The sequence below is a fragment of the Rhinatrema bivittatum genome, chromosome 1, assembly GCF_901001135.1.
Source record: "Rhinatrema bivittatum chromosome 1, aRhiBiv1.1, whole genome shotgun sequence".
Classification (NCBI taxonomy): Eukaryota; Metazoa; Chordata; class Amphibia; order Gymnophiona; family Rhinatrematidae; genus Rhinatrema; species Rhinatrema bivittatum.
In genome coordinates, this window is record NC_042615.1 from 159,154,796 (window position 1) to 160,087,604 (window position 932,809).

General features: G+C 44.6%; 2 protein-coding genes and 1 non-coding gene across 4 annotated transcripts; 2 read left to right on the forward strand and 1 right to left on the reverse strand.

Annotated features, from left to right (window-relative positions):
- Positions 1 to 10,296: 10,296 nt before the first annotated feature.
- NIPA2 (NIPA magnesium transporter 2) lies at positions 10,297 to 82,427 on the reverse strand. Its single transcript, XM_029589162.1, has 7 exons — positions 82,185 to 82,427; positions 81,732 to 81,882; positions 37,393 to 37,623; positions 20,389 to 20,445; positions 19,115 to 19,205; positions 16,761 to 16,921; positions 10,297 to 11,189 (listed from the first exon to the last, which is right to left on the reverse strand). Exons 3-7 carry the CDS (start codon positions 37,529 to 37,531, stop codon positions 10,579 to 10,581), a joined length of 1,059 nt encoding a protein of 352 aa, XP_029445022.1. The 5' UTR covers positions 37,532 to 37,623; positions 81,732 to 81,882; positions 82,185 to 82,427; the 3' UTR covers positions 10,297 to 10,578.
- A 16,171-nt stretch (positions 82,428 to 98,598) lies between these two features.
- PDS5A (PDS5 cohesin associated factor A) lies at positions 98,599 to 833,354 on the forward strand. 2 transcript variants are annotated; one of them, XM_029589173.1, is made up of 34 exons: positions 98,599 to 99,014; positions 99,619 to 99,768; positions 211,707 to 211,910; positions 240,766 to 240,852; positions 277,016 to 277,113; positions 281,603 to 281,729; positions 291,584 to 291,664; positions 293,256 to 293,396; positions 301,600 to 301,715; positions 303,843 to 303,937; positions 321,579 to 321,724; positions 367,953 to 368,104; positions 390,595 to 390,708; positions 403,593 to 403,674; positions 410,476 to 410,524; positions 411,995 to 412,134; positions 443,345 to 443,460; positions 482,101 to 482,206; positions 483,132 to 483,292; positions 484,076 to 484,199; positions 506,147 to 506,305; positions 506,894 to 506,962; positions 551,274 to 551,410; positions 552,214 to 552,337; positions 585,847 to 586,051; positions 602,755 to 602,869; positions 647,393 to 647,525; positions 649,273 to 649,392; positions 676,032 to 676,094; positions 731,534 to 731,679; positions 758,388 to 758,493; positions 821,406 to 821,761; positions 829,198 to 829,339; positions 832,085 to 833,354. In XM_029589173.1, the coding sequence occupies exons 2-34, from the start codon at positions 99,658 to 99,660 to the stop codon at positions 832,118 to 832,120; spliced, it is 4,161 nt and encodes a 1,386-aa protein (XP_029445033.1). In that variant the 5' UTR covers positions 98,599 to 99,014; positions 99,619 to 99,657; the 3' UTR covers positions 832,121 to 833,354. The 2 variants fall into 2 exon arrangements, with proteins under 2 accessions (XP_029445033.1, XP_029445040.1); XM_029589180.1 differs by lacking the exon at positions 829,198 to 829,339 and having other exon boundaries at positions 98,600 to 99,014.
- Positions 649,940 to 650,042, forward strand: LOC115082782. The gene has a single exon (XR_003854271.1). It is a non-coding gene; the product is annotated as a U6 spliceosomal RNA (small nuclear RNA).
- Positions 833,355 to 932,809: the final 99,455 nt, after the last annotated feature.

Below are 932,809 nucleotides of genomic sequence, written 5' to 3' on the forward strand. Positions count from 1 at the left end.
GAGAAGTCAGCCCCGTGTGCGATCCCGCTCATGGAAAAAAATAGACTGAGGAGAATCTGTTACTTTATTTATTTAATAACTTTTCTATACCGGCATTAGTAGGAGACATCATGCCGGTTCACATGACAACAAAAGAATGGAAAATACATTATAACAGGGCGGTGGGTGGGGAATATAACAACAACAGAGAAGGCAAGAAGATATAGGTCTGAGCAACTGGTTAACAGAAGCTAGGTAATACAATTCAACAGGTTATAAATTAGAGATGTGCTGAATGGGAAGCAGCACCAGTGGAGTATTTACAAAGGATCCGGGACGATCTGGGGGCGAGCATTTGGGGCAGAGGTAGGGAGGGGAGAGGGGCTTAGTCTGGGAAGGCTTGCTGGAACAGCCATGTTTTTAGTTTCTTCTTAAATTTAATTGGGCAGGATTCTAGACGAAGCATCGTGGGCATGGAGTTCCAGTGTGTGGGGCCTGCAATAGAGATAGCTCGTTCCCTGGTTGATGTAAGATGTGCTGTTTTTAAGGACGGGACATGCAGGGTTCCTTTGTGAACTGTTCTCGTAGGACGATTCAGTGAGACAGCGCTGAATGGTATGTCCAACCAGTGGGAATTGTGAGAGAACAAAGATTTATGTATGGTGGTTAGTGTTTTATAGAGGATTCGAGAGGGGATGGGGAGCCAATGTAGGTCTTTCAGGATAGGAGTGATGTGGTCAGTTTTCCCGGGTGTTGGTAATGATTCTGGCTGTTGCATTTTGCAACATTTGGAGGGGTTTGATTGTCACGCAGGAACATATGCGCAGCCGCAGAGCGCTAAAATCTTGATCTCTGCTTTGTAAAGCTCTGCCTCCCGGACCTGATTGACAGATCCCATGACAGCATGGCTAATTCAGCCCTGCTATCGACGGGAAAACCCACCTTATTATCCCAATTACAATAAAAACACACACTTATCAAGTACAGAAAAGAATGCACCCAAATTTTATTAGCAGAGTTTTCCTGAAACAGAATACAAGATGCATTTTTTTACAATTTTCCTGTTTAATTATTCCAGTAAAAACAAGTAAAGCTAGTAATGTCACTGAACATAGCAGGAGCTGCACACTTCCCCTCTTTCAGTGAAAAAAAGCCACAGTATACTATTCCAGGAGTTTAATACATTTTATATTCTTCCTCTTGCTTTATAGGTGTAAAAATCTCCTTCAATTGTTTGTTGGAAGTGGCTTTTTAATCTTTAGTCTCTCCATTTGTTATCCATTAATATTTCCATCTTTCCTATATAAAATTTGAGAACATGCCATTCTAAACTTAAAGTGAATAAACCCAGAAAACACAATTAAAAAGCCTAATCTCAAAATCTTGGATTCCTATTGCCCAGATTAATCTGCAGGTTAATTAGCTATAATTGTAATATCTGAATGGGCCGATCCTTAGTTGAACCCTCCACCTCCCAGGTTCCCAACTGGTGTACAGCTTAACCCTTAGTGGACCCATGCTCTGTAACAAAGTACAAACCAAACCAATTAAAGGCTATGTGATTCCCATCCTTTCCAATAACTCCACCGGCTCCAGGCTATCACTTAATAAATTTTGGGTGAATTCCTGTCTTAACAAAGCTTACCACCTAAAGTTAACCTGAGGCTGATTAGTTATCTGAAGATTTTTATCAGCTGAAGTTTAACTGCTTCAGAATTCTAGTCCAATCAAAATCTTTAGCAGGGAATGTCTGTGCTGCCAGGACCCTCTGTGATGTCTTGTGCTCTTAGCACTTCCTCTTGTCTGTTGTAATCTTCCTGGTTTAAACTTCTGTGCTGATTGTTTTGCTTGCAATCATCATAGGTAGAACTTAGCTTACTGTCGGTATCTGGTTCATAAATGGATGATGTGTGGTGCTAGACCTCTTTCATTGGTTAGCCAGTTAGACATCTGATTAATTGGGCATGACAGACTTATGACAATCAGGACACTGCAAATCATTATCAATCAACCAGAGTTTGTTTCAGATCTGATTGGATGGCAAGGATGTACAATTTTAGAGCTTATTTGGTAATCTTGGCCTTTTAAGCAAAAATTTCCAGTACTTTCCTGAGTTTTATATCTGCAATTACTTGTTCAGACATCTTCCTGTGCCATACTGAATTCTGGTACAGGTCCCATGCCCTTGTTTATCACATGCTGGCAATTCACACTCTGCTATAACACTTCTGCATATGATATATAAAGCATTTAAACTCAGATCTGTCTACTGACCCATTTCACCCCTCCCATTTCCTGCTTTTGCTTCTAACTTCTAAGCTAGGAAATGCCTCTATGTTCATATCATACAGGATACATTTATAAAAGGGCAGAAGTTAGCTGCCTATTTCTATGAGATAAAAATCAGTCCTTAAATTTACAGAGACAAAATATACATATAATAGAAACAAAGCATATATATCTTGCAAAGGATCCCTTACAGGTATACTTTTACAAGAGTAAAGACTAGGGAGTCAGCACCACTTGCTATCAAACCCTCCGAGGATAGGGGTCTATGTCATACAAGGGTCACCAACCCACCTGGTCAACCCTACTCTACCAGGGGAATGGTCCAACAACAGAACCTAACAACTCTGGGAGAAATTTAGTCTCTCAAGTACAACTGTAGGTGAGACACCTCTACCAGCTGCTGAAGACAAGTTACTGTGCCATCTGCAGTTAAAAAAAAAATACTGAGTAAGTACCAGCAGTACAGTAAAACTTTTCTTCTGTCTCCATCCACTGGTAGGGGAGAAAAACTTAATTGTCTCAAGTGGTATGGGAGACAATAAGGAAAGTGACGACTTTAAACAGAAAGACAGCGAAAAGCCTACTTACATCAGCAGTGCTACAACAAAAAAGTCAAGCATTCAAACACTCAGGGCTCTGGCCTAGTTACTGGATCTTCCTCCTCTCTTTCTGAGCCTGGGCTTTTATTCCCCTCCTTGCAGAATATTCTGTGGCCTGGATTCCCACTCTGGTTAATTAAGGTAGACTGGACTAAATAGCTAGTCCCTGTACTTTAAGGTGTTCAAGAGTTTTAATCTATACATCTTTTATAAGGACTCTCTTTATTAAGAGTCATACATTCTAACTCCACTTATTTTTTTTGGACTTGACATTAGCATATAATTTAGAGAGTTTTTATTTATTTATTTTTTTATTCACAAAATGCTTTTAGCAGTTGATACAGGTATTCAGAATCCTTCATGTTCGTCTGCTCTTTAATTCCACCTAGGCTATTTCGGTCTTTAGCACAAACTATCAGGCTATTTGAATTGACTTGTAATTCTAGTATCCCCTCTGACTCATGTGCTCCTTTCCTAAGCAACTGTCAGTTTTCACCCATGATTAAGTTTAGAAGCTGCTCTATGCTTTATTCTTCGTAAGCATGTGTTGTACATTCATTGCCATATTACAACTAAGTTTGAAACAGTAGGGGTGCATTGAATTAGTATTACATACAAAATGTCTTTGAGCCAATCTGTTTACCATCTGATTGATTTTTTTTGATTGAGTGACTAAAGAATTGGATTGAGGAAGAGCACTGTGTGATCTTCTTGGATTTCAACAGCTTTTGGTACAGTCCCACATAGGAGGATTGTAAATAAAATGATTAACTTGGGAGTGTGTGCCAAGGTGGTAATGTGGATTACAAACTGTTTGACAGACAGAAGACAGTGTAATATGGTAAATGGAACCTACTCTGAAGAGAGAGCAGTGTTAAACGGAGTGCCACAGGATCTGTTTTGGGACTGGTTCTATTCAATATCGTTGTAGCAACATTGAGGAAGGGATAGAAGGTAAAGTTTGTCTATTTGCAGATGATACTAAGATCTGCAACAGAGTGAACACACCGAAATGACTAGAGAATGAGACATGAATTAAGGAAGCTTGAACAGTGGTCGAAGATATGGTAGCTGGGATTCAATGCCAAGAAATGCAGTCATGCATTTGGGGTGTGGTAATCCAAAAGAGCTGTATGTGATGGGGGAATGATGGGCTGTTGCGCACCAACAAAAAGAGGGACCTTGGGGTGATAAGGTCTAGCAATCTGAAGTCGGCGAAGCAATGTGAGAAGGCGATGTTCTGGTCGTGGACCCTTGGACAGAGGGGGTAGTTGTCGCTACCTGTGGGGAGGAGCCCCACAAGTTCCCACTGTCAGCAAGCAAGGCTGGAGAAAAGAAGAAACCCCACTGGAGCTTCACCACTACCAGCTCATGTTCCCCTTAGGTTGAGCCCTCAGGTACCAGGGCCGGCTGGATTACGTAGGGTCTCTGCCGATATCCAGGCAAAAGTCAAGGCAAGTAGCAATACTCATGGTCGGTGTTCAGGCAAAGGCTCAAGCAGGAGTCAGTCCGAGGAACAGGAACTCAGAAAAACTCAGGAAACTTGCTGGAGCAAGGGACTTACAGAAGCTAGAGTCTTGTTGCCAAGGTACTGGCAGAGTGCAGGGACTATCCTTATATAGTCCCTGCAATATGATGTCATCCGAGAGGGCCACGAGGTTTACCCGCCACTGGCCCTTTAAATCAAAAGAAAACAGGGTGCACCTAGAGAACCAGTTGACGCTGGCATCGTGCCGCCAGCTGGAAGAGAGGCAGGCCAGCTGCAGGCTCTGGCCACGACCAGGGAGCCCGAAACCCAGTCAGCTGCGCTGTGGCAAAAGGTAAGCGGGATTGGACGCTGGGCAGGGCAGCCAACCCCCGAAACAGTACCCCTTCCCCTCGAGACTTGGTTTCCCTGGATGATCTGCATGGAATTGCCTAATTAGGCTCTAAGATGTTGGAAGCCAGTCCCCATGAATTCTCCTCTGGCCCGTATCCCTCCCAGGAAAGAAGGTACTCTCTCACTTTCGACTTAGTCTCTGAACATCTAGGATATCGCACACTTGATAGCGTTGCCCTCAGTGGCAAGCTGTGGTGGATCAGGAACTCTACGGGTGGGCCAGGAGAATGAGGGGCTTAAGAAGCGAGACATGGAAGGAATTACGAATCCTTAATGAAGGGGGTAGCCAAAGTTGGTATGTTACTGGTCCCAATTGTCTGAGCACAATTGGGACCAGACGCATTGGGCCAGACGCATAGATTAGGCGAATGTAGTGGTTGCTGAGCCAAACTTTCTCTCCTCATTGGAATTGGGGTGCTGGTCTGCGGTGGCAGTCTGAACCTCTTTGCCAACAAGCCTGCTTGCCTAATCATATGTTGGGTATGGATACACAGTTTTAACTTCTCGGCCATCAACTGAGCTACCAGAGATGAAACTGACAAAGGCAGTGGCTGTTTGCTGTAGACTATCTGAAACAGCAAGGCTCCTGTGGCCGTGCAGAAATGCGAGTTATGCAAGAACTCAGCTCAAGGTATGAGATCAGCCCAGTCATCTTGTCGAGCATGGACGTAGGTTCTTTCAAACTGCTTTAAGGAATAGTTAGTCCGCTCAGCCTGACCGTTAGCTTGGGGGTGGTAATCTGTCGTGAAGTCTAGAGCTATATTAAACTTCTTACAGAGGTTCTGCCAAAACCTTGCAGAAGACAGGGTACCCGATCTGAAGTAATGTGCCTAGGCAGCCCATGCAAGTGAAAGATGGCCCAACTCTTTGTGCAGCACAATTGGGGAGTCGAAAAGCAGTATATTACCACTCAGATGAAAGTCTTGCCCTGCGAGATTGGGAGATCCATGATGAAGTCAGTGGGTGTGTGTCTCGACAATTCCTCTGGGACCGGCAGCAGCTGTAACTGCCCCCCCAAGGACGTCCCACCAGAGTTTTCAGTTGTGTGTAGACTGGACAAGAGTCCATGTATGCCCAGAAGTCCTTGCACATATTAGGCCACCAACAGAACTGGTGAAGGCCAGGATCCTGGCATGTCCTGGGTGGCCAGCGATGCAGGAGTTATAGGACCAAGACAAAATCTTTTTCCGGAGTCTTTTGGGAACCACTGTTTTCCCCAGAGGGATGGTCTAAGTGGCAGAGAGATGAATTCGAGCTGATCAATGATGTGAGGTGAGGCTCAACAGCTTCCTCAGAGCTGAATGAGCGGGAAAGAGCATCCGCACAGAGGTTCTTGGCTGCGAGTCTGTAGTGAAGCTCAAAGTCAAAGAACGTAAAGGAGAGAGCCCAATGAGTTGGGTTGAGGTGTTGAGCTTGCTGGAGATGCTCCAGGTTTTGTGGTCCATATGGATGGTAATTCAGTGTTTAGCTCCTTCGAGCCACTGGCGCCACTCTTCAAATGCAAGTTTGATCGCTAGGAGTTCCTTGTCTCCAATAGCATAGTTCCGCTCGGCTGAGGAAAACATCTTGGAGAAGAAAGAGCAGGGGTGCAAGATTCCTGAGGAATTGTGCTGACTGGAGCACCACTCCTACTCCTTCGGACGAGGCATCAACTTCCACCTCGAAAGGAAATCTCTGATCCGGATGTTGGAGACAGTTTCTAAAGAAAAGCCTCTGAGAACTTTGAAAGCTACTACAGTCTGTGGGCCATTGCTTGGTTTTGGCTCCCTTGCATGTTAGGGCTGTGAGTGGCGCGGCCAATTTGGAATAGTTCCAGATGAAGCTGTGGTAATTCACGAAGCCCAGGAACCTCTGTTGGGCCCTCAAGCTGCTGGGTTGCGGCCAGTCCTGAATGCTCTTAAGTTTCGCTGGGTCCATACAGAAAACTTGGTTAGAAACTATGTGGCCTAGAAAAGGAAGGGCCTTTTCGAATACGCATTTTTCTATTTTAGCATACAGCCTTTGCAGCACTTTGGCAACATTCTCATGAGGAGACTGCAGATCCTTGGAAAATACCAGGATATTATCTAAGTACACTACTACGCAGTCGTAGAGGAGGTTGCGGAAAATCTCATTCATCAGGTTTTGTAAGACGGCAGGGGCGTTGTAGAGTTCGAATGGCATGACCAACACCAGGGTCGGCCACTACAAGTATCTGAACGCAGTCTTCCATTAGTTGCCTTCACATATCCGGACCAAAAATTGTAGGCCCCATGGGGATCCAATTTGGAGAATATTTTCACCCCTTGTAAGCGGTCAATCAGCTCGGCTATGAGCATTAGCTGGTACTGGTCCGTCATGGTGATTGCATTCAGGCCACGGTAATCAAAACACGGCCAGAGGGTACAGTCCTTCTTGCCGACAAAGAAGAAGATGGCCCATGCCAGGGAGGAAGACCGAATGAACCCTTTTGTAGATTCCGACATGGCACTGGTCTCTGGTAGGGATAAGGGGTAGACCCGTCCTCGAGGAGGTATGGAACCCAGCACAAGATTGTCCCTACATTGAGAGTACGACTGTGCCATCAGCGTGTCTGCAAATCTTCTTGGTGAAGATGTCTGCAAACTGGGAATATAGTGGAGGTAGGTCGTCAGGGACCAGAGTGGTGGAAAGCATGGTAGAGCAGTGGGCTTCTTCAAGCAGATCTTTTGGCAACCAGGGCCCCATTGGGTCAGCTGTAGCAAGGACCAGTCAAACTGGGGATTATGTAGCTGTAGCCAGGGAATGCCAAGCACCACCGGATGGATGGCCTTCCGAATGACAGAAAAGGTGAAATGTTCCAGGTAGTGTGGATTCGTGCAGAATTTCAGCGGAGTGGTGATGTGTGATCTTCCCTGGGAGAGGGTCCCCATGAATGAAGAGAGTCAATGGCACTGGGCAAGAACGAGTAGGAATTAACTGCTCCACAAGATCTTGCATCAGGAAATTCCCACCAGCTCCGGAGTGTACCAAGGCTAATGTGGAGAAGTCACGACCTCCCACGGAGAGCGTTACTGGCAGCATTAAAAGGGGAAAAGGTGTGGTCAAACCTAGGATCAATCCCCCTGTGAGTCCTAGGCCCAAGAGTTTACCGGTCAGGACAGGGTAGCAAACGATTAGATGACCGGGTTCTCCACAGTACAAGTAGAGTCCAGCCCGTTGGCACCTCTAACATTCCTCTGGAGACTAGCGAACACGGCCCAACTGCATGGGCTCTTCCATCTGCTTTTCAAGTGATTGAGGTGGACATGAGGTGGGAGAAGAATGTCTGGGGATGGTTGACTGCAGCCCCACACCTCCTCGGACCCTGTAGCTCGTGGGCTCTCTCCTGCAGGCATCTGTCGATCCTGCCTGTAACTCTATAAGAGTGTCCAGAGAGGCCGGAAGTTCACAGGCCGCCAACTCATCCTTCATTCTGGGCCCTAGCCCGTCCAAAAAAATAGACCGGAGGCAGTCTTCTCCTCCCCAATGGAGTTCAGTAGCCAGTGTAAGAAATTAGACTGTATAATCTACCAGGGAATGCCCGCCCTGGTGGATATGCAGGAGTTCAGATCTGGAAGCCAAACGACCTGGTTCTTCGAAGACCGTCCGAAAAAGGTCCAGAATTGGGGGAGATCCTGGAGAATGGGGTCTGAGCATTCCCACAAGGGGGAAGCCCAGGCTAGAGCCTTACCCTCAATTAAAGGACAGAATGAAGGTAGTTTTCGTAGTGCTGTCAGGGAACAGCGCAGCATGTAGGCAAAAGTGCATGTTGTACTGGTTAAGAAATCCGACATCACTGCAGATCCCAGCATAACAAGAAGCAGGAAATGAAATGACAGAGCATGTGGGAGGCGCCAGCATCGGAAGACTCAGTGTGGATGGGGTTGCACCTGCTGGTACTAATACAGTCAAGGTGGGCGCTGAGACACTCCATGGATGCCGCTAGTGCCTCCAGGACCCTTCTGAGCTAGAACTGGGTTAGCCTCTGCCGGATCCATGGCCTTGGCAATCTGTTCTGATGTTGACCCCTGGACCAAGGGGGAGTTCTCACTACCTGTGGGAGGAGCCCAAGTTCCCACTGTTGGCAGGCAAGGCTGGAGAAGAGCAGACACCCTGCTGGAGCTTCACCAATACCAGCCCACGTTCCCCTTAAGTTGAGCCCTTTGGTACCAGGGCGGCTGGACTTATGTGGGGTCTCTGTGGTCGATATCCAGGCAAGGATTGAGGCAGGTGGCGATACTCGTGGTTGGTGTCCAGGCAAAGGTTGAGAGGAGTCAGTCTGAGGAACAAGATGGGGGACAAGAACTATCAGGAAATTCACTGGAGGAAGGGACTTGCAGAAGCTAGGAGTCTTGTTGCCAAGGCACTGGCAGAGTGCAGGGACTATCCTTATATATAGTCCCTGCAATATATGTCATCATCTGAGAGAGCCGCGAGGTTTACCTGCCACTGGCCCTTTAAATCAAAAGAAATGGTACACCTGCTCGCCTAGGGAGCCGGTTGATGCTGGCGGCAGATGGCTTGCAGGCCGCGCAGAGTCAGCACAGGGCATCCCATCATGCCATTGGCTGGAAGAGAGGCAGGCTGGCTGCAGGGCAATGGCGGTGGGCTCCGGCTGCGACCAGGGAGCCTGGAACCCTGTCTGCTGCACTGCGGCAAAAGGAAAGCAGGATCAGACGGACAGGGCGGTTGACCTGCATAACAGCAATAGCTAAAACCAGAAGAATGATAGGCTGCATAGAGGAATAACCAGTAAGAAAAAGGTGACAAACCCCTTGTACAGGTCCTTGGTGAGGTCTCACCTGGAGTACTGTGTTCAGTTCTGGAGAACGTATCTCAAAAGGGACAGAGAATGGAGGCAGTCCAGAGAAGGGCGACCAAAATGCTGGGTGGTCTCCAAATGACTTATGAGGAGAGGTTGAAGGACCTAAATATGTATACCCTGGAGGAAACGAGGTGCAGGGGAGATATGATACAGATCTTCAGATATCTGAAAGGTTTTAATGATGCACAATCAACAAACCTTTTCTGTTTGAAAGAAAATCAGTAGAACTAGGGGTCACAAAATGAAACTCCAGGGAGGAAGACTCAGAACCAACATCAGGAAATATTTCTTCATGGAGAGGATAGTGGATGCCTGGAATGCCCTTCAGGAGGAGGTGAAGACAAAAATGGTGAAAGATTTCAAAGAGGCATGGGATAAACACTGTGGATCCCTAAATGCTAGAGGATGGAAATGAAGAAATGAGTGCATGGGGTAACTTGCTGTTGTGGCAATTACCTCCCTTAACCAATAAGCTTTCATACTGCTGATGCAACTCCAACATCACTCTCTGCGTCAACGACAAGAGGTAACTGAGAATTGGACTCAAACAGCAACCAACAAGGGCCCAGACTTTGAAGCTCTGGGAAACTGGTAAGTATGGGGGTGACTTATATGGCATGGCAGAAGCTACCATAAGCTTTCTGAGACTGGATGGACCGTTAGTCCTTTTCTGCCATCATTTCTTTGTTTCTGAACAAATCAGAAATTTGATATACAATTAAAAATTAGCAATGCAATACATTTAATTGAAAAGTCTAATCAAAGTAGTTTTTACATTGTTAAACTTAAACAGAAATGTACCATGTACACTCACAATGGGTTAATTTAAGGCATATTATGACTCCAGCATTGACTAGACCCAAGCAAAACAAACTAAAAAGAACAAATGTCACTTGTTCCAGACACACTGACATGCAGATGTTTTAACACACAAAACCCTGTTATAGAAAATGTTTTTAATTAGCATTTTTTGATACATTTTCTTAAATAAATGACAGGCTTCCATTTTACCTGGAAGAGACATTCTCAGAGTGCGGCTCACTGTCACCCAGATGACTTTTTTCATCATGATTAAAAGTTTCATAAATATTCGTCAAACTGCCATTCATTGAATGATCATCTTTTCGTAAGGATACAGGCAGGTTTGATATTGTAAAATTTACATCTTTGAAGGCATGCAATAAAAAGATCCCCACGATGATTGTAAGGAAGCCACTGAAGGTGCCAATGATATCAGCAGCAGACATGTGTTGCCATTCTTTGAAAAGAATAGCAGAACAAGTTAAAACAGATGTTGTAAAGAATACATAATATATTGGAGTCACTAGAGAAGTGTTGAAAATATCCAGAGCTCTGTTCAAATAGTTTATCTGTGTACTGACACACATTATAAGGCTCAGCAGCAGGATCCAGGCCAACGGATGGTTCAGTATAGACTTTCCTGCAAAAAGTTCCTTTATAGCAATACCCAAGCCTTTCACACAGGATACGGATAAGGCTCCAATAACAGAGCAGATTACGATGTAAACTAGAATGTTAGTCTGTCCATGGCGAGGTCCCACGACAAAAATAAGTATTAGGGACACAATAACAACAGCAGTTGCGAAGACCATAAAGCCTGAAATGGGAAACAAATATAAAGTTTAGTTTTTCTCAGATAAACACTTCACTGTTCTACATTTCTATACATTTTTTTAAATTCCAAATTAAATAAAAAGGAAACATTTCTTACCTGTTAATTTCCTTTCCATTAGTCCTGCTACACCAGTCCAGTCACACACAGGTAGACTGTTTCCTCTACCAGCAGATGAAGGCAAACACCACCATTTTCCTAGCATGACATCATCATTATTACTTATGGATGGTGAAGCTCAGAAGAAAACCAGTATGCAAATGACAAAGCTCCAAATCAGAGCAAACATTCATTAAAAATAGCTACTGTCCATCGAGGGACACAACTATGTACAGCTAGTTTGAAAAACACTGAACTAAGACTCCCACATAAAGAAGTCCAGCTTCCTGGGTGGTTCCTGGACTGATGTAGCAGGACTAATGGAAAAGAAATTAACCAGTACGAAATTTCTACTTCCACTTTGTCCTGCTGCTCCAGTCCAGTCATACTCAGGTGGGAAGTATGAAAGCCCTACTGACCAGGGTGGGAACCCTGAGAACCCCAGCCCCATAGGCAGAATCCTCCGACTAAAACAGAGGAATCTGTAATGCTTCACAGAAGTATGCAAGGAAGACCAAGTGGCCACTCTGCAAACGTCTGCAGGTATAAGCACCTTACCGCCACCCAACAAAGTGATTGTGCTCTCAGTGCGCTCAAACTCACTTGGGAGGCTTCTTACCACAAAGCACATAGGCAGAGACAACAGCCTTTTTGATCTAGTACACCAGAGTGGCCTTGGAAGGAGCTTCACCTTTCTGCAGCCCCCCAAATAAGACACAAAGTCTGTTGGACTTACAAAAAGCATTAGTTAGCTCCAGATAGTGAATCAGTAAACTACAGACATCCAGACACCTGAATACATTTCTGCACTCTTCACAACCAAGGCCAGAAGAGAGACAGTTTGATGTGGAATGTAGAGTTGGCTTTCGGAAGAAAGGAAGGTACCAAAGAAACAAGGAAAGTCATGGCAAGACAAAGCCCGAATCTTCAATATGAGGAGCGAAGCAGATAGCTATCAAAAAGGCAGCCTTTAGAGAGCGATCTTTAAGGGAAATGTGTTTCAGTGGCTCGAAGAGAGAAACTGCCCAAGACCCACAAAATTAGGTTAAGGATAGCACTGAGGAAAGAGGCTGGAAAGGAGGCCATAATCTTTTAACACTTCAAAGGAAACAAGACAACTGGATGGATTGCCACTAAACACCACTCAGCCACCTTCTGTAACAAGAGATGGCTACCATCTGCACCTTTAAAGAACTCAAGGCCAGGCCTTTATCCCTGACATCTCTTGAGAAAGGCTAGGTTACAAGTAATCTCAGACTGCTAGGGGGGGATTCCAAATGGCTCATATAGAAGGACAAACAGCAGACTTGGATATAGGCTAGCAAGGTGGAAGTCTTCTGAGCCTTCAAACGCATGGAAGTCACTGAGGAGGAGTATTCCCTTTTGAGCAACTACTGCCACTCAAGAGCCAAGAGACTGATTCTCCATGACTACTGGACCCTGAATAAAAAGTCCCGGCTTCTGCAAGGCACAGAGTACAGTATACCTGTAGCTACATCAAATCTATGTACCAAGGCCTCCAGAACCAATCTAGTACTACAAGGATGACCTGATTGCTTTCAACCTCCACTCTGCAAAGAACTCTGTCAATGAAGAGCCATGGGGAAAATATGTAAAGAAGCTCCTCCATGGGCCAAGGCATCAAAGCCTATGACACCTGGTTCCCTTTGCCAGCTGAAAAATTGATGGACCTAGGTGTTTCTTTGAGTCACCATCAGATCCATGTGAGGGAGGTCCCACCGCTGACTGATGAGGAAGAAGGCCTACTGACTCAACTCCTACTCCCCTAAATCCAGAATAGTCCTGCTGAGGAAATTTGCCTACACTTTCTCCTGTCCCGCAATGTGGATCACAAACAGTAGAAGACTCTCCCACCCATGAGAAGAGTAGCATCATCTCCTCTGATACTCCCTGACTCTTGGTACCCCCTTGTCCATTCACATAAACCACTGCTGTTGCATTGTCAGAGAGAACCCCAGACTGCCTTGCTTTTGAGAATGGGGAAAAGCATTGCAGTGCCAATTGGACTGCTTTGGTTTCCAATCTGTTGGACCACAAAGCTTCTTCCTGAGATCAAAATCCCTGAGCCTCTTGGTACTGACAATGAATGCCCCAACCAGTTAGGCTCGCATTTATCATTAACCAGGATCTAGGAAGAGAAGGAGAGACTGAGTCCTGTAGTAGCTGAGAAAGTACCAGCCTCCAGTGAAGAGAGTACAGCACTGCAGGCTGCAGAGGAAGCTGGATTCCATAGACCTACAAATTGAGGAGACCAGCGAGAGAAGGGAAAAGTTCAGCAATGTCATTTGCTCTGGCCCATGGGACCAGATCCAGTGGTGCTACCATTAATCTGAGAAGCTGTAAATAATTCCAATTCATAGGGCATGCAAAGCTATCAACTTCCATACTTGCAGAATCAAATTGCACACACTCTTCTGTGAGAAACACCTGGCCGATCTGTGGATCAAAGCGTGCCTCAAAACATTCCAGGGACTATATGGGCTGAAGCTTATTCTTCAGAAACTGATAACCCAGCTCAAGCCTTCTAAGATGTGGACCACCCTGATGGATATTTGATTCACTTTCTGATGGGACTTTGCCCAGAGCAGAGAGACCCAATATTAATGGATCATAATGACTTCACGTCTCAGAAATGCCACAACTACCACCATAACCTTGGTAAAGATTCATGGTATAGTCATTAATCTGAAGGGTAGTGCTTGGAACTGGAAATGTTCCTGCAGAATGCAAAAACCACTGTACCTCAGCCTCCTGTTGGACAGGAATGTGTTAATAGGCCTCTGTCACATTGAGAGAGCAAAAAGTACTCTGTCGGACTGCTTCAAATACACAGAGAAGTGCTTCTATGCAAAAGTGGATAACCCGCAGACTGTGGTTTATCCCCTTGAGATCTAGGATAGGTTGGGAAGGAATTGCCCTTTTTGGGTACTACAAAATAAGACTGAATACTAGCCCCGTCCTTGCTTGGAGGAGAGCACAGGGATCACTGCCTGCAAAAGTTGCAGCTTCAACAGTCTTGTTAAATGCGTGTTGCTCTCCAAGCGGCCTCTCACACTCACTCGAAGCTTCTTGTGTGTAAAAAGGCTAGATAAATGGCCCTCTCTCTGCCACCACATGCCTAATCCCACAGGTGCTGCAGACAACCTTCTCCATTGCCACTATCCCCACTGCTGGCACTCAGATCTCTATTGTTTCTCTACTGCCCTGACAGAGGGGGGGTTTTTTTTTGGGGGGGGGGGGGGGCCAGAAGATCTATCCCTCAGGAAAATCTCCAAGACAGACTTACAAAAACCACCAAAGCCCTTTTATTTATTTATTTATTTTTTTAGTGGAAAATGCCCCCCACCACCACCACCACCTTTCCTCTGGGTCTGGGAGCAATCCAAGGCGGCTCACACTACTGGCTGGAGCCAGTGACCTGGTGAAGATTCTGAAAGGAACTGGGATCCACTGAAAACCTGCTGCACCACCAAAACCTACCATCTGCAGAAGGCAGAAATACTGGTTTCCAAGCTGTAGCATCTAAGTAATGGCAATGATGTCACACTGGGAAACAGTGTTCTCTGCCTCCATCTGCTGGTAGAGAGAAACAACCCACCTATGTGTGACAGGACTGGTGTAGCAAGACTAAGTGGAAGTTAACTTTTTTACTCCATTTTTTTCAGCTTTTAAGGTGATTAAGTAACTTGACCATTTGTGTGTTTTTATTTATGTATTCAGTGATTGCTTGTGTGTGATATTACATATATTTTAATTCTATAAACTACTGCAATTTTTCAAAGCATGCAGTAAATTTAAACAAAAACACATTTTTGGACTAAATAGTTTACTATGAAATATATACCCAGAGAACCCTTATTTATGGCATAAACTGAATGTAATCTGCTTTGAAGTGCTGAAAAAGAAAAAAAAAAGTGCAAAAAGCAGAATATAAAAAATCTAAATAAAAATAAAGTAGGAGGAGATATTTTCAGTCTCTAGGAATATGGGCCAGCAAGCTCACTTTCAAAGCGAAACAGTGGGATGGTGGAGTTTTTTTGCCTACTCTTGACAAAAGAGTTCATGCTCTTTCAAACTGGCTGGGGATCGCCTGTGCAGAATTTCTATTGCATTCAGGTCTGGGCTCTGATTGAGCCACTTAAGCACATTCACTTCCTTCTTGCTGAGCCACTCTATTGTTGCTTAGGCTTTGTGCAAGATCTTTGTTCTACTGAAAGGTGAATCTTCTTTCCAGGCCTAGGTCTAAGGCAGACCAGAACAGGTTATCTTCCTCCAGGATCTGCCTGTACTTTCAACCATCCACCTCTCTCAGCCTTCATAAGCCACCCTAACCCTGCTGCTGCAAAGCATCCCTAACATAATGCTGCTGCCATCACCTGATTTAGCATAGAGAAGGTGTTAGCATGGTAATGTGCTGTGTTTGATTTCTGCTACACATTTACTTTATTTACTTAACGTGTTTTGTATACAGTCATTCGGTTTTGCCATCAGAACAGTTTACAGAATCATGCAACAGGTTGTATTACATTTAAGAATTCTATGGTAGGTCCGGGGCTGTATCATTTTTCTTTTTGTTGGGTTGCATGTAGAGATCAAAAAGTTTCACTTTGGTTTTGTTAGACCACAAAACCTTCTTCCACATGCATGGTGTCCCCTAAATGTTTCTTTGCGAATGCTATGTGGAACATCATGTCTTTTCTTCCACACTGGCTTCCTTCTTGCCACCCTCCCATATGTTTGTGGAGTAAGCTTGAAATTGTTGATGGTTAACATTTTCCTCCGTCTTGGCTAGAGACTTCCACATTTTTATTTTTTTTTTTTTAGTAATCTTAGACTTCAGTGAGCTTCTATAGCAGTTTCCTTAACCCACGGCTACTAACTTTGGAAGCATGGCCTAGTCGCAGCAGGGTCTTGTGGTGGCAAACTCTTTCCACTTTATGATGAACCTGACAGTTCCCAAGGATTATTCATCCACAATATTTTTATACCCTTCCCCCATGTTATCCCAGAGTTCTTTGGGAGCTCCTTGTTTGGCATATTTTGATCTTTGCTTCAGATTTACCTGATTACAACAAACAGCTTGATTCTTCATCCATGAGTATTTGAATCAACTCAATTACTTAAACACAGGTAGGCTCTACTTAATTCTGAGAACTGTTAAGGCAATTTTTATGAACCCGAGCTAATTTGGGTTTGCTATGACTAAGGATATAAAGGCTTTCGCAAGGCATTGTATGTACAAGCTGACCATTGGGAATCAGATACCTAAAGCTTTTTGGCAGCTTTGGTTAGGATAACTTATCAATTTACTAAGTTAAGCATTAAAATATCCAAAACAAATAATTGTACTTGCTTCATTCTACAGTCAATCAACTCATAAATGATTATTCTCTAATAGATCAGTCATCTCGTGACTAGTACAGACATTTACCTTACCTGGATCAACCAGTTTATGGGCCATTTCATTTAATGTTTCTATTTCTTCTTCTTTGGGAGCATGAATAACCATCACAGTCGATCCTAGTACACTTAGCAAACAACCAATTTTGCCATGGAGATTAAGCTTCTCATTTAGAAAGTAGGATGACAAAATGGCACTGCAAGAAAATATTGAGACTGCTGTAAATAAAACAGCATTCAGGTTGACTATTGCTATACTGAAAGGTAACACACACACACAAAACTTGCTACAAATACACTGTGCATGGCCCCATCTAGACATTTGGAAAATGGAATATTTTGGGTATCCATTCTCCAACAAGAGATCCAAATTTTGTAAGTTCTTGTCCAAGAGGCCACTGGGAACTTCTGTATAATTCAATATCACCCATGTTGGGTCTGCAATCTTTATAAAAAATATAACTAAAGGAGGATTTAACTACAATGCACAAACAACTGACTATACAAAAATCATGAAGGGCACTCTGCATCTTTACACTCCTTGTGACCTTGGGCAAGTCACTTCACCCATTCCTCAGGGAAATACTCAGATTGTAAGCTCTTTGGGGACAGGGAAATACCTACAGTAACCAAATGTAATCCTCTGAAGTATCACAAAGAGCAGAATATAATTTTTTTTTAAAACTATAGAACCTTAGAGGTCAGAGTGGGTCATGTGACTGTGCACTGGCTAAGTCTGTGAAACCCTGGTCTATGTACTATATTATAAAAACAGAAGATGGCAGAAAAAGACCAAATGACCCATCTAGTCTGCCCATCCACCCAATTAATTTAGCTTTATAATTCCCATCACTCCCTTAGATATCCCCTGTATTTATCCCATGCTTTCTTAAATTCAGATACTGTTTTTGTCTTAACCACTTCCACTGGGAGGCCGTTCCATGCATCCACCACCCTCTCTGTAAAGAAATATTTCCTAACATTACTCCTGAGTATACCCCCTTTCACCCTCATTTCATGACACTCGTTCTAGAGCCTCCTTTCCATTTGAAAGAGGCTCAGCTCCTGTGCATGGACATCTGAGATATTTAAATGTCTATCATATCTTCCCTATCTTGCCTTCCTCTAGGTGTACATGTTTATATCTTTAAGTCTATCCTCATATTTTAGAACAAAGGCCACTGAACATTTTAGTAATCACCCTCCGGACCAACTATCCTGTTTTTATATTTTTGAAGGTTTTGGCTCCAGAACTATACATAGTATTCTAAATGTCTCACCAGGCACCTATACAGATGTAATATCACTTCCCTTTTTCTGCTGACCATTCCTCTCTCCCTATACAGTCATGCATCTTTCTGGCTTTTGCCATTGCTTTATTCACCTACCTTAAGATCCTCAGATACTATCACTACCAGATCCCGCTCTTCCTTCGTGCTTAGAAGAATTTCACCTCCAATACTATACTTCCTCCCTTAGGGTTTTACATTCTAAATGCAAACACTTGTTTTTTAGCATTAAATCTTAGCTGCCAGATCATAGACCATCCCTCGAGCTTCGCAGGATCCTTCCTCATGTTGTCCACACATTCCTAGCTGTCCACCCTGTTGTAGATTTTGGTATAAATCGACAAAAAGACAAACCTTTCCTGACAATCCTTTCACTATGTCGCTCGTGAAAGTTTTAAACAGAAACATCTAAAAAAATCAATCCCTGAGGCACACTTTCCAGTAACACCCCCCTCAAAGAAACCTCCATTTACCATTACCCTTTGTCACCTCCTACTCAGCCAATTTCTAATCCAGTCAGTCACTCTAGGTCTCATACCAAGGGCGCACAATTTTATTTATAAGTCTCCTGTGCAGAACAGTGTCCAAGGCCTTTATGAAATCCAAGTACACTACATCTAGCGCTCTCCCTTGATCTAACTTTCTGGTCACTCAATTAAAGAAATTGATCAGATTCGTCTGACAAAAATTTACCTCTGGTAATACCACGCTGCCTAATACCTTGCAATCCACTGGATTCTAAAAACTGCACTAGCCTCTGTTTTAGCAGCAATTCCATTAATTTGCTCACCACAGAGATCAGACTAACCGGTCTGTAGTTCCCAGCCTCCTTACTTCCGCTTTTATGAATAGAAACCACTTCTGTCCATCTCCAGTCCTCCAGAACTACTCCCTATTCTAAAGCAGCATTGAAAAAGGTCAGTCAGTAAGGCTGCCAGGACAACACTAAATTTCCCTTAGTACCATCAGATGTATTCCATTTGGCCCCCCATCACCTTACCTATTTTAAGTTATATAAATGTTACAGGAATCAGAAAGGTATACTTTTGGTTCTACTGGTTTTGCAAAGAATTCTGCAAAATGTTTGTTAGAACATCTTACCTTACAAGTACACTGAGTGCTCCTAATGGAGTAACTAATGTAGCAGGTGCAAATGCATAAGCAGCAAAGTTAGCAACTTCACCAGCTCCCACTGCAAATGGAAACAAAATGGAGGTTTTAGACAAGTTAAAAAACAAAAACCCTACAATAAAATATCATGTGTAACACTGAAGTAGAATAGCACTACAGGGTTTTATCAATATTAAGAAACTTGAACATTAGAAGAATAATTACTTTCCTGAAGTCACATCCAACATTTCATATATGGGAGAAGGACCAGCTCTAACCTAAACCAGCATCCTGTGCAAAAACAAACTTTCTTTCCCCATGGCTCTAACAGCTTCTCCCTCCCCACCCACTATTCTCAGCAGACTCATTCTCAATACCTACTAATGCTCAGCAGCTTCTCATTCCCCCGCCTGCCCACCTCTCCATTAGTGCTTAGCTGCAGCTTCAGCCCTGCCCACTATCCTCATCCAGCTGCAAAGTTAACTCTATCTTCCCTCTCCCTCCTGGCAGGCTGATCAAGTCACAGTCTCTTCTGGAGTCTTTCCCCCTCCTTACAGCTCAAGTCTCTGTCAGCTGTTCCCCTAGTTAACTCCCCTTCTCCTGGCCAGCAACTTTACAGCCTGAAGACACATCCTTAACACAAGTGCTCTATCAGTAGTTGCTTCCCTTTAGCTTCAGTAATGGCAGCTTCCGTGCAGACCATGAGCATATGATGCTTCAGGTACTCCTCCTCATGGCTACAGTGTTGCAGAATATCTGGTTCTGCCCCTGCACATATCTCCCATGTTCTTCAGGAAGCACTCATGTCCTGTGCCTACACAACAGCTCTGGACCAATTAGACTGGCTGCAGCTGGAAGGCAGAAGACAACTGAACGCTTTTGCAAGGGCACCAGTGGAAGAGAGTATGCTAGCAGAGGAAGGGGTGCTGGTGCTCCCTCAGGCACAGCGCTCCGGGTGAGAGAATGCATTGTTTGTTCTATTTTTACTACAATCAACTCATTTGTTACTTATTACATTAACTTTCTCCCCTTCTCACCACATCCTGTGTCACACAGTCCCCAGCAAATAGCATAACAGCTTTTTGCAATTCTCTTTTATGTAGGTGTCTAGTTTCTACTTCCAAACTGGTAAAAAAAAATAAAAAAATGGCATATAAAAGAAAATAGTAAATAAGATACAGAAGCTTCGTAAGTCACTACATTAAGAATATGCCATAAAAGTTAAGAAAATATTTAATAAAAAAAGAGTTATTTAAAAAACATACTTGACAGAAGTCCAGCCCACCACAGCCATTCCTTAAGATACGCATGGCCTCCTTGTCCTGGTTTTAAAAAAGCAAACTGTTAAGTTGGATAATGCATACAGAGTCTGGATTTATGTATAAAAGGGCAGTAGCAATCTAGATTCACCAAAATTAATATCTAAAACTCCAGCTAAAATAGATCCCATGAGCAAGCTGGCCACACTGAGTGGACATGTTAGCTCTATGGGCTTTTCTTTGGCTTGGTTTTACCCAGCCCTTTTCTGTTTCTTTTTGGTTGCTTTCAAGTGAGCACATTGCCTAGAATTAAGATGCCTCACAGAGATGAATGAAAGCAAAGCTACTTATTTATTTTATTTGGTTTTTTATATACCGATCTTCTTGCATTGGATGCAAATCAAACCGGTTTACAGTGAAACAATAAACTTGCCTAAGAGCATTACATGGAACGAAGAACATAGTACAAATAAGAGAGCTTGTGAGCATTACATAGAACGAAGAATATTTAAAAAACTTTTGGCAACAAGGTATTAAAAGTAAACTTCTTATACAAGATGTAAGCAAAAAAGCCATCAACGTTAAAACGAAATCAAGCATATAATAGTCTCGATTGAGATGGAGAACGGGGGGGGGGGGGGGGGGGTGGACGCAGGGAAGGAAATAGTACACCTTTAAAAAGGTGTACTCTGAAGACAGCAGTTAATCAGTCACACGAGTGAGTCAATATGACCATATACTGTGCCAGACAGGCACAGGGCCACTGGAAGGGGCGGGCTAAATAATAAAGACCCTTTCCTTCCCCCTTCTCTTCAGAGCAACAGTGTTGGACATACATGAAGTTTCAAGAGCCTCTCTTTGCTCACGTACAGTTCCCATGTTGGGGGTGGGGGAGGTGTCACATTTTCTGCAGTTCTATGAATACAGCTTTCATTTACAGCCTCACCCACGAAGGGTCTGCCGCCGATCGTGCAGCATCCGGTCCCGTTTCGCCGTCCTTCCAGCCGCTGTTCACGCCCACAGCCGACACGCCAGCGACGCCCAACCAACCCGGAGAGGCCCTGAGGCCCTTTCAATTCGTTGATTGCCGGCGCACCCCTCCTTCTATTCGGCGATCGCAGCGAGGACGTCCACGAGGCAGGCCTGCGCAATCGGCGCCACAGACCCGCCGGGGTAAGGCCCTTTAAATTTACAGCCTCACCCACGAAGGGTCTGCCGCCGATCGTGCAGCAATCCGGTCCCGTTTCGCCGTCCTTCCAGCCGCTGTTCACGCCCACAGCCGACACGCCAGCGACGCCCAACCAACCCGGAGAGGCCCTGAGGCCCTTTCAATTCGTTGATTGCCGGCGCACCCCTCCTTCTATTCGGCGATCGCAGCGAGGACGTCCACGAGGCAGGCCTGCGCAATCGGCGCCACAGACCCGCCGGGGTAAGGCCCTTTAAATTTACAGCCTCACCCACGAAGGGTCTGCCGCCGATCGTGCAGCATCCGGTCCCGTTTCGCCGTCCTTCCAGCCGCTGTTCACGCCCACAGCCGACACGCCAGCGACGCCCAACCAACCCGGAGAGGCCCTGAGGCACTTTAAATTCCCCGATTGTCGGCGCCGCGCGCCGAGTGTCGCGCGCCGAAGGAGCGCGTCAAAGGGGCCTGCCCCTTTGAGCGCCCCTTCGAGCGTCTCTGCAGAGTGGCACTGCCCTACCCCATAACTGCACTTCTCAGATCAGCTCCCTCAGCACCTTACTAAAATGCAAGACCTATACCTTGGATAGCCCCTACGACAACGTAGCCAAGCCAAACCGTAGGCAAGGAATATAGTGGCACATTACAGGTAGCATCCCTCCAGTGTCTACCCCTCCGTTTCCTGGTGCCAGAGTGTTCCTATGTCATATGCTAGCAGCCACTCGCACAGAAAATAATCGTCTGCTGTCCCCCTACCCTGTGCTCTTCCGTTTGTGCATGCCCTATCCCTGCCATCTAGACTACTGTATTTGATAACAGCCATGTACTTGTCAACTGCAATGTTCTTGATAACCACTGTATTTGATAACTGCTGGATTTAGGATAACCACCTCTACTGTATTTGAAAATTTTTGTACACCTCTCTATTACCACACTCTATCAATTGCTGTGACTCATAGTTGAAAATTTTTGTACACCTCTCTATTACCACACTCTATCAATTGCTGTGACTCATAGTTCTCCTCTTCCTCTCCCTTATACACTGGAATTCGTTCCATCAAATATTTCCAATCCTCCCTCTCTCCCCCTTCCACACATTCACCATTTTCTCACCTCTGATTCAGTGCATTCTATAATCTGAAAGATAAGAACCTCCTCCTATCTCTCTCATCAGCACCCAATTCCATTCATACACTACATCCTAACACCCATTCAGCATGCATCAATACCAAATCACCATTCTCAAATACAACAAATGTAGGCCCAACTCTCCCCAATACCCACGGCATTACTCACATCTAAAAACCATCCTCCCTTCCATGATCTCCCCCCCTCTCACCCAAATCATTGGTCTTACCGCTCTCTCTCTTGTTCTCCTCAATGCCCAGTCACTAAACAAAAAACCCCTCTACTCAATGACCTACTCATAGACCAAAATCCGGATATCTGTGCCATAACAGAGTCCTGGCTTAAGGAATCTGATACGGTTCTCCTTAATCAGCTCCCTTCTGATACATACGACATTTTTTCTATCCCCAGGGCAAAAAAGAAAGGAGGTGGTTTACTTTTAGCCATCAAAAAAAAATTCAATATGATTCTCCTCCCCATCCCTCCCCCACCTAAAATTGAAATAGGACTGTTCAAGTCCCCCTCTCTACAAATCTGTCTCGTCTATGCCCCCCCAGGAACTCTACATAGCAACCCGTCAATCCTTATAGAATACATCGCTAAGAACATCTCTATCGACACCCCAGCAATCATATTAGGCGATTTCAACTTACATGTTGATAGCTCCCCCCGGACCCCATCATGTGACGCTATACTCGACTCACTAAATGCTCTTGGATTCAAACAATCCATTGATTTCCCTACTCACAAGGCAGGCCATACCCTCGATCTCCTCTTTACTAATGCCCTCATTCAAACTGACCCTCCCTCCCAAACACCCATCCCTTGGTCAGATCATCACCTTATCAATGCTTCTCTCTCCATCAAGATACCCACACGCCTCGATAACACAAATAAAACTATCCACTACAGAAAAAATTGTACTAGAGATGACCTTATTTCAGCAGTCTCAAACAATCTTGATCACTTAGACCTCTCCAACGCTGACACAGCACTGGCTTCATGGCATGACATTACAAATAATATAGCCAATTCCACATGCCCCCTACAAGCCAAACTCATCTCCTCACAAAACAACAACAAAAAGAAACCTTGGTACTCCCACGAACTAAAAAACCTCAAACAACAACTTCGAAAATCCGAAAAGATTTGGCGCCATGACCCATCTCATAAACATTTGGCACAATTCAAATCCTCCCTACACCTGTATAAAGAAAAACTTAACAATACAAAACGAGATTTCTTCGCTAACAAAATACACCAATTCCAATACAATCCTAAAGTGCTATATGAGTACGTTAACTCTCTTACCAAGTCAGCAGCTTCTGACGTCCCAGATGACGTAGCCAAATCTAAATGTAAAGAACTTGCCACATTTTTCCAAACCAAAATAGACAAGTTGATATCCAGGTTCACCAATGCATCATCCACTCCCACCCAACAATCTGAACCCATCTGCAACCAAATTAAGACTAGAAATAACACTAATATTCTATCTTCTCTATCATGCACTTCTACACTAGAAATAGAAATTCTCATTAAAAAAGCCAAACCCTCCACCCATCCAACTGACACAATACCCACCAAACATCTCCTCGCAATACCTAACCTCATTGCTAAACCCTTAACTAACATCATCAACCTGTCCATTAACTCAGGAAAGGTACCTGTCCCCCTTAAACAAGCAATCGTCAAACCTATTCTAAAAAAGCCTAAACTAGACCCCTCTGATCTAGCCAATTACCGCCCCATTTCCAATCTCCCTTTCATATCCAAACTCCTTGAAAAAACCGTTAACAAACAACTTACCGACTATCTCGATGACAACCACATCCTTGCACCTTCTCAGTACGGTTTTCGAAAATCTCATAGCACCGAGACTCTTTTACTCTCTCTGTCAGATCATATACTCAAAGGCTTTGAGAAAGGACAATCTTATATCCTTGCCTTTCTTGATATCTCCTCTGCATTTGATACCATCAGCCATTCCATTCTCCTACAGCGATTAACTGAAATTGGCATCACAGGTGTTGCTCTCAATTGGTTCAACTCCTACCTTAGTAACAGAGATTTCAAAATTCAGTTAGGAAATCATATCTCCAAGGCCATACCCCTCAAGCAAGGTGTCCCACAAGGTTCATCCCTCTCCTCAACCCTTTTCAATATCTACATCTTACCCCTCTGTTACCTCCTTTCTAGCCTCAACCTCCCTCACTATATATACGCTGACGACGTACAGTTGCTCATCCCCATTACCGACTCTCTTTCAAAAACCATGGATATCTGGAAAGATACCCTTCAATCCATAAACAATCTCCTATCTTCCATCCACTTAGCCCTCAATACCACTAAAACTGAAATTATGCTTATCTCACCCCAAAACCAACTGAACCCCTCTCTTCTTTCACACATCCCATTTGCTCAACAAGTCCGAGATCTGGGTATCATTCTCGATGGCCACCTCACACTGAAGAAATTCATCAGTAGTATAATAAAAGATGGATTTTTTAAACTTCACACCCTTAAAAAACTTAAACCTCTACTTCATCCCCCTGACTTCCGTACGGTTCTACAAACCATTATCTTTGCCAAAATCGACTATTGTAATTCCCTTCTCCTCGGACTCCCCAACAATGCCATCCACCCCCTTCAAATACTACAAAATACAACAGCCCGGATTTTGACCAACACTCACAGACACGACCACATCACACCGGTCCTAAAAGATCTACATTGGCTTCCCATAGCCTCCCGTATACAATATAAGGCTCTCTCACTCGTTCATAAGGCCTTGTTCAATCCTGAAATGAATTGGTTCAATGACACCCTCCGATTTCACCAAGCCAATAAACCCACTAGACACATTCATCTCGCCACCATGCCCACCACCTCACCCAAACTTTACAAATTAACCTCCACGAGAGCCCGTGCATTATCTATCGCCGGGCCTATTCTCTGGAACACAATGCCAGTTGAACTTCGCCAAGAAGAATGCTCAAAAACCTTCAAGCGCAAGCTCAAGACCTGGCTCTTCACCAAAGCATATACTTAAAGTCCCCGTGCTCTCATCTACACCCTCCCTTCTCTGTCCCCCTTGACTTGGTTTTTCACTATAAGCGGGTGAGCCCCCGCTTGAACCGGCTTCTACCTAAGCTTACACCATTCCTCTTCTCCCTCCCTCCTGTGTTACCCTTCCCCCCTCCATTCCCTACCTCTCCCCCTCCCCTTCTCACCTCACCTCTCCCCTTCCCTGAACTATTGTTATTTTATATTATTCCCTATAATTGTACATTTTGTATATACCTGCAATCTTCGCTTACAATAATTTACTAATCTAATTTTATTCTTCTGTCACTTCTTCCCCCCTTTTTTCTCTGCTTTTACTATCTTGTAATCATGTTATTCTAATTTTAGTTTAATGTTTTATTTCCCCTTCCTTTCCTCTTGCTCTAGTTATTATGTTCCAATATTTTTTAATTGTATTATGTTAAACCTGTTCGATGTAAAGCGCCGTCACTGGCACTAGTTTCTTGTTACGCTGTGAACCGATGTGATATCTTTGATGAATGTCGGTATATAAAACCGTTAAATAAATAAATAAAATAAAATATTTATTTAAAGTTTTTCTATACCGGCATTCGCGATAAATATCGCATCATGTCGATTTACAATTAACAAGTGGAGAGGGAACAAAAAAGGTAATAAATAACATTAATCATAATAATAATAATAGTAAACATTAAACAAGTGAAGGCTAAGAGTTGCAGTTACAATAAAACAAGGGAGTTATACAACTTGGAACAGAGAAAAGAAGCTAGGGTTTTAATAGAGAGAACATAAATGTCAATCAATGCATTTGTAGCATTAATGAATTGCCCTGTTGAGGAGGAGTTATTAATAACCATGTTAAGGCAAAGTCTAAGCGCCTAGTTAATGACGAATTTGGGTTCAGTTTAGGTCTGGAAAGGCTTTCATGAATAGCCACGTTTTGAGTCTTTTCCTAAATGTGGGCAGGCAGGGTTCCTGTCGCAAATCTGGTGGGATGGAGTTCCACAATGTTGGTCCTGCAGTGGAGAAAGCCCTGTCTCTGGCGGTTATGTGCCGCGTGGTTTTGGAGTGTAGTACTTGTAGGGATTCTCTGTAGGACTCTGATTGGTCTGTTGGAAGTAAGTTTTTTGAGAGGAATTTGAAGGTTGAGCTGAGAGAGAGTGTTGATGTATAGCTTTGTAAATAGTGGTTATGGACTTATATAAGATTCTGTAGTGAATTGGCAGCCAGTGCAGGTCATTGAGGATTGATGATATGTGGTCTCTTCTCCGTGTGTTTGCTAATATTCTTGCAGCCATGTTTTGCACCATCTGAAGGGGGTTTAGTGTGAGATGAAGGAAGACCTAATAGGGAGAACAACCCCAAAAGTGAGGACGACGTATTCATGGGTGTCCACAAGGGGGGGGGGGGGGTGTCATTTTCCTCCAACCAGATTTTAATGACTAATTGTATAGATATTTCTATGATTTTGTTTTCATACATCCTGATCTCTTTATTATGGATGCTTCTCCTTCTCCCCCCCCCCAAAAAAAAAAAAGTATGTCACAGGCACTCATGGGAATCTGAAAGGTGAGCTGTTATCCTCAAATATTTGTTATAGGTAAGCAACTTTACTTTCTGAAGATAAGCAGGTTCACCAGTAATGTTCCCTCCAAGCAGTGACTAGGTGAGTGCAAATTTTTTTTTGTGTGTGTGTGAGCAACAATTTTTTTAAAACAATTTTTAAGTGCCAGTATTAGTGTTGCATTTTTGTATACAACACAAAACAAAACCTGTGGTGATACTCTAAAATTTACCCAAAAGGAATACCAGTAATAATTGATTACACAATACAAGTAAAACAGGATGCAGAAATGTAAGAAAAAGCAGTGGGGAAAGAGGTTAACCTTGTCTAATATTCCTTTTCATGGAGATTTCATCAGATAGCATTCTATTTACCAGGATCAAGGCAATAGAGGAAGAATATTTAAAAATGTGAGCTGCTTGTCAAAGACTTGGTAAACCCACTAACAAGATAAGCTTTACCTTCCTTACCTTTCTTGTAATATTAAGGATACTACTGCGATTTCTTTCCTGTTTTAATTGACAAGTTTCACGGAACTATCAACCATGGCAGAAAAAAAAAATTTAGAGCCACCCCACCCTTATTACTATATTGGAAGAACAGAAATTTATAATACAGCAAAATCTTCTTAGTTCACTAATTCAGTGTGCCAAGTGATATCTGTGAGGCTATAAACACACTTATTAGCAGGAGGACAGGTGACATACCTAGATTTATCTAGCTGAAGCTGTTTCTCCAAATGCAAAAATGCCTTTGTAATTTTCTTCTGCTTATGCATAACAGGTGATAACATCACACCATAGGACCAATTTAGCTGTTTGAGAAACAAGGAATGATTCTGCTTATGATTTTTGTTATTCTGGACAAAGCCTTTCCATCTTTCCAATTAAAAAAACAAAACAAAACACAACACACTAAAAGCTCGATCCCTATAAAGAAAAGGAGAAACGCCAACAACCTCTAAAGACAAATCATGGAAACCCTCTAAATGCAACCAAATCAAGGATTGATTCAAGATGCCATTTGGACTTCAGACACTAGCAAGAAGATTTTTGAGAAATAGATCTAATCTAGACTGACTACCATGCACTCAAAATGTGAGTATAATCTCTTTCCAGTGGACATAAATTATACTAGGAGTCAATCATATCTAAAGAGTCACAAATAGGAAATGTGCTTGAGCTTCCCTCGTTGGAGTGTAACAGTGGGAAAGCTTTCATCCATAGAAACATAGAAATGACGGCAGAAGAAGACCGAATGGCCCATCCAGTCTGCCCAGCAAGCTTCACACATTTTTTCTCTCATACTTATCTGTTTCTCTTAGCTCTTTGTTCTATTCCCCTTCCACCCCCACCATTAATGTAGAGAGCTGTGATGGAGCTGCATCCAAGTGAAATATCTAGCTTGATTAGTTAGGGGCAGTAGGGGTAGTAACCGCCGCAATAAGCAAGCTACACCCATGCTTATTTGTTTTACCTAGACTATGTTGTACAGCCCTTGTTGGATGTTTTTTTCTTCTCCCCTGCCATTGAAGCAGAGAGCCATGCTGGATATGCATTGAAAGTGAAGTATCAGGCACATTTGGTTTGGGGTAGTAACCGCCGTAACAAGCAAGCTACTCCCCGCTTTGTGAGTGCGAACCCTTTTTTTCTTCACCCCTGTCGTTGAAGCTATGCAGGATATGCGTGAAGCATCAGGTTTTTTTTTTTTGTTTTTTTTTCCCCTGCTGTTGAAGCAGAGAGCCATGCTGGATATGCATTGAAAGTGAAGTATCAGGCACATTTGGTTTGGGGTAGTAACCGCCTTAACAAGCCAGCTACTCCCCTCTTTGTGAGTGCAAATCCTTTTTTCCATTTCCTCTTGCTGTTGAAGCTTAGAGCGATGTTGGAGTCATAGTAAGCATGTGCATGTTTATTGAATAAGGGTATTGTGTCCAGGCAGTAGCCATCATTCTGGCGAGTCACCCACTCTTCATTGGCGGCCTCTTGACTTTATGGATCCACAGTGTTTATCCCACGCCCCTTTGAAGTCTTTCACAGTTCTGGTCTTCACCATGCTCCGGAAGGGCATTCCAGGCATCCAAAGTAGTATCAAACACAATTAAAGAACTCTCAACTAACCGAGAATGTGAATAGGAGGCTAACAATTGAGAGAGCTTTTGAAAATAAAACAAAACATAAGAATAGATGTTTGGTGAGTAGATATTACAATCGGACAATAGATAATCCAAACAAAGTGCCTTCCATAATTAAACAGTAGTCTTCAGGGTCTACAATAGTTTTAACTTCCAGGAAAGGTATTTTTCCCTATTAAATTGGCTACTTCCACCTTACTGAAAAACAGCAAAACACAAAAAAAAAACAAAAAAACCCCCACACACACCACCATTACCTACCCACTGACATTTCAATTTACCATGTTCCACAGCAGGTAACTTAGTTGCATGAAGCAGTGCAATATTAATCTTGTGCCTACTTAAATATTGAAGAATATGAAACAGTTTCACTAGCAAGCCAATGCCAAAGACATTTCAAATGGCACATCTGAGAGAATTACACATTTCTCAAAATTAGTGAACATAAAGAAAGAAATCTAATCATCTTTGGAAGCTCCCTAGCCTAAGCCTCTAGACTTAATGTGAAGAGAAAGGAGGCTATAATGTCAAGAAATATGCTGAAATACCATGAACCCTCTCGCTGCCCCCCCCCCCCCTTAAATGAAAATGGGTTCTTACCTGCTAATTTTTTATTCTTGTAATACCACAGATCAGTCCAGAAAAGTGGGTTGTGTATCCCTACCAGCAGGTGGAGTCAGAGAACAATTAGAACTTTGGGCACTGCTGCATAATGAGTGTGCCACCTGCAGTCACTCAGTATTGACCTGTACCCAAGCCCATGCTAACAGAACTAAATAACGAAGGGTAGCACCCAACCACATTTCTGGACTACTACTTCGTCGCCGGCAAAATAACCAGACCAAACAACTGCTAAAAACTGCTCCATGAATCATGTCTGCAAAAAAGGGGCTTCAACAATTAAAAAAAAAAAAAAAAAAACAAAAAAAAACTTAAGCTGGTTCTGACCAAGACAGTCTTTCTATATCTGAAGAAAGGGGTGGGCCTCTGGACTGATTTGTGGTATTACAGGAATGAAAATTAGCAGGTAAGAACCAAATTTTCATTTCCTGAACATACCCAGATCAGTCCAGAAAAGTGGAATGTACCCAAGCCACCCTACACTGGGTGGGAACCCGAAAGACCTGCACGAAGCACACTCTCCCTGAAGGACTGTTCATCGGAAGCCTTAACGTCCAAATCGGTAATGTTTCATAAAAGTGTGAATAGGAGACCACACTGCCGCCCTACAGATCTCCTGAGGCGACAGTAACTGACACTCTGCCCAGGAGGTAGCCTGAGCCCTAGTGGAATGAGCTCTGAGACCCAAAGGCACCTGACACTCTCGGGCTATGTAGGCTGCACAAATGGCTTCCTTAATCCACCGAGCTATGGTCGCCTTTGATGCTTTGTCCCCCTTCTTTGGGCCACCAAAGAGAATGAACAAATTAGCGGAACGTCTGAACTCATTGGTAACCTCCAGATAACGCAATAAGGCGCGCCGCACATCCAAAAGATGAAGGTCTCTGTTCTGAGAAGACTCCCTGGACCAGTTAGGAACCCCCGGAAGCTCCACAGTTTGACGTGAAAGGCTGAAACCACCTTAGGGACAAAGGACTGAACCGAACGCAATGATACCCGATCGTCGTAAATCCGAAGAAAAGGATCCTGACAAGACAGCGCCTGCAACTCAGATCCGACGGGCCGAGCAAATGGCCACCAAAAACACTGTTTCAAAAGTCAGATCTTTCAGGGAAACTCCATGAAGAGGCTTGAAAGGAGCGCCACAGAACTCGCAGGACTAAGTTCAAACTCCAATCCGGACACACCGAACGGAAGGGAGGGTGCAAATGTTTGACCCCCTTAAGAAACAGAGCAATATCCGGATGTGCTGCCAGCAAACAGCCGTCAAAGGTTTCCCCGCAAGGCACCTAGAGCTGCAACTTGTACACGAAGGGAATTGAACGCCAAGCCCTTAGGCAAGGCCCTGTTGCAGAAAGTCAAGTACCCGAGGAACATGAACCGCTAAAGGGTTGCAGGAACGCTGATGACCCCACGTCTCAAAAGCTTCAAACTCTCACATAGGCCTTAGAGGTGGCTGGACGTCTCGCCAATAGGAGGGTGGAAATGACTTGTTCTGAATAACCCCTCAAGTGTAAACGTCGCCTCTCATGAAGCCAAGCCGCGAGAGAGAAGTGATCCTCCCAATCCGAAAATATGGGCCCTTAACAGAGCAAATGTGTTAGATGAGCCAGCTGAAGTGGACCCTCTAGAACAAAGCGTACCAGATCCGTGAACCATGGATGACAAGGCCACTCCGGCGCCACCAGAATAGACTTAGTTTTTGGGTACTTGCCAGGTTCTTATGGCCTGGATTGGCCACTGTTGGAAACAGGATGCTGGGCTTGATGGACCCTTGGTCTGACCCAGTATGGCATTTTCTTATGTTCTTATGTTCTTACTCTTCCCGGATGCCACTCTATGCTTCAGAGAAGCCGACCTATGAGGGGCCAGGGCGGGAAGGCATACAGCAGAATCCCTGTGGGCCCAAGGACACACAAGAGCGTCTATGTCCACAGAGCCCTGTTCTCAGTGACTACTGAAAAAAATGAACTGTTTTTGCGCTCACCTACGTTGCCATCAGATCCAGCTGAGGAGTTCCCCATCTGGCGCAAATGAGATTCCACGCCTCGAGAGAGTTCCTATTTCCCTGGGTCTAGTTGCTGACGGCTGAGATAATCGGCTTGCACATTCTCTACTCCTGCTACATGGGATGTGGCAATGCCCTTGAGATGGTGCTCCGCCCAGGTGAACAGAAGACGTGCCTCCAGCGCTATGGTGGGACTTCAAGTCCTGCCTTGCCTGTTGATGTATGCCACCGTTGTCACATTGTCTGAGAAGACTTACACCATTCTGCCCTGGATCCAGGGAAGAAACGCCCGCAGGGCCAGATGTACAGCCCTGGTCTCGAGCCGGTTTATGGACCAGGATCTTTCCATCGCTGACCAGAGTCCTTGGGCGGACCTGTCTGCACACCACGCCCCCCAACCTGAAAGGCTGGCAACGGTGGAGATTATCAGCCAATAGGCAAGGTATGGATGAACCAAAACTCCTTGCTTCCTTAATGCTGCTGCTACTATCACCATTTTCTTCCAGAAGGTCCATGGCGCTATGGCTAGTTCAAACAGGAGAGCCTGAAACTGAAAATGACAACTTAGTATTGCAAAAAGAAGATAATTCTGATGTTCCTCTCTTATGAGAATATGAAGATATGCTTCCACTAGATCTAAGGTGGTCGAAAACTTTCCTCTTTCCACTGCCATTATAACAGACCTCAATTTCCATTCTGAAATGAGAAATCTTGAGAAATATGTTGACTCCTTTCAAATTCAGGATTGGTTGAAAGGAACCCTCTGTGATAGCTTGAGCTGTCAGTGGCTGTGGTACAGCCAGAGGAAGCCATGGGTAGACTCTGGCTGTGTTTCAGTGCTTTTTACAGTGTATTCAAATAAGTAAATTGGCCCTTTCACTTAAGACACTTCCGGACAAGAAATGCAAACAAAAGCAACAGTGGAGCAGTTCACCTTAATTTCAGGCAGCAGCAACAAGCAGCAGCCCAGCTTAACTGATTTTAAAACAGTAGTACACCTCACCTTAGCTTCAAGGAACAATTAGTCTTCAGACATAGCAAGTCTTAGCATATGAAAACTCTCTTCATGCTCCCCAGGGCTCACTAAGCCTTCTAGCCCTGAGGTCTTATGCTCTGGTGAAGGGCTCCTCCCTTCACCCAGGATTCTCTGCAGGTTTCATCCTTAACGAAGACTGGGTGGGATAGCTGGGCCCCATCCTTTAAGGTAGACTGATGGAGTTTCTTATACTCTCCCTCAAATACCCTCCCCCCCTCAGCTCAGCCTTAGAGTCACTTAGATGTGACTAAGTGACACCTCTTGACAGGAAATCTGCATTTGCATTTTCCTTTTCTGCCCTATGACAGATGTTGTGATTGAAAGGATTCAGGGCTAGGAACCACCTCACTCTTGCATTTGATTCTTTGACCTATTGATCCATAAGAGCAGTTGATTGTCCATTATGAGCATAAACTGCCACCCCAGCAGATAGCAGCGCAAGGCCTCTAAGGCCCACTTGATCGTTGAGTACAATCTCTCACATGGCATCAGCTTCTGGCTGATGTATGCCACAGGATGTTCTTGGCCATCCTTCCTCTGGGCCGAAACAGCCCCCCAAGCCAACCTCTGAGGCATCTGTTTGCACCATGAAGGATTCAGTGAAGTCTGGGCTGATCAGGGCCGGTTCAGAACATATCACTTCCTTCAGGGCTCTGAAGGCCTTCTCCGCTTCCTCCGACCACTGAACATTCTCTGGTGCTTTCTTTACCAGTAGCACTGTGAGAGGTTCCGCCTTCTCTGAATAGTTAGGGATAACCCTCCTGTAATATCCCATAAGACCTAAAAACGCTCTCACTTTCGGCTTCGTTTGTGGGACTGGCACCCATAAGAACATAAGCATACTGGGTCAGACCAAGAGTCCACCAAGCCCCGCATTCTCTGTCCAACAGTGGTCAATCCAAGTCACAAGTACCTGGCAAGTACCCAATCATAGATCCTAAGCTACTATTCCTTATTGATTAATAACAGTTTATGGACTTCTCTAGGAATATATTCAAATCTTTTTTAAACCAGTTACACTAACTGCCATAACCACATCGTCTGGCAAATTCCAGAGCTTAACTATGTGTGGAGTGAAAAGAATTTACCAATTTGTTTTAAATGAACTACTTGCTAACTTTAAGTGCCCTCTAGTCCTATTATCAGAGAGTAAATAACTGATTTACATTAACCTGTCCAAGTCCTTTCATGATTTTGTAGATCTATCATATCCCCCGTCGGCAATTTCTTCTCCAAGCTAAACAGCCCTAATCTCTTTAGCCTTTCCTCATAGCCTTTCCATGCCCCTTAATTTGGTTGCCCTTCTCTGCACTCTCTCCAGTGCAACTACATCTATTTTGAGATGCGACGAACAGCGCTGCACACAGTATTCAAGGTGCAGTCTCACCATGGAGTGATTCAGAGGCATTATGTCATCCACCATTTTATTTGCCATTCCCTTCCTAATAATTCCTAACATTGTTTGCTTTTTTAACCGCCACAGCAAACTGAACAGATAATTTCAATGTATTATCCATTATGATGCCTAGATCTCTTTCCTGGGTAATAACTCCTAAGATGGAACCCAACATTGTGTAACTACAGTAAGGGTTATTTTTCTCTATATTCACCACCTTACACTTGTCCACATTAAATTTAATCTGCCCTTTGGAAGCCTAATCTTCAAGTCTCACAAGGTCCTCCTGCAAGTTATTACAATCCACTTGAGATTTAACTACTTTGCATAAATTGTGTCATCTGCAAGTCTGATCACCTTACTTGTCGTACCCTTTTCCAGATCATTTATAAATATATTAAGCCACCGGTTCAAGTAGAGATACCCGAGGTACTCCACTGTGAAAACAAGATCATTTAATCCATTTAGTTCCTTTCTTAACCAGTTTGTAATCCACAAAAGAACATTGCCTCTTATCCCATGACTTTAGTTCTCTTAGAAGCATGTCATGAGGGACTTTGTCAAACTCCTTCTGAAAATCCAAATACATCATATCTATCAGTTCACATTTGTCCATGTTTATTCGCTCCTTCAAAAAAAATGTAGGAGATTTGTGAGGCAAGACTTCCCTTGGGTAAATCCATGCTGGCTGTGTCCCATTAAACCATGTCTATATAAATGTTTTGTGATTTTATTCTTTATAACAGTTATTTGATTTTTCCCAGCACCAAAGTCAAGCCTACTTGGCTATAGTTTCCTGGATCACCCCTGGAGCCCTTCTTAAATTTCAGGGTTACATTGGCCCACCTTCAGGTCTTCGGGTACAATGGATGATTTTCATGATAGGTTATAAATTAACTGTAATAAGTGTGAAATTTAATTTTTTTAGTTCTTTCAAAAGCCTGGGGTGTCTACCATCCAGTCCAGGTGATTTACTACTCTTCAGTTTGTCAATCTGGCCTACTATATCTTCCAGGTTCACCATGATTTGGTTCAGTTCATCTGAATAGTCACCCTTGAAAACTGCCTCCAGAATGGATCTCTCCAATATCCTCTTCAGTAAACACCGAAGCAAAGAATTTGTTTAGTCTCTCCACGATGGCCTTATCTTCCCTAAGTGCCCCTTTAACCCCTTGATCATCTAATGATCCAACTGACTTACAGGTGATCACCTTGATCTTTCTGGTCTGTGGATGGACTTTCCCCCTTCCCCAGATACCCGACCTCTTGCCCACCTAGCACGCACTTCTTGGGAATAACTATCAGGTCTGCATTCTTCAGATTGGTTAATATAGCCTGGACTTAGCCAAGATGGGTCTTCCAGTAATGACGTAGATCATGTCATCTAGGTAGGCGACTGCATAACCTCGATGTGGGCAGAGCAGGTGGTCAAATAATCTTTGAAATGTGGCAGGGGCGCTATGAAGGCCAAATGGGAGTACCATGAACTGGAACAGCCCCATAGGTGTAGAGAACGCAGTCGTCTTCTTCGCCAAAGGCGTGAAAGTCACCTGCCAATACCCTTAGGTAAGATCGAGGCTAGAGATGAACTGGGTCGATCCCAGACGCTCAATCACTTCATTCACTCATGGCATCGAGTTTTGAGACTTTGCTAACCTTTTTGAAATCTATACAGAACCTGATACTGCCATCTGGCTTCAGCACCAACGTGATGAGCAAGAACCTATTGGCCTCCTATTATGCCGAGCCGGAAAATGTCCTTCCATTTCGGCCTCAATGATGCACCGCCTGGCCTCAGGAATCCGATAAGGTCATTGGCATAGCCCCACTCTAGGAGACGTAATATGTTATAACTGTTGGATATGACCCGGCAGGTTCGAGAAGATTTCTTCATTTTTCTCTACTAATTGCTTCAAGTCAGCTGTCTGTTCAGTAGACTGCTCTTCTCCGAAGGTTATTTGGGCTTGGTCCAGTTTCGGCCCAACCTCTGGGCTAAATCATGCCACACACTTGTGGCACCCATTTCTTCAGGAGGTTTATGTGGTAGATATGGGTCTTCTTTGGCTTATTGGGCCAAGCTATCTTGTAGTCCACAGGCCTTGCTTTCTCCAGGACTTCATAAGGTCCAGCAATTTCCAAATACAGGCGAGCCACCTTGCCAGTCTTCTTTAAGCCATCTTGTATTCTGAGCATGAAACCTACTTTGTTCTGCCCAGGATTCGCTTCCTCTCAAGCTATATCCAGAATTCCTCTCTGTCTCCTTCGGTATAGTAACTCAAACCGGGAGAATCCCATTGAACTTTGTGGTACTTTGCAGATTTTCCTGATGCTTATAAACAGGACCAAAAAAGAAGAAAAGACAATTTGCAAAATTTTCAATTTGATCCATTTATATTTCCCTGCATTTTTCTTTTTGCAATATTGATATGGCATCTCCCCCATACACCTTGCTCTGAGGAGACAGAATGAGTCAAAGCAAGGAAATTCTAGAAAGCAATATCTAAGAAAATCTCCATAACTTTTCTGAAGTTCTACAATTTCCTAGCAGACCTGCTTATAATACATGTCTAGCCTACAGATCTCTCCTTTGGGCAAAACATATATTCTTTAATACTTATTTTGTAGTCTGTAGAAAGTAAACATTTGTATTTTGGGTTCTTTTCTGAAAAAAGTTTGGATGTACTTGCCTATCTGTATTCCTTTTAAATGCTAAATTTTTATTTATTTATTTTTTTGATAGAACACAAGATTTGATTTGTTCCATTCTTTAATAAATGAGTTTCTGACACCACCATTATTAACATATAAGATAAATCATCAGTGTAAAATAACATGGTTTAATGTAAGATATTTCTATGTGGATACAAAGTCCAAGGTTCAAAACATGTGCCATACCTGCTCTCGTGGAGCCCTTTCTGGCCAGTCGGAGAAGACCTTTCTTTTTCAGGATAAAACTACCGCCAATGAAAAGGCTGGAGCTGATTGACAATGCTAGACCAATATAGAAATCATATCTTCCTTGATCCTGACTCATCTCGTCAACTACTGAAGTGTTCAAAACTGTCACATTGATTACGAAGTAAAGCAGCTGCTGTCACTGGAGGCAACTTGATGCAATGTTTAAGCCTAAAATAACAAAATATAAAATATTTTAAAAGCATTCACAGAAATAGAAATGCATTACATTAACTCAACATCCACAATGCATTAGCAGTCTTAAGAACCACTCAAGATCAATTTAGTTAAAAATAGTTTACTATAACTACACTACTGCTAAAGCATTGTTAGTCAAATACTTCTCTATGGATCTATGTTAAAGGTTCTGGAAAACAACTGTTAAGAACAATTCTAACGGCCTGTAATGTAAGCATAAACTATTTTGGCAGCTGTCAAAGTAGTTTCACTGTAGTGAAGCCATTTAATACCTGGCATTTGTATAGGAACAAATCAAAAAAGATGGTTAAACTGGTATATATTCACAAACGAATCAATATAGCCATCAAGTTTTGTAGGCCCCTTACTCAGTCAGTGATCCACAGCAGACTCTGATGTGGTGTAGGGTCACATTACTTTATTTAATTAACTTTTATGCATTTTTTTGTATATATATTTTTGTCAAATTAATAAAATCTATATCCAGAAGTGCTGACGAACTCCAGGTTATAAACGTCAACTTTCACAACTAACACACCATGTTCTGAAGCTGTAATCACAAATCATAGTCATAAACAGATTCCAGCAAAAATACTCATTTCATTTTATGTCCCATTGAGCGAGTCTAAATGCAGACCGCAGGAAAATAAAGGAAAAGTCATTTTGAAATATGCTGATGGAACGATGGACTTTGTCAGTTACAGAGAAGCAGTTTGGAAGGAGTTATTCCCCGAGGCAGGACCTTTTTTGATCCGAAACACGATTGTGTCGGGACTGGGACATAAAATTAGATGAGTATTTTTGCTGGAATCTGTTTATGACTATGATTTGTGATTACAGCTTCAGAACATGGTGTGTTAGTTGTGAAAGTTGACGTTATAGCCTGGAGTTCGTCAGCACTTCTGGATATTGATTTTATTAATTTGACAAAAATATATACAAAAAATGCATAAAAGTTAATTAAATAAAGTAATGTGACACTACACCACATCAGAGTCTGCTGTGGATCACTGACTATGAGTAAGGGGCCTACAAAACTTGATGGCTATATTGATTTGCTTGTGAATATATACCAGTTTAACCATCTTTTTTGATTTGTCGGATACAAGCAAGGTTACTGGAGTACACTTGTGTGTTTGTGGGTGTGGTATGTGATTGATTTGTATAGGAACAGCCTTGGCACATTAAAAAAAGCTGATCTTGGAATTCTAGCTTAGGAGGCTACTGGAAGTAAAAGCAGTTTTGTTTTTGTTTTTTGTTTGGTTTTTTTTTTAAACCCCCTCCTGCACAATCTTTACCATATCTACTCTAGAAAATCAACAGCAACATATTCAGTATCTATTATAGTAGGTACAGACTTCAAGCACAATTTGAGGAACTCAAATCATGGCAATAGAAATATCCACAGCTAGAAACAATGCACATGCCTTATGAACAAAGTGTCAAATCGGAGACTGCGATAAAGAGGAATTGCCCAGCTCCTACTTCATTGCCCTCAGAGGTTTGATAGGGATACGGGAGACTACCAGGGGTTTTTGCATCAGTGAGACTTACATTTCCAATTTTACCCAAAGTACTTTTAATGATGAATTAAAAAAAAAAACAACCCACAAAACACTGTTGGGTGAGTCTTGCTCATGAGAGATGCATTGAAATGGAACACCATCTTGATGGAATGGGAACCAGGTACTAAATGAATACCTTTCTTCAAGAATTTTTTTTTAAACTTTCGCCGATACACATCAGAAACATATGGACAAAAGAGTTAACAAGACTACGGCACCAGAAAAGCTTTGTTCTATGTTGCTTGCTTCTACCAATTACAAGTAGATGGGGGATGGAGTGACACTGGTATCCATTCTACCTGGGGTAATGAGAAGAAATCAAGGATGAGAAGGCTCAGATTAAACTGCCTGCCTCTCTTCCTGGAAGAGTTAATAAACACCTGCATCAGGACAGACATGCCTGGGGGGAGTGTTGAGGCGAGAAGAGAGGGTATTTGGGTTGGTTACAACCCTCTCTATAAAATCCTCCATTGGTGAAGAACAGGACACCCCAAAACTGCTGCCACAAGTGACACTTGACAGCTACATCCATGACCTCTTTCCTGGTCTATGGTTTGGAGTTTTGGGACACTATAGCCCAGTGCCCTCACTGGGAAATTACCCAAAGAAACAATGCAATGCCCCAAGAGGAGAGAGCCTGAAGAGATACATGATTGGGTGTACACCCAAAATACTGGAACAGGGGACAAAGTGGAGCAGATTGCATGTGCAGAGCAACCCCAAGTGGCAAAAACCAAAAGAGATCACCGTAAGAGCTTCGAAATAATGGAGCAAACTTGAAAGGCTGCATAAGAGATGAGGGGAAGTCACGGCACCTTATCTCACAGCTATATAAATTAGATGCCATAGTCTTTCCCACCATAACCAACTTAGATAAGACTGTTTGATACATTCAGAAGGACTTGTGAGCAGTGACTCAAGGCCTCCAGGAAGGGCTGTTGACAGAACCTGAAAAGAGTCTTGCAGAAGCATTTACTAGCAATCAGGGGCATATATGATGACTAAAAAGAACAACCGCCAGCAAAGGGCTAGCCATGTGGTAGAGAAAACGGCATTTCAGAAGAGGGCTCAAAGTATGGAGCCACTCAGATTCATCAGATCAATATCTTAGTGATAAAGAATTAAGATACAATAGGATCAGAAGTAGCCTTATCAGAATCTACTGTACCCTATATAAAAACTGTCCCATAAGAACAGCAGGATTGCTATTACATCCCTCTAAGGAAGGGTCTGCCAACAAGTAACCCAATGCAAGAACAGCCATTAACTTTAATTTTTTCTCTTTTCTGTTTACAATCAAAGTTTGCAGATAATGCATGCCCCTTATAGTGGGAGAGCGCAGTTCCTTACCTGTAACAGGTGTTCTCCTAGGACAGCAGGATGTTAGTCCTCACATGTGGGTGATTACAGAGCTCCAGACTGCCCCATTTGATCAGAGAGACCCACAGTAGCCGAACAAGGTGCCAATAGGCACAACATAACTGCGGTGCTGTGAGAAAGACTGGGCAGTTTGATCCCACAGAGAGCACAATGAAAACAGTTGGGTTAAGGACTGGAATAGATTGCGGAGGACAGACTGGCCAAAGGCACTGTCCTGGCAACTATCCCTGTCAAGACGGTAGTGCGCCGTGAACGTGTGGCGAGAACTCCAGGTCGCGGCTCTGCAGAGTTCGGCGACAGGGACCGCACGCAGATGGGCCATTGACGCCACCATAGCCTGCACAGAGTGAGCCTTCACCCTGCCAGCCAGCTGGACACCTGCCTGCTCGTAGCAGAAGGCAATGCAATCTGCTAGCCAGTTGGATACGGTCTGCTTCCCCACTGCTGCTCCCAACCTATTGGTGTAAAAGACACAAAGAGTTGGGTAGACTGTCTACAGCTTTCTGTATGATCCAAGTAGAAAGCAAGCGCCCACTTGCAGTCCAGGGTGTGGCAAGCACATTCCCCCAGGTGAGAATGAGGCTGTGGGAAGGATGACTGACTGGTTGATATGGAAAGCAGTCACCACCTTCGGCAGAAGTTTTGGATGCACGCATAGCACCACATGATCGTGAAAGAATTTTGGGTAGGGGGTATACGAAACCAGGGCCTGGATCTCACTGACCCTGCAAGCAGAAGTAATTGCCACCAGGAATGTAGCTTTCCAGGAGGGGAACTTCAGGTCACAGGATTTGAGAGGCTCGAATAGATGCCACATGAGCCTCACCAGGACAACAGTGAGATCCTATGGGGGCGGTCGCTGGCAGGCGATGCAGGAGCTTCAGTTGAACCAGACCCCGCATGAAATGCCTGACAAGTGGCTGGACTGAAATGGATGCCCCAGCGACACCCTGGTGGTAGGCACTGAGGTGTACTCGGACCGAACTGGTTTGGAGGCCAGACTCAGACAGGTATGCGGACAGGAGAAAGGGTCCAGTCCATGGCTGCCACACCAGGTGGAGAATCGCTTCCACTTCAAGCTGTAAGATTTCCGAGTGGAAGGTTTCGGGGATTCAGTCAAGACCCTGGAGACACCATCCAAGAGCAGTAAGGGCTGAGGGATCAAGCGCTCAACATCCACGCCGTGAGGGCCAGGACCTGGAGGTTCGGGTGGTGCAGGGTACCCTGGTTCTGAGCTAGGAGGTCGGGAGCCATTCCCAGCGGAACCGGTGCGCTCACGGACAGGCCCTAGAGCAGAGGAAACCACACCTGTCTTAGCCAGGAGTGTGCCACCAGGATCATGGTCCCCCATCCTCTTGCAGTTTCGTCACAGTCCTAGAGAGGGACAGGGTGGGGGGTATGCGTACATGAGACCTTGTCCCCAGTGAAGGGAGAACGCGTCGCAGGCTGGATGGCCCTTCCCTGGAATCAGGGAACAGAACATGCTCATCTTGTGATTGTGGGGAGAGGCAAACAGGTCCATGTCCAGCGTGTCCTGGTGACAGAATAAGTTGGCTGCCACTGCTAGGTTCAGGGACCACTCGTGTGGCTGAAAGGACTGGCTGAGGCGGTCCACCAGCGTATTCAGGTGACCTGGCAAGTAGGTGGCCCATAGATACATCCCTCTGGAAAGGGCCCAATCCCAGACCTATAAATCGCTTCCTGGCAGAGGGGGGGGAAGGAGCCCATGCCGCCCTGCTTCTTTATTTATTTAGATTTTTTCTATACCGGCATTCGTGAAAATGTCACATCAAGCCGCCCACATCGCCATCAGTACATATGTACCACATCGCCATCTGCTTGTCTGTTCTTATGGAGGTCGACCTTGGAGGACAGCCTGCCCTGGAAGGCCCACAAAGCATACCAGATCACCCGCAGCTCCAGAAGTTTATCTGGCAGCAGGCCTTGGCCGCAGTCCAAAGACCCTGGGTAAGTAGGCCATCCATGTGGGCCCCCACCCCTGATGAGATGTAATAAGCAAAGCCGCAGGTTCATGGGCAAGGGCAAAGCCAAGAGGCCGCCAAGATATCGTAGAATCTTGGCCCAAAAATGCTGAATGGAAGCACAATCCCATTTATTGTGAAACAGGGTTGCTGTAGCCGCAGCGCATTTGAGACAGGCAGGTGAGGAGGCCAATTTCCATTTATAGGCCAGAGTAGGTGGGACATATAACCTATGAAGCAGTTTGTAGTCTGTTTCTCTCATTTGCACATTTTCCACATATTTGGCTATATTCTTGAAACAGTTTGTAAGATGAGATGAAGAGACTTGGCTGTGTAAACCCTGAGTCCATAGTCCTGCCAGTTTTTCAGTCCGGTCTGAGGCATCTAAGAGGATACATTTTTTGACCATACTGGAACATTTTCTACCTTGCTAGTGTGGTGTAAGGAAGGTTTTCAAATTACCATGAATTGTAACAAGAGCAGACTGCCTATCCCAGTTCCACAGGAAGTGTCGGATTTGCAAATAGGCAAAAAAAGATGCAGAGGAGAAGCCATATTTTGTTTGTAATTCCACAAAGGAGTTAAGGTGGTTGCCATTAGGGTCAAGTAACTGGGTCCCACAGAGGCCCATTGATAGAAAACAGAGGTCTCCCAACCGGGAGAAACCGTCGGTAATACAACAATAGTAGCAAACGTTAGAGTCTGCCAGGATACTTGAAATTTAGAACACAATCACTTCCACGCAGCTCAGCATGCCCCAAAGTAAGGAAATTATTTGATATGAAGAGGCAGAGATGATTGTGGAACCACCAGAATGTTGCAGAAGTCAAAAGGTTTACACCAATCTCTAAATAGATCCCTGGGCATCAGAACTTCTGTTGCACCGATCCAGTCCTGGAGGTGACAGAGTAGGTTGGCAACATTGTACAAGTGTATATTAGGACACACATCAAACCGCCTTCAAGCTAACTGACGCATTGGCAATGCCAAACTGATTCTTGCTTTCTTATTTCTCCAAAGAAAGCTGCGGAGCACCTGGTGTAGCTCCATGATATGTTGACGCTTTATCCATAACGGCAGCATATGCATAACATACAACCACTTAGGAAGCTCGATCATTTTGAAGAGTTGTATTCTGCCAGATAGAGAGGTAGGTCCATCCAGTCTTTTAGCTTCTGTTTGGTCTTAGCAAGCAAGGGAAGAATGTTAAATAGTGTAGAGAAAACTAACCTCGATCGGGATATGTATCCCCAAATACCTCATCGTGATAGTGATCCACCTCAAGGGGAATTTTCCTAGCCAGATCCCACATACCTGGCCTGTAACGTCTATGACCTCAGATTTGTCCACATTAATCTTTAAGCCAGAAAATTGGCCAAAGAACGTTTTATAAAACTCAGACTATGTAATGAGGTAATTGGGTTTACAACAAATATAAGCACATTATCAGCAAATGCAGCAACCTTGAAACACGTTCCCCCCCACTTGTAAGCCCTCAATTCCCGTATCTGCATTAATAGCCTGAAGAAGGGGATCAAGTGTGAGACTATATAAGGGGGAAAGGGGGCATCCCTGTCGGACTCCTCTATGTATTGCAAAAGGGGAAGACCTCAAGCCATTAGCCATGATAACGGACTGTGGTTGTTGGTACAGTTGGGAAATATTTTGAAGGATCATCCCTTGAAACCCGAATTTCTGTAGCACAGAAAACATGCAAGCCAAATCCACCCGATAAAACGCCTTTTTGGCATAAAATCAGACCGCTAGCGCCGATATGGTTTTGGATTTACAATACGTCATAGCTGCCCATAAGCTAAGGAGATGCTTACAAGCTTTTCTGCCCTTTACAAAACCAACTTGGCTGTTCGATATTAGATGGTGTAGAATCTCACTCATTCTGGTGGCTAGAATCCGCACGAACAATTTGACATCATAATTTAACAGTGATATTGGTCTGTACGACGCCAGGCTTAAAAAGATCCTTGCCGCTTTTTGGGAGAAAAGTGATGTATGCCATAGTAGCTTTAGTGAACCCTCCATGAGCGATCGTAGCAAAATAAAGCTGTAGGGTGTCCGCAATAGCAGGATTAACAGTTTATAGTAATCTGCATTTAGACCATCTGGGCCTGGGGCTTTATGAGACTGGCTAGACCCAATCCCCTCCCAAATTTCCTGTTTGGTGATCGGAGCGTTTAGGGATTGCAGTTGTTCAGCCATAAGGGTAGGCAGCGAAAGGGAACTGAAAAAATCTCTCAACTACTCTTGCCTGGGGCTGAGACTCCTCCACATAAAGCGTCTCATAGAACTGTCTGAATAATTCACAAATTTGAGGGCCTGAAGTGTGCCGTACGCTCTGCCAATTTCGAAGGGCCGCAACAAAGGCTGACCCCCTTTGAGCTCACACCTGGTTCGCCAAAAGTTTACCCATCTTATTTCCGAATCTATATAATTTGTGTGAGTGGTAGAGTATATCTTGCTGTGTCCTTTGGTGGATATAGCAATTCAGTGTGTTCAATGAGTCCTGATAATTCTGTTTAGCTTGAGGAGTGGGGTTCGCTATCATTTTTTGTTTTGCCGTTTGAACGTCATTTCCCAGATCTATTAACTGTTTGCTTGCTAGTTTCCTTTGCCTTATGACATAGGCAATGATTTCCCCCCCTCATGGTCGCCTTGCCGGCCTCCCAAAATAATGTTGCGTGCCCTGATGATGTGAATTGTGATACATGTAATTTTCCCATTTTTCCTGGAGAAAGACTGATGTCTTTATCCTCAGAAAGGTGTGCAGGGAATCGCCACCTGGGCTGAGTCTGTTTCGGGCCCCCTATGTGCACATCTATCCATATCATAGCATGGTCAGAACATTCTGCAGGGCCAATTTTGTTAAAACATTGTGTGGAAGTGAGGATATAATCTATTCTGGACTCTAGCAATATGGGTGTAATCCCTCAGTTCAGGGAGCAAAATCCTCCAGGGGTCTACCAGGTGCAATTGATTACAGAGGAATGGAATGTTTGGGGGTGAGGCTCTGGATTGGAATGGTCCAGTGCTCTATCCACCACTCGATTAAAATCACCGGCTAATACCAACCCTTTGCTGTTGTGTTAGAAGTTGCGCTAATTGTGTGAAAAAACTGTGCTGGTATGTGTTCGGGGCATATACACTGCAAAGCATGACCTCCTCATCAAATAATTTTCTAGTGGCCAAAACAAAGCGCATGCCCCCCCCCCCCACACACACACACATCAGCGATGACCTGAGCTGCTTCAAAAACTGCATGCTTCCCCGGATTAGAATCTCTATTCCCCCTTTCCTGTTCTGTGCAAGGGAATAAAATACCTTCCCCACCCAATCTCAGGATAGTTTCTGGCTTTCCATAGCAATCAAGTGTGTCTTTTGCAAAAATGCAATTTTGACTTTGTGCAGTCTCAATGATTGTAGTATTTTTGCCCTCTTAATAGGCGAACCCAGACCTGCCACAGTCCATGAAACACAACGAAGCCGGTCAGCCATATTCCTTATGGGAAGTGACAATGTAAGTTCCAATGAATCCATGTGTCTGAACCCTTAAGGCACACCCCTCCCAGCCTAGAGGTGCCACCTCCAGAGTCAGCAAATGACTGAGCTGGGCCAGAATCTGTTTAAGCAACACAGGACTGTCGTTTCTTACTGAGAATGAGCACAGCGCTACCCCGTTTCCCATCCCCCAGACCCAATTGTGTATCACCACCTGAGACCTCCATAAAACAGAGGTAGAAGACCACCAAGTAACCTTACCAGCTGCCCCGCCGACATACAAGTAACATTGCGAGTGCACCAGGCCTTTTGGCATAACATTAAACCCTTGTGTCAATTTTAACATGCTTAATACAGAAGGCAAAAAACAGAGTAATTGAAATCCCAACCTTCCCAAAGGAGAAGAGAGAATGATTAGAACAATGCTGCTGCGGATATCATCTAGAAACCAAGGTGCTGGCAATGAATTGTTGAGCCGCTTCCAGAGTCAAAACTGCGCCAGGCAGGGTACTGTAGCATGAATCTGATTTTTCTGTTGAATAAATCAGCACATATAGGGGAAAATTCCTGACGTTTAGCAGATAGCGCTGCAGGGTAATCTTGAAAAATTATTATTTTGCTGCCTTCATAGGCTAAATTGGTACTGCGCTGGAAAGCTTGAAGGATTGCAGTTTTATGGCAAAAATTCAGAAACCGCGCTATCACTATCCTGGGCTTTGTGGGCTCTGATTTCTCGATCCCCAGTCTGTGTGCTCTTTCAACTATAACGCTGCCTGAAAGGTCCGTCAGGCCAAGCTCCTGTAACAACCACGTTTCCAAGGCTTTGGCTAGGTATTTTTCAGGGACAGATTCTGGGATTCCCCCAAATCTCAGATTGTTTCTCCTGGATCTATTTTCCCAAGTCTTCTACCTTGTATTCCAGGGTGTGCACCTGTTTAACAAGCAGTTCCTGCTTTTGCAGGAGATTTTGGGTCTCCGTCTCTACATCTGCAATGCGTTGCTGCAACCTGATTTCTAGTTTCTTGCAGAGTTTCATTACCTGTGCTGATTTTCTGGGCCAGGTCAGTGAATTGGGGTTCCAGCGCTTGTACTACTGCCTTTGTAACTTCCCCCACAAGATCTGTGTTTTCAGCTGGCGCGCTGGGGCTTGGAGGTCTGGCAGCCATTTTCTGTTCAGTGTGCCAACCCGATATTTCTCTGCGTTGCGGCTTAGCCGCCATCCCGGGCTCACCACTGCTGAAAAACGAGTTGAGCGTTGTTTGCTGTGGGCTTGTGTCCGCAGGAGCCGCCACGATGTGCGATGGAAATGCCGGTATTAAAGGCTTTTTCGGTGGGGGAGCCAGGAGCGTGGTCAGCCTGCTGCTAACCTGCTCATCAGGTGATGTGGTCCCTTTATTCTGTATTTGGTGAGGGTCTGTCTGTGTTGTGTGTGTGTGTGACCCAGCTAAGGGTGTTCTGCAAGCTTGAAGTTTTTTGGTAGGGATCTTATAGTAGCTTGGCTTGTTCTGTTTCCTAATAGGAGGTGTATTGGGGTATAGGGCCTGGTGTAATTTTTGCAGTGCTGCCTTTTCATTGTTACTGTTTTAAGTTCCATAATGCAGGTGTAGCTTTGTACGCATTAGTTTATGTACATTATTGCAGATCCTGGAAGTCTGATAGGTGCTATATTTTTGTTTTGCACAGAATGCAGAGTAGCTTTTTTAGGGTTCCATTCCAGTTTCTGTTTCCAAATTTGTAATTTGTGGTCTTTCTGTACTTGGTGAAGGTTGATTCTATGTGTGACCGAGGTGAAGTATTTTACTAGCATATAGGCATTTGTATCAATATTTGTTGTGTTTTCTCAATAGAACATGCATTGGTGGTAAATTACCTTTTTTTTCATAAGGAGGGCTATAGAACCTGGTAGGACACAGTGTTTATGTTGCTGTTATTGAAATGTCACCAGAAATACCTTTTTTTAATGTGGTAAATTGAACAGGGAACGTCCTAGTTCTGCTCTGCACCCACTATTGGGGGTCGAGGGGGTTCCTGTGGAATGCAGAGTGTTTGTTTACATTTAGCCTGGTGATGGGTCCCATGTTCAGTGCGTCACACATGTGAGAACCACTGCACTAGTCCACACTTTTCTTCATTAGTTGAGGTAATGGAACATGGAACTCAGTCCTATGAGACGGGAGAATCAGCAAAGAGGAGAGAGAATGCTTGAATTTAGTCCTAAGGGACTAAATTTAAGGTTGATATCTTTAAGTCCCAGGAGTTGAAAATAAGCCCACGCTGGTCCTTTCTTGTACCCAGGCGGCCTGGGTGCAGGTAATCAATCTGATAATCCTTTTTGAGAGTCAGGGAAACTCATCCTTTGCTGGTATTAAAAAGAGTGCTTCTAAAAACTGTAGTGACTGAGGAACTGATCTTTATGTAATTCATGACCCAGCCTAAACTCTCCTGGAGCTGGACCTCTGCAGCTGATGCTCGCTCGCTCTCCTGAAAATAACTTGGCCCTGGCTTGAGTAGGACCATTGCTACCACTACTACAGTATCACCTTGGTGAATGATCTTGGGGAAGTTGCTAGTTCAAAGGGCAGTGCATGGAACTGAAAATGCCTGCCCAGAATACAGAATCAGAGAAACCTCCGATGGGCTATGAATATAAGCCTCTGCTAGATATAGAGGTAAGAAATCCCCTTTTCCTTACTACTTTAATAACTGACCGGCTCTCCATTTGAAAACAGGTTATAGGACAGCATTTATCAACCTCTTTTAGGTCCAGGACAGGTTGAAAGGACCCACCTTTCTTGGATACCATGATACATACTGAATATACCTTTACCTTCTAGGAGGTGGCACTGGAATTATGGCTTGTAGATTCTGAGGTATTGTTAGGGAGGCATTTATAGCCTTCCTCTTGATGGGGGAAGTACAGGGGAAATCATGAAAGCATCTGGAACTGACATAGCCAGTTCCAGACAATATTCTCACCACAATATCTAGCACCCACTGGTCTGTGTTAATTTGAGTCAACTCCTGGTGAAATAGTAAAAGGCAGGCACCAACCAGAATTAATGCTGGTGGGGCCTCATGAGCATCACAGAGTCTGGTGTGCACTGGCCACCGCCGCAGCGGATTTGCCTTTAGCTTTCCCGATGACCCTCACCCCCGAAAGGGGTGAGCTTTGGACCTAGTTGCCTGAGGCGGTGATCATTTAGTTGGTCTAAATCTACAAATGTCCTGGGATCACTACCATCTCCAGCCTCATACCCAGGGATGTACTAACTTCTGGGAATCTCCAGGCCATGGCCTCCCTCAAGCCCTTAACTAGTTTCTACAGATTTTCCACTAACAGCAGACCTTCCCTTACAAAGTTGAGTCTTGGATGCAGTCTTCTGCCCAGTTATGCAGCCAGAGGAGCCTCCAAGCTGCTACTCCTGTGGCTACTACTCAAGACGACATCCTGATCAAATGATACAAGGTATCTGACAAAAATGCTGCCCCTGATTCCAAATGAAGCTGTTGTATCCAGTGCACTAATGCTGAGGCCATGTACCCTCTTCATATGGAGGCCTGTATTGCCATAGCATTTATAGCAGACTTGTTTCAGGATCATTTCGATTTTCCTATCCTGTGGATCCTTGAGAGCTACCCCACCCTCTACTGGAATGCTAGTCTTACATGGGGCATCTACTCTGGTAATTCTTAATAAATTTTTATCCTCCAATAGGAGATATAATTTGCTCATGACTTGGTTGCCCTTAAGCCCACTTTGAGGGGAATCTATCAGTACCTTTTTTTTTTTTTTTTTTTTAAACAGCCCTTTGTAGAGGGAAAGCCTTCTGTGGCTCATGAATGCCAAGCAGGATAGGGTCTCCCTCTGAAGGGAGATTCTTCCTTGCATTTGTAATCCTGAAAAAGGTTATGATTATGTCAACAAGAGCTGCCAGATCTTCCTTCTAGAACAATCTGTGGTCTCTTTCCTCAGAGACGTATACACCCTCTTCAGAATTTTTATGCAACTTATGGAAAGTTGTCCCCTGCCTCAAAGCATCCTCTGGAATTTGGGGTAGCAGGGATGGCCGGAGACTAATGCCTTTGGGATAGTCCATGATCACTTAAGCACAGATTCCCAGTATACCTCTGGGTACCTAAGACCAGGATCTCAAGTGGGATTCTGTTCCCTGCTCCTTCATAACACAAACAGCTTGATGCATGATTAAAACAAAACCCAGCAAAAATCCTTGAGTATTTGGCAGAAGTTGTACACCCTGCTTCAAGTAGGAGGGGCTTTACAGATTGTTTTCCTGTGGGTAGGGAACTTAAAGAAAATAGGATTAAATCCATGTGAAATATCCAATTATAGGCCTATCTCTGCCCTCCCCCACACTGCCAAGGTGTTGGAGCAGCTAGTTTTAAAACAATTGATTGACTACTTTGATAAGCTTGATATTCTAGATCCATTTCAATTTGGTTTAAGAAAGGCTCTCAGTAGTGAGATTTTGCTAACATTAACTATTGATACTCTATATAGATGCATGGCAGCAGAAAAAAAATGTATTTGTTTTACTTGATCTTTCTTCTGCTTTCGATACTTTGGACCATTCAATTCTTTTACCTCATCTGCATGAATATGTCTTTTCTGGAAGAGTTAACTGGTTTCAATCATACCTTAATGACAGTTTTCACCAAGTCAGGAAAGGTGATCAGTTCTCAATGGCAAGTGTTAACCATTGGAGTCTCAAGGTTCTGCTTATCTCCTCTTCTGTTTAATATGTATTTCCTATCGGTAAAATCTTGACAAGCATCTGTGAGGGCTATCAATATTCTGTTTTTCATCCAGCTTCAGCCCACTAGGACAAAGACTGCTGCTTTATTGACATTATGTATTTCCACTATATGATCACAACTCGCTCATAATAAGCTTTCCCTTATTATTCAAAAAACAACTTCAGCATTTTATGAGAAATGATGTACTTTGTTGTAATGGATAATGTTGCCCTACAAATTGCTCTTCACATTAAGAATCTAGGAGTCTGGCTTAACTCCAAATTGATTTTTGCTCAGCAGATTAAATCTGTAATTAAAATCAGAGTTTTATATGGTTTGAAACCACTTCTACAATTACCAGATTTTTGATCAATATTCCAAGTGATTATGCCTTTACAGGACTATAGTAATGTTGTATTTTTAGGTGTCCCAACTTCGTTACAAGCCCTGCAGCATGCTTAATTACTGGTAAGAGTATGAGTGCACATCACTCCAGATTTATACAGTCTTCATTAGTTACCTATTCACTGACTAATACAGTACAAAAGTTGCTATGATATTTAATTTACTTAAATTTGATATTCTTACATCGGCTTCTACCCTTTTACGTATGCACATTCCAACCCGTGCGTTGCAGTCTGCTGGCAGAGATCTGTCTGTCGTGCCATCACCCAAAATGGCGCACTTGGATGAGACAAGAAAAAGGGTTTTTTCAGTAGCTGCACCTGAGCTTTGGAATAGCCTTCTGTTAGAATTACAGACCATGTCTTGACCTAAATCATTTAAATCTCTTCTCAAAAACTCACTTGTTTAGATTGGACCATGAGTAATACCAGGATGGCTGCATTATAATATACTGTTACCACTGCTTTTTTATTCTGATGAAATCCTGTTATTCTGTTTTAATTTTATGCTTTTATTGATAATGCATGTTGTCTTTTAATGTGTTTTAATTTTGCTGATTATTCTGTCTTATTTTATTGACATTTTTTGTTTGAGTATGTTTTAATTATGTATATTATTTATAAATCATTTAGAGCCTTGTGCAAGTACAGGAGGGGCAGGGCTCAGGCTTTGTAGGAGCTGCTTTGCTCCTGCTTCAGCCCCCTCCAGGGCCTGCACTGTAGGGCCTCCTGTTTGCTCCACGTTTTCTTGGAGAGAAGAGGCTCTTTTACTGCTTTGTAAGATCAGCTCCAGAATCTTTTCGCAGGCCAGGCAAAGGAGATGGCAACACTGGGGAGCTGTTCGGTGCCAAAGGCAGCACACTTGCAGCCCTGCATAATTTTGCTTCTCCCCTCCCCCTTTGTTTTAGCTTGAATACTTCCATCCCTTGCCCTGGGGATTCCACTATGGCATCTTATTTCCACTACCTTCTGGTGCACCCAATTGGATTCACCACTACCAGGGCCAGACAGTCTTGCCTTTCTTCAGTGCTCAGCTCTGCTACCTGACATTAGCTCCAGAGTGGGTAGTTCCTTATTCCACTTTTTTTTTCTTACTAATTTTAAACAGTGGTGGAGAGGGAAGCAAGAGAGAAAGAGCAGAGGACAGGGGAAGGGTAGGCTTTGAACCAAGGAGACCAGGGTTGAAATCCCACTGCTGCTCTTTACCCTCCATTGCCCCAGGTACAAACAGATTGTAAGCCCTCTGGGAACAGAGAAATAACTACAGTACCTGAATGCAATCTGAAGTACCAAAAAGCAGAATATAAGTTAAATTCCCCAGGTGCACACAAACCTGGGAACCCCTCCTCTGAGGGTTATCAACCAGGCCTCTAGGGGCACTGGGATCCATCCTGAGTTGCATGCAACCAGCAAAAATCTGAGAGGAAAGCTCAATTGGGGAAATCAACCCCTCAGATCTGTTAACCCAGGAGCAAGAGTTGTTCAATCAGACCAAGGCCTAACCTTGGCTCTGGGTGTTTTTTGGGTAAGAGACTTTTGGTGACTGCAACTACTGGAGATAGACTACTGGCAACTGCCTAAGACCATACCTCTAATATCCAGTGATGAGGTCACAAGGGAAAAATGTGTCATACATATCCAGATGTGGAATGGGAAATCCCTCTAGTCCAGACTGGTCTACCAGGAAGAAAAGGAAACCTTCATTCTCCTTCCTCATTGGAATTTGAGCTAGAAAATTTGAGGTATGAGAGAGCTATCTCCACACTCCCCCTTAATCAGTACCTATAACAACTGACTGTTTAGTATTTTTAAAAAAAAATAATTAATTCTTGCCAAAATAAGGTCCACTAAGTGAGGAACCTTTAGCAGAGCTCCTTAAATTGCATCCATGGAGACTATCACAGAGCACTACAAGCTGGCATTATCAGGTGACAATATTTTTAGTTTTTCAGTTTCCTCATGGGATTTAGAATTTAAGGGGCAGATGCAATATCATGTGCTCAAGCTAGCACACAGCTTAACCAGCGATTGGATGCGCGTTTTGTAAGTGATAGGCCAACACCCAATTCAATAAGAGGATTGGCGAGTCCAAAACATGTGTCCAAACTGATGTGTAGCTAACAGCACTCATCACATGTAAATGCCACGTAGATAAGGTTATTAGCTATTACCCTGATGCAAACAAAACTGTTGTGTGCCCAACATGCACTTTTTAACACGGCAAATTTAACGCCAGCCCCTGAGCCGTCTGTCAAGGGCTCACTGAAAAACAAAAAAAATCCTGCTTTCTGTGGATCCTCCTACTTTTAGTATCATTGAGATACTAAATAGGAGGAACCACGGAAAGCAGCAACACAAAAAAAAAAAAAAAAAAGAAGTCTTGATGACGGCCAGCTTAGGAAAACAGATATTTAATTTACAAGTGTCCGTTTTCCTAATCCGTGGCTGTTTGCACAGCCATGTCTCCTGGGCACCTGATGCATAGGACATGGTAGGGATGCTCTTACTTTTTAGCATGGCACCTCATTACTGTACTTAATCGAGAGCCTAGGAGACGTGTATGTGCCCATTTAAAAAAAAAATGGGTGTCCAGTTTGGACACACGTTTTTGCACACAGCTTATTACATCAGATAGCAGTATGCACTGAATTCGCCCTGCAACAGTCTCCAGTAAAGTGCGACACCAGACTAGCAAGCACCAGAGAATTGGATTAACCATAAAAGGGAGGAGCTACAAAAGGAGGAGACCGCTCAGTGGGTAATGTAATTGGCTATCAAAACCAAAACAGTATCAAAAAAGCATAGAAGATCCCTACTGGCAAAACAAGGATAGTAAAACAGCATTATAGGAAGCTGCACAGAGTGGCAGTAACAATCCTTAACAGCAGTAGCATGACCGCATCGGGATTAAAAGGTGGCTTTGAGGTAATCTACACAAGAGCAACAGTTGCAAACCTAAATAACTGTCAAGACAGGAGACTGGAGATGTTTGAACCAGGGTCCACTCGGGAGGCAGGCCAGTGCTCTGCTCACTGGACTATAGCACTGCACAGGGAAAGTTGAGATGCCAGAAGGAATGAGCCTAATGCTAGGGCCAATAACCACACCTGCCAAGCCCTTCCATCTTTGAAAAGGGGAAGCTGATCCTAAATTTATAGGCTACCTGGACCCATGCTTGGATCCCAGACTCTGCACAGTGATGATTTACTTTGAAACTACAACAATACATCCATTTACCTATACTTTGATTTGGATTGAACCTATTACTACTAAAATTGTCTCCTACTCTTCTCTCTAGGCTCTGCCTCTGGGCCATGAATCTGACAATAGCCGTGGCATGGCTTCATTAGACTTTCAAAATGGTTAGGGTAACTTGCATAAAGAACCATGGTTAATGCCCCAACATAAATAAGAATGGGGAGGCAAGATTTTTTTGTTAACAGCCTCCCTAAATTTAGTTGATTATGGCAGTTCAGTCCAAATCAAAGTATAGGTAATGGATGTATCGTTACTGTTTCAAAATAAGCTCTCTCTGAGCAAGAAGCAGGGTTTGGGTTTGAAGTATGTGTCTAGGCAGCTTTCAAATTATTAGGAACAATGCTCCAAGCAATGCTTGCAGTCTGCCCACTCTACACTCCCCAACACTATTCTGAGACTGACTGCATGCCTCCCATGGCCTGCCTCCATGTTGGGAGAGGCTAGGCAGATATTGGAAGCAAGTGGGTATGTCCAGTGGCAGGGGGAGGATATGAAGAGGACTGGGTTATGCACAGCTCACCCCTCTCACCTCCATTATTTCCTAGGTTTGGCACACCAGATGGCAGTATAACTTGCCCATCTGCATCAACAGACCTGATTCCAAATTACCAACTACTAACAATTGGGCTGTGAAAAAGAAAAAAAAAAATTATGTAGGAGTCTGTCATGTAACACCTCAGCCATCACCCCTAACATGTACTCAGGGTTAACCCCATGGCTATTCGGAGGGTCCTGCTGAGAACTGCCTAACCCTGCCTGCACCTGCGTACATGCTCCTACACCAGCAACCTCCCACTCACCAACTGGGTTCCTGCTTGCTCTAAGTAAGTCCACACCCACAAATTATCCACTGGTGGTTTCTAAGGATTCTGAGACCCCACACAACCCAGAAGTCACACAGTTCCTAGAAATACATCTGCAGACCAAATACAAAAAATACTGGGATCAATCAGTCCAGGACAGGCAAAACAAAAGCACTATTGAGTTTTATTAACAAAAAGCAGGAACAGTGAACAGAAAAATATTACATTTGCAACCAACAGATAAAAAAAACCAAAAACAAGTTAACTAAATAATTTTCACTACTTATCAGTGGGTGGAGAGCTTTAGGAAGTGTGCTGTCCACTGAAGATTGAGCAGGATCTCAGAGATTTGCTCTCTCTGTACTCCCAGCTGAGACTGCAGAATTCTAGCCCCTTTCAGGGTTAGTTCTCTATCTGAAAGGCCAATCAGGGGAAAAGAACTAGCATTAACTCTGACCAATGGCCATCTGACTAGCAATAGTTTTCTGACCAATAGCAGTGGAGAATGGCACAGTCTTAAAGCTTCTTTCAAGGATACTAGAATATGTATGCTGTCCAAGCCTCATTCTGAGTCAAATCAGTATCCCAAGTTTGTTTGAACTAGAGTGCAGAGGTCAAACAGCACCTGTAAGCCAACTCAGAGGAAGTGAGTTCTCTGGGGAAAACAGTCACAGGACAAACAAATTAGAAAGCATGCAAAACCTGTTTCCCCAGTGTCTGTATGCAAATGTCAGAAGTCTAAAAAATATTCCAGAGTTAGAATGTATGGCATACTAAAATGAAAATAGACATAACAGGCATCTCAAAAATTTGACAATGACTAATGGGCATTGATGCCAGGATACAAAATATATTGAAATGACAATGTAGCACGAAGTGGTGGTGGGATGGCACTGTGTGTTAAAGATGGCTTAGAGTAAGATAGAATAAACGTTCTGCAGGAAGTGGACTGTGCACTATCAATGGATAGAAAGTGGTATAGCAGTAGGGGTAGATTACCATTCACAAGACCAGAATGGACAAAGACTGAAATGCTAACAGATTAGATTTGCATTACTAGCCTATTTGTCTACTATAAAAGATGTTCTCCATAGACAGTAGGATAAATTAGCTATGGCACATGGGTGATGTCATCAGATGATGCCGAATGAACCCTTCTCTTAGCTCACAGAGCCTTTGAACTACTGATTATGTGTGGGAATTCCTGCTCAAGTATTGCCTTGTGAGCCCCTCAGTCAATTTTCAAGTTAAGTCTAGCCAGGTAGTCAACCCTCCAGGGAGGTCAGCTAATTCATCCTGCTGACTATAGAGAACATCATTTATGGTAAGCAAACTTGTTTTCTCTGTTGACAAGCAGAGCAGAATAAGCACATGGAGATATCTAAATTGTGGATTGCAGTGGAGCATTTACTGAATAATTAGTCAGCTATGAACACCATAGTGGAGAGAGGACTACTAGATGATCAGGCTATACAAAATTGCTTGTCCAATTTTAATGTCACTTCTTGATAAACTTCAGGCAGCAATGGGTCATGAAAGTGTGCACAGACAACCAAATTGCAGCTTTGCAAATGTCTTCAATAGCTACTACTCACAGATGAGCCATTGATGCAGCCATGGCTCTCAGGCGGATGAGCTTTGATAGAATCTATAACCTGAGAGCCTACTAGTATGTAACAAAAAGAGATGGTCTGCTAGCCAATTTTACAATGTCCATTTGACAATTGCTACGGTATACCCAGAAAGTCAGGATCATAAAAGATGAATAGCTGAGAGGTCCGACTATGGGAATGAGTTTTTTCCTGTAGTAAGCCAGCGTTCTTTTAAAAGTCTAAGGAATGAAGGGCTTTTTACTTTCATGTGTGTGCAGCCTCAGAAAGAATGTAGGTAACATGATGGCTTAACATGAAAAAGTGACACTACCTTTGATAGGAACTTTAAAATGGTACGCCACATCCACCCATTGTGAAATTACATGACAGTAATGAATCAAAGCTTGAAGCTCACATAACTGCAACAAGTAATACTTTATATATGAGAAATTTGCCATAGTGCATGCACCAATTTTTTTTTTTCCGCAATCGGTTGTCTGTTTAATATGCTCCCTGTTTACTATTTTACCAATTGTTAAAAACATTGTAATCTGAACTTTGTAAACCGTTATGATGGCTTTCCGAATGACGGTATATAAAACTCAGCAATAAATAAACAAACTAATAGTGCAAAAAGTTGCTTCACAGTTCTGGTACAACTTATGTTAAAGTCTCATGAAACAAGTGGTTTGATCACTAGCAATTTAGTATGCATAAGATTTTCATGAACTCCAATGCTAAAGGATGGTTGGCATCCTACCTCAATTTAAATGTGGCCGCGATGGCACACAGATGTATTTTTGCTAATGAGGTACCGAGACTTTAGGAAGAAAAAGAAAGAAAGAACAAATACTAGAGTGACTCATGGCTTGCTTATGAATGGTCTGAAAGAGCTTTGACGACACCAGGACAAAAACAATTTCCATTTAAAAGGTATATACTCTTCTAGTGGAGGGCTTCCGGGTAGATATGTTCTCAACTTCCTTCAATCAGTGAGCACTCAACATCCAGCTTGTCAAGTTGAGAAAGCAGAGGTTCAGATGATGTAGACGTCCTTCTTGAGTTAAAATGGCTGGATCAGCCCCTAGAGAGATTGGGGGTACTGATTATCAGTTGTATTAGGTACATGAACTACACTTGTCTGGGCCATGCTGGTGTAGTATCAGACAACCTTATCTTTGAGCACTTTTTATACCATCTTGGCTATCAATGGAATCTGTGGAAAAGAATACATGAAACCTGCTTTCCAGTTGAGCAATAAACCATCCTGAGTGGATCAGAGTTCACTGAGAAGAATCAAACAAAACCTTTTCACTTTATTTTCCTTTAACAGGAAGAGGTCAATTGAGGGATGTCCTCATGACCGAACAGTCTATTGGCTGTTGACTGCTGAATAGACCATTCATGTGGGCAAAATACCCTGCTAAGGAGATCTACTAACATATTGGTGATCCCTGTGAAGCAGGTTGCTTGAAGAACCACTTGATTGCAAGCCCATTGCCATATCTTTATCTCTTCTTAGCCTGCTTGTTGACATAGATAATGACTTCTTGATTGACGGTTTGCTCTTTCCCCCAAGCAGATGGAAGAAAGTCGTTAAGATATATCTGATCACTTGCAGTTCCAGAACATTAATCTGAAATTAACTTTCTATTAATGAAAAAGTCCCTTGGATTCAGAAAGAACCTATTTGGGCTCCTCAACTCTTGGTGGAAGCATCTGTGGCTAATGTCACCTGATGAGGAGGTAGACAAAGTGGTGCCTCCTTTTGAAGAATTTGGGGTCTAGCCACCATAGATGCACTTGCTTCATTTCTTGCAACATTCATTCAAGTCGTCAAGGGCTGAGTTAAACTGTCCGATTGGAAGTGGAGGCGGGTTAGTGATACTACATGAACCACTGCTGCCATGTGGCCCAGTACAACTAACATTTCCCTGGCTGTTGTCTGATCTGTGTTCAATGGATGAGCTAGTGTTTAATTGCTCTGTCGGAAGAACACACTCTCCTGAAAAGTCTAACCATACTACAATGAATCTGATTTTCTGAGATGGGAATCAGGGTTAATTTTCAAAATTTACCAAGAATCGTAGAATTTAAATTGTCTTTTGTAGGGAGGGCAGTTCTTCTTAGGAAGTCACAGACACCATCCAATCGTCTAGGTAAGGGAAGACACAGATGCCCTGATGATTGAGATGTGTTGCTACTATAGCTAGACATTTGGTAAAGACTCTTGGTGCCACTGAGAGACCAAAAGGGAGCACCCAATACTGGTTGTGAGAGAATTCCACTATAAAACATATATAGTACCAGCGAGAGGAAGGGATGGGTATGTGAACATAGATGTCCTTCAGATCAGAGCACCACATGCACTCCCCCTAGCTGAATGAAGGGAAGAGTTGTGTGGAGGGAGTTAATCTTGATTTTTCTCCCATAGCAGATTCTTGGTTCAGACTTCTTAAATCCAGGATGTGTCTCAATCCCCTGGTTTTCTTGGGGATAAGGAAACAGCAGAAATAATAGAACCTCTGGCCATGATTGGGTGGGACAGATTTTTAAATCGCCAGCTGTCTGATGAGAGAGAGTCTGCCTCCAGGCAGAGTTGTGCCAAGTGAGACTGACCCGGATTGAAGGCTGAAAAATAAGGAAATATGGTAAACCAGGAGAAAAGTAAGTGGTAACCCAATTCTACAATCTTTAGCAACCTTGTGCTATTCCTCCAGGTATTTAATTTATTTTTCGCTATTTCCATATATTCAATGCTGATTACATTGAATATATGCCGATTACAATTTTACATACATAAAATATACAAATCATAAATCACAATATAATCAAACAGAATAAAATGACTCAGAATTAGTACTGGTCTGGAGATTGGCCCGGGTTTTGGCTGGACCTGTGCTGCTTTTGGTTGGCACCTTTCATGCTGTCGGTCTCGTGCTGGAAGCAGGGGCGGAAGCCTGATGCCACAGAAATAGTTGAGAATGATATGAACACTTATAAGCAAAAGAGGGCTTCCTAGAAGCTGGTTGAGAGTGACTCAACTGCCACATATTGCTCTTTGATTTGGACAACTGTTTTTCTGAGATTGTCTCTGAAGACGAGATCCACTAACTTTATTGTGAATGTCGTTGTGCAAACTACTAATCCTTAACCAAGCCATTCGGTGTGCTCAGATGGAGGTTGATAAGGAGCAGGCAGCCATGGGAGAACGCCTCATATTAAAAGAATAAGATGATGTAATCACTTCTCCACATTGAGGAGCTGCAGTCTGCTGAAATAAGAAACAGTTCCAGTTTTTGAAAGCAATCATCTAAGGGGCGGATTTTCAGAGCCCTGCTCGCCTAAATCCGCCCAAATCCGGGCGGATTTAGGCGAGCAGGGCCCTACGCGCCCGTGAGCCTATTTTACGTAGGCCTACTGGCGCGCGCAGAGCCCCGGGACTCGCGTAAGTCCCGGGGTTCTCCGAGGGGGGCGTGTCGGGGGCGGGCCCGGGGCTGTCCGGGGGCGTGGCCGCGCCCTCCGTACCCAGGTCGCGTCCCTGCGCGCAAGAGGCCCGCGGGGATTTACGCCTCCTTCTGGGAGGCGTAAATCCCCCAACAAAGGTAAGGGGGGGCTTAGACAGGGCCGGGTGGGTGGGTTAGGTAGGGGAAGGGAGGGGAGGGGAAGGCAAAAGGAAGTTCCCTCCGAGGCCGCTCCGATTTCGGAGCGGCCTCGGAGGGAACGGGGGTAGGCTGCGCGGCTCGCGCCGGCTATACAAAATCAATAGCCTTGCGCGCGCCGATCCAGGTTTTTAGCAGATACGCGCAGCTCCGCGCGTATCTACTAAAATCCAGCTTACTTTTGCTTGCGCCTGATGCGCCAGCAAAAGTAGGCCAATTCGCGCTATTTGAAAATCTACCCCATAGTATGTAAAACTGGTAACCAGAATATTAAAATTAAGCATGGAATGTTAGAACTTTTTTTTCCCAAAATAGTCCAGGAGCCTGGGATCTTTCTTTGGTGGAGTGTTGGAGAATATTAATGTTTCCCTTGCTATATTTTAGCTCCAATTCCACCTCAACTGATTGATAAAGTAGCTGTACTACCTGAAATCCTGGAGTTTTCTGGACTCTACTTCAAGTCTAACTTCCTGGCCCTGGGAACACAACAGATTAGGTTTTCCCACATCCTTGTTTGTAAATATTGCAGAACAGCATGAATTAAAATGTCTGGCTCAGCCGATGTATCTACAATTTGAAGAAGCTGAGGACTTCCATGCAAGGTCTTTGTCTTTACTGACTTATCCATGAACCTTGAATAAGAGGTCCTTGGTGGAAACGGGTGTGTTTTGGAGATTTGGGTGGGGGCTGGAGAGGGAACACAGATCCAAGATTCCAGTGATGAAGTAAGTGATGAGGAGGGTTCTGCTTGCCTTGGAAGATGTATTCCTGCTGAACCTCCTCAGATTGGCTGAACTCCACTGCTAGAGTGGCGAGGGCTAGAACCACCCTGCGGGGGTTCTGATGTACGCTTGGGTCAGGAATAAATGGGACCCCTTCTTGTGGGAGAAAATACTACATCCTGGAAAGGAAAGGTTGAAGAGTTACCTCTCTAGTGGCTAGGGACAAGGAGGGTAAGAAAGACTTGACCAACTCTGCCACTTGGTCCAAGGGCTATCGTGCCCCTTGGCCAGACATTGGGGAGGGCGCACCCTCTTCAGAGACTAGAATGGAATCTTCTTGCACACCTTCTGGACATTGTAAAATTTATCCTGGGAGCCAATTAGAAATTAAAGGCACCACCAATGCTAGCTAACCCAAATATTTGCAGCTATACCTTTTAAGCCCATGGTGAAAGTGTGGCATGATAAGGACCTGCTCTGCATAGCACAGCTGTGGGATGAGAATGGCTTTCTGGAGTTCAATGAACTTCAAAATGATGAGCTGGATCATGGTTCCCAAGCCTGTTACTTTCAACTGAGACAGGCTTTAGAAGGTCACTTGGATCTGGCACAACCTGCTTGTTCCTTAAATGGTTTGTAAAGTTTTATCATCAATGTGGGCTTTCTTAAGAAAGGTATAGCAGTTATATATTGGGGCATCTTGGCCAATAAATTTGGAAGGGTCACTTCCCAGAAGCTGATTAATATCTGGAATGTTGATTTGGGCCTAGATCTCAGAAGACTATTTGGGCCAGATGTACAGTGCTTATGGTACATTGCTTCATAGGACTTACCATACCCCGTTGTTAGATCCAAAGTTTTCTGCTGATGAGAGTCCAGATTGCTGGAGGGGATGTGGTCAAAGAGGTTCTTTTATCCACGTGTGGTATTGTCCTGTAATTCAAACATTTTGGTCCCAAGTTACACAAGAAATTGCTGATGTTATTGATGCTGCTGTACATGTTCAGCCTTTACTAGGTCTTCTTGGGAAAAGGCTGAACATGTGCAACAGCATCAACAACAAATGGGACAGGTCCTTAGTACTGGTGAAGTGCAGGAAATTAGTGGACCAGCTGTTATTGGCAGCACACTTCATTATTACTCCTACTTTAGTTTATTGGTAGACCCAGGTCTGAGATATAGATCTAGAAAAGTTGTGCTTTGATCTAAAAAGGGGAATTTTTTAAATATGAAAAAGTATGGGGTCTATCATTTACATCATGGGTCTCCTGTACCTGCCGTATCCCAATTTTCTTTGTAATGTGTTGTGTAATGGATGCATAGCGGACATGTATACAAAATGTATGCCAAAAAAGTTTGAGAAATAAATTTAACACATCTACTTTGAAGCAATGATGTATACAAATGCATAGCCTTTTATTCATGGAAAAGTTATCCATTTCCATAAAAACTGTGAATGACAGAAAGCATTTTTGAGAGTTTGGAACCCAAACCTGATTTCTTTGTATCTAGAATCCACAGCTTAATAGTGAACTCATTATCTATTTCATAACAGCCATCCACAATTGGAGATCGTTACTGGGGGGGAAGAAAGCAGTGTTAAACAGAATGTTGGAAGGCCTAAACATTAAAATAATTGTGTAAGCAATTTTTTTGCTGTTCTTTATTGGATATTGTCTTATGCCAGTGTTGTCATCTGTACTCAGACTTTTCTTAAAACACAGGACTGCCGCAGCCCTTATAAAGAGATTAATCAATCAGATTAATAGGGAATACACCAATAAATTTAAAGGACTAATTTATGATTTCCAACTGGCTTAGTATCCTTAAGAACTCAACAAAAATAAGATAAAGGCAACAATCCAGCAACAAGAAAGGGGCCTTCTTATCTTTTGCATCGAGTGATTTCTTTTACCGTTTGGTAAGAAGTTGTATGCATGCTCCCAGTGTAAAGAGGTCCTGGCTTTCAGAGAACAAGTACAATCTCTGGAAGCTAGAGTGGCAGACCTGGAGGAGGTGAAACAGAGAAAAAGGTATAGAGAGGAGACCTTATGGGACATAGTAGCCAAGTCCAAACTCCAGTCTAGTAGCCCTGGTGCTGCCTTGGAGGAGGAAAGTCACCTGGTCAGAAAACATCACCCTGGTGTCACAGGAAGTGATCCTGTGGCAAGGTCCTCCTCTCCAGTTGATACATTGTCCTCTCACATCAAGGACAAGACTCCAGGGCTCCTGCTCAAGAAGAAAGGGTTAGGGCAGCTGACAGTTGATTCAATTATTAGAAATTTAGATAGCTGGGTGGCTGGTGGATGCGAGGATAGCCTGGTAACCTGCCTGCATGATGCGAAGGTGGCAGGCCTCATGTTATCACCTAGATAGGATTTTAGACAGTGCTGGGGAGAAGCTGGCTTGTCGTGGTACATGTGGGCACCAACGACATAGGAAGGCATGGGAGGGAGGTTCTGGAAGCCAAATTTAGGTTTTTAGGTAGAAAGCTGAAAAGCAGAACCTCCAAGGTAGCATTCTCCGAAAGGCTCCCTATTCCATGCATAGTCCCCAGAAACAGGCAAGAGCTCTGGAGTCTTTAAATCGGTGAAGCAATATATAAATATTAATAAAATAAATTTATCCTTGGGTGTTAGCAGCATCTCTCACTCCACTACTTCCTCCCACCCCACCTTCCCCCCACCCTTCCCTCATCCCCCCCACCTCTATTCCTAAATTACCTTACCAACAAGTCCCTAATCCTAAATTTATTTTATCAACAACACATTCATGTACATATGTTATTTCCTATAACCTTTTGTTATATCCTATAACCTTTTGTTCCATGTACCACTGTTATAATATGTTATAATTGGTTTTTTTTTTTTTTTTTGGTTACCATGTTATAATGTAAAATAGGGCGGACTACGCCCTATTCTCTTGGTTATCTGGAAACCGATGTGATATCTCGATTGAATGTCGGTATATAAAAGAAATAAATAATAATAATTGGACCTACTAATTGGGATCTTTCCAGGTACTTGGGATCTAGATTGGCCATTGTTGGAAACAGGATACTGGGCTTGATAGACCCTCATTCTGACCCAGGATGGCAATTCTTTTGTTCTTTGAATGTTATCAGTATCTAAAATTTTTACCTCCAACTATATCTGTCTGATTGTTTAAATGCTTTAACTTTGTAATTTGTGGAACACAAATCAGGATCAGCAGAATAGAAAAATAATATATAATAGCAATAGCCTGCACTAATACTATACAGTTCAAGAACCTTGCTCTAAAAATGATTTGATATCCCCCCCCCCCCCCAAAGCATTCAATAATTTAGACTTCTCTAATCCTGACACAGCCCTCTCCTAGAACAAGATAACCAAAATTATCGCTGACAAATTTTGCCCACTTGTGACTAAAGAACTAATCCCCGCAGCTAGTACAAAAAACCTTGTTATTCCCCTGACCTTAAGATACTCTAAACAAGAATCAAGAGCCAGAGAAAAGAAATAGCGCAAGGATCCTTCCCCTCCCTTACTAACCGCATATAAAAACACTCCCTCCACTCCTACAGAATTACAATCCTCAAGTTACCTGAAAGTTGGAGGTGAGAGCCCCGGACTGTGGGCTGGACCCAGAAGTGACGTCAGCGGGAGGCACCCCGCGGGACAGACATAAGATTTAGTGCCCTGCGGCGCACAGCCACTGGCATGTAGCCGAAGCCGTGCACCAAAGGGGCGCGCCCTTGGGTAAGAAATTAATATAGGTAGAAAACAAATCAAAAAATTATACTTCGCCTACATCTCCACAGTCAAAAAGAATTGGACCAATGGACTCCCACATAGTTAGAATGCAGGAGACTATTGTAGGAGGAATAGCAGACGGAAACTTTTTTAGGAGTCCCCCTGAGCCCCAAGTCCTCACAACCTTCCTTGTATCCTATAATGGAAGGTCCTTTGGGGAAGATAATAGTATCCCAAGTGAATGAAATCCACACCATGATAGGTGATGGTGACAACACAGGGGGAAACATACAAGAAATATGGGTGAGGCCACTGTGAGAAACATCACTGTTCCATGTCCAGCAGTCCTTGAACTAGGTAGCATAGTAGAAGAAACATTTTCAGGTTCAACAAAACTATCAATGTTGGACCTATGGCGACTGATAATGAATCTAGACAAGAAATTGTCTGGTACTGTTTCTAGAGTTTATACTTTTTCTGTAGAAACAAGGGAAAAATTTGTGGACCTAGATAAAAGGACTGAAAGCGGAGCAGGCAGTAGCAAATTTGAACCCAAATGGTAAAAAATATGCAAGCCACCAATGTATCTTTTATTAAACATAACTTAGTGCTATACACTAGAAATCGAACAAATAGAGAATGAAATGAGTTCTCACAATTTACGATTACTGAATTTTCCAATATCTAGATTGTCAGATTTTGAACTATTCAAAAAGTTATGTAGTTGAAATTATTTCATATGATTGTCAGAGTATTCCAATGATTTCTAAAATGTATTTACCCCAAACAAAAATGCTGCATACTAGAAAGCCCTGGAGTGTCAACTTTCCTAGAGGACTCATTAGATAATATAGCATCCCGAGCTACTTTGCTTGTTACCTTTTCATTAAAAAGAGATAAAAGATCTGTTCTTTAGTAAATGTTTTAAAAAAATAAAAAAATAAGAAAAACTTTTGACTTGTGGTCAAAAGATTCAGATCTTTCCGAATGTATCCTGTGCTACTCAAGCAAGGCAGAAACAATTTTTATCTTTAAAACAAGCAGCTTTGGATATACTTTTTTTTTTTTTTTTTTTAAAGTTTCCGTGTAAGTGCCAAATAAATTTATTTTCTTAGACCTTTCACAACTACAGTGTTTTATTCGGGACAAGACTCAAAATTGTTAGATAGGTTAAGGAAATGGGTTGTGTTAAGAAAAGACATGCACTTAAACCTTCCCTAGATGTGGGCTAGATCAGATGTTTTGAGAAATTACCTACTGAAATATGATTGTTTGGTTTTTTTTTTTATATCTGAATACATAATTGTATCATTTGTTTGTAAATGTTATAATTGAACAAATTTAAAAAAGAATTACCATCCTCAAAAAAAAAAAAAAACCCCTGACTACTAAGTCCTAAAAATCCATAATTTCCAATATAATCCCAAAGCCCTCTTCTCATATGTCTCAGAACTCACAAAAACAGCTCCACCCCCATCTCAGATAATGAAGCCAAAAGCAAATGTAACGAACTAGCAGACTCTTTCCACAACAAAATTGCCAAGCTTATGTCATGATTCCAACCATCCACCCCCTTCCCAGAGGTCATTTCTAAAAATCCTAATATCACTCTGGATTCCTTTGAAACCACCTCTGCCTCTGAAATATCATCACTGCTAAAGAAAATGAAACCATCCCTACAAAATCCCTTCTGACCACTCCAGATATTATAGCTAAACCACTAGCAGAAATTATCAACTGCTCCCTCTCATATGTCCCCACCGCTTTGAAACAAGTCATTCTGAAACCCGTTTTAAAGAAACCTAACCTCGACCCATCAAACTTCCGGCCAATCTCTAACCTTGCGTTCCTAGCTAAACTTATAGAAAAGATAGTTAACCTGCAACTTACCGATTACCTAGAAAAACATAATATCCTATTCCCATCCCAATTCGGCTTCCGTAAATTCTTTAACACTGAAACACTTAATATCCCTCACAGACACCCTCCTCAAAGGACTTGACAAAGGCCAATCCTACATTCTAGCTATGTTGGACATATCAGCCACAACATTTTAAATAGATAGTCTCTCTGAAATAGGCATTACTGGAATAGCCCTTACTTGGTTTGAATCCTTAGACTCCACAAGGTTAGAATAGGCAATAATGAGTCCAATCCCATTAACTTAACTCATGGACTTCCAAGGCTCATCCCTCTCCCCGACCCTCTTCAATGTTTATTTTCTGCCCCTTTGCCAACTCCTTGCTGACCTTGGTCTTACACATATCTATGCGGATCATGTCCAAATCCTTATCCCCATCACAGAATCTATACCTAAAACCCTCAAGACATGGGACAACTACCTTGCTTTGATCGACCACCTCCTCTCAAAACTTCAAACTTGCCCTCAACACATTCAAAACAGAGCTACTTATCTCCCCAGATCACTACAAACCCTCCCCCCTTGGACCACTCCTTTACATTCCCCCAGCATGTAAGAGACCTAGGTGTCATTCTTGACAGCCAACTCAATTAAAAAAAACAAAAAACAAAAAAAACACCACACCAAAGAGTGCTTCTACAAACTACAGGTAGAAAGAAACTAAGACCCCTCCTTCATTATAATGACTTTTCGGACAGTCCTCCAAGCCACACTATTTACAAAAATTGATTATTGTAACTCACTACTCTTAGTAGTACCCACAACCACCTCAAACCTCTCCAAATGCTGCAAAACGCAGCAGCTAGAATCCTCACCAAAACCTGCAGAAAAGAACATATCACCCCAATTCTTAAAGATTTCCACTGGCTCCTGATCCACTCCAGAAATCCTCCACAAGAGCCTCACAATTATTCATAAAACTCTTCACAACCAGAATGTTCACTGGCTTAACGACTCTTTACACTATCATATCTCTAACAGACCCACCAGATCAGTCTACAAAGGATCCCTTGTAACACCATAGTCCAAACTTATCCAACATATATTTCCAAACAAGCACTATCCATAGCTGGGCCATCAATATGGAATTCTATGCCTCTGGACTTACCCCAAGAACACAGCACAAGGACTTTCAAGAAAAAAAAAAAAATTGGCTATTCAAACTGTCATTTACATAATCTCGCCTCTCTCACCCGCCCTCTCCTCGCTAGCCTCCCTGTTCCCACCCTTCCCCCAACATAATGGTCTATTTATTTATGCCTTCAAGTTCAGTTATAAATGCCTGTTCTTGGTCTTGACCCACCTTTTTGTTTCCTCCCCTTTATACCCCGCCTTGTTACATGTAACTTTTTCCACTTCTTTCCAAAGTTAAATTTACCGTTCTTTGTAAACTGATGCGATATGCAAATGAATGTCTGTATATAAAATTTTTAAATAAATTAGTATTTATTAATTACTACAAGTAGAATGATGGTGTGCCACTAAATATAAAAAAAAAAAAAAAAAAAAAAAAAAAACACAACCACACACTATTTAGACATTTTTATATACTGTCATTCCATATATAAATCACAATGGTTTACAAGGTGATATTCATAATTATAACAACCAAAGAAACAGATTGGTTATAGAGGAGGTATTCACAGTTGGGCATTGATATCAACAGAAATATACTAGAAGATACTAAAATTGGTCTAGTACATGAGGCAAAGTGTAAGGATAATTAGAAATGAAATGGTAGTTTTCATGGTCTTCGTGTGTTTTGAGAACCTTCCATTCTCTGTTTGATTGATTTATTCTTCATGATTCTATCACTTTTGTCCTTCATATTCTGGTGTTTTTTTATTTTATGAAGTGCTGGAGTAGATTCTTGGGTATTGCGGTGATGGCTACTCCCATGGGGAGGAGCCCTGTGAGGAATTGCAGTACTAGGCTAGACTCTATACACGCAGACACAGAAGTAGTATTTATTGTATAGCTTGATGGTACTGCCCGGGATGGGCAGCAGTGAAGGTAGTCCAGGGATCCTCAGCAAAGGAGACCAGTCTCACATTTGAGTAGGTGATAGGCAGTGTGGCATAGCAGGGACAGGTCCAGGATGTAAACTCTGAGTGCTGAAGCTGAAGGTGAGACAGTCTGAAAGGTAGTACTCACTGAGCAGAAGCTGTATTGTAGGTGGTCCTGGCAGGCACCAGATTAGGGAGAGCAGGCCCTCTAGGAGCGAGTACCCAGGATAGGTACCTGAAAGAGCAGAAGGGCCCCCCATGCAGCAGGTACCCAAGTTAGCGAAGAATACCCCGAAGGGCAGAGAGCTTCCTGCAGCACAGCAGCTTAGACCGGAGGCATTCCAATCCTTGCTAACTCAGTTTGTTAGCAAACTGTTGCGACTGTTGCTGCTCGACGGCTTCACTCCGCCTACCTTTCCTCTTCTGCGACTCCTCCTGCTCTTCATGGACGCCTGGCTACCGCGGCATCCGTCTGCAGTCTTCTCCAGTGTCTCTGGACCGGCTTGGGTGCTGCCTCCTGCCATGCTCTCCAGGTACCTTAGGGTGGGCTACATTACTTACTCACTACTGCCACCTCTGGTGGTTTCACAAACTGTCTAAATAAAGAACTCTCTGTGTTTTGTGTGTCCAGAGCTGAGCCTGACCTGTGGTCCCTCATAGGACTTCCCCCCATGGGTGTGGTCAGCTGCCACAGTGTCCAAGGGTCCACCCAAACCTAACTAACTATAACACAAAATGAAGGGCAGGCTAAAATACCAGGATGTGATGATGTCACAGAGGGGACACCCCTGAGGTTCCCATGATGACGTGGATGGCAGGCGCACACACACCCTAGGAGGCCCTCAGGAAAATCATGGCAAACACTGTCGCCACTGCCAATCCAGGGGCGCCGGAGAGAGTGGCATAAAGATGTGGCAGCAGCTATCTTCCCAAGGCTTGAGGAGAGAGAAGGAAGAAAGGTGAGGCACAGAGGTCAAAGCCGTCTGAGACCGGACACAACATTTTTAAAGTTCAATTATATGCATTTTTGAATAGCCATATTTAATTCACATTTAAAATCTTTCTTTCTGGTAGAATGCCTAACGCCTCGGGCAGGGAATTCCAGATCTTGGAACTGCTATTGAAAACAGTTGATCTCTTATTTGCATCAGATGTGTGCACCGTATTGTGGTAACAGACAACAGTCCTTTATTTTGAGATCTTAGTGTTCGATGAGGGTTGTAAGGTTGTAGTGTCACTCCTAATAATCCGATGTTATTTTAGTGAGTGATGTTGAATATTATTGTTAATACTTTGTAGTAGATTCTGGATTATACTGGTAACCAATGCAGTGTGATCATATTTCCCAGATCCTAAATAGTCTTGCTGCTGCATTTTGTAGCAGCTTTATTGGTTTTAAGTGACTTGCTGGAAGACTTAGTAGTAAGGAGTTACAATAATCAAGCTTTGAGAAGATTAGAGTTTGCAGTACAGTAGTCTACAAAAGTTAATAATGGTTTCAGCAGATGTATTATACGTAACTTTGCATAGCGTGTCTTAATTTACTGATGTGAATTTTCATTTTGAGGTTCTCCTCAAGCTGTACTCCTACATCTCATACTTGATTTGAGGGATTAATTTGAAAGTTACCTAGGTCAAGGGCAAGTGGTTTAACTGTTTAGTTCTGCTTAGCCAAATGATTTCATTCTTTAGAGTTTAAGGTCAGTTGAAGTTGTGATAGTTTGTGTTGTATTGCTTTCACATAGAGATTATCGAGGCTATGTTTTACATCCCACTATCCAGATCATTTGAAAACTAAGGTGTCAGCGTCAAGAAAAACGTTATTCCTAGATTTGTCAGTAATTTATAGAGGAAGCATGTAAAGATAGAATAGTGTTGCTGAGAGTGCTGAGGCCTTGAGGGTCCCCTGTATCACATTGGAAAGTGTCAGATATATTGTTGTTAGTTTGACTTGGAATGTTCTGTTAGATAAAAATGAAGTGAACCATCTGATAATTATGCCATCAATCCCTATGTTTCTCATCTGACGGCATAATATAATGTTATGGTCCATAGTGTCAAAGGCGGCTGTTAGGTCAATTAGCACAAGGCAATAAGATTCATCCATGTCAAGCCCTCGTAAAACGGAGTTCGTTAATGAGAGGAGTAATGTGTCTCAGTTGAGTGATGTTTCCTAAATCCAAATTGATTTGAATAGAGAATATTTTGATCTTCTATGTGATTTACAATTTGGGATAACACTGCTTTCTCAAGAACGTTTGCTAGAAACGGCAAGTTGGATATTGGTCGATAGTTGTCCCAATCATCAGTTCTACCAGTCTTAAGATTGGCTTTATTACCACTTGTTTTAAATTCATGTGGTATAATTCCTTCTGATAATGAATGATTAGATAAGGTTGTGTCAAAATTTTAACACGGTGTACTTGTTTCAAAGAATTAGCTGATATAGGGTCACATGGGTGAATAGCAGGTTTAATTTTAGTAAAGATTGGACCGATTTCCAGTTTCGATACTTAGTTAAGTGGTCCACATTCCACAATGTCATTTGAGTCTACAGGTGTTTTTGTTTGAGAACAAATCGTGAATTGTTTTTCAGCTTATTGATTTTGTCAATGAGTATGGTGGCATATTCACTGCATGAGTCCTTTGTGAAGTTCAAGATGGATGATGTCAGGTCTTTAATTAAATGTTTAACAGTCTCAAAAAGCAGTTTGGAATTAGAAGTCAATTTGTTTGGCATAGTAATCTTTTTTTGCTTTATTGGTTAGCATACAGTATTTGGTGAGGAAACATTTATATTTTTCTAGTGATTCCGCCGATAGAGAAACAATGGAAGAAATGTCCAGTTTTCTAAGTTTCTGTTTAGTGCTTCTTAATTCATCATTATACCAGGGCTTCTTTTGCTTGGAGTTATTCCTTTCTTTGTTAATAGTTTTAGTCTGGACAGGATTGAGGTTTTCCCGCTATGTCAGACTAACTTATCCCAGGACTCAAATGCCAATGTTTGATTTAGTTCATGTATCTTTTTTCCCCATTGCTTCAGCAAGTTCTTCCATCTCTATCTTTTTTCTGAAGGTAAAAGTAAGCTTGTCAATTCTATTATGGGTTTGGCTGGTGAAGGCTATATTCACTTTTATTAACTAGTGACCAGACCAGGGCAATATAGAGTGTGAGGTATTGACAAGGCAATTACTTGTATAGGCAAATATTAGGTCTAGAGTGCGATCTGCTTTATGAGTGACATTTGACACAAACTGGGGCCATCCAGGGCTTTCATTGCTTCTAAAAACATTTCACAGATTAATGATCTTGGTGTTTTGTCTATGTGAAGGTTGAAGTCTCCTACAATTAAAGTGGATTCTGGTGATGGGAAAACCTTAGCGAATTATTCAATCAGATGTGAACAATCTTTTTGAAGTATGCCAGGGGGACAGTAGACAATCACCTCAAGCTTGCACTTCAGACACGCACAAAGGGGTGCAAAAAGAGGCAGGCTCCTTTGCTGTAAGCACCTTTAGCTTCGCCGCCGCGGTCTTCTGGTGTCTGTGCGGGCATTAGGTGGTCCTCACCATCGGCTTGTTTCTTCCCTCTCAGGGGGGGGGGGGGGGGGGCAGCACTCCCTTGCTGCTGAAGGAGTGGTGGGTGGGAACCAGATAGGCCTCACTTCATCGCCACCATGGTCTTCTTATATAATACCATAAAGATTTGTCTCTTGCATACAAAAGCATGCAAAATATCTGAGCTGAGTCAATAACCAAATATATAGATATTTCTCCCATGGCATTTTCCCCCTTACTGATATTCAAGATGCTGGCTCAGGGATATGCAGTTTTCCACATTGATTAACACAGCCCTGAATTTCACAGAATCACATTAAAGAGAAAGTGCTACTGAGCAGGAGAAAGGGGGAGAGAACAGGAAGAGGCTGGGAGTAAGGGAAAGATGGGAAAAAGTTAGAATAGGAAGGGGGAAAGAGGCTGAAGTAAAAAAAGTAAGGAAACAAAGTAATCAACTAAAATTTTGGGTGGTATGGTATGGTTTAGTTGAATTTTTTAGTTTAAAAAAAAATCACATTTTCTTATAATTATAAATCATTTAAACTAGTACATGGGTGCTATAGAAAAGCACAAAAAGGGCAAGCAGGGGTTATGAGTGGAGTAGCCTAGTGGATAGAGCAGTGGGCCATGAACCAGGGATCAAATTCCCACTGCTGCTCTTTGGGACAGTGGGCAAGTCACTTTACCCTTTGATGCTTCAGGTACAAAATTAGCTTGTAAGCCCCCTGGGTACAAGGAAATACCTACAGTTTCAATGTATCAGACTAAGGAATGTTGTTTCCTGCTTATACTGTTTCATTGTAAACCGGTTTGATATGCATTTAATGCATGAAAATCGGTATATAAAAATAAAAATTAAAAATAAATGTAATCCACTTTGAGGTACCAAAAAGTGGAATATAAAAAAGCCTAAGAAATGTGCTAGCCTACATCAGCACTGGCACCTCATGCTACTGAAGATTTCTGGTAGAATTCTGGAGGGTTGCAAGTAGCTTGAATTAATGGCATGACATAGCAATCCAAGACAAGGAGGACTGGGAGCCAAGAAGAGACCTAGTCAAGAGTGACCTCTAACAGGCTTCATACCGGTCCCCGACACAAGCAGGCAGCTATGTATGAACTCTCAGATCAGATGTATTTTACCTTTATTGCTGACTACAAAGGAAAAATCCATTTTAGTATGGCTCTGTAATCAAGCCAATTGAACACAAGACATACTATTCAGAGTAAAAATGCTGGACTAGTTCATATGCTCTGCCTCCAATCCCTCATGTGGCCCTTATGCTGTAGAACAGCAGCTCACTTTTCTAAGACTAAAACAAATATTATTAAAAAAAAAAGCACCTAATAACTGTAGGCACTTTACAATATGTAAAGGTGGCTGTCTATGCTTTCAAATATATGTAATTTTTCCATAAAGGGACCTTGAGTTTCAGTTTGCCTTTTTTTCCCCCAGGGAATTTATCAGGGTTTATTATGACATGAACAGAAACAAGAGAAAATGAGTGAAAACAAATTACTCAAATTCCGGATAAATATCGGAATATATTTTGATGGACAGAAGCCAAGACAGTAAAATAAGCAGATTCTCTTACCCATCCACTTACCAGCATCCCCCCCCCGCAGCATTCAGTCTTTACTACTTACTAATGGTAGCTCCAGGCTTCTCCTCTCTCTTTCGGCAGCATGCTTGTTCAGGGTCCCGCACACTGCACTTCTGCTTTTGTGCGAGGACAGGGAGTCTGCCAGTAAGGACCTGCTTCAAATGCTGCATTCGCAGCACCAGACAGCAGGCACTTTGTTTGGTGGATGAGGAGGCAGGATTTGAAATGCCATCTAAGCAGTACTGGAGGGTGACTACTTTCACTGGTTGAGAGCAAGACTTTGTCCTTAATAGCTGGAGGCCTACAAATAGTGAATCTGCAGCTCTGGAGCTGCTCCTTTAAATTGTCCTAAATTAAGGTTGAAAATCTGTTTAAACTGAAAACGAAGACCCCTTAAGTCTGTCAGCATAAAAAAATTAAAAAAAAAAAAACAAAAAAAAAAATTCTATTCCTCCCCCTTCTAACCAGCCATACAATCTAGCAATCACTTCTCACTCACAAACACTGCCCCCTTCCCTTCTCTCACAGACACATATCCTCAGGTAATCCCCCATCTTCTCAAAATGATCCTCCATTGTTCTATCTGCTCCAGGTTCACCACCCACACCATTCTTGTCCCCAAAGGATAGGAGAGGAGGGGTTGATTAGGAAGCAGAATAGCTCTTTTGTGCAATGCTATGTCTGCTCCAGGCAGATCCTCATCGTGTCCCCACCCCATATCCTGCAAACTACCTGGAAGAGGTGAGTAGGGGAGAGGTTATATCAGGAAGCTGAAGGCTAATCTCTTCAGAGATTTGTCACAGCTAGAAGGCCTGCTGCTCCCTGATTTTTTACACCCTAGACCAGAGCTTTCCAAACTTTTCATGTTGGTGACACACTTTTTAAACTAAATTTCGTGACATAGTAATTCAGTCCTACTAGCAAACCAGAGGTTAAACGAAATGTATTTTGACAATTTATGTATGTTTCCTTAAATATACACATAATAAAATGTTTCACGACACAACCTATCTTGTGAAAACCTCTCATTTATATTAAAAATATATAATATTCCAAGATTAATGTTTGTTTTTATTATTGTTACTCATAAATTATAACTAAGTTATTGTATTATTCAATTTACCTATTTATGGGATGAACACAACTTTTGAATATTTGGTGTTAATAAAAAAAAGTCCAAAGGGTCTTCTGCATAATTTTAAAAAGCTGGCCAGTTTCACACTACATAATTGATAGCCATATAGAATTAGTTGAATGAGGCTATGAGAGTGAAGTCTGGAATATATAGGAAGGAACAGAATGTCCATATAAATCCTGCACCTCCAGTTCTGTAACTCTGGGGGAGTTTCAGTGGATGCACAAACAATGGAGCTTGGATGTTTCCCTTACAGCTCATTGTACTAAAAGATATTTTCAAATTCTAGTGTCACCTCACAGTAACAGCAGCACAAACACCTTCCACTGCCCAGGCACATTGTGAACACAAAACCTCACAAAAAGACACCCAAAATCTATACTGCAATCCCATTGTAACATAACAGTAATAACACCAAGGACTCAAACAATAACCTTACCCTTGAAAGAGCAAGGGTAAATATTACACTGGGTCCTAGAATACCAATACACCACCTACTGAGGAAACAAAACAAACCAGATTGCTATAGATCCCTATGATAGCAGAGTCTCTCATCATGGTCACACACACAGAGCAGAGACAGACGTTCACCAAATACAGAATACAAAATAAAGGAGCACAAATTAGACAAAAACTGAAACGGAAACCCCAAGAAGCCAGACTGTATATTAACAATGGAAAAACAGAACCACCATTCCTCATAAAACAAAAAATCAAGAAACAAAGCATCAGCTTTAATAGTAAAACCATACTAATAAAAGAATACTTTAAAACTACTGATAAATAGAATTTCTATTCATTAAAATCATATACATTTTTTACAAATTTCAAAACAGCACATATATCAAATAACACCCAATAATTAAAACTAATAAGGATTGTGATTTCCAGTCACCCTGATATTATCAAGGATTAGGAGGTTATCCTCTCACCCTCACACATACTGACATGTCCATTCTCTCTCACACATACATACACATTCATGCTCTTATACCCACCATAACCTCTCGCTCTCAGACACTGACACACTCTCAGGCTCTAAGACACTCTCTCCCCCTCCACAAACATACTCCCCTATATTCTCTCATACACACTCATGCTCTCACTCTCTCTGGCTCCCTCACATACACACCCAGGCAAGCTCCCAATCATTCTCACACACTGAAACTGACCCCCAGGCAGGCTCCCATTCTTTCACACCACTCCCTCACCATCCCCCAGGCATGCACACACATTCGTTCTCACACACACAGACCCCCAAGGCAGGCACCAATTCATTCACTCACACACTTCCCCCAGGAAGATACCCATTCATACACATGCAAACACTAAAGGCAGACCCCTCTCTTTTGCCAGCAACCTCGGAGCCTCTCTCTCATTCCTCTGCTGCCACTGATGCCGCGTGGTTATTGGGGAGGCGGAGATTGCTGCTACTGGCACTGAAGCCCATTCTGCTGCCTCCTCTGTGCAGGCCCCATGGGGGTTTCTGCTTCCTCCATGTTGATCTCATACATTGTGAGATCTGCATAGAGAAAGTGCTACTCTTGCACATTCCCAAAGATTACACGTGCCAATCAGTAAAAAGTTTTTGGGTTTTTTTTACCTTTGCTGTCTGATCTTAGTTTTCTAATCTGTTGGTCACAGGCTTTTTTGTTCCACCTCCCCTTATTTTTTTTTTGCCATTTCCTTTCATATTGTCTTTTTTTCTATCTTCTTCCCTCAAACACACAGTAAGGTTCTCATTCTCACATGCTCTCTCTCATACAATCATTCATACACAGTCTCTCTCTTGCACATGCTGTCTGACACACACAGTCTCTCAACTCATCTCTCTTACCTCTGGGCCTCCTCTTCACAGGTCGCTGCAGGATGGGCTCTGCGGCGGCCCTGATCTTCTCGGGCTGATCCGCAGCAGGAACCCTGCTACCGGGCCTCCCCCTCTTCTCAGCCTGCTGCAACAATGCTGCTCCTCCTTCCTGCCCAAGTGGCTCCAGCAAAATGTTTCTTCCGGGGCCGCGTGGGCAGGAAGGAGGAGGAGGAGCACCTGAACGTTTAAATGTGACCTTTTTCTTCGTGCCGTGGTGACGTGAGCTCCACCACGGCCCTGCCGATCTTCCTGCTGTGTGTCTCCGGCACAGCACACTGATACTTTACTACTCAGCCGCCAGTGGGATGAGGTCCACCGGCAGCCGCATTGGCTCCCACTTGCTCTGCTCCGTCACATGCACCAGGCTTGCGCGACACACTGAAGTGTTGCGACACACTTTGGAAAGCTCTGCCCTAGACACATGTCTAGTGTGCTTAACAATTCTAACCAACCCCCCCCCCCAAGACTACACATACCAAATCAACACATCACATCCCTCACCCCCAAAGAGTCAGGGGAAATATTTGATGCAGCTTCTCAGTTACTAGATGATACATTTAAGACAAATAGGGGAATTTTTTTTTTTTTTTTAAAGGCTTGATCTTTGAAAATATTGATCTAATGTTTCTGGTTTTCAAAATCATTTGAGAATGGTATTTTCTTCCTGCCAAATGTGGTGACTTGAACATAAGATTGGTCATACTGGGTCAAACCAAAGATCCAGCAAGCCCAGTATGCAATAGTGGCCAATCCAGGTGACAAGTACCTGGCAGGATCCCAAAAGATTGATAGATTCCATGCTGCTTATCCCAGGGTTAAGTAGTAGATTTACCCTTGTCCATCTTAGTAATGGTTTATGGACTTTCTTCCAGGAACTCGTCTAAATCTTTTTTTTAAACCCAGCTACTCTAAACAGTTTTCACCACTTCCTCTGGCAACAAATTCTACAGTTTAATTATACATTGAGTAAAAAAAAAAAATATTTTTTTTTCTATGTGAAATTGTTAGAAGCTGTTTGAATGCTGACCACTGCTTCATTACAAAAGCCCCCTCATCATTAAAGTACTTTTGGTCCATACCAATGCAGGGAGAGAAAACAGCGAAAAATAACTGAAGCAGTTGATGAGTGGCACCAAAAGGCACCTTCAAAGCCATCTCCACCACTCTTTCAAAGTACATACACACACACACACCGAAAAAAAAATTAAACACAGCTTCTCAATTCACACATATACTCACACACTTGCTCCAACCACTATCCCTGACAGCTATACTTGAAACCCCCCCACATTAAACCCCCCACCAATCCCTCACATCCCCATCCACACCTGCTTACAAAAAATACAGCCATACACCCCAACACCTTACTCACCTCAAAACACCACACACACATCAATTTCCCCTCATACACCCTCACACTCCTACTCTACTCCCATCTTATGCAAATACCCTACCCCTGTTACAAGTCTGTCTGCATGCTTTTTTTTTTTTACTTGTTTTATACCATGAGAATCCGTGCTCTCATGTTTGTCTTATGAATGGCTTATCTGCAAGTAGACATGGGTTAACATTCACAGTACACCAAATGTTCTTAAAAAGTGTTATCTGAAGTACTGTTCACCATCAAAAGTTCCTTATAACTTTTCAATGCACAATTACTGGTGTTTAAAAAACAAAAACACAAACCAACTTATACCGCAAATAAAAAAAATGTCTAAGCAGTCTAACAAAAAACATTCATAAAAACAGACAATACTCAAATACGACAAACATGCCAATGTCTGCCTACATATTTATAGTTTACACTCCAATACTAAAGTCCTTCAGATGCACTACTACATGCTATTTCTAAAACAACAACAACATTTGACCTTGCCAAATTCTGGAGTTCTGTAGGAAACTCTGCACCTGTTTCCAAGCAGAGTAGAAGTTCTCCACAGCTCGTCAGGTCTCATTTTCCTCACTTCATCTCAAACCTTTTTTAACCTCTTAGTCTTCTTTCAAACTTTTGTGAGTAACATTTTAACCAGACTGGAAAAATATGCCAAAACAGCTTCTGATTTAGGGGGTATTATGTTTTTTTCTGGGACACCAATCTTGAGGAAGAAAAAAAAAAAAAAAAAAGTCAAGGGCCTTGAAAAATGAAGACATTTTCAAAGGTCTAGAAGAGAAGACCTTTACCTTCCGTAAGATGACAACTTATGTATTCCCCTAATGCAGGAACTTTGATGGTTTCTGAAACCGGAGTAGTGTTAGGATGGTTCCAGGGATAACTTTACTTAAGTTTGAACTCTGATTATTTTGATTTTTAACTGCAAGAAAAATGTATAAAGTTTATAGGAAACCTATGATTATATAAAAAGGCATAGCAAAAGTTTGCTGAAACCATTGCAGGCATAAAGAAATGCCTGTCTTTAAGATGGTATCTTAAATCAGCAGCATAAGTTGAATAAGTGATATATGTAATAAAGGAGTTGTGTGTTGTATTGGAGCAGACTGGGAGGGAAATGGGGAAAGGACCTATCGAGTCGACATGCATGTTATAAAATAGGTGCGAGTCCATGTGCACGCACTGGGAACCACATGCGGGTTTTAAAATTTACTTTTAACTCTAGGTTCCTATGGCGATAAACCAGTCAATCCTAATTTCCTCGAAAACCAATAATTTTTGTCAATGTGCTATTTTTAATATTAGTATTGGTTATTCAGTATGTGATTATACCGGTTTACCAGGATATCAGGTGTTGATATTGATATTAGGCCATCCATGAATTCAGGGACAATTGGTTAAGCTTATTTCTTTTTAACCTGTTTTACTTTTTCTATGATAGTTCAGTACTCTTGCCATGTCATATTTAGTGGAGGGGAAAAGGGGGGGGGGGGTAATAACCTGAACTAAAATATTCTGCACTGATTACAAAAATAAATGTACACTTTGAAAATCATTAAACTCGTCTTGAGAGAAAAACATTGTATGCTATACATGAAAAGTATCAGGATGTAACCTGATTTGAGCTCTGGTCTGGAATGGTAAGCTGCTATATATAAATCCAAACCACAACTAAGAGAAAAGCATAGATTGCCTGGGATACAGTACATATGTGGCCCTTCTGCCTACCAACTTACAATCAGGCCAATAAAGTACAGCCGCGATTGGACACACATTTGACTCGCTGGCTTTACCCCTTATTCAATATGGGGTAATAGCGCGTCGAAAACGTGCGTCCAACTCCCCCGAACCTAATAGTGCCCGCAACATGCAAATGCACGTTGATGGCCCTATTAGGTATTCCCACACGATACAGTAAGTAAATTGTGCAACCAAGCCGCACATTTTACTTTAAGAAATTAGCGCCTACCCAAAGGTAGGCATTAATTTCTGCCGGCGCCGGGGAAGTGCACAGAAAAGCAGTAACAACTGCTTTTCTGTGCACCCTCCGACTTAATATCATGGCGATATTAAGTCAGAGGCCCCAAAAGTTAAAAAAAAAAAAAAAAAAAAAAAAGTAAAAAATAAAAAAAAATTTTAAATGGACCCGCGGCTTGAAAACCGGATGCTCAATTTTGCTAGCATACAGTTTCCGAACTGGTGGCTGTCAGCGGGCTCGAGAACAGACACCGGCAAAATTGAGCGTCAGCTGTCAAACTCGCTGACAGCCGCCGCTCTTGTCCAAAAATAGGCGCTAGGGACGTGCGAGTGTCCCTAGCACCTCTTTTTGCCGTGGACCCTAATTTAAATAAGTTTACTGTATCACGCGCACAGGAGTGTATGTCCTGTGTGTGTGCCAGGAGAGTGGGCGCTTGCCCACTCTCCCTCGATTTTTACTGTATTGGCCCGAATGGTAGAAAGCTGCCCTTTTTCTACATAAAACCACCAAGCTTACTGCACCCAGAGCAGCTAAACAAAATTCTTAGCAAGAAACTTTAGAAAGGCAAAATTTTGTAGTTGGAAAATGTAATAGACAAATTATATTTCCTGCATAAGCATCATGCAGGCTTCTTTATTCTATCATAAGTCAGTAAGCTCCACTCAGTCACTGCTAAAAAAGGAACCCACTGCATAACATTTCAAGAGTATAAACAGCTAGCAGTAATAACATTATTTAAATTTGTCAAAATAGATATTTTAAAAAGTTATCTGAAATTCTTGAAACCATCATTCTCCTTTCAAAATGGCAGTAAAAACCTGGAAAGGTCATTTGTGGGTAAGCAGTTTCTAAACACACTACCAGCTAAACAGGAACTTCCAGTTAAGCCAAAAAGAGTTTATATACAGATATATATATATATTTTTTTAATTCCCCATGACAGCGTGCTCAAAAACAGCTGTGACAGGCCATCAGTCGGGCCTCGTGGCATTCTCTCTAGAGATCCCCCTCCTCTTCTAAAAAGATGTCCTGTTTACTAAAGGAGCAAAAAATTAAATCCAATTATCTTTATTTTATCCACCCAGCAACCAAAAGATTAAAAACAAAACAAAACACGCTTAGGCCATCAACAGAACGACATGCAATTGCTGGTGAGAGTCCTCACAGAGGAAAAATATAAAAATGCAGCGAGACCCGACGGGGGCTTGCGGCCACAGCCCCTCCCTGAACGCCTTGTCCCACCAGGCACCTACCTTAAGGCGTTTCACCACCTCATCGTTAGTGATTTTGTCTGTAATCTCTTTGACACCAGGAGGATAAATAATTTTTGCATCCGCAGGTTTTTGCTTTCCGGGGAACTCCATGCTGATTTAACTTTTTCTTTCTACAGTCCTCTGCTGGCCTCTATCGGTCAAAAAACAAAAGGTCAGCGAGATGAAGGATGACTTTTCTAATCACTTTTATAAAAATATTACCTATATAATATACATATATGGCTCACAAACAGGCGAAAGGAAAGGCATCAGTGTATAAAGTAAGCCTCAGCCATTCCTGGAGCTCACAAATTCTCCTGGTTGTTTGGACGCAACTCCTTCCCCTAAACACCCATCGTCCACAGGCCAGAATTACACAAATTAGGAACTTGCAGCCATAATTTTATAATAAAATTTCAAGAACAAAATAAAAAAAACCCCACTCTGCCTTACCCTCTAGAAACCTGGGGGAGGGAGAGAAACCACAGCTCCCAACACATCCCTTCTCGAAACAGAGTGCAGGCCTGAAACGTTAGGCCTCAAAACTACCAGGTGAGGCGGCAGCGAAAGAAGAGGAACTGGGAGCAAAAACTCCAACAAGCAATACTTTCTACAGCCATAAAGAAACCAGCAAAGACCATTCGGCTTGGGTACTAAAATAAGGAAAAATAATAATTAATAATCCGTATACATCTGTCCCACCTGCGAAAGTGGAAACGGCGCCGCAGGCGCAAGGAAAGCGTCACTGTGCACTTCCCATTTGAGCGTTGCCAATCTCACTTATTTACCGCGAGATTAGGCTTCTTTTAATAATCATTCGCGTTTTTCTTCCCGATTCGCGGGTTGCTTTTAATTGGGCTATTTTCCCTGCCAGTCGCGTTTTTTTGCGCTTGTTGGGCGGGATTTGTGCTCTGATGTTGCAGTGATTGGCTGCTGCGATGAAGCCTGTCCATAGCAGGTACACCCTAAATTATTGCAGCAGTAAGCCAATCAGAGCGGTAAACCTTCCGGAGGTGGACGTGTGGCTTTTGTTTACTTCCTGGGCGAGCTCTGCCGGTTATTGCTTAAGTCTTTGACCGGCCAGGGCTCTAAGCTTCCTTTACTATTCCTCCTCGGTGGAGCGCTTTTGTACTCCTTAGTCTACCCAGAGACACCTCTTTTTCCCTTCTTGACTCCGCCCCCCTGTGCAGAGTAGAAACGTCTTCTTTCCTGATCTTCTCTCCTGTAGGGCAGCCCAGCCAACCCTCCCTGCTTCTGCAGTAGCTCTCTCCGGGTACCTTTTTTTCCTGCCTTTCCAGACCCAGAGAAAACTAAGAGTCTCAATTTATATCTTTTTCCTTGCCTTCTGAGGGATGGTGCAGGCTGCAGGCGGGGCTCAGCCCGGAGAGAGGAGCTGCACAGGTCGGGAGTTCGTTGGTTTGCCTCGTTTGTCTACCCTTTTTCTTTTTTGCTTTGGTTTGAATTTCCTCCCCCTCCCCCAGTGGCTTTCCAGCTGTGCTGCCTGCCCAGGTTTCTGTCCTGCATCCCCTAATTGTTCACAGACCCTTGTGTGTATGTGTGGGAGTGGCCCTCCCCCTCCCCCTCCCCTGATTAGGCTGCAGTAAGCCGTCTTCAGGTTTTTCTTTTTGTTTCTTTCAACTTCCCCTCTCTCCCTCCCAAGGACAGCTTGCGCAGGTTAAGCAAGCACAGCTAAGGGAAGTAGGTTTAGCTTGTGTGCTCTTTAACACAGGTGCCATAGTCCTCGCTTCTCTAACCCAGGGGTCCCCAACCACTGGTCCGTGGACCGGGCCGTTGGGGTTTTTTTGTCGGTCCGTGGCACTGCCGCAGACAGCACTAAACACTGACAGTGTGCTCTGCGGCGGCTCAGAGCACACTTTGTGAGGTGGATGCTGCCCAGGGCTGGTGGAAGCACAGCATTAGGGGACGCCGAGCCGCTGGTGGACCTCATCCCACTGGTGGCTGAGCGGTGAACTACTGATGTTCTGTGTGCCGGATACACACAGCAAGAAGATCAGCAGGGCCGTGGTGGAGCTCACCTCACCATGGCCCGAAGAAAAAGGTCATGTCTAAATGTGCAGGTGCTCCTCCTTCCTGCCTGCCTGGCCCAGAAGAAAAACATTGCCAGAGCCGTACCGGCAGGAAGGAAGAGGAGGAGTAGCAGCAGCATCAGCTGCGTGCAGAAGAGGAGCAGTGTGGCCTGAGAAGACCAGGACCGCTGTAGAGCCCATCCTGTGGTGACCAGTAAAGAAGAGGCTGAGGGCCTGTAGAGTGTGTATGTGTGCATGTGTGGGAGTGAGTTGAGAGACTGTGTGGGAGTGAAGACCTGAATGTTTGCAGAGACAGCATGTGTGAGCCTGTGCTTGAGAGAGACAGCAAGTGCCAGTGAGAGAGAGCCTGTGTGTGTGAGACTCGGACAGCAAGTGCCAGTGAGAGACTGTGTGAATGATTGTATAAGAGAGCATGTGAGAGTGAGAATGAGAACCTGACTGTGTGTGGGGGCAGAAGACAGAAGGAGAGAAAAGCAATAGAAGAAAAGACAATATAAAAGGAATTGGTAAAAAAATAAGAAAGGGAAGGTGGAAAAAAAAAGCCTGTGACCAATCGATTAGAAAACTAAGATCAGACAGCAAATGTAAAAAAAAAAAAAAATTTCTTTACTGATTGGCACATGTAATCTTTGGGAATGTGCAAGAGTAGCACTTTCTCTATGTCGATCTCACAATGTACGAGATCAGCATGGAGTAACTGAAAGTCCACGAAGCCTGCACAGAGGAGGCAGCAGAATGGGCTTCAGTGCCAGTAGCAGCAATCAGCACCTCCCCAATAGCCACGCGGCAGCAGTGACAGTGGCAGCAGAGGAATGAGAGAGGCTCTGAGGTTGCTGGCAAAAGAAAGAGAGTGGAGTCTCTGCCTTTAGTGTGTGCATGTGTATGAATGGGAGTCTGTGTGTGTGTATATGCATGCATGCATGGGTGCTGCCTGAGGGTGTGTCTGTGTATGAGAATGAATGGGTGTCTTCCTGGGGTTTGTATGTGTGAGAATAGGTGGCTGCCTGTGTGTGGTGTATGTGTGTGTGTGTGTGTGTGAGAATAAATTGGTGCCTGCCTGGGGGTCTGTGTATGTGTGTGAGAATGAATGTGTGCATGCCTGGGGGATGGGGAGGGAGTGGTGTGAAAATGAATGGGAGCCTGCCTGGGGTTCAGTGTGAAAATGACTGGGAGCTTGCCTGGGTGTGTGCATCCCCAGGATGCAGTAAGAGCTCATTGCCCCTTGCAGCTCAGGTATAAAAGATCGGATCTCTGCCATGTTAGGACTGCTGTAAGTAAGAGGCAGAGAAATGGGAGCAGGCAATAGGTAAGCAAGGAAGGCAGGGTCCTGAACTTAAATGTAATCCTGTGCGCTGAGCTTAGCCCAGGTCTTAGCTCTCATTTTCGGGTGCATCTTTCAGCACTGGCATGACCGTAGTAATTAAATAAGTATGCACTAAAATCCAACCCCCTCCATAACCCTGCCTCATATGACCAAAGCCCCGCCCCTGTCCCACCCCCACCCTGCCCTGCCGGGCCATGGAAAAATGGTCTTGCTTGAAGCTGGTCCCTGGTGCAAAAAAGGTTGGGGACCACTGCTCTAACCCCCTCCCCTCCCTCCCAACAGGCTGACTTCTAAGCCATAGTTTGTTTTCTCCTCCCCCGTTGGCTTTCCCTAGCACACGCCCTCTCCAGTGCTCCTTCTTTTTTTCTTCCCTTGACACTTTTTTTTTTTCCTTTCCCCTTCCTTGGTATCTCCCCACTAGCAGGCAACATGCCAAGGAGAGGTCAGAGGAGGAAAGCGGAGGGAAGGGATCCTTCGAACTTCCCTCCTGTACTTGAGGTACTTCGAACCACAGGGCACATCCCACCAGCAGTGCCCACCATAACCATAGCAGGGGCAGGGACTCCCACTCCGTACTTGGTCCCCTTGCTTCCCATACCCCCTGCACCGGGACCCCTTTTTTGCAAGGGCACGGGGAAGGGACAACCACCCCTGCCTCTCTCACATTACCAGCTTTGTCCAAAGGCCCAAACACGCCTGACCTTTTTTCAGCAGTACCGTCCACCATGGCAGACCTGGTGACCAAGGTACCGGCCTCTAGGCTCATTTCCACCTACAAAGAGGTAGGCGATCTATGATAGCCGTAAGGATAAACACAAACAATAGATGCCTGATCTTTTTCCAAATGTTTATTAAGCAGAGACGTGTTCAAAAATCGCCCGACTCAGGCCGAGTTACGCGGTTCAAAAACCGCTGCCTCAGGGGCTTCAACACTCCACAGTTATGAAAAAATCTCAGTAGCAGCAGAGACCGGGAGTGAAGTGCTGTTTGCAGAAGCATTGCTGACAGTAATTGACTGTACATCGGATGAGAAATACACTACTGAGATTTTTTCATAACTGTGGAGTGTTGAAGCCCCTGAGGCAGCGGTTTTTGAACTGCGAAACTCGGCCTGAGTCGGGCGATTTTTGAACACGTCTCTGCTTAATAAACATTTGGAAAAAGATCAGGCATCTATTGTTTGTGTTTATCATTTCCACCTACTCCATGCATGGTCCCATCATTCACACCATGCCAGGCGCTGCGCCGCTTACTCTAGTAAGCGGCGCAGGCCTCCCTTTGCGGAAGCCCCCAGTGCCGCACAGAGACATGAGTAGTATTATTATGCCATTCTATTTTCTACCCTCTCTCCCTTGCTCCTTTTCCCACCCTAACCTCATTCCCTCCTCAATCTCCTTCTTCACCTTACCTGCCCACCCTTACCCATCATGATATTAAGTAGCTTTAAATAACAGAAATGCCTTCGGTGCAATATAGAAATTGTATCCACACTCAGAACCGGTATTGGTTTAGATACTATTTAGTTTTTGTGTTGGTTTGTTAAGGTTTAATAGTTACATCAATATTTTAATTGTATGTTATACTTTATTGGATGGTCCACAGTCTGTTCAGCCTGTTTTCCGTCAAAACTGTTATATGGAATTTAGTTTATTTAATACCTATTAATAATGTCAATGTAAAGCCTGTTGCTAAGTTATTGTTAAATGTAAACCGCGGTGATGTATTTCTTTACGTACTGCGGTATATAAAAACCCTTAAATAAATAAATAAATATCCCTCAGTGCTTTTTTTCCCGCTAGTGAGCGAAGCACGAGGAGGGATTGCAGGGGGGTATCAGGTGCCTCAGCATCAGTGATTACTCCCTCTGCCAAGACTGATACGGAGGGCACAGTGGAGGGCAACCGGGTGGGGGGAAGGAACTCTTGCCCATTGGTAACTGCTGTCCCTGCCCCCGTTGATTCCACGCCAGTGACTGATGCCGCCGTCGCTACCCTACCTGTTCCGACGGAAAGTGAAGCCATCTCAGCGGCCGGAGTCCCCATCATAGAGGGCCGACCCCAAAAACCAGGGGGTAAGAGGAAACAGAAAACTAGAACGTACAAGGTGTGTAGTTCCGGGGAGGTCGACGGCCCAGTGCCGGGGCCCGCTCCGCCCACCAAGCCCTACGTGACAGCGAGGAGGACACAGGTATTGAGTCCCTGCCGCCCAGGGCCGGCATCGGGCACAGGCACAGGGTCAAGTGTCCGATTCTGCCAGGGGAGGACCCACAGGACTACGTGTTGGTGATGGCAAAGTTGGTGGGCCCCAGGAGCATCATTTCCTGTGGCAAGATGTATGGTAAGGTGGTGATTTTTTGGCAAGCCTCGCCACCACCCATAAGGTGCTCGTCGAGGGGCTAGTGGTGAAGGGGACTTTCCACCTTTTGGAGCCCCTAGACTGTGTTGGGACGAAGGTGATCCTGTCCAATGTCCTGCCGTTTCTTCCCGACGAAATGCTGGCGGGGTATCTCAGCGCGCTCAGGGAGATCAAGTCCCAAGTGTCCACCATCCCGATGGGACACACTGACCGTGCCCTCAAGCACGTAGAGTCCTACAGGAGAGAGGCCGTGCTGAAGCTGAGGGAAGGGCAAGAGGAGGCTAAAGAGGTGTTTATTTATTTAACAGTTGTATATACCGCAGTTCAGGTAACAATGTTACTAATCACTTCGGTGTTCATCATCCCCTTCAACGGATTCGTGTACAGAGTCTACTACGTGGCAGGGGAGGCGAGGTGCTTCTCGTGCAAGGGAGTGGGGCACACCCGCAAGGCGTGCCCCTTGGCCAAACCCCCCAGCAAGGCCACTCCATCTGCGGCTACAGCGCGTGCACCTCAGCCACAGTGACCCGCCTGGCCCCTTTGCGGAAGCCCCCAGATCCCTCTGGGCACGGTCAGACTGCCAGCGTTTCGTCTGACTGGAAGGATTCCAGCTCTCCCTTCACGACTGCTTCACTAGCCCCAACGGTTCCACCTGCGAGTGCCAAACCCCACAGGAAACGAACCGGGGGGGCTCCCTGACAGTGCTGTCGCTGATGCTGAAGTCCATAAGACCCGGAACCCCAGACCAGCGAATTGGGGGTGCGGGACTCGGGGGCTGGCACAGGGTCTGAGTGCCCCCCCCCCCCCCCCCGGGCGACGGCCCGACAACTGTCCTTCCGAAGACTGGTACTCAGCCCGAGGAAGGACACCAGCCCCGACTGTGCAATACAGCCCAGCGGGCACACTCTAGACAGAGTACTTGACCCCACGACCCCTCCCCCACCCAAACTTGGGAACCCGGCCGTGGAGAAGGCTTCGTCCCATGGGGAGCACCCACTCATCTTGGATGGGCTAGAGCAGTGGTTCTAAACCTTTTTTCTGGTGGGACACACCTGACAGATGGTTCTCACATGCATGACACACTGACCCATGATCGTCACGGGGCTAGATGTAAAAGTACAGATTGCATCCACGGGAACCCCCCTGACCCACAATAATGGATGTAAATCAGAATTATTACATTTCCCATACAACTCACCTTACAAAAAAGATGTTCTGGTGTCATCTCAATAACAGCAACTCAAACTCCTACTTCCAGGCTAGTAAAATATCTCATCTCGGTAACAGACACAGAACCGACCTAACATACTTCCAGGATCTGTAGTAATGCACATAAACTAATCCGCACACAGTTAACCTATATTATGGAATACGCTCAAACAGGAGCAACCCTATCTATGAAAAGGCAACACTACAAATATTAAATCAGGCCCTAAAAACCAATACACCTCTTATTAGGAAAACAGAACTAGCAAGCAGCTATAGATCCCCCACGCAGAAATAATTGTAAAACTATACTAATAAGCAGAATAAATGTTTCAAAATAGCTATGAACAGAATAACATCCAACAATTAAAAACTCATAAAAACTATTAAACATTCTCCAAACACCAATAAAATATTTCAAAAAAGCAGACATTACATAATATTAAATAATTTTTCTTGACTGACTGCCATTTTAATTATCTTAAAAAGCCACCTTTACTTACCCCCTCCGGCAGCTCTCCTACTCCCCTTCCATGCAGGCCATGGCACACACTAGAAGCTAAGCTCTATACTCATGGTCCTCTTCCTTAGTGCCCATATCTCTCACACACCCGATCCCAGATGAATCCAGGACCAAACCGAGGGTTGGCGGTATGTCCCAGCATGGCGGAGACAAGGTCTTACCCTTTGGTGGACCTGCAAGGATTTTCTCATAAGAATTTGCCATACTGGGTCAGACCAAGGGTCCATCATGCCCAGCATTCTGTTTCCAACAGTGGCCAATCCAGGCTACAAGTACCTGGCAAGTACCCAAACACTAAGTAGATCCCATGCTACTGATGCCAGTAATAGCAGTGGTTATTCCCTAAGTCAACTTGATTAATAAGAGTTAATGGACTTCTTCTCCAAGAACTTATCCAAACCTTTTTTAAACCCAGCTACAATAACTGCACTAACTGCGAGGAGGAAGCACAGGTGGGACCTGGCACCAGTCGAACAGTCCCTCCCTCCCTCCGCCTGCCCACCACCCAGCGCCCGCCTACCATTACCACCAGCGTCCATATCCAAGCAGCTGCAATGATGAATGCGCTTGCACTGACAGGCGTGTGCCTGAAGTGACGACTGAAGTAAGTAAAATTTTAACTTCAGCCCTAACCAAATATATCATAAATGGACCAGGACACCTCATTGAAACCATCACAGGATGATGAAACTATGGAAATTGTCAGAGAACATCAAAACACAAGCAAAGTGTTGTGTTCCGTGCCCGTGGCCGTCCGCTGGCGTGCCCCCCTACCTGACCGTGATGGTGACCCGCCGTGGTCCGGTGCTGGCGGGCCCCCGGGGTGACCGCTGGGCTGGGAGCCATCCCTGCTCCTCCCGCGCGGCATCTAACAGCTTCTCCCCCGCGGCCGGAATCCAAGATGGCCGCCGCCATCTTAGAGGCGAGGCTGCGCCTCCTCACTAGACTTAAAGGGACCTGATCCCTTTAACTACTTCCAGCTGTCTTCAATGAGCCACAGCAGAGGAAATATAAAAGGAGGCTTCCTCTGCTCATTCCTTGATTTGGCAATGCCCTTCGTTGTCAGGTCTGCTTGCATCAGTGAGTTCTTGTAGTTCAAATCCTTGTTCCTGGTTCCTGTCTTGTCCTGGTGTTCCTGGTTCCTGACTTTGGATTGGCAAGCGGTGATTCCTGGTGTGTGACCTCGGACTGGTAAGTGACGACCCTCTGGCACTTGACCTTGGACTTCTTCTGGACCACCGCCTCCAAGGGCCCACCTAAGTCCCAGCGGCCCGGGTCCCTACAGGCTCCTCCCGGGGGGACCGCAGGCTTCCAGGGGTGAAGCTCCAGTTAGCCCTTGCTCCGAACTCTTGTCTCCTTGACCTCTCAAAGGTCCACCTAAGTCCCAGCGGTCCGGGTCCCTACGGGCTCGTCCTGGGGGGACCGCGGGCGTCCAGTGGCGAAGACACTGCTCCTCTCCTTGACGTCACGACTCTTCGTTTGTCTCCACGGTCGCCTCAGTCTCCAGTGCCGAGGGTCAGCTGGTCACCTCTTCTGTCCTGCCTCGCCACCCGTGGAGAGAATCTACGGATCCACTTCCTAAGGTATATCATCCTCCCGTCGGCCCTAGGGTTCACAAGCCTAAGCATAACACAAAGAAAGAGTGAAAACCTGACCCATCCCAAGATAAGTAACAACTCTCCTGTAATTTCTTCCTGCCTAATGTTTACTCTATTATTACTAAATTCCACTCACTATAAAAAAAAAATCCCATTGATAAACGATCTATTAGAGGAACTAAATTCCACTATCTTCTGCATTACTGAAACATGGCTGAAAGACAGTGATAATGTCCCACTAAACAAAATTGGTCACTCTAACTATGATATCTTCCACTTCCCCAGACAAAAACGAAAAGATGGTGGTCTATTAATAATCTGTAAAAAAGAACAAACTTAAACCCTACAAAACTGACATTAACCCTCCCTATGAGATTGCAATACTAAAATCAACACTGCTAATATTGGTTTGACCTATTGCCCACCTGGAACACTCCAAAAAGACTGCTCACCTCTAATCAAAATCTTCCCCAAAGCGTTTCAAGCTCCTAAATCCACTATAATAGTAGGGACTTTAACCTACATGTAGACAGCATACCTAAATATTGTTACGACTGTCGCTGCCTGACGTCTCCACTCCGCCCACCTTACCTTTTTTGCAACTCCTCCCGTGGTTGATGGACATCTGGCTGCTGTGGAGTCTGCCTGCCGTCCTCTCCAGCGTCCCCGGTCCAGCTTGGGCTCTGCATCCCGCCATGTTGTCCAGGTACCATAGGGTGCGCGTGCCGCGCGACCCTGCTTCTTATTCTCTCTTTGGCGCTAACCTCAGGGGCGTCCCCCTGTGATGACGTCACGCATCCCGGATACAAAAGCCTACACTTTTTGCTAGCTAATCGGGTTAGCAAGGGACTCCTTATGGATGTGATTCGCTCTCCGTACTTAGCTACTCTGCCTCTCCGACTTTTGGACTTTATCCTAACGGGGTACCTGCTCCTCAGGGGCCTCTCTCATTTCTTGCAGGTCGCTATCAGGAACCGGTACTCGCTCCTTGAGGGCCCATGTTCCCTGACTCGCTGCCTGAACTTATCTCTTCTGCTTGGAAGAAACCGCTGCCTACACCATCAGTGAGTTACCAACTTTATTTCCTCAGAGCTGTTCCCTGGAACCAGGTACTCGCTCCTCGAGGGCCTGCCTCTATTCCAGCTTCTATGTCACCTTCCAGGAGAAACCGCTGTGTGAGTAACTTTACCAACAAGGCTCTATACCAGAATTCTGTGTATGCTCCACTGTACTCACTATCTCAGTTTTCTCCACTACAGCACAAACATAGAGGGAATAGCTGTTCCAGTATCCTGAGGAACCCCAGCCCAGCCGGGCTTCATCTCTACTCACTACTGCCACCTCGGTTGGCTTCTCAACTCTGTCTAATAAAAGATATAAATCTGTGTTGTGTGTCCCAAACCTGAGCCTGACCTGTGGCCCTTCATGGGACTTCCCCCCATGGGCATGGTCAGCTGCCACAGTGTCCAAGGGTCCACCCAAAACCTTACAAACAATAACAAATATACAGCATGTGAAATCTTGCTAGAGAGTATGGAAGCGATGGGTTGGTCACAATTTGTAACCAACCCCACTCATAAAGCAGGACACATCCTTGACCTAATTTTCACCAATCACAATAACTGCATAATCAATTCTTCTCACAACATATTGCCCTAATCTGATCACCAGCTATTAAAAGCTGAAGTAACTCTCCTTACCACACAAAAAACTCGCACAATTATCAAACTTTTGCGTAGGAGGTGGATCCTTGGGTTGAGGTGGAGTTGATGCAACCCATAGGCGAGGGCCTATGGGTCCCCACCATCAGAAGGCAGAGTGGGCTGAAGCCAGAGGCTACTGGAGCTTCACCTATACCAGCCCACGTTCCTCTCGGGTTGAGCCTTCGGGTGCCGGGGCTGGCAGGACTTAGGCGAGCCTCAAGATTGAGTACAGGCAGGCGATGGTTCAGCCCAGAGACAGCAGATGGCATGGTCCTATCCTGGACAGGATGTGGAACAGGAACTCAAGCACCAAGGGACTAGAAGGAACTGAAGGTGCCTGAGCAAAGGAAGGCCAAAGCCTTAATAGTCCGTGTCCAAAGGATAGGGACAGAGGTGTCACTGTCAAGCTTGAATGGAGGCTGGCGGCACTTGGAAGGTGTAGCAAGCAACGTGGAACTCTGGACTCAAAAGTTCTGAGGCAAAGTCATACATAGCAATGGTCAAGGCATGGAGAAGGCAGGCGTGGTCAGATGTAGCAATGTGAAGGCACAGAGAAGGCAGGCGTGGTCAGACATAGCAATGGTGAAGGCACGGAGAAGGCAGGCGTGGTCAGACGTAGCAATGGTCAAGGCACGGAGAAGGCAGGCATGGTCAGACGTAGCAATGGTCAGGCTTGGAGAAGGCAGGTGAGGTCAGGCGAGCAGATTGATTTTAGAATAGTTTCCACTATTTTTCCCAGCACTGAAGACAGGCTCACTGGTCTATAGTTTCCCAGATCGGTCATGGAGTCCTTTTTAAATATTGGGGTTACATTCGCTACCCTCCAGTCTTCAGGTACAATGGATGATTTTAATAATAGGTTACAAATTTTAACTAATAGATCTGAAATTTAATTTTGTAGTTCCTTCAGAGCCCTGGGGTGCATACCATCCGGTCCAGGTGATTTGCAACTCTTTAGTGTTGTGTTCTTGCTCGCGGGCCTAGCCACGAACAGGCGTGTATCTCGAGGCCCGGAGGTCATCATCTTTGCCGATCCCGCGGCTGGCCAGAAGCCGCCTTCACTGCCTCCTTTTGCAGCATGGAGCCACCGCCAATGCTGTCTCCCGGCAAGCCTGGAGGTCTGCTCCGCAGCGGCATGGATGCCGCCTCCACTCCACCTTCCATCATGCGGCAGGGAGTCGCCTCTAGCATCGTCTCCACGTCCAGGATTCCGCCGCTCCAGCGTCGGGCATGGTCACGGCCTGCTCCGGCTCCTCCTCCTTCTCAGTGGCGAGGACACCGCAGTCCAAGGTCCTGCCCCTTCCTCCTAAGGGGCGAGGCCACGTCTCTCTCCTTCATTTAAAGGGCCCGTGGCCGGATATGCCCCGGGCCCCACCTTGGACTCCTCCCTGGGCGTCTCCTCCTCTTCAGCCCTATAAAAGGGCTATGTCTTCATTCTAGCCTTGCCTTTGAAAGGAGCTAATCCTCCTTATGGACTCCTCATTCCTGCTCCTGCCTGGCATCTCTTGTCTTCGTCTTGGATCCCTCATCATTGTTGTTTCTTGTCTCTTCACTGGATGACCTTCGTCTTGTCCCATCATATCCCAGATGTTCCTGATGTTTCTCTTGTTCCAGTTCTTCCAGATGTTCCTGTCGTGTCCATGTTCCTGATGTTCCTGTCGTCCAATTGTCAGCCAAAGTTCTGCGCTGTCCTGTCCCTGAGTGTTCTGCGACCACCCCGGCTGGATTGTGTAGGGTGCACAGTGGTCCAATGGTCCTCAACCACCCTGGCTGGGGTGTGTAGGGCGCTTGGTGGGATAACTCAATCTGCTGGGGTCAAGGATATCTGGACTGCTTCCATCCTGTCTCTGTCCCTTTGGAGATACGGTCTCCAGAACTGAACACAGTACTCCAGGTGAGGCCTCACCAAGGTCCTGTACAAGGAGATCATCACTTCCTTTCTCTTACTAGATATTTCTCTCTCTATGCAGCCCAGCATTCTTCTGGCTTTAGCTATCGCCTTGTCACATTGTTTCAGCAATTTCAGATCATAAGAACATGCCATACTGGGTCAGACCAAGGGTCCATCAAGCCCAGCATCCTGTTTCCGACAGTGGCCAATCCAAGCCATAAGAACCTGGCAAGTACCCAAAAACCAAGTCTATTCCATGTTACCGTTGCTAGTAATAGCGGTGGTTATTATCTGAGTCAACTTAATTAATAGCAGGTAATGGACTTCTCCTCCAAGAACTTATCCAATCCTTTTTTAAACACAGCTATACTAACTGCACTAACCACATCTTCTGGCAACAAATTCCAGAATTTAATTGTGCATTGAGTGAAAAAGAACTTTCTCCGATTAGCTTTAAATGTGCCACATGCTAACTTCATGGAGTGCCCCCTAGTCTTTCTATTATCCGAAAGAGTAAATAACCGATTCACATCTACCCATTCTAGACCTCTCGTGATTTTAAACACCTCTATCATATCCCCCTCAGCCTTCTCTTCTCCAAGCTGAAAAGTCCTAACCTCTTTAGTCTTTCCTCATAGGGGAGCTGTTCCATTCCCTTTATCATTTTGGTCGCCCTTCTCTGTACCTTCTCCATTGCAATTATATCTTTTTTGAGATGTGGCGACCAAAATTGTATACAGTATTCAAGGTGCGGTCTCACCATGGAGCGATACAGAGGCATTATGACATTTTCCGTTTTATTCACCATTCCCTTTCTAATAATTCCCAACATTCTGTTTGCTTTTTTGACTGCCACAGCACACTGAACCGACGATTTCAATGTGTTATCCACTATGACGCCTAGATCTCTTTCTTGGGTAGTAGCACCTAATATGGAACCTAACATTGTGTAACTATAGCATGGGTTATTTTTCCCCAATATGCATCACCTTGCACTTGTCCACATTAAATTTCATCTGCCATTTTGATGCCCAATTTTCCAGCCTCACAAGGTCTTCCTGCAGTTTATCACAATCTGCTTGTGATTTAACTACTCTGAACAATTTTGTATCATCTGCAAATTTGATTACCTCACTTGTCGTATTTCTTTCCAGATCATTTATAAATATATTGAAAAGTAAGAGTCTCATACAGATCCCTGAGCACTCCATTGCCCACTCCCTTCCACTGAGAAAATTGTCCATTTAATCCTACTCTCTGTTTCCTGCCTTTTAGCCAGTTTGTAATCCATGAAAGGACATCGCCACCTATCCCATGACTTTTTATTTTTCCAAGAAGCCTCTCATGAGGAACTTTGTCAAATGCCTTCTGAAAATCCAAGTACACTACATCTACAGGTTCACCTTTATCCACATGTTTATTAACTCCTTCAAAATAGTGAAGCAGATTTGAGAGGCAAGACTTGCCTTGGGTAAAGCCATGCTGACTTTGTTCCATTAAACAATGTCTTTCTATATATTCTGTGATTTTGATGTTTAGAATACTTTTCACTATTTTTCTCCTGGCACTGAATTCAGGCTAACCAGTCTGTAGTTTCCTGGATCGCCCCTGGAGCCCTTTTTAAATATGGGGGTTACATTAGCTATCCTTCAGTCTTCAGGTACAATGGATGACTTTAATGACAGGTTACAATTGTTTACTAATAGGTCTGAAATTTCATTTTTTAGTTCCTTCAGAACTCTGGGGTGTATACCATCTGGTCCAGGTGATTTACTACTCTTAAGTTTTTCAATCAGGTCTACCACATCTTCTAGGTTCACGGTGATTTGGTTCAGTCCATCTGAATCATTACCCATGAAAACCTTCTCCAGTACATTAGACACTATCACCTCAAAGTCTCTTTCCTGCTCCGTGCACATCAGCCCTTCATCCCCCATCAAATACAGTTCTTTTTGATTTCCACACCCCATATGCATGACTCTGCACTTCTTGGCATTGAATCTCAGCTACCACATCTTCGACCACTCTTCCAGCTTCCTTAAATCCTGTCTCATTCTCTCCACTCCTTCTGGTGTGTCCACTCTGTTGCAGATCTTACTATCATCCACAAAAAGACAAACCTTACCTTCTATCCCGTCTGCAATGTCGCTCACAAAGATATTAAACAGGACTGGTCCCAACACTGATCCTTGTGGCACTCCGCTTAACACCGCTCTCTCTTCAGAGTAAATTCCATTTACCATTACACATTGTCTTCTGTCCATTAACCAGTTTGCAATCCAGGCCACCACCTTGGCATTCACTCCTAAGCTTCTCATTTTATTCACAAGCCTCCTGTGCGGGACTGAATAAAAAGCTTTGCTGAAATCCAAGCAGATGACAGCGAGCGCTCTTCCTCTATCCAATTCCCTAGTCACCCAATCAAAAAAGTAAATCAGATTTGTCTGACAGGACCTTCCCCTGGTGAATCCATGTTGCCTTTGTCCAGCAATGCTTCTGACTGTAGATAGTTCACTATTCTTTCTTTCAGCAGCAACTCCATTACTTTTCCCACCACCGAAGTAAGGCTAACCAGCCTGTAGTTTCCAGCCTCCTCTCTGTTCCCACTCTTGTGAAGCGGGACCACTGCCGCTCTTCTCCAATCACTCGACACCACTCCCATTTCTAGGAATCTATTGAAGAGGTCACACAGCGGACCTGCCAGCACATCTCTGAGCTCCCTCAGTATTCTGGGTTGAACCTCATCAGGCCCCATGAATTTATCCACTTTCAGTTTTCCTAGCTCTTCCCATACATTCTCTTCTGTAAACGGAGTTTCATCTACTTCACCACTCCAGTTTCTTGTTAACTAGCGACAGTCCTTCTCCAGGGTCCTCCTTAGTGAACACCGAACTGAAGTATTCGTTTAATATTTCTGCCACTTCTTCGTCTCTCTGCACACATTGATCCTTTTCACCTTTCATTTTCACGAAACCACTTTGGATTTTTCTCCTTTCTTATCAGTGAGAGAAGCAAGATTTGAACTCTGGCTTCCCTGATCCTCAGCTACTACTCATCCACTACTTCACACCATAGAACATTTAACTACATTTCTTGCATAAAATATAGAAATTTTAATTTTCCTGAAAACACTTTCTCAGTCTAAATCAAATGCATCACCTTCCACGTGTGCAAACTCCAATGCCAGAACATTACTTTTCAAATTCTTTATGCATAAGGGTCAACAAACAAAAGGCTGTAGAGGATACAGAGACATAAATTCTTCATAAGAAACCTCTGCCGTGTGTATAACACCTATCAATAGTCACACCAAACTACTTCATCAAAACCAGTGTGTGCTGCAATATTGCAGGTATAGGCATCAAACTGAAAATCACTACAGGAGTGACCAAAAAATCTGCCTCTTGGAAATGGGTAACTTAGCAGCTCTGCACACAGCAGTGCTGCTGCAAAGGCAGTTGCTTTGCTGGCAGAAGACTGCATGTTAAGAGGAAGTGAAGAAACTGTGAGGTGGGGGAAGAGGTGAGTGGAAAAGAGGGGAAAGGGAGAAGTGGTGGGGAAAGAGGAGGTAAGATGATAAAAAATGTAAAGGGGTGAGAGTAGGAGAATTTGCTACCCTGCTATATACCCACACCCCCATGGGTCAAATGGGGGTAGGAACCTAAGGTTTAGGGTTCCCAGAGGTGTAACAGGATAGCCAACTTACTAGAAATATTACTGATGCACTATGTGCTATATCTCTGGGAATCCTGTCCACTGTCTCCCCCCACCTTCCTTACCATTTGAAATTACCAAAACATCTAAACTTCAAGTTATTTTCTGCTCCCCTACACTGCTCAGCACCCTGCCTTCAGTGATTTGAAAACTAAATGTCAAAATGCTTTAAAAGTTTGGGGGACCCCCCTTTTATAGAGGTTGCCATCCCACCCTTTAGTCTGAAAGTATGTGAATCCAACAGAGAAACGGGGTGCCTAGGGTGGTTTTGTCCCCACCTGCTCTGGATGATCTCCTGTACTCTCCAACAAGAAGCTGTGGGATGCCTCCGAAATTTTACTGGTGGGGGACCTGGAATTTCACCTCAATATACTGAGCTAATTCATTTTGTATTCCTATAATTTAATTCGTTGATGAGTAGCTTTGGAGAGCGAGAATTCGTTCATCGGGTTCCTCAGTTTCCTTTCACTTTTGGCGCCAGTCAGCTGGCGGCGCTGTGCGCGCGTTCGACCGGACTGTGAGGGGAGCCGCGTGCCTGCGTCTCTCTCTCTTTCTCTCTGTCCGAACGTTCCATTCCGGAGCTCCGGGAGTTCGGAAGGGAGCCCGCCGCCTCTTTCCCCGCTAGTGTTTGTGGGCGCTGTTGAGTCTCGCGCGCTGTGTTTGGGCGGCGGGAGCGGTGACAGAGACGCTGCCACCCGCCATCCAATTCCCGCTCCTGCCTTAGCTCTGCTTTGTGAAAGGCACCGGGAGCCCGCGAGCACCTGCCGCCGTCGCCGGATACTTGCACTGACCGCTCCTCCTGAACTGCTGTTTCTCCTTTGGTTCTGAGTCCTGCTGCTTCGCCTTCCAAGTTGAAGGAACAAATGGGAAGTGCACAGTGACGCTTTCCCAGAGCCCGCGCCGCCCTTTCCACTTTCGCAGGTGGGACAGATGCATACGGATTATTTATTATTATTATTTCTTGTTTTAGTCCCCACTCTGAAACTACCTCGCGGTTTTCTTCATGGCTGTAGAAAGTATTGCTTGTTGGCTTTTCTGCTCCCAGTCCCTCTTTTCTCGCTGCCGCCTCACCTGGTAGTTTTGAGGCCTAACAATTCAGGCCTGCTCTCGGCTCCGAGAAGGGACGTGTTGGGAGATGTTATTTTACTCCCGATTTCTAGAGGTTTGTGCAGATATCAGCCTCAGATCTTCCTGAGTCACGGATCCGTAAGGCAGAGTGGGCTTTCGTTATTTTTTCTTTAACTTTCATTGTAAAATTGTGGTTGCAAATTCCTAATTTCCCTAAGTCTGGGCTGTGGACGATGGGTGTTTAGGGGAAGGAGTTGCATCAAAATAACCAAGAGAAATTGTGAGCTGCAGGAATGGCTGAGGCTTACTTTATACACTGATGCTTTTCCTTTCGCCTGTTTGTGAGCTATAGAGCTTTATGAAATTTTATATCTGTAGATATATATATATTTTTTTTAATAAAAGAGGTTAAAGTCATGTTTTGTATTTCGCTGAACTTTTGTTTTTTGACCGATAGAGGCCAGCAGAGGACTGTAGAAAGAAAAAGTTAATCAGCATGGACTTCCCCGGCCAGCAAAAACCTGCGGATGGAAAAATTATTTATCCTCCTGGTGTCAAAGAGATTACAGACAAAATCACTAACGATGAGGTGGTGAAACGCCTTAAGGTAGGTGCCTGGTGGGACAAGGCTTTCAGGGAAGGGCTGTGGCCGCAAGATCCCCTCGGGTCTCGGTGCACTTTTCTGTTCGTCCTCTGTGCGGACTCTCTCACCAGCTATTGCATGTTGGATTTGTTTCATGTTGTCGTTCTCTTGAAGGCCGAAGCGTGGTTTTTTCTAAATCTTTTGGTTGATGGGTGGATAAAATATAGATAATTGGATTGTGTTTTTTGCCACCTTTAGTAAATAGGACTTTTTTTTTTTTGAAGGTGAAAGGGGAGGGGGATCTCTAGAGAGAATGCCACGAGGCCCAACCGATCGGCCTGTCACAGCTTTTTCTGAGCACGCTGCCATGGGGAATTAAAAAAAAATGTATATCTATATATCATTTTTTTTTGGCCAAAATGGAAGTCCTTGTTTAGCTGGTAGCGTGTTTAGAAAATGTTTACATACAAATGTCCTTTCCAGATTTTTACTGCCATTTGAAAGAAGAATGTTGTTTTCAAGAATTTCAGATAACTTACTTATTGTAAAAATAGATATTTCTGCTAGCTGTTTATATTCTTTAAATTTTATGCACTGGGTTCCTTTTTTTTTTTTTTTTAGCAGTGACAGCAGCTGTGGAGCTTGCTGATTTAAGGTAGAATATAGAAGCCTGCATGATGCATATGCAGGAAATATAGTTTGTCTATTAATTTACAGTTAAAATTTTCAACTACAAAATTTAGCCTTTCTAAAGTTTCTTGTTAAGAATTTTCTTTAGCAGGTCTAAGTGCAGTAAGCTTGGTGGTTTTATGTACTAAATGGGCAGCAAGTTAATAGCATTAAGTTGGTAGACAGAAAAGAAGGGCCACATATGTACTGGATCTCAGGCAATCTATGCTTTTCTCTTAGTTGAGATTTGGATTTATATATAGCAGCTTACCTTTCCAGACCAGAGCTCAAATTTAGGTTATATCCTGATACATTCCATGTATATTATGCAATGTTTTTCTCTCAAGATTAGTTTGTTTTTCTAAGTGTACATTAGTTTTTTAGATCAGTGCAGACTATTTTAGTTAAGATTATCATTATTCCCCCCCCCTTCCCCCTCCACTAAATATGACATGGCAGGAGTACTGAACTATCAGAAAAAATAAAACGGGTTAAAAAGAAATACTTATTGAATAGTTAGTTGATGCTTTTATTAGCTGAAGATACAAACTTACTTGACATTAACCAAAGAATGATAGACTTTTGATAATTCTAACACATAACTCTTCTCTTACTTATATCACTTATTCAACGTATGATGCTGATTAAGATACCATTTTAAAGACAGGCATTTCTTTATGCCTGCAATATTTTCAGCAAACCTTTGCTATGCCTTTTTATATAATCATAGGTCTCTCTGATTATTATACCTTTTTATTACAGTTAAAAATCAAAATAACCAGAGTCCAAACTTAACTTTCCTTATCACTGGAACCATCCTAACATGGCTCTGGTTTCAGAAATCATCGAAGTTCCTGCATTAGGGGAATACATAAGTTGTCATCTTACGGAAGATAAAGGTCTTGTCTTCTAGACCTTTGATAATGAAGTCTTTTAATTTTTCAAATCTCTTGACTTTTTTTTTCTTCCTCAAAAGATTGGTGTCCCAGAAAAAAACAATGCTTCCTAAATCAGAAGCTTATTTGGCATATGTTTTCCAATCTGGTTAAAATGTTACTTACAAAAGTTTGAAAGAAGAGTGAGAGGTTAAAAAAAGGTTTGAGTTGAAATGAAGAAAATGAGACCTGTCGAGCTGTGGAGAACTTCTCCTCTACTTGGAAACAGGTGCAGAGTTTCCCACAGAACTCCAGAATTTGGCAAGGTCAAATGTTGTTTTAGAAATAGCATGTAGTAGTGCATCTGAAGGACTTTAGTATTGCACAACACAACACCAGTAATTGTGCATTGAAATGTTATAAGGAACTTTTGATGTTGAACAGTACTTCAGATAACACTTTAACATTTGGTGAGGCCACTTACTGTGAATGTTACCCCATGTCTACTTGCAGAGAAGTCTCATGATGATCAGTTCATAAGACATATATGATCACTGATTCGCATGGTTTAAACAAGTAAGGAAAAGCATGCAGTCATAGACTTGTAACAGGGATAGGGTGTTTGGGTAGAATGGGAGTAGAGGAGGTTTGTGTGTTGAGGGTGTATATGAGGGGAAATTGATGTGTTGGTGTTGGGTGTGTTTGAGTGTATGGCTGTGTTGTAAGTAGCAGATGTGGTTGTGAGAGTGTGTGGGTGGGGGGTTTAATGTGGTGGCATTTCAAGTATAGCTGTCAGGGATAGTGCTTGGAGCAGGTGTGTGAATATGGGATGTGTGAATTGAGAAGTTATGTTAACCTTTTTCCCTGTGTCTTTGGTGAGGGAGAGATTGTGTGTGGAGGTAGCTTTGAAGGCGCCTTTTGGTGCCACTCATCAACTGCTTCAGTTAATTTTCCCTGTTTTGTGTCTCCCTGCATTGATATGGACCAAAAGTGCTTTAATGATGAGGGGGCTTTTGTAATGAAGCAGTGGTCAGCATTCAAACAGCTTCTAACAATTTCATGTAGAAAACATTTTTTTTACTCAATGAATAATTAAACTGTCTAATTTGTTGCCAGAGGAAGTGGTGAAAACTGTTAATGTAGCTGGGTTTAAAAAAGGCTTAGATGAGTTCCTGGAAGAAAAGTCCATTACTAAGGTGGACTTGGGGTAAATCCACTACTTAACCCTGGGATAAGCAGCATGAAATCTATCAACCTTTTGGGATCCTGCCAGGTACTTGTGACCTGGATTGGCCACTGTTGGATATTGGGCTTGCTGGACCTTTGGTCAGACCCAGTATGACACATCTTATGTTCAAGTCACCACATTTGGCAGGCAGGAAGAAAATACCATTCTCAAATGATTGTGAAAACCAGAAACATTAGATCAATATTTTCAAAGATCAAGCCTTTAAAAAAAATCCCCATTTTCTCCTATTTGTCTTAAATGTAGCATCTAGTAACTGAGAAGCTGTATCAAATATTTCCCTTGACACTTTGGGGGTGAGGTGTGGATGTGCTGTGGGATTCCACAGGACATCCATGGATGCATGTGAGGAATGTGCTGTGTTGATTTGGGTTGTGCAGGCTTATGTGTAGTCTGCGGGGTGGGGGTAGACAGAATTTTCAATAAGCACACTAGGCCTGTGTCTAGGGTGTCAAAAATCAGAGGGCAGCAGGCCTTCCAGCTGTGATAAATCTCACTCTGAAGAGAATAGCCTTCAGCTTTTTGATGTTACCTCTCCCCTACCTTCCTCTTCCAGGCAGCTTTTAGGATATGGATGGGGGAGAGAGGGGATGAGGATCTGCCTGGAGCAGACATAGCATTGCAGAGAATAGCTATTCTGCTTCCTAATCAAACCCTTCTTTTCTATCCTTTGGGGACAAGAATGGTGTGGGTGGTGAACCTGGAGCAGACAGAACAAAGGAGGATCATTTCAAGAAGATAGGGATTATCTGAGGATATGTGTCTGTGTCAGAGAAGGGAAGGGGGCAATGTTTGTGCGAGAAGTGATTGTTGCAGGGGAAGGGATATGTGGTTGGTTTAGAAGGGGGAGCAGTGGGATTTTTTTTTATTTTTTTGAAAGGCTTGTTTTGCTGAAAATACTGTTTTGATATTTCTACTTTTCAAACTTGTTTGAGATTTTCACTTTTTCTTGCTGCATGCCAAATTTGTTGAATTTTCATCTTTTTTTTTTTTTTTTTTTGGAGAGTTGTTATGCTGACAGTCAGGCAGCAATCCCTTCTATTTAATGAGGATTCTTCGTTTTCATTTTAAACTGATTTTCACCCATATATTCCCAGATTTTTCTAAAGGTGACAGTTTAAACTGATTTTCATCCTAATTTTAGGATAATTAAAGCAGCAGCTCCAGAGCTGCAGGTGCACTGTTTGTAGGCCTCCAGCTGCTGCAGGCAAAATTAGTGTTGTTTCAAGTCTTGCCCCGATCTAGTGAAAGCATTCACCCTCCAGTACTGCTGAGATGGCATTTCAAATCCTGCCTCCTCGTCCACCAAACAAAGTGACTGCTGTCCGGTATGGTGAATGCAGCATTTGAAGCAGGTCCTTCCTGGCAGACTCCCTGTCCTCGCACAAAAGCAGAAGTGCAGTGTGCGGGACCCTGAACAAGCATGCTGCCGAAAGAGAGAGGAGAAGCCTGGAGCTTCCATTAGTAAAGATTGAATGCTGTTGGGGGGTGGGGGATTGGGTGGGGTGCTAGGTAAGGGATTGGGATGCTGGTAAATGGATGGGTAAGAGAATCTGCTTATCATTTTACTGTCTTGGCTTCTGCCCATCCAAATAAACCTTGATATTTATCTGGAAAGTTGAGTCATTTGTTTTCCCTCATCTTCTCCTGTTTCTGTTCTTGTCATAATAAACCCTAAATTCCCTGGGAAAAAAAAACCAAACTGAAAATGAAGTTGGAAAATGAATAATGTTGGAAAAAATTACATATATTGGAAAGCATAAAAAGCATAGACAGCCACCTTAGCGTACTATAAAGTGCCTATAGTTTATAGGTGCTTTTTATAATTTTGTTTTTTTTGTTTTTTTTTAGTCTTAGAAAAGTGAGTTGCTGTTCTATGACATAAAGGGGACACGACAAGGGATTAGAGGCAGGGCATGTGAACTAGTACAGCATTTTTACTCTCTGAATGCTCTGTGGTACTTTGTCATTACATAGTATGTTTTGTGTGCAATTGGCTTGATGACAGAGCCATACTAAAATGGATTTTTACCTTGTAGCCAGCAATAAAGGTAAAATACATCTGATCTGAGACTTGATACACAACTGCCTGCTTGTGTTGAGGACTAGTGTAAAGCCTGTTAGAGGTCACTCTTGACTAGGTCTCGCTTGACTCCTGATCCTCCTTGTCTTGGATTGCTATGTCATGCCATTATTTCAAGCTACTTGCAACCCTCCAGAATTCTACCAAAAATCTATTGATAGTAGCTCAAGCTTCGGTAGCATGAGTTGCCAGTGCTACTTTAAGCTGGCGCATTTATATTCCATTTTTTTGACACTTCAAAGTGGATTGCATTCAGATACTATAGGTTTATCCCAGGACAAGCAGGATGCTAGTCCTCACATATATGGGTGACGTCACCAACGGAGCCCGAACGCGGGAAAACTTCTGTCAAAGTTTCTATAAACTTTTGACTGGCTGCCTGAGGCTACTGAGTATGCCCGGCATGCCATGATATTCCCTGCCACAGGGGTCTCACTCCAGTCTTCGTTTTTCCGCGTGCCCATTAGCACTGCGGTCATCGGAGCCCCGTGAGTCTCCTCACAAAATTTACTAAAAAAGTTAATTAAAACTTCAAAGTTTTTCCCACATCGGGTCTCATTCCTGTTTGGAACCAGACAGTGACAAACACATTTCTCAGACTTTTCATTATATTGGTAATTTTTTCTTAGACTTCTCATCGACGGCTGTCGTTTTTTCAACATGGCCTCCGGGTTCAAGAAATGTTCTTGTAACCGGACCATGTCCGTTACAGATCCGCATTCCGAATGTGTGATCTGCCTAGGAGAGAAACATGAAATTTCTTCATGTTCTCAGTGCCAACAAATGACCCCAAAGGGTCGAAAACTCAGACGGGAGAAGATGGCCCAAGTTTTCCAACTACAACTATTACCATCACCATCGACCTCGACCAAGTCTTCACCTACAGGGGTAACTAAAAAAACTCCTACTTAAGAAAAAACATGTCGAGGGTTCGGGGGATGCGCCGTCACAGACACCGTCCTCCGCATCGATCAGGTCAGTGTTAGAATCTAAACAAAAACATAAGCACAAGCACCGTCGACCATCGTCGATTCCGCCATCGACAGAACCGTTAGCGAAACGGCCTAAAGTCGTCGAAACTCCAACCTCGGTACCTGCGTTACCCTCGACGTCAACATCGCCTTCACCGATGACGACTACACCGGATTTCACATCCCTTGTCCAAAAATTAGTATTAGATGCATTACAAAAGCAACTTCCGGCACCATCGCCGATGCCGGCGGGACCGCCGATACCATCTCTCGGTACTATATCATCTATACTACCAATAATGCAACCATTATCGATGCCTGTCACTTCCTCGATGCCTCCATTGACGTCAGTCACTTCTAGAATACCAATCTCAGAATTCTCATTCCTCCTTACCTCAACGACAACTATGTCATCGATGTCAAGATCATTACCTCTTTACACTACTGCTCCCACCATACCACACCTTGCCAAAAAGGTAATTCACTCTGTCATTCACTAAGAGAGCATCATTACTAACAAAAAGACCAATCTCGGAAGATAGGTCCTTTCAGGATATTATTACCAAAAGGTATACGGACTTATCTTCTTTACCAACGGGACCAGAAGATGTACCACCTGAACATTCTTCATCAGATGATCCTTTACCAGGACCTTCTGGGGTACATCCTACTCAAAAGGCAACACCACCTCCTCAACCAACTCAATATGATTTCTGGTCTGACATGAATTCCGAACCATCATCAGAGGATTTTATGTCAGATCCATCTCCGCCACCTGCTACAAAGCAGTCACCACCGGAAGATTTTACATTCCAGTCATTTGTTCAAGAAATGGCAGATAATATTCCTTTTCAGTTACATACCGAACAAGATAGTAGGCAACAAACTCTAGAAGTGCTTCAATTTGTTGATCCCCCTAAGCACACTCTCGCCATACCTGCCCACGACGTTCTGTTACAACTGCAACAACGTCTTTGGGAACACCCTTGTTCAGTCCCTGCAGTAAACAAACGCATAGAGTCTACTTATTTAGTACAACCTTCCTCTGCGTACCAAAAAACACAGCTTCCCCACTACTCGGTGGTTAGGGAATCGGCCCAAAAGAAATCTCGACGGACAAGGGCCCATTCCTCAATTCCTCCAGGGAAAGATAATAGGTTCCTTGACCAGCTGGGCCGCAAAGTGTACCAAGGAGCAATGAATTCCAAAATATCAGCATACCATTTATATATGACACAATACCACAGAAACTTGTGGAAGCAAATGGAAGAGTTTGTGCCATCTTTGCCTGCACAGTATCAAGAAGCTGCACAGGCTGTTATAAATAAAGGTTTTAATGTGGCAAACACGAAATATGAGCCGCATATGACAGCTATGACACAGCCTCACGAGTGGCTGCATCCGGTATTGCTGCAAGACGCTGGGCCTGGCTTAAAGCATCCGATTTAAGACCAGAGGTACAAGACAAGCTGGTTGATCTTGCCTGCCTGGGGGATAACCTGTTTGGTTCAAAAGTACAGGATGCTGTTTCCCAACTACGGGAGCATACAGAAACACTGCGGCAGTTATCCTCACTGCCACATGACCCTTCTACACATTCTGCCAGACGGCCATCACGAAGGGATACCAGAAGGCCCTTTTACAGACAGCGTAAATACTGCCTCCCATCGTCTAGGCCGAGACCTCCTAGATCTCAGCAAAGACCTCAAAAGCGACAGCAAAGAGCTCCAAGACCAGCACCAGCCCCTCAAACTGGACCTGCCACTGGTTTTTGAGACAACATCCGGAGAACAGAGCCCATATGCCAACCCTTACCCAACACTACCAGTAGGGGGCAGACTACAAAAGTTTTACATCAATTGGACATCAATAACATCGGACCAATGGGTCCTATCTATCATCCACAAAGGATACCATCTCAATTTCAATTCAACCCCTCCGGATTTTCCACCAAAACCTTCTCATCTCAGTGAAGATCACATTCTTCACCTTCAAATAGATTATCCATTCTTCTGAGCGCCAGGGCAGTCGAGAAAGTACCCCGGGCCCAGCAGCGCAGAGGATTCTACTCCAGTTATTTCCTCATTCCAAAGAAAACCGGAGGCTTTCGTCCCAAAGTAATATCATTCAGTATCAGATTTCTCGCCTGTGGAGATATATATTGCAAGTATAAATCCCATACTTTCAAGAAAGTCTAGTGTTTCTTCTGTATCTCCATTTGCTCGACACAGTTTTCCAATTAGCAGGTTTGGAAGTCATTATCTTCAATTGTCCTATCGTAGGGAACTCTCCTGTTGTCCACTTTTGTAAAATTCATTTTTTGGCCAGCAGTAATACCTTTCCATACCATAATATTATAGAATCTGCTTGGAAAGTATAAGTGCGTAAATCATCAAATAATAACACTTTAACATTGAAGGCAAACGCTTTCTTGCCTTTGCAAAAGCCATCACCCTGACAACCATTGTGGTGGAGATTCAAATGGGCCAGCAGGCACATGTTGAGACCATTTCTAAAGAGCATAAGATATTCCATACTGGGTCAATCAAGGGTCTATCAAGCCGAGTATGCAGTTTCCAACAGTGGCCAATCAAGTCACAAGCACCTGACAAGTACCCAAATGTTAAATATATCCCATGCTACTAATGTTGGCAACATGCAGTGGCTATAACCTGTTGATTAACAGCCGTTTTTAGACTTCTCCAGGAACTTATCCAAACCTTTTTAAAACCCAGCTACACTAATTGCCTCAAACAAATCCTCTGGCAATGAATTCATGAGCTTATTTGTGTGTTGAGTGAAAAATAATTTTCTCTGATTTGTTTTAAATGTGCATCTTGGTGGCAGGGTGGCGCTTTATGTCCCGGGTAGCATAGAGTCCAACAGGATAAAGATCCTGCATGAGACTAAATGTACAATCAAATCTTTATGGGTAGAAATCCCTTGTGTGTTGGGGAAGAGAATAGTGATAGGAGTATACTACCTTCCACCTGGCCAAAATGGTGAGATGGACAGTGAAATGCTTAGAGAAATTAGGGAATCTAACCAAACTGGTAATGCAGTAATGGGAGATTTGTTACCCCAGTATTGACTGGGAAAGTGAAGCATTAGGGCATGCTAGAGAGATAAAGTTCCTGGATGGAATAAAAGACAGTTTTATGGAGCAATTGGTTCAGGAACCGATGAGAGGGAGCAATTTTAGATCTAATTCTCAGTGGAGTACAGGATTTGGTGACAGAGGGTAATGGTGGTGTGGCTGCTTGGCAGTAGTGATCAAAATATGAAAAATGTGTATTAATGATTGGAAGGGGAGACAGTATGTAAATCCATGGCTCTAGTGCTAAACTTTCAAAAGGGAAACTTTGATAAAATGAGAAAAATAGTCTGAAAGGTGCAGCTACAAAGGTAAAAAGTGCAAGAGGCATGGACATTGTTACAACCCCCATCCTAGAAGCACAGACCAGATGTATTTCATGCATGAAGAAAGGTGGAAGGAAGGCATGGTTAAAAGGTGAGGTGAAAGAGGCTGTTTTATCCAACAGATCTTCATTCAAAAATTGGAAGAAGGATCCTTCAGAAGAAACTAGGATAAAGCATAAGCATTGACATGTTAAATGTAAGACATTGATAAGACAGGCTAAGAAAAAATTTGAAAAGAAGTTGGCCATAGAGGCAAAAACTCACAATAAAAACTTTAAAAAATATATTGGAAGCAGAAAGCCTGCAAGGGACCGTTGGATGATCAAGGGGTTAAAGGGATACTTAGAGAAGATAAGGCCATCATCATGGAAAGATTAAACAATTTCTTTGTAGAAGATGTTAGAGAGATACCCGTTCCGGAGAAGGTTTTCATAGGTGATGATTCTGATCAACTGAACCAAATCACGGTGAACCTGGAAGATGTGGTAGGCCTAATTGACAAAATAAGAGTAGTAAATCACCTGGACTGGATGGTATACACCCCATAGTTCTGAAGGAACTAAAAAATGAAATTTCAGAACTATTAATACAAATTTGTAACCTAGCATTAAAATTATATGATGTACCTGAAGATTGGAAGATGGCCAATGTATCCCTATTTTTAAAAAGGAATCTGGGGTGATCTGGGAAACTATAGACTGTTGAGCCTGATTTCAGTGCTGGGAAAAATTGTGGAAACTGTTATAAAGAATAAAATCACAAAACATTTAGATAGACATGGTTTGATGGGACACAGCCAACATGGATTTACTCAAGGGAAGTCTTGCCTCACAAATCTGCTTCATTTTTTGGAGGGGCTAATAAACATGGGGATAAAGGTAAACCGGTAGATGTAGTGTATTTGGACTTTCAGAAGGCATTTGACAAAGTCCGTCATGAGAGGCTTCTAAGAAAACTAAAAAGTCATGGGATAGGAGGCGATGTCCTTTCGTGGATTACAAACTGGTTAAAAGACAAGAAACAGAGTAGGATTAAATGGTCAGTGTTCTCAGTGGAAAAGGGTAAACTGTGGAGTGCCTCAGGGATCTATACTTGGACTGGTGCTTTTCAATATATTTATAAATGATCTGGAAAGGAATATGACGAGTGAGGTTATCAAATTTGCAGATGATACAAAATGATTCAGAGTAGTTAAATCACAAGCGGATTGTGATACATTGCAGCAGGCCCTTGCAAGACTGGAAAATTGGGCATCCAAATGGCAGTTGAAATTTAATCTTTACAAGTGCAAGGTGTTACATATAGGGAAAAATAACCCTTGCTGTAGTTACACGATGTTAGGTTCCATATTAGGAGCTACCACCCAGGAAAAAGATCTAGGCATCACAGTGGATAATATATTGAAATCGTTGGCTCAGTGTGCTGCAGCAGTAAAAAAAAAACAAAAAACAACCCAAACAATGTTAGGTGGTATTAGGAAGGGAATGGTGAATAAAATGGAAAATGTCATAATGCCTCAGTATTGCTCCATGGTGAGACCACACCTTGAGTACTGTGTACAGTTCTGATCACAGCATCTTAAAAAAGATATGGTTGTCCTGGAGAAGGTAGAGAGATGAGTGATCAAAATGATAAAGGGGATGGAACAGCTCCCCTATGAGGAAATGCTAAAGAGGTTAGGACTGTTAAGCATGGAGAAGAGACAGCTGGGGGGGGGGGGAGTATATGATAGAGGTCTTTAAGATCATGAAAGGTCTTGAACGAGTAGATGTGAATCGGTTATTTACACTTTTGGATAATATAAGGACTAGGGGGCACTCCATGAAGTTAGCAAGTAGCACATGTAAGACTAATCAGAGAAAATTCTTTCACTCAGTGCACAGTTAAGCTCTGGAATTTGTTGCTGGAGGATGTGATTAGTGCAGTTAGTGTAGCTGGGTTTAAAAGAGGTTTGGATAAGTTCTTGGAGAAGAAGTCCATTAACTGCTTGGAGTTCTTGGAGAAGAAGTCCACTCACCATTACAGGTGACAAGGGACGACTCAGTTGTCTGTGTAATCTTCTGCCAGCCCCTGGCATTCTCTTCCTCTTTGGCCATTCCTCTCTCCTCTTCTGGATAGACGAGTTGCCATTTTGCACTTCTCCTAAAAACAGTCATTCCTGCTTCATGGGGAAAAAGTGCAGCTGCTGAATACCGTCTTCACACTAGCTGTTTTACCTTGAATCATAAAAGACAAGCCAAAAAGAAAGAACCAACGATATTTCGTTCTTTTTAGTGTTTGAGTACTTGCCAGGTTCTTGTAGCCTCATTTGGCCTCTGTTGGAAACAGGATGCTGGGATTGATGGACCCTTGGTCTGACCCAGCATGGGAATTTTTTTTGTTCTTAAGCTAACCTCAGATTCCAGGGCGTCCAGAATTTAATAACAGTTTTCAATAGTAAACAGCATTTTCAAATACTAAACAGCATTAGAACAACTATTTTGGAAGCAGATATAACGACAGAAGGAGTACCTATCATAAAATTAGAGAGTGTGCATAGGGCACTGAGAGCACAGCGTGGGAACATACTGTTGTACTGCGATGGGACGGAGCGCTACTTGGAGCTCTTTAGCACGAGACGAGGAGAGTGTGTGCCCTTGCAGTGAAACCAGTCCAAATCTGGGAGGCTAGGACAGGCAAGGAAAGTCCTTGAAGGCTTGGAACAGACGTGGAAAGTCCGTGACTGCTTGGAGATAGACACAGAGGGGGCGAGCAAGGCCCTCGGGCGCCCTACACAGCCCGGAGGCTGGTCGGTGACTACGCTGCCCCTATGCCGCCCTACACAGCCCAGATGCTGGTCGCGGACCACGTGGGGAGCGGGACAGGCTCGGAAAGTCTCAGAGCACAGGAGTGAAGCAACCCCTCGGATCCTCCGGAGTCGGGACTGGATTCAAGAGCTGATAAAACGAGGAACTTGGAACTCAGATTAAAATCAAGTAATCTCCGGAGTCACAGGTTGTTCATGACCTGGAGCATCAGGTCCGGGACGAGACATCAGACAACAAGACTGGAACGGAACATACAAGAAGATCCATGGATGAAGATCAGAGATGCCAGGCAGGAGCTGGAGATGAGGAGTCCTTGGGAGGATAAGCCCCTTGCCGAAGCAAAGACCGAATGAGCGAGGAGCCCTTTTGTAGGGCTTGAAGAACAGTGCCCAGGGTGGAGTCTCCAGGAGGCCACACCTGGCTGGCCCTATCAGTAGGGAAGAGAGCCGCGGGCCTGCCTCTTAGGAGGAGCAGGAAGAGGAAGTCTGCAGGACCCTGGACAGCAGCCCTGCAGATGCTGAAACAGGGAGGAGCTGGAGCTGGGCCATGCAGGCCCCATCATAGGAGGCAGAGCAAGGTGGTGTCCCTGCAGCTGCGGAACAGGCCTCCAGGCCTGTCGAGGGATGGCGTGGGTGGCGACCCGAGCCACAAAGAGGATGCCAAAGTCCGCGGCTCCTGCCACGGTGGAGAGGGCAAGACAGGCGGTCCGGGGGCATCTCCTGCTGCATGTGAGAAGCCAGACGTGGCTTCTGCCGCGCCGGCACGATGGCAGCCCGGGCTGCAGAGATAAGAGCCTGACGCAAGCAGGATCGCAACACATACCAGGGACATAGTGTCCTATTTTACAATTTCATGGTTAAAGAAAAAATAGCATATTAGGCCAGAAAAATGGGCCGCATCACTTGGAGAGACCAAAAGGTGGAGATCTTTCAGGATATTTTACCCATTAAAATAAGGAAATGCCAAGAATTCAAAAGTATACTTCTGGTGTTGAAAAGAGAGGGCATAAAATATTGTTGGTTCTTTCTTTTTGGCTTGTATTTTATAATTCAAGGTAAAACACCTAGCATGAAGACAGTAGCAGCAGCTGCACTTTCCCCCCATGAAGTGGGAATGACTGTGTTTTTGGGGGAAGTGCAAAATGGCAACTCGTCTATCCAGAAGAGGAGAGAGGAATGGCCAAAGTGGAAGAGAATGCCAGGGGCTGGCAGAAGATTACACAGACAACTGAGGAGTCCTTTGACACCTGGAATGGGGAATGGTTGCTTTGGATGAAGGAACCTTTGACTATCTTACTATAAGGCTTGAACTAAGAGCTTAACTGGTTGTCTGCAAAGAGTAATGGGGCCCGGATGTTGAGATTTTCATATAAGATGGGTGGGATACGAGCAGGGGCACTAATTGTTTCAATAGGTTGACATGAGAAAACATTGTATGTGTTCTTGATGAGGTTATTTGGGGATCAGGGGCTATGGATCCAGGTCACTGTTCAGGGATCATTCCATATGAAGTGGGGAGTACACCATAAGAGATGGTGGGGTATGGAAGTGGAGGTGGGGGGGGGGGGGGGGGGGAGGATCTGGCGAGAAATGGGATATAGGGAGACAGGTAGGATGTCAGAGGAGAGAATGTGGGTGTGCCAGTGATGGTGAGTCTGTTGTTCTGGATGTAAAAGGTGGTTGGGGAGCTGGAGGGAACGAAGGTATAACTTAAGATAATGTCTTTGAATGTCAAAGGCTTGAATTTGCCTTTAAAGAGAAAACTATTGGTGAAGGAAGCTGAAACCTTGAATGCGAATGTAATCTTTTGCCAGGAAACCCACCTTAGAGCCAGACATAAGAGTAATGTTAATGGGTACTTACCCTACTCACTCTTTTGCGCCCACCACAAAAAGCAAGATGTATGTAGGGGTGGAGTTGCGTTCGTGCCTCTTCTTTCCCCTCGCTCCACCCTCTCTAACTTGGGAGCGACTCCCTTCGGCTCTGACGGACAGATGCAGCCGCGGCTTCTCCCTGCCTCTTGGTCCCGGTGTCCCGGGGCTGGCTTGACGCTACGGATCTGCCATGTTCTTGATGTAAGCGCGCGCCAGACTTTGTATCAGCAAGGATGCAAACCTCAGGGGCATTCCCCTGTAGTGACGTCATCTATTTTCACTTTAAAAGGTCTTTGTTTGCTAATCTCTAACGAGTTAGCAAGGAACTCCAACAGGACTTGCTTCGGCAGTCCACGATACTTGCAACAACGATCCGAGTCAGCGAGGGGAATCCTTCTCCACTGCACGGCCTTTTCAAACTTACCAGGAGTACCTGCTCCATGCGGGCTCCACTCTCTCTTCTTGATTTCAGATTGCCAAGACGGGATCCGGTACTCGTTCCTCGAGGACCTACGTCCCTGAATACTCAGAAGACTCCTCATTGCCTGGAGGCGATCGCAGACGTGAACACAGTGAGTTCTATTGTAGATAAGAATTGGTACTCGCTCCACGAGGGCCTACATTCCTATAGCTCTGAAGACTCCCTTCCGTCCAAGATGTTATTGTAGGTACGGAGATCGAGAGTTATATTGGCAAGATTGCAGATAGGAACCGGTACTTGCTCCACGAGGGCCCATGTTCCTAGAATCCTTTACAGACTCTCTTCTAATCTTGAAGTCATTTCATATACAGCTATTGTGAGTTCTTATTACAGACTGTTTATAGGAACCAGTGCTCGCCTACGGCTCCTGTTCCTGAATGTACTGAAGACTCTCTGTGGCATAGAGACCATTGCAGACATCTACTATTGTGAGTGTACCATCTTGTATCCAGTATACCCTATCTACTCAATACTTCTAGTGTCTCTCTACAGCTCCGTGATCCAGAGATTATGTTCCAGTATCAGAAGGGCTTCAGCCCTGCCGGACACATCGACTCACTACTGCCACCACTGGTGGTCCAGCTTCCAGCCTAATAAAGAACTATTTGTGTTTATTTCATATTCTAGCCTAGCCTTTGGTTCCTCTCAGGATCTCCTCCTGAGGGTGCTGTCATCTGCCATCGGCCCAGGGATTCACCATTTCCTCCAAGTGGTCATTCCTTACACTACTGTCACTCTGTGGGAGCCAACCACTACCGACCACTAACACCGCTTACGGAAGTATTATATAGATAGCTACCTTCTCTTTCTATGGGACTTGCTAGCACCCTATATATAACAGATTGCTACTCCGTAGCAGAGGCATGATAGATTGCTATCTCAGTAGCGAAGTACAATATACCTATTGTTAGCTCCTCTCCTCAGAAGAGTATCATTGAACAGACTGCCAACTCCTCTTCCCTGGGGAGTTGATCCATAACAGATTGCTACCTCCTTCCTTACAGGAGCATCTAACAGCAGTTCGCTAACAGATTACTAACTCTGCCTTTCTGGCGAGGTAAGCACTACAGATAGCTAACTCCTTTCCTCTGGAGGAGCAGATCATGACAGATTGCTAACTTCTCCCCCTTTCAGGAGAAAAGCAGAGCAGATTTCTACCTCCGCCCTCCTGGCGGGGTGAGCGATAACAGATTGCTAACTCCTCCCCTCTGGAGGAGGAGAGCGTAATAGGTGGGAATTTTGTTTCCAAAACAGTTGGTTGTGAATATGAAGGTGGTAATAAGAGAGACGTGGAGGGGAAGTTTTTGATATTGAAAGTGCTCCTTCAGGGTGAAATTTTTACTTTGGTGAATGTCGATGCTTCCAGTGTAGATCAAGTGAGTTTGATCTCCTCTCTTTCTGACACACTTATAGGATGGGCGGAAGGTCACTTATTAAGTGGAGATTTTAATATGACCAGTTACCCATATTTAGATAATGCGGGAGGTGGAAGTGGAGTCTTCAAGAAACAGAGAGCCAGACTGAAGGATCTGCTTAATAGCTGGCAGCTGATAGATGTCTGGAGACTTAGGAACCCGATAATGAGAGATTATTCCTTTTACTCCAAACCACATTCATCCTACTCTAGAATAGATTTTGGTAGGAGACACAATAGGAGCAGGAATAGGAAATATAATTTTGTCCAGCCATGCCCTAGTATGGGTGGCGTTACTGGTAGGGCATGAACAGTTGAAGGAGGGTCTGATATCAGATAAATCTTTTAATGAGCGATTGATGAAAGAAATTCATGAATATCTAGATACGAAGATACGGCTTTAGTGTGGGAATGTCTAAAGGCAGTGGTAAGGGGTAAATTAATTTTTACAGCTTCATATTTGAAAAAGGCGAAAAATAAGATGAGTGGAGCTGCTGCAAAAGATAGCAAAATTGGATTTGAGGCATAAGAGGAAAAGAGAGGGATCACTTATGGCACAATTGGAGTCAGCCAAGCAGGGATTAAAAACTTTAGATGTGTCTGAAATAGCTATGCAAATGGAAAGGGTTCACAAAAAATATTTTGAATATAACAAGGCGGGACATTTGCTAGCTAGAAGTTTAAAGAAAAAAATTATGCAAAATCAGATTCTGAAGATCAAGAATGGGGGGGGGGGGGGATTATATTCTTGATACCAAACTTATATCCACTAATTTATGCAGAGCTTTATTTCAATGATGCCAATATTGGAGCAGCCAATATTGAACAATTTCTCAAGGATATTCCCTTTTCTTGCCTAGCAGAGGATATCTGGGATTTGTTAAATGAGAAGATAAGAGCGGAGGAGGTGTTTATGGTGAAATCAGATTTAAAAGCTGGAAAGGCACCAGGGTTAGATGGATTGTCACCCAAATTTAATAAAACCTTTAAAATGGCTATTAGACCTTTAGTTGAGATGTTTAAATATTTAAGGGAAAATGGTGAACTAGTTCCTGGAGCGAATATCTGTGGCATAACAGCTTTGGCAAAGGAAGGCAGTGATCCCACCCTTTGCGGTTCTTATCGTCCTATTTTCTTAATAAATTTGAATCTGAAAATTCTGGCTAAGGTCCTAGCCCTCCGATTAGGTAAAGTGGCTCATATGTTAATACATGGGGACCAGTCGGACTTTGTTCCAGGCAGATTAGCTGCAGATAATATGAGGAGGGTTATCAACCTAATATGGTGGGTGAAGCAGCAGGAGGTCCATCTGTATTATTAGCAATTGATGCAGAAAAGGCATTCGTTAGGGTGCACTGGCCTTTCTGGTTCCAAATCTAGAGGAATATGGGGTTGAGGGAATATCTTATAAAGTGGATTCAAGCATTATATAATCAACTGAAGGCAAGTATTAGGGTAAATGGGGAGTACCCAGAGCTATTTCCAGTAAAGAGGGGAAGTAGGCAGGGCTCCCTACTGTTGCCTCTGTTATTTGTACTCTTTGGAACCACTGGCAGCAAAAATTAGGTTAAATTTGATTATAAAAGGGATTTCAGTGTGGGGGGGGGGGGGATTGAATTGATTATAAAATTACTTAGCTATTTGTTATTTACATTGATAGACTTGGATGATTTTTTTTTGTTCTTAAAAAAAAACAAACCCCTACTTGAAGAGCTTAGGACATACCGGGCCGAGTCAGGTTTTAAAGTTAAATGAGGAAAAATCTGAGATTTGAATATCAGTATTCAAAGAGAAGCATAGATTGCAGATTCAGCTGCCTTTTCAGTGGGCCAAAGAGAGTATGAAATATCTTGATGTATGGATCTGTTCGAATATGGGAAATCTATTCACTATAAAGTATAAATCTTTAGTATTGGGGTATTTAGGGATCTGAAGCAGTGGGAGAAGATACAACTATCATAGTTGAGAAGAACACATATTAAAATGAATGTCTTAACCAGATTCTGCTATGTTGTTCAGACCCTTCCCATACAGGTTCCAGATGCAGTGTTAAGAGGGTGGGAGAAGAAAATATTTGGATTTATTTGGCAGAAAAGGCTCCCTAGGGTGTCAAGACAAGTTCTTTATCAACCAGAAGGGCAGGGGGGACTGGGAGTTCCAAGGTTGGGCTGTTAATAAACAGCTGCACAGCTGGGAGCAGTGCTGGAGTGGCATTGCGTGAGAAAACAGAAACCATGGATATTGACAGAGTGAAATATTGCTGGGATTCCTTCTCTTGATAGACTAGTTTGGATATCGGGGAGTTTGAGGGAACACATGGGAGGGTTGTCTCCTTGCACCAAATTGATGCTTGCAATGTGGTTTACATATAGGAAGGTATTGGTGGATGATAAACAATATTGGCAAGGAACTTCATTTTTGTTTCATAGTGATTTTCATCCAGGTAACTATAAGGGGTTGGCAACTAGATGGATTAACATGGGCCTGGAGAGGATGGGACAAATTTGGGATGAGAAAAGGGGCTGTGTCATTTCAAAAATTGGGTCAGAGCTTTGCCCTGCGAGAAAGAGAGAGGTTTATGTATATGCGGGATGCTTCATTTATCTGTTCAAGGGCAATTGAACTAGGGACTTGCAACAGAATAAAACATTATTTGAGGCATATTGTGATAAAACAGATGGGATTTCTAAAGCAATCTCAAAAATCTACAATCTGTTGCTGGGTGTATTGGAATTCAAATTTAGGCATTTGTTAGCATAGGAAAAAGATTTGGGTGAAGAGCTAGAGGAAGATGCCTGGGATTTGCGTTTTCAGCTAACAGGGAGAAGCTCGGTCTCTAAATATTGTTGAGAATGGCTATAAGATTCTCTAAAGGTGGTATGTAACACCAACTAAATTAAGGAAAATATATCCTTCAGTTTTGAATTCTTATTGGAGGGAATGCAGAGAAAAGGGTGTTTTTCTTTTAATCATATTTGTTGGAAGTGTAGTTAAGTGGGGCAATACCGGGATATGATTAGTGTTAATACTTGAGAACAGTGGTTGCGAGGTGGTGAAAGACCCAAAATTGTTTTGGTAACTATGGAGATGGGGGAATTGGGGGAATCGATAAGGCACATGATTATTGCTGTAATAGTGGCAGCTAGTTGTGAATTGGCTGTGTGTTGGCGGAGAGTGAAAGTCATGTCAAAACACCATGTGTGCATTCAGTTAGCCAGAGTTTTCGTGATGGGGAAACTTACTGCTGTATTGCATGATACTTTGCTAAAATTTGAGACAATTTGGGCACCTTATCTAAAACGGAAGGAAAAGGGGGATTTTGCTTGAACTAAGTTTATGGGCTAACATCTTTAGGGCTAATGGACACACCTTCCTTTACATTATTCTTGGATATCGTTGGTGGGTGAGTTATAAGGATTGGTTGTGAGAAGGTAGATGAGATGAGTTGAGTTCAATGGGGGGAAAAGTTTTGGGGGGGTTGCACTATTAAAATAACATTAAAAGATCACACACAAGGTATAGGACACAGAAGGAGTATGTTCACTGGTATAAGGGCTTATAACATTGCTTGTTCAGTATTGATGGTCTGATTGTTCTTATGATTATGAGCTATGTATGGTCTGATGTTATAACCTAAAGATGTTGATTGTATTTATTAATTGTACAATAAATATTTCATTGGGAAAAAAAAGTACAATTAAAAACTCAACTAAGAATAAACAAAAATGGGGAAAAATGTTTCCCTGGCCTCTAAATCCCCTCCCTCCCACTGCAGCTCTAGTTATGATCAGTTTACTTGTCTTGGTTGTCCTGAAAACAGGAGCTTGTGCAGCCCTTGAGGACAGGGTTTGATCTTCCTGCAAGGCCCAGCATACCCTGACATAATGATCTGGGTTATTTAGAAGAGGGAGAGAGGTTAAATATGTTTACATTTTCCCCATAGTTGGAGTACTCTGACCTTCGCTACAATAGTCTGTCAAAGTCAAGACCTTGGTTGCAGTGTTCCTTGCACACAATTGCTGCCATTTTACTCCCACAGCACTACCGCTTTCTGTTGTGGTCTCCTTCCAAGCAACACATCTGCTGCTGTGGCCTCTTCGTCCACATTTACCCACTCACACACAGGAGTGTCTGCTGCTCTCTCCCCAAATGCTCATCCCCAACTATCAGGTCAATACAGTAAAGTGCGGCCGCGGTTACCCTGCTTCTAACCCGCCTTCTACTCACAATTTGGCCGCGTTAGTCCAACCCATGATTCACTATCCCCTTTAACCCATTCTTACCGCCTCTTTAAATCAACGAGTAACCCCTTCCGCCCGCGGCATGTATATGAGATGTAAACGATCAGATTAGCTATTCCCCCCCCATTCAGTAACGCGCACCCCGACTATCGCCTTTTAAACCTGCAATTTAGCCGCGCGTTTAACCTGCTAATTTACCACCTACCCCTACCCCTGCGTTAGAGGCAGGGGTAAGGGTAGATGGCAAACTTTCCCCCAAAAGAAAACCTAAAAACCTAAAATTCCCTCCTCCCGAAGCGACTGGACATGTAAAATATGTAAAACCTAAAATCCCCTCCTCCTGAAGCGACTCGACATGTAAAATATGTGAATAAGTGTAGCCAACTTGCTTTTTGTTTCTTTTTCAGCCTTTTCAGCCTTCTCTGCCGTCCTCCGGAGGGGGCAGCCCGGCGGCTGACGTCATGCGCTTCGCTGGCTAAAGCGCCCAAATTGAGGGGCGCTCAAGCCAATGAAAGCACATGAACGCGCATGCGTGACGTCACGGCGTACGTCACGCACGCCCGTCCATGTGCTTTCATTGGCTTGAGCGCCCGTCCACTACGGGCGTGCGTTCGTCCGTCTTCGCCAGCTGGGGGCCACTGGAAGCCGCTTTCGCCGCCGGCTGCCCCCCGCTGGCTGCCCCCTCCGGAGGACGGCAGAGAAGGCTGAAAGGGCTGAAAAAGAAACAAAAAGCAAGTTGGCTACACTTATTCACATATTTTACATGTCGAGTCGCTTCGGGAGGAGGGGATTTTAGGTTTTTAGGTTTTCTTTGGTTAAAGTTGGGATCCACTTCCTGGTGCCTGTCATTTCAAATGACATTTGAAATGACAGGTACCAGCGCACCCAGGATACTGTATAGGCGCTGTATAAAGCGCCTATACAGTAAAATGGGTTGCGCGGGCCTAACGCTTCATGGACGCTTCTTGGACGCGGCTTGCATTTGCATGCGATTTTAATACAGTATCGAGCGGTAGGTGAGCCGGACTGTGCGTGCGGCAAACACGGGTGCGCCCGGCACTAACGCAGCTCTTCCTACCGCTCCTTACTGTATCGGCCTGTATGTCTCCTGCTTTCTCCCGCCTACAAACAGTGAGCTGCCCTTGATACAGCTTTTTCTACTGATATCACTCTCCCCTGATCTCTCCCCTTGCTTGATTTCCTGCTGCTGCTCTATCAGCACAACCTCTACTGCAGCCTGCTTACTTCACTCTGCTTTTAAATTGCAGCTGCTGGGCTGTGACTCCCCAAACAGAACTATAAAGCGGCTGGACTGCTAGGAGGGAGGGGAGAGAAGATCAGACAGGATGGGGGAGGTGGAAAGGAGACTCATAAGAATGGGGAGGGGAACAAATTATTGTAGGGTACAAGAGCACAGAGATTCAAGAGAAAGAGAGACTGGAAGGAGATGAATAGAAGAGGCCTTTTTGGAAGGGATAAAGATAGGCAGGTGGTGAGAGAACTGAACAGTTAAAAAAAAAAAAAAAAAAAAAGTTAAAATGGAGAAAGGAAAGAAATCTAATCACTCACAAAAATTAACCCACCAATCTTTACATATTACTTTATTTATGCTCATTTAGGAAAATATTCTGCAGAATCTTTAAAAATTGTGCCACAGAGTTTACTAACTATTGCACAATTTGCCCAGGAAGTGCCACAGGAATCCCAGGGACCTGTGGTATAATCAGTACACTTCATTAATTGATCCTGTTGATATTAAAGGGATGGTTGTAAGAATGCAGTCTAAGCACAGTTTTATTGCATGGGGTTGTGGACAAACAGCAGTTTATGACCTGGCAACATTACTGGCTGCTACCTTGTGTGCTTACATGACAGACAAGAATAAAATATTTTCCTTTATATGAAAGATTATAAAAAAAAAAATGCACAAACACAATTCAGAGCCCAAACAATTAACCAAGTCATACACCTAATCAATCCTAGCTAACATTAGAGCTATGCTCTTCCCCTCCTGTGATTGACACAATTACTACCCTTCATCAGATTTATCACAAGAAAAAGTCAAATTTCTCAGCAATTATTTCACAGGGTAATAAAACAAAACCTGTTCATCTCAGATTATCCAAGCAAAATCTTGCCTGCTGTGCAGTCTTCCCGTGCCAAGGTTCAGCCTGCTGCACGGTCTTTCTTCCTCCAGGAGTCCTCAGCGAGCGTTGCTTAGTGCCTTGCTAGTTACTTCCTCGCTGATTATACAGTCCTAAGCCTTGTCTCTACTTAACTCAGCCTGTCCAGTTTCTCAGTGCCTTTTCATTGAGTCACCTCTATTTTCTGACCTGGCCTACCATACCTTGTTCTGCCTTGTCCTGCGGCCTAGCCAGGCCTGCAAACCTTGCTCTGTGGCCTAGCCAGGCCTGCAGGCCTTGTCAGCCTTGTGCCCTGTTGAGCTTTCTTGTTTCTTTTTCTGTCTGTCTAGTCTTGTTCATCACTTCAAGCATCTGACGAAGTGCACCCTGTCCTTGAAAGCTCATGCTTTAAGATTAGTTAGTCTTATTAGTTGCCACTTGATTCCTGTAATTTTCTCTGACAGGGAATCTGCATACCTGGTCATTATGATGACAGGCCCATCTCCAAAATGAGTTTTGGATTCCCTCAAAAAAAAAAAAAAAAAAGTTTCCCAATCTCTGGGTTTCGTAGTTCACTTTTCCAAATCAGCTTGATTCCATCTCAGAGCCTGGATAGATTTTTTTCAGGAGAAAGTGTTTCTTTCTGTCGAAAGAGCTGCATTACTGATGGTTGCAGCAGGGCTGAACATCAACAAACTATGGCCTGGATTTTCTCAGACGCATGGCAGCAGTAATGCATGTGGTTCCTCTGACTTGTCTGCACATGTGGGGCCTTCAGCGGTCCCTTTGAAACCAGTGGGGTCATCTCTTTCCATCATTATCCCACCAAACCTCCTTGCCACCATTATCCTACCAAACCCCAAGATTAGAACATCCCTTCAGTGTTGGATGAATCCAGAGGCTCTAAAGGTGGGTCTCCTACTGTATATGCCAGTGTCTCAATTAACCCTGCAGCCTTTCATTGGACTGCTGTGGCAGAGCAGGTATGAGGGGGAGCATGAAACCAGGAACATAAGTCTAAAAAGCTTTGCTAGAATAATTTTGTTTTTGCTTGGACAGGGCAACCATATTTGTGTAATAAAGTAGATTTTTACTGTAATCTGATTACATCCCACTTGCAGGAACATAGCTGTATTATAGGCAAGGCTTTGTGATTGTAAGCCTAGCCCTTGACTTTTTTTTTTGCTTCTACAGTGATTCCTAAATCTGCCTATTGATTCCATTAAATAAACATGAGGTATGACTTGTAAACAAAAAAATAAGCTTGTGGGGTCAGTGAGACAGGTTTAGGAGCCTCTCCTTGTTCTAGGATATTCTGTTCATGTGTGGCAATATAAAAGTCTCTATTTGAATAAATGAATAAATTATTGTATTGTGTGTGAGGATTTGTGTTAATTGATTTTATTTGTATCTTTCTTTGTATTACTGTTTCTGTAATTAACTGTCATATTTTGAGTTCTTGATTGGAATTAATTTGTACCTATTGCATATTATCAGTACCTTATTTCTTAGATGACAAAATTACATTGAGTATGTTCCTGCTTGTTTTTTGGAATATTTACATGTATTCAATAGAAGGTAATTTTGTCTTTGAATTAAGTCAAATGTTCTTGTTTAAGGAATTTGGTTAACTCAAAATTGTTCTATAAACAAAGAATGGATAATGGAGTTTTTTATTAATTAAATTCCAAATAACTGAGCTGGATTCTTAAGTTTTCTATATTCCTCCAGCTTAATTTTTCCCATCAATAAACAGGGCTAAATTAGCCATTACATGTGGATGATATTTGGCTGAAATTCCTGCTCAGGCATTGAATTGTGAGCCCCTTCATTGGCCGATGCGGCAATCTGGATGTTAAAGCACTGTGCGCTGGATTTGAGAGCACAATTTTAATACTCGGATCAAAAGTTTTGTTTGTTTTTTTTAAATTCCTGATGCAGAAAGTTAATTATATGCTAATGTATCTGGAGGAAAAAAAAAAGCGGATTGTCTGTAAAATGTGCATTCAGCACAAGCTATCTACAGAAGACATAGTTTACAGTAATCAAACTTGCTTAATGTTGGCCAAATGTTTTTATCTTTTAAACAATTGTTGCAATTTAAAAAACTGTAGTTTGAGACATCTATGGAAAATTTTAAAAATGTTTGGGAAGTAATTATTGAAGGTTATCATTGAGCTTTAGCCACTGACTGACAAATGTTCATCGTCCACTGGATAGGCATAGTAGATCAGAATAGTAGCGGTTTATCAGCATTGCTCTAACATACAGACGTGACCTAGCTCTGCTGAGATCACATAGTATTACATAGTCTACCTATGGTCTAGTGAGGAGGAAGTTCTATGTTAAATGATGCTTGCTTTTTTGTGGTTTTTACTATATATTTAATTTCAGTTTTAAACACAAGTACAAACTTGTATTAGAAAACTAACCATGCTAGCAATATCACAGAGGGGGAAAAAGCATACAGTTGTGTTTATAAGTTAACATAGTCCTGACAGAATTTGTAAGATGTGTAGCATTTTAAGAAAACATGAGTGATCAGATAAAAATTGTTAATGTGTTCCAAATTAAACAATTATGCATCACAGAATCATTAAACCATAGCAATAAAGGAAATAATAAAATGGTCCTGTTCAAAAGTTTGCATACCCTTAGTTCTTAATATCATGTATTGTTCCTTTTTGCATCAATGATAGCTTGCATCTTTTATGATAGTTGTAAATGAGACCCTTTATTGTCTCATGTGGTAAAGCTGCCCATGCCTCTTGGCAAAAAGCCTCCAGATCCTGTAAATTCTTGGTTGTCTAGCAAGAGCTGCATGTTTGAGTTCTCCCCAAAGTGGCTCAATGATGTAGAGGTCAGGAGACTGTGATAGTCACTCAAGAACCTTCACTTTCTTCTGCTGCAGCCACTGAAGGATTGACTTAGCCTTCCTTATGTTTTGGATCATTGGTATGTTTGAATGTCCAAGTGTGCCCCATGCGCAGCTTCCTGGCTGATGAATGCAAATTCTCCTCCAATATTTTCTGATAAGAAGCTGCATTCATCCTGCCATCAATTTTGATTAAATTCCCTGTGCTGCTGTAGCTCACCTCCCCCCCCCCCCCCCCCCCCCCCCAAACAGCAGAGATCCACCTCCACGCTTCACGGTAGGGATGGTGTGCTTCTCTTCATAGGCCTTGTTGACTCCTTGCCAAACAGTGTTTATGCTTGTTACCATAAAGTTCAATTTTGGTCTCAATACTCCAAATGATTTGGTTCCAGAAGTTTTGAGGTTTCTCCAGGTGCTGTTTGAAATATTATAATTGGGCTGTTTTGTGGCGTTGGTGCAGCAATAGCTTTTTTTCTGGTAACTCTATCATGCAGCCCATTTTTGTTCAAGTATCTCCTTATTGTACATGCTGAAACAGCCACACCATTGTTTCTGAGAAGCCTGTATTTCAGTAGAAGTTGCTTGTGGGTTTTTCTTTGCATCCCAACAAATTTTCCTGGCAGTTGTCTGAAATTTTTCTTCTTCTGCCTTGGTATTATCAGAACCCATACTTTTCCACCACTTTATCAGTTTGAACAGTACTGATTGGTATTTTCAAATCTTTGGATATCTTTTTATATCCTTTTCCTGATTTATAAAGTTGAACTACTTTTGCTTGCAGATCATTTGACAGTTCTTTTGCTTTCCCCATGCTTCAGTAACCATCAAAACCAGTGCAGCCCTGGATGAAATGCACAAGAGTTTCTCAAGAGATAAGAAACTCATTGACTGTTTATATACAGACGCTAATTACAATCAAACAAAGCACAGGCATGGATACCTAAATGATTTTTAGTTACTTCTGAAATCATTCTTGTATGTAAAACATTCTACTAATTGATGGTTTACTGTCTGTAAAGCCTGTTTTCCGTCAAACCTGTTATCTGTAAAGCCGGTTGCTAATTTATTGTTAATTGTAAACCGCGGTGATGTATATTCTTACGTACTGCGGTATATAAAAATCTCTAAATAAATACCTGCCATTTCAACCTGTATATGTCAGCTTGAGTGTATATTATCAGTGCAAATATTCAAGGCTATGCAAACTTTTGAAGAGGAACCTTTTATTATTTCCTATATTGCTATGGTTTGTTTAATGATTGTGTTAGTCTGTGATGCGTAATACTTTTAATGTGTTTCAAATAAAACTAACAGATATGTTTTGTCTGATCAGTCATGCTTTCTTAAAATGCTACATATCTTACCAATTCTGCCAGCAGTATGTAAACTTATGAGCACACCTGTATTTTTAACATATCTTGAGGGAGACCACGTGACCTGATCGGGTAGGCTGCAGGCAGACCGTGCTCCCTGTTCCCCCGCCAAAGAACCAACAATACAAGAGTTATTGGGAATCATGGCAGCTCCAGCTGAATCGGGTCCACTCCAGAAGACAATCGACTCATTTTATTACTAGCGGTGAACCTGGGATGGCGGCTAAGCCGCAAAGAAGAGAGAAAATATCGGGTCAGCAAACCGAGGGGAAAAATAGCCGCTGGACCTCGGAGCCCCAGCACGTTGGCAGACAAGTCGGATCTCGTGGGGGATGTCACCTAGGCTGTAGTACAGGTGCTAGAACCGCGTTTCTCAGACCTGGCTCAGAAAATCAGTACTGGTAATGAAACGCTAGAAGAAATAAAAAATCAAGTAGCAGATACGCAACAAAGAATTGCTGATGTGGAGACAGACACCCAGATTTTATTGCACATGCAAGAAAGGATGATAAAACAAATAAACACACTGGAAACAAAAGTAGAGGACATTGAGAATAGATCCAGGAGGAACAACCTGAGGTTTGTGGGGATCCCAGAATCTGTCCCAGAAAGAGAACTGGCTAAGGCCCTAGAAACATGGCTAGTGCAAGAGCTGGGCCTAGCAGAATTCGTAGGCAGTGTAATTGTTGAAAGAGCGCACAGACTGGGATTAAAAAATCAGAAGCTACAAAGCCCAGAGTGGTGATAGCGAGGTTCTTGAATTTTTGCCATAAAACAGTAATACTGCAAGCCTCTAGGTGCAGTACCAATCTGGCCTACGAAAGGAGTAAAATGATTTTTCAGGATTAATCTGCTGCAATACCCAGCCCGGCTCTGGCTGGAACATAATGGGTGCCTGGCGAAGTTTTGACTCAGTAGAGGCGGTCCAACAATGTATTGCTGGAACCTTGGACTCAAGGTGAAGTTTAGAATAGACATGCCTAAAGTGTTATCTTCCTGCACAGAGCGACACTAATGCTCCTGCTACTCTGTTTTTGCCTATATTGTTAAGAACATATATCTTGAGTCCACAAATAAGAGACCCAAAAAGGTTCCAAGCCTCAACCCAAAAAAATAATAAAAGTAATATAGGGGATAACGGTAGTGCCGTGACATCAATTAACAGTGGATTCACAAAGAGAGACTAAAAAACCACAGGGAATTTGACATAACTGTGAAGGCTCAAAAAATATATACTTTACATTATTCAATTGCAATATGCATTTACATGGGAAAAGAACCACAAACAGCCTACCAAGTGAATAAACAAGAATCAGCTCAATGCTAATTCACTTCCTGCTATGTAAGATTGACTTTTATGTAATCTGGGTCTGAAGAGTAAAGCCTAATGCTGTAACTTGGTGATTTGCTGTATAATATTTTGTTAGCATATTACTAGAATAAGAGGACATTCCGCCTAAGCTGACTCTGAGATGGAATTATTTTTGAATTGTGTAAAAGTTTATCACTGGTTTATGAAGACCACCTATACTGGAATAGTAAGCGAGTGAGCCACCGTAAGGGGGAGTCAGTCAGTCTTTACTGGGAAGAGAGTTATGTCTGAGCACACTGTCCTTTCTCTGAAATGGATGGGAGTAGTTTAGTTTGTTCTTGAAGTTTGACTATAAGTTCAGTGTCTTATTTCCTAGCGTGTAGCAGATGCATTCAGGACCAATGGGTATAGTGTGCTCCTGATAGCAGTTGGAGATGAATCAGATTGTGAATAGTTTCCATGTTGAATTTTTCATCATGTGGCTCAGAGGTTTGTAATCTAATTTATTTTTTGGTATAAACTTTAAAAAGTAGCACTTGAAATATTAATTTCAGAGATTGCATGTTTGGAAGAAATGTAGCAGATTCATTATTTATTTAGAGGGGTGCCTGGCCGGTTAGCCAACTAAAATGTCATTCCTAGTCCCTGCTAGCACAGCTGTAGCCACTTTCTGTGGCCCTCAACTTTTGGGAGGTGAGCTTATGTGGAATGTGGAGCAGGCTTGAAGTGAGGGTGGGAGGAGAGTGACACCTGCAAGAAGGGAAAAGCAGTATAGTGGAGAGAATAAAAGAGCAAAAAATAAAACCAAAATTCACACCTCCCCCTCAAGAAGCAGAGTGCAACTTACAAAAAAAAAAAGCATGGTAAGGAAAAAGGAAAAAAATTCAAGCATAAAATAAATAAAGGAAAATAAATTGTAAAGGGGAAAAATAATCATTTTCTACTGGCTCATAAACATTTTGACATTTGGCCAAGTTTTCTAAATTTTTCTACCCCATACCCCATTTCTACCCAGGCTAAAGGCACACTCGCTGTGCTTATAGCCCTGGATGCTGTTTGAATGTTCTAGTTTCTCTGGTATATACTATTGCACTCTGCTACAGTCAGTATGTATAGAAATATTACTTTATGCATAGTCAGGCCGATGCAATGCAGACACGCTAAAAACGTATGTCCAAACTGGACACAATCTTTTTTTAACACGCACATAATCGCCTCTCTTGGGCGCTCGATGCAATAGGAAAATGAGCCACCATGCTAAAAAGAATGCGTTAGAGATAAATTGTGCGTCCTTAGCGCATCCATGGCATCGGGCGCCCAAGAGAAGTGACTGTGCGCGGGTTAGGAAAACAGACGCTCGTAAAATTGAGCAACTGTTTTCCTAACCTGACCATTGGCAAGACATTTTATTTTATTTTATTTTTTTAATTTTTTTGTTCACATTGTGATCTGAAGTAACTGATCTGGAATGTCATATTTTTTGTAGCGGTTACTTCAGCACACAGGGTCAGCGAGCTCCAGGCCTTAGTGACTTATCCACCTTACACTGAGCTTTATAATGATAGGATGGTGCTCCGTAAGCACCCCAAGTTTCTGCCTAAGGTGCTGACAGATTTCCATCTTAACCAGTCAATCATCCTGCCAATATTCTTTTCCAGGCCCCATTTGCACCAAGGTGAACGAGCCCTGCACAGTTTGGATTGCAAGAGAGCCTTAGCTTTCTACCTGGAGTGGACAGAAGCCCATAAACAGTCCACCCCAACTTTTCATTTTTTTTGATAGGATTAGGTTGGGAGTTGCCGTTGCCAAACAGTTGGCTAGCAGATTGCATTCCCTTCTGTTATGCCCAGGTGGGACTGCATCTTGGGGGTCATGTCAAGGCTCATTCTGTCAGAGCAATGGCAGTGTCGGTGGCCCACTTGTGAGCAGTTCCCGTGGAGGAGATCTGCAGGTTGTGATGTGAATGTGTGAAGAGAACTCCACACATTTACATCTTATTACTGTTTGGATAGCAATGGCCAATGTGACAGTAGGTTTTGCCATTCTGTCCTCCAGAGCCTGTTTGAGGTGTAGAACCCAACTCTCCCTAACTAGGACCCATTGTTTATGTTCAGGCTGTCTCCCCCGCTGTTACCAACAGAACCAAGGTTGTGCCCATTGGCAACTGGTTGGTGCTTATTGGTACCCTTTTTGTGTTTGTAGCTAGGGATTCACCCATGTGTGAGGACTATCATCCTGTTTGTCCTAGGAGAAAGAATTGCTTACCTGTAACAGGTGTTCTCTTAGGACAGCAGGATGTTAGTCCTCATGAAACCCGTCCGTCACACCCCGGAGTTGGGTTTCTCCTTTTGGTTATTATTTTCTTTATCGTAATTCTATGTTACGAGACTGAAGAGGGATGCTGTGTGGCTTAGGGCATGCTCAGTGTGCCTGGTCAAATTCCTAGAAACTCAGACTATTTATCTATCGAGTTTTATATACCGTCGTTCGGTTTTACCATCACAATGGTTTACAAAGTTTTGATGTTTAACAGATTTTCCAAAGATTCATGTGATTGTCAACATAAATATTGTAGGCTTTATAAACATAGATTGTATTTCAAACTATGCAGTTCGTTTGTATTACGTGTTTGCATTGGTTCCACATGTTTGCATAGGTCCAGTAGGATTGAAGTAATATCTGCGAGTCATTGGGTGCTTTGGTAAATATCCAGGTTTTTAGTTTTTTTTGAAGGTTTTTAAGTTTTGTGCTGTTCTAAGTTCGGTTGGGAGGGTGTTCCAGAGTTTGGGACTTCCTAGGGATATGGCTCTCTTCTGAGTTGAGGTAAGTTGTTTGGAAAGAGTAGATGGATTCTTTAATTAGACCTTTGTTAGCTGAGCGGAGGTTTCTGTTTGGGGAGTGTAGTTTTATAGATGTACTTAGCCAGTTTGTATGTTTTTCATATATTATTTTGTGTAATATGGATAGTATTTTGTATTCTATCCTGAATTTTATTGGGAGCCAGTGTAGTGAAACAAGTGTAGGAGTAATGTGATCATGTTTTTTTTAGTTCCAGTGAGTATTCTGGCGGCTGTATTTTGGAGTATTTGGAGTGTCTGATGGTGGTGAGAGGTAAGTTGAATAGCAGGGAATTGCAGTAGTCCAGGTTGGAGAAGATGAGTAGTTGAAGGACTGTTCTGAAGTCGTTGGGGGATAGGAAAGGTTTTAGACGGCATAGGGTTAGGAGTTTGTGATAGTTTTCTGTGCCTGGCTCCATTGGATGATGTCACCCATGTGATAGAACTAACATCCTGCTGTCCTGGGAGAATACCTGTTACAGGTAAGCAACCCTGCTTAATGTTTGACAACTGTTCCTCAAAATCCTTTCACCATTCCAGTCCTTGATAATGACTCCAAAGCAATCCACAATTCAATTACCTAAATTTTTTTATTCATTAATAGTTAACATTCCACCAAAGCAGTAAAAATTTGAAACATGTATTTAGCAAGGCTTACTACAGCTCATCCTCTGAATCTCTAGCAATTCTTACACATAAGGAGAAAAGTACAACTCCTAGTCTACTAATCCTGGGCTGGCTTGCACAGATTGAAAGGATTCCATGCCAGAGTTTCCAAGTGATTGGCTAGAGCAGGGGTGGGTAAGTCCGGTCCTTGAGGGCTGCAAACCAGTCGGGTTTTCAGGGTACCCCTAATGAATATGCATGAAATAGATTTGCATACAACTGAGGCAGTGTGTATGCAGGTCTCTCTCGTGCATATTCATTAAGGATATCCTGAAAACCCGACTGCTTTGCAGCCCTCGAGGACCGGAATTGCCCACCCCTGGGCTAGAGTAACCCTTTCAGTCTGGAGTTCTACTTGGATACGGGTCGATACAGTAAGGATGCGTTAGAGTGCGGCAGTGCCGGGCGCACCCTCGTTTGCCCCACGCACTGTTCTGATCACATACCGCTCGATACTCTATTGAAATGGCATGCAAATGCAAGCTGCGTCTGCGAAGCGTTAGGGGAAGCATTAGGCCCACGCAACCGATTTTACTGAATAGGCGCTTAATACAGCGCCTATACAGTATCCTGGGTGCGCTGGTACCTGTCATTTCAAATGACATTTGAAATGACAGGCACCAGGAAGTGGACCCCAACTTTAACCCATGAAAACCTAAAAACCTAAAATCCCCTCCTCCCGAAGTGGCTCGACATGTGCCAACTTACCTTTTGTTGTTTTTCAGCCCTTTCAGCCTTCTCTGCCGTCCTCCGGAGGGGGGCAGCCGGCGGCAGCGAAAGCGGCTTGCTGCGGTGTACTGCAGGTACTCCAGCTCGACGTCTGGCTGACAGCTACCCCCTCCCCCCCCCCCCCCCCCCCCCCCAGACTGCTGAGTTACGGCCTTGAAACAGAAGCGAAGCGTACTTTCCTGGGCTTGAGCGCCGTCATGCCCGCCCGTCCCTGTGCTTTCATTGGCTTGAGCGTCCAAATTGACGGGCGCTCATGCCAATGAAAGCACAGGGACGGCTGTGATGTGACAGACTGCGGGTTCCTTCCGTAGCCCAGGCCGGTGCCAGCCAAAGAAAGGGAAAGGAGACCACGGCCCACAACTGGACCCCAGATAGGCGGCAGCAGGAAATAAAAGGAGACAGCGGGCTGCCTCCAGCGCTCACATCACCAGCAGCCAAGAAATTAAAAGAAGAGCGCGGGTGCAGCCAAGGGGAAAAAAAAAGAAGTCATGCCCGCCCGTCCCTGTGCTTTTATCGGCTCGAGCGTCCAAATTGAAGGGCGCTCAAGCCAATGAAAGCACAGGAACGGGCGGGCGTGATGTCACGGCCGTCCCTGTGCTTTCATTGGCATGAGCGTCCAAATTGACGGGCGCTCATGCCAATGAAAGTTCAGGGATGGGCGGGCATGACATCACGGCGGTCCCTGTGCTTTCATTGGCTTGAGCGCCCGTCAATTTGAGTGCCCGTCAATTTAAGAACATAAGAAAATGCCATACTGGTCAGACCAAGGGTCCATCAAGCCCAGCATCCTGTTTCCAACAGTGGCCAATCCAGGCCACAAGAACCTGGCAAGTACCCAAAAAAAGTCTATTCCATGTTACCATTGCTAATGGCAGTGGCTATTCTCTAAGTGAACTTAATAGCAGGTAATGGACTTCTCCTCCAAGAACTTATCCAATCCTTTTTTAAACACAGCTATACTAACTGCACTAACCACATCCTCTGGCAACAAATTCCAGAGTTTAATTGTGTGTTGAGTAAAAAAGAACTTTCTCCGATTAGTTTTAAATGTGCCCCATGCTAACTTCATGGAGTGCCCCCTAGTCTTTCTACTATCCGAAAGAGTAAATAACCGATTCACATCTACCCGTTCTAGACCTCTCATGATTTTAAACACCTCTATCATATCCCCCCTCAGTCGTCTCTTCTCCAAGCTGAAAAGTCCTAACCTCTTTAGTCTTTCCTCATAGGGGAGTTGTTCCATTCCCCTTATCATTTTGGTAGCCCTTCTCTGTACCTTCTTTTTCTTATCTCCAGTAGAAATGGAGCACAGCCCGTGCAGGACAGCAGTTGCCAGGGGTTGGGGGAGATAAACAGCTGTAGTCAGGGCTGTCCCTTGCTGTTATCCAGTGAAGAAGAGAGAGTAGGAAGAATGGGGGAAGAAAAGCTGGTGGGTATGAATGCAAAGGAAGTTAAATTTATTTATTTATTTATTTATTTAAATTCTTTTGATATACCGATGCTCAAGAGCCATGTCTTATCGTACCGGTTTACAGTGAACTCGGGGTAAACCAATTAACACTGAAAGCGAAAGTTACATTACAACAGGGAAAGTCAAACAGGTCTGTTAAGAAAAAAAAGGATAGCTTAACGATTTCTAACTGAAGAGCCGTGGCGTAAGCACGGAGAAGTTGTTTACATGGAAAAATAAATACAATTTACACTTTATAATTTACACATGGAGAAGTTATATGTGAATTACACAGCGGGGTCTACAACGGGGTCTATTGTACCAGTTATATAAGAGCGTAGTTGGCAGAAAACAGTTCCTTTGTGAGGTGGCAAGAGGGTGCAATGGTGGGGTGATGGTCCAAGTAAGTTACCATAATTGTTTATTCAGGGCAAAATAGGAAAATAAAAACCACTGGCTACCAAGTTTTCCAAACATTTCCACCCCTGATTTGTTGGCATTTCTTCAGGGTGCACTCTACTAGAATAGTCTAACTTGTGTGCAGGTGCAAGGTGACTACATGGGATTCCATTCAGACCTTCATGAACTGCACCTCAACAGCTGCAACCTTTTTTTGTCAGACTGCTTTGAATCCCACCTTGTGAGGTGCCAGCTGTACTCTGCCCCAGAAGTTCTGATTGCTAGGAAGTTTAGTGGAATAAACATTTCCCTTTATTTTATTTATTTATTTAATATTTTTATATACCGACATTTGATCTCAATTGAGATATCACACCGGTTTACATTCAGGTACTGTAGGTATTTCTCTATCCCCAGAGGGCTTACAATCTAAGTTTTTGTACCTGAGGCAATGGAGGGTAAAGTGACTTGCCCAAGGTCACAAGGAGTGACAGCAGGACTCGAACCCTGGTCTCCTGGTTCATAGCCCACTGCTCTAACCACTAGGCTATTCCTCCTCCCTAATCAATTCCTGTTCTGTAAAATCTTACTGCAGTGAGGGCTGACCCATCCATGATGTCTTTAAGCTGCTAGCCTATACAGACACACGTATGATATTATCGTGGCAATATGTTTTCTATTCAAAAATGTGCAAAATGAGAAGTGCTAAGGGGTGAAGGGCATGTACATAAGGAGTGTGGTCATCATTGGAGAGTCATCTACATCTCAACCTACTGGAACTAAGAGTGATTAGTTTATGCTTCTGTGCTTTCTCTCATCTCATCTATTGGGAAAGAGATTTTTGATCCAGATGGACAATCAAGTGGCCATGTTTAGTTAAATACGCAAGGAGGCATATATTTTTATGCCCTCCGCCAAAAAGCCATCTATATTTGGTCATGGGCATTTCAGCACAATGCCCATCTTCAGGTGGCTTACCTTTTGGGAATTAAGAACATACTAATGGACTGCTTCAGCAGAGTGCTACAACCATATGAATGGTCCTTGGATCAAAGAGTGGCAGATGATGGGGAAAGCCAGTAATCAACCAGTTACCCTCAGAAATTCAAATAGTTTGCTCCATGTGAACAAGCAAGTACAGATAAGTTCCTCTCTTCTGCTAAATTGAAGCATCAGTCTACTTTATATGTACCTTCCCATCCCTCTAATCACAAGGATGATTCAGAAGGGCTTTCAAGACAAAGCAAGGATGAATCCATATTGCTTCAGCCTTGCTACAGCATGTGAGGTTTCCAAATTTTGTTCATTTAGCAATACATGCTCTATATCCATTGGGGGCATCTCTGACCCTCATTACGAGAGACTGGCAGGTTCTACCATCTGAATCTGACATCATTAGCCATCATGGCATGAATGTTGCATGCGCAGTAGTCTTCTCTTTATTCCTTCTGAAGGAAGTGGAGGACATACTGATTTTGGCTAGAAGATTCTATAATTTGACCTGGAAGCAATTCTCAGCTTTATGTGAGAACAACTGCCTGGATCTCTCTTCCTGTAGCCTTAGGGATTTACATCAGTATCTTTACATCTTTTCTTCCTTGCGCTTTAGTATCTCTTCATTCAAAGTTCAATTTGGTGCTGTTGCAGCATATTACTTCGGGGAGATAGGGAAGAGGTGATAGCAGGCTTTGATCTCTTGCCATTCTTTGGTTTCCAAGTTCATAAAAGGTTTGTGGCATTCCAGTCCTCTGGTCAGTAAACCTCTAGTGCCTTGTCCTTGCTCAACTCATGAAGCTCCTTTTGAACCTCTTGAGTTGGTGAGTTTGAAGTTCCTCACCTGGAAAATGGTGTTCCTTTAAGCTGTCATTTCTGCTCAGTGCATGAGTGAATTGAAAGCTCTGGTCGCCTATTTACCATATCCACAATTATTTTGTGTCCTCATCCTAATTTCCTCCCCAAAGTGTTGTCGTCTTTTCACATTAATCAAGTTATTGTGCTGCTTACCTTCTTTTCAAGACTACATGTGCATGAAGAAGTAGAGGCTTTTCATTCCTTAGTTCGTAAGAGCCCTAGAGTACTATTTATGAAGGACTCAACCTTATTGTCAAGCTTCTCAGCTGTTTGTATTATTCGATCCCAATGGACTGGGAAAGGTAGTAACCAACTGCATTCAGTTGGCTAGTGGTCTATATGCACATTATTATGCACTTTCTGGCTTATTGGTTACGGAATCTCAAGTGAGAGCCATGGCAACTTCAGTGGTTCATCATATGTATATCTATCTATATTTCAGACACACCAATAAGGTTGGTACATTTTTATAAAATAACATGGATTTACATATAAAATGTAAATTTTATGCAAATCCATGTAAATACCCACATTTTACTCCGAACTAGTACAGGAGAATAGATACTTTGCTTATATAAACAGTATATCTACAAACACACCAAAAAGGTTGGAAAGCACAATTCGGAATGATGTATTTTTGAAGGATATTAGCACAATATGGAAGTTAGGGCTTCCCAGTAGAAAAGTTGCAGTACATGCAAAAGTGGCCTAGGAAAAGTTAAATGATGAGCAGACAGAGTTGAAAGATTCCAAATTACCCATTTCAATTGATAAGCAGATTGTTAATTCAAACAAAAAACATACTTTGAAATGTTTGTATAAGAATACTAGAAGTCTAAAAAATAAGATGGAAGAGTTAGTGTATAGCACTGAATGATGAGGTAGATATAATTGGCAGCTCAGAGACCTGGTGGAAGAAGGGTAACTAACGGGACACTGAAACCAGGGTTCAAATTATATCACAATGATAGGATGGATCAAATTGGAGGAGTTTCATTATATAAGAAGGTGAAGTTCCTAGATGAAATGAATGACTGCCTCATGGAGCAGATGGTACAAGAACTAACAAGGAGCTATTTTAGACCTAGTCCTTAGTGGAACACAGAGTCTGGTGGGAGAGGTAGCAGTTTTGGGGCTACCTGTTAATAGTGATCATAACTTGCTCAAATTTGACTTAATAACTAAAGGGAGGACACTAAAGAAATCTACTGTGATAGCATTTAACTCTCAAAAGGGAGGCTATGACTTTTTTCTCCCCTCCTTAATATATATATATTTTTTTATTGTTCTTACTATGAGAACCACTTTTTTCCCTTTTTTCTTTTCCTTAATTACAGTATTTGCCAGCAGTGTATTCTCAGTTTTTCTCTTCAAATATGTATGTATTTAATATATTGACAAACTTCTATAAAACTAAAGTTTAAAAAAAAATAAAAAAGGGAGGCTATGACAAAAATGAGAAAATTGGTTAGGAAAAAACTGAAAGGAGCAGGTACCAAAGTTAAGAGTTTACAGCAGGGATGGATCTTGTTTAAAAATGAGAACGGTGGGTGAAAGATTATTCTGTGTCACTGACTGTGACTAACACCAACATACATCCATATCTAGAGACTTAAATACACACATAATATAGTATCAGCAAATTCTCAGTGTTGAACTCATGACCATCATTTAGGCATCATCGTTATAGCTATCGCTTTAGGACTCAGCCTTATATTTAATCATAGGTAACAGAAGAATCTATGTAAAATTTTTAAAGATTTTTTTTTATATGCAGCAATTAAAATGTTCATTCATGAACTACGTAGCTTTCTCGAAGTACACCGATACATCAATTTAACAATTTCCGATGGTCGGTTAGCTCCAAATTTTTCTTTCTTTCATGTCCGTTCAAACTCTATTCTTTCGTGTCTATTCACCACTGACACTTTGGTCACCCGACACGGGACCGTGTTTCAGACGTACTTGTCCTTTTTCAAGGGTAATTCTTTGCGTCAAAAAAGACTTTACATGTTACAACCTATTAATGTCCAAAATTTCCCAAAATTTCCACTAATCAGCCATACTCAGACTACAGTGCAGCAGCGCATCCAGGGTTACTCACTGATATTGATGAACATGGCAGTATAGCGTTCTCTTCCTTTCAATGTGAATCTGGGGAACTCCCCGGAACTGACACACACTGCAACACCCCTTAACGTCATTGTGTTCCTCCCCCTTTTTTCTCACTAGAACTTATTAATTGAGAGAATACCACTCTGTGGAGGCATTTAGTCCTGATGGGGCCACTGTTTTCAATTTAAAGATCTACTGTTGCTCTTTAAAGTTTAAAACTCGATTGGGTCTCCCCCTCGCGGATTCACATGTATTTTTTCTAAGATCCTCCAACATAAATCATCAAATGAATGGTGAAATTCCTTACAGTGTACAACCATTGGGGCTGTGATCTTCTCAATAGTGATGCAACTTCGGTGTTCAATCAGCCTAGTGCGGATCATCCGCTTCGTTCTGCCTAAGTAATACAACTTACAGGGACACTCTATTAGGTATACAACAGATGATGATAAACAATCGGTGTATTGATATGCTGTATGTATATAGCCTCGTGTATCTTCCCAACTTTCACCTGTGATAGCTTGATCACATACAGAACAATGTTGACATATCCAATGCCCATGAGGGCATCTGGGATCGGTTGTTGATAGTGGTCTAAAAAATGAATGTACAAGTGCATCACTAATATTTTTCCCCCAATAGTAAGAAATCAATGGCTGCTCAGCAAAAATGTCTGAGGTTTTAAGACAGACCAATGTCTTATAATGAAAGAGCCAATCATTGTAGCTTTATCCGAAAAAGGCACGGTTCTCACTAATGGAGCATGACCATCTTCTGATGTTTTTTCAAGTAATAGTCAATCACGTTCTGTATTGGAAACACGCTTGCGCGCTCTTTTGATATATTTTGTAGGGTAACCATGATTTAGAAATCTGCTCGCCAAAATTTCGGCTTGATTAAAAAATTCTTCTCTTGAGCTGCATAATCATCTGAGGCGTAAGAATTGACCCGTGGGTACATTTTTATGCAGATGGTGAGGATGAAAGCTGGTATAATGCAAGAGTGTGTTCTTCTCGCAAGGCTTTCTGTATAGACTAGTGGCAATTTTGTCTCCATTCTTTCTTATATGGATATCCAAAAAATTAATATGAGAAAGATGAAATGTCATCGTGAATTGGAGATGCCTATCTAAGGTGTTTATCTAGTGTTTAAATTCCTGTAGAGAAGCTGCATCTCCGTGCCACAAAAAAAATATATCGTCGATGTAGTGTGTCCAATTCGACGTATATTGAAATTCTATGGCATCAAACAAATGTTGCTCTTCAAATGATGTAACATACAGGTTTGCTAAGCTAGGGGCCATAGTGGCACCCATCGCCGTTCCATGAATTTGCTTGTACCACGTGTCTTGAAATACAAAAACATTATGACATAAAACCAATTCTATAAGAGCCATTAAAAATTCAGTATGAATATGATGGGGTTGCATGAGTTTCTCCAATGTTATGCGTACTATTTCTAATGCCTCCTGCTGTGGAATGCTGGTAAACAGGGCTTGAATGTCCATTGTAACAAAAATTGCATGTGCAATGTTGGTAATCGACTCCAATTTTACTAACATTTGCTTGGTGTCCTTACAGTAAGAGCGTGCTTCAGGGACAAACGACTGTAGAAAAATATCTACAAATGTAGATAATGGCTCTGAGAGATCCTATTGTGGTGATTATTGGTCTACCGGGGGATGGGGTGGGGGGGTGTCCACCGGATCTTTATGTACCTTTGGGACCATATAAATTGTTGGTGGCACGGGACATTGTATTTGCAAAAATTTAACTTTTTATCGTCAAGCAGCCTAAATCGAATGCATCATCTACCAATGCTTTGATCGTAAATTTTAAGGCATCTGTTGGCTCTACTTTCAATACTTCGTAATTGCTGGGATCTTGTACATGTTGTAAAATCTTAGAAATGTACTCATTTCTATTTTGCACAACTACAGAACCACCCTTATCAGCTTTTTTGATGATAATGGACTCATTATCCTTAAGTGATTGAAAAGCACAAACTCTGCTTTAGATTGTATCGTGGTCTAGTTCTTTGTGCTTCAATATCTTCTAAATTTACCAACACTAAATCCATGAAAATTTTAATGTATGGAACCCAGTTAGATTTTGGATACACAATAGATGAATCCACAGTCGGTGTGCTTTGTGCAAAATATAGTTGTAATTTTCAAAAAAAAAGTCTGTATACATCCTGCCTATATGTGAAGGCGTCATGGCGATAATAAGGGATGAAAGATAATCCTTTATTCAGTATACTGAGTTGTTCGTTCTTCATCTGGTCTTCTGAAGACCCTGCAAAGGCAACTTTTTTTGGCTGGTTGGAATTTGCCTTACGTTGCCAAGGATATATACTGCCGATACTGTAATCCTTTTTGTCTCGTTTATACTTTGTGATTTTATTGTTTTTCAATTCCATCCTGAACTTTTCTATTGTTTGATTAAATTTGTGTAATTTATGATCATACTTTTCTAATGAACCTTGTAGCTGTAAAACTGACTTCATTTCCTCACACTCAGGTCGTATAGTATCAGCTAATTTATTGGTGGTCTCCACTAGCAAGAGCATAATGTCCAACGAACATTTGTTCAGGATGGCTATCCACTTATGTACAAATTTGTCGTTCTCTGCATATATAGACTGCTCCAAGTTTATCCGTAATCCTTGAGATATCATGTCTTTAATATATTGCAACAAAGTTGCAGAATGCAATGGTCTAACTAAACGTTTTTGAGATGCAAGTAACTGTTCCCATGTTTTCCCTTCAGCTTTTGACCCTAAATCGTCTAATAATAAAGTACAATGGAGTGCTTGTGTAATCTGCTGTTCAGAGTAGCTGTAAACATTAGCAAACATGATCATGTATTTTATTATCACCCCTATAGCGAAAAGAGTCAACTAAATATGAGAACAGTGGGTGAAAGATTACTCTGTCTCGGATAGTTGGTACTTACTACTACTGACTGTGACTAACACCAACATACATCCATGTCTAGAGACTTAATGACGCACATAATATAGTATCAGCAAATTCTCAGTGTTGAACTCATGACCATCATAATAGGCATCATCGTTATAGCTATTGCTTTAGGACTCAGCCTTATATTTAATCGTAGGTCACAATAGAAGAATCTCTGTAAAAGTTTTAAAGATTTTTTTTGATATGCAGCAATTAATATGTTCATTCATGAACTACTTAGCTTTCTCGAAGTACACAGATACATCAATTTAACAATTACCGATGGTCGGTTAGCTCCAAATTTTTCTTTCTTTCATGTCCGTTCAAACTATACTTTCATGTCTATTCACCACTGACACTTTGGTCACCTGACACGGGACCGTGTTTCGGACATACTTGTCCTTTTTCAAGGGTAATTCTCTGCGTCAAAAAAGACTTTACATGTTACAACCTATTAATGTCCAAATATTTCCCAAAATTTCCACTAATCAGTCATACTCAGACTACAATGCAGCAGCGCATACAGGGTTGCTCACTGATATTGACAAACATGGTGGTATGGCGTTCTCTTCCTTTCACTGTGAATCTGGGGAACTCCCTGGAACTGACTTAATAGCACAGAAACTGCAATACCCCTTAACGTGATTGTGAAAAAAGCAAATCACCTGGTTCAGATGGTATTCATACATCCAGAGTGTTGAAAGAACTGAAAAATGAAATTGCAGGCATACTATTAGTAATTATAAAATATCTTTAGAATCATCTTCAGTTCCTGAAGACTGAAGGGTTGTCAATGTAAATGCAATTTTTAAAAATGTTTTCTGGTGTGATGCTGGAAACTACAGACCTGTGAGCCTGACATCTGTGCTGGATGAGATGAAATGGTAGAAACTATTATAATGAATATCACTGAATATATATTGATCTAATTTAATGGGACAAAGCCAGCTTAGATTTAGTTCATCAATCTTTTTCTTTTTTTTTTTTTTTTTTTTTGGAGGTGTAAGTAAATGTGGATAAAGGTGAGACAATTGATATAGTATATCTTGATTTCCAGAAAGTGTTTGACAAAGTACCTCATGAGAGACTTCTAAGGAAATTAAAAAGTCATGAGATAGGCGGCAATGTCCTAGTGTAGCCTGAGAATTGATTAAGAGGTAGAAAATAGAGAGCAGGGCTAAAAATGGTAAATTTTGTCAGAGAAAGGTGAATAGTGGAGTACCCCCAGGTATCTATTCTGAGACCACTGGTTTTTAACATATTTGGAAATGACCTGGAAATGGGAACAGTGAATAAGGTGATTACATTTGCAATGATAGAAAATTAATCAAAGTTGTCAAATCACAAGAGGATTGTGAGAAATTGTAAGAGGACCTTGCAAGACTGGGTGGGGGAGGAAGGGAAATAGAAGGGAAATAGGGAAGGGAAATAGAACCAAGACCTTGCAAGACTGGGTGGGGGAGGAAGGGAAATAGAACCAAGAGCTAAGAGAAATAGATAAGTATGAGAGAAAAAATGTGTGAAGCTTGCTGGGCAGACTGGATGGGCCATTTGGTCTTCTTCTGCCGTCATTTCTATGTTTCTATGGGAATCTGGGCATCCAAATGGCAGATGACATTTAATGTGGACAAGTGTAAAGTGATGCACTTAGGAAGGAACAATCTAAATTATATCTACATAGTGTAAGGTTCCTCATTAGGAGTCACCCATTCAGATTCTAGGCATCATTGTGGATAATATGTTGAAATCCTCAGTTCAGTCTGCAGCAGCAGCCAAGAAAGCAAATAGAATTCTATGAATTATTAGCAAAGGCATGGAGAATAAAATGGAGAATAACAATGCTTCTGTATCATTCCATTTATGACCACATCTTAAGAACATAAGAAATTGCCATGCTGGGTCAGACCAAGGGTCCATCAAGCCCAGCATCCTGTTTCCAACAGAGGCCAAACCAGGCCACAAGAACCTGGCAATTACCCAATCACTAAGAAGATCCCATGCTACTGATACAATTAATAGCAGTGGCTATTCCCTAAGTAAACTTGACTAATAGCAGTTAATGGACTTCTCCTCCAAGAAGTTATCCAAACCTTTTTTGAACCCAGCTACACTAACTGCACTAACCACATCCTCTGACAACAAATTCCAGAGCTTTATTGTACGTTGAGTGAAACAGAATTTTCTCCGATTAGTCTTAAATGTGCTACTTGCTAACTTCATGGAATGCCCCCTAGTCCTTCTATTATCCAAAAGTGTAAATAACCGATTCACATCTACTCGTTCAAGACCTCTCATGATCTTGAGTAATGTATTCAGTTCTGGGTACCATGTGGCAATAAGGAAATCTTAAAAATTAGAAAAGGTACAGAGAAGGATGACCAAAACAATAAAAGGATGGAACAATTTCCCTAAGAGGAAAGTCTAAAGAGGTTAGGATTCTTCAGCTTGGAGAAAAGACGGCTGAGGGGTGATATGATAGAGGTCTATAAAATAATGAGCTGAATGGAACGAGTAAACAAAGTTGTTTACTCTTTCAAAAAGTACAAATTCTAGGGATATACAATGAAGTTACTGAGTAGTACATTTAAGCCAAGTAGGAGAAAATATTTTTTTACTCAACACAAGGGCTGGAATTCATTGCCAGAAATCATGATGAAAGCTGTTGGTGTAGATGGATTTGGACAAGTTCCTGGAGAAAACGTTCATAAACCATTATTAAAGTAGACTTTGAGAAATCCATTGCTTATCCTTGGGATAAGCAGCATGGAATCTATCAACTTTTTGGAATCCTGCCAGGTACTTGTGACCTGGATTAGCCACTGATGGAGACAGAATACTGGGCTTGCTAGACCTTTCGTCTGATCCAGTATGGCATTCTTATGTTCTTATATATGAATATATGTGTTGGTTTTTTTTTTTTTATCTTTTATTCTTCATGGGTTTTTTACTTCTTGTTTTACTTTTCATTACTTTTTCTCTACTTTCTTTCATTCTTTCACACCTTCTGTCACTGCAATCTGTGGCCTGACTCAATCTGGCTAATATTTTTTTTCCTTTTCTTCAGAATCTGAGGCGTTACAATAAGGAAATTAACATCTAAAAAAAAAACCTATTTCGCAAAGAAAATTTCTGATGTCAATGGCAATCCTAGTGTTCTCTTTAATATTGTTAAATCTTTAACGACAGCGAATCCTTTTAGCTTTACCAGTTACGATTCTGCTATATGTAATAAAATTGCTACTTACTTTAAATCTAAGATTGACACCATTTCTAAGGAATTCCACCATTTACCTTATCCCACCTTTAAACCTCCACCATATGCTATTAACTGGTCGGAATTTTCACCTATATCTGAATCTTCTTTATTAAACATAATTCAGAAACGGAAAACTACTAACTCTCCTTTAAACCCGTGTTCTGGCTCCCTATTTAAAGCCATTGCTTTGTTGGCCAGCAGTTTCTTATGTGATTTGGTTAATCATTCTCTTGAATCTGGCTCTTTCCCTGATAGTTTAAAAAAATCTGCCATTTTACCCATTCAAAAAAACAAAGCTAAAGATCCGTCAGATCTCAACAATCTTAGACCTATAACTTTAATACCATCCTTAGCAAAGTTAATAGAATCTGTGGTTCTACACCAGCTTTCCAACGTTTTAGCTGATTATGACATTTTACATTCAGGCCAGCATGGTTTCAGAAAGGCCATTCCACGGAAACACTCTTACTCTTGTTTTGACACCATATTTCGTGGCTTCGATGCCAATACAGATTTTATCCTTATTTCTTTGGATATATCAGCTGCATTAGACACCTTGGACCATCATATTCTCCTATCGGGCTTAAAAACCCTAGGTATTAAGGCAATTGTCTTCAATTGGTTTCAGTCCTATCTATCTAATTGATCTCAACAAATTCATGTTCTCAATCAATTTTCAGAGCATATACAGTTTCTACTGGTGTGTACCCCAAGGTTCTTCATTATCACCCATTCTTTTCAATATCTACTTACTTCTGCTATGTCATATTCTTGCTGCTTTCAATATTCAATTTTCAATTTATGCAAATGATATCCAACTCTTGGTTCCCTTAACTCCTCTTGGTCAGATATCCTATCTACAATAACCTTATATCTAAAATCAATACCTGGCTTGCACACAACCGGCTAAAATTAAATCTAGCAAAAACAGAGTTAACATACTTAACTTCTATTTCCAGTTCTACTATAGGCCCTCCTTTGCATCTCCATTTTAATGGGATTTCGATCCCTATAGGTATTCATGCTACCAGCCTAGGGGTTACAATAAACTCTGATTTATCCATGGCCCAGCATATTTCCACCATTACTAAAAAGTCTTTCTACAAGTTGCAACTTCTAAAAAGACTTCGACCTCTGCTATTCTTTTGCAGTTTTCATATAGTTTTGTAATCACTAGTGTTCTCAGGACTGGACCATTGTAATTCGCTATACTTGGGATTACCGGATTCCGTGATTCACCAGTTGCAATTAATTCAAAACTCAGCTGCCCGCATTCTCTCTGGTATATCTCGCAGATCCCATATCACTCCAGTTTTTTTTTTTTTTAAAAGTAATACAATTTTTATTGAGTGATCCTCAGACACAATATGAAACTTATCACTCCAGTTTTATCGTCACTTCATTGGTTGCCTATTAAATTCAGAGTCCAATATAAGTTCTTGTTCATTATCCATGCTCTTATCCATAACACTTCTTCATCATGGCTTTGTTCTTCACTACGTATATACAAACCAGCGAGACAGCTAATATCCTTCTCAAAAAATCTCTTGGATATACCATCCGTCAGACTTGCCAGATTACATATAATGCTTAATAGAGCCTTCTCTGTAGCGGGCCCTATCCTGTGGAATACATTGCCAGACTTTCTCCGTCTTATACCATCTAAACAACAATTTAAGACATCATTAAAAACACATTTATTTCAGAAAGCTTTTAATTCCCCTGCTAGTACTGGTTCTTAAGTATTACGTGTCTCCCATCCTGACTTCCTCACCTACTGGCACTTTTCTGTATTTATTTTGTATCAGAGTTTGTGTTTTGTGTTATTTCTGTTTTATCCCTGTGTTATATGTTTTTTATTATACTGCCCTACTGGTATTTTGAACTGCATGGCAATATGAAATCCCCCGTTAGATGGTTGTACAGGGAACGATACACATGCATACCCAATCAGCTGCTGCCTACACCCCCCCATCTGATGTCACATGATTCCATTGGGCCTAGGGAACTCTGTAAAGGACAGATCTTTTATGACTCTTGCTATGACTATGGAATTGTGGGAGACCAGGTCTGAGGAAAGGTAAGAAGGGGTAGCTGGGGAAAATGGTAAAGTCTGAAAGGCTTTGGTCAGAGGTCTCAGGTAAACAGGCAGGAGCCAGGAACACAAATGACCGAAGCCAGTTGTTTTTTCTAATGGGAGGTTTCTTACAGAAACAAACTAAAGCTACTACTACTAAACATTTCTATAGTGCTACCTGACATACGCAGCACTGTACAAACATACAAAAAGACAGTTCCTCTCAATAGAGCTTACAAACTAATAAGACAAACATAAAGGACAAGAGACTTGGTTAAAAGAAAAGAGTTAGTCAAGACTAAAAAGACAATCGGGCATAAGATTTAAAAGTGTTTTCAAAAAGGTGGGTCTTTAGATGGGCTTTAAACATGGCAAGAGAAGGGAGCATGACGTACCAGTTCAGGAAGACTATTCTAAGCACACGGTGCAGCCAGGTGGAAAGCACGGAGTCTGGAAGTGGCAGTAGAGGAGACTGGCATGGATAAGAGTGACTTATCAATGAGCGGAGTGCACAAGGAGGGGTTTAGAAAGAGATGAGAGGAGAGGTAGTGAGGTGCTGCAGAGTATGAGGCATTTGTAGGTGAGAAAGAGGAGCTTTAACTGTGTACGGGAGTGGATAGGGAGCCAATGCAGTGACTTCAAAAGAGGGGTTATGTAAGCATAGCGACTTTTGCAAAAGATAAGTCGCACAGCTGAATTTAGGACATTGCAGTGGAGAGAGATGGCTTGCTGGGGAGACCTGTGAGGAGCAGGTTGCAATAGTCTAAGTGGGAGAAGATGAGAGAGTGGATAAGGGTTCTGGTAGTATGTTCAGAAAGGAAAGGATGGATTTTGGCAATGTTTTATAATGAAAGAAACTACATATTTTAGCAGTGTTTTGGATATTTGTAGAGAAGGAGAGAGAGGAGTTGAAGAGGATGCTAAGATTACGAGCTGATGGGACAAGTATGACGACAGTGTTATCCGCAGAAACAGAGGAAGGAGGAAGAGGCTAGGTGGGCTTGAGGGGAAAGATAAGGAGCTCTGTATTGGCCATGTTGAGTTTAAGGTGGTGGTGGGACATCCAGGTAGTAATGTCAGACAGGCAGACTGAGATTAGGGATTTGATTTCTGGTGTAGATAGGTAGATCTGGTAGCCATCAGCATAAAGTTGGATTTGAAAGCCATGAGAGGAAATCAGAGCACCAAGATAATTAGTATATAGTAAGAAGAGAAGAGGGCCCAGGACAGAGCCCTGAGGCACACCAAGTAATAGTGGAATGGCAGTAGAGGAGGAAATACCAGAGGAAACGCTAAATGTGTGATGGAAGAGGTAAGAGATCCAAGACAGGACAGAGTATCAAGGAGTTGGTGGTGGTCAACAGTGTCAAAAGCAACAGACAGGTCAAGGAGAGGGTAAGGATAGAATAAAGACCTTTGGCTTTAGCCATAAACAGGTCATTGGAAACTTTGGCAAGGGCTGTTTCAGTTGAATGTAGAGGGCAAAAACCAGACTGGAATGGATCAAGAATGGCTTGAGAAGTAAGAGTCAAGCCAGCGGTAGTGAACAGTATGTTCAAGTAGTTTGGAGGCAGAAGGGATATGGGACGATGGTTGGCAGGACAGGTAGGATCCAGTGAGGGCTTTTTAAGGAGCGGTTTGAATACAGCACATTTGATGGCAGCAGGAACAGTAGCAGTGGAGAGTGATAGATTGAGGATGACTGCAGTGAAGGATGGAGCTGAGGAATTGGGTGGGGATAGGGTCAGAGGAACAAGTGAGTTTAGAGGAAGAGTGAAGATGAGCAGTTTCCTCCACTGTGACTTCAGGAAAGGAGGAGAGAGTGGCGGAGGCTAGGGGAAAGGTAGAGGAAAGAAGTGGGGGAGAAGCAGGTAAAGGCGAAATAGTTGAGAACTCAAGACTAATTTTGTGAATCTTATCATGGAAGTAGTCAGCCATAGTCTGTGCAGAGGGAGGAGGGAGGCGAGGGTATTGAGAATGGCAAAGAGATGGTGAGGGTTGGATGTAAGAGAGTTTGTCAGATGGACATAGTAGTCTTGTTTGGCAAGAGAAATAGCATACTGGAAAGTTGTCAGCATGAATTTGACGTGTAGGAATACTGCATGGGCATGGGACTTTAGCCAGAGATGTTCTGCAGAGCAGGTGCAGGAACATAGGTAGCGAATTGTAGGAGTGAGCCAAGACTGGGGTTTAGTGCATCATATAGGACGGGTAAGAGGAGGTGCAAGATGTCTAAGGCTGAAGAGAGTAAGTATAGTGTTGTAAGAAGAAACTGCTTCATCAACAGATTCAAACAAAGTTGTGGAGGAAAGGAGAGATGACACAGCAGTGGAAAGATGCAAGGGGCAACATCTTGGAGATTCCTAAAGGTGTAAGAGGTGACTGGACGAGTCTGTGGGGGAGGGTGGTTTAATGTGAAAGCTATCAGGTGATGGTCTGAGATTGGAAGAACTGAGGTGGCAAAGTCTTAGGGGACAGCAGATGGAAGCAAAGACTAGGTCAAGGCAGTGGCTAAGCTAACTCAGTCAAGCAGATTTCAACCCTTTTTTCCTTTTTAGGCTCACTACCCAGCTCTTCTATTACCTGGAAGCTAGCCTTAATAAACAGTTTGCCTGCCAGAGTTCAGGCAGCTGGAATGTGCTTGAGTACTTTGGGGTGGAGAGGCAAAGTCTTTTTGCTGACTGAGCTCAGTATTTGCATATGGTGCCAGGTGCTTAAGAGCTCTGGCACCCTTTATTGCAGTGGTGGAAAAATATATATAGGAAATTTGGGTGTCTGCCAAAATTTTTAGGAGCCATGACATAAAATTATTTTTGCTATTCATCTTTTTTTTTTTTTTTTTTGGCTTTTGTCTTTCATCATTTTTCTTTTTTCTGCTTTGTCATTTTAGCTTTTGTTTTGTCTATTGTGCGTAACATTTATTTATTTATTTATTTATTTATTTATTTTTAGATTTTTATATACCGGTGTTCCTATATGAAATAAAGATCACATCGGTTTACATTGAAACAGAACATGAAAATTGCCAAAAGGCATTACATAGAACAAGGTTATGAAACTTAGAACAGTGTACATAAGTTCAAAATTTAATGATAACGTTGTAACATTGATGACCAAAAGATAAAGGAGAAAAAAAAAAAAAAAGACTTAAACAATTAAGTTGACAGGTCTTATTGAGCATAAAAATTATAACGTATAAGTGAGAACGTCTCAAGTGTCCTGCAGCAAGAGATTAGATACCGAAGTAGGTAGTGGTATGGAAAATGGGGGTTTGTGAAGAAGATATGTTCTTGCTGGTTGGAGGGGAAAAAATGATGATCATGGTCCTGGAAAAGCTTGGCTAAAGAGCCAGGTTTTAAGTTTTTTTTTGAATGAAGAGTGGCAGAACTCAAGCCGAATGTCTGGTGGGAGCGCATTCCATTGAATGGGGCCTGCTGTAGATATGGCACGTTTATGATGCGAGGATTTTGTTGAAGGTACATAGAGTGTGCCTTTATATGCTCCTCTGATGGGTCTAGAGGAGGAGTGAGGGCGTAGTTGGTTACATAATTGAAGAGGAGAGATATTGTGAATGGATTTATGAATTACGGTGAGTACTTTATATAGGATCCTTTGCTTTATAGGCAGCCAGTGGAGGAGCTTGAGAATGGGGGTGATGTGATCTCTTTTATTCGTATTGGTAAGGATTCTGGCTGCAGAGTTCTGTAGCATTTGGAGGGGTTTGATGGATGAATATGGAAGGCCAAAGAGAAGCGAATTGCAATAGTCGACTTTTGATAGAATAATGGCTTGTAGGTAATGATGGCATAAAAAGACCAAATGTTCCATCCAGTTTGCCCTGCAAGTTTCATATGGTAGTAACTGCCGCTCTGTGCTGGCTTACCCCCATGTTACTGTCAAAGATAGTAACTGCTGCTCTGTACAGCATATGCCCATGTCTTATGTTAAGGATAGTACTGTTTTCAATAAGTCAGGCAACTATCAAACCCATAACTAGCAACATTTTTACAGGGCGAGCAGCCTTCATGATAATTCAGACACTGCTGCTTGAATGTGCTTTGCTTTTGGACTTGGCTATAGAAGCAGTCCAGTGCTTTTCCCCTTATCTCTGCATATTGCTACCCTAGACCGTAAAAGTTGGGGCTTAGCATTGGCTACTGTCTGAATCCAATTCCCTTTTTTGCCCCCACCATCGAAGTGGAGAACAATATTTAGTTAGTTCAAAGCATCAAGGCTAACTGGTTAAGTGTAGTAATCCCATTGCCTTCTAATCCACTGTATTTTTCCTTTTATTATTTTTCTGTCTTTTTCTACTTTGTATAAGGGCATTTACTCTCTGCAGGCCTTGGTCCCCTGTAGCAGCAGCTGCTAGGCACAAATATTTGGGGAAGTTTATACCCCTGCCTTGTTGTCTTTGCTTATTTGTCCTGGGATGTTGCAGGTTTCTGGCATTCAAGAGTCCATAGCCTGAATTTGAGACTAGAAAGGAGGCTATAATGAGTAGGTATTTTGGGAAGCCTGAGCAAAAAAAGGATGGGATTCAAAGCTGTGTGGGAGCCTGAAGAGCAGCGATTTGGCAATTTAATAAGTATAAAATGAGGGATTTAGGAACAGATTGGCTGCAGTCTGCAAACTGCATTAGACTGTAGATCCCTAGTTGTGAGTTTTTAGATAAATGAAGTCATTGTCCGTTTCCTATAGTAAAAGGCATGGAAATGGTAGTGAGCACGTGCAGGGCTCGTCTTCGTGAATAACCAAGAAGGTGAATTAAACCAGTTTCGCTAGGTGAGTGAATAACTGGGGATTAGGCTGGGGGCAGAATAGAGCCTGGTTATTGAGAGTATATGCTGGGTCCTCTTTCATGTTCTTCATCTCCCCCCCCAAAACCCATCTGATTAACTTTATAATTCTTCTGAATCACTGTGAAGAGTGATCATGGGCCAGATGAGCTAAGCATTTGGGTAAATGTTTTGACCTGGGGATCACATTGGAGATCTGGGGGGGGGGGGCAAGGAGACAGACACAAAAGGATCAGGCCAGATATATTTTTTTTTTACTGCCTCCCCTATGCTTCCCTTCCCCGACCCTCCAGTATTTACTGGCCTCTTCTGCCCTCCAAATTATGCTGCTTCCTTTTCTCACAGGACAAGCAGGATGGTAGTCCTCACATTTGGGTGACATCAGGATGGAGCCCAATTACAGAACACTTATCAAAGTTTCTACAACTTTGACTGGCACCCACTGGGCATGCCCAGCAATGCACTGACCCTGCATCCAGCAGGGGGTCCCCCTTCAGTCTTCTTTTTTCCGCGCAGCAGTAGCCATGCGGATTAAGGAGCTCTCTGGAGATTCCTGACAGGAATTTTCCTCACGGAACTTCATTCAAAATTTTTCCAAAAATTCTACCCCATAGTGGTCCCCCTATCGATATCCATACTCCGTGGTCGAAAGGTAAGGTTTTACCCTTGTTGTGGTCGATTTATACCTTCGGGGCCTACTGGCCATCAACCGCACCGTGGCTAAAATTTTTGTTGGAGTCATGGTGTCGGGTTTTCGTCGGTGCCCCGACTGTACTCGAACAATGAACATCACTGACCCACATGGGGTCTGTTATATGTTTGGGGGTCTGGCCACGATGTCCTTACTTTGCACCAAATGTGCCCAAATGACACCATAAGGCTCGTTTAGAGAAGATGGACTTTCTCTTTCAATTAAAAACCCCGACTCCATCAATAGCTTCGACGTCATCCGAGCCGGTGCCTTCGACTTCTTGCCAGTACCAGGACACCGCTGCTGTTTGACTGGTGTCGACGATTCCAAAGGTGTCGATTGCCTCCTCAAGAAAAGGACCAAGGAGAACATCGTGAAAAGCATATTGACACCGGTATCGGAAGGCTCAGTCCGTCGGTCCAAGCACATCCTCGGCATAGACGTCGACAGAGCCACCAACAAAGAAGCCCCAACCAGAAAAGACCCCATCCTCTTCTGTGTCCGGGTCACCGAGGCGTTCCCCCACCTTCAGTGGTGCTGGGATCCGCGATTCCACCTTCACCAGTGGACCCTCCGGCTATGCCAGTGCTGCCTCCTACTCCGGTGCCGGGGTTTCATGCCCCAGGCTTCCGCAAGGAATTGGATCGGATGATCCAAGAGGCCATCGGTAAAGCACTTCAGGGCTTCCAACCTCCATCAACGCCGGTGCCGGTCCCTGATCCGATTCCCGTAGCGCTTGCACCATTTCTGGGTAGACTGGATGCGTTGATTGGTGCCCTGCCTCCGATGGAACCAAGAGCACCGGTGGGTCCAGTACCTAGCGGCTGGCCTATAAGCCAAGGAATTTCTATCCTCCGGCTTCTAGAGCACGCCCTTCTAGACCTTACCAAAAAGGTCAATCCAGACAGACTCTGCCTCAAAAGTCTCAGCCAGCTTCTCAGCCTGGACTGCATCAGGGTTTTGATTCCTTCCTAGAGAGTGTAAGCCAACCTCCTCTTCCATCCATACTGGTTGTTGGTCGGCTATGCCACTTCAACAGCGCTTGGCATACAATCACCACAGACCAGTGGGTACTGGCAGTAGTCACTCAGGGTTACCACTTAAATTTCCTGACTGTTCCAGCGGACTCTCCGCCTCGGCTGATGTGGGGAACGTCCGACCACTCTCTCTTGCTCGAACAGGAAGTTTCATTCCTACTCAAGTCCCGAGCATTAGAATCTGTGTCCCTCTCCCAGCAGGGGCCAAGGGTTTTATTCCCAGTATTTTCTAATACCAAAAAGGTCAGGTGGCGTACGCCCGATACTGGACCTCTGCGCCCTGGATGTTGGCCTGGATGTTGAAAGGTTAATACTCCAACCTTTTAACCTTTCTGAGTCGGTATCCCGAGTCCTAGTGTCTTCACGAAAGCCTTTAACGAGAAGGTTTTATCGTTCTAAATAGAAGAGGTTTATGGTCTGGTGCACTTCATGTCCATAGACCCCTTTACTTGTTCCACTGCGAGATTCCTGGACTATCTCTGGCACCTGTCAGAGTTAGGCCTAAAAACTTCCTCTATCAGGGTGCATGTTAGTGCAGTATCTGCGTACCATAAGGGTATAGGTAATGTTTTCATTTCCACACAACTCTTAGTATCACGTTTCATGAGAGGCTTGCTCCATTTAAAACCTCCACTGCGCCCTCCTGCCCCTGCTTGGGACCTTAATGTAGTTTTGGGACGGATCATGAAACCTCTGTTTGAGCCTCTCCACTCCTGTGATATCTGCTATTTCACCTGGAAGGTAGTTTTTCTTCTTGCTATCACATCTGCTCACAGAGTTAGTGAATTACAGGCATTAGTTACTTACCAGCTTTACACTAAAATTCTGCATGATAGGGTAGGGCTCCGCCCTCACCCCAAATTTTTGTCAAAGGTAGCGTCGGAATTTCATATTAACCAATCTATTATCCTACCTACCTTTTTTCCCTGGCCCCATTCAAACCCAGGAGAACAGGCTCTGCATTCCTTGGACTGCAAACGTGCTCTAGCTTTCAATCTGGACCGCATGTCGGCCCACAAGAAATCCACCCAATTATTTGTTTCTTTTGATATTATCAAATTGGGAAATCCTGTGGGAAAGCAGACCCTTTCCTCCTGGTTGGCGGAATGCATTTCTTTTTGCTACCAGCAAGCAAGCTTTCCGCTACAAGACCGTGTAAAAGCACACTCTGTCAGGGCCATGGCGACATCAGTAGCGCACCTCTGTTCGGTGCTGCTTGCTGATATTTGTAAGGCTGCTACCTGGAGTTCCCTCCATACTTTCGCAGCCCATTATTACCTAGATAAGCCTGGCAGACAGGATTCCATCTTTGGCCAGTCTATTCTATGCAACCTGTTTTCAGCTTAACTTTCCAACATCCTTCCACCGACCTGTTCAGGATGCCCTCCTAACCAAATTTCCACCCCTGTTGTTGTGCCTGTTTGCACGTCTTTGGGTGCATTTGGTGCTTTGCTTGGGCATCCTCAGCTCGGTACTCACCCATATGTGAGGACTACCATCCTGCTTGTTCTGTGAGAAAGCAGAGTTGCTTACCTGTAGCAGGTGTTCTCACAGGACAACAGAATGTTAGTCCTCACGAAATCCACCTGCCACCCCACGGAGTTGGGTTCGTTTATGTTTTCTTATTTTATTTTCTGCACGTACTTTTACTATAATAAGACACTGAAGGGGGGGGGGGTCCCTGCTGGATGCAGGGTCAGTGCATTGCTGGGCATGCCCAGTGGATGCCAGTCAAAGTTCTAGAAACTTTGACAAAAGTGTTCCGTGATTGGGCTCCATCCTGATGATGTCACCCATATGTGAGGACTAACATCCTGCTGTCCCATGAGAACACCTGTTGGGTAAGCAACTCTGCTTTCCCTTCCCCAGATTGTTCAATTTTTACTGCCCCGCCCCATTAATTCTTGTTTTGTCTCAGATTTTCCAATTTTTTCTGCCATTTACCATTCCTCTGATCTTTGTTTTATTGTCTCCCCCCCCCCCCCCCCCCCCCATGATCCTCTGTTTTATTGCTCTGCTTCACCTCATCTGACTAATTCTGTGAGCCTATTCCAAGATGCCTATGGTCAGGCAGTGACAGGTGGAGACAGATAATAATTATGGGGCCTATAAATCTGCATGTACTTACAAGCCCCATAGGTTTCCTTGGTAATGGGAAGCCATGTGAGAAGGCCGTGAGGCTGCTGCGGGGATTGTGAATACATGCTATCTCACAGGCCTCACCTTAATTTTATCACTGCCTCTGCCACTATTGCCCAAAGATCACCATCCTAGGGTAAGGAGTGTGCCTGCTTATTCGACCTGCAGCTGAACGCTCTCTTCAAGATTGAATTAAGATTAACTCCCTTGGGACAGATGTGGCCCGTGGGCTGTAGTTTGCCCACCTCTGCTTTAGTACATTTGACCCTGAATATCTCATTTTACTACAGTTATTTAATTACAGTTATTGATTACCCAACAATTGTAGAACAGTCTTTCAGGCTCTTTTACTATCCAAATTAGATTACTGTAATGCCCTGCTATTAGGCCTCCCCGCATCATCAATTTGCCCTTTACAACTTCTACAAAACTCTGCCGCTCCGCTTTTAACCAGCTGCAAAAAACATGATCATATTACCTCTGTTTTGAAAGACCTCCATTGGCTCCCTATCCATCAAAGAATTAATTTTAAATGTCTGATGTTAATACATAAAACCATATATGGTGAAAAAATTGAATGGCTAAACGTAGCCCTACATATACACACCTCACAGCGAAATTTAAGATCCTCTGGTAAGGCATTATTATCCATTTCCTAGCGTGTAGCAGATGGACTCAAAACAAGTGGGTATAGTGTGCTCGTGCTAGCAGTTGGAGACGGATCTGACGTCAGCACGGGTACATATACCCCCACAGGAAGTGTAGCAATTCAGTAATTTCCATCTCCAAAGCAGTTTGGAGCTACCTCATGCTCGCTGAGCGTGTTTCCAAATTCTAACGACTAAATTCATAGAAGAAACCTACTGAAGGCGAGCCCCGCGCTCCTGTGGTGATACCAGGCGGTCACTCACCCAGTTGAGTTTCCCGAGCTGACTTCTGTGGTCCCTCGGAGGTAAGAGCCTTGGTCCGGTGGCTGGTTCGCGGCAGGGACCTAGCCCCCGAGTGAGAAGGGCTCGGGCGTGGCTTGGCCCCCGAGCGAGACAAGTTCGGGCGCGGCCTAGAGGCAGCGGGTGCACTTCCTTATGCGCGGTGGTGAAGGCACTCACCCTCTCCCCCCCGCAGCCGGAGACTGCCCGGGTCGCAGCCAGGAAGCGCCGAAGACAAGGTAAGGCGTACATCTTTACTGGGTCTCCGAGGAAGTGTGGACTAACTGGGCCTGCCTACGAGGCAGCCCGCTGAGGAGATCGCCATTTTGCCTGCCTACTTACCCTCGCCAACTAAGCGAGGCGCACGTTGCTAAGCGCACGCGATATGCGCGTAGTGAACGTGCGCCTATTTGTAATATAGGCGCACATTGTAAGACGCCCGTTATAGGCGCATGCTGTTAAGCGCACTTGCTAGGTGCACGTCATTGGGCGACACCGAATTTTAGGCAAATGGAGCATAAGAGAGTCCATGCGTCCGCAGAGCCGGCACCTCCAGAATCAGGCATGAAAGCTCTAAGCCTCTGCTCAGCATGCAACCTCAGAGCCACACAGAGCGAGAAAGCAGACTCTCTGTGTGCCCAAAGTGAGGAGGCCATGGGAGTTCCAGGACAGGACCGGTCCCAGCCCAGCGGTTCCTCAGGGAGCACGCCAGACTTAGCAGGCCACGACGAGCAGCCAGGGAACCCGAGAGACCTGGTGCCCCTACGTCCAGATCTGGTTTCGCTTTCCTGGGTGGAATTATTCAAGGGGATTCACGCCTTTGTCCAGATGCAGTCTGCTCCTCGAATGGGTCTTTCCGTCCCGGTTGATCCAACCCCTGGACCCTCGAGACCTAGGCGCGGCCACTCGCCACCCGACAGCCCGGATTATGGGGAATCGGATTGCTCCGAGGAAAATGAGGAGCCCTCCAAGGAGGGTGAACTTTCCTCGGAGATGGAACCATATCAGACCATGAGGTGCTTCTTTCGGAAAGAGGATCTTTCAGGCCTGGTCTCACAATGCCTATCAGAACTGGCCATTCCGGGCCAGGACACCCCAGGGGACCCTAAAATGAACCCCCTGTTAGAGGGCCTGCGCCAAACGACTCTCCATTTTCCCCTCCTACAAGCAGCACAGCAGCTAATCGATCTGGAATGGAAGGCACCGGAGGCCTCATTCAAAGGGGGTCGGGCATTGACAGGCATGTACCCTCTGGATCCGGTGTCCAGGGAGCTGCTGGCGTGCCCCAAGGTAGACGCCATAATTAACGCAATTGTGAAGCGCACCACCATTCCGGTTGAGGGGGGAGCGGCCCTCAAGGATGCACATGACCCCGGCGCCTGGACACCATTCTGAAACAAGCCTTTGAGATAGTAGCCATGTCCCTACGAATCGCGACCTGCTGCACCGTGGTGACGCGTTCCTGTTTATCGCAAGCTAGAAACAACACCCAGGGAGAAGGCATGGAATCAGCTCTCGCATTCCTCACTGACGCAGCCTCCGACCTCGTCCGTACGGCAGCCAAGGGAGTGTCATTCTCAGTGGCAGCCAGGAGACAGCTCTGGCTACGTAATTGGGCGGCCGACTCTTCCTCCAAGACACGACTCACAAGAATGCCCTTTAAGGGTTCCCTACTGTTCGGCAGCGATCTCGAGAACTGGGCTACTAAATGGGGTGCCTCTCCATTACCCCGTCTACCAGAAGACAGATCAAGGAGGAGCCAGTGTTCTTTTTCTAGACCATCCAGAGGTAGAAATTCTCAGCGCTTCAATCCTTACAGGACGTGCTACCAAGCACCTCGTTCTCAGGCCAGGAACCAGCCCTTTCGGACTAGGTACAACTAGAAGGGAACCGGCTCGGGTTCTGGCCCCGGCCGCACCCCACAATGACAATCAGCCGACCCATCCGGGGGTAGCAGCCATAGGGGGCAGGCTAACCCTCTTCTACCGCAGGTGGGTCGAGATCACTTCGGACCAGTGGGTCCGCGCCATCATCCGAGAAGGATATTACCTGGAGTTCCTTCGGCCTCCACCGAACAAGTTTGTGGAATCTCCTTGTTCACCGCTCAAGAACGAGGCGCTAGAAGTGACCTTACAGAGGCTCCTGGCCCTAAAAGCTATAATCCCAGTACCTGCAAGAGAGAGAAATTCTGGGCATCATTCCATTTATTTCATAGTACCCAAGAAGGAGGGCACTTTCAGGCCCGTCCTGGATCTCAAGTCAGTCAACAGACACCTATGGGTCCCCAGCTTTCGCATGAAAACTCTACGGTCTGTCAAGAATTCAGTACAGCCAGGGGAGTTTCTCAACTCCCTAGATCTGTGGGAAGCCTATTTACATATCCCAATCCATCGGGATCACCAGCGCTATTTACACTTCAAAGTCCTGAATCAGCACTTCCAGTTCCGAGATCTACCCTTCGGGTTAGCCACCGCGCTGCTGATCTTTACCAAAGTCATAGTAGTAGTGGCGGCGGCACTCAGGAAGGAAGGAATCCTCGTCCATCCCTACCTGGACGATTGGCTAATCAGGGCAAAGTCACCGGAGGAGAGCCACCGGGCAACCAACAGAGTGATATCTCTTCTGGAAAGCCTCGGATGGGTAGTCAACATAAACAAGAGCTCCCTACAGCCGTCCCAGTCGCTGGAATACCTAGGGGTCCAATTCGACACCCGAGAAGACAAGGTCAGCCTGACCTCCAAGAGAAAGTCAAAACTCCAGAGTCATCTGCAGGCCCTGCTGAGCGCCAGCCGGCCCACAGCTCGGGATTACCTACAGGTCCTCGGCCTCATGGCATCCACTCTGGAGGTGGTACCATGGGCGCGGGCTCATATGAGACCATTGCAATGCTCCCTCCTATCTCGTTGGAGCCCACGATCACGGAACTACACCATACACCTGCCTCTACTGGCCAGAGTGCGGTATCAGCTACGGTGGTGGTTGCAGCCCGGCCACATGAGCCGGGGGTCAAGAATGTCCTCCCCAACCTGGATCCTGCTCACCACAGATGCCAGCCTGAACGGATGGGGAGCACACTGCGAGGAGCTCACCGCCCAAGGGCGGTGGACCAGAGAAGAGTCAAGGTGGAACATCAACCGACTGGAGGCACGGGCAGTCAGGCTAGCGTGCCTGCGATTTGCCCACAGACTTCGCAACAGAACGGTCAGAGTGATGTCAGACAACGCCACCACGGTGGCATACATTAACCGACAGGGCGGAACCAGAAGCCAACAAGTTTTCCTAGAGATAACTCCCCTGATGATTTGGGCAGAAGCAAATCTCCAGGACATCTCCGCCATCCACATCGCCGGGAAGGACAACACCACGGCAGACTTCCTCAGCAGAGAAAGCCTAAACCCGGGGGAATGGCAGCTGTCGCCCACAGCTTTCCAGATGATTGTGGATCAATGGGGGACGCCGGGCATGGACCTACTAGCGGACAGGTCCAACACTCAAGTACCCAGGTATTTCAGCCGCAAGCGGAATCCTCTATCCCAGGGGATCGATGCCCTGGTACAGCCATGGCCTCAGGGGATCCTGCTATATGCTTTTCCTCCATGGCCCCTGCTGGGCGCCATTATACACAAGATTCAGCGGCACAGAGGCCTAGTTCTTCTAGTGGCCCCGGACTGGCCAAGAAGACCCTGGTACGCAGACATGAGAAGACTACTGGCAGGGAATCCTCTACCTCTGCCTTCATACAGGGACCTGCTGCTGCAAGGTCCCATCCTCCACGAGGATCCAGCTCAATTCTCTCTTACGGTTTGGCCATTGAGAGGGCTAGATTGAAGAAAAGAGGATACTCGGAGCCGGTAATAGACACACTCCTCCGAGCACGCAAGTTCTCCACATCACTGACATATATTAGGATTTGGAGAGTTTTTGAAGCCTTGTGCGACTCTCGCAGCACCAATTCACATGCCGCTAAGATTCCTATCATTTTGGACTTCCTACAAGATGGACTTCAGAAGGGTCTGTCCCTCAGCTCCATCAAGGTTCAGGTAGCAGCGCTGTCTTGCTACGGTCCCAGGAGTGACGGCAACACCATTGCCAAACACCCAGACGTCTCACGTTTCCTGAAAGGAGTCAAACACATTCGTCTGCCACTGAAGTGGCCAGTGCCCCTGTGGAACCTCAACCTAGTGTTGGAATTTCTGGCGGGATCCGCCTTCAGACCCCTTCGAGGCCTGTCTCTCCGTTTGTTGACCTTGAAGATGGTGTTCTTGCTGGCTGTATGTTCAGTACGCCACATCTCAGAGCTACAAGCACTGTCCTGCCGTGATCCGTTTCTCAGAATCACTCCAGAGGCTTATCCGTCTTCGCACGGTTCCTTCCTTCTTACCCAAAGTAGTCTCACAATTTCACCTCAACCAAACCATATCCTTGCCAACCACGGAAGGTTTGAAGAAGTCAGAAGAAGGTCGAATACTGCGTCATCTCGACATCGGCAGAATACTGGCCAGATACTTGGAAATGTCAGAAGCAGTACGAAAGACGGACCATCTGTTCGTCCTTCACAGCGGGAAGAAGCAAGGAGAAGCGGCCTCACGGCCAACCATCGCCCGCTGGATCAAAGAAGTTATCAAGGCGGCCTACGTAGAAGCGGGAAAACCACCACCTCTACAGGTCACGGCGCAATCGGCCTCTTGGGCAGAAACTAGGTTGCTGTCGCCTGCGGAGATATGTAAAGCGGCGACGTGGTCCTCCCTCCATACCTTCTCCAGATTCTACCGTCTGGACGTTCAGGCCAGGGAGGACACAGTATTTGCGAGGGCAATCCTAAACGGACCTCGGGCAGCCTTCCGCCCAGTCCGGGAGTAGCTTTTGTACATCCCACTTGTTTTGAGTCCATCTGCTACACGCTAGGAAATGTTGAGATTACTTACTTGATAATCTCCTTTTCCTTAGTGTATGCAGATGGACTCAGCATCCCGCCCGGCTGCCGGTATACATGGGGATTCGCCGACTCACGGTAAGCCATGTTTGCTTATATAGGGCTTCCACCCTGCCGGGTGTCGACGCCTTCCGGTTGAGAACACTGGCGGTCTCCAGCTACCATCAATTGGTCAGGGTAATCCTGTTCATTTAAATGATCGGTCAGTCACACATATATCCATAAAAGCTTTTGCAAGGAAGATTACTGAATTGCTACACTTCCTGTGGGGGTATATGTACCCGTGCTGACGTGAGATCCGTCTCCAACTGCTAGCACGAGCACACTATACCCACTTGTTTTGAGTCCATCTGCATACACTAAGGAAAAGGAGATTATCAGGTAAGTAATCTCAACATTCTGTTGCTAAAATCTGCTCATTTAAACACTGTCTGAGACAGAGCTCTATCCTTAGCAGGTCCGAAGATATAGAATACATTGCCTTTAGACTTAAGGCTTGAGTCTCACCCACACTCTTTAAAAACAAAAAAACCCCAAAAAACAAACAAACTCAAGACATGGCTATTTGAACAAGCATTCACATAGTCATACTCAGTCCCTGAATTTTGTTATTTTAATTTCATTTACTGTACTCTCTATCTTGTTTACGAGATTTATTAACATTTTATGTGCAGTTTATTTAATATTAATGATTAATTAGATTTATTCCTAATATTTTAAATGTCTTAAATGCTTTTATGATTGTACACTAGTTTGACGATGTTATCTTTTATTGTTCGATCTTTGATGTAAACCAATATGAAGCCTTCACGAATATCGGTATACAAAAAGTGAGTAACTGGAACTCTGGGCAAAAAAACTTAAACAGATTCATAAAATATTGAAAAATATCTAACATAAATATAAATATCTTCCAATAATAATAAAAAAAAATTCAGCATAGTAAGAATAGATATTTTTAAATAACACACTTGTATATGACCAAACAAAATTCTCATACAGTAAGACAAAATAAATACCTTCAAATAAAATACAATTTGACAAATCCTATAAAGTAATCAAATTTAAAAGCTTTTAAAATAGGCTTTTTAAAAAATGCCAGGAAACAGGTAATTTGTTTTCAAATCTAAGCTCTTATGAGGTGAATTCCAAAGGGCAGGTGCTGTTCAACTAAAAGTGTCTCTTCTAGTTTTAGCTACAGTGTACTCCTTGAAAGAAGGGATGCATAGTTAGTATGTATCAGGTAATCTTCTCTCTTCGTGATCTGGTACCCCAGTATTTAACAGCTCTAAGTGTAAAAGAACTTATTTTAAATAGAGAGCTACAATACAGTGCAAAGGTATTTGACCCCCTATAAAGTCAGCAGATTTGAGTGGATTACAAATGATACACAAATTGTTCCAGACTATGAACAAATCAGTATGCTCTTGAAGTAAATTTTCAAAGTCAGAAATTATTATTTCTCTGAAAGTTTTGTAAAATAAAAGTAAAAACTGAAAAATTCTGCTTGCATAAGTATTCCATGCCTGTGATTGGGAAGCTCCAAGTTTACACAAATGAAAGATATTAACATAACAATTGGCTTACATTTGGACTTTTTCTGTGAATCATTTAAAAAAGTCAGCATTTCTGGATAAAAGACCCCCTAATTCCAGTACCATAGTTAATCTGAAGGAAATCCTGTGAAAATGAAGACCAAAGAGCATTCTAAGGAAATTAAAGTTAGTTATAGACATGCACAAGATAGGAAAAGGCTACAAAACAATATCCAAGTGCTTGGATATCCTAGTGAGCACTGTTGGATCAGTTGTTGCTCATGTGATTATGACTGGGTAGCTAAAAACAATATTAGTTTGCCTCCTATTATGGGAATCGCAGTGCAATTTGAGAGCTGTCTATAATTTAGTTTTCATTTTTGATAGTAAAGATACCTTCAAGGAGCATATTCGGCAGGTTTTAAAAACTGTTAAGGCATTTAAAGTATATTCTGGACAAAAATGATTTTCGATCTGTGGTCCAGGCCTTTGTTCTGTCTATAGTTAACTACAGTTGACGATTGTAATTCTCTTTTGGTTGGACTTCTTACTGTCTCATTGAAAGCTCTACAATTATTACAAAATTCCACTGTGAGACTTGTGATGGGGGGGACAATGATGGGATATCATCACCTTATTTCAGAAGGCAACGTCTAATCCGAATCCATTGATTTATTGACTCCCCATTAAATATCGAATTAAATTTAAGGTTTCATTTCTCATATACAAGGTTTTAAAATTGGATGGTTCTTATCTAGCTGATCTTTTGAATGCCTATATTCCTAGTTGTCCATTGTGATTAGCTGATAAAATTTATTAGTAATTCCCATAGCCAAGACAGTACTATTACAGGAAACATGAGCCAGATCTTTTTCAGTGAATGGGCCTAGTTTATGGAATTCTTTGCCCTCAACTCTGTACTATTAATGACAGAAAGAATATAGACTTTTACTTCAGGCCCCCAATCCAGTACCTCTTTATGAAATTGTTTTTTTTAGTTCCAGACATCTACAAGTCTGCCTAATATATATCCCTCCAGGTCTAATAGAACATAATGCCTCCCCTATGATAGAATTCATTATTGAAAATGTAGACATGGAAATCCCAGCCATAATCCTGGGAGACTTTAATTTACACGTTGACATTTATCCATTAACCCCCCCCCCCCCCCCCAACTGTGAAGCATTCTTGACCACCATGCACGCCATGGGATTCAAAGAAATCATAGGCAGTTCAACCCATAAAGTTGGCCATATGCTAGATTTAATTTTTATTAATTCACATGTACACAAATCGGAACCACCTACATGTACACCAGTTCTGTGGTCTAACCATACTCTAATAAATGCCAATTTCTCCATTAAGAGACCGAAAAACATGCCACCAACATCCAATACCATTATCCAGTTTAAAAAAGCGTGCAAGGCTGAAGTCCTGATTGAAGCATTACCAGACGCACTAAAAAATCTAGATCTAACTAATATTGAGTCCGCCATGACATCATGGAACACCCTCACAAATGACATAGCCAACTTTTGCTGTCCATTAATTACCAAGGAATTAAAGCCCTCGCAAAAAAACAAAAATTCATGGCATACTCCCGATTTAAGAAAAACTAAAGCGCACCCTTAGAAACACCGAAAAAAATGGTGTGAAAACTGTCACCCACTTTATTAACTGCCTATAGATCTCAACTAAATAAATATAGAAAAATAATTCTCAAAACTAAACGAGATCTTTTTCTCAAAGAAAATACATGATTTCCAATTTAACTCAAAAGTCCTTTTTTCCTATGTAGCCGATCTAACAAGATCAATCCCACAAGCAATACCTGATATTGATGTCGAAACAAAGTGTAAGGACCTTGCCCATTTTTATAGAGAGAAAATTATAAACCTAATGGCAAAATTATCCAAGTCCAATACCAACAATATTGTTCTTCCAAGAAATCCAGACTTAACCTGGTCGTCATTCAAGAGTATTTCCTCCATGGAAATAGAGACCCTCATCAGAAAAATGAACCCGGCAGCTCATCCAGCGAACGCAATTCCTGTAAAATCCTTAAAATTAGTACCAGACGGAGGGCGCAGAGAGGAGACACTAACCACCATCCTGCCGCTGTGGAGGAACCGGGGTGGAAGTCTGCCTACCCGCGGAGGTGCTCCAGCCGTGCTTGCCGACGCCGAGACGTGAGGGGCGGTCCCAGGGGCGGAACCCGGAAGTGCCCCATTTAACCGGGGCGCTCGAGTCTGCAATCTGAGGGCGCAGAGAGGAGACACTAACCACCATCCTGCCGCTGTGGAGGAACCGGGGTGGAAGTCTGCCTACCCGCGGAGGTGCTCCAGCCGTGCTTGCCGACGCCGAGACGTGAGGGGCGGTCCCAGGGGCGGAACCCGGAAGTGCCCCATTTAACCGGGGCGCTCGAGTCTGCAATCTGAGGGCGCAGAGAGGAGACACTAACCACCATCCTGCCGCTGTGGAGGAACCGGGGTGGAAGTCTGCCTACCCGCGGAGGTGCTCCAGCCGTGCTTGCCGACGCCGAGACGTGAGGGGCGGTCCCAGGGGCGGAACCCGGAAGTGCCCCATTTAACCGGGGCGCTCGAGTCTGCAATCTGAGGGCGCAGAGAGGAGACACTAACCACCATCCTGCCGCTGTGGAGGAACCGGGGTGGAAGTCTCCTACCCGCGGAGGTGCTCCAGCCGTGCTTGCCGACGCCGAGACGTGAGGGGCGGTCCCAGGGGCGGAACCCGGAAGTGCCCCATTTAACCGGGGCGCTCGAGTCTGCAATCTGAGGGCGCAGAGAGGAGACACTAACCACCATCCTGCCGCTGTGGAGGAACCGGGGTGGAAGTCTGCCTACCCGCGGAGGTGCTCCAGCCGTGCTTGCCGACGCCGAGACGTGAGGGGCGGTCCCAGGGGCGGAACCCGGAAGTGCCCCATTTAAACGGGGCGCCTAGCGGCGCGCAGCAGAGCCGGCGCGCCACTAAAGCCGCGCGCGCAGTACCGGCGCGCCACTAAAGCCGCGCGCGCAGTACCGGCTTTGCCCGGCTTCGCCCGGAATCGTCGAGAGTCGACCGGAATATCGAATGGTGGACTTCCAGGTACTGTTATAGTTTTTCCTTATAACTTTAATCTAGTCTCTGCTGACCATCTTGCTAGTAATTGTTTCCATCATATCGTAGAGGGAATCTGCTGTTGTTCCAATTGACTTATTATGCCTCCAAAGCGCAAGGGTAAAGTGCGGGTGTTTCCCACACTACCCTTGCCTTCTCCAATCCAGCAAGAAATTAGCAGATTCTTACTCTCTCCAGCTACAAATGAAAGAAAAGCTAAAGACTCTGATGAACCACCCATCCAGGGAGGGATGAGTGTGCTCCTAGACGAGGCGTCTTTAAGCCCCAATGTCGATAGGCCTCCTGCACAAAGACCGGTGGAAATAAGCTCTGAAGGAGCTGAAGCAGAGACTATCAGTGAAGGTGCTTCTAATATTCTGGGTGCTATTCCAAAAAGTGGAGTAAGGAGAGAGGTTTTGGAAATAACAAATCCCTTGAATGGGAATAAAGAATCTATAACTCAGATTAGTAGCCCTGGCTTACCCACCCGTCCGGCAGTGGTAACACTCGAGGCACTTTGGGGAATGATGGAGGGTATGTGTGGAAATATAAAAGGGTTGGAAAAGAAAGTTGATACCTTAATAAATGTTTACCAGCAAGACACATTACACACACAGAAACAGATAAAAGACTTAACAGACAGGACTAAAGATTTAGAAAAACAGCAAAAGAAAAATCTAGAGTTTCATGCAGCAGTTGCTAAAGACAGAGAAGTAATTTCAAAAAGATTAGAGTCTTTAGAGAACAAGGCCAAGAAACATAATTTGAGATTTTTAAATTTTCCAAGGGTGATTGGGGAATTATCCCTGACCCCCTTAAAAAATTTCCTAAGAGAAATTCTTGGCACTGAACTCGGAGACAAAATAAATATAGTCAATTGCTATTTTATACCTAAAAAGAGTGATGAAAATGATAGATTAGAGCAACCATTTCAGGGAGACCTTACAAACTTTCTCGAGACAAGTGCTCAAATTATAGATTGGGGAACTCTCTTGGTTAATTTTCTTTCACAAAATGACATAAACCAAATAATGAAGAATTACTTCCAAAAGTATCCTGTCCAATTTATGGAAAAGCCAATCAAGATATTTCCCGATCTTGCATACTCAACACAAATAAGGAGAAAAGCCTTCCTAGCCTTGCGCCAGGAGGCTATAGATTTGGCTTACACATTTACTTTAAGGTTTCCGTGCAAATGTGTACTAAGAAAACAAAACGATGTATATATTTTTTTCCTACCTGAACAACTTAAAGAATTTCTACAACAGAAAAAAATCCCGGCATCATCCCCAATTACGAGTTAGGGGAGAATAGGGAAATAGCAGCAATATGATGTTTTATTATATGGTATGTTATGTTATAAAAAAACTCCCCATGTTTTTCTTTACTAGCATATGCCCTTAATAATGATTAATGCTGAATGAAATGGAGTATGATTTCTTTTTCTTATGGTTTGTTTCATTTACTTCAGATATCTGAAGAAAATAAGGAATTTCTGGATGTATTATAAATATATATTCTGTTCATGTATTTCTACTGCAAATATTTTTGATTTGTTTGTATTATTGAAAACGAGAAATAAAGAATTAAAAAAAAAATTAGTACCAGACATACTTGCTAAACCTCTGTCAGACATCATCAATATTTCTCTGCTACATGGAAGTTTCCCAGACTCTCTAAAATGTGCCATAGTGAAACCCATTTTTAAAAAACCCACATCTAAATCCCTCAGATCTAACCAATGTTAGACCTATATCCATTCTCCCTTTTCTGGCTAAACTAATAGAAAAAGTGGTCAATCAACAGTTATCAGAGCACCTAGAAAAACATAACATTTTATACCTATCTCAGTTCGGATTCCACAAATGTTTTAGTAACAAAACCTTCTAATTTCTCTCACAGACACTGTCCTTAGAGGAATCGACAATGGCCAATCTTACATTCTTGTAATGCTCAACATATCAGCAGCTTTTGACACCATAAGCCATAAAATCCTATTAAGGTAATACTCACTGAGGGTAAATCATTCAATAGGTTCTCTATACCTATACAGTAACACCCACATTAGAGAACACACAATTCTTGTAACACATTACACATCTATTCGTGCAAACATTTTTTATTAATGAGACCGCATAATAAAAATCCTAACTAGACAATAAATACTGACTAGCTCATACACTCATTCACAACCATACCATTCAACCACAACCACTAAAACACATAATATATTATATAATGCCCCCAAACATTTAGTTATATATTCATCCATTAAACAAGAATGTACATGGAATTACAGTTCAAAATTACAATGAAAGACACTAAATTGTAAACAATATCCTATGCAGATATCCTAAATGATTTAATTCAAAAATTGAGCAAATCACACCATCAAAAAGTTATAGGACACCAGATCTATAATATATATCATCACTTAAATGTAGATGCATTCAATAAATTCTTCCAGTATCCAGTGTCCCAAGTATAGAATCAGCACTGTCCAATGGACTAATCAGATAAGGGATCCTTGTTTCACCCGAAAACAGTGGGCTTCTTCAGGGAAAATCTCGCCAAAACTGTACTCGCCAACAATTCCACTTAAAGCAACAAACAATACAATTAAAATATCTGTCAAGAACCACACCAACAATCTATATCCCATTCAAACCTTAAGCCTTACCTTCCACAACGCCCATACATTCACACTGCTGAAACTCTTAAATTCTCAGGTCTCCATATAAATTTCATCTCTTCAAAGAATATTTAAACATATTTAAAGAATGTTTCATAGGTAGTACTTCAAACCTACTCTTGACGTGAGTACGTGATCTGTTCGGCGTTTGTACTTTGTACTTCAAACCTACTCGTGACGTGAGTACGTGGTCTGTTCGGCGTTTGCTCAGGTATGTGTGTTGATTCTCTTTGGTCATTTTAATCGATAATATTCTTTTTGGTTGCAGTTTCTGCGACTAGAAGTACTGGTTATCTACATTTAAGTGATATATATTATAGATCTGGTGTCCTATACCTTTTGATGGTGTGATTTGCTCAATTTTTGAATTAAATCATTTAGGATATCTGCATAGGATATTGTTTACAATTTAGTGTCTTTTATTGTAATTTTGGACTGTAATTCCATGTACATTCTTGTTTAATGGATGAATATGTAACTAAATGTTTGGGGGCATTATATAATATATTATGTGTTGTTTTAGTGGTTGTGTTTGAATGGTATGGTTGTGAATGAGTATATGAGCTAGTCAGTATTTGTCTAGTTAGGATTTTTATTATGCAGTCTCATTAATAAAAAAAAATGTTTGAACGAATAGATGTATAAAATCCTATTAGACAGACTTGTTGAAATTGGCCTAGAAGAAAATACATTACTATGGTTTGAGTCATATTTAAAAAATAGACAGTATAAAGTTAAAATAGGCAACATTGAATCCGCATCCATTGATTTATCGCAAGGCGTTTCCCCATTGATCCTCACTTTCATCGACGCTGTTCAATATATATGTGTTGCCACTATGTAAACTTCTAACTGGCCTAGGGCTCACACACTTCATCTACGCAGACGATGTTTAAATACTAATCCCCATCACTGAATCCATAATTAAAGCCCTCAAACTTTGGGAGATTTACCTTTCCGCCATCAATAAACTCCTAACACAAATGAGTTTATCCCTAAATTCCTCCAAAACTGAGCTTCTAGTAATTTGTAACAAACTAAATGATAAGTCTTATCCGATATCAATATTAATCAAATTAAATATCTGATTCTACAAGAAGTGCGAGGCCTAGGCGTCATACTTGACAGCGAGCTAAATTTTAAAAAAATCATAAGTACAACCATAAAAGATTGCTGTTATAAATTACAAGTCCTAAAAAAAAATTAAGACCTCTTCTTCATCAGACTGACTTCAGAACTGTTCTTCAGGCGTTAATCTTCTCCAAACTTGATTATTGTAATACCATCTTATTAGGATTCCCAGCATCAACTCTTAGGCCTCTTCAGCTTCTACAAAACGCCACCGCCAGAGTTCTCACTAACACTCGAAGAAAGGATCACATAACAGATCCTGAACGATCTCCACTGGCTTCTAATATCGCACAGAATACTTTTTAAGAGCTTAACACTAATTCATAAAACATATAATCAAAATATCAAATGGCTCAATGCCTCTCTGCATTTTCACACCCCGCAAAGAATCACTTGCTCTGCCAGCAATTGGACCTTACCGGTACTTTCTCCCGAATTGACACATCTTATCTTGATTCGAGACCGAGCACTATCCTTAGCAGGCCCTCTGATTTGGAACACCATGCCACAAGATTTGAGGCTAGAGTCCAATCCACATACTTTAAAAACAAACAAACAAACAAAAAAACCCCCAAACACAAAAAACCCCCTAAAGACCTGGCTGTTCCAACAAATCTATTCTTAATTTTTACCCTCTTGAATATGTTGGCCTTAAAGCAGAGACTTTTATAGTTTTTTATAGAGTTTTATTTATTGACTAAACTTTTAACTCTGTTTTAGCCTTGCTTGTTCTATTATTTTATGGTTATTGTTATTGTATTTACCAATTAATTGCTTTCTGATTTTAGATGTAACCTTTTAATTTATTCAGTTACTATGCTTCATATATTTTTGTAAACCGATGTGATGTGATAACGAACGTCGATATAGAAAAGCAAATAAATAATAAATAAATTGGGATTTTCTTAACGTCCAGTCAGATGAATATACATTAAGTGGGTTTATGCAATCTTACCAGCAGATGGAGATGGAGCAAACTGATATCATAGTATATATGCCCCTGCAGTGACAGCCTGCCAATATTCTCTGACTCCAGCAGATGGTGGACATGCATCTCCCCACTGGAGATTGCTTCGATTTGAGAAAAGGAGAAAAAATAATTTGCCCCGCTCTTCTGCGGTGATACTATATATAAAAAAAACCCAAAACAAAGCAAAACAAAAAAAAAAACCTAAAACATGGCTTTCCTAGCGTGTAGCCAGATGGACTCAGGACCAATGGGTATTGTGCTATCCTGACAGCAGATGGGAGATTTCAAGGCTGTCGTCACCCTACATATACCTGTGCAGTAAGCTTAGCTCTTCAGTATTTCTCTGTCTCCTAAGCAGATGCGGACACTATCCACACGAGAATAGTGTAACATTTATAACAAGAAAGAAGAAAGAAAATTTACCTTTCAGAAGAGAGCCCCACTTCTCCTGCGGTGAAACCTAAGGGCCCCTCCCACAGTCGAGAGTTCCTGAGGTGATTTTCGAGATCCCTCAGAGGTGAGCCTTGGTCTGGCAGCCGGATCCCGGCGTGGACTTAGCCCCCAGGGTGGCTGAAAGGCAGCAGGTGCAGATTCGAGTGCAGCGGTGAAGGTATTTCCCTCTTCCCCCCCCCTCCCCCGCAGCTGGAGACCGCCTGGCAAGTGCCGAGACTAGGTAAGGTAGAAACCTTTACATTTAAGTCTCCAAGACTCGAATAGACTTACCGATCATCCTCCCAACCAGGTTTACTGGGCACCGATTGGGTTGAGTAGCCCAAGTAGGACCAGACCCCGATTCAGTGCAAGGGTCCACACACGTGGAGACCCTTTGAAGGGGGGAGCGCACCCTCTTGCCATCGGTGTCATCAACGCCATTTTCCCCCCGACCGGCAGTACGTGTGGTGCAGGCCTAACTTGAGCGCGTCCATAGAGGCACGTGCATAGCCGTGCGCACAACTGTGCTGTGCGCACAGCGGCGCACACAACTGTGCCGTGCACACATCGGAGTCGGGCACACAAAGTCTGTATTCCGTGCGCATAACTTTGGCACACAAGACTAAGCACATCCGTGCGCATACCTACATGTATAGCCGAGTTTGAAGCTCTCCACGTGCACAAACAATGGCACTACCATCCAAGATGGCCAAAGGACACTCCCTCTGCCCAGCCTGCCACTTAAGAGCCGCGCAACCTGAATTGGAATCCTTCCTATGCCAGCAGTGCGAAGAGGCCCAGGGGGAATCAAAGCAAGTCCCCCTTCAGCCGGGAGAGGGATCTGGAACCACTGATAATTGTACCTCAGACCTAGGTATCTCCAACTCTGCGCCTCCACTGGAAGGCACCTCTGGGGCTTCTACGACAAGTCCTCCTGGGATCAACATGGACCCAGGGACCTTCTCCTGGGTGGAATTTTTTAAAGGGCTGCAAACCTTTGTTCACACACATCCAGCCCCAGCTGCGCACCAGACTCAACTCCTGCCCAGAGGCACAGGACCTTCCCGGCACCTCCTGGGTTCCTCGAGACATGCCTCTCCTAACCAAGAGCCTCCCTAATATGGATCCAGACACCTGAGATGACGAGACTGTCTCCCTGGAAGAAGGAGAAATCCCCCCAGGGATGGAACCATACCAAACCATGCTTCAATTCTTTCACAAGGACGAATTACCAGCCCTCGTGTACCAGACACTGGGCATTCCAGGCACTGACCCTATAGTGGAACCAAAGAAGAACCCAATCTTGGTGTCCCTCCGAAAGGCCTCATGCTACTTTCATATGTTGGTGGCCATCCAGGGAACTGATTGACCTGGAATGGAATGCTCCAGAGGCCAGCTTCAAAGGAGGGTGGACTCTAGAAGCCATATATCCTCTGGAACCCACGGCCAAGGAATGCCTATGTTTCCCAAAAGTGGTCGCTATGGTCTGTGCAGTCTCAAAGCGCACAACGATTCCCATTGAGGGAGGAGCGGCACTGAAGGATGCCCAAGACAGAAGGCTGGAAGCCATCCTTAAGCAGTCCTTTGATGTTTCAGCAATGATGCTACAAATTGCCTCCTGCTGCGCCTTGGTAGGCATGTTCCTGTTTGATCCTTTCCAGAGACGCTACCATGCCCAGAGAAGCGATGGAACCTGCAGTCTCCTTTCTCACCGATGCTACCGCAGACTTGTGTGCACATCATCCAGGGGTGTTGCTGCCACAGTGGCGGCCAGAAGACAATTATGTCTCCGAAATTGGTCAGCTGACGCAACTTCCAAAGCGAACCTCACAAAATTGCCTTTTAAACAATCTCTCCTGTTTGGGAGTGAACTGGAGAAGTTAGCCAACAAATGGGGTGAATCTCCAGTACCACGATTACCTGAAGACAGGAGCAAAGGGACATATCAGTGGTCCTTCCCCAGAAGAACCAAGGGTAGAGGATTGCAGCATTTTAAACCTTACAAGAACACACAGTCCCAAGCAGCTTGTTCTTCAGGAAGGTCTCAGTCCTTTTGGAACAGGCACATTAAGAGAGGAGCAAGCTCAGGTGCAGGATCTGGCCGTACCCCACAATGAGAAGACGCAGACCCATCCACAGGAAGAAGATATAGGGGGCAGACTTACACTCTTCTATCAAAGATGGGTCGATGTAATATCTGACAAGTGGGTCCTAACTATCATTCGGGAGGGGTACTCCCTGGAATTCCAAAGCATCCCCCCAGACAAATTTATGAGATCAACATGCCACACTCACTCCAAGAGATTGACAGTGGAAACCACACTAGCAAGACTACTCAGCCTGAAAGCAATAGCTCTGGTGCCCATGTCTCAACAAAATACTGGCGGTGTTTACTGAAGAGGATGTTGGGGAGGTACCCTTACTGGAGAAGGTTTTCATGGGTAATGATTCAGATGGACTGAACCAAATCGCAGTGAACCTAGAAGATGTGGTAGGGATTGACAAACTGAAGAGTAGTAAATCACCTGAACCAGATGGTATACACCCCAGGGTTATGAAGGAACTAAAAAATGAAATTTCAGACCTATTAGTAAAAATTTGTAACCTGTCATTAAAATCATCCATTGTACCTGAAGACTGGGGGATAGCTAATGTAACCCCAATATTTAAAAAGGGCTCCAGGGGCGATCCGGTAAACAAAGACCGGTTAGCCTGACTTCAGTGCCAGGAAAAATAGTGGAAAGTGTTCTAAATATCAAAATCACAGAACATATAGAAAGACATGGTTTAATGGAACAAAGGCAGCATGGCTTTACCCAAGGCAAGTCTTGCCTCACAAATTTGCTTCACTTTTTTGAAGGAGTTAAACATGTGGATAAAGGTGAACCTGTATATGTCGTGTACTTGGATTTTCAGAAGGCGTTTGACAAAGTTCCTCATGAGAGGCTTCTAGGAAAAGTAAAAAGTCATGGGATAGGTGGCGATGTCCTTTCGTGGATTACAAACTGGCTAAAAGACAGGAAACAGAGAATAGGATTAAATGGACAGTTTTCTCAGTGGAAGGGAGTGGGCAGTGGAGTGCCTCAGGGATGTGTATTGGGACCCTTACTTTTTAAAGAAATATGACGAGTGATGTAATCAAATTTGCAGTTGATACAAAATTGTTCAGAATAGTTAAATCACAAACAGATTGTGATAAATTGTAGGAAGACCTTATGAGACTGGAAAATTGGGCATCGAAATGGCAGATTAAATTTAATGTGGATAAGTGCAAGGTGATGCATATAGGGCAAAATAACCTATGCTATAGTTACACAATGTTAGGTTCCATATTAGGTCTATCACCCAAGAAAGAGATCTAGGCATCATAGTGGATAACACATTGAAATCGTCAGTTTAGTGTGCTGCAGCAATTAAAAAAGCAAACAGAATGTTGGGAATTAATAGAAAGGGTATGGTGAATAAAACAGATAATGTCATAATGCCTCTGTATCGCTCCATGGTGAGACCGCATGTTGAATACTGTGTACAATTCTGGTCGCTGCATCTCAAAAAAGATATAATTGCGATGGAGAAGGTACAGAGAAGGGCGACCAAAATAAGGGGAATGGAACAGCTCTTCTATGAGGAAAGACTAAAGAGGTTAGGACTTTTCAGCTTGGAGAAGAGACTGCTGAGGGGGGATATGATAGAGGTGTTTAAAATCATGAGAGGTCTAGAACGGGTAGATGTGAATCGGTTATTTACTCTTTCAGATAATAGACTAGGGGGCACTACATGAAGTTAGCATAAGGCACATTTAAAACTAATCGGAGAAAGTTCTTTTTCACTCAACGCACAATAAAACTCTGGAATTTGTTGCCAGAGGATGTGGTTAATGCAGTTAGTATAGCTGTGTTTAAAAAAGGATTGGATAAGTTCTTGGAGGAGAAGTCCATTACCTGCTATTAAGTTGACAGCCACTGCTATTACTAGCAACAGTAACATGGAATAGACTTAATTTTTGGGTACTTGCCAGGTTCTTATGGCCTGGATTGGCCACTGTTGGAAACAGGATGCTGTGCTTGATGGACCCTTGGTCTGACCCAGTATGGCCTGTTTTTATGTTCACTATTCCATCTATTTTATCGTTCCCAAGAAAGAAAGAACATTCTTGGTCCTCAAGGCCGTCAACTGTTACCTGAAGGTACCACACATTCGCATGGAAACACTACGCTCCGTTATAATGGCAGTGCAACCGGGAGAATTCTTAACCTCCCTGGACCTATCCGAAGCCTACTTTCACATCCCGGTCCATCAGGACCACCAGCGCTTCCTGCTCTTTGCAATATTGGGCAATCATTACCAATTTCGAGCGCTACTCTTCAGACTAGCTACCGCTCCCAGAACCTTCACCAAAATTATGGTGGTAGTAGCGGCAGCACTGAGGAAAGGAGGAGTGCTGATACATCCTTACTTGGACGATTGGCTGATCAGAGCAAAGTCTCCGGAGGAGAGTTGCCACGCGACCAGCAGAGTAAAGAACCTACTACAAGAGCTCGGGTGGGCCGTGAACACAGCCAAGAGCTGCCTACAGCCCACCCAGTCACTAGAATACCTGGGAGTCCGGGTCAGTACTAAGCAGGACAAGGTCTACCTTCCCCCTCCAAGAAGAAGGAAACTGATGAGCCAATTACAAAACCTGTTGAACTCAGCTCGCCCCAAGGTATGGGCCTACTTTCAAGTCCTCGGCCTCATAACATCAACTCTGGAGGTTGTTCCGTGGGCAAGGGCTCATATGCGACCACTACAAAGCTCCCTACTGTCACGATGGAATCCAGTGTCCCAAAACTACTCAATTCACCTCCAGCTACCGACAGGTTCATCAGCTTCAATGGTGGCTACAGGAAGAACACCTAAGCAGAGCCGTAAACCTATCCGCACCGAAGTGGATCTTGCTCACCATGGACGCGAGTCTGCGAGGGTGGGGAGCCCACTGTCAGGAACTAACAGCCCAGGGACAATGGAACAAAGAAGAGGCGGAATGGAACATAAACTGCCTCGAAGCTTGAGCGGTTATACTAGCTTGCCTGCGATTCAGCCACAGACTCCAAGGCAAGTCTGTCAGTCATGTTGGACAACGCAACAACCGTGGCCTACATCAACCGCCAGGGAGGAATCAAGAGCCAGCAGGTGTCTCTAGAAATAGACCCTCTCAAGGAGTGGGCGGAAACAAACCTGAAAGGGATTTCGGCCTCCCACATCACGGGAAAAGACAACATCTCAGCGGATTATCTCAGCAGAGAGAGCCTAGACTTGGGGGAATGGTCACTGGCGGACACAGCCTGCCAGCTGATAATGAATCGATGGGGTCCCCCAGCCATGGACCTCCTAGCAACTCGTCGTCATGCCCAAGTCCCCAGATTTTTCAGCCGCAGACGAGAATCACAATTTCAAGGAATCGACACTCTCTCATCCAGAACTGGCCAGAGGAAGACCTCCTTTATGCCTTCCCACTCTGGCTGCTACTGGGCAGGGTCATTCACAAGATAGAGCACCATAGGGGACTAGTCCTACTAGTCGCCCCGGATTGGCCAAGAATCCGCGTACCATGGTACGCGGACATGCAAAGACTATTGGCGGGGAATCCTCTGTGTCTACCGCCATACAGGGACCTTCTTCAGCAGGGACTGATCTCCCATGAAGACCCGGTTCGATTCTCTCTTACGGTATGGCCCTTGAGAGGACTAACTTAAAGAAGCGCGGCTACTCAAAAGCTGTGATTGACACCCTGCTCCGAGCATGCAAGTTCTCTACATCTCTGTCTTACATACAGATCTGGAGAGTATTTGAAGCCTGGTGTGAGGACAGCCAAGATTCCCACGATCCTAGAATTCCTATAGGATGGCATGTAGAAGGGGTTGTCTCTCAACTCCCTCAAGTTTCAAGTCGCAGCACTGGCTTGTTTCAGGTCCGAAGTGGACGGCATCAGACTATCAGCTCATCCTGACGTGTCTCGCTTCCTGAAAGGAGTCAAACAACTCCGGCACCACTAAAGTGGCTGGTGCCTCTATGGAACCTCAACCTAATACTAGACTTCCTAGCAGGGGAGTCCTTCAGACCAACAAGCGGTCTGTCTCTACGCCTCTTGACCTTAAAGCATTCTTGATCACAATATGCTCAGCTCAGCGCATCTCCAAACTTCAAGCATTATCCTGTCTAGAACCGTTCCTCAGGTTCACTCCAGGCACCATACAGCTGCATACGGTACCATCCTTCTTTCCGAAAGTGGTTTCCCAGTTCCATATTAAACCAGACCATATCCTTACCATCACCAGATGAACAAAGGAATTTGGAAGACTCATGCTTCCTTCCCACTTGAATGTTGGCAGAATCCTAGTCTGATACCTGAAGAGATTGGAATCCTTGCGCAAAACTGATCACCTGTTCGTTCTTCACAGCGGGAAGAAACAAGGGGAAGCGGCATCGTGGGCAACCATAGCCCGCTGGATCAATGAAGTTATTAATGCAGCCTACATAGAGGCAGGAAAACCACTGCCTCTACAGGTCAAGGAGCATTCTACAAGGGCCCAGGCAGTCTCCTGGGATGAAACCAGGCTGCTTTCGCCAGCCGAGATCTGTCGGGCGGCGACATGGTCCTCCCTACACACCTTCTCCAGGTTCTACTGCCTGGATATCCAGGCCAGGGAGGATACAGCCTTCGCAAGGGCAGCACTAAGTGGGCCATGGGCAGCCTCCCACCCGGTAGGGGAGTAGCTTTTGTACATCCCATTGGTCCTGAGTCCATCTGGCTACACGCTAGGAAATGGAGAAATTACTTACCTGATAATTTCGTTTTCCTTCGTGTAGACAGATTGGCTCAGCATCCTGTCCACGGCTGCTCCAGAAATAGAGAACCTCGGATATCATTCTCGAGACTGTACGGGTAAGCCATGGCCTACCTTTATGTTAAGACACCCGCAGTTACCTAGATGTCGGCATTTATTGTTTCAGTGCACCGGCGGTCTCCAGTGCCAAAATGTTCTTACATATGTAATCAGTTGAACCAGTTTAAGGTTAAGCAAGTATACTCAAGTGTAATCAAGTATTAAGCAACAAATATCCACACTGGCTTTTCGAAGAGAATACTGAAGAGCTAAACATGCTGCATCATGGGTATATGTAGGCTGATGTCCGCTTGAAATCTGACTGTTTCCCATCTGCTATCAGGAGAGCACAATACCATTGGTCCTGAGTCCATCTGTCGACACTAAGGAAAACGAAATTATCAGGTAAGTAATTTCTCCAATTTGGGATGCAAAAATACATTTAGTTATGAATTTAGAACAGGAATTGGAGTAACCTGCATGAAGCGGCAATTAATACTATAAGCAACTTGTTGGGCAGACTGGATGGACCATTTGGTCTTTATTGGTTGTCATTTACTGTGCTACCATATCAAACAAGGAAGAGATCTATAAGTAATCTTAGATGACCTTAATATGTGAAGCAACTGGGAACGCTAACAGAGGTAGTATCAGGAAAAAAAGGTGGAAAATTTACCTCAGCTTAGGTCCCTTGAGACACTTATCTTGAATACTGTTAGCACTGGAGGCTGTTGTTCCTTTTTATAAGGATACTGAGAACATGGAAGCAGTTCAGAAGAAGGCTAATAAATGATACAAGGCTTGCAACACAAACCACACAAATATAGCTTCAAGACACTCAAAGGGTCTTGTAAGAGTCAGAGGAACCAGCTTATTAGTGGAGGTGATGGAGGCCAGCTTTGTAACACAACTTAAACCTGGGCAGTTGTAAGAAAAAGGGTTGAGAGGTTAGGTAAAAGACATAGGGGAGAGCTGGTGTTTATTTTATTATATAAATATATATGCCTACCCTTTATGGTAGATAACCAGAGGAATAATTATAACTGGGTAGGTTGAGTCAGTTGCTCCTTATATGTTGTCATTCACTGTTACTATGTACTAATATTTATTTTTTTAATCTTTATCAAAATCTGAGTACATGAGTTGAAACATGTATTGGGACTTTTGAATCCAGTTGCCTCGGGACAAGTGGAACTTGCTTTTTCCTGAAAATCTAACATACAACATACCTTTGGAAGCCAGAACAGATCATTTGCATGGATGCCAGCCAGCAGATGGGGGGAGCTACCCAATGGCAGCTATCAATCCAGAGTGTCCGGCCTTTACCAGAAAAGAATCAATGCATGAATATTGTGGGGGAAAAAACGGCAATGCGCAGGGCTTCAGCCTCAGGTCCACCACAAAGATGTTAGAATGAATTTAAATAGTTACATGGCCATGATGTATCTGAATGAGTGAGAAGAGATGTGCAGTATGATGCTAGAAGTTTATAAGATTATCTCTGAGACAGAAAAGCATTTTTGTAGCATGTCTACATTTCATATGGGAAGTGAACTGAACACTTGGGCAGACCGAGCATAAATTTTCTTTGTCCATCTTCAGCTCATGGGTGCATAGCATCAGTGCTGCAGAAGGCCAAACTTTCACTGGGAACAACAGAGTGTCCTTTCCGCTTCGCCTTCCATGCTGTAACTCTGAAGGCTTCCTCCATCTTTTGTGGCAAGACAGATCACTGCACTGGTCACTGAAAGGAACTAACAAAGGAAAGGTCCATGTTTTTTGTGCCCGAGTCCTAGACACATTGCTATGTTTTGCAGAATGAAGAGAATTTTGTGTCCCACGTGTGAGAAAAAACATCACAAAACCACTGTGATCAAGATGCAGTAAAGGAGTATCCCCTAAATAAATGAGCAAAATAAGATGGGAAAAAAAACAAAGCAAAAATAAAGCCCATAAACTGTAAAGAGACAATTTTATGTTTTCCCTTGCTCCTAAAAGTTGGTGACTGACTTTCCTGAGTGAATTAATTGGGTAGATGGGCTATATGGACTTTTTCTGCCGTCTTGTTTCAATTTTTGTTTCCCACCTCTTTAGTTTAGAGGAGTCTGAAGTGATTCTTGTTGGTAAAGACTTTGACTGACAGGTTGCTTCAGGCACCGTGGAAAGGCCAGGAAAAAATTTGATAGCACTGGAAACCATTTTTGGACATACATTACAAAAAACCACACGAGTGGTTATGAATTCTAGTATCATAATGTTAAAATAGCGTGGTTGCTGTATTAGTCTACTTTCTGATCACCCCTTCTTCCTATCACTGGAATATCTTCTATGGCTCACTTATTGCAGCCCCACCAGGTAATGTCGTTTGTGTTCATTCATATTTAAACCTGAAGAAGAATATTAGTTCTCGAAAGCTAGTGAAAAAATGTATTGTTAGTCCAATAAAAAGTAATTACTTGATATATTTTTTCATTTTTATTTGTTAATCTTTATTTCTGTACACAAATGTTAGAGTATGAAAATCAGCACCAGTGAAGACAAAATCACTTCCAGTCAGCTTTATGCATTCTAGGAGATAGAATCTTTGGGCTTTACAAAAAAGGAGATAATCTGAAGCGGCACTGAAGTGGTTTTCTGCTTCTGTGAAATATGAACAGGGACAATATACCTTGGATGATCAAATCAGGAAACTTACATGGCAATTTTAGTGTTGCCAAGGCAAGATTTGATAATCCAATGAAGAACCTTCTCCGCAGATACCACTCCGTATAGCAGATGTGCAATTTAGGCATATATCCAAGAGGGCATTACTGAGCATGTTGATATAGCAAGGAACTCTAGTGGAGATTATAGAGTTATATTGTACTACCTGACCAATCAAGCAGTAATAAGATCAATACCAAGTTGAAGGTAAACTGGCACATGAGGGACACCTGTCGCTGAATGACAAAAATGATAAAAGGGATGGAAAAACTCCGTTATGGAGAATGGATAAACATATTAGGGCTCTTTAGTTTGGAAAAGGGACTGAGATAGGATATGAATGAGATTTATAAAATCATAAGTGGGGTGGAACGGGTAAATAGGGTAAGATTATTTACCCTTCCAAATAACACTAGGACTAGGGGATGTTCCATGAAATTAACTGACAGATGTAAAACAAATCATAGGAAGTATTTTTTCATTCTGTGCACAATCAAGCTAAGGAATTTTTTTGCCAGAGGTTGTGGTCAAGGTAACTAACATAGTAGAGTTTAAAACAGGATTGGAAAGTTCCCGAAGGAAAAGTTCATAAACAATTGTTAGCCAGGTAGTCTTAGGAAAGCCATTGCTTATCCCTGGGATTGAAAGAGATCCACTATTTGGGATCTGCTGGGTACTTGTGACCCAGATTAGCTAATGTTGGAGACAGAACGCTGGGCTTGATGGACCTTGTTCTGACCCAGTATGGCATTACTTATGTTAACTCCTTTAAATCTGTTTTTCCCTTTTTTCATGTATCTTCCTTCTCAGACAACTTGCATGGGTAATGCAGGATTCCTATGTTTGCTTCAGAACTGGAGGGAAGTTTTCGCTGGGATTAAGCATTGGTGGCTCTCATTGGGTCACTGCAGTTGTGGCTGCTATCTCACTGGGATTTAGTATGTACTGGTGTCATGCTTGAGCTCTGCCACCTATGTTGAATAGGAGATTAGAAACTGGAGTCTCCTGTGTGCAGCACAGTACCCAAGGTGCAAGATCTATCCAGCTATATTCAGCTCAGGAAGCAGTCATAAAATACAGCTGCTGGAAGGGTTGGGGCTGAACTGTTAAAACCTTGTGTTTACTGGGCTCAGCAGAGTGAACAGTTATTCCTGCAGTTACATGCACATATCTTGTGTGCAAACTGCACTCGCAATGCAGCGATGAGTTTTGCATGGAGATGTGCATAAAACTCTGTGTATTAATCCTTATGAAGGCATAGCTATTGCCTCCTAATGCAAAGAAATTTGCAAGCTTAACTTGGTTTTTTTTTAGTGCTGTAAAGTTTTACTTCTAGTCAGGTGGAGTAAAGTTTCTAGTGCTAGTGTTAGTCTACAGATAGAAACTGGAGTTCCAGTGCCAGGACTGAAAGATGGGATTTTATGTGCAGAAAACATGTTTTCAGCACAGAAAATATTTTTGCTGTGCATACATTGTTTTTCTGTTTATTAAGCCTTTCCTTTGTGTACTTTTTTTCCGGTTTGTGCGCATTTTTTTTTAACAACTCAGTTCGTTAGTATACCATTAGTTTACTATTTCAGGAGGTTAAAAAAAAAAAGAGCTTGGGCATTACTGTGCACTGACTTTTAGTGCACCGTTTTAATGCTCAGCTTATTACATTTGTCCCATTGTTTGCTCGCACATGGGAGAGAGCCCTCCACTCCACCCCTTAAATGAGATGCTCAGTGTAGATAAATCGTATAGAGCTCAGCAGGCATTGTGCTTAGGCAGAAAGGGAAAGCCCTAAAGCAGGCTTTAAGCTACTGATGGAAAGAGTTTAGGCCTCTGCTCACCTGCAGCAAAATCTGTGATGTAAAGCTTTTCATGTGCAGATTAGTCCTTGGGGACAGCCTGATCAATTAGGCTGTTTGTTTCTGGAGGTGAGGGAGCATTGCTCATTGCAGCTTAGTTGCTCATGCCGTGTAGTGCTCTAGCAGTATGAAGTAGTAATAGCAGCAGCATTCAGTAACATAGTAATGGCAGAAAAGGACCAAATGATCCATGCAGTCTGCCCAGCATTCTTCTTGTATCTGCTGCGCTGCGCTGGTTACCCCCAGGATTCCCTTAAGGCACTGAGGCTTTTCCATACTAGTATGGTATTTCCCATTCTCTTGAGCAACCTTGTGCTTTTTGTGTCTGGTAAGGCACAGTGCACCTTAGCTAGACATTGTTTTCCTGTTAGCTGAGGCATGGATTGGTGGTGGGGGAGGGAGTTGAATATGGCAGTTGTATTTAAGAAGAGAAATTAAAATATTAAACAGGCTATAAATAGGGCTTTTATTTTTAGGTGTTTGTAAATCGTAAATCTGTGGGTTTATGGGCACTAGAACTGAGTACCATTTTCAATTGGTTCAATTACTTGGCTTGTAATGTTGTAACGGACACTTTATGTAATTTAATTTACTGTAAAATAAAACATGTCCATTGTTCTGCCCTTAAAAGATAAAAAATGTACACGATAGCTTTGATTTTTTTGCAATTCAGCACAGCCCTCCATTCCCCAACCGCAGCCCATTCAAAAAAACAGATTGAGAAAGTATTGGGGAAGGGGCAATGATTTGTTTTTATCCAATAAACTTTTTTTTTCTACAAGTAGGTTTGATCAGATAAAAGCTAAAAACAGAAGCCCTAGATATAAGTTAAAAGAGAATGCATACTGCCTATACTGAAAAAGCATGTGTTCTGTCTTTAATCCAGTAGGAAATATTTTCAAGAGATTTTAGTTAGATAAAAGCATTAAGATCCTCCATTTGAATTAAAACTTTATTTCATACCTGAAGAGAGATTGTAATGAAAGACAGTATATCTATATAAAAGCAGCCACTTTTTGTGCAGTAGCTAAATTATATGTATCCCAAGGGTAGTTTTAAGATCCCCAGAGGGGTCATTTGTAAGTCTATAAATATTTGCTAAAACGAGCAAACTCCCATTTACATCAGTGGTGATTTTTTTTTTTTAAACATCTAGGTCAGTGTTTTCTCAACCAGTATGCCTTCAGACATAATCAGGTATTCCCCAGAAAAAGCAGAGTTGCTTACCTTTAACAGGTGTTCTCCAAGGACAGTAGGATGTCAGTCCTCACACATGGGTGACATCATCAGATGGAGGCCGGCATGGAAAACTTTTATCAAAGTTTCTAGAAACTTTGACAGACACACTGAGCATGCCCAGCATGCCGCTAACCACGTGTGGTCCCTCTTCAATCTTATAATATAGCGTTCGCGAAAAAATAAACTGAGAGAAACCCAACTCAGTGGGGCGGCGGGTGGGTTTTGTGAGGACTAACATCCTGCTGTCCTTGGAGAACAGCTGTTAAAAGTAAGCAACTCTGTTTTCTCCAAGGACAAGCACGAAGGTAGTCCTCACACAATTGTGATTAAGTAGCTCCAGGCCTCCACGAACATGAGCAGCAAGGAACAGGTGCCAACGTGCACAACAGCTGGAGCCTTAGTAACCAGAGGAGCAGGCCTGCACCCGAGGAGAGAGTTGGGTTTTCATGGCTGGAAGAGGTTATGGAGGACGGACTGTCCAAAATAACTGTCCTGCTGGTAGTCTTTGACAGACATTAGAATATAGTTCTGATTTGTCTGCACTCTCAGCTGATATGTTTGCTAATTATTTCGCTTTGAAATTGGAAAATGTACTTTTGGTTTCGCTTGATATTACTGCTGCTTTTGATTCAATTGATCATCAAATTTTATTGTGTTGTCTTCAGGAATGTGGGATTTCAGGAACAGTTCTTGTGTGGTTTAATAGTTATTTATCTCAGCTGTCTCAATCCATCAAATTTAGGAATTTGTTTGTCATTTCAACAGTTGAAGGCTGGGGTGCCACAGGGCTCTGCCCTTTCGGCAATGTTATTTAATATTTATCTTGCCCCCATTGCCAAATTGTTGACTATCATCACAGATGGTTTTAAGATCTATGCTGATGTTCAGTTTCACATAAAAGTTCAACACTCATGACAAGGAACAGTTGATTCTTTATTTTCATGTATGGACACTATTAAACAATGGTTGAGACAAAATAAACTCTTGTTGAATACAAGTAAGACCGCTATTCTTCTTATTCATCGACCACATTCGATAGTCTCAAGAAACCGTGTCTATAGATAAAATTTCATTCTCTTTGGTTAAACCTATAAAGGAGCCTTGGTGTGTTGCTTGATTCTGCCTTTTCATTCAAACCTCAGATTAGGTCTCTCATTAAAATTGGTTTCTTTAAACTCCGGTTGTTAGCAAGTTTATGACACTTGCTTTATGACAGTGATTTCTTGACAGTGGTACGGGTGATCATATTTCTGCATATTGACTATTGCAATAGTCTTTATATTGGTTTACCTAAAGGTTTGATTTATTCAGTACAGCTTTTATTGAATTCAGCCGCTAGGTTAGTTTCTCATTCTAAGCGTTTCGAGCGGATTTCTCCTACTTTATGTAGGCTTAATTGGCTGCCAGTTACCGAGCGTATTGTGTTTAAAATTGGCATGATAGTCTATAAGCTTCTTGCTTCAGATTCTTCATATTGGCGTTTAATGCATTATTATGGATTTATAAACCTATAAGATGTTTGAGATCTTCTCAATTGAATCTTTTATAGATTCCTTCAGTTCGACATGCTAAGTTGTTTAGTACGAGGGGGACCTCTTTTTCCATAGCAGCTCCTACTCGGTGGAATCTCATTCCTGTGGAATTGAGGTCTTTGGATGATGTTAAAAGATTTAAATTAGAATTTAAAGAGTTTTTACTCCGCCGTGCCTATAATATGTAACAGCCTGAAGTATGTGTAATTCAGTTTTCAGTGAAAAGAATGTGAGAATATGGTTATTAGAAAAATGAGAATAATGTGAGTAGAGTAATTGCTATGAGCTTTCGTTAATGTCAACTGACTAATAATAAATAACTTGATCTAGGGACATAGATACCATTATTTGGTAGTATTTTTCCCTCAGTTTCTGTGAAACTAAAAATTTTTGTCTGAAGTGTGTGTTTATTATTATTTTTATTATGTATTTTTTGTTCATCGCCTAGGCCTATTTTGTGTTAGGCGATCAATAAATTTTAATAAATGAAAAAAAAATGAAATGAAATGTGAGGTAAAAGTGTGGAGGGAACTCCAGGTTGCTGCCCTGCAGATCTCGTAGATGGGAACCACGCGCAAGTGAGCCACCGAGACCGACATGGCCCGGACAGAGTGCGCTTTTATGTAATCATCAAGCTGTAAACCCGCCTGCGTGTAGCAGAAGGCGATGCAATCCGCCAGCCAGTGGGATTTATTTATTTGTACAGTTTTTCTATAAAGCTGCACAGTAAAATTCCATCGCTACAGTTTACAAAAAGTAATAAAAAATTATTACATAATTGCTAAAATCTCATATTATTAAAATTAACTTAATACAAATAATGTTAAAATATCTTATTACCCCTAAAACAAGATAAGCTAAAAATAAAAATAAACAAGTTAAAAGTAACAAGAACAGAATACGTGGATTTCAGCTTCCTTTTTTAGCTGTCACTCTCATATGCCTGACAGAAGAGCCACGTTTTTAATTCTTTCCTGAACCTCTTTCTATCTTGCTATAGCCTCAGCTCTGATGGTAATTGATTCCATAATCTTGGCCCTGTGATCGATAAGGAATGATCTCTCACCTCACTCAAATGTGCTGATCTTATATTAGGTACCACTAACAAGGCTTTATTTGCTGACCTTAGTTCTCGTTGTGGCACATGCAGTCTAATTGTTGTATTTAGCCATTCCGTCATTTCACCATATAGGATTTTATGAATAATACATAACGTCTTGTATATTATTCGTTGCTCAATAGGTAACCGATGTAACTCTTAACACTGGGGTAATGTGATCTCTTTCTTATGTTCGTTAAAATATGCGCCGCCGTTATTTGTAAAACGTGAAGATAGTATCTGCTTGGAGACCGTGACTCCTAATCTGTTCTTTCAAAAGAAACGAACAACTGAGTAGAGGCTTGGTGGAGCGCTGTTCGTTCCAAGTAGAATGCAAGCGCCCTTTTGCAATCCAGAGTGTGCACAGCCCGTTCACTGTGGTGAGCGTGAGGCCGTGGGAAAAACGACTGCAGCACGATGGACTGGTTGAGATGGAACTCTGAAACCACCTTGGGGAGGAACTTGGGGTGTGTCCATAGGACCACCCTGTCTTGACTGAACTTCGTATAAGGCGGATACGTTACTAGCGCTTGCAGCTCATCTACCCTGTGAGTCGATGTGACCGCAACCAAGAAGATCACTTTCCATGAAAGGTACTTGAGATCACAAGGGCACAATGGCTTAAGCGGTGGTTTCATGAGTTGCGAAAGGACCATGTTGAAATCCCAGGAGACTGCTGGAGGGCGAGTGGGAGGCTTCAGTTGAAGCAAACCCCTCATGAACCAGCCAAAGAGCGGTTGGCAGGAAATTGGGGAACCATCTGAACCCCGATGGTATGCCCCTATGGCACTGAGGTGGACCCTCACTGTCGTGGTCTGCAGACCGGACTCAGAGAGGGACATCAAGTAGTCCAAAAGTGCAGGAGGGGGAGCAAGAGAAGACCCTCGCATCAGAAAGAGAACTGTTTCCACTTCAGGTTATAAGACTTCCTAGTGGAAGGATTCCTGGACTCCAGAAGGACACTGGACACCCTCTCCGGTAGGCCGAGGGTCTCCGTCACCCAATCAACTTCCAGTCTGTAGGGCCAGGGTCCGCACTTTGGGGTGGTGGAGCCTGCGCTGGTCCTGGGTGATGAGGTCTGGCGCTGTTCCCAAATGAATTGGGGACTGCACAGTCAGGTCCTGAAGGGTCGGGAACCAGACCTGACGGGGCCAACAGGGAGCAATCAGGATCATGGAGCCTCGATCCTGCTGCAACTTCTGGAATGTTTTGGATAAGAGCAAAAGGGGCAGGTACGCATATAGCAAGCCCATACCCCAGTGGATCGAGAAAGTGTCTATCGATCTCTGCCCCTCCTGCTGAGGGAGCAAAACCTGTGCACTTTCTTGTTTTCCATGGAGGCAAATAGGTCTATGTTCGGGGTCCCCCAGCAGCAGAAGATGCTGTTTGCTACCTCCTGATTGAAGGACCATTCATGGGGCCTGAATGTCCGACTCAAGGTTATTGGCCAGAATGTTGTCCACTCCTGGAAAGTACACTGCCCAGAGAGTGATACTGTTCTTCCTTGCCCATGTCCAGACCTGGACTGCCTCCTGGCAAAGGGGAAACGACCTGGTTCCTCCTTGCTTGTTCAGGTACCACATGGCCACCTGATTGTCGGTTTGAACCAGAACTACCTTGTTCACGAGAAGCTCTCGGAACACCCGCAGGGCATAGCAGATCACTTGTAGCTCCAAGAGTTTGATCTGGCGCCGAGCCTCCTGAACTGATCAAAGCTCTTGGGTGCAGTAACCCAGAACATGTGCTCCCCATCCTGTCTGAGAAGCATCAGTGGTGAGTGTGGCTTGAGGCTGAACATTCTAAAAGGGATAACCTCGCTCTACGTTTGCGTGGATTGTCCACCATAGGGAGGGATTGCTGCAAGCTTTTGGTAACCATGATGCAGACATGCATGTCCTGTAATGTCTGACACCACTGAGAGCGCAGCATCCATTGCGCACAGCGCATGTGTAGCCGAGCAAACGGGGTGACATGCACTGTCGATGCCATATGGCCCAGCAGCTGGAGAAACTGATGGGCAGAGACGTGTGCAACTGGAGACATGTCGAGCAAGAGCTGCTAAAGTCTCTGCCCTGTCCTGAGGTAGGTAGGCCCTCTCTGGACTGTGTCCAGGCATGCCCAAAGAAATCCAGCTGCATGGCCGGCTGAAGGTGGGTCTTGGGATAGTTGCTCAAGAATTCCAGTGTCTCTAGAGTTTCGATCTTGAGGCGCATGGCACTCTGAGCCCCTTGATAGGAGTTGCGTTTGAGCCAATCATCGAGGTAGGGAATCACAAGAATTCCCTGCCTCTGAAGATGGGCACCGACAACTGCCAGACATTTTGTGAAAACTTGGGGCATTAGCCAGGCCAAAGTGCAGAACTCTATACTGATAGTGGTGCCCATTGACCAGAAATCTTAGGTACTGCCGATCCACTTGAAAAAGAGTTATGGGCGTATGCATCTTGTAGATCGAGGAAGCAGTCCTAGTCCCCTGCCCTGAGCAGGGGGATCAGGGTGCCCAGTGAGACCATCTTGAACTTTTCCTTTACCAAGAAGAGATTTTAAAGCTCTCAGGTCCAGTATGGACCTGAGGCCACTTGTTTTCTTGGGAATTAGGAAATACTTGGAGTAGATCACTCTGCCTCATTGGCTGGTCGGACAGGTTCAACTGCATGAGCGGAAACAAGGGCCGAGAGCTCTCCCCGAAGTATTTGGATGTTTCCTGCTGCTCTCCACTTGGAAGACGGGAGCGGGGTGGAAATCGCTGGAAATGTAGCCAGTAACCTTGGCGAATGATGGATAGGACCCAGAGGTCTGATGTGATCGAGATCCAACGATCTGTGAAAAGATGGAACCCCCCCCCCCAACCGGGGGGGGGGGGGCGCCCAGGGTCCTGCATGGAAGGGTGGCTCATACTCCCTCACTGCCAGTCAAAATCCGTGAAAGGGGTCTGTGGTGGAGCCGTAGGCGCCCTAGGTTGGCCTAGGCAGCCTCTGCCTGGCCTTGGGGACAGGCCTCTGAGCCCTGGGCCTCTGTGCTGGCGGGTAATACTTGCGAGGCCGATAGGCCGTCTTGGGTATTGCTGTGAGGGCTTCCTGGCAGGCTGTGTGTTGGAGGTGCTAGCTGACAATTACTGAAGGGTTTCTTGCTAATCTTTCCGCTGAGCTACAGCCTCCTTAATCCTGTCCCCAAACAGGTTCTCACCCGTACAATGATATTTGGTGAGATGGTCCTGTACTTAGGGCGCAAGTCAGAGGCTTGTAGCCAAACTGTCTGGGCCCCAAATCCCGCTGCAGCAGATCTCATGGCTGTCTTGAAGACATCATAAGCTGAGTGGACTTTGTGTTTCTCACACTCCAGGCCCTGTTGGACAAAAGCCTGAAAATCCTCCTGAAATTGTTGAGGTAGACACTCGCTGAACTCCAGGGCCTGCTTCCACAGGTTCCAGGAATATTGCCCCATATACAGCTGGTAGCAAGCTATGCGAGCAATGAGCATGGTGCCCTGAAACACTCTGCGTCCCAACGCAACTAGGGCTTTATGTTCACACCCTGGTGGAGCCGAGGCATGGGTACGAATCCACGTAGCCTTTTTCAGGGCTGACTCCACCACCACTGATTGGTGGGGGAGTTGATGGTGGTCAAACTCAGTTGATGGCTGGACTAGGTACACCACATCTGTCTTTCTATTAACTGGCGGGATCAAGATGGTGGTTCCCACAGGCGGGTTACCAGTTCCTTGAAAATGTCACGGACTGGTACTGCCACTACCTCCTCCAGGGCATCCATGAACTGCAGGATCTCAAGTATTTTGTGTCTGGAGTCCTGCTCTGTCATTAACTGGAAGGGCACTGACTCGGCCATGGCTTTGATGAACCCCGCAAAGGGAGAGGTCCTCGAGAGGATATTACTGTCATTGCGCCGGGGGAGAAGGTTTGGAAGGCAGATTCTCAGATTCCTCCGAGGAGGATACAGGAGCCTCACCCTCCCAGGGATTGTAGGGAGCCTCACCCTCGTGAACCTCCAAGGATGCGGGGGGCTGAAGGCCCATCGGTTTGTGCGGCCTGGTCCTCGAAGGCACCGAGAGAGGCATCGGTGGGCTTCGCACCCGTGAGGGAGCCAAGGGATCTGATGGTGGTAGCACGATCGGCGGTACAGAGGGAATCGACCCTGAGGGCCCTGAGACAGCTAGACAGTGAGGTGGTACCATGTGTCTCTGCCCCGCCATCGTGCCCAATGGCCCTTCCTCAAAGGAGTCGCTCACTGGTATCGCCAGTGGCGATAGCGGTGCACCCAGAGGCCGTAGAGGAGCTTGGAGCACCAGAGCCGGCTGCATGGGTAGTATACTGAGCAGCATGTCGAGCCACTCCAGCAAGGGTGTAAGCACTGGTGGAGCAGGCTCTTGTGGTGGATTCAGTACCCGGGGAACTGGAAGCTCGAGTTCCTCCTCAAAGGCCTGCGAGGATAAATAGGGCTGAGGAGGAGCCAGTGGAATCGGTGCAACCCCTGGCTGAAGGGGAACCGAGCCTTTCACTAGTGCTGGTGGAGGCCACCTGGAGGCCTCTGTGGGGTAGGAGGTAATGGCTTCCTCTGCCCTCGACTGCTTCGTGGAAGGCACAGAGGTAGATGACTTCTCACAGTCTGGTTTGGAAACCGAAGATGATTGATGCTGGTGCTTTTTGGACCTTTCTCAGCGATCACCGCATTCCTTGCCCAATGCTGATGGTGACATCGAGGAGCCCTATTGGGAACGGGACAGGGACAGCAGTCTGTTACCAGCACTGAGCTTGGAACCCTGGAGGGTCGGGGCAGGAGAACCCGATGGGGGACGAGGGCTCTTTACCAAGCGAGGAGAGGTTCCCTACGCCAAGGTCTGCTCCGGTCGCTTGGACCCAAAGAGTTTTTCATTTTGTCGAGACCGGCCTGATGACCCTTAGGGGTCATCTGGGCACAGAGGTTGCAGACGCGGGCATCATGGGAAGCCCCCAGGCAGAAGGGACAGACCTTATGGGGGTCCGTGATGGACATAGTCCGAGGGCACTGGGGGCAGCCAGTAGATGCCATAGAAAAAAGACCGTGACGCATGGTTGATGGTTGACAGGTACCGAGAGGAGATGCCGTTGGCAATCAACCGCAATGACCTGAAAACTTACCGACCAAAGGCCGAGAAGGATGAGAGACCCTATGTGTGACGTGTGGAAGGTGAAGAAAATCACTTTGCAGTAGCAAATTAGCAAAAAAGATGCACAAGCTCCAAAACCGCGAGGCGACAGCTCCGCTGAAAAGAAGAGATTGAAGAGGATGTGTTAGCGGCATGCTGGGCATGCTCAATGTGCCTGTCAAAGTTTCCATGCTGGGCTTCATCCGATGATGTCACCCATGTGTGAGGACTACCATCCTACTTGTCCTTGGAGAAGTCACCAATGCCTGATACTCAGATCCAAGCCAGCACTTGGGCTCTGCTCTCAGCACCTCACAGCAACAAGAAACACCAATATAGGGGCTCCTTTCTGAGAAAATGTGTAGTCATGCACGAATCTTCTTCCTAGCTACAACAAGAGCCCCAGGGTGTGGTAACTAATGGGCAACATAAAGAGCACACAGACCTGTGCCCTTCTTTATGCAACACCCACAGCAACCTTCCCTGTCCCGACTTACTCAGAGTGTTGGGAGTTGGAGCAGTGTTGGAGCTCTGGCAGCCACATGTGCTAGCCAAAGTATTTAACTTAGCTAGCATCCACACCACACTGACTTCTCGCTTATCCTGCACTTATAGGTTGTCAGTGTGGGGAGGGAGCTGGTTTATGTGTTTCTTCCTTTCTCTCCCTTTGTTTTACAATTTAGAAGATAAAACCGATGTGGCTTTCACTGCTTCCCTAGCATTTCTCCATGCCTGCACTGCCTGCTTTGTGGAGGTTGGCGTGCCACACAATATTTTTGTTAATATAGTTTGCCATGGGCTTGAAAAGGTTGAGAGAAACCTTTTATAACCCGTTCAGAGCTTCAGGAAGTGTGGAATATAAATCCAGTAAATGGATGGATATAAGTATTATTCTAGTTGTGCATATAGAACCAGAGTCAGAGACCACTTTTATGTTAGTTTCTTGTGAGTTGAGGCAAATGCTGTCCACAGTCTGCGTGTGGGTTTTCAGCAGCTTGCCTTTTTTTTCTCCTTGAAAAGATACATTTCTTTAATTATATTAAAGCAAAATACGAATTTTACTGCTTGTGGGATACAGATTGAGAGAGCTGTGTTCTGTAGTAAGGTGGGAGGCAGAAGCCACCTGTGGAATTGTCACCCAGACTGTGTCCTGTGACTGGGCTGATGGCACAGCTCAGGAAGGGATGCATTTAAGATTCTGAACGTTGCAGCCCTTTAGTTAGTCATCTCCACTGTGACACCTGGCACTGTGCTAAGCAGGAGATGTTTATTTGTTCATATTAGAGGTCTGACCAGTGAAGGGCCCCTTGGAGAATTGTTGCTGGTACTGGATGGGTTGCTTTGTATCGTGGTGGGAAGGGGACCATCAGTGAAGCAGCAGATGTTTCATAATTGTGTGGAGAGAGAAAAAAGAAACAGGGATTCTGATCTACCTGCTACCAAGTGATAGCCTGGTTGATCTCTATCACAGGGGACCACAGGGGTGGATTCCCTTTCACTGCCAAGTTATAGCTCTATATCAAAGGTCCTGCTAGGAGGCATCTGAAAGCAGCTGATTAAAAAATAAGATTTCTGGATATATTGCTGGATGGAGTCTAAAGCGACTATTTTAAATTTTGTGAGCTGTTGACTGTACGAGCTTGTACCTCTTCAGAGCAACCCTGGTCACAGGATGGGGTTATATATGAGTGAGGAATTGTGCTGCTAGTGTTTTCCTGTCATTTTTTGGCTGCTACACATGTAATCATGAAACAAAAAATTGCAAAACAGCAGCAGGAGAGTTTCACATTATTAAGAGAGTATTGTTGCAGAGAGACTGCGCTTGCAGCCTTTCAGGAACTAGGATTTGTTTGCAAAATGTGAGGAGGTGGAAATTGAATTTAAGCAGTGTCCTCTGTTAACTCAGCACCTGAACCAGAAAGTCACAATCTGCACTTTCAAGCTAACAAAGCCTTTATGGATTTGGCAACAAAAGAGGTAAATTTAAGATGAGATTAAAAAACTTATTGTTACAGGATGCTTTTATGTAATTAAAGATTTTGTTGTGTGTCTATTCTTATATAAATCATACTTTTTCTTTGCCATTTTAATTGTGAATGTTCTAACTTTTACCAGTGCTGAATGATTGCATAGGAGGAGGTGGCCTAATAAGTTTTCATAAATAATTTTCAAAGTGATTTTTCAACTAAAAACCAGTTTTATGAGCGCACATTACCCTGTTGCCTGTGTATTTTAAGCAATCTGCAAAAAGGCATTCTGGTAGCTGAAGTTGTAACTTAAAATGCATACTTTTAAATGTTAAAAAGTATTAAATTAGACCATATAAGTTATGCCCTCTGAAGAGAAGATGCAACATTACATGAGGTAATGTATGCATGCTCGGCCAGTTACCAGAGTGTTTTCATAGTAAACTGATGTGCGTAAGTTTGCTTTAAAAAATACTCTGAAGTCTGCTCAGACTTTACTGCAATGTGGCTATTTGAAAATTACTTTCTAAGGGGCCGATGTAATAAGACTGCACTGAAATTGGTGCAGATTTTCTGCGTGTATTTTTGTTAGAGTGCATTGCAAAAGAGGGTGCCTCCGTACGATGTATTAAGGGGATGGCATGCAAATTAGATGCATACAAAAAACCTTTCGCAAGACCAAGTACAGGCACCAATACGCGTATAAAAACCTCTACAGAAAGCTGCGGGGAAAATTCACACTAAAATAGGCACTCTTGAAAATATTTTGCAGACTTGCAAGGGATATTTCTAACTTTGTGCTAATTTTTATCAGCCCCATATTTATTCAAAAATAGTTTCAGCTCCTATAGGACCTTTTACTCCATTGCTGGTATTAGTGTGGTTGTTTGTGCAGCCTTTTCCTTGCCAGATACCTGGGACCACTTGGCATGGATCAGCCCTGCCGGAAGAGAGCAGGAGCCAGGATGGATGGACTGGCGATCTCTGGGTGCTACAGCCACATGCTGACACTACCCAGAGCCACAGTGTTTTCACTTAACTCCTGCCCTGACCCTGGTGATTAAAAAAAAAAAAAAAAAGCTTAAAAAATCCGCACTAACAGATCTCTCTGCTAGTGTGGCTCCCTGCATAGCCCGTGAATAGATATTCTTATTTGCATGCACAAGTGCAAAACCTGCCGCGGGATATTGCTTGGGTATTTGTGTGAGTGTTTTCCGCACTAAACGTGTTATTACGCACGTGCGTAAGATTAGTGTGAAAAGCCATGCGTAATTACCCGTGGCAGGTTTTGCGCAGCTTATTACTTTGGCCCCTAAAATTCTGTGTAGAAAAGTGCAGGCTCATGCTTTTGGCATGCAGCAATGCAAGTCTTTTGTGGCACACTTAAAGGAATTAGTTTCAGTGTCAGGTTTTGAAAACAAACACATTTTTTCTTTTCTGTAACACAAACCGACAGGCAGGCGTTTATTGCTGCAGTGACAAGTTCTGTGGCCTGTGCTGGCATTTACCATCTGTTTTCTTTACACATCTCTATAATACTCAATCACACATCAATTTAATATACTTTCAGTTAGTGATACTTCTTTGCCTCATGACAGTCAACTCCTTAACTTTGAAAACATTGCTCTTTACCTGTAACACAAACCAGGCATTGACAAGTTCTGCTAACATCACTGTCTATTTTTGGCCCATAAGCAACATAGCCTTTTCCAGTGGCTTCTCTTCGAGCTCTAATGTGTGGCCCGTGTTATGCTTATTACTTATTACTTATGTTATATTATGTTATGTTACCGTGTTATTACTTATGCTCTGTGTGGCTGGTGTTATGCTTATTACTCTACCAGCTACTGTATCCAGATCCTTTCTCTGGTTACTGCCTGTTTCGTTTCATTTTTCCTCATCCTTTCCATGTAAGAAAAAAACCAACTCCCTATCTAACTAGCATACAGGCCAATTCAGTAAAAGTCGCGGGAGAGCAGACGAGCGCACAGGCCACTCTCCTGTGTGCGCAATTCAGTATTTAAATGAGGGCCCGCGGTAAAAAGAGGCGCTAAGGACACTAGCGCATCCCTAGCACTTCTTTTTTGAAAGGAGCAGCGGCTGTCAGCGAGTTTGAGCATCCGGTTTTCAACCTGCGAGCCGTGGGCCGATTTTACATTTTTATTTTTTTTTATTTTTAATTATTTTTTACTTTGGGACCTCCGACTTAATATTGCCATTTTCGATGCGCTATTACCCCTTACTGAATAAGGGATAAACCTAGCGCATCTGTACTGTATCAGCCTGATATTTTGCTGTTGGAGAGGAAGGTACTAATACGGCTTAATTTCTGGGGGAATGGCCTAGAACTCAGTTCCGCCACTTTTTTAGATTTAAAAGGCAGAGCAGCAGGTGTTCTGCTCTGGACCCTTCAGGAAGCCTACAGGGAAAAGAGGAGGGGAAGGGGGTGAGCATGGAGAAGAGCAGAGAACAGCCACTCTCCTCCCTAATCCAGTGCTCCTCTCCCGTTGTCCTCTTACCCTCCTTTTCTTCAGGGAACAGGAGAAGGCGTGATACTTAAGCAACTACTGCAGAGCAAAGAAAAAGGGGTTAAAATAGTGCAAGTATGAAACCTATGAACAGTAGTGCAAAACATCAAGGCTTCTACCCTGGCCTTGATGTGCACTATAGCTCACAACTTTAAATTTCCTAGGGTGTAGCCAGATGGACTCAGGACCAATGAGTATTGTGCTCTCCTGATAGCAGATGGGAGACAGAGTCAGATTTCAAAGCTGACGTCAGCCTACATATACACGTGCAGCATGCTTAGCTCTTCAGTATTTCTCCGGCTCCATAGCAGATGTGGACACTATCCCAGACGAGAATAGTGTAACATCTACAAGAAAGAAAGAAAATTTACCTTTAAGAAGAGAGCCCCGCTTCTCCTGTGGTGAAACCTAACGGTCCCCTCCCCCAGTCGAGATTTTCCTGAGGTGATTTCGATATCCCTCAGAGGTGAGCCATAGATCCACCAGCTGATTCCCAGCGTGGACGTAGCCCCCAGGGTGGCTGAAAGGCAGCGGGTGCAGATTCGAGCGTGGCGGTGAAGGTATTCCCCTCTCCCCTCGCAGCTGGAGACCGTCCGGCACGCGACCGGTAAGGTAGAAATCTTTACTTCTAAGTCTCCGGTCTCCAAGGCTCGAACAGCCATACCGTCCTTTTCCGAGGTTTAAATTGGGTTGAGTAGTCCTCCTTTGGGGCAGGCCCCGATTTGGTGCGAGGGTCCACACATGTGGAGACCCTTCAGGGGGTCGCCATCTTGCCTTCGTGGTCATCGGCGCCATTTTCCCTCTCCGACCGACTGTACGTGCAGGGCAGGCCGGAGGCCCGAAGCGCGTAACTTGAGCGCTTAACTACGGTTTGAGCGCACAGCAGCGCGCGCATCTGGGTTGTGTGCACAGCGATGTGCATAACTGTGCCACACGCACAAACTCTGTTGCCTGCATGATCAACGTGTGCGCACTTTGTGCGCATAACTGTGCATCTGACGCTCACAACTAAGCGACTTAGCGTGCATAACTCCACGCCTAAGGCCCTACACGTGCACAAATGGCACCGCTATCCAAGAAAGCCAAGGGATCCCTTCCTTTGCCCAGCCTGCCAGTTGAGAGCTGTGCACCCTGGATTGGAATCTCTCCTGTACCAACAGTGCAAACAGAACCAGGGAGAACCAAATCAAGACCCTCTACAGCCAAGAGAGGGATCTGATACCATGGATGATGGCATCTCGGACCTAAGTACCTCCAACTTGGCGCCCCGCAGGAATATCCCTCTGGGGCTACCACTTCAACTGGGATCAACATGGATCCAGGAACCTTCTCCTGGGTGGAATTTTTCAAAGGGCTGCAAACCTTTGTCCAGGCACAACCAGCCCCTGCTGTTCACCAAACTCAAACCCAGCTGGAAACACAAGTCCTTCCTGGCACCTCCTGGCTTCTCGAGACATGCTTCTCCTAACCAAGAGCGCCTCTGATGGGGATCCAGATACCTCAGAGGATGAAACAGACTCCCTGAAAGGAGAAATTCCCCCAGGGATGGAGCCATAACGGACCATGCTCTGATTCTTCCATAAGGACGTATTACCAACCCTAGTGTCCCAGACTATGAAGACACTGGGTCTCCCAGGCACGGAATCCACAGTGGAACCAAAGAAGAATCCCTTACTGGTGTACCTCCATAAGGCCTCATGTTATTTCCCTATGTTGGAGCCCATTAAGGAACTGATTGACCTGGAATGGAATGCTCCAGAGGCCACTTTCAAAGGGGAGAGGGCTCTAGAAGCCCTATACCTGCTGGAACCCATGGCTAAGGAACTTCTACGTTTACCCAAAGTGGATGCTATGATCTGTGCAGTCTCAAAACGCACTATGATCCCAGTTGAGGGAGGAGCAGCACGGAAGGATGCCCAGGATAGAAGGCTGGAAGCCATCCTTAAGCAGTCCTTTGATGTATCAGCAATGACGCTACAAATTGCTTCATGCTGCGCATTAGTGGTAAGTTCCTGTTTGATCCTCACCAGAGACACAACCATGCCCGGAGGCGTGGTTGCTTCTCTGGTGCGGTCTCCTCCTTCACCGAGGAGCCTGCGGTCTCCTCCTTCACCGATGCTACCGCAGACCTCGTGCGCACCTCATCCAGTGGTGTCGCCACCGCAGTGGCGGCCAGAAGACGACTATGGCTCCGGAATTGGTCAGCTGACGCGACTTTCAAAGCAAACCTCACAAAAATGCCTTTTAAAGGATCCCTCCTGTTCGGGAGCGAACTGGAGAAATTAGCCAACAAATGGGGTGAATCTCCAGTACCCCGATTAACTGAGGACAGGAACAAAAGAACATAGCGCTCCTCCCCCAGAAGAACCAAGGGTAGAGGATCGCAGCACTTTAAGCCTTACAAGAATACATAGTCCCAAGCACCTCATACTTCAGGAAGGTCTCGGTCCTTTCGGAACAGGCACCTTAAGAGAGGAGCAAGCTCGGGGGCAGGCCCCAGCCGAACCCCACAATGAGAAGACACAGACCCATCCACAGGAAGAAGACATAGGGGGCAAACTTACCCTCTTCTACCAAAGATGGGTCGAGATAACTTTGGACAAGTGGGTCCTAACCATCATTCGAGAGGGGTACTCGCTGGAATTCCAAAGCATTCACCAGACAACTTTATGAAATCGCCATGCCACTCCCACTCCAAGAGACTGGCAGTGGAAACCACGCTAGCAAGACTACTCAGCCTGAAGGCAATAGCCCCAGTGCCCATGCTTCAACAAAATACTGGCCACTATTCCATCTATTTTATCGTTCCCAAGAAAGAATGAACATTCCGGCCTATCCTGGACCTCAAGGCTGTCAACCGTTACCTGAAGATTCCACGCTTCCGCATGGAAACCCTAAGTGCCGTTATAATGGCGGTACAACTGGGAGAATTCTTAACCTCCCTGGACCTATTCGAGGCCTACCTTCACATCCCGGTCCATCAGAACCTCCAGTGCTTTCTGCGATTTGCGATTCTGGGCCATCATTATCAATTCTGAGCGCTACCCTTCGGACTAGCTACTGCCCCCAGAACCTTCACCAAAATCATGGTGGTATTGGCGGCAGCACTGAGGAAAGGAGGAGTCCTGGTACATCCTTACTTGGACGATTGGCTGATCAGGGCAAAGTCTCCAGAGGAGAGTCTCCATGCGACCACCAGAGTCAAGAATCTACTACAGGACCTCGGGTGGGTCGTGAACACAACCAAGAGTTGTCTACAGCCCTTCCAGTCACTAGAATTCCTGGGAGTCTGGTTCGATACCAAACAGAACAAGCTCTAACTTCCCCCTCCTCGAAGAAGGAAGATAATGGATCAATTTCAAAAGCTGTTGACCTCTGTTCGCCCCAAGGTATGGGACTACCTTCAAGTCCTCTGCCTCATGGCATCAACTCTGGAAGTTGTTCCATGGGCAAGGGCACATATGCGGCTGCTACAACATTCCCTACTATAACGATGGAATCCAGTGTCCCAAAACTACTCAATTCGCCTCCAGCTACCGACAGGTTCGGGAGCAGCTTCAGTGGTGGTTGCAGGAAGAACACCTAAGCAGAGGCGTAAACTTATCCGCTCCGAAGTGGATCTTGCTCACCACGGATGCAAGCCTGTGAGGGTGGGGAGCCCACTGTCAGGAAATGGCGGCCCAGGGACAATGGAACAAGGAAGAGACGGGATGGAACATAAACCGCCTGGAAGCACGAGCGGTCAGACTGGCCTGCCTACGATTCAGCCACAGACTCAGAAGAGAGTCGGTCAGAGTCATGTTGGACAACACAACGTCCGTTGCTTACATCAACCGACAGGGAGGAACCAAGAGCCAGCAGGTGTCTCTAGAAATACACCCCCCCTCATGGAGTGGGTGGAAATAAATCTGCAAGGGATTTCGGCCTCCCACATCGCGGGAAAAGACATCATCTCTGCAGACTATCTCAGCAGAGAAAGCCTAGACCCAGGGAAATGGTCGCTGGCAGACACAGCCTTCCAGCTGATAGTAAATCGATGGGGTCTCCCAGCCATGGACCTACTAGCAACTTGTAGCAATGCCTGGGTCCCCAGATTCTTCAGCCACAGACGAGAACCACAATCTCAGGGAATCGATGCTGTCGTCCAGAACTGGCCAGAGGAAAAGCTCCTGCATACCTTCCCACCCTGGACACTACTGGGCAGGGTCATCCACAAAATAGAACACCACAGGGGACTAGTCCTACTAGTCGCCCCGGATTGGCCAAGAAGACCATGGTACGCGGACATGCGAAGACTATTGGCGGGGAATCCTCTACGTCTACCGCCATACAGGGACCTTCTTCAGCAGGGACCGATCTCCCACGAAGACCTGGCTCGATTTTCTCTTACAGTATGGCCCTTGAGAGGGCTAGCCTAAAGAAGCGCAGCTACCCAAAAGCCGTGATTGACACCCTGCTTTGCGCATGCAAGTTCTCCACATCTCTGTCTTACATACGGATCTGGAGGGTATTCAAAGCGTGATGTGAAGACCATGGTCTCCTCCCGAGGAAAGCCAAGATTCCCACGATCCTAGAATTCCTGCAGGGCGGCATGCAGAAGGGGTTGTCCCTCAACTTCCTCAAGGTTCAAGTCACAGCACTGGCCTGTTTCAGGTCCGAAGAGGACGGCATCAGACTATCAACTCATCCTGATGTGTCCTGCTTCCTGAAAGGAGTCAAACAACTTCGACCACCTCTAAAATGGCCAGTGCCTCTATGGAGCCTCAACCTAGTACTAGACTTCCTATCAGGGGAATCCTTCAGACCAACAAGCGCCCTGTCTCTACGTCTCTTGACCTTAAAGACAGTGTTCATGATTGCAATATGCTCAGCCCGGCGCATCTCCAAACTTCAAGCATTATCCTGTCTGGAACTGTTCCTCAGGTTCACCCCGGGCATCATATAGCTACATACGGTACCATCCTTCCTTCCGAAAGTGGTTTCCCAGTTCCATATGAACCAGACCATATCCTTACCATCACCAGATGAGCACAGGGATTCGGAAGTCTCACGTCTCCTCCGCCACCTGAATGTCGGCAGAATCCTAGTCCGATACCTGAAGAGATCGGAATCCTTGCTCAAAACTGAACCACCTGTTCGTACTTCACAGCGGGAAGAAGTAAGGGGAAGCGGCATCATGGGCCACCATAGCCCGCTGGATCAAAGAAGTAATTAATGCTGCCTACATAGAGGCAGGAAAACCATTACCTTTAAAGGTCAAGGCGCATTCTACGAGGGCCCAGGTAGTCTCCTGGGCTGAAACCAAGCTGCTGTCGCCAACCGAGATCTGTCGGGCGGCGACATGGTTCTCCCTACACACCTTCTCCAGGTTTTACCGCCTGGATGTTCAGGCCAGGGAGGATACAGCCTTTGCAAGGGCAGCACTAAGTGAGCCATGGGCAGCCTCCCACCCAGTAGGGGAGTAGCTTTTGTACATCCCATTGGTCCTGAGTCCATCTGGCTACATGCTAGGAAATGGAGAAATTACTTATCTGATAATTTAGTTTTCCTTAGTGTAGACAGATGGACTCAGCATCCCGCTCACGGGTGCTCCAGAAATCGAGAACCTCGGATATCTAATCTCGAGACTGAGCAAGTACGGGTAAACTACGGCCTACATTTAGTTCAAGACCACCTGCAGTTACCCAGGTGTATGCGTTTATTGTTATTGTTTGAGTGCACTGGCCTGTGAGCCATCCCTCTACTCCCTTAGGGGTAGCAATCGCCATTGTCAGCATTACCCATCGTGGGATTTTTGATGTCTAGAATTTCTTATTTATGAGATTGGGACTGTTATTTAAACCTTGAATCCTTTTGGGGAAAGGCAACCCCCCCGGACCCAAAGGACAAGGACTGGAGAACCGTGAGCTTTTTTGTGCTCCCTAGAAAAGGCAAGCACCTATGACAGCATAACATCAGCTACAGAGAGATTTTTGAAATTAAGTAGGTACTCCTATTTTCTTGTGGGGGTTTTTTTGTTTGGTTTTTTTTTTAATCCAGCCCTCCTCACTGAGAAACAAGACAGGGACAGCCAGTTTCACATCCACCACAGACCTTTCCTTTAGAGAAGTCACAGACCCCAGAATTTTGGGAAAGAGAGACCAAGATCATGGAAACCTCCCACAGGATTTCCATCCAAAGGGAACAGGACACAGGCTGGGTGACCGGAAATTAACATCTGGACTTGAGTAGGTTTTTTTTCCGGGTCGCATGGGGATTCCCCCCAAAGTAGGTTTTCCCTGGCCCTCTGTGACGGTTTATGCACCTAGAACAGCAGTGTAAACTTAACCCCAGGACCCTGAGAGAGAGGACACATACCCAAAGGAAGATTGACAACTGTAAACCAGACAGCTGTAATATCTACTGTTTGGATAAATTGGACTTTGATTTAACTTTAAAGAATCAGTAAAGTGTTATTTTAACACCAAGTACCTTGTCCGGCCTGTTTGTTCCAGGAACAGCATTAAAATTATTAAGGAAGAGAGAGCTGAAATACCACCACCACCTGGGCCACAAGCTTTAAACACCCACCCTTTGGGACAAAGAGAAGGGAAAAGTGCTATCTGGAGCAGCCCCAGAGAAAAAGTGTGCGCTTTTAGGAAGCTGAACTCTCCAACAAAGAGTTACATGTGTGTGTTTGAGAGTGTGTGTTTAGGAGAGAGCACACTCAGCGTGTCCCCCTCACATGGGTCCCACCTAGCCCTGGCCCCTTTTTCCCCAACTCTGCCTCATCTCCCTACCCCCTACGTTCCACGGTTCTTTTTTTTGTCTACAAGTTAAGCCCTGCTGATGGGCATCAAGTAGGATAGAGACCTTGATTTTAACATATCTCAAAGTTGCAAAATGCTGTGATAATCTCTGCTGTGACAAACTAGAGGAATCATAAAAGGCATAAGGAAGAGTTGTTAGCAGCAAAAGAGGTGATAATACCTCTACACAGGTGCATCAGAACATATTTTGGTTGGGTGGAGGAGGACAGAGTTCCAGCCCTTTCTTCCTTTGTGTACAATGTTCTTTTATAAATACATTCTTTGGATAAATCAGAGTATAATTATTTAATCCAAGATCAGTTAATAAAAAGCTTGATGCTAGAAAACCAGACGTAATGGTAGAGGAGAAAACAAGCCAAAAAATCAAGGTACAAACATGAAGCTATTGGAGAGGAGAAAACAAGAACAGAATTACTAATAGAAGTATCATTATTTATAGTTCATTTTATCATTCATTTATAGTTCCGTCCTTCCCTTGCCTCACCTCATCCCCCCCCTCTTTATGCACTATCCCCTTCCCTCCCATTTTGCACTTATGCATTTGTATCACCACCATTGAATTTTTGTTAGATAATGTTATTTCCATTAGCGTTACCAGTTACCATTAATTTTCAGTTCTCTGTAAAGCAATGTTTGTTGTTTTTCATGTTTTATGGAAACCGATATGATGTACTCCTACGAATGTCGGTATAGAAAAACCTTTAAATAAAAATAAATTATTAAGTAACCATTCTGTACTATGTATGGAAAGAGAGTAGCACTATACAAAAAAAAAATCCTTCTCTGAATAGAGCTACATGATATAAATATCATAAACTGACCATATGTTTTAGTGCTGTACGAATTGTCTTAGAATATAATCATGGGTCAGATAAATACTCCTGGGGGAATTCTGCGCACAAAAACTTTATATTGGTCAAAAAACACAATTTACATGTCAGTCTTTAAATTAATACAGAAAAAATGTATTACTTAAAGATGCAGAATTGTAAATATTTTGAACAGAATTTCCCTAGAAATTCACTGTAAGAGTGTCCCTTCCACTTGCACTCCCTACTCCCCTGGCCACTTTGCCCTCTCAGGCCCCAACTCCTCCACCTGCCAGTATCTCTCCCCTCCACCCCTCGGCTCAACCCCTTCCACTCTATTGCCAGTCCCAGAGTTTGACCCCATTCTCAGTACTGCCTCTCAAACAAGGTCCCTTTGTCCCTCCCTCTCTCTCATGCACATGCTCCCTTTCTCTAGTGCACATACTCACACCCTCATACAAGCTCCTTCATTCTCTCGCACACACATATCCCCTCATACAGGGCCCTCTCTCTTGCATACACACCCACACAAGCTCCCTTTCTCTCTCTCACACAGGCTACCTATGTCTCTCATGTACCCCTTCACACAGGCTCTGTCTCACTCACACATAACCCCCTTCACACAGGTTAGCACCCTCTCATACACCCAATCCCTTTTTCATCCACACTAGCTCCCAATCTCTCACACACATTCACATTCCTTCTCAATCTCCTCATATAGGCTCCCCCTCTCACTGAAACCCACACTCAAGTATCTCCCCCCCTGCTCTCTTACCTCCCCTGCTCTCTCAAACCCTCCTGCTCTCACCCTCCCCTCCCCCACACCCTTCCCCTCATATAGGCTCCCCCTCTCACTGAAACCCACACTCAAGTATCTCCCCCCCTGCTCTCTTACCTCCCCTGCTCTCTCAAACCCTCCTGCTCTCACCCTCCCCTCCCCCACACCCTTCCCCTCATATAGGCTCCTTCTCTCTGAAACCCACACTCAAGTATCCCCCCCCCCCCCCGCTCTCTTACCTCCGATGCTCTCTGTCTCCCTTTCTCCTCCCCTATACACCCTCCCCTCTCTCACACCCATTCTCTCACCGGGGCCTTTATCTTCGCTGCGAGCGGGGCATACTCCATTCGTGGCACACGGGGACCTTTCATCTTAGCTGCGAACGGAGCGCGTCCCGCAGCACATGCAGGCCTTCATCTTCGCGCACTCCGTTCGCGGCTTGCCGGGGTCACCTTGCTATCTTCTGCGCAGGGGGGGAATTCTGCGCAAATTCTGTGCTCCACAGTAGCGCAGAATTCCCCCAGGACTAGATAAAGTATACAATTCCTTTTCTATTTTTCATGAATGCATTAAAAAAGTCCCAACAAAAACACTTATCTCTTTGCAGAAATGTCGTCAAAAAAGGCCAGACATTGGTCCAGCATTGCAAGATGAAAGGTTCTCTGCATCAGGGCTTAGGGACAACTCAAGTCTGCTTGGGTGCACTGAAATGAAATGAAATGAAAACAGGCCACCATTTTAAAGGCAAGAAGCCATGAAAAAAGGAGACCAGTCAGAGTTGCAAACAATATAGGCACAAATTGAATCTCCATCTCATAAAGATGTAATGAATTACAATAATGTGTACAGAGAAAACAAATCAGAAGCCGATCCAGTTGGCTGTGTAGCAGTAAAGATAACTGAGATTGGTGTATGTAAGAAGCCCTTTATTGAAATTTGCCCGACTCTGGCCGAGTTTCGCTCTTTAGTCGAGAGCTGCCTCAGGGGCAACTAGAAACAAATGTATAAAATGTTAAAAAATGAAAAAACACACATAAAGATACAATTAATAAACATACATGGGTATACAAACTTCAAAAATAATGTAAATCATAACATGTATGTGTGTTGACAACACAATGGAATACAGAAGCAGTGCAGAAGAAGCACGAAGGACACAGTCTAAGTGCAGATATCATTAAAAACAACCATGGATTGTGGAAACAGAAATATATACTGGAGAGGATGACTTGATATTAGTATGAACTGCAATGCAATTAATGTAGTTAAGAAATGAATAATAAAATGCCAGGGAGTAAAGTGATTTAGACCATAACACAGGAGGTGATAAAAAATGAAGTGAAAAAGATAAAATTAAAACATGAAAAATGGGAATGCTTACTAAATGTGAGCAGGACTTATTGCACGCCTGCAGGGCTGAGGCCACAAAATATGTGTATCTGCTATTGTATACAATCTTTGGTTCCTGTTTAAAATAAAACAAACATTAAGAACAAATCGCCTGTTAAAACTAAATAAAAAGGATGAAATTGAAAAATAAAAAATATAAAGGGTAAAATAGACATAAAAGGTGAACTAAAATAAAAACTGGATACCCATTGTACCTTGAATGGAAAGTATCTGGAATCATTTGTAAATATAAATGAGTGACAGATTATGAAACATACATGCACGGAGCGCTAAGAATGGAGTCCAGTATATGGACTGTCATTGTAAATGAGGACTTTATTCAGATGTGCCAGTTTACCTGTTCTTTGAAACATGTGGTTATGGCATGTAACACCAGATGTGAAGAACACTTCATTCAATTAATATCCTCAAGGCACTAATAGGATATATGACACTAAAATACAAGTGAAAAAACAGACTGAATCGAATAAATGAATGAAAAAAAGGGGAGAGCAAACTGTCACTGCTAAATCAAATCTCAGCATCAGTATTATGACTGCAGAAACACTGTGAATGCATATTTCACCAACCAAACTCAATCGATTTAATTCAATACAAGGACTTTTTTGGAAACAAAATCAGAGCACTAAAAACTGCTTGCCATCCATTGATTGTCAAAAGTGTACTTACAAACGCATACCTGCGGTGCATAACATTAAGAGTGAGACACGTCAAGCGGAGTTCTCCAAATAACTCACAATATGTAGATGATTACGCGCCAAAATTTTCAACAGTGGTTGCCACCGGTTCGCCTATTGTAAATCTGAAAAATCGCCCATAAATGTATATAAAATATAAATGGTGTTGGTCATCAAAGCTTATTTTTCAGGAACAGATTGGATGGATTGCTAACTGTATGCTATGGGAACGATGACCAAAGATATGTGTAAAAGAAACACCAAACTGCCAACGCCGAGTTGAGACTCGAAAACATTAGTAAAACACTAATGAACGTTTAGTTCATTAGTGTTTTACTAAGATGAACGTGTATCACACCAAACAATTACAAACAATTACAATTGTAACAATTGTAATTGTAATTACAATTAGTCACAAAATATTTGTAAAAAATAGCTGAAGTCAGAGCGCTGAGCTCTTCCTACCATCCGATGGATACCAAAGGCTTCGATTAGACCGCATATCTGCTATGTGTGTCTTTGCCCGTGCAGCCGCAAATCAATAGTGGAAAAACACCAGGCCGGGTTTTATGGCAATTCTCGCAATGTTGAGCATTTGCGCGCCAAAATTAGAACCAGTTGCTGCTGGTCTCTTGGACTGCTGAAAGACTTGTAATTAGAAATTAAAGTATAAACTGCATATGAGGATGGTGATGGGTTTTGAATTATTACTGGCAGAAAATCACTATGTGACAAATGTGTGTGTGTGTGTAGAGAGGATGGGAAAACCTATTGTGAAGCAATAATATACTAGTGAAAATTAGCGAGAATATAGGTAAAGAGGTCAGAATGGAATGTATGTGCTTATGTATAGTAACTTATAACATGTTATGGGTATACAGTGCCAACAAAAAATTGTGAAAAATATACATATAAAAAATAAAAAATGAATAAAATAAAAACATTTGAAGGAGCATATTAAAATCTATGATGGAGGATGGAAAAAGGTATTATACTCTGAAAAAACTAGTAAAAAAGAACTTGAAACTTAAAAACAGTGTTGGACAATGATTTTATTTATTTATTTATAATTTTTATATACTGACATTCTTACATTAAAATGCAAATCATACCGGTTTACATAAAACAGAAAAAGCAGGAAAAAATATTTCCATAGTCAAATACAGAGAACATTTATAATAAAATTGTTAACAAAGGCATAAGGTAGGAACTTGAAAAAAAGGTTACTTAACAGAAAACATAAAAGAGAAAATATTAAATGAAGCACAAAGAGTTGCACGAAGGGGTGCACAAAGGGGAGAGCCCCTTTGTCGCGCCCCTTCGGCGCGTGGCGCCTGATAGTGAGGCGCTTTTCAACCGCCGCCGGAGCTCACAGTGACGTCGGAGGAGGGGCGTGGTCACACATCGCAGTCACCCATTTCCCTCACCTCCTGATGATGATGGTAATAAATACAAAAGAGAATGAATTAAAAGTACTAAAAAACTATGTATCCTAAAAAATTAAAAATTAAAAATAAAACCAAATTAAAATGAATAAACAATAATAAATACAAAAAGTGAGTGTGAATTATAACTGTAAAAGCCAAAAAATAAAATTAAGCTCCTCATTTTGTGAATGGGGTAATTTGCTTAAGAGTCATGGTCAGTAGCTCCCTGATGTATTAATAAAAAATGCTATATCTAAACCAAGACGTTCATAAATATATACTCCTAGATCAATCTCACAATTGAGTCCAGTGGGTATCATGGTGTTGAACTCAAATATAAATTTCTGTTCCCATCTAAGAAGTATATTATTGAAATCTCCTCCTCTCCAGTTCACATATGGTTTTTTAATTATGCAAAACTTAAAATCCACAAATTTATGACCCATCTCAATACAATGTGTTACAAGGGGTTTGCCTTCACTCAATCTGTTAATGGCACTCCTGTGTTCTCTTATTCTTTTGTTAAATTGTCTGGCTGTTTTGCCTATATACCACTTATTACAGGGACAGATGGCAACATATATAACGCCAGAACTTTTGCAGTTGGTAGAACTGTTTAATTTGTAAATCTTTTCTGTGGTGCCAATTTTAAGAATTTGCATTTTTAGATTGACAAAGCATACGCTGCAATTACCACATGGACTGTGTCTTATGGGTGTCTTTGCTTTGGGTAAAAGAACAGGTAGTGTAGATGGTGCCAAGAATTCTTTAAGGTTTCTTTCTCATTTGTTAGCTACCATTACTTCTTTGTTTTGAAAAATTGGAAGGACCTGCAATATGTGCCAATGTTTCCTTATAACATGTGCGATGGTATGGGATAGGCCTGTAAACGTTAGTGGGCATATTACTTTGTCTTTTTTATCGCTCCTACTATGAGTCTGTAATAAAGTAGCACGTTGTTGTTTGTCCGCCCTAATGAAACAATCATCAATGCAACCTTCAGGGTATCCTTTTTCTAAGAACCGAACTTTCATTTCCTCAGATCTTTGTTTGAATGTTTCGGTGTCTGTACAAAATCGTTTCAGGCATAGGAACTGACTGTAAGATAAATTCTGTACAAGCGATTTATTGTGACAACTATCATACTTTAAAAATGTATTCGTATCCGTAGCTTTGCGATATGTCTGTGTTAAAGCCTGTATGAGTTCTCTTAATGAGTATGTCCAAAAATATTTCATCAGTATCGTACTGCATTTTGAAGTGAAGATTGGGATCTAAACTATTTAATCATTCTTTAAATTCCAATAAATCATCATTACTGCCTTTCCATATCAAAAACACATTGTAAATATATCTTTTCCACAACATAATTTTGTCTTTAAACTTGTGGTCCATCAGAAACAAATTTTCAAATTCAGCAACATATAGATTGGTGATGGATGGGGCCATGGGGGAACCCATGGCCATACCCTTAACTTGCATGTAATAGTGTTGATTAAATGAAAAATTCTTGGTTAATGCAATAGTGGCTAATTCAATAATGAATTGATTGGGTATCCGTGAATGAGTATTATTTGTGTGGACAATATTTTCTACAATCTGGACAGCCTTGTCTTGTGGTATATTTGTGTATAGTGAGTCTACATCTAATGTAACCATTATGATGACTCATCAACCAAGAAAGAGCACTGGATTGGTCCTGAATCTCAAAATCAATACACAAAAGGTACCATCTGTAGAATTCAAATGAAGAATTGGCTCAGTCAAAATCGACCTGAAAGCCTGTATAAATAAATTTTTTAAACAAGACTCCGCATCGGCAAGCCTGACAACGTGTTCAACTATGCACAGTTGAGCCGTTTGGTCTAGTCATCATCTGCGGCTCTTGTTATCGGCTGTGAAGCCTGTATGAAAATGTTGATAAACAATTTTAGCACGTTTTTTTAATATATATTCCACCGAAAAAACTGTGAATATTTGTTCATCAATATTTGTAATTCAGCTTATAAGCTTATACCACTGTTCCGACTGTGCAAAGTCCGTCACTGTACACGACAACAGCCGGTGTTTCGCTGCAAAAATGCAGCTTCATCAGGGGTGAAGAACCTTAAGGACAAATAGAAATTTCAGCATCAGTTGTGGAAAATAAAAATGTTACTTAGCTTAATGTACTTGGAGAGCCAACCTCCTTCACATGGATGCCGAGTCTCGCAGCGATTCTTCTTGGAAACGGGACAGAGACCGATCCAAACAGGTTGTTGAGATTAAATAGCCCGCGCGAAATGAAATGTGATGACGTCATGGCGTGTGTGTTGTCAAGCAACCATATCAACAAAAATTTCAGCGTAGAGAGAGAACGTCATAGGATGTGTCTCACTCTTAATGTTATGCACCGCAAGTATGCGTTTGTAAGTACACTTTTGACAATCAACGGATGGCAAGCAGTTTTTAGTACTCTGATTTTGTTTCCAAAAAAGTCCTTGTATTGAATTAAATCGATTGAGTTTGGTTGGTGAAATATGTATTTACAGTGTTTCTGCAGTCATAATACTTCGGAGGAGGGCTGCGAAAAAGTAAGTCGTTGCTTTACACTGCCAGTCCTGTCTCCTCCTCCTCCCGAAGCAAGGCTGCTTTTCGTGTCTTGCTCCAGGAGGAGGGGAGAGAGGACTAGCAATCTTGAGCGGCTGCGAAAAAAAAAAGTTAGTCGTTGCTTTACACATGGGACTGTGAGGAGGCCTTAGCTGCTGGGGGAAGCAGGGAATTGAAGTGGTGAAAACGAGAGTCTCCCAAAAGAAAACAGGCAAAAGTGCTGGAAGAAAGTGGAGGGAGAGGAAGAAAATATACGGGAAAGCTTCAAAGCGTGTCAGGTCAATCTAGTAAAGTAAAGCAGCCTTGCTTCGGGAGGAGGGGAGAGAGGACTGGCAATCCTGACCGTCCACTTCGTTGCTCCTTTTTTTTTTTTGCTTTTCGCTTTTTAGATTTTTTCCGCTTTTGTTGCTTCGGGAGGAGGGGGGGAGAGGAGTGGGGCTGCCCCGGAGACCAGCATCCATTGACGCGGCCAGGGCAGGTGAGCGGGGGCTGGGGGGAAGTTTGCCTCTAACGCAGGGGGTAAGGGTAGGCGGTAAGTTAGCAGGTTAAACGCGCGGCAAAACGGCAGGGTAAAAAAGCGATAGTCGGGGCGCGCGTTACTGGATGGTAGGGAATAGCTAATTCGATCGTTTACATGTAATATACATGCCGCGTGCGGAAGGGGTTACCCGGGGATTTAAGGACGCGGTAAGAGTAGATTAAAGGGGATTGTGGATCGCAGGAAGGGCTAACGCGGCCGGAAAGTGAGTAGAAAGCGGGTTAGGAGCGGGGTAAACGCGGCCGCACTTTACTGGATTGACCTGTTTGTAAGCCCCTTATGACCATATTTTAGTAAAAAGAATACCAATACTTCCCTTGGGTATGGGGGTGGAGGAAGAGAGACAGTCTGGACAGCCAGGCCCCCGCTCCTGTACTAATCTAAGGGTGAGCAGAACTCAAAAGTTCCCAAAATTTATAAGTTTGGATGAGAAGTGTTGCAGGACTTCTCACCAGGTTCATAGGAGGAATTTTTTTCTCCCTGTAGCCTGTAAAAAATTCTTTCTTCTGGGACTTTCAGCCTAATTGGTAGCAACTGTATGGTGGCAAACCCTGCAGACAACATTCACAAATACCTGTGGAGTGGTTTTTGTTTTGTTTTTTTTTTGTCGTCCCTTTTTAACCCATTCAGGTTGTAGTGTGTAAGCTCTGATAGTGGTTCAGCAGTCCTCCAGCTTAGGGAACTAAATCACAGCTGTCTGGAACTCACTTCATTGGTGTCCTTTTGCTGTCTAGTAGGTGTGTCTGTAGGGACCCTGTGATCTTTGTCTCCTGTGCTGCAAGTGCAGCCTTCATTTCTCCAGCCCCAGCAGATCCAAGGAGAGCAAGAAATGTAGAAGATACCTGCAGAAAAAGATCTCTTGGTCTTACCTGTTCTGCCCATTCATACCTGTTTATTGTACTGTCACAGATCTTAACATGATGAGCGATGATCTCCCTCCCTCCACCAAACTGAGAACCAAACACAAATTCCTTGCATCCCAGAGCAGCCTGTGTAACAGCTTTTTCTAAACAACTTGTCTAGTCTTTCTCAATAGTTTAAAAAAAAAAAAAAATTTGAGTATTTTATATTAACCACAGAAACGCACCCTCTCAATTCTTACAAAAGTGCTGGCAGCAGAGGATATCGTCATGACACAGTTAATTGTGCTGATAGGCTGCACAAGCCAAAGGTAAGCTTTTACAATGACAGGAATAGGCAAGTATCTGATTAGCATGCCCATTACACAGGATACGAAGGATGTTAGAATTTTATTTTTAAAAAATGTGTGAATTTTTTTTATTTTTCGGTAATCTTAAGCCACCTCCACAGCAACATTTAGCAAGCTTTTATCTCACTTAATACATGTTGCATCCAGCCACTGGCTGGTCAGAGCTGATGTTCCATTGTCTAGTATGGTGTTAGAGCATGATGTCATATTGATGTGCAGCTTAGAAACTAGGTAGGTTATATAGTAATTTCATTTTTTTATGTATATACATGTGTATATTTTTCAGATGGTGGTAAAAACATTTATGGATATGGACCAGGACTCGGAGGATGAGAAGCAGCAGTATCTTCCTCTTGCCTTGCACCTTGCTTCTGAATTCTTCCTCAGGAACCCCAACAAAGATGTTCGGCTTCTTGTAGCTTGCTGCCTGGCTGATATCTTCAGAATATATGCCCCGGAAGCTCCATATACTTCCCATGACAAACTAAAGGTATTTATTGTGCAGAAAACTGACTTACAGGTGCTGTTCATCTGTGTTTTCACAGCTGGTTCTGTTTGTAATGAGACTTCACATGTTGTTTCTCTTTCACTACATATGCTGTAATATATTACTCAAGATCTTAAAACTGCTCTTTAGTGTAGTTTTATATAGTGTTTTGCTCTTTAAGTATGACCTCACAAATCCTGGTGGCCATTGGCTACTAGGGATGTGAATCGTTTTTTGACTATTTAAAATATCGTCCGATATATTTTAAATCGTCAAAAATCGTTAGGGCCACGATACAATAACAATTCCCCCGATTTATCGTCAAAAAATCGTAAATCGGGGGAAGGGGGAGGGCGGGAAAACCGGCACACTAAAACACCGTAAAACCCACCCCCGACCCTTTAAATTAAATCCCCCACCCTCCCGAACCCCCCCCAAAATGCCTTAAATTACCTGGGGGCCCAGCGGGGGTCCGGAACGGCCTCCTGAAATCGAATCGTGTTGTCTTCAGCCGGCGCCATTTTGCGCCGGCCATAGACCAACACGATTCGACTGCAGGAGGTCGTTCCGGACCCCCGCTGGAATTTTGGCAAGTCTTGTGGGGGTCAGGAGCCCCCTCCCCAAGCTGGCCAAAAGTCCCTGGGGGTCGATTCGCGGCAGGAGATCGCTCCCGGACCCCCGCTGGACCCCCAGGGACTTTTGGCCAGCTTGGGGGGGCCTCCTGACCCCCACAAGACTTGCCAAAAGTCCAGCGGAGGTCCGGAACGACCTCCTGCAGTCGAATCGTGTTGGTCTATGGCCGGTGCCATTTTGCGCCGCCATTTTGCAAAATGGCGGCGCAAAATGGCGCCGGCTGAAGACAACACGATTTGATTTCAGGAGGCCGTTCCGGACCCCCGCTGGGCCCCCAGGTAATTTAAGGCATTTTGGGGGGGTTCGGGAGGGTGGGGGATTTAATTTAAAGGGTCGGGGGTGGGTTTTACGGTGTTTTAGTGTGCCGGCTCACGATTTTAACGATTTTCACGATACTTTAAACACCCAAACAGCAACAATACGATTCCCTCCCCCTCCCAGCCGAAATCGATCGTTAAGACGATCGAGGACACGATTCACATCTCTATTGGCTACTATATGAACTCCTTTGGACATTAGTTGTCATCAGTACTTGGCCCTATAACTTTGGCTTCATGTGGATTTCTGTTAGTCTATCCTCAGATAAATAATTGTTTTTCAAGTGAGTTATTTTCCTATGTACTTTTTAACTTTGCCTGAGTATTGCTCTCAAAACACTACCCCTAGACTCCCACAAAGCTTTGGCAGGGGGAAGAGAGCGACTTCTCAGGAACCATGAGCCATCAATAGGTCTAGCAGGTAAAAGGAGCAATTAGCTTCAACTGTGCACTACTTTAAAGCGCAGAGGGAAATATCTTGTTTCTAAGGTTTTGTTGGTGTATTTTATTTACCTCCTAAGTGTGTATTATGCTTTAAAATAACACTGCAAGGGCATATTCTGAGCCCTGCCATATTGGAGTTATACAGCATCATGTGATAGCATCAATTCCTATTGATGCTATCAGCATCTGATTGGGCACCAACCAATGGCAAAGCAGTTTTATCAGTGCTTGATGTAAAAAATTGCAAAGTGATGCAAATAGGAAAAATAATCCTAAGTAAATGTACACAATGTTAAGTTCCACATCAAGAGTTACCACCTAAGAAAACTACCTCTGAGTCATTGAAGACAATACAATGAAATCCTCGGTTCAGTGTGCAGCAGCAGTCAAAAAAGTAAATAAAATGTTAGGAATGATTTGTAAAAAAAATAGAGCATAAAAATAAGAATATGATAATTCCTCTTCATAGATTTATTGTGCCACCACATATTGAGTAATGGGTGCAGTTCTACTCAACACCATATCAAAAACATATAACAGAAAGGTACAGAGAAGTGCAACAAAAATAAAAGTGATGGAGCATGAAGAAAGGCTTACTAGGTGAGGGATCTTCAGCTTACAGAAGAGACAAATGAGAAGGGTTATGATAGAGAATACTTACCTTTTCGAAAAGCACTAGGAAGAGAGACCGTCTGGACAACATTCCCCTACTAATCTCAAAAGTTCCCAGAGTTTCCATGTATGGATGAGAGGTGTTACAGGACTTCTCACCAGATTCATAGGAAGTTTTTCTCCTTGTGGCCTGTTAAACATTCCTTCTCCTGCAGCCTAATTGGTAGCAACTGTATGGTGACAGGATTTGCAGACAGCATTCATAAATGCCTGTAAGGGGAGTTGTCCCCCCCCCCCTTTTTTTTTTTAACCCATTGAGGTTGAGTGTGGTAGGTCTCATAGTGGTTCAGCAGTTCTCCAGCCACAAGAGCTAAATCACAGCTCTCTGGAACCCACTTCATTGGTGTCCTTTTGCTGGCTAATAGGTTTGTTTGCAGGGATACGTGGCTCCTGTCTCGTGTGCTGCAAGTGGGGATTTTCCATGAAACTAACTGATAGCAGATCTAAAACAAATTTAAGAAAGTGTTTTTACAGTCAGTGTACAGTGAAGTTTGTTGACAGAAGCTGTGGTCGAGGATAGTGGTACAGCTGTGTTTGAAAAAGTTTGAAGCAGTTTCTGCAGGATAGGTTCATTTAACATTATTAGGCAGGTAAACTTGGGGATTGCCATCTCTTATTTCTGAGACTAAGCAACAGATAACAGATCCTTACGTTAGCATCTGCCAGGGACTTCCTATTGTTCCAAATTGGCCTCTGTCAGAGACAGAATGCTGGGCTTGATGAATCAGTCTGACAAAACCTGTTATTTCTTATGTTCTTATATTTGCACATGACTTTTCCTTCAGAAGCTGTAACTGAAATAGTTGAACAAAACAAAAAACAGTGAAGGTAAATTATTTTGTTTACAAGCATGACATTTTTTTTTTTTGTCTGTGGCCTTGTGGAGGATAAAAATGAAGACCTGTGAGGCAGTGTTTTGTCACACATTGTGTTATTTGTCCAAATCCTTTGATGCATAGTGCACATAAGGCTATCCATGACCAGGCATGTTTTAAAAAGTCTTAATACCAAAACGTAAGTCGAAAAAAGAAGAAAAAAACCAATTCACTCTTTAAAAGGCATTGAATCTTAGGAATTCAACTGTACCAACCATGTAGTAAGGACAATAATATCTAAGAACTACTTTTAGCTCTAAGTTCTAAATTCTAATAATCAGTCCAAAAGTCCATTAGTCCAAACATTTTTTTTATATATGTATGATAACTTTATCACAAATACTTAACTTATTAGTAACCACCTCCTGACATGGGTCCATGTTTTGCTGTATCTTTTAAATCTAAAAGATTAATGTATTTTTGTTCCCATGTCTGACTTTCTGTGATTTAAAATTACCTTTAAGGACTAGTTTAGATAACCAGGACAATCTCTTTCGAACTTAAGAGGTTGGATGTCTTGCATGTAGGCTGGTGTTAGTCAGACATAGGCCCTGATGTAATAAGATGAGTAATAAATGTGCATCGAACCTCAGCACGCATTTTCTTTACTCACACTCTAAAAGAAGAGTTGACTCTCGATGCAGTAGCCCAATAGTATGCTAATGTATCAGGAATTTAGGAAAAGCATATTAACTTAAAAATGTGCACTAAAAAATATATAGCTTTCACAAAACTTGGGTTATGTGCATTGTGTGACAAAAACATGGTTTGTGTGCATAAAAAGTTGTACACACACAACATATTTTACATGTATAAAACAGAATTTCTCCGCACTTAAGCAGGCCAATCCACGCAAGTGGGTTGTGCATCTTTACCAGCAGATGGAGACAGATTAAAGCTGATGTCACGGGCATATAGTCCTGCCCTGACATCAGGCCACTAGTATTCTGTTTCCAGCAGATGGTGGACATGCATCTCTCCCTGTTGGGTATTGCCTGTATTAAAAATAAATAAATGAAAAATAAGAGGAAAGGAGAAGTGTGGAAGCACTACTTGAGGTGACATCAGTGGGTCCCTCACTCAGTTGAGTGTCTTGAGTCCAGTAGACTAGTTTAATGTGGATAAAAAAAAAAAAAGGCAGTTGGAGAACGAGGGAGGCTTGATGGTGAAGGCTTTCATCTTCTGCCTCCATAGCCAGAGACCCGTTCGTGCTCAGATCCAAGGAGGGCTGAGCTCAGGTAAAGGAAAGTTTTCTAAATAATTTAAGGAAGAGACAGAAGTGAGGCTTTATTTCCCCTATTCTTTTTTTTTTTTTTTTTTTTTTTTTTTTTTTTAAGTGGGTGGTCTTCCCTTGGCATTGGTGGATTTCTTTTCCCCTTTCTCACTTCTCTGGGGAGTTTAGTGAAGTGCAGAGGTGACACAAGCTCGGCGGTTAAGAAGCCTTTGGCTAGGCCCCACTCTTAGCTTGGCTTCTCCAGCTGTGTATAAGGCTGCAGCGGCAGTTTTTTCCCCCCCCCCATGCATGTTCATGCGTGCATTCTCACCACGAACCGGTGTGGTGTTGGCATGTTCATGCGCGCCTACTTGTACGCGTAAGGCTGCGGCCTGTGTTTATGCGCGTCGGTATGTGCCGGGTTCCCTGTGCGCGTACTCCTATGGTCTTCTGGTGAATGTGTATTTGTGCGAGCACCTTATTTTTAGGTGCACACGTGTATTGGCGTGCAGGGTTACTTGTGTGTATACGACTGAGACCTGGCATAGGTGCATGGTTGTGTGTGTGTGGGTATTTGTGTATGTATGTCTGTGGCTTATTTTTGAGTGCATATTTTCCGTGTGGGAGCGCAGGAAGCCTCCTGGATCGCAGAGCAGGAAAGCTCAGATACTGGGAACAGAAAAAAAAAGGGGGGGGGGGAGAATCTACCTGCCCTGCTGTTGGTGTGGCTTGCCATATATGGTAATACAGTGATGGAGTTCTCTACGCCTTTGTCGGCACTGTTTGGGTTCTTAAGGTGATTTGGCTACGGGTTTTGCCGATGTTGGGCCGACCCCCTTCGAACTCTACTAATTCTGGAGAAGAGTGTGGCGGAAGGCAACACAGCAGTTCTCTCTCTTCACCCCTTGTTCTTGGTGACAGTGACTTCTCTGGGAGAAGGGTCAAGAGCGTCAGGTTTGGCCCTATGGGCCCCATTACGGATCCATCCTCTCTTTTACCTGGGCAGAATGCTTCACTGTCTCCAGGCCCTGAAAACAATCTACTATGAAGGGTTTGCATACTCGTGGCTCCCACTTGCCAGCTTCTGCACGCAAGCGCCATAGGGAAGCTGTTCCCTGGTAATGTTAGGGGGATGTGGATCATGCTATGTCGGATGACTCCGACAGGGACTTGGAATTTCCCCTTTGAAAAGGGAGAAATCCAACCATATTCTGAACCACATCGGACTCTATTCCGCTGGAGTTGCAGGTCTTTTGAAGCAGACCCTGAAGGCGATCAGTATGAACGAGGGTGTCGCTATGGGACTTGCAAATGTAGGATCCCATATTGGTCACCTTATGCAAGACATGTTTTTTCCCCCTTCTGAATCAGATTTAAGGATGATTGACCCTTGAATGGAGCATCCGGAAACAAGTTTAAAGGGGTGCACATTAGTGGGTGTTGTACCCTTTGGATCAAAAGGCAAGGGTTCAGTTGCGATTTACAAGAGTGAATACCTTGTATGCTCTGTTCCAGGCAAACTGCCATTCAAGCGGAAGGTTAGGCAGTTCTAAAAGGTGCTCGGGATAGGAGATTAAGGCTATCCTTAAGCAGAACTTTGAGGCTATGGCACTGCCACTGCTGCGTGGAAGCTCAGGCTGGTTTGTGTCTCTCTCAGGAGACACAAGGAGTGGGGTCCAATGGCAGATCCTTGATGGACTGGGGGCCTTAATCTTAGACAATGCGGGCTTTGACTTGGTGCAGATGGCCATTAAAGGGATGGCTTCCATGATAGTAGCTAGATGCCTGTTATGGCTGTGAAATTGATTGGCAGCCACTGTGTCCAAGCCCAACTTCACAAGGCTACTCTTTCTCCTTTATTCAGCAGTGAATTGGAGAAAATGGCAAATAGTTGAGAGGAATCCAGGGTTCCTCATTGGCCGTGGACTAGAAGGCGGCATCACTTCCTTTTGGACCCCTTTTTTTGTCCTTACTTAGGGGTATCTACTCAAAAGTCTTGTCCCTTTGGCAGATCTCAGGCCTTTTGGCCTAGCAAGCTTTGTAAGGACCTGGGCTTAAAAGAATGGAACATCTACAGCCCAGCATGTCTTGGAAATGGTGAGACTCTACTATTTTCTGGGATTTCTTCATATATTCCTCCGATTACCTTTATGGTCTCTCCATATAACTCTCTACAGAAGAGCGTGGCAGTGGCGGTAACCTTACAGAGATTCTTGGTTGGATGGCCATAAGAGGCGATATCCCAGTTTTTTGTCATTCCCAGGAATGAGGCAGGGTCTTCTTGACCCATCCCGGAATTCAGTGCAGTAAATATTTGACGGGGCTTCATTTTCTTATGGAAACTGTACCTTCTGGAATAATCGAAATGCACATGAGGGAATTTCTTATATTTCTTATTCAGAAGGAGGCTTATCAGCATATTCTCATTTGCCAAAACATTGTTTTCCTGTGGTTTGCCGTTCTGGGATGTTATCAGTTTCAGGCTCTGCTCTTTGGGTTGGTTACTGTACCTAGGACCTTTTTCAAGGTCATCTGTGCAAGGAGGACATTCTAGTACATCTGTCTAAGATGACTAGTTGATTTGAGCCAAGCATTCAGGGCATAAATCCTGAGTACAGGACCCCCAAACTAGAAATTCCAGGTTTGACCCCTTAGAATAGCACCCCAGAAATTTCATGCCACCTCTGACTAGGAGTTACATTTCCAGTGTTAAGAAAGCATGAATTACTCCCCTGTACAGAAAACTGTGTAAGCTTAATAACCAGTGCCTTGATTAACACGGGATTTATATGGAGAAGTGCTAATTTGTGCGCACAGTTGTTAAATTGGGAATAAAGTTGTACATACAAAAATGTGAATACAACCATACACTAATGTGCGTACAGCCGAGCATAATTTATTACATCAGGGTCATAGTTTGGAACATTTTTTGTAGGGAATGAGGTACACTACACTACTGGATTTGTATGTGAATAATCCATACACTTCTTGGGGTTTTTGCCATGTGGTCAGGAGGATAATTTGTGTGCATACATATTTTCAGATAATGTATGTCTTCTCATTGCATGATGGAGTTCCTCTTGGTCTTGTTGCATGGTTAGTAGGTAGTTTATTTTATTCGCTTATTTGTTTATTTATTTATTTGTTTCTTTATTTGTAAAGTATTGTTATTGCTTTTACAAATATAATACAAAGTTAATAACCAGTTAACATGTATCAGAAGTAACATGGATAACGCGTTAAGCATCCATTAGACAGAGTGCCGGAGCTTGAGCAGAGCACATCGATATGAAACCCTCACAGATATATGATATTGGAGTAACCAACCCGGATTCCAGGCAATGAAGGTCATAGTTTCCCAAGTGTAGTGTAGTTATAGAAGGGTACTCATCTAAAGGGTGCCAAATTTATAGACGTACGCCAAATCTCCAAAGAAGAAATGTTATTTTGAAATTTGGGATGTTATGGGGTTTGTATCTAGCTCTGATACCCCGGACTCCCTATCCCATGTGGCAGTTTATGTATCAAGACACCTCTGTGCCTAAGATCCAAGTGTCAAGGAACCCCCCTCCCAACCCCTTATCTTTCCATGTGCTTATTCTAATGCTTATTCTAAGAGGCATTTAGCAATCCCCCGTTATTGTCAGAATAGAGTGAACACCCCCCACCCAAAAAGGAAGTACACAAGCTGTTTTGAGAATTAATATGGTGTTAGGTGGAGAGTAAAAATGTTTAGTGGAGAAAGCCAATACTGCAGCAAATCCCTCAGAATATCGCCAGTGTGGTATTCTGGTACACCACTGGTATACCACTGACTTAAAAAATCTAAAAAACGACCTTAGATGTAAAGAGAGAACCTGGCGCAAAAATCCCACCCCTAAGCACGCAGCCACTTACAAATCTACGCTGCATGCCTACAGACTCTCCACCCTCCAAACTAAACGTGACTATTATTCTTCTAAAATCCATGATTACTAATTCAATGTAAACGTTCTATTCTCGTATGTGGCAGAACTCACTAAATCTATCCCCCCACCACAGATAAACAAGACATTAGTAAATGCGAAGAACTCGCCCTGTATTTCAAAAATAAAATATCAAACATCCTCCTATGCTTCCCAACTAACCCCTTTCCAGTCAAGCTGCTCCCCAAAAATCCCAACTCCCAACTTTGGGTGCCTCGATTAAACCTCCGCCAAGGAAATCGAATCCATTAAAAAAAAAATCAAACTTGCTACACACACCTCTGACACTATGCCCACTAAAGCACTCCTTTCCATTCCCTCTATCATTGCGAAACCCCTTTCTGACATAATCAACTGTTCCCTCTCCCATGGCAAAGCCCCAGACCCCCTCAAACTTGCAGTTGCCAAGCCCCTTCTCAAAAAACCTACCCTCAACTCCAGCAACCCCGCGAACTACCATCCTATTTCTAACCTTCCCTTCATATCTAAAATTATGGAAAGGTAGTCAACTCCCAGCTTTCCGACTACTTGGAAGACCATAATATTCTCCACCCTTCTCAATTCGGCTTCCGTAAGTCTCGTAACACGGAAAGCTTCTTACTCTCACTCACTGACACTCTCCTCAAGGGCACGGACCACGGACAATCCTTTATCCTTGCCCTCCTTGACATGACATACCTGCCTTCGATACCATCAGTCACGATATCCTCCTTATCCGCCTAACTGAAATTGGCATCTCAGGCACAGCCATCCACTGGTTCTCCTCCTATCTCAACAATAGAGGCTACGCTGTAAGAACTGCAAATTATGAATCATCACACATCCCCCCTTACACAAAACATCCCTCAGGACTCTTCCCTATCCTCCACTCTCTTTAATATATACCTGTTACCGCTCTGCCACCTCCTCTCCGACCTTGGTCTTAAGTTTTTCCTATATGCAGATGACGTCCAAATCCTCATTCCTATTCAAGAATCTCTCACCAAATCCCTTATGTTTTGGGAAACATGCCTCACCTCCATTAACACCCTCCTCTCCAACCTCCACCTTGCTTTAAACTCCTCTAAAACTGAACTCATTTCAAATCACCCTGACTGTACGCCCCCCTCCTCTTGCGACCTCACCCTCCCCTCAAATGCTCTTCCCTACTTCGTGCGAGATCTCTGTGTCTCCCTAGACCACCAACTAAATTTCAAAAACCACATTAACACAATTATAAAGGGAGGTTTCTTCAAGTTCCACATTCTCAAAAAACTTAAACCTTTACTCCACACCCAAGACTTCCGTACAGTCTTACAAGCGACAATACTATCAAAAATGGATTACTGCAACTCCCTACTTCTAGGCCTCCCCTACTCTACTATTAGACCCCTGCAAATATTACAGAATGCTATGGCCAGAATCCTTACAAATACCCGCAAAGCCGACCACATCATCCCCATTCTTAAGGAACTCCATTGGCTACCCATCTCCTCCCGCATCAGATACAAAACCCTCACCATTGTTCACAACTCCCTGCACAACCACAATCACTCTTGGCTTGAAGATTCGCTTCGATTCTACTCCTCCAATCGTCGTACCAGAATTGCACTCACAGGAACCCTCTACACCCCCACCCTTAAATGTGCTCACCACACTTCCACTAGAGAAAGAGCTCTTTCCCTTGCAGGCCCCTCCCTCTGGAACACCATGCCACTTGAGCTCCGATTAGAACCATGTATTCGGAAATTCAAAAAAGGGGTTAAGACATGGCTCTTTAAATTGGCCTACCCTGACTCGGATCCTACTTAGTCCCCCTGCTCCCTCTACCCCCCCCCCCCCCCAGAGAAAGAGCCCTGTCATTACCGTACTTATAGCCTTTTCCTTATTTCTTTCCTTATTTTCTGTACTCTGATTTGCCTCCCATATCTCTGCACCACTGTTTATACCTCCTTTTCCCCTGCTCTTAGACCCCTATCTTTTCTGATAGCAACCTCTGCTAGACTATATATAGTTTCTTTGAATGTATAATTTGTAATGTTATATATAGTGCCTTTTGAGTGTGTAATTTGCAATGTTATATATAATGTTCATCGGTGGTTTCTCCCATCTTTGTACCTTGCTCCCCATCAGGTACTGTTCCTATATTTTCTCTTTCTGTCCTGTTTTTCCTTCTCTTCGCTCACCCCTTCTATCTTCCTAGCTGCTCCCCTCCCCCCACCCTGGTTTTTTGTATCTTCCTCCTTCAGTTATATTGTAAACCGGCATGATGTACCCACGAATGTCGGTATAAAAAAGGCTAATAAATAAATCCTCTCACCTAAACAGCGAAAGAGTGGAAACATAAGCATGTAACAATAGCAGTACCGATAGATATCAAACCTTATATGAAATACCTGGTGTTACGAGTATTGCAAAATTTGGATGAATTCCACTTGAAGTCTCACTTAGTCATCAGTGTATGGTAGGAGAGATATACTTAGAAAAAGCAGCCCATACTTTTTGGCTTAATTTGCACTTCTTTTGTGATGCATTTTGCGCTGTCACATATTCTAATGAGTATAAATTGAGCATTTTTTGGAACCAGTGCTCATACTCCGGCTTTTGGTCCTGTAACCATTTAGTTAGTATAACTCTCCAGCCCATCCTCCCTGCTTTAATAATAAATAGTGCCTCTGGTGATGAGAGAGTTAGCCTGGGCTCAAAGAAGGTACCGAAAAGCCATTATGTTGGGGTGATTGGGCAATTTAGTGATTAGGAGCGGCTCACAGTGTAGCCGAATTTTTCCCCAAAATTGCCGTATGATAGGGCACTCCAGAAACAATGATAGAAATTCCCCTCCACTAGTTTACATTTCAGACAGAACTTGGAAGTTGTTGTTCTCATCTGGAATCTGCGAAGTGGTGATATATACACTTGCCAAAGAAATTTATAGTGAGATTCTTTCAGAATGATATTGTCTGAGAGGGTGGAAAGGATGGTAAATAATCTCTTGAAATCAGTAAGTGGGAGGTTGAAGAGTGGCCATGTCTTCCATTTTAGGTAAAGACTCTCAAGGTGCTGCTGCTTTGTACTCGTTAAGAGCGCCTTTACCAAGGTAGAGATTGATGGGCAACAGGCCTTCCCCTCCTGTAGTATTTTCCTAATCCTTTTAGTGGAGATGCTGTCCCACAGGCAAAATATTCTGATGGTGGAAGTTGGAACTGTTGCTGTAAATCAGAAAAAGTTAGTAATTTATCCGATAGCGGGTCAAATAGCTGATAGACATAAATTAGGCCACCTTATTGCCATTTCTGGAAAATGCGCGAATCTGAGCCTGGAGGAAATAAAGGGTGTCGTGCTATCGTGAGTAATGAGGAGAGATGATATGGGTGATGACAGAGTTTGCTCAGTTGTAGCCATACCTGTCTGCACGATCTAAATAGTAAGTGCTGTTTCAAATGATGCGGTAATAATTGAGTATCCATTTGGAGCAGATAGTTAAGTGATGGTACTCCCCACCATTCCAGAAGATTTCGGTAAGGGGTAAAATGGGAATGGGACAATATCCAGTCCCTCACATAACGTAGGCAGCATGCCAAGTTATATATTGGCAAGTTTGGGAGACCTAATCCTCCCTCTTCTACCAGTCTCATCAACATCTGAAGTGGTAGCCTCGCCCTTTTGCCCTACCACAGATATTGTCTCATAGCCTGAAAAAATATTTTATAATCTCATTGAGACACCCAGAGGGGGAGTTATCTGTAATATATACAACCATTTGGGTAGAAGTATCATTTTAAAGCGTTGCACTTGACCTGTTAAGGACAGAGGTAGAGAACTCTATTGAGCTAAAACCGTTTTCATATGGTGTAGCAAGGGTTGGATATTAGCTTTGTATATATCTTGTATTTTCACTGGTATTTTAATCCCCCAAATATTTCAGCTCTCCTGTCACCCATCTCAAGGGGAATTGTCCTTGCCATGCCGTCTTAATCGCACCTGTCATGTCTACAGCTTCTGATTTGTCCTGGTTGATTTTTAATCCTGCAAACTTTCCAAACTGATGTTGTAAATGAAGTACTGCTGGTAAGGATCTATGGGTGTCTGTGAGGAACACTAACACATCATCTGTGAATGCTGCTATGGTGAATGTATGTTTTCGGCCCTCAAAACTTTTGATGTCTGGAGATGCCTCTATCTGACGTAGTAATGGATCAATGGAGAGAATATACAATAAGGGTGATGAAGGACAATCTTGTCTTACTCCCCGCTGTACATGGATGTCCTCGGACAAGGATCCATTGGTGGTTATGCAGGAGACCGGGTGATCATATAAAAGTAGAATGTATTGTAGAAATTCCTTACAAAATCCAAATCTGCGTGATACTAAAATAGATATTTCCAAGAGACTTGGTCAAAGGCTTTTTCAGAGTCAAAGCCGATGGCTAGCGCTGGGATATTTTGTGATTGACAAATCATGAAGGCCATTAGTAGTTTAGCTATATTCGCGTTTGCTTTCTGTCCCTTAAAGAATCCCACTTGATTAGGGGAAATGAGCGCGTGTAAAATTGTTTAATCATTCGGCTAACACTTTCGCTAGGAGTTTTAGGTCACAATTTAATAATGATTGGCTTATAAGAAGCTGGTAGTAAGGGATCTTTACCTGGTTTAGGTAGCACGGTAATGAGGGCTAGGTTAAAATTTTTAGGGAATGCCTGTTTTTCTTAAGGCCATCAGTATACAACTTTGTTAATGGAGCGAGTATGTAGGCACTAAGAATCTTAAAAAAAAATCATAGGAGAAGCCATCTGGGCCTGGGGATTTCCCTGAATGTACTGAATTAATCACCTGGAGTACCTCGAAAGTCTGGATTGGTCTATTTAAAAAATCTGCTTGAGCTCTAGTGACAGTAGGAAGACCTAGATTATGGAAGAAAGAGTCTTCCGCCTCCTCCGTGTCTTTTAAATCATCCGAGTATGCCTCATAAAAACATCGAAAGGCTTCCCCTATCTCTGTTTGTTTGGTGGTTGTATCTCCATTGCACGTTTTAATGCGGAGAATATGGGATTTCTGTTTGGAGGACCTGACCAGGTTTGCCATAAGTTTCCCCAGCTTGTTCCTGAATTTAAAGAATTGAATCTCCCCTTTTCAAAGAACATATTGGGCTCTAAAATTTAGTAAGGTGTATAAGCGTCCCAATAGATTGTAGAAGGTTGTTCTGTTAGTGTTTGGGTGTTGGATCAAGTCACATTTGGTTAGTTTCAACTCATCCTCCAAGTGTAGAATGTCTTGGTTTAGAGACTTGTTACGGTAGTGAACATAAGCTATAATTTCTCCCCGTAGAACCGCCTTGCCGGTCTCTCAGAACAATTGGGGTTCAGTAGTGTGTTGTTGATTAATAGTAAGGAAATCTTGCCACTTATCTCTCAAGATCTTTTGGAACTTGAGATCATCCTTAAGATGTACTGGGAACCGCCATATATAGGGACAAGTAGTTTTAGGTCGAAGGTTAAAAGTAGCCGAAATAGGTGAGTTGTCTGAGATGGCCAAGGTTTCTATTTTGGACTTTTGAATATGGAAAAAGAAATCTTTTGAGACTAAAATATAATCTATTCGGGGCAGCGATAAATGTGATCTAGAGACGTGTAATCTCGTTCTTCAGGGTGTAATAGTCTTCAGATATCTGAAAGGTTAAGCTGTTGGCATAGGAAGGCAAACCCTTTTTTTGATTTCTGTCTTTGATCTCTGTGTTGTGGTGGTGGTGTTGGGTTTTTATCCAAGTTGCTGTCATGAGTACAATTAAAATCTCCTGCTAATAGAAGGTTACCGTGCTGGTGGATGGTAAGTGTATTTACTAGGTTTACAAAAAAAGAGTGAGAGTATGCATTTGGTGCATAGACATTACAAATGGTGACAGGAGTTCCAAATCATTCCCCGATGACAAATATAAATCTGCCTTCTGGGCCTGCAACACTCTTATGTACCTGAAAAGTCGTAGTTTTACTGATTAGGACAGCATCTCCCGCCTTTCTGTTAGAGCAAGCACAAACGAACCAGGTCTCTGCAATTTCTGACTTTCGATGGCTGATAAGTGCGTTTCCTGCAAACAGGCTATGTCTGTATGCAAATGTTTAAGATGTGAAAGTACCTTTTTCCGTTTGGGTGACCCCAAACCATTTACATTCCAAGAGACTAATTTATTCATAGTAAGAGTATATATGAGAGAAATTGAAAAGGTCAAGGATATTAGTATGTCAGGTGGCCCCCAGCCTAGCCATCCCGAACCTTATATTCAAGGTGAGTGTTCTTGTTTGCTGACTCTGAGTGATTACCAATGCCTTTGCTCAAAGATTCCCATCAAATTGCCTTAAGGCTAGTATTATTAATTGCCTCCCCCCCCCCCACCCAATACTGTAACCATTATTCCCTTGGTCCAAACATAAGTTCTCATTCTTGAGGTATTGAGGTCCGATTCAATGTGCCCAGGTACCCTACTCCTCATGCAGGGTGCAGGCGGAAGGAAAGCAGGGATCTACACTTATGACCACAAATGGCATCTAGCAGGACGTCAGACTCACCGGGGCAGTCTCAGATCTCTGGCAACACTGTGAACATCCCATGCTGTGCCGAGGAAAGCCTTCAAAACTGTATGTTATATTGGCGAAGCATAGGCGATCCGCTAAGGCCTGGCTACACTGATCAGTGAACTTTATTGATCGCATGGCCCCCGGCCTTGCTGCGGGCATCAGGTGACAACCGTGACCTGACCTTGGGGTTGCAGACACCGTGGTGGTTGTTTCACTATCTGTCTCTTTAAAAAAACAGACCATAACAGCGGTTATAGCAGCCATAAACTGTTGCATAATTGCCGGACGCATCCATACATTTGCAACTACTGCAGACTCCGATAATCTCTTCGCTTACCGTCGTTCTGATTCACAGCATGCAGTCCTTCACCCTGGCGCTTTATCTGAAATAATCTGATAATCCATCTGCCAAGCTCGGGCAGACTCATAGTCCCCGTATCACCTCGATCGTCTAATGGAAGGCAGAAATAAGTTCTTCTGAAGTGTGTACTTCGGTGATTAAGTAGACGTGCTCTTCCAAGTCCTTGGCTACACTTATTTGGAAGCCATAATGAGTGCACGGCATGCTGCTACCACGCGGTTCAGGTAGTGACAGTGGCTGACCATGCGAACTCAAGTAACATGTTTGCTGATCCTCTGTGTGGCTCTGTAAAATGGCCAAAGATAAATAATCACAGCTACTGTCAGTCCCACAGTCGCCATATGTAAGTCTCTAGGTGCCACCGCTGCCTTCTCACGTGGTTCTCTCGTTCACCAGCATTCCTGCCCCAAACATGCTGACGACCGTTTTGACATCATGGTTTCCAAGTCCAGAGTACTCCCTTCAACTCTACGATAACTTTACCTACATTAATCCCGCACTATTATAAAACCAAAACAACTTACTTCACAGAGCAACGTCTCTATCCCTTTCTTTGCAAGTCCCCAGTTAGAGAGGTCAGGAACCCTCAGAGCAAGTGCAAAACACTAACTGCTTACATTCTTTTTCAGCTTGTCCAGGAAAGCTCTGTAAAAGCTGTTAAATGCGTTACAGTGTAAAGCTATGTTGCTGACTCCATGTTGACTGTAAACCGATATGATGTCCAACAACGAATATCAGCATAGAAAAACCTTAAATAAATAAATAAAGCACTTGCCTTATCTGGGGTGTCAAAGATGTGCAAAGATTCTTCATGCCATATCCTTAGTTTGGCCGGATACTGTAAGGAAAACTTAATATTTAAGTTATGCAGGGCTGAACGTGTGGGCGAGAAGCTTCTGCACAGCTCAGAGACTGCAAAGGAGTAATCTTGAAATACCCGAATGGGATTTGCATCATACAGCAGATCAGATTTCTTTCACGAGGCCACCAAATCTCATTCTTGTGGGCATAATTCATAAATTTTGCGATTACCAGTCTCTGTTTTCCCCTCGCGTCTCTTCTCATACCAAGCCTGTGTGTGCGTTCCACGACGAGTTTACGCCGTAGCTCAGGGAGGTCTAGTGCCGATGGTAACCAAGTTTCTAGTAGTTTGCTCAGGGTTCGCTCTTCTAGCGATTCTGGGAAGCCTAAGAATCTCAAGTTGGAACGACGTATTCTATTTTCTAGGTCATCTAATTTGCTTTGCAGATCGGCGATTTTCTTATCCTGTTAGGCCATTTTCCCTGCACAGGCAGTCGTGTCATCTTCGAGTAGGGATATCCTAACTTCTGCGTGATCAGTGCAAGGATTTATTTTATTAATAACTTCTCTGACTTCCCCAAGTTGTGCGGCTATGGTGGCCAATTTCTCGTCCAGTGCATCTTGTACTACTTCCTTGATTTCGACGATGGTAATAGCAGCAGCCGAACTGAGGCCTGCCGCGCCACTCCCAGCCGCCATCTTGGCTTCAGTGCCACGGGGTTTCTCTTTATCTTTTTTTTTCTCCTTTAGATGACATGACTGACGAAGATTTTTGCATATATGTGACTGTGGACATAAGCTCTTGTCGCTGCTGTCTCCGGTGCTCTGTATATGTAAATTACTGCAGGGATTAATCGGGATGAGCAGAGTGGCCCTGGGAGCTGAGGGAAAGCATCCTCCCAGCTCATCACATCACGTGACCTCGCTTATTTATTTTTTATGGCATTTGTAGGCTGCCAATTACAAAAGCTTCAACTGGCTTCCAAGACAATAAAAATACTCATAAAATATTCACAGCAAAGAAACTGCAAAGCTCACATTCAAAAACAAACATAAGTCTCACTGAGGGACAAAAGTCAAAGCCTGAAATGTTAAGCCATATCTGGAAATGCCAGTCGAAACAGGAAGATCTGCAACATCTTTTTCACAGATTTTGGACATGTGGACAACCATAGGACCTCTGGCAAGGTGCTCCACTGCTCAGGAGTGGCCACAGAAAAAGAACTTTCACATGTCTCTGCCAATCTGGCAAAGCACACAGCAGAGACATCCAATAGACTCCTCTGTTGTGAATGAACAGATCTAGAGGACATGTATATAAGAAGCATCCGGGGTAGTGCATTTTGACAAAACATTTTATGCATCAAATACGCCATCTTGTCTTGGAATCTAGCAGAAATGGTGACCAATGCAGATTATACAAAGTTGATGTAATATGGGCTCTTTGTCAAGCCCATATATCAGATGAGCTGCAGAGTTTTGCAACCATTGATGAGAATATAAAGCATAAAGAGTTGCAATAGTCCAGGCTAGGTAGAATCATTGCCCGGACTATGGTACAAAGGTCATCTTTAGTCAGTAAGGATTTTAATGGCCATAGCTCCAATCTATGCTGATAAAGTTAGTTGTCCAAGATAACTACCAAGGGTTTTACTTTAGTCACCAGAGGAATCTTAGTATTTCTATACTGAAAGAAAGTTGGAATTTCAGAACTAATTGTGCTGATTCTACTGTCTCTCTGCATACCATGACCTTAGTTCTATTGAGTTACTCCATGGGAAGGAGGAGCAAAATAGTGATACAAGTGGGTGATATCTAATGATGTTGACATGGGAAAAATCTCTCTAAATGCTCAGAAAGACCAAGATGTCTTTCTAAGCATGTGCAGGAGTTCCCATGCAGCTGCTGCTGCATGAAGCTACTTCAGTCTTTTTTTATTCGCCTCAATGTTCTGATGGGAAACTTTTGTGTTTTCTTTGCTGTTGCCATAATTTTTCAGTGAAGTTTTTTCTTTATTTCTTGTTTCGTGTAGTATTTTTTTCTCTATGTTTCGGTAATAAAAAGTAAATGGTTTTCCTGTACATACCCAGATCAGTCCAGACAGTGGGTTGAGCCTCCTTTCCAGCAGGTGGAGACAGACTAAAACTTGAAGGATGCACTACATCAGGACAGAGCCTATCCTCTACCCCTTCAGTATTCGTCTGTCTCCAGCAGGTGCAGCATCTCCCCTTCGGTTCTCTGCTGTAGGCTAGTCAGCCTCTTCTTCTTTCTTTTTCGGCTCAAGCAAGTAGTTCTTTTGATTCTTGCTTGTTTTAGAAACAAAGGAAAAAATCTATGAAGGAAACTTTGCCTCCTTTTAGTGCTTTTACTGTTTTTGTGTGGGAGACGTCCGTCTCCCAGCTCTTGCCCGGCTCAGGGGGGCTTTACCCCTTTTGCAGGAGGGGGTTCCCTGCATAGTCCTGAGTCCGTGGACGCTTCCAGGTGTGGGGACAGATGCTCTCCGGGCCTCATTCCCTCTCTGGCTGCCGAGAGGGTTTTTAACCCGCTGCTGCGCTCAGTTTAAAAAAAAAAAAAAGGAGTTTAAAAGTTTCAAACTTTCAATAAGTTGCAGGTACTCACCTACCTCTAATTTATTTGCAGCAGTGGACCAGCTTTTTTATTTTTTTCTGGTCAGAGTAGGGCTAGAACCGGCAGCCAGAGAAGCAGAAGGCAGCAGGTTTCCTGCCTGCTCTCTCCTGCTGTGCAGGCTGTCAATCAAGCTTTTTTTTCAGCTTTTTTTTCTTCAGCCGCGGCTTAGCTATGTCCCGGCTGGCAGCCTGCCTTTCTTGTGGGCTGCCCTCTTCGCGTTTTCGCGGCAGGGCCTCTGCACTGCTTGCCTGCCGGGTGGGGAAGGTCCCTCCTTGGCAGGACAAGCAAATTTAGCCCGGGGCTCCACTCCTCCCGGCATGGCTAGGCCTTTCCCGGATCGGCAGAGCCCGGGAACGGCCGCCATCTTGGATTTTTCATTGGGGCCAATTTCGGTGCTCCCTGGGGCTGGGGGGCCAGATTTTTTTTATTTAACCCCCGATTTGGCCCCCGCGGGTGCCCAGGAAGGGGGGTCCTGACCTTCCCTCGCCCCCCCCCCCCCCCGCCAAATCCAGGGTCCCTTTTTCAGCGGATTTCGTCCTCCTCATACGCAAATCTTATCTAGCTAGCCTGCATGAGCTGGACGAAAGCCCCCCCCCTTGCCCCCCCCCCCCGCCAAAAATCCCTCGTTCAGCGCCGTTGACCACTGGACCGGCCGCGGAGCTCCAGGGACCAGTTCGGGTGCGGGTGGTCTCGGGGGTGTCCCCCCTCCACCCCCCGGTGTCTCCCATGTCCTCGGACCCTGCTGCTTCCTCGGATTCGGCGGATGCCCACCCCCTTGGGGGGGGATGACCCTAGAGCCCTCTATCTTTTTCGTAAGGAGGAATTAGAGCCCCTCCTCCCATTTTGTTTTGCAGGAGCTGGGTCTGGAGAGTCCCTCCGTGGATAATCTCATGGCCTCGCTCCCTAAGGATATGAACCCGGTTCTGGGAGGGCTCCGGCCTCGGCCTTTCCCTTCCACCCCATGCTTAAGCTCCTTATCCTGCGGGAATGGGAGGCTCCTGAGGGTGCTCTTCGGGTGGGGCGTGCGATGGATAAGCTCTATCCCCTCCCGGAGGAGGGCTTGGAGCTGTTGCGATATCCATCGGTGGATTCTTATGTTTCTGCAGTGGCCAAGCACACCACGATTCTGATGGAAGGTTCCACGGCCTTGAAGGATTCACAAGATCGTAAGCTGGAGGCTCACCTGAAGCGCATCTTCGATGTTCTGGTCCTTGGGGTCCGGGCGTCTTGCTGTAGCAGTCTCAAGATGCGAGCGGGCCTCCAGTGGGTCCAACAGTTTCTCTGCGCCCGGGAGCTTCCTCCAGGTGAGGCAGAACAAGCCGAACGTCTGGAGGCAGTAACCGCTTACGTATCGGACGCCCTCTACGATCTGGTCCGTGTCCAGGCGAAGGCGATGGTTTCGGCAGTAGCAGCCCGGAGGCTCCTTTGGCTACACCACTGGTAGGCTGATCAGTCCTCGAAGACCCGGCTGGGCACGCTGCCCTTCAAAGGTAAGATGCTCTTTGGCGAGGATCTCGATAAGCTTATGGACTCCTTGGCTGACAACAAGGTCCATAAGCTCCCAGAGGACCGCTCTAAGTCTTCCCGATCCTTCGTGGCCTCTTGCTTTCGCTTCTTGGGGACGGGGTGGTTCTGCGAGGGGGTCTCCTCGTGCGCAGTCCTTTCGTGGCAGACGGCCCTTTCGCGAGGGCCAGCCCGTGCATGCCACCGCTAAACCTGCCACGCAATGAAGTTCAGCTGACCCATTCCTCTGTTCCTTACCTCGGCGGACGCCTCTCCCTGTTCTTCGAGGAATGGGTCAAGATCACGTCGGATCAGTGGGTCCTCGACATCGTCAGGGAACTTCCAGATCTCTTTCTTTTCTTGCCTTGCGGCCGGGCCAAGAGGGACGCGGTGGTCCAGACTTTCTCCAAGCTTCTGGATCTGGGAGCGGTGGTCCCAGTCCCGGAAAGGGAAATTGGCGCCGGCCAGTATTCTATTTACTTCACCGTGCCCAAAAAGGACGGGTCCTTCCGCCCAATATTGGACCTCAAGAGGGTCAGTCGGGCTCTCAAGATCCCCCACTTCTGCATGGAAAACCTGCGGGCGGTCATTGCGGCAGTCCGCCCCGGAGACAGTATCTCCGATTCCACATTCTCAACCAGGACTTCCAGTTTCGAGCTCTCCCCTTCGGCCTCGCGACCGCTCCTCGCACCTTCACGAAGGTCAGGGTAGTAGTAGCGGCGGCCTTGCGACGGGAGGGGATTCTCGTCCATCCCTATCTGGACGATTGGCTCATCAGGGCCAAGTCAGAGACCTCTTGCCGGCGGGCGGTGGATCGCGTCTTGGAGCTCCTTGCCTCTCTCGGGTGGATAGTGAACTTTTCCAAGAGCAAGCTTCAGTCCTCCCAGGAGTTGGAATTTCTGGGAGCCCACTTCGACACCCGAGTAGGCAAGGTTTTCTTACCTCGGGCGCGATCCCTCAAGCTGATTGATCAGGTCCAGACTTTGATTGTCCTACCTTCCTGTACCTCAGTAACAGCAAGATCCTTCATGCCAGTGCTAGGTCACATAGCACCTATTTATTTAGTTTGAGAATTTATATTCTGCTTATTCACAGCACAAGGAGGCTTACAGAATCAACACACAAAAAGATCATGACACAGATAAAACATATGATTAAAATTAAGACATGCTAATATTCTATTCGAGATCAGTTGACTACAAGTTGAATTGAGACATTGAGCAAAAGGAAAGCCTTTTCTGTGTATCATATGCTAAATGGAATATGTATGTCTTTAACATTTTCTTAAATGACTGCGTACATTTTGTTATATGCAAGTCCATCGGAGTTCTACAAGGTGGGGGCCAATGACAAAAAAAAAGTCTGTCTCTGATGTGTATTAGACGCACTTGGCAAAATGAAGGAACATCAAGTAGCCTTTTTGATCTGAGCAAAGTCCTCTTGTTGGGTTATAAATACACAGCTGCTGATTAATCCAAGGTGAAGAGTTAACCTTCTGTAGTTTATGGATAAGCAAAGCCACCCTGAACTATATATGCTGGTGAATAGGTAACCAGTGAAGTTCATGAAGGATGAGAGTTATATGGGCAGGCCAGAGATAAGCCTGGCAGCAGAGTTTTGCGTAACCTGAAGAATTCATAGGCCATTCTTTGGTAAGCCGAGAAACAAGGCATTACAGCAGTCAAGAGTTGGAAACATTGGAAGTAACATCTTCATCCATTATCCCAAGGATTCTTATTTCAGACAATCTGGTGTACTCCTTATAGTGGTGGACCCAGTTAGCCAATCATGGTGAGTCACTTAATTTCACACAGATGCAACACACAACCATGGACACATCTACTCACAGTTGGGGTTCTCATCTAAATAAGGTTCTCAAGGACCCCAAGGAAGGTCTACTCGAGAAGCGAGTCTTCTCAACAGTTTTTGGTAGCTGAGAACAATCTACAAAGCTCTCCTGGTGTTTAAAAACTGGATAAAATACTTGATAATTTAAACAGACAGGTGGCAATGTTTTACATAAACAAGGAGAAGCAGGTTCTGCAACAGTATGCAAAGAAGCAGTCGATATGGAATTGGGCAGTCTTAAGAAACATAAATCTTTTTGCCATTTATCTCCTAGGCAAGGATAATATTTTAGCAAATTCTCTTAGTTGTCACATTCAACCTCCAGATTAGTCTCTTCATGAATCTGTAGTACAAGACTTTTTCAGCTTTGGGGAACATAACTTATCGATCCCTTCACATCCTCATGGAATCACAGACTACTCTTTTATTGCTCCAGGAGACCAGCGCTTGACATCTTGGCATGGGAAGCATTCCTGACTCAGTAGAACAAGGCCTTGATGTATGCTTTTCCTCCAATTCTCCTCATTTGAAAGACATTACTCAAGTTATGAAAAGATACAGGGAAAATGCGTATCATAGCCCCTTTCTGGCCTCAAGAAACCTGGTTTCCATGACTTCCAAGACTAGTAGTAGGGTGCCACCTGTTCACCTCCCCAACTTTCCAAATCTCCTCACTCAGTTTGGTACTCTTCTCTTTCACAACCTTCAATATCAAACTCTTACTGGTGTGACTAGTGAGCAAGTTATACTGGCAGTTAAAAATTCTGCCACCATATAATTTCAAATGGAAGAGATACTCTTTTTGGTGTTCCTCTGTCAGTGAGAATCCATTTTACATGCCCTATGTCAACAATACTCTAATATCTGCTACACATTTCCAACTCTGGTTTAAAGTCTAACTCAGAATTTGCATGCCATTACTGCATTCCATCATTCAGAAGGTGTACCTATTTCGCATCATTCTGAAGTATCCAAGGATTGTATCATTTGAAACTTCCAATCAAAATCCTTCCTACTCAATGGGACCTTAATATTTGTTTTTCTAAATTGATGAAACAGCCATTTGAAACCTTAGCATATGCTGACATTAATTTGTTTATTTAGAAGCTTTTATTTCTGTTATCAATCACATCAACTTGCAGAGTAAGTGAACTTCAAGCTCTGATAGAGTATCCTCAGATTTTGACTAATAAAATTATTTTGAGAAATTGCCCAAACGTTTTACCTAAAGTGGTCTCTGTTCCATTTAAACAAATTGTTAATCTTCCAAGTTTTTCCTAAGCCTCATTCTTCCTTGGCTGAACAGTCTCTTCATATTCTAGACTGCAGAAGAGCCTTGCTATGTTATGGACAGAATGAAGCTTTTCAGAAAGCCTTCTGGTTATTTCTGTCATATGATGTAAACAGGCAAGATTGTCCAGACAAAAAACAAACCTTTTTATCTTGGTTTTCCCAGTATATTGTTTTGCTTCTCTAAAGCAAAAATTCAGCTTCTGCAAAAGGTTACAGCTGATAGAGTAAGAGCTACTGCAACTCATGTAGCCCATTTGGGTCAAGCCCCTATTCAAGACATTTTTAAGGCTGCCACTTGGACATACATATGTATGTTTCTAAGTATAATAGAGGAAAGTTGCCCTACACCTGCATTGCTGGTATGCAAATTTAGCTCCTCCCTTCTCTCTAATATCCAGCTCTTCCCTTCTCTCTGTATTATCCAGTCTGGTGTTACAAACAGCAACTAGTGGGGAGGTCAGGCTCCACGAGCAAGAGAGAAACTTGAGCCACTGCGGACAGCTGCTGGCAGGGATGCCAGGCCCTGCTACGAGTTAGGAGCCCCAGGACTGCACTGCTACAGACAGGGTATGATCAAGAGGTGGCAAAGTAGCTCAAGATGAGTGAAAGGAAGGTGGTGAGAGGAGCATGGAAATGGAAGGGGAGAGAGGGGATGGGATAGGAGTACACGAAGGGGGGGGGGAGGGGTGGTGAGATGAAGTAAAGGTTGGGAGGGGATGGGGTGAAAGTGAATGGGAGGGATGATGAGAAAGTAAGTAAAGGTGGGATGAGTGAAGAGGGATGGTGTGAACAAACGAAGGGTGGGAGGGATGTGAGATCAAGTGACAGGAGGGAGTGTGGGGTAAGAGGGAAATGAACAGTAGATGAGAGAGTATTTTGAGAGATGTGGAACATGAGGCAGGGGTGAAAGAGAAGGGAGGGGATGGGTTTGGATGACAAGCAAAAATTTGGGCACCCCTGCTTTTTTACTACACATCTTAAAAAAAAAAAAAAAAAGTTTCCTGCACTTTATAATTTTTTCCCTTCAATAAGAAGGGCTGAATTAGCCATGATCTGTGGTGATGTCATCAGGCAGTACTGAATGGAACTCTCTCTTCAAGCTTCTACTGAGCATATGCAGGAGTTCCCACGTGGGCATTGCCTTGGAGTCTCACTCTCAAAGTTTTCTACTTAGTCTATTTTTGATTCCTCGCTGATTCCAGTGACCTAAAACAGCACTTTTCAGTGCTGCCTTGCTATTACTTGAAAAAAGGGAAAAGAGAAACAAGCTGATAATTCTCACTTCTAGAATCTTTCTCATGGCTTCCAAGAGGACTGTAACTGCCTTCAGACCTCTCCCCTTTATCACTTTGCTCAACATCTAAGGTGTCGAGAAGAAGGCCACTATTTTCCAATACTTCCAGTTAGCCCTGAAGAACTGCATGCTAAAAGAAACGTAAAGCCGTCTTACCTACTCGGCTATATGCAGCATATAGTGCTTCTCTAGCGGAGGCCAGGTTACAGCTTCCACCCTCCATTGCCAGAGCTTTGCTGGTCCCCCAGCTTCTTACTCAGGGTCTTTGACTACATTCTCCAGATTCTGTTTGCTCCATTCTTCCATTACCCTCCAATCTTCTGCCAACTGTGGAGCAAGAACAGATTCTCATCTGAGGAGATGATGTCCCCAACTCTGATACTTGTGCCGAGGTCTCAACAGGCTGTGGACAAATAATGGACATAGTAAGAGGCTTCTTCATCTTTTATACCTGAACCAGCACTGCTGTCATTCCTACTGGCCTACCCAATCATCCCCTTTTCACTTTGGAAAGTAATGCCAGGTGCCCCACTGTTAGTGACTTCATCAAGACAGAGGTGATCTACCTCCCGTGAGCATCTTTGAAGAAATGAAAAAGGGATATGAATGAAGAAAACAAGAAACAGCATATGCACTGATAAGTCAAATGCAAAGCATTGATAAGGAAGGCAAAGAGAGACTTTGAAAAGAAGCTTGTTGTGGAAGCAAAAACTCATAATAAAATTTTTTTTTAAAGTACATTTGAGGTAAAAAGCCTGCAATAGTCATTTGGACCGTTATATGATCATAAGGTAAAAGGGGCACTTAGGGATGACAAAGCCATAGCAGAGAGACTAAATTAATTCTTTGCTTCAGTATTCATTGAGGAAGATGTAAGAGATATACTCATGCCAGAAATGATATTAAAGTATAATGATTCAGAGGAACTGAAACAAATCGCAATGAACCTGGAAGATGTACTAGGGCAAATTGACAAACTAAAGAGTAGCAAATCACCTGGACCAGATGGTATACATCCCAGAGTGCTGAAAGAACTGAGAAATGAAATTATGGACCTGCTATTGGAAATTTGTAAAATATCAATATCTATTGTACCTGAAGACTGGAGGGTTGCTAATGTAACACCAATTTTTAAAAAGATCAAGGGGTGATCCAGGAAATTAGACAAGTGAGTCTGAGGTCTGTGCCAGGTCAAAATGGTAGAAACTATCAAAGAACAAAATTGCTGAACATATAGATAAGCATAGTTTAATGGGACAAAGCCATCATCGATTTAGCCAAGGGAAATCTTGCCTCACAAATTTGCTATGTTTTTTTGAGGGCATAAATAATTGTAGATAAAGGTGAGCCAGTTGATGAAAGCATTTGACAAAGTACCTCATGAGAGACTTCTTAGGAAATTAAAAAGTCACAGGATAGGGGACAGTGTCCTATTGTGGATTGCCAACTGGTTAAAAGATGGAGAGTAAGGCTAAATGGTAAATTTTCCCAGTGGAATAAGGTGAATAGTGGAGTGCCCCAGGGATGTGTTCTGGGACTAATGCTTTTTAATATATTTATAAACGACCTGGAAATGGGAACGAGTGAGGTCATCAGATTTGCAGATGACACAAAATTATTCAAAGTTGTTAAATCACAAGAGGATTATGAAAAATTGCAAGAGGACATTGCAAAACTGGATGACTGGACATGCAAATGGAAAATTAAATGTAGTGAGGACAAGTGCAAAGTGATGCACTTGGAAGAGTAACTCAGATTATAGCTATATAATGCAAGGTTCCACATTAGAGTCACCATTCAGGAAAAGGATTTAGGTGTCATAGTTGAAAATACATTGAAATGTTCTGCTCAGTGTGCAGCACCAAAAAATCAAATAGAAATCTAGGGATTATTAGGAAAGGAATGAAGACTAAAACAGAGAATATCTTAATGCCTCTGTATCGTTCCATGGTCTGACCTCATCTTGAGTATTGTGTGCAGTTCTGGTCGCCATATCTCAAGAAAGATGTAGCAGAATTAGAAAAGGGACAGAGAAGAGTCTCCAAGATGATAAAGGAGATGGAAGAATTCCCCTATGAGGAAAGGCTAAAGAGGTTGGGACTCTTCAGCTTGGAGAAGAGATGGCCGAGGAGAGATGTGATAGAGGTCTATAAAATGAGTGGAATAGAAATTGTAAAAGTTAATCAGTTTACTGTTTTGAAAAGTGCAAAGACCAGGGAGGACACAATGAAGTTACTAGGTAATACATTTAAAACTAATAAGAGAGAATATTTTTTTATTCAAGACATAATTAAGCTCTGGACTTCATTGTCAGAGGATGTGGTGAAAGCTGTTACTGTAGCTATGTGTAAAAAAGGTTTGAACAAGTTCCTGGAGAAAAGTCCATTAACCATTATTAAGGTAGAGTTGTAGAAATCCATTGTTTATTCTTGGGATAAGCAGCTTGGAATCTACCCCTTGGGATCTGCCAGGCACTTGTGACCTGGTTTAGCCACTGTTGGAAACAGGATACTGGGCTTGATGGACCCTTGGTCTGACCCAGTATGGCAAGTCTTATGTTTTTATAAACAACCACCCCCTGCATCAGCTGCTGCAAGGGTTATTAACCGTCCTTGCTCACCTCAATCATCCTGATTCAGTAATTGTTCTTCAGGGGAGTCCCCAGGCAGTTCCACATCCCTTTTGACCCACCCCTGGGACTGCCTGATCACATCTCCACCAGAGGACTTAATATAGGCCAGGATTGTGAAGAAAATGGAAACAGCACTTAACTTAGTAGCATGGAAAGATCCAAACCCTACAGCAGAGGTCATGGGAATTAAAAAAAAAATCCTGGACGTTCTACCTGAAACTTCTGCCTTACTGATGCACACAGTATTATGTGTAATCCTCTTGAAAATGTGGGAAACTCCTTACTCCTCATTTCAGCTGCCTGTAAACTTGATCTTAAATTTAGGATGAAGAAATCACTGGGAAATGGAGTGGTAGGGCTCCCACATAATTCTGTCATAGTAGAGTCTGCTATGAAGAAGGGGAAAGACCCATCCTCATTGTAACACTTCTCCAAGGAAAGACCTGCTCATTCTCGATGAGTAAAGAAGGTTTTCCAGGGCACCATGCATACAGCGAGAATCAAACAAAATCAATTCTACATGGTACAATACATTTTATGAGTTTGTCCAAAATTTAAAACCCTTTTAGTTGCTTTAAAGCAGGAGAACAGATTTCCCTGGTTCTTCTCTACAATTTGGAAGAGGCTATCTAACATTCATGGAAAGGATGTTGGATGCATGGAATGCCCCTCACAGTGGATCGTGGTGGAAGCACAAACGGTCATGGGATTTGAGAAAGCATGGAACAAGCACAGAGTAACCCTAATTGTAAAATGAGGGAAAGCTGGAGATCATCTGAGGTTTGTGGCACTGTACCTGAAATGAGATTGGACATGCTAAATGCACCACTAAAGGCCATCGTCTGCTGTCACATTCAGTGTTTCTATGTATCTCATAGAGATGTGCATCGTTTTTGATTTTCATGTCATGCTTTGTTTTTGGCCCGCTGCGGGAAATTTCGTTTTCCCGTGGTTCGGGCCTTTTTTCTCGGGGACCATCGTTTTTCGGATTAGCTCGCATGTTAGTGCGTGCTAACCTGAAAAACGATTTTTTCTGAAATTTTGGAGAAAAAAGGATCGTTTTTCGGGTCCTCCGAACCATGCCGAATTAGACAATTTTGTTGAAATTATCTAATTTGGCAAAAACAAATGCCCATTTCTAGTATCTCAACCTACTAAGATTCCAAAAGGGCACGTTCCAGTTAATACATATCAGTAAAGTTTGCTGTTATCTTTATTAGATTAAAATTTATTTATATGGCTGTTCTCTCCTCACCCCTAATTTCCCCTGCACCCCCTACAAGCAACTGTGTTATCAAAAGAATGATTAACAAACTTACACACTCTGAATTTAGTTGGTATGTATTGACTTGTAAATCACAAGTTACACAGCACAAGGCTTTAATTGATAAATCTGGAACTATGTGAGGTAATGTGTTATGAATTGCTCCAAAGGTACACTGGGGAGGTGGGGGTGGAGGGGTGCATGAAGAATTTCAAACCCAATGAGTTGGCAATAATCTGTTTAACTGTGCAATTTAAAATGGTAGAGAGTGGAGCATTTTTTTTTTTTTAAACAATGTGTAATGTCACACCATGCTAGAAGTTCAGCTAAGCTGGCTGGGCACAAGGTGAAATGGGACTTTTGTGAAAAGCAAAATCCACTGGGGGAGGGTGCTGCATTAAAGTATTTCTGTATACACCTGGAGTGCTGCTTGATAGTTCTGCATCACATCGCTGTTAGGAGACACGTAAGCCTATTCACTGTGCATGCTCTTATGCCTTATTGCATCCTTGATATATTTCTTAGACTCATGGTTTTTAATTCTTTTTTTTTTTTTCTTTTTAACAGGACATCTTCTTGTTTATTACAAGACAGCTAAAAGGGTTGGAGGATACCAAGAGTCCACAATTTAACAGATATTTTTATTTATTAGAGGTAATAAAGCAATTTGAACTTTAATCAAACATGTATTCTAGGAAATATGGTTTAAATTTAAATACACAGATTAGCTGCATAGACTTTGACAGGAGAAACAAAAAAAAAAAAAAAACAAATCAAGCAGTGGTCATCGTGTTAGGTTACTTAGCTGTGAGTGTGTTCTTTTTGTATTTGCATACTAATGTAGTGGGGCATTCCCAGATGTCCTGGTGATTAAGCCTTAATATTAAATAGGAGCATAAGGTGGGTGCTCTAATTCTACTACCCCTTAAATTTCCAGGTGTGGGCCTCAAACTTGAGGCCTTGTATCACTTCTGTTCCCAGTGTGCAGGTGGACAGCTGCTGCCTTTTTATATCATTAATTCCTTCTTAGCATGCACCATCTACAAAGTTTTGTTTTGTGCATAATTGTTTTAGTGACAGGCTAAAGGGGTTATGTAGGTTTTGTTTGAAGCAGGGGCAGGAGAAGGGGGTAGTCTGACATATGATCTTTGCAGGTCTTGTTTGAAGGATGTTCCTTCAAGTGTAACTGTGAAAGCATTTGACATTGATCGTACTGTATATTTCGTAAAATTGAATGTGCTGCAACATTGCTATCTCTGTGGTATACAGCTGCTATTAAAAACTCCAGCTTATTAAACATAAGAATTCTCCATTGACAAGCAGGGCTTATTTAGCCATGAATTGTAGGTGACGTCATCTGATGGCTCCGAATAGACCCTTCTCTAAGCTCATAGAGCTTACCAAAGGCTTCAGTTTTATTTAACAAGGCTGGGATAGATTCTCACAGGTTATTCAAATAAAGGAGTTATCAGCATAAAGAGCAATTTTATGTTCTGGTCCCAAAACTGTAATACTTTAAATATCCACAGAATTTTTAGTGTGCAGCTAATGGTTTAATTACTAAAGCAAACAAAAGAGGTGGGGGAGGAGACAAAAACAATCCTGAGGAAACCCCATTCACAACCATTTTAGCCCTTTGGAGCAGCATAGATTGCCTGGACTCGCCTAAAGAAATTCCCCCCCCAACCGAAACAATACTCGCCCAGGGTGTTTTCCCTAAAGCTCTATTCAACCCTGTCAAATGCCTTTTCAGCATCCAATGTTACCAGACCTTTTTATCATATCTGCTGTGCCTAATTACTGAATGTCTGACATCAGCAAGTTATCACTGGAGTGTCTGCCTAAGATAAAATCTATTTGATCTCTGTCGATTAAACTCCCAAAATGTGATCCAATCTATTTGCTAGAACTTTTGGAGGATTTTCACATATGCTTTCAAGAGGGCAATAAATAGAGTGGTAGGAGGCACAATCTTTAGTCTTGTCATCTTTCTGTATTCTTGTTATAGCTGTGTCATGCATCATTTTAGGGAGAAATCCAGATTTTAACTCATCCTGAAACAACCATGACAAAACTGGAGCTAACAATCCCGCAAACCTTTTTAATAGTCTGTCCCAAACCTATCAACCCTACAGACCTTACCAGCTTTCCACTTCTGAATAACCCCCAAAATCTTGAGTATAGTAATAGGAGAATCCAACTGAGTCTGCCTTAATTTAGGAAGTGAGGCATCTTCCAAAACAACAGTAATTTCCTTTAAAGCTCTTGACTTATTTGAGGAATTTAGGTTAATACAGAAATTTCTAAAAGCACCAGCCACTGCTTGAAGAGATATTAGAATCTTAACATCAACTTTGATCTCCTTAATACCATTTCTCAATTTCTTTCTCCTTAGTTGATGTGCTAAAAAGGGTACTTTTATCAAAAAATTCCAGTTTAGTAACTCTCAGCATATACTTATCATTAAGTAAAAGCAGGTTGGGTTACTGTAAACAGTGTTTTCCGTAGATACAGGGATGAATTGGACACACTCCGTGGGTGATGTCATCTGGCAGCACTCAATGGATCTGTCTTGCCAAGCTAGTAGAGCTTTTAGCTTTACTGAGCATGTGTGGGAGTTCCTGCATAGGCTGTCCTCAGAATTTCCTCAGACTGTGCTAAAGCTTACAGAATAGGAAAGTCTGCTATCTAGGGAGGAGGGGTGGGTGTCACATGGCTAATTAATCCTGCTGTCTACGGAAAACACAGTTTACGATAAGCAAACTTGCTTTTTCCTGTCAATAAGCAGGACTGGATTAGCCATGCTGTATGGGGAGTCCGAAGCTGAGGGTTGCAATGTTGCATCATAGAGATATCAATTTTGGAGAGCAGACTACTTGGAAACTGCATTGTGCAAGACAGCCTGTCCCACTTCACTGTCCAGGCTGCTAAGGCGTTTAGGCAGTAGCAAGACATGGTATGCACTGATGATCAAGTTGCTGCTTTACAAATGCCTTCCATGGGTACTTCCTTGAGGTGTGCTATGGAATATGCAGTTGCTTGCACTTGATGAGGTTTGATTGGATTAGTGAGCTTGAATCCAGTAGCAGCATAAGTGTTGTATGCAGGAAGTTATCCAATTCAACATTGTTTGTTTTGCTACAGCTGTACCTAATCTGTTGGGATCAAATGATTCAAATAGCTGGGATGCTTTTCTGTGGATTTGCATTCTGCATTTGTAATACGCTAGAGCTCTTTTGCAGTCCACGTGCAGCATCTTTTCACCATCATGTTCATGAGGTTTCAGAAAGAACATTGGAAGCACAGTGTCCAAAATGCTCGTCCAAAATGCAACAGCGAGAATGTTATTCAATCTACCATGAAAAGAACATATAAAACCCATCTTACAACAGCTTCACTGGCTCCCCATAACCCATCGCATAACATACAAAATCCTGTCCACTATTCATAACCTCCTCTACAACTCTAACTCTGTGTGGCTCTGCTCCCTACTGCGAATATATAAACCGCCAAGACAACGCTGCTCTATGGACAAATGTATGTTAGAAATTCCCTCAGTCAGAATAGTAAGCCTAGCTTTAATTTGGAAAAGGGCCTTCTCCGTAGCAGGTCCGACCCTGTGGAACTCTCTTCCTGAACAAATTCGATTGACAGCAAATTCCAAAGATTTTTTAGAAAACACTGAAAACTTACCTGTTTAATAGTGCTTATAATACAAAAATAACCGCAGTTATATACCACTATGATATCATCATTAGTAGAATTAAAATTCTAATGTATGTATTTTAATTGTATCTTAATTCTTTTCTTTTTGTCATAAATTGTATTTTTGTAAACCGCCTAGACGGGCATACATATGCCTTATTGTGCGGTATATAAAAACTTTTAAATAAATAAAATTGATTGGTTTATATGAAAAGCAGACACTATTTTGGTAAGAATATGGAATGAGTTCTGAGAACTTCCTTATCATGAAAACTGCATGTAAGGGGAGTAATGGATTAAGGCTTGCAGTTCACTAATCCTTCTAGTGGAGGTGACTGCTACTAGGAAGAGAACTTTCCAGGTTAGATATTTGAGTTGCAGTTTCCATAGGTTCAAAGGGAGCTTACATAAGAGAAGTGTTGTTGATCTAGGGAACTGGTGGTTTCTTCATTGGTGGGTGCAGATGTAGCAGTCCCTTTATGAGCCTGGAGACCAAAGGGTGCCTGGAAATCGGAACTCCATTTTCTGGGGTATAAGCTGTGATAGCTGCAAAGTGTACTCTTACTGATGTGATTGCTAACCCCAGTTGGGAAAGATGTTGAAGATAAAATAGTAAATGTTGAGGTTTGCAAGTGAAGAGGTTAAGAATTATGTAAGAGCACCAATTTGAATAGCATTTCCACTTAAAGGAATAAATGCGCCTTATGGTTGGTTTTCTTGCAGAAAGCAAGATATCCTGTATGGGTTCTGATAAAGACCATTGAGCTAGGATCAAGTGTTCAACATCCAAGCAGTTAGGTTCAATGATGGTAATGTGATGTAATAGGGAGACTTCTTCCCAGATTAAGATTGCTGGGTTGTTTCCTAGATGAATGGGTGGTCTTTTGGGGAACTGTACTAGATAAGCTTACCATGGTTGTTTCAGCCAAGTCAGTGTGATTAAGATCATCTTGGCATGATCTATTATTAAGTCCTTTATGATCTATAATAAATCTTTTCCTAGTGTGTAGCAGATGGACTCAAAACAAGTGGGATATAGTGTGCTCGTGCTAGCAGTTGGAGACGGATCTGACGTCAGCACGGGTACATATACCCCCACAGGAAGTGTAGCAATTCAGTAATTTCCGTCTCCAAAGCAGTTTGGAGCTCCCTCACGCTCGTTGAGCGTGTTTCCAAATTCTACACGACTAAATTCATAGAAGAAACCTACCTGAAGATGAGCCCCGCACTCCTGCGGTGATACCATCGGTCCCTCCCCCAGTTGAGTTTCCCGAGGCGATTTCCGTGGTCCCTCGGAGGTAAGTGCCTCGGTCTAGTGGCCGGCTCGCAGCAGGGACCTAGCCCCCGAGTGAGAAGGGCTTGGGCGCGGCATAGAGGCAGCCTCGGTCCCGGCGTGGACTTGGCCCCCGAGCGAGACGAGTTCAGGTGCGGCCCAGAGGCAGCGGGTGCACTTCCTCGAGCGCGGTGGTGACGGTACTTACCCTCTCCCCCCGCAGCCGGAGACCGCCCGGGTCGCAACCGGGAAGCGCCGAAGACAAGGTAAGGCATACATCTTTACTTGGTCTCCGAGGAAGTGAGGCTTTGCAGAGTCTGCCTAGGTGGCAATCCGCCACGGAGGTCGCCATTATTCTGCCTGGTTTGTTAGCCGCCCGCTGTTAGCCGCCCGCTGTTAGGCGCCCGCTGTTAGGCGCCCGCTGTTAGGCGCACATTGTTAGGCGCACGGTGTAAAGCGCACGTTTATAGGCGCCCGCTGATAAGCGTCCGTTCCTAGACGCACATGGAGCGTAAGAGAGCCCAGGCATCAGCGGAGCTGGCCCCTCCAACATCAGGCATGCGCCTCTGCTCAGCATGCAACCTCAGAGCTACACAGAGCGAGGAAGCAGACTCCCTATGTGCCCAATGTGAAGAGGCCCTGGGAGTTCCAGGCCAGGACCGGTCACAGCCCAGCGTACTTGCCAATTCCTCAGGGAACACCCCAGACCTAGCCGGCAGTAGTGGGCAGCCGGGGACCCCGAGGGGCCTGGTACCCCTCAGACCAGATCCTGCTTCGCTCTCCTGGGTGGAATTATTCAAGGGGATTCATGCCTTTTTCTCAATGCAGGCTGCTCCCCGAGCGGGTCCATACATACCGGATGACCCAGCCCCTGGACCCTCAAGGCCTAGGCACGGCCACGCGCCACCCGGGACCCCCACTTATGGGGATTCAGATTGCCCTGAGGAAGACGACGAGTCCCCCGAGGAGGGAGAACTTCCCTCGGGGGTTGAACCATATCGTACCATGAGGCGCTTCTTCTTGAGAGGGGATCTCCCAGGCCTGATCTCTCAATGCCTGTCTGAACTGGCTCTTCCGGGCCATGCTGCCCCAGAGGAACCGAGAATGAACCCCCTGTTGGAGGGCCTGCGCCAAACATCTCACCATTTTCCCCTCCTACAAGTAGCTCAGCAGTTAATCGATCTGGAATGGAATACGCCGGAGGCCTCATTCAAAGGGGGTCGGGCCTTGGCTGGCATGTATCCCTTAGACCCGGCATCCAAGGAGAAGCTGGCGTGCCCCCAGGTTGACGCCATGGTTAGCGCAATTGTGAAGCGCACCACCATTCCAGTGGAGGGGGGGACGGCCCTCAAGGATACACATGACCGGCGCATGGACACTATTCTGAAACAAGCCTTTGAGGTGGCAGTCATGTCCCTACGGATTGCGACCTGCTGCACCGTGGTGACACGTTCCTGTTTATCCCAGGCTAGGAGCAACACCCCGGGAGAAGAAATGGAATCAGCTCTCTCATTCCTCACTGATGCTGCCTCCGACCTAGTCCGTACGGCAGCCAAGGGAGTGTCATCCTCAGTGGCGGCCAGGAGACAGCTCTGGCTGCGTAATTGGTCAGCCAACTCCTCCTCCAAGACGCGCCTCACGAGAATGCCCTTTGAGGGATCCCTCCTGTTCGGCAGTGACCTTGAGAAACTGGCCAATAAATGGGGCGCCTCTCCATTACCCCGTCTACAAGAAGACCGGTCAAGGAGGAACCAGCGCCCCTTCCCCAGACCATCCAGAGGTAGAAACTTTCAGCGCTTCAACCCTTACAGGACTCGCTACCAAGCACCTTGTTCGCAGGCCAGGAACCAGTCCTTTCGGCCTAAGCACAACAAGAGGGGAATCGGCTCGGGTTCGGGTCCCGGCCGTACACCACAATGACAATCAGCCGACCCATCCGGGGGTCGCGGCCATAGGGGGCAGTCTGTCCCTCTTCTACCGCAGGTGGGTCGAGATTACCTCGGATCAGTGGGTCCTCGCCATCATCCGAGAAGGGTATTACCTGGATTTTCTTCGGCTTCCGCCGGACAGGTTTATAGAATCTCCTTGTTCGCCCATCAAGAGGACGGCCCTATATTATTTCTCTCTGATAAAAAGGCAAAGGAAATAAGCAATGGCTTTCTATGAGAAATTTCTAATTCAAAAGAGTGTTCCAATATATCTGTTAAATTCAGACCTTCACTTTGTGCCTCATCCTGATTTACCTGATGAAGGTAATAAGCCTTAACCAGTACCGGAAGTGCTGGTTCTGGGATTTTTAAAACCTGCAACATATAAGTTCTAAAAAGGTTTATTGGGGAAATATTTTTAATCACTGGAAAATTTACTATTCTCAAGTTATGAGCTCTTAATGAGTTTTCTACTGATTCTAATCTTTTAGAAGTATTTATTTCTGAAACAATCAATTTTACTTGCTTTTGTTCTAAAGAAGTAATTTTATTTTCAAGTAAATGTGTTTTTTCATTAAACTTAGCAATTAAATGATTGTTTGTCATTGTTTGTTGTTTGGTTTCTAAAGTAATTTGAGAGAGAACCTTTATTGAATTTTCAATCGATTTCAAAGTAGACCAAATTCCTTCTAAGGAAATCGAATCAAATTTCACGACTAAACCTGATTCCGCTAGAGCTCTTAATTGTTCTTCCCTCTCATTCACAGCAGTAGCTTCCCTCCCATTTCTTTCTTGAAATCTCCTTGTTCGCCCATCAAGAGGACGGCCCTAGACGTCACTTTGCGGAGGCTCCTGTCCCTAAAGGCCATAATCCCAGTGCCTACAAGGGAGATGAATTCTGGGCATTATTCCATTTATTTCATCGTGCCCAAGAAGGTGGGCACCTTCCGGCCCGTCCTGGACCTCAAGTCAGTCAACCGATACCTGCGGGTCCCCAGCTTTCGCATGGAAACTCTTGACGTCTGTCAAAAATTCAGTACAGCCAGGGGAGTTTCTCACATCCCTAGATCTGTCGGAAGCCTACCTGCATATCCCAATCCATCGGGATCATCAGCGCCATTTACACTTCAAGGTCCTGGACCAGCACTTCCAGTTCCGAGCTTTACCCTTCGGGTTAGCCACCGCGCCGCGGACCTTTACCAGGGACATAATAGTAGTGGCAGCGTCCCTCAGGAAGGAGGGAATCCTCGTCCATCCCTACCTGGACGATTGGCTGATCCGGGCGAAGTCACCAGAGGAGAGCCGCCAGGCAACCAACAGAGTTATAGCTCTTCTGGAAAGCCTAGGATGGGTTGTAAACTTGAACAAGAGTTCCCTACAGCCTTCTCAGTCGCTGGAATACCTAGGAGTCCGATTCGACACCCAGGAAGACAAGGTCAGCCTGACCTCCAAGAGAAGATCAAAGCTCCGGAATCGTCTAAAAGCCCTGCTGAGCGCCACCCAGGCCCACAGCTTGGGATTACTTACAGGTCCTCGGCCTTATGGCATCCACTCTGGAAGTGATACCATGGGCGCGGGCTCATATGAGACCATTACAACGTGCCCTTCTATCTCGGTGTAGCCCACGATCACAGAACTACACCACACACCTACCTCTACCAGCCAGAGTGCGGAATCAGATACGGTGGTGGTTGCAGCCCGGCCACATGAGCCGGGGGTCAAGAATGTCCTCCCCAACCTGGACCCTGCTCACTGTGGATGCCAGCCTGAACGGATGGGGAGCACATTGCGAAGAACTCACCGCCCAAGGGCGGTGGAACAGAGAAGAGTCGGGGTGGAACATCAGCCGACTAGAGGCACGGGCAGTCAGGCTAGCGTGCCTACGATTTGCCCACAGACTTCGCAACAGAGCGGTCAGAGTGATGTCAGACAATTCCACCACGGTGGCATACATCAACCGACAGGGCGGGACCAGAAGCCAACAGGTATCCTTAGAAATAGCCCCCCTGATGACTTGGGCGGAAGCAAATCTTCAGGACATCTCCGCCGTCCACATCGCCGGGAAGGACAACGCTGCGGCAGACTTCCTCAGCAGAGAAAGCCTACATCCAGGGGAATGGCAGCTGTCGCCCTCAGCTTTCCAGATGATTGTGGATCGGTGGGGGACGCCGGATATGGACCTACTAGCGGACAGGTCCAATGCTCAAGTACCCAGTTATTTCAGCCGCAGGCGGGATCCTCTATCCCAGGGGATCAATGCCCTGGTACAGCCATGGCCTCAGGGGATCCTGCTATATATGCCTTTCCTCCATGGCCCCTGCTGGGCGCCATTATACACAAGATTCAGTGGCACAGAGGCCTAGTTCTTCTAGTGGCACTGGACTGGCCAAGAAGACCCTGGTACGCAGACATGAGAAGACTACTGGCAGGGAACCCTTTACCTCTGCCTCCCTACAGGGACCTGCTGCGGCAAGGTCCCATCCTCCACGAGGATCCGGCTCAATTCTCTCTTAGGTTCTGGCCCTTGAGAGGGCTAGATTGAAGAAACGAGGATACTCGGGGCCGGTAATAGATACCCTCCTCCGAGCACGCAAGTTCTCCACATCACTAACATATATAAGGATCTGGAGAGTATTTGAAGCCTGGTGCGAAACTCACGGCACCAATCCACATGCCGCTAAGATCCATATCATTTTGGATTTCCTGCAAGATGGACTTCAGAAGGGTCTGTCCCTCAGTTCCATCAAAGTTCAAGTGGCAGCGCTATCCTGCTACGGTCCCCGGAGTGACGGCAACAGCATCGCCACACACCCAGACGTTTCACGTTTCCTGAAAGGAGTCAAACACATTCGCCCGCCACTGAAGTGGCCGGTGCCCCTGTGGAACCTCAACCTAATGTTGGAATTTCTGGCGGGATCCGCCTTCAGACCCCTTCGAGGCCTGTCTCTCCGTTTGTTGACCTTGAAGATGGTGTTCTTGCTGGCTGTATGTTCAGCACGCCGCATCTCAGAGCTTCAAGCACTGTCCTGCCGTGATCCATTCCTCAGAATCACTCCAGAGGCTATCCATCTTCGCACGGTTCCTTCCTTCTTACCCAAAGTAGTCTCCCAATTTCACCTCAACCAAACCATATCCTTGCCAACCACGGAAGGTTTGAAGAAGTCAGAAGAAGGTCGAATACTGCATCATCTCGACATCGGCAGAATACTGGCCAGATACCTGGAAATGTCAGAAGCAGTACGAAAGACGGACCATCTGTTCGTCCTTCACAGCAGGAAGAAGCAAGGAGAAGCGGCCTCACGGCCAACCATCGCCCGCTGGATCAAAGAAGTTATCAAGGCGGCCTACGTAGAGGCGGGAAAACCACCACCTCTACGGGTCAAGGCTCATTCTACCAGAGCGCAAGCAGCCTCTTGGGCAGAAACTAGGATGCTGTCGCCTGCAGAGATATGTAAAGCGGCGACGTGGTCCTCCCTCCATACCTTCTCCAGGTTCTACCGTCTGGACGTTCAGGCCAGGGAGGACACAGCATTTGCGAGGGCAATCCTAAATGGACCTCGGGCAGCTTCCCGCCCAGTCCGGGAGTAGCTTTTGTACATCCCACTTGTTTTGAGTCCATCTGCTACACGCTAGGAAATGTTGAGATTACTTACCTGATAATCTCCTTTTCCTTAGTGTATGCAGATGGACTCAGCATCCCGCCCGGCTGCCAGTATACATGGGGATTCGCCGACTCACGGTAAGCCATGTTTGCTTATATAGGGCTTCCACCCTGTCGACGCCTTCCGGTTAAGAACACTGGCGGTCTCCAGCTACCATCAATTGGTCAGGGTAATCCTGTTCATTTAAACAATCAGTCAGTCACACATATATCCATAAAAGCTTTTGCAAGGAAGATTACTGAATTGCTATACTTCCTGTGGGGGTATATGTACCTGTGCTGACGTCAGATCCGTCTCCAACTGCTAGCACGAGCACACTATATCCCACTTGTTTTGAGTCCATCTGCATACACTAAGGAAAAGGAGATTATCAGGTAAGTAATCTCAACATTATGGATAGAAATCCCTTGTGTGTTGGGGAAGAGTATGGTGATAGGAGTATACTACCGTCCACCTGGCCAAGATGGTGAGACAGACAGTGAAATGCTAAGATAAATTAGGGAAGCTAACCAAATTGGTAGCGTAGTAATAATGGGAGATTTCAATTACCCCAATATTCACTGGGTAAATGTAACATCGGGGCATGCTAGTGAGATAAAATTCCTGGATGGAATAAATGACAGTTTTATGGAGCAATTGGTTCAGGAACGGACGAGAGAGAACAATTTTAGATTTAATTCTCAGTGGAGCACAGGATTTGGTGAGAGAGGAAACGGTGGTGTGGCCGCTTGGCAATAGTGATCATAATAGTTAACAATCATTTGAACCTTTTTGAAAACCTTGTTAACCTCCTTAACCTTTGTAAACATCGTAATTTTTGTAAACCATTATGATGGCGAAACCGAATGACGGTATATAAAACTCGATAAATAAATAAAATAATATCAAATTTGAATTAATGATTGGAAGGGGGAACAGTAAGCAAATCCACAGCTCTAGTGCTAAACTTTTGAAAAGGGAAACTTTGATAAAATGAGAAAAATAGTTATAAAAAAACTGAAAGGAGCGGCCACAAAGGTAAAAAGTGTGCAAGAGACATGGACATTGTTAAAACAAAACAAAAGCATCCTGGAAGCACAGTCTAGATGTATTCTACACATTAAGAAAGGTGGAAGGAAGGCAAAATGATTACTGGCATGGTTAAAAGGTGCGGTGAAAGAGGCTATTTTAGCCAAAAGATTTTCATTCAAAAATTGGAAGAAGGATCCAACAGAAGAAAATAGGATAAAGATAAGCGTTGGCAAATTAAATGTAAGACACTGATAAGACAGGCTAAGAGAGAATTTGAAAAGAAGTTGGCCGTAGAAGCAAAAACTCACAGTAAAAACTTTTAAAATTATATTTGAAGCATAAATCCTGCGAGGAAGTCAGTTGGACCGTTAGATGATGGAGGGGTTAAAGGGGCACTTAGAGAACATAAGGTCATCGCTGAAAGATTAAATGATTTCTTTGCTTCGGTGTTTACTGAAGAGGATGTTGGGGAGATTCCCATTCTGGAGAAGGTTTTCATGGGTAATGTTTCAGATGGACTGAACCAAATCACGGTAAACGTAGAAGATATGGTAGTCTTGATTGACAAACTGAAGAGTAGTAAATCACCTGGACCGAATGGTATACACCCCAGGGTTCTGAGGGAACTAAAAAATGAAATTTCAGATCTATTAGTAAAAATTTGTAACCTATCATTAAAATCATCCATTGCACATGAAGACTGGAGGGTGGCTAATGTAACCCCAATATTTAAAAAGGGCTCCAGGGGCGATCCTGGAAACTACATACCAGCCAGCCTGACTTCAGTGCCAAGAAAAATAGTGGAAAGTGTTCTAAAGATCAAAATCAGAGAATATGTAGAAAGGCATGGTTTAATGGAACAAAGTCAGCATGGCTTTACCCAAAGCAAGTCTTGCCTCACAAATATGCTTCACTTTTTTGAAGGGGTTAATAAATATGTAGATAAAAGTGAACTGGTAGATGTAGTGAATTTGGATTTTCAGAAGGCATTTGACAAAATTCTTTGAGAGGCTTCTAGGAAAAGTAAAAAGTCATGGGATAGGTGATGTCCTTTCATGGATTACAAACTGGTTAAAAGACAGGAAACAGAGTAGGATTAAATGGACAATTTTCTTAGTGGAGGGCCTCAGAGATCTGTACTGGGACCCATGCTTTTCAATATATTTATAAATGATCTGGAAAGGAATATGACGAGTGAAGTAATCAAATTGGCAGATGATAGAAAATTATTCAGAGTAATTAAATCATAAGCAGATTGTGATAAATTGCAGGAGGACCTTGTGAGACTGGGAAATTGGGCATACAAATGGCAGATGAAATTTAATGTGGATAAGTGCAAGGTGATGCATTTAGGGAAAAATAACCCATTCTATAGTTATACAATGTTAGATTCCATATTAAGAGATACCACCCAAGAAAGAGATCTAAGCATCATGGTGGATAATACATTGTAATCGGCTCAGTGTGCTGCGGCAGTCAAAAAAGCAAACAATGTTAGGAATTATTAGGAAGGGAATGGTGAATAAAATAGAAAATGACATAACGCCTCTGTATCGCTCCATGGTGAGACCGCACCTTAAATACTGTGTACAATTCTGGTCGCTGTGTCTCAAAAAAAGTTATAGTTCCAATGGAGAAAAGGTACAAAGAAGGGCGACCAAAATCATAAAAGAGATGGAACTGCTCCCCTATGAGGAAAGACTAAAGAGTTTAGGACTGTTCAGTTTGGAGAAGAGACGGCTGAGGGGCGATATGATAGAGGTGTTTAAAATCATGAGATGTCTTGAATGGGTAAATGTGAATCGGTTATTTACTCTTTTGGATAATAGAAGGACTAAGGGGCACTCTATGAAGTTACCATGTAGCACATTTAAAACTAATCGGAGAAAGTTCTTCTTCACTCAGCGCACAATTAAACTCTGGAATTTGTTGCCAGGGGATGTGGTTAGTGCATTTAGTGTAGCTGGGTTTAATAAAGGTTTGGATAAGTTCTTGGAGAAGTCTGTCATTAATCAAGTTGACTTAGAAAACAGCCACTGCTATTATTAGCATCAGTAGCATGGGATAGACTTAGTTTTTGGGTAATTGCCAGCTAATTAAAGCCCGGATTGGCCACTGTTGGAAACAGGACGCTGGGCTTGATGGACCCTTGATCTGACCCAGTATGGCATGTTCTTATGCTGTTTTGTTCTTAATACTGGAGGCTGAGGAAAAGTGTTCATGAGGCCTATTTCCCGTTGAATCAGGAAGGTGTCTGGTGCTTCTCATAGAGCACTTGAATGGATGGAACAGAATTGATTAAACTTTTTGTTCTACAGCAACAGGTTAGTCCATGGTCAATCCCCACTGTTTGAACAGGCAATCAGCCGTATTCTGCGATAGGGACTACTTGTGAATCCGCCTGCCTTTGTGTTCACTATGCCTGTAAGTATGTTACTTGCAATGTTGCTATGTTTTGTTCTGCCCATTGACAAGTGAGAAGGGCTTCTCAACAGAGGATCCAAGATCCCGTACCCCTTGTTTGTTGATATAGAACATGGGAACTTGATTGACTGTGTGAATCATTATGTTCTTTCCGTGTAGCATGGGTTGGAAAGTTGCAAGTGCATTGTGTATCACTCTGAGTTCAAGTAAATTGATTTGCAGATGCCGTTCCTTAGTGGACCAGACTCCTTGCATTTTATAATAACCAATGTGGGCAACACAACTTACGGTGGAGGCATCGGTCGTTAATACTGTTTGCTGTGGTTTTGGTTGTAGGGGTGCACCACTTTGCAGAATTTGAGGTTGTAACCACAAACATATCTCTTGTTTCATTTCAGTGGTTATGGAAACATGGTAGTGAAGAGCAGAAGCACTTGTTCCATTGGTTCCTGAGACCCCCATTGTATGCAACACATGTGTAGGCATGTCAGGAACTATATGGATCACTGCAGCCAAGTGTCCCTAAAATGCAGCGAGCAGTTGAAGATTTCCGTAGCAATGTGTTTGCTGACTTCAAGAAGACTGCTACCCTGTCAAGGGATAGAAATGCTCTCAACTGCGCAGAATCTATCTGCGCTTGTGTGAACTGTGGACTTTGAATGGCTATTGAATGGATTTTTCATAGTTGATGAGAAAACCTAGGGACTGTAGACAATTTATAGTTAATTTGTTATTTGACAGGAGAGCAGACTTTGTCGATGCTGCTTTAAACCACTCATCCAAGCAAAGGAATATACATATTCCTTGATGACATATGTGTGCTACTGCTACCGCAAGGCATTTCATGATGACTCTGGAGGCTGAAGAGAGTCCAAATAGAAGAACCTTGTATTGATAGTGGTTCTCCCCCAATCTGAAACAGAGGCAGTGCCAGCAAGAAAGTTGTACTGAGATATGAGCATAGGTATCTTTGATATCTAGAGAGCATATGGTGAATGAATGAAAGGATTGTGCTGAGAAGACATTTTGAAATTCTCTCAACAAAAGTACTGATTGAGGCTTCTAAGATCTAAAATGAGCCAAAGATTCCCTGTCTTTTTGGGTATTAGGAGATATTGGGAGGGAAGACTATATCTCCTGAATAGCATTCTGTTGTAAGAGTTTCTGTACCTTCTGCTTCAAGAGGGTAAGATGGGATGGGTCAGCAGGCAGCATCACAGTGTGTGGTATCACTAGTTGGCTTAAGAAATTGAGGTGGTAGCGCTTCTGAACTTTTTTTTAGCACCCTTTGATCCGTGGTTATTTGACTCCAAGGTTGAAAATAACTTTGGATTGTGCCCCTTACTTGTATGATTGTATGAGGATTTGGATAGATTAAAAACTGTGATGGTTTCCCTGGCTGTTGCTGTTGGGATGTTTGCTATCATCGTTCCCTTGGGCAAGCTCTGTATTGTAAAGATTACTGAGTTGTTGGAAAGATGGCAATCTATATTGATGGTAAGGTGTGTGTGACCTGGGTTAATGTCATTTATAGGTCATGTAGGAACATCTTCCTACGTTTTGATGTTCTGTAGACATGGATAATGATTGAACTGCCACATTATTTTCTTTTATTTGGGATAAAGTCTCTTGAAGCTTTTCCCCAAAGAGATTATCCCCTAAGCATGGAAGGTCAGTGAGTTTTTTTATGAACAATCACACCATATGTCTGGTGCCTATAGATGTTGCTGAAGTTCGTGGCGTGATATAAAGATTTGAAGACTATCCATAGAAGGTGTCAGAGTGCCTTCTGTAAATCATGTAATGGCACAGGGGTTATCTTTTCTTCTATCTGAGAATGAATGTAAGGTTTTAGGTCTTACATGCTTTCATAGATGTATTGCACTATGTAAAATTGACTTTGGGTAATCCTTGCTGTGAGCATGGTGCCTTGGAACATTTTCTTTCTGAAATCGTCCAAGATTGTATTATCTTTACCTCGGGGTGCATTAGAATGAAGGCAAGTCATCTTTGCTAAAGGAAATAAGAAAACATAAGAAATTGCCATACTGGCTAAGACGAAGGGTCCATCAAGCCCAGCATCCTGTTTCCAACAGTGGCCAATCCAGGCTACAAGTACCTGGCTTTCTACATGGCGGATTCTACTACCACTGAGTTATGTGGTAGTTGCACTACTCAGTAACCTGGAGACTTTTTAAATTAAACAGCTTGTGATGCTAATGCAGGAAGTTCAGTTGGAATATCAAATATTTTTAATATACTTGTGACCTTGGATCTAGGGTCTGGATCTTTTTGAATTTCTGTCTTTAGTGTTGTATCCATTTTCTCCACAAAGCAAGAATACGTGTGGTCTTCTAGCAGAGAAGTATGCCCAGGTGGGTCAGTGGGTATATCTGTATTGCTGCTAGGGGACTCCCCTAAGGAATGGTGAGAGGAACATGAAGAATGTGGAGAACATTTTTCAACCTGTGTCAGGGCAAGTTGTTCTTGCGATCATAATTCTGATCTAATATTGTATTGTAATCCGCCCCATCACCAGAGCCCTTTTGACTTCTACCTGAAGCAAATCTGTTACTTTCTGAAACAAGGGTTTTGACCAGTCAATAAGAGCATATATATATTTAACAATCCCTTCAGTTTTCTCCTCAGGAGAATAAATCTCCCCTCAGGGTCCCTAACTGTTTTCTCATGTTGAAAATTAACATCCTTTCCAATTAAGATAAGAAAATGCCATACTGGGTCAGACCAAGGGTCCATCAAGCCCAGCATCCTGTTTCCAACAGTGGCCAATCCAGGCCATAGGAACCTGGCAAGTACCCAAAAACTAAGTCTATTCCATGTTACCATTGCTAATGGCAGTGGCTATTCTCTAAGTGAACTTAATAGCAGGTAATGGACTTCTCCTCCAAGAACTTATCCAATCCTTTTTTAAACACCGCTTTTCCTAGCGTGTAGCAGATGGACTCAAAACAAATGGGTATAGTGTGCTCGTGCTAGCAGTTGGAGATGGATCTGACGTCAGCACGGGTACATATACCCCCACAGGAAGTGCAGCAAATCAGTAATTTCCGTCTCCAAAGCAGTTTGGAGCTACCTCACGCTCGCTGAGCGTGTTTCCAAATTCTAACGACTAAATTCCTAGAAGAAACCTATTGAAGACGAGCCCCGCACTCCTGTGGTGATACCAGGCGGTCACTCACACAGTTGAGTTTCCCGAGCTGACTTCCGTGGTCCCTCGGAAGCGAGAGCCTCGGTCCGGTGGCCGGTTCGCGGCAGGGTCCTAGCCCCTGAGTGAGAAGGGCTCGGGCGTGGCTTGGCCCCCGAGCGAGACAAGTTCGGGCGCGGCCTGGAGGCAGCCTCGGTCCCGGCGTGGACTTGGCCTCCGAGCGAGACGGGTTCGGGAGTGGCTTATAGGCAGTGGGCGCACTTCCTTATGCGCGGCGGTGAAGGTACTCACCCTCTCCTCCTGCAGCCGGAGACCGCCCGGGTCGCAGCCGGGAAGCACCGAAGACAAGGTAAGGCGTATATCTTTACTTGGTCTCCGAGGAAGTGTGGATTAACTGGGCCTGCCTACGAGGCAGCACACCAAGGAGGTCGCCATTTTTGCCTGCCTAGGCGCACGCTGCTAGGCGCACGCGATAGGTGCACGTTGTTAGCGCACATTGTAAGACGCCCGCGTATAGACGCGCATTTATAAGACGCCCGTGTATACGCGCACGTGTAAAGGCGCGCATTTATAAGACGCCCATGTATATGCGCGCGTTTATAAGACACCCGTGTATAGGCGCACGTGTAAAGGCGCGCATTTATAAGACGCCCGTGTATAGGCGCACGTTTCTAAGACGCCCGTGTATAGGCGCACGTTATAAGACGCCCGTTCTAGGCGCATGCTGTTAAGCGCTTTTGTTAGGCGCACTTTATTGGGCGACACCGAATTTCAGGCGAATGGAGCATAAGAGAGCCCATGCGGCCGCAGGGCCGGCACCTCCAGAATCTGGCATGAAAGCTCTAAGCCTCTGCTCAGCATGCAACCTCAGAGCCACACAGAGCGAGGGAGCAGACTCACTATGTGCCCAATGTGAGGAGGCCATGGGAGTTCCAGGACAGGACCGGCTCCAGCCCAGCGGTTCCTCAGGGAGCACACCGGACTTAGCAGGCCGCGGCGAGCAACCAGGGAACCCGAGAGACCTGGTGCCCCTACAGCCAGATCCGGCTTCGCTTTCCTGGGTGGAATTATTCAAGGGGATTCACGCCTTTGTCCAGATGCAGTCTGCTCCTCGAATGGGTCTTTCCGTCCCGGTGGATCCGTTACCTGGCCCCTCGAGACCTAGGCGCGGCCACTCACCTCCCGACAGCCCCGCTTATGGGGATTCGGATTGCTCCCAGGATAGTGAGGAGCCCCCCGAGGAGGGTGAACTTCCCTCGGAGATAGAGCCATATCGGACCATGAGGCGCTTCTTTCGGAAAGAGGATCTTTCAGGCCTGGTCTCACAATGCCTATCGGAACTGGCCATTCCGGGCCAGGACACCCCAGGGGACCCTAAAATGAACCCCCTGTTAGAGGGCCTGCGCCAACCGGCTCACCAGTTTCCCCTCCTACAAGCAGCACAGCAGCTAATCGATCTGGAATGGAAGGCACCGGAGGCCTCATTCAAAGGGGGTCGGGCATTGGCAGGCATGTACTCTCTGGATCCGGCGTCCAAGGAGCTGCTTGCGTGCCCCAAGGTAGACGCCATAGTTAACGCAATAGTGAAACACACCACCATTCCGGTTGAGGGGGGAGCGGCCCTCAAGGATTCGCATGACCGACACATGGACACCATTCTGAAACAAGCTTTTGAGGTAGCAGCCATGTCCCTACGAATCGCGACCTGCTGCACCGTGGTGGCGAGAAACAACACCCAGGGAGCAGACATGGAATCAGGTCTCGCATTTCTCACTGACGCAGCCTCCGACCTCGTCCGTACGGCAGCCAAGGGAGTGTCCTCCTCAGTGGCAGCCAGGAGACAGCTTTGGCTACGTAATTGGGCGGCCGACTCGTCCTCTAAGACACGACTCACAAGAATGCCCTTTAAGGGTTCCTTACTGTTCGGCAGCGATCTCGAGAACTGGGCTACTAAATGGGGTGCCTCCCCATTACCCCGTCTACCAGAAGACAGGGCGAGGAGGAGCCAGCATTCTTTTCCTAGACCATCTAGAGGTAGAAATTCGCAGTGCTTCAACCCTTACAGGACTCGCTATCGAGCACCTCGTTCACAGGCCAGGAACCAGTCCTTTCGGACTAAGCACAACAAGAAGAGAACCGGCTTGGGTTCTGGCCCCGGCCGCAACCCCCAATGACAATCAGCCAACCCATGCGGGGGTAGCAGCCATAGGGGGCAGGCTAACCCTCTTCTACCGCAGGTGGGTTGAGATTACTTGGGACTAGTGGGTCCTCGCCATCATCCGAGAAGGATATTACCTGGATTTCTTTCGGCTTCTGCCGAACAAGTTTGTGGAATCTCCTTGTTCACCGCTCAAGGCAGCGGCACTAGAATTGACCTTACAGAGGCTCCTGGCCCTAAAAGCCATAATCCCAGTACCTGCAGGAGAGATAAATTCTGGGCATTATTCCATTTATTCCTTCCTAGGCCTCTTTGTTCCGCCTTCCCCAATCGGGCTCCCGCACCGGCCGCCGGCCTTTCCGAACCCGGATTAACTTACCTGCTAGTCGAGTGCACGCTCCTCGACACGGCCTAGCCCAACGCGATCCGCCCTGGTCCTCCAGCCGGGCCTCGAGCCCCCACCCCTTCCAGACTCGCCGCACCGAGATACGCCGCGCAGGGGTGACGTCATCACGCAGAGACCCGCCGGATTTAAAGAGCCCTGCTCTCCCCGAAGTCCTCCTCTTCACCACGGGATCGGCGGTGAACTGGGCCCGCGCAGCCGGCGCTGAAAGCCCGTCGGGGTAAGGCCTCTTTGTTCCGCCTTCCCCAATCGGGCTCCCGCACCGGCCGCCGGCCTTTCCGAACCCGGATTAACTTACCTGCTAGTCGAGTGCACGCTCCTCGACATGGCCTAGCCCAACGCGATCCACCCTGGTCCTCCAGCCGGGCCTCGAGCCCCCACCCCTTCCAGACTCGCCGCACCGAGATACGCCGCGCAGGGGTGACGTCATCACGCAGAGACCCGCCGGATTTAAAGAGCCCTGCTCTCCCCGAAGTCCTCCTCTTCACCATGGGATCGGCGGTGAACTGGGCCTGCGCAGCCGGCGCTGAAAGCCCGTCGGGGTAAGGCCTCTTTGTTCCGCCTTCCCCAATCGGGCTCCCGCACCGGCCGCCGGCCTTTCCGAACCCGGATTAACTTACCTGCTAGTCGAGTGCACGCTCCTCGACACGGCCTAGCCCAACGCGATCCGCCCTGGTCCTCCAGCCGGGCCTCGAGCCCCCACCCCTTCCAGACTCGCCGCACCGAGATACGCCGCGCAGGGGTGACGTCATCACGCAGAGACCCGCCGGATTTAAAGAGCCCTGCTCTCCCCGAAGTCCTCCTCTTCACCACAGGATCGGCGGTGAACTGGGCCCGCGCAGCCGGCGCTGAAAGCCCGTCGGGGTAAGGCCTCTTTGTTCTGCCTTCCCCAATCGGGCTCCCGCACCGGCCGCCGGCCTTTCCGAACCCGGATTAACTTACCTGCTAGTCGAGTGCACGCTCCTCGACACGGCCTAGCCCAACGCGATCCGCCCTGGTCCTCCAGCCGGGCCTCGAGCCCCCACCCCTTCCAGACTCGCCGCACCGAGATACGCCGCGCAGGGGTGACGTCATCACGCAGAGACCCGCCGGATTTAAAGAGCCCTGCTCTCCCCGAAGTCCTCCTCTTCACCACGGGATCGGCGGTGAACTGGGCCCGCGCAGCCGGCGCTGAAAGCCCGTCGGGGGTAAGGCCTCTTTGTTCCGCCTTCCCCAATCGGGCTCCCGCACCGGCCGCCGGCCTTTCCGAACCCGGATTAACTTACCTGCTAGTCGAGTGCACGCTCCTCGACATGGCCTAGCCCAACGCGATCCACCCTGGTCCTCCAGCCGGGCCTCGAGCCCCCACCCCTTCCAGACTCGCCGCACCGAGATACGCCGCGCAGGGGTGACGTCATCACGCAGAGACCCGCCGGATTTAAAGAGCCCTGCTCTCCCCGAAGTCCTCCTCTTCACCATGGGATCGGCGGTGAACTGGGCCTGCGCAGCCGGCGCTGAAAGCCCGTCGGGGTAAGGCCTCTTTGTTCCGCCTTCCCCAATCGGGCTCCCGCACCGGCCGCCGGCCTTTCCGAACCCGGATTAACTTACCTGCTAGTCGAGTGCACGCTCCTCGACACGGCCTAGCCCAACGCGATCCGCCCTGGTCCTCCAGCCGGGCCTCGAGCCCCCACCCCTTCCAGACTCGCCGCACCGAGATACGCCGCGCAGGGGTGACGTCATCACGCAGAGACCCGCCGGATTTAAAGAGCCCTGCTCTCCCCGAAGTCCTCCTCTTCACCACAGGATCGGCGGTGAACTGGGCCCGCGCAGCCGGCGCTGAAAGCCCGTCGGGGTAAGGCCTCTTTGTTCTGCCTTCCCCAATCGGGCTCCCGCACCGGCCGCCGGCCTTTCCGAACCCGGATTAACTTACCTGCTAGTCGAGTGCACGCTCCTCGACACGGCCTAGCCCAACGCGATCCGCCCTGGTCCTCCAGCCGGGCCTCGAGCCCCCACCCCTTCCAGACTCGCCGCACCGAGATACGCCGCGCAGGGGTGACGTCATCACGCAGAGACCCGCCGGATTTAAAAATACCCCTGCTCTCCCGGGCGTCGCGCGTCGAAGGAGCGCGACAAAGGGGCCTGCCCCTTTGAGCGCCCCTTCGAGCAGCCCCTGCAGACAGCCCAGAGGGACATAGATGTGGCTCCCTTCACGCTCGGACATCTCTAAGCATTACCACGCACCGCTTTCTCAGAATGAACAGTGAAACTCCCGGATGACCAGCCCAAGCAACACCAGGCTAAACAAAAATTCTTTTCCCGTATTGAGGGATCCTTCCTCTAAATGTTTGATGGTTTCCACCAACTTCTCACATGACTATGATAATAGCTGGTTCGTCCATTATCCTCCTAACAGCAAGTAACCTAATTTGTTATTTTGAAACCAATGTGAACCCTCACGAGTCACCTAACCCTTCCCTATGTGTAGAGAAACGTACGCTGTAACTTACCATATTCCATCTGTACTTTATTCTTTCAGAAAACGCTAACCACATCCTGCCACGATAGTACCCTATCCATCGCCTTACATCTCCTCCTTATCAGACCACTGAAAGGAGCTTGAATCTTAACCGCTACCCATAGCACAAGCACCCTCTACCCTTTCAACGACCCACCTCCCCCCTCCTGAAATGTGTCTCCCCACTATACCCATCATACACTACTCCATGCGAAGGATTGTCCACCCAACACACAATCACACCCTCACACAACATAAATCACTAGTGCCCATCATGATCACACCCCTCACACAACTATTGGGTCTGGCCACCCTAGCCATCACCCTCTGCAACGCCCAATCAATCATAAAGAAAGCACCAATCCTACAAGACCTACTCACAGACACCAGCCCTGATATCTGTGCCATTACTGAATCATGGCTAAAGAACTCAGACCAGGTCTTCATCAACCAACTCCCAACACAGACATACGACATCTTCTCCATCCCTAGGCCCAAAAAATAAAAGAGGAGGTGGCATTCTCCTTGCCGCCAAGAAACACCTGCACCTCAAACTACAGACCAACTCCCCCTCCCCCCCCGAGACTCGAGATTGGGCTCTTTAAATCTAAAACCCTGCAGGTCTGCCTCATCTACGCCCCTCCCGGCATTCTGGAACAGGACCCGTCCCCCCTCATTGAATACATTACTAACAATATAAAGCCAGACACCCCAGCAGTAATACTCGGAGATTTCAACCTCCACGTAGACATCCACCCCCTCACCACATCCTGCGAAACCCTACTTATCTCTCTCAAAGCCCTGGGCTTTAAACAGCTCATCACCAATCCCACGCACAAAGCTGGGCACACACTCGACCTCCTTTTTGCTAATACCAGCTTCTCTACACCCCATGCACCAATCACCACACCCATCCCCTGGTCCGACCATTGCCTCATCAACGCCCAGCTCAACATCAACACCAACATAAATGCCTCCAACACCAAATCACACAAAAAAACAATTTCCTACCGCAGACCATGCTCCTCAGAAGAACTCTCCCAAGCCTTCAATAACGTAAGTGAAAACCTCGACCTCACCAACCCAGATAATGCTCTCCTGTCATGGGATAAGCTTACTGCTGACATAGCCAATAACATCTGCCCCACCATCCACAAAGTAGTAAACCCCAACCAAACAGAAAGAAAACCATGGTACACCTGTGAACTCAAAAAATTAAAACAAGACCTTAGAGCCAAAGAACGCTCCTGGCGAAAACAACCCACCCCCACACTCAAAGTAGCCTACAAACACACCCTACACCTATACCGACAAGCAACACTCCACGCCAAACGTGACTTCTATGCAGCAAAAATTCACAGCTACAAATTCAACCCTACCGCCCTATTCTCCTATGTAGCAGAACTCACAAAGTCCACCACTCCTTCCCCCCAGGAAGATAATAGCATAGAGAAATGCAATAAACTAGCAGATCACTTTAAAAACAAAATCACCAACATTCTCAATCGTCTCCCCCCCAAACCCACTCACATCGACCTCCCACCCACCACCAACAACATTAACCTCACATCCCTTGATCTCACCACTACGATGGAAGTCAACTCCATCCTAAAAAAGATGCGACCAGCCACCCACATCGCCGACAACATCCCATCTAAACTCCTCCTCACTATCCCTTCCGTCATAGCAAGACCGTTAGCGGATATCATAAACTGCTCCCTTACCTTCGGGACGGTTCCCGACCCGCTTAAACTCGCCATCGTAAAGCCCCTACTAAAAAAGCCCACCCTCGACCAAAATGATCCAGCAAACTACAGGCCCATCTCCAACCTACCTTTTATTTCTAAAATTCTGGAGAAAGTGGTCAACACACAACTTACCGACTTCCTAGAAGATAACAATATCCTCCTCCCCGCCCAGTACGGCTTTCGCAAAAACCGAAGCACGGAAAAGCTCCTACTTGCAATAACAGACACCATCCTAAAAGGCATGGACCACGGCCAATCATACATTCTAGCCCTCTTAGATATCTCAGCAGCTTTCGATACGGTGAACCACAAAATCTTAATATCACGCTTAGCAGAGATAGGCATCTTTAACACAGCCCTATCATGGTTCTCCTCCTACCTTGACCACAGAAAGTACTTAATCAAACTTGATAAATCCGAATCCACACACATTCCTCTTTCACAAGGCGTACCCCAGGGCTCCTCCCTTTCCTCCACCCTCTTTAACATCTACCTTCTCCCTCTTTGCCACTTATTATCCAAACTGGGACTAAAATTCTTCTTGTACGCTGACGACGTACAAATACTTATCCCCATCCAAAACTCCCTCAACGAAACCCTGCACTTCTGGGAGACATGCCTCACATCTATCAACGCCCTCCTTTCCAACCTACACCTTGCACTCAATACTTCAAAAACCGAAATCCTAATTATTACTAATCAACCCAGCTTATCCATTCACCAACTGCAACAGAACACTTCACAAAATCTCACACCTCCGTCCACTGTCAGAGATCTAGGAGTTCTCTTAGATACACAACTTAGCTTCAAATCCCACATCAAATCGCTCCTAAAAGGGGGCTTCTATAAACTCCAAACCCTCAAACTTAAGCCTCTCCTCCACGCACATAACTTCCGTACTGTTATGCAAACCACTATACTATCAAAACTTGACTATTGCAACTCACTGCTAATAGGCCTTCCAGCTTCCACAATCAAACCCCTCCAAATCTTACAAAATGCCATGGCTCGCATCCTTACAAACTCAAGAAAGACTGATCATATTACTCCCATATTACAAAACCTCCACTGGCTACCAATCACCTATCGCTCTCAATACAAAACACTCACTATCATACATAACACGCTATATAAAAATAACTCCCCCTGGATCGAAGATATGCCACACTTCCACCAGGCCAACCGTCCTACCAGAAACTCCCTTGCGGGCACCCTCCACACCCCTTCACTCAAAATTGCTCACCTCACAAACACCAGAGCGAGAGCCTTCTCCATCGCCGGCCCCACCCTTTGGAACTCCTTCCCCACCGAGCTCCGACTAGAACCCTCACTTAATCAATTCAAAAAAGGAATCAAGACCTGGTTATTTAAACAGGCCTATCCCAACGCCTCTCAACCCTAGCATTTTACTTCTCCACAACACTCATTATTTCCCTCTCCCTAGTACAGTGTCCCCCCCGCCCTCCTACACACCCTCCCTCCCTCACCACCCCATCCATTTTATGGCTTCCTGATATTCAGTCACCACCTCTCCTTCCCATCGCCACCCCCTGCCCCCTTGTACAGTTCCTACCCCACCCCGCCCCCCCCATGCGCTTCATCCCCCCCCCCCCGCGCTACCCCCCACTTTGTCGTCTCTTGTATATAATTAATTTATGTCCAACCTGGTTAACCACATGTAATCTCATTTAATAACTGTGGCGCCCGTTGGCTCTACAGTAAAGTTGTCACCTTTTAACTTCCTATCCTTCCTCCATCTATCATTGTAATTTCCTTTCTCAGTTGTCTGTAAACCGACATGATGTTTTTTTTTTACGAATGCCGGTATATAAAAGTTATAAATAAATAAATAAATAAATAGTACCCAAGAAGGAGGGCAATTTCAGGCCTGTCCTGGATCTCAAGTCAGTCAACCGACACCTACGGGTCTCCAGCTTTCGCATGGAAACGCTACGGTCGGTCAAGAATTCAGTTCAGCCAGGGGAGTTTCTCACCTCCCTAGATCTGTCGGAAGCCTATTTACATATCCCAATCCATCGGGATCACCAGAGCTATTTACGCTTCAAAGTCCTGAATCAGCACTTCCAGTTCCGAGCTTTACCCTTCGGGTTAGCCACCGCGCCACGGATCTTTACCAAGGTCATAGTAGTAGTGGCGGCGGCACTCAGGAAGGAAGGAATTCTCGTCCATCCCTACCTGGACGATTGGCTGATCAGGGCAAAGTCACCAGAGGAGAGCCACCGGGCAACCAACAGAGTTATAGCTCTTCTGGAAAGCCTTGGATGGGTAGTCAACATAAACAAGAGCTCCCTACAGCCGTCCCAGTCGCTGGAATACCTGGGGGTCCAATTCGACACCCGAGAAGACAAGGTCAGCCTGACCTCCAAGAGAAACTCAAAACTCCATTGTCATCTGCAGGCCCTGCTGAGCGCCAGCCGGCCCACAGCTCGGGATTACCTACAGGTCCTCGGCCTCATGGCGTCCACTCTGGAGGTGGTGCTATGGGCGCGGGCTCATATGAGACCGTTGCAACGCGCCCTTCTATCTCGATGGAGCACACGATCACAGAACTACACCGTACGCCTACCTCTGCCGGCCAGAGTGCGGTATCAGCTACGGTGGTGGTTGCAGCCCGGCCACATGAGCCGGGGGTCAAGAATGTCCTCCCCAACCTGGATTCTGCTCACCACAGATGCGAGCCTGAACGGATGGGGAGCACACTGCGAGGAACTCACCGCCCAAGGGCGGTGGACCAGAGAAGAGTCGAGGTAGAACATCAACCGACTAGAGGCACGGGCAGTCAGGCTAGCGTGCCTGCGATTTGCCCACAGACTTTGTGACAGAGTGGTCAGAGTGATGTCAGACAATGCCACCATGGTGGCATACATCAGTCGTCAGGGCGGAACCAGAAGCCAACAAGTGTCCCTGGAAATAACTCCCCTGATGATTTGGGCAGAAGCAAATCTCCAGGACATCTCCGCCGTCCACATTGCCGGGAAGGACAATACGACGGCAGACTTCCTCAGCAGAGAAAGCCTAAACCCGGGGGAGTGGCAGCTGTCACTCACAGCCTTATTTTATTTTATTTTATTTATTTAGAGTTTTTATATACCGGCAATCATGAAAACATATCTTGCTGGTTTACATCGAACAGGAGTGCATTATAAACAAAAAACTAGAACTGTGGTGTCCGAAAGTACAGTTACATTTAACAAGGGTAGCCGAACTTGGAGAAGGAAGAAGAGAGGAGAGAAAAGAGATGGTTAAACAATATACAATTTAAATATAGTATACAGAATAAATGTTATATACAAGAGGAGTGGAGTTTTAGGAGTCATTGGAATGTGTCATTGGGTTGTGTCCGGAAATGCTTGTTTGAATAACCAAGTCTTAAGTTTTTTCCTAAAAGTTGGGAGGCAGGGCTCCTGTCTGAGGTCTGTAGGAATGGAATTCCACAAAAGAGGGCCAACTGTGGAGGTGGCGCGATCTCTTATGGTGATGTGTCTGGTCGTTTTCGCTGGGGGAACTTGGAGGGAGCCTCTATAAGCATCTCTAGTAGGTCTGGTAGAATTATGTGTTTGGAGAGGGAATTGAAGATCGAGAGTGGTAAGTTGATGTATAGTTTTGTAGGTGATGGTTATGGCTTTGTACATGATGCGGAAGTAGACTGGTAACCAGTGAAGCTCTTTCAGGACGGGGGATATGTGGTCTCTTTTCCTTGCGCCTGTCAAGATTCGGGCTGCTGAATTTTGAACCATCTGTAGGGGTTTGGAGTATGATGATGGTAGACCTAGCAATAGGGAATTGCAATAGTCTAGTTTCGAAAAAATGACTGCTTGGATGATCGTTCTGAAGTCTTGAGCGTGGAAAAGGGGTCTTATCCTTTTCAGGACCTGAAGTTTATAGAAGCAGTCTTTGGTTGTTTTGTTGATGTGTGCCTTGAAGTTTAGCCGGTTGTCTATTATTACTCCTAGGTCTCTAGCTTGTGTGGTAGGCAGATTGGTAGGAAGAGAACTGTTGGAGGTGTTGTTCTCAGGAGAGATGAGTAGGATTTCAGTCTTAGAGGAATTTAAGATGAGGTGTAGGCTGTTGAGTAGTTGTTTGATTTTTTTGTGGCATGATTCCCAGTAGTCAAGAGTATTAGAGTATGTGTCTTTGATAGGGATGATGATTTGAATATCATCTGCGTATAGGAAAAACTTTAGATTGAGGTCGGTGAGAAGTTGGCAGAGAGGAAGAAGGTAAATATTGAATAGAGTCGGAGATAAAGACGAACCTTGTGGGACTCCTATGGCAGAGTTGAATCTTGAGGATTCCTTGTTTTGGAGTTTAACTTTGTAACCTCTATTGTTGAGAGAGGTTTTAAACCAGGAAAGGACGGTGCCGCTGATTCCTATGGATGACAACTGGTTAAGGAGGATAGCGTGGTTGACCGTGTCGAACGCTGCGGACAGGTCCAGCAAGATCAATAGGTATGAATTTCCTTTGTCAAGGCCCAGTAGGATATGGTCTGTCAAAGAGATAAGGAGGGATTCTGTGCCTCGATTTTTTCGGAGTCCGTGTTGTGGGGCGAAGAGAAGATTGTTGTCTTCGATGTAGTTTGAAAGTTGAGAGTTGACTAGTCTTTCCATGATCTTGGCGATGAATGGAAGGTTAGCTATGGGGCGGAAGTTGTTAGGGTCCTTCGGATCAAGGTTGGGTTTCTTTAGGAGTGGTGAGATTGAAGCCATTTTGAGATCATCTGGGAAGGATCCTTGGGCTAGAGAGCAGTTAATGATGTTTGTCAATGATGTGGCTATTGTGTCTGGAATAGATAGAAGTAGTTTGGTAGGGATGTGGTCTGCGGGGTGAGACGAAGGTTTCATTCTTCTCAAGATGGCATGTATCTCAGTGGAAGAGACGGGCTCAAAAGTGTTTAGGCTGGAGTTTTTGAAGGTTGGGTGTTGATATAATGGAAAGGCGTCAGTGGTATTGGAAGGCAGTTGAGTTAAAAGATTGTTGATTTTATTTTGGAAAAACTGAGCGAGTTCATCAGCTTTAGACTGTGCCATGTCGCAGGGGATTTCTCGCGGTATGGTTTGAGTGAGGCTGGAGATAATTGAGTGAGGCTGGAGATAATTGAGTGAGGCTGGAGATAATTTGAGTGAGGCTGGAGATAATTTGAGTGAGGCTGGAGATAAATTGAGTGAGGCTGGAGATAAATTGAGTGAGGCTGGAGATAAATTGAGTGAGGCTGGAGATAATTTGAGTGAGGCTGGAGATAATTGTGGATCAATGGGGGACGCCAGCCATGGACCTCTTAGCGGACAGGTCCAACGCTCAAGTACCCAGATATTTCATCCGCAGGCGGGATCCTCTGGCTCAGGGGATCGATGCCCTGGTACAGCCGTGGCCTCGGGATCCTGCTATACGCCTTTCCGCCATGGCCCCTGCTGGGCGCCATTGTACACAGGATTCAGCGACACAGAGGCCTAGTTTTTCTAGTGGCCCCGGACTGGCCAAGAAGACCCTGGTACGCAGATATGAGAAGACTACTGGCAGGGAACCCTTTACCTCTGCCTCCCTACAGGGACCTGCTGCGGCAAGGTCCCATCCTCCACGAGGATCCGGCTCAATTCTCTCTTACGGTCTGGCCATTGAGAGGGCTAGACTGAAGAAAAGGGGATACTTGGAGCCGGTTATAGATACACTCCTCCGAGCATGCAAGTTCTCCACATCCCTAACATATATCAGGATCTGGAGGGTTTTTGAAGCCTGGTGCGACTCTCACGGCACCAATTCACATACCGCTAAGATTCCTATCATTTTGGACTTCCTACAAGATAGACTTCAGAAGGGTCTGTCCCTCAGCTCCATCAAGGTTCAGGTAGCAGCACTGTCTTGTTACGGTCCCAGGAGTGACGGCAACGCCATTGCCAAACACCCAGACGTCTCACGTTTCCTGAAAGGAGTCAAACACATTCGCCCGCCACTGCAGTGGCCAGTGCCTTTGTGGAACCTCAACCTAGTATTGGAATTTTTGGCGGGATCAGCCTTCCGGCCCCTTCGAGGCCTGTCCCTCCGGTTGTTAACCTTGAAGATGGTGTTCTTGCTGGCTGTGTGTTCAGCACGCCGCATCTCAGAGCTACAAGCACTATCCTGTCGTGATCCATTTCTCAGAATCACTCCAGAGGCTAACCATCTTCGCACAGTTCCATCCTTTTCACCCAAGGTGGTCTCACACTTTCACCTCAACCAAACCATATCCTTGCCTACCACGGAAGGTTTGAAGAAGTCTGAGGAAGGTCGAATGCTACGCCATCTCGACATCAGCAGACTGCTGTCCAGATACCTGGAAATGTCAGAAGCAGTACGAAAGACGGACCACCTGTTCGTCCTGCACAGCGGGAAGAAGCAAGGGGAAGCGGCCTCACGGCCATCCATCGCCCGCTGGATTAAAGAATTTATCAAAGCAGCCTATATAGAGGCGGGAAAACCACCGCCTCTACAGGTCAAGGCTCATTCTACCAGAGCACAATCGGCCTCATGGGCAGAAGCTAAGCTGCTGTCGCCTGCAGAGATATGTAAAGCGGCGACGTGGTCCTCCCTCCATACCTTCTCCAGATTCTACCGTCTGGACGTCCAGGCCCGGGAGGACACAGCATTTGCGAAGGCAATCCTAAACGGCCCTCGGGCAGCCTCCCGCCCAGTCCGGGAGTAGCTTTTGTACATCCCATTTGTTTTGAGTCCATCTGCTACACGCTAGGAAATGTTGAGATTACTTACTTGATAATCTCCTTTTCCTTAGTGTATGCAGATGGACTCAGCATCCCGCCCGGCTGCCAGTATACATGGGGATTCACAGACTCACGGTAAGCCATGTTTTCTTATATAGGGCATCCACTCTGCCGGGTGTCGACGCCTTCCGGCTGAGTACACTGGCGTTCTCCAGCTACCATCAATTGGTCAGGGTAATCCTGTTTAATCGATCGGTCAGTCACACATATATCCATAAAAGCTTTGCAAGGAAGATTACTGATTTGCTGCACTTCCTGTGGGGGTATATGTACCCATGCTGACGTCAGATCCATCTCCAACTGCTAGCACGAGCACACTATACTCATTTGTTTTGAGTCCATCTGCATACACTAAGGAAAAGGAGATTATCAGGTAAGTAATCTCAACAATACTAACTGCACTAACCACATCCTCTGGCAACAAATTCCAGAGTTTAATTGTGCGTTGAGTAAAAAAGAACTTTCTCCGATTAGTTTTAAATGTTCCCCATGCTAACTTCATGGAGTGCCGCTTAGTCTTTCTACTATCCGAAAGAGTAAATAACCGATTCACATCTAACCGTTCTAGACCTCTCATAATTTTAAACACCTCTATCATATCCCCCCCAGCCATCTCTTCTCCAAGCTGAAAAGTCCTAACCTCTTTAGTCTTTTCTTATAGGGGAGCTGTTGCATTCCCCTTATCATTTTGGTAGCCCTTCTCTGTACCTTCTCCATCGCAATTATATCTCTCTATCTCTTTCCTTTGTAAACAGAATAGGAATTTGCAATTCACTTGGCTTTTAGTGCACAATCACACTAATTATAGCCATTGAGTCTCCTGTAGAAACGCAATTGCTGTTTTCAACTTGTAAAGGACGCGCACTACTTTCTTCTTCTTAATCGGATGATGAAGGCTTTTCATATTCTACATATAAAACTACAAGCTCAGCGTATTTGACATTTATAAAACTACCCAACATCATATGGTAATATTCCCCAAAGTATCACAAACCTGCATATTATATTCTTGAAGAGATTCAAACTATTTCTCACCTTGAGCCTAATGCCCTTTAAAATCTGATCTACCCCTCCCAACCCCACAATCCTCAGTATCCCCTCAACCTCTTAAGTTATTTACTAATACCCAAAATGTCATTCCCAAAATATCCCACTCCCAAGTTGCCAGACTTTGTCATCCCAGTGAATCTCACTGATCAAACAAAACAAATAACCCAAATATAGCAAAAGACAAAAAACACTCCCACGAGAAAAAGAAAAACACCCACAATGAGTCACATTAGACACTGACACTTTCAGGTGTAAATCCAGAAACTAGTACAGTTCCTTTAAAGGCATGTGGAAAGGAAGTGAGGAGAAAAAAAACAAATACTCACAAAAAGAAGACTAATTCATGCTTAAAGTGCACACAATACTATTGTGAATGGCTCTTCTTAATCAAAACCCAGATTTTCTGCATCCCCTGTGTCCAGACGGAGATACTTTTCACAGATCAGACACAGCCGGGCGGTTAACCTGAACTTCTGGAAGCACAGGAGAGCCGTGTCTCCTGTCATGAAAGCTAGATAACTGACTTGCCTGGTGTGAAGGTGGTGGACCTCATGCGCCACATAGATGTGATTTTAGATACTGCTGGGGTGGAGCCAGCTATCTTGGTACATTTATTTTATTTATTTATTTAAAAATGTTTATATACCGCTTTTTACAATTTGAAAGAATTAATCAAAACGGTTTTAAAACAAACATACATAAATTAAATGAAAAAAAAAAATCATACAATAAAATAACATTACAATACTAAAAAAGACATTCATGCCCTGCGGTATTAAACAGGAACTGGGTTGAATTTGTAGTATGGCTTTATAAAAAAATATATATATATCTAACTGGAAAGTTGATGGTGAAGGGAAAGTGGGTGGAGATTAATTTAGGGAGTTAATGAATAAACTGTATGCTTTCTGAAATAAGTGTGTTTTTAATGATTTTTTAAACTGTTGTGTAGAAGAAATAAGACTGAGAGAATCCGGGAGTGCATTCCATAATGTAGGCCAGCTACTGAAAACGTCCTTTTCCTAGTTAACTCAGATTTTGCCAGCTTAATTGTGGGTACATCTAAAAGATTTTTGGAAAAAGATCTGAGTTGTCTGGCTGGTTTGTATATGCGGAGATTACTACAAAGCCATGTGGATGTATTATAGATGAGAGAATGAATAATTGACAGAACTTTATAATGAATTCGATATTTAATTGGAAGCCAATGAAATGAAAATAGGACGGGAGTAATGATTTCGGCATGAGGTTCCTGAAAGCACACGAGCAGCAGAATTTTGAATTAATTGCAAAGAATGGAGAATAAAACTGAACATCATAATGCCTCTGTATGGCTCCATGGTGCGACCTGATTTGAGTATTGTGAGCATATATGGTAACCACATCTCAAAAACGATAGAGCAGAAATAGAAAAGGTAAAGGGGATGGAATGATTTCCCTATGAGGAAAGGCTAAAGAGGTTAGGATTTTCAGCCTGGAGAAGAAATGGCTGTAGAGAGGTATAACAGTCTATAAAATAATGAGTGGAGTGGAACGAGTAAACATTAATCGGTTGTTTACTCTTTCAGAGAGTTCAAAGACTAGGGGACACACAATGAACTTACTAGATGATACATTTAAAACTAGTAAAAAAGAATATTTTTTTACTCTTCTCATAATTAAGATCTGAAATTCGTTACCAGAGGATGTGCATTTAAAAAAAAAAAAAAAAGGTTTGGACAAGTTCCTGGAGGAAAAGTCCATAAACCATTGTTAAGGTGGAGTTGCAGAAATTCACTTCTTTTACTAGGGATAAGCAGCATGAAATCTGTCTAGCCCTTGGCATCCTGCAAGGTACTTGTGACCTGGTTTGGCCACTGTTGGAAACAGGATAACTGAGCTTTGAAGGACCTTTGGTCTGAACCAGTATGGCAAATCTTATGTAATTATATAGATACTAGCAACTCTACCTGTTCTACGCCCGGGCGGCGAGCCTTTTTATTGGCATATCTGCTTTTGTTTTGAGCAGAATTTCCCTAGAAATTCACTGTAAGAGTGTCCCTTCCACATACACACACCCTCATACAGGCTCCCTCCCTCTCTGGCACACACACACATCCCCTTATATAGGCTTCCTCTCTGAAACCCACACTCAAGCATCCCATGCACTCCCCCTCTTACCAACCAAGCTGTCTCTCGCACTCCCCCACACCCCCTCTCCTCTCTCACACAGATATTCTCTCTCACCGGCATCCCCTTCCCCTCATATAGGCTCCCTCTCTCTGAAATCCACACTCAAGCATCCCCTCACCCACCCTCGCCTCCCATGCTCTCTCTCACACCCTCCCCACCCCCCTCTCACCATCCATGCTCTCTGTCACCCCACCCTCTCTCACACACACATTCTCTCACCAGCATCCCCCCCCCAAATGCTTTCTCTCACCCTTCCCTCCCCGACACACATTCTCTCTCTCCTGCATGTCGCGGGACCTGCGCCGTTCGCGGTGAAGATGGAGGCCCGGTGTGCCGTTCGCGGCACACGGGGGGCCTTCCATTTTCGCCTTGAGCAGAAAATAGCAGTGTAGACCCCAGCATGCCGCGAACAGAGCGCATCCCGCGGCACACTCTCCGTTCACGGCAAAGATGAAGGCCCAGGCGCACCAATCATGGCACACAGGGGCCTTACCTTTTTGCCGTGAATGGTGCGCCGGGCCTTCATCCTCGCCACGAATGGAGCGTTTGCCGTGGGATGCGCTCCGTTCGCGGCATGCCAGAGTCTCCTCTGCTATCTTCTGCCTGTCCTGTGATGGCCGCTCTCCTTTGTACCTGTTGTAGCTTGGTGTTGTCACATGGCCGCTGTACGGCTTGTTTGAGCCATTACAGCGCCATCTATCGGCGGGCTGCAGAACACTGACGGACACACAAGCCTGATATATTATGGATATATAAAATATGGGAAACAATCATTAGGTAGTTGTGAATGAAGGCTCATGGTGCTAGGAGCCCAGCATCGTTTCCAGTTGAAGCTGCAAACCCAAAGAAGCACGAGGAAATTGCTGGGGTGGTCAGAAAAAAGGAATGTGACCTCTCAGTGCATCACAGTAATTTCGCTTGGACTCTTGTCAGTGATAAAATGAGCCTGCACACAATACTACTGTTTTTTCATTCTGCCCACTGTGCAGCTTGTGTAACAACTTGCCCTCGATGTTTGCCTTGTGTGTGTAACATGTAAATGTGTTTTTTGCATGGGTTTTACACTGTTTTCAAAGGCTGTCCCCAGGAATAGTAACTACTAACCAAGTTAGCCAGTATGTTGTATTGGGGACCCAAGAAATCGAGTAGCCATGGTCAGTGCTTCAATTGCAAGCACTTCTTTGTGGAAGACCTGGATTCAATTCATAGGCCAATTTCTCTGGGCCAGCCAACCGGAACTAGGGATGCTGCAGAGGCAGTGCTCACAGCCTCGTGATGGGAGAGAGACTCTATCTCCCAATGGCAACTCCTAGGGCTTGGACCCAAGGACCATGGTTACAGGGTGCTGAAGGGAGCCTTGGTGCATGACTTCTGGCAGTGACTGTACCAGGTATGTGGGATGGTATATAAAATAGAGGACACCTCTTTGGGTAATTACTGAATGCCCTATAGTCCAATAAGAGGCCAGTTCTGATAGAGATAGAAGCCAAGAGGAGGAGGAGGAAACTGCCAGGCCACAATTAAAAAAATGCAAAGTATAAATAAATGGAGGGGCCACTATTGTTTGCCTTTGCAAGCTCATGTTTTGATAAAAACAGGTGACCTATTGGCCATTACAGGTTTTCCAACCCATCTCCAAGTTTTACTTGTATGTAAAGTAGGACTTCCCAAACTTTTAACCAATGCAATCCCATTTTAGCACTTGAAAAATCACATGACCCCCAGAGGATGACCAAAACTACCGTAATTAGCAAGTGTGGCTCCCCTTCAACAATCCCTCCACATTCCCTCTCCTGCATGTCTCTAGATCCGTTCTTTCAACCTCCACCCTCTCCATTTGATCCTTTACTTCACCTTCTACCCCATTCCTCAACCTCCTCCTCTCTAGCCAGACCACCTTGCCTAACCTCTGCCCTCCAACTGATTTTTCTCTTATACCGCTCAGCTCACCTCCCCTCCCCAGCCCATCCTTTATCTTACTCCCTCTAGCCCTTTTTGCATCCCCCTTGCACATTTTATAACCCTCAACCGATCCTCTGTCATCACCTGCATCCTCTGTCTCCTCCCAGCCTCTCCTCCTCTTCTCTCACACTTCCCTCAGCTGATCTTTCTTACCCTCACCCCCCCCCGATCCTCTTACATCCCTCAGTTGATCTTCTATCACATTCCAAAGCCAATCCTTCTCCACCTGATCCAAACCCTCAAACCCATTCTGCATCTGGTCCCTCCCTTAAACTCCTCCTCCTATTCCTCATAACATCTCCCTGTACAGGCTCAGCAGAAATATTTTCCTTTGAGCTCCCAGACAAAGGTGGAAGACATCTGGAAAGTGAGAGCAGGCTGACGACTGGGCTAAGATTATTCTGTTAAGTTCAGTGATGGGTGAGGAGAGATGAGCAGTGGCATCCTTCCCCATCCCCTGCACACTCATCTCTCCTCTTCCCTCATGACTTAACCCCTAGCCCGATTGTGATCTACAAGCATCAATGACATTATTAATGAAGGTCAACACAGGCACTGCAGCAGCTCTGATCCTTCTTCATGTAGGGTTTTCCTGTTATAACAGAAGCTCATGCAAGGGCAGCACACTGCCAGGCCTGTGAGCATGTGTTGTCTCAAAGGACTTCTGCAGACTACCAGTATTATTGCTAGTGCTGGCAGTACCTGAAGATTGCAGCTGTTTTTGAGACGCTTGTGACTCCCGCTCAAGGTTTTGTCACCCCATTTGGGGTCCTTACCCACATTTTGGGAAACCCTGATGTAAAGTTTGGCTTTTTCGGTCCTATATAAAGATCTGTTTGCATGAGCTGGTCCATTTTCTAAACACCCTTTTTTTTTCTTTTGTAGAATTTAGCTTGGGTAAAATCTTACAACATCTGCTTTGAGCTGGAGGATTGCAACGAAATTTTTATTCAACTTTTTAGGACCCTGTTTTCAGTGATCAAGTAAGTTATGCAAGAAAACCATAAATTTAACATATTGATTATCTGTAATGATCTTCCAGCTCCTCACTGCACAAAATGTCTCAGGTTTCCTAAACTGATAAAAACAAAATTTTCAAAAGTTTAGGCAAAGGGAAATAAAAAAAAACAAACAAACTTGGCCTTAGGTGAAAAGCTGCAAATGTGAATATACATCAGATATTTGTTTTATACTTGTTCAAGGCAACCAGGTTCATTTGTGTACTTTAGATGCTTTGAAAGCAAGATCTATTTGAGGTCCATAATGCCTGAAGTTGAGAATCCCTTGTCCTAGGTAGATACATTCTTATCTCCTTAGTATTTATGCCGGGGACACTAGCCAGAATTATCTGCCGATAATTATATTGAAAGGCCCTTTGGCTCATCTGGTTTGCCCAGTTGTATTTTTCTGAATGCACATTAAGATGTAAATGGCTGATAAAATTCTTTATGTACATGAGATTTCCTTCTGATATAATATAGTGACATGTAGCAAGGAGCATATAAGAAGCATTTTTCACTTGGTCTCATTCTTCCTGAACGTGCACACCCAACTGGTTTTACAACCTTTTATCCATTCTTGTGCCAGACGTATCCATTTTATTATTCATGTTCCCCGCTGAAGATATTTTCAGTTCCCTAGATCAATGGTGGCCACCTCAGATCCTCAAGAGCCACAACAATTCTGGTTTTCAGGATATCCAGAATGAATATGCATGAGACAATTTGTATGAACTGTATTAACTGTGTACTTTTTTAACTATGTATGTTATATTTTGTAAACCGCTTAGCCGGACAGGTCTCTGCCCAATTTTGTGGTATGTAAATCCTTTTAAATAAATAAATAAAAACTGGCAGTTCTACCTCATGCATATTCATTGTGGGTATCCTGAAAACCAGGCCTGTTTGTGGCACTTAAGGACTGGAGGTGGCCATCCTTGTCCTAGATTTATTACCCCGAATATAACTACCCTTAAATTCATGTTAAATTGAATTCATCTTTTATTCCCATTCCCCCCAAAAAGATGAAGTATTAATAATAAATTGGGGATTTGCATGCTGGCCACATAGCTGAAATTAGGCTCTTTCACACAGCAAACTCCTGATATGTGCATATAAATGGACAGACCAGGAAGCTGATAGGCATATTGGCTTCATATGAAACATACCAAAGTGAAGTAATGGTTTCCTAAACTTTTTTTTTTGGGGGGGGGGGTGGGGGTACGTTTATGAAACGACTTTGGTGTCCTCCCACCCTCACCCCCATCCATTGTTCCTATTTTTTCACCCTTTTTTGCCCACTAAATACAATGTTTCTAAATTCAACACTTGTCTGTGGTTCCTTCTTAAACAGTCACTGATGTGAATTCTTATTGGATCTGTTTGGATACTCACATGTTTGTCTCCTTTAGTATCTAGTTTTTATTATGCCTCCAGACTCTGAGTTTTGCTGGTATCTGAACCATGAGATCTGTTCTTGCAGTGACCATTTATGGAGTGTATGCAAAAGCAAAAAAGGGATGCATGCACAGACCATGGTTTTGAGAGTGCTTCCAACATATAGATTTTTAGAATTGGTGGGGGGGGGGAAGTAGAGTGGAGTGGATATGTGAGGGGAAGTATAAATGGAAGGGTGTGGGGGATGTATGTGTGTGGGAGGTAGAAATGTGTATTTCAGGATGTGGGAGTGTGTAAGGTGTTTGTAGCTATCTCAGAGGATGGATATATGGGGTACCTTTTTTTTTTTTTTGAATGACTAGGAATTGTGTGAGTGGGAAGTGTTTGTGGAAGGGTGTATGCATGGGATTTATGGGATGTGGTTTTTGGTGGAGAGCTATGGCTGTGTCGTAGGTATAGATATGGTTGTGGGGGTAGGGAGATGTATATGGAGTGTTGGTGCGGTGAGGTTGTCTGGAGGTTTTTGTTTTTATTACTTATTTATATCTTCCACTTATATATATATATACCGTCCATTCATAAAAACTTCAGGCTGGTTTACAAAAAACCCCCATAAAAAACATACAACATAACATACATAAACCAACAAAAAAACCCCACACCATAAAGCACCTTAACTTAAACTTAAAATCAAAACAATATTAAAACACAAACAAATCCACAACAATATAGAGATAAGATTTTTAGGAGTTTTACTATCACTCAATAACTCATCTAAAAAACCCCCCCAAAAACTAGCCTTACCCTGTTTCTGAAAATGTAGGTAATCTAAAATATTTTTAATTTTGTTTTGGCTTGGAATTCCATAAAACTACTGGCCCCCTCTAAATGAAAGACTTTGCTTGCTGCTTACCTCCTTTGATGATGGGACCTGTAGTCTATCCTCTTGGAAGGACCTTTAATTCCTCATCAGTGGAATGCATTAACTAATTCTTTAGATACTTTGGAGATTATCTATGAAGAGTTTGAAAAAACTAAACAATCTTAAAATGTGTCCTATAGGCCACAGGCAACCAGTGTACAGATTTTAATACTGAGAAGATGTAGTCTCTAGATTTCAATCACTAGAGAATACAAGCAGCCATGTTTTGCTGGTTATGGGTCTGCATGTATATGTTGGAGAAATGTATGTGGGTGATATTCTGGGTCACACATTCACACACACTCTTACAGCTGTGCTCATTCTTATAGGTCTTTTCTAACACTGCTTGAAGCAGGAGCTGAGTCCCCCTTCCCTCTCATTATTCTTAACACAGTTCAGCACATCTGCTTTTCATTCCTTGGTGCTGTTTGGTGTTTGTTTCCATGCCCTATTACTCCCAGTTTGTCTGACCTCAACTAACAGTTCTTATGGGTTCAACGCATAAGCAATTTTGAGTATAAACATCTGCATAGCCCTTAGAAACAATAATAACCATAGTTCCCAGAGACATCTAGAGAGGACTCTTTAATCATAACAGCATTTGCAGCAGGTGTCTTAAACATCTTCCTTCTCTGCGACCTTTCTTTTACCTGATAGTTCTTTTACTAACTGAGGTTGGCTAAGTGTGGCCAGTAATTGGACAAACCCCCCTTACAGGTGTCTGTAGATTTTGAGGTGCAGGGTTGGATATGTTTGGATAGACGTGGGTATGGGAGGTTCTAGGAGTGAGTATTGTGTGCTTAAGGATTGTGGAATGTGCTTTTTTTGGGAGTGATGGGGGGAGGGGGTGGTGGTGAGGATGTGATTTGGGCAAGTGTGTATGTGTGTGTGTGTATGTGAAGGTGTATGGGTGAGGGTGCATTGAGAAGCTGCATCATTATTTTCCCTATCTGTGTGTGTGTGTGTTGGGGGGGGTGGGGGGGCATGTTTTAGGTTTGTGTGGGTATACTGGGAACAGATGTGTGTTGAGGGGTGTAGGAATATGTGAGATGTGTGGTAGAGGGAATGGGGGTGGAATGGGGGTGCTGTGGATGATGTATGTATACTTTGGAAGCACCTTTTTTGCACCCTCTTTTCCCATTGCTTCAGTTATTTTCCCTGTCTCTCTCCGCATATGTTGCGCTCTGTGTCTTTGCTGGTGGGGTGGGGAGCATTTGGAATAGAGCGCTGGTTAGCATTCTAACAGCGTCCCATAGAAAGCAATGGGAATTTGTTTTGGAGGATTGGTTCTGATTATACTGATCTGAAGTTTCTGGTTTTCAAACTCATCCAAGGTAATCACATTTTCTTCCTGCTTGACCAATTTGGTGAATTTCCATCCCTTTTTTGGAGAGCTATTGTGCTGACAGACGGATGGACAGACAGCCTTCAATCCCTTTTACATAATTCTTTCCAACATTCCTTATGTTAGAAAGCATAAAAGAAGCATGTGCTGGTCCTAAAATATTCTGTTTTAGAGCAGCTGTACTCACTAGACTTTCTTAAATATAAGCTTGTCTTTTTCTTTGCGATCTTCATTTTTCTTGTGGTTTATTTCCAGGTATCCCTTCTTGTTGAACTAATATGTCCATTAGACTTTTCACGCTTTATAAATTAGATGTGCAAGTTTTATTCTAGTCATACCCCCTGATCTCAAAAAAGCTATTTCCATGAGTTTGCGCTTCGGGTGCTTGTGCTATATTCATGCATTTCATGTATCAGTGTGACTGCTGCTTGGGGACTGTGAAAACTGTTAAGATGCCCAGATTTTATGTAGATTTATATAAGAGCTATAAATCAAAACAACAAAAGGGAGATCTGAATAATTTGGGCATTTTAAACTGCTGGCTGTCTTTGCTAGTACTTCCACTTTAAATGACATAAATATTAAAGTATTTTACAAACTAAATTTTTGTGTATAATAATTGTCCTTTACTAAAGAGAGAAAACTTGTTGCAAGTAATGTAACTGCTGTTAGCAGAAAAAACCTACCAAAAAAAAAGTCAAGTTTTGTGAAAATGATTAGCTCTGCCATGTATCTGAGTTGCATACTGCCTGGTGCTAGAGATCACTTTCTGTGCCTTTGGAATGAATTGTGTGTGATTTGTCGTTCAGTAATAGTCACAACCAGAAGGTACAGATGCACATGCTGGACCTGATGAGCTCCATCACGATGGAGGGCGATGGAGTGACCCAGGAGCTACTGGACTCCATTCTCATTAACCTCATCCCTGCGCACAAGGTCTGTGAAGTACCTGGGAGTAGGGTAACTATATAAGAATACCTTTCTGCCATCCTGGGCCATGCCTGCTTTGAACTTTTTAGGAGGCACACTTTGTTTTGTTTTTTTTAATTGCTGACTAGAAAAGCCAGATTTATGGAAGTGCTTGCTTACAGCTGATGGATAAGAAGAGCTTGCTGATATAAAAGACTGATAACATAACAGAGAGAGAGGCTTTAAATTCCTTTAAAATGTGGCACGGGCATAATATTAGACAAAGTGAGAAAATCCAAGTCAAGACTCCTCTGGACTAAAATGACCAAGAGTTTAACGGCAGGTCTCTATTGATCTAGGAAGTGCCATGCCAAGCCTAAAATTGCTATTCAAAAATTTTAAGTGCAGGTTCCTGTGGCAGACAGCAAATAGCAATGTCTGTCCATCTCTTGGAGGTGAGTTGGATTGAGTCCTGCAGCCCAAGTCAGAGCAATAACAGTTGCTGGAGAAGTGTAGCCCCCTGCTGTGATTATATACTCAGAATGATTCACTGTCTCTGAAGGAAGAAGCATGGCTCCAGAATGGTACTCAGAATATCTTTCTAGGTGTGCTGCTGGCAGTGTAAGCAATGCATTGAGGGCTTTGTGTTAGAAGGCATATAATTCACAGGCCAGTGAACTGTCTCTGGTCTGTAAAACCCGCTGATCATTTTATAACAGGAAGGAACTAATGTACAGCATGTATTGTAATGGTGTATTGCTTTCACTGAGAAGAGGAGGCATCAGATCAGTAGTAATCAGTCATAGGAATGGGCTTTATAACAGCCTACAACTGTTGGGAAGTAAAAGTCTATAGTACTTTCTCCTGCTTCCTTCGCCTATTTTCAGGCCCCTCCTGAGTGAGTTAAATGATTGATTAGACTTTTGGAACTGCAGCTACACGTATGTCAGCAGCGCTGTGCACAAATATGCATAAGAGACGGTCCCTTCGTTGGCAAGACAGTGAAACAGGGCAAACAGATTTAGGGAGTTTAATTTATTATTTAAAGTAGCTAAAACCAACAAAGATCAGGAGAACCAGGTGTTAAGATTTAAAAGTAGCCTCAAAAAGGTAGAGTTTTTGGCTAAGGCCAGAGAAGGTGTATGACATAGAAAGGTAGAAAGCATGGAGTCTGAAGTTGGTGTTGGAGAAGGCTTAGACAGGAGTGACATCCCAATGAGTGGAGTTCTCATGGAGGGGTTTAGGGAGAGATAGTGAGTAGTTGCAGAGTATGAATGCACTTGTAGGTGAGTTAGAGGAACGGATAGCGAGCCAGTGTAGTGACTTGAGGGTAATACAGAAGTGTAGCAACATTGGTGGATGTTAAGTCGCACACCTGAATTTTGAATTCATTGTAATGGAGAGAGAGATAGTTGAGTGGGAAACCCGTGAGGAGCAGGTTGCAGAGGGTAGGTGATAAGAGTGAAGATAAGGGTTTTGGTAGTATGTTCAGAAAAGAAAGGAAGCATTTTAGTAGTGTAATACAAAAACAGATGTCATCTTTTAGGAAGGGGGGCATTGAAAATGACTCTTACAGGCTGATGCGATCAGTTGGCTGACAGTGTTATCCACAGAATAAAAGGAGTAAGGAAAGAAAGAAATGGGTTTTAGAGGAAAGATGAGAAATTCTGTCTTGATAACGATAAATTTAAGGTGGGACGTTTAAGTGGCAATGTCAGACAAGCAGATTTGAGGTTTGGGGCTGGATTCCTGGTGAAATTTCTATTATAGAGTTGTGGATTTGGAAGTCGGCATAAAAATATTTCTGAAAGCCATGAGATGAGATCAGAGCACCAAGGGTACGAGTATAGAGAAAAGAAAAGAGGTCCTATGACAGAGATGTGAAGCTCACCGATTGATGGTGGGATAGCAATGGAGGACGATCCACCAGAGTATAAACAAAAACTGCAATGGAACAGGTAAGAAGAGAACCAAGACAGAATGGAGTCCTGATATCCAAGTGAGGAAAAAGTACCAAGGAGTAGATGGTAACAGTTTTGAAAGCAGGAGGATACAGTTGTATACAAAAGTTTAGGCACTCTTGGTTAAATTGTATGTTTCATTGAATCTCTAAGTGAACAGAAGCTGACACGTCTACAAGGCACAAAGTTAAACATGACATTTTTCTTCAGTTTTTACAGATTGAAAATAATAAAATTGTGAATATGACGTGCAGAAGTTTGAAACCCTTCCAGCTGATTCATTATTTATTTTTTTTAAAAAGTCTAATAAAGCCCAAAATGTTGATTGCTTGTTAGTCCTTCAATTAGTCAGTTGAAAACAATTCCATGGTTGAACAAATACTCTGACCCTTCTGACTCTCATGTTATGATTGTCGTTTGTCTGCTTTCAATAACCATGGGCTCCTCTAAGCAATAGCTGTTAAGCATTAGAAAATGAGATAATTCACTCTTATAAAGCAAGGGAAGGCTATTAACAAATCTCTTAATGTTTTCATCTAGGGATTTCAACTGACAGAAACATTAAGAAATAGAAATTATATGGAACTGTTTAACATCAAGGCACGATCTGGAAGACCATGAAACGTGTCTGATAGAACTGCCCTAAAACTGGTCAGACCTGTAAAAAAAAAAAAAAAAAAGAACCAACAGATGACTTTACCCAGGGGGTAAAAACTGCGCACCTGCAGGAAAAGTTGTGTGTGGCTGCATACACGTGCAGCTTAGAGGGAACGTTACTCAGAGATCCCCTGTATTTATCCCATGCTTTCTTGAATTCAGATACGATTTTTTCCACCTCTACTGGGACACCGTTCCATGCATCCTCTACCCTCTCTGTAAAGAAATATTTCCTAAGATTATTTCCGAGTCTATCCCTTTTCATCCTCATCCCATGACCCCTTGTTCTAGAGCCTCCTTTCTGTTGTGGCACTCCAGGACAGGAGTTGCCTACCCCTGATGTGGGGGTTGTCAACTTCTGTTTACCTAATGATTTATTGAATCATTCAGTTTGACCCAGGCCTAAACTTCTGCATTCAGTTGTAGATCGAGGAGGATGAGGATCAAGTAAAGGCCCTTGGATTTGGCCAGGAGCAAGTCACTGGATACTTTGGAAAGGACTGTTTCTTTGGAATATAGAGGATGAAAGCCATATTGAAGTAGATTGAGAATAGTTTGAGAAGAAAGAAAGTCAAAACAGAAGAACTGTATGTAATGGGCAGGTACTGGTGCCCTGATAGTAATTTGTGTGGGGAAGTAGATAACATGAACACAGGAGATCAGTAGAAAAGTTTACTTGATAAAATAGTAGTGTAATACAAAAGGGTTCTGGTAAAAATATGTGACACAGGCAATATCTTAGAAATTGTAGCATATGTTCATATAAGAAAATACAGAGAACAAAACTATTTCTAGCACCACCCTTCTGCTTAGAACAGCAGAGAGAGATATGATCATATAAAAGCTAAATCAGAATGTTGTTGCTACTAACAGGTCTATCCAGTACCGAGCGGTAGGAAGAGCTGCGTTAGTGCCCGGGGCACCCGCGGTTGCCGCACGCACAGTGCAGCTCACCTACCGCTCGATCCTGAACAATAATTTTATGTAAATGTAAACCGCGTCTAAGAAGGGCCCGTGAAGCCTTAGGCCCGCGCAACCCATTTTACTGGATAGAGCGCCTATACAGTATCCTGGGTGCGCGGGCCTAAGGCTTCACGCCACGCTGGTATCTGTCATTTCAAATGTCATTTGAAATGACAGATACCAGGAAGTCGGGACTGCCAGTCCCCCCCTCCCCTCCTCCCGAAGCAGGGCGCGAAAAGCAGCCTTGCTCTGGGAGGAGGGGAGAACCTGACAGCGGTGAAGCAAAAAAAAAAAAAAAGCGAAAAACCAAAAGCAAAAAGTAAGTCGCTTCGCCGCGTCACTGTCAGTGTCTCTTCTTCCCTCCTCCCGGAGCAGGGCGCGAAAAGCAGGGAGGGGAGAAGAGTCTCTGACAGCGGCGAAGCAACTTACTTTTGCATCCCCGATCGGACTTACTTTTTTTGCAGCCGTCTGGCCATCTAAGAAGGTATCGTGGCTCCCCTGCCTCCCGGGGGAAGATGGATGCCAGCACGGGGGAAAGCGGCCCCTGTGCATTCAATTGGCTGCTCAAGACGTGACGTCACATGCCGTGACGCCAAACGTCGTGACGTCACGTCTTGAGCAGCCAATTGAATCCAGATCAAAGAGGGTGGGGCTAGGCTGGGAGCCTTATTTCTGGCAACATGCGGTACTGCCACTTGCTGAGTATAGCTTTATGCCCTAATAGTTTCTCAGTATTACCAAAGATCTATTTCAAGATTCTTCATTTTCTGGGATTTGGGATGGGGTTGGATGGAGATGGGGTAGTCCTGGGTGTCTGAGGTGACTCACTGGACGGGGGTAACATGAGTGGGTTAGGGGGAAAGGGGATAGGGGAAGGATGTGGGAGGGAGCGAGTCTGGGGGGCTAAGTGGAAGGGGATAGGAGGGGACGGATGGTTGAACATCGAGGGTAGGGAACGGGGGGGCAGGGTAGGGGATGGGGGGGTGGAAGGGATTGGAAAGGTGCACTTCAGTGGTTTATTTTTGGTACACGTGCAGTGGGTGGTCAGTCGATAGGGGGGGTGGTCCTTGCTGGGACGGCCATCTCCTTTTTCACGATGGCTCGGTGTTATTCAGTCATTCATCTATCTAGTTATTGATGGCTAGTCGGGGAACCGTCTTGCTATCCTGGAACGTTTGTGGCATTAACTCTCCCATTAAAAGGGCTAAGATTCTGCAGGCCCTGAAACGGAAGTCCGTAGATGAGGGTTTCCTTCAAGAAACACATCTGACTGATGGTGAACATGCCAAATTACGTCAGGGCTGGGTGGGAGCGGTACATTTTGCATCGGCTAGCTCCAAGTCTGCAGGGGTGGCCATTTTAATTCACAAGAACCTTCCCTTTACGGTACTGAAAGAAATTAAAGACCCTAATGGCCGGTATCGGATACTGGAAGCTGAATTGAACCATACTCCCATGGTATTTTGCTGTGTGTATGCCCCCAATACCCAACAGTCCCCATATTTTCAGGCACTACAGAGAGTGCTCCTCCCCTACACTGATAAGGCACTGGTGGTAGGGGGTGACTTTAATGCCCTGAGGGATCCGGATTGGGACGAACTGAACGAAATCACTGTGAACCTGGAAGATGTAGTAGGCCAGATTGACAAACTAAAGAGTAGCAAATCACCTGGACCGGATGGTATGCATCCTAGGGTTCTGAAGGAACTCAAAAATGAAATTTCTGATCTATTAGTTAAAATTTGTAACCTATCATTAAAATCATCCATTGTACCTGAAGACTGGAGGGTGGCCAATGTAACCCCAATATTTAAAAACGGCTCCAGGGGCGATCCAGGTAACTATAGACCAGTGAGCCTGACTTCAGTGCCGGGAAAAATAGTGGAAACTATTCTCAAGAACAAAATTATAAAGCATATAGAAAGACATGGTTTAATGGAAAATAGTCAACATGGATTTACCCAAGGGACGTCTTGCCTAACAAATCTGCTTCATTTTTTTGAAGGGGTTAATAAACATGTGGATAAAGGGGAACCGGTAGATGTAGTGTATTTGGATTTTCAGAAGGCGTTTGACAAAGTCCCTCAAGAGAGGCTTCTACGAAAACTAAAAAGTCATGGGATAAGAGGCGATGTCCTTTCGTGGATTACAAGCTGGTTAAAAGACAGGAAACAGAGAGTAGGATTAAATGGTCAATTTTCTCAGTTGAAAAGGGTAAACAGTGGAGTGCCTCAGGGATCTGTACTTGGACCGGTGCTTTTCAATATATATATAAATGATCTGGAAAGGAATACGACGAGTGAGGTTATCAAATTTGCAGATGATACAAAATTATTCAGAGTAGTTAAATCACAAGCAGACTGTGATACATTGCAGGAGGACCTTGCAAGACTTGAAGATTGGGCATCCAAATGGCAGATGAAATTTAATGTGGACAAGTGCAAGGTGTTGCATATAGGGAAAAATAACCGTTGCTGTAGTTACACGATGTTAGGTTCCATATTAGGAGCTACCACCCAGGAAAAAGATCTAGGCATCATAGTGGATAATACTTTAAAATCGTCAGCTCAGTGTGCTGCAGCAGTCAAAAAAGCAAATAGAATGTTAGGAATTATTAGGAAGGGAATGGTTAATAGAACGGAAAATGTCATAATGCCTCTATATTGCTCCATGGTGAGACCACACCTTGAATATTGTGTACAATTCTGGTCGCCGCATCTCAAAAAAGATATAGTTGCGATGGAGAAGGTACAGAGAAGGACAACCAAAATGATAAAGGGGATGGAACAGCTTCCCTATGAGGAAAGGCTGAAGAGATTAGGGCTGTTCAGCTTGGAGAAGAGACAGCTGAGGGGGGATATGATAGAGGTCTTTAAGATCATGAGAGGTCTTGAACGAGTAGATGTGACTCGGTTATTTTCACTTTCGAATAATAGAAGGACTAGGGGGCATTCCATCAAGTTAGCAATTAGCACATTTAAGTCTAATCGGAGAAAATTCTTTTTCACTCAACGCACAATAAAGCTCTGGAATTTGTTGCCAGAGGATGTGGTTAGTGCAGTTAGTGTAGCTGGGTTCAAAAAAGGTTTGGATAAGTTCTTGGAGGAGAAGTCCATTAATGGCTATTAATCAAGTTTACTTAGGGAATAGCCACTGCTATTAATTGCATCAGTAGCATGGGATCTTCTTAGTGTTTGGGTAATTGCCAGGTTCTTGTGGTCTGGTTTTGGCCTCTGTTGGAAACAGGATGCTGGGCTTGATGGATCCTTGGTCTGACCCAGCATGGCAATTTCTTATGTTCTTATGTTCTTATATACTCTTTCGGATAATAGGACTAGGGCCACTTCATGAAGTTAGCAAGTAGCACATGTAAAAAAAAACAATTTTTTTCATTCAACACACAATTAAACTCTGGAATTCATTGCCAGAGTATATGGTTAAGGCAGTAGCATAGTTGGGTTTAAAAAAGTTGTGGATGCGTTCCTGGAGAAGTCCACAAACTGCTTTTAATAGGGAATAGTCACTGCTTGTTGCCGGCATTAGAATGGGATCTATTTAATGTTTGGGTATTTGCCAGGTACTTGTGACTTGTATTGGTCACTGTTGGAGACAGGATACTGGGCTTGATGGGCCCTTGGTCTGACCCAGTATGGCATATCTTATGTTATGGAAGAAGACCTTTATGGAACCAGAGGGAATTGTTGGGATGTCAGGTAGGATTGGGTTTGAGGGGGCTAGAGTCTCAATGACTGTAGTGAATGCATTTTTCCATTGTTGGTTCAGGAGTTCTGTTGATTCTAGAGATGTGAATCGGAACTGAAATCTGATCCGATTCTGGTTCCGATTCACATCTCTAGTTGATTCTAAACTGTTAGGGGTTTCAGGTATGCTGAGGAGTTTGATTAGACAGTTTATAATGATAGAGGACATGTTTCTGGTAGGAAGTTGGAGTGCAGGTATTAGATGAGCTTGTTTTGAGATTGAAAAGGTGACTGGCATTAGGTGGTAGTCTTAAAAGATGGGTTTAACTGTTATTGTGCTGGGGTCAAAATTTACACTGAGTGAATAGAATATTAAATCAAGAGCATGTCCACCCTTGAGTGATAATTTTGATTAGTTGAGTGAAGCCAAAATCTTTCATTTTGCTTGAAAGCTATTAGTGTTATCTCTGGGAGAAGCCTGAATGTGGTAGTTGAAATCATGTAACACCAGGAGTTTGTGATTAGTATTGGTGAAAGTTTCTCATGAGTTTGGAGAGTTTGAGAAAGGAAATCAGGTTAGACAGTAGATTAAGGCAAGTTTAAGTCCTGCATCATCTTGGAATTTTAGTACGAGGCAGTTAGATTAAAGCAGTGGTTCTCAACCCAGTCCTTGGGACACACTTAGCTAGTCAGGTTTTCAGGATGTTCACAATGAATATATGAGATAGATTTGCATACTATGGAGGCAGTGCATACATATCTATCTCATATGTATTCATTGTGGATGTCCTGAAAACCTGACTGGTTAAATATGTCTGGAGGACAGGTTGAGAACCCCTGGATTAAATAATTTTGTATTCCACAAGTTTTCTTTCAGAATTTTAAGATTTGGCTATGTAGTCATATAACAGAGGTTGCCAACTCTGGTCTTTAAGACCCACAAACAGGCCTAGTTTTCAGGATATCCACAATGAGTATTCATGGGAGAAATTTGCATGCACTACCTCCATTATATGCAAATTTTTCTTATGTATATTCATTGTGGATATGCTGAAAACCAGGCCTGTTTGTCTGTTTTAAGGACCGGAGTTGGCCAACCGTGTCATATAAAAATTGTGTTGAAGAATTGTCCTAATGATAATTAGTATGTGGAACGCTTTGGATTTATTGTGATATGCTACTTGAAATCAATTATGAATCTGCACTAATTACTGTTAGTATTGCTTATTTCCATAGAACTACTACACTTATTCCTCCCTAGCGCCTCCTTTTGACCCGGAGTGGCGGCGGTCAGCGGGTTTCACAGCCGACGCTTAATTTTGCCTGTGTCGGTTCTCGAGCCTGTTGACAGCCACGGGCTCGGAAACTGGACGCCGGCAAAATTGAGCATCTGGTTTTCGGCCCGACAGCCGCTGGCCCAATTTAAATTTTTTTTCTTTTTTTACTTTTTACAAACTTCGGGACCTCGGACTTAATATCGCCATGATATTAAGTCGGAGGGTGCACAGAAAAGCAGTTTTTACTGCTTTTCTGTGCACTTTCCCGGTGCTGTAAGAAATTAGCGCTTACCTTTGGGTCGGCGCTAATTTCTGAAAGTAAAATGTGCTGCTTGGCTGCACATTTTACTTTCTGTATCCCGCGCACGTACCTAATAGGGCCATCAACATGCATTTGCATGTTGAGGGCGCCATTAGGTGCCGGGGGTTGGACGTGCGTTTTCCTCCCCTTACTGAATAAGGGGTAAGGGAAAACGCGCGTCCAAGAGCAGGCCTGTTTGTGACCTACTGCCCTTGCTATGTATCACGACAGCCCCCAGAGCTGCCTGATTCTGCTGCTGTGATCACATTTCATCATTGTGGTTCTGACATAACCTTCCCTCTCACTACTGTAGACCTAGAAGAGAATGGTAGCTGCAGGGACTTATCTTCTGCATGCTTAAGACTGATGCCCTAAAGCAACTGTTTGTTATTCTTCCATGGAGATGGATGTGTTTCCTGCCTGCGCGTGAACTGTTCCCAGAATGACTCACTGTATATTATATAGGATAATCAAATCCTCTGGAAAGGACTTATACTGGAATTTCTGCTATTCCACGCAAGGCATTAGTTGTTGGTAAATGTGCTAATGTTTAGAATAAATTGTACTAAGTACTACTGTACTAAGTACTACTTTTATGAATCTGCAACTGGACAACTATCTTTGAGTTCAAAAATTCACTTTATTTCATATATATATTTAGCATTGTTAATATTTATTTCTACTTTAAACAGTTATACTGCTTATAGTAAATAATATAATTCTTTATTTATTACCAGTTAAACTATTATTTTTATTTATTTTTCACTATGTTAAATTGTCATCCATTTATACTGTTCCATATGTTCTACGGTTCCATGTAAAGCTCCACTCTCTGTTGAGCAGTTCTTTGTTTTATGTAAACCGGAGTGATTTGTAGTCCCTACAAGAACTTCGGTATATAAAAATTAAAAATAAATAAATAAATAAATTATTTCTTAATTATGATCTTGTATAATAGTGTTATTAAACTACATGGAATGTTACTGTATATTTTATGCACTGAATATTTTCCCTCCTCCAGAACCTAAATAAACAAGCATTCGATCTTTCTAAAGTTCTGCTGAAAAGGACAGTCCAAACTATCGAGCCATGCATCGCCAACGTACGTAAGAAACTCAGTGTATCCTTATGCTGTTCACCTATTGTGAAGAATGTGTTTTGTAGGGAAATAAGTGTGTGCATGTCAAAATTTCGAAAAGCTGTTGATAGCTCCTATTATGTTACATAATGGTTGAGAAAAGAACAAAAGACAATGGTCAGACTGCATCATATGATCATGCATCAATGTCCCCTGTAACAATTTTTTATTTATTATATGCTTGATGACATCACAATGCACACAAACTTCATTGTAGTTGCATCAGACTCATGACTGTACAGTATTTGACAACAAAGTGTGTTTTTTTTAATTCATCCCAAGATATTTGGCATAAAAAGAAATGTTTTGTGAAAACGCTGATAATTTTGGAATTATTTGTTCCAATGGTACATGTCGCATACCACTGAAGACTTAGTTTTTGTCTTTCCTGTGGTACGTGCAATTTGTTCCAGAGAGATTATTATAAAAATGTTACTTTAAAGCCCCTCTTCTCCCTGTAACCCTGCCTCCCCATCTCAAAAATAGGTGCCCATGTGTAACACAGTTCTGGCTTAGGCAGGACATGACCCCAGTGTAAAAGTAACAGTGGTGTGCTATACACTCTTATGCTTCCATGTGGGTTTATTTCCGGACTCTATGCATAAATAAAACCACTGGATCACAGACAGTTTAAGACAATAAAGCTAGTTTTGTCCGAGCACTGTCTGACCATGTCCAGTAACACGCTTACTGAAAGAACCAGGCTAATCCTCATACCAGATTCACTTCCCTCCCTTCAAATGTAACTTCAGAATTCAATATCAATTCCTTTTTCCCAGGTATAAGCCTTTATAAGCTTGTTCTCCAGATTCCTCTGTTTTTCCTGTTCCTGCTTACTCTGTATGCGTAGAGTGGCTATTCCCTTCACCTTCTCCCAGCTACTGCTTACCATCAGGGCCAGCTCCCTGTCCTCCCTTCTCCTTTTCATCCTTAATTGAATTCAACCTTTGAAAGATAAGCTTTTTGTGATTATTGTTCTCCTTTATGAAGGCTACATCGGCTAGTGTTGAGGATTTTGGGGTAAGGTGGGGATGTTGTTGCAACAGTTTCAGTGCATGACAGCATTTGTGACCAATATTCTAAACAAACCTTTTATAAGCATTTATAAAAATACTAAAAAAAAATGTTTACAGAGATAGCGCTAGGTGATTAAGTTAATTTGTAACGCTTGGGGTAAATGATTGAGTGCCTGACATGACCAATTGTAGTATAGGTGAGTCCTCTAGCTTATTTTCACCCAGTATTTATTCTGATTTCTATCTCAAAAGTGTTTTGATGTTTCTAGTCTTACTGTTTTAAATGAAAAGGCCAGGCTAAATAAATTGTTAAAAAGAGGCTTTGGGGGTAAGATGAAGGCCAGGAAGATAATGTCTTAAAATTTGTGGGAGTCATCCTGTCACTCACTGTTGCCCTAATGATAAAGTGATGTCAAGATCCCTTTTTGGCAGTTTGTAATTAGGAAACGGATACATAAAAAAATGTTACTCTGTAGTAAACACCTCAGATGTGTATAAAATGCTAATTATTTTTATATGCTTTTTTTTTTCTCCTCCAGTTTTTTAATCAAGTATTGGTATTAGGGAAGTCTTCAGTGAGTGACTTATCTGAACACGTTTTTGATTTAATACAAGAGCTGTTTGCCATAGATCCTCATTTACTGCTGTCAGTCATGCCACAGCTAGAGTTCAAACTGAAGGTAAGACCAAAACAGGGATTTAGTAATCAATATTTTCTTATTTATATGTGGTCTTGGTGTTCACAGCTCTGTACACCCTAATTAACATGGTTAATATGTGCATTTCTTCTCAGCCATCCTCCCTTGTCACCAAAAAGATCTAATCTTAAGTCTGAGCACAGGAGATCAGTGGTTAAGGAGAAGGGAGTGCAGAGCACCTGTACTGTGCTTTTTGCTCAGTCCTTGCATTAGAATGTCTGTACCTGATAGGTGAAACCAGAGTCCAAGGCTGTAACTCATGAAAGACCCTGTTGATAGGGTATTAATGTCAGAAAATGCAAAATTGATGATTTATATTTTAAAGGATTATTTATTGCTAAATATAAATGTAGAAAAGCAAGCTGTATGTTCAAATCCTTCTCCAGGAGGTAATGCAGTGCTCGCCACTTGTCAGTCTTGTGTCAGAATTGCAACCTGTTAAAGATGACAAAAATTAAACCATAGAGCATTTTCCTTAGCAGCTAAAAACCTGAGAAGATGTGCAACAGTCATCTCTCTTGCTCTACTACACAGGGTATGGTTTGTAGTAGGTCTGGCGATTTGGAGGTTTTGTAGGAAGCCACTGGGACTTCTTTGACTGAAATGATCTACCAATTGAGCAAATTAATGCCAAAATGTCTCTGGAACTGTTGGCATTACAAAAACAAATCATTAGAATGCTATAAAAAGTGATGAGTGATTCCAGCAAAAATCATTTAGTGGTGAGGATATTCTCTTCAGAGTCCTTCTGTGATATTAAATATAAATACAAAAATACATAAGGTATGCCATACTGAGTCAGATCAAAATATCCTGTTTCCAACAGTGGCCAGTCCAAGTCACAAGTACCTGGCAGGTTCCCAAGGGGTAGATAGATTCCATGCTGCTTATCCCAGAGATAAGTGGATTTCTGCAACTCCATTTTAATAATGGTTTATGGACTTTTCCTTCAGGAGCTTGTCCAGCATTTTTTTTTTTAAATGCAACAGCACTAATAGCTGCATTAAAAAAAATCTAATCTGTTAAAATTGGGAGAGTTTTAGGAAATCTTATTTCAAATTAAATATAGCATAGAAAGCAACTGGCTCTATCGCTCTGTCCCACTTATCTGTTTGGCATGTACCAAAGGTTAAGGCCACATTGGAGCCTCTTTTCTCCTTGGTTGGAGCGTCCTGAGATTTCCTGATTCTGCTGAGGAGGCAAGAAACTTGTCCATTACTTCCTGATTTTTTTTTCAGCTTGGGATCCTCCAGGTTATTCTGTTCCTGTTAGGAGCATATTGTCATCTGAAGAGAAAGAGAAACAGATGCAAGTTAATAAGACCAAATTATTGGATGAAAGAATGGCGAATAGCCTAGTAGTTAGAGCAGCTAGCTGAGAACCAGGGAAACCAGTGTTCAAATTCCACTGACACTACTTGTGACCTTGGGCAAATCACTTCACCTTACATTTCCTCAGGTACAAACTTAAGGGCTCATTCACTAAGCTGTGATAGGACATTAACGCATGAAACGTAGCCTTTTCATGCGTTAAAAATTTATCATGAAATTGGGTATTTGTTTTTTTGCGAAAAAATAGTGCATCATGTGTTAAAAACGTTTCCACTAGTTTTTATGAGAATAAGCAAAACAGATGCAAAATATGCTGATGAAGGAGGTTTACCGCTTTGCACAATATAATAATGTGTTCTAAAACAGGAAATCTTGCAGATTTTGGGAAAAATAACTCAGGAATCTTTGTTTTGTGTCCAGACATAAAATATATGAAACTTGCTTTTATTTCACATTACTTTATGGTTCACACATTTCTGACAAGTCTACTGAGTTCCAGACAAATAAATAAAAAGACCTTGCTGGTGTGGTTACTTCCTGTCAAAATGTTTGGCTAGATTTGTCTGCTTTTGGCCACTTTGCAGCAGAGAGAAGTGAACCAACACAAGTGAGAATCCCTGGAGGACAGAGGTGGATGAGCCACTAGGGCAGGTGGGCCTTCAGGAAGCTGGGGGTCTTGCACCATGTAAGAAGCGATGCTGTGCCGGGTGGGAGCAAATATTTCAAATCCTTACTCTACATTGTTTGTTCTTCCTCAGGAGGAGGTAATGAGGTATTGATTAAGCTCATAGGCCTTCATGGCATTATATGAAGAGCTAAAAGATCTGGATCCTGTCACAGCCAGGTCCCATACCATTCCAGGCCTAATGAAATTGTTGAGCTCACGGCATTTCCTGGCTTCTGGCTCCCTCCAAACAACTGTCAGTGTTGTAGGGAGCATGTTACAAACAAGCTTTTCAAGGTCTTTGCAGCAGGTGTTCCAAGCCTTGCACGTCCATGTTAGTTAATATGTCAGATTTCCTTCACAGAGACATGAATTGGAGACTGTGAAGATGGATTTCTGTGTTGTAGCACAGTTCCTTAATGTTTTGGGTGTCATAGACTGCACACATGTGGCTCTTATTCCACCCCATGAGAGGAACGAATACTAGGACAACTGCAAGCTCTTCCACTATGTATGCAGGCTGTGCGTGATGCACATATGTGCATCCTTACTGTGATAGCGAACTTCTTGGGGGCCACCCATAACACCTATATCCTGCAGTCCTCAGCTATTTGTCAGGAATTTGGAGAGGGGAGATATGAAGATGGATGACTGCTGGGTAAAAATGACGTGAGATGGGTGGCACCTTATAGACTATTAAGGTATAAGCTTTGAGGCAGAATCCACTTTGTCAGATGCAGGGTAAGACCATGTAATATTTACATTCTTGCATGCTCTGTTTTAAGGCATTCTATGTTATATGACTGTAAGAAAACTACCAGTTAAGATCTGATCTACTATAATGTAGTGCCTACAGAGATTATCTATATGCATCCGCTTCACTGTTTATCCCAGCAACAGAGTAAAGATTCTTGTGAGTGGGGCCTTTACAGTGTGCACACAACGCTAGTCCTAGTATGTTAGTGTGCCAGCAATTCCAGCATGACAACTGAGCAGCCCTCTTACTGTGGGATCATTATCACACATGTGGCTCCATTATCTCATGGCTAAAATCTGTAATTTACTGTAGCTGGATAATGAAGATGGTAGACAGTATTAGTGATGAATGAAAAAATAGATATAAAGTATAGGAACACAGCACATGCAAGGACTTCCTTTGAAGAGTTCCTCACATGGAAAGACGGGCAATGTCTGGTTCACTCCTATGGTACTCATTACAAGCTTGGGGTAAATGCAATACTTCCACTAATAGCCCATGTAACACTGCTTTCAGGATGTCCACAGGTGTGAACAAAGATGGTAATTTTTTTTAGAAAGATCACCTGTTTTGTGGTGTTAGTTGCCTGTTTGCAATGTGGGCCTTTTGGTGTGTTCCTAATCTATACTGTGGCAATATTATGTTTTTGTGCCTCCCAGCAAATTTTTCTATAAAGTATTATAATAATGCATCCAGGGCCCCCTTCCCTTTCCCTTGTTTCCTCTCCTGGTGCTGTTAGGATTTTATCTGCTATGCATGTAAAGGAAGAGAACCTGTGTATGGTGTTAAATTCTGCAATGTGTAAGTCAGGACATACATGTATTTCTGCTGAGCATATATTTTTAATAAAGCCCTGTTTGGCATTCTGAATACTGTGTGACTTATACTTAGAGGGGCCCCCAATCTGACACTTGGTTATACTGTCCTTGCTCTCAGAGTGCAGTCCAAACTTACGGTATATCCAGTTTCTCACAGAACAAGCAGGATGGTAGTCCTCACATATGGGTGGCATCATCAGGATGGAGCCCAATCACGGAAAACTTCTGTCAAAGTTTCCAGAACTTTGGCCCCTCTTGGGCATGCCCAGCATGGCACCAACCCTGCAGCCAGCAGGGGGTCCTCCTTCAGTCTTCTTTTTTCTGCGCAGCAGTAGCCTCACGGTTTAGGAGCTCTAAAGTGATTCCTGACAGGAATTTTCCTCACGGAATTATTTAAAGTTAAATTGCCCCACAGGGGTCCCTCCTCTAACTTTTCTTCGACCGCGGTACTTCAGTAAGTTTTTCTCTGTTTTTCCGTCGATTACCGTCAAGTTTGGCCCTTGCGGCCCACTGGCCGTTGACTGTACTACGGCTCGATTTTTTTCAATGGCCATGGCGTCAGGGTTCCATCGGTGCCCGGACTGTACTCGCACCATGTCTGTCACAGACCCCCATGGAGTCTGTGTAATGTGTATAGGCCATGAGCATGATGTCCTGACTTGCACCGAATGTGCTCTCGTGACACCAAAAGGTCGCAAAGCCAGAATGGAGAAGATGGAACTCCTCTTCCGTGCTCAGACCCCGACTCCGTCCATTGCATCGACGTCATCGGAACCAGCACAGTCGACTTCGCGCCAGCACCGACCGGTGACCGACCACCATTGATGTCTTCACAGCCATCGACACCCGCTACTCCCCCTCAGGATTGAGGGGATCGCAGGGAGAGACAGTCATCGACATCACAAGACTCGGACCGTCGAGGGAGCGAAGTCATCGACCTCGCCACAGTCTGAGCCACTGTCGAAGAAGCCCCGTCCAGGAAAGGCACCGACCATTCCTGCGACCGGGTCATCGAGGCCACCCTCACCCGATCGGGGTTTGGGAGCCGCGATTCCGCCTGTAAAGGTGGTCCCTCTGGCTGTGCCTCTGCCTCCCTCTTCTGTTCCGGAGCCGGGGCTGCTTGTTCCAGGTCTCCGAGAAGAACTGGACCGGCTGGTTCAGGAGGCCATCGACAAGGCGATGCAATGTCTCCAGGTTCCTGCGGCACCGACGCCAGCACTGATAGTGGAACCTGTCATCGACCCGATTCTGGCAGTGCTGGCACCGCTGCTGTCCAGGATGGAGGCGCTGATGGCTGCCCTTCCACCGATAGATCCAGGGTCTCCTATGGTTCCGATGCCCTCCCCGAGGGCGGCTTCATCGGGAGGAGAAACACCGTTCCACGTTCCTCCATTGGGAGTTTTACCTCAGCCATTGATGCCAATACGTCCCTCGCCACAGATTCATCCATCGGTGCTGATACGTCCATCGGCGCCATCTATGCCTGCACCGATGCCTCCGGCGATTCCTTCGATTTTTTTCAGAGCCTCGCCCGGGGCCTTCAGGTATCCAACCCCCTTCTTGTCCTACAGGATAGTCTGCTGATCCTTATGATACTTGGGGTGATGATACTTCAACAGACACCGATGACTTACCTTAACCACCTTCTCCTACTGAAAGTAGAAAGCGTTCTCTTCCAGAGGACCTCTCATTCATAAATTTTGTGAAGGAAATGTCTGAGTTGGTTCCTTTTCAACTTCAGACGGAACAGGATGACAGGCACCAAATGATGGAGTTACTCCAATTTCTGGATGCCCCCAAGGTAATCACCTCCATTCCCATTCATCAAGTACTTCTTGATCTTCTCAAAAAGAACTGGGAAAATCCTGGGTCAATTGCTCCAGTTCACAGGAAGGCTGACACTACTTACTTAGTTCAGTCAGCCCCATGTTTTCAAAACTCCCAGCTTGACCACCACTCAGCTGTGGTAGAGTCAGCTCAGAAAAAGGCGAAAAGATCGAAACCTTACTCATCCACCCCACTTGCTAAGGAACAAAAGTTCCTAGACAACATTGGTCGACGAGTGTTCCAAGGAGCCATGCTCATCTCCAGAATTGCTGCCTACCAGCTTTATATGACCCAATATAATAGGGTCATCTTTAAACAGATACAGGATCTATCTGAGTCCCTGCCTGAACAATTCCAAGACCAGCTACAAACCCTTGTTAACAAAGGTTTTGAGGCAGGAAAACATGAGATTCGAACATCTTATGACATATTCGACACCTCTACCAGAGTTATTTGACTTCTTTGAGTGCTGGCTTAAATCTTCTGAACTTCGTCCAGAAGTGCAAGACCGGTTGTCCAACCTGCCGTGTGTGGGAGATAATCTGTTTGGTGAACAGATTCAACGAATGGTGGCTGAATTAAAAGACCATCATGAGACTCTTAAACAGCTCTCTTCGATGCCTTCAGACTTCTCCTCAAGACAGCCCTTCAGGAAGGACTCAAAGAAGTCTTTCTACCATCCAAGGAAGGCCTACCCACCACCAGCAAGGTCCCGTACTACGAGACCTTATCAGAAACCTCAACCTTGCAAGTCTGAAAGCAGAAACCACAAGCAGCTCCCCAGCCAGGACCTGCTTCAGGTTTTTGACTTCTGCTTGGAGAGCAGCAGCCAGATTCCTCTTCCAAACATACCAGTAGGAGGTCGATTGTGCCACTTTCTCAACATGTGGCAGTCAATCACAACCGACCAGTGGGTATTGGCAATCATTGCTCAGGGTTTCCATCTGAACTTTCTCGCCCTGCCATCGGACTTCCCACCTCTTCAGACGTGGAGAACATCCGACCACTCCATTCTTCTGGAACAAGAGGTATCCCTCCTTCTCCAGTCAAGAGCAATAGAACCCGTTCTGTACTCGCAGCAAAGCCTAGGGTTCTATACCCGGTACTTTCTGATCCCCAAAAAATCGGGTACTCACCCGAGCTGAGGATGTCCATCCTGCTTGTCCTGTGAGAGAGCAAGTGTTGCTTACTTGTAACAGGTGTTCTCACAGGACAGCAGGATGTTAGTCCTCACGAAACCCACCCACCGCCTCGCGGTGTTGGGTTCGTAACGTTTTGTTGTTTTATTTTTCGGCATTGCCTGTAGCTTTCAAATAAGACTGAAGGGGGACCCCTGCTGGCTGCAGGGTTAGTGCCATGCTGGGCATGCCCAGTAGGGGCCAGTCAAAGTTCTGGAAACTTTGACAGAAGTTTTCCGTGATTGGGCTCCATCCTGATGATGTCACCCATATGTGAGGACTAACATCCTTCTCCCAGTTCTGCTACCCCTGTTAAATGTAACTGCACCTTCGATCACCACTGTTCCAGTTTGATGTATATACTGCACCCCTGTTTTATGTAAACCAGCAAGATATGTTTTCATGATTGCCGGTATATAAAAACCTTAAATAAATAAAAATAAATAACATCTTGCTGTCCTGTGAGAACACCTGTTACAGGTAAGCAACATTTGCTATACCCTTATTTTAACACTTTTAACATGTGACAATTCACACAATCCCAATCAACAATCAAACAGGTCAGCAAATCTTTCCTTCCTCATCCACTTCTCCCAGCTTTCCCAAAGTAGGAATGCAGTGGCAACTGTAGCAGCAGTCAGAGCTGGGCCTGAGTCACTATATGCTCACAGGTCCTGGTCCTCTGTGCAAGTTTCTGATATAACAGGAAGCCTGCTCCAGGAGGAGGGGGGCAGGGTTTGTGAATGGTACAGGTTCACAGGCCCCACTCTGCTGGTTGCAGGTGGGGATAGATGGGTGAAGTGACCTTGTTTCTTGTCATCTTTTGAGACCTGCCCTAAAAATAAAAAAAAATAATTTTGAGCTCAGGGAGTTTACACAACCTCCCCCAAGTCACACAGTTAATGAGTGGTGGTAGGTGCTGTAGCACTCCACCAGCCACCACGACGTCAGGTGTCTGGTGGAGTGCTCTGCAAGTGATCCTTTGTCCCCTCACCTTGCTGTACTAGGTTCAGGCTGATGGTTCTACAGACACATTCAAGGATATTCTTTTGAAAAATTTTTATGTAAACCGTTTTGATTAAACATAGTTTGTAAAAGCGGTATACAAACATTTTTTAAATAAATAAATAAATATTGTAAAGATAGAACTATTTGGAACTACATTAAGATCATCCTCCACTCACTAGCCTTGGTCTCTGAGCCTAATGTAAGATTGCACCGCTTAGTCTCTTATAGAAAAAAATGTTACCAAAAAGTCTTCTCCTATTACTCTACAATCTTTAAATTGGACATAATCTAACCTAGTAATTTGTATGAAGCACTTTCTCTGGATTTGCTAGGATTATTTAAAAGTAGTATTCATTTTTTTCCATTTATATACCAAACTACTACAGTGACAGTCTTTGGATGAGAGACTACAAGGGTTGCTCCCTTGAAACTTGCTAAATTTTGTATAAGCGCTGAATGAAAATAATTATGGTATACAGATTCTAATGGACAATATTAACAGATGTACAGCCAGCTGTTGGATGGTATAGTAAATGTCATGTGTAATGTCTCTGTTTTCTGACTTCTCCTTAATCACACCCATCCTTTTGAATATTCTTCAGAGTAATGATGGAGAAGAACGGTTAGCTGTTGTACGACTCCTGGCTAAGTTATTTGGCTCCAAAGACTCAGATCTGGCAACTCAGAATCGGCCTCTTTGGCAGTGTTTCCTTGGACGGTGAGGGAACCTACTTACTTCATGAATCATGGAAGCTGTTTGCCATAGTTAATGCATACTAAGGGGCTACTGCAATTATCCCTCGGTTGGACACTCGTTTTGGATGCACATCCACAACCCCATATGCTATAAGGGGATTAGTGCGTCCAAAATGCACATCCATACCCCCATGTGAAACTAATAGTGCTCATCACATGCAGATGCATGTTGATTAGGCTAATAGCTATTCTCCCCAGATCCCAAAAAAAAGTGTCTGACAACATTTTTACGCTCAGAAATTAATGCCTGCCCAGATCAGGCGTTAATTTCTGAGCAGCCCAAAAAAGTGTACAGAAAACCAGAAAATACTGCTTTTCTGTACATCCTTCGACTAAATATTGTGGCGATATTAAATTGGAGGAACCAAAAGGTTTAAAAAAAAAATGTGCTAGCAGTCAGGTTAGGAAAAGGGACGTTAAGTTAACGAGCGTCCATTTCCCTGACCTGTGGCTGTGCACAAACGCTTGTAAAACTGAGCGTCCGTTTTCCTAACCCACTGACAGCCACCTTTTCTGGGTGCCCACTGCCAAGGAGTCGCTAGGGGCGCATGTTTGTCCCTAGTGCGTCCTTGGCAGCATGCCCCCTCATTTAAATATTTAATCTCGGGACCAGAAGAAGTGCTGGGTGCGCATTAGGAAAGCAGGTGCTCAACACTGAGCACCTGTTTTCCGCGCTGTTTTTTTTTTTTTTTTTTGCATCGGCTCCTGTATGCTTTTATCTCTTTCCATGTTGTGGAGGAGGAGGAGGAAAGCTGAAAGGAATCATCTTAACATGGTAGCTTGAGGAATAGCAGGCTCAGGGAGAGGGAGGGGATGTGCCTTGGTTGACATGGCAACCAGCTGTGGTCCCAAAGGGAAGAAGGGAGGAACCAGTTCTGAGAGCTCACCAGGGAGCTGGAGCCCCCCCTGAGGTGAGGGCTAAGATGGTCAGGAAAGAGAGGCCTTATGGCACAGTTAATACTATTAACTTATTAGTGGTTTTCATAATGTTTTTGCTAAGAGCACTGAAAGTAATTTTTTTAATTTTTAATAATTCAAATAAAAGAAAGAAGATTTCCCTTTTCCATTAACAATTAGTTTAATTACAGTTTGATTTGATTTAAAACAAACAAACAAAAAAAAAGAATTGAAAAGTTGTTACCTGCACATTTTTGACTTCCAAAAATGCTTAGCAAATTGGAACTACAAATCTAGGGGGTAACTACAAGGAATAATGGATCTGCCTGCTGCCCTTTTTGACACCCTCCTATGAATTATATTTTTACAAGCAAGACACTGAGTGGTTGAGACCTAACCCTCCCTCTCCCGCTCTTCAGCCAGTCAATTTATCTCAGTTTTATTAAAGGCAACCAACCGGTCCCTGGCATCAAACAAAATTGAGAAACACTGTTCTAGCTTGTGATATTATTTTAAATACTTTGTAGAGAGATTTTATGTCTATAATTGTAAGCTGTTGTATCAAAGAGGTTTGGATCAATTTAAATGTTATAACATTTGGGCACCTTCATGGTCTGCACCTTTAAGTTCTCTTTATTGGACTTGTTTATGGGTCAGATGGTAGTGAAGGCAGCAGCCAGAAGAATCCTCATTAAAGGTTTCCTGCTTTTCCCATTTAGAGGTTTTGTTTTTTTTTAAGGGGGGGGGGGGTTGTTTACACTTAGAGCAAAGCAGCATGTGGTCATGTCATAGCTGATGGCCAGTCCCTCTACCCCAGAGGTTACTGCTTGTAATATAAATTTCTGCAATGTTAACATCGTAAAGCACGTCTTGCCTGAGATCAGAGTGCGGTACAAGGTATAAAAAAGGCAGACCTTTTACTCTATGAACATTGCTTTTTGTTTATTTCCAGAAGAGCTTGATGAGGTTTACTGTTATGGAGAGCCCCTAGTTGGAGTTTTAGTCTGGGCAGAAGAAAAAAGGAGGACTTTGGACTTCTGTCATACCTTCCTATTTGGTTTCAGTGAAGTTTACAGAATGCAACTTAAAAATGTGTGTATCTGCATAAAAAAAATTGAATATAGAGGGAGGGAGGTTGCAATGCATATATGAAGAGTTTCTTAGAGCTAATTTTTCATTCTCCCCCTTCTAGGTTTAATGATATTCATGTTCCTGTGCGGTTAGAATGTGTAAAATTTGCCAGTCATTGTTTAATGAACCATCCAGACTTAGCTAAAGATCTCACAGGTAAGATGCTTGATAATGATGTTTGAAATTAAACTAAAGCCTGTGCCTGCTAGGTCTCTGCATGCACTTAAATTGAATATAAATTCTACAGTCCTAAGTTAGTAGAGATGTGTTTCAGTAGCATGTTGGCATTTTTTAATATTCATTTTATTTGTTTTTGCTTATATAAATAATAAACAGGCAATAAAATACAAAATACAAAATCAAGCACATTAACACTTCCTCCAATATGTCTGAACAAGGAAAAATGAATAAATAACTAAAATTTAATAAAATTAAAAAAAAGAGTGGATATGTCGTCATCTACATTGTCAGGTTGTTTAACATTCAGGAAAGGCACTCAGGTAGTAGAATACCCCTCAATCAAATCTTGTGATGTATAGATTATTTTCTTTGAAACAGAGGTCCTTATTCAGCCGATGGCCAGTTAACAAAGTTATCCAAGTAAACAGTTATCTGGCTAACTCAGGGCTGGTCAGCATGGCGGGATTTTTACAATTCTGCCATTTGTTGGGCTAAATCCGAATTTAGTCGGATAAATGGTGCTGAATATGGATCTTGAAGTGTATATAAACCCATACCTTTTGATAAGTTTTGACAGGATTTAAGGTGCTTGTCCTCAGAATGTTTAGAGTTTATGGATTCATTTATAAGGGAGTCTGCATATGGGCCACGGGGGTCATGGGGACTAATTTTTCTAGCTTCAGTACAGAGAATGGTAAAATAAGCGTATCTAAAGCAAGTCAAGCAAATTTTTCCAAATATTTATAATGCAATTTCTGTACATCCAAGTAAGGGACTTGAATCCTTATGGCATACATGTGGTTAGTCAGTAGAGCATTATCTGCTCATCTTTGTAGAAACGTCTTCCTGTGGTGCAGTATATTAATAATACAGAATTATGCCTTTATATAGGAGAGGGAGGAGTTGGAAGTACTGGAAAGCATTTAGAGGATACAGCTTAAATGAAAAATTTGTTTAATTAGTTAATTTAAAAATATTTATATTCCACACACATCCAAAAGTGTTGGAACCAGCTCTGTTCTCCTCCTCTTTCATAGCCATGGGCTGCGTGGTCCTACAGACGTATATGAGAGGTGGGTGCACTGCAGCCATGATGCATTTGGTCCTGGATGGGTGAGAGGGAGGGGAAAGAGTGCCAAAACAAGGGTGAGCCTCTGCCAACTCAAAAGCAGCACCAGCAGCTTCACCTCAGAGGAAACTTGTCTTCTAATCTTCAGCCTCAAAGTGAAGCAGAATTTCTCAAGGTAAAAGGACTGGATGGCTTTAGGAAATTAGTACAGGATTACTGAGCCTGTTGCTTCTAGCTCACAGATTCAAATTCAGTTCAGGTCGGTGGTAATCAAATGCTGTTACCATCTGAAAACAGTTTGGTGACCTGTGTGAAATTAATTGGTAGTGTGAGTCCATATGAATCTATTTCCCAGTGGAAGTACCCACATTAAAATAAATTTGTCATCACAGTTTGGCATTAACTGGCACTATTACCAGCAATCTCAGCAAAGCAGGGCAGTGTGGGAAAGCTTGCCCTGCTAGTATGTGGATACATGGATGACTTCACTTCTTTTCAGTGCTGATAATCTGGCACCTTGCACAAGCTTACTAAGCTGCTGCTGTTATGTTAGAGAGGTTCGTGTTTGATTGAAAGAGGAGCCAGGTGAATTGGTGGTACTTTTTTTTTTTTTTTTTTTTAGAACCCTGAGTTTTGTTTTATTTAAAGCTCCATTTTCTTAGCAATCACATAGGTGAATCTACGACCAGTGGGTTATGCACCTCTACCAGCAGATGGAGGCGGAGAAAAGCTGATGTCACAGTATATATACCCCTGCACTGACATCAGCCTGCTAGTATTCTCCATCTCCAGCAGATGGTGGATGTGCTTTCCTAGTGTGTAGCCAGATGGACTCAGGACCAATGGGTTATGTGCTCCCCTGCTAACAGATGGAGATGGAGTCAGGTTTCAAAGCTGATGTCACCCTAGATATACCCCTGCAGTGACCTCAGCCATTCAGTATCTCTCAGTCTTCTAGCAGTTGTGGATGTATTATCCCCACACCATCAGCAGTGTTTAGCGGGATTGCAGTGCTACTTGGAAGAAGAAGAAGAAATTTTACATTTACCTCTAAATTGGGAGAAAGATCGAGCCCCGCTCTCCTGCGGTGATACCTAAGGGTCCCTCCCCCAGTTGAGAATTTCTGAGGTGATTTCCGACATCCCTCAGAGATGTTCCTTGGTCCGGTAGTCTGTTCCCGGCGTGGACTTTGCTGCTGAAGCAGCTGAAAGGCAGCGGGTACAGGAAGCCGAATGCAGTGGAGGTAGCCTAAGCCCTCTCCCCCCTCAGCCAAAGACCGTCTCTGTACAGAAATAGTAAGAGCTGAGCCCAGGTAAGTAGAGAAGAACATCTCCTATTCAGAGACGTGGAGGGCTTCGATAAGTCAGGTCTCCTTGCTTTGGCGCGCTGTACCGTCGTCGTTCTCGATCCCGTTAGGACAGGGGAAAGGGGTTTCCGAGCGGCCCCCTGATGGGCTAGGCCCCGCTTCAGGCTCGGTTGGCACTCCATGTGGCTGGCCACGGCAGCGCCATCATGCGTGCAGTCTGGGATGGCACCATTTCCCTCCATGCGCGGTGCGGGCTGGCCCTTTGTGCGCCTAACACACACGTAAGTGCGCGCACACCTGTGCGTATAACCATGCACATCCCAGGGTGCATAAGCAAACCGGACGCTTAGACTTAGGCGCGATGAGGTGAGTTTGTGCTTGCTCAAGAGGTGCTAACTGGCTGAACGCACAAGCTACAGAGTACTATGGCTCCGGCAATAAAGAAGCACAAATGACAGTCCCTTTGTGCTGCCTGCCATATTATGGCTGTACAGTCTGACCTAGAATCCTTCCTGTCTCAGCACTGTGAGGAAGCCCAGGGAGGACTGGACTCTCAGAACTTTTCCAAGTCTGGCCCCTCCCAGTCGGAGAATTGGGTCAGCCACAACCTTATCTGGTAGCAACCCCGAACCTGAGCAATTCCAGGGCTGCATCCTCCCCAGGAGAGGACAATTCAGCAGGCCCTACCCCACTTCCTCCTGGGCTAAGTATGGATCCAGTGACCTGCTCTTGGTTGGAATTCTTTCAGGGCCTTTCAAGCCTTTGTTCAGGTGCAGTCAGCTACTGCCCCTGCCCGGTCTGTGCCCCAGCTAGAAAGGCCTCACCCTATCAGCATGCCTTGGGACATGCCTTGCCTCACCAAGGGGTATCCCTGACAGCGACCCAGACACCACGGACAACGAAGGGGATTCAGTCTTATTAGAGGACGGGGAAATCCCTCCAGGCCAGGAGCCATACTGGACCATGCTACGGTTGTTCCACACAGATGAATTACCGGCTTTGGTCTCACAGACCCTGAAGACTCTGGGAGTTCCTGGTATGGGACCCTATGTTGGAACCAAAGAAGAATCCCATCCTGGTGCCTCTATGGAAAGCCTCTTGCTATTTCCCGATGCTGGAAGCCATCCACGAGTTGATTGACCTGGAATTGTACGCCCTGTAAGCCAGTTTTAAAGGAGGTTGGGCCTTGGAGGCCTTGTATGCTTTGGACCCAGCGGCCCAAAGAACGCCTGCATTTCCCGAAAGTGGACACCCTTGTCTGCCTCGTCTCGAAGCAAGCAACTATCCCAGTAGAGAGAGGAGCAGCCTTGAAGGATGCTCACGATAGGTGGTTGGAATCCATCCTTAAACAAGCCTTTGACGCGATAGCAATGACACTGCAATGGCTTCCTGTTGTGCCCTGGTGGCTCGTTTGTGTCTGCTTCTCTTGAGAGAGGCAGAGTGGTGGCGGCCAGAAGACAGCTATGGTTGCGAAACTGGTCAGCTGGCTAGTAAGAGGATTGAATCTCCAGTGCCTCTGCTACCGGAAGATAAGAAAAAGAGGTCACAGTGCCCCTCTCCCATGAGGGGTTGGGCCAGGGGCTCCCAGTGCTTCTGGCCCTACATAAACTCATCATTTCAGACATCTCGGCCCTCGGGAAAGTCTGTCCTTTTGAAGCCGACAACCAAAAAGAGGAACGGGTTCAGTGTCAGGTTTGACCCGAACTTCCCAATGAATTTTGGCCATCCCATCCACTAGACAAGGAGATAGGCTGACTATCCCTCTTCTATCAGCGGTGGGTCATGATCACGTTGGACAAATTGGTTCTGGATATCATATGAGAAGGATATGCTCTGGAATTTCGCAGTATCCCTCGGGACATGTTAATGATGTCACCTTGCCACTCCCAGCACAAAAAACTGGCATTGGAATCCTCATTGATCAGGCTCCTCAGTCTGAGGGCTATAATACCGGTACCTATACCCCAAATAAATACGAGGCATTATTCCATCTATTTCATCGTGCCCAAGAAGGAGGGTTCATTCCGACCCATCCTGGATCTCCAGAGCGTCAGTCGTCTGTGGATAATTTATTTATTTATTTAAGTTTATTTATTTATTTGTTTATTTATTTAAAAACTTTTCTATGCCGTTGCTAAGTTAAATACCATCGCAACGGTTTACATGTAGGCACATATTTAATGAGGGTAAAAAGCGTACTATACATTTAGTGAAGTAGTTGATGACCAGTTGTACCAAGGTACTTACACGGGTAGTTTTATCACACATAGCATTATAGTTATGTATGTTTGTGGTGTAGAGTTCATAGACTAATCTATTGTAACGTTCTACGTACTGTGTATCTGTGCCTTTCTGTCTTTTCCTGAATAATTTCTCTTTACTTTTTTGTCTCTTTGTAAAATGCTTGTTTAAAAAGCCATGTTTTTAAACTTTTCTTGAATGTCTTTAGATCACTTTGTAGTCTGATCTCCGGAGGCATTGTGTTCCAGATTATGGGTCCTGCTAATGATAGGGCTCTCTCCCTCACTTGGGTCAGTCTTGCTGTTTTAACTGATGGAATGGTTAGGAGTGCTTTATTTGCTGATCGGAGATTCCTGTGTGGAGTGTGTACTCGTAATGCTGTGTTTAGCCAATCTGATTTCTCATCATAAATTAGTTTGTGAATGATACATAGGGTTTTGTATTTAATTCTGTGTTCAATTGGTAGCCAATGTAACTCTGCTAGGGTTTCAGTTATATGGTCCCTCCTTCTTTTTCCGGTTAGTATTCTGGCTGCTGTGTTCTGAAGTATTTGCAGTGGTCTTAATGTCATATTAGGTAGTCCTAGCATAAGGGCATTGCAGTAGTCTGTGCTGTAGTATTGTTCGGAAGTCATTTTGAGTTAGTAGTGGTTTAAGTTTTCTGAGTACCATGAGCTTTGCATAACCTTCCTTTACTTTTAGTGATATGTGGTGTTTCAGATTGAGTTCAGGGTCTATAATTATTCCCAGGTTACGTACTTTTCCAGTTAGTTCAATTTTCTTGTTGTCTTTGAGAATTATTGAGGTTTGACTGATTTCAGAATTTTTTCATTCTAAGTGTAGAAATTCTGTTTTATCAATATTAATTACAAGTTCCATTTGTGTCTGTAGTTGTTTTATAATGCTTAGGTACATGTTGGCTAGGTTTAATGTTTCCTCTAAAGTGTCATCTATGGGTAGAATTAGTTGGTTGTCGTCTGTGTAAATGTAGTGGATAATTCCTAGTCCTGCAAGTAGGTGGCATAATGGCAGCATGTATATGTTAAAAAGGGTCGCAGATAGTGCTGATCCCTGTGGAACTCCTGTTTTGAGATTAATTTTTTCTGATACTGTGTTGATCTGAACTTGGAAAAACCTGTTTTTTAGATATGAACTGAACCATTTTAATGTTTGGCCGTGTAATCCGATTTCTTCCAGTCTATTTAGTAGCATTTTATGGTTCACTGTGTCAAAGGCTGCCGATAGGTCAAGCATTAGTAGAATATAGTGTTTACCACTATCAAAGCCTCTCAGAATGTTATCTGTTAGAGAGAGGAGAAGAGTCTCAGTGCTGTAGTGTTTTCGAAAACCGTGTTGAGATGGGTACAGTATGTTGTTGTTATCCAGGTGTTCAGCTAGCTGTTTCTGTTTTTTCTGTTTCTGTTTTTTTGATTAGTTTAGCTATTAAAGGAAGATTTGATACTGGTCTGTAGTTGTTTAGGATAAGGGGATCGCTGTTTTTTTCTTAATTATTGGCTTCTTTCAGTATATCTGGCATTGTTCCTTTTTCTAGGGATAAGTTTATGATTTTAGTCAGCGTATGGGCGACTGTTAGCTGATTTCTTCAGTTCAATTGTAGGTATTGTGTCAATTTTGTGTGGGGTGGGGTTTACATTTTTTAGCATCTGTTCCACTTCCATTTCAGATATCTCAGTGAAAGATGTCCATGGGTTGACATCCCTTTTTTGCATTTTAATTTCTTGGTTGGCAGTGTTTGGAAGTTTGTCTCTTAATTTAGTGATTTTGTCACTGAAAAAAAATTTGGCAATTTCATTACATTTTGTTTCTGGGAGGTTTTGTATTGATTCCTGTTTGTCACTGGTAAGGTTTGAAACTATTGAGAATAGTGTTCTTGGATTATTTGCAAATTTTTCTATTTTACTGCTGAAATATTCTCTCAACATTGAGTATTAGCTGTTTGTAGAAAGCTAGATGCTTTCTGTATTTAGTTAGGTTCTCGGATGTTTTGTGTTTTCTCCATTTTCTTTCCAGTGCTCTGAGTCCTTTTTGTATCTTTTACTTTTGCATTATGCCAGGAGTTATTTTGTCTTGCTTCATTTTTCTGTATCGATTTGATGGGATTTATTTCGTCAGCTATTTTTTTGGTTGTTTCTAACCATGTTTCTGTAGCAGAACTGCTGTTGAAATCAATGTCTGTTAGTTTATCTTCTAGTTTGTCATTTAGTTTTTCAGTATTAAAAGGTGGTCTGTATTTGAACTCTAAGGGTTTATGATTTTGTTTGATTTGGGGTTTAAGGAATTTTGTCGGAATGAATAAGGAAATGGTCTGACCATGGGATTTGTGTGTATTCAGATTTGCAGTGTTCTAGATAATTGTGGTTGATGAAGGTGAGATCCAGTGAATGTCCCGCTTTATGTGTTGGTTGGTTTGTTATTAACGAGAAGCCTAATGCTGCATAGCGTCTAATAGTGCTTGGCATGCGTTGGATAAAGGGTTGGGCATCCATGTGAAGATTAAAATTTCCTAACACTATGGTTGGTCTAGAGATGTTTAAGTGTGTGGTAAGGAACTCAATTAGTGGTGATATATTTAATTCTAGGAGGCTCGGTGGGCAGTAGATAAGGCATATTTGTATATTGTTGGTATAAAAAATGGCAATTTCATGATTTTGGGGGGGGGGGGGGGGTGTTATTTGGATAGGTTTACATTTAAAGGTTTTTTCAATAATTAGTAAGAGACCTCCTCCACGTTTGTTTATTCTGGGGACTGAAAATACTTCGTAAGTTTTGTGTGCTATTTGGTTTTTTAGAACTACATCTGCTTTTTAACCATGATTCCGTTATTGCAACAAAGTTTGGCTTATTGTCATACAGTAAATCCGTGATGATTGGGAATTTTTTTGCAACTGAATGTGCATTTACTAGGATGAATGTTAGCTTGATTAGTTTGTTTATTGCAGGGGTCTTGGAGATAGAAAAAGGGTCCTTTTTTATCTGTACCAAATTATTGCATGAGGGTTTTGTTGTCTTTTTTTGTTCTTTCCCTGGTATTGTTTCTTAAGTAATTGTTCTCATATTTACCTTTGTTCATGCAGATGGAAATTGGATATTCCAGTGGTGGTTCGTTTTCCTTGCCCATGTTGAAAGTTGGTAGACGTATGGAGCTGTTGTATTTGGTTCCTCGTTTTCTCAGGGGCGTACAAAGGGGCATGCCCCTTTGTTGCGCCCCCTCGGTGCGCGCCACCGGTGTGTGGCGCCTGCGGGGTCCCTATCGGGTCTTTATCCTCTGTGGGACTTGATGACGCTGGCAGCGTCACAGACGGGGAGGGGCAAGACCCGGAAGTCTCGGCAGGCTCGGCAGCAGAGAGACCTGTAAGGGAGAGAAAGAGAGAGAGAAAAAAAAGCCTCTAAGGGGGGAAAAACAGCCAAAAAAGCCTCGGATTGTCCTGGAGGCAGGAGGGCACATCGCCTGCGGGCTCCCTATCGGGTCTTTATCCTCCGTGGGACTTGATGACGCTGGCAGTGTCACTGAGGGGGAGGGGCAAGACCCGGAAGGCTCGGCAGCAGAGAAACCTGTAAAGGAGAGAAAGAGAAGAGAAAAAAAGCCTGTAAGGAGAAAAAAACAGCCAAAAAAGCCTCGGATGGTCCTGGAGGCAGGACTTCCGCATGGAAACTCTTCGCTCTGACATAATGGCCGTATATCCGGGAGAGTTCTTAACCTTCCTGGACCTCTTGGAGGTCTACCTTCATATTCCAATCCGTCAAGACCACCAACGTTTCCTATGCTTTGCGGTACTGGACCGCCATTATCGGTTCCGGGCATTGCCCTTCGGCCTGGCAACTGCCCCCAGAACATTCTCCAAAATTATGGTGGTCGTGGCGGCGGCACTGAGGAAAGAAGGGATCCTGGTGCACCCTTACTTAGATGACTGACTGATCTGGGCAAAGTTGTTGGAAGAGAGCCTCCAGGTGACCAGCAGGGTCAGGTCCCTCTTACAGGAAGTTGGTTGGGTCGTGAACATGGACAAGAGTAGCCTCAACCCTTCCAGTCCTTAGAATACCTGGGAGTCCGGTTGGACACCAAGCAGAACAAGGTCTTCCTCCCTTCCTCGAGGATAAGGAAACTGATGTACCAAATGTGTTGGTTGACGAACACAATGTGCCCCAGGGTGTGGAGCTATCTCCAGGTCCTCTGCCTGATGGCGTCAACCTTGGAAGTAGTACCTTGGGCGAGAGCACACATGCAGCCACTTTAACGCTCCCTGGAACCCACTGTCTCAAGACTACTCTATTTGTCTTCACTTACTGATGGAAGTATGTTCTTGGCTCCAGTAATGGCTACAGGAAGTTTACCTAAGCAAGGGTGTAAGCATGTCCCCACCGAACTGGATAGTCCTCACGATGGACATAAGACTCCGAGGGTGGGAAGCTCACTGTCAGGAATTGACAACCCAGGGGCAATGGACTGAGGATGAGGAAGAGGTGCTGGAACATAAACCACCTGGAAGCATGAGCAGTCAGATTAGCATGTCTGCAGTTCAGCCACAAGCTCCAGGGATAGGCAGTCCGCGTGATGTCGGACAATGCACAATGGTAGCCTACATCAACCGCCACAGAAGAACCAGAAGCCACCAAGTATCTTTGGAGATAGACCCTCTTAGAATGGGCAGAGTTAAATCTACAAAGGACCTTGGCCTCCCATATCGCGAGAACGTTAGAGCAGACTGTCTCAGCAGGAAGAGTCTGGATCCAGGGGAATGGGTGTTGTTGACCAGAGTCTTCTAGCTCCTAGTAAATTGCTGGGGCATCCCATCCATTGACCTATTGGCTCACAATGTGAAGGTTCCCCAATTCTTCATTTGCAGACTAGATCAACGCTCCCAAGGAATCGATGCCCTTGTCTAGTCCTGGCCAGAGGAGGACTTACTGTACGCCTTCCCTCCGTGGTCTCTGCTGGGCAAGATCATCCGCAAGATCGAAAACCACAGAGGATTAGTCCTTCTGGGGGCCCTGGATTGGCCCAAATGTGCGGAGGCTTCTCGTGGTGAGCCCCCTATGCCTCCCCCCGCACAGGGACCTTCTCCAACAGTTCTTCATGAGGACGCAGCTTGATTTTGTTTTACGGTCTATGCTGACTGTTCTATTAAACCATGACTTTCTATATGCTCTGTGAATTTGATCTGTAGAATAGTTTCCACTAATTTTTCCGGCGCTGAAGTCAGGCTCACTGGTCTAAAGTTTCCCAGATTACCCCTGGAGCCCTTTTTAAATACGGGGGTTACATTGGCCACCCTTCTGTCTTCAGGTACAATGGATTGTTTTAATGATAGTTACAAGTTTTAACTAATAGATGTGAAATTCCATTTTTTAGTTTCTTCAGAACTCTGGGTGCATGCCATCTGGTCCAGGCGATTTGCTTCTCTTTATTTATTTATTTATTTGTTTGTTTGTTTGTTTGTTTGTTTTTAAGCTTTTATATACCGAAGTTTAGCTAGAGGCCTTCACTCCGGTTTACAGGTAAAACATATTACAATTTGGGAAAACTGATAGAAAAACGTTGTTCCATAACTTGTAATATAAGTTATGGAACAGCTGATAGAGCAACATATTCCAAATTAAGGGACAGCTGCTAAAACAGTGTAACAGGTAAGGTAAATGATATAGTCTGGTTATTACACCGGCAGCGAGTTGATTATAGCCGACTTCAAGTATCATCCGTTATATAATTGTCAGAGATATTATTTAACTGTCAGGGGTTGATTATGGTGTGTGTAATTAACCGATTCTGTCTTTGAATGCTTGCCTGAAGAGCCATGTTTTGAGTTCTTTTTTATATGTTTTGGTATTGATTTGTGAACTTAGGTATTCTGGTAGTGAGTTATAGAGTTTAGGTCCAGTTATGGAGATGGCTCTGTTTAGTTTGTCAATCTGGCCTACTATATCTTCCAGGTTCACAGTAATTTGTGCTAAGATTTTATAGAAGGAGAAAAAAAAAGAAAAGTTTATTGCCCTGCTCTCCTGTGGTGATACCTTATGGTTCTCCCTAGGTCAAGTTTCCTGATGTGATTTCTTTGTATCCTTCCCTCAAATGAGTGCCTTGGTGTCCAGTAGCTGGTTTTTGCTGGCATACACTTAGCTGTAAAAAAAAACAAAACAAAAAAACAAACACTCAGGCAGCTTGAGCAGACTTCTGGGCTAGGCCCTGCTTTCAGGCTTAGATTGCTGCAGGTTAGGCCGCAGCAGTGTTTGCAGGCCTTTTTCTCTGCCCTCTTCAGGTATGTCAGTTCGCACTTACGTGCCCGGTTGTGCGTCTAGCTGTGCGCTCAGTTGGGCGCATAGGGATGCCTATCTGGGCGCTCAGTTGTGTGCTTCAGGGCACCTAGACGGATGCACAAATTGGGTATCTAGCTGAATAGTTTATTGGGTGCCTAATTTTTGAGTACCTATTTTTTACAGGTGCCTATTGCAAGCACAGTTGGGCGCACAATTCTCAGATGCCTGTTTAGCGCATACTGTCAATTGACCTTTGTGCCAATAGCAAAAGAAGACTAAGCACCTTACCCTTTGTTCTGCTTGCTATATTCAAGCATCTCAGCCTGGCGTCAACTCTAACTTGTGTCAGCATTGTTTGGTGGCTCAGGGAGACTTGTCTCCGTATGATTTTGCTAAGCCCAGTCCTTCCCAGCATGATGTGGGAATGAAAAAAGAGTTGCCAGAGGTTTTGCCTGGAATTGGGGCTCCCCTAACTGGTTCGTCAGTGGGGGAAGGTAGTTCAGTGGGCACAGGGCTGATGCCCCTGGTTTTGGAATGGATCCCTCTGCCTTTTCTTGGGTGGAATTTTTTCAAGGGCTGCAGTCCTTTCTTCAGACAGTCGTTGGCCTTGGCCAATCTTATTTCAGGATCGCAGGCTGCAGATTCCCATACGCTTTGTGCTGAGGGTAAGCTTCTTAGTACATTTAGACCTGCTGCATGTCACGCTGATAGTGACCTGGAAGGAAAAGATGATGAAGCTGATCCTTATTTATTTATTTATTTATTTATTTATTTATTTATTTGTTTTTATATACAGACATTCAACACAAGATATCAATTCTGTTTACAGAGAACAAGTGAAGCTGTTAACATTAAAACAAGGGAGTAATTATAAAGGGAAATAACATAACATGGTATATTTATTATTAAGAGTATGGTTCACTTATTATGATTGTTTCTTGTATGAAGTAGCTTAACATAAATATTAGGAACTTTTGAGTTTATAAGCATTTCTTTGTAAAATGTATTTAACATTTAACATGTAAATTAGTAACTTTATGGTTAAAATCAGAACTCGTGGATGGGTGGTAGTGTTATTCTCTGATAGTGTTCAAGGTGATGTAAAGACTTTCTGAAAGAGCCATGTTTTTAGTTTCTTTTTTAATATTTGTGTCGTGGATTCCATCCTTAAGTCTATGGAAAGGTGGTTGTTCTGTGTAGGTTGGGGAAATTCCTTCAGGGCTGGAGCCATATAGAACTATTTGCATTTCTTTCATAGAGGTGCGTTGCCAGCGCTGTTGTCCCAGATATTGAAGATGCTGGGGGTACCAGGAGCTGATTCCATGTCTGAGCCAAAGAAAGATCCCATTTTTTATTTCTTTGCATAAAACCTTGTGTGTTTATTCCGTATTATGGAGGCTATTCAAGAATAGATTGATCTTGTATGGGGGCGCCCTGGAATCTTAAAGGTGGTTGAACCTTGGAAGGGTTGTACCCCCTGGATCCAGCTGCAAGAGAGCAATTGTGCTTTCCGAAAGAGGATGTACTTGTGTGTGCCATCACCAAGTGGATGACTATCCCTGTAGAAGGGGGAGTGGCATAGAAGGATGCACAAGATAGAAGAATTGAGGCCATCCTTAAGCAGGCTTTTGAAATGATAGCAATGAATTTACAGATAGCTTCTTGTTGCTCCCTGGTGGCTCATTCTTTACTTCTCTCTCAGGAAGTTGATGAATCTGGTGAGAATTCCGAGGCACTGATGGAACTGGCAGCCACCTATATGGCAGATGCAGGCTGCGACCTGGTCTGCACTTTGTCCAGAGGGGTGGCTTTGGTAATAGTGGCCGGGTGTCAGCTATGGCTCAGGAATTGGTTGGCGATACAATTTCACAGTCTAATATTACAAAATTGCCTTTTAAAGGATCACTCTTATTTGGGAGTGAGCTGGAAGAAATGGCTAATAAGTGGGGTGAGGCACAGGTTCCTTGATTACCAGAGGATAAGAAGCAGATGCCATGCTACTTCTGCACGAGAGTTTGTGCTTGGGGGTTTCAGACAGTTTCGACCCTACAGAGGAGCAGCTTCCCAGAGGGCTCAGCCTTTGGGTAGGTCTCAGCCCTTTTATCCCAGGCAGCCCAGGAGGGGCGCAGGCTCTGGTATTGGTGCCCCTCGAGCCTCTCAATGAAGGTGTGCCAACCCACCCTGGAAACAGGAGATAGGGGGTTGCCTATCTCTTTATCGGAGGTGGATCGAGATCACGTCAGACTAGTGGATTCCGGAAGTGATAAGAGATGGTTTTACTCTGGAGTTTCTCAGTGTTCCTTGGGACGTTTTCAATGTGTCTCCCTGCAACTCTCCACAGAGGAGTGGACATTGTCTAGGCTCCTCAACCTGCAGGATGTAGTTCCAGTGCCCAGGTCTCAAGAAAATATAGGCTGATATTCCATTTATTTTGTTATGCCCAAAAAGGAGGGCTCCTTTTGTCCCCATCCTAGATATCAAGGGAGTCAGCAGTCATTTGTGGGTGACTCGTTTTCGCATGCAAACCTTACTCTCAGTGAAAATGGTAGTTCAGTCAGGGGAATTTCTGATGTCCCTGGATTTGTCAGAGGTTTACGTTAATATTCCCATCCGCTTGAGGTATCAACAATTTGTGTTTTGGGGTGACATCAGTTTCAAGCTCTCTTTTGGGTTGGTCCCCATGCCAGAACCTTTTCCAAAGTTATGGTGGTGGTTATCGCAGTGTTGAGAAAGGATGGCAATCTGGTATACCTGTACTTAGACAATTGGTTGAATTGGGCCAAGAGCCTGGAAGAGAGCCTTCAGGTCTCATGCAAGGTGATCTCTTTGCTACAGGATCTAGGTTTGGTGGTAAACTTGGCCAAGAGCAGTCTACAGCCATCCCAGACACCTGGAGTATCTCAGTGTTCGGTTCAACATGAAGCAAGGCAGGGTTTTCCCACCGGAAGGCTGCATTCAGAAGCTGATGGCACAGGTGTGACTAGTGACAGAAACAATACGCCTGACATGTGGTATTGTCTACAGGTGCTCGGTTTGATAGTGGCCACCCTATTTATTTATTTTATTTATTTTAATTTTTTATATACCGGCATTCGCGATGGGAGTCGCATCATGTCGGTTTACAATTAACAGGGTGTGACAAGAGGAGAAAAACTTAGAACATTAACATGTGATATAAGAAGAAATAGCAGTTACAATAAAACAGGGACATAAAGTAACTTGGAAAGTAAGGAAAGCGATAGAAAATTAACAATGTGATAAAAAGAGTAACAAGGTAACCACCCTAGAGGTGGTTCCTTGGGCAGGGGTTCATTTATGGCCCTAATCAGCGTACTCTGGAGTCTACAGTCTCAAGACTGTTCAATATGGCTTTATGTGCCAGTGGAGATCAGCATATAGCTGCAGTGATGGTTGCAAGCGGACCATTTAAGGAAGAAGGTTTCCTTATGATCACCAGACTGGCTAGTGCTCATGACAGATGCAAGCCTCCAGGATTAGGGGGCCCACTGTCAGGAGTTGACAGTGCAAGACTGCTGGAGTTCAGAAGTCTCTCTGGAGCAACAGTCGGCTAGACGCCCAGGCCATCCAGTTGGCATGCATATGATTTGTTGACTGATTGCAGGGTCAAGTGGTCCAGATAATGTCAGACAATGCAACGACAGTGGCTTTCATTAATTGCCAGGGAGGAACCAAGAGCCGGCAAGTGTTGCAGGAAATAGCCCAACTCATGGAATGGGTTGAAGTTGTATCTTCAGGAGATCTCAGCCTTCCATATTGCAGGAAAAGACAATGCAAGAGCCAAATTTCTCAGCTGACAGTCTGGACTCAGGAGAATAGGAATTGTCAAACAAGGCATTCCAGCTCATAGTGGACTGCTGGGGCCTTCTGTTTCTGGACCTGCTGGTGACATCTCACATTGTGAAGTTCCTAACTTCTTCAGTTGCAGGAGAGATCAAAAGTCCTTGAGCATCAATGCCCTCTTACAGGAGTCGCTGGAGGGCAAACTCCTATATGCCTTTTCCCATTGGCCCAAGTCAGGCACAATCATTTGGAGGATCTAGAGTTGCACAGGATGGTGCTTCTGTTGGCACCAGATTGGCCCAGGAGACCGTGGTTTGCAGATTTGTGAAGGCTTCTGTTGGACCCTCCTATCTGATTACCGGTTCACAGAGATAAGCTATGGCAGGGGCCTGTTCTTAACGAAGATCCTACTTAATTTTGTCTTATCGTTTGGTCTTTGAGAGGGCTCGAATGCTGAAGTGTCAATATTCCACTGTGGTGATTGCTACCTTGCTACGAGCCAGAAAGTTCTCTAGTTCCTTAGCCTATGTGCGAGTGTTTGAGGCTTGGTATGAGGATCGAGGCGTTCTCCCTCATTCGGTTAAGATCCTGCTCATTTTGGAATTTTTGCAGGATGGATTGAAAAAATGGTTGGCCCTGAATTCATTGAAGGTACAGGCGGTGGCTCTTGCCTTGTTGGCTCATCTAGATGTCGCTCATCCTCCCCTGCAGTTGCCAGTACCCTTGTGGAGTCTTAATCTGGTTTTGGATTTCTTGGTGGGTACCACCTTTTGACCGCTGAGCAGCCTTTCCTTGAGGTTACTTACATTGAAAATGGTGTTTCTTGTGGCGATTTGTTCTGAACATAGTCTCCGAACTGCAGGCATTCTCTCGCTGTGAACCATTTCTGCAAGTGACTCCGGGGGTGATACTGTTCCATCCTTTTTGCCAAATGTGGTCTTGGATTTTCATTTGCATCAATCAATTTCCCTGTCGACTCTGGACAGGGAGAGAGATATGGATGAATATCACCTGTTATTGCCCTTGGATGTCAAGAGGTATATCTTGAGGTATTTAGAGGTTTATGAACCTTTCAGGAAGACGGACTGGCTGGATTAAGAAGGTAGTCGCTGCTGCGTGTGTGGACGCTGAGCAGCAGTTGCCTAGTCAGGTTAGGGCTCATTCCACTAGGACTCAGGCAGTTCATGGGCAGAGATTAGATTGCTAGCTCCCATCGAGATTTACCGAGCAACAAGGTTGTCCTTCTTACATACCTTTTTCCAAGCATTACTGCCTGGATGTGCAGGTCCAGGAGGACACAGCCTTTGCACTTGTGGTATTGATCAGACCGCGGGCAGCCTTCCGTCCTGTTCCGGAATAGCTTTGGTACATTCCACTGGTTGTGGATCTACCTATCTGAATGCTAAGAGAGGAGAAATTACTACTTAACTGATAATTTCCTTTTCTTTAAGGAGGCTAGGTGGATCCACCTTCTTGCCCTTGGCTGCTGGATGTTTTGCTATTGTCCTCCTTTGTGGCCGCGTGTTCCAGGGGTTACTGGTAAGTGTCAATCCAGTCCCTAGACTAGTGTTATTACACTCCTTGTCTGAGCTCAGTGGTTTCATGTTGGCTAAGTGCTGGAATGGTTATCTGTTTATAATCAAGTTTGTCCACAGTTGGCTTTTGCAGAGAATACTGGCGGGCTGATGTCCGTGCAGGGATATATATACTGTGATGTCAGCTTTGCTCCATCTCCATCTGCTGGTAGAAGTGCATATCCCACTGGTTGTGGATTCACCTATCCTCCTTAAAGAAAAGGAAATTATCAGGTAGGTAGTAATTTCTCCTTATTTATCTTTAAACTAATAGCAAAAGGAGAGCCTAGCATGCTGAAGAAAAATTATTAAAAGATACAGTTAATCACATATTGCAGAGCTTCATCTCTTATTCATCATTTCAGAAATGCCAATAATTATGACACAAATTTAAGGGAGCACTTTGAAAATGGATTATAAGTAGCTATGGTAAAACCAAAGCACTAACATTTGTTTTCAGAATTAATACCAGTCAAGTTCACTCAGCACCCCTCCTATAAAACCATGAATTAACAGAGGTCATATTTAGCATCATATAAAAAAAAAATAGGCAAAACAGAGGAACAAGGAACATAAAGCAGAAATCTGTCTCCTCTCTGCATTTGGGTAATTTTCAGAAGTCCACAATGCAGGCAGTAATTCTTACCTTCTATGTATAATAAATATTTTGCTGCCAGGTTGGTTGTTGTAGGTTAAATTTATGCTTTGTCCCTGTGTGACTCCCCTGTCATTTGTGATGTCATAGCTAATATGTTTCACTTGGATCTAGTTTTACTAAAACATTCACTCTTCTTTACTATTTGAATAATCCATCAAAATGTTTACTCTTTATTTCTAAACGGCCTTAAAGATACCTTGCAGAATATTTCTGTCTCTCACAGCCAAAAAGGAAGCATTACGCTACTCCTTTTCTTTAGGGTTCAGGCTTAGGCTCCATCCATATCCTGAGTGACAACCTATCCAACAATAACAACATTCTGAGGTTCCACTGTCCCCATGCCAACTCCAGAACTTCTCAGAATGCTGCAAGTGTCCAATTGTCTTGTCTAGTCATCTGCAAGACATCTTTCTAATAGGTTTTAGCCCTGGCCCTGTAATGGTTTTATTATATACTATTACTATATGACCCTTCATGCATTAGAGGTGATGATCTGTACCGAGGGTATCTTGGTGAGAAGGGCACATAGTTAATTATAGCAGTACTTTATAGAGTTTTCAGCATGGTGGGGAATAAGTGGGAAGAGGAATTTTTCCATTTCAGACAGTTTTATCATGTTGAGCTCTGTTACAGAGTATCTGTTATTGTTTAAGCAGACTAGATTCTAATGATAGCTGTTACTTCTCTGTTTGACAGAGTTCTTGAAGGTGCGGTCACATGACCCAGAAGAAGCCATCCGTCATGATGTGATTGTTACCATTATAACTGCTGGCAAGAGAGACCTGTCCCTTGTCAATGACCAGCTGCTGGGCTTTGTAAGAGAGCGAACTCTAGACAAACGGGTAAGGACTAATATTCATATTTCCAGCTGTACCCTCCCTAAATATCACTTAGCCAGCACTACATTTTGGTGGGGATATTTTTTTTACAGAGCTACACAGTCCTGCTGTGCTTAAAGGGAGTGGGGGAAGCATCCATGGGTTGTGTTAGATTTTAATGTACAGATGTGCATGTATATTTTATTGATACATCTACAAAATGTAAGTTGCCTTAAGTTGCTAATAGCTAAAGTGATTTAAAAAAATATAAATAAATTAGAAAAATAAAGATGTGTATGAAACATTTGAAGTCTGTCTTAACCAGTCATACATCATGGTGGAAAGTTCTTCTCAGGTCTCTGAAGGGTTTAGTTGAAACAAATCTCTGGCTAAGGATATTGTTGATTGTCAAACATAGTTCCAAGGTTCACATATCCTTTACTTTCCCGAGAATTTCTCCATTAGAATCTTTTCTCAGGGTTTTCATGAAGAGATCAGAAGTTTGTTGCAGAAAGGTGACTACAGTTTCTCACTGCTCATCTTGTTCCTACTATAAGCTCATTGATCATTTGGAGGGAGATGCTAGCAAAGCTGAAGTTAGTGTGAATCTTTGGCCAATGTGCGGTACTGGGTCCGGCAGCCCTGCTAGCATGTTGTTGGAACTATTAATATGCAAATGGTAATAGTATGGGGTGAACCTCAACATGTTATTCCACCAGTGACTTCTGCCTGGTAATGACAGAAGAACCCTCTATGTGCAGTAAAGATCTGGTATGGCAAGCATGGAGTAATAGTGTAGTATTGTTAATTTCTGCCTGCTAGGCTATAGAGACTGTACTGTAGCTTTCCAACCCATTACAATTATTGCTAGTTCGGCTGAAAGAAGAGACAAGACTTATAGTCTTGGTCTGAACATTTAACCATGATCGGCTTGCTGTAATCCAGGGGAACATAGGAAATGATGACAGAAGAAGACTAAAATGTCCTAGGCAGTCTGCCCAGCAGCAACCTGTCCATCTTTGATAGATGTTTGCACAAATTTCCAAATGGAACCTGGTAATCCACTCCTCCTTCCCTACATGTCCCTCACCCAACCTTTCAAGTTGTACTACTGTCTTTTTTTTTGTGTTTTTAACCGCTGCTGCATGCAAGCTAGCCCTTGCCTTCTGTTTAGGGCTGTACCTGCTGTTCTGTGAGGTGCTTCATGACCATACTATTGCCATTAGAAATTCTCTTTGTTTATCCTATGTCTTATTGAATTTTGTTCCCATTTTTATTTCTACTACCTCCATGGGAGAGCATTCCAGGCATCTACCACCCTTTTCTGTGAAAAAATATTTTCTTGGGCGCAAGCATACAAAGGGGGCGGTGTTAAGGGCACACACTTAGGTAAATCCCAACAGAATAATGTGCGGCAGTCAATTAAACTGGACAATAGCACTATGAACAAAACATAAATAGTTTAATGAGTGCACACAGCAATAGTGCACAGTTTAAATCAAAAAAGCATAAACACGTAATCATACAAAGCCCCGACACGGCCGTTTTTCGCATCAGGCTGCGTCAGGGGGATCAATTCCAAAGGTTCTTAGGAAGGATAGAACTACAGCTCAAGTTGCGGCGAAATCAAAATGATCTGACGACAAAACTTCAAACCAAGGAATCCCGAACTAACTCGTTTAGTTGTGAACGTGTGGAAGATGAATTAGTCCTTCCGGAGACATCGCAAAGAACTGCGAAGCACTTCAAGAAACGGACCCGAAGGTCTCAAACACATATAGTTCTGCGAGATGTAGATGCGGGTTGATGGCAAGCGGTCAAGAAATTTTCACTGCACTTAAACCCAACATGTTGAAAGATTGGAGAAGTATTGCTGTGTGCACTCATTAAACTATTTGTTTTGTTCATAGTGCTATTGTCCAGTTTAATTGATTGCCGCACATTATTCTGTTGTGTAAAAAATATTTTCTGACATTGATCCTAAGTCTACTCCCTTGGAGATTCAGAATATGTCTCCTAGTTCTAGAACTTCCTTTTCTATTTAAAAAAAAAAAAAAAAAAAAAAAAGTTTCCATCTCATCCTGCTACACCAGTCCAGCCATGACAAGTGGGTTATCTCCCCCTACCAGCAGATGGAGGCAGACTAAACTGATTATTACTGTGACATCACAGCCACTACTTAGGGGTGGTGCTAGCAACAGAGATCCAGTATTTTCTGCCTTCAGCAGATGGTAGGGGTTGGGTAGTGCAGAAGCTCGATGTTGAATCTGAGTTCAAACCTCTGGGCTAGGGCACTGGCTTAAGCTAGCAGCATGAGCCCATCAATATGTTCCCAGCCACTGAGCGAGTTCAAAAAAGAGGACAGACAACATTCAGTAAAGTTATGCCTGTTTTCTTCATTATTGAATTCTGAGATGGGTGTTTCTTGTCTCTTTCTTCCTGGTTTTCACTCTCCCTCTGTCGTGGCTGGGCCCCACCCCCTTGCCTTGTGCTTGGGCAGCCAGGGTTGGTCCTCATTTAAGAGGGTATGGGGAAGCTGAGCCTTTGTTCAGGGCACCCATAGCTGAGGGCTGCAGTGGGAAGCAGGCTTTGATAGAGGAGAAAAGTTGTCTCCTACGACTGTCCAGGGGAGTGGTGGTACGTCTCTTACTCGGAGGAGAGTCAGGATGGGCAAGCCTGGCTATGTAATGTAGAACTGTGAAGCCTGTGGCATGCTTTAAGCCGCTACAGAAAAGGGGCCGATTTGCCTGGCTTGCTCTCATACACAGTGAGGGCTCTGTGGCAGGCCTAGCTCCCACCTCCCCACCAGTGTCATTTTTTGGCGTGTTGTGCTCAGAGGGGCCTGACATGTGGACTGCCACATGGTCCTCTGAGTCAGTGACCATCTTGGGATCTCCCAAACGATCGGGTTCCCGGCCCAGGGAGACTCTAGTGGCTGACGAGGACTTCGGGCTGCCTCTAGTCTTGTCCAAGAGGAGGGGCCTTTGTTAAGAGTGTCCTTGGGGCCTCGGGGAGATTTTTCTCCCAATTCCTTTAATTTTTTACACCAGGTTGTTTGTACCTTTGCAAAACTGGGGGGAAGTGTTTAGGCGGGTTACCCCTATTGCAGCAAGAGGGCATGGTTAGCCATTGAGGCGCCTGGGCCCTCAAGGGAAGACCAGGGGGATACAGAGAAAGTTGAGGGCGGAGAGAATTCAGCATCCTTGGAGGAGGGGACAATCCCCCCTGGCCCGGAAGATGATTCAGTGATCCAAATATGAAATAGGTGGTTTAATTGAACAGGTGGCTTTGTGTCTCAGGTTGGAGGAGTCCAACACACAAGAGATCCTGGTGTGGGACTCCATCATTAAGGGGAAATGCAAAACTACCACCGCCTTCCCACTCCACCTGGAGGTGGAGGAGATGATGTTGGCAGAATGGGAGTCTCCTGAGGCAGGCCTGAAGGGAGTTAGTCTCCCTCACCGGCTCTATCCCCTTCCACCTACTGTGTTGCAGAAGTTTTTTCAAGTACCGTGGCTGCAGTTCGGCAGGGGGAATTTCTGTGCTCGTTGACCCTGTCGGAAGCCTCCCTGCACGCTCTCATTCGGAGCATGGATCAAAGGTATCTCCATTTATGTGTGTTGCAAGAATGCTTCCAGTTCAGAGTGTTACCTTTCGGTCTTGCAAATGTACCATGGTCTTCAACAAGATGATGGTCATGGTAGCAATGGCACTGTGGTCCAAGGGAATCATGGTCCACCTCTATCTCGACAGTTGGTTAATTTGAGCATCGTCTCACAATGAGGCAGAGCTGGTGACTCATTGAGTGGTTCGATTTTTAGAATGCTTGGGCTGAATAATCATTTTTCCAAAAAGTTCTCCTCAGCCCACTCTATCCCTGGAGTACTTAGGAGTACAGTTCCACATGCAGGTGGGCCCAGCGTTTCTCACAGACGAGCAGATAAGCAAGATTTTCAGTCAGGTGCAGGATTTTCTGGATTTGCCAATCCCTTCAGCATAGGATTATCTGCAGGGCTAATGTCAGCTACTCTGGATTTGGTGTCACTTCAGATGTCGCTTCTGACTCGATGGTCTCTGTAGTCACAAGACTATGGAGTTCGACCCCCCCCACCCCCCACCGAGTCATTCTGTGCGTCAGTTGCTGCTCTGGTGGTAGGATCCCTCTCAGTTGTTGAAGGAAGCCAGCCTTGATGCACTGGCTTGGGTCCTGGTCACCATAGACGAGAACCTCTATGGCTAGGGGCTCATTGTCAGATTAAGGGGGCTCAGGAGATTTGGTCCCTGGAGGAGGCTTCGTGGTTCATCAACCAGTTAGAGACCAGGGTGAGTTGCCTAGCTCTCCTCCGCTTCCTCCTCCTAATTCAGGGGAGGGTTGTTTAGGGCTTCTTTGACAATGCCACCGTGGTGACATATGTAAATTGGCAGGGGGGAACCTGGAGTTGCGGAGTCTCACTGGAAACATCCCTCCTTTTCCCGTGGGCAGAAAGGCACCTCGGCCTGCTGTCAGCAGCTCACATCATGAGCCAGGAGAATGTTTAGGCCGATTTTTCTCAGCTGAAATCGTTTAGATCCTGGGGAATGGGAGTTGTGTGGATGTGTTTTGCATGGTTTGTCACAAATGGGGTTGTCCTCAGCTGGATCTGAGGGTGACCCAGCAGAACGCGAAGGTAGATCATTTCTTCAGCCGACAACGGGAGCAAGGCTCAATGGGGATCAATGCCTCTTTGCAGCCTTGGCCGGAGGGAGAGCTCCTGTATGCCTTCCCTCCATGGGCACTCATAGGCAGGCTACTATGACAGAGCTGGAGTGGAACTGGGCGATACTGGTCGTGCTTGATTGGCCTTGCAGGCCTTAGAATGCGGATCTTTTCTGGCTTCAGGTGACACAACCTTTGAGCCTCTCACAAGGCCTTTTGGTTCAAGGGCCCGTGGTCATGGAGGATCTGGCTCCATTCTCTTATGGCCTGACTCTTGATTGGAGATGGCTCCATAAGAATGGCTATTCTTCCGTGGTCATCTCCACGCTGTTGATGTCCCAGAAATGGTCTACCTCCTTGGCCTACATCAGTGTCTGAACAATTCTGTCATGCCAGATCTGGAGTCACCCTGGTGGGCTATGGTTTTGTGGAGATTTTTAATATTTTTCTCTAATTTTTTAAAAGCCCTGGTAATTCTCTCTACAATTTTAAAACAAGACAAAAACAAATATGTTGCTGTAAAAATCTACCAAGTTTAATTGACATGTAATATTTACCTAGGAAAAGTATTACATGGGAGAAAACCTCACTTTGAACAGACTCTTAGTGTTCAGCTTGAAATCCAATAATTACAATCAATTTAATATAATGTTTCTAAAGACAATGTCAGTGTAATAAAACAAAACATTAAAAGAAGTTTCTTAACTTAAACAATTACATCTCTGGATCTTATTCAGATACCATAGGTATTAGGTCCTGACTAATCAACAGGACAGCCTGATCTAGGTTCTATTTGCAATTTTTCTATAAACACAACACGTTTTATTACTGATAGGAAAAGGTCACACATCATTATATCTATCTTCTACCAATTATAATTGTCTTTTATCTTGCTCATGTAGCCAAGACGTCTACTGATGTACAAACTTGTACAAATTTGTTTACATATCTTGTATTCTTATTATCTAAATAGTAGCTTCTATCTTTGTTCATAGCTAGCATAAATCAGGAAGGAACATGATTAGCTGAATTGAACTATAATCTTCCCGCCCATTGTTCCCCATGGGACTTTAATCTGGTTTTGAGAGCTCTGAAGGGGAGACCCCTTTTGAGCCATTGAAGCAGAGTTCTTTAAAAAAAAAAATACAAAAAAAAAAAAAAAATTTGTCATTGATGTCAACCTTTTTGGTTATCTGTTCTGTACGGCGGGTCTCGGAACTTAAGGCCTTCTGATGTCAGGACCCCTTCCTGGTGATCTCTTCAGACCCAGTGGTTTTTCGACCAGTGCCATCCTTTCTCACAAAGGTCAGTTTGGCTTTTTACATCAATCAGGCAAATTCCCTTCTGTCTTTTTCTTGAGAGGAGTGTGGCCCTGAGTATTATTCTCACAAGTGCTTGGATATATGATGGCTCATATTACGCTATTTGGAGATCACAAATGATTTTTGCAAGTCAGACAAGTTATTTGTCCTTTTTGGGGGTCCGTATAAAAGAGAGGTGACCTCTAAGGCTACTTTGGTTTGCTGGATAAAGGAGACAGTTGTCAGCTTACCTATTGATCAACAAGCAGCCTCCGGAATTGATGGGTATGCACTTCACTAGGGCACAGTCCATATCCTGAGCTGAGTTGCAGGTGCTGGCACATGCTAATATTTGCAGAGTGGCTACTTAGTCCTCACTGCACACCTTTGTGAAACATCGGCTGGTCGTTATGTGTGGGAGGATAAGCCGTTTGGGGCGGAGGTTTAGAGCAGCCCTCGCTTCCTCCCGGCCAGGTAGATGAAGCTTTGGTTCTTCCCACTTGTCATGGCTGGACTGGTGTAGCAGGATGAGATTGAAGGAGAAATTTCCTTACTCATTAATTTCCTTTCCATTTGTTCTGCTACACCTGTCCAGGCACTTGTCACAGGGGATGATGTTCAGGGCCACCTATCTGGCCACTCTGGAGAACGGGATGGCGGACAGATTGAGTTGGTCCTTCAGACCCCATGAATGGTCCCTGGACCAAGGGGTAGCAAATTGGATCTTCCACCTGTGGGGGTACCTCTGAAGGGGAGCTATTCATGGTTCCCTGTAACAAAATGGTCCCTCTTTTCTGTTCTGCTTATAGGGCGCATGGCAAGCTAGACTTGAATGCCTTCGGGAGTTATCCATTTGGAAACCATTCAGACTGGGGACTTCCCCAGATCTCATCACTCAAGATCAAGGCAGCCTGCATCATCCCAGTCTCCAGGCCTTCACACTCACTGGCTGGATGTTGAGAGGCTGATTCTGCAACATTTTGACCTTCTGAAAATGTCTTGTGTTCTCTTAGCTTCCAGAAAGACTTCCACCAGAAAGTCCTGTGGATTGAAATATGGGAGGTTTACCATATGCTATAAGCAAAGAGCCTTAAACCCCTTCTCCAGCTCAGCACAAAAACTGCTTGACTACCTTCTACATCCTTCTGAGTCTGGTCTGAAGAGCAACCCAGTCAGGATTCATTTTAGTGCAATTTGTTCATATCGCTACCAAGTAGAAGGTAAGCCCATCTCTGCAGAGCCTTTAGTTGTACAGTTCATGCGGGGTTTGTTTCATTTGAAGCTTTCCATGGTTTGGGCCCAACTGATGAAAGCTCCCTTTGAGCCGCTAGGCTCCTGTGACCTAAAGTACCTGACCTGGCGATTACTTCAGCACACAAGATCAGTGAGCTTCAAGCCTTAGTGACTTATCTGCCTTACACTAAGTTTTTTCATGATAAGATGGTCTTGCATATGCACCCAAAGTTTCTGCTTAAGGTGGTGTTGGAATTCCATCTTAATCAGTGATTTGTCCTTCTAACATTTTCTCCAGGCCTCATGCTCACCAAAGTTTAAAAGCCCTGCACAGTTTGGACTGAAAAAGGGCCTTGGCCGCCTTTCTGGAGAGGATAGGAGCCCATAGAAGGTCTACTCAGTATTTTGTTTCTTTTGCTCAGAATAAGCTGGGGATTGCCATTGCCAATCAGAAGCTTTCCAGTTGGCTAGTACATTGCATCTTCCTCTATTATGACTGGGCACTTGATTTAAATATTTCAGTTTGCTTTTAATAATTCATATTTACTACTCAACTATCTTAATCTAATTCTCTCCCCAGTTTTATGACCCTGTTGTAATGTAACTTTTATATTTATTTTATATTTCTTTGCACTTGTTTATGTTCTGTTTTTTGTGCACACCCTCTTGTTATTTGTAAACCGGCATGATGGGGTTCCTAATCTCGAATGCCGGTATAGAAAAATCTATAAATAAATAAATAAATAAATAATAAATGTAAGCATCAATTTAACATGGGCAGACTTGACTCTTGCATGCCATGTCAAGGTTCATTCTATTCAAACCATGGCAGAGTCTATAGCTCACTTGTGATCAGTCCCCATGGAGGAGATCTGCAAGTCTGTGATGTGAAGTTCCATCCACTTATTCACATTGCATTACTGTTTGGACAGGGATGGTCAGTGCAACAGCAGGTGTGGCCAGTTTGTCCTCCGGAACTTGTTCAAGATGTAGAAGCCATCTCTTCCTGCCTGGGGCCCTTCGGGTTTGTTCCAGGCTGTCCTTTTAGGGTATATACATATATAAAAAAAAATGGTTTATTGCCAACAAAATTGGTGATGGTGGTATGCCTAATGGCACTATTTTTGTTGTCCCCTTTTTTGTTGGGGGACATTTGTAGCTAGGGATTCACCCATGTTAGGACAGCCATCTCGTTTGTCCTCTGAGAAAGCAGAATTGCTTTCTATAACAGGTATTCTTCAAGGACAGCAGGAGTTGGGTCTCCACTTCATGGTTTGTTGTATAGCTAAATTATTATACTGAATGAACCCTGCGTGACCTTATGGTATAATGCAGGCCGTGAGCATGTTCAGTGAGACCCAGTTAAGGTTCTAGAAATTTTGACGTTACCCATCGCATAATGTCACATGTGTGAAGACTAATATCCTGCTATCCTGTTAGAGGTAAGCGACTCTAATTTCTCTGCTTTAGGTTTGAACCTCATTCTTGACCTCCAAGTCCTTAATGTCATCACACATGGCACCAAGAAAGGAAAAGAAAATTCAAAATGTTTTAAAAATGTATTTCAAGATTTGATAAACTGCACATGCGACAGGACATTTCAATCTAACTTTTTTTTTTTTTAATAGAATTGTTAAATTGATGCTTACGTTTATTAAAAGCAAACTGAAATTTTCCTAGCATGTAGCAGATGGACTCAAAACAAGTGGGTATAGTGTGCTCGTGCTAGCAGTTGGAGACTGATCTGACGTCAGCACGGGTACATATACCCCCGCAGGAAGTGCAGCAATTCAGTAATTTCCGTCTCCAAAGCAGTTTGGAGCTACCTCACGCTCGCCGAGCGTTTTTCCAAATTCTAACGACTAAATTCTTAGAAGAAACCTACTTGAAGACGAGCCCCGCACTCCTGCGGTGATACCATTCGGTCCCTCCCCAGTTGAGTTTCCCCAGGTGATTTCTGTGGTCCCTCGGAGGTAAGAGCCTCGGTCCGGTGGCTGGTTCGCGGCAGGGACCTAGCCCCCGAGTGAGAAGAGCTCGGGCGCGGCATAGAGGCAGCCTCTGTCCCGGCGTGGACTTGGCCCCCAAGCGAGACGAGTTCGGGCGCGGCCTAGAGGCAGCGGGTGCACTTCCTCGAGCACGGCGGTGACGGTACTTACCCTCTCCCCCCGCAGCTGGAGACCGCCCGGGTCGCAGCCGGGAAGCGCCGAAGACAAGGTAAGGTGTACATCTTTACTTGTTGGTCTCCGAGGAAGCGAGGAGTAGCAGAGTCTGCCTACGTGGCAACCTGCCCTGGTTCGTCACTGCGCCATAGGCACATGTTGCCAAGCGCACGTTGATAGGCGCCCGTTGCTGAGCACATGTTGATAGGCGCCCGTTGCTGAGCGCCCGTTGATAGGCGCCCGGTGCTGAGCGCACGTTCATAGGCGCCCGGTGCTAAGCGCCCGTTGATAGCCGCCCGTTGATAGCCGCCCGTTGATAGCCGCCCGTTGATAGCCGCCCGTTGATAGCCGCCCGTTGATAGCCGCCCGTTCATAGGCGCCCGCTGATAGCCGCCTGCTGATAGGCGCACGTTCATAGGCGCCCGCTGATAGGCGTACGTTCATAGGCGCACGTTAATACGAGCACGTTGTTGAGCGCACGTTCCTAGGTGCACGTTGATAGGCGCACGTGGATAAGCGCATATTGGTAGGCGCACATCTTTCGCGCACATTACAAAGCGCAGACTCTAGCTGAATTAAAAGACTAGATGGAGCGTAAGAGAGCCCATGCGTCAGCGGAGCCGGCACCTCCAGTATCAGGCATAAGCCTCTGCTCTGCATGCAGCCTCAGAGCCACACAGAGCGAGGAAGCAGACTCCCTATGGTGCCCAATGTGAAGAGGCCCTGGGAGTTCCAGGCCAGGACCGGTCGCAGCCCAGCGTACTTGCCAGTTCCTCAGGGAACACCCCGGACCTAGCAGGCAGCGGTGAGCTGCCAGGGAACCCAAGAGACCTAGTACCCCTAAGGCCAGATCCTGCTTCGCTCTCCTGGGTGGAATTATTCAAGGGGATTCATGCCTTTGTCACAATGCAGTCTGCTCCCCGAACGGGTCCATACGTACCGGATGACCCGGCCTCTGGACCCTTAAGGCCTAGGTACGGCCACTCGCCACCCGGAACCCCCACTTATGGGGATTCAGATTGCCCTGAGGAAGACGACGAGCCCCCCGAGGAGGGAGAACTTCCCTCGGGGATTGAACCATATCGGACCATGAGGCGCTTCTTTCTGAAAGAGGATCTCCCAGGCCTGATCTCTCAATGTCTGTCGGAACTGGCTCTCCCGGGCCATGACTCCCCAGGGGAACCTAGAATGAACCCCCTGTTAGAGGGCCTGCGCCAAATGGCTCACCATTTTCCCCTCCTACAAGCAGCACAGCAGCTAATCGATCTGGAATGGAATGCGCTGGAGGCCTCATTCAAAGGGGGTCGGGCCTTGTCTAGCATGTACCCCTTAGACCCGGCAACTAAGGAGATGGTGGCGTGCCCTCAGGTAGACGCCATAGTTAGCGCAATTGTGAAGCGCACCACCAGTCTGGTGGAAGGGGGGACGGCCCTCAAGGATACACACGACCGGCGCATGGACGCCATACTGAAGCAAGCCTTTGAGGTGGCAGCCATGTCCCTACGAATTGCGACCTGCTGCACCGTGGTGACGTGTTCCTGTTTATCACAGGCTAGGAACAACACCCCGGGAGAAGAGATGGAATCAGCTCTCTCGTTCCTCACTGACACTGCCTCCGACCTAGTCCATATGGCAGCCAAGGGAGTGTCATCCTCAGTGGCAGCCAGGAGACAGCTCTGGCTACGTAATTGGTCGGTCGACTCTTCCTCCAAGACACGTCTCACGAGAATGCCCTTTAAGGGATCCCTCCTGTTCGGCAGCGACCTCGAGAAATTGGCCAATAAATGGGGTGCCTCTCCATTACCCCGTCTACCAGGAGACAGGCCAAGGAGGAGCCAGCGCCCTTTTCCTAGACCATCCAGAGGTAGAAACTCTCAGCGCTTCAACCCTTACAGAGCTCGCTACCAAGCACCTCGTTCTCAGGCCAGGAACCAGTCCTTTCGGACTAAGCACAACAAGAGGAGAACCGGCTCGGGCTCTGGTCCCGGCCGCACCCACAATGACAATCAGCCGACCCATCCGGGGGTAGCAGCCATAGGGGGCAGGCTAACCCTCTTCTACCGCAGGTGGGTCAAGATTACCTCAGACCAGTGGGTCCTCGCCATCATCCGAGAAGGGTATTACCTGGACTTGCTTCGGCTCCCGCCGGACAAGTTTGTGGAATCTCCGTGTTCACCCCTCAAGAGGGCGGCACTAGAAGTTACCTTGCAGAGGCTCCTATCCTTAAAAGCCATAATCCCAGTGCCTGCATGGGAGGAAAATTCTGGGCATTATTCCATTTATTTCATAGTACCCAAGAAGGAGGGCACTTTCAGGCCCGTCCTGGACCTCATGTCCGTCAACCGACACCTACGGGTCCCCAGTTTCGCATGGAAACCCTGCGGTCTGTCAAGAATGCAGTACAGCCAGGGGAGTTTCTCACATCCCTAGATCTGTCGGAAGCCTACTTGCATATCCCAATCCATCGGGATCACCTGCGCTATTTACGCTTCAAAGTCCTGAATCAACACTTCCAGTTCCGAGCTTTACCCTTCGGGTTAGCCACCGCGCCGCGAACCTTTACCAAGGTCATAGTAGTAGTGGCGGCGTCACTCAGGAAGAAAGGGATCCTCGTCCATCCCTACCTGGACGATTGGCTGATCAGGGCAAAGTCCCCGGAGGAGAGCCTCCAGGCAACCAACAGAGTTATATCTCTTCTGGAAAGCCTAGGATAGGTAGTAAACGTGAACAAGAGTTCCCTACAGCCTTCTCAGTCGCTGGAATACCTAGGAGTCCGATTCGACACCCAGGAAGACAAGGTCAGCTTGACCGCCAAGAGGAGAGCAAAGCTCTGGAATTGTCTGCAGTCCCTGCTGAGCGCCACCCGGCCCACAGCTTGGGGTTACCTACAGGTCCTCGGCCTTATGGCAACCACGCTGGAGGTGATACCATGGGCGTGGGCTCATATGAGACCATTACAACGTGCCCTCCTATCTCGGTGGAGCCCTCGATCACAGACCTACGCCGGACACCTACCTCTACCAGCCAGAGTGCGGAATCAGATACGGTGGTGGTTGCAGCCCGGCCACATGAGCCGGGGGTCAAGAATGTCCTCCCCAACCTGGACCCTGCTCACTACAGATGCCAGCCTGAACGGATGGGGAGCACACTGCGAAGAACACTCCGCCCAAGGGCGGTGGAACATCAACCGACTAGAGGCACGGGCAGTCAGGCTAGCGTGCCTGCGATTTGCCCACAGACTTCGAGACAGAGCGGTCAGAGTGATGTCGGACAACGCCACCACGGTGGCATACATCAACCCACAGGGCGGAACCAGAAGCCAACAGGTATCCCTAGTAATAGCCCCCCTGATGACTTGGGCGGAAGCAAATCTCCAGGACATCTCCGCCGTCCACATCGCCGGGAAGGACAACAGCACGGCAGACTTCCTCAGCAGAGAAAGCCTAAATCCAGGGGAATGGCAGCTGTCGCCCACAGCTTTCCAGATGATTGTGGATCAGTGGGGGACGCCGGGCATGGACCTACTAGCGGACAGGTCCAACGCTCAAGTACCCAGATATTTCAGCCGCAGGCGGGATCCGCTATCCCAGGGGATCGATGCCTTGTTACAGCCATGGCCTCAGGGGATCCTGCTATATGTCTTTCCTCCAAGGCCCCTGCTGGGCGCCATTATACACAAGATTCAGCGGCACAGAGGCCTAGTTCTTCTAGTGGCCCCGGACTGGCCAAGAAGACCCTGGTACGCAGACATGAGAAGACTACTGGCAGGGACTCCAGTTCCCCTGCCTCCACACAGCGACCTGCTGCGGCAAGTCCCATCCTCCACGAGGATCCAGCTCAATTCTCTCTTACGGTCTGGCCATTGAGAGGGCTAGACTGAAGAAAAGAGGATACTCGGGGCCGGTAATAGATACACTCCTCCGAGCATGCAAGTTCTCCACATCACTAACTTATATAAGGATCTGGAGAGTATTTGAAGCCTGGTGCGAAACTCACAGCACCAATCCACATGCCGCTAAAATCCCTATCATTTTGGATTTCCTGCAAGATGGCCTTCAGAAGGGTCTGTCCCTCAATTCCATCAAGGTTCAAGTGGCAGCACTATCCTGCTACGGTCCCCGGAGTGACGGCAACAGCATCGCCATACACCCAGACATTTCACGTTTCCTGAAAGGAGTCAAACACATTCGCCCGCCACTGAAGTGGCCAGTGCCCCTGTGGAACCTCAACCTAGTTTTGGAATTTCTAGCGGGACACGCCTTCAGACCACTTTGAGGCCTGTCCCTCTGTTTGTTAACCTTGAAGACGGTGTTCCTGCTGGCTGTATACTCAGCACGCCGCATCTCAGAGCTACAAGCACTGTCCTGCCGTGATCCGTTTCTCAGAATCACTCCAGAGGCTATCCATCTTCGCACGGTTCCTTCCTTCTTACCCAAAGTAGTCTCACACTTCCACCTCAACCAAACCATATCCTTGCCTTCCACGGAAGGTTTGAAGAAGTCGGAAGAAGGTCGAATACTACGCCATCTCGACATCGGCAGGCTGCTGTCCAGATACCTGGAAATGTCAGAAGCAGTACGAAAGACGGACCACCTGTTTGTCCTTCACAGCGGGAACAAGCAAGGGGAAGCGGCCTCACGGGCAACCATCGCCCGCTGGATCAAAGAAGTTATCAAGGCAGCCTACATAGAAGCGGGAAAACCACCGCCTCTACGGGTCAAGGCTCACTCTACCAGAGCGCAAGCGGCCTCTTGGGCAGAAACTAGGATGCTGTCGCCTGCAGAAATATGTAGAGCGGCGACGTGGTCCTCCCTCCATACCTTCTCCAGATTCTATCGTCTGGACGTCCAGGTCAGGGAGGACACAGCATTTGCGAGGGTAATCCTGAATGGACCTCGGGCAGCCTCCTTACCAGTCCGGGAGTAGCTTTTGTACATCCCACTTGTTTTGAGTCCATCTGCTACACGCTAGGAAATGTAGAGATTACTTACCTGATAATCTCGTTTTCCTTAGTGTATGCAGATGGACTCAGCATCCCGCCCGGCTGCCGGCATACATGGGGATTCACCGACTAACTGTAAGCCATGTTTTTCTTATAATAGGCCATCCACCCTGTCGGGTGTCGACGCCTTCCGGTTGAGAACACTGGCGGTCTCCTGCTACTATCAATCGGTCAGGGTAATCCTGTTCATTTAATCGATCGGTCAGCTACAGCTTTTGCAAGGAAGATTACTGAATTGCTGCACTTCCTGCGGGGGTATATGTACCCGTGCTGACGTCAGATCCGTCTCCAACTGCTAGCACGAGCACACTATACCCACTTGTTTTGAGTCCATCTGCATACACTAAGGAAAACGAGATTATCAGGTAAGTAATCTCTACAATTTAAATCAAGTGCTGTTATGCCTGCTGATAGCTATTATATGAAGTTTTATTATATTATATTTCTTGTTATATTGCCTTTCTAGTTAAAATCAAAGCAGTTTACAAATTAAAACACATCAAATACATTTTTTTTCTATCTGTAATTCATCCAATTTGGGTGCTATCTTTTTACATACTTTCTCTATCCCTTTGCCCAGCAGCATCCATAGCTCCTTCTCCCCACCCAACATCCATCCTCCTCCTTCCCTCCCCTCCCAGAAGGAGTTTCCTAATCCACTTCTGCACTTCAAAGACTTCAGACTTGTATTTCAAACAATCATCTTGACAAAGCTCGACTACTGCAACTCTCTGCTGCTTGGGCTTCCAGCCATAGTTTTAAAACCACTGCAGATGGTGCAGAATTCTGCAGCTAGACTCCTCACTAATACTAAAAGGAGGGAACACATCTCCCCCACTCTTCAAGCACTACATTGGCTTCCAGTCAAATTTAGGATCCTATTCAAGATACTCTCAACTATCCATAAAGTTATCCATAACCTCACCTTCCTCAATACTTCCATCCCTCTAATACCTTATACCTCCTCTAGACCTATTAGGAGTGCATACAAAGACACACTATTCACTCCCCAAGCCAAAACTTTTATCAGAAAACGTGCCATGTCGACAGCTGGCCCACACCACTGGAACGCTCTACCACATGAGCTAAGGCGAGAATCCTGCCCGACTGTCTTCAAAAAGAGACTAAAAACATGGCTATTTAGCCAAGCCTTTCAGGACAATTAACTTATCTTCCTTTCAATATTCTCTCTACTTGCTTTTCTTCAGACTATTCCTCTCACCCATCCCTTTCTTTGCCTCTACCCCCTATACTTTCCTCATCATTTTCTTCATTTATTTAACCTTACTCTCATCCCTCTAAGATGAATATCTCAATTCCTCTGATTCTTCGATGTGCTTGTTTGTTATGTATAAATAATTTCCAATGATCATATAAGGCAAAGTTCAGACCAGAATGTTTCATCTCTTTTTACTGTTAAAATTGTTGAAACTTGTTTCACTGTATCGCTTTATGGCGAAATTGAAGTTATATGTAAACCGGTATGATTTGTATCTCTACAAGAATATTGGTATAGAAAAAATAAAAATAAATAAATAAATCCTTTTGGTTCCCTGACCACAGTTCTTGCGATGTTCTTTATAGTAGGCCTCCAACCTCATCTTTATCTTTCCTGGGAATAATTCAGTGGGGCTTTACTTTATATTGTGTTTCTTTGACACACAGCCATTCTCCCTTTTTTTTTTTATAAGATAAAATTTTTATTGTGAGCAGAATTGAACAATAAACATGCATAACAGCCATCATTTATACAAGTCACATTTTCCAATTAAGCATGTGAATCATACCCCATTTTGTCCCTCTCCCACTTCCACCCCCATTCTTAGGAAGTATGCATCAAAATTCTAACTAAAATTAAAAGAGAAGAAAAGTAAAGAAGTGTCATAAATACACAATAGGAATCTACTGTATACTATACAGCTAGTGATGTCAACACATATTTACAAATCAAGAAATGACCTCATACAAAGATTATAAGAAAATCACTTATGGAAATTAGCCTTCAGCTTGTTTTTTTCCCCCACCAAATTACACAGAGCGCCCATGTTTTTTTCAAATTTGGCTAGAGAATTATGCTTTATAGCTGAAATTTTCTCTAGCTGATGCAGTCTAATAAGAGCTGCTATTAGTGTGGGAGCTTCCTTACATTTCAACTTTGCTACTATCTCACATCGCACCGCAATAAATAATTACTGGCAAAACTTCTGCCGTGATCTCTCAATTCCCAAAACAGACACATTCAACAGTATATATTTAGGGTTAAAAACATCACTCACACCCACCTCATTCGAGACCCACAGAACTATGTTTCCAAAAATCGCAAATCACTCCACACAACCACCACATGGTGAAAGGTTGACTCCCGCTCTCCGCAACCCCTCCAGCACTTATGTACCATAGGGAACATAGTATGCAATCTCTCAGGTGTTACATACCTTCTCACAGGACAAGCAGGATGGTAGTCCTCACATATGGGTGACGTCATCAGGATGGAGCCCAATCACGGAAAACTTCTGTCAAAGTTTCCAGAACTTTGACTGGCCCCTACTGGGCATGCCCAGCATGGCACTAACCCTGCAGCCAGCAGGGGTCCCCCTTCAGTCTTCTTTTTTCTGCACAGCAGTAGCCTCGCGGTTTAGGAGCTCTGAAGAGATTCCTGACAGGAATTTTCCTCACGGACTTATTTAAAATTATTTTGCCCCACAGGGGTCCCTCCTCTAACTTTTCTCAGGCCGCGGTATTCCGGTAAGTTTTTCACCGTTTTTCATTGATTACAGTCGAGTTTGGCCCTCGCGGCCTACTGGCCGTCGACCGTACTGCGGCTCGATTTTTCTATGCCATGGCGTCGGGTTTTCGTCTGTGCCCGGACTGTACTCGCACCATGCCTATCACAGACCCTCATGGAGTCTGTGTAATGTGTTTAGGTCGTGAGCATGATGTCCTGACTTGCACCAAATGTGCCCTTATGACACCAAAAGGTCGCAAAGCCAGAATGGAGAAGATGGGACTCCTTTTCCGTGCTCACACCCCGATGCCGTCCATCACATCGACGTCATCGGAACCGGCACCGTCGAAGTCGCACCACCACCGACAACCGCCCAGTGACCGCCCGCCATCGACATCTTCACGGCCATCGACTCCCGTTTCTCCCCCTCAAGATCGAGGGGATCGAAGAGAGAAACATCACCATCGGCATCGTAAGTCTCGGACCGTCGAGAGAGCGAAATCATCGACCTCGCCACCGTCCTAGCCACCATCGAAGAAGCCCTGTCCAGGAACAGCACCGACCACTCCTGCGACTGGGACATAGAGGCCACCCTCACCCGATCGGGGTTTGGGAGTCGCGATTCCGCCTGTAAAGGTGGTCCCCTCCGACTGTGTCTTGGCCTCTCTCTTCCGTCACGGAGCCGGAGCTGATTGCCCCAGGTTTCCGGGAAGAACTGGACCGGTTGGTCCAGGAGGCCATCGACAAGGCGATGCAACGACTCCAGGTCCCTCCGGCACAGACACCGGCACCGAGAGCGGAACCGGTCACTGACCCGATTCCAGCAGCGCTGGCACCGCTGCTATCCCGGATGGAGGCGCTCATGACTGCCCTTCCACCGGAAATTTCCGGGTCTCCGATGGCCCCGGTGCGCTCCCCGATGACAGCTTCATTGGGAGGAGAAACACAGTTGCGCATTCCTCCTTCGGGGGTATTGCCTCTGCCATTGATGCCATGTCGTCCCTCGCCACGATTCATTCATCGGTAGCGATACGCACATCGGCGCCTTCGATACCGGCACCGATGCCCCCAGGGTGTCCACGGTGCCCCCGGTGATTCCTTCGATTTTCTTGGAGCCTCAGCCGGGCCCTTCGGTCATCCAACCCCCTTCTCGTCCTACAGGTCAGCCTGCTGATCCTTATGACACCTGGGATGATGATACTTCCACAGACACCGATGATTTACCTTCACCTCCTTCTCCTACTGAAAGTAGAAAGCATTCTCCTCCAGAGGACCTGTCTTTCATTAATTTTGTGAAGGAAATGTCAGAATTGGTCCCTTTCCAGCTTCAGATGGAGCAAGATGATAGGCACCAGATGATGGAGCTTCTCCAATTCCTGGATGCCCCTAAAGTGATCACTTCTATTCCCATTCATCAAGTTCTTCTTGACCTCCTCAAAAAGAACTGGGAAAACCCTGGATCCATTGCCCCAGTACACAGAAAGGCTGACACTACTTATCTGGTACAGTCAGCCCCTGGCTTTCAAAAGTCTCAGCTTGACCACCACTCAGTTGTGGTGGAATCAGCTCAAAAGAAAGCAAAAAGGACGAAACCACACTCCTCTACCCCTCCTTTCAAGGAACACAAGTTCCTCGACAATATTGGTCGTCGAGTGTTCCAAGGGGCCATGCTCATCTCCGGGATTGCTTCTTACCAGCTGTACATGACCCAATACAACAGGGTCATTTTCAAGCAAATACAAGACTTCTCTGAAACCCTGCCTGACCAATTTCAAGAACATCTTCAAATCCTTGTCAACAAGGGGTTTGAGGCAGGAAAGCATGAGATAAGAACAGCTTACGATATCTTCGACACCTCCACTAGAGTGTCTGCAACTGCCATTTCGGCAAGACGCTGGGCCTGGCTCAAGTCTTCTGACTTTCGCCCAGAATTACATGACAGGCTCTCTGACCTGCCCTGTATAGGAGATAATCTGTTCGGTGAACAGATTCAGCAAATAGTGGCTGAATTAAAGGACCATCATGAGACCCTCAAACAGCTCTCATTGATACCTTCTGACTTCCCTTCTAGACAGCCCTTCAAGAAGGACTCTAAGAAGTCATTCTTCCACCAACAAGGTCCCGAGTTACGAGGCCTTATCAAAAATCTCAGCCTCGCCAGCCCCGGAAGCAAAAGCCACAAGCAGCTCCCCAGCCGGGGCCTGCTTCAGGTTTTTGACTTTCCCTTGGAGAGCAGCAGCCTGATTCCTCTGCCAGGCATACCAGTGGGAGGTCGATTGTGCCACTTTCACGTCATGTGGCAATCAATCACAGCCGACCAATGGGTGCTAGCAATCATTGCTTAGGGTTACCACCGGAACTTTCTCGCTCTTCCACCAGAATCACCACCTCTACAAGGGTGGAGAGTAACCGACCACTCTGTCCTTCTGGAGCAGGAGATTTCCCTTCTTCTCCAGTTAAGAGCAATAGAACCCGTTCCTCTTTCGCAACAAGGCCTAGGGTTCTATTCCCGGTACTTTTTGATCCCCAAAAAATCTGGGTGGCTTCGTCCAATTCTGGACCTATGTGTCCTCAACAAGTACCTCCAGCGGGAAAATTTGAAGATGGTAATCTTGGGCTCGCTTCTACCTCTTCTACAAAGAGGAGACTGGCTCTGCTCTATGGACCTCCAGGACGCGTACACCCACATTGCGATAGCTCCAGCTCATCGCAAGTACATCAGGTTTTTAGTAGGCCCAAAGCACTCTCAAATACCGGGTGCTTCCATTTGGCCTGGCATCGGCACCATGAGTCTTTACCAAATGTCTTGTGGTTGTGTCAGCCTTTCTCAGGAAAGAAGGTGTTCACGTCTACCCCTATCTAGACGACTGGCCCCAACCCAGCAAGCCGCTCGATAGTCCCTGGATTTGACCCTACACACTCTAATTTCTCTAGGATTTCTCGTCAATTACGAGAAATCCTATTTAGTCCCATCTCAAACCTTATCGTTCATTGGGGCAGACTTGGACACCTTACAGGCAAAAGCCTTTCAACCTCAACAACGAGTGCAAACCCTCGTGTCCCTCGCTCATCAGTTGCAGTCTCAGTATACAGCAACAGCTCAACAATTCCTTGTCCTTCTCGGACACATGGCGTCCTCAGTCCATCTCACACCAATGGCCCACCTTGCCATGAGAGTCATGCATTGGACTCTGAGGTCACAATGGATTCAAGCGACTCAGCCTCTGTCAACCATTGTCCACATCACCGACGCACTCCGTCTGTCTCTCGCCTGGTGGAAAGATCAGAACAATCTCCTCCAGGACTGCCTTTTTACCTGCCAGATCCTGAACTCATTCTCACCACCGACGCTTCCAACCTTGGCTGGGGAGCTCATGTGAACGATCTGCAGTCACAAGGATTTTGGTCTCCAGAGGAAGCCAAACACCAGATAAATTTCCTGGAGCTTCGAGCGATGCGATATGCTCTCAGAGCTTTTCAGGATTGCCTATCAAATCACGTTATCCTGATTCAGACGGACAACCAGGTGGCCATGTGGTACATCAACAAGCAGGGAGGCACAGGCTCCTTCCTTCTGTGTCAGGAAGCTGCGCAGATTTGGGCGGAAGCGCTCTCCCACTCGACGTACCTCAGGGCCACCTATTTGCCGGGAGTGCACAATGTCTTGGCAGACAAACTGAGTCGTGTCTTCCAACCTCACGAGTGGTCTATCAATCCCTCCGTAGCGACCTCTCTCTTCCAGCAATGGGGTCATCCCCAAATAGACCTCTTTGCGTCCCCTCTGAACCACAAAGTGGACAATTATTGCTCCCTCATTCGGAGTGAGCGCTCTCAGCCCAGAGATGCATTCTCCCTCTCGTGGGCAGCCGGTCTGCTTTATGCATTCCCTCCACTTCCTCTTCTCTCGAAGACTCTTGTGAAGCTCCGTCAGGACAAGGGAACCATGATCCTGATAGCACCTCCCTGGCCACGCCAAGTGTGGTTTCCCATACTTCAGGATCTCTCCATCCGCAGGCACATTCCCTTGGGAACTCACCCGCTTCTGATCACTCAAAACGACGGATGTCTATGCCATCCCAATCTTCAGGCCTTGTCCCTGACGGCATGGATGTTGAAAGGTTAATTCTTCAACCACCTAACCTTTCAGATTCGGTTTCTCGTGTCCTGATGGCTTCACGAAAACCTTCCACAAGAAAATCTTATTCCTATAATGGAAACGGTACACATGGTGTTCTTCGCAATCCTTTGATCCCTTTTCCTGTCCAATCCCAAGGTTTTTGGACTATCTCTGGCATTTATCGGAATCGGGTCTAAAGGCCTCTTCCATCAGAATGCATGTCAGTGCAGTAGCCGCCTTCCATAAAGGTGTCGGGATGTCCCTATATCGGTGCAACCCCTCGTAACAAGTTTTCTTAAAGGCTTGCTCCATATCAAGCCACCTTTATGTCCTCCGGCCCCTTCTTGGGACCTTAATCTGGTTCTCGGGCGGCTCATGAAACCACCCTTCGAACCTCTTCACTCCTGTGACCTAAAATATCTCACATGGAAAATGATTTTCCTTTTGGCTATCACTTCAGCTCACAGGGTTAGTGAGTTACAGGCCCTAGTTACCTATCCGCCTTACACTAAACTCCTGCAGGACCGGGCGGTACTCCGCACTCACCCTAAGCTTTTGCCTAAGGTAGTTTCAGAGTTTCACATTAATCAGTCCATCATACTACCTATCTTCTTTCCCGGGCCCCACTCCAACCCAGGGGAACAGGCTCTGCATACCCTTGACTGTAAACGGGCTCTAGCGTTCTTCCTAGACCATACAGTTGCCCACAGGAAGAGCACTCAGTTATTCGTCTTTCCATCCCAACAAACTAGGGCAACCTGTGGGTAAGCAGACTCTCTCCTCCTGGTTTGCGGACTGCATATCTTTTTGCTATCAGCAAGCAGGCATTCCTTTTCAAGATCGTGTTAAAGCACACTCTGTGAGTGCCATGGCGACTTCAGTAGCACACCTACGATCGGTGCCGCTTCCTTACATTTGCAGGTCTGCCACCTGGAGTTCTCTCCACACTTTCGCAGCCCACTGTTGCCTAGACAAAGCCGGAAGACAAGATTCCATCTTCGGCCAATCTGTCCTTCGTAACCTATTTCCAACGTGACGTACGAACACCCTTCCGCCTGCCCGGTGGGGTTCAGGATGCCCTCTACCAAATTCCACCCCAGTTGTTGTGCCTGTTGCACGCCGTTGGGTACATTTGGTGCATGTTCGGACATCCTCAGCTCGGTACTCACCCATATGTGAGGACTACCATCCTGCTTGTCCTGTGAGAAAGCAAATGTTGCTTACCTGTAACAGGTGGTCTCACAGGACAGCAGGATGTTAGTCCTCACGAAACCCGCCCGCCGCCCCGCGGTGTTGGGTTCGTAACTTGTTGTTGTTTTATTTTTTTGGCACTGCCTGTAGCTATCAAATAAGACTGAAGGGGGACCCCTGCTGGCTGCAGGGTTAGTGCCATGCTGGGCATGCCCAGTAGGGGTCAGTCAAAGTTCTGGAAAATTTGACAGAAGTTTTCTGTGATTGGGCTCCATCCTGATGATGTCACCCATTTGTGAGGACTAACATTCTGCTGTCCTGTGAGAACACCTGTTACAGGTAAGCAACATTTGCTATCTCATTAGAACCTTATAGCTTGTTTCCTGGAGCATTGCCAATAAAGAGCATTTACTTGTAAGTAAAACGGCTGAATCCCACTCCAATTCACTCGTATGATCTCTTAAATCCCTGTCCCAATCACTGATATATTTAGAAGGCTCTGAAGGTTCCCCAAGTAATATATGACGGTATACAAAAGATTTTAAATAAATAAATAAAATAGCTTATACAATTTTGAAATAATTCCTCTGAGTGTTGGCTTTGACACAATAATTTTCCAATAGAATTTTGCCCTTAACTATCGAGTCAAATACTCTCACCTGGGCAAATGCCAAAAAAATCTGACTTTGCCAGTCCATACATATGGACTAAGTCATGAAAACTTAAAAATTTACCCCCAACCAGCACATGCTCAATATATATGATCCCCTTATCCTTCCATTTCTCAAACGCTCAGATATGCAGGCGAGCTGGCATATCTGTATTATGGCACAACTGAATATGGTAAAAATTCCAGTTGCTGACCAATTTGTCTTTCCATTGATGCCAAACTGTTAAAGTATTGAGCAAGGTGAAAGGTACCCAGACTAGCCACCTCCAAGTCTGTCAAGTTTGCTGTATTAAAGCCTGAATGGGCAGAGGGCCCAGCACTGATTGCTCCAGGGATATCCACTGTTTCACATTGATTTTTTTTATTCCAGTCTGTCATAACCCTCAGTTGGGGCGCCACATAATACCAAGGCAGACTGAGGACACCTAACCCACCCCGATCTTAGGCAAAAACATAACTGAGTGAGCCACTCCAGGTGTTCTGCACCTCCAGATGAAACTGAAAATCCTCTTCTGCCATGATCTTAATAATGCAGAAAAGGTATATACCCATAGTGCAATGAATAAATAAAGAAATCTAGACAGAATATTCATCTTAATGATTTCAATATTACCCAACCAAGGGAACCCAAAGCCCTGCCACTCTTCTAGGTCTTTCATGACAGATATAACCAGGTGAATATAATTTAGCTCAAATAACTCCTCAACATGGTTGCTAAGCTGAACACCTAAATATTTTATTTTGTGCTTGGCCCATCTGAATGAGAAATGACCCGAATATATCCCACTTCAGAGTTTGTGAGGGATGCATTCAAAATCTGATTTTTTTTTCCAGGTTTACCTCGAAACCCAAAACTAGATTAAATTGAGCTATTTCCTGTACCACACCTTCCAAAGATGTAATAGGATTAGTTTAAACAGTATATCATCAGCAAATAATAATTTCAGATGTACAGATCCGTACTGTATACCCGAAATATTTGCTGCTGCTTCTATCTTAGTAGCAAATGGTTCCAGAAATAATGCAAATAAAAGCAGGGACATAGGACACCCCTGTCTGGTACTTCTACCTGCTACAAAACTCCTTCCATAACCCCCATTTACCTTTATGTTCGCACATGGCTCTTCATATAACTTTCTAACCAATCCTAAAAAATGGGACCCGAATTGCATTTTTGCCATGGTCTTAAATAGGAATTACCAGTGCACCATGTCAAATGCTTTTACAGCGTCTACTGTTAAGAGAAGGGAAGAGAAAATTTTTTTGACCCACAATATAACGGCAATTTTATGAACATTGTCCGCAGCCATTCTGATAGGAATAAAATCAGTTTGATCTGAGTGTACAGGTATAAATATAACTCTGTTCAGTCTTTCAGTACTCTTGCCAGTATTTTCAAATCCAGATTGTAAGAGAGATGGGTCTATACAAACTACATCGTGTCAGGTCACTACCTAGTTTGCCTTTAACCGTGATACCCACCAGATTGGACCCTACTGAAAATGATTCCCCAATCCTTATTTGGTTAAACATTGTCGCCAAAGTGGCTGCGAAAATATGTGAAAAGCGTTTATAGTAACGTGCAGTAAATCCATCTAAACATGATGATTTGCCTACTTTCAATAATTTAATAACTTGAAGTATCTCACCAGTACTAATAGCACTAAGTACTTCTGCTGCTCCCCTGTAAGGCCAGGCAAGGATACTGATGCAAGATAGGTATTAATAGCATTCTCAGAGATAGAGGTGTCCTTACTACATAACTGAGTGTAAAATTGAGAAAACTGGAGTCTAATATCAGATGAGGTTGTGGCCATATTGCTATCTGATGTTGTAACTTTAGCAATAAGACTTTGGGTAATAACAGACTTTAGTCTGCATGCTTAGATACCTGCTTGCCTTATTCACTCATTTATAGAAAGCTTGCTTGGTTAGATCTAAATGATGAGCAATGGTCTCAGAATCCAATAAACTAAGTTCTTCCCAAGCCCAATTCAGTTGTTTGAAAACCTTTGAGGAGAACATCTTTTTATGGGTTAAGGACAAAGTTGCAATTTTATCTAGAATGCCCTTTCTGATTTTCTCTTTTTTTTTCTTTTTGTAGGTAGCATGGAATATCATCAATCCCCGCACTACCACTTTAGAATACTCCCACACCATCACTGGGGGGACATATCTTCCCAGTTATTTATCTTTAAATTATTCCTGTAAGCGTTCAGCCAGACCAGTGCCAAAAGAGTCATCTCCCAATAAACTGTCATTCAAACAGAATTCTGACAGTCCCATATCATAATTGAGAAATTGAAGGTCAAACCATATAGGGAATGGTCTGACCAAGTTATGTCACCAGTCCCTGCATCCACTATTCCATTCATTATCCCTTTATCAATCAAAAAGTAATCAATGCAAGAATATGAACCATGGAGTGAAGAATAAAAAGAAACATTTCTAGATGATGGCTAATGGCATCAAATATCCATCAAACTCCATTTATCGCCCCCTTCAATTTTTGGGTGGGAGGAGAGGAATTATCAAGAGACGGAACTCTGGTAAAGTTCTTCTCATCCCAGGATTAGTGATCCCTCAGTGTGAGTTAGAAGTAAATGGTCCAAAGATTTCAAAAAGGATTCCTGGTCACTGTTTGGGGCATAAATGTTAAAAATGGTATACAGGTTCCACCCCTACTTTAATTTTCAAAAGTAGATACTAGCCCTTCGGGTCTTCCAGTTGGGATATAACTTCATGAATAAAATATTGGGAAAATAGAATACATACACGTGAATATTTCCCCTCTTTAGAACTAGAGGCAAAATGTCTATATGAGAACTCTCTAGAGTACATCAAATGCTCAGATCTTTTCTTTAAGTTTCCTATAACACCGTGATTGGAGACAGTTCTTGAAATAAAACTATCGCTTTCTGGGGGTGTATAGTCCCTTACCATTAAGGAAAAAAACATGTAAAGACGACATGGTTTCCCTCCCCCACCATGCACAATCACATTGCTGATACTTCTGCAAAGCTCGAGTGAAAACCCCACTCAGTACTATCAGATATGAATCACTGAACAAAATGTGATTGTCGTCAATCCTGAACAAATCCCTTCCTCACCCTCCACCTCCCCTTCTTCCAAATGCTCGATCTGCTCTCCACCACCAGTAGATCCCACCAAGTTGTGCGGGAAGAGCCTATCAGACCACCATGGAGTCCCAGCAAGCCCTCCCTCATTTAACTAAAGCACATGTCCACCGAGCTCAGATCTGTTGTAGGAGAATAACTAGAAAAATACAACCTGACCAGGATAATTTATGCAAAATTGAAATTAATAATCAGCAGTATGACTGTTATCAGTGACCTGAGTTACAACAAAATATGAACATATGAGTTCAGAAGCATGCCTCGCTAGACATTCGTCGCAGCCTCCGTCCTCCTTTGCAGATATGTTGCCATCTTGGGACCCAGTCTTTTCTAGTAGCAGCACCCACTGTTTTGGGAATTGAAAAAGGGACAGGTAAGCCAGCCTCCTTAAACATTTCTGCTGCTTCAGCAACCGTTTTAATTTTGAGAGGAATTCTTAATCGTTAAAAATAGCCCAAAGGTATCAAATATTTTCAGATCACAATACACCCGTCACCTCATGCAGTTCCTGGCATTTTCGCAGATCAGTAAAAACATTAATTTTGTTCCCCTCCCATAGCCATTCATTCTTTTTCCTTGCGATGCCATAGATTTTCTCCTTCATTGTGTAAGAATGATGTCGCATGTCTTGTCAACTCTAAGCCCTTGCACTCTATGAGCTCGCTTCAGTACGATGTCTGTGCCATTCTGGATTGCGATCTCAGCGCAGGTTACCTGTGACTGTAATAAGAATTTGCATATGGACAGGATCACCACTAAGCAGGGTCTCTGAAAGTGTAGGTTGTAGCGCCCAGGTCTATTTTCTAGGTCCTCCATTTCTTCTGCTAGTTGCATTTGCTCCTTCTGTAAATCTTCCTATTGCTCAGCGATATTCTTAAGTGCTTCGGCTTGACCCCCCAAGCTCATGTCTAATTCCTCCATGTGGTTTCCTATTGTGGCCATGTCTTCCCATAAATTATCGCCATCAAATCTTATTTCCCTGTTCGTACCCTGATTAGTTCAGACTCCTGGATTCTGTCCACTCACCAGCAGATGGAGGCAGAAAACGTTCCAACTGACTCCGCCCCTTCCGTGAGGTGCACCTCAGTACAGTACACAATGTTGGGTTCCATATTAGGTGCTACAACCAAAGAAAGAGATCTAGGCGTCCTAGTGGATAACACACTGAAATCGTCAGTTCAGTGTGCTGCGGCAGTCAAAAAAGCAAACAATGTTGGGAATTATTAGAAAGGGAATGGTGAATAAAACGGAAAATATCATAATGCCTCTGTATCGCTCCATGGTGAGACCGCACCTTGAATATTGTGTACAATTCTGGTCGCCGCATCTCAAAAAAGATATAATTGCGATGGAGAAGGTACAGAAAAGGGCTACCAAAATAAGGGGAATGGAACAGCTCCCCTATGAGGAAAGACTAAAGAGGTTAGGACTTTTCAGCTTGGAGAAGAGACAGCTGAGGGGGGATATGATAGAGATGTTTAAAATCATGAGAGGTCTAGAACGGGTAGATGTGAATCGGTTATTTACTCTTTTGGATAATAGAAAGACTAGGGGGGGCACTCCATGAAGTTAGTATGGGGCACATTTAGAACTAATCGGAGAAAGTTCTTTTTTACTCAACGCACAATTAAACTCTGGGATTTGTTGCCAGAGGATGTGGTTAGGGCAGTTAGTATAGCTGTGTTTAAAAAAGGATTGGATAAGTTCTTGGAGGAGAAGTCCATTACCTGCTATTAAGTTCACTTAGAGAACAGCCACTGCCGTTAGCAATGGTAACATGGAATAGACTTAGTTTTTGGGTGCTTGCCAGGTTCTTATGGCCTGGATTGGCCACTGTTGGAAACAGGATGCTGGGCTTGATGGACCCTTGGTCTGACCCAGTATGGCATTTTCTTATGTTCTTAAGTATGTCAGTATTTTTTTGCCTCCAGCAGATGGTGGAGGTGCAAAACCTACAGTCAGGATTTTAGTTAGTTTTGAAAATTACAGACAAAATAGATATTTTTGTTAATAAAATTTATCTTTTTTATTTAAGAATTTCTTATTTTACTTTACATTAAAAAAAAAAAAAAAAAAAAAAAAAAAGAAGTCTTTTTTTCTGGAAGCGGGGCAAGCCTCCCAGAGAGTTGGCAGGTCCTGAGGGGACCATCCTCCCTGGTATTTGAGGCTTTTGGCTTTAGGGGTTGAGAACCCTTGGCTTCAGTTTGCTGCAGCTTTTAGGGTGATACTGGGAGCCCGGTTCACTCACCCCACGTAGCAGAGGATCCAGCTTCTTTCAGGTGGTATAAAAAAAAAAAAAGTTATTTATAGCCTTTTTACTTTGCTGGTCGGACTCCCTGTTACCTCTTTAGCTGCTTTGGGCGGTCGGCAGGATTTTTTCTTTCGCTTTCATTTTCTCCTCAGCCGGCTCATTTTTTTTCACAAATGCCGTGCAGTCCGGCCTGCCATGCATGTGGAGATGCGCGGGCTAGAGTCTCTTGCGACAGCCTATGCTCTTCCTGCCTCCCCGGGAGGGAGGGGTCTTCAGGGGCAGCTGGGGGTGTTATTTCTTCCTCTCTCTGTTGCTCTGTCAGATCGGGATGCCCGTGTCTTTCTGCTGCAGCCTCCTTCCCATTTCTTGTTTCATCTGAAGCTATTTCTGGCTCTGTTCAAGCTGCTCTGCTTACAGAGGAGGGGGGAGGGGTTTCTCCTCCTGCTCTTTCTCCACAGCAATTAGTCTCTGAGGAAGGTGATTGTTTTGCTAATTCAGCTGCTGCTGCTGAGGGAAAGTCCTGAGGGGACTTCAGACTCCTCTTCTTCATTTTCTTCCAACTTTATAATGTTTTTACATAAAGCTGATAAGGCCAGAAAGTCCTCAAAAAAGAATTCTGAGGGGATTTCTTTTTCAGTACCATTGTCTCAAAAAGCAGCTTCTAAACGGAACAAATCCTCGCGGGGGGATGGATGTTCCCAAGCTTAAACTCTCTCTTAGGACTCCGGTGTCTCGGCACTTACCTGACACTTCTTCTGATACCTCAGTCAGACCAGGAGGACCCAAGCGGCATTCCTCCTCAGAACCCTGATTCTGCTGCTGTTCAAGATCCCTTACCCTCTCAAGGTCCTCATGTGGTTGAAGGCGATGATGCTAAGGTGGTCCGCCTCTTTAGGAAGGATGAGCTTCTTCCTCTCATTCCTGCGATTCTTGAAGAGTTGGGAATTGATTCCTCGCCAGAGGATTCTCGTATGGGTTCAGTTGACCCTGTCACGGTTGGTCTTCGTGGTCCCACTCAATCTTTTCCTTTTCATCTTTCAGTCACAGACTTATTTCGTGACTGGGACACCCCTGACTTGGGATTAAAGGTCAGCAAGGCCATGGATAAGCTATATCCTCTGCCTGAGGATGCTTTGGACCATTTGCGTGTTCCCAAGGTTGATGCAGTGGTCTCTGCTGTTACCAAAAAGACTACAATCCTGGTTATTGGTACTACAGCTCTCAAAGATCTTCAGGTTCGAAAGCTAGAGGTTCAACTTAAAAAGATTTTTGAAGTTTCGGCTCTTGGAGTCTGAGCTGCTATGTGCAGTAGTTTTGCTTTAAGAGCAGGACTCCACTGGGATCAGCTCCTGCAGAATAATTCTTCTCTTTCTGAGTCCGAAGCTATTCAAGTTGGGTGTTTGGAAGCCGCTGTTGCTTACAGTGCTGACCCTCTTTATTTATTTATTTATTCTTTATTTTATTTTTTTTTCTTTTTCTATACCGACATTCATGACCCGTCATATCATATTGGTTTACATCAAACACAGGAGAAGTACATCGAACAGGGGGGTGAAAACTTGGTCTGTGTCAGGGAATTAACATTTTGCAAAACCATTTAGAGCATAACAATTTTGAACCAAAAAACCTAGAGTAGAGAGTAGTAGAGAGTAACAGGGGAGATGGCGAGAAAAGGTTACTTAGGACCGAAGGAAAAAGCAATATAAAATATAGCAATATAACAATATAACAATATCATCACAATAAAAACGATGTAACCAAAATAACATTAAGACTATGTAACTTATATCTTAGGAATCTTAAGTATCTAGGGCTGTGAAATAATGGGAGGGGGGGTAGGAGGAGACCTAGCGGTGAGAAGTGAGATGGCTGGGGGGGGAGGGAGAGGGAATGGAGGGGCAAGGGGAGCACAGTGGGAGGGACATGGACCTAAGAGCGATGGACGGGGGAAGAATGAGGGTAGACTGGAGGGTTGACAAGGAGGTAGTGGGGGGATGCAGGACAGTGGGACGGATGGGAATTGAGGCTGAGCTGTAACGCATGTGGGGGAGGGTTCTACAGTTTACAGTTGTACCGTCTACAGTTGTACAGTCATACAGTCATTTTAAGGAAACGCTTGCTTAAAAAGCCATGTTTTAAGTTTTTTCTTGAAAGTCAGTGGGCATTGTTCTTGGCGTAGGTCTGGGGGTAGTGCATTCTATTGTGACGGACCAGCTGTGGAGAAAGCACGTTTCCTTATGGATGCGTGGTGAGAGGACTTGGTGGGTGGAGCTTGAAGGGTATCTTTGTATGCTGCTCTGATCGGTTTGGTGGAAGTGTGTAGACGAAGCGGGATATCTAGTACAAGGGAGGACTGATTGTGGATGGTCTTGTGTATTGTGGTGAGGATTCTGAAATTAATGGGTAGCCAGTGTAGATTCCGTAGGATGGGAGTGATGTGATCTCCTCGGTTAGAGTTGGTTAGTATCCTTGCGGCAGCATTCTGGAGCATCTGTAATGGTCTAGTGGTGGTAGGAGGGAGGCCTAGTAGGGAGTTGCAGTAATCGATTTTTGAAAATAAGGTAGCTTGGAGAACTGTGCGGAAGTCGTGTAGGTGGAGGAGTGGTCTAAGCCTTTTCAGAACTTGTAATTTGTAAAAGCAATCTTTAGTTGTATTATTAATGAATCTTTTTAAATTTAAACGATTGTCCAGTATAACGCCCAGGTCTCTCACTTGGGCCGTAGAGATTGTAGAGGAGGGGGGGGAGGTTGATGAGAGGGGGGTTGTTGTCGTTCAGCGAGATGAGAAGGAGCTCGGTTTTGGCCGTGTTGAGGACTAGGTTGAGGCTGGAGAGGAGGAGGTTGATGGAATATAGGCAGCTGTTCCAGAAGGTGAGGGTTTTGGAGATGGTTTCTGTGATAGGGATGAGAATTTGTACGTCATCGGCGTAGATGAAATGGGTTAACTTTAAATTTTCCTAGCTTGTAGCAGATGGACTCATTACAAATGGGTATAGTGTGCTCGTGCTAGCAGTTGGAGACGGATCTGACGTCAGCACGTGGTACATATACCCCTGCAGGAAGTGCAGCAGCTCAGTAATTTTCGTCTCCAAAGCAGTTTGGAGCTACCTTGCGCTCGCTGAGCGTTTTTCCAAATTCTAACGACTAAATTCTTAGAAGAAATCTTACCTGAAGGCGAGCCCCGCACTCCTGCGGTGATACCCTCGGGTCCCTCCCCCAGTTGAGTTTCCCGAGGTGATTTCCGTGGTCCCTCGGAGGTAAGCGCCTCGGTCTGGTGGCCGAATCGCGGCAGGGACCTAGTCCCCGAGTGAGAAGGGCTCGGGCGCGGAATAGAGGCAGCCTCGGTCCCGGTGAGGACTTAACCCCCGAGCGAGACGAGTTCGGGCGCGGCTTAGAGGCAGCGGGTGCACTTCCTCGAGCGCGGCGGTGACTGTACTTACCCTCTCCCCCCGCAGCCGGAGACCGCCCGGGTCCAGCCGGGAAGCGCCGAAGATCAGGTAAGGCGTACATCTTTACTTACTGGTCTCCGAAGAGCGAGGATTAGCAGAGTCTGCCTGCGAGGCAGCCCGCCAAGGAGGTCGCCATTTTGCTCGCCGTCGCCATCTGCCTGGGTTCACCGCCTCGATCTAGCGTTTAGGCTAAGCGGGGCGACGGGCGCGTATGATAGGCGCCCGAAAATATTTGGGCGCGCATTACTAAATGCACGTTTGATAGGCGCTCATTGCTTTGATAGGCGCACGCTGATAGGCGCACGCTGATAGGCGCACTTTGGAAGGCTGAGCGCACACCGGATAGCAGACGCGATGGAGCGTATGAGAGCCCATGCGTCCGCAGAGCCGGCACCTCCAGACTCAGGCATAAGAGCTCTAGGCCTCTGCTCAGCATGCCACCTCGGAGCCACGCAGAGCGAGGAAGCAGACTCCCTATGTGCCCAATGTGAGGAGGCCCTGGGAGTTCCAGGCCAGGGCCGGTCCCAGCCCAGTTTGACTGCCAGTTCCTCAGGGAACACCCCGAACCTAGCAGGCCGCGGTGAGCAGCCAGGGAACCCCACAGACCTGGTGCTCCTAAGGCTGGAACCTGCTTCGCTCTCCTGGGTGGAATTGTTCAAGGGGATTCACGCCTTTGTCAAGATGCAGTCTGATCCCCGACAGGACCCATACGTACCGGATGACCCGGCCCCGGGACCCTCAAGACCTAGGCACGGCCACCCGGAAGCCCCACTTATGGGGACTCGGATTACTCTGAGGAAGATGGCGAGCCCCCCGAGGAGGGAGAACTTCCCTCGGGGATGGAGCCGTATCGAACTATGAGACGATTCTTTCTTAAGGAGGATCTTCCAGACCTGGTCTCTCAATGCCTGTCGGAGCTGGCTGTCCCGGGCCCAGGGAGCCTAGAATGAACCCCCTGCTAGAGGGCCTGCGTCCAACGGCTCACCATTTTCCCCTCCTACAAGCAGCACAGCATTTAATCGATCTGGAGTGGAATGCGCCGAAGGCTTCATTCAAAGGGGGTCGGGCTTTGTCTAGCATGTACCCCCTGGATCCGGCAAACAAGGAGCTGGTGGCGTGCCCGTCGGTAGACGTCATAGTTAGCGCAATTGTGAAGCGCACCACCATTCCGGTGGAGGGAGGGGCGGCCCTCAAGGATGCACATGACCAGCGCATGGACGCCATTCTGAAACAAGCCTTTGAGGTGGCAGCCATGTCCCTACGTATTGCAACCTGCTGCACCGTGGCGACGCGCTCCTGCTTATCACAAGCCAGGAACAACACCCCGGGAGAAGAAATGGAATCAGCCCTCTCGTTCCTCACTGACGCTGCCTCCGACCTAGTCCGTACGGCAGCCAAGGGAGTGTCATCCTCAGTGGCAGCCAGAAGACACCTCTGGCTACGAAATTGGTCGGCCGACTCCTCCTCCAAGACCCGCCTTACAAGGATGCCCTTTAAGGGATCCTTCCTGTTCGGCAGCGACCTCGAGAAAATGGCTAATAAATGGGGCACATCTCCATTACCCCGTCTACCAGAAGACAAGTCAAGGAGGAACCAGCGCCCTTTTCCTAGACCATCCAGAGGTAGAAGCTCTCAACGCTTCAACCCTTACAGGGCTCGTTACAAAGCACCTCGTTCTCAGACCAGGAACCAGTCCTTTCGGACCAGGCAGAACAAGAGGGGAGCCGGCTCGGGGTCGGGGCCCGGCCGCACCCCACAATGAGAATCAGCCGACCCATCTGGGGGAAGAAGCCATAGAGGGCAGGCTAACCCTATTCTACCACAGGTGGGTCGAGATTACTTCGGACCAGTGGGTCCTCGCCATTGTCCGGGAAGGGTATTACCTGGACTTCCTTCATCTCCCTCCGGACAAGTTTGTGGAATCTCCTTGTCTGCCCCTCAAGAGGGCGGCGCTGGAAGCTACCTTGGGGAGGCTCCTGTCCTTAAAAGCCATAATCCCAGTGCCTGCATGGGAGATAAATTCTGGGCATTACTCCATTTATTTTATTGTCCCCAAGAAAGGGGGCACCTTCAGACCCGTCTTGGACCTCAAGTCAGTCAACCGGCAACTAAGGGTCCCAGGATTTCGCATGGAAACTCTGCGGTCAGTCTGAAGTGCAATACAGCCAGGGGAGTATCTCACATCCCTGGATCTGTCAGAGGCTTATTTGCATATCCCAATCTATCGGGATCACCAGCGTTACTTACGCTTCAAAGTCCTGGATCAGCACTTTCAGTTCCGGGCTCTACCCTTCGGGTTAGCCACCGCACCGCGCACCTTTACCAAGGTAATAGTAGTGGTGGCGGCATCGCTCAGGAAGGAAGGCATTCTAGTCCATCCCTACCTAGACGATTGGCTGATCAGGGCAAAGTCACCGGAGGAGAGCCACCGGGCGACCAACAGAGTTATACCTCTCCTGGAAAGCCTAGGATGGGTAGTCAACATAAACAAGAGTTCCCTACAGCCTTCGCAGTCACTGGAATACCTAGGAGTCCGATTCGACACCCAGGAAGACAAAATCAGCCTGACCTCCAAGAGGAAATCAAAATTCCGGAATCGTTTGCAGAATCTGCTGAGCACCACCCGGCCCACAGCTTGGGATTACCTAAAGGTCCTCGGCCTAATGGCCTCCACTCTGGAAGTGATACCATGGGCACGGGCTCATATGAGGCTGTTACAGCACGCCCTCCTATCTCGGTGGAGCTCACGATTACAGAACTACACCGTGCATCTACCTCTACCGGCCAGAGTACGGAATCAGTTATGGTGGTGGCTGCAGCCCGGCCACACGGGCCGGGGATCAAGGATGTCCTCCCCAACTTGGACCCTGCTCACTGCAGATGCCAGCCTGAGCGGTCGGGGAGCCCACTGCGAAGAGCTAACCGCCCAAGGGCGGTGGAACAGAGAACAGTCGGGGTGGAACATCAACTGACTGGAGGCACGGGCAGACTTTGCCCACAGACTTCGAAACAGAGCAGTCAGAGTGATGTCGGACAATGCCACCACGGTGGCATACATCAACCGACAAGGTGGAACCAGAAGCCGACAGGTATCCTTAGAAGTAGCCCCCCTGATGGCTTGGGCGGAAACAAATCTCCAGGACATCTCCGCCGTCCACATCGCCAGGAAGGACAACACCACGGCAGACTTCCTCAACAGAGAAAGCCTAAACCCGGGGTACTGGCAGCTGTCATCCACGACCTTCCAGATGATTGTGGATCAGTGGGGGATGCCGGGCATGGACCTACTAGCGGACAGGTCCAACGCTCAAGTACCCAGATACTTCAGTCGCAGGCGGGACCCTCTATCCCACGGGATCAACGCCCTGGTGCAGCCATGGCCTCCGGGGATCCTGCTATATGCCTTTCCCCCATGGCCCCTGCTGGGTGCCATTATACACAAGATTCAGCGGCACAGAGGCCTAGTTCTTCTGGTGGCCCCGGACTGGCCAAGAAGATCCTGGTACGCAGACATGAGAAGACTACTGGCAGGGGATCCTCTACCCCTGCCCCCTCACAGGGACCTGCTGCGACAAGGTCCCATCCTCCACGAGAATCCAGCTCAATTCTCTCTTACGGTCTGGCCTTTGAGAGGGCTAGACTGAAGAAAAGGGGATACTTGGGGCCGGTAATAGATACACTCCTCCGAGCACGCAAGTTCTCCACATCACTAACTTATATAAGGATCTGGAGAGTATTTGAAGCCTGGTGCGAAACTCGCAGCACCAATCCACATGCCGCTAAAATCCCCATCATTCTGGATTTCCTGTAAGATGGACTTCAGAAGGGTCTGTCCCTCAGTTCAATCAAGGTTCTGGTGGCAGCGCTATCCTGCTACGGCCCCAGGAGTGACGGCAACAGCATTGCCACACACCCAGACATTTCACGTTTCCTGAAAGGAGTCAAACACATTCGCCCGCCACTGAAGTGGCCAGTGCCTCTGTGGAACCTCAACCTAGTCTTGAAATTCCTAGCGGGACCCGCCTTCGGACCTCTCCGAGGCCTGTCCCTCCGTTTGTTAACCTTGAAAATGGTGTTCTTGTTGGCCGTATGCTCAGCACGCCTCATCTCGGAGCTACAAGCCCTATCCTGCCGCGATCCGTTTCTCAGGTTCACCCCAGGGGCTATCCATCTTCACACGGTTCCTTCCTTCTTACCCAAAGTAGTCTCACACTTCCACCTCAACCAAACCATATCCATGCCAACCATGGAAGGTTTGAAGAAGTCGGAAGAAGGTTGAATACTGCGCCATCTCGACATCGGCAGGCTGCTGTCCAGATACCTGGAAATGTCGGAAGCAGTACGAAAGACGTACCAACTGTTCATCCTTCACAGTGGGAAGAAGCAAGGAGAAGCGGCCTACGTAGAAGCGGGAAAACCACCACCTCTACGGGTCAAGGCTCACTCTACCAGAGCCCAAGCAGGCTCCTGGGCAGAAACTAGGATGCTGTCGCCTGCAGAGATATGTAAAGCGGCAACGTGGTCCTCCCTCCATACCTTTTCCAGATTCTACCGTCTGGACGTCCAGGCCAGGGAGGATACAGCATTTGCAAGGGCAATCCTAAACGGTCCTCGGGCAGCCTCCCACCCAGTCCAGGAGTAGCTTTTGTACATCCCATTTGTAATGAGTCCATCTGCTACACGCAAGGAAATGGAGAGATTACTTACCTGATAATCTCGTTTTCCTTAGTGTAGGCAGATGGACTCAGCATCCCGCCCGGGTGCCGATATACATGGGGTTTCAAGGTAAGCCTTGTTTTCTTACATAGGGCATCCACCCTGCCGGGTGTCGACGCCTTCCGGTTGAGAACACTGGCGGTCTCCAGCTACTATCAATCGGTCAGGTTAATCATGTTTGGTTAATCAATCGGTCAGTCACACATATATCCATGAAGCTTTTGCAAGGAAAATTACTGAGCTGCTGCACTTTCTGCAGGGGTATATGTACCACGTGCTGACGTCAAATCCGTCTCCAACATCTAGCACGAGCACACTATACCCATTTGTAATGAGTCCATCTGCCTACACTAAGGAAAGCGAGATTATCAGGTAAGTAATCTCTCCATTTAGTGCTTTTTTTTATACCGGCATTCATGATACAGATCATATCATGTCGGTTTACAAGGAACTGGGGTAAAAAAACCTTAAGTATTAACATAGCGAAGAGAGGCAAAAGTTACAATGAAACAGGGGTAATGGAACTGGGGGAAGAAGAAGCCAAAGCAGAAAGTAACTCATTGACTATAACAATTATTTACAGTGTGCTGAATGTTCGGTAATGATAGCTATGGCGGATCAGTGATTTAGGGAAAGGCCTGTTTAAATAACCAAGTCTTAAGCCTTTTTCTAAATGTTAACAGGCAAGGTTCTTGTCTAAGTTCAGGGGGAATAGCATTCCATATGGTTGGTCCCGCTGTAGAAGAAGGCCTGTTCTCTAGTGGCCTAGTTGGGGGGGTCTAGACCTATCCGAGAATCCTCTGTAGGATTCTCGGATAGGTCTAGACGAGGTGTGTAGTCTGAGTGGGAATTGAAGGTTGTTGGGGGCTTGGTTATGGATGGTTTTGTGGATGATGGTGAGGGACTTGTGTAAAATTCTAAAACTTATTGGTAGCCAGTGCAAATTTCTGAGGATGGGTGTGATGTGGTCTCTTCTGCAAGTGTTTGTTAAGATTCTGGCCACCGTGTTTTGAAGCATCTGAAGAGGTTTGATGGAGGAGGCGGGGAGACCTAGCAAAATGGAATTGCAGTAGTCTATCTTGGAGAATAGAACGGCTTGGAGGACAGTTCTGAAATCTTGAAAGTGTAGAAGTGGTTTAATTCTTTTTAGTACCTGCAGTTTATAGAAGCAGTCCTTGGTTGTGTGATTGATGAATGTTTTTAAATTCAGACGGTTTTCGATTAATACTCCCAGGTCTCTTGCTTGGGTGACAAAGGTGTTAGTGAGTGTCCTTTGAGGGGTATCGCTGTTGTCCGGGGAAATGAGGAGGAGTTCAGTCTTAGCTGAATTGAGTATCAGGTTTAGGTTAGTGAGGAGGAGGTTGATTTCTCGGAGGCAATTTTCCCAGTACTTGAGTGTTTTTGTAATGGATTCTGTTATGGGGATCAGGATTTGCACGTCGTCAGCGTAAAGGAAGTGTTTTAGTTTTAGGTTTGTTAGCAGCTGGCACAGGGGAAGGAGGTATATATTTAAGAGAGTGGGGGACAAGGAGGAACCCTGTGGAACTCCTAGTGAGGAATTGATGCGAGGGGACTCTTTATTGTTGATTCTGACTTTAATAGCCTCTATAACTGAGGAATGATTTGAACCATCTGACGGCAGTTCCTGTTATCCCGATGTTAGTCGGTTGAGGAGGATGGAATGGTTTACGGTGTCGAAAGCTGCCGAGAGGTCAAGAAGAATTAATTAGAAGGATTGTCCTTTGTCCAGTCCCATGGTGAGGTGGTCTGTTAGATGAGGAGGGTTTCGGTGCTTAGTGCCTTACGGAATCCGTATTGGGTAGGGTGCAGTATTTTGTGGTCTTCAAGATAATCTGAAATTTGAGTGTTGACTAGTTTTTCCATGATCTTGGCTACAAAAGGCAGATTGGAGATAGGGCAGAAATTGTTTGGTTCCTTTGGATCTAAGTTCGATTTTTTGAGAAGAGGTTTAAGAGAGGCGAGTTTTAGGGCGTCCGAGAAGATTCCTTGTGATAGAGAGCAGTTTATGATATCGGCCAGAGGTTTGGAGATGGTGTCAGGTACCAGTAGGAGTAGTTTTGTTGGGATTTGGTCATAGGGATGGGTAGATGGTTACATTTTCTTTATTAGGGTTTTAATTTCCAGGGCGGTAGTAGGTTCAAATGATTCAAGTGAGATCCCTTTATTTGAGAGAAAGTAGGAGCTAGGAGAAGAGGTAGGGCTGGTGGGCAGGAGAGTGAAGAGGTTGGAGATTTTGCTTTGGAAGAAGGTTGTCAATTCATTGGCTTTAGATTGTGCTTGGTCATTAGGGATAGACGGGGCGCTGGTTTGTGTGAGTTCGGATACGTAGGAGAATAGTGCTTTAGCGTCGAAAACAAGGTCATGAATTCTTTGAGCGTAGAAATCTTTTTGTCCGTAAGGTGGAGTTCCTGTAGAGGTGGAGGGTAGATTTGTAAGCAGATAGTGTGCTGGGGGCCAGGGGCCTTGCGCCATTTGTTTTCTTTCTGTCTGAGTCTTTGTTTAAATTTTCGGAGCTCATTGGAGAACCACGGTTGTCTTCTGTGCAAGGTAGGATTGATTTTTTTAGTTGGTAGCGGACATAATTTGTTAGCTACTGTCTACTTTCTACTGTCTACTTTAGATTAGCGAGAAGTTGGCAGAGGGGTAGAAGATAAATGTTGAAGAGAGTAGGGGAGAGGGATGATCCTTGAGGGACTCCAAGCGTAGAACTGATGGGGTGAGATTCTTTGTTGCGTATTCTAACCTTGTAGTTTCTGTTACTTAGGAAGGACTTGAACCAACTAAGGGCAGTTCCTGAAATGCCGATGTTAGAGAGGTGGTTGATAAGAATTGCGTGATTCACGGTATCAAATGCGGCGGAGATGTCAAGCAATGCCAATAGAAACAGTTGTCCTTTGTCTAATCCCATAAGGATGCTGTCCGTGAGAGAGATTAGGAGGGATTCAGTGTTTATGGAATCCAAACTGAGCGGGGAAGAGAATCTTATAATCATCTAGGTAGTCTGATAGTTGGGTGTTGACCAGTTTCTCCATGAGTTTAGCGATAAATGGGAGGTTGACGATGGGACGAAAATTGGCAGGGTTGGTGGGGTCCAAATTTTGGTTTCTTTAGAAGCGGTTTAAGTGAAGCAAGTTTCATATTATCAGGAACTGATCCTTGGGAAAGGGAGCAGTTTATAATTGCAGCCAGTGGTTTGGAGATGGTTTTAGGAATTGTAAGCAGTAGCTTTGTGGGGATGGGGTCAGACAGGTGAGCAGCGGGTTTCATGCTCTTGAGGATGGATTAGATTTCGAGGGAAGAAATGGGTTCAAATGACCCCAAGCTTGCTTTCTGGTTGCTGGATGGGGGAGTAAGGGGGAGGTGGTAGGATATCAGAGGAGATAAGCGGGGATATGAGGTTGGAGATTTTTTTGTCAAAGAACGCTGCCAGTTCAGAAGCTTTAGTTTGGGCTTGGTCGTCGGGGATAGAGGCTTGGGAGGAGTTTGTGAGTTCTGCCACGTATGAGAACAAGACTTTCGCGTCATAGAGGAAGTCGTGTATTTTGCGGGTGGAAAAATCTCTTTTTGTATGAAGGACGATTGCCCTGTATTTGTGCATGGAAGCTTTGTATGCAGATAGGGCCGCTTGGGAGGGCTCCTTGCGCCATTTGAGTTCTTTGCGTCTTAGCTCTTGTTTCAAATTCTTCAGTTCAGGCGTGAACCAAGGTTTTTTATTCTTCAAGGCAGGGTTTAATTCTTTCGTTGTCATAGGGCATATTTTGTAGCCACGGCGTTGGTGATGTCAAGCCAGGATGCAAGGGCCGAATCTGCATCGGAGACGTTAAGGTTTTGTAGTTCCGTAGAAAGGTGGGAAGAGAGGTCATCCATGGAACAGGGTTTTCTGAAGTGTATGGTTGTTTTAGGCATAGTGATGGTGGGGTTTTTCTTTATTGCGAATTCAGTAGTGATCGAGTGGTCTGAACAAGGGACTGGGGTGGAGGAGGGGGGGGGGAAGTGATGGTGAGGCCAGCGTTAATAAAGATGAGGTCTAAGGTGTGTCCGGCTTTGTGGGTGGGACTGTTAATAATTTGCTTAAAACCCAAGGCCTTGATGGTGGACAGAAGTGCTTCGCAGTTGGGGGAAGGAGGAATTGAGTCAACGTGGAGGTTGAAGTCTCCCATGATGGTTTGTTACATACCTCAGCCAGATCAATGGTTTCAGCTGTCTCTGCCTGAAGACTTCTCTGGTTAAGACACTGGTCTGCGGATGTCTCTTCAAAAGCTCAATTGGGATCTTTACCCTTTAAGGGTAAACTTCTCTTTGGGAAGGATCTTGAGGACTTGATTCATTCCTTAGGAGAAAATAAGGTACATCATCTGCCTGAGGATAGGCCCAGGACAAGGGGATCGTTATCTTCCTGATCCCGTTTATGAGGAAACCGCAGGTTTCGCTCCTCCCGTTCTTCAGGTTCTTCTTTTCGGCAACAGCCTGCTAGACAGCAGTCTTGGCCTCAGTCCTTTCGAGGACGTTGTTAATGGGAGACCTGATCCCTCCCAGTCCTCTGGTGGAGCGAAAACTTCTCAATGAGATGAGGCCAGTCTGTTCTTCGGTTCCGGTAGTGTGACACAGATTGTCTCTCTATTTTGAGGAGTGGGCCAAAATAACATCGGATCAGTGGGTCCTTACTGTGATAAAACAAGGCTACGCCTTAGATTTTCTACAGCGCCCTCGCGACCGTTTTCTCGTCTCTCCATGTTCTTACACTCAAAAGTGTCAGGCAGTGCGGGACACCTTACATCGTCTAAGAGAGCTCAGGGCCATTGTGCCGATACCTCTATTGGAGCGATGAAAGGGCCGTTATTCCATCTACTTCGTCATACCCAAAAAAGACAGCACATTTCATCCCATTCTGGACCTAAAAAGATGTCTGAGAATCCCAAGGTTTCGCATGGAAACCTTAAGAGTGGTCCTGGCATCCATTCAGAAAGGCAAGTTCCTAGCTTCTTTGGACCCTGACCGAGGCATATCTTCACATAGGAATTCGGTCCGACCATCAGAAGCTCCTGCGGTTCTCGATTCTAGGGGACCACTTTCAATTTTGCGCTCTTCCTTTCGGTCTCGCCACGGCACCCAGGGCCTTTACCAAAATAATGATTGTAGTAGCCGCACAGCTCCGAAAAGAGGAATTCTTTGTTTATCCCTCGCTAGATGATTGGCTTATTCGAGCGAAGTCGGAACATCTGTCGCTTGACTGTGTCTCGAGTTCTTCTGCTTCTGCAGTCATTGGGCTGAGTTGTCAACCCAGCAGAGAGCCATTTAGTACCATCCCAGTCCTTGGAGTTTCTGGGAGCCCTGTTCGACACCCAGTGGGGGAATGTTTTTCTCAAGGAACAATGGATCATCAAACTACAGTGTCAGATTCTGGTCTTGTTGTCCAAGTCTCCTCCCAAACTCTGGCATTATCTTCAGGTTCTAGTCTCCATGGCCTCCACTTTGTACTTAGTTCCATGGGCATTTGCTCATTTGAGACCACTTCAGTCAGCATTGCTCTTCCGCTGGAATCCGGTGTTGGAACAGTTTCATCTTCCCCTTCCAGACTCTGCTCGTTTCAGTTTCGATTGGTGGCTCCTATCGCAGAATTTACGTCGTGGAGTGGTCTAGAGACTCCAGTTTGGACAGTAGTCACGATGGATGCCAATCTGTCCAGCTGGGGGGGGGGGGGCAGTTTGGCTCGACAGGTCTGCTCAGCGGCAATGGTCGCCAGAGGAATCTCGTTGGTTGATCAATCGTTTGGAGACCAGAGCGGTGAGACTAGCCTTACAGGCCTTTCTACCGCTTCTTCAGGGGAAGACAAAATCCTTTCCGACAACGCGACAACAGTGGCTTATATCAAACGCCAAGGGGGAACCAAGAGCCAATCGGTCACTTTTGAGGCTCAGCTGTTGATAGCATGGGTGGAACATCATCTTCTTCGCATTGCAGCATCTCACATCGCCGGGCTCGACAACATTCAAGCAGACTTTCTCAGTCACCATTGTCTAGATCCCGGGGAGTAGGAACTTTCCGAGCAGGCGTTTCATCTCATATGCGAAAAGTGGTCCACGCCGAGCATGGACCTGATGGCAACGTTCCGGAACTCCAAGGCTCCACGTGTCTTCAGTTGACGTCGAGAGCCAGGGGCAGAAGGAGTCGATGACTTGGCTCTTCCCTGGCCAATGAACATTCTGCTTTATGTGTTTCCTCCTTGGCCTCTCATCAGCAAAATTCTTCGGCGCATAGAATCTCGTCCCTCGGAGGTGATTCTGGTAGCTCTGGAATGGCCAAGACATCCTTGGTTTGCAGACCTTGTCAACCTCATAGTGGACGGTCCGCTTCGCTTTTTGAACCTTCCAAATCGTCTCTGCTAAGGTCCCATTTGTTTGGAAGAGGTAGATTGCTTCTCTCTAGCGGCATGGCTTTTGAAAGGCAGCGCTTGAACGATAAGCGTTATTCTGATGTGGTTGCTACTCTTCTCAGGTCAAGACAAACCTCTACTTCCCTGGCTTATGTCAGGATTTGGGGAGTTTTCGAATCCTGGTGTGAGGAGAATCAGGTGGTTCCTACTTGGGCTTTGATTCCTGACATTTTGTCTTTTTTGCAGGCTGGTCTGGCTAAGGGCTTATCTTGAAGCTCTCTCAGCATACAGGTGGCAGCTCTAGGTTGCTTCTGTGGGAAGATAAAAGGAGTTACCCTGGCATCCCATCCTGATGTGGCTCGTTTTCTTCGGGGGGCAAAACACATGCGTCATCCTTTCAAAAATCCTTGCCCTTCATGGAGTTTAAATTTGGTTCTTAAAGCTCTTTGTGCTCCGCCCTTAGAGCCTCTAAAGAGGGCTACTCTTAAAGACCTTACCTTAAAGGTGATTTTTCTGGTGGCTATTTCTTCGGCCCGTAGGATTTCTGAGCTTCAGGCTTTATCTTGTAGAGAACCATTTGTAAGAATTACAGATTCTGGAGTTTCTTTGAGGACTGTTCCGTCCTTTCTTCCAAAGGTGGTTTCTTCTTTTCACTTGAATCAGTCGATTGATCTGCCATCTTTTCCTGATTCACAGCCTTCGGATCCTCAGTCTATAGATTTGAGAAAGCTAGATGTGCGGCACTCTCTATTGCGTTATCTCGAGGTCACTAATAGTTTCCGCATGTCGGACCATCTTTTTGTGCTCTGGAGCGGACCCAAGAGAGGGCACAAAGCATCTAGGGCTACTATAGCCTGATGGCTAAAAGAAGCTATTGGTTCGGCATACTTACTTCATGGTCGGTCGCTTCAGTCTGGTCTTCGTGCTCACTCTACTCTGTCTCAAGCAACTTCCTGGGTGCGTGTCAGCAATTATCTCTGCATGAGATTTGTAGGGTGGCGACTTGGAAGTCTTTACATACTTTTGCTATACATTATCACCTGGATGTTCAGGCTCCAGGATCTGGGGGTTTCGGTGATGCGGTGATCCGAGCGGGACTCTCAGGGTCCCACCCTAGGTAAAGGAGCTCTGGTACATCCCAGGAGTCTGGACTGATCCGGGTACGTACAGGGAAAGGAAAATTGGTTCTTACCTGTTAATTTTCGTTCTTATACCATGCATCAGTCGAGAGTCCCGCCCATTTCAGTTTGGCGATAAAGGAGAGTCCGCTTGTTCTTATTTACTTTGCAGATAAGTATTTTCTCATAATATAACAAACATATGTTGTTAGGTACTTTGCTGCCGTTTGGGTCAGTGAGTCTGGTTCTCATGGAATGTTCTCCCAGTTTATAGCAGTTAGCTACTTAGTTGGGTTTTTTAGTTCTTCTGCTTTGTTACATTTAAATACTGACATACTGTAGGTGCACCTCACGGAAGGGGCGAAGTCGGTTGGAACTTTTTCTGCCTCCATCTACTGGTGAGTAGACAGAACCCAGGAGACTGGGCTGATTCGTGGTACTGCAGGAACAAAAATTAGCAGGTAAGAACCAATTTTCCTTTGTGCTGCTTCATATCACTCCGCAGATCTTGGAATCATTCACTGAATTCCTCCCTTGACAGCATGTCTCCTACTATAGAGTTCAGCACTAATATAGTCTGCACTGAAGCTGATTCATCTTCCATGCGGCTTTTCGCGGCCTGATCACTCGCTTCATCAGCAATATCTCCAGCTTGTTTGCTAAATGAGAATTGCTCAAGGTCCACTGTTTTTCATCTGGTCGCCATCCTTAGCCGCAGTGTTAGCTCTGGGAGGGAAAAAATCTCCAATGTGGGATCAGATGCATTTATGCTTGGTGGATTAGCTCGAGAGCAACTGGGAGCTCAAAGGCTAATCGTCCATCTTGGCTGATAACATCACCTTTCCCCCGGCCATTTTCCTTTCTAACTGCAGTATAATCCAATTTTTGGGATACTATGGGAGTGTGAGGGTAGTCTTGGTAGATGTTGGTTATGAGGAGAGAATTCTGGTAATACTTTCTTGAGCAGAGGAGTGTCCATACTCTGTCCAGAGAACTGGAAATAGAGAAATACGATACGGCAGCTTCCAGAAGGTATCTCCCAAATCTGTAGCTACCAACATTTCCACTACTTTTGTTTTTGTTTCAGAAGAATTAATTTAACTTGTTCCAAAACTTTCTTACTAAATGCGCCGTGTAACCAATGAGAAATGTATAATACATTCCAAGCTCAATTCGCCCCAAGTATGCAGGAAAGAAACAAAAGTAGAAAGGCTTTATTGTAAAGATTATATTTTTATGCCATTTTACAAACATACATTTCAAGATTAACTTGAAATAAGACAATGAAGCATACGTTATCATTAAAACACAAAAAAAACGAGTACAGAGGAAAGAAAAACCTCCCCTATTAATTTTTGTATTATATTTTCTCCAGTAGCCATGTGAATCTTTTGTTGTCCCCACTAAGGCCAGGGGAATTCAGTAGAAATTTGAGTGCAATAAACATAATATAAAAAAAACATAAAAAGGAAAAAGCGCATTACCTGGAATATTATTACATTTCTGAGACTATTTCAGGAAGTCACCACATCACCCGCCTTCTCCCTTATAGAAACTCTCCTAACTATGAAATTCCTTAATTATCCAAAAATAGTTAAGGAATGGTTTTTTAAAAAAAGCAAAGAATTTGTGCATTTAAACATGCAGTTTTCCAGTGTTCTTTGTTGTAACAAAACAGCTAATTTGTATTGCTTACTGCATAAATTATGGTATATTAAAAAAGGAGAGCACTGCCTCTTTGTTTTTCTATAAATGCAACTTTTCTGCCACTTTGGGGAAGTCAGGCCTTCTATCGAATGACATATAAAAGCTGAATGTTTCATTGTCAGCACCCCTGATATCAAGAAATTTTATTTGTATTCAGTCACCTTGAGTTTTGTCTTTCCGATCATGTATTTATGTCCATTTTCCTTCTATAGTTGGGTAAACATGGCCTCCCCTCACCCCCTCTTAACAGAATTTTTTTTTCAGGATTTAAGGGATGTTGGAACTGCTAAGGTTTTAGATACAAGCATCACTGAGCCTCCCTTCTTCCTCCTCCTTACTATTATTGATTTATGATCATTTGATGTCGGTAATGTTTTTGATTACAGTGGCGAGTGAGAAAGGAGGCAATGATGGGATTAGCACAGCTGTATAAGAAGTACTGTCTCCATGCCGAGGCAGGGAAGGATGCAGCTGAGAAAGTGAACTGGATTAAGGACAAACTTCTGCACATCTACTATCAGAACAGCATTGATGACAAGTGAGTTCAGCTCCTTCTGTTTGTCAACATTTGGACATTTGCCTTGTCTTCTTCAAAGCACACACTTCATGTAGCATGTACAATTTTTAAAAGATGCAATATCCATGAGGAAAGAGAGCCATTAGTTCTTGACTTGGTACATCTTTTGTTTTAGAGATGGGCTAGTCTAGATAATGTAGTTCTCGACAGATTTGTGTTTTGGCTTGTCCAGTAGACCCTCCTTTATTTTGATATCTCCCTCCCTTGCCCATACCATAGATTTCTGTATCTGTCCCAACCAATTTTGTCATTGTCTAGGTTATTCTAGGCCATCATTCTCTCGGTAAACAAGTATTTCCTGCCTTTTCCACCCTCCATCTTCAAATTTTGATCCCTTGTCCTTGACAAAATTTCCAGTACACAGCATTGACAAGAAAACCTTAGAAAACTTATGCTTTAAGGTCTTTAGACAGCTATTTATAATAGCATCTAAAATTCATATCTGCTTCCAAAATCCAAGGGCATGGCGAAGATTTTTCTGTCAATAAGCAGGCTGAATTAGCCATGCTGTCTGGGTGACATCACCTGGCACACTATGGATCTTTCCTTATCTGAACGACTGGCTTATAGTTTCTCCTAACCTGTCAGCTCTACAGAATGATCTGCAGAAAACTATATGTTGCCTGGAAGCCTTAGGGTTTCTACTCAATTATGAGAAATCGGTACACAGACCATCTCAGATCCTGCAGTTCATAGGCGCCAAGATAGACTATTCAGCTGAGGGCCTTCTTACTGGAGAATGGGATCCAGAGGATACATCATCTCAGGATCTCTGCTCCATATGTCGACAGTGTCAGCTCATCAAATATCAATGATGCTGGGACATATGGCAGCGGCCATTCACATCTTTTTCTTCACTTGTCAGCATATGAGAAGGCTGCAGTGGGGCCTCAAAAGCCAGTGGTCGCAATATCTTCAACCTTTGACAACCAAAATATCCGTAACAAGATCCATGAAGGAGGGACATAGCATGCAGGTGATGCATTGTCCTTTTACACCGAGGATATCTCCCCAAGGCCTACAGCCCAGGAGGGAAGGGTTAGGTCGGCCGTCATAGTTGGTGATTCGATTGTTAGGAATGTAGACAGCTGGATGGCTGGTGGGCGAGAGGATCGCCTGGTAACATGACTACCTGGTGCAAAGGTGGCGGACCTCACGTGTCACCTAGATAGGATTTTAGACAGTGCTGGTACATGTGGGCACTAACAACATAGGAAAATGTGGAAGGGAGGTTCTGGAGCAAAATTTAGGCTCTTAGGCAGAAAGCTTAAATCCAGAACCTCCTGGGTATCATTCTCTGAAATGCTCCCTGTTCCACGCGCAGGTCACCAGAGGCAGGCAGAGCTCCGGAGTCTCAATGCGTGGATGAGATGATGGTGCAATGAAAAGGGATTCAGTTTTGTTAGGAACTGGGGAACCTTTTGGGGAAGGAAGAGTTTCTTCCGAAGGGATGGGCTCCACCTTAACCAGGGTGGAACCAGACTGCTGGCGCTAACCTTTAAAAAGGAGATAGAGCAGATTTTAAACTAGAACAAAGGGGAAAGCCGACAGTCGCTCAGCAGCACATGGTTCGAAGAGAGGTATCTTCAAAGGATACTAATGATGCATTAGAATTAGGGCATCCCGACAGTGAGGTTCCAATAATAAGAAAAGTAGTCCAAGTGCCTGTAACTAAAAACTCACCTAAGCTAAAAAATTCTAACTTATCCCTATCAATTAAAAAGAATAATGAAAATACAAACAAAAAACAAACTTTGAAATATTTGTATACTAATGCCAGAAGTCTAAGAAGTAAGATGGGAGAATTAGAATGTATAGTAGTGAATGATGACATAGACTTAATTGGCATCTCAGAGACATGGTGGAAGGAGGACAACCAATGGGACAGTGCTATACCATCGTAATGACAGAGAGGAGCACCCGGGAGGCGGTGTGGCGCTTTATGTCCGGGATGGCATAGAGTCCAACAGGATAAACATCCTGCATGAGACTAAATGCACAATTGAATCTTTATGGGTTGAAATCCCTTGTGTGTCAGGGAAGACTATAGTGATAGGAGTATACTACCGTCTACCTGATCAAGACGGTGAGACTGACGGTGAAATGCTAAGAGAAATTAGGGAAGCTAACCAAATTGGTAGTGTGGTAATAATGGGAGACTTCAATTACCCATCTAGACAGGTGCAGGACAGAAAATGAAGTTCCATTCAAAATTCAAACGTGTATTTATTATATAACTGAATTTTCATAGTTCATTCAATACGGCAACTCCTTCAGGTAAACAAAGAATATTTTAAATACTTGTCCCCCGACACGGTCCGTGTTTCGTGTGAACTGCATCAGGAGGGACCGCAGTATATTATGATCTACAATAAAACGATACATATCAAGAATGGAACAAAATAGGCTGCAAGAAATATATATATATATACAGATGTAACGTAACAGGTACATACCTTTAAAGAGATCACAGGAGCGCGAGCGCCCTATAGCAATGACAGCCATTTAAAAGGAAAAAAGGCGCGAAAGGAAAACCTCTCGCGAGAAGCTGGAGAACGCCAGAGCGCACAGCCACACACATGTCGAATTAATAGGCTATTAATAAAATTGGTACCATTCGATCTCCTTGTTTAAGCCATTGGGGAAAACTGAATCCAATGTGAAAATCCAGCGCTGCTCTCTCCGTCCTAGCATCCCGGAAAAGTCTCCCCCTCGTTGGGGACATGCGACCACCTCCAGGACCAGGAAGGAGAGAGCATCGATGGAATGGCCAGCCTGGAGCCAGTGTGATACAAGAGGCTCGTCAATCCTGGAGGATCTGATATTACAGCAATGCTCTATAATCCTTGTTTTTATCATACGCGAGGTTTTACCCACGTATAACAAAGGACAAGGACATTTAACCACATAGACCACCCCTCTAGTTGTACAGTCAGTATTGGAAAACAGCTTAAATACCCGTCCAGTTTGGGGTGTACAAATTCCCTCAGAGGTTCTGTATGTCGACACATGGCGCAATGACCGCAAGGGGAATGCTGACCCCTCCTATCAGATCTCGGATCACTAGGGCAACTTGCTGTATGAACCAGTCGGTCCCGTAAATTAGACCCTCTCTTAAAAGTGAACCGAAGTGATCCGTGCATCAGAGTGTTAAGGGAAAGGGCTGCCCAATGTCTCTTAATCATGTTAACTACAGTCCTCCCAACTATAGAGAATGGAAGGATGCAGTTCAGCGATGTATCCTCAGTGGCCGTGGGGGATATAAAGAGCCATTCCCGGTGCGTGTATAATGCGCGTTTAAACGCTTTTTTGATGACCCGAGGAGGATAGCCCCTTGCCTTGAACCGGGCCGATAGAATTTGAGCTTGTGAGAGAAAGTCAGTGCGGTTTGAGCAAAGGCGACGCAATCTTAGAAATTGCCCCGTCGGGATATTCTCACGAAGAGCCCGAGGATGGCAGCTATTATATGCCAGTAACGTATTCCGATCAGTGTCTTTACGGTACAGTGAGGTCTGAAAATGGTCCCCCATCCAGAGAATGGAGACGTCCAAAAAAGAAATATGTGTGGGATGAATATTGTAATTAAATTGAATGTGGGGATTCAAAGAATTAACCCAGTCAAAAAATACATAAAACTGTATATCAGTACCCGTCCATATAATGAAAATATCGTCAATGTAACGAAACCAGGAATTAATAAAAGAAGACCAATCCGACGTATAAATCTTAGATGTTTCATAGTCGTTCATATACAGGCACGCCAAACTCGGGGCCATTGTCGCCCCCATCGCAGTCCCCTTATTTTGTTGGTAAATTTGGTCCTTAAATTGAAAAAAGTTTTTTGTCAACGCTATCTCTGCCAATTGTACCAAAAAAGCGGTAGTGACCCGGTGTGGGACTGGGCGAGTGTTCAATGCCCTCTCAATAACTGTCAGTGCCTCAAGTTGTGGTATGTTGGAATAAAGAGAAACCACATCGAGGGTAATAAGAAACAAGTTGGATTGGGTAATCTCTAACTGTTCCAACATAGACATAAAGTGAGAGGAATCCCTCACATATGACTTAATACAAGGTACAAGTGGTTTTAAGAAAACGTCCACAAACTGGGACAACGGCTCTAATAAGGAGCCCATGCCAGAGACTATCGGGCGACCCGGAGGATTTGTCAAGGATTTATGCACCTTTGGAAGGGTATAAAACAGTGGCATAACTGGATGGGATGCTACTAAAAATCTAGCCTCTTTGTTCGTAATGATACGTGCGTCTAAAGCCATTTGTACTGTAGATTTAATCTCCAGGAGCAAAGCCTCCGTGGGGTCCGCAGGTAGTGGGGTGTAAAAAGACATGTCTCCCAGTTGTCTCAGCACTTCAGTTTCGTAGTCAGATCTATTTAACACCACTATACCACCCCCCTTATCTGCTGGCTTAATCACAATGGAGTAATCTTTAGATAATTCCCCAATGGCTCGAGCCTCATCTTTTGGCAGGTTATACCTAATGTATGGTTTTTGTGAGCAAATCAGGTTCACATCTCTACATACTAGGCGCTCAAATGCCCCTAAAGATACATCAACCACCCCCGGAGGGGTCCATTTTGATCTCGGGTGAACCACAGACATATCTGATGATGGTAAGGAGTCCTCAAAAAATAATTTGAGTTTCAATCTCCGAAGAAATCTGTGGACATGAACTAAAAAATCAAAGTTATCCCCTCTACTGGTAGGGACAAATGAGAGCCCCCTGTGAAGTAATTGTAATTCCAGCGGAGAGAGCTGACGTGAAGAAAGGTTGAAAACAGTTTCATCCTTCATTGCCAGAGGTCCGCCTGAGACCGTGGTGGACGGACTACCCGAGTCTGTGAGAGGTCTGCGAGAGGTCTGCGAGAGGTCTGTGAGAGGTCTGCGAGAGGTTTTCCTTTCGCGCCTTTTTTCCTTTTAAATGGCTGTCATTGCTATAGGGCGCTCGCGCTCCTGTGATCTCTTTAAAGGTATGTACCTGTTACGTTACATCTGTATATATATATATTTCTTGCAGCCTATTTTGTTCCATTCTTGATATGTATCGTTTTATTGTAGATCATAATATACTGCGGTCCCTCCTGATGCAGTTCACACGAAACACGGACCGTGTCGGGGGACAAGTATTTAAAATATTCTTTGTTTACCTGAAGGAGTTGCCGTATTGAATGAACTATGAAAATTCAGTTATATAATAAATACACGTTTGAATTTTGAATGGAACTTCATTTTCTGTCCTGCACCTGTCTAGATGAATACTTGCTTATGTGCAAGGTTGGCTTCTGTTGATTGTTTGAGACTTCAATTACCCCAATATTGACTGGGTAAATGTATCATCGGGACATGCTAGAGAGATACAGTTCCTGGATGGAATAAATGATAGCTTTATGGAGCAATTGGTTCAGGAACCGACGAGAGAGGGAGCAATTTTAGATCTAATTCTCAGTGGAGCAAAGGATTTGGTGAGAGAGGTAACTGTGGTGGGGCCGCTTGGCGATAGTGATCATAATATGATCAAATTTGAATTAACGATTGGAAGGGGGGACAGTAAGCAAATCCACGGCTCTCGTGCTAAACTTTCAAAAGGGAAACTTTGATAAAATGAGACAAATAGTTAGAAAAAAACTGAAAGGAGCAGCTACAAAAGTAAAGTGTGCAAGAGGTGTGGTCATTGTTAAAAAAAAATTCCATCCTAGAAGCACAGTCCAGATGTATTCCACACATTAAGAAAGGTGGAAAGAAGGCAAAACGATTACCGGCATGGTTAAAAGGGGAGGTGAAAGAAGCTATTTTAGCCAAAAGATCTTCATTCAAAAATAGGAAGAAGGATCCAACAGAAGAAAATAGGATAATGCATAAACGTTGGCAAGTTAAATGTAAGACATTGACAAGACAGGCTAAGAGAGAATTTGAAAAGAAGTTGGCCGCAGAGGCAAAAACTCACAGTAAAAATGTTTTTTAAATATATCCAAAGCAGAAAGCCTGTGAGGGAGTCAGTTGGACCATTAGATGATCGAGGGGTTAAAGGGGCACTTAGAGAAGATAAGGCCATCAATGGAAAGATTAAATGATTTCTTTGCTTCAGTGTTTACTGAAGAGGATGTTGGGGAGGTATCCGTACTGGAGAAGGTTTTCATGGGTAATGATTCAGATGGACTGAACCAAATCATGGTGAACCTAGAAGATGTGTAGACCTGACTGACAAACTGAAGAATAGTAAATCACCTGGACCGGATGGTATACACCCCAGAGTTCTGAAGGAACTGAAAAATGAAATTTCAGACCTATTACTAAAAATTTGTAACCTATTAATAAAATTCATCCATTGTACCTGAAGACTGGAGGATAGCTAATGTAACCCCAATATTTAAAAAGGGCCCCAGGGGCATTCTGGGAAACTACAGACCGGTTAGCCTGATTTCAATGCCAGGAAAAATAGTGGAAAATGTTCTAAGCATCAAAATCACAGAACATATAGAAAGACATGGTTTAATGGAACAAAGTCAGCATGGCTTTACCCAAGGCAAGTTTTGCCTCACAAATCTGCTTCACTTTTTTGAAGGAGTTAATAAACATGTGGATAAAGGTGAACCAGCAGATGTAGTGTACTTGGATTTTCAGAAGGGGTTTGACAAAGTTCCTCATGAGAGGCTTCTAGGAAAAGTAAAAAGTCATGGGATAGGTGGCAATGTCCTTTCGTGGATTACAAACTGGCTGAAAGACAGGAAACAGAGAGTAGGTTTAAATGGACAATTTTCTCAGTGGAAGGGAGTGGGCAGTGGAGAGCCTCAGGGTTCTGTATTGGGACCCTTACTTTTCAATATATTTATAAATGATCTGGAAAGAAATACGACGACTGAGGTAATCAAATTTGCAGATGATACAAAATTGTTCAAAGTAGTTAAATCACAAGTAGATTGTGATAAATTGCAGGAAGACCTTGTGAGACTGGAAAATTGGGCATCCAAATGGCAGATGAAATTTAATGTGGATAAGTGCAAGGTGATGCATATAGGGAAAAATAACCCATGCCATAGTTACACAATGTTAGGTTCCATATTAGGTGCTACTACCGAAGAAAGAGATCTAGGCGTCAGTGGATAACATATTGAAATCGTCTGTTCAGTGTGCTGCGGCAGTCAGAAAAGCAAACAGAATGTTGGGAATTATTAGAAAGGGAATGGTGAATAAAACGAAAAATGTCATAATGCCTCTGTATCGCTCCATGGTGAGACCGCACCTTGAATACTGTGTACATTTCTGGTCGCCGCATCTCAAAAAAGATATAATTGCAATGGAGAAGATACAGAGAAGGGCTACCAAAATGATAAGGGGAATGGAACAGCTCCCCATGAGGAAAGACTAAAGAGGGTAGGACTTTTCAGCTTGGAGAAGAGACGGCTGAGGGGGGGATAAGGTAGAGGTGTTTAAAATCATGAGAGGTCTAGAACGGGTAGATGTGAATTGGTTATTTTCACTTTTGGGTAATAGAAAAACTAGGGGGCACTCCATGAAGTTAGCATGTGGCACATTTAAAACTAATCGGAGAAAGTTCTTTTTCACTCAACGCACAATTAAACTCTGGAATTTGTTGCCAGAGAATGTGGTTAGTGCAGTTAGTATAGCTGTGTTTAAAAAAGGATTGGATAAGTTCTTGGAGGAGAAGTCCATTACCTGCTATTAATTAAATTGACTTAGAAATTAGCCACTGCTATTACTAGCAACAGTAACATGGGATAGACTTAGTTTTTGGGTACTTGCCAGGTTGTTATGGCCTGGATTGGCCACTGTTGGAAACAGGATGCTGGGCTTGATGGGACCCTTGGTCTGACCCAGTATGGCATGTTCTTATGTTCATGCTGGTTAAAACCAGTTGTCTTAGCCAAGGGGGCACCCCTTTAAAACCTACCACATCAGTTGATTCTGTCCACTGATGTATCCACTTGGGTGGAGAACCCATCTTCTCCAGTACAGGACACAAGGTCTATGGTAATCGGAAGAGAGTGCCCTCCAATTCAAAGGTCAGAGCCATCAAGAATACTCTCATTGCATTCAGTTATCTGCATCAGATCAGGTCAGTAATGATTCACACAGACAACCAGGTTGCCATGGTTTACACAAACAAGCAAGAAGGTTCTGGTTCGTGGATGCTGTGCAGGGAAGCTGTCTTGATTTGGGGGTTAGCTATCAGCCATTCGATCTCCCTCCAGGCAACTTATCTGCCCAGTCTGGTGAATGTACTGGTGAACCAGCTGAGCACAGTATTTCATCCACACGAATGGTCTCTAGATCAGGCAGTAGCCAACAGTCTTTTTCTAGATTGGGGACTACCGTGAATAGACCTGTTCATGATGGAGCACAGAAAGTTGCACAGGTTCTGTTCCATCCCACCAAGCTGGCACAGGGAGGCGCCAGATGCTTTCCTGTGGTCATGGGTGAGCGCTCTGTTGTGCATCTTTCCCCCAACTCCTCTCATTTCTCGGATGATCCAGATGCTGATTCAAGACAGAACTCAGATGATGTTCATAGCTCCTGCATAGCTGAGACAGCCTTGGTATGCTTATCTCGTGCAGTACTTCGCACAGAGCCCAAGAGTGCTGGATCAAAGGCCAGACTTTCTAATTCAGGAAGGGGGGAGTCAGTTCTTCCTTCTGTCCATTCTTGCTTCATCTAACAGCCTGGATATTGAACGTGACATACTAAAAGAGCTGGACCTTCCTTCCTTAATTCAGGATATGCTTTTAGCGGCTAGGAAGCTGTCAACTCATCACAACTATTCATTCAAATAGAAATGGTACATGGGATGATATACCGTTCTCTTGATTGACCCCTTTAAATCTTCACCAAAAGAATTACTCGCTTATCTATATCATTTGCCCAGATCAGGCCGAGTGACACATTCGGTCAGAGTCCATCTCAGTGCATTTGCAGCCTATCATGATAAAGATGCAGAAACTTCCATCTGAGTTCACACACTTATATCCAGATTTATGAAGGGTCTTCTCTGTCTAAATCCTCCATTTCGAAAACCACTGGTTCCATGGGACATAAATGTGGTCTTGATGCCCTTAATGACGTATGCGTTTGAACAGATACAATTAGTTTCTTTAAAGTTTGACCTGGAAAGTACTGATTTTGATAGCTGTCACCTCAACGAGAAGGGTCAGTGAATTAGAGGCCTTGGTTCATTTTCCACCCTGTTTACAGTTCTTCCACAATAAAGTAGTTCTTCAAATACATCCAAAATTTCTGCCCATAAAGATATCGGCTTTTCATATCAACCAAGCCATTATACTTCCCACCTTTTTTTTCCAATGTCGCATAAGAATGAGAGAGACTCTTAAATACTCTTGATTGCCAAAGGGCATTGGCATACTATAAGCAGCAAAGTTAGGGCCGTGGGTGATCGTCACAGCTGTTTGCCACTCCTAAGGCGTTAGGATCATAGGGGAGACAGTGGCCAAGAAAACACTGTCCAACTAGATTTCCTGTTGCATTCAGCACTGCTGTCATTCAATGCATTCTGTCTTGACAGGTTCAGTGAAAGCACATCAAGTGAGGGCTACTGCCTCCTCTGTTTCTCACCTGCACAATGTCCGTATCGAAGAGATTTACAGGGCAGCCATGTAGTCATCACTCCACACTTTCATTTCCTGTTATTGCCTGGTCCACCTTGCAGCTTCAGAGAGTACAGTAGGTCGAGCAGTCTTGAACAATGTCAATTATAAGGAATTGTCCATTGAGAAGACGGATTTAAAAAAAAAAAAAAAAAAGATGTAAGCCTGTGCGGTGCCTCCACCATAGTCTGTTATTTTCTACAACCTGAAGCTTGGGAGTCCCCAGACAGCAAGGCTAATTCAGTCTGCTTATCGACAGAAAAAAAGCAAGTTTGCTTACTGTAGATAGTGTTTTCTGTAGATAGCAGGTTGAATTAGCCATATATACTTGCCCTCTTCCTTGGATAGCTCTTATTCCTCACAGCATGGACAGTGTTTGCTTAATCATAAACTGAGGAATGACTGGCCGCATTACCGCGCAGGAACTGCCACAGTAGCACAGCAGGGCAAAGCTCTGAATTCTTGGAAAGAGAGCTCTGCATGGTACACTGTTGGATGAAGTAATCCAGACAGCATGGCTAATTCATCTTGCTATCTAAGGAAAACATCATTTATGGTAAGCAAACTTGCTTGTAAAGTAGAAAATGCACTGGATATGGGCTGTCAATCTTGTCTGATATCCAAATTTACCAGTGAAATGTTTGTTTTCAGTACTGAAATACTTTAGTCCTAAAGCAGCTTGAGCCACATGAATGAGTTTGCTCCACAGGAGGAGTTGAGAGAGAAAACAGACTTCCTCTTCATCTTCAGCTACCCATGCTCAGTCCAGGCCTCTACCTACAGCCATATATTCCTGTGTGCTTGAATTGACAATGCTCTAAGTTAGCTTCACATAACACAAACCATGGTATTACCAGCTGAGTGCCAAATCAGGAAAACAATGTTACTAGCTTGGGTAGAAAAATCATTATTGATAAGGATTCAAGGTACTCCATACCTTGTTAAGATTAATTAGGGAACTTAATACCTGAGTACTTTATGAAACTGTAAAAGTAAGATTTCCTAGCGTGTAGCAGATGGACTCAGGACCAATGGGTATAGTGTACTCCTGACAGCAGTTGGAGATGGATCAGATTTCAATTTAAGTCAGTCCTAGTACATATACCCCTGCAGGAAGTGCAGCTCTTCAGTATTTTCTGTCTCCATAGCAGTTTGGGACTCTATGCACGCAAGCACAGCGTTAGAGTAATTTTACGAAAGAAACCCAAAACAAGAAGAAACTTACCTCTGCAGATGAGCCCCGCTCTCCTGCGGTGACACCACTTGGGTCCCTCCCCCAGTTGAGAATTCCCGAGGTGATTTCTGCAATCTCTCGGAGGTTGGCATCGGACTGGCAGCCGACCCTCGGCGTGGACTTAGCCCCCGGCAATGGGTGAGGCTGAGAGGCAGCGGGTGCAACTTTGAGCACAGTGGTGAAGGTATTTCCCTCTCCCCACGCAACCGGAGACCGCCCGGAACGAGACCGGGAAGTGCAGCGACAAGTAAGGTAGAAATCTATTTAAAAGTCTCTGGTCTCCGAAGCTCGAAGGGTCGCACAGGTCACCAGCCGGTGCCAGTGCAACTGGGTTGATCTGCCCTAGCAGGGCTAGTCTCCGGTCAGATCTGAGGGTCCTCCCACGTGGAGATCCTCAGAGGTGGTCGCCATATTGTCCGTGTGGTCCCCGTCACCATCTTGACCTGTTCGCCACCCTGCCGCCGCCCCGACCCGTGCGCACAGAGCCAAGCCGTGCGCACAACTTCGCACGCACAAGCATCGCGCATAGCCACACGCTTACTGTGCCGGGTGTCATAACTTTGATCTGTGCGCACATCTCTCTGAGCGCGTACCAATCCTACGCGCACAACTTCGACGCACTGGGGGCGCATAACTAAGCCACCCGGGCCCTGTATTTTATGCGCACAAGCCATGGCACCACCAGAGAAGAAGCTCAAGGCTCAGGGCCTTTGCCCAGCATGCCACATTAGAGCTGCACTGCATGAGGAGGCCACGGCCCTGTGTATACAGTGCAAGGAGGCCCTAGGGGATCTAGCCCATGGCCCTCCCCAGCCAGTACCGGGTTTCAGCTTCTCGAACAGTACGCCGGACCTAGCGTCCCCCAGCGGGAGCCTCCTTCAGGGACACCGTGCCTCTTAATTTAGACCCAGCATCTATCTCCTGGGTGGAATTCTTCAAAGGCCTGCATACCTTCGTCCACATGCAGCCAGGGCCTCCGATAATACGGCCATAACCTTGGCCAGAGGACCTCAACATCCCGGGACCCTCTATGCCCAGAGAAGTGATTCTACCGCCCAGAAGTTCCACCTTCGGGGACACGGACAACTCAGATGAGGATTTAGAACCCCTGGAGGAAGGGGAACTCCCCCCAGGGGCCGAGCCCCACTGAACCATGAGGCACTTCTTCACCAAGGATGAGCTGCCAGAACTGATCACACACAGCTTGAAAGAGCTCACTATCCCGGGCACAGGTGCCTCGGGGGAACTTAAGACGAATCCCCTCCTAGAGGGACTCCGTCAGACCTCCCGTCATTTACCACTATTACAAGCCATCCAGCAGCAAATTGACCTGAAATGGGAAGCCCCGGAGACTACGTTCAAAGGGGGGTGTGCCCTGGCAGCCATGTACCCTCTAGATCCAGCTGCCGAAGATCTCCTAGCATGTCCAAAAGTGTATGCCATGGTCTGCGCGGTCTCGAAGTGCACTATTATCCCAGTTGAGGGGAGGAGCAGCACTCAAGGATGCTCAAGATAGATGTCTGAAATCCATCCTCAAACAGTCTTTTGATGTCTCCGCTATGTCTCTACAGATCGCGGCCTGCTATGCATGGTGACACGTGCCTGCTTATCACAGACCAGGAGCAACACTACCGGGGAAGCCCTGGAACCAGCAGTATCATTCCTCACGGATGCTGCTTCTGATCTGGTTTGCACCGCAGCTAGAGGAGTGTCATCAGCCGTGGCAGCCAGAAGACAACTCTGGCTCCAAAGCTGGTCGGCCGACACATCTTCCAAAACGAGATTCACAAGGATGCCCTTCAAGGGAACCCTCCTGTTCGGAAGTGAACTAGAGAAGCTAGCCAACTGCCGCGGCTACTGGAGGACAGGAATAAGAGAAACCAGCGACCCTTCCCCGAACTTCCAGGGGCAGGAGGATCACAGCGCTTCAACCCATACAGAAACACATATCAAGTGGCTCGTCCCGCAGGCAGGAGCCAGTCATTTCGGAACAAGCACAACAAAAGGGGGGCTGGCTCGGGCCCAGGTTCTAGCCGCACCCCACAATGAAAATCAGCTGACCCGTCCAAAGGAAGAAGCCATAGGGGGCAGACTTGCCCTATTCTACCAAAGATGGGTCGAGATAACTTCGGACAAGTGGGTCCTAGCCATCATTTGAGAGGGATATTACCTGGATTTCCACCACCTCCCTCCGGACAGGTTTGTGGAATCCCCCCTGCCATGACCCTTCCAAGAGGATGGCAGTGGAAGCTACACTGACCAGATTACTCTTCTTCACTGCGGCGATCGGGGAAGGCCTGCGCTGTCGGCGCCGAGCCCCACCGGGGGAAGGCCAGGGCTTTTCTCTCCCCCCCCCGGGGAGACACGGGGACGACAAACGCGGCAGAAGCGACTCACTAAAACCTGTAAGCAGTAAAAACCGCGCCGAAAACGAGCCCCGCCCACCGATCCAGCTCCTCCAATAGGAGCCAGCCCTTGAGGGGCTTTAAATCGCTATCCAGCCGGCGCCATTTCCTCTTCTTCACTGCGGCGATCGGGGAAGGCCTGCGCTGTCGGCGCCGAGCCCCACCGGGGGAAGGCCAGGGCTTTTCTCTCCCCCCCCCCCGGGGAGACACGGGGACGACAAACGCGGCAGAAGCGACTCACTAAAACCTATAAGCAGTAAAAACCGCGCCAAAAACGCCGAAAACGAGCCCCGCCCACCGATCCAGCTCCTCCAATAGGAGCCAGCCCTTGAGGGGCTTTAAATCGCTATCCAGCCAGGCGCCGCGCGCCAAGCGTCGCGCGTCGAAGGAGCGCGACAAAGGGGCCTGCCCCTTTGTGTACCCCTTAGTGTAGCCCCGCAGGATAGCCCCTATCTTGATCTCTGAAACTGCTCAGCCCTCCGTTTCTCAAGCCGGTCAACCTGCCCACTCCACGTCATTTTTTGCAGCCTTTCCCTTCAACTGGGAGCGACTGTAACCTGGCACAGACCCATTTACAACCCCTCCTTCTGCCCCTACACTGCAGATCCCCCCAGAGAAAGTGTAATTCCGCACCCAACACTCATCCAGCATCAGACAACAACCGCCCAGCACACAACCCCAGCATTTCACCAACTCTCAATCAGGACTCGACCTCAGCACGCAACCAGGACGCAACCCAGCATCCAATCTCAGCACTCAACATCAGCTCTCAACCAAGATTCGCCCCAGCATCTCACCCCAGCACTCGAACTTAGTGACCTCCAGAAGTGGAGCTCTACCACCACTTGATCAAACAACCACCCACACCTACGGAGGACTGAGCACGCCTCCAATCAATCCAACAAGCTTATAGACTTCCTTTCAACAATCATCCAAACCGCCCTTCATTCAGACAAACACCTTCTTTCATCCTTCATTCAGACAAACACCTTCTTTCATCCGTCCACAGACATCTCTTCTTCATATAGACTCTCACCAGTTGTATCCAGTCCCAATCAAAATATTTCTCAGACTAAACCTCTTCCGGAACCTCATTCATCATGTTCACACACAACATCCCAATCATCTACAACCAGAGGAGAATCTCCTTACCTAACTCCACAAACGTCTTACAAAAAGAATTATTCCAATCATGACGTCACCTTTGAACCAACTTCTAGGACTCACGCTACTCTCAGTAACCCTCCTCAATGCACAATCTTTAACTAAAAAGACACACATCCTCAATGATTACCTCCTGGACTCCAACCCAGACATCTGTGCCATCACAGAAACCTGGTTAAAAAACTCGGACATTGCCTTAACCAACCAACTACCTATCCAGTTATATGACATCTTCACCTTCCATAGACACAAAAAAAGAGGAGGCGGACTTCTTCTAGCCTCCAAGAAAGAACTCAGACTGACCGCTCACACCATCAAGACTGAATCCAAATTGGAACTAGGATTAGTCAAGTCAAAACTTCTACAAATTTTGTTAGTCTACGCTCCTCCTGGAGTTTTAGAAACCGACCCTTCACCCCTCATAGAATCCATAGCAAAACATATTAACTTAGACCTACCAACTATGATTATGGGTGATTTCAACCTCCATACAGACGCTATTCCGCTGCGAACTGCGAAGCCTTCCTCACCACCCTCACTGCAATGGGATTCTCTCAGACTATCAACAGCCCCACACACAAAGCTGGTCACATCCTGGATTTAATATTCATTAACTCTAAATTCACGTGCACGGTAGATCCCACATGTACCCCAATCCCCTGGTCAGATCATTTCTTGATAGAATCATCCTTCTCCACATACAAACAGAGTCACACCTCTCCGCACCTTTCCACCATTCAATTCAGGAAATCATGTCCATCTGATATACTCAGCGAGCAGCTCTCCAAGGAACTCTCCAACCTGGACCTGTCTAATCCCGACTCAGACATATCTTCCTGGCAAACAATTACTGAAGCAGTCGCAAACAAATGGTGCCCAATAACCTCCAAAACAATCAATCCAAAAAAAAAGGGGAATCAACCTTGGTTCGGCACCGAACTAAAACAGATGAAACAGGACTTACGCCATAAAGAAAATAGATGGCGAAAAACCCCCAACTCAACTACCCTTTCAGCATACAAGGGTTTCTTACATCGCTATAGGACCTGCATACTACAAAAAAAAAAGGAATACTACGCCAACAAAATACACCACTACCAGTATGACGCCCAGGCCCTATTTGCTTACGTAACACAAATAACTAAATCAACCCGCCACCTATTCCAGACGAACAAGCTCTATCCAAGGCTAATGAACTCGCCTCATTTTTTCAACTGAAGATCCTAAATACTCTCGCCCTCCTTCCTCCTAATACAACACCTCTCAAATCAGATGAGTATTTCAATTCGTTCTCTAAACCTAAGTTGGACAGCTTCAAATTAATCTCCACCAAAGAGATTGAATCCCTTCTAAAAAGACAGAAACCATCTAGTCATCCGGCTGATAATATCCCATCAAGACTCCTGCTTCTTATTCCAGACACGATCTCAGGACCTCTAACAAATATTATTAACAGCCTTCTAACTCAAGGAAGCTACCCAGACAGCCTAAAAACCGCTTCTCTTAAGCCCCTCCTCAAGAAACACAATCTAGACCCTAATGTACTAGCCAACTTTAGACCCATCTCCAATCTTCCATTCGTTGCCAAACTTACAGAGAAACTGGTAAACACCCAGCTTTCAGAATATCTAGAGGACCATAAGATCCTATACCCCTCGCAATATGGCTTCCGGAAATCACGCAACACGGAGACCCTCCTCATTTCGCTTACAGACCATATTATAATGGGGTTAGACAAAGGACATTCCTTCTTATTAGTTCTGTTAGACATTTCGGCGGCATTTGACACCATCAACCACACCATCCTTCTGGATCGCCTTGAGGATATCGGCATCTCCGGATCAGCCCACAACTGGTTCAGGTCCTTTCTCAGCAATAGGACTTTCAAAGTCAAAATCAATAACAAGGAGTCACCTCTAACAAAATCTTCCCTTGGCGTACCACAAGGATCCTCCTTATCCCCAACCCTCTTTAATATATACCTCCTCCCCCTCTGCCAACTACTGACAGACCTCAACCTAATTCACTATCTGTACGCAGATGATGTACAGATTCTAATCCCAATAACAGAATCCATCTCAAAAGCTCTCACCTACTGGAATAACTGTCTTCTATCCATTACTAATCTACTCAACAGCTTAAACTTGGTCCTCAATGCCTCAAAGACGGAACTTCTCCTCATCTCTTCAAATGAAAACAATCTTCCTCCACCTTCACCACACAATGCTCACATCACCTGTACGCACGTTAGAGACCTTGGGGTAATAATAGACAATCGTCTAAACCTTAAAAAAATGGTCAACACAACTACCAAAGACAGTTTCTACAGACTACAGGTTTTGAAACGACTGAGACCACTCTTATTTTTCCAAGACTTCAGGACAGTCCTCCAGGCTCTTCTGTTCGCCAAAATAGATTACTGTAGTGCCCTCTTTCTAGGCCTCCCTAAATCTACCACCAAACCACTGCAGATGTTACAAAATGCGGCAGCGAGACTGCTGACCAACACCAGCCGCGGTGAACACATCTCCCCCGTCCTCAGAAACCTACATTGGTTACCAGTAAATTTCAGAATCCTGTACAAATCTATTACACTAATACACAAAACCATCCATCAGCAACTCCAACTCGACCTGGATATTCCTTTCAAACTCCACTCCTCTAACAGACCAACAAGAGATATCCACAAAGGCACTCTGAAATTTCCCCCTACTAAAGCCACACGCCTCTCTACGACCAAAGACAGAGCTTTTTCAATTGCGGGCCCAGCTATCTGGAATAATATCCCAGCAAATCTCAGATTGGAACCCTGCCTCTTAACCTTCAGAAAAAGACTAAAGACGTGGCTCTTTCACCAAGCCTTCCCAGATCCACCAGATATTCACTAGTTTTAGCCTCACTTCTTACAAGGACTCTGACACACTTCCTCCTGAACAATGGACACTGGCATTTCCAGGTTAAAGCATATGCTCTAATCCCGTTAAATTATTCGTATCAAGTTATATTTATTCTACCTGCCTCTATCTTCCTTCCAGCTTGTCTTTAAGCCTCCAAGTTTTCCATTCCTTGTTGATTGTAACTTTGACTTATTCCTTTTCCTTTGTTATCTATTATTTACCAGAATTGTTACCTCAGTTTACCCTTTGTTAAAATGTAAACCGATCCGATATGGTTATCTACTATGAAGGTCGGTATAAAAAACTGTTAAATAAATAAATAATAAATTACTAGCCTTAGAGGCTATAACACCAGTGCCTGCACAACAAATAAATACTGGATATTATTCCATCTATTTTATCGTTCCCAAGAAAGAAGGAACGTTCCGGCCCATCCTGGACCTCAAGTCGGTCAACCACGACCTGAAGATTCCTCGCTTTTGCATGGAAACCCTTCGCTCGGTAATAAGGGCGATATAAGCGAGAGAGTTTCTTAAATCCCTGGATCTGTCGGAAGCCTACCTACACATTCCGGTCCATCAAGAGCATCAGCGTTTTCTATGCTTCATCCTGGACCACCACTACCAGTTCCGGGCACTACCATTTGGGTTAGCCACAGCACCCCGGACGTTCACCAAAATCATGGTGGTAGTGGCAGCAACACTGAGGAAGGAAGGAATCCTCATACACCCTTATCTAGACGATTGGCTGATCAGGGTGAAATCCCCAGAGGAAAGTCACCAGGCGACCAGAGTCAAAACTCTACTGGAGAGCCTCGGGTGGGTGGTCAACACAAACAAGAGCTGCCTGCAGCCCTCCCAATCTCTAGAATTCCTGGGAGTTCGGTTTGACACCACACAAGACAAGGTCATCTTGATCAAGAGATCAAAACTGATGACCCAGTTGCGAACCCTGTTGAGCGAGCTTCGTCCCCGGCATGGGACTACCTCCAAGTCCTCGGCCTCATGGCATCCACACTGGAAGTAGTGCCATGGACAAGAGCTCACATGAGACCTCTACGGCGCTCCCTACTATCACGATGGAATCTGCTGTCCCAGAACTACACTACGTCTTTAGCTCCTGGACAAAATTTGGAACCAACTACAATGGTGGCTACAAGAAGGCCATCTGAGCCAGGGAGTAAGGCTATCCTCACCAACCTGGATTCTGCTCACCAAGGACGCCAGCCTACGAGGATGGGGAGCACACTTCCAGGAGCTAACTGCCCAGGGGCAATGGAACAAAGAAGAGTCGGGATGGAACATCAATCGCCTAGAAACCCGGGCAGTCACAAACTCCGAGACAAATCAGTCAGTCATGTCGGATAATGCCACAACAGTGGCCTATGTCAACCGTCAGGGAGGAACCAGAAGCCAACAGGTGTCTTTGGAAATAGACCCCCTAATGTCATGGGTGGAAGCGAACTTTCAAGAGATCTCGGCCGTCCACATTGCCAGGAAAGACAACGTCGCTGCGGATTACCTCAGCAGAGAAAATCTAGACCCAGGAGAATGGAGACTGTCGACCACAGCATTCCAATTGATAGTAAACCGTTGGGGAACACCAACCATGGACTTCCTGGCAAACCGGTCCAACGCCCAAGTGCCCAGCTTCTTCAGCCACAGATGGGAACCTCAGTCCCAGGGAATCGATGCCCTGGTACAGATCTGGCCCCTATTGGGCGCAATCATCCACAAGATAGAACACAAGAAGGGACCAGTACTTCTAGTGGCCCCGGACTGGCCAAGAAGACCGTGGTACGCGGACATGCGAAGGCTGCTGACAGGGAGCCCTCTCCCGCTACCGCCACACAGGGATCTGCTCCAACAAGGGCCGATCCTCCACGCGGATCCAGCTCGATTCTCTCTTACGCCCTGGCCATTGAGAGGACTCGCCTGAGGAAGAGCAGATTCTCGGGAGCAGTAATTGACAACCTGCTCCGAGCACGCAAGGTTCTCCACATCCCTAACATACATAAGGATTTGGAGAGTATTCGAAATCTGGTGTGAGGACCGCAACATCATTCCACGCTCAGTCAAGATTCCCGTGATTTTGGAATTCCTGCAGAACGGCCTACAGAAGGGATTGTCTCTCAACTCCACCAAGGTACAGCTGGCCGCATTGTCATGCTACGGAACCAAGAGTGAGGGCGGCAGCCTAGCCTCTCACTCGGATGTCTCCCGCTTCCTGAAAGGAGTCAAGCAGACACGACCACCCCTAAAGTGGCCGGTGCCTCTTTGGAACCTCAACCTGGTCCTAGATTTCTTAGCAGGAGCCTCCTTCACACCTACCTCTTCGCAGCCTGTCTCTCCGACTGTTATCATTGAAAACAGCCTTCCTGGTGGCAGTTTGTTCGGCCCGTCGTATCTGCTAGCTTCAAGCACTGACCTGCTGGGAGCCATTCCTCAGACTCATTCCGGGAACCATCCAGTTATGAACGGTCCCGTCTTTCCTCTCCAAAGTGGTTTTTCACTTCCATCTCAACCAAACCACATGAGCATAAGAATTCGGAAGAGTCTCGCAGTCTGCGCCACCTCAACATCGGCAGACTCCTAGTCCGATACCTGGAAAGGTCGGAATCCGTACGAAAGACGGACCATCTATTCGTCCTTCACAGCGGGAAGAAGCAAGGGATAGCGGCCTCAGGAGCAACCATAGCCCGCTGGATCAAAGAAGTTATCAAGGCAGCCTACATAGATGCAGACAAGCTGCCGCCTTTACAAGTCAAGGCCCATTCCACTAGAGCCCAGGCAGTGTCCTGGGTGGAAACCAAGATGTCGCCCACTGAGATCTGTCAGGTGGCGACATGGTCCTCCATCCACACCTTCTCCAGGTTCTAAGAATGCGGTGGCATATTCATTACAAATGGCCTTTGTGAAGTTGTAGCTTCTCGAGATGGAAGATGTCGGGGCTCTAAATGTTTAACAACCTCAAAGAGTAGTATAGAAATAAATATAACCAAGTGAATCTGCTTAGCATAGTAATCTTTTTTTTTTTTGCTTTATTGGTTCGTGTACGGTATTTTGTAAGGAAAGATTTATATTTTCCTAGGGATTCAGCAGATGGGCATTTCTGTCCTCTATGTTAAGATGAATGTGTCATCCTATTTAGTATTGTTGTGACACTTTAATTTATTGCCTGAAATGGAAAAAAAGTATACTGTCTTTTGGCTTGATTTAAAAAAAAAAAAAAAAAAAAATGTTTATGGGTGCACAGTTTAGACATCGGTAACAAGACACTTCAGCAACCTCAGCAAAATAACAAAATTAATTGGCCTAAAGAAGCAGGATAAAAACGGACATTCGTATAGAGCATCCTTTGGAATTGTGAGTGCCTGATGCAATTGAGCGCTTCGGATGCACAATTCTCCCCTAGAGTGCCTTTTATTATGCAGTCCCTCATTTCTGCATTGGCGCCCAGGTAATGTGGCTGCACGGGCATTACGAAAATGGGCGCTCAGTACGAGCACCTGTTTTCAACGTGCGTCTTATTGCATTGGCCCCTGTGTATTTATTGTTAAGGGCTCCTTTTTGCCTACTTAGGAGTTAAAGTGCGGGGTATGCTCTTTTCATTTTTGCTTTTTAATATTTATTTAAAACTGCTGAGAGAGGTTAGAGAGTCAGGTACTTTTTCTTTGACATCCAGCTGTACCTGCTAATGTGGTCTCATAACAGCTGCCACAATATCTGTTTTCTGTAATTATTTAAATGCTTTGAAAAGGTGGATTTCTTTGAACTAGCTCATGTAAAATCATAAATAGGTTTTGCAGATGGAAAATGTTTTATTGTAAATGAGAATTTGCAACTGACGTTAACTAAATTTGTGCTCCATTTCTTGAAATGTAATTACCTTCCTTTCCCATGTCATGAAAGAATACAGTGTAATAAAAAAAAAAAAAGGGGGGGGGGGGGAAGCTGGTTAATTGGGACATGGGAATACCCCTCCATGTGTCTCATCCCACCCCTGTTAATTTTTTATTCCAGTGAGAAAGGCTTTACTTGACCTGTGGCAGGAAGCTGTAGCCTTGGACTGTCGTTTTTACTACACTCTCATTGCAAATGTTTTCTTAAATATAATGAATCTTATGTCTTTTTCTCCTCGGACCAATTTAAAGCATTTATAGATGCTAGATGGGTAATAACATCTTCACCTGTTTCCATTTGAATCAACTGTCTTGAAAATATTATAAGGCGCCAAAAATATTATTTGGTCTTTTCTTGGAAATATTTCTTCTGAAAGTAAAATGTGCAGCCAAGCCGCACATTTTACTTTCAGAAATTAATAGCGCCTGCCCAAAGGCTGGTGTTAATTTCTGCTGGCACCGGGAAAGTGTACAGAAAAGCAGAAAAAACTGCTTTTCTGTACACCCTCCGACTTAATATCGTAGCAATATTAAGTCTGAGGCCCCAAAATAAAAAAAAAAAATCAAAAATTAAAAAAAAAAAGTTAAATCGGCCCGCAGGTCGGAAGACGGACACTCATTTATGCTGGCGTCCGTTTTCCGAACCCGTGGCTGTCAGTGGGTTTGAGAACCGACACCGGTAAAATTGAGCGTCGGCTGTCAAACCTGCTGACAGCCGTCGCTCCTTTTACCACGGGCCCTCATTTGCATACTCGATCGCGCGCCCAGGAGAGTGGCCTTGGGCGCGTGTTGGGAGAGCGGGCGCTTGCCTCGGAGCGCCTGCTGTCCCGCAAATTTTACTGTATCGGACCATTTGTGAGGCAATAGATAGTGTTTGGAAAACATGCATGCATCCCTCTTTCTTTGAGTATATATGTATATGTATGTATATATATATATATACACACACACACACACACACACACACACACACACATATCTAGATATCTGTCCTTGACACGTAGATTTATGCACACACCCTTTACCACTTGCTGCAGGGATAGCTGCTTGATGTCATGCTGTATGTTATTTCTTCAGGTCACCCTTGGATTCATGTGTCTAGTAGCATCTTAATGGTTCTAAGGCAGTACAGTATCTGGTGCGATGCCAGTGTGTTGCATGAGCCAATATTGTGATCTTAACCTGGTGCCTTCTCTCTGTCTTTCCTATGTTACAGATTGCTTGTAGAGAAGATCTTTGCCCAGTACCTTGTCCCCCATAACCTGGAAACACAGGAGAGAATGAAGTGTCTGTACTATCTCTATGCTAATTTGGACCCAAATGCCGTCAAGTGAGTATATTTTATATGTGAATAAAACATATTTAGAAATGAGTGAAGCTAGAGGGTTTGCCTACATAGCAGAGTTATTTTGAATTTTAGATGTTACCCAGTGTACCAGTCAGGGATAATACCTGAGTCAGGTGACTCCTGTCTGACTGACATTTTGACTTTGCCTTGGTGCATCTGTGGACTTGTAGTTTGTCTCTCTATAAGGTAAAACAGGGTTTCAGAATCCATAGATGCTGTGGGACCTCAGTATGACTGGGCTCACTTGGGTCAGGGAGCAACCTTGGTATCGATCCCTGCTGTTCATGTAAGAAGTCTGCAGTGTTGTCTAAGTAGGGCCAGCTTTAGTATCGGGAGAACTTTGTGCAAGCACTGGAAACAATGTCTTTCTCATCCTAGGAGAGGGAAAGGCAAGTTGCACATTCCTAAAGCTGACAGTTTCCTCCCCTCCTTCATCTTTCTCATCATCTCCCATCCTTCTCTTCCCACTGACCCAATGAAAGGAGGTTGGAGCCAGCTCCTGGTTCTTTTCTCTTTTGGGTAGTTCAGGGTAGAGATCAGCTGTTTGAACCATGCAAGAAGGAGTAGAGCTGCCAGCAAGAAAAGATTAGAAGTGCTGGGCCACCAGTTCTGCTGTCCTGCCAGTTGAGCTGCAGGGAGAGAGGAGAAGGGTTGCAACAGCTGCTGTTAGCTCACTCCCCACCCACCCCCTCCCCTCGGCCAGGTTAGGAATCCTTGACACTATTACAACTTGAAAACTGCAAAATATGATGTAAAAATCAACAATATCTAAATAAACATATTTTAGTAGCTGAAAGATTCTTTAAAGTAGAAGGTGGCTCCTCATATCAATTGAGTTTCTTTGGAGTTTTAAAAGAAGACTCATAGGCAAAGTTATAGCTCATTAAACGCTATTTTACAGTCTGTCACGGTACGTTCACTTTTTTTTTTTGAAACATTTTTAAATTGTTTTTTAAGCAAGACACTTATCCTTGCATAGCGTAGTTTTGACAGCTTCTACTACACCGGCCCGACTCGACACGGTACGTGTTTCGTGGGCTTCTTCAGGGGTGGACATTTTCTGCGGTGTCTACAAAACAAATAAACAAAGTTATACTTAACTTGCTTGATGGTAAAATAACTGAAGTTGTAGCTGTTGGCTATGTCCTACATTCACAAAGTCTGTCCTGCTGCATATGCGACTACTTGGTGTCAGCTTTTACTGACAACAGCATCCATCTCGTTTGAACCAGAGATTTTGAACGTTCAGTGAGTTTGAGGCAGACCAATGGGAGAGGAGGGCAGCTCTCTCCTCCAATGAAAATTCAAAGCAGTGATGACCATTCTACGCTATCATTTAATCCATCTGGGGCTTCAGATGCCAATGTGAAAATCCACCATTGCTCCCTGTAATTAAGATGACAGCTGATGTCTCCGCCTCGATCGCTTTTGACAACTTGTTCCAGGATGGTCCATTTAAGCTGCTGAAATGTATGATTGACTTGAAGACAATGTTTTATTATCAGTGCCTCGGTGTTCTCGTAGATGGACTTTAATCTGTCTACTGGTACGGCCAATATATAAAAGAGGACAGGGACACTGAATTAAGTATATTACATGTGCAGACTCGCACGTGGTATTGAAATTCTTTCTGTAGGTTTTATTTGTGATCGGGTGTTGCCACACATTACCTTCCATTGTAGTGTTGCACATGTCACAATTGCCGCACTGTTTATGCTCTCCATTAAATGACTGAAGTTTTGATGAAGTTAATGATGCATGTACCACATGATCTCTAATATTTCTGCTTCTTTGATAAGAGATCAAGGGTAATTCTTGAAATGGATGGAGTTGCAATACATGCCAGTGTGACAATTAAGTCCTGTCCCTGGGGATGGTTCCCGACCTGATATTGCAGAACCAGGGCACCCTGCCCCACCCGAACCTCCGGGCCCTGGCCCTCACGGTGTGGATGCATGATCCTTCAGCCTTTGTAGCTCACGGATGGTGTGTCCAGGGTCTTGATTGAGTCCTGGAAACCTTCCACCTGGAAGTCTTACAACTCGAAGGGGAAGCCTTTCTCCATCTGGTGCGGTGGTCACGGACTGGACCCTTGCTCCTGTTGGCTCCACTGCCTGCTGGATTACCTCTTGCACCTGTCCGAATCTGGCCTCCAAACCATCTCTGTCTGCGTGCTCCTCAGTGCACTTAGTGCCCACCACCAGGGTGTCGCTAGTGCGCCCGTTTAGGTCCAACCATCTTGACGAACAGTTCATGCAGGGCCTCGTTCAACTAAAGCCCCCGTTTCAACCTCCGGCTACCCCGTGGGATCTCAATGTTGTCCTGTCGAGGCTAATGCGGCATCCATTCGAGCCTCTTAAGTTCTGTGACCTGAAGTTCCTCACCTGGAAAGTCAAGTTCCTGGTGGCGATCACTTCCGCTTGCAGGGTTAGTGAGATCCAGGCCCTGGTTACGTACCCTGCTCACACAGAGTTCTTCCATGATCGTGTGGTGCTGCGTACGCATCCCAAATTTCTACCGAAGGTGATGACTACTTTTCACATAAACCTTTTTCCCCAAGGCCTCATTCCCACCCATGGGAATGTGCTCTCCACATCCTGGACTGCAAGTGGGCGCTCGCTTTCTACTTGGATTGTACAGCGGCCCATAGGCAGTCCACCCATCTCTTCGTGCTGTTTGACCCCCAATATACTGGGAGCAGCAGTGGGGAAGCAAACCTTGTCCAACTGGCTAGCGGGGATTGCATTGCTTTCTGCTACGAGCAGGCAGGCCTTCAGCTGGCCGGCAGAGTGAAAGCTCACTCTGTGTGGGCTATGGCGGCGTCAGTGGCCCATCTGCGCATGGTCCCTGTCACTGAAATTTGCAGGGCCGTGACCTGGAGTTCTTGCCACACGTTCACTGCCCACTATTGCCTTGACAAGGATAGTCGTCAGGACAGTGCCTTTGTCAGTCTGTCCTGCACAACCTGTTCCAATCCTGAACCCAACTGTCTCTGATCGTGCTCCTTGTGGGACCAGACCACCCCTTGTTTCTTCCACAGAGCCGAAGTTGTGTTGTGCCTGTTGGCACCTTGTTCAGCTACTGTGGGTCTTCTTGATCGAAGGGGGCAGTCTGGAGCACTGTAATCACCACATGTGAAGACTACCATCCTGCTTATCCTAGGAGAAAGCGCAGTTGCTTACCTGTAACGTGTTGTCCTAGGACAGCAGGATGTTAGTCCTCAGAAATCCCGCCCGCCTCCCCATGATGTTGGCTTCACCTTCGGTTTGTTGTGTTATATTTTTCCCGCTCATATTTTTTTGCTATATTACGAGACTGAAGGGGGGCCTCGCGTGGACATGCCAGGCTTCATCAGATGATGTTACCCACCCACATGTGAGGACTAACATTCTGCTGTCCTAGGAGAACACCTGTTACAGGTAAGCAACTACGTTTTCCTAGAGCTAAACAGAAAGGTGGGGGATATTAATAATTAGCAAAAAAGAACTTAAGCTTCTACTGTACAAAGTAGAGCTTAATCCTCCTTATGAAGTGGCAATTCTAAAGATGCCACAACTAAACATAGGACTGGTCTACTGTCCTCCAGAAGTACTATAAAAAGATTGCTCACCACTGATTGAATTATTTACCAAGGTGTTTCCGTCACCAGAATCTACATTAATTGTAGGAGGCTTTAACCTCCATGTAGATAAAATACCAAGAACCTTAGCTTGTGAAATGTTTTTAGAAGCAATGGAAGCTCTGGGGTGTTCACAGTCTGTCTCGAAAGCCACTCATAAAGCAGGTCACTCTAGACCTAATATTTGCAAATACCAGTAATTACCTAAACAATACTTCACACACAATATTGCCTGTGTCTGATCACTAATTAATAAAGGCGGAAATAGCTTTCACCAAATAAATCCATAATAGTATAGATGATAAGCTTACTTTTACCTTTTGATAGTATAGATGATAAGCTTACCTTTTGATAGTACAGATGATAAGCTTACTTTTACCTTTTGACTTTGCTGAATCAAAAGAAAATAAGCTTCATGAACTAAATTAAACCAATTCCACATCGGCTTTTGATTCCTGGGATAAAATTGTCAGTGACAGCTGAGAACCTTAGTCCTGTCCAGACAAAAACTATTAACAAAGAAAGGAATAACTCCAAACATAAGAAGCCCTGGAACAATTTTGAATTAAGAAGCACTAAACAGAGCCTTAGAAAATTAGAGAAACAAGACAGAAATGCCCATCTGCTGAATCCCTAGGAAAATATAAATCTTTCCTTACAAAATACCGTACACGAACCAATAAAGCAAAAAAAAAAAGATTACTATGCTAAGCAGATTCACTTGGTTATATTTATTTCTATACTACTCTTTGAGGTTGTTAAACATTTAGAGCCCCGACATCTTCCATCTCGAGAAGCTACAACTTCACAAAGGCCATTTGTAATGAATATGCCACCGCATTCTTAGACAAAATCAATAAGTTGTTAAGCAAAAGCACCAGAAGAATGAAATGGCATTAAGTGGTCCATGTTCGACAGAGTATCGAAACTGGAAATTAGTCAAATCATTACTAAAATTAAACCTGCCAGTCACCCATATGATCCAATTCTAGCCAGCTCCTTGAAACTAGTACATGGGGTTTATCACTAAGACAATCACAACATTAATTAACCTTTCTCTCTCAGAAGGAACTGTTCCAAATAGGTTAAAACAAGCTGTGATAAGGCCAATCCTAAAAAATAAGAATGATAGTACTGACAATTGGGGGGAGGAGCCAAAATGGCTGCTTGTGCGTAGTGCTTTTCAGAAGGTTGCGACAGATTTCGTACTCTGATTCTGTTTTATCATGCCTCCTAAATGAAAGGGGAAGGTGAGGGTATTTCCCTCTGCAACCTCCCTCCCCTCGGGACAACGTACCATCCCCGAATGCACTACCACTTACCCGAAACAGGAGGTGCAGAACCCTGCTGATGAGGTCGGTAAGGGAACCTCCGTCTCATCTGGGGAATTTTCGTTGAGCTCTCCAATTCTAAGAACTCCGCAGGCGATTTCCTCAAGCCTGCCGCTGGAGTCTGTGTTAGCGAGTCTGAGAATGGAAAGCTCAGAGGAAGCCAAAGAGGGAGCAGCTGTGAGTGGATTGGTGTGAGGAGAAATATCAAGGTAAGGAAGTGAACTAATGTTGATCCCGGTAGACATTTTGAAGCCAGTTTCCTTTTTGGACGGTAAGACAGTTTTGATTCCCACAACTAATGTGACTCCTTCTATGGCTTCAGGATCGATACAGGAAGATCAACCTTTAATGGTATCACTACCTAAACCCGCTGGGTTTACACTGGACTCCCTCTGGGAATTGATGGCCCATCAGAATTTAGTCCTACAAAGTTGTGTAACACAGATTACTCAGATTTCATCTAAATTAGAAACTGACTCAAGATCATAATTCTCGATTATTGAAGCATACAAATAAGATTCAAGAGCTTGAGAGTCAAGCGAAAGAAACACAGAAAGTTCAGACAGCTACGGTTCAGGACTGTATTGCTCTTAATAAGAAGATAGAATTGTTTAAAAACCGTTTTAGACGTCTTATTTTGACTACTCAACTTTCCCAGGATAGTAGGAGAACAACCATGAATTACTCTTCGGAGATACTTGACTGAGATATTACAAATTCCTCTGGATAACATTCCATCCTTTAATAAGGTTTATTTTTTTACCATTTCCACATCCAAGAGATAATTTGGTATATCACCAACCAGACCTGGGGAATTTAACTCATCTTTTGGAGTCCTCAACTACAGAGATATTTGAGAGCGCAACCTTGCTAGTCTCATTTATTTATGAACAGGATCTGTGTATGGTTATGAGGAATTACTTTCAACATATGGGGGCAAATTTTATGTGCTAATTTGTTCAGATCTTTCCTGATCTGGCAAAAGTTACACAGGAGAGGAGAAAAGAGTTCCTGGCATTACGGCAGGAAACCCAATCTCTGGGTGCAACCTTTCAACTTAGATACCCGTGTAAATACATTATCAAGTTTCATAATGACACATCTTTTTTCTCCCGGAACAACTCAAATTGTGGTTGAACTATCATTGAAGGTTGCTGACCACCTCTTCATCCACTGAGAGTCCTATTACTTAGATTAATATATATGGGTAAAGTGTTACAAGCTAATGGTATTTGCTTCATTTGATTTTTTGATTTAGTTTAAATTATCAACTTGGTTCCTTATTTTCTGTCCCCTCCCCCTCATTGAATATATTGGGGACTATGTTTAAATTTGTTTCTAATGGATTTATTGTAACAAATTTTGTTTCTTTTTTCTGTACAAAGACGATATGCTTTGTAGTTTGTTAAAAAGCAATAAAAATAAAATGGAAAAAAAAAGAACTGACAATTTCAACAACTATTGCACAATATCCAACTTGTCTTTTCTCGCGAATGTTCTTGAGAAAGCAGTGTTTTCCCAGCTTGTGAATCACCCTGAAGATCAATATATTCTCTCCCCAAATTAATTTGGATTTAGGAAACATCACTCAACTGAGACATTACTCCTCTCATTAATGGACTCAATTTTACCAGGGCTTAACGCAGATGAATCTTATTGTCTTGTGCTAATTGAATTAACGACCGCCTTTGACACTGTGGAACATAACCTGTTATGCTGTCAGGTGAAAAACATTGGGGTCGAAGGCAGGGTTCTCAGATGGTTCCCTTCATTTCTAGCTAACAAAACATTCCAAGTCAAACTGAGCAACCATATATCTACTTTTCAGTGTGATACAGGTGTCTTTCAAGGCTCAGCCCTCAGTAATACTATTCAATATTTACATGCTCCTACTGTGTAAATTACTGACGAATCTAGGAATATCTTTCTTGTATGCTGACGATATACAATTATACATCTCCAGATCATTTGAAAATACAGCTTCAATACTTTCTATCTATATGAAAGCAATTCAACAAGAACTTTCAAAACTTAAATTAACATTAAACCCTAAAAAAATGAAGTCATTTGGCTGAGTAGAAGCCCATCGATAGTTAAACCACCTGCCCTAAACCTGGGTAATTTTCAAGTTAATACCTCAAATCAAGTACGAGCTTTAGGTATACAGTTAGGTGAGAACCTTAGAATGAAAATGCACATCGGTAAATTAATTAAGACAGGTCATGCCAAATTGCGTGTACTACATCTGTTGAAACCATTATTAACTTTTGAGGACTTCTGGACTGTATTGCAAACTAGTTTTCTCAAATCTAGATTACTGTAACTCCATACTACTAGGTCGTCCAGTATGTAACTTAAAACCATTACAACTATTATAAAGTGCCACAGCAAGACTCTTAATAGGATCTAGGAAATATGATAACATTATACCCTCACTGAGATCACTGCATTGGTTATTAGTATAATCCAGAATCTAATATAAAGCATTAATGATAATATTCCTTTGGAAGAGGGTGCTCCCCTCCTGCCTTCTTGTGTATTGAAAATGTAAGGCTCTTTGGTACTGTCCATTCCAGGCTCTTGGTGCATGAAAGCTTAGCCACACCTGTAATATTGCCTCCCACTTTCAATCTAAATCCCATAACATTCAAACTACATACATTCATAACAAATTGCAGGAAGACCTTGTGAGACTGGAAAATTGGGCATCCAAATGGCAGATGAAATTTAATGTGGATAAGTGCAAGGTGTGATGCATATAGGGAAAAATAACCCATGCTATAATTACACAATGTTGGGTTCCATATTAGGTGCTACAACCCAAGAAAGAGATCTAGGTATCATAGTGGATAACACATTGAAATCGTCGGTTCAGTGTGCTGCGGCAGTCAAAAAAGCAAACAGAATGTTGGGAATTATTAGAAAGGGAATGGTGAATAAAACGGAAAATGTCATAATGCCTCTGTATCGCTCCATGGTGAGACCGCACCTTGAATACTGTGTACAATTCTGGTCGCCGCATCTCAAAAAAGATATAATTGTGATGGAGAAGGTACAGAGAAGGGCTACCAAAATGATAAGGGGAATGGAACAACTCCCCTATGAGGAAAGACTAAAGAGGTTAGGGCTGTTCAGCTTGGAGAAGAGACGACTGAGGGGGGATATGATAGAGGTGTTTAAAATCATGAGAGGTCTAGGACGGGTAGATGTGAATCAGTTATTTACTCTTTCAGATAGTAGAAAGACTAGGGGGCACTCCATGAAGTTAGCATGGGGCACATTTAAAACTAATCGGAGAAAGTTCTTTTTTTACTCAACGCACAATTAAACTCTGGAATTTGTTGCCAGAGGATGTGGTTAGTGCAGTTAGTATAGCTGTGTTTAAAAAAGGATTGGATAAGTTCTTGGAGGAGAAGTCCATTACCTGCTATTAAGTTCACCTAGAGAATAGCCACTGCCATTAGCAATGGCAACATGGAATAGACTTAGTTTTTGGGTACTTGCCAGGTTCTTGTGGCCTGGATTGGCCACTGTTGGAAGCAGGATGCTGGGCTTGATGGACCCTTGGTCTGACCCAGTATGGCATTTTCTTATGTTCTTATGCTATTTATTTATTTAGACAATTTATATACCGTCATTCCATGTATAAATCACAACAGTTGGGGGCCCTGAGAGAGAACTGAAGGGAGTGAAAGAAGCCGTCCTGGTAAGGAACACAGAGACTGTATCAAAATCTGCAGGACTTTCCTCCGTGAGCGGGGTGAGAACGCAGCTGTGCTTAATTGAAGCCAGCTGATCCTGTGCTCCTGACGTCATCATCCAGGGACCGGGTCTACAAAACCCGAGGAATGTCGGTGATCAGAGGGGCCCTGAGAGAGAACTGAAGGGAGTGAAAGAAGCCGTCCTGGTAAGGAACACAGAGACTGTATCAAAATCTGCAGGACTTTCCTCCGTGAGCGGGGTGAGAACGGAGCTGTGCTTAATTGAATCCAGCTGATCCTGTGCTCCTGACGTCATCATCCAGGGACCGGGTCTACAAAACCCGAGGAACGTCGGTGCGTAGTGCCGTCGGCGCGCTGCCTAAGCCAGGCGCGCGCGGCTTAGACAGGCTTTGACCGCGAGGACCGCGGCCGGCCGGATAAAGTTTTTGGAAAATTTCATCCCTGAAGTCCTCAATCTATGGGTCGAAAAAGGAAGGCGCGTTTTGTCACCTCATCGCCAACAACTGTAAAATTTGGTCCCATGGACGCACATATTAATCGGCAGGGAATGCCATGTATGGACTCTACGCGAGGCATTTTAGATGCCTCTTTAAGTCCAGGCAATCAACCGACCCCTCCTCAACCTCCAGTAAACACAGGAGAAGATCAGCGAGCTGAGAAGACGTCAGGAAATGTGAGTGCACAGGAGTTGCATTTTCCATTGACTGTTGCCGATTCAGTAGATAGCCCTGTAACACAATCTACAGGGGCAGAAGAAGGTAATATAATAATTACCTTAGATCGGGCACAGATTGATTCTGTAGACCCGGCTAATGTGACTATGGGGGACCTGTGGAGGGTTTTGACAAAAGTAGACTCCAACCTAGTACAAGTTAACAACTCATTATCCTCATTAGTTAATGTTAATAGGTTGTCTATATTGGAACAAGGTAAAAGATTAAATGATGTAGAGTCAACTCTGAAAATTGTTGAAGGGAAAATACAGAATATCCAAGAGAGAGAATGTTTGAATATCACTGATTGTAATTCTTTACATGCTGAAATAGAAAATATAGAAAATATAGAAAATCTAATGAGGATTAAAAACTTAAGGTTTGTAAATTTCCCAATTACTAGGTTGTTATCTCCTGTTGAAATGTTCTTGAAATTTTTGAAAGAAAATTTAGCGTATGAAGATAAGGATATACCGGTGATATCAAAGATTTATTATTTCCCAGTGCGCCCTAGTGATAACAATGGGCAGATAGAGGATAAAAGTATAGGGATATCCACCTTTTTAGAGGAGTCTACAGATATTATAAATAAAAGGGCAACATTATTTGTATCCTTTTCCTTAGAGAAGGATAAAGATATAGTTCTGGGAAAATTCTTTAAGAATAAGGATCTATCATTCTGTGGCCAAAAAGTCTTTGTATTTCCGGATGTGTCTAGACCTACGCAATTACGTAGAAGACACTTCCTTATGTTAAAGAGTAAGACCCTGGAAATTGGAGCTACTTTTTATTTAAAATTTCCATCAAAATGTTTTGTCAATTACCAGGGTAAGAAATTTTCCTTTAATGAGCCCCTTCACCTGGAAAATTTCTTAAGGGATAAAACCAGTCTAGGCGGGATGTCTAATATGTCAGAAGTATCGGTTGTACAAGAATGAATAGAAATCACTCCCTTTATAGTTTTTTGAATGTATTATTTATGGTTAGTCAGGAACCCCCACATTATAGATTCACGTGAGAGAAATGAGTTGTTTGGTTAATGGAATTTGTGATTTATGAAAGTCTCTCATGATGATTACTTACATTATATGAAAATACAAGTTTTGTATTATGTTTTAATTTGCAAAAATTGAATAAAGATTTAATAAATAAATAAATAAATCACAACAGTTTACAAAGTGACATTCATAGTTATAAATCAACAAACAATTGGTTACAGAGGTATACTCAGACAGGCATTAATAATTATCAGCAAAATTTTCCAGTACATATTAATTACAGATCCAGTACTTAAGGCAGAGTGCCTTGAAAATTTAAATGAAATGGATAGTTTTCACATCTTAGTCAGTGAGTTGTTTTGAGAATCTTACATTCTCGTTTGATCCTTTCACACTGTTCTTACTGGTTTCTCTCAACCCCATTCTGTTCTCAGTAGTCTGTCAATCCCCCAAACGTGTCCTCACCAGTCTCTCTCATTCACATCTTGCTCCCAGTAGTCTTCCTCATTTCTCCCACCCTGTCCCCACCAGTCTTTCTTTCAGTCCCATCCTATTCCCCCAATTTCTCAATCTTTCTATTAGTCTCTTTGTTTTCCCACCCTGTCCCCACCAGCACCTATCTCAATCCTTCCACCCTGTGACCAGCATCTCCTTCTTTGTCTCGGTCTCCAACATGCTCTGCCCAATAGCTGTCTCTCTCTCATCCCCATAAGTAGCTCTTAATTCCCTACCCTGTTCTTTCTGGCAGCACCGACATAACTATTCCTAAACCCTTCAAGAACAATGGCAGGGAATCTGCAGCTCCAACCTTAACACTTCCTTTTGCACCTTAGTGCTACTCTGCTCCCTCCTCCGTATCCTCTGCTCACCACTAGTATCTCTCCTGCTTTCTCTCTCTCTCTTGCATGCATCTTAATCATTATACCTTCTGCACTGCTCTCCCCCCCCCCCCCCCCCCCATGTTTCTCTTTCAAATCCTTCCCCCTCCAATCAGCATTTCTGGCTCTCAATCTTTCTAGATGTTACTTTCTCTCTCTTGCTCCCACCTTTATTAGCTATGACTGTAACCCATCCTCATCCTTCCTGTCTTTTAATCCCCTCTGGCTCTCATACACACCCCCTTTCATCATCACTTCTATTTCCCCCCCCCAATCACTACCACTGACTTTTTGCACACAGAGCCTCCCTGCTGATTTCTCACACTCCTCCCCATTCTTTGAACTCCTTCTTATCCCCCATCCCGGGCTCTCCTATGCCTCTCCATACCCCCTACAGGCCTCTCATACAACACTCTATCCCAGCCCTTGCTCTCCCTCTGTTTTCCTCACCCAAGTCCTGGTTCCATCTCACCTATTGCAGAACAGTGGCAGCATGGACTTTGGGGAGGAATAAAATGCAACACAGTCTAATTTGTATTGCTGAATCCAGGGAGATGGGGAGGGAAACCATCTTCCCCAGCTTCTCCTTCTGCTATTCCCCCTCCCCAAAATTCTTGCAGCATTAATCCCTTTTCACGACACTGCCCCCAGAAGCATTCACCCCCTCTTGCACCACATCTCCTTCAAGCATTCACACACCTCGACTCCCCAACATTCACTTCATTCTCTGCACCTGCAAGTATTCATCAACTACATTAACACCCCCCCCCCCCCCCCACTCTCCTCACCTCCTTTCTCTTGCCACAAATTATTCTGACCTGACCAGAGTTTTGGGTGACTCCCTCTTCCCCTCTTCTGTCAGCTGAATCCCAAGTCTTGGGAGCACAGTGAGTTGCTGAGCCTGGTGCTATGTACACTCCAGCCCCTCCCCTCCAGACAGCAGACCAGGTAGAAGCTCTCTACTCCAGGCAGCAAGTGGAGGGGGGGGGGGGTTGGAAAGGAAGGTGAGGGCTGGAGAAGGGGGCTGACTGGCTCTTTGCTGTCCTGTTAGCTCCAGTTTCACCCCCTTCCCTCCCCTACTGTGCTTTACTGTTGCTGATTGCAGACAGGCGGATGGGTTGGGCGGGAAGAGTAGATCTTTGGGCAGAGAAACCCCTCTGATCCCTGCCCCAGCTCCTGCTTGCAGCAACCAGAAGCACTGGGAAATCATGAAGGGGGCCCAAGCTGTATAGCTGGTCACCGTTCTGTTCTATTGTGTCTGTTTCCTTTTCCAGCCTCTCCTTTCCTATCCTCTGCAGTGCTATTCAGTTGCCATGAGGGCAGGAGCCACATTTTACACACGAAAGAGCCGTATTTGGCTCCTGAGCCACAGGTTGGCCACCCCTGCACTATTAGATGATTTATATGGGATCATGCTTTGTTGTCTTATTTTATATTGTACCTTGCCTTGATGGTTACTCCAAGGGTGAGCAATCAAATTTGGCAACAGTGTGGGAAGAAATAATTTGGCAGTCTGGATGGGGACCGGTTGATCATTTTCTGCTGTCATCTACTGTGTTATGTGTTCTTGGCATTTCTGACTGTTGATAACCTTTAATGATACAGAGCACTGAATGAAATGTGGAAATGTCAAAACTTGCTCAGGAGTCATGTTCGGGAACTTCTGGATCTCCACAAACAGCCTCCAGTAAGTGTCTAAACTTTCAGTATTACTTTATAACACAGAAACTTTGGACTTCCTTCCTCTTTTATTGAAATATTACAAGTATTTTGTTTGTTTTTATCTATGTGGATTTTTCAGGTTCTGCTGTCTAAGAAAATACAAATCAAAATGCATTAAAGTAGGAGTTTATTTCACTGATTTGTACATTATGCTTTACACTTCATTGTGGGAGAACAATTACAGGAATCTTCCAAAAGTAGTTAAGAATTACAAAAAATCAAAAGTCTAATGCATTTTGATTTGTATTTTTTTAGACAGCAGAATATGAAAAATGTACAAGGGTATGAAGATTCTTAGAATGCACTATATTTTATTTTCATTGATGTATATGTCTGATTTTGTTGTAAAATTTTCTCACAGGACAAGCAGGATGGTAGTCCTCACATACGGGTGACATCAGGATGGAGCCCAATCACGGAAAACTTCTGTCAAAGTTTCCAGAACTTTGACTGGCACCTACTGGGCATGCCCAACATGGCACTAACCTTGCAGCCAGCAGGGGTCCCCCTTCAGTCGTCTTTTTTCTGCACAGCAGTAGCCTCGTGGTAAAGGAGCTCTGCAGAGATTCCTGAGAGGAATTTTCCTCATGGAATTACTAAAAGTTAATTTGCCCCACAGGGGTCCCTCCTCTAACTTTTTTCAGACCGCGGTACTCCGGTAAGTTTTTACCCATTTTCCATCGATTACCGTCGAGTTTGGCCCTCGTGGCCTACTGGCCATCGACAGTCCCGCGGCTCGATTTTTTCCATGGTGTCGGGGTTCCGTTGGTGCCCGGACTGTACCCGCACCATGTCTATCACAGACCCCCATAAAGTCTGTGCAATGTGTCTAGGACGCGAGCACGATGTCTTGACCTGCACCAAATGTGCCCTAATGACACCAAAAGGTCGCAAGGCCAGAATGGAGAAGATGGAACTTCTTTTCTGTGCTCAAACCCCGACTACGTCCATTGCATCGACGTCGTCCGAGCCGGCACCGTCAACTTCGCGCCAGCATTGACCACCGGCCGGTGACCGCCCGCCATTGACGACTTCTCGGCTATCGACACCCTCTACTCCCCCCTCAGGACCGAGGGGATCGCAGGAAACAAACATCGCCATCGACACCGTAATTCTCGGACCATCGAGGGAGCGTAATCATCGACCTCGCCATCGTCTGAGCCGCTGTTGAAGAAACCCCTTCCAGAAAAGGCACAGACCATTTCTGCGACCGGGTCACCGAGGCAACCCTCACCCGATAGGGGATCAGGAGCTGCGACTCCGCCTTTAATGGTGGTCTCTCCAGCTATGCCTCTGCCTCCCTCTTCTGTTCCAGAACCGGGGCTGCTTGCTCCAGGTCTCCGAGAAGAACTGGACCGGATGGATCAGGAGGCCATCGACAAGGCGATGCAACGACTTCAGGTTCCTCCGACACTGGGTACCGATTGCGGAACCAATCATTGACCCGATTCCAGCAGCGCTGGCACCACTGCTCTCCAGGATGGAAGCATTTTCCACCGATGGATCCTGGGTCTCCGATGGCTCCAGTGCCCTCCCCACTTAGTGTCATCAGAAGGAGAAACACTGTTCCGCATCCCTCCATCAGGAGTTCTGCCTCAGCCATCGATGCCGATAAGTCTCTCGCCACCGATCCAACCATTGGTTCCGATACGTCCATCGGCTCCACCAAGCCATCCATTGATGCCCTCGATGTCTGTGCCGGTGCCTTTGATGCCTTCATCGGTGCCTCCGATAATTCCTTCGGAGCCTAGACCAGGACCTTCAGGTATCCCACCATCCCGTCCCCCTCTAGTTCTTAGAGGGACAGATGCTGATCTTTATGATACCTGGACTGATGATTCCTCTCCAGACACCGATGATTTACCTTCCACCTTCACCCACTGAAAGTAGGAAGCGTTCTCCTCCAGAGGACCTCTCCTTTATAAATTTTGTGAAGGAAATGTCTGAATTGGTTCCCTTCCAATTACAGACTGAACAGGATGATAGGCACCAGATGATGGAGTTGCTCCAATTCCTGGATGCCCCTAAAGTAATCACCTCTATCCCTATCCACCAGGTTCTTCTGGATCTCCTGAAGAAGAACTGGGAACATCCTGGCTCCATTCCTCCAGTCCACAGGAAAGCTGACACTACCTATTTGGTGCAGTCAGCTCCAGGCTTCCAGAAATCACAGTTAGATCACCACTGTAGTGGTGGAGTCTGCGCAGAAGAGAGAAAAAAGGTCGAAGCCTCACTCTTCTGTTCAACTTGGCAAGGAACAGAAGTTCCTAGATGCCATCGGTCGCTGAGTCTTCCAAGGGTCCATGCTCATCTCCCGGATTGCCGCCTATCAGCTATATATGACCCAGTATAATAGGGTCATTTTTAAACAGATACAGGCCTTATCGGACTCCCTGCCTCAGCAATTTCAAGAACAATTACAAACCCTAGTAAATAAGGGTTTTGAGGCAGGCAAACATGAGATCAGAACATCTTATGACATCTTTGATACTTCTACTAGAGTATCTGCAGCTGCTCTTTCTGCGAGAAGGTGGGCCTGGATCAAGTCTTCTGACCTTCGCCCGGAAGTACAAGACAGGTTATCCAACCTGCCTTGTGTCGGAGATAATCTGTTTGGCGAACAGATTCAACGGACGGTGGCGGAACTAAAGGTACATCATGAGACCCTAAGACAGCTCTCTCTGATGCCTTCCGACTTATCTTCAAAACAGCCCTTCAGGAAGGACTGAGAAATCCTTCTTCCCCCCGAAGAAGTCCTACCCGCCACCAACCAGATCCCGTGCCACAAGACCTTATCAAAAACCGCAGTCTCGTCAAACATGTAAACAAAAGCCACAAGCAGCTCCTCAATCAGGGCCTGCTTCAGGTTTTTGACTTCCACCTAGAGAGCAGCAGCCAGATTCCTCTGCCTCATATACCAGTGAGAGGTCAATTTTGCCACTTCCCCAACATATGGCACTCAATCACCTTAGACCAATGGGTATTGGCAATAATTGCTCAGGGTTACCATTTGAACTTTCTGTCCGTGCCTCCGGACTCCCCACCTCTACCAATGTGGAGAACATCCGATCACTCCATTCTTCTGGATCAAGAGGTCTCCCTCCTTCTCCATTCCAAAGCAATAGAACCCGTACCATACTCTCAGCACGGCCTAGGGTTCTATTCCCGGTACTTTCTAATCCCCCAAAAATCGGGAGATGTTCATCCTATTCTGGACCTATGGGCCCTCAAGTACCTCCTGCGAGAGAAGTTCAAGATGGTCACCTTGGGCTCGCTTCTACCTTTTCTACAAAGAGGAGACTGGCTCTGCTTTCTGGACCTCCAGGCCGCATACACTCATATTGCGGTAACTCCATCTCATCGCAAATACCTGAGGTTTCTAGTAGGCCCCAAGCACTATCAATATCGAGTGCTTCCATTTGGCCTAGTGTCTGCGCCACGAGTCTTTACAAAATGCCTCGTAGTCGTCGCAGCCTTCCTCAGATCCCAAGGTGTTGATGTCTACCCCTACCTGGACGATTGGTTAATCAGGGCTCCCACTCAGCAAGCTGCTCTGTCATCCCTCAACCTAACCTTACACACTCTAATTTCCTTAGGATTTCTCGTCAACTACGACAAATCCTACTTAGTTCCATCTCAAACCTTGTTGTTCATTGGGGCAGACTTGGACACCTTGCAGGCAAAGGCTTTCCTGCCTCGACAACGAGCACTAACTCTAGTGTCTCTTGCTCACCAGCTGCAGTCTCAGCACTCCGCGTCTGCGCGCCAATTTCTCGTCCTCCTGGGACACATGGCGTCCTCAGTCCATGTCACACAAATGGCCTGCTTGGCCATGAGACTCATGCACTAGACTCTGAGGTCTCAATGGACTCAATCCATTCAGCCCCTGTCGATCCACATCACCAACTCACTCCGTCTGTCTCTCGCCTGGTGGAAAAATCAGATCAATCTCCTCCAGGGCTTGCCCTTCCAGTCTCCAGACACTCAAATCACGCACACCACCGACGCTTCCAACCTCGGATGGGGAGCCCACGTGGCCAATCTGCAGACACAAGGATCTTGGTCTCCAGAGGAAGCCAAACACCAAATAAATTTCCTGGAGCTTCGAGCAATCAGATATGCTCTCAGGGCTTTTCAGGATCGCCTCTCAAATCAAGTCATCCTGATTCAGACGGACAACCAGGTGGCCATGTGGTACATCAACAAACGGAGGCACTGGCTCCTTCCTTCTGTGTCAGGAAGCTGCGCAGATTTGGGCGGAAGCTCTCTCCCATTCGATGTACCTCAGGGCCATCTACTTGCCGGGAGTGGATAATGTGTGGGCAGACAAGCTGAGTTGTGTCTTTCAACAGCACGAGTGGTCTCTCAACCCCTCGGTAGCGAACTCCATCTTCCAACAATGGGGATATCCTCGGATAGACCTCTTTGCGTCCCCACAAAACCGCAAAGTGGAGAACTACTGCTCTCTCATTCGCAACAGCAAACACTCTCAACCCAGAGACGCATTCCTCCCTCTCATGGGCAACCGGTCTGCTCTATGCATTCCCTCCACTTCCTCTTCTCTCGAAGTCTCTCATGAAGTTACGTCAGGACAAGGGAACCATGATCCTGATAGCATCTCATTGGCCACGCCAAGTGTGGTTTCCAATACTTCAGGATTTCTCCATCCGCAGGCACATTCCCTTGGGAAAGGACCTGCTTCTGATCACTCAAAACGACGGGTGCCTATGCCATCCCAATCTTCAAGCCTTGTCCCTGACGGCATGGATGCTGAAAGGTTAATCCTTCAGCCACTTAACCTTTCTGAACCAGTTTCCTGTATCTTGATTGCTTCACAGAAGCCTTCCACGAGAATAGCTTACTCTTACAAATGGAAAAGGTTCACGTCATGGTGCTCTTCTCAGTCCCTTGACCCCTTTTCCTGTCCAATCCTGAAGTTTTTGGACTATCTCTGGCTTTTATCAGAGTCAGGTCTTAAGATTTCTTCCATCAGAATGCATGTCAGTGCGGTAGCTGCCTTCCATAAAGGGGTCGGGGATGTCCCTATATCAGTACAACCCCTTGTAACATGTTTTTTGAAGGGCTTGCTCCACATCAAGCCTCCACTACGTCCTCCGGCCCCTTCTTGGGACCTTAATCTGGTTTTGGGTCAGCTCATGAAACCACCATTCAAGCCTCTTCACTCTTGTGAACTTCGATATCTCACATGGAAAGTGATTTTCCTTTTGGCTATCACTTCAGCTCGCAGAGTTAGTGAATTGCAGGCCCTAGTTACCTATCCACTTTACACTAAACTTCTGCAAGACCGGGCGGTACTTCGCACTCACCCTAAACTCTTACCTAAGTTAGAATCAGAGTTTCATCTCAATCAATCCATTATTCTACCTACCTCTTTCCATCCTAACAATTTGGGGAAGCCTGTGGGTAAGCAGACTCTCTCCTCCTGGTTGGCGGACTGCATATCCTTCTGCTATCAGCAAGCGGGCATTCCATTTCAAGACCATGTTAAAGCACACTCTATGAGGGTCATGGTGACTTCAGTACCACACCTGCGATCGGTGCCGTTTCCTGACATTTGCAGGGCTGCTACCTGGAGTTCTCTCCACACCTTTACAGCCCATTATTACTTGGACAAGGCCGGAAGACAAGATTCCATCTTTGGCCAGTCTGTGTTGAGCAACTGATTTACAACGTGACGTACCAACACCCTTCCGCCTGCCCGGTGGGGTTCAGGATACCCTCTACCAAATTCCACCCCAGTTGTTGTGCCTCTGGCACGTCTTTGGATACATTTGGTGCATGTTCGGACATCCTCAGCTCGGTTCTCACCCATATGTGAGGACTACCATCCTGCTTGTCCTGTGAGAAAGCAAATGTTGCTTACCTGTAACAGGTGTTCTCACAGGACAGCAGGATGTTAGTGCTTACGAAACCCGCCCGCCGCCCCGCAGTGTTGGGTTCGTAACGTTTTATTATTTTATTTTTCGGCACTGCCTGTAGCTTTTATATAAGACTGAAGGAGGACCCCTGCTGGCTGCAGGGCATGCCCAGTAGGGGGCCAGTCAAAGTTCTGGAAACTTTGACAGAAGTTTTCCATGATTGGGCTCCATCCTGATGATGTCACCCATATGTGAGGACTAACATCCTGCTGTCCTTTGAGAACACCTGTTACAGATAAGCAACATTTGCTTTTCCCTAGCTGCTCATCTGTTTGTTGATGCATAGTTTTGAATGAAAGTAAAGGAGATGGATGCAACTGTGATGAGGTGTGTTGGGTGACTGCAATTGAAGGCTTTCTGGTAAGGATGCACTGTCTGGTTCTTTGCTGCTGGAGACCACAAACAGCTCATCTCTTTTCAGACTTCTTTGGTGTCCAAGTAGACCTGAGCGGTACATGCATACTTATGAAACCAGTCCCTGATCCCCTCCCCCCATTTGTCTAATAATCTTATGAGAAGTACAGTACCGGCAGTGTTTTTTTTTCTCAGAGAGACTCCTGCTTCAACAAATGTAAATTTTTTAAATAAAAATTTGTACCAATTGATGCATCTTCTCACCTGTCCACCACCACCTAGATCATTTGATATTTTGTGTACAGGAATATAATCTGAAATGCACTGGTTGGGGTTGAGGTAGAATGCAATGAATTAAAAAAAAAAAAAAAAAGGCTATATGTCTTTTGGAGAAGGGTAGAAAGGAATATTCTTGAAAAGGTCAGAGTAATATTACCCTTGTTCTAATGTCAGTAATCTTTGCTTTATTTCAGTCAGAAGCTAACAGTTCTGCTATGTTTGGAAAGCTGATGACCATAGCAAGTGAGTATCGTCTGACCTGTCTACTCACTAGCAAATCTAGTAGCACAGGAAGGTATGTGGGTGAGTGAATAACTTTGGCAAGGTTAGCTGCACCTTCTGGCTCTTGCCCCTCCCTGCAGGGCCAGATTTCCCTTTAGGCTCAATTGGGATTTGCCTAGGGACACCAGTGCTGCAGATCAAAGCGAGTAGGTAAGCTTTTTTTTTTTTTTTTTTTTTTTTAAATTGTAAAGAAATGGACAATAAATTAAGAATTTGGGGGTGGGAACTTTGCACTTCAACATCAAATTGATGCAATTATCAGTATCTTTGCTTCCTTTTTATCCACCCTCCGCCCATCAAACCCCTTTCGTACTGGCAACTGGGGATGGGAGGGGTGGTGCCGCAGATTTTGTTCCTAGGGTGCATGAGATATATGTCCAATCCTGACACCCCATATATTTTTGGCCAGAACAGCTCACACATTATTTGTAATGTTTCACAGGACAGCTTGCTGTGCATTGAGATTATTAAAATATTTCTGCATATAACTGGCAAGAAAAAATATTTTTGAACTGGCACAGTCATAGAAATAGACAGTATATAAGGACTTCCTGAGGCCCATCTGGTCTGCTCAATTTACTTCCTGTTACAATGACATTGACTTGGGTTGATTTCTGGCTTTCCTTTCACTTCTTTGCAACTAGGAATCTTCTGTTTTTATGCCAGGCTTTTTTGAATTCTGTTACTGTTGATGCCTATACCGTATCACTTGAAAGGTCATTGCATGCATCCACTGCTTTTTCTGTGAAGAAATATTTTCTGATGTTACATGCGAGTCTGCTCTTCCTTGGAGCATCATACTCTGAGTTCTTGTTTTAGATCTTCCTAGCCACTGAAAAAGGTTTGTTTCTAGTGCTTTATTTATACCTTTGAGGTATTTGAATGTCTATCATGTCCCTGCATCTCTCTCTTCCTCTTATCACCCTTTTCCCCCTGCCCCTCCCTCATCCCCGCCCTTACCCTCACCCCCCCTCTACTCTTCCCCCCCCCCCCCCCCCCCCATACCCTCCTCAACCCTGGCCATCATATGTACATATTATCATCTTTTCCAATATATACCTAAGATTGTATTTAAGCTCCTCAAGTTTTTTTCACTTAATTTATTTAATCAATTTTGGATAAGTTAAATATCCAATATGTACTACATAATTTTACTTGCTCGTTACTCATCTCTTAAATATGTACTTTCTTACGTTATCTAGTTAACCTACTATAAGCGTTCATTGTATTTTCAAAGCGTTCATTGTATTTTCCTTTCTCAGTTATATGTAAACCGACATGATGTGTCCTACGAATGCCGGTATATAAAAAGCATTAAATAAATAAATAAAATAAATAGAGGATACTTTTTTTGTTAAGTCTCATAGGGCTTTTGGTGCCTACCTGTTGAGTTTTGTTTTCATTTAGAATGTGATGATTTCTGTTCTCCAGAAAACCTGCCTGACCCTGGAAAAGCACAAGATTTCGTGAAGAAATTTAATCAGGTTCTTGGTGATGATGAAAAACTTCGTTCCCAGCTGGAGCTACTGATCAGCCCCACATGTTCGTGTAAACAAGCAGATGTCTGTGTGGTAAGAGAGTAGGATGCAGGTTTTGCTGCAAGAAGGCCCTGCAAGTTGCTTGCAGCTGATTTGGTCTTGGAGAAAATTGGCTTTGTTTCATGCTGCAACACCTTGTATTGGACCACTGTACTAATATTACAAAATGATATGCATGAACTTTCAGAACCACAGAGGTCCCCCTCCTTCAGCTGCCATGGCTGCAGAGAGGACCTTTGTAATCCTACAAGCTCATGCGCTGCATCATATTTGGAGAATCCTTGTGGTAGTCCTTTGATAGTTATCCCAGCTTGTAGTTGATGCAGGGAGGTCCTTTTTGTGCCTCAGAGATTTTTCTGAAACTTAGGTCTTCAGAACTGACATTTCTGTACTCAGTTGGAACAGGTGGGCTCTTAGTATATAAGGCCCTTGTTTAAATATGTATATGTACACACACACACACACACACACACATATATATATATATATATATTTTTTTTTATTTTTTTTTTAAATCATAGCAGTAATTTGGTTCAAGTTCAAGTGCATTATGAAGCTGCTATCCTTGGCCTGTTGGTGGAAGGCAGATTGTACATTGCAGAAGTGAATCTCAATCTCATATCAGTGGCACCTGAAGGGTATCAACCCAGGAAATGGGTCTTCATTCCAGCCTGTGGCTGATAATGGGACCTCAATCACTGAAGCAGTATTGTTGAGAGAAAAAAGGAGTCAGTTTGTGGTGTGTTAAAGTTTATGGGGTTACCTTCTTCACATGGAAATTTGTGATAAGAACAGGCAGCCATTTATTTTTAATTCAAGTGCATGTGAGGGGCTAAGTGCCCATGCCACTCCTTATGTGCAGTGGTAAGTGCTGGTGCCATTCCTTGTGTGCATTTCAGGGGCAAATCTGTTTGTGCCACTTCTTGTGTGCTTGGCTGAGAATGAGAGATCAGACACATCAACTGAAGCAAGCATTTCTATTATATTCCCAACATTTATGACCTGTGGATGTTGCTGCTCGGGAAGAATAAGTGAGACCAGCATCTAAGAAATGGAATCTACATGCTAGCACTTGTGGTTTCCTTCTCTTACTGCACCAATCCATCTCAACTAGTTTTTTTTTAGCTTGCTTTCAGCAGAAGAGGGTCATAGTAGATCACATGAAGTGTTACTTTTTTGTGCTTTGAAGGAGGAAAAATGTGGCTTGACTTTTATCAAAAACTGTTTTATTACCATATAAGACTTTTCCGTCAATAAGCAGGTTGTCATCCGGTGGTACCAGATGGACTTGTCTTGTCAAACTAGTAGAGCTTTGAGCTCTGCTAAGCATGTGTGGGAGTTTTCACATGGGCATTGCCTCAGAAGCCTCCTCAGTCCACAGACAGTTGTGGTTTTTCCTTTTCCTTTTTTTCACAAAGTATTTGAATTGCCTCTCTTAATGTTGCCTCTCTGCTCTGCAGCACCCCAAACAGCACTTTTCATTGCCACCTTCTCAAAAAATAAAAAATAAAGCGAACAGAATCTCTATTTTGCAAGGGGAATGTTCTGGAACCCTTCTTGGATCCGTGTCTGGTAGGTGGAAGACCATGATTAGTGGCTTCAGATCCTTTGTTTGCAGCCAGATTGTCCATCACTGATGACCATGACTGCTGTAATATCTGCTTGGCACCCGATCATGATCAGCCAAATTGCCCTGCCAGCGGTTGGATGGCCCTGCTCTCACAGTGCACTAGAGCAGCCAAAATAGTTGGCCTACATCAATTAAGGAGTCACAGCAGGTCCTCATCTCAAAGTCATACTTCTGCCAAATTCCCAGGTAGCCACTTGAACCAGGCCCCCTCCAAGGCCTCTCCATCATTCCTGCACAGTGCCTCAGACTTGGAGAGCTGACATGCATTGGTGGCAAAGCACAGGCACTCTGCGGAGCCGCCTCATGCATTGAAAAAGCATAAACATCGATATGTATCGATACCACCAATGCTCAGAGTGTCTGTGCTAATGAAAAAGAAGAAAGTCTTGACACACAGGATATGGGAGAGCCCAATACATTCCTCAGTGCATGCGGGAGTCATCGACCTCTTGCTCGATGCCTGCTCTATCAGCATGCTTGGCGGCACTACTCGATTCATGTTGACTCTTTCAGTGCCTCTGGACTGCTCTCAATGCACTAGTCCAAACACTCAAAGTGGGGAATACCTGTTTCAGTGCCAATACTGCCTATTCTTCCTCATAAGCACTTCACCCACTAAACCCTGTGGGCCGCTTTACACTTGTCCTAGGGGATCTAGTTGGGAAGACTCACTCTTTCCCACCTCCGATTGCCAGGATTCTGCTGATCTCACAGCTCTTGACTCAAGGCTTATGCTTGGAATCCCTGGAGCCTTTGTTCCATCCTTCTTCTATTTTCCAATGAGCTCTAATAGTGGAAGGGGACACCAGCTTATTCTCAGAAGATGTCCCTCCTCTGACAGCTTCTTAACAGTTCCAGCACTCTGTGGAGAAGATTAGTGATTGTTCGGGACTTCTTTGCTTCCCTGACAGGAGAGCTGCCAACTTCCTACCCTCCCTTCCTGTTAGCCTTCCCTCAATTCATACCCAGACTGCTACAATGTAATTGCCATCTACGACCTTGGAGCACTGCCAGTGCCTAAAGCCTCTTCTCAGGAGCAGCAGATTCTTCCAACTCAAAGGACCATAGTCTACCCTTGTCATTTCCAGATCAATCACAGTTCTTTCCTGCCTCCCTGCCATTGTCCAGCCACACTTAATTGAGTGCTCTATCGCCAGGGAAGTCCCCAGGAAACTCCATGGGTATCCCATCAGACACCCCCCCGCTCTAGTCCCAGCAGCTCTAACGTTTCTCCTAGATGATCTCACTTACTCAGTTTATTGAAATGATAGATATGGTGCTCAGACTTAGAGGTACCCAAGGATTCCAACCTTTCATACTGAGGTTCTGGGGTAGTTGATTCTTGATCTCCCCTTCGAATCTCCATCTGTTCCCCCAAATGCTATTTTGGATGAGTTCTAAACACGAATATGGGAAACTCCCAGCTCTGGCATCATAGCAACCAGGAAGCTTGATTTGAAATGCTGAATGAAGTCCCTAGGTTATGGTGTAGTTACAGCTATCTCATCAGTTGGTGGTCATTGAATCTATCCTCGAAGGCTAAGAAGACTTGTTTGCACTCCAATTTCCTGCATCCTTGACAGTTTCAGGAAGGTGTTCTAGTGACCATGCTGATGGCCCACATTATGCATCACCAGTTTTATATGTTGCAATAAATCATGAGTGCATGCAGAATCTTAAACCATTCATATACTCCAGCTCAGGCGAGCAGTTCTCACCTGCGCTTCTGCTGGACCTGGAAGAAGCTGACAGACACCACCTTTGCTTATTCTATAAATCCTCAATATGACTGCAAGGATTTCTCAGCTTCTATCAGAGTGCACCATATGGCATGACTAAGAGTAAGTAATATTTGTTTGGACGTTCATGAGAAAACTTGCTGGCTTGCTTTGTCTAGGGTAGAAGCTGTGATAAATAGCTTCTCAAATGAAGGATCAAAATGATATTTCTGTTCCTGCCTATTGCTCTAGAACCACACTCTTCCACCAGTTGGCATTTTTTCTCATATGAGTGCCCTTACTACCTCAGACACTCTTATTGTCCCTGCCACCAATATTGACTACCTTCATTTTCCAATCATCGGCAGCAACACCAGCAACCTCCACCATGCTCTTGCCAGAAGGACCACCGTCGACAGAGTACATATCAACAAACTCAGTTGAAACCTGGGTAGAGTTATTTATCTAATTATACAATTTATGAACTGATTATAGTTTTTACAATAAAATCTTCCAAAAGCAAATAAAACAAAATATAAAATAAAAACATCTATACATAAAATACCAATATTTAAACACCTGTTCCAGAAATTGAGTCAACTCAACTTCCACTGTTGGTACCAACTCATATTGTTTATATCTCAGATACTGAAGAATCTCATCCCAGTGGAGGGGCAGAATCCAATCCTTCCTCTCAGTGTGGTGCCTGATAAAACAACCGGTGGATTCAGAAAATCATTCAGTATGGCTACTGATTGCATTTCTCCCAGCTAACTACTTTTCCACACCTCAGTAAGCCTCCATTGAACCCATCCTAACTTTCTAAGCTCTATCTGGAGATTCAAATTCTTCTCAGAGTGCAATAGAGGAGTTCCCATTAGCCTAGCTCATATGGGGGGTTTTATTCCTCTTACTACTTGATCCCCAAGAAATCAGGAGAGTTATGGCTGATTCTGGATCTCTGGGATCTGAACAGATTCCTTCATCTGGAGAAGTTCAAAATGAACTCACTGGGCACGATCCTTTCATTCAACAAGAGGATTGGATGTGCTCTCAGGACTTCAAGGATGCCTTTGTGCACATCCCTATACACCCTTTTTTTAGTGCTACCTTTGTTTCCAAGTGGATTCTCCATACTACCCATACACGGTTCTTCTGTTTGGACTCTCACTGGTGCCCAGAGTTTTCATGAAGTGCCTTTCAGTGATGGTCACCTACCTGATATGGCAGAGAATATTGGTTTTTTTGTACCTAGTTGACTGGCTCATCACCTCTACATTGAGAGCTGGAGTGGTGTAAGCCCTGGCATCCATGGTGAAATTCCTTCAAATGCTTTGATTTCTCATCAACTTTGAAAAAACTAATCTGGTTCTCCCTCAGCTCCTGCAGTTCATTGGAACTTAGATAGATTATTTACACAAAAGAGTGAACTTGCCATTGGATCGGGTGCTAGTCCTATCCTGTCTCACCTGGGGCCTTCCGCCATCACAATCCCTCTCAGCCCACTAGATTCTAGTGTTCCTAGGCCACATGGTAGCTGCAATCCATGTAATTCTACTGACATTCTTACACATTTGCTGCCTACAGTAGGGGGTTGCGTATCTAATGGAACCAGCTCATGCAATGCTAATGACATTGGTCCAAATCACTCTTGGGGAAAAAATAACAGGAGCTGTCACGATTACAGCCTTGAGTACTTTGGGACAGAGTCTCACTTCATCCGAGCCCTTATCAGGTGACCTTGTTAACTTGATAGTCCACCATGGGCTTGAGTGCGCACACTGGCTGCTGCTGAACTTGGGGCATGTGGTCTCACGGGGAGTATCTCCTTCGGATCAACTTTCTCGAACCGAGAGCCATTAGGAATGCCCTGCATGCATTCACACACTTGCTTTGGGGGACAGAACATAATGATTCAAATGGACACCCAGATCACCAGGTTTTACATGAGCAAACAAAATGGCATAAGGACCTGAGCACTTGTCAAGAAACCTTATGCATCTGGCAGTGGGCAATGGGCTGCCATGCGACTCCTCAGGTCACATATCTTCCAGGACTATCTCAGCAGGATCTTTTACCTCCATGAATGGTTTCTAAACAATCCATTCCTGATAGGTTGTTCCACTTGTAGGGTTGTCTATTGGTCAACCTTTTTGTGTTGGAGCAAAACCAAAAGTTGGATTGATTTTGCTTCATCCTTCCCAGCCCTGTTCAGACTGCTCACAACTCCTTTCTACAGGTCTGAGGAGAACAGACCTTGTTTATGCTATTCCTCTGTTACCACTTATTGGGAGGACAGCATAGAAACTTCTGCAGGATTAAGCCTGTATGATTTTTATTGCTCCAGCAGGGACGAGACAGGTTTGGGACTCGTATCTCATACAACTGTCATCACGTCCTCTAATATGTCTTGAGTTGAACCCCTTCCTCCTGTCTCAGGTTGAGGGCCTCCTTTAGCCAGCTCTAAATTCTCTCAACCTTACAGCATGGATGTTGAATGTACCGTCTTAGCCGATCTTTCTCTGCCTAAACAGGTGGAAGAAATTGTCCGCTCTGCTAGAAAGCCATCTACTAGAAGTAATTATTCCTTTAAGTGGAAAGGATGCACTATGTGGTGTTCTGTACATAAGTTGATATAAACACCACAAGTGCAGCAAAGTTTCTTGACGTTCTTAGTTATAAATTTATTAAATTTTTTAGTATGTATTATAAGCAGTTTCTTACAGGGTCCCCCGACACGGACCCCGTGTTTCGCCAGACAGGCTGCGTCGGGAGGGATAATACTTTTAATGACACTAATTGGTGTTCAGAGCTGTAACATTTCACAATTGGACCACATCATCTGTTGTCCTTTTTGCACCTCTGTCCAAATCTGCCTAGCTGCATCCTCAGTTTGGATGCATCTCTGTGCCATTGCGACCTATCATGTTCTGGTGAAGAATGGACCCGTTTCAACTCATCCTATAATGTCCAAGTTCATGAGAGGATTGTTGCAGATCAGACTAACAGCCCTTAGACCTCTGTGCTTTGGGAGCTCAATATTGTCCCCATTTAACTGACAAACCTATTGTTTGAACCTCTCAAACACCTCGCCTGGAAAGTGGTTTGTCTGGTCATGGTCATTTTGGCCCTACAAGTAAATGAGCTACATTACACTCATTACCCTCCATACCTGCAGTTTTTCCACTATAAGATGACGCTTTGCACTCATCCTAAATTCCTGCTGAAAGAGGTCTCTGCTTTTCATGTATATCAGTTGATCTGCCTTTGTTTTTCTTATGACTGCATGCTCATGATGGGGGGGAACTCTTGATATGTTGGACTGCAAGAGAATGCTTGTGTATTACAAGAGAAGAACTCAGTTTCACAGACATGTCAGCTCTTTGTTTCATACGATCCAAATAGATTTGGAGTGGCTGTTTCCAAATTAACTTTAATTTGATAACAGAATACATACAGCACTACTATGCAGCTGCAGGACTTGATCTCCCCCACCTGGTCAGGGTCCACCAAGTCCATTGCCACTTACGAGACGTGGCTCTAGAAGACTTATGTAAAGCTGCCACATGGTCGTCTGTGCACACTTTCATGTTCCACTATTGCCTGGCAGTCCCACTATTGCCTGACAGTCCTACAACATGTAGTTTCATGGTGGCCTACTCTCCACAGTAAACGCTTCTCTTCAACACTCATCTTGGGACTCCCCACAGGTCATGGCTAATTCAGCTTTTTATCAACGAAAAAAGAAAATTTGTTTACCGTAAATGGTGTTTTCTGTAGGTAACAGGATGAATTAGTCATGAGGTTCCCTCCCTTCTCCCTGGAGAGTCGACTGTATACTTGCTTAGCTTTGACATGGACTGTAGAGGCTTCTGAGGCAAAGCCCGCATGGGAACTCCTGCACCTGCTCAGAAGAGCTCAAAGCTTTACTATCTTGGAGAGACAAGTCTGATTGGTGCCACCGGATGATGTCACCCACAGATCATGGCTAATTCATCCTGCTATCTACAGAAAACACCACTTATGGTAAGCAAACTTGCTTTCTTCTCCATCCCAGCTAGAAAAGATGTCTCCCATTTTGGAATCTGTGGCCTCGAAATCTTAAACTCAATCCACTGTTCCACCATATCCGTACAGACCAGAATTGATATGCACTAAATTAGTCTTAAATTTCAGGGTTCCCCTTCCTCTAAAAGTGGACAATATCAGAATGCGTACCTATAGTATTGTCTGATTCGCAGAAGGGATCTTAATCTTGATATGGTCCTCTGTCCTACCATTCTGATGCTGATGAATACATAGGTCTTCATTGGACTCCTCTCCAAGGTTCCCAGAAATACATCTCCACCAGAGGATGTCATTACCTGCTTTTTTCCAAAAATTGGCAAAATCATTTTCATTACTTTACAGGAGTCAGAACAAAGGGATGATTTATTTGGTGTACTAAAATATTATCTATGCCCCAAAACATAAGAATATAAGATTTGCCATACTGGGTCAGACCAAAGTCCATCAAGCTCAATATCCTGTTTCCAACAGTGGCCAATCCAGGTCACAAGTACTTAGCAGGATCCCGAAAGTTTAATGGATTCCATGCTGCTCGCCCCAGAGATAAACAGTGGATTTCACCAAGTTGACATTAATAATGGTTTATGGACTTTTCTTCCAGGAATTTGTCCAAACCTTTTTTTTTAAACCCAGTCGCACTGTTTTTACCACATCCTCCAGCAACAAATTCCAGAGTTTAATTATGCATTGAATACAAAAATATTTCTCCTTTTTGTCTTAAATCTAGGCCTGCAGAAGTCCGGCCAGCTTTTTCCATTGCTGCTGACAGTTTTGAACTCTTAAACTGCATGAGACACTTTGCTTACTGCTGATAATTGCTCTATAATCACTGCTATGCAATGGCTCAGGTGGCTCTACCCACCTCAACACAGATGTCATCTGCCACAGTGCTGCAGGTCACTAAAGGCAGTGGCCTGCAGGTGGGCCACTGGCAAAGGACCACAGCAAAGGGATGTGTTCTTTTGCTGGTCGCTTCACCGGGTCCGTTGTCGGGGCCTTTGCCTGACTCCATTGTTTGGTTTTGCTTTATTCTTTATAATATTTTTTTATGGTTTCATGTGGTCAACAGATTTACCTTTATGTGGGGAGGAGGGTGGTATGATCCTCTTGTTTTTAGAAGAGAGTAATGTTAGGTCCAAGGCCTTGCATCTTGGTGTACCCGATTCTCCATCTTTCTTCTAATGGTAGACCTATAGGTTTTTCTGTATCTTCTTTGTGGGTAAGCGAAGAGACACGAAGTGATCGGTATAAACAGCCTTTATTGGAATGAACCCGACTCTGGCCGTGTTTCGCTCCAACAGGAGCTGCCTCAGGGGCTATAAAGGGCAAGAAATATAATTTTAAAATTTAAAATTTGAATTATTATACACATACATGTTACATAAATAGGTGTATTTACAACAAAAACATATACATACATGTTAACAAAATATATAAATGAATAACATACATAACTGTAAAAACAGTGTATTTGTATGTGTATAACCTTGGTGCAAATAACTAGGACAAGAACCAATATCTTAGTAAGTGAACTATACACATCACAGTGAAGGTCGAAAAATGATTTAAAGAAACAGAACATGTATAGAATGCAGGGAGTAACAAGTACCTATCGTTATTAATTGTCTTCAATTGTGATTGATCAATGATCAGTCAAAAAACAATATGGTCCAGGCTGAGCAACTTGGTGTTGTATTCTATTAAAAACAAAATTGGATAATAAAATAGTTGAATACTTAGTGAGGTTATTCAAACAAGCCTTCCCATAACTACTCACTTCAGCCTTGGTTCTTATCCGCATCATGAGTACACTATCAAACTTGAGGCCTTCATAGTCCTCCCCTGAAATGAAATTAGTCAATTCTTATAAATTTCCATGTGCTAAACACGAATGTGACTGTGAAAATGCAAAATTGGCTCTAGTTTTTTGTAATATGCAATAATATAATTACATCTTGAACTGTATGCCAATAGTAGGAGACCTACGGTTAATACCGTTTGAAAAATGAAGTAATAGACTACATCTTAGATTTCTTTGCTTGTCTCTTGTACACCTGTTCGGGAGCATCTCTGCGGAGTGTCCAGCAGTAGTCAGCCAGCATGAATATTTCAAATGCTCACCCTTTGTGACTGGGCTTCATATAGTACACTGCTGACGTCAGCTTACTCGGCAGCAGCATGGCAGTAGAACTGCATTGCATCAGAAAATGATGTAATAAACTCTGGATGATGTGTGCATGATGGTATTATGCAATATGATGCAATATTACATCATTCTAGGCTTATTTACAGTCCTGGATAAATTTACATGACTAAACATAGAAAGTGAACTATATTAAATATCTTCAAAACGAGAGCCAATAAAAACGTTTCATGGTCATATTCGTGTTCAGCACATCAAGATACTACAGAGTAGGACCTTTTTAGGTCAGTAACACTTTCATTGTTGCCCAGTGTAATAACAATAAATACAATAATAGATTTCACAATAAGAATAATTATGATGCCCCATATCATGTACAAACCAAAGAGATGTATATCAGTGGTGACAGACGTGATGTTAGACAACACACTAGCCCCAACATTGATAGAGGGGTCAAGCGTATACGTAGTGATAATGGTGATAACTTTGATCTTTCGGCACCCCTATTTAGCACAACTCAAGACATTCACATTCAGCCAAAACCAGTCTACCAGGTTTTTCAACTAGGAAAAGTTTGGAAAAAGGACTCATTAAAACCAGATGTGCAAGAAAAGAAGTGGGACACGATGCCAGTGAGAGGAAGAGGGAGTGGCAGGGGATACCACAACCATTACCAATAAATGACAGTTTGTTGGAGAATGACAATCGTGTTCTCAATATTTCAGATAGAATACTGACCCTAGAAGAAATATCTATTCTAAATAAGGGTATGTCTTTCGTACCAACAGCTACATACAATGCTTTTAGAACCAGGACCGAACTCTTCAAATTCACAAGAAAATTAAAAATTATAGATATTTTTTCAAACAAACCCACTTTTCCTGATCCCTCTATTGTCAAACCCGTAAGTCAATGGATGCCTGGTGGTCTACCGAATCCTGTGATACATACTTTTGAAACTCTCGTACTGAAAGAGGTCAAAGAAAAGGAGGAGAATTTCAAATATAAACACAATATCAGCTTACCTGAAAGAAATGCTATCAATAGCTTAAGAAAAGACAACACAATAGTCATTAAGCCAGCTGATAAAGGTGGCGCAATAGTCGTTATGAATACATCTCATTACACAGCTGAGATCCATAGATAACTGTCCAACACTAATTTTTATAAAAAACTAGATGATGATCCTACAAAGAAGATAAAACAGAGATAGACCACATCTTAGATATAGCTGAAACATCCAACTATTTGACCAAAAAAGTAATATCATTTTTGAAGGTTGAACATCCGGTGATGCCAGTACTATACACTTTACCTAAAATACATAAATCGACAACTAATCCACGAGGCAGACCTATCATATCGGCTAATGGCTCTTTATTAGAACCACTGTCTACATTTATAGACACTTTCCTGCGTCCGCATGTCCCCAATATGCCGTCATATATTAGAGACTCAGCCCATATGATCAATATCCTGATGAACACAACGTTTGATAGCAATGATATAATCATGGTTACCTTGGACATTGACTCATTGTACACCAATATCCCTCAAAATAGTGCAATAGCAATTATAGAACAAACAATTTTTGGGAGAAATACAGATATGCGCAATCCCAATCAACTGATCATTGAATTGGCCACCATTGCCTTAACCAATAATTTTTTTACCTTTGACCAGAAATTCTACTTACAAATTAAGGGTGTAGCCATGGGGTCTACCATGGCCCCTTCTGTTGCCAACCTATACGTTGCAAACTCTGAAAAGATTTTTTTGACACATCGTAGGTATGAAAACAACATTGCACTATGGAAACGTTACATAGATGATGTATTTATAATATGGAAGGGCAATGTCAATGCACTCTTGGAATTCAATGATTGGTTGAATTCTCTAGATAACAACTTAAATTTTAAAATACAATTTGACACTCATGAAATAGCTTTTTTAGATATCATTAAAAATACTTCTACTGGATTCATGACGAACATATATAGGAAACCTACCGACAGCAATAAACTTTTGTCATTCAACAGCTGCCATAATAAATCTTTTTTACGCAATCTACCTTACAGTCAATTCCTCCGGTTAAAGAGATTGTGTACAGATGATAAGGTATTCGTTAAAAGATCCGTAGAAATGAAAAACAGATTTTTAGTACGTGGATATCCAAGATAATGCATTGCCAATGGCTTTTCAAGGGCACAATCACAAGAAACACTATAAGTTGCTAAAACCTCAAGTTAAGCCTGTGAAAAAAGACAAAATCATTTAAATGCTAACATTCATGGGATTATCCCATGATATCACCAAAATAATTAGAAAACATTGGCATGTCCTTCAGTTACTTCCAGCGTTTCAAGGAAAAGAGGTCATGGTGGCCAATAAACGAGACAAAAATTTGAAAGAATTTTTGTCACCTTCAGCACTACCGAGTCACACACCTACAACTAAGGAACAACTAGGACACAAACCATGTGGTCGATGTAGTGTCTGCCCTGTAAATTAAAAAACCCAGTCCTTGCAGATTGGAAGAAAAGGAAAAGTTTTTAAACTAATGGATTCGATTTCATGTAAAGCCTCAGGTGTTGTCTACATCACCATTTGCCCATGCAATTTGATTTATGTAGGAAAGACCATTAGACAATTTAGTAAGAGAATTATAGAACACAAAAGTGCTATTAACAGACAAAGTGAAGGAAAACCATTGGTCGCACATTCAATTGAAAAAGGTCATACATTTCAACAATACAGATTTTGTATCATTAAAAAAGTACATAACGCAAAAGGAGGCAATTTTGATAATACGTTATTAAGATTAGAACAGAAATTCATTTTTTACTTCAACACTGTGGCCCCATTTGGTCTCAATTGTGACAGTGACCTAAGTGTTTTTTTTATGAATAATTTGTCTATTTTAATTTGGTTCATTCCAGGTGAATGCAACTTTGTGTTGTATCTGATTATTTTTACATTTTTTATTTTTGTAACTATATAATTTTTTATCTTTGTTTTTTATTATATTTTCTGATTTTCCATTTCATATCCATTTTTATCCACTTATTTTATTGTTTTATACTTACTTTCAGGTCGATACAGTAAGGTCGAGGTAGAAACAGTGAGGTAGTGTCAGGCGCACCCTTCCTCCCCGCACGCACAGTTCTCTTCACTAACTCCCCGATACTCTCCTCTAATCGCATGCAAATGCATGCCGCGGCTTTAAAGCGGTAGGGAAGGGTTATGCCCGCGTAACCCATTTTACTGTATAGGCGCTTAATACAGCGCCTATACAGTAACCTGGGTGCGCTGGTACCTGTCATTTCAAATGACATTTGAAATGACAGGCACCAGGAAGTGTAAAAATCAAAATTTTTAAATACCTGTCGGAGGGCCGCGTGGGTCCAGGCGGCCGGCGGGATCCGGGGGGCCGGTGGTCGCGTGTTAAATCTAGGCCGCGGGCGGGTGGGCGCCTGTTCCGGCGGCGGGGGGGGGGGGGGGGCGGGTGGACGCGCGTTAGTTTCAGACGGCCGCGTGGGCCGGGTGGTCGCATGTTAAATCTAGGCCGCGGGCGGGTGGGCGCCTGTTCCAGGCGGCGGCGGGGGGACACGCATTAGTTCGAGACGGCTGGCGGGCGGCGGGTGGTCGCGTGTTAAATCTAGGCCGGGTCCGCACAGGCGCGCATTCATTCACTGCCGGTGGGGGCTGGAGGCAGCCCCCACCGGCAGTGAATGAATGCGCGCCTGTGCGGACCCGGCCTAGATTTAACACGCGACCACCCGCCGCCCGCCGGCCGTCTCGAACTAACGCGTGTCTCCCCACCGCCGCTGCCGCCGCCGCCTGGAACAGGCACCCACCCGCCCGCGGCCTAGATTTAACACGCGACCACCCGGCTCCCGCCGCCGCCGGCCGCCTGCACCCACGCGGCCCTCCGACAGGTATTTAAAAATGTTTATTTTTTCTTCTGACAGGTTTTATGTGTCCCACATCATTACATTTTCTCGATCATCTCTGTATCGCTTTTTTTTTAAATTGTGTTTTATTGTTTTTGAGTATCTTAAGCGGTGTCGATGGATTTGTTACTAGACTCACAGTCCTAACTCCTACTAGGGGGAGGCGGTAAACTAACACGTTACGGCCGCGGCAAAACAGTGCGTTACTAATGAGAGAACCTGAGTGCCCGTTACGGTATCGGAGGGGAATAGCTAATTCCTTCATTATACAGCTAATTCGTTCATTTACATGCCGGGTGCGGGAAGGGTTATGCGTCTGTTTTAAGAAGCGCTACGGACGCGCAAAGCTGGAGACTGTATCGCTGGTTTGCCTTACGCGTCCGAATTGTGCGCAGCGAGCTCGTTACAGACGAGAAATCTTCAACTGAACTTTACTGTATTGAGCTGTTTATTTTTTATCCTTAGTTTTTAGAGTTTGGATTTCATTATTCTTATTTTTAACTTTTATCCTCAATTTTTACCCACTTATTTCATTGACCATTCATTTAATTATTTTACAATTGTTATTTTTTACACCAGTTTTAATCTATGGTCTATTTTGATCCTACAGTAGATTTTTTTATGCAGGGTATTGCTGTACCATAATAGTACGGGCTTTCAGTATGCTGGCCATATCGTTCCTTTACTTATAATTTTTTAAATTTTTTATATTCTGTTTTTATGTATCAGGTTGATTTTTTACCTTCTGAATACCACTGTGTTTTATCTCAGATACTTACTGATGGTTAACTTATTGTTGAGTATATATAAAGTTAAGTTCTTTTAGCGGCTGTGCAGTGACGGCTTTTTATTAGTTTTGGCGGGCTTTTACGCTTTGGGTATACATTTAAATATCACCAACGCAGTTAGTTCCTCTTTTCATCTCTAGGAAAGCGCAAGGCAATGCGCTTAACAGTGTCTATTGTAAGTAACTTTGTTGACTATTATTGCCGAGGTCGCTTGTTCAAAAGAACCATTAGAGCTTACAAATGCGGACTGGTACTGTTTTATATTTTTCTACAAGCAACAGTATACTCTGTTTTTTAAAATCGTCGGTCTAGTCTGTTATGCTTTGTAAATTGCTCCGTATTTGTGAGTATTGACGGCACTTACTAACTGAATAACATCTTGGCATTAGTCACCACAGGTAACTTTTTTTAAATTTTTCAAGCTTTGAAAGTAATTTAAATATGGGTCTAACATCGTGTCCAAATTATTAAATTTGGTAGTAACTTCTACACATCACTGAGTAAGTAATTTTTTTGACATTTGCTGATGTGGTCATCTATCAAAAAGAAACATTATACATTGTATAAGCGGACTGGTATTGTTTTATAATTCTCTGCCAGTAACATTAAACTCCCGGTGTATATCGCCAGTCTAGTTTGTTATGGTTTTTGAATTGCTCCGTATTCGTGAGTTCTGTCTGTATTATTAACTGTATAATATTTTTGCAATAGTTACCATTGGCATTTTTAAGTCTTAAAAATAATTGAATTATGGTTCTAACATTGAGCCCTACCTAGTTCTTAATTTTGATTATAACTTTTCCACATTGTTAACCCGGCTCGACATTGTTTGGTTCCCGGCAGATTCTGAATGCACTGTGTTCCTTAGTACCTCTTTGAAAGAAGTGCACTAAAAACGGTCTACACACAAAATTATGCCATAAAATCATTCAACATGTTTTGTGATTTCAACAAGAGTTGAAGGTACAGTTTCCTTAAAATATTATGCCCTATGTTAAAAATAAATATTCATACTCGCATATTTAGTATCCCCCTTTTTATTATTTATTTATTTTTTATCATTTGTTCTTTTACTTTTTAATATTGAATCTTTTAGTACTTGAAATTTTGGTTTCCTATCTTAATTTTCCTGCTTTTTATTTTCAGTTTTAAGTTTTTATTGTCTGTCTTTTTTTATTCATTGTTAGATTGTATTTAGACATTTATAACCTCACTAAGTATTCAACTATTTTATTATCCAATTTTGTTTTTAATAGAATATACCACCAAGTTGCTCAGCCTGGACCATAATGTTTTTTGACTGATCATTGATCAATCACAATTGAAGACAATTAATAACGATAGGTACTTGTTACTCCCTGCATTCTATACATGTTCTGTTGCTTTAAATCATTTTTCGACCTTCACTGTGGTGTGTATAGTTCACTTATTAAGATATTGGTTCTTGTCCTAGTTATTTGCACCAAGGCCATACACATACAAATACACTGTTTTTACAGTTATGTATGTTATTCATTTATATATGTATTTTGTTAACATGTATGTATATATTTTTGTTGTAAGTACACCTATTTATGTAACACATGTATGTGTATCATAATTCAAATTTTAAATTTTAAAATTATATTTCTTGCCCTTAATAGCCCCTGAGGCAGCTCCTGTTGGAGCGAAACTCGGCCAGAGTTGGGCTCATTCCACTAAAGACTGTTTTATACCGATCACTTCGTGTCTCTTCACTTATCAGCAATTTGGATCGGCTTCCGATTTGTTTTCTGGGTTACATTAATATTTGTTTGATCAAGTTATGCTTGATTTGTTGTCTGGTGGGAGGTTTGATTTACTTTACCTGAGACTTGACGGGCCTCTATAGTTAGCTTATCCTAATGGCTATTTCTTTTGTCATAAGGCCTGTAAAAATAGATGAGGAGGTGGTTCTATATTCTATTGTAGAGCTTCTTTAGCTCTAAATTTAACCTCTCTTGAATTGGGGGGTGGTACAGAGAGTTTAGTGGTTAGATCTGAGGACTGGCTGATTGGGTTAGTCTGTAGTTACCCCGGTTTGCTAAGTAAAGATCTCTCCTTGTTTGCTGATTTTTATTTTATTTTATTTTTTTAACTTTAACTGCATCAAGGACTGATAAAGTTTTGGTTTTAGGTATTCATAAGGACAGCAAACCGGTGGGTATTTTTGATGACTATCAGCAATTTTTCTTCTTTTTTGTTAGAAAAATTGTTCATGAACCAACACACAAAGGAAGGCTTATTTTTGATCATATTACAGAGAATTAATTTTATCAGCATGTTAGGAGCTTGTCTATCGTGCCGTCCCTTGATCTGATCATAATTTGACCACCTTTGAATTTTTTGTGGATAGTGTTTCCATTTCTTGTTGTAATAATGCTCCTTTGTATAGGTCAAGAAGGGGTCCTGTGGAATTGGAAGATTTTAAATCTAAGTGGGTAGATGAAAGGATCAATGTTTGTTTAGATACAGTTGACACTTTTGCTGATTCTTTAGTCCATACTTTACAATCAGTTATGGATACAATAATCCCATTGAAACCAATTCAGATGGTTTATAGGTATAGGAGGGTTCCCTGATTTAGTAAGGATCTTAGAAAAAGATCTCTATGGAAAGCAGGGAGGAAATGGTGTGTAAGACCTTCTCCTGAGAATAAGGTTGTTTATCAGGAGTTGCGCTTTGATTATAGAACTCTCTTTATAACAGCTCAGAGAAATTTTATGTCACAGATGAAGCTTTCTATGAATCGACTGAATTATTTGATTTGGTGGATAGAATGGTTGGGGGAAAGAAGTCTATTATATCAATAGACATTTCATCTCAAGCTTTTGCTGGGTATGTGAAGGATAAATCAGGTGTTTTTTAGGGGGGGATCCCTGCTCCAGTTGAATTCCTTTCCTAGAGAATATTCCCAAACTATTGAATGCTGAGATCTTTGAGACTATATCAAAATTGGAAGTGGAAAATTTGCTAGGTCAACTAAAAGCTTCTAAATGTCCTCTAGATCCTTGCCCTATGTGGGTTTTGGGTTCTTTACAGGAAGAATTTTCATTATTTTTTTTTTACTAGATTGATACATTTTTCCTTGTCTGAAGGGAAGGTCCCTGATATTTAAAAAACTACAGTGATCCGCCCCATTAAAAAGAAAGGGTAGCTTTGTTCAAGAAAGCTAAAACAATTACAGACCAATTTCTAATTTGTTAACCTTAGGTAAGCTGCTTGAGAAGAACATATTCGGCCATTTGAGGGATTATTTGGATGATCACAATATTTTACATCCCAATCAAAGTGGCTTTCATAATAACTATAGCACTGAAACAGTGTTTGCTTCAGTTAATAATTATCTGTTGAGGGTAATGGATACTAGAAAGGCAGTCATTGCTATATATCTGTGCCTGTCTTCAGCTTTTGATCTAGTAAATCATGATATTCTCTGTTTGCAACCTCAGTCATTTGAAATGTCTGGAGCAGTTTTACAATGGATTTCTTCTTTTTTGACTCATAGGAATCAGCAGTTTAGGGCGGGACAACAATGTTCAGATTGAATGCAGGTGTGCCATAGGGATCTGTATTGTCCCCTACCCTTTTCAACATTTATTTGGGCCCATTGTATAATCTGGTGGATTCTTTTAAGATCATTTTTAAGATTTTTGCTAATGACATTCAGTTATATTTTGAAGTTGATACCAACTATCAAACCACATTTAATTTGATTCCCACTTGTCTTTTAATTGTTGATAACTGGTTGCAGGATAATGCTCTTAACCTAAATCTAAGTAAAAACTGAAGTGCTTTGGTTTTCTTGTAAACCACAACCAGAAGGACTGCCTAGTATCTCAATTGGGGGTGTTAGCATGGAGTTTTATGATGAAGTTTGGAATTGGGATTTTTCTTTGAGTCATCTTTGAATCTTAGAAAGAAAATAAATTATTTCTTTGGGCTACTATAAACTGATAAAACTCAGGCATATAAAACCCCTAATTGAGCAGTCTGATTTTCGCAATTTAGTCCAGACATTTATTTTGACCTATGGAAACTCTCTATTTTGGGATTCCTAGCAATAGGTATGTGCATTGCAACTTTTGCAGAACTCTGCAGCCAGATTGGTTTTGAATATTCCTCAGTGTGAGCATGTAATTCTACTGTTATTTTAGCTTCATTGACTGCCTGTGGAACAGAGGTACAAGTTTAAGATCTTGACCCTCATGTTCAAGTTGGTACATGGTAAAGCCCCTAAATATTTAGTCAATTAAAAAAAAAAATTATTATTATTTTTTTTTTTTAAGATTGTTCCAAAGAGAACGTTACATTCAGCTGCAAAGACATTTTTAGATTTGCCATCACTGAGGGATATTCATTTCCAGGACACTAGGCTCCAGGCATTATCTATTGGGGGAGTTGTATTCTGGAACAGCTTGCATGATGATTTAAGAGAATTACAAGATTTGAAAATGTTTTGTAAGTTTGTGAAAGCAGCATTGTTTAAAGAAGCATTTTTTAAAACTTATTTTTAATGTTTGCTTACTACTGTTGTTTGTCTTTGTTTTATGCTACCTTTTGTAATCTATTTAGCTTGACATAGTTATTATAGGTGAAATAGAAGTATTTTAAATAAATAGTTACTTTATTGGGTGTTCCCTGGTCTTTGTAATTTTAACAACCAATTCGTGTTTACCTGTTCCACTCTATTCATCATTTTATAGAACTCTGTCGTATAATCTCTTTAACCATCTAAGCTGAGAGCCCTAACCTATTTAGCCTTTTCTCATAGGGGAATCGTTCCTTCGCCTTAATCATTTTTGGTCCACCTTCTCTGTACCTTTTCTAATTCTGCTATTTTTTTTTTTGGGATGCTATCACAAGGATTGCACACAGTACTCAAGATGCAGTCTCACTATAGGGTCATACAGAGGCATTATGACTTGTTTTATTCGCCATTCCTTTCTTAATAACAAGCCGTTAAGCCCGTTAAAACGGGCTACATCCCTCTGTCTCTCACCTCCCCCTCTTTCTCTCTCCCCTCACTCTTCACCACCCCCTCCCTCACCCACTCCTCCCCACCCTCCCTCTCCTATCACTCAGTCCCTCCCTCCCACTCAGTCTCACTCACTCCCTCCCTCTCACTCAGTCCCCACTCCCTCCGTCCTCTCCCTCAGTCCCACTCCCTCCCTCAGTCCCTCCCCCTCACTCAATCCCTCCCTCCCACTCAGTTACTCCCTCCCCCCTCCCTCTCACTCACTCAGTCCCACTCACTCTCCCTCAGTCCCACTCCCTCCCTCTCTCTCCCAGTCCCACTCCCTCCCTCAGTCCCCCCTCTCCCTCTCACTCAGTCCCACTCCCTCCCTCTCACTCAGTCCCTCCCCCTCACTCAATCCCTCCCTCTCACTCAGTCACTCCCTCCCACTCTCTCTCTCCGTCCCTCCCTCCCACTCAGTCCGTCCCTCCCTCTCTCTCTCTTCTCCCTCCCTCGCTACCGCCGTCGCCGCCCGCTACCGCCGTCGCCACCGCCGCCGCTCGCTACCGCCGTCGCCGCCCGCTGCCGGTACCGCCGCTGCTGCCACTGGACGCCGCCATTTTTTTTTCTTTCTGAAGCTGCCTCAGAGCGACGTGCTCGCCCGCACATGCGCGGTAGAGCTGGTCTCTACTGCGCATTTGCGGGCCGTCGGTCACAGGCCATTTATAAGGTAGATTCCTAGCATTCTATTTGCTTTCTTGGCTGCTGCCTCACACTGAGTAGAAGATTTCAACATATCCACAATGCTGCCTAGATCCTTTTGCTGGGTGGTGACTCCCAATGTGGAACCTTGCATCATGTAACTATAATTTTGGGCAGCTGTTCCCTGTATGCATCACTTTACATTTGTCCACATTAAATGTCTGCCATTTGTTTGCCTAGTCTCCCAGTCTAGCAAGGTCCTCTTGCAATTTCTCATAATCATGTTGGGATTTATCAGCTTTTAATAAATTTGTATCATCTGCAAACTTGATCATCTCATTTATCGTTCCTATCTCTAGATCATTTATAAACATTTTAAAAAGCAGTGGTCCCAGTATGTTCTCTGTGGCACTCACATTTCTCCATTGAGAAAATTGACTATTTAACACTACTCTGTTTTCTATCTTTTAACCTTTTCTCACTCCACAATAGAACATTGCTTCTTATCGCATGACTTTTTAATTTCCTCAAGAGTCTCTCATAAGTACTTTTTCAAAAGCTTCCTGAAAATCTAGAAACATTAAATCATCTGTCTCACTATTATCCACTAGGCCAACCGGGCCTTTTTTCATTGGCGGTCTCAGTAGCTGAAGTGGAGAGAAGAGGCACCACACCAGCGGAGACCGCCCACCACCTGGCCACCGAGGTCCAGGAAACCCCATGGCGATGATGCCAAAGGTGCCGGCACCGAGAGGCGCTCGCCCTTGGTGTGCACACAAAGGAGCACAACAAAGGAACTTGCCCCTTTGTGCACGCCTGAGGTGCACATACTATTAATCCAGTTGCCACAGCCATGGAGCAAAAGTGCTACATTGAGCCCTTGCTCGGACGGTGTTGGAATGGAGATCTAAGGAGCGCCCATAGAAATAACCACAGAAGGAATGCAATGTTGGCCCAACCTACGATAAGTAAAAACTTTCACTAACTCTTCATACTTATTGTTTACTCTGCTACTACTAAATGCTTAGTCTCTCTTAAAAAAAAAAATAAATCCCTCTAGAGGATTTAAATCCCACTATTTTCTAGATCACTGAAACCTGGCTGAAATACAGTGTTAATGTTCTCCAAAACCAAATTTACCATACTAACTATGATTTATTTCAGCTTAAGCTTGTACCGTACAAAGTAGAGATGAAACCCTCATATGAGGTGGCAATTCTTAAGTCCCCACAACTAAACATAGGATTGGTCATCTGTCCTCCAGAAATACTGCAAAAAGATTGCTCACCACTGATGGAAACACCTTGGCGAATAATTCAATCACCAGAATCTACATTAATTATAGAAAACTTTAACCTCTATGTAGACAAAACACTGAGAATCTTAGCCTTTGATATGTTTTTAGAAGTAATGGAAGCCCTGGGATGACCACAGTTTGTCTCGAAAGCCATGCATAAAGCAGACCACACTCTAGACCTAATATTTGCGAATACCAATAATTGCCTAATCAATACTTTGCATACTATATTGCCCTGGTCTGATCACCAATTAATAAAGGTAGAAATTACCATCGCCAACAAAATCCACAATAGTATAGATAATAAGCACACTTGTACCATCAGAAAAAAGATAGAGAGAAGTATTTGCTGAAACATTAGAAAATAAACTTTATGAACTAACTCAAACTTATTCTTTTGATTCCTGGGATAAAATTGTAAATTTACATAGCTGAAACCCTCAGTCCTGTCCAGACAAAAACTATTAACAAAGAAAGAAATAACTCCAAACATAAGAAGCCCTGGTACAATTATGAATTAAGAAACACTAAACAGAACCGTAGAAAATCAGAGAAACAATAGCGGAAATGCCCATCTGCTGAATTCTTAGAAAACATAAATCTTTCCTTACAAAATACCCTACATTAACCAATAAAGCAAAAAAATATTACTATGCTAAGCAGATTAACAGGATTATATTTAATTCTAAACTGCTCTTTGAAGTTGCTAAATGTTTAGTTAGAGACCCGACATCTCCCATCTCAAGAAACTGCAACTTCACAAAGGCCGCTTGCAATGAATATTCCACCGCATTCTTAGACAAAATCAATGAGTTGAAAGCACAATTCCCTATATGTTCTCTAACAAAAGCACCTGAAGATTCTAATGGCATAGTTAAATGGTCCACGCTCTACAGAGTATCGAAACTGGAAATTGATCAAATCATTACTAAAATTAAACCAGCCATTCACCCACGTGACCTAATTCCAGCCAGTTCTTGAAACAAGTACACGGGGTTATCACTCAGTCACAACATTAGTTAACCTGTCTCTCTCAGAAGGAACTATTCCAAATGGGTTAAAACAAGCTGTGATAAAGCTGATCCTAAAAAATAAGAATGGTAGAACTGATGATTTGGACAACTATCGCCCAATATCCAACTTGTCTTTTCTCGCAAAAGTACTAGAAAACAGTGTTATCCCTGCTTGTAAATCTCCTGGAAGAGCAAAATATTCTCTCCCCAAATCAGTTTGGATTTAGGAAACATCACTCAACTGGGACATTACTCCTCTTGTTAATGGACTCAGTTTTACGAGGGCTTAACACAGTTGAATCTTATTGTCTTGTGCTAATTGACTTAACGGCTGCCTTTGACACTGTGGTCCGTAACCTGTTATGCCATCAGATGAAAAACATTGGGATCGACGGCAAGGTTCTCAGGTGGTTCTCCTCATTTCTAGCTAACAGAATGTTCTAAGTCAAATTGGGCAACAATATATATATATATTTATTAACTTTTTTATATCAACATTCGTGGGAACATCATGCCGGTTTACAATATAACTGAAAAAGACAGAAAGTACAAAAAACAGGGAGGGGGGAAGGGGAGCAGTAGTGAAGAGAGAAGAACAAGCGGCAGCAGAGAAGGAAAGCCATAAGGAAGAAGGTAAAAAGGAACAGTACCGGGGGGAAGGAGGTACAGGCAGGGTAATCTTATTATAGGCACAAGGTAAGGTGATATTATATTACAAATAATTAAAACTTTACAGACTATACACTCTGGGGGAACTAGGACATCCCAAGCAAAAAAATTATACAAACAGTTTGGGCAGACATTGCAAAGGGGAGTAAGATGGAGGGATAACAATATTAAGAGCAAACGTCAAATGATGCAAGGTATAGACTCTGGACTAACAAAATGGCAGGGAGTAATTATACATTAAACAATAAACAACCATGCGGATGTGTACAATAGAAAAGGCACAGGCTAAGTTTGGTCCGAGTCTGGGTAAGCCAATTTAAAGAGCCAGGTCTTAATTCCTTTTTTGAATTTGCGCAGACATGGTTCTAATCGGAGTTCCGTGGGCAGGGTGTTCCAGAGGGAGGGGCCGGTGATAGAGAGGACTCTTTCTCTGGTGGAGACATGGTGTGCGGTTTTAAGGGTGAGGGTATAGAGAGTTCCTGCGAGGGTGATTCTGGTGGGACGATTGGATGAGCGGAAGTGTGGCGCATCCTCGAGCCAAGAGTGATTGTGATTGTACAGGGAGTTATGAAGGATGGTGAGAGTTTTGTATCTTATGCGGGAGGAAATGGGTTACCAATGGAGGTCCTTTAGAATGGGGGTGATGTGATCACCTTTGCGGGTATTTGTTAGAATCCTAGCCATGGCATTCTGCAGCATTTGAAGGGGTTTAATAGTAGAAAAGGGGAGACCCAATAATGAGTTGCAATAATCCAATTTTGATAATATAGTCTTTTGAAGTACTGTGCGGAAGTCTTGAGTATGGAGAAGAGGTGTAAGTTTTTTAAGGATGTGGAGTTTGAAGAAATCTCCCTTTATAATTGTGTTGATGTGATGTTTGAAATTTAGTTGTTGATCTAGGGAGACACCAAGATCTCTCACTGTGTGAGGGAGGGCGTTTGCAAGGGGGGGTATTGTCACATGAAGAGTGGGGTGTATGGTCTGGGTGATTAGAGATTATGAGGAGTTCTGTTTTGGAGGCATTTAAGGCAAGGTGGAGGTTGGAGAGTAGGGTGTTGATGGATGCAAGGCATGATTCCCAGAACTGGAGTGATTTGGTGAGTGATTCTTGAATAGGGATGAGGATTTGGACGTCATCTGCATATAAGAAAAACTTTAGGCCAAGGTCAGAGAGAAGACGGCAAAGTGGCAATAGGTAAATATTAAAGAGTGTGGAGGAGAGGGAAGAGCCCTGAGGGACGCCTTGGGTGAGGGGAATATGAGAGGATTCAGAGTGAGCAATTCTTACAGTGTAATCTCTATTGTTGAGATAGGAGGAGAACCAAAGTAGGGCTGTGTCTGAGATACCTCTCTCAGTTAGGCGAGTAAGGAGGATTTTATGGCTGACTGTCGAAGGCCGACGAGATGTCAAGAAGGGCAAGGATATATGATTGTCCGTGGTCCATGCCCTTGAGGATGGTGTCTGTGAGTGAGAGTAGGAGGCTTTCGGTGTTGCGAGCTTTACAGAAGCCAAATTGGGAAGGGTATAGAATATTATGGTTTTCCAGGAAATCGGAGAGCTGGGAGTTAACTATCTTTTCCATGATTTTTGATATGAAGGGCAAGTTGGAAATGGGACGGTAGTTAGCAGGGTTGATAGGATCGAGGGTGGGTTTTTTGAGGAGGGGCTTTACAACTGATACTTTCCAGTATGATACAGGAGTCCCTCAAGGCTCAGCCCTCTCAGCAATCCTATTCAATATTTACATGCTTCCACTGTGTAAATTACTGACAAACCTAGGAATAACTTTCTTCTTGTATGCTGACAACTTAGTTATACATCCCACTCTCTGGATCATTTGAAAATACAGCTTTGTTACTCTAACTATATGAAAGCAATACAATAAAACTTTCACAACTTAAATTAATATTAAACCCAAAAAAGACTGAAATCATTTGGCTGAGTAGAAACTCATCGATAGTTAAACCATCTGCCCTAAATCTGGGTAATTTTCAAATTAACCCCTCAAATCAAGTACAGGATTTAGGAATACAGCTAGATGAGAACCTTACAATGAAAATGCACATCAGCAAATTCATCAAGACAGGTTGCGCCAAGTTGCAGATATTTCATTGGTTGAAACCATTAATCTTCTCAGACCTAGACCACTGCAACTTCTTACTACTCCTTACTTCCAGCATGTCACTTAAAACTACTACAACTATAACAAAATGCCACAGTAAGACTCTTAATAGGATCTAGGAAATATGATCACATTACACCCTCCCTAATGTGACTACATTAGTTACCAGTTCCATCCCAAATCTACTATAAAACATTGATAATTTTTATCATCATTCATTCCAATGACACTGCTGTTCTATTTCCCCTTCTCACATGGGATTTCTATCCATAAAGGTTCTACAGTGTTTGCTGCAGAGCTTTTGTTTGATTCTATACCTGATTCAGAGAATATTACAGGAACTCCTAACAAAGATGTGCCAGACAGCCTTATCTGCATTACTATTAGCAAGGATATTAGACCTTTGTCCTGGTAATCAAACGGTACAAGTCTGTAGGAGTAGAATCGGTTTTGAAAAAAGAAAAGCATTCCAAAACACATTCTAGTACCCCTCTGGGAAAAGAAGCAATTACTGGACAGCATGGCATAAAAGATTTTCCTATCAGTTATGTCACCGTCTAGAATCCTGCCCTTCAACTATATATGGTATAATATATGTACAATTCCTTGGAAAAGCTGCAAAACATGATACAGTAGCTTCCTCTGACTCAATGGATTATTTTGCTCCTATACTTTAAGAATTGGAAAAATGTGGGACACATCTAGTTAGGTCAGTTTATGATGTGTATGATACATCTTCCAGGATATCTGCAGTAGTCTTTGGAGCCAGAAGACTTGCATGGCTCTGGACTTCAGGTCTTGCAAAGAATTTCACAAAAAAATTGCTGCCATGTTCAGGGGATAATCTCTTTGGAGAGAAAGTAAAAGAAACAGTGGCTCTCATTAACTGTTCCACTCTCCTTACCCTGTCATTAGCTATAACTGAGTAGCCATCCACAGGTAGGGAAAGTCAACATCAGCACTACAAGAGAAATTACTTCTGTGCAAGAATAAGGTACCAGACTTACTACTTTCAGCAGCCTTACCCTCAACAGCAGCAGCAGAGCAGGCCAGGTGCTAGAGACAGAGCGTAGCCCAAGCCTCTCCAACAAACATAGCCAAAAACTAATCCTAGCTCTTGTCTAGAATTATCAAGAAAGTTTCCAGAGTAAATCCAAACAGCCTTCCAGTGGTTGGAAGGCTTTAACATGTAAGCCAAATTATGGTTTGCAATAACAGATTGTTGGGTTTTAAAAATCATACAACAAAGATACCATTTGAATTTCATATCCTTCCCCCCCCAAATAGTCTACCAAAGAATCATTCCACAAATGCAGAACAGCTCATATGACTCTAATAAGACCTATCGGCCGTCCTCACTGCAACTGTGATAGAATCAGTCTACAAAAGAATGTAGGATTTGACTCCAAATACATCCTCATTCCGAAGAAAACACATGGTCTCTGTCCCATCTTGGATTTCAGATATCTCAAGAAATACCTGAAGAACTAAACATTCAGTATGAACTCTTAAGGAATCATCCTCCCTCAAATTGACATCACAGACTGATTAACCACATTAGATCTCAAAGATGCCGACACACACATTTCAGTTCACAAAAGCTCATAGCAAATTTCTATGTTTCACCATATAAATAAATAAACAAACCAATAATCATTACAAATAGTGTTTTCCTTTTCAGCCTCTCCACAGCACCCATGGTGTTCATAAATTTTGTAGTGGCTGCTGCTCATCATTTTTCCATATTTAGATGACTGGCTCATATCCAGCCATAACCTTCACAAAGCTCATTCTTCCACAGTCCGTATGCTGCACATCCTTCAAATACCTAGGATTCCTCATCAATTTCCCAAAATCCAATTTGAACCTGATTCATATAATAGACTTCACAGGAGCATGCCTGTATTCCACACATGGGAAAGAGTAATAGAGCCCACACAAATTGACCAAAATAATCCTAATTCAGATCAGAAAGTTTCTGCCCATTCCTTCATGAAAACACTGGGCTACATGGTGGCAGCTGTTCACATTACCTCTGTTGCATACCTCAGCATGAGACACCTATAGTCAGTGCCCATAAGTAAATATATCCAACACACTCATCCATTCTCTGTCATGGTGGATGGATCATGCAAATCTGTTACAGGGTTAGTTTTTTCACCAATCACAATTTCAAATTACAGTAGCCACAGATGCCTCCAGCTAAGAATGGGAAGCTCATATCAACCATTGTTCTCAAGGATTTATGCTCCCCATAAATTAATTAGAGCTGAGGGCAGTCTTCCTTGCCTAAATGTATTCAGTTCCTAGTTAAAGGAGAAAGTAGTGTTGACCCCACAGACAACTAAGTAGCAATGTCTATCTCAACAAACAAGGAGGAGCAGGCTCTTTCAACGTTTGTCAAGAAGCCTGTAAGGCATAGAAATGGACAGTTTCTCAGAAGATGTGTTTGATAGCTGTCTATCTCGCTGGGAACCAAAATCAAACAGCAGATACGCTAGGTCATCAAATTCAGCTATACAAAAATACTCATTAAACCACATAAATAGTCATTAAACCATAATGTGCCATAGGAACTATTTCAACTTTGGGGTATTCCTCAGATAGATTTCTTTGCATTGCCAGTGAACAACAACAGTTCCCATCCACAGCTCCAGAAGGTCAACATGGAACAGTCTAGTGAAAGATGCTTTTTCAATCCCATAGAGTCAGAGACTTCTTTATGCATTTCCTCCGATTCCACTTATAGCCTAGACAATTCAAGAGAAAAAGCTCTAAATATTTTGATAGCTCCTTTTTGGCCACATCAAATTTAGTTTCCATTGTTTCAATGTCTACTGTTCAGCAGCCAATAAAATTAAGAATACCTATCCCTAATCGCTCAGTTCAATGAGAATCTTCTTTATCCCAGTTTTCAATGATTAGCTGTGATGACAGGGATGCTGAAAGTCAACTAACTAGTCTCTTTTGTGGAGCAGCCTACTGAAATGAGTAAGAAAATGCTCTACTAGAAAGTCTTAAAACTTTAAATGGAAACAATTTTTTATGTGGTTTTTATGCATGTCAGGATCTCTTTAAGTATACTGTTCCCCTTTTATTTCAATATCTCTTAAGCCTATCTGACTCAGGATTGAAAACTAAGCCAGGGTTCTTCTTAATGCTATAGGAGCAAATGAGAATTTGAGAGGAATTACTATTGACTAGCAAACTATATTTGCCAGATTTCTGAAAGGCCCAACTCACCTGAAACCTCTGGTTAAAGCTCTTCCTTCTCTGTGGGATCTGAATATAGTTCTTGCTCAGCTCATGAAATCAACATTTGAGCCTCTAGCAACAGCAGAACTAAATTTCCTTTCTTGGAAGGTTTTATGTTTGATAGCTGTAACTTCCACCTGGAGAGTATGCGAGATGCAAGCACACATCTCATATTCTCCATATACCCACATTATCTCAGTTTCACTTCAATCAATCCATGATGTTGCCAATATTTTTTTTTTTCAAAATCATGCATCAATAAGGGCTAATGAGGTCTTCATTCATTGGACTGCAGAAAAGCTTTATTGTTCTATTCGGAAAGATAAAAATCTTATAGAAAGTCCTCACAGCTATTCATCTACTTCAGTCCAGTCAAAATGGGATTTTTCAGTTACAAAATTAACTCTCTCCATATGGATTTCTGATTGTATTTCTCATTATTATACTCATTCAGGAAAATAACTTCAAAGTAAGGTGAAAGCTCATCAAGTGAGAGCTACTACAGCTTTCTTAGCTCATCTTTGCTCTGCTTCCTTAGAAGATATTTGCAGTTGTCACCTGGTCTTCTGTCCACATCCTCACTGCACATTACTGTCTAGAAAATGCTTCACCTCAAGACAGCAGTTTTGGCAGAGTATTATGATGCAACTTCTAATAAGATGCTGCTGCTCTCAGTTGCACTTCTTATGCTACAGTGCCTACAGGTATCCTGACTGCTATCCTAGTTAATAGGACAGAAATTGACAGTAAGGAAAATTACCATTTCTGCCCACATTAATCTATACTATTTAAAGAAACTTTGCTGAAAGTAATTGCTAAAATAGATGCCAGTCCATCTTTCAGATTCCTTATTCCTGCCATAGCAGCATGTGGTTAGCCACAGCACCACACGAATGGATTAAGGTGCCCCTTGGCATAGCCGTCCACTTCCCCCTACCATCATTTATATAAGTATTATTTAGCCTTAATACAACACTGTATGGGCCCTTTTAGGCAGTTGGGCTCCGGGCAACTGTCCCATCAGCCCCTAATCTCCCACCCTCCCCCGACACAGATTTAAATCAAATATTTCAGCTTCGGATGCCTTTGCCTCAGAAACTTGCTATTCAAACATTGCAGGTTTGTGTGAACGCTAGCACAAAACATTACAGTTTAGTGATACATTCTGCACATCCTTAGTGTCGGTTCTGTCAGTCTGCCTATTAACATAACACTGCCATGGGCCTTTCCCAGACAGCTCCTCTGTGTTATTTATACAAACTTTAACCAGTAGCATGCCAGCATCAGCAATGCTGCAGCTATACCCATTCTAAAAAAAAAACACTTTTCCTGAAAAATGTGAGAGATAGAAACAGGAAGGAGGAAGAGATCATTTGTCATACAAGTAAGAGAATAAACTGCTCGGATTCATGGGTGTTCACTTCTTTCCTTACCCCCATCACATTTCTATATTGGGCAAAGATTGCACTGCACATCCCTGCATTTACCTCTGAGTTTCCTATGCAGTTAGACTGTTACTTACCTTGTTTACTTTGTTAATGTTTCTCCTTTTATGGCTGCTGAAGTGGTGCTACTTTTGTAATCATAAAAGCTCCCTTCTGAGCATCCTCAATGAATTGTAAAGAATGGGGGAACAAAACGTGTTTATATAAGAGCATAAGATTTGCCATGGTGGGTCAGACTAAAGGTCCATCAATCCCAGCGTTCTGCCTCCAATAATGGCCAGTCTGGGTCATTAGGAGATTCTCTGCAGATCCGAAAGGTTTGTAGTTTTTCCTATTCTCTTTCTACTAACATCTGGATGTTGAGTTACACAATCATGGCTCCATCATATAGTACCTGTTATCTTCTCTTGATCGAATATTTCCACCTTTGCTTTCTGCAACCCACAGTACTTGGTCTTCCATGGTAGTTCCCCCTTCCAAATATTTTCTAGGTCTGACCCTGCTTAACTTCCCAGATCTAATGAGTTGGAGAGTCCCAGGCCAGTGGTGCTGTTTTTGTTATTAAAGCACTTGAATTACTGGTATAGGGGCATTAAATACCTGTGTTATGAATATAAACAATTAATGCATGTATACTAATTTACAATAGTTTTAACATAAACTCTATGCTAATGAGATAATGAGGTGTCAAACTATGCAAAATTATTAGTGCAGTAAAAACATGTAGGCATTAAAATTGCACACAATGTAGCACAGACACATTAATACTAAAAACTGAACTATATTTCAGGAGGTATAGTTGTTTTCACAGTACTGCCTACATATGCACACATAATTTGCTGTCTGCAGTAGCATGTTCCTCATTTTCACTCGCAATAAACACTATGTTTACATGTGTTAACGGCCAATGTTAATGCACTTCAGTACATCAGCCCTATAATCTTATGTCACAGTACATGTTGGCAGCAATTAGACTGTATCTAGACAGGTATATGTAATATCAAGTCTATAAGAAGTGTGAAAACCATAGTTTCCTACCCTTTTTTTTTTCTTCAAGTTGATGGGTATGGGGGATATTGCATTTCCTCGAATCACTATGGGCTTATGGTAAATGAACAGTTTGAAAAACATCTAGAAAATGTGAAAGAAAGAGTTTGCTGTTTTGGGGTTTTTTCCCTTCTCTAAAACAAGCAATTTGTTTTTGTTCTGATGTATGCTGAAAGCATATATTGATTTATAACTGGTCTGTTCATCCATAGCAAAGCAGTTCTGCCTCACTGATCTTCTGCTGACAGGGCAGGAGTACTGCCTGCAGAAGAAATGTGACCCCAGAAACAGCCTACGCTGAGAAGGTGGTTATAAGTGCAAACTATCTTGAGTGAATGTGACTTAGTGATTGAAATTGCTTTTCATTGGATTTTGTTTGTTTGTTCCCCCTCCCCCCACAAACCTTGCTTTTTGTAGAGGGAAATAGCTCGTAAACTTGCCAATCCCAAGCAGCCGACAAACCCGTTCCTGGAGATGGTGAAATTCCTGTTGGAGAGGATAGCACCTGTGCACATCGACTCAGAAGCCATCAGGTACACTAACAGCAGTGCCAGCTGAAAGGCAGTGAGTGGCAGAGCAAGGGGGATGCCTTTGGAAAATTTTAACTCAATACAGGAACGAAGTGTGTGATTATACAATAACAAACATACAGACATAGAGATTAATGCCTTAACTGTAAGACTCCAGTCTTATTGGACCACAGCTGGATGGTACTATACATCAATAGATCAAAGCAAATATCAGCACTTAGTGCCCCACCTTGAAATCATCACAGACTCCCTCCAAAGTACATATGGGGTCACCAGAGTAATGAAAATTATCAGATATCCCTAGAAAAGTCAGCAATAAAACAAATTCACACCTTCCTAAGGACTACAGTTGCACACAGCAAAATACAGACCAAGCTGTTGTTGATTTATACATAACATTTTCTACAGAATAGCAAGAGAATCACTAACCACCAAACCAGAATTAAAAAAAAAAATCAAACAAAACTCATGAAAGACATCCTGGTTTGATAAGGAATATAAAATCTTAAAAGGTAAGACAATTCTTCAACAAATAAAACAGAGAGCGCTCCTCAGAGAGGACTTACACAACTCCTACTTTCACAATCTTAGAAAATTACAAAAGAGCCCTAAAATGGAAAAAATCTGAATACATGAAGAAAAAACTGAAATAGAGGAGGCCATAGGTAACAATTTCTTCTAGGACATGTGAAAGGGACTTCAATCCAAAACCAAACCAGAACTAGCAATCCAAAATGGAAAAATATGGACTGAGCATTTCCAGCTTCCATATAAATAGATCAAACCTGAAGAACTCACACAAGATCAAAAACACATCCCAGAAAAATTATACTTGCTGGAAAGGGCAGTCGAATATCAAACACCACCTTTCATTCTCATAACAATACAGGAAGTCAAAGAATGCCTCCATACACTTCAACTCAGAAAAGCAAGGGGCCCTGATAGGATACTAAATGAAATGCTCCAATTCAGCAATATCTAGGTTTAGGAGGCACTAGTAAACCTATTTAACCTTCTTCTGGCCTCTTCCCTAAGACATGGGCAGAGGGGTTAATTACGCCAATCTAGAAGCATGGATATACCACTAATCAAAATAACTACAAAGGGATCTGTATCAACAAAAATATTAGCAAAGTGTTCTGTAATATTCTCAACAAATGAATACTAAAATTCCTAACAGCAAATGTCTACAAAGAAACCAAATTAGGTTCCTCCAAAACTCAGAACCTCTGACATGTCTTTACCTTAGCACTGATTAACAAACGTAAAGAACACCTTCTAAGGGAGAAAATTTGCATGTTTTATTGACTTTACAAAAGCCTTTTACTCTATCTGGCATCAACTTTAAACTACTACAGACTGGAATTGTGGTAAAAACTTATGATATAATTAAATCCTTGTATTCATCTATCAGCTGTAAGATAAAAATAAATAATATGCAGACCGAGACTAACTCTCTTCAGCCCTTTTCAACATCTACACCAGTGCTCTTCCCTCAGTACTAGAGAGCTCCTTAGCTATAGGGCTAAAACTAAATGACTCAGAAGTCAAATGTCTACTATATGCAGGTTTTGTCCCCTACCACAGAAGGTCTATGAGAGACTCTAAACCTACTAGCTTCCTACTGCAAATCATGGGTCCTACAAGTAAACATGGAGAGAGACAATTATTTTTTTTCAAGAAAAGGCCAAAATTCAAATTCTTCTTAAATAAGATGAGCATAACCCTAGATTATATATATTTTGACTTGAGACTAAGAGCATCTGGAAGTTTTAAAACATTTTTATTGATGAAGCTTTTAATTAAGTGGCGATTAAGATTTTAGGGGTTGAGGAATGTTTGTTTTAAAAATAGTCTTGAATTTTGCTATGTTTTTGTTTTACTGCAATGTCTGTTAGCTGTAACTCGCCTAGCATAACCAAGTTAATATAGGGGTTATAAATATTTTAATAAATTAAACACAAGAAAAAGCTTGAAGAGCCCTACATACAACAAAGAAACCTCTAGACAAATACAGTGCCCCATTAAAACTGATATGAAAATTATTTGTTCTCTGTACGTACCTGGATCAGTCCAGACTCCTGGGTTTATTCATCCGTGCCAACAGATGGAGACAGAGAAAGTAAAACTGACACTGCTTTATATACACTGATGTCACCTGCAGGTCCTCAGTATTTCTCTGTCTCCAGCAGATGGTGGTTGCATAAACCTGCAGTTTGGTCCAGTATTTTTCCTTTCCTTTTTTTTTTTTTTTGTTTCTCTGAGCCTTCTTCCCAGGGTCTGGGTTCCTTGTGAGGAGTCCCTACCTTGTTTGGTTGAGGCAGATGGGCTGGGGGTTGGCAACCCTTTTGTACGCCCAATCCAGGGATTGCCGTGGGGTGTACATCTGGTGGTCCAGATCTCTCCCCTTCACGAGATCACTTAGTGACTAGATTTTTTTTTAATGGGCTCTCTTTTCCTCATTTTCCTCTCCTTTTCATTAACTTGCTGAATTGAGCAGGACAGCTCCCTTCAGTGTTTGGAGCAGGAAGTTAGTGTGGGTTTTTGTTTTCAGTTTATTAAGTTGTTTTACTTTGTAAAAAAAAAAAATCTATCAGTCTAAGGAAGAGGCAGGTAGGAGTAGCGAGGAGGACGACTCTCCCCCTCCCCTGTGGTTTTTTGGTGCTTTTTTTATCAGGGAATCTCTGTTCTTGTGCTTTTTTTCTCACAGATTTTTTTTCTCCTGCTCTGGCGACGCGATGGTACAGGGGTGGCCTGCCACACACGTGGAGCGGCTCCCACAGGCTGAATCGCCGCGGTCTGTGTTCGGCCTGTGCTTCGGGTGGGAAGGGACACTCTAATCTCCCTGCACCTGCCAAACAGAAAAATTGCGCCTGCACCACCGGCTACAGACTGGAGCAGTGCAGTCCATATGCAGCCTCCCAATGCTCTGACTGTGGGAACGGCAACCGTTGTGGATCCCCTGGCGGTCGAGCCTACTCTTTCGGGTCTGCTGGGGATCTCACTTCTGCGCTTTCCCCAGTTTTCCGGTCCTATTGGGGGACAGGGGGACCATAAGAACTACCTGGGGCAAAGTCCCATACCTGCAGGTGAAGACAGTTTGAGGTCTCCATTGCTTCCCACAGGCTGGACTCCATTCTCGCCCGAGTTAGTTCTTTTGATGCATAGGGCCTTTTTGGCTCAGCAGGAGGGATTTGGGTCCCACGGGGCAGACAAGAACCTCCTATTTCCTAGCGTGTAGCAGATGGACTCGGGACCAATGGGTATAGTGTACTCCTGTTAGCAGTTGGAGACGGATCAGATTTCAATCTGATGTCAGCCCCTAGTACATATACCCCTGCAGGAAGTGCAGCTCCTCAGTATTTTCCATCTCCAAAGCAGTTAGGGACTATCTGCACGCTTTCAAGAGCGTTAGAACAAGAATCAAGAAGAAAAGAATTTACGGAAGAAGAGCCCCGCTCTCCTGCGGTGATACCCTTGGGTCCCTCCCCCAGTTGAGATTCCTGAGGTGATTTCCGTGGTCCCTCGGAGGTGAGAGCCTCGGTCCGGTGGCCGACTCGCGGCAGGGACCTAGCCCTCAAATCCTCGGTGCGGCACAGAGGCAGCCTCGGTCCGGCGGCCGAATCGCGGCGAGGACTTAGCCCCCGATCTCGGGCGCAGCTGAGAGGCAGTGGGTGCACCCCTCGAGCGCGGCAGTGAAGGTAGTTGCCCTCTCCCCCCGCAGCCGGAGACCGCCCGGGACGAAACCGGGAAGTGCCGAAGACGAGGTAAGGTGTAAATCTTCTACTTGAACCGTTCTCAGAAGATCGAGGAGGAGCACAGGTCTTCGCTCGGAACCAGTGCCACTGGGTTGATCCGCCCTAGCAGGGCTAGGCCCCGGCTGTTTCCAGGGTCTGCCCACGTGGAGACCCTCCGAGGAGGTCGCCATTTTGCCTGCATGCTCGCCGCCGCCATTTTGGCCCTGTTCGCCGCACTGTCCGCCGTCCGAGCCAAGCGCACAAAGAGAGCTAAGCGCACAAAATTAAATGTGCGCATAAGCTTAGGCGCACATATAACCTTACGCGCATAAGTCACGCGCACAGAACAAGGCGCATATCTACGGCCGGGCGCACATCTGCGCGCACATCTCTGGCGCACTGGAGCGCATAAGAGCTTACGCGTCCATAGTCATGGCACCTCCAGAAACAGGAATAAAAGGCTCAAGGCCTCTGCCCAGCATGCCAACTCAGAGCCGCTCAGAGTGAGGAAGCAAGGCCCTGAGAGACCAAGTCAGGGCCAGTCCCACCTAGGGCCCCGTGCTAGCTCCTCAGGGGGCACCCCGGACCTAGCAGGCCCCAGGGAATCCACCCCGAAGTCAGGGACGCCAGAGATCCGGTATCCCTCATCCTAGACCCAGAATAGAGCTCTTGGGTGGAGTTGCTCAAGGGGATTCACGCCTTGGTTAAAATGCAGCCGGAACCCGGGGCGTAACAGGCACATGCGACACCAGAGGACCCTCATGCCAGGACCCTTGAGGCCTAGGCACAAGTTCACACGGTCCAGAAGTCCCACCTACAGGGACACGGGCCTCTCTGAAGAAGAATTTGAACCCCTGGAAGGGGGGAATTCCCCTCGGGGACAGAGCCTCCGAACATGAGACACTTCCTCACGAAGGATGAGCTTCCGACCTGATATCCAATGCCTAAAGGAGCTCGCTATCCCGGGCCAAAGCACCTCGGGGGAACCTTAAAAAAAAAAACAAAAAAAAAACAAAACCCCGGCAGGAAGGCCTTCGCCAGACGTCGCACCACCTCCCTCTCCCCACAGCGGGCGCAACAGCTAATTGACCTAGAAGGGAACGCTCTGGAATCCTCATGCAAAGGGGGTCGAGCCTCATCTGCCATGTACCCCCTGGACCCAGCAACCAAGGAGCTCCTGGCGTACCCTACAGTGGACGCCATGGCCTGCGTGATCACTATGCGCACTGCCATCCCAGTGGAGGGAGTAGCGGCGCTCAGGATACACATGACCAGAGCCTGGAAGCCATACTCAAGCACTCAAAGTTGCAGCGCTGGCCTACAGTTTGCGGCCTGCTGCACCGTGGTGACACGTGCCTGCTTATCACAAGACAGGAATTACACCCCGGGAGAAGACATTGAATCAGCACTATCTTCTCTCACGGGCGCGGCTTCCGAGCTAGGACGCACAGCGGACAGAGTAGTCTCGTCCCCAGTGGCAGCCAGCAGCCAGCTCTGGCTTTGAATCTGATCGGCTGACTCCTCCCCAAAACGAGCCTCACGAGGACACCCTTCAAAGGATCCCTCCTGTTCGGCAGAGAACTATAGAAATGGGCCAACAAATGGGGCGACTCCCCATTACCGCGCATGCCGGAAGACAAGACAAAGGGAAACCAGCGTCCCTTCCTCATGTCCACCAGGGGCAGAAGTTCACAGCGCTTCAACCCTCACAAGAGCAACTAACAAGCATCCCGCCCTACAGGCAGGAACCAGCCCTTCCGGAACAAGCACGCCAAGAGGGGAACCAGCTCGGGTACAGGCCCCGGCCGCACCCCACAATGAGAATCAGCCGACCCATCCAGGGGAAGTAGCCATAGGGGGCAGGTTAACCCCAGTCTACAGCAGATGAGTCGAGATAACTTCGGACAAGTGGATCCTAGCCATCACCCGAGAGGGGTACCACCTGGATTTATTTCGAACCCCTCCGGACAAGTTCATGGAATCCCCCTGCCACGACCCCCGCATGAGGGCGGCAGCGGAAGCTACACTGAACAGGCTTATGACCCCCGAGGCCATAACTCCGGTACCTACACGGGAAATAAATACTGGACATTACTCCATTTACTTTATCGTACCCAAGAAAGAGGGTACATTCAGGCCATCCTGGACCTCAAGTCGGTCATCCGACACCTAAGGATCCCACGCTTCCGCATGGAAACCCTGTGATCAGTCATACGTGCAATACAGCCAGGAGAGTTCCTCACATCCCTGGACCTGTCTGAGGCCTACTTACACATCCCGAATCATCAGGAACACCAGCGCTACCTACGCTTCAAGGTCCTGAATCGTCACAATCACTTCCGGGCACTACCCTTCGGGTCAGCCACGACACCCCGGACGTTCACCAAAGCGATAGTAGGGTTGGTGGCAACACTCAGGAAGGAAGGAATCCTCCTTCAGCCCTACCTGGTCGATTGGCAGATCAGAGCAAAATCACAGGAGGAAAGCCGCCAAACAACCAGCAGAGTCATAACCCTACTGGAAAGCCTGAGATGGGTAGTCAACACAAACAAGAGCTCCCTACAGCCCTCGCAGTCACTGGAATACCTAGGAGTCCAATTCTACACCAAGGAAGACAAGGTCAACCTGACCCGCACGAGGAGGTCAAAGCTGTGGGACCGGCTCCAGACCTTGCTGAGCGCCCCTCGTCCCATAGCATGGGATTACCCGCAAGTCCTCGGTCTAATGGCATCCATATTGGAAGTGGTGCCATGGGCGCGGGCCCACAAGAGGCCCCTGCAATGCTCACTCCTATCACGGTGGAGTCCACGATCCCAGAACTACACCGTACGTCTATCACTGCCGGGGATCAAGACTATCCTCCCCAACCTGGACCCTGCTCACCACAGATGCCAGTCTACACGGGTAGGGAGCACACTGCGAAGAGTTAACCGCCCAAGGGCGGTGGAACAAAGAAGAAGCGGGGTGGAACATCAACCGCCTAGAAGCACGGGCAGTCAGATTAGCCTGCCTGCGGTTCGCCCACAGACTTCGAGACAAAACGGTCAGAGTGATGTCGGACAACGCCACGACGGTGGCCTACATCAACCGGCAGGGCAAAACCAGAAGCCAAAAGGTGTCCTTAGAAATAGACCCTCTGAGGGCTTGGGCGGAAGCAAATCCCCAGGACATCTCCACCGTCCACATCGCCGGGATGGTCAACACCACGGCAGACTTCCTCAGCAGGGAAAGTCTAAACCCAGGAGAATGGAAGCTGTCACCCACAGCCTTCAAGATGGTAGTGAATTGGTGGGGGACTCCAGACATGGATCTTCTGGCAAACAGATCCAACGCTCAAGTACCCAGATACTTCAGCCGCAGGTGGGATCCGCAGTCCCAGGGGATCGACACCCTGGTACAGGCCTGGCCACCGGAGACCCTGCTATTCGCCTTTCCACCATGGCCCTTGCTGGGCGCAATCATCCACAAGATTCAGCGGCACAGGGGACTAGTTCTTCTGGTGGCCCCGGACTGACCAAGAAGACCCTGGTACGTGGACATGAGAAGACTACTAGCAGGGAATCACTACCTCTGCCTCCACACAGAGACCTGCTACAACAAGGTCCCATCCTCCACGAGGATCCAGCTCAATTCTCTCTTACGGTCTGGCCATTGAGAGGGCCCGCCTGAGAAAGAGGGGATACTCGGGAGCAGTAATAGATACACTCCTCCGAGCATGCAAGTTCTCCACATCTCTAACATACATAAGGATCTGGAGAGTCTTTGAGGCCTGGTGCAAAGACCACAACGACAAACCGCGCTCCTCTAAGGTTCCCGTGATCTTGGAATTCCTACAGAACGGACTGCAGAAGGGTCTGTCCCTCAACTCCATCAAGGTACAGGTGGCCGCATTGTCTTGCTACGGCTTCAGGAGCGAGGACGACAGCATAGCCTCGCACCCAGATGTATCACGCTTCCTGAAAGGAGTCAAACACATTCGCCCACCACTAAAGTGGCCAGTACCTCTGTGGAACCTCAACTTCGTGTTGGAGTTCCTAGCTGGATCCGCCTTCAGACCCCTCCAAGGCCTGTCCCTCCGTCTGTTAACCTTAAAGACTGTGTTCTTGCTGGCCGTGTGTTCGGCCCGCCGCATCTCAGACCTACAGGCACTGACCTGCCGTGAGCCATTCCTCAGACTCACCCCGGGGACCATTCAGCTACGCACGGTTCCCTCCTTCCTCCCCAAAGTGGTCTCACACTTCCACCTTAACCAGACCATCTCTCTACCTACGATGGACGGCTTGAAGTCTGAAGAAGCCCATAGTATGCGCCATCTCGACATCAGCAGACTCCTATCCAGATACCTGGAAATGTCGGAACCAGTACGAAAGACGGGACCACCTTTTCGTCCTTCACAGTGGGAAGAGACAAGGGGAAGCGGCCTCGCGGGCAACCATTGCCCGCTGGATCAAGGAAGTCATCAATGCGGCCTATGTAGAAGTGGGAAAACCACCACCTCTACAGGTCAAGGCCCATTCTACCAGAGCCTAGGCGGTTCCTGGGCAGAAACCAGAATGCTTTCACCTGCCGAGATCTGCAGGGCGGCAATGTGGTCCTCCATCCATACCTTCTCCAGATTCTACCGTCTGGATGTTCAGGCTTGGGAGGACACAGCATTTGCAAGGACAATCCTAAGTGGACCATGGGCAGCCTCCCTCCCAGTTCGGGAGTAGCTTTTATACATCCCATTGGTCCTGAGTCCATCTGCTACATGCTAGGAAATGGAGAAATTACTTACCTGATAATTTCGTTTTCCTTAGTGGAGACAGATGGACTTAGCAGCCCACCCTCGGCTGCCGTTATACATGGTCCTTAAATGAATCAAGGGTAAGCCATGCTTTCATTTACATAGGGCATCCACCCTGCCGGGTGTCTACGCTTTCCGGTTGAGCACACTGGCGGTCTCCAGCTATAGTCAATCAACCAGTTCAAGTTAATCAAGTTTTTAACCTTCTAACAAAGATTATCTAAGTTAACCATATTAAGTTAATCAATCAGTCAGTCACACATATATCCACAATGCTTTGCAAGGAAGAATACTGAGGAGCTGCACTTCCTGCAGGGGTATATGTACAAGGGGCTGACGTCAGATTGAAATCTGATCCGTCTCCAACTGCTAACAGGAGTACACTATACCCATTGGTCCTGAGTCCATCTGTCTACCCTAAGGAAAACAAAATTATCAGGTAAGTAATTTCTCCACTTTGTTTCTGGAGGTGGGATCGGGACCGGTTGGACCTGGGCCATTACATAACACTTTGGTGTCAACCGCCAGGGGGCTGCGTTTGCCTAGTATGGCTTCGTAGGCAGAGCCTGCCACCCGGAGGCGGCACTCTCGCAGGGTCGGGAGGCGGACTTGGGCACGGCGGGTACGCAGGGGGGTGGTGTTGATCTGGGGCCTGCGGCTGAGGGTGATGACACCAAGATCCTCCAGTTGTTCAGTAGGGAGAAACTGACCCCACTCATTCCCCAAGTTTTGGAGAGCTGGGGCTCTAGCCTCCACTTGGCGACTCTTGCAAGAACGGAGCGGATCCAGTCTTGGAGGGCATGCGGAGCCCTTCTTCCGTGTTTCCGTATCACGAGTCCATTAAAAAGATGGACCCAGGAGTGGGGTAACCCGAATGCAGGATTGTGAGTCGGCAGGGCTATGGCCAAGCTTTATACCTTGCCAGAGCAAGCCCTGGAACGTTTTGCACTTCCTAAGGTAGACACCGTGGTCCAGGCCGTCACAAAGAACCATTCCGGTTGCGGGAGTAGTGGCTCTGAAGGATGTTCAGGACCGCAAGCTGGAGGTCCATCTCAAGTGGATTTTCGAGGTCTCGGCTTTGAGTCTCGGCGCACCTATTTGTTCCAGCTTCATGCAGAAGACATGCTTACATTGGGTGCAGCATTCCCAGGAGGGCCAGGCATCTGGTGGTACACAAGGTACTCAGGCGGATAGGTTGGAAGCTGCAATAGCTTTTGTGGCAGATGCATTGTATGGTGTGGTTCGAACGTCTTCCCGCATTATGGGTGCTGCAGTTTCTGCAAGACGTCTCTTATGGCTCCATAACTGGTCGGCAGACATTTTGTCTAAGTCCCAGCTGGCATCTCTGCCGTTCAAAGGCTGACTCTTAATTGGTGAGGAGCTAGTTCAGATCGTGAAGCAATTAGGTGACATTAAAGTGCATAGATTGCCGGAGGACAAGCCTAAGGGCAGACAGAATTTTTCTCCACGTCCGCGTTTTCGGGACAGTCAAAGATCTTGGCATCCGCGGAGCTTTTCAGCGACCCAGAAGCCTTTTTCATCTCCTGGTCAGTCCTGGGGGCAGTCCTTTTGAGGAGGACGTCAGCCCTTCAGAACCCCCATCACTGGAGGATCCTCAGGTTCCAAATCTGCACAATGAGGCGAGGCCGGCCTACTCCCCCATTCCTTTTATAGGTGGTTGGCTGGCTTGTTTTTATGAGGAGTGGGCCAGGATCAGTGGGTCCTCCGTGTCATAAGGGATGATTACACCTTAGAATTTGCTCGGCCCGTCCGCGACCTGTTCCTGATCTCCCCCTGCGGCTCACTGCAGAAGCGCCGGGCGGTGCAGGAGACATTGGACAGGTTGTAGTGCTTGGGGGCTGTGGTTTCGGTGCCTCCGGACAAACTCCGAGCGGGTCATTATTCCATTTACTTTGTTGTGCCAAAGAAGGAGGGATCCTTTTGCCCCATTCTCGATTTTAAACACATGAATGCAGTGTTGAAAGTCCCTCGATTTCTCATGGAAAAGTTGCGGTTGGTGATAGTAGCTGTACACACCCAGGAGTTCCTGGCATCGCTGAATTTGACGGAAGCGTATCTTCACATTCCAATTCGCCGAGATCATCAATGCTACCTGAAGTTTATGGTCTTAGGACAGCACTTCCAGTTTCAGACACTCTCGTTGGGCCTGGCCATGGCACCCCATACCTTCACCAAAGTCATGTTGGTTGTAGCGGCGACGTTGCTGTGTCAGGGAGTCCTGGTTCATCCTTATCTTGACGATTGGCTCATTCGGGCGAAGTCGGAGAGCACTTGTCGTTCCACTGTACAGACAGTATTTCGGGATCTGTGGTCGCTAAGTTGGGTAGTGAATTTGGCAAAGAGCCACTTAACCCCATCTCAAACTCCAGAGTATCTGGGGGCGTGTTTCAACACAAGACAAGGTCTTTCTGATGGAGGAGAAAGTGTGCAAGCTACAGACTCAGATTCAGCAATTTTCACAGTTGCGTGTCCCCAGAGCTTGGGGTTTGTTGCAGGTTCTCTATTCGATGCCGTGGGCCTTTGCTCATATGCGTCCACTTCATTCTGTCTTGGTGGCTGCAGACACCCTACATCATGCGAGGAGTGATCCTGACTACAGATGCCATTCTCTCCGGATGGGGAGCAGTATGCCAGAGACAAGCGGCCCAGGGCACTTGGTCGGCCAAGGAGGCTTCTTGGTCTATCAATCGCTTGGAAGCCAGGGTGATGCAGTTAGCATCACTTGCTTTTCGGCCTTTGGTTCAGGGGCTTTCAGGGCGAGTTCTTTCGGACAGTGCGACGACTGTAGCTTACGTCAACAGATGGGGGCACCAAGAGCCATTCGGTAGCTCTGGAGGTTCAACAGCTGATCCTTTGGGTGGAATAACACCTGGTTCAAATAGCGGCATTGCATATCGCAGGAATCGACAGCATCCAAGCGGTTTTTCTCAGTCGCACTCTTCTCGATCCAAGAGAATGGGAGCTGTCGGATGGGGCGATGTGGCTCATTTGCAAGAAATGGGGCTGCCCTCATGTTGATCTGATGGTGACACACCACAATGTGAAGGCTCCTCGTATTTTTAGCAGACAAAGGGAGTATGGAGCCAAGGGCGTAGATGCTCTGGTGTTACCTTGGCCGTGGGGAGTTCTTCTATATGTTTTCCCCCCATGGCCACTGGTGAGAGAGGTCTTGCGGCGGATAGAGAGAGATCCGGGGGAGGTGGTGCTGGTGGCCACGGAGTGGCCTCACCGGCCATGGTTTGCGGATCTGGTAAACCTCGCGGTAGAGGGTCCGTTGCAGCTCAGTCACCTCCCTCGCCTTCTATGGCCAGGGCCCTGTATTTTCCCACCAGGCAGATCGCTTTCGAGAGGAGGCATTGGAGGACAAGTAGTAATTTCCATTTCCCGGAAATGGAAATTACTACTCTTCTCCAGTCAAGACGGAAGTCTACCTCTTTGTTACATCCGCCTCTGGAAAGTCTTCGAGTCCTGGTGTGTGGCTAAGGGAGTGCAGGCATTATGGGCTTCACTGTCCCACATCTTGTCTCTCCTTCAGGAAGGGTTAGTCAAGAGCCTCACTTTCAAATCTCTTAGAGTCCAGGTGGTGGCTTTAGCTTGTTTGAGGGGAAAGGTAGATGGTTACCGCTTGTCTTCGCTTCCTGGTGTGATCAGATTTATTCGAGGAGTTAAGAATTTGCGCCCTCCTGTGAGGAGAATTTCTCCTCCTTGGAACCTCAATCTGGTTCTTTGTGTGAGGCCCCATTCGAACCTATCTGCAGAGCGACCCTTAAAGATTTGACTCTAAAGGTTGTTTTCTTAGTAGCCATTTTCTCTGCAAGGAGAATTTCGGAATTGCAAGCTGTATCGTGTTGAGATCCATTCCTTCACATATTGGACGTAGATGTATCTTTGCGGTTGGTGCCATCCTTTCTTCCAAAAGTGGTATCCGCCTTCCATGTTAATCAGTCGGTGGAGTTACCGGCCTTTTAGGATTTGGGAGATTCTGAGGCTAATGCTCAAGAGCTTAGGCTGCTGGAAGTCCATAGAGCGTTGCTCCGCTACCTTAATGTCACTAATGATTTTTGAAGATCTGATCATCTTTTCGTTTTGTGGAATAGTCCGTAGAAGAGTTCTCAGGCCTCCAAAACTACCATTGTGAAATGGTTTAAGGAGGCTATTGGATCCGCTTACATCCTTAAAGGTAAGCCAGTTCCGTAAGGCTTGAGGGCCCATTCCACTCTATCTCAGGCGACCTCTTGGGCAGAAGCTCAGTTGGTGTCACCATAGGAAATTTATAGAGCGGCAACTTGAAAGTCTCTACATACCTTTGTGAAGCATTATTGGCTGGATATGGGGGATCGGGAGCCTCAGTCTTTTGGCGAAGGCGTTTTACGAGCGGGACTCTCCAGGTCCCACCCTGGAGTCTGGTCTGATCCGGGTACTTACAGAGAAAGGAAATTTTGTTTCTTGTTAATTTTCGTTCCTGTAGTACCATGGATCAGTCCAGAACCCACCCGATTTAGGAGAGTGGAGAGTCATCCACTCAGCTGTTGTATATTACAGATATCAGAAGTTTTATCAGTTTATCTTGAAATGTTTTTGTGGTTTGTTGCATTTAGCTTGGGTACAGATCAATACTGAGGAACTGCAGGTGGCATCAGTGTATATAAAGCAGTGTCAGTTTTACTTTCTCTGTCTCTATCTGCTGGCACTGATAAATAAACCCAGGAGTCTGGACTGATCCGTGGACTACAGGAACTAAAATTAACAGGTAAGAACCAAATTTTCTTATAGCATCATTCAACTAGTCCTCTTAGATAGCAATCTGTCATTAACCCAAAACGATGCAGAATGGGCAGAACCTCTGTGTCCAGAGAAACACCTCTAATAATGAATACAGAGCAGAATTAGGACACTTCCCCTTACTACTCACCATGCAAAAAAAAATATTCACATTCTGGTGTAATCTCAACAACAGCGACACAAACTCCTCCACTGCCAAGCTGTCTGGGAAGCAACACAAAGCCCTGGAAAAAACACTCAGCACCTATGTAATAAACCTGTCATACCAATCCAGCAATAACACCCGGATCTCAAACTACTACAGCCCGGCATACAAAAAATTGGTAATGCAAATGTTGCAGTATGCCTTCAAATACCAATACACCTCCTATTGTGATGAGTAAATTGAGAAACAGAACAAACTGGACTTCTACAGATACCACACAGAAAATACACACTAGCAGAACACTTATCTCAGTCACAAATACAAAAAACAGGCATACCCTCACCAAATATAGGATAAGTAATAACAGATAGAAACAGAAAGATGCAGATAAAAACTAAACTGGAAACCCCAGGAAGACAGACTGCATGCAGTGCAACACTGGAGAAATAGAAACAGAAATGCATTTCTTCCTGTACTTACAAAATACAAAGATGCACATTTCCCAAATCTGAAGGAGAAAACTCAAGACTTCCTACAAAATAATGAACTCTCTAATCTTGGAAGAAAGAGGAGAAACAGCAGCTTGCCACCAGGCCAGAAATGAACTGACCAAGGACAATACAGATCAGCACAAAAACCTGAGACGTCCCATGTGCTGTACTTTCTGTTACAGGTAACTTTACTTAACATTTTATAATTCCTCTTCATCCAGGCAAGCCAGTCCTCACCAGTGTGTTGTGCACTCCAAACTGCAGGTGGAGATAGAGAAAGACTCACTGATGTCACCCTCATATAACTCTGTTCAGACACCAGCCAGTCAGTTTTTCTCAGTCTCCAGCAGGTGGTGAACATGCATCCGTGGTTGTGATCTTCGCCTGCCTGGATTGAACAGGCCTGTTTGAACTCCTATGGTGAAAGTAGTAGCTCCTTCCTTCAGTTGAGTGTCTGAGAACCAATATCAGGAGAAAAGCAAAAAATAAAAAAAAGTCATAAGTGAGGTGAAGGCTGCAGCCCTAGCCCTCCTCTAAGCAGCAGAACAGATCCGGTAAGGTATGAGGCCTTGGGCTTAGCCCTACTGCAAAGTCCACTTCTCTGTCTGCTCCTGCTTTCTTCCCTTTACTCTCTCCCTGCCTTTCTTTCTTATTTTGCTGGTTTTGTCTGTGGAAAGTTTTTTAGAAAAACAAAAAGTGTGTGCATCGAGCAGTGCTGGGAGAGGGTGCTGGCCTGATCTTTTGCAGACCAGACAGCTGCAATCGCAACCACACCGAGCCACACGATTCAAGAGGGCTGCAGGGCTTATTTTAGAACCAGCAAAGTTTCAGCGGCAAAGCAACATGTGGCAGGCGCCATTTTGATTGGCAGGAACTGCTGAGGCATGCAGTGGGATGCGTTTGCTCAGCTTTTAGAAGAAGGAGAGAGAGTGTAACATGGTATCAGGGGAGCAGCGCAGGAAGAAGAGAGTCCTTAGTCCCAGAGATCCTTTAATGTGTGGAGGCCCAGGGGGATGTTTCTACAGGGGAGTTTGCCCCTACAGGGACCGCAGAGGCTGAAGGTGCAGGTGGCTGCTATAGCATGCTAACGGGGCTGCGTGCAGGGGAGACCACTCTCTTTTTACCCAGACATATTTAGGTTCTTGAGGGGAGTAAAACACCTTATTACCTCCCTTGTGTTTCCAGGTACCTTTGTGGGATTTGAACCTGGCTCTCTCCTTTCTGGTGGGTCTGACCTTTCGTCCTCTCCGGGGTATTTCCTTGCAGTTACTGACTCTGAAGGCAGTGTTTTTGGTTGCTATTTGTTCTGCAAGGCAGATTTCGGAATTGCAAGCCTTGTGCAGAGATCCTTTTTTTGATTATCACTCCGGATAAGGTGCAGATTCAGATGGTACCTGTCTTTCTTCCGAAGGTGGTTTCAGAGTTTCACTTAAACCAGTCGGTTGTGTTACCATCCTTGGATAAGGATATGAGTGGTCAGGAATATAGGAAATTATGGCTGTTGGACATGTAGCGGTATTTATTTTATTATCTGTGGGTTACAAATGAGTTTCGGAAATTAGATAGACTTTTTATTCTTCATCAGGAGCGGGGAGGGAGATTAAGAAGGGAGAGGCAGCTTCTCAAGGCACAGTGACTCATTGGATTAAGGAAGTAGTGTCCGCAGCCTATGTGCATTCCGGGAATCCTTTTCCAAGTCAAGTCAGAGCACATTCAACCCGGGCTCAGGCAGTTTCCTGGGCAGAATTGCATTTGCTTTCTCCGGCAGATATTTGTAGAGTGGCGACGTGTTCTTTGCATATGTTTGCCAGGTATTTCCGATTGAATGTGGCGTTGCAGGAGGGTTCTGCCTTTGCTAGGGCAGTGCTGCTTGGGCCTCAGGTAGCCTCCCGCCCTTTAGGGGGAATAGCTTTGGTACATCCTACTGGTGTGGACTGGCTTGCCTGGATGAAGAGGAAGGTGAAATTACTTCTTACCTGATAATTTCCTTTTCTCGAAGTAAGGCAAGCCGGTCCACCTTCCCCCCCTGGGGTTGCCTTGAGGTGGTTGACTTTGTGTTGCTAGATCCTTGTCCAGAATGGAATGAGGTTCCAGGATCTTTAATGCAGCTGGACTTCCACAGATCGGGTAAGTGAGTTCCATTCTTCTTCTAAGATACTCTGATTGTCCTAAGGGACTATTGTTAGAGGAGCTGAGCCAGTGTTTTCGTTATTAAAAAAAACAAAAAAAATTAAAAGAAGCCACAAAGTTGTTGAATAGTGTTTGATGCAATATTATTTTTAATGTTTAGTGGTTAGTGTCCACAGGTTGCTTTTGGAGAAATACTGGCTGGCTAGTGTCTGAGCAGAACCATATGAGGGTGATATCAGCGAGTCTTTGTTCTCCATCTCCACCTGCTGGTTGGAGTGCACAGCCCACTGGTGTTGACTAGCTTGCCTTACTTGAAGGAAACAACATTATCTGGTAAGAAGTAATTTCACCTTTTTTTCCTATCCTTTTTTCTTAAATTGTATATATTACTTTGGCAACACATGTATATTTGTCATGCCAATAAAGTTATCTAAATCAGTAATGGAGAACATCACTGTGCCCTTCCCTAAAAGTGACACGCCATGCACCCAGTGATTTTCAACTGGTGTATCATGGCACATTGGTGTGCTGTGCACTTCCTGGTCCTGCTGACCTGGCTGCTCTTTCCTCCCACTCCTCCACCCCACTGAAAGGCATTCTTCTACTGCTGGTGTTGCCACCTGGGCTATCAGGACATTCGGGAATGACAACAGCATGGCCTTTTCTTCTTCCCACCCCTGGCCCAGAAGAGGAAATGATATACAGTGGGATGGGTGGGAAGAAGAAAGGGCTATGCTGCATTCAAAAGTAGCAGCAGTAGCACAGAGCAGAAGCCAGCAATTGCAGTAGGAACAACAAGGGCTTAGTGCAAAATGATCAGCTGGTGATCAACAAGAGGAGGCAGAGCCACAGTAGCCCCCACGGCTAATGGAACTCTTCTTTCTTGGGCCAAGAAGGATGGAGGAGGAGCCTGCTGCAGCTTCCATTTGTGCTCCAGTGGGTGGGGGTGGGGTGGGGCACAGAGTGCCCACCCCCCCACCCTTTTCTCAGTGGAAAAGGGTAAACAGTGGAGTGCCTCAGGGATCTGTACTTGGACCGGTGCTTTTCAATATATATATAAATGATCTGGAAAGGAATACGACGAGTGAGGTTATCAAATTTGCAGATGATACAAAATTATTCAGAGTAGTTAAATCACAAGCAGACTGTGATACATGGCAGGAGGTCCTTGCAAGACTTGAAGATTGGGCATCCAAATGGCAGATGAAATTTAATGTGGACAAGTGCAAGGTGTTGCATATAGGGAAAAATAACCGTTGCTGTAGTTACACGATGTTAGGTTCCATATTAGGAGCTACCACCCAGGAAAAAGATCTAGGCATCATAGTGGATAATAATTTAAAATCGTCAGCTCAGTGTGCTGCAGCAGTCAAAAAAGCAAATAGAATGTTAGGAATTATTAGGAAGGGAATGGTTAATAGAACGGAAAATGTCATAATGCCTCTATATCGCTCCTGGTGAGACCACACCTTGAATACTGTGTACAATTCTGGTCGCCGCATCTCAAAAAAGATATAGATGCGATGGAGAAGGTACAGAGAAGGGCAACCAAAATGATAAAGGGGATGGAACAGCTTCCTTATGAGGAAAGGCTGAAGAGATTAGGGCTGTTCAGCTTGGAGAAGAGACGGCTGAGGGGGGATATGATAGAGGTCTTTAAGATCATGAGAGATCTTGAACGAGTAGATGTGACTCGGTTATTTACACTTTCGAATAATAGGACGGACTAGGGGGCATTCCATGAAGTTAGCAAGTAGCACATTTAAGACTTATCGGAGAAAATTCTTTTTCACTCAACGCACAATAAAGCTCTGGAATTTGTTGCCAGAGGATGTGGTTAGTGCAGTTAGTGTAGCTGGGTTCAAAAAAGGTTTGGATAAGTTCTTGGAGGAGAAGTCCATTAATGGCTATTAATCAAGTTTACTTAGGGAATAGCCACTGCTATTAATTGCATCAGTAGCATGGGATCTTCTTAGTGTTTGGGTAATTGCCAGGTTCTTGTGGCCTGGTTTTGGCCTCTGTTGGAAACAGGATGCTGGGCTTGATGGACCCTTGGTCTGACCCAGCATGGCAATTTCTTAATAAGAGAGAGAGAGTGAACCAGAGTATGTGTGAGAGAGAGATAGCATGTATGTGATTGAGAGAGACTGGTCAGGGAGGTGACTGGTGTGTGAGAGAGATTGGTCAAGGAGGTGACTGTTGTGTGTGAAAGAATGAGGTTGATCAGGGAGGTGACTAGTGTGTGAGAGAGAGCTTGATCGTAGAGCCTAAGGAAGAAAACCATGAGGATAGAGGTTCAGCAGCCACTGATGTGTTCTGTTGGCCTGCAGGGGAAAGGAGTACGAGAGTTGCTGGACAGGGTAAATTAAAGTGACTTTTTAAGTTTATTTTTCTTGACTGGCTGCCATTTTTATTATTGGGTGGTATTTAATGTCTGCTGTTTTGAAATATTTTGATGATTGGAAAATATTTAATATTTTTATGAGTTTTTAATTATTGGCTGTTAATCTGTTCAGTTTTGAAACATTTATGCTGTTTATTAATATAGTTTTACAATTATTTTATATTTCTTGAGGAATGTATAATTAGAAATGTGCAGACAAAAACTGAACTGGAAACAGCAAGAAGCCGTGTTTTGTATGCAGTGCAACAATGGAAAAACTAACTTTATGATTATCACTTATTCTGTTTTTGGTGAGGGTCTGTGTGTTCTGCATGTGTGACCATGGTAAGGGTATTCTGCAAGCTTGTAGTTTCTGTGTGGGGGTCTATAAGAGCTTGGCTTATTCTGTTTTCCTCATAGGTGGTGTTTTGGTGTTTAGGGCCTGATGTAATATTTGTAGTGTTTCCTTTTTATAGGTAGAGTTATTACTGTTTGAATGTGTTCCATAATGCAGGTGTAACTTTGTGCAAATTGGTTTGTGTGCATTATTTCAGATCCTGGGGGTATGTCAGTTGCTATATTTCTGTTTCCATTTTTCCAGTTTTGCATTGTATGCAGAGTGGCTTTTTTGGGTTTTCATTCTGATTTCTGTCTTCATATTTGTAATTTGTGGTCTTTCTATATTTGGTGAAGGTTGGTTGTATGTGTGTGAGTGAGTAGGGCTATTGCACCTGGTAGTAGAGGGAGTTAGTGTTGCTAGTGTCCTAGTACAATTCTGCACCCATTGCGTGGGGTCAGGGGTGGGGGGTTCCTATGGATGCAGAACATATATTTATATTTAGCCCCATGACGGTTATGTGTTCAGTATATTACACTTGTGAGAACATTGTCAGGGATGTCCAACAGAAGAAAGGTTAAGAACCACTAGACTAACAGATTTATTCAGGCTTAAGCTTTCAACAAACAGGGTTCACTTTGTCATATGTCACTTTGAAATAGTGCCCTTAGTGTTCCCTTGTTTACTTGTCAGGACCAGGCTATAGATGCCTGGACTACCTTAAATCCACTAAGGGAGAGTATGCTCTGTGGGTGAGATCCTGCCAGGCAGGTGGAGCTCAGAGAACGTAACCAGAGACTGGGGAATAAGAGCTGGGATCCAGGAGGGGATAACCAGACCAGGCCCAGGTCTCCAGGAGGAAGGCAGCTCCTGTAATGTAACACTGTCCAAATACTGGGCTGTGATGAAGCTGAACTATAAGTACTAAGGGAAGCAGTACTGAACTGTAAGAAAAGAGAGTGCACTGTTCTGAAGGGAGGATAGTCTACTGTTGTGCATGTGTGAAGCTGTAATAAAGATATACTGTTTTAAGACAGGCTGGAATCAGACTAGTTTGTTTCCAGGCCTGTGGGAATTACTGCTCGTTCCCACATACAGTGTCATGCATGGGAAATTTTCTCTAATCCTAGTACAGAGGAAAATCCAGCCTCCAAAGAAAGTTGTGAAGACAACCTGTGGTTCTAAAACGAAGTACAGACCACAAGGGGGGCCTGTGGCTCTAAAAGAAAGTGCAGGGGTTCACAGAACACAGTAGCTTGTGAAAGGGTGTGTCAGAAGCTGCACTGAAAAAAAAAAGTTTCAGGTGGAGGAAACTGTGATTGGGCCTGGTTACAGGGACAGCCAGAAAGTGGTAGGTTTGAACTGGCTAAAGTGAGAAGCTCTGCTGTGAGGTAGATAGAGATTTAAAAGTGATTATTATTGCTGGTTATGTAGGCTTTTTATTTTTTACCCTATTTTTGCCTGTAAAAGAAAAGTGGAAGGAACACTGGTGCAGCAAGGCTGTGCTGAGCAGGTGTGGTCCTGGAAAAGTTGCCAGAGTGAGCTGTGAGTGCGGTGATAGGGAACAGGGCGGGGCCCTCTTTCAGCAAGCAAGCTACTCTGCAGTTTGAGGTGAGCAGTCAGGGTACTGCAGCAACCGGTGAAGCAAAAGCAGCCAGAGAGCTGGAAGGAAAAAACAGCATGTATTTCTGTGTAGTTTGAGTTCCCCAGTCCCAAGAGCTGGGTCAGAGGGGAGGACCTGAGGCTTGAGGTTTGGAACTGGAAAGACTAGCTAGGGTAATCGAGCAAGGAAACCCACTCCAAAAAGTCCAGGCTAGGCAAGAGAGTGAATGCCTAGACTGGCTGGACAAGGAGTACCAACAGCTCATGGAGGAACTGGATGAGTTTCTGGCAGAGGTGTCCAATGAGCTGACTGAGTTGTGGCAACAGTCTGAGGATGGCGCTGCAGATGATCCTGTAGGGTGCCCAGTCACTATGGGAGTCCAGAGACTGTTCCCGTGAAAAGCCCTGAGAAGGAGGCGGTGAAGAACCCTGAGAGAGGGGTCATAAAGAGCCCTGGAGAGGGCAATACAGACTGTCCAGGAGGAGGCAGAATTGAGAAGTTAGAAGCAGGTGCTACATGAGATCCCGAGGAAGATCCTGTAGGGTGCCCAAATGCTACCAGGGGTGCAGAGAGAACTCACATGAAAAGCCTAGAGAAAGAGGGCAGAGAAAGGTAAGTGAGAGATACCATGGAGAGCCCAGAGGTTGGCACTGTGGAGACTCCAGCAAGTGAGGCTTCGGAGGAGCCAGCGACTGGCGTGGTCGAGTGGCCAGAGTATATAGAGGTAGAAACTGCAGAGAGCCCAGTAGGAGGTGCTGCAGTGTGTATAGAGGAGGAAACTGCAGAGGTCCCAGAGGGAGGTGCTATGAAGAACCTGGAGAAAGAGTCCACGGAGAGCCCAGAGGATTGCGCTGTGGAGACTACAGCAACTGAAGATACAGAGGAGCTAAGAAGGGGGCTCTACATCATAGATGCCAGTAAGCAAGCACAGCTGGTTATAGAAGAACCAGCACTGGTGGTTCCCCTGTCGGTCTTTAAAGCTCCGTCGGGGTAGAATTCAAACCCAGAGCCAGCAAAGGACTTAAAGGACTGGGAATGTGCACTGTGTGAACAGAGCACTGGGTGGTGGTTGTGACATTGAGGGTAACCCTAAGAGATGGGGGTGAGCATGTCACTAGGTCCCCGTTCCCAAGTGTAGCTAGTGGGAAGCCAGAGGAAAGGCCTGGTATGTGTTAGGATCCAGGAGGGAGTAGGGACACTTAGCCTGACAAGTCCAAGCTGAGGGAACGAGTATGTGAGATAGTGCCCCTAGTGTCCCCTGTTTACTTGTGCAGGACCAGGCTAGATGCCTGGTGCACCTTAAATCCACAAAGGGAGAGTATGCTCTGTGGGCAGGATCCTGCAGGGCAGGTGGAGCTCAGAGAGCGTGACCAGAGACTGGGGAGTAAGAGCTGGGATCCAGGTAGGGATAATCAGACTAGGCCCAGGTCTCCAGGAGGAAGGCAGCACCTGTAACTTAAGATTGCCCAAACACTGAGCTGAGACGAAGCTGAACTGTGAGTACTGAGGAAAGCAGTTCTGAACTGTAAGTAAATAGAATACACTTCTGAAGGGAAGCCAGTCTACTGTTGTGCATGTGTGAAGCTGTAATAAAGATATACTGTTTTAAGAGAGGCTGGAATCAGACTAGTTTGTCTCCAGGCCTGTGGGAGTCACCGCTCGTTCCCACAGTCACCAGCTTAGATTTGAGGGAATTGAAACATGCAATCAAGCTAAAAATGATTAATGTTACCAGGATTTTTTAGAGCACTTTATATCTGGCTAACAAGGACAAATATGGTTTGTGCATTAGTGATTTCACCATGACGTGTATGATGTTTCATCAAGGCATAAGCCACTTGATGTAGCAGTCTGTTACTTTCCTTTTCTGTGCTTGAAGCTTACTGGCTGCAGTTAAGGACAGTAATATAAAATTAAGTGAAATGCTTCTGTTTCAATGGGTGTGTACTGAAAGGAGACATTACTGGTAAACAAAATGACTCTCATGGTAGGTAGGTAGTACATTTAGAGATTCAGACTGGATTAAAGGGGAAGTACTGTCACTGATGGTTATAATCATCTGTACTGTAGACAACCATAGAAATTTTAACAACTTAAAATATTTTCATTATTTAATGTAAAACTGTTTTCCTTCATTGCCCTCCAAATGTAGACCTCATGGTATGCCCTTTATTCTCAATTGACAAGCAAGGCTGAATTAGCAATTACATGTGGGTGACATCATCAGATAGTGCCAAATGGACCCAACTCTAACTCACTAGAATTTTTACTACTGAGCATGCATGGGAGCTCCTACGTGTGTGTGCTATCTTGTGATCCCCTCAGTTTCTTTTTTGTCTCCTCTTCCACACAAATATGTACTCTCTCTTTCTCATTGAAAATGTTTTTCCATTGGCCTGTGGGCTGCTTCCTTTCTTTTTTGCTTCATATCTGCCTTTGCTGTCTCAGCAGTTCTTCAACAGCACGTTTCAGTGCTACCTTGGGGAGAGGGGGAATTGGGCAATGAAGAATATGCCTTGTTAATAGGGCCTTTCCCAGTGACTTCAAAGATTGTATGTATGGCTAAATAATGTTGATCACCAATGGCCATACAGTTTGCTAAAATGCCTAAGCCCAGATCATGATTCCGTGAAATGCTATGATTGTGGCTGGATGTCTCCCAGGGCTAGCGGAACTGGACATTCAAAGTGGCTGAGCTCCACAGGTCAGTAGAAGGCACAAGTCTGCTTCCAGCTGTAAGGATACTCCAGCCCATTTAGAGATATGAACAAATACTGTTCCTCAAAATGATAAATGAGAGAGCTGCTCCAAATACAGTACTTGTAAGATCCTTCAGAACTGTCACATTTTAAATAATGTCCCTAGGTCGAAATGCAAGGTTTCTGGACTTGCACAGGATAAATATACATTCTGTGAAAAAAGTTTAATTTCAGCTTTCTAAGATTAGCATATTCCACTATTTTATAAATTTGCTCTAAGGAGCACTTCAAATCCTCGCCATCAACATGAGCGCCTACATCTTGCTGCGATTTATATACAGTCAAAGAAATGGGATCCACAGCAAAAACCCCAAGCAAATTCTTGTGTAATTTATAAATCAAACTAGTTTTGGGTTGGTAATTCACACATTTACCTTCAAACTTAACAGCTCTAATAATGTTTTCTCAGTTTTCAATAGAGAATACACATATCAAAGAGTTGTAAATAAGTATAAAATTCCTTATTCTCCATACCATATCTCTCAAATACTGATATTCATGCATAACTTCCCTATTATCCAATAAGCCTGCCCTACTGTCTGAAAGCCTCTAGGTTCCCGAAATTGAAAAAATTTGGATTCTATTCCAGGCACAAAAGCTTTACTCTCTAGAAGATAAACCATATTTTCTCCACACCCAAAATCACACCCTCTAAATGGAAGAAAACAATATATTACATCTAGTTGCACTGGGTAGTTCAGATGGAGAAGAGTGCAAGAAAGAAGCTAAATGCAAAGGTTCCACCAGACTGCTGTCTAACTGCATATCAGAGAATCTTCCTATACCTAATATCTATTCCTGAACTACTCAACGCAAGTAGGCCACATTATATACTCTAACTGGTGGATTTTACAAGCCCTACACGCGCGTCTCAGGCCAGCGCACATTGTGTGGATTTTAAGAAGTGCCCACGTACGCACGTATCTCCTGGTATGCACACGAATCCAAAAGTTCAAAAAAGGGGCGGGGCTTGTTGGGGGAAGACAAAGATGTGTGGTAAATACGTGTGCAAGCATGCTGGCGGTCGCCACCACGTAACTTTACTTATGCTATTGCTGGCATGTAAGTCAAAAAATAAAATCACTGCTAGTTAGCGGGGTTTTAAGGTTTGGGTCTAACAAGGGAGAAGGGAGTCTTTAAAACTAGGGGGTTAGGAAGTTCTCTCCCTATACTAGGCGACCTGGGAAAAACTGGAAAAAGGGTAAGTAGCCTTGGTGCCGCACCCTTTATGAATGATGCGGCATTTGCACGCATGTGCACATCTATATAAAATTGAGTGTACGTATGCGCGTATAGCAGATTTTATAACGTGTACGCATGTTATAAAATCGCCGTGTCCATGTGCGCGAGCCAGCATATGCGTGCAGGTCTTAATATTCACCTCTGAGATTTGGGAAATTTAAGCCACTTTCTTTTCTAGAGAATTGTAGCTGGAGGTGACGCACCATTGTTTATTTTTTTTCCACATCAAATAAATTCAAATAATTTTATTCCACCTGTTGACAGTATTCCTTGTTAACCAAATCGGCAAATGCTGCAACATGTACAGCCATTTGGAAGGACAGTCATCTTAACTACTTGTATTTTCCCAAACCATGAAATTGGAAAATGCATCCAACTACACAGTATCTTAATAGTCATTTCTACCAGTGGCTCCACATTCAACTGATACAATTTATACACATCTCTCCGAATCTTCAAACCTAGATAAGTGAGGTGTTCACCCAACCAACTGAATGGGAAGGAACCCTGCCAACTATCCTTCACATGTCCTGAGACATCTAAAGTCAAAGACTTCCCCATATTAATTTGAAGGCTTGAAAACCCAGCAAAAGAATGTAATAGTTCCATTAGTATTGGCAAGGAGTCCTGAGGGCAAGAGAGATATACTAACAAATCTGTAAACAATGCTGATTTAACATCTATTACAGCACTTTGAACTCCCATAAGCCTAGCTCCAGCAACTTCCTAGCTAGTGGTTCCATCCCTAGAATAAATTATAAGGGAGACAATGAACTTCCTTGTGGAGTACCTCTCCTAAGTTGAAAATAATTCAAAACAATCCCATTACATACCTCTGCCGCCCAAGGATTCTCATAGAATACCTTCAACATGTTGGTGATAATACCTTTAAATCAAAATATATCCAAAGTAAAAAAAAAAAAAAATAATCCCAGGACAAGTGATCAAAAGACTTTTCAATATCAAAGTTGATGATAAGGGAGTCAGCCTTATCTATTGCTATCTGTTATACAGCTGCGAAAACCTTATGAACATTCATACCAGCAGTTTGACCCTGAACGAATGCTACCTGTTCTTTAAATACCAAAGCTGGAAAAATCGATGGCAATCTTTTTTCCAAAATTTTGTAATAAATGTTTACATCTATATTTAAGAGATATTGGAGGAGCTTAGGCAGACAGAGAGGTACATTGATGAGACCTTCAGGGACATAGTAGCCAAGTCCCAAATCCAGTCTGGCAGCCCCAGTGCTGCCTTGGATCAGAAAGGTCTCCCAGTAGGAGAACATCACCCCGGTGTAGCAGGAAGTAATCCTGTAGCAAAGACCTGCTCTCCAGGTGATGTATTGTCCTCTCACACTGAGGACAATTCTCCCAGGGCTACTGCCCAGAAGATAAGGGTTAGGCCGGCCATCATAGTTGGTGATTCAATTATTAGAAATGTAGATAGCAGGGTGGCTGGTGGACGTGAAGACCGCCTGGTAACTTGCCTGCCTGGTGCGAAGGTGGCAGACCTCACGCATCACCTAGATAGGATTATAGACAGTGCTGGGGAGGAGCCGGCTGTCGTGGTACATGCGGGCACCAATGACATAGGAAAATGTGGGAGTGAGGTTCTGGAAGCCAAATTTAGGATTTTAGTTAGAAAGCTGAAATCCAGAACCTCTAGGGTGGCATTCTCTGAAATGCTTCCTGTTCCACGTGCAGGTCCCCAGAGGCAGGCAGAGCTCCAGAGTTTCAGTGCATGGATGAGACAATGGTGCAGGGAAGAGGGATTCAGTTTTGTAAGGAACTGGGGAAACGTTTGGGGAAGGGGGAGACTTTTCCGAAAGGATGGGCTCCACCTTAACCAGAGTGGAACCAAGCTGCTGGCACTAACTTTCAAAAATGAGATAGAGCAGCTTTTAAACTAGAACAAGGGGGAAAGCCGACAGTCACTCAACAGTGCATGGTTCGGAGCAATGTATCCTTGAAGGATACTAATGAAACAGCAGAGTTAGGGTGTTCCAATAAAAGAAAATGTAGACCGTGTGCCTATATGTAAAAAATCACCAAAGCTAATGATTTCCAAATTATCCCTAACTGAAAAGCAGTTTATTAATACAAACAAAAAACACACTTTGAAATGTCTGTATGCCAATGCCAGAAGTCTAAGAAGTAAGATGGGAGAGTTAGAGTGTATAGCAGTAAATGATGAGATTGACATAATTGGCATCACAGAGATGTGGTGGAAGGAGGATAACCAATGGGACAGAGCTATATCAGGGTACAAATTATATCGCAATGATAGGGAGGATCAGCTTGGTGGGGGTGTGGCACTTTATGTCTGGGAGGGTATAGAGTCCAACAGGATAAAGATCATACAAGAGACTAAATGCTCAGTAGATTCTACATGGATAGAAATCCCATGTGTGTTGGGTAAGAGTATAGTGATAGGAGTATACTACCGTCCACCTGGACAAAATGGTCAGACAGAAGATGAAATGCTAAGAGAAATCAGGGAAGCTAACCAATTTGGCAGTGCAATAATGGGAGATTTCAATTACCGAACACACACAAAAAGAGTCAGTGGTAAACCACAAAAATAATCTAATGGCAAAAATTGTGGAAACCAAAATATTGTAAATAAATAGCCTAAGAAGGTGTCAGCAAGCCTGACGTTATATGTCCTTATTATAGACACTAACCGGTCTACTCAATCTTCCACCTTCATTATCCTTTAATACTTCAAAAAAATTTTTATAAAGATTTTTTAACTTTTAATTAAAATAGTCCTCCATCCATGGATATCAAGATGAGTCAGACTCTTAGCAAACAAACATTCTTATCGCCCTACACAGGCCGGTGTTTCGCTAACTCAGCTTCATCAGGGGCACATCAAAGATGTTTTAGCAAGAGTCAATATCCTAAAATAACCATACTGTAATTAATTTATATACCAAATAGTAAGAGGATAGAAAATACTACTTATCTGATGATAGCATGGCTAACCATTCAAGCGGGACCAGACGTCTCAACCATCTTGTCAACAGAGAGATTGGAGGAACTGAAACCGAGGCTCACGTCTCTTTAAATTCACCCAAAGTGTGACGTCAATGACCCAAGTCAGGTATGGTTGAGATGTCATAGAAATGATCTATGGAGAAAAAATAATCATCCTAAAAAAGCATGTAAATCCAACTCATTATTTAAACTGGACGGATAAACAGTATTAAGTCTGTATATCCAACGTTGTTCAGCCTGCAATAAAAGATGATGTCGATCTCCCCCACGCCAATGCGGTAATATCTGATCATCAATTACCCCAATATTGACTGGGTAAATGTAACATCAGGACTTGCTAGAGACATAAAGTTCCTGGATGTAATAAATGACTGCTTCATCGAGCAATTGGTTCAGCAACCAACAAGAGAGGGAGCTATTTTAATTTAATTCTTAGTGGAAGGCAGGATTTGGTGAGAGAGGTAACGGTGGTGGGGCACTTGGCAATAGTGATCATAACATGATCAAATTTAAACTAATAACTGGAAGGGGGACAATAAATAAGTCTACAGCTCTAACACTAAACTTTCAAAAGGGAAACTTTAATAAAATGAGGAAAATAGTTAGAAAAAAACTGAAAGGTGCAGCTGAAAAGGTTAAAAGTGTTCAACAGGCATGGACATTGTTTAAAAATACAATCCTAGAGGCACAATCCACATATATTCCACGTGTGAAGGAAGGCAAAACACTTACCTTCATGGTTAAAAGGTGAGGTGAAAGAGGCTATTTTAGCCAAAAAAACATCCATCAAAAATTGGAAGAAAGATCCATCTTAAGAAAATAGGATAAAACATAAGCATTGTCAAGTTAAGTGTAAAACACTGATAAGACAGGCGAAGAGAGAATTTAAAATGAAGTTGGCCATAGAGGCAAAAACTCGTAATAAAAACTTTTTAAAATATATCCAAAGCGAAAAACCTGTGAGGGAGTCTGTTGGACTATTAGATGACCGAGGGGTTAAAGGGGCTCTTAGGGAAGATAAGGCCATTGCAGAAAGACTAAATGAATTCTTTGCTTCCGTGTTTACTAATGAGGATGTTGGGGAGATACCAGTTCCGGAGATGGTTTTCAAGGGTGATGAGTTAGACGAACAAAATCAAATCACTGTGAACCTGGAAGATGTAGTAGGCCAGATTGATAAACTAAAGAGTAGCAAATCACCTGGGCCTGATGATATGCATCCTAGGGTACTAAAGGAAGTAAAAAATGAAATTTCTGATCTATTAGTTAACATTTATAACCTATCATTAAAATCATCCATTGTACCTGAAGACTGGAGGGTGGCCAATGTAACCCCAATATTTAAAAAGGGCTCCAGGGGCAATCCGGGTAACTATAGACCAGTGAGCCTGACTTCAGTGCCGGGAAAAATAGTGGAAACTATTCTAAAGATCAAAATTGTAGAGCATATAGAAAGACATGGTTTAATGGAACACAGTCAACATGGATTTACCCAAGGGAAGTCTTGCCTAACAAATCTGCTTCATTTTTTTGAAGGGTTTAATAAACATGTGGATAAAGGTGAACCAGTAGATGGTAGTGTATTTGGATTTTCAGAAGGCGTTTGACAAATTCCCTCATGAGAGGCTTGTAAGAAAACTAAAAAGTCATGGGATAGGAGGTGATGTCCTTTTGTGGATTACAAACTGATTAAAAAACAGGAAACAGAGTAGGATTAAATGGTCAATTTTTCAGTGGAAAAGGGTAAACAGTGGCGTGCCTCAGGGATCTGTACTTGGACCGGTGCTTTTCAATATATATATAAATGATCTGGAAAGGAATATGATGAGTGAGGTTATCAAATTTGCGGATGATACAAAATTGTTCAGAGTAGTTAAATCACAAGCGGATTGTGATACATTACAGGAGGCCCTTGCAAGACTGGAAGATTGGGCATCCAAATGGCAGATGAAATTTAATGTGGACAAGTGCAAGGTGTTGCACATAGGGAAAAATAACCCTTACATGATATTAGGTTCATATTAGGAATTACCACCGAGGAAAAAGATCAAGGCATCATAGTGGATAATACTTTAAAATCATTGGCTCAGTGTGCTGCAGCAGTCAAAAAAGCAAACAATGTTAGGAATTATTAGGAAGGGAATGGTTAATAAAACAGAAAATGTCATAATGCATCTATATCGCTCCATGGTGAGACCGCACCTTGAATACCATGTACAATTCTGGTTGCCGCATCGCAAAAAAGATATAGTTGCGATGGAGAAGGTACAGAGAATGGCAACCAAAATGATAAAGAGGATGGAACAGCTCCCCTATGAGGAAAGGCTGAAGAGGTTAGGGCTGTTCAGCTTGGAGAAGAGATGGCTGAGGGGGGATATGATAGAGGTCTTTAAGATCATGAGAGGTCTTGAACAAGTAGATGTGAATCGGTTATTTACACTTTCGGATAATAGAAGGACTAGGAGGCATTCCATGAAGTTAGCAAGTAGCACATTAAGACTAATTATAGAAAAAATGTTTTCACTCAACGTACAATTAAGCTCTGGAATTAGTTGCCAGAGGATGTGGTTAGTGCAGTTAGTATAGTTGGGTTCAAAAAAGGTTTGGATAAGTTCTTGGAGGAGAAGTTCATTAACTACTATTAATCAAGTCTACTTAGGGGTAGATTTTCAAAGGGGTACGCGCGTAACCCCCAAAAGCCTACTCCAAACCCCCCTCCCCCCTGTGCGTGCCGAGCCTATTTTGCATAGGCTCGGCGGCGCGCGTAAGTCCCGGGGCTTTCCTGGCGGGCGGGGGGGGGGGGGCGTCTCGGGGGGCGTGTCGTGGCTGCGTGTCATCCAGGGGTGTGGCCATGGGTGTGGTTCCAGTTTGGGGGTGTTCCGGGGGCATGGTTGCGGCTTCCGGACCAGCCCCCAGACCGGAACCTGGTGCGCCGGCAGCCAGCCCGCGCAAGTTACGCCTGCCTTGAGCAGGCGTAACTTTGGGAATAAAGGTAGGGGGGTGTAGATAGGGCTGGGGGTGGTGGGTTAGGGAGGGGAAGGTGGAGGGAACGGGCAGCGCACACTGGGCTCGGCGCACGCAAGGTGCACAAAAGTGCACCCCCTTGCGCGCGCCAATCCCGGATTTTATAAGATACGCACGGCTACGTGCGTATCTTATAAAATCCGGCGTACTTTTGTTTGCGCCTGGTGCGTGAACAAAAGTATGCACTCGCGCTTTTTTATAAAATGTACCCCTCTGGGAATAGCCACTGCTATTAATTGCATCAGTAGCATGGGATCTTCTTGTTGCCAGGTTTTTGTGACCTGGTTTGGCCTCTGTTGGAAACAGGATGCTGGGCTTGATGGACCCTTGGTCTGACCCAGCATGGCAGTTTCTTATGTTCCAAATCTTTCCCTTTTTTGGTATAAGTATTATGAGTTTCTTTCATAGAAAGGGGCAACTTCCCAACCTGTATTGATCCTTTTCTAAGGGGGACAATCTACAGCATTTTATAAAATTCTGCAGGAAAACCATTAGGCCCAGGAGTTCTACAATTCTTGAGAGAACATATAACAGACAAAACTTCAACAGTAGTAATGGCCCCACCTATGTGATCCAAACGTTCTCCTGGTACTTGGGGCAAGCCAGTCCCATTGAAATATGCCTCCCTCCTATCTGTTATCTTTTTTCCATTAGAATAAAGTGTTAAATAAAAGGATTGAAAAATTGTATTCTCTTTTTTAGTGGGTATTCCGTCCCTTGTATTATTCTTCTGTAGTGGGATAAACTGCGAGCCAGTCTCAGATTTAAAAAGTCTAGCTGAAACCCTTACTTACTTTGACTGACTTTATTGCCACATTTTTAAAACCTATGCTGATGGCATAAAAAAGTGTTTAAAGTATGCTGATGTAATAACATGTTTAAACAATTTTATATATTTTATTTATAAAATTTATGAATTGCTTTCCATATTTTAAAATAAAAACTATTTTTTATAGCAAAAGGTTCTCTGTTATCCTTAGTCATGGCATCAACCAATTCTAAATGCATTTTCCTAAATTGCTTTTCTAATCTACTAATATTTTGATGCAGCAATTTTTTCTTAGTAACAGTATAAGAAATAATTTCACCCCATAGTAGCAAATAATCAGCAACCTTTCTATTACTATTGCCTAAACTATAACATATGTTTAAAAATAAAATTTTCACTACCACATACCCATATCACTTATTCAAACCATTCATTCAATTCGTAAAAAAGACTATTTCTAGTCTACATGTGAATCATCTTACAGAAATACTACATTTTATTTCAATATGTCACACCAGTCACTTCAAACTACATACACCTTTTTTGTAAAAAAAAAATTTCACCAAGATACTATACCACATCATTCATTTCAACAGTGTCTGGTGAAAAGATGCAGTAGTTGAGGTGGAAGGGTAGGGGAGAGTGAGGGGAGAGTTTGATAATGGGGTAAGATTTCTAAATTTCACCATATAATGATGATTTTCATGGAGTGTCATTTGCAGACATTAACCTGTGTAGAGTGTTGAATGTCTCGGCTGAAATGATTGATGTGTGATATAGTATATTTCCTAGCGTGTAGCAGATGGACTCAGAACCAATGGTATAGTGTACTCCTGATAGCAGTTGGGAGACGGAGTCAGATTTCAATCTGACGTCAGCCTACATATACCCGTGCAGGAAGCTTAGCTCTTCAGTATATCTCCATCTCCTAAGCAGTTAGGGACACTACACACACTTGCACAGTGTTAGAAAATCCAAACCAAAGAAAGAAATCTTACCTCTACAAGACGAGCCCCATTCTCCTGCGGTGATACCTAAGGGTCCCTCCCCCAGTCGAGAATTCCTGAGGTGATTTCCACGATCCTCAGAGGCAAGCCTCGGTCCGGTAGCCATTCCCGGCATGGACTTAGCCCCCAGAGTGGCTGAGAGGCAGCGGGTGCGATATCGAGCGCGGTGGTGAAAGTATTTTCCCTCTCCCGCCACAGCCGGAGACCGCCCGGCACGAGACTGGGAAGCGCCGAGACAAGGTAAGGTAGAAAACTTTCTTTAAATCTCTGGTCTTTGAGGCTCGGTTAGCCGCACAGATCGTCCTTCCAGCGACTGTTTCATTGGGTTAAGCAGCCCTGTCCGGGCTAGACCACGATCCGGTGCGAGGGTCCTCACACGTGAAGACCCTCCGGAGGGGGTCGCCATCTTGCTCGTGTGGTCATCGGTGCCATTTCCTCCCCTTGATCGCCGAATTGTCCGCACAACTGAGCCGTGAGCACAAATGACTTGTGCGCACAGCGGCACGCGCATCCCCTCTAATCGCACAAATAGCGGCCTGCACGCACATCGTCGGCGCATCCGGAGTGCATAACTAAGTCTCCCGGCGCATGCACCTACGTGCACAGACGAGTTTTGAACCACTCCATGCTCACAAATCATGGCGCCGCTGGCCAGGAAAGCCAAGGGAAAAGCCCTCTGCCCAGCCTGCCACCTGAGAGCTGTGCAATCCGAAGTGGCCTCTGCCCTTTGCAGTGCGAAGAGACTCTGGGAGATCCGAAGCAAGGCCCCCCTCAGCCAGTAGAGGAATCCGGCTCCACCAATGATAGTACCCCCGACCTCTGTATCTCAGGCTCGGACCCTCCTCAGATAGGCACCTTGGAGAACTCCACTGGATTCAGTATGGACCCGGGGACCTTTTCCTGGGTGGAATTCTACAAGGGGCTGCAAACCTTTGTCCAGGCGCAATCAATACCGCCTGCGACAAGCCACAGTCTCCACCAGAAGTGCAAGACCTTCCAAGCCCCTCTCGGCCCCCCCGAGAAGTGCCTTGGCTGGGCAAAAGCCTCCCCCTAGGGGACACAGACACCTCGGGGGAAGAGCCTGACTCCCTGGAGGAAGGGGAAATCCCTCCAGGGATGGAACCATACTGAACCATGATGCGATTCTTCTCCAAAGACGAGTTACCAGATCTCGTGTCTCTAAGCCTGAAGACTCTGGCCATTCCTGGCACAAGTACCCCGATGGAGCCAAAGACGAACCCAGTTTTGATCGGTCTCCGTCAAGCCTCATGCTATTTTCCAGTGCTGCAGGCCGTACAACAACTGATTGACCTGGAATGGAATGCCCCGGAGGCCAGCTTCAAAAGATGACAGGGCCTTAGAAGCCTTATACCCCCTGGAACCCACGGCCAAAGACTCCTAGGGTTCCCAAAAGTGGACGCCATGATCTGTGCTATCTCATAGCGCACTACCATCCCAGTCGAAGGAGGAGCTGCACTCAAGGATGCCCAGGACAGATGTCAGGTATCCATCCTTAAACAGTCATTTGATGTCGTAGCAATGACCCTGCAGATCACTTCCTACTGGGCCATTGTGACACGTGCCTGCTTGCTCCTCTCCAGGGACGTAACCACTTCCGCCGAAACATTAGAACCGGCGATATCTTTCCTCACGGATGTGACCTGTGACATAGTGAGGGCAAAGACTATCAGCTGCCAGTATTCAAAATGGCGCCAATAGCCTTTGCCCTCACTATGTCACAGGGGCCATCCATTGCTCCTACCATGTGACAGGGGCTGACAGGGGCTGACCAATGGCACCGGTAACCCCTGTGACATAGTAGGTAAAAGGCTATTGGCGCCATTTTGAATACCGGCAGTCGAGGGTGTGAGTGCAGGAGATGGCTCCCGGACCCCCTGCTGGACCACCAGGGAGTTTTGGTAAGTCTTGGAGGGGTCAGGAGGGTGGGGGGGAGGGGTTGTTTAAATTGGCTCCTTTAGGCGGCCAAATAATTCAGCGAAGATTCGTTGTATTCATGGGGAATCGCGATACATTTCGCTTTCCCACGAATACAACGAATATGGCCCTATACGTTGTGGATTACCAATTCGTAGGGAACGAATGCACACCCCTATGGTATATTACTTAACGACAGTATAGAAAAGATTTTAAATAAATAAATTCTTTCTTTGAATGGGTGATCCAATGCCTGTGATATTCTGTGTAACTATCTTACTACCCTTTGTCCATAACAATTGTGAGCTTTAACCACCAAGAACCATTAACTAAGGGGCCTGACACCCCCTCAGCTTAGTATCCCACTTGCACAAACCCACCGGGAATCTGAAGAATCTGTCTGCAAATGACACTCCCTGAAAATCATCATTACATGGTGAAATTTAGAAATCCCACCCATTATCAATCCCCGCCCCCCCCCCCCCCCCCCGCCAACTTCCACCTCAAGTACTGCGTCCTTCCACCGTCTAGACAGAAGATCCCTATCACAACATTCACCACTCACACATCATATTTCCCAATAGCCATTTATACTCCACCTCCCAAACCCACCACTCATTCCAAAACATGCCACAAACATCACAATCCAATCAGAATATAACATCCAATCCACCAGACTCCAACCAGCAAGAATAATAAGAAAAAAAAAATCGGCAAAAGAATAGTGCAAGATCAATTGTCAAAAATGAGACAAAGTTCCCCACAGCAAAGCAATGAAGAAAACAGTCTCAAACAGAACAGGAGCAAAGATGAAAATGCCTGAAAATCATGTTGACTTCACTGTCTTCCCTTAGTTGAGCAAAAAAATGAAATAAAAAGAAAACCATGTGTCCAAGTAGCTCAGGACCATAGAAACCATGGCAGGTATAACAAGTAAATAGGTATAAACGAGCAACAAACATGCTCCTTGTCATTCAAAGTTGCACTGAAAATAGTCAATCACCTTACAGCAGTAGAATTTGGCAAACAGTTGTGAAAGTCAAACAAAGCGGAAACCAAAAATGCTTCTTTCCAATAGCATATCATCCACAAATTCAAAGTCCATAATCCAACCATCATTCCACTAAAACCACAGGTGTCTGAACAGAATTATAAGAGAAATGTAAGAGAAAAGTAAAACTCCTTTGAAAGGCACCATATATTCATTATTTCAGTTTGAATCCTTCTCATGCAGGAAACCTTTCATCTTTTCTGCTGAATCAAATTTCCTTTCTTTTCCCAGCTAACAGACCGATACAGTACAGTACGCTCCACTGGAGTGCACTGTTAGCCCAGGTTTGGACGCACGTTTTTGACGCGCTAGCTTTACCCCTTATACAGTAAGGGGTAATAGCGCGTCGAAAACGCGCGTCCAACCCCCCCCCCAAAACTAATAGCGCCCACAACATGCAAATGCATGTTGTGGGCGCTATTAGTTATTCCCGCGAGATACAGAAAGTAAAATGTGCAGCCAAACCGCACATTTTACTTTCAGAAATTAATGCCTGCCCAAAGACTGGTGTTCACTTCCCTGGCGCTGGCAGAAATTACAGAAAAGCAGTAAAAACTGCTTTTCTGTACACCCTCCGACTTAATATCATAGCGATATTAAGTCGGAGGCCTCAAAAGTTTGTATAAATAAATAAAGTAAAAATTACGAAATAAAATAAAAAATCGGCCTGCGGGTCGGAAGGCGGACACTCAATTATGCCGGCATCCTTTTTACAAACCCGTGGTCAGCGGATTTGAGAACCGATGCCGGGAAAATTGAGCGTCAACTGTCAAACCCGCTGACAGCCGCCGCTCCTTTTACCGCGGGCCCTAATTTGCATAGGCCACCCTCCTAATCACGCACCCAGGAGAGTGGCCTGTGCGCACGCCGGGAGTGCGGGCGCTCGCCAGCTCTCCTGCGCATTTTTCTGTATCGGACTGTAAGTGAATTGCAGCACTGCTGAAAACACAAGCATTAACTTCTTGTGTACAAGGTATGAGCAAACCAACACCATTTCCCACCGCCACGCTGCCACTTCAGCAGAATAATCATTGTAGATTAACACCTTGCTGTCCTCCTGCTTCAAATTCAGAAGTGGGTTTTTTTTTTTTGTTTTGTTTTTTTTTTTATAAGTCCACATTATTTGGGACTTACCATTAAAATCCAATAGATCATGATAGGTTTGGGTCTCTCTTCCGCTGTGCCCCTGGCTCCCATATGTCACCCTTTCAAAATGAATTAAATAGCCGACATCGCCAAGATTCAACTCTTTGAGGAGCTAGGTATGAAATAAGTCCATGAATTTGAACTCTGGACGTTTCTGAAATACCCTAAACTTTAATATTATTTTGATCCTAGTTCTAGAGGCTGTCTAATTTCTTTTGTGCTGCCTGTACTTCTGTTTCCAGGCTCTGCACACAAGTTTCCAAGGCCTGTACTTTAAAATCAGACTCTCCGGTCCAGTCTGTATCTAAAAATTGGGTAAAATCTATGAATTTACCATCCATTACAGAAACCAAAGTTTTTAGTTGTTCCATCTTAGCATCCATGGCTGATATAATTGCTGTTGAAACTTCTCTAATGATGACCTCCCTCGGTTTCAGCCTGCTCTGTCTGTCTGCTTAACTTTCTCCTTGCTCTTTTTTGGAGATTCTCTTGGTCATAACAACATATAAAATGCACATTCTGCCCACAAAAACCTTCAGCAAGGCAAATTATCAAAAAGACAAAATAAAAGCAAGGAGAAATAAGTTAAAATCGCATCAAAGCAGTGGTGGCCCTTGGAGCTACTCAGCAACATGATCAAGCATCTCACTGCATCTCACGAACTCCCATGTGGTTTTTTTTAAATTCTATCAATGTTTTTGCCCCTTCTCCATCTGCTAGGACAGATGAAAACCCGACTGGCTGGTGGGCCCCCAGGACAGGGTTGGGGGACCACCGTGCTAGCAGGCTGTTCAGTGAATCCAGCATGCGTCTTATGATGAAATACCTTTTAACGTTGCCCTTGAATTAATCCTTGTCCACAAAAAAATACATGCCTCTTGTGCCTAATTTATATAATTGATGTATTTGAATGGCTGTCAAATTCTTCTCTTCTGCAGGGTGTACATATGTAGGTCCTTAAGTCTCACTTCATAGGGCTTGTGGTAATTCAGACTATGCACCATTTTGATAGCCCTCCTCTGAATTCCTTTCATTCTGGCTACAACTCTCTGGAGTTGCTGCCTCAAGATTTTGGACACTGTGCAAATAAGATAAAGATGCAGTTCAAAGGTCTCAGGAAATAACAGCCTGTATGCAAAGCCTTTGATACTATTTCCTATTATTTCCTATGCATGGGTCTAAGACCTTTTAACCCTAATCACATCAAGAGATTCTGACTAGATATGCTAAGTAACAGGCAGATATCAAGCACTGTGATGAGGGCCTCAGGAATATAGAACAAAGAAAGAACAGGAAGTAATACCATATAAGGACAAGGAAAGGAATATTGGTGCGAGAAATATAACTGTATAAAGCTGTGCTCTACAGGGAAACATCTGGCTGGCATCTTTTTTCTGCTACTTTGCTGGCAGCAGGTGGAGAGTAGATCCCAGTACCTACAGAACTCTTTGTACTTTATTTGCTTTTAAACAAGGCTTCTGTAGTTTTCCCTTTTACTCCTCTCAATAATAAAAGTTCTTTACTTGTAAGAAGACTGCCTAAGTTGTTTATTTAAGAAAAAAACAGATTAACAAGTGCCACCGAATGTGGTCTTGCCAGTGACTTGACAGAGGCATTACCTCCTCCTGTATATCTACTTAGGCAGATGTCTAATGATAGGAAGGATCTATGCTTGCCTGTTTTTCCCATTGGGTTTCTCAGGGTTTTGAACTTAGCACTCTCTATCTTTAAATCAAGGACTCTAACATTGAGGATATCAGGAGCCACTACTATTTGACATGAGAAAATAAACTTTACTGAGAATAGAATCTGATATTCCTTTATTTCCTGATTTTTCCTTTTCCTGTGTGGCTGCTCATAAAACCTCAAACATAATAACATTTGGAGGACAATTTTGATACTACTGCCTGCTGTGTTTCTACTTGCAGGCCTGCAAGCTTCTTATGGAGTTTCTTTTAAAATGCAGGTGGCTTACACATCATGGGTACTTCTGTATTTGCATGGGAGCAGGTGCAAAGTACATGCAGCGATTTGATAATGCTCTTGCCATGTATTGTTTCCCTCTCCCCAAAATGGGGACAGTATTCAAACTACATTTTTACATAGGTAAACATGCATTTACTCTCATAAAAACGTTGAATTATTGCCTCCTTGAGGTGGACAAATTGCAAAATTTGCTAATAATGGATGGAAAACAAATAGGTGTGGGCTTTGATATTGAACACAGCAGGTGTTTGAAATGTTTTACCATTTTTTTCCATTGTTATTGATGATGTTCATGACTTTTTTGCAGTGCTCTGGTAAAGCTAATGAACAAGTCAATAGAAGGGACAACTGATGATGAAGAGGAGGGCGTGAGTCCTGACACTGCTATTCGCTCAGGGCTAGAACTTCTTAAGGTATCTTGTCAGTTCTTAATATAGAGCTATGCCTTTTTTTGTGCAACTTAAAGAAAGCATAGGTGAACCTCCAATGTAAGATGCAGGTGGGCGGGGGGAGATAAAAAACACATAGTTAATTCTTCTGCATTGAAACGTAAGCCAGTATATATAAATTCAGTTCTTTAGGTATAATGGAGGTCAGGTAGAGTATGTTTGTCAGTTACCATGCTAATGTCAAGAGCTGAGGTGAATTACTTTGTTGTAAGTGCATGGTACAGTACTCCTACAGATCTCACATGGCACTGGCATTTCTTGCAGATTTCTCATTCCTGAGACCCAGCCAGTTTGACTTCTGGCGAGACAATAGGTGAGAAAACTGGAAGAACTAATGTTTGTGGTTTGAGAACTGTTGCAGCCAAAGGCTAACCCAGCTCTAAACCTTTTAAAATCCATTTCACCTATATGGTTTTGGATTAAGCACATTTCACACTTGCCCTTGGTCTTTCCTGCAAAGTTTTATACAAATGCATAAAGATATATGTGTAAAAGCAGGAGTCCTTAATCCCCAAGGTGAGGTGGGAGAATAGGAGGGAGAAATGTGAGATAAAATAAATTTTAGAAAGTAATATTCTTCCATGATTTGATATCTTCTGCACATTTGTAATTTCTACTCATCACATTAGTTTCCTGCTTCATTTCTATATGGAAAATTCACAGTACAATGTTGAATTTTGGATCTGCTTTACACATTCCAATTATATTAAAAGACCTATAAAATGCCTAGTTTTTGTAACTTTCCTGTCTTAAGTCTGCAAAGATTGTTATATGTCATCAAATCCAATAGAAGTGAATGACAAGGCACAAAGAAAAAGCTATCATGGGAAATAACTTGTCCATCTGTGTTGAGCTGAGTATTTTCCTTTTCTCTCCTTTGTCGCTGCAGGTTCTGTCTTTCACACATCCTACCTCGTTCCACTCTGCAGAGACGTACGAGTCCCTCCTGCAGTGCCTCCGTATGGAAGATGATAAGGTGGCTGAGGCAGCCATACAGATCTTCAGGAACACGGGCCACAAAATAGAAACAGACTTGCCACAGATCAGGTCGTGAGTAAATTTTCAACAGCCATGGCTCAGCATTGGCCATATATATATTTGAATATACTGTCATCTCATGTCTGCCCCTCCAATATTGTCTGAAGATCAGAAGTCACAGGCTAGCTAAACTATGAACCACTCACTATTGGTGGTTTAGCTTTCCCTAATTTGCAAAGATTAATACATTTTTTGTTTAAAAAAAAAAAAAAATCTAATGGCCTTGATCAGAGCAGCTGTTCTGCTGTGCTAAATGATAGATGTGCAGTTGCTCATCTTTCCTTCATTATAGAAGTAGTAATGAGGCTGTTGTAGATTTATCTAGAACCTTTTATTCAAACATGATCATAGCAGGCTTTTCAATTCTTAGTACATCAGAAACATGCATTTAATCACCTCTGGGATGCATAGTGTATCAGCTTGGACTACATGTAGTTTTTTGAAAGAAAGGAGAGGGTAGAAAGCAACATTGTTTTAATGCCCAATTGCAGGGAGATAGACATACACAAGGAGATTGTTTCTCAAGGCCGCATGAAGTTGGTGGCAGAGGGGAGTCTTACACTTGCATCTCTAAATTTCTCCTGACTGGTAGTCAGTACTCTGACAGCTGGATCTCATCTCCTTCTGCCACTGATGGCACATTTTCTGGTAATGGGTGGGTTGGAGATGGGGAAAGGGAGATAAGTATTCTGCCAGTTGACAAAGATGTTACTAATTAGAGAAACGCTTACATTCAAGGAGTGATAAGCAATATGTTCCTTAACTTATTTATAAAGCTTTGGTTTGGTTCTACAGGACCCTCATTCCAATATTGCATCAAAAAGCGAAGAGAGGTACCCCACATCAGGCGAAACAGGCTGTCCACTGCATCCATGCCATATTCTCAAATAAAGAAGTTCAGCTTGCACAAATCTTTGAGGTGTGTGTCTGGCTCTTGAAATATGGATTGCTATATAATACAAAAATCCATTGAGATTTATGATGTGGGGAAAAATGCAGATTTATTTTATTTTTTATGAAGCATTCATTATAGACATTAATTCACAAGGGTTATTTCTGTCTCTGTTATGTGAAGACAAAGAACAAATTGAATAGATTTCTTTTTAAATCAGTTTTTGTTGAATTCTGACCCATAAAACTCTGAGGGTCCAATTTTTAAAGTTATCTGGGTAAGTAACTTAGACGGATATTACTTATCTGGCTACCTTACAAGGGATATTCAGCAGTGTGGCTTTGCCACTGAATATCCAAGAGAAAGTTGCTACTTAGCCGGATAAGTTATATCCTGCTAAGTTAGATCTGCTGTATGGCTGGTCTGACTTTTCCGATTAATTTAACTGGATAAGAATGAATATCACTACTGGATAAATAGGACCACCCTGATCCACCCACTGCCCGTCCACAACTTATCTGGGTATGTAGCGGCTGCTGAACATAACCGGATATTCAGCAACTGCTGCATAGTGGGATAAGTCCTACTTATCCGGCTAACTAACGCTAAACATGCTTTGATTCCTAAGAGGGCAATAATCAAAGGTAAATGGGCTCTTTGGTTGTTGCCCACTCTGTATGCAGGTAAAAACATTGTTCAACAACCCACACACTTTTGTCTATGTGCATCTGAAGCATTACTGAAAGCAGGGGAAGAGCAAAAAATGACATGCAGAGAAAGCAGGGCAAATATCTGCATGTAATTTTTTCCATAGGCAATAAAATAAAGCTCTCAGTATGGCTTTGCTTTGATTATTGATGCATAACCCCCCCCCCCCCCCAGGTAAAAGTACCTGCAAAGTTTGGACCAGAGCATCCACTTTACCTGTAAAATTTCCAAGGATGAAATTTATTTTTGTGGCTCTGCTTAGGAAAGCAAATTTGGTTACCTATACCAGGTGTTTTCCATGGACAACAGGACAAAGTGCCATTCGATTAGGTGACGTCATCCAACGCGAAGTTGGGTACTGGTCTTTCCTAGCTTAGGATTTCTATATTTTTCTTGATCATGAACAGTTTCCTTCATGCCAGCCCCACTGCATGAGCTGCCTCGGTCTAATACCAAGCTTAACTGACAGTTTTTTAGTGGAGAAGGACTGGTTCATGTGACTGTTTGTCCTTCTGTCCAAGGAAAACACTTGTTACAGGTAAAAAAAAACAAAACACAAAAAACTTTTGCTTTTATGTGGACAAGCTGGACAATAGCCACATAATTGGGACTCTCTACCTAAGGTTGTAGATAAACTATTTTAAATTCAATTTATTTATTTATATTTATTTTTTGGTAAACCCGTTCTCTTTTTTTAATGTATTTTCTAATACTGCCTGACCTAATTTAAAGTCTGATTTCATTTCGTTATCTAAGCAATAGTGTTTAGTAAAAGTGCGTGTGGAAGACCATGTTGCTGCTATGCGGATGTCTTTTATAGATGCTGCATTGTTAAACGCTTCTAGTGTTGCTGTTGATTTTGATGGGCTTTGATATGCAAAAATTGATCTTTATTATCTGGATCATAACAGTATGCTATACACTGAGAGAGCCATCTTAAAAGGGTATGTTTTTGAACGGGAAATCCTGGTTTGTGTCATAAGAGAGAAAAAGCTTGATAGGACCTTTTGTACAATTCTGTTCTTTCTAAAAATACAAGAAGCACACTTCTACAGTCCAATGTGAAGTTTCTTCTCTTCTGGTGTTTTATGAGGCTTCAGGTAAATGAAAGGTAGTACAATACTTTGGTTAATGTAAAAATGGGAAACTAGGAAGAAACTTAGGGTGCATTCTTAGTAGCATTCTGTCCTCAAATATCTGCATCTAAAGGGCATATACAACCAGAGCTTGCAGTTCACTTACTCTCCTCACAGATGTGACTGCTAAGAGGAGTAATATCTTCCAAGTAGTAAATCTCATATCTGCTGTAGTCAAAGATTCAAAAGGGGCTTTTGTCAGTTGGTTCAAAATGCCATATAATTCCTACTGAGCAGGTAGAGTGTATACTAGAGGCCTAAGATTTAAGAGTACTTTAAAAAAAATCTGGAGATCAGGATGTTCTGAGAAAAAGGTTTTCTCACAGGACAAGCAGGATGGTAGTCCTCACATATGGGTGACATCACAGGATGGAGCCCAATCATAGAACACCTATGTCAAAGTTTCTAGAACTTTGACTGGCACCTACTGGGCGTGCCCAGCATGGCACCAACCCTGCAGTCAGCAGGGGTCCCCCTTCATTCTTCTTTTTTTCCACGCAGCAGTAGCCACGCGGTTAAGGAGCTCCGCAGAGATTCCTGACAGGAATTTTCCTCACGGAGTTACTGAAAACTTTCTTACCCCACAGGGGTCCCTCCTTCAACTATTTCAAGCCGCGGTACTCCAGTAAGTTTTTTACCCGTTTTCGGTCGATTCCCGTCGAATTTGGCCATTGCTGCATACTGGCCGTCGACCGTACCGCGGCTCAAATTTTTCAAGGCCATGGCGTCAGGGTTCCGTCTGTGCCCGGACTGTAACCGCACCATGTCCATAACAGACCCTCATAAGGTCTGTGTAATGTGTCTCGGATGTGAGCACGATTTCCTGACCTGCACCAAATGTGCCCTAATGACACCAAAAGGTCGCAAGGCCAGAATGGAGAAGATGGAACTTCGCTTCCGTGCTCAAACCCCGACGCCGTCTATTGCATTGACGTCTTCAGAACCAGCGCCAGTATCGACCACTGGCCGGTGACCGTCCGGCATTGACGACTTCTCGGCCTTCAACTCCCTCTACTCCCCCTCAGGACTGAGGGGATCGTAGAGAGAGACATCGAAATCGACATCAGAAGTCTCAGACCATTGAGGGAGCGAAATCATCGACCTCGCCATCGTCCGAGCCACAGTCGAAGAAACCCCGTCCACAAAATGCACCAACCTTTTCTGCGACCGGGTCACTGAGGCAACCCACACCCAGACGGGTATTGGGAGCCGCAACTCCGCCTTTAACCGTGGTCCCTCCGGGTATGCCTCTGCCTCCTTCTCCCCTTTGTGAGCCGGGGCTGATTGCTCCAGGTCTCCGTGAAGAACTGGACCGGATGGTTCAGGAGGCCATCGACAAAGCGATGCATCGACTACAAGTTCCTCCGACACCGGTGCCGATCATGGAGCCAACCACTGACCCGATTCCGGCAGCGTTGGCCCCGCTGCTTTCGACGATGGAAGTGCTTATTGCTGCTTTTCCACCGATGGATCCCGGGTCACCGATGGCTCCGGTGCCCTCTCCTCTTACTTTGTCATCGGGAGGAGAAATACCATTCCGCATCCCTCCATCGGGAGTCTTACCGATGCCTCAGCCATCGATGCCGATGCGTCCGCCACTGATCTATCCATCAATGCCCTCGATGCCTGCACCGGTGCCTTCGATGCCTTCATCGGTGCCTCCAGTTCTTCCTTCGATTCCTTCAGAGCCTAGACCTGGACCTTCAGGAATTCCACTGCCCCATCCCCCTCTGGTTCCTAGAGGGGCAGGTGCTGATCCCGATGATACCTGGACTGATGATTCTTCATCAGACCCCATGACTTGCCTTCACCACCTTCTCCTACTGAAAGCAGGAAGCGTTCTCCTCCAGAGGACCTTTCCTTCATAAATTTTGTGAAGGAGATGTCTGAATTGGTTCCCTTCCAATTACAGGCCGAACAAGATGACTGGCATCAAATGATGGAGCTGTTGCAATTCCTGGATGCTCCCAAGGAAATAACCTCCATCCCTATTCACCAGGTTCTTCTGGATCTCCTCAAAAAGAACTGGGAGCACCCTGGCTCTTTTGCTCCAGTCAACAGGAAGGCTGACACCACTTATTTGGTACAGTCAGCCCCAGGTTTTCAAAAACCTCAGTTGGATCACCAATCTGTGGTTGTAGAATCGGCCCAAAAGAGGGCAAGGAGATCGAAACCCCACTCTTCCTTTCCCCCAGGCAAGGAGCAGAAATTTCTAGATGCCATTGATCGCCATGTCTTCCAGGGCTCAATGCTCATCTCCCGAATTGCCTCTTATCAGCTCTATATGACCCAATACAACAGGGTCTTATTTAAGCATATACAAGAATTGACAGACTCCCTGCCTCAACAGTTCCAAGATCATCTTCAAACCCTAGTGAACAAGGGCTTTGAGGCAGGCAAGCATGAGATAAGATCATCGTACGATATCTTTGACACTGCTTCCAGCATATCTGCAGCTGCTATTTCGGCAAGAAGATGGGCCTGGCTCAAGTCTTCGGACCTTTGCCCTGAAGTACAGGACAGATTGTTCAACCTGCCCTGTGTAGGAGACAATCTGTTTGGTGAGCAGATTCAACGGACGATGGCGGAACTCAAGGACCATCATGAGACCCTGAGACAGCTCTCTCTGATGCCTTCTGAGTATTCCTCAAAACAACCTCTCCGAAAGGACACTAAGAAGTCATTCTTCCGTCCGAAGAAATCCTACCCGCCACCGTCTAGAGCTCGTTCTACGAGACCTTTCCAAAAAACCCAGTCTAGTCAACTACGAAAAAAAAAGCCTCAAGCAGCTCTTCAGCCGGGCCTTGCTTCCGGATTTTGACTCCTGCATATTTATCTATTTATTTAGCATATTTTATATACACCGAGGTATAGCAGAGTTGCCTTCACTCCGGTTTACAGATTGCAACAACTTGATACATTTAAAGTGAAATTAACAGCAAATATGTAAACTGGTATAGAACATTAGCATGAACATATCAAGATATACCATCAGATAGGTAAATCAAAAATCTGAATTGAAATTATCAGAATTAAAATTGAGAAGGGGAACATCAGCAATAGGACTAATAGGAAGGAGTTCTGTAGGACTTAAAGAAGTTAATTGAAGGAGGGATATTGTATGACAGATGGGCACACAGAGGAAGAGAACTGAGGGTTTATCCGTTTTTATCCTTGAGTGTGCATAGAGAGCAGCAGCCAGTTTCTACTGCCTCACATACCAGTGGAGGTCGATTATGCCATTTCAACAACAGGTGGCACTCAATTACCTCAGACCAGTGGGTCCTAGCGATAATCGCTCAAGATTATCATCTGAACTTTCTCTCCATCCCACCGGACTCCCCACCTCTACCGAAGTGGAGAACATCCGACCACTCTATCCTCCTGGAACAGGAGGTCTCCCTCCTCCTCCAGTCCAAAGCAATAGAACCAGTGCCCTACTCTCAGCACGGCCTAGGGTTCTATTCCCAGTACTTTCTAATCCCCAAAAAATCGGGAGGCGTTCATCCAATTCTGGACCTCCGTGCCCTCAACAAGTACCTACAACGAGAAAAGTTCAAAATGGTAACCTTGGGTTCTCTTCTTCCTCTTTTGCAAAGAGGAGACTGACTCTGCTCTCTAGACCTCCAGGACGCATACACACATATTGCGATAACTCAATCTCATCACAGTTCCTGCGATTTCTGGTAGGCCCCAAGCGCTATCAGTACCGAGTGCTTCCATTCGGCCTGGCATCTGCACCACGAGTCTTCACAAAATGCCTCGTAGTAGTTGCAGCCTTCCTCAGGACTCAAGGTGTTCACGTCTACCCCTTTCTAGACGATTGGTTGATCAGGGCTCCCACTCAGCAAACTGCTCTGTCGTCCCTACATCTTACCTTACACACTCTGATTTCGCTAGGATTTCTCATAACTATGACAAATCCTTTTTAGTCCCATCTCAAACTTCATCATTCATAGGGCAGACTTGGACACCTTACAGGCAAAAGCTTTTCTGCCTCGTCAGCGAGCTCTCACTCTCGTCTCTCTCACACATCAGCTGCAGTCTCAACACAGCACGACTGCATGCCACTTTCTCATCCTGCTGGTACACATGGCATCCTCCGTTCAGGTTACCCCAATGGCCCGCTTGGCCGTGAGAGTCATGCAGTGGACTCTAAGGTCACAATAGACTCAATCCATTCACCCCTGTCGACCATTGTCCATGTCACCGACTCACTCCGTCACTCTCTAGCCTGGTGGAAAAATCAGATCAATCTCCTCCAAGGCTTGACCTTACAGGCTCCAGATCCTCAAATAATTCTCACCACCAATGTTTCCCAACCTCGGCTGGGGAGCCCATGTGGCGGAACTGCAGACACAAGGATCTTTGTCTCCAGAGGAAGCCAAACACCAAATCAATTTCCTGGAGCTTCGAGCAATCAGATATGCTCTCGGGGTATTTCAGGATTGCCTGTCCAATCAAGTCATCCTGATTCAGACAGACAACCAGATGGCCATGTGGTACATCAACAAACAGGGAGGGATGGGCTCTTACCTTCTGTGTCAGGAAGCTGCGCAAATATGGGCAGAGGCCCCCTCCCACTCGATGTACCTCAGGGCCACCTACTTGCCGGGAGTGGACAATGTGTTGGCAGACAAACTAAGTCGCTCCTTTCTGCCACATGAGTGGTCTCTCAACCCCTCAGTGGCGGACTCGATCTTCCAACAGTGGGGTTACCCTCATATAGATCTCTTTGCGTCACTTCAAAACCGCAAAGTAGAGAACTTTTGCTCTCTCTCACTCGCAGCCAACACTATCAGCCAAGAGATGCGTTCTCTCTCTCATGGGCGACCGGTCTCCTATATGCATTCCCTCCACTTCCACTTCTCTCAAAGACTCTCATGAAGTTACGTCAGAATTCTGATAGCACCTCATTGGCTACGCCAAATGTGGTTCCCAATACTTCAGGATCTCTCCATTCGCAGGCACATTCCCTTGGGAAAGGACCCGTTTCTGATCACGCAAAACGGCGGGTGCCTACGCCACCCCAATCTTCAAGCCTTGTCCCTGACAGCCTGGATGTTGAAAGGTTAATTCTTCAGCCACTTAACCTTTCAGAACTGGTTTCCCGTGTCCTGATTGCTTCACGGAAGCTTTCCACGAGAAAATCTTATTTTCACAAATGGAACAGGTTTAAGTCATGGTGTTCCTCACTGTCCCTTGATCCTTTTACCTGTTCCACCACGAAGTTTCTAGACTATCTCTGGGGATGTTCCTATTTCAGTTCAACCCCTTGTAACACGTTTTCTGAAGGGCTTGCTCCACCTCAAACCTCCACTGCGCCCTCTGGCCCCTTCTTGGGACATCAATCTGGTTTTGGGTCGGCTCATGAAACCACCATTCGAGTCTCTCCAATCCTGTGATCTTCGCCATCTCACATGGAAAGTGATTTTTCTTTTGGCAATCACATCCGCTTGCAGAGTTAGTGAGTTACAAGCCCTAGTTACCTATCTGCCTTACACTAAATTTCTGCACGACCGGGTAATACTCCGCACTCACCCTAAGTTTTTGCCTAAGGTAGTATCGGAGATTCACATTAATCAATCCATTATACTACTCACCTTCTTTCCCAGGCCCCCTTCCAATCCAGGAGAACAGGCTCTGAATACCCTTGACTGTAAACGGGCTCTAGCATTCTACCTATACCGTGTACAGCTGCCCACAGGCAAAGTACTCAATTGTTTGTTTCCTTTGCTTCCATCAGATTGGGTCAACCTGTGGGTAAGCAGACTCTCTCCTGCTGGTTAGCGGACTGCATATCCTTTTGTTATCAGCAAGCAGGCATTCCACTTCAAGACCGTGTTAAAGCACACTCTGTCAGGGCCATGGCAACTTCAGTAGCGCACCTACGCTCGGTGCAGCTGCCTGATATTTGTAGGGCTGCTACCTGGAGTTCTCTCCATACCTTTACAGCTTATTATTGTTTAGACAAGGCTGGAAGACAAGATTCCATCTTCGGCCAGTCTGTCTTGCGCAACCTATTTGTAACTTGATGTACCAACACCCTTCCGCCTGCCCGTTAGGGTTCAGGATTCCCTCTACCAAATTCCACCCCAGTCCTTGTGCCTATTGCACATCTTGGGTACATTTGGTGCATTTCTCGGGCATCCTCGGCTCCATACTCACCCATATGTGAGGACTACCGTCCTGCTTGTCCTGTGAGAAAGCAGAAGTTGCTTACCTGTAACTGGTGTTCTCGCAGGACAGCAGGATGTTAGTCCTCATGAAACCCACCCACCCTCCACCGTGGTGTTGGGTTTGTTACGTTTTCTTATTTTTTGGCACAAGGGGGATCCCTGCTGGTTGCAGGGTTAGTGCCATCCTGGGCATGCCCAGTAGGTGCCAGTCAAAGTTCTAGAAACTGACAAAAGTGTTCCGTGATTGGGCTCCATCCTGTGATGTCACCCATATGTGAGGACTAACATCCTGCTGTCCTGTGAGAACACCTGTTACAGGTAAGCAACTTCTGCTTTCCATTTATCTGCTGCTGATGAACTGAAATGGCGCTCAGATGAATTCTTACAAAAAAAATTTTTAAATCCTTTCTCTGAAAGATGAAGGTAACGCATTGTTTTCAGTAGAATGATATGGATCTTATTTTTGGTTTCTGCACCAGAAAGTAAATCTTTTCCATTTACTATTATAGAATTTCCTGGTGGATGTTTTTCTTACTACTTGCAGAACTCTATATATGTCTGGGAGAGAGAGAGAAACTGTTTATCGTTTCACTTTCAGCATCCATGCCATTAGCGCTAGAAATTTCAGGTTGGAATAATTAGAATTCCTTGATTTTGAGTGAGAAGGCTTGGAAAAATTTGAAGACAAATGGAAGTAGTATTACTAGCCTTAGCAGCCATGTGAACCAAATACACCTAGCCAAAATGGGGCAATAAGAATCATTGTAGCTCTGTCTCTCCTTAGTTTCAGGATTGTTCTTGGAAATGCTTTCATTAGATCTCTGCTCAAGGGAATTGCGAATGCGTTACCGTTTGTCTTGAAGGATTCTTGGAAAAGAGCTGCAGTAATTTGCGATTATATTGTAAAGCAAAGAGGTCCAGATCTAGTGTTTCCTACCTTCTGAAAACTTGGCGCACTATGTCTCGATGCAGAGACCATTCGTGAAGTTGTAACTACCTGCTCAAGGCGTCTGCCAGCTTGTTTTCTTTCCCTGGCAGATATACTGCTGTCATCTGAATGTTTTTCTTGCAACTTAGTTCCAAATTGCCATTGTTTCTATGCATAGTGTGTTGGAACCTGTTCCACCCTGCTTGTTTATGTAGAATATGGCAACTTTATTATCTGGATCACTTGGGGGTGGGTTACTAAAGCTTTTTTCCTATTTTGTGCCTATGGGGAAAATGCTTAATAAATCAGGTCCTTAGTTTTCAGATCTTGAACAAACAATCATGGATTTGAAAATTGTTTTGAGTTCTAAAAGATTTTTGTGATTCTTGCTCTCTTGTGCATTTCAAAGGCCTTGAATACTCATTTGATTGAAATGAGCTCCCAACCCTTGAAGTGAAGCATCTCTAATGGGGATCAACTAATGTTTGACATATGAATGTCCCTGCCAGAAAAGATGTTTTTGTCATTTAACCACTATTTCAGAGAAGGAATTAAATTTTGGGAAATCAGTATTCTGATCGACAGGTTGTGAATGTTGATTTCAATGAGTACGCAAGTGCCATTGAACTAGATGCATGTACAGGCGTGCTAGAGGCGAAACATTCACTGTGAATACCATGTGTCTTAATATGCAAAAGGAAATTCCTGACATTCGCCCATAATCATTTTGAGATAATGTGTACCAGGTTCTTTAGTGTGATTCCTCTCTGTTTTGGCAAATAAACCTGCCCTTCGCTCATTTAGATGGGCTCCACTGAAGACTAGTTGCTATGTTTGCTTCAAATTGGACTTACAAATTTCACCGCGAAACCCAATGTTACATTATTTGGATTATTCGAGCTACGTTGTGCATCGATTCTTTGAATAATGTGCTTGATGTTAACCAGTTTAAATATGGAAAGTCTAGAAGGTTCTTTTTCTGCAGTTGTACATTTCATGAAAACTCTGGGGGCTGTTGCCAAACCAAACCTGAATTGGAAGTGTGGACTTTGCAGAGTGAACCTGAGAAATTTCCTGCACTTTGGTTGGATAAGTATGTGGTATAACCATCTTTGAGGTCTATTGATTTTATTTATTTATGTATTTATTTAAATTCTTTTACTATACCGATACTCAAGACGAGGTCTTATCGTACCGGTTTACAATAGAACAGGGGGAAACCAATTAACTATATAGAAGGTAAAGTTACATTAAACAGGGAGCGAAAACTTGGGAGCTGGAAGACAGGAAAGATTTTAAACGATAACAACTGGAGAGTGATAAAATAGTCAATGAAAAACAATAGAGTAGCGAGACATAAACAGATAGATAGAGCTCGGCTGTAGATTTATCTTAGGAACCTGGCAAGTACCCAAAAACTAAGTCTATCCCATGCTACTGTTGCTAATAAAAGCAGTGGCTATTCTCTAAGTCAACTTAATTAAAAGCAGGTAATGGACTTCACCTCCAAGAACTTATCCAATCCTTTTTTAAACACAGCTATTCTAACTGCACTAACCACATCCTCTTGCAACAAATTCCAGAGTTTAATTGTGCGTTAAGTGAAAAAGAACTTTCTCCGATTAGTTTTAAATGTGCCACATGCTAACTTCAAGGAGTGCCCCCTAGTCTTTCTATTATCCGAAAGAGTAAATAACTGATTCACATTAACCCGTTCTAGACCTCTCATGATTTTAAACACCTCTATCATATTCCCCCCCTCAGCTGTCTCTTCTCCAAGCTGAAAAGTCCTAACCTCTTTAGTCTTTCCTTATAGGGGAGTTGTTCCATTCCCTTTATCATTTTGGTTGCCCTTCTCTGTACCTTCCCCATCGCAACTATATCTTTTTTGAGATGCAGCGACCAGAATTGTACCAGAATTGTGCGGTCTCACCATGGAGCGATACAGAAGCATTGACATTTTCCATTTTCTTCACCATTCCCTTTCTAATAATTCCCAACATTTTGTTTGCTTTTTTGACTGCCGCAGCACACTGAACCAACGATTTCAATGTGTTATCCACTATGACGCCTAGATCTCTTTCTTAGGTGGTAGCTCCTAATATGGAACCTAACATTGTGTAACTATAGCATGGGTTATTTTTCCCAATATGCATCACCTTGCACTTATCCACATTAAATTTCATCTGCCATTTGGATGCCCAATTTTCCAGTCTCAGAAGGTCTTCCTGCAATTTATCACAATCTGCTTGTGATTTAACTACTCTGAGCAATTTTGTATCATCTGCAAAGTTGATTACCTCACTCATCATATTTCTTTCAGATCATTTATAAATATATTGAAAAGAACGGGTCCCAATACAGATTCCTGTGGCACTCCACTGCCCACTCCCTTCCACTGAGAAAATTGTCCATTTAATCCTACTCTCTGTTTCCTGTCTTTTAGCCAGTTTGTAATCCACGAAAGGACATCGCCACCTATCCCATGACTTTTTACTTTTCCTAGAAGCCGCTCATGAGGAACGTTGTCAAACGCCTTCAGAAAATCCAAATATACATCATCTACTGGTTTACTTTTATCTACATGTCTAACTCCTTAAAAAACGTGAAGCAGATTTGTGTGGCAAGACTTGCCTTGGGTAAAGCCATGCTGACTTTGTTCCATTAAACCATGTCTTTCTGTATGTTCTGTGATTTTGATATTTAGAACACTTTCCACTATTTTTCCTGGCACTGAATTCAGGCTAACTGGTCTTTCTCGAATCACCCCTGGAGTCCTTTTTAAATATTGGGGTTACATTAGCCATCCTCCAGTCTTCAGTTACAATGGATGATTTTAATGATAGGTTACAAATTTTTAATATTAGGTCTGAAATTTCATTTTTGAGTTCCTTCAGAACCCTGGGGTGTATACCATCCGGTCCAGGTGATTTACTACTCTTCAGTTTGTCAGTCAGGCCTAGCACATCTTCTAGGTTCACCGTGATTTGGTTCAGTCCATCTGAATCATCACCCATGAAAACCTTCTCAGATATGGGTATCTCCCCAACATCCTCTTCAGTAAACACTGAAGCAAAAAAATCATTTAATCTTTCCACGATGGCCTTATCTTCTCTAATTGCCCCTTTAACCCCTCGATCATCTAACGGTCCAACTGACTCCCTCGCAGTCTTTCTACTTCGGATATATTTAAGAGTTTTTACTCTGAGTTTTTGCCTCTACGGCCAACTTTTTTTCAAATTCTCTCTTAACCTGTCTTATCAATGTCTTACATTTAACTTGCCAACACTTATGCATTATCCTATTTTCTTCTGTTGGATCCTTCTTCCAATTTTTGAATGAAGATCTTTTGGCTAAAATAGCTTCTTTCACCTCCCCTTTTAACAATGCCTTTTAACCATGCTGGTGATCATTTTGCCTTCTTTCCAATTTTCTTAATGCATGGAATACATCTGGTCTGTGCTTCTAGGATGGTATTGTTTAACAATGTCCACACCTGTTGCACACTTTTTACTTATGTAGCTGCACCTTTTCATTTTTTTCTATCTCTTTTTCTCATTTTATGAAAGTTTCCCTCTTGAAAGTTTAGCGCGGAGTCGTGGATGTCCCCCTTCCAGTCATTAAATCAAATTTGATATTATGATCACTATTATTATTATTATGGCCTTCGTGCAACTCTTTGTGCTTCATTTAATATTTTTTCTTTTACGTTTTCTGTTAAGTAACCTTTTTTTCAAGTTCCTACCTTATGCCTTTGTTAACAATTTTATTATAAATGTTCTCTGTATTGGACTACGGAAATATTTTTTCCTGCTTTTTCTGTTTTATGTAAACCGGTATGATTTGCATTTTAATGTAAGAATGTCGGTATATAAAAATTATAAATAAATAAATAAAATAAATATTACCAAGCGGCCCCACCACCATGACCTCTCTCACCAAATCCTGCGCTCCACTGAGAATTAGATCTAACATTGCTTCCTCTCTGGTTGGTTCCTGAACCAATTGATCCATAAAACTGTCTTTTATTCCATCCAGGAACTTTATCTCTCTAGCATGCCCTGATATTTCACTTACCCAGTCAGTATTGGGGTAATTGAAATCTCCCTTTACTACTGCACTACCAGTTTAATAGTTTCCCTAATTTCTCTTAGCATTTCACTGTCCATCTCACCATTTTGACTAGGTGGATGGTAGTATACTCCTATCACTATTCTCTTCCCCAACACACAAGGGATTTCTACCCATAAATATTTGAGTTTACCTTTAGTCTCATGCAGGATCTTTATCCTGTTGGACTCTATGCCATCCTGGACATAAAGCGCCACCAAGATGCTCCTCTCTATCATTGCGATATAATTTGTACTCCAGTATAGCACTATCCCATTGGTTATCCTCTTTCTACCATGTCTTTGAGATGCCAATTAAGTCTGTCATCATTCATGCTATACACTCTAATTCTCCCTTCTTACTTCTTAGACTTCTGGCATTAGCATATAAACATTTCAAAGTAAGTTTTTTGTTTGTATTTACATTCTGCTTTTCAGTTGACAGGGATAAATTGGAATCTTTTAGCTCAGGTGAGTTTTTAATTATAGGCACTTGGACTATTTTTCTATTTGCTGCTTGACTTTCTGACTACCTATTTAAAACAAATATAATATACCCCAGTAGATTACTTCTCCCCAATACTTTTAAGATTTAAAAATTTCTCCAAGCAGTACTTAATGATTATTTCCAGCCACCAGCAAGGTGATCCTCTCCTCTCAGTGCTTCCCTTGGATTATGTCATAATTTGTTGAGAGGGAGTCACTATCTGCATCATATGTTACTGATGCTGAGCAGTGGATATTTCTTGGGCTATATGTTTTTTTGCTCTATTAATTCTATATCAGAAAATGTTTTTGGCACATTTGAAAAGCATCACTGCCCTTGCAATTAGAGCTATGGGACTTACGGCAATTGTAAGATCTCTCTAGAGATGTATGTCTTTTTCCCTTACTTTCCATTGAAGTTTTGGATTTTAGCAACCCATATTTAACTTTGAGATCTCTGTAACAGCCGGCATGGGGTGGCATGATATTGTCAGTGCTGCAGTTTTTAGCATTGAGGTCTGGTCCTAAATAAGGTCTCGACTGGCCATCTTTCTATAACAGCATTTGAAGAATTTAAGTTGGTTTTTATTTTACCTTTTCAGGAAGTTGTATTTTCTTAAGATATTTTAATTCTATAATTCTCTTTTCTTAAGTTAGTTAGATCTTAAAAAAAAAGCTATTGAAACTAAAAAATAAAAGAAAACTAATTTAAAACTAATTTAAAAAAAATGTGGCAACATGAGGAGAGACTCGGAAACCCTACTGTATATGTAGTGGACAGAAGCAGACTGAGATGGCTCATGCAGTGGCATTGGTGCAAAAGTAACCTCACATGCTGAGAAAAAAACCTTGAAATCCTGAGCTAGGAGAAACCAGTCCTCAACTGGCATTGTTGGATGACGTCATCCAATATTGTGGCTGTATTATCTGGCTTGAACACGAAAAATTGTTATAGCTATTTTTAGCAGTATGTGCAAATGTTTTCCATTTCAAGGAGACCTACCAGGTAATGGTACCTCAGATGTAGAGAGAAATTGATTTTACTACTGCAGATGAAGGTTCATAAGAAAAATGTTTAAAAATCAAATTATCTAAATATTCCTGACATAAAATTATTGGTGAATCCAAAAAATCTTTTTTTTTTTTTTAATTCAAACTGTGATCTGCATTGCTCTATACATGAGACACTATAGGTAGACCTGAAAGAAAAATGCAGAAGACTGATTGATTGGCCTGTGACTTTAGCAAACACGGTATACAAAGTGACATGCAGCACAGCTAGGGCAGAACTGCTTCCATCTGAATGTGAGATGGTGAAAGGGGCCTTAAAATCAACTCACCTAGACATGACATGGAACTGTGATGTTCCGTAGATAAGCATGTGAAATTAGCCATAAAATCTGAGGGGTCATCCTCTAGGTGGCGGAGCTCCTCAAAGAACACAGAGCTCCTCAAAGCACACACAGCTCAGCTATGTGTGCCTGCCTGGGTACATAACTACATGGGCTCCCGGTCTGCTCCAGGCTTTCATTTTCTGCATTGCATGGTGCACACGGAGTTGTCTTTTTACTCTACTTTGTTTGATCACTGGCCTGAGTTCTGCCTCTAGGCAGAAGGAGGGCCCTGGGGCCCTCAGCTTCCTCGCTCCAGTTATCCAGCTGCTCCGGATTCCAGCCTCCTCAGGAGAGTTGTAAAGAAGGGGTTAATGAGACCGAGATCCTGCGGGAGCCAGCCCGTCTGGGGCTGTGGAACGGATATTCTCAATGGAGCACTCCTCCGGGACCATAATGGGATTACCTGAGAACAGGGTCTGACATTCCTCTTCGGAGGAATGATGGTGCATGCCGGCACAGGTGTGTTGATGCCATGCCGGCGTCGGGGCTCCCGAGGCAGGTACTTGATGCCTTTCCAACGCCCCCCAACGCCGGTGCATTCAAACTTCCAGACGCCGGTGTGCCGATTGCTTTTCCGGCCAAGCGATGCCTTTGGAATTTGGCGCACTTACTAACACTCACTGATAGATGCCAATGCGCTGACACATCCATGGGCTCGCACATTCCTTTGAAATTCTCAGAAGAGACTGCCCTTGAGGAGTGAGATGACGCCGGGCACAGGGCCAGTTCGTGGAGCTTGGAGGATCTTTACAGAATAAATGGAAACTTGGCTCCCCTCCAACTCCTAGGTGTGCGGGGGCAGCGAATGTACCCCTTCCCCACCTCTCAGTCGACTGGTCTGGAGTGGGGGGGGGCCAGGCAGTACCAAGTCGGCGTGGACGACCGGAGCCAGCCAGTCCTTCAGGCACGTAAGGCAGGAGGCGGTATCCGGCCGCGGTGCCTTATGACTGTTCAAGTCCCGTGGGTTTTTAGCAGGTTATCCTCAGATCACTTGGAGGAGCAACCGTAACTAGTTCTCCACCAAAACAAAAATATATATATATTTTTTTTTTTTGGGTTGTTGTGGTAGGTGCTAAGAAGTTACCAGACCCAGAAGGGAAGTCCCGGTGTTACTCAAGGTGCGGGTGACACTTGCGGAAGCAATCGCCTTACCCTCCCACGCAGTGTTGCATAAAATGATGACTAGGGCGTGATAACATCCCCTGCCAGATGTAGTAACATCTCACGAAGCAGATTTGAGGTTTGGATGTGGAAATCACCCTTCTATGGTGAGGCTAACTCCCCCACGATTCGGCAAGGTGGGTATTAGCTGTAGAGAAGGCTACATTCCATACCCCGCCGGGAATGCTAATACATATCACTGGGCAACAAATTTTCACAAAAGTCATGTTACAGAAATGAAATTAGTCAATTCTTATAAATTTCCATGTGCTAAACACGAATGTGACTGTGAAAATGCAAAATTGGCTCTAGTTTTTTTGTAATATGCAATAATATAATTACATCTTGAACTGTATGCCAATAGTAGGAGACCTACGGTTAATACCGTTTGAAAAATGAAGTAATAGATTACGTCTTAGATTTCTTTGCTTGTCTTTTGTACACCTGTTCAGGAGCATCTCTGCGGAGTGTCCAGCAGTAGTCAGCCAGCATGAATATTTCAAATGCTCACCCTTTCTGACTGGGCTTCATATAGTACACTGCTGATGTCAGCTTACTCTGCAGCAGCATGGCAGTAGAACTGCATTGCATCAGAAAATGATGTAATAAACTCTGGATGATGTGTGCATGATGGTATTATGCAATATGATGCAATATTACATCGTTCTAGGCTTATTTACAGTCCTGGATAAATTTACATGACTAAACATAGAAAGTGAACTATATTAAATATCTTCAAAACGAGAGCCAATAAAAACTTTTCATGGTCATATTCGTGTTCAGCACATCAAGATACTACAGAGTAGGACCTTTTTAGGTCAGTAACACTTTCATTGTTGCCCAGTGATTCAGACAGCTTAGGAATTGGGTCTTCCAAACTGCAGCATCAAACACCAGAATACAGCAACATCTGCCCTATATCTCTCTTAGCTCGAGGCCTTTATTCTTAAAGACCACTGCTGCCACATGCCTGGCATGACTATGACAAGTGCTGCCAGAGGGGATGTGCACAAGGAACTAACCGATTACCTTGTCACCTTGACAATCTCTTCAGAGACAAATCACAAGAATCCGAAGCTCAGGTAAAAGAAGCGGGATATAGCGATGAAATCCTTTGTCTTCCAGGGGAATAGCCATCGGATGATACACGCAGCATGCATAGAGGAAACCCAGGTTTTTCTCTCACCCGCAATCATCAAGCACTGCAACAGCAGCAGACGCAGAGTTACAGTTGGCAGCAATCCCGTCCCAACCGTGTGGAGCTGTGGATCCAACCTCCCCCAGCTATGGATATCTAAACAGTTATCTCCAGTAACGGGGAGGAGAAGAATGAATTACAAAGTCAGAAAGATCTTGCCCTCCGCTGGACTTAGATGTTGCAGCAGGAGTTCAGAATGACTCCTTCATATCTTTTGTATTCCATGTTCAGCCGACGACTGGTAGGAACCAGTGGGCAGAGCGGAAACTTATATTCACTGTTAGCCACCAGGTCTGCTCATGAGACTGCGTGGCTGGGCCAGGGAGCATCAGGCCCAATGCAAAGTGCACCCTTCTGGTCTCTGGTTGTCCCGGGACAACCTTATCAAAGAGAGAGTAAGGATGGCTGCTGATCCCAAGGGATGGAAAATATTGAAACCCTCCTCTGCATCCACGAGATGCGGGCTCTTTGGGTTCATTTATTCGACAGCACAGCCTATACATCACTCCTGATGACAAGGACTGATCAACATCAAGAATGGTAACTCCAGACCACGTGACGTACAAGTGCTACAATGGATTTCCGGCAATATGGCTGGAATGCAGGGGGAGGCGATTATCCATATCCCCACGTCATGCTTAAGGCACTATCACTAAGAACATAAAGACCAGGGGGTTGCACCCTCGACAGCGATAAGATGATCCCCTAACAAGTAATTCAGGGGGGCATTGCGGAAACAGGTTCTTGAGCACAATCTCATGAAGTTGGGGATGGGTGCTCTTCACAAGTAAGAAAAGAAGGTCCGGTCTGCAGACAACCTGTCAGGAAGTAATATGCATTACAATATACACGAGGGGGGGAGCTTGCTATATCATAGTGGGATCACCTTCACCATCATAAGAAACGCAAGTGGAATTCCGGGCTGACCTTGGCAATGAAGGTACACCCATCTCACGAGCCAACCATTGCGGAGCAGGTTCCTTTTTAGACTTATCGGTTCCCTTCCCTGCCACATAGTGGGAATTAGAAGGGACAGTGAAAATGTACCTGACCTTATCGCAACTAATCCTAGAGGTACCGGGATCCTCCAAGAGATTCTCCTTTGGGAAGGATTGTCAGGCAAGTGAGCCAGGCATTCAAAACACGGCAGAGAATGTGGAGTTGACCCTCTTTCCTGCCCCGGGTCGTCTATTGGGATGCCTTCACTCGTCCGTCAGGCGGGGCTAGCAACAGCATCTGCCAGAATAGATTCAACGCTACTACAGCTAACCATGTTTCTGTGAGGACTCCAGGGTGTCACGTCACCAGTAAGTCTCCAGACTCATGGAGGGCACTCTCAGACTGCGCTCATCGGTTCAAAATTACCGGCACCATAGGACCTTAGCTTAGTCCTGGAACAGCGGTGGCTACCACCCTTCAAGAATGGACAGTAACCATGGAAGATGTCTTTCCTGGGAAGTAGGCTTCCTGGTTGCCTTAACATCAGCAAGGAGAGTCAGGGAACCGCAAGTGCTGGCCCATTATTCATTATGTTGAAACTTCGCCGGGACGGAGTAACATTAAGAACCTACTGTTCTTTCCTTCCCAAGGTAGTATCGCCATTCCACCTTAACTACAGTCATTCTACTGGCCTAGTCAAAGCCGCAGAAATCCAGAGAGGAAGGACGGCTTCACATATTGAACTGTAAGCATACTGTGGCTACTACAAAACGAGCGCACACAGAGTAGGAGGTTTCTCAGCTTCGTGTCCTTTCATTCAATGCTTGGACTACCCATCTCCAAGAGATCCATATCATCTTGAATACCACAGTGGCACATTGTTCTATCAAAGAGCAGAGAGTTTACCTGCATTGCCTAAAGCTCGCCAAATTAGAACAATGGCTACAGCCATCGTCCACCTAAATGGAGTACCTATCCAGGAGTCATATCAGCTTCCACGTGATCATCGCTGCATACCTGCCCTCGCACTACTGCCTTCTCCGGAAAATGGCTGCAAATGTAACTCTGGACCGAGCCATTCTCGGCGGGAACAGCTAAAGAGACTGTCCGTAAACGGGTGATAGGTTGAGCGCCCCTATATAGGAACAGGAGCGGATTACCATCGCTTCCAGAGATTAGAGAGCACCCAACCTGTTAGCTAGGGACTCCTCAGATTTCATGGCTAATTTCACCTGCTTATCTGCGGAAAAGAGCAAGTTTGCTTACTGTAAATTGTGTGTTCCATGGATATCAGTGTGAAGTAGTCATGTTAACCCACCCACCTCCTCGGACAGTCTCCGAACGATATAAATGCAAGCTTGGATAACAGACTGGAGCAGACCGGGAGACCACGTGGTTATGTACCCAGGCAGGCACACAGAGCTCAGCTCTGTGTACTTTGAGGAGCTCTGCCACCTAGAGGACTGGAGGACGATCTCCCCAGATTTCAACACTAATTCACCCTGCTATCCACAGAAAACACCATTTACGGTAAGCAAACTTGCTCTTCCTGGGGGAGCCAGAGGAGAACTTTTCTTCCAGCACAGCCTTACTGGGGTAGGAGTGATCCTAGCCCCGAAGGGGCACAGCTGATTTTCATTTCCTGCCTGTACCGGAAGGGCTACAATGTGCAGTTTTGCCCGGCTTCGCCCGGATTCGTTTGGATTTGGTGGATATTATTATCTTCCAAGCCTGAGTGTTTGCTGTTTGGTGAAAAGAAAAGAGACTCCAAGGGGACCTTTTGAAATTTTCTTCAGGTAGGCTTGGTATTAGTTTTCTCCTCTCTTACCCCCATTAGAGAAGATTTTTGAAATAGAATGCATTACAGCTGCTAGGTGCCTTCTCAGTATGTAATCTCATTATACTACACCAATTTAAAATAAATAATGCCTCATACTTAAGAGGAAGGCTAAATTAAGACCTTCCTCTGGTAATATACCTATTGAGATGAGTCAGAGGAGTGTAACAGAGTGGCTGGAACCCCCTCAGATAACTGCTGTGGAAGTGCCAGTAGAGCGGACTGCACCCCACCTGGTTGAGGAGATCTCTTTAAGTCCAGGGGCGCCGGCAACACCTCCACCACCTGGGATTGCTGGGGAAACCCCAGAAAAAGAACCGGGTGATTCTCAAGAGGCTTCAGGAGTACTTGGACCAGAGTTTTAAACAAGGTTTTACATCTAATCAAATTAATAAGGAACCCCCCCTTGAAGTACCTGGATCAGAAGATTCTGTTAGCCCAATTTTGATCCCCAAAGATGAAAGTACACCTAAGATAGAAAAGCTGGGTATGATAAAGCATAAAGATACAATTAAAGTTGTTAAACCTAAAGTATTAACCTCTGTAATTGTGAAACCTCCAAATATTACTTTGGAGACTTTGTGGAATTATATAGCTAAATTGGATACTTCTATTTCAAATTTGACAGATGCAGTAATGAAAGCAAACAACGCAATGACAATTAATTCAGAAAAGATCGAGAGTCAGGAAAAGGAAATTCATAAAATTGAAGAGCGAATTACTAAGATTGAAAAAATTCAGTGTAATCAAATTGAGGTAGAGGAGCAAAGTCAAAGAAAATTTGAAAATTTGGACAATAACATGTGGATACTGAATTTAAGAGTAGTTAACTTCCCAATTATTAAGCAGTTAAATCCTGTTGATTTATTCAAATCATATATTTCACAGATATTAAAGGTCCCTGACCAGGCTATGCCTGTAATTGAAAAAGCTTTTTATTTAGGGAAAATGAAGGAACAAGAACAAGATCTAATACAGGGTGAGGAAAAGATCAATAAAGAACAAGAAATTTCTGATGGAAATGTAATTAATATTTCAGATTTGCTTCAAAAATCTCAAGAGGAAATTGAGGTTAAATTGCGTAGTACACTACTTGTAAAATTTGCTTTCATTACTGATAAAGAAAATGTATTAAGGTTTTTCTTCCGTAATAGATTAACTCCTTTCTATGGGCAAAAAATTTGGGTATATCCTGACCTTGTTAGGAATACCCAAATACGTCTGAGGAAATTTTGGGGTATGAGAAAAAGTGTAATTGACAAGGGTGGTAACTTCTTATTAAAATACCCTTGTAATTGAGTGGTTAAGTTTGATGGGAAGGTTTATTCGTTTCTAGAACCTCTACATCTGGAAAACCTCCTTGAGAATATGATAACACCGGCTACAAGTAAATAAGAGATTTCTTTGCATTACACCTAATTGATAATGTAATTATATTGTTTCGCTCAAAAAAATAATCTTCTCTATTTTTTCCTGTGATGAGATCTGGATATATACATATGTTTTCCTATAAGTGCTTTATCTTAAGTAACATGGTATATTGTACAAATATGTCCAGTATTTTGCAATTAGCAAGTTATTGTTTGTTATTGAAAAATTCTTAATAAATAAAAAAAAAAAAAAAAAACAAAAAAAACTTGCTCTTCCTGCTATACAGGGTGTTAACATATAGCATGTACAGCATATTGTATAAAATGTCACACTCCAGAGGGTAATGCTTCGTGTATAAAAGTGACCATGCATATCTATTAATGAGCAAATCGGAGAAGTTTAGACCCCTACTCAAGTATCCCCACATCCTAATTTAGTAGAAAAGTGAGTGCGAAGTAAAGATTTTTTAAATGTATGTTTTGAGTGCTTCTCTCTAACTAATACATCTTTTCCCCTTTCCCCCTTCAGCCACTAAGCAGAAGTCTGAATGCAGATGTGCCGGAGCAGCTAGTCACACCTCTAGTTTCTTTGGGTCACATCTCTATGTTGGCACCAGACCAGTTTGCCTCACCAATGAAGTCTGTAGTTGCAAATTTCATTGTGAAAGATCTCCTAATGAATGATAGGGTAAGACGGTAACTTCTGTTTGTTTGTTTTTTAATTTAAATATTACGTGTTTGGATCTTCCAACAGACTACATTTCTCATGGGGCCTGCTCAATGGTTAATTTTGTGTCTTACTTGGGAAAGGCTCAGGTTTGGGAATAGCCTTGTGCTGTATTCAGATATGGAAACAGCTTTCTGCTCTTCAGCCTGGTGGGCAGTGGGAATATAATAGATGGAGAAGACTGCAGTTCTCTGCAACAAGCCCTGATGCACTAGAGAGACAGTAAATGCTGGGCAGCAATAGGGTGTGCAAACATGTACAACCTGTAAAGGAGAGCACATGGGGCAAAATAAGAGCAAAATGGGCCAGTGTGTGATGGGCTGCACTTCCTGCTTGGAGAAATGGCTTCCTCAGTGCATACTTGCCTGGCTGAAATGCTTCAGTGCAAGAGGAGGGAGATCCATCCACACATTGCCAGGACATGGACCAAAACCCTCAAGTAGTCCTTAGGAAATTTGGAAAATATTTGCTGGATATTTGAGGTAGTATATTTTTAGCATAACATGAATATATTTTTCAATCAAACTTAACAATTACTTTTCTGTGCAGTCCACTGGCGAGAAGAATGGGAAGCTCTGGTCCCCGGATGAAGAAGTTTCTCCAGAGGTACTGGCAAAGGTAAGTTACACCAGCACCATGGGAGAGAGTAACGGGTCATCCCTGCTATTAAGTGTTCGGAGATTGAAGGTGGTTGCAGGTTCAGGCACTAATGAAATCACAGCTCCCATGATAGTTTCAACTTCTGTGATAGTATCACTTCTAATGTAAACTGGCTCCTCATGTATACTCTCTCTCTCTCTAGTTCTTTGGTCCCTTGTAGATAGAGATGCTTGTGCCATCTACTTCCATGTGAGTTTACAGCTGTTTTAAGAAGAGTAGCAGTTTTCTTCACTGGGTTAAAGCAAGGGGTGTGTTTTATTACAATCAGTGCATAGGTTAAGGAAAACCATATGGGAGAGAAAGAGTTGTGGCCAACAGGGGGAAGGAAAGACTAAGTTTTGACATTTTGTCCTGGGAATGGTTATATAGTTGATAATGAAAAAAGGCCAGAGGTCAATCAAATCAAACTCCTGATTTGGTAATCCATAAAATTATGAAAACTCACTGTGTATCTGTGGCCAATTCAGCAGCAATGAAAAAATGCCTTCCTGACTCTAAATGTGGTGATCAGCTCAGAATCACTGGCTTTGGCACATTTTTCCTAGTATGTAGATGCATCAATGTACTCTCCAATGTCTCTTACTCTAAAAGCTGTTCAATTTACTTTTGAATTGATTTAGTGCTCTTGTCTAATGACTTCTTTTTTTTTTTTTTAATTTGTATTTACTTTGCCATATTGGACGACCATACAGATTTTACTATTAAGACATCTAAAACAAAATGTGTGGCATAAGATAAGTGAATAGCAGTTTGCCCAAACAAGGTAAACAATATTGCATCAGCTTTTGTTCTTGTTGCATCCAAGAAGTGTTATTGTAAACCAGTGAAGTGTTGCGTTACGATTTCCAACAAACAGATTTAAACATAAACCAGAAACTTTCCTAGTGTGTAGCAGATGGACTCAGAACAAGTGGGTATAGTGTGCTCGTGCTAGCAGTTGGAGACGGATCTGACGTCAGCACGGGTACATATACCCCCACAGGAAGTGAAGCAACTCAGTAATTTCCGTCTCCAAAGCAGTTTGGAGCGCCTGCACGCTTGCTGAGCGTGTTTTCCAATACTACTTTCTACTTTCCAAATTTCTCAGAAGACGAGCCCCGCACTCCTGCGGTGATACCCTCGGGTCCCTCCCCCAGTTGAGTTTCCCGAGGTGATTTCCGTGGTCCCTCGGAGGTAAGAGCCTCGGTCCGGTGGCCGATTCGCGGCAGGGATCTAGCCCCCGAGCGAGAAGCGCTCAGGCCTGGCTGAGAGAGGCGCCTCGGTCCCGGCGTGGACTTAACCCAGAGCGAGACGAGTTCGGCGGCTTAGAGGCAGTGGGTGCACTTCCTCAAGCGCGGCAGTGAAGGTATTTCCCCTCTCCCCCCGCAGCCGGAGACCGCCCGGGTTACAGCCGGGAAGCGCCGAGGATCAGGTAAGGCGTACATCTCTTACTTTTGGTCTCCGAGGTACGAGGATCGGCGGCGTTGCCTGCATGCTGCACGCCATGGAGGTCGCCATTTTGTCTGCCTTGTTCAGGTATTGAGCGCCCATGGATAGGCGCACAACGCAGCATATAGATTGCTGAACGCATATTATTGAGCGCATATTGTTTATTATTTAGCGCATATTGCTGAACGCATATTATTGAGCGCATATTGTTTATTAGCGCATATTGCTGAACGCATATTATTGAGCGCATATTGTATATTATTGAGCGCATATTGCTATGCGCATATTGCTATACGCATACTATTGAGCGCATATTGCTGAACGCATATTATTGAGCGCATATTGTTTATTATTTAGCGCATATTGCTGAACGCATATTATTGAGCGCATATTGTATGTTATTGAGCACATATTGCTGTACGCATACTATTGAGCGCATATAGCTGAACGCATATTATTGAGCGCATATTGTTTATTATTTAGCGCATATTGCTGAACGCATAATTGCTGAACGCATAATTGCTGAGCGCATAATTGCTGAGCGCATATTGCTGAGCGCATATTATTGAGCGCATATTGTTATTGGGGCTCATATTATTATTGAGCGCATATCGCTGACAGCATAAGCGCCGGCGCCCTGCATTCGCAAGACGCGATGGAACACATAAACGCCCCGGCATCTCCAGAGGCGACACCTCCTGATTCCGGCGTGAAAGCTCTTGGCCTGTGCTCAGCGTGCCAGCTTAGAGCCACGCAGAGCGAGGAGCCAGACTCCCTTTGTGCCCAATGTGAGGAGGCCGTGGGAGCCTCGGGCCAGGACCAGTCTCAACCGAGGTTTACCGACAGTTCCCCAGGGGCCACCCCGGACCTAGCGGGCCGTCTGGAACAGCCAGGAATCCCGGGGGACCTGGTACCCCGACGGCTGGAGACCGCTTCCATTTCCTGGGTGGGCTTATTTAAGGGGATCCACGCCTTTGTACAGATGCAGTCGGCTTCACGTCCAGGCCCTGCTGCTGCTCCGGCTGACCCTGCCCCCGGACCTTCTCGCCCTTATCACGGGCACCCGCCTCCGGGCAGTCCGGCTCATGCGGACCCTGAGGTCTCGGAAGACGAGTCCGGACCCCCCGAGGAGGGGGACCTTCCCCCGGGGATAGAGCCATATCGAACTATGAGGCAGTTCTTTCCCAAGGAAGATCTCTCCGACCTGGTTTCTCAGTGCCTGACTGAGTTGGCTATTCCAGGCCCCAGCACCATGGAGGCATCTACGCAGAACCCCCTGCTGGAGGGTCTTCGTCCCACAGCCCGCCATTTCCCCTTCCTGCTAGCGGCGCAACAGCTGATAGATTTGGAGTGGAATGCACCGGAGGCCTCGTTCAAAGGGGGTCGGGCCCTGTCTGGCATGTACCCCCTGGACCCGGCAATCAAGGATATGCTGGCGTGCCCTAAGGTGGATGCCTTGGTTAGCGCTGTGGTCAAGCGCACTACTATTCCAGTGGAGGGGGGGGGCGGCCCTCAAGGAGGCTCATGACCGACGCCTGGACGCCATCCTGAAACAAACCTTTGAGGTGGCAGCTCTGTCTCTGCGAATCGCAACCTGCTGCACAGTGGTGACGCGTTCCTGTTTGTCACAGGTCCGGAACAATGCTCCGGCAGCGAACATGGAGTCAGCTCTCTCGTTCCTTACGGATGCCGCCTCCGACCTAGTCCGTACGACAGCCAAGGGGGTCTCATCCTCCGTAGCAGCCAGGAGGCAGCTCTGGATACGGAATTGGTCAGCCGATGCTCCTTCTAAGACACGTCTCATTAGAATGCCGTTCAAGGGTTTTCTTCTGTTCGGCAGCAACCTAGATAAACTGGCCAGCACATGGGGTGCCTCTCCAGTACCTCGACTGCCGGAAGACAGGTCCAAGAGGAACCAGCGCATCTTTCCGAGGCCCTCCAGAGGTAGAAGCTCCCAACGCTTCACTCCCTATAGGAGTCACTACCAGGCACCTCGTCCTCAGGCCAGGAACCAGTCCTTTCGGACCAAGCAGCGCAAGAGGGGAGCCAGCTCGGGTTCAGGTCCCGGCCGCGCCTCACAATGAGAATCAGCCGATCCATCCAGGGGACGGAGCCATAGGGGGGCAGGTTAACCCTCTTCTACCCTAGATGGGTGAGATTACGTCTGACCAGTGGGTCCTCGCCATCATCCGAGAGAGGGCTATTATCTGGACTTCCATCACACCCCTCCGGACAGGTTTGTGGAGTCTCCGTGTCCAATCCACAAGAAGGCGGCATTAGAAGTTACCCTGGCGAGGCTCCTGTCCTTGAAAGCCATAATCCCCCAGTACCTGCATGGGAAATGGATTCTGGGCACTATTTCATTTATTTCATGGTACCCAAGAAAGAGGGTACTTTCCAGCCCATATTGGACCTCAAGTCAGTCAACCGATACTTAAGGGTCCCGAGATTTCGCATGGAAACTCTGCGCTCAGTCAAGACCGCAGTACAGCCAGGGGAATTCCTCACGGCTTTAGACTTGTCAGAAGCCTACCTGCATATCCCGATCCATCGAGATCATCAGCGCTACCTACGCTTCAAGGTTCTGGGACGACACTTCCAATTCCGGGCTTTGCCCTTCGGGTTAGCCACGGCGCCGTGGACCTTCACCAAGGTGATCGTAGTGGTAGCAGCTGCGCTCAGACGGGACGGAATCCTTGTCCATCCCTACCTAGACAATTGGCTGATCAGGGCGAAATCCCGAGAGGAGAGCCATCGGGCAACCAACAGAATGATCTCCCTGCTGGAAAGCCTGGGATGGGTAGTCAACCTAAACAAGAGCTGCCTACAGCCTTCCCAATCACTGGAATACCTGGGAGTCCAGTTCGACACCCAGGCAGACAAAGTCAGCCTCACCACCAAGAGAAGGTTAAAATTCCAGACGCAGCTACGGTCCTTGATGGGAGCCAGCCGGCCCATAGCTTGGGATTATCTGCAGGTTCTCAGTCTCATGGCATCCACCCTGGAAGTGGTACCTTGGGCGCGTGCCCATATGAGACCACCACAACGCTCCCTCCTCTCTCGATGGAGCCCACGCTTCCGGAATTACTCTGTGCATCTACCTCTACCAGCCAGAGTGCGGACCCAGCTACGGTGGTGGTTGCAGTCCGACCACACGAGCAGGGGGTCGAAGATGTCCTCCCCCACGAGGACTCTGCTCACCACAGATGCCAGCCTGAGCGGATGGGGAGCACACTGCAAAGAGCTCACCGCCCAAGGGCGGTGGAACAGAGAAGAGTCAGGGTGGAACATCAACCGTCTAGAGGCACGGGCAGTCCGGTTAGCCTGCCTGCGATTTGCTCACAGACTGCGGAACAGAGCAGTCAGAGTGATGTCCGACAACGCCACCACGGTGGCATACATCAACCGACAGGGCGGAACCAGAAGCCAACAGGTGTCCCTAGAGATAGCCCCGCTGATGGCTTGGGCAGAGGCGAATCTCCAGGACATCTCCGCCGTCCACATTGCCGGAAGGGACAACACCGCGGCAGACTTCCTCAGCAGGGAAAGCCTAAATCCGGGAGAGTGGCAGCTGTCCCCCACAGCCTTCCAGATGATTGTGGATCAGTGGGGGACTCCGGACATGGACCTACTAGCGGACAGGTCCAATGCTCAAGTACCCAGATACTTCAGCCGCAAGCGAGATCCGTTCTCCCACGGGATCGACGCCCTGGTTCAGCCATGGCCTCCAGGGACCCTGCTATATGCCTTTCCTCCGTGGCCCCTGCTGGGCGCCCTTATACACAAGATTCAAAGGCACAGAGGCCTAGTTCTTCTAGTGGCACCAGACTGGCCAAGAAAACCCTGGTACGCGGACATGAGAAGACTACTGACAGGGGAGCCTGTTCCCCTGCCTCCGCTCAGGGACCTGCTACGTCAAGGTCCCATCCTCCATGAGGATCCAGCTCAATTCTCTCTTACGGTCTGGCTATTGAGAGGGCTAGACTGAAGAAAAGAGGTTACTCGGAGCCGGTGATAGATACACTCCTCCGAGCTCGCAAGTTTTCCACATCCCTCACCTACATAAGGATCTGGAGAGTATTTGAAGTCTGGTGCGACACTCATGGCACCAATCCACATACGACCACAATTCCTATTGTTCTGGATTTTCTGCAGGATGGGCTTCAGAAGGGTCTCTCCCTACGCTCCATCAAGGTTCAGGTGGCTGCGTTGTCTTGCTATGGTCCCAGGAGGGATGGCAAGACCATTGCCACGCACCCAGATGTTTCCCACTTCCTGAAAGGAGTCAAGCACATTCGTCCGCCACTGAAGTGGCCAGTGCCCCTGTGGAACCTCAACATAGTTTTGGATTTCCTCGCGGGATCCACCTTCAGACCCCTCCGGGGCCTGTCTCTCCGTTCTCTAACTTTGAAGATGGTGTTCTTGCTGGCTGTGTGTTCAGCACGCCGCATCTCGGAGCTACAAGCACTGTCCTGTCGTGATCCCTTTCTCAGAATCACTCCAGAGGCTATCCATCTTCGCACGGTTCCCTCCTTTTTACCTAAAGTAGTCTCACAATTTCACCTCAACCAAACCATATCCTTGCCAACCACGGCAGGTTTGAAGAAATCAGAAGAAGGGCGTTTGCGACGCCATCTCGACATCGGCAGATTGCTGCCCAGATACCTGTTCGTCCTTCACAGCGGGAAGAAACAAGGAGAAGCGGCCTCACGGCCCACCATCACATGCTGGATCAAAGAAGTTATCAGAGCGGCCTACGTAGAGGCCGGGAAGTCACCGCCTCTGCAGGTCAAGGCTCATTCTACCAGAGAGCAGGCAGCCTCTTGGGCAGAATCTAGGATGCTGTCGCCCGCGGAGATATGTATGGCGGCGACGTGGTCCTCCCTCCATACCTTTTCCAGATTTTACCATCTGGATGTCCAGGCCAGGGAGGACACAGCAATTGCGAGGGCAGTCCTACGCGGTCCTCAGGCAGCCTCCCACCCGGTTCGGGAGTAGCTTTTGTACATCCCACTTGTTCTGAGTCCATCTGCTACACGCTAGGAAATGTTGAGATTACTTACCTGATAATCTCCTTTTCCTTAGTGTATGCAGATGGACTCACCATCCTGCCCAGCTGCCAGTATACATGGGTTGCACCAATTCAAGGTAAGGCATGTCATTTCTTACACGAGAGCGTCCACTCTACCAGGTGTCAACGCCTTCCGGTTGGGAACGCTAGCGGTCTCCAGCTACTATCAATTGGTATGGGGAATCCTGTTTCACTAATTCATTGATCGGTCAGTACACATATATCCATAACAGCTGAGTTGCTTCACTTCCTGTGGGGGTACATGTACCCGTGCTGACGTCAGATCCGTCTCCAACTGCTAGCACGAGCACACTATACCCACTTGTTCTGAGTCCATCTGCATACACTAAGGAAAAGGAGATTATCAGGTAAGTAATCTCAACATTTTGTAACCAGAAAAGGTTACCACAGCAAACATATAGAAAGAAATACTAGTACAACCATTCACACCCTTTCATACCTTTAAAACAACACATTTAAGAAGTTTTTCATTGATCTAGCCACAAGAAAAAGTATTGCATTTCTTATAATCTAGTTCTAATCACTAATGATAAAATACATTTTTTCCAAGCCACTTTTCTTGACATATAACAGACATCAGTACATTCAGATTATATCCAGCTAGCCATATGCTGGTACCATAACAAGGATGGAAGTACAGTATCTTTAAGCCAATATGGCATAATACAATATTTAGCCATCGATGTGACTTCTTGTACAAACCTTTTATTAACCTCCAGATAATCCGACTGCCCAAGAGAACCTAATAGCCATTTACCACAAAAAGGAAGGTTAAATAAGTACCGTATTTTTCGCACTATAAGAGTCACCTGACCATAAGATGCACCTAGGATTTAGAGGAGGAAAATAAGAAAAAGAAATTCTGTCCTCATGACGGGCTCTGTGCCAAGCTCCCTCCTGGTGGCCATCCGTGGGATATTTTTTCGGTTTTGTTTTTTTATAGTAAGGCAGAGAACATCGACACAGGTACTCACACTCACTGGTTTTCTCTCCCTCACATATACACATACCCACAAACAATCACACACTCAGACTCTCTCCCTCATACACACAGCTCTCTCACACCAGTTATTTTAAACTTTCATGACTGCTCCAAAGTTCAATAATAAATAGGGCTATATTACATTGATTAGGAGAGCAATTTGCTCCTAATATTTCAACAGGTAGCCACTTAATCAGCACAGGCAGTAATTCTATTTGCTTTTCATTAATTTCAGCTGTCAAAAACTGCTAATCAGTTCTGAAAATCCACATTGCTTCATATGCAAGAAACATTTTATCATAAATCACTGAACTATACCATGAACTAAAAAAGTAAAGGTTTGTATCATGTGTCCTCTATCCCAGGCAGTATATTACCCTCATGATTTTCTAATATATCTAAACAAATGGAGAAGGAAATGGCCTGTCCTAAACAAACTTTGTTGCCATGTATCGTCTTCTGCCGGCAGAGCTTGACCTCCCTGCCTGACTGCTGTTCTCGGGGTGCATTTTACAGCGAAGTTCGGCGTGGCACAGGTCAAACATCAGCTGTTTGAACTGCGTGTGCTACGGAGGCCCCTCCAATTCAAACAGCTTCCTGCTGGTCTGCTGTTCCCGGGGTGCCACCGACCTTCGCAGTAAGATGCACCCCGGGAACAGCAGACCGGCAGGGAGCTGTTTGAACTGGAGGGGCCTCCGTAGCACACGCGGTTCAAACAGCTGATGTTTGACCTGCACCATGCCGAGCTTCGCAGTAAGATGCACTCTGGGAACGGCAGGGAGCTCAAGCTCTGCCGGCAGAAGACGATACATGGCATCAAAGTTTGTTTAGGACAGGCCATTTCCTTCTCATTTGTTTAGATATATTAGAAAATAATGAGGGTAATATACTATATATATTATAATAAAATGTTTCATGCATTTGACCTGTGCCACCATACTGATTGGGCTGAGTTGGGGGGACAACGCGCGAGAGGGAGAGACGCTATATTCGCTCCATAAGATGCACAGACATTTTCCCCCCACTTTTGGGGGGGGGGGGGGAAAGTGCATCTTATGTAGCGAAAAATACGGTAATTCTTTCAATAACTGCAAATCTTTCCCAAAAATAAAATGTCTTAGGACATAAAGCAAGGTTATGAATCAATGATCTGTTAAGCATGTGACATTTAATACAAGCAGCAAATTGAGTAATACCAATTTTATATGCCTTAGTTGAATCAATATACAAATGATGTAAAATTTTAAACTGCAGCTCTTCAAGCATCAAGAGATGTTTTGCTTATATGGGAAAAAATATATCTTTAGAATAAACCTCCAGTCCCAGTTCTCTACTCCAATAAATAGATAATTCTTCCAAAATTTTAGGTCAAAATCTAAATAACAAACAGACCGATACAGTAAAGGACGGCCGCTGTTGCGCGGTTTTTAAACCGCTTTGGACGCACATTTTGAGCGCGTAATACGGACGCGCGATTCAGTATTGGCTTTTACGCGTCCTTAGCGCTAACCGAAAAAGACACGTATCCATTTCCGCCTGCCGCATGTATATGATATGTTAATGATCGGATTAGCTATTCCCCCCGATACAGTAACTCGCACCCAAATTATCGCGTTCTTAACCAACTTATTTACCGCGTCTTTAACCTCTATATTTACCGCCTACCCTGACACTGGCGTTAGTGTGGTGTTCAGTCAGCTTCGGACCACACAGCATCATGGACAACATGCATATATTGGCACTGGCCATCTTTTTCATTCGGTTGAGAAGCAGAATGAGAAATGCTCAGCAAGCGAATTCTACAAGACAGATTGGAGAGGTCAACAGGGGAGCCCAGCAGCAAGGAGAACCCAGCCAACCGGAGAACCCAGCAGCAAGACCGGAGGAGGTATGTGTTCAACGGTACCATCCATCTCTGGGCGTCTATGGGCAGCAGCCATGGACGTTGGAAGGCAGCGGGGCCTCCGATCATGGACACCTGGAAAGAGGCAGGAACATCCATGAATGGAAGCCCCGACCTTGGACGTCCGGCCGGGCGCTCAAGGCAGCGGCCATGGATGTTGGAAGGCAGCGTTCCCCTCTTTCCGGGCGTCCATGCTAGGAGGCCCCAACCTTCACAGACGCCCGGACGTCCTTGCACGTCCTTAAGCGCCCGGACATGGAAGGTTGGGGGGTGGCCTCTGAACAAGGACGTCCGGATGCTCAGGGCAGCGGCCCCGGTGTCCATGCGGGATCTGTAGAAAAGAACCATCCACTCCTGGTGGAATGACATTTGAAATGGCAGGTATGGCGCCAGCGCACCCTGGATACTGTATAGGCGCTGTATACCGCTCTATACAGTAAAATGGATTGCGAATGCCTACCGCTTCATAGGCGCGCTTTGGACGCTCGTTTGCTGCCGCTTGGATTTGCGTCTAATTTGAATACTGAATCGAGCAGCTTGTGAACCAAAATGTGCGTGCGTCAAACGCGCGAGCGTCCGCCACTGCTGCACTTTTTTTTACGCGTCGGTACTGTACCAGCCCGAAGGTTTTTTCCCAATTTTAACCACAACCCACATTTCCCTTTCCAGTGTTCTAGAATTTCACCACACTGAATAAAGCATCCTGCTATACCAGTCCTGAGGTGTGTGTTTTCTCCCCCTGCTAGCAGATGGAGATAGAGAACACACCTTTTTCCATGACATCATTACTGGTAGTCATCATACTGCAGCTCCACAAAGCAACAGTATTCTCTGTCTCCAGGAGATGGCAGGACAATACTTGACTCACATATACCCCTGCAAGAAGCTCTGTTCTTCAGTATTTCTCAGTCTCCTTAGCAGTTTGGGACTCTACACATGCTTGCACAAAGTTAGGAAATCCAAACCAAAGAAGAAAGAACATTCCAAAATCTTACCTACAAGATGAGCCCCGCTCTCCTGCAGTGATACCTAAGTGTCCCTCTCCCAGTCGAGAATTTTTGAGGTGATTTCCGAGATCCCTCAGAGGTAAGCCTCGGTCCGGTAGCCAGTTTCCGGTGTGGACTTATCCCCCAGGAGGGAGCAGCTGAGAGTAAGCAGGTGCAATACTGAGCACGGCGGTGAAAGTATTCCCGTCTCCCCCCGCAGCCAGAGACCGCCCAGCACGAGACAAGGTAAGGTAGAACAACTTTTTTCTTAAAGTCTCCGGTCTCCGAGGCTCAGATAGCCGCACAGATCGCCCGCCGGCATCTGTCCCATCGGGTTGAGAAGCCCCATCCAGGCTAGACCCCGATCCGGTACGAGGGTCCTCCCTCTTGGAGACCCTTCCGGGGGGGGGGGGCACCATCTTACCTGCGTGGTTGCCGGCGCCGTCTCCCCCCCCTTGATCGCCGTATGGTCCACACAATTGAGCCGTGCACACAGCGGGAGCCGAGCGCATAAACTACTTGTGCGCATAGCAGCGTGCCAACTGTGCCATGCGCACAGCGGCACGCTCAACGGCGCCGGGCACACAAATCAAGCCAGTGCGTACAGCGGTGCGCGCATCTCTCACTAGGCGCACATAGCGGCCTGCACGCACATTTCCTGCAGCTTGCACGCACATCTTCGACGCACCCAGAGCGCATATCTAAGCCTCCTGGTGCGCGCATATTGGCGCACAGATGTGTTTTGAACGACCCACTCGCTCAAATCATGCACCACCGGCCAAGAAAGCCAAGGGACAAGCTCTCTGCCCAGCCTGCAACCTGAGAGCGGCAGAACACGAAGTGGCTTCGGCCCTGTGCCTGCAGTGTGAAGAGGCCCTGGGAGAACCAGGACAAGGGCCCCCCTCCCCCTCTCCGGCCAGTAGAGGAATCCGGCTCCACCAACGACAGTACCCTGGACCTCTCTATCCCTGGCTCGGTCCCTACTCAATTGGGCACCTCAGGGAACGCCCCTGGCTTCAATATGGACCCAGGAACCTTTTCCTGGGGAGAATTCTTCAAAGGGCTGCAAACCTTTGTCCACAGCCTCCACCAGAAGACCAAAACCTTCCAGGCCCCTCTCAGCCTCTCCAAGACGTGTCCCCTCTGGACACGAGCCTCCTCTTAGGGGACACAGACACCTCGGAGAAAGAACCAGACTCCCTGGAGGAAGGAGAAATCCCTCCAGGAACGGACCATACCGAACCATGATGCGTTTCTTCTCCAGAGACGAGTTAGCAGACCTCGTGTCTCTGAGCCTGAAGGAACTGGCCATCCCAGGCACAAGCACCACAGCGGAGCCAAAGACGAACCCTCTGCTGGTCAGGCTCCGTCAGGCCTCATGCCATTTCCCATTGCTGCAGGCCGTACAACAACTGATCGACTTGGAATGGAATGCTCTGGAGGCCAGTTTCAAAGGAGGACGGGCCCTAGAAGCCCTATATCCACTGGAACCCTCAGCCAAAGGACTCCTGGTGTTCCCGAAAGTGGACACTATGGTCTGTGCGGTCACAAAGCACACTACCATTCCAGTTGAAGGAGGAGCGGCACTCAAGGATGCCCAGGACAGACATCAGGAATCCATCCTTAAACAGTCATTTGATGCAGTAGCTATGTCACTACAGATCGCTGCCTCCTGTGCCGTGGTGACACGGGCCCGCTTATCACTTGCTAGGAACGTTACCATGCCCGTCGAAACATTAGAACCAGCTACATCCTTCCTCACGAATGCGACATCCGACCTGGTGCGCACATCATCCAGGGGCATCTCATCCATTGTGGCAGCCAGAGGACAACTCTGGCTCCGAAGCTGGTCAGCCGACGCGACCTCCAAGACAAAACTCATGAGCGAACTGGAGAAGTTAGCTGACAAATGGGGTGAATCCCCAGTACCTCGGCTACCGGAGGACAAGAACAAAAGTAGCCATCGCCCCCCTCCCCGAACATCCAAGGGCAGAGGATCACAGCACTTCAGACCGTACAAGAATACATACCAAGCACCTCGCCCCACAGTCAGGGGCCAGTCCTTTCGGAACAAACACAACAAGAGGGGAGCCGGCTCAGGTCCAGGCCCCAGCCGTACCCCACAATGAGAATCAACAGACCCATCCACATGAAGCTATAGGGGGCAGGCTTGCCCTTTTCTACCAAAGATGGGTCGAGATAACGTCGGACAAGTGGGTCCTAACCATCATTCGAGAGGGATACTATCTAGACTTCCACAGCATCCCCCCAGACAAATTTGTGAAATCCCCTTGCCACTGCCCACGCACCAACAAATTACTGGGAACTATTCCATCTATTTTATCGTCCCCAAGAAAGAGGGAACGCTCTGGCCCATCCTGGACCTCAAGTCTGTCAACCGCTATCTTGAGGGTTCCACACTTCTGCATGGAAACCCTATGTTCGGTCATAAGGGCAGTACAGTCGGGAAAATTTCTGACCTCCCTGGACCTGTCAGAAGCCTATCTGCACATACCGGTCCATCACGACCACCAGCGCTTCCTACGCTTCGCGATCTTGCACCATCACTACCAGTTCTGGGTGCTACCCTTCAGACTAGCTACTGCCCCTCGGACGTTCACCAAAATCATGGTGGTAGTGGCAGCGACACGGAGGAAAGATGGAATCATCGTACACCGTACCTGGACGATTGGCTGATCAGAGCAAAATCTCCAGAAGAAAGTCATCAGGCGACCACCAGAGTCAAGAATCTACTACAGAATCTCAGGTGGATCGTCAACACAACCAAGAGCTGCCTGCAGCCCTCCCAATCACTAGAATACCTGGGAGTCCGATTCAACACCCAACAAGACAAGGTTGTCCTTCCCCTTACAAGGAGAAGGAAATTGATGGACCAGTTGAGAAAACTGTTGAACGGTGCTCGCCCCACGGTATGGGACTAACTCCAAGCTTTCGGCCTCATGACATCGACCCTAGAAGTCGTCCCTGTGGGCAAGGGCCGACATGCGACCACTAGGACGTTCCCTACTGTCACGATGGAACCCGATGTCCCAGGACTACACTGTTCGCCTCCAGTTACGGATGTACGGATCCAGCTCCTATGGTAGCTACAAAAAGACCATCTGAGCAAGGGAGTAAGGCTATCCCCATTGACCTGGGTCTTGCTCACAACGGATGTGAGCCTACGAGGGTGGGGAGCCCACTGCCAGGAACTGACGGCCCAAGGGCAATGGGACAAGGAAGAGTCGGGATGGAACATCAACCGACTGGAAGCCCGAACAGTCAGACTAGCCTGCCTGAGATTCAGCCACAGACTCTGGGGAGAATCGGTCAGAGTCATGTCAGAGAACACCACAACAGTGGCCTACATCAACCGCCAGGGAGGAACCAGAAGCCAACAGGTGTCCTTGGAAATAGACCCCCTAATGGCGTGGGCGGAAGCAAACCTGCAAGGGATCTCAGCCGCCCACATCGTGGGAAAAGACAAGGTCACTGCGGATTACCTCAACAGAGAAAGTCTAGACCCAGGGGAATGGATGCTGTCGACCACAGCCTTCCAGTTGATAGTAAACTGCTGGGAAACACCAGCCATGGATCTTCTGGCAACCCAGTCCAACACCCAAGTTCCCAAGTTCTTCAGCCTCAGAAGAGAACCACAATCCCAGGGGATCGACGCCCTTATCCAGACCTGGCCACAGGAAGACCTGCTGTATGCTTTTCCTCCATGGCCACTACTGGGCGGGATCATCTGCAAGATAGAACACCACAGGGGGCTAGTACTTCTATTGGCCCCGGACTGGCCAAGAAGGCCGTGGTACGCAGACATGCAAAGACTTCTGGTAGAGAACCCTCTGTGTCTACTTCCACACAGGGACCACCTCCAGCAAGGACCAATCCTCCACGAAGACTCAACTCTATTCTCTCTTAAGGTCTGGCCATTGAGAGGACTCGCCTGAAGAAGAGCGGATACGCTGGGACAGTGATTGACACCTTGCTCTCAGCACGCAAGTTTCCCATATCTTTAACTTATATACGAATATGGGGGTAGATTTTCAAATAGTGTGATTTGGCGTACTTTTGTTGGCGCATCAGGCGCAAACAAAAGTACGCTGGATTTTAGTAGATACGCGCGTAGCCGCTAAAATCCAGGATCGGCGCGCGCAAGGCTATCGATTCCGTATAGCCGGCGCGCGCAGAGCCGCGCAGCCTACCTCCATTCCCTCCGAGGCCGCTCCGAAACCGGAGCGGCCTTGGAGGGAACTTTCTTTTGCTCTCCCCTCACCTTCCCCTCCCTAACCCACCCACCCGGCCCTGTCTAAACCCTCCCCCCTTACCTTTGTCGGGGGATTACGCCTCCCGGAGGGAGACGTAAATCCCTGCGTGCCAGCGGGCCGCTAGCGCGCCGGGACGCGACCTGGGGGCGGGTCTGGAGGGCGCGGCCACGCCCCCGAAACGCTACGTCCCGCCCCGAAAACGCCTCGCGGATCCGGCCCGCCCCCTCGACACGCCCCCCTCGGAAAACCCCGGGACTTACGCGAGTCCCGGGGTCTGCGCGCGCCGGTAGGCCTATTGAACATAGGCGCACCGGTGAGCAGGGCTCTGAAAATCCGCCCCATGGAGAATATATGAAGCCTGGTGTGAAGACCACGACATCCTACCGCGGACAGTTAAAATTCCCATGACCCTGGAATTTCTGCAGGACGGCTTGAAGAAGGGGTTGTCTCTCAACTCCATCAAGGTTCAACTGGCCGCGCTGGCCTGTTTCAGAGCCAAGGTGGACGGCATCAGTCTATCTTCCCATCCAGACGTCTCCCACTTCCTGAGAGGGGTCAAGCAAATCTGACCGCCACTAAAGTGGCCGGTACCCCTCTGGAGTCTCAATGTAGTACTCGACTTCCTAGCGAGAGCTTCTTTCAGACCTTCACCCGGTCTGCCCTACGGCTCCTGACCTTGAAGACTGCATTCCTAGTGGCAATATGTTCAGCCCTTCGCATCTCTGAACTTCAAGCACTATCCTGTCGGGAACCGTTTCTCAGATTCACACCGAGATCCATACAGCTACGCACTGTCCCCTCCTTCCTTCCAAAGGTGGTTTCTCATTTCCATCTAAACCAAGCCATCTCACTGCCATCTCCAGACGAGCATAAGGACTCTGAAGACTCACGCCTTCTTCGCCATCTTAACATCGGCAGATTCCTAGTCCGATACCTGGAAAGATCGGAATCCGTACGAAAGACGGACCACCTATTTGTACTTCACAGCAGGAAGAAACAAAGGGAAGCGGCCTCACGGGCAACCATAGCCCGCTGGATCAAAGAAGTAATCAAGGCGGCCTACGTAGAGGCAGGCAAGCCTCCACCTCTATAAGTCAAGGCCCATTCCACCAGATCCCAGGCAGTGTCCTGGGCAGAAACCAAGATGCTGTCACTCGCCGAGATCTGTAGGGCGGCAACATGGCCCTCCATTCACACCTTCTCGAGGTTCTACCACCTGGATGTTCACGCCCAGGAGGACACAGCATTTGCAAGGGCAGTACTAAGTGAGCCACGGGCAGCCTCCCACCCGGTTCGGGAGTAGCTTTTGTACATCCCATTGGTCCTGAGTCCATATGCTACGTGCTAGGAAATGGAGAAATTACTTACCTGATAATTTCGTTTTCCTTAGTGTAGACAGATGGACTCAGTATCCCGCCCACTGCTGCCTCAGAATTCGGAAACTTCGGGTGACAATCCCCGAGAGCAAGACAAGCACGGGTAAGCCACACTTTACCCCTAGTTAGGACACCCATAGTTACCGGGTGTCGGCGTTTTCTCGGTTGAGTGCACTGGCGGTCTCCAGCTAGAATTCACGTCAACCAGTTCAAGTTACTCAAGTTATTCATACACACATATATCCACAATTGGTTTTCGAAGAGAATACTGAAGAGCAGAGCTTCCTGCAGGGGTATATGTAGTTCTGATGTCAGATTGAAATCTGACTCCGTCTCCAACTTCTACCAGGAACACATTATACCCATTGGTCCTGAGTCTATCTGTCTTCACTATGGAAAACGAAATTATCAGGTAAGTAATTTCTCCATTTTGGCAATGTTATAAAGGAAGAAACAACACAGTTTAGCAGTGTTTTGGGATATATATGGAGAAAGAGGGAGAGGAGTCTAAGAGAACTCCAAGGTTACGGGCTGATGGGACCGGGTTGACTGTGTTATACACAGAAACAGAGAAAGGAGGAAGAGGGGAGGTGGGCTTGGGGGAAAGATGAGCTCCGTCTTGGCTGTGTTGAGTTTAAAGTGGCAATAGGACATCCAAGCAGCAATGTTAGACAAGCAGGCTGCGATCAGGTGTTGGATTTCTGGTGAAATGTCTGGTGTACAAAGGTAGGTCTGGGAGAAGTCAGCATAAAAATGGTATTGAAAGCCATGAGAGGAAATCAGAGCACCAAGGAAATTAGTACATAGTGAGAAGAGGGCCCAGTTCGGATCCCTGAGGCACACCAATTGATAGTGGAATGGCAGTAGAGGAGGAACCACCAGAGGAAACACTAAAAGTGCAATGGGAGAAGTAAGAAGAGAGCCAAGACGGGGCAGAATCCCAAAATCCAAGCGAGGACAGAGTACCAAGGAGTAGGTGATGTTCAACAGTGTTAAAGCAGCAGACAGGTCAAGGAGGATAAGGACAGAGTAAAGACTTTTGGCTTTAGCCATAAACAGGTAATTGGAAACTTTGGCAAGGGCTATTTCAGCTGAATGCGGAGGGCAAAAACCAGACTGGAGTGGATGAGGAACGGCTTGAGATGTTAGAAAGCCAAGACAGCAGTGGTGAACAGCACGTTCAGGTAGTTTGGAGGGAGATGGGATGATATTTGGAAGGATCAGTGAGGGTTTTTTAAGGAGTAGTATGATTGCAGTACATTTGAAAGCAACAGTAGCAGTAGAGAGTGATAGATTGAGGATGTGACAGATGGAAGGGGATGACTGCAGTGGAGATGGAGCTGAGGAATTGGGTGGGGACAGGGTCAGAGAAACAAGTAGTGAGTTTGGAGGAAGAGAGTAGATGAGCAGTTTCCTCCACTGTGACTTCAGGAAAGGAGGAGAGAGTGGCAGAGGCTAGGGAAAGGGTAGAAGAAAGAAGTGGGGGACAGGCAGTTAAAGGTGAAATAGTTGAGAACACAATACTAATTTTGTGAGTCTTATCATGGAAGTTGTCAGCCATAGTCTGGATGGAGAGAGAAGCGGAGGAGGGAGGTGAGGGAAGTTTGAGGAGGGAATTGAGAGTGCAAAGAGATGGCGAGGGTTGGATGACAGAGTTTATCAGATGGACATAGTAGTCTTGTTTGGCAAGTGCAATAGCATACTAGAAAATGATCAGCATGAATTTGAAATATATGAAGTCTGCATGGGCAAGGGATTTTAGCCAGAGACATTCTGCAGAGCGGGTGCAGGAATGTAGGTAGCGAATTCTGGGGAGTTTAGTGCGCCTTACAGGACAGGTAAGAGGAGGGGAAAAATTGTCTAAGACTGAAGAAGGAAACTGCATCAACCTATTCAAACAAAGTTGTGGAAGAAAGGAGAGATGAAACAGCAATGGAAATGATGCAAGGGTCAACAGCTTGGAGATTCCTAAAGGTGTAAGTGGTGACTGGATGAGTCTGTGGGGGAGGGTGGCTTAATGTGAAAGTTATCAGGTGATGGTCTGAGATCGGAAGAACTGAGGTGGTGAAGTCTGAGAGACAGCACTTGGAAACAAAGACTAGGTCAAGGCATTGGCCATGCTGGTGAGTAGAGGTGGTAGAGCAGAGTCAAGAGATCAAATGAAGAAATTAAAGAGAGGAGTTTTGAGGCATAAAAGTTAGAGGGGGGTCATAAACATGGAAGTTAGTTACCAAGGATAAGGGAAGGGGAAGATAGGTCAATGAAGAAGGAAAGCCAGGAATTGGTCAGTGAGAAAAGAGGAAGGAAATTTTGTCTGGGGTTGATAGATGACAGCTACCCGGAGAGGTAGTGGAGTGAATAGGTGGATAGAATGGGCTTCAAAGGAAGAAAAAGAGTGGGTTTGAGGTGGGAGAAAAGGTTGAAACCTGCAGAAGAGGGAGAGCAGCAGTTCAACACTACCACCATGGCCTACTGAGTGAGGTGTGTGAGAAAAAATCTCTATGACAGAGAGCAACAACTGAAGTAGTGTCCTCAGGGAAAGCCAGGTCTCTGTTAATGCAAGGAGATGAAGAGAATGAGAGGTAAAAAGATCATGAATAAAGGCAAGCTTCTTGGAGATACAGTTTACACTCCACAGGGAGCACGAGAAAGGAAAAGAAGAGGGAGGGAGAAGGAGAATAGTGATACGATTGTAAGGGTTATGGCTTGATATGGGACGATGGAGTGAAAATTCCCTTGAAGGGCCAGGATTGGAATTGATATCCCCAGCTGAAAGTAAAAGGAGAAGCAGCATCTCAAAAAAGATATAGTTGCGATAGAGAAGGTACATAGAAGGGCGACCAAAATGATAAAGGGAATGGAACAGCTCCCCTATGAGGAAAGACTAAAGAGGTTAGGACTTTTCAGCTTGGAGAAGAGGCGGCTGAGGGGGGATATGATAGAGGTGTTTAAAATCATGAGAGGTCTAGAACAGGTAGATGTGAATCTGTTATTTACAGACAGGCCGATACAGTAAAGTTCACGGGAGAGCAGGCGAGCGCCCACTCTCCCGGCGCACGCATAGGTCAGTGTCCTGTGCGTGCGATTCAGTAAACCAAAATATTTAAATTAGGGCCCGCAGTAAAAAGAGGCGCTAGACACACTAGCGCGTCCCTAGTGCCTCTTTTTGGAGAGGAGCGGCGGCTGTCAGCAGGTTTGACAGCTGATGCTCAATTTTGCTGGCGTTGGTTCTCGAGCCCGCTGACAGCCACGGGTTCAGAAACCAGACGCCAGCAAAATTGAGCGTCCGGTTTTCAAGCCGCAGCCGCTTTAAAAAAAACTTTTTTTTTTAAAAACTTTTGGGACCTCCGACTTAATATTGCCATGATATTAAGGGCACTTCCCCGGCGCCGGCAGAAATTAATGCCTACCTTTTGGGTAGGCGCTAATTTTTTAAAGTAAAATGTGCGGCTTGGCTGCACATTTTACTTACTGTATCGCGCGGGAATGACTAATATGGCCATCAACATGCATTTGCATTTTGTGGGCGCTATTAGTCTCGGGGGGGTTGGACACGCGTTTTCGACGTGCTATTACCCCTTACTGAATAAGGGGTATTACCTTACTGAATAAGGGGTAAAGCTAGCGCGTCGAAAACGCGCGTCCAAATGCCGGTTAACTGTATCTGCCTGTCTTTCAGATAATAGAAAGACTAGGGGGCACTCCATGAAGTTAGCATGTGGCACATTTAAAACTAATTGGAGAAAGTTCTTCTTCACTCAACGCACAATTAAACTCTGGAATTTGTTGCCAGAGGATGTGGTTAATGCAGTTAGAATAGCTGTGTTTAAAAAAGGATTGGATAAGTTCTTGGAGGAGAAGTCCATTACCTGCTATTAATTAAGTTGACTTAGAAAATAGCCACTGCTATTACTTGCAACAGTAACATGGAATAGACTTAGTTTTTGGGTACTTGCCAGGTTCTTATGGCCTGGATTGGCCACTGTTGGAAACAGGATGCTGGGCTTGATGGACCCTTGGTCTGACCCAGTATGGCATGTTCTTATGAACACAGAGAAGAAAGGCAGAGGTGTGCAGACAGTGACAATGATGAGATGGTGTCAGGGATAGTGGAAAAGGCAGGATGAGGGGAAGAAAACTTTGAAGTTCAAGAGAATGAACCGTTCAGATGCCAGAATGGCAGGTCACATAAGAGAATGTAGGAATAGGGGAGTCCTGGCCTGGTGGGGAATTTAGCACAGTTCTGCATTTCTCAGCCTTTTTTGCTTTGACAGCAGACTGCAGGCCAGGTTCTGGTGCTTCTCAGTTAAGCAAGCCCTGTGTAAGGCTTCCAGTCCCAGAAGGTTTTTGGTAAAGCTTAGAGGGTGGAAGCTTGTTTTTGGCTAGGGAGAAGCTTCTGTTTGAGATTCTCTTCCTCTTCCCCACCCCCATTTCTCTCGCTAGCTTATTAAAGCTTTAAGGAAAAAAAATTGAGAAAGGTGAGGAGATCAGTTGCTTCTGCTGAAGCAAGCAATTGGAGGAAGGTAAGTCTCCAATGGACACGGGGGAAGTCTTATTTGTGCCGGTACAGGAACAGCTTGCCAGCTATCAGTCTCCTCCTTGTCTTCAGGCCTGCAGTATTTCTACATAGCTTCAGACCACATTGTAGTTTTTGTTAAGTCTGTGCTTTTGCTGCAGTGCCAGCTCCTACTGTCCCATTTACATCGGTAGCTGTGATTATTCAGAGGAGCCTGCGAAGAATCCTGAGACCAGCAGCAGACGTTAGGCACTGCTTGTGGTCAGGCCTTTGGATCCGGGCATGGCAGCAGTTTTTTTATTTTCTCCTAACAGGCGGCCTTTTTGGTGGAATGATCACCATTTTATATGTATCCTGTGGGTCATTCCCACCTCTTCCCCCTCCCAAGCTGAAGCCTTGCATCCTCTGGGGAAGGGGTGTTCTTCTGTGTGGGGGAAGTCTGTGCTGAAGGTATGTCAGGCTCCTGCCTTTTCTCTCTAGGGAATTTCTCCCCAGAATTTTTGTTTTTCTTTGGCATTTTCAAACAGGCCTTCTGTGAGGTGGCAATAAGAGCCTAATTATTCACAATGCTGTTTGGAGCAGGGGACTCAGCCTGTTTGACAAAATCAATTCTTTCATATCTTTGATTATATCCTTTAGGGTCTCAGTTTTTTCAGATTGTGAAGATTCTTGTATTGGACTCTGTTCTGCAAGAGATCCATCTTAGGGCACGGTGTGCTGGCAAAAGTAACCTCTCCTACAGGAACAGTGCTGGACTCGGAGATAACAGGCTTCTTCAGGCACGGGCTGTGCAGGTTGATTCTTCAGGTTCTGTTAACCAGCAGGACTTCACTGAAGGTGCTGGCAATGGGACTGAAAGAAACCCACTAGGATAGGGCAGGGCTTGAAGTAAGGATACAAACTCAATGGTGCCAACAAGATAAGACCAACAAATACAAACAAAGGGACCAGCATGCCCACAAGAACATGACAGAACAAACATTGAAAAACAAACACAACTAGAGAGCCGTTCCTGTTTATACCCAAATCAGTCCAGACAACTGGGTTTATACATCCCTACCAGCAGATGGAGGCAGAGAATAAACACTTTGAGGCACTGCTACATAACCAAGAGTGCCACCTGTAGTCCCTCAGTATTTCTCTGTCTCCAGCAGATGGAAGAGGTGCAAACCTGCAGTCTGTTTAAAAAAAAAAGAAAAAAAGTACAGAGTAGGGAAAAGAAGATCCGGAGCTCCCAGAGGTGTTAAGTACCTTTGTGGGCTATCCCTCTGGTTGAGCAGGGCGAGTGGGGGGTTCAGATATCCCTGCCTAGGCTCTACTCTTGATTCTGGGGGGAGGGAAAGCCAGAGGTCCTGGTTCCCTCTCTTCCCCCTGAGGGCCTCCCACCGAAGCCAGCTTGTGGAAGCGTGCTGAAGCCCCAGAAGCAGGAGAGTATTTTTTTCTGTCCCTTTCTGTCCTTCCTTGAGGGGCTGGGGAGGCTGGGTGCCTTTCAGGGACATCGGTACAGCTATTTTTTCCCTTGCTGCGGCTCAGTATCGGGGTGAGGAGAGGCTTGTGCTGTCTGTTCAGCACCCAGAGCCCAGATAGTGGAGCGGCTGCAGCAGCTTTATTTTTTTCTCCTTCTTGGTTTATTTTTAGCTATGTGCCACATCGCGCATGCACACCACTCCAATTCCCACTGAGCACGTGAAATTGTCAGGCCTGCAGGGGGAGGCGCTCTTGCCTCAGTGCAGTCCTTCTCTGCTCGAACAATGTCTCTGGAGGCGAGAGAACTTCGACATAGACTCCCAGCAGCAGACGCTGCACTCGGGCTCAAGCCCTTTGCAGGAGGCCCCTGGGGGGGGGGGGGTACGGATACAGCGGCCATTTTGGCTCCAAATGGCAGGAGCCCTGCCTTGGATATGATGAGCAGGGATTCCCCTCCCCCTTTTTCTCCTGTTGTTCAGGGATCGGATGGGGATGGAGAGGTGCCAACAAGCTCAGGAAAGGACTCAGTGACCCGTGGTGGATTTCGTTTTGCTGATGCACGTGGCCTATCTTGCCAGGCAATAGCTGACGACTAAGCGGCCAGCCTCTCAGCTGGTCCAGGTTGGCCTTAAGAGGCCTTGGGCTGAGGCGCCTTCTCAGAAGGGGGCCATTTTGTGCCTGTTGGGTCTTGAGATTTCTCTTGGTGATGATACTTCCTCCGAGGATTCCAAGGGCGATGATCCGACGGGCGATGGGTTACTGGGGGACCCAGATATGGATGAGGTCCCTTTGACGGAAGGGGATGATCCTAGGATTGTTAGATTATTTTGCAAGGATGAATTGCGACTGCTCATCCCTTAGATTCTGAGGACTCCGACACAGAAGAGTAAACTCGATGTTCGAGGATCTGCATGGACCACCGAGGACATTTCCCTTGCCGAAGCAGGAGAAGAATTTGATTGACCCGGAGTGGGATTCCTTGAAAGCTGAAGGTGGCCAGGGCTATGGTCAGGTTGTATCCTCTGCCCGAGAGCATCTTGAAGATGTGGAAACTGCCAAAGGTGGATGCGGCAGTAATGGCAGTGATGAAGAAGACCATTCCTGTGGCAGGGTTGGCGGCTTTGAAGGATGTCTAGGATTAGAAGCTGGAGATCCTGTTGAAGAGGCTGTTTGAGGTCTTGACTCTGAGCCCAAGGGCTACAGTCTGCACCAGCCTTATGCAGAGGGCTTGTTTGTGCTGGATGCAGAAGGCGCAGGAGACCGCCAGAGGTACCCCTGAGGCTGCTGGCCAGGATGCTCGCCTGGAAGCGGGTCTGGCTTATGTGGCAGATGCCCTCTATGATTTGCTTAGCACTTCTGCTAGGAACATGGTATCCATGCGAAGGCTTCTGTGGCTACGCAGATGTTTGGTTGAAGGCGCAACTTGCTAATCTCCCTTTTAAGGGACAGTTATTGTTTAGCGAGGACCTGGAGAAGTTGATGAAGCATCTGGCAGATTCTAAGGAGAATAGGTTGCCTGAGGATAAGGGCACTAAAAAGATCTTTCCATCTTGCTCTCTCTTCTTGAGATGAGATTTCATGCCAGCAGAAGTTCGTCCAGTTCTTTACAGAAGCAGGGTTCAGGATGGCAGCAATCCTTTCAGGGGACCCGTAGACCGGCCAGAGAGGGTTCTGGACAGGGGTACAGAGGTCCCAAGCCTCCCAGTGAAAACAGGCTGGTCCACTCCTCCCTCATGATTGTCGGAGGAAGGTTGACCCTTTTTTTTTTTTTTACAAGGAGTGGGCCAGTATTACCTCGGATCAGTAGGTGTTGGATGTAATAAGAGACAGCCTCACATTAGAATTTTCTCGACCCCCCCCCCCCCCCAAGAGGCTTTTGTAGTGTCCTGTTGCGCTTCGCCCGCCAAGCAAGCAGCGGTGTGGGACACTCTGGTACGCTTGCAGCGATAGCAATTCTCCCGGTGCCGCTCAAGGAGCTTGTGTATTTCATGGTTCCCAAGAAGGAGGGCTCATTTCAGCCCATTCTTGATCTGCAAAGGGTTATTGCAACATTGCGGATCCCACGTTTTCGGATGGAGATGTTGCGAACAGTGATGTTGACGGTGCACAAGGGGGAGTTACTGGCCTCTTGCGATCTGACAAAGGCATATCTCCATATTCCCATCAGGGTGGATCATCAGAGATTTCTGCAATTCACTGTGTTAGGACAGCGTTTTCAGTTTTGAGCCCTGCCCTTCAGATTGGCTGCGATGCTGAGAATGTTCATGAAGGTAATGGTAGTAGTGGCGGCGGCCCTCAGAAAAGAGGGGAAACTGGTTCATCCTTATCTTGACAATTGGCTCATTCGGACGACGTCTTTAGCAGAGTGCTTCGCCTCCATTCGGCGAGTGACAGAGCACCTGGAGTCCCTAGGCTGAGTGATAAAACGGGCAAAGAGTCAGCTAGTCCCATCTCAGTCCTTGGACTATCTGGGTGCGAGATTCAACACCCTGGTGGGCAAGGTGTTCCTCACCCTGGAAAGGGTTCTCAAGTTGCAGTTGCAAGTGGTTCATCTGAGGGACCTGCCGGTCCCCGAGTTCTGCGATTATTTGCAGGTCCTAGGGTCCATGGCTTCTACGCTAGATATGGTGCCATGGGATTTTGCGCACATGCATCCCTTACAGAAAGCTCTTCTATCCCATTGGAATCCGATGTCGGAGGAGTTTTAAGTGCCGTTGCAGCTCCAGGAAGATGCCAGGTCCAGTCTTTCATGGTGGCTATCGTGGTCCATTTTGGAGAAGGGAGTGGATCTGGAGGTTCCGGTCTGGGTGGTAGTGATCATGGATGCCACTCTCAGCGGTCGGGGAGTGGTGTGTCAAAGATTTGCAGCCCATGGGCAGTGATCCCCAGTGGAAGCGTCCTGGTTGATCAACTGTCTGGAAACAAGGGCAGTGCGGAGGGCTCTGTTCTTTCTCCCTCGGATTCAGAGCCAGGCAGTACTTGTGTTCTCGGACAGTGCAACGATGGTGGAACGAAGAGTCGTTTGGTGGCTCATGAGGTTCACGACCTCTTTGCCTCGGCGGAGCTTCATCTAGCAGCTTTTGCAGCGTCTCACATAGCAAGCGGGGACAATGTGCAGGTGGACTATTTCAGCAGGCAACTGGACCCAGGAGAATGGGAATTGTCGGCGGAGGCCTTTGCGCTCCTTCAGCACAGGAAGGGCAAATCCCAGTTTCATCTCATGGCAACAAGGAAGAATGTCAAGGCAACCAAGTTTTTCAGCCACTGGAAGGAATTCAGCTTCGTAAGGATAGATGCCCTGGTTCAGCCGTGGCCAGAGAGGCTACTGCTGTATGTCTTTTCTTCTTGGCCACTTGTAGGTCAGATGCTTCATCACATTGAGCAGCATCAGGGATGAGTGATCCTGGTAGCGTTGGAGTTCCCGCGACGTCCGTGGTTTGTGGATCTGGTGCAGCTGGCGGTGGATGGGTCCGTTCAGCTAAGCCATTTGAAGGGTCTGCTGCGTCAGGGACCCAACTTGTCGGAGCAGGCGGATCACTTTTGTCTAGCAGCTTGGCTTTTGAAAGGCAATGCTTCCGCCTGAAGGGGTAATCAAACCTGGTGAATTCTATTCTGCTTCAGGCTAGGAGATTCTCCACTTCTTTGGCTTATATCAGAGTTTGGAGAGTTTGGGGCCCATGACACTGATCCCTTGCAGGCAAATGTGGCCCAAGATTTGGCTTTTTGTAGGAGGGGGCTATCAAAAGGTTTGGCCTATAATTCTCTCCTAGTCCAGGTTGCAGACTTAGGTTGTTTTGGAGGAAGGTTGCAGGGAAGACTTTGATTAGCATCCAGATGTAGTGCATTTTTTGAAAGGAGCAAAGCATTTGCGTCCTCCACTTTGTAGACTTTGTCCATCCTGGAATTTCAGTTTGGTTCAGCGAGTCTTGTGTGGCTCTCCTTTCAAGCCTTTATGCAGGGCTTCTTTGAAGGATCTTAGGCTGAAGGTGGTTTTTCTAGTGGCGATTTGCTCTGTGAGACGGATTTCTGAGCTCCAAGCCTTATCATGCAGCGAGCCCTTTTTGCGGATTTCCGCTGATAGGATCTCGTTGCGGGTGGCTCCTTCCTTTTTGCCCAAGGTGGTATCTGCTTTTCATCTTAATCAGACTGTGAAGTTGCCAGGGTTTTCGCATTTGACGCCTGATTCTCCCCATGCGAGGGAGCTTCATCTTTTGGATGTGCGTCGGGTTCTCTTAAGATATCTCAAGGTGACTAATGAATTTCGGACCTTGGACAACCTTTTTGTGTTCAATGGACCAAGAAACGGTGGTAAGGTGATTAAGAGTACGATTTCTTGTTGGTTGAAGGAGGCGATTGTTTCGGCCTATATTTGTAAAGGTTGGCCGATCCCTGAGAATTTGCGGACGCATTCCACTAGGGCCCAGGCAGCCTCCTGGGCATAGTGTCAGTTGATGTCGCCGCAGGAGATTTGTCGGGCAGTAACATGGTCTTCTTTGCACACATTCACTAAACATTACTGTTTGGATGTTAGGACCCCAGAGGAGGGCACCCTTGGAGAAAGTGTGCTGAATTCAGGTCTTTTGAGATCCAACCAAGTGTAAAGGGGCTTAGGTACATCCCACTTGTCTGGACTGATCTGGGTATGAACAGGAAAGGAAAATTTGGTTCTTACCTGCTAAATTTTGTTCTTTGAATACCACAGATCAGTCCAGACTCCCGGCCCATTCTGAGTATGATTAATTTTTAGAAAGACCTCTCCTGATTCTGGATGCTGTTAGTGATGTAGAGTTTAATTTTGTTCTGCAGAAGATAATTGTATATGGTTCTCGCAGTTTTGAGATTTAAAAAACTTTCTTTCTTGACCATAGTTCAGGGCTCAGTTTAGTTGGGAGTTCCATCTTGTTCCCCAGCTCTTTTAGAGGAGGAGATCATGGTGATTTGGAGTTACACATCTTGGCTTGAGTACAGGTCAATACTGAGGACTGCAGGTGGCACTCTCGGTTATGTAGCAGTGCCTTGGTTTTTGTTCTCTGCCTCCATCTGCTGGTAGGGATGCATAAACCCACTTGTCTGGACTGATCTGTGGTATTCCAGGAACAAAAATTAGCAAGTAAGAACCATTTTCCTATATACTGGCCTAAGCATATCCTAAAACACATCGGATTATACAACAATGTCCCTAACCTAAATAAGATTAATTAAAAACCAAACCTTATTACGGACTAAAATAACTCTCCAATGATTCTAAAACTAACTACGACACTAAAAATAGAAAGATCTTTCTCTAAAAACAACTGTGCTAAAACATATTTGCAGGCCATCTAAATCACCTTTAATCTAACTTGAATAGGCTTCACTAAAAAACCAGGTCTTGAGCTCTTGCTTAAATTTTTTAAAATTTGGCTCTAACCTTAAAGCAACTGGAAGAGAATTCCAAATTCCAGGGCCTGCTAAGGACAATGCTCTGTCTCTCACCTGGTTAAGATGCGCCGACTGAACATTTGGTAAGGTTAGTAGACCTTTATTTGCTGATCGCAAATTTCTCTGCGGGACGTGTAATTTTATTGCTGCGTTCAACTAATCTACTTGGTCAGCAAAAATCAATTTATGCAGAATACACATAGCTTTAAATTTGATTCGGGACTCAATCGGCAGCCAGTGCAACTTAATCAGGATTGGTGTGATATGTTCATTCTTTCTTGTCCCTGTTAGAATTCTAGCTGCTGCATTCTGTAGGACCTGCAAAGGTCGAATTGTAGATGCTGGCAATCCTAATAAAAGTGAGTTACAATAATCTAAACTTCCAAATACAAGTGTCTGCAGAACTGTACAATAATCTAAACTTCCAAATACAAGTGTCTCCAGTAGTGGTTTTAATCGTCTAAGCATGAGCAACTTTGCATATCCTTCTCTCACCTTCATTGAGAGATGTTTTTTAAATGCGAATTCTGTATCAATTATAAATCCAAGGTCCCTGATAGATTCTGAGAATTGTAGGACAATATTATCGTGTAAATGTACCTGGTTTATTTCTCTTAGAGAGGTCTTTCTCTCCAATATAATAATCTGTCTTTTCAACGTTAAGAACAAGCCTCATCTGATTGAGCACCTGCTTTATCGTCTTCATGTAAACTGATAAAAGCAACATATAGATACACTCTCTTTTATGACAACACAAATGTATAAAGATTGATATAATTAGTAAAAACGCTGTTTTCCTAGCATGTAGCCAGATGGACTGAGGACCAAATGGTTATGTGCTCCTCCTCCTTTTTTGACTGCTGCAGCACACTGAGCCGACTATTACAATGTATTATCTACTATGATGCCTAGATATTTTTCCTGGGTAGTAGCTCCTAATATGGAACCTAACATCGTGTAACTACAGCAAGGGTTATTTGTCCCTATATGCAACATCTTGCACTTGTCCACATTAAATTTCATCTGCCATTTGGATGCCCAATCTTCCAGTCTCGCAAGGTCCTCCTGCAATTTATCACAATCCACTTGTGATTTAACTACTTTGAATAATTTTGTATCGTCTGCAAATTTGATTACCTCTCGTCATATTCCTTTCCAGATCATTTATAAATATATTGAATAGCACTGGTCCAAGTACAGATCCTTGAGGTACTCCACTGTTTACCCTTTTCCATTGAGAAAATGGACCATTTAATCCTACTCTCTGTTTCCTGTCTTTTAACCTGTTTATAATCCATGAAAGGACATCGCCTCCTATCCCATGATTTTTTAGTTTTCTTAGAAGCCTAGCATGAGGGATTTTGTCAAACGCCTTCTGAAAATCGCCACCTTGCTCCACGCGTGGAAATTCTCGGCATCATTGGCATATGTGCGCATCTGGAAAATATTTGAGACCTGGTGCGAGGAACATGGGATAGCCCCTTGGATGACCAAGATCCCCATGATTCTGGAATTTTTACTGGACAGCCTGAACAAAGGGTTGTCCCTCAACTCCTTGAAGGTCCATGTGGCGGCTCTCTCCTGTTTCAGGGGTGAGGTGAACAGACCCTGCCTGTCTACGCATCCGGACTTGGCCCGTTTCTTAAAAGGGGTTAAACACCTCCAACCGCCTTTAAAGTGCCAGTCCCCCTATGGAAGCTCAATCTAGTATTGGACTTATTAGCAGGGCCTTCTTTTTGGCCGCTGCGCATTCTCTCTCTATGCCTGTTAACACTGAAGACTGTATTCTTGGTGGCGATATGCTTGGCTCGTCGCATCTCTGAACAGGCGCTGTCATGTCTGGAGCCTTTCCTCCAGTTTACTCCAGGAATGTTACTGCTTCTCAACCTTCCTTCCTTCTTACCAAAGGTAGTCTCGGAGTTTCATCTGAACCAGTCCATTTTCTTACTGTCCCTACTAGACGCAAGACACAGAAGACTACCGCCTCCTACGCCACTTAAACGTCAGTAGGCTTTTAGTACGGTATCTGGAATGTTCAGAACTGGTGCTCAAGACGAACCGCTTGTTTGTTCTTCACAGTGGAAGGAAACAAGGCAAAGCGGCTTTGCAAGCTACCATAGCTCGCTGATCAAGGAAGTGATCATGGGAACTTATGTAGAGGCAGAGATGCCTTTATGCCTTCAAGTTAAAACTCATTCCACTAGGGCTCAGGCAGTATCCTGGGCTAAAGCTAAGCTACTGTCTTCTGTCAACATCTATCGAGCAGCGACGTGGTCCTCCTTACACACCTTCTCCAGGTTCTATCACCTGGATATCTAGGCCCAAGAGGACACAGCCTTTGCAAGGGCAGTGCTAACCAGACTGCGGGCAGCCTCCCACCCCATTCGGGAGTAGCTTTCGTACATCCTATTGGTCCTGAGTCCATCTGGCTACACACTAGGAAATGGAGAAATTACTTATCTGATAATTTCATTTTCCTTAGTATAGACAGATGGACTCAACATCCCACCCACGGCTGCCCATGAATGGTACCAGGGAATCGTCCATGAGGTGAATCTAGATTCCAAGAGGTTACGGGTAAGCTGTTACCCTATCCCTAGATCAGGGCATCTGTAATGTTGCTGGGATTCAGCACTTATGTTTGAGTACAGTTGTGGTCACCAGTTTTTTAATCAAGTTATTAAGTTGTATCCAAATTTTATTCGTTTTTCAATAATATGTCCACAATGGCTTTTGAAGAGAACACTGAATAGCTGAGGTCACTGCAGGGGTATATCTAAGGTGATGTCAGCTTTGAAACCTGACTCCATCTCCATCTGCTAGCAGTGGAGCACATAAGCCATTGGTCCTGAGTCCATCTGTCTACACTAAGGAAAACAAATTTATCAGGTAGATAATTTCTCCAGTATGTATGCTGACAAAAACTATATGAAAGAGGGAAAAAAATGGGTAATTGGGGGGGGGGAGGGGAAGGAAAAAAGGAAAAAGAAGAGAAAAGGAGAGTGGTTGGGATGAAGAGTAAGGAAGAAGAGGGAAAAGGAGAGAAAAGAGGTGTGAAGGAAATGTGTACTTGAATGAATGATAAAATATGTACATGAATTATAAAAACTACCAAAAAAAATGTAAGCAACCACTTCACAGTCAAAACTAACACGTTATAAAAAAAGAGGTGTAACCACAAATTATCAAAAAATACGAGAAAAATACAATTACAACAATATAACGCACACTATTTTCTGATACCGATCCTCTATTAATTTATTCATGCTTGAGATTTGTTTCTAATATTTTTTGTATATTGTGTTTGTGGTTACACTTCTTTATATATATATATATATATATATATATGTGTGTGTGTATGTGTGTGTGTAAGATATAAATAGATATATGATGAAAACTAAGCATAAAAACCATATACAATCTAATGACACAATCTAATGACTCCTCAAAACATTCAGCCCTTAACCATGCCTTTTGTATATAGTAATTAATTTGTATATTGTTTAACCATTTCTATTCTTTCCTCTCTCTTCCTTCTTACTCCAAGTTCTGCTACCCTTGTTAAATGTAACTGCATCTTCGGTCACCACAGTTCTAGTTTGATGTATATACTACACTCCTGTTTTATGTAAACCAGCAAGATATGTTTTCATGATTGCCGGTATATAAAAACCTTAAATAAATAAATAAAATAAATAAATATACAGCAAATTTTGGGATAAGTAATAGCAGAGTATACATAAGTACAAAAATGTGTGTGTTGGCTGGAAACCAAATTTGTGTACTGTTCATATGTACAGTAAATATGACATTGGATCATACGGGAACATTTTTAAAAATTATAAAGACACGGGAGTACAAATATATATTAATTTCATAAGTTTACTGTTGCCTTTGATTTTTTTATATAGTCACTTGTCTAGTTTTCTATATTTTATATCTATTATTTTTTGTTGCTTCCTTTTATTCAATCAAGGGATTGAATTTGTGCTCTGGTTCTGAAGGATGCTTATGAGCATGCTCCTATTCACATCCCCCATCAGATGTTCTTCATATTTGTGGTGAAGGATTTGTACAACCAGCATAAGATACTCCCCTTTGGCCTTGAGGGTGATCAAGAAATGTCTTGCAGTTGTGGCGGCACAGCTTCTTCGGCAGGGTTCAGGAGTCCCTTGAGATAGCCAACTTCTTCTCAAGTCCCTAGATTTTCTGTTTTCTTTTCCAAGTCCAGATTGGTTCTGTCCTAGAGAATTCAGTTCATAGGAGCCTGAATAGACTCCCTTCAAGAGAAAGTGTTTCTTTCTGTTGGAAGAGCCCATATTGCTGGTGAGCCTACTATGGTCTTTTCTACAACAAGACTGTCGTCAAGATTGGTCCTGGTTCTTCTCAAACACATGGCTGCAGCAGTACATGTGGTTCCTTTTTAGTCATCTGCACATGATGGGCCTTTAGTGGGCCCTCCAAAGCCAGTGGAAATAGATGAACCCAGAGGTACTAAAGGAGGGTCACTCATTACATGACCTAGCACTTCAGGTGACCCTGTCCACCATGCCTCCACCAAGGGGTAGGGGTGCACACTGAATGAAGAGTGGGTGGCTCGCGGGAATGACGGCTACTACCTGGAGATAATACCCTTATTCAATAAACGTACACACAGTTAATGCGACTCTAACATTGCTCTAAGCTTCAACGGCAAGAGGAAATGTGGAAAAAAGGATTTGCATTCACAAAAAAGCGGGGAGTAGCTTGCTTGTTAACGGCGGTTACTACCCCAAACCAAATAAGCCTGATACTTCACTTTCAATGCATATCCAGGATAGCTCTCTGCTTCAATGGCAGGGGGAATGAAGAAAAGTGCATCTATATACAGACAACAACCAACAAGGACTGATTTACATAGTCTGGGTAAACAAATAAGCATGGGTGTAGCTTGCTTATTACGGCGGTTACTACCCCTAACTAATTAAGCTAGATATTTCACTTAGATGCAGCTCCAACACTGCTCTCTACATTAATGGTGGAGGTGGAAGGGAAATAGAACCAAAACGTTACTAAGAGCCAAGAGTAACAGATAAGTATGAGAAAAAAAAAGTGCGACACTTGCTGGGCAGACTGGATGGGCCGTTTGGTCTTCTTCTGCCATCATTTCTATGTTTCTATGTATCTAAAGATTGTGGTACATAGGAGAGAGGTTTCTTAAATGATGTGACCGAGGTAGTTACACAATGGCAAAATTCCTTAACTCAGTGTGTAGATGATATAGCTCCACTAAACAAAATGTTACTAACTTAAGGACAAACAGAGCCTCTTGGTTCGCTCAAGAAATTAGATCCCTGAAGTCAATCACCCAGGTCTAAACACCAGTGGCATAAATTTAAGAAAGATACAGGTTTGTATAAATTTAATCTAGTATTAGATAAATATCTGTCCTTGGTAGTCAATGCAGAAAAAGCCCAAATATAAACATCTATCCAGGTTGCTAGTAATAATTCAAAAGAACTTTTTCATGTAGTTTCAAATTGACAAATTGTAAAAAGAATACTTCCCACAGTGTCATAATTGTACAGATAATTTTTCAGATGATTTTGCAAGACATGTTGAATCTAAAATGTTCTTTGAATGTGAAGTTCTCTTCACTGGCACTTCTGTTAATTTGCAAATTGATGATGTCTGTACTATGTTTTGGTCAGAATTTGATCAAATTAGCTCTTTTGATAATCAGATTGTTCAAAAAATGAATCTTACCATCTGTCCTTTATATCCATGCAGTATTGCAGTAATTAACAATTATAGGCCAATTTCATCTAGTCCATTTTTAATTAAGGTTGTTGAATTAACTGCATTTAAGCAACTGCAACACTTAAATGATAATGGGTTATTAGATAACTATCAGTGTGGTTTCAGACCCAAATTTAGTACAGAAATTTTATTAAGAGCACATCTGGATTTTGTGATTAGGAGTCTTGATGGAGGAACAAGTTTTATTCTTGTTAGACCTGTCCTCTGCATTGGATACCCTTAACCACAAAATCCTTTGTTTCTGGCTGTCACAAATTGGATTAAGAGAGAGAGTCTTAAATTTGATTTACCTCTTATCTTTCTGAGAGAGTATTTTAGGTTAAATCAGATACTTCATCATCATCTTGAGTTCCAAATAACACAGGAGTGCCTCAAGGGTTATCTCTCTCAGCTATTCTTTTTAATGTCTATTTGAAGCCTCTGTGTAAATTGTTAGCAGGTCTTGGGGTGCAATTATTACTTACATGCAGATGAAATACAGTTTGATTACATGTAAAAGTAATGTAACTGATACTCTAGGGTTATTAAATATTTATCTTGCCACTATTTCTACATGGCTGACTCACAATCTGCTTACTCTAAATGTGGGAAAAACTGAAATTCTATATCTAAGAAGGCGACCATGATTATCCTTTCCATCAAAGTTTTGTTTCCAAGGCTGTGAAATCACAATTGTCCAAGAAGTAAGGAGTCTTGGAGTGATTTTTGAAACTGACCTTTCTTTTAAAATATAAGTAAAATCTGTAGTTAAAAATTTTTTACTGGAAATTATGCATGCTGTGCCGATTAAAACCTTGTCTAGATGATTAAAATTTTCTAAATGTACTGCAAGTTTTGGTATTTTCAAACCTTGATTACTGCAGTTCCCTGTTTCTGGGTCTACCAAAATATATACTGCGATCATTACAAATGATACAAAATTCAGCTGCAAGAATTTTAACAGGAACTTCAAAATCTGAGCACATCTCACCTGTTTTTAAATCTTTGCATTGGCTGGCTATTGAACTTAAATTCAATATAAACTTTTGGTATTAATCCATAACACCTTGAGCCATGATTCTCCCTTTTGCATCACTACTTTACTAAAGATATACTGACTTGTGAGAAACCTGAGGTCGGAAGGAGCAATGTCTTCTCAGTGTTCCAGATCATGTAATTAAGTTGGTCAATTCACAAGACAGAGGCATTAATGTGGAATAATCTACCACTAGTATTAAGAAAGCAGGTCTACTCCAAAACTTTAAAAAAGCATTTAAAAACACACCTATTTGAAATTGCGTATTTTTAGAGCTGTATGCAAAAAGTTTATATAGGTAATGAAATATTTGCAGTATTTATTCTTACTAAAATCAAACAGGTGTTCGATAGGTAAATTTTCTGGCTTTATGTTAAATGTATTTATTTTATACTATTGATGATTTTATGTTTGTTTATTTTTATTAAATTTTTTTATGTAAATGGTCACACATGACTATGAATGTCTGACCTAATTATTTTATCTGGATTTTATTGTATGAAAATGAGTGTTTTATCTGGAAGCTACTCAGAACCTTGGATGATACAACATATACATTTTTAAAATTAATCAATAGAAAAGAGTGTTCCAGTGTTCATGGCAACTTAATGTGCATATCTGGTGTACATGTATTGGTTTTATTCTTTCCTGTTGCATTGTGTTTTGTGTGTACAATCGCTCAATAAAAATATATTGAACATAAAATTAATCAATAAACCTTCTGGAGTCGCAAACTATCTGGTCTGCTCTGTGTGCTTTCAGGCTAGTGAATCTTGATCCAGATAGAAAGCCAGATACCCATGGTCTACAGAAACAGGGAAGGCCTGGCTCATATACCCTTTGTCAGGAGGCCCTCCTAATCTGGTCATGGGCCATCCATCACAATGCCCATATCTAAATAACCTACCTTCTAGGAAATCCAAAATACATTGGCAGACTGCCTCAGCAGAGTGCTGCAACTGCATGAGTGGACCTTGAATCAAGCGATCACAGATTAATTTTTCAGTCACTGGGGAAAGGTGGAGATTGACCTGGGACCAGGGAAGGTCAAAAAGGTTCTGCTCCATGCAACTGAGTAGCTACAAATTGACTCCCAAATATTTATGTGCTAAACTGGCGTGCTGATCTACTTAATGCATTCCCAGTGATTCTTCTCATTTTTGGGACTGTCCAGAAGGCCCTTCAGGGCAAAGTGCAGTTAATCCTCATAGCACCAGCCCGACTGCAACAGGTATGCGTATCTCATCTGTCTATCAAGTCAGTCTCAGATTCCTTTGGGAATGTCTCTGACTCATCACACAAGAGGACAGCAGGCTCTGGCAACCTAACTTGCCATTGCTGGACCTCATGGAATGGAATGCTGAGTATGCATTAGTCTCCTCATTTCAACTTCTGAATGAGAGAGTAAAGAAAACGCTAATTTCAACTAGAAAATATTAAACCAGAAGATACTACAATTTCAAATGAAGGAGATTCTTGACTTTGAATGGAACCAGCCAGCTGGATTCTTTTTCTGGTAACCCAAGAGGCATCTGTATCTCTTCTTCTCATCCTCAGACCTTGGCACCTCTTCTATCAAGTTTCATTTCAATGCAATTATGGCATATTACCAGCAGGTTGGAGGGGGCTTCAGTCTCTCTTCACCCTTTAGTTTCTAAGTTCATGAAAAATCTGTGGGATTCTAAGCCTCCAGTAAACAAACTTCTAGTGACTTTGCACCTCAGTGTAGTCCTCACTCAAATTACACAATCTCTCGTTTAACCTCTTGAGTTGGTGGACTTGAAATATTTCACCTGGAAAGTATTGTTTCTTGATGCCATCGCTGTGATATGAAAAGTGAGCCAATTACAGGCTCTGGTTTCCTATTCACCATATCTGCAGTTTTTTCACAATAGTTATTCTATGAACTCACCACAAGTTCCTTCCAAACATGGTATTTGCATTCTACATTAATCAAACTATTGTGCTACCTAGTTTCTTTTCAAGACCACATACAGAGAAGAATGAGTGTTTCACTCCTTGGACTGCAAGAGAACCCTAATATATAACTAGAGGACTCAGCCTCATGGTCAATTTTCTCAACTGTTTGTGTCCTTTGGATCAAATAGATTGGAAACAGCAGTTGCCAAAAGAATTGCCTAATTAGCTGGCAGACTCCATAGCTCACTATTATGTGCTGACTAGCCTTACAGATTACATTCTGTCAAAGCTCATCAAATGAGAGCCATGACAACTTTAGGTGGCTTATTTCATAGCCACTTCCATTGAAGACATGCAAAACTTCTACTTGTTTGTCAGTTCACATCTTGATGTCACACCTCTTCTCAAGAACATATCTTGAAGGGACAATAATTTTCAACAAGCAGTTTTGCAAATCTTGTTCATCCATTAGTCCATTCTTCACTGACTGACTCCAGGTTGCCTGTTTCAGTAGTTTCTGGGCAATGTAAACTTCAGCCTGGGACTCCCCATATGTTATGGCTGATTCATGCCTACTTGTTGACTTAGAAAGCAGGTTTGATTACCTGTAAACAGGGTCTGTTTAGACATTAGGATGAAATAGCTATACTTAATACCCACCTCTCTAGAAAGTTGACTACCTTGCTAAAGCTCTGGTTCTGGAAGAGACTGAGGGGCTAATTGAGGTAGTGTGCATGATTTCCCACGCACACTCAGTAGGACAGTTGTTGAGCTCTGAGAAATGGATCCTTGTCAGAGTCATCGGATAATGTTACACACGCATTATGGCTAATTTATCCTACCATCTATGGGCAACCCTGTTTACAAGTATGCAGACTTGATTTTATTTTGTGGTAAAACAAGTTACTACATCAAAAATGGAAATAACACACAGAGCTCGAAAGTTCCACACATTATTTCATGGCCCTCAAATCTGGTGCAGTGTGGATATACAAATGCTTTGCATTGCATGCATATGCATTCAAAAGAGCTTATTGCCATAGAAACAAGTAGCGCAGCGTGCAAAAAATCTTTGTGTGTGGTGCTACTTCTGGAAAGTTAGCTGTACTTCAAGAGGTGTAACCAGGTTTTCTCCAGAAGCATCAGAATATTAATGTATATTCTAATGCTCCTGGGGTCAGAACTTAAAAGGAGCTGCATGGCTCCAGAAAAGCCCCCTCCCCTTGCCATTGGATTGTTTCAGAAATTCTTGGGGGGGGGGGGTTAGTAGGATCCTCTCTCTCAATCCCATTCCTGCATCTTAACCCATTTAAAACATAAATTAGTAACAAGCCCCTTTTAGTCCCACCTTGACTAAACATCTCCCCCAAACTTAGTTGAAATTGTGCAAGGTGTGTGGTCTGGGAAAAGTATTCTGCAATGAGCATTTTGCTTATTGGTTGGTTTTATGTTTGCTGATCCAAGGCTAAAGCCAGATAAGTCACATACCTTCACAGAAAGTACTTAGTGGGTGCTCTCAAAAAATAAAGGATAGTAAACTAGCATAATTAACTGGACATTTCCTGGCATGTAGCCAGATGGACTCAGAACAAATGGGATTAGTGTGCTCGTGCTAGCAGTTGGAGACGGATCTGACGTCAGCACGGGGTACATATACCCCCGCAGGAAGTGCAGCAACTCAGTAATTTCCTTCTCCAAAGCAGTTTGGAGCTACCTCACGCTCGCTGAACGTTTTTCCAAATTCTAATGACTAAATTCATAGAAGAATCCTACCTGAAGACGAGCCCCACACTCCTGCGGTGATACCATTCGGTCCCTCCCCCAGTTGAGTTTCCCGAGGCGATTTCCGTGGTCCCTTGGAGGTAAGAGCCTCGGTCCGGTGGCCGATTCGCGGCAGGGACCTAGCCCCCGAGTGAGAAGTGCTCTGGCGCGGCACAGAGGCACCCTCTGTCCCGGTGCGGACTTGGTCCCCGAGCGAGACGAGTTTGGGCGCGGCCTAGAGGCAGCAGGTGCACTTCCTTGAGCGCGGCAGTGACGGTAATCACCCTCTCCCCCCGCAGCCGGAGACCGCCCGGGTCGCAGCCGGGAAGCGCCGAAGACAAGGTAAGGCGTACATCTTTACTTGTGGGTCTCCAAGGAAGCGAGGATTAGCGGGGTCTGCCTACGTGGCAGCCAGCCAAGGAGGTCGCCATTTTACCTGCCTGCTCGCCGTTACCATTTCCCTGGTTCGTCGCCTCGCTCTAGTGCTCAGGCCAGACTGAGCGCACAGGCGACGGGCGCATATGTTGGGTGCCCGAAAATAATTGGGCACATATTTGATGGAGGCACACATTGAAGACACCTTGATAGGCGCACGTTGATGGGCACACGTTGCTAAACACAAGTTGATAGGCGCACGCTGCTAAGCCCACGTTGACAGGCGCACATTGATGGGCACACATTGCTAAGCGCACGTTGATAGGCACACGTTGCTAAGCGCACGTTGATGGGCACACGTTGCTAAGCGCACGTTGATGGGCACACGTTGCTAAGCGCACGTTGATAGGCGCACGCTGCTAAGCCCACATTGATAGGCGCACGTTGCTAAGCGCACGTTGCTAGGCGCCCGGTGATAAGCGCACGTTGCTAGGCGCACGGTGATAAGCGCACGTAGATAGGCGCACGGTGATACACGCACATTAGTAGGCGCACATCTTTCGCGCATATTACAAGGCGCATACTCCGGCTGGGAGCGCACCGCATAGAGATAACAGACGAGATGGAGCGTAGGAGAGCCCATGCGTCCGCAGAGCTGGCACCTCCAGAATCAGGCATAAGAGCTCTAGGCCTCTGCTCAGCATGCAACCTCAGAGCCACACAGAGCGAGGAAGCAGACTCCCTATGTGCCCAATGTGAGGAGGCCCTGGGAGTTCCAGGCCAGGGCCGGTCCCAGCCCAGCGTACTTGCCAGTTCCTCAGGGAACACCCCGGACCTAGCAGGCAGCGGTGAACGGCCAGGGAACCCGAGAGACCTGGTGCCCCTAAGGCTAGAACCTGCTGTGCTCTCCTGGGTGGAATTATTCAAGGGGATTCATGCCTTTGTCAAGATGCAGTCTGATTCCCGAACAGACCCATACATACCGGAGGACCCCGCCCCTGGACCCTCAAGACCTAGGCACGGCCACTCGCCACCCGGAAGCCCCACTTATGGGGATTCAGATTGTTCTGAGGAAGAGGGCGAGCCCCCTGAGGAGGGAGAGCTTCCCTCGGGGATAGAACCGTATCGAACCATGAGACGCTTCTTTCTTAAAGAGGATCTCCCAGACCTGGTCTCTCAATGCCTGTCTGAGCTGGCTATCCCGGGCCAAGGCACCCCAGGGGAACCTAGAATGAACCCTCTGCTAGAGGGCCTGCGCCAATCGGCTCACCATTTTCCCCTCCTACAAGCAGCACAACAGCTAATCGATCTGGAATGGAATGCGCCGGAGGCCTCATTCAAGGGGGGTCGGGCCTTATCTGGCATGTACCCCCTGGACCCGGTAACCCAAGGAGCTGCTGGCGTGCCCTAAGGTAGACGCCATAGTTTGCACAATTGTGAAGCGCGCCACCATTCCGGTTGGGGGGGGGGGGCGGCCCGGCCCTCAAGGATGCACATGACCGGCGCATGGACGCCATTCTGAAACAAGCCTTTGAGGTGGCAGCCATGTCCCTACGAATTGCGACCTGCTGTACCGTGGTGATGCGTTCCTGTTTATCACAAGCTAGGAACAACACCCCGGGAGAAGAAATGGAATCAGCTCTCTCGTTCCTCACTGACGCAGTCTCCGACCTAGTCCGTGCGGCAGCCAACGGCTTGTCATCCTCAGTGGCAGCCAGGAGACAGCTCTGGCTACGAAATTGGTCGGCCGACTCCTCCTCCAAGACACGCCTCACAAGAATGCCCTTTAAGGGATCCCTCCTGTTCGGCAGCGACCTCGAGAAACTGGCTAATAAATGGGGCGCCTCTCCATTACCCCGTCTACCAGAAGACAGGTCAAGGAGGAGCCAGCACCGTTTTCCTAGGCCATCCAGAGGTAGAAGCTCTCAGCTCTTCACCCTTACAGGGCTTGCTACCAAGCACCTCGTTCTCAGACCAGGAACCAGTCCTTTTGGACCAAGCACAACAAGAGGAGAACCGGCTCGGGTTCGGGTCCCGGCCGCACCCCACAATGAGAATCAGCCGACCCATCTGGGGGAAGAAGCCATAGGGGGCAGGCTAACCCTATTCTACCGCAGGTGGGTCGAGATTACCTCGGACCAGTGGCTCCTCGCCATCATCCGAGAAGGGTATTACCTGGACTTTCTTCGGCTCCCTCCGGACAAGTTTGTGGAATCTCCTTGTCCACCCCTCAAGAGGGCGGCACAGGAAGCTACCTTGCGGAGGCTCCTGTCCCTAAACGCCATAATCCCAGTGCCTGCATGGGAGATAAATTCTGGGCATTATTCCATTTATTTCATAGTACCCAAGAAAGAGGGCACTTTCAGGCCCGTCCTGGACCTCAAGTCAGTCAACCGACACCTACGGGTCCCCAGCTTTCGCATGGAAACTCTGCGGTCAGTCAAAAGTGCAATACAGCCAGGGGAGTTTCTCACATCCCTGGACCTGTCAGAAGCCTACTTTCATATCCCAATCCATCGGGATCACCAGCGCTACTTACGCTTCAAAGTCCTGAGCCAACACTTCCAGTTCCGAGCTTTACCCTTCGGGTTAGCCACCGCGCCGCGGACCTTTACCAAGGTCATAGTTGTAGTGGCGGCGTCACTCAGGAAGGAAGGAATTCTCGTCCGTCCCTTCCTGGACGATTGGCTGATCAGGGCAAAGTCACCGGAGGAGAGCCACCAGGCAACAAACAGAGTTATATCTCTTCTGGAAAGCCTAGGATGGGTAGTCAACACAAACAAGAGTTCCCTACAGCCTTCCCAGTCGCTGGAATACCTAGGAGTCCGATTCGACACCCAGGAAGACAAGGTCAGCCTGACCTCCAAGAGGAGATCAAAACTCCGGAATCGTCTGCAGGCCCTGCTGAGCGCCACCCGGCCCACAGCTTGGGATTACCTACAGGTCCTCGGACTCATGGCATCCACTCTGGAGGTGGTACCATGGGCGCGGGCTCATATGAGACCATTACAACGCGCCCTCCTATCTCGGTGGAGCCCACGATCACAGAACTACACCATACACCTACCTCTACCAGCCAGAGTGCGGAATCAGCTACGGTGGTGGTTGCAGCCCGGTCACACGAGCCGGGGGTCCAAAATGTCCTCCCCAACCTGGACCCTGCTCAATACAGATGCCAGCCTGAACAGATGGGGAGCACACTGCGAAGAACTAACCGCCCAAGGGCGGTGGAACAAAGAAGAGTCGGGGTGGAACATCAACCGACTAGAGGCACGGGCAGTCAGGCTAGCCTGCCTGCGAGTTGCCCACAGACTTCGAAACAGGGCGATCAGAGTGATGTTGGACAACGCCACCACGGTGGCATACATCAACCGACAGGTATCCTTAGAAATAACCCCCCTGATGGCTTGGGCGGAGGCGAATCTCCAGGACATCTCCGCCGTCCACATCGCCGGGAAGGACAACACCACGGCAGACTTCCTCAGCAGAGAAAGCCTAAACCCGGGGGAATGGCAGCTGTTGCCCACAGCTTTCCAGATGATTGTGGATCAGTGGGGGACTCCGGGCATGGACCTACTAGCGGACAGGTCCAACGCTCAAGTACCCAGATACTTCAGTCGCAGACGAGATACTCTCTCCCACGGGATCGACGCTCTGGTACAGCCATCGCCTCAGGGGATCCTGCTATATGCTTTTCCTCCATGGCCCCTGCTGGGTGCCATTATACACAAGATTCAGCGGCACAGAGACCTAGTTCTTCTAGTGGCCCCGGACTGGCCAAGAAGACCCTAGTACGCAGAAATGAGAAGACTACTGGCAGGGACTCCAGTTCCCCTGTCTCCACACAGGGACCTGCTGCGGCAAGGTCCCATCCTCCACGAGGATCCAGCTCAATTCTCTCTTACAGTCTGGCCATTGAGAGGGCTAGACTGTGAAGAAAAGGGGATACTCGGGGCCGGTAATAGATACACTCCTCCGAGCACGCAAGTTTTCCACATCACTAACATATATAAGGATCTGAAGAGTATTTGAAGCCTGGTGCGACACTCACAGCACCAATCCACATGCCGCTAAAATCCCTATCATTTTGGATTTCCTGCAAGATGGACTTCAGAAGGGTCTGTCCCTCAATTCCATCAAGGTTCAGGTGGCAGCGCTATCCTGCTACGGTCCCAGGAGTGACGGCAACAGCATTGCCACACACCCAGACATTTCACATTTCCTGAAAGGAGTCCAGCACATTCGCCCGCCACTGAAGTGGCCAGTGCCCCTGTGGAACCTCAACCTAGTTTTGGAATTTCTAGCGGGACCCGCCTTCAGACCCCTTTGAGGCCTGTCCCTCCATTTGTTAACCTTGAAGATGGTGTTCCTGCTGGCCGTATGCTCAGCACACCGCATTTCAGAGCTACAAGCGCTGGCTTGCCGTGATCCGTTTCTCAGAATCACTCCAGAGGCTATCCATCTTCGCACGGTTCCTTCCTTCTTACCCAAGGTAGTCTCACACTTCCACCTCAACCAAACCATATCCTTGCCAACCACGGAAGGTTTGAAGAAGTCTGAAGAAGGTCGAATACTGCGCCATCTCGACATCGGCAGGCTGCTGTCCAGATACCTGGAAATGTCAGAAGCAGTACGAAAGACGGGACCACCTGTTCGTCCTTCACAGCGGGAAGAAGCAAGGGGAAGCGGCCTCACGGGCAACCATCGCCCGCTGGATCAAAGAAGTTATCAAGGCGGCTTACGTAGAAGCGAGAAAACCACCACCTCTACGGGTCAAGGCTCACTCTACCAGAGCACAGGCGGCCTCCTGGGCAGAAACTAGGATGCTGTCGCCGGCAGAGATATGTAAAGCAGCAACGTGGTCCTCCCTCCATACCTTCTCCAGATTCTATCGTCTGGACGTCCAGGCCAGGGAGGACACAGCATTTGCGAGGGCAATCCTAAATGGACCTCGGGCAGCCTCCCACCCAGTCCGGGAGTAGCTTTTGTACATCCCATTTGTTCTGAGTCCATCTGCTACACGCTAGGAAATGTAGAGATTACTTACCTGATAATCTCGTTTTCCTTAGTGTATGCAGATGGACTCAGCATCCCGCCCGGCTGCCGGTATACATGGGGATTCACCGACTCACGGTAAGCCATGTTTTGTTATATAGGGCATCCACCCTGCCGGTTGTCGACGCCTTCCGGTTGAGAACACTGGCGGTCTCCAGCTACTATCAATCGGTCAGGGTAATCATGTTCATTTAATCGATCGGTCAGTCACACATATATCCATAAGCTTTTGCAAGGAAGATTACTGAGTTGCTGCACTTCCTGCGGAGATGTATGTACCCCGTGCTGACGTCAGATCCGTCTCCAACTGCTAGCACGAGCACACTATACCCATTTGTTCTGAGTCCATCTGCATACACTAAGGAAAATGAGATTATCAGGTAAGTAATCTCTACATTTCTCATTAGTCTTATTCTTTGATAAACAGAATTTTGTTTTATTAAGTAGATGAATAAAGAAAATAAAACTGAAATGGTGGCGGCATGAAATGGTGGCGGCATTCTTTTGTTGTCATGTGAACCGGCATGATGTCTCCTACTAATGCCGGTATAGAAAAGTTATTAAATAAATAAATAAATAAATAAATAAATGATATGCGTTCAGTCTTTTTTTTTTTCTATATTGATTTTAAGTGATGTACCTTGCAGATCTAAGACTGTGATCCCTAGAGGTTTGATGCTAGAATTTCTTGGGTGTAATAATAATTTCATAAATATCATCCAGACAACATGTGCATGAATTGTGGATTCAATGCTAATGATACCTCACCCTTGCTGCTCTCTTCAGATTGCATGTGCTTCTGCTAGGGAGTGCCTGATACTTCAGAATTCTTTGATACAAGATATCTGATCTTGATTTTTCTTTGGGTTTTTTAATTATTTTCTCTGTGCTCATTGCAGGTTCAGGCAATCAAGCTGTTGGTACGCTGGCTCTTAGGTATGAAAAACAACCAGTCTAAATCAGCAAATTCAACCCTACGGTTACTGTCTGCCATGCTGGTCAGCGAAGGAGACTTGACAGAGCAGAAGAGGATCAGGTTAAGTTCTTTTCCCTTCAGCTTTTCACAGTTTGTGCTAAACTATGAACCTAACGAGGTTAATTGAGGCATTGATGACAATCCAGGAGGATTTTTTGCTTGCTTTAAAATCAGAAGTATTAGGTACACTTTTAGATGATAAAACAGGTAATATATATATATATATATATATATATATATATATATATATCCCTCTTTATTATGTTCAGAGTTCTTAAAGCTCCTTCAATGTAATCATGTCTACCACCATGGATCTAAGTAACTCAGGCACTGCTGTACTGATAATCAGAACCTCCTCTTGTACACTTTTTTATGGAAAGTATGAGTACAGCACAAGAGTGGGTTCTGGGAAGGAACTTTATATTATTGGGAGCATGGCCATACTGAAAAGAGTGCTGCTTGTATTCCAAAGCACATAAGTGCATGAGAAGTGGAGGTAATGATGTCATATGCAGCTCTGTTAAGGTATAGTCGTCCACTGTAGCTCCGTCTCCAGCTAGTGCAAGAGAAGGTAGGAGAGAAATCCATATTGCTCCCAGATAGAGTTAATTTTTAAGAAGTGTTTGTATTTGAAACTGTGTGAAGTCAAGAGTGCTTATTTAGGGGACAGAAGTGACCACGCATTATTAGGGGTAAAAGAACCTGGTGAGAGCTGGGTTCCCTGATTGTGGAAGGCAGAGTCTGGTCCCCCACATTGCTCTCCTTCCAACAGAGAACAAAGGAGCTCTATGAAGTCTCAAGATTAAGATACAATTTTAAGGGTTAGAAATTATGTACAATTTTTGTTTCCATTGTTGTTTTAGTAAGTCTGATATGTCTCGTCTACGGCTGGCTGCTGGGAGTGCCATAATGAAGTTAGCACAGGAGCCCTGCTACCATGAAATCATCACCCCAGAGCAGTTCCAGCTCTGTGCACTGGTCATTAATGTAAGTAGATTGGCATAATGTCTCAGCCAGTAGCTCATTGCCTTGGTCAGTGACCCCTTCCTTAGTATTTTATTTATTTATTTATTTATTTATAGATTCTTTTATACCGCGGTACGTATAGACATACATCACCTCGGTTTACAGAGAAACAATAAATTAGCAACAGGCTTTACATGTAACAGTATACTTTTATAGCCTTGGCTGGCAATCAGTGTTCCCTTTAAGTTGTGCAATTGTGAAGTCGTGCACAACCTCAGTCCCTCCCGTCTCTGTATCTCCATGTGGGTTGGGATTTTATGCCCTCCGATTACATTTCCTGCTTGCCTGTAGCAAGTCAGTGAAGCATGAATGAGTTGTCCTATCCACCTCTTTCAGCCCTGCTATAAGGAGGGGCAGCTTGTTCTGTTTTCTGCTTGTGCCTGTAGCTATTCAGTTGAGTCCTCACTCCTGTGAGAAAAAAAGAGCAGAACTTGCATTTTGAACTTCATCTCAGTGCCCTTCACTGCTGTCAGTGCCTCCTGCATCCAGGTTTGAGGAGGGAAAGAATTGGGTGGTAACCTGGGTGCCAAAGGGTAGGGACAAATGCTGGGGAAGGGGGGATAAGGCAGGGGCAGATGCTAAGAGGGAAAAATAGGTGAGGTATATGCTAGGGAAGGGCAGATTCTGGAGAGAGGAAAAGGAGGTGGGTACATCCTGAGGAAGGGAGAAAAGAGACAGAAAGGTAGATGCTGGGGCAGAGGCAGGGGGTAGATGCTGAGAAAGGGAGGGGAAGAAACAGGGGTAGATACTGGGGAGGGGAAAGAGAGGCATTATAGAGATGTTAAGATGGAGGAATAGGAGGCGGTGGTAGAAGGGCTGGGAGACTAAAGAAATGGAAGGGTAGGAAAAAAGAAAATGGAGCGAGGAAGGCAGGTGAGGAAGAAGCTGAAAAATGTGAGGAGCTACAGACAAGTGAGAAGAAAATACGGCAATGAAGGCAAAAGTTAGAAGCTGAGAAGAGAAAGATGGAAAAAAATGAAGAAGAAAGATAAAGCTCCAGTCCCTGGTGGCATCACTAATAGAAAAATCTGTGTGTGTGTGTGCACGGGGGGGGAGGGGGGAACTAGAAACAGCACATGATGTTGCTGCCCCCCTTCTTTCCTGCATGCTTACAATGTTACATGTTCAACAGTAGTGCACACAAACACACACATTCTTCATAAAATAAAATCAGAGGGAACATTTGGGGGCTTAGAGGGGTGCATTGCGGAGGAGCCCTCCCCCTGCCAGGCTGCTCATAGACAAAATTATGTGCCCAACAGCAGTGCACATCCACACCCACAAAAATATTAGAGGAAAACTTTGCTGGGAAACCCCTGCCTTAGTACACTGGCAACCCTGGCATGTGGGTAAATGAGGACCTCTTTGCTTGGCAGATTTGCCCAGTTGTCCTTACCTTTTAGTTCACTGCAGTCCCTACTCAACTGTGCATTATTGACTAATTTTTCTATTATGTAATGGTTATTAATGTAAATAGACTGGATTAGTGATGGTGCAGTGCAGTCATAGCTTCTGCTTGAGTTGTAAGTTGGGTACTTCTCTTCTCCAAAGTCTAAATGAAGCCTGAATGCTGCATTCCTGAAGGTTTCAAATCAAATTTAATTTATACATTTCTTAGCTGCATTTACAAAACATCAGAAAGCTGTGTATATAAAATCTCTGCATAATATTAAACAAAACTAGCTACTTAATAAATTAACAAAACATAGCATACAACTACAGGTATCCTACAATTCCTCTTCCAGCTGGACCAGACTTGATGCCTGTGTTATGCTCACTAACCAGCAGATGGAGACAGAGACCAAAATGTTTGTTGACATCACCACAAATAGGGTCCTGTGCTGACCATAACTGGCTAGGATTCTCTTGTCTCCAACAGATGATAGCCAGATGTGCTTTGAGTTGAGGCCTGGTTATGCCAGGTGAAGAAGATATTTTTCAGGTTTGTTTGGGCAGCTCTTGAAGTGAAAGATTTGCACTTAGTCCATCGGTTGCACATTGCCTGGAGCAGGGGTCTTCTATTTTTCTTTCTAGAATAGAGTTTCTGTCTATGTCTGAGAGTTGCCTCCCACTTCTCTCGTCCTTCCTTTCCTTTACTGCAGGCTCTCCTCCTCAAATAATACAGTGAAGAAATAAGCTTCTTCAAGACTTCCTTCCTGGAATTTTCTTCCTGTCTATAGCCTTTGTCTGTTTTTAGATTTTTAATAAGATTAAAAAAAAAGGAAAAGGAGGTTCTTTTGTTCAAGGATTCGGCTATATTTTTCTATGGTGTGTGAATGGAGTCTAAATTTCTCCTCAGGTTTGGTCTCTGGGCCAGGTACACAGGGTAGGAAAGAGGAGGGAGAGTTTTTTTTTTTTTTTTTTTTTTTGCAACAGTGTAGGATACAGGGAGAGAAATCCCTTATGCACTGCCTGCAGTTTACGGCGACAGTCACTGAGAGCAGGAAACCTTTGAAAAGTGTGTGGGAGGTGAGGGATAACAGGCAGAGAGTGGAATTAGCTGTTCCAGGTGGCCTACTTCGGTGGGATCAGCTGACCAGCCCTTTCTGATAGACTTGCTGCCGCAGCACAAACAGCAGACACATTGGAGCTGCAGCAATATGTGGAGAGGGATCTTGTCATTTTTCCTTTAGTGTCCATGGTGCTGCATGCTGCAGCAGATCCTTCCAGGATTGTGCTTTCTGCTGTAATTGGAGGAAAACCATTTGCTTTATGTGCTGCAATTACGGTTCCTCCTCCCTCCTGATCATCAATATCAACTGAATTTTTAAAGCATTTTCACCAGGCTTGGTGTGTGGTTCAGAAAACATGCCTGGGTTCCTCCTGTGGTACCCTCACACAGGGAATTGTTGCTGGGGGATTGGGGCATAAGAGGTCAAGAAAAGAAGAGGAGTCTTCCAGGTAGAATAGGTCATTTTTGGACCTGAGGTGTTTGAGAGAGGCAGTGAGAGAGAATTGGACGAGGGGGAGTATTCCCCAAAAGGTGAAGATGATTCTTCTATGGTTAGGCTGCTCTACAAGGAGAAGTTGTATATACAAGGAGAAGTTTAATTTCTCACAGGACAAGCAGGATGGTTGTCCTCACAAATGGGTGACATCGAGGATGGAGCCCACCACGGAAAACTTCTGTCAAAGTTTAAACAGAACTTTGACTGGCCCCTACTGGGCATGCCCAGCAAGGCACTGACCCTGCAGCCAGCAGGGGTCTCCCTTCAGTCTTCTTTTTTCCGCGCAGCAGTTGCCACGCGGTGAAAGGAGCTCTCTAACCACGTTCCTGACAGGAATTTGGAAATTAATTTCCTAAGAAAATTTGCCCCTCAGGGGTCTCCCTTCGACAAATTTTTTAGTCATCTTACGGAACCCGGTAAGTTTTTTGCCTTCTTCCATCGACTGCCGTCGATTTTGGCCCTCGAGGCCTGTGGGCACTTACCGATCCCCAGCCTAAATTTTGGCTTTCAGCCATGGCAACGGGGTTCCGTCGTTGTCCGGATTGTACCCGGACTATGTCCATCACAGACCCCCCACAGGGTTTGTGTAATGTGTTTGGGTAGTGGGCATGATGTCCTGACTTGCACCAAATGTGCCTTAATGACACCCAAGGGTCGCAAAGCCAGGATGGAGAAGATGGGGCTCCTCTTCCATGCACCAACCCCAACGCCATCGATAGCATCGACGTCATCGGAACCGGCACCGTCGAAGTTGTACCATCATCGTCAACCCTCCGGTGACCGTCCGCCATCGATCGCTTCTCGGCCGTCGACTCCCGTCCCTTCCCCGGATGGGCGAGGGGATCGGAAAGAAAAGCACCGCCATCGACGGCATAAGTCTCGGCCTGTCGAGGATCCTCAGCCATCGACTTCTGCTCAAGCCGAGCCACCGACAAAGAAGCCGCGAACAGACCGGATGCCCTCCACGTCTCGTTCGCCGGCATCGAGGAAACCCTCACCCTCTCGGGGTGTGGGGGCCGTGATCCCACCGGTTACGGTGGTCCCTCCGGCCCTGCCTCAGCCTCCCTCTCCCGTCGAGCCCGGTATGGTTACCCCTGGTCTCCGGGCAGAACTGGACCGGCTGGTCCAGGAGGCCATCAAGAAAGCGATGAAGAAATTACAACCTCCATCGGCACCGTCTCCGGCACCGGTTCCAGTGCCGCCCCCGGCACCGACACCGGCACCGGCTTCGCCACCGAGGAGGGAACCGACCACCGAGCCGTTGATACAAGCGCTAGCACCGCTACTGAGCCGCATGGAGGCACTCGTGACGGCCCTTCCATCGGTGATTCCAGTGCCATCGACAACACCACCGTCTCCGACTGGTTTCTCATCGGCAGGAGAAACACCGTTTCGAATTCCCCCTTCCGGGGTAGTTCCATCGGTACCTTCTGGTATATCTCCACCGATTTATCCTTCGGCTCCATCGATTCCGCGCCAGGCACCGATTCCATCGGCAGCACCGAAGCCATCGATGCCATTTCTGGTTCCACCTACTGCACCGATTCCACCTCGGTTTCCATCGATGCCTTCAGAGCCTCAGCCAGGTCCATCAGGGCTACAAGCCACACATGATCCCTACGATACCTGGGGTGATGATGATGCTACCTCTTCTGACACAGATCTGCCTTCACCACCATCTCCTACAGAGAGTAGAAAAAGATCTCCTCCTGAGGATCTATCTTTCATTAATTTTGTGAAAGAAATGTCAGAAGTTGTACCTTTTCAACTACAATCTGAAGCTGATGATAGACACCAGATGATGGAACTACTTCAATTTCTGGATGCTCCAAAAATCATCGCTTCCATCCCTATACACCAGGTGTTTTTGGATCTGCTCAAGAAAAACTGGGAATCTCCTTCATCGGTGTCACCAGTTAACAAGAAAGCTGACTCCACATACCTTGTCCAGTCAGCACCCGGTTTCCAAAAGCCTCAACTGGATCATCGCTCTGTTGTGGTTGAGTCCGCGCAGAAGAAGGCCAAGCGTCTTAAGCCGCACTCTTCTACCCCACCTACCAGGGACAACAAGTTCCTCGATAGTGTAGGACGGAAAGTGTATCATGGAGCTACGTTGATTTCACGCATAGCTTCATATCAACTTTACATGACTCAATACAACAGAGCCATCTTTAAGCAGATGCAAGACTATGCTGACACGTTGCCGGACCAATACCAACCACAGCTTCAAGCCCTTCTTCACAAGGGATTTGAGGCAGGGAAGCACGAGATTAGGACTGCCTATGACATATTCGATGCTTCCACGAAGGTTTCAGCCACAGCCATCTCAGCCAGACGTTGGGCTTGGTTAAAGTCATCCAACCTTCGCCCAGAAGTCCAAGATCGTCTTGCTGATTTGCCCTGCTTAGGCGACAATTTGTTTGGAGAGCAAATTCAACAGATTGTGGCGGAGACCACCATGAGACGTTGAAACAACTCTCATCTGTCCCACCTGAGGTGACCTCCAAGCAACCGCAAAAGAAGGTCTCTAAGAAGTCATTCTTTCGACCACGTCGCTACTACCCTACGTCAACTAGGGCTCGTCCTGCACGGTCCTCTAACAGGCCTCAGCCTCGTCAGCCGAGAAAGCAAAGACCTACTGTAGCCCCACCTCCTGGGCCTACGGCGGGCCTTTGACTTCCCTGTATTGAGCACATGCCATCTCCCTCTTCCACACATCCCTGTGGGGGGTCGACTGTTCCACTTCTTACACCGTTGGAAACAGATCACCTCAGATCAGTGGGTGCTAGCAATTATCGCACAGGGTTACCACCTCAACTTCATAACACTTCCGCCAGACTCCCCGCCCCTTCAGGCATGGAGTCCAACCAGCCATTTCACTCAATTACATCAAGAAGTATCCCTTCTTCTACAATCAAATGCTATAGAACCCGTCCCTCCTTGTCAACAAGGGAAAGGATTCTATTCCAGATACTTCCTAATACCAAAGAAATCAAGGGGGCTACGTCCAATTCTGGACCTTCGGGCCCTCAACAAGTATCTGCAAAAAGAAAAGTTCAAGATGGTAACCCTGGGCGCCTTGCTCCCTCTGTTGCAAAAGGGAGATTGGCTGTGCTCTCTCGACCTCAAGGACGCTTATACCCACATTGCGATCACACAATCCCATCGCAAATATCTACGGTTTCTTGTAGGCCACGACCATTATCAATACCGTGTCCTACCTTTCGGTCTGGCTTCTGCCCCACGAGTCTTTATCAAATGTCTCGTGGTGGTAGCAGCATTCCTAAGGAAGGAAGGTGTCCACGTCTACCCCTACCTGGACGATTGGCTAATCAGGGCCTCCTCCCAACACATAGCTCAATCCTCCCTAAAATTGACAATTCAAACACTCCTTTCCTTAGGGTTTCTTGTCAATTACGAGAAATCTTGCTTTGTCCCGTCTCAAACCTTATCCTTCATTGGAGCAGACTTGGACACCTTGCAGGCAAAGGCTTACCTTCCTCTTCAGAGGGTCCACACCCTAATATCCCTGGCTCGCCAGCTCCAGTCTCAAAACACTGCCACGGCTCGCCAGTTCCTCATTCTCCTAGGACACATGGCATCCTCGGTTCAAGTCACTCCCATGACCCGACTAGCCATGAGAGTAACACAATGGACTCTACGACACCAATGGATTCAAGCTTTTCAGCCTCTGTCCTCCATAGTCACAGTCACACAGGCCCTGCGCCTATCCTTAACCTGGTGGACAACTCAGGTCAACCTCCTTCAGGGCTTACCTTTTCTTCCACCGGATCCGCAAGTAATCCTAACCACCGACGCTTCTCACATCGGTTGGGGAGCCCATGTGGACGAATTACAAACCCAAGGGTTATGGTCCAAAGAGGAAGCCGAACACCAGATAAATTTCCTGGAACTTCGCGCAATCCGCTATGCACTCCGAACTTTCAAAGATCATCTATTCCATCAGATAATCTTAATCCAGACGGACAACCAAGTGGCCATGTGGTACATAAACAAGCAGGGAGGCACAGGCTCCTTCCTTCTGTGTCAGGAAGCTGCGCAGATCTGGGCGGAAGCCCTCTCCCACTCCATGTACCTCAGGGCCACTTACCTGCCGGGAGTAGACAATGTATTGGCAGACCAGTTGAGCCGTGTCTTCAAGCCACACGAGTGGTCACTCGATCCTCTGGTAGTGACCTCTCTGTTTCACAAGTGGGGTTTTCCCCGCATAGACCTCTTTGCGTCCCCTCAGAACCACAAAGTGGACGATTACTGCTCTCTCATTCGGAGCCAACACTTTCAGCCGAGAGATGCCTTCTCCCTCAAGTGGACGACAGGTCTGCTTTATGCATTCCCTCCACTTCCTCTTCTGTCACGGACTCTCGTGAAGCTACGCCAGGACGGAGGAACCATGATCCTGATAGCACCCCACTGGCCACGCCAAGTGTGGTTTCCCATACTCCAGGATCTCTCCATCCGCAGGCACATCCCTCTGGGAACGGACCCGCATCTGCTCACTCAAAACGACGGATGCCTCCTCCATCCCAACCTCCAAGCCTTGTCCCTGACGGCATGGATGTTGAAAGGTTAGTCCTTCAGCCTTTTAACCTTTCGGATTCGGTTTCTCGTGTCCTGATAGCTTCACGAAAGCCCTCTACCAGAAGATCCTATTCATATAAATGGAAAAGGTACACATCATGGTGCACTTCTCAGTCCCTTGATCCCCTTTCCTGTCCAATCTCTAAGTTCTTGGACTATTTATGGCACCTATCAGAATCCGGTCTAAAGACCTCTTCCATTAGGATGCATGTCAGTGCGGTAGCCGCCTTCCATAAAGGTGTACAGGGTGTCTCTATTTCAGTACAACCCCTGGTAACACGTTTTCTTAAAGGCTTGCTCCATCTGAAGCCACCCTTACGTCCTCCGGCCCCATCTTGGGACCTTAACCTGGTTCTTGGTCGTCTAATGAAACCTCCTTTCGAACCTCTGCACTCCTGTGAATTAAAGTATCTCACATGGAAAGTGTTATTCCTTTTGGCTATCACTTCAGCTCGCAGGGTTAGTGAATTGCAGGCCCTAGTTACCTATCCGCCTTACACTAAGCTCCTGCAGGACCGGGCAGTACTCCGCACTCACCCTAAATTTTTACCTAAGGTAGTTTCTGAGTTTCATATTAATCAATCCATCATACTACCTATCTTTTTTCCCAGGCCCCACTCCAACTCCGGGGAACAGACTCTGCATACCCTAGACTGCAAACGAGCTCTAGCTTTTTATCTAGACCGTACAGTTGCTCACAGGAAGAGCACTCAATTATTTGTCTCTTTCCATCCTAACAAGTTAGGACATCCTGTGGGTAAGCAGGCTCTTTCCTCCTGGTTGATGGACTGCATTTCTTTTTGCTATCAGCAAGCTGGCATTCCTTTTCAAGACCGTGTGAAAGCACACTCTGTGAAGGCCATGGCGACGTCAGTGGCACACCTTCGATCGGTGCCGCTTCCTGACATCTGCAAAGCTGCAACCTGGAGTTCTCTCCATACCTTTGCAGCCCACTATTGTTTGGACAAAGCTGGAAGACAGGACTCCATCTTCGGCCAATCTGTCTTGCGTAACCTTTTTCCAACGTGATGTACCAACACCCTTCCACCTTCCCGGTAGAGTGCGGATGCCCTTTACCAAATACCACCCCAGTTGTTGTGCCTGTTGCACGTCATTGGGTGCATTTGGTGCAAGTCAGGACATCCACAGCTCGGTACTCACCCATTTGTGAGGACAACCATCCTGCTTGTCCTGTGAGAAAGCAAATGTTGCTTACCTGATGTAACAGGTGTTCTCACAGGACAGCAGGATGTTAGTCCTCACGAAACCCGCCCGCCACCCCGCGGTGTTGGGGTTTGTTTTGTTTTTACTTTTTAGGCACTGCCTGTAGCTTTGAAAATCAGACTGAAGGGAGACCCCTGCTGGCTGCAGGGTCAGTGCCTTGCTGGGCATGCCCAGTAGGGACCAGTCAAAGTTCTGTTTAAACTTTGACAGAAGTTTTCCGTGGTGGGCTCCATCCTCGATGTCACCCATTTGTGAGGACTAACATCCTGCTGTCCTGTGAGAACACCTGTTACATCAGGTAAGCAACATTTGCTATACCAGTTCTTGTGGAGTCTCAGTATTGCTGAGGAGAAGGGAGATGAGGTTCCCAGCTCAGCAGAGGATCTCATAAAAGACAGCGTGAGAAAGACGTCTTTTCCATTGTGTAGGTTGGTCAAGGATTTTATCCTTTTGGAATGGGATTCTCCTGAGGCTGTTTAAGGGAGGGAAGGTCTTTTGCGATACTATCCTACTCTTTCCCGGGAGAGAGAAAAGTTGAAGTTTCCTAGAATGTATTCACTGGTTTGAGCAGTCATGAAGAGGACCACTATTCCTGTGAAAAGGGGCGCTGCACTTGATGCATAGCACTGAAAGATAGTCTGTTCTTAAACAGGAATTTGAGGCTTCTAGTTGCGTGTAGTTGTATTGTGGCAATGGCAGTTTTGTATCTCTTTCAATGTGTCCAGGAGAGTGCCTTAGAAAGTGGGCCAGTGTTACCTGGAGCCTTTGAGATGGAACCGGTGACTGCCTTTTTGGCAAATGCTTTCTTCAGCCTGATTTGGACTTCAGCTAGGAGTATAGCTTCAAATGTGTCAGCTAAACATTTGCTTTGGTTGCAAATCTGGTTGGCAGATTCCATTTCCAAGACTAAGTTGACCAAACTACCTTTTAAAGGGACTCTGGTAAAGATTTCAAGAAGTTGGCAAAGCTGTGGGCAGAAGATTCTCAGATTACCTGAGGATAAATTTTGAAGGTCTTTTTGTTTAGTGGCGCTTAGAAATTGGTTTCTGGATTCTAAGTGGAGGAAGTCAGCATTCTAGACCTTTTGGTAGGTTCCAGTCCTTTCAAAATTATGAGAGGCGGTAAGGATGGGAACTTCGGCAACTCTGTTGCCTCCTGGGGTTCCCAGTGAAGGTGTAAGGGTCCATTTTCCAGAGCAGGATATAAGCGGCCATTTGTCAGCCTTATACCGGAAATGGGTCTAGATTATTTGAGACCAGTCTTCAGAAACTATTACTCTGGAATTTTTCTGTCTTATTTCAGACATGGTTATGGCTTCACCTTGTCATTCTGCTCAGAGACAGGAGATTGGGTGATACTCAAACGCCTTCTTGTTTTGGGAGTGGTAGTACCATTTCCAGTTTCTCAGTGAGTTATGGGTTGATATGCGATTTACTTTGTGGTTCCTAAGAAGGAAGAAACCTCTGCCCGATTCTAGATCTTAAAAAAAAAAAAAAAAGTCATCAATGCCTTGAAGGTAACCCATTTCAGAATGGAGATTCTGAAATTGGTTATGTTGGCAGTTCAACAGGGGTAGCATATGAAAGTTCTTGGATCTAACAGAAGTATATTTGCACATTTCTGTAAGGGAGGATTTTCAGAAGTATCTTTGCCTTGCTGTGCTGGGCATTTTTAATTCTGAGCCCTTCCTTTTGATCTGGCCCTGATTCTGAGGGTCTATTCCAAGGGAGTAGTTGTGATAGCAACATCTGTGTGTCAAGAGGGAATTCTAGTCCAACCATATTTGGATAACTGGTTCATTTGGAAGAAGTCAGCCTGGAAAAGCAGGGTCGTACAGTTACTGCAAGAGCTAGGTTGGGTGGTCAATTTTACCAAGAACAAGTTAATTCCATTTCATTCCCTGATGTATTTGGGTGCATGTTTCTACATGAGCACGGGGTGAGTACAGTTGATGGAAAAGAGAATCCGGAAGCTGCATGGACAGATATACCATTTGTTGAGCATCGGAAGGCCCTCTTTATGAAGCAGTGAAGTCAATGACATCTAAAGTAGAGGATTCAGTAAATGCACATCACCACCAGCCCACTCCCCAGCATAATCACATTCCTTTTCCTCTCCCTCCTACCCCCTGGTATAATCACCTAACTTTTTTCCTCCCTGGCATAATTATATACCTTTTCCTTTCCTCTCCAATCCCAAAGAGTGGGATCTACCATACCAGTGAATGAAATTGATGGCCTACGAGTGAGATTTCTCTAGTGTGATTAAATCTGGAAAGGTTTGAGTACTGTTTTCCTTGGCAAATGAAAGGAGCAACATAAAATATTTAGTTTTCTTTGGTTTCATTTAAATTGTAATTCTTAAACTCTTCAAGAAAAATTCTAAATCCTGTCCTTCACTCCCACCACCACCATCCTAGGTCCTCCCCCTCCACCAGCAATATCCTAAACCCTTTCTTGCCTCCCCTATCCCCCACTTCCATCCTATGCCCTTTCCTAATAACAGATTTTACTTGAAAAGGATGTTCAAAGTATAGTCTTCTGAGGTAAATACTTACAATATATAAATATATTACATTTACATGCACTGCTATGAGGCCAATAAATACACTTTCAAAAAATACACTTGAAACTAATATGGTATTAGGCCTGTTGTAATGCATGTAGGGTGTGGGCTAGGCCCTCAGAAAGCCATAAGTAAACTGATTTACAGTTAAAATATAGTAAGCCTCCCATACCAAAACAGCACTAACTACTAGCACTCAAGCACTAAGAACCTACCTATGAAAAGGCAACACTATAAATATTATACCAGACTCAAAAACACCTATCTCCTTCCTATTAGGAAAACAGAACAAACCAAATTGCTATAGATCTCTGGACAGAAACTATACAGTAGAAGAATACCTCACCTCTGTCATTTTTGCAGAACACAAACAGACCCTCACCAAATACAGAATAAAGAGACCATAAAGTAAAAATAGAAATGTGCAGACAAAAACCTGACTCTATGCCGAGCAACAATGAAAAAACAGAAATATCACCATTCCTCATAAAACAAAATCTAGGAATATAAAGCAATAATAGTATAACCATACTAATAAAAATAAATATCTGATGAAAAGATTATCCAGTAATTAAAAACTCATAAAATATTTCAGTAGAGCAGATACATAAAATAACACTCAGTAATCAAAATTAATAAGAATAAAAATTAAATTACAACTAATAGCATAAAAAAGTCAGGAGTAGTTCCAGAGGACTAGAGATGGGCAGAAGTGGTTCTTATTCATAAAAGTGGTTTTAAGGAGGAGGCTGGGAACTCCAGACTCTGATCTCCATGATGAGCAAATTAATGGAATCGCTGCAAAAACAGACAATGGATTGCAAAATCCAAGGCAGCATGGTTTTACTAGAAGTAAGTCTTGTCAGACAAAGCAATCAATTTCTTTCACTGGGTGACCAGAGAGTTGGATCAAGGAAGAATGCTAGATATAGTATGGTTCGATTTCAGTAAAGTCTTTGATATAGTTCCACATAAGCAACTTATAAATAAATTAGGGCCCATACCAAGCATTCAGAGTGACTGACTAGGTTAGAAACTGAGTGAGAAGCAACAAAGGATAGTGGTAAATGGAATTCACTCCAAGGAGTGGAGTGTTACTAGCAGTGTATCTCCGGGATCATTTCTTGAAGCATTCTTTTGAACATTTTTGTGAGCAACATTGCAGAAGGATTCTTGGGAAAAGTTTGTCTTTTTGAACAATGATAACCAAAATCTGTAACAGGGTAGACAGCTAAAAAGGTGTAGAAAATATGTGGAAGGATCTAGTGAACTTAAGGAATGGTCTGGGTCTAGCAGCTAAGATTTAATGCTAAATAAAATGCAGAGTTATGTGTTTAGTATGCAAAAACTTAAGGAAGAGAGGTACATACATGGGTGAAATTCTTCTAAGCATGAATGAAGAGTGTGATATGAGGGTGATGGTATCAGATGAACTTAAGGCGGCCAAACAGGTGGATGAATCGACAGCAAAAACCAGAAAGATGCTTGGCTGCATAGAAAGGGGAGTGGTCAACAGAAAAAGGGAGGGTGATATTGCCCCTGTATTAGGTCCCTTTGTTCGGTTCTGGAGATCATACCTCAAAAAGGATAGAAACCAATGGAATCTGTCCAGAAGGTGGCTACTAAAATGGTCAGTGGTCTTCATTCTAAAGCATATGGGGATAGACTTAAAGATCTAAATATGTATACCCTAGAGAGAAAGGCAAGATAGGGAGATATGATATAAACATTTAAATATCTCAAAGTTTTCCATGCACAGGAGGTGAGCGTCTTTCATTGGATGAGGGTGAAAGGGGTTAGACTCAGGAGTAATCTTAGGAAATATATTTTTACAGAGAGTGTAGTGGATGCATGTATAGCCATCTCGTGGAGGTGGTGGAGACAAAAACACTATCTGAATTTAAGAAAGCTTGGAATAATGTGGGAGTGATGGGAATTTTAAAGCTAAATTGGTTGGGTGAATGGGTAGACTAAATAGGCCATACATTCCTTTTCTGCTGTTACGTTTTTATAAATTAGTGGGAGCGCACAAACTTCTACACACACATGCGCATTCCCCCAATCAGTCTCACTCTGTCTCTACTTTCTCTCTACTCCCCAGTGAGTCCCCAGCAGTCTCGGATGGGGTGGGTATTGAGAGTGAGACAACTGGAGACTTTTGAAGGAGGGAGTAGACTGAAAAGAGACTGGTGGAGGGGAGGGAAAGAAGATTGAGAAATTTAGAAGTCCTTCCACAGTCACATAAAGTCAGTTATTTGCAACTCTCATTGGGGCCAATACAGAACAGTGCATTCAGCTGAGCGCGCTGTTTAACCTGCAGTTGGACGCGTGATTTAGAGTGTATCCACAGCCCTTTATGCTAGAAGGGGATTAGTGCGTCCAAAACCCTGCAAAACTAATAGCGCTCATCATATGTAAATGCATGTTGATAAGGATATTCGTTATTCTCACAGGACAAGCAGGATGGTTGTCCTCACAAATGGGTGACATCGAGGATGGAGCCCACCACGGAAAACTTCTGTCAAAGTTTAAACAGAACTTTGACTGGCCCCTACTGGGCATGCCCAGCAAGGCACTGACCCTGCAGCCAGCAGGGGTCTCCCTTCAGTCTTCTTTTTTCCGCGCAGCAGTTGCCACGCGGTGAAAGGAGCTCTCTTACCACGTTCCTGACAGGAATTCGGTATTTTTCTATCCGAAGAAAATTTGCCCCTCAGGGGTCTCCCTTCGACAAATTTTTGTCACTTTCGCGGAAACCGGTAAGTTTTTTCCCTTTTTTTAATCGGCGGCCGTCGATTTTGGCCCTTGAGGCCTGTGGGAACTTACTGAGCCCGCGCCTAAATTTGGCCTTAAGCCATGGCGACGGGGTTCCGTCGATGTCCGGATTGTACCCGGACTATGTCCATCACTGACCCCCATAGGGTTTGTGTTTTATGTTTGGGTAGTGAGCATGATGTCCTGACTTGCACCAAATGTGCCTTAATGACACCTAAGGGTCGCAAGGCCAGGATGGAGAAGATGGGGCTCCTCTTCCATGCACCCACCCCAACGCCATCGATAGCATCGACGTCATCGGAACCGGCACCGTCGAAGTTGCACCACCATCGCCAACCCGCCGGTGACCGTCCACCATCGATGACTTCTCGGCCGTCGACTCATGTCCCCTCCCCGGATGACCGAGGAGATCGGAAGGATAAGCATCGCCATCGACGGCACAAGTCTCGGCCCGTCGAGGATCCGCAACCATCGACCTCTGAACAGGCCGAGCCACCGAAGAAAAAGCCTCGGTCGGACCTGGCACCGTCCACGTCTCGTTCGCAGGCACCGAGGAAACCCTCACCCTCCCGGGGTGCGGGGGCCGTGATCCCACCGGTTACGGTGGTCCCTCCGGCCCTGCCTCAGCCTCCCTCTCCCGTCGAGCCGGGTATGCTTACCCCTGGTCTCCGGGCAGAACTGGACCGGCTGGTCCAGGAGGCCATCGAGAATGCGATGCGAAGATTCCAGCCTCCACCGGCACCGCCTCCGGCACCGATTCCGGCACCGCCTCAGGCACCGACCTCAGCACCGACTCTGCCACCGAGGATGGAACCGACCACCGAGCCTATAGTGGAAGCGTTGGCACCGATACTAAATCGTATGGAGGCACTTATGCGCGCCCTTCCATCGGTGATTTCATTAGCACCGACTACACCATCATCTCCGGAAGGACATTCATCGACAGGAGAAACACCGTTCCGGATTCCTCCGTCCGGTGTCGTTCCATCGGTGCCTTCACATACCTTTCCACCGATTTATCCTTCGGCTCCATCGATTCCAAGATCGGCACCGATTCCATCGGTGGCCCCGAAGCCCTCGATGCCGTTCACTGTTCCGCTTGCAGCACCGGTTCCATCGATGCCTTTGGATCCTCTACCAGGTCCTTCAGGACAGCAAACCTTACATGATCCTTATGATACCTGGGGTGATGATTCATCTTCAGATACAGATTTACCATCCCCACCATCTCCTACAGAGACTAGAAAACGATCTCCTCCTGAAGATCTCTCCTTTATAAATTTTGTAAAGGAGATGTCAGAAGTTGTGCCTTTTCAGCTGCAATCTGAGACCGATGACAGGCACCAAATGATGGAGCTGCTCCAATTTCTGGATGCCCCCAAGATCATCGCTTCCATCCCCATTCACCAAGTATTTCTGGATCTTTTAAAGAAAAACTGGGAATCACCTTCATCTGTGTCACCAGTCAATAAAAAAGCTGACTCAACCTACCTCGTTCAGTCAGCACCAGGATTTCAGAAGTCTCAACTGGATCATCGCTCTGTTGTAGTTGAGTCTGCGCAAAAGAAAGCCAAGCGTTTAAAGCCACACTCTTCCACTCCCCCTATCAAGGACAACCAATTTCTTGATAGTGTGGGAAGGAAAGTGTATCATGGGGCTATGTTGATATCTCGTATAGCTTCATACCAACTTTATATGACTCAGTACAACAGAGCTATCCTTAAACAAATGCAGGACTACGCTGACACCTTACCGGACCAATACCAGCCACAGCTTCAAGCCCTCCTTCACAAAGGATTTGAAGCTGGGAAGCACGAGATCCGAACGGCCTACGATATCTTCGATGCTTCCACGAAAGTCTCAGCTACTGCCATCTCAGCCAGACGTTGGGCTTGGTTAAAATCATCCAACCTTCGCCCAGAGGTTCAGGATCGTCTAGCCGATTTACCCTGCTTAGGGGATAATCTGTTCGGAGAACAGATTCAACAAATTGTGGCGGAATTGAAGGATCACCACGAGACGTTGAAACAACTTTCGTCTGTTCCATCTGAGGTATCCTCCAAACCACCACCTAAGAAGGACTCCAAAAAGTCATTCTTTCGGCCACGTCGTTATTACCCTCCGTCGACTAGGCCTCGTCCGGCTCGATCCTCCACCAGACCTCAGCCACGCCAACCTCGGAAACAAAGACCTGCTGTAGCCCCACCCCCCGGGCCTGCGGCAGGCCTTTGACTTCCCGACTCGGAGCACATGCCATATCCCACTCCCCCACATCCCTGTAGGGGGTCGTCTGTGCCACTTTCTACAGCATTGGATACGGATTACCTCAGACCAGTGGGTGCTGGCGATTATCGCACAGGGTTACCACCTCAATTTCATAACTCTTCCGGCAGACTCCCCGCCGCTTCAAGCGTGGAGTCTATCCAGCCATTTGGCTCAATTACAACAGGAAGTATCTCTTCTTCTGCAATCAAATGCTATAGAACTCGTTCCTCCCTCTCAACGAGGCAAGGGATTCTATTCCAGATACTTCCTAATTCCAAAGAAATCAGGAGGGCTACGTCCAATTTTAGACCTTCGAGCCCTCAACAAGTACCTTCAAAAAGAAAAATTCAAGATGGTAACCCTGGGCACGTTACTCCCTCTGCTGCAGAAAGGGGATTGGCTATGCTCCCTCGACCTCAAGGAAGCTTATACCCATATTGCGATAACACAATCCCATCGCAAATATCTGCGGTTTCTCGTAGGCCGCGACCATTATCAATACCGAGTACTGCCTTTCGGTCTGGCATCTGCTCCACGGGTCTTCACCAAATGCCTCGTAGTTGTAGCAGCATTCCTCAGGAAGGAAGGTGTCCACGTATACCCCTATCTGGACGACTGGCTGATCAGGGCCTCCACCCCTCAGATTGCCCGGTCCTCCCTACAATTGACAATCAACACACTCCTTTCCTTAGGGTTTCTTGTCAATTACGAGAAATCTTGCTTCGTCCCATCTCAAACCTTATCTTTCATTGGGGCAGACTTGGACACCTTACAGGCAAAGGCCTACCTTCCGCTACAACGGGTCCAAACTCTCATGTCCCTAGCTCACCAGCTCCAGTCTCAAGACACTGCCACAGCTCGCCAATTCCTAGTTCTCCTAGGACACATGGCATCCTCGGTTCAAGTCACTCCCATGACCAGACTAGCCATGAGGGTGACACAATGGACTCTACGACAACAATGGATTCAAGCTTTTCAGCCTCTGTCCTCCATAATCACAGTCACACAAGCGCTGCGCCTATCCTTAACTTGGTGGACGACTCAGGTCAACCTCCTTCAGGGCTTACCCTTTCTTCCACCGGATCCGCAAGTTATCCTAACCACCGACGCTTCCCACATCGGTTGGGGGGCCCATGTGGACAATTTTCAAACCCAAGGGTTATGGTCCAACGAGGAAGCCGAACACCAGATCAATTTCCTGGAACTTCGAGCAATCCGCTATGCGCTCCGCACTTTCAAAGATCATCTCTTTCATCAGATAATCTTAATCCAGACGGACAACCAAGTGGCCATGTGGTACATAAACAAGCAGGGAGGCACAGGCTCCTTCCTTCTGTGTCAGGAAGCTGCGCAGATCTGGGCGGAAGCCCTCTCCCACTCTATGTACCTCAGGGCCACTTACCTGCCGGGAGTAGACAATGTATTGGCAGACCGGCTGAGCCGTGTCTTCCGACCGCACGAGTGGTCACTCGATCCTCTGATAGCGACCTCTCTGTTTCACAAGTGGGGTTCTCCCCGCATAGACCTCTTTGCGTCCCCTCAGAACCACAAAGTGGACGATTACTGCTCTCTCATTCGGAGCCAGAACTCTCGGCCGAGGGATGCATTCTCCCTCAAGTGGACAACCGGTCTGCTCTACGCATTCCCCCCACTTCCTCTTGTGTCAAAGACTCTCGTGAAGCTACGCCAGGACGGAGGAACCATGATCCTGATAGCACCTTACTGGCCACGCCAAGTATGGTTTCCAATACTCCAGGATCTCTCCATCCGCAGGCACATTCCTCTGGGAAAGGACCCGCATCTGCTCACTCAAAACGACGGATGCCTCCTCCATCCCAACCTCCAAGCCTTGTCCCTGACGGCATGGATGTTGAAAGGTTAGTCCTTCAGCCTTTCAACCTTTCAGATTCCGTTTCTCGAGTCCTGATAGCTTCACGAAAGCCTTCCACAAGAAAGTCTTACTCATACAAATGGAAAAGGTACACATCATGGTGCACTTCTCAGTCCCTTGATCCCCTTTCCTGTCCAATTTCCAAATTCTTGGACTATTTATGGCATCTCTCTGAATCAGGTCTTAAAACCTCTTCCATTAGGATGCATGTCAGTGCGGTAGCCGCCTTCCATAAAGGTGTACAGGGTGTCCCTATTTCAGTACAACCCCTAGTAACACGTTTTCTTAAAGGCTTGCTCCATCTGAAGCCACCCTTACGGCCTCCGGCCCCATCCTGGGACCTTAATCTGGTTCTTGGTCGTCTAATGAAACCTCCTTTCGAACCTCTGCACTCCTGTGAGTTAAAGTATCTCACATGGAAAGTGTTATTCCTTTTGGCTATCACTTCAGCTCGCAGGGTTAGTGAATTACAGGCCCTAGTTACCTATCCGCCTTACACTAAACTCCTGCAGGACCGGGCGGTACTCCGCACTCACCCTAAATTTTTACCTAAGGTAGTTTCTGAGTTTCATATCAATCAATCCATCATACTACCTATCTTTTTTCCCAGGCCCCACTCCAACTTTGGAGAACAGACCCTGCATACCCTAGACTGTAAACGAGCTCTAGCCTTTTACCTAGACCGTACAGTTTCTCACAGGAAGAGCACTCAATTATTCGTCTCTTTCCATCCTAACAAGTTAGGACAACCTGTGGGTAAGCAGGCTCTTTCCTCCTGGTTGGCGGACTGCATTTCTTTCTGCTATGAGCAGGCTGGCATTCCTTTCCAAGACCGTGTCAAAGCACACTCTGTGAGGGCCATGGCTACGTCAGTGGCACACCTTCGATCGGTGCCGCTTCCTGACATCTGCAGGGCTGCAACCTGGAGTTCTCTCCATACCTTTGCAGCCCACTATTGTTTGGACAAAGCTGGAAGACAGGACTCCATCTTCGGCCAATCTGTCTTGCGTAACCTTTTTCCAACCTGATGTACCAACACCCTTCCACCTTCCCGGTAGGGTGCGGATGCCCTTTCCCAAATTCCACCCCACTTGTACTGCCTGTTGCACGTCGTTGGGTGCATTTGGTGCAAGTCAGGACATCCTCAGCTCGGTACTCACCCATTTGTGAGGACAACCATCCTGCTTGTCCTGTGAGAAAGCAAATGTTGCTTACCTGATGTAACAGGTGTTCTCACAGGACAGCAGGATGTTAGTCCTCACGAAACCCGCCCGCCACCCCGCGGTGTTGGGTTCGTTTTGTTTTTACTTTCTAGGCACTGCCTGTAGCTTTGAAAATCAGACTGAAGGGAGACCCCTGCTGGCTGCAGGGTCAGTGCCTTGCTGGGCATGCCCAGTAGGGGCCAGTCAAAGTTCTGTTTAAACTTTGACAGAAGTTTTCCGTGGTGGGCTCCATCCTCGATGTCACCCATTTGTGAGGACTAACATCCTGCTGTCCTGTGAGAACACCTGTTACATCAGGTAAGCAACATTTGCTTTCTCCCCAAATCTAAAAAATAAAGGGGTAGATTTTAAAAGTGCGTGCATGTGTCCGTTATCCGGTGAACGAACATGGACACGCCAATTTTATAGCATGTGCACGCCGCACTTGTTATAAAATACGGGGGCTGCCTGCACATGCACACCGAATTTTACAATCCACGTGTATGTGCAGGTGGCACGCGCAAGGGGAGGAGGACTTAAGAAATTCCCACGCTGCGACGCATCCCAGCCTTTCCCAGTCCACTCCAATATAGGAGCGGACTGGAAGGGAACTTCCCTACCCCCTTACCTCACCTTCCCTATCCTTCCATTCTCCTCCTCACCCCCCTAAACCCAGGGCTTTTTTTTTGTTGTTGGGTTTTTTTTGTTTTTTGTTTTTACCTTTTATCAGCTACTTACTTCAGCTCCCGAGCTGAAGTAAGTTGCGCACTCTGGAAGCCAAGTTTTCAGAACAGCAAACAATGGCACTGTTGCAGCCTGCCCCTCCCCCCTTCTAAAATCCGAGCACAAAACCCGGCCGCGCACATAACCCCCGGATTTTACACTCGCGGGAGATTTAAAATTCACCCAAAAATGTGCGCCAGACCCACACATTTTTGTGTTTAGAAATTAAAGCCTGCTTTTCTGTACATCCTCCAATTTTATTTCGTGGCGATATTAAGTCTGAGGAACCAAAAGATTAAACAAAAAAAAGTGCTGGTGGTCAGGTTAGGAAAACAGACGCTCATAAAATTGAGCGTCTGTTTTCCTAACCTGCTGACAGCCACCTCTCCTGGGCGCCTGCTGCCGAGGAGGTGCTAGGGGGCGCACATTTGTCCCTAGCGTCTCCTTGGCAGCATCATGCACCCAGGAAAAGTGCTTGGGTGCGCATTAAGAACTGTAATACAGGCGCTTTGATAAGTGGCTTAGGTTACTGTAACTCTGTTTACCTTGGGTTATCTGCTTCAGCTATTAAACCACTACAAATGATACAGAACACTGCTGCATGAATTTTAACTGCATCTTCTCGAAGGGACCATATAACTGTGGTACTTTGCTCTGGTTGGCTATTCAGTTCAAGATAAAATTTGATTCTTACTCTCTTACATGAGGCTTTAAGCAGTGATATCCCATTTTGCATTAGCTCCTTATTTCGTATTTATAAGCCAACAAGAAATGTAAGATCTACTGGGCAATGTTTACACAATATTCCAACTACATGGTACTTTTAGTTGAATCAAGGGACCCATTGTTTGCTGTGGCTGATCCAATGATGTAAAGCAATCTTCCATTTATTTTATTTGTTTGGTTTTATATACCGACGTTCAAAAATATATCACATCGGTTTACATAACAAAAGATAAAACAATTGAAAGAATTAAAACAGGTATTACAACAACATGTTTAAATCTAAAAAATAAAAATCTAATACACCATAACATCTTAGTTTATCGACATATACTGTAAAGCTTTCATGTATAAAATATAAATTAAATAATAGAAATAAGAAAGAATGTAACATTGTTAAAACACTAAAAGTTCAGACGTATAAAGGAAGTAGAAAAAATACAACTAAACTTAATTCAGAGTGAATCAACTGTCAATAAGAGGCTTGAGAATATAGAAAATTCCTTGAGATCCCACAATCTGAGATTTCTGAATTTCCCGGTCTTGAAAAATATTTCTCCACTTGATTTATTCAGACTTTATACAATTCAAATTTTGAAAATGCCTGAAGAGGTGAAACCCGTAGTAACGAAAGCATACTATCTACCAACAGCGGATTCTAATCGTGGAAATATAGATGAACATTTATTACCTGATGTTACCACTTTACTTGAATCCTCACAAGAGATGATTGTGACCCAGAGGAGAACTTTACTGATTTCCTTTGCATTTCTTATGGATAAAAATAATGTTTCTAAATATTTTTTTAGAAATAGTCAAGAAAAATTCTTTGGTCATAAACTGTGGTGTTTTCCTGATATTGTTAAAGCGACCCAAACTAGGCGTAAACTTTTCATTGATATGAGAGCTGAAGCGATTCAAAAAGGGGCTCAATTTAAACTGCACTTCCCGTGCAAATGCTATATTGTTTACCAGGAACAGAAATATATTTTCCTTGAACCCTCTCAGCTTAGGGATTTCTTGGCTTCTCGCCCCTAAGAAGCCTCACTATAAAGTGGAAATTGAAATAAGCAAGAGTTCTATCAGGCTGTTAATTTTCATGTTGTAATAGATTACCTCAAAATCGCTCCTTATATGAGGTGTCTCCGTATTTCCTTTATTATTTAAAATACAAATTTAGTATGTTGCCTTATAAGATGTGAAGATTACTGTGTTTCCATTTGTATTTTATAATTTTCAAACAAGTATTGACTTGGATGTATATTAAAATGAGAAATTAAAAATTAAAAAAAAAAAAAAAGTTCAAATAAAATTCTGTAAATGAAATAGCTAAAAGAATAATATTGAGGTAGAGTTAGGAAGAGCCAATTTTTTGATACCTTTTTTAAATATTTTGGAATTGGGTTCTATTCTAAGTTCCTGGAGCAATGAATTCCACAATTGTGGACCTGCGATTGACAAGGCTCTTTGTCTAACAGAATTAAGGTGGGCTGATTTCTGTGAAGGGATGGGTAGGGTTCCATTGCTGGCTGATCTGGTTATTCTTTGAGGTGTGTGGAAGTGAAGTGCTATAGTATGCCATTCCATTTTTTCATTATATAAGGTTTTATGAATTAGTGATAATGTTTTATATTGAGACTGTTAAATGATGGGGAGCCAGTGTAAATTTTTTTATACAGGGGTTATGTGTTCGCACAGTTTAGTGTTGGTAAGAATTCTTGCAGCTGAATTTTGTAACAATTGAAGGGATCTAATGGAAGATGCTGGGAGACCTAAAAGAAGTGCATTACAGTAATCTATTATTGAAAATAGCAATGCTTGCAAAACAGTTCTAAAATCCTGAGTATGCAATAAAGGTTTTAGTTTTTTTTAAAAATGAAGTTTAAAGTATCCGTCTTTTATCAGGTTGTTTATCCATTTCTTACAATTAAGTTCACTATTTAAGATTACATCAGATCTCTGATTTCATGAAGAATCATCATGGGTGTTGTGACATGTAGTGGGATAGGATCGTTTACTTTGGGGTGAGTATAAGAAACTCTGTTTTAGCTGGATTTAGTGATAGGCTAAGTTGTGCTAGCAATCGCTTAATAGCGACAAGATAAATCTCCCAAAGTTTCAATGCTTTCTCAACAAATTCAATGACTGGAATTAAAATTTGAACATCATCAGCATATATGAAGTGGGTTAAACCAAGTCCAGCTAAAAATTTACATAATGGGAGCATGTATAAGTTGAAAAGTGTAGATGAAAGAGATGATCCCTGCAGAACCCCATAAAGTCTCAGAAAGGAATCCTATATAAAAAATTTTAAGAAACAGCTAACAATAACATCTTCTATAAAACTTTCCTTTTTAAGAAGGCTTTTGGTTAAATTATATTTGAAGGTGTTCTACCACCTGTGGCCTTATTTTATGTTTCATTTGTGTCATCATTTTATTTCATGATACTGGTTTTAATCTGTTAGACTGTGCTATACAGTCTTAAAGAGGTTTAGCTGTGGTAATTGTCTTGTTTGATTTGTGTTTTTATCTGATTAATTATGTTCTTGTAAGCTGCTAAAACCTTTGGATTATGCAAACATAGAACTTAACTTCTTTGCCCCCTTGAGTTCCCAACAGTCTTACTCTTAACCCCCTCTTCTGATTCCCCAGCTGTCTCAATTTCAAGTTATGAGTGAGACTGCCAGGGACTGAGGGAGAAGGGCACGCATTTGAGAGTGATACTACTTGGGACTTGGGGAGGGGCATTTGGTTGAGACTGGGGGGAGGGAGAGGAATTTGACACTTAACTCCCTCTTCCCCTTTGACACCCTAGCAGTCTCAGAAGCAGTTGAGTCTCAATCCACTCTCCCTTCCCCGGTGTCCCCAGCAGTCTAACTGTAAACTCTCCTCACCTCCAGTCTCCAGCATTCTTACTTTGAACTGGGACCTCCCTCCCCCGCCCCCTTGCAAGTTGCCAGCAATACCTTCTGCTTGATTTGAGCCTTGTCAAGACAATGATACTTCGGAATGACCTAAGAAGGTGGACAATACTAATCTTCTCACTGCTGCCGTGTCATGCCGTCACCTCTTAAAGTGTCTTGCATTCAGATTTTTGCTTCATGCAGGTGGCCTGGCACAGCCCTCTCCCAAAATAAGGTCCCACCTCTGCTCCACATGCCTCAGTCATCAGTACAGCAGGGGGCAGAAGTCGGAATCTTGCTTCAGTCTAAAGCATGGTCCCAACTCCTGCCCCATGCTTTGCTGTTGACACTGCTGATAACCCCTTTCTATTGAACCCCTCTGTGGCTGCAATACAGATGCTCACTGTTGCATGGTGCATGGGTCTCTTTCTGTTGGCTCTCAGTCTTCACTCAATAAGTGCAGCACTCATGGCAGTCTGACAGTGCAGGAAAAAAATGCAAAAAAAAAATCAATTAGATCAGGGTTTTTTTTTTGTGAATTCCTTGAAGGCTTTGATCACACGCCACTAATATGGAATTATCTAAAAATGTTGAGGTCCATGGCATTGGCATTGGATTTGGTGCCATGAGCAAGAGCACACATGAAGCCCTTACAAAGAGCCTAGCTATTGAGGTGGTCTCTCCAGTCCTAGAACTATTTAGTGAGGCGGCTTTATCTGGAGTAGATCAGGTTGAGTCTGGCCTGATGGCTGGCTGCCGAGAACTTAAAGAATGGAGTGGAACTCAAAGCTCCCTCTTGAGTGATGGCAATATTTGACTCCAGTTTGTTAGGTTTGTGAGCTAGTTGTCAGGGCCTGGTGGCTCAGGGCACTTGGACTATAGAGTAGGTGAAGTGGTCCATGGAGACCAGGGCAATTCGTTTGCCGCTCATTCAGTTTTCTCCTCTTCTGCAGGGCCCAGCCATCAGGATCTTGCCAGACAATGCGACGGCGGTGGTTATGTGAGTCATCAAGGAGGAATCAGAAGTCCTCAGGTGGCAGTGGAGGCAGGTTTATTGTTAACCTGGGCAGAAGAGCATGTGAGGGGTCTTTACGTGGTGCACATCATGGGAGTAGCAAACATTCAAGCAGATTTCTTCAGTCACAACGAACTGAATCCTGGCGCGTAGACTACATTTGCATATGGCAGTTGACCATATAGTTTCCAGATGGGGGGATACCAGTAATGGACCTGATGGCAATCGATTGAAATGCAAAGGTGGACAGGTATTTCAGCTGAGAAAAGAAACAGGTCATCTGATTTTGATGCCTTAGTTCAAGTTTGGCCAATAGAGGGCCTGCTTTGTGTTTCTGCCATGGCCTGTGGTGGACATAAAAATCTCCAATCATATAGGGCTTGTGTTTGCAGTTGCTCCCTATTGTCTTAAGCACTCCTAGTATGTGGATTTAGTGAAATTGCTGGACGGGCAACTGATGTTGTTGCCCCAGAGTCGCGGATTGCTCATACAAGGACTGGTGGTGAATAAAGATTCGGCTTGCTTTTATTTTACAGCCTGGCCTTTGAGAAGGCTTGGCCTCTTAAAAAAAAAAAAAAGAAAAAAAAAGTTTTCCTTCGATAAGCAGGCTGAATTAACCATTACATATGGGTAGCTTTGAGCTCTACTGAACATGTGCAGGAGTTGCCTCATGAGCCTACTCGTTTTTGACAGAACAGAGCACAGATGGGAACTCACTCTGCAGATAATTTTTCTCTAAAAATCCTTAAATTCTCTTAAATGTATTAATTTTTCTTGAGTTTCTACCTTATTTAGTTGTCTCACTGTCCCTGCAACACCTGCAACAGCACTTTTCAGTGCTAATAAAAAATAAGAAAAAGAAAAAAAGAAAAGGCCTTGCCTGCTCAACATGTCAGGCCAGAAGACAAAAATCAACAGTGGATTAAAAAACTGCATCTATGGCAAGGTAATGACCCTCATTGACTACCATGAGCTATGCTATCAGTGCCTCGGCTGGAACATGATCAAAATAATTGTCATGCTTGTGGATGGATATCCCTGTGCTCCCAAAGTTCCAAGGTGATTAAATTGAGTTGCTGCATAAATCTGTCTGGACTCACTGTAGATCCTCCTCCCGCAGTGCAGTCCATTTTCCTTGCCAGGAAAAAAGTTGAGCAGGAGCTCTTCAAAGACTCTCCATTGGCCTAGGCTGAAGCCGCAGGGTCGAATACTGTCAACCACCTTTTATCAAAGAAGCAGCAGCATCAATTTTTGGAACCATCAAAAGTCTGTGTCAAAGAAGCATAAACACATAAAATGTGGTATATCAGCACCAGTGCCATTAAAACAACAATCATCTAAACTGGTGCTGATGCACTCTGCAAACAATGCACCCATGAGCTGATGTGCTCAAGCACTGAAGCCCACAGTGTGCGTGACCTACACTTCATCAATGCATCTTAAGGCTTCCATGCTCTAGCCACACAGTGCATCTGGTCCTGAGATTCATAACCCCATGATGCACAGTGCAAGAATATACAGCTCAGTGCTGATGCAGCGACACTTGCATTGATGCAGCATCCTTGCTGTCCACCAAATTCCTCAATGCGTCTCAATAAAGATTCATCAAAGCAATTAGTCACGTTCTGCCAAAGCATCCAAGCATTTCACTTCATTGAAGCTATCGATGCACTTTGTTCAACACCCTAATCTTAAGTTGCTCTACCAATATAACTATATGCAGCCCCTCCTAGTTCTGTGGTAAAAAGGATCAAATTACTTCTGCCTCCTCCAATAATAAGAGCCTTCATGCCATCCAGATACTGATGGAGGGTCTTCATTTGGAAATACTAGAACCAGTATGTTCCATCCCATTCAGATGCAGGAACCTATCCTAGACTTGGAACATGATGTACCACCATCCATGCCAGGTCACAGGACACATCAGTCAGTTGACCAGATCACGGTTTTGGTGAGAAATTTCTTTACCTCTTTGACTAAAGAGATGGAAGTAACTATCCAGCCTCTCCTCTACACTAGTGCAGCAGCGGTTCCTCAGAGCAGAGTTTGTCTCACCTATAAGGATGAACACATCATCAGAACCCTTAATTTGGGATTCTTCATAATCTCGGCTCGCCCTTTTCATCATTAGAGTCCTGGATAAATGATCCCATGGCATTAGATGCAGAAGAAGATTCTACAGGTATACCTTCTAACTCGCTTCTGGATCCGCCTGACCACACCTCATCCTCAGAGGACCTGACTTATTCCAGATTTGTAGAAGAGAGGATCGAGGCTTGGAGTCCCTATCCATAAAGACAAAGAAACCCACTCAGAACTCCTCTGTCGTCTTCAAAATCTGGATACTCCTCAGAACCAGTGGCGCTTTCAGTCCATGGCATCCTCAACATCTTACAAATAAGGATGTGGGAAATACCTGTTTCGGGTGTTCTTAGGTCGAGGAAGCTTGATCTCAAATACAGAGTTCAAAAGGGTTCGAGGTCATTCAGCTTTCACACCAATCTATAGTGGTCGAATTTGCTATGAAAAAAGTGAAAAAGCCAGAAATTCACTCAAATTCACTACCAGGAAAAGACCAAAGACTACTTGACAATTTGGAAAGAAGGTTTTTCAAAACTTCATGCCCACCTCCATGCCCACCGCTCGCATTGCTGTCCAATTCTACATAGTACAATACTTCCATGACTGCATTCAGAAGCTGAAGCCTTTTCTGCAACTTATATTCATAAGTTGCAGAAAAGGCTTCATTCTCATCCGCTTATAGATTTTATTTATTTGTAGGTTTTTATATACCGACAACCGTTTGCACATCGTGTCGGTTTACAGATAACTTAAAACTTTTTGGCAGTGCCATTACATAGAACAGTTAAATGATTCATACAAGAAAAACACATGAACAAATGGAAACTGGGTAACTATTTACAGGGGATGATGTTTCCTCAACCAAGGCGGAAGAGGGAGAAGTCAACAGGAGCACATTGTAAAAATAGTACGAGAAGCACAATGTGAGGATAATAAATCGAAAAAGTGTAAACAGCTCATAAGGTCATCTGGGAGAAAGTTATTGTGAGAAAAAGTCGACAGGGATACATTGTAAAGGGTGATACAGGGAATGCATTATGCACAGCTTAGAGGGTCATCAGGAAGATGGTTGTTGAGGGAAGGAAAGGCCTGTAGGAATAGCCAGGTTTTTAGCTTTTTTTTTAATTTGGGTGTAGATGTTTCAGAGCGCAGGTCTGGGGGCATAGAGTTCCAAAGAGTAGGGCCGGCCAGGGAAAAGGCTCTGTTCATAGTGGAAATAAGTTTCGTGGATTTGATAGAGGGGGTGCGGAGTGTCCCTTGGAGGGCAGTACGAGTAGATACAGAAGAAGGCATTCACCACCACCTCAGATCTGTCTGACTCGTTCATTTCTGTTTCACTTACCTCCTCAGCCTCTTTCAGGGCTCGATGCATGGCATGGCTTAGAGCGAGCAACATAAGCAAGGATGTCCATGAGAAGTTGGCAGACCTCTCGTTTAAGGGACAATCTGTTTAGCAAAAAGCTCAGAGAAATGGTCACTGAAATAAACCAAAAAAAAAAACAAAACAGATTATGGCAGTACACTCTCTCGATGACTCCCAAACAGCCCTTATGTTGAGATGTTCCTTTTTCATGTGCAAACAACTGAACTTTCACAGACATCACTTTTGAAGAGTATCATCTGCCTCCTCTTCTGGCCCAGTGTCAGCAGCTGTTTCCGGCTAGACCTCGACAATGAGAAGTCCGTCATCATAAAACCACGTAGCAGGCCCAAACCTAGGTCTAGTTATTGATCCTACCAAACAATCTGTGCTCCTCTGTTCCAGTGAGGGAAAGACTCCAAATTTTCTTGGAAATGCAGGGTCAGATAACCAAGGATTCTCAAAATCATGCAGTCTGGTACCATTTACATTTCTCCCGGATATTATATTTTTCCATATTGTTTGACTCTCAATCCAGATCTGTCTCACCTGGTGCAACTTTGTTTGGAAGTCCAGTTGTTGCTTCAAGTAATTAGCGATAGAGCCAATCCTTGTATCCCAACATGGGTAGGGCTTCTACTCCCAATATCTCCTTATCTCCAAGAAGTCAGGAGGATTGAGGCCCATTCTTGCCTTGAGACACTTGACCAAACATCTGCTCCAAGAGAGATTTGAAATAAATTCCCTGAGCACGATTCTCCCTTACATACAGATAGATGAATGAATGTGTGCCTGGACTTAAAATATCCATATGGTCACATACCCATCCACCCATCACAGTAGCGCTACAAGATAACTCCTGTTTGGCCTGTCTTTACAAAATGCATCACCATGTTAGTGGTGCATCTGCGTTGCCAAGGGATACAAGTTTTTCCTTACCTGGACAATTGTATAGTCATGGCAAGCTACTGGGAAGAAATGCTCCATTCCCTGCACAAGACAATTTGTTTTTTACAATGCTTGGTTTTCTAAACAATTATGGGAAATCAAATTCATCGGGGTTTGGATAGACTCATTACAAGAGAGAATATTTATATCTTCTAATCACATGAACATCATGTCATCGCTTATCTACAAGCTGGAGTTCTTTCCATGCTCGATAGCCAGAGCACTCCTGGTGCTCTTAGGACATATGGCGACAGTCATCCATGTGGTCCTGCTGACCTGCCTTCATATCGGAACCTTTGGTGGAGACTCTGTTTTCAATGGGATCAGCTAACTCTACTGCTGTCGACTGTGGTATGAGTTACAGTGGTCATGAAGCGAGAGTTGCAGTGGTGGTTACACCCCAAGTTCTCCAGGAAGGAGCTCCCCTTCACGTACTTCCCCCATCAAATTATGCTGGTGACGGATGCCTCCACCAAAGGATGGTATTTTCAAAACAACATCATCTTTTGCAGCAATGTATTACGTGCTAGTCCCATGTGGTCTATAATTGGCTCATGCAGAGTTAACCTCATAGATTTGTTATGGCGGGCTCGTGTTGTTGAGCCTTAGTGCCAAAACAGGGTGGTTTGAAAATACCATAGGATTGTACATCAGATTCATATACAGTTCGTTGAAAAGAAATCCACCAAAGGATGGGCAGCTCACATAGGATCCTTTCATACCCAGGGTATCTGGTTGCTCAAGGAAAGCATTTTTCAAATCAACCTATTGGAGTTAACAGGCATTTTCTTCAGGGCAGAAATATCCTGACTCAGACCAACAACCAAGTCTCAATGTTTTATGTCAACAAACAGGGAGACACAGGATTGTGGTCTCTCTGCCAGAAAGTGCTGAAGGTTTGCAATTGGGCAGTCAGCAGTCAAGCTGTCCTATAGGCTACCTATCTTCCGGGGATCTCCAACATGTTGGCAGATCAACTCAGCAGAGTTTTGTCCAACATGAGTGGTCTCTGTGGCAGTGAGTGAGTCGACAGACTATTCGATTTAAGGGGGACAACTGTCTGTGGACCTAGTCTGCTCAAACAGAACAGAAAACTAAATCAATTTTGTTGAGTTCTGCCTAGCAATCTCTGACTAGTTCAGGGCGCTTTCCTCCTCTATTGAGGGGCAAGCCTCATGTGAACTTCTACACCAATTCCACTCATCAGAACAACACAGAACCTTCTCCAGAAACACACTATTCTGATCCTTATAGCTCCAGTGTGGCCCAGACAGATACAGTTTGCGTATATCATACAACTTTCCAGCAGTCCTCCCATGCATCTGGGAATAAAACCCTACATTGTTAATTCAGGACAAAGGGAAACTTTATCAACCCAGTCTTTCAACCCTCAACCTGACAGCTTGGATGTTGAGTGCTCAGTAATTGTGGGCCTTGATTTACGTAGAGAGATTGTAGACATAATATTCTAATCTAGAAAGCCATCAACTAGAAGAAATGATGTCTTCATATGGAACAGATATTCTAAGTGGTGCTGGCCCAAGCACTTGCTAAAGTACTTGCTATACTTTTCAGATTCTATACTCACCACCTCTTCTGTGTGAGTAATCTCAGCACCATAGCGGCTTACAATGTTCTGGTAGACAGTAAACTGATTTCTACTCATCCACAGATATCTAGATTCTTGAAGAGTTTATGGCATGTCAGCTTTCTAGAACAAAAGCTGCCAGTTCCATGGGACTTGAATGTGGTCTTTACTCAGTTGATGCCATTGGAATCAGCTCCACTTAAGTTCATGTCATGGAAAGTACTGTTCCTCATAGCGGTGAAGTCAGCTAGGAGAGACAGTGAACTCAAGTTCTCATTCACTATCCACCATACATGCAATTCTTCCACAGCAAAATAGTCCTCAGTATTCACCCGAAGTTTCTTCCAAAGGTTGTATTGGCTTTCCATATCGATCAATCCTTTGTATTGCCTAGCTTCTTTCCAAGACCTCGTACGCATAAAGGAGAAAAAAAGTTTCATATTTTAGATTGCAAAAGAGCTTTAGTCTATTACAAGGAAAGAACTTGGCCCCATCACCAAACTTTTCAACTGTTTGTATCGTATGGCCCTAACAGGCTAGGCATAGTGGACGCCAAGCATCTTTTCTAAGTAGTTGACTGAATGTATTCAACACTGCTACACCTTAGCAGGCTTGCAAATTACAAATCCTGTGAAAGCTTATCAAATGAGAGCTTTGACTGCTTCAGTTACTCATCTTCAAGAAGTACCTAATGAAGACATTTGCAAAGCTGCAACCTAGTCATCAATTCATACTTTACTTCCCATTACTGTCTTGATAACATCTCAAGGACTGACAGTAAATTTGAGCAAGCAGATTTTTGCATAACCTGTTCTCATTGTAGTCCACACTCCATAGTGGAGTCCTGGTTGCTTACTTAGTAAATGCACCACTACAACGCTTAGCTTGGGATTCCCCACATGTAATGGCTAATTCAGCCTGCTTATTGACAGACAAAGCAAGTTTGCTTACCATAAATGGTGTTTTCAGTAGACAGCAGGATGAATTAGCCATGGAATACCCACCCATTTCTCTGGAGAATCAACTACATAGCTAGTATTAGCTCTAATAAAGACTGGGGAAGTTTATAGGGCAACACCCGTGCATGAACTCCCTCATGTTCAGTAGATCTCAAAGCTCTACTAGCTAGGAGAGAGGAGTCCGTTCCATGACCCACATGTCATGGCTAATTTATCCTACTAAGTACGGAAAACACCATTTACGATAAGCAAACTTGCTTTATTCTCAGAAGGTGGTAGCTGCTCTGAGCCAGAAAGGCTTTGACCTCTGTGTATGTAAAACCCAGTTCATTATTTGAGTATTGGTGTGCTGGTAGATATATTAGTTAGAAGAACTTCAGTACTTTAAATTTTAGAATCTCTGCAGAATGGTTTGGTTAAGGGATTGGGGTAGACCTGTGTATTCTGCATCTGGAGGTGTCTTATTTCTTTAGGGAAGCGTTGCATATTCATCCTCCAATGAGAAAAATTTGTTCCTTCGTGAAATCTGAATTTAGTTTTGATTTTCCTATCAGGTGCTCCCTTTGAGCCATTGAGGTAGATTTCAATTAAGTTGATCATTCTCATGGCGGTATTGGTGGTGGTTATTTGTTCTGCTAGGCGAATTTCGGAGTTGTAAGCCTTGTCTGCTAGGGAGCCATTTTTGGTATTTTCCTTCAGTTCCTTCCCAAAGTAGTATTGGTTTTTCATCGTAATCAAGTGATCTGTCTTCCATCCTTTCAGAGAAAGTCCTGTCGAGACGATTATGATGAGCTGCATCATTTAAAGGTCACTAATGGTTTCAGAAAGTCCATCACTTCTTTATTTGGTTCATTGGGCCTAGTGAGGATGAAACAGCATCCAAAGCTTCTATGGCACATTGGATTAAGGAAATGATTGGTGCAGCTTATGTAGCCAAGAGACTTCCATTACCCAAACGATTGAGGGCACATTCCACTAGGACATAGGCTGCACTATGAGCAGATCTCAATTGTCTCTGCTAGAGATCTGCAAAGCGGCAACCTGGTCATTCTTGCGTTCATTTTCAAAGTCTTTGACTAGACATGCGAGCCAGGGAAGAGGCCTCATTTGGTTCAGGAGTATTGAGAGCAGATTTGGCAGTATCCCGCCCATTGGACAAGTAGCTTGGATATATCCTAGGTATCTGGACTGGTCTGGCTGGAAGAAGAGGAAGGAGAAAAGTATTCTTAACTGATAATTTCCTTTCCTTCAGTCCTGCCAGACCAGTCCAAGATCCTCCCTATTCTGCCAAAGGTTTTATTCTCAGCTGATATTTCTTTTTGTAATAGTGTTGTTGCCGCTCAGCATTATTGTTTGGGTAAGTTATTTTTCTTATTAATAAAAGAAAAAAAGTGAGTTTGATTGTCGGTCATGAGTTTCTTTTATAATTTTCTTGTGGGAGGAGATGGAGAGAGTGTTGGTTAGTATTTTCTTAGTTTCTGACACAGAATATTGGCAGGCTGAAGTCAGCACAGGACATGTATGTGGTGGCATTAGCATACCTTTTGGTCTGTCTCCATCTGCTGGTTGGTGAGCTTAAACCAGGCATCTAGACTATTCTGGCTTGACTCAAGGAAGGAATTTATCTGGTAAGAATTAATTTCTCCATACTTAAACCTAATAAAATCGCCAATTCTGTTGCCTTGTTGTTTGCCACTGTAGGATGAGTGCTACCAGGTGAGGCAGATCTTTGCACAGAAGCTACACAAGGCTCTGGTGAAGTTGCAGCTTCCGTTGGAGTACATGGCAATCTTTGCCTTATGTGCCAAGGACCCTGTGAAGGAGAGGAGAGCACATGCCAGGCAGTGCCTGCTGAAAAATATCAGCATACGCAGAGAGTATATCAAGCAGAACCCCATGGCTAACGGTTAGTACTATACACAAACGGTTACCACCATCATAATAAATACCCTAACTTGTAGGCTAGGCATCTTGAACATATTTGAAAAGAAAGAAAAACCCAAGTGCCTTCATAATTTTTTTATGGTGAATGCTATGGTTTAGTGCAATGCTTTTAAGCTTTATTCTTCTGCTTAGCAGCTTTTTATTGTCTAGAAGACTGCAAAGGTTGGAGTAACAGATCAGAATACCATGAGGAAATGTACCTTGGAACAAAAAGGAATGCTTTTAGATTGAGTGTACCAATAATGGACCATTAAATCCAATTTTTGTTTCCTGTTATAAAAATATTGTATAATGACATTTTTCCATAGACAAGCAGGACTAATTTCAGCCGCACAAGTGGGTGATGTCATTTGACAGTTCCTACAATAGAACCTGCTCCCTTTGAGCTCAGAAAGACCTAGAAATCTTTCTTTTTTTTTTAAATTTGTTTTATTGACCCAATAATCATTAATACAGCACAGCTGGTAACATACAATCTATAGTTTCTTCAGAAACACCAACTGAACATACTAATAAGAAGCAGTGTCAACACCAGTAGAATTTTTATTAAAGTTATATCCTTTAATTTTTCAATCTGAAGAACTGGATCCCCCCCCCCCCTTTGCTTTTCCCCACTTGCTTATTGAACATAGCCTTCCCGGGGATTCTCAGTATCTACTGCATTCTGAAAAATAACATATAATATGATCATCAGTTAGTTGAATTCTACTTCTTAGACCACTGCACATAACATATTCTATATCATTTCAAATTTCTGTAAAATTGTTGCATTTAATCGTTGTTAATCTATTCAAATAATGTACCCTTGCTAGTCCTGTGCCCAACTGGACTGTTCCTCAGAGGGGATTGAAGGCTTTCTCCAGCAATGTGCCAATTCACATTTGGCGGCTACTGTCACATGACCCATGGTTAAAGTATGTTCAACAGTAACAGTTTCAGGTCATTCAGGACAGAAATGCCCATGACTTGCATTATCAAGTCCAAGATCATGTCCCAAATTAAAACCACCTTTGGACAGTCCCACAGAATATGAAAAAGGTTCCCCACTGACCACATTTCCTCCAGCATTTATCATCTAGCGTTTGATAGTACTTTTATAATTGCTCTGGTGTTAGATATCAGCAGTATATTATTTATAACTATTTTCAATTAAAATGGATGAGATTGAGTTTTTTCCTGCGTATAGAAAGCAAAGATCCCATGTTGTCTCTTCCAACTGATACCTCAAGTCTCATTCCCAAGAACCAAATGTTTAGGTTTGACTTCTCTTCATTTAAGAGACCATACAGTTTAGAAATGGAAAGAGTAGCATGATGTGTTCCTTCATAGTTTCCATCAAATAACATTTTATCTCTCAGTAGAGAGCCCTCTTCACCTCCATATGCTTTATAAAATGAGAAATCTGTACACATGAATAGTGGTTCCTCTCAGGGAACAAGAATTTCTTTTGTAGAGTAGGAAAATCAGTTATCCCCTTGCCATTCCATATTTGTTCCAGCCTAGTTAAGCTCATTTCCCCCCCATCGCAGGAAAGTCCTAGTAGTTAAACCTGGAGAAAATTCCCTGTTATAATGAAACTGGGATCTATAACAGTACGACTTATCCCCCAAAATAGAACCTTTCCATTTATCACACATCTCCTGTGTGAAAATGGGGATAGGTGGCACCAAGCTGAGGGCCTGTCTGGCTCTTTGGGCCAACTACATCAGCACATCTGGAGGGACACTGCTCAGTAATGATCCTTCTAGCTGAATTTAGTGTTTGACCTCCCTTTTTTGTACCTATTGATTACAGCTCGTCATTGTACGGCAATATGGTACCACAAAAGATTCGGGACCCCCAACCCCCCCCCCCCCCCTATATTTTGGTTAATAAAGAACCCCTCTCGCCTTCTCTTCCATATGAAACAAAACTGTTTCTGCCAGGAGCGAAGGGTTGCTTCTGATATGGGGACTGGTAGCGTCCGAAAAAAGTAATTATTCCCTGAATGCCAGGAAGGCGTCTGATCCTCTCAGCCAGTAGTTCCAGATATTTATTTTATTTTATTATTTATTTATTTATTTTTGCTATACCGGCTTTCATGACATGGATCACATCAAACCGGTTTACATTTAACAAAGTGTGCAAGATAAGAGATAACTCAAACAATTGTAACGAGCATTGTAAGGAGAGTGACAGTTACAATAAAACAGGGAAATAAATAACTGGGAGTTGGAGGTGAGAAGAGGGGGATTTAACTTACAGCAACTTATTTACAAGGTTACAAGATATAGAGTGAAAAGAAGTGGGGACAATGGACACCCTTTCCTGGTGCTCCTACAGACCGAAAAAGGAGCAGAGTAACCCCCATTTATCTTAATGCATGCAGAGGGACCTACATAAATTTTCCAAATCCAAGTCAAAAAAATTTTCCCCAGCCCCATTTTCTCGAGCACTTTGAAAGGATACTTTCAATTCACCGTAGTGAATGTTTTTTCAGCATTCATGGCTAACAGGACTGAGGGTACTCCCGAATATTGGCCCACCACACCAAATTTAAAACCCTCCACACATTGTCAGAAGCTAACATCCTTGAAACGAACCCAGATTAATTATTATGTATCAAAATCCTAGAAGTCTTTCTGAGCATGCATGGTATTCCCATGCAGCTGCCATCACCATATGAGTCTCCTCATTTTTCTTCCATTAAAGCGAAAGGATGCATTTATTCATTCTCTTCCAAGCTGCTTGTTTTTTCAGATAAAATTATTAGAATTTTATTTTTGTTTAGTATTATTCATTTATTTTCTTTTTGGCATCTTCCATGAGTTGCTTAAAAAAATAATAGTATAGGGCATTTTCCCTTTTTTTTTTCCACTTACATGTTTTCTCATCATGTCAAGAGAAAGACCATTTAAATGCTGGTCACAGTGTGAATTCAAACTGTTGAGCCTTGACTTCCATGACCTATGCCTTTGGTGCCTCAGAGCCTCACATTATATCATTAACTGTGCAGTGTGTCAGATATTCCCCAGGGCTTTCTCGTTCAGGAATCCTAAGATGAAATTTTTCTGGTCTTCTCTACCATAGACCTAAAAAAAAGCTAAATCTAAAGAACTTGGATCAGAGAATTCTTGGTACTGAAGCCTTGATTCCCCAACATCATCTTTGAGGCACAAAAAGTATGAGAAAGTGGGCTCCATCAGTGCTTAGAGGGAAAAGATTCTGCACAGATCTGTCAGCATAAAGTTGTTGCCATCCACTGTTGATGTCTACAAACCCTTGGTACCAACCATGTCACATGCCTTGACATCAAAGATGCTTGTACCAATGCACTTTGGTACCAAACATTCATCAGCATTATAATCTGTCGGCACTTGATTGCCGCATTCATCTCAGCGCAGAGACACATTGTTCAATCCCCAGCTTGTCATTCTACCTGATAACAAAAGTACTCTGCTAATTCTAGTACCAGAATCAGATACTTAGTGGAGCTCCCTGCACTGCCTCCACAATACTATCCTATTTATAGAAATATTATGGTTGGAATTTATCCACAATTAAATGAAAATGTATCTACTACAGCTCCTTCTTTAATGGAACCCATTCTAGAAAACTTCCTTAGTAAATTGGATTCTCAATTGTCCATCCCTCAGTTCCAGACGAAATAGGATATTTCAACAAAAAAATCTCACAGCTCCATTTCTTCAAAAGATAAACCACAATTGTATGAGCCTGCTATAGAAATCATGGATTTGCAAGAAGTTCACAGTCATAACTCATACTCCAATCATTTGGAAGATGAATCTACAGGTTTGCCCTCTGATCCTTCACCTGAACCAGCTAACAGTATATCTCCACCAGAAGATATAACCTATCCTGCCTTCCTTCAAAAAATGGCAGATTCAATTCCATTTAAATTAAAAGTGGAGCCATGGGAAAGACATCTTGGGTGTTCAGAGCCTAAAAAAATAATCTCTGTTCCAGTACATAGACTTCTGCAGGAGGTTCAATCCAGGATGTGGCAGACCCTCTCTCCACATTGCTGGTCATGAGAAAATTGGAACTTAAGTATAAGGTTCAGCCCTGCCCAGGGCATAAGAAAGTACATCTACTTCACAAATCCATGGCTGTGGAATTAGTATTGAAGAAAGCAAAAGGATCTATAAAACACTCCAGGAAAGGATTCCAAGTTACTGGATAGAGGCAAGAAAGTCTTTCAATCACCCATGCCCAGATTAGGATTGCGGCCCTCCAATACCTCTACAATATACTTCTGAAATTAAGGGATGCCTCTGCTCAGCTCACAGGATCTATTTACACTATCTAGATGAAGAATATGCCAAACATCTCATAAGGTCTTCATATGATGATTATGATACCGCTTCAAGATCATTGATGATAGCCATAGATGCCAGAAGACTTGCCTAGCTATAAAAGCATTGGGTCTTCGAGAAGACATGCATGATAATTAGCATGTGTATATTGTACTAAAGATATCTTGCTTTGGGGCCAATGTAATTAAACCTGCACTAAAATGGGAGCTAAATTTTAGTGCAGGTTTTATTTTACTTGTATGGTAGAAACCCACAGTACCATGGGATACAACAAGGTAATGGGTGCTGTTTTTTCTCCCTGGAACTAGCAGATTCATCCTGCTCTCTTGTTTGTCTTGACTGAGACGCCAGCTGCTGCTGCTCCATGGAGGGATTGATCCCAGCCCTTGCTCCCACTGCCACCACCTACTGTCACTGAACACAAAAGGCCACTGGTTGTAGTGACTCCCAACTGCCCAGACACAATCTCTCACTGAAAGAACTGACATGGGGAACCTCTTAAAGGCTCTCTGGGATCACTGAATTGTCCAGAAAATAGTGTACACTCAAACCAAGTCTTTGCATGCATTTTCCATGCTAAAACCCCTATTAAATACCAGGGCTATGTTAGCAAGGAAAAGTCCATTCTAAAACATAGGTTAAAACTTGTGCTAGGTTCAGTGTTACTTAGTATATAAGTCTCTACAAGAAATGGTTGACCTTATAAAAGATCCCTATTTAATCTTCCAAACATTGTCAGTGGCTACTTCTGACCACCAATCTCTTCAAAGGAGATACCAACCAGAGTCATACAGGAGGCAATATTACCCTTTCAAGAGTTACCAGCCATATCCTTATCAGAGACCATGCCCACAGTTTCAGCAGCAGCAGTAGCAGCAAAGCAGATTGCATATGAGAGAAAGGTGTGTGCAAACCTTGCAAAAACCAGACCTTAGTTTTTGACTACCAAGCCTCTCATTCCCATCATGCCCTCAACAAAGCTCTTTCAGTTGGGGGAAAACTCCAGTTTTTCTATCCCCAGTGGTTCCCTATTACTACAGACCATTGGGTTTTGAAAATCATTCATAAACAGTATCAGCTGAATTTTCAAAACCTATTCCTCCTCACTCTGCCTACTCCTCATTTGGTCCCTTTGCAACAACATCAATTTTTACAAATTGGCATCCAATGCCACAGAACTAGTCCCATTTCTGAAAGAGAGAGGGGATTTTACGCCAGGTATTTTCTCATCCCAAAGAAGTCTGGATGCCTGTGCCCTATTCTAGACTTAAGAACACTTCAAAAGAGAACGGTTTCATGATCTACACTCTTGACACACTCTTCCCACACTTGAAAAAAAAAATTGACTGACTGCCCTAGATATCAAGGATGCTGCTTACACATACATTTTCATTCACATCAACTATAGGAAATACCTGTGGCTGAGCAGCATTATCAATAGTTATTCCTGTTGACCTAGCAGCATCTCCAAGAGTATTCACTAAGTGCCTGGCTGCCATGGTTTCCTATATGAGGAAAAATAGTTTTTCCCCCTATTTAGACAATTGGCTGATATTGAGCAGAAACTATCAAGAAGCAAAGATCTCTACTTACTACATGCTCTGAACTCCCAACTTGGCTCAGATTCATTGTCAGCTTCCAAAAGTCCACTCTGACTCCACTTCACCAACTTCATAGGAATACAGCTAAACACCATGAAAAGGAAAGCCTTTCCTCCAGTACAGAGAATGAACACTATAATTGGAATTGTACGCTCTTTCTCAAACAATCATTGGTATCTATCAAAACTTTGATGGAAACATGGGGCCAAATGGAGGCCACGGTTCATGTCATACACTCTGCACAACATCATATGAAAAACGTTCAGTGGCACTGAAAGCTGTTTTGAAGCTAGAACTTATAACTGGTGTTGTATAAGATAACATCTCTCCAAGTTCCTCATTAAAGGCTCGATGTTTAATGGCCTGCGCGCGTAAAACACGGGTTACGCGCGCGGCCAGGCCTTGCACCCCTGTTAAACGCACAAGAGCAGGCCTCAGGAGGGGGGAGGGGAGGGGCTAAAGGCACCGGGTACAGCGGCCATTTGCCGCTGTGCCGGGGGATCGCGTGCCGGCGCACGCAGCTTGCTACAGCTCCTTTGCAGGAGCAAAAGGTTAAAACAAAAATTAGGGGTACCTAGGGTAGGGATAGGGGGTGGTTAGGATCCGAAGTTCCCTCCCAGTCCGCTCCTGAATTGGCACAGACTGGGAGGGAACTGGGGAAGCCAGATGATGCATCACCACGCAATTTTGGCCTATGTCTGGCCCCCCTTGTGCGCGCCACCCACATGTGTGTGCAACGGGTAGCACTCACACATGGATGCGCGCACGCATTCTTTTTAAAAAATCTACCACTAACTCTTTAAGGTGGTAGACCCAACCCGCAAATTTCACCTTTCATCCTCCACAAATTCAACAGGGGACTTGGACAAAACAAAAGCAAAAGCTTCACATGGCTGTTCTGGAGCTAAGACCTATCTTCAGTTCTATTCAAGTTTTCGAACTATGGCTCATCATCAAACAAGGAAGAACAGGGTCTGTAAAGCTATGCAAAAAAGCATGCAAAATATGGACAATCCTGTGAAAAATAGCACTGGGCAACAATGAAAGTGTTACTGACCTAAAAAGGTCCTACTCTGTAGTATCTTGATGTGCTGAACACGAATATGACCATGAAAAGTTTTTATTGGCTCTTGTTTTGAAGATATTTAATATAGTTCACTTTCTATGTTTAGTCGTGTAAATTTATCCAGTAGGACTGTAACAACATCCTAAATAAGCCTAGAATGATGTAATATTGCATCATATTGCATAATACCATCATGCACACATCATCCAAAGTTTATTACATCATTTTTTGATGCAATGCAGTTCTACTGCCATGCTGCTGCTGAGTAAGCTGACGTCAGCAGTGTACTATATGAAGCACAGTCAGAAAGGGTGAGCATTTGAAATATTCCAGACTTCGTGGGATACAGTTTAAACTACTGTTGCATAAAACTGTTTCTATTTTATCCATTTAGGTAAATTAAGTACAGAATACTAATGCCTCGAAAGTGTGTTAATACCGTGGACAATTTCTGTTATATTTGTGGGGAAGTGACATTTGCGAAGCAGAAGAAAAGTATAACTTCTCAAGTGAAGAAGGCATATCATCTTTATTTCGGATGCAAGATTGGCGACCAAGACAAGCCTTGGGCGCCGCATATATGCTGTGCTACATGTGCAACACAGCTTTCACAGTGGTTGAATGGCACAAGACCATCAATGCCGTTTGCAGTCCCCATGGTGTGGAGAGATGCAGTTCTCCGCAGAGATGCTCCCGAACAGGTGTACAAGAGACAAGCAAAGAAATCTAAGACGTAGTCTATGACTTCATTTTTCAAATGGTATTAACCGTAGGTCTCCTACTATTGGCATACAGTTCAAGATGTAATTATATTATTGCATATTACAAAAAAACTAGAGCCAATTTTGCATTTTCACAGTCACATTTGTGTTTAGCACATGGAAATTTATAAGAATTGACTAATTTCATTTCAGTAACATGACTTTTGTGAAAATGTGTTGCCCAGTGTAGTTTATCTCTCAGGCAAGGTCAATTTCTTAGCAGAACCCTTAACACCTTGAACCTCACAAATGGTTCCTGCATATCAGCACAACTCAAATAATTTTTCATCTTTGAGGAGTTCCACCAATAAACCTCTTTGCAGCTCTGTTCAACCACAAGCTCCCTCCTTACTATTCAAAAAGATACTCAGTTGTTTAGCATCAAATATGTTCTCCATCCCATAGATTTAAGGACTACTATATGCTTTCCCCCCGATACCATTCATATTCAGAAAGCTTTTCAAGTTAAGAAAAGACAAAGGGGAAGTTATATTAATATTCCCCTTTTGGTCACATTAGCTTTGGTTTCCATGGCATCACTGTTTAGCTGTTGCTCAACCTCTGTGATTGCAAGTATTCCCAAAACACCTAAAACAATACAACAAAACTCTGAGTCTCTAGCACTCTGAGCATAGATATTGAAAGCAAGCCAGTACACATTGTGTCCCTTCTCCTAAAATTTAAGGAAGTCATTCGAGCAGCAACGAAACCTTCCACTAGATGTTCCTTCAGTTTGAAATGGAAAAAACTCTCCCTTTGGTGTACATATCAAAAAGATGATCTGTTCATTTGCCCAACTTCACTATCTAATTAGTCTTTTCAAATTTTGATTGAAGACTAATTTGGTCAGAGTCCATGCAAGTGCTACTGCAGCATATCACCACCACTTATAGGGCCCTCCAATTTCTCAATATTTGATAGTGGAAAGATTCATTAAAGGCCTTTATCACCATCCTCTTAATACTCCCCCCCCCCCCCCCATCACTCACACATACACACAATAGGATTTAAATATTGTTCTTGTTCAGCTAATGAATCCTCCATTTGAACCTTTAGTAGCAGTGGATCTCAAATTTCTTTCCTGGAAAATATTTTTAATAGAAGTAACCTTAATATGTGGGGTGAGTGAGATCCAAGCTTTAGTAGTTCATACTCCCTATACTCAAGTCTTTAAGAATAGGGTGGTATAAAGGACTCATCCAACGCTTTTGCTTTTAGTGGTTTCCAAATTTCATTTAAATCCTTAAATCTACCATCTTTCTTTCCAAACCTCATACCAGCAGAAGTAAGCAAACTCTTCGTATCCTGGAGTGCAGAACAGCTTTATTATTCTACTTAAAAACATCTAACTCATACAGAAAATCCCCTTAACTCTTTTGTTTCCGATAACCTGGTGAAACAAAATCCAGTGGCTAAGTAAATCCTCTTCATCTGGATTTCTGACAGCATTTCATACTGCTATGCTAAAGCTGGCTTTCAGGGTCACAACAACATTAAAGCTCATCAGGTGCAAGCTACTTTGAATTCCTTAGAACACCTTCGTTCTGCCTTGATAGAGGGAATCTGCAAAGTTGCTGCTTGGGCCTCTAGCCATACCTTTGGCAGTCATTACTGTCTTGACTCCCAAAGAGAGAGCCGTTTTGGCCAGTCATTTAATTGCATCAATTCTTCCTCTATCTGCTCTACTAACCTGGCTGCACTCCCTAGAATACTATATAGTTAAAGAATTATTGACTTGTAACCTTACAGGTGAATTTTAAAAAGCTATTTATGTGTGTAAAATGCACTTGTGCATGTAAATCCTATGGACAATACAATGGCATGTATTGTAGCAATTTTCAAATGTCTGCTTCAGGTAAATTGCATTCACATGCTTAAAACCCAGTTTTATGCATGTAAATGCTTTTGAAAATCAGGCCCTTACCTTGGGAGTCCTCCACTTGTATGGCTAAAATTAGTCTTGTTTATCCACAAAGAAAGCGAAGTTGCTTACTTATAACAAGTGTTCTCCATAGATAGCAAGACAATTTGGCTTCACAATCCCACCCCCTCCACATAGAGTAGCTGGTAGAAAGACTTTGGATACTTGTTCAGTGGTGGCTGCATGGGAAGACCTGCACATGTTCAGAAAGACTTTTAGGTCATCTTAGTTCTTAAAGGCCATATTCTACATCAGCACCATCAGATGACAACACTCACTTGTGTGGCTGAATTGTCCTTTTGTCTACGGAGAACACCTGTTACTTCTAAGCAGCTTTACTTTATCCAGACAGAGCATCAACTTGCTTATGGAAATATCCCCTCTGCCAACTCTGGGAAGGATGTACAGGCATAATGCCATAGAAATATCTTTTCTGGCACCTCTGGAGAGGATGTACAGATATAATATTGTGACTTTTTAAGAGGATGCCCATGTGTAATACCATTCAGATATCTTTGCTGCTGTGTCTAGGGAGGATGCACAGATGCAATATTCTAAAAATATCTCCTCTGTAATCTCTGAGGAGAATATGCAAGTGTAATACCATAGAAATATCCTTGCTGGTACCTCTAGAAAGGATGTACAGGTGTAATAACTCTTCTATCACATTTGGGGAAGATGCTCAGGTGTAATATGGTAGAAACATCCTTGCTGGCAGCTTTGTGGAAGAAGACCTTTGGTATATTTCCGGTGCCTGAACAGCTTTTAGGGAGCTGAGGAAATGATGCCGCTGTTCAGTTGTAGCTATGGGTACATGAAAATAGATTTGCCCAAGTTCATATGGAGGATCGCTGTTTGAGAGGGTTTTAATATCATGCCCCAGAAGTACTCCTGTTTTTATAGCTCTGTTGAGACCTCTTGTCCCTCCATGACAAATTTTGTTTAAACCCAATTTTATTTAACATTTGCAATTATTTTATTTTTGCATTTCTAGAAAATCTTCAGCAAAAGCACAAAATGAATTTTTCATTGAAATAAAACCAGCTATACAAACTTGCATTTCACTGCTGAATAAGTATTAAAACTTTATTCCCTGTACGTACCCGGATCAATTCAGACTCCTGGGTTTTGCCTCCCCTCCAGTAGATAGAGACAGAGAAGTTTTAACAGACTCTGCCCTAACCCCCGAGGTGTCACCTACAGCTCGTCAGTATTTCTCTGTCTCTAGCAGATAGTGGAGGTGCAAAACCTACAGTCTGTTAGTTAGTGAGGTATTCTTAAAAAAAAAAAAGCCAATAATAGTGCATAGGCAGTTTAGATAGGCAGATTGGGTGACTTAAAATACCTCTTTAAAAAAAAAAAGTTTGCTACAGAGACTTGCAGAAGATTTCTTTGAGCCTCCCAGGGGGTTGCCAGGTCCTGAGGGGACCATCACCCCTGGTGAATAGAGGCTGTTAAGGCTAGGGGTCAAGGGCCCTATTTGCATAATAAGTGCTGCTTTGGGGGTGATACCGGGGAGCCCAGCTCACTCAACCCAGCAGGACAGGAACCATCAAGGACTCAGGAACCGGGCAGGTTTTAAAAAAATAAAAGCTTGTTTTTTGATTTTCTGTGTGATCGGGCTCTCCCTTCTCTGCCAGCTCCTCCATCCCGCGTGCCTGCTGTCTTTTTTCAAGGTCGACTTTGCCGCGTTCCGGGACTCCTGCAGTCATGCCACGCAGAACAGTTTGCCGGGCCTGTGCTCCTCATGTCTCCCCGGAGGGGAGGGATCCTCCGTTTCGACTGGGGATGCAGGGGGGAGCTCTCGCCCAGCAGCAACGAGGGTGCAGAGATCGAGTACTCCTTTTCGTGATCCGTTCCCACTGAGCGCGGGAACGGACGCCATTTTGAGCACCTTCAGGGCTGCCACACAAGCTGCGGTGGGGGAGGGGATTCTCCCGCCGCCTTTATCCCCGCAACAAATGGCCTCCCGGGGGGGGGGGGGGGGGGGTTCGACCACAGAACCGAGATGCAGATGCGGCAGAGGACAGCCCCAAGGGGGCTTCTGATTCCTCCTCCTTTTCATCGGATTTCATAATTGCTGCTTCATAAGGCCTTTAAGGCCAGAAAGTCAGCAAAGAAGCAAGCAGGGGAGAAAAGTTCCTTTGATTTGCCCATATCAAGGGCACGGAAGCTGCCAAAAGCTATAGGTATGCTGGCGCTTCAAAGGGTAAGTGCCCCTTACGTTCTGTGGCACCACACACAAACACAGATTCCTCTTCTGAGACTTCGGACCGGGATGATCAAACTCTGCCATCCAAACCTCCACTGGGAGTAGATGGCGATGCAGATCAGCAGCAGGATTCATCCCGCAACCCCCATGTTGTTGAGGGGGATGACCCGAAGGTGGTCCGCCTTTTCAGGAAGGAGGAGCTGGGTCCCCTTATTCCTGCAGTTTTGGGAGAGTTAGGTACCGCCAGAAGAATCCCGGATGGGAGCTATGGATCCGGTGTTGTTGGGCTTGCGGGGTCCGACCACTTCATTCCCTTTTCATTTTTCAGTCACTGACTTACTGTTCAGGGAATGGGACACCCCTGACCTCGGGATGAAGGTTAGTAGAGCAATGGATAAGCTATATCCTTTGCCAGAGGAAGCTTTAGACCTTCTTCATGTTCCCAAGGTGGATGCAGCGGTGTCTGCAGTTACCAAAAAGACCACCATCCCGGTCACGGGGGCGGCAGCCCTGAAAGAGACCTGCAAGACCAGAAGTTGGAGCTCCAGCTCAAGAAAATATTTGAAGTCTCAGCGCTGGGAGTGCGGGCTGCCATGTGCAGCAGTTTTTCCTTGTGGGCTGGGTGCAACAGCTACAGCTACAGGCCAATGCCGATCTTTGAGACGGGGAAGCTCTTCCAGCGGCTTGTCTAGAAGCGACAATTGTGTACAGTGCTGATGCTCTTTACGACTTGTTACGGACTTTGGCCAGGTCTATGGTTTCGGCTGTCTTGGCACGCAGGCTTCTATGGTTAAGAAACTGGTCGGCGGATGTTTCTTCCAAAGCATAGCTGGGATCCCTGCCTTTCAAGGGCAAGTTGCTTTTTGGGAAGGACTTGGAGGACATGATTCAGTCCCTGGGCAAGAATTAAGTGCATAGATTGCCAGAGGATCAGCCCAGATCGAGGGGCTCCTTTTCCGCTCGTTCTTGCTTCCATGGAAATCAGAGATTCCGAGTCCCCCGGTCTACCGATTCTTCCTTTCGGCAAAATTTGGGCAGACAACAGTCATGGTCTCAATCCTTTCGGGGCTGACGTTTTGGAAGATCCAGTAACACCCAGTCGGCTCCTGGTGTTAAAGCCCCACAATGAAGTTCAGCAGGTCCATTCTTCGGTGCTAGTAGTCTGGGGCAGACTGTCACTCTCTTATGAGAAATGGGCCAAAATAATGTCAGACCAGTGGGTCCTCGCAGTGATAAGACACGGTTACGCTTTAGATTTTGCATGGCACCTTCGGCACCAGTTTCTGGTCTCCCCATGTGGTTACGAGGAGAAACGAAAGACCATACAAGACACAGTGCAGCACCTGCTCGAACTCGGCGCCATCTCGACAGTTCCCTCGACAGAAAGGAGAAGAGGCCGCTATTCCATTTACTTCGTGTTTCCCAAAAAGGAGGGAACTTTCCGGCCCATTCTGAATTTAAAGTGCGTCAACAGGTGCCTTCGGGTGCCTCGTTTCCACATGGAGACCCTGAGGTCAGTCATTGCCTCAGTGCGAAAGGGAGAGTTCCTAGCTTCGCTCGATCTAAGGGAAGCTTATTTACACACAGGCATCCGGGAGGCCCACCAGAAATTTTGACGTTTTTTCATCCTGGGACATCATTATCAGTTTCGAGCTCTGCCATTCGGCCTTGCCACAGCAACCTGGACCTTCACCAAGGTAATGGTCGTAGTAGCAGCGCAACTTCGGCAGGAAGGATTTTTGGTGCATCCATACCTAGACGACTGGCTGATTCGGGCAAAGTCAGAATTGCTTTGCCATTCGGCGATCCGGAGGGTGCTTCAACTATTGAGATTGCTCGGTTGGGTGATCAACCTTGCCAAGAGTCGTCTAGTACCCTCCCAGTCCTTTGAATTTCTGGGAGCCTTGTTCGACACGCATCAGGGGAGAGTTTTCCTTACCATGGACTGCATTGGCAAGCTACAGGGACAGGTTCGAGACTTATTGTCCAAACATCCTCCCAGAGTAAAAGATTACTTGCGGGTTCTGGGGTCGATGGCTTCCACTCTGTAACTAGTGCCATGGGCCTATGCTTATATTTGTCCTTTGCAATCAGCATTGCTTTCCCGCTGGAACCCAGTCTCCGAACAGTTCCATCTGCCCCTTCCTCTTACGGATTCGGCACGAGCCAGTCTCGATTGGTGGCTTCTCTCGGACAACTTATCCCGATGAGTTACCTTGGTAATGCCCGAGTGGACAGTGGTTACCACAGATGCCAGCCTCTCCAGTTGGGGAGCGGTCTGTCTACGGAAATCCATGCAGGGGCTATTGTCTCAAGAGGAATCTCGGTGGTTGATCAATCGTCTGGAAACCAGAGCGATGTGTTTGGCGTTATAAGCTTTCCTTTCATTCCTACAAGAGAAGTCTGTCAGAGTCCTGTCCGACAATGCGACCATAGTAGTTTACATTAATCACCAAGGAGGGACCAAAAGCCAAACAGTAGCGGTAGAAGCTCAACAGTTGATAACCTGGGCGGAGCAACACCTGGTCAGCATTGCGGCATCTCACATAGCAGGCGTCGACAACGTTCATGCAGACTTTCTCAGTTGTCACCATCTCAATCCCAGGGATTTCAGCTCATATGCGAAACGTGGGGCACACCCTGCATGGATCTGATGGCGACGTTCAAGAATGCCAAAGCCCCACGCTTCTTCGGTTGCTGCAGGGAGACAGGAGTGGAGGGAGTAGATGCCCTGGCTGATCGACATCTTGCTGTAGATTTTTCCACCTTGACCTCTGATCGGAAAAGTACTCGGGTGAATAGAACTCCACCCGGCGGCGGTGATCCTCGTAGCTCCAGAGTGGCCGGGGCATCCTGGGTTTGCAGATCTGCTCAACCTAACAATAGCAGAGCCCCTGCGTTTTCAGGATTTCCCAGCCCTCTTGCATCAAGGATCCGTCTGTTTGGAAAAGGCGGATCGCTTTTGTCTAGAGGCATGCCTTTTGAGAGGCGGCATATGAAGAGCAAAGGTTATTCTGACGCAGTAGTGACTACGCTTTTGAGATCTCGCAAACCGTCCACTTCCCTAGCGTATGTTCACGTGTGGAAAGTGTTTGAGTCTTGGTGCATGGAGCGCGAAGTAATTCCTACCCGAGCATCAGTATCGGATATTTTGTGTTTCTTGCAGGCCAGGCTATCGAAGGGTTTATCGTGCAGCTCCCTTAGAGTACAGGTAGCAGCTCTCGGTTGTTTGCGTGGTACCATTCAGGGAGTGGCATTAGCTACACATCTGGATGTGGCTCGTTTTCTTCAGAGAGCAAAACATTTGTTGCCTCCGGTCAGATGCCCTTGTCCTTCTTGGAGTCTGAACTTAGTTCTCAAAGCTCTGGGTGCTGCACCCTTTGAGCCTCTAAAAAGTGCGACATTGAAAGATCTAACGTTAAAGGTGATTTTTCTAGTGGCCATTTCTTCTGCTCGTAGAGTGTCAGAGCTTCAGGCTTTGTCTTGCAGAGAGCCTTTCTTAAGAATTTCGGATTCAGGAGTATCTTTATGTACAGTTCCTTCTTTTCTTCCGAAGGTAGTTTCCTCATTTCATATGAATCAATCCATGGAACTCCCGTCTTTCCCAGAGGTGGACCGGTCGGATCCCCTTTCTAAGGATTTAAGGAAGCTAGATGTTCACAGGGCATTGCTGCATTATCTGGAGGTTACAAACAGTTTCCATTTGTCAGATCATCTTTTTGTGCTCTGGAGTGATCCAAAACGAGGTAATATGGCATCTAAGACCACAATAGCCCGCTGGATGAAGGAGGCTATAAATTCCGCATGTTTGTTGCATGGGAAGCCCCTACCACTCGGACTCTGAGCCCATTCTACTAGTTCGCAGGCATCATCTTGGGCGGAGTGCCAACAATTCTCACCACAAGAGATTTGCAGGGCGGCTACATGGAAGTGTTTACACACCTTTGCGAGACATACAGGCTGGATGTCCAGGCCCCGAGTGCTGGGGGATTTGGAGAGAGTGTGCTCCGAGTGGGCCTCTCCGGGTCCCATCCCAAGTAAGAAAGCTCTGGTACATCCCAGGAGTCTGGACTGATCCGGGTACGTACAGGGAAAGTAAAATTGGTTCTTACCTGCTAATTTTCGTTCCTGTAGTACCACGGATCAGTCCACATTCCCGCCCGATTCAGGCATGCAGGTAATGGAGAGTCCGCTCATTCAGCATGGGTCTGCAGATTACATTTGTTCCTAGTTTTTCAACGGGTTCTGTTCCCACTTGGGACTAGTGAGCCAGTTTTAAAAAGGTATTATTTGTTTATAGTTAAGTTGTTGGTTTTGAGCCATTCTGCTTTGATACTGATTCATACTGACAGACTGTAGGTGGCAACTCGGGAGTTAGGGCAGAGTCTGTTAAAACTTCTCCGTCTCCATCTGCTGGAGGGGGAGGCAAAACCCAGGAGACTGGACTGATCCGTAGTACTACAGGAACGAAAATTAGCAGGTAAGAACTAATTCTCCTTTTGGCATATGTTGCTTTTACATTCATGGAAATTAAAATTTAACTTAAAAAAAATTAAGTATGTTGCAGTTATGTGTTTGAAAAAGAAATGCTGGAGAGCAGGGTTTCCCAAACCTGCTTCTTGAGACCCCAGATTTGGTTTTCACAATGACCAAAATATATCAAATCAGCCAAGGTCTTAGAGTAAACGTAGCTTATAAATATTCCTTAAACTCAGGCTTGGCTAAGTTTGGGGAGCCCTGCTGTCTCTGATGGAGAAGAGACTGAAACCTATGCACTGTTTATTGCAGAGAAGCTGCTCTCCCTACTGCCGGAATATGTCGTCCCCTATATGATCCACTTGCTGACACATGACCCGGATTTCACAAAACCTCAGGATGTGGATCAGCTACGTGATATCAAAGAGTAAGTGTTGGGCAGACTGCAGATCTAAAACAAAAGGGTTCACCTTGTTACTTAACGCCTTAGCGTTACCTGTAACACCCATTCAGGGTTAACCCCCTTGATCTCTTGGAATGTCCTGCCAAACATTGCTCAGGCCCCACCTGCATATATGTCCCTCAACTGGTATCCTCTCTCCCATCACCTGGGTTAATGCTTTCTTTTCTTTAATAGCTTTTTATATCCTGTCTTTCTGGCTATACCCAAGAAAGGTTGCAAATTTACATAGCAACAGTAATAATGCTAACTCTTGTCATTTTCGAGAACTCTGACCCACAAAACCCAGGGATCACTCTGCTTTCGGGAATGACACCTACAGATCAAACAAAAAATACTGGGATCACCCAACAACTTGCTTATATGGGTTACTTTTCAGTTTTAGACACAGGGTTAAGAAACTAATGTGTATTAAGAAAAAGGAGCAACTGTGAACATGAAAGTGCAATTGGTAGAAACAAACAAGGGAAGAAGAATTATATAAACACTACCTAATCAAGATTTACTTTAACTAGCCAGTGCCCAGGGAAGCTTTAGTAACAGTGTGGCCATAGGATACTGTTCTGACAGATCTGGTAGACTGCACTTTTCAGTCAAGACTGAAGTTGTTCTAGCAATTTCTCAGCCACTTCCCCTCAAGCTAAATCTATGTAAATGAATTATAACTTAGGGTTCTAATATTAAGTGTTTGTAAATTACAAATTTAGATTCTTATTTTTCAGGCAATTAGATGAAGTTGGTAATAAAAAAAGATGTTAGTGTTTTCACAGTGCAAATTAAAATTTTTGGCACATTTTTAAGTGGATTCAGTTTAAGGCATAAATCAATTCATTTTCTAATTTTTTCATATCTTTAAGTTAAAATTGCAAATGCAGCTTCATAATGCTGTCTTGTGGGGTGCATATTTGTGGCTAGGGGGAATGGCAGGGTATGTGGAGCTATGTGGCTGAGTGGGGTGGGAATAACAGGATGTGTGTCGCTGGAAGTGAGAGGGTGGCTGAGGGCATTAGGGATATGTGTGCTAGAAGGGGTGGCAGTAGAGGGTTGGCAGGAGCATAAGAACATGCCATACTGGGTCAGACTAAGGGTCCATCAAGCCCAGCATCCTGTTTCCAACAGTGGCCAATCCATGCTATAAGAACCTAGCAAGTACCCAAGTACCAGCGAGTATAGCTGTGTGTGTGTTACATGGAGAATGTATGTGGCTAGGTGGTGGCTATGTGAGTCTATCACCATTGTATTTCTCTTCCCCATACTTCTTCATTCACCTCTTCTTTTGGCTCCTCCCATGGTGCCTCCTCTTTGGACCCACATAACTTAACTCCAAACTGGCTCTCTCCTCCCTTGGAACCACCTCTTCTGGCAAGCAGAGTTATTTATTTATTTATTTATTTATTTAACACTTTTTTATACCGACCTTCATAGTAAATAAACCATATCGGATCGGTTTACATAAAACAAGGGTATAACAGAAGCAATAAATAAAAGTAATTAACAAGAGAAGAGAATAAAATAAAGTTACATTTAACAAGGAGTAAAAACTTGGGAAGCTTAAGAGCTGGAAGGAAGTTAAAGGCCAAAAAATAATTAAGAAGCATAGTCCAAAAGGAATTTGGATTAAAGCAAAAGATGCTTTAATCATTAATTGCCAGAGTTCTTCGTTTGAATGGTTGTAAGACTTTAATCTTCTACGTCCAAGTGTGGATAAAGAAGACTAAGGGTTGTCTGGAGGAACATCGAAGGCTTGGTGGAACAGCCACGTCTTAAGTTTTTTTCTGAATGTAATGAGACAGGGTTCTAGTCGGAGGCTTGAAGGAATGTTGTTCCAAATAGATGGACCTGCTATTGAAAAAGCTCGGTCTTTGGTCGAGGAAAGGCGTGAGGCTTTAGTAGGAGGGTAATTCAAAGTACCTTTATGATTATCTCTAATTGGCCTATTGGAGGAATGAAGTTTGAAGGGTATTCTAAGGCTGAGATGGAGTTGGTGATGGATGGATTTATGTATTAGGGTAATTGCTTTGTAAAGGACTCTAAAATTTACAGGTAGCCAATGTAGATTTCTAAGGATGGGTGAAATGTGATCTCCGCGGCTGGTGTTAGTCAGTAATCTCGCTGCGGCATTTTGAATCATCTGAAGCGGTTTAATGGTCGATTTGGGTAGGCCAAGGAGTAGGGCACTGCAATAGTCAATCTTGGAAAATAACAACGCCTGGAGTACTGTTCTGAAATCTTTGAAAAAAAGAAGTGGCTTGAGTCGTTTCAGAACCTGGAGTCTGTAAAAACAGTCTTTGGATGTAGTATTAACCATTTTCTTAAGGTTTAGTCTGTTATCGAGAATTACTCCTAGATCTCTCACCTGCTAGATCTCTCACTCCTAGATCTCTCACTCAGACCGACAAGGAGTTAGGCTCCTTGTCGGTCTGAGTCTCCTGTGAAGCCTCTTCTTCCTCCAATGGGGGCTGGACTCCCTACCAGCCCATTCCAGTGACATCATCTGGTAGCAGATTCCACAGCTTGATTGTACATTGAGTGAAAAAAATTCTGCTGGTTGTTAGTTTCATGGAATATCCCGTTTTAGTATTATTTGAAGGACTAAAAATTCTTATATTTACTCATTCCACCCCACTTATGATTTTTTAAACTACTATCATGTCCTCTTTCAGCCATCTTTTTTCTAAGCTGAAGAGCCCTAACGTATAGCCTCTCATCCCAGGGGAGCTGTTCCATTCCCTTTATCATTTTTGTTGCCTTCCTTTTCACCTTTTCTAGTTCCACTGTCTTTTTTTTTTTTTAGATTGGGCAATAACAATTCCACACAATACTCAAGGTGCAGTTGCACCATGGAACAATACAGAGGCAATATGATACACTTTATTATACCACCAGAGATGTGGGTTTTGCTCCCCTACCAGTAGGTAGAGACAGAGATCAACTATTTTGCTGACATGATGCTATAGTGTACTGTGCCACCTGCAGCATCTCAGTATTTCTCTGTCTCCAGTAAATGGTAGAGGTACATTCCTGCAGCCTGGATGTGATTGCTCCTAGGAAGTTTTGTTTCTTTGAATATCCTTCCTAGTTGAATAGGAAAGAGCCAGCGGTTAGTGGCCCTTTATCTACTTTGTCTTTTCTTGTGAGGGAAGTTTTAAAAGCCAGTGGCCTGGTTTGTTTGCTTATTTATTTAAAAGGATTTCTTGTCTGTATCCATTGCAATAGTTTGATGGAGAGCATCAAAACACTTATAATAAAATTAAACTTTGATACAAACAAACCTAAATGGGCAGTACCAAAACAAGCAGCTAAAAAGCAACTGTCTACTGTTCTCACATAGTAGCTTAGGCCTAGAATGATGCTCCGTGTCCAAAAGCTAGGGCGAAGAAGTGTGTCTTCAAAGCCTTCTCTCTTGCCCCATCCTTTCCTCCCCTTTCTCTCCTTTCCTTCCTGGGAGGAGGAGAACAGCCTACAATGGAGCCACTTTGAGAGAATCCTGGAGCAGGAAAGTATATTGAGTTATCAATTAATTGCCCTTGTTAGAAACAGAGAAAAAAAGTGAATTAAGGCAGCAGCTCCTTTAAGTGCTCGGCTTGTTATTCTACCAGCTGAGCAGTGAGGCTGAAAGAGAGACAGGTAGAGCATGGCCATGTACTTTCTCCTGTGAAGATTGGGTGTGAGTAGCCGTGTGGAGGCCTGCTTTGCCTAATTATGGCTGTTGCTGTTAAATGTGGGAAGCACTGCACAGCATGAGGCAGCAGACATGGGAGCTTGGTGGAGTTGGGGCTGTGCCACCCTTGTTGGGTGTGGGGGAGAAGATCAATCGGATGGTACCTTAGGAGATCCTGACTCCGCAGATTTTACTCTAAATATGTACCCCACGGTGCAATAGGAAAAAATTAGGAGCTGAATCTGGAGTATGCTCCGTAGAGAGGGAATTAGTTACCTTGGAGAGAGCGGGAACAGCATCCATTTTAGGTTTCAGTCCTGACTCTGTCAATCTTTGCAGAGCCCCTAGTTTTGGTTCTGCTGAAAGTGAGCATAGCAGACCACAGGAGGACAGAACACTGGATTAATGATCCAGAAATTGGCTGTCTTAGGCCTCTTCCTTGCTCTTTTCACTAAAATTTGTGGTGCTTACGATAAAAGCTTTCTGCATGAAACAGTAAGGCATGCTGTTTAGGGGCAATCCAGTGCCGGCTACTCCATCAGGTATTCAGTGTGCATCATCGCTGACAAAAAAGACCCAGATAGGAACATGAGCTAGAGGCTAGTTCAGTGGTCTCTGTGCCTGATTCTTAGGGCATTTGCAGTTGAACGGAAGATTGACATCAGTGACCAGAAATGTGGATCCTACCATGGAGGGAGAGCACCCTATTTTGGAGGTGCTCTGAGGTCCACTTAAAGATGTTTTCACCTGACAATAAAGACTGTAGTGTCTATGGAGTAGGAGACTCTGGAGGTGGGGTTGAAGATGGGTAGAGCCATGGCCAAACTTTACCTTCTTCCCAAGGAATTAGTAGAACTATTGACATTTTCCAAGGTGGATGCCTTGGTCTTAGCAGTTACTAAGAAAACCATAATCCCAGTGGAGAGGTACACCAGGGGTGGCTCAAGGCAATCTACTTCCAGAGGCGAAGGATGAAATGATGCTTCCCACCCCCCCACCCCCCTTGCTTCAAGGTGTGGTACAGATGAACTCACCAAGAGGGCCGGGGGGTTGGGGCTTCCCCTTGGGATCTGGCCCTTTTGGTGATTTGTAATGCTAACGAATTGTAGGAGGCAGGGGTCAGGGTTCCCAGAGGAGTGGCAGAGTATTGGTGATAATATTTCCAGCAAGCTAGCAACCCTGGAACCCTATCCACCTGCCTCCCACACATCCACTGGTGAATGGTAGGAGTCTATCTGTGGCACACTCTTGGAGTTAGTGCAAGTGTTTTAGATGTTCTAGATGAACCTTATGACCTTTTGACCCCTTTTCCCTCCCCTTACACACAATTAAAAATTATGCATTTTCTTAGCGTTCAGACAGATGGATCTAGAACCAGTGTGTTATGCACCTCTAACAGCAGATGGAGAATGAAGAAAACTGATGTCATGGTGTATATATATACCCCTGCATTGACATTAGCCTGCCAGATGGTGGATGTGCATTTCCCTACTGGGGTTTGCGTTGAAGTTTAATAGAAGGAGAAAAAAAGATAGAAGTTTATTGCCCAATCTCCTGTGGTGGTACCTTATAGTCCCTCCCTCTGTTGAGATTTCCTGAGGTGATTTCAGTGGATTCTCCCTTAAATGAGTGCCTTGGTCCACAGGGCCGGTGCAAGGGTATTAGGCACCCTAGGCAAACCTTACAGTCTGGCGCCCCCTCCCCATACACAATTTTTAATTATGCATTTATAACATATTTTACATGAAAAATGACATTCTGAGATAAAATTAATATACAAGTTGTTGTGATAATTTCATGCACTGTTGTGATGCCAGCAAGAAAACTTTGCATCTTGGAATTCATATGGCATCATACCTATTATGATATATTTCGGCATGATCCTCCCGTATCAACACAATACTATCTGCCAACACTCAAAGAATAACAACCCTACCTATGAAAAAGAATACCAAAAATATTACACCAGAATCTAAAATATCAATACACCTCCTATCAGGAAAACAGAACAGGCTAAGCTTCTACAGATCCCTACAGAGAAACCACATGCTAAAAGAATGCTTCATCTCAGTCTTTGCATGCAGAACACAAACCCTCACCAAATACAGAATAAAGCCACATAAGGTATAAATAGAAATGTGCAGACAAAAACTGAACTGTAAAACGCATCACGCCAGACTCTATACAGTGTAACAATGGAAAAACAAAAATTTCACCATTCCTCATGAAACAAATCAATAAAATAAAGATATATAAATCATTAATCATAATTATAAAATCATACTAATAAAATAATTTCAAAACAGCTGATGAATAGAATATCCAATAATTGACTCATGCAAATTTTGAAAGCTTTACCAAACACCAATAAAATATTTCAAACAGCAGACACATCACATCTACCCAATAATTAAAATGATAGTCAATCAAGAAAAATGAACTTAAAAAGCCACCTTTACTTACCTTCTCCAGCAGTTCTCCTACTCCTTTCCCTCGCAGGCCATACCAGAAGCAGCAGTAGCTGCTGAAGCTGTCCTCACAGACCTCTTTCTTAGGGACCACAACCAGTCTCTTCTCTCTCTCACACACACACCAGTCACACCCTCAGGACCAGTTTCTGTCTCTCACACACCAGTCTCTCCTCTCTCTCTCTCTCACACACACACACACACACCAGTCATCTCCCTGATCAGCCTTTCTCACACATACACGCGTCACCTCTCTTGTCAGTCTCTCTCATCACACATGCTCTTGCTCTCTCTTACTTACACACAGGCTTTCAATCACACACATGCTCTATTTCACTTACACACAAGCTCTCAATCACACACATGTTCTTTCTCACTTACAAACAGGCTCAATCACACACATGCCCTCTCTCACAGCCACAAGCCAGCCAAAAACATGCTTCATCTCTCTCGTGCACACACATTGACGCACAGAAGCACCCTTCCTGACTCACATATACACCACACACATACAGAAGCACCCTCTCTGTCTCACATACGTATTACACTCTCACAGAAGCACCTTGCTTTCAGACTTGCAGCTTTCAGACTTGGGATGCTCCCAACCATTAAATAAGAAAACCACATTTCTATCAAAAGGCGAAATGACACCCTTCCTTCAGGTTCTGTCCTCCCAAGGGACAGCCACCCACACAGTACAGCTTCTCTTGTTTAAACTTCCAGGCAATAAAGCAAATGTCTTTCTTCAAACTATCAGTCGTATGAATATTCATGTGGGAGATATGGAACAGAAAGACATCCTTAGTCGGCTTCCCTTTTAAATGGGAAGATTCCAGTCTTAGTCATTAAAAAATATACATTTTCTAAAGGCTTAATAAAAAAAAAAAAAAAAGGAAGTGAAAGAGGGGGAATTGATTTTAGGGATTCCTCTTCTCTCCATTCTCCGTGTTCGACGCGTCAGTCTCACGTCCCTTCCCGCCTCCAGGGGGAGTTGGGGAACTCAGGCAACCTTTCGGTTGAGCAGTCTTTTGGATTAGGCCCCACTCGCAGGCTTAGAATTTTGTATGTGGTAAGCTTGGCGGCGTTTGTATGCTTTTCCACAGCACATAAGTTTACCCTCTTCAGGAAGTCGGTTCGCGCTGTGAGTCTAATAGTGCGCCTAGCTGGGCACCCATTTGGGCATGTATGGACACACAGTTGTGCATATAGGACGCCTTCTGGAGCACTTGATAGTGCGCCTGGAGGCTCCTAGTTGGGGACACCATGTGCACTTCAGGGTGCCTAGGAGTTGGATACATGAGAAATTTGGCATCCAGCTACTGGGATATATCGGGCGCCTAATTTTTGGATGCATACTTTTTGGGCGTCTAGTCCTTTTCAAGCGATGAGCTCAGCCAGGCATGCATTCTTCTCGGAGTTAGTTTAGAGAGTGTGATTTATTATGGCAAAGAAGCCTAATCACCCTGCTCTGTGTGCTGCTTGCCATATTCGGCCATCTCAGCCTGGCATTCCCTCTAATTTGTGTCAGCACTGTTTGGAAGCTCAAGGAGGCTTGTCTCGATGATTTTGCTAAGCCTGGTCCTTTCCAGCTTGTTGCAGGAATGGGAAAAGAGTTGCCAGAGATCTCGCCTGCAATTGGACTCCCCTAACTGGTTCCTCAGCAGGGAAAGTAGTTCAGTGGGCGCAGTACCAACACCCCCTGGGTTGGCCTGAATCTATCTACCTTTTCTTGGATGGGATTTTTTAAGGGCTGCAGCCTTCTCTTCAGGTGCAGTCGTTGGTCCCAGTTAATAGCAATTCAAGATTGCAGTCTGCTGATCCCTGTGTACCTGGTGTTGTAGGGAGGTTGGGGGGGTACAGGGATCTGTCTGCTAAAAGACACTGCTAGCTGCCCTCCCACTTTCCTTACGATCCTAAGTTAGGCAAAAGACCGTGGGTATGCTCCTCTGCAATAGACCTTTATTTATCAGATTTGGCAAGACATAGCATTTGGAAAATAACAGTAATTCCTATCTTTAACATCCTGGCACTAAGCACCAGTTTTCCCTAAAGAAAATTCTGTCTTATAGGTGGAAACAAAGCATGCCGTAAACCTTAGCCTGCTTTGACATAAATAATTGTGGCTAACTTACTTACCCCTGATTCTAATGTTCAGGGGTTTCTTTTGTTCACCTCAGACACAGGTTCCGACTGGACAGGGTAGAGGCTCGTTTCCTGGCTAGGCTGGCAGAGCTGACAGGGCTGGTTCTCACCCTTCGGGATCACAAGGAGATCTGGCCGGCTTCAGACCCTCCTTTCACTTGCAGGTTCTCGCTCTCAGGATTTTCTCCCCAGTTTTGCATTCCGAATTTGGGACTCCTCTTCCTCTGGGGGGTCTGTGCCTGGCCTCACTGCTCCCTTTTTGGCTTTCAGGTCGCTCTGTCAGGAGGTGGTTCTTCTTTCAGGCCTCTTTCTTTTCTGAAACCAAACTTCTTTTCTTTCCTGGAACTGGGCCTCTTTTCTTTCTGGATAAGAACCTTTTCTTTTCGGACTTGAGCCTCTTTTTGGAAAGCACCTCCTTGCCCCCCAGTCTTATACTTCCTAGCTGATAAATATGCATAAGCTCATGCATACTCTAGTGGTGGGTGGAGGGTCTCTTGCTGCATTGCAGGTCTTTTTTTTACTTCAGGTGGGTACTGCCACATTGGCAGGTCCCTTTCCCCCTCCCAGTTTCTTTGGTGAAGAAACTGTCACGTAGTCATCCCAAGCTGCATCAGAGTGTCAGCATTGTCTCAAGCTGCTCTTCTTTGCAAAGGTGGGGATCTGCTTGCCTGTCCCTGACATTCTGCTTAGGATCTTAAGTCATATTGTCTTTTCTGTATGGTTTCTTTATTTGCACCAGGAACTGCAAATAAGAACATCTGAAAACACCTTCTATACTGCTGGAAACAAGGCCTTTAATTTCCACTGATGCAAGGTAGTTTAAAGTTCACCTGCATAAAAGTCCTTCTCTTGCTGTAGTAGGGTTCTGGGCCTGACAGAATTTATCCTTTGCATGGCTATCATAATTCATAACTGGTGTGTCATTGGTAAACAGTAGATATCGCCCTACAGTGTTGCAGGTAAGCGTCGGAGTAAGTTTAGGCCTGCTACGGATCATTCCAATAGGGGCTCGGATGACATGGATGATGAAACTGATGCTTATTCCTTGGAGGATGGAGAAATTCCTCCAGGACTGGAGCCATATAGATCTATGTTGCATTTCTTTCATAGAGATGAGTTACCGGCTCTGATTTCCCAGATGTTGAAGATGCTAGGAGTACTAGGGGCCGATTTCGTATCTGAGCCAAAGAAAGATTCCATTTTTATTTCTTTACATAAAGCCTTGTGTTTATTTCCTATTATGGAGGCTATTCAAGAATTGATTGATCTTGAATAGGGCACCCCGGAAGCTAATTTAAAAGGGGGATGAACCTTGGAAGCGCTGTACACTTTGGATCCGGCTGCGAGGGAGCAGTTGCGTTTTCCAAAAGTGGATGTGCTTGTGTGTGCTGACACAAAGCATACAACTATTCTCGTGAAGGGTGAAGTGGCATTGAAGGATGCTCAAGATAGAAGACTTGAGGCTATCTTTAAGCAAGCCTTTGAAAGGATGGCAATGAATTTGCAGATAGCTTTGTGTCTCCATGCAACTCTTCGCAGAATAGAAAAGCAGTGGAGTTTACGTTATCAAGACTCCTCAGCCTGCAGGCTGTAGTCCCTGTGCCCAGATCTCAAGAAAATATGGGCCGATATGCCATTTACTTCATTGTGCCGAGGAAGGAAGACTCCTATTGCCTCATCGTAGATCTCAAGGGAGTCAACAGTCATTTGCGGGTGACTCAATTTCACATGGAAAACTTATGCTCAGTGATAAGTTTGGAGAAATTTCAGACGTCACTGGGTTTGTCAGAAGAATAACGTCATATTCCCATCCAACTGGAGCATCAGTGATTTCTATGTTTCGCTGTCTTAGGGCAACAGTGTCGGTTTTGGGCACTACCATGCGGTCTGGCCATCGTGCCCAGAACCTTTTCCAAAGTTATGGTGGTGGTTGCAGCACTGTTAAGAAAGGATGGCATTCTGGTTAACACATACTTGGATGATTGGCTGATTCGCGCCAAGAGTCTGAAAGAGAGCCTTTGGGACTCACGCAAGGTGATCTCCTTATTGCGTGAACCTGGCCAAGAACAAGCTGCAGCCATCCCAAACACTGGAGTACCTAGGTGTTCAGTTCAACAGAAAGCAAGGCAGGGTGTTCCTGCTGGAGATCCGCATTCAGAAGCTAATGGTGCAGGTGCAATTATTGACAGAATCGGTGTGCCTAACTGTGAGGTCTTATCTACAGATGCTCGGATTGATGGCAGCCACCCTAGAAGTGGTTTTATGGGCGAGGGCACATTATTGTAGGAAAAGGGGTTTTCCTACAATAATCGACTGACTACTAAAAACAGATGCAAGCCTCCAGGACTGGGGGGGGGGGGGGGGGCGGCGGCGGCGGCCCCCATTGTCAGGAGTTGACAGCACAAGGGCACTGGAGTACAGAAGAGTGTCTCTGGAGCATCAGTTGCCTGGAAGCATATTCGTCCTCCCCTGCGGTTGCCAGTACCTTTGCAGAGTCTTAATCTGGGTTTTGGATTTCCTGGCAGATTCCACCTTCTGACGGTTGCATAGTCTGATCTTGAGGTTACTTACATTGAAAATGGTGTTTCTTGTGGCAATTTGTTCTGCATGAAGAATCTCCGAATTGCAGGCATTGTCTTGCCGGAAGCTATTCCTGAGAGTGACTTCTTTTTTTGCCAAAGGTGGTGTCAGATTTTCATTTGAATCAATCAGTTTCTCTGCCATCTCTGGACAGAGAGAGAGAGAGAGGGGTGGATGAATATTGCCTGTTATGGTGCTTGGATGTTAAGAAACATATCTTGAGGTATTTGGAGGTTTCTGAACCTCTCAGGAAGATGGGCCAGCTGTTTATACTCCATAATGGGAGTAAACAGGGTGAGCCGGCGTCGCGGGCTACAGTAGCTCGCTGGATTAAGGAGGTAGTCACAGCTGCGTATATGGATACTGAGCAACCATTGCTAGTCAGGTTAGGGCTCATTCCCCTAGGGCTCAGGCAGTGTCAAGCAGAGATTAGATTGTTGTCTCCTGTTGAGATTTGCCAAGTTGCAATGTAGTCCTCTTTACATACCTTTTCCAGGCATAATCACCTGGATGTGCAGGCCCTGGGGGATGCAGCCTTCGCTCTTGCGGTTTTGACTGGACCATGGGCAGCCTCCTACCCTGTTCGGAGGTAGCTTCAGTACATCTCACTGGTTCTGGATCCACCTGTCTGAATGCAGAGAGAGGAGAAATTACTACTTGCCTGATAATTTCCTTTTCTTTAGTAAAGACAGGTGGATCCACCTTCCCGCCCTTGGCTGCTGAATGGTTGTGCTATGGTGGTCCTGCATGGCTGCATGTTCCAGGGAGTACTGGTAAATGTCACTCCACTCTCTAGACTAGTGTTATTGCACTCCTTGTTTGAGCTCAGTGTTTCCTTTTGTCTGAGTACTGGAGTGTTTGTTTAATAATGAAGTTTTTGATAGTTTGTCCACAGTTGGCTTTTGCAGAGAATACTGGCAGACTGATGTTAATGCAGGGGTATATATACTGTGTCATCAGCTTTGCTCTGTTCCCATCTGTTGGTAGAGGTGCATAACCCATTGGTTCTGGATCTACCTGTCTGTACTAAAGAAAAGGAAATTATCAAGTAAGTAGCAATTTCTCTTTTTTTTATTCCATTTTAAATTTTCTTATTAAATATTTCCCCCAACTTAGAAAGGGAGATGTTATATGGAAAAAGGACATTCAAATTACAGTCTTCTGAGGAAAAATATCACTTACATCATCATGTATATTATATTTGCATGTTCTGCAAAAAGAAATGTGGATCCCATATGGTGGTAGGCCTATCGTAAAGTACACTGGTTGTGGACTTGGCCCACATAAAGGCATGAAAAAACTGAACTATAATTACAATATAGTAAACCTTCCATACCATAACTGCCAGCACTCAAACAGTAACAACCCTATCTATGGAAAAGCCATATTACAAACTGTATACAATGCAGACATGAAATACAATCAAGAAATATAATCCATCAGCCATACCAATGAAAAGAATGTCAAATCAGCTGATGAATGGAATATCACCCAGTAATTAAAAATACATACAAAATGTTTAAAAAATTACCGAACACCAATAAAATATTTCAAAACAGAATACATATTATATCCAATAATTAAAACTAATAGACATTTAAAAATTCCCCTCTCTCCATATGTGGGAACTTTAGATTTCCAGTCACACTGAGATAGTCGTAGATTAAAGGAGGGTGCACAAACTGTAACCTCACTCTCTCACACACACACGCAAACACATTTTCTCTCTCACATATAGGTTGTCACACATACAGGTACTCTCTCTCTCATAGCTACAGGGGAAATGCCAGCAGCCCCACAGGGCCTCCTCTTCTGCCACGGGGGTCTTCCTATTGCTGGCAGGGAGTGAGAACCCCACCAGCATGTCTGCATTCTGCATTGCTGCAGGGTCTTCCCTATTGCTGGCAAAGAGTATGTATGTCCTTCTGCGCCACATTCTTAAACACACAAGCAATTGCACTCTCACACAGGCACTCACGCTCTATACAGTCAAACACACAGGCACTCTCACACACGCAGGTAGTCATACTCTCACATATATTCTCTCTTACACACATAGGCACACTCTGGACCTTCTGGGCATCTTCTGTTGCTGCAGGGGAAATGGCTTTGCAGAGCCTTTCGTTCTGCGGAGGCCGCCTTAGTGCTGCTGGGGAGTGGGAACCCTGCCAATATGTTATTTCACAATGCCTTGAGTTCTTTCCTATTGCGAGTGAGGAGTGAGAACCCTGCCAGCATGTCTTTGTTCTGCGACACCGTGGAGGCCTTCTTAGTGCTGGTAAGGAGTGGGAACCCTGCCATCATGTCATCCTGCAGCACAACAGGGGCCTCAGCGGCAGTATGAGAATTAAAAAGTGAGAGGATCGCTGCAGGGTTTTTTTGAGAAAGTAGAGGAAACGCTTGCTGCCACTCCCAAAAATTTGCCGCCTGAAGCAGCCACCTCACCCTGCCTCATTATAGAACTGCCCCTGGAGGGCATTGCTGTGAAAGATGCCCAAGATAGGAAGATCAATGCTATTCTTGTTGCTGAATTATCTGCTTTAGCACTGCAGGCAACAGTCTACAGTAAGTACTTGTCCAGAGCGTATTGCGATGAGTGCAGCAGGTCCCGGTGGGCAGTGCTTAATAAGGGCAGTCCACCCAGTAGGCAGAGAGGTTGGCAGCCGGAATTAGCTTTGTAGCAGACTTTCTTCATGATTTAATTCAAATCTTAGCTAGAAGGATGACCATAACCTTTTTGAACAGGCATTTACTGTGTTTTTATAATTTGTCAGCTGATGTGTCTTCTAAGTCAAGGTTAAATAAGCTTTATCTTTATAAAATGCTTCTCTTTGGAGAAGATCTTAAAGTTGGTGAAAAATTTGAGGGGGTCAAAGGCCCACAATTACCAGAGGATAAGTCTAAGGAAACTTTGAAAGGGCTTCTTAATAGACCCAAGTACAGGGAAGTGAGGCGAAATCAGCCATGGAAAGGATCGTCATCCTGGCAGGATCGTTTTGTGGGTAAATCTTAGTTCTTTCATGAAAGAAAAAGGAGGCCTGGCATTGGCAGCACAAGTGGTTCAAAGGGCTCCCAGTGAAGGTTAAGGGGTCTCCTCTCTGATTATTCACTTCGGGAGACAGCTGTCCCTGTTATATGGTGAGGGATCCCAAGTTGCAGCAGACCAGTGGGCCTTTTCAGCCATAAAAAATAGCTATATGTTAGAACTTTCTCGCCAGATTGTGGATGCCCCCGTCACTTCCCAGAAAAAGAGACAGGTGGTTAGAAGCACTCTGGATTGGCTGCTTCCGCTGGCATTGGTGGTTCCCATGCCAAAGGAAGAGTGGGGACAAAGAAAGTATTTCATCTATCTCGTAGTTCTCAAAAAAGGGTGAAGATAAAACCATACATGGGATCCAAGATGGCCGACCTAGCTGGACGTGCTTGAGATCGTTGACACCGGATCCTTGAATTTTCTTGGAAATGCCTCATTCTGCTAGGAAGTGGCAGGCCAGAGAATGAGAGGCTTTGTTCGCTCCCTCGGTTGATTCAAGTTTGGGCCCAGTGGACGCTCATGTGCAGTGAGGAGTTCTGATTCCAGGAGCTGACTCACTGGAGAATGGTCAGACCTGACATTTTGCCAGAGCTTGTAACAAACTTATCCCTGGAAGAAAGGATAGCTCCGGCTAACCCTGCTGAAGCAAGATCTTCAGATCAGCTTCGTGGAAGAGCGTCGCTCGAAGAAGGGGAAGGCGTGTGTCCATGCTTTGAGGTTAGGAGCTTTCCGGGGATTACCCCAGAGTTGCCTGAAACCTCTGGTGAAGCCAAGGGACTTTTGCTGGAAATGCTGCTTTCTGGCAAATGGTAGGAAAAGTTTTTGATTTACTATCTATTCAGAAGATGGAGCTGGTAAGACCTGCTTTAATTACCTTAGATGCTGCTAATATATTCAATATTATATTATTCAACCAAATACATCCAGTTATCAGTTCTTTTCCTGTAAAGATTGGAAAGAAATGTTCCTGTTGAAGAGGACTTAAGATTGAGAGACAGTATTTTTATTCTTATCTCTTTAATAATTTTTCTTTTGTTGATTTTCTGTTTTCTTTGTATCTTTGTTTGCAATTCAAGTGATTTCTTGAAATGTATTTGGAAAATTAATAAATTAAAAAAATTAAAAAAGACGACACCTTCAACACTATTCTGGCTTTAAAGCAGGTGAATGAAAGAAACCTTAAGAGTGCCTCATTTCTGCAAGGAATCTCTTGGCTCAGTAATTGTAGCAGTAAGAAAGGGGGAGTTTTCTTATTTAATTAGATCCTTCAGAAGCACATTTGCACATTCCCATATGGAGAAATCTTCAGGGGTTCCTCAGGTTTGCTGTCCTGAGAGACATTTCCAGTTTTGTGCACTTCTTTTCAGTTTGGTCAATATTTCTCAAACATTTTCTAAGATTATGGTCGGTGGCTGCTGCTATCAGTAAAGAAAGAGTACTTGTTCACCCTTATGTCAATGACTGGTTGATTTGTGTGATGACAGAGGTGGTGGTACCGGCTATCTACATCAAGATTAATCCACCTTCTTCAGGAGCTGGGTTGGGTGATCAATTTTGTCAAGAGCAAGATGGTGCCCACTCAGGGCTTGAAATATCCAGATTCATGTTTTAACATGCAGGAAGGTATTGAGGATGTTGAAAAGGATCGACACACTCTAGTCTCAGGTTTGGAATCTGGGACTGGAGAGAACTGCCAGAGTTTGGGATTGTCTAGAGATTCTAGGCTTAATGATGGCAACCTTGCATGCTCAGGTGGCAGAAGAGAAATGTAAAGGTCGTTTCAGCATCACATATACAGGCGTGGAAAATGTTACAGCAGATTTTCTCAGTTGAAATGCTGTAAATCCTGGGGAATGGACCCTGTCCCAGTTTGCATTGAATCTGAATATGCGCAGGTTGAGGGAACCTCTCGTGGATCTCATGGCAAACAGCAAGAATGTGAAAATAGGTCAGTTTTTCACTCAAAGTAAAGAACAGGGATCATCCGTGCTAGATGCTTTAATTCAGGAATGACTGACAGGATCAGGCCTTTATATATTTCTTTCATAGCCTCTAATAGGCAGAGAATTGCGAGTCATTGAGGCCTGGTGATTCTAATAGTGCCAGATTGGCCAAGATGGCCTTAGTATGCAGATCTGGGCTTGAAATACATGTTTAAAACCAGCAGCTAGAAGAGAAGAATCTTTGTTCAGAACAGCAAATAAGATATCTTATGAAGAGTACTACGTGTTACCATGCAATGGAATCGGATCTTTTTAAATATATAGCCATCTCTTATCTATACACCAATGATCTAGCTACTTAGTAAACAAAACATTTCTTTAAGTAGTTAATGCAGTAAAGCATTTCTTCAAGTGGTTAATACAACTGCCTTATTTTTAATTGCAAATTGTATAAGATGAGCTTAGAGCTAAGCTGTAATGCAGGCATTGACCTTTGGTACACTTCTGTATTTCTAATTACTGTTTCCCCAGTGAACTTGTAGCACTAGTCTCTACCAGAACATTCTTTTCTCATACTGTCTTTGTCTTGCAAATACATTCAATACTAAGCATGTATGTCATACACAGGGCCGGTGCAAGGGGATTGGACGCCCTAGGCACCATCAGCCTTGTGCCGCAGCCCCGACTCCTCCTCCCCCCCCCCCCCCAGAAGAAAACTTACAAAATACCTGGTGGTCCAGGTGGGGGCCCAGGAGCGATTTGCTGTTCCCGGGGCCTCAGCTGCCACTAACCAAGATGGCGCCGGTGGCCTTTAGCCCCTACCAAGTGACAGGGGCTACCGGTGCCATTGGTTGGCCCCTGTCACATGATAGGGACTAAAGGCCACCAGTGCCATTCTGCTTAGTGGATGCCGAGGCCCCGGGAGCAGCAGATCGCTCCCGGGCCCTCCGCTGGTCCACAAGGGGGGGTGTCGGGAGGGTGGCACGGTGAGGCGGGAGCTGGCAGAATTTTGAAAGGGCAATGTACTGGATGGTCCGATAGCCAGGGGCCTTGGCTCCCTCGACACTCCAAGACACCCTCTTGCCCTTCTTCCTCTGGACAGGCAAGTACCTGCTTAATAAAGTTTATTTAAGTTCCTTGTTTAAAAAAAACAAAACAATAGCATACAAGAAGTAGAAGAGCAGAGCTTAGCAACAGCTTTGGTGGGGAGGACCTAGTCAGCAGGAGCTGTTGGTCAGGGCAAAGAGATGCAGGACTGAGCTGTGGTTGACTGGCTGTTAACCCGGCGCTCCAGGGGTTCTCAGTCAATTATGATGCTAGTGCTGGGAGGGAACCGCAGTGCCTTGTTCCTTGTGTAGTTCTGTGCTCAAGTGGGGCCGACTGGACTCTGTCAGGGTTCCTGGGAACTCCCCAGTGGGGACTGCATCCGTTTCCGCCAGCGGCTTATGGGCCCGAGTCCGGCTCACATCGCCATGCAGGAGTCCTCGTGGGGGAGCACCATGGTGTGTGATCGGGAGACTTGGTGCCAAAAACTAAAATGGCTGCCTGACACGCGTGAGGTATGGAGGCAGCGGATTTGAACTCGTATTCCCTCTGCCCAGCGTGCGTTTCAGGGCAGGAAGACCCCTCGAGTCGTGCAGGAAATCGCGGCAGGAGTTCAGCAGAGTCTGTTCCTGTTGCCACCAGGGAGGCAGTGCAGGAGACTGCAGGGCGGTTGGGCAATTCTCCCCCCGCTCTTTCCCCGGTCAGGCAGGATACCTCAGAAGGGGAGGGCAAGGCGGCTGACTGTCCTGGGGGAAGATTAATCGGGGGATTTTTCCCCGGATTTTATTCTTCTCCATAAGGTCTACCTGTCTTGGAGAAGTGGAGGAAGAAGTCGGGCAGGGGATTGCCTGCATGCCCCCATGGCTAAAAAGTCTAATGTGGCTTCTTGGGGGACTGCCGATTTTCTTCAGTGCCTGGATTTGTGCCGTGCGGCTGCAGAGGCTGGCCCCAAAGACGGTGGGGACTTGAATCAGTCACAATTGGACCCTCGATGCAGGAGCTGACCCGGATGCACCGCTGATCCCTGTCGCAGACGTGGCAAAAGACATACATAGAAATGAAATGACATAGATACATAGAAATGACGGCAGAAGAAGACCAAACTGCCCATCCAGTCTGCCCAGCAAGCTTCACACATTTGTTTCTCATACTTATCTGTTTCTCTTAGCTCTTTGGTTCTATTTCCCTTCCACCCCCGCCATTAATGTAGAGAGCAGTGATGGAGCTGCATCCGAGTGAAATATCAAGCTTGATTAGTTAGGGGTAGTAGGGGTAGTAACCGCCGCAATAAGCAAGCTACACCCATGCTTATTTGTTTTACCCAGACTATGTTATTCAGCCCTTATTGGTTGTTTTTCTTCTCCCCTGACATTGAAGCAGAGAGCTATGCTGGATATGCATGAACTATTAGTTTTACTTCTCCCCTGCCGTTGAAGCAGGGAGCTATGCTGGATATGCGTGAAGTATCAGTTTTTCTTCTCCCCTGCCGTTGAAGCAGAGAGCTATGCTGGATAATGCGTGAAGTATCAGTTGATTCCAACGAGTTTCCAGTCCTGGAGGAAAACAGCCTGCAGGTAGTGTGTCTTTTTAAAAGGATGAATTGCGCCCCCTCTTCCCACAGGTGCTGGAGGAAAGAGTCGTGTGGTCTCTCACTTCAGGTGGGAGGCAGTGTTGAGGATGCTGCAAAGGCTGCTCGCCCTAAAGGCCATTGTTCCTGTCCCTCTGGAGGAGCAGAGTCAGGGGAGATATTCAATTTACTTTGTGGAACCAAAAGAGGAGGGCTCCTTTTGTCCCATTCTCGATTTGCAGAAGGTGAATCCGGTTCCTTAGAGTTCCCCACTTTAGCATGGAAACGCTGCATACCGTGATGGCAGCGATGCACAAAGGAGAATTTCTTGCCTCCCTGGACCTGAAGGAAGCAGACCTGCACATCTCTGTTTGGCAGGAATATCAGAAATTTTTTCGCTTCAAAGTGTTTAGTCAACATTTTCAATTCAGAGCCCTCCCGTTCGGCTTGGTGACGGCGCCCCACACATTCACCAAAGTGATGGTGGTGGTGGCTGTGGCTCTTCGCCGGGAGTGAATTTTGGTCCACCCGTATCTGGACGATTGGTTGGTTCGAGCGAAGTCTAGGGCGGAATGCGAGAAGACCATCCGAAAAGTGATGTCCACCTTTATAGTCTCTTGGTTGGGTTATCAATGTATAGAAGAGTCAGTTGGAGCTGACTCAGTCACTGGTTTACTTAAGGGCCCACTTCAACACTCAGCGAGGTAGGGTTTTCCTGGCAGCGGATCGGGTGTTGAAGTTGCAGTATCAGGTCAAGTGTCTTCTTAGTCTGTTGGGGCCCAAAGTGTGGGATTGTTTATAGGTCCTGGGGTCCATGGCATCCACATTGGACTTGGTTCCATGGGCGTTTGCTCACATGAGACAACTGTAGTGCACGCTGTTATCCAGGTGGAGTCCCTGCTCGGAGGAGTTTCACCTTCCCTTGCCTCTGCTTTGGGAGTTCAGACCCAGTCTCTCATAGTGGCTGTCCCATCCCAATTTAGAGAAGGGGATGGATCTGGAGCCTCCGGACTGGGTGGTGGTTACCACGGATGCAAGCCTCTCTGGCTGGGGAGCTGTGTGCTTGGGCCGGTCAGTGCAAGGTCTGTGGTGACTGGAGGAGAAGTTCTGGTCCATCAATCGTCTCGAGACGAGAGCGGTCTATCGAGCCCTGGAATTCTTTTCTGCCCTTGGTCCAGGGTTGCATGGTTTGAGTGTACTCGGACAGTGCGATGGCTGTGGCATACATCAACCTGCAGGGTGGCACGAAGAGTCATGCAGTGGCATTGGAGGCCCAGAGATTATTTGCCTGGGCGGAGCATCATTTCGAAGGCCTAGCCGCATCGCACGAACTGGGCGTAGACAACTTGCAGGCGGACTTCCTCAGCAGACAGCAATTGGATCGTGGGGAGTGAGTGTTGTCCCCAGAGGTGTGGAACCACATATGTGTGAGATGGGGCACTCCTCAATTGAGTCTTATAGTGACGCAACTCACCTCCAAGACGGAGAGATTCTTCAGTTGCCAAAAGGAACTCTGTTTGGTGGGCCTCGATGCTCCAGCGTGCCCTTGGCTGATGGCAGTTCTTCTGTACGTCTTTCCTCCTTGGCCCCTTATAGGTCAGATCCTCAGGCACATAGAATCACATCCCGGGATCGTGATTCTAGTGGCACTGGAGTGGCTGTGGAGACCATGGTTTACAGATCTGGTATGACTTGTGGTGGAAGGCCCTCTCAGTCTTACTCATCTTTCAGACCTGTTGCATCAGGGTCCCATATTTTCAGATAGGGAGAATCGCTTTTGTCTCGCGTCTTGGTTTTTGAGAGGCGGAGATTTCGATTGAAGGGTTACTCTAAACAGGTCTTCTCCACTCTTCTTCAATCCAGAAGACCAGCGATCTCTATGGTGTATATTAGGGTCTGGAAACTGTTTGGAGTTTGGTGTCTTCAGTGTTGTCTTCAGCGTTGTCTGGCAGTGGAAGTGTCATATGTGCTGGAATTCCTGCAGTAGGGGTTGTCCAAGGATTTGGCTTACAACTCACTTTGTGTGCAGGTGGCTGCCTTGGGTGTGCTTAGAGGCAGGTTTCAGGGTAGGATTCTGTTCATCCGGATGTCGTAAGGTTCCTCAAAGGGGCTAAGCTATTACGACCTCCAGTGCGAAAGATCTGCCCGGATTAGAGTCTCAACCTAGTACTTTGTGTCCTTGTGGACCCCTCTTTGAACCCTTGAGAAAGGGCTACCCTGAAGGATTTGACTCTGAAAGTGGTCTTTTTGGTAGCTATTTTTCAGCTCGAAGGATTTCGGAACGTCAGGCTCTGTTATGTAGGGATGTGGTTTTACGCATTTCCAGGAATAGAATCTCATTGAGAACAGTGCCTTCCTTTGTTCCTAAGGTGGTGTCTGCCTTTCATCTTAATCAGATGGTAGATCTTCTGGGTTTTCCAGAGTAGTCAAAAGATTCTCCTCAGGATAGAGAATTACTTCTTCTGGATGTGCAGCGGACGCTACTTCGGTATTTGGAGGTTCCTAATGCTTTTCGTTACTCAGATCATCTGTTTGGTCCTCTTCAGTGGTCTGAAGAAAGGGGATGAAGCCTCTAAGGCTACCATATCTTGTTGGCTTAGGGAGGCCATTTGTTTGACCTAGATTTGTAAGGGACGTCAAATTCCTGTTTGTTGCGGGCGCATTACACTAGGGTGCAGACTTCTGTCGCCACAGGAGATTTGTAGAGCAGCAGTGTGGTCCTCAATTCATTCCTTTACCAGGCATTATCGTCTTGATGTCAGGGAGCAGGATGAGCCGTCCTTCGGAGAGAGTGTCCTGCGCATGGGTCTTTCAGGGGCCCACCCAGTTTAGGGGTGCTTGGGTACATCCCACTGGTCTGGATTGATCTCGGTATGATCAGGAAAGGAAAATTGGTTCTTACCTGCTAATTTTCGTTCCTGTAATACCACAGATCAGTACAGAAGCCCTCCCATTTGATGCCGAAAGACTGATTTTAAGCCAAGTTTTGCTGCTTAGTACAGAATTTTTCTCTTAGAGGATTCACTTCCTTGACTTGTTTGGTTCTTGACGAACAAGGTTTATAGTTCAGGGGTATCCAATCTTTAGTTCCCTATGTCTGTGAAGGTGTTTCTAATGTGTCTTGACTTAGGTACAGGTCAGTACTGAGGTCCTGCAGGTGGCACTCTCAGTTAAGTAGCAGTGCCTCAAAGTTTTGTTCTCTGACTCCATCTGCTGGAAGGGATGAATAGCCCACTGGTCTGGACTGATCTGTGGTATTACAGGAACGAAAATTAGCAGGTAAGTGTTGTGTTCCGCGGCCGTGGCACCCTACCTGATTCGCAGTGTTCCTTTGCCGCGGGAGCCCCGGGGGAGGGCTCCGACTTGGGCCGTCGCTGCCCGTTGCAGGGGAAGCCGTCCTGCTTCCCCCCAGCGGCATCTCCCCTCTGTGGGGGAAATCCAAAATGGCTGCCGCCATTCTTAGGCGCGAGGCCACGCCCCTCCACAGAATTAAAGGGACCCAACACCTTTAAATGACTTCACCTGTTCTCTATCAGCCAGGGCAGGGGAAATATAAAAGGCAGCTTCCTCTGCTCATCCAGTGACTTGGCAACGTTCTCCAGCGCTGTCCAGTCTGCTTGCTTCGGTGAGTTCCTTGAGCTTTGGATCCTGTTCCGTCTTGGTGTTCCTGGTTCTTGACTTCGGATTGGTGTACGATTTCGGACTGGGAGCAACGACCCTCTGGCACTCGACCTAGGACTCCTTCAAGGCCACCGTCTCCAAGGGCCCACCTAAGTCCCAGTGGCCCGGGTCCCTACGGGCTCCTCCCGGGGGGACCGCGGGCTTCCAGGGCGAAGCTCCAGTCAGCCCTTGCACCGTCTCCTGACCTCTCAAAGGTCCGCCTAAGTCCCAGCAGTCTGGGTTCCTACGGGCTCCTCCTGGGGGAACCGCGGACTTCCAGGGGTGAAGACACAGCTCTTCTTCTCGACTCTTCCACCGTTGCCACAGTCTCCAGTGCCACAGGTCCGCTGGTCATATCTTCTGCTCAGCCTCGCCACCCGACGGGAGAACCTTCAGACTGCCCTCCTAAGGAATTCCATCCTCCCATCGGCCCAAGGGTTCACAACTCGAGCTTAACAGATTGCCAAGTCCATGGACCCGGCAGAGGCATCCGCCCGCCAGGCCATTCCGGGAATGGCCCAGCGCCTAAAGGATCAGCAACAGACCCTTGATGCCTTGGTCTCAGCAGTGCAGGGCCTGACCCAACGCCTCGAGGCATTAGGGCCCTTGAACCCTACCTTGCCGTCTCCGCCTGGGGCTTAAGGAGGCTGCCCTACTCAGCCGCATGCCATCCAGGCCTTTGGGGGCGATCTGGGGCAAGGAATTCCCACTCAACTCCCTGCTCCCTCTCGATACGCCGGAAATGCGAAGTTGTGTCAAGGATTCCTCAGCAAGTGCCAGGTTCGTTTTTCCTTGCTGCCCGCACAGTTTCCCAGCGACCTGGCCAAAACCAGTTACATCATGTCGCTGCTCGACGGAAAGCCTCTGATCTGGGCCTCTCATCTGTGGGAGAGAAGAGACCCGGTCTTTGTAAACTTGAGCCAGTTCCTATCCGCTTTCCGACAGGTTTTTGATGAACCGATCCGTAAACCCACTGCCGTTTCAGAATTGCTGCGGTTGCAACAGGGAACTCGGACAGTGGCCGAATACGAAACCGAATTCCGCACTCTAGCTGCAGAGCTAAATTGGAGAGAGGATTGCCTCCATGGGATTTTCTTGGAAGAGCTATCCTCACGCCTACAAAACAAATTAGCCGCGAAGGAACTGCCGGACGACCTCAATGGCATGATAGAATTAGCCAACCGCGTGGACCGTCGCATGCGGTTTCACCTTCCAGAGGTAAAGACAGCGAGAAGGCCCTCGCCCTCCCCTAGGAGCGCTTCAACCGACATCCGAGCCCCCGCCGAGGAACCCATGGAGTTGGGTCGCGAGAGAGTCGCTCCACAGGAGCGTCGACAGTGAATGAGGGAGTGGCTCTGTTTTTACTGTGGTGCAGCGGGCCATCGAATTGCTGCTTGCCTGACGCGTGCGGGAAACTCTTGGGCCTAGGACCTGAAGGAGGTCTCTTCCTGGGCCGTACCACTCCTGCACCTCCACTAACCCTGCCAATGGCATTAACCGCAACAGATGGAGAGTTCCACACGCTGGCCTTGGTGGACTCCGGCGCCGGCGGGAATTTTATCATGAAAGGCCTGGTAGAACATTTACAGATTTCTCAAGTTCCACTGTCTCATCCCTTGGTCATCTCCTCAATCTAAGGGAAGTCTCTTCCGGAACGGGTGACACACACCACTATTCCTGTCCAGCTGAGGGCCGGGGTCCTGCATCAAGAACAGATGTCATTGTATGTCCTGGAGTACTCAATCCATCCAATTGTCATGGGACTCCCGTGGCTCCAGGAGCACGAGCCCCAGTTCGATTGGAAGGCCTTGCAGCTGGCTCGTTGGGGGCCGAATTGCCTCGGCAATTGCCTCCAAGCTGTGGTTCCAGGGCCCTGTCCGATCGCCTCCATCAGCCTCCCAGGCCTGCCAGCTCCATATGCCTCGTACGCAGATGTGTTTTCTAAGCAGAAGGCTGAAGTACTTGCACCTCATCGACCGTTCGATTGCGCCATCAATCTCCTCCCTGGCACTGAGCCTCCTCGAGGACGCACCTACACCCTCTCTCCTGCAGAGACGCAGGCTATGAATGAATATATTAGAGAGAACCTGGAGAGGGGCTTCATTCGGAGTCCCCCGCAGGGGCTGGATTCTTCTTCGTCGGGAAGAAGGATGGGACGCTCTGCCCCTGCATTGACTACAGGGGCCTGAATGCCATAACAATCAAGGACCGTTATCCCCTGCCTCTCATCCCTGAACTATTCGACCGGCTACAAGGTGCGAGAATCTTCTCCAAACTGGACCTCCGAGGGGCCTACAACCTCATTCGTATTAAGGAAGGCGATGAATGGAAGACGGCCTTCAATACCCGTGACGGCCACTATGAGTACTTGGTGATGCCGTTCGGACTCTGTAATGCCCCCGCAGTATTTCAGAATACTATGAACGAGATACTCCGCGACCTCCTGTACCAATGCGTGGTAGTATATTTGGACGATATCCTGATTTTTTCCGATACCTTGGCCGCTCACCGGTGGCACGTCGTTCAAGTTTTACAACCCCTCAGAGAACATAAGCTGTATGCAAAGCTCGAAAAGTGCCAGTTTGAGCAGGAGTCTCTTCCCTTCCTGGGATATATAGTCTCAAGTCAGGGATTCCGCATGGATCCGCAAAAGCCAAGTGCCATTCGGGAATGGCCACAGCCATCCGGGCTTAAGGCACTCCAAAGATTTCTAGGCTTCGCCAACTATTACCACTCTTTCATCCCTCACTACATGTCCATTGTTGCCCCGATGACAGCTCTGACTCGGAAAGGCGCGGATCCCAAAAAATGGTCTCCGGCAGCAGGGGCCGCCTTTCGTCGTCTCGAGGCATTCACAGAGCAACCATGCCTTCAGCACCCGGATCCGCAACGACCCTTCTTTATAGAGGTGGACGCATCTTCAGAGGGAGTAGAGGCTGTCCTGAGCCAGGCCTCTGAGGGCCATAAGCTACATCCATGTGCCTTCCTCTCCCGCCAGTTCTCGCTGGCTGAGCGGAACTATGCCATCGGCGACAAGGAGCTCTTGGCCATCAAGGTGGCCTTGGAAGAATGGCACCCATGGCTGGAAGGGGCACAACACCAGTTTACGGTCTTCACGGACCATAAGAACTTAGAATACTTGCACCGGGCGCAACGGCTCAACCCACGACAAGCCCGGTGGGCCCTGTTCTTCAACCGTTTCAATTTCATTCTCCGGTACAGACCGGCTGGGAAGAACATCAAGGCTGACGCCCTATCTCGAGTATTTGATTCAACAGAAGGCTCTGAGGAACCTCAGTACGTTATTGAGCCATCCTGCATCCTCCTGTCGGCTACCACCATCATTCCACCTGGGAAAACTCTGGTTCCGCCACGCTTACGGAAACAAGTGCTGGCATGGGCTCACGATTCCCGCTGTTCTGGCCACCCTGGGCAGTCCCGCACATTGCAGACTCTGCGCCGATATTACTGGTGGCCAAAGGTAAATAAGGATGTCCGGGCCTATGTGGAGTCCTGCCAGACTTGTGCCCGCCACAAGAGAAAATCTTCGGGTCCACCCCAGGCTTACTTCAACCACTACCCGCACCTTCTGAACCATGGAGCTACGTGGCGACGGACTTCGTGGTGGATCTGCCACGATCCAATGGCAACACGGTAATTTGGGTGGTAGTCGATCGTTTTAGCAAGATGGCGTACTTCGTGCCTTTGCCAGGATTGCTATCGGCACCCCAGCTGTTCGTCCAGCACATCTTCAGGCTTCATGGCCTACCTAAAGGCATCCTGCCTGATCGAGGGCCTCAATTTACGGCCAAATTCTGGAGGGCTCTCTGCCAGAAGTTCGCCGTCACCCTAGATTATACATCTGGCTACCATCCACAAACCAACGGTCTCGCAGAGAGAACCAACCAGACCTTTAAGCAATTCCTTCGTCTATATGTTAATGAAAAACAAGATGACTGGGCTAGTCTGTTACCCTGGGCCGAATTTGCGCTGAGTTCTCATATCTCCGCAGCTACGGAGGCCTCCCCGTTCCAGATAGTGTATGGGAAACAGCCTCACCCGCCACTGCCTGTCCCCATCACGGTTGCATCTCCGACAGCTCAACTCTCTGCCAATGAGCTGCATCGGCTGTGGATATCCACGCAATGCGCCCTGGTCAGGGCCGGCCAGGCAGCTAAGAGTTATGCTGACCGGCACATAAGACCGTACCCGCCTCTCAAGCCGGGCCAGAAGGTTTGGTTGAGCACGCAGTTCATCCGCTTGAAGCTGCCATCATCGCGACTGGCCCCGCGATTCATTGGATCGTTTCCCATCATCAGGCAGGTGGGAGCAGTCTCGTATCAACTTTGTCTCCCCCCGTCTCTCAAGATTCACAACACATTCCACATCTCCCTACCGAAGCCTCTGGTATTATCATGGCCTTCCAGCACGCCTCCGACTCCGCAACCTGTTGCCTCTGAAGACGACCTCACTTATCAAGTCCGAGAGGTCCTAGATGTGAGGAAACACAGGAAGAAATGGGAATACCCGATAGCGTGAGAAGGCTTCGGCCCCGAGGAGAACTCCTGGGAACCACTTGCTAACATCCTGGACCGGAATTTGCTGGAGCAGTTCCACAAGGACCACCCAGCTAAACCCAGGCCTCCGGGGAGACGCCCTAAAGAGGGGGGTACTGTTGTGTTCCGCGGCCGTGGCGCCCCATGACCGCGGCGTTCCTTTGCCGCGGAAGCCCCGGGGGAGGGTTCTGACTCGGGCCCGTGCGGCCTCCGGCGCTGCCCATTGCAGGGGAAGCCGTCCTGCTTCCCCCCCCCAGCGGCGTCTCCCCTCTGCGGGGGAAATCCAAAATGGCTGCTGCCATTCTTAGGTGCAAGGCCACGCCCCCTCCACAGAATTAAAGGGACCCAACCCCTTTAAATGACTTCACCTGTTCTCTATCAGCCAGGGCAGGGGAAGTATAAAAGGCAGCTTCCTCTGCTCATCCAGTGACTTGGCAACGTCCTCCAGCGCTGTCCAGTCTGCTTGCTTTGGTGAGTTCCTTGAGCTTTGGATCCTGTTCCGTCTTGGTGTTCCTGGTTCCTGACTTTGGATTGGCTTACGGTGATTCTCTGGTTCCTGACTTCGGATTGGCAAGCGGTGATTCTCTGGTGTACGACTTCGGACTGGTGAGCGACGACCCTCTGGCACTCGACCTAGGACTCCTTCAAGACTACCGTCTCCAAGGGCCCACCTAAGTCCCAGCGGCCCAGGTCCCTACGGGCTCCTCCCGGGGGACCGCGGGCTTCCAGGGCGAAGCTCCGGTCAGCCCTTGCACCGTCTCCTGACCTCTCAAAGGTCCGCCTAAGTCCCAGCGGTCTGGGTTCCTACGGGCTCCTCCTGGGGGAACCACTGACTTCCAGGGGTGAAGACACAGCTCTTCTTCTCGACTCTTCCTCCGCTTCCATCGTTGCCACAGTCTCCAGTGCCACAGGTCCGCTGATCATATCTTCTGCTCAGCCTCGCCACACGACGGGAGATCCTTCGGACTGCCCTCCTAAGGAATTCCATCCTCCCGTCGGCCCAAGGGTCCACAACTCGAGCTTAACAGTAAGAACCAATTTTCCTATCTTTAGAACACTTTACACTATTTTTCTTGGCATTGAAGACAGGCTAACTGGTCTGTGGTTTCCTGGATCACCCCTGGAGCCCTTTTGAAATATTGGGGTTAAATTAGCTACCCTCCAGTCTTCAGGTACAATGGATGATTTTAATGATTGGCTACAAATTTTAACTAATAGATCTGAAATTTCATTTTTGAGTTCCTTCAGAACCCTGGGGTATATACCATCTGGTCCAGGTAATTTATTACTCTTCAGTTTGTCAGTCAGACCTACCACATCTTCTAGGTTCACCATGATTTGGTTCAGTTTATCTGAATCATTGCCCATGAAAACCTTCTCCGGAACGGGTATCTCCCCAACATCCTTTTCAATAAACACCGAAGCAAAGAAATCATTTAATCTTTCCACGATGGCCTTATCTCTCTAAGTGCCCTTTTAACCCCTCGACCATCTAACGCAGGGGTCGGGAACCCATGGCTCGCGAGCCAGATATGGCTCTTTTGAGGGCTGCATCTGGCTCGCAGACACGTGTCGCCATACTTCGCGGTTCCCCGCTGACCCAGCTGCTCCCCGGTCCTCCGCCGCCTGGGCTTAAAATGCTGTCAGCCCGGGCGGAACGCGGCAGGACAGCTGGAGTCAGCGGCACCGGCGTGCTCTCTTCTCCTCCCCCCCACCCGCGGCCCGGAAGAGGAAGTGGAGAGCATCGGGTGCCTGCGCGGGAAGAAGAGACCACACTAGCGTGGTCTCTTCTTCCGCGCAGGCACCCGATGCTCACCACTTCCTCTTCCGGGCCGCGGGGGGGAGGAGAAGAGAGCACGCCGACTGGAGTCATCCGGGTGCCTGCGCGGGAGTCATCGGGTGTCAGCCGGGTGCCAGCGCTGGAGTCATCGGGTGCCTGCGCGGGTCTTCCCGCGCAGGCACCCGATGCTCTCCACTTCCTCTTCCGGGCCGCGGGAAGAAGAGAGCACGCCGGTGCTCTCTTCTTCCCGCGGCCCGGAAGAGGAAGTGGAGAGCATCGGGTGCCTGCGCGGGAAGAAGACTGCAGCGCGGCTCGGAGGAAAATGAAAATCTTCAACCGCGGCCGATGGGACTCCGCCTTCGCCTCCGCGAGGGCTGAAAATGAAGGAGGTTAGCGTTGGGAGGTGGCTGCTGCTGCTGCCGCGAGTTCCGGGGGGGGAGAGAGAGAGTGAATGAGCGAGCAAGCATGTGTGTTTGAGATCCTGTGTGTGTGAGTGAGAGATTGCATGTATGTGAATGATTGAGAGCCTGTATATGTGAAAGAGAGTATGTCTGTGATTGAGATCCTGCCTGTGAGAGAGAGAGCATGAATGTAAGTTTACCATTGGGAACCTGTATGTGTAAGTTTGTAATTGAAAACCTGTTTGTTTGAAAGAGTATGTGTGTATGATTGAGATCCTTTGTGTGTGAGAGAGATCATGTGTATGTATGATTAAGAGCCTGTGTGTATAAGTAAGAGAGAGATCATGTGTGTCTGTGTCTGATTGACAGCTGGTTTAGGTGATGGAGCATGTGAGTATGTGATTGAGAGCCTGTGTTTAAATGAGAGAGAGAGACCATGTGTGTCTGTGTGATTGAGAGCTGATTTAGGTGAGGGAGCATGTGAGTATGTGATTGAGAGCCAGTGTTTAAATGAGAGAGAGAGACCATGTGTGTCTGTGTGTGATTGAGAGCTGATTTAGGTGAGGGAGCATGTGAGTATGTGATTGAGAGCCTGTGTGTAAATGAGAGAAAGAGAGGACATGTTTGTAAGCATGTGAATGAGAGTCTGTGTGTGAGAGAAAAAGACAGCATGTATTTATGTGATTGAAAGCCTGTGTGTGTGTAAGCATGAAAAGATAGACAGCATGTGTGTAAATGTGTAATTAAGAGCCTATATAAGTGAGAGAGAAAAAACATTTGTATATGTGAGTGACTGAGAGCATGTGTGTATAGGTGTGTCATTGAGAGCCAGTGTGAGAGAGAGCGCTGGTATGTGACTGAGAGAGGAGAAAGTTCCAAGCAAACCACCCCACCTCCTGCTAATTCAGAACAATCTCAGGACACCTGGATATCAAACGTTCCCAGGTATGCAGAGCAAAAAAATTTTTGTATCCTTATTATTTTTCATTACTGGATCTTTGTGTCTGCTATTTTGAAATATTTTGTTGGTATCTGGAAATGTTTTATATGAGTTTTTAATTATTGGATATTCCACTCATCAGCTGTTTCGAAATATGTTCTTTTTGTTAGTACAGTTTTACTGCTGATGATTTTATATTTCTTGATTTGTTTTATAAGGATGTGTGATGTTTCTTTTTTCCTTTGTTACACTGCATACAGAGACTCTGGCTTGTTGCAGTTTCCAATTCAGTTTTTGTCTGCATGCTTCTTGTTATGCGTTTTGGTCTCTTTATTCTATGTTAGGTGAGGGACAGCACGTGATTCAGGTGAGGTTTTCTGCTGGCGTGTAGTTTCTGTGTAGGACTCTATAGCAGCCTGACTTGGTCCGTTTTCCTAATAGGAGATGTATTGGTGTCTTAAGGCCTGGTGTAATATTTTCAGAGACTTATTGTACTTTAAAAGTGTGATCTTACATAAAATGCACACATTTACTTGTATTTAGTTTTAAACATATTGTATGGCTCTCATGGAATTACATTTTAAAATATGTGGCGTTTATGGCTCTCTCAGCCAAAAAGGTTCCTGACCCCTGATCTAACGGTACAACTGACTCCCTCGCAGGCTTTCTGCTTCAGATATATTTTTTAAAGTTTTACTGTGAGTTTTTGCCTCTACGGCCAACTTCTTTTCAAATTCTCTCTTAGCCTGTCTTATCAATGCCTTACATTTAACTTGCCAGCGCTTATGCTTTATCCTATTTTCTTCTGTTGGATCCTTCTTCCAATTTTTGAATGAAGATCTTTTGGCTAAAATAGTCTTTTTCATCTCACGTATTAACCATGCAGGTAATCGTTTTGCTTTCCTTCCACCTTTCTTAATGTGTGGAATACATCTGAACTGTCCTTCTAGGATGGTATTTTTTTTAACAATGCCCATGCCTCTTGCACACTTTTTACTTTTGTAGCTGCTCCTTTCAGTTTTTTCCTAACTATTTTTCTCATTTTATCAAAGTTTCCCTTTTGAAAGTTTAGCGCTAGAGCCGTGGATTCACTTACTGTCCCCTTTCCTTTCATTAATTCAAATTTGATCATATTGTGGTCACTATTGCTAAGCGGCCCCACCACCATTACCTCGCTCACCAAATCCTGTGCTCCACTGAGAATTAGATCTAAAATTGCTCCCTCTCTCGTCTGTTCCTGAACCAGTTGCTCCATAAAACTGTCATTTATTCCATCCAGGAATTTTATCTCTCTAGCATGTCCTGATGTTATATTTACCCAGTCAGTATTGGGATAATTGAAATCTCCCATTATTACTGCACTACCAATTTGGTTAGCTTCCCTAATTTCTCTTAGCATTTCAATGTCTGTCTCACCATCTTGGCCAGGTGGACAGTAGTATACTCCTATCACTATACTCTTCCCCAACACACAAGGGATTTTTACCCATAAAGATTCGATTGTGCATTTAGTCTCATGCAGGATCTCATGCAGGACATAAAGCACCATCCCGTCTCCCAGATGCTCCTCTTTGTCATTGCAATATAATTTGTCCCCCAGTAAAGCACTGTCCCTTTGGTTATCCTCCTTCCACCATGTCTTTGAAATGCTAATTAAGTCTGTCATTCACTGCTGTACATTCTAATTCTCCCATCTTACTTCTTAGACTTCTGGCATTAGCATGCAAACATTTCAAAGTGTGTGTTTTGTTCGTTTTTCCATTCTGCTTTTTAATTGTTTGGGATACATTGGAATCTTTTAGCTCAGTTGAGTTTTTAGTTACAGGCACTTGGACTACTTTTCTTATTATTGGAACCTCACTGTTGGGATGCCCTAATTCTAATGCATCATTAGTATTCTTTGAAGATACCTCCCTCTGAACCAGGCGCTGCTGAGCAACTGTCGGCTTTCCCCTTTGTTCTAGTTTAAAAGCTGCTCAATCTCATTTTTAAAGGTTAGCACCAGCAGCCTGATTCCACCCTGGTTAAGGTGGAGCCCATCCCTTCAGAAAAGATTCCTCTTTCCCCAAAAGGTTCCCAGTTCCTTACAAAACTGAATCCCTCTTCCTTGCACGGTCCTCTCATCCACGCATTGATATACCGGAGCTCTGCCTGCCTCTAGGGACCTGCGCATGGAACGGAGCATTTCAGAGAATGCTACCCTGGAGGTTCTGGATTTCAGCTTTCTACCTAAGAACCTAAATTTGGCTTCCAGAACCTCCCTGCCACATTTTCCAATATCGTTGGTGCCCACATGTACCACGACAGCCGGCTTCTCCCCAGCACTGTCTAAAATCCTATGTAGGTGATGTGTGAGATCCGCCACCTTCGCACCAGGTAGGCATGTTACCAGGCAATCCTCATGCCCACCAGCCGTCTACATTCCTAATAATCAAATCGTCAACTATGACGGCCGACCTAACCCTTCCCTCCTGGGCAATAGCCCTGGGAGACACATCATCGGTGCGATAGGATGATGCACCACCTGGAAAGCAGGTCCTTGATTACAGGATCCTTTCCTGCTGCACCAGGTTGATGCTCTCCGATCATGAGACCACCTTCCTCCAAGGCAGCACCAGAGCTGCCAGTCTGAAGTTGGGACTTGGCTACTATGTCCCTGAAGGTCTCATATCTATATAACTCTGCCTCAGCTCCTCCAGTCTGCCACTTTAGCTTCCAGAGATTGGCTTTGTTCTGTGAGAGACAGGAGCTCTTTGCATCAGATCCACACATACAACTTCTCACTGGCGGGTAAAAAGTCATACATGTGACATTCGAATCAAAAGACTGGGAGGTCCCACTCTTGCTGCTGGACTGCTGTTTTCATCTCAAATCTGTTCAGTTCCTAGTTAAGTTTTAGGTTGCTATGGGAGTAGGAATGTGTCTAATTAGGGTCCTTTAAATGTATTAGTGTATTCAATATATCTGGTACTGGCCTACAAGGCAACTATCAAACTCTCAATAAGGTGTGGGGAATTTGTGAAGTTAAAAAGCTGATATATATATTTTTTTTAGTGTGAAAGTGGCATTAAAGGATGAGCTAGGGATGGGTGGGAGGGATTTTGAAACACAAACACACTAACTTCTGCTTATTAGCTGCCTTACTATTTAAAACACAAACCCACTAAATAATATTCCCAATAGTTTACTTCTCCCTAATACTTTTAAAAAAGTTTCCCAAGCAGAACTTACTGATTCCTTTCAGCCACCAGCAAAGAGATCCTCTCTTCTCAGTGCTCCCACACCTAGCACGCATTACAGAAAGTCTAATTCCATAGGAGCTTCAAGTGGTTTTTTTGCAGAGTTTTCTGTTTGGCACCACAAGAGTGCATGTAAATATAATATGCATGTTGTAAGTGATATTTTTGCCTCACAAGACTATACTTTTGAATGTTCTTTTTCATGTAAAATTTGTTATAAGTGCATAATTTAATTATGTGTCTATAAAGGGTGTGGGGAGGATGGAGGGTGGCGTGTGTGCAAGGCTGTAAGGTTTGCCTAGGGTAGCTAATACAATTCCTTATCCATGGGTTCTGGGTGAGGGGGCTTGTCATTTTTTAAAAATATAGATTACAGGATGGAGCTGGTCTTTATTTGATAGGCCCAGGACAGTCACTGAATAAATAAAATGGGGGGGGGGGGGGGGGAACACAGTCATTTTTCACATAGAGCAGCAAAAAACTAGCAGTGGCCTTGTCTGAGGCACCTCTGGCATCATGCTGTATCCAAGGAACATGGCTGAACTTCTGCAGCTTTTGAGTCCTTTTTTAGCTCCTGCTAATAGGACTTCCTGTGACAAACTCAAGTGACATCACATCCTGCCTTGTATAAAGTGAGATCCAGAGTCACTACCCAGTGCCTTCACAACAGATCTCCTGCTTCTTTAGCAGTGCTAGTTTCCCAGTGTGTACTTGTGTGTTCACAGTGTTCCTGCTGCTGTTCCTGCTTTCTGCCTTGCGCCTCGTGTCCTCCTTATGAGTCCTGTGGTTCCCTGTTCCACTCTGTTGTCTTTGTCTGCCCTGGTGCTTGTTCCTGCATTTCTTATCTCGCCCTCGAATCAGACTCCAATCTCACTTACCTTGGTCAACTGTCAAGTCTCTGTCACCACCGCTGGATCATAACAGTAAAGTTCTGCCGACTTCCAGAACCTGAGGGCTCAAACCAAGGAGGAGGTGATTAGACAGAAGACCTACTCCCGTGGTGCATCAGCTGCCGCCTATTAAGGCCTATCTTGTGCTCGCACAAGATTCCATCGATGACTTCCCGCTCTCTCGGCTTTGGCATGCTTCCTCCATCAGGAGCTCCACCGGGAGAATGGGAAAGTCCCTATAATCCATGATGATGATGCATCCTCAGATGATTCATCACGAACGACCGAGGACTTGCTCTCAGAGCCTTCACCGCCGAAGGAAAGGCAAAGATCTCCTCCAGAAGACCTCTCCTTTGCCAGTTTTGTCAAAGAGATGTCTGAGACTATGCCATTTTCACTGGTTAGGGAGGAAGATGCTCGCCATAAGATGTTGGAGGTCTTACAATTTGTAGATGCTCCAAAAGAAATAAAGGCAATACTGGTGCATGAAGTTCTTTTGGACCTCATGGCACCACCTGTGGGAACATCCAGGTCCGGTACCCCCAGTCAATAGAAAGACAGATGCCACCTACCTGGTTCAACAAGCCCCAGGTTTTCAAAAACGTCAGCTGCCCCACCACTCTGTAGTCGTGGAATCAGCTCAGAAAAAGGCTAAACGATTGCGCCCATACTCCTCTGCTCCTCCCAGTAAGGAACAGAAGGCATTGAATGCGTTGGGATGAAGAGTTGTCCAAGGGTCCATGTTGATATCGCGAATTCAGCATATCAATTATACTTGACCCCATATACTAGAAATCTCTGGAAACAAGTCCAGGAATTTGCGGAGACGTTGCCTCAACAACAGGAAACTTTATCCTCCATCCTACAAAAAGGAATGGAAGCAGGCAAACATGAAGTCAGAGCTGCCTACGATTCATCAGTGCTAGATGCTAGGCCTAGCTTAAGACCTCGGACCTACGCCCGGAAGTACAGGACAAACTGGCAGGTCTACCCTGTTCCGGAGACAACCTGTTCGGGGATAAGATCCAGGACGCAGTGGAACAATTAAAAGACCATCATGACACCCTGTGCCAGTTGTCAACTTTCTCCCCAGATGTTCCCTCTGTAGCCCGCAGGGTCACGCATAGAGAACCCAAGAAACAATTCTACAGGCCACGCAGATATTACCCTCCTGCATCCCATGCATGACCGGCTCGGGCACCTCAGAGGGGGACATGCGTGCCAAGCAAGAACATCTAGACAACAGCCAGCTCCACAAGCTGGCCCTGCGTCTGGATTTTGACTCTGTTCCAGAGAGCAGCAGCCATATTCCAGTGGGGAGCGCCTGTGCCACTTTGCAACAAATTGGCATCCAGTTACCACGGACCAATGGGTATTGTCCATTGTAATCCATGGTTACCGTCTAAATTTTTCAAAAATACCCCTGGACTTCCCACCCAATCCATCCTGGAGTTGGAAAGACCACACAGGGCAAGACACTTTATTTCCCAGTACCTCAGAAATCCACTTAGCTTGTAGGCTATTAAGAACATAAGAAATTTCCATGCTGGGTCAGACCAAGGGTCCATCAAGCCCAGCATCCTGTTTCCAACAGAGGCCAAACCAGGCTACAAGAACCTGGCAATTATCCAAACACTAAGAAGATCTCATGCTACTGATGCAATTAATAGCAGTGGCTATTCCCTAAGTAAACTTGATTAATAGCCGTTAATGGACTTCTCCTCCAAGAACTTATCCAAACCTTTTTTGAACCCAGCTACACTAACTGCACTAACCACGTTCTCTGGCAACAAATTCTAGAGCTTTGTGCGTTGAGTGAAAAAGAATTTTCTCCGATTAGTCTTAAATGTGCTACTTGCTAACTTCATGGAATGCCCCCTAGTCCTTCTATTATTCGAAAGTGTAAATAACAGAGTCACATCTACTCGTTCAAGACCTCTCATGATCTTAAAGACCTCTATCATATCCCCCCTCAGCCGTCTCTTCTCCAAGCTGAACAGCCCTAACCTCTTCAGCCTTTCCTCATAGGGGAGCTGTTCCATCCCCTTTATCATTTTGGTTGCCCTTCTCTGTACCTTCTCCATCGCAACTATATCTTTTTTGAGATGCGGCAACCAGAATTGTACACAGTATTCAAGTTGTGGTCTCACCATGGAGCGATATAGAGGCATTATGACATTTTCCATTTTATTAACCATTCCCTTCCTAATAATTCCTAACATTCTGTTTGCTTTTAAAGTATTATCCACTATGATGCCTAGATCTTTTTCCTGGGTGGTAGCTCCTAATATGGAACCTAACATCGTATAACTACAGCAAGGGTTATTTTTCCCTATATGCAACACCTTGCACTTGTCCACATTAAATTTCATCTGCCATTTGGATGCCCAATCTTCCAGTCTTGCAAGGTCCTCCTGTAGTGTATCACAATCTGCTTGTGATTTAACTACTCTGAATAATTTTGTATCATCCGCAAATCTGATAATGTCACTTGTCGTATTCCTTTCCAGATCATTTATATATATATTGAAAAGCACCGGTCCAAGTACAGATCCCTGAGGCACTCCACTGTTTACCCTTTTCCACTGAGAAAATTGACCATTTAGTTCTACTCTCTGTTTCCTCTGGCCTATTCTGGACCTCCGTGCCTTGAATACATTTCTTCACAAGGAACGGTTCAGAATGGTATCCCTGGGCACCATGCTTCCTCTACTTCAACAAGGGGATTGGCTCTGCTCTCTGGACCTTCAAGACGCATACGCACATATTGCGATCTCCCCTCCTCATCGCAAATATCTGCAATTCGTGATGGGTCACAGTCACTATCAATACAAGGTACTACCATTCGGCCTAGCCTCGGCGCCTCGAGTCTTTACGAAGTGCCTGGTAGTCATGGCTGTGCAGTTACACAGCAGAGGCATATATGTTTTTCCATACCTGGACGACTGGCTCATAAAAAGCCAGTCGAATCAAGGAGCCCTCTACTCTCTCTGTCTCACCATAAGGCTTCTAAACTCATTGGGATTTCTAATAAATTACCCCAAATCCCAGTTGACATCGTCTCATCTTCTCTCCTTTATAGAAGCAGACCTAGACACGACACTGTCTAGAGCATTCTTACCCTACGACCATGCGATTACGCTGTCCAACCTTGCCAGCTTTGTCCGCTGTCGGAAAAGAGCCTCCGCTGGCCAGCTATTCAGGTTGCTTGGCCACATGGCATCAACAGTCCATGTCACCCCTTTGGTACGCCTTGCCATGAGAGTGACCCAGTAGACTCTAAAATCCCAGTGGCGACAAGCTATCAACCGCTGTCGTCCCTGGTACACATAACCAGCCAGCTTCGTCTGTCCCTTGCATGGTGGAAACACAAAGCCAACTTACAAGTGGGTCTTCCTTTCCAGCAGCCGGCTCCTCAGGTGACCTTAACTACGGACGCCTCCGACCTAGGTTGGGGAGCCCATGTCCAAGGCCTTCAAACTCAAGGGACTTGGACAACAGCCGAAGGACCCATCAAATTAACTTTCTGGAGCTTCAAGCGATGCGGAACGCCCTTTATGCATTTCAGGACTGCTTCTCCAACAAAGTTGTCCTGATTCAAACAGACAACCACGTTGCAATGTGGTACCTGAACAAATGGGGGCACGGGCTCTTATCTGCTGTGCCATGAGGCGGCGCAGATTTGGGCTTGGGCCCTGTCGCATTCCATTCTTCTGCGAGCCACTTATCTAGCGGACACTCAGAATGCACTGGCAGACCACCTCAGCCGACGTTTCTAGCCCTACGAATGGTCTCTGGATCCCTCAGTTGCGAGCAGAATCTTCCACTGGTGGGGTCATCCGACCATCGATCTCTTTGCGTCCAGTCAGAATCACAAAGTGGAACACTTCTGCTCTCTGCACAGAGACCGCCAAGCACCAGTCACGGATGCCTTCGCCCGTCCCTGGAACAAAGGCCTGCTTTATGCGAATCCTTCGATTCTGCTAATAAGCAAGACTCTCAGGAAGCTACCAGGGCTTAATGATTCTCATAGCCCCATATTGGCCATGCTAAATGATTCTCATAGCCCCGTATTGGCCACGCTAAATTTGGCTTCCCATTCTTCTCGATCTTTCTGTCCAGGACCCCATTAGCCTGGGCACATCGCCCAACTTCATAACACAGAATCACGGCAAGTTATACCACCCGAACCTCCAGGCCCTCTCTCTGACAGCCTGGATGTTGAAAGGCGGATACTACAACCACTCAACCTTTCAAGTGACGTATCTCAAGTTCTAGTAGCTTCATAGAAGCCTTTCACACGGAAATCCTACCACTCTAAATGGAAGAGATTTACCTTGTGGTGCACACAGAAGGGCTTCGATCCCTTTTCTTGCCCCACATAGAGTCTGTTAAATTATCTCTGGCACTTCTTGGAATCAGGTCTCCAGACATCATCTATCCGAGTGCACCTTAGTGCCATTTCTGCTTACCATCAGGGAATAGGGTATGCCCCGATAATGGCTCAACCCCTGGTGAGTTGCTTTATGAGAGGCTTATTACAGCTTAAGCCTCCTCTAGGGCCACTGGGGGTCCTCAGTGTTGTCCTTGCATGGCTCATGCACATGCCTTTTGACCCCTTGCACTCCTGCAAACTCAGATACCTTACATGGAAAGTTCTTTTCCTAGTAGCCATCACGTCTGCTCGCAGGGTAAGTGAGTTACAGGCCTTTGTGATCTACTCACCCTACACAATGTTCCTCAATGACCGGGTGGTTCTTCGCACTCACCTTATATTCCTTCCTAAGGTGGTAACTGATTTCCTTTTAAATCAGTCCATAGTCTTGCCCACTTTATTTCCAAGGCCTCACGCTCACCCAGGTGAGCGAGCTTTGCACACTTTGGACTGTAAGCGTGCTCTTGCATTTTATTTAGACCACACTACAGCCCACAGGAAGTCCACCCAACTCTTTATATCTTTTGATAAGAACAAACTTGGGAATGTGGTGGGCAAGCAAACACTGTCAAACTGGTTAGCAGACTGCATTGCATTCTGTTACCAGCAAGCAGGCCTTCCACTACAGGGACAAGTGAAAGCACACTCAGTCAGCAATGGCAACGTCAGTAGCACACCACCGTTCAGTACCGATTGCTGACATCTGCAGGGCTGCGACATGGAGTTCTCTCCACACCTTCGCAGCTCACTACTGCCTGGACAAGGCTGGATGACAAGATTCTGTCTTTGGCCAGTCTATCCTAAGAAATTTGTTCCCAATGTAAGAACCCAACTCGTCCTACCTCGACCTGCTGTGAATTTCAGGCTGCCTCATCCTTGCCAACAGCACCCCATTTGTTGTGCCTGTTGCACGTGTGTGCTGCTTGGCCTCATACGTATAACTCAGCTTGTAGCTTGCTATTCGCCCATATGTGAGGACTACCATCCTGCTTGTCCTGGGAGAAAGCAGAGTTGCTTACCTGTAACAGGTGTTCTCCCAGGACAGCAGGATGTTGGTCCTCACGAAACCCACCCGAACCCCGCGGAGTTGGGTTTGCTTACGTTTAATTATTTTATTTTTCTCTCATACTTTTGCTACAAACGAGACTGAATGGGGACCTCTGGTGGCTACAGGGTTAGTGGCATGCTGGGTATGCTCAGTGTGCCAGTCAAAGTTCTAGAAACTTTGACAAAAGTGTTCTGTGACAGGGCTCCATCTGATGATGTCAGATGGAGCCTGCAGTCCTGGGAGAACACCTGTTACAGGTAAGCAACTCTGCTTTCTCTTTTACAGCATACTCATGAAAGCACACCACGATATCTCTGGGTACATTACCCCTTGGGCGGGCAAGAGATCTGTGGGCTCTATCCAGCACTATTTTAGGTGTCTCCTCCATGCCCTCTGTTTTTTTCTATATTAGGGCACATATATTAGAGACAACCAGTGTACAGTCAGAATATGCAGCTTCCTCAGATATGCCCCTAAAGTGCATATTCTCTCTTCTAGATCGATTTTTCCAGGTCTTCCACCCAGTCTTTAAGCACAGAATTGTCTTCCTGTAATTGTTTGTTCTTGCTGGTTACTCTCACATGCAGTCTCCTGGTCAACCAGATAGAAATTTGCCTCCATGTCCAAAAGTAAGAGCAAAACATGCTCACCATTATCCACTAAATGCAGTAGACATCCTGTAATGATTCTGGGTGGTGACTTTCAGTACAGAACCCATCATTGTATACCTGTAGTTGGGATTATTTTTCCCTCTGTGCATCACTTTATACTTGTCCACATTAAATTTCACTCATTATTCAGATGCTCAGTTTCCTATTCTCACAAGTTTTCTGCAGTTCCACGACATACACTGTTTTGTTTTGTTTTTGGTTTTTGTTTTTTGTTTTTTTTTAACAGCAGTGAATAATTTTGTGTCATTTGTAAATTTGATCACCTCATTCATTCTTTCCTTTTCAAGATCAGTTATAAATGTTAAACAGCACTAGTCCCAGTACCAGTCCCTATGATAATACACTAATGAATTTTCTCCATTTGAAAAATTGACCATTTAGTCCTACCCTTTGTTGCCTATCTTTTAACCAGTACCACTCCACAATAGGATACTGCCTCCTGTTCCATGACTTTTGAATTTCCTGAGGAGTCTCTCATGAGTGACTGTCAAATGCCTTCTGAAAATTCAAATACACTATATCCACTGGCTCACTTGTATCTACATGTTTATTTCAAAAATATTGTAAGGCAAGACTTCCCTTTGCTAAACCATGTTGACTCTTCCCCATTAAGCCAAGTCTATCTGAATGGCGAGTGATTTTGCTTTTAAGAATAGCTTCTACCATTTTATTCAGCACCAACAGGCTCACCAATCTATAGTTTCCTGTATTACCCTTGAAATCTTTTTAAAAAATCACTGTTATATTGGCCACATTCCAATCTTCAGATATTGTGGTTGTTTTAAATAATAGGTTACATTTTACTAATAACCGGTTTGCAGTTTCATGTTTGAGTTCTAAGACTCTGGGGAGGATACCATCTGGTCCTGGTGATTTTTTACTCTTTAGTTTGTCAATTTGATGTATTACAACCTCCATTATCACATAGATTTGCTTTAATTCAGAATCCTTGCCGTCAAAGAATGTTTCAGGCATGGATATGTTCCCAATATCCTCCGTAAAGACCCAGGCAAAAAATTAATTTATTTAGTTCTGCTATTTCTTTGTCCTTGTTGAGCACCCTTTTTACTCCTCTTGTCATCTAGCAGCCCAACTGACTCCCTCACAGGCTTTTTGCTTCAAATGTACTCGCAAAAGATTTTGTTCGTTTTTACTTCTCTGTCATGCTTCTTCTCAAATTCTGTCTTGGTCAGTCAAACTATTGTGTTGCATTTAACTTGCCAATGCTTATGCTCTTGCCTGTTTTCTTTATTTGGGTCTACTTTCTATTTTTTTGAAAGATGCTCTTTTGGCTTAGCTCTTTCACCACACCATTAAACCATTCTGGCAGTCGTTTGATCTTCCTTAGAATTGAAAAGGCCAGTTTCCCCATCAGAGGTATTTTACTGGAATTTATTTTGGTTTTGACCGTAAATCAGAAGCCCTCATGATTCTGGCTTCCTGATCAATAACACTGTTCCAAAATTTCACACAGTTAGAATTTTCTACAGGCAACTGAAGAAACTGGCAGTTCAAGCTTGGTTTTGGATCAAGGTAGCCATCCTGCCTGCCACAAAAGAGAACCCCATGATTGTCAGTACCTGCAGGATGTCATCTACATGTTAGCTCAGGCATGTGTTAGGGAAAGGAGTTCTTACTGGGAAAACAAAGGTCCCAACAATAATCATGGGCACAGATCCCCATTTTGCTACACAGCTTCACACAGCACTCACTGCTGCAGGATAACATAGTGAAAAATAGCATAACTAGCAAAATTTTGGAAGACAGATCAATGATAGTGCTATTTAAGGGTTGTAACCCCAAGTTTAGTGCATCCCAAATCTGACTACTAGAAACTGGAAGGGCATTGAAACAAATGGATATCTGTGTACAACTTGATTTTCTGCATTTTGCAGTAAGCTAGAGATGCCTTTGGATAGTTCCTTGAGGAGTATTGTATGCAATTCTGGTTGTTCCATATCAAAAAACATATAGTGGACCTGGAAAAAGTCTAGAGAAGGGCAGCAAAAATGATAAACATCATGGAAAAGTTCCCTTATAGAGAAAGGCTAAATGAATGAGGGGCCCCTTAGTTTGGAAGAGAGACAACAGAGAGGATATGATTGAAATTTATAAAAGCAAGATTGAGTTGGAACGGATAAATAAACAGTTAATTTCCTTTCAAATAATACTAGGACAAAGGGAACACTCCATGTAATTAGCAAATGGCAGATTTAAAATAAATCATAGGAAATATTTTTTTTTCACTTAGCATACAATCAAGCTATGCAATCTGTTGCCAGAGAATGTGGTCAAGGTTCCTAACATAGTGGGGTTCAAAAGAGGACTGGACATATTCCTGAAGGAAAAGTCCTTAAATAGTTATTAGCCAGGTAGACTTGAGAAATCCCATGCTTACTCCTGGGTGTGAGATTCAAGAAATAGATCAACTATTGGGGATCTGCTGGGTACTTGCGACCCAGAATGGCCACTTTTGGAAATATGATGCTGGGCTCAATGGTCTAACCCAGCACAGCACTTCATATGTTCTAACCCAGCACAGCACTTCATATGTTCTAACCCAGCACAGCACTTCATATGCTCTAATGTACAACCAAGTACACATCTGATTCTCCAGGTAACCAGGCTATTAAATTAGCCCAGCTTTCAGACTAAATATATGATATTCTCCTTAGACAATCAGGATGTGAAATCAGTTATGCGTGTGAATGACATCATCTAACAACACAGAAGACAAAACTTTTACTTGCTAGAGAGCCAAGATCTAAAGGGCACAAGACAGGTTTGAACTTGCGCTGTTAGCAGCCTGGAATATAATTTGGCTCATCTGGATAAAGCAAACCATTATATGTTGTGAATGGTTTGAGTTACACAGGCTAATATAACATAACATAATATAACATAACATAATATAACATAACATAACATAACATGTTGTGAAGGACTGAGTTGCCCAGGCTGGGTAAACAAGCGTGGGAGTAGCTTGCTTATTACGGCAGTTACTACTCCAAACCAATTAGCTAGATACTTCACTTAAATGCAGCTCCAGCACTGCTATCTACGATGGCGGGGGTGGAAGGGAAATGGAACCAAAAACGTTATTTAAAGGGACAAGAGTAACAGAAAAGTATGAGAAAAAAGAATTTGTGAAAGCTTGCTGGGCAGACTGGATGGACCGTTTGGTCTTCTTCTGACGTCATTTCTATGTTTCTATATATATGTATGGTTGAAATAAAATGTCCTGCTAGGATGTGGCAAGATGTAAAGATATTTTCATTAAGTAGGAGTTACTGTTTTCTGTCATATGGCACAGGAGTAGAGCAACAAAACACTCAAAAAAAAAAAAAAAAAAAGAAACAAAGATTAAAATAATAGTCCCAAGTTGTGCAGCCACTTGGCAGTTATTGCAGAACATGAAGCTTAGTCAAATTCCCTTTGAACCTCTGCTCTGAGTTTCTAATGAGACCTTGGCCGCACAAGCAAAGTGAGGACTGTTTAATCTTTCACGTATGCATATTGTAGCCACATCTTCCTTCTCCTGAGCCAGTATGATTGAACAATGACCATTGCTTCCTGCGTAAGTTCAAACCAGTGGGATGAATTATGGGATGAGTTTCTTAAAAAAATAAATAAAATTAAAAAAAGTTAAATATACAAAAACCTTAAAAAAGGCCTAGTGTTAAATTGGGACTTGCAATACCAAGGATATTTTTGAGCAGAACTGTCATGGTGTCTCCCTGCTGCCATAAGCCTCTGAACATCCACTAATAAGCAGTAAAAGTATTGCATTCTAGTCACTGGAGAAAACTGCCATGTGACGTGCCTACTGGAGAACAATCATTTTACAGATTCAAACATTTTTTTTCTCCGTTTGTAAAGAAATCCAGTGCCTGTCTTTTTAGATAATGCTTAAAAATGTTTGTTTATTATTGCTTGATTAATCGTAATAAATTGCATTGGTAAAACAGTCAATAAAAGCTGCGGGCCTTGTTTTGAGGGTGAACAATGCATGCAAGTGAATCTGGTTCTTTGAACATACATGTTAAGTTACCTGAAAACCAGGCCTATTTTGCAGCCCTAGAGGACTGGAATTGTGCACTTCAGAGCTAGAGTCTTCAAAATATCAACTTGTTTTGTTTTCCACTCTTATGTCCTTTTATGGTCATGTTCCTGTTATATTTGTACAGTATGTTTTGGTGTAACTGTTAGAGCACAGCCACTGGCAAACTTAGTGCATACCAGAGTTGCAAATGCTATCGCTAGTCTGGTACATACAACGCTCTTGCAAGCCTTATTTTCCATGTTTTGTTTTGTTTTTCTGCCTGAGATGTTTGTACAACTTAAATAACTGAAACATATTCAGTGATTCTAGGGTGGGATTTGCATGAATAAAACCACACACCTTGTAACAAAACTTTCATTTCCTTTAAGGTGCCTGTGGTTCATGCTTGAGGTTTTAATGACAAAGAATGAGAACAACAGCCATGCCTTCATGAGGAAGATATCAGAAAGCATCAAACAGACAAAAGATACCCAGTCGCCAGATGATCCCAAGACAAATGAGGTGAGAAAATTTGGCAACCCCATAGCAAGCACAGTATACCAAGTGTTCAAAAGGAAATTTAATTTTGAAGGAATTATCCCCGCCCCAATTTTAGGTATAATCATTGCATTTATTTAATCCTAGTTGGGTAGGGGACATCATACTACAGTGCTCGAGAGTCATAAAGCTGTCTGGTTTTCTGATTACTCCTAATGAATTTGCATAAGATTTTTTTTTCCTTCTCTCCCTCAGTTTTTTCAAGCATCTGAAATATTAGACATCTAGCGGAAATGTAGGCAATCACATAGGCAGAGTCTGTCTGGCAGGGTTCTTAGAAGGCCCAGTTTTTAGACTACAGCCATGCTAGTGTTGTAGCTATTTACTTTATTACAAAACTTTGTGGTTGGACATTGGAAGAGGAGTGCTGGATGTGAACTAAGTTGAGGATCTTGTATGCTCATCTTCGAAATACAATGCAAATGAGAGAGACAACAAATATTGTCATGAATAAGAAGAGTTATCTTAAGAAGTCCCTTTCTATGGCTGACAGCTGTGGTATATCCTTAGTAGTATAGACAGGAGTAACTGAGCAGACTGGATGGGTCGATTGGTCCTTTCCTGCCATCATCTACTACAGAGGTCCCCAAACTTTTCAAGAGAAGAGCCACATAGGGCATTTTACAACTTTCAATGGGGCTGGAGAGGGGGTCTCTCCCTTGGAGTTTGGTGGGATGGGATTCGGTCCCTTTGGATGCTAGGATTTGGAGGGTTCAGGGTTTCCAGGAGTGTAGCAGAATACAGTAACAATTCTAGATTTCTCAGAAGTTGGCAACCCTGCCCCAGCCCCAGGAACATTGCTACATGCCTTTCTCTCCTCCTTCCCCTTGAGGTAGGTAGGGTGTATGTGTAGTGCATACCCTTCTGTTCCCCCTCCCTCCGCTTCCACTTCACTCATCCTTTCTTTCCCTCTCTTCCTTTCCCTCTAATTTGCTCTCACTCACCCTTCTCCGCTCCCTTCCCTCTAACACACCACTCCCCATCTTTTCCTCTTATTCCCTCCCTCCCTTATCATCCTACTCTCCACCTTTCCCTAGTATTCCTTCCCTTCACTCAATCTTCTCTCCTCCTTTCCTTTCTCTTCACTCTTCTTATTCAGTTTTTCCCCCTCCTTTCCCTTCTTTGTCTCACCCCTCCTATCCCCCACCCTTTACATTTACTCCCTTCCTCTCTCTTCTCGCTTACCACTCTCCCTTCACCTATAACACCCTCCCTTCTAGCCTCTCCCCTGATTGACTGGTCATCCTCCCTTACCTTACCTGGCAGGTCGTCTTCTGCTGGCAGGGTGTTGCTTCCCCGCCAGTGGCAATTTTCATTGGTGGGTCAGGCCAGTTCTTCTGCTGCTGGCGAGTCCTGGCCTTCCCTCAGCGGCAGTCTTTGTCAGTGAGCCCAGCCAGGTCTTCCCTTACTAGCTGGGGCTGGGTAAGGTTGCCAGCGTTTCTTCCACTACTACACGTTTTAAAATTTAAAAATTCCTTTGTGGGATGGGTCCAGCCCACGCTTCATAGTCTGGGAACCCCAGATCTACTGTGTTAATAATTGTGTGCAAATATATCTCATGCATGTTCATTAAGAATTTCCTGAAAAGTAAATTGGTTTGCAGTCCTCAAGGATTGCCATTTGACTCCCCTGTACTATTCTGTGACTGAAAAAGAAAATTTCTCATAGTCCTGGGCTTGAATACCTTGTGTTTCTCTGTTTTTCGTTTTAGAAGCTCTACACAGTATGTGATGTGGCACTGATTGTTATCAACAGCAAAAGCGCTTCATGCAACGCAGACTCGCCCAAGGATCCTGTGCTGCCAACCAAATTTTTCACACAGCCTGAGAAAGTAAAAACTTTTTCTTTTCTTTAGCCTAGTAGTTTTCTCTTGTTCCTTTGGGCTTCCAGTTAAGTCGTTACTGGCCTCTAGTGAAGTTTTGGTGCCATGATCCTTTATTTGCAACTTCCTGGGAATATTCCCATGTATAACTTTCTCTCCTTCCATCTAGCCTAGCTATTGCGGTTGACTGTCCTCAGCCAGAGGTCACATACTGTGGCTCTTTCTGGAGCTCTGTGTACATGTATCCTAAGTCTAGCCATTAGGTGTCGTCACTGAATAGTGGCTGAGACTCTCCCACCCCCACCCTTCCTCAGAAATGCTGCCTCTGCAAAATCCTTAGCCCAGAGCAACCTGAGAATTGAACCCAGGTGCTCTACATGGCAGTGTACAGCTCTGCTGCTAAGCAATCAGATTGCTCTAATTTCATTTTTTTGTAAGAAAATATTCTAAAAGATTTTTTTGGATATAAAAGTGTTTATTTCGGGAAGGGTTATACAACTTAAAGTGCAATACTTATGCCAGCACCTTTTCTTTTTGGAAGAAAAAGCACATCTAGGAATGTTTTGACACACATACTAAAATGGTAACAGTACTGAAAAGATTAGTAAAACCCCTGTGCAAGAATATCAAGTAAATTCCTGAAGTTTTTATAAATATATTGATTTTCCAAGTTATATTTTTTTGTAGTTAAGATAAGTTATAATAATTGATGTTGCATGTAGCACAATTACTGACCTGGTTTCATATTTCATACCAGTTGTTTTAAATGCCAACCATGGGTCTGACACAATTTGGCCTAGTTGCTGCTGTGGCAAAGAACTCAAGCTATTAATATTGCTACTCTTCCTCCAGCACCCTGATGCCATCCTCCCAGTAGTGGTCTGTAAGCATGAATTCTAGACAGCACACTTAAATAATAGTAAAAATAAAAAATATATTAACTGATTTCCCCTTCCACAAATAAGAGATTTTATTTATTTATTTATTTAAAAGTGTTTGTATACCGTCTTTACAAACAGTGTTTAATCAAAACGGTTTACATAACTAAATAAAAAAACAAACATAAGTAAAGGTTAAACTTAAAAAACGTAAGATTATAAAAATTATAAAAAGCATAAAATTACAAAAATACTCAAAAAATAAAAAAGTATCTAAAACAATAATTTACATAAGATAAATCAATATATAATAATGTTGTGCCATTTTATTTGCATGCATGAGAGAAAAGAGGTTATGTTAGAGTGTGATATATGGAATGCAGATTGAAATAGGTGTGTTTTTAAGGATTTTTTGAAATGTTTAGTTTGATATGGATCTTAAAGAGTCCGGTAGTGCGTTCCATAAGATTGGTCCAATGACTGAGAATGCTCTTTTTCTGGTGATGTCAAGACGGGCCTGTCGTGGTGATGGGATATCTAGAAGGTTTTTGTCCAGTGATCTTAGATGTCTAGCGGGTTTGTATATTCGGAGAATGGAGCATAAAGTAACAGAATTAGGAGTGTAAATGAGGGAGTGTATAATGGACAGGATCTTGAATTGTATTCTGTATTTAACTGGTAGCCAGTGTAATGATTGAAGTATCGGGGTAATGTGATTTTTTATGGAAGAGTTTGATACGTGCTGCTGCATTTTGGATCAGCTGAAGTGAGTGGAGTGTGTTATCTGGGAGACCTATATAAAGAGAATTACAGTAATCAAGCACCGAAAAGATAAGTGATTGAAGTATAGTCCGAAAATCGTGAAAGAAAAGTAGAGGGCGAAGTCGTTTCAGGAGTTGGAGCTTATAAAATGAATTTCTGGTAATTGTGGATATGTGTTGCTTTAATGAAAGGTCTGAATTGATGGTTATACCTAAGTTTTTTGCAGATTTGGAAATGGGGATAGTTATTCCATTAAATACAAGTTGGGGGGGGGGGGGCCTATGGATGAATCTGTAATTGATGAGAGATGGACTATTTCTGGTTTTTTTTTATTTAGTTTCAATCGGTTGTGAGAAAGCCATGTGTCAATAGTTGTGAGATATAAGGATACTAAAGATAATGTATGAGTCCAGGAGGTGTTGTATGGTACCATAAACTGTATGTCATCGGCGTAGATTTTAAATTGTATGTTTAGTGAGGCTAAGATGCGGCAAAGAGGTAACAGATAGATATTAAAAAGAATAGGGGATAGAGAAGAACCCTGTGGAACAACTGATGCAATAGAGTATGGTTCGGAAGAATGATTGTTTATATTAACTTGTTGAATACGATCAGATAGAAATGAAATAAACCATTGTAATACAGCACCCAAGATACCTATAGATTTAAGAATAGACATGAGAATTTGGTGATCAACAGTATCAAAGGCCGCGGAAATATCTAAGAAGACAATAATGTGATCTGTGTAAGAATCGAAAGCCCGAAATATAGTGTCAAATGAAGTCAATAGAAGAGTTTCAGTGGAGTGACCCTTGCGAAATCCATGTTGATTTGTATGTAGTATATCATTTTCTGATAGATAATTTGATAGTTGAGATAACACTACTGATTCGATCAGCTTAGCTAGGGATGTTAATGTAGCAATGGGTCTAAAATTGTTAAGATCGAAATCTTCCTTTGATTTATTCTTTATAATTCGAAGTATGGAAGGTTTTTTTTTACGGCATGCTTTTAAAGCATGCCGTAAAAGCTTCCTTGTTTTTTTTCCTAAATCAAATGTCTTCCTCCTCCTCCATTATTATTGTGAGTGTCCTGTAGAACTAAGGTCATTATGTAAAGCTCTACTTTCTACTTTCCAAATTTCTCAGACGACGAGCCCCGCACTCCTGCGGTGATACCCTCGGGTCCCTCCCCCAGTTGAGTTTCCCGAGGTGGTTTCCGCGACCCCTCGGAGGTCTACGCCTCGGTCCGGTGGCCGAACCGCGGCAGGGATCTAGCCCCCGAGTGAGAAGGGCTTGGGCCTGGCTGAGAGGCGCCTCGGTCCCGGTGAGGACTTAGCCCCGAGCGAGACGCGTTCGGCGGCTTAGAGGCAGCAGGTGCATTTCCTCAACCCCAGCAGCCGGAGACCGCCCGGGTTACAGCCGGGAAGCGCCGAGGATCAGATAAGGTGTAAATCTTTTACTTTTGGTCTCCAAGGTACGAGGATCGGCGGCGTTGCCTGCATGCGGCACGCCGTGGAGGTCGCCATTTTGTCTGCCTTGTTCAGGTATTCAGCGCCCATGGATAGGCGCCTGTTGAGCGCATATTATTGAGCGTATATTGTTTATTATTGAGCGCATATTGTTTATTATTGAGCGCATATTGCTGAACACATATTCCTCAGCGCATATTATTGAACGCATATTATTCATGGGCTCATATTGTTATTGAGCGCACATCGCTGACACATAAGCGCCGGTGCTCTGCATTCGCAAGACACGATGGAACACATAGACGCCCCGGCATCTCCAGAGGTGGCACCTCCTGCTTCTGGCGTGAAAGCTCTTGGCCTGTGCTCAGCATGCCATCTTAGAGCCACACAGAGCGAGGAGCCAGACTCCCTTTGTGCCCAATGTGAGGAGGCCGTGGGAGCCTCAGGCCAGGACCAGTCTCAACCGAGGTTTGCTGACAGTTCCCCAGGGGCCACCCCGGATCTAGCGGGCTGTCTCGAACAGCCAGGAATCCCGGAGGACCTGGTACCCCGACGGCTAGAGACCGCTTCCATTTCCTGGGTAGACTTATTTAAGGGGATTCACGCCTTTGTACAGATGCAGTCGGCTTCCCGTCCAGGCCCTGCTGCCCCGGCTGAACCTGTCCCCGGGCCCTCTCGCCCTTACCGCGGGCACCCGCCTCCGGGCAATCCGGCTCTTGCGGACCCTGATGTCTCGGAGGACGAGTCCGAACCCCCAGAGGAGGGGGAACTTCCCTCGGGGATAGAGCCATATCGTACTATGAGGCGGTTCTTTCCCAAGGAGGATCTCTCCGACCTGGTCTCTCAGTGCCTGACTGAGTTGGCTATTCCAGGCCCCAGCACCATGGAGGCATCTACGCAGAACCCCCTGCTGGAGGGTCTTCGTCCCACAGCCCGCCATTTCCCCTTCCTGCAAGCGGCACAACAGCTGATCGATTTGGAGTGGAATGCGCCGGAGGCCTCATTCAAAGTGGGATGGGCCCTGTCCGGCATGTACCCCCTGGACCCAGCAATCAAGGATATGCTGGCGTGCCCTAAGGTGGACGCCTTGGTTAGCGCGGTGGTCAAACGCACTACCATTCCAGTGGAGGGGGGGCGGCCCTCAAGGAGGCTCATGACCGACACCTGGACGCCATCCTGAAACAAACCTTTGAGGTGGCAGCTCTGTCTCTGCGAATCGCAACCTGCTGCACAGTGGTAACGCGTTCCTGTTTGTCACAGGTCAGGAACAATGCGCCGGCAGCAGACATGGAGTCAGCTCTCTCGTTCCTTACGGATGCCGCCTCTGACCTAGTCCGTACGACAGCCAAGGGGGTCTCCTCCTCAGTAGCAGCCAGGAGGCAGCTCTGGATCCGGAACTGGTCAGCCGACGCTCCTTCTAAGACTCGTCTCACTAGAATGCCGTTCAAGGGGGCTCTTCTGTTCGGCAGCGACCTAGATAAACTGGCCAGCACATGGGGTGCCTCTCCAGTACCTCGGCTGCCGGAAGACAGGTCCAAGAGGAGCCAGCGCACCTTTCCAAGGCCCTCCAGAGGTAGAAGCTCCCAACGCTTCACTCCCTATAGGAGTCGCTATCAGGCACCTCGTCCTCAGGCCAGGAACCAGACCTTTCGGACCAAGCAGCACAAGAGGGGAGCCGGCTCGGGTTCGGGTCCCGGCCGCACCCCACAATGAGAATCAGCCGATCCATCCGGGGGACGAGGCCATAGGGGGCAGGTTAACCCTCTTCTACCCCAGATGGGTCGAGATTACGTCGGACCAGTGGGTCCTCGCCATCATCCGTGAGGGGTATTATCTGGACTTCCATCACATCCCTCCGGACAGGTTTGTGGAATCTCCGTGTCCAATCCACAAGAAGGCAGCATTGGAAGCTACCCTGGCGCGGCTCCTGTCCTTGAAAGCCATAATCCCAGTACCTGCATGGGAAATGGATTCTGGGCACTATTCCATTTATTTCATGGTACCCAAGAAAGAGGGCACTTTCTGGCCCGTATTGGACCTCAAGTCAGTCAACCGATACTTAAGGGTCCCGAGGTTTCGCATGGAAACTCTGCGCTCAGTCAAGTCCGCAGTACAGCCAGGGGAATTCCTCACGGCCTTAGACTTGTCAGAAGCCTACCTGCATATCCCGATCCATCGGGACCATCAGCGCTACCTACGCTTCAAGGTTCTGGGACGACACTTCCAATTCCGGGCTCTGCCCTTCGAGTTAGCCACGGCGCCGCGGACCTTCACCAAGGTGATCATAGCGGTGGCAGCGGCGCTCAGACAGGAAGGAATCCTTGTCCATTCCTACCTAGACGATTGGCTGATCAGGGCGAAATCCCGAGAGGAGAGCCATCGGGCAACCAACAGAGTGATCTCCCTGCTGGAAAGTCTGGGATGGGTAGTCAACCTAAACAAGAGCTGCCTACAGCCTTCCCAATCACTGGAATACCTGGGAGTCCAGTTCGACACCCAGGCAGACAAAGTCAGCCTCACCACCAAGAGAAGGTTAAAACTCCAGATGCATCTACGGTCCTTGATGGGAGCCAGCCGGCCCATAGCTTGGGACTATCTGCAGGTTCTCGGTCTCATGGCATCCACCTTGGAAGTGGTATCCTGGTCGAGGGCCCATATGAGACCATTACAACGCTCCCTCCTCTCTCGATGGAGCCCACGCTTCCGGAATTACTCCGTGCATCTACCTCTACCAGCCAGACTACGGGCTCAGCTAAGGTGGTGGTTGCAGTCCAACCACACGAGCAGAGGGTCGAAGATGTCCTCCCCCACGTGGACTCTGCTCACCACGGATGCCAGCCTGAGCGAATGGGGAGCACACTGCGAAGAGCTCACCGCCCAAGGGCAGTGAAACAGAAAAGAGTCAGGGTGGAACATCAACCATCTAGAGGCACGGGCAGTCCGATTAGCCTGCCTGTGATTTGCTCACAGACTGCGGAACAGAGCAGTCAGAGTGATGTCCGACAACGCCACCATGGTGGCATACATCAACCGACAGGGCGGAACCAGAAGACAACAGGTGTCCCTAGAGATAGCCCCGCTGATGGTTTGGGCAGAGGCGAATCTCCAGGACATCTCCGCCATCCACATTGCCGGAAGGGACAACACCACGGCAGACTTTCTCAGCAGGGAATGCCTAAATCCAGGAGAATGGCAGCTGTCCCCCACAGCCTTCCAGATGATCGTGGATCAGTGGGGGACTCCGGACATGGACCTACTAGCGGACAGGTCCAATGCTCAAGTGCCCAGATACTTCAGCCGCAAGCGAGATCCGTTCTCTCACGGGATCGACGCCCTGGTTCAGCCATGACCTCCAGGGACTCTGCTATACGCCTTTCCTCCGTGGCCCCTGCTGGGCGCCCTTATTCACAAGATTCAGAGAGACAGAGGCCTAGTTCTTCTAGTGGCACCAGACTGGCCAAGAAGACCCTGGTATGCGGACATGAGAAGACTGCTGACAGGGGAGCCTCTTCCCCTGCCTCCTTTCAGGGACCTGCTTCGTCAAGGTCCCATCCTCCACGAGAATCCGGCTCAATTCTCTCTTACGGTCTGGCCATTGAGAGGGCTAGACTGAAGAGAAGAGGTTACTCGGAGCCGGTGATAGATACGCTCCTCCGAGCCCGCAAGTTTTCCACATCCCTCACTTACATAAGGATCTGGAGAGTATTTGAAGCCTGGTGCGACACTCATGGCACCAATCCACATGCGACCACAGTCCCTATTGTTCTGGATTTCCTGCATAATGGGCTTCAGAATGGTCTCTCCCTAAGCTCCATCAAGGTCCAGATGGCTGCGCTGTCTTGGTACGGTCCCAGGAGGGATGGCAAGACCACTGCCACGCACCCAGATGTTTCCCGCTTCCTGAAGGGAGTCAAGCACATTCGTCCGCCACTGAAGTGGCCAGTGCCCCTGTGGAACCTCAACATAGTTTTGGATTTCCTCGCGGGATCCACCTTCAGACCCCTCCGGGGCCTGTCCCTCCGTTCACTAACTTTGAAGATTGTGTTCTTGCTGGCAGTGTGTTCAGCATGCCGCATCTCAGAGCTACAAGTGCTGTCCTGCCATGATCCCTTTCTGCGAATCACTCCAGAGGCTATCCATCTTCGCACGGTTCCCTCTTTCTTACCTAAAGTTGTCTCACAATTTCACCTCAACCAAACCATATCTTTGCCAACCACGATGGGTTTGAAGAAATCAGAAGAAGGTCGTTTGCTACGCCATCTCGACATCAGCAGATTGCTGCCCAGATACCTGGAAAAGACAGAAGCAGTACGACAGACGGACCATCTGTTCGTCCTTCACAGCTGGAAGAAGCAAGGGGAAGCAGCCTCTCGGCCTACCATAGCCCGTTGGATCAAAGAAGTTATCAGAGCGGCCTACGTAGAGGCCGGAAAGTCACCACCTCTGCAGGTCAAGGCTCATTCCACCAGAGCGCAGGCGGCCTCTTGGGCAGAATCTAGGATGTTGCCTGCAGAGATATGTAAGGCGGCGACATGGTCCTCCCTCCATACCTTTTCCAAATTTTACCGTCTGGATGTCCAGGCCAGGGAGGACACAGCATTTGCGAGGGCAGTCCTACGCGGTCCTCAGGCAGCCTCCCACCCAGTCCGGGAATAGCTTTTGTATATCCCACTTGTTCTGAGTCCATCTGCTACACGCTAGGAAATGTTGAGATTACTTACCTGATAATCTCCTTTTCCTTAGTGTATGCAGATGGACTCAGCATCCCGCCCGGCTGCCGGTATACATGAATCTTTGCCACTTCCAGGTACGGCATGTCATTTCTTACACGAGAACGTCCACTCTGCCAGGTGTCGACGCCTTCTGGTTGGAAGCGCTGGCGGTCTCCAGCTACTATCAATCGGTCAGGGGAATCCTGTTTCACTAATTCATTGATCGGTCAGTACACATATATCCATAACAGCTTTTGCAAGGAAGATTACTGAGTTTGCTTCACTTCCTGTGGGGGTATATGTACCCGTGCTGACGTCAGATCCATCTCCAACTGCTAGCACGAGCACACTATACCCACTTGTTCTGAGTCCATCTGCATACACTAAGGAAAAGGAGATTATCAGGTAAGTAATCTCAACATTGATGGCTTAGCTGCAGAAAGGTATGTGAGCATATTATCAGAGAAGAGGTATGTGATCTCTGTTGTATATAGTTTTTCTTGATTTATGTATTCTTGGAAACCCTCTGGTTTGGAGGGATAAAGAAGTTTTGTGAGTTAACTTGCTCCAGGTATTACTGGCAGGCTGAGGTCAATGCAGCAGCCTATAAGGGATAATGTCAGTAAACTTGTTAATCTCTCTATCCATCTTCTGGTTGGTGAGCATAACTCATTTGTCTGAACTGTTTTAGCTGCATTCAAGAATAAGAAATTAACAGGTAAGAAAATATTTCTCCTTGATACCTGGATTGCTCTTCTGGAGGAAGAAGTAGGAGACCAAAACAGTAACAGAATTCAGAGACATGTAAATAAATGAAGAGGATCCCTAGTGACAAAAGGATGGTAGTGAAGTACTGTACTAGGATAATCTACACAGAGCAGCAGTTCAGTTCAAATCAAGAATGGTCTGACTACATTGTGCTTTCAATAAGGCATCTGAATACGGTAATCAGCCTGGAGCAGTGGTTTCACCCCTAAACAGCAGTAATTTAACAGCATTAAGCTACCAAGAAGGCTAAGGTGACCTGAATGGTGGGCTCATGATTTAAACCTAAATTTCACTGATCATGAGGATGCCTTATTTTGTATAAACCTCACTAACCTTGAAGGCCTATGGATTATTACAAAGCTTGGTAGTAAGACATAGAAGGGGGCTGGGGTGTTTAGCTTAAGTTTAGGTTTTCTAAGAAGTAAAGTAGAAGATGGCATGGCCTGAAATGGTCTACTGGCAGAAATGTTTGAGGCTATGACTGAAATATTTTGGGCAAGCTAAGAACAGATATGAAGGGTCAGGGGGAGATGGGGGTGCCATGCAACTCCACCCCCAACTCTATAATTGTCATTCATTTTCACACATTTGCAAGAACAATATAACGTACCACCTATTATAACAATGTTAATTTTAAAAAAGCACTGTACAGGAGGCATAACTTATTTTCAGTGGGGCGTTCAAGGTGAGGAGAAAGAAAGAGAAGAGGGCAGAGGATGGGTCAGAAGAAGGAGAAGAGGGTAGGGGACAGGAAAGGGGCAGGAGCAAAGGATGGGAAAAGGGCAGAAAGAAAGAGGGGGCAGTCTGTGTAATTCAGTTCCCCACCATCACCACAAAAGCAGCAACCAAGCCTTTCTTCTCTCCCTTCAACCCCTCCTTTTTCTTTCTGCTCCCAGCCCTCTGCTCTCCCTTCAGCCTCTCTTCTTCACCTCTCCCATGAAGCCCTGCTCTCATACCAGTTTGCTTTTTTCTCTCTGCTTCTGCTCCTTCCCCCCCCCCCCCTTGCTGTCCAGTCTTTCAGCTCCCCTCCCCTGCTTCTCTTAGGCACCAAACCTTTTCTTGGAAGGCAGCAGCATCAGTGATCCCAGAGTGGAGGCAATTTAGTCATTCTGATGGCAGATTAGAAGCAGGTCCAGGAGCCAGCAGTGGCGGCAAAAGGAGGCCCATGGAGGCATGAATGAAGACGATCAGGCAGGAGCATGGTGGTGAACAGCAGTGGAAAAGTGGGGCAGGTTGGGTATCCACAGCATGAAAGCTGCTTTGCAGAGATTAGGAAAGCAAGTCAGGTGGCAGTATAGTGTTGCCAGCTCCTACTTGAAGAAAGTCACAACATCATTATGAATAGTCTCCAGATTGGGTACAAAGTAGCTAGAACCATGTTGTTGCACAGTGGTATCAGCATAGCTAGTCACCCTAAGATTGGGGTGGATTGGAGGGATGGCTCTTACACACACAGACTTTCTCAGACACTGACACACACTCCTGCACTCTCTTAGACACATACACAAAGACTCTCTCAGACACAGACATACACTTTCTCTTTCTGACAGACAGACGCACACACACGCTTCTACTGCTGCTCATGTGCTTACTTAGCAAATGTCCTCTACTCTGGACTGGCTAACCAAGGGCACTATATCAGCATCATAAAAAGTTCTTGTGCTTGCTTCCAGTCCTTACCCAGCCTGCAGCAGCCATCTTTACATTTCCCCCTTCCCACTCTTCAAGACACACACACTGTCTCCATTTACTCTGTCCATAGCCCACTGCAATGCCCCTTCTCTGAGATCAGCCCAGGCAGCTCATAGAGAGGCTGACTAGCAGGGCACAGAACTTCCCCCGACTCTCAGCAGAACAGCAAAAAAAAAAAAGAAAAGAAAAAATTACTGGTGATAGAACACAGCCCTCTCCTTGTCTTCTGTTCTGCTCTTGTCAGTCTGCCATAAGGTGATAATAAAGTTACTGCAGTTCCTGGCATTTTTTTTTTTATTTTGTTGGCTGTGATTTGATCTTTTTCCTTCTGGCAGCAAGTGTTTTTCCCCGCCCCACAGTCCAATTTGTATTTGAAGCATAGTGGTGGGAAAGGGGAATTGAGAGGTCAGGAAAAAGACATGGGGAAGGAGGGAATTGGTGTTGGGTTGCATATGGTAATTTATATGCTCACCTAGCCAAAATAGAAGAATCTCAACTGGGCAGGCTGGAATGGACCATTTTGATCTTTATCTGCAGTTATTTACTATCGGGCCGATACAGTATGGACGCGTAAGAAAAAGTGCAGCAGTGCCTGGCGCCCGCTCGTTTGACACGTGCACATTTTGGTTCACAAGCCATTCAAATTAGGCGCAAATCCAAGCGGCTGCGGCAAACGAGTGTCCAAAGCGCGTCAATGAAGCGGTAGGAGTTCGCAATCCATTTTACTGTATAGAGCGGTATACAGCGCCTATACAGTATCCAGGGTGCTCTGGTACCTGTCATTTCAAATGTCTTTCCACCAGGTAAGTGGATGGTTCTTTCTACAGACACCACATGGACACCGGGGCCACTGCCCTGAGCATCTGGACGTCCTCTTGTTCGGAGTCCAAGCCCGGCCGGACGTTCAAGGTCAGGGCTTCCGTTCATGGACCTTCACTCCTGTATCCGGGCGTCCATGATCGGAGGCCCAGCTGCTTTCCAACGTCCATGGCCGCTGCCTTGAGCGCCCGACCGGACGTCCCAGGTCGGTGCTTCCGTTCATTGACTTTCCCGCCTGTATCCGGGTGTCCATAATCGGAGGCCCTGCTGCCTTCCAACGTCCATGACCGCTGCCTTGAGTGCCGTATAGGCGTCCGCTGTCTGCGGGCACCTCTTCTCACAGCACAAGACCAATGCAAGTCATGCACTTTGCTTGGTTAGTTCTGATGTGCACAGTTTATTTCTGTGAGTTAGACCAAAATAGATCTTAAACATCCAGCAATTTTGCTAAAGAGTTGTATAAAGAACTCATGTATCTGCTGAGATAGGAAGTAACATTATGCTCACTGGCCAACAGAAATGATGACATATCAAGGGGCTATCCCATTGGCACAAAATTGGTGGAATCCCTTGATAGATCAGACCCAAAGAATTAAATACAGGAGGAGAGGTGTGGTTTAGTGCAAGGTTTCTCACAGGACAAACAGGATGGTAGTCCTCACATATGGGTGATGTCAGTGGACGGACCCTGTTACGGAAAACTTTTCTGTCAAAGTTTCTATAAAGCTTTGACTGGCACACTGAGTGCACTGAGCATGCTCAGCCTGCAATTATCCCTGTGAACACAGGTGTCTCTCCTCAGTCTTCTTTTTTCCGCTCTGCAGTAAGCATAGCAGTTAGGAGCTCTCTGAGAAATTCTCACAATTTTTCCTCATGGAAACACTTAAACTTTTACTTCACAAACGATTTTTTCCCTGTACAGGTCTCCCTTCGCGTACATTTAATCGACGCTCGGTGAGAACTATGCCCTGTTTTTCGGTCGGTTCCTGTCACCTCACTATGGTTCCCCAGCCTACCAACCGAATTGCGGCCTTCCCTCTCCCTATGTTTTCACAGTTAGCCCCACATAGCCTGCGAGTGTCCTCCTGTGACCCTCTGCCTGGTTATTAGCGCTAGTGGGATAGGGACTTCCATGGTTACTGTTGCCACCAGGGCCTCTGTCGAATTCATACCTTGGTACCTTCCTGCAGTCAATGCCCCCATCGCTACCATCGGTACCCCCATCCAGGCCATCCTGCCTTTTTCGACACCATCGACACCCTTCCCCCCGCGGTCCGTCAATGCCATCGATCCCCACATCGATTCTTTCAGTGCCATCAATGTTTTCATCCATGGCGCTGATTTTTCCATCGATGTCATCAATGCACACCTTGGTGTCGTCGGTTCCATCGATGCCCAGGTCGGTGCCATCGATGCTCATATCAATGCCCGGGTCGGTGCCATCGATGCCCGGGTCGGTGCCATCGATGCCCATATCGATGCCCGGGTCGGTGCCATCTATGCCGTTGGCGCCCGACTCGCCATCCCGTTGATGCCGTAGACGCCCACGTCATTCCTATCAATGCGGCCATCGATTCCATCAATGCCGGTATCATTTTCCCGATGCCATCGATGTCTATTCGATTCTTTGATGCCACATCATTTCCATCGATACCTATGCCGATGCCGTTGGTGCCTCCATCACTGTTATCGTTGCTCTGCCTGGGCCATCGATGTTTTTTTCATCTATATTTTTGACGATACCCTCGAGGCCGCTTCTATGCCGCCATCGATACTGTCAATACTGACATAGCACCTACACGCAATGCCCTCGCCTAAACACAGTGCTCCATGCTTTGGGTTCTTAACTAAAGCCCCGTATCAGGCTACGACACTACATAGTGCCAGGAGCAGTGCAGGCATGCTGACAGTCCGTCATCCTTCGGCATCCAAGACAGCGAGGGCATCCATCTCGGCGCTGGGGAAAGACCGGGCCGAGCACCGTGGCACTCATTGTCACTGGCTCGGTGACCGTCCGCCACAGACGCCATCCAAGACATCGGTGCTATCCTACTCTGTGCTGGAGAATGCCCGGGCCGAGCAATATCGCTACTGCCACCGCCACTGTTCCACACAGTGCTGGCAGTCCTCAGTGCTCCAGAATGACCGGACCGAGTTCCGAGGAATTCTGCACTGGCGTCATGATACATTGAGCCGCTGCAAAGAGGGCTGGGTTCATGAGTTATAATGGCTCCCTGTACCCAAGGCGTTCCCCACCGACACCGGTACGGAGTTCTGACCCTCCACAAATTATTGTGCTAGCGCCAGACACACTCAGCCTGTCTCCTCTGTACCTGCGCTACCATACCAGGTTACAGAGTTGAGTCAGACGTTTACGTCCTTCAGGCTGTCTCTCGATGCCTCCTGAAATCCACGGAGCCATCGATCTTCACAGGCTCGTCCTTCTGCGATCCACAACGGATGGTAAGTACTCTAATCCCGCTTCAGCTACAATCCCATTGAGACCTGTTCTCTAAATCGGGCCATATGGTTTGAAAGGTTCTAGGTCGTCTTGTCTTCCAAGAACCATATTAGTGTCACATATCGCTAGTGCCAGCTATGTCGGACACAATACCAAGAGAACCTCTCTACCAATCATTTGGGATTGCATCAGGACATCCTCCCATTGTCAGCAATAGGACTCTGTACTGATTAATACTCTGGCTTCTGGTTCCTATTTAAGGACTGAAATCCCAGATGCATTCACTGATCTGCTAAATACAAGATCCAGCAAACACTGCCTCAATTGAAAATTCACCTCGAAGCCTGGCGACAGGTCTCTACGTTTTCTTGTACAGCACACAGAAATGCGGGTAAAATGTTTACCGCTCCCGTGGGAGATTACATGCTATCCAGATTACATCAGCCTCGCCAGCTGGACACCTCCTGGTCTCTCAACTTGCCGGATATCAGAGCAGCCACCCCACTGGGTACCAAGGTTCAGGGTACAGTCCCCCAGACGCTACAAAGCGCGGGGGAGGGGGGGGGGAGTTTTAATCTCACTATTCTTTCTTTCAACAAAAAGTAGTTAAACTCCACCCATCCTGGACCTCAGAAATATCAACTTTCTTCAGAAGGGACAGGTAAAATGGTGTCTCTCGTCACTATACTTCCATACCGCAGTAAGTAGGTTGCCTCTCTCCTCTAATCTGTCTATGTGCGTCATGGTGAGTCAACAATATTACAATCCCAAGCTCTGCCGGTTGCTCCAGCTTTGGCAACTTGGGTATTTCATTAAATCACTAGCAGTGACTGCTGTTTTTCTATGGAGTAAAACATCATTCACGCTTTTCCTTGCATGGACAGCTGCATAACAGTCAATCCAAGCAAGGAGCTCTATCTTCTTCACGACTCAATATAAATCTACTACCTGGGACTGCTGTTAACTACCATAAATCTCATATAGAACACTTCTGGACACCACAGTCACTACGAACTTCCTGTCCAACAACCGCGCAGACATTGACAAATTCCTATATGTCTCTGCGCGCATACAACATAACCTCAGCCCCTCAATTCTTTCATTGCTGGGCCCGGGAATTTTTCACCATGCACTTTACTCATAGGTCCAGATTTGCTATGAGTAAGATTCAGTGAAATTTCAATTATCAGTGGATCTAAGCTGTTCAACCGCTTTCATCTCTGATCCATATTGCAGATCTAGAACCAAAACATAGGCTGGTCCTGCTCATGCTCGCATTTACTCAGGGTTGCAGAGTTCGAACTAACATCTTCTCAACCCAATATGTGTCTATTCCACTCCATGCAGAGTTTCACATCAACTTCCTGGAGCTTCGAGCCATGAGTTATGCCTTACAATACTGCCTCTGCAACAAACCTTTGTGCATACAGACAGACAGCATAGTGACATTGTGGTATTTCCAACACACAAGCATGCATAACCTCTTAGCTGCTCTGCTAGGAAGCTGCGCAGCTCTACCCTTGGCCCTTGCTCACTCCATGCATCCCCAGGCCACTTATCTAACAGAATTACTGAAAGCACTAGCAGACCACCTCTATATAGGTTTCCATCCTCTCGGATGGTCTTGGACTACATGTGTAGCGAGAAAAATCTTCTAGCGCTGAGGTCAACCGACCTTGCCCTCTGCGTCTGAATCGAACCATATGGTGGACAGATTCTACTCCCTACACATGTCTCAAATGCGTTCCCATGGACACCTTTGCTGCAACAAAGGCCTCTTATATGTGTCTCTTTCAATGCCTCTCATAGCCAGCACTCTTATTATGCTGCACCGGGACGGGGTTCACTGTTTCTCAGACCCACGTCCTGGCCAAGACCAGTATGCTTTCCCATACTTCTCAATCTATCACACCAGTAACCAATTCGCCTTCTCACAGGTCAGTCTCATATCATGGACTCACTGATGTTCTCAGGTACTGGTAGCATCACAAAAACCTTCCACACAAATCTTTCCATTCAAAATGGCATGATTTACCACATTGCACATACAAAAGGGTATTACCCCCGTTTTTTCTACACCACTCTTCTCTTACTCCCTCGGATTCTGCTCCCCAGACATCCTCCACATGGGTACACCTCAGTTCCAGTTGGCGTACCACTTGGGAGTGGGGATACCCGATTAACCGTTCAACCCCTTCTGAGTCAGCTTACCATAGGTTATCCACTGATTAAAGCCGCCTCTATTTTTACTGGTTACGGAATGGGGCCTATATTTAGTGCTTACAAGACTCATACATTCTCCGTTCGAGCCTTTCCATTCCTCTCACTTAACAGTCTGGCATGGGAAATTCTTTCCCTCATAGTCATCACTTCTGCCAACAGGGTCAGTGAGTTCCACACCTTGTTACATACTCGCCCGACCCTGCGTTCCTCCGTGACCAAGTGGTCTTACGTATTCAACTTCATATCCTTCTTAAGGTAGACGCAGCATCTCACCTTACTCAGCATATACTCTGCCCACTTTTTCCCAACACCTCTCTCTCACTAGGGCGAGAGGGTTTTCCACTCCTTGGACTGTAAAAGTGCACTTGCATTCTATCTAGACCGCACTACACTCCATAGGAATTACACCTAACTCTTTCCTTCTGTGGCAAAAGCCAAGCTGCGAGTTCCAGTGGGCAAACAGACCTTTTCCTCCTTATTGACGGTCTCTATCTCTTTTTCCTGCCAACAAGCAGGCATTTCACTACAACACCGTGTGTAACCACACTCTGTTAGGGCCGTACCAGCCTCAATAGCTCACCTTTGGCCGCTTGTACATATTTGTAAGGCTGCGACCTGGAGCTCTCTCCATACCTTCACAGCCCATTATTGCTTAGATAAGACTGGCCGGCATGCTTCCATGTTTGGCCAGTCCGTCTACTCCTCTTCTTTTCGGTTTAACTACCCAACATCCTTCCATCAACACGTTAAGGGTTTCAGGATGCCCTCCTTACCAAATTCCACCCCCATCGTTGCATCTTTTGCACGTCTTTGGGTGCATTTGGTGCACACTCTGGCATCCTCAGCTCAGTACTCACCCATATGTGAGGACTACCATCCTGCTTGTCCTGTGAGAAAGCAAATGTTGCTTACCTGTAACAGGTGTTCTCACAGGACAGCAGGATGTTAGTCCTCACGAAACCCACCCGCCACCCCGTGGAGATGGGTCTACATACGTTTTATTATTTTAATTTCGCTTGTGCTTTTTGCTATAAGATGAGACTGAGGGGGACACCTGTGGTCACAGGGATAATTGCAGGCTGAGCATGCTCAGTGCACTCGGTGTGCCAGTGTCAGTCAAAGCTTTATAGAAACTTTGACAGAAAAGTTTTCCGTAACAGGGCTCCATCCACTGACGTCACCCATATGTGAGGACTAACATCCTGCTGTCCTGTGAGAACAACTGTTACAGGTAAGCAACATTTGCTTTCTCAGCCCTGTTGGGGGAATATCAACCCCATTTTCAATCCATAGAAATTTTTCAGACCCCCACCTTCTTTTAATTTTTACATGCAGTTGTATGTCATATATGGAAAGCTAATTAATGTAATAAATTGATATGCCCACCAAAATCATTCATAATGCATAAAACAATATTAAGTAAAGCTTACTGATATAAACTGGTGGGATTGGATGGGGAGATGGAGAAAGTGAGATGGAGATACTGGTATGGATGGACTGCGGGAAAGATTGTTGGGGAAGGGCTGGAGACAGACTGGAGGGAGAGAAAGACTGTGGAGATGGGCTGGGGAGAGAGAGACTAGCAGAGGAACGGACTGGAAAGGAGAAAAACTAGTGGTGATAGGCTCTTGTAAAGAGAGAGAGACTAATGGAGATGGACTAGTGGGAGCGAAGAGAGAATGGTGGGGGGAATGACACTGTTGGATAGGAAAGAGAGAGGATGAGAATGTGAGTAGATGTCTGCATCTCCTCAGCACAGGAAGGTTCTACTCTTCTGTTCCAGGAAAGGGACGCAAGACAAACTAGCTTCAGATATCCGTTTTCGACTGAAGCCAGAGCCTACTGTATGTGTATCTTCCAATTCTTTCTTTCTTTTTTGCAATTAAAAACTTAGTGGTTGCTCTAATGTGCTTTCAAACAGAGCCAGAAAATTACAGTTGACCTGCTGGAGATACAATTAATGGCAACCCATGAATAGAAACTATTCATGTAGAATTAATATTTATAATACTTAGCTTCCAGACTTTTTTTCTTAATTTCCAGATACTATATCATTATGGATGCTAAGTAAAATGAAAAAAAATACTTCACTACACAGAGTAGCATCTGGTAAATGATTAAACCATTGTGCATTTGCCAAACATAAGTTGCTGCCTTGCACTGAGTATGATACCTGCATGTTGTAATATTAATCTTGTAGGTTACCCATCTCTTTGTTTTGTTTATCGAATATTATTTTGATGGGCTTTTGTTGTTTGTAGTGGAACTTAGAAGAGACCAGAAGACTATGAGTTGGCTCCCACTCCTTCAGGAGATGTCTATCAGGGATCCAATCAAGCTGGGGAATTTCCCAGTTTACATCATTCAGGATCAGGGCCTGTTGCATCATTTCAGCATCAGGTCCCTGGCTCTCACAGCCTGGATGTTGAAAGGATAACTTTACAACCTCTGGATCTTTCAGAAGATGTCACTCAGGTCCTTCTAGCTTCAAAGAAGGATTTCACAAAAGTCTTATGGACTAAAGTAAGGAGGTTTACTTTTTGGTGTGAGGAAAAGTCTGAGACTCTATCTCCTCTTCCACATCTGCTTGATTACCTTCTACATCTTTGAGTCAGGTCTTAAGTCCAGCTCAGTAAGGGTTCATCTTAGTGCAATTGACACGTATCGCCATCATGTAGAAGGCAGACCCATTTCTGTACAGTATTTGGTTGTCCAATTCATGCAGGGCTTCATTCGAAGCCTCCCCATCAGGTCTCCCATTGTGTCATGGGACATTAGTATAATAGTTACCCAGCTGATGAAAGCTCCCATTGTTTTTGACTCACATGAGCTGAAGTTCCTGCCCTAGAAAGGTTGTATTTTTGGTGGTGGTGACTTCAATGCACAGAGTCAGTCACTTGTCTACCTTACACACAATTTTGTCATGACAACATGGTTCTGTTCACACAACCTAAGTTTCTGCCTAAGGTGGTATTGGACTTCCATCTTAGTCTGTTATCCTTACAACATTGCTTTCTAATCTACATGAACACAAAGATGCACAAGCTTGGATTGTAAGAGAGCCTTGACCTTCTACCTGGAGCGGACTGAAGCCTGTAGAAAGTCCACTCAGTTTTCGTTTATTTTGACACCAACAAACTTGGACTTGCTATTGCCCAAAACACTATATCCAGTTAGCAGATTTCATCTCCTGTTATGCCAAGGCAGGCCTAAGTCTGGCAGTTCATGTCAAGGCTCATAGTGTCAGAGCCATGGCAGTGTCTGTAACCCACTTGAGATCGGTCTTTTTGGAGGAAATCTGCAAGACTGAGATGTGAAGTTCTCGCCAAACATTCATATCACATTATTGTTTGGACAGGGACTCCCAATGCAACAGCAATTTCGGTCACCCTGTCCTTAGGAATTTGTTTGAGGTTTAGAACTCAACTTCATCACTCCTAGGAACAATTGATTTTGTTTCAGGCTACCCCTATAAGAAAATTATACAGAAAAAAAGGCTTGTTGCCAACAAAAACAGTTGTGCATGTTAGCATCGTGTTTTTTCCCTTTTTTCATTTAGAGCAGTCTGTAACTAGGGATATCCTGCAGGACCTTGGAGAAGGCAAAGTTGATTAACTATTACAGGTTTTCTACATGGACAGCAGGATATCAGTACTCAAGAAACTTCCCCACTTCCCCTTGGAGTTGGCTTCTCAGGTTTGTTTGGTTTTTTTTTCCAAATCTCTCTATTAAGGAATACGAAGTAACAGAACAGAGTTCAGTTTCCACCATACAAAATTATTTTTACAGATTTTCCCCAGCTATATCCCCAACCTATCCCCTTCCCCCTAGACCAAAGTCCACAAAATGAAACAATGTGAAGTAGCATGTCCATATCACCACCTGCACATCTATACAGCTAGTTGAATCTTAAATTGAACATTGTCCAGCACCTCCTGTTGACCCTAGGTCATTTCACTCTTGAGTGGGAAGGCCTTCAAGCAATTAAAAAAAAAAAAACGAATTCCAAATATCTCTGAAGTATACTTTTTTCTTTTGAGAGAACTTGTGATATAAAGATCCATATTCCAGTTGAAACAATTTTGATATTACTGATCTCCACATTTCCATCATAGGTGGAGGCAGCTTTATCCAATGAAGTAAGATGCACTGTTTTATAGTTACAATACTCTAAATAATAAAATCCAAATGTGAAAGAATACTATATTCAAAACCCTTTATAGATCTCACTTGATAGGATGCAGATGTGTATGCATGAAATTGCATATCAATGTAAATTCATAAAAGAATGACCATCATACCAAGACTTTGATAGGATTATCTGCTATGTTGCAATTTTGCCCATATCAAGTACTTACATTTTTAATCATCAATCATTCTTAAATAAGGGAGGGACCTCCTCTCACCGTGTACCTCGAACACTTTAATCTCATTTTGTTTTTTTGAAAAAAAATTTTATGCACTTAAAAAGATAATTTATATAATGTTAGACATCACTTATATTTAAAGTGGTCTTCAAAAAGTGAATGAGATGCTGATTGAGAGATGTTCCGCAATGTTTGGATGTGAAACTCCCAAAAGGATCTTCCTTCCTCAGGGGAGAGATGAGTCGTTGGAAATAATTTCAGCACAATCCCATATTTGTTACAAACAATTTGGAAACGTAGTTTCTCTGTGCAGCACACACGAGTCTCTTTTTAAGAGACTCGCGTGTGCAAGCATGGCTTTTTAAGAGACTCAAGTGTGCTGCCTAATTAAAATAGATGTTAAGTACCCTCCTTCCATGGCTCTAGCTCCCACACCCATGTTCTTCCCTTGCTGCTTGTTCCCCAGTGACCATACTACTCACTTTCTTCCTTAGTGCAGCAGAGGGCAAAGAAGCAAAAGCAGAGTCAGTGCTCTGCAGAAGCAGCAACCCTGTTAAAGATGCGGCTGTGGGACTAGGCTGTTAATCCCTGCAATCCACTATGCTCTTTCTCTCCTCTTATCAGCACGGGTCTGGGCTCTTCAAAGCAGCAATCCAGTATGCTTTTCCCCTCCTCTTCTGTGAATGGGTCTGGCCTCTTCAAAACGGCAGTGCATTGTGCCTCTCCCTTCCTCTTCTCAGTGCAAGTCTGGGTTCTTTCAAGTGGCAGTCTGCCATACTTCTCCCTTGGGGCTTAGCGCTTCCCCCCGACTGGGTCAATTTCTTGTGCTTGTTGTGGGCCTCAGGAAACAAAGCTGCAGCTGACCTAGATGATCCGGAGCCTCCATCCTAGCCCCCGAGGGGGGTGGAAGGGGATGCGGACCGGGCGCAAGGTACTAGGCGGGGGGTCTCGTCTGGTGGATGACGAGGACCTGAAGGTGGTTCGTCTCTTCAAGAAGGAGGAGTTAGGGCCCCTTCTTCCCGCTATTTTGGGTAATTTCATCCACTCCTGCCTCTTCTGGAGGCCATGAGATCTAGTCTCAATTGGTGGCTGCTCTCTGACAGTTTGGACCACGGAGTCCCCTTGGTAGTACCAGAGTGGAAAGTAGCTGTCACGGATGCCAGTCATTCCAGCTGGGGAGCGGTCTGTCTGCAGAAATCGGTGCAGGGTCAATGGCCCCGAGAGTAATCTCATTGGTCCATCAATCGCCTGGAAACCAGGGCACTCCGTTTAGCTCTACAAGCCTTTCTCCCGATGCTTCGAAGGAAGTCGGTATGGGTGTTCTCAGGCCAGGCGACCACAGTGTTTTATATCAATCGCCAAGGAGGGACCAATAGCCGGCCAGTGGCTTTAGAAGCTCATCAGTTGATCAGCTGTGCGGAGCAGCATCTAGGCGGCATTGCAGAGTCTCACATAGCTGGGGTCGACAATGTTCACGCACATTTCTCAGCCGACACAGTATAGATTCCGGGGAATGGGAATTGGCCGAGGAAGCCTTTCGGATCGTTCCGACCATTGGGGCTCACCCAGAATGGATTTGATGGCGACGATTCAGATTGCCAAGGCTCCGCGCCTCTTCGTTTGCCGCAGAGAAACAGGGGCGGCTGGAGTAGACGCTCTGATTCTTCCTTGTCGAGAGATGTTCCTCGGTATGTCTTTCCGCCTTGTAAAGTGCTCAGGAGAATACAACATCACATGGGGAAGATAATACTCATAGCTCCGGAATGCCCGAGGCATCCATGGTTTGCGGATCTAGTCAATTTAATGATGGCGGGGGCCCCTACGATTTCAGGGTCTTCCGAACCTTCTTTTTCAGGGACCCGTCTGTTTCGACGGGGCGGATCGCCTTTGTCTAGCGGTGTGGTTTTTGAAAGGCAGCGTTTGAAGAATGAGGGTTATTCGGACGCGGTGGGCAATACCCTCTTGAGATCTCGCAAAGCGTCCACTTCTCTAGCGTATATCCGTGTGTGGAAGATCTTTGAGTCTTGGTGTGTACAACATGCAGTTCTTTCTCTTCAGGCATCGGTGTATGGTATTTTGTGTTTTCTTCACACTGGTCTATCCAAGGGCTTGTCTTCTAGTTCTTTGAGAGTGCAAATGGCAGCTCTTGGTAGTTTGCGCAGAGCAATTCATGGAGTGCCGTTAGCTTCACATTCAGATGTGGCTCATTTTCTTCGGGGTGCTACACACTTACGTTCCCCATTCAGACATTCTTGTCCTTCCTGGAATCTACGCTTGGCACAGCGCCCTTTGAGCCTCTAAAAAGGGAGACATTGACAGATCTCACGTTGAAGGTGATTTTGTCTGGGGGCTATTGCTTCGGCGCGTAGGGTGTCCATGCTCCAAGCGTTGTCATGCCGTGAGCCTTTCCTGAGAATTTTTGGTTCTGGAGTTTCTTGGCAGACTGTTCCTTCCTTTCTTCCAAAGGTGGGTTCGGAATTTCAGGTGAATCAGTCCATGGAGATTCCGTCCTTTCCGAATCTGGACCGGTCGGATCCAGTCTCTAGGGAGTTACAGAAGCTGGATGTCCGCAGAGCCTTGCTGTGTTATCTAGAGGTGACAGTTTTTTTCGTCTGTCTGATCATCTTTTCGTGTTCTGGAGTGGACCGAAAAGAGGTAATATGGCATCTAAAACCACTATAGCCCGCTGGTTGAAAGGAGCTATAAATTCAGCATACTTATTGCATGATATGCCCTTGCCAATGAGAGTGCATGCCCGCTCGCAGATGGCATCTTGGGCGGAATGCAAACAGATATCTCCACAAGAGATTTGTAGTGCAGCTACTTGGAAATTTTTGCATACCTTTGCGAGTCATTACAGACTGGATGTCCATGGTTCTGAGGGATTTGGAGAAGGAGTGCTCTGAGCGGGCCTCTCTGGATCCCATCACAGGTAAGAAAAACTCTGGTACCTCCCAGGAGTCTGGACTGATCCGGGTACGTACAGGGAAAGGAAAATTAGTTCTTATCTGTTAATTTTCGTTCCTTTAGTACCACGGATCAGTGCAGAGTCCCGCCCATTTCGTAGAGGGAATGGAGAGTCCCCTCATTTTTAGCATTTCTTGTTCTTTTCAGGTCTGCAGGTCAAACATGTTTACCGGGTTCTGTTCCCATTTGGGCCTCGTGATCCACGTCAGATTATAGCTTTATTTATATAGATAGTTTGATTTTGAACCATTCTGCTTTGATACTGAGTAATACTGATGGACTGTAGGTGGCACCTTGGCATATAAGGCAGAGTCTGTCAAAACTTCTCTCTCTCCATCTGCTGGTGGGGAGGCAAAACCCAGGAGTCTGGACTGACCCGTGATGATACAGGAATGAAAATTAACAGGTAAGAACTAATTTTCCTATCCAGCCCACAGAGCAGTTTAGTCTGTTTTTTTAAATATGCTTCATTACCGTTCCGCCAACAGTAGGAGCCCATCTCTTGCTCCCTGCTGACATCAATAAAAAGGTCCAGTGCTGCACTTCACTCTTCATGTCATAAAACATGAACACATGGAGCCTTTCCTGATGATGGGGGTAGGGGATGGCCTTGGAGCATCAGTGATGTGTAAGAAAACATTTTTCCTTTGATGTACTTGCTGCCCCATTAGTTGTTTGGCAATGAGCTGTAAAAGCTGCCACCCAGTCAGCTGTTTGCCACTGCAGCTTTAATTGGGAGGGAATGAGAATGGTACTGAAACACTTCCCCTCCATGGCACATCTAGGATTACCTCACTGGCAGGACACATCATTGTCTCTTTCTACTTTTTTAATGCGCATAGAGAACTTCATGGAAGTCTTGTCTATTTTCTATATTACCAACTATGTAATAAGGCTTACATGCATAGCCTCACAATTTGTTCCAGAATATTGCATCCGACTTCCTTTGATTCTTGCCTTGATAACCTAGACTTTTATTTCAACAGTATATGATTTACCTTTAACTGAAACTAAGTAAATCAATCCCATTATGCTTCTATCTTTTGTCAGCCCTGCCGCCCTCTATTCCCATCCCACTACTGTACTGAACATTTGAGAGACCCCCATTTCCCCTCCCCGCAGCTTTTAGGAACAGCATCCTGTCCCAGTGTGGGCCAACACCGAAAAGGGGCTGATGCAATACAGTGCGCTCAGCTAAGCGCACCGTATAACCCGCACTCTGACGCGGGTTAATTAGGCGCTAATCCACCCCCTAATGCAATAGAGGGATTAGGGCCTATTTAACATGCGTCAGACACGGAGTGAATGCAGTAGCACTCATCACATGCAAATGCATGTGAATGAGGCTATTACTCATTCACTCCGCATGCAAAAAAAAAAGTGTGCGTCTCAGACGCATATTTTGCTCTCAGATATTAACGCCTGCCTGAAGCAGGTGTTAATAGCTGAGCGCAGGTAAAAGAAGTACAGAAAAGCAGAAAAAACTGCTTTTCTGTACTTCTTAAGTAAAAAAAAAACAAAAAAAAACCTCGGTAGACCGCCGAGTTATGAAGACCGACACCAGTAAACTCTGTGTCTGTTTTCATAACCGGCCATCTGCCAGTAATGAAAACAGACGCAGAGTTTATCGGCGGCCATTTTCATTACCGGTAGACGGCCGGTTATGAAAACCGTCGCCGAGTTTACCAGTGTCGGTCTTCATAACCGGCAGCCACGGCGGGGTCGCGTTAGCAAGGAGGCGCTAGCCCCCTCTTTGCTACCTCCTAATTTGGGTATTGCATGGCTCCCCCTTGTGGAACTTTTCAGCGCCCGCTTTCCACGCTTTTTATTGCATCGGCCCCTAAGTTTACATACTCTTGAAGTAAACACTATAATGATGTTGTGCCAGAAAAACACGACCCTTACAGAATTGCAGAGAATGGAAGAAGTTGTCATTTCGGGCATTCCCATGGCCAAGTGATAAAAAGTTTGATACTGGAAAAAGCGATAAAGGAGAAAACACAAGAACAACATTGCTAATAGACATGTCAATAGAAAGTGACTAATCTGTACTACATATGGAGAAGGAGATCAGTCTCATGTACAAAGAGATGTGATGTAGCAGAAGGATACAGAATTAATCCCAATTGTCTTGGGTGCCTGATTAAAAAGAATTTCAAAGTGCACTTTGATATGTTGCCTATATATGTTAATCCTTATGGGGTCGATGTAATAAAACACACTGACCTTAATGCAGGTTTTATCCCACATTTTAGCATGCATTTCTCCATGCAAACAGTTTTTTTGCACAGAAAAAAAGGACGCTAGAACACGAGTTAAAATCTGTGTTAAGGCAAACATTCCTACATGCAAATCCCATGTTAATGAATCTGTTTGGAATTACCCCGCACTGCAGGAAGGCATACAAAATGGCAGGCTGCTTTGCATGGCTTTTTTTTTTTTTTTTTTTAAATAAGAACATAAGAATTTGCCATACTGGGTCAGATTCAGGGTCCGTCAAGCCCAGTATCCCGTTTCCAGTAGTGGCCAATCCAGGTCACAAACACCTGGTAGCCATTTAACTCCTGGGTCAGAGATGAAGTTAAACTATAGATAGGATCCCTTCCTGATAATCAGGGCAGAATGTGTGATTAAATAAAGTGTTCATGCTCAGTGACTCTTCTAAATAGAAGTGTCCTTAGAAAAGAGAACCAAAACTTTGATTTAAGAGCACAAAAGAGTGACACTATTTTATCCTGAAGTGGAGGAGTAGCCTAGTGGTCAGAGCAGCAGGTTGCAAATCGAAGCCAGGCCACGCCTTGTAACCTCAAACAAGTCACTTCACTCTCCACTGCTTCAGGTACAAACTGGGGACAGGGAAATACCTATAGTACCAGAATGAGGTCTGCTTTAAAGTTTCTGAAAAATGAAATATAAATAAAATAAATAAAATAGGAGATTGTGTCTCCTTCCTTATCCGTCGCTTTTATGCCAAGGCTGAAAATTCTGGAGTAGAGAGAAGCCATGAGTTCTGTGGGCTCGCCTGCTGAACTGTTTGCTGATGTAAACAAAACAAAAAAACACCTAAAAGAAGAAACAACCACTGAAGAATCAGGATTTCGAAATTCCCCAGAATAACAGGGCAGATTGGATGAGCTGGTTGGTCTTTTTCTGCTGCCATTTAGTGTGTTACTGTTTGAAGATGCTATCCAAGGTAAGGTGTGGGCTATTTCAAACCCAGGGGACTACTTGGATGTGTGTTGGAGTCATTCTGTTGCTGACCTTCCACATAATCTTTCATCAGTGGTTCAGTACTCTTATGTGCCTTGCTTTTCTCCTCTGCCAGTGGTCAGTTCCTACTATCTTCTTACCATGGGAGTCGCATGCCCTCTATTCTCCAGGACAGAGATGGCTCCTCAAGGGTTTCTGAAAGATTTGTGCATGTAAACCTCATTAGCCATGTATGTAAAATAGATTCTTTTTCAAATTCAAATTATTGTTGGTATATATCTGGGGCAAAGTAAACAGATTTAATGCTTTTCATTGTAGGATTTCTGCAATGACAGAAGTTACGTTTCAGATGAGATGAGGACGCTTTTGCTAACAGGAAAAGTAAGGAGCAATTGAGGGTGGGTGGGAATTGAAATACATTGTGTATGCTTTGAAACTTAACCTATGTTTTCTAGGCCTTCATCTTTCAGGATTTGAACTATAGTCACACGCAGAAAAAGTTGAGAAGAAAATGCAAAATAAACACATATACAAAGTAATCTCTGACATTGTAGCTGAAGTAAAGACTGAATATTTAACAATTTTGCTATGCTAAGAATAAAAGAATAATTGCTGCAGAATGCTGTGTAAGGTGATACTGTATAAAGTTTCTATATTCTATAGAGAAATCATACTCTCACAGGACAAGCAGGATGGTAGTCCTCACATATGAGTGACATCACAGGATGGAGCCTAATCACGGAAAACTGTCAAAGTTTCCAGAACTTTGACTGGCCCCTACTGGGCATGCCCAGCATGGCAGCATGCCCAGCATGGCACTAACCCTGCAACCAGCAGGGGTCCCCCTTCAGTCTTCTTTTTTCCGCGCAGCAGTAGCCTCGCGGTAAAGGAGCTCTGAAGAGATTCCTGACAGGAATTTTCCTCACGGAATTACTACAAGTTAAATTGCCCCACAGGGGTCCCTCCTCTAACTTTTCTCAGTCCGCGGTACTCCGGTAAGTTTTTACCCGTTTCCCGTCACCATCGAGTTTGGCCTTCGGGGCCTACTGGCCGTCGACCGTACCGCGGCTAAATTTTTGCCATGGTGTCAGGGTTTCGTCTGTGCCCGGACTGTACCCGCACCATGTCTACCACAGACCCCCCATAAGGTCTGTGTAATGTGTTTAGGACGCGAGTACGATGTCTTGACCTGCACCAAATGTGCCTTAATGACACCGAAGGGTCGCAAGGCCAGAATGGAGAAGATGGAACTTATCTTCCGTGCTCAAACCCCGACTCCGTCCATTGCATAGACGTCGTCGGAACCGGCACCGTCGACTTCACACCAGCATCGACCAGTGACCGACCGGCATCGACGACCTCTCAGTCATCGACACCCTCTACTCCCCCTCAGGATCGAGGGGATCGAAGGGACAAACATCGCCATCAACACCGAAGACTCGGACCATCGAGGGAGCGAAATCATCGACCTCACCATCGTCCGAGCCGCTGTCGAAAAAGCCCCGTCCAAGAAAGGCACCGACCATTCCTGCGACCGGTTCTCCGAGGCAACCCTCACCCAATCGGGGATCGGGAGCCGCGACTCCGCCTTTAACGGTGGTCCCTCCAGCTATGCCTCTGCCTCCTCCTTCTGTTCCGGAGCTGGGGTTACTTGCTCCGGGTCTCTGAGAAGAACTGGACCGGATAGTTCAGGAGGCCATCGACAAGGCGATGCAATGTCTTCAGGTTCCTCCAACACCGGCACCGACTGTGGAATCGATCATCGACCCGATTCCGGCACTGCTGCTATCCAGGATGGAAGCCCTAATGTCCGCTTTTCCATCGATGGATCCCGGTCTCCGATGGCTCCGATGTCCTCCCCACTGACAGCGTCATCGGGAGGAGAAACACCATTCTGCATTCCTCCATCCAGAATTATGCCTCAGCCATTGATGCCTATACGTCCCTTGCCACCGATCCAACCATTGGTGCCGATACGTCCATCAGCACCACAGAGTCAACCGTCGATGCCTATACCGGTGCCTTCGATGCCATTGTCGGTGCCTCCGATAATTCCTCCGATTCCTTCGGAGCCTAGACCAGGACCTTCAGGTATCCAACCACCCTGTTCCTCTCTACTTCCTAGAGGAAAGGGTGTTGATCCTTATGATACCTCATCAGACACCGATGACTTATCTTCACCACCTTCACCCGCTGAGAGTAGAAAACGTTCTCCTCCAGAGGCCCTCTCATTTATCAACTTTGTGAAGGAAATGACTGAATTGGTTCCTTTTCAATTGCAGACGGAACAGGATGATAGGCACCAGATGATGGAGTTGCTCCAATTCCTGGATGCCCCCAATTTAATAACCTTTATTCCCGTCCACCAGGTCCTTCTTGATCTCCTCAAAAAGAACTGGAAAAATCCAGGAACAATTGCTCTAATACACAGGAAAGCTGACACTACTTATTTTTAATACAGTCAGCCCCAGGTTTTCAGAAGTCACAGCTTGATCACCACTCGGTCGTGGTAGAGTCTGCACAAAAGAGGGCAAAAAGGTCAAAACCTCACTCATCTACTCCTCCTGGTAAGGAGCAGAAATTCCTAGACAACATTGGTCACCGAGTATTCCAAGGGGCTATGTTCATCTCCCGAATTGCTGCCTATCAGCTTTATATGACCCAATATAACAGGGTCGTCTTTAAGCAGATACAGGACTTCTCAGACTCCCTGCCTCAGCAATTCCAAGACCAACTACAAACCCTTGTAAGCAAAGGTTTTGAGGCAGGCAAGCATGAGATCAGAACATCTTATGACATTTTTGACACCTCTACCAGAGTGTCTGCAGCTGCTATTTCGGCGAGACGGTGGGCCTGGCTCAAGTCTTCTGACCTTCGCCCAGAAATGCAAGACCGGTTGTCCAGCTTGCCTTGTGTAAGATATAATCTGTTCGGCGAACAGATCCAACGGACAGTGGCCGAATTAAAAGACCATCATGAGAACCTTAAACAGCTCTCTTCGATGCCTTCCAACTTCTCCTCAAAGCAGCCCTTTAGAAAGGACTCTAAGAAGTCGTTCTCCCGTCCAAGAAAGTCGTACCCGCCACCAGCCAGATCCCTTGCTATGAGACCTTATCAAAAACCTCAGTCTCGCCAAAACCCGAAAACAAAAACCACAAGCCGCTCCCCAGCCGGGGCCTGCTTCAGGTTTTTGACTTCCACTTGGAGAGCAGCAACCAGATTCCTCTGCCGCACATACCAGTGGGAGGTCGACTGTGCCACTTCCACAACATGTGGCATTCAATCACATCTGAACAATGGGTATTGGCAATCATTGCTCAGGGTTACCATCTGAACATTCTCGCCCTGCCACCGAACTCCCCACCTCTGCAGACGTGGAGAACATCCGACCACGCCATTCTTCTGGATCAAGAGGTCTCCCTCCTCCTCCAGTCAAGAGCAATAGAACCCGTTCCACACTCTCAGCAAGACCTAGGGTTCTATTCCTGGTACTTTCTAATCCCCAAAAAATCGGGGGGCGTCCGTCCTATTCTAGATCTATGGGCCCTCAACAAGTACCTCCAGCGAGAAAAGTTCAAGATGGTCACCTTGGGCTCGCTTCTACCTCTTTTACAAAGAGGAGACTGGCTCTGCTCTCTGGACCTCCAGGACGCATACACTCATATTGCGATAAGTCCAGCTTATTGCAAATACCTGAGATTCCTAGTAGGCCTCAAGCACTATCAATACCGAGTGCTTCCGTTCGGCCTAGCATCGGCTCCACGAGTCTTTACAAAATGCCTCATAGTCATCGCAGCATTCCTCAGGACACAAGGGGTTCACGTCTACCCCTATCTGGACGACTGGTTAATCAGGGCTTCCACTCAGCAAGCTACTCTGTCGTCCCTCAGTCTAACCTTACACACTAATTTCGTTAGGGTTTCTCGTCAACAACGACAAATCCTACTTAGTCCCATCTCAAACCTTATCGTTCATTGGGGCAGACTTGGACACCTTACAGGCAAAGGCTTTCCTGCCTCGACCACAAGCACTGACTCTCGTGTCTCTTGCTCACCAACTACAGTCTCAACACCATGTGACTGCACGCCAGTTTCTCGTCCTCCTGGGACACATGGCGTCCTCAGTCCATGTCACACCAATGGCCCACTCGGCCATGAAACTCATGCACTGGACTCTGAGGTCTCAAGGGACTCAAGCTGTTCAGCCTCTGTCGACCATTGTCCACGTCACCGACTCACTCCTTCTGTCCCTCGCCTGGTGGAAAAATCAGACCAATCTCCTCCAGGGATTGTCCTTCCAGGTTCCGAATCCTCAAATCATTCTCACCACCGACGCTTCCAACCTCGGGTGGGGAGCCCACATAGCCGATCTGCAGACACAAGGCTCTTGGTCTCCAGAGGAAGCCAAACACCAAATAAATTTACTGGAATTTCGAGCAATAAGATATGCTCTCAGGACCTTTCAGGATCGCCTGTCAAATCAGGTAATCCTAATTCAGACGGACAACCAGGTGGCTATGTGGTACATCAACAAGCAGGGAGGCACAGGCTCCTTCCTTCTGTGTCAGGAAGCTGCGCAGATTTGGGCGGAAGCCCTCTCCCATGCGATGCACCTCAGGGCCACCTACTTGCCGGGAGTGGACAATGTGCTGGCAGACAAGCTGAGTCGCGTCTTTCAACCGCACGAGTGATTTCTCAAACCCTTGGTAGTGAACTCCATCTTCCAACAATGGGGATATCCTCAGATTAGACCTCTTTGCGTCCCCTCAGAACCTCAAAGTGGACAACTACTGCGCTCTCATTCGCAACGAACACTCTCAGTCCAGAGACGCATTCTCCCTCTCATGGGCAACCGGTCTGCTTTATGCATTCCCTCCACTTCCTCTTCTCTCGAAGACTTTCGTGAAGTTACGTCAGGACAAGGGAACCATGATCCTGATAATAGCACCTCACTGGCCACGCCAAGAGTGGTTTCCAATTCTTCAGGATCTCTCTATCCGCAGGCACATTCCCTTGGGAAAGGGACCCGCTCCTGATCACTCAAAACGACGGGTGCCTACGCCATCCCAATCTTCTAGCCTTGTCCTTGACGGCATGGATGTTGAAAGGTTAATCCTTCAACCACTTAACCTTTCAGATCCAGTTTTCCGTGTCTTGATTGCTTCACAAAATCCTTCCACGAGAAAATCTTACTCTTACAAATGGAAAAGGTTCACGTCATGGTGCTCTTCTCAGTCCCTTGACCCCTTTTCCTGTCCAATCCCGAAGTTTCTGGACTATCTTTGGCATTTGTCAGAATCAGGTCTAAAGACCTCTTCTATCAGAATGCATGTCAGTGCAGTAGCCGTCTTCCATAAAGGTATCGGGGATATCCCTTTATCAGTACAACCCCTTGTAACACGCTTTTTAAAAGGCTTGCTCCACATCAAGCCTCCATTACGTCCTCCGGCCCCTTCTTGGGATCTTAATCTGGTTCTCAGTCGGCTCATGAAACCTCCTTTCAAGCCTCTTCACTCTTGTGAACTTCGATATCTCACATGGAAAGTGATTTTCCTTTTGGCTATCACATCAGCTCACAGAGTTAGTGAATTGCAGGCTCTAGTTACCTATCCGCCTTACACTAAACTTCTGCAGGACCAGGCGGTACGCCGCACTCACCCTAAATTCTTACCTAAGGTTGTCTTGGATTTTCATCTAAACCAGTCCATCATATTACCTACCTTTTTTCCCAGGCCCCATACCAACCCAGGAGAACAGGCTCTGCATACCCTTGACTGTAAACGGGCTCTAGTGTTTTACCTAGACCATACAGCTGCCCACAGAGAAAGCACTCAATTGTTAGTCTCTTTCCATCCTAACAAGTTGGGAAAGTCTGTGGGTAAGCAAACTCTCTCCTCCTAGTTGGCGGACTTCATATCCTTTTGCTATCAGCAAGCGGGCATTCCATTTCAAGACCGTGTTAAAGCACACTATGTGAGGGCCATGGCGACTTCAGTAGCACACCTACGATTGGTGCCACTTCCTGACATTTGCAGGGCTGCCATCTGGAGTTTTCTCCACACCTTTGCAGCCCACTATTGCTTGGACAAAGCCGGAAGACAAGATTCCATCTTCGGCCAGTCTGTCCTTCGCAACTTATTTACAACGTGACGTACCTACACCCTTCCGCCTGCCAGGTGGGGTTCAGGATGCCCTCTCCCAAATTCCACCCCAGTTATTGTGCCTGTTGCACACCTTTGGGTACATTTGGTGCAAGTTCGGACATCCTCAGCTCGGTACTCACCCATATGTGAGGACTACCATCCTGCTTGTCCTGTGAGAAAGCAAATGTTGCTTACCTGTAACAGGTGTTCTCACAGGATAGCAGGATGGTAGTCCTCACGAAACCCGCCTGCCTCCCTGCAGTGTTGGGTTCATAAGGTTTTGTTTCATTTTTCGGCACTGCCTGTAGCTTTCAAATAAGACTGAAGGGGGACCCCTGCTGGCTGCAGGGTTAGTGCCAAGCTGGGCATGCCCAGAAGGGGCCAGTCAAAGTTCTGGAAACTTTGACAGAAGTTTTCCGTGGTTGGGCTCCATCCTGTGATGTCACCCATATGTGAGGACTAACATCCTGCTGTCCTGTGAGAACATCTGTTACAGGTAAGCAACATTTGCTTTATCCCTGTTTCCCAGGGCCTGCGCAGGTTGCCTGTTTATTGCTCCCAATTTGTTACTTATGCTTACGTTCCTTATCATCCATGCCAGAGCAGTCCAGACCAGGCAAGGGTTATGTTCCCACTCCCAGCAGATGGAGACAGAGAAAAAAAAGCTCATAGCTGACTTCACTCCCTCCTATATGGGTCTTGTGCTGCCTTCAGCTCTTCAGTATTTCTCTGTCTCCAGAATATGGTGCAGACATGTAGATTGGTGCTGCATCTACAAGTGGGCTGCTTCGGGAAGGCTTTAGGGCCAATTTTCCAATGGCGCACAGGCTGAGTTGGGGGGGGGGGGGGGGCGAGCATTCTGAGTGATGAACCTGGTGGGACTGATTCTGCTTTCCCACCAGGTTGCATGCACTGCCTCCATTGTATGCAAATCTATTCCATGCATATTCATTGTGGATATCCTGAAAACCTGGCCTGTTTGTGGCACTTGAGGATTGAAGTTTGCCATCACTGCCCTAGGCTAACTGATTATCTGGAACAGCAATTAGTCCTTCCCATTCTCTGGCATATAGAGAAGCTTTCTCTTATCCAAAGAAGAAAGTGGCCTTATGGCCTTGAACTTCAGGGAATGAAAGCTTTATTCCAGGTGCCCAGATATCCTTTTTCCATGTTCTCCCTAGGTATGGCTATTTTGTAGATTCTAGACTCCAGGGCAAGGTGTCTTCATATAGTACTTTGGGCACAGACCCATATGCATTTCACTCAATTCTCACTCCTCTCCAGGTGATTTCAAATAGTCCAGTGGTGTACGGCTACCTTTCCTCTTTCTTGGGAGGTTAGGAGCCTGAACAAGTGGCTTTTCATAGTTGTCTCTTGTAGGGAATAGATTTGCAGTCTCCTTCATGGTTATTTCTCATTGTAGACATAAATTTTATGGGTTAAGAGGAGAGTTATGATTCAGGACAACCGAAGAGGGGACAGGAGTCCTAGTGGAGAATCAGGTCTAGCACTCCAGAAATCCTAGCCTTTAGCTCGGGGATAAAGACAGCCTGGATAGCAGCAATAGAGGTAATGCTATTAGCTGATGTGAACAAACTGAGGGAATCTAGTAGCCCTCGGGTAACCTGGTAAGTAAGTCAGATTTGGTCTGGAATGGAGTTCCTCTACAGGACCTAGCAACAGCTCACATCACCATATCATCCACTCACATTGGTCAGATGGGGTACCAATGTGAGTGAATTTCAGATCAGCCCAGTAAAAATCCAAGACAAGCAAGTTCTTCAGCTGAAAAAGGAAAACAGGAGCCTGGGGGTTTGGATATCTTTGTAGAATAATGACCAGTATCCAGTCTAGTGTGTGTTCCTGCCAAAAACTTGGATATTCCCTAGGCCAAATTCTGAAAGTGCAGGCAGGGATGCTTCTTCACCTTTTCCCTTGATCTGAGGTTTCTTCCCTAGATGATCCCTTCCATTTTCTTTTACAACCTTGGCTGTTCAAAGATCCAGGCTACATAAGGAGGATACCTAGTATCAGGTGTTGCTTCAGTAGTATGAAAGAAAACCATGTGGCAGACCTGATTTAGACTTTGGAGAGCCTCTATGAGGTCAGTTTACGGAGGAGACAATATTTCTCTTTGAGGGATCCAGTCTTTCAATCTTGTCTTTCCGCCAGAGGATACTGGAATGTGAAGGTATAATTCCATGTCTTTCAGAGGGCTGAGACCAGCTCTAGCATGCTGCAAGGGACTCAGTTATGGAAGCTCTCTCGCTTCTCTCTCAGATGGGATACTTTCTTCCAAGGAGTCAAGAGCGCAAGTTCTGTACTGCAGAAGGTCTACTTGACTTGTAATCTGAGCTTAGTTTTGAAAGGATCTGGTCTCCCTCTCAGACCTCATAAGGTGTCTCTTTGAGTCTTGTTGAAGTCTGTCGTCTTGGTGGCCACAGGGAGCAGTAAGCTAATTTTAAAGGAAAGGGTATTTCTGCATCCAGACTATCCCTCTTCTAAAGTAGTGTTTCACTTCTGTCAAAATTGGGCTTTTCTCATTTAGGACTGTGAAAACATCTGGCTGTGTAGGCCACAACAGGGATGGCTATTATTTAGTCCGTTTTTTCTTGGATAAGTCTTTGATGTATCATATTAAAGCACAGTAATTTCTAAGGCAGTGATTTCAGGAAGAATCAAGGAAATGAGCACTTCAACCTGCTCAAGCAAGAGTTTGCAGATCCCAGTGGAATGTTGAGCCCATTTAATGAGGGTGCGGGACTCCTACTAGATAAAATCAAAACCTATCTTTCTAGAGTATAAAGGCAGGGGAGCACTCTTGTATTCTTTGCATCCCTGCTCTAAGCACTTCAATGTGGAGGTGCAAACCTGGAAAGGCTACGCCTTGGATGCAAGAATCTTGTGGGCTACTCCTGCCCAATCTGGGTGGAGCTTGGGTACATTGCACTTGTCTGGACTAGTCTGATATAGACAATAAGGTGAAATTTGAACTTACCTGTTCATTTCCTTTCGTCCTGCCAGACCAGTCCAGAAGGCACAAAAATCAAGGTATCTTAGTTTAACCAGTTAAAAAAAAAAAAAAAATTGAAGTACATACATTCTGCCCACTCTGAAGTTAATTGGCATGACCTTTGTGTAGGGGTTATCTGTTGCTAAGGTTACTGACCATGGAGTGAAGTTTCTTGGTTGCATCAGGTTTTGGTTGTAGTAGTGATTTGGAAACCAAAACAAATAATTGCCTTCAGTTGTCTTAACTTTGACATAGGATACTGAAACATTGAAAGCAGCACCAGATCCTTATGGGGGAGTGAAGTTAGCTTTGAGCTTTTTTACTTTGTCTCCATCTACTAGCAAGGGCCATATAAGCCACTGGTCTGGCAGGACTAAAGAAAATGAAATTAACAAGTAAGTTCAAATTTCACCTTTAAAGCTAAGACAGGTATTAACTCTGACTATCCACAAGAGCTTTAGTACTCTATGAACCCTGTAACCTACTGAGATCTTCATAGGATAGTCTTTTACTTGTTCTTTCAGATGTGCAGGTAAGATTAGTAGGAAATCAAGAGAGGACCTTCTCAGTAATAGCACCCCAATTGTGAAACTCACTACCAAGGAAATTAGATTGAGATCAAAACTCTTTTGAGTTCAGCTGCACTATGAAAGCATGACTGTTTCAGCAGATCTTCATTGTTGACTAAGCCAATGGTTTTATTGCATGATGTTTTTTGCCAGATTTTGAAATGTGTACTTGGTGATATGTTGCTGCTAAGCATACTCCCTATGCTTAATTTAATAAGTTGATTTGTATATATTGAGGTCCATTTTTAGCTGCTCGCAAAATTGTAAAATTAGCCCAATATACTTATCCAGCTAACTTTGGATATTTTAAAGTTAGCTGGATAAGTATATCCGGCTAACATAGAGCTTCTTTCATTCAGTGCTAAAGTTATTCAGATAACATAGCGATATATTTATTAGGCTGCGTTAGGGTTTACCACGCAGTAAATGCTTTAACACTGTAGTAACACATTCCTTTAATGCAGCAGTAACCCATAGTTTCAAATACCACATGTTATTTTACCTTTAATATTTCAAAAGTGCTAACAAGTTCCCTGTACGTAACCAAATCAGTCCAGCCTCCTGAGTTTTGCCTCCCTTCCAGCCTATGAAGACACTGTCACTTAACCTAGTATGGAGCAAAAAAGCAAGAAGGGAGGTGATCTATAAAGCCGTAATGGTATAAACAAAAAAAAAAAAGATGCTGAATGTTCTTTTTAAATCTTTAGTATGGTGGAGACGTATTAAAATGCCCGACACTGGTCGAGTTTCGCCACTGTTTAAGTGGCTGCATCAGGGGCTACAATTAAATGACATAAATAAATAAATACATACATATATATCAATACTCACAACAAATAAATAAAAATATAACTCAAATACATAACTCAAATCAATAAAAGACAGAATAAATTTTGGCTTTTGGTAAAAAATGCTGGTTGCTGCAATACCACTCATAATACAGTGAAGCGTTGTGTTCTTGATTGAATTTAAATATTGACAGCTACTCACGAATGGTTTTAAAGAAATAATAAAAAAAATAATGAATCTTATTTTTTTTTTCACTGCATTCTAAAAAACTTTTTTTCAATATAAGGTCTGATGAACTGCTTTAATGGTGTATTCATTTAACACTTGTACTCTACATAGGTGATATATAGTCTTGAGTCATACCCAGTTACATATTTATGAAAATATGTCTACACAGTCACACTTAATAAATTGTTTTACAGACCGGCTCCAATTGTAGATGCTTTACTGACCATTAGTTGCGTTAAATATGACCACACGAATAAGCTGTGCTTGAGTCCTGAAGCTAAAGGTAATTACACAAAAAAATATTTTTGCTAACAAAAAACTTTTTTGAGAACAAATATTAGAATATATGTTTATTTTGAGCCCTTGATAAGGATGCGGGTCTTATTAATTAAAAATAATAGAACTTTTTCATTTTTAAATTTTCATAATTAAGCTTTTTTGCGAGTGTGCATGAGGAAAATTCATATAGCTTTCATAATTTTACCCCCTCTCATTTAGTCACATTATTTCTGAGTTTTATATTATTTTTATGCTCTTGTTTTACATTTTTCACCATTTTAATTGTAATATTTTAAGTCTTTGTGTATATTTGTCTTTTATTGATTTGAGTTATGTATTTTAGTTATATTTTTATTTATTTGTTGTGAGTATTGATATGTATTTATTTATTTATATCATTTAATTGTAGCCCCTGAGGTAGCCACTTGAGCAGTGGCGAAACTCGGCCAGAGTCGAGCATTTTAATACGTCTCCACCATATTAAAGATTGTAAAAGGACATTCGGCATCTATCGTTTTTTGTTTATACTTAACCTAGTATGTCACCTGCAGTCCATCAGTATTTCTCTGTCTCCAGCAGATAGAAGGTGGTGCAAATCCTGCAGCCTGAGAAAAAAAAAAAAAAGAAGAAAAGTTAAAAAGATTTCAAAAGTAGTTTTAAGGTTACAATTACTACTTAGCCCTCCCTGAATGTAGGTAAGTCCTGGTGGGGCCATCCTTTCAGGTAGAGGAGCGGATGAGCGGGAAGGGTTGGAAACCCCTGGGTCTGCCCAGTTTCAGGGAGCACTTGAGGTCGGCTTCCAGCAGCGAGGTTAACTCAGAGCGGCGTTCTGCCACGTGGCAGGCAGTGTGTGGCATTTGGGGACACATGCATGCCTCTCCCTTGCCGGCACTTGCTCCTGGTGCATCTCTGGGGGAAGGCAGCATGTGGAGCAGTCGGGGAGCCTCGGAAATTCAACGATCCTCCATGGGCAGCACCGGGGGAGCCGAGCAAGCCTGATAGTGCCTACCCGATTTCAGCAGGAATGATAGCCATTTTGTCTTTTTTTTGCCACCATGACTGATAGGGCCTGCAAAGATGCTGCCCTGCCCCTGCTGCTGTCGCCAGCAGATCAGAGACCCTCAGAGCCCAGGGAACCTTGGGATCTTCTGTTGGGGGAAGAGGAGGAAGACCTCCTGGAGCTGGATCCAGAAGAAGCAGGGGATTTTTCCTAGGATTTTGTTTTGCTAATGCACAAATCATTTCTAGCAAAAAGGGCAGCTGGACATCTCTCTCTGAAAGCGCTGGACCTGCAGGAGTCAGTTATGGCCAAGAGACCGTGTTCTTCATTATCTGGTGGGGCAACCAGAGTCTGGAGAGAGCTGCAGTGTCAGTTACCCCAGGGGACCGCTGATAATGCCTCAGAGAGCTCAGAAGCTGATGATCCCCTGAAGTTAGATCCTCATTTGGACAGCATGGACCCTGATGACACAAGGGATCAAGCACCCTTGGTGGAGAGAGATGATCCGAAGGTAGTCCGTCTTTTTTGCTGGGAGGAATTGTGGCCCTTAATACCAGCTGTTTTAAATGAGCTAGGCATTAAAGAACCCCAGGCTGATTTGGACCATGAGGGAGTGGATCCAGTTATGCGGGGCTTAAGGGGGCCAACCAGACCTTTTCCTTTCCTTGCGCCTTCATGTTTTCTTTGTTTAACTGTTCAGCAATAATTAATTGTTAATTGTTTAACTGTTCAATGTAAACCGCCGAGGCGATAGTTTTTTCCTTGTAAACCGGTGTGATATGTATATTATACAGGAACATCCGGTATATAAAATCCAAAAATAAAAGAAATAGTCAGTGAATGAGTTAGTGCTTCGGGAGTGGGAGTCTCCAGATACAGGCTTGAAGGTTGACAGAGCCATGGAGAAGCTGTATCCGCTGCTGGAAGAGAATTTGGATCTTTTGTGGATGCCGAAGGTTGATGCTTCAGTTTCCGCAGTGACTAAGACGAACACAATTCCAGTGGTGGGATCAGAGGCACTTAAAGATATGCAGGATAGGAAGTTAGAGGTATACCTTAAGATATTTGAGGTGTTGGCGTTGGGCATTCGTGTTACTGTATGTAGCAGTTTTATGCTTCAGGCCAGTCTGCACTTGGTTCAGCAATTGCAGTCCGACAAATCGTTGACTCTGGAGATTCCGAAGCAGGCTGAGAGGTGGAAGCCATTGTGGCCTAGGGGCTGATGCCTTGTATGATCTCATACACACTTCCTCTCACTCTATAATGTCCGCGATCTCCGCCAGAAGACATCTGTGGTTAAGGAACTGGTCTGCGGACGTTTCATCTAAGTCTCAGCTGGGATCACTTCAATTTAAGGAGAAACTGCTTTTTGGTGAGGATTTGGAACAGCTTGTGAAACCTCTCGGAGAGACTAAAGAGCACAAGCTGCCAGAGGACAAGCCAAAGGTCGGCAGAGGTTTCTCTTCGGCACGGGCTCATTTTTGATCCAACCAGCATCTCGGGCAGTCTCGTCCTTCGGGAGGAGGTCAGAGACAAGGTGCCGGGAGACAGCAGTCTTGGGGTCAGTCCTTTCGAGGCCGCAGACCAGTCAAAATGGTTCTGTTCAGGGAACCTCCGATTCCAAGTCCTCCCAATGAAACGAGGCCGGCCCACTCTTCCATTTCGAGAATCGGAGATCGGTTAACATCCTTTCTCGAGGAGTGGGTCAAGATCATGTTGGATCAGTGGGTCCTAAGTGTAATAAAACACGATTATGCTTTAGAATTTGCTCGGCCACTAAAAGATTTAAGCATAAGGTCCCTTTCCTCTTACGAGCAGAAAAGGTAGGTAGTTCGAGACACTGTCAGCCTCCTCCATTGGTTGGGGGTCATCGTACCATTACCAATTGAAGAGCAGGAAGGTTTCCATTTATTTTGTAGTCCCAAAGAAGGAAGGCGCTTTTCAGCCAATCCTGTATTTAAAGAGGGTGAATCTAGCGCTCAAAGTACCGCGTTTTCGGATGGAAACGTTGAGGTCTATGATTGATGCTGTGCACCAAGGGGAATTTTTTGCTTCTCTAGATTTGTCCGAGGCCTATCTCCACATCCCAATTCGTCCGGAACATCAAATGTTTCTCAGGTTCATGATCCTCTTGGATCATTTTCAGTTTTGCGCTCTGTCTTTTGGGTTGGCAGCGGCACCAAGGACCTTTTACTAAGGTGTTGGTCGATGTGGCAGCAGCTCTTCGGCAGCAGGGCATCCTGGTTCACCCGAATCGCCCGTATTTGGAGGACTGGTTAATTCACACAAAGTTAGAGGAACTTTGTCATCGGGCGGTTTCGGTAGTGTTGCAGTGCTTATAGTCCCTGGGCTGGATTGTGGATTTGCATAAGAGCTAGTTAATACAGTCTCAGGTTCTGGAATTTCTGGGAGCGCATTTTGACGCCGGGCTCAGGAGGGTTTTTCTTACCAAGGAGCAGATTGTCAAAATCCAGGGTCAGATTGGCAGTTTACTAAGCAGTGTGGTTCCCAAGGTCTGGGATTATCTGCAGGTTCTTGAGTCTATGGCTTCCACCTTGGAATTGGTCCCTTGGGCGTTAGCTCGTATGTGGCCACTTCAGTCAGCCTTGCTCTCCAGGTGGAATCCAGTGTTGGAGCAATTTCATCTGCCGCTGCCTCTTAGGGAAAGCACCAGGTCGAGTCTGGATTGGTGGCTGTGTCGGGACAATTTGAGCCATGTGGAGGTTCTGAATTGGATAGTGGTCCCAACTGATACCAGCCTATCCGGTTGGGGGGGCTGTGTGTCAGGCTCAAATGGCGCAGGGGCACTGGTCTCCGGAGGAGGCATCTTGGTCCATCAACCATCTAGAGATGAGAGCTGTGCATCTAGTGTTGCAGGCCTTCTTGCCTCTGGTTCAGGGCAAGCCAGTGAGTTTAGTCGGACAATGTGACAGCGGTGGCTTACATCAACTGACAGAGCAATATCAAGAGTCAGACAGTGGCGCAGGAGGCCCAAGAGTTAGTGCACTGGGCAGAGAGCCACCTGGAGATACTGGCAGTTTCCCACATAGCAGGGTTGGACAATGTCCAGGCGGATTTCCTCAGTCGCCAACAGTTGGATCCCAAGGAGTGCGAGTTGTCGTCGCAGGTGGGGAGTACCGTGCATGGATCTCCTGGCAGCTTGCAAGAATGCCAAGGCTCCAAGGTTCTTCAGTCAAAGAAGAGAGCACCGGGCAGGAGGAGTCAATGCCTTGGTTCGACCTTTGGCCACTGGTGGGCAAAATCTTGCAAAGGATAGAGCTTCATCCGGGGCATGTAATTCTGGTGGCTGTAGAATGGCCACGTGAGCCGTGGTTTGCAGATTTAGTCAATCTTGCAGTGGACAGCCCGCTACATCTGGCTCATCTTCCCAAACTGCTGTGTCAAGGTCCTGTATTTTTGGATCAGGCCAGTCGCTTCTCTCTTGCGGCTTGGCTTTTGAGAGGAAGCGCCTGAGAGAAAAGGGATATTCAGAGGATGATGTTACTATTTCGCTGCAAGCAAGGAAAAGATCCACTTCCTTGGCATACGTGCAGGTGTGGAAAGTGTTTGAGTTTTGGTGCAAGGAGCACAACATGGATCCACTCTGAGCCTCAGTCGCCCACATTTTGTCCTTTTTGCAACAAGGTTTGGTAAAAGGTTTGGCTTTTAACTCCTTAAGGGTCCAGGTGGCTGCCTTTAAGGGCAAGAGGCATGGGATGCCTCTGTATGTGCATCTGGAAGTGGTACGTTTTTTGCGAGGGGTCAAGCCATTTGCATCCCCTGGTGCAAAAAATGTCCTCCATGGCACCTAAACTTCTTAAAGCTTTGTGTGGGGTGCCGTTTGAACATTTACACAGGGCGACTTTAAAGGATCTTACTTTAAAAGTCGTTTTTCTGGTGGCAGTTTGTTCAGCTAGGTGGATTTCAGAACTGCAAGACCTTTCATGTAGGGAGTCTTTTCTAAGGTATACTGATTCGGGTGTCTCATTGCATACAGTGCCTTCTTTCCTTCCAAGCAAGCACTGTTACAGTATCTGGAGTCACTAATAGTTTCTGAGTTTCCAATCATCTTTTCATCCTTTTGAATGGTGCTAAGAAAGGGCAGAAAGCTTCGAAAGCTACAATAGCACAGTGGCTGAAAGAGGCCATAGTTTCAGCGTATATTTGCATGGCTCAGTTGGTGCCTCAGGGTCTGAGAGCTCACTCGACGAGGTAACAAGCTGCTTCCTGGGCTGAATGTCAGTTGGTGTCGCCTCAGGAAATTTGTAGGGCGGCTATGTGAAAGTCTTTGCACACTTTCTCCAGGCATTATCATTTGGATGTCCAGGTGCCAGAGGCTAGCAGTTTTGGTGAAGGCGTACTTCGAGCAGGACTCTCACAGTCCCACCCGGTTTAGGGAAGCTTTGTTACATCGCAGGAGTCTGGACTGATCTGGGTACATACAGGGAAAGGAAAATTGGTTCTTACCTGCTAGTTTTCGTTCCTATGGTACTACAGATCAGTCCAGAATCCCGCCCGGGTTTGGAGAGTCTGCTCGATCTGAAGTTTTTTGTATATAATCTGAAGGATTTTTATAGCTCAGGTGATGGTTGTTCATATTGATTTATATGGTTATAAGAATTGTTCAGATTTAGTGGTTTCTTCTTCTCCTGCTTGTTCGGGAGATGTTTGGTAGGCTATGTTGAGTTTTTGGGATAATTTTCTATCTTGGCTTGGGTACAGGTCAATACTGACGGACTGTAGTTGGCACACTAGGTTAAGTGACAGATTCAGTAAAACTTTCTCTGTCTCCATCTGCTGGAAGAGAGGCAAAACCCAGGAGTCTGGACTGATCTGTGGTACTACAGGAACAAAAATCAGCAGGTAAGAACCAATTTTCCTCTACCTTGCATGCAAATGTCTGCAAAACAGCTCATTACTAGAAAAAAAAACTGGATTATGTACACACTTCGGAGCAAAAATAATCATTCAAAGTTTATAACAAAAAGCAAAAGCTTGCACATCTTTCTGAAGGTTAGAAAATGAATCTAATGGATAAAGGCAAAGTGTTTCAAAGCAGAGGGGACAGTACAAAAGAGCTCTATATTTAGTTTCTACCAATTAAAACAAAGGAAGCTTTTACATTTGCTGTGAAGAGTGCAAAGCTCCATTATTGATAGAGATGTAAAGAATTTAATAAATATTGTGAAATGCACAGTTCAGCAGGATTTGCACAGATAAGTCTGCTGCTGAATATACGTGATAAAGGTACATGCGTAACTTTGATAAAGTTAAGACAATGATTTTTCTGACTACACTTGTGTGCGCAATTTTAAATGAAGAGCACTTGATATTAACGCTCATCAGCTAAAGTTTAGCCACAGCCCTGGAACACCTCCAAAAGTTACCACAGAAAGCCTTTAAATATGGACCTTTATGAGCTTTAAGATATATTTGAGAAGATGTACATTGCTTTGTGAAAAGTGGCTAATAAATTTAATGAAACGAAATTGGAGGTCGATATGCCGAAGGCTTTGTGCGGGTAACTTTCTGAGTTACGGGCACAAAACATAATGTTGAAATACCTCCACTGATCACCTAAATTTTGTCACACAATTCATTGCTTATACAAAAAGGGTGTCTATGAAAGTGTTCCGGAGTGAGGCTAAATTTTAGCCAGTTAGAGCATATATTGCTCACTCTGGTTAAAATTATACACACCAGTCTAATCACAAAAATTGCTTCCTCTTCAGTCAGCCAACCATTTCAGATGCAAGGGTTTATGCTCTCCTACCAGTAAATGGAGAAAGAACAGCAGGTTCCTTGTAGGGTCCTGAGCTAACCTTTGCCTGCCAGTATTCTCTCAGATGGTAAATATGCAGGCTGTGCTGTGAGCTGAGGCGTGGTTAGCCTCAGTAAACTGGACTGTGGCTCCCGAGCAGCTTCTAGAACTCTTGAACTCTGCTTCAGGGGTGGGAATGATCAGTATAATTTTTCTTCATGGGGTTATCTTTTTTCTATTCTGCCGTCATCTTTTTCTCCTTGCACGCCCCCCCCCCCCCCCCCCCCAATCTCTCATTTTGTCCACTCTCTTCTCACGTTCAGCCTTGCCTCCGTTCATTTCCTGACAGGCCTTTTATAGGTTCCATTGCTGGCTGCTAGCAGATTAATGTTCAGGCCGATGCAATATCATGTGCGCGAAAAAACATGCATCCAAAGTGGACACACATTTTTTTGAATGCGCGCACATACACTTTTCCTGGGCACTTGATACAATACGCAAATTAGCTGCCATGCTAAAAGGGATGCACAATGGATAATGTATCTGTCCCTAGCGCTCTGCATCAGGCACCCAAGAGAAGTGGCTGTGCGTCCACAACACCCTCGCTAGAGCTCCCTCCCCACCCCACCCCAGCAGGACTGTTTGCAATTAGTCCTTTTCAGTGACAGTGTCAGTGAAATGTCCAGAACTCATGTCCAAGTGCTCATTAACCTGTGCACTAAGCTCAGTGCATGATATTGCATCAGCCCGAAAGTTTTGAAAGAAGAAAAGGTTAAATGTAGAGCTGTTCTTCAACTTAATAGACAGCAGCGGTAAAGGGCTGTGACTTCAGGAAGAACTGGAGATCCCATCTGTGTCAGAATCATGTGGTGAGGATCTGAGGGGAAGGAGCAATGGCTGGGTCATCCAAGCATGTGAAGTGCAACACACTTTGCAGCATGTGCAGGTCTTGCTGTTCTGCATCCAGAGAAATGTCGTTATAAAAATTGCACTGAATGAGGGGAGATGTTTGTATGGTGAGATTCTGTGGCCCAGGGTACCCTGATAGCCAGGGGTAGTAGGGGTAAACTGTGAAAGGGGTTCCTGCCAGCATACTGATGGCCTCAGCAGGAATGGTGGCCATCTTGGAACCACATAGCGCTAAAAATATGGAAGAGCTTTTGGTGATATCTTATGTGATCCCAGGGTTAACATTGCAAACTCCTGCAGGGGTCTTGCCTCCTTTTGGGCTTCTGGCTTCTCCTCCCTATTGGCTGAGTTCTCCCTTCTGAGTTCCTCAGCTGGCTGCATCAGGTTTTGCTCTGGGCAGTGTGTGATACAGTGTCCTCCTCCAAGCCTTCCCTTCTTTATGGAGAGGTGCCCACTGATCCCTTTAAGAAAAGGGTATGGGGCAAGGGAGGACTGGAATCCGGAAGAAGGGACATCCCTCCAGTCAGATGTGTCTAAATGGTGAGAGAAAGAAGGTCGTAGAGGTGATAGTGGGGAGAAATTGGAAGATGGGGAATATTCAGGGCTTAATCTGTAGGGGAACTGTTAGGATTGTAGTTTAGCACTTCTTTTCAGACTTAAAAGGCAGAGCAGCTGGGGTATTTTTCTCCTGCTTCTCCCTACGAGGCAGCCTGCAGGGAAAGAAAAGGGAGGGATTGAGCTTGGAGCACACAGAGAAGAGAAAAGCCACTCTGTTCCCTAATTGAGACCTTCCTTTCCACCTCTTCTCCTGTATTGCAGAGAACAGAAGGGGAAGGGGTGATAATGAAAAAGACTCTGCAAAGCAAACAACAGACAATTAGCAATTAGCACAAGTTTGAGACTTGTAAGCAGGAGTGCCAATTGTCAAGACTTCAATCCTGGCCTTGTTGAATGGCAATACTGCTCATAACTTTCAAACTTATACTAATTTATCCCCTATTTTGTGTCCATTACTGAGGGCTTAAAAAGTATTCTACCACCTCTTTTCTGGGATCTGAGAAAGCAGAGCAGGAAGTGTTTATCAATTGAAACAGAACAAAGCCAGTTGTTGCGAAACAGAACAAAGCCAGTTGTTGCATGGATCGTTTATGGCCCCCTAGCCCTTGAAGGAAGCAGAATAGAATAGAGATTATTGGAGCTGCTTACTGTGAGGCAAGGGCAGTCACATGGCTTTGATTTTTGTATAATTTCTGAACACAGTTTAGGAGGCTGTGAGACAAAAGCCAAGGTAAAAAAAAAAAACCAAACAAACCATGGAGTGAATACTTGTCAGCCCCATTGCTTCTGCCACCCCTAGGTGTGTTGGCTTCCTGCTTATCACACTATCAACCCAGGCCCTGCTGCCTCTGCTAATGGTAAAAAGAGCCAAGAGAATGAGAGGAGATGTGGGGAAGGGGGTGAGTAAATGGTTTTGGAGGGAGGGGAAGGAGAATGAGTGGTGGGATGAGAGTGGGATGAAAGAGTGAGTGAAGGGATCGGAGAGGCTGTGGGTTATGTGGGGAAGAGGAGGGAAGAGTGAGTTGGGATCAGAGATGCAGGGTGTAAGTGAGGGAATCAGAGGGACTATGAGATGAGAGTGAGATGAACAGAGTTGGGGGTAGTCTGAGTGAAGTGATCAACAGGGGAGGAGAAAGGATTGGGTGTGATGGTGGGGATGGAAAAAGGAGAGAGTGAGTGAGGGAAGAGTATGTGACATTGCTCTCTTCTTTCCACCCCCAAAGAGGCAAAGAGCAAGCCATGCTTTTGAATTCTTGGTCCAAGAAGACCGAGGACAGCAGAGAGTGCACACCAGTCTCATCCCACCCCTTAAAGTAGAGTTGAGCCAGCTGATTCTAGCTTGAAGAGAAGGCCTGTGCTTTACTGGCCAGGGATGGAGAGGAGGAGAGTTGCTGGAGAAAGTGAATTTCCTGGGAGAGGAAGGGCTCAAGGATCACCAGAGAATAGGGGGTTAAACATAAGGGCTTTAGGACCATGGGGAATTTATGGGAGGGCTGGGGATGGAGGATCAGAATCGCTAGGACAGATAGGAGGGGGTTAGAGAGAGGCCCATTCTCACTATCTGCCTTCTCCTCCTTATCCCAGTGATCCTGCATCCCCATCCCCCAGCTGTCCTTTGCCTACCAATGCTCATCGAGTGTGTGAAGAATGTGTTTGGGTATGTGTGTATGTGAAAGAGAATTATACTCATCCCTGGACACCCCTTTGTGGAGGACAACTGGCCCCAGTCCTACCCATTTCACTGCCCTCCACAGTTACAGTTCTTTTTTGTACAAATTAAGCCCTGGGAATATTCCTTTACGGTGAAAAGGAGGCAGGGTCATCCTCCCAGTCAGGTTTTTCGCAAATGTGAGATAAAGAAGGTCACAGAGGTGATAGTGAAGAGAAATTGGAAGAAGGGAAATATTTCTTCAGGGGAAAAAAAGGAATCTGCTATAATCTAGTTATTCATGAAATAGGACCTGTCAACTTTAATTACTCATTCATTGCAACTTTAGAACATTGCTGAATTTATAGGGGAAGAGGAAAAGTCTGAAGAAGATCCTATCATGGCAGGCATGAGGTTGCCAGCAAAGGTCTTTCCACTGCCCAAGGTGATTAGAGAGTTAATCTTCTCAGAATGAGACTCTCTAGATGGATGGTTTAAGACAGAAGGCTATGGGAGAACTTTATCCTCTTTTTAACTGACAAAAAAGAGATGTTAAAGGCCCCAGAAGTGGATGTCTTGATATGCATGGTCACGAGGAAGACCACAATACCAGTGGAATGGGGTGCAGCCCTCAAGGACCCCCCAGGACAGAAAGATTGAGGCCTTGTTCAAGCAAGTCTTTGAGATCTCTGCATTGACATTGCAGGTTGTGTGTAGCAGCATAGTGGCCAGGGCAGGATTGAGGCTGTCTTAGCATCTACTGAAGAGCTTATTGAAGTCCTCTGGAGTGGAATTTGAGGAATCGGCTCAGCAAACCAAGAGTTACGTTCTTGACTGATGCTTTGTATGATCTTGTCATGGCTTTGACACAGAGCATAGCCTTCAATGGTGGTGGCTAGACATCTGCTCTGGTTGAGAAACTAGATGGCAGACTTTGCATCTAATCAAATTAGGCTGGCAATCTTCCCCTTTAAATTGGAACTCCTGTTTGGGGAGCATCTCGAGAAATTAAGGCATTTGAGGAGTCTAAATCCCCCCAGCTTCCAAGGATAAGTCAAAGGTTGCTTCTCAGGGTATGCCTCCTAGGAGTTTGATTTGGGACTTAAGACATTATAGATTAGGGAAAGTTGTGTCCACATATCAAGGTGGCATAAGAGGAGGTAAAGATGGGAATTCTGAGTGTACATGAGGTTCACAATGATGTGGGGATCCATACTCCAGAACTAAAGATAGCCGGATAGCTGTCCATGTTATATTAGAGATGGATCTAGATTACTACAGACAGGTGGATTTTAGAATTAAAAAGAGAAAGTTATGCCTTGGAATTTTCCTAGTCTATTTCAGACGAGTTCATGGTGTCTCCCTATTTTTCTCCTCTTAAGAAGGTAACAAAGTAGGTAACACTAGACTGTGTTGCTAGGAGTGGTTGTACTGGTTCCAGTGTCACAGTGGGGACAAGGAAGGTATTCTATATGTTTTGTGGTTCTGAAGAGAGAGGGAACTTTTTGCCCCTTCTGCCCTTGGAACAGGTCCAAAGGGCACTGAAGGATTCCAGTTTTGCAGTGGTGACTCTGAGGTCAGTCATGGTAATGGTGTGACAGAGTTTTTGAAATCTTTGGACCTGAGAGAGGCCTTTATCCATATCCCAATGAGAGAGAAACACCAATGGTATCTAAGGTTCCACTTCTTGGGTGGTTACTTGCAGTTCTTCCGTTCAGCCTGGCAACAGTATCAAGGACATTTTCCAAGGTAATGGTGCTGGAAGGTGGTGTCTGTATGTCGAGAAGGGAGTTTTGTTCCATCCATATCTGGATAATTGGCTGATCCAAGCGAACTCGGCTGTAGAGAGCAAAAGATCCACTGCCAGGGTGGTGCATTTATTGCAGGAGTCAAGCTGTAAGGATCCGTTACTGGATTCTTTTCCAGCCTGCTGGTTATGCTGTGAGTTCTTTTGGACTTTCTATCCAGCCCTCCTAGCTCAGTGTCCCTCTCTTCCCCCTGTGACCATCTTGTTTCCTCTAAAAAGATATAAACTGGTTGGAGTCAGTCCAGAGGGTAGCTTCTAAAATGGTCAGTTGTCTTCTTTCTAAAATATCTGAGGATAGACTTAAAGATCTAAACATTTATACCCTAGAGGAAAGGTGAGATAGAGATATGATTAGAGAAATTTAAATCTCAAAGGTTTCCATGCACAGGAGGCTAGGCTTTAAAATGAGGGGTCAAGGGGTGAGGGTGAGTAGAAAATATTTCTTTACAGAAAGGAATGGAATGCCTTCCAGTGGAGACAAAAACAGTATCTGAATTCAAGAAAGCATAGGATAAATACAGGGAATCTCTGAGGAAGTGATGGGAATTGAAAAGCTAGATTGTCTGCCAATTCGTCCAATTTGATGGGCCATATGGTCTTTTTCTGCTGTCATGTTTTTATAGATTTGCATTTATATCTAGGTAGTCTGATAGTTAGTTAGTTGCCAGAGCTTGGCTCTGCTTTCTGATCCTTGTACTCTGACTTCATTCTGCTTTCTGATCCTTGTACTCTGACTTCATTCCAAATCATACGAAATATCACCCCCTAACACGGCTTTAGAAGTATACCACATAAGAGTTGGGGAGAATTCCCTATGAATGTTATTATTAAACTCAGAAAGCCGCCCAGCACTGCTTAATGTACATTTGAAAGGCCTGATCATGAGCCAAGTAATAGGGAAATCGCCAGGACCCAGAAGATGTTTCCATTCGCAACCCAGAGATTTCCACCCATATAGGGGCATGATCCAAAATCTTAATATTCTACTACCTGTGATAAGAAATCCTGGGAGAGCAAAAAATAATCTATACGAGATAAAGTAGAATGAACACGGGACATGTGGGTAAAATCTTTTTCAGTAGGATGTAAGACCCGCCACATATCCAATAGCTGGAGCTGTGAGATAAGATAAGGGGGATACCTTTCCTGCAGCCAACTCTTAAATCCTTAACATAAGAAATTGCCATATTGGGTCAGACCATGGGTCCATCAAGCCCAGCATCCTGTCTCCAACAGTGGCCAATTCAGGCCACAAGCACCTGGCAAGTACCCAAACACTATGTAGATCCCATGCTACTGATGCCAGTAATAGCAGTGTCTATTCAATAAGTCAGCTTGATTAATAGCAGTTAATGGATTTCTCCTCCAAGAACTTATCCAAATCTTTTTTTAAATCTAGCTACACTAACTGCACTCAACGCACAAGCTTAATTGTGCGTTGAGTGAAAAAGAATTTTCTCCAATTAGTTTTATGTAAAGTATGTTTATTAACGGAATAATAAACTAAATGTTCATACATACAGTAACAGTTTTTCAGTTTTCAATATCAACCAACATGCTGTACAATGTCATCTGTTGTTCATTAGACCAATGTCCAGAAATGAGCAATTCCATATTGCAATATCCCTTAGAAAAACATACCCCCTGGTTCCTGTCCATATCCCCGCCGTTACAGCACATGTCTGGCACCGTGTTCTGGTACACCAAACATGGAAGCAAAAAGAGCCAAATCGTAGGGCACCTCTGCCCACCTCCCTCCCCCCCCCCCCCCCCCCCCCCCCCCCCCGTCACCCATCAAGCAGGAAATGCGAAAAAGAGAGAAGGACAGAAAAATAAAAAAATTGGAGAGGGTATCTTTACATTCACAGTAATTACAGGCTGCTTAAAATGTAACTACGAGCTCTACTAGGAAGATTCTGTAGGTATGGATCCCAAATAGAAAAAATTTCACTTTTCTGAAAAAGGAGGAATGCACAGCCATAGTTTCCATTGTCATCATTTTGTGTATGGTGTTATGCCATTGCCAATAAGAAGGGGGACTGGGCTGTTTCCAAACTATCAAAATGGAGTGGATACCCTGTAAGGTGAATTTCCTGACCAGGAGACAGAGGGCATCTTTTTTCACAAGCTGGACCAGATCAACATGAAATAAGATCAATTCTGGAATTGTGGAAGGGAGATCCCTGTTAAATGAGCAATAAATTTAATAATTTTGCCCCAAAATTGAGAAATAACTGGACAGTACCAGAATTCATGAGATAGTGTGCCCTGCTCTATGGAATATTTTGCACATAAAGCTGAGGGTGTCAAATGCACTTTAAATGCAGCTATGAGCGAAATATGCTCTATGTAGAAATTTAAACTGCATTTCCTGTAAATTGCTATTTGTAGATAGTACTTTGATCTTTTTATAACAGGCTAGATATGATGCAGAGGGGAAGCCTAAAACCACCCTCAGAGTTCCATTTATCCGTAAGACTTGTCACACAAGCTTGCTGCTCCAATGAATACCATTCTTTATAAAGGACTGAAGTAGATACCTTCAGCCAGTCACAGTGCAGAAAGTCATCAATTTTGCTTACTACGCCCATTGTCAATGCATTCTGTGGGAGCGATCTAATATAGTGTTGTAATTGCATATAGGGAAAAATATTTGCCTGGCTTAGCCCATTTTGCTGTTGGAGTTCATGCAGGGAAAGAATCGTACTCCCACCCACCAAAACGTGATACAGAAGTGTAAGACCTTTCTGAGCCCTTAGTTGAAACCTTTTGGAGTGATTCCCCGGAGAGAAATCCTGATTCCCCTGAATGGGTAAGAAGGGTGTACAGGTCAGAGTTAGCTGCAGGCATTTCATGCACATACTCCAGGCCCATCTCAAGGGGGGCTATCAATGGGCTAGAGGCTACCAAAGGAGACAAGGTACCAGAGGGAGCATGCAACACATATTTAGGGTTCAAGCGATTTATGAGTAAGGAGTCGCTATCTTGTGCTATAAATGTCGCACCATCATAAAGCCAATCTCTCACCAAGCACAAGATACTCACCAAATTGTATCCCTTCAAATCTGGTAAGCCCATGCCCCCTCTATGCCATGGAAGTTTCAAACGTGCCAAAGCCACCCTGGCCTTCTTTCCCGACCAGAGAAAATGGCTGAGCAATTTATCAAGTTGACGGAGGTCCTTCCCCAATATACGGAGAAGTAAAAGTTGGATGACATATAGCCATTTAGGATATAGGACCATCTTAAATAAATTAAACCTTCCCCCTAGAGATAGAGGCAGGGAGTGCCAGACTGCCAATTTTTCCTTAGTGATATGAACTAAGGGACCGATGTTGAGATTATATAACTGTTGTAGTTGTAAGGAGTTTTGGATTCCTAAATAGCAGAAGGAACCCTCAGCCCATTTTAAAGGGAACCCCTCTCCCCATTGTGCTTGTAGGGAGCTCGGGTACGCCAATGCTTCAGATTTATCCATGTTCAATTTGTACCCTGAAAATTCCCCAAATGTCTGAAAAAAACACACAAGGTGGGCTAGAGACGACCTGGGGGTACACATAAACACTAAAAGGTCATCCGCAAAAGCAGCATATTTAACGACATCAGTACCCAAAGGAAACCCCGGGATGTCCTCAGAATGTTGGATTGCCAATAGTAAGGGCTCCATTGATAGCAAAAATAATAATGGGGATAGGGGACATTGCTGTCTAGTCCCATGTTTAATAGGGAAATCTGAGGATATAGACCCATTAATAGTGATAGCAGCCACCGGATCCTTGTATAACAATTGGATACCCTGAAGAAAAAGGGTTGCCAGACCCATCTGATGAAAAACCTGGAACAGGTACTGCTATTGCAGCCGATCAAACGCCTTTTTGGTGTCAAAGCTAACCATCAGAAAAGGCACTCCATGGGCAGAACAGAGAGAAATGGTTGTTAGTAATTTATGAACATTAATGATCGCATAACGGCCCCACACAAATCCCACCTGGCCCTTCACAATATAGTCTGACAACACTAGGGCCAATCTATTGGCCAAGATTTTGGCCATCAATTTTTGATCAAAATTAAGCAAAGATATTGGCCTATACGAAGAGACCTTAGTGGGGTCCTTACCTGGTTTGGGTAGTATGTAATGACTGCTTCATTCATACCCAGGGGAAAGCTACCCTGTGCTAAAAGGTCCTTAAAAGAATCCTTAAGTGCCCTAGGGATATCATCAATCAGAATTTTGTAAAACACGGCCGTAAAGCCATCCGTACCAGGTGCCTTTAATGGCTTCGCCGTCTGGATACCCCGCCAAATCTCATATACCGTCAATGAATTATTTAGGTGTTGTAAATGCCTGTCCTCGAAGGGCTTCAAACCTAGCTGTGATAAGAAATCTTGACACTTATCAATGTTAAAGCTCTGAGGAATTCAACTTGGCATAATAGTCCACAAACTGGTCGAGAATGTCTTTAGTTTTAGACAGGACTCTCCCATGCTGTCCATTATGAGATATACCCTTGGGGCCCCTGTCACCCTGAATGAGCAGAGCTAACAGCCTCCCGCTCTTGTTACCATGATGGTAAAGTTGATATTTTATAAAATAGAATACTTTTCTTGGCTCTTTGGTGCAGCAAAGTGTATAAGAGCTACCTGGGTAGCCAAAAACATTTCCCTTGCACTGGCCGTATGAGTGCCCATCTGTATTTCGTTAATTTAGATTCTAACTCCAAGAGCTGTTTATTCAATGTTTTTTTCCTCCAAGCCACATAAGTAAGAGTTGGGGAGGATTCCCTATGAATGTTATTATTAAACTCAGAAGCCGCCCAGCACTGCTTAATGTACATTTGAAAGGCCTGATCATGAGCCAGGTAATAGGGAAATCGCCAGGACCCAGAGGATGTTTCCATTCGCAACCCGGAGATTTCCAACCATATAAGGGCATGATCCGAAATCTTAATATTCCTATTCCAGCATCCACTACCTGTGATAAAAAATCCTGGGAGAACAAAAAATAATCTATACAGGATAAAGTAGAATGAACACGGGACATTTGGGTAAAATCGTTTTCAGTAGGATGTAAGACCCGCCACATATCCAATAGCTGGAGCTGTTAGATAAGATAAGGGTTACCCTTCCTGCAGCCAACTCTTAAATCCTTAGATGGTTGGGATTTATCCAGGAAGGGGTCTTCTACCAGGTTAAAGTCGCCCCCCGATTAAAGATTTAACAAACTTTGCTGGCTGTTACACAAAGTCGCACTTTGTGTGACAGCCAGCAAAGTTTGAGAAATTTGTTAAAAAAGGGCATGGCTATAGACGGGGGCATATGTTACTCATAGTAATGTTATGTTCTCCTAGTTTACTGACTAGAAGGACCCTAGCGGGTCCTTAATTTCTTGAAGAACCATCAAGGACACATTTTTATGCATTAAAATAGCGACTCCCGCTGACCTAGTGGTAGCTGAGGCATAGTAAACTTGGCCCACCCATTACTGTTTGTTTCCTGTGTTCTATGTTAGTTAAATGGTTTTCCTGCAGGAAACCAATATCTGCAGACTGCTGCTGCAATGAGGTCAGGATCTTCTTCCTTTTAATTGGGGATCCTATACCACATACATTCCATGATATGAATTTCAGATGGTTTACCCATAATCCAAGATGAGGTGACAGGAGAAGAAAAACAAAGTCTGATAGTGCTCACTTAGCAATGAATACATATTCGCATTACCTGCTGAAAGCTGAAAGGTATCAACCTGATAGATCCAAATCCCTACCCTCCCTTTCCCCAATACCCCAGAAACCAAAAGACGTCCATAAAGGACTGAGGGTAACTTACATTAATGCCCTCCCTTCCCCCCATCGCCGCATTGCCATGAAATACAGCCATTTTGCTGAACATAACCAATATGTAACTGGAAACTGTAGTGCACTTGGTAAGTGAACATCAGAAACATCAACCATAACTAGTTTAAATAAGAAAAACTGAAGTGAGGGAGATTCAAGATGGCGTGCTAGAGGCAGGACGCACGCCGACTCTCTCCTCTTACCTTACAACTTTTTCCTTACTATGCTGCATTCCGGCAGAAAGCGGAGGGGCCCGCGAGAGGCTGAACTTAGAAGCCTCAACGCCGGGTCCATACCGAGGGCCAATGGACGCCCATGTGCTCAGAGGGATTGTTGAACCGGGAGTAGAGTCGCTGGAAGCGGATCGAGGAGATGCAATAACATCCGATAGCTTCCCTGACTCGTTGACATCTCTGTCCCCGGCGGAACAGACGGCCCCCGAAAACCCGGCAATTGGGAGGACAACTACCCTGGCCCAGACGGAGAGGACCCCGGAAGGCTCCAGGGACAAGCCTGCACAGAATACGGAGGGAACTCCGGAGGCAGTGCGGAGTACGGGTGTTGCCGGGTTAGGAGGGGAAGGAGGCCTGCGAGGAGAAGAACAAACGCTGGATGAACTTTTGCAATGGCAATCTGAAGAAGAAGTATCGATTCAGGAGAAGTCATGTGAATTACAGCAGCTGGTAAGACCGGAGCAGTTTACTTTAGAAGCTATTTGGACTGCTATAGAAACTCTTAATAAAAATTTGACTATTCAGCTGGATGATTAGCTCTCCTTGACATTTCTGCAGCTTTTGATACGGTAAATCACGACACCCTTCTAAACCGTCTATCAGACATAGGTATTACAGGATCAGTCCTTAGTTGGTTCGAGTCCTTCCTTAGCAATAGAGGCTATAAGGTGAAAATCAAGAACAAGGAATCCTCTCACACTAACGCACCATTTGGAGTCCCCCAGGGCTCTTCTTTATCGCCTACACTGTTCAGTATTTATATTCTACCCCTCTGCCATTTACTCTCTAACCTGAAACTCAAGTTCTATATTTACGCAGATGATGTTCAAATTTTAATTCCAATATCCAACTCACTAGAATCCACAATTAAGCTATGGGACTCTCATCTGCAAACGATCAATCATCACCTCTCAAACCTTAATCTGGTGCTCAACACCTCCAAAACCAAACTATTATTAATCACCCCAGAAAGCAGTCCCCTTCAACACCAGATGCAGACAAGCATACATACTTCACACGCTAGAGATCTAGGAGTCATCATTGACAGTCACCTGAACCTAAAGCAATTCATAAAACACACCACAAAGGAGTGCTTCTACAAGTTACAAGTACTCAAAAAACTCAAACCGCTCCTATTCCACTATGATTTTAGATCTGTCCTCCAAGCCATTCTATTCACCAAAATCGACTACTGTAATTCCATTCTGCAAGGACTCCCGGCCTCCTCTGTAAAACCTCTCCAGCTACTCCAAAATGCAACGGCGAGAATTTTGACAAACACCAATCGAGGAGCGCATATCTCTCCCATTCTAAAGGATCTACATTGGCTCCCTGTACAATTCAGGATTCTTCATAAATCTTACATTAATCCACAAATATATTCACCATCAGACCCCCCTCGATCTGCGATACCCCCTCAAACTGCACTCAACAGCTAGACCTTTAAGGGACGCCTACAAGGGATCCTTACATGTACCTTCTATCAAAGCTATACAACACTCAAATATCAGAGACAGGTCATTCTCCATCACAGGTCCCTCCACCTGGAACACCATGCCTCCGGACCTCAGGCAGGAATCATGTCTACTAACTTTTAAAAAGAAATTAAATACATGGCTGTTCTGCCGAGCCTTCTCCGACACCAGCCCAACAGCCTGACTTATAACTGTTCTAGCAACTATGCACTTTAACAAACGCTAATCCGTGTATATAAATTTTAAGAGAATGTTTACAAATTTATCATGAGGTCTTCAACTTGTAACCTTCGCATACTCCAATGTATATCTTAATCTCTCGTCCCCCTTCTTATTTCCTCCTCCAAGTTACACATCCTTGTTATAATGTAACTTTACTCTCCTTCAAATTGTCTTTACTGTTTGGTTGGTTATAGTTCCTACTTGTTTGATGTAAACAGAGCTGATTTGATTTGTATCAAGAAATTCGGTATAGAAAAGCCTTTAATAAATAAATGATGTTGCAAGTAAAATGGGTCAAATGAATGTTCAGATTAAAAGAATAAAAGGGAAGCAAATGGAAGTAAAAAAGGAAATGAAAACTGTTGAGACTGATGTAGATTGTTTGAAAAATCAATATCAAGAAATGGTGAAAGATAATCTATACCTTCTTAAAAAAATAGAAAATTTGGAAAATCAACAGAGGGGGAAAAATCTTAGATTAATAAAGTTTCCTAAGAAATTGACAACATCTCCGACTGAATTATGGAATCAGTATGCAGTGGAAAATTTGAAGATTGTAAAAGAAGTTTTACTGCCAATCTCACGTATTTATTATCTACCTGTAAGAAAGAAAATACCCTGTGAAAATACTGGAATGCAACAGCTTTCTCCAGCAAATTTAAACCTAACTGAGTTTCTGGAGACATCTTCAGAGGAAATTCCACAACCAGCAACTTTGATTATATCTTTCCTCTTAGACTCGGACAGAGACTGGGTTTTAAGAGCTATCTTTCGTAGTCAGCGGGAACCTTTCTTAGGGCTCAGAGTTCAGGTGTTCCCGGATTTGGCGAGGGAAACACAACTGAAAAGAAAGGAATTTCTAGATCTGAAGCCCAGAGTTCTAAAAATGGGAGCGCAATTCTTCATCAAATTTCCTTGTTAAATGTATTATAAAAATTAGAGATGTTACATATACTTTTTTCTTGCCCTCTCAGCTGAGGCAATTTCTAAATGATAAGGAAGCAGATAACGCAGATGTTAAAGTTTAAACTGGTCTTTGTTTGGACCTCATAGTAGGCATTAGTCTGTCCTAAGTAGAGAGAATATCCCTCTCATAGCGAATTATGTTTAATTTTATTGCCTTTACATAAGAAAGACGTCTTCTATTGTTGGATCCTCCCCTAAGTAGAGGGCTAGTAATGAGCATATTTAATGTTAGAGTTAAAAAAAAAAAAAAAGTCTGTAATAAAATTCTGCAATATGGTTTTTTTTTCTATTCAATGTATGTAATTATCATTGAAAAAATTAATAAATAATAAATTGTAAAGAAAAAAAAAATAAGAAAAACTGGAGATAGCATAAAAAATAAAATAAGAAAGTCTCCGAGGCACACCCTGTGTTCCCGGTACAAGGTGAAGGAGGTGTCCCAGCCGGGAGTAGAAAGGAAGAGTAGCCGGGAACAGAGAACTGTTTCCAACATCCCCGACACACAACTGGAGAGGGATCCAACAAATTCCACCATATCAAATAATGCTATGAAAGGGCTTCAGCGTTGAAGCACCGTGGTGAGTTCCGTTTCCAGGCGGTCAGCTAACATATTGGCCTCTGTTACCGTGTGAATCCATTTTACCCCCTCCGGGAGGACAATCTGAAGTTTCGCCAGTTATAGCAGTGTAAACCGTAGGCCCAACTTGTGTAATCGCGTACAGGATGGGGAAAACTCCCTGCACTGTAAGGATAATTTAGCTGAATAGTCTTGAAACACAAGTATAGGTTTCCCATCATAAGTAAGCTTCTGTCCGGTCCGCAAAGCCTGCAAGATGGCCATTTTATGTGCAAAGTCCAAGACATGGGCTATTACCACCCGTAGTCTGTTGTTTTTTTCCTTCCATGGGCCCATGCGATGTGCCCTCTCTATCCTAAGAGAGCCCCATCCAAGATCTAGGCCCAGATCCTTGGTGAGCCAGGATTCTAGAAAAGTAGGTAGTTCTGGGTCGCTGAGGGCTTCTGGTAACCCAATAAAGCGCAAATTATTGTGACGGGACCGGTTCTCAAGGTCCTCTAAACACTCATCTTGCCATTGCAGCGCTACTTTCAACTCACCCAGCTCTGTACCATGGGCTGCCATTGTATCCTGATTAACAGAGACTCGGGTTTCCAGGTCACTGATTATGGTGTCTGTTAATGCCTTATGGGCCGTCACCTCTTCAAGTTTATCACAAATTATTTGAAATTGCGGTTCCAGGGCGGCTACCACCACCTTTTTCAGTTCGTCCACCATGGCGGTGGCAGTTGAGGAAGAAGCTGCGTCCTCCGGCACGCCCGCCATATTGCCAGGGCTTGGCTTCAGTTTCGGCTTTTCTTTGTCGCAGTCCTTCCGGGTTAAGCGAATGGACATGCCGTCCCCAATTGCTTACCCAGGATAAAAGAGGTAGGCTGACAGCGGATGGAGCAGAAAAAAGCTATAATTAACAAAAATAAAAGGGAATGCGGCAGGGGGAGATCCGGTGCCAAGCCAACCACGTCTTACTCGGTGTATGGCATCACATGACTCCCCCTCCAATTAGTTTTAAATGTGCTACTTGCTAAATTCAAAGACTGCACCCTATTCTTCTATTATCTGAAAGAGTAAATAACATATTCACATTTACCCATTCTAGACCTCTCATGATTTTTAAACACCTCTATGATATTCCCCCTCAGCCGACTTTGCTCCAAGCTGAACAGCCCTAACCTCTTCAGCCTTTCCTCATAGGGGAGCTGTTCCATCCCCTTTATCATTTTGGTCGCCCTTCTCTGTACCTTCTCCATCGCAACTATATCTTTTTTGAGATGCGGCAATCAGAATAGTACACGGTACTCAAGGTGCAGTCTCACCATGGAGCGATACAGAGGCAATATGATATTTTCCGTTTTATTCACCATTCCCTTCCTAATAATTCCTAACATTGTTTGTTTTTTTGACTGCCGCAGCACATTGAGCCAACGATTTCAATGTGTTATCTACTATGAAGCCTAAATCTTTTTCCTGGATGGTAGCTCCTAATATGAAACCTAACATCGTGTAACTACAGCATGGATTATTTTTCCCTGTATGCATCACCTTGCACTTGTCCACATTAAATTTCATCTTCCACTTGGATGCCCAATCTTCTAGTCTTGCAAGGTCCTCCTGCAATTTCACAATCCACTTGTGATTTAACTACTCTGAATAATTTTGTCTTCTCAAGATTTCATCTGCCGATTCAACAATCAGTTTTCATGCCTGTCATTCTTTTTTAGTTCCCGGATTCCTGTTTTATTCCATCTCTTCATTCTATTCCAGGCCTCTCACTCCTTGTTTGTTTGGAGGGTTTGCCCCATTTCTCATGCCTTGCTGGCCACCAGCACTGGAGGGCTCAACCTGAAGGGAAGGTGGCCAGTATGGAGAGAAGACATTTTACCATCAGTGGCCTGGATTTCAATCTCCTGACACTAGGCCACTCATTTCTGGGGCAATCTACAAACAACAATCATCACATTCACTAGGAGCAAGTTGATTTCTCTCTGAGTCTGCAGTATCTGAGAGCTCGTTTTTGACACGTGAAAGGGACAAGTTCACATGACAATCCCCTAATTGGATAACGGTAACAACCAAAGCCAATCTTTTTGGGTGAGGAGTGCACTGTCAGGATCAAATGGCCCATGGGACTTGAAGTCTGATGAAAACTTTTTTGCTTTGTTCCTCTTCGTGGTCAGGCATCCCAGATTCTTTCAGACATTGCTACAGCGATGGCTATGTGATCCATCAGGGAGGAACCAGAAATCCTCAGGTGGCAATAGGAGCGAAGATGTTAAGTGGGCTAAGAGGCACGTGAGGGTGCTTTCAGTAGCTCACATGCAGGAGTGGAAAGTTGTCAGGTGGATATTCTAAGCTGAAACAGGAGAATGGAAGCTGTCCAAGGTGGCATTCTTTTGAGATAGTGAACAAATGGGGAGAACTAGAGAGATGTAATGGCAACTGGCAAGAAAACAAAGGTGAAAATGTTTTTCAGCAGCAAAAAGAGAAGGTGGGGGGAGTCAATCAGTCTGGATGCCCTGATTCAAGATTGGCCAGTTTGTGGGTCCCTGTATGTGTTTCCACTGTGGCCTTTCATGTGCATAGTATTACAAAGAATAAGGGGCATCAAGTCTCATGGTTTTGGTGGCTCTGTATTGGGCCAAGGCTCCCATGGTATGTGGATTTGATGAGGCTGCTGGATAAGAAGCCCTTGGTGTGGCTTCAGTTTTAGGAGTCTTATTATATTAAGGTTTGGTGAATCACGAACACCCACCTCGATTTTGTCTTACAGCATGGCCCTAGAGAGAGAGTGCATCTGAATAAGAAAAGATATTCAGATGGAGTAGTAACTACTCTCTTGCTTGGCAGGAAAGTTTCTGTCTCTCTGGCATATGTAAGAGTATGGAGAATTTTTAAAGCATGGTGTACAGAGAAGGGTCTGGCAATGACCAGATCCTCGATGATAGCTATATTGGCCTTCTTACAAGAGGGTTTGGGGAAGGAATTAGCCCCAAATTCTCTAAAGGTTCAGGTGGTGGCTGTTGCCTGTTATAGAGATCATCCTTTGCGTAGACTTTGACTTCCCATCCATATGGGAGTCTAACATATTTGGCCACTCAGGAGGGAGGTAATTCCTCCTTGGGATTTAAACTTGGTTTTGAAATTTTTGACAGGAATACCATTTGAGCCACTCAGGAAAGCATCTCTTAAGGATCTTACACTTAAGACTGTTTCAGATAACCATCTGTTCTGAAAAGCAGATTTTGGAATTGCAAGTTTACTCATCTAGAAAACCATGAGAAGACTTCAATAGAGTCTGTGTCTATTCACACAGTTCCTTCCTTTCTTCCCAAGGTGGTTTTTGAGTTCTATCATAATCAGATTGTCTTTTTTTTTTCTCTCCTTCAAGATGGACGTGTCAGGAAGATTATGATCTGCTTCTCTGGCTGAATGTATTCAGAGTACTACTTTGTTATCTAAAAGCAACCAATGATTTCAGGAAGTTGCATCATCTTTGTTCTTTTTGGTGGCACCAGAAAATGTGATGTGGCACTGAAGGCGTCAATCGTGCTGTGAGTGGATTAAGGAATCAGTTGGCACCCTGTATATATATATATTCAAGGATTTACCATTACCCAGAGACTTAAGAGCTCATTTGATCAGAGTGTAGGCTTCATGAGCAGAGCTCCAGGTGAGCTCTCCATTGGAAATTTGTAGAGCAGCTATGTGGACTTTTTTTCATTCCTTCACCAAACGTTATTAACTTGATGCCCATGTAAAGGAAGAGGCAACGTTTGGTTCTGTACGCAATACGAGGGGTCTGCTAGTGTGCTCTTTGTATCCCCCTCCCCACACCTATCGGGCAGCAGTGCTACAGACCATTCTTCCCTATTACCTCCTATACCACACACAATCCAAATTGTTCAGGGATGACTACATGTTTTATCCACAGAATTAGACTTCTATTTGTCAGACTTTGCAGGCTTAGCATTTAGAAGAAAATAAACAGTACATATCTCTAACATCCTAGCAAGCACCAGTTTATGCTAAAGGAAGATCTGCACCATTAGTCGCTTTAAACATGCCAGAAACCTTAGCCTGCATAATATATATTAAGACCAGTAGTTAACTTACTATCCTCAGTAACTTCAGGAGATTCCCTCTATTTACCTCTGGAGCTATCCCTGGAAGATCTTGGGATCATCTTGATCAACAGGCTTGCTTCCTGGGTTCGGGTACTGGATGGCTGAAGAGGTGTCTCTCTCTGCTCTGGGCTGTCCCAGTCTTTGGGGGGAGGGTTACCCTCTTGTCGGCCTCCCGAACGCTTTACCAGCTGTCCAATACCAGGCAGGGCTTTCCCCTCTCTTCAGATTCTCAGCCACACCCAATCCTCTCCTTCCTCCACATGGGGAGTTGCAGGGGATCCTTCGTGTCGTCTCCCCCCTTCAGGTAGTCAGCTCTTCCCCTTTCTCCTCCCTCTTTGCCCCTTCTTATACTAGCCAGCCTATGATTATCATAAGGTTCATGCATAATCATGCAGTGAGTGGAGAGTGTTTTCTCCGTATTACAGGACTTTGCTCCCCCCACTCTTTAAGCTCTCGGGGGTTCCTGCCATGCCTTGTCACATCCTCAAATTCTTCCTTCATCTCTGGATAGGACCCAGCCCTGTCCTTGGGCAATTCTTACCTCTACTCTCAGAGAGAAGTTGTTTTACTCCTTTCTGCCTTGGTTTATTTACCTAGGGGCTTAAAGTATACAGGCAAACAAGCAGATCTTGATTATAGTGGTTAAAGTTCTCATCTGTTTTTTTCTTTTTCTGTGGAGAATAGTGTCTTGGTGGGAAGATACCTGTCAGTATCCATCTTTTGCAATCTTTGTCCCTCTGTGGCTGAGATTAATCTTTTGGGCCTCCCGTGGTAAAATATCAGGTATCCCCCTACAGTTCGGTTATCTTGAGAACATGTCTGATAATATCCCATGTGCCTGGATTAGTCTGCCTGGATGGAAAGGAAGGAGAAATTGAGCCTTACCTGTTTTGATTCCAGCCAGACCAGTCCAGGACCTTCCTATACTGCCAAAAATGCTCATTTTTTGAATGCAGGTGCTGAAAACAGATTCTTGGAATTCAGAATTTGTACAATATTTGAAGGGTCACGGTTGGCCCAATACTTTGTTAGCACATTTTTTTCCTTTTAGTTCAGGGGACTGGAGTTGTCCTTCTCCCTTGGAATCCTCCTGGTTAGATGAGATATAGGTAGGGATCTTCATTTTTAGTTTCTATTTTTCCTGGGAATTTATTAGTGTCAATTATAATAAGAAAAGTTTTATATACTAAAAAAAGAAGTCTTTTTTTTTCATCAATTCCTCCCATTTTTTTTTATTTGTTGTAATAAACACAAATTATGGAGCAAAATAAAAACTGAAAACAAAGGCGCCTAGTTATAGGGAATGATTTGTTAGCTTTTTACATTGAATATGAACATTGAGCATGATACCCTGTAAAGGATTCAACATAAATCCTGCTGGTGCCAATTTATTTTTCCTTGTACGTACCAGGATCAGTCCAGACCGTGGGTTATGTCCCCCTTCCAGCAGATGGAGTCAGAGCAAAAACTGAGAGGGCGGTCCCTCATAACTGGTGCGCCCTGTGTTCGGAGAGAGGTATCTTAGAAACATAGAAATGACGGCAGAAGAAGACCAATTGGCCCATCCAGTCTGCCCAGCTGATTGGTCTTCTTCTGCCGTCATTTCTATGTTTGTGTTTCTAAAATACCTCTCTCCGAACAGAGGGCGCACCAGTTATGAGGGACCGCCCTCTCAGTTTTTGCTCTGACTCCATCTGCTGGAAGGGGGACATAACCCACGGTCTGGACTGATCCTGGTACGTACAAGGAAAAATAAATTGGTTAGCTTCCCTAATTTCTCTTCAAAGGATACTAATGATGCATTAGAATTAGGGCATCCCAACAGTGAGGTTCCAATAATTAGAAAAATAGTCCAAGTGCCTGTAACTAAAAACTCACCTGAGCTAAAGAATTCTAACTTATCCCTATCAATTAAAAAGCAGAATGAAAATACAAACAAAAAACAAACCTTGAAATGTTTGTATGCTAATGCCAGAAGTCTAAGAAGTAAGATGGGAGAATTAGAATGTATAGCAGTGAATGATGACATAGACTTAATTGGCATCTCAGAGACATGGTGGAAAGAGGATAACCAATGGGACAGTGCTATACCTGGGTACAAATTATATCGCAATGACAGAGAGGAGCACCCGGGAGGAGGTGTGGCGCTTTATGTCCGGGATGGCATAGAGTCCAACAGGATAAACATCCTGCATGAAACTAAATACAAAATTGAATCTTTATGGGTAGAAATCCCTTGTGTGTCAGGGAAGACTATAGTGATAGGGGTATACTACCGTCCACCTGGTCAAGATGGTGAGACGGACAGTGAAATGCTAAGAGAAATTAGGGAAGCTAACCAAATTGGTAGTGCAGTAATAATGGGAGACTTCAATTACAGGAGAAATCCAAACACCACAAGGGCTGGAACTGCACTCTCAGCAAGAAGTCACAATCAGCTACAAGTGCAGATAAACTTCATGGATCCAAATATTTATTTAGTATAAGAAAGTTCAAGTGGCAACTCCACTGTCAGATTTATTGTATAATTCCAATCACAGGTAGGGGTCCCCCAACACGGACCCCGTGTTTCGCCCACTGGCTGCGTCGGGAGGGACAGCACCATATAATCAATAGTCTGAAAATATAAAATTTAAACATTTAACATGGATCCCAAAAGAACAAAGGGTACATACCGGCATAAACTTAAAAAATGTTAGACATACCTTCAAGAGATTCAACATCAGGTTAACAGGGAGTGCAACTAAAGTATAACACAGCCGGCATTTTAACGCCGAGCCACATTTTGGCTCGAGTACTATCAGCCAATCAGAGTCCAAGAATGGACAAGTATGTATCATCGGGTCACGCTAGAGACATAACCTTCCTGGATGGAATAAATGATAGCTTTATGGAGCAATTGGTTCAGGAACCAGCGAGAGAGGGAGCAATTTTAGATCTAATTCTCAGTGGAGCACAGGACTTGGTGAGAGAGGTAATGGTGGTGGGGCCGCTTGGCAATAGTGATCATAATATGATCAAATTTGATTTAATGACTGGAAGAGGAACAGTGTGCAAATCCAAGGCTCTCGTGCTAAACTTTCAAAAGGGAAACTTTGATAAAATGAGAAAAATTGTTTGAAAAAACTGAAAGGAGCAGCTACAAAAGTAAAAAATGTCCAAGAGGTGTTAAAAAAAAATACCATTCTAGAAGCACAGTCTAGATGTATTCCACACATTAAGAAAGGTGGAAAGAAGGCAAAACGATTACCAGCATGATTAAAAGGGGAGGTGAAAGAAGCTATTTTAGCCAAAAGATCTTCATTCAAAAATTGGAAGAAGGATCCAACAGAAGAAAATAGGATAAAGCATAAACGTTGGCAAGTTAAATGTAAGACATTGATAAGACAGGCTAAGAGAGAATTTGAAAAGAAGTTGGCTGTAGAGGCAAAAACTCACAGTAAAAACTTTTAAAAATATATCCGAAGCAGAAAGCCTGTGAGGGAGTCAGTTGGACCGTTAGATGATCAAGGGGTTAAAGGGGCACTTAGAGAAGATAAGGCCATCGCAGAAAGATTAAATGATTTCTTTGCTTCGGTGTTTACTGAAGAGGATGTTGGGGAGGTACCCGTAATGGAGAAGGTTTTCATGGGTAATGTTTCAGATGGACTGAATCAAATCACGGTGAACCTAGAAAATGTGGTAGGCCTGATTGACAAACTGAAGAGTAGTAAATCACCTGGACCGGATGGTATACACCACAGAGTTCTGAAGGAACTAAAAAATGAAATTTCAGACCTATTAGTAAAAATTTGTAACCTATCATTAAAATCATCCATTGTACCTGAAGACTGGAGGGTGGCTAATATAACCACAATATTTAAAAAGGGCTCCAGGGGCGATCCGGGAAACAATAGACCAGTTAGCCTGACTTCAGTGACAGGAAAAATAGTGGAAAGTGTTCTAAATATCAAAATCACAGAACATATAGAAAGACATGGTTTAAATATCAAAATCACAGAACATATAGAAAGATATGGTTTAATGGAACAAAGTCAGCATGGCTTTACCCAAGGCAAGTCTTGCCTCACAAATCTGCTTCACTTTTTTGAAGGAGTTAATAAACAAAGGTGAACTGGTAGATGTAGTATATTTGGATTTTCAGAAGGTGTTTGACAAAGTTCCTCATGAGAGGCTTCTAGGAAAAGTAAAAAGTCATGGGATAGGTGGCGATGTCCTTTCGTGAATTACAAACTGACTAAAAGACAGGAAACAGAGAGTAGGATTAAATGGACAATTTTCTCAGTGGAAGGGAGTGGGCAGTGGAGTGTCTCAGGGATCTGTATTGGGACCCGTACTTTTCAATATATTTATAAATGATCTGAAAAGAAATAGGGCAAGTGAGGTAATCAAATTTGCAGATGACACAAAATTGTTCAGAGTAGTTAAATCACAAGCAGATTGTGATAAATTGCAGGAAGACCTTGTGAGACTGGAAAATTGGGCATCCAAATGGTAGATGAAATTTAATGTTGATAAGTGCAAGGTGATGCATATAGGGAAAAAGAACCCATGCTATAATTACACAATGTTGGGTTGCATATTAGGTGCTACAACCCAAGAAAGAGATCTAGGCGTCATAGTGGATAACACATTGAAATCGTCGGTTCAGTGTGCTGCGGCAGTCAAAAAAGCAAACAGAATGTTGGGAATTATTAGAAAGGGAATGGTGAATAAAACGGAAAATGTCATAATGCCTCTGTATCGCTCCATGGTGAGACCGCACCTTGAATACTGTGTACAATTCTGGTCGCTGCATCTCAAAAAAGATATAATTGCGATGGAGAAGGTACAGAGAAGGGCTACCAAAATAAGGGGAATGGAACAGCTTCCCTATGAGGAAAGACTAAAGAGGTTAGGACTTTTCAGCTTGGAGAAGAGACTGCTGAGGGGGGGATATGATAGAGATGTTTAAAATTATGAGAGTTCTAGAACGGGTAGATGTGAATCGGTTATTTACTCTTTCGGATAGTAGAAAGACTAGGGGGCACTCCATGAAGTTAGCATGGGGCACATTTAAAACTAATTGGAGAAAGTTCTTTTTTACTCAACGCACAATTAAACTCTGGAATTTGTTGCCAGAGGATGTGATTAGTGCAGTTAGTATAGCGGTGTTTAAAAAAGGATTGGATAAGTTCTTGGAGGAGAAGTCCATTACCTGCTATTACGTTCACTTAGAGAATAGCCACTGCCATTAGCAATGGTAACATAGAATAGACTTAGTTTTTGGGTACTTGCCAGGTTCTTATGGCCTGGATTGGCCACTGTTGGAAACAGGATGCTGGGCTTGATGGACCCTTGGTCTGACCCAGTATGGCATTTTCTTATGTTTTTAAGTATTTCTCTGACCCCAGCAGATGGCAGTTGCACCTTCGGTTCCCCAGTTCATTTAGAGCAGAGCTTTCCAAAGTGTGTGTCGCAACACTTTAGTGTGTCGCCTGAGGTGTGCCGGTGTGTCGTGCAAGCCCGGTGCACGTGACACACCGGCAAGTGGGAGCCAATGCAGCCGCCGGTGGAGCTCAACCCACTGGCGGCTGAGCAGTGAAATATCGCTGTGCTGTGTGCCGGAGACACACAGCAAGAAGATCGGCATGGCCATGGTGGAGCTCACCTCACCACGGCCCGAAGAACAAAAAGGTCACGTCAAAATGTGCAGGTGCTCTTCCTCCTTCCTGCCCATGCGGCCCCAGAAGAAAAATGTTGCCGGAGCTGCACGGGCAGAAAGGGGGAGGAGCGTCAGCCGCGTGCAGAAGAGGAGCAGCAGCGTTGTTGCAGCGGGCGAGAAGAGGAGGAGGCCCGATAGCAGGGTCCGCACCGCGGATTGGCCCGAGAAGATCAGGGCCGCTGCAGAGCCCATCCTGCAGCGACCCGTGAAGAGGAGGCCCAGAGGTAAGAGAGAGGCTGAGGGCCTGTAGAGTGCGTGTATGAGGTGAGTTGAGCGATTGTGTGTGGGAGTGAGGACCTGAATGTTTGCAGAGACAGCATGTGAGAGAGCCTGTGTGTGTGTGAGAGAGACAGCATGTGACAGTGAGAGCCTGTGCTTGAGCAAGACAGCATGTGGGAGTGAGAGAGAGCCTGGGTGTGTGAGAGTCAGACAGCATGTGCAAGAGAGAGACTGTATGAATGATTGTATGAGAGAGAGCATGTGATAGTGAGAGCCTATGCTTGAGCAAGACAGCCTGGGTGTGTGAGAGTCAGACAGCATGTGCAAGAGAGAGACTGTATGAATGATTGTATGAGAGAGAGCCTGTGAGAGCCTGTGTGTGTGTGTGTGTGTGTGAGAGAGAAAGCAAGCATGTGAGAAAGAGAACCTGACTGAATGAGGGAAGAAGATAGATGGAGAGAAAAGAAATAGAAAAAAAGACAATATGAAAGGAATTGGCAAAAAAATAAGAAAGGGGAGGTGGAACAAAAAAGCCTGTGACCAACCGATTAGAAAACTAAGATCAGACAGCAAAGGTAAAAAAAAAGAAATAAATTACTTTTTACTGATTGGCACATGTAATCTTTGGTAATGTGCAAGAGTAGCACTTTCTCTATGCTGATTTCACAATGTACGAGATCAACATGGAGGAAGTGGAAACCCACAGGGCCTGCACAGAGGAGGCAGCAGAATGGGCTTCAGTGCCAATAGCAGCAATCAGCGCCTCCCCAATAGCCATGCGGCATCAGTGACAGCGGCAGCAGAGGAATGAGAGAGGCTCCAAGGTTGCTGGCAAAAGAGAGAGAGGGGGTTTGCCTTTAGTGTGTGCCTGCCTGAGGGTGTGTCTGTGTATGAGAATGTATGGGGGTCTTCCTGGGGTTTGTATGTGTGAAAATAGGTGCCGGCCTGTGTGTGGTGTATGTGTGTGTGAGAATGAATTGGTGCCTGCCTGGGGGTCTGTGTGTGTGAGAATGAATGTGTGCATGCCTGGGGGATGGTGAGGGAGTGGTGTGAAAATGAATGGAAGCCTGCCTGGGGGTCAGTTTCAGTGTGTGAGAATGACTGGGAGCTTGCCTGGGTGTGTGTGTTTGTGTGTATGTGAGGGAGCCAGAGACAGTGTGTATGAGAAAATCCAGGGGAGAAAGAGTTTGTGGTGGGGGGGGGGGGTGGAGGGAGAGAGAGTGTCTTAGAGCTTGAGTGTGTGTCAGTGTCTGTGAGAGCGAGAGGTTATGGTGGGTATATAAGAGCATGAATGTGTATGTATGTGACAGTGTATGTGTGAGAGAGAGAGGATAACCTCCTAATCCTTGACAATATCAGGGTGACTGGAAATCAAGAGCTCCCACGTATGGACAGCAGGGGCTTTTTAAAATCCTTATTAGTTTTAATTATTGGGTGTTATTTGATATATGTGCTGTTTTGAAATATTTTATTGGTGTTTGGGAAATTGTAAAAAATGTATATGATTTTAATGAATAGAAATTCTATTTATCAGTAGTTTTAAAATATTCTTTTATTAGTATGGTTTTACTATTATAACTGATGCTTTATGTTTCTTGATTTTATTTGTTTTATGAGGAATGGTGGTTCTGTTTTTCCATTATTAATACACAGAGTCTGGCTTCTTGGGGTTTCCATTTCAGATTTTGTCTAATTTGTGCTCCTTTATTTTGTATTCTGTATTTGGTGAGGGTCTGTCTCTGCTCTGTGTGTGTGACCATGATGAGAAATTCGCTAGCATAGGGATCTATAGCAATCGGGTTTGTTTTGTTTCCTCAGTAGGTGGTGTATTGGTATTCTAGGACCCAGTATAATATTTACCCTTGCTTTTTCACAGGTAGGGTTATTGTTGTTTGAGTCCTTGGTGTTATTACTGTTATGTTACAATAGGATTGCAGTATAGATTTTGAGTGTCTTTTTTTTTTGCGAGGTTTTATTTTCGTTCACAATGTGCCTGGCAGTGGAAGGTGTTTGTGCTGCTGTTACTGTGAGGTGACACCAGAATTTGAAAATATCTTTTAGTATGATGAGCTGTAAGGGAAACATTCAAGGGAATTTCAGTGGATGCACAGAGTTACAGAACTGGAGGTGCAGGATTTATATTGACATTCTGTCCCTTCCTATAAATTCCAGACTTCACTCTCATAGCCATATAGAATTAGTTGAATGAGGCTATCAAATAATTATATAGTGTGAAACTGGCCAGCTTTTTAAAATTACGCTTTGGACTTTCTTATTAACACCAAATATTCAAAAGCTGTGTTCATCCCATCAAGCTCATATATCTCATTAAAGAGGTAAATTGAATAACACAGTAACTTTGTTTTATTATTGTTACTCATAAATTATAACAATAACATTAATCTTGGAATATTATATATTTTTAATATAAATGAAAGGTTTTCACAAGATAGGTTGTGTTGTGAAACATTTTATTATGTATATATTTAAGGAAACATACATAAATTGTCAAAATACATTTTGTTCATTTAACCTTTAACCTCTGGTTTGCTAGTAGACTGAATTAGTGTCCCGAAATTATGTTTGTCTAAAAAGTGTGTCACCAACATGAAAAGTTTGGAAAGCTCTGATTTAGAGGATAGTTTACAGAATTTCTTTATTCTTTGTTTTCCTCTAATTCTTTCCTTGGATGGATCATAGTTATAAAGTTAAAAAAAAAAAAAAGCCTGTGTTCAGCTTCTCTGGAGACTTGCAGGCAGAACTTTGTTTTCAGTAACAGATTTGTCTTGTACATTCCGTATTATGTTATTCTGTTGTTTTTGGGGTAAGTGTTTACTTATTTCTTACAGCCAGTATTTCAGCTGCCTTATGGGTGAATGTTGGTGGTCCAACCTCTCCCCCACAACCCCCTGCTGCCCTGAGATGCCGTTTATTCCTCTGGGCAGCCTAACAGTTGCAGAGACGCACCATTCCTCTGACTGAACGGGAGAGCGGGTCGTTTCTGACAGGTAGAAGCACTGAATTTCTTGTTCCTGTGAGGAGCTGGGTGCAGGGGGAGGGGTGGTCCAGTCCCTCCCCCGTGGAGACCCCTGAGAAGTCTCATACCTCGGGTCTCTCGTCAGAGAAGTAAAATTCCTCTGTCACTTTAGGCTGTCTGGAGGGGAAAAGAAAAAGGAAAAAGAGGAAAGGTTTTTACTTTTTATTAATCAGTACCCTGTACAAGGACCGGCAGCTTACGGGGGAAGGAGTGGAGAGCAGTTTTCTCTCTCTCCCACTCGCAACAGCCAGGCACAGAAGGATTTCGCCGTTCCTGCGGCAACTCCTCACCCCCCCCCCCTTCCTCCCGATGCCTCGATTGCCATTTTGTATCCACATGTGGAGAGCCAGCCTGCTGCACCTGTTTCTTTGCCAGATGGGGGAAGGGAATTCTCATTTTACTACTGATTTTGTACTTTTATCACACCTAATTTAAGCCCTGTGCAACCAGCTGACCTAGAAGCCTGCCTCTCCTCCCGATGCGGCCCCTCCCCCGGGGGAGGGGCCTTAAAGAGACAGCAGGCCTTTTCTTCTAAGTTTGTGATTTTAATGCACAAAGCTTTTTTTAGAAGCGGAGGCTGAATGGCAGGAGGAGGGACTTATACTAGCAAAGGTCCCCAGGCCATCAGGGGTGTTGGATCCCTCTAGGGGACAGTCAGGACGGACAACTGTTAATTCCTCGGGGTCTTTAGCTCCTAATTTGCCGGACCCTGGGTCGCAGGACCTTCTCCTTGGGGATGCAGATGGGGACATTGATGGGTCTGCCCCAGACGAGTTGGACCAGATCATTAAATCGCTTGGAGAGAATAAGGTGCATAAATTGCCGGAAGATCGTCACTACGTGGACCCGGTTCAGAGGCCAACAGTGCTGTCGTCAGACTAGACCAGTGCCTCACAGGACTCCCTCTTCGAGGTCGCAGTCCAGGTCTCATTCCTTTTGAGGCCGGAGACCGGCTCTGAACTCCTCTATGCACGGAGCTTCTGCTACATCTACCCAATGAAAAGTTGCCGGTCCACTCTACGGTTCCCAGGATAGGAGGACATCTTTCCCTCTTCTACAAGGAGTGGATCAAAATCACCTCAGACTGGTGGGACTTGGATATTCTATGGCACGGTTACACTTTAGAATTTGCTCGACCTCTCAGAGACAGGTTTGTCTTCTCTCCGTGCGGTCTCAGCAAACAGTGCGCAGTGCGACAAACACTGGATCGGCTCCTGGATTTGGGTGCCATTCTCCCGGTACCGGAACAAGGGTTTGGCCATTATTGCGTCTACTTCGTAGTCCCCAAGATAGTCAACGGGACTCTCAAGATACCACACTTCAGGATGGAAACCCTGCGCTCAGTGATTGCCGCGGTATACCTGGGAAAGTTCCTCACATCCATTGGACTTTGCGGAGGCTTATCTTCATATCCCTATCCTGTAGGAGCATTAGCGCTTCCTGCGCTTCAAGATTTTAGGGCAGCATTTCCAGTTCCAGGCCCTGCCATTTGGCCTGGCGACCGCTCCTCACACTTTCACCAAAGTTATGGTGGTGGTGGCGGTGGCCCTACGGAGGGAAGGGATTCTGGTCCATCCCTATTTGGACGACTGGCTCATCCGGATGAAGTCCGTGGATTTGTGCCAGCACTCAGTGGCAAGAGTATTACTTCTCCTCCAGTCGCTAGGCTGCATCGTCAATTTTGCCAAGAGCAGCCTCACTCCGGTGCAGTCACTCAACTTTTTGGGAGCTCATTTCGGCACCAAAGTGGGCACAGTCTCTCTTTGTTTGGATCGGGCCCAATCTCTCCTCTCTCAGGTTCAGTGCTTTCGGAACCTCAGACTTCCCACTGCTTGGGACTATCTCCAGGTGCTGGGCTCCATGGCCTCCACTATAGATGTGGGAAACGCCCAAGGCACTACATGTGTCCCTTGCAAAGAGCATTACTCTCCCGTTGGAAGTCGGTGTTTCGGGAATTTCAGACTCTTTTGCCGCTATCATCTCTAGCCAAGGAAAGCCTGACCTGGTGGCTCAACCTGGATCACTTGCTAAGAGTGGTGGACCTAGAGGTTCCGCAGTGGGTGATCATTACGACAGACGCCAGCCTCGCCGACTGGGGGGCTGTGTGCGGACGCCAATCAACGCAGGGGCAGTGGACGCCAGTACAGTCAGCGTGGCCCATCAACTGTCTGGAGATAAGAGCCATTCGTCTGTACTGAAGCGCTTTCTGTCTCTAGTCCAAGGCCGAGCAGTCCGAATCTTCTCCGACAGCACAACGACAGTGGCGTACATCAACCATCAGGGAGGGACAAGGAGTCTCCATGTTGCTCAAGAGATGAACAAGCTAATGCCGTGGGCAGAACTCCATTTGTCCCATCTGGCAGCGTCTCACATTGCAGGTGTAGACAATGTTCAAGCAGACTTCTTACATCGCCAACACTTAGATCCCGGGGAGAGAAAGCTGTTCCAGGAAGCAGTGTCACTTCTCTTCACGCGATGGGGGACTCCCATTCTCAAAGCCACTCAAAGGAACACAAAGGCTCCATGCTTCTTCAGTTGCAGAAGAACAACAAGGCACAGAGGGTGTCAATGCCTTAGTCCTCCCATGGCCGCAGGACCTCCTGCTCTACGTCTTTCCGCCTTGGCCCCTAGTGGGAAAGGTGCTCCGAAGAATAGAGTCACCAGGGGCCCATGATCCTGGTAGCTTCGGAATGGCCTCAACGACCTGTGGTTTGCAGATTTGGTCAATCCTAGCGGTGGACGGCCCGCTTCGACTGAGACATCTGCTGAACCTTCTCCAACAGGGCCCAGTATTTTTCGACCAAGGAGATCACTTCTGTCTAGCGGCCTGGCTTTTGAGCAGCGCCAGCTGAGAAGAGGAGGGTACCCAGAGGCTGTTATCTCCACTCTCTGCTCAAGGCTAGGAAGTTTTCCACCTCCATGTCCTATGTCCGGGTCTGGAAAGCTTTTGAGTCTTGGTGCCAGTCCACACAACTTTCTCCACGTCATGCGTCAATACCCCAGATCTTATCTTTCTTGCAGCACGGTCTGGAGATGGGATTAGCCTCAATTCCCTCAGAATACAGGTGGCAGCCCTTGGTGCCCTCCATCATCAGGATGGAACTACTCTTTCATCGCACCCTGACATAGTCCGGTCCTTAAAGGGAGTAAAGCATGTGAAGCCACCGATACGCTTGAATTTGGTCCTTCAAATTCTAGGCGGTCCACCGTTTGAACCTCTGAAGAGAGCTACCCTCAAGGACCTCGCTCTCAGGACAGTATTCCTGGTGTCTATCTGTTCCGCTTGCAGAATTTCGGAGCTTCAAGCTTTGTCATGTAGAGAGCCTTATCTACGCTTCATGGATTCAGGGGTATCCTTGTGTACCATACCATCTTTTCTACCAAAGGTGGTCTCGTTCTTTCATTTCAATCAGTTGGTGGAGCTGCCGTCCTTCCAGGACGAGGATTCCAGAGAGCTTAGACGCCTCAATGTCAAGTGCGTCGTCCTTCGATGTCTGGAGGCTACCAATGCTTCCGTTTATCGTATCACCTCTTGTCCTCTGGAGTGGTCCCCAGAAGGGGAAACAAGGCTTCTAAAACCACCATTGCCCACTGGCTAAAGGAAGCAATTTCTATGGCGTACGTTGGCGCTGGGCGTCCACCGCCAGATGGTATAAAGGCTCATTCTCTCCGAGCTCAAGCAGCCTCCTGGGCAGAAAGCCGAGCGGCCTCTTCGCAGGAGATTTGCAGAGCAGCTACCTGGAAGTCGTTACACGCATTTGCGCGTCACTATCACTTGAATCTTCAACCACCGATCGTGGGCTCCTTTGGGGCTCAGGTCATTAGTGCTGGGCTATCAGTGGCCCACCCTACTTAGGGAAGTTTTGGTACTTCCCACAGTCTGGACTGATCCTGGTACGTACAGGGAAAAGAAAATTATTCCTTACCTGCTAATTTTCGTTCTGTAGTACCATGGATCAGTCCAAATGCCCACCCTACTGATTGATGGGGGTTCTTTGGGATAATCTTTCAGCTCGACTGTGTAATTATTTCAGGATCGGTTTGGGACTGATTAAGAGTTCAGGTTGCAAGTTTTTTGCTTAGATTTGTTTACAGTTGATATTCAATTTTGTATTGATCCATCCAAGTTGTTTTTCCTTATTGCTTGGATATTCTTAATTCTGAAGGTTTACAGAGGGCGCACCAGTTATGAGGGGAACGCCCTCTCAGTTTTTGCTCTGACTCCATCTGCTGGAAGGGGGACATAACCCACGGTCTGGACTGATGCATGGTACTACAGGAACGAAAATTAGCAGGTAAGGAATAATTTTCTTTTCTTTTTTCCACAAATACAATTTTTTAAAATTTTTTAATAAAACTTTTTCTTTTTCTTTTTACAGTTTTTGTTTCATGAAATCCCTAAACATAACCTTTAAACCTTATATGGAGCCAAACATCCTTATCTTTTCTTTTCCAAATGTCTGTCTTTCTAGAAAAAATGGGTTCAGTCTGTAAATCTTTTGAAAAATTCAAAACAATATAGTTTTGGGGAGAAAAGAAATCAGATAACACAGTGGAGTCAAAAACATCTCCAAATTTGCTCAGCATTAAGCTGCCATCATGGGGGAAAAAAAACTCTTCTTTTTCCATTTGCATTAAATTAAAATAGTTCTTTCCATGAGCAATGACTTGAAAATTTTTTACAGACCTTCAAGAATACAATTGAAATATTCAGTAATTATTCAGAGACTTTATAGATACTTAGCTTCAAAGTTTAACTTCCAGGTTTATCGTTGTCATGGCCATGTTTCATGTTAAGCGCTGCTTCAGGACAAGAACAAAATCAAGCTCTCTAGTCAGCTACTTCTGCATTGCTTATTGCCATGTTTCTATGGAAAAAAGAGCATAGTTATAAAGATTCAGGGCATACTCAATCCAATCACAAAGCAGCTTTTTTTTCAAAGATGACCAATCACAAATATGCTGCTGTATTCTTCAGGCATGGTCACAATGTTGATCCAAAAAAAAAATAAATAATGGATATCGGCCGGTTAAGTCTATGCCATAATCTCCATATGAATTACTGCATATAAAAAGGATAAGCAAATACAATTCTTAAATTGTTGAAAGTGCATTCAATGTCAAAGTAATGCTGTTTTCCTCCATATCTGCCCCTGTATGAAAAAGGGGCTTTAATTATCAATATTTTGTTTGTTTAAAGAAAATTAGCTCAATCAGTGGAGTTATTTAATCCACAAGGATGTAAAGATTTGAGTCGATAAATCCATTGTTCTCAATGCAGCAATTGTATCCCGCAGTTCCCAACCCCGGGGATAAACTGGAAAATGATCAAGTATATAGCACCTTAATTTATTGAAGACATGTCCATAAGAACATGCCATACTGGGTCAGACCCCAAGGGTCCATCAAGCCCAGCATCCTGTTTCTAACACTGGCCAATCCAGGCCATAAGAACCTGGCAAGAACCCAAAAACTAAGTCTATTCCATGCTACTGTTGCTAGTAATAGCAGTGACTATTTTCTAAGTCAACTTAATTAATAGCAGGTAATGGTCTTCTCCTCCAAGAACTTATCTAATCCTTTTTGAAACACAGCTACACTAACTGCACTAACCACATCCTCTGGCAACAAATTCCAGAGTTTAATTGAGCATTGAGTGAAAAAGAACTTTCTCTGATTAGTTTTAAATGTGCCACATGCTAACTTCATGGAGTGCCCCCTAGTTTTTCTGTTATCCGAAAGAGTGAATAACTGATTCACGTTAACCCGTTCTAGACCTCTCATGATTTTAAACACCTCTATCATATCCCCCCTCAGCCATCTCTTCTCCAAGCTGAAAAGTCCTAATCTCTTTAGTCTTTCCTCATAGGGGATCTGTTCCATTCCCTTTATCATTTTGGTCGCCCTTCTCTGTACATTCTCCATCGCAACTATATCTTTTTGAGATACGGCGACCAGAATTGTACACAGTATTCAAGGTGCGGTCTCACCATGGAGCAATACAGAGGCATTATGACATTTTCCGTTTTATTCACCATTCCCTTTCTAATAATTTCCAACATTCTGTTTGCTTTTTTGACTGCCACAGCACACTGAACCGACGATTTCAATGTGTTATCCACTATGACGCCTAGATCTTTCTTGGGTGGTAGCTCCTAATATGGAACCTAACATTGTGTAACTATAGCATGGGTTATTTTTCCCTATGCATCACCTTGCACTTATCCACATTAAATTTCATCTGCTATTTGGATGCCCAATTTTCCAGTCTCAGAAGGTCTTCCTGCAATTTATCACAATCTGCTTGTGATTTAACTACTCTGAACAATTTTGTATCATCTGCAAATTTGATTACCTCACTTGCCCTATTTCTTTCCAGATCATTTATAAATATATTGAAAAGTACGGGTCCCAATACAGATCCCTGAGACACTCCACTGCCCACTCCCTTCCACTGAGAAAATTGTCCATTTAATCCTATTCTCTGTTTCCTGTCTTTTAGCCAGTTTGTAATTCACGAAAGGACATCGCCACCTATCCCATGACTTTTTACTTTTCCTAGAAGCCTCTCATGAGGAACTTTGTCAAACACCTTCTGAAAATCCAAATATACTACATCTACCAGTTCACCTTTGTTTATTAACTCCTTCAAAAAAGTGAAGCAGATTTGTGAGGCAAGACTTGCCTTGGGTAAAGCCATGCTGACTTTGTTCCATTAAACCATGTCTTTCTATATGTTCTGTGATTTTGATATTTAAACCATGTCTTTCTATATGTTCTGTGATTTTGATATTTAGAACACTTTCCACTATTTTTCCTGTCACTGAAGTCAGGCTAACTGGTCTATTGTTTCCCGGATCGCCCCTGGAGCCCTTTTTAAATATTGTGGTTACATTAGCCACCCTCCAGTCTTCAGGTACAATGGATGATTTTAATGATAGGTTACAAATTTTTACCTATAGGTCTGAAATTTCTTAGATCCTTTAGAACCCCGATTAAGGCAATGTTAGAAGAGCGGAGGCTCAATACATTTTTAAGATAACACTTATGTTCAGCTGGTCGCGTCTTCAGTTTTGTAGCTTTGTCCATATACACTAAATTGCATGGGCACTGCAGTATATATACAACATAGGAGATGCTGCAATCTGTCATAAATTGCAAGGTGTACACACATCCATCAGAAGGATTATATAAGAAGAGATTTGAAGCATGTTTGAACAAAAATTGCACTGTTCACCCTTTCAATGGAATCCACACTATGTTAATATTTTCATTTCCACTACTAAACATAGAGGAGTCCAAAAATTCTCATAAATTGCAACTTCTCGTATATGCAAAACACAAAGGGGTCGATGCAATACAGTGCGCTTGCCCGCACTCTGCAGGTTAAATAGGCGCTAATCCACCCCCTAATGCACTAGGGGCATTAGCTCCTATTTAACCTGCATCAGACATGAAGTGAATGTAATAGCGCTCATCACATGCAAATGCAGACAGCCGATTATGAAAACCGACACTGATTTTACCGGCATCGGTCTTCATAACCGGCAGCCGTGGTGGGGTCGCTTTAGCAACCCTAGCACCTCCTTGCTAGCGCGACCCCTAATTTGAGTATTGCATGACGCGCCCCCCTTTCGGGCGCTGGCTTTTCAGTGCCCACTTTCCGTGCTTTATATTGCATCTGCCCCTTGGAAAAAATTTGTATGCTAACAACACATCCCAATATTTACGAATAATTGCAATGAGTTGTTGAGAGCAAATTGAAAACCTCATGGGACAGATCAGTTCTGGTCGAGAGTTTCCTCTATTTCCCTGAGACTGTAAAAGCCACTGTCGCAAAATATAGTGCATTTATATGCATGCTTTATTATATTGAAAGGAAAACCTTGTTGAAATAAAACTCTCAGATAGAGGGAAAACTCAAGCTATATTGCCCAGGCCAAGGATGGCAGGATTTCTGCATGTTAATAGTGAGGTTGTTCAAATTGCAGTTTGTTTGGTGATCTTTCTAAGCCTAAATACTGAAAAGATTTATGGACAAAAAGTGATAGAAAAAATGTATGGGGAATTGAACTGGTTTTAACTAGATGTTTTTTGATTATGGATAATTAAAATTGTTATAAATCGCATTGAAACTTCACTGCTGATTATGAGGAAGCTACAAATAAATTTAAGAGAAATACAAGGAAAGTTGTTTTGAAGTGCTTCCTTGTGGTGTTGGTTTGTATCTAGAACAAACCTAAGGAAAATCATGATTGTGAAGGGTAAAAAGTCCAGACTTACAGAGCAATATCCCGGATACTGAGGGTAGTTTAATAGCAGTCCTAGACTAGGTCCACTGAATGGATAGAGGGAAATTGCAGATTTTAAACACGGTGTCTTAAATAAGAGTAAAGAAGAGACAGATGTTAGCACTAGGGGAGCTATTTATGGCAGTATATTAGATTCAAAATTATGGGGGGGGGGGGGGGGAGGTAGTGAGCCCTGACTTGAGGCATTGATAGCAGTTAACTACCTGTTTGTTTTGGCATAGACTATTCTCCACTTGAGCCAAGAATCCTGAATAGCCAGTCAGACAACAAAGCACCCTTGCACCTGGAGCTTGGAGTAATGATATCTCTGTAAAGGATTTCAACAAACCTGTTGCTTTTTGTCTCCATCTGCTGGTAAGGGAGCATAAACCTATGTATCTGGACTAGTCTGGCTGAAATCAAGGAAGGGAAATTAACGTAAGATTAACTTTCTCCCAGCTTTATCCAGGTAAAGTTAAACATATAACTTTATCCAACTATATTCGGCAGCAGACTTGTCATGGTAAGTCCCATTGAATATCCCTGAATAATCACACATAACTTTATCCAGATAAATTTGCTGTTTGCTGGCTGTCTGAATATTGGCCTCATTACATCCCCAGAGGCATACAAGAGGGAGGTTAAGTAAATTAAGGTCACATCAGTGAGTGATTCTGAACTTGAAGAAATCCTGTTATATGTCTAATTGTGATATTGAAGAACAGTGAAAAAAAATATCCCTTTTAAGATAAAGCTGAAATACAATGGCTCGTTTCTTTTTATATTTAAAAACAATCACCTTTTAAAAGTTAGAAAATTACTTTTGCAGTTTTAAGGCATACTTTGAGCTGAACCTTAAAATCAGATGCACTGGTGTGTGGAATTAGCTAATTACTCAGCAGGATTTCTACTGCAATCACTGTGTTGCTGCCTCTGTTACCACATTTAACTAAAGTTATTTTCTGCTAATTCTCTTCCCTGAAAGTTACTGTCCTTGAAGTTTAGGAACCTTCATTTTCAGTTTTTATTTTTCCTGGAAATTTATCAATGTTTATTATTTAAAAAAAAAACACAAAATGGAAGAAAATCAGCGGGAAAAAATTAATCATTTTTTCCCACTGATTTTTTTCCCATTTTTATTATAATAAATGCTGATCAGTTCCCAGGAAAAATGAAATAACTGAAAACGAAGATCCCTATTCATGTTGAAACTGCACAGTAATGCAAACCTATTAGAGTAATCATATATTCTGCGCAGGATTTAGGATGGGTGCTAAATTCAGCTTCTAATTCAAGCTTTATAAATGGCAAATGATTGCTCGCAATCTTCAAGTGCTAAAGAATGCAGAATAAAACTGCTTCAGTCAAGATCCATACCAGTATTGTAAATTAGTAGATCCCCATAATTTATGGTTTCTGCCCAACAGTTCCCTTCTTCTCTTCAGATATCACAAGGAGATTTTCTTTGTAGAATAATTATCTTTATTGTTAGGATCTTGTCAGTTATAGCACATAGTTATAGAAAGAAAGGAAAGACTGCAGAAGCAGAGATACAGAAAAGCCAGGCAAATAAAAACACAAAAAAGCTGATTTTTCGTTATTTCATATTATATAAAGGAACAAATCACAAATGTACATATAATCTGATTATTCCAAGTTTTACATATAAGGTAGCAAGCTAGCAGATTAACTGTGCCCATATCTGGTGACATTAGGACATTGATATGATATTGATTGGAAATTGGTATAATCATCTCATAACTGTTTAGTCTATAGTGCCATGCAGCATGTATTTTAGTATTTTTCCAGATCTTTTAGTTATGTCTGTTCTATTGCTAACACAGAGGAATTACTTTGTTACTTTTGTCCATCTATGCCTAGCCTCCCTCTACACATTCCCAGGCTCCAGTTTCATGGCTGTTGAGAGAATTCCATGTCTGTGGCCCAGATGTCCTTATCTTGTACGAAAGGGGTAGTCTCCCCCATCACACTCCTCCAAGTTTCCTTATCTCTAGGTTACAACCCTGGTCCCTCAGATTAGCATGATCCTGTAACTACACCATTCTTTACCAAGTCTGTACTCAGAAAGAGATACATACTTGTTCTGAAAATCTACAAGTTTTAGTAATTGCCTTCAGCAGAAGAGACTCCATTAATAGGTGAATCTCAGGTTGCACTTCTTTACAAATATGTTTACAAAAGGTGTTGAGAGTATTATGTTGAGTGGAAGAAGGCAAGACAGTTCCAAAGCTATTGTTTAGCTAAATGTAACTGACTAATAATAAATAAATCTATCCCAGAGGTAACTACACACACATTTCTGAAATTCCCTGAATTTTAGCATGTAGGAGTACGCTTGAACTGAAAAGCATTGTGTTAACTTAAGCTGTTATGCCTGTGTAATATGCCCTTGCAAATTATAATACATTTTTGTTTTAGCCAAAACTTGCTGGTGTGTTGGGTGCAGTGAATAAGCCCCTGTCTGCAGCTGGAAGGAGGCCATATAATAGAACCACGGGATCTGACAGTTGTAGCAACATAAGTGTAAATTCCGAGCCCGGCTCACCTACGGGGAACAGAACAAGGTACTACACGTCTGAAATTATCCCTCTAAAAAATTGTTTGCAAAATGGATTGTTTTTCTTTTTTGATCTCAGACCCACAATACCACATTTGTTTTAAAATAAGAAGATGAAACAGATTATCAAGATTAGCATTTATTATTATTCCATATAAAAATATGTTCACAGCACAGTAAATTTTTCTCCATGGACAAGCAGTAAAGTATATCGCACTGTTGGCTGACTTCATCCAATGGCACCAAAGATGGAAGTGCATAGCTCTGAAGTAAAACTTTTGTGCTCTACTGAGCATGTGTGGTGTACTGCACATGCTTAGTGGTCAAGTGAGGTCCCCTCAGTCCTTTTTCTTCCATGGACCGAGTGGGACAGGTCCTGTAAAGCTCTGATTATTTGTTCACAAGGCTGTGTTTTCTGTTGGGAGTTTGATCATGCTTTAAAGTTTATTTCTTTCTGTTTGAGAGTGATAGTTTTAAAAACTTATTCCTTATCCTGCTAGAGCAATCCAGACGTGGATTTATATCATTCTACCAACAGATGGGGACAGAGAAAAGTTTTCCAGTGACATCATTCCTATTGCACTTGCCAGTATTCACTTTTTCCAGCAGATGGTGGGCACATGCTGATCTGGTAGAGCAGGATCCTAGCTCCCAAGTCTGGTGTTTTTTGCCTACCCCTTGTAGAGTAAATGTGAATCCACTCAGGGCATCAGCTTGCAGATTGGATGGTTCAGGAATGAGTGATTTGTCTTGCAGTCCAGATCACACAAACACATTAAGAAAATAATAACACCTTACTAGAACTTATGTGAAAGTATGAAAAGCTAAGTTTTTCTGTATAATATATGCACAAACCAAACACTTATGAGAACACTTGGGAACAAATAACAGCTTACAATACAGTACCAGAGACTCTGGGTCTTTTCTCTCGGCTCAGTTCTCATCAGCAGACCTGCCCCATATCATATATTATGTCCTTGGCTGGCACATGGTCAGAACAAGTTTCTTTATTCTAACTCCTGAAGTTTTGCTAAAATGACTGATAAGGAAAAACTACAGTGTATCTCAGACCACTCTGAAAATGGTGAATTCCTTGTGGTTTGTACAGTGCCTGTAATTGCCAATTTGTACAGACATTCTCTCAAATGTGAAACTATTTTCTCTTGCATTTTTCTCTGAACCTAACCAAAAATCAGGATATGTATCACCAGGGTCAATGTAAAATAAAAGTAAATCATATAGCTAATGTTTCAAAAAATAAGCAAAATACCACTGAAAAGCACAAAAGTTCTGGGCAGTTGCCAGGTGTTTCAGCTCTCAACACTAGCAGAACTGTTTGTATTGGACACAAAACCTTTAACACTCTAACTTCTGGCTTCCTCTAAGTAAGTGGTCATCTTATATATTTTTTATTAAGTCCTGTCTCCATTTTGTGTTTGTGTGACCTTGAAGCTTGCAGGCTTCAAGTTAAGAGAAGGGAGGGGAAGAAGCTGTGGAGGAAGAGTAGGGAGGGGCTACATAACAGCCCCAAAGCCTGTAGTTTCTTTAAGCTATACTGTGTGTCTGCATTATCTTTCTTTCAAAACAAGCTACAAGCTGACCTTGTACATATATGTTGTTCTTTGTCTCTTTCTCTACTAATTTTCTTATACTAAGGAGGAAGGGGAGCTGGGAGAGAAGTTTCACTAAGAATTTAAACATGACTATTTTCTGTCTCTTATGAGATAAAATTAACTCTTTATGCTTCTTTTACTAACTAATACAACCTGGTAGAGTAGATTTGAATTCACTCATAAGAAATCAGCTTTTAGAGTTACTTCTCTGATTGAGCAAGAGTCATGTCTCCTAGGGCACATTTCTTGCATCCTCTAGGTTCCCAGAGTAGTTTGCTTGGTTGAGTTAGGTAATGTGTTAGCTCTCTGTGGCCTTCAGGCCTGGTTAAGTAGAGTTATTTTGGGAAGAGAGTGCAGGAGAGGTTCTCTTGGAATTGTATTCTCTGTCTTCTTACCTCTTTTTGTTTGCCTTTTTATTTTTTTGCTCTCCCCTTGTTATTGCCCTGCCTCATCTATGACCTGTTTTTTAGTGACTTGTCAGCAGCTTTTGAGGCTAAAGTTTGGGGGGGAAAAGAAAACGAGAGAGCGAACATTGAGGGAGTTTGCAGACAAGATTTTTGCTTGCTACAGTTCAGTTGGCTTCAGCCAAGGCTGCAACTAGAGACAATGCCATTGCAGAAGAAAGTTGGTGCTTCTCCAAGGAAGGGGGCCTTTGGAAGTTGCAGCCTGCGGGTTGGTTGTCAGAGCCACATGGATCAAGGCTTAGTTGGGCTTTTTACTGTGGCCAGAGGGCATCTGGGGAATGTGGTGGTGTCATATAACAAGATTTATGATCAAAACAAAAATAACCTTGCGGCGTAATCTCAGCTGTGGGAGGACCTGGTTGTTAAACATCTCCATCAAGCAACTGTTAGTTTCCCATTTATTTTAGAGGAGAAAGAAATGATATGCAACACGTCATCTTTCATTATATTTATTTTATTCTACATGGCTATTGCAAAGTTGCTCTATTCATCCACTCTCCCTCTGCGCCCTCTCCCCCCCCCCCCCCCCAAGGCTTTTCCCTAATATCTTTCATAAATGGAGCATGCAATCAATCAATGCTTTATTCCCTGATGACAAGCATTCTTACATCACATCATTATTCTTTTTGATATATAATTTGTCCATAGACCTCATTTAATGGCTGCTACCAATCGTTTAACCAAATCCCAATATTTAAACGACACCCATTTTTCATACATATTAGGTATCATCAGTGTTATGCTAGATGTCAGTTGCAAGGTCTGATGCAAAATTGCACAATCCATCCTTCGTCAGCACATAGCCCACTCCATATTTTGACTACAAAAAATTTAAAATGAATTCTAACAGTACATTCACTACTTGAGATAACAGCAACTCAGAACAATAAAATGCTTGCTAAGCTCTACAAAAATATAAAATGTTTCTTTCTTATAAATCGACTGTGCTCCTATATATAGCCATCCAACAAATATAGAGACATTTAAGAACCCAGAAAAAGGTTTTTTTTACTGTTTCCACAGTGGATTTTGCCTCAGTCAGTGGAGATTATGGCTGACTAAGACAGTTGTTACAGAGAGTGTTGGAGCCGGTAGGTTCTGGGTGTGGTCAGCTCTTTCTGCTCTGTTTATGATGGGGCCTTAAAGTCACTGGGGGAGCCAGCACACCTGTCTAAGTGGTCAATACTGTTAAGGCTTTACAGGATAGAAAGATTGAAACTCTTTTGAGGCAGGCTTTTTCTGCTTTGGTTCTGGTTGTTCAGTCCACCATTTATGGGGGAGTATGTGTGCTTTATCCCCGATTGCAGCAATTTCCAGAGAGTCTGGAGGTGATTAGTTTGGCATTAGGAGCAGCTTTGTGACTCTTGCTAGGTATGAACTGGTGAGGGTCTTTTCTCAATCTGTGGAATCTGTTGTCTCGTGGTGGTTGCAAAACTGGGCAGCAGATATGGTTTTGACATCTTAGCAAGCTTCCATTTAAAGGAAAGTTACTATTTAAAGAAGCGTGGAAAATCTAGTTAAAAATCCGGAAATAGTCAAGCCTCAGATGTTTCCAGAGGATACTGGCCATTCGGCTTCTTGCTCTAATAGGGAATGTGGTTGTTTCAGGGAGACCAGAAGGTCTCCCTGTCCAGGAAGATGTTCTTTGACCCAAACATGTGTCTCATGGGAAGACTCAATCCTTTCATAGAGCTTGGAGGCCCAGGAGTGATATTACTTAAATATACCTATTTTCATTAAAACTTCAAAACTGTGTACAATAAAGTATACCACAACCTATAAAATCAAAAAAGCATAAAATAAAACATAATACAACTTATAAAATATAAAATTACCTACAGCCATTTATAAAATCTTAAATATTAAAATAAAACAGCATCCACAATCAATTCAATGGAAAATATTACTGGCAGCTAATCAACACTAGTATGAACAGCCAGGATTTAACAGCTTTCTTAAATTTCATACAATTACTAAACAAATGATATAGATAGAGACATGGACATGATTAATTACATTTAACATTATTGATCACTAACTATGTTACCGAACCTTATGGCACCCTTGTAAATGTTCAAATCACAGTATCATTAATTTTATGTGCCTTGATGTAAACCGTTGTGACGGTATCCTCCAAACGACGGTATAGAAAAGATTTAAAATAAATAAAAATAAATAAATATCACAAGACAGTGAGTCCCAGATCAATGGAGCCTGATACTGAAAAGTTGATTGTCTTGTCCCTTCCAAAAGAATTTCTTTCGGAGAAGGTAACTGTAACAGTATCATCTTGTGATGACCTCAAAGTTTGTGAGGGTTTGTTCAGAATCAGCAGATTTGATAAATAGGTTTTCCTTTTGATAAACTGTAAATGCCAAAGAACTTTAAAAATGATTCTACAACACACATGGAATCATTGAAGGGCTTTAAATAACTGAAACATGATCAAATTTTGAAGCATCTGCAGTATTGTGCAGTAACTGTATTCACTTTAAATTAGTCTGTTATGCCTAAGTATAAAGAATTACAATAGTCAATTTGTGATTGGACTAAAGCACATAACATTGTTAGATCTGACATACATAAATATGGTTTAAATTTCAGAATCATCTACAAACTAAAAATGACCAATTTAGATAGACAAGATGCCTGCCTTGACTTAGATAAAATTTTCTTTATCAAAGATCACTGCACCAGGTTCTAATATGCTCTCAATGTAAAAATCACAGCCTAGTGGATCCACTCTATATCTCAAATAGTATTGCTGAAAATAAGTGTGATTACAGCAGTAATATTTGAGATATAGAGTGGATCCACTAGGTTGTGATTTTTACATTGACATGGATAAAGCACAGTTGAGGTTTATCCCCCAAATTATCACCTCCATAAGACGTATAACCACATTTTTCATACATGAAGCTAGTTTAATGTTTGATTTATATTTACCAAACCATATTGCTTCAGATTTTAGGGGATTTGCCTGTAACTTGTGTTCGTACAACCAGTTTTCAATTTTGTCTAAGCATAGATTAAATGTAAACATTCCCGAAACTGAATCAGAATTAAATGAAGCTAAAACTTGCACATCACTATCATAAACATAACTGAAACCTTGTTCCTGTACAATTTTTGAAAGAGGGGCAAAAAACAAAAATTAAAAATGCTAAAATAGATCAGGAATGGGCACATCTTTTTGTGCTAGGGATACGTTACAAGTTATCGAGGGCTAGAGGATGGGGCAGAGTGTGACAGGGCATGGAGGGCCCTCGACAGAGAAACCAAATCTCCACCACTTGCTTGCAGGCATTTCGGTATCCAGCAGCAAGGGTGTTAGGCACTCTAGGTGAACCTTCTGCCTTCAACCCTCCCTCCTCCTCCCCCCCAGTCCCGACCTCATTCCCTGAGACATTACTTGTGGCTTCGCCGAATGTTTGCTTTTTTCAGCTGTGAGCAGGATGGGTACTGCTCGCAGCCAGCCGATTCTGTGATTCTCTGGGCTGTGAACAGGATGGGCGCCACTCGCGGCCGATAGTCTCTACTCCTCTCAGCCGTGAGTGGGATAGCCTCTGCTCCACATGGCCTTTCTTTGCCGCCCCCTAATGGTTGGCACCCTAGGTGCCCACCTAGTTCGCCCAATGGAATGCACCGACCCTGTCCAGCAGGCTTAAGTGCCATCATTTTTAGCACTCAAGGAGTTCTTTTACTCATGGATCCCCAGCCTCTTCCAAACTCAGAAAAATCTTCAATCCAACAGGTTCAAGGCATTTTCCCAGCTAGAAGACTACCTCACCTCAGTCACAAATGCAGGCCATAAAGTATAAATAGTAAGGTGCAGACAAAAAACTGGATTGGAAACCACTAAAAGCCAGACTGATATGCAGTGCAATAAATCAAAAACAGAAATATCACCATTCCTCATAAAACAAAGTCAAGAAATATAAATCAATCATAACAGTGAGGAAACCATACTAATAAAAAGCGTATTTCAAAACATGACAAATAGAAATGAAGAAGCAAGATGGCTGCATGATTGAGATGCTGAAATCTTCTGCTCCTGCCCTGTGTGTTTCTTTTGCTTTTTTTTAACCTGACATGACTCAAAACGTAAAGGGAAGGTATGGATCTATCCCCCTGAGATCATCTACTTTGAAGGACAGCAGCTGATAACATTTTTCGCATCTCTGGCTCCTGGTTTATTGGACGGCGGAGTCCTTGTTGTGAGGATCTCTCACCACCAGTGCCTGGATGTGATTCCTTCTCGTCAACTGTTGCAGCACAGGAAGCAGACCTGTTTGCATGGGAGGGGGCTAGTGTCTTGGCGTTTCAACTGGAGGGAGATGGGATGTGATTTCCTCGCCGTCTTTCTACTTCTTTGGTGCCCCTGGTGGTTCCAGGGGCAGGGAAATCCTCTGCAGTCTTGGACCCGGGTTTCCTTACCTTACCCTTTCGCCATTGGGTGAATCGTTACACCCTTCCACAAAACCGACAGAAAAAATGCTGCACGCTCTCTGGGAGGTGATGTCTCAGTTTGGCCAGGCTTTAGCTTCAGCAACTAGAAATGTTCACTGGGGAGGGTGTCTCCAGTGAAAAGTCCCTCCAGGGGACCTTTCCTCCCTGTGCTTACCACCCGAGGGCCCTTCCCTCTCGGGTTGCAGTAATGGTGATCAATAATATTCCTCAGTCAAGTCTCTAGTAATTATCTTTTATTAGGTAAAAGTAGGAAAAAAGACAAATAAGAATGCGAGAATTATAGTCAGCTCTCAGGAGTAGTCCGAGACAGTACAAAATAGTGACTTGCCTCAGTAGCTACTCAGCTTATACATGACATATAGCTTTGTTATATAGCACAGTGTTTTTACTTTTTTTTTTTCTTTTCTCCGGGGCTTACCATATTAGGCATGGAAAGATACAGAAACTTCTTAATACTAAGGCTAGAACTGAGAGCTGCCAAATACCTTTATCTGAGATACTTTTCTGTTCACTGGTTTCTGGCCTTGGACTTATAATGGGTGAATTTTGTGTAGCCACTGTTTCAGTTTCTTGCTCAAGGTCATGCCTGTTTCTCACTTGTGCTGCATTCTTGCTGAAGTCTTCATTTCATTTTTTTTATTATTTAATCCATTCTATCTTCATTCCCCTCTTGAAGAATTATAGCTAATAATTCTTCATACCTGATGGCTCGTATCCGGCTGTCTTAGGTTGCCCAGTATCACCCATCTTAATGATAGGAGACCCAGATCTTACCCGTCATTGCCAAGCATACTATTTTTACCATCAGTTTTACATAAGGGATTCAGTTTCAAGAGCACATGGTTCAGCGTATAGAGTAGGCACAAAGTTATTCTGAGAGACCATAATCTTGGCAGTGGAAAGCATCTTAGGACGAAGTTGTTGCAGGCATGAGCAAATGCATGGGAGACAGAAACATAACAGTAGGCATAGGGCCAGGAATCCAATAGCAAAGCCGACTAGGCCTTGCAGGTGAATAGCCAAACTAGAGAACCAGGAAGAGATAGAATCCCACCAAGATATAGACAACCCTCCTTTAAAATCACTAACTTGAAGTCTAGCTAAATCCTGTATCTTTTGCATAGCATTATGTACAATGTCAAAACGATTTACCACTACTGTACAGCATTCGGAACTATTCAACACAGTGCATAAGCCACCTTGAGCTGCAAGCATGTAATCTAAGCCATGTCGATTATATGTAGAAACTATAGTAAGTTCATCAACGGTTTGCTGTAAAGCTCTTAAAGCAATTCCTAGCTCATGTGTCACTACATGTAACACAGATTGTAATCGTCTAATAGTCATACCTAATTCAGCAGCCACTGCAGGCTGAGCGAATGGTAACCATGAAGTGTAACTAAGTGCATCTAATCTAGTTTTGGTTAAAGGGTAGGTGGAGTTAATATAATCCAACGAGAGTTGAATTGCTTGGTCTTCAGGGACAGCTAAGGGAACACTCCTTCGGGAGCGGTTATGCGTAGGGTGCAATAGTGGGATAACTCGGGGAAAAATAGTTAAACGTAACTAATACACAGAAATCATAGCATGTGGGGAGTTTGAGGAAGACTGTTCCATCACATAACCAATAATGTCCAACATAAAGATTTGTGAAATTTTGTATCACAGTATAATTGTTACTGTCAATACTTGTGTCTAAATTGGATCCCTTGGTTACACTTCATGAATCTAAGCTGAGTGAGCAAGACAATAAGATCGCTGGAATTCAGCAAGATATGGCAAAAATGGCCACTGTTTAGGCTAATTTAATTCAAGAGCGGACTGTTATTTCCAGAAGGATAGAGTTGCTTGAAAATTCATCACATTGTTTGAATCTTCGCTTTTTGAATTTTCCTAGGAGGAACTTCCTTTAATGAATTTGAAGAGATATGGACGTACTGAAAATTCCTTCTGATTTCACTGCCTTTTTTCAATAAGGCTATTTTTTTGCCGCCTCCTTCCCGCTGTGTTTCCTCTCCTCCTTTGAATATTACTCAACTTATTTAAACGTTTGGCTACAAAGTTATTGATCATGCCACTTTGCTTGTTTACTTTGTTACTGATGGGGATCTTAATTAAGTAATGTCACTATATTTTCGTTATCTTAATTCCAACTTTCATGGCCAGGGTCACTCGGGCATGAAGAAAGAGGGCTGTTTGTTAAGACAGGAGATACTAGTTTTAGGTGCCACCTTTATGCTACGTTATCCCTGTAAATGTTATATTAGATACTCAGTTATATTTTCTTTTCTCCTGAGAAACTTAGATCCTTTATTAATGCAAGAAAAGTTCTAACGTCATCTCCAGCTCCCTTGGTGTGGACCAGTAGGCTTGATTATAGTTAATACTGGAGCTATAAAACATTGCTATGGCTTTTTCTTTAATGTTATTTATAGTTCTTATTTTCTTTGATTCCCTCTTTCTTTTCTCGCTATTTAGAAATGATAAAATAAGTATGGCATGACTGTGTATTGGTTTTTCTTTTGTATTCATGATTTTTTCTTTTTCCCATTCAGTTGCTATAAAAAGTATTGTATAAGTGCTTTGATTTATAAATGCACATAAAATAGTTTTAAAAAAGATAAATATAACACAACTTAATAATTAACAAGAATATGAATTAAAAAAACGTTAAACATTTCCCCAAAATCAAATATTTCAAAACAGCAGACATATCAAACACCCAATAATTAAAGCTAATAAGGATTTAAAAAAACCTCCCCTTTCCATACCTGAAAACTTTTCATTTCCAGACACTGAGATTGTAGGCATTCTGTTTCACAGGCACATACACAAGCAAGCTCCCAATCTCTCTCTTTCACAGGCAGGTGCGCACACGAGCAGGCTCCCAGTTCCTCTATCTCTCTCTGTCTTTCTCACAGGCATGCACATAAGCACATTCCCAAACTCACAACTGTGTACACTCTAATCATTCTTCAGCCCTACTGGCCTGGGTTCAAGCGGCAGCCTACCACCCAGTCTCTCTTCAGTGAGCGCCTCTACCGCATCTCCTAGGAATTATTAGGAAGGGAATGGTTAATAAAACGGAAAATGTCATAATGCCTCTATATCGCTCCATGGTGAGACCACACCTTGAATACTGTGTACAATTCTGGTTGCCGTATCTCAAAAAAGATATAGTTGCAATGGAGAAGGTACAGAGAAGGGCAACCAAAATGATAAAGGGGGATGGAACAGCTCCCCTATGAGGAAAAGCTGAAGAGGTTAGGGCTTTTCAGCTTGGAGAAGAGACGGCTGAGGGGGGATATAATAGAGGTCTTTAAGATCATGAGAGGTCTTGAACGATTAGATGTGACTCGGTTATTTACACTTTCGAATAATAGAAGGACTAGGGGGTATTCCATGAAGTTAGCAAGTAGCACATTTAAGACTAATCGGAGAAAATTCTTTTTCACTCAACGCACAATAAATCTCTGGAATTTGTTGCCAGAGGATGTGGTTAGTGTAGCTGGGTTCAAAAAAGGTTTGGATAAGTTCTTGGAAGAGAAGTCCATTAACTGCTATTAATCAAGTTTACTTAGGGAATAGCCACTGCTATTAATTGAATCAGTGCATCAGTAGCATGGGATCTTCTAGGTGTTTGGGTAATTGCCAGGTTCTTGTGGCCTGGTTTGGCCTCTGTTGGAAACAGGATGCTGGGCTTGATGGACCCTTGGTCTGACCCAGCATGGCAATTTCTTATGTTCTTATGTTCCTTTCTCCAGCCTCGCCAGCCTGGGGTCTGGCAGACGCTGCTGCCACATCTTTTTTTCTTCTGTTTCAGCCCTGCCAGCCTGGGCTCCAGTGGGTGCCTCTGCCGCCACATGTCTTAAGACCTCTTCTCACTGGCGGGAGACCCACCAGTGCCAAGGAATGGGAGTCTAACTTCATCAACCAGGTCATGTGCCAAAGCCAGTATCCTGCCTAGTGGTGATCCCTGCCTGTCCGCCCACTGATATCAAAGACCCATTTCAGCGCATCATCAAAAAGGCAACATTTTGGGCTTTTAATGATAATGAGAACTTGGGCAGGCTGCAAAAGCCTCGACAGGCCGAATCTAATGTGCTTTAAATTTTTTTCCATGGGCCAGATTAAAATTAAGAAAGGACCAGATTTGGCCCATGGGCCATAGTTTGTCCACCCCTGAAATAGACCCTTGTGGAATTCCACAAGTCAATTCATTTCGCAGATACATCATTCCCCAACTGACAGAAAAACAGTGATCAAAGAATCTGAACCAGTTCAAAACAGGTTATTACCATCTCATGCAAACATGAGCTGATGTCTGTGGAAACTGTAATCACATCCTTTCCCTTGTCCATATTCAACCTGATCTCATTCACTAAAGACAGCAAAGCTGTCTCTAACATTTTTATGAAACCCTGATTGCCTTGAAAGGAAGGCATTTACTTCTTTGGCAAAATTACTAAGTTGTGCAAATAATACTTTTTCCATGACCTTCATTACAAAAGGAATATTTGATTACTAGATGGTCATTTTTAGGATCATTAATATCCAAGGAGTTTCTTTTAAGTGTTGGATTGCACTAATAATAATTTTAAAGAAACAGGAATCTGGCCAGTATCTAATCAAACATTAACCATGGTTATTAAATATCTGGCAAGCCCCAATTCCTTATCTTTAAACAAAAAGGAAGGCATCAGATCAAGATTAGTGATGGAATTTTTCATGGATGATAAAACTTTTTCTGTGCCTTTTATCACAACTGGGTTAAAAGCCTGCCAATTAGATTGGTGAAATTTGTAATGGAAAGGTGGTGGGCCAAACTCTTGGGTAGTTATATTAGAGCACTTATTCTCATTAGCATCATGCTCAATGGCCTCAACTTTATTCGCAAGACCCCAGTAGGCAGGTGTCTTATGGGGTTTTACCAGGAGTGGACCTACATCACATCAGACCAGTGGGTTCTCAAGATTGTTCAGAAAAGCTTCTCCCTGGAATTTGCCTTTTCTCGCTATGATGCTTTTCTGGTGTCCCCCTGCAAGTTATAAAAACTCCAACAGTTGGAGGCAGTGATTCCAATACCTCTTGAGGAGAAGGGATGAGGAAGATATTCAATATTTGTAGTTCCAAAGAAGAACAGGTCTTTTCATCCCATTCTTGATCTTGAGGGGATCAACAGATGCATGGAATTTGCATGGAAAATCTTTGGTTCGTCATTGTGGCAGTTAGGCAAGGGGAAGATCTCTCTGAGGCATATTTTCACATTCCCATAGGGAGGCTCATCAGAGGTTTCTTCATTTTTTCATTTTAGGCAAACTTTTTACATTCAGAGCCCTTCTTTTTTATCTCATTACAGCACCAAGGACCTTTTCCATGGTAATTCTGGTGGTCGCAACCCATTTGCACAAAGAAAGTAAGAAGATATCCTGGTTTATCCCTACCTGAACAATTGACTGATAAGACCCAACTCATTTCAGGGTAGCTGGGCGGCCTTTACCAGGGTGGTACAAACTCTGGAGGACCTAGGCTGGGTAGGAAATTATACAAAGAGCAATATTTTGCCTTCCTAGTCACTGGCATATCTAGAGGCTCGATTCAATCCCAAGGTGAGTAAAATATTCTTGATACAGGAAAGAATTGGCAAGTTGTTGACACAAGTGTAGATTTTTCATGCCTGGGTGGTTCCGAGGATTTGGTATTACATCCAACTTCTGGGGTTGATAGTGGCTACCTTGGAATGAGTCCCAAGGGCTAGGACTCACAATCCTCCCTTGTAGATATCTCTGCTAGCTTGTTGGTCTCCACAGTTGCAAGAATGTGGAAGGTGAAACTGGACCACAAAATGACTGAACCCAGATTACCACAATCACTAGACCCTACACTCCAACTCCAATTTCCCTTAATTTGAAGATCCAATATGGAGCCGAGGAACCAAAGAAAGAATAAACATCCCAGGAAGAAGAAGAGCCAGAACTCGTAAACCTCAAAACTTCAGGTTTAGCAACCACTGCATTTAAGAAGTGAAGAGTAGTGGGGATTTGTGACTCCTGATGAGCACTAGCTTCCTCTAGATCAGGAGAGCATCTGCCACAAAGCATCAGAACAAATCCTCTTCAAGCAGACAATATTCCCCTTATTTGATTTCAGGAGCTTCCTGGGATTTATTTCTGGCTTTCTCAAAAGTAAGACGCTTCAAGCTTTGGTAACTTAACCGACATTCACAGCATTTTATGTTAAGAATTTAACTTGAACTAGTCTATTATTGTTCCTACTTTTTTTTCCAAAACCTCACACACACAACGGTGAGGAAACCCTGCACAGTTTGGGCTGTAAAAGGGCTTTATCTTTTTCCAAAGTAGAACCAAAGATGTCAGAAAATCTTCACAACTCCTTGTGCTTCACAACCCCAACGGATCTGGATTGCCTGTCACCAAATGCACTATTTATAATAGGATATCAGATTTTATATTCATTTCCTATGGCAAAGCAGACTTATCTTACAAGTCCATATCAAGGCCCATGACATTAGAGCCATGGCCAATTCGATGCCCCACCTGATGTCAGCCTCTGTTGAATACAAACCCCCCCCCCCCCCCCCCCCAAAGTGTAAGAATAATGCAAACTAACATAAATTGTAGTCTCGCTTCAAAAATACAGATGTGACAAATATCTCATACATCTAAAAATATGTGAATGACCATCATATAGCACAGATATAAACACATAAGGAAATGCTTTATAACCACATTTTTCCTAGCGTGTAGCCAGATGGACTCAGGACCAATGGATATGTGCTCCCCTGCTAGCAGTTGGAGACAGTCAGGTTTCAAAGCTGACGTCACCCTAGATATATACCCCTGCAGTGACCTCAGAATCTCTCCATCTCCTAGCAGATGTGGATTGAGTCTCCTATTGGGAACACAGTAGTCTTTAGATAAGGAAAATTTACCTTCAAATTTCAATTTTTAAATTAGAGAAGATCAAGCCCTGCTCTCCTGCGGTGATACCTAAGGGTCCCTCCCCCAGTTGAGAAATCCTGAGAGGGTTTCTGAGATCCCTCAGAGGTTTGTCTTGGTCCAGTAGCCAGTTCCCAGCATGGGCTTTACTGCTGAAGCAGCTGAAAGGCAGCCGACACAGGAAGCCGAGTGCAGCATTGACGGCCTAAGCCCTCTCCCCCTGCAGCCGGAAACCGTCTCTACTCAGCTGGTAAGCACTGAGCCCAGGTAAATAGAGAACTCCTCTTATCCAGAGACGTGGAAGGGCTTCAGTAAGTTTTTCCTCCTGTCTTCTTGCTCGGCGCGCCATACCGATGTCGTTCCTGACCCCGATAGGGCGAAGGAAGGGAGTTTCCGAGCGGGTTTTGTGGCCCTGTGATGGGCTAGTCCCTGCTTCAGGCTCCGTGGGCACTCCAAGTGTTGGGCCACGGCAGCACCATCTTGCGCATGGTTTTGTTGCAGCGCCATTTTTCCCCATTGTCTGTCGGTATGCGCTGTGCAGGCCAGCCCTTGTGTGCCTAACGCGCACTCCTGTGCGCATAACTAAGCACATAACTGTACGCATAACCACACGTGCAACCGGCCGCTCGGATTTACGCGTGCTGAGGCGGGCCTGTGCGTGTTCGAGAGGGACTATCCAGCTGAAATGCACAAGCTACACAGTTATTATTGCCCCAGCAGCAAAGAAGCTCAAACGACACTCCCTTTGTGCTGCCTGCCATATTAGGGCTGCGCAGCCTGACCTGGAATCTTTCCTTTGTCAGCACTGTGAGGAAGCCCAGGGAGGGCTGGACTCTCAGAACTTTTCCAAGTCCAGCCCCTCCCAGCCAAAGGATGGGTCAGCCATGACCTTATCTGGCAGCATCCCGGATCTGAGCAATTCCGGGGTGGCCCCACCCAGGAGAGGGCAGTTCAGCGGTACCTACACCAGTTCCTCCTGGGCTAAATATGCACTCAGTGGCCTTCTCCTGGTTGGAATTCTTTCTAGGCCAAAAGCCTTTGTTCAAGCACAGTTGGCTACTGCCCCTGCCTGGCCAGCTGGGGAGCTGGGAAGGCCTCAGGCTCCCAACCCTATCAGCATGCCTCGGGACATGCCTCGCCTCACCAAGAGTATCCCTGACAGGGACCCAGACACCAAGGATAATGAAGGGGATCCGGATTCATTAGAGGATGGGGAAATCCCTTCAGGCCCGGAGCCATAGCGGACCATGCTTCGATTTTTCCACAGAGATGAATTACCGGTCCTGGTCTTTCAGACCCTGAAGACCCTGGCACAGGGTTCCTAGCACGTACTCTGTGTCGAAACTAAGGAAGAATCCAATTTTGGGGTGTCTATGGAAAGCCTCTTGCTATTTCCCGATGCTGGAAGCCATCCAGGAGTTGATTGACCTGGAATGGGACGCCTCGGAAGCCAGTTTTAAAGGAGGTGGGACTCTGGAGGCCTTATACCATCTGGACCCTGCGGCCAAGAATGCCCGCGTTTCCTGAAAGTGGACGCCCTGGTCTGCGTCATCTCAAAGCGAACAGCTATCCCAGTAGAGGGAGGAGCGGCCTTGAAGGATGCTCACAATAGGCGGTTGGAATCCATCCTTAAGCAGGCCTTCAACGTGACAGCAGTGTCACTGCAGATCGCTTCCTGTTGTTCCCTGGTGGCTCGTTTGTGTCTGCTGAGAGAGAGAGGGAGATAGCTCAGGGGCGCATACCAGAGAGACGGTCAAGCCCGCTGCAGCCTTCCTAGCGGATGCAAGCTTGGACCTAATACACACCTTGTCCGGAGGAGTAGCCTCAGTGGTGGCGGCCAGAAGACAGCTGTGGTTATGAAATTGGTCAGCGGATGTGACCTCTGAGGCGAACCTCACAAAGATGCCCTTTAAGGGATCCCTCCTATTCGATAGCAAATTGGAAAAACTAGCCAGTAACTGGGGTGAATCTCCAGCGCCTCGGCTACCGGAAGATAAGAAAATGAGGTCACAGTGCCCCTCTCCCATGAGGGGTCGGACCAGGGGCTTCCAGCCCTACAGAAACTCGTCATTTCAGACATCTCGGCCTTCTGAAAGGTCTCAGTCTGTTCGGAACAGACAACCAAGAAGAGGAACGGGTTTGGGCTCAGGGTCGACCCGAAATTCCCAGTGAAGTTTGGCTGACCCATCCACAGGCCGAGGAGATAGGGGGCCGACTATCCCTCTTCTTTCAGCGGTGGTTGGAGATCACATCAGACAAATGGACACTGGACATCATAAGAGAAGGGTGCGCTCTGGAATTTCGCAACATCCCTCGGAACATGTTCATGATGTCACCTTGCCACTCCCAGCACAAAAAACTGGCAGTGGAATCCATGTTGATAAGGCTCCTCGGTCTGAGGGCTATAACCCCGTTACCTACACTCTTAAGTAAATACGGGGCATTATTCCATCTATTTCATCGTACCCAAGAAGGAGGAGTCATTCTGACCCATCTTGGATCTCAAGAGCGTCAATCGTCAACAGCGGATAATTCACTTCCGCATGGAAACTCTTCACTCCAGCATAATGGCATACAACCGGGAGAGTTCTTAACCTCCCTGGAGCTCTCGGAGGCCTACCTTCATATCCCGATCCGTCAAGACCACCAGCATTTCCTACGCTTTGCTGTATTGGGCCGCCATTACCAGTTCTGGGTGCTGCCCTTTGGCCTGGCGACCGCCCCCAGAACATTCTCCAAAATTATGGTGGTTGAGGCGGCACTGAGGAAAGACAGGATCCTGGTGCACCCTTACTTAGACAACTGGCTGATCCAAGCAAAATCATTGGAAGAGAGCCTCCATGGGACCAGCAGGGTCAGGTCCCTCCTACAAGAACTCGGTTGGCTCGTGAACATGGACAAGAGCAGCCTCAACCCCTCCCAGTCCTTGGAGTACCTGGGAGTCCGGTTCGACACCAAGAAAGACAAGGTCTTTCTCCTTCCCTCGAGGATAAGGAAGCTGATGTGCCAAGTGTGTCAGTTGACGAAACGATGCCCCCCCCCCCCCCCCCAGGGTGTGGAACTACCTCCAGGTCCTTTGCCTCATGGCGTCAACCCTGGAAATAGTACCATGGGCAAGGGCACACGCATGCGGCCACTCCAATGCTCCCGCTGTCACGTTGGAATCCACTGTCTCAAGACTACTGGATCTGCCTCCACCTACCGATGGAAGTATGTTCTCAGCTATAGTGGTGGCTACAGGAAGCTAACCTAAGCAATGGTGTAAGCCTATCCAAGCTATTTAAGAACATAATCCCCACCGAATTGGATCGCCCTCACGACAGACGCGAGCCAACTGAGAACCCAGGGGCGATGGACAGAGGAAGAGGCGCACTGGAACATAAATCTCCTGGAAGCACAGGCAGTCAGATTAGCGGGCCTGCAGTTCAGCCACAGGCTTCAGGGACAGGCAGTCCGTGTGATGTCGGACAACACAATGATAGCCTACATCAATCGCAAGGGAGGCACCAAATGCCACTAAGCGTCTCTGGAAATAGACTTTCTCAGCAGGGAGAGTCTGGATCCAGGGGAATGGGCATTGTCGACCAGAGCCTTCCAGCTCCTAGTAAATCGCTGGGGCCTCCCATCCATCGACCGACTGGCCACATCTCACAATGCAAAGCTCCCCCGATTCTTCAGTCGCAGACGAGATCAACGCCCTTGTCCAGACCTTGCCAGAGGAGGAATTACTATATGCCTCCTCCTCCCCCCCCCCCCGGTGGCCTCTTGCTGGGCAAGATCATCCACAAGATCGAACACCACAGAGGATTGGTCCTTTTGGTGGCCCCAGATTGGCTCAGACGCCCGTGGTACGCAATCATGCAGAAGCTTCTTGTGGAGAGTCCCCTTTGCCTTCCCCCGCACAGGGACCTTCTCCAACAAGGCCGGGTCCTTCATGAGGATTTAACTCTATTCTGTCTTACAGTCTGGCCCTTGAGAGGACTCGCCTGACGAAGCAGGGATGTTCGGCAGCCATAATCGCCACCTTGCTCCACGCGCGCGGAAGTACTCAACGTCCCTGGCGTATGTATGGATCTGGAGAAAATTTCAGGCCTGGTGCATGGCCCGTGATGTGCCACCGCAAACAATCAAGATCCCCATGATTCTGGAATTTGTACAGGACGGCCTGAACAAAGGATTTCCCCTCAACTCCTTGAAGGTCCAGTTGGCAGCTCTCTCCTGTTTCAGGGGAGAGGTGAACGGAACCCGCCTGGACTTGGCATGTTTCCTAAAAGGGGTCAAACACTTCCAACCACCCTTAAATTGTCCGGTCCTCCTATGGGACCTCAATCTAGTATTGAACGTTTTAGCAGGGCCTTCCTTTAGACCACTGTGCAGTCTGTCTCTACGCTTATTAACACTGAACACTGTATTCTTGGTGGTGATATGCTTGGCTCATTGCATCTCCGAACTACAAGCGCTGTCATGTCAGGAACCGTTCCTCCGGTTCACTCCAGGAACGTTATAGCTTCGCACCGTCCCTTCCTTCTTACCAAAGGTAGTCTCGGGGTTTCACCTGAACCAGACCATCTCCTTACCATCCCTGGATGGACGCAAGGACACGAAAGACTACCGCCTACTATGCCACTTAAATGTCAGTATGCTTCTAGTATGATACCTGGAATGCTCAGAGCCGGTACGCAAGACACACTGCTTGTTTGTCCTTCACAGGGGAAGAAAACAAGGCGAAGTGGCTTCGCAAGCTACCATAGCTTGCTGGATCAAGGAAGTAATCACGGAAGCTTATGTGGAGGCAGGGAAGCCTTTACCCCTTCAGGTCAAAGCTCATTCCACTAGGGCCCAGGCCATATCCTGGGTGTAAACTAAGCTACTGTCTCCTATCGAGCAGCGACGTGGTCGCGCTTCTAGGCGCTTGATGTTCCATCCCGCCTCTTCTGCGTTCCACTGCCCTTGGGCGGTTAACTCTTCGCAGTGTGCTCCCAATCCTCGTAGACTGGCACCTGTGGTGAGTAGGGTCCAGGTTGGGGAGGATAGTCTTGATCCCCGGCTCATGTGGCTGGCCTGCAGCCACCAGCATAGCTGGGTCCGAACTCTGCCCGGGAGTGATAGACGTACGGTGTAGTTCTGGGACCTTGGGCTCCACCGTGATAGAAGTGAGCGTTGTAGGGGCCTCATGTGGGCTCTTGCCCATGGCACTTCTTCCAGTGTGGATGCCATCAGTCCGAGGACTTGCAGGTAATCCCATGCTGTGGGACGAGGATCTTTCAGTAAGGTTTGCAGCCGGTTCCACAATTTTGATCTCCTTGTGGGGGTCAGGCTGACCTTGTCCTCTTTGGTGTCGAATTGGACTCCTAGGTATTCCAGCGCCTGTGAGGGCTGTAGGGAGCTTTTGTGTGTGTTGACCACCCATCCTAGGCTCTCCAGTAGAGTTATGACTCTGCTGGTTGCTTGGTGGCTTTCCTCCGGTGACTTTGCCCTGATCAGCCAATCGTCTAGGTAAGGGTGAACAAGGATACCTTCCTTCCTCAGTGTTGCCGCCACCACCACTATTACCTTGGTGAACGTCCGGGGTGCTGTGGCTAGTCTGAAGGGTAGTGCCCGGAACTGGTAGTGACGGTTCAGGACTTTGAAGCGTAGGTAGCGTTGATGTTCCTGATGAATTGGGATTTGCAGGTAGGCCTCCGAAAGATCCAGGGATGTGAGAAACTCTCCTGGTTGTATCGCCCTTAAGACGGATCGTAAAGTTTCCATGCGGAAGCGAGGAATCCTGAGGTGGCGTTTGACCGACTTGAGGTCCAGGATGGGTCTGAATGTTCCCTCTTTCTTGGGGACGATAAAATTAATGGAATAATGTCCAGTATTTATTTCCTGTGGAGGCACTGGGGTTATGGCCTCGAGGGTCAGTAGTCTGGACAGTGTAGCTTCCACTGCCGCCTTCTTGAAGGAGTCGTGGCAGGGGGACTCCATGGACTTGTCTGGAGGGGCTCATAGGAAATCCAGGTAGTACCCCTCACAAATGATGGCTAGGACCCACTTGTCCGATGTTATCTCGACCCATCTGCGGTAGAATAGGGCTAGTCTGCCCCCTATGGCTTCTTCCCTTGGATGGGTTGGCTGAATCTCATTGTGGGGTGCGGCTGGGGCCTGCACCCTACCTGGTTCCCCTCTTGTTGTGCTTGGTCCGAAAGGACTGGTTCCTGCCCGTAGGGCGGGGGGGTTGATAGTTGCTTCTGTAAGGATTGAAACGCTGAGAACCTCTGCCCCTGGAGGACCTGGAGGATTCGCCCCATTTGTCGGCCAGTTTATCTAGTTCGCTGCCGAACAGAAGGGATCCTTTGAAGGGCATCCTTGTGAGGCGCGTTTTGGAAGATGCGTCGGCCGACCAGCTTCGGAGCCAGAGTTGCCTTCTGGCCACCTCTGCAGATGACACTCCTCTGGCCGCTGTGTGCACTAAGTCAGAAGCAGCATCCGCGAGGAATGATACTCCTGGTTCCATGTATTCTCCCGGGGTGTTGTTCCTGGTTTGTGATAAACAGGCACGTGTCACCACGGTGTGCAGCAGGCCGCAATTTGTAGAGACATAGCGGCTACGTCAAATGACTGTTTGAGGATGGACTCCAGACGCCTGTCATGTGTATCCTTGAGCGCAGCGCCTCCCTCCACTGGGGATAGTGGTGCGTTTAGAGACCACGCAGACCATGGCATCCACTCTTGGGCATGCGAAAAGATCTTTGGTTGCCAGGTCCAGGGGGTACATAGCTGCCAAGGCTCGACCCCCTTAGAATGTGTACACTGGAGCACTCCATTCCAGGTCAATCAGCTGTTGTGCTGCTTGTAACAGAGGGCAATGTCGAGAAGTCTGTCTGAGACCCTCCAGCAGGGGGTTCGGTTTAGGTTCCCCCGAAGTCCCTGGGCCCGGGATAGCGAGCTCTGTCAGGCATTGGTTGACCAGGTCCGGGAGCTCGTCCTTTGTGAAGAAGCGTCTCATGGTTCGGTGAGGCTCTGTCCCCGGGGGGAAGCTCCCCCTCTTCTAGGGGTTCGGCTTCCTCTTCAGAGATGTCAGAGTCCCCATAGGTGGGGGTTCTGGGTAGTGGAAGCCTGTGCCTAGGTCTTGAAAGGCCTGGGGCATGTGGGTCCTCCGGTGGAGCATGTGGCTGGCCAGCCAGAGGTTCAGTTTGATTTGAACAAAGGTGTGAATCCCCTTGAAGAACTCCACACATGAGATCGAAGCTGGGTCAAAGCTGAGGGGCGCTGGATCCTTGGGGTTCCCCATCTGTGGGGAGGTCCCCCTGATTAGGTCCGGGGTACCCCCTGAGGAGCTAGAACTCGGCCCTGGGTGGGACTGGCCCTGAACTGGATCTCCCAGGGCCTCCTCGCACTGGGTACACAGGGTGTCGGCCTCCTCGCTTTGTGCGGCTCTGATGTGGCATGCTGGGCGGAGGCCTTGAGCTTTTATCTCTGTTTCTGGAGGTGCCATGGCTGTCTGCGCATAGCTTATGCGCATCGGTGCGCTTAAGGTAAGCGTGTAGTTGTGCGCGTAGCTGTGCGCCCAGCCGTAGATAAGCGCCCAGCTCTGTGCGTGTAACTTATGCGCGCAAGTCCTGATGTGCTTGTAAGGCTATGTGCACAAGTACTTTGTGCACCTAGGTCGGAGTTGTGCGCTCGGGCCAAACGGCAAACGGTACGGCGATTAGGGCCAAAATGGCGACGGCGAGCACGCGGGTAATATGGCGACCCCCTCGGAAAGTCTCCATGTGGGTAAACTCTTGGAAATAACCGGGTCTGGCCCTGCTAGGGCGGATCAACCCGGTGGCAATGGTCCCTACCGACGACCTGTGCTCCTCCTTGATCCTCGGAGACCGGATTCAAGCAGAAGATTTCTACCTTACCTTGTCTTCGGCGCTTCCCGGTTGCGTCCCGGGCGGTCTCCGGCTGCGGGGGGAGAGGGCAAATACCTTCACCGCCGTGCTCGAGGATGCACCCGCTGCCTCCCAGCCGCGCCCGAGGGTCGGGGGCAAGGTCCTCGCCGCGATTCGGCCACCGGACCGAGGCTTACCTCCAAGGGACCATGGAAATCACTTCGGGAATCTCAACTGGGGGAGGGACCCTAGGGTATCACAGCAGGAGAGTGGGGCTCGTCTTCAGGTAGGTTTGTTCTTTAAAATTTGGATTTTCTTCTTTGAATTTATTCGAACGCTGTGAGAGCGTGCAGATAGTCCCTAACTGCTATGGAGACGGAAAATACTGAAGAGCTGCACTTCCTGCAGGGGTATATGTACTAGGGGCTGACGTCAGATTGAAATCTGATCAGTCTCCAACTGCTAGCAGGGGTACACTATATCCATTGGTCCTGAGTCCATCTGCTACATGCTACGAAATGAAATGGTTCTCTGTTTTTAATCAAGTTTTTTGTAGTCTATGCACAGTTGCTTTTGAAGAGAATACTGGCAGGCTGATGTTACTAAAGGGGGTTATATACTGTGATGTCAGTTTACTCCATCTCCATTTGCTGGTAGAGGTGCATAACTCACTTGTTCTCTATTCATCTGACCTGTCCTAAAGAAAAGGAAATTATCAGGAAAGTAATAATTTCTCATTTAATCCTACTATGTTCCTGTCTTTTAACCTGTTTGCAGTCCACAAAAGGATATTGCCTCCTATCCCATGACTTTTTAGTTTTCTTAGAAGCCTCTTAAATGCCTTCTGAAAATCAAAATACACCACGTCTACCGGTTCACCTTTTCTATTCACCCCTTCATAAAAATGTAGTTCCCATTAAACCATGTCTTTCTAAATGTTCTGTGATTTTATTCATTATAACAGTTTCCATGATTTTTCCTAGCACTAAAGTCAGGCTCACTGGCCTATAGTTTCCCGGATCTCCCCAGGAGCCATTTTTAAATATCTAGGTTACATGGTCACCCTCCAGTCTTCAGGTACAATGGATGATTTTAATGATAGATTGCAAATTTTTACTAATAGTTCTGAAATTTCATTTTTGAGTTCTTTCAGAACCCTGGGGAGTATACCATCTGGTCCAGACGATTTACTACTGTTCAGCTTGTCAATCTGGTCATCTACATATTTCAAGTTCACCATATTTTGGTTCATTTCATCTAAATTATCACCCTAGAAAACCATCTCCAGAACGGGTATCTCCCCCAATATCCTCTTCAGTAAACACTGAAGGATAGAATTTGTTTAGTCTTTCCACAATGGCCTTATCTTCCCTAAATGCCCCTTTAACTCCCACGATTATTTAACGGTCCAACCAACTCCCTCGCAGGCTTTCTGTTTTTATTATGAGTTTTTGCTTCTAGGGCCAACTTCTTTTCAAATTCTCTCTTAGGTTGTCTTATTGACCTCTTAGATTTAACTTGCCAATGCTTATGCTTTATCCTATTTACCTCTTCTGGATCCTTCTTCCAATTTTAGAATGAATATCTTATCCATGCTTGCAATCGTTTGACCTTCCTTCCACCATTCTTAATGTGTGGAATACATCTGGACTCCACTTCTAAGATGGCACACCTGTCACACACCTTTTACCTTTGTAGCTGCACCTTTCATGGGTTTTGTTTTTTTTGTTGTTGTTTTTAACTATTTTTTTCATTTTACCAAAGTTTCTCTTTTGAAAGTTTAGTGCTAGAAATGTGGATTTACTTACTGTCCCCCTTCCAGTCATTAATTCATATTTGATCATATTTTCCTCTCACCAAATCCTGCGCTCCACTGAGAATCAGACCTAAAATTGCTCCCTCTCTCGTCAGTTCCTGAACCAATTGCTCCATAAAGCTGTCATTTATTCAATCCAGGAACTTTCTCTATCTAGCATGTCCTGATATTTCACTTAACCAGTCAATATTGGGGTAATTGAAATTTTTTACGTTGTATTAAAAGGACTTTTAACTTTCAGTGTGTTAGCTTTTTGTGTATTTTTTTATTTTTTACGTAGGACCATCATAACACCCGTGGTGTGTTAAGATGGTCCTACATAAAAAAATAAAAAATACATTAAAAAAATACACAAAATTGAGCGTCGGCTGTCAAACCCGCTGACAGCCGCCGCTCCTGTCAGAAAGGAGGCGCTAGGGACGCGCTAGTGTCCCTAGCACCTCCTTTTGCCCGTTTTTACCACCGGGCCTAATTTACAGAATCACGCGCACTGGCGAGTGGGCACACGCCCACTCTCCCGCAGACTTTACTGTATCGAACTGTATGTGACTCATGAGGTCCACCTCCTTCGCATCATATAGGCATGTTACTAGATGATCCTCATTGATAAGACAGGCTAAGAAAGAATTTGAAAAGAAGCTGGCCGTAGAGGCAAAAACTCATAATAAAACCTTTTAAAAATATATACGAAGCAGAAAGCCTGCGAGGGAGTTGGTTGGACCATTAGATGATCGAAGGCTTAAGGGGAAGATAAGGCCATCCCTATCATTAAAATCATCCGTTGTACCTGAAGATTGGAAGATGGCCAATGTAAACCCCATATTTAAAAGGGCTCCAGGGGTGATCCAGGAAACTATAGACCAATGAGCCTGACTTCAGTGCTGGGAAAAATCGTGGAAACTTATAAAGAATAAAATTACAAATCATTTAGATACACATGGTTTAATGGGACACAGCCAGCAGGGATTTACCCAAGGGAAGACTTGCTTCACAAATCTCCTACATTTTTTTGAAGGGGTGAATAAACATGTGGCCCAAGGTGAACAGGTAGATGTGGTATATTTGGATTTTCAGAAAGTGTTTGACAAAGTCCCTCATGAGAGGCTTCTAGTAAAACTAAAAAGTCATGGGAAAGGAGGTGATGTCCTTTTATGGATTGCAAGCTGGTTAAAAGACGGGAAACAGAGTAGGATTAAATGGTCAGTTTTCACAGTGGGAAAAAAGTAAACAGTGGAGTGCCTCAGGGATCTGTACTTGGACCGGTGCCTTTTAATATATTTATAAATGATCTGGAAAAGGGATAAGACGAGTGAGGTGATGAAATTTGTGAATGACGCAAAATTATGCAGAGTAGTTAAATCTCAAGAAGATTGTGATAAATTGCAGGGAGGACCTTGTGAAACTGGAAGACTGGACTTCCAAATTTCAGATGAAATTTAACATGGAGTAGTGCAAAGTGATGCATATAGGTAAAAATAACCCTTGCTATAGTTACACAATGTTAGGTTCTATCCATAGGAGTTATCACCCAGGAAAGAGATCTAGGCGTCAGTGGATAAATACATTGAAATCATCGGCTCGATGTGCTGTGGTGATCAAAAAAGCAAACAATGTTAGGAATTATGAGGAAGGGAATGACAAAACGATAGATGTCATAATGTCACTGTATTGCTCCATGGTGAGACCACATCTTGAATACTGTGTGCAATTCTGGTCGCTGCATCTCAAAAAAGATATAGTTGCATTGGAGAAAGTACAGAGAAGGGCGATCAAAAAGATAAGGGGTATGGATCCGCTGCCCTATGAGGAATGGCTAGGCTATTCAGTTTGGAGAAGAGATGACTGAAGGAGGATATGGTAGAGGACTTGAATGTGTTAATGTAAATCGGTTATTTACTCTCTAAGAAGGACTAGGGGGCACTCCATGAAGTTAGCAAGTAGCTCATTTAAAACAAATCAAAGAAAATTCTTTTTCACTCAAAGCATAGTTAAGCTTTGGAATTCATTGCCAGAGGATGTGGTTACAGCATTGAGTGTAACTGGGTGTAAAAAAGGTTTTGATAATTTGCTGGAGGAAAAATCCATAAACTGCTATTAATTAATAAGCAATAGTAGCTTGAGATTTATTTAATGTTTGGGTACTTGTCAGGTACGTGTGACTTGGATTGTCCACTACTGGAAACAAAATACTGGGATTGATGAACCCTTGGTCTGACCCAGTATGTCATATCTTATGTTCTTATGTCACCCAGTCAAAGAAATTGATCAAATTTGTCATAAGAACATAAGTGGCTATAGTTGGTCAGACCAAAAGGTCCATCAAGCCGAGCATCATGTTTCCAACAGTGGCCAATCCAGGTTACAAGTACCTGGCAAGTACCCAAACATTAAATAGATCCCATGCTACTGTTGCGAGTAATAACAGTGGCTATTCTCTAAGTCAGCTTGATTAATAGCAGTTAATGGACTTCTCCAAGAAATTTTCCAAACCTTTTTTAAACCCATCTACCATAACTGCCCTAACCACATCTCTGGCAACAAATTCCAGAACTTAATTATGCTTTGCGTAAAAAATAATTGTCTCCAATTTGTTTTAAATGTGCTACTTGCTAACTTCATGGTGTGCCCCCTGACCCCCCCCCCCCAGTCCTTCAGTTATCCAAAAGAGTAAATAACCAATTCACATTTACCCATTCTAAACCTCTCATGATTTTATAGACCCTTAGCATATTCCCCCCTCTGCTTCTCTTCTCCCTAACCCAGGGGTCGGGAACCTTTTTGGCTGAGAGAGCCATGAACACCACATATTTTAAAATGTAATTCCGTGCGAGCCATACTAACTACAACCCCCCACCCTCCTGACCACCCCAAGACCTAACAAATTAATTTACTACAACCCCCTACTCTCCTGACACCCCCGAAGACCTGCCAAAAGTCCCTGGTGGTCCAGCGGGGGTCCAAGAGCGGTCTGGGAGCGATCTCCTGGACTTGGGCTGTCGGCTGCCAGTAGTCAAAATGGCGCCGACAGCCCCTTGCCCTCACTATGTCACTGGGGTCGACCAATGGCAGCGGTAGCCCCTGTGACATAGTAAGGGCAAAGGGCCGTCGATGCCATTTTGATTACTGGCAACCTAATTTGTCTTTCTCATTCTGTTTTCATGTCTTGAGAAAAATGTATTTAAAAAAATTCTAAGGCAGGAACGGTAATATATATAGTGAGTTTAGAGTAAATCAAAGCACTTTTACAGAAACTGAAGTATTGCAACTGATTGATAAGCCACAATCATATAAAAGTGTTAGGTTTGAGGGTTCAGGAGTCATCCTGTAGTCTGGATGTTTGTTGCATAAACTTCCTGGCGTTTAGCAAGATCCCGCATTTGAGAACAATAGGACACTGAAAGCTGGGTGGTCCACGACTTCTCTGAGAAACGTAGGGCAGGTCAGTTGTAGCAATTGTGACATTCTTGCTGCTAACAGTTTCTTGAGGAAATACTGTTTTTCTGTACACATGATTCCATATTTTTTATTCATCAGAGAACTAGGTTCTGAAGTTCCAGAGACTGGAGTCAGTGAAAATGAGGAGAATCCCGTGAGAATTATTTCAGTCATCCCAGCTAAAATTGAGATGGTAAAGAACAAGGTAAACTGCTGATTTATAAGCATAAGAAAATATTTGCATACTTCGGCTTGTGACAGTGTGAGTAGCCACCTGCTGCTTTAGTCTTGCCTGGTTTTCTGCCTTTGGTGTTTTGCCACAGAGTTGGGAGGCCAGGGGCGGATTGAGGGAAAATAGTGGCCTGGGGAATTTTTCTCCATACTGGCCCAGGGGTACCCAATTACATATTCTATATAATTTACATATATATGTACACACCCCTATGTTTCGGTATGGTCCTCCCATATCAACACAGTACTATTTGCCAAAACTCAAAGAATAACAACCTCACCTATGAAAAAGAATACCACAAATATTACACCAGAATCTAAAATATCAATACACCTCCTATCAGAAAAACAGAACAGGCCAAGCTACTACAGATCCCTACAGAGAAACCACATGCTAAAAGAATGCTTCATCTCAGTCTTTGCATGCAGTACACAAACCCTCACCAAATACAGAATAAAGCCACATAACGTATAAATAGAAATGTGCAGACAAAAACTAAAATGTAAAACATATCATGCCAGACTCTATACAGTGCAACAATGGAAAAACAAAAATGTCATTATTCCTCATGAAACAATCAATAAAATCAAGATATATAAATCATGAATCATATTTATTTATTTAACATTTTTTTTATACCGACAACCGTTTGCACATCGTATCGGTGTACAATGAAACTCAATGAATCATAATTATAAAATCATACAAATAAAATAATTTCAAAACAGCTGATGAATAGAATATCCAATAATTAAAGACTCATGCAAATTTTGAAACCTTTACCAAACACCAATAAAATATTTCAAACAGCAGACACAGCACATACTACCCAATAATTAAAATGGTAGTCAATCAAGAAAAATGAACTTAAAAAGCCACCTTTACTTACCCTCTCCAGCAACTCTCCTATTCCTTTCCCTTGAAAGCACATACCAGGAGCAGCAGCAGGAGCTGCTGAAGCTGTCCTCATGGTCCTCTTCCTTAGGGACCCCAACCAATTTCTTCTCTCTCTCTCTCACACACACACACCAGTCATACCCTCAAGACCAGTTTCTGTCTCTCACACACCAATCATCTCCCCAACCAGTCTGTCTCTCTCACACACGCACATATATACCAGTCATCTCCCTGATCAGTCTCACACATACACACGTCACCTCTCTGGCCAGTCTCTCTCAATCACACAATGCTCTCGTTCCCTCTTACACACAGGATTTCAATCACACACATGCTCTCTCTATTTCACTTACACACAAGCTCTCAATCACACACAAGCTCTCAATCACACACATGTTCTATCTCACTTACAAACAGGCTCAATCACACACATGCCCCCTCTCGCAGCCACAAGCCAGCCAAAAATATGCTCCATCTCTCTTGCACACACACATTGACACACAGAAGCACTCTCCCTGTCTCACATACACATTACACTCTCACAGAAGCACCTTGCTTTCAGACTTGCAGCATTTTTCACTTTTACTAAAAGTGAAAGTGATGATCCCAACCATTAAACAAGAAAACCACATTCCTATCAGAAGGCGAAATGACATCCTTCCTTCAGGTTCTGTCCTCCCAAGGGACAGCCAACCCACACCGTACAGCTTCTCTTGTTTTATGCTTTCAGGCAATAAAGCAAGTGTCTTTCTTCAAACTATCAGTCATATGATTATTCATGTGGGAGATATGGAACCGAAAGACATCCTTAGTCGGCTTCCCTTTTAAATGGGAAGATTTCAATCTTAGTCATTTAAAAATATATATTTTCTAAAGGCTTAAAAAAAAATAGCAAAACCATTTCAGATTGGCACTATTCTAGTGTTCATGCTTTAAAAAAAAAAACCCTAACCCCACCTGGCATCAGTATCTTAAATTTGTGATTTTGCTGAGATGAGCATTTTAAATAGTTTAATTTTTTTTTTGCTTTAGTATTTGTCTCTACCCACTTTGCTAAATTTTATTTTCCAGAAGAGGGATGCTTAAAATTCAGTAATTTCATCTTTCATCCAACTTTTCAAAAGTTGCACTACTAGCACAAAAGTTGAGGTATATGTGTTATCACATTTCATTTTTTTTTTTAAACTGGCAGATTCCTTTCTCACATACATAACACACGCACACACACAGAAGCACCATTTCTTTCTCACACATCACACATACACACACACATACACAGAAGCACCGTTCCTTTCTCACATACACACAGAAGCACCCTTCCGATCTAAGGCCTCCAGCTGAACAGCTGGTCTCCAGCGGCGGTTAGCAGCACCGGTGTTCACTTCTTCGGCCCCCTCCAGCCTCGATTTTAATTTCTTCAGTCCCTACCGGCCTCAGTTTTAATTTCTTCGGCCCTCCGGCTTGTTATCCGGTGGGGGCCAAAGAAATTAAAAACGAGGCCGGCGGGAGCCGAAGAAAAGAAGATGGGCGCCTCCCAGCCAGCCTCAAGTGGGGGCTGGCTGGGCGGTGCGCATCTTCTTTTCTTTGGCCTCAGCCAGCCTCGATTTTAATTTCTTCGGCCCCCACCAGAGACCAAGCAGGGGCTGGCTGGGCGGCGCACATCTTTTCTTCGGCCTCTGCCACCAGCCTCGATTTTAATTTATTCGGCCCCTGCCGGCTTGGTCTTCGGGGGCTAGCTGGGAGGCTCCCATTTTCTTTTCTTCAGCCTCTGCCGGCCTCGATTTTTATTTCTTCAGCCCCCACTGGCTTCTCTCCGGCAGGGGCTGGCTGGGAAGTGCTGAGGCTGGGCTGAGGAAGAGCCACGCGGTCGAGAGCACGTGACCTGCTAGACCAGCCCACCGGGGGAAGCCCGATCCCCCGATAGGCCAATCCGTCCCTGTGGGAGGCAATGCTGAGAAAGCATTACAGGAATTCAAATGGAACATCTCTTGAATGCTGAGAATCAAATGCGAAGGAGGTAGATGTCCTTTGGCAGTAAGTAAGAGAGAGAGCACTATCCTTGGCAGGACCCATACTGTGGAACACCATGCCATTGGAGTTAAGGTTGCAAAGAGACAGCAAAACCTTCAGAAAAGGCTTGAAAACCTGGCTATTCAAGCAAGCCTATCAAATAGAGAAGAAGAAATAGTGAAGCCGGCAAAGTGAGAGGAACAAACAAATAATGTGTGTAGCAGCACTTTTTATTTTATTGTTATTGAACTTTTATCTTCTCGTCCATTTTCTCGAAGATAAAGTAACACTCTAAAAGTTAGCATTGTTTAAAAATGAAAACTTCTGGACAGTATCGTATCACTAACCAATTATATTGTTTAGAACACTATGTACCGAACCATTACGGCACCTGTGTAAATTAATATAGTTCAATTTCCTGATTTTATGTGCCCCATTGTAAACCGTTGTGACGGACCTTTCTTAACGATGGTATAGACAAGATTTAAATAAATAAAATAAATAAATGGTTGATAATTGCCTAAATTAGCAGTACTAGCAACAACACACTTGCATATATTTAGATAACCTAGGCACCAGCCAAAATTCTTAAGCTCCAGGAGGAAAAACATCTTTATAGTATTACATTTTTGTGGTTTTAGAGGAGGGTTTTTTTTGTATTTTTTAATCTAAAACGTTTGGCCTTTTTTTTTTTTTTTTTGCTTTCCCCTTCTCCCCTCTCTCCTCACTTCCAGTCTTTATCCCTGACTACTTCATTTTCTTGCAGCCTAGTAGCAACTTCCCTCTACCTCTTTCTGACTGGGACTGCTGCTGTTCTTTCCAACTCTAGGCCGCCATTACTACTTTCTGGGCCACGGTGGTTGCTGCTGCTCCTCTACTAGGCTTCAGGCACTCAATTTTGAGTAACCTGACACCAGGGCTTTTTCCAGCCCTGTGTGTGTGTGTGTGTGTGTCAATATCTCCATGGACAAGCAGGACTGAATTCAGCCACACAAATGGGCAATGTCACTAGTTGGCACCACCATGGAACATACTCTCTCAGAGCTCAGAAGAACCTAGAAGTCTTTCTGAACATGTGTGTGTATTCCTGTGCAGCTCTACTACACATGTTTCCTCAGTCGTTTTATTCTGCTAAAAGCCAATTATTCTCTCTCTGTCATTCGCCAAATTTTTTTAGTAATTTTTATTCTCATTCTTGTAGTTTATTTTTCTTTCTACCCATCCTTTGTTGTTTTTTTGTTGTTCTGCTCCTAAGAAAAAAAATTATTAGATGAGTTTTTTGCCTTATGCCCATTAATCCTTCAATATGTCAAGTAGAGTCCTTTAAGCTGTACTCTAAATACAAACATAAAATGTCCAGACTGGATTTCCATGATCTCTTTGCTGCTTGAGCCCATTTCATGGTGTGAGTGACTGTGTGGCCTATGGACAAATGTCCCAGTCACTCATACAGGGTTCTTAACTGACATCCTAAGTATTAGAGTAAAGGAAAAGTTCAGAGAGACCAGTATCTAAAAACAGAAGGTCACCGTCTTCTTGACTCCAAAGTCATGTCTCTCCAGGTTCTGAGCACAAAAAGGAAAAGAAATCATCCCAATTGATGCCAATGACTTAGAAGTATTCCCATAAGAGTCACCGCACTAAGTTTCCTTCAGCACACATGAAGTTGTTTACTATGTTATATCATCCTATGGTGTCAATGTCTCAAAGTCATAATCTAGAAGCAGGGTGGTCCTGGACTGTCTACAGAAAAAACTGTTCCAGCAACTGGTAATGGAACCAACATATGAGGGGACAGTAATGGACTTGGTGCTTACAAATGGGGAGAGTGTTTCTGATGACATAGTGGGAGGTCACCTGGGATGGTGTGGTTCAGTATTGGAGCACAGGCAATGGTGAGTCATTCAAAAGCAAGGGCGCTGAAGAAGTAACTGCTTAGCATGGGTATTACCTCCTGCCAAGAAAAGCATCCTCTCAGCTTAGTATCAAAGTCAGACTCTCTTTCTGTGGTGCTTTTTCCTCTACTTCCTGAATACCATCTGTTTATCCCAAATCTTTGACTGGAGTTTTTTCATAACTGCAGTTGTGCTCATAATACCCCTGGCAGAATTTGTAAGATGTATATGAGTAATCAGACAAAACACATCTGTTATTTTTAATGTTTCATATTAAAACTATAATGCAATACAGAATAGCACAATCATTAAACCATAGCAATAAAGGAAATAATAAAATGGTCCTCTTCAAAAGTTTGCATATCCTTGAATGTTGGAGCTGATAATATACACTTAAGTTGACCTACACAGGTTGAGATAGCAATGAAGGGTAGGTATCTACACCTATGCCTTGTTTGATTGTAATTAGTGTTTGTGTATAAATAGTCAGTTTCTTAGCTTTTGAGAAAACCTTGTGCATTTCATCCTGGGCTGCACTGACTTTGATGGTTACTGAAAAGAGCTGTTAAAAGATCTGCGAGTATAGATAGTGCAACTTTAAATCAGGCAAAGGATATAAAATGATATCCAAAGATTTGAAAATGCCAATCAGTACTATTCAAACTGATCAAGAAGTGGAAAATTATGGGTTCTGTTAATACCAAGGTAGACCAAGAAAAATTTTAGATTCAACTGCCAGTAAAATGTCTGGATGCAAAGAAAAACCTACAAGCAACTTCTATTGAAATACATGCTTCTCTGAAACAAAGTGGTGTGGGTGTTTCAGCATGCATAATGAGATACTTGAACAAAAAATGGGCTGCATGGTAAAATTACCAGAAAAAAATAATTGCTGTACCAACGCCACAAAACAGCCCGCTTACAATATGCCAAACAGCATCTAGAGAAGTCTCAAAACTTCTGGATCAAAATAATTTGGAGTGATGAGACCAAAATTGAACTTTAAGGTCAAAACCATGAAAGTGATGAAGAGAAGCACACCATCCCTACTGTGAAGCGTGGAGGTGAATCGCTGCTGTTTAGCAAGTGTGTGAGCTACAGTGGCACAGGGAATTTAGTCAAAACTGATGGCAAGATGAATGCAGTATCTTATCAGAAAATATTGGAGGAGAATTTGCATTCATCAGCCAGGAAGCTGCACATTTGGACTTTCCAACATGACAATGATCCAAAATATAAGGCCAAATCGACCCCTCAGTGGCTGCAGCAGAAGAAAGTGAAGGTTCTGGAGGCGCCATCACATTCTCCTGACTTCAACATCATTGAGACACTTTGGGAAGAACTGAAACATGTAATTCATGCTGGACACCCAAAGAATTTACAGGATCTTACAAACAGCAATGTTGCAAAGCAGAATTTCAGTGCATCAATTCCAAATATTCCAGTATCTGTATAATATGCAATAGACAATAAGGGATACATCTTGTCTTCCATCAGACACACAAGACCAGGTTACATTTCACCTGAACAAAGCTGATGAATGTGTCAAACATCTCATAAGATCTACATATGTTTTCAAACAGCTTTGAGATAATCAGTCATAACTATAGGAGCCAGAAGACTGACTTGGTTGAGAGCATCAGGCCCATGGAAAGAAGTATATTACAAGTTTGGTGGATGCCCCATGTTTGTGAGACAACTTACTCAAGGACAAAGTAAAGAAAATCATTGACCTTATAGCATCTCCATCCTCCAAATGCTATTTGCAGTTACTTCTGAGCAACAGTCTGCTCATAGTAAAAACCTACCACAACCCTACTGAAGGCAGTATTGTTTCCCTCATAGAAGATATCAAATGTACCCTTATCAAAGGCAGTGCTCACAGCAACAAGGTAGACCATGTCCTAGGGAAAGGATGCCACCAAGTTAAATCTCAAGCAGATTGTGATAAATTGCAGGAGGAGCTTGCGGGATTGGAAGTTTGGACTTCCAAATGGCGGATGAAATTTAATGTAGTCAAGTGCAACGTGATATATATAGAAAAAATAACCCATGCTGTAGTTCCACAATGTTGGGTTCTATCTTAGGAGCTATCACCCAGCAAAGAGATCTAAGTGTCATAGTGTATAATACATTGAAATTGTCAGCATAGTCTGCTGTGGTGATCAAAAAAGCAAACAATGTTAGGAATTATTAGGAAAGGAATAGCAAATAAAACGATAACGATGGGTGTCAAAATGCCTCTGTATTGCTCCATGTTGAGACCACATCTTGAATTCTGTGTGCAATTCTGGTCGTCACATCTCAAAAAAGATATAGTTGCACTGGAGAAAGTGCACAGAAGGGCGACCAAAATAAAGGGCATGGAACGGCTGCCCTATGAGGAAAGGCTAAGGAAGTTAGGGCTATTCAGTTTGGAGAAGAGAAAACTGAAGCGAGATATAATAGAGGTTTACAAAATCACAAAAGGACTTAACAGGTTAATGTAAATCAGTTATTTACTGTCTCAGATAATAGAAGGGCTAGGGGGCACTCCATGAAATTAGCAAGTAGCTCATTTAAACAAATCAAACTCTTTTTCACCCACACATAGTTAAGCTGGATGTGGTAGATAGTGTAACTGGGTTTAAAAAAGGTTTGGATAAGTTTCTAGAGGAAAAATCCATAAACTGCTATTAATTAATAAGTAATAGTAGCTTGATATTTATTTAATATTTGGGTGCTTGCCAGGTACTTGTGATTTGGATTGGCCTCTGTTGGAGACAGGATACTGTGGTGGTTGGACCTTTTGTCTGACCCAGTATGGCATTTCTTATGTTGCACTTGGCAAACCAATCAGAAATAAGGACCTAATTTTTTATTCCAAACTTTATCATCTCTGCACCCCCCTTGAACTACTTCCATTGAGGGGAAAGCTTCATTCCCCACCTCCCCCAAATATGGTCTCTCATTACTTCATAATCTTGAAGGGTTATCATCTAAGCTTTCAAAATCTCCCCCTCTCTTACTCCGCTGAACCTTAATTTGGTTCCCCGAGAACAACTTCAGATTCTGCAATAGGAATTAGCCTTCTTATTGGCAGCCAGTGTGCTAAAAACCCAGTCCCAGTGATGGAAAAGGACAAGGAATTTTACTTGAGACAATTACTAATCCAGAATAAGTAATGAGGCCTTCATACTATTCTGGACTTGAGAAATTTAAAGAAATATTTCAAAAGGGAAATTCAAAATGAATTCACTAGGTACCATCCTTCCACACCTGGAAGTCAATGATTGGCTGACGACCCTAGATGCTTATGTACACATTTCCATTCATGTCAAATACAAGCAGTATCGTTATGATTCACTCTAGCATAGCAGTATTATCCGTACTGCATACTTTTCTTTGGTCTGACTGCAGCACTAAGAGAATTCACCAAGTGCCTCTCAGTGTTAGCCATGTCAGGAAAAAACATTTTAGTTCTACCCTGTTTAGATGACTGGCTTATGTCAAGCAGATCCTGTTAGGAAGCAAACCTATTTCCTACACACTTCGCATACTCCTGTCATTGGGGATTGTTGTCAACTTCTAGAAGTCCAGTTTGTTCCATCTTGTCAAGTGGATTTCATAGGAGCATACTTGGACATCATAAAAGGAAAAGCTTTTCTTCTACTTCAAAGAATGTGCAGTGTGATTTGTATAGTTTCACTCCTTCTCCACCTAGACAACAATATCAACCAGAATTTTTGTGGAAATTAGGCCACGTGGTAGCCACTGCTCTCTGCATGTCTACATATGAATCAAGCTCAATGGTACTTGAAACTTCATTGGAACCAGCATTTACAACCAGATAGATACATCTATCTAGCCTCTCATTCATTCATTGAGGTGGACATAACCTTCAAATCTTCTGTGCAGGCAACCTTTTCATCCTTCAAAAACTCAAGAAATTTTAACTATAACTGCCTCTTCCAAGGTTGGGGAGCACATCTCAACACTGTTTACTCTCAAGGGACATGGAAAGTAAGATAAGGTTGCATGTAAACCTTCTGGAACTTAGAACCATTTTCAAGGCTTCACTAGTATTTAAGCCATGGCTAAAAGAAACAGTTGATGTGCAGAAAGATGGTCAAATAGCAACAAGCAAGGAACAGAATCCTCAAAGCTATGCAAGGAAACATGCAAGGTACTGAATTAGACAATTCCAAGGAACATATTTGAAGTGGAGGAATAGCCTAGTGATTAGAGCAGCAGGCTATGACCCAGGAGACCCAATGTTGCTCCTTGTGACCTTGCTGTAGTTGGGCAAGTCACTTTACCCTCCATTGCCTCAGGTACAAACTTAGATTGTAAGGCCTCCGGGGACAGAGAAATACCTCCAGTACCTGAATATAATCCACTTTGAAGTGCTGAAAAAAGTGTGAAAAGCAGAAAACAAAAATAAATAAATATTCCTCAATGGCATTCACCTCCTGGCAAAGCAGACTCATTGAGTCGTCGTCTTCAACCCCATAAAATGGTTGCTCCAGCACAACACAATTTCTCTTTTGACTGTAGGAAACTCCACAAGTGGGCCTCTTTGTAACTCCATTCAACCACAAGCTCCTTTGATTGCTCAAAGAGACTGGCACCCAACTCCCTAGCATCAGATGCTTTTGTATTCCATAGGATCAAGTGCTAATGTATGCATTTCCACCAATACTGCTCTTTTCCAAGACATTCTTCAGATTAAGAAAGAACAAAGGGGAGATGAGTCTAGTAGCCCCCTTTTGGCTGTGTCAAATTTGATTTCCATGGTTTTATGTCTATCTTTTGTACAAATAGTACCTCTACAAATATTTCTAAATCTTTTATCACAATACAACAGGACCCCAACCTTCTATCACTGGCACTCATAGTGTGGATATTGAAATCAAGGTAATGTAAGCCATGCTCCAACCTTTAGAGATAAAGGAAGTTATTCTCATAGCAAGAAGACCTTCCATTAGACATTCCTACAACTTTAATTGGAAAAGATTTTCTACTTGGTGTCATTCACAAAAGGAGGATCCATTCAAGTGCTCAGTTTCAGCCCTTCTGCAATCTGTTTGCAATCTCTCCAAATCAGGATTGAAGGCTAACTCTGTAAGAGTGCACTTGGGTGTTGTTATGGCATATTACCATCGCTTGGAAGGTCTTCCAATTTCTCGCCATATGATGGCAACAAAATTCATTAAAGGTCTTTTCCATCTTTATCTCCCTATAAGAAACCCACCTACTCAGTGCAATCATTATGTAATACTCAATTAATGATTCCTCCTTTTGAAACTATTGTAACCATGGATCTCAAATTTTTTTCCTAGAAAGTGTTATTTTTTGATAGCAATGACCTCAATATGCAGAGGAATTGAGCTTTCAACCATAGTGCTATATACACCCTTTACACAAATTTCAGGAATAGAGTAGTGCTAAGAATACATGCAAAGCTTTTACTTAAGTTGATTTCTCAATTTTATGTGAATCAGTTCATAGTTTTGACAACATTCTTTCCAAAACCTCACTTTAACAAAGGTGAATAAGCACTTAATACCTTGGCCTACAGATGAGCTTTACTATTCTACTTGGAAAAGTCGATACCGTACAGGAAAACTCAACTGTTTGTTTCTAATAACCCAAATTTTATCAGTTAAGGAACAAACCCTCTCTGCCTTAGTATCAGACTGCATTTTATTTTGGTATGCTAAATCTGGACAGCAGCTTCATAGCAAGGTAAAAGCTCATCAAGTATGAGAAACTTCAATTTCCCTAACATGCCTTCACTCAGCTTCAATTCAGGAAATCTGCAAAGTGACTATATAGTGCTCTGTCCACATCTTTTTTTTTTTTTTTTTACATTACTGTCTCAAGGACTCCCCCTGCAGAAATAGCTCCTATGGCAAAGCAGTACTTAAGAGCTTATTTAACTACATGCTTTAACTCTTCCTCCATCCTCCCACTGGGTTAGAATACCTCCATTATTTATTTATTTATTTATTTATTTATTTATTTATTTATTTAACCATTTTTATAGACCGGTATTCGTCGAAACATCATATTGGTTTACATGGAACTGAACAATGGAAGTACAAGAAACAGGGGTGATCGGAACTTGGGGGGTATAACCTGTACAGTATTAACGGGAACAGGTATATAGTGTAGATACAAGGGTACGGTAATATATACAAGAGTACAGTCATGTTATATACAAAGGTACAGTGATATTCGTGTTAGGGGTAAAAAGAGGGAGGAGAGCTTTAGGGGGAGAATAAAATAAGTATTTAGGAGGTAATGAGAAGGAACATTATAGTAGGAAATGTTTCATGGCTTCTGCAAGCGTTCAAAGAAGAAATATTACGTTGTCAAAGAAGAAATAATATTACATTGCAACCTTCAGCTTGGAAATCCATACTTGTGTGGCTGCATTCAGTTCTGCTTGTCCACGGAGAACACTTATTACAGGTAAGCAGCCTGACATTTAAAAAAAAAAAAAATATATATAGATATATATATATATATATATATATTTAATTATTTCAGTTGACATTTAAAATCATTAAGGACTCCTCTCTTTTAGATTTTTGTTTCATTTCCAAATAGATAAAAGTTCTTAAAGTTTCAGGAAGCCTCTCTTACTAAGCTGTCTGTTTTGTAGCTAAGTGAATTGGGGTCCTGAAGCAACCCCATGCAGATATTAGGCTGATAAATGTAAAGAAGAAGGGACTTGGAGGGTGGAGCCAGGAGAAAAGGTAGTTTTTATTTATTTTTTTAAAAGTATAAAAACTGAAAATGTTAGGCCAAAAAGAATATCGGAAGAGTTATGAATATAACAGTCAGAGGGAGCAGTAGGCCACAGGTTTCAATTCTAAATCAGCCATAATGTTCTAAATCAGCATAATGTTTGGTCAGCTCTTGCTGGCAGTGGCAGGAGAAAGCACAGAGAGAATCAGTCTTATAGCCTACAGCCTCCTAGGGATTTTGAATTGCCTGGTTGCAATTACTGGATGAATTTTAAGGCAGGAGGTAGTTAAAATATAAAAAAGGGGCAAAAATATGAAAAATCATTGTTGAATCTGTGACATCAGTATTCATACTGTTTAGTACTCAATAATACTATTTAGTAGCATAGTGGATGGAAGCAGAAAAGACTAACTTACCCATCCAGTGTGTCCAATTATTCCTGTCTATTTCGCTGAGGATATAGCTCATGTTCCAGCCGTAGTGTGACCACTTGTAAGAAATCACTCCTTATCCAAGACAGTTTTTCTGCTCTGTACCTCACCAGAGTGACCAACCCCTTAATTTAAAACCTGCTAGACTAAGCCAATTACCACCTTTGTTCTGTCCATCCCTACTCTAGAGTTGTAGCCTGTTGGTACCATCCTGGCTACTCCCAATCGCCTGTAGCATTTCTTGGCCCTGTTTCTACTATCTCCTTGACTTTTTTTTTTTTTTTTTTGGTAACTAAGAATCCTCTGCACTTATCCCATGGCTTCTTGAAGTCCCTTACCCTTTTACTTTGTAAAATTCAACCATATATATAGCTGCTTATCTTTAACCAAGCTTCCCAAGAACCATGATGACAACTTTCTCTTTATCTAGTCAGACCAGTCCAGATGAATGGGTTATGCTCACAGACTAGTAGTTGGAAACAGAGACTAACAGATTTGCTAATGTCACCCCTTATATGCATCCGTGCTGACCTCAGCCTGCCAGTATTTTCTCTCTTCAGCAGATGGTAAGTGAGCATCCTGTGTTGTGATGTACAATCTAGTTAGACTGGGTGAACAGCAAAGTGAGGTTAGTGGGCAGCTCTTGAGGTGAAGACTGATTTTTCCCTTCTTCAGTGGAGCATAGCCCTGACTCAGATTGTCTTCAAGATCAGTTGGTCTCCTGAGGGGTAAGCATAGGCTCCCTTCCTCAGTTGAGCAGAACTCTGGTTCAGTTGAAGTGCGGTAAGGCAACTTATGAGGTGAAAGCATAGTAACAATGGCAGAAAAGGACCAAATGGTCTGTCCAGTCTGCCCAACAAGCTGCTTATGGTAGCAACTGCTGCTCCGTGCAGTCATCCTCAAACCTTACGATAACCCATAAAAAATTTACTGTTAGCAATATTTTTACTGGCTGATGAGTCTTCTTGAAAATTGACCGTGCTGCTTAACATGCTTTGCTTATGGACTTGGCCTTAGAAGCAGTCCTGTGCTTTTTCCCTTATCTGCTTTTCAGTACCCCTTACCATAAAAGTCGAGGCCCGTGTTGGTTGTCATCTGAATCCAATTCTCCCCTCCACTACCACTGTCAAAGCAGAGAGTGATGTTGCAGTAGGCTTTCTCCCCCCCAGCGGAGCTGGACCTGGATTAGGGAGGGATTCCAATGTGTTAGTGCTTGATCTCCTTTGTCGTTCCCCACCTACCCTGCTGTCCTCTGTGTAAAAAAGAAAGGCGGGGGGGGGGGGAGGTTAGTTCCCTTTGTTAGACTGAGTGCTTAAAGTTTAGAAAAAAAAGGGAAGCGGAAAGGAGGGGCCTGTGCAGAGATTGCTAAGAGCTTCTGTTAGACTTGGGCCATCCAAGAGGAGCTGGGTGAGTTTGAGATTTTTACCCTAAGTCCCAGTCGTTGCATCGAGTCTGAGCGCAGTGAGAATGTCATAGCTGTTTCTGCAGAGCGCTTTCCTTTTTCCGCGCTCTGCAGCTCCACTGTAACTGTGAAACAGCAAACAGGAGATTCATTTGAGCTCTTCTTAGTTTATTTTAAAGGTGAAGTCAGCCACAGTGCAACAAATTTGGGGAGCTGGGGGAAATCCCAATCAGCAGAACTGTTCAAGCAGTCTGTTCCTTCTGGGAGGCAGCGCTCAATAGCAAGGTCGGCCGGGTTCTAATTTTCCATAGGGAGTTTAATGTTGGGGACGGGTTTGGTGACCATGTTTGTGGTGTGGGTGAGTGAAAGGGGCTAAGGCTTTTGCTGTCAGTCCTGTGGCATCTGTTATTTATTTTAAGATATGCAGCTCCTGTCTGCTTGTTTTTGGGGTGGTATTGAAATCAGCTATGCTCCTCAGTTGTAGGGGTCTTGAAAGTTATTTCAAGCAGTCTGTGGGGGACTGACTCTGGTCCTGGGATCCACTCCTTAAATTACAGAGGCTCAGCAGGGAGGAATATGAGGGAGCTAAATGATATTTTTTTCTATGATGGAAGCCGCTCAAGTATTTTTAGTGTCTGGTAGCAGAAAGGTGAAGGTTGAATAACCTCTGGGAGAGGATGGCTTTCCATGGTGCTCCTCTGGCACATGTTCTTGGATTCACCACTCTGCACTATAGGAAATCCTGCTCATCAGAAGCCCTCAGCAATTCTCTGATCAAAGAACTTCCCAATCTGGATCTCTCAAATCCCAATACAGCCATACTCTCCTGGCAAAATATAACGGAAAACATAGCTAATAAATTATGCCCAATTTCCACAAAGAATATCAACCCTTCTCAGAAAAACAAACAACCTTGGTTTACAAAGGATCTCCGCTCGTTAAAACAAAACCTGAGACAAAAAGAAAAGTTATGGCGCATTTCCCCCAACCCCCATTCACTAGCCATATACAAAACCGCGCTCCACCACTACAGAAATGCGACGCTACGATCGAAGAGAGACTTCTACGCCCACCGTATCCATGATATGATTTTTTATGCCAAAGCACTCTTCTCCTACGTCTCAGATCTTACTAAATCCACCAACTCATCAACCCCAGATGATCTAGCTCAATCAAAAGCCAATGACTTAGCTATCTTCTTCCAGAATAAAATCTCCAATACTTTGGCTAGATTACCCTCTAAGCGTAACTCATCATCTTTAGTACCTGTCCACTACCACAATTCCGATGTAGTGCTGGAGTCCTTTGAGCCCACTTACACCACAGAGGTTGAAACCCTGCTAAAACGAATGAAACCCTCCTCTCATCCGCTAGACCAAATTCCATCCAAACTACTGCTTCAAGTACCGGAATCCTTTTCCAAACATTTAGCAGATATCATCAACTGCTCTTTCTCACAGGGAATCTTCCCAGATGCTCTCAAATTGGCCACCCTTAAACCCATACTTAAAAAACCAAACCTGGACCCAGACGACCTCAATAACTATAGACCTATCTCCAATCTACCATTCTTAGCCAAGATCATGGAGAAAGTGGTAAATAATCAATTAACAAATTACTTGGAAGAACACACAATTCTCCACCCATCACAATATGGATTCCGGAAAGAACACAGCACGGAATCCCTCCTCATCTCTCTTTTAGATCAGGCATACCTGGGCCTCAACAAAGGATGCTCCTTCCTGTTAGCTCTGCTCGACATTTCCGCAGCGTTTGACACCGTAAACCACACCTGTCTATTAAACCGTCTTTCAGATATAGGAATCACAGGAGCCGCCCTCAGTTGGTTTAACTCTTTCCTAAATAATAGAGGCTATAAGGTTAAAATCAACAACAAGGAATCCCCCCACACCAATTCTCCATTCGGAGTCCCCCAGGGCTCCTCACTTTCTCCCACTCTGTTTAACATCTACCTCCTCCCCCTCTGTCATCTTCTCACAACCTTAAAATTGAAATTCTATATTTACGCAGACGACGTTCAAATTTTGATTCCCATTACTGGCACTTTGGATTCTGCAATCAAGTTATGGGATTCCCACTTACAAACAATCAACCGTCACCTTACGGATCTCAATCTAGTGCTTAATACCACCAAGACAGAACTCCTGTTCATCACTCCTGAAGTCAGTCAACCCCAACAACAACAGTGCGCTAACATCCAAACCTCTCACACTAGAGACCTCTGAGTCATCATTGATAGCCATCTGAACTTAAAGAAATTTGTAAACCATACCACCAAGGAGTGCTTTTATAAACTACAGGTGCTCAAAAAACTAAAACCTCTACTATACCACCATGACTTTAGATCTGTTCTCCAAGCCATCCTCTTCCCCAAGGTAGACTATTGCAATTCTTTACTGCAAGGTCTGCCTGCTGCTACAACAAAACCCCTCCAACTGCTTCAAAACGCGGTAGCAAGAATACTAACTAACACCAATCGGAGAGAGCACATCACACCTATTTTAAAAGATCTACACTGGCTCCCAGTCAACTACAGAATACTCCACAAATCACTCACAATTATTCACAAATGCTTATACCATCAGACCCCTCTTGACTTGACACAACCGCTCAAACTACACACCTCGGCCAGACCGATAAGAGATGCTTATAAGGGATCACTTTACGTCCCCCCGAATAAAATGGTACACAGATTAAACTTCAGAGAGCGGGCATTTTCAACAGCAGGTCCCTCCATCTGGAATGCCCTACCCTCTGACCTCCGACAGGAAACCTGCCTTCTAACCTTTAAAAAGAAACTCAAAACATGGCTGTTCGGCCGAGCCTTTCCGTGCGCCTAGACAATAACTGCATCATTGAACTTTAATACTTTATTTCGTCACGCCTCATATTAATTCACAAAGATATCATAATCTTCAGAAGTTACCTTAGAGATCGGCTATTCTAGCCACTCTCTCTCTATGTATAAAGTATTCCTATTATTTGCATACTTTTGTTTTCCCTCCTTCCTTTTCACTATCCCAGTTGCTTGCCCTTGTTATAATGTAACTTTTTGACTCTGCCACTTTCTGCTCCATACTGATATGTTTATTGACTATGTTGTTATTGTTTAAAACTATTGTTCGATGTAAACCGAATTGATTTGATCTGTATCAAGAAATTCGGTATAGAAAAGCCCTAAATAAATAAATAAATGCTTAGTTTTTTTCTGGTAATAGCATGGCTGAAGCTATTTGAAATGACGTCCTTAGCTTGTATCCTTAATTTCCCAGTCCCTGTGCTCCTTTGGATATTGCGGTGGACAAGATGGTCAGTATTAGAAATATGCCAAGTCCTTCTCTCTTCATAAGTCAGTGAAGGATTTGATTCATGTGGTTCGGGTATCCCTAGAAACAAAATTCAAGGGCAACTCACTCACTGGCCATGTTATTTTCCTTAGTTCCTCAGGAAAGAGATTTCATTTCCCAAGGGTGGATGTCTTGGGCTGTTCAGTTGCTTGAAAGATGACAATTTTTATTTTTTATTTTATTTATTTATTAAGACTTTATATATCGCTTGTAAATCATGTTGAGCCAAGCAGATATAAAAAAAAAGTATAACATTTAAAAATTAGCAAGTTAAATATGCAATAAATATACATAAATAATGTTAAAAACTAGATTCAGATAAAATAAATACATAATAAAAGCAATCAGTCATACATAAAATCCAATATAAACATCAAAACGAAGAATAATAAAACAAAACTGGCAAATTGCAGTACAGGGGGGTCCTGCACTTATAGGTTCTCAGAATAGTAAGCCTAAACTGGAATTTGCTTAAACAAGATTTATGGCTGTTAGCATGGCATTGCTTATAGCAGCTTATATCTGTATAGTGGGGTTTGCGCTAACACAGTACATCCAAATGAGATACTGGACAACTCTGCTCTGTTAGAATTGGGTGCAGACACCTGTTTTTTTGGTCTGGTGTTGGTGTCAACTGGCAGCCATAGTGGCGGCTATAAGGTGTCTTTCACTACATCATAGGTCTGCAGTCTCCATAGTTAAGATCAACTTGACAAAGAGTAAAGGTGCCAAGACTTTCAAAGGTTCATCTCGTTCTCTTCTGGCCCAAAATTGTTTTCAGGACTCCCGCAGGGTTAGGCAATAAAAAAAATTATAATCAGAAATCCTAGATCTTTGGTAGGTATAACTCCTTTTGGTCATTCACAGGAGGTAGTAAGAGAAGATCCATAGGGTCAGGATTCTCTCAAGCTGCTTATCTCCACAACCAAAGACCCTGTCTTTGTTTGTGGAGATAAGCCGTCTGTCACATTTTTATCAGGAATGGACCTAAGTTATAAAAGAGCATTGGGTCTTGGGGATCTTATGAGATGGATATGCCCTGGAATTCTCCAGGCTCTTTTCAGATACGTTTATGGTTTCCTCCTGTCACTCCACCAGGAAGGGAGATGCCGTAAAAGTAACACTGGGAAGGCTTCTCCAAATGAGAGTGGTGGTACCAATTACAAGGAATCACTGAGTTGTGTTCCATTTACTTTGTGATTCCCATGAAGGAAGGGTCTTTCCGTTCCATTCAGAATGGAAGCTATGATGGTGAAACAATTTCTGGTTTACTTTCACATTCTGAAAAATAAAGATCTTTAGCAATTCTTTTGATTTTGCAGTCCTGGGGTGGTATTTTCAGTTTCAGGCTTTGCCCTTTGGGTTAGCTGCAGTCCCAGGGACCTTTTAGAAGGTACTGTTGGTTGTTGCTGCAGCATTGCACACGGAAAGGTTGGCTAGTCCATTTAATTCAAGAATAGTCTACATCCATCTCCGTTTCTGTTTTTTTCTGTGCACATGGTTCAATACAAGGAAAGGCTGGGTTCAATTCTTGGAACAAAAAAACCAAAAAAAAATTAAGAAACTGGGTCATCAAATCCTTGCATTACTAACTGCCAGGAGTCCAACTATATTTAGTCTTCTATTCAGCTTCTTGGTTTGTTGGCAGTGGCGAGGGTCCTTGTATCCTAGGTGAGGGGTACATGAGTCCATTTCAGAAAACTTTGGTCTCCAGAGGGAATACTCAGTCTTAGAACTATTCCATAAGGTTACCGGTATCGCGATCTGTCAAAATACACTTGCAATGGTGGTTAAATTACAGAACATTGGAGTGGACCTAGAACCCAACCTGGGTGATGGTGATGGTTACCAGACTAACAAATTAGGGAGCATACTATCTGAGTCAGTAAGGCCTAAGGGCATTGGAATCCTGAGGAGGTAAATGATTTTTTAGTAATTTGGATGCCAGATCTATTCAATTGGCTGTTCTGGAATTCATACCTCTGCTAATGGGTCAGGTAATCAGGGTACTATCCGACCGCTATATAGAAGTACTATATAAATACTGTATAAATCTTGGAGGGATCAGAGGCCCTCGAGGGTCGTTGGAGATAGATTTATTTCTTGTTTGGGCCAAAAAGAATTGTAAGTTTTCTCAGCTTCACACATAGAAGGTGTGTACAATAGTCATATGGCTCATTTCAGTTGCACTGTGGATGGACCTAGGTGTATGGTCAATTTTCCAGAGATTTTCAATTAAATTGTGACAAGGTGGGAAGTTCCAGAGATGGATCAGACAAGATTCTCCAGCCAGAAGAGAGGTAATCTTTTCTCCGATATTGATGCTGTGGTCCAGAACTAGCCATCGGAAGCTATCCAATACGTTTTCTACCGTAAGTTTTAATAGGGAGAGTGGTTAGGAGGATCTTGAAACTTCCAGGTCTGGTAATTCTAATAGTTCCAGTCTGGCCATGGTGTCCTTGTTATGCGCAGCTTATGCGGTTGCAGCACAAAGTCATTTGACACTTTCTTATTTATTTATTTATTTATTTATTTAACACTTTTCTATACCGACCTTCATGAAAAAAATGTTCATATCAGATCGGTTTACATGTAACAAAGGGTAAAACTTAAACATAATCAATTAAACCAGAAGCGGAAGTTACATATAACAAGGGTAGATAACTTCTCATAAGGGTTGCTTTTGCAGGGTCCAGTTTGGCTCAAGGATCCGGATCAATTTTGTCTCAAAGACCATTAATCATGAAGGATATTTTCAAGCCTCGGTGGCTGCTCTTTTAAAGGTTAGGAAGTTTCCCTCTTCATTAGCCTTTGTGCTAACTAGAGAGCTTTTTGACAGGTTGATGTACTGAAAATCAGTGTATTTCAGTGTCAGTTTCTATAACATTTACAAGAATTTTTTCCAAACATTTGGCTATTGTCGCGGTCACCTCTGGAGTTCCACCAGCGAGAGGTAGTTCCTTCACTCACAGGGCTGTCATCCCTCTAGGCATCGCAGCAAGGCTGAAACGGCTGGGTTCTGCTGCAAATTCAGACGTTCTGCCAATTCTTTAAAACAGTTTAGGAGTCAACCTTTTGAATGAGGTTTCTCATTCTGTCTCTGACTGGCCCTCCTCCAGTCAGGTATTTTTCCTGAGCTCTCACCGAGATGCAATTAGCATTTCTTCCCCCTCCTCCACTGAGGAAGGATGCACAAACCAACATATAATAGTTTATCAAAAATCCAGGTCTTTTTTTCTTTCCTAAGATTGTGCAGAAATTGCAATTCACTATTGCCTCTGCACTGAAACCGAAATGTCTGTAGTCAGGCTTCTAACCTTGCACTGACTACCCAGCGTGGGGATCCAGCATCAACTCACCCCTTCTCCCCTATAGTTGTGCTCCCCTTCCTGTCTCACCTCTATCTCTTGCGGTAATCAACCTTGTCTTTCTTGTACGTGTGTAGTGAAACCAGGTAACACCAATGCTGCAGGACATCCTCACTCCGTCTCCATGTCAGATGCAGATGAATCCTCGGAAGGCAGCTCCCAGTCCATCTCCTCCTCACTCTCCATGCTACTGCTCTCTGAGCTTTCTTCCTCACTCCTGGCCACACCCTCTGCTTCCCACAGCATGCTCTCAGCTGCCTCTAATTCCTCCAGATTACCCTCGGCCTTCACCTCAGCCTCCTTCTGGTTAGGAGCCTTCCCCTGCCGCTCTGGGATTCTGGGAACTGTAGTCCACACAGGGTGTCTCCACGCCCCCTGCTGTTTCCCCTTGGTATCTTTGGACCACTGCTTAACGGGGACCTGTAGAATATCCTGCCGTGTGAGGAGTTTGTCACTCTTCTCCTGACATATCCCCCCCCTTTTGAAAACGCTGGAACTCCGAGGATTGGGAGTTGCAGTGTTCTCCTCCAAGCGAGATAAGAAATCTGCATTTATATGCTCTTTGCCCGCTCTATGGCGCACTTCAAATGCATAGGCCTGTAGGGCTAAATACCATCGGGTTAACCGGGCATTAGAATCTTTCATTTGGTGTAACCACTTCAAGGGGGCATGGTCGGTAACAAGAACAAACTGTCTACCGCCCAAGTAATACTTTAAAGATTCCACAGCCCATTTCACAGCTAGACATTCTTTCTCTATTGTAGCATAATTCTCTTCATGGGGGTGTAATTTCCGACTTAAATACAGAACTGGGTGTTCTTCCCCCCCTTCGAGCTGGGATAATACAGCACCTAAACCTCTTCCAGAGGCGTCAGTTTGTAACACGAAGGGCAAAGCAAAGTCCACTGCCTTAAGTAGGGGCTCTTGGCATAAAGCCTGCCTAAGCGTCTTGAAATCTTGGGTTGACTCCTTTTCCCATATTAACTTATTAGGAGCTCCTTTTTTTAACATATCATTCAGGGAACAGGCTGATTCTGCAAAATGAGGAATGAACCTCCTGTAATACCCTACTAGACCCAAGAAAGCTCTTAGTTGCTTCTGCGTTTGTGGCAGCACATAGTCTCTGATACTTTGCACTTTATCCAGTAATGGCCTCACTACTCCCCTCCCCACTATGTGTCCTAAATATTTCACTTCTCTTTGAGCCAGCTTGCATTTTGTGGGATTGGCAGTTAATCCTGCCTCTCTCAAAGACTGCAGTACCGCTTTGACATGTCCCAGATGGGTTCTCCATTCTTTCGAATAAATAACAATGTCATCCATATATGCAGCGGCATACTTTAGATGGGGCCATAACACTCTATTCAGCAGGCGCTGACAACTTGCGGCTGCCCCTTGTAAGCCAAACGGCATTCTTACAAAATGGTACAAGCCCCTAGGTGTAGCGAAGGCTGTCTTCTCTTTTGAGCACTGCTCTAAGGGGATCTGCCAATATCCTTTGGTTAGATCCAAAGTCGTGAGATACTGAGCTGTACCTAGTTTCTCCACCAGCTCATCTACCCGAGGCATCGGATAGGCATCGAAGGTGGAAATGGAATTAACCATTCTGAAATCAATGCAAAAACGCATGGTCCCATCCGGTTTTGGTACTAATACCACTGGACTACACCACGCGCTATTGGACTCCTCAATAACTCCCAATTGTAGCATTTCTGCTACCTGCTGATCCATCTCTTTCTGCATGGTCTCTGGCAAGCGATAAGGTCTTCTTCTCGCCACTTGACCTGGAGGGGTACTAATTGTGTGCGTCACTAACTTAGTGTGCCCGGGTAACGGGGAAAATACATCCCGAGCTTGGTCTATTAACCTCTTGACTTGTCTTTTCTGCATCTCCGTTAGTTCGCTTCCTATAAGTACAGTCCCTCCTAATTTTATGTCTCTTATTTGAGGGCCCAATTCTACCTCCTCTTCAGGTCTTACATCTGCCCCTAATCCCTGCCTTTCTACCCAGGGTTTGAGTAGATTAACATGATATACTTGGGGTTTTTTGGATTCTACCTGTACTTCATAATCTACGGGTCCTAATCTCCGTACCACTTTACCAGGCCCCTTCCACTTAGCCACTAATCTGTTTGGGGAAGTAGGAACCAGAATTAATACCCAATCGCCTTCCCTAAATTCCCTTTCTCGGGCTTCCTTATCATAATAGGTTCTCTGTTTATCCTGGGCTTTTCTTAAATTTTCTTTAGCCATACTAAGCGCTGTTTCAGCATGTTGTTTTAGGTTTTGCATGTAACTCACGATATCTTGCTGCTCCGGTTCCTCCCCCCTCCATTGTTCACTGAGAACATCCAATAAACCTCGTGGCTGACGCCCAAAGGTCAGTTCGAAAGGGGAAAATCCTGTAGATGCTTGGGGCACTTCCCTAGTAGCAAATAATAAAAACGGCACCAACTGATCCCAGTCACTAGAGTCTTGTTTCAAACAGCTCCGGAGCATAGCCTTCAGGGTTTGATTGTATCTTTCCACCAACCCGTCTGTTTGCGGATGGTAAGCAGCCGTAAGCAAGTGTTTAATACCGAACTGCTTCCACATTCTGGCCAACTCCCGGGACCTGAAGTTAGACCCTCTATCCGTTAGCACTGCTCTGGGGAACCCGAATTGGCAGAAAATTTTAATCAACTCCTGTCCTATTACTTTGGCTCCCGTAGACCGTAGGGGGATTGCCCAGGGAAATCTAGTAGCATAATCAATTACCACTAGTATATATTGGTGACCTCGCTTGCTCTTTTCCAAGGGACCGATAATATCCATCGCTATTCGATCCATTGGTTCTTGCACAACAGGTAAGGGTACTAACGGCGCTTTTGGAGGCCCGCGGGGCGCAACCAATTGACAGTCCCCACATGACCTACAAAATTTCTTGACTGCCGCATATATCCCTGGCCAAAAAAAACGTCTTTTAACACGAGCTAATGTACTATGAACCCCTAAATGGCCCGCTAGGGGATGCTCATGAGCTAACGCCAAAACCCTATCCTGGCAACTGCTAGGTATCAGTAATTGATGGTGAGGTTCTTCTTGGGTTAGCCCTTCCTCCACTCGGTATAATAAACCTTGTTGTATAACAAAATAAGGATAAATACTTTGATCTTTATTAGCCACATTCGAGCTATCCACTTTAGCCTTTTCCCAAGCTATTTTCAATGAAGGATCCCTCCTTTGTTCTTCCCTCAAATTTGGAACTTGTAATAATATTTCCCTTAACAAGTTTGGTGCGGCCACCCCCTCTGCCCCTTCCTCTAGCAGCTCATTAAAGTGCTGCTGGGCTTTCTTCCGCTGTGCCGAGGATTTGCGATCCTTCCCTGGAGGTGCTATTACCTCCTCTCCTTCAAACGGAAACACCTCCCCCAAAGTCTGACCTCTGGTTAAAGATGCTTGCTCTTGGGCTCGCGTGGTTACAAAAGTGTGCCTATCCTCCATTAATTCTCTAAGGCGCCTCCATTCTCTCCCCAGAATGAGTTGCACTGGTAGCCCTTTCACCATAGCTACTTCTATGAAGTCCTCGTAACCCCGACATTGGATCCATACCTTCTGGACAGGGTGTTGGATCGCATGCCCGTGTACACATCTAACAGTTACATAATTTCCCTGCTCTTGGGTGTCATATAACCCTATTTCCTGCGCGGTGTGGTCAGAGATCAAAGACTGGTTGGTACCTGTATCTAGTAATGCCTGCACCTCATGTCCGTTCACTTTCACCCTCTGCAAATAGGGATTGCTGGTAAAGTCATTCCCCTCTTTTTCGGCTTGGGGATGGTAAGTGTAGGCCGCTGTATAATGCGGACATTCACTACGGTAATGCCCTACAGCCCCACAATGATAACATCTCCGGGGTCCGGCCATACTACTCCTTACTGGCCCTTTTCCTTTCTCCTTATAGGGAGGCCCCTCCCGCCTAACTCCAGCAGTGTTAATTCGAGGAACACCTAAACCTTCTTGTCCCCCATTACCTGAGGCTTTAGCTTCTTTGTGCTCCTCTACCCTCCCTTTATGGGCTGAAGCTTTTATCATAGATTTGGATTCCAGATACCTTTCCGTATTTATAATGGCCCTTTCCAACCCTCCAGCCCCTTGCCGCACCACCCAGGTTCTCATTGGCAGGGGTAGCGCCTCAATATATTGTTCTAGTACCACCATTTCTATTATCTTAGAAACCGATTTGCCCTCGGGTTCTAACCAGCGATGAGCTAAATCTTTTAGCCTTTGGGCTACGGCCCTAGGGCGCTCATTAGGCTTTAGGCAAGTTTCCCTAAAACGCCTTCTATAGGAGTCTTGCGTTATACCTAATCTATCTAAGATAGCTGCTTTAACTGCTGTATAATGCAATGCCTGTTCCGGTGTCAGGGCTCTATAAGCAGCTTGGGCTTCACCAGTTAAACAAGGTGCTAGACGCGCTGTCCATTGTTCCTTGGGCCAACAGGCCACGCTAGCTACCCTTTCAAAAGTTACTAGGAAGGCCTCCGGATCGTCCCCAGGTCCCATCTTTTCCAAATGCAGTTTCTGACCCCAGTCAGGCCGGCTTTGTCCTGCCGGATGCACTCCCCTGTCTGTGGTACCTGTGGCTTCCATAGTAGCCTGTCCCTTTAGAAGTTGCAAAGCTTTCTGTTGCTCCTCCAATAACTGCAATAAGGGTCTCTGTTGCTGCTGCTGAAGGTCCATGAATTGATGAAGCATCTGCTGCATGCCTTCTTGCTGTTTTTGCATTTGGCTTGCCAGCCAGGTTAGGATCTCCTCTGATGCCATGTCTGTAAAGAAAGGAAACACAAAAAGGAACCCAAGTGCGGTTGTATCACACAGCAACCCTTCCCCTTTGTAATTCGGTAACTCCGGTTTTGCCGTGCCCACTGGAGGGGTTTGGCCTCTTACCGGATATTCCTTTTAAACAGCACCCTTTTTTTTTTTTTTTTTTTTTCCAATCCCGCCGCTTTAGTGCTCCCTGTGCACCTTTACCTTAAAACAGTTTCATCAAGCATTTAGGTGCACTTTCACATCCAATCTTCTGTGGCAGGCGAACTTCAGGATCCCACTGCTGCCACCATTTTATGTCGCGGTCACCTCTGGAGTTCCACCAGCGAGAGGTAGTTCCTTCACTCACAGGGCTGTCATCCCTCTAGGCATCGCAGCAAGGCTGAAACGGCTGGGTTCTGCTGCAAATTCAGACGTTCTGCCAATTCTTTAAAACAGTTTAGGAGTCAACCTTTTGAATGAGGTTTCTCATTCTGTCTCTGACTGGCCCTCCTCCAGTCAGGTATTTTTCCTGAGCTCTCACCGAGATGCAATTAGCATTTCTTCCCCCTCCTCCACTGAGGAAGGATGCACAAACCAACATATAATAGTTTATCAAAAATCCAGGTCTTTTTTTCTTTCCTAAGATTGTGCAGAAATTGCAATTCACTATTGCCTCTGCACTGAAACCGAAATGTCTGTAGTCAGGCTTCTAACCTTGCACGGACTACCCAGCGTGGGGATCCAGCATCAACTCACCCCTTCTCCCCTATAGTTGTGCTCCCCTTCCTGTCTCACCTCTATCTCTTGCGGTAATCAACCTTGTCTTTCTTGTACGTGTGTAGTGAAACCAGGTAACACCAATGCTGCAGGACATCCTCACTCCGTCTCCATGTCAGATGCAGATGAATCCTCGGAAGGCAGCTCCCAGTCCATCTCCTCCTCACTCTCCATGCTACTGCTCTCTGAGCTTTCTTCCTCACTCCTGGCCACACCCTCTGCTTCCCACAGCATGCTCTCAGCTGCCTCTAATTCCTCCAGATTACCCTCGGCCTTCACCTCAGCCTCCTTCTGGTTAGGAGCCTTCCCCTGCCGCTCTGGGATTCTGGGAACTGTAGTCCACACAGGGTGTCTCCACGCCCCCTGCTGTTTCCCCTTGGTATCTTTGGACCACTGCTTAACGGGGACCTGTAGAATATCCTGCCGTGTGAGGAGTTTGTCACTCTTCTCCTGACACTATCAATTATTTAAGCGAGCAGGTTGCAGCTTTTGCATGTTTCAAGGGGGTGTATCTTGGGCAGACCTTTGTCTTTTCTTACAGATATATCAAGCATAATTAGCTAAAAATTCCTGTTCCATTTTGAGACCTGAATTTTTATTTCCCTATTTGGCAGGGTCGCAATTTGATCCCTTTGGGACATTCTCTAAAGCTGTCTACTTTGACATTGTTTTTTTTTTTCTAATGTCTTGTTCTGTCCAATTAATTTTCGAGTTGTAAGCTTTTTCTTGTAGAGAGTTCTTTTGTTGATTATGAGAGAGAAAGTTTCTTCCTTCATCTGAAGTTGGCTTAGTCTCCACTTGTATCAGCCGATTACGAGTTTGTTACCTTCATTTAGCAACTGTATAGATTGATCTTTGAGAGATCTTGAGGTTTGGACTTCTTGGGCTATATAGTAGGGTGTAGAAAGGTGAGTAAGCATCTTTACTCATGTAGCTCATTGGATGAATGAGATCTTACAGCACCCTGAGCCGACGATTTCAATGTATTATCCACTATGACGCCTAGATCTCTTTCCTGGGTGGTAGCTCCTAATATGGAACCTAACATTGTGTAACTATAGCATGGGTTATTTTTCCCTATATGAATCACCTTGCACTTATCCACATTAAATTTCACCTGTCATTTGGATGCCCAAATTTCCAGTCTCACAAGATCTTCCTGCAATTTATCACAATCTGCTTGTGATTTAATTACTTTGAATAATTTTGTATCATCTGCAAATTTGATTACCTCACTCCTCATATTCCTTTCCAGATCATTTATAAATATATTGAAAAGCACAAGTCCCAGTACAGATCCCTTAGGCACTCCACTGCCCACCCCCCTCCACTGAGAAAATTGTCCATTTAATCCTACTCTCTGTTTCCTGTCTTGTAACCAGTTTGTAATCCACAAAACGACATCGCCACCTATCCCATGACTTTTTTCTTTTCCTAGAAGCCTCTCATGAGGCACTTGGTCAAATGCCTTCTGAAAATCCAAATACACTACATCTTCCAATTCACTTTTATCTGCATGTTTGTTAACCCCTTCAAAAAAGTGAAGCAGATTTGTGAAGCAAGACTTGCTTAGGTAAAGCCAAGCTGACTTTGTTTCATTAAATCATGTCTTTTTATATGTTCTGTTATTTTGATCTTTAGAACACTTTCCACTATATTTTTCCTGGCACTGAAGTCAGGCTAACTGTTCTGTAGTTTCCCGGATCGCCCCTAGAGCCCTTTTTAAATATTCTGGAGGAAAATACCCTGAGGAAAAGAGGAGCAGGGGTGATATGAACCAGACATTCAGATACTTGAAAGGTTTTAATGATCCAAAGTCAACAACAAACCTTTTCCGTTGGAAAAAAATCAGCAGAACCAGGGGTCACGATTTAAAACTCCAGGGAGGAAGACTCAGAACCAATGTCAGGAAGTATTTCTTCACGGAGAAGGTGATGGATGCCTGGAATGCCCTTCCGTAGGAAGTGGTGAAGACCAAAACTGAAGGATTTCAAAGGGGCATGGGATAAACATTGTGGATCCATAAAGCCTGGAGGATGGGAATGAAGACAATAGGTATGGGGGTGGCTTGTGGGAATGACGGCTACTACCTGGTGATTAATACCCTTATTCAATAAACGTTCACACAGTTAATGTGACTCCAACATTGCTCTATGCTTCAATGGCAAGAGGGAATGTGGAAAAGAGGATTTGCATTCAGGCAACAACCAACAAGGTAGCACAGTCTGGGTAAACAAAGAAGCGAGGGAATAGCTTGCTTGTTGCGGCGGTTAATACCCTGAACCAATTAAGCCTGATACTTCACTTTGAATGCATATCCAGCACAGCTCACTGCTTCAACAGCAGGGGGGAATGAAGAAATAGGATTTATATCCAGAAAACATCAAACAAGGCATTGATCTAGCAGTATGAGTATACAAACATCGGGGTAACTTGCTCGATATGACATCTAATACCCTCAAACATTAAGGGGCGGATTTTAAATGCCCTGCGCGCGTAAATCCGGCCGGATTTACTCGCGCAGGGCCCTCGCACGCCTATTTTGCATAGGCCACCGGTGCGCGCAGAGCCCCGGGACGAGCGTAAGTCCCGGGGCTTTGTAAAAGGGGCGTGTCGGGGGCGTGTTGCGCATGACGCAGCGTTTCGGGGGCGGCGACGCAGGCGTGGTTTTGGCCCGGGGGTGTTCCGGGGGCGTGGCCGCGGCCTCCGGACCAGCCCCCGGGACCGGAACACGGAGAAGGGCTGGCGCATGCAAAGTTACGCCTGCTTTCAGCAGGCGTAACTTTGCCGACAAAGGTGGGGGGGGGGGGTTTAGATAGGGCCAGGGGGGTGGTTTAGGTAGGGGAAGGGAAGGTGGGGGGAGGGCAAAGGAAAGTTCCCTCCAAGGCCGCTCCGAAATTGGAGCGGCCTCGGAGGGAACAGGCAGCGTGCGCTGGGCTTGGCGCGATCAGGTTGCACAAATGTGCACCCCCTTTGCGCGCGCCGACCCCAGATTTTATAAGATACGCGTATCTTATAAAATCCAGCGTTCTTCTGTTCGCGCCTGGTGTGCGAACAAAAGTACGCAATCGCACAAATTTTTTAAATCTATCCCTAAGCCTTATACTTTACTTTGATGCAGCTCCAACACTGCTTCCTGCATCAGTGGCGGGGGTGGAAGGAAATTAGAATCAAAAAAGTTACCAATAAGGGCCTTGAACTCAGCAGTCGGAGTAACAGATAAGTATGAGAAAATAAGTGTGAAAGCTTGCTGGGCAGACTGGATGGGCCTATTGGTCGTCTTCTGCCGTCATTTCTATGTTTCTATACTATAGCCTGGCAGGGTTACATCTCAAGGATGCAGAGAAAACACAAGTGAGAGCTATGGCAAAGTCTGTTGCCCATCTACACTTGGAGTTTATTGAAGAGATATGTAGAGTTACAACATGGTCGTCCATTCACACTTTTACATCTCACTGGTGTAACCTGACCATCCTGTCTGTTCCCATTAAGCCCTGGGAAATACTAGCTAGAATAGGTTAGTGGATGGGGGGAGGACCTATTCAAATCCATTCCCTCCTTTTGAGGGCCATTCCCATAGAAGGCTTTATAACCGCTCTCTCCTGAGAGTCTGAAGGCAGTCTTGATTAATTTTTAGAGAGTTAGGAAGTGGTAGGCACTTAAATTTTGTTGTACTTTTCAGACCCAGGCAGAGAGAACAGGCTAACCCAGCATAGGAATCCTGACCAGGGTTGGTAAGGTGTTCCTGCCAGTCTTCTCTCTAGCTGGTTTAGATACCCCTCCGAGTTGTTTTCGGGATTTTGACTTTTTCTTGGAGCCCAGCTGGACAACCGGGGCCTTTCCTGGATTCAGGGAACGATAAACCCTGTGTTCAAGACACCCAGATATAGGAAAGAATTTGCCCATCCAAGGTGCTGACCTGTTGCGAGGGATAACTCAGGTGTTATCTTCGGTTAAGGGAACAAGTATTAAGTTAGACATCCAGTTGGAAAATGTTTGGCTGCCGCTTTCTACTTGCAGAGGAGCAGGATAAGAAAACCTGTTCCTGGGGATTTTCCCAGCGGGATCCTGAGGAGAGTCAGAGTCTGAAATAAATCTAAAGAGTGGAAGAACCTACTAACCTTGAGTAACAGAACTGTAAAGATTCTAGAGGGCACCCATCAGGAGTCTTCAGCCACTGGGGGAGAGGCAAGTTTACTCTGTGCAAGAACAGGATTTTTGATCTTTCGTGGAGAGGGATAACCTGACGAGCTTAAAGGTTACCCTGCCCATCGGGATATCCATTTCACCTAATCCAGGAGGGTGGTAGGATCTTTTGCTATTGAAAGATTCCTGCACAAATAAAGATGAATACTGTAATCAAAAGAAGAGTATCTGTGCTGCTGGAAACATATTTATTGTACCATCTGCAACTATTTAATTCAGTAAACTTAAATTTAGACACTAATCCAGTGCATCCAGTGTATTCATTTGGCATGCAGCACACTCAGAGAAGAGAAGTGACCCCCTCCCCCCAGGGATACATATAAGCCTGTTAGCCACCCCTGCACTAAGCCCTAAAAGGACACTTTTCCCTCCAACCAAAAGAATCCACACCCTGGGGAAGGGGCAGTAAAGAAGAGCTAGTCAGGGTTCCTGCCCCAAAGAACTTACAAATTATTTTATGGCCCCACCTGTGCAGGACATGCACACTGGGGTGGGGTTATGCTACTGTTTAGACAATGTCTTGTAGAGGCAGTGGATTTGGGCAAGCAGTTCTGCAAAGTCTTTTCTATGATCAATCAACTCCTCCTTGCTGCAGCATTCCGGGTTGCCCTATATCTTTTATCTGGTAGTACACCTAACTAGCAAAAGTGTAATCCTCATCTTTGAATCCCCACTTGTGTGGCTGGTTGATCCGGTTTATTGATGGAGAAAATATAATAAATGCAGTACATAGATAGCAAGATAAATCAGACACATATCCACCCACCTCCCTGAGGAGCTGACTTCTAAGCATTGTATCACTGAGGGGACTTGTAAGATGGTGGATATGCAGGAAATCCTATGCATCTGAGAGAGAGCTCTTCTATGTTGACATCACCAGATGACATCTCCTTCTTGTGTGTCTGATTTGTTCCTGTTTTATCCTGTGGAAAATTCTCATTACAGGTAAGCAACTACACTTTTATATATGAATATGGTGGGTGGGTGTGTGTGTATATGTATATATATTTATACATATGTGTATAGATGTGTGGATAATGTACTCACTACTGAGGAGATGCATTTTGATCTAGCTGACCTATAGTCATTTAAAATTATAATTTGGGGGGAGGGTAGCACGTAATGTGATGGAAGTGAGTGAGGTGATGAAGGTATAGGACATGTTCCTGTTAAGCTCTGGGCCCCCACCTCCTACTTTTGATTTAAAAAAAATAGGCTAACAGGGCCAAATTGGGTTTGTTCAAGGGAGACGTTCCACGGTAAACATACATAAGGTTCTCACTGCTGTGGAAGCTTGTTATATTGATACTGCAGCCCTTGCTGGTAACCTAGGGTGGTGGCATTTGATAGGGTGGCGTGGCCCTTTCTCAAGAAAGGCCTACAAAAGATGGGGTTTGCAGGGAAGATTTATGAATATATCATTTTACTGTACTTTACCCAACTGCTCAAATCATGGTTAATGGTATCTTGTCTGGGGAATTTGAGTTGAAGCGAGGAACTAGACAAGGGTGTCCTTTATCCCCTCTTTTATTTATACTTTTTCGAGCCGCTAATCCACACACTCTGGATGGGGACCCCTTAGTAACTGGTGTACATGTGGGCTCTCAACAGTATAAAACTTTACTATTTGTTGATGATATTCTCCTCTTCTTAACTAAGGCACGGACCTCTCTCCCGGCAGCTATTCATATTTTCCTTCAGTATCAACAGGAATCGGACTTTAAGCTTAATTTGGACAAAACAGAGGCTCTAGATCTGAGGGGAACACTTAAAGGCTCCTGGTTAAATTTCCCAGTTAAATGGGCGACAGATTCCATTAAATATCTTGGGATTTGGCTCCATAGGAACCCCAATCAATGGTACGATCTCAATATACCTCCACTTATCGAGAGGAAATTGAGTTGCTGGCATCATCTTCCATTATCTTTACAAGGTAGAATAGCGGTGATCAAAATGGTCATTGCCCCTAAAGTTCTATTTTTTTTTTTTTATGGTACCTTGTTTGTGGAAGACTAAGGACCAACTATGTCTCCAGAAAATAATGCGGGACTTTATTTGGCTGGGCAAAAAAGCCTTGCTTATCTTTTGCTACTTTGTGTGCCTCTAAAATGTACAGGGGTTATGGGTTTCCTGATTTTCAGGTATATGCCTGGGCAGCTAATTTACGGTTTTTGGGTGACTGGACTAATACTACCTCCACATATACTGATGGGATGTTGGTTTTAAATATTTGTGCTCCCATAGACCCCAGTTTGGTACTTCACATGCCTTCCCGGGTCTTACCGCCCAGGTTAATGAGACACACATTGATAGACAATGAGACGGGTATGGGCAAATCTTCGGGCAATACTGAAATTACCAGTAGGTATATCTTTACAATACCCGCTGAGAGGAGCGACATCAGAATCTTTAGCAGTATTACCTAAACACCACAGTTTTCAGTTCTCTCCGCGGTGAAATTAAAATAACTAATTGATCCAGTGACGAATAAGCTATATTCCTTCTCTCAATGCCAAACTCAGTTGGGGATGTGCCCTCAGCACTTCCTACTTTATGGATACCTCAGGGATACTTGCACCGACTTCCTTAATACAACAGAAGGGGAGATTGACAACAACCTCAGTCAAAAGTTGTTTCAGTGCTTTGAGGCACGGTTGGGCTCTCTGTCATATTTATATAAATTTTACATATCCGTAATCCCTCATTCCGTATATTCGTCTTTAGTGGACAAATGGTCCCAGGATTGTAGAGAAGAGATAACAGTTTTTCAGCATAGTACCAGTAATCTAGACATACCCAAATTAACAAATAATTAACTACAGGGATTTGCAATAGCGCATTTTCCATAGAACTATCATCTCCCCAGCTAGGACATACCGCATGCACCTTGTAAACTCTGCCGCATGCCCCCAATGTGGTGAAGTTCAGGCAACTTTTGTACATTGTCTCTGGGACTGTAAAAGCATTCAAACTTTTTGGGAAACTATATGCTTACAATTGTCAGGTATATCAGCTGGTCATCTTCATTCTGTATTTTGAATAATGATATTGGGGATGCTAGTCTAAGCCATAACAATGTACGGTTTTTCTCTAAAGTGTGCTTGATAGCAAAACAATGTATTTTGAACCACTGGATTGATTCTATTCCATCCACCGGCGGGATGTGGAAAGGCATGTTAATGGAACTTTATCATTTGGAATATGGCTCCATGTACCGACGTTTTTCTCCAAAAAAGAAGCGATTATTTACAGACATCTGGTTTACTTTTCATCAGAGCTTGCCGGAAGACGTCCGTGCTTTAGCTCCGTTTCACAAAGACTAAACTCAGCCCAAGTGGGTTCTGGTTTTAGGGTTCAAGACTCATGGTATAACTGGACTCATTGTTTGGTCAGATTTCCCTTCTGGTATGGTGGTAATCATTAAGTGCACTTCTGTATATAGTAGATGAGACGGGGAGGGATATGGGTGGGTCGGAAAAAAAGTGGAAAAATTATAAGGGATGGTGGAATGTATGTTGCGGAGTCAAACTTGTTAGATTTTGACAGTTCCTTAATAAAAAATATATTTTAAAAAAGTAGGCTAACTAAAATTAAGTACGTTTAAATCTGGCATTTTTGGTTCTAATTACCTCAGACAATGTTCAGATCAGCACTCTACGGACATTTGGGCTGTCATATGGCCTCTAAGCCGCAGCAGTGAGAATAAGAGAAGATCAAGACGGTGAATCAGAAATAGTGGCCCTGCTGTCACCAGAGACATCAGATTCTAGGAGAAAGGAGGTAGCAGCAGTGGTGGCAGCATTAGAGACTAAATTTGATAATATGTATGCCAAATTCAATGAAGTATTTGCCCCGTTAGCCAACTCAAAAGCATATCCAGGAAATTGAGTTGCAAGTCTCTGGCCTAAACGATTGTGTGCATACACAAAGACTGAGATAAACACAGTGAAAGCTGATCCAGACCGCCAAGTTAGATGATCTGGAAAATAGATCACGTCATGGAAAGCTTTGCTTTATTGGACTACCAGAAAACATCCGCGATAATTAGCTAGCAGGTGTCTTAGAAAAATGACTGCCACGTGTATTAAGGTTAGATAAAAAAACATGGCAACCTCCTTATTGAAAGGGCTCACCTTCTGGAACGAAGCTAAGACTGCACTGTAAGCCATGACCAGTTATTGCAAAAATTTTAAATTAGCGCATAAACTGAACATAATGCAAGCTTACCACAAAAATGAGAAAAATGAATATGAAGGAGAATCAATCCTGATTTTTCAAGATTACTTGGTATTACAGCTGAGCAGAAAGCATTTGCGCCAATTTGTGCCCAACTAGCAGAGCAGAAAATTCTTCCTGGCAAAATTGCAGCTTACTCAAAAAATAAAGCCTTATCATATAATACAGTTGAAGGGGCTTCAGCTTTTTTGGAATCGCTAACCTAAAAGTTGCCAGGAAAGGAACACTTGCAAAGAGGATATCGATCAGCCAAACCTCACATAGACAGCAGACTGGGGAATTAAAGTACTGAATATAAAACTACGAGGGGTTGTTTTTTTTGTTTTGGGTTGGTTTTTTTGGAACATATGCTTAGTTCATTAAGAAATCATGGGCATTTCTTTTTGAGTTTATCTGAAGCTAATAAACAGTTGTTTTGGTTTTTTTTAAGGTAAGTTGGTTGGCCACTGGTCAGCTATACAGAGGACTCACAAGACCACTCGTTCCAAGAGTCACATGGGGTTATGGAGGCCCTTTGATGAAAGACATCATGCTGTATCTCATATCTATAACAAGACATTGACAAATTTATTTTTTTCTCTTCCTTTCAGCCCAAAATAGACAGTGTGGGAAGTGGGGTGCCACCGCCCCTTTTAGAAGGGAAATAATTCTACAAAGAATGAGGGTAGAAAGGGAAGGGGAGTTTGGAAGAGCAGGGGATGAGAGAAGGGAGAGAATCGAGAGGGGGAGGGACCAGGGAGAAGAGAAGAGGTGTTGGAAGATGGGGAATTGGAGAAGATAACCGATATTTTGAATTTTCTAAATGAGACATGCTTTATAATGCAGTGTGAAAATGCAGGTCCAAGTCTAGGTTGGGAGGCTGAGATCTGGAATTGGGAAGTCTTATTGAGAGTCCAAGTTCAGCAGCCTTTGATAACTAGAAAGATGACTCACTCATCAAACAGAATTGCAACCAGGATTGTGTCAGGAATAGGGTCTGTATATAAGTGATACAAAATACTGCAATCTTTAGGATGCCAGAAAATACAAATTGCCTTGCTACAAGAAACTCGTTTAGATGAGAGAGAACACAAGAAAATCCGTCATTCATGGGTTGAGGAAGTTTATTCATCTCAATCTCCTAACAAAACAGCAGGAGAAGCTATATTTATAGGAAAACAGGTCCCTTTCCAGGCTACTAGGATTCTCACTGACCCAGAGGGCAGGTTCTTATTAGTGATAGGAACTCTATATGGCCAAATAATCACAATATGTAATGTGTATGGCCCCAACTCATTGACATTCTTTTTATATGAAGATGGTAAGACTGGTGGTGTGTAATACTCAAGGCCTCCTTTTGCTTAGTGGGGACTTCATTTGTGTACATGACCCAACTTTAGTCAGATCATCAGGTAGTAGGTAGCAGATCATATTATGAAAGAGGTGTCTTATATATGTGGAAATCTCAACTTTCCTAGTGTGTAGCAGATGGACTCAGGACCAATGGGTATAGTGTGCTTCTGATAGCAGTTGGAGACGGATCAGATTTCAATCTGACGTCAGCCCTAGTACATATACCTCTGCGAGACGCCATGCTCTTCAGTATTTTCCGTCTCCATAGCAGTTCGGGACTCTATACACGCTTGCACAGCGTTAGAATATTCTAACCAAAGAAATCCAAAACAAAGAAGAAAACTTACCTCCACAGACGAGCCCCGCTCTCCTGAGGTGAAACCTAAGGGTCCCTCCCCCAGTCGAGATTCCTGAGGTGATTTCCGCGATCCCTCAGAGGTAGGCCTCGGCCCGGCAGCCGGTTCCCGGCGTGGACTTAGCCCCTGGCATCGGGTGCGGCTGAGAGGCAGCGGGTGCAAATTCGAGCGCAGCGGTGAAGGTATTTTTTCCCTCTCCCCCGCAGCCGGAGACCGCCCGGAACGAGACCGGGAAACACCGAGACAAGGTAAGGTAGAAAACTTCTGAAAGGTTTCCGGTCTCCGAGGCTCGAATAGCCGAACAGATAGCCAGCCGGTGTAAGTGCTACCGGGTTGATCAGCCCTACCAGAGCTAGACCCCGGTTCGATACAAGCGCCCTCCCACGAGTAGACCCTCTGAGGTGGTCACCATATTGCCTGCGTGGTCACGGTAGCTATTTCCATTTGATTGCCTCCCTGTCCGCCAAGTCGTTCTGTGCGTACAGAGGTGAGCCGTGCGCACAAAATCACTTGTGCGCACATAAATTCAGCGACGTGCGCAAGGGCGCCGGGCGCTCAGCCACGCACTCAACTGTGCCGGGCGCATAAGTAAAACCCTGTGCGCAGATCGGCGTGCGCATCCGACATACACTCACAACTTGGGCACACCCGGAGTGCATATCTCATCCTCCTGGTGTATGCTTGAACGCACAAACAGAACTTTCTTTCGGCGCACACAAACCATGGCACCACCGGACAAGAAGCTTAAGGCCCAGGGCCTCTGCCCAGCATGCCACATTAGAGCGGCGCAGCACGAAGAGGCCACGGCCTTGTGTATACAGTGTGAGGAGGCCCTGGGTGATCCAGCCCAAGGTCCTCCCCAGCCAGTATGGGGATCCGGTTCCACCGACAGTACACCAGACCTCACTACTCCCAGCGGGAGCCTCCCTCAAATGGGGCTTCCTGGGGACGCAGTGCCTCTCAATTTAGACCCAGCATCTTTCTCCTGGGTAGGATTCTTCAAAGGCCTACATACCTTCGTCCACATGCAACCAGTGCCTACAATGACACAGCCACAGCCTTCCCCAGAGGACCCTAATGTCCTAGGACCCTCTAAACCCAGAGAAGTGTGTTGCCTGCCCCAAAGCCCCAGCTTTGGGGACATGGACACCTCGGATGAGGCTCAAAACTCCCTGGAGGAAGGAGAAATCCCCAGGAATGGAACCCTACTAAACCATGAGGCGGTTCTTCGCCAAAGACAAGCTTTCAGACCTCATGGCGGACAGCTTGAAAGAGCTCGCTATCCCAGGCACAAGTACTACAGGGAAACTGAAGACAAACCCCCTCCTCAAGGGACTCCATCAGGCCTCCCACCATTTCCCTTTGCTGCAAGCTTTCCAACAGCTGATTGACTTGGAATGGGATTCTCCGTAGGCCATGTTCAAAGGGGGGCGGACCCTGGCAGCCACGTACCCCGCGGCAAAAGATCTCCTGGCATTCCCCAAAGTGGATGCTATGGTCTGCGCGATCACTAAGTGCACTACCATCCCAGTCGAGGGAGGAGTGGCACTCAATGATGCCCAGGACAGACATCTGGAATCCATACTCAAACAGTCATTCAACGTATCAGTATGTCGCTACAGATCGCGGCCTGCTGCGCCATGGTAACATGCGCCTGTTTATCAAAGATCAGGAATGCCACCACACCCATCGAGGCACTAAAACCAGGAGTATCATTCTTCACGGATGCGACCTCCGACCTGGTGCGCACTGCAGCCAGAGGCGTCTCGTCCGTGGTGGCAGCCAGAAGGCAACTCTGGCTCCAAAGCTGGTCAGCTGACGCGACTTCCAAGACAAAACTCATGAGAATGCCCTTTAAGGGAACCTCCTGTTCGGAAGCGAACTGGAAAAGTTAGCCGACAAATGGGGCGAATCCCCAATACCGCGGCTACCGGAGGACAAGAACAAGAGAAGCCAGTGCCCCTCCCCCCGAACATCTAAGGGCAGGGGATCACAGCGCTTCAAACCATAGAAAAATAGATATCAAGCATCTCTCCCCACAGGCAGGGGCCTGGCCTTTCGGAACAAACACAGCAGAAGGGGAGCAGGCTCTGGCCGAGGCCCTGGCCGCACCCCACAGTGAAAATCAGCCGGCCCATCCACAGGAAGAAGCCATAGGGGGCAGGCTTGCCCTATTCTACCAAAGATGGGTCGAGATAACTTTGGACAAGTGGGTCCTAACCATCATTCGAGAGGGATATTATCTGGACTTCCACAACATTCCTCCGGACAAATTTGTGAAATCTCCCTGCCACGACCTCTCCAAAAGGAGGGCAGTGGAAACCACGCCTACCAAATTGCTCGCCTTAAAGTCCATAACACCGGTGTCGATGCAACAACAAAATACTGGGCACTATTCCATCTATTTTATCGTTACCAAGAAAGAGGGTACATTCCGACCCATCCTGGATCTCACGTCTGTCAACTGTCACCTGAAGGTCCCTCGCTTCCGCATGGAAACCCTACACTCGGTCATAAGAGCGATACAGCCGGGAGAATTCCTCACATCCCTAGATCTGTCTGAAGCCTACCTGCACATCCCGGTCCACCACGAGCATCAGCGTTTTCTACGCTTTGCGATCCTGGACCACCACTCCCAGTTCTGGGCACTACCCTTCAGGCTAGCCACAGCTCCCTGAACATTCACCAAAATCATGGTTGTAGTGGCGGCGACACTGCAGAAAGAAGGAATCCTCATATACCCATATCTGGACGATTGGCTGATCAGAGCAAAATCCCCAGAGGAAAGCCATCAGGCAATCAACAGAGTAAAACTCTACTGGAGAACCTCGGGTGGGTGGTTAACACGAACAAGAGCTGTCTGCAGCCCTCCCAATGTCTGGAATACCTGGGAGTCAGGTTCGACACCAGACAAGACAAGGTTATTCTGACTCCTACAAGGAGAACAAAGCTGATGAACCAGTTGTGAAACTTGTTAATCAGTCTTCGCCCCAAGGTGTGGGACTACCTCCAAGTCCTCGGCCTCATCTCATCCACACTGGAAGTGGTCCCATAGGCAAGAGCGCACATGCGGGCCCCTACAGCGTTCCCTGCTGTCACGGTGGAATCCAATGTCCCAGAACTACTCCGTTCGACTACAGCTCCCGGAGGAAGTTCGAATCCAGCTACATTGGTGGCTACAAGAAGACCACCTGAGCAAGGCTATCCCCACCAACCTGGATCCTGCTCACCATGGATGCGAGTCTACGAGGGTGGGGAGCCAACTGCCAAGAACTGACCGCCCAGGGGCAATGGGACAAGGAAAAGTCGGAATGGAACATCAACCAACTGGAAGCACGGGCAGTCAGGCTAGCCTGCCTGCGGTTTAGTCACAGGCTCCGGGGCGAATCGGACAGAGTCATGTCGGACAACGCCACAACAGTGGCCTACATAAACCGACAGGGAGGAACCAGAAGCCAACAGGTGTCCTTGGAAATAGAATCCCTAATGGAGTGGGCAGAATCAAACCTACAAGAGATCTCAGCCGCCCACATCGCGGGAAAAGACAACATCACTGTAGACTACCTCAGCAGAGAAAATCTAGACCCAGGGGAATGGAGGCTGTCTGCCACAGCCTTCCAGTTGATAGTAAACTGCTGGGGAACACCAGCCATGGACCTCCTGGCAGCCCGGTCCAACGCCCAAGTTCCCAACGTCTTCAGTTGCAGACGGGACCCACAATCCCAAGTGATCGATGCCCTCGTCCACAACGGCCACAGGAAGTCCTTCTATATACCTTCCCTCCATGGCCTACTGGGCGGGATCATCTGCAGGATAGAGCACCACAGGGGACCAATACTTCTAGTGGCCCCGGACTGGCCAAGAAGGCCATGGTACGCAGACATGCGAAGACTACTGACAGGGAGCCCTCTCCCTCTACCTCCACACAGGGATCTGCTCCAACAAGGCCCGATCCTCCACGAAGACCCAACTCTATTCTCTCTTACAGTCTGGCCATTGAGAGGACATGCCTGAAGAAGAGCGGATACTCGGGGGCGGTGATTTACACTCTGCTCCGAGCACGCAAGTTTTTCACATCTCTAACCTACATACGAATATGGAGAATATTCGAAGCCTGGTATGAAGACCACGACATCCTCCCGTGGACAGTCAAAATCCCCACAATTCTGGAATTCCTGCAGAACGGCCTACAGAAGGGATTGTCCCTCAACTCCATCAAAGTACAGGTGGCCGCGTTGACCTGCTACAGAGCCAAGGTGGAGGGCGGAAGCCTAGCCTCTCACCCGGACGTCTGCCGCTTTCTGAAAGGGGTCAAGCAGATCCAACCACCCCTAAAGTGGCCGGTACCCTTATGCAATCTCAATCTAGTCTTAGATTTCCTAGCAGGAGCCTCCTTCAGACCCACCCGCGACTTGTCCCTCCGACTACTAACTTTGAAGACTGCATTTCTAGTGGCAGTCTGTTCGGCCCGTCGCAGCTCCAAGCACTGTCCTGTCGAGAACTGTTCCTCAGGTTCACACCGGGATCCATACAGCTGCGTACAGACCCCTCCTTCCTACCAAAAGTGGTTTCTCGCTTCCATCTAAACCAAACCATCTCGCTACCATCGCCAGACTAGCAGAAGGACTCTGAGGAATCTCACTGCCTTCGCTATCTTCACGTCAGCAGATTCCTAATCCGATACCTGGAAAAGTCAGAATCCATACGAAAGACTCTTTGTCCTTCACAGCGGGAAGAAACAAGGGGAAGCAGACTCATGGGCAACCCTAGCCCGCTGGATCAAAGAAGTTACCAAGGCGCAGCCTACGTAGAGGCAGGCAAGCCTCCACCTCTACAAGACAAGGCCCATTCCACTAGAGCCCAGGCAGGGTCTTGGGCAGAAACCAAGATGCTGCCACCCGCCGAGATCTGTCGGGCGGCAACATGGTCCTCCATTCATACCTTCTCTAGGTTCTATCACCTGGATGTTCAGGTTCGAAAGGACACAGCATTCGCAAGGGCAGTACTAAGTGGGCCACAGGCAGCCTCCCACCCGGTTCGGGAGTAGCTTTTGTACATCCCATTGGTCCTGAGTCCATCTGCTACACGCTAGGAAATGGAGAAATTACCTGATAATTTCGTTTTCCTTAGTATAGACAGATGGATTCAGCATCCCAACCACGGCTGCCGACAATCACGGAACCCTCAGGGGACAATCTCCGAGAACAAGACAAACACGGGTAAGCCAAGCTTTCCTCTTATTAGGTCACCCATACCTACCGGGTGTCGGCATTTTTCGGTTGAGTACACTGGCGGTCTCCAGCTATAACCACATCAACCAGTTCAAGTTAATCAAGTTAACCAAGTTATGCAAGTTAATCAAGTTATTCAGTGTCACATATATCCACAATTGCTTTTCGAAGAGAATACTGAAGAGCATGGCGTCTCGCAGGGGAATATGTACTAGGGCTGACGTCAGATTGAAATCTGATCCGTCTCCAACTGCTATCAGGTGCACACTATACCCATTGGTCCTGAGTCCATCTGTGTACACTAAGGAAAACGAAATTATCAGGAAAGACATCTACTAATGGAGAAATTAGTAGATGTAGAAATTAGTAATGGAGAAATTAGTAGATGTCTAAAGACATCTACTAATGGAGAAATTCCAACGAACTTGCAGCCTTCTTCCAGAATAAAATCGCCAACCTCTTAGCCCTTCTCACTTCCACTAATATCTCCCCCATACCCCCTTACACCTCCAACCTCGACCAGAGAGCCAATTTTGACTCCTTCAAACTCACTTCATCCCTTGAAATCAAATCCATCCTCAGGAACATGAAACCCTCATCCCATCCCTCTTATCCCATACCGACAAAATTACTGCTCACTATCCCGAACACCATCTCCAAACCCCTGGCCAAAATTATAAACTGCTCCCAGTCTCAAGGAATAGTCCCGGACCCTCTGAAACTTGCCACCCTTAAACCCCTACTGAAGAAACCTAGCCTTGATCCAGGAGACCCCTCTAACTTCCGCCCCATCTCCAACCTGCCATTTATCGTCAAACTCATGGAGAAGACTAGTCAACTCCCAACTCTCCGACTATCTAGACAAACATAACATTCTCTACCCCGTGCAGTTTGGCTTCCGTAAATTCCTAAACCCAGAATCTCTTCTAATCTCTCTCTCGGATACCCTTCTCATAGGATTAGACAAAGGACAACCTTACCTACTGGCACTCCTGGATATCTCATCTGCATTTGATACCGTGAATCACTCTACTCTCCTAAACCGCCTCTCAGACATAGGTATCTCAGGAACAGTCCTCAGATGGTTTGAGTCCTTCCTCAGCAATAGATACTATAGGGTCAGAATAAGTAATAAAGAATCCCCCCCCACCACCACCACCACCACCAGTTCACCCCTTGGAGTACCCCAAGGCTCCTCCCTCTCCCCTACCCTCTTTAATATCTATCTCTTACCCCTCTGCCAGTTCCTCGCTAAACTAAATCTAACTCATTTCATATACGCCGATGATATGCAGATCCTGATTCCCATAACAGATTCCCTCCCCAAAACCCTTAAGTTCTGGGACAGCTGCCTTCACTCCATCAACCTCCTCCTCTCCAGTCTCAATCTCGTCCTCAACAAGGCCAAGACCGAACTACTCCTCATTTCCTCGGACCACAATAAACCTTTCCCTCCCTGATCCCGCTCCCGCCACAGCTGCCCAAGCTAGAGACCTCTGTGTAGTACTAGATAACAGACTAAACTTAAAAAAATTTGTTAACAACACAACAACGGACTGCTTCTACAAATTACAAATTCAGAAAAAACTTAGACCACTCCTTCACTTCTATGACTTCTGGACAGTCCTCCAAGCTATCCTTTTCTCTAAAATCGACTACCGCAACTCTCTTCTTCTAGGCCTCCCCGCAACTACCACAAAACCCTTGCAGATGCTCCAGAATGCTGCCGCCAGAATCCTAACCAACTCCAGCTGAATAGACCACATCACAGCCATCCTCAGGAATCTCCATTGGCTACCTATCAGCTTTAGAATCCTTTATAAGTCTCTCACTATCATTCACAAAACCATCCACAATCAGCACTCGCTTGAGCTAAAAATCCCGCTATGACTCCACACCTCAAAAAGACCAGTTAGAACTGCTTGTAAAGGAACCCTACATGTTCCCCCCCCCCCCCCCCCCGCCCCCCCAAAATCCATTCTTCACACCTCCACTAGGGAACGTGCCTTCTCCACAGCTGGGCCATCCCTTTGGAACACCTTGCCTCCTGACCTACGCCCACTGACCTTTAAAAAAAAACAAAAAACTAAAGACATGGCTGTTCAAAAAAGTGTATCCTTAACCATTTAATCAGTAACGTTATATTCCTCACTCGATATTTTATTTTGTTCTACATATTTATTTTGTATATACTATTATTATAACATATTTCATTCATCTGTTCCTCTTACTGTTGTGGTTCCATATATTTATACTGTTACTCAACCGTTCCTCTCTCCTTACTCTCTTCCAACCTCCAAGTTCCAGTAACCCTCATTCATTGTAACTTACCTCTTCCCTTAACTCTATCAGTAGCTCTCTAGCTACGATTATTGTTAATGTTAAATATCCCATGTTTGATGTAAACCGATGTGATAGGACTTGTGTCATGAATGTCAGTGTAGAAAAGAATTAAATAAATAAAGAACATTACACCCACATGATAACGAATACATACTTATCTCCAGGACGCATAATATTCACTCGTGTATAAATTATCTGTTGGTAGGGAGTAATGTTTTATCCCAGGACAAGCAGAATGATAGTCCTCACATATGGGGTGATATCACTGGATGGAGCCCTATCACGGAAAACTTTCTGTCAAAGTTTCTAGAAACTTTTGACTGGCACACTGAGCCTACTGAGCATGCCATGATCCCTGAAGCCACAGGGGTCTCCCTTCAGTCTCTTTTTTTTCCGCACTGCTTTTAGCCTCGTGTTGAAGGAGCTCTGTGAATATTTTCACATTTTTTCCTCACGGAAAATTAAGAATTTTGATAAATATCATTTAAAAACTCCCCTATAAGGATCTCCCTTCGGTGACACTCTGTGAGTACCTTTCCGGTGCATTTTTTTTTTTAGACTGTTCGTTTACCTCATACCGGTACCCAAAAACCATCAATTGTTTGTGGCCTATAATTTTAACATGGCTACAGGTTTAAAAAAATGCCCAAAATGCCCCTGAACGATGTCCATCACCGATCCACATGACATATGCGTCCTATGCCTAGGTCCAAGTCATGATGTTCGCGCCTGTTCAACCTGTGCACAGATGACCCCGAAGGGCAGGCGGTCTCGCCTTGATAAAATGGAGGACTTATTAAAAAAAAAGTGACTCCATTGACGTCAACTCAATCCTCACTGATGTCATCGTCCTCTTCCTTCAAAAAAGTTCATCGAGGGAAAAGGAGATCTGGTGACCGTCCATCACCAACTACTTCTGCAGCATCGGTGGCTTCTTCTTTGGTTCCAACTAAAGAAAGAACTGAGCATCGAGAGAAAAAGAGTCATTGACATTGAACGGACACCATACCAAAGGGAGCCAGTACCACATCGGCATCGATGGCCATCGATCCGATAGCGAAGCGGGCCCGGGTACATGAGTCTCCATGCCCCTCTGTACCCGAGGAACTGAGGCGCTCCCCTCCGGGATCGGTGTTGAGAACTGAGCCACCACATTCTAATGTGGATAAGCCAGTAGCACCCATCAAGCCTTCCCCTGAGACTGAGGATGCTACCCCGGTATCCAGGGAAGAGATGACTACATCTCTTCCCTGGCAGGCAGTCATCAAAGCTCTTAAAAACCTTCAGCCACCACCGATACCAGTTCCCGTACCAGCACCAACACATGAGCCATCGGTTTTCACTCCTTTGTTAAACAGACTCGATGCCTTAATTGGTGCGTTTCCTACGCAGCCATTGCTGACGCTATCGAGGGAGCCTCGAATAACTCCACCGACAATCCCGATACCGGATTCATTGGAGGAAGAGGAACCTCTACCTGGTCCATCGGGTCTTCAGAGACCATACCGACCAGTCCTTCCATCGACACCATCGATGCCTCTACCAGGTCCATCGGGAGATACTAGCCATTGATTCCCGTCGATGCCGGGTGAATCACCATCGGTGCCCATCCACCCTCCATCGATGCCCTTGCATCATCCATCAAAATTATCGAAGATTCCATTAATGCCAAGACATTCAAACATACAGGACATTCTTCCTCCACAAGGGTGCCATTCAGAACCCCAGTACAACCCATGGGAAGATGTAGACACTGATACTGATTCAGATGACATCCTTTCAGGGCCTTCCCCACAAGAGGAAAGAAGAAAGTCTCCCCCAGAGGACCTCTCTTTCTCTACCTTTATTAAAGAAATGTCTGAGATGATTCCATTCGACCTCATTACAGAAGAGGACACCAGACATAAAACTGTAGAAGTCCTCCAGTTCGTCGATGCCCCTAAAGAAGTCATGGCAATACCTGTCCATGAAGTGCTTTTAGATTTACAACACCGCCTTTGGGAGCATCCCTGCACAGTACCACCTGTCAATAGACAAACAGATGCTGCATACCTCATTCAACATACACCAGGTTTTCAAAAGCCCCGACTACCACATCAGACGGTGGTGGTTGAGTTGGCGCAGAAAAAGGCAAGGAAACAGAATACTCATTCCTCTACAACCCCAGGAAAGGAACAAAAATTCCTGGATGTCTTAGGCCAAAAACGTTTTCAAGGTTCAATGTTAATATCACGTATTGCAAGTTATCAGCTCTACATGACACAATACCAGAGAAACTTGTAGAAACAAGTTCAAGAACTCACAGATAATATCCCACAGCAGCATAAGGAACAACTCAATGCTATCATTCAAAAAGGCCCTGAATCAGGAAAGCATGAAGTACATGCAGCATACGAATCATGTACATGCAGCATACGAATCAAGTACATGCAGCATACGCCTGATCTGGACAGCCCACTTGTTTTGAAAATACTCTTTTGTTGATGCATTAGTTCTTTGAGCTCATGCATTACTCATGTTTTTGCCCATCAACACAGTTTTCTGTTAACTGTATATCCCAAGTTACACTACCCCTTTTTTAGCCATTCCCTATATTTATTCACATTATTTTGACGAGTTATTGTTGTCTATGTAATATTTATTTATGTTCTTATGTTCAGAAACTCTGTTTATTGTAACGCCTTAACCGCGACAGTTTTGTTCTATGGAAACCGACCTGATTTGATACTTGTATTGAGAAGGTCGGTATATAAAAATCCTAAATAAATAAATAAATCTTTTGAGACCTCTGCACGTATGCCTGCTGCGGGAATCAGCACCAGAAGGTGGGCTTGGTTGAAAGCTTCTGATCTAAGGTCAGAAGTACAAGAAAAATTAGCTGACCTGCCATGCACTAGAGACTATCTCTTGGTGACAAGGTTCAGGAAGCCATGTTAAAACTGAAAGATCATCATGAAACACTGCGATAGCTTTCAAACCTTCCATCTGATCAGTCTTCCTTATCAAGAAAGCCCTTCTACAGGCCTCGCAGATATTATCCACCATCCTCTATAGTACGTTCTTCATGACCATCTCAACATGTACGTCCTCGTCAAACCAAACAACCCAGACCTCAACCAGCCCCACGAGCTGGACCTGCATCAGGGTTTTGAAGCATTCTCAAAGAGCAGCTGCCACTCCAACAATCCCAGACCAGACATGCCTGTAAGAGGTCGTCTCCATTATTTCAAACACAAATGGAGCCTTATTACCACAGATCAGTGGGTGCTAGCCATCTTGAACCGAGGATACCGTCTCAACTTTCGAACAATACCTCGGGACTTCTCATCTACTCCACTGTGGTCACAAAACAATCAAACATCTCAACTAAAGTTAGAACTCTCCACCCTGTTGACTGCCAGAGCCGTAGAACCCGTTCCCCGGTCTCATCAAGGCAGAGGATTCTACTCCTGCTATTTCCTAATTCCAAAGAAAACAGGCGGTCTCCGCCCCATACTAGACCTCCGCAATCTCAACAAATTTCTTCAAAAAGAGAAATTCAGGATGGTCTCCCTTTGGACCATTCTTCCCTTATTACAGAAAGGAGATCGGCTCTTTTCTCTGGATCTTCAAGAAGCCTACGCTCACATCCCCATTTCCCCACAACATCAAAAAAAATCTGCGATTCATAGTGGGACAACATCATTTTCAGTACCGACTTGTACCATTCGGACTAGCTTCAGCACATTGGGTATTCACCAAATGTCTGGCAGTGGTTGCTGCACATCTAAGAAAAGACAGCATACATGTTTTTCCCTGTCTAGACGATTGTCTCATCAGGAGCCCATCCAAGCAAGGAGCTATCGTTGCCTTAAGAAGCACCATAACTCTATTATATTCCCTGGGATTCCTGATCCAACAATAAAAAATCACATATGACCCCGTCTCAGCTCCTTACTTTCATCAGAGCAGACCTCAATACCACAGTCACAAAAGCTTTTCTTCCAAGCGACCATGCGTACAACCTAGCAAATCTAGCAGACTCACTGATCAGCTGCAAGTTCGCCTCTGCCCATCAATTTCTTACACTACTGGGCTACATGGAGTCTATAGTCCATGTGACCCCTATGGCAAAGTTAGCCATGAGAAGGACTCAATGGACTTTGAAATCTCAGTGGATCCAAGCTGTTCAACCACTATCATCCCTACTAAGAGTCACCCACCAATTACGTCTCTCCCTCCGCTGGAGGACAAACCAGCCTGCCAAACGGACTGGTCTTCCCGTTCCAGCAACCGGCTCCTCAAGTAACCTTGACCACGGATGCATCCAACTTGGGATGGGGAGCTCACGTCAACCTTCTCCAGACACAAGGTACGTAGACTCCACTCGAAAAGAAGTGTCAAATCAACTTTTTGGATGTTCTAGCGATACGCTATTCCCTTTATGCCTTCAAAGACTGCCTCTCACACAAAACTGTGCTGATACAAACAGACAACACGGTAGCAATGTGGTACATCAACAAACGGGGAGGCACAGGCTCCTATCTCCTGTGTCAAGAAACAGTGCAGATCTGGGCCTGAGCCCTGACACACTCCATGAATCTCAGGGCCACTTATCTAGCAGGCATACAAAATGTCCTAGCGGACAGTCTGTCGGTTTCCATCCCCACGAATGGTCTCTAGATCCCTGTGTAGCGAGCAAAATCTTTCAACGCTGGTGTCATCCAACCATCGACCTCTTTGCGTCCAAACTAAACCACAAAGTAGAAAGGTTCTGCTCCCTCCACAGTTGTCGACAGATGTTCAACAGGGATGCCTTTGCTCGCCCCTGGAACAAAGGCCTTCTATATGCGTATTCTCTGATTCCGCTAATAACCAAAACTCTCGTGAAGCTACAACAGGACAAAGGATCAATGATCCTCATAGCCCCATACTGGCCTCGACAAGTATAGTTTCCCATATTCTCGACCTTTTGATCAGAGAACCAATTCACCTAGGCACAACGCCCACTCTCATAACTCAGAACCAAGGTAGTCTACGCCATCCGAGCCTACAAACCCTTGCCCTAACAGCTTGGATGTTGAAAGCTTGATCATACAACCACTCAGGTTCTCATAGCTTCACGAAAGCCTTCCACACATAAATCTTACCATTCCAAGTGCACTAGATTTATCAAGTGGTGCACTCAAAAAGCTATTGACCCTTTCTCCTATCCCATTCCATCTCTATTAGACTATCTATGGCACCTCTCAGATTCTGGTCTCCAGATGTCTTCTGTGCGTGTACACCTGAATGCCATTGCGGCATACCATAAAGAAATAGGGGATGCCCCAGTAACAGCTCAACCCCTAGTGAGTCGGTTTATGAGGGGTTTACTTCAACTTAAGCCTCCCATTCGACCACCAGTTACAGACTGGGACCTGAATGAAGTGCTTACAAGACTAATGCGGTCCCCGTTTGAGCCTTTGCATTCCTGTGATATAAAATTTCTTACATGGAAAGTCCTTTTTCTAGTAGCTATTACATCTGCTAGAAGGGTCAGTGAGTTGCAAACTCTTGTTACATACTTACCCTACTCAAGGTTCTTGCATGACTGAGTGGTCCTCCACACTCACCCCAAATTTCTTCCTAAAGTGGTAACGGATTTTCACCTTAACTAATCCATAGTCTTGCCCACTTTCTTCCCAAGACCCCACTCTAACTAGGGAGAGAGTGTTTTGCACACCTTGGACTGTAAACTTGCATTTGCATTTTACCTAGACCACACTGCAGTCCACAGAAAATCCACTCAACTTTGTTTCTTTTGACAAAAACAAGCCAGGAGTTGCAGTGGGCAAACAAACTCTCTCCAACCGGCTAGCAGACTGTATCGAATTCTGCTATGAGAAAGCAGGCCTTCCTCTCCAGGGACGAGTAAAGGCGCACTCAGTGAGGGCTATGTCAACATCCATAGCACACTACCATTCAGTACCTATTGGCGACATCTGCAAAACTGCAACTTGGAGTTCTCTATATACATTTGCAGCTCATTATTGCTTAGATAAGGAAGGACGTCAAGACTCTGCCTTTGGACAATCTGTCTTGAGAAACCTATTTCCAGTATAATACCCAACTCCTTCCACAACCTCCTGCTGTGATTCAGGCTGCCTCATCATAGTCAATGGCACTCCAGTTGTGCCTGTTGCACGAGTTGAGTGCCATTGACCTGTTAAAAGATGAGTCAGCCTATAGCTTGCTAATCACCCATATGTGAGGATTACCATCCTGCTTGTCCTAGGATAAAGCAGAGTTGCTTACCTGTAACAGGTGTTATCCCAGGACAGCAGGATGTAGTCCTCAAGAAACCTACCTGCCACCCCGCGGAGTTGGGTCTGCTACCGTTTTATTATTTTATTTTTTCGCTCGCACTTATTTGCTACAAATGAGACTGAAGGGAGACCCCTGTGGCTTCAGGGATCATGGCATGCTCAGTGTGCCAGTCAAAGGTTTCTAGAAACTTTGACAGAAAGTTTTCCGTGATAGGACTCCATCCAGTGATGTCATCCCATATGTGAGGACTACATCCTGCTGTCCTGGGATAACACCTGTTACAGGTAAGCAACTCTGCTTTCTCAAGAGTTGGGAAAACTGACATGGGGCCTCTGGAGATCTCAGATCACTCATCAGTATAGCTAGAACTGGAGGGGTTTTGCTATGCAGAATCAACAATTTAGTGGAGGTTCCCAAGACACCTATACAAGATTTAAATTTCAGAGAGTATTTGTTTAAAAAAAAAAAAAAGGGAAAGAATTTCAGCTTCAGTGAAGCCCATAAAATGACTCCTATCCTTTTTGGGAAACTTTGAAGGCAGAGCTGATGGGAGAGGTAATCTTTTGTAGCAGCAAGGAAGAAAGCAATGATGAAGGAAAAGCAGCAAGGAAGAAAGCACTGATGAAGGAAAAGCAATTTAAAATTGCCAAAAAAAATAATGAAACAAATTTGACATATATTACTAAGTCTACATTCGTAGAAATTCAGACAGCACTCAATTTTTTGTTGCACAAAAGAGCTCAGAAATCCCTTAAATATTAGAGTGAAATTTTGTCAATATGGTAACAAGCCAGGGAGGATGCTTGCAAACTTAATGAAGACTTGGGGAAGGGCAAAGTACATCAAGACCTTGAGAGATGGATTAAGGATGATTGAAAATTCCACAAAGAATATTTCTAATATTTTCAGATCCTTAAGAACATAAGAAATTGCCATGCTGGGTCAGACCAAGGGTCCATCAAGCCCAGCATCCTGTTTCCAACAGAGGCCAAACCAGGCCACAAGAACCTGGCAATTACCCAAACACTAAGAAGATCCCATGCTACTGATGTAATTAATAGCAGTGGCTATTCCCTAAGTAAACTTGATTAATAGCCGTTAATGGACTTCTCCTCCAAGAACTTATCCAAACCTTTTTTGAACCCAGCTACACTAACTGCACTAACCACATCCTCTGGCAACAAATTCCAGAGCTTTATTGTGCGTTGAGTGAAAAAGAATTTTCTCCGATTAGTCTTAAATGTGCTACTTGCTAACTTCATGGAATGCCCCCTAGTCCTTCTATTATTCGAAAGTGAAAATAACCGAGTCACATCTACTCGTTCAAGACCTCTCATGATCTTAAAGACCTCTATCATATCCCCCCTTAGCCATCTCTTCTCCATGCTGAACAGCCCTAACCTCTTCAGCCTTTCCTCATAGGGGAGCTGTTCCATCCCCTTTATCATTTTGGTTGGCCTTCTCTGTACCTTCTCCATCGCAACTATAACGTTTTTGAGATGCGGCGACCAGAATTGTACACAGTATTCAAGGTGCAGTCTCACCATGGAGCGATATAGAGGCATTATGACATTTTCCGTTTTATTAACCATTCCCTTCCTAATAATTCTTAACATTCTGTTTGCTTTTTGACTGCTGCAGCACACTGAGCCGACAATTTTAAAGTATTATCCACTATGATGCCTAGATCTTTTTCCTGGGTGGTAGCTCCCATCAGGAATTATAAAAAAGCCTCTCCAGATGAGAAGGGAAAAATAAACTATTTAGCTACAGTAAATCTACCAAAAATAACAGATACCCAAAGAGAGGTATTGAATGCTCCTGTCCTATTGGGGGAAATACAAAAGGGAATTCAATGAGCACATCTTCTTAAAGCACTAGGATCAGATGGGTATTCAGTTGAATTTTTTAAAATGATGGGAGAGAAAATAATGGCACCTTTAGGGGCGGTGTATGATGACCTTCTTGAAAGGGGGTGTTTCCTCTACTCCCCTAACTTGGATTATATAACTGTATTACCTAAATCCGGACAGGACCCTTTAACATCTGGATCATACAGACCGATCTCTCTCCTAAACTTTGAGATAAAGTAGTCAGTGAAAATTATGGCTGATAGATTAGCCTGGTTTCTACATCCTTATTTATTTATTTTATTTATTTGTTCACTTTTATATACTGGTATTCAAAAGAAAGTATCATATCGGTATACATAGTAAACATACACATTCAGCATAAAATATTAAAACAAACATTCTCAAAGCATTCTAAAACTAATACAAAAATAATAATAAAAACCTAAAAAACATAGCATTCCTACCCTAAAACTTCCTGTTAGGACTAGTACATAAATAATCAATAATTACCTAAAAATAGCAGGAGGAGCAAGTTGGCTTTGTGAAGAGGAGAGGCTCAGTCATTAATATTTGCAAAGTAGTAGCCTGAATGGAAATTAGCATTAGACAGTAATTACCAACCCTCCTCCCTAGTTTTGATGCTGAAAAAGCATTTGATCAGGTTGAATGTTCGCAGTCCTTAAAGAGGTGGGAACAGAGGGTTACTTTTGCAAAGTGATAGAATTGCTTTAATAGTGGTCCAACAGCTTCGGTGCTAGTGAATGGGGCACAATTTGAGATCTTTAAGCTCCAAAGAGGCACTCGACAAAGATGTCTATTATTCCTTTTCTAATTGGAACCATTTTTAAGGAAGATTAAAGAAAATTGAAGATATTCAGGGAATCCCTTTTGGGAAGAATAATACACCAACTTTTAAACTATATGCATTTGCAGATGATATATTAGCTCACATAGTGGAAGTAATTATGTCCCTGCTAGAAGAGTTCTCTGAATATGGTGCACTGGCAGGTTTAAAGCTTAATCTGGACAAACAGAGGCACTTCCAGTGCTAGATAAAGTTAGGGGTATATGTGGGAATACTTTTCCAATAAGTTGGGCCTGGGAATCTTCCTTATATCTAGGGATACAATTGCACAAAGAGGTGGACAAGATGCAGACACTGAATTTTTTTTTTTTTTGTAACTTTCTTTATTAGCATTGTCAATATTTTCCAACAGAACTATACACAGTGATCTACACACCGAAATAGCTTCTCCCCCCATCCCCCCCCCCTTCTCCCCCAACCCCGGACACATTACCCCAACGACCAGAAATACTCGATACTCATGATCCTCGGACATAGTCAAACCAGTATACAGGCAAGCATCATTTTCCCACTTCTCCCGTGCAATACACCCAGGTATCTCTCCAGTAACATAAGAACATAAGAGTAGGTCCCTTTTCCTTAAATGTATCTCGGCCCTTAATGTCCTGACTCTTATTTAGGCCCCTCTCCGGAATGCCGGTATGTATATCCTGTTGTAGTCAATATAAGAGTTCTCCTGGCATCAGATAAAGACCACCAAAGTTTATTCCACACTGCTGTACACAGAGCCTGCTTTGCTGGAGGTTGAGACTGCGCGGTCCAGAGTTCCTGTTGCAATAACGCTATCAGGCGCGCATGCCATTGGCCCCCCGTGGGTCCCTCAGGCGAAATCCATTGGGATAGAATTGTCTGAACTGCAATTAGCAGGGCTTTTTCCACAAAGGACCACTCCCCATCCGGCAAGTCCTGTAAAGTAAAGGTATTAGGAAGACGAAACAGGCACACCTTAATATCCCTAGGAATAGCAATTAAAGTAATCTTCTCTAGACTCTGCAGGACTTCTGTCCAAAACAGTACAATGGAAGGACATTCCCACATACTGTGTAAAAATGTACCCCATTCCCCGTGGCATTTAATACACACAGCAGATTCACATAGTTTCGCAGCATATCTTTGAGCCTGTGATATATACATGCCGTGTAGTACCTTAAAACCTATCTCTTGAAGAACGACATTTTCAGACACCTTAGCACTTTTTTCTAAAATTTCCCCTATGTCTGCAAGAGCTAGATATACATTTGCCAATTTCACCCACTTATTTTGTATCTCCAATTTGGCCGTTAGGACCGGAATTGCCCGTAAGGCTTGGGATAGCGAAGAACAAGAATGCCCAGACTTGGTACCTGGCCCAAAGAACGCTCTCAAAGAATCCCACCTAGAGTCTAGCGTATACGCTCCTAAAAGTGTGTGCGCATAATGTCTGGCTTGCAGAAAAGCAAAGAAATCTTGTGTCGGAAGCTCATATGTGGCTTGCATCTCCTGAAAGGACCACATTACCCCAGTTCCAGGTGCAAATAACTGAAAGACACTCCATATCCCTTTTTTACACCACCCCTTGAATATCGGTCCCATCAAACCACTGGGAAACATAGGGTTACCCCAAAACGTTATGTAAGGGGTTCCAATGCCTCCTAAGCGCAATTTTTGAATGCAAAGATGCCTCCAGGCCTTCCGCCCCTCCGTGATTATCATGTGGTTTTTATAGTACGTCGGCACTTGAGCTCCTGGGAGCTGTATCAATGTTTCCGGACTATAGGGATATAGCCAACTCAGTAGAAACTGTCTGGGGGAGTACTTCCCCGTATTCTCCAGCCAATCCTGTATATGACGCAGTAGGCATGCTAAATTATATTCCCTCCAGTTGGGACACGCTAGCCCTCCCTGCCCGCGCGTTAACTGCAATGTTTTTAAGGACAATCTGGGTTTGCGCCCCCCCCACAAGTATGTACGTATAGCCCTATTCACTAGATCTAACTCCTTCTTTTTTAACCACAGGGGAACTTGTTGGAATACATATAACCACCGCGGTAATTCCAACATTTTAAGTAAAGCAATCTTCCCTTTCAGAGATAACGGTAAAGAGCCCCAGGTGGTCAGCTTTTTGGTCATTTTTTGGAGTAAGGGAGTGATATTCACGTCATAAAGTTTATTAACATCTCTGGTTAGTAGGATTCCCAAGTATCTCATGGTTGTATCCGCCCAACGCAATCGGAAGTCCCCCACCCAGTTTTCCCGCACCCGGTTTCCAATGTCCATTGCTTCCGTTTTGTCAACATTTATTTTAAGTCCCGCAAACGCTCCAAACAATTGTTGGTGGGCTAATACCCGTTCCAAAGATCTTTGCGGATTAGTCAAAAAAACAAGGACATCATCCGCAAAGGCGGAAACCTTGAATTCCTGCCTCCCCCAGGTAAATCCTGAGATCTGTTGATCCGTTTCTAACTTTCGTAGCAAGGGATCTATAGATAAAATATACAACAGAGGCGACAGCGGGCACCCCTGCCTTGTACCCCGATAAAGCTGAAAGTCCTCGGAAACCTGCCCATTGGCTCTTATCGCCGACTTTGGGGCCTGATACAACATTTGAATAGCTTCCACTATCGCACCCTGAAAGCCATATCTATGAAGTACTGAAAAGAGATAGTCCCAAGAGACCCTATCGAATGCTTTTTCCGAATCAAAGCCCACCAGAACTGCCTCAGTACCCTTTTTTATGCATTCTTCCATTGCTATTATTAATTTTGTGATATTGGTACTTATTGCCCTACCTTTCACAAAACCCACCTGATTTTGCGTGATAATGGTCGGAAATACCCCACTCATCCTGTCCGCCATAATTTTGGCAAACAGTTTCGCCTCAAAGTTTAACAGGGAAATCGGCCAATAGGCCGCTGGCGTGGATAAATTCTTCCCCGGTTTTTCCAAGACCGTAATAAAGGCCCTCGTAAGATCAGCCGGGAATTTACCCCTCCTTTGTGCTTCTCTATAAAAGGCCAGGAGATCGGCCCCCGCCCGGGCATGCAAGCTTTTGTAATATTCGGCAGTAAGCCCATCGGGTCCCGGGGCTTTGTTACCTTTGCTCGCCATAATAGCCCCCCGAAATTCATCTAGATGTATGGGCTTATTCAGATACTCCAATTGTTGAGCAGTAACCTGTGGTAAATGTAGTCCCGCGAAAAACTCAGCCTCTTGTGCTCCACCCCCCAACCTATCCTCCGTATAGAGCTTCTCATAAAAAGCGCGGAATTCTGCACATATCTCCTTCCCTGCGACAATTGGGGTACCATCAGCCCTGCGTAGCTTATCAATCATAGCACTGCCCCTAGCTAGCCGGACCATGTTCGCCAGTACCTTGCCAGATTTATTGCCAAACCTGAATAATTTGTGTGTTCCCCGCTGTATCCCCCTCTGTGCCCTTTCATGTAATAAAGTATTCAGCGACCTTAAAACGTCATTATAGTGTGTTTGCGCCTGGGGAGATTTCTGGCGAGCTAAATCCTGTTTGGCCGTGCTTAGTTGGCTTTCCAGGGTCAATATATTCTGAACCAGCGCTCTCGATTTTGCTATGGTGTAGGACATAATTTCACCTCTCATTACCGCCTTACTGGTCTCCCAGTAGAGCCAAGGGTCTGCTTTATGTGCTGCATTATTTATGGCAAACTCTTCCCATTTACTTGACAGGAACTCCTGAAACTTAGAGTCTCCATACAAGTGGCTCGGAAACTTCCCCTGGTTGGCCATGGACTTTCCTTCCCTATCCCCTATATCCACCCAAATTATCGCATGGTCCGAAATTTCTATAGGCCCGATGGCAGCCCGTCCTATTTTGGGGAGCAAGCTGGTCGAAAGCAACACATAGTCAATTCGCGATAAAGTCGCATGTGCCTTCGAGACGTGTGTGTAGTCTCGTTCAGTTGGGTTAAGCGTACGCCAAATATCCAGCAACTGCAGTTCTGCACACAAATATGCCACTCCTTTTCCTTTCATATTTTGCGAAACTAAAGCCCTTTGGGATCTATCCACTGACGGATCATTAACACAGTTAAAATCCCCTAAGATCACTAGCGGGCCCTGCAAATTCTCCACCAGCTTGCTCAGTACGGCCTGAAAGAAGGAGTGGGTATATGCATTTGGGGCATATAAGTTGCACAATGTAACCGCCATGCCATTCACCTTAGCAATTAAGATGAGAAATCTCCCCTTATCATCAGTTAGTTGTCGGAGTAGTTCAAACTTTACATTTTTGTGTATTAAAAATGCTACCCCTGCCTTTCTTCCCACCGCCGGCGAAGCAAAACACTGTCCCACCCACTGTTTTTTTAATTTCAAACTTTCATCCAGAGACAAATGCGTCTCCTGAAGAGCTGCTATCCCCACTTTATGTCTTTGAAGCGCACTCAGTATTTTTTGTCTCTTCACCGGTGTACCGATACCACCCACGTTCCAGGATATATATCTCGTCTGACCTATCCTGTATTTAATTCCGTTGCATAACCCTCCATCCAATAGTATCCTAACCTGGCGAGCAGTTCCCCAGCCTGAACCACTCCCCTTCTTACTAGCCTGCCTCTTTCCCACCAACTACGTCCTCCCAGAGTAAAATGTGTCCTCCCCCTCCCCCACCACCCTTCCCCTCCCTCAGCCGCCCTCCCTCCCCTCCCCGCAATCTGCCCCCCCCCACAACCAGAATCATAAAAGGGATGGCCCACATATGTGTGGGCTAGAGGACCGTGTACAATGCGACCGGGTGTGGACCCACAAAGCCCCTTTCCCGCCCCCATACTCGGTACCCAAAACATCAATCCTAACATACACTGGATAAACATTTGGATGTTTCGTTTTCTTTGTTGTGTATTGTTACAAACAACGTAGGAACTATATAAACTACTAATGAACTCCATAAACTTGAGCCCTCTGGCAACTCCTTCGTATCCGAACAGTCTCCAGACTTCACCAGCAGGACCCTGCTCTCCCTGACGGTTGGTGTCTGTAATCCATCTCCAATGCCCACAGCTCCATGCTCGCCATTCACTCTCCGCAGACACCGTCCAAGGTCTCCAAAAAAAAAAATGGCACATTCGCTCTGTGCCACAATGCCCAAATGAAAACGAAAAAAGCAACACGAGAAAACAAAGAAAGTGCCATAGTCAGCATATAACTAACAACCAGTAATGCTGCTGTTCCACTTATCTGAAGAAATCCCTCATCTTCCACCAGCCGGTACGAAAATGAAGGCTATCAGACAGGCTGAGCCTGTCCCAAAAAAAAAACATAGCCAAATAGCCAGCATCCTCTGCAAATCACTTCACCCCAGCTGAGTTCTGTAGCCATTCCTTTGCCATGGCCGGTGAATCAAAGGTTAGCACTTTGCCATCTCGCCATACCTTTAATGTAGCCGGGAACTGCAGCGCAAATCTGATGTTGCTATTGTAAAAATCATTGCAAATTGGGGTAAATAGCTTCCTTTTTGCTGCCACCGCCACGGAAAAGTCCTGAAAAAGGATGATTTTATGCTCCTTATATCTGAGGTCTCTCTTCTTCCGGAACGCCGTCAGTATAGCGGCCCTGTGCGCCCAATTCATAAATTTGGCAATTACTAGGCGAGGCCTCGTGTCTGCATCCCTCCTAGGCCCCAACCTATGGGCCCTTTCAAGAACAAGCTTGCCCGCCAGGGACTCCAAATTGAGCGCGCCAGGCAACCACGTTTCAATTAGGGCTTGTAACTCACTGTCCAGTATCTCCTCCGGCAATCCCAGGAATTTCAGGTTATTTCTTCTGGCTCTATTTTCCAAATCTTCCAGCTTATTGTCTGCAGTGCTTACCGCTTGCTCCAGGGCTTTGACTCTTGCCGTGAGTGCTTGCTGCTCTTCTTCCACAGCAGCAATGCGGCCCTCAGCCCCCTCGATCCGACGACCAATGTCCCCTAATGAGTCTTTAAGGGTCGTGAAGTTCTCCGCAATACCGGCAAAGTTAGGTTCCAGCGCCTCCACAACAGCCGCAGTCATTTTAGAAATCGCCGCTTCATCGATGCCTGCCGAGTCCGTTTCTTTCACGCCGTCGGCCATTTTGGATTCCCCGGCGCTACCCTTCGGTTTTTCCTTTTCCTTCCTAGGTGGTTTTGCCGACATGCCTGCTGAGGTGCCGCTCGCCCTGCCGAAACACCAGGTGTTCCACTGCACTCCGGTCCTCTTAAATCTCAATTTCGTTTAGTTAGCCGCCGCCGATTTGCAGTTGTTAGTAGGCCCACACCCGGAGCTCTGGAGAGTACGTCTCACCAGGCTATCGCATCACGTGACCACCCCAGACACTGAATTTTAAAAGATTTTCACTCATACTACAAAAGTCTTACAAACTTGGATGGATTATCCATTTTCTTTAGGCCAAGTTAGTTTATATCAGATGATGATTCTCCCCAAATGCTATGCTACAAATTACATCTCCTTTTTTGACAAAGAGAGAAATAGGGGGAATTAAAAAAAAACATACAGCATTTCGTATGGCGAAAGGTTAAACCACAAATAATGCTCTTTGTTAATGCAAAAACGGGCTCAACGGGGTCTGAACCTAGCAATTATAAAACTTTATAACATGACATGTAATGTGAAACATGGGAGACTAGATAATGGGTAATCGTTATTACATGCCATTGGACTGGGAGCGGAATTTAGCAGTGCCAGAGACCATTTTATGTTACATATATTCCACTGAGGTTTTCCTAAACATCTCCAGCAAAGTGTAATAATTTCTCCTATAATAAAAAGTTGGAAATGGTTTTGTGAGAGGGCCAAATTAGAATTCTGGCTATTTCTTTTTTTTTTTTTTTTTTACCAAAAGTTAGTAATATTGACTTTAGCCCCATTTCTCAGTCTTTAGAGAATGGAATGATAAGGGGATGCAGCTAATAATGCATTCTTTTAGGAAGGAGCAATACAAAACCTTCAAGAGCATAGTCAAGATTTTAATATTCCTCAGATACAGAGCTTTGCATACTAACAATTAAGATACTACTTGCAGTCTTTGGATCTCCAGGCCTTGCAAGGTGAGCAGCGGGAGATGCTTTTAGATTTATTTGACATGGAAGACTCTACTCAGCATACGATATCCTTTTTGCATAAGATATTGCTGAAGTTACAAGCTACCACTGGTCATGATGTAACAGTGCGGGGGTGGAATAACGATTTGGGGGTGGAACTAACGAATGCATATATCACTAAATGTCTTTCAGAGATTCATATATTAATTCCAAATGTACCCTTAAGAGACACTCAATTCAAATTTCTCTTGCAGGCATATTATTCTCAACAACAAACATTTATTTGAATCTAAGATATATATGCAAGTGGAAGGTAGGAACTCTGGGCCATTCTTCTTGGAAGTGTCTGAAGATACAACAATATTGGAAGGATGTACAAAGATATATTACAGAAGTAGCAGGAGTGACACTTGCTTTGCATGTAAAGACTTTCTTATTTGATAATTTATGGGCATATATCTTTCAGTTAAACTTTATAAGTTTGAGGAGTAGAAAGGTTTTATTATTGGCAAAAAAATGTATATTGCAAAAGTGGGCGATCTCAGAAGTACCTTTCTTAGGGCAGCTCAAAATATGATCTATCAGATGTGTACCATGCTGAACAACTAGGTCTAACAAGGAAACATCGAGTCTTCCTGCGCATATGGGACTCTTATTTATAATCATTAACCCCTCGAGCATGGTTTGCTTTTGAATGATAGAACTGGTTGAGGGGAAGTGATGTCATCAAGGATTAACAACTGTAATCTGGACATTTCCCTAAATTATATTCTAGGAGATTGTCAGTGGAGAGTAGGAGGGGAGGGATTGCTTGTATTAAGAGGAAAATTATTATAATATGTGGAGCAGAGTTAACTCACTGTTGGGCTTTTCATAGTTGGAATGCTTTTCTGTATGTTTAATAAATAAAAAAAATTTAAAGAAAATTATAATTTAAATTTAAAAAATGAGAATAGAAACTTGTAGATGGCTATTACAACATTCATAAAATAGAAGCAGGTCCTATAGTTAGTTGGATTAATATAGCTCCCTACCCCACAGATATCACCTCAAAGCACTATAATTCTGTTTGAAGAATAAAAATGGAGATGTCTGAGCTACATGGAGGGGTGAATAATTGTAGTGTTGAGACATTACACAATGGCTTTCTCCCATTCATTAATTTGGCATGAGTATCTGTGGTACAGTATATAAGTGTAAACATACCGGGGCTGATATTTTATTTATTTATTTATTTAAAGCTTTTTATATACCAATTGCCGTTTGCACATCAAATCTGTTTACAGGGAACATTGTGTTTATGATAAACAGAACACAACATATACTGGAGAGCAAGTGTTCATGGGGCCATCAGTAGCTGGGAGCACTGTGTGAAGCAGTGAGCACAGTCTCTGGGAAGAGGAATCCCAGTCACGGCACAGCAGTGAGATGTTTTGGGCTCCAAAGAGAGATTCAACCTGCGATCCCTGGTCAAGGGCTGCTGCTATGATGGGCTGGTTTAAAGGAGGAGGGGTACTGAATTTGGGCGGATCCTAGTGGCAGTGACTAAAAGCTCATGGTATCCCAGTCTTGAACACCTCATCCCATTATTGATGATATTGAGCCAGGTTTGTGCAGGTTCTGACAGGGCTGAAAACCCAGCTGTGGTGGAGGGCAAGCCAGGCCAAATTTAAAAAGTAGACCTTGTACCAATAGCCTTCACCTTTTCCTAGCTACTGTTCAATTCATGCGTCGTGGACAAGAAATTTGGAAAAGCTGCCACTTGCAGAGCTGAGGCTGAGACTAACCTTAGTATTGAGCTAATGATGCCAGGATTTACAACAGCAGAGGATCTTAAGAGCTCTTGCTAACCTGATTCAATGTGGTTTTCATGAAGTAAGGAGGGGAAAAGTCATAAATAGTGTGATAACTGGTGTGCATCCCCAGAGGCACTCATGGAAAGATTCCTTATGGGAATTATTCTGTCTCGTTTTAGAGAGCTTCACACAACCCAAGGTTTAATTCATGTAATGTGCCTAGCATTGTCAAGCAGCCTACAAATATCCACATACCCAGCAACACATTTATTTATTTATTTGTAGAGTTTATTTGTATACTTATTATTCAGTAGAGCCATCATAACGGTTTACAAAATATGCAATTATATAATAAAATGCAATTAAAAGTAATTGTGAACAGTAGAGTTTTGAGAACAATATACATTTTTTCTTAGTAGTTGAGAAACAGAGTGAGGAGAACATTTTCATAAAACTTAATGTATTAAGTAAGAGGAGGGAGGGGTGAAAAGGGAGGGTAGGGGGGTATATCACGTTATTTAATAAACTAGTAGTAAACTCCCACACTTATTTCACTACACTGGCTCCCAATAAAATTCAGTATAGAATACAAAATAATATACGAAAAACAAACATACTTGCTAAGTTCATCTATAAAATTACACTCCCCAAACAGAAACCTACGCTCAGCTAACAAAGGTCTATTAGAGATTCCACCTACTTGTTCCAAACAACTTACCTCAACTTGGAAGAGAGCCATATCCCTAGGAAGTCCCAAATTCTGGAACACCCTCCCAACCGAACTTAGAACACAGCAAACTTAAAAACCTTCAAAAAAAGAACTAAAAACCTGGATGTTTACCATAGCACCCAATGACTCTCAGATAATTACTTCACTACTACTGAACCTATGCAAACATGTGGAACCAATGCAAGCACATAATACAAACATAACTGAAATCGCACAGTTTGAAATGCGATCTACGTTTATAGCCTACAATATTGTATGTTGACAATCACATGAATCTTTGGAAACTGTGAAACATCGAAACTTTGTAAACCGTTGTGATGGCAAAACCGAACGATGGTATATAAAACTCGATAAATAAATAAAATAAAAGTCTGCCCAAGGACGGGGAAATATTGCAAAATGTAAGTAGTACATAAATGAGGTGAGTGGTAGTAGAAAAGTGCATGTTGAGCTCAGGTGCAATGTGTGGCTGTAAAGAGGGAATTTGATAATTCAGAGAGGGGGCGGGGGGGGTACAAAACTGGAGAGTACAGCCAGAGTGAGGGGCAGAGCTCAATTTCCATATGTGGTAAGAGACGATGGATTGGACATTACAGAGAGAGAGAGTGGTTGAGCTGGAGATTACAGGGAGAGAGGGATGGAGCTCAATTTCCATACAGAGAATAGGGCGAAGCTGGAGAGTATAGGGAGCAAGCTCAATTTGCATACTGACGATGCAGTTGCAAGGTAGTTTTCCTCTTTATTATAGTTAGATGTTTTGCTATTTCTGATCTTTCACAAGCCTGTAACTTGTACTCAAGTATGAAAATGTTAACCAGTCTGCCTTTGAAACAGGCTGTGGTGTCTGAAGCTTAAGAATGCTTAAGAGCAACTTTGCTATTATTTGATTTGATTGCTCTGGTTTGGAATCATCCAGTTTTTTGGGTTTTTTTGTCACTCCAGGAACTGAACTCTGACCAGGTTGCACCAAGCAACATTATCACTGAGCGAGGAAAGAAAAGAACGGCAGCAGCAGGGACTGAGAACATCCATCAAAAGCCAGACGAGAAGAAAGCTGATGAGACAGGGCCCACGGCCCCTCCCAAGCCTCGGAGGGGGCGCCCTCCCAAGTCTGAATCTCAGGGGAGCACAGCAAAAAACGACGAGGCAGGCAAAACTGCAGGCAGGGGCAAAAAGAGGGCAGCCATCAACCAAGAGAGCCCAGCAGGGTTGGAAATGGGCAATGCCAAAGTACCAAAACAGCAAGACTTAGTAGCAAAGAAAGCAGCACCAGCACAGAGGCAAATTGATCTACAAAGGTAAGAGGGAAAGGGGGAAGACTTGCACATAGACGTGCTTTATAGAAGGGGGATTGAACTCAAAAACTTGTAAAGAGTTCAGGATTGATGTTAGATGCAAAGGGTAAGGACAATGTGAGCTATCATACTATTGAGACAAGTCTCCAAAAAACACACACAAATATTACATTCTGTAAACCTTAAAACGTGGGTACTACCCCAGTTTGATTCTGTGCTGCTTTAAATATGTAAAGAGCCTCGAAGAGCCATATGTTGAGTGATCTCACGGGACTAGGTCAGGATGTTACAAATCTCCAAACATGGGGGAGAAATCGGAGCCCTCTTCCTGGACAGCTTTGTGGTGCCTCTGACTTGTTTGTTGACCCTATCCCTCTTGTTTTCTGATTTTATTCTGTTGTGTTTTTTTCTCTTTTCACTGTTGGCTCTTGTCTTTCTTTCTTTCTATGCCGTTCTCAAGCCTTCATTCATCATTTCCTCTATCACATGTTGTCTGAGCCAAAAAGTCTACCCTTTTCTGTGCTCAGCGTTGTGCAGTACTCCTGTTCTCACAGGACAAGCAGGATGGTAGTCCTCACATATGGGTGACGTCACAGGATGGAACCCAATCATGGAATACTTTTATCAAAGTTTCTAGAACTTTGACTGGCCCCTACTGGGCATGCCCAGCATGGCACTAACCCTGCAGCCAGCAGGGGTCCCCCTTCAGTCTTCTTTTTTCCACGCAGCAGTAGCCTCGCGGTTAAGGAGCTCTGACCACATTCCTGACAGGAATTTCTTCACGGGCTTCAAGGTTAAATTTGCCCCACAGGGGTCCCTCCTCTTTCTTTACTCAGCCCGCGGTACTTCGGTAAGTTTTTTTGCCGTTTTTCGTCAATTACCGTCGAGTTTGGCCCTCGCAGCCTACTGGCCGCCGACTGTACCGCGGCTCAATTTTTTCCCATGGCCATGGCGTCTGGTTTCCGACGGTGCCCAGATTGTACGCGCACCATGTCTATCACAGACCCTCATAGAGTCTGTGTATTGTGTTTAGGCCGTGAGCATGATGTCCTGATTTGCACCAAATGTGCCTTGATGACACCTAAAGGTCGGAAAGCCAGAATGGAGAAGATGGGACTCCTTTTCCGTGCTCACACCCCGACGCCGTCCATTGCATCGACGTCTTCGGAACCGGCACCGTCGAAGTCGCACCACCGTCGACAATCCTCCGGTGACCGTCTGCCATCGACATCTCCATGGCCATTGACTCCCTCCCTTCCCCCGAAGATCGAGGGGATCGGAGGGAGAAACATCACCATCGGCATCGCAAGTCTCAGGCCCTCAAGAAACCGAAGTCATCGACCTTGATACCGTCCGAGCCTCCATCGAAGAAGCCCCGGCCAGGAGTGGCACCGTCCATTCCTGTGACCGAGACATCGAGGCAACCCTCACCCGATCGGGGTTTGGGAGTCGCGATTCTGCCTGTAAAGGTGGTCCCTCCGGCTCTGCCTCAGCCTCCCTCTCCGTTACGGAGCCGGGTCTTGTTACTCCAGGTCTCCGGGAAGAACTGGACCGGCTGGTCCAGGAGGCCATCGACAAGGCGATGCAACGGTTCCAGGTCTCTCCGGCACCGAGAGTGGAACCGGTCACTGACCCGATTCCAGCAGCGCTGGCACCGCTGCTTTCCCGGATGGAAGCGCTCATGACCGCCCTTCCACCGCTAATTCCTGGGTCGCCGACAGCCCCGGTGCGCTCCCCGATGACAGCTTCATCAGGAGGAGAAACACTGTTTCGCATTCCTCCTTCGGGAGTTGTGCCTCAGCCATCGGTACTGTGTCGTCCCTCGCCACCGATTCATTCATCGGGGGCGATACGCACATTGGCGCCATTGATGCCTCCGATGCTGGCACCGATGCCCGCCAGGGCATTCTCGGTGCCCCCGGTGATTCCTTCGATTCTCTCAGAGCCTCAACCGGGACCTTCCGGTATCCAACCCCCTCCTGGTCCTACAGGTCAGCCCGCTGATCCTTATGACACCTGGGGGGATGATACGTCCACAGATACCGATGATTTACCTTCACCACCCTCTCCTACTGAAAGTAGAAAGCGTTCTCCTCCAGAGGACCTTTCTTTCATCAATTTTGTGAAGGGAATGTCGGAACTGGTCCCTTTTCAGCTTCAGACAGAGCAAGATGACAGGCACCAGATGATGGAGCTTCTCCAATTCCTGGATGCCCCTAAAGTGATCACTTCCAATCCAATTCATCAGGTTTTTCTTGACCTTCTAAAAAAGAATTGGGAAAATCCTGGATCCATTGCTCCAGTACATAAAAAAGCTGACTCTACTAACCTCAGCTTGACCACCACTCAATAGTGGTTCAATCAGCCCAAAAAAAGCAAAAAGGACGAAGCCATACTCATCTATACCTCCTATCAAAGAACACAAGTTCTTAGATAATATTGGTCAACGAGTCTACCAAGGGGCCATGCTTATCTCCAGGATAGCTTCTTATCAGCTGTACATGACCCAATACAATAGGGTCATTTTCAAGCAGATACAAGATTTCTCTGAAACCCTGCCTGAACAATTCCAGCAACATTTTCAAGCCCTTGTAACTAAGGGCTTTGAAGCAGGAAAACATGAAATTAGAACAGCTTATGATATTTTTGACACTTCCACTAGAGTGTCTGCAGCTGCCATTTCGGCAAGGCGTTGGGCCTGGCTTAAGTCTTCTGATCTTCGCCCAGAAGTTCAAGACAGACTTTCTGACCTGCCCTGCTTAGGGGATAATCTATTTGGAGAGCAAATTCAACAAATAGTTGCTGAATTAAAGGACCATCATGAGACCCTCAAGCAGCTCTCATCGATACCTTCTGATTTCCCTTCTAAACAACCCTTCAAGAAGGACTCTAAGAAATCATTCTTCCATACGCGGAAGTATTATCCCCCACCAACAAGATCCAGACCGACGAGGCCTTACCAAAAATCTCAGCCTCGCCAGCCTCAAAAGCAAAAACCGCAAGCAGCTCCCCAGCCCGGGCTTGCTTCGGTTTTTTGACTTTCACTGGGAGAGCGGAAGCCAGCTTCCTCTACAAAGCATACCAGTGGGAGGTCGATTAGGTCACTTTCACGAAAAGTGGCACTCAATCACAACTGACCAATGGATGCTAGCAATCATTGCTCAGGGTTACCACCTAAACTTCTTAACTCTTCCACCGGACTCCCCACCTCTACAAACATGGGGACTAACCGGCCACTCTGTCCTTCTGGAGCAGGAGGTTTCCCTCCTTCTCCAGTCAAACGCAATAGAACCTGTCCCTGTTTCACAACATGGCCTAGGATTCTATTCCCGGTACTTTCTCATCCCAAAAAAGTCAGGAGGACTTTGTCCAATTCTGGACCTACGAGCCCTCAACAAGTACCTTCAAAGAGAGAAGTTCAAGATGGTAACCTTAGGCTCTCTTCTACCTCTGCTACAAAGAGGAGACTGGCTGTGCTCTCTAGACCTCCAAGACGCTTACACCCACATTGCAATAGCTCCGGCTCATCGCAAATATCTCCGCTTTTTAGTAGGCCAAAAGCACTACCAATATCGAGTGCTCCCTTTCGGCCTAGCATCGGCACCACGAGTTTTCACCAAATGCCTCGTAGTTGTCGCAGCCTTTCTCAAGAAGGAAGGTGTCCATGTCTACCCCTATCTGGATGACTGGCTGATCAGGGCCCCAACCCAGCAAGTCGCTCTGTCCTCCCTGAACCTGACCATTCACACTCTAATCTCTCTAGGATTTCTTGTCAATTACGAGAAATCCTATTTAGTCCCATCTCAAACCTTATCCTTCATTGGAGCAGACTTGGACACCTTACAGGCAAAAGCCTTTCTCCCTCAGCAGCGAGCTCAAACCCTCGTATCTCTAGCTCACCAGTTGCAGTCTCAACACACAGCAACAGCGCGTCAATTGCTCGTCCTACTGGGACACATGGCGTCGTCAGTCTATGTGACACCAATGGCCCGCCTGGCCATGAGAATCATGCATTGGACACTACGGTCACAATGGATTCAAGCCACTCAGCCTCTGTCAACCATTGTTTACATCACCGACGCACTCCGTCTATCTCTCGCCTGGTGGAAAGATCACACCAATCTCCTCCAAGGCTTGCCCTTTCATCTCCCAGATCCTCAAATCATTCTCACCACCGACGCTTCCAACATCGGTTGGAGAGCTCATGTAAACAATCTACAGACGCAAGGATCTTGGTCTCTAGAGGAAGCCAAACACCAGATAAATTTCCTGGAACTTCAAGCAATCCGATATGCTCTCAGAGCCTTTCAGGATTTCCTTTCAAATCACGTAATCCTGATTCAGACGGACAGCCAGGTGGCCATGTGGTACATCAACAAGCAAGGTGGCACAGGCTCCTTCCTTCTGTGTCAGGAAGCTGCGCAGATTTGGGCGGAAGCACTCTCCCGCTCGATGCACCTCAGGGCCACCTACTTGCTGGGAGTGAACAATGTCTTGGCAGACAAACTGAGCCGTGTCTTCCAACCACACGAGTGGTCGCTCAATCCATCGGTAGCGATCTCTCTCTTCCAGCAATGGGGGTATCCCCAAATAGACCTCTTTGCTTCCCCTCAGAACCACAAAGTGGAAAATTACTGCTCCCTAATTTGGAGCAAGCACTCTCGGCCCAGAGATGCATTCTCCCTCACGTGGGCAACCTGTCTGCTTTATGCATTCCCTCCACTTCCTCTTCTCTCGAAGACTCTCGTGAAGCTACGTCAGGACAAGGGAACCATGATCCTCATAGCACCTCACTGGCCTCGCCAAGTGTGGTTTCCCATACTACTGGATCTCTCCATCCGCAGGCACATTCCCTTGGGAACGGACCCGCATCTGATCACTCAAAACGACGGATGCCTACTCCATCCCAATCTGCAAGCCTTGTCCCTGATGGCATGGATGTTGAAAGGTTAATCCTCCAACCACTTAACCTTTCCGAATCAGTTTCCCGTGTCCTGATCGCTTCACGGAAGCCTTCTACGAGAAAATCTTATTCCTAGAAATGGAAAAGGTACACATCATGGTGCACTTCCCAGTCCCTTGATCCCTTTTCCTGTCCAATCCCAAAATTCTTGGACTATCTCTGGCATTTATCAGAATCCGGTCTAAAGACCTCTTCCATTAGAATGCATGTCAGCGCGGTAGCCGCCTTCCATAAAGGAATCGGGGATGCCCCTATTTCGGTACAACCCCTCGCAACACGATTTCTTAAAGACTTGCTCCATATCAAGCCACCTTTACGTCCTCCGGCCCCTTCTTGGGACCTTAATCTGGTTCTCGGTAGGCTCATGAAACCACCTTTCGAACCTCTCCACTCCTGTGACCTTAAATATCTCACATGGAAAGTGTTATTCCTTTTAGCTTTCACTTCTGCCCGCAGGGTTAGTGAGTTACAGGCCCTAGTCACCTATCCGCCTTACACTAAACTCCTGCAGGACCGGGCGGTACTCCGCACTCACCCTAAATTTTCGCCCAAGGTAGTTTCAGAGTTTCATATTAATCAATCCATCATACTACCTATCTTCTTTCCCAGGCCTCACTCCAACCCAGGGGAACAGACTCTGCATACCCTTGACTGTAAACTGGCTCTAGCTTTTTATCTAGACCGTACAGTTGCCCAGAGGAAGAGCACTCAGCTATTTGTCTCCTTCCATCCCAACAAATTGGGGCAACCTGTGGGTAAGCAGGCTCTTTCCTCCTGGTTGGCGGATTGCATATCTTTTTGCTATCAGCAAGCAGGCATTCCTTTCCAAGACCGTGTGAAAGCACACTCTGTGAGGGCCATGGCGACTTCAGTAGCACACCTTCGATCGGTGCCGCTTCCTGACATCTGCAGAGCTGCCACCTGGAAGTTCACTCCATACTTTCACAGCCCACTATTGCTTGGACAAAGCCGGAAGACAGGAATCCATCTTCGGCCAATCTGTCCTCCGTAACCTTTTTCCAACGTGACGTACCAACACCCTTCCGCCTGCCCGCTGGGGTTCAGGATGCCCTCTGCCAAATTCCACCCCAATTGTTGTGCCTGTTGCACGCTGTTGGGTACATTTGGTGCATGTTCGGACATCCTCAGCTCGGTACTCACCCATATGTGAGGACTACCATCCTGCTTGTCCTGTGAGAAAGCAAATGTTGCTTACCTGTAACAGGTGTTCTCACAGGACAGCAGGATGATAGTCCTCACGAAACCCGCCCACCGCCCCACGGTGTTGGGTTCGTTTTATTTTATTTTTCCACACTACCTGTAGCTTTCAAAACAAGACTGAAGGGGGACCCCTGCTGGCTGCAGGGTTAGTGCCATGCTGGGCATGCCCAGTAGGGGCCAGTCAAAGTTCTAGAAACTTTGATAAAAGTGTTCCATGATTGGGCTCCATCTGTGACGTCACCCATATATGAGGACTAACATCCTGCTGTCCTGTGAGAACACCTGTTACAGGTAAGCAACATTTGCTTTACTTACTTCTGTAGTGCTACCAGACACATGCAGCACTATTCAGATACACACAAGGGACAGTCTAATAGAGCCTACAACCTAACCAAGAAAACTTATAGGACAAAAGAGACTTTGAGAATTTTATTTATTAAGAAAATGATTAGAACAGGGGTTAAGAATTAAAAGGTGGGTTTTTAGACTGGATTCGAATAAGGCCGGTGAGGCAATATGATGCAGCAACTCAGGAAGTATTTTCCAAGCGTATGGTGCAGTAAGATGGAAAGGGCAGAGTCAGCAGTTGGTGGAGAAGAAGGACATAGATAGTGACTTGCCTGATGATTGGAGCTCATGAAGAGGGATTTAGGGGTAGGAGAGGTAGTGAGGGACCCCAAGTTTCATCAAATCCTTTCCCATATTTCCTCTTCACATTGGGGTTCCATTTCCCATGCTTAGACTAACCTGGCTTTAATACACAGCACAGCGTTCCCAGCAGCATGCAATTAAGAGAGAAGGTTATTTTGACCAAGTGCTAAAAGGCTGTAAATATGTTGTCATTTTCAAGCCTCGTTTATTGTATCGCATTAAGGGTGTTCCACGCACTTTTGAGAATTTGCTGTTCTGTATTTTATACAGATGTCAGTAATTTTAAAATCACACTTATAAGCCTGAATGGTTTGCTATGAGCATCTCATAGTTTTCTTGTGTATTAAGTGTGTCCCATGGCAGCTTCTCTTCAGCAGATCTGCTCATCTGTTTAAATTACCATATTTCAGCAGCTGCTTGCAGTTTGCTCTTGTGTAGATGGGAGAAACAGCAGTATTGAGCTGATCAGGTTATGCCCCTTGCTGGCCATCAGTAGTAACAGAAATGTGGAATATCCCTGCACACATTATCCTTGCTGTATCTTGTGGCTAACACTAGCTGTTGTTCAAGGACTGTTGTCACACAACTGTTCCCATTCTTTCAGCAGCCAGATTCTGGGCAGTGATGGAGAATCCATGTGGGAGATAGAGTCGAGTCTGGGAAGTTTTCCAACAGACCTGGATGATTATAAAACGTGCGAGAGCAGCCAGGAGACAGAACAGCTAGCAGTGGGAAGCGTCCTTAAGGTGCAGCAGGCAGATCACTCGGGTGGCTTTCACATTCCACCTCTAATGTGTTCAGCTTAAAACATGGAACAGGTTTTATCTGTTTATTAAAAAATAAAATGACAAAAGTCATACGATATTAGGATTCATATCAGCTCTCACTTTCAAAATATTTTTTTGGATGATGTATATGTGTGTGTGTGTAGTTATATATATATATATATATATATATATATATATATATATATATCTATATATGAGAGAGAGAGAGAGAGAGAGAGAGAGAAATCTGTATAGCTAGATATGAAGGTCACCTCCCAATCCTCATCTAGAAAGGAACTCATACCAGCAGGGTTGCCTCTTTCTAGCTGTGACTGGCTGCTAGAGCTTGGGAGTCTCATGCACTTTCACAGAATCCAGGCAGCCAGCTTCTGAGGCCTTACTCTTCCCGGTCAGTTCCGGACAGTTCAGTCCAAGACTTCGCTCTGCCCCCACTAGGTTTGGGTAGATGACCTTTGGGTTCTCACTCTTCTCCACCAGGTCCAAACTCTGCGGCCTCCGTCCACACCATTGTGTCCCAGTGCTCTGGCTCCAGGGTAGCTCTCAGGTACTGTGGTAGTGCCTCAGTAGCAACCAGTGTGCTTTTGTTATGGGCTTCTGTTCCTGCCCCCACTAGTCACCACCTGTGATGTTGCCTGTGTCAGATGGATGGACATACAATTTGAAAACATAAGTGAGTTTTTGATCAAAAAACTTGTAAAAATGTCAGCCATGATAGATACAGGTCATTAGGGTCTGTAGAAATACTACATCAAAACACCTTGGGGAACTTGCCAGCTGCTGCTCTGCAGTTTAGAGCCGAACACAGACGTTTCCTCGCTATAGGAAACCTCTCACATCCCTCGATACAGTGCGATTGTATTTTGAAACGTGATACGATGTTATACTTTAAATAGGATGTGGGCAGGTGTGCAATACTCGATTGATACCTCTGCATGGACTGCAAGATTTTGAGATTAAGCCTGAGAGCTAGCCATCAGGATTATAAACCAGGGAGAGAGCACTGTTGAATAAGGAGTGATGTGCCTCCCGGATTAGGCTCTACGTTTCATCCTTATCAGAGCTGTGCGGTGAGCACTAGTAATTAAATAGTGTGAATTTCTTTGGGCTGCTTTTCGTTTGAAGGGAAAGATTGCAAATGAAAAAGCTTTGCCAATTAAAACCTTTTTTTGGACTTCCAAGCTTTGCGTACAGTGGCTTTGGCAGGTTTTGCAAAATAATGCTGCAAGGACTACTGCTTGGTAAGAATCATTACATGAGTGCCAAACCTTTATTGTTGGCACTACGTTGGCTGCCTGTGTGTGAAAGCATACAATTTAAATTGCTTACTGTATTATTTAATTGTATGCATAGTACTGGTCCTGAATATTTACAGAATAAGCTGCATTGGTTTGTACCAGTGTGGCCACTAAGATCCTCGCAAGATTATCAGTTGGAATTACCTCATGTAGTAAAGAGTCAGCGTGTGTCTAGAAGAATGTTTTCCATGATGGCCCCAGACCACTGGAATAAACTGCCAATCTCTATAAGAGCAGAGACTTACCGTATTTTTCGCTCCATAAGACGCACTTTTTTCCCCCAAAAGTGGGGGGAAAATGTATGTACGTCTTATGGAGCAAATATTAAAAAAACTAAAAATCTAACAAAACACCCCCCCCCCACCCTCCTGACTCCCCCAAGACCTGCCAACTTAATTTACTACAACCCCCCACCCTCCTGACCCCCCCAAGACCTGCCAAAAGTCCCTGGTGGTCCAGCGGGGGTCCGGAAGCAATCTCCTGGATTTGGGCCATCGGCTGCCAGTAACCAAAATGGCGCCGACGGCCCTTTGCCCTTACTATGTCACTGGGGCCGACCAATGGCAGCGGTAGCCCCTGTGACATAGTAAGGGCAAAGGGCCATCGGCGCCATTTTGATTACTGGCAGCCGACAGCGCCATTTTGATTACTGGCACCACCAGGGACTTTTGGCAGGTCTTGGGGGAGGGTCAGGAGGGTGGGGGGTTGTAGTAAATTAATTTGGCAGGTCTTGGGATCAGGAGGGTGGGGGGTTGTAGTTAATTAATTTGGCAGGTCTTGGGGGGAGATCAGGAGGGTGGGGAGTTGTTAATTAATTTAAAGGGTTGGGATGGGGGGGTTTTTGAGGGGGGTTCCCAGGGAAAGATAAAAGTTTTCTGATCTGGGGAATGGACCGAAATGGCCCTCCCCAGACCCGAAACAAAATGGGGAGAAAAAAAAAAGTTATGCACTCCCCTAATTTGCTCCATAAGACACACAGACGCCCGGGGACAGAGCCGGTTTAGCACAAATTTTTTATTTTTATTTTTTTTAATTTTCCCCCTCTGAATCCTAGGTGCGACTTATGGTCAGGTGTGTCTTATGGAGCGAAAAATACGGTAGCTATCTTAAGATTCGTAACGTGATTAAAACTTTTGTTCCCAAAAGTTATTGGATATACTCATTGAGAGAATAGTCTTTAAGGCCTTTTGTAAAATGTTTAAATTTGGACTGTTTTATTGTTTTAAATATTATGTATGTATTTATTGTAAACTGCCCTGGTGGTTTTTGCTGACTGCATCTATAGCATTTTAAATAAAGTAGAAACTCAGTGGTATAAAGCACCGGGATGATAAGACAGCACAACAGGTAGGCACATTTTGGCATTTAAAAAATATAATAATTTGGGCTTTTCCTTTTTCTCCATAAGGTAAAAAGAAAATGTGTACGAAAAAGAAGGAAATGAAGGCCAAAAAATACCCACACAAAAAAAAAACCCACCCTAAGGCATGTTCCAAGCTTCTTCAGAAACTAGGATTCAGATATCCCATATACAGAAACTGAACATACTTCAAAAATACAGCTATATCAGCCTGGAAAAACAAAGGAAAACCACCCACCAGTCTCAGCGTAATCTCTACAAGCAGAAGCGGAAAGCGGCCATGAATAATAACTCTTTCTAGAGATGACAGATTTTTTTTTAATAATGAAAAGTCAATAATTAAGCAAATTGCTTAACACAAGGCTCCAGTTCATGTATTTACAAAGGTTTTTTTGCTTTTCTTAATTTCTTATACAGCCATCAACTTTCACTTCATTATTTGATAAAATCAAAGCAGGAGGAGGCCCTTACACCCTCCGTATTCTAAGAATTTATAATGGCAGAGCCAAGACCAGTCCCATGTGAAGAAATACTGCACAGAACTCTATGCCATGGCTCTATAGAGAAGCTGGGAGGATACAGATGAACCCCTTCCTCTGCTCCTGCCCTTAACAGACTTTCTTCTGTATAATTCTTTTTCGCCTGCCTAACTTTTCAGCAAGAAAGGGGGGGAAAAACAAAACTATGTACAGTTTTTTGGTCCCCTGCTACGAAAAGTCAAGTGGCAATTTTTTTATAAATGTTGCTTTCTGATTTTTTATCAGAGTGGAAAAATAATCAATTGTTGATTTGCAAGTAGACATTTCAATTTTTTTAATTTTTTCCCCTTTATTTTAGTTTTAATATAATTTGCAATAATGTACATATTGATGTTTTGTTTTTATAGAACACCTATCCAATTTTGTTTTACTCCAGAGGGTTATGTTGAAATATGAAAGGAGTAATAAAACAGTCCAGCATTCGGTTTTATAATATCCGTCACCAGATTTTTATTAATGATGTGTAAAAAAGAAGAAAAAGTTCAATTTTTTAAAAATTGAAACTTTTAGCAGCTTGTATGGAAAGTTGGACCTGTGTGCCCCTCGTTTTATGCAGTGTATTAATTTCAAATTAAGCCTGGTTTTAGCATTTGTCTCTGCGCTCCCTCCCCACCCCCCGAGGTTCATTTTTTTTAATGTTTATTTGAGAGAGCATCCGTTTTTCCTGGCATTGTTTGGCATAGATACCCGTGTACACTTTTTCTGTGCACACGATCATATTAGGTTTTTTTAATTTTGTTGCATAAAATAAAACGCTTTTAGATGTCATGTGACTTTCATTGCTGTCAATTCCTTCTTCTCATCTATTCCCTCTAGCTCAGGTGAAGAAATGTGCAGTGCATAAAGACAGTTTTAGTAAATATAAAGTGTAGAAACAGACCTGAAAATCACATTTTATCATGATTTAAAATCTCTGCCTTTAATCCACAATATTTCCTTTCAGATGGGGTTGACTGGATTGCACTTTGACCTCAAATATATGGTCATCTATATGCCAGTGCGAATATTGAACCAAAGGGCCTTACCAAGTCTGGATGTGTATTGGTCTCTTGGCATTTGATGAAACAACCATGCCCATGCCACTGGAAGAGGAACAAAGCTGTCTTAGGAACCCCTGCAATAGCATGGATGTCTGAGCAGAGAGCATAAGCAGCCCTGTGTGTATGCTGAGTCTTCCAACATCACCAGCATTTATTTCTCACTTTTTTTATACCAATAAAGTCTGGTCAAAGCAGTGTACAATATAATTAAACCAGCAAAACTCCTGCAAGTACTGTGCAGCTCCCTCATTGGCATCACAGGTTTAAGTAAGAAGGATTTGTCTTACAGTGCTCCCATTGCAACAATGAAATCCGTGCACTGAGCACAGTATTAGTCACCCATGTAGCCTTGCACACACTTATAATCCCCTGCAAAGGAGTTGTAGACATGTAAATTCCCAGAATCCTGTGTTGAAAGCAAGAGCCAGCCTGAGATTAAGTTTCCAACTGCTACAAGTAAAACTTGACTTAACAAAAGACCCAGGGAAAATGTGATAGATGTATCCTTGAAGACAAAAATAAATGAAAACTATTGGCTAATGACCTCTAACAAGTATTGCTATCAGAAGGATACAGCTTTAAAATGTCTTTATAACCATGAATGAAAAGTCAGTTCTTAATGGTAACTTTAGGAAAGTTTGTATACCATAACGCAGCTACAAATTATCTAGTTTATATATAGGAATAACATGTTTATAGTGCCATATAAATGCTTTTTTTCTAGTAAGAACAGTGCCAGTACTTGGATGTAAGCCCATCCTTGCTGGGGACTGAGCACAGGCAAGAATCTGGGCAACTTCCAAGCCCCTGTGCTTTGGAAGGTCCTGTAGTCCCTTCCCCTGTAACCAGCAGCCAAGCTCATGTCATAGCATGAACCTTCTCCCTTTTTTGTTCTCCCCTCCTGTTGGCAAGTGACATAAGAAAATGTCACTCTTCTCCATAGACAAGCAGAATAAAGTCAACTGCACAAGTGGGTGATGACAACTGTCGGCACCAAGACAGAACAAGCTCTCATCATGCATGCACCTTCACACAGGCCTCTTCAGTCTTTTTTCTTCCACTTGATTGGATATATGTTGGTTCTCTTCACCACTTGAAAAATCTTCCTAATTCCTTTTCATACTTTATTTTCCTGACTGACCGGCTAATTTTAAAAAGAACATGCATGCGCCCATAACACACATATATCGGCCCGTGAGCAGAGATAAGCTGCACTTTTATCTGTGTGCGCACACATGCATGTATCATTTAAAATACATGAAGTGGGGTGGAAGGGAAATAGAACCAAGAGCTAAGAGCAACATAAGTATGAGAGAAAAAAAATGTGTGAAGCTTGCTGGGCAGACTGGATGGGCCATTTGGTCTTCTTCTGCCGTCATTTCTATGTTTCTATGTAAATAGCTCTTCTGCGCAAATGTGTGTGCATGATCTTAAGAGGTAGCTCAAGTAAATGTCCTGTAATTATTGCCACCAGGGCTTTTATGTATGTATGCTAACACAAGGGGAAACTAGTTTTTTTTCATGTCCTTAAAGGAGGGTGGGGGGGAAGCACTGTAGGAGAGACAGTATAACACTATATATATCTACCACTGTAAGAGGGGCACTTTCAACTCAGGGTGGGTTTGGCGGTGTGCAGTGTTACATTGGTGCACTACAGACCCTTGCACCTGGCCATGGGGGAGGAGGAATGAAGAGGACTTGAACAGATACATGTAAATCAGTATTTTCTCTCTCAGAAAATAGGACTAAGGGGCACTCCATGAAGTTAGCAAGTAGATCATTTCAAGCAAATCAGAGAAAATTCTTTTCACTCAACGAATAATTAAGCTCCAGAATTCATTGCCAGAGGATGTGGTTATGGTAGTTAGTGTAATTGGATTTAAAAAGGTTTGGATACGGTTCTTATTATTCAAACCCACCCTGAGCTGAAAGTGCCCCTCTTACGGTGGTAGATTATATATAGAGAGTGTCATATTGTCTCTCCTACAGTGCATTCTCTCCCCTCCCCCTGGAGTATATATGGTAGTTCAGTCTGAAGACCTCTCTGGTACTTTATCCTGTAAGCCACCCACTTGACTCTGAACCCTCATGCTGTGCTGAAATCCCTAAAACTTGAGATCTCCAGACTTGCTCCTCATCAGGACTAGTAGTAAAGTTATGTGGATAACACACCAACATGCGCCATGGTCAGCTTTTCTAAAATTGTTACACATAACCCTTGGCCCTGCCCCTTTTCCACCTCCTTATTCTTGACGCACTCATGGGAATGTACGCGTGTACTTTGCGACTTCTTAAAATTTCCGTTGCTCATGCGTGGTCCACAAATGCTTGTATGGGACTGTTTTTGCGCGAGCAGCACTTTTAAAATCTACCTGTTAATGTCTTCGTTTTTGATGCAAGTCTCTAAAAATAATAGTTTAGAAAACTTCAGAATGCAAAATTGACTTTGTTAGCTTCTGACCTCTTCACAATGTTGGAGAAACCAGGCTTCAAAAGATGTCCATGCTGTACACCAAAGATGTTTTAAATGAACCAACATGATCAGTATATTGGGTGTTTGGGCCTATTTCTTGATGTGACAAATTGCACCGCCTGTGTCCACATGTCTCCCAGGAACAGAGTGTCAAAGAGCCAAGCGTTCCGAGAGTTCTTGAATCCCCTCAAGTTTCAACCTTAGGGATCAAGAGGGAAACCATCTTTAGCTGAGGGATCTTCTAAACTGAAAAAAAAAAAGAGCCTTCTCATACTCAGTACCATGATTTGGCACATGCTCAGCATAGGTGCCGATCCTCTCTCCCTAAAGAGGGAGATAAATTGTGCTGTTAAGCTCCAAGGGATACTGGAGCAGTGCTGACAAGTTTCACTGGTAGAGATGAGGACAAAAAGCCCACTGTGGTGCATTGCAAGAGATAGGGAGACCAATGCTGCCAACTGAATCTCTTTTCAGCATGGATATTCCACTAGTGCCATCCACTAGCATAGGTGCTGGAAACATATTGGAACACAAGTCTTTTCAGCACCAAAACATGTCCATCAGTATCAAAATAAACTAAAAATACAGAAACTACCCTGCAAAACAAAAAATTCTTTTACCTATGTCAATTCTGGACACAGAATCAAACAGTTCTTTCCCAGCATTTCCTCCAGCAGGATCAGACCATCATTCTGATGTGGAAAAAATGTGACTGGAGTTTGTGAAGAAGTACTATGATATATGCAATTTGCTGCATCTCCCTCATTGGAGTAGATGTCACCAATGCTGGACACCATTACTTACAAACTGGACCGTCAATCCACCATACCACCTTATCAACAAGGAGGTGAAAAAATTCAATCATGGATCTATTCAGTATCACAATTAATTCTCTGAAAAGGATAGGACAATCCTCTAAGATTCTCCTTATCTAATTTGCAGGAAGGTTCAATATCTTAATCTTCTATATCATTCAATTCAGATGATGAGGAATCCACGGGTCTTTTATTGGACCCATCCTTTCAGTATTCTAGAAATTTGTATCCTCCAGAAGACATAGCATCCCTTCCCTTTGTTAAGATAATGGCCAAGGAAATTCCTTTAAATTTGCAAGAAGAAGCAGAATATAGAGAAGATTTAGGTTGCTCAGATAAAATCAGTATCCTAGGCAAATAATAGCAGTTCCAGTATAAAGACTTCTTCAAGAACTTTAAGAAAAGTGGCAAACATGTTAGATAAAGGGAGTTAGATCTCAAATATAGAGTTCAGTCATGTCCAACTTCCACATCTGTCAGTAGTAGGAGTCTCAGCTTTGAAAAAAGCAAAATGCTCTAAAACAGGTGCTGAAACTGGTGCTTTAGCCCCCACCCCCCACCCCTAGCTAATCGGGTTTTCAGAGTATCCCGAATTAATATGGATGAGATTTGCATGCTCTACCTCCTGTGCATGCAAATATTTCTTATCAATATTCATTAGGGTTAGCCTGAAAACTTGACTGGCTGGGGAAGCCCAAAGGGACCGGTTGAGCACCCCTGCTCTAAAACATATTCCAACACTCCTGCCAGAAAAAGTGCTAGGATGCTGGATAATATGGGAAAGATGTTCCAAGCCACTATGCTCAATTCTAGAATAGTGGCTCATCATTTGCAAATAGTACAATGTATGCATTCCTGTCTGCAAAGGCTCCAGTTTATGACAAAAACAGTTTCAGAAGATAAAATGTACCAATTCATCCCAATAATCCAAGAAGCTGAAGAATGTGGTAAGCATCTAATTGTTACGGCTGCCAGGCAGATATAGTGAAACCACAGTTTAGACCGCTCACCTGGTGTAGTAGTATTCGGAATGCAGGAGATCCATAATATATCGGAAGGCAGTCCGAGTCGGGGCAGGCAGCAAGCAGAGTAATTCGAGACACAGTCCGGGTCGAGGCAGGCAGCAAGCAATCAGAACCACAGCGGATAATCCAAAGGGCAGTAGCAGGCAGAGTAGTCCGAGGCACAGTCCGGGTCGAGGCAGGCAGCAAGCAAGCAGATCCACAGCGGATAATCCAAAGGTCAGGCAGCAGGCAGAGTAGTCCGAGGCACATCCGGGTCGAGGCAGGCAGCGAGCAATCAGAACCACAGCGAATAAACCAAAGGTCAGGCAGCAGGCAGAGTAGTCCGAGGCACAGCCCGGGTCGAGGCAGGCAGCAAGCAATCAGAACCACAGCGAATAATCCAAAGGTCAGGCAACAGGCAGAGTAGTCCGAGGCACAGTCCGGGTCGAGGCAGGCAGCGAGCAAGCAGAATCAGAGTGGAAGTCCAAAGGGCAGGTGGCAGGCAGCGTAGTCCGAGGCACAGTCCAAGTCAGAGTCCAAGCAGACAGCAACACAGTTCCCAGCGAAAGCAAACACAATCGTGGCCGAAGCAAAGGGTCGGAGACCTACTCTTCTTTAAATAGCCCCAATTTCCCGCGCAAAGGACTCCGTCAGCGTCTGACGTCAGGGGGCGTGGCCAGGATCGATCGCGCGGAACTCCCCCCTAACTCGCGCGATACTGGCGATTCCAAAAATGGAGGAGATCTCCCAGCACTGCTAGTCCCGCGCTGGCCGATGCCGCGGAGCTGCCCGAGTGCGACCCAGACCCCGAACGGACCCTGCCTCGTGCCGCTCCGGACCGCGAGAAAACGGTAACAGTACACCCCCCCCCCCCCCCCCGCAAGGCCCCACCCTCCGCCCCAAAGGACCAGGCTTGGAGGGATAACGACGATGAAATGCCCGAGCAACCGAGGGGCCCGTATATTCCCAGAGGGCTCCCACGTGTTTTCCCTCCGGCCCAAAGTTCTTCCAAGAAATGAGGTATTGAAGACGCCCCCGCACGCGTCGGGAATCCAAAATAGTACGAACTTCGTATCTATCATCCTCAGGCAGAACGGAGAGCGGGGGGACCCCGCAGGCGATGGGGCCAGGACAAGACTGCGGGTTTCAAGAGGGAGACATGGAATGCGTTATGAATCCGCAGAGAGGACGGGAGAGAAAGCTGATAGGTAACCGGGTTAAGTCGCCTCTGGACGGGAAATGGCCCAATGAAACGCGGAGCGAATTTAGCAGAGGGTAAGCGCAGGCGAAGGTGACGATTACTCAACCAGACGAGGGTCCCCGCACCGGAGATCAGGGCCCGGAGACCGCTTCCTGTCCGCCTGACGCTTCATGGCCGCGGCGTGTTTGGCCACAAGGCACGAGTCTCAGTCCACAACCGGGACATGGAAGCAACGGTAGAGTTGACTGCTGGACAATTGGAGGAGGTGCGTACAGGCAAAGGAAAGTTCGGATGTCGGCCATAGACCAAGAAGAACGGAGAACACCCAGTAGCCTGATGGACAAGATTGTTATGGGACATCTCTGCCCACACCAACAGAGAAGCCCAATCATCTTGCCGTTGATTCACGTAGGCCCGGAGAAACGCCGTCACAGATTGATTAGTCCTCTCCGTAAGGCCGTTGGAGTGAGGATGATAGGCGGAAGAAAAGGAAAGTGTGACCCGTAGAAGTTTACAAAGATTAGTCCAGAATTGCGCCGTAAACTGGACACCCCGGTCGGAGACGATATCGAGAGGGAGTCCATGAAGGCGAAAGACATGGTGCAGGAAAAGACGAGCCAATTCAGGAGCAGAAGGCAACCCAGGGAGAGGAATGAAGTGCGCCATCCGGGAAAAACAATCCACCACTACCCAAATAACCGTATTCCCCGTGGAGGGTGGAAGATCCGTAATAAAGTCCGTGGCGATATGAGTCCATGGAGCCGAGGGAGGGGGGAGTGGGCGGAGCAACCCGAAGGGCCGCCGGCGAGGCGTTTTCTGGGCCGCACATACAGGACAAGAGTCCACGAAATTCTTGACGTCCCGTCCCCAGGTAGGCCACCAATAATGCCGAGAGAGGAGTTCCTTGGTGCGCGCAACCCCCGGATGTCCCCCAGATGAGCAGAGTGGGACCAGTGAAGAACCGCAAGCGGAGTCGCTTGGGGAACCACAGTCTTTCCTAAGGGTACCGTGAACGCGGCAGCCAACTGGATCCGGGCAGGGTCGATGAGATAGCGAGGAGGATCGGGAGCATCAAACGAGTCAAAGCTTTGGGAGAGCGCATCCGCACGGACATTCCTCTGGGCAGGACGAAAGCAAACCAAAAAGTGAAACCGGCTAAAAAAAAATGCCCATCGGGCTTGCCGGGGATTTAAACGCTGGGCAGGTCGCCAAGTATGCAAGATTTTTATGGTCCGTATAAACCGTGACGACATGGCGAGCTCCCTCTAACAGATGTCGCCATTCTTCAAAGGCTAATTTATAGCCAAAAGTTCACGGTCCCCGATAGTGTAATTACGTTCGGCAGGCGTAAATTTTTTGGAAAAAAAACGCACAAGTTACCCACTGGCCTTCCGCTGATCGTTGAAGAAGCACAGCCCCAACTCCTACGGCAGAGGCATCTACTTCGAGAGTAAAAGGGCGCGCGGGGTCTGGACGGTGGAGACAGAGATCGGTGGTGAACTCCTCCTTCAAGCGATGAAAAGCCAATACTGCCTCCTCTAGCCACGTTTGCAGGGAAACACCCTTCTTAGTAAGCGCAGTGAGAGGCGCCACTAGAGAGGAAAAATGGGGAATAAACTGTCTGTAATAGTTGGAAAAGCCTAAAAACCGTTGTAGAGCTTTCAAGCCCACTGGTTGAGGCCAGTTGAGGATGGCGTTGAGCTTGGCAGGGTCCATGGACAACCCCCGGTTGGAGACAATGTATCCGAGAAGTGGTAACTGTGACTGATGAAAGACGCATTTCTCGAGTTTGGCGAACAGATGATGGTCTCGGAGTCGTTGGAGGACTTGGCGGACGTGATGGACATGCTGAGGCAAGGAGTAAGAAAAAATCAGAATATCGTCCAAATAGACTATGACATGGGAATAAAGAATGTCATGGAAAATGTCATTAATCATGTCCTGGAATACCACGGGGGCATTACAAAGACCGAAGGGCATCACGCAATATTCATAATGACCATCATGGGTATTGAACGCGGTCTTCCATTCGTCCCCCTCTCGAATTCTGATTAAATTGTAGGCCCCTCGTAAGTCCAATTTGGTAAAGATTTGCGCCCCCTTAATGCGGTCGAATAATTCCGAAATAAGAGGAATGGGGTACTTGTTTTTCCTGGTGATAGAATTAAGGCCCCGGTAGTCAATACAAGGTCTTAAAGACCCATCCTTCTTTTAACAAAAAAAAATCCGGCACCAGCCGGGGAGTTTAGAGGGTCGAATAAAGCCGCGCTCCAAGTTCTCAGTAATATACTGGCGGAGTGCCAGTGATTCAGGTTCCGATAGCGAGTAGGTGCGTCCCTTGGGTGGAATCTTACCGGGTAAAAGTTCAATAGAACAGTCATACTTGCGGTGTGGAGGTAAGGATTCGGCCTCGTGCTTATCGAAAACGTCCTGAAAATCCCGATAGGGAAGTGGTATTCCATTAACAAGCTGCGTGGATCGCAGAGGAATTTCTGGAACATTCTTGAGGCAGTGTTGGAAGCAAAATGGGCTCCATTCCGCAAGTTGTAGAGATGCCCAATTTATGTGAGGTTGATGAAGACGTAGCCAAGGTAGTCCTAGGATTATTTGATTCACCGAAGACGGGAGTACTAAGAGTTGAATACTCTCCTGGTGAAAGAGGCCGGTCCGTAGCAGCAAAGGTCTGGTAACCTGTGTGATATGCCTTCCCACCGCTCGTCCCGAAACAGAAGTTACTGACAGCGGAGTGGCCAAGGGCTCCACCGGGATCTGATATCTTTGTACCAGAAGTTCCTGGATAAAGTTGCCAGCCGCCCCTGAGTCTATGAAGGCCTGCAAGTGTAATGGTTCGCTGTTCAAACAGATGGTAGTTGGTAATAATAGTTGCGGAGAGGGACTAGCGGGACCCAGGGAGGCCTCTCCTACCCGACCTAGGTCCGGGAGTTTCCCGGTTTGTTAGGGCACTTGTTGAGGAAATGTCCTGTTCCTGCACAATACAGGCAAAGATTCTTTGCTCGTCTTCGATTGCGTTCCTCGGGGGTTAGACGAACCCGATCAATCTGCATTGGCTCATCGGTATCTGTCGGCGTCTGACCAGTTGCTGGAACAACCATCGGTTGCTGAAATGTAGGAGCCAACCGAAAATTTCTCCGAGTGGCGGCTCGCTCTCTAGTTCTCTCCTGGAAATGCAAATCCAATCGAATGGCAAGACGAATTAAACCCTCCAAGGTCTCTGGAGGATCTCTACCTGCCATCTGATCTTTAATATTCTCCGCCAGACCTTGATGGAAGATGGCAGTCAGACTCTCCTCGCCCCAAGCAAGTTCGGTGGCCAAGGTGCGGAAATGAACGGCGTATTCACCAACAGTTCGGGAGCCTTGTCTTATCTGAAGTATGTCATTAGCCGCAGAAGATGAGCGTCCTGGCTCATCAAAGATCAAGCGAAACTCCTTGAGGAAACGATCTAAGGAGTTAAGAATAGGATCATCTCGTTCCCATAAAGGAGATGCCCAGGCCAACGCTGGACCCTCCAACAAGGAGAGAATGAAGGTAGTTTTCGTCTTGTCGTTGGGAAACGAGGCAGGTTGCAAAGAGAAATGCATTCTGCATTGATTGATAAATCCTCGACATAAGGCAGCAGTTCCATTGAAGCGAGGCGGTGGTGGTACCCTGACAGGGGCGGGGGTAACCACCGCGCTGGCGGCGGGTCCCGTTGGTAGGTGAGCTAAGGCATCCATACGGGCGACCAATCGGTCCAGGACCCCTGTAACTTGATCCAGAACCCCCTGGTGTTGCTGGATTTTATTAGCCATTCCCGGAATGGCCTGTAAGGCGGTCAAATCTACTGGCTCCATGGCTTCGGCCAACTGTTACGGCTGCCAGGCAGATATAGTGAAACCACAGTTTAGACCGCTCACCTGGTGTAGTAGTATTCGGAATGCAGGAGATCAATAATATATCGGAAGGCAGTCCGAGTCGGGGCAGGCGGCAAGCAGAGTAATTCGAGACACAGTCCGGGTCGAGGCAGGCAGCAAGCAATCAGAACCACAGCGGATAATCCAAAGGGCAAGTAGCAGGCAGAGTAGTCCGAGGCACAGTCCGGGTCGAGGCAGGCAGCGAGCAATCAGAACCACAGCGAATAATCCAAAGGTCAGGCAGCAGGCAGAGTAGTCCGAGGCACAGTCCGGGTCGAGGCAGGCAGCAAGCAATCAGAACCACAGCGAATAATCCAAAGGTCAGGCAGAGTAGTCCGAGGCACAGTCCGGGTCGAGGCAGGCAGCGAGCAAGCAGAATCAGAGTGGAAGTCCAAAGGGCAGGTGGCAGGCAGCGTAGTCCGAGGCACAGTCCAAGTCAGAGTCCAAGCAGACAGCAACACAGTTCCCAGCGAAAGCAAACACAATCGTGGCCGAAGCAAAGGGTCGGAGACCTACTTCTTTAAATAGCCCCAATTTCCCACGCAAAGGACTCCGTCGGCGTCTGACGTCAGGGGGTGTGGCCAGGATCGATCGCGCTGAACTCCCCCCTAACTCGCGCGATACTGGCGATTCCAAAAATGGAGGAGATCTCCCAGCACTGCTAGTCCCGCGCTGCCGATGCCGCGGAAGCTGCCGGAGTGCGACCCAGACCCCGAACGGACCCTGCCTCGTGCCGTGCCGCTCCGGACCGCGAGAGAACGGTAACACTAATGAGATTAGTATATGATGCCTATGATCCTACTTTCAGAACTTCTGCAGTAGTATTGGGACCAGGAGGCTAGCCTGGCTGCTTTCATCTGGACTGTGCAAAGATGTGCATGAAAGGCTTTCAGATACTTCATGAACTGGTGATAATTTATTTGGAGAAAAAGTAAAGGAGGCAGAAGATCTTATTTTTTTTCCAATGTATATTTATTGAGGAATACTACAACAGCAAACATGTGAGAACACAAAATCAAACATCAAGGCAGTAATCCTACCCACGAGGGGTTTTTTTATACAATACCCCAACCCACTCAGATGCTGAGTCCTTTAAATATCCCTCGGCAGGAGAAATTACCAGGTCAAGTACAAGCAAAAAATATAAACATAGGGTCCCATAATTAGGTGTCCAAAGGGAAAAGCTCTTGCATGGTTGTTGGCAGAGATTTGAAGAATATATACCAAATATCCTTGAAGAAAGATTTCTTTTTGCGGGAAAAGTGATGATACATAGATCCGTATTTCAACTGGTATCGTTGTATCATTAGGGACCTCCACATGTCCCCAGTGGGATAGGAGGGTTTAATCCAATTAAGTAGAATACATTTTTGCAATCAGAGAAACCTCAGGAAAGAAAATATCAGAGTTTATGCAATCATCTCCACTATCATTATTTAAAAGACAAAATGAACAGGACCAACGGATATCCATACATAAGAGGTCAGAGAACTGGCTGTGAATCGACTCCCAAAACCCCTGTATAAGCTCACAGTTCCACAGGCAATGTATTAGTGTTGCCTGAGAGTATCCACGTTTAAATACATACTAGACGCATTCAGCCCCATTCTATGTGTTCGCCATTCTGTCCCTTTCATGACTTTGTAGACCTCTATCATATCCCACCTCAGCCGTCCCTTTTCCAAGCTGAACAGACCTAACTTCTTTAGCCTTTCCTCAAAGAGGAACCATTCCATGGTCTTTTTCATTTTGGTCGCCCCTCTCTACTTTCTCTGCACTGGAACCAGTTCACTACAAGAGAGGAATTTGGGGTTCTATTCCAAATAACTTCCTGATTCAAACAGCTGGTCTCCAACCAAACTTGGATCCTAGAAATCTCAACAATTACTTGAAGAACAAATCCAGGATTAAATCCTTAGGCACCATCCTTCCCCTTCTAAAGAGCAACAGCTGGCTTTCTTCTCTAGACCTCAAAGATGCTTATACACACATCTTGATTCACAAAGCTCCCAGGAAACTTATCTGCTTTACCATAGCAAGCAAATACTAAAAGTATCATGTTCTCCCATTTGGCTTCTTAGTGGTACCCAGATTTTTCACAAAATGCAGTTGTTGCTGACAATGTTTTGTTTTTCCCAACTTGTACTACTGACTGTTAGTAGGATGTTCTTTTCAGGAAACTCATTCATTCATTCTCTCTACAATGAATACACTTTAATCCTTAGGGAAGGGGTGGCCAACCTGTGGTTCTTTCACATACAAAAGGCATCTCTTTCCCTCCTGTCCCCATGACACCTAGGCAGTACTGCTAAGGATTTCCGCAGCCTTTGACTCTGTTGATCATCAGATTCTCATCTCTGGACTCAAATCTATAGGTATCTCAAGCACAGTTTCAGTAGTTTTCTTCATTTCTCTCAGATTGCACTCAACAAGTCAATATAGGCAATTACTCATCTGATCCCTACACGATTGCTTCTGGTGTTCCTCAGGGCTCTTCTTTATCGCCCATTCTTTTCAATATATATTTGCTACCTCTCTGCCGTATTCTTTCTTCTTTAAACTTACAGTTCAAAATCTATGCGGATGATTTACAGTTCATGGTACCATATAATACATCCTGGTCAGAAACGCTCTCCTTAGTCTCTTTATATCTAACAACCATTAATACATGGCTTTCTCACAACCGGTTAAAACTAAATCCAGCAAAAACAGAAATTGTTCATCTTACCTCTATCTCAGAATCTTCTATTGGTCCTCCCTCTCACTTTCTCTTCATGGTACCTCTATTCCAATCTCTAATCATGCAAAAAATTTAGGTGTAACTATCAATACAGATTTAACCATGAAGCAACATATCTCATTAGTAACATTTCTTCTGTAACTACAACTTCTGAAACGCCTTCGTCCATTACTGTTCTTTTGGGATTTCTGTACTATCCTTCAATCTTTTATTTTTTCTGGTCTCGATTACTGTAATTCTCTTTATTTAGACCTCCCTGATAAAACCATCCAACCACTACAATTAGCCCAGAATGCAGCAGCACGTATCCTTTCAGGTACTTCCATTAGAAATCACATCACTCCAGTACTTCAGTCTTATCATTGGTTACCAATAAAATGTAGAATACAATACAAAATCCTTACCATTATTCATTCACTGATCCATAACTCTTCTTCCACCTGGTTCTGTTCTCTACTTTGTATTTATAAACCCACTAGACATCTGAGATCATTAACAAAAAACTTCGTAGATATTCCTTCACCTCGGCAAGCACATTTAGATATCTCGAGAAAAAGGGCCTTTTCAGTAGCAGGTCCCACCCTTTGGAACTCATTACCAGATTCACTAAGATCACTATCCAATCCAATTCACTTTAAGAAATGCCTAAAAAGTAATTTATTCCAGATTGCTTTCAAATTATTTCAAACAAACATTAACCACTTTACTCACCAAACAACCCTCTAATTCTTTCATTTTTTCTTTTCATATACTGTAATAAACTAAGATGGCACTCGTTTTGATTTGTTATATTTATTTTGATGAGTTTTAATAATTTATGAACTTTATTATTGTCTTTTTATTTTATTATAAGATTTTTTGTAAATTTTAATTGTTACTTTTATGATTTGTATCCTTGTACACCGTTTTGACTAAACCTTGTTTGTAAAAGCAGTATAGAAACATTTTTAAATAAATAAGAGAGGGAGGGGCTGGAACGGAGAACAGCAGAAAAGAGCCAGTTGACTCCCTCTTCCAGCCTCCCCCCCCCCCCCCCACTCCTGTAGCTAGGGGGATTGAATGCAGAGAGGAGGTAAGGAGGAAGTGTGTGTTGTCATTTCCCTGAAGTCAGCAATAGAAATGGCTTTCTGTCACCTTATTCCTCCTCTCCCCCCCCCCCCCCCCTCCCCGTGATCTATGCTGTCATTTGTTCTGCAGCAGTTGTAAGGGAACTAGGGCTAGGATTGTGGGAATAGAGGGGAGTGAGAGTGGGCCAGGATAGGGCATTGCAGAAGAGCCATATGGGGCCAAGAAGTCTGTGTGAGATAGTGGGGGGGAGGGGGGGCATATAGGGGCTACAAAAGAGCTAGAGACTTGGATAGAAGGGATTTGAAAGAACTGGGAGAAAGACAGTAGAGGAGTAGAAGAAAGCCAGAGATGGAGGGGGGTTTGGGTGGGGCAGAGGTGGTGAGAGGGGTGTGAAAACCAGAAGTAATTTGTATAGGGGAAAGATGGGGGGGGGTCAGCTGCAGGTAGTGAGGGTGAGAGGGAGGGTAACAGTCAAACAGGTTGAAGGGGGAGGTGAGTAATAGAATGGGATTCTGAAGTGTGATGGAGTAGAAGGGTGAGAGCCAGAAAAGGTGATTGGAAGAAGAGAAGGATTTGAGAGAAACATACATGATGGGGGAGGGTAGAAGTCTGAAAGCCAGAAGGGGTGATGGTGGAGGATGTATTTGAGCTAGAGAAGGAACTATGGGGAGAGGAAAAGAGAGGGGTATTAGGGTCAGAGACGGAGTGAGAGATGGAGGGGGCTTGGATATTGGTACTGGGCAGAAGATAGATGAGAAGGAGATGGGCTGGAGGAAAAAGAAGGGTCAGGGGAGAAACTGGTGCTGGGTAAAGCAGCACAAGAGGTGGAGTGGAAGGTGTTCTGTTTGGGCTACTGACTTCCATCATTGTGCTTGTGATATGGAGACAAGAGACTGGTTGGTACCGGCTGAGGTAATTGAGAGGGAGAGTGATGGGGGAGATGGTGGAAAGAGGCTGGTCAAAACAGGTTGAGGGAACAGAAATAAATAAGATTGGAGGGAGAACTAAAAAGGGAGAGATGGAGAATTGAGAGGCTGTTAGGAATAAAATGGAAAGGGATGGAACAGCTCCCCTATGAGGACAGGCTAAAGAGGTTAGGGCTATTAAGATTGGAGAAGAGACGGCTGAGGGGGGATATAATAGAGATCTTTGAAATCATGAGAGTTCTAGAATGGGTAAATGTGAATTGGTTATTTACTCTTTCGGATAATAGAAAGACTAGGGGGCACTCCATGAAGTTAGCATGGGGCACATTTAAAACTAATCAGAGAAAGTTCTTTTTCACTCAACACACAATTAAACTCCGGAATTTGTTGACAGAGAATAGGGTTAGTGTAGCTGGGTTTAAAAACGCTTTGGATAAGTTCTTGGAGGAGACGTTCATTACCTGCTATTAATCAAGCTGACAACAGGCTGCTGGGCTTGATGGATCCTTGGTCTGACTCAGTATGGTAATTTCTTATGTTCTTAAGGACAGAGAGAAACTGGAGGGACAGGCTGGGGAGGATGAGAAAGATGGATGTGAGGATTGTAAAAGATTTGTATGGATGGGATAGGATTGAGAGAGACTAATGGGACAGAGCAGGAGGATTGAGAGGCTTGTGGGGACATAATTGGGAATTAAGAGAGACCGGTAGAGACATAATTGAGAAACATGTGGGGACAGAAGGTGGGATTGAGATACAGACTAGAGGGAAAATTGAAACTGATGGAGATATGGTGGGAGAATTAAAAGTCATTGGTTCAGACAGGTTTAAGGGAACTGAGAGACAGATGGGGGACTGATGAGACTGCTAGGAAAAGGGTGGGGGGATGGGGGACATAGACTAGTGGGCTCAGGTTGGGGGAACAAGAAAGACTGGTGGGAACAGGGTTAGGGGATTGAGAGACTGGTGGGAAGGTTGAGAATAGTAGGATTGCAAAGCTGGTGGGAGCAAGGAGGGGGGGACAGTGGTAGGAACAGGACTGGACTGAGAGAGACTGAAGGGGACAGGTGGGGGTACTGATATAGATATGGGTGGGGATGAGGGAGCATCCCCCGATTTAAGCTCCTGAAGGGCTCCCCTTCTCCCCACATATCTTGAAAATATGAGAGACTCTGGTACTGTGCATCATGCGGCTCAGAGTCATGCAATGCCTGCAGAAGCACTTCCAGGAGAATGCTGTGCTGTAGGCCTGTGGATGGATGAAGGCTTCTTGCTCACTAGTTTGGGAGAGCTATACAGGACTGGATGCTCACCTCCTGTTTTCTGCTGATGGCACTGTAAATTATTGATGTATCCACACCAGGCCACTCATGAGTCGGTGTTCCCAGCTATCGGTAGTTATAGAGTGGATCATTGGTGACTGCCTGTTCTCTCTCCCTCAATGACCTGGCTGTTTCTGGTAATAGTCATTGTTGAAAATGGCCACTTTCACTTAAGCAAGCAGAAAGTAGTGTTGATGTATGTAGAAGGGGGTAGTCATCCTGCAGATGTACCTGCTCCATGTACCTTTCTGCATTTTCAACAATATGCTAACAAAATGCACTGCACTCATTCTGTGCTTTGTTCTGTTAGTTTGGGTTTTATCTTTCTTCTGTATTACACCTTGCCTCATGAGCTCATTTTAATTCCCATTCTGCAAGATTAAATCAAGATAAATAAGATGGAATGAGAAAGTAAATGTATCCTTGGCAGCAAGCTTTTATAAAACATCTAGAAATATTGAAGACTGTTACTTTGAATTTTTTTGTTAATGTCTGTTATGCTCAGGCTTGTGAACCCTTGGGCCGACAGGAGGATGGAATACCTTAGGAGGAAGATCCGAAGGTTCTCCGGTGGCGAGGCAGGAGCAGAAGATGTGACCAGCTGACCCTCAGCACTGAAGACAGAGGCGACTGTGGAGGCAGACGAGGAGTCGAGACATTTGAAGAGAGGAAGTGTGTCTTCGCCACTGGAAGCCCGCGGTCCCCCCAGGAGGAGCCCGTAGGGACCCGGACCGCTGAGACTTAGGTGGACCTTTGAGAGGTCGAGAGTTCGGTGCAAGGGCTTACTGGAGCTTCACCCCTGGAAGCCCGCGGTCCCCCCGGGAGGAGCCCTTAGGGACCCGGGCCGCTGGGACTTAGGCGGGCCCTTGGAGACAACAGTTGAGAAGAGTCCGAGGTCAAGAGCCAGAGGGTCATCACTCACCAGTCCAAGGTCACACACTGAGGGATCACCACTTGCCAGTCCAAAGTCGCACACCAGAGAATCACCATTTGCCAATCCGAAGTCGATACCAGGAATCACTGCTAGCCAATCTGAAGTCAATACCAGGAATCACCGCTAGCCGATCCGAAGTCAGGAACACCAGACGAAACAGGAACAAGATCCAAAGCACAAGAACTCACCGAAGCAAGCAGACCTGACTAACCAAGGAAGTTGCCAAGTCAAGGAATGAGCAGAGGAAGCCACCCTTTATACTTCCCCTGCTCTGGTCCCTTTAAATCTGTCAAGGAGACGCGGCCTCGCGCCTAAAGTTGGCGGTGGCCATCTTGGATTTCCTCTGCGGAGGAAATCGCTGCTGGACGCCGCAAGGGGGGAGCAGGGACGCTCCCCCTCCGGCGAGCAGCACAGGGACCTGTGACGGAGCGACGGGCCTCGAGTCAGGGCCTTCCCCCAGGACTGCCCGTGGCGGTTCGCCTATCACTTTACTGGCAAGAGTTGTATTGTCAGCTAGTGTTCAATGACTGGCTGTGATTCTCTTTTTTTTTTTTAAAGAAATAATTAGGCATATTCATTTGAAAAAGCAAAGATTATTCTACAAGTGTATTGGCTAGTACCATTAAGTGTGAATGGTCACAAAGTAAGAGAGAAACTAGCAGTTCAAAATTGATATTGCCACCTTTTACATCTGATTTAACTTTTTATATATATATATATATATATATATATATATATTCTATTCCAGCAGAACTTGAGAGAGAAAATCTTGTAGGTTCCCAGCTCTGGTCTTCCAGAATCACGCCCGAGTTCCAATTCACAACCTATCTGACCCAAGTACGTGGGACTCTTCCTGTATATATAGGTCACATTTTCTGGTCTCTGACTCCATCTCTTGGTACTCGATGACCACCTTTCTGCCCATACATAGTACAAAATAACTGTTGCTTAGTAGTGCTGTTATCATTTTCTTCTTTATCACTGTTTGGTTTTCCAAAATTAAGCTTTTATTGGTTGGGCTGGGAATTATTATAGTCTATGATTTGTACAAGGAATATGTGTAAGAAATAATGAAGTTAACTGTAAACAAAGTGAAATGGGCAGAGGGAGCTGAGTGGAGACGGACTGATTTGCTTGGTCTCCCCTCCCCCAAACAAAATGGTGTTCTGCTGCTTCTGGATACACATTTTGGTTGCTCACGTATAAACCCTTCCACGAGTGAGACTTTTACAATATTGGTGAATGAGTCACCAATTTCAGTTCTTCAAAACTTTCAGTACGACTGCATAAATGGGATTTCTCGGACAGGATGATGAGTTCATTGCGCTGATCTGATGGACTACTTCATCTTTTGTTACTGTGCTGAAAAGTTTCCAGTCCTGTTTATCTAGGCACCATGAGAGGACCAAGAGTAGGCTGGGCAGTAAGAGCTGCAGACTAACAAGATGCTGAACCAGGAAAGAGCTGGGCAGAGAGGGGAGAGATTCTGTAGCCTGACAATCCTGCATTTCTATAGTGTCTGGTAGCATCACACAGGACCACAGCGAATCTCCTCGGCATCAGTACAGATGGAGCAGGAAAGGGGGGGGAGGTTAAGAGACCTGGCTGAACAATCCACTAAATAAGATATCTCCTGATTCTCCCAAAAGCTGCTTGCATGTAAAATGTCTGGCTTCTTGGTTTTGGCTCACTTATAGGACAAAGTGAAACGACAGCATCCCGCTCTGCCATCTTGATTTTTCTCCATTTCCTGTAATGCTTAATAAAAGAAGATGTGCCCAAGTCATGGCTGATCTGCTGTGGCTTTTCATCATAGATGTACTTTTTGTGCCTCCTTGTTTAAGGTTATTTGACCTATTGTGAGAGGTGCAGCTGTAGAAACCACTAATGCCTTCTATACAGCACTACTATCTATAAATGAATGTAAAGACCCTTAAATTGTATGAACCAGATGTGCCCCTCTTTTTAATGTTTGTTGTAAACTAGCAGAACTTATCCAGTGTTGCTTTTTTTTATCTAGGACATAACATTTAAATGTTTAAAAATCAAACAAAAATGAAAAAGATAAATATTGTTTCATGTCATTTATTAATTAATAGAAATCATATTAAACTTACAGAACCTCTCCATAAACTATATTAACACTCTTTTTTGACAGTTACAGTCTATTTGCTTTTTCCCATTGGCCACCTCTAGTGAGCACTACATACTGTACACTTGTCCATGGGAGATACAGACATTTTGCTTAATGGAGTAAAGGTGGTAGGAAAATAATGTTCCTCTTTCTCAGACCAACACCAGCACTGTCCACCGTCTCTATCCAATCCCTTCCCTCATGCTGCATCTCTCCTTTTTGTTGCAGCCCCTATGTTCCTCCTACCTCTCTCTGACCCACAGCATTTTTCCCATCTCATGGGGCATCTTCTTTGTTGCCCCTTGGTCCTGTTGTTCATAGGCATTGGAATGGGGTGGGCTGCAAAGCCCCAAAAAAATTTGGGCCACTAGCAGCGATGCCTCCCTGACCTGCTCCCCTTCTCCTTATTGAGCAACTGCTACAGCTGGTTTACAGCCAAACTTACATCTTAAAGACATGACTTCTACCACAAGCAAGCTTAAAAAGAGCCTGGAGAACCTGTAGGTCTTTCTTGCTTGCCCTTTGCAGATATGTACCTGCAAACCATCCCCCACACACAAACACACACACTCTCTCTCTCACTCACCTTCTCTTCCCCAGAAGAGAAGACTTATTGGTGGCAGGGGTGATTGCACATAATTTACTATCCATGATTCCCTAAGTGGCTGTTACTGCAACTACCCCAATCCTGTCACTCGCTCTCCATGTTCTGAAAGAGAAGGATTATGGCTTTGCAGCACCTAGGCTTGCTTCCTCCTCCTCAGCTTCCAGCATATGAAAGATGTCATGCCGGAGCTGGCAGCTGAGGAGGAGGGAGAAGCCCAACACCCTGAGGGCCGCGAACCACCATCTCTTTCAGGTCATGGAGGGTGAGTGAGGAGATTGTGGTAGCTACTGGGGACTAAAGAAAGAAAATGTGATGTCCTACCCACCACTGATATTTCTCTTCTAGGGGCAAGTGAGGTTGAAGGGGATCGGGCTGGGATGGGAATGAAAGGTGGGATTGTGGCAGGGGAGGGAGGGAGGGAAGTGGGGTGGGAGGGAATTAGAGGGGGATTGTCAGAGGGCATGAAATGGGGTTTTGGGATTCAGAGGAGATTGGGGGTGGGAATGAAGTTGGTGAGGGGATTGTGGGGAGTGAGTAAGGAAGTTTTGGAAGAGTGGAGGGTGAAAAGGAGGCATTATGGAAGGGCTAGGGAGAGGTGAGGGGATTGTAGGGATTATGAAAGAGGTGGGATTGTGGGGAGTAGGAATGAAGGAGGTGAGTGAAAGTATTGGGGGGGGGGGGGAGGGAGCAAGTGGGCATAAGAACATTCCATACTGGGTCAGACCAAGGGTCCATCAAGCCCAGCATCCTGCTTCCAACAGTGGCCAATCCAGGCCATAAGAACCTGGCAAGTACCCAAAACTAAGTCTATTTCATGTTACCGTTGCTAGTAAGCAGGGGCTATTTTCTAAGTCAACTTAATTAATAGCAGGTAATGGATGTCTCCAAGAACTTATCCAATCCTTTTTTAAACACAGCTATACTAACTGCACTAACCACATCCCCTGGTAACAAATTCCAGAGTTTAATTGTGCATTGAGTGAAGAAGAACTTTCTCCGATTAGTTTTAAATGTGCTACATGCTAACTTCATGGAGTGCCCCCTAGTCTTTCTATTATCTGAAAGACTAAATAACCGATTCACATCTACCCATTCTAGACCTCTCATGATTTTAAACACCTCTATCATATCCCCCCTCAGCCATCTTTTCTCCAAGCTGAAAAGTCCTAACCTCTTTAGTCTTTCCTCGTGGGGGAGCTGTTCCATTCCCCCTTATCATTTTGGTTGCCCTTCTCTGTACCTTCTCCATTGCAATTATATCTTTTTTGAGATGCGGTGACCAGAATTGTACACAGTATTCAAAGTGGGGTCTCACCATGGAGCGATACAGAGGCATTATGACATTTTCCGTTTTATTCACCATTCCCTTCCTAATAATTCCCAATATTCTGTTTGCTTATTTGACTGCCGCAGCACACTGAACCAACGATTTCAATGTGTTATCCACTATGACACCTAGATCTCTTTCTTGGGTGGTAGCTCCTAATATAGAACCTAACATTGTGTAACTATAGCATGGGTTATTTTTCCCTATATGCATCACCCTGCACTTATCCACATTAAATTTCATCCACCATTTTGATGCCCAATTTTCCAGTCTCACAAGGTCTTCCTGCAATTTATCACAATCTGCTTGTGATTTAACTACTCTGAACAATTTTGTATCATCTGCAAATTTGATTACTTCACTCGTCGTATTTCTTTCCAGATCATTTATAAATATATTGAGAAGTAAGGGTCCCTGAGGCACTCCACTGCCCACTCCCTTTAACTGAGAAAATTGTCCATTTAATCCTACTCTCCGTTTCCTGTGTTTTAGCCAGTTTGTAATCCACGAAAGGACATTGCCACCTATCCCATGAGAAAGGGAAGTAAACCTAGGATGAGAATGAGGGAGAGTAAGGCAATGGGGGAAGTGGATGAGAGGAGTTATTCTTGTTTTAATTTAATTTTGAAATTAGCATTATATGATGGACATGAATGTATGTAAGAGCATTCTGGGGCAGAGTTGTGGAAATCTGCATGGCCCCCATCCATCCAAAAAGGTTTTCACTTCCTCTGCTGCGGCTTGTCTTCCAATCACCACATGGCTTACAGATAGAGCATATTGTCTTTGCCCAGTGCACCTTTCATTGTTCAGAGTGCCCCAGATGGCTACAGCTTGACCACCACCAGTCTTTATAATGTGTACTGTGTATCGATACAAATATCTTCAGTTCAGCTATAAAGATTCTGAGGCTTTCAATTCTATAATAAATGATTCATAAATTATAATTTGTGTGAAAGTGTGAGGTAAGCTATGTTGTATCTTAATTTATATGTTAATTCTGCTGATGGTATTGCAAATATCATATATGGAAAAATCATCTGTAATGGGAGAGTGGAAAAGGGCTGCTCAGTGGAGTTCTTACTCTTTGCAATTCACACAGTTACACATAAGGAATACCAAGGTGGCGTTTAATGCTATTATGATTGAATATATATGTATATATAATGAACCCACAATAATAGCACTATGTAATGAGAGGAAGAGAACTAATCTACCTTATAAATGGGCTCTGACCGACGGCCCGCAAATGCACAGTAGAGAGCAGCTCTACCGCGCATGTGCGGGCCCGAAACAAAAAACATGGCGGTGGGGCCGCAGGAGCGGCGGCGGCCGCGAAGCAGGAGCGGGAGGAGGAGCAGAGGTGCCGCGCGCGAGTGACACCCCCCCCCCCCCCCCGAGATCTGCCGGCAGGAGCGGCAGGAGAAGCGGCGCCGTGCGCGAGTGACACCCCCCCCCGAGATCTGCCGGCAGGAGAAGCAGCGCCGCGCGGAAAGCAGCAGCGCTGCGCGCGAGTGACACCCCCCCGATATCTGCCGGCAGGAGCGGGAGGAGAAGGTGGTGAGAGGGAAGGTGAGAGAGAGGGAGAGAGGTGACAGAGGGAGGTGAGAGAGAGGGAGGGAGGGAATGTGAGAGAGGGGAAGGGAGGTGAGAGAGGGAGGGAGGTGAGAGGGGGGGTGAGAGGGGGGGGGGGAGAGGGAGGGGGGAGGGAGGGGAGGAGGAGGGAGAGTGAGGGGGAGGGAGTGGGAAGGAAACGGACCGAGCCCGTTGTTACGGGCTTAACGGCTAGTGTATAATAAATAACTGATCAGAAAAATAATAGGCAAGAAACAAAAGACAAGAGCCTATGCATAGATAAGTAAATAAAAGGCAAGAGTGTGTGTGTGTGTATATATGCGTATGTGTGTATATATATATATATATACACACACACACATATACGCATAATATTTATAGTTCAATTCTATATCTGCACACATCCCTTGCATCTGCCTCTGGATCCCAGCCATGTAGCAGTCAGTATCTGTTTGTCATTGGGACTACAGCTCTGAGGTAAGGCATTATGTTGAGTGTCCTGCTAGTGCCCGTACTAAAGTATTGGTCTCACAGCATGGCTTATATATGATTTATTTTCCTTTGTTTCCACTAAGAAACCCACCTTCACCCATCCATCAATCATATGATTTACGTTTCCTTTCTCATATATTTCAATCCTAGGATGGACATGCCTTTGTCAGATGTTTTGCTTACAAGGTCAGCAAATGTTAATGTATAGGTAACAATAATACAGGCTCTGTGAGGTAGTGGTGTAGTTCTCCAGAAGAGCCAAAGGGCCTAATAGACCCTATATATATGTTTGCAATTTATACAGCTAAGGCAGTAGTTCAGTTATTCAAAGGCTATCCTAATACCGGCACATTGAGATTTCTTCACATTTGCAGTCGCTATCTAATACATCATCATCACTTCTCAATAAGATAAAAACCAACCACTCATGATGATGACTCCTGAGCAAAACTGAAACATCCCTACATTACATGAGCAAAAGATAACTAAATGGCTATATATAATTCACACTTTTCTCTTAGGGATGTTATTTTCTTATAAACAACTGTGTTTACCTTTGAAAATCAAGCCACAGTCAGGACCATCACAGGACTTTCATTTTCTGGCAATCTAACTCCTAGAAGTAATGTAGGTATGCACTGTCTTTCTGACACTTCTCTGTGCTGTATTCCTGTATACCAGTGTTAGACAAAGAATGCAGAGGACTTTGACTATGTGCTGGAATGCAGCCAACCAACACCTCAGACCCATTAGCTGATTGGTCTAATACATTCTCAAATCAGATGTACTATACTTATCTAAAAACAACGTTCTGAATATGCTCTGATTGGTCAGTATGTAGAATATATAAAGTAATGAATATTGCTGGATGAGTGAGTAGCCAGCTGTCCACGCGATTGATGTGAACTTGTGTTACTCCAGGGAACAAAATTTGTTTTGTTTACGCAGGCTGTCTCAGCCTCGTTGCTTGTTGCCCTATAGTAACCGTTCCCTGCAACGGAGTTGAAACACCAGGAGCACGGCTTGGTGTGAATTTGGTGAAGGTAAGAAACAAGTCTCTTTCTTATAAAGGAGACTTTTTAAATTGTTTTCTGTTTACCCATTGGTAAATTGTTCTAATGTCTCAATTCTGGTCAGAAAAATTGGGAGGTCAGAAACGTGCTGTAGGGGTTAATTCAACAAGTCTGTTGGAATGTGTTCTCTCTTTGCACCAGCCAGCTGTGCAGTTAGTTTGCCTCTGGTTTGCTATAAATCACATGTTTAGAAAAGCTGATTGTGTCTAATCGGTCACCGCCCTCATTCACTGTTGTGGGTGACCTACATTTTTCTCGATGGTGTTTTCAGCAGGGTACAAAGCATTCACCTTTAGAGGAGACCCCCTCACTTCCTTACCTTACCCGTGATCCCACACTCCCTAGTCCCAAACCCCCGGATACCCCGTAGTCCAAGTCTCGTCCCCTTCTGTCCCCACCTTTTTTTTTTTTTTTTTACCTCGGAACTGATTGAGCATGTGGCTCACGGCCATTCCTTTATCTCCCCAAAGGGTACCCTACACTTTGTGTACTCAGAGGATGCCCTTGAATCAGCAGTATTTATTTATTTTATTTATTTTAAATGTTTTCTATACTGTCATTAAGGTGGGTACCGTCACAACGGTTTACAGTAAGGCACAAAAAGTAATTTTATTAAAATCTAACAGTTTACACAGGTGCCATTAGGTTCGGTAACAGTTTTTAATCAATGCTAGTTGTTAAATGAGTGTGATGACTATTGTGTCCAGGTCAATTATATAGCAGTTTTGAGTCTGGGACTCATTCTCTAGATTTAGCTTATCCTTTGGTGATGAATTCAATTAAAAAACATACACCCTTAGTTTGTGTGGGTGTTTTGTATCTCGCACTTCCCTGGTTTGAACCTTGCAATTCCCTGGAATCTATTCTCCCTTCTCTTTTTGAAAGGCTTGTTTAAATAGCCAAGTTTTTAGATTTTTTCTGAATGTTTTGTTTTCTCGTTGTAGTCTTAATTCCAAGGGCATGGAGTTCCATAGTATGGGTCCCGCTAAGGATAATGCCCTTTCTCTTACCTGGGTTAGTCTTGCTGTTTTGACTGATGGAATCGTTAGAAGTGCTTTGTTGGCTGATCTTAGATTTCTGTTGGGGATGTGTACACGAAGGGCTGTGTTAAGGCAGTCTGCGTTTTCGTTGTGTATTAATTTGTGTATGGTGCATAGTGTTTTGTACTGTATTCTTTGTTCAATGGGAAGCCAGTGCAATTCAGCCAGTGTTTCCGTAATGTGGTCTCTTTTCCTTTTTCCAGTTAATACTCTTGCAGCTGTGTTCTGCAATATTTGTAGTGGTCTTATGGAGGTGTATGGTAAACCTAGTAGAAGGGTATTGCAATAGTCAGTGCTTGCAAATATTAGCGCTTGCAGTACTGACCGAAAGTTGGCGGATGTTAGGAGTGGTTTAAGTTTTCTGAGGACCATGAGTTTGGCATATCCTTCCTTTACTTTTATGGATATATGTTGTTTTAAGCTTAGTTCTGTGTCTATTATTACTCCTAGATTTCGTACTTTCTCTGCAAGTATTATTTGTTTGTTGTTATTGAGTGTGATAGGGTTGTGTGAGATCTCCATGTTTTTTTTCCTTTCTAGATGAAGGAATTCTGTCTTCTCTATATTAATTACTAGTTCCATTTGATTTAATAGTTGTTTGATAATGTCTAGATACATGTTCGCTATGTTTAATGTTTTCTCCATTGTATCGTCAATGGGTAATATAAATTGAATATCGTCTGCGTATATGGAGTAAGTGATTCCCAGGCCGGCTAGTAGGTGGCATAATGGGAGCAGGTATATGTTGAAAAGTGTCGCAGAGAGGGCGGATCCCTGTGGTACACCTGTTTGAAGGTCAATTTTTTCTGACATAGAATCTTTGATTTGAACTTGAAAATATCTGTTGCTTAGGTATGATCTAAACCAGCTGATTGTTTTGTTGCCTAGTCCTATTTCTTCTAGTCTATTTAAAAGAATGTTGTGATTTACAGTATCAAAAGATGCTGAGAGGTCTAGCATCACTAGAATGTATTGTTTACCGTTATCGAATCCCCTCATGATGTTGTCTGTCAGTGCCAATAGGAGTGTCTCTGTGCTATAATGTTTTCGAAATCCATGTTGTGAGTGATATAGGATGTTATTGTTATCTAGGTGTTCCGCTAGTTGCTTTTGTATATTTTGTCTATTAATTTTGCAATTAGGGGTAGGTTTGATACAGGTCTGTAGTTGCACAGGTTAAGTGGGTCGCTGTTTTTCTTTTTTAAAATAGGTTTTACTAATGCTCCCTTTCAGTGCATCTGGCATGGATCCTTCTTCTAAGGATAGATTAATGATCTTTGCCAGTGTCGGTGATACAGTGTTGGCCACTTTTTTTATATCTGTGGTTGTTATTGTGTCACAATCATGTGGGGCGGGATTTAGTTTTTTTAGCATAACTTCGATTTCCAGTTCTGATACTTCGTCGAATGTTGACCATTGTTTAATTTCTCTTTTTTTCATTTTAATTTCTTGTTTCGTTTGTATTAGGGATTTTAGTTTTTAGGTTCTTAATTTTGTCATTAAAAAATGTTGCAATTTCGTTGCATCTATTTTCTGGAAGGTTTTGTAGAGATTCGGATTTGTCATTCGTGAGGTTTTTTACTATGGTAAAATTTTTCTATTTTAGAGCTATAGAACTGTTTTTTTGTCTCTAGAATGACTTGTTTATAGTAGGCTAGGTTGTTTCTGTATTTTGTTAAGTTTTCATTGTTTTTATTTTTCTCCAGTCTTTTTCTTTTTTTCTTAGTTTTCTCTTGATTTCCTTTATCTTTTCATTATACCAAGGGTTTGTTTGTTTGGGATCCCTAATGTTAACATGTTTGATTGGGTTTATCTCTTCAGCTATTTTTCTGGTTGTTTGTAACCATGCCGTGGTTGCGGAGCAGCAGCAGTTTGGTGTAGTCTAATTTTGCTAGTTTTCTTCTAACTTTTCTTTTAGGGTTTCTAGGTCATACGGTGGGCGATATTTAACTTTAATGGGTTCTTTTTTCCTTTCTAGTGTATGTGGTTCGTTGTATTTAATCGAGGATTGTATGAGGAAGTGATCTGACCATGGGATGGGCGTGTAATTGGTTTTAATGTGTTCTAAGTGGCTGTGGTTGATGAATGATATATCTAGAGCAGTGATGGCCAACCTTTTGCGCTCAGTGTGTCAAAATTCCTAAAAAAAACCCAAGCATAACTCAGGTGGTGTGTCACTTCTAGAAAAATCCATAATTAGTGATATTTGTAGCTCTAATATTAATAACAAAAAGTTATAATTTTAATATATGTTCTGTATTTATTAATAAAGCAAAAACAAATAATTCTTTACCTTACCTGCTTAGTGACTTTTTGTTGCTGAATTTCATTGGCTAAATCTTCAATTAAAACACTCTCCCCCCCCCCCCAAACTCTTACTCCCCTGGATTTTCTCATACACACTCATGCTCTCACACTCACTGGTTCACACACACACACACACACACAGAACCCCAGGCAGGCTTCCATTCATTTTCACACCACTCCTGCTCCATCCTCCAGGCAGGCACCAATTCATTCTCACGCAGGCACCCATGCATTCATACACATACACCCCCATGCAGAGTCCCATTCATTCACATGCACACACTAAAGGCAGACCCCCCTCTCTTTTGCCAGCAACCTCAGAACCTCTCTCATTCCTCTGCTGCCACTGTCATTGCTGCCGCATGGCTATTGGGGAGATGCCGATTGCTGCTACTGACACTGAAGCCCATTCTGCTGCCTCCTCTGTGCAGGCCCCGTAGGCTTCCATTTTCTCCATGCTGATCTCGTACATTGTGAGATCCTCATAGAGAAAGTGCTATTCTTGCACATTCCCAAAGATTACATGTGCCAATCACTAAAAAGTAATTTATTTTGTTTTTTACCTTTGCTGTCTGATCTTCATTTTCTAATTGGTTGGTCACAGGCTTTTTTTCCCACCTTCCCTTTCTTATTTTTTCCGACCTTCCCTTTAATTTTTTTTGCCAATTCCTTTTATATTGTCTTTTTTTCTGTTTCTTTTCTCTCCATCTTCTTCCCTCAAACACACAGGTACTCATTCTCACATGCATTTCTCTCTCTCTCACACACACAGTCTCTCACTGGCACATGCTGTCTGACTCTCACACACACAGGCTCTCTCTCACTCCCACATGCTGTCTTGCTCACACACAGGCTCTCACTCCCACATGCTGTCTTGCTCAAGCACATGCAGTCTCTGCAAACATTCAGGTCCTCACTCTCACACACAATCTCTCAACTCATCTCATACATGCACACACACACACCCTCTACAGACCCTCAGCCTCTCTCTCACCTCTGAGCCTCCTCTTCGCGGGTCGTCGCAAGATGGGCTCTGCGGCAGCCCTGCTACCAGGCCTCTTCCTCTTCTCGGGCCGCTGCGACTTGGGATTCGCGGCTGCCCGTAAACGCAAGCACTGCTCCTCTTCTGCACGCGCCGATGCTTCACCTCCTTCCAGCCCACGTGGCTCCGGCAACATTTACTTCCAGGGCCACACAGGCAGGAAGGAGGAGGAGCATCAGCGCGTTTAAACGTGATCTTTTTCTTCGGGCCGCGTCCCTGCCTATCTGCCTGTCGCTGCGCCCGGGGGCATTGGGGGGGTGGAGGGGTCCGGAGGGTGTGGGAATACTAAAAAAAACTAGTTTTAAAGGGTCGGCGCAGCCGATTAAAAAAAATAAAAAAAAGGCTCGGCACAGCCGATTAAAAAAAAAAATTCCCGATAGTCCACGAAACGCTGCGCGTGTCAGCAAAAAGTCTCAGCGTGTCACCTCTGACACGCGTGTCATAGGTTAGCCATCACTGATCTAGAGAGTGTCCTGCTCTGTGCGTGGGCTTATCAGTAATTAGAGTGAATCCTAGTGCTGTCATAAAGTCCAATAGGGTTTGGCAGGTGTTAGATAGGGGTTTTGTGTCTATGTGAAGGTTGAAGTCTCCTAGTATGATGGTAGGTTTGTCAGTATTTAAATGTGTTGTTAAGAACTCAATTAGTGGGGAGCTATTTAATTCTAGTAAGCTCGGTGGGCAGTATATTAGGCAGATTTGTACACTTGTCGTTTCAAAGATGGCAATTTCATGGTTTCTTGGCGGTGTTGTGGGTATTAGTTTACATTTAAATTTTTTTTCAATTATTAGCATTAGTTCCCCCCCCCTCTTTTATTTAATCTGGGGATTGAAAAGACGTCATAGTTCTTGTGTGCTATTTGATTTTTTAAGACTGTGTCTGCCTGTTTTAGCCAAGATTCGGTGATTGCAATGAAGTTTGGTTTTGTGTCATAGAGTAGATCTGTAATAATTGGGAATTTTTTTTGTGATGGATTGTGCATTAACTAAAAGAAAGGTTAGCATTAATAAGTTATTTGATAATGGGTTTGTAGGTATTTTGGTCCTTTTTATTGTTATGAGGTTGCTAGGCTTTCTGTGTTTTGTTTTTTTCCTGTTTGTTGTGTTTGTTATGTGTCTATTCCTATGTGTTGTGTAATTATTTCCATATTTACCTTTGTTTAGGCAAGTTGTGATTATATGTCTTACCGGTTCTTGATCAGTAATGACTGTGAAGGTGTTTATGGCCACCTCAGCCATTTGTGCTTCTGCAGATAATATTGCAAGAGGGGTCCTTATTTTTATTCTTATATTTGTATTTTTCGGTGTAGTTTTTCTCTCTGCTTATTTATTTATTTATTTTTAATTTTTATATACCGAAGTTCTTGTAGGGACTACAAATCACTCCGGTTTACATAAAACGAAGAACTGCTCAACAGAGAGCGGAGCTTTACATGGAACCGTATAACATATACGGTTCCATGTAAAGCTCGGTGCTTATACGGTGCTTAGTTTTTACGTATCTTCTCGCTGTTCCGTTTGCTAGTTTCTGCTCGCCTAAGGCCCCCTCCTTTGTGGGGGTGTGTCTTTGTACCACGTGCTTGCTTGCGTGCTTCTCTTTTACTATTTTGTAATTAGTTTTATTTGTAGAGGGGGAGACCCCTCCTTATTATTTGTGCTGCACGGTCGTTCTACAGTGTTACATTCAGTTCCGATACACAATTTCCTGCTGCTAGTTTATTTTTGCCTGCAGTGTTTGCTGCTGTCTTTCTGCAGTTATTTCTTTTCTTGCTCTTTATCTGGTGGCAACTCCTGTTGTGTACACTATTTGTTTATTTAGAGCTGCTTTCATTTCATTGTTAGATTTCTTTTCTCATTAGCAGAGGACGATGCTTTTCCTAGGGGCTACTCACCAGTGTTCTTCAGTGCTTGTGCTGAGGAGTAACAAATAAACAAACACAGACTGCCTGCAGCTGTATGCATGGGGTACATTGCAGGGGACTCCAGAGGGATGGCCAGGGAGGCACATAAAATCTACAGATTTTATTTTCATGGATTCTCGGTTTAGTTTGCAGACAGTGTTCTGAGCTGAGATTATAATCCTTCCCTTTTTTTTCTACTTCCTGCTTTTCTGAGTTACAGTGTTGTATTTGTTACTAGTCTATTAATTACTGCACAACGTTTTATATATCTGTTTTTATACAGGGGCTACAAGCACAACTGGCTTTAAGGGCATCATCTACTGGGTAAATTTACTAGGTGCTGCAGTTTTGCAGATGCTTTATTTGACTTAGACAGGTCATTTGCTGTTTTTAGGTTTAATTTAATTCTTACCATTCATTTGCAAGTGTTATGTTTTCCCAGTGGCACAGGAGAGATAAAGAGACTCCATTTTAATAAATTGCTCTGTTTAGTTCAAAAACAATGACAATAATAAAAGCCCCACTCTGTTGTATGTCTGGACACTTACTTTTAGCCCCCTATAAACCCACAAATGAGAGTCTATTCCCTGGAAGGCTCCTTGACCACAAATGACTTTATTACAGACTTTAAAACCATGTACAATCTCCCTGGCAATTTGTTGTTACAGCATTACCCCCGACATCAGTGGAACTTGGGCAAGCCACTTTTGTACATCTTAATTGGGGTGATCACCATGCGCCTGTGTTTTTTTTAAATCTTCTTTGATGCTTTTCCCTATTTTTCTTTCAGTGAACATTTCCAGAGATGGATGGCCATTTGCAGACATTGCTTTGTGTGACTTGTTATATTTGGAGCTCTTGTTAAAGTATTTCCTGGTGTTAGTGCTTTCAAACTCTCATTACACTGGTAGTTGCGGGGTTAATTGTGCTGCTCTTTGAAAAAATAATAAAAAAGGGAGAGAGAAAGGAGAGAGAAAGGAGGTGTTGAATCAGCATATATACGCTTCCTTCAGTGCAGGCGAAAGGGAGAGAGAGAAAAAAAGGAAGATTTAGGTTTCATTTGTTTGAACAAACAGTGCATTCCTATTGAAGGCGTACATATATGTATAAAGTTGGTAGTTTGGTATGGTTATGCTAATTAGATTGTTTTGAATGTACAGAGAGACACTGAAATAGTTAAGATTCTTTGGCGTGCAATCACTAGTGGGGGTTGGTACAGGCATTCAAAGATTTAGTACTCGCACCAGTACTTTTAAAGCACTCCCTAGGTTTGTTTTCTTACAAATCCAAATTGATTTAATTACATAGTATATGAATTGTCCTAACTGTGTTTTTTTTCCAGCAATGTTGGCAGAGCTATCTTTGTATCTCAGTGTTCTGCTGACTGACTTTATTCTCCAAGGTTGAACTCTAACAATTGGTATTATTCCACAGAGCGGCTTGTGATAGCGCCTCCTAGTGGATGCATGATATCTCTCTTTTTATTACCTTTTTGTATGCTAGCTTTTATTTTTCAGGTCAACAAATTTCCTGTCATGAAAAAAATAAGGCTGATCTTTTATTTTTCTACATTTTTTCAATTTTATTTTTTTTCCCCATTTTTAAACAGAATTCTGGTTTTTGTTTTTCTGGCTTTTTCCAGGCACTTTTCAAACACCTTTTTGGTTTACTTTTACTTTTGTTTTCATTTTTGAGCTCAGAAATATGTGTTAACTGTTGTCTGTCTTGATGTTATGAAGACATCTATGTATATTTGTGAAATAAATGGATATGTGTTGGTCTTGTGAAACATATGTTCTATGTAGTGTCTGCCGTACCTGGGTTGTCTGTGGTTCTGTTTATTACATTTAACTTCTGCTGCATCAGTTGAATTTGTGTTGCTCCATCACACACACATGTTCTATGCACACACATTTAACTTAGGCCTTGATTAATACAAGCTACTGAATAAAATGAATATTCCATTGATTGCCAGAATTCAGAGCTTGTCCTAGCAAGCCAGCCCAATATTATATCATTATATGACCTGAGTTATCTACTTATTTGGCCTGATTTCTTTTTTTTTTGTTTTATGTTTGGTTACCCTGATGTAGTTCTTTTGATCACATGAATCAGTGTACTTTGATCTGCCATGCGATAATTGATTGTTATATGTATCTAGTTATTATGCCTTTTTGCAAGTGCCATGATTTAGATTTCTTAAATCAATGATATAATTTGAGGTTATGCAATTTTTACATTTGTAGAAATCTCCAGTCCAAACAATTCTATTATGTGATTTCTTGAAATGTTCTTCTATCTCTATCTATAAGCTAGTTTGTTTGCATTTGGGATTTCAGAGGGGAATATATTATTTTTCCTTATTTCTGTTTTTTTTTATTTTTACTACATTTCTTCCTTTTCTTGTGCAAAGCATCACACTGATGGTTTAGCAACCCAGTAAAGTACATTATTTTGTTTTAGACCGCATAGCATGCTAAAGACTTTCTTACAGAGTCAGTTGTCACTTGTTTCTATGATTATCCTCAATTGCACTCAGACTTACCATTGATCTAAGAGGGGTATTAGCCCCGCTTTCCCAGAAGCACCTGAAGATGAAGTAGTACAACTAGCCTTCATCTACCTTAACAGCATATACCCCTTGACCAAAATTTGTTTGGAAGCCTTTCCATCCACAGCTGGGTCACCTCTTGGACAGGTGACTGCCACAGTTGAATTAGGAATGTCCATACAGCAATTGTTTTTACTGCTACACGTTGTTGTCATAATACTGCATAGTAGGGATGTGAATCGTTTTTCAACGATTAAAATTATCGTCCGATAATGTTTATATCGTCTTAAATCGTTATAGAACACGATACAATAGAAATTCTAACGATTTATCGTTAAAAATCGTTAAATCGTGTTAGTGCGCACTAACTCGAGTTAGTGCGCACTAACTCCCCGTTAGTGCGCACTAACTCGATTTAGTGCGCACTAACTGAAAATGATACAAATAAACACTTTCCAGGTCACTGAAGGTCAGTTAGGAATGAATATGTGTTCCTATTGGCTGGCTGCCCTCTTATCTATTGATGTTACCAAGGTTACCACTGAGGTGATGGTTGGGGGATGGGAAATGGAACTGGAAACTAACGAACACCAACAGAAAATGAAACAAAGTGTTCACACTTCCCAGGTCAGTAAAGGTCACTTAGGAATGAATATGTATGTATGTATTCCTATTGGCTGGCTGTGCTCTTATCTATTGATGTTACCAATATGGTTGGGGGGATGTGAAATGGAAACAGTTGGAAGCTTGACAAAAAAAGTAATGTAATGATCAGCACTCACGTGACTAGAACTTGTTTGTTTATTATTTTTGTTAGCAGGCACCTGAAATGCTAGTGCATGTTGAATTTGCCAATCACTGTGCATTTTAGAAAGGTGGTCCTGGCTGGAACTGTACACAGTTCAAATATATGTAATTGATTGTTGGTAAGTGTATTTTTAAGTAGCCACACTGGCACCAGTATGTTTACTTTTCCTCCTACTTAACTCACTAGCTCAGCTTTGTAAGAAGGGCTTCTCTGCTTGTGTGTTGTTTTTGTTTGGTGTGAGGAGAGCAGAAACATCAGATCTTTATTCAATCTACTACAGTCATCTCTTACAGTGCCCTATCCCTATTAATACCAGGAGTGTTGTGATCTTCCTGCACACAGTGCCCTAACCCTGATACCAGTCTGAGACAGCTCCCTCCCTGCATTACTAGTGAGAGGCTGGCTTCACAGACAGGGGGGAGCTGCCTGACCCTCACTCCTGACTTCCCCCATGTCCCAGCTAGTGAATGGTGTGTGGGTGAGGGGGGGGGGGGGGAGGATGGTGAAGTCTGAGACAGCTCCCTCCCTGCATTACTAGTGAGAGGCTGGCTTCACAGACAGGGGGGAGCTGCCTGACCCTCACTCCTGACTTCCCCCATGTCCCAGCTAGTGAATGGTGTGTGGGTAAGGGGGGGGGGGGAGGATGGTGAAGTCTGAGACAGCTCCCTCCCTGCATTACTAGTGAGAGGCTGGCTTCACAGACAGGGGGGAGCTGCCTGACCCTCACTCCTCCGGGGTATTGTGATCTTCCTGCACACAGTGCCCTATCCCTGATACCAGGGGTGTTGTGATCTTCCTGCATGCAGTGCCCTATCCCTATTAATACCAGGAGTGTTGTGATCTTCCTGCATGCAGTGCCCTATCCCTATTAATACCAGGAGTGTTGTGATCTTCCTGCATGCAGTGCCCTATCCCTGATATCGGGATGTGTGCAAGAAGATCACAACACCCCCGGTATCAGGAATAGGGCACTGTGACAGGAAGATCACAACACCCCCAGTATCAGGAATAGGGCACTGTGTGCAGGAAGATCACAACACCCCTGGTATTAGGGATAGGGCACTGTGTGCAGGAAGATCACAACACCCCCAGTATCAGGAATAGGGCACTGTGTGCAGGAAGATCACAACACCCCTGGTATTAGGGATAGGGCACTGTGTGCAGGAAGATCACAACACTCCTGGTATTAATAGGGATAGGGCACTGTGTGCAGGAAGATCACAATACCCCTGGTATCAGGGTTAGGGCACAAGTTCTAGTCACATTGACTGATCACATTACTTGTTTTGTCAAGCTACCAACTGTTTCCATTTCCCATCCCCCATATACTGTCAGTAGGAAACTTGGTAACATGAATAAATAAGAGGGCAGCCAATAGGAATACATATTCATTCCTAAACTGACCTTAACTGACCTGAAAAGTGTCAATTGTATCATTTTCAGTTAGTGCGCACTAACTCCCAGTTAGTGCGCACTAACTCCCGTTAGTGCGCACTAACTCGAGTTAGTGCGCACTAACTCGAGTTAGTGCGCACTAATCGGAAAAAACGATTTTTAACGATTTTTTAACTAAAAAATCGTGCCTAAGACGATTTTCTTGCCCTGCCACACGATTTCTATCGTTAAGACGATATGGAAAACGATTCACATCCCTACTGCATAGTGCCATCAATACTCTACAGGACTAGCATGATGTATTGGACTTTTGCTATGCCTTTGCCTACCATGCATATGCTTTCGACGATTTGGATCTTCCATCGCTGCAGCCATACCCACGATGCTCAAACTTCATCTGCAGTGCAAGATCAAGTAACTACTATCCGTCAGCGTTTAATGATGGACATGCATGAGCTTCCCCATAAATTAGATGGGCAGGGGAAAACAGTGGGCTTAGCCAAAGATGGGTAAGATTCCTTCACTTAAGGCTAGCTTAGGATGTAAGGGACAACATAAGACAGGTACCTACGGCCCCACCCATATGTGAAGGGTTCCTAGGTGTAACCTTTCAAGAGGGGGATGTACGTATGCACTGTCTTTCTGACACTTCTCTGTGCTGTATTCCTGTATACCAGTGTTAGACAAAGAATGCAGAGGACTTTGACTATGTTTGGAATGCAGCCAGCCAACACCCCGGACCCATTAGCTGATAGGTCTAATACATTCTCAAATCAGATGTACTATACTTATCTAAAAACAACATTCTGAATCTGCTCTGATTGGTCAGTATGTAGAATATATAAAGTCATGAATATTGCTGGATGAGTGAGTAGCCAGCTGTCCACGCGATTGATGTGAACTTGTTACTCCGGGGAACAAAATTGTTTGTTCCTCCCCCTCCCTTTTTGTCTTTGTCTCTGTCTTTCTTTAATTAAAAGTCACAGGTTACTTAACTGCTGTAGTGTTTACATAAAAACATAAGAAATTGCCATGCTGGGTCAGACCAAGGGTCCATCAAGCCCAGCATCCTGTTTCCAACAGAGGCCAAAACCAGGCCACAAGAACCTGGCAATTACCCAAACACTAAGAAGATCCCATACTACTGATGCAATTAATAGCAGTGGCTATTCCCTAATTAAAATTGATTAATAGCCATTAATGGACTTCTCCTCCAAGAACTTATCCAAACCTTTTTTGAACCCAGCTACACTAACTGCACTAACCACATCTTCTGGCAACAAATTCCAGAGCTTTATTGTGCGTTGAGTGAAAAATAATTTTCTCCAGTTAGTCTTAAATGTGCTACTTGCTAACTTCATGGAATGCCCCCTAGTCCTTCTATTATTCGAAAGTGAAAATAACTGAGTCACATCTACTCGTTCAAGACCTCTCATGATCTTAAAGACCTCTATCGTATCCCCCCTCAGCCGTCTCTTCTCCAAGCTGAACAGCCCTAACCTCTTCAGCCTTTCCTCATAGGGAAGTTGTTCCATTCCCTTTATCATTTTGGTTGCCCTTCTTTAGAATCAACATTTTCTCCAACAATGGACACTCTATTAAAAATACAATTTTGAATTCAAAGGTAATTCCATTCCTGTAATTTATTTTAAACAATCCTTAACTTTATTACAAAATATGTTTATTCATTTCCAGACCTTATGGGGAAAATCACATCATTGCTACAACTTTTCTAGCATAACAACTCTTCGAGCTTACCCATATAAAACATTTTCATTGGGGCTACATCAGTTTTACAGATTATTTAAGATTGTGTTTGTCTACATAATGAAGTAAAAGAACATTTTATAATTCAAATTTTGACTTAATCTTGATTGTGTGATGCTCAGAGGCACATCAAACCAAGTTTTCTGCATATCTGTGCGAGAGTACATTTTTATTGTCTCACTCATCCAGAAAATTAAGTTGCTTACCTGTAATGGGTATTGTCCTTGGACAGCAGTATAATGGACCACAAAAATGAGTGATATTATCCAGCACAGAGTATTTCCCTTAAAAGCTTTTTTGTATGGGGAATTTTCCATCCTGCTGCTACTGTACAGGATTCCCTCAATCTTCTATAATAGCTTAAAACAAAGCCATCTCCAAAAAGGGAGGTGGGAGGATATGTGTGCTGATTATCCTGCTTGCCATGGAAGAACACCCATTACAGGTAAGAAACTTACCCCCTCATTTATCAAAATGCGCTAAGGCGTTTTTGCATGCGTTAACTGGGTTTTTCGCATGCAATAAGCCCTTAACGCATGCAATAGGCCCTTACCGCATGCGAAAATGTCTTTAATGCGTGTGATAGCACCATATCATATGGTGTGATGCAAATTTGAAAAACAGGAGGAGTTAGGGGTGGACTGGGTTAGCCAGTCTGCAACGTGCTATCGCACAGACCTAATGCCAATTTTAACTACACCTTTTTCAGTAGCATTAAGCCGTGTGATATTTTGCTTTACAGGGCGGTAAGGTTTTATCGCATTTCACGATGTCTCCTGAAGGGCCTGTTTTAGTAGATTTGGGGAGATAGAGAGAGAGAGAGACTGAGACTAGCCATAATGTCTTCTCCCTAGATAGGTATTTGTATGCTCATGGTAGGCCCACCTAGTAACTCGAGGTGAGGTATTAGTGTAGGGGGTTAGGGGCCACTTTGACATTCAACGTGAGACGTACGAACAGAACAATGGTCTCTTGTGAAGATTTGATGGCCTTCGGAGTGAGGAAACCCACCCAGATTTGGCCAATGTTCTCAACCTAGCTTGATGCTACTCAGGTAGAGAGTCCATCAAGCTAGGCTGCGAGATCATTGCCCAAATCTCATCTTTGGGTGGGTTTCCTCACTCCGAAGGCCATCAAATCTTCACAAGAAACCATTGTTCTGTTCGTACGTCTCACGTTGAATGTCAAAGTGGCCCCTAACCCCCTACACTAATACCTAAACCTCACCTCGAGTTACTAGGTGGGCCTACCATGGGCATACAAATACCGATCTAGGGAGAAGACATTATGACTAGTCTGTCTATCTGTCTGTCTGTCTCTCTCTCTCTTCCCCCCCCCCCTCCCCCCCAGTGGTTGAATGCAGGAAATACAACAGGTCTGGCACTTAAAGCAATGTCTGAAAATGTTATCGCAATTTGTGCTACCTTTGCTCTTTGCATAGGTAATTAGTGCAAATTGCAATAAACTGTATATTAGCATAAAACACACCCCTTTTGTTATCACATACGATACTTATTGCATTTTAATAAATCCAGGCCTTAGTTTTCTCCTTAGACAAGCAGGATGTATCAGCTATACTAGGGGGAATCCCTAGCTAAGAGTCACCATCCAATAAAAAATAGAAATAACAGCTCCAAATTGCCAGTGCAAAGAGCATGTTTTTGTAGATAAAAACATTTCAGATTTTAGAAACATGATGGCAGAAAAAGCCCACAATGTCTATCTAGTTTACCCATCTATTCAATTTGTCTAGTTCTTAAAATTTCCATTACTCCTTCAGAGATCCTCTGTATTTATCCCATAATTTATTGAATTCAGATACCGTTTTTACCTCCAGTGGGTGCTGTTCCATACATCTCTTTAAAGAGGTATTTCCTAAAAGTAATCCTGAGTCTACCCTCTTTTACCCTCATAGCATGACCCCCCTGGTTCTAAAGCTTCTTTCATATTGAAAGAGATCTGCCTCCTGTGCATGGAAACAGTGGAGATATTTAAGTGCCTCTATCATAACTCCCTATCTCACCTTTCCTCTAAGGTATATATGTTTAGATCTTTAAATCTGTCCTCATATCCTTTAGAACCAAGACCACTGATCACTTTAGTAGCCACCCTCTGAACCAACTCCAACCAGTTTATATTCTTTTGACGGTGTGGTTTCCAGAACTGAACACAGTATTCCAAATGAAGACTCATCAGGGACATATACAGGGGCAATAGCACCTCCCTTTTTTCTGACTATATCTCTTCCTATGCACTCAAGCATACCTCTGACTTGTACTGTCACCTTATCTACTTGTTTGGCCACTTTAAGATCAAATTTAATCACCACCAGATTCCACTCCTCTTTCATATTTAGAAAAATGTCACTCCTATACTGTACCTGCATGTAATCTGCTTTGAAGTGCAGGAAAAGCAAAATATAAATAAAATACCTTTCACATGGGTTCTTACATCCTAAATGCATAACTGTATTTTTTTAGCATTTAAAAGTAGCTGGCAGACTCTAGCCCATTATTTAAGCTTCACTAGAGCCCTCCTCATGTTTACCACATCTTTCTGGCTGTCTACGCTGTTGCAGATTTTGGTATCATTGGAAAACAAACCTTTCCCAACAATCCTTCCTCAGTTGCTCATGAAAATGTTGAAAAGAACTAGCCCAAGGACCAATCCTTTGGCATAAAGCTAGAATTGCCTGCCCCTTGCCGCCTCCCCCCCCCCACCCCGAGTGAAGTCCATTTACCACCACCCTTTGTCACCTCCCACTCAACCAGTTTCAAATCCAGTTAGTCAATTTAGAAGTTGCCTATGCAAAACTGTGTCCAAGTGCTTACTGAAATCCAAGTACACAACATCTTTTAAACTAGAACAAAGGGGAAAGCAGACAGTCGCTCAGCTGTGCATAGTTCGGAGAGAGGTATCTTCAAAGGATACTAATGATGCATTAGAATTAGGGCATCCTGACAGTGAGGTTCCAATAATTAGAAAAATAGTCCAAGTGCCTGTAACTAAAAACTCACCTGAGCTAAAAAATTCTAACTTATCCCTATCAATTAAAAAGCAGAATGAAAATACAAACAAAAAACAAACTTTGAAATGTCTGTATGCTAATGCCAGAAGTCTAAGAAGTAAGATGGGAGAATTAGAATGTATAGCAGTGAATGATGATATAGACTTAATTGGCATCTCAGAGACATGGTGGAAAGAGGATAACCAATGGGACAGTGCTATACCGGGGTACAAATTATATTGCAATGACAGAGAGGAGCACCCGGGAGGAGGTGTGGAGCTTTATGTCCGGGATGGCATAGAGTCCAACAGGATAAACACCCTGCATGAGACTAAATACAAAATTGAATCTTTATGGGTAGAAATCCCTTCTGTGTCGGGGAAGACTATAGTGATAGGGGTATACTACCGTCCACCTGGTCAAGATGGTGAGATGGACAGTGAAATGCTAAGAGAAATTAGGGAAGCTAACCAAATTGGTAGTGCAGTAATAATGGGAGACTTCAATTACCTAGGAACACTGGTGCAGGTAGAACAATGCAGTTCCATTCAATTAATTAATAAACAGTATTTTATTGTGAACATTCATAATACATTCACTGTGGCAACTCCATTAGTATAACAGAAGGAATTTTACAGTCCCCCGACACGGTCCCGTGTTTCGCGGTGGCTGCATCGGGAGGGACAGGATGGTTTTCGAATCTGAAATATAATATGAGTAATCAAAAAACGGAACAAAGGGCTGCTATATATACCTTATAAACATACTTCACATACCTTATACAAGACCATCAGAAGCGCAACCGCCCGCTGATTTCAACCCAAATTTAAAGAACATAAAATGGCGCGAAAAGAGAACTCTCGCGAGAGGCTGAAAATGACAGAGGAACACCTGTGATCAAACTGACACCTAAAGCAGGATGACTAATAGAACTGGTACCATCCTGCTTTAGGTGTCAGTTTGATCACAGGTGTTCCTCTGTCATTTTCAGCCTCTCGCGAGAGTTCTCTTTTCGCGCCATTTTATGTTCTTTAAATTTGGGTTGAAATCAGCGGGCGGTTGCGCTCCTGATGGTCTTGTATAAGGTATGTGAAGTATGTTTATAAGGTATATATAGCAGCCCTTTGTTCCGTTTTTTGATTACTCATATTATATTTCAGATTCGAAAACCATCCTGTCCCTCCCGATGCAGCCACCGCGAAATACGGGACCGTGTCGGGGGACTGTAAAATTCCTTCTGTTATACTAATGGAGTTGCCACAGTGAATGTATTATGAATGTTCACAATAAAATACTGTTTATTAATTAATTGAATGGAACTGCATTGTTCTACCTGCACCAGTGTTCCTATGTACTTGCTCATGTGCAAGGTTTGCTTCTGTATTATATTGGAGACTTCAATTACCCCAATATTGACTGGGTAAATGTATCATTGGGACACGCTAGAGAGAGAACGTTCCTGGATGGAATAAATGATAGCTTTATGGAGCAATTGGTTCAGGAACAGAAGAGAGAGGGAGCAATTTTAGATCTAATTCTCAGTGGAGCACAGGACTTGGTGAGAGAGGTAACAGTGGTGGGGCCGCTTGGCAATAGTGATCATAATATGATCAAATTTTATTTAATGACTGGAAGAGGAACAGTGTGCAAATCCAAGGCTCTCTTGCTAAACTTTCAAAAGGGAAACTTTGATAAAATGAGAAAAATTGTTAGAAAAAAACTGAAAGGAGCAGCTACAAAAGTAAAATATGTCCAAGAGGTGTGGTCATTGTTAAAAAATACCATTCTAGAAGCACAGTCTAGATGTATTCCACACATTAAGAAAGGTGGAAAGAAGGCAAAACGATTACCGGCATGGTTAAAAGGGGAGGTGAAAGAAGCTATTTTAGCCAAAAGATCTTCATTCAAAAATTGGAAGAAGGAACCAACAGAAGAAAATAGGATAAAGCATAAACGTTGGCAAGTTAAATGTAAGTCATTGATAAAACAGGCTTGAAAAGAAGTTGGCTGTAGAGGCAAAAACTCACAGTAAAAACCTTTTAAAATATATCCGAAGCAGAAAGCCTGTGAGGGAGTCAGTTGGACCGTTAGATGATCGAGGGGTTAAAGGAGCACTTAGAGAAGATAAGGCCATCGCGGAAAGATTAAATGATTTCTTTGCTTCGGTGTTTACTGAAGAGGATGTTGGGGAGGTACCCATAATGGAGAAGGTTTTCATGGGTAATGATTCAGATGGACTGAATCAAATCACGGTGAACCTAGAAGATGTGGTAGGCTTGATTGACAAATTGAAGAGTAGTAAATCACCTGGACCGGATGGTATACACCCCAGAGTTCTGAAGGAACTAAAAAATGAAATTTCAGACCTATTAGAAAAATTTGTAACCTATCATTAAAATCATCCATTGTACCTGAAGACTGGAGGATAGCAAATGTAACCCCAATATTTAAAAAGGGCTCCAGGGGCGATCCGGGAAACTACAGACCGGTTAGCCTGACTTCAGTGCCAGGAAAAATAGTGGAAAGTGTTCTAAACATCAAAATCACATAACATATAGAAAGACATGGTTTAATGGAACAAAGTCAGCTTGGCTTTACCCAAGGCAAGTCTTGCCTCACAAATCTGCTTCACTTCTTTGAAGGAGTTAATAAACATATGGATAAAGGTGAACTGGTAGATGTAGTATACTTGGATTTTCAGAAGGCGTTTGACAAAGTTCCTCATGAGAGGCTTCTAGGAAAAGTAAAAAGTCATGGGATAGGTGGCGATGTCCTTTCGTGGATTGCAAACTGGCTAAAAGACAGGAAACAGAGAGTAGGATTAAATGGGCAATTTTCTCAGTGGAAGGGAGTGGACAGTGGAGTGCCTCAGGGATCTGTATTGGGACCCTTACTTTTCAATATATTTATAAATGATCTGGAAAGAAATACGACGAGTGAGATAATCAAATTTGCAGATGACACAAAATTGTTCAGAGTAGTTAAATCACAAGCAGATTGTGATAAATTGCAGGAAGACCTTGTGAGACTGGAAAATTGGGCATCCAAATGGCAGATGAAATTTAATGTGGATAAGTGCAAGGTGATGCATATAAGGAAAAATAACCCATGCTATAATTACACAATGTTGGGTTCCATATTAGGTGCTACAACCCAAGAAAGAGATCTAGGTGTCATAGTGGATAACACATTGAAATCGTCGGTACAGTGTGCTGCGGCAGTCAAAAAAGCAAACAGAATGTTGGGAATTATTAGAAAGGGAATGGTGAATAAAACGGAAAATGTCATAATGCCTCTGTATCGCTCCATGGTGAGACCGCACCTTGAATATTGTGTACAATTCTGGTCGCCGCATCTCAAAAAAGATATAATTGCGATGGAGAAGGTACAGAGAAGGTTTACCAAAATGATAAGGGGAATGGAACAACTCCCCTATGAGGAAAGACTAAAGAGGTTAGGACTTTTAAGCTTGGAGAAGAGACGACTGAGGGGGGATATGATAGAGGTGTTTAAAATCATGAGAGGTCTAGAACGGGTAGATGTGAATCGGTTATTTACTCTTTCGGATAGTAGAAAGACTAGGGGGCACTCCATGAAGTTAGCATGGGGCACATTTAAAACTAATCGGAGAAAGTTCTTTTTTACTCAACGCACAATTAAACTCTGGAATTTGTTGCCAGAGGATGTGGTTAGTGCAGTTAGTATAGCTGTGTTTAAAAAAGGATTGGATAAGTTCTTGGAGGAGAAGTCCATTACCTGCTATTAAGTTCACTTAGAGAATAGCCACTGCCATTAGCAATGGTAACATGGAATAGACTTAGTTTTTGGATACTTGCCAGGTTCTTATGGCCTGTATTGGCCACTGTTGGAAACAGGATGCTGGGCTTGATGGACCATTGGTCTGACCCAGTATGGCATTTTCTTATGTTCTTAACTACTCCGAATAATTTTGTATCATCTGCAAATTTGATTACCTCACTCATCGCATTCCTTTCCAGATCATTTATAAATATATTGAAAAGCACGAGTCCTAGTAAAGATCCTTGAGGCACTCCACTATTTACCCTTTTCCACTGAGAAAATTGTCAATTTAATCCTACTCTGTTTCCTGTCTTTTAACCAGTTTGTAATCCACACAAGGACATTCCACCTATCCCATGAGTTTTTACTTTTCTTAGAAGCCTCTCATAAGGAACTTTGTCAAATGCCATCTGAAAATCCAAATACACTACATCTACCGGTTCACCTTTATCTACATTTATTAACACCTTAAAAAAAAAGTGAAGCAGATTTATGAGGCAAGACTTGCCTTGGGTAAAGCTATGTTGACTTTGTTCCATTAAACCATGTCTTTCTATATGTTCTGTGATTTTGATCTTTAGAAACCTTTCCACTATTTTCCTGGCACTGAAGTCAGGCTAACTGGTCTGTAGAGGAGGACCGGAAGGCTCATCTGCATACTGCTCCCAGCATCCCCTGGGAGAGGAGTCCGGAGTTCACCACAAGCGATCTAGGGATTGACTTCCACAGCCCTAGCTTCCAGAGGCCCCGCACGGTTTGCAGTATTCATTGACTCAGTGAAGATTAATTTAACTGTGGTTTAAGAGGATTGGTAAGTATAGTTTTCAGAAATTTTTGGGCTTATAAAAGTTTGGTGAAAGGTGAAATTAAGGGATTTATTCTTTAGAGTTTGTGTGTGTCTGAGGTAATAAGCAAGCCAGAGATAGTTAATTCTAGTGTCTGTCTTTCCCACCCACTCAACCCCTGATTTTTAGGCACAAGACACTTTTTCATTAAAAATCAATCAGGGTCTTATCTAAAACATAATATTGTACCAGCCCTTATTGAAAGTTTAATCATCCCCTTGTAGGACACTAGCTGATTAATTAGTAAATTCACCTGTAAATTTAAAGTACTCTCATTCCAACTCCCTTAGTATCCTAAACTTAACTAGGAACTCAATAAAACTAAGATGAAGGCAGCAGTCCAGCATAAAGAGGGGGGCTTTCCAGTCTTTTGCATTGAGTGTCACATGTATGATTTTTTACCCGCCGGTGAGAGATTGTATGTGTGCACTCGAGGCAAAGAGCTCCTGGCTCTCAGGGAACAAGTCCGATCTCTGGAGGCTAGAGTAGCAGACTTGGAGGAGCTGAGGGAAACAGAGGTAAATTGACGAGACCTTCAGGGACATAGTAGCCAAGTCCCAAATCCAGTCTGGCAGCCCCAGTGCTGCCTTGGATCAGAAAGGTCTCCCAATAGGAGAACATCACCCTGATGTAGCAGGAAGTGATCCTGTAGCAAGGACCTCCTCTCCAGGTGATGTATTGCCCTCTCGCACTGAGGACAAATCTCCCAGGGCTACTGCCCAGGATGGAAGGGTTAGGCCGGCCATCATAGTTGGTGATTCGATTATTAGAAATGTAGATAGCAGGGTGGCTGGTGGACGTTAGGACCACCTGGTAACTTGCCTGCCTGGTGTGAAGGTGGCAGACCTCACGCGTCACCTAGATAGGATTATAGACAGTGCTGGGGAGGAGCTGGCTGTCGTGGTACAGGTGGGCACCAACGACATAGGAAAATGTGGGAGAGAGGTTCTGAAAGCCAAATTTAGGGTTTTAGGTAGGAAGCTGAAATCCAGAACCTCCAGGGTGGCATTCTCTGAAATGCTTCCTGTTCCACGAGCAGGTCCCCAGAGGCAGGCAGAGCTCCAGAGTTTCAATGAGTGGATGAGACGATGGTGCAGGGAAGAGGGATTCAGCTTTGTAAGGAACTGGGGAAACTTTTGGGGAAAGGGGAGACTTTTCCAAAAGGATGGGCTCCACCTTAACCAGAGTGGAACCAAGCTGCTGGCACTAACTTTCAAAAAGGAGATAGGGCAGCTTTTAAACTAGAACAAGGGGGAAAGCCAACAGTCACTCAAGCAGTGCATGGTTCAGAGAAATGGATCCTTGAAGGATACTAATGAAACAGGAGAGTTAGGGCATCCCACAGAGAGGTTCCATTAAAAGCAAACATAGTTCATATGCCTATATGTAAAAAATCACCAAAGCTAATGATTTCCGAATTATCCCAAACAACTGAAAAGCAGGTTGTGAAAACAAGTAAAAACCACACTTTGAAATGTCTGTATGCCAATGCCAGAAGTCTAAGAAGTAAGATGGGAGAGTTAGAGTGTATAGCAGCAAATGATGAGATTGTCATAATTGGCATCACAGAGACTTGGTGAAAGGAGGATAACCAATGGGACAGTGCTATATCAGGGTACAAATTATATCGCAATGATAGGGAGGATCAACTTGGTGGGGGTGTGGCACTTTATGTCCGGGAGGGTATAGAGTCCAACAGGATAAAGATCATACAAGAGAGTAAATGCTCAGTAGAATCTATATGGGTAGAAATCCCATGTGTGTTGGGTAAGAGTATACTACCGTCCACCTGGACAAAATGGTCAGACAGATGATGAAATGCTAAGAGAAATCAGGGAAGCAAACCAATTTGGCAGTGCAATGATAATGGGAGCTTTCAATTACCCCAATATTAACTGGGTAAATGTAACATCAGGACTTGCTAGAGACAAAGTTCCTGGATGTAATAAATGATTGCTTCATGGAGCAATTGGTTCAGGAACCAACAAGAGAGCTAGCTATTTTAGATTTAATTCTTAGTGGAACACAAAATTTGGTGAGAGACGTAATGGTGGTGGGGCCACTTGGCAACAGTGATCATAACATGATCAAACTTAAACTAATAACTGGAAGGGGGACAATAAGTAAATCTGCAGCTCTAACACTAAATTTTAAAAAGGGAAACTTTGATAAAATGAGGAAAATAGAATAAAACTGAAAGGTGCAGCTGCAAAGGTTAAAAGTGTTCAACAGGTTTGGACATTGTTTAAAAATACAATCCTAGAGGATTGTATTCCGCGCATTAAGAAAGGTGGAAGGAAGGCAAAACGATTACCTTCATGGTTAAAAGGTGAGGTGAAAGAGGCTATTTTAGCCAAAAAAACATCCTTCAAAAATTGGAAGAAGGATCCATCTGAAGAAAATAGGATAAAACATAAGCATTGTCAAGGTAAGTGTAGAATATTGATAAGAAAGGCAAAGAGAGAATTTGAAATGAAGTTGGCCATAGAGGCAAAAACTCATAATAAAAACTTTTAAAAATATATCCAAAGCAAGAAACCTGTGAGGGAGTCGGTTGGACCATTAGATGACAGAGGGGTTAAAGGGGCTCTTAGGGAAGGTAAGGCCATTGCAGAAAGACTAAATGAATTCTTTGCCTCCGTGTTTACTAATGAGGATGTTGGGGAGATACCAGTTCCGGAGATGGTTTTCAGGGGTGATGAGTCAGACGAACTGAACAAAATCACTGTGAACCTGGAAGATGTAGTAGGCCAGATTGACAAACTAAAGAGTAGCAAATCACCTGGACCGGATGGTATGCATCCTAGGGTTCTGAAGGAACTAAAAAATGAAATTTCTGATCTACTAGTTAAAATTTGTAACCTATCATTAAAATCATCCATTGTACCTGAAGACTGGAGGGTGGCCAATGTAACCCCAATATTTAAAAAAGGCTCCAGGGGCGATCCAGGTAACAAAAACCAGTGAGCCTAACTTCAGTGCCAGGAAAAATAGTGGAAACTATTCTCAAGATCAAAATCGTAGAGCGTATAGAAAGACATGATTTAATGGGACACAGTCAACATGGATTTACCCAAGGGAAGTCTAACAAATCTGCTTCATTTTTTGAAGGGGTTAATAAACATGTGGATAAAGGTGAACCGGTAGATGTAGTGTATTTGGATTTTAAGAAGGCATTTGACAAAGTCCCTCATGAGAGGTTTCTTCGAAAACTAAAAAGTCATGGGATAGGAGGCGATGTCCTTTCGTGGATTACAAACGGTTAAAAGACAGGAAACAGAGAGTAGGATTAAATGGTCAATTTTCTCAGTGGAAAAGGGTAAACAGTGGAGTGCCTCAGGGATCTGTACTTGGACTGGTGCTGTTCAATATATATATACAAGCCGTTAAGCCCGTTAAAACGGGCTACATCCCTCTGTCTCTCACCTCCCCCTCTTTCTCTCTCCCCTCACTCTTCACCACCCCCTCCCTCACCCACTCCTCCCCACCATCCCTCTCCTATCACTCAGTCCCTCCCTCCCACTCAGTCTCACTCACTCCCTCCCCCCTCTCTCCCTCCCTCTCACTCAGTCCCACTCACTCTCACTCAGTCCCCACTCCCTCCGTCCTCTCCCTCAGTCCCACTCCCTCCCTCCTCTCCCTCAGTCCCACTCCCTCCCTCCCTCTCTCTCCCTCAGTCCCACTCCCTCCCTCAGTCCCTCCCCCTCACTCAATCCCTCCCTCCCACTCAGTCACTCCCTCCCCCCTCCCTCTCACTCACTCAGTCCCACTCACTCTCCCTCAGTCCCACTCCCTCCCAGTCCCACTCCCTCCCTCAGTCCCCCCTCTCCCTCTCACTCAGTCCCACTCCCTCCCTCTCACTCAGTCCCTCCCCCTCACTCAATCCCTCCCTCTCACTCAGTCACTCCCTCCCACTCTCTCTCTCTCCGTCCCTCCCTCTCACTCAGTCCGTCCCCTCCCTCTCTCTCTTCTCCCTCCCTCGCTACCGCCCGCTACCGCCGTCGCCGCTACCGCCGTCGCTACCGCCGCCGCTCGCTACCGCCGTCGCCGCCCGCTGCCGGTACCGCCGCCGCCGCCCGCTGCTGCCACTGGACGCCGCCATTTTTTTTTCTTTCTGAAGCTGCCTCAGAGCGACGTGCTCGCCCGCACATGCGCGGTAGAGCTGGTCTCTACTGCGCATTTGCGGGCCGTCGGTCACAGGCCATTTATAAGGTATATATATATATATATATGATCTGGAAAGGAATACGACGAGTGAGGTTATCAAATTTGCAGATGATACAAAATTATTCAGAGTAGTTAAATCACAAGCAGACTGTGATACTTTACAGGAGGACCTTGCAAGACTGGAAGATTGGGCATCCAAATGGCAGATGAAATTTAATGTGGACAAGTGCAAGGTGTTGCATATAGGGAAAAATAACCCTTGCTGTAGTTACACGATGTTAGGTTCCATATTAGGAGCTACCACCCAGGAAAAAGATCTAGGCATCATAGTGGATAATACTTTAAAATCATCGGCTCAGTGTGCTGCAGCAGTCAAAAAAGCAAACCTAATGTTAGGAATTATTAAGAAGGGAATGGTTAATAGAATGGAAAATGTCATAATGCCTCTGTATCGCTCCATGGTAAGACCGCACCTTGAATACTGTGTACAATTCTGGTCGCCACATCTCAAAAAAGATATAGTTGCGATGGAGAAGGTACAGAGAAGATCAACCAAAATGATAAAGGGGATGGAACAGCTCCCCTATGAAGAAAGGCTGACAAGGTTAGGGCTGTTCAGCTTGGAGAAGAGACGGCTGAGGGGGGATATGATAGAGGTCTTTAAGATCATGAGATGTCTTGAATGAGTAGATGTGTCTCAGTTATTTACACTTTCGAATAATAGAAGGATTAGGGGGCATTCCATGAAGTTAGCAAGTAGCACATTTAAGACTAATCGGAGAAAATTCTTTTTCACTCAACGCACAATAAAGCTCTGGAATTTGTTGCCAGAGGATGTGGTTAGTGCACTTAGTGTAGCTGGGTTCAAAAACGTTTGGATAAGTTCTTGGAGGAGAAGTCCATTAATGGCTATTAATCAATTTTATTTAGGGAATAGCCACTGCTATTAATTGCATCAGTAGCATGGGTTCTTCTTCGTGTTTGGCCTGGCTTTGGCCTCTGTTGGAAACAGGATGCTGGGCTTGATGGACCCTTGGTCTGACCCAGCATGGCAATTTCTTATGTTCTTATGTTCACCAATTACCCTGGAGCCCTTTTAAAATATTGGGGTTACATTAGCCACCCTCCAGTCTTCAGGTACACGGGATGATTTTAATGATATGTTACAAATTTTAACTAATAGATCTGAAATTTCATTGATCCGGTCCAGGTGATTTACTATTCTTCAGTTTGTCAATCAGACATACTACATCTTCTAGGTTCACCATGATTTGATTCAGTTCAGCTGAATCATTACCCATGAAAACCTTCTCCGGAACGGGTATCTCCCCAAAATCCTCTTCAGGCAGAACAGGCATACTATTGTGCCCTATAACAAGGACTCCTTGGGGATACAGTCAAGGAAGCACTGGATTAAACAAAAATTACTTTTCCATGCTTTAGATCCTTTCTGCAGCCACGCCTGACCCACCCGCCACATTAAATAGATAAAAAATAAATTATGTAGGAGGTATCCAGATGGGGTACTGAAGCATTTCCATCCTCAGAGGAGGCATTATCTTCTATTCTTTTGCTTTCATCAGCAGAAGGGTCTTCCTTTCCTCCCAGACAGCAGAGGACTCCTATGATACATACAGCTCCCCAATTAAAACCTGGGATGGAGTTTTGACTGGATCCAGGAGAACATAGCCAGTGTCCATTCTGGAGAACCTACCTGTAAGGAGAAGGCTAAGGTTGTACATAAATTGGTGACTAAAGTAACCTGACAATTGGGTTCTCAGCATAAATTCAGAACAGATACAAACTCCAACGCCTGAAAACTCTGCCATATTGCCCACTGGGAAGGTGTCTCAGCATCATGAACTGCTGTTCTAGGAATTCTCCTTCCTCTTAGGAAATAATTTTTAAAGCCTTTATGTACATAAAATCCAGTTTTATACACATAAATGGCTACCCTAGACTAGTCCAAGACTCTGTGCATAAAAGCATACATGTAACCCTGTTGAGAATATAATGATCTTTGCGATGCAAACTGAGCAATTGTACCACCTCCTTGCTGAGAGGTGTTATTGAAAGCACTCCAGAAATTTCAAGAATCTCCTCCTGTGCTTCTCTCTTCAAATTCTGGAGATCTAAAATGATAGAGTGCAACTGTCTTCATAAGAACATAAGAATTTGCCATACTAGGTCAGGCCAAGGGCCATTCCAGCCCAGCATCCTGTTTCCAACAGTGGCCAGTCCAGGCTACAAGTACCTGGCAAGTACCCAAACACTAAGCAGATCCATTGCTATTGATTCCAGTAACAGCAGTGGCTATTCTCTAAGTCAATTTGATTAATAACAGTTAATTAACTTTTCCAAGAACTTATCCAAACCATTTTTTTTAAATCCAGCTACACTAACTGTTCTAACCACATCCTCTGGCAACAAATTCCAGAGCTTAATTGTGTGTTGAGTGAAAAATAATTTTCTTTGATTAGTTTTAAATGTGCTACTTGCTAACTTCATGGCATGCCTCGTCCTTCTATTATCCAAAAGAGTAAACAACTGATTCACATTTACCCATTCTAGGCATCTCATGATTTTAAAGGCCTCTATGATATCCCCCTCAGTCATCTCTTCTCCAAGCTGAACAGCCCTAACCTCTATAGCCTTTCCTGATAGGGGAGCTGTCCCTTTATCAATCTGGACACCCTTCTCTGTACCTTCTCCATTGCAGATATATATTTTTTTGAGATGCGGGGACCAGAATTGTATAGTGTACTCAAGATACGGTCTTCACCATGGAGCAAACACAGAGGCATAACATTTTCTGTTTTATTCACCATTCCCTTCCTAATAATTCCTAACATTTTGTTTGCTTTTTTGACTGCCAAAGCATACTGAGCTGACGATTTCAACATATTATCCACACTAACACCTAGATCTCTTTCCTGGGTGGTAGCTCCTAATATGGAACTTATCATGTAACTACAGCATGGATTATTTTCATTAGTAAACACAGAATCAATGAAATTGTTTAATCTTTCTGCAATGGTCTTATCTTCCCTAATTAGACCCTTTAACCCCTCGCTCATCTAACGGTCCAACTGACTCCCTCATAGGTTTCTTGTTTTAGATATATTTTAAAAAGCTTTTATTATAATTTTTTGCCTCTATGGCCAACTTCATTTCAAATTCTCTCTTAGCCTGCTTTCTCAATGTTTTAGACTTAACTGGACAATGCTTATGCTTTTTCCTATTTTCTTCAGATGGATCCTTCTTCCCATTTTTGAAGGATTATTTTTGGCTAAAATAGCCTCTTTCCCCTCATCTTTTAATCATGCTGGTAATTGTTTTGTCTTCCTTCCACCTTTCTTAATGCATGGAATACATCTGGAGTGCACTTCTAAGATTGTTTAAAAATACAAATGTCCACATTTGTTGTGCACTTTTAACCTTTGCAGCTGCACCTTTCAGTTTTCTTCTATTTTCCTCGATAGGGAGTAATTCTTACAAGTAATCCTAGTGCATGTCTGGCAGCTAAGATATATCTCATCAGTAAGGTTCTATGTATGGGCCTCCCTCCTCACATATTAGCTTCAGGTAGTCAAGAAAATGGCCACCAAAGTAACCCAAAGCATACCTCTGCAAGCACATTATATATTTTGTATTGGCTCCCTATTAGTGCCCATGTAAAATTTAAGATACTGGCCCTAATGGACAATGGCCCATTGTACTTGGAAAACAAACCGTTCTTCTATTAAGATCCAGCCAAATGGCTCTGCTTTGTGTGTCATCATTTAGGGATGTTTAGAGAGTCCATGTTAAGAGCTAGATCCTTCTCCATTGCAGCTCCTCTATTATGGAGCAGCCTTCGTCCTGGTATTAAGATTGATCTTTCTTTTAGGAAGAAAGTTGAAGACATGGATTTTTCCAACTACGTAAGCCCTATGTTTAGTCAAGTCTCTCCCTTGTATTGGTCCTGTGCAATGGGATACTTTTAAGATTTCAATGTTTCACTAGAATATATATTGTTCTAGTGCTTTATGTAGTATGCGTACTTGCTGCTTAGGACTTACAGTTATACAGATGGTTAGTCCTCATATTTTGTGTAGTCCATCATGGCTGGGGTAGAATTTCTTTAGATTAAGGGTATTTTTTATACTGCGTTCACTTATTACATTATTTTAATTCTTCAGTGCTTTGAGTGGTCCTGACCAAGGGCTAGAAAAGTGGTCTACAACTATTTTAATAATTAACATGTGAACAAAGATAACCATTTGGCCTTTTTCTACTGTTATTTAGTGTTACAATAAACGGCCTCTAGATCCTTCCACAGCAGGCAAAAAGATTAAGTTTTGTAAGCTGTAGTCTGGCCTCACAAATATCAATGTGTGGCTCGCTGAAGAGAATGTTTCTATTAGCCATAATAAAAGTAGCCATACCTTTTTAAGGTCAGTAAGAGAATGGAAGTGGCTCAGAAAAAAGCTAATAAAATGATACAAGGGCCTACTATACAAATCCTACCATGAAAAGTTTAAGACATTTGATAAAGTAGAAAGTGGTGATACTTTCCATAGAAAAGGAAATTCAAAGGCAAGGGGTCATGATATGAACTTGTAGGAAGAAAGATTCAAAGGACACAAAAAATTATTTACAGAAAGGATGGCAAATAAATGCCTGACTGGAAGAGCAGCAACTAAATTTGTGACAATTTAAACATACTTGGGACAAACAGAGGGCAGTAGTAAAGGAAGGTGGAATGTAAGATAGAAGAAATAATGGGATGGAGCTTAAGGGTTTGCTCGATCTTACAAAACTTTAGAGGGCAGATAAGAGTAGAATAAAAGCCCATGTGCAGAGAGTGGCCATACAGACTTCCCAAGTGGCTAGGGTAGTCTGCACAGAGCAAACATGGCTACAAACCTATCACCACAAGCGTGCAGCCCACATGTCCCTCCCCACTTACAAGTAGCAAACAGCAATCCAGGAACAAATGGATTACTGTGGGTTGTGGTAGAGTAAGACCTATAATGAGGAGACACGTCTTCTCAAGTGACACAAATACAAAACACTTTCTCTTACTACATAATGTAGAAACTAAAGCGATAGAAATTGAAGAGGCATCTGACAAGAAGGAAGAAACCCAATGCATACAAAAATTCCAGAATACAAACAATAACCATCAGACCAAGCTCATTGTGCTGGGTGACGATCAGAGGCACTAATTTGGGAACTCTTTGAGGGGAAAAGCTTTCCGGGATCTTCGGCCAGTAAAAGCGATATTCAAATAGTCAATGCAATCAAAGATGAAAGCAAGGACTCTGAAGCTGATTTTATCATCCATATGGAAACCAATGAACTTGCTAGAAACAGCATCCAAGTGGTACAGAGAGAATTCCAGTCTTTGGTAAAGCAGATTAGTCACATGGCAAAGACTATTGCCTTTTCAGAAGTCTTACCTGTTCATGGAAAGGGGAAAGAGAGACTAAGTCATATACATAAATTCAATACATGGCTCAACACTTGGTGCAAGGAACAAAGTTTTGGATAAATTGGAGGCTGGGGCAATTTATGGAACAAAAAAGGACTCTATGTATAAGATAGCTTACATCTGTCTATGACAGGAAAAAGGATACTAAAGAATAAATTCAAATCCTATGCCATAAGGCATTTAAACTAAACGACGTAGGTGGCAGGAAGGAACTGGAATGTCAGCACCCAACACCAACAAAAACAAATAAAAAGACAAGGGTGAAGGGGATAACAAAAGTCACTGAATAAGGCAAAAAACAAGTCCAAGAAAAGCAGTAATCAGAACGAGAGAAACTGGAGCACTATGAGCACAAATGCTCATAGTCTGGGTAATAAAATCCCAGACCTGCAAGTCCTAACTGTGGAGGCAGACTTGGATGTTGTTGCTGTTACAGAGATATGGTTCACGGGATCTCATGACTGGGATGAGGCCATACCGGGCTATAACTTAAGGAAGGACAGAGAGGACAGAAAGGGGGAGGAGTAGCTGTTTATGTCAAAAACAATATCCAGGCACCTGAACTGCAAGGAATAGAGGGTAGAGAAGAAGCCTTATGGGCCATCCTAAAAAAAAAAAAAAAAAAAAGAGGATGGTGCATCCATTTTTACTGGAGTGGTTTTCAGGCCTCCAACTCAAACTGAAGAACTAGACAGAGAGCTGACTGAAGACATCCAAAATGTGAGAAAGGAAGGGAGATGTGCTGATTGTTGGAGATTTTAATCTGCTGGATATAGACTGGAGGATCCCTTCTGTGGAATCTATCAGAAGTAGAGAGATAGTGGATGCCCTGCAAGGGGCTCTGTTCAAACAAATGGTAATGGAACCCATGAGAGAGGGAGCTATTCTTGATTTAGTGCTAACAAATGGAGATAGCGTCTCAAATATCCAGGTGAGGGCCCACCTTAGCACCCGTGTCAAACAGTATGGTTTGATATTGTAACTAGGTTACGGAGAAGTCACACAAAGACCTGCATTTTGAACTTCAAAAATATGGACTTTGCTGAAATGGGAAAATTCCTGGAGATGGAACTTGAAGGCTAGGAGAAAATGGAGAGGTGGAACAACTGTAAGCCAAACTAAAAGGAGCAATTACAAAGGCAACTAATCTTTACGTTAGAAAAGTAAACCAAAGCAAGAGAAATAGGAACCCATCTGGTTCTCAAAAGAGGTGGCTGATAACGAAAATAAAAAGAACAGCATTTGAGAAATGTAAAGGATCCCAAAAAGAAGAACACAGGGAAGAATATCTGGTTAAACTGAAAGAGACGAAGAAAGTAATCAGGAAAGCAAAAAGTCTGGTAAAGAGAGGTGACAAAACCTTTTTCAGATACATCAGAGAAAAGTCCGAAGTGGAATAGTGAAACTGAAAGGTGAAAAGGATCAATGTGTGGAAGGAGACAAAGAAAAGGCGGAAATATTAAACAAATATTTCAGTTTGTTGTTCACTAAGGAAGAAGGAGAAGGACCATTGCTGGCTAACAAGGCTGTGGATGAGGGTGGATTTGATGAAATCCCGTTATAGAAGAGAATGTATGGGAAGAGCTAGGAAAACTGAAAGTGAACAAAGCCATGGGGCCAGATGAGATTCATGACAGGATACGGAGGGAGCTCAGAGATGTACTGGGGGGGTCCGCTACATGACCTGTTCACTAGATCCCTAGAAACGGGAGTGGTGCTGAGTGACTTCAGAAGAACAGTGGTGGTCCCGCTTCACAAGAGTGGGAGCAGAGAGAAGGCTGGAAATTACAGACCGGTTAGCCTCACATCAGTGGTGGGAATATTTATGGAGACTCTGCTGAAAGAAAAGTAGTTCACTATCCTACAATCTTGTGGCTTGCTCGATCCACGACAGCATGGATTCACCAGGGGAAGGCCCTGTCAGACAAATCTGACAGATTTCTTTGATTGGGTGACTAGAGAATTGGATCAGGGAAGAACGCTTGATGTGATTTACTTGACTCATGAATAAAGTGAGAAGCTTGGGAGTGAGCACCAAGGTGACGTGGATTACAAACTTGTTGACGAATAGAAGACAGTGTGATGGTAAATGGAACCTACGCTGAAGAGAGAACGGTGTTAAGTGGTGTGCCGCAGGCATCTGTGTTAGGACCGGTTCTGTTCAACGTTTTGTGAGTGACACTGTGGAAAGGATAGAAGGTAAAGTTTGTCTATTCGCGGATGATATGAAGATATGCAACAGAGTGGACCCGCCGGAAGGAGTGGAGAAAATGAGGCGTGATTTAAGGAAGCTTGAAGAGTGGTTGAAGATATGGCAACTGGGATTTAATGCCAAGAAGTGTAGAGTCATGCATCTGGGATGTGGTAATCCAAAGGAACTGTATGCGATGGGGTGTGAAGCGCTGCTGTGCATGGAACAGGAGAGAGACCTTGGGGCAATCTAAAGATGGTGACGCAATATGACAAGGCGATAGCTAAAGCTAGAAGAATGCTGGGCTGCATAGAGGAAAATCTAGTAAGAAAAAGGAAGTAAATCCCCTCACCTGGAGTATAATGTTTAGTTCTGGAGACTGTATCTCAAAAGGGAAAGAGACAGGTTGGAGGTGGTCCAGAGAAGGGTGACCAAAATGGTGGGAGGTCTCCATCAAATGACTTATGAGGAGAGATTGAAGGACCTAAATTTGTATATTCTGGAGGAGAGGAGGAGCAGAGGAGATATGATACAGACCTTCAGATACTTGAAAAGTTTTAATGATGCATGATCAACAACAAACCTTTTCCGCTGGAAAGAATCCAATAGAACTAGGGGTCATGAAATGAAACTCCGGGGAGGATGACTCAGAATCAATGTCAGGAAATATTTCTTCAAAGAGAGGGTGGTGGACACCTGGAATTGCCTTGCCAGAGGAGGTGGTGAAGGCAAAAACTGTGCAAGATTTCAAAAGAGCATGGGATAAACACTGTGGATCCCTAAAGGCAAAGGGGAGAGGAATGAAATAAGAGGCTTGGGGGAACTTGCTAGTGTGGCAGATACTACCCTTAACAAATAAGCCGATGCGTGGGGGTAACCTGCTGGTATAGTGGATTCTACCCTTAACAAATAAGCCTTCGTTCTGTGATGCAATTCCATCATTGCTCACTGCTTCAATGGCAGAGGGAAAAGAGGAATTGGATTCAGTCAACAACCAACAAGGACATTGAACTGTACAGTTTGGGAAAACAAATAAGCATGGGCTAACTTGCTTGATGTAGCGGTTACTACCCTTAACTAAAAAGCCTGATACTACACTTCTAATGCAATTCCAACATTGCTCTCTGCTTCAACGGCGGGGAGGGGAGGAGGAAATTGGACTCAAACAGTAACCAACAAGAGCCCTGACCTTGGCAGACTGAGTAACTAATAAGGATGGGAAACTGGTAACTATAAGAGCTTGCTGGGCAGACTGGATGGGCCATAAGGTCCTTTTCTGTCATTACTTCTATGTTTCTATCAGTAAGTATGGAATGGCCGGATGTTCAGTAAACAACCTTACTAGTCTTTGTAGCTGTCTGGATTATTACAGCACTTGGTGGTAAGAGATGGGATAGGCCTTGGTTTTGTATTAAATGTGGGATTTTTAAGAGCTAAAAAGGAAGAAGAGAATGCCTGACACTATCTTTAAAAAACATGGGAGGGTGGTGAGGGAACTGATGTGTTTAAGTACAGAATTTATATTTTCAACTACATACAGTGGTACAGAACCAGAGAAAAAGACAACTAGGCAGAAAGGGTGAGCCAATTTGTCCTTATCTATTGTCATTTACTATGTTAAAGCCTGTCCCAATTCCAAGGGACAGCCGTGCCTGGGATCCCAGATGGTTTAGATGTTAAACAAGGGTGGAACCAGAAGCATTATGGCCAAGATTATCATAAGACTCTCTGGCAAGTCCACAGCAGTTATAGTGTGAGCCATTTGTATCCTTTGAAATCAAAGGAAGGCCATATCAGAGTTTCTGCCTTAATCATGGAAGGATCCAGAACACTTGGTCTAAAGGACAATCTCTCCTGAGAACCAGTTCAAATGCATATCTAAATAATTTTTTTTGTTACTTTTATGTCAAGTAAAAATGTGCTTTTTACATTTTTAAAAAAAAATCTTAAAGATTCTGCAGTCCAAAAATAAAGTCATATGTCAAAAACAGCAAATACCAGACTCTGAGGCAACACATTGTTATGTAGCTTGTAAAACCTGATACCTGTTGGACTCCACTGCACATTCCACCTCCACAAGTAATGCCTTTCTTTCACTGTTGGGCTGACCAGGCTATGGCAGGTTAGTAATTTCTCTCATTTTTTTTTTTATTGAAGCCTAGCATCAGCAATCTGTGGAAGCTGCTGTGGACCTTTCCCATCTCATACCAGTAGCTACTTGGAAAGAAGTGCCAATTTAGGAGATGATAGTACAGGAAGCAGTTACAGTGGCTTGCAAAAGTACTTGACCCCCTAAAACCTCAGCAGACTTGTGTGGATTACAAATGACACTTACACAGATTGTTCCAGACAATAAAACTTGAAGAGCAAACCAGTATGCTCTCAAAGTAAATTTTCAATGTCACAATTCATTATTTCTCTGCAGTTTTTGTAAAATAAAATTAAAAACTGAAAAATGCTGCTTGCATAAGTATTCAACCCCTGTGCAGTGGAAGCTCCAAGTTTACATAAATGAAAGATATAGCAAATGTTGCCTACTTGTAACAGGTGTTCTTACAGGCTAGCAGGATGTTAGTCCTCACATATGGGTGACATCACAGGATGGAGCCCAATCATGGAACACTTTTGTCAAAGTTTCTAGAACTTTGACTGGCACCTACTGGGCATGCCCAGCATGGCACTAACCCTGCAGCCAGCAGGGGTCCCCCTTCAGTCTTGACTAAAAAGCTACAGGAAGTGCCGAAAAATAAAATAAGAAATGTAATGAACCCAACACCGCGGGGCGGCAGGCAGGTTTCGTGAGGACTAACATCCTGCTGTCCTGTGAGAACACCTGTTTCAGGTAAGCAACATTTGCATTCTCACAGGACAAGCAGGATGGTAGTCCTTACATATGGGTGAGTACTGAGCTGAGGATGTCCGAGTATACACCAAATGTACCCAAGATGTGCAACAGGCACAACAACTGGGGTGGAATTTGGCCGAGGGCATCCTGAACCCTAACGCACAGGTGGAAGGGTGTTGGTACATCAAGTTGGGAATAGGTTACGCAGGACAGATTTGCCGAAGATGGAATCTTGTCTTCCGGCCTTGTCCAAGCAATAGTGGGCTGTAAAGGTATGGAGAGAACTCCAGGTGGCAGCCCTGCAAATGTCAGGAAGCGGCACTGATCGTAGGTGTGCTACTGAAGTCGCCATGGCCCTCACAGAATGTGGTTTAACACGGTCTTGAAGTGGAATGCCCGCTTGCTGATAGCAAAAGGATATGCAGTCTGCTAACCAGGAGGAGAGAGTCTGCTTACCCACAGGCTGCCCCAATTTGGTGAAATGGAAAGAGACAAACAACTGAGTGCTTGTCCTGTGGGCAGCTGTACGGTCTAGGTAGAATGCTAGAGCCCGTTTACAGTCAAGGGTATGCAGAGCCTGCTCTCCTGGATTGGAATGGGGCCTGGGAAAAAATGTAGGTAATATAATGGATTGACTAATATGAAATTCAGATACTACCTTAGGCAAGAACTTAGGGTGAGTGTGGAGTACTGCCCGGTCTTGCAGAAGTTTAGTGTAAGGTGGATAGGTAACTAGGGCCTGTAACTCACTAACTCTGTGAGCCGAAGTGATTGCCAAAAGGAAAATCACTTTCCATGTGAGATAGCGAAGTTCATAGGATTGGAGGAGCTCGAATGGTGGTTTCATGAGCCTTCCTAAAACCAGGTTGAGGTCCCAAGAAGGGGCCACAGGCCGCAGTGGAGGCTTGAGGTGAAGCAAGCCCTTCAGAAAATGTGTTACAAGGGTTTGTACTGATAGAGGAACATCCCCAACACCTTTATGGAAGGCGACATTCTGATGGAGGAAGTTTTTAGACCTGACTCCGACAAGTGCCAGAGATAGTCCAGGAACTTCGTGACTGGACAGGTAAAGGGGTCAAGAGATTGAGAAGAGCACCATGACTGAAACCTGTTCCATTTGTAAGAATAAGATTTTCTCGTGGAAGGCTTCCGTGAAGCAATCACTACACAGGAAACTGATTCAGAAAGGTTAAGTGGCTGAAGGATTAACCTTTCAACATCCATCAGGGACAAGGCTTGCAGATTAGGGTGGCGCAGGCACCCGTCGTTTTGCGTAATCAGAAGTGGGTCCTTTCCCAAGGGAATGTGCATCCGGATGGAGAGATCCTGAAGTACTGGAAACCACACTTGGCGAGGCCAGTGAGGTGCTATCAGGAACATGGATCCCTTGTCCTGACGTAACTTCACGAGAGTCTTTGAGAGAAGTGGAAGTGGAGGGAATGCGTATAAGAGACCTGCCGCCCACGAGAAGGAGAACTCATCTCTTGGTAGTGAGTGTTGGCTGCGAGTGAGGGAGCAAAAGTTCTCTACTTTGCGGTTTTGACATGTTGCAAAGAGATCTATATTTATTTATTTATTAACTTTTATTTACCGACATTCGTGAAACACATCATGCCGGTTTACAAAGAACTCAGGCGGGAAATACAATAAAACAATATAACAAAATAACAATATAACATTGATAGCAGAAACAAGAATCAGAATACAAAATGAACCAAAATGGAGCAATAACAAAAGGGGGGAGGAAGGTCGTAGGGAGGGAGGGGAAAAGGCATATCTATATGAAATATAAAACAAAGATAAAATAGAATAGAGGGAGACTATGTACAGTAGGAATATGTACAGGTACTGTTAACTTAAGTAGTACTACGGAAGTATTGGAAAACCGGCCATATTGATTGGGCGGCGGTATTCACTAGGATATAACTTAATTAATGGGAAACTGAGGGTGTAGAGGGAGAGAGGAGTACAGGGGGAGAAGGTGGAGGCCGGGTGGCCCAGGGATCTAAGGGTGGCTAGGGTGAGGAGAGGGGATGGGGATGGGTTGGGCGAAGGGAGTAAAGGGTGGATGAAAGGGCGGGGGGAACTGATAGGTGTGGTGGCAGGAGTGAAAGGTCGGGCGGGTGGAGTTGGGAGGAGAAGTTAAGTTTGGTTAGGGTAACCCCATTGTTGGAAGATCGAGTTCGCCACTAAGGGGTTGAGAGACCACTCGTGCGGTTGAAAGGCACGACTTAGCTTGTCTGCCAACACATTGTCCACTCCCGGCAAGTAGGTGGCTCTGAGGTACATCAAATGGGAGAGGGCTTCCGCCCATATCTGAGCAGCTTCCTGGCAGTGTAGGGAGGAGCCCGTCCCTCCATGCTTGTTGATGTACCACGTGGCCACCTGGTTGTCCATCTGAATCAGGATGACTTGGTTGAAGAGGCAATCCTGAAATACCCTGAGAGCATATCTGATTGCTCGCAGCTCAAGGAAATTTATTTGGTGTTTGGCTTCCTCTTGAGACCAATTTCCTTGTGTCTGCAGATTGGCCACATGGGCTCCCCAGATGAGATTGGAAGCATTGGTGGTGAGAATTATTTGAGGGTCTGGAGGCTGGAAGGGCAAACCTTGGAGGAGATTGATCTGATTTTTCCACCAGGCGAGACTGACGGAGTGAGTCGGTGACGTGGACCTTAGAGTCCACTGCATGACTCTCATGGCTAGGCGGGCCATTGAGGTGACCTGAACTGAGGACGCCATGTGTCCCAGTAGGATGAGAAAGTGGCGTGCAGTCGTGTAGCGCTGAGACTGCAGCTGGTGTGCGAGAGAGACGAGAGTGAGAGCTCGTTGTCAAGGTAGAAAAGCTTTTGCCTGCAAGGTGTCCAAGTCTGCCCCTATGAATGATAAGGTTTCAGATGGGACTAAGTAGGATATGTCATAGTTGACAAGAAATCCTAGCAAAATCAGGGTGTGTAAGGTAAGATGCAGGGACGACAGAGCAGTTTGCTGAGTGGGAGCCCTGATCAACCAATCGTCTAGATAGGGGTAGATGTGAACACCTTGAGTCCTGAGGAAGGCTGCAACTACTACGAGACTTCGTGAAGACTCGTGGTGCAGACGCAAGGCCGAATGGAAGCACTCTGTACTGATGGTGCTTGGGACCTACGAGAAATCTCAGGTATTTACGATGAGATGGAGTTATCGCAATATGAGTGTATGCGTCATGGATGTCTAGAGAGCAGAGCCAGTCTCCTTTTTGCAGAAGAGGAAGGAGGAAATCCAAGATTGCCATCTTGAACTTTTCTCGTTCGAGGTACTTGTTGAGGGTACGTAGGTCCAGAATTGGACGAATGCCACCTGATTTTTTGGGGATTAGAAAGTACCGGGAATAGAATCCTAGGCCTAGTTGGGAATAGGGTACTGGTTCTATTGCTCTGGACTGGAGGAGGAGGGAGACCTCCTGTTACAGAAGTGGTGAGTGGTCGGATGTTCCCCACGTCAGCCGAGGTGGGGAGTCCGGTGGGATGGAGAGAAAGTTCAGGTGATAACCCTAAGAGATTATGGCGAGGATCCACTGGTCTGAGGTGATTGTGTGCCACTTGTAGAAATGGCACAATCGACCTCCCACTGGTATATGAGGCAGTGGAAGCTGGCTGCTGCTCTCTATGCAAGAGTCAAAAACCAGAAGCAGGGCCTGGCTGAGGAGCTGCTTGCGGCTTTTGTTTTCGTATCTGACGAGACTAGGCTTTTTGGAAGGGTCTTGTGGAACGAGTCCTAGACGGTGGTGGATAGGACTTCTTTGGACAGAAGAATGACTTTTTAGTATCTTTCCTGAATAGCTGCTTGGAGGCATACTCGGAAGGCATCAGAGAGAGCTGTCTCAGGGTCTCATGATGGTCCTTGAGTTCTGCCACCATTCGTTGAATTTGTTCACTGAACAGATTGTCTACTACACAGGGCAGGTCGGACAATCTATCCTGCACTTCAGGGCGAAGGTCTGAAGACTTGAGCCAGGCCCATCTTCTCGCCGAGATAGCAGCTGCAGATACCCTGGTAGCAGTGACAAAGATATCGTAAGATGATCTTATCTCATGCTTGCTCGCCTCAAAACCTTTGTTTATTAGGGTTTGGAGCTGATCTTGAAATTGCTGAGGTAGGGAGTCTGTCAAGTCTTGTATCTGCCTAAATAAGACCCTGTTGTATTGGGTCACATAGAGCTGATAAGAAGCAATTCGAGAGATGAGCATTGAGCCCTGGAAGACACGGCGACCAATGGCATCTAGAAATGTTTGCTCCTTGCCTGGGGAAAAGGAAGTGTGATGTTTTGATCTCTTTGCCCTCTTTTAGGCAGGTTCCACGATGACAGAGTGGTGATCCATTTGAGATTTTTGAAAACCTGGGGATGATTGTACCAAATAAGTGGTGTCAGCCTTCCTGTTGACTGGAGCAACAGAGCCAGGGTGTTCCCAGTTCTTTTTGAGGAGATCCAGAAGAACTTGGTGAATAGGGATGGAGGTTATTTCCTTGGGAGCATCCAGGAATTGCAAAAGCTCCATCATTTGGTGCCTGTCATTTTCAGTCTGTAATTGGAAGGGAACCAATTCAGACATCTCCTTCACAAAGTTTATGAAGGAAAGGGCCTCTGGAGGAGAACGCTTTCTGCTTTCAGAAGCAGAGGGTGGTAAAGGCAGGTCTGGTGAAGAATCCTCGGTCCAATATTGTAGGGATCGGCATCTGCCCCTCTATGAGCCCTAGGGGGACAGTGGAATCCCTGAAGGTCCTGGTCTAGGCATCGAAGGAATAATTGGAGGCACCGATGCAGGCATCGAGGGCATCGATGAATGGATTGGTGGCGCCGACAGACGTATCGGCATTGAGAGAAGCGGTGCCAGCGCTGCTGGAATCGGGTCGGTGATCGGTTCCACGATGGGCACTGATGTCTGTGCCAGAGGAACTTGAAGTCGATGCATTGCCTTGTCGATGACCTCCTGAACCAGCCAGTCCAGTTCTTCTCGGAGACCTGGAGCAAGCAGCCCTGGCTCCGGAACAGAAGAAGGAGGCAGAGCCATAGCTGGAGGGACCGTTGTTAAAGGCGGAGTCGCAGCTCCCAATCCCCTTTCGGGTGAAGGTTGCCTCGGTGACCCAGTCGCCGAAAAGGTCGGTGCCTTTTCTGGATGGGGTTTCTTCAACAGCGGCTCGGACAATGATTTCGCTCCCTCGATGGTCCGAGGCTTCCGATGTCGATGTCTGTCTCTACGATCCCCTCGGTCCTGAGGGGGAGTAGAGGGAGTTGAAGGTCGAGAAGTCGTCGATGCCGGACGGTCACCGGCCGGTGGTCGATACTGGCGCAAAGTTGACGGTGCCGGTTCTGACGACTTCGATGCAATAGACTGCATCGGGGTTTGAGCATGGAAGAGAAGTTCCATCTTCTCCATTCTGGCCTTGCGACCTTTTGGTGTCATTAGGGCACATTTAGTGCAGGTCAGGACATTGTGCTCACATCCAAGACATTACACAGACCTTATGAGGGTCTGTTATGGACATGGTGCGATTGCACCGATGGAACCCCCGACGCCATGGCCATGAAAAATTCGAGCCACGGTACGGTCAATGGCCAGTAGGCCACGAGGGCCAAACTCGACGGGAATCGACCAAAAACGAGTAAAAACCTACCGGAGTACCGCGGAGTCAAAAATTTGAAGGAAGGACCCCTGTGGGGTATGAAACTTTTTAATAATTCCGTGAGGAAAATTCCTGTCAGGAATCTCTGTGGAGCTCCTTAACCGAGTGGCTACTGCTGCACGGAAAAAAGAAGACTGAAGGGGGATCCCTGCTGGCTGCAGGGTTAGTGCAATGCTGGGCATGCCCAGTAGGTGCCAGTCAAAGTTCTAGAAACTTTGACAAAAGTGTTCCGTGATTGGGCTCCATCCTGTGATATCACCCATATGTGAGGACTACTATCCTGCTTGTCCTGTGAGAATGCTTTAACTATTGATTTACAATTGGCCTCTACCTGTGGATCATTAAAAATGTCAGCTTTTCTGGATAAGACACCCCCTAATTCCAGTACCATTGCTCAGACTGTGAATGTGAAGGAAAGCTATGAAAATGAAGGCCAACAAGCATTCTAAGGAAATTAAAGGTAAAATTATAGATTTGCACAAGATAGGAAAAGGCTACAAAATAATATCCAAGTGCTTGGATATCCCAATGAGCACTGCTGGATCAATTGTGAGGAAATGGAAGCTGTATCATACCACCCAGACACTGCCTAGACAAGGCCGTTCCTCAAAACTCAGCATCAGAGCAAGGAGGAGACTTGTGAGGGAAGCCACAGAGAAGCCAACAATTATTTTGAAGGAGCTACAGAGTTAGTAGCTGAGACGGAGTAGAGGTACACCAGTCAACCATAACAAGAGCTCTGCATACAGCTGGCCTGCATGGGAGGGTGGTAGAAAGAAGCCATACAGAAGAAAGCAAATATTGCTTACCTGTAACAGGTGTTCTCACAGGACAGCAGGATGTTAGTCCTCACATATGGGTGACATCATCAGGATGGAGCCCAATCACGGAAAACTTCTGTCAAAGTTTCCAGAACTTTGACTAGCCCCTACTGGGTATGCCCAGCATGGCACTAACCATGCAGCCAGCAGGGGTCCCCCTTCAGTCTTATTTGATAGCTACAGGCAGTGCTGAAAAAATAAAACAAGAAAATGTTACGAACCCAACACAGAGGGGGGCAGCGGGCGGTTTCGTGAGGACTAACATCCTGCTGTCCTGTGAGAACACCTGTTACAGGTAAGCAACATTTGCTTTCTCACAGGACAAGCAGGATGGTAGTCCTCACATATGGGTGAGTACCGAGCTGAGGATGCCCGAACATGCACCAAATGTACCCAACGGCGTGCAACAGGCACAACAACTGGGGTGGAATTTGGTAGAGGGCATCCTGAACCCCACCGGGCAGGCGGAAGGGTGTTGGTAAGTCACGTTGGAAATAGGTTACGCGGGACAGATTGGCCGAAGATGGAATCTTGTCTTCCGGCTTTGTCCAAGCAATAGTGGGTTGCGAAAGTGTGGAGAGAACTCCAGGTGGCAGCCCTGCAAATGTCAGGAAGCGGCACCGATCGTAGGTGTGCTACTGAAGTCGCCATGGCCCTCACAGAGTGTGCTTTAACACGGTCCTGAAAAGGAATGCCTGCTTGCTGATAGCAAAAAGATATGCAGTCTGCCAACCAGGAGGAGAGAGTCTGCTTACCCGCAGATTGCCCTAATTTGTTGGGATGGAAAGAGACGAATAACTGAGTGCTCTTCCTGTGGGCAACTGTGCGGTCTAGGTAGAACGCTAGAGCCCGTTTACAGTCAAGGGTATGCAGAGCCTGTTCCCCTGGGTTGGAGTGGGGCCTGGGAAAGAAGATAGGTAGTATGATGGATTGATTAATGTGAAACTCCGAAACTACCTTAGACAAAAACTTAGGGTGAGTGTGGAGTACCTCCCGGTCCTGCAGGAGTTTAGTGTAAGGCGGATAGTTAACTAGGGACTGTAACTCACTAACCCTGCAAGCTGAAGTAATAGCCAAAAGGAAAATCACTTTCCATGTGAGATATTTTAGGTCACAGGAGTGAAGAGGTTCGAATGGTGGTTTCATGACCCGCCCGAGAACCAGATTAAGGTCCCAAGAAGGGGCCGGAGGACTTAAAGGTGGCTTGATATGGAGCAAGCCTTTCAGAAAACGTGTTACGAGGGATTGTACCGATATAGGGACATCACCGACATCTTTATGGAAGGCGGCTACTGCACTGACATGCATTCTGATAGAAGAGGTCTTTAGACCTGATTCCGATAAATGCCAGAGATAGTCCAAAAACCTTGGGACTGGAAGGGAAAAGGGATCAAGGGATTGCGAAGAACACCATGATGTATACCTTTTCCATTTATAGGAATAAGACTTTCTTGTGGAAGGCTTCCGTGAAGCAATCAGAACACGAGAAACTGAATCTGAAAGGTTAAGTGGTTGAAGGATTAACCTTTCAACATCCATGCAGTCAGGGCCAAGGCCTGAAGATTGGGTTGGTGTAGATATCCGTCGTTCTGCGTGATCAGATGCGGGTCTGTTCCCAAGGGAATGTGCCTGCGGATGGAGATATCCTAGAGTATGGGAAATCACACTTGGCGTGGCCAGTGAGATGCTATCAGGATCATGGTTCCCTTGTCCTGACGGAGCTTCACGAGAGTCTTTGAGAGAAGAGGAAGTGGAGGGAACGCATAAAGCAGACCGGTTGCCCACGAGAGGGAGAATGCATCTCTGGGCTGAGAGTGTTTGCTGCGAATGAGGGAGCAGTAATTGTCCACTTTGTGGTTTTGAGGGGACGCAAAGAGGTCTATTTGGGGATAACCCCATAGCTGGAAGAGGAAGGACGCTACTGAGGGGTTGAGACACCACTCATGCGGTTGGAAGACACGACTCAGTTTGTCTGCCAAGACATTGTGCACTCCCGGCAAATAGGTGGCCCTGAGGTACATCAAGTGGGAGAGCGCTTCCGCCCAAAAATGCACAGCTTCCTGACACAGAAGGAAGGAGCCTGTGCCTCCCTGCTTGTTGATGTACCACATGGCCACCTGGTTGTCCGTCTGAATCAGGATGACGTGATTTGATAGGCAATCCTGAAAAGCTCTGAGAGCATATCGCATTGCTCGAAGCTCCAGGAAATTTATCTGGTGTTTGGCTTCCTCTGGAGACCAAGATCCTTGTGTCTGCAGATCGTTCACATGGGCTCCCCACCAGAGGTTGGAAGCATTGGTGGTGAGAATGAGTTGAGGATCTGGTAGTTGAAAGGGCAGTCCCTGGAGGAGATTGTTCTGATCTTTCCACCAGGCGAGAGACAGACAGAGTGCGTCGGTGATGTGGACAATGGTCGACAGAGGCTGAGTAGCTTGAATCCATTGTGACCTCAGAGTCCAATGCATAAGCCTCATGGCCAGGCGGGCCATTGGTGTGACATGGACTGAGGACGCCATTTGTCCGAGAAGGACAAGGAATTGCCGAGCTGTTGCTGTATACTGAGACTGCAACTGGTGCAAACGAGGGTTTGCACTCGTTGAGGTAGAAAGGCTTTTGCCTGCAAGATGTCCAAGTCTGCCCCAATGAATGACAAGGTTTGAGATGGGACTAAATAGGATTTCTCGTAATTGACGAGAAATCCTAGTGAAATTAGAGTGTGTAGGGTCAAATCCAGGGACGATCGAGCGGCTTGCTGGGTTGGGGCCCTGATTAACCAGTCGTCTAGATAGGGGTAGACATGAACACCTTTTTCCTGAGAAAAGCCGCGACAACTACGAGACATTTGGTAAAGACTTGTGGTGCTGATGCTAGGCCGAATGGAAGCACTTGGTATTGATAGTGCTTTGGGCCTACTAAAATCCTGAGGTACTTGCGATGAACTGGAGATATCGCAATGTGGGTGTATGCGTCCTGGAGGTCCAGAGAGCAGAGCCAGTCTCCTCTTTGTAGAAGAGGTAGAAGCGAGCCCAAGGTTACCATCTTGAACTTTTCCCGCTGGAGGTACTTGTTGAGGGTACGTAGGTCCAGAATTGGACGAAGCCCCCTGGATTTTTTGGGGATCAAAAAGTACCGGGAATAGAACCCTAGGCCTTGTTGCTAAAGTGGGACGGGTTCTATTGCTCTTAACTGGAGAAGAAGGGAAACCTCCTGCTCCAGGAGGAGAGAGTGATCGGTTACTCTCCACACTTGTAGAGGTGGTGAGTCCGGTGGAAGAGCAAGAAAGTTTAGGTGGTAAACCTGAGCAATGATTGCTAGCACCCATTGGTCGGTTGTGATTGATTGCCACATGCCGTGAAAGAGGAACAATCGACCTCCCACTGGTATGCTTGGCAGAGGAATCAGGCTGCTGCTCTCCAAGGGAAAGTCAAAAACCTGACGCAGGCCCCGGCTGGGGAGCTGCTTGTGGCTTTTGCTTCCGGGGCTGACGAGGCTGAGGTTTTTGATAAGGCCTCGTAATTTGGGACCTTGGTGGTGGAGGATAGTACTTCCTTGGGCGGAAGAATGACTTCTTAGAGTCCTTCTTGAAGGGCTGTCTAGAGGGGAAGTCAGAAGGTATCGATGAGAGCTGTTTGAGGGTCTCATGATGGTCCTTTAATTCAGCCACTATTTGCTGAATCTGTTCACCGAAAAGATTATCTCCTATACAGGGCAGGTCAGAGAGCTTGTCTTGTACTTCTGGGCGAAGGTCAGAAGACTTGAGCCAGGCCCAGCGTCTTGCCGAAATGGCAGTTGCAGACACTCTAGTGGAGGTGTCGAAGATATTGTAAGCTGTTCTTATCTCATGCTTTCCTGCCTCAAACCCCTTGTTGACAAGGATTTGAAGATGTTTTTGGAATTGGTCAGGCAGGGTTTCAGAGAAATCCTGTATTTGCTTGAAAATGCCCCTCATGTATTGGGTCATGTACAGCTGGTAAGAAGCAATTCTGGAGATGAGCATGGCCCCTTGGAACACTCGTCGACCAATATTGTCTAGGAACTTGTGTTCCTTAACAGGAGGGGTAGAGGAGTGAGGCTTCGTCCTTTTTGCTTTCTTTTGAGCCAATTCTACCACAACTGAGTGGTAGTTGAGCTGAGATTTTTGAAAGCCAGCGGCTGACTGTACTAGATAGGTAGTGTCAGCCTTTCTGTGTACTGGGGCAATCGATCCAGGGTTTTCCCAGTTCTTTTTGAGGAGGTCAAGAAGAACTTGAGGAATGGGAATAGAAGTGATCACTTTAGGGGCATCCAGGAACTGGAGAAGCTCCATCATCTGGTGCCTATCATCCTGCTCCGTCTGAAGCTGAAAAGGGACCAATTCCGACATTTCCTTCACAAAATTAATGAAAGAAAGGTCCTCTGGAGGAGAACGCTTTCTACTTTCAGTAGGAGAGGGAGGTGAAGGTAAGTCATCGGTGTCTGTGGAAGTATCATCACCCCAGGTGTCATAAGGATCAGCAGGCTGACCTGTAGGACGAGAAGGGGGTTGGATACCAGAAGGGCCCGGCTGAGGCTCCGAGAAAATCGAAGGAATCATTGGGGGCACTGTGGACGCCCTAGGGGGTATCGGTGCCGGAATCGAAGGCATCGATGGCGCCGATGTGCGTATCCCCCCAATGAATGAATCGGTGGCGAGGGACGACATGGCATCGATGGCTGAGGCAATACCCCCGAAGGAGGAATGTGGAACGGTGTTTCTCCTCCCGATGAAGCTGTCAACGGGGAGCGCACTGGAGCCATCGGAGACCCGGGAATTACCGGTGGAAGGGCGGTCATGAGCGCCTCCATCCGGGATAGCAGCAGTGCCAGCGCTGCTGGAATCGGGTCGGTGCCCGGTTCCACTCTTGGTGCCGGTGGAACCTGGAGTCGTTGCATCGCCTTGTCGATGGCCTCCTGGACCAGCCAGTCCAGTTCTTCCCGGAGACCTGGGGCAAGCAGCCCCAGTTCCGTGACGGAAGAGGGAGGCTGAGGCACAGTCGGAGGGACCACCTTTACAGGCGGAATCGCGACTCCCAAACCCCGATCGGGTGAGGGTGGCCTTGATGTCCCAGTCGCAGGAATGGTCTGTGCCGTTCCTGGACGGGGCTTCTTTGATGGTGGCTTGGAGGGTGGCAAAGTCGATTATTTCGCTCCCTCGACGGTCCGAGACTTACGATGCCGATGGCGATGTTTCTCCCTACGATCCCCTCGATCTTGAGGGGGAGAAACGGGAGTTGATGGCCGTGAAGACGTCGATGGCGGGCAGTCACCGGACGATGGTCGATGCTGGTGCGACTTCGACCGTGCCGGTTCCGATGACGTCGATGTGATGGACGGCGTCCGGGTGTGAGCACGGAAAAGGAGTCCCATCTTCTCCATTCTGGCTTTACAACCTTTTGGTGTCATGAGGGCACATTTGGTGCAAGTCAGGACATCATGCTCACGGCCTAAACACATTACACAGAATCCATGAGGGCCTGTGATAGACATGGTGGGAGTACAGTCCGGGCACCGACGAAACCCCGCCATGGCCATAGAAAAATCGAGCCGCGGTACGGTCGACGGCCAGTAGGCCGCGAGGGTCAAACTCGACAGTAATCGATGAAAAACGGTGAAAAACTTACCGGAATACCGCGGCCTGAGAAAAGTTAGAGGAGGGACCCCTGAGGGGCAGTTTAAATTTAATTAACTCCGTGAGGAAAATTCCTGTCAGGAATCTCTTCAGAGCTCCTAAACCGCGAGGCTACTGCTGCGCGGAAAAAAGAAGACTGAAGGTCGACCCCTTCTGGCTGCAGGGTTAGTGCCATGCTGGGCATGCCCAGTAGGGGCCAGTCAAAGTTCTGGAAACTTTGACAGACGTTTTCTGTGATTGGGCTCCATCCTGATGATGTCACCCATATGTGAGGACTACCATCCTGCTTGTCCTGTGAGAAAAACCATATCAAAGCATGTCTGGAGTTTGCCAGAAAACATCAGTGATCTAGCTAAAATGTGGGATAAGGTTTTGTGGTCAGAGACAAAAATGGAGCTTTTTGGACAAAATTCAAAACAATGTGTGGCATAAACTTAACATTGCATATTCCGCAGCAAACACCATCCCAACAGTAAAGTAAGGGGGTGGCAGCCTCATGCTGTGTGGATGTTTTTCCTCAGTGGGGACTGGGCATCTTGTTAAAACTGAAAGACGGATGGATGGTGCAACATGCAGGGAGATACTGCATGACAACCTGCTTCAGTCTGCTAAAAAACTAAAACTTGGGAGAAAGTTCACTTTTCAGCAGGACAATGATCCCAAGCACAAGGCTAAAGCAACACAGGAGTGGTTGAACAACAAAAAGATTAATGTTCTACTCTGGCCAAATCAAAGTCCAGATCTCAATCCAATCGAGAATCTGTGGCACTATTTGAAAATTGTAGTCCTTAATGATCATTCAACCAACCTGAACAATCTGGATCAAATTTACCAGGAAGCATGGGCAAAAACCACTCCCAAACAGTATGCAAAGCTGGTAGAAATTTACCCCAGCAGCTGTAATTGCAACAAAAAGTGGTTCTACCACTTACTAGTCTGAAGGGATTTAATACTTATGCAAGCAACATTTTTCAAGTTTAATTTTATTTTACAAAAATTGCAGAGAAATAATGAATTGTGACTTTGGAAATCTACTTTAAGAGCATGATGGTTTGCAATAAACATACTGTCAAACAATCTATGTAATTTGTAATTCACACAACTCTACTGACTTTTTAGGGGGTGAAATATTTCTCAATACAGTGGCTTGCAAAAGTTACTACTTATCTGATAATTTCATTTTCTTTAGGACAGTCAGATGAATCCAGAACAAGTGGGTTTATGCTCCCCTACTAGCAGATGGAGATGGATTAAACTGATGTCACAGTATATAACCCCTCTAGTGACATCAGCCTGCCAGTATTCTCTTCAAAAGCAACTGTGTACAGACTAGTAAAAAACTTGATTAAAAACAGATAAGCATGTTAATACTCAACCAACAGGCAACACTGAGTTCAGACAAGAATGTAATAACGCTAGTCTAGGGACTGGGCCAACACTTACCAGTAATCCCTGTAACACGCAGCTACACAGAAGGACTATAACACCATCATTTGGCAGCTAAGGGAGGGACGATGGATTCATCCGACTGTCCTAAAGAAAAGAAAATTATCAGTTTAAGTAGTAATTTCTCAATTCTTAATGTCTACTCAGATGAATCCAGAACAAGTGGGATGTACTCAAGCTACTCCTTCATAGGGCGGGAGGCTACCCTCGGTCCAGACAAAACTGCATGTGTAAGGCCACGTCCTTCCAGGTCTGCACATCCAGTCGATAATACCTGGAAAAAGTGTCTAAGGAGGACCATGTCTCAGCTCAGCAAATATCGACGGGGGACAACAATCTAACTTCTGCCCATGACACTGCCTGAGCCCTAGTGGAATGAGCCCTAACCTGACTAGGCAACGGTTTCCCAGAATCCACATACGCAGCCATGACTATCTCCTTAATCCAGCGAGTTATTGTAGCCCGCGAGGCTGGTTCTTCCAATCTAGTACTGCCGTGAAGGACAAACAGACAGTTCAACTTCTACAAGGGTTCCGTAACCTTGAGATATCTGACAATATGTCTCCTGACATCCAAGGGTCGCAACAAATGATACTCCTCTACATCCTTGCTGTAGTTAGACAATATTAGGTTCCATATTAGGAATTACTACCCAGGAAAAAGATCTGGGCATCATAGTTGATATTTAATTTGTTGGCTCAGTGTGCTGCGGCGATCAAAAAAGCAAGCAGAATGTTAGGAATTATTAAAAAGGAATGGCAAATAAAACAGAGGATGTCATAATGCCTATCACTCCTTGGTGAGATCGCACTTTGAATACTGTATTCAGTTCTGGTAGCCGCATCTCAAAAAAGATATAGTTGCACTGGAGAAAGTACAGAGAAAGGCGGCCAAAATTATAAAGGGCATGGAATGACTCCCCTATGAGGAAAGACTAAAAAGGTTAGGGCTGTTCAGCTTGGAAAAGAAAATGCTGAGGGGGGGGGATATGAAAGAGGTCTACAAAATTATCAAAGGATTTGCTCGGGTAAATGTGAATCTGTTATTTACTCTTTCAGGTAATACAAGTAGTAGGGGCACTCCATGAAGTTAGCATGTAGCACATTTAAAACAAATAGAAAATTATTTTTCTCTCAACATACAATTAAGCTCTGGAATTCATTGCCAGAGGATGTGGTTAAAGCAGTTAGTATAGCTGGACTTAAAAAAGGTTTGGATAAGTTCCTGAAGAAGTCCATAAACTGCTATTTATCAATAAGGAATAGCCACTGCTTACTGCCATCAGTAGCATGGGATCTATTTAATGTTTGGGAACTTGCCAGGTATTTGTGACTTGTAATGGCCACTGTTGGAAACAGGATACTGGGCTTGATTTATTTTTATTTTTTATTTATTTAACAGTTTTTTTTATACCGACCTTCATAGTAAATAACCATATCGGATCGGTTTACATTTAACATAGGGTATAACTGAAGGAACAATTCAGGTAAACAATAAATAACCATAGATAGGAATAAGTCAAAGTTACAATCAACGGGAGTCAAGAACTTGGAAGCTTAAAACAAGCTGGAAGGAAGATAAAGGCAAGTATTAATTATGAAAGATACGATAGAGAGAACGGGTTAAAGCTTGAAAGTGCTTTAACCTGGAGGTACCAGAGTCCATAGTTCATGAAAATAAATGCCAAGGCCGGATGAGAGTGGAAGCCATTAGTGATTGTCTGGAGGATCGGAGAAGGCTTGGTGGAAGAGCCACGTCTTGAGTCTTTTTCTGAAAGTTAAGAGGCAGGGTTCCAATCTGAGGTTTGCAGGGATGTTATTCCAAATAGATGGGCCTGCTATCGAAAAAGCTCTGTCTTTGGTCGTGGAGAGACGTGTGGCCTTAGTCGGAGGAAATTGTAGAGTGCCTTTGAGAACCTCTCTAGTTGGTCTGTTAGAGGAGTGGAGTTTGAATGGGATTTCCAAGTCGAGTTGAAGTTGATGGTGGATGGTTTTGTGAATTAGGGTGATTGATTTGTATAGGATTCTAAAATTTACTGGTAACCAATGTAGGTTACTGAGGATGGGTGAGATGTGTTCACCGCGGCTGGTGCTGGTCAGCAGTCTCGCTGCCGCATTTTGTAACATCTGCAGTGGTTTGGTGGTAGATTTGGGGAGGCCTAGGAAGAGTGCACTGCAGTAGTCTATTTTGGCGAATAGTAGCGCTTGTAGGACTGTCCTGAAGTCCTGGAAAAATAGTAATGGTTTAAGACGTTTTAGAACCTGTAGTCTGTAGAAGCAATCCTTGGAGGTTGTGTTGACCATTTTCTTTAAGTTTAGTCGATTGTCTAGTATTGCCCCAAGGTCTCTAACATGCTTACAGGTAATGTGAGAATTGTGAGGTGATGGTGGCGGAAAATTGTTTTCATTTGAGGAGATGAGGAGTAGCTCTGTCTTTGAGGCATTGAGGACCAGGTTTAAGCTGTTAAGTAGATTGGTGATGGAAAGAAGGCAGTTATTCCAATGGGTAAGAGCTTTTGAGATAGATTCTGTTATAGGGATTAGAATCTGCACGTCGTCTGCATACAGATAATGAATTAAGTTGAGATCCGATAACAGTTGGCAGAGGGGGAGAAGATAAATGTTGAAGAGGGTTGGAGATAAGGAGGATCCTTGTGGTACACCTACGGTTGAATTTGTTAGGGGAGACTCTTTGTTGTTGATTTTGACCTTAAAAGTTCTATTGCTGAGGAAGGACTTGAACCATTTTTGGGCTGATCCAGAGATGCCGATATCTGCTAGGCGATCTAGAAGGATGGAGTGGTTGACTGTATCAAATGCCGCCGAGATGTCCAACAGGACTAATAGAAAGGAATGTCCTTTGTCTAACCCCATTAGGATATGATCTGTAAGTGAGATGAGGAGGGTTTCCGTGTTGCGTGCTTTGCGGAAACCATATTGCGAAGGGAATAGGATATTATGGTCCTCTAGATATTCAGAAAGCTGGGTGTTTACCAGTTTCTCCGTAAGTTTGGCAACGAATGGGAGATTAGAAATGGGTCTGAAATTCGCCAGAACATTGGGGTCTAAATTATGTTTCTTGAGGAGGGGCTTGAGAGAAGCGTTTTTTAGACTGTCTGGGTAACTTCCTTGAGTTAGAAGGCCATTGATGATGCTTGTCAGAGGTCCTGAGATCGTGTTCGGGATGAGAAGCAGGAGTTTCGATGGGATATTATCAGCCGGATGGCTAGAAGGTTTCTGTTTTTTTAGGAGGGATTCGATCTCTTTGGTGGAAATATATTCGATACTGTCGAACTTGGGTCTACTAAGGGAGTTGGAATTCTCTCCTGACTTGAGAGGTGTAGTGTTTGGAGGGAGGAGGGCGAGGGTATTTAGAGTTTTCTGTTGAAAAAATGCAGCGAGCTCATTAGCCTTGGTTAGAGCTTGTTCATCTGGAATAGATGGAGGGGTTGATTTAGTGATTTGTGTTACATAAGCAAATAGGGCCTGGGCATCGTACTGGAAGTGGTGTATTTTGTTAGCATAGTATTCCTTTTTTTTTTTGTAGAATAGAAGTCCTGTAGTGATGTAAGAATCCCTTAAATGTTGAGAGGGTAGATGTGTTAGGGGTTTTGCGCCATCTATTTTCTTTATGTCGCAATTCCTGTTTCATCTGTTTTAGTTCGGAGCTGAACCAGGGTTGATTTCCCTTTTTTGTTGGATTGATTGTTTTGGAGACTAATGGGCACCATTTGTTTGCAACTTGTTCAGTAATCTTGTATCAGGAGGAAAGGGCTGAGTCAGGATTAGATTGGTCTAAGTTAGAGAGTTCTTTGGAAAGCTGCTCACTAAGTATCTCCGATGGACATGCTTTCCTGAATTGAATGGTAGAGAGGTGCGGAGAGGAGAGTGTCTGTTTGCATGTGGAGAAGGAAGATTCAATCAAGAAATGGTCAGACCAAGGGATAGGGGTACATGTGGGTTCTGTTGTGCAAGAGAAATTGGAGTTGATGAATATTAGATCCAGAGTGCGTCCAGCTTTGTGTGTGGGGCTGTTGATGGTCTGAGTGAATCCCATTGCACTGAGGGTGGTGAGGAGGGCTTCGCAGTTCGCAGAGCGGGGTATAGCGTCGGTATGGAGGTTGAAATCACCCATAATCATTGTTGGTAGGTCTCCGTTAATATGTTTCACAATTGATTCTATGAGGGGGGAGGGATCCGTTTCTAGAATTCCCGGGGGAGCATAGACTAACAGTATTTGTAGATGTTTTGATTTGACTAACCCCAGTTCCAATTTGGAGTTAGTCTTGATTGTATGTGCGGTCAGTCTGAGTTCTTTCTTGGTGGCTAGAAGAAGTCCGCCTCCTCTTTTTTTGTGTCTGTGGAAGGTGAACATGTCATATGTCTGGATAGGTAGTTGGTTGGTTAAGGCGGTCAGAATTTTTTAACCAGGTTTCTGTGATGGCACAGATGTCTGGGTTGGAATCCAGGAGGTAATCATTGAGGATGTGATGGACTTTGATGGAACTTTGATGGACCCTTGGTCTGACCCAGTATGGCATTTCTTGTTTTATGTTGATCTCGCCCTCTGTCTAAGGATGGCAAGCAGATGGACTGATTCAAGAGAAACTCAGAGACCACCTTCGGTAAAAAGGAAGGAACAGTACGCATTTGTACCGCCCCTGGAGTCACCCAGAGAAATGATTCCCGGCACAACAGGGCCTGTAGTTCAGAAACCCTATGTGCAGAACAACTAACACAAGAAATATCGTCTTCAAGATCAACAACCGCCAAGGAGAGAGTACATAGCGGTCTAAACATAGGGCCTGCCAAGAAGTCCAATACCAAATGAAGTCTTCACAAGGGCACTATAAACTACAATGGAGGCTGAAGATGTTTCATGCCTCTCAGAAAACGGGCCACATCAGGATGAGCTGACAAGGATCCACCATGGATCCACTATGTACCTTTAAGGAATTGAAAGCCAAGCCTTTATTCAAGCCATCCTGCAAAAATTCCAAAATCAACGGAATCTCGACCAAGGAAGGAAGAGTACTTCGATCCTCACACCATGCCTCAAACACTCCCCAAACCTGCACATAGGCCAAGGAAATGGAGAACTTTCTTGCTCTTAGTTCCAACGAACAAACCCTTTCAAGGGCCAAACCATAAGACAAAATCTATTCGGATCTTTATGAAGAACAGGTCCCTGCTGTAACAGGTCCCTGTGTGTTGAAGTTGAAGAGGGAATTCCACCAGGAGCCTTTTCAGAGCTGCATACCATGGTCTCCTGGGCCAATCTGGAGCAACCAAGAGCACCAGCCCTCTGTGGCGCTCAATCCTTTGAATCAATCTGCCAAACATGGGCCATGCAGGACAGGTATATAGCAACTTGTCTTACGGCCACTCCTGTACTAGGGCATCGATTCCCAAAGACTTCAGATCTCTTCTGCAACTGAAGAAGCATGGAAACTTCACATTGTGCAAGGTTGTCAACAGGTCTAAGAACAGAAGATCTCAGTGATCCTGATTCAGTTGAAAGCAGAGTTGCTTACCTGTAAAAGGTGTTCTCACAGGACAGCAGGATGATAGTCCTCACATATGGGTGACATCATCAGGATGGAGCCCAATCACGGAATACTTTTGTCAAAGTTTCTAGAACTTTGACTGGCACCTACTGGGCATGCCCAGCATGGCACTAACCCTGCATCCAGCAGGGGTCTCCCCCTTCAGTCTCATGTATAGTAAAGCAAAATTGCTTACCTTGTAATAGGTGTTATCCTAGGACAGCAGGATGTAGTCCTCACATATGGGTGATGTCATTGATGGAGCCCTATCATGGAAAACTTTCTGTCAAGGTTTATAGAAACTTTTGACTGCGATCCTGAGCCCACTGAGCATGCCCAGCATGCCATGATATTCTCAGCCACAGGGGTCTCCCTTCAGTCTCATATGTAGCAATAAGCTTTAGCAAAAATAAAATAATAAAACGTATCGGACCCAACTCTGCAGGGTGGCGGGTGGGTTTCGTGAGGACTACATCCTGCTGTCCTGGGATAACAACTATTACAAGGTAAGTAATTTTGCTTTATCCCAGGACAAGCAGGATGCTAGTCCTCACATATGGGTGATTAGCAAGCTATAGGCTGAATCAGTTTGAAATGGACCAACAGTGAAGAATTGTTGGTAAAACTGAGACAGCCTGAAATCACAGCTGGTTGGATTTAGGAGTTGGGATTATACTGGAAACAAGTTCTTTAAGACAGATTGTCCGTAGGCTGAATCTTGTCGTCCTTCTTTGTCCAAACAGTAATGAGCTGCAAAGGTGTGAAGAGAACTCCATGTTGCAGCTTTTCATATATCGAGAGCTGGCACTGAACGATAGTGTGCTACTGAGGTTGACATTGCTCTTACTGAATGTGCTTTTACTCACCCTTGGAGAGGAAGGCCTGCTTTTTCCTAACAGAACTCTATACAATCTGCTAGCCAGATGGAGAGAGTGTGCTTGCCCACTGGATTACCCGGTTTCTTTGGGTCAAAAGAAACAGAGTTGAGTGGATTTCCTGTGGACTGCAGTGCGGTCTAAGAAGAAAACTCTCTCACTTCGGTGAGAATGAGGTCTTGGAAAGAATGTGGGCAAAACTATGGATTGATTCAAATGGAATTCCGTAACTACCTTGGGAAGAAATTTTGGGTGTGTACGGAGTACCACCCGGTCATGTAGGAATTTTGTGTAGGGTGAGTATGTGACAAGTGCTTGTAACTCACTAACCCTTCCTAGCAGATGTAATGGCTATTAGGAAGATAGTCTTCCATGTAAGAAATTTGAAATCGCAGGAATTCATGGATTCGAAGGGAGAATGCATGAGCCTTATTAACACCAAATTAAGGTCCCATTCTGTGACTGGTGGCCATATTGATGGTTTAAGGTGGGTTAAACCTCTCATGAATCTACTGACAAGAGGTTGTATGGATATTGGTGCATCTCCCGTCTTATTATGGTAAGCCGAGATTGCACTTAAGTGTACTCGCACAGATGAGGTCTGGAGACCAGAGTCTGAAAGATGACATAAGTAGTCTAGCAAAGAAGGTGTGGGGCAGGAGAAAGGGTCAATGTCCTTTTGCGTGCACCACAAAGTAAATCTTTTCTATTTCGAAGAATAGTTCTTCCGCGTGGAAGGTTTACGTGAAGCTATAAGCACTTGAGAGACATTAGTTGAAAGATTGAGTGGTTGTAAGATCAAGTTTTCAACATCCATGCTGTTAGAGATAGGGATTGAAGGTTGGGATAGCGCAACCTGCCCTGATCTTGAGTTATGAGAGTAGGAGCTACACCCAGGTGAATTGGCTCTGTGATCGAGAGGTCGAGAAGTATGGGAAACCATATTTGTCGAGGCCAATGCGGGGCTATGAGTATCATGGACCCTTTGTTCTGTTGTAGCTTCACTAGAGTTTTGGTTATTAGCGGTATCGGAGGATACGCGTATAGAAGGCCTGAGTTCCAAGGGCGAGCAAAGGCGTCCTTGGCTGGTTGGTGTTTCTGTTTGTGTAGAGAGCAGAACCTGTCCACCTTGTGATTCAGGTGTGATGCAAAGAGGTCTATTGTTGGTTGTCCCCAACGTTGAAATATCCTGGTCGCTACTAAGGGATCCAGGGACCATTCGGAGGTTGGAATTGACGACTGAGGTGATCTGCAACTACGTTGTGGATGCCCGCTAGATAAGTGGCCCGGAGAAACATGGAATGTGTCAGGGCCCAGTCCCAAATCTGTGCTGCTTCTTGACAAAGGAGATACGAGCCCTTACCTCCCTGTTTGTTCAGGTACCACATGGCTACTGTATTGTCCGTTTGAATTAGAACAGTCTTGTGTGAAAGGCAGTCCTTGAACGCATGCAGAGCATAACGTATAGCTCAAAGTTCCAGGAAATTGATTTGAAATGTTGCTTCGAGTTTTGTCCAAGTAACCTGGGTTTGGAGATTGTCTATATGAGCTCCCTAACCTAAGATGGATGCATCTGTAGTTAAAGTTATCTGTGGGACTGGATGTTGGAAGGGTAGGCCCTTGCGCAAATTGTCTGTTTGCCTATCAAAGGAGAGATGAATGTAGCTGGTGGGTTACTTGGAGACGACAGTGGTTGAATGGCTTGTATCCATTGTGATCTTAATGTCCATTGGGTTATTCTCATGGCTAATCTGGCCATAGGAGTGACAAACTGTGGAGGCCATGTGACCTAGTAAAGTGAGAAACTGATGAGCTGTTGCTTGTTTCTGCGAGTGTAGCGAGTTTGCTAATAAGGAGAGTGTTTCTGCCCGATCCTCGGGTAGGAAAGCTCTGGAAAGGATGGTGTTCAATTCTGCTCCGATGAATTGAAGCAGGTGAGACGGGATGAGATGGGATTTTTGGTAATTGATGAGAAACCCCATCGAGTGCAGCAGAGTGATTGTTCGTCTGAGAGAAACAAGAGCTCCTTGTTGAGATTGGACTTCTGATGAGCCAGTTGTCCAGGTATGGGAAAACATGTACACTTCCTTTGTGTAATTGAGCTGCTACTACTACCAGGCATTTCGTGAATACTCTGGGTGCTGACGCAAATCCGAATGGTAGTACCCTGTATTGGAAATGCTGTTGACCCACCAGGAAACGCAGATATTTGCGATGAGGAGGGAATATTGGAATATGAGCGTAAGCGTCTTGTAGATCCAGAGAACAAAGCCAATCTCCTGTCTGAAGAAGGGGAAGCATAGTGCCTAGAGAAACCATCCTGAACTTTTCTTTCCTTAGAAATTTGTTGAGATTTCTGACGTCTAGGATGGGACGTAGGCCTCCTGTTTTCTTTGGAATGAGGAAATAACGGGAGTAGAATCCTCTGCCCTGCTGAGTCCAGGGTACCGGTTCTATGGCTCTGGTTCTTAGAAGGGTGGATAATTCTGCTTGCAGATGAATAATGTGATTTTCGTTTAGTGAAAAGGGCCTTGGAGGAGAGTCTCTTGGAATCGATAGGAAATTGAGTTGGTAACCTTGTGATATTATTGAGAGTACCCACTGGTCTGTTGTCAGCTGGAACCAATGATTGTAGAAGGAGGAGACTCGACCTCCTACTGGTAAGTTTGGGTTGGGATTGTGGAGATGGTTTTTGCTCTCTGGCGCCCGCCTCAAAAACCTGCAGCTAGTCCAGTATGCGCTGGCGGTTGAAGCCTAGCGGTTCTAGGCTGTCTGGGCTGAGATCTTTGCTGTGGACAAGAAGATCTACCCCTAAATGCCGGTGGATAATACCTTCTCGGCCTGTAGTATGATTTTCTTGCGTCCTTTCTTGGTGGACGGCAGGATGCTGACAAGGAAGAGTCTTGCGGGACCGATGATAATTGATGCAGTGTCTCTGTGTGTTCTTTAAGTTGTGCCACTCGTCCTGTACCTTTGACCCAAACAGGTCCCACGCAGGGCAAGTCCACCAACTTATCCTGTACCTCAGGCCTGAGGTCAGAGGCTTTTAGCCAGGCCCAGTGGCGTGCACTGATCCCTGAAACTGCAACCCTTGAAGAGGTTTCGAAGCTGTCGTAAGCTGCACGGACGTCATGCTTTCCAGCTTCTAGTCCCTTATGGATTATTGTTTGAGCTGCATCTTGGTATTTCTGAGGTAGGAAATCAGTGAGCTCCTGCATTTGCTTCCATAGATTCCTCTGGTATTGCGTCATATAGAGCAGTTAAGACGCTATCCTGGAGTTAAGCATAGCTCCTTGGAATACCTTTCTCCCTAGAGAATCCAGGAATCGATGATCCTTCCCTGGTGGTGCAGAGGAATGAGATCGTACTCTTTTAGATTTTTTCTGAGCCGACTCAACTACTACGGATTGGTGTGGTAGTTGTGACTTTTCATAACCAGGGACATGTTGTACAAGATATGAAGTGTCCACTCTCTTATTGATTGGCAGAACGGAACATGGATTTTCCCAAAGCCTATGTTGTAATTCCAGAAGGACTTCGTGGATAAGAATGGCCAGGACTTCCTTGGGTGGATCCACGAATTGTAGGACTTCTAATGTCTGCTGCCTTGTATCTTCCTCAGACACTAAATTAAAAGGAATTGTGTCTGCCATATCTTCTGGTGGAGACTTTTTCCTTCCTTCAAGAGGAGATGGCTCAGACATGAAGCTTTCAGATGAAGAATCTGTATTTTTCTCCTCCCATGAGTCGTATGGTAACTTTTTGGAAGGAAAGATAGGAGACGACCTCTGTGGAAGTGATGGAACCACTGGTCTGAAGAGTCCTGAAGGTCCTAGTTGAGGTTCATGAAGTGGGCCTTGTCCAGGAACGTCCCCTAGTCCTGCAGGCTTAATAGGGAAAGGTTGTGGTGGGATGGCATCGACGAGAGCATCGAGTCTATCCATTAGCATTTGAAAAATTGAGATGTCCGGTTGCCCTGGAGCCCCAGGCGTGGGTACTGGCATCGGGTTCGGTGCTGGTCCCGGCATCGGTGCTTGTCTTGTCCTCGGGGATGGCCCCGGTATTGGTGTGGGCACCAGCATTGGCGGATGCACCGGTATCGCCTTTGGCGAAGGTATCGGCATCGGTGTCGATGGTCGATGTTCCTGGAGCGCTTATTGCACCGCCTGGCGGATGAACCCGCTCAGTTCCTCCGTAATAGCTGATGCAGGCAGAGCAGCTATACGTGGTGGCAGTGGGGGCGTCATCGGCTCTATCACAGGGCCCTGTGGAGGTTCGATGTCTGGCAATCCGAGAGGTGGAGAACGCCTCGGTGTCGAAGGCCTCGGTGTCTCTTGCAGTCGAGGTTGCTGGCTGCCAACTTTTCCGGAGATAGTAGGGATTCCGGAATCGAAGAATGTCGATGCCGATGCCAATGTTTGGAACGTGCTCTGTGGCTTTTTCAAGGTCTGATGTTGATTTTGTCGATGCTGTGGATGGGGGTCAGTGACGACCGGTCCCCCGAACCCTCCAGACGACGCTTTTTAAGAACTATCCTCTTCTATACTCCGGCCGGAGATGACTGGGTGGACATCGACGTGGAAGGTAGCAGTTGGATGTGGAACAAATGTTCCATTTTTTTCTTGCCATGCTTTCCGACCTTTAGCGGTCATTTCCGCACATTTTGGGCACGATGAGACATCATGGGACTGACCCAAACAAAGAACACACTCAAGGTGTGGATCAGTAATTGACATCGTTCGATTACATTTAGGGCATTTTTTAAAACCTGTAGCCATGATCACGACGACAGCCGTTGATGGATGTGTGACAAAGTTTTGTAAACTCGATAAGAGTCGGAAGGAATATTCTACTCACCGGCCGGTGGTTAAAGAGAGACCCCGATTTGGGAGTGAGAAAAAATGAAATTTTAATCTGATTTTTAGTCAGAATTGTGTGAAGAATTTTACACAGAGCTCCTGCTCCGTGATGCTGAAAACAGCGTGGAAAAACGAAGACTGAAGGGAGACTCCAGTGGCTGAGAATATCATGGCATGCTAGGCATGCTCAGTGGGCTCAGGATGCCAGTCAAAAGTTTCTAGAAACTTTGACAGAAAGTTTTCCGTGATAGGGCTCCATCAATGACGTCAACCGTATGTGAGGACTAGCATCCTGTTTATCCTGGGATAAAAAGTACGTGCAAAAAATAAAACAAATCGCAAGCGTACCCAACTCCGTGGCGGGTGGGTTTCGTGAGAACACCTGTTACAGGTAAGCAACTCTTTCTCACAGGACAAGCAGGATGGTAGTCCTCACATATGGGTGAACAACAAGCTGAGGATGCCCGCGCATGTACCAAAAACACTCAAAGACGTGCAACAGGCACAACAACAGGGGTGGTTCTTTGGATAACGGGCAGCCTGAAAATCCCAGCGGGATGTAGGACAGTAGTTGGGTTTTCAGCTGAGAATAGATTGCGCAGAACAGACTGGCCAAAGATTGAATCTTGTGTGCCAGCCTTGTCCAGGCTATTATGGGCTGCAAAGGTATGGAGGGAACTCCACATTGCAGCTTTGCAGATATCAGTCAGGCTGATACAGTACCGGAGCGCACTGTTAACCAGCATTTGGACGCGCGTTTGACGCGCTAGCTTTACCCCTTATTCAGTAAGGGGTAATAGCGCATCGAAAACGCGCGTCCAACCCCCCTGAGACTAATAGCGCCCGCAACATGCAAATGCATGTTGATTGCCCTATTAGTCATTCCTGCGCGATACAGTAAGTAAAATATGCAGCCAAGCCACACATTTTACTTTAAGAAATTAGCACCTACCCAAAGGTAGGCGTTAATTTCTGCCAGTGCCAGGGAAGTGCACAGAAAAGCAGTAAAAACTGCTTTTCTGTGCACCCCCCACCTTAATATCATGGCGATATTAAGTCGGAGGCCCCGACTTCCGGTGAATGACGTCACCTGCAAGGCAGTCGGAAGTGTGAGTTCCGCAGCTCCCTTCCGATCTCCCCCCTCAAAAACTGTCTGAAAAGGCAGCGATTTCGTTTGATTTTTCACGGGAAGGCCCTCTCATACCTTAGTGCCTCGATACCGATTTTCGGAGCGCAGGATAACCCAGGCATTTGTAGCAGCACAGCGCGCGTTAGATCCCCACCACACGCAGCCAAAATGGCGGCTGCCCGACAGCCTCTGAAGACAGCGGCGATTTTTGGAGCGGATGGCCTGTGCAGCGAGACTAGGTCAGTGCTATGATCGGGAAGCTTTGGGGGCACTGAGGTGGCTGGCGTTCAGGGACGAGGCGGAGAGGGGCCCAGAAGGAAAAGCACGATTCAAATCAAAACCACATGGTTAAGATGGCGGCTGCCTGAATGCGGTTTCATTATTAATTAATGAGCTTTAGTTCGTGGGCTAAGGAACATCGGTCAAGGAGTGGCTAGCTGAGTTGGACTGTACTTTTGGGGGTAAAAACCTCCTTGCATGAAGGCTGCACACTGAGCACTGTCCCACCGCCGCCTCTCTGGCTCTTCTCTCATCGGCTGGAGCGCCTGCTGCCTCCGCTACATGGCCCTGCAAACGGATTAGAGCCACCAGCATTGTTTAGTCTGCACAGTGAGCTTTGCCCTTCCTTTCTTTCTTCAGCCTTTACCCTATAAGTTGGAGCCTCTGCGGATTTTATTGTGTGTAACTGCAAGCTGATTAGACCCTACAGCGCAGATAAATAGTTGTGCGGTACACCTAGAGGGGGGAAAACACGGAATGAGCCATCAAAGTTCCCAGGCTTGCACAAAGCGAGGGATTCCTGCAACCAGAATGGCGGCCAATGCAAAGGGCGAGAAGCAGCTCATCTCAGTGTCAGAAGATGTTTTACTGCAAATCTCATCCCGGGTCTCGGGAGCGCTGGATGAGCGGCTCATCAGATTACAGACTATGATGGATGATATAAAAGGGACTTTGGAAGGGCAGGCCAAACGGATGGATGGCGTGGAGCAAAGGATCAGTGATCAGGATGACCGGCTGGTAACTGCAGAACAACAGGTCCAACTTCTTATGGAGCAGCAGGCCATACTACTGACTCGAATAGATGATCAGGAGAATAGAAATCGAAGGAACAATATCAAACTGGTCGGCATCCCAGAAACTATAAAAGAATCTGAGTTGTATCATTTTATAGAAGACTGGCTTCCCAACCATCTAGGCCTGACTTCTTTAGTAGGACAACTACACTGCGAACGAGCTCATTGGATAGGCCCTCCCCGGGAGGGGGATAATAGGCCGCGGCCTGTCATGACACGTATCCTAAACTGGCTACACAAGATGCAGCTGATGCGCGAATGTCGAAAACACCAGGTGATAGAATACGAAGGGAACGGTATTTTGCTCTTTTACGATTGTTCAGCAGGAGAACATGCTAAGTTGAAAAGAGAATGGGTGGAACAATGTTTTTTCTCTTCCTACACTTCGCGGCAACGTGGTGTTGCCATACTAATACATAAACAACTGCCTTTCCAATCGGAGAGGGTATGGCAAGACCTGGAAGGCCACTATATCATTGTCCAGGGTCTGTGTAACCAACAAAAAGTTATATTCTGCAATGTATATGCACCAAATGTTTATAATCACGATTTTTTCATACAATTGTTGGGGATATTGGGGGAATTTTCAGACTGTGCATTGTTGATGGGGGGAAGATTTCAATTATGTGGCCAATAAACGAGAGGATTGTAGACCGCCTAAGTCTGTGGAGCCCGGAGATGATCAAAAAGGACCCAACTTTTTATGTCAAGAGTTACGCCTATTAGATATTTGGCGGACTATGCATCCTGGGGAACAGGATTATACTTTTTTCTCACACTCGCATGGGTCATATTCTTGGTTGGACTATTTTTTGATTTCGGAATTCTTGTTCCCCAAAACATCGACAGCCACTATCGGTACGATAGCCCTGTCTGATCATGCGCCGTATCGGTCACTGTTACCTTGGGCCAAACTCCGAAGCCTCCCTTTTCATGGCCTATGCTCCCTGGACTACTCCTGGACAAGGAGTTTGCATGCTTTCTTCAGGAGCGTTGGGAGGAATATATACTTTTCAATTTGAATCCAGATGTAGAGCCCGGGATCCTTTGGGAAGCAGAAAAAGCGGTGATGCACGGCCACATTATGGCATATGTTGCCACCCAAAATAAGGTTAGAAATGCTGAAATACTTAAACTTACTGTAGCGCTGAAAGCTGCCCAACTCTTACACATACAGGCACCATCTGAGACTAGTAAAAGAGAGGTGGAGGATATTCACGAAACTTTACAGGCGCTCTTACATCAGAGAGCATCTAAATCTTTGAGATATTATCAGTTTCAGTTATATCGCTATGGCAATAGAACCAGTAAACTGTTAGCTAGTCTAGTTCAGGCGCGAGGTCCTAAGTCTTTCATAACTAGTATTAAAGATCAAGCTGGGGTTTGTCACGTCACTGCGCAGGCGATAACAGACAGATTTCATGAGTATTACAGTAGGTTATACGGGGATAAACCCAGTAATGTTCAGCTGAGGGAGGAATTCTTTTATAATTTACCTTGGCCTCGGTTTACCGAGGACCAACAGGCCGTGCTAAATAAGCCCATAGTAGATGCAGAAATCCATGCGGTTATCCATGGGTTGAAACCAGGCAAGGCAGCAGGGCCTGATGGATTAGGACCTGAGTTTTACAAGATCTTAAAATTTCCTGTGTTGCCGGTGTTGAGGCAATACTATAATGGTTTGATTCAGGGAGCAACTGTTAATCCCATGAAAAATCAATCTACAATAGGTCTGCTGCCGAAACCTGGCAAGGATTTGCAGGTCAGTTCCTATTGACCTATTTCCCTTATCAATGGTGACCTGAAAATTCTTTCTGCTGTTCTTGCCGCTAGATTAAACTCCCTCCTACCCTCGGTAATTCTTGAAGATCAAACGGGTTTTATTAAAGGGAGGCAGGGTGTAAAAAACGTGAGGTGCCTGATTAGCCTTTTAAATTTCCATCAGACAACGGAGGCGGTGGTCTTGAGCCTGGATGCGGAGAAGGCTTTTGATTCCCTTTCATGGAATTATCTGTTTTGGGCTCTACAGACTTATGGCATTTCCGGTCCTTTCATAATTTGGTTGCAGGCATTGTATAATAATCCTAGTGCCAGTCTCCTTATAAATGGGGTTTTGTCTACCCCTTTTCCTATTCAATATGTGGTACAACAGGGCTGCCCCCTTTCCCCTCTCTTATTTGTTATGGTGTTAGAGCCATTGGCTATTAAGTTAATGCTGGATGGGGAGTTTAAAGGCCTTCGACTGGGGAGACACCAGATGAAATTGGCCATGTTCACTAACGACATTCTATTGTTTGTGGGCCAACCGAAAGATAGTATCCCAGTTATTATCCGCCACTTTACTTCTTTCCACAGCATAGCGGGCTTGACAATTAACTTTGCGAAGTCGGAGGCTCTGGCATTACACCCCAGTGTACAACGTCATTGGACGGGAGGTTTCCCATTTACTTGGGCCCAGAACAAAATAAAATACTTAGGGGTTTGGATTTCACGAGATCTCACAGACCTGAATGAGCTGAATATTACTAACACTATAGCAGCTTTAGCCACCCAACTCCAGTCATGGCAGACTCTGCCTCTTTCCCTTTTTGGCTGATGTGCTTTGCTTAAAATGGTCCTTTTACCTAAATTATTATATAAGATGCACATGTTACCTTGCTGGATAACAGGTAGGGACATTAATTGGCTGCAAGCGGCTTTCCAAAAATTTGTGTGGGCTGGGAAGAGGGCCCAGCTGACCTGCAAGGTTTTGACATATGCTAGGGGGGAGGGAGGCCTAGGTCTGCCAGATATACGACTCTTTAATGCGGCCTGTCAACTACGCTTCGTGGGAGAGTGGCTACTTGATCAATACACTTATTGTGAAGATGGATTGGTCATTAGCATGGTCTCCCCGTGGTCCCCATTATATCTTTTGCAGGCCAGTAATAATACCTATTGTACTTTGCAAATTCCGTACAGCTTGGTCCATTCATGTTGACAGGCTTGGCGATGGATTCGGGCACAAGGAGGCATGACTGGGCTTGTCTCTCTCTTAATGCCATTGTTGGGTAATTGGGATTTCCTTCCAGGTCGTGAACATTATGCTATTTTTGACGACTGGTTACAAAAAGGACTTCCATTCATATTTCATTTCTACTCTGAGGACACATCGATAGTGAAAGATTTTGCATCATTGGTAACCGATTATGACTGACCAGCTAAGCATTTTTTTGCATATTTACAAACACACCATTATTTGTCGAGCTTCAAATGGACAGAGGAAATGTATAGAGGGGAACGTTTATTTGCCCAGCATTTCTTTGATGTCGCCTTAAAGCAAAATTCAATCAAAGGATGAAGCGGGATAGGTAAGACCTCCCTAGCGCAGTACTGGACGGAGATGGGGGGTCGGATATATCCCTGTCTTACTTACTCTCCTGTTTCAACACTATGCAGAAGAGCTTGCCAGATTTATCTCTCCAGGAATTACAATTTAAAATTTTACATCACATTATTTGCGACAATGTATGTCATCACCAAATGGGGAGGTTAGCATCACCCACTTGCATCAAATGTAATCAAGAGAGAGGAACTTTGGTCCATCGATTGTTTACATGCCAGCAGTTGGGGTTTTAGAATGAAATATTTGCTGTGGTTGCTCAAAGTATGCATACCACCATTGGCAAGACTGGCAGACTCCTGTCGTTGGGCTTGCGGGGTGCTATGCCGGCTTACCAGGTCTCTCTGGATCGGTTTGGTCATACCGCTATCTTACTGGCTTGCCGCACGGTCCTGGCAGACTGGATAAAGCCAAATATACTTCCCACTACAAGGGCATGGTATTATAGGCTTGCCTCATCTATGCAAATAGAGAGATTAGCTTCACTGCATGGTTTGAGGAAGCCGGATCCGGAATATAGAACATGTTGGGCTACTTGTTTTACCTTACTGGCACTTGATATCCAAACTCACCTGCTTACAACAGGATATCATCCTTCATGGAAGTAATTAAAGTATTCCAGCTCCTGGGTGCAGAAGCCGAGCTCATTGAGCCGTTAGGATGGGCAAGGGGGATTGCTGGGGAGAATTTTGGACCATACCTCACTGTTTTATAAGATCCATTTAATATACACATATGTTTTGTGGGTTCATGGTGATACTCTCCATGTTTGGAAGAGTGAGCGACATGGGATGATTGGTGTGAGTGGGATGTGTGAGTGGATTAGAAGACTTTGGCTGGTGGAGTGGGTCTGCTGGACTATGAAAAGGAGTGGGACAAGACACTTGATAAAAGATGGGAATATGGCAGGGGGTGCGTTTTGGCATTATTTTTGCTGATTTATTGCATTGTATTGAGCACCTTCTAAACGTTTTGATGGTTGTACTGCTGGTACTCTTCAATAAAAATGATTTTGACAAAAAAAAAAGTCTGAGACCCCAAAAGTTAAAGAAAAAGTTAAAAATAAAAAACAAAAAATGTTAAAATGGGCTTGAAAACCGGACACTCAATTTTGCCGGCGTCCGGTTTCCGAACCCATGGCTGTCAGCAGGTTTAAGAACTGACACCGGCAAAATTGAGCGCCGGCTGTCAAACTCGCTGACAGCCGCCACTTCCGTCAAAAAAGAGGCGCTAGGGACGTGCTAGTGTCCCTAGCGCCTCTTTTTACTGCGGGCCCTAATAAATAAATTAAGTTACTGAATTGCGCGCACAGGAGAGTGGTTTACTGTATCGGCCCGAGTGAGAGGTACAGAATGAAGGTGTGCTACCGATGTTGCCATTGCTCTAATGGAGTGCGCTTTAATGCGTCCTTGTAGCAGAAGGCCTGCTTGTTGGTAGCAGAAGGCAATACAGTCCGCCAGCCAGGACAGGGTCTGCTTTCCCACTGGAATTCCCAGCTTAAGTTTATAAAAGGAGACAAAGAGCTGGGTGGACTTCCTATGGCCTGCAGTGTGTTCCAAATAAAAGGGCAGGGCACGTTTGCAGTCCAAGGAATGCAAAGCCCGCTCACCACGACGTGAGTGGGGTTTTGGAAAGAAAGTAGGCAGAACTATGTACTGATTTAAATGAAACTCAGATACTACTTTCGGTAGAAATTTGGGATGAGTTCGAAGGAACACTCGATCACGAAGAAATTTTGTGTAAGGGGGGAGGGGGGTAAGTAACCAGCACCTGTAGCTCACTGATCCTGCGAGCAGACATCAACGCAAGAAGGAAAAGGACCTTCCAGTTGAGATGCCGTAACTCGCAGGAATGCAGAGGCTCAAACGGAGGTTTCATGAGATGCATAATACCACATTAAGGTCCCAAGCGGGGCCGGAGGACGGAGAGAGGGCTTGAGGTGAAGCAAGCCCTTCATGAAGCTCACTCCTAAGGGTTGTGTTGAAATAGAGACATCTCCTGTACCATTATGGAAGGCGGACACCGCACTGACATGTACCCTAATGGAGGAAGTTTGTAGACCTGACTCAGAGAGGTGCCAGAGGTAGTCTAAAAGCTTTGTTGTGGGGCAGGTAAAAGGATCCAACTCTGAAGTGTACCACAATGAAAATCTTTTCCATTTAGAATGATAAGATCTTCTAGTAGAAGGTTTTCGTGAAACTACCAGGACCTGGGATACAGAGTCCAAGAGATTAAGAGGCTGCAGAATTAGCCTTTCAACATTCAAGCTGTCAGTGACAAGACCTGAAGGTTAGGATGGCACAATTGTCCATTCCTTTGCAATATCAGGGACGGATCCGTGCCTAGGCGAATTTGCGGATGAACTGGGAGGTCTCGAAGAATGGGAAACCATGCCTGTCGCGGCCAGTAGGGGGCAATTAGAATCATTAGGCCCTTGTCTGTGCGTAGCTTCACGAGAGTCTTGCTGATTACAGGAAATGGTGGGTAGGCATAGAGGAGGCCTTTCACCCAGGACAGGGCGAACGCATCCCATTGTGGAACCTGGCAACTGAGATGTAGGGAGCAGAAGTTGTCCACCTTGCGATTGTGAAGCGACGCGAAGAGGTCGATGCTCGGATATCTCCACTTCTGAAATATCCAGTCCGCCACCACAGGGTTGAGGGACCACTCGTGGGGCTGAAATTCTTGACTGAGATTGTCCGCTAGAACACTGTCCATACCCACCAGGTATGTCGATCTCAGGAGCATGGCCTGAGATAGAGCAAAAGCCCAAATTTGTGCTACCTCCTGACATAGGAGGTAGGAACCGGTTCCTCCCTGCTTGTTGACGTACCACATCGCTACCTGGTTGTCCGTTTGAATTAGGATTGTTTTGTTGGACAAGCAATCCCAGAATGCGGAGAGTGCATATCTGATCGCTTGGAGCTCCAGAAAATATATTTGATGCTGTGACTCCTCTGCCAACCAGGTTCCCTGAGTCTGCAGTTGGTAGACATGTGCTCCCCAACCTAGAGTGGAAGCATCGGTTGTTAAGATCATCTGAGGTTCTGGAGCTTGAAATGGTAGCCCTTGGAGCAGGTGGGACTCTTAGATCCACCACACCAGTGAGAGGCGAAGCTGCCTGGTGATATGGATGATGTTGGACATTGAATGATGTGCCTGTGACCACTGGGACTTTAAATATCCACTGCGTGACTTAGGGCCAAACGAGCCAGTAGGGTAACATGGACTGAGGACGCCATATATCCCAGCAAGACGAGTACATGACGAGACTGTAAAGCACGCGCCAGCAACGCCAGCGTGTGAGCTCGGTCCCTGGAAAGAAAAGCCTTTGCTTGGATTGTGTCGAGATTCGCTCCGATAAAGGAGAGGATTTGAGACTGAATTAGGTGAGACTTCTGATAATTGATTAGAAATCCCAAGGATAGTAGTAGCTGCACTGTAAGATGGAGGGCATGAAGAACCCCTTCCGGTGACTGAGCACTCAGCAACCAGTCGTCTAGTTGAGGATAGACGCGAGTACCTAGTCTTCTTAAGTATGCGGCTACTACTGCCAGGCATTTCGTGAAGATACGAGGGGCTGATGCAAGGTCAAATGGAAGTACTCTGTACTGGAAATGTTGGTTTCCGACAAGGAATCGGAGGTACTTTCTGTGAGACGGGGTAATTGCGAGGTGCATGTATGCATCTTTCAGGTCCAGAGAGAAAAGCTAATCCCTCTGGTTGAAGAAGTGGTAGAAAGGAGCCCAAGGTTACCATACGAAACTTCTCTTTCCGAAGATGTTTGTTTAGTGCCCGAAGGTCTAATATTGGGTGAATGCCTCCCATCTTTTTTGGAATTAAAAAGTATCGGGAATAGAAGCCATGTTCCCTCTGGGAAAGAGGAACCGGTTCTATGGCATTTGCTTGAAGGAGGGAAGTTATTTCCTCCTGCAGATGAGAGGGGTCGGAGGAGGTTCACCCCGGCTGAGGTGAAGTGTCCGATGGGACGGAGAGGAAGTTTAAATGATAACCTTGAGCTACGACTGACTGGACCCACCAATCCGTAGTGATCTTTAGCCACATGGTGGTGAAGTAGCAGAGCCGGCCGCCGACAGGCAGAGATGGCTGACATTCGCTGTCTAGTGGAAAGTCAAAAACCCGCAGCAGGACTAGGCTGGGCAGGAGGCTGTGCCTTCTGGGTCCGTGGCTGTCGCGGTGGAGGCTTCTGGAATGGACGGGCTGGACGAGCCCGTGCTGGTGGGGGGGATAATATCTCTGGGCTTTGTCGCTGATCGTTTCGCCTCCCGACTAAACGGCCGTTTGGAGGAAGTCGAAAACTCAGCATAAGCGGCCGAGCGCTGACGGAGTGTTTCATTGTGATCCTTCAGCTGGGCCACCATCTCCTGGATTTTTTCTCCAAAGAGAGATCCGCCAAATGATCCTGCACCTCCGGGCAGAGATCCGAGGACTTCAGCCAAGCCCAATGCAGAGTGCTGCTGCCGGCCGCTGACAATCGGGATGCAGTATCAAATACATCATACGCCGATCTGACCTCATGTTTTCCGGTGTCGAAGCCTTTCTTAATGATAGAGTTCAGCTGATCTTGAAGCTGCTCCGGGAGGGACTCACCAAAGTCCTCTAATTGTTTGAAGAGATTCCGATTGTACTGGGTCATATAAAGTTGATACGACGCAATACGTGAAATGAACATAGCTCCGTGGAACACTCTGTGTCCTAAAGCGTCAAGGAACGTCTGCTCCTTCCCGGGTGGTGCTAAAGAATGAGGCTTTGGACGCTTGGCCCTCTTCTGGGCAGACTCCACCACCACAGATTGATGTGCTAATTGTGTCTTTTGGAAGCCAGGGGATGGCCGCACCAGATAGATCACATCCGTCTTGCGATTCACAGGCAGAACTGACCCAGGATGTTCCCAGTTTCGCTGCATCAAGTTTAGCAAAACTTCATGGACGGGGACAGACATTATTTCCTTTGGAGGGTCCAGGAACTGAAGTACATCCAGCATCTTATGCCAGGAGTCCTCCTCAGTCTGTGGTGTAAAGGGAATAGTCTCCGCCATCTCCTTGATGAAGCTAATAAAGGAGAGGTCTTCCTGCAGAGACTTGCGCCTTTCCTCCAGAGGTGACGGCACTGATGGGACATCGGCGGAGTCGTGGAAATCTGATGTATCATCTGTCTATGGATCATATAGCTGATCCCCAGCATCCATTGGTGGTCGTAGCGGAAGAAACGGACCCCCTCTGGCCGGAGGAGGTCTTGGCACTGATAAATCCAGGTCCGGCACCAGTATCAGGCGAAGTGGCATCGATGGGCACCGGTGCTGGCATCTGTGGTCTTGGGAGGCTTTGAACAGCCTGGATCACTGCCTCTTGCACCACCCAGTGCAATTCCTCTCGGAACGCTGGGGTGGTGAGCCCCAGGTCTGGAGTGGGAGGCATGACGGGCAATGCTGGAGGGTCCACCGGTGGAGTCTCGGCGGCCCTGCCCACCGAAGGTGAGGGATGCCTTGGTGCATCCAGCTTCGAGGATGATTTATGTTCCTCAGCTCGGGTTTTCTTCTTAGGTGGCTCTAGACTCGATGACGCCACCTCCAGTGTCCCCGAAGTCGAAGGTACTGGCCTCCGCTGCTTGTGCTGGTGCTTTTCATGGTGCTCAGCCTTTCCTGACTCCGGCACTGATGACGGGGACGCCGAAGACTGAGACACCGACCAGGACTCCTCGGCATCGGAGCGATGACATTGCTTTGCCGGGGACAGAATCGATGGCGTCTGTGAAGACGGGTGCTGAAATAAGAGCGCCGTTTTTTCCAAACGTGCCCGCTGGCCCTTCGGGGTCATTTGGGCACAATTGGTACACGTCTCCACATCGTGCGACGGGCTGAGAGACAATACACAGACCAAATGAGGGTCTGTGATTGACATTATCCTCAGGCAGTCAGGGCACCGACAAAAACCCGTTGCCATCGTGGCCGTCGAAAAATTTAGGCCGGCCATGGTCATGCCGATAAGGCCTACACTGGTCCCCGCCGGGAACTGACTGAAAAAGGGGCAAACTTACCATATTGACGCGGCAATCTATGGCGGAGAAGGGAGACCCCTAGGGGGTATAAACGTTTGCAAGTTTTTAAACAAATTTCCTGAGAAGAAAATTCCTGTCAGGAACTTGTGAAGAGTTTCAAAAATCTGCGTGGCTATAGCTGCGCGGAAAAAAAGAGACTGAAGGGAGACCCCTGCTGGATGCAGGGTTAGTGCCATGCTGGGCATGCCCAGTAGGTCCGTGTTCATAATTAAATATTTCAATTTTTATTTCACAACACTTTTTTTTAAAACACATAAACCATACCTATTACATCAAAAACCATTCATACCACACTCATTCATCTAAACATTATACAATATTAAAATTTCACAGACAAAGCAGTTACATATTAACTCCCACCATACACAAATATTGCAACAATCCCTAATTACAATGTAAACTTTCCACAAATATTGCAACAATCCCTTATTACAATGTAAACAATCATTTAATGAGTATCCTTATTTCACAACAGTTCCCTGTAAATTGATTAAACCTTCTTTGGATGTTGTTAATGCTTCACTTTAAACTACTTTAAATTAATAGTTCTTATTGAATTCTATTATCGAAATTGGGATAATAGAATTCAATAAGAACTATTAATTTAAAGTAGTTTAAAGTGAAGCATTAACAACATCCAAAGAAGGTTTAATCAATTTACAGGGAACTGTTGTGAAATAAGGATACTCATTAAATGATTGTTTACATTGTAATAAGGGATTGTTGCAATATTTGTGGAAAGTTTACATTGTAATTAGGGATTGTTGCAATATTTGTGTATGGTGGGAGTTAATATGTAACTGCTTTGTCTGTGAAATTTTAATATTGTATAATGTTTAGATGAATGAGTGTGGTATGAATGGTTTTTGATGTAATAGGTATGGTTTATGTGTTTTAAAAAAAAGTGTTGTGAAATAAAAATTGAAATATTTAATTATGAACCCGGGTATACAGTTTGTGCATTACTAGTGATAATACCTGTGGTAGACCCAGGATAGCTTAATAATATATACATGCCCAGTAGGTGCCAAAGTTCTAGAAACTTTGACAAAAGTATTCCGTGATTGGGCTCCATCCTGATGATGTCACCCATATGTGAGGACAACCATCCTGCTTGTCCTGTGAGAAATGTCTTTTGCATCAACGCCCATTCTCCTGGATCTAAACTCTCCCTGTTGAGAAAATCTGCTCTTATGTTGTGTTTGCTTGCAATGTGCGAGGCCGAGATCTGGAGATGCACTTCTGCCCATTCCATAAGTTGATCTATTTCCTGCGACACTTGTTGACTCTTGGTATTTCCCTGCTGATTGATGTAAGCCACAGTCGTAGCATTGTTCAACACTATTCAGACCGATCAACCCTGCTGCCAACTGGACTGCTCTGGCTTCCAGGCAATTGATGTTCCAGACAGACTCCTCTGCATTCTAGTGGCTTGTGCTGTCAGCTCCTGACAGTGAGCTTCCCAACCAAGGAGACTCGCATCTGTCGTCAGTACCAGCTGGTCCGGAGGGATTAGGGAAACTTCCTTCCTCAGATGTTCTGCCTGCAGCCACTAATGCAGTTGGGAGGAAACCTCCATCAGCAGGAGAAGCCGAATTGAATAGTCTTGTGACTGCGGGTTCCACCAAGACAGCAGGGAGCACTGAAGAGGACGCATATGCACCCTCACCCACAGTACCACTTCTAGGGTTGCCGCCATCAAGCGGGTAAGAGCATACAGTCGGGTGCAGAGGGGTCATCAACAGATGGAGCTGGACTATCAACTTCTGAAGTTGAACCGTCGGCAGGAACACCTTGCCCTGCTGTGTGTCGAAACAAACTCCGAAGTATTCCAGCAACTGAGAAGGCTGAAAACCACTCTTGGCTAGGTTCACCACCCAGCCAAGTTCCAGCAGTAGGGAAATTACCTTGTGAGACCCCAGGCAGTTCTCTTCTGGCGACTTGGCTCAGAGTAGCCAGTCGTTCAAATACGGGAGTTTTAGGATTCCAGCCCTTCAAAATTCTGCCGCAACTATTGCCATCACCTTGGAGAAGATTCTGGGAGCGATGGCCAAACCAAAGGGCAGTGCCCAAAATTGAAAATGGTGCCCCAGCACTGCAAACTGGAGAAAGCATTGATGTTCCGGTCAGATGGGAATGTTAACTTATGCTTCTGACACATCCAAGGAGGTCAAACTCCGACTGCAGAGCCAGTATCACTAAGCTCAATGTTTCCATGTGGAAATGGTTCACTGCAGATGATGGCTGACACCTTTGAGATCCAGGATGGGATGAAAGGAGCCCTCCTTCTTTGGCACAATGAAATAAATGTAATACTGCCCAGTATTTTCTTGAGACGCAGACACTGGGACCACAGCCCTCAAAACTGAGAAGCCTTGACAATGTACTCTCCACCACCTGCTTCTTCTGCAGGGATGGCAGGGCCACTCCATGACCACGTCCGGAGGAACACTGCGAAATTCCATTGCATATCCGTCTCACATCACTTCCAGGACCCACTGATCCAATGTGATTTCAACCCACCTCTGATAAAAGAGAGAGGCATTCCTCTATCTATTCCCAAGGGTGGGTTGGCAAACCTTCATTGGGAGGCTCAGGAGGTACAACTACCCAAGCCTGCACCTCTTCTGGGCTGTCTGTGACAGAAGAATTGAGACCTACCAAAAGGCCGAGTCCTCTGAAAGGTTGCTGCTCTATAAGGTTGAAACCGCTTGGATCCTCTAGCCCGACCTCTCATGTTAAAAGGGCATTGCGTCTGCCTCTCATCCTCCATCAAACGAACCGGAGATTCGCCCCACTTACTGGCCAGTGTCTCCAACTCGCTCCCAAATAAAGGCAAACTGTTAAAAGGGCAATTTGGTGAGATTAGCCTTGGAGGTTGCATCGGCCGACTAATATCTCAACCATAACTGGCACCTGGCCGCTACTATTGAAGCCATCCCTCTGGCGGAGGTGCGGACCAAATCACAGCCCGAATCTGCCAAGAAGGCCGTGACTGGTTCCATAACTGCCCTGGAATTCACCCCAGAGCGGGGCCTAGCCAATGAAGTCTGCCCTCATCCTTCGACGAAACACGGAGACCAGGAGGAAAGAAGACCTAGCAGAACTCTCACTGTCTCTGTAACAATTTTTTTTTTTTATATTAGGAACACTTACTGGAACTCAGCCTTACCTGGCTGAGCACAGAGACGGTCTCCGGGTGCAGGGGGAGAGGGCATTTGCCATCACCACTGCGCTCTGCTTCCTGCAACCATTGCCTTTCTGCTGCTTAAGCAGCTAAGTCACGCTGGCTGAAAAAAACAGCTTCCACACCAAGGCACACCTCTGATGGACCACGGAAATCAGCTCAGGAATTCTCAACTGGGGGAGGGACCTTATGGTATCACCGCAGGAGAGGGAGCAAATTAATTTTCTATTTTTCTCAAATCGAAGCACTCCCCACGGGGGAGATGAACATCCACCATCTGCTGGAGACGGAGCATACTGGCAGGCTGATGTCACTGGAGGGGATTATATATTGTGACTTCAGTTTACTTCATCTCCATCTGCTGGTAGGGGAGCATAAACCCACTTGTTCTGGATCCATCTGACTGGATGCTAAGAAAATGCAAATTGTGGTTTGAAGCTACCAATGAGTGCAATAATGCATTATGATGCTCACCAGAAGCCCAACAACAAAGAATCACCACAAAAGATGATAGCACAATGCAAATTTTGGTTTAAAGCTAAAACAGAATATCATATTTCTTGCCAGAATCTTAGCACTTCAATATAGCCATATCTATGTCAGTTGGGAACAAATTGTTTCATAGAATACTTGTAGTATTGGCTGACAGCCACTTCCTGGCTGTTTATATGGCAAGTGCACATTCATGTACGAAAAAAAAAAAAAGAATTCTGTATACAAACCAAGAAACCTCTTATATACAT

Excerpts from the sequence above, each read along its gene's own strand:
- NIPA2 (XM_029589162.1), bottom strand. The coding sequence starts at position 37,531 with ATGAGTCAGGATCAAGGAAGATATGATTTCTATATTGGTCTAGCATTG. Across the intron at positions 16,922-19,114 it reads GCACTCAGTGTACTTGTAAG|TGCCATTTTGTCATCCTACT; the intron begins GTAAGATGTTCT and ends ATTTTCTTGCAG. Across the intron at positions 11,190-16,760 it reads CCATAAACTGGTTGATCCAG|GCTTTATGGTCTTCGCAACT; the intron begins GTAAGGTAAATG and ends TTCCCATTTCAG.
- PDS5A (XM_029589173.1), top strand. The coding sequence starts at position 99,658 with ATGGACTTCCCCGGCCAGCAAAAACCTGCGGATGGAAAAATTATTTAT. Across the intron at positions 647,526-649,272 it reads ATGATCCCAAGACAAATGAG|AAGCTCTACACAGTATGTGA; the intron begins GTGAGAAAATTT and ends TTTTCGTTTTAG. Across the intron at positions 821,762-829,197 it reads AGGCAAATTGATCTACAAAG|CAGCCAGATTCTGGGCAGTG; the intron begins GTAAGAGGGAAA and ends CCATTCTTTCAG.